Raw genomic sequence first — 1,131,866 nt, forward strand, 5'->3', positions numbered from 1 at the left:
GGTGTGTGGCCGAGAGTCCTGGTGTCCCAGATTGCCTATGGGAATCCCAGCGTGTCCCAGAGTGTGTTAGGGATTCCTAGAGTGTGTGAGAGAATCCCAGAGAGTCCCAAAGTGTGTGAGAGAATCCCAGAATGTGTGAGGGAATCACAGAGTGTGAGAGAGAACCCAGTGTATCCCAGAACGGAATCCCACATTGAGTGAGGGAGAGTCCCAGAGTGAGTTAGAGAGTCCCAGAAACTCGTGGTGTGTAAGGGAATCCCCGAATGTAAGAGAGATTCCCTGAGTGTGCGAGAGTGTGCAAGAGAATCCCAGTGAGTGTAAGAGAATCACAGTGTGCCAGAGTGTGTGGGAGAGTGTCCCAGAGTGAGTGTGAGAGAGCCCCAGTCTCCCAGATTGCATAAAGGAATCCCAGAGACTCCCAGAGTGTGTGATAGGTAATCCCAGAGTGTGTGAGAGAATCCCAGCATGTCCCAGAGTGTGTTCGGGATTTCTAGAGTATGTGAGAGAATCCAAGAAAGTCTCAAAGCGTGTGATTGAATCCCAGAGTGTGTGAGGGAATCCCAGAGTGTATAACAGAATCCCACAGTGAGTCCCAGAGTGAGTGACAGAGTCCGAGAGTCCCATGGTGTGTGAGGGTATCCCCGAATGTAAGCGAGATTACCTGAGTGTGCCAGAGTGTGCAAGAGAATTCCAACGTGTGTAAGAGAATCACAGTGTACCAGTGTGTGTGTGTGTGAGTCCCAGTGTGTGTGTGTGTGTGTGTGTGTGTGTATGAGAGTCCCAGAGTGTGTGTGAGAGTCCCAGTGTCCCAGAGTGTGTGTGTGAGTCCCAGTATCCCAGAGTGTATGTAAGAGTTCCAGTGTCCCAGAGTGTGTGTGAGAGTCCCACAGTCTGTGTGAGAATCAGTGTCCGAGTCTGTATGAGAATCAGTGTCCCAGAGTCTGTGTGAGAATCAGTGTCCCTGTGTGTGTGTGTGAGAGAGAGAGAGAGAGAGAGAGTCCCAGTGTGTGTGTGTATGTGTGTGTGTGTGTGTGTGAGAGAGAGAGAGCCCCAGAGTGTGTGTGAGAATCAGTGTCCCAGCGTGTGTGAGAATGAGAGTCCCAGCGTGTGTGTGTGAGAGAGTCCCAGAGTGTGTGCCAGTGAGGGGATACCAGAGTGTGTGTGAGAGAGGGAATCCCAGAGTGTATGTGAGAGAGAGAATCCCAGAGTGTGTGAGACAGTGGGAATCCCAGAGTGTGTGTGAGAGTGGGAATCCCAGAGTGTGTGTGAGAGATAGGGAATCCCAGAGAGTGTGTGAGAATGAGAGTCCCAGAGTGTGTGCGTGAGAGTCCCAGAATGTGTGAGAGAATCAGTGTCCCAGAGTGTGTGTGTGTGTGTGTGTGTGTGTGTCCCTGTATGTGTGTGAGTCCCAGTGTGTGTGTGTGAGTCCCAGTGTGTGTGTGTGTCCCAGAGTGTGTGAGAATCAGTGTCCCAGTGTGTGTGTGTGTGTGTGTCCCAGCGTGTGTCAGTGAGGGGATACCAGTGTGTGTGTGAGAGAGGGAATCCCAGAGAGTTCCAGAGTGTGTGTGAGAGAGGGTATCCCAGAGAGTGTGTGAGAATCACAGTGTCCCAGAATGTGTGTGTGTGTGAGTCCGTGTGTGTGTGTGAGTCCCAGAGTGTGAGAATCAGTGTCCCAGAGTGTGTGTGTGTGTGTGAGAATTAGAGTGTGTGTGTGTGAGTCCCAGTGTGTGTGAGTTCCAGAGTGTGTGAGAATCAGAGTCCCAGAGTGTGTGTGTGTGAGTCCTAGTGTGTGTGTGTGTGTGTATGTATGTGAGAGAGTCCCAGTGTGTGTGTGTGTGAGAGAGTCCAAGAGTGTGTGAGAATCAGTGTCCCAGAGTGAGTCCCAGAGTGTGTGTGTGTGTGTGTGTGTGTGAGTCCCAGTGTGTGTGTGTGTGAGTCCCACAGTGTGTATGTGTGTGTGTGTGTATGTGAGAGAGTCCCAGAGTGTGTGAGAATCACAGTGTCCGAGTGTGTGTGAGTCCCAGAGTGTGTGTGTGTGTTTCTGAGAGAGAGAGAGAATCTCAGTGTCCCAGAGTCTGTGAATAATCCTGTGCCCTGAGGTTGGACAATGCTGGATATGAATAATCCTGTGCCCTGAGGCTGGTCAATACTGGGTGTGAATAATCCTGTGGCCTGAGGCTGGTCAATACTGTGTGTGAATAATCCTGTGGCCGGAGGATGGTCAATACTGTGTGTGAATAATCCTGTGGCCTGAGAATGGTCAATCCTGGGTGTGAATAATCCTGTGGCTTGAGGATGGTCAATACTGTACGTGAATAATCCTGTGCCCTGAGGTTGGGCAATGCTGGGTGTGAATAATCCTGTGCCCTGAGGCTGGTCAATACTGGGTGTGAATAATTCTGTGGCCTGAGGATGGTCAATACTGTGTGTGAAAAATCCCGTGGCTTGAAGATTGTCAATACTTTGTGGGAATAATCCTTTTGCCTGAGGATGGTCAATACTGTATGGAAATAATTCTGCCACCTGTAAATGGTCAAGACAATGTGTCCATTAATCCTGTAGCCTTATGCTGGTCAATACTGTGTGTGAATAATCCTGTGGCCTGAGGATGGTCAATACTGTGTGTGAATAATCCTGTGGCCCGAGAATCGTCAATACTCTGTGGGAATAATCCTGTGAGTTGTAAATGGTCAAAGCAGTGTGTTTATTAATCCTGTGGCCGTATGTTCGTCAATACTGTGTGTGAATAATCCTGTGGGTTGAGACTGTTGAATATTGTGTGTGAATACTCCTGTGACCTGAGGACGGACAATACTGTGTGTGAATAATTCTGTGGCCTGAGGATATTCAATACTGTGTGGGAATAATCCTATGTCCTGAGGATGGTCAATATTGTATGTAAATAATATTGTGGCCTGAAATTGGCCAATACTGTGTGGGAATAGTCCTGTGGGCTGTGAATGGTCAATACTGTGTGTGACTAATCCTTGGCCTGAGTATGATCAATACTATATGTGAACAATCCTGTGGGCTGTGAATGGTCAATGGTGTGTCAGTGAGTCCCAGAGAGTGTGTGTGTGTGAGAGTCCTAGAGTGTGTGTGTGCGTGTGAGAGTCCCTGTGCGTGTGTGTGTGTGTGTGTGTGCGTCCCAGCGCGTGTGTGTGTATGAAAGTCCAGCGTGTGTGTGTGTGTTTGAGAGTCCCAGCGTGTGTGTGTTTGTGTATGAAAGTCCAGCGTGTGTGTGTGTGTGAGTCCCAGCGTGTGTGTCAGTGAGGGGATACCAGAGTGTGTGTGAGAGAGGGTATCGCAGAGAGTGTGTGAGAATCACAGTGTCCCAGAATGTGTGTGTGTGAGTTCCAGAGTGTGAGAATCAGTGTCCCAGAGTGTGTGTATGTGTGAGTCCCAGTGTTTGAGAATATTAGAGTGTGTGTGTGAGTCCCAGGGTGTGTGTGAGTCCCAGTGTGTGTGTGTGTGTGTGTGAGTTCCAGTGTGTGTGAGAATCAGAGTCCCAGAGTGTGTGTGAGTCCGAGTGTGTTTGTGTGTGTGAGCCCCAGTGTGTGTGTGTGTGAGAGAGAGTCCCAGAGTGTGTGTGAGTGTGAGTCCCAGCGTGTGTGTCAGTGAGGGGATACCAGAGTGTGTGTGAGAGAGGGTATCCCAGAGAGTGTGTGAGAATCACAGTGTCCCAGAATGTGTGTGTGTGAGTTCCAGAGTGTGAGAATCAGTGTCCCAGAGTGTGTGTGTGAGAGAGTCCCAGAGTGTGTGTGAGTCCGAGTGTGTTTGTGTGTGTGAGTCCCAGTGTATGTGTGTGTGTGTGTGAGAGAGAGTCCCAGAGTGTGTGTATGTGAGAGAGTCCCAGTGTGTGTGTGTGTGTGTGTGAGTCCGAGTGTGTTTGTGTGTGTGTGTGTGTGTGAGAGAGTCCCAGAGTGTGTGTGTGAGAGAGTCCCAGAGTGTGTGTGTGCGAGTCCCAGAGTGTGTGTATGTGAGAGAGTCCCAGTGTGTGTGTGTCCCAGAGTGTGTGTGAGTCCGAGTGTGTTTGTGTGTGTGAGTCCCAGTGTGTGTGTGTGTGTGTGTGTGAGTCCCAGAGTGTGTGTGTGTGTGTGTGTGTGAGAGAGAGTGTCCCAGTGTGTGTGTGTGTGTGTCCTAGAGTGTGTGTGTGTGTGAGAAAGAGAGTGCCAGAGTGTGTGTGTGTGTGTGAGAAAGAGAGTGCCAGAGTGTGTGTGTGTGTGTGAGTCCCAGAGTGTGTGTGTGTGTGTGAGAGAGAGAGTGTGTGTGAGTGTCCCAGAGTGTGTCTGTGTGTGTGTGTGTGTGTGTCCTAGAGTGTGTGTGTGTGCGTGAGAGAGAGAGTCCCAGAGTGTGTGTGTGTGTGTGTCCCAGAGTGTGTGTGTGTGTGACAGTCCCAGTGTGTGTGTGTGTGTGTGTGTGAGAGAGAGAGAGAGAGAGAGAGAGTGCCTGTGTGTGTGTGTGTGTGACAGTCCCAGTGTGTGTGTGTGTGTGAGAGAGAGAGTCCCTGTGTGTGTGTGTGTGTGTGTGTGTGTCTGTGTGTGTGTGTGTGTGTGTGTCCCAGAGTGTGTGTGTGTGACAGTCCCAGTGTGTGTGTGAGAGAGAGAGAGAGAGAGAGTGCCAGAGTGTGTGTGTGTGTGACAGTCCCAGTGTGTGTGAGTGTGTGTGTGAGAGAGAAAGAGAGTCCCAGAGTGTGTGTGTGTGTCCCAGAGTGTGTTTGAGAATCACAGTGTCCCAGAGTGTGTGTGAGAGAGTCCCAGAGTGGTAAATACTGTGTGTGAAAAACCTGTGTCCTGAGGATATTCAATACTGTACGTGAATAATCCTGTGCCCTGAGGTTGGGCAATGCTGGGTGTGAATAATCTGTGTGCCCTGAGGATGGTCAATACTGTGTGTGAAAAATCCCGTGGCTTGAAGATTGTCAATACTTTGTGGGAATAATCCTTTTGCCTGAGGATGGTCAATACTGTATGGAAATAATTCTGCCACCTGTAAATGGTCAAGCCAATGTGTCCATTAATCCTGTAGCCTTATGCTGGTCAATACTGTGTGTGAATAATCCTGTGGGTCTGAGGCTAGGCCGTACTGTGAGTGAATAATCCTGTGGGCTCAGAATGTTGTATATTTTGTGTGAATACTCGCATGGTCTGAGGATGGTCAATACTATGTGGGAATAATCCTGTGGCCCGAGGATGGTCAATACTGTGTGTGAATAATCCTGTGGCCTGAGAATCGTCAATACTCTGTGGGAATAATCCTGTGAGTTGTAAATGGTCAAAGCTGTGTGTTTATTAATCCTGTGGCCGTATGTTCGTCAATACTGTGTGTGAATAATCCTGTGGGTTGAGACTGTTGAATATTGTGTGTGAATACTCCTGTGACCTGAGGACGGACAATACTGTGTGTGAATAATTCTGTGGCCTGAGGATATTCAATACTGTGTGGGAATAATCCTATGTCCGGAGGATGGTCAATATTGTATGTAAATAATATTGTGGCCTGACATTGGCCAATACTATATGTGAATAATCCTGTGGGCTGTGAATGGTCAATGGTGTGTCAGTGAGTCCCAGAGTGTGTGTGTGTGTGTGTGTGTGTGTGTGTGTGTGTGTGTGTGTGTGTGTCCTAGAGTGTGTGTGTGTGTGTGTGTCCTAGAGTGTGTGTGTGTGCGTGTGTGTGTGAGAGAGTCCAAAGCGTGTGTGTGTGTGTGTGTGTGTGAGAGAGTCCAAAGCGTGTGTGTGTGTGTGTGTGTGTGTGTGTTTGAGAGTCCCAGCGTGTGTGTCAGTGAGGGGATACCAGTGTGTGTGTGAGAGAGGGTATCCCCGAGAGTGTGTGAGAATCACGGTGTCGCAGAATGTGTGTGTGTGAGTCCCAGAGTGTGAGAATCAGTGTCCCAGAGTGTGTGTATGTGTGAGTCCCAGAGTTTGTGAGAATTAGAGTGAGAGTCCCAGAGTGTGTGTATGTGTGAGAGTCCCAGTGTGTGTGTGTGTGAGTCCCAGAGTGTGTGTGTGTGTGTTTGTCTGTGAGTCCCAGAGTGTGTGCGTGTGTGTGAGTCCCAGAGTGTGTGTGTGTGTGTGAGAGACCTAGAGTGTGTGTGTGTGTGTATGAGTCCTAGAGTGTGTGTGTGTGTGTGTGTGTCCCAGAGTGTGTGTGTGTATGAGTCCCAGAGTGTGTGTGTGTGTGAGTCCTAGAGTGTGTGTGTGTGTGAGAGAGAGAGTCCCAGAGTGTGTGTGTGTGAGAGAGAGTCCCAGAGTGTGTCTGTGTGTGTGTGAGTCCCAGTGTGTGTGTGTGTGTGTGTCCTAGTGTGTGTGTGTGTGTGACCCAGTGTGTGTGTGTGTGTGTGTGTGTGTGAGAGAGAGAGAGAGAGTCCCAGAGTGTGTGTGTGTGTGTGTGAGAGAGAGAGTCCCAGAGTGTGTGTGTGTGTGAGAGAGAGAGTCCCAGAGTGTGTGTGTGAGAGAGAGAGAGTCCCAGAGTGTGTGTGTAATCCTATCGTTTGAGAATGTTCAATACCATGTGGGAATAATCCTGTGCCCTGTTAATTAGTAAAGAGAATGTGTTCATTAATCCTGTGGTCTGAGGTTGGTCACTAACGTGTGTGAATGATCTAATGGCCTTAGGATGGTCAATAATGTGTGTGAATAATCCTCTGGCCTGTGAATGGTCAATACTGTGTGTGAATAATCCTGTGAGCTGTAAATGATCAAAGCAGTGTGTTTATTAATCCTGTGGCCGTATGTTCGTCAATACTATGTGTGAATAATCCTGTGGCCTGAGGATTGTCAATACTGTGTGTGAAAAATGCTGTAGACTGTGAATGGTCAATACTGAGTGAGTAATCCTGTAGACGGAGGATTGTCAATACTGCGTGTGAATTAACCTGTGGCCTGAGATTTGTGAATACAGTGTGTGAATAATCTTGTGCACTGTGAATGCTCAATACTGTGTGAATAATCCTCTGGACTGAGGGCAGTCAATACTGTGTGCGAATAATCCTATGGCCCGTGAATTGTAAATACTGTGTGTGAATAACCCTTGGCCCAAGGATAATCAATACTGTGTGCGAATAGCCCTTTGCCTAAGGATGGGCAATACTGTGTGTGAATAATGATGTGGCCCGTGAATTGTAAATACTGTATTTGAATAACCCTTGGCCCAAGGATAATCAATACTGTGTGCGAATAGCCCTTTGCCTAAGGATGGGCAATACTGTGTGTGAATAATGATGTGGCCTGTGGATGGTCAATGCTGTGTGGCAATAATCCTGTGGGCTGTGGATGGTCAATACTGTGCGTGAATAACCCTTGTCCTGAGGATGGTCAATACTGTGTGTGAACAATCGTGTTGCCTGAGGATATTTAATACCATTTATGAATAATCCTGTGACTTGAAAATGGTCAATACAGTGTGAGAATAATCCTGTTGCCTAAGGATGATCAATACTGTGTAGGAATAATCCTTTGTCTTGAGGATTGTCACTACGTTGTGTGGATAATCCATGGCCTGAGGATGGTCAATACTGTGTGTAAATTATCCTGTGACTTCAGGATGGTCAATACTATGTGGGAATAATCCTGTGACCTGCAAATGTTGAAGACAGACTATTCACTAATCCTGTGGTCATGTGCTAGTCAATGCTGTGTGTGAATAAACCTGTGTCCTGAGGATGGTCAATACTGTGTGTGAATAATCCTGTGACGTGTAAATGATCAAGACAGTGGATTCATTAATCCTATGGCCGTATGCTGGTCAATACTGTGTGTGAATAATCCTGTGGACTGTGAATGGTTAATAGTGTGTCAGAGTAATCCTGAACTTGACGATGTTCAATACTGTGTGTGAATAATCCTGTGCCTTGTGGATTGTCAGTACTGTGTGGGAATATTCTTGTGCCCTGTGGATTGTCAGTACTGTGTGGGAATATTCCTGTGCCCTGTTAATTGGTAAAGAGAATGTGTTCATTAATCCTGTGGCCTCAGTTTGGTCAATACAGCGTGTGAATGATCTTATGTCCTTAGGATTGTCAATACTGTGTGTGAATAACCCTTGACCTGAGGATGATCAATACTGTGTGTGAGTAATCCTGCTGACAGAGGATGGTCAATACTGTGCGTGAATAATAATGTGGCCTGAGGGCAGTCAATACTGTGTGTGAATAATGCTCTGGGCTGTGAATCATCAGTACTGTGTGTGTATAACCATTTGCCTAAGGATGGTCAATATTGTGAGTGAATAATAGTGTGGGCTGTGGATGGTCAATGCTGTGTGATAGTAATCCTGTGGCCTGTGGGTGGTCAATACTGGGTGTTAATAATCTGTGGCCTGTGGATGGTCAATGCTGTGTGATAGCAATCCTGTGGCCTGTGGATGGTCAATGCTGTGTGATAGTAATCCTGTGGCCTGTGGATGGTCAATGCTGTGTGATAATAATCCTTTGTGATGTGGATGGTCAATACTGTGAATCAACAATCTGTGGCCTGTGCATGTTCAATACTGTTTGTTAATAAACTGTGGCCTGTGGATAGTCAATACTGGGTGTTAATAAACTGTGGCCTGTGCATGTTCAGTACTGTTTGTACTGAATGGTCAAGGCAATGTGTTTATTAATCCTGTGGCCGTATGTTCGTCAATACTGTGTGTGAATAATCCTGTGGGCTGAGAATGGTCAATACTGTGTGTGAATACTCCTGTGGCCTCTGTACTGTCAATACAGTGTGTAATTAATCCTGTGGCCTGAGGCTGGACAATAATGTGTGTGAATAATTTTGCTACCCGAGGATGGTCAATACTGAGTGTGAATAATCCTGTGGCCTGGAAATGGTCAATACTGTGTGGGAATAATCCTGTGGCCTGAGGGCAGTCAATAACGTCTGTGAATAATCCTATGGCCCGTGATTCGTAAATACTATGTGTGAATAACCCTGGCCTAAGGATAGTCAATTCTATGTGTGAATAATCCTTTTGGACTGTGAGTGGTCAATACACTGTGTGAATAATCCTGTGGCCTAAGAATGGTCAATACTGTGTTTGAATATTCCTGTGGCCCGTGAATTGTCAATACTGTGTGTCAATAGCCCTTTGCAATACTGTGTGAGAATAATGTGGGCCTGTGGATGGCCAATGCTGTGTGATAATAATCCTGTGGGCTGTGGATGGTCAATATTATGTGTTAATAATCTGTGTCCTGTGCAATGTCAATATTGTTTGCAAATAATACTGTGGCCAGCGGATGGTCAATACTGTGTGTGAATAATCCTGTGGCCTGAGAATGGTCAATACAGTGTGAGAATAATCCTGTTGCCTGTGGATGGTCAATACTGTATGTGAATAATCCTGTGGCCTGAGGATGGTCAATACTGTGTAGGAAAAATCCAGTGGCTTGAGGATTGTCAATACTGTATGTGAATAATCCATGGCCTGAGGATGGTGAATACTTTGTGTAAAGATTCCTGTTCCTTGAGGATGTTCAATACTGTGTGGGAATAATCATGTGACCTGTAAATGATCACGACAGTGTGTTCATTAATCCTGTGGCCGTCGGCTGGTCAATACTGTGTGTGAATAATCATGTCGCTTGAGGATTGTCAATTCTATGTTGGAACAATCCTGTGACCTGCAAAAGTTGAAGACCGAGTGTTCATTAATCCCGTGGCCGTGTGTTAATCAATGCTGTGTGTGAATAATCCTGTGCCCTGTGAATGGTCGATACTGTGTGTGAATATTGCTGTGGCCTGAGACTTGTCAATACTGCACGGAAATAATCCTGTGACGTGTAAATGGTCAAGGCAGTGCGTTCATTAATACTGTGGCTGTATGGTGGTCAATACTGTGTGTGAGTAATCCTGTGGACTGAGAATGGTCAATACTGTGTGTGAATAATCCTGTGGACTGAGAATGGTCAATACTGTGTGGGAATAACCGTTGGGCCGAAGGATAGTCAATACTGTGTGTGTTAAATATCCTGCTACCCGAGGATGTTCAATACAGCGAGTGAATAATCCTGTGGCCTGAGAATGGTCCATACATTGTGTGAAAAATTATGTTGCCTGAGGACAGCCATACTGTGTGTGAATAATCCTGTGGCCTGAGAATGGTCAATGCTGTGTGAGAATAATCCTGTGGTCTGAGAATGGTCAATACTGAGTGTGAATAATCCTGTGGCTTGAGGATGGTCAATACTGGGTGCGAATATTTCTGTGACCTGTAAATGGTCAAGACAGTGTGTTCATTAATCCTGTGGCCGTATGCTGGTCAATACTATGTGTGAATACTCCTGTGCCCTGAGGATGTTCAATACTATGTGTGAATACTCCTGTGGTCTCAGGATGTTCAATACTGTATGTGAACAATCCTGTGGCTTGAAGATAGTCAATATTGTGTGAAAGTAATTCTGTGACCATGTAAATGGTTAAGACACTGTGTTCATTAATCCTGTGGCCGTGTTCCAATCAATACTGTGTGTGAATAATGCTGTGGGCTGGGAATATTGAATATTGTGTGTGAATACTAGTGTGTCCTGAGGATGGTCAGTACTGTGTATGAAAAATCAAGTGGCCTGGGAATGTTCAATACTGTGTGCGAATAATCCTGTGGCCTGAGGGTTGTGAATACATTGTCTGAGTAATCCTGTGGAGAAAGTGAGGACTGCAGATTCTGGCGATCAGAGCTGAAAATGTATTGCTGGAAAAGCGCAGCAGGTCAGGCAGCATCCAGGGAACAGGAGAATCGACGTTTCGGGCATAAGCCCTTCTTCAGGAATGAGGAAAGTTTGTCCAGCAGGCTAAGATAAAAGGTAGGGAGGAGGGACTTGGAGGAGGGGCGTCGGAAATTTGATAGGTGGAAAGAGGTCAAGGTGAGGGTGATAGGTCAGACTGGGGTGGGGGCGGAGAGGTCTGGAAGAAGATTGCAGGTTAGGAAGGCAGTGCTAAATTCGATGGATTTGACTGAGACAAGGTCGGGGGAGGGGAAATGAGGAAACTAGTGAAATCCGAGTTCATCCCTTGTGGTTGGAGGGTTCCTAGGCGAAAGATGAGGCGCTCTTCCTCCAACCGTCGTGTTGTTGTGGTCTGGTGATGGAGGAGTCCAAAGACCTGCATATCCTTGGTGGAGTGGGAGGGGGAGTTGAAGTGTTGAGCCACAGGGTGGTTGGGTTGGTTGGTCCGGGTGTCCCAGAGGTGTTCTCTGAAACGCTCTGCAAGTAATCCTGTGGCCTGTGAATGTTCAATACTGTGTGTGAGTAATCCTGCGGCCTGTATACTGTCAATACTGTGCGTAAATCGTCCTGTGGTCTGAGGATGATCAATACAATGTGTGAATAATCCTGTGTCCTGAGGATTGTCAATATCGTGTGTGAAAAATCTATGTCCTGTGGATTGTCAATACTGTGTGGAAATAATCCTGAGACCTGTAAATGGTCAATACAGTGTGTTCATTAATCCTGTGGCCGTAGGCTGGTCAATATTGTGTGTGAATAATGATGTGGTCGGAGAATTGTCAATACTATGTGGGAAAAATCCTGTGACCTGCAAATGTTGAAGACCGAGTAATCATTAATCCTGTAAATGACCAAGACAGTGTGTTCATTAATTCTGTGGCCGTGTGGTGGTCAATAATCCTGTGAACTGAGAATGTTCAATACAGTGTGTGAATAATCTAGTGGCCTGAGGATTGCCAATACTTTGTGTGAATAATCCTGTTGACTGAGGACGGTCCATACTATGTGTAAATAATCCTGTGACTTTAGAATGGTCAATAATGTATGGGAATAATCCTGTGACCTGAGGATGGTCAATACTGTGTGGGAATATTTCTGTGACCTGTAAATGATCAAGACAGTGTGTTCATTAATCCTGTGGCTGTAGGCTGGTCAATACATGTGTGAATAATGATGTGGCCTGAGGATTGTCAATACTATGTTGGAAAAATCCTGTGACCTGCAAATATTGAAGACAGAGTGTTCATTAATCCTGTGGCCATGTGCTAGTCAATGCTGTGTGTGAATAATCCTGTGCCCTGTGAATGGTCAATACTGCGTCTGAATATTGCTGTGGCCTGAGAATCGTTAATACTGCGTGAAAGTAAACCTGTGATGTGTAAATGATCAAGACAGTGTGTTCATTAATACTGTAGCCATATGTTAGTCAATACTGTGTGGGAATAACCGTTGGGCCGAAGGATAGTCAATACTGTGTGTGTTAAATATCCTGCTACCTGAGGATGTTCAATACAGTGAGTGAATAATCCTGTGGCCTGAGGATTGTCAATACTTTGTGTGAATAATCCTGTCGCCTGAGGATGGTCCATGCTAAGTGTGAATAATCCTGTTGGCCTGAGAATGGTCAATGCTGGGTGGGAATAATCCTGTTGCCTGAGAATGGTCAATACTGTGTGCGAATAATCCTATGGCCTGAGGATTGTCATTACTGTGTGTGAATAGTCCTGCAGTTTGAGGACGGTCAATATTGTGTGTGAATAATCCTGTGGCCTGAGAATGGTCACTACTGTGTGGGAATAATCCTGTGGCCTGAGAATGGTCACTACTGTGTGGGAATAATCCTGTGGCCTGAGAATGGTCACTACTGTGTGGGAATAATCTTATGGCCTGAGGTTGGTCAATACAGTGTGTGAACTATCCTGTGCACTGAATACTGTGAGTGAATAACTCTTGGACTAAGGATGGTCATTACTGTGTGTGAACAATCCTGTGGCCTGAGGGTAGTGAGTACTATCTGTGCATAATCCTGCTGCCTGAGGGTGGTCAAAACTGTGTGTGAATAAATCTGTGACCTGTAAATGATCAAGACATGTCTTCATTTATCCTGTGGCCTAAGGGGGGGGGGTCAGAGCTGCGTGTGAATAATCCTGTGGCCTGAGGATGGTCATTACTTTGTATGAATCGTTCTGTTGCGTGAGGATGGTCAATACAGTGTGCGAATAATCCTTTGGACAGTGAATGGTCAGTTCCATGTGTGATTAATCTTGTTGCCTGAGTTTGTTCAATATTGTGTGTGAATAATGCTGTGGGCTGTGAATGGTCAATACTGTGTGTGAATAATCATGTGGCCTGAGTTGATCAATACTGTGTGCACTGCTCCTGTTGCCTGAGGATGGTCAATACTTTGTGAGAATAATCCTTTGGACAGTGAATGGTCAATACCATGTGTGAACAATCCTGTGGCCTGAGGATGGTCAATACACTATGTGAATAAACATGTGGCCTGATGATTGTCAATACTATGTGAAAATAATCCTGTGGCTTGCGGATGGCCAATATCGTTTGTGAATGATCCTGTGGATCTTCAATACTGTGTGTGAATAACCCTTGGCCTGAGGGTAGTCAATTCTGTGTGTGAACAATCCTGTGGCCTGAGAATGGTCAGGACAGTTTGTTCATTAATCGTGGGGCCGTAGGCTGGTCAGTACAGTGTGTGAATAATCATGTGGCCTGAGAATGTTTAGTATCGTTTGTGCATAATCCTGTGGCCTGAGGTTGGTCAGTACTCTGTGTGAATAATCCTGTTGCTTGACGATTGTCAATACAGTGTGTGAATAATTCCTCGGTCTGAGGATGGTCAATACTATGTGTGAATAACCCTTGACCTGTGGATGGTCAGTACTGTGCTTGAATAATTCTGTGGCCTGAGGATGGTCAATACCTTGTGTGAATAATCATGTGACCTGTAAACTGATAAGAGGGTTCAAAAATTCTGTGGCCGTAGGCTGGTCAATACAGTGTGTGAGTAATCCTGAGGTCTGACGATGTAGAGTACTGTATGTGAATAATCCTGTGGCCTGAGGATGGAGAATACTGTGTGTGTATACTCCTGCAGCCTGAGGATGGAGAATACTTGTGTGAATAATCCTGTGGACTATGGATTGTCAATACTGTGTTTAAATAATCCTGGGAACTATGAATGCTCAATACTGTTTATGAACACTCCTGTGGCCTGAGGTTTGTCAATACTTTCAGTGAATAATCTTGTGGCTGGAGGCTGGTCAATAATGTGTGAAAATAATCCTGTGGCCTGATGATGGTCAATACCATGTGAAAATAATCCTGTGGCTTGAGGATGGTCAATAGCGTGTGTGAATAATGCTGTGACCTAAGAGTAGTAAATACTGTTTTTGAATAACCCCTGGCCTGAGGCTGGTCAATACTGTGTGTGAGTACTCCTGTTGCCTGAGGATGGTCAATATTGTGTGAGAATAATCCTGTGGCTTGAGGATAGTCAATACTGTGTGTGAATAAAACTTTGGACAGTGAATGGTCAATACCATGTGTGAATAATCCACTGGCCTATGAATCGTTAATATTGTGTGTGAATAATCGTGTGGCCTCTGAACTGTCTGTGCTGTGTGTGAGTAATGCTGTGGACTGTGAATGGTCAATACTGTGTGTGAATAATCCTGAGGCCTGAGGGTGGTAAATACTGTGTGTAAATAATCCTGGAACTATGAATGCTGAATTCTGTGTGGGAATAATCTTGTGGCCTGAGGGTGGTCATTGCTGTATGTGAGTAATCCAGACCTGAGGATCGTCAATAATGTGTGTGAATAATCCTGCGGCCTGAGAGTGGTTAATACAGTGTGAGAATAATTCTATTGCGTGAGGATGGTCAATAAAGTGTGTGATTAATCCTGTGGCCTGATGATAGTCAATACTGTGTGAAAATGATCCGGTGGCCTGAGGATAGTCAATACCGTATATGAATAATCATGTGTCCTGATAATGGTCAATACCGTGTGAATAATCTCTGGCCTGAAGATGGTCAATACTGTGTGTGAATAATCCTGTGGCCGACGATTCGTCAATATTGTGTGTGAATAATCCTGTGGCCTGTGAAGCATCAATACGGTGTGTGAATAATCCTCTGGCCCGTGGTTCTACAATATTATGTGTGAACAATCCTGTGGCATGAGGATGGTCATGACAGTGTGTTCATTAGTCCTGGGGCCGTAGGCTGGCCAATACTGTGTGTGAATAACCCTTGGCCAGAGGGTGGTCAATACTTTGTGAATAATCCTGTGCCCAGTAAACTGACAAGGCAGTGGGTTCAAAAATCCCGTGGAGGTAGGCTGGTCAGTACAGTGTGTGAATAATCCTGTGGCCCAAGGATGGAGAATACTTGTGTGAATAATTCTGTGGACTGTGGATTGTCAATATTGTGGTTAAATAATCCTGAATGCTCAATACTGTTTATGAATATTCCTGTGCCCTGAGGTTGGTCAATACTGTGAGTGAATAATCTTGTGGCGGGAGGCTGGTCAATAATGTGTGTAAATGATCCTGTGGCCTGCGGAATGTCAATACCGTGTGTGAATACTCCTGTGGAATTACGGTGGTCTATACTGTGTGTGAATAATTCTTTGTGTGAGGATGGTCAATATTGCGTGTGAATAATCCTGTTGCCTGAGGATGGTCAATACCATGTGTGATTACTCCTGTGACCTGATGATTGTCAATACCATGTGTGAATAATCCTGTGGCTTGCGGATGGTCAATACTGTGTGTGAATAATTGTGTTGCGTCAGGATTGTCAATACTGTGTGTGAACAACCCTGTGACATGAAAATGGTTAATACTCTGTGTGAATAATCCACTGGCCTGTGAATCGTCAATACTGTGTGTGAATAAACCATTGCTTGAGGGTTATCAATACCATGTGTGAACAATCCTGTGGCCTGAGGATGGTCAGGACAGTGTGTTCATTAATCCTGTGGCTTGAGAATGGTCAATACAGTGCGTGAATAATCCTTTGGACAGTGAATGGTTGGTTCCATGTATGAAGATTCCTGTGGCCTGTAAACTGTCAAGGCAGTTGGTTCAAAAATCCAGTGGCCGTAGGCTGGTCAATACTGTGTGAGAATAATCCTGTGGCTTGCGGATGGTCAATACTGTGTGTGAATAATCCTTTGGATAGTGAATGGTCATTACCATGTGCGAATAATCCTCTGGCCTGTGAATCGTCAATACTGTGTGTGAGCAATCCTATGGCCTGAGAATGGCCAAAACTATGTGTGATTAATCCTGTTGACTGGGGTTGTTCAATGCTGTGTGTGAATAATTCTGTGGTCTGTGAACGGTCTATGCTGTGTGTGAATAATGCTGTGGACTGTGAATGGTGAATACTGTGTGTGAATAATCCTGTGGCTTGAGGGTGGTCAATATTATTTGTGAACAATCCTGTGGCCTGAGGATGGCCAAAACTGTGTGGGAATTATCCCGTGGCCTGAGATTGGTCAGTTCTGTGTGGAAATAATCCTTTGGCCTGAGGAAGGTCAATAAAGTGTGGGACAAATCTGGTGGCCTGAGGATGGTCAATTTGGTGTGTGAATAATCCTGGGAACTATGAATGTTCAACACTGTGTGCGAGTAATCTTGTGGCCTGAGGATGGTCAATGCTGTGTGTGAATAATCCCGTGGGCTGATGATGGTCAATAATTTATGTGAATAATTCTGTTGCGTGAGGATGGTCAGTACAGTATGTGATTAATCCTGTGGCCTAATGATGGTCAGTACCTTCTGAAAATAATTCTGTGGCCTGAGGATCGTCAATACTGTGTGTGAAAAATCCTGTGGCTTGAGGTAAGTCAATACTGTATATGAATAATCCCGTGTCCTGATAATGGTCAATATCGTGTATGAATAATCCTGGTACCTGAGGGTGGTCAATAATGTGTGTCGCCACTCCTGTGGCCTGTAAATCGTCAATACTGTGTGTGAATAACCCTTGGCCTGAGGGTGGTCAATACTGTGTGTGAATAACCCTTGGCCTGAGGGTGGTCAATACTGTGTGTGAATAATACTCTGACCTGTGAAGTGTCAATACTGTGTGTGAATAACCCTTGGCCTGAGGATGGTCAATACTTTGTGTGAATAATCCTGTGACCAGGAAACTGACAAGGCAGAAGGTTCAAAAATCCTGTGGAAGTCGGCTGGTCAATACAGTGTGTGAATAATCCTGAGGCCTGAGGATGTAGAATACAGTGTGTGTATACTCCTGCGGCCCGAGGATGGAGAATACTTGTGTGAATAATTCTGTGGACTGTGGATTGTCAATACTGTGTTTAAATAATCCTGGGAACTATGAATGCTTAATACTGTTTATGAATACTCCTGTAGCCTGAGGTTTGTCAATACTTTCAGTGAATAATCTTGTGGCTGGAGGCTGGTCAATAATGTGTGAAAATAATCCTGTGGCCTGAGGATGGTCAATATCGTGTGTGAATAATCCTGTGGCAGTAGGGTGGTCAATGCTGTGTGTAAATAATTCTTTGCGTGAGGATGGTCAATATTGCGTTGTGAATAATCCTGTTGCCTGAGGATGGTCATTACTGCGTGTGAATAATCCTGTGGCCTGAGGATGGTCATTACTGCGTGTGAATAATCCCGTGGCTTGAGGATGGTCAATACAGTGTGTGAATAATCCTTTGGACAGTGAATGGTCAGTTCCATGTGTGATTAATTCTGTTGCCTGAGCTTGTTCAATACTGTGTGCGAATAATGCTGTGGGATGTGAATGGTCAAAGCTGTGTGTGAGTAATCCTGCGGCCTGAGGATGGTCAATATTGTGCGTGAATAATCTTGTTGCCTGAGTTGATGAATATTCTGTGAACTGCTCCTGTTGCCTGAGGATGGTCAATACTGTGTGAGAATAATCTTTTACACAGTGAATGGTCAATATCATGTGTGATTAATCCTGCGGCCTGAGGATGGTCAATACCATGTGAAAATAACCCTGTGGCTTGAGGATGATCAATACCATGTGTGAATAATTGTGTTGCGTCAGGATGGTCAGTACTGTGTGAGAATAATCCTGTTGCCTGAGGATGGTCAATAAAGTGTGTCATTATACCTGTGGCCTGTGAATCTTCAATACTGTGTGTGAATAACCCTTGGCCTGAGGGTGAACAATTCTGTGTGTGAACAATCCTGTGGACTGAGGATAGTCAGGACAGTGTATTCCTTAATCCTGGGACCACAGCCTCGTCAATACCGTGTGTGAATAATCATGTGGCCTGAGAATGTTTGTTTAATACTGTTTGTGAATATTCCTGTGTCCTGAGGTTGTTCAATACAGTGTGTGAATAATCCTGTCGCTGGACGATTGTCAATACAGTGTGTGAATAATCCTTTGGACAGTGAATTCTGAGTTCCATATGTGAATAATCCTGTGGTTTGAGGATTATCAATACTGTGTATGAATAACCCTTGGCCTGAGGACGGTCAATACTGTGCGTGAATAATCCTGTGGCCTGAGGATGGTAATTACCTTGTGTGTTAATCCTGTGACCTATAAACTGTCAAGGCAGTTGGTTCAAAATTCAAGTGGCCATAAACTGGTCAATACTGTGTGAGAATAATCCTGTGGCTTGAGGATGGTCAATACTGTGTGTGAATAAACCTGTGGCCTGAGAGTAGTCAATAAAGTGTGGGAATAATCCAGTGGCCTAAGGATAGTCAATACTGTGTGTGAATAAGGCTGTGGCCTATGAATGGTCAATACTGGGTGTTAATAATCTGTGGCCTGTGGATGGTCAATACTGTGTGTGAATAAGGCTGTGGCCTGTGAATGGTCAATGCTGTTGTGAATAATCTTGTGGCCGGAGGCTGGTTAATACCGTGAATAATCCTGTGCCCTGAGAATATTCAATATTGTGTGTGAATAAACCTGTGGCCTGTGACAGTCAATGCTATGTGTGAATTATCCTTGGGCAGTGAATAATCCTCTGGCCTGTGAATCGTCAATACTGTGTGTGAATAACCCTTGGCCTGAGGATGGTCAATACTGTGTGTGAGCAATCCTGTGGCCTGAGAATGGTCAGAACTATGTGCGATTAATCCTGTTGACTGGGGCTGTTCAATGCTCTGTGTCAATAATCCTGTGGTCTGTTAACAGTCTATGCTGTGTGTGAATAATGCTGTGGACTGTGAATGGTGAATACTGTGTGTGAATAATCCTGTGGCGCGAAGGTGGTCAATATTATTTGTGAACAATCCTGTGGCCTGAGGATGGCCAAAACTGTGTGGGAATTATTCTGTGGCCTGAGGATGGTCAGTTGTGTGGGAATAATCCTTTGGCCTGAGGAAAGTCAATACTGTGTGTGAATAATCCTGTGCATGGTGAATGCTGAATATTGTGTGTGAATAACCCTTGGATGGTCATTACTGTGTGTGAACAATCCTGTATCCTGAGGGTAGTGAGTACAGTCTGTGAATAAACCTGCAGCCTGAGGGTGATCAATACACTGTGTGAACAATTCTGTGGCCTGAGGGTAGTGAGTACTGTCTGTGAGTAATCCTGCAGCCTGAGGGTGATCAATACACTGTGTGAACAATCCTGTGACCTGAGGGTAGTGAGTACTGTCTGTGAATAACCCTGCAGCCTGAGGGTGATCAATACACTGTGTGAACAATCCTGTGGCCTGAGAATGGTCAAAACTGTGTATGAATGAAACTGAGACCTGTAAATGGTCAAGACAGTGTGTTCATTTATCCTGTGGCCTAATGGTGGTCAATACTGTGTTTGAGTAATCCTGTGACCTGAGAATGTTTATTTTTTTTGAGTATCCCTGTGTACTGAGGATGGTCAATACTGTACGTAAATAATCCTGGGAATAATAATCTTGTGACCTGAGAATGGTCAATGGTGTGTGTGAATAATCCTGTGGCCTGATGATGGTCAATAATTTATGTGAATAATTATGTTGCGTGAGGTTGGTCAGTATATTGGGTGAGTAATCCTGTGGCCTGATGATGGTCAATACCTTGTGAAAATAATCCTGTGGCCTGAGGATGGTCAAAACTGTGTGTGAAAAATCCTGTGGCTTGAGATAAGTCAATACCGTATATGAATAATCCTGTGTCCTGATAATGATCAATACCATGTGTGAATAATCCTGGTACCTGAGGGTGGTCAATAATGTGTGTCACTAATCCTGTGGCCTGTGATTTGTCAATACTGTGTTTGAATAATCCTGTGGCCTGTCTGTGGTCAATACTGTTGTGAATAATCTTGTGGCTGGAGGCTGGTTAATAAAGTGTGTGAATAATCTTGTGGTCTGATGATGATCAATACCGTGAATAATCCTGTGCCCTGAGGATATTCAATATTGTCTGTGAATAAACCTGTGGCCTGTGATGGTCAATGCTGTGTGTGAATTATCCTTGGACAGTGAATGGTCAATATCATGTGTGAATAATCCTCTGGCCTGTGAATCGTCAATACTGTGTGTGAATAACCTTTGGCTGAGGATGGTCAATACTGTGTGTGAACAATCCTGTGGCCTGAGGATGGTCAATACTGTGTGTGAATAATCCTGTGGCCTGTGAACCGTCAATACTGTTTGTTAGTAATAGTGTGGCCTGTGGATGGACTATACAAAGTGTTGAATAATCCTGTGCACTGTAAATGCTCAATACCGTGTGTGAACAATCCTGTGGCCTGAGGATGGTCAATACTGTGTGCGAATAACTCTGTGACCTGTGAACAGTCAATACTGTTTGTTAACAATTGTATGGCCAGTGGATGGAGTATACAAAGTGTTGAATAATCCTGTGCACTGTAAATGCTCAATACTGTGTGTGAATAATCCTGTGGCCTGAGGATAGTGAGTACCGTCTGTGAATAATCCTGTGACCTGTAACTGGTCAAAACAGTGTGTTCATTAATCGTGTGGCCAGAGGTTGGTTAATACTGTGTGTGACTAATCCTCTGGCGTGTGAATCATTAATACTGTGTGTGAATAACCCTTGGCCTGAGGATGATCAAAATTGTGTGAGAGTAATTCTGTAGCCTAAGGGTGATCGCTACGATGTGTGATTAATCCTGTTGTTTGAGGTTCAATCCTGCGTGAGAATAATCCTGTTACCTGTGAATGGTAAATGCTTGTGTGAATAATCCTGTGGGCTGTGAATGGTCAATACTATGTGTGAATGAACCTTTGCATAAGGATGGTCAATACTGAGTGTGAATAATTCTGTGCACTGTGACCGCTCAATACTCTGTGTGAATAAACCTGTGGCCTGAGGATAGTCAATTCTGTGCGGGAACAAGGCTGTGGCCATTGAATGGTCACTACTGTGTGTTAATAATCTGTAGCCTGTGCAGAGTCAATACTGTTTATTAATAATACTGCGTCCTGAGGATGGTCAATACTGTGTGTGAATAATCCTGTGGCCTGAGGATGATCAATGCAATGTGTGATTCATCCTGTTGCCTGCGATTGTTCAATTCTATGTGAGAATAATGCTGTGGACTGTGAATCGTCAATACTGTGCGTGAATAACCCTTTGCCTGAGGATGGTCAGTGCAAATAATGCTGTGCACTGTGACTGCTCAATACTGTGTGTGAATAATCCTGTGGGGTGTGAATGCTCAATACAGTGAGTGAATAATCCTGCAGTCTTTGGGTGGTCAGTACTGTGTGTGAGTAATCCTGTGGACTGAGGATGGTCAATACAGTATGGGAATAATCCTGAGGCCTGAGGATGTAGAATACTGTCAGAAGAATCTTCCAGACTGATGATGGTCAGTACTGTGTGTGAATTATCCTGTAGCCCGTGAATTGTCAATACTGTGTGTGAATACACCTTTGCCTAAGGATGGTCAATACTGTGTGTTAATAATCCTGTGGCCTGTGGATGGTCATTTCTGTTTGTTAATAATACTGTGGCCTGAGGATTGTCAATACTGTGTGTGTATAATCCTGTGCACTGTGACTGCTCAATACTGTGTGTGAATAAACCTGTGGCCTGAGAGTCGTCAATACATTGTGTGGGTAATCCTGTGGCCTGTAAATGTTGAAGACAGTGTGTTCAAAAATCCTGTGGCCATAGGCTGGTCAATACAGTGTGTGAGAAATCCTGTGACCTGAGAATGGTCAATACTGTGTGTGAATAATCCTGTTGCTTGAGGATGTTCAGTACTGTGTGTGAATACTCCTGTGGCCTGAGGATGGTCAATATAGTGTGTGAATAATCCTGTTGCCTGAGGTTGTTCAATACTGCGTGTTAATAATCCTGAGACCTGTGAATGGGCAATACTGTGTGTGAATAATCCTGTAGCCTGAGAATGGTCAATACTGTGTGTTGATAAACTTGTGGCCTGTGAATCCTTAATACTGTGTGTGAGTAATAATGTGGCCTGTGGATGGTCAATGCTGTGTGTTAATAATCTGTGGTCTCTGCATGGTCATTTCTGTTTGTTAATTATACTGTGGCCTGTGCATGGTCAATAGAGTATGAATAATCCTGTGCGCTGTGAATGCTCAAAACTTTGTGAATAATCATGTGGCCTGAGGATGGTCAATACTATCTGTGAATAATCCTGTGGCCTGAGGATGGTCAATACAATGAATTATCCTCTGGCCTGTAATTCGTAAATGCTTTATGTGAATGCTCCTGTGGGCTGAGAATGGTCAATACTGTGTGTGAATAATCCTATGGCCTGAGGATGGTCAATAGTGTGTACGAAAAATCCTGTGGCCACTGACGTGGTGGTTTTGGATGAGCAGCTGGTTGATCCTCTCCCACCAATGTCCCCCTCTATCCCTGCAAACCCCTCCAGCTGCATCAATCCGTACTGGCTTTGTAACACCGTTCAGGATCTGGCCGCGCTCCAACACCTTCACCTCTCCCTGTTCCTGTTGTGTCATTAAACCCTGACAATGATTCCCCTTCCCACTGCCCTCCTCTTGCCAGCAGACCCTTTGCAATCCCTTTAAAACTTATTCTTAAAGCACACTCTCACTTCTGGATTTTAAGCACGTTTTGCTGATCTTGTCAGCCTCATAATCTAATATGATCCATTTTGTCCTGAGTGAGGGACAGGAGTGAGTTTCTTGTTAAGGTTTTATCTGTTTCGATGGAATGTACTTTTTTTGAGTGATTTACACTGTTCCTTCAAATGTTTTCCACTGTTCATTTACAGATACATGTTCCAGCCTGTTTAGCCTGTTTACCTTGGTCGCTTCTCCTGTCAAATTTACACAATTGACTATTTTTGTTTTTCATTGAAATTTGTCCTTTCTGTGATTCACTCTAAAACTTTATATTTCTTTAAACTGCACTTTATCACAATTTCCCGGAGGATCTCTCCAGGTGACATTACTCATTCACTAAGTTTCATCACACAACCATCGATCTGACATAGTTCTGTCCCTAGCTAGTTGCACAATGTGTTATTCAAAGAAACACTGAAAAAAATCTGTACTCCCCTTCCACTATCACTGTTGTCAGTGTGATTGTCCCAGATTATGCGAATATTGAAGTTTCCCAAAATTATCACAATATCTTTGTTAAAAAATTCCAATTAATTCCTGTTTAATGCAGTGATGTGCAATGAAATGCTGTTCGGTGGCTAAAACTACATTTTCTGTCTTTGGCAAGTAGTAGCCAGAATTTACATTCCGACTCTAATTCATGATCTGCGGCCAAATGCTTTCTCTGTAATGCCTTTGTTATCCATTATAGTTCACATTGCGCATTTTGCCTGAGTTTCCGCAAGGTAGTGAGCTATTGAATACTTATGTTCACCTTTTGTTCGCCCTGTAACCACGTCTCCCTGGTGTATAAATCTCTTTTATCTCTGTGTCACAAATCCATCTACCTTATTGCAGAGACTTTGTCCATGCGCAAAAAAGACACACATTACTCTTTCCCACAATGTCCTGTCACATACCTATTCGCTGATGTACAGGTTAAGTTAAACTCTGTCCCTTACGGTTCCTTTCTGTATGTCTTCAGCCAAATTACCATGCTGTTCCGATGCGTCACCTTTCTTTGGATTTGGGATGTTCCTTCACCTGAAGCCTGTCCCTGCATCCCCTATGTCAGTTTAAAGCCCTGTCCACAAACCTACCGACATGATTGGTCAGGACACTGATCCCAGCATGGTTCCAGTGGGTCCATCCTAATGGATCACTTTTTAAAATTCAGGTGTGGGATGTTGGTATCTCTGGCTGACCAGCCCTTCTTGTCCAGCCCGAGCTGCCATTGAGCTGAGTAACTTGCTCAGCCATTTCAGAGGGTAATTGAGAGGCAAACACTTTGCAGTGGTTATGTAGTGCAGACCATGTTAGGATGGGCAGATGTCCATCTCTGAAGGACAAGTGTTTGGGCTTTTTGTACATCAGCAATGGTCTCATATTTATGTATAGATTGTTAATTACTATTTTTAAAATTATTGATTTCAAATTCCACCATTTCCGATGGTGGGATTCAAACATTTCTCCCCTGTACATTAGCTGAGGTTTTGGATACGTGCTGTAGTAATACCACTCGGCCATCACTTCACCTGCTCAATGGTTGCCCATCCCTGAACACTGACACCAGTGCATCATGAAGCTAAACCCGTTCTTCCGACACAATTGTTTGATCTTGATAACTTGCTGCACTCTGGTGATATCACTCAGTCTTTCTTCATGTGGTATCCCTCACTGTGTGAGTCTAATTGCTGCCTCTGTCAGTGTCTCTCGCTCAGGATCTCCAGATCCTGAGCCAACAGAATTCTCCACTTCAGAGAGAAACAGCAGCACAGGCCAGGGAGGGAAACTGAGATTTTCCAGATCTCTGTGGGACACAGTGCCATTTTCCATGTGTAACCCTCACAGAATCAGTCTAATTTCCCATTCTGTATATCTCTTTGTCTCCTACACGTACTCAGGAAGATCCTGAGTCAATAGACTTCCCAACTGCCGGGTGTCTCGTCAATCATCACATTGAAGATGGTTTGTGAGCCAGAGAGACAAAGGGTAGGGAGATCTGGAGCCTTCAATAAATCTTGCAGTGAGGTAAGATCACTCACAGTGCACAGAGCAGAGAGCAATGAGAGGGCTCCAAACATCGGCTAACAAGACTGGACACAGATACCGTGCTGAAGTGGGGAGCACAATACAGACATACCCCAGGCTCAATTCCTGCCCATAATGTAAGGTCTGTTGTACTAAGACTAACCACACTGCTACACTGAATCTATGTCATATCTTGGTGACCAATGTCTTCAATAATTTTTTAAACCCTATAACAGTTGCTATCTTTGTAACCTCCTCCGTTCCTTATAGTGACTTCACTAATTTGAAACGTACTGGATTCCAGCCTACCATCCTTATCGCTGTAACTTGCTTCAGTGTCTACAACATGCCTTATCTCAGTAGTCTCCTCCTCTTTAACTGGATACAGAGTCATGTAGCACGGAAACAGAACCTTCACTCCAACTCATCAATGCTGACCATGATTCGTATACTAAACGTGTCGCATTTGCCTGTGTTTGGCCATTATCTCTTCAAACCTTCTCCTCTCCATGTATCTCTCCAAATGTCTTTTCCATGTTGTAATTGTACACGTTTCTCCCATGTGGCCCTGGCGGCCCGTTCCGTCTATGCACCATCCTCTGTGGATAATGTTGCCGATCAGCTCCCTCTTTAAATCCTTGCTCTCTCACCTCCTGTTTATACCCTCTAGCTTTGGACTCACCTACCCTTGGCTTTTCACCTTACTGAGGCCCCGCATGGTTTTATAAACCTTTATAAGGTCAATCCGTAGCCTCCCCTGCCTAAGGCAAATATTTAGGACAATGTTACAAATGTCTCCAATTCATATCAAAGCTCTGGACAATGAAAGAAAGTGCGTCAAATACTGCTTTCCCCACCCTGTCCAACTGCAATGCCACTTCCAAGGAACAACGTAACTGCACCCCTTGGTCTCTCGCTGTTCGACAACACTGTCCAGAGCCAAACCATGAACTGTGTTAGTCCTCCCTGGTTTGTCTCAACAAAATCCAACACCATACGTCAACTGCATCTTTCATTCCTTGGTCCACTGATCCCGTTGTTGAAGAGCCCCTTTGATAACCATATTCACTGCACACGACGCTATTAATTTGATCATCTGCAAACTTACTAACAATGACTCCTATATTCTCAACCAAATCGTTTATGTAGATGATACATATCAGTGGGCCCAGCCCCGACCCTTATAGCACACCGCTGGTCACAGGCCTCCAGTCTGAATAACAATCCTCTCCCACCACCCTCTGTCTCCAACTGTCAAGCCAATTTTGTATCCGGTTGGCTAGCTCTCCCTGATCCCATGTGATCTAACCTTCTGAACCAGTATATCATGCTAAACCCTGTCAAAGGTCCTGCTGACTTTAGTGTAGACAATGTATGGTCACCACTTCAACAAAAGCAATCAAGTTAGTGAGACCTGACTTTGTACGCACAAAGTTAGTGAGACCTGACTTTGTGCTGACTAGCTTTCATCAATCCTTGCCTTTGCAAATGCATATAACTCCTGCCTGGCAGAATCACTTCCACAACCTACCCATCACTGACATCTGGCTAATTGGTCTTTAGTTCCCTAACATTCCAACATAGCGTTTCTCAAAAAATGGACCAAAACTATATTCTTGTTATAGTTGTACAGCATGGAAACAGACCCTACAGTTGGTAGAAAACATAATCTCAAACTAAACCCATCCCAGCTGCCTGTTGCTGGCCTATATTCCTCCAAACATTTCCTAATCACGTACTTTTCAAAATGTCTGAAAAACGTTGTCATTGTACCCACATCCACCCCTTCCTCAAGAACTTCATTCCACACTCAAACCGCCCTCTGTGTAACAATTTGACCCTCATGTCATTCTTTTGAAGATCTCTCTCCTCTAACCTTAAAAATGTGGCCCCTTCTCTTGAGACTCCCCCATCCTGGGGAAAATGCAGCTACCGTTAACTGTATCTATATCTCTCATTATCTTATAAACTTCTATAAGGTCACCTCTCAATCTCCAGGCTCCTGTGAAAAACGACTCAGTATATCCTGCCATTTTTCAGATCTCAAGCCTTCCATACCCAGCAACATCCTGGTATATCTCTTCTGAATTCCTTCCAGCAGAATAATATCCTCCCTATAACTGGGTGACCAGAACTGGACAGAGTGTTGCAGAAGAGGCCTCACTAATATCGGTACAATCTCAACATGACGTCCCAAATCCTACACTCAATGGACTGAGCAATAGTCAATCATGCCAAGCACTGCCTTATCCATCCTGTGATGCAAACTTCAAGAATTATGTACCCAGCGGTCGCTCTGCTCTGAAACACTAACCGAGGCCCTAACATTAATTGTATAAGCTCTACCCTTGTTTGTTTTACCAAATTTATTAGGTTGCATTTATTCAAATTGAATTCCTTCTACAGTTTTTCAGCACATTCACTCATCAAGATCCCTTTGTAATCTTAAAATCCTCCTTCACTGTTAACTATTCCACCCTCCAAACTTCCAGCCCATCTCACGTGGCTGTCAATGGTACAAATACCTTTGCTCGGGGCTCCACATTTTCTTCCCTAGCATCGCCTGTCTTACAATTAATCAGGTCCTGGGGCTTTCCATACCTTTGTGTTATAAAGCTTCCAGCACCATCTCTTCTACAACATTGACTCTTTTCAAGTCATAGAGATGTACAGCATGGAAACAGACCCTTCGGTCCCACTGGTCCATGCTGACCAGAAGATCTAAACAAATCCATCTCATTTACCAGCATTTGGCCTATGTACCACGAAACCATTATAATTCATATTCCCATCCAGATACCTTTTAAATGTTGTGATAGTATCAGTATCTGTTACTTTCTCTCTCAGTTCGTTTCATACACGCATCACCTTATGCAAGAAAAAACTGTTCCTTCGGTCCCTTTTAAATCTTTCCCCTCTAAACCTAAACTTATGCCCTCTAGGTTTGGACTATCCAATCCTTGGGAAAAGGCCTTGAATGTTTACCATATCCATACCCCTCATGTTTATATAAACGTCTGTCAGGTCACCCCTCAGTCTCGGATGCTCCAGGGAAAATAACCCCAGCTTATTCAGCAACAGCCCTAGCAACATCTTGTCAATCTTTTCTGAGCACTTTCCAGTTTCACAACGTCATTCCTAGAGCAGGGAGGCTGGAATTGCAGAGAACTCCAATTGTGGTCTAACGTATTACTCTTGTTCCCTGAGTTCCCCAGTCTTTGTCCACAGTAAGTTCTGGAGTGAAAAAGTTGTTTAGGGTCTTTGCAAATATCCTAAAGTTCCATACATAAATTGCCTCATTGATCTTTCAGGGCCCTTATTTTGTCTCGAGTTACTCTTTTACTCAATATATTTATACAATCACTTTTGTATTCTCCTTATCCTTCTCTGAGGAGAAAGTGAGGTCTGCAGATGCTGGAGATCAGAGCTGGAAATGTATTGCTGGAAACTCGGATTTCACCAGTTTCCTCATTTCCCCTCCCCCGACCCTGTCTCAGTCAAATCCATCAAATTCAGCACCGCCTTCCTAACCTGAGATCTTCTTCCCGACCTCTCCGCCCCCGCCCCAGTCTGACCTATCACCCTCACCTTGACCTCTTTCCACCTATCACATTTCCGACGCCCCTCCCCCAAGTCCCTCCTCCCTACCTTTTATCTTAGCCTGCTGGACAAACTTTCCTCATTCCTGAAGAAGGGCTTATGCCCGAAACGTCGATTCTCCTGTTCCCTGGATGCTGCCTGACCTGCTGCGCTTTTCCAGCAACACATTTCCAGCCCTTATCCTTCTCTGCCTAGGCTATTTCATGTACCCTTTCTGCATTCCTGATTTCCACCCACAATGTATTCCTATAGCTCCTGTGATCCTCGTGGATTCCCTTGATCCAGCTGGCTATACATGACATGTGCCTCCTTTTCCTTGACCCTTGACCAGACCCTCAATAGACAGCCAGTGTTTCCTAATGCTGTCAGCATTGAGCTGCACACAAACAGGAACATGCTGGTGGTGATCACACAATTTATCTCACTTTTAAAATATTCTCACTTGCCAGACTTCCCTTTCCCTGCAAATAAACTCCCCAGTCACATTTTGAAAGTTCCTGGTTAAGACTATCAAGATTGATCTGGCCCCATTTTATAATTTGAACTTGTGGACCAGGCCTGTCCTTTTCCATAGCTATTTTCAAACTAATAGAACTGTGGTCACTTTGGCGAAATGCTTTTCCACTAACGCCTCAGTCCCTTTCCCTATCTTATTTCCCAAGGGGAGGTCAGGTTTTGCCGTTCCTCTTTTCAGGCCATTTACATAATTACTGGGAGTTTCTGGAACACAATTACAAAATTCCTCCTTTGCACACACTGAACACTGGCAGTCCCAGCCGAGGTTTGGAAAGTTCAAAAACCCCTACACATAACAGCCCTATTATTATGATTGGTATTTGAGATCTCCCGACATATTTAGAACAAAAAACATAGAACAGTACAGCACAGAACAGGCCCTTCAGCCCCCAATGTTGTGCCGACCATTGATCCACATGTATGCAACCTCAAATTTCTGTGACCATATGCATGTCCAGCAGTCTCTTAAATATTCCCAATGACCTCGCTTCCACAACTGCTGCTGGCAACGCATTCCATGCTCTCACAACTCTGTGTAAAGAACCCGCCTCTGACATCCCCTCTATACTTTCCTCCAAATGGCTGAAAACTATGACCCCTCGTGTTAGTCCTTTCTGTCCTGCGAAATAGTCTCTGGCTATCCACTCTATCTATGCCTCTCATTATCTTGTATACCTCAATTAGGTCCCCTCTCCGCCTCCTTTTCTCCAATGAAAAAAGTCCGAGCTCAGTCAACCTCTGTTCATAAGATAATCCCTCCAGTCCAGGCAGCATCCTGGTAAACCTCCTCTGAACCCTCTCCAAAGCATCCATATCATTCCTATAATAGGGCGACCAGAACTGGAACGCAGTATTCCAAGTGCGGTCTAAACAAAGTTTTATAGAGCTGCAACAAGATTTCATGACTCTTAAACTCAATCCCCCTGTTAATGAAAGTCAAAACACCACATGCTTTCTTAACAACCCTGTCCACTTGGGTGGCCATTTTAAGGGATCTATATACCTGCACACCAACATCCCTCTGTTCCTCCACACTGCCAAGAATCCTATCCTTAATCCTGTACTCAGCTTTCAAATTCGACCTTCCAAAATGCGTCACCTCGCTTTTATCCAGTTTGAACTTCATCTGCCACCTCTCAGCCCATCTCTGCATCCTGTCAATGTCCCACTGCAGCCCTCTATACTGTCAACGACACCTCCAACCTTTGTGTCGTCTGAAAACTTGCTGACCCATCCTTCAATCCCCTCATACAAGTCATTAATAAAAATTACAAACAATGGAGACCCAAGGACAGAGCCCCGTGGAACACCACTTACCCACTGACTTCGAGGCAGAATATTTTCCTTCTACTACCACTCGCTGTCTTCTGTTGGCCAGCCAATTCTGCATCCAGACAGGTAAGTTCCCATGAATCCCATTCCTTCTGACATTCTGAACGAGCCTACCATGGGGAACTTTATCAAATGCCTTGCTGAAGTCCATATACACCACATCCACAGCTCGACCCTCATCAAATTTTCTAGTCACATCCTCAACTCGATAAGATCTGTGAGGCATGACCTGCCCCTCATAAAACCGTGTTGACTGCATTTAATCAAGCCATGCTCTTCCAGATGGTCATAAATCCTATCCCTCAGAATCCTTTCTAACACCTTGCAGACGACAGACGTGAGACTTAATGGTCTGTAATTGCCGGGGATTTCCCTATTTCTTTTCTTGAAGAGAGGAATTACATTTGCCTCGCTCCATCCTCAGGTACGACTCCAGTGGAGAGCGAGGATGCAAAGATCTTTGCAAGCTGCGAAGCAATCACATTTCTCGTTTCCCAAAGCAGACGAGGACAAATCTGGTCCGGGCCTGGCGACTTGACAATCTTAATGTTTGACAAAATTTTCAGCACATCAGCTTCCTCTATCTCTATCCATTTCATCATGCACACCTGCTCTGCAAAGGTTTCATTCACTACAAAGTTCGTTTCTTTCGTAAAGACAGAAGCAAAAAACTCATTTAGGGCTTCCCCTACCTCCTCAGACCCCACAAACAAATTCCCTATGCTATCCCTGATCGGCCCTAATCTTTCTTTGACCATTCTCTTATTCCTCACATAAGTGTAAATGCCTTTGTGTTCTCTCGAATCCCATTTTTCCAAGCCTTTCTCGTGCTCCCTCCTGGCTCTCCTCAGACCATTTTTGAGCTCCTCAGTTTCTCATTTTTGCTCCTCAGTCTGCCACTGATTATTAGGCGTCAGCAGTACGGTTGTGTCAAAGTGATGGCCCATTCTTATTTCTCTGTTCGACTAACATAGCTTCACTGGGTGATCCCACAGGAATATCCTCAGCAATGGTTTCATATTTGTTTATGGATTGTTAATTGCTATTTTTAAAATTATTGATTTTAAATTCCACCATATCTTATGATGGGATTTAAACCTGCCTCCCCTGAACATTAGCTGAGGTTTTGGACAAATTCCCTAACAATAATGTTACTAGGCCATCACTTCACCTGCTCACTGGTTGCTCATCCCTGAGCACTGATACATGAAGCTAATCCCATTCTTCCAACATGATTGTGTGATCCTGAAGTCTTCCAGCACTCTGGTGATATCACTCAGTCTCTCTCCATGTGGTATCCCTCACTGTGTGGGTCTAATTGCTGCCTCTGTCAGTGTCTCTCACTCTTGCAGCTACTCCAGATTCTGAGCTAACAGAATTCTCCACTCCAGAGAGACGCAACAGCACAGGCCAGGGATGGAGTTTGGGATTTTCCAGATCTCTGTGGGGCTCATTTCCATTCTCTTTGTGTAACCCTCACTGCATCAGTCTAATTTCCCATTCTGTCTATCTTGTATACCCTTGAGTTTCGAAGACTGACAGGGGATCTGATTGATACGTATAAGATTATGAAAGGATTGGACACTCTGGCAGTAGGAAACATATTTCCACTGATGGGTGAGTGCCGAACCAGAGGACACAGCTTAAAAATACGGAGCAGACCATTTAGGACAGAGCTCAGGAGAAACTTCTTCACCCAGAGAGTGGTAGCTGTGTGGAATGCTCTGCCCCAGAGGGCAGTGGAGGCCCACTCTCTGGATTCATTTAAAAAAGAGTTGGATAGAGCTCTCAAAGATAGTGGATTCAAGGGTTATGGAGATAAGGCAGGAACAGGATACTGATTAGGAATGATCAGCCTTGATTATATTGAATGGCTGTGCAGGCTCGAAGGGCTGAATGGCCTACTCCTGCACCTATTGTCTATTGTCTATTCTCTCTGTCTCCTGTAGATACTCAGGATGTTGCTGACTCAATAGACTTCCCAACTGCTGTGTGTCTCATACATCACCTCATTGAAGATGTTTGGGCAGCCAGAGAGACAAAGGGCAGGGAGATCTGGAGCCTTCAACAAATCCTGCAGTGAGGTAAGATCACTCACAGTGCACAGAGCAGGGAGCAAACATTGGCTAAAAATAATGATACAGATACAGTGCTGAATGGGGAGCACAGTATAGACACATGTCATGCTCAATCACCACGTCTACTTTAACTTATGTTGCACTGAGACAGCATCAGGAGATCATAGTTATCTATCCAGGCCTGTGCTGTCTTAGTGAGCATAAGTACAACAGAGGGGAGTGTAGGCCTCCGACGAGAGGTTGTGAATGCTGCCTGGGATCTTTCTGTTCTGTGTTCTCTCTCCAACACTGTACTAAGACTCACTACTCTGCAACACTGTACCTATGGCATGGCTTGTACACCAGTGTCTTCAGTCATTTTTAACTCCTACAATAGTCCCCGTCCCTGTAACCTCCTCCCTTCCCGATAGTCCCTCCACATATTTGAAACGTACTGCATTCCAGACTACCATCCGCATCGCTGTAACTTGCTTCAGTGTCTACAACATGCCTTATTTTGGTACACTAATCCTCTTTAGCTGGATACAGAGTGATACAGCACGGAAACAGAACCTGTGATCCAACTCCTCAATGCTGCCCATGTTACCTAAACTGAACGAGTCTCATTTCCCTGCATTTGGCCCTTATCTATTCAAACCTTCTCCTCTCCATGTACCTGCCCAAATGTCTTTTCCATGCTGTAATTGTTCTTGTTTCTCCCAAGTGCCTGAGGCAGTCTGTTCCGTCTATGCACCATCCTCTGTGGATAATGTTCCCCCTCAGCTCCCTCTTTAAATCCTTGCTCTCTCACCTCCTGTTTATACCCTTTAGTTTTGGACTCACCTACCCTTGGTTATTCACCATTCTTAGGGTCACCCCGTGGCCTCCTCTGCCCAAGGGAAATATTGAGGACAATGTTACAAATATATCCAACGTATGTAACAAAGTGCTGGCCAATGTCGGCAAATGTGCCAAATGTCGCTTTCCCCACTCTGTCCACCTGGTATGCCACTTCCGAGGAACAATGTAACTTGCACTCCCTGGTCTCACTCTGTCTCTCTGTTCAACAACCCTGCCCAGAGCCTTCCATTAACTGTGTTAGTCCTCCGTGGTTTGTCTTAACAAACTCCAACAGCTGAATTAAACTCCATCTTTCATTCCTTGGTCCACTGGCCTAGTTAGTCACGATCCCCTTTGATAACCGTATCTACTGCCCACTACACCATTGATTTGATCATCAACAAACTTTCGCACAATCACTCCTATATTTTCAACCAAATCGTTTATGTAGATGATGCACATCAATGGACCCAGCCCTAATCCATTCTTCAATAATGGAATAAAACCATATTCTTGTCATAGAGCCACGCAGCATGGAAACTGACCCTTCAGTTGATATTCACCATAATCTAAAACTAAACTCTTCTCAACTGCCCGTTGCTGGCCCATATCACTCTAACCCTTCCCTCTTCACCTGTTTATCCAAATATCTTTTAAATGTTTTAATTGTACCCACATCAACCCCTTTCTCAGGAAGTTCATTCCACACTCAAACCACCTCGGTGTATCAAATTGCCCATATCTTTTTTTTGAACATCTCTCTCCTCTAACCTTTAACATGTGACCCCTCCTCTTGAGACTCCCCCATCCTGAGAAAAAGGCAACTACCATTAAATTGATCTATATACCTCATTTTTTTCATAAACTTTTATAGCATCATGTCTCCAGGCTCCAGTGAAAAAAGAGAGCCTATCCAACCATTTTTCAGAACTCAAGCCTTCCATACCCAGCAATATCCTGGTAAATCTCTTCTGAATGCCCTGCAGCTTAATAATATCCTCCCTGTTAACTGGGCGACCAGGAATGGACAGAGTATTGCAGAACAGGCCTCACCAATGTCTGCGCAATCTCAACATGACGTCCCAAATCCTCCACTCAATGGACTGAGCAATAGTCAAGCATGCAAAGCACTGTCTTATCCATCCTGTGATGCAAGCTTGAAGAATTATGTTCAGCTTGAAGCTGAACCCGGAGGTCCCTCTGCTCTAAAACACTAACCGAATCCTTAACATTAATTGTATAAGCTCTACCCTTGTTTGTTTTACAAAATGCATTATTTCGTATTTATTCAGATTGAATTCCATCTCTAGTTTTTCAGCCCATTCACTCACTTCATCCAGATCCCTTTGTAATCTCAGAAAATATCCTTCACTATCCATGATGCCACCCTCCGGCCTGCCAGCCCATCACACATGGCTGTTAGTAGTACACATACCTTTGCAAGGGGCTCCACAATTTCTTCCCTAGCATCCCACAGTGTCCTGTGATACACTTAATCAAGTTCTGGAACTTGCCATAGCTTTGTGTTTTAAAATCTCCAGCACCACCTCTTTTATAACATGCACTCTTTTCAAGTCATAGAGATATACAACATAGAAACAGACCCTTCGGTCCCCAACTCGTCCAGGCTGATCAGAAGATCTAAATAAATCCATACCCTTTTCCAACATTTGGCCCTTATCCATCTACACCCTTACTATTCAGATGCCCATCCAGATACCTTTTAAATGTTGTAATTATATCAGTCTCCATTACTTTCTCTCTCAGCTCATTCCATACACACATCACCATGTGTGTGAATAAGCTGTCCCTTCAGTCCCTCTGTAAACCTCTAACCTTAAACCTATGCCCTCTAGTTTTGGACTCCCCAACTTCTGGGAAAAGGCCTTGAATGCTTACCCTATCCATGCCACTCATGTTCATATAAACCTGAGTAAGGTCATCTCTCCGTCTCCAATTCTCCAGTGACAGTAACCCCAGCTTATTCAGCAACAACCCGGGAAATATCTTGTTAATCTTTTCTGAGCCCTTTCAAGTTTCACAATATCCTTCCTGTAGCAGAGAGACTGGATTTGCAGAGAACTCCAATTGTGGTCTAATGTGTTACTCTTGTTCCCTGAGTTCCCCAGTCTTTCTCCACAGTAAGTTCTGGAGTGAAAAAATAGTTTACGATCTTAGCAAACATCCTGCAGTTCCACACATCGATGGCCTCCTTGATCTTTAATGGACACTATTTTGTCCTGAGTTACGTATGCACTCTTAATATACTGATACAATCACTTTTGGATTCCCCTTTCCTTCTCTGCTGAGGCTATTTCATTTACCTTTCTCCATTCCTGTTTTCTATTCAAAGTGTATTCCTACAGCCACTGTATATCCTCAGGGATTCCCTTGATCCAGCTGGCTATACCTGACATGTGGTCCCTTTTCCTTGACCAAACGCTCAATAGACAGCCAGTGTTTCCGAATGCTGTCAGCATTGACCTGCACACAATTAGAAAAATGCTGGCGCTGATCGATTAGTTTATCTCACTTTTAAAATATTCTCACTTGCCAAACTTCCCTTTCCCTGTAAGTAATTCTCTTCCCCAATCCCATTTTGAAAGTTCCTGGTTAATACGATCAAGATTAGTCTGGCCCCATTTTATAACTTCAACCTGTGGACCAGGCCTGTCCTTTTCCAAAGCTATTTTCAAACTACTACAACTGTGGTCACTTTGGCAAAATGCTTTCCCACTCACATCTCAGTCCCTTTCCCTACCTTGTTTCCCAAGTAGAGGTCAGGTTTTGCCCCTTTCTCTTTTCAGGTCATTTACATATTGATTGGGAGTTTTCTGGAACACAATTACCAAATTCCACCCTTGCAAACGCTGAACACTGGCACTCCCAGTCTAAGATGGAAAGTTCAAAAACCCCAACCATAACAGCCCTATTATTATGGTTGATATGTAAGATGTCCCGACATATTTGTTCCTCAGTCTGTCACAGATTATTCGGGGTCAGCAGTCCGATCGTATCAAAGTGATGACCCATTCGTATTTCTCAGTTCCACGAACATAGCTTCAGTGGGTGATCCCACAGGAATATCCTGTCTAAATACTGCTGTGATGATTCATGCAATCAAAACCAACCACCACACATCTTCTCTTGCCTCCACTTCGATGCTTCCTGTAGCATCTCCACCTTGTAACAATGAGCTGCCAGTCCTGTCCCTCCATCAGCTTTGTTTCTGTAATAACTACAATATCCGAGTCCCATGTTCCAATCCATGCCTTGAGTTCATCTTCCTTAGCTGTCAGGCCCCTTGCATTGAAATAAATGCAGTTTAATCATCAGTTTTCCCCCATTCCCTGCTATGTTCTTGCCTGCCTTGTCTGCTCAAATTGCTGTTTTTAACTCGTGTACCAGCCTCAATCTTCTTTCTGGCCTTACGTTTATTTAAGATCGAACACCCTGCCAGACTAGGTTATATCCTCTCAAGCAGCTCTAGCAATTCACCCCACCAGGATGTGGGTCCCTCTCCCGCTCCCAGTTGAGGTGTCTTTCCCACCCTGTCTCCCTGTGCTGACACCTTCAGGGATCTATGGACTTGTCCACCGAGGTCCCTGTATTCCTCAGTATCCGCAAGGACCTACCGTTCATTATGTCTGTCCTTCGCTTATCGTACCTTCCACAGAGTGTTACCTCACTTCAATCAGAACTAAACTCTGCTTAGGTTATCATCCGATCGACATCGGACTGCAGACGAAGACCATCTTCCTCACTGTGAATAACACCCTCACCTTTCATGTCATCTGCAAACCGACAAATGATATCTTCTGCTTTCACATCTGAGTTATTAATGTTCAATGGTTCCTGCACAGACCTCTATGGTACACCTGCTGGCGAAAGTATACTGTCCACCAATTTTGCATACAATTTGTCAACTTGCCTTGGAACCCAGTCCTTTTGGACCAGCCTTCAATGTTCGATCTTGTTTGAGGACTTAGTCAAGTCCCTGTAAACCACATCATTTTCACATCCTTCATCAATATACTTAAGCAACTTTAAAAAAAAACTGAACTGAATTCCTCAGACAGTATCTTCCTCTGCCAAATCCGTGATGACTAAACCGAGTTGATTCTTACCTTTGCAAATGTTGATTCATCCTCACAGTTGTGACCAATAATTTCCCTCCCCCTGCTGTCGGACTATCTGCTCTGTAATTACTTGGCCTATCCCTGCTGCCCTTCTTGAACAAAGGAACCACATTCGCGATCCTCCAGTCATTCAGCACTTCACCTGTGCCCAGCAAAGTATTATATTTATCCACCAGGGCCCCAACAACCTCTGGGTAATTAGCATGGGGTCAAAGAACGCTGGTTCAGGCAGTGACACTCACATCCCATGAATGAATAAATAAAAATACATATGTCCCTCCCTACCTCTGCAAACCCCTCCAGCTGCAGCAATTTGTACTGGCTTGGTAACACCGTCCAGGCCCTGACCACTCTCTGTAACTCTCTCACTACCTCCAGCACCTTCACCTCTCCCTGTTCGTATCGTGTCAATACACCTTGACAACGATTCCCCTTCCCATTGCCCTCCTCCTGCTAGCAGACCCATTGCAAACCCTTTTAAACTTACTCTAAAACTCTCTCTCACTTCAGGATTTTTAGTTCTTTGTGCTGATCGTCTCAGCCTCATAATCGAATATGATCCATTTTGTCCTGAGTGTGGGACCGGTGGGGATTTCTTGCTGAGGTTTGGTCTGTTTCAGTGGAATGTCCATTTTTTGAGTGTTTTATACTGTTCCTTCAAATGTTCTCCACTGATCATTGTCAGACACATATTTTCAGTCTGTTTAGCCTATTTACTTTGGTCAGTCCTCCTCTCAAGTTCATGTAATTGGCTATTTTTGTTTCTTTTTGGAGCTTGTCCTTTCTGTGTTTCACTTTAAAACTTTATATTTCTTTAAACTGCACTTTATCATAATTTCCCAGAGGATCTCTCCAGGTGACATTACTCATTCACTAAGTTTTATCACACACCAGTCTCTCTGAGACAGTTACGTCCCTCACCAGTTGCACAATGTGTTATTCTAAGAAACACTGAAAGCATTCTCTGAACTCCTCTTCCAATATCACTGTTGTCTGTGTGATTGTCCCAGACTTTGCGAATATTGACGTTTCACTAAATGTTCACCATGCCTGTATTAAAAATTCCAATGAATTCCTATTTATTGCAGTGACGAGCCATGAAATGCTGTTCGGTGGTCGAAAACTGTTCTGCTGCTTGTGTCCTTGGCAAGTCGTAGCCAGAATTTACATTCAGATTGACTCTACTTCATGATCTGATGCCAAATGCTTTCTCTGTAATGCCTTTCTTACCCATTATTGTTAGTTTTACCCATTTTGCCAGAATTTCTGCAAGGTTGTAAACCATTGAATATTTATGTTCCACCTTTTGTTCGCCCTGTAACCACATCTCTCTGGTGTCTAAACCCCTTTTGTCTCTGTGTCACAAATCCATCTACCTTGTTGCACAGACTTTGTCCATTAATAAAAAACATAATTTACTCGTTCCCACAATTTCCTGTCACAAATAGATTTGCTGATCTACAGTTTTAGTTAAACTTTGTCCCATCCTGTTCCTTTCTGTTGTCTTCGGTCACATCCCCCGTGCTGCGCTGATGCTTCACGTTTTCTCTTTGGATTTGGAAAGCTCCTTCCACCTGAAGCCTGTCCCTGCATCCTCTCTGTCAGTTTAAAGCCCTGTCCATAAATCTACCAACGTGATTGGCCAATTCATTGGTCCCAGCATAGTTCCAGTGGAACAATCTGAATGGACTTATTAAAAAAATCAGGTATGGGATGTGGGTGTCTCTGGCTGACTAGCCTTTATTGCCCATCTCTTGCTGCCCTTGAGCTAAGCAGCTGGCTCGCCCATTTCACAGGGTAATTGAGAGGTAGACACTTTGCTGTGGGTATGTCGTGCAGACCACGTGAGAGTGAACTGTTGTCTTTCTCTGAAGGTCAAGTGTTTGGATTTTTATCAATACTTATTTATGAATTGTTAATTCCAATATTTAAAACATATATTCATTTAAAATTCCACATGATTAGAAGTTAGAAAGAAGAAGAGGGGTGGCCACTTTATTGGGACTGTATTGTCGACTGTTGTAGACCCAACAGATACCAGAGGAGCAGATGTGTAGAGAGATTGCAGATAACTATAGCAATAATAGAGGAGTGCAGGCTGGAGATTTTAATATTCCCTGCATTGACTGGGCCACCTCGAGTATAAAAGACCTGGAAGGAGAGCAATTTTTCAAATGTGTCCAAGGAAGATTCCTAACTCAATATGCAGAGGACCCTATTCTACTCAGGCAGGTGCAACACTGGACCTTCCCTCAGAAAACGAGGTCGGGCAAGTGACTGAACTGTCATTCAGAGAGCACTTTGTGTCCAGAGCCCACAACTGTCTTCGTTTTAACACAGTTATGGAAAAAGATCAGCAGGTCCACAGATTGAACAGGAAAACTGGAACAGGGCCACGTTTTGGGTCATTCTGCAGGATCTGGCCAGCGTCAATGCCGTGAGTTTAAAATTGCACAACGCCCAGTTATAATCCAACTCGCTTTGGAAGTGCTGGTGATCACTGTAACAGATGAAAGGCTTAAATTAAATTTGTTTGATATTATATTCCATGTCACTGCCATCCTGTTGCTAAAAATTCTGTACCTTAGGATTGTGCTCCACAACCACCTGATGAAGAAGCAGTGTTCTGAAAGCTTGTGCTTTCAAATAACCCGGTTGGACTGGAACCGAGTGTCGGGTTATTTTGAACTTTATCCACCCTCAATCCGACACCGGCATCTCCACATTATGATTCCAATCGAGGGTGAGTCTGTTTGAAGGAAAAGGAACAACTGGCAAATGGGAGGCATTGCAAAGTGTGATCTCAAGAATCCAGGACCCGTATGCCCCACTGGGGTAAAGGGAAAAGCTGGCAGGGTTAGGGATCCTTGGCTGGTCAGGTATAATAAGGCTCTGGTCTTGAAATGAAGACTGCATGCGCTGGGTTTAAGCTTTCCATATTTACATGAACTCTTCTATTCTTAAAGACACGATCAATCTGTGGAGACCCTATGATATTCTCAGTCGCTGTAACACTCCCAATTTGCAGAAGTCATTCCAATACCTGTGAATCTTCCAGTCCAGTTCCTACAAGACCCACTATCTGTGTGATATCTTCCCATTGCCAACACCCACCCTGTCAATGTAAGCTTCTCCAGTGTCTCCATCCATCTACTCATTTCCATAATTTTCTCCAGCTCTTACTTGTGTAAACATCACCCTCCCCTACAACCCTTCCCACTCTGACCAATCTGGAGGAAGTTACTAATGCTCCCTAATCTGTGAAACTGTCTCCAACCAAAATTGCTGTCTTTATCACTTGGAGAATCTGTCTGATTCCACACCCTCTTTATCTAAATAACCTGCAGAACCTAAGCCTTCCTGTAAATATAAACATCTTCAGTAACGACTACCCTCCATATGTCTATTTGTTTTTCCAATCTGTACAACCCACTTTATCTCTGTACTCAGCTCCATTCACCTGAAACATTCCTGTCTGTGTAAAACACCCCATCCTACCAACATCCTTATCCCTGTAAACTGCTCCATTCCTCCCAACCTTCCATCTCATGAACACCTGTAGGACCGACAGCTCTCCACATTTCTGTAACCTCCGTGTGAAAGCACCTCCAGTCCCCACACCCCTCCCAGTCTGGTCATCTGCTCCAGATCAGACCATTGCTGTCTCTGTTACCTCATACAACCTTAGTACCGCCTCCTATTTGTGTCACTTCATTCAGATCGTATCCTCTCCTGCTTCCTGAAACCTCTTGCTGCCATCCTAGCCCTTGCTATTTAGAACATGGAATAGCAGATTCCAGTACAAGCCCTTCCGCCCTCAATATTGAGCTGACCTTTTATACTACTCTGAAGATGAAACGAACCTACATACCTTACATTTTACTATCATTGATGTGCCTATCCAAGAATTGCTGAGATGTCTGTAATGTGTCTGAATCTGCTACCATGGCTGGTAGTCCATTCCACGCACCCACCACACTCTGTGTAAATAACGTACCAGTCCCGTCCATGCCGACAGGATATCCCAACCCAATCTAGTCCTACCTGCCAGCACCTGGCCCATATCCCTCTGATATCTAAGCTACAACTTCTGCCAATTACCTTAAACTTCTGTCCCCTTGTGATAGCCATTTCGCTATGGGAAGTAGTCTCTGGTTATCCACTCTATGCCTCTCATTCCCTTGTACACCTCTATCAAGTCACCATCCTTCCTCCTTCGCTCTGATCAGAAAAGCCCTAGCTTCCACAATTACCTTCTATGGGCATGCCCTCCAGTCCAGCTAGCATCCTGCCAAATCTCCTCTGCATTGTCTTTAAAGCTTCCACGTCCTCCCTATAATGAAGCGAACAGAACAGTTCACAATATTCGAAGTGTGGTCTAACTGGGGTTCAGTAGAGCTGGAGCAAAATCTCACATCTCTTAAACTCAATCCCCCTGCTAATGAAAGCCAACACACCATCTGCCTTCTTAACAGCCTGTCAACTTGGGTGGTAACCTGAGGGACAAAGGATCCCTTTGTTCCTGCACGCTGCTAAGATTCCTGCCTTTAACCACGTAAAGGTTTTCTGCAGAATCCTCCAATCTAAAACTATCCCTATCTTTGTCAGTTCTCCAGTCCCTCCAACACTCATAAACTGTGAAACCTCCTCAAGTCTATATATTCCTAATGTCTGCAAGACCCTCCTGTCCTGATGTCCCTCCATATCTCTGTAACCCCCACCATCCTCCAGTGCCCTTCTGGGGAACATTGCAGAGGAAGGAGGAGTTGGAGAGTCTGGGCCATGTTACGAGTTATGAAGGGCTGCATACCCTGGAGGATGGTACAAATGTCGGAAGGGACGTGGGACTTGCAGAAGGTTAGAAGTTCCGGGATTCATTGAACCTGCAGGATGGGACAGGGGATGGGTTGTGGAACCTGGAGGATATTATGATTTGAACCACAGGTAATTTTTGATTGGACCATTCAGCCGATCTTACAGTCACAGAGATGTACAGCATGGGAACAAACCCTTCATTCCAACCCAGCCATGCCGACAGGATATTCCAACCCAATCTAGTCCCACCTGCCAGTACCTGGCCTATCTCCCTCCAAACCCTTTCTATTCATATATCCATCCAAATGCTTCTTAAATGTTACAATTGTACTATCTGTAAGATTGGCTGAAAGATCCAACAAACATTACCTGTGGTTCAAATCATAACATCCTCCAGGTTCCACAACCCATTCATGGTCCCATCCTGCAGATCAGATACCCCAACCCAATGTAGTCCCACCTGCTAGCACCCGGCCCATCTCCCTCTAAACCGTTCCTATTCATATAGCCATCCAGATGCCTTTTAACTGTTGCAGTTGTACGAGCCTCCACCATTTCCTCTGGCAGCTCCTTCCATTTATGTACTATCCTCTGTGTGAAATAGTTGCCCCTTTGTATCTGTTATATCTTTCAACTCTCACCCTAAACCTCGCCCTATAATTTTGGTCTCGCACACCCCAGACAAAAGACTTTGTCTATTTACCCTATCCATGCCCCTCTTGATTTTATAAACCTCTATGAGGTCACCCTCAGCCTCCGACTCTCCAGGAAAAACAACCATCACCTGTTCAAAGTCTCCCTGTAGTTCATCCCTGGCAACGTTGTTGTAAATCTTTTCTGGACCCTTTCAAATTTCACAAAATCCTTCCAATCGGAAGTAGAATAAAGTTGCATGCATGATTCCAAAAGTGGCCTCACCACTGTCCTGTCCAGCCGCAAAATGACCTCCCAACTCCTGTACTCAATACTCTGACCAATAAAGGAATGCACACCAAGCGCCTTCTTCGCTATCCTAACTACCTGTAACTCTACTGTCAAGGAACTCTGTATTTCATTTGAAAAATTGCATAGACAGGTCGAGTGGCCCGAGGTCTTCTGGGTAATGCTAGTTCAGTCAAAGCCGGTAGGCAGAGCCACTGAAAATTTGCAGCGCTGTCTGATGAATGGTCGAGAGATCATGCACATGTCAAACAGGCTATTTTAAGTGCTTATGGGTTGCTTATGAAACGGAAGTCACTACAATTCCCTTTACTGTACCATCGCTATCTGTCAAAGCTCCTTCAGGTCTATATCCTCCGAATTGTTGAAACTTGCTATCACCATTGCAACTCCAATTATTTCCTAACATTGTTGAGTCTCTAACAGCTTCACTCTCAGGTTAATTTCCTCCACTGCATACAACACTCCTAGCCTGTGTAATCTCTTTAATTCCTTCAGTTCCTAAAGACTTATGTATAGGTGTGACTGCTTCGTTGCCATTGTATCCTCATTTATATCTGCAAAAGGCTCTGCTCACTGCAGCACATCCTATGCTCATAAATGAATCTGGTCTCTCACAAGCCTCTCTACGACTCTCTCCTCCAGTCTCTACAAGCTTCCCTATCCCTGTCGTATCTTGCAGCATGCACACCACTCACTCTCTCTGACATAACTTCCAGTGCATAAATTTATCTCTCCTTCTAACTGTATCCAGTCTACAACTTCATCCTTGTCTGTGCAACATCCTCCAGTCCATATACTCCTCTCTATTGCTGCAGCATTCTTCAGTTTATATCATCTTCCATGTGCTTGCAACATTCTCCAGTCCATACTAGCCACCCTTTCCCTGTAATATTCTCCAGTCCATACCATTCTCCCTATCACTGTGATATTATCCAGATCCCACAACTGTTGTAAAATGAACGACATCCTGGAATCCTGTGAATGTTTCTACGCCCTGATCAACATAGTCCACGTAATGATCCACAACCCTACACACATCCCTATCTCTGGAATCTAATCAAAGACACTTTATCTCTCTAACTTCCTCCAAACAATAAAATGTTTTCTCCTGCGAACATTCTGTAGCAACTGTAACTATGTTTAACCCTGCAACATTGTCACGCCCCCAAACATCTCTCCCACTCTGTGACCTCTATCCATCCCTCAAAGGCCCTCTCTCAGTGACACGCGCCATGCATTTGCAACAAGGCAGATGGAATGATAGCATTAACTGAAGGGAACAGATATGATCGAACTGTTATTGTGGAGGTGTGTCTGCAGAATGACCATGGCTGGGATGTGATTATTGAGGGATTGTAGGGATTTAGGCAGGATCAGCAAACAACCAAACAAGGCCCCGTTTTGTTGTGAACAAAGGATGCAGTCAGTGCATTAGTGAGACAGCCAATTTAATCTGGGAATCAAAATATAGAGACATTTTGAATGGACAGCTTCCAAATAGCAAGGGGGATCTGGACGATCAAATCACAATCCATGCTCGTTGGTAAATTGGATACAATATTTTCTTGGTGATAGTAGACAGAGGCATGTGCAGTGGTCACTTTCTGATTGGACGTCTGTGGCCAATGATGTTTCACAAGGATCAGTGGTACGATGTCTGTGTGTAATTTATATCTGTGATTCAGATGAAAATGTCAGCAGTTTGATTAGTATTTTGCAGATGACATTTGGAAAGGCATGTAATGGTCAGGGATAGTTAAGGGAATTGTGGATAGTGAGGAAAAGTATTAAAGGTTGCAGCAGTGTGTAGATCAGCTGGAACACTGTGCAGAGAAATCGCAAATCGAATTTCATCGGGACAAGTGCGAAGTGATGCATCTATGAAGTCAAATGGAAGAGAGAATTACACTCAATGACTAATTGGAAACATTGATAAACAGATGACCTTGGATGCAAATCCGTAGCTCCCTCAAAATAACAACACAGTGGGATGTGGTGGTAAAGGAGGAGTATGGTAAGCTTACCTTGATTGTTCGCAGTAATGAGTACAGACGTTTCCATGTCATGTTGTGACTGAATGAAACTTCATTCGGCCATGTTTGGAATGTTGTTTGTCGTTCTCATTGCCACACTACAGGAAGGATGTGGAGGCTTTGGAGAGGTTGCAACAGAGGGTTGGCAGAATGTTACCTGGATGAGAATGTGTTTACTGTAAGGAGGTTGGGCGCAGTTGGATTGTCTTGCAAGAATATCGGAGACTGAGGGGTGGCCTGGTATAGGCGTATAGCATTAGGAGGTGTGAATACTTGGAATCCTTCTTTCAATGTCGAAATATCAAATACTCGGGCGCCTCGGTTTAAGGTGAGCGTGCAAAGTTTTAACTGAGATGAATGAGGCCAGTTGTCTTTACCGAGAGGGTGGAAGCTGCTCAGGAGGTGGGAGAGGTGGCAATGAGAGCAAAGTTTTGAAGTGGCATTTAGACAGAAACATGAACAGGCAGAGAATAGAGGGATATCGCCCATGTGCAGGCAGATGGGATTAGTTTAGATAGGCATCACAGCCATGTTGGGCCGAAGGGCCTATTACTCTGCTTTTCTGTTCTATTTTCTAACTTAACGACATCTAACCTGTCAAAGTCCCTCCGAATCCTGGATGTTTCATTCAATTTCTCTCCCATTCTCCAAAATCCCAATGGGTTCTATGTCAATCTGTTCATTATAACCTAGGTGTGGTCTGACTTGTACCTTGCATCGTTTTAGCAAGACCTTCCCATTTTTAGACTCCGTTCCCTTTGTAATAAAGGCCAGCATTTGATTTGCCTTCTCAATTACCTGCTGATCCTGTACGCTACTTGTTTCAGATTGATAAACAAGAACTCCCTCAACCCTTTGTGCAGTCAGTCTGAAACCAAACAGTGTTAGCCTGACAGGAAGTCTGGAAGGTGCTGCAATGTATTATAAATGTTATGATAATAAATGGTAACTGGATGCTTAGAAACAATGGGAGATGCATGATTTTATAAAAAAGGGATATTTTTAAATCTGTTGGATTCTATATTTTGGTGTGACCATAAATGGCAGAATACATAAGGGTGGGGGAGTCTAGTTGTGGTAGAGGGATATTTGAAATTTCGGAAGCATTTTGACAAGTTTCAACAAGGGCTAAAAATTAGCTTGGGAGAGAATAGGGCCCCTGAAAGGTCAATGAGGCTGTCTGTGTAGAATCACTGCTGATGGGTGAGATACTGACCAAATATTTTGCGTTCGGATTTACTATGGAGAAAGACATGGAAGCTCGGGAACATGGGAAAATACATAGTGATGTCTTGGAAATAATGGACATTGGAGAACAGGAGGTGCTGAATGTCTTAAAATGCAAAAAGCTAGATAAAACCTTGGGACATAATCAGATGTATCCCAGCGCCTTGTGAGAAACGAGGGAGGAAATTACAGGGCCCCTCCCCGAGATATTTGTATCATCGACAGCTACTATGGACCAGTGAGACTGATGCAGGGGTGGTAAGTTGTTGGAAGAGATTCTGAGAGAAACGATCATCGTGCTTTTGGAAAGGTAAGGACAGCTTAATGATTGTCAGCATGCCTTTGTGCATGGGAAATCATGCCTCAAACCTGAGTGTGGAGGTAGACAAGCGAGAGGTCAAAGCAGAGCAGTACACGATGTCCACATGAACTTTAGCAAGACCTTTGGCACGGTTCTGCATGGCAGACTGGTTAGTATGTTTCGATCACACATAACCAGGTAGCACTCACCAACTGGATACAAAACAGGATTGATGGTATTCATAGAGGGTTGCTGCTCAAACTGCAGGCCTGTGACCAACGGTGTGCCATGGGGTTCGGTGCTGGGTCACTGTTGTGCATCATTTATACAAACAGTTTGGATGATAATACAGGAGTCATGGTTAGCAAGTGTGTGAGTGAAAATGAAATGGGTGATAAAGTGGACAGTGAAGAGGATTATCGAAGAGTACAATGGGATCAACAGTACTGCTGGACCAGTGAGGTTAGGAATAGCAGGTGGAGAAATGCAAGATGTTGTATTGTTGTAAAGCAGACCAGGCTGGACTTGTACAATTAATGTTAGGGCCCTGGGTCGTGTTGTCAATCAGTTCAGTGACCCAGGGACGCAGGTACACAGTTCTATGAAAGTAACGTCACAGGTAGACAGGTTGGTGAAGCAGGCGTTTGGGATGGTTCCCCTTCATTGGGCAGATCATTGAGAGTAGGAGTTGAGATGTCATGGTGTATCTGTAGAGGACATTAGTGAGGCCACCGTATAAACATTGTTGATTATCTGGTAAAAATCAACTTGTTCACGTATGTCCTTTAGGGAGGGACATCTGACATTCTTACCTGGTCTGGCTCACATGTGACTCCAGACCCACAGCAATATGGCTGACTCTGAGCTGCCTCTGAGCAATTAACAGGAGGACAATGTATGAATCAATGAAAAATACATATGTCCAAGCCTACCTCTGCAAACAGCTCTAGCTGCAACAATTCTGGTCTTGTAACATTCATCAGGCCTTTGCCCCTCTCTGTAACACTCTCACCACCTCCAGCACCTTCACCTCTCCCTGTTCCGATCATCTGATTAAATGCTGACAATGTTTCCTCTTCCTACTGTACTCCTGCTAGGAGAATCCCTAGCGATCTCTTTAACAAATGTGTCCACGTTTCTAAACATTGGCTTCTTCAGAATTGATCGTTTTTTTTCATAGAACATAGAACAGTACAGCACAGAACAGGCCCTTCAGCCCACGTTGTTGTGTCGACCACTGATCATCATGTGTACACCCTTAAATATCTGTGACCATATGCATGTCCAGGGGTCTCTTAAATGTCCCCATTGACTCCACATCTCTTAATCAAATCTGTTAAGTCCTGGGCCAAGACCATCCGAAATGGGGAAGGAGCATTGGGAAGGTGTTGAGCTCCTCGAGACTTGCTGTCGGGAAAATGGGAATCCAGGGGAAAACAGCACAAGGAGCGTGTGACCACACCAATGCCCCACCCACCCATTTCCATGTCCACCTTCTGCCCCAAGTGTAACAGAGTCTGTGGAAGGCCACACTGGTCTGTACAGCCAACTCCAGACTCCTCCCCCACCCCCCAACTGAGAGTGGGAGAGAGTTAGCCTTGTCTGTGACCCACAGCCAAAGAAATGATAACATACCAAGGTTGTATCCCCTCACAATTATCTGAGTGCCTTTGTTGCAAATTCAAACAATTCCCTGCTAATGCAGTGTCTAATAATGTGATATCACTCAGTATCTCTCCATGTGGCATCCCTCGCTGTGTCAGTCTATTTGCTGCCTCTGTCACCATTTCTCCCTCTTACAGATGGTCTGAGATCCTGAGTCAACAGAATTCTCCAATCCAGAGAGATGCAGCAGCACAGAAAAGGGATGGAGACTGGGATTTACGAGATCTCTGCTGGACTCAGTGCCACTCTGCATGTGTTATCCTCACTACGTCAGTCTAATTTCCCATTCTGTCTATTTCTGTCCCATGCAGGTAATCAGGATGTTCCAAACTCCTGTCTCATCCATCGCCTCATTGAAGTTGGTTAGTCAGCCAGAGAGAGATGGAGAGGGAGGTCTGGAGCCTTCAGTAAATCCTGCAGCCGGTAAGATCACTCACAGTAAACAGCACAGGGTGGAGGTAGTAGACTTCTATATTCAGACACGGAAGACAGGACATGGATACAGAGCTGGGCAAGGAACAGCAACATTATAGACTTCATTTCCACCATCTTGTGAGGGTCCTGCTTTCACCTCTGCTGTACTTGTCCTCAATGCAACAGCAAGGAGGATCGCAGGCATCAATCCTGGTCCATGCTGTGTTAGTGATCTCTGTAATATTCTCCAGTCCCAATAATCCTTCCTCTGTTTGGAATCTCCACACAATTCTCTCTATCTCTGTCTCTGTCAGGTTCTCCAATCCCTAACACCCTAATTCCTAAACTTCTGCAGTAGATACTAAATTCCTTCATGCCTGTAAACCCTGACAGTCCTGTCTATCCCTGCAATCTCCTCCCACCAATACCACCCTCCATGTCATTGTATTTGTCTTTACCTCTCCATCTGTCCCTACCTAAGTCATCTTTTCCAGTTCCTACAACACTTCCTGAGCTGCGAAAAATTGTAATCTGCTTATCCTTCTCCAATTCTTTGATCTTTATCTTGTTAAATTTCACCCTCATTCCCGACACCATACCCCTCGCGACCAGAGGAACCTCTTTCAGTTTGTGCAACCCTCCCCATTTGTGTAACTATCTCCAACCCAGTAACCTGGCATTCTCCATTGCCTTCCTATCTATGTAGCCTCCAGAGCCTAGAAACCGCCTTATATATGTAAACATCTTCAGTCACGACAACCTTCCATATCTCTGTTAGTATACACAATACTCTCCTAGATGAAACAGCTCCCTGTCTGTGCCTCTCAGCCTGCCTACCTCTTCCTTTCTCCATCCCTATTGCCTATCTCCAGAATCTAATCTAGCTCCCTTTATCTCTGTAAATTCCTCCAATTCCCAAACTCCTTTGTCCCGCTGACATTCTTGACCAGATGTAACTCTGTTTAACTCTAACATCCTCGAGTCCCTATAAGCCTCCCTATCTCTGTAATCTCTACGCATCTGTTCAACCTCCCCACTACTGAGGAATGACTCCCTGTATTTGCCAGAAGGCAGATGGAATGACAGTGAAGAGATATGATGGAACTATCTGTTAGCTGCTGAATGACCATCGCTGGGAGGTGAATGCTGAAGGTTTGTTGGGATAGATCCATAGAGTCAGAGAGATGTGCAGCATGGAAACCGACCCTTCGATCCAACCCATCCATGCTGAGCAGATATCCCAACCCAATCTTGTTCCAATCGGCAGACTAGGCAAAAAGCCAACAAGTTGTGAAGGAAGGATGAGGTTAATGCATTAATGAGACAGTCATGTGGATCTGAATATGAAAAGTGGAGCTGAGAATAAGCAAGCAGCAGCAACCGTTAGCAGGAATTCATTTGTAGGCACCAACCAGTGATGGGAATGTCAATATGGTTACAGTCAGGACACTGAATGTACTTATGGCAAGGGCAGTACAGTAACTGTGTGTGACAGTGGTCTCCATGCCGACTGATACAGCAATGAGTATCAGTGCTGTAATGGATAGAATCCTGGATTGTATGTGAGATGGTTTTCTATAACATCATATCATATTTGTGAATCAAATGCTGTGTACTAATAAATATCCAATAATCCCATTATAAAGGAGTTTTGTGAGCAGAGATCCATAATATTATGCAGGACATATTGAGTTTGTGCTCAGACTATGAGATGTAGGAGGGGAATGAGGCCATTTGGCCCATTGAGAATGCTCTGTCCTTCAATCAGATCATGACTGCACTGATACTGTTCAACTCTACTTTCCTGCCTTTTCCACAAAACCCTTGTTTCCCTGATTCATTAAAATCTGCAGTAGTTTACAGAACAGTTGGAGAGATGGACAGAAATAGCAAATTGAGTTTAATCTGGACAAGTGTGAGCTGATGTCAAATTCAAGAAGAAAGTTAGCATACTGAGGGATATTGATATACAGAAGGATCTTGGTGCAAGTCAGTAACTGCCAGAAAATGGCAACAGAAGTGTTTCAGATGGGAAGGAAAGCAAATGGAGCACTGGCCTTCATCGGTCACAACGTTGGGTAAAGTGGTTTGCATCTGATGCTGTAATTGTATCAAATGTTTGTTTGGTCACATTTGGAGTACTGTGTGCAGTTCTCATCTCCACAAAACAGGAAGGATGTGGCGTCTTTGGACAGGGTACAAAAGTGGTTTATCAGCACGTTACCTGTGTTATGTTTTTAAGGGTGTCTTGAGTGTTAAGAGGAAATTAAACAAAGTTGGATTGCTTTGTGAGAGTATCAGAGGCTGACAGGCGACCAGGTACAGGGATATAACATTAGGACAGGGATAGATAATGTGGATAGTCAGAATCTCTTTTCCAATGTGTCAGTTTCAAATACTAGAGCGCAGAGATTTAAGGTGAGAGAGAGAAAGTTTAAATGAGATTTGTGAGGCAAGTTTTTTTTAACAGAGAGTGGAAGTTGCCAAGCAAGGTCATAGAAACAGAAATGTGAGTAAAGTTTTGAAGTGGCATTTAGACATGAACGGGCAGAGAATAGAGGGTTATGGACCCATGTGCAGGCAGATGGTATAAGTTAGAATAGCATCATGGACAGCATAGACGTGGTGGGCCGAAGAGCCTGTTGCTGTGCTCTACTGTTCTATTTTCTAACTTCCCAGCATCTGCCCGATCAGAGCCCCTCAGAATCTTGGATGGTTCATTCCATTTCTCTCTCATTATCTAAACTTCAATGGGTTCAACCTCAACCTACTCCACCTCTTCTCATTAGAAACTCTCTCCATTCCCAGGATCAGCCGAGTGACCCTTCTCTGGACTGCCTCCATTGCGACAATATCTTTCCTTTGGGCACTCACACTGTTCATAATAGTCGAGGTGTTGTCTGACTTGTACCTTGCATAGTCTTAGCTTGACCTGCCTATGTTTAGACTCCATTCCCTCTGTAATAAATGTCAGCATTTCATTTGCCTTCTCTATTACCTGCTGAACCTGTGGGCTACCTTTTTCAGATTGATAAAAAAGAACTCCCTCAGCCCTTTCTGCTGTCAGTCTGAAACCAAATAGTGTTAGTCTGATAGTCAGCATATTGACATTGTTAGAAAGGATATGTCAATATGCAATAACTGGCCACTTGGAAACACATTTGATAAAAGAGAATTTGTTTTTGAGCCTGTTGGGTTTAATTTGTTGGTGTGAATATAAATGGCAGGTTTGAAAGGGTGTAGAAGGGGTGGAGTGGTAGAGGGGATTTGGTGTATTTGAAATATCAGAAGCCTTTACGCAAGTTTCAATAAGAGCTAAAGAGTAACTTGGTAGGGAATAGGGCCCCTTAAAGATCAGTAAGGTCGCCTATGTGTGGAACCCGAGGAGATGGGTGAGATATTAGACAAAATAGTCCTGTCAGTATTTACTGTGGCGAAAGACATGGATGCTCGGGAACTTGGGGAAATAAATAGTGATGTTGTGGAAAGAATCCTCACCAGAGAAGAGAAAGTGCTGGAATCTTAAAACAAATAAAGGTAGATCAATCCTCAGTAGCTCATTAGGTTTATCCTAGAATATTGTGGGAAGCTAGGGAAGAGGTTGCAGTGTCCCTTACAGAGATATTTATATTATCAACAGACGCAGTGAGGTGTCGGAAGACTGGAGGGAACATTATGCTGTTCCATCACATAAGGTCTGCAGGGAAAAGCCAGGAAATTACAGCCCAGTGAGCCGAGTGGTGGGGAAGTTGTTGGAGGAGATTCTGAGAGAAAGGAGCTATGTGTATTTGGAAAGGCAAGGGCTGATTAGAGATAGTCAGCATGGCTTTGTGAGTGGAAAACCGTGTTTCACAAACTGAATTGACTCTTCAAGCAGGTGGCCAAGAGATCGATGAAGGTAGAGCAGTCAACATTGTCCACATGGACAGCGAAGCATTTAACAAGGTTGAAAGGGATGTAGAACATCGAGTCGAGAGGAGGAAGGAAGCTTCTTTAAGGTTGAGGAAACAAGGATCAGATAGGTTTCCAGAGGAAATAGCACGATGGCCCAGTGGTTAACACTGCTACCTCATAGCACCACGCACTCTATTTCGATTCCAGCCTCAGGTGACTGTCTGTGTGGAGTTTGCACGTTCTCCCGGTGTCAGCATGGGTTTCCTCCGGGTGCTCCGGTTTCCTCCCACAGTCCAAAGATGTGCAGGTCAGGTGACTCAGCCATGCTAAATTACCCACAGTGTTCACGGATGTGTAGGTTTGGTGCATAAGTCGGGGCAAATGGAGAGAATTAGGTTGGGGGAATGGTTGTGGTTGGGGTACAGTTTGGAGGGTTGATATGGAGTTGTTGGGCCAAATGGCCTGTTTCCACACTGTAGGGATTCTCTGAAGGTACCAGGAACGAACTGAAGAATGGACTTAGGACAGCGAGAAGGGGGTATGAAAAAGCTTTGTTGGGAAGGATTAAGGAAAACCGTAAGGCATTCTCCACTTATGTGAGGAACAACAGGATGGACAGAGTGGGGGTAGGAGAAAGTGAGGTCTGCAGACGCTGGAGATCAAAGCTGAAACTTTATTGCTGGAACAGCACAGCAGGTCAGGCAGCATCTAGGGAACAGAAGATTCGACGTTTCGGGCACATGCCCTTCTTCAGGAAGTGGGGGTAGGGCCGATCAGGGATAGTGGAGGGAACTTGTGCCTGGAGTCACAGAAGGTAGAGGATTTCCTTTATGCATACTGTGCTTCAGTATTCACTACTGATAGGGACCTTGTCATTTGTGAGGATAGCGTGAAACAGGCTGATATATGTGAACAGGTGGATGTTAAGAATGAGAACCTGCTGAGTATTGTGTAAAACATAAGGATAGATAAATCTATTGGACTAGACGGGATGTGCCCAAAGTTACTACGCGAAGTGAGCGGAGAGATTGCCGAGCACTTGGCAATGACCTTTGCGCCCTCACTGTCCACTGGAGTTGTACCAGATGGTTGGAGGGCGGCAAATGTTATTCCCTTGTTCAGGAAAGGGAATACCGATAACGCTGGGAATTTCAGACCTGTCAGTCCTATGTCTGTGGTGTGCAGATTATTGGAGAGGACTCCGAGACAGGCTTTATAATTCCTTGGAAAACCATAGTTTGATAAGAGATAGTCAGCATGGCTTTGTAAGGGGCAGGTCATGCCTTACAAATCTTATTGAGTCCTTTGACGATGTGACAAAACACCTTTATGGTTCATTCAGAAAGTACGGAGATATTGGATACAGGGAAACCTGTCTGGATACAGAATTCTTGGCCCAAAGAAGATCGAGGGTGATGATGAATGGAAAGCATTCATCCTGGAGCTCAGTGACCAGTGGTTTTCTGCAGGGAGAGGTTACAGGACCTCTGCTCTTGGTGGTTTTATAAATGACTTGGATGTGAGTGGAAGAGTGGGTTAGTAAGTTTGGCAATGCCACGAAGGTTGGTGGAATGGCTGGTGTAGGTTGCAACGGAGAAATGACAGGATGCAGAGCTGGGCTGAGAAGTGGCAGATGCAGTTTAATCTGCAAAAGTGTGAAGTCATTCATTTTGGAAGACTGAATTTGAATGCAGAATGCAGGGTTAAAGGTAGTATCCTTGGCAGTGTGGAGGAAAAGAGGGATCTTGGGTTCCAAGTCCAGAGATCCCTCAAAGTTGTCACACAAGCTAATAGGCTTGTTAAGAAAGAATATATTGTGCTGGATTTCATTAGCTGGGGGATTGAGTTTTAAAGCCGTGAAGTTATGCTGCAGCTCTATAGAACCCTTGGAATATTGTGTTTAGTTCTGGTCCCCTCATTACAGGATGGATGTGAAAGCTATAGAGAGGGTAAAGAGGAGATTTACCAGGATGCTGCCTGGACTGTAGAGCATGTCTTATGAAGAAAGTTTGAGGGAGCTAAGGCTTTTCTCATTGGAGTGAAGAAGGGTGCGGGGTGACTTGGTAGAGGTGAACACGATGATGAGAGGCAAAGAGAGAGTGAATAGTGAGAGACATTTTTTACTCTGACATAAATAGCTACTCCAAGGGAGTATAATTTTCAGGTGATTTGCGGAAGATTAAGGGGAGATTTCAGAGGTAGGTTCGTTACATATAAAGTGGTGGGTGAGTGGAATGCCCTGCCAGTGGTGGCAGTAAAATTAGATGCATTCAGGTCATTTAATATACTTCTGGATAGGCACATGGATGGTAGTAAAATGAAAGGTACGTAGGTTAGTTTGATCAGACAGTCAGATAAACGGTTGGCATGGCATCATGGCCGAAGGGTCTTGTGCTGCACTGTTCTGTGTTCTGTGTCTGGTAAACTGGGTAATAAGCTCAGATCAATGTAAAAGGATATGGCATTCAGGAGGACCGAGGGAACTGGATGCAAAATTGGGCTTGATGGTAGGAGACAGAGGGTGATGAGAGACATTTTGTTTTTCTGACTGGAGGCATGTGACCAGCGGTGTCGTGGGCCCACTGTTGTTTGTCATTTGGATAAATGGTTTGTATGGGAATATTGGTTTTGTGGTAAGTAAGTTTTTTGGGTGGCACTGAAATTGGTGGTAAAGTGGACAGTGAAGAATGTTATCTGTGGTTCAAAGGATGAACAGTCCTGCTGGGATAGTGGGCTGAAGAATAGCAGATGGAGTTTAATTAGATAAAGGTGAAGTGTTCCATTTTGGTGAAACAAACCAGGGTGGGACCTGTTCAGTTAATGTTCGGACCCTGGGTAGTGTTGTCAGTCAGAGACCCGGGGATGCAGGTACACAGTTCTTTGAAAGTGTTATCCCAGGTAGACAGGCTGGTGAAGTAGGCGTTTGGGATGGTCACCTTCATTGGGCAGAGCATTGAAAGTAGGAGAAGGATGTCATGCTGAATCTGTACAAGACATTGCCAAGGCCACCATGAAACCATTGTTGATCTGCAGGATGAACTCATCTAGTTCACTTACCTCCTTTAGGGAAGGACATCTGACACTCTAACCTGGTCTGGCCTACACGTGACTCCAGACCCACAACAATTAGTCTGACTCTGACCTACCCTCTGGGTAATTAGCAGTGGGGGCAAATATTGATAGTCCAATCAGTAGCATCCTGATCCCATGAATGAATAAATAAAAATACATATATCCCTCCCTACCTCTGCAAACCCCTCCAGCTGCAGCAATCCATACTGGCTTTGTAACACCGTTCAGACCCTGACCACTCTCTGTAACACTCTCACTACCTCCAGCAGCTTCAATTCTCCCTGTTCCTATCGTTTCAATATGCCCTGACAATGTTTCCCCTTCCCAATGCCCTCCCCATGCTAGCAGACCCGTTGCAATCCCTTTTACACTTACGACGAAAACACTTTCTCACTTCAGAATTTTAAGTACTTTGTGGTGATCTTCTCAGCCCCATAATCTAGTATGATCCCTTTTGTCCTGAGTGAGGGACCAGTGGGGATTTCTTGTTGAAGTTATGTCTGTTTCAATGGAATGTCCTTTATTTGAATGATTTACACTGTTCCTTCAAATATTTTCCACTGTCCATATACAGTCACATATTTCAGTCTGTTTAGCCTGTTTACCTTGGTCAGTTCTCCTTTCAAACTCATGTCAATGGCTATTTTTGTTTCTAGTTGTAGCTTGTCCTTTCTGTGATTCACTTTAAAACTTTATATTTCTTTAAACTGCACTTTATCACAATTTCCCAGAGGATCTCTCCAGGTGACATTACTCATTCACTAAGTTTCATCACACAACAGTCGCTCTGAGATAGTTACATCTCTAGCCAGTTGCACAATGTGTTATTCAAAGAAACACTGAAAAAAAATCTCTGAACTCCTCTTCCAATATCACTCTTGTCAGTGTGAATGTCCCAGATTTTGGGAATATTGAAGTTTCCCAAAATTATCACAATGCTTTTATTAAAAATTCTAATTGATTCTTGTTTATTGCAGTGATGAGCAATGAAATGCTGTTCAGTGGCTAAAACTGTTCTGCTGCTTGTGTCCTTGGCAAGTAGTAGCCAGAATTTGCATTCAGACTGATTCTACTTCATGATCTGATGCCAAATGCTTTCTCTGTAATGCCTTTGTTATCCATTATTGTTAGCTTTACCCATTTTGCCTGAATTTCCACAAGGTTGTGAACCATTGAATATTCATGTTCCACCTTTTGTTCACCCTGGAACCATGTCTCACTGCTGTCTCAATCTCTTTTTTTCTCTGTGTCACAAATCCATCTACCCTAGTGCAGAGACTTTGTCCATTCCAAACAACACGTAACGTACTCTTTCCCACAATTTCCTGTCACAAACCGATTCACTGATGTACAGTTTTAACTAAACTTTTTCCCATCCTGTTCCTTTCTGCTTGTCTTCAGGTACATTCCCATGCTGTTCCGATGCTTCCCGTTTCTATTTGGATTTGGAAAGGTCCTTTCACCTGAATCCTGTCTCTGCATCCTCTCGGTCAGTTTACAGCCCCGTCCATAAACCTACTGACATGATTGGCCAGGACACTGGTCCCATCATGGTTCCAGTGGGGCCCAGTGAACGGGATTGTTTTTATTAACTCGTGGGATGTTGGTATCTCTGTCTGACCAGCTTTTCTTGCCCACCCCTAGCTGTCCATTAACTGAGTAACTTGCTCGGCCATTTCAGAGGGTCATTGAGAGACAAACACTTTTCTGTGGGGATGTTGTGCAGACCATGTGAGGATAGGTAGGTGTCCTTCTCGAAATGACAAGTGTTTGTATTTTCTGTACATCAGCAATTGTCTCATATTTATTTATGGATTATTAATTATTATCTTTAAAAGTATTGTTTTCAAATTCTCCCATCTCTGACGGTGGGATTCAAACTTGTCTCCCCTGAACATTAGCTGAGGTTTTGGATACATGCTCTAGCAATAATGCCACTAGGCCATCACTTCGCCTGCTCACAGATTGGTCATTCCTGACCAGTTATACCATCATGAAGCAGAACCCCTTCTTCCCACACAATTGATTGATTCTGAAGCCTTCTGACAGGATTGTTTGAGCCTGATACCTTCCAGCACTCTGGTGATATCACACAGTATCGCTCTCCATGTGGTATCCCTCACTGTGTGGGTCTAATTGCTGCCTCTGTCAATGCCCCTCGCTCTTATAGTTACTCCAGATCCTGAGCCAACAGAATTTTCCACTCCAGAGAGACGCGGCAGCACAGGTCAGGGACGGAGTCTGGGACTTTCTAGAACCATTCGGCATGTGTAACTCTCACTACATCAGTATAAATTCCCATTCTGTCTATTTGTCTGTCTCCTGTAGGTGCTCAGGAAGGTCCTGACTCAAAAGACTTCACAGCTGCTGGGTGTCTCGTCCATCACCACATTGAAGATGGTTGGTCCGACAGAGAGAGACCATGGGCAGGGAGATCTGGATCCTTCAATAAATCCTGCCGCGAGGTAAGATCACTCACAGTGCAGAGAGCAATGAGAGGGCTCCATATATCGGCTAACAAGACATGACATAGATACAGTGCTGGAGGGGGAGCAGAGTACAGACACACCTCAGGCTCAACCACCACCCCTGCTGTAAGTTTTGTTGTACTGAGACAGTATCGGGAGTGTCACAGTTATCAATTCATTCCTGTGATGTCTTAGTGAGCATCAGTGCAACAGAGGGGAAGCAGGCTTCCCAAGAGAGGGTGAGAATGCTGCCTGGGATTTCTGTACCGTATTTCCCTCTCCAACATTGTATCTATGGCATGTCTCATGGACCGGTGTCTTCAATAATTTTTAACTCCTATAACAGTTCCTGTCCCTGTAACCTTCTCCCTTCCCTATAGTCCCTCCGCATGTTTGAAATGTACTGCATTCCAGCCTACCATCCCTATCTCTGTAACTTGCTTCAGTGTCTACAACATGCCTTATCTCGGTAGTCTCCTCCTCCAATGGCAGGGTCATGCAGCACGGAAACAGAACCTTTGCTTTGATCCAACTAGTCGATGCTGAACACGGTTCCTGAACGAGTCACGTTTCCCTATAATTGGCCCGTATCCCTTCAAACCTTCTCCTCTCCATGTATCCACCCAAATGTCTTTTCCATGTTGTCATTGTGCTTCTCTCCATCACTTCCCCTGGCAGCTCATTCAATGCTCTCTGTGAAAAATGTTCTCCTCTGATCCCTTTTAAGTCTTCCCTCTCCGACCTCATATTTATGCCCTCTAGATATGGACTCCCCTACCCTGGGGTAGAGACCTTCACTATTCGCCTTACCTGTACCCCTCATGGTTTATAAACCTTTATAAGGTCACCCCTCAGCCCAATGGAAATACAAAGGACAATGATATAAATATTTCCGCTCGTGTCCCTGCCACTACTTTGCTACAATGTTCTGGGATACAGTTGTTCAGGACCTAGGGCTTTTTCTACGTTTGTGTTCTAAGACATCCAGCACCACCACTCCTGTAATGGGGACTCTTTACCAGACATCACTGTTTCTTTCCCTTTGTTTCCTAGTCTTTGTCCACAGTACATTCTGACATGAAATATTCATTTAGGGTCTCACGCATCTCCTGTGGTTCCATACCTGAGGGGCCTTATTGTCTCCTTAGTTGCTTTTTTGTACTTGTACGCTGTAGAATTTCCTTGCATTCTCCTTATCCTTATCTGCCAAAGCTATCTCATTCCCACTGTTGTGCTTTCCAGCTTATCCATCCTATCCTTGTAAGTCAAACCCTCCAGTATCAGTAACATCTTCATCAGTCTTTGCTCTGTGTACAGTTTCAGAAAATGCTTCCGAAATCGGGAAAATCAGGATTCTACACAGTACTCCAACTGGGGACCCAGCAATGTCTTGTACAGCCGTATCATGATGTACCAGCTCAATGCACTGACCCATGAGGGCAAGTGTACCTAATCCGCTTTCCCCACCCTGTCCACCTGTGACACCACTTACAAGGAACAATGTCACTGCACCCCTTGGTCTCTCTGTCTGTTCGACAGCATTGAACAGGGCCCTACCATTAACAGTGTTAGTCGTCCCTGTTTTGCCTTAACAAAATCCATTAATTAAAATCCATTTTTCATTTTTTGACCCACTTGTCCAGTTGATCAAGAGCCTCTTCGATAACTGTCTTCACTCCCCACTTTAAAACTTATTTTGCTTACTAACAATGATTCCTATATTCTCGTTTATGTAAATAATGCACATGTGGCTCCAGCACCAATCCTGATGGCACACCGCTGGTCAGAGCCTCCAGTCCACACAACAACCCTCTCCCACTACCCTCTGTCTCCTACTGTCAAGCCCATTTTGTGTCCGTTTGTCTCGCTCTCCCTGATCCCGTGTGATCTAACCTTACTAACAAGTGCACCAGGCTATACCCTGCCTAAGGCCTTGCTGAAGTCAGGATAGACAGTGTCTACTGCTCTGTCTTCATCTATCTTGTTAATCACCTCTTCAACAAACTCAGGCAAGTCTGCGAGACACTACTTTGTATGCACAAAGCTGTGCTGACTATCCTTAATCAATACTTGCCTTTCCAAATGCATGTAACTCCTGTCCTGCAGAATCACTTCCAATGACATTCGCACCACTGACATCAAGCTAACTAGTGTTTAGGTCCTGGCTTTCCCTCGCAGCCTTTCTTAAATACTGGCACAATATTAGTGACCCTCCAGACTCCCAGCTCATTACTAACCAGTGCACCAGGCTAAACCCTGTCAAAGGCCTTGCTGAAGTCAGAATGGACAATGTCTACTGCTCTGACTTCATCTATCTTCTTAATCACCTCTTCGACAAACTCAGTCAAGTGTGCGAGACACGACTTTGCACACACAAAGCTGTTCTGACTATCCCTAATCAATCCTTTCCAAATGCATGTAACTCCTGCCCTACCAAATCGCTTTCAACAACATTTGCACCACTGACATCAAGCTAAATAGTGTTTAGGGCCCTGGTTTTCCATCACAGCCTTTCTTAAATACTGGCATATCATTAGTCACCCTCCAGACTCCCAGCTCATTACCTGTAGCTGTCTTTGATAGAAATATCTCTCTAAGGGACCCTGCAATTTCTTCCCTAACCCCCTCCTCCCCAATGTCATGGGATACACCTGATTAGTTCCGAGTGAGTTGTCTACATTCTATGCGTTTTAAAACCTTCAGCACATCCTGTTCGCCAATGTGGACTCTTGTGAAGACATCACTGTTTCTTTCCCTGACTTCCCCAGAGTTTCTCCACAGTACGTTCTGACGTGACATTTATGTTCAAACTGATAGAAGTGTGGTAATTTTGCCAAAGTGCTCCCCTACAGACACTTCAGTCCCTTTCCCTACTTTTGTTTCCCAAGAGGAGGTCAGGTTTTATCCCTTTCTGCAGTCACGCCATTTCCATATTGACTGAGACAGTTTTCTTGAACATACTGAACAAATTCCTCCCATCCAAGCTGTACACATTATGGCAGTCTCAGTCTAGTTATGGAAAATTAAAATCCCTGACCATTACAACCCTATTATTCTTGGATATCTGAGATCACCTGATACATTTGCTGCTCTATTTTCCGTTGACTATTGGGTGCCTGAAATACAGTCATATCAAAGTGATGACTCATTCTTATTTCTCAGTTCCACTAAGAGAATTTCACTGGATGATCCCCAGTCATATGCTCTCTAAGTGCTGCAGTGATTTTTTTCACTAATCAAGAACTCCACTCTCCCTCCACTTTTGTTTCCTGTTCTGTCCTTCCTCGAGCATCTGTCCCTGGAACATTGAGCTGCCGGTCCTGTCCCTCCCTCAGCTGTTGTTCTGTAATACCTGTGATATTTCAGTCCCATGTTCCCATCCATGCCATGCGCTCATTTGTCTTATCTGTCAGGCCTTTTACATCAAAGTAAGTGCAGTTTTATTGATCGGTTTTCCCTAATTGCCTGCTCTGCTCTTGCCTGCCTTATTGATTGAAATAGAGGAGAAGGTGAGGTCTGCAGATGCTGGAGATCAGAGCTGGAAATGTGTTGCTGGAAAAGCGCAGCAGGTCAGGCAGCATCCAGGGAACAGGAGAATCGACTTCTGGCATAAGCCCTTCTTCAGAATTCCTGAAGAAGGGCTTATGCCCGAAACGTCGATTCTCCTGTTCCCTGGATGCTGCCTGACCTGCTGCGCTTTTACAGCAACACATTTCCAGTTATTGATTGAAATGACTCTTTGAAATTCAGTCCCAACCTCAACCTTCAGACTGTAGCCTGACACCATCCCCCTCACTGTGGACAACACCCTCACCCTTCATGTCATTTGTAAACCTTCTGCTATCACATCCAACTCATTAACATACATAATAAACAGCGATGGTTCCTGCACAGATCCCTGTGGTACACCCGCTGGACAAAGGCTTTCAATCACAAAACCAACCCTCCACCAATTGTGGAACCAATTTACCAACGTGACTTAGATCCCATGGGATCTTCCCTTTTGGACCAGCCTTCCATGTGGGACCTTGTCAAAGGCCTTAATGAACTCCAAGGAACCCACATCATCTGCACTGCCCTCATCAACATTTTTAATCGTAATTTCAAAGAAAACTCCGCTGAATTCATCAGACAGGATCTTCCTTTGCCAAATCCGTGCTGACTATCCCTAACTGCTTCCTGCTTTTCCAGTTATTGGTTCAAACTGTCCCTCAGAATTGTTCCCAATAATTTCCCTCCCCCTGCTATTAGACTGTCTGCTCTGTAATTACCTGGCCTATCCTTTGGATCCAGTGACCACAACTGTCTTCGTTTTAACATTGTTATGGAAAAAGATCAAACAGATTGACAGATTAAGGTGTGAAATTGGAGCAGGACCAGATTTGGGGCCATTAGTTAGGATCGAGCAGAGATAGATTGGGTGAATTAAAAATCACACAACACCAGGTTATAGTACAACAGGTTTATTTTGAAGCACTAGCTTTCGAAGCGAAGGTGATCATCCCAAAAGATGAAAGGCTGAAACTAAATTTGTTTGATATTACATTCCATGACACTGCAATCCTGTTGCTATAAATTCTGAGCCTTATGATTGTGCTGCACAACTACCTGATGAAATAGCGCTCCGAAACCTAGTGCCTCCAGATAAACCTGCTGGACTGTAAGCTGGTGTTGTGTGATTTTAACTTTGTACACCTCAGTCCTCCACATTATAACTACCATCGATTGGGTGAATCTGTTTGAAGGAAAATGAATGACTGGCAAACGGGAAGCTTTTAAAAGTGTGATCTCAAGGATCCAGGGCCAGTATGTCCCTGTTAGAGTGAAGGGAAAATCTGGCAGGTTCAGGGATCCCTGGCTGATGAGGGATATTGTGGCTCTGTTCAGGAAAAAGAAAACAGCGTACATAGAGTTTAAGCTATTCGTATCTTCTTCCAGTCCTAAAGACATGATCAATCTGTGGAGACCCTGCAATCCTCTCAGGTCCCTGCTGTACTCCTGATCTGTAGATCTCACTGCAATGCCTGTGACTATCTGATCCAGTTCAGAAAAGACTCACTATCTGTGTAACATCCTCCGTTACCTATCATCCATCCTGAAAATGTGTTGCTGGAAAAGCGCAGCAGGTCAGGCAGCAGGGCTTATGCCCGAAACGTCGATTCTCCTGTTCCCTGGATGCTGCCGGACCTGCTGCGCTTTTCCAGCAACACATTTTCAGCTCTGATCTCCAGCATCTGCAGACCTCACTTTCTCCTCAAAGATATCATCCATCCTGTCAATGTCAGGTCTTCCAGTCTGTCCATCATCCACCCATCTCCATAACCTTCTCCATCTCTTACACCCCTATCTGTGTAAATGTCACCTTCCCTTACAAACTTTCCCACTTTGACCAAACTGCAGGATATTACTAATGCTCCCTTATCTGTGAAACTGTCTCCAACCAAAATGGATGTCCTTATCTCCTGGTAAAATTATCAGACACCACACCCTCTATACCTAAATAACCTGCAGAACCTAAGGCTTTCAATAACAGTAAACATCTTCAGTCACGACTGCCCTCCACATAGCTGTTTGTTCTTCTAATCTATAAAACCATCTAGATTTCTGTAATCTGCTCCATTCACCTAAAACACTCCCGTCTGTGCAAACCACCCCATCCTACCAACATTCTTAACCTGTAACTGCTGCATCCCTCCCCAGCTCCCCATCTCCATGAACTGCTGTAGACCCTACAGCTCTCCACATTTCTGTAACACCCTGTGGCTCTCTGGTCCTCCGTCCCTGTGAAACCACCTCCAGTCTCCACACCCCTCCCAGTCTGGGTCGTCTGCTCCAGGTCAGACCATTGCTGTCTCTGTTACCTCCTGACAATCCTAGCAACCCTTCCTATTTGTGTCTTTTCATTCAGATCCCATCTCTCCAGCTTTCTGAAACCTCTTTGTGCCATTGTGAGCCTCCTTATTTAGAATATAGAGCGGTACAGCACAGTGCAGGCCCTTCGGCCCTCGATGTTGCACTGACCTTTTATCCTACTCTCAGATTAAACTAAACTACAAACCCTACATTTTACTATCATCCATGTGCCTTTCTAAGTGTTGTTTAAATGTCCCTAATGTATTGGACTCCACTACAAATGTTGGCGGTGCATTCCATGCATCTGCCACTCTATGCATAAAAAGAAATCCCTTTCACATTTCCCGTAAAACTTTCTCCAATCACCTTCCATTTATGTCCCCTCGTTATAGCCATTTGAGCAATGGGAAAAGTATCTGATTATCCTCTCTATCGAGGTCTCAAATCATCTCGTTCACTTCTATCAAGTCACTGCTCATCCTTTTTCATTCCAATGAGAAAAGCTCTAATTCTCTCAACCTTTCTTCATTAGACCTCCACTCCTGATAAATCTCCTCTGCACCCTCTCCAAAGCTTCCACATCTTTCTGATAATGAGACAACCAGAACTGAACACAATATACCAAATGTTCTCTAACCAGATAGAGCTGCAACATATCTTCGTGCAACTTAAACTCAATCCCCCTGCTAATGAAAGCCAACACACCAAACACCTTCTGAACAAGACAATCACCTTGAGTGATAACATTGAGGGATCTATGGACGTGGACATCAAGATTCTTCTGTTCCTCCACACTGTCAAGAATCCTGCCTTTCACCCTGTAAAGCTTGTCTGTGGAATCCTGCAATCTTAAACCCTCCCTAACTTGGTAACTTCCTCTGATCCCTACAACTCTCGTAAACAGTGAAACCACTTCAAGTCCCGACAATCCTCCTTCGCTCTGAAACCTCCTTTATTAGCATCAACCCTCTGAAGTCCTGAAGCCTGTTTTTCTTTACCACAGCAGTATTCCTAATATCAACACTCTCCCATCCTGATATCATTTCCTGTCTCTGTAACCCCCATCACCTTCCAGTCCCCTCTCGGCAACATTGCAGACGAAGGAAGGGTTGTAGAGTCCGGGTTATGTTACGGAGGTAGGAAAGGCTGCAGAACCTGGAGGGTGGTACAAATCTAGGAAGGGACGTGAATCCTGCAGGAGGCTAGAGGGAGCGGGATTCATTGAACCTGCAGGATGGGACCGAGAATGGGCTGTGGAATCTGAAGGATATTGCAATTTGAATGACTAACTCTTTTTGTTCGGAATATTGGGCTGATCTCGCTGTCCAATTCATGCAGACATTTACCGTAATGGCTGTGCACTGTTTCAGATTCCCAGGCTGGGAGATGTGAGCTCAGATGTGAATCTATTTGCCCATTCTGTCTGTGTACCTGACACTGACCTGGTGCTGCTCAGGTAGAAAGCACTCTCCGTGTATATGGTGACTTCCAGATCTACGTGACTGACCAGAGCTCACCACATCAATGCTTTTGTTTGGAATGTTCTTTATTTTTTTCATTATTTTCAAGTGGTAATTCCGCGAGATGCAGTAATTGGGGAGTTTCCATTTTGAGAGAATGAAACCTTTACCATTGGAAATTGGGAAGCCTTCTAAAATGAGATAACGGCAGTCCAGAGACAGTATACAGTATTCCTGTTAGGGTGAAAGGAAAGGCTGGTAAGGTGTAGGGAATGCTGGATGATTAGAAAACAGGTACAGACAGGAGATCCCCCGACATATTTGTTCCTCAGTCTGCCACAGATTATTCAGGGTCAGTACACTCGTATCAAAGTGATGTCCCATTCTTATTTCACAGTTCCATTAACACAGTGGCCAATCCCATAGGAATGTCCTCTCTAAGTATTGCTGTGATGTTTCTTGCAATCAAAACCCACCAGCACGCGTCCTTCCTCTGTTGCCAACCCTTCTATGCTTCCTGTGGTCTCTCTACCTGGAAACAATGAGTTGTTGGTTCTGTCCCTCCCTCAGCAATGTTTCTGTAATGATTAGATTAGATTAGATTAGTTTACTTACAGCGTGGAAACAGGCCCTTTGGTCCAAAAAGTCTACACTGACCCTCCGAATATAACCCACCCAGACCCATTCCCCTACATTTACATCTTCACCTAACACTACGGGAAACTTAGCATGGCCAATTCACCTAACCAGTACATTTTTGTGACTGTGGGAGGAAACCAAAGTACCCGGAGGAAACCCACGCACAAACGGGGAGAATGTGCAAACTCCATCCCAGACAGTAGCACAGATGATAACTATCATCTCCCAGTCCCATATTCCCATACATCCCCTGTGTTCATCTTCCTTAGCTGTCAGGCCCCTCGCATTGAAATATATGCAGTTTAATCATCAGTTTTTCCCTATTCCCTGCTATGTTCTTGCCTGCCTTGTGTGTTGAAATTGCTCTCTTTAACTTGTGTACCAGCCTCAATCTTCTATCTGTCTTTATGACCGTTTAAGGTGCAACAGCCTGCCAGACTAGTTTATACACTCTCAAGCCGCTCCAGTAATTTGCCTCACCAGAATGTTGGTCCCCATCACACCCCCAGGTCAGGTCCATTCCCCACCCTGTCTCCCTTCAGGGATCTATGGACTTGTCCACCAAGGTCCCTGTGTTCCTCAGTACTCCACAAGGGCCTACCATTCACTATGTCTGTCCGTCGCTTCTCATTCCTCCCACAGGGTATTATCTCACTTCGATCACTACTAAACCCTGCTAAAATTATCATCTGAAAGACTTCGGACTGTAGACTGAGATCATCCACCTCACTGTGGGCAAATCTTCACCTTTCAAGTCATTTGCAAGCCTACTAATGGTTCATTCTGCTTTCACATCCGAGTTGTTAATGCACATAATAACCAGCAATGGTTCCTGCACAGATCCCAGTGGTACACCCACTGGTGAAGGAATTTCAAACACGAAGCAGTCTGTCCATCAATTGTGGATCCAATTTACCAACTTGCCTTGGAACTCAATGGCTCTTTACTTTTGGATCAGTCTTCCGTGTGTGAACTTGTCAAAGGCCTTATTCAATTCCATGTAATATTTGCATTGCCCTCATCAATACTTTTAGACACCATTCCAAAAAGCTCCACTGAATTTCTCAGACAGTATCTTCCTGTCCCAAATCCGTGAGGATTGAGCCGAGATGATCCTTACCTTTGTAAGTGTTGATTCATCCTCAGAATTGTTTCCAATAATTTCCCTCCGCCTGTTATCAGACTATCTGCTCTGTAATTACCTGGCCTATCCCTGCTGCCCTTCTTAAACAAAGGAACTACATTAGTGAGCCTCCAGTCATTCGGCACTTCACATATGGCCAGAAAACTATTAAATTATATCCACCAGGGCCCCAGCAACCTCCTCCCTTACCTCCCATAACAGCCTGGGATACATTTTATTGGGCACTGGGGATTTCTCCAGCTTTATGCCTATGAAAACATTTAATACCTCCTCCGTATTGATCTTAACATGTTCTCGAAACTCACCATCCCAATTAAAATCCCTGGCTCCTGTGTGAATACAGATGAGAATTATTCATTGAAGACCTCACCTACTTCCTATGGCTTCATGCACAGATTGTCTCTTTGGTTTCTAACAGGCCTCACTGTTTCCTCAGTAATCCTCTTATTCTTAGCATACTGATAAAATACCTTGTGACTTTTCCTTAATAGTATCTGACAAGGATATTTTATGGTCATTGTGTGTCCCTCATTTCTAAGGATATCCTTGCAGTCCCTATACTTTTGAATGGCTTCACCTGGTTTTATTGCACTGTGTTTTCTTTATCAAACTCACGATGTCACTTGATCAGTATTCCCTGGATTTGCTGCCTTTACTATTCCCTCGTCAGGAACACACTGGCCCTGAATTCTCACTGTATCACTTTAATATACTCCCACTTTCCAAATATGGACAAACTGCAGATAGTCTTCCCAGTATATGTTTGTCAGATCCTCTCTAATGATAGGGATACTGATTGGAGACTCAATTGTGAGGGGGGACAGACAGGAGACTGTGTGGCTGCAGAAGAGACCCCAGGATGGTGTGCTGCCTCCTGGGAACCAGGGTCAAGGATGTCTCTGAGCGGTTACTGAACATTCTGAAGGGGAGGGTGAATAGCCAGAGGTCATTGTGCACATCGGTCCACATGACAGAGGTAGACGATGGGATGGGGTCCTGTGAAATGAGTATCAGGAGTTAAGTAAGAAGATAAAAAGCAGGACCTCAAGGGAAGTGATCTCCAGATTGCTCCCAGTGCCACCTGCCCTAGTGAGGATAGAAATAGAAAGATAGGCCAGATACATGTGTGGCTGAGGAGCTGGGGAGGGGAGTGGGGGTAAAGTTTGGATCATTGAGATCTCTTTTGAGGTAGAGGTGACCTATACAAGATGACGGGTTTGACTTGAACCAGAGGGACGCCAGTATCCCAGCGGGGAGATTTGTTAGTGTTATTCGGGGAGGGTTTAAAAAGGTTTGGCAGGGACTCTCAATAAGGGAGTGTCATGAAAAATGCATCAGCCATCGAGAACAAGTTTGCTATTCTGGATATCCAGGGGCACAGACAAGGGAGGGAAAAGACTTTTGGTTTAAAATGCATTTATTTCAATGCACGAGGCCTGACTGTAAGGAAGACTAGCTCAGAGCATGGATTTGCTCTGGGGACTGGGATATTATAACCATAACAGAAACATGGCTGAGAGAAGGGCAGGACTGGCAGCTCAGTGTTCCAGGATACAGAAGCTACAGGTGTTTCAGAAGGACAAGTAAGTGAGGAAGGGGAGCTGCCCTTTTGATGAGGGAGGTCAGAACAACAGCGCATCGAGAGGATACTCTTTAAGAGTCATCAAATGAGGCCATATGTTGAGACGTTAGAAACAAAAACGGAATGGGCACTCTGTTGTGACAGTGTTCAAGATTCCCAAATAGCCAGCGGATGTGAGAGGAGCAGATGTGTAGAGAGATTGCAGGTCCCTAATGAAATAATAATGTAGTATTGGTTGGAGATTTTAACTTCCCCTGGATGGACTGGGCCACCCCACAGAGTAAAAGGCCCGTACGGAGTTCAATTTGTCAAATGTGTCCAAGAGATTTTCTTAAATCAAGATGTAACTTGAACAAGGCCGAACTCTACTCAGGTGGGTGTAACACTGGACCTCCCCTCAGACAACGTGGTCAGGCAAGTGACTGAATAGTCAGTCAGAGAGCACTTTCGATCCAGTGACCACAACTGTCTTAGTTTTAACTTCGTTATGGAAAAAGATCAAACAGGTCCACAGAATAAGGTGTGAAACTGGAGCAGGGCCAATTTTGGGGCTATTTGGCAGAATCGAGCAGAGGTTGATCGGGTGAATTAAAAAATCACACAACACCAGGTTATAGTCCAACAGGTTTATTTCGAAGCGCCAGCTTTCGCAGCGCAGGTGATCATCCTAAAAGTGGAAAGGCAGAAACTAAATGTGTTTGATATTACATTCCATGACACTGCAATCCTGTTGCTATAAATTCTGTGCCTTATGATTGTGCTCCACAATCACCTGATGAAGCCGTGCTCTGAAACCTAGTGCCTCTAAATAAACCTGCTGGACTGGAAGCTGGTGTTGTGTGATTTTAAACATTGTCCACCCCAGTCCAACACCGGCTCCTTCACATTATGATTACCATCGATTGGGTGAGTCTGTTTGAAGGAAAAGGAATGACGGACAAATTGGAGACTTTTAAAAGTGTGATCTCAAGAATCCAGGGCCAGTGTGTTCGAGTGAAGGGAAAATCTGGCAGATTCAGAGATCCCTGGCTGCTGAGGGATATTGAGGCCCTGTTCAGGAAAAAGAAAGCAGCATACATTGACTTTAAGCTATTCGTATCTTTTTCCAGTCCGAAAGATACAATCAATCTATGGAGACCGTACAATCCTCTCAGGTCCGTGCAGTACCCCTGATCTGTAGAACTCACTCCAATGCCTGTGACTATCTGATCCACTTCCGAAAAGCCTCACTTTATGTGTAGCATCCTCCCGTTGCAATCACCCATCCTGTCAATGCAAGCTCCTCCAGTCTCTCCATCCAACTACTCATCTTCATAACCTTGTCCAGCACTTACACCACTATCTGTGTAAACGTTACCCTCCCTGACAACCCTTCCCACTTTGGCCAAACTGGAGGAGGTTACTATTGCTCCTTTATCTGTGAAACTGTCTCCAACCAAAATTACTGACCTTACCTGCTGGTAAAAATGTCCACCTCCACAACTTCTATACCTAAATAACCTGCAGAACCTTAGCCTTTCTATAAGTATAAACATCTTCAGTCGCGACTGCTCTCCACATAGCTGTGTGTTCTTCTAATCTATAAAAAGTCTTGATTTCCATAATCTGCTCCAATCTCCAAAAACACTGCTGTCTGTGTGAAACACCCCATCCTACCAACATCCTTGTGCCTGTAAACTGCTGCATCCCTCCCAACCTCCCCATCTCCATGAACACCTGCAGGTCCTATAGATCTTCACGTTTCTGTGACACCTTGTGGCACTGTGGTCCTCCCTCCCTGTGAAACCACCTCCAGTCCCCGCACCCCTCCCAGTCTGGGTCATCTGCTCCAGATCAGACCATTGCTGTCTGTGTTACCTCCGACAATCCGAACACACCTTCCTATTTGTGTCTCTTCATTCAGTTCCCATCCTCTCCAGCTTTCTGAAACCTCTTTGCGCCATTGTAATCCTCCCAATTTAGATCGGAGAACAATCAATGTGCCAATCTTTTATCCTACAGACCCTACATTTTACTATCAGCCATGTGCTTGGCTAAGAGTTCATTAAATGTCCCTAATGTATTGGACTCTACTACCACTGTTGGCAGAGCATTGTACACACTTGCTACACTATGTGTAAAGAATCCACCCCTGACATCTCCTATAAATCTTCCTCTGATCACCTTCAATTTATGTCCCCTCGTTATTTCCATTTTTGCAACGGGAAAAGTATGTGGTTATCCTCTCTATCTAAGCCTCAAATCATCTCGTTCACCTCCAATAAGTCATCTCTTGTCCCTTTTCATTCCAAAAAGTAAAGCCCTAACTCCCTCAACCTTTCTCCGTAAGATCTCCCCTCCAGTCTAGGCAGCATCCTGATAAATCTCCTCTACCCCTCTCTATAATTTTTCATCTTTCTGATGATGAGGCAACCAGAACTGAACACAATATACCAAGTGTTGTCTAACCAGGTCTTGATAGAGTTGCAGCATAACCTCAAGGCTCTTAAACTCAATCCCCCTGCTAATGAAAGCCAACACACCATATGTCTTCTGAATAAGGCTAACCAATTGAGTAGCAGCTTTGAGGGATCAATTGACGTGGACCCCAAGATTCTTCTGTTCCTCCACACTGTCAAGAATACCGCCTTTCTCCCTGTAAAATTTTCCACGGAATTCTTCAATCTTAAACCCTCCCTATTTTGGTAACTTCCTCCAAACCCTCCAACACTCGTAAACTGACCTGGTGCTGCTCTGGTAAAAAGTATTCTCTGTGCATCTGATAACCTTCAGATCGATGTTACTGACCAGAGGTCACCTCATCGAACCCTTTCTTTGGAAAGTTCTTTGTTATGTCATTATTTTCAAACGGACATTTCGCGAGATGCAGGAATTGGGGAGTTTCCATTTTGAGGTTTAAGTTTTGAAAAAGAAGTAAACGTATCTCAGGAGAGAGTGTGAGTCCTTACGAGAGTATAAAGGCAGTCGGAGTATAGTAAAGCGGGAGATCAGGAGGGCGAAAGGGGGACATGAGATAGCTTTGGCAAATAGGGTTAAGGAGAATCCAAAGGGTTTTTATAAAAATATAAAGGACAAAATGGGATCTAGGGAGAGAATAGGGCACCTTGACGATCAGCAAGGCAGCCTGCACCTGGAGCTGCAGGAGGTGGGGAGATATTAAACAAGTATCTTACATCAGTGTTTACTGTGGGGAGGACATGGAAGATACAGAATGTAGGGAAATAGATGGTGTCAACTTGCAAAATGTCCATATTACAGAGGAGGAGATCCTGGACATTTTGAAATGCATAAAGGTGGATAAATCCCCAGGACCTTATCAGGTCATAGTCACAGAGATGTACAATATGAAAAATAAACCCTTTGGATCAACCCGACCATGCTGACTAGATGTTCCAATCCAACCTAGTCCCACCTGCCAGCACCGGGCTCATATCCCTCCAATCCCTTCCTGTTCATATACACATACAAATGCCTTTTAAATGTTGCAATTGTACCAGCCTCCACCACTTCCTCTGGCAACTCATTCCATACACGTTCCAACCTCTGCATGAAAAAGTTGCCCCTTAGGTCTCCTTTATATGTTTCCCCTCTCACCCTAAATCTATGCCTTCTAGTTCTGAACTCCTCGACACTAAGGAAAAGACTTTGTATATTTATCCTATCCATGCATCTCATAATTTTGTAAACCTCTATAAGGTCACCCCTCAGCCTTCGACGCTCCAGGTAAAATAGCCCCAGCCTGTTCAGCCCCTCCCTATGGCTCAAATCCTCCAACCCTGGTAACATCCTTGTAAATCTTTTCTGAACCCTTTCAAATTTTACAACATCTTTCCGATAGGAAGGAGATCAGAATTGCATGCAATATTCCAACAGTGGCCTAACCAATGTCTTGTATAGCCGCAACGTGACCTCCCAACTCTGATACTCCATACTCTGACCAATAAAGGAAAGTATACCAAACACCTCCTTCACTATCCTATCTACCTGCGACTCCACTTTTAAGAAGCTATGAACCTGCACTCCAAGGTCTTTTTGTTCAGAAACACTTCCTTGGACCTTACCAGTCCCTGAGCAGGTGTACCCTAGAACTCTGTGCGAAGCTAGGGAAGTGATTGCTGGGCCCCTTCCTGAAATATTTGTATCATCGATAGACACAGGTGAGGTACCAGGAGACTGGAGGTTGGCTAACGTCATGCCACTATTTAAACAAAATGCTAAGGAAAAGCCAGGAAACTACAGACTGTTTCGCCTGACGTCACTGGTGGGCACGTTGATGGAAGGAATCAGGGGGTACACGATTTGCATGTGTTTAGAAAGTCAGTATCTAATTAAGGATAATCAGCATTGCTTTGTGCGTGGGAAATCATGTCTCAAGAAATTGACTGTGGTTTTTGAAGAATTAACCAAAAGGATTAATGAGGGCAGAGCGGTCAATGTGAGCGATATGGAACGAAATAAGGTGTTTGACAAGTTTCCACCATGGTTAGCAAGGTTAAATCTCATGGAATGCAGGGAAAATCAGCCAATTGGATACAGAACTGGCTCAAAGGTAGAGGACAGAGGGTGGTGGTGGAGGTTTGTTTTTCAGACTGGAGACCTGTGACCAGTGGAGTGCCATACGGATCGGTGCTGGATCCACTATTGTTGTTATTTATATAAAGATTTAGATGTGAACATAGGAACATATTTAGGATGTGAACATATTTAGTAAGTTTGCAGATGACACCAAAATTGAAGGTGTTGTGATAGCGAAGAGTGTTACCTCAGATTACAGCGGGATCTAGATCAGATGTGCCAATGTGCTAAGGAGTGGCAGATGGAGTTTAATTTAGATAAATGTGAGGTGCTGCATTTTGGGAAAGCAAATCTCAGCAGGATTTACACACTTAATGGTATGCTCCTAGGGAGTGTTGCTAAACAAAGTAACGTTGGAATGCAGGTTCATAGCTCTTTGAAAGTGGAGTCGCAGGTAGATAGGATAATGAAGAAGGTTTTTGGTATGCTTGCGTTTGCTGATCAGAGCATTGAGTAGAGGAGTTGGGAGGTCATGTTCTGGCTGTACAGGACATTGGATAAGTCACTTTTGGAATATTGTGTGCAATACTTGTCTCCTTCCTATGGAAAGGATGTTGTGTAAATTTAAAGGTTTCAGAAAAGATTTACAAGGATGTTGCCAGGATTGGAAGATTTGACCTACAGGGAGAGGTTAAATGGGCTGGGGTATTTGAGGCTGATGGGTAACCATACAGAGATTTATAAAATCATGAGGCATGGATAGGTTTAACAGACAAGATCTTTGAGGTAGTGGAGTGCAGAACCAGACAGCCTAGCTTCAGGGTGAGAGGGGAAAGATATAAAAGGAACCTAAGGGACAACGTTTTCAGACAGAGAATGATGCGTGTCTGGAATGAACTGCCAGATGAAGTGGTGGAGACTGGTACAATAACTGCATTTAAAAGGCATCTGGATGGGTATACGAACAGGAAGGGTTGAGATGGATTTAGGGGCAAGTGCTGGCAAATAAGACGAGATTATGGTAGGATATGTGGGTGGCGTGAACGAGTTGGACACTGAAGGCCCTGATTCTGTGCTGTACATCTCTATTTTCTGTAAATGTTTTCCACTGTCCATTTCCAGCCATACACATCACTGTTTCCCCTGTTTACCTTGGCCAGTTCTCCTCTCAAACACATGCAAATGGCTTTGGTTGTGATTGTAGGGTGTGCTTTATGGTCACTTTAAAAATCCATCATCTCTTTGAATTCCACTACATTACAATTTCCCAGAGGATAACTTAGTGTGACATTACTCCTTCACTCAGTGTCATCACCCAACGGTCGATCTGAGACAGTCACGTCTCTGGCCATTTGCACAATGTGTTATTCAAAGAAACACTGACAAAAACATTCGGAGAGGAGTTCGGAGAATATCATTTTTGACAAAGATTGAAGTCTCCCAAAATTTGCATTACACAGGAATTCATTGGAAAGTGTAACAGGGTTGAGCAATTAAATATTGTTAGGCAGCCTAAAAACTGTTCTCCTGCTTGTGTTTTTGACACGTGTTACCGAGAATCTACATCAGGCTGATTCAGGTGCATCATCTGATGCCAAATGCTTTCTCTGTAATATCTTTGTTCCCCATTACTGTCAGGGTTACCCATCCTGTACTCCCTGAGACCCTCAAGGATGGGTACAATTGAATATTTATATTCAACCTTTTGTTTCTCCTGTAACCGCATCTTTCTGGTGACCGAATATTATTTATCTGTGTCACAAGTCTATTACCTTATTGCAGGTACTTTGTCCATTCCAAAGAAAGAACATTGTAATTTACCTTTTCCCAGAATGTCCTGTCACAGCCTAATTCACTGATATACAGTTATAGTTAAACTCTGTCGCATCCTGTACCTTTCTGGTTGTCTTCAGCCACATTCCCATGCTGTTCCAATGCTTCACCTTTTCTATTTGGACTTGGCTCCTTTCATCTGAACCCTGTCCAAGCATCCTCTCTGTCAGTTTACAGCCCGGTCCATAAACCTACCGACATGATTGGCCAGGACACTGCTCCCAGCAGCGTTGTTTTTAATTCAATCTTGGGATGTTGCTGTCTCTTTCTAGCCAGCATTTCATGCCCACCCCCGAGCTGCCCTTGAGCTGAGTTGCTTGCCAGGTCATTTCAGGGGGCAGTTGAGAGTCAACCTCCTTGCTCTGCGTCTGGAGTCACATGTAGGCTAGACCTGCTGTCGATAACCGAGTTCCTTCCTTAAACGATATTAAGCAGTTAGATGGGTGTAGCTGACATCGGCATTAAATTATGGATGAGCAGTCGAGTGAGAATAATATGAGGTCATCATCTGTCCCACTCATAGTTCACCCGTCACTGAGTACTGATCCCCGTGCACCATGAATCGAAACCCTTTCACCATGACCATTGTTTGATCTTGACACCTTCCTGCACTCTGGTGATATCGCTCATTACCTCTCCATGTGGTATCCCTCACTGTGTGGTTCTCATTGCTGCCTCTGTTAGCTCCTCTCACTCTTGCAGCTGATCTGAGATCCTGAGCCAAAATAATTCTCTGATCAGCAATAGCACAGACCAGGGACAGAGACTAGGATTTTCGTGATCTCTGCTGGACTCAGTGCTACTCTACATGAGTCATCCTCACTGTATCAGTCTAATTTTCCATTCTGTCTATTTCTCTCTCATGCAGGCAATCAGGATGTTGCTAGCTCCTGTCACATCTATCACCTCAATGAAGATGCTTGGTCAGCCAGAGAGAGATGGAAAGGGAGGTCTGGAGCCTTCAGTAAATCCTGCAGCCGGTAAGATCACTCGCAGTAAACAGCACATGGAGGAGTTTGTGGCCTTCTGTATTCAGACCCGGAAGACAGGACATAAATACAGAGCTGGGCAAGGAACAGCAACATTCTAGGCTTCATTCCCACCATCTTGTGAGGATCCTGCTTTCACCTTTGCTGTACTGGTCCTCCCTGAGACAGCACAGGAGGTCCCGGGCATCAATCCTGGCCCATGCTGTATTAGCGATCTCTGTAATATCCTCCAGTCCCGATAATCCTTCCTCTGTTTGGAAGCTTCTCTACTCCACACCATGCTCTCTGTTTCTGTCAGTTTCTCCAATCCCTGACACCCTAATCCTTAAACGTCTCCAGTAGATACTAAATTCCTTCATCCCTGTAAACCCCACAGTCCTGTCTGTCCCTGTAAACCACTCCTAACAAAACCACTCTCTATGTCAATGTATTTGCCTTTCACCTCCCTCTCCATCTGTCCCTATCTTGGTAAACGTCTCCAGCTCCTACAACCCTTCCTTTTCTGTGAAAAAAATCGTAACTTCCTTATCGTTCTCCAAGCCTTCAATCTTAATCTATTTAAACTTCACCCTGTCCCCACCAACCCGCCTGACCACAGGAACCTCTTCCAATTTGTGCAACCCTCCCCATCTGTGTAATTGTCTCCAACCCAGAAATGTACTATTTGAATTTTCAGAAGACTTTATGTAAGTTTCAGTAAGGGCTAAAGAATAACTTGGAAGAGAATAGGGCCCCTTCAATATCAATAAGGTCGCCTATGTGTGGAACCAAAGGAGATGAGTGAGATTTGAAACCAAAAAAATCTTGTCTGAATTTACCGTGTAGAAAGACATGGAAGATCGGGAGCTTGGGGAAATAAATAGCGATGTCTTGGAAAAAAAATTCAACCGAGAAGAGAAAGTGCTCGAATCTTAAAACAAATGAAGATAGATCAATCCTCAGTAGCTCATTAGGCTTATTCTAGAATATTGTAGGAAGCTAGGGAAGAGGTTGCATTATCCCTAACAGAGAGATTTATATTATCAACAGACACAGTGAGGTACCGGAAGACTAAGGGTGGCTAATGGTGTTCCATCACTTAAAGGCTGCAGGGAAAAGCCAGGAAATTACAGCGCAGTGAGCCCAGTCATGGGTAAGTTGTTGGAGGAGATTCTGAGAGAAAGGAGCTATGCATGTTTGGAAAGGCAAAGGCTGATTAGAGATTGTCAGCTTGGCTTTGTGAGTGGGAAACCGTGTTTCACAAGCCGGATTGACTCTTTGATGAGGTGGCCAAGAGATAGATGAAGGCAGAGCAGTCAACCTTGTCCACATGGACTTCAGCAAAGCATTTGACAAAGTTCCAACGTAGAACATCTAGACAAGAGGAAGACGGAAGCTTACATAAGATTGAGGACGCAAGGATTGTTAGACTTCTGTCGGGTTATATGGGGGCGGTAAGATTACTCAGTAGTTAGCACGGCTTCCTGATAGCACCAGGGACCCGATTTCAATTTCAGTCTCGGGCGACTGTCTGTGTGGAGTTTACACATTCTCCACGTGTCTGCGTGGGGTTCCTCCAGGTGCTCCAGTTTCCACCAACGGCCCAAATCAGCCATACTAAATTACCCATAGTGTTCAGGGATGTGTAGGATTGACGCATTAGCTAGGGTAAATGGAGAGTAATAGGATGAGGGAATGGTTTTGGGTGGGATGCTCATCAGAGGGTCGGTATGGAGTTGTTGGGCCAAATGGCCTGTTTCCACACTCTGGGGACTCTGAAGATAGCCAGGAAGGAACTGAAGAATGGGCTTATGACTGTCTGAAGGGGGCATGAAAAAGCTTTGTTGGGACGGATTTAGGAAAACTGAAAGGCATTTTCCACTTATGTGAGGAACAAGAGGTTGGTCATAGTGAGGGTAGGGCCGGTCAGGGATAGTGGAGGGAACTTGTGTCTTGAGTTACAGGAGGTAGGGGGGGGGTGCTTCATGAATACTATGCTTCAGTATTCACTACTGAGAGGAGGCCTTGTCATTTGTGAGGACAGCGTGAAAAGGACTGATATATGTGAACAGGTTGATGTTAAGAAGAAGGATGTGCTGAGTATTTTGTAAACATTAGGATAGGTAAGTCTGTTGGACCAGATGGGATGTACCCAAAGTTACTGCACAATTTGAGGGAAGGGATTGCTGCGCCTTTGGCGATGACCTTTGCACCCTAACTGTCCACCGGAGTCGTACCAGATGATTGGAGGGTGGCAAATGTTACTCCCTTGTTCAAGAAAGGGAATGGGGATAATCCTGGTAATTATGGACCTCATGTTCTTATGTCTGTGGTGTGCAGATTGTTGGAGAGGACTATGAGAGACAGGATTTGTGACTCCCTGGAAAACCATAGTTTGATAAGAGATAGTGAGCATGGCTTTGGTAGGGTCAGATCATGCCTCATAAATCTTATGGAATCCTTTGAGAATGTGATAAAACACATTCAGAGGCATGGGATACAGACAACCTGTCTGTCTGGGAACAGAATTCCTGGCTCATAGAAGACAGAGGGGGATGATGGATGGGAAGCATTTAGCCTGGTGCTTGGTAACCAGTGGTGTTCTGTCGGGATCGGTTCAAGGACCTCTGCTCTTTGTGATTTTTTTTTAAAATGACTTGGATGTGGGTGTGGAAGAGTGGGTTAGTAATTTTGCCAATACATGGAGGTTGGTGGAGTGGTGGATAGTGTGGAGGTCTGTCGTAGGTTGCAGCAGGATATTGTCAGGATGCGGAGCTGGGCTGAGAAGTAGCAGATGGAGTTCAATCTGGAAAAGTGTGAAATTATTCATTGAGGAAGGTCAAACTTGAATGGGTTAAATGCAGAATATTTGGTAGTGTTGTGGAACAGACGGACCTTGGGTTCCACGTCTATCGATCCCTCAAAGTTGCCACCCAAGCTTATAGGGTTGTTAAGAAGGAATATGTTGTGTTGGCTTTCATTAGCTGGGGGATTGAGTTTAAAGCTGTGAGGTTATGCTGCAGATCGATAGAGCCCTGGTTAGACCTCACTTGGAATATTTTGTTCAGTTCTGGTCCCCTCGTTACAGGAAGACAGTGGAAGCTTTAGGGAGGTTAAATTGGAGATTTACCAGGATGCTGCCTGCGCTGGAAGGCATGTCTTATGAAGAAAGTTTGAGGGAGGTGAGGCTTTTCTCATTGGAGTGAAGAACGGTGAGGGGCGACTTAGTATAGGTGAACAACATGATGTGAGACACAGAGAGAGTGAATAGTGAGACACTTCTTTATACCATAGCATAAATGGCTATTATGAGCAGGCATAATTTTAAGGTGATTGGTGGATGGTTAAGGAGAGATAGGTTCTTTACACAAAGGCTGTTAGGTGGGTGGAATGCAGCAGTGGAAGGAGAGTCAGATACATTCAGGACATTTAATACACTCTTGGATAGACACATGGATGGCAGTAAAATGAAGAGTATGTAGGTTAGTTTGATCTTACCGCCGGATCATGGCTTAGGTGTCTTGTGCTGTACTGTTCTGTGTTCTACGTCCCGTATGGGAAACTGAGCAATAAGCTCAGGTCAATGTAAAAGGATATGGCATTCAGGAGGAGCTAGTCAACTGGATACAAAATTGTTTTGATGGTAGGAGGCAGAAGGTGGTGGCAGACATGTTGTTTTTCTGACTGGAGGCATGGGACCAGCGGTGCAGTGGCTCCAGAATTGTCATTTGGACAAATGGTTTGGATGGGAATATTGGTTTCCTGGTAAGTAAGTTTTTTGGGTGGTACTGAAATTGGTGGTAAAGTGGACAGTGAAGAAGGTTATCTGTAATACAACAGGATGAACAGTACTGCTGGGACAGTGGGCTGAAGAATAGTGGATGGAGTTTAATTAGATAAAGGTGAGGTGTTCCATTTTGGTGAAACAAACCAGGATGGGACCTGTACAGTTAATGTTCGGGCCCTGGGTAGTGTTGTCAGTCAGAGACCCAGGGATACAGGTACACAGTTCTTTGAAAGTGGTATCACAGGTAAACAGGCTGGTGAAGCAGGCGTTTGGGATGGATGCCTTGACTGGGCAGAGCATTGAGAGTAGGAATTGGGATGTCTTGTTGTGGCTGTACAAGACATCGGTGAGGCCACTATAAAAGCTGTGTAGATCAGTCTGAAGCACTCATCTTGTTCACTTACCTCCTTGAGGGAAGGACATCTGACATTCTAACCTGGTTTGGCTGACATGTGCATCCAGTCCATAGCAATATGGCTGCCTCTTAACTGCCCTCTGGACAATTAGCTGTGGGGCAAAGAATGCTGGTCCAATCAGTGACACCCTCATCCCATGAATATATAAATAAAAATGCATATGCCCCTCACTACCTCTGCAAACACCTCTAGCTGCAGCAATCCGTACTGGCTTTGTAACACCATTCAGGCCCTGACCACTCTATGTAACACTCTCACCACCTTCAGCACCTTCCTTTCTCCCTGTTCCTTTCATGTCAATAGCTCCTGACAATGATTCCCCTTCCCACTGCTCTCCTCTTGCGAGCAGACCCTTTGCAATACCTTTAACACTTGCTGGTTAAACACTCTCTGATTTCAGGATTTTAAGTACTTTGTGATGATCTTCTCAGCCTCATAATCTAGTATGATCCATTTTGTCCTCAGTGAGTGAATGGTGGGAATTCCTTTCTGAGGATTTTCTGTTTCAATAGGATGTCCTTTGTTGAGTGTTTTATACTGTTCCTTCAAATGTTTTCCACTGTTCATGTACAGGCAAATATTTCAGTCTGTTTAGCCTGTTTACCTTGGTCAATTCTCCTCTCAAACTCATGTAATTGGCTGTTTTTGTTTCTGGTTGTATCTTGTCCTATTTGTGATTCACTTTAAAACTTTATATTTCTTTAAACTGCACTTTATCACAATTTCCCAGAGGATCTCCCCAGGTGACATTACTCATTCACTAAGTTTCATGACACAACGGTCGCTCTGAGATAGTTACGTCCCTAGCCAGTTGCACAATGTGTTATTCTAAGAAATACTTAAAAAAAATTCTACAATCTCCTCTTCGAATATCACTCTTGTCAGTGTGATTGTCAAGATTATATGAATTTTGAAGTTGCACTAAATTATCGCAATGTCTTTATTAAAAATTCCAATGAGTTCCTGTTTAATGCAGTGATGAGCAATGGAATGCTGTTCGGTGGCTAAAACTGTTCTGCTGCTTGTGGCCTTGGCAAGTAGTAGCCAGAATTATATTCAGACTGACTCTACTTCATGATCTGAGACCAAATGCTTTCTCTGTAATACTTTGGTTATCCATTATTATTAGCATTACCCATTTTGATTGAGTTTCCGCAAGCTTGGGAACCATTGAATATTTATGTTATAACTTTTGTTCGCCCTATAACCACGTCTCCCTGGTGTCTAAATCTCTGTGTCACAAATCAGTCTATCTTATCGCAGGCAATTTGTCCATTCCAATAAAAAGCATCATTTACTCTTTCCCAAAATCTCCTCTCACAAATTGATTCACTGATGTAAAGATTTAGTTCAACTTTGTCCCATCCTTTCACATGAACCCTGTCCCTGCATCCTCTCTGTCAGTTTAAAGCCCTTCCCATGAACCTACCGATATGACTGGCCAGGACACTGGTCCCTGCAGTGTTCCAGTGGGACCATCCGAACGGATTATTTTTTGAATCAGGTATGGGATGTGGGTGCCTTTGGCTGACCAGACTTTGTTGCCGAGACCTAGCTGCCCTTGAGCTGAGTAACTTGCTCAGCCATTTCAGAGGGTAATTGAGAGGCAAACACTTTGCTGTGGGTACATCGTGCAGACCACGTGAGGACGGGCAGATGTCCTTCTTGAAAGGAAAAGTATTTGGATCTATAGTACATCCGTAATGGTATTTATGGATTTTCAATTACTATTTTTAAAATAATTTATTTCAAATTCCACCATTTCAGCTGATGGGGTTCAAAACGGCCTCCCCTGAACATTAGCTGAGGTTTTGGATACATGCTCGAGCAATAATACCACTAGGACATCACTTCGTCTGCTCACAAGGTGCTCATCCCTGAGCACTGATACCAGTGTATCATGAAACTAAACCTGTTTTTCCTTCATGATTGTTTGATCCTGTTACCTTCCTGGTAACTCTGGTGATATCACTCAGTATCTCTCCATGTGGTATCCCTCACTGTGAGGGTCTAATTGCTGCCTCTGTTAACGTCTCTCACTCTTGCAGCTAATCCAGATCCTGAGACAGCAGAATTCTCAGGACAAAGGGCAGGGAGATATGGAGCCTTCAATAAATCCTGCAGTGAGGTAAGATCACTCACAGTGCACAGAGCAGAGAGCAATGAGAGGGCTCCAAACATCGGCTAACAAGAGATGACATAGATGCAGTGCTGGAGGGGGAGCACAGTACAGACACACCCTTGGCAATCACCACCCCTACTGTCAGTTTTGTTGTACTGAGACAGTATCGGGAGTGTCACAGTTATCAATGCAGGCTTGTGATGACTTAGAGAACATCAGTATAACAGAGAGGAAAGCAGGCTTCTCATGTGCGTGTGGGAATGCTGCCTGGGATCTTTCTGTTCTGTGTTCCCCCTCCAACACTGCTCAGAAACTATGTCTCGTGGACCAGTGTCTTCAATAATTTGTAACTCCTATTACAGTTCCTGTCCCTGTAACCTCCTCCCTTCCCGATAGTCCCTTCACATAAATGAAACTGCATTCCATACTGCATTCCAGACTACCATCCCTGTCGCTGTAACTTGCTTCAGTGCTGACAACATGCCTGATCTCAGTAGTCTCCTCCTCCAATAACTGGAGAAAGAGCCATGCTGACCACAGTTCCTGAACAAGTCGCATTTGCCTGCGTTTTGTCCCTATCCCGTCAAATCTTCTCCTCTCCATGTACCTGACCAAATGCCTTTTCCATGATGTAATTCTACTTTTCTCTACCACTTGAGTGGCAGCTAATTCAATATGTGCACCATTCTCTGTGTGGAAATGTGCTCCTCTGGTCGCTTTTAAGTATTTCCTCTCCCACCTCATATTTATTCCCTCTAGTTGTGGATTCCCGTACCCTGGGGTAGAGACCTTCACGATTTACCCTACGTATATCGCTCATGTTTTTATAAACCTTTATAACGTCACCCCTCAGCCACCTCTGCCCAAGGGAAATACGAAGGATATTGATACAAATATCTCAGCCACAGTCCCCCCTGCAACTTTGCCACAATGTTCTGGGATACACTTGTTCAGGACGTAGGGCTTTCTCTTCCTTTGTGTGCTAAGACCTCCAGCACCAACTCTTCTGTAATGGGGACTCTTTTCAAGACATCACTGTTTCTTTCCTTTTGTTTCCTAGTCTTTGTCCACAGTACGTTCCAACATGAAATATTCATTTTGGGTTGCGCCCATTTCCTGTGGTTCCATGCATGGATGGCCTTATTGATCTTTGAGGGGCTCTATTGTCTCTCTAGTAGTCTCTTTGTACTTGTGTGCTGTAGAATCTTTTTGGATTCTCCTTAACCTTATCTGCCAACTCTATCTCATTCCCCCCGTGCTGCTTTCCAGCTTATCCAGCCTCTCTGTTTCTGTCAAACCCTCCAGTATCAGTAACATCTTCGTCAATCTTTGCTCCATTTGCAGTTTCCTGAGGCAGGATGATCAGAATTATACACAGTTCACCAACTGGAGACCCAGCAATGTCTTGGACAGCCGTATCATGCTGTATCAACCCATTTCCTCAATGCTCTGACCCATGAGGGCTAGTGTGCCGAATCTGCTTTTCCCGCCCTGTCCACCTGTGATGCCACATCCAAGGAACAATGTAAGTGCACCCCTTGGTCTTTCTCTGCTAGACAACACTGTCCAGAGCCCAACCATTAACTGTGTTAGCCTCCCTGGTTTATCTTAACAGCATCTAACACCTGAATTCAACTCCCAACTTTCATTTCTTGACCCACTGGCTTAAGATTAAGATCACCTTTGATAACTGTATTCGCTGCCAATTATAACATGTATTTTACTATCCACAAATTTACAAACAATAATTCATATGTTCTCGTTTATGTCAATAATGCACATGTGTGGATCCTGCACCGATCCTTATGGCACACTGCTGGTCAGAAGCCCCAATCTGCACAACAACCCTCTACCACTACCCTCTGTTTCTTACTGTCAAGCCCGTTTTGTGTCCGTTTGTGTCCGCCTCCAACAACATTCGCACCACTGACATCAAGCTAATTGGTGTTTAGACCCCTGGCTTTCCCTCACAGCCTTTCCTAAATACTGGCACAACATTAGCCACCCTCCAGACTTCCACCTCACCACCCGTGGCTGTCAGTGATAGAAATATCATTGTAAGTTTCTTCCCTAACTTACCCCAATGTCCTAGGATATACTTGATTAGTTCCCAGGGAGTTGTCTAATTTTAATGTGTTTGAAAACCTTCAGCACCTCCTGTTCTCCAATGTGGGCTCTTTTGAAAATACCATTGTTTATTTCCCTGCTTCCCCAGCATTTTTTTTCCACAGTAAGTTGTGACGTGAATTTCTTCTTTCAGATCTCACCCATTTCCTGTGGGTTCACACTCGGATGGCTTCATTGATCTTTAAGGGGTCACATTCTGTCCAGAGTTAATCTTCTGTTGTTAATATACTTGCAGAATATCTCTGGATTTTCCTGAACCTTCTCTGCCAAAGCTCTGTCAGTTCCCCTTTAGGCCCTCATGGTGTCCCTCTTAAGGATATTACCACACCCACAATGTTCTTCAAGGGATTGACTTAATCCAGCTGGCTATATAGGACATGTGTCCCCTTTTGTCTTGACCAGAACCTCAATATCCCCAGTCATCCAGTGTATCCCACATGTGTCAGCATTGTCCTTCACACTAACAGGAATATGCTGGCCCAGAAATCTTAATTTATCTCTCTTTTGAAAGAATCCCACTTGCCCGACATCCCTTTGATTTCAAATAGCCTCCATGAGTCAACTTTTGGACAGTCTTGCCGAATACCTTCTGGACTGGGGCAAGGCCAGTGTTGATCTTTAACTTGTGGACCAGGCCTGTCCTTTTCCATCGCTATTTTCAAACGAATAGAATTGTGGCGACTTTGCTAAAGTGCTGCCCCACAGACACTTCAGCCCCTTTCTCGACCTTGTTTCCGAAGGGAGGTGTTGTTTCATTCCGTTCTCCAGTCGGACCACTTACATACTGACTGAGACAGTTTTCTTGAACACACTGAACAAATCCCTTCCATCCAAACTGCGAACATTATGGAAGTCTCAGTCTAGGTTTGGAAAGTTAAATCCCCGACCATTACAACCCTATCATTCTTACAGATATCTGAGATCTCCGACGTATTTGCTGCTCAATTTCCCGCTGACTACTGCAGGCCTGCAGTACCGTCATATCAAACTGATCATCCAGCTATATTTCTAAATTCTGCTATTACAGCTTCACTGGGCGATCCCCAGGAATATCCTCTCTAAGTGCTGAGTGATGTTTTCACTGATTAAAAACACCGATCCCCCTCCTCTCTTGCCTCTCCTTCTATCCTTCCTGTAGCATCTGTCCCGGGAACATTGAGCTGCCTGTCCTGCCCCTCCCTCAGCTGTGTTTCTGTAATTCCTGTGATATCCCTGTCCCATGCTCCCATCTGTGCCATGTGTTCATCTGTATAACCTGTTAGGCCCTTTACTTTAAAGTAGATGCAGCTTAATTGATGTGTTTTCCCTCATTTCCTACTGTGCTCTTGCCGGGCTTGTTGATTGAAATGATTCTCTTGAAATTCTGTCCCAGCCTCAAACTTCAGACTGTAGCCTGAGACCACCCCCCTCACTGTGGACAACACCCTCACCTTTCATGTCATCGACAAACCTACTAATGATTCCTTCTGCTTTCACATCCGAGTAATTAATGTCCATAAGGAACAGCAATGGTTCCTGCACAGATCCCTGTGATACACCCGCTGGGCAAAGGCTTTCAATCACAAAACCAACCCACACAACAATTTTGGATCCAATTTGCCAACTTGCCTTGGATCCCATGGGCTCTTCCCATTTGGATGAGGCTTCCACGTGGAACCTTGTCAAGGGCCTTAATGAATTCCATGGAACCCACATCATCTGCACTGCCCTCATCAATATCTTCAATCGTAATTTCAAAGAAATTTCAGCTGATTTCATCAAACATTATCTTCCTCTTCCAAATCCGTGCTGAGTATCACTAATCGATCCCTGCCTTTCCAGTTATTGATTCAACCTGTCCCTTAGCATTGTTCGCAATTACCCTCTCACTGCTGTCAGACTACCTGCTCTGAATTTCCTGGCCTATCCCTGCTACCCTTCTTGAATAAAGGAACCACATTAGTGATCCTCCAGTCATTCAGCACTTCACCCGTGGCCAGCAAAGTATTAAATATATCCACCAGGGCCCTAGCAATCTCCGCCATTTCCTCCCATAAGAGTCTGTGATACATTTCATTGGGTACTGGGGATTTCTCCACCTTTATGCCTGTGAAAATATTTAATACCTCCTCCTTATTGATCTTAACATATTCTGGAATCTCACCATCCTGACTGAAATCCCTGGCTGCAATGTTTTTGTCCTGTGTGAATAGAGATGGGTAGTATTCATTGAATACCTCACCTGCGTCCTCTGGCTCCATGCACAGATTATCCCTTTGTTTTCTCACAGGCCTCCCTCTCTCGCTGGGAATCCTCTTACTCTCACGATTCTGATAAAATACCTGTGGCTTTTCCACAATCGTATCTGCCAAATATATTTCATGACTATTGTTTGTCCCTCATTTTCCACAATCCCCTTGCACTCTCTATACTTGTGAAGGGTTTCACCTGATTTTATTGCACTGTATTTTCTTTATCAAACTCACGATGTCACTTGATCAGTATTCGCTGGAGTTGCTGCCTTTACTATTCACTCTTCAAGGAACACACTGGCCCTGCGTTCTCACTGCATCACTTTAAAATACTCCACTTTCCTAACATGGACCCAACTGCAGGGAATTCCTCCCAGTCTCTGTTTGCCAGATCCTCTCTAATGATCGCAATACTGACAGGAGACTCAGTTGTGAGGGGGACAGACAAGAGACTGTGTGGCTGCAGAGGAGACCCCAGGATGATGTGCTGCCTCCCGGATGCCAGGGTCAAGGATGTCTCTGAGCGGTTACTGAACATTCTGAAGGGGGAGGGTGAACAGCCAGAGGTCATATTGCACATCGGTCCATTTGACAGAAGTAGGCAAAGGGATGGGGTCCTGTGAAATGAGTACAGGGAGTTAGGGGAGAAGTTAAAAAGGGAGGATATTGATATTAATGATCTCCAGATTTCTCACAGTGCCACGTGCCAGTGAGGATAGAAATAGAAAGATAAGCCGGATGGATATGTGGCTGAGAAGCTGGTGAAGCGGGCAGGGTTTTCAGTTCTTGGGCCATTGAGATCTCTTCTGGGGGAGAGGTGACCTGTACAAAGGGGATGGTTTGTACTTGAAGCAGAGGGGCACTAATATCCCAGGGAGGAAATTTTCTCGAGTTACCCAGGAGGATCTAAACTAGTTTGGCAGGGAGTTGTGACTCTGAGTAAGAGAGGGACCATCGAAAAGTCAGAGGAAAGTACATCAGCCATCAAGATCAAGGATAGCCAGGGGCATAGTCGAGGGAGGGTAAAGAGTGCTAGTTTAAAGGGCATTTGTTTCAACATACTAGACCTGATTAGTAAGGCAGATGAGCTCAGAGCATGGATTAGCTCTGGGAACTGGGATATTATAGCTGTAACAGAAACATGGCTGAGAGAGGGCAGGACTGGCAGCTCACTGTTCCAGGATACAGAAGCTACAGGCGTGACAGAATGACAAGTAAGTGAGGAGGGAGCTGCCCCTTTGATTAGGAAGGACATAACAACAGTGCTTAGAGACCATCAAATGAGGCCATATATTTAAAAGTTAGAAACAAAAAGGGGATGGTCTGTCTGCAGGGATGGTGTTCTAGACCCTCAAATGGCCAGTGGGTACTAGAGGAGAAAATGTGTCGTGAGTTTGCAGGTATCTATAAAAATAATAGAATAACATTGGATGGAGATTTTAACTTCCCCTGGATTGACTGGGTCACCCAGAGTGTAAAAGGTCTGTACTGGGTGGAATTTGTATAATGTGTCCTAAAAAGTTTCTGAAACCAAGACGTAGACGGCTCTACGCTACTCAGGCGGATGCAACACTGGATCTCTCCTCAGAAAACGAGGTCAGACAAGTGACTGAAGTATCAGTCGGAGAGCACATTGCGTCCAGTGACCACAACTGTCTTTGTTTTAACAGAGTTATGGAAAAAGATCAGACGGGTTGACAGATTTAGGTATTAAACTGGAACTGGGCCAATATTGGAGCCATTCAGCAGGATCAAGCAGGGTTTGATTGGGTGAAGGTAAAAATCACACAACACCAGGCTATAGTCCAGATGGTTTACAGAGGAACCTCGATTATCTGAACGAGATGGGCGGGCACTATTTCGTTCGGATAATTTAGTGTTCAGTTAATCGATTCAATGCCTTTCCTCTGGGGCTCGTAGTTTTCAGTCCAGTCTGCTCTCTGTTCAAGTTACTAGGCAGCAGCAAGCCATGAGCAAGCCCCCACACCTTGCCAAACCCCAAAAACACATCCCGCTCGCCTACAAACCCATCCAACACCACCCCCACCCGCCCCTCAATGTCACCCCCCACCTGTCCCAAACCCACGAAAAGCGGCCCCTGCCGCCAAAACCGTTGGACACCAATCTCCACTCGCCGCCTGCCCCACTTCCTAAACACGGTCGACATCAACCTCAGCCAGTCCCCAAACCCGTCCAACACCGCCCTCCGCCTACCACACCCACTGTCCAATCCATGTCCACGGCCGTGTCCCCGGCCCCCTTCCCCCATCATCCCCTCCCCCTTCTGGGCAGCTGGAGTGGACACCAACAGTAAGATATCTACTGCCTTTGCGGGGGTAAGTCTCGAAATAGCGCACATGCACATGCACACACACGTTCAGACAGCCACACACAACCTTTTACTGCAACATCTCAAAAAGTTTCACCTTTGCCCTATACAGGACAATGTTCGAGAGAATATCTGGAGAAGGGAGGGTTTAGGATTTATCCCTATATTTAACTCTCGGCTAAGTGTGGGGAGGGGGAGAGGGTGAGAGGTCAGCCATTTGGAGATGGTCCCTGGGCTCGATGTCCAGGACTGTTCTCAGCAGCAATTCAGTCACCCGAGATCGGTTTTAATCAGTGTAAACAAAAACAAAACACAATCAGGGTTGAATCGGCTCTTTGATGTAATGTTTCTATTGGGACCTCAAGATCTCCTTTGAGTAATCTGATATTGGGTTAATTGATATTTGGATAATCGAGGTCCCTTTTTATTTGAAAGCGCTAGATTTAGAAGCTCTGGTGGTCCTTGTAAAAAGATAAAAGACTTAATCTAAGCTTGTTTAATATTTCATTCCATGACACTGCATTCCTGTTTCTATAAATTTGGTGCCTTAGGATTGTGCTCCACATCCACCAGTTGAAGAAGCAGTGCTTCGAAAGCTAGTGCTTGCAAATAAACCTGCTGGACTATAACCCGTGTTGTGTGATTATTAATTTTGCCCACCCCGGTTCAACACTGGCACGTCCAAATCATGACTAAAATCGATTGGGTCGGTCTGTTGGAATGAAAAGGAATGACTGGCAAATGGGAGGCTTTTAAAAGTGTGATCTCAAGGATCCAGTATGTCCCTGTTAGGGTGAAGGGAAAAGCTAGCAGGTTTAGGAATCCCTGGCCCATGAGAGGTGTCGTCACACTGTTCAGGAAAATGAGGAAGGCACACATTGTCTTTAATGTTTCCGTATCTATGTAACCTCTGACAGTCCTAAAGACATGATCAATCTGGGGAGACCCAAAAGGCCTCTCAGGTCCCTGCAGCACTCCCAACCTGTAGATCCCACCCCAAATCATATGGCTTTCAGTTCCTCTCAGACTCACTATCTGTATAACATCCTCCCATCACTAGTACCCCACTATTAATGTAATCTCCTCCAGTCTCTCCATCCACTACTCATCTCCATAACCTTCTCCAGCACTTACACCTCTATCTGTGTAAACGCCACCCTCCCCTACAACCCTTCACACTTTGACCATTCTGGAGGAGGTTACTAATGCTCCCTTATCTGTGAAACTGTATCCAACCAAAATGACTGCCCTTCTGGAAAATCTGTCAGACTCCACACCCTCTGTATCTAACTAACCTGCAGAACCTAAACTTTCCTGTATCTATAAACATCATCCATGACTACCCTCCATATCTCTGTTTGGTCCTCCAGTCTATACAACCCACTTTCTCTCTAAACTTCTCCATTCACCTAAAACACTCCTGTCTGTGTAAACCACTCCATCCTACCAACATCCATATCTGTGTAAACTGTTCCATCCCTCCCAACCTCCACAGCTCCATGAACTCCTGCAGGCCCAACAGCCCTCCACATTTCTGTAACACCCTCGTGGTTCTATGGTCCTCCCTTCCTGTGAAACCACCCCAGTCCCCACAGCCCTCCCAGCCTGGGTCGTCTGTTCCAGATCAGACCATTGGTCTTTCTGTAACCTGTGGCACTCCGAACAAACCTTCCTAATTGTATCTATTCACTCAGATCCCATCCTCTCCAGCCTCCCGAAACACTTTCCTGCCATTGTGACCCTCCCTATTTAGGACACAACAGTACAGCACAGTACAGGCCCTTCGGCCCTTGATAATGTGCCAATCTTTTATCCTATTCTAAGGTCAAACTAAGGTCAGACCATTCAAAGAAGAAAAGAACAAAGAAAATTCCTACACAGGAACAGGCCCTTCGACCCTCCACGCCTGTGCTGATCCAGATCCTCTATCTAAACCTGCTGCCTATTTTCTAAGGATCTGTATCCTTTTGCTTCCTGCCCATTCATGCATCTGCCTAGATACATCTTAAATGACGTCATCGTTCCTGCCTCTACCACCTCTGCTGGCAACGCGTTCCAGGCCCCCATCACCCGCTGCATAAAGACCGTTCCACGTATGTCTGTCCTAAACCTTTCCCCTCTCACTTTGAGATTGTGACCCCCAATAAGTGCATTCCACACTCTGAGGAAAAAAGCTTCTTGCTATCCACCATGTCTACACATCTCATGAGTTTGTAGACATCAATCGGGTTCCCAGTCAACCTTTGTGTTTCCAATAAAATATATTCAACCTCTCTTTATAGCTAGCCCCTTCCATACCAGACAACCTCTGCACCCTCCCCACAGCATCCACATCCTTTTGCTAATGTGGTGATCAGTATTGTATGTAACATTCCAAATGTGGCCGAACCAAAATCCAATACAACTGTAACATGACCTGCCAACTTTTTCACTCTATAGCCCGTCCAATGAAGGAAATCATGCTGTATGCCGCCTTAACCACTTTACTGACCTGCGTTGTCACCTTCAAGGAACAATGGACCTGAATACCCAGGTCTCTCTGTACATCAATTTTCCCCAGGACTTTTCCATTTCTGTATAGTTCACTTTTGAATTGGATCTTGCGAAATGCATCCCCTTGCATTTGCCTGGGTTGAACTCCCCATCTGCCATTTCTCTGCCCATCTCTCCGATCGATCTATATACACTGCTGTGTTCTCTGACTGTCCCCATCACTACCTGCTACCCCACTAATCTTAGTGTTATCTGCAAACTTGCTAATCAGGCAACTGATACCTTCCTCCAAATCATTTATGTATATCACAAACAGCAGTGGACCCAGCACAGAACCCCGTGGAACACCACAGGGCACAGGTCTCCATTTTGAGAAATTCATTTTACTGTAATCGATGTGCATTTCCAAAGTTAATTAAATGTCCCGAATGTAACTCTCTCTGCCACCAACGCTGGCAGTGCATTCCACATACCCACCACCCTCTGTGTAACACCCTCTGATATCTCCCATAAACCTTCCTCCAAGTACCTTAAAATTATGCCCCATCTTTATAGCCATTTTCACAATGGGAAAATTCTCGGGCCATCCACTCTGTGTATGCCTCTCATCATCTCGTACGTCTCTTATCATCTCGTACACCTCGATCAAGACAGCTCTCATCCTTTTTCATTCCAATGAGAAAAACCCTGGCTTCCCCAACATTTTTTCATTAGGCCTGCCCTCCAATCCAGAAAACATCCTTACAAATCTCTGCACCCTCTTCAAAGCTTCCACATCTTTCCTGTAATGAGGCGACCGGAACATAACACAATATTCCAAGTGTGGACTAACTAGGGCTGTATGGAGCTGCAGCATAACCTCACAGGTCTTAAACTCAATCCCTTGGCTAATGAAAACTAACACATCACACGCCTTCGTACCATCCCTATCAACTTGGCTGGCATCTTTGAAGGATCTATGGACGTGGACCCCAAGGTTCTTCTGTTTCTCCACACTACGAAGAATCCTGCCTTTAACCCAGTAGAGGTTTTCTGCAGAATCATTCAATCTTAAACCCTCCCTATTTTGGTATCTTCCTCCAGTCCCCACAAAACTCATAGACGGTGAAACGTCTTCCCGCCCCTACAATCCTCCTAAGCTCCGTAACCTCCTTTATTGACATGAACCCTCAAAACTACCAAAGCCAATTTTAGCCACTTTAATATTACTAATAACTGCAAAATCCTCCAATCCTGATATTCCTCCCTAACTCTGTAAGCCCCACCATCATCTAGTACCCTTCTGTGGAACATTGCAGAGGAAGAAAGAGTTGTAGAGTCCGGGTCATGTTATGGAGGTAGGAAGGGCTACAGAACCTGGAGGATGGTACAAATGTGGGAAGGGACGGAGATCCTTGCAGGAGGTTAGAGGGAGCGGGATTCATATAACATGCAGGATGGGACCGTGACTGCATTGTGGAACCTGAAGGATATTTTAGTCTGAATGATTCATTTGTTTTTTTTATTAGACTATTGGGCCGATCTTGATGACCTAATTTTGCTGATGTTTACCAGAATTGGCTGTGCACAGCTTCAGATTCCCAGGCTGGGAAATGTGAGTTCAGATGTGAATATATTTGCCTGACACTGACCTGGTGCTGCTCTAGTAGAAAGTACTCTCCGTGTATCTGGTAACCTCCAGATCGACAGGACTGACCAGAGCTTACCTCATCAAAGCCTTCGTTTAGAATGTTCTATTTTATTATTTTTATTTTCAAGTGTCAGTTTCGTGAGATGCAGGAATTGGGGTGATTCAATTTTAAGAGATTGAAACCTTTATCATTGGAGATTGGGAGGCCTTGAAAAATGAGAACGGCTTTCCAGAGACAGTATATAGTATTCCTGTTAGTGTGGAAGGAAATGCTGGTGGGTGTAGGGTATGCTGGATGACGTGAGAATGAAGATTTTGGTTAAGAAAAAGAAGGAAACATTTGTCAGGTATAGACACGAGAAATCAAGTGAATTCTCAGAATATAAAGGCAGGAGGAGTATACTTAAGAGGGAAATCAGTAGGGTAAAAAGGGGACGTGAGATAGCTTTGACAAATGGTGCTCAGGAGAATCCAAAGGGTTTTTATAAATACATAAACAACAAGAGGGTAACCAGGGAGAAAATAGGGCCCCTCAAAGATCAGCAAGGCAGTCTTTGTGTGCAGCCGGAGGAGATGGTGGCGATACTATATAAGTATTTTGCATCAGTGTTTACTGTTGCGAAGGAAATGGAGGATATAGAATGTGGGGAAGGAGATGGTGACGTCTTGAAAAGCGTCCATATCGAAAAGGAGGAGCTGCTGGATGTCTTGAAATGCATAAAAGCGCATAAATCCCCAGGCTCTGATCAGGTGTACCTTGGAATCTGTGGGAAGCTCAGGAAGTTACTGATGGGCCCTTTGCTGAAAAATTTGTATCAATGATTATCACAGGTGAGGTGCTTGAAGACTGGAGGTTGGCGAACGTGGTGTCACCATTTAAGAAAGGTGGTAAGGGAAAGCTAGGGAACTACAGACTAGTGAGCCTGACATCAGTAGTGGGTAAATTGTTGAAGGGAATCCTACGAGATAGGATTTACATGTATTTAGAAAGGCAAGGAATGACTAGGGATAGTCAGCATGGCTTTGTGTGTGGGAAATCATGTCTCAAGCAATTGATTGCTCCTTTTGAAGAAGTAACAAAAAGGATTGATGAGGGCCAATCATTAGATGTGATTTCTATAGACTTCAGTGAGGTGCTTGAAATAGTTCCTCATGGGAGATTGTTTAGCAAGGTTAGATCTCATGGAATACAGGGAGAACTGGCTGTTTGGATACAGAATTGGCTCGAAGGTAGAAAACAGAGGGTGGTGGCGGAGGGCTGCGTTTGTGGGCGGCATGGTGGCACAGTGGTTAGCACTGTTGCCTCACAGCACCAGAGACCCGGGTTCAATTCCCGCCTCAGGCGATTGACTGTGTGAAGTTTGCACGTTCTCCCTGTGCCTGCGTGGGTTTCCCCCTGGTGCTCCGGTTTCCTCCCACAGTCCAAAGATGTGCAAGTCAGGTGAGTTGGCCATGCTAAATTGCCCATAGTGTTAGGTTAGGGGTATGAGTGGGTTTCGCTTCGGCGGGTCGGTGTGGACTTGTTGGGCCGAAGGGCCTGTTTCCACACTGTAATGTAATGTAATCTAATCTAATCACACTGGAGGACGATGGTGTGCCACAAAGATCGGTGCTTGTATCACTATGTTTTGTCATTATATTAATGATTTTGACATGAACATAGGAGGTACAGTTAACAAGTTTGCAGATGACGCCAAAATTTGAGATATAGTGGGTAGGGAAGAAGGTTACCTCAGATTACAACGGGATCTGGGCTGAGGAGTCACAGATGGAGTTTAATTTCGATAAATGTGAGGTGCTGCATTTTGGGAAAGCACATCTGAGCAGAACTTGTACACTTAATGTGAAGGTCCTCGGGAATGTTGCTGAACAAAGAGACCTTGGAGTTCATAACTCCTTGAAAGTAGAGTCGCAGGTAAGCGGATAGTGAAGACGGTGTTTGGTATGCTTTCCTCTATTGGCCATAGCGTTGATTATAGGAGATTGGGGATCATATTACAGCTGAACAGCACACTGGTGAGGACACTTTTGGAATATTGCGTGCATTTTTGGTCTTTTTCCTATTGGAAGGACGTTGTGAAACTTGAAAGTGTTTAGAAAGGTTTTACAAGGATGTTACCAGGGTTGGAGGATTTGAGCTATCGGGAGAGGCTGAAATGACTGGGATTGTTTTCCCTGGAGCGTCAGAGGCTAAGGGGTGACATTCTTGAGGTTTATAAAATCATGAGGGGCATGGATAGGATAAACAGACAAGGTCTTTTCCCTGGGGTGGTGGAGACCAGAGCTGGAGGGCATAGGTTTAGGGTGAGAGATGAAAGATTTAAAAGGGACCTAAGGGACAACGTTTTCACGCAGAGTGTGGTTATGTATGGAATGTACTGCCAGAGGAAGTGATGGAGGCTGGTACAATTGCAGCATTCAAAAGGCATCTGGATTGTATATGAATAAAAAAAGGTTTAGTGGGATATGGGCCAAGATGGGACGAGATTGCGATAGGATATCTGGGTGGCGTGGACAAATTGGACCGAATGGTCCATTTATGTGCTGTACGTCTCTAGGACTCTCTGGGTCTAAATGTTTTTCACTGTTCATTTACAGACTGACATTTCAGTCTGTTTCCCCTGTTTAACTTGGTCAGTTCTCTCTCAAAATCATGTAATTGGCTTTGTTACTGATGCTCGGGTATGCTTTATGGTCACTTTAAAGTGTCATCATCTCTTTGAATTCCGGTATAATTTCTTGGAGGATCTCGGTGTGATATTACTCATTCACTCAGCTTCATCACCCAACGGTCGATCTGAGATAGTTGCATCCCTAGCTATTTGCACAATGTGTTAATCAAAGAAACACTGACAAAAACACTCAAGGAGGATCTCGGATAATATCACTCTTGCCAATGTGTCTGTCCCAGATTATACAAAGATTGAAGTCTCCAAAAATTATATGGCCACCTTTGCTACAAATTCTAATGAATTCCTGTTTAATGCAGGGATGAGCAATGAAATACTGCAAGGCAGCATAAAAACTGTTCTCCTTCTTGTGTTTTTGACACACAGCACCCAGAAATTGCATTCAGGCTGATTCAGCTGCATAATCTGAGGCCAAATGTTTTCTCTGTAATCCCTTCGTTATCCATTAGTGTCAGGGTTCCCATTTTGTTTTTTCATTCTGCCTGAGATCCTGTAAGGTTGTTTACTGTTGAATATTTATGTTCCACCTTTTGTTCAACCTGTAACCACGTCTGTCTGGTGACTAAGTCTCATTTTTCTCTGTGTCACAAGTCTATTACCTTATTGTAGATACTTTGCCCATTCCAAAAAAAATGATAATTTCCTCTTTCCCACAATGTCCTGTCACAAACTGATTCATTGATGTACAGTTTTCGTTAAACTCTGTCCCTTCCTGTTCCTTTCTGCTTGTCTTCAGCCACATTCCCATGCTGTTCCGAGGCTTCACATTTTCCCTTTGGATTTGGAAAGCTCCTTTCACCTGTATCCTGTCTCTGCACCCTCCATGTCAGTTTAAAGCCCTAACCATAAACCTACCGACATGACTGGCCAGGACACTGGTCCCAGCAGTGTTAGTTTTAATTCACTCGTGAGATATTGCTGTCTCTGGCTGGCCAGCATCGCATGCCCACCCTGACCAGCCTTAGAGCTGAGTGGCTTGCCAGACCATTACAGTGGGCATTTGAGAGTCAATCCCATTGCTCTGGGTCTGGATTCATATGTAGTCTAGACTGGCAGCCTATAACAGATTTCCTTACTTAAAGGGTATTAAGTAGTCAGATGGGTATCCCTGCTACCGGCATTAAATTCTGGATGAACAGTCTAGTGAGAGTAACACGAGGCCATTGCCTGGCCCACTGATAGCTCGCTCAACCCTGAGTACTGATCCCAGTGCACCTTCTTCCTGACCGTGATTTGATCCTGATAACTTCCTGCACTCTGGTGACATCACACAGTCTCTCTCCATGTGATATGTGTCACTGTGAGGGTTTAATTGATGCCGGTGACTCCACCTTTTGCAGCTACTCCAGATCCTGAACCAACAGAATTCTCCACTTCAGGGAGATGCAGCAGCACAGACCAGGGATGGAGACTGGGATTTTCCAGGTCCCTGTGGGACTCAGTATCATTCTCCATGTGTAACCACACTGCATCAGTCTGATTTCCCATTCTGTTCATTTCTCTGTCTCCTGTAGGTACTCAGGATGCTCCTGACTCAGCAGAATTCCCAATTCCTGTTTCGTCCATCACCACACTGAAGACAGTTGGTCAGCCAGAGAGATGGAGAGTGAGATCTGGAGCCTTCAGTAAATCCTGCAGTGAGGTAAGATCACTCACAGTGAACAGAGCAGAGTGTATTTAATACATCGAACTTTGGTCCAGAAGACATGACACAGATACAGTGTTGAAGCACGAACACAGAGCATGATGGTCCCAGGCTCAATCCCCACCCTCTTGTTTACTTTCATCTCTGCTGTACTGAGCCTTCCTATGTCAGTATAGGAAGTTGACAGTTATCAATCCAGGCCTGTGCTGTCTTAGTGAGGATCAGTACAACAGAGGGGAAAGCAGGTCTCCCTCAAGGAGATGGTATTGAACCCTGGGATCTTTCTGTTCTATATTCACACTTTGTCTTTTGTCGTGTGATAGAGTCATACAGGAAGGAAACATGCCTTTCGGTCCAACTCATTTGTGCCAGTGTCTGGAATACTTGTAATTCCCAGAAAATTTCCTGCTTCTGTAACCACCCCCTCCCTCCCCATATTCCCGCGGTATATTTGAAACCTACTCCGATGCTGACGACTCTCCCTATGTGTAAATTGCTCCAGTGTCGATAACATGCCCAATCTCAATAATCTCATCCTGCACTCAGTACAATAATCCCTATTTCTGCAGTCTTGCACAAAACTTACGTGCCCCCGTTTCTGTGCACTCCTCCAGCCTGGACCAAAATACCCTCCTGTGTACCTTCCTCAAGCCCCAAGAGAACATAATATCACTGTAACCTTCTGCAGGCCCTATAACACTCCTGCCTACTGGCCTATAGCACCACATGACCTCAGTAACCTGCTCCCAACCTTACTGAGTACCTTATCTGCATAAACACCTCCAGACACTTTTCAAGCCACAACAACACTGCACATCTCTGTTTGCTCCTCCAGTCCGTATAGTCCTCCCAGCACCTCAAACATTGTCTCTGTGTAACTCTGCAATTTGGGGCAGCACGGTGGCTCAGTGGTGAGCAATGCTGCCTCACAGCGCCAGGGACCCAGGTTCGATTCCAGCGTTGAGTGGCTGTCTGTGTGGAGTTTGCACATTGTCCCCGTGTCTGTGTGGCTTTCCTCTGACACTCCAAAGATGTGCAGGTCAGGTGAATTGGCTATTCTAAGTTGCCCATAGTGTTAGGTGCATTGTCAGAGAGAAGTAGGTCTGGGTGGGTTACTCTTTGGTGGGTCGGTGTGGACTTGTTGGGCCGAAGTACCTGTTCCCATGCTGTAGGGTTTCTAATCTAAACTCTCCCTCTGAGTTCCATATTATTGTCCCTAAATATATCTCTCTATCCATAAACAGCCCCAAACCCTTCAAACCTCCAAGTCTGTGTGAACCCCCACAGCTCCAACATCCCTCCTTCACTGTGTCACCCTTTTCAGTCCTGAAACACTCTGAAAATGTGGACTTCCTATAATCCTCCCTATCTGCGTAATCCTTTCAGGTCCCTGCAACACCTCTGATCTGTGGAACCAACTCCAATGCTTGTGACTCTCCCGATCAGTTTCTACAAGACTGGCTATCTGTGTAACATCCTCCTGTCGCTATCACCCGCCCTGTCAATGTAAGCTCCTCCAGTCTCCCCATCAATCTAATCATCTCCATAATCTTCTCCAGCTCTTACACCCCTATCTGTGTAAACGTTACACTCCCCTACTACCATCCCTAAAGCAGCAAACTCCTCCAGTGTCTGCAATACTCCTTATCTGTGTTAGTGTCTCCAGGCTCTATTGCTGTTCCTGTCTCTGTAAGCTCTGACAGATTGTCCAGCTTTCCGGTCCATATAATTTCCAGAACCTCAGAATCCGACATCAACAAATGAATTCATTAACTACAGCCTTCCATATCTCTGTTCGTCCCTCAATTCCATCAAACTTCATAGTCTCTGTAAATAGCACCATTCCATGAAATATTCCCTGTCTGCGTAAGCTACCCCAATCCTATACGGAGAAGCCTCACTGTCCTTTTGATCACCTGTGGTCCCTTCAGATCTCCCTGTATCTTCTTGACTCCAATGAATACAGGTCATCTCATGTTATAACTCCTCTAACTCATATGTTACTCCTCATCTCTGTGATATTCTTCAGTTACTGCAATTCTAATTCTTTATCTCCAGAGCTTCCAATCCTCCTGATAGATGTAAGGTTATTGATCTCCTACAGCATGTTTGACACCTCTAGCAACCTCCAACTCCTCAATGCATCCTGTTGCTGTAACCTTCTCAAATGCTACAGCTCACTGTCTTTGTAATATCTTCAGTATCTGCAACCCTGTTGATTTTTGTCACCTCCTCCAGAACAGCACTCCACATCTCTGTGTAACTGATGAGAATGCTGTAAACCTGCCTTCACAGTCCTCAGTATCTCTCTGAACTCCTGCAGCCCTACAACCCTCAGTATCTCTGGTTCCTCCAATCCCTATAATTCTCCCTGGCTGTGTGAACTGATCCAGCCCCTTCCACCCTCCCTATCTGACTCACTCCTGCAGCTCCAACTACTGTCCATTTCAGTGTAATTCCCGGCACCAACAATCCTCCCGGTCTCTATAAACTCCTGCAGCTCCAACTACCACCCCAATCTGTGTAATCTCCAGTCCGTCCAAACCTCCCTTTCTGTAGCTCCAAATACCACCCAATCTGTCTAATCTTCAGTGCCTCCAACCGTCCCTTTCTCTAAAATATTCTATAGTTCCAACTACCACCAATATCTGTGTAATCTTCAGTCCCGACAACCCTCCCAGTCTCTGTATCTCCTGAATCTCCAACGACCACCCCTATCTGAGTAATCTCTAGTCCCTATATTCCTCCTGATCTCTGTAACTCCTTCAGGACTGATAACCCTGTAACTCTCCTTGACATCTTTCAGCCCGACAACCGATCAGAAATCTAATCACCAACAGTGATCTCAAACCACCCAAACTCTGTAACATTCTCCAGTCTCTACAACCCAGCTTTTCTCTGTTAGTTTCTCTGGTAACTGTATTCCCTTTTATCTCCAGTTACAGATCCTTGCTCAGGGAAACAATGTCTCAGTACTGAATCTGTAAGAACACACGAATCTTCGTTGTATCAATAAATTTGCCTCATTTTCTAAAATTTAATGACTGCAAGTTCAACCTTCTCCACCTCTTCTTATCAATATCCCTCCATTTTGAAGATCAGCCTGGTGAACCTTCTCTGGGCTGCCTCCAATGCAAGGACATTTTCCCTCCAGATAGAGGACCAACCTGTTCACAGTATTCTCAGTGCGAGCTGACAGGAGTCCTCTATAGTTGTTACAAGCCTTCCCTATTTTTATTCTCCATTCCCTTTGGAATCAATGCCAGCATTCCATTTGCCTTCTCTTTGTCCTGCTTGCCCTGTATACCACCTTTCTGAGATTTATACACAAGGATTCCCAAGTTACTCTGTGATGTAGCTTTCTGCAGTTGATCTGAAACCAAGAAGTGACATCAATAATCAGGAAGGTGCTGGAATGTATGGTAAACAATATGCCAGAAATGCGAACTGCACAGTTAGAAACCTATGGAAAAAGCGCAGTCCATACGACCATCATTTATAGGAGTAGAATTAGGCCATTCGGTCCATCGGGTCTATTTCACTATTCGATTATGGTTGAATTGTTTCTCAACCTCGTTCTCTCACTCACTCCCTGTAACCCTTGATCTCCTTACTCATCAAAAACCTAGCTATCTCTGAATCACTTAGTACCCACAGCCCCATGAGGTAGTGAGTTCCACAGATCCATCACCCTCTGGCTGAATAAATTCCTCCACATCTCTATTCAAAAGGGTCGTCCCTTCACTCTGAAGCTGTGCCCTTGGCCCCTAGTCTCTCCTGCTCATGGAAACATCTTGTCCACGTCCACACCATCCAGGCCCCTCAGTATTCTGTAAGTTTGAATGAGATTCTGTCGCTGCCTATGAAACTTCAACAAGTGCAGACCCAGAGACTTCACCTGCTCCGCATATGACACAAATTCCATCCCTGGGATTGTTTTTGGAAACCCATTTCTCGTACCCATTCACTTCATTTGTCCAGACTCTTAATGTATAACGCGTGGAGTGTAGTCCCAACACTGGCCCCTGCGGAACTCCCCTCATCACCAGTTCCCATCGTGAAAAAGACCCCTTTCTTCACACTCTCTGGCTTGTGCCAATCAAACAAATCCTCTACCCATGCTAAGCATGTTGTTCTGATATGGAAATTTCATTTCACACACACTGCTGGATTTATTTTTCAGTCTGGCTATAAACAGCAGAGTTTCACCATTACCTTCCCATCTGTAATTTCCTGGAGAAGGTGGTGGTGAGCTGCCTTTCTGACCCATTGCAGTCCTTTGGGTGTAGGGACAGACACAGTGCTGGGAGGATGGTGCGTGTCTTGGAGGGCACCTTGGAAATGCTGGTGTTCCCATGTACCTGGAGCTCCTGTCCTTCCAGGGTATAGTGGTTCCAGGTTTATGAAGGGCTGTTGAAAGACCCTGCCTGAGTGACCTCTATTCGAAAGGGTCTGAAGAAGGGCTTATGCCCGAAACGTCGATTCTCCTGTTCCCTGGATGCTGCCTGACCTGCTGCCCTTTTCCAGCAACACATTTTCAGCTCTGACCTCAGTGCTAATTGTAGATCTTTTATTCCTTCATTCATTAATGAACACGAGCTTTGTTGGCTGACCCAGCATTTATTGTTGAGTTTGAGTTGTCCCTGAGAAGGTGGTGGTGAGCTGCCTTCCTGAGCCACTGCTGTTGTTATCTGTGTACCCTCCAGCAGGCACTACAACACTCCTCATGTCTGTAACTGCAGACAGATAATGCAGCTCTCCCTTTCATATCTGACATCCTCCCCGCCATATAAATCTGACAGTTCCTCACAATATCTCACCTCCTCCATTCCCATCTGTGCTAGAGATCACTAAAATTTCTTTATCCTTGTTTAAACTTCTGATCACCAAAAATCTCTCCCTTTTTAAAATTGTAACTCCTTCAGTTTCTGTTACTCTCCATCTAACTGTAATCAATGACAGCACAGGTTCCCTTCCTAAATGTCTATAATTATAATGGTTGTATGTGTTAAATTGGCGCTTTTCTTCCTCCTTATCCATCTCAGGACTTCCAGCCCCTACAATTCCACTATTTGGAATGCCCCCATTCTCTGCATCTCCTCATGTTCTGAGGGTCCTTGAAAACCACCAGTGCCCCAAAGGTTTATGTTCCCCCCAGTTACTGCAAGTCTTCTCACTCTGTCACATGCAAGTCTGTCACATCCAAGTCTCCATCCAAGTCTCCAGGACCAGACAACATTTGCTGGATGTCAATTTCCTTTTATTGAAGTCTACACATCACCGTAACCAGTTCAGAAAAAGCTCCGTCATGAACAAGCCACCATCTCTCTATTTCCTTTGCCTTTTTCAGTGTCTGAAACTCTCACAGTATCTTCCAGTAAGCTTCTTTAGTTGCTGCAGGTCTGCCTAGCTCCCCAGATAACTTGTTCCATCCCATATAGCTCGCTCAATCACTGTAAAACCCTCTGCTCTGTCTAATCCTCCTCTTTCCCACTGTCTTCCAGGCACAACAGCGATCCAGAAAGAGAGCAGAGCAGAATGCGATGTTATAAATCTCAGCTGAGGCTTGAGGCCTACCATTACCTGGGAGTCACAAAGGGAGAGAACCTGAGAGAGATCAGCACAGAGTGGGTGAATATAAATCAGCAGCGAGGATCGAGGCCGGCTGGGACTTGGAGAAGCAGCAGAGCAGGAGGCTCGAAATTAGCACCGAGTCACAGAGGAAGTGACCATGTGAGGGAGCAACTTGGAGCAGGAGCATGAGGCTAACATACCTGGGGGTTACAGAGGCAGCAACGTGGGAGGATATAAATCAGCACTGAGGATCAAGGCCTTATCGTGCCTAGGAGTCACAGAGACGGTGACCTTATGAGGGAGTGGAATGGAGGTGGAGCTGGGTATTACACGTACCTGGGAGTCACTGAGACGGTGACCCTGTGAGGGAGCAGAGTGGAGTAGAAGCTGGGGTACTACATGCACCTGGGAGTTACAGAGATGGTGACCCTGTGAGGGAGCAGAGTGGAGTGGGAGCTGGAGGATTACACGTCCCTGGGTGTTACAGAGACGGTGACCCTGTGAGGGAGCAGAGTGGAGTGGGAGCTGGAGGATTACACGCACCTGGGAGTTACAGAGATGGTGACCCTGTGAGGGAGCAGAGTGGAGTGGGAGCTGGAGGATTACACGCACCTGGGAGTTACAGAGACGGTGACCCTGTGAGGGAGCAGAGTGGAGTGGGAGCTGGAGGATTACACGTACCTGGGAGTCACGGAGATGGTGACCCTGTGAGGGAGCAGAGTGGAGTCAGGGCTGGAGGATTACACGCACCTGGGAGTTACAGAGATGGTGACCCTGTGAGGGAGCAGAGTGGAGTGGGAGCTGGAGAATTACACGCACCTGGGAGTTACAGAGACGGTGACCCTGTGAGGGAGCAGAGTGGAGTGGGAGCTGGAGGATTACACGCACCTGGGAGTCACAGAGACGGTGACCCTGTGAGGGAGCAGAGTGGAGTGGGAGCTGGAGGATTACACGCACCTGGGAGTTACAGAGACGGTGACCCTGTGAGGGAGCAGAGTGGAGTGGGAGCTGGAGGATTACACGTACCTGGGAGTCACGGAGATGGTGACCCTGTGAGGGAGCAGAGTGGAGTCAGGGCTGGAGGATTACACGCACCTGGGAGTTACAGAGATGGTGACCCTGTGAGGGAGCAGAGTGGAGTGGGAGCTGGAGAATTACACGCACCTGGGAGTTACAGAGACGGTGACCCTGTGAGGGAGCAGAGTGGAGTGGGAGCTGGAGGATTACACGCACCTGGGAGTCACAGAGACGGTGACCCTGTGAGGGAGCAGAGTGGAGTGGGAGCTGGAGGATTACACGCACCTGGGAGTTACAGAGATGGTGACACTGTGAGGGGGCAGAGTGGAGTGGGAGCTGGAGGATTATACGCACCTGGGAGTTACAGAGATGGTGACCTTGTGAGGGAGCAGAGTGGAGTGGGAGCTGGAGGATTACACGCACCTGGGAGTCACAGAGATGGTGACCCTGTGAGGGAGCAGAGTGGAGTGGGAGCTGGAGGATTACACGTACCTGGGAGTCACAGAGATGGTGACCCTGTGAGGGAGCAGAGTGAAGTGGGAGCTGGAGGATTACACATACCTGGGAGTCACAGAGATGGTGACCCTGTGAGGGAGCAGAGTGAGTGGGAGCTGGAGGATTACACGTCCCTGGGAGTCACAGTGATACCTTTCTGCTGCTGGGACGTACCTGCACTGAGTTTGAAAGAAATGCAAGAGCCATCACAGAAAAGGCTGTAAAGTCACTGGCTGATAAATACATTGTTATTAGTGACTGTCAGTTAATTGTTGTAAGTCAGCAAATTTATTTTTTCAACTTCTGAAATAAGGGTTGAACACAAAAAAACGAGGGACAAGTGAAATTGTGAGCCAATATAATAAATTACCCTCAGTAAGCCACAGTTGAATAAGGGACTTAACCATATTGCTATTTCCCGAATGTTAACTTCATTCCAAGTAATTAATTAAGTTACCCCAGACATGTTGTATTTTAAGACATGGTAAGACATACTTGTCAGATGGAAAATGTGTTCTGTTACATTGGGAAGTCATAGCCCCGTGTTCGTGTCCTAGATGGACACTGGGTCATGGAGCTCACACAGTGACGACAGACCCTATGGGAGATCTGTGATGCTGAGAGTTAGGTGGATAACACACACGCAGAGCAGATCACCCTGCAGACATGACGGCCTGGAAGAAGGAAGGGTCTGGGGAACTAAGCAATCGGAGAGAAACAGTCAGGGAATACAAGAATATCCTGGTGTCTCCCTCCCAATTCAGATTCCCAGTTTGGAAGCTGATGAAGGTATTGGCTGCTCAGAGGAGTGAAGTCAGAGCCATGTCTGTGGCCCCACAAGCAGCCTGACTGTACAGGAGTGGAGGGAGAAGGAAGGAGAAGCAATAGGCACAGGGGAGTCAGGAAAGTGAAGAAGGTGTCAGTGTTTCTGTAATTCCAGGATAGTGGGGTTAAGAATGTCACGGTGGCTGCAGGACATTCGTCTGGGGGACAATGAGCAGTCAAAGGTCATGTCCCTGTTGGTAGGAATGACCTGGGTAGGAAGGGTGAAGTGGTCGGGGAGTTAGAATTTAGGGAGCTAGGTGGATGGTTAGCAAGCCAGTCCGCAAATGTAGCAATCCCTGGAATACTCCCATTGCCGTGTCCAAGTGAGAACAGGACTTGGAGTTTTAGGTAGATGAGAGTGTGACTGGAACGATCGTGCTGCAGGAAGGGCTTCAGATTCCTGAGACTGGTTCTGGAGAAGGCAGCAACTGTACAAGCTGTATGGGCTAACATGACAGAGCTGGGACTGAATTCCTTACGGGGTGTGTGGGAGGGATTGAAAATAACTGGGTGTGTGCTTAGGATCCAAAAAGGAATAGTAGAGGAGACTACCAGGGTTATAAAAATAATGGGAGATGCAGTTAGTTCTAATTTACAACAACAATTTTATCAGTGGAAGATGGAGTAAGAACGAAAGCCTGAATCTGAGGTACTCTGCATGGACGTGAATACTCGGAATGTGCAGAGTTCCAGATGCAGATTGTGGAAATCTGATGGACGGATCACCGAGAGCTGGCTCAAGGAATGGCAGGACTGGGTGTTAAATATTGCTGGGTATAAAGGATTCTGAAATGCTGAAGGGAAGGGAAAGGATGAAGGTAGAAGTATTGGTTTTGATTAGCGTTAGTTAAGGAGTCCAAGAGAAAGAGGATCCGTCCAAGAACAGAATGAATTTGGCTGGAGCTACAGAACAACAAGTGTACAATTACACTGTGAGGTACAGTCTGTCAGGCAGGCACCATTGGAAAGGATGGAGGGAATAAATAGGCAGGTTCATTTGAGAGCGATGACAATACTACAGATCGGTTATACTGCGAAACTTAATGTTTCCAGATATAGACAGGGATACTGGTGGTGAAAGGTCACGAGGGACAAGTGTTCCTAGGTTACATGGAGGAGGGCTGACTGCAGGAGTATGTTTCCAGCCCAAGAGGGCATGTACTGTTGGACCTGGTCCTTCGGAAAGAGGTGGGGCAAGTGGATCCAGTGTCAGTAGGGGAACGTTTTGGGGCGCAGCGATCATTTTATTGTAAAGATCAGGATGATGGTAGAGAATGATGTGCAATAATTGAGAGTGAGAAACATTAGTTGACTGAGAGCAGCCTTCAATGGGGCAAGAATGAAGCTGGGAACCTTTCAACAAGGCCAGTGAAATTGCAGCTTTCAATAGAGTGAACTGGGATTGAGCTGGGATTATGGAGATGTTGCTGCAGTGTGACCATGACTGAGATCTGAATAAACAAACGTTTTCCCCATTTTTACAGGTAGGTTAAATAGGCCAACACAGTGAAGTATCATTGTGGATAAAGAATGGGATCATTATTATCGTGATTCTAATCAATTTACACACTGCTCCTCCCTGTCCTCACCGCTCATCCTTGCGTATTGATTATGTCAAACATTGGTAACCTTTGAAAAATTCAGAAAATAGCACAGTACAGAGGAGATCACTCTGTCCACTGTCTGTGATGGTAAAGATGTGGCGTTTTTTAAAGCCCTAGTTCTGTTTCCCCGGACAGTGTAGGACTTCAAGTGCAGATCCAGGCACGTTATTAAAATAGTTTGAGAGTTTCTGCCTCTACTCCGCTTCCATGTGTGACACCCAGATCCCGACCATACTCTGGGTGAAATAACAACTTTCCTCACCACTTCTCAAATATTTCAACAAATTACATTAAATATTCGCCGCTCGTAACTGAGCTCTTCAACAGGAACAAGGTGTTCTCTCCCTTTCTAACCAGGCTCCTGACAATATGTGCAGCCCAATCAAATCTCCTGTCAGCATCCACCATTTCGATTTTTCCTCATAACTGCACTTCCACTGTCACAGGATAACGAATCTCCTCTGTACCCTCTCCAGTCCAATTCCATCCTTCCATGTGATGGGGTGACCAGAACTGTACACAGTGCCCAAGCTGTGACTGAACTCATTGTTTATACAGTTCCTGCATAAGCTTGCTGCTTTGAAGTTCCGTATTTTGTCTGATAGAGGAAATAATGTCATTTGCTATATTAACAAGATTATTAATGTTTCCAGCTTCCTTCTGACCACACTGACTATATTGTCATTTATTGTACATATCTCTCTATTGTTGATGTCCCCAAATGCCTTGCCTTGCACTTCTCTGGGTTGTTTGTTCCATTCACCTGGATCCTATAGTTTCTGTTTTTAAACTGTCTGCCACGGAATCTCTCGTCACATCCAAGTAAGTGGGCGGCACGGCGGCACAGTGGTTAGCACTGCTGCCTCGCAGCGCCAGAGACCCGGGTTCAATTCCCGACTCAGGCGACTGACTGTGTGGAGTTTGCACGTTCTCCCCGTGTCTGCGTGGGTTTCCTCCGGGGGCTCCGGTTTCCTCCCACAGTCCAAAGATGTGCAAGTCAGGTGAATTGGCCATGCTAAATTGCCCGTAGTATTAGGTAAAAGGGGTAAATGTAGGGGTTTGGGTGGGTTACGCTTCGGCGGGTCGGTGTGGACTTGTTGGGCCGAAGGGCCTGTTTCCACACTGTAAGTAATCTAATCTAATCTAAGTCACATGCAGTTACAGGTTACTGCCTCAGACCGACACAGTTAGATTAATTACACACGATCTTCCTTGAACAAATCCAGACTGACCATCCTGGAGTCCCAGGGACTTCTTCAGTGACCGTTTATCCACTGTCTCAGAATTCCGACCGCGACCTATTCAGTCATTCCCTTGCTCCACATTCAACAAAGCTGCGGTGTTAGCCATTCTCCAGTCCTCCGGCACCATCTCTGCATCCAGTGAGGATTGGATAATGTGGGTAACTATAAGGCAGGGGATTTTCCCCGGTTCCTTTTAACAGTCTAAAACATTGTGTTACCCCTATTTTAAGGATTTGAATCTCCTGTAAAATTCTCCGCTCCAAGTTCGTTGCTCCCAATATTTCACACTGCATCCCTATTTTAGTTCAGACAGACAGAGGCCTAAGCCATCTAATGATTTGGTCAAGTCTCATTTTAGACGGGTCATGGAGGGTTTCTCTCCACAAGGTGAAGTGCATTTTCTCATGATACCATCCCCAATCTGTCTAATTAACTACCTTCCCTGCCCACATGGTCTTCCTCTCATCTGACACTAAGCAGATGGTTTTTTTTTCCCTTTGTCATAACAACTGCCCACTGCCTGGATATCCCAGAATGCACCAGCCTTCCTGTCACGGGGCCATCTTTAAAAAGTCATTATACTCTTGGATTGTCAATCCGAAACTGGCCTGGACATGGCAGAGCGGGTAAAACTGGGGTTTCACTTTGAGACCAAGCCGCTGAGGTTCTGGTGGATGGCACGGTGCAAGAGAGGGACATTATCTTCCTCCAGGACTGGCAAGGGAGGCCATGACACTACACCCTGCCAGCTTGGTTGGAGGTTGATCCCTGTGTCAGTGAGGTGCCAGCCTTCTTAGTGAATGCAAAGCAGTGTCGGAAGGAGGTCAGTGACCATCTCCACGTCACCATGGTAAGTGCCACCATCTGCACTTTGTGACCTCGCCCTCACTGTCTCTCTGTTCCTGCACCCACCTCCCACAAAGGCTCATGTTCTCCCACTGTCACTGAATGCAGCACCTTCTCTCGGTCTGTACCAACTGTTACAAGCAATTCCACTTCCCTGGAAGGAACCACCCCACACGAGAGCAGAAAGAGCCAAGAGGAATAGGGGTTTCCCCAACATTAAGCTCCTCACCCCATCGCAGGGGAAGGATCCTGATCCTAACAACCATGAAAGGCTGACTGACCGTGTCCAAGCTCCCGGACTGAGATCTGAGACACCTCTTGTCTCACTGCACTGGGCACCGTGACTGACTGTGGACAATGATATCAAGCTTCCTGGGTTTGTGTCTGTGCTTAACACCAAATAAATGCAGCAGGCGGGTGAGCCTGGTAGCTCTGGCTAAGGGGAAACACTGCTGAGGGCAGTGTAAGGCAAGGCAATAATTCTGTGAGTATTCAAGTCAGTTCAAAGTGAGTGTGTACAAACACCGAGTGAGCAGCCCAGAGGGACAGGCCATGAACTGGGTGGGTGTCCCTGAGCACAGTGTCCTTGCAGCAGCATTGAGTGTGTACAAACACGGAGTGAGCAGGCCCAGAGTGACAGTCCATGAGCTGGGTGTGTGTCCCTGAGCACAGTGTCCTTGCAGCAGCATTGAGTGTGTACAAACACCGAGTGAGCAGCCCAGACCGACAGTCCATGAACTGGGTGGGTGTCCCTGAGCACAGTGTCCTTGCAGCAGCATTGAGTGTGTACAAACACGGAGTGAGCAGGCCCAGAGTGACAGTCCATGAGCTGGGTGTGTGTCCCTGAGCACAGTGTCCTTGCAGCAGCATTGAGTGTGTACAAACACCGAGTGAGCAGCCCAGACCGACAGTCCATGAACTGGGTGGGTGTCCCTGAGCACAGTGTCCTTGCAGCAGCATTGAGTGTGTACAAACACGGAGTGAGCAGGCCCAGAGAGACAGTCCATGAGCTGGGTGTGTGTCCCTGAGCAGTGTCCTTGCAGGAGTATTGCAAGGAGACTTGTCAGTGCACCCTGAGCTGCAGCATTGAAGTACAGAAGCATACTGTCAGTGTGTTGGAAATGTGCTGGGATGGCATGGTGAGGCTGGCATGTGTCAGATGCCTGCATTGGTGGGTGTGGAGTACATGCAACTTCTGTCTGTGCAGTGTCCACCGAGATGTTGGTGTCCAAGATAGAAGGCCGTCGGAGCGAGGGGCGAGATGAAGTCACCAGTTACCAGCTCGGACTTTCACGTACAATTCTCCATATTGATTTTCCCTGCTGTGGGTGGGAGGGTATGAAGCTGTAAGTTGTTGAGAGATCCATTGAATGTGGCTGTTGATCATCAGTCATCATTCAGTCAACATCTTGCCATTCCCGCACAAATCTTGTTTTAAAGAACAGTCCAGCACAGGAACAGGCCCTTCATCCCAGCAAACTCGCACTGACACATAATGCCATTCTAAAGTTAAAATAAAAGTTTTTGCTCTGATACCTTCTATGTCATTCTATTCTCTACTTAGTAATACTTGTGCCAACATGCCTCTTAAACCTTGCTATATTGGTTTCTTCCCCTCCATCAGTGCATTCCAGGCACTTTCACATTCTGTCTGGAACAGCGAAATAAAACCTTACCGATCACATTTCCTGAACTTTCTCCCTTTTACCTAAAACCGAACTGTCCTTCTATCTATGCCTCTGATAATTTTGGAAATATCTATCAGGTAGCCCCATAGCCAATGATGCCCAGCTGCACACAAACCATGTTTGTTCAATATCTCCTTCTGACTAATACCCTCCAGACCAGACAAGATCCTGGTAAAACTTTTCCATACCATCTCCAACACTTCCATATTGTTCTGCTGATGGGGCAACCGTACTGTACACAATATTCTAAATGTACCTCGAACTAAGTTTCCCTACAACTGCAATGTGACCTGCTAATGTTCATACTGCATGCTGCGGTGTATGTCTGCAAGTTTGCCGTCAGTCTTCTTGATCACCCTATCCACCCGTGTTGCCACTTTCAGGGAACTGTGGAGCTATACACCTAGATCACTTCGGATGTTGATGCGGCCAGTAATTTTTCCATCCACTTTATACTTCTCTCCTGCATTAAACCTTCTAAAATCCATCACGTCGCAACTACCCAAATAAAATTACATCCGTGTTTTCTCTGTCCAAGTCTGCAGCTGACCTAAATCCTGCTGTATTCTCTGGCAATCATCCTCATAATTTGCAACTCCACCAATCTATTTATATATCTCCAGTCACAAAAACACTGTTCCATCACTACTCTGTCTTCTATGACCAAGCAGTTCTCTGTCCATCTTACTAACTGACCGCTGATCCCATTTCACTTCATCTTCTGTATGAGCCTGCCATAAGGAACCATATCAAAGGCCTTGCTAAGGTCCAAACGGCCAACATCGAGCCCCATGCCCTCATCAATCAATTTTGTCATTTCCTCAAAATAATCCATCACGTTTGTGAGACAGGATATTCCCCACACAACTGTGTTGCCTGTTGCTCGTAAGTCCATACTAGAGTACTGTTGGAGTTGCACTCATTCAGACAAGTGACTATGCCATCATATTCCTGACTTGAAACTTGGAGTTTAGATTAGATTCCCGACATTGTAGAAACAGGTCCATCAGCCCAACCAATCCACACCAATCATCAGAAGAGCAACCCAACCAGATCCATTCGTCTGCCCTACATTTACCTGCACATCTTTAGACGGTGGGAGAAAACCGGAGCACCTGGAGCAAACGCACGCAGACGATGGGGGAATGTGAAAACTCCACACAGACACCCAAGGCCGGAGTTGAACCGAGGACTTTGGTGCTGTGAGGCAGCAGTACTAAGCACTGAGCTCTTGATGGTTACTGAAGAGTGGGAGGTATGTTGGGCCGTGATGGTTACTGTACAGTGGGAGATGTGTCGGGCTGTGATGGTTACGGTGCAGTGGGAGGTGTGTGGAGCCATGACAGTGACTGTACAGTGGGAGGTATGCTGGGCCATGTGACAGTGACTGTACAGTGGGAGGTATGTCGAGCTGTGATGGTTACTCCAAGTTGGAGGTATGTCGGACAGTGATGGTTACTCTACAGTTGGAGATATGTCGGGCAGTGATGGTTAGTGTACAGTGGGAGGCATGTCAGACCATAATTGTTACTGTACAGTGGGAGGTATGTCGGGCCGTGATGGTTACTGTACAGTGGGAGGTATGTCGAGCCATGACAGTGACTCTACAGTGGGAGGTATGTCGAGCTGTGATGGTTACTCGACAGTGGGAGGTATGTCGGGCAGTGATGGTTAGTGTACAGTTGGAGATATGTCGGGCAGTGATGGTTAGTGTACAGTGGGAGGTATGTCAGGCCATAATTGTTACTGTACAGTGGGAGGTATGTCGGGTCGTGATGGTTACTGTACAGTGGGAGGTATGTCGCGCTATGACAGTGACTGTACAGTGGGAGGTATGCTGGGCCGTGTGACAGTGACTGTACAATGGGAGGTATGTCGAGCTGTGATGGTTACTCGACAGTGGGGGGTATGTCGGGCAGTGATGGTTAGTGTACAGTGGGAGGTATGTCAGGCCATAATGGTTACTGTACAGTGGGAAGTATGTCGAGCCGTGACAGTGACTGTACAGTGGGAGGTATGTTGGGCCGTGATGGTTACTGTACAGTGGGAGGTATGTTGGACCGTGATGGTTACTGTACAGTGGGAGGTATGTCGGGCCGTGATGGATACTGTACAGTGGGAGGTATGTCGGGATGTGATGGTTACTGTACAGTGGGAGGCATGTCGAGCCATGATGGTTACTGTACAGTGGGAGGTACGTTGGGTCGTGAGGGTTACATTACAGTGGGAGGTATGTCGGGCCGGTTTGGTTACTGTACAGTGGTAGGTATATCAGGCCGTGATGGTTACTGTACAGTGGGTGGTATGTCGAGCCATGACAGTGACTGTACAGTGGGAGGTATGTTGGGCCGTGATGGTGAATGTACAGTGGGAGGTATGTCGAGCTGTAACAGTTACTGTACAGTGGGAGGTATGTCGGGCCATGACTGTGACTGTCCAGTGTGTGGTATGATGGGCCGTGATGGTTACTGTACAGTGGGGGTATGTCGGGCCGTGATGGTTACTGTACAGTGGGAGGTATGTCGGGCCATGACTGTGACTGTCCAGTGTGAGGTATGTTGGGCCGTGTGACAGTGACTGTACAATAGGAGCTATGTCGAGCTGTGATGGTTACTCTACAGTGGGAGGTATGTCGGGCCGTGATGGTTGCTGTACAGTGGGAGGTATGTCAGCCGTGATGGTTACTATACAGTAGGATGTATGTTGGGCCATGATGGTTACTTTGAGGAGAAAGTGAGGTCTGCAGATGCTGGAGATCAGAGCTGAAAATGTGTTGCTGGAAAAGCGCAGCATGTCAGGCAGCATCCAGGGAACAGGAGAATCGAAGTTTCGGGCATAAACCCTTCTTCATGATGGTTACTGTACAGTGGGAGATATGTCGAGCTGTGACTGTTACTGTACAGTGGAAGGTGTGCTGGGCCGTGATGGTTCATCTACAGTGGGAGGTATGTCGGGCCATTATGGTTACTGTGCAGTGGAAGGCATGTCGGGCTGTGATGTTTACTGTACAGTGGGAGGTATGTTGGGTCGTGATGGTTACTGTACAGTGGGAGTTATGTCAGGCCGTGATGGTTGCTGTACATTAGGATGTATGTTGGACCATGATGGTTACTTTGAGGAGAAAGTGAGGTCTGCAGATGCTGGAGATCAGAGCTGAAAATGTGTTGCTGGAAAAGCGCAGCATGTCAGGCAGCATCTAGGGAACAGGAGAATCGACGTTTCGGGCATAAAGGTAAAAACAATGATTGCAGATGCTGGAAACCAGATTCTGGATCAGTGGTGCTGGAAGAGCACAGCAATTCAGGCAGCATCCGAGGACAGGCAAAATCGACGTTTCGGGCAAAAGCCCTTCATCAGGAATAAAGGCAGAGAGCCTGAAGCATGGAGAAATAAGCTCGAGGAGGGTGGGGGTGGGGAGAGAGTGGCATAGAGTACAATAGGTCAGTGGGGAAGGAGATGAAGGTGATAGGTCATGGAGGAGAGGGCGGAGTGGATAGGTGGAAAAGGAGCTGGGCAGGACGGACAAGTCCGGACAAGTCAGGGGATCGAGTTGCTGAAGGTTAGAAACTAGGATGAGGTGGGGGAAGGGGAAATTAGGAAACTGTTGAAATCCACATTGATGCCCTGGGGTTGAAGTGTTCCGAGGCGGAAGATGAGGCGTTCTTCCTCCAGGCATCTGGTGGTATATATCCCTGGTGGTGGGGTCTGTTTGGAGGTGGCGGAAAGTTTTACCTGCACATCCACTAATATCATCTATTGTATCTGTTGCTCCCGATGCGGTCTCCTCTACATTGGGGAGACTGGGCGCCTCCTAGCAGAGCGCTTTAGGGAACATCTCCGAGACACCCGCACCAATCAACCAAATCGCCCCGTGGCTCAACATTTCAACTCCCCCTCCCACTCTGCCGAGGATATGGAGGTGCTGGGCCTCCTCCACCGCCGCTCCCTAACCACCGCTTTCCTCCAGCGGTGGTGGTAGAGTCAGACACAATAGAGATATTTAAGAAGATTCCTGGATAGGCACACAGAAGTTAGTGCATTGAAGGTTATGGAGGTTAGTCTGATCTTAGAGTAGGATAAAAGGCTGCCAAAACATTGAGAGCTGAAGTTCCTGCACTGTGCTGTACCGTTCTATGTTCCAAGTTTCACTCAGCTTGTGGATTCTCATCAGTTGGTGAATGTGTTGAGGGAGTGAGGTGTGTGAGGTCAGGAACTGGGGAGGGGCGTTAGACCAAGAGGTCCAGTTTTGATGTGCATTGTTACATTCACCTGAGTGTCAGCACAATATGTGTGGTTACCACGACCAGACAAAATCCACCAAGTTGAGTTATTAAAACGATTTTTGGCTTCCCGTTTGTTCCTGCTTTCTTCAGATGCATTCTGCTGGGTGACCTATGATTTAGTATCTGGGTATCCACAGGGATGTATAATTTTATTTTGATACTGTTGAATGTGAAGGTACATTTATTGGATATAGTTTCAGAGGGATCACTGTGAGACACAAGATGCTGCAATAGACTGTCAATTGTGAAGGTTTTCACCCAGTGTCTGGTCCAGGGTGCAGATGTATGAAGTCTGGGGGACATACCAGATGTCATCAACATAAGTAACGTGTGCGATGTGATTCTGACACTCCATGTCCATACATCTGCTCCCTGGGCCAGGCTCTGACTGAGGTTGAATTTAAGAGGCATGGTTCCTGGTCAGTCATTGGTATCTAATTTAGACAGCATTTATACCTACACTGAGTGCAGTGATAGCCTCTTGGATAGTTTCCTCCTGCTCAAGGTGGATTCCAAATGATTCTCTGTGAGGGAATGTTTGAATGACTGCCCTGACCCAAGTTGGAAACTCTCTTCACAGATTCAGGGCCAGGCTAGTGTCTCGCTGAGTGCTACATGCAGCTGTGAGGTCCAGTAACACTGTGCACGAATTCACCCTTTTGGAATCCACATTTCATGTCGGTCATGATGCAAAGTGATGGGTTTACTGACCTGCACAATAATCAGGAGTTTGCCATGTTTGTGAATTGTGCAATAATAAGATATGAAATACAATTATTCAACTGAACAATATCTGCATCATCTCTGAAAACAATAAAATTGATTCTATGTTGATGGAATTAAAATATAAACACCGAATGACCTTTTATTATCCAAAAGTAAAGAATGCACATTTTGTTTTGTATCGAAAAAGAACATGTTGCCTGACTATGCTGGTGATCACAATTACACATTGAATCTCAGTATTCAAATGCCTATATTGTCACGCTATCATTTGCAAAATAGTTGACATCTGACAGATTGAATATTCAGAGTGAGCATTTGATTGAACAATCAAATAGAATTATAACATTTAAATATAATCAATCGATTTAATTTCTCACCTGAAATGTGTCAGCTTCAGTTATTTGCCAACAATTCTATTAGTTTTAAAACAATGATGGAAAAGGATAAACGTTGAAGTTCTAAATTGGAGGAAGGTCAATTTTGACGGTATTAGGCAAAATCTTTCAAAAGCTGTTGGCGGCAAATGATCGCAGGTAAGCAGACGGCTAGAAAATGGGAAGCCTTCAGAAATTAGATAGCCGGAGTCCAGAGACAGTATATTCTTGTTAGGGTAAAAGGAAAGGCTGGTAGGTATAGAGAGTGCTGAATGACTAAAGACATATGAGGGGCTGGTTAACAATAAGAATGATATGACAGGATAGATCGAGTGAATCCTTAGAAGAGTATAAAGGCAGGAGGAGTATTCTAAATAGGGAAATCGGAAAGGCAAAAAAGGGACATGAGATAGCTTTGGCAAATAGAGTTAAGAAGAATCCAAAGGATTTTACAAATACATTGAGAACACAAGGGTAAACTGGGAGAGAAAAGAGCCATCAAAGATCAGCAAGGTGGCCTTTGTGTGGAGCCGCAGGAGATGGGAGAGATACTAAACGAGCATTTTGTATCAGTGTATACTCAGGAAAAGGAGATGGGAGATGTAGATATACGGATAAATAGATGGTGATATCATGAAAAATGTCCACATTACAGAGGAAGAAGTGCTGGATGTCTTGAAAAACATGAAGATGCAAAAATCCCCAGGACCTGATCGATCAGTTGAAACTTGAAAGGGTTCAGAAAAAGATTTACGTGCACGTTGCCAAGGTTGGAGGGTTTGAGCTATAGCTGGAGGTTGAACAGGCTGGGGCTGTTTTCCCTGGAACGCTGGAGATTGAGGGATGACCTTATACAGGTTTAAATAATCATGAGAGACATGGATAGGGTAAATAGACAAGGTCTTTTCCCTGGGGTGGGGAGTCCAGAACTAGAGGGCATAGGTTTCGGATAGGAAGGGAAAAATGTAAAAGAGATGTAAGGGGCATTTTTTTCACTCAGAGGGTTGTACGTGCGTGGAGTGAACTGCCAGAGGAAGTGGTGGTGGTTAGTCCAATTGCAACATTCAGATGGCGTCTGGATGGGTATATGAATAGAAAGTGTTGAGATGGATATGGGCTGAGTGCTAGCAGGTGCGACTAGATTGGGTTGGGATGTCTGATCGACATGGACAAGTTGGACCGAAGGGTCTGTTTCCATGCTGTACATCGCTTTGACCCTGTGACTGTAATTTAGAAATGACAATAATTTGACATGCACTATCAAATAAATAAATCGTTTACATTATTAAATTGTAGCATACAATAAGTTGAAAACTTGCTATTTTTAGAATGAATGATAAAGAACAAAGAACATTTCAACATAGGAACAGATCCTTCGGCCATCCTAACCTGTGCTGATCCAGATCCTCCTATTTTCTAAACCTGCCACCTATTTTCTAAGGGTCTGTATCCCTCTGTTCCCTGCTCATTCATGTTTCTGTCTAAGTACATCTTAGATAACGCTATCGTTCCTGCCCCTACCACCTCCGCTGGCCACAAGTTCCAGGCTGCATCTGCCCTATGTGTAAAGAACATCCCACATATATCTGCCCTAAACCTTTTCCTCTTACTTTGAACTCATGACCCCGAGTAATTGAGTTCCACAATCTGGGGAAAAAGCTTCTCGCTATTCACCCTGTGTATATCTGTCTTGATTTTGTAGACCTCAACCTTCGACTTTGTAATGAAAATAGTCCTAATCTACTCAATCCTTCTTCATAACTAGCACCGTCCAACCCAGGCAGCATCCTGGTGAACCTACTCTGTACCCTATTCAAAGCATCCACATCCTTTTGTTAATGTGTTGACTCGAACTTTATGCAGTATTCCAAATGTGGCCAAACCAAAGTCCTATGCAACTGTAACATGACCTGCCAGCGCTTGTATTCAACACCTGATCCAATGAAGGAAAGCATGGCATATGCTGCTTTGACCCTTTCCTGACCTGTGTTGACACCTTCAGGAAACAATGGACCCAAACACTCAGATCTCGCTGTAAGTCAATTTTCCCCAGGACTTTTCTGTTTACTATGCTGTTAACTCTTGAACTGGTTCTTTCAAAATGCATCACCTCGCATTTGCACAGATTGAACTCCATCTGCCACTTCTGTGCCCATCTCTGAAATCTATCTATGTTCTGCTGTATTAGCTGACAGTCCCCTTCACTATCTGCTACTCCAACAATCTTAGTGTCATCTGCAAACTTGCTCATCGGGCAACTGATACCTTCTTCCAAATCATTGATATATATATCATAAACAACAGTGGTCCCAGCACAGATCGCTGTTTCTGGCATAGGTCTCCATTTTGAGAAATCCCCTTCCACTATTACTCTCTGTCTCCTGTTGCCCAGCCAGTTCTCTATCCATCTAGATAGAACACCCTGGACCCCATGTGACTTCACCTTGTCCATCAGCCGACCATGGGGAACCTAATAAAACTCCTTCCTCAAGTCCCTCAGTATCTTCTCCAGCAGCTTCCCTCCCACTGATGTCAGGTTCACCGGTCTCCAATTACCTGGATTATCCCCGCTATCCTTCTTAAACTAGGGGACAATATTAGCAATTCTTCAGTCCTCCGGGACCTCACCCATGTTCAATCATCTTGCAAAGATATATCGCAAAGCCCCAGTTATTTACACACTCACATCCCTCAGTAACCTGTGGTTGATCCCATCCGGACTTGGGGTTTGTCTACCTTAATACCTTTTAGAGTATTCAAAACTTCCTCTCTCTTTATGTCGACTTGAACCAGAGTACTCAGAGATCTATCCCTAACCTCAACATCTGTCAAGTCCCTTTCCTTGGTGAATACAGATGCAAAGTATTCGCTAAGAATCTCATCCATTTTCTCTGACTCCATGCATAACTTTCTTCCTTTGTCCTTCTGTGGGCTAAACATTTCTCTAGTTACCCTCGCTGCTTATATATGAAAATAATTCTTTGGGATTTTCCTCAACCCTGTTTGCTATCAATATCTCATGACTACTTTTAGCCCTCTTAAATCGTCGATATTTACTGTGAAATGTAACTAGTGAAAAGAAAATAAACATTTGTTCGTGCGAGTGGGAACTCAGACCTTTGCAAAGTGTTTTGTGCCAAAAAAATTTGAAATCCGTCTCAGTTCAAATAAAAAGCAAGAGAAGAAACCGCTTGAAAAGAGTAATTTTCAGCCACTGTCCCCCCAAAGTACTTCTGAGGTAGAAAAGAGTGAAGCTTTGTAACCAGGGCACAACAGTAACTATGGGTGGTTTGAACATGCAAATTGGCTCAATTAATCAACTTGACAGTGATATCCTTGAATAAACATCCATAGAGTGTATGAGAGATTATTTCTGAGAGCAGAATGTCATGGAAACAACCAGAGAATGGGGCGGCACGATAGTTCGGTGGTTAGCACAACACCAGGCCTCCAGGTTCGATTCCAGCCTCGGGGGACTGTCTGCGTGGGTTTCCTCCCACAGTCCAAAGATGTGCAGGTCAGGTGAATTGGCTATGCTAAATTGCTCATAGAGTTAGGTACATTACTCAGAGGGAAATGGGACTCGGTGGGTTACTCTTCGGAGGGTCGGTGTGGACTTGTTGGGCCGAAGGGCCTGTTTCCATACTGTAGGGCATCTCATCAAATTTAGATTTAATATTATGTAAAAAGGAAGGATTGGTGGATGAGATTTGCCTTGGAATAACCACAACATGCTGGAGTTTCACATTCAGATTGAAAGAGTGAAGACTGAGTCATACATGAGAGTTTTAGTGTTAGGTAATGATAATTATACTGGCCTAAGGAAGCATTTGGCTGTGGTGGTCTGGGGGGAGAAAAGAACAGTCAAAGGCAGGACAGCTGAAGAAATTTGGCAAACAATTAGGGAGATACTAAATACCGAAGAGGAATTTCATTTCGGAGAAAAATCATCCATATCTTGATAAGGAAATCAAGGATAACATGAAGGCAAATCCCAGTACATATCGTACTGCACATGTTAGTCACACTGTGGAGAATTGGGCAAGTCAGTGGCCTCGTGGTGTTATCACTGAATTCTGATGCGATAAACCCAGATAATGTTCGAGTGACCTGGGTTCAAGTTCTAAAGATTTTCTCTTGACTCTCAGGCTATGTCCTTGAGTCCTTTCTCTCCTAGCCGTGGAAGCATCTTCCCAACATCTACGCTGACAAGTCAACCAGTATTCTGTATGCTTCAATCAGATCCACCTTCATCCTTATAAACTCCAGCGAGTATAGACCCAGAGATCTCATATGTTAAGCTTTTCATTCCATTCTTATGAAGCCCCTCTGAACATGCTCTGGGCGGTACATCCTTACTGAGCTATGAGGCCGAAAATGGTACACAATACACCAAATGTGTTCTTACCAGAGTCTTATAGAGCCTCAGAAATCCATCGCTGCTGTAATATTGAAGTCTTCTCAAAATAAATGCCATCACTGTATTTGCCTTTCTGACCAGATTGACCACCTGAAATAATAATCTTACAATGGACAATAATAAATTTACCATGGAGTTACAAAAACGAACAATGATTAAAGCATGCTGTGAAGTAGAACCAAGCCTTGACCAAAGGCTCTGTGCTCATCCACATTCTGCAGAATCCAGACAGGCTGCAGCTACCCACAGATGGTTGCAAAGAAACCTGAAGCAACAGACCATGTAATACAAACCTGAAGTTGGACCTGAACGGGATAATGGAATGTTGCCCTAGGGCCATCAATGTGACAACACCTGGTTGAGTCTGATTGATCAATTTAATGTACCTGATCATTTCATTGGCAGATCCTCCACACCCTCCCAAAAGGAGTGAAGACTTGGAAGGATAAGAATCATCGTAAAACCCCTCAGAGAGTGGTAACTCGAGAATAACCACTGAAAGAGAAGACACCTCCAAGACTATCAGAAGAACAAGAAGACTTCACCACGTGGAATGTGTTCGACTTCTCATGGGTGGTATGTGATCATCCAAAGTTAAGTTAAACCATAAGATAACTTGTAGTGTTTTACATTACGTTATAATACGTTTTATTGTTCTAATATTAATTGTGTTCAATAAACGAATATTATTGTTTGTAAGAGTTGACTCAGTTCTTTTGATGAATATAAGATTTCAAGCACATTGTGGGGCAGATACACCACCTTCCTAACTACTGACTCAACTTGCTCGATTACCTTGAGACAATCCTGGACTGGAACTCGCAACACTCTTTGTACTTCAGACTTCTGAATTTTCTCCGCAGGTATAAAATAGTCCATGCCTCTCTTCTTCCTACTAAAGTGCATCACCACGCACTTTCTCAGGTTGTTCTCCATCTGCCACTTCTTTGCCCACTCTCCTCCCCTGTTTAAACCTTTCTGCAGCCTCCCTGCCTCCTCAATGACACCTGTTCCACTACTTACCTTTGCATCATCTAAAAGTCTCACCGGGGTGCCCTCAGTTCCGTCATCTAGATTGTTAATGTACAAAGTAAAAAGTTTTGGTTCCCTTGCTGAACACTAGTTGACATCGGCTGCTATCCAGAGAAGAATCCTTTTATTCTCACTCTCTACTTTCTGCCAGATAGTCAAGTTTCTGTACACACTAGTACCTTGTATCTGACACCATGGGCTCTTATCTTACTCAGCACCCTCCTGTGAGGTACCTTGTCAACGTCCTTCTTGAAGTGCAGATAGATAACATCCATTAGCTCTCCTTGTCTAACTTGCTTGTTACATCCTCAAACAATTCTAACAGATTCATTACCTCGATCTCCCCTTGACGAAACCATACTGACCTCGCCATACTTTACCATGTACTGGCAACTATTCAGAAATTCCATCCTTCACAATGGATTCCAGGAACTTACCCACGACCGGGGTTAGGCTGATCAGTTTGTAATTTTCTGTCTTTTGCCTTATTCCCTTTTTAAGCTGGGTGTCAGTGAGATCCAAGATGGCGGCGACCCAGTAGGTATGAGTCTGTACAGCTCTGCCCAAGACTCAGTCAAAGTGGGATACCCACCCTCACCTCACCTGTTAAATTGTTTAAAATAGTTTTTGCCCAGCAGCCTTGGCCATTCTACATCAAACTTTAGAATTTGACGCTTTTTAAAATGACCAAAGGCAAAGGCTCTCGCAGTTCCCAACAGGCAGGGACCCCTCTCCCACCCCCACCCCAACCTGGCAGCAAGGCAGACGTCTGCGGCCGCCCTTGGGGACTCACCTGCAGGGGCGAGCCTGATCTCGGCACTTGTTACACTCCGAGAGAAGATTGATGCTTCCATTGAAGAGACCCAGTCCAGGTGGGAGTCAATCTCGGTCATGCTGCAGAAACATGACGGAGAGATCGAGAAACTCGGGCAGCGTGTCGGAGATGCAGAGCAATGGACCACGGCCTCCGAGACCACTGCTGAGTTATCCATGGATCAGGCCTGGGCTCTGGGATATCGAGTCCCGACCTTAGAGGAACATATTGACAACCTCAAAAATCGAGGTCATCCGGAAAATATTCGGTTGCTGGGCCTTCCCGAACGGGAGGAGGAAGCCCAGCGTTTTGCTTTCCTGAAGCAATGGCTCCCATAGGTGCTGAAACTGGAGTCGGAGCTGGGCCAGGTGCGGGTTGAACGGGAACAACGGGTTGCTGTGCGTCAACCCGGGTTGGATCAGCGACCCCGCCCAGTCCTAGTTCAACTTCAACATTACAGGGAAAAACATATGCTGCTCGAGTCCTCCAGAGTGTTGGGAAATGATCCCCATGTCATGATATACAAGTGCTCCAGAATAATGTGGTCCGAAAGACGAAGGCATTTGATAAGGCGAAGATGGTGTGTGGGGGGGTAGTGTTTAGCTCCCACCATTTTCACGTCTGTCTTATAAGATATTGGAATTTATTTACTCTACTTTGTAATGCCTGAGCCGAGGGCATGGTTCTGGCTGGGAGATGTTATGGCGGGATTATTGGAAGTTGGTAGTGCCCCTTGTGAACAAGGGAGAAAGTCTCCTTTTAAGTATGTTTTATGCAATTTGTTTTTCGGAATAGTTTGATTTCGTTGTTTTAAAGAGTGTTTTATGTGTAAATCATTTTTGGTTTTTATTCAATGTCTTTTGGGTGGGGTTCTCCCTCCTGGGGGTTCTCGGTCTTGCTTGGACGATCATGGCTAGTCATTCGTTTAGATGGTGCACCTGGAATGTCAAGGAGAGCCACTCAGCAATCAAAAGGAAAACGATATTATCAAGTCTTAAAAAGGAAAGGGTGGATGCAGCCTTTCTACAGGAGACACATTTACTTGATAAGGAGAATTCGAGGTTGAATTAGGGTGGATTTGGCCAGGTGTTCTTTTCATCTTTCAGCTCAAAAAGTAGAGGAGTAGCCATTCTTATCCAGACGAATCTTCCCTTCCAAATGCTCAGCCAATAAAAGATGAGTCTGTATGGTATACAATAATTAAAACCCTAACATATGGAGAGGAATATGGGATTTTGAATCTCTATTGCCCCCCAGCGCACACCTTAAAGTTTGTGTTGGAAGCGTTCTCCAAGTTGATGGCTCTCGGGGTGCACCACATAATTATAGGGAGAGATTGTAACTGTATCATCAACCCATGGCTGGACAGAATACCTACGATCTCTGCGGGCATATCTATGAGACCGAGGCAGTTGGCGGATCTGAGTAGGGAGTTGGGGCTGGTAGATATGTGGATGTGTTCACACTGAGGGTAAAGACTTTACTTTTTATTCTAATCGACACAAATGCCATACCTGAATCGATATGTATCTGTCCCCTCGACACTTTTGACCTCAATATTGTTTTTTAAAGTAGGTAATATAACTATTTCCAACCATGCCGCAGTATATATGGAGGTTAAGATTAGTAATGATGAGCTAGCTTCCCGGCATTGGCGAATGGACCCTTTCCTATTGAAGGGTCGTAAGTTCATAAAATATTTCTGGCAGGAATTTAAAACCTTTTGGGATATCAACTCCAACACGGCAAGTAAGCCTTCGGTGATGTGGGAAACTGGTAAGGCCTATGTATGAGGCTTGGTTATTTCATATTCTGTGACCCGGAAAAGACAAAAAGGGAGAACAAAGGGTCTGCTCGAAGCTCGCCTGAAGACGGCTGAGGCAGCGTATGTGGATAGACCCTCCATTACTAAACTACAGTGGATCACAGCCCTTAGAGCAACTTTGAATCCCACACTTACTCAAAAAGCCAAGAGGGAGCTATTACTTGTTAAACAGAGATTATTTGATTATGGCAACAAGCCTGGCAGGTATCTAGCATACCTTGCCAGAAAGAAAAAGGCTCCCCAAGCCATTACGTCTTCAGAAAGAGTGCTGGTACCCTGACTTGTGATCGTAAAAAGATCAATGCAACCTTTAGAATGTTCTATTTCGAATTGTATAGGTCACAGGGCTGTGAGGATAGAACAAGGACGATAGAGTCTTTATTCTTTTAAAAATCTTGCCCTCCCGGGCCTAACCTGGTAGCAGGTGTTGTTCTTGAATGCCCCCCTAGCAACCTAGGAAATACAGGAGGCAGTGAGGCAGCTCCAGAGTGGCACAGCGCCTGCACCAGATGAATTCCAGGCTGATTTCTATAAAGAATTGATTGGGGAATTAGTCGGGCCACTTATATATATGTATAATTATTCACATAGTCAGGGCTGCCTCTCTCCTTCTCTGAGAGAAGCAAATATTTGTCTCATTCTTATCAAGGAAAAGGCCCCAGATGACTGCTCTTCATTTCTACCTATATCCTTGCTGAATGTGGATTTTAAATTCTCTCAAAAGTGTTGTCATTAAGACTGGAGAGGGTTTTGCCATTCATTATTAAAGAAGGCCAAATGGGGTTTATAAAGGGTCGCAGATCATCTAATAACATTAGAAGAGTCTTAAATATGGTACTAGCCTGCCAGCAGGAAGCGATACCGGGATTAGTTGTCTCCCTGGAGGCAGGGAAGGCATTCGATCGGGTAGAATGGCTATATCTCGTTTATATGCTGGGCTGGTTTGGTGTTGGAGAGGTCTTTACTAAATGGGTTACAGTATTATATAATGATCCCAAAGCAGCGGTGATCACCAACAGTTTAAGTTCAGATAGCTTTCGCGTTGGCAGAGATTTTCGTCAGGAATGCCCTCTCTCACCATTATTATTTACGCTAGTGATTGAGCCGTTGGCAGAATCTGTACGAGCTGACCTTAATATAATGGCTCCGGAGGTTGGCTCGGGTAAGCACAAAATTACTCTCTATGCAGTTGATGTCCTCCTTTTCTTAAGTTCTCCATTGACATCTGTGCCCCGCTTAATTCAAGTGGTTAAATTATTTGGCATGTTCTCAGGTTAAAGTGAGGTCTGCAGATGCTGGAGATCAGAGCTGAAAATGTGTTGCTGGAAAAGCGCAGCAGGTCAGGCAGCATCCAGGGAACAGGAAAATCGACGTTTCGGGCATAAGCCCTTCTTCAGAATTCCATTTTGTTTTCGGTGGTCACTGGGAGTTTTTCTTTACTTTTTACTACTCAGGCATTTGGTCAGCTATATAAAGTCAAATATACACATTTATTGGCGAAATCATGATAGGACCTTCAACGCTGGGAATATCTCCTGATATCCTGGCTCGGTAGAATAACTTTGTTCAACATGCATATCCTACCTCTCCTTTAATATGCTATGAGAATGCTCCCCTGGATGCTGCTGAGACAGGTGCTGCGTACGCTTTATGGTTGGCTCGGCTCCTTTATTTGGATTCATAGACGGCCCCTTATTAAATTAGAAAAGCTACAGTTTCCACAAGTAAGCGGTGGGCTGGATTTTCTAGAATTCAGGAGGTACCAATTATTATCTCTATTATCCTACGTAGCTGATTGGGTCTCTTTTGACCCACTATCAATCTGGTTAGATATTGAGGCCTCCCAAGCAAAATATCCCCTCTTCAATCTACTATTTACGGACAAGGTGAGAGTTATTACGTAACATTGTAAAAATCCTATTGTATTAAATACAATCAAAGCCTGGACGATAATGCGACAGGATGAGGGTAACCTACAAAAACCCTCCCCCTATACCCCTATAGTGGGAATATTGGGATTCCAGCCAGGACTGAATGATACTGTATTCAGAACCTGGGAGTTCAGAGGTATCTCCTGTTTGGGAGACCTGTTCGATGGGGATGTCATGATGTCCTTCAAACAGCTGCGTCAGAACTTTCGGCTGCATAGCAAAGATCTTTTTCGATATGTTCAAATGGGAGACTTGATACAAAAAAAGACCATGTTGATAAATGACCCTTATAAATCGGATAGGGGAACGAGAGTGATTCGGCCGATGGGTCCGCCCGTGGTCAGTAGTCTCTACCATAAACTATTTAATAAGGTATCAAAGGACATGGAACGGTTGTATAAAACCTAGAGTCAAGAATTGGGGATGGAAATCTGCTTAGAGATGCGGGAGGACGTCCTGGAAAACGTCAGGAAGTTGTATATCTGTAACAGAACTCAGGCTATCCAATTGAAGATACTTCATTGGGCTCACATGGTACCTGAGTGACTTGGAAAGTTCAAGGCAGGAGCATCGCCAATGTATCCTACATGCAACATAGAAGTTAGTACTCTCACCCATTGTCTGAGGACATGCCGTAAGATCCGCGTGTATTGGGACAGAGTAGCGAATGCCTTGGCAAAGATTTTGTGTACTGAGATTGGGTGGGACCCAGTGCCTCTACTTTTGGCCTCTCCAAATTTCCCTTCTTTGGATGTATACGGGAGGAAATTATTCATTATCTTTTTCTTTTGTCCGGGCAAAAACATTTTAGTGAATTGGATATCCGAAGGTGCCCCAGGGCTTTCAAATTGGCACAGGATAGTCATGAATATATCCCACTTGACATCCTTACAAATATGGTGAACCAAAAGACGGAATTATTTTATAGAACATGGCAGATCTTTATGAACTACATTGACACAGATATATCAGCCAAATTGTTCAGTGCTTTTGCTTCGCCGTGGGGATGGTTCTGGCTGGTTTGGGGGCTCCTGTGGGGAGGACTCCTGAATCAATACGGGTTCTGTTATGACTTAATATAATTTTTAAAACATATGCATCTAGTTATTTATTCATTTATTTATTTTATTTTCTCCTTTTGTTTAGTTTTTGTAATGTGGGATATCCTATTTTATGGTTTGCTAGTTTAGAGAATAGATTAGTAGTTTGTTTTTAAATTCTATATTGGGGTTGTTATTATATTGTAAAGCAGAATACACTAGTTTGTACTATTTTTTGTAATTTTGTAAAAAAAAATCAAAAATCTTCTTTTTATTAAAAACAAACAGGGTATCACGTTCGTAATTTTTTCGTCTTCTGGGAACCTCCCTGATTCCAAAGATTTCTGGAATATCACCATTAATGTCTCCATCCAGTTTATTTATACATTTAGTTTTTCGAGCAACTTCTCCTAATCAGTTCTGCCTCCCCACTCTCTTTAATTTTTCGGATATCATTCATGTCTTCCGTGGTGAAATCAGACGTGAAATAATTTTTCAGTTTCTCATCTATTATTTGTTCCACACTACTATCACTCCAGCGTCATTTTCCAGTGTCCCAATATCCACTTCTTCTTCCTGTTTTTGCCCTTAATATATCTAAAGAGGCTCTTGCAGTCATCCTTTCTATCACTGGATAGCTTAACTTCATATTTAATCTTCCCCCTCCTTATTTCTTATTTTGTTGCCCTCTGTTCCTCTTTGTAAGCTTCCCAATCCTCTGGTTTCCCATTGCCATTTGCCATGTTAACTGCTTTCTCTTTTGTTTTTACCCTAGCCATGCATTCCCTGTACAATACATATATTACCTCGGGATGAATCTCTGCTGTGACTCCTAAATTGCTCCGAGAGACTCCGTCCATTACTCTTCCACTGTGTGTCCTGCTCGGCTCCTCTCCCAGTCAGTTCTACCCAGCTCCTCCCTCATGTCTTTGTAGGTGCCTTTATTCAGCTGTAATATTAACTCCGATTCTACTTTCTCCCTCTCAAATTGAAGTTTAGGTTGAATCATATTACGATCACTACCTCCGAAGGGTTTCTTCACCTTAAGCTTCCTTCTCACGTCTGACTCACTGCACAACACTAAATCCAGTGTTGCCATTCCCTTGTTGCCTGCACCATAAACTGCTCCAAAAAGCCATCTTGTAGACATTCCACAAATCCCTTTCCTAGCAAACCACTACCAGTCTGACTTTCCCAACCCACCTGCATATTGAAATCCCCCCACTCACTGTAACTTTGCCTTTCCTACATATATTTTCTATCTCCTGGTCTATCATGCGCTCCAGCTCCTGACTATGATTCAAAGGCCTCTACATTACTCCAACTATGGTTTTACACATTTGTGGTTCCTCAATTCTACCCACACACATTCCACACCATCTGACCCTACATTGAGTAATGGGAACTGAGTGATAGGACTGCAGCACACTTTAGCTTTGTTCTAAATTTTTACTTTAGACATGGAGTAAAAATATTTCATTTCAAATTACTTTGAAATGTCGCCACAGTGTGTTTCTTTGGCCAAATGTTCTGTCTGTATTAGGGAAGAATACAAATTGTTGAAACTGTTGGAGAAAAAAGATATGAAGAGGATATGAGTCCATGAAGAGATATAGGTTGGGCCAAGTGATCAAGCAAATATTGGTGTATGGAACATAGTAGAAAAAATGTGTCTGTGCTCAAAGATATTGGCGGGTTGAATGGAAACGTAATGTATTATTTCAGTGGAGAGATTGGCTTTAGGCACAGAGGAACCAGGCACCTGGGTTACAAAATAAAAACGTTACGTGCACATCAAACTTTTAGGGAGTTAAGATAAATGTTGAAACTTTCTGAAACAGAATACATTTAAAAGTAGCGGCGATTTTCTACAGATCTACAAGGTAGTGGTGTAAGCACATCAACAGAGCGATGGCCACAATGATATGAAATGCAATCCATAGAAGATTCACACAGCTGACTCCTGGGAGGAGCGCATATTTCAGGAGGAAATCTTGAATTGACTGGCCTTGGATCTGCTGAGCTTTAGGCGAATGACATGTGATCTTGTTTAATCCCAGAATATTCCAAGTAGTCTTTTAAGTTGAATACTGAAACAATGTTTCAGCTTGTCTGAGAGATTACCATGAGTGGATGGATTATAAAACTGAAAAATGTCTCTGTTAAGAAGTTGGTGATTTGGAGTAATCATCTCATTGTGTTGTGTCTTTGTGGAATTCTCTTCCCAGATAGCGTTGGAGAATAAGACATTGAATATTCCTAAAGCAGAGGCAGGCAGACTATTGACTAAGAATGACGCACTAACGTTGTGAGGGCAAAGGAGGACTGTGTGATTGAGGTCACAATCAGATCATCCACGACCTTATCGCATAACTGAGCTGTTTTGATTCCTTAATCCTGATGCTAGTTTCTACATTTCTGTTGTTTTTAGATACTGAAAAAATTACGACACGTTTCTCATGAACATGAAGACTTTCCCTTTCAGATTATTGGGCACAGCTTTCAATATGTGTCTTTTAAACGGCACTCTAAACCACTCAGGAAAGGTTCATGATGTAGAGAGGTCAGGAGCATAGGGCAAAGGGAAAGCCTCGCTTGAAACTGCTTTCGAAATCAGATTGGGTCGAATGGATAACTTTAATACAACAGATTCCTTTCACTTGTTCTTGTGAGGTGGGTTTCATTACGAAGGCCAGCAGTCTGTTGCCTGTGTTTAATTTCTATTTAGAATATGGTGATTGACGCCAGGGGTTCTTGTGGTGCAGGAACACTAACAGGTATGTTACAAAGAGAGAAACGGGGTTCTTAACAATTTGATAGTGAAGGGAGAATGATATATCTTCAAATCCTGTGTTTCCTTGGAGATTGTATTCCTCACTGTTTGATGCTCACAAGCTACGGAAATAGTGAGATTTCATTCTCTGTTTCCAACTATTACAGTGACAGTCATACAGCATACAAACCGACCCTTCAGCCCAATGCAACTACATCAGCCAGAAAACACCAAACTACATTATTTCCATTTTCCTGAAGATCTGTAGCCTACTATTCCCTGGCATCTTGTGTTTAAATGTTGCGTTACCGTGTATATGTGACCTGAGCTTTTATTCTTTCAATTTATGCACGAAATGGTTTCACGGAAATAGATCACACAACTTCAACGACAGCGACACACTCATTGGATCAATAAGATTTCCTCATTGTTTAATAAGTATTAGAAAATCGAATTGTCTTTTTAGTTCATTTGGGATTTTAATGGTGCAGTTGGTGTTGGTCCATTCAAGTGGCTGTTGAGAGGGAGTGCCAGCTGTAAACCTTATGTACTGGTTTAACTGGGAGTAAATATTACTGCTGATGGATGGAGTGTTACACAAACCGCTCGCAGGAAAACGAACTCTTTGTCAATGCGAATATATGATAAGGAATTTATTATTCTTCAGAGAAATAACAACCTTACACGAGAAGTCTGCATAATAATGAAGCAAAGTCTGTTTCTATGTTATTGGTGTCCTTAAAATAATGGTGTCAAACAGCCGAAATAATGCTGATGCTATCGTTGGACGATTCTTGTACTGAGCATGTGGATTAACATGGATGTTTTCAGAGATGGCTGGGCAGTCCTAGGTTGAGTAAATACTGATCCTCCATGGGATGATTCTGGTTTGTAATCTCACCATTTACTGAGCACAGTTCGATGGGACAAACCAACAAGTCTCATTGGTTGCTGCTTCAGGATATATCAGAGCTTTCATGGCTGCCACCACATGAAATCTTGTCTTCAAGAAAAGGCCCATCGAGTCTGCACCATCCAATGCCCATACAAGTGCTTTATAAAGTTTGTGAGGTTTCCTTTCTTATCCGCCTTCTCAGGCAATGCATTCTAGACACAAACCATCGCCTGGGTTCAAAACAGATTCCACAAATCCTCTCTTCATGCCTTGTCTTTCATTTTAAACGTGATCCTCCTTATTTTTGACCCTTTGACTAAAGGGAACAGCTGCTGTCTGTTCACTCTGCTCATGCCTCTCATGCTCCTATTCACCTCTGTTAGGTTCAGTTTCCTCCCACAGTGCACACAGGTTCAGTAGATAGACCATACTAAATTACCTATCATGTGCAGTTAGGTGTGTTAGCTGTGCGAGACGCAGGGACAGGGTTAGAAGTCGTGTAAGCCATGGGAAATGCAAGAATGGGGTATGAGGTGGGTCTGGGTGCAATGCTCTGCAAAGGGTCAGTGTGGACTTGATGGGCTAATGTCCGATATAATAAGAAAAATAAAGGTTAAATCAAACAAAGAAAGATGCTGGGGTTCTAAACCAAAAGGAAACAGAGTGCTGAGGAAATGGAATAGGTTTGACAGTCTCTGTTGAGAGAAAAACAGAGTTAGCTTTTTGAGTCCACTCACCATGCATCAGTCATTAAATCAGCTGGGAAATAGTGTAATATGTGTTGGTGGATTGAGTTGGATATATGGAGAAATAGAGACAGAAAAAAAAAAACAAAGGAACTGTGGATAATCAGCTAGTATGGAAATAAATTGAGAGATCGTTTTCACTTGTTTTTCACCTTTTCCCATGCCCATGTATATATATATATCCAAGTCCCTGTTTCAAGGGAGGTCTGTCCCCTCTATCTGTCCATGCTGGGTGTGGTCATCTTCTTTTCTTTTTAATGGGACATGGGTGTTGTTGGCTGGGCCAGCATTTATTTCTCTTTCCGAGTTCATTTCAGAAAGTGCTGGAGAACTGCATCTCTGAACCACTGCACTTCTACGTGCTGTAGACTGGCCGTGCTCAGGTCTGTCTGATTTCACTTCTTTGAGACCTTGTAGTGTATAACTGAATATCAGACTTGGCCATTGCAAAGAGCATTTGAGAGTCTACCACTGCTGACGTCTGAAATCACATGTATGCCAGACCAGTGAACATAGAAAATTCCCTTCCCTGAAGGGCACTAGTGTGCCAGATGTTCTTAGTTCTGACAACCATCAAAATTTTATTAGATAGTTAATTCTAAATACTTTATTGAATTCAAATTTTACCATCTGCTGTGGCGGGATTGAAGTCCAGGTTTGCGTCATCACCTGGGAAAGGTATACAATTGGGAAATATTTGTGGAGATATCAGAATTTATAGTCTAGAGAAAATGCTGTTCGACCATCACCTTCCCTTGCATCTTCACCATCAATAGCGGTGTTGCTGTTATCGTAACTGAGGTACTGAAAATTGCGCAGTTAATTTGTCAACTATTTCCATGGAGAGCAGAACTATTCATATTTCAGGGATTGCACTGAAATGCAACAGTTTATCAGCCAGGGATAGAAACAGAGGAGAGGTAGGCATCTTCAACACTGAGTTCGTGTGCCATATATGTACGTATTGACTTGCTCCAGGCATTGGAACGTCAGTGTAGGTTCTCTGGATGGTTTCCTTGGATTTGTGTTGTCAGCTTCTGCATTCATTCAGGGAGACTAGAGGGCCTGGTGTACCTACTCTGTGCAAGGTATTGGGATATATTTTACAGTGTATCTGCGTCTGCGGAGACTGGGTAGGGAGGAGCAGGGCACTGCACTATTTTTTCTATGATTTCCACAACTATTTCCCAATGGTATACCTTTCCCAGGTGCAAAGAGCAAAGCCAGTTTATTTGAACAATGAGGAGGTCACAGAGCTGTGCATTCTCACACCAGGGAGAGGGCTGCACTCAAACTGCCCATCAACCATTTTGATTTTGGAACTTTACAGGCAGGAATGGGGACATATCCATTATGTCTGAGTCCCATCCTCTCACGTATTCACGAGGTGACAGAGGCCATTTCTGTTCGGTGAGGTGAATACATTTGTTCTGTCCAAACAGAAGAAGCAAGAGAAAGTCTGTTTGGAAATACTAGAGAACAGGGTGACTGCGAAAGCGAGGAACTTCAGGAAGTTTAGAATTAGTAAAGCTGAAGTCCTGGAAAAACTCATTGTGTTGAAGGTTGGTAAGCTGCTGGAACAGAGGAGTGATGAATTTAGAGGGCTACAACGATAGGGTTGGAGAACTGAGCTTGCTGGATAACTCTTTTCGGAGCTGGTGCAGACAGAATGGGTCAATAGCGTCCTTCTCTCCTGACTTTTCCTTAATTATATGAGGGTGGTTAAAGCTCTTTATATTCTGTAAAGGATCCTGCAGACTGGAAAGCGGCTATTACGACCATACATATATACAACAGGACGGAGGTTGAAAACAGAAAACCAACTGGGGGATAAGCTGACGTCATGAGTGAGGAAACTATGAACAATTTTTGCAATTAATCATAAATAGATCATTGGAGAACAGTGATATGATTGAGCAGCGCTAACCTAAATTCAGGACAGGAAAACTATCTTTAAAAAACATACTGGAGTTTGTGGAGGGTATTGCTTGTGACATCGACGAGTGAGAACTAGGGTGAACAGTGTATTTGAATTTTCAGAAGAAGGTTGACACGGTTGCACACAGGTGAGTGAAAAAAGTTACAGTCCTTGGGTAAGTGAGAGATATCCTACATGAATTGAGAATTGGATGATGGAGAGAACACAGAGACTAGGGGCGCTTGGAACACCGCTATTTGTAACACGAAGAAGTGATTTGAATGTGAACAACACATACAGTCCTTTACATGTTGTATTTATTAGAAGGTGAGAGGTTGGGAAGTGCTTTTTGCAATAAAGGACTTGTATGCCCTTGGTCATAAGTCATGAACAGAATTCATGCAGGGCATCCATTAACAGTACAGGAAATAAAATGCCAGCCTTCATTACAAAATGAATCATTTGTAGGAGCTGGGGAGTGTTGTTGAGGCAGCATTTGGGCTATTGTCGACAGACACTCTCTCCATTATAAACCCTTGTCATAGAGGCAGTGCAAAGCTATTTTATCACAATAATCTCTGGGATGATGGTAACATGAAGAGGGCGTGAAATAATGGATGCTTAATTTGTTGCATGGTGACAGAATAAGTGTTCACTGCATTGAAACCTGAACATCATAGACGAACACACATTCTTTCCATTGAAAGACATTGGTGACATGAGAAATTGCATTTTCCCCATGATACATGCTTCTTGGTAGTTTATGTAGCTCTGTGGAGCTCCCATGTTTGTTGAGAGAGAGCTTCAGGCTTTGACTGCACTCTCACCACCTCAATGTGCAGTTGGTGTATGACCCTGCAATGATCGTCACATTGTTCACAAATCTGTCAGCAGCTACAATGCCTTACTTCTGAAAGAGTTAGCCATTCGCAGTAGCTTCTGCCATCCATAGAGAACACAAGTCTACTTCTCAGAGTTGGAAGATGCTTCTTTGAGACTTCACATGAAACATTTGTCTTCCCTCTTCACTGTCAGCCTCTCACGTTGATGTATCAATTGTGTACCATTAGCAATGGAGCCAGGAGGAACAAGATGGAGCAGTCTATCCGTGCAGTCTCTGCTTCATTAGTTGGCATGTTCGGGCGTTGATAACATCCTCCTGTTTCTGTACAAGGGGCTTGAGGGCCTCAATGGCCGCCTCCTGGTGTCAGGGGAGAAGCTCAAGGGCCTGATTGGGCAATACCTGGTTCCTGTTTAACAGTTCAATGTGTTTGGCTGGGCTCCTTCGTTTCCTGTGTAATAGGCAGGAGGCATTGAATGGGCTATCCCTATTCTTATCCAATAGTGTTGATGGGCTGAATGAGCTCCTCACATTCCTGTGAAGTGAGCTTGAGGTGCTGAATGAACTCTTCTCTTTACTGTGGTAATGCACAGTGCCCAGCAGGACTGTTGCATGAATGTTAACGACATTTTAATAGCACAAGCCTGAATGCTGCCCCGGTCTTGCTGCACATGGACACAGACTGCTACAGGAGCTGAGGGAGGACACGTTATACTGAACATTGTGTGATCTTCATTGACCTTCCCCACTTCTGAGCTTATGATGGGGGAAAGACATTGAGGAGCAACTGAGGATGCTTGTTCTGTGGATCTCCCGCAGAAATGTTCCAGGACTGAGGTGGTGGATGTCCAAGAACACAGCCATCTTCTTTGTGTTGAATCACTCCAACCATAGAATATAGAACAGTACAGCACAGAACAGGCCCTTCAGTCCACGATGCTGTGCCAACCATTGATCCTCGTGTAAGGTAAACCTAATGTACGAACCCTCAAATTCCTATGACCATATGCATGTCCAGCAGTCTCTTAAATATCCACAATGACCTCGCTTCCACAGCTGCTGCTGGCAACACACTCCATGCTCTCACAAGTCTCTGCGTAAACAACCCACCTATGACATCCCCTCTATACTTTCCGCGAAACAGCTTAGAACTATGACCTCGCATGTTAACAATTTCTGCCCTGGGAAAAAGTCTCCGGCTATCAACTCTATCTATGCCTCTCATTAACTTGTACACCTCAATTAGGTCGCCTCTCTTCCTTCTTTTTTCAATAAAAATATCCAAGCTCAGTCAACCTCACTTCGTAAGATAAGCCCTCCATTCCAGGCAGCATCCTGGTAAACCTCCTCTGAACCCTCTCCAAAGCATCCACATCTTTCCTATAATAGGGCGACCAGAGCTGGACACAGTATTCCACGTTCGGTCTAACCAAAATTTTCTAGAGCTGCAACAAGATATCACGGCTCTTAAACTCAATCCCCCTGTTAATGAAAGCCAAAACACCATATGCTTTCTTAACAACCCTGTCCACTTGGGTGGCAATTTTAAGGGATCCATGTACCTGCACACCAAGATCCCTCTGTTCCTCCACACTGCCAAGATTCCTATCCTTAATCCTGTACTCAGCTTTCAAGGTTGACCTTCCAAAATGCATCACTTCGCATTTATCCAGGTTGAACTCCATCTGCCACCTCTCAGCCCATCTCTGCATCCTGTCAATGTCACGCTGCAGCCTACAACAGTCCTCGATACTGTCAACGACACATCCAACCTTTGTGTCGTCTGCAAATTTACTAACCCATCCTTCAATCTCCTTATTAAGTCATTAATAAAAATTACAAAGCATAGAGGCCCAAGAACAGAGCCCTGTGGAACATCACTCACCACTGACCTCCAGGCAGAATACTTTCCTTCCATTACCACTCGCTGTCTTCTGTCGACCAGCCAATTCTGTATCCAGACAGCTAAATTTCCCTGTATCCCATTCCTCCTGACGTTCTGAACGAGCGTACCATGGGGAACCTTATCAAATGCCTTGTGAAGTCCATATACAGTTGAAACTTTATTGCTGGAACAGCACAGCAGGTCAGGCAGCATCCAGGGAACAGGAGATTCGACGTTTCGGGCACAGGCCCTTCTTCAGGAATTCCTGAAGAAGGGCCTGTGCCCGAAACGTCGAATCTCCTGTTCCCTGGATGCTGCCTGACCTGCTGTGCTGTTCCAGCAATAAAGTTTCAACTTTGATCTCCAGCATCTGCAGACCTCACTTTCTCCTCGAAGAAGTCCATATGCACCACATCCACCACTCGACCCTCATTAACGTGTCTAGTAACATCTTCAAAGAACAAAGTAAAATTTGTGAGGCATGACCTGCCCCTCACAAAGTCGTGCTGACTGCATTTAATGAAGCCACGCTCTTCCAGATGATCATGAATCCTATTTCTCAGAATCCTTTCTTACACCTTGCAGACGACGGACGTGAGACTGACTGGCCTATAATTGTCGGGGATTTCCCTATTTCCTTTCTTGAAGAGAGGAATTACATTTGCCTCCCTCCAGTCCTCAGGTACAACTCCAGTGGAGAGCAAGGATGCAAAGATCTTCGCAAGCGGCAAAGCAATCACATTTCGCACTTCCCAAAGAAGCCGAGGACATATCTCGTCTGGCTCTAGCGACTTGTCACTCTTAATAATTGTCAGAATTTTCAGCACATCAGCTTACCTACTCCTCAATGGTTTAATTCACTACAAGGTGCTTTTCTTTAGTAACGACAGAAGCAAAAAAACGCATTAAGGCCTTACCCTACCTCCTCAGACTCTATACACAAGTTCCCTATCCTATCCCTGATCGGTCATACTCTTTCATTGATCATTCTCTTATTCCTCACATACGTGTAAAATGCCTTTGGATTCTCCCTAGTACTTCCTGCAAATCCCCTCCTGGCTCTCCTCAGACCGTTTTTGAGCTCCTTCCTCGCCTGCCTGTAATCCCCTAGAGCTGAGCAAGACCCTTGCTTCCTCCACCTTACATAAGCTGCCTTCTTTCTTTTGATGAAAAGCTCCTCCGCTCTCGTCATCCAAGGTTCCTTTATCTTACCACTTCTTGCCTGTCTCAGAGGAACACATTTATGCATCTCTTGCAACAACTGTTCCCTAAACAATCTCCACATGCCTATAGTGCCCTTTCCATGGAACAATTGCTCCCAGTTCGTGCTTCCCAACTCACGTCTGATAGCATCATAGTTTCCTTTATCCCAATTAAGTATCCTCCCATTGTGCCTGCTTCTCTCCTTCTCCATGGCTATGTAGAATGTGAGGCAGTTGTGGTTACTATCACCAAAATGCTCTCCCACCGCAAGATCTGACACCTGCCCCGGCTCATTGCCGAGCACCAAATCCAAAATGGTCTCTCCCCTCGTTGGCCTGTCGACGTACTGAGTTAGGAAACCCTCCTGAACACACCTTACAAAAACAGTTCCTTCCAAACCATCTGCTCGAAGGAGGTTCCAATCAATATTGGGAAAGTTAAAGTCACCCATTACAACAACCCTATTACATTCACACTTTTCCTGAATCTGCCAACCTCTGCTTTCTTCAATCTCCCTGTTGCTATTGGGGCGGCCTGTAGTAAACCACTGAGGTGACTGTTGCCTTACTGTCCCTAATTTCCACCCATACTGACTCAGTAGGCAGATCTTCCATGACAATGAAGACCTCGGTAGCTGTGATAACTTCTCTGATTAGCTGTGCTACAACCCCTCCTCTTTTCCCCCCCTCCCTATATTATTTTTAATGTTCTAAATCCTGGAACATCCAGCAAATATTCCTGCCCCTGAGAAACCCACGTCGCTGTTATGGCTACAACATCATAGCACCAGGTACTGATCTATGCTCTAAGCTAATCAATTTTATTCCTGATACTCCTTGCATTAAAGCAAACACACTTCAACCAATCCCTTGGTTCTTTCCCAGTTAATTCCTTCCCACTAGCTAACGCTACCTCTTGCTATTGTCTCAACTCCATCAATTCTCACCTCCGGTATATAGCTTAGGTTCCCACACCCCTGCAATACAATTTAAACCCTCCTGAACCACTCGAGCAAACCTTCCACCCAGGACATTGGTCCCCTTCCAGTTCAGGTGCAACCTGTCCTTCATGTACAAATCCCACCTTCCCAGAAGGCATCCCCATTATCTACATATCTGAAGTCCTCCCTCCTTTACCAGCTGCGCAGCCATGTGTTAAGCTGTGCCCACTCCCCTGTTCCTCGCCTCGCTATCTCGTGGCACCAGTAGTAAACCTGAGAACACTACTCTGTTCTTACTGCTCTGCAGATTCCACCCTGACTCCCTGAAATCACTTTTTATATCCTCAATCCTTTTCCTGGCTGTATCATTGGTGCCAATATGCAACACGATGTCTGGTTGTTTGCCCTCCCCTTTCAGAATCTTATTCATCTGATCGGAGACGTCCCAGACCCTGGCACGAGGGAGGCAACATACCTTCTGGGAATCCTGATCCTGTCAATTTTCTTAGCAATCAAGTGTCCTACCACTAGCACTTTTCTCTTCTGCCCCCTTCCCTTCTGGGCCACAGGGGCTTGCTAATATATATGGTCACTTACTTTCCTTCCCGGCTACCCCTCTAGTCCGCGTCACTTACGCCGCTGCTCCCACTCCCACTGTGGAAGAAAAACACCGCTGGCCACTACCGGTAAGTAATTTTAAACATCTCCCGCTCCTTAGCTGTAGCCTTCCTGATTCGCCTTACCTTCGCTGTTGCTCCCACTCAAAAAAAATGTGGGGAAATTCCTCATAATCTCCATTATGTTCCATTTACTTCAGGTTCCTTGATACCATCATCAGTCAAATACTGCCTTGTTATCTGGGTCAGTCAATCTTACCTGGTGTTCATATATTTTATTGATGTCAAAAGGTCTCAGTGTATGTGTGCGGTGTGTCTCCTTCTCACAGAGGGGAGTGACCATCGGGACTTCTCTATTTCAGAGAGATTGCGGAGATCGGACATTGAGATGGTTGGAAGTTAGGGATGGATGGATGTTTGACACGGCAGGCCCTGCAGGAGGTGGGGCCTACAGCAGATCAGCCATGATCGTATTGAATCGAAAGGCAGACTGTCGGAGCTGAATAACCTACTCCTGCTTCTTATGTTCTTGCATTCTGTTTTTGGAAGTTTCATCGTGGTTATTTTCCTGGATGTTTTGTGAAGGAATGCTGTAATCAAACAGACCAAAGGATTTTGTGAGCAATATCTGGGTACAGTATGGGGGCTGTAATCACTGTGAATCTGGGTCAACAACATGACTAATAAATAGAGACAGGGGAACATCTGAAAAGAGAGAGGCGGGGACTGTTTCACAGTAACACCCACAGTAACACCTCATTACCGAGGTGAGAGAGTCATTCTTGAAGAAGGGTTCATACCCGAAACGTCGATTCTCCTGCTCCTTGGATGCTGCCTGACCTGCTGAGCTTTCCCAGCAACACATTTTCAGCTCTGATCTCCAGCATTTGCAGTCCTCACTTTCTCCTCGAAGATTTTAACCTACTGCGAATCCTCTTGCAAGGATGCCTTCCTTGAAGAAGCTCTCTTCCTCTCTTTACAATAATTTCAGTGAGTCACTCTCTCACTGCACACCCCAGGTCATTCCTGAAGAAGGGCTCATGCCCGAAATGTCGATTTTCCTGCTCCTTGGATGCTGCCTGACCTGCTGCACTTTTCCAGCAACACATTTTCAACACCCACTCTTTTCCCAAGAATGTTTTCCAATCCACACCAAATCATATTTGACTGTACTCAGGAGCTGATTGGTCTCCTCGGTTTCTGTGCATCAGGTAGTATGAGTAAGTGATCTCCAACTGCTCATGGGTAGCCGATTGAGGGGCTCAATGGAATGGGGCAAAGTCGGACTGAGGAACAGGAGTCGGTCCCTGCCCCACCAGGCACGAAGCTTGTGGGTGATCAGAGTGTGGTCTCAGCCCCACGTTCCTATCTGCAGTTCATTATCCTTAAGTCACTTTCCCGTCAAGTATTTAACTAACACACCTTTGAATAAATGCAAACACACAGGTACCACTAACCTGTGGGGAGGAGAAATTCCCACTCAAATGGCCTTTTGAGAATTTCTCCTGATCCCTGTTCCTACCGAGGTTAGAGAGTCATTGCTTCTTTTTCTATTCCCTCTCCTCCAGACGTCACGACAAATTGTCAGTGTAACTAAGTGTGTAATTTGATAAATGTTATCCATCTCAGGTTCAGTGTTAGGACAGTCAGGCAGGTTTCTTAAATTTGGTAAAATAACTAACCTAAAGCCAAAGCAAAGTTAGTCAAAATACGATGGATTCATAAATGACATAGAGTTTGAACATTGACAATATGTACATCAACATTTATTTTTCTATAAATTTGAGACACAGAAATATGCACACAAAGACACACGCATACACACACACACACACACACACACACACACACACACACACACACACACACACACACACACACACACACACACACACACACACACACACACACACACACACACACACACACACACACACACACACACACACACATCTGAAGGCAAACATTAATCCGAAAAAGCTTTGTCCAAATAACAGTTAATTTCATCACAATAGCTAAATTGAGAGAGTTTCAATTGTTATTCTGCCTGTGAAGTTATTCTGCCTCACAGAAGCTGCTAGCACTGGGGTTTCTTCCTGGAACAGTTGGATTTGGCTGAATTCCCTTTGCTGCAGGCAGTGGAGAGATTCCAATGAATCCTTAGCTGAACCCTCAAAGAGTTCTAAAGTTGGCTGATTGGTTTTCAGCTTGCATATGTTGCTGTAGAGAAGTACAAGTAGAGACGGAGCAATGGCCGTTGCTTCTACGACGGGTTGCATTTGCCCCCTCTCTGATCTGAAACATGCAATGTTGTGACCCAAACACCAACCTGGACTAGGTAAGGTATGGTTGAACATTCTTCTGATTGAATGACTCCATCCCTGTTACCTGCTACATTTAGGAATGATTTGTAGTTTATAATTTGGAGGTGTATTTATATATGTATACATAATTTTTGTACAATTATGTACAAAATCGTCATAGTACCTGTGTTAAAATGAGTATGTTGTTTTCTAAAATTAAATCCTTAGTTTTATTCTCTCATCCCTCAGTTCCACCCCAATACACTCTCCTTAGGGTCTTATATAGTTCGATATGATCAGCTCTCATTCTCAGGCCTGAAGTACTCTGACCTTGTAGAGGCCATGAGGGGCATGGATGTGGGATCAGCCAAGGTTCTTTTCCAAGGCTGGAGGAGTCCAAACCAGGGGGCAAAGATTTAAAGTGAGAGGGGAAAATTAAAAAGATACCTGCGTGTTAACTTTTTCAAACAGAGTGTAGTGTGTGTATGGAGCGAGCTGGCAGCAAACGTGATGGCGGCTGGTACAATTACAACATTTAAGGGCAATAGATGGATATATAAACAAGAAAATTTTAGAGTGTTATGGGTTAATGTTGGCAAATAAGTTTACATCAGATTAGAATATCTGGTCGGTGCAAATAAGCTGGACTGAAGGGTCTGTTTCCGTGCTGTATGACACTATGATTCTCTCAGGCCTTCATTCTAGCAAGGAGTAAAGTGAAGCATCTGTGAAAAGCTTCTAAAACAATTGCATATTTTTTCTTTCAATTTCAGGGTTCATTACTACATACAATACATTCGATATAGTCTCAGCATTGTCATGTACAGATACAGTAAAATATCCCGATTATACCCGATAGCCTTTGTATGAAACAGCATCATTCGATACACTTCCCTAATCACTTGCGGAATCTGCTGACTAGGTTTATACGGCTCATGTACAGAGACACGCACATCCCTCCGTACCAATGCGTTCTGCAATGTTCTCTCCATTTGAGTAGGTTACTGTTATTTTATCTGTTCTGAGCACTGACTTCCCTTAGCCCTTATTATACTGTTTTCTGCAAAAGCTTTGCTCACTAATTTCCCCTGTCGGTATCCCATTGCAGAGTCTCCATATGCTGTTAAATGACTATCTTGGTAAATGAAGTAATTGAGCTCCAAACCAATTAATCACCTCATCCAAGTCATTGGTATAGATTCTAAATTGTTGATAATGTCACACTGATTCCTGAGGCATTCCACCAAGTTACAACTTTACAACCTGAATATAAATATTTATCCTGAATGTTTATTCCCTGATAGTTTACCAGGTTTCCCCTGTTCCTGGGCAACAAGCTAGAAAGGCAGGATGGCCTCATCCTAAACTGTGTAACGTACGTAGCCGGCTGAATGACTTCAATCTATTCCTGTGTAAATCCTTAGAGGGTAGAATGGTCTCCGCCTGTCTCATTATAACGATGTTGACTGGCTGAATGGGATCTTTCTTTACCTCTGTAACAGTATTGAGTGGTTGAGAGAACAACATATCGGTTAGTGGCAGCAGCTGACCATTCAGCCCCTTCAGCCTGCTGCACCACTCGGAATGTGCATTGTTGATGTGATTGTTACTAAACATCTCTTTCCTGTCTGTTCCCAATAAACTTGGATTCTCTAGTTCATCAAAGTTCCATGGAACTCAAACTTGAGTGTTTTCAGTAACCCAGTCTTCACTGCTCCCTAGGGATGAGAACATCACAGATCGTACAACCCTAAAGAGAAAGGAGCATTCGTGTCTCAGTCTGAAATGGAACTGTCCTTATTCTCAAAATGTGTTCCACCTCAAACCAATCACCACTCTTTTGATATATAAGGAGTCGACAATTAGAAACAGATATCGACCACTCAGCCCCTCAAAGCTATCCACATTCCCATTAACTCTCCTAAACTAAATACTTATCAAATTCAATCTCCACTGACCTCGCGGAAAGACAATTCCAAGAAAGATCATATGAGCAATGAACACTGGAGCAGAATGAGGTCATTCAACCCATCTTTTCTGCCATGACATTTGATCACGGCTAAAATATTTCTGAACCCCATTCCCCTGTCTTCTCTGACGAGCCAATGATAACTTATTAATTAAAAAATGTATATGTCTCTGTATTCAAGATTGTGTGTGCCTGTATTGGGTTATGTTTGTGTGTTTGTGTGTAAATGTCCATATATATGTGCGTATCTCTGTGGGTCTGTGTTATGTGTGGTAGTATCAGTATCTCAGTTTGTGTGTACCTCTGTCTGCATCTCTGTGCAAAGTTGTTTTTGAAGTAAATAGATTGAACTTGGAATCAAAGTCTTCTTCCTCCTCTCTCTCCGTCTGTCCCTGTTGTTCAGAGAGTTCATAAAATCGCTACAGTGTGGAAACAGGCCCTTCGACCCAACAGTCCACACTGACCCTTCGAAGAGTAACCCACCCCCACACCCGTTCAAATGCTCTCCTACGCTTACCCATGACTAATGCCCCTAACCTGTACATCACTCGGCACTATGGACAATTTAGCAAGTCCAATTCACCTAACATCCATATTTTGGACTGTGGGTGGAAACCAGAGCATCCAGAGGGAACCCACGCAGACACGGTGAGAATGTGAAACTCTACACAGACAGTGGCCTGAGGGTGGACACGAGCCCGGGTGCCTGGTGCTGTGAGGCAGCAGTGCTCGCCTCTGAGTTTTGTGATTAGATTCTGACAATACCTCCCTCTGTTGGACTACCCAAACCACTGCATCGGTGCCACAGTTTTTAACTCTGAGAAGATAATAAATCCTTTGCTGTGAATCTGTCAAATTGCATGGCCGTTTGATTTTTCAAATAATATCTTTGGAAGCACAGAGCAGTTTTGTCTGATACTAAACAATGTTGTTCCTGTGTCATTCCCAACATTACTGGACCTTTTTTGGGACTTTTCAATACTTTATCACATAATTTTTAAGCATTGCAAGTCACAGAATGAGAAATCAATTCATCTAATCTCCTGACAAAATGGTTCACTCGGAGGAGAGCATTTCTATACTGATAGAGCTAAGTATAGTTGCAACCTTCCACCTACCAGCATTGTGTGTGAGTGTATGTGGGGGTGTGGGGGTGTGGAGGGGGTTGGGGAAAGTTGTACGTGTTGATGGTGTTGCCAGCTTGGATGGTGCTGTGAGCTGCTGCCCTCTCTCCCTCCCAGACTGAATCCTCAAAGGTTTTCATCCTCTGCCACTGTCACTGCAGTAGGGTGAGGAGGCGAGCTGATGGAGAGATTGTCATTTTAAACACCACAGAGACTGTCAGACCTGCACCCACGTATAGATAGCCACAGAGTCAAATACAGACACACAGGTAAGTGGGTGGGGTGGGGGAAATGGATATCGGGCACTTCACCACCCAGCTTCACTCTTTGTGTCCTATTCCAAGCTGTCTGTCCTGGAATAGGAGACGGTGAAGGATGGAGTGAGAGTGGGATTGGGTGACCCTGCTGTTAGTGCTGATGTGGGTGGGGGGGGGGGGGGTGTGGGGGGAGCTGGTGGCGTGTCCAGAGGAAGTCAGTCAACAGTGTTGTATCCATCCAATGCTATTAGTGAGGGAGAGATAGTAGAGAGTAAAGAAAAAGAGAGAGAGGGAGAGAGAGATGGTGTTGCATGCTGGGTGGAGAGCCCAGACCATGCTCGCTGTGTCTAGTGGTGTGGCCCCCGCTGGGAAGAGAATGGTCCCCCTCTGTACTTGCCCAGCCCATCCACCAGAACCTCCGTGTCTCTGTCGACAAACCATGGTATAATTCCCCTTTATCTGCCATGGTCAGGATAAATTCTGCAGGGCAGTGCCAACCTGAGAAAGCTCAACCATGTACCCATTGGCCTTTTAAAGATGGCACCAGTGCCAAAGATCACGGAATACCAAGGGGCATGCGGGTGATGGTGATTACCTCCAACTTTGATGGGTGGGAGAATCGGGCTGGTATTGAATGAGAGGGACACCATGGGGTGGGGTGGGTGGTTAATGAGATGGCGCCAATAAGATAGCACCAAAAATCTAGCTCAGCCTCGTGCAGACAATCCCTCTGTCACGCTCAATGAAAATGGCATTGAGTCAAATTATTGTTCGATTCAAACCAATGAGCCGAAGACTCTGCTGACCCCAATCCCAGTTACAACGCTGCAGCTGTTCGACCAATGCTTTGCAGCACAGAGAAGGAGCTAAACGTCACCTTACCCTTGGGAAGTAAGGCAGTGGGGAGGGGATGGTTTTGGTATCAGTGTGGGAGCACTTTATGGCAAGTCATCATAATTCTATTAGTTTTAAAATGGAGATGGAAAAGGATCAACCAGGTCTAAAACTTAAAGTTCTAAATTGTTGAAAACCAATTTTGATGATAATAACTAAGAATACGATTGGGACAGATATTCTCAGAAAAGGGGGTCAATTGGGAAGTGGGAAGCGTTCAAAAATGAGATGTCAGGAGTACAGAGACATTATGTCCCTGTTAGGGTGAAGGGTAAGGCTGGTACGTGCCAGGAATGCTGGAGGATTGGAGAAGTTGAGGTTCTGGTCACGGGTAAAAGGGAAGCATATGTCAGGTATAGACAGCAGGAATTGAGGGTTGTTTTCTTAATTCATTCACGGGATGAGGGCATCACTGGCTAGGCATGCATCTATTACCCATCCCTAATTGCCCAGAGGGCAGTTGGAAGTCAACCATATTGCTATGTCTCTGGAGTCACGTGTAGGCCAGACCAGTAAACAACGGCAGTTTGTTTCCTTAAAGCATGTCAGTGAACCGGATCGATTTTTCCATCAATCGGAATGGTCATAATTAGCCTCTTAATTCCTGATTTAAAGTGAATCACGAAAAGAGTCGGAAGGCAACAAGAGTATACTTGCGGGCAATTTGGAGCTTAAAAAGGGGACATGTGATAGCTTTGGCAAATAGAGTTAAGAAGACTCCAAAGGAATTCTACAAATACGTCAAGGACAAAAGAGTAACTGTGGAGAGAATAGGACATCCTTAAAGATCAGCAAAACTGCCCATGTGCAGAACCAAAGGAAATGGAGGAGGTACTGAACAAATATTTTGAATCAGTATTCACTGTGCAGGAGGATATGGAAGCTCGAGAAATTGGGAAAAAAGTAGTGACATCTTGGAAAGTGTCTGTATTACAGAGGAGCTGCTGGAGGTCTTAAAACATGCAAAGGCAGGAAAATATCCAGGCTTTTATTAGATGTACGCTAGAACTCTGTGGGAAGGTAGGGAAGTGATTGCTGGGCACATTGCTATCATTAATAGCAACAAGTAAAGTGTCGGAAGACTGGAGGTTGGCTACATGGTGCCATTACTTAAAGGATTGAAGAAGGGTAATAAGGAAAAGTTAGTGAGTCTGACGTCAGTAGTGGGTAAGTTGTTGGAGGGGATTATAAGTCATTGGATTTTCACGCATCTTGAAAGGTAATGACTGATTAGGGATAGTCAACATGCCTTTGTGCAAGCAATATTGTGTCTCACTGACTTGACTGAGATTTCTTTGAAGAAGCAACTAAAAAAGATTGAGATAGAGTGGTGTACATTGTCGATATGGACTTCAGTAAGGCGTTGAATAACATTGTGCATGGTCATCTTTTTATCAGGGTTGGTTCATGTGAAAGCCATGTGGATACAAAACTGGCTCAAAGGTAGGAGACAGAGGGTGAAGGTAGAGGGTTGCGATATCCTGGCAAAGGTTTGCAATGCTCCCCATGCTGTGCAGATAATCCAGTTTTTCAAGTAATCCACTAGCACGGCCGACACAGCTCTCCATATTAGCCGTTACCTTACCCAAGTTTACGGTGTCTGTGCTGGTTCTGTGAAGCAGATTCAGAATTTGAGGCAATGAGCATTCTAGCGGATATGGCAATGTCTTTATTCAATGTTTGCTTTCTTGGGATTGGACCGACCATTGTGTCACTTATCCCGTTATTGTATTGCCCCCATCTCCTTATCCATATTATCAGCAAGTTATCAGTTAATAAATTATTTGTTTTTTTTTTTCTGTATCTTTCCCTGGCCGTAGTTTTTGACTTCTTCCTGTATCGATTGCTGGCATTGTGAAGCTCAGAACCATTGAAATGGTGTGCGTCAGGCTGTTGTTCACTTCCCATTGTTTCCCATGTCGTGTTACATGGACAGCAGTGTTCCAGTAAGCTCTGAGTAACGCGTTTGAAACTTGGTATGCGCCTGCCCATGGAACGCCTCTGTTTGTCTCTCTCAGTTGATCGTGCGTCTGTAACATGAGGGAAATCCTCGAGTACAATTGTTAAGGAATAGACATCTGGCTTGTAGCTGAGGGGCTTGTGACTTACTCCTGTTATTGAAAAGTTAGTGGCGGGGCTGAGGATGGTTTGCTGGAGGTTGTGCTGTGAGGTGCGTCAGACATCCAGGGAGACCTGAGGATTTGCTGACCCAAATCTGGATGGAGCATGGGGACTGTAGTTACTGCATCTGCGTCTGCAACGTGAACACCAAATGGAGCAGAGACTGCATAGAGGTGACACTCTGAAAACACGGAGTGAGTGTGTGTGGGGAAAGGGATTTGCTGTATCTGTATGTGTTTTCTTCTGGACAAGCACATACTCTCACTCTCCCCATTACATACACTGATGCACACTCTCCCTATCCGTTCCACACACACATTCTCACTCTCCGTCTCTCAAATGCACATATGCACACTCCACTCCGTCACAAGCACGCATGCACACACAGCCTCTCCCTCTAAGTCCTGTACTCACACACACATACACACCCTCTCACTCTCTCTCACATACACACAGTCTCTCTCTCTCTCTCCACCCCTCTCTCTCCCCTTCACACAGACACGCCCCTCTCTCCTACTTAGGCACACACATGTATGCACATATAAAACTGCGGGTTGAACTTGCATTTGACCATTTGTATTTGCAAATGCATTTTATTTTTTTTTCCAAATACATTCAAGTTGTAGACAGTCAGTCAATGTGATATTTTATAAACTCCTACTTTGAAAATAAAACCAGTCTGACTCCAGGTGAAGACACAGACAGCGTCCAAACAAGGCTTCACGCTTAGAATACATTGTCTGACCGTAAGTGTTACTTCATTTACCTGAAGTTATCTCCAGGCAGTGACTTGAAATAAATTCTGCGATTTGCATAATAATCAATCAAACTTGCACCTCCATTCTAACTAATTAAGTATTTAAGAGCCATCTTAGGTATGTCCAATTCATGTGCATAAAACGTCTGTGTTTAAGGTCATCCTCTCTCTTACACCCATGAAGGAACAGCGCAATAAAACATTGTGTTTATAAATAAACCCATTGGACTCTATTCTGGTGTCGTTTGATTTTTGATCTTGTCCCACTCATTCCAAAACCAGCGGCTCCATATCATGGTTTTTACTGGTTAGCTAATCCTCTCCTCTAGCAAGTAAATTGTTCCTAACACCATGTGGTCTTGCCTTGCATATTAATCTTTTGCGACGCACGTTATGCATTGATGTCTGGAAGTCCAGATATAATACATCTATAGGATCCCCATTATCCACCTTGCTTGTTACGTTTTATTTAAAGAAAGTTAGTCAAATCATTCAAACATGATTTATCCTTAATGAAACTATGTTGACTGTGCTGGATTGTAGCTTGACTTTGGAAATCTCCTGTTATTTATACCTTCATAATGGATTCTAATAATGTGTTTTCAATCCCAAAAGTTTCCTCACTACTTTTCATTCCCCAGTGAAGCTGGTTATTCGAAGTCCTTCCCTTTCTCTAACCTCTGTTTCCTTTCACAATTCCTGTGTAACGGGCACAAGGCTGTGAAAGATCTGCTCCAATTGCTGCGTAAGAGGCATAAGTGTCTGATTGGGCTCATTCTGTTCCTGCTTTACACTTCCTGGTATTCTTACATTGTGTCCTGCTCCTGTTCCTGACCAAGTCGCTGAAGATCTCAATGTCCACTTCCTGTTGCTCAATGACAGGTTTGGGGACTTATAGAATCTCCCTGCTCAAATGTCACTTTTCAAGGGCTGAACTATACAGACCAGTTGTGTTGCCCACACTGGGTAGGTCAGAGGTTAGCACTGCTGCCTCACTGCACCAGAGATCCTAGTACAATTTCAGTATTCAGTTTCCTCCCACAGTCCCAAGATATGCAGATAAGGTGGATTGGCCAAGCTAAATTACCCATAACGTTTGGGGATGTGGAGGCCAGTTGCATTAGTCATGGAAAATGCCAGGTTACAAGTTTGGGTGGGGTGGGTGGTGGGATTAGATGGGATGGTCTTCGGAGGATCAGTGTGGAGTTGATGAGCCAAATGGCCTGCTTCCACACTGCAGCGATTCTATGATTAACACCTTCGTTGCAGAAATCAGCTGAGGGAACAATCTTTGAGTTCATTTCCACTTCCTTTCCCCGGTGAGGAGATTAAATCTGTGTGCACTACTCCAGATGTGATCTCACTAAGACCCTGTACAGCAGCAGGAACACTTTACCACCCTGCTGTAAAGTTCCCACCCAGGTTAGAGCAGTCTCAGCTGTCTGGGGAATACACAGCTTTGCTAAAAGATCATTGTCCTTCTCTACTCCACCAGCATAACGGGAGATCTGGAGACAATATCAGAATGACGCTTGAGAAGAACGGGGAAGATGTGGTGAGATAATAACCATGTTGAGCTATGCCTCGCCAAACATCTTGTCTGAATCTACTATTAACCTCGCCAGACCCCACGTCACTCAGGTTCCACAGAATCTGGTAAGGTGGATCTTCGAAACAGCAAGGAGAAGCAAACCTTTATGAGAGTTATGTATCAAAGTGAAAGCTGCAATACAAAGGCTGGGTATGCTATAAAACAGGAAAATAGACATACAGGTTTGTGAGTAATAATGGACAGCTTCAAGTTACATCTCACCAGTGTTTACCCAAGTGAATGTTAATGCTGAGAAAACGGATATCATGAGCATGTCTGAGATGGGTTGCTTTAGTAGTCAATTGAGCACCGAGCTGTTGATCAGGCAATTTTGGAGTTGGTGTGTGATCAGAAGAGCAAATCGAAGACTTTGCTGTAGAGGAGCTTTGGGGAATAGTGATCTTAATATATTGAATTTTACATGACGGCTGAATACAAGCAGTTTTTTTTTATATTACGGGCACATACCTGAGTCGTGCAAGTCACTAAGATACGAGAATAAACTTGGTTTTAGTGAATTTGAAATGTACATGAACGTGACTTAATGAAAGACAGGAAATGTCTGCTTTTTAGAGAAACATTGTAAGGTCTACAGTGTACATATATACCTCCAAGGCATAAATCGCAAAAGTGAAAGGTGACTCAATGATGGTGAACAAAATAAGTTAAGAATTGCATTAGATCGATGAAAGTGCGTTAGAGAAGGGTCATCTATTGTGGATTCATTGAAATTTTGGCTGCAACAAAAGGGGGCTGATAAACTGATAAGTAAATTATAAAGAGAGCAGCAATACAAACTAACCAGAAACAAAAAGACTGACGAAAAACCTCTGAATATTTGAAAGGAAAATAAAAGCAAGGTCAAATGTGAAAGAGTGAATGTGTGGGCAGGATAATTTATTGTGGAGAACAGAAAAATGATCGGGAAACTAACCAGTTACTTTATACCTGTCTTCACGGAGGAAGGTCCAAAAAATCTCCTGGGAATACCAAGTGACCATGGGACTTGTGTAACTAAAGACTAACATTATTCATATCAGTGACAAGGTACAGTTTGAAAACTGGCCTTGAGTATTGATATTGATAAGTCTGACACACCAAATGTACTTCATACCAGAATTTCAGAGAAAGCAGAAATGGACATAATAATTGCATTGGGAATCACTGTATCTTTACATATTCAATTTGGAAGGTTATAAATGCATTTTAAGGATTTACAAAGTGAAGAAGAGGGAGACCAATAAACGTATTGCTCACAGTGGGGAAACTGTCGGAATTTATTATAAAGAATGTGATATTGGACACTTGGAATGTTATAGCAAACGTCGAGAGAATGATGCTAGATTTCTGAAAGGGAAGGCAACATTTACAAAACGTTTGCTTGAAATGTCCCTTGTCGATCTAAACAATGGAGAACACGTAGATGTGGTATAGTTGGATATCAGGAGGATTTTGAAAGAATTCATACGGTAAGTTAGCACTACAACAATAAAGCAAATTGTATTGGGAGGAACATACACAAACTGGGGAAGGTAAAACTTCAGTTTGCTTTGTTTGAAGGTAATCAGAATATAGGCGATGAAAGGCTCTGTGCTCTCTCTCCATGGATGATGTCTGAGTCACTGTGATCTCCAGCAGGTGTTGGTTTCAGTACAGATCCCAGCATCTGTAACACACTCTCACCATCCCCCCAACCGCCCCCCCCCCCCCTCCGTCCCCCTCCACATTCACATCTACATTATTTCTAAATACCACAAATAATAAGGGACACAGCACTGGTCCCTGTGATACGCAGGGGAGACTGGTCACCAATCACACAAACAGCTTTCTACCAGCACTCTCTGTCTCTTGCCAGAGCACAGAGATTATCCAGGTGGGTGACAGTGAGGAGAAAGGTTTTATGTTACAGGAAGATACAGATGGAATGATCAGATGGGCAGAGCAATGGCAGATAGAATAACTATGAGGTGATGCACTTTGGAAGAATTAACGAGATAGGGGAGGACTCAATGAATGGCAGCACACTAGGAAGCTCAGAGTGTGCTTCTCCACACATCCCTGAATGTCACTAGATTGAGTAATAGGTTAGTTCAGAAGTCACACGCGACTGTCGGCATAGCCTTTAATCATTCAGACATAGATTATAACAGTTACACAAAACTTTGATTCGGCCACAGATGGAATACTGTGAACCGTTCTGGGAACCTCATTACAGGAAGGATGTGATTGCAGTGGAGGGGGTGCAGATGAGATTCACCAGGATGTTCCCTGTGATGGAGCATATCAGCTATGGAGAGAGGCTGGATAAGATTGGGTTGTTTACACTGGAACAGAGAAGGCTGAGGGGTACTTGATTCAGAAGGGTAAGATTACGAGGTGCATGGACAGGGTGGCTATTCAGCAGCTGCTCCTTTTAGTCAAAGGGACAAGAACAAGAGAGCACACTTTTAAAGTGAAGGGGTTGAGGTTTAGACAAGATATGAAGATTTTTTTTCACCCAGAGGGTATTGGAGTCAGGATTAAACTTCCGGAGAAGATAGTTGTGATGGGTAATCACACAACCAGAAAACGTGCTTGAAATATCATAACATTTATGGTTACAGATCTCATGTAAGAAAGTGGGACAAATGTAGATCATACTGCTTTTCTGACCGTACAGAGTATATGCTTCTGTGATTGTTTGATTATGGACGGTGAAAGCAGTTAAGAAGATAAGTGGTGCGTTGACCATCATTTCAGGGGGATTTGAGTACAGGAGTAAGGGCGTCTTACTGCAGCTGTACAGGGCCTTGGTGAGACCCCATCTCAAATATTGTGCAGAATTTTGTGCAGGTTTCGTGTCGTTACCTAATAAATGACAAATCTGACATTGAGGGAGAGCAGTGAAGGATGACCAGACAGATCCCTGGGATGACAGGCTTGTCGTGGGATCAGAGTTTGGGGTGACTGGATCTGTATTCCATGAGCTGTAGGAAAATGAGTGAAATATATAAAACTCTGATGGGGGAGACAGTATGGAAGCAGGGATGATGATTCCCCAGTCTGTGGTGTCTAAAACAAGTGTCCACAGTATGAGGTACAGGCAGGCCACTCTGTCTTGAGATGAGAATAAATGTCTGCTCTCAGAGACTGGTGAATCTGGGGAATTCGCTCCCAGATCAGGCTGTGGAAGACAGGGCACTGAATATAAATAATGATTGTTAGACATGAAGGGGATGGGAAAGGAGCAGGAATGTGGTGTGGAGATAGAGGATCAGGGATCATTACAGGTTGTTCTCTGATAACGTGGCTGCTGTGTTCCTGTGGAACACTACTATAGAAAGCGGTGCAATATAAATAATAAGGGCTATGGGAAAAAGAGAGTAAGGGGCGAAGATCCAATAATGTCAGGAAAAATCAAAACATAAAAATTAGTCAGCCTAACACAAACAACAGCACAGTCTATGTAAATCTTTAAACCATATATTTTAATGTAATTATACTGTAAACGTAACACTTGCACACAACGGTTACTGACGACAGCACTCTACCTTTCACCAAATTCTTCACCAGAATGCACGCGAACGGACTGACCACATGACGCTACTGCGGGATTCCAGTTACAATAGATTCCCGACAGGAAGGAAAGATGCCCATCAACAAAACAAGTCGATACCACCCAAACCCATTCCTCAACCTGTATTTACCCCTGACTAACAAACCTATCACAATGACCAATTCACCTGACCAGCACATCTTTGGACTGTGGGAGGAAACTGGAGCATCTGGAGGAAACCCATGGAGACACAGGGAGAATGTGCAAACTCCACGCATAAATTAACCCAATATGGAAATTGCAACCGGGTCCATGGTGCTAACCACTGAGCCACTCTGTCGTCCCAAGATTTCTCCCCAAGATTCTTTCCCTGGTTTGAAAGAAGTTCCTTCTAGATGTCGACTACAATTCCCAGTTCTGGATTTAGATTTGCTCGCTGAGCTGGAAGGTTCATACATCCATAATCTCTACCTGAGCTACAAATCTTCTCAAACCTCGCTAACATTTCCCAGTCCAGGCTCAGTTGCAAAATGTGCAGAGCGGATTACATTCCTGGTTTAGCTGAACACATTGAGGGTGCATTTTGCAGGCAGAGGCCCCTGAGGTTGGGTTTTGCTGTTCAGCTGGTGGCGGGGATTGAATGATGTCACAGTGAATGGGAGCTCCCTTTATAAAGAACGGTGTACAATTCATGAATCGTGTTGCAGCCAAATCGTGGTTAATAAGCACACATTATTGGAGAACTGCTTGTATATTGAATGGAGGAGCAAAATTAATGGGCCGAGGGGACGACACTAGTTTTTATTTTATGTGTCCCGATGTTTAAACATACTAAGGGAGATGAATCTTGTGTGGGGAAAACTGCATTGAGGAGATTTTCTCTATGAACTAAAATGGAGAAGGCTCAATGTGATTAAAGACCTCCGCCTTTCCCGATGTTTCTGTGCAGTCTGTGGGAAAGCTCTGTAAATGTTGTCACAAGCCCTCAGATGTTAGGAAGGATATCTCTGCATGGTGAAAGGACTATGTTTCCAATTCCCTTTTCCAATGCCGAGACTGGTGCTGGGTGCTCTGTCCGGGTTTATCCTTAAAGACCTCGGAGCAGTTTGATACAATTGAGTGTCTTGCTTAGCTGTTTCCGAGAGCATTGAAGAGGTTTTCCATGGCTGTTCTGTCTGCAGTCACTTTTATTCCAGACCATTAAAACAGGGGAGATTCACTTCTTGAAAGTACATTGGGGAAGCAAATTGGTGTTTACAATCGACATTGGCTTCAACGTCACTGTTACTGATGCCAGATTTTACATCTTGATATTTCATTAATTATTATTAACTTCCACCAGCTGCCAGAGCATTAGCCTGGTCTGGATTAGTAATCCAGTGCCATTTCCACAACAGCACCATCTCCACCTATCGGAAAGCACACTGAGTAGGTTATTTCTGTGCTGCTTGCCAGCTCTGTCAAAAAGAACTCCCACCAATGTGACTATCGTGATGAGGTTGAGGGCATAGCAAATGGTCAGACTGTAGTCATTCCCCTGATATGGGACTGAGTATGCGGCTGTGCAGGATATTGGTTAGGCCACTGTTGGAATATGGTGTGCAATTCTGGTCTCCTTCCTATTGGAAAGATGTTGTGAAACTTGAAAGGGTTCAGAAAAGATTTACAAGCAGGTTGCCACTGTTAGAGGACTTGAGCTACAGGGAGAGGCTGAATAGGCTGGGGCTGTTTTCCCTGGAGTGTTAGAGGCTGAGGGGTGTCCTTATAGAGGTTTACAAAATTATGAGGGGCATGGATAGGATAAATGGACAAAGTCCGTTCCCTGGGGTCGGGAAGTCCGGAACTAGAGGGCATAGGTTCATGGTGAGAGAGTAAAAACAAGGACGCAGATGCTGGAAACCAGAGTCGAGATTAGAGTGGTGCTGAAAAAACACATCAGTTCAGGCAGCATCCGAGGAGCAGTAAAATCGACGTTTCGAACTCAGCACCGCCTTCCTAACCTGCAATCTTCTTCCTGACCTCTCCGCCCCCACCCCACTCTGACCTATCACCCTCACCTTAATCTCCTTCCACCTATCGCATTCCAACGTCCCTCCCCCAAGTCCCTCCTCCCTACCTTTTATCTTAGCCTGCTGGACACACTTTCCTCATTCCTGAAGAAGGGCTTTTGCCCGAAACGTCGATTCTCCTGTTCCCTGGAGGCTGCCTGACCTGCTGCGCTGTTCCCGGAACACATTTTCATTTTAGTCCCTTGCATAGGTGGGGAGGGGGAGGGGGGTAGGAAACAGAGAAAAGAGGGTGTGAGAACAGATGAACAGGTTTTTAGCAGTGGTGAACGAGAAGATGATGTAAAATGACTTTAAATTAAGATGTGACTGGGGAAAAGGGATTCCCTCTATTGAGTGAAAGAGAATGAAGAAACAACCACACAAGGTCATAGGGAGGCCAGAAGGGAGAATGTTGAACATGTGGTATTATCCAGATCTGGCCAGAGATATATTTTCACTGTGGAGATCATCACCACCACCAGAAAAAGGAACGCAGGTGCTTGACGTTTTATTGGCACTAGTAAGATTTTCATGCTGCCTTTGTATTGTAACATATAGACAAACAAATAACAGAACGACGTTTGTGCTGAGTGTTGTTTACCAGTCGCTTTTAATATTGTTTTAAATATGCAGTGCTTATTTTAAAATGCTTGTTCTAGAAGTTAGTATCAGATGGGGTTTAGGAGGTTAAGGGGTGACATTGTAGAAATTTATAAAATCATGGGAGGCATGGGTAAGATGAAAAGCCAAGAACTTTTCCACAGGACAGGAAAATGTAATCATAGAGTGCATAGATTTAAGAGGGAAGATTTAAAAGGGAGGAAGAGCGAACTTCTTTTACACAGAGAGTGATGTTTATGAAATGAGCTGCCAGAGGAAGACTGGCAGATGCAAGTATAGCTCCAATACTTAAAAGATATTTGGACAAACATATGAATGGAAACCTTTTTGAGGCATTTGAGCCAAATGCAAGCAGATGGGACTAGCTTATATTGGAAAACCTGGCCGGCATGGACAAGTTGGACCAAATATTGTGTTTGTGCGTGATATAGAAAGCAAACAAAAGGAAAACGATGTGATGAAAACAAATTGGCAACAAATATCAAAACAAGCAGCACGGACTATATAAGAATAGTTCAAGAGGTGTGTGTGATCTTTGGTAGAAAGAAAGTCAGGAAAGTTTATTGAGGACATTTGGAGGGTGTGACTGGGGAACTGGCTGCAGGGAACAGACAGATCATTTCCACCAGTATTTTATATCGTTCCTCACAGGTGAAGGTGCTGTAAATATTTCAATGATGTAAACGACATGGTAATAGAAGGTACGTTCTTGAACTGTCTCTAACAAAAGGAGCAAGTTATTTCTCAAACAGATAAGACCAAGGGTAAACAGATCATAAGCAATTCATAGCTGGTTTTGTAAGAAATGGTCACAGACAGGCTGGTGGCTCTGTGTGAAATATTCCATAACTCACTGGATTAAAGGAGTGTTCCAGTGAAACTGGCGACCATCCAATGTGGCGCCTGGCTGCAAGAAAGGAGCGAGACTGAAAGCAGGAACCATTAAGCCTCAACGTTATTGCTGGGAATCTGTGAGAGTCTGTTATGAAGGAAGGAACTTGAGGGCATTTAGAAAAGCTTCACACAGAGTCAGCATGGTCTTGTTAAAGGCGAAGTATATTTTGTCTGTAAAATCACGCAAAGCTTTTCTGGAGTTCCATGAGAATGCATCAAGAGGCCTTGATGAATGGGGGACTGATAGACATGAGGCTTTCCAGAGATTTTCCACAAAATAAAGGATCTTACACAAGACAGAAGCTTGACGAATAGTATGAGGAATAATGCATTAGCATTGGATGACAATTGGTAAACACTTAGAAATCGGAGAGTCAGGATTCATCGATCTTTATGAAAAAATGTATCGACTGGAGTACCAGAAATATCAGACTGATGGCAAGAGCTGCTTGCAATCTATACTGATAGCCTTACGGCGGGAGCTGAGTGCAACATACATCCGAGTTTGTGGATGACACTGAGAACAAAAAGGCAGGCTGTCATTTAATCGAAAGGACGCCCAAAAAAGGAGCAGTACAAAGGATTGGAATGTTCATCTGTATGAAACATAACGTCAGCATGCTGATGTAGAAACGTTGGTTTATTAGACTGGTTCCTGGAATGAAAGTGTTGATTTATTGAATACATCAAAAATGCTGAGGCCATTATTCATTGTGGTTTAAATGAATGAGGGTGGCATGACTGAAATTGTCAAAATACAGCGGGGGCTTGACAAAGTAAATGTTGAGAATGTGGTTCCACACCTGGGCAGAGTGTCTCACTCCGGGGCATAGATACAGAATAAGGAATATCGATTTCAAATTGAGATGCAAAGAATTGTCTTCTTTCAGAAGGTAATGAATGGCTGGAATTCGCTAACCCAGAGAGTTGTGGAGGCTGCGTCACTGATAATATTTACAGACGGTGTGGACTGGTTTCTGACATATCAGCGAGTTGACGGATACAAGGGGTTAGCAGGAAAGTGGAGTTGAGCCCTGGAGTAGATCAGCCATGCTCTTATTGAATGACAGTGTAAGTTTGAGGCGCCGAATAGCCAGTCTCAGTTACTGTTTCTTACGTTCTTATTTATGCTTTTGGTAAATAACTGGTTATTTTCCTGGAAGTCATGATGTAAAATGTTAAATCAGGGAGAGTAGAGGATTTGTCAGAGTTGACCTTATGTGGGATATAGGGGCTGTATTCACAGCGAAGCTGGGTCTCTAAGACGACCTACACCTGGAGCAGAAGTTACAGAGAGAGGAAGCCTGGAAAGAGGGATTTGGTGGGGGTCACTTCCTGACCCAGCCTAGATTTTCCAAGTGCATTTTAACCATCGGACTGGCCTCGATCTGCTCCTGTACTGCAGGACCAAAGGGATGGATGGAACAGTGGGGCGGCACGGTGGCGCAGTGGTTAGCACTGCTGCCTCACAGCACCGGAGACCTGGGTTCACTTCCCGACTCGGGCAACTGACTGTGTGGAGTTTGTACATTCTCCCCGTGTCTGCGTGGGTTTCCTCCGGGTGCTCCGGTTTCCTCCCACAGTCCAAAGATGTGCACGTCAGGTGAATTGGCCATGCTAAATTGCCTGTAGTGTTAGGTAAAGGGGTAAATGTAGGGGAATGGGTGGGTTACGCTTCGGCGGGTCGGTGTGGACTTGTTGGGCCGAAGGGCCTGTTTCCACACTGTAAAGTAATCTAATCTAATCTAAAAAAAAATAGCGCTGACGGACACGAGGGGGGCATTCAAACCTTTGACACTATTCCACCAGTCAATAAGGTCATGGTTCATCTCATTGTATTCCCAGCTGCACTTTTCTCTCATTGCAACATTATCCCTAATTCACCTGACTATGAAAATACAGTCAAAGTCAGCCTCGATTTAATGTAAAGATTCATCCATCCCAAACTTCTGCGAAAGAGAATTCCCACTTGAATGAATTCACACTTTGTGAGTTTCTCTTCACTCCGGTTCTGACTGAGGTTGGAGGGTGTCACTGTTTCCTTCTCTCGTTCCACTCCTCCACTCCTCGCAACATATTTTAAATGAAACCAGATATGGCCGATGATAAAGATCTAAGACTGGATCAGGATCAGTTATCAGAATAAGTCAGTTAGATTTCTTTAATCAGCTGCAAGTAATTAATAGAACCAACTGAGGAGTATGATGGATATGTGGCTAGCACTGCTGCCTCACATCACCAAGGAGCTGGGTTCAATTCCAACCTCAGGTGACCCTCTATGTGGAGTTTGAACATTCTCCATGTATCTGTGTGGGATCTCCCCCCCCCCCCCCCCCCCCCCATGCTCCAGGTTCCTCCCAGAGTCTAAAGATGTGCAGCCTAGAGTGGATTGACCATGCTAGTTTGCCCATTGTTGAAAGAGCGCCCCTTCATGGTCACCTCTGTCAGTGTGAGGAATTAAACCTGCGCTGCTGGCCTCCCTCTGCATCACAAACCAGCCGTCCAGCCAACTGAGTAGGAGATTGTGTAACTGTTACAGACAGAAACAGTCACAGAAAAAGGGCAAAAGGAACGTTCATAACAAGGAAAGTGGTACTATTCAGATAACGGTCAATAAAACGGCTGAGGATAAAAAGTTAACTGCTCAAATTGTATTTCATAACCGTCCTGAAGAAGGGCTTATGCCCGAAACTTGGATTCTCCCGCTCCTCGGATGCTGCCTGGCTTGCTGTGTTTTTCCAGCATCACATTTTTCAACGCTGGTCTCCAGCATCTGCAGTCCTCACTTTTTCCAAGTGTTTAGAAGCTATGTTTAGCTGAATACAATAAAGTGAGACAAAGTGCAATAGTCAGAAAACTAATTATGATTGGATATAGAATATGTGCATATGTAGAGAGAGAGAGAGAGAGAGAGAGAGAGAGAGAGAGAGTGAGATGTAGAGAGATGAAAAAGCGTCGTGTTAGTTCCCCTTCTCTGCCATGCGCGGGTCAACTGTGCAGTGTCGCTCCGAACTGAGAAAGTTCAACAGTGTGATCGTTGACCATTGCAAAATGGCACCAATGCCAGTGATCACGGAATATCCAGGGGCATCAGACCAATGGTGAGTACCTCCAGCCATGATGGGTTGAAGAATCGGGCTGGCATTGAATGAGATGAACACTATGAGTTTGTTTGGTTAGTTCGTGAGGTGAGCTCGATAAGATAGAATCCAGGAAACTAGATCAGCCTCGTACAGACAATCCATTTGTCACACTCAATGAAAATAGCGCTGAGATTATTTATTGCTTGATTCAGACCAATGTATTGAAGACTTTGCTGACCCCACACCCAGTTTCATGGTTGCAGAACAAATGGTCATCCAAAACACTCCATCATCTGTACTTACACCAATTTCCCCTTCACCTATCATTCCTGGGAATACTGGTTCATGCTGCAGAATGCAGTCGAACTGTCTTCATTTCAGCATTCTCAAACCTGTGACCTTACATGAAATTCTCTCTCAATCTCCCTTTCACTTCTTTCCAAAAATCCTTTTGATTGTTGGTAATTAAACTGACTTCCCCGCCATCTCTCTCTGGCAGGGACTGGGAAATACCGTCTAGAGAATGAGGACTCTGAATTAGAGTGATAATGCAACTAGACGGCCACTTCAGAGGCATGGGCTGTGACTCCAAGGTAGTGTTTAAAATCCTACCACAGCCGATGTCAGAGATTAAATTCGAATGACAAAAATTGGAATGAAACCTAATTTCACTTTTGGAAACCAGAAACCATCAGGATTTATTCTTATCATTTCACTGATATTCTTTGGTAAAGGAACTTGACATTATTGCCCAGTCTGTACTCAGTGTGACTTCAGACCAACAACAGAATTGTTGTCTCCATTTTTTCTTGACAAACGGCCGCGTGATCAAGGACAATTATTGATGGACAACAAATGCTGCCCTTGCCCGTGATGCTGGCATCCCGTGAAACAACAACATTCAAGTTGAAATAAACCAAGGAATGGTGGGTGCGAGAGATCGAAAATAAAATTCTCCAGCATCTGCAAGTGTTGGAGAATCTCAGCATGTATAGCAGCCTCGGTCAGGAGCAACATAGATAACAGTTTGAGTCCAGTAACCCTGTTTCACTACTGAATGCAAACTGAGAAATAATATTATTTATCCTGGAAACAGGGATGGTTGGGTTGGAGAGAGAGGTGGGGGGCATTTTTAAATAAAATGGATGGAGAAATGGCCAAAAAGAGAGGAAAAGAAATGAAAAGTGATCAGATGGATTGCTGTTGATAAACTAAAAGGAAAACAAAATGGCAAGTTATTTTCACATTTCCCCATTTCCCATATTCTTGAATATCACGTCCGTTTAGATATGTCCCTGTTTATAGCGAGTTAGGTTCCCTCTGTCTCTCTTCTCTGAGTGTCATGATCAAATCCATTGGCAATATTGGTGCTGCCCTTACAGTTGCTGAGATACAGAAAAACGTAATGTTACATTGTCAACTACGTCTTTGAGGAGAGAAACTGTTACTGTGGGACTGTGCAGAGATGCAACGGCTTTCTCAGCCAGGTAGAGAAACTCAGAAGTGGAAATAGTTTTCAACACTGAACCCGTGCACCATGTGTGTGGGGAATTGATTTGTTCCTGTCATTGGAAAATCAGTCGAGTTTCTGTGGATACTTATCTCGGGTTTGTATTGATAGCTGGTGGGTCTGGTGACCGACTCCATTAACTGCATTTACAGAGTGTCTGAGTCCATGGTAAACAAATGGAGATGAGACTCCACAGAAGGGAAGCTCTATAAATAGGGAGGAGTACAGTGCACTATCCTCCCTGGGATTCCCGGGGACATTTGTCTAAGCTGGACCAGGTGTCAGGTATGAAACCAGTTTATTTCAAAATTGAGGTGGTCACTGTGCAGCCTCAAACCAGTGACAGGACTATGCTGATGCTCACCATGAATTAAACTGGATTAATTCTGGAACTTTCCAGGCAGGAGTGAGTAACATATCCATCATCACCGGAGTGCAGTCCTCCGATATATTCACTGTCTGACAGAACCCATCTGTCTGCTGAGAGCAATATATTGTGTCCATCTCCCTGAGGAAGGTACAGAAAGAAACTTCCTGATAGACAAGGGAACAGAGTGACCGGTGAAAATGGGGAACAGCAGGAAATTAGAATTAATGAAAGGTACGTCTTTCAAAATCTCATTGAATTTAAGGTTGGTATATTGCTGCATCTGATGAGCTACATCCCAGAGTATTGAGGAGTGGCAGTAGAGCTAGTGAAAGAATTACTGATTATTCATCAAAGCTGGTTAGATTCTGGAAAGGATGCTCCAGACTGGAAAGCAGCGATTGCAAACCTAAATATTTAAAACAGGACGGAGAGAGCAAACAGCAAACTAAACAATGGTTAGCTTGATGTAAGCTGTGAGAAAAACATTGGAACCTTTTGTGAGGAATGTGACAACTAGACACATGGAAAATAATGACATGATTCGGTAGAGTCAATCTAGATTCAGGAAGGGGAAATGATCTGGATCTTTGATAAATCTGCTGGATTTTGTGGAGGTTGTCCGTTGTAACATTGACAATTGAGAACCAGTGGGAATGAAGTATTTGAATTTTCAGCAGACGTTTGTCATGGTTGAATACAGGTGAGTAGAGAATGTTAGAGTCCATGGGTAGGTAGGGGTGGAATACACCGAATGTATTAAAAGTGGGATAATCGAGAGAATAAAGAGAATAATATAATTATCTGGAGTGAAGGCTTTGGGGTATCAGAAGAATCAGTGTTTGGGCAATAGCTCTTCGCAAGATATAAAATATTTCGGATATGAACAACAAATATCATCATTCCCGTTTATGTTCATTAAATAGTGAGAGGTTGGGAAGTGCTGTTGTTGAAACAGACCTGGAAGTGCTTGGTCAGAAGTCACAAACAGAATATTTACGCAGCAGGAAGTAAATGATATGTGGCTCTTCATGCAAAATGATTAAAGTACCAGACTAAATTTATCTTTCCCAATGATAGTGTTTTGTAGAGACTGTTAGGTGCATTGTGTACAGGTTGAATCAACTTTATAAAGAATGATCTCGTCAGCGATTCAGTCGAAAGGGGTTTCACTAGACTAAACCCTGGCATGGTGTTACCATGAGGAGAATGTGAAGAAACTTGTGCTTTATAAAGTGTGTTAAGGTGTTTGTGAGTTTATATTAAAAAAAAATGCTGAAGCACATTGAGTGTTGAAGATACAAAATTGGCTCATTATATCAATTAAAGAAATGCCCAGGCAAATTCACATTTCCTATGTATTGGTGTGCAAATATATCCAATGTACGTATATTGGCTGGTGCCTGTTCTAGTCGAGGAGAGGTCTGCACGGTAACAGCATATAGATTGTGGTTTTTGAGGGTGGTGGTGGTGGGAGGTCCAGCCAGTTACTGTATTGCAAACTGAAAACGCAGCAGAATCATCTAGCCTGACATAAGAAAACATGCTTCATTCTCCCTCACTAGTAACTTCACGAGAGCAATGGGTGATGGGAGATATGATCAATAGCCAGCGGTGCCAGCATTCAATCCAGTCCAGTAGTTTTTGTGAACTGAAGGAACATTACTGAAAGGGGTTCAATGGAGCTGTTTGTTCAGTGACTGTGAGTGATGCCAGTCTCCATGGATCCTAGTTGTGTCACTGGATGTTTTCCGTCTCCTATTAGTAAGGGGCCTCTTGCAATGGTTTATGCCATTGTCGCAGCAAATGCATCAATCCCAACGCTGAAAGGGATCAGCAACTGCAGAGACAGAAAAAGGAGATTTAAACGTCTGAGAATAGTTTGGAATGATCCATTAATGGATCAGAATCTGAGAACATTAGACTGGAATGCTACAACAATGGACAGGAGTTTATCCTTGGGTCTTTTCTATTTTTCCTGGTCTAGGTCAACATTACCATATCAGATATGGGGTGCACTGATGATTATCCAGGCGGGTTACTATCCTGTCCTCGCTATTGTTGGTGTTCCTGGTAAGTTTCTTCATCTCTATCCATTTATTAATCTCTTCAACCATAGCGAACGTCTTTGCTATTTCTGTTATCTATATTTGACAAAGATGGAAAATATTGTCTTCAGTTTCAAATGCAAATTCTATTAATTACTCATAAATTTAAAAACCGCCCATACCCCCGCCCTCACAAACATCTGAGAACGAGACTGTTCACAATACGGAAGTACATTGCTTCCCTGAATTCATTTATGTCTCGGTATTCTGTCCATCACGAAACCAACCCACGACCAGCTCGATTATATGCCCACTCACCATCTTGGCTTCAATGGTGACGCTGAATTATCCATTATATATGCTTTGACAAAATTTAGACGTTATGGTTCCACCTCTCTTCTAAGCACTCTTTCAGTTGTCAATATTTCGATCACAACTTTGATCTTGTCTGTAAAATAACTTAATGACAGGAATACTCTCTAGGAGCAGTAATGTCGGAAGGAATGTAATTCTGATACACAGGTTATTACACAGAAAGACACTGTTCCACATCCTACCAGAGACGATGTCAGAAAGTAATTAAACAAGACAGGAATTGGGAAAAAAAGCAAGTTTTACTAATAACATCCAAAGCATCTCCAGCATTTTGTCTGTACGTTTGTCTATTTCACTGATGTCCTTTGGTAAATAGATCTTGCGTTATTATCTGGTCTGGCTTAAAATTGATGTGAGACCCACAGCAAAGTGCTTGGTTCTGTACTACCTGAAAGAATGACCTCGCAGTAAATGACATTTAGTTAGGTCAACAAATGCTGCCCCTGTCAGCGATGCAGACATTCCAAGTAATAACAAAAGGAAAGGTTATATAAAGCGAAGACTGATGCAACAGATCAGAAACAATAAAGAACAAGAAAGTGCCAGACAAACTGAGCAGATTTGGCAGCGCCCTCGGGTCGAGAGAAAAATAGAATTGGCAATTCGATTCTAATTGCCATACATCAGAACTGAACACAGTTGGGAAATAGCGTGATTGATGTTGGTGACACCCAACATCTGTTATGAAGGGGAGAAGGACGGAGTTGAATAGATGGAGAAAGGGAGAGATAGAGAGAACGAAGCAAACCAAGGGATTATTGATGATCAGCTGGAATGGAAATTAAAAATGAAATTAAACCTTGCTTATGTTTCTCCTGTTCCCATATTACTGATAGTTATGACCATGTAAGGTATATGTCAAAGTTCCTGTTTAAAGTTATTTATGTCTATTTTTCTCTCTTCCGTGAGTGGGACGAGAGATAGAGAGAACGAAGCAAACCAAGGGATTATTGATGATCAGCTGGAATGGAAATTAAAAGTGAAATTAAACCTTGCTTATGTTTCTCCTGTTCCCATATTACTGATAGTTATGACCATGTAAGGTATATGTCAAAGTTCCTGTTTAAAGTTATTTATGTCTATTTTTCTCTCTTCCGTGGGTGGGACCATCTTCCTTTATTCATTAATGGGATGCTGGGACAGTATTTAATTCCCTTTCCTCATTGTCCTTGATAAGGTTTTGGTGAGCTGCCTTCCTGACCCACTGCAGTCTGTGGGCTGTAAGTAGTCAGTGTTGAGGTCCATGCGATTTCACTTCTTTGAGGCTTTGAAGTGACTGATATAACTGAGTGGCTGGCTTGGCTATTTCAAACTGCAACTGAGAGTTAACCACATTGCTTTGGGTCTGGAGTTACATGTAAGCCCGACCAGCTGAAGATGGTAGATTTCCTTTCCTGAAGCGCATACGGGTGCCAGGTAGGACAATCAACAATAGTTTCATTGCTTCATTTGATTCTTAATTCCTGATATTTTATTGAATTCAATTTCTAAGATTTGCCATTGTGGGATTCGGATCCGGTGTCTGGGTCATTACCTGATTCCCTGGATTAATATTCGGAGATAATTCAGCTAGATCATCGCCTCCTCGGTATCTCCAATCAACTCCAATGGCAACAGTGATGTTGTGGTTGGTGTGACCTTGCTTCATAAGGCAAATAAATGATTGGCAATAAATGCCATCCTTCTCATTTTGTATTTATGAGAAGGAGAGATGATGGGAAGTGCTCTTGGTGAAAAGGAGCTGGATGTCCTTGATCATGAGGCACTAACAGAATTCATACAGAGCAGTCGGGTACTGGCAAGTGGGACTAGATTGGGTTAGGATATCTGGTCGGCATGGATGGGTTGGACCGAAGGATCTGTTTCCATGCTGTGCATCTCTATGACTCTATGACTCAGCAAGTAATCAGCACAATAAATGAGTAGGAGCGTTCATTACAAAATGATTAAAGTATAAGAGTGAAGACACCATCCTGCAGTTGTGGAGTGTACTTGAGACAGTATTTTCTTTCATTTATAATCAATGATCTCCTAGCTACAGAGAGACGTTGTATTGGAGTTTCACCAGACGAATCCCTGCAGTGATGATACCATGAGGAGAGTGTGAAGGAAATGAGTGTTTAATCTGTAAACACACAAAAATAATAAAACGTGATTGCATTAACACTGGAGTGTTATGAATCAACACTCATTATTTCCAAAACAAAACACGAATAGCATTAGATATAACATGTTTTCCATGATATGTGTCTTCACATTTGGACAAATATATAGATAGGAATGATTTAGAAGGATATGGACCAAGCGCGGGATAATGGGGTTAGCATGGACGGACATTTTGATCAGCATGAACCAGTTTGTGCTAATGGGCCTGTCTCAGTCCTGTCGGATTCTATGACTCTATGATAGTTTACAGATCTCTATGGAGCCCCCATGTTGGTTGAGAGGGAGCTCCAGGTTCTAAATGAAGTCTCGCTGTCTGGATGTACAATTGGTGTGTGACCCTGCATTGAACGTCATGTTGTTTACAAATCTGTCATCAGCCACACTCTGATAGTTTTAGCCATTCCCACCAGCTTCTGACCTCCATACAGAACACTAGCCTGTCTTCTGTGTCACAAACCAATCCTTCTTTTTTGCTAAAACCTGTTCATTGGCTCAAGTAGACTCTGCCCTTTATGTTCTTCAGAGGGACAATAAAACGGGGATCAGACACGAAAGAGATTTTCAGAGGCCTTTTATTTATATTTAAACAGATGAACCTACAGGCCAAAGTCGTCATGCTTTAGAAGTGACCTGGATAATGAACGGGGAATGGATCAGCTCTTTTAGCTGACCTAGCTGAGTTGAGCTGAGCTGAGCAGTTTTCAGTTGAGTCTTGAACTGGAAAGTTCAACTGGGAGCTGTGTGGAAACGCTCTCTCTCTTCTGCCCTTCAGCTTCAACCTGGAAACATGCTTTCCATTATAACGTTTTATCAAGGAAGTTTGATTATTGGAACTATTGTGTGCAATTGGAATAGCATATTTAAGTCTAGCTGGATAGGTTGAATTCTGAAGGGGTTCTTTCGTCTGTTCTTTGTGTTTTATTGTGCAAGTTTGTGAACAACGTTTTTGTCTGATTTAAAATCTAGTCGTCACCCTAGCTAAATTACTCCAGGTAATTTTCATTGGATAATTACCAAAACAAACTGCAAAGTTATGCACTGGGCTGCTTGCTTAAGAATGTTTTGAGTGGTCTAGCCTCGTCTATAACAGACTGCGGGCATGTTGCTGAATTTTCAACAGCGAGTGGGAGGTGCTAGTGTCGTTACTTTGGTATTAATTTGATTGGGTTGACAAAGCTTAAAATAGTAATAGCTATATCAGTCGCCAAACGTTTCCTGGGTGTGCATGCAGTGACTTTGGAAATTTTACGAATAGTGAAGAAGACCAAGTTGCAAGAATTAACAGAGAAGCTGGAATTGGTACTGACTGCTTCTGTGAGGAAAGGAGAGATAATTACAGCAGTAGCTCATCAATTAAATTTGCTGGAGAAACCATCAGAATTAGAGATGGCAAGAATTCAGTTGCAAATGAAGCAACTTGAGTTAACGTCGATAGGTAAGGAAAGGGCGGCCAAAATGAAACATTTGACTTTCGATAAAATGCAGAAGGGGGGTGGGGGGTGGGGGGGGAGGTGGGAAGAGCGCAGCAGAACAGAGAGTAAAAAGAAAGAATGACAACAGGGGAGAGAGAAAGAGAGAGCTTTTGAATAGCAAAAACTGAAAAAGGAAAATCAGTATAAAAGGCTGGAGATAACGGCTGAGGGTGCGCTTAGTTTGGAAGGTAGTGAGGATGATCAAGCCCCTGGTAGTCAGAAGCCTAATGAGAATTTGTTTGAGTATGTTTAAGCATTGCCTTAGTTTGATGAGAAGAATTTGATGCCCTTTTCATCTAATTTGAAAAGTTGGCTAAACAAATGCAGTGGCCAGAGGCAATGCAGGTTTTGTTGATCCAAACGAAACTTGATGGTAGGACTGGTGAGGTATTCATATCCCTGTCAGAGGAGGTATCTGTGGAGTATGAGGAGGTTTAAAAAAAAACATTTTATCTGCTTAGGCAACCTTTCAGGAATCTCATGAGGGATCCTGATCAAACCTACACTGAGTTTGTAAGGATCACACAGACTAATTTCGATAGTTGGATAAGAGCTTTGAAATTCAAGTAAAGCTATAATGCCCTTAGAGATTTTAGTACTTGGAGGAATTCAAAAATTCACTGCCTGAAGTCATGCAAACTCAGGTGGAAGAGCAGAGAGTGTAAACAGCAAGGTTAGCTACTGAAATGGCTAATGATTATGAACTGGTCTATAAACTTGGTTTGGCTTCCAGAACCAGTTCTGGTCTCTGAGGGACAGAAATTGGAGCAAAGAGATATCCTCACGTGCAAAGGGAAAGGTCGATCACAGCGTAGATCATAAGGATAATTTGCCACAGTAATAAAGAAAACTCTGAGGGGGACAAAGAAGTTAAAATACTATGGTGTTTTAATTGTAATAAACTGGGCCACACAAAATCACAGTGTTGGTGGGCTGGGAGAAAACCAGATATAGGATAACTAGACAAGCCTGGAAGTTTTGTTAGACTCACAACAAAAAGCGTAAGGGAAGGTAGGCGACTGCCTCAGAGTGTACAAGATGATAAGTGGACGTGCCAAATCTGCATAAAAAAACTTGCATGAAAGGGTAAAGTTTATTCACATAGGCCAGGAGTAATTGGGAAGGAGGTTCCAATATTAATTGACACAGGATCTGATCTTTTCAGTCTGTAATGCTGAGGGTTGAGGCTTTATGGACTCTTGAGAGACTATTGCCTGAAAATGTGCTGGTAACAGGAATTCATAGTGAGGAAGAAAGTGCTTAGTAATGTAAAGTGAGGCTAGAGAGTCCAGAGAAGAGTGGAGAATGTGTGGTAGGAGTACTGGACCCCTAACTCTCAGTTCCAGGAATAAAATTTGTCCTTGCAAATAAAAAATATAGCTGATTCACTGGTCGGCGTGCTGCCTACTCTAGTTGACAAACCAGTGGAGATACAGGCAACTGAAGACCTGGAGAATGTTTATCCAGGAATTTCCCCTGATTGCGTGACCAGAAGATCATAGATGCATAGGTTTAAGCAGGATAAAGCACAGCTAAGGAAGCTGACGTAGAGTTATCCGAAAGTTTCTTTTTGATCGGATAAGTGGAACAGAGAAGGAACAAGTTGGAAAACATGAACGTATTTTTAGCTCTGCTAAGCTGATTGAATTACAGCAGAAAAATGAGGAGTTACACAAATTATATCAAAAAATACTTATCAAGAAAGAGAATGAATGTATTCCTGTGTGTTACTCCTTAACAAATGATGTCGTAATGCGGATATGGAGATCAGCACACACTGAAACAGATCAGACGTGGACAGAAATTCATCAAATTGTTTTGCCTGTTTGGGTATAGAAAGGAGGCGCTGCGAGTGCCACATGAGCTACCACCTGGAGATCATTTCGGGGTGAGGACATTACAGGCTGAAATACAAAGATTTTTTCACTGGCCTGGACTACACAAAGATGTAGTTGAATATTGCCAGACATCTCAAACATGTCACACAGGCAGTAATAAAACCTGCAACTTTAATACCTATTCCAGCATTTGAGGAACCTTTCATAAGAGTGCTGATAGATTGTGTAGGTCGCCTATCTGAAACAAAAAAGTCGGAATAAGTATTTATTAACAATAATGGATGTGTCGACTGGAATTCCCGAGGCAGACCCATTATGCAGCATCTCAGCTAAAAGAGTTGTAGAAAAAAAATACTTATTTTTTAACTAGGTACGGACTACTAATAGAGATCCAGACAGATCAAATCTCACATCCGAACTATTCAAGCAGGTGATGGATAACTTTGGAATAAAGCAATTCAAATCTACTACGTAGTATCCGGAATCACAGTGAACGTGAGCGAGATGGCATCAAACAGTGACGACCATGTTGAGGGTTTATGGTCAGGATAATCCAGTTGCGATAAGGAAATTCGTTTTGAACTATTTGTTATCAGAGACGCACTGAATGAATCGACCAAATTCAGTCTATTTGAATTAATTTGTGGGCATGAAGTAAAAGGAACATTACCATTCGTTAAGGAGATATTAATAAGTCAGAATTCAGAGACCACCCATTTGGACGATGTTTCAAATTTTAGGGAACGATTAAATAGAGCTGGAGAGTTGGGTAGACTGCATCTAAAAGGATCACAGCATACAACGAAACAGGAAGTGTATCAGAAATCACAAATTCGCAATTTTGCAATTGGGAATAAGGTATTGGTGTTACTTCCAGTAACAGCTGAGCTTTTAGAAGCAATTTTTAGTGTACCTTTTCAAATTGGAAAGAAATTGAATGAGGTGAACTACTTGGTACGGACTCCAGACAGAATGAAATCTCATAGAATGTGCCATGTGAATATGCTCAACAAGTATTTTGATAGGGAGAGAAAGCAAGAGGAGAAGGTGTTAATGATGACATCACAGAGTGAAGAACCAAGTTCAGAGGATTCTGAATGGGACATTCCTCAAATCACATTGAACAATAAGAAAGTTGTCAAAAATTGGGATAAATTACTGAGTTACCTTCCACAAGAAAAACAGAGTGACCTGAAAGAGTTATTGTGATATCGTGGAGAGGTATGCGGAAATAGACTGGGAAATACGAACATAATTGTGCATGATGAAGACACAGGAGATGTTGTTCCGATTAAGCAACATCCTTAAAGGCATTACCCTCTCAAGTTGGCACAGATTCAGAAGGAGGTAGAGCACACGCTCCAACGTGGCATAATCGAAGTGAGTTACTGTGAATGGAGCTCAAGGATAGCCATGGTGCCAAAGCCAGATGTTACCTAGCAGACATGTGTGGACTATCACAAAGTCAACTTCATTGCAAAGACTGATGCATATCCAATTCCATGTTTGAAGATCTGTGTCGGAAAGGTGGGAGAAGCTTATTACATTTCTAAGTTGGACTTGCTCAGAGGCTACTGGCAAGGACCTCTGTCTGAGAGAGCAAAGGCAATTTCCGCTTTCATAACTCCAATTGGACTATATCCGTTCAAAGTTGTCGCATTTGGTATGTAAAATGATCTAGTCACATTTCAGAGACTGATAATAAGGTCATTGCCGGAATACCCAACGATATGGTGTACATTGATGACCTGGTGGTTTTTAGTCACTCACGAAAGGAACATTTACAGCATTTAGCGGACTTGTTTGATTGACTTCAGAAGGCAGGCTTGTTGGTAAACCTAGCTAAAAGTGAATTTGAGAAAGCCTAAGTTACATTTCTGGGTCACGTTATTGGACATGGACCAATGGCCCCATGAGATACAAAAACAAAAGTAGTTTGGGAATGTCCCACACCGTCGACAAAAAGAAATATGCAATACTACGATTCCTGAGATTGACTGGATTTTACTGAAAGTTTGTGCTAAACTTTATGCAGTGACAAGGGCAAGAACTCTCAGTGGACAGAGGACTGTCAAGAGACATTTTACAGCCTAAAAACTGTGTTCACACTGCCCCAGTATTAGCTACACCAGATTATACGAAGCCTTTCATGGTGGCTATCAATGCCATTGATGTGGGTGTCGATCCGGTGTTCCTGCAGGAGGATTATGAGGGAAGAGAAAGACCCATCGGGTATTTTTCTGGGAAGTCGAACGTTCATCAACAGAAATGTTCAATGGTGGAGAAAAGGACTTTACTCTTTGGTGTTGGAATTACAACATAACTGTGTTTATATTACCAGCAATGCATCTGAGACAATCGCATACACTGATCACAACACATTGACATTTGTGGAAAAAAAATAAAGACAAAAATGCCAGACTGTTTAGATGGAGCATGTTGTTGCAGCCATTCAATCTGACCATGGTGCATATGGCAGGTCGCGAAAATGTGAAAGCTGATGAGTTATTCAGACTCGAATGAAATACTGAGGTGTTCGGTGGTGGGTGTACTGCGACCTGAATTTGCATGGGTTTGTACATATTTGAATATTTACAATTAGTATAGTGTATATGTCAGTTTTGAAACCACTAACTGGGTTTGGAAGGGTTAAAAATGCAGCCAACTTTTAGCATTGATGGTTCTTTTTTAAGGGGGGGGGGGAGAGACATGTCACAAAGCAAGTCCCTTTTTTGTCTAAAAGCTGTTCCTTGGCTCAAGAAGACTCTGTCCTATGTTTTTTTTCAGAGGTACAATAAAACGGGGCCAAGCTCCAATCAGTCTGGTTTGGTGCAGAGATGAAAAGTATTTTCAGAGGTCTTTTGTTTATATGGAAACAGATGAGACTTCATGCCAAAGTGGTCATGATTTATAAGTGACCAGTATAATGAACGGAGAGTGGTGAGCTATTTTAGCTGAACTAGCTGAGCTGAGCAGTTTTCAGTTTAGTTTTGAACCGGGAAGTTCAACTGGGAGCTGTGTGGAAACTCTCTCTCTTTTCTGACCTTCAACTTAAACCTGGAAATTTGTGCTCCATTTATACTTGTTTTTATTGGGAGTTTGCTTATTGGGACAGTTGTGTATATTCGGAATAGCATAATTAAGTCTAGCTGAATAGGTTGAATTCTGGCGTGATTCTTTATTCTGTTCTTTGTGTTGCATTGTGTAATTTTATGTATAAAGATTTTGTATGGTTTAAAATCTAGTAGTCAACCTAGCTAAATTGCTCCGGGTAATTTTCATTGTACACTTACTGAAACAAATTTCAAAAATATGCGCTGGGCTGCCTGCTTAAAAGTGTTTTGAGTAGTCGAGCCTAGTTCATAGCATCTCGGAGATGGAAGATTCCTCCTTGGGACTTGGCACAAACCAATCACTTTCCCTCCTCATGATCAGCAAACCACGTTAACATAGCACGTGTGTACCATTAGCAATGGAGCCAGGAGGAACAACATGGAGCAGTCTCTCTGTGCAGTCTATGCCTCATTGGTTTTTCGTGTTGCACCAACAATTACATCCTCCTATTTCAGTGTAACAGTTTGGCGGGGCTGAATGGTCTCTTCTATTCATGTGGCAGTGTCTCGCGGAACTGAATTTCTTCCTCCTGGCCCGAGGGCAGAGGTTCAAGGACATTAGTGGGCAACCCGTTGTTCCTGCCTACCAGCGTGTTGTGCTGACGAGACTCTATCTTCCTGAGACTCTATCTTCCTGAGTTATAGGACACAAACAGAAGACTGAAGAACATAGCAAGCCAGGCAGCATCATGAGCTGGGAAAGTCAACATTTCAGGTATAACCGTTCTTCAGAACTGGGGTGGGGGGGTAAGGGGAGCTGCAGATAAAGAGGGAAGGGAGTGGTTGGGGTGGGTAGATCAGGGAGATGGTGAGTTACGGCTATGTGGACACAATGGTGGGTGCAACATGGTTGGGAAATGGGAGGGATGAATTCGGTTGGGAGCTGAAGGGTAGGGTCGTTAGGTGGAATGGAAAATCTCCCAGTCACTTCCTATTTCAATTATCTTTCCCAATCCCTTTCCGACATGGCCATCCTTGGCCTCCTTCATTGCCACAATGAACCAAACCATAATCTGGAGGAACAAGATCTCCTCTGTCACCTGTGCAGCCTACACCCCGGGGACTCAACATTGAATTCCCCAATTTCAATTAACCTCCCTTCCAATCCCCCGACTCCCTTCCCAAGCCGTCCCCTCCCTTCCATTCCTCTGAGCAATCTTTTGTCCAGCGACTAACTAGACTCAGCCCTCCCATCAACAACTCGCTGATACCCTTTATCTGTGTTCACTTATCCCCACCTCGGCACTCTGCCTTCTCCTCCCTCACCCGCTATTTTATCTGTATACCCCCTTACTCCCATCCAAAGTCCTGACAAAGGGTTATATCCAAGGCGTTCATTTCTCAAAGTCTTGATGCTGCCTTGCTCATTCTGTTCTTCCAGCTTCCTGCGTGTGTATTTTGGATTCCAGCACCTGCTTCTTTTTAAATTGTCTTCTAGTGTAACAGGTAGGAGTGAGTGAACGCATTGCCCCTCTTGTTATCCAGTAGATCTGATGGGTTGAATGGCTTTTTATATTACTGTGAAACCAACTAGAGTTGTTGAAGGTGTTCCTCTTTTTTTTTAACCGTGGAAATGTTTAGTGTCCAGCAGTGCTTTTGATTAATGTTACCTATGCATTAACAGCACAGGCTTGAATGTTGTCCAGATTTGATACTTTAGTATCTTAGGAGGTGACGCATTGTTCTGAACATTGTAAAATCTTCAAAGAACATCTCCACCTCTGATGGTATGACAGAGGGAAAGACATTGATGAAGCAGCTGAAGGTGTTTGTGTCTCTGTGTCACAACGCTACACCAAACAGCCTCATCACAAATAGGAAAAAAAACTCTCTTCAGAATCAGACGTCCATGTATCCGTTTTTGCTTAAAATTTGTGAGGAAAGTGACCACATTGTTCAAATAAGCCCTGTTCTATCATTTTGCTCTTTACCATTTTAACTGATTTTCCAATGTCATTAGAGGTGATATCAGAGTAACCTCCCTTGCATCAAAGTAATATTTGACTGATGTAGCATCATCAATCCTCAGCAAACTGTGGTTAACGGGAATCGGAGGAAATTCTGTGCTGGTAATTTCTTCAATGAACAATGACACCTTCCCCTGAGCTATTGGGAATGACAAATAAGCTCTGCCTTTGCCAGTGCCTTCCAAAATCATGGATCGATTTGTCTTATTAATAACATTATTTGTTTCACAGTTTGGTCTAAAGTCTCAGAAAACTAACACCTTGCTGGTTGAGTGTCACCCCAATGAAATCAGAGATTTACAATAAGATAATGATTCTGATTATTTTCAATCAGTTACTTTCTGAGGACTGATTGTGCGATGACAGTGCCACTGAGATCAACATTTTTTCTATCCAACAGCATCTCATCACATTGGCTCAAAGCTGCGCTGTTCCACAATTCTACTTCATTCTCCAGCTCATTTGCCATGCTCGCCAGATATACGACGCCCACAAGATGCAATAACTTAGAGATGCCTATGAGCCTCTGGAACCTGCCACCCCACCCATGCCCTGCGCTCTGAGTCCATCCCCTCCCTCAAGCCCACTTCCTGTCGTGTATTCACCATCTCTTCTAACCTTCCACGCTCTAATACTGAATGTTCTGTACTCAGCAAAGGTCTCAGCTTTATCCCTCTATGCCCCCACTTTAATGAATTTCAGGAACGACATAATGTTTAACTTCTCTTCCACCGTCCTCTGCTCGGTGTCCATTTCTTTGGGCAAAAGTCCACTCCCCATCCCACAACCCTCAAACCCCCTCCCCCTCCCCCCCCCAGCTCCAACACTCTCCCTCCACCTAGACCCATTCCTCTGGTGTTTACTTTGACTCAATCTGTTCTTTGAGAACTTCCAATGTGACACTGGTTGTTTTAATTTCTCTGAATTCCCCTCAACATATCCAACCTATCACTCTCTGAACAGACTGTATGCTGTATGCTTCGATGCACCCCAGACTGTGTTATTCAGCCTGTGCCGATAAGGGTGGTGCTACTGTAGTTTGGTGGACTTACCTCTCCATTTCAGGGGCTGAGTGCCAGCTCTCAGATACCTCCACATATCACCTGCTGGCCCATAACCCTGCCATGGCACATCAGGCCATTTTAATAACTAAATCTGACAACATTTCACCTGGAGATTCCTACGCACTCGCCCCCACCTAACAGTCCCGAAGCTGATGGTCCTCTCATAGCAGAGCTCGCTTTTATGTCCTCCTGTAAATTCACAAACAGAATTGCATGGGCATACCCATTGTTTCTGCCTGCTTCTGCCATACAAAGGGGGTGCATGGATGCACACGTGGACCCAAGTCATAACTGTTCCTTCATGGGGTACGTAGACCATTCCTTGTTACAGTTCTTTCCATTCCCCATCCACAACTGTTTATCCGATACATAGATAATATCATAGCTCCTCCTCCTCTCTCTTGACCGGAATTGGAAGAGTTCATTGTTTCCAATTTACACTCCTCCCTCACTTTCACCTGGTCTATCTCTGACACCTCCCTTTCTTTCCTCGACATTTCTGCTTCTATTTCTGGGGATAAGCAGGTCACTGATATCCAGTATTAAGCCACCGACTCCCACAGCTACCTGGAGTATACATCCTCACACCCTGTTTCGTGCAAAGACTCCATTCCATTCCCCCAGTTCCTCCCACTCAAATGTATTGCTTCTGATGATTTCAACTTCAAAAGTGTGGCCTCTGAAATGTCCACCTTCTCCCTCAACCGAGAATTCCCAGTACTTTTGTCGACAGGGCTCTCAACCAGTTCTGAACCACCTCCTGCACTTCTACCCTCACCCTCTCTCCTCCTTCCTGCAACAGCGATCTCGTTCTCCCTGTTCTTACCTACCATCCCACCAGCATTCACATGCAGAAGATCATCAGTGTGCATTCCCCCACCTCCAATGAGATGCCACCACCAGAAACATATTTGCCTCCTCTACCGTTTCCGCCTTCTGAAGTGACCATTTCCTCCAGGACACCCATGTCCGCTCGTTATTCACTGCCCACACCTCCCCCCACCGCCCCCACCCCCAATCACGGGTCCACTTCACTTTCCCCTGCCGGAGGTGTTACACTTTCCCATTTACCTCCTCTCTCCTCACTAACCAAGGGCCCAAACACACCTCCCAGGTGAAGCAGCATCCTATCAACATTTCTCACAATCCAATCTACTACATTCGCTGCTCACATTGTGGTCTGCTCTACTTTGGGGAAACTAAAGGTTGACTGAATGAACACTTCACAGTACATCCAAGCTGTACCTATGCAAAAGACCCTGAGTTTCCAGTTGCCTGCCAGTTTAATATCCCATCCTGTTCCCTGCCCAATATCTCTGTGGCAGGCTTGCTGCAGTGTTCCAGGACATTTCAACGCAAGCTGGAAGAACAACACCTCATTTTCCGTGGGCGGACCTTGCAGCCATTCTGACTCAAAATAGTATTCAATAATTTTAGGGACTGAACTCCTCAATGCCCCCTTCCCATACCACCAGACCTAGTACTCACTTAGCCTTCCACTACTCAACCCCTAGCTATTGACAGTCTCCCTTAACAGCTATTCAGCGTCTTTTGTACATAAATCAACACTTTCAGGGCTACCATCCGTTCTGAGGAAGGGCCACTAAACTAAAAACTTTATTTCTGATTTTTCTGCACAGAGGCACTCAGACTCGAAACGTCAGCTCTTTTCTATCCTCACAGATGCTGCCAGACCTGCTGAGATTTTCCAGCATTTTTTTTCCTTTGGTTACAAATTACACGAGATTCAACTGAGATAGCACATTTGCTTGTATCGTTCAGATCAGTCAATTTGTCACAGTTCAGAAAGAAAAGATCGATAGAGGGATACTCAGCAGGTCTGGCACTCTCTGAGCAGAGATACACAGAATTACCCTTTGATTCCAATATGACTTTTTCAGAACAGTGTCACATCATATTCGATATGTTAACTTTGTTTCTCTCTGCAGATACTTCCTCATCTGTTGTGATTCTCCACCATGTTTTTTATTTGTGTTTCATGTTTCAGTATCACTATATTTCATGTTTCTTGATAGGGTTACATGCTGAATTTGGTTATATATGGACAATGTAGTCCTTTCCTGTTCCTATTATAGTTGGTGTGTCTGGGACACCGTGTTACGGCCGAAATCTGTTTCTTCTTTAAGATTCAAAGTAAAAAATGATATTTTTCTGAATATCCTGTAAATCTCAGGAACTCCCGTTTGTTTGAAAAAACATTTCAGAGGCAGCTGAAATTTCATGAGATAACAGGAATAAATTATTGATGGTGGAGCACTCTGTGCCCTTCGTTGAACTAGCTTGTCTACCCACTCTCTCCTAATATAGGTCTTGATTATATATCACAGAATTATTTACAGGAAACGTGGGGGAAACTCAGCCCATTGTCTCGTCCAGCTTAAAACGACTATATCTCTACTGTTAGTCTCCTGTATTGTCCCCATAGCCCTCCACACTTTGTTTTTATTGTCTGCTTTTAATTTTAAGTATCCTGCCGGATATGAACAATATGATCAATCTCAAACAAAAAAAAAACAGAACTTAGAGGGCAAGCTCTGCAGGTCTGGCAGTATCTGTGAAGAGAAATAAAAGTTAATGTTTCAGGTCCAGTCACCCTACTCAATCTGTATTCTCAATGATTAAATGGTGTGCATATAAAACATAGTTCACTCTATCACATTTAAAATGATCCTGTTCAGTTCACATTGTCATTCAGCATTGCATCTCTCAAATGTTGCCTGTTTCCTTGATGTGCATTAGATTTAATTCTGTCTGACACAAAGTGTGATGATGACTGGGGAATAACATTGTACTCCCCATGCAGTCTCCATAGCCACTATCCCCATTATGTCTTATCTCCCAGCCAATGCAATGTTCGTTCGAACCTGACTCATTAATTAATAAGATTAAATGAATATGTTCATTGTAATTATCACTTTTGGTTTTGGGCTGAGGCCAAAATGCGTAAAAAATACGGTTTACAGCAAATAAAACTGCATTTAGAAGTTTGTCAATTTGTATAAATAAATTACTAAAGCATATTCCCTCTGGAAGTTCCAAAGTTGTCTTATTAGAGCAGTGAGAAGAACATTCAGAGAAGTCCACACTTCCTGTATATCTTCAGGACAACTGTGCCCAGTGACAATGTGTTGGCTGGCGTTTGTTCCCGTGGAGGATAGATCAGCACAGTAACAACATCCTGGTTGTGTTTCTTTTGCGGGGTGGGGGGATTTGTGGAGAAATGGTGACAGCACAGTAAACGGACAACAGAGCAGAATCATCTAGCCTACGAAAAGATAACATCCATCATTCTCCCTCAGAACTGACTTCACTAGAGCAATTTGTGATGGGAGATTTGACAAATAGTCAGCAATGTCAACATGTAGTCCAGTCCAGTAATATTGTGAACTGAATGTGCTGGATTGAAAGCTGGGAATGTTTGCTTAGTGACTATGATTAATGTCAGTCTCCACGCAACGTAACTGTGTCACTGGAGGGTTTCCCTCTTCTATTGGTGAAGGGCTTCATTCAGTGCACTATCCCACTGTAGTAGTAAATGCATCAATTCCAGACAGTAACAGAGATCAACAGCTACCTAGATAGAGAGAGGACAGATCTGAATCTGAGAAGAACGGACTGGAACATTACAACAATGGAGAGGAGGTTTTTCTTGTGTCTTTTCAAGTTTTCCCCATGTTGGGAATTTCTTCCATATCGGATATCAGCAGTGCTGATGATTATTCTGGGCGGGATGGAGGGTGTGCTACTAACCTCATCTCGCTATTGTTGGTGTTCTCTACTTGTGTTCATTCATTAATCCATAAACAAGTTTGAACGTCGTTGCAATTTCTGTTATGTATATTTGTCAGAGAAAGAAACTATTGTCTACAGTTTCCATTGCAGTCTCCATTCAGTATCCATGGATTGCAGGCGACACCCTCACAAACATCTGAGAACAAAACTGCGCAAAACCACGAGATCCCTTTTTGTCCTGAACTGATTTACGTCTTCTGTTCTCTCTGTCACCAAACCTGTCCACTACCAGCTCCTGATGTCCCCAATCTTCATTTCTGTGTCAGTGCTGTTGCTGAACAATCCATTGCCTACACGTTGGTAAAATTCAGACTCAATTACCGGCCTGGTTTGCAAAATAGGTTTTCTGAACTTTGAGCGAAAATTGCACCGGCAGGAAAGCATTCATAACGTAGCCAGCAGGATTCGAACCTACGTGGGGAAACCCCAATGGATTTCTAATCCATCGCCTTAACCACTCGGCCATGACTACCGACAGCCTAACCGGCGTGAGCAGTGACCAAATCAGCCGTGATCTCATTGAAAGCTCTCGTTGACTTGATGAGCTAAATGCTTCCATCTCCTTTCATACCTTTGCTGTCATTTGTAAGGTGCGAGACACCAATGTAAAAGAAGAAAAGCACAAAGGTAGGAAAAGATATTTGCAGGCAAACTGAGTCAAAATTATTTATTGAAAGGAAAATCACACTTGGCAATTTGCTAGATCTCTTTGCGAACATGACCAGCAGAGGTAAGCAAGGGAGCTATTGATCTGAGTATTCTCGGACCTGAAGCAAACAAAGGTTAGTGACATATTCATTTCATTTTCTGGCGAACGAAATGTTCTTTCCTGATGGTTACAATGAAAGAGATGGTTCCCAATAAAAGACAAAGATTAAGTCGCATCTCGATATATTTCAATGTGACACGATTCATTTTCAGTCCCTAATTACCCCAGAGATGGAGGGGGTGAGTTACTTTTCTTCACTCTTCAACTCCTCAGCACGGAGGTACAGACATGAAGCCGCAAGAGATGGAGTTCTTGAATTGGGAACCAGCGACACTGAAGGAACTAGGCAAACGTGAGGACTGCAGACGCTGGAAACCAGATTTTAGATCAGAGTGATGCTGGAAAAGCACAGCAGGTCAGGCAGCATTCGAAGAGCAGGCAAGTCGACCTTTCTATTGCCAGTCCTGCTGCGTTCCGCAAACAATTTTCGTTTTTGGCTCAGATTTCCAGAAACTGCAGCGATTTGTTTTATGTTAACCTTCATAATGTTTTGGACAAAACCAATGACCTGCCAGCATCGGAAAATCGGCAGAAGTACTGGTACCGATATGTTTGCTGAACAATACAACCATTCCATGAGCGGGAATACGATCCGGGCCACGGTGCTGAGAGTACCGGATCCTCACAAGTAAATAACAAGACAAGGCGATAGATACTATAGTATTTGGTGTAAATAAAACACCCTTTCTGAACATTTCCGTTGCAGATTATTTTCAACTTGTCTTCGAAGATTTACAAAGTGGGAAAAGGCCATTCCGTCCGTGTGCATTGCGGCGAATCAGAGAGCCATCTATTCTAGTCGCAGTATCCAACTTTGGCTCAAAGTCTCGTGTGTTCTAATGTTTCCAGGGCAAATGTCAATGAGGTTATCCTATGTTCTTAAATGGCACAATAACGGGGCAGATGTATGACACTTCCACAACGAATTGTAAGTCTTTTGAGGAACTCATGCTCATTTTCACCCACAGAGGGAGACACACAGTAAGATACCCCCAAACTGGCGGAGGTGTCCGTTGTGGAGAGCTGGAATTTGAAATGGACAATAGGAAGTTTTAAATGCGGAAGCACAGAGGCGACGTCCCGCCAGGACTACAAAGGGGAGCGTCAACGTAGACCACGGTTAACCCTGAACCTATCTGCCAACAACTCTCATGTCTCCCCCTGGCTCTTCTCAGCTCTCTTTTTAGGTCTTTCCTGATATCGTTGGAACACTCGAGCGCTCTAACTGTGTTTTCACATTTTGTCCTAACATAAGAGTTCTTGTTCTTCTTGACAAGGGATTCCACTTCCTTAGTAAACCACGGCTCACGCGTTCTATATCTTCCTTCCTGCCTGACAGGTACATACTTATCTAGGACACACAGGAGCTTTTCCTTGAATAAGCTCCACATTTTAAGGTGCTCACCCCCTGCAGTTTCCTACCACATTCTACGCTTCCTAAATCTTAACTCATTGCATCGTAATTTCCCTTCCACCAGCTGAACCTTTTGCTCAGTGGAGTACACTTATCCCTTTCAATCACGAAAGTAATCCTGAGAGAATTGTGATCGCTGTCTCCAAAGTGCTCACCTACTTCCGAATCTAAAACCTAGCCAGGCTCGTTACCCAGTACTAAAAGGAAAGTGGCTTCGTCCCTTGAAGGCATGTCTACATACTGTGTCAGGAAGCCGTCCTGCACACACTGGGAAAAAACTGACCCATCTATAGTACTCGTACTGTAGTGATCCCAGTCAATATTTGGATTTTGTCTTGAGTGTTCCAGAGTTCTTCATTGTCCCAGAGTCCAGATGAAGTTTGCATTCCTCACGTACGTGAGCGAGAATTCTTTCAATGTCTCAGATCAGTTCCTGTCCCGAGAACATCAGAGGCAATGTCCCGTCCTCTACTCGGTCCGACAGTTCACACTTCTTCATCCTCCTCTGATTCCATTTCCCAAAGAGTTTCTCAAGATTTCCAAAGCTGGAGCCTAAATTATATGGTTTGCTTCTTAAACATTTTTCCAACTGCCAACTGACAATATTTTCACAGTATCTCTTCACAATCCTCTGGTCTGCACCATGTCCAGGATGAGAAGTCCCGTTTGGTGGAGAGATTCCCGAGGCTGGTGAGTTGCACTTTGGAACAAAGATGGTTAAGTGGCAATTTCCTGCGGTTGTTTATAATGATAGGAGAGGGAGCGGTGGGGAATGAGCACTTTGACGATCAGGAGGAAGTGTTGCCACTGAACCGAGTCAGAGAACAGAGGACAGGGATTAAAGGAATCTAATGAAAAGCAGCACTTCTGCTTAGGACGTTCAATAACAGCTGCAGAAACCCGATGTGTCGAGCAGTGTATCTGGAAAGAGAAACAGAGATAATGTTTTAAATATGGAACATTTCTGATGAAGAACTCGAGTTTCCCAAGTCTAATCAAATTACCGGCCTGGTTTGTAAAATAGGTTTTCTGAACTAAAATTGTTCCAGCAGGAAAGCATTCATAACGTAGTCAGCAGGATTCGAATTTACGTGGGGAAGCCCCAATGGATTTTTAATGTATCGCCTTAACCACTCGGCCATGACTACATACAACGCAGACAGATTGAGCATTGACCAAATCAGCCGTGATCTCATAGAAAGCTCTCGCTGACTTGATGAGCTAAATGCTTCCATCTCCTTTCATACCTTTGCTGTCATTTGTAAGGTGCGAGACACCAATGTAAAAGAAGAAAAGCACAAAGGTAGGAAAAGATATTTGCAGCCAAACTGAGTCAAAATTATTTATTGAAAGGAAAGTAACACTTGGCAATTTGCTAGATCTCTTTGAAAACATGACCAGCAGAGGTAAGCAAGGGAGCTATTGATCTGAGTATTCTTGGACCTGAAGCAAACAAAGGTTAGTGACATATTCATTTCATTTTCTGGCGAACGAAATGTTCTTTCCTGATGGTTACAATGAAAGAGATGGTTCCCAATTAAAGACAAACATTAAGTCGCATCTCGATATATTTCAATGTGACACGAATCATTCTCAGTCCCTAATTACCCCAGAGATGGAGGGGGTGAGTTATTTTTCTTCACGCTTCAACTCCTCAGCACGGAGGTACAGACATGAAACCGCTAGAGATGGAGTTCTTGCATTGGGAACCAGCGACACTGAAGGAACGATGTAAAAGTGAGGACGACAGATGCTGGAAACCTGATTTTAGATCAGAGTGATGCTAGAAAAGCACAGCAGGTCAGGCAGCATCCGAGGAGCAGGAAAGTCGACGTTTCTGTTCTCAGTCTTGCTGCGTTCCGCAAACAATTTTCGTTTTTGGCTCAGATTTCCAGAAACTGCAGCTATTTGTTTTATGTTAACCTTCATAATGTTTTGGACAAAACCAATGACCTGCCAGCATCGTAAAATCGGCAGAAGTACTGGTACACCGATATGTTTGCTGAACAATACAACCATTCCATGAGCGGGAATACGATCCGGGCCACGGTGCTGAGAGTACCGAATCCTCACAAGTAAATCCTCACAAGAACATTTTCGTTGCAGATTATTTTCAACTTGTCTTCGAAGATTTACAAAGTGGGAAAAGGCCATTCCGCCCTTTCTGCTTTGCTGCTAATCAGAGAGCCATCTATTCTAGTCGCAGTTTCCAACTTTGGCCCAAAGTTTGGTCATGGTGTCATGCAGAAACTTAGCGAGTTCACCCAGACATTTTTGTGCGTGCAGAATGATTTGCCACATTTAAGGCAAATTCAATGTCATCCGAATGGGTATATAGACAGGAATAAGAAGCACATTTTGGCAAATATGGTTCAATTAATTTCGGTTATCTGTTCAGCATGGACAGATTCGATAGGAGGGTCTTTTTCCGTGCTCGGCAACTTTAATGTGCTCCCGCAGCTGACACCAGTTTTAATGGACCATTTGCAAATAAATGCACTCTGTTTGTTACGCAGCCAGCGCGTTTGCCTATATTTCTGAAGGGTGGATGGGACGAGTTGACCCAGCGATGAGGGTCTTTCCGGACTTTTGCTGCCAATGACCATTCATTTGGCACCTTCCCAACTGTGCCGTCATGGAGTTTGGCTGAAGAATAATATCGCACGGATAATGTTACCCCCCTCACCTCTCCAACGAATCCAGAAACTGACAGCTCTTCATGTGGAACAGAAGCAAAACAGAGAGGGTGGACCATTGTCAGACACACCGAAGCATGCATGCTGCCTTTGTTGCAGTGCAGGCCGATTATGTCATGAACTACTCAGAGAAACGGCAGCGAGGCAATTCAGGACATACTGGAGATTTAGTGCATTGCCATGTCACAGGAAGTGCTCAACAAACATAAAACAAAACGGAACAGCAATAACCCATGAAAAGTGAAGTTTACCAATTGCACTCGTGATGAAATTAGGTCAACAATGCGCTGATGACTCCATCTGATCGAGAGGACCAATCACCAGCCCCGTTCACCAGGACAGTAATGAAGGAAATGCGAGAAATGCAAAAAACATTTCTCATCGCGATTGCCAACCTTTTCGCCACTGCAACAACAAAAACGGCGAGCAGATACAATGCAGAATCTGGTTTCGTATCAGCAATGAAATAGTAATATCCATTCACTTTCTGTGAAAACGGTGAACAAAGGAAATTGTCTGAAATATGAATACCCAGCGCAGGCTGCTTGGTTCCCCGATTATACTGCTGCACAGACTTTCATATTTGAAGGTAGCTTTCAAAGAGAGTGTTTGTGGCTGTCCATATGACAATGGAAATTGTTGCCCTCGCTCTCACTGTCATTATTGATCGTGTTGGGTTTGGCATCCTCACCTTGCACGCGGGAGTTCAGTGTACAATTCTCTGCTGTGAAAAATCGGAGTGCTTTGGAGCAGAAAGATGCGAAGCTCGTGTGCTTCATGGAGATGTTGTTGGAATGTTTTGCGGTGCTGGGAAGTGGGATCCTCACAGTTCTGGGTAACATCCTCAGGGTTGCAGAGCCTGTTGTGAAGCATACTGTCCTGTGGCGGTTGGAATTGATTTAGTTTCAGTGCCGCTGGGTCCAGTGGTTGGTGTTGCAGATTGGATTCTGATCAATGTGTTTATTGATGGAATCCATGGATGGGTGCCCTGCTTCTAGAAAATCTCTGGCTGCCTTCTGATTGCCATGTTCTATTACTGTTGTGCGACTCTCGAGGATGCTTTCTGTCTGTACGTATAGCTACTCGGGACAGCTGGCTGTGCCAATTAGTGACGGCCACACAAATTCTTTGCCTAGAATATGTATCCCACAACTGCATTCCCAGATGTCTGGCACACTAAATTGTCAACTAGGATATGCCATAAAGCAATTGAAACACCTTGCTTCCCTTTAATAAAATAAATTTCTGGAAACTGATAGCCAGACTCCTCTGAACACACGGATTTAGGACAGCACATAAACCAACAGCCTCGCTGAGGGAAAGCTCACCAGAAAACGATATCCAATGCCCATCTTGTGCAGGACAAATGTGGTTGTCAAGATTCCACGCAGGGACTGCACGAAACACGATATCGGAGAAACAGTCGGACAACGAGCGAGCTGCAATCATGAACTTCAGATAGCCCGTATACGCCACGGGCAGATGTTCTTGTAGTTGTATGTAGGGCATTGAGTGTTTCTGATTCAGGGGCTTGTACCGTCTGTAGCACTGGTTAATTCCTTGTGTTGTAACTACTGTTAGAACATATGTAAAACTCGATTGCTCATTGAGATGTACATCCAAAATATTAGGCGAGAGAAGGAATTTGGTGGTTTTTCTGGTGCTGTTCCTGTCATACCCTATGGAACTGGACTTATTGTGTGCTTCCTGACGGTTCGGTGCATGCTTCCGTGATCGTATTTTGGGCAGAAACCTGCGTTTTAGCTTCAATAGCGTGCGTTTGCAAACCTGGTAAAAACCTCCCTGTATTTTGTTATCTCTTATTGTGTGCAATTGCAACATGGAAAATTTTTAATTTACATTGGAAGGTGACAAACGGAGGCGTGTGAAATGCCAAGGTATTCGTGACATTTATTAATTGGTTGCATATTACTTTGATTCAGGAGATAAGGATGTAAAACGTGTTTGTGTAGAAATGAGGACCAGTGAGGAAAGAAGTCATCCGCAGGTGTAGTTTACAAGTGCACTCGCAGTAACCACTACGTACAAGAAACAAATACTACATGTGAGTGATAAAAGATGGCAATAGTTACGGGTGATCTTAGTTTCCAATCTCCCACTCACGGTTCAATGGTAAAAAAAAGTTTGGATGACAATAATCAATAAATCATATCTGTCCCAGAGAACAACGCGAGCCATATTTTGGTCATCGATGAGTTTACAGCTGACTTAGTCTCTGTCTTTTCTTGGAAAGCATCTCCTTTGTTGTGACCATCAGGAAAGATATTACTTTTGACATAAAGAAAATGAAGATTATGTCAATAATCTTTGTTTGTTTCATGCCCAAGTACAGTCAGACGACCTTGATCAACTCTGCTCGTCATGCTAGCAAAGAAATCTGGAAACATGCCAAGTGTGATTTTTCGCTCAATAAATAATTTTGATTCAGTTTGATTGAAACCACCTCTCCCTAAACTTGTGCTTTTCTTCTTTTAAAATGGTGTCTGGTATCTTCCAAATGACGGCAAAGATACGAGAGCAGATGGAAGCAATTTAGCCTATCAAGTCTGCGACAACATTCAATGAGATCATGGCTGATTTGGTTAATTCTCAACCCTCGTTTTTATCCTCATCTCCGTGATGCTCCATGTCTGTCTATCACAGCCTTGAATACACCTCGCCTTCACAGCCCTCTGTTCTTGGGAAACCCACAGATTTGCTACCCTCTGAAAGAGTGAATATCCTCCTTATTATTTTCTTAAATGTTTGATCCCTTCAGCTGTGAGAACGCACTCTCGTCCCAATTTCTCGGGGGTGTACATCAGAGCAGAATAAGCTCCTGAAGGTAGCTATGCACTCTCCAGTGCAGTTCCGTGTATTTGAAACATTTTCATATTTTGACCTCTGATTAAAAATAGTAGACCGAATTTGCACATCAGATTTGCCAGTGGTGAATCTTTTCAAGAAGACTTCAATGAGCGTAATTCTACTGGCAGTGAATAGGGCTAGACAAATTAGATTACTGACAGTGGGGAAACAGGGCCTTCAGGCCAACAAGTCCACACCGCCCCGCCAAAGCACAACCCACCCATACCCCTACATTTACCCCTTACTTAACACTACGAGCAATTTAGCGTGGCCAATTCGCCTGACCTGACCTGCACATCTTTGGACTTTGGGAGGAAACCAGAGCACCCGGAGGAAACACACGCAGACACGGGGGAAGCGTGCAAACTCCACACAGTCAGTCGCCTGAGGCGGCAATTGAACGCGGGTTTCTGGCGCTGTCAGCCAGCAGTGTTAACCACTGTGCCACCGTGCCGACCTAATGCTAGGACATTTTTCTTTCGCGATCCAGTGCTGTGTTTATTCAACTCTCTGCGCATGAAAATGGATCCTACCCATCCACTTTATCTCTCATCAATATGTGTGCAATTCAAATTGCTGCGGCCATGACTACACGCGCGCAATGCTGTGTTAGTATGTCTTATGTAATGGAAAGTTCCAAACTGAAACACCAGGATTTGGCTTTTCTTGGCACCCAGCATCATCCTCCTTTCGAAAGCAAGATAGTCTGACAGCGAATACTGGGGTACCAGGAAAAGCCAAATCCTGGTGTTTCAGGTTGGAACTTTCCGTTACATAAGACATACTAAGACAGCATTGCACGCGTGTAGTCATGGCCGCGTGATACAGGTGATGGATTAGAAATACATTGGGGCTTCCCTCCGCAGGTTCGAATTCTGCTGGCTTCGTTTTCAGTGATGTCATGCAGGACGAGTTTTCACTCACTGTTCAGAAATGTCGTCTCAACAAACAAGACCAGTCAGTTGATTAGACTTAGCAAACTCAAGTTATTAATCAAAAATGCAGCACACTTAAAACTTTATCTCCGTTTCTCTTTGCACAGTTACTGCCAGACCCATTGAGATTTTGCAGTATTCTTTGAATGTACTTTGCAGAAGTGCTGCTTTTGAATAGATTCCTTTTACCGCAGTCCTCCGTTCACTAACTCTGGTCAGTGGCAACACTTCCCCCCGCTCGTCGAAGAGCCAATCCCCACCACTAATTTTCCCATCATTACAAATAGCCGCAGGAAATTGCTGACAAACCATATTTGCTCCAAAGCGAAACTCACCAACATCGGGAATCCCTCCACAAAACGGGACTTCTCATCCCTGGACATGGTGAAATACAGACGATTGTCAACAGAATTTGGGAAAATATTGTCACTTGTCAGGTGAAAAAATGTTAAGAAGGTAAAGCACGTCACCCAGTCTCCAGCATTGTGAATCTTCAGAAACTCTTTGGGAAAAGAACTCAGAGGAGAATGAAGTAGGGTGAATTGTCAGACTGATCGGAAACAGTCAGGACAACTTCGCGTTCTTTAAGTGGACGGGACATTGATTCTGATGTTCTCAGGACAAGAACTGATTGGAGATATTGAAGTAATTCTCGGTCCTGTACATGAGGAATACAAACCTTATATGGACACTGGGACAATGAAAATACTCGATACCACACAAGATACTGAGAGGTTCGAAGAGAGATGTTCCCGATTGGAGTAGAGATGGTTCCCAGTGACATGGGTGTGTCTGTCGTGGATGGGATCAGACTGTTCCCATGTCGCCATTATGAATGTCCTAGTCCTTATTTCGGAAAATTAAAACTGATAGAGGACAGTTGTTGTTGTGGGAATGGCATCCTGAAGTTGGAGGTCAATCACAGACTGCTTTCGAGGATCATCCAAGGTGTTAGGTTGGAAGTATCAGCTCATTCGACTGTTAACTGAAATGTTACTGGTTCAATAGCCCTAGGGCGACAGCGATTGATGTTCATAATGCATCTGTTTTCTGTGCAGCACCGTTTCGTGTTTCTAATGGGGTCAGGCAAATGTTTGCCAAACAAAAACCTTTGGTATGACGAACGATTAAAAAAGTTTCTGCATTGCTTTAATGGTTAATGTAAAGAACTGTGGATTCTGGGAATCTGAAGCAAAGACAGAAACTGCTTCCGAATCTAACCAGTTTGGCAGTGCCTGTGGGAGATTACCGAGTTCTGATGAAGTTTTGAAATATTTGTCTCTGATTCTTTCTGAATAGACACTGTAAGATCTGCTGAGATGCTCCTGGTATTTCTGTTCGTGGTTTTAACTGAATGCCTATTCCATTTATAAGGATGATACAACCAAACACATCACAAACCAAAATTAAGAAATAACACATCAGCATCTCACTCCACCGCAAGCCCAAGGATAAACACACGATGCTGCATTCTCCAGCTTCCACCCTAAATATATTAAAGAAGCCATACCGTAAGGACAAGCGCTTCACCTGCACAGGGATCGCTCAGATGAGGAATAATGCGACAGACACCTAAAGATTTTAAAGGATATCCTCATGATGATAGGGTACATGTTGAACTGATTGATCGCCAATTCCGGTGTGCCACAGTGAAAATCTGCTGTGAACTCGTCAGTAGACAGGCAGAGGATGCAACTATTTTCATCGTCAGTACTTTCCTGGAGTTCAGCACGTTCTTCACAGGATTCAGCATGTCACCGATGATGATGAGCATCTCACTAAGAACATCTGCATGGCTTCAATTCTCACCTTCAAACACCCAGCAAAATTATAACATACGACCGTTTGCAGTAAACTACTCAGCCTTCACATAGCATTAACCACAACACCACAGCACCATGCCTTCGCAACCTTTGCAAGACATGGACACTACCATCACCCGTTGGTACACCACTCACCACGTACACGACCAATACTCATGTGACTCAGGCAATGTTGTTTGTCACATATGCAGCAGGCAATGTTACCAGAAGATACCACAAGACACTCAGTAATGGTATATTGGCGAGACCATGCAGATGGTGTGCCAATGGATGAATAGTAACGGCATAACAATTGCCAGACAGGATTATTCACACCCAGTCGGGGAAGAGTTCAGCAATCAAGGACATTTGGTTTTCAATCTTCGACTAAATGTCGGCCAAGGTGGCTTTCGAGGTACACAACAACGCAAAATCGCCAAACAGAATTGAATCACCAACTGCCTTCATTGTGGTGATGGCATCAACCATGATATTCGGTTAATGTCACACCACATGTGACCCACCACACTGTTCTGCATCTGTGAAATCTTCCTCAATTGTTCTGTTTTCACACCAACACCGTGACAAGTTGTTATTGTCTCTCTACCTTAATCACTTTGTTCAATATTGGCTAACTGATAATTTGGGTCAGTCTCGCGGCATGCCACTCTAGCCAAAGCAAAATCAGAAGAACTGGGAATGCTGTAAACCAGGATCAAGGGCAAGGGTTACTGGGCGGGGTGGTGGAACGGGACTGGGGCATGGTGGCGAAGGGGGCGGGTGTTTCGCTGCTCTGGGGAGATCTGTGGAGGAACATGAGAGTTAATGTCTCGGAGCAGGTGCCCCTTCCTCTGGTGTTTTTTTTGTGGAGCGGTTTTCCAGTTGCTTCTGTTTCTGTCCCATGTCATTCCAGTGCCTTGATTTGTCTCCAGTACGACTTTATTTTAACGGTTTGTAATTATCTCTCTGCCTCACTTTGTTGGATCATAGGTCAACCATTCTGTTGGCACTCAGTTATTGACACATTACTCACACGGTCTGACACTCTTGTTCACTTGCAGAGACTAAGTCTTTCACAGTCCGCTCCCACAATTTGCCTGATATTTTGATCTGTCTGCCCTTGATCTCTCTTCCCTTAAATTCAGTGTTATGTGTTATTCCCTCCCACTTCACCTAACGAAAGGGTTCTGGTCCGAAATCTTGTTATTTCAAATAAACATGTGCATCGGCACGGTGGCACAGTGGTTAGCACTGCTGCCTCACAGCGCCAGAGATCCGGGTTCAATTCCCGACTCAGGCGACTGACTGTGTGGAGTTTGCACATTCTCCCCGTGTCTGCGTGGGTTTCCTCCGGGTGCTCCGGTTTCCTCCCACAGTCCAAAGATGTGCAGGTCAGGTGAATTGGCCCTGCCAAATTGCCCGTAGTGTTAGGTAAGGGGTAAATGTAGGGGTATGGGTGGGTTGCGCTTCGGCGGGGCGGTGTGGACTTGTTGGGCCGAAGGGCCTGTTTCCACACTGTAACTAATCTAATCTAATCTAATAACTTGGTGTGATTTCTGAATTGGTCCATCGCAGTCCAAAACCGCAACCTCCACAGCAGAAACACCACCACACGCACTTTCCCCTCCACACTATGTTCAAGCTCATTTACTCCTGTTGCCGCATGTAATTCTGAACTTGTTGTTGTTCGTGATGAAATCTTAAGGTTCAAGCGGTTCTTTTGCAATGTATGTACTTTGGGATGTGGTTCGATTTAAAAGAAAAACATATTTCAACGGACGATATATGCTTCAAAGCTTTGCCTGAGTTGTTTAAATGTCATTTATCTTGAACCCAGTGAGCTGACGGAAGAATAAACATGCTTTGCACTTCTACCACACGGTGCCAGGGACCCAGTTCAATTCCAGCCTGTGTCGATTGTCTGTATGGTGCTTGTACTCCTCCCATGTGTGCGTGAGATTTCCTCCCACAGTATGAAAGCTGTGTAGTTTCGGTGGATTGCCAAATGGAAAATTACCCATTTGTCTAGGTATGTGGACTTCAGGTTATTTCGCTGTGAGAAACTGGAAGGGGATCGATTAGGAAGTGGTTTTTGTTGGGATAATCTTCACTGCTTTGGTGTGGGCTTGATAGACCGAACGGCCTACTTCCACACAATTGGGATTTTACGAAATTTATTGCGATCGTGCGATTTTCCAGACAGTCCGAAAGATAAATAATGTTTCCAGGTGTCGTTTTGAATGTCTGCAAACGATATTCCAATTCTCACACAGGAGCTACACTCGAAGTCTGCACTTATGCAATTTAAAGTTGTGCATTCAGTGTTCACGCTTCGGAAATCACAGCTTTTTACCATTAAGATCAAATCTTGTGTTTTTTAATCTATTTCATAAACAGTCGAATTAGTCACATTTATCTACATTTAATGCATGTACTTCAAACTGATGGGAATGGTAACTTTTCAGATTCAGGTTCATTTTGATCGGTGATAGGTAGATGACGACCAATCTTCCCATCATCCCAAGTGGATTTGCAAGGCATCGATAACCAACGCTGAGCCGTACTGCTTCCTGGGAGAGAGTGAAGCGCGGTGATGGCCTGTTCGGTGACTTCATACATTTATTTGTCTCCAGTTAGTTTCTACGGAGTAGGACTGACAATGAGGGGAAGTTCGAAGGCAAGATCTGATTCTGGGAGGGGAATTCTCTTGAAGAGGTTTTGACAGTATCTGAGAGACTTTCCAAACTTCAAACAGGCAAAGTCATTGAGTAAAATCTCGGGGGATGCCTTCTAACAGGAGAATGGTGTAACCGAAATATATATAACATAGCCTAAATGAAGATAAATAACGCAGTCTTAGCAGGACGAATGGTAAGAAGAACATATTTGATTCAGGACTTCCTGCTGCAGCCTTTTAGTAGCGCAGTTTAACCAGCTGCTCATAAATGATGATAAAACATCTATCCTCTAACTGATCACCTTCAGACACGTGCTGGAGTATGTCTAGTCTACTTATGTCTACCTTTTGCTGCAAAATGGCTATGGAGACGTATATGTCTTTGATATCAGGCTTATTCGGAAGAATGGCTCCACTAAGGTTTGAAGTTAGCTTTCGTGATTCGTTGGTTAGCACTGCTGCCTTACAGCATGAAGGACCTGGATTCGATTCCAGCCTCAGGCGACCGTTTAGAGTTCGCATATTCTCCCTTTATCTGCATGGGTTTCTTTGGGTTGCTCCAATTTCCTACTACAGTCCAAAGATATGCAGGTTAGATAAATTCGATATGCTAAATTGTACCTCGTTCTCCAGAGTATGTTGGTCAGGAGCAGTACAAAGTAATAGGGAAGGGAAATTGCTGTGGATGGAATACTCCTTAGAGATTCCGTGAGAACCTCTTGGGCCTAATGACCTATTTCTACACTGTCGGGATGGTATGATTCTATTTCATAACGTCGGTACTTTAACAGCGTAAGGCATGGTACAACTCAGCACCTTGCTAGTAAAATGGTGAATGGTGGATTCACGCTGATGATCTGTGTCAAAGTTAACTGGCAAGTGTTCATTTCAATTCGAATTGACGACTATGCAAATTTAATTGAAACAGAATCATGGCTGGAAAATACCTCCAGTGAAAATGCATCACCAAATTCAACATTTCTATTCATGGCAAGTTGATGACTCAGCCTATCTCAAATGTCTGATTACATGAATCTGCGGCAGGAACACAGGGATACATATTTCCAAACTGCTCCTCTTAACTTTGTAGCTTAAGCGTTACATTTTTATGAAGGTTTTCTCAACTCCCAGTAAGTGTTGAACTTCTAACAATTGAGTTTGACAAAGTTTATTTGAACAGTTCATTAAACTATTTGGATGTTTTGAAGTGGGGGAGGAGGGCAACCCTCTGATCCACTGGGACAGTGAAGGACTGACTGAAGGAATATCTATCCAATTGTGATGGTTAGTAGCTTGGAAGGGAACATACAGATAATGATTTTCCCATTCGTTTACTTCCTTTGTCTTTAGGACGATAGTAGTACTAGAGCTGGAGTGTGCTGTCAAATGGAAATTGTTGATGAATCAAAAAGCTGCGACAGTGGTGAATCGTTTGAAATTATACATATATTGCCAATCTAACTGGCTCAATTGCCATGGAATGGAACGTTCTGAAGAAACTCAGCCGGCCTGGTGGCAACTGTGAAAAGTGTCAGAGAAGTAATGTTTCTTGTCCTACATGTCATCTCTTCAGTACTGTTCTGAAGAAGATTCATTTTGGCCTCAAAAAGATAACTGTATTTCTCTCCAAGTATGCTGTTAGAGTTGCTGAACTTCTCCAGCACTTTCTGCTTTCATTTCAGTTATTAAATGTCCGCAGCATTATCCTTTTGTACGAATGTTTCATAATGGCGCTGTCCAACATCTTGAGGTATGTTGTCGATATATTTGTTCAGGCAATCGGGGAGTATTCCATCGCACACTTAACGTGAGCCTTCTCGGTATTAGAGAAGCGATTGGAGTCAGAAAGCCCATGACTGATGGCAGTTTTCTTGCCATCTGGCCTGCTCTTGTAGCCACATTATTTATGTAGGGAGGACAGTTCATTTTGGGGTTAATAGTAACTCCCAGATTGTTGATCGTTGAAGACTAGGTAATGGCAACACCATTGAATTTCCAGAGGTGTTGATTAGATTATCTTAATCAGGATGTGTGAAATTCATATCACTTGTCTGCCCAGGCCTTCACATTGCCAGAATTCTGCTGCATTGTGAAATGAAATGCTTCAGGAGTTGAGGAAGTAAGAATGCGGCTGAACTCTGGACATTTATTAACGAACAGAACCTTGAATAATTCCTGAAGTGAGGTCCTGGAGTTTAGATAACTGACCTGCAACAACCAATCCAGTTTCTGTGCGTCTGGAGTCACATGTATCTTGTAGCAAATAATAATGGCAGCTTTACTTCCCTAAGGGGTAGAGGCGACTCGGAAGGGATTTTCCATGGTAAGTTGTAATGGGTTAAAGGCATTAGACATAGAATTTCAACTTAGAATTCATGGCATCTATCGTTGCAGGGTTTGAATTAGGTCACTGATATTAATTCTGGAATATCTTCACGTGAGCTGATTATCATTTACTGATGAGCAATGCTTCTCCAAAACTGGGATTAAGCTTGCTATTAAGCTTCTTCATTTCTCAGAAATTTGAATAAAAAACAAAAAAAATGTGAGCAATTCTACAGTCTCAGTCTCCATAAGCTGCTTATACACAGTACCATGAAACACTTTTGGTGATGCATCAACTCAGATTTTCAAACAAGGAGCTTGTCAGTTGCCTGAAGGGAGAGAAAACGTCGCACAGAAAACTGCATCAAACAATTCAAACATGTGGAGAAGGTGATCCTCACTATCCTGGTCTTCATTGGCGTTCCATATAAGGCATTATGACAATTTCACTTGTTTTAGTCTGCTGCTGATCTGCTGTTTGGTTTTAACTTTTGAACAATAAAGTCTCTAATTCACTGACAGGTTTCCTTATTTAGACACAGGAAGTGCGATATCCAGTGATATTCTCCAGTGATAGAGACTCCCGATGTCACTGCAAATGCAGAACTCCCTAATCTCTGTGTTCTGTCATTCGTTCCGGGTTCATACCGTTTGTAGGTATGATAAGAAATCAGGCAAGTCAGTTGCAAAGAATTGTAAACGGAAGTGAAACCTTGACTCTTGCTATCCCACAGATGATGTAAGACATGCTGAGCCATTTCTGTTTCTGATATACAAATGAAGCCTGTTTTTGCGATAACTTTGAATGTTAAGTGGTGATTTGAGAGAAGTAATGCAAGACACTAAAATGAAGCGATAAACTGTTTCATTTCGCTGTGGATTCTGCAATGAGTCTGAAAATGAGGTTCAGAGGATTCAGGACAGATGTTAGTGAGCACTTCTACACACAATATTTGGGAGAGGTTTGGAACTCACTTCCACAAACGACAGTAGATGCAGGGTTTTTATTTTGGTTGCTAGAATCAATCCTGTGATTGTTTACATCTATCTCTAAGGACAATAGCAGCAGAAACAAGAGAAAACTGTGACCGCAAATCACCTATCAGGGATCTCGCCTTTCTGAGTTGGAAGTATCTGGCTATTCCTAAATCCTGGAACTCCCTCGCTAACAGCATTTTGGCTGTACCTCTATGTTAAGTTCGCTCAAGGTTCTGTACAGCAGCTCATCAACTCAATCACTGGAGTAATTAGGGATGAGCAGTGAATCCAAAGCCATTGAGTGACGTCGATACGCCACTAATGAGTTTCGAACATCTGCAGGTTCTACGTGGACGCCCGCAAGCGATCGGGAGAAGGGAGTAGTGGAGCAGGGCGTTTGAGTAAAGTGAAAGGCAATGATGACTGGAGGGCGTGAGGCTGTAAGTGAGAGAGGAAGTGGTGATGCAAGGCTCACTGTTGGCATTAATGTGTCAGCCTATACTGGCCACTGTTTACACTGACTTACACAACACTGCTGATCAATTCACGACAATGATACTGTTCTCTTGGCGTTGTATTCTCTCTGTGCATATTAACGTGGTTAATGGGCCCCGAGAGGATGAACGTATCTTCTTTATCCTGTCGGCTTAAACAGATGAATTTATCAGTTTGAAATGAACGCAATACGAGATTGGCTCTTTCTGTGCATTTCAACTGGAGAATGACCAGGTGTGAACGTTTCTTTTCTGTATCTGCGGAGGTTAGTTTAAATTCTTATGAAGCAACTTTCATAAAGTAACAAATGTCCAAGTTACTGTGATTGAACAGCTAATTAAATACACATATGGATATGAACAGCATTGTCTGCGCTGACACCATTGATGAATTAGTTAAAGCGCCTGGTAAGAACGAGACTAGTATGGTGTCAAATCCTGGCGTTGCATGTCCTGTACATTGAAGGATCGTTGCTTAAACTTCTTTAAAATGTTGTATTGTTGATCCACCATACCGAAAGAGCATGCTTCTTGTGTTTGAGCCCAACGCATTTGTATTTCGTGTTACCACGTCCTGCCGCCTGCTGTGGCCCCATCAGTCAATACTAGATCCTGCGAATTCAACGGAATGATTCTGTACTATGTTCCACAAGGACGTTTCAGTTAACTGTCGAATGCGCTGAAACTTCCAACCTAACAAATTCGACGATCCTCTAAAGCAGTCCGTGACTGAATTCCAAATTCAATGTGCCATTCACTGAACGACTACTGTCCTCTATCAGTTTTACTTTTCCAAATGAAAGACTGAACCATTCATTATGGAGACATTTTAACAGTCTGATACCCCCAAGACAGACACATCCATGGCACTGGGAACCAGCTCACCTCCATCAGGGATAATCTCCTTTTTTGCCTCTCAGTGCCTTGTGTGTTCTAGAGATTTTCATTGTCGCTGAGTCCAGATGAAGTTTGTATTCCCCATGTACAGGACTGAGAATTTTTTCAATGTCTCAGACCAGTTCCTGTCCCGGCAACATCAGAGTCAATATTCTGGCCTCTACTCTGTCCGACAACTCACCCTTCTGCATTCTCCTCTGATCCCACTTCCCAAAGAGTTTCTCAAGATTCCCAAATCTGGTGTCTGGATTGGTTTGCCTCCTTAACATTTTTCCAACTGCCAATTGACAATATTTTCACAGTAAAGCTTCGGAAACCACTGGTCTGCACCATGTCCAGTGATGAGAAGTCCCGTTTGGTGGAGAGATTCCCGAGGCTGGTGAGTTTCACTTTGGAACAAAGATGGTTAAGTGGCAATTTCCTGCGGTTGTTTGTAATGATTGGAGAGGGAGTGGTGGCGAATCAGCACTTTGACGAGCAGGAGGTAGTGTTGCCACTGACCCGAGTCCGTGAACAGAGGACAGGGATTAAAGGAATCGAATGAAAAGCAGCACTTCTGCTCGAGGACGTTCAATAAAAACTGCAGAAACCCGATGTGTCGAGCAGTGTATCTGGAAAGAGAAACAGAGATAATGTTTTAAATATGGAACATTTCTGATGAAGAACTCGAGTTCCAATGTCTAATTAAATAACCGGCCTGGTTTGCACAAATAGGTTTTTTGAACTTTGAGCGAAAATTCGCCCAACAGCAAGTCATTCATAGCGGAGTCAGCTGGATTCGGACCTCCGCGGGGAAACCCCAGTGGATTTTTAACCTATCACCTTAACCACTCGACCATGAGTACTGACTAAAAAGCAGAGTTGAGCATTAACCAAATCAGCCGTGATCTCATTGAAAGCTGTCGCTGACTTGATGGGCTAAGTGCTTCCATCTCCTCTCCTAACTCTGCTGTCAATTGTAAGGTGCGAGACACCAAAGTAAAAGAAGAAAAGCACAAAGTTAGAAAAAGATATTTGCAGCCAAACTGAGTCAGAATTGTTGATTGAAAGGAAAATCAAACATGGTAATTTGCTAGATCTCTTTGCGAACATGACCAGCAGAGGTAAGCAAGGGAGCTATTGATCTGAGTGTTCTTGGACCTGAAGCACAAGAGAAATACATCTCTAGGGTACTATTTTGGACGTATTTCTCAATGAGCTATCATGTTTTACATATGTTCCATCGGGAGTTACCTCACACAAGGAAGTAACCAGTGCTGCAGACGGTCATATAATCCGAGTTCCAAGTCCCGGAGTCAGAGACACTTAGTGCCCTGTGTGTACCTGCAAGGAACAGCTGTGCATGGGGTTTACAGGGTAACAGAACTGTATGAATACAGCTCGATGGTCGTCTGTCTGCTTCTCCTCTATAGTTTTCTGTGCAATCTTGTCAAATATGTTTGTCCGGCACAAGATGGGCATTGGTAACTTGTCTCTGAGAGAGGCTGTTGGTTTATGCGTTGTCATAATTCCGAGTGTAAGGAGGAATCTGGTTGTCAGTTCCCAGAAACTTACTTTAATAAATGGAAGCGTGCTTTTTAACTTGCCGCGTGGCATATCCTCGTTGCGAAGTTCGTGCACTGCGAATCACGTTGCGGGACAATCCAATTTTGGCAAAGAATGTATGTGGCAGTCACGAGTTGCCACGACCAGCTATCGCTAGTAGCAATACAGACAAATGGCAAGAACTACAAATTCGATTAGAGCAGCACAAGTTTAATGTGACAGGGCAAACAGAAGGCAGCCAGGAAATTTCTGGGTGTCGGGCAATCACCCAAGGTACCTTTTCATATGAAAGTCTGTGCATCAGTAGAATCTGGGACCCAAGTAGTCTATGTTGGTTATTCATATTCCAGACAACTTGTGTTGTTCCCCGTTTACTCTGAAAGTGAATAGACATAGTTATTTCACCGTTATTTCGAAATAAGATTCTGCATTGAAGCTGTTCGCCGTTTTTTGATGCTGTGGCGAAAAGGTGGGCAATCGCGACGTGAAACGTTGCTATACCTTCATTTTCTTCATTACTGTCCTGGTGAGGGAGAAATGTGATTGGCTCTCTCGATCAGATGGGGGCAACGGCGCATTGATGGTCTAATTTAATCACGGATATAATTTGAAATGTTCACTTTTAATGGTTCGTTGTTGTTCTTTTTTTATATGATCATGGTACTGCCTTTTCAGTTTTAATTCTGTTCCACGTTAAGGGCTGTCAGCTTTTGGATTCGCTGGAGAGCAAAGTGGGTAATGCGATATTGGAGGTATTTTTCTTCAACCAAAATCTTTGATGGCGAACTTGGGAAAGTGTCAAGAAGAATGGTAATTGGAAGCAAATATCCGGAAAACCTTTATCTCTGGATCGGTTGGGCCCATCCACCCTCCAAACAAAATGGCCAAACTGGCTGACTGAGTAACAAACATCACGCGTTTTTTTGCAAATGGTGTATTCAAACCGTTGCCGGTGGCTGGAGCATCTCAAAGTTGTCGAGCATGGAAACAACTCCCGCGATCCAACTTGCCTTAGCTGAATAGATAACCGAAATTAATCCATACATATCTGCCAATATTTGTGCCTTATCTCTCCGAGGTGTTCCTGTCTATACACCCATTCAGATGCCTTTGAAATGTTGTGTGTGCACCAGACTCTGCCACTAAATGTGGCAATTCATTCCACACCAACAAAAGTTCTGTGTGAAAAACATTTGTCCCTCACATCCCTTTTAAATGTTTCCTCTCTCGCATTAAACGTTTGCTATGTAGATTTGAACTCTCGTGTCTTGTGAAAAAGTGCTCCCTGACTATTTCCTTTGTCTGTCTTTCTCGTAATTTTATAAGCTTCTGTGAGGCCATATCGAAGCAATGAAGCTCCTGGGAATCTGACGAAGCTTATTCATTTTCGTTCTCATGTCCAAGCAGTGCAAACCTTGCAAATCCTTGTAAAGGTTTTCTAAACTTACACTTGCAAGAAGTGTGTCCAGCTGCAGCACTTGTTTGACCGCGTGGTCACTCTGGAACGGCGGGTGGACTCACTGTGGAGCATCAGCAATTCTGGAGAATTAAATGTTGCCTCCCAGGTGCTCCAGCGAGGGATGTCGCCCATCGGCTGAAGAGCATTCGAAAAGTGGATCGTGAACAGCCAGTTATCTTGGTGCATACAGGCACAAACGAAAAAAAAAGTCGAGATGAGGACCTGCAGGGATAATTCAGGGAGCTAGGAGAGAAATTAAAGAGGAGGACCTCAAAGGTAGTAATCTCGGGATTACTGCCGGTGCCATGTGACTGCAAGCGTAGAAATGAATTAAAAAAAAGGCACGATGAACACGTAACTTGAGGATTTGTGCTGCAGGGCGGGTTTCAGATTTGTTGGATTTTGCGACCAGTTCTGGGGAATGTGGGACTATAAGAAATTTGATGGTCTGCAGCTGAACCAGACGGGAACGAATATCCTTTCGGGAGGTTTTGCAACTGCTGTTGGGGAGGTTTTATACTAATGTGGCAGGGGGCTGGGAACCACAAGATTAAACAAGTCGGCAGTGAGGTGGAAACTGGAAACGCTCAGAATCTGGAAGATAGCATTAAAAATGCGAAGAGTAGGCAGAGAACAGATGAATGCAAAAGAACTGGTGGCCTGAAATGCATCTACTTTAATGCATGGAGTATAGATAGATGAACTTAGGGCATAGGTTGGTGCCTGGGAATATGACGTTATTGCGATCACAGAGATTTAGTTGAAGGAAGGGCATGGTTGGCAACCAAATGTTCTAGGATATAGATGCTTCAGATGGGACAGGGAGGGAAGAAAAAGGGGAAGGAGTTGCATTGCTGGTCAGGGATGATAGCAAGGCTGTGCGAAAGGAGGACACCATGTCTGGCTTGGGTCGTGAGACACTATGGATGGAGAAGTGAAATAAGAAGGGTGCGGTTAGATTTATGGGGCTGTATTACAGTGAGCGTGAGGTGTAATAAAAAACAGTTAAACAGACAATGGAAAGACGTAGAGACAATAATTTTGTGTTGATTGGAGATTTCCGTTTTCCCAACATTGACCGGGATACTCTTAGCGTCAGAGGTCTGGATGGGATACCATTTGTAAGAAGCCTCCAGGTGAGTTTTCTGGAGTGGTATATCAATAGTCCGACGAGGGAATAGGCCATATTGGAACTAATATTGGGGAATAAGCCAGGGCTGGCGATAGCAGTTGCCGTGGGTGATTTCTTTGGGAAGTGTCCAATATTCTGTAAGTGTTAGAAAACTCATTGACAAAGATAAGAGTGGTCATGAGGAAAGAGTACTAAACTGGGCCAAATCTAATTATATCAAAATTATGCAGGAGGTCGGAAATGTGGATTGGACACAGCTTTTGTAGGAAAGTCCACAGTTCATATGTGGCAGGCTTTCAAAGATAGGTTAAATATAGTGCAGGATAGGCATGTCCCGTTGAAGCCAAAGGATTTGGAAGGCAATATTCGTGAACTGTTGATGACAGGACAATTGTACGACTCGCCAAGAGGAACAGGGAAGCATACATAACGCCTCGGCAGCCAATAACATAATGGTCCCTGGAGGAACATGGGAAGAGTAGGACAATTCTTAAACGAGGAATGAAGGGGGTTAAAAGGGGTCATGAAACAACTTCACGCTAGCACAATTAAGGAGAATCCTAAAGCCTATTATTCATATATAAGAAGCAAACGGGTAATCAGAGAAAGGATTGGTCCACTGAAGGAAAATGAAGGAAGGCTGTATGTCGAAACTGAGAAAGTGGGTATGATTCTGAATGATTATTTTGCGTCAGTGTTCACTGAGGAGAGGAACATGATAAATGTTGAGTTTAGAGTAAAACATTTGATTAGTCTGGATCATGTTGACATAAGTAGGGAAGCTGTATTGGGCAGGCTAGGGGTAATTACTGTGGACAAATCCCCAGGAACGGATGGGATCTATCCCTGGTTCCTGAGTGAGGTGAAAGAGGAAATAGCTGGGGCCCTGACAGATATCTTCGTGGCATCCTTCATCACAGGTGAGGTTCTGGCCGACTGGAACGTTGCTCATATTGTCCCCTGCACAAGAAGGATAGTAGGGATATTCCGGATAACTACAGAACAATGGGCCTAACATCAGTGTTGGGAAAGTTGCTGGAGAAGGTACTGAGGGATATGATCTATTCATATTTACAAAACAATGTGCATATCAGTGAGAGGCACAGAGTTTTTCGTGGTAGTGCCCAAGTTGATAGATGAAGGAAAGGCTGTTGATGTCATATACATGCACTACAGTATGGAGTTAGGTAAGGTTCCCCATGGTAACCAAATACAGAACGTAAAGTAATATGGTGTGCAGGGTGTTCTAGACAGGTGGATAAAGAATTAGTTGAGCAATAGGAGACAGAGAATGGCAGTTGAATGGAGTTTCTGGAAATGGAGAAAGATGACCAGTAGTGCTCCACAGGGGTCAGTGTTGTGGCCACTGTTGTTTGTGATATACATAAATGATCTGGAAGAGAGCACTGTTGGAATGATCAGAAAGTTTGCAGATGACACGAAGATTTCTGGACTAGTACAAAGTATAAGTGACTGTTAAAGAATACAGGAGGATAGAGATATACTGGAAAGTTGGGCAGGAAAGTGGCAGCTGGAGTTCAAAACAAACAACTATGAGGTGACGCATTTCAGTCAGTCTAATTCTAGCTGGGGTTATACAATGAACGGAAGAGCTTGGGGAAAAAAGTTGATGGATAGAGAAATCTGTGAGTGCAGGTCCATTATACACTGAAGGTTGCTGCACAGGTGTATAGAGTGGTCAAGCAGGCATATAGTATGCTTGGCTTTATTGGATGGGGTATTGAATAAAATGGCTGGCAAGTCATGTTAAAATTGAACAATACATTGGTCTGGCCACACTTAGAATCCTGTGTAAATTTCTGGTCGCCACATTACCAAAAGGATGTGGACGCTTTGGAGAGGGCGCGTAAAAGGTTTAAGTGGATGCTGCCTCGTATGGAAGGTGCAATCTAGGAACAGAGGTTGAGTAGGTTAGGTTTGTTTTCATTAGAAAAAAGGAGTTTTAGGGGGACCTTTTTGAGGTTTACAAAATCATGAAGGGTACAGACAGGGTAGATAGAGAAAAGTTTTATTTCCCAGGTGAAGGATTAAATACCGAGAGGTCACGCATTCAAGGTGAGAGGTGAAAAGTTTAAGAGGGATACACGCGGCAACTACTTGACGCAGCGGGTGGTGGGTGTCTGGAACGCGTTCCCAGCAGAGACGGGAGCGGTAATCACGGTGGATACATTTAAGATGCGTCTGGACAGATGCATGAGTAGGTGGGGAGCAGAGGAATACAGATGCTTAGGAATTGGGTGACAGATTTAAACAGTAGATTTGGATCGGCTCAGGCTTGAATGGATGAAGGGCCTGTTCCTTGTCTGTACATTTTCTTTGGTCTTTCTTCTTAAATTACGCCAATTTCATTACAGAATTTGCGAGGTCTAAGTGCCTGAAGTGAATCGATGCTGAAACACTAGTCAAAATAAATCTGAGCGATGGCTTCTGTGTGGCAGCGTGGTCGAGCGGTCTAATATGCTGTATTTTAAACTTCAGTTTCGATCGAATCGTGGCTTCAAATACCAGCATCGTAAGTGAGCTACTATGTGGAGATATATGTGAGCACAGTGCGCATGGGTGTACGCCTTTTAATTTGAGTGTTTGCAGCTCCTCAGTATGCTTACCCTCTCGGTGATAAAATCAGCGACCGTCTCTGAAAACAACACAACTTCCTGCTGTCCGACAAATGCTGATATCCCGTCGATAGCGTGCTTTTGGATATCTGCGTTACCAGTTTCTGTATCTCAAATGGTCAGCGCAGTTGGCTGAAATGTTGGTGGTTCGAGCCCACCCAGCGAATAAGCCTCAAATATTTCAGCACAAGCATTTACCCCGACCACATATTGACATTGTAACTGGGAAAACTCATCCATGATTCACCCCAAGTCCGCAGGGAGTGAGACGTTTACACGCAGCAGAATACGACATCACTTTCTCCAAGCTCCCGATGCCAACAGAAAGCGCTCACTGCAGCTTCAATCAGCGACTTTCTGCCAAGCCATGGGAAACAACTCGTGGAAACTCCTTCCTTAGTAACAGCTCTTTCCGTGTGAAAGGAGCAAAACTTTCACTTTAAATTGAAAAGGGCTTCAGGACATTGGAATGTCACTCCAGTCCTTGAAACATGTTACAAACAAAACTCCTGACTTGAAAATAAGAAGTGGTAAAGGTTTTAGGTCGAAAGAACAAAGAAAGATTTGATTCAGACGACTCTGTCTCGTCGGCCGACGGGAAATGCCCAACACTGTAAAAATGATTGGGTTTCCTTAGGTAATTTCCCGACTGATTTACTGTCTGCCAGAGTGATTGGAAATCACATCAGCGACACAGAGGTGAGGGTAAAAATATGAAGATATTAGGGCTGAACCTTAAATCCCGCGACAAGTGCTGAATATATTGTAATGCTTTGAAGGAATAACTGAAGTGAAAGGTGTGAATGATATTTTTGTGATTTTGAGGAATGAACTGGATCCTAACAAATTGCTGATGAATTATGCTCGCAATGTCATAGCAAACTAATCCACAGTGCACCATGCTTGGTTAGCTCAGTCGGTGCAGTGTGAGATGCTTAATCTGAGGGTGGTGGGTGCAAGTCTCATAATGGACGCTTTCACTGCTTAATACAATTCCGGCTCTCCGTTCCACGTGCAGTATTGCAACCCATCGCAGGGGAATGTTCTTGCTGCTTTCATTGACCGCCTGCTTTTGATCACACGTCGGTTTCTGAGTGAACACTGTTTCCATTTTACTGGAGGCGCCAGAGACAACTTATCAGTGCAGCCGAAAATACAACGAATGATGTCCGTTTCAAAACGTGAGGTTCAAAACCAACCGTGCACAACCCAAAGTGTTCAAAGGCACGGAAAGCGAATGGCCACTTGCCACTGACAGAGACGGATCAATGTCACATGGGCCCTGAACCAATTTTCAGTGATTCAGATTGTTCTGATGGAAACCGAAGGGAACTCTCCCTCAACGTTTTGCAATTGTTCTTCTTGTGTTTAACATAATGAACAGTATATTGTCAGTAACGAGGGTGGAGGTGCGGCAGGATCGTGAGGTTTCAGTGTGGGACATAAACACAGGAAGTCAAAATATCCCCAGAGCACGGGAGAGCTGTTTGGTCCAGGATCACTGCCATCTTCTCTTACTAAACCAACAAATGAAATTAATGGAAAATCTCAGCAGGTCTGGTAGCATCTTAGAAATATAAATCGATTTAAGACTTCGGGACTAGTGACACTTCTTTTCCATGTCCATCTCCACCTGCTTTTGCACACTATTCCTTTTTATTGAATGTCTCCTGACTTCCAACTTTATATTCAGCTTCTCTTTTATTACTTCCTCTCCAACCATTTTCCCAGTCTCCGATTTTGTATCAGAACTGTTCCATATTTCACATTGCGATAGGGCTTCGAACTGAACAAACAACTCTTTTCTATTTCCTTAGATAGCAGATGGCCAGAGACTGGAAGGCAGTGTTGTTCCGAAAATTCATCCATGATTCACCCCGAGTCCACAGGGAACAAGACGTTTACATGCAGCAGAATATGACACGATGTTCTCCAATCCTCCGATGCCAACTAAAAACGGCCACTGCAGCTTCAATCAGGGCTTCCTGCCAAACCCTGGGACACAGCTCGTGGAAACTCCTTTCTCATTAACTGCTCTTCCCGTGGGAAAGGAAAAAAGCTTCCATTTTAAATTGGATACGGCTTCAGGAGATTGGAAGTTTGTTCCTGTTCTTGGAACGTGATATAAACAAAACTCCTGTCTTGAAAATAAGAAGTGGTAAACGTTTTAGGCAGGAAGAACAAAGAAAATGTTGATTGTGAGGACTCTGTCTCGTCAGCAGATGGGAAATTCCCAATACTGTTAACAGAAATGATTGGGTTTCCTAAGGTAATTTTCCGATTGATTTACTGTCTGCCAGAGTGACTGGAAATCACTTCATATGAAAATATTCGGGTTGAATCTTAAATGCCGGAACAAGTTTTAAATGGATTGTAATGTTTTGAAGAAATAACAAAAGTGAAAGATGTGAATTATGTTATTTGTGATTGGGAGGAATGAGCTGGACCTTTGCAAATTGCTGTGCCAGGTGAATTATACTCAGAATGAAATAGTAAACTAATTCATCGTGTGCGAAGCCTGGATATCTCAGTTCGGTGCAATGCGAGTTGTTTAATCAGAGAGCCGTGCGTCCAAATCCCTTAATAGGCGTTTTCACTGTTTAATAGAGTTCCAACTCTTCGTTCCACATGCAGAATTGCAAGCTAACGCTGGTGGAGCATTCTTGTTGCTTTTGTTGACACATCTGTGCTCCTGCTTTGATCACATGTCGATTTCTGAGTGAAAACTGTCTGCACTTTACTGGACGCGCCAGAGACAAGTTTATCAGTGCAGCTGAAAATACTATGAATGATGTCCATTTCAAAACGTGAGATTCCACTACATCCGTGCACCAACCAAAGTGTTCAAAGACACAGAACGCGAATGACCATTTGTTAGTGGTCTGACAGAGACGGCTTAATGTCTCATGTGTCCTGAACAAAAATTAACTGATTCAGAATGTGCTGATAGAACGGAGCGGAGCTCTCCCTGAATGTTTTGCAGTTGTTCTTGTTGTGTGCTCATGAAAGTTTATGTAATGAACAGTTTAGTGCCAGTAACGAGGATGGGGGTGGGGAAGGATTCTGAGGTTTCAGTGTGGGACAGACGTGATCTGATTTAACGGGTAAGTCAAATATTCCCAGAACATGGGAAAGCTGATTAGTCCAGGATCACTCCCATCTTCTGTATCAGAATCAACAAATGACATTGCTGGAAAATCTCAGCAGGTCCGGTCGCATCTTGAAAATGAAAACCGAATGAGATTTCGGGACTGGTGACACTTCTTTTTCCATCTTCATGTCCCTCTGCCTTTCTACAAACTTCTTTTTTATTGAATATGTCCTGACTTCAAACTTTATATTCAGCTTCACCTTTATTGCTTCCTCTCCAAACATTTTCCCAATCTCTAAAACTGTATCATGCTTGTTCTATCTCTCACTTTGCCCAGGACTTCCAACTGAACAAATAACCCTGTTTCTATTTCCTTAGATACCAGATGGCCAAGAGATTGGAAGACAAAAGAGCGGTTAGCGCTTTCAGAATATCTAGTCTGCTCCACCATTCGATCTTGGTTAATATCGTTCTTAACCCCATTCTCCAGTCCTTTCCCTGAACACTTACTCCCCAGTCTTAGGATCCAGTCTTTTTTTCCCAGAGTGGGTCCTAATCCGTCCCAAAACCCTCCAGATGTGTTGGCAGCTGTTACACCGTGTCTACGTGTCATCAATCTCAGTTTCAGTGATTCTCGGCAAACACGAACTGTTCTGAGCAGCTCGATCGGGTCTCTGGCCCCACTGTGATCCTGCGGGGGAGCAGTAATCATCTTCATCTCCTATGGAAAGGATCGCTTCAAACAAAAATGGACAGAAAGAAAGATAGGCTTGTGTGTCAAGATATGTGTAGGTAAACGCTTTCTGACCTGGTCAGTAAACCTTACTCTGTATATCCCCGCACATTCTAGCTGTTGTGGTGAATGAGAATACAAGTCCAATTTATTGCCATCTACGCTTTTATTCGATACGTATTGTTCCTTGTTCTGAATATGCAGGGATGTTTCCAGCACTGATGGTCAATATTTCTAAGAGTGCATGCCGCGGGCCCTGATCTTTTCTGGAGAGTAGCAGTGTCAGTTTGTCCGAAAGCGGCCCAGTACTAAGCTGATAAGAAACATTTTTGTTCCCTCTTTACGGACGACAATCTTTCATATCATGATCGATGGGGTTTTATTGCATTCTTATCAGCAAACCTTGTTTTGAATTTACTCGCCTAATACTACTGTAGCGGTGAAAAGAATATAATTCCGAATACCTGCTGCGTGAAAGTCATTTTCAAATTTCTATTTGCAGTGGTCCTTCATATGTGGCGATGTCTATATCACTGCTGGCCATCCTGTTTAAGAGTGCCGTTACATATGTTCCTCTGTCTTGGCGCTGCAGGGAAAATTGTCTGCACATTTTCAATCAATATTTCCTGGATATTTCAACATGGTTTTCTTTATTTTTTCAATCATGTCCTCTTTAAGGACACAGTTACTGGGCACTGATCCTTTTTGTAACAACAGTACCGCATTTGCTTTACATGCGAAGGTGGCCTGGATCACTAACAAGGAGAACATTCATTTCCTTCTGTCACAGTGAACAATGGATTCATGATGTTAGTCTCTGTCAAATGCATCCGGACATGTGCTCTGAAAGCTTCATTTGAACGCTGTCTGGCGTTTCTCAACGTGTTTCAACCAAAACCAGAAATCCTCAACCATAGTTTGGAGCAGTTCACATATTCGAGTTTCGAAGCAGCAGGCACGGATACAAATCATTCAGTCAACAACAGGAATGAAAAGATTTACAGGCACAGATGAACTATCGACTCTTGTTCTCATACTGTTACTAATATTACCGTTTGGCCTGAAGTCTAAGCCATGTTGTAACTGAAAATGAGGAAATCACAGACAGGCTGCCGAATGACACAGTATGTATTTGGTTTTCTTGTTCTCACAGAGTTCCAGGAAAGTATGACAGCGAGGGAGAGGAATGCAAGTCAAGTGCAGCTCTGGTGAAACACCTTCTGTCTGATTCAGTCATCAACAGGAAACGTGAATGCGACTAAAGCGGGAAACCTTTTCACAACTCGAACAAAGAGCAATCACGAACAGTGACCACCTCTTTGACATCTCAGATCGCCTTTGACATTCCTTGAATATGTATAGAAACTAATTTTTGGACACCTCAAAGTGAGAACTGTTTGATTTACCGACAATAAGTGAGTCACATGTCCTTGTTTCTCACATAGATTTCCAACTCAGCTTGCAGCCAGGTGGCAGTAGCTCATGGCTCTGCTGGATAATGCACGATTATGAAGAAAGAAAAGGAAAGTTGGAATTCTTATTGGCTCTGGGTTTAGAATAATTTGCTACGTGTTCTGCCATTCTCGGACTCCAGTGCTAAACCCGTTTTTCAGTTCATCCGAGCAGCAGGAGAGTCGGCGTTTCCGGCAGGAGCAGAATTCATCATCTCCAGTGATCACTTTATCTGAGGAGAGAAAATGAACAAAGTTTCACACAGCGACTAATCGGACTTGCATTCCGTTTCAGCATGGTAGCAGGTATGGGCTAGCAAATTCAAAGCCAGATTTGCTGATGAGAACAACAAGCACGACTGCTCAGATAGAGCAATTCCTTCCCACCGCTTATTCTTCAGAACTGCTGCAGTTGCTGTGAGTATGCTGCAGGGTATCATCAGGTACATGCTCTTGGGTTTCCGGTTTTGGCCTGTGTGCTCGCGTGGCTGAGCAACCTGAGACGCTGATTTCAGATTCCACTTCTTAAGAAGGCTTGTGTTTGCATCCATATTCGGCCACATGTGTTCATGGATTAAGCTGACAACGTTTTGCAGGGATGAGTTTCGTTAAAGTTGAACAGAGAAAAAAATCAGTCATTTCTTCTAATCCGGCTGTGATGTGGCAGAGCAGAAAACAACCAATATGGCAGTGCCCATGTTATCTCCTTCTGCTGCAGTTGTCACGTTCCCCTCCAGTTCGAAAGGCCACCAGCAAAATACACGACTCAAAAGCAGGCGACGCCAAGCGCTCATATTCCAGACAATTTGCATTTTTCACCGTTTCTCTGAAAGTGAATGGAGATATTTATTTCCCTGTTGATGTGAAATTAGGTTCTACATTGAATCTGCTCGCAGTTTTCTGTTGATGATGCGAAAAGGAGGGAAATTGCGATATGAAACTTGGTTACGTTTCCCTAATTTCCTTAATTTCTGTCCTGATGAGAGAGGCTGGTGATTGGTCCTCTCGATCCGGTGGAGACATCAGCCCAATTGTTAATCTCATCTAATCGAAACTGTAATTGGTAATCTTCACTTTTCATGGTTCATTGTTAGTCAGTTAGTGGGCGGCACAGTGGCACAGTGGTTAGCACTATTGCCTCACAGCGCCAGAGACTGGGGTTAATTTCCGGCCTCAAGCGACTGACTGTGTGGAGTTTGCACGTTCTCACCGAGTCTGCGTGGGTTTCCTCCGAGTGCTCTGGTTTCCTCCCACAGTCCAAAGATATGCAGGTCAGGTGAATTGGCCGTGCTAAATTGCCCTTAGTGTTAGGTAAGGGTAAATGTAGGGTTATGGGTGGGTTGCGCTTCGGCGGGTCGGTGTGGACTTGTTGGGCCGAAGGGCCTGTTTCCACACTGTAATGTAATCTAATGTAATGTAATCTAATGTTTCATGTTACTTTCCTGGAGCACTTTGTTGGAAGTACTGGTGAACTCAGGCGCCAGTACGTTGAAAGCACCATTTGGAATTGCCTCTCTGCCATTTGTGTGTGCAGCTCATGACCCAGACGACTGGCTCTGTCTCACAAACAGCATTCATGAGTCCGTGTGTCTGAAAATAGGTTCTCTTTGTCAGTTCTGCTTCTGTTTATGAGTTGTCAGTTTTTGGTTTCGCTGGAGAGCTGCGTGGGCAACATGATTTGTGAGGTATTTTCCGCAGCCAAAATCTCCCACTGAGAAGTTGGGAATATGTCAAGAAGAATGGTCATTGGCCAGCCTGTGGAAGTTATCTCAAATGGAAGAGTCTCGGTTTGCATGAGAGAGTTTGTGGGATCGATTCCTGCATTCTCCATCCCTTTTTAGAGCAGCACCGTGAATAAATGCTTAGCACTGCTGCCTCACAGCACCAGTGTTCCACGTTTGATTCCTGTGCGTAGTTTGCACATTCTCCCTGCGTGTGCGTGGGTTTCTTCCCACACTCCAAAGATGTGCAGGGCAGATGAATTTGCCATCTAATTTGCCCATAATGATCGGTGCATTAGTTCGAGGGAAATGGGTCTGGGTGGGTTACTCTTTGGACTAGTTGTGCGGAAGGGCCTGTTTCCATACTGTAGGGAATCTAACCTAACCATCTTCCAGAAAACTAGCCCAACACACTGACGAAGTGATGAGTGATATTCAAACTGGTGATCGCCACTGCAGCATCTCAGAGGGGCTGAGCCCGTAAACAACTGTTGTATTTGCCAAATTTTCACGTTTATTCTTTTACAACATTCCTGTCTGTATTCAGATCCATATGCCTTTGAAATGTTGAGAGTGTACTAGATCCACCACTAAATCTGACAATTCATTCCAAACATGCTAAACGTTTTGTGTGAAAAAAACAATGTCCTTCAGATCCCTTTTAAATTTTACCACTCTCCCCTTAAACCTGTGTTCTCTTGTTTTGAACTTGCCTGCCTTGGGAAGAAATATTCATTGACCATTTACTCTACCGTATCTCTCATATTTATATAAATATCTGTAAGCCCACCCCTAAGCCCTCAATCTCCAGGGAAAATTTTCATATCCTATTCAGCTTGACGCTACAGTCCAAAAAAATGTCAACCTTGCAACATCCTCATAAACATTATTGAACTTACGCCAAGTTCGCCATTGAATGGGCGTGTGGGTAAGTGCCTGTAGTGAGGCGATGCTGAAACACTAATCATGAAAAACGTGGTTACGGGGTTTGTGTGGCAGCGTGGCAGAGGTGTTAAAGTAGCTGTCTTTAAACTGTAACCTCAATCCAATCATTGATTTGAATTCCCACCACGACCAGCACCACAGGTGAAGTCGGGAACACTGTTTTTCATGAAAGACCTATTAACATTGAGATGTCAGGATTTGATCTCATATTCGGCTGTTTTTTGACAGCAACTTTAACTAACTAACTGCCGAACCTCAACGATTCAATATGATGCATACATTTACTTGACTATTCGAAAACAGGAACTCGGACTCATTTTTCTGCGTTTCACAGTGTAAATTTAAAACAACCTCTGGTTATGCAGAAGAGTTCAAAGCTGGATATTCTCCACTGAAAATGCACAGGAAGAGGCAATCTCTTTTTGCTTTTGTTGTAAACTAATAACTTATCCTTTTTAAACTGACAGGCTAACGAGGATCCGTCCATCCTCTTGGGCACATTTAACTGCGTTCATATCCGCAAAGGGGAACTCACACTAAGATGAATGGGCTCATTGCGGTGATTTGTTAAGGAGTGGTGTGTGCTTCAGAGTGAATAGTGGTCAGTAAATACTGACACTGACATTGAACGTTGCAACGCCAGCTCCTCACTCACTGGCTCTCTCATGCCTCCCAGTCATCGTTGCCTTTTACATTTTCCCCTCGTCCGTTCCACTTCTCAATTTATTCTCGACCGTTTGCAAGTGTTCCCTTAGAAACTGCAGCTTTAGGAAACGTATTACTGGGATAATGTAATTACTCAATGTGATGGGATGCACCGTCAATCACTAATTACCTCAGAGATTGACATTTTGACTTACTCCGCAGAACCCTGGATGTCCTCAGTAGCGGGGTACAGGTATGATGCCATAAGGCAAGGATTTAGACCTAGTGACATTGAAGGAACAGCGAGATATTTTCAACTGGGAAACGCTAGATCCTTGGAGGGGTCATTGCGGTGATAGCATTCACTTGTATTTGCTGCCATTGTCCTTTTAGACAAATGCTGATCGATGACTGAATTGTTCTGGCAGGATCCGTGTGTGTGTTCTGTGTGCAACCAGGATTAAGTTTTCATTCGGATAATTCACAAGATGAGAATTAAATCTTCACTACCTGAATGTGAAATGAAGCCTGTTCTGGGCAATGTAAACTCTGACCCATATGCAGGGATGTCCATTGATACTGCAGTCGCATTTGGGACCTGACCTGTACAAATTCTTGTGCCTGCTCTTCACGTCATAATCGTCTTCGTCAGCAGTATTTCTCTCTCCATGTTTCCACGTCGGTTCATATTATCTCCCTTGGTTTCAATGTGAAGAAGGCAATGCTGTGATAATCTGATGTTGTTCAGCAGATATACAGCAGCAAGTTAAGTAAAGACTGATGCTAACACGAGCTTGTTTTGAGCTGCGCTGATGTGTTGGCAACAAGAAAGGCATCGTTCAACTCGCCTCATTCTGGATGACGGTCTCGAAATGACTGGTGGTTTCTCGCTGAATTAGTTCAGGCTCTGGAATGTTAAAAACTTCAAATATGCAAGTACAGTGAAAGGAAACGGTTCACAGAGTGGGGAATTCCAAGTGAAACAGTGACGGTGATTATGTTGCTGATTTTTCACCTTGTGAAGGCTGTTTCCCTGAAGTGGATGTTTACATTACCTATAGACAAACTGTCACAGCCAAATCTAGTCTTTGGGTCAGTGATGGAATTGGTAACACGCCTGACGTCGAGTGAGGGGATTGTCGGTTCGCATTTAAAATCATGAGGATGCAGCGTGCTAGTCCATTCCTGTTGTCTGTCAGGAACAGAAGGGTGTGGTTTTTTGAATTTACAGTTTCTTTCGTCCACTTCAAATTCTACCTCAGATCAACGTCTCTCATTGTCTGTAGAACTGGCTTTAGTTTAACCAAAAACTGCCTTTGGCGGTTGAACTTGCATGTTGGAGCGGACAGCTGAAGTGAAGCACAAGGAGGTGGTCAAATCCTGAGAACTCTGCGACTCTCGAGGAATGTGTCTGTGTGTCTCTTTCTGTAGGAGACACGACGTGGGTAATAACACAGTGTGACTATATCAAACTTCAATCCTATTGTTGTGTCATCTAAGATCAAAGCAAGAACCTCGCTGCCATTTGCACTGGAAACGTCAGAACACATAAGTTTATGGGCCAAAGCTGGAAACTGGGAAAAGAATAGATGAATGTCGTTAAACCAGACTGCATCATGGTCCAAATGGGACTTTCTATTCTGCAAAACTTGAAGACGAGTAGAAACCTTTCTGCAGTGAAACTGATCAGAAATGAAAGGGAAAACCCATTTCATTGAGAATAAGTGCAAGAGTGTCAGTCTTCATTCCGTGTAATCTCGTAGTTGGGATTTGGAACTCTAACCGCCATAGTGTTGGTTCTATTCTCGGAGAGGGAATGAATGTTTTATTGTGCAAATATATCGTGGTACCAGTATTTCTTACCACTCGTCCGAACCTGATAATGCTTGGTTTTGTGCAACATTATCAAAAATCAAAAAGATGCAGGTTTTGGAAATCTGAACTAAAAACGAGAATTGATAGAGAAACCCGCTACACCTGGCAACATCTGTGGAGAGAAGCAGATTTTTTTTAGTTGAACAGGAAACAAGTTAGTTATAGATTTCTAGATTATACTGTTGGGAAAATGATAATCTTACCTGTCGAATTAGGATATTTATCAAAATCACTCTTGAGCTTACAGACGTCGAATTTACAATCTTAAAAGGACTTAATCAGCTGTCATGCTACTTTCATTTTCCTGAGCTGGTGGAAGGCTATGTTTTAATGGCTGCATTTCCTTTTGCTTTCTGTTATTTAGCAGTCACGCCGAATGGACAATTGTTTCTTTCAGTGTCTGCCTCAATGTGTGTCTTTGTTTTTTCTATGGCACAGGAGGATACAGAAGTCTCTGTATCCTCCTGGGCCTTTTTCACATTCTCCGACTCTCTGGCTGTCCATATCCCTCATTTCCCATTTCTGCTCTTGAAAAGCCTGACATTCAGAGACAGTTTGAGATTCGAACTGCTGAAGAGGCTTTCTGACGCCTGGCTGGAGTCGATCGAAGTAGTCTCACATTCTCTGGATAATGCGTCTGTCACTTCGACCTGAGGCAAGAAAACATTTCTTCCTCAAAATCTAAAGACCCTTTCGATGTTAAAGTTGAATTCCTTATCCAACAGAAAAAGAAAGTAATTACACGATAGCTGAAGAAGAACAAGGATGCATTTACTGTTGGTGTACAACAAATGAATGGTGACAGCAGAGACTGAGGGTGATCATGTCGTGGTGTCAGTGCCATTACCACTACATTCCCCGGGAATGCTGCAGTGTCTCCTGCCTCACCACTTAATTTCCACAAAACTGGGAATGAAGGAATGAGAATAAGAGGATGAGAAGCAGAAGTGCTTGTGGAACTGCGGGAAGAATCTCCAGGTTAAAATAGTAGTTAAAAAGAGCAACATACACTACTGGATTTAAACCAGGAAAATGAAGCCGGAACTCGAAATCAGAATATATAGCAATTCAAACAGAACACTGAGTTTCTCGATCAGCAACACAATACTTGTGAGAAATAACGAGCTTTCAATACAATGAACAGGCACCAGTGTGATGGGAGGTGCTTTCACCAGCTAAGCCACGGAGCCAAGTTAAAAGCCAGATTTGTCGTCCATATGTGCAATGCCTGAACCACTTGATCACAGGAATTTGAAAACGTGTTTTCGGTATTAGCGTTGCTCAGTATGAATGGCAATCAAACTCTGCTTGTGCAAAAACAAACATTTCAATGCTGAGCATGCCCCACTGAAAAGGCACAGGAAAAGACAGTATTCTCTGGCATTGGCATCCAACTAGATGTTTTCATCTGTTTAAACTGACAGAATAAAGAGGATGTGCTCATCTCCTCTCGAGTCCTATTAACCACGTTAATACACACGCAGGGATTTTCAAACCAAGATGAACAGGCTCATTGCTGTGAATTGACAGCAGTGGTGTATGAGTCATTGCGAACAGTGAGAAATAAATGCTGAACCAATAGCACTGACACTGAGCCTTGCACCATCAGCTCCACACTCACACCTTGTGTCATGTCTCATCGGCATCAGTGCATTTGACTTTAATTATTCTACCCTGCACCTCTCCTCAAATTATTCCCGACCGCTTGCAGTGTCGAATTAGTACATGGAATTATTAGAAATGCATTTCTGGGACACAATTTTCTTTCAATGAGGTAAGATTCACTGCCCATCCCTAATTACCCCAAAGATGTAGGGGACGAGTTACTTTTGTCAACTCCTCAAAGACGCCACTCCTGACGCCACTCTGTCAATGTAACTCACTGAGGAGAGAGCAAACTGACGCCACTCAGTCAGTGTTACTCACCCAGAGAAGGGCAGACTGATCGCACACTCCCAGTGTAACTCAGCAGACTGATCCCACACTGTCAATATAAGTCATTCACTGAAGAGCAGTCTGACCCCACTCTATAAATGTAATTCCCTCAGGGAAGAGCAGATTGATCCCATTCTGTCTATGGCACTCACCCAATGAATGAACACTAACCCCACTCTACCAATGAAACTCGCCAGGGAAGAGCAGACGGAACCCAGACTGTCAACATAAATTATCGAGGGAAGAGAACACTGACCCCGCTCTTTCTATTTCACTCAGACAGGGAAGAGCAGACTGTCACCACTCTGTGAAAGAAATTCGCCCAGGGAAGGGCAGACTGACCCTACTGTATCTGCGTGACTGACACAGGTAAGAGCAACTAACCCAAGTCTGTCAACGTATCTCCCTCAGGGAAGAAGACCCTGACACCTCTCTGTCCATGTAGCTCACCCAAGAAACAGCAGACTTACCCCACTCTGTCTATTTAAGTTCACAAAAATCCTCTGAAGTACATCCTATCCAGACACTCCTATTACAGAGACATCACTGTCTCTGTAACTGTGTGCGTTCAATGGCGATTCCAAATAACCTGCAAATGTTTAGAATGTGGCAGCAAACCAGAGCAACCACACAAAAATTGGGCGAATGTGCAAACTTCCACCAGGCTGTCACCTAAGCCTGGAATGGAAACCAAACCCGACAGCAGTCCTGATTATAAAATGGCAGAACAGAAACCTCGCAAAAAGAATTGCGTCCCTGTGTGTTGCAACGATTCTGAGTATTAATTAAGCCCCCCTCACTGTAGTAAATTTCCATTTTCATCACTGCCAACCTTCTTCAAAGCAAAGCACGCACTTGCTTTTTTCAGACTTCCGATATCCCGCTTTCATCCCGCTTTTTTCCTAATCATATTTCTGACTTTACAAACTACGTCATAACAGGTTGACAACTGCAGAATGAGCTTTGTTCCGTTCTCCACTGATGTTGATGGTAGTAATCCGGCATATTCGAGTAGGACTTGATGCACTTGCGGGTGGTGTATTCGCGGCATTTTGGCTTCTTTTTTTCATTTTCGGTCTACTATTTCGAGTTCATTGCGCAGACTTCTGAAGAAGACTTTTTGGAGTCGAAATGATAACTGTGTTTTCTCTCGAAAGACAGACGTAGCTTTATTTCTGTTCTCTTATAAATTGATCTTCTTCTAATCTTTGCAAGTGAAATAGGGTGCATTACTATTGCTCGGTTTTAGTTTCAAAATCAAGAGAAACATGAAGGAAGAAATATCAAAAAAAAACAAAGTTCTGAGTTGTTAACATAATTTTTGCAGCAATGGTGGACATGAAGGTCATATTAAGATAACGGTTCAAGAACATTTAGTCTGTGGAAGAGGTCTGTGACTTTAGTTCCAAATATATGTTTCCGTTCTTCCAGGACATCTTTTTGACTCCCAGAAAACATTGATTGTTTTCTGTATTCTCTTTGTTTCGCCACATCTGTCTTCTGGTCGACCAGGGACAACTTGAATTTGCATCTGCATTGAATAAGATTTCGCTCTTTCTTTCGAGAAGCAAACCTGTGCATTATGTACCACTTCTCACGCTGATGGCTAAGAAGTTCAAAATGAATTACGATAGTGAGCAAGAATGAATTGATCCACTTGCGAACAGATGTCACCACGCCCTATTCCTACATCGGGCCTGAACGGTCCATTGGCAGAGTCTGCAGACAGGAAATGTCTAAGTGACTAGTCCTTTGTTCAGTTTGATTTGATACCAATGATAGTGCTGTTTTGGTGCAGAAATGTGTCAACATCTCTGACATTAGAGTCAAAATTTAAGTCACATCTACTCGATAGAGTGTCTTCTCATATCGGAACATGCTGACATGAAAACACCCTGCTCTGATAGCAAAGGTTTTTTCATTAAACAGGGAGAATGTTTAACCAGCAATTCAGACAGCCAGAATGAATAATTGGCATTTAGTTCTTCAAGCTGAGCTCTCCACAACAACTGGTCCAACGAAGGCCGTGGATAAGAGCCCCATCGATTATTTTGGTCAATTTTTGCCTCAACAACAACCTATTGTTCTGAACAATGCTGCACCACAAGCAGAGGGCTAAGTCTGATTTTCATCGTTAATTTTCAATTTCTTATGAATGTGGACAGCAGAAGACCGTTAACATTCCATTTCTAATATTTCCAGAAAATTCTACTCCGCTGATATCGCCTTGCCTTATCACACCTCAAGCCAGGAACCTGAATCAGTCTAGTTCCTTTCCACACATGGAGTTGCTTTTTTCTAATTCATTGACTGCTGATATAATAGATTATTGGCCTTGAGAGTCAGCTGTAAATTAGGTTCAACTTTCTCAGTTTGACTTTCAACTGATCCTAAAAAAAATCATTACCTGCAGGTAAGTGCATTGCATTGCTTCTTGTTTTGCTTAATTCCACACCGCCACCCTCGCCCCCCGAACATCCAAATTTCACGATAGTTCGACAAACGTGTTGAAACTGATTCGTGTTGGAAGTTCGTGGCTTTTTGTGTCTCGACTTATTCAATTAGATGACTGAATCAGTCTGGAAATTACTTCGGATTGTTCACAGTTGAAAATTTACTTTCGATTGAATGCAAAGCTCAAGCTCCACGAAATCCAGCAAATGAATTCATGACTTTTAAAGGATTCTACGCTGTGAACAGGATTCGAACCTGCGTAGGAAGACCCCATTGGATTTCAAACCCAACGCCTTAACCTCTCGGCCATCACAGCGACGGCAAAATTGTCAACTTTCGTAGTAAAACAACTGAATTCATGAAATACGTAATTTGTTGGAAGAACAAATTGTCAAGACCCAAAGATTTCGCCAATCCTTTGCAGAGACTCAGACGATCGATTTTGACTCAATTGCTCATCATCTGGTGCCAAATTAGATATGCTGTTGTGTTTTAATATTCAACGACATATGGTATTAGAAATATTGATGCTAAGTCCATAAACACTGGCTACATTCGTAAAAAAAATATCGGAATTAGAAAGAATGCAGAGCCAATTTACAGGAATGGATCCAGCAACTAATCCGTAAGTTCTGACATCAGGTAATGAACTTGTGAGCACAAGAGAGGAAGATTAACCGAAGATTTGGAACTTGAAAACGTCTTGACGGAATTATTTGCAAAGGTTTTGCGGTTTTTCTAGATTCAACAAGTCCTTGAACAATACAACACGGAAAGTGGCCCTTCTTTCCAACTTGACCATGGTGGACAGTTATCCTAAATTAATAGGTCCCATTTGCCAACATTTGGCCCACATCCCTCTAAACATTGTTACTTATATATCCATCCAGATGCCATTAAATGTTACAGTTGTACCAGTCTCCAACAATTTCTCTGGCAGCTCATTCTGGACGCGTCTGAAAACGTTGCCCCTGACGTCCCTTTTAAATCCTTACCCTCTAATTTTAAACCGATGTTTTCTAAATTTTGACTTCCACACCAGCCGGAAAACACTACCCCTGCACACTTACTACATCCCTATCCGCCTTCACGAGTCAACCTATCCATGTCCCTCATGATTTAATAAATAGCAACGATTTGACTTTATCATACTTGTCAGGAGGGAAATGTGTGGAGATTATTTGTCGAAGGTTTGAAGTAGAAAGGCTAATGTGCAGATGTTTAGAAATGCATCTTGGAGAAGATTTTAATAAGTCATTGAAGTCGAGTAGCAGTTGTAGAAGTCTGTTGTGAAAGCTGCAGTAGGATTTCAGGGCACGAGAACGAAGCATTATATCCAATGTATGGTGGCTCAGTTAGACCGCACTTGGACTACAGTATGTGGAATTATAATCCTCAATTTAGGAAAGATGCTAATGCCATATGAGCAATACCACGAATGGTGATTAGCCTTGATATCATGGATGAACGTTAGTCCTCTGAATTGAAACTGGGCAAATCCGGCCTTTCTTTAACTGTTTCAAAACAAGAGAGGTAATCTCATTGAGAGTTGCAAAATATTTGAAGAGATAAACAGGGTGGTGCAATTAAATTTTGTTCCCTCATTGGTGAATCTATAAGCAGGAGAGGACAATTTTAAAATGAAGCACTGTGATTTATGACCAGGATGAGAACTATTGATTTTTGTCTTAGCCTTGAGAAGTCTCGCTATTCAGCACCACAGTGAGCCTTGGATATTTGGTCTTTGAATGCATCACTATCAGCCTGACCTGTCGACACTTACTGCATCACTATAGACCTGACCCCTCACACCTCCCGCCTTAACATCAGCGTGAACCCCTCAAACTTACTGCATCACTATCCATCTGGCGCCCTCACATTTATTGCGCCACTTTCATTTCGAGACCCTCATTTTGACTGCGTCACTATCAGCCTGACTGCCAAACACTTACTTTGTCACTATCAGTCACGCCCTTACACTTCCTATGTTACTATCACCCTGACTCCTTACACTTACTGTGTCACTATCAGCCTAAGTCTATCACATTTATTGTGTCAGTATCAGACTGACGCCTCACACTTACCTTGTCACGAAAACACTGCCCCGTCACATTGAATGTGTCACTATCAGCCTGACCCTCTCACACTTACTGCTTCACTATTGCAATGCCCCTCTCTCACTTACGACGTCATTTTCACCCTGACACCCCAGACTTGCTGCGGCACTATCACAGTGGTATCTCACACCCACGGTGTCACAATCATCCTGAACCGCTTACACCTATTGCGTCACTATCACTTTGACCCCAACACACTAACTGCATCAATATCAGCTTGACCATCTCACACATACTGCGCCACGAGCAGGCTGACTCCCTCACATATACTGCGTCACTATCAGACTTACCACTCATGTTTACTACGTCACTATCACCCTGACTCCTCACTCTTACTGCGTCAAGATCATTGTGCCCCCATACACTTACAGCATAACTATCGTCCTGACAACGTCGCAGTTACTGCGTCCAGTTCAGCCTGATCCCCTCAAACGTAATGCGTCAGTATCAGCTTCAACACTCACATTTACTGCGTCACTTCTAACACTAGCCCTGCACACTTACTGCATCCCTATCCGCCTTAGCCCCTCGCATTTACTTCATCACTATCAGCCTGAGACACTCACACTTACAACTTTACTACAACCTGTCCCTGTGAGTGCATCTACATCACTGTCACCCTGACCTCTTGCCCACACTGCGTCACTATAAGCCTGGCCCCTCAAATGTTCTGTGTCACTATCGCACTGACATCTCACACTCACTGCGTCACTATCACCCTGACCCCTCACAATTACTGCATCACTACAACCTGACCCCCTGAAAGCATCTGCGTCACTGTCACCCTGTCCCCATTACACTTGCCATGTCACCATCACAATGACACATTCACACAGTCTGCTTCACTGTCATCATGACACCTCACACTCACTGCATAACTACCATCCTCCCCCTCATACTGACATGTCACTATCATCCAGAGCCGCTCACACTTATTGCGTTCCTAGCCCTCTGCTCCCAACAGACTTACTGCGTCACTATTAGCCTGACACTCGCACACTTCCCGCATCACTATCAGCCTGACCCCTCACAATTTCACCGTGTCTATCAGTCTGACTCCTCACATTTCTGCATCACCATCACCCTGTCACTTAACACTTACTGGCCAGTATTAGCCTGACGCCCTCAACTTACTGCATCAATATCAGCCTAAACACTCACACTTACTCCGTCACCATCACGCTGACCCCCTCACACTCAATGTGTCACTATCACCCTGTCCCCTCTCACTTCCTGCATTAGGATCACTCTGACTCACGGACACTTACTGCATCACTATCAGCCTGACCCCTCACACATACTGTGACACTATCAGCCTGACCCCACCACACTTGCTGCGTCTCTATCAGCCTGACCCCCTCACACCTACTGCTTCGCTGTCAGACTGACCCCTCACACTTGCCGCATCCCTAACAGCCTGACATCTCACACTTACTGCGTCACTATTCCCCTAACACCTCACTTTTATTGGCCACTATTAGCCTGACGCTCTCAACTAACTGTGTCACTACCAGCCTGAACGCACACACTTACTCCCTCACTATCACCCTGACTGTCTCACACTCACTGCGTCAGTCTCTGCCTGACCCCATCAAACTTACTGCGTCACTATCACCCTGTCCCCGTCCACGTTATGCGTCAGGATCAGCCTGACACAATAACACTTACTGCATCACTATCAGCCTGATCGCCTTCCAATTACTGCGTCACTATCAGCCTGACCACTCACTCTTACTGCGTCACTGTCACACTGAACCCTCACACGAAGTGTTTCACGAACACCTTGAACACCTCACACTTACTGCATCACTATCACTCTGACCCCCCCTCACTGCGTAACTATCGGCCTGATCCACTCACACAGTCTACGTCACTACCACGCTGACTACCACTACCTCACCCTCATTGTGTCACTATCATCCTCACTCCATGACACTTATTGAGTCACTGTCAGCCTGATCCCCTGTAATGGAAAATTATCATTTGTTGTGAAATCTGTGAAACCATGGTTGAAACAAAGAAGTATGGACCTAACTTTGCAAAAAGGCAGAAAAAATGTAAAGTTCAACCTAATTTACAGCTGACTCTCAAGGCCAATAATCTATTATATCAGCAGTCAATGAATTAGAAAAAGCAATTCCACGTGTGGAATGGAACTCGACTGATCCAGGTTCCTGGCTTGAGGTGTGATAAGGCAAGGCAATATATAGTATAAAGGGAATATGTGAAAACCGTCAGGCGTCCATTTTATGAGGCGTCTTGCAAATGTGTCGGGTCCACTCCCCAAATTTCAAAAATAAACTTTTTCTTTGCTCTTGGTAGCATTTGCGTCGAGTCGATTGAAATTCCACGGCAGTAAACTCGGGGGCTCGCCTGGGACCCTGCGACTGGGTAAGATGTTGAATATTCCCGGGAGGTGTACGCGCCACTGCCTTGAAGGTCTTTCACTTCATCTCGAGCGCTGAATTGGCCCCTTTGCGTGAGAGGACTGGGAATAGGTGGATCGCCCCAGAGTCGCGTTCCGAATCGAATAGGGTCGGGGTAAGAGTTGTGGCTAAAGTAATCCGACATAGAGACTCGTTCGAAGAGAATAAATGAACCAGGAAGAGGGACCAGTGAACTCTCGTGTGGTATTCGAGTAAAGCTCAAGGGAAATGATTGCCGTCTCTCGAGAGTTTCAGAGACAGCAAGATTAACGGTGGTTTGAGACTTGGAGCCACCATGGGCAGCGTTGGAGTCACCAAAGCTGTACCGGTTACATGGGTTCTTGGTTTGTGAAAACCGAGGCAATGAGGCGATCGCGCCCAATGAGAGGGGACCTCCGGAGGTAAAAGCAAGTTCTATTGGCAAAGAGAAGATTATGGTATCTTGTGTGTGTGTGTGTGTGTGTGAGAGAGAGAGAGAGAGAGAGAGAGACAGATATACAGACAGAGAGACAGACAGAGAGAGATGAACACTTTTCCAATATCCATGAAAATCGGCTCCAGCAAGAGCGAACAAAAAGAGGGTCGACAGACAACTCGGAATGGTCAAGAAAAAATACAATATATGCTAAATAATTATGGCCCAGTTTCTGTAAAGCTGTTAAAAATGTAAATCAAGGAATGTGTTTTTCTGGAGGAAGGAAGTTTTAGTAACATGCAGTTGCAAATGTTGAGGTCACCGTTGGAGGAGAGAGAGAGAAGGAGAAACGGAAGCGTAAAATAGAACCTGTGAATTGGAGTGCTTATAGCATGTTGAAGGCTGAGCCTGATTTCAGGGAAAGAAAATCTCGAATAAAATATAGATCAAGTACAGGTACAAACACCAGCGCACATGCACACACACACGGAAAACAACCTAATGAAGCTGTACAGTGTCTTAAGACTGGATCAGATCCTGACCTTAATGAGTGCCCTCGAAGAGCTACAGCCCCCCTACGAGATCCATTTCGCGAAGATTCCAAGTCAATGGTCGCCGCCTCAGGTTCTGCTGAATCACCAATAGCATATCGTACCCACAATCAATTGAAAAGAATCCCTAAAGAAGTCGAGACAATGTCCCAGTACCTTAAGCACCTCACGAAAGTCGATAACGTTTATTGTGGACTGATACCACCCAAGGACATAACGACGGCAGAGATCACACTGAATGAGGCACATCTGAGGAGCAGCTTCATCAATGGAATGAAGTACAAAACAACAAAATAGGTAACAATATACATGTATTACCTGGGACACGGGAAAGCCGAATTAGATAGAACAATACGTGATAAATGATGAAACATTGCTGGCTCAAGAGAACCATAACCGGAAATTAAAGATGGAACAGCAATCACATAAATCTCAGCTTATTATGATGCAAATGGTCGTTTAGCCGTTGGAGGGAGGAACTGCGGGAAAAAAGAGAGGCACAGGTGGAGTTTGCAAAAGAGGAAGGGATCACGGAAGTGCGCTTGCAGAGATAGATCTGGCTGGTGCTTTGTTTGCGGAGCAATGGACCACTGGTCGAGACAGTGCCCGCACAGACAGTCTCAATCGGTCCTGGAGGCTGGACAGCATGGTGACTGACAGGGGACGACTGAGGTTGAGGTGGGCAGGCCACAAGGTACAAGTGAACCTCTTTCCTTTATACTTGGCAACGAAGAATCCCTTATGGTAATCACTTCTACTAATCTAACGGGCACTGAGATGTGTCCCACCTCTATATTGAACATTGAGATTGCGAAGTGTGGATAATCTGTTCAATATAACAATGATGCGTATATGTCGATGCCTACCTCTATGTTATATTTGGAAGGTCCACCAGTTACCTTTTTGGTAGACACATGGCCAGCACATTCACTCCTCAAATCAAGACAGTTCAGAGAGTTGACGCCAATAAAGATGAGTGGAATGTTCCTGAACTCAATGGAGGCATCAGGCGTCGTGATATGAGAGAGTTTTACCGCACCCATATTGTGTGAAATCAGTAATGTGTATACATTCTAATTCTCAATTTTGTTAGCGGAATTCTGTCCTTTACATTTGATGGCTCGGGATCACATAGTGAGACTGGGGTTGTATTTGCTCAGTACTCCGACGGGTTTGCAGGTAATTCAAAGGGAAGATTCACAAGTGTAAACTGCAAAATACAACCCACGACCCCTGGTGTATGTCTATGAGTGGCGATTAAGCCAGAGAGCAATGAGTTCATTGAGCAATTCACTCGCCCTGGAAGTAGGTAACCATGTTAATCCTATAAATACCGTTTTTTTGCGGGAACATGCTGCACTGCACAGCACACAAACACAACGATGGCCCTGAGGAACCATAAGAGAAGTATTGGTTCAGGAGATTGGTTAAACCAGGTCAGTTGTTATTGTGCGAATTTTATTGAAGTGATGGCAGATGTGCAGTCAGTGTGAAGTACCTGTGACGGCAAGTAAACTATATTTTTGATGTGGAAGGCTACGTTCCTCGCGTGTCACTGGCAGGATTTGGGGCCATGGGTACTAAAGGCATAAAGAACGAAACGTTGGGTGTTCTGGGACGATGTGGGTATGGAAGTAATTAATTTGTCCAACTCAGGAAATAGAACAGTCGAGATAACCCCCGCGAGCCCTGAAGAGCCTAAAAGGCTGGCCTGGCGTTTCCCTAAGATGAACTTCTCAGACCCAAGATTAATAACGGTCCTAACTGAATTATGCGTAAAAGGAAAACATGATTCGGGGCTTTTACGAGGTTGTGAACCAATACGAGTAACCACGAAGTCGGAGTATCGTCCTTGCAAGGCACAATACCAGTTAAAACCCAAGGCCATGAACGCAGTTACTCCAGTTTTTCAATCCTTCCCAAAGGCTAGAGAGATAATCCCCTTTGTAAACTCACCGGTGAGAACTCCCATTTTTCTGATCAAAAAGGCAAAAATTCCAAGTGAACCAGAGGAATGCAGGTTTGTTCAAGACCTACAGCCAGTCAATAACAGTGTTGTCCCGCGCGCATCAAATGTTCCCAAACCCTATACTGTATTAGTTCAATTGAGACCGGATAGTAAATGGTTCCCTGCTGTGGATTTAGCAAATACATTCTTTAGTGTAACAGTGCATCCAGATAGTCAATTCTGGTTCGCTTTTACATTCAAAGGGAAATCTTATGAGTTCACACGACTTTGTCAATGTTACTGTGAGTCACTCACCAGATATAATGAGGCTCCATGCAGGAGTCTGGAAACTCTTGTTTTAACCACTGGGTCTGCGCTTCTGCAATCTGTAGACGATTGCTTAATAGTAGCACCGACAGAGGAACAATGTGAGAAGGATTCCTTTGCATTGCACGAGCGAAGGGCACAAAGCCAGTCTCGCAAAGCTTCGATTTATGCAATAACAGGTGAAGTTCTTCAGTCACTTAATATCTGAACAAGGGAAGGCCATTGGTCAAGACAGAGTGCAAGTAATTCAGCAAATTCCAAGGCCTCACATGAAGAAACAATTGCTATCCTTTTTGGGCATACGCTCCTACTGAAGAACGTTTACCCCACATTACACAAATCTTGAGGCGCCCTGAACTGACATGGCCCATGGAAAAGGGTAGCATAACCAAGGTCCGTTGCAATGGATCTCAGTGGCCGAGTTGAATTGAAAAAGACGTTTCAAAGTATACCTATACTGGGGATTCCGAATCCAAACAAGCCTTCTGTCAAACGGTAGATGAGAAACATGGCTGCATGACATCTGTGTTGTTGCAGGATTATGGGGGAAAATTCAGGCTGGCAGCTTATTTTTCGGCTAAGCGAGACCTCGTAGCAGCAGGATTGCGTAAATGCCTGCGAGCTGTGGTTGCAGCTGAAAAGGCTGTTGCAGTGTCCAGGGATATAATCGGCTATGGTGACTTAACCAAACTGATCGCACATGCAGTATCCTTACTGCTTTCCGAGCAAAAGACAGCACATACGTCGGCAGTGCGTTGACTCAGATACAATACTGTGTTATTGGAGAAGTCTAACATTGCAATAAAATGATGTAACGTCCTGAATGCTGCTAATCCTCTCACTAGAGAAGGAGACAGAGACCCACATGATTGTATCGTTGTAATTAATGAAATGTGCTGCCGAGACAAGACTTGCAGAATTCACCACTTCAGAATCTAAATATGGCGTTTTTTTTTGTGGATGGGTCAGCATTCAGGAGCAAGGAGATAGGCCAGAATTTTATTGGGCATGCTGTAGTCACTACCCATGAGGTATTCAAAGCGGGATCACTCGCTTCTCAACTGTCAGCGCAAGCAGCGGAGCTGATTGCCTTGACTGAGGCATGTAAATTGGCTTAGGGAAACACAGCGAATATTTAACCAATAGCAGATACGCATTCGGAGTTGTACATGATGTTGGAACCCTGTGGAAATACATGGACTTCTTGGCCTTCACCGGAAAGCCCATCACACACCCGTGATCAGATTTCTGACTCTTGGAAGCGGTCGTATTGCCTAAATCAATCGCTGTGTGTAAATATGATGCCCACACGCAAAAATAACGATTCCGTTTCTCAAGGAAATGCAAGGGCAGACTCAGCGGCAAGGACGGCAGCCCAGCAGCCGGTAAATGATCAGTTGACATGGGAATGACAAAAATCCTTACCCAAATAGCAGACGTACGGGAGTCACAGTCGATGTCCAGGCTTGAAGACACGTTTGAGTGGGAAAAAGCAGAGTGCAGTTTGAGGTAAGGGGTATGGTGTGGCCCCAATGTTAAACCTTTTCTACCACGATCATTATTTCCATTCTATGCCAAACTGACACACGGTAAGGAACATGTGTCAAAAGAGGGGAGATATGACAGCATTTCAGCACAGTGGAACATTGAGGGATTTACTCATTACTTCCATAAATATTGTGAACGATGTGTTATCTGTGCCACAATAATGTTGGGAGGGGAATACAGATGAGTCATGTAGCACTTCCGAAACCCCAAAAACAATTTGAACATTTACAACTGGATTTTACCAAACTAACACCTTGCGAAGGAAAAAGGTATTGTCTGGTAATAGTTGATATGTTTTCCAAATGGGTGCAAGCGTTCACCACGGAAAAACAGAATGCCAGTGCCGTTACCAAAGCTTTCCTAACTGAAATAATTCCGAGATGGAGCATCCCTGAGAGGCTTAGTAGTCCCAAGGTTTGTGAAGGTTTATAGCTCCAGTTGAGGTTTAGGGTGTAGGTTTGCTCGCTGAGCTGTAAGTTTGTTATCCACACGTTTCATTACCTGGCTAGGTAACATCATCAGTGGCGACCTCCAAGAGAAGTGAAGATGTTGTCTCCTGCTTTCTATTTATATGTTTGTCCTGGATGGGGTTCCTGGGGTTCGTGGTGATGTCATTTCCTATTCGTTTCTGAGGGGTTGACAGATGGTAAATCGATTTATGTGCTTGTTTATGGCGTTGTGTTTGGACTGTGAGGCCTCTCGGAATTCTCTGGTGTGTCTGCATATACAGCAAACCGACAAACACTGACCAAATACTTAACTACACCAGCAACCAAACCAACACGCAAAAAGGAAGCTGTATCAGAACACTATTCCAACGAACCACCACACATTTCAGCACAGACAAATTTCGAAAAACAGAGGAGAACCACCTATACAACGTATTCAAGAAGAATGGATACCTCAAAAATACAGTCCACAGATTCCTCAGGAACAAACCACGACAAGTAGACCTAACACAGCCAGAAACCCTATCGACCTTTCCATACATCAATGAAGTCTCAGAAGTGGCAGCCAGACTACTAAGACCCCTCGGAATCCCACCAACAGTCTCAAACAAAACTAACAAATTTAAAAGACCCAGTACAACCCATGGACAAAATCAAAGTCATATACAAAATTCCATGCAAGGACTGCTACAAACACTACATAGGACAAACAGGAAGAAAGTTAGCCACCAGGATACAGAACACCAGCTAGCCACAAAAAGACACGACCCTCTCTCCCTCGTAGCCCTTTACACGGATGAAAGAAAAACACAATTTCGTCTGGGACAACACATCTATCCTGGGACAAGCTAAGCAAAGACATGCCAGAGAATTCTTTGAGACCTAGCACTCCAACCACAACGCCATAAAAAAGACATATATCTAGATAGTAGCGATCAACCCCTCAGAAAACGAATAGGAAATGGCATCACCACAAAACCCAGGAACCCCATCCTGGTCAAACATATAACTAGAAAGCAGGAGATAACAGCTTCTCTTCACTTGGAGTTCGTCACTGATGATGTTACCTACAACAAAGAACATAGAAAAATACAGCGCAGTACAGGCCCTTTGGCCCTCGATGTTGCGCTGATCCAAGCCCACCTAAACTACACTAGCCCCCTAACCTCCATATGCCAGGTAATGAAACGTCTGGATGTCAAACCTACAGCTCAGCGAGCAAACCTACACTCTAGGCTTAGTAGTGACAGTGGGACACCATTTTTCCATAATGCCCAACAGCAGATTAGTGAGTATTTGGGAATAAACATGAGATAACACTGTGCCTACCACCAAACGAGCGGTAGGGCAGCGGAAAGAGAAAATTCTACCTTAAAAAATAAATTGACAAAATGATGTGAGGAACTAGGAATGGCATGGACAAAGGCACTTCCAGTTGTGCTAATGTGTATGAGATCTAGGAGGAGAGGGAGAGCTCATCTTAGCCCGTTTGAGATTTTGTTTGGTAGGCCCCAAACACAGGAATTGTCCCGAGATGTAAGGGAAGCCAAATAACAGGCCACTGTGAGGATGAGATGTTGTGTTACTGCATGAAACTCTTCTGTCCCAAATACAGAATCAAGTGAAGACAGCACTACCCCAATCAGCAGAAGGGAAGATGTGCTATCGATAACCTGGAGCCTGAATAGTGGCGAAAGATTTCAGGAGGGAAAACAGGAAGGCGAAGAGGTGGCTGGGAACGTTGCAAGTACGCCTTACAGCACAGACAGCTGTTAAGATCGCCGGAACAGCCACATGGATACACACCAGTCATTACAAACTTTCAGCTGGGACTGAGGAGACATCGCACAACACCAAAACCAATTTAGAGCAAGTATTTATTAGAAGACTTAAGCAAATGTGGGGCTGCCCCAGTTCAAACTGTTGGCAAGCGCCCTGGTAGGACTATTCATAAGGGCAGGGACGTCTGGGCTGCAGCAGCTGACGGTAATCTTAACTGATAGGACGAAGTGGATCTTTGCATGCGACCCATAGCCGTTCAGTAACAACGACGACTATAAATTCGATAATTAAGATTTATGCAGGGATCCATGGCGCGCCGGTGACTGGCACTTAGTAGTAGCCACCACGGCAAAAGGGGCACCTGACATGGGAAATACATATTCTATGATCATAGTAAGACTCAGAAGAGCAATGAGGGAGTCTCGAGGTGTGGAATAGATAGATCCTTCTCCGACATCAGTAGACAGGTGAATATAGTGCAGCAGTCGCCCCACCCCCGCCCTCCGAGATGCAGTGCAGAATGTATTACAGATCATAGGAGCAATGGGGCATGGCAACCAATCGAACAAGATCATGGACCTAACCCCAAGCCGGGAAAAGGTCATTAATGACACACCCGAACCCGAAGGGAGACGGCCGTGGCGAGAGAGCGAATTTAACGCAGGAGGGGAATTTGCCTGCTGGAGATAAATGGCATAAATGCGACGCCAGTAGGTTGGGAGCTGCGAGGAGGCATTGCTAGCTGTGAAGGGAACAGAGCATTTGCTTTGGTCATAAGACAAAACGAGAGATTAGACGTTGGCTACACTTGTTGGATGTTTGCACACAGCTCAAAGGTAGACTGCCCAGCAAATTACTGAGAGCCTGGCAAGAAATGCCAGCTGTCTGCTTCCACGGGAGGCGACTAGCCTGACCCTGATAGTGGGGGGCAATTTGGGCAAATCTCGTATCACTACCCGAACTCCAGGATAACTACAGCCCCACGCCTGACACGCTACCGACCACAGCATTCCAGACAGTGGATTGCAGGGGAGAAACGTATATTTGCACCAATCGGAGGAGACTCATTTTGGGTATCTCCCAGTGTACCTTGATGCTGTATTTGAACAATGACTCTTGTACAGCAACATATGCAAATGATACGACCATAAACATTGCTTTTTCCTTTATCAATGGTCAGTCCATGAGCGGCACGGTGGCACAGTGGTTAGTATTGCTGCCTCACAGCGCCAGAGACCCCGGTTTAATTCCCGCCTCAGGCGACTGACAGTGTGCAGTTTGCACATTCTCCCTGTGTCTGCGTGAGTTTCCTCCCACAGTCACCAAGATGTGCAGGTCTGGTGAATGGGCCATGCTAAGTTGCCCGTAGTGTTAGGTATTAGGTAAATATATGGGTGGGTTGCGCTTCGGCTGGTGTGTGTGGACTTGTTGGGCCGAAAAGCCTGTTTCCACACTGTAAGTAATTTAATCTAATCAGGATGGCAGGTATAAACTGGCCAGGTGGCGAGAAAGGGTACCACCACTCTCCCGGGGAGAAAGGGGTGTTGCTACAACGCGATACAGTCCACCAACACAACAGTATTCTTGCTAAAAGGCAGCAATTGCCGAACTCGTAGGGGCATCCCTCTGCATTGGAATGGGTACACACTCGCAGAACATCCTCCCATATGGTGTATTCGCAAATGAGACGGTCGAAGGCCTAGCACTCATTAACACTGAGTTAATGGTGGTTAGGAAGCAGTGACACAAAATCGATTAGTACGAGCCATCCTGCCGGCCGAGAGAGGGGGCGTCTGCAAAACGTTAGGCACCTCATGCTGTATTAATGTTTCTGATGAGTCCCAAAATATTACTGGTTTAATAAATGATATGAAGGCAGCTATATGACCGCCTCCACGAGCAGATGACTCCTGCTCCCGATGGCTCACATCCCTTATGGAGGATGGGGGTATTGGACGCATATCGTTCTACTCGTTGTAGGACTGGTCTTACTCATACTGCTTTGAATAAGAACCTAGTTGTGTACCTGCCGACACCACTTGCTTATGAATGCAGTAGGATACGAAATGTTAAACTATCATGGCCCTAAAGAAGGAAGATCCGATTGCTTGTCCACACCCTACAGCGATGTTGACGAATGTGACGTGTGAAGATGGGCTGGTGTATCGGGCAAACCAGGGAAGTGGAAAAACCACCACAAAGCTTTGTTAGAGTGTCTGAGGAAATGCCTGGTGTTCATAAATTATTTTTGATGTATGACGATCTGGCTTTTTTTCTGGTTGCTGTCCTTTTTGAAAAATGACAAAAAATTGGAAAATGTAATGGAAAATTAACAAAATTAACATTTACTGTGGAATCTGTCAGAGAATGATTTGCAAAATTTAATACTTCGCTGAAATATGCAAATACTTTGCTGAATTCTGCATCGAGGAGTCAGCTTGTCTTTGTGGAACTTTGCAAACATTTCACCTGGCCTTGCGAGCAGCCGAGTTCATAAAAAAAGCTTTGGAAATCATAAAGACAATTATGTCCAAGGCATGGGAGTGAGAAAATATGAGCTCGAATGTTTCACAACACTTGTCACTGAGCATGTGATAAGAATAGTATAAAAAGAATATGTGAATTTTGTTCACAGCTCTTACATAAGGCACTTTTGCCAAGTATTTTGGCCGCCCTGCATGCAGAGGTTGAAAAATAAAGCCTTTCCTTTGCTCTTGCTAGCAGTTGATTAGAGTCGATTAAATTTCCATGACAGGTGTCAGGGTGTCAGGCAGTGGGAGAATTGTTGGGTATCAGTAAATGGGAGAATTGTTGCACAGTGGCATTACATTGGAAAATTAGTACAAATTGCCTGTTCATTAAAGAATTTGAGCAGAGCACCACTAATTGGAAGAATAGGGGCAGGGAATCATTGAGAAGGAACAATTTTGCAAGCAGCAGTAGAGTCGAGATTCGAGTCCGCCCAACAAGAAATGAAAAAAAAAAACGTTGGTGCAGGAAAGCCATACGAGGAGGAAGTGTATCAGGAAACAATTGTGCGAAGAAAACGGAGCACCCGGAGGAAACTCACGCAGACACGGGACGAATGTGCAAGCTTCACACAGTCAGTCACTTGAGGCGGGCACTGAACCCGGGTCTCTGGCGCTGATGAGGCAGCAGTGCTAACCACTATGCCACCGTGCTACCCAATGACTGATAGCTTTGTGACAAATGTCTACATGTGGTCAATAGCTGGATTCAAAGCATTCAATGTGTTGGTGCAAAAACCCGTCATTGTTGACATTTCTAAGAGAGGTATATAATGCTCAGGCATTGGCTGGAAGTCAAGGTGTAAGAAAATTTGGGTCATCCTGGAACTGATTGATTCTCGCTGCTGTTTGACTTAGTTTGATTAATTTTGTGTTTGTCCCGATTTACCTGGCTGTAGGTTAATTTAGAACATACAATTTATGTCCAAGGGTCACTTCACATCACTGGAGAGTGAAAATATAGTTCACATACCGTGATAACAATGAATTGATAATTAAATTTTGTGTTTTAGCAGATAAAATGATTTATGTTTTCCAGTAGTTGTTAGATATTGATTAGATATTTATTGAAATAGATACACTGAGAATTGTAATCCTGTTGCAGGATTGTTGAATTGTTAAAAGGTACATACGTGGAGTGTTTTTGGAATGATTTGGTGGTGCCAGTGTTGGATTGAGCTGTACAAAGTTAAAAAAAAATCAAGCACCACCAGGTTATGAACCAACATGTTTATTTTGAAGAACTAGCTTTCAGAGCGCTGCTCCTACATCAGTTCGTTGAAGGAGCAGCACTCCGAAAGCTAGCGCTTCCAAATAAACCTGTTGGACTATAACCTGGTTTTGTGTGATTTTTTAACTTTGTTTTTAGGAAGGAATTGTTTTTTCATTCAAATATACAGGATGTTCAAGAATTCTATCTAGCATTCCATGGTTTTCTTTTAGAGATCACACATTTATAGATTAGATTAGATTAGATTAGATTATTTACAGTGTGGTAACAGGCTCTTTGGCCCAACAAGTCCACACTGACCCTACGAAGAGCAACCCACCCATACTCATTTCCTTACATTTACCCCTTCACCTAAAACTACTGGCAATTTAGTATGGTCAATTCACCTAACCTGTACATTTTTCGGATTGCGGGAGGAAACCGGAGCACCCGGAAGAAACCCACACAGACACGGGGGAGAATGTGCAAATTTCACACAGACATTCGCCTGAGGTGGAAATTGAACCAGGGCCCCTGGCGCTGTGAGACAGCAGTGCCACCATTCCGCCCACAATTCATATAATTTTCACTGTAATCAGTATTTCAAATTTGCATCAGATTTAAGATGAAAATGAGGACCAATTAACGAGTACTTCCATGAATGGAAAACACAGTAAATTGAATTTACAGAAGCAAATTCAAGTTTGATCCGAATAAGCAAATAAATACTTTGAATGGAAATGATCCGAAAATGTTTACATCTACATTTGAACTAAGTCAAATGATTCTTTTTTTGAAATAATTAGACTGAAAACCTGTTTGAAAACATGAACAATCAGGACTATCAACAAGTCTTGCTGTTAGTGCTCTTGGCCAATCGTAATAAAAATAAATACTACTTTGAGTAACAAGTATCATGTGTAATTGCTGGGCTGAAAAGTAAGAGGATAGCTCTTGTATTTATTGGCAAGAATTATAATCAAATGTTTACTGTGGTTACTGCACTCAGTAACAATAAGATCAAGATCAATGGTTGTTAGAATCATTGGCCACTCGTAATGGAAGAATAAACACTGCTGTGAGCAATACGTATCTTGGATAATTACTGAACAGAAATTTCAGATGACACTCATTGTATTGACTGGAGGGAATGATAATCAGATGCTTACTGTGGTGATTGATCTTAGGGACAATAAGACAGTTACTCAGATTATTCCACTGAACAGTAATTAAATAATCATGAGACAATTGCCTGGCTTTATGAATAGTGCTTGTGTGAGCATTGATTTCAATAACATTGTGATAGTATACAAGTCTGCAGGTTAGGGGAGTTGGCCATGCTAAATTTCCCATAGTGTTCATGAATGTTAAGGTTAGGTGTATTAGTCAGGGGAAATGTCGAGTAATAGAGCAAGGGAATGTGTCTGAGTGGGTTACACTTCGGAGGGTCGGTGTGGACTTGTTGAGCGAAGTAGCCTGTTTCAACACTGTAGGGATTCTATGACTCTATGATTCTTTGGTTTAGGAATAGATTGATAAGCGAGTGCTAAAGATACTATTCAAAGTCAACAAAATATTTATGTTTAGTAGAATTGCTTAGCAAAATGCATTGAAGCCATTATACACAAAGTGAGATAAGTGGAAGTAGCAAGGTATTTTGATTAAATAAAATGAATGTCATTATTTAGATATTTTAAATTTGAAAAACTACAGTGTCCTCAAATCTAAAATTTAGAGACAATGTAATGTGATACATACATTTATTAATGACCTGAAGATAATAAATTGCAGATTCTGTGATTATTGGAATGAATAACAGACAGAGCAAATCCAAAATTGGATTGAAAAGCAATTCAAACTCTGCTTAGATATTTTCTAATCACCATTCTAAGCTGCTTTGGCGCATCTCTGTTGAAGATGGGAACTCAATCCACACTTCCTGGTCTCGTGGGAGACACTCTACTGGAGCTCCAAAGGTTTTTTTTCATCCCACCAAGGAAGGGTGGGATTATAATTAATTGTGATTACTCAAATGAAAACTAACCAGTGTTCACTCTGATAATTGGGCTGGGAATTAACTCGTCTGTTTCTATGCAACTGACTGAGAATGAAATGGTAATTCACAATAATGATGGTACTAAGTATATAGGCTCTTATGTAAAAATTAATATCGTGACAATTGAAGGAAAAATAAACAGACATATCATGCGCTTATTTTAAATTCATGAAAAATACAACTGCTGAATATGTTTAAAGCAATTTTTCTGATAATGAAAAGATAATTACAATGCTTAGCAGCAGATGTAATCACCAAAAAAAAAAAAAAAATTCACTGTGACTATTCAGCTGCAGGCAGCTCCCCTTCCTTACACAAATGTACAACTTCCAACAATTCAAAATGTACTCTGATTGATAAAGGGAAGAACAAACACATGTAAGTTTTTTCTCGTGTTAACAAAAGAAGTCACAAATTTGATTTTTTTTAGCTTTAAAATATTTAACCCTTGCTGAGATCAGAAATACAATAAACCTTCACGTGGAAGAAAAATATAATCAAATCAAATCAAAATGTACATCGATATTCACAATAATTGGGAGATTGAACACTGCAACATCTTTCCATCAGCTGATGTACTGAGCCATAATTCCACTTTTATATCCCTTACTGGATTGATCAGTTATTAGATATTAGCAATAACTGTTTGAACATACAATGTGCCGAAATAAACAGTAATTAATGGTGAAATGTCATTAGATATCTCTTCCTCGATGAGGCTTTGGTTACTTTGATTGTTGAAATGAGTGGCATTCAGATATTTCCAATGAACATTGGATGGAAAATCAATCTTTTTGGTATAGCCGTGAAAAAAAAAATATTGGAGTATTGGCAATAAGAAATATAGGATTAAATTATGATGTGCATCTCACTTTACCAAATATTTTCAAGTTTTCTAAAAGGTTTCTAGTCCAAACATCAGTTCAAAAGGGGTAATTTTGGTTCAGCAGATCAGTAACTGCAAACATTTTCAACACATCTCCATCAAATCTGATAATTCAGAAAAAGATACCAAAGCATTATCTGTCTAAATGTCAAACTATATCTTTAGATTAGAGTCAAGTTCATTCTCTAGTTATTTTATTCCTATTTTTGACACCAGTGACTAAATATTGATTAGATTAAATGTCATATGTGTTAGACATGTGTTTTCTCTCAAAGATCTGTGCAACACAGGAATGGGCCCTTTGGCCCATAACGTTGAGCTGAACATGATGCAAAATAAACTCACCCCTTCTGTCTACTCTTGGTCCATATCCTTCCAACTTATCTAAATTAACATTTAAAAACTCCTAATGTATCTGCCTCTACCACCAACCCTGGAAGTTCATTCCAGACACCTACCACTCCCTTTGTAAAAAACAAATTGCGCCTCACATGCCCCTTGATCTGTCTCCCCTAACCTTAAACGCATGTCACATATTTTTGACGTTTCAACTCTGGGATAAACATTCTGACTGTCAACCCTATTTATGTATCTCCTGATTGTATAGACTTACATCAATTCTTCCTCCATCTTCCGCCACTCCACAAAAAAGCAACCTGAGTTTTTGCACGTCTCCAAATCCAGGCAGCATCCTGGTAAACGCCCTCCGTACCCTCTCCAAAGCCTCCTTACCCGTCCTATAATGTGGCGAACAGAAGTGAATACAATACTTTAAGTATGCCTTAACCAAAGTCTTATAAAGTTGCAACATGCCATCCTGACTCTTGTAACCAGTTCCCTGACCAATAAAGGCAAGTATGCCATTTGCCTTCCTAACCACCGTATGTACTTGCATGGTCACTTTCAGGGAGCCATGGTCTTGAACGCCAAGATCCCTTCGAACAACAAAGCTGTTCAGGATCCTGCCATTACCTACTTCTCCTTAATATTTGAGCTCCCAAAGTGAAATACCTCACAGTTGTATGTATTAAACTTTGCCTTTAATTTATCTGCCCATATCTGCAATTTATCTTTTTTCTTGCTGCAGTCTTTGACAACCCTCTACATTATCCACAACTGCACTGAACTTTGTATCGTCTGCCAATTTATTAACTCACCAAATTAGATTTTAATCCATGTCACTTACATATATTTGTCCCGCATCAGAAGGGTTCCAGTGCAGATCCCTGTGGGAAAAAGACAGAAAATGAGGAAAATGCATAATTCTTGAATAAATGAGGTTTCTTTCAATGACAAAACTATTCTGATGAATAATCTCTGAAGGTGTGATTTTTGTTTTGAAATTAACCCAATATTTTAATTCTCAGTTTACTGATCTTAATGGATATCCAGTACAAACTGCTTTGAAAATATTGAATCATTTTAAGTGTTGAGTTCTAACATTAATTATTCTTTAATTGTAATTTCACTTATCACATCATTATGAGAGTTGAATCTATTATTTCTTAGTGTCAGTATCATGATGAAATATTTACACTCGTTTCAGGTCAACACACCTGCAATCCAGCAAAGTTTTCTCACCCAACACTCATAGTAACTATCTCATTCTCTTTCATTTGAATTCTCGTGTTAATTAAAGGATTATTAATCAGTCTTATCAATTAAGAGATGGCTAACTAGTTTTCACATCAATATTTCAGTTCTTTCAAACATGTTGCACAATTACATTGCAATAAGAGTTTTCTCATCATTCTTAAATTTGTTATCAGCTATTTTTGTTTCCAGTATCCACAGTTTTTTGCGTTCTTGTATTGATTGTATTTCATTTCAATGCTAACAATTCTATATTTCTGATTATTACGATAAGAGCTAAGTATTTTCATGGTAAACATTATATACATTTCACGTGTTTCTTGTGTACACAAACCAGAATTAACAAATGTCTGCTCTATTCTTTTACAATAAATCTTGAATTCTTAGAAATCATAATTTTGTGAAAATGAGGGAAATTATCTTTCGCTTAATAGTCACATTGAATGACTAATGCTTTATTTCCAAGTCATGTGCATTAAAAAATCAGTTTAATTTTGAGTACATAAATAATTGCTTCAAACATATTTAATTACTTGATTATCACGAGATTTATATTTATTTAAGATCATTGTCGCTTCATTCCAAGATTTTTAGAAATTAATAATTCCTTTTATCGGTCCATTACACACTGGAATTGTCTAATACAATCCTAGTCTGATTATCACAATAAATATTTGAGCAGTTTTCCCTGTGAGTAACCACAGTAAGTATGTGATTATAGTCCTGCCCTTCTTGCATAGGAACATTATGTAGGGCTCTGGTAATGTCTGTACTGAAAGACCAGGAGGTATGGATTCAATTACAACCTTCAACAGAGATGTGTCAAAGAACCTCAGATTTGATTAGAAAACATCTAAGTGTCTACTGAATTGTTTTTCAATCCAACATTTTCTCAACTTGTATCTGTTGTTCATTGTAATGTTCACAATATCTTGAAGTTATCTGCTTCCGGTCACTGACTAAACTATGAATGTTATTATGCTGCTTCCAAATACCTCTCAACTTTTAATAACTGTGCAGTCATAAAGATTCTACAGTGTAAATTATATTTAAGGTAAGGGGGAAAGATTTAAAAGGGATCTGAGGGGCAACTTTTTTCACAAAGTGTGTTTGCCTCATATGGAATGACCTGTGAGAGGAAAGGTGGTGGCTGGTACAATTATAACATCTAAAAGACTTTTGGACAGTTACATGGATAGAAAACGTCCAGAGGGATATGGAACAAACACAGGAAAATGGGGTTAGTTTAGTTGAGGGAATATGGACGGGCTGCCTGAATGGCCTGTTTCCGTGCTGTATCAAGCTAGCATTGTACAATTCAAACTTGACTGTGATTGGTAAAGGAGAGAACAAATGGGTGTTGATTCTATTTTGTGTCCATAAAAAAGTGACATGAATTTTAAATAATTTTGTCACAAGAAATAGTCCACTCTTATTGTGATAAGAAATACAATGAATGTGAGCATTGAAGTGAAATATAATTAAATCAATTCAACTGTGTTGATATGGTTAAAATAAATATTGATATTCACAATGATTGTGAGTTTGTACGCTGCCATATCTTCACATTACTTCATGTACTGAGACATTATTACACATTTATACCCCCTACTGAACTGAACAATAATTAGATGTTAGCAACACTTAGATTTTGAAAATCTATCAGTGCACTTTGAAGAAGGAGAAATTTATGTAATTTTATCCTGATCGATGATCAAACATTTGTGTCTGAATCAGGAAGAAAGTAAGGAGATAACCAAAGTGAATATCAGAGTGACCACGAGATACAGTCCATGGAATTTGATAGAAAAAGGAATTTGCATAATTTCATGGTTTTTGAACGTTAATAATTAATTACCTCCGCAGGTACCGAAGCAGTCCAAGTCCAAATACAACAAGATCTGGACAATATCCAGGAATGGGATGACAAGGGACAAGTAACATACATCCCATGCAAATGCAGGCAATGACCATCGCGTATAATAAATAATCTAACCACCATCCCTTGACATTCGATGGTGTTGCAATCACTGAACACCCACTATCAACATCCTAGGAATAATCATTGATCAGAAACTGAATTGGTCTCACCACATAAGCACAGTGGCTACAAGAGTAATTCAACTGCTGTCTCCTGAAAGCCTGTCCAACAGCTACCAGACACAAGTCAGGAGTGTGATGGAATACTCCCCACTTGCCTGGATGAGTGCAGCCCTAACAACCCTCAAGAAACTTGATTCCATCTGGAACAAAGCAGCCCGCTTGATTGGCACAGCATCCACAGGTATCCATCCCCCACCATCACTGATGCTCCGTAGCAGCAATATATACTATCTACAAGATGCACTGCAGGAATTCACTAACCAGCACCTTTCAAATCCATGGCCACTCCCATCTAGAAGGACAAAGGCAGCAGCTAGATGGAAAGACAACTATCTTCACGTTCGCCTATAAGGTACTAATCACCCTGAATTGGAAATATATAGCTGTTCCTTCACTGTCGCTGGGTCAAAATCCTGGAAATCCCCACCCTAAAGGTATATACCCACAGCAGGTAGATTGCAGCGGCTCAAGAAGACAGCTCACCACCAATTTCTCAAGGGCAACTAGGGATCGGCAATAAATGCTGTGCCCAGCCAGTGACACCCACATCACATCAAATAAATATTTTTAAAATGTCTACAAGATCAAAACAGCTTCACACTGTCTTGCTGCAATCTCTGCCCCTTCTTGAAAAAAGATAAAAGAATCTGACCTTGCTCAACTTTCTCATCAAAACCGAGTGCAGTATTCACCCCAGCCCTCTCTTATATGAACCAGCAGCATTTCCACCACCAACAGTAGATCCTCTTAAAATATATTGTCAGTAACTTTTAATTAACTGGTTACTAAAATTACAATGCAATCTCTACAAACAGATCAAATACCTTTTATGCAACAACACATTTTCTAACAACTTTTCTCGATCTCTGTCATTCTTTTTAGTTAGATGAGGTAGGGAGGGATGGAAACACGACAGTGATGTAAGATATATGTAATACAGTGAGACAGGAAAGCTAGTATGGCTCATGTTGACTCTTAGACCCCACACAGTGAAGCAACACATTCACTGCATAATAAACATAACACAACATTTCAACCCCACTCACACCCGGCATGACAGAAATAAAATGTGAATCAGTTGGACAGGATAGGTTTGTTACAGCTAGAGTTTGGAAGAATGAGGGGTGACATGACTGACGTATCTAACATCCTGAATGGTTGGATAAGGCGGATGTGGAAAGGATGTTTCCACTTGTGGGTCATTCCTGAACTAGAGGGAACTGCTTTAAAATTGGGTTCACCCTTTCAGGACAGCGATGATGATATTTGTTTCCTATCAGAGGGTTGTGCAAGTTTGGAACTCTCTGCCCCAGAAGGTGGGCTCACTGAGTATTTTTAAGACACAAGTTGATAGATCCTTGTTAAGGGACGTTGGGGGAAGATGGAACACAAATCACTAACAGATCAGGCCTGGTCTAATTGAATGGTTGGGCAGGCTCGAGGGGCCGAATGGTCACCTTCTGCTTCTCTCTCACATGATCCAAGGAATGAGATCTTTGTTTAAAATTAATTTACTGGGATGTAGGTGCCACTGGCTGTGGGCAGCATTTATTACCCAGAGGGCAGATAAGAGTCAACCACATTGCTGTGGATCAGGAGTCACATGTAGGCCAGACCAGGTAAGGATGGCAGCTTCCTTCCGTAAAGGACATCGGTGATCCAGATGGGTTTTTCCTGACATTCGAGAATAATTTCATCAATAGACTCATAATTGTAGATGCTTATTAAATTCAAGTTCCATGTCTGCCGTGGTGGGATTCGAATCAGGGACCCCAGAATATTCGCTGTGTCTCTGCATTAACAGTTCAGCAATGATAGCATGAGGCTGTTACCGAGCTACAAAGGGTGGAAACCAAAACCTTGATCAAATAGTTAGAATTAAGGAGTGTTGAAGGGAATGGGGGTAAAGAATTACCAAGTTTAGATTCAAGGCAACTGAAACTAAAGCCACCAACAGGGAGAGAGATTAAAACAAGAAACTCACATGCAGCTGGAATTGGATAAGTGCAGATACCTCAGGGAGGTGAGGAACTACGCAGGGAGGACAGGGTGAAGTCACGGGTAGATTTAAAAGCAGTGAACCAAATTTTGAAAATATCTATCTGAACATAATGTAGATCAGGTTAAAACTGAGGTAGGTGTCTGACACAACTTGCTGCAAGGACACAGACAGCAGAATCTGAGGTGATCATGAGGTAATGGAGGTAGAATGTGGGACACGAGCTGGGACTGTATTGGAATAGTCATGGTGAGAGGGAACAAATGCTGGATGGAGGGATTCAGCAGCTGGTGGACTGACGCTCAGGTGAGCCATCGGAAACGGAGCAAGTGACCACCATCTAATAGGGCAGAGAAACTGATCCTTCAGCCTGACACTGACTGACCACGTGGCTGTCAGTGACTCCAACACAAGTGAATGGAAACATTGCTCAGAGCCTGTTTCTGTAACATACAACACAACCAGGAAATGGAAAGTGAATAATGAGCTGAAAACAAAGCCACTGCTCTGTTAGAGTGAAAATCATTCAATGTTCAGTTACTGAACATTATTGATTCACAGAATATTCTAACCTGCAGAATCACAGTAAAAGGGGAAAGTAAACAATATTCTTGGCAAAGACATAATGAAACAACTGCTTGTATAAAAACAGCACAGAACAAAGGGGCTGAATCCTCCACAAACTGACAAACACAGGTACCATCAGATTTATAGATAGAGATTGGAATTCGTTAGAAAAACCCTTCCCTGCTAATGGTGTGTGGTAGAAACCATTCTCAGTGTGATCTGTCACTGAAAATAGTCTCTGTTTCCTTTCAGAAAAGGAGGTGTGTCGCTCACTTACAGACTGACTTACAGACAAAGGAAACCTGATCAGGGACTCGCAGGTTAATTAAGCTATTAGTGACAGTCCATTGCACACAACAAGAGCTTAGACCATAACAGATTCCAGTGAAACCAACAATGCAATGAAAAAGGTGAATTAGTTTTTATAATCATACAACCTCTCTCAATCAAATAATCGCGGTCAACTTCCAAACATTTTAAAACTATTAATATCAATGTATACATATTTATTTCCTCCGTTCCTCGGCTAATTTCCCTAATTTCCTCCAAAAATATATCTAATTATTCTCTTCAAAGTATATTTTAAATGGTCAATTCATAATCGCAATTCATTTCCAATTATTCTTAGAGCAAAACAACTTGCAAACTAAAATAGTGTTCATGTCAATAATGACACTGGAAACTTTGTTATGTAGTTCAACCATATTTCCAAATATTGTTTTGGTTCATTATTGCAGTGAAGCTAAAATTAAAGTCTATTTATTTTCTCTGATATCCTTCCATTACTTTATTCCCTAATAACAATGCCCATGGTGTAATGGGTGACAAGCATTAAAATAAAATCGAATTTTCAATGCAAGAACTGGTACAAATGATCACATATTATTCAGTTCATTCACTGTCGTTGATGTTAAGAGTTATTTTCACTGTATGATCATGTTAAATTCACTTAAATAATCACAGTACAATTCTCACTTCTGTAGATATGTAAAGTGATTGTCAAGTTATAAATATTTCAAGTAAAACCAAATTCACATTTTGTTCTGTTTTCTTCCAGGAATGATGGAATGTGTTACATTATTATGAGAAACAGGAACAAGTGAAAGTGGTGACTCTCAGACGTGACGCCTTAAAGCTAAAGGGCCAGGTAGTAGTTACAGTGGGGGATGTACCTAGTGCCCTGCTCTCCTTAAAAGGCAGTGAGAATGGTGACACTGGCAGGAACGGGTTAGATGACAAAGCGCCCACGTATGGACAGAGGGACGGCAATGGGTGGGATGAGCCACCACCCTGTCAGGCCCAGAAGGCCGTGTCCATGGCACCTCTGGGCATCAAAGCTCAACTTGGACAGACAGGAGGGAGCAACAAAGGGAACTGACAGAAACGAAACCTGAACCGTTTACCTGACTGAACAACAGGTATTGGTGAATGAACACCCAGCCTGATAGAGAAATGGTATTAATGGGCCTTATTGAGACAATATGGATGAATTACTTGAGGTACACAGTCTCACCAAAGATGGTGTCAGCCAAGATCTCTCAGGCCAAGATGTCCTGAAGTGTACAGCAGAACCTGTCCCTGCAATGAGAGGGTGGAGGTGTGAGCCGGTAACCCCCAGTGCACAGCCGATCAGTGGCTCCAGGCATTTACAGATATTACAGGGACACACTGGGGAGGGGACAGGCTGAATGGGCTAAAATAACTTTGGTGCCTCAGGGAACCAAGGCTAATATCAAGAATCATACAGAGAGGAAGCCTGAGGTGTGGAAGGACCACGGGGGATTACCAAACCCCAACCTGTGATGATGAAATAGGTTTGATGTATTTAAAAGATGACATGGGACCCTATTTAACTGTAATTATAAACATGGGACTCCCAGTGGGAGATAATTCTAACCACATTCTGAATTGGGCCATGAGAGCTGAGGCAAACGCAGAAACACAGAGGAATAGCTACAGTACAGGGAGGGTAATCAGACCCACAATGTTACAAGAGAAGCAGGAAAGGGCACATAGCCAAGGAACGTAGGCAGAGAGAGGGAGATAGATGTTCACATTGTGTGTGGCTTGTGTTCACGTAGGCACATGCATATCCCATGAATATTCATTGATGCTCTGTTTGGGAACCAGCAGAACATAATATTACCTCAGGAGCATTTATATCAGTTACCAATATGAATTTGCCCCTCACCCCTCAATCACTAAAATAAAAGCCGTTGGAGAGGGAATCGAGGAAGCGAGATGAAATAAACCTTTCCCGACGCAGATCACGGATATGGCAAAATATATTCAGACATGGGAGTGTGAAACTGAGGAAGGGACCATTCTGGGAGTTGCCAGTTTAGAACAGTTAGGAGCAACTTTTGATGTAGAGACCTGAACTGTAATATGGGAACAACTTGACCAGGCCCGGAACAGGAAGAAAAGGAGAGGGGACATCTCCACAGTAGTTACCTTGCAGGGAGACTGGAACAGTCAGGGAATCTGGGGAGTTATAGCTAGGACCCAAACAGCAGTGTGGGTAACTCAAACAGGAATGTGGGTTATTATCTATGGATCCTGTAAAGATCGAGGGCCCTCTCACCCTCCACACAAACAGGATCCCATTAAAGCTGGGCTGAGGAGGCAATAATTGTAACAGTAACAGATTGAGAGAAGCAGAAAATAGTCAGACCGACAGTATCCCAGACTAATTCACTGAATCCAGATGGCTCATCCCACCTCACTATTGATTATACCTCCCTCAGTAAATCCGCCATTAAAGAGTATCCTACAGTTGCGAACCACACCACTGTATTTAATGGATTGAAATCGCAACAGGATATAGTCTCAGCCCTTGATATTGTGAATGCGTTCTGGTACATAATGGCAGAATAAGCTGATGTTTACTGTCGAAGGAAAACAGTACACCTGGATCTAGTTACCTCAGGGATCCCATAATATTCCATTATATCCCACCGATGTATGGCTGATGGAGTTAGTCTATTTAATCTTACCAACATCTCATTACCTCAGTTGGTGAGAAAGAACATATCCAAATATTAAACATAGTATTGTGTCAGTTCAGGCAGGCCGGGCTTAAAATTAACCCACAGAGAGTGCAACTGGGAAGGTAGGTAGAGACGTACCTGGGACATCATATTAGGGAGATCAAATCAGGAAGGCAGAGGGGATAATCCCAGTGGAACGAAAGACCATGATTTAAAAACTATTCACCTGCACATCGCGAAGGGGTAAGGCAAACCTTAGATTGTTTAATTATTGGAGGAATTTTGTGGAGAATTATCCAGAAATGGCAGAACCATCACAAGCCCTGACAGAAACACTGACATTAGCCAGGGGTCAGGGAGTCAGCATATACACAGACAGTCAGCATGCCTTTGGTATTGTTCATGACCATGTGTTGGTCGGGCTCGGTGAGGTACATCACCTTGTCTGGGGGCCACATAGAGCATGAAGAACCGGTAAGAGAGTTAGTGGAAGCAGCTAACTTTCCCAGTGAAGCGGCAATAATGAAGATTAGAACTCACAGGAAAGTAGAATCCTCACACCAGCGGGGCAGTGAGTATGTGGCTAAGGCGGGCGAAATACTGACTGAAAGAGTGCAGACATTTGAGGAGATGGCAGTGGCAGTAGCTGCAGAAGTGAGAGAGGAAGGTTTAAAGATATTCCCAGAAACAGTCCCACAACAGAAAGAGGAATGGGAAAAGGGTGGGGCAGTAATAGGACACGACAGAGTCTGGACTATCCAGCAGTGCCATCAGACTGTAAAAGACAAACATTATTAAAAACATATCATGGGTCAGCCCATATTGGGCAGGATACAATGCAATCTCAGATGCTCCACTACAGGGAGAGGCCTGGAACAGGGAGAGATATAGCAGCTTTTTGTTGAAGGGGTGTAGTCTTGTACACACTATATGAGCCAGGGAAAACAATCAGGATAAAATGGAGGCAGCAGCAGGGACGCAGGGGCCCATGGGAACAATTGCAGATGGATTTTACGCCCACCCTCAACACAATCCCAGGGAAGGAGATCCTGCAGGGTCTTAATAAACAGGTTTACTCAGTGGGTGGAAGCATTTCCCTACAGATTCTGACCAAGGGACACATGTTACAGGGAACATAGTTAAACAGCTCTGTGGCCTGTTTGGTACTGAACAGAAATCCCATCACCCATACCACGGCCAGAGCTCAGGTACAGCAGAAGGAATGAAGCAGACACTGAAAGCTAGTCTGACTAAGCCCTTGACAGAGGCAGGCAGGGATGGGTTAGAGTACTCCGTAATGAAACTGACGTCAACCCCAGCAAAGGGAATGGGGCAGTCCCCCTTTGAATTAGTGACCGGACGGACTATGCAGATACCACAGGGTGTGGTATTGGGAGTGCCCGAGATGTGCAATGGCAAGGATAGGGTTAAACAATTCTTGAAAGTACTGGCAAAGCAACTACATGAGCTGAGAGGGAAAGTTGCAGAGGGACAGAGAATCAGAGACTGGGAAAGGGAGCACAGAAATATCCGAGCTGACATTCCAAACCCAGGAGATCGGGTCGGGGGAAAATATTACCGGAACGCATGAAGGGAACCCAGCTGTACTTGGCTGGGGGAGCCACAGAGTTCTCGAGAGGGAACTATCCCATCATGCCTCAGTAAGGAGCGCTGAATAAAGGTCACGTGTGCTGCTAAACTCAGGCTCCTCTTTGATACTTCTCCCAGCAACAGTTGTGCAGAGACATGTTGCCGGCTGGAGGTCTGTGGCCAGTGCTGTTCCACAAGGGTCAGAGCTGGGACATCTGTTGTTTGCAACATATATTAGTGTAAACAACTTAATTAGCAAGTTTGTAGATGGTACAATTGATGAAGCTGTGAACAGTGAAGAATGTTGTCAAAGGACACAGCAAGAAAGATCAGTTCGAAGGTTATACGGAGAAATTATGGATAGATCTGATTTGGACAAATGTGTGGTGATGCATTTTGGGAGGCACATTGCATGAGGAATGTATGCACAAAACGGAAGGGCCCTGAGCAGCATTGGTTACAGAGGGATCTTCAGGTGCAAGTTCACATCTCCCTGAAACTGGTGAAGGAGGTGGATGGCAGGCTTGCCCTCTTCTGTCAGGGGACTGAATATAAAACTGTCATTAGGCCAACTTTGTGGTATTGTGAGCCGTTTTGATCACCGCATAAGGAGGATGTGGAGGCTTTGGAGAGGTTGAAAACAGGTTTACCAGGATGTTGTCTGAATTGGGAACGGTTGGAAAGACTTGGATTGCTGTCACTAGAAAGTCAGTGGCTGCGGGGTGACCCAAGAGGCACAGACAGAGTGAATAATCTGAATCTTTTGCCAAGGTGGAAACGACAAATTCTCGAGGCCATAGATTTAAGGGAAGAGGGGGCACGTTTAAAGGAAATGAAAACCAAAACAACTGCAGATGCTGTAAACCAGAAACAAAAACATTTTCGGGAAAAGTTCAGCAGGTCTAGCAGCACCTGTGAAGAGAAATCAGCGATAACGTATCTGAGGAAGGGTGACCAGATCCTAATTATTAACTGATTTTTCTTCACAGATGCTGCATGACCTGCTGAACATTTCCAACAACATCTGAACAAGTTTAAAGGAAGTTGTGTCAGGCAAGTTTCTTATGCAGAAGGTGGTCAGTGACTAGAATGTATTTGCCTGAGAGATGGTAAAAGCAGAAACAATCACAATGTTTAAGAGGCATTTGGGCTGACACATAAGCGGGCATGGGTTGGCAGGGATATGGATCATATACAGGCAGATGGAATTAGTTTGGAATGGCATCATGGTCCACACAGACATGGTGGGCCGATTATTCCGGTACTGTACTGTTTTGTTTTCCAGGGGGGGAGAATGTGTGGAGGGAGAGATAATATTTTGAGTAGAATATGTCTCTTCTTTAGAACACACAGTAAGTTGACAATTTTGAGAGAAGCAATGTAGAAAGGGAATATATGTTTGAATGGCACAGACACAGGGAGTAGGACAGCAGGAATGGGGGACAATGTGTACAAATCATTAAAGGAGAGAGAACATAAAGTGTTTTGAGTAAACGTAATGGATACTGGGCTTCATTAATAGAGCGAATGATAACAAACTCATGGAAAAGATGCTGACCATTGACAAAGCTCTAGTTAGGTCTCAGTCAATCATTGCATCCAATTCTGGTCACCAGATTCCTGGTCAGGGTGAGAAAGTTAAAATACCACAGAGGGACCTGTTCCATACTTTGCTTTCTTTCAGGATGCATTGGCGACTCAAAGGTTAAACATTCTCCTGCCAAAGGTCTTACTGCTGTATTGTCAGAGTACAAGGCCTGTACAAGACTGAGAGCCCTGGGCACAACCCTATTAAACTGCCTCCCGCTCCCATTGTCTTACCTCCCCTCCATATTAGCATATGTAAGTGAATCCCCCATTTACTGAAGGAAGAACCCTTCTGCCTTAATCTCTTCCCATCAACACATAATCATGAACAATACGATAATCAGTTTCTGTAATCCATCACACGTTATCACAGGACATCGCCATTCATCAAGATTTGTAAGGTCATAATTACCTACTTTAAACTATATAATGACAATCGCCCATGTGGCTGATATGCCTTTGCCTAATTCCTATTAAATATACTGTCTCTGTGGGTAAGGCAGAGATTCGTGAAGAAGAGTCTCTGCAAGTAGACACTCGGCTACTTTAGAGACACTTTGAAACTATCGCCAGCTGTCCGATAATAAAGCTACTGCTGTTGTGCAGAAAACTTGTCTCGTCTGGATTTGTGGAACAGAATAGGCATCAACAAGGAAGGATATGAGTGATCTTCAGAGTGTGGAGTACAGACTTACTGGAGTAGTTCACTGATGAAGAAAATGCAATCACTGAATTGATTTGAAGAAATTGCGATTTTCTTTGAAGTAAACAAGTTGAATATATTCTTGATAAGGCTGTATAAGATTATAACACCTAGATATAGCAGACAAAAATATCTGTATTCGATAGGTGATGGCACAACAATTAAGATCAGATGTAAAGTTTTGAGAAAGTGAGAGATGAGCAAGTGTTTCTGCTGACTGTATTGGCTGGAAATATGCAGAACATGCTGCCTATTACGGTGGTGCAAGCAGAGAAGATGAATGATTGATAAAAACAATTATATCAGGTCTGAGGGAAATAAAATCTCAGAGTTTGGGGGACGGATGGGGAATGAGCATGTTCGATTCTGCTACAGAGTGCCAGCTTGGATTTGATGGGCCTCTCTGTGCTATAATGCATTTTATTTGGACCTACGTAACTTGATCTGGTCACCGATTAAATTGTCATTGAGGTAAATCTGCTCAGTGTTCCTACTCAGACCAATACAAGCTGTCCCTCCACAGCAGGAGATAATGTTTACTGCTTTATACTGGGTTCTGCGAGGGGGGAGGGGGAGCGGTGGGTGGGGTGGTGCTAACGGTGTGTATAACAGTCTGCCAGCATTTATCTGAAATGAAAACACTAGTGCAGCCACACTAGGGACAGACTCTGGAAATGTGGGGAATGCCAGAAGGAAATTCTTTACCCATTCCCACCTGGAAACGAGCTAATCCAGACAGTCTGGGGAGAAGCTGTTCACCTGCTCTGTGTGTGTGTGTTGGACGAGGGAGATCCAGTAGATGTAGTGTACCTGGACTTCCAGAAAGCTTTTGATAAAGTCCCACACAGGAGGTTAGTGGGTAAAATTAGGGCGCATGGTATTGGGGGCAAAGTACTAGATTGGATTGAAAATTGGTTGGCTAATAGGAAACAAAGGGTAGTGATAAACGGCTCTATTTCGGAATGGCAGGCAGTGACCAGTGGGGTACCGCAGGGATCCGTGCTGGGACCGCAGCTTTTTACAATATATGTTAATGATACAGAAGATGGTATCAGCAATAACATTAGCACATTTACTGATGATACAAAGCTGGGTGGCAGGGTGAAATGTGATGAGGATGTTAGGAGATTACAGGGTGACCCGGACAAGATAAGTGAGTGGGCAGGTGCATGGCAGATCCAGTTTACTGTGAATAAATGTATGGCTATCCACTTTGGTGGCAAGAACAGGAAGGCAGACTACTACCTTAATGGAATCAATTTATGTAAAGGGGCAGTACAGAGAGATCTGGGTGTTCTTGTACACCAGTCAATGAAGGCAAGCATGCAGGTACAGCAGGTAGTGAAGAAGGCTAATAGCATGCTGGCCTTCATAACAAGAGGAATTGAGTATAGAAGCAAAGAGGTGCTTCTGCAGCTGTACAGGGCCCTGGTGAGACCACACCTGGAGTACTGTGTGCAGTTCTGGTCTCCAAATTTGAGAAAAGACATTCTGGCGATTGAGGGAGTGCAGCGTAGGTTCACGAGGTCAATTCCTGGAATGGCGGGATTACCTTACACAGAAAGCGACTGGTCTTGTATACCCTTCAGTTTCGAAGACTGAGAGGCGATCTGATTGAGACGTATAAGATTATGAAAGGATTGGACACTCTGGTAGTAGGAAACATATTTCCACTGATGGGTGAGTGCCGAACCAGAGGACACAGCTTAAAAATACGGGGTAGACCATTTAGGACAGAGGTCAGGAGAAACTTCTTCACCCAGAGAGTGGTGGCTGTGTGGAATGCTCTGCCACAGAGGGCAGTGGAGGCCCACTCTCTGGATTCATTTAAGAAAGAGTTGGATAGAGCTCTCAAAGATAGTGGAATCAAGGGTTATGGAGATAAGGCAGGAACAGGATACTGATTAGGAATGATCAGCCATTATTATATTGAATGGCGGTGCAGGCTCGAAGGGCTGAATGGCCTACTCCTGCACCTATTGTCTATTGTCTATTGTATGTGTGTATCAGATGGACAGGTCAGTCAGTGTCTGAGTGCTTTCCCAAATCCCTGATCCCAAATCTGCCTCCCCCTCAATCTCAGGTGCCTCACCACTCACTGGGTCATGGAGAAACTCTGCCGTTACAATGAGAACTGCCTTTGCTGTCAGCTCTCGTCATTCTTCTGCCTAATCCCCACTTCTCTTCATTAAGTCCCAGCTGCCTCTAGTCCACTCACATGGACATGTTGAAGAGCATGACAGGAGAAAGGATTGAAACCGAGAGTTCAATAGCCAGAATGAAAGATGAAGAAGGAAATAAACCAGGTTTGTGGATCTCCGGGGATGCAGAATCCAGGCTGAGCCCTTTGTGGGCATTCCCGCAGTAATACGAGACAGCATTCCATGATGAGAGCTAAACCCGGGAGGCAGGAGAGGGAGCCACTGAACATGAGCAGGTTTAGCTCAAACACAGGAGCTTTGTTCAGTTAGTAACAGTGTGTTAGACATGGATGTTAAGCGAACAGTGAGGGGGAATGTTACCACAAGCTGCAGATGGACAACTTTCATTGGAACAGGAGGAGGCCATTCAGCCCCTCAACCCTGCTCTGCCATTCAGGATTATCATGGCTGATTTGTGGCCTAACTTGCAATTTTCAAAACCCTCCAAACTCATTAATAAACTGCTCTGCAACAGACAAGATCAATATTGAAAAACTAACCATCTGCAAATGCTGGGAAATCAGGAACAAAAACAGAAATTGCTGGAAAAAGTCAGCAGATCTGGCAACATCTGTGGAGAGTGAACCTTTGGGTCCAGTGACTGGTCAGGTGACCAGCTGCAGCTGACCATTCAGCCTTTTCTGTAACACTCTCTGAACAGGTTCTGGTGCGAGGGGAATGAGATTGTCAATAACAACTGAGAAAATAGGAGGACGTGCTCAATCAGACTAAAACCCATTTTGGTCTTGCACTTTTAATTCAACTGCAAAAATTATTCATTATTATTTCTGAAATATGATAATAGACCAGAAAACAACTCTTCATGTCATTGGGTCTGGGAAACTGTTTATCCTGACCTGGTCCAACCGACGTGTGAATCCAGACCCTGAATAATGTGGTTGACTCTGAACCATCTCCTGGGCAGTTAGAATGGATGACAAATGCTGCCCCAGTAAGTGATGCCGTGATCCCATGAACAAACAAAACAAATCCAATCGCTGTGGTTACTTGTGAACTCGCTGGTGTTTCATCAAGCTGGATATCTGAGTGAACTGCTTCCCACACTCAGAGCAAGTGAATGGCCTCTCCCCAGTGTGTATTCACTGGAGTACAGTGAGGCTGGATGGTGTACTGAACCCAGTCCCAAAGTGAGAGCTCCTGAATGGTCTCGTACTGGTCTCCTGTGACCGGGAGAGATATTCACCATCCCAGAGGACACTGGGTAAAGGTACCTCCAAGAGGGGTCTCGTGAGAGTAGATCAGGACAAACTGTTCACATTCAGGAAATAATCAATAATGAGGAGGCACCGATGTAAAGGGATTGATAAAAGAAGTACATGTGACATGAGACAAAATGTTTTCATGCAGAGAAAGTTTATGGTCAGGAATGCACTGCCAAAGAGTGTGGTGGAGCCAGGTACAATGAAGAGGATAGAATTGAACAGTCATTGGAAGGGGATGAATGGGAATGTTTATGGGGTAAAGGTAAAGAATGGCATTTGGTGAGGTGATCCTTTGGAGAGCTGATGAGCCAATCAGCCTCTTTTTGTCCTTCTGTGAACATTTCATTCTGAGCCCTCTAAGGAAATATCAGAGCAGGGATTGTGAAGAGGTCAGATTGATTGATAGTCTCTGTGAACAAAAGTGAGACACCTATACAGAAAGACTTTGGGATGGATTGAATCAAATGTTATAAATTTGCATGGCCCCCAACAGTACAGCCACTACAAATGGGAGTGATCAAGAGAGTGGAAAAAGAGCAGCAAATCCATCTTAAACATTGATGCAGCTAAAGGGGATGCTGGGTAAAGATACCACAGTTAGTGCTGACTTCATTCCAGACACACCACCTTCCTGTATCTGTCCTATCGAGCTCTTGAAGAATTTTGTTCATTTCAAGTGTTTCATTTTAGATACTCCAGAGAAGACAGTTTCATGCTCTTCAATCTCTCCTGCCAGGTCAACACTGTTGTCAGAATTCAAATCACTGGTGTGTGTAACTGGCTGCTTCATGTACTGGAACTGGCAATTGAGACTGTAAGGTTACTGTATAAAATATCTTCAATTGTATTGCCAGATTGCCAGAAGCATGAGGGGCTTTAAGAAAAAAACACAACTTACGGGCATTGAGTGTCAGAGCACTTCCTGTTGTGGGGGCATCCTGTTTAGATACAAACTATTGATAATTGTTAGAATTGACTTACATTAGCTCTATAGAAGTGGTCAGAACATTATAACGGTCATTGGAGAAGCTAACAAATTTCCCATGGGTTAAAACTTGTAAATGATAGAATAGGTATGGGTTCTTTTGGTAAATTGCGCAAAGTCATTCAAAATGGTCCTAATTTACTTTCAGAAACAAGTGAGAGAAAGGCACATTACTGTGTTCATTGCATTAGTCCAAAATTAGAAGTTCAGGAGAACTGACGGGAGAGCTGGTGTTGGGAGCTGTGATAATGATAGGGAAAACCTTGTTTTACACAGAGAGAGAGCTCCCAGATGGGAAACTCAGCTTTAACATCATATCAACTGCAGAGTCGTCCAATTGCATAGGTCCAGATCCTTATCGGTAATATGGAAGGAGAACGCAGCATTCTCAGCCCAGACAAATCATTCCCATGTTTTGCATATGGTCGAATATTTAACCGGTCATTTGATCTGGGAAGACACCATTATGACGGGACCAGGGCGAGGGTACGCAAAAGTGGGGATTGTGGGAAGGAATTTACCTACCTCTCCCAGTGGACAGTCACTGACACAGTCACACTGCGGAGAGGCCGCTCACCTGCCTCACATATGGGAAAGGGTTTACTCGATCTTACAATCTGCTGAGACACCAGAGATGGCACAGTGAATTTAGATCCTGCACCTGCTCCATGTGTGTGAAAGGATTCATTCAAATCTCCCATCTGCAGAGACATCAGTGCATTCCCATCGGGGAGAGGCCATTCACCTGCTCAGTGTGTGGGAAAGGATTTACGCAGTGACCTGCTTGAACACCAGCGAGCTCACTCTGGGGAAAGGTCATTCACTTGCTCTCAGTGTGGGGGGAGAATCACTCAAATGCAACACCTGCTGAGACCCCTGTGAGCCCACACAGGGGAGAGATCGTTCAGATGGTCAGTGTATGAGGGGGGATTCAGTGATTCATCCCACCCCCGAGACCCCAGCGAGCCCACACAGGGGGAGAGGCCATTCATATGGTCAGTGTGTGAGAGAGGATTCAGTTATTCATCCTGTCACCTGAGACCCAAGCGGGTTCACACTGGGTAGGAGCTGTTTACCACTCTGTGTGACAAAGGTTTTGTTGAGTCTTCAACACGACTGAGAGCCCAGTGAGTGGTCACAGGGAAGTGGTCACCCACCTGCTCCGTGTGGGGTAGAGTTCACACATCACTGCAGGACTCTGATTCTGGAATTACTGTCCATCAGAATCAACACAGGACCTTGTATATGGCGACACTGTTGGAGTTTTGATGTTGTGGTTGTTCATCACATTAACTGGGCTGGAGTTGACTGAATTTATTTGCCATTTTCTGAACCTCAGGCTGTCTCTCTGTGCAGTTCGTCTCCACAAACAGCAATGTGACAATAAGCAATGATAATCTGTTTTGATTTAAATTATGATCACAGCACTGCTGCTTCACAGCACCACGTACAAGGTTGGAGTCCAGCCTTGGTCAATGTCGCGTTGCCACATTCTCCCCATGATAGTGTGGGTCCCCTCCAGGTGCTTCCTCCCACAGTCCAAAGATATGCAGGTTAGGTGGACCAGTCGTGCTAAATTGTCCACAGTGTCCAGGAATGTGCAGACGAGGTGGATCAGCCATGGGAAATGCACTGTTGCAGGGAAGGAGTGCTCTGGCTGGGATGTCCTTCGGATGGTCGGTGGGATTTGATGGGCCAATGCTCTGCTTCCACACTGTCGGGATTCTATTCTATGATTGAGGATAAAGGCTACACAGCAGGGTGTCCTTGGTGAAGGAGCATGTGCTGTGTATCAATGCTCTCGATGCCTTGAGATAGAGGTGGGCACCGCAGGGGATACAATGCTTTATCTCCACCGCTGCCCCCTCCATACAACTCTACTTTGATTTAGTCCCTTCTCACTTTGTCACTTATAATGGTTTGCTTGGCCCGTAATGGGCTTTGTTTGGAAATATTCAATTGGTTACACAAATGATTGGTTACTGCTGGTGATGATATGTCTAGATTAGAGTGGTGCTGGAAAAGAACAGCAAGTTAGGCAGAATCCAAGGAGTAGGAAAAGCAACGTTTTGGTAAAAGCCCTTTTCCTGCACCACTCTAATCTAGGCTCTGGCTTCCAGCATCTGCGGCCCTCACTTTTGCGCTGCTGGTGATTATGTTAACCAAAAGCAAAATGGCGTAATGATGATTTTGATGGTGGGAAAGTCACTGTGATAACATTTCTGGGTCGGAGAAATGGGGAAAAAGAACGCTGCACAGCTCACAGAACGAGAACTGAAAAGCAGTTAAATCAAACCAAAGGTTCAGACAGGGAGGGAATATTTTCCCGGAGTTTGAGTAGCTGGAAATTGATGGGGTCCGGGAATAGACAGGATTTTGTTTTACAGAGGTTGAAAGTTTTAAAACTGTTATATTCAGATAGTTTAATTTATTTTCTTTAATTTTACTTGCTGTGCAAAAAAAACTTTTACAACATTTTAAAATCAAAATTTACAAACCTTGTGTTAAAGTTAAATGTTAAATAAAATCCATCAAACCATCCCTCACTGAAAAAGATGTGGAAGTGCAATCCCCTGGAGAATCCCTGCCTACTCCTTCCTACCCGGGCTCCATGGCTATATACATACCTGGAAGATAGCAGCAGGAGGAGACCATTCAGCCTTTCAATCCTGCTCCACCATTCAATGGGAAACAGCTGACCATCCAGCTCAGTCTCCTGTTCCTGCTGTGTTCCAATCCCCTTTCATGACTTTACCTCGAAGACCTATATCGAAGTCCTCCTTTGGCTTCACTGCCTTTTGTTCCAGTGACGTTGCTGTGTTACTGTGTGGGTGTAGGCAGGAGTAATGTGATGGTGCTGCCTCCTGGAGTATGTACTCAGCCTCCCTCATCATCCTGCAGTAACATCAACTGGGTTTTAGCAACTAGAGATAGAAACCGTTTCCAGGATATGGGCATCACTGGCTCAGCCAGTATTTATTCCCCATCTCTAGTTACCCTTGAGAAGATGGTAGTGAGCTGCTGTCTTGAACCATTCACAGTCCATTTGGCGCAGATATACCGACAATGCTGGGAGGGAGAGTGTTGCAGGATTTTGGCCGAGTGATTCTCTATCTTTGGTTCTTCAAATGCTGGTTAACTTAATCATGATCTGCACATGATTTTGACATTTCAGTCAGCAACTCTTCACCATCTAGCACCCTGTTTAAAGGAATATGTACAGGTTAGAAATTCAGAACAGACAATTCTAGTTTCTCTGGAATGTGTTTTTCCCCTTTCTTCCCTCAAAGCTGTAACCCTCCAGCCCACTTACTCTCTCCCACCATTCTGACTCTGCTACCCCCTAATGTACACCCTCCACATTCTCATAGCATTACTGATAAAAAGATCCATGCCACCAATTCCCGTCCCTGGTTAGACTCTGCACCCTTTCTTGGTTCACTTCCTTTCCCTTCAGTTGCTGCAAGTCAATAATGTAACAGCAGAATGGAACAATAGGAAACAGAAAGGGAGGTGGCAGATCCTCGACAGAAGAGGAACCTTCAGTCTGGGAGAATGGGTTACATCCTTCTTTGTTTCTCACAGTTGATTCCCACCATTACAATGAATTGGGGATGGAGAGTGGTCCTACATGGGTGTAGTGACACTTTGACCCCCCAACTGATCAATACTATGAGCAGATGCATTCCTCCTCCAGCCAATCACAGTGTGAAATACTTTCCGCAAAGTATACTTACCCAAAGTACATGCTCCAAAACCCACCCATTTTCTGTACATGTTCAGTGCCAGGGTTCCCCACACACGTGTGGTCCCTGCCTCAGGGCTTGTGGGAGTTGTAGTCCCCATGAAGCCACTGGAGCCCTGTCTCTGGGAAGTGATTGAAAAGTGTAGGCTGGAGGGTTGTGTGTAGGATCCCCATTCAGACACACAGAACATATGGTCTGTCATTGGGTTTTACTGAGAAATCTGCTTCCACAACCTGATTTTCTGATGTAAGGAATATAGATTCAGCCAACTGGGGCGTGGGGTGGTTAATAGGAGGAGCAGACTTTAAGCAGAGGTGGCTCAATTGTTAGCATTGCTGACTCACAGCGTCAGGGACCTGGATTTGATTCCAGCCTTAGGCGACTGTGTGGAGTTTACACGTTCTCCCCGTGTCTGTGCAAGTTTCCTCTGCGTGCTCCAGTTTCATTTCTCAGTCCAAAGATGTGCAGGTTAAGTGGATTGGCTATGCTAAATTCCCACAGTGTCCATGCCTGTGCAGGGTAAGCCATTAACCATGGGAAATACAGGGAATGGGTGAGTCTGAATGGGATGTTCATTATAGGGATGGTGTGGACTCCATGGACGAATACCCCATTTCTGCACGGTAGGGATTCTATTCTATTCTCATGAAGAAGAATGTACTGATCTCAATGTGCTGTGAATCTGGGGAATTCCTTATTCAAAGTGCAGTGGATGCCAGGACAATGAGCAAATTTACTGAAGAGATACAGATGTTAAATTTGCAATGAGATGAAGGGTGAGAGAGAGGAGGTGGGAAAATCCAGCTGAGACCGAGGTGATCTCAATCATCACGGTATTAAATGGTGGAGCTGGTTCAAAGGGCTGCATTGCCTCTCCTGGGCCCAGGGCTTATCTTCTTACAGTAATAACTGGAAAGCTGAATCCAAAACTCACCACCTTCACCAAAGGAGATTTTCGGAAAAAGCAGGATAGTCAGGTGGATCAGGTGTAGATAGTGAGGAAGCATGTGGGAGATAATGATTTTGCAATTTTAAACTGAGGTAAGTTAAAAATCACAACAACAGGTTATAGTCCAGCAGGTTTAATTGGATCATGATGAAGGAGCGACGCTCCGAAATCTAGTGTGCTTCCAATTAAACCTGAAGGACAAGAACCTGGCGTTGTGATTTTTAAAATTTTGTACACCCCAGTCCAACACCGGCATCTCCAAATCATGTGAACGGAGGGGAGACAGTGATGTATGGTTTTAGACTGTGTAGTACATTCACACCGTCCAGAATACTCTGTTGTGAATATCTATCCTGTACTTTATTACAAAGCCAAGGTGTCTGACAATGAAAACCAAAACACCCAGGTAACATCGCCTCACCTCATAATCTGATAAAAAGTCTTGTGTTGAGTATGATTGAATTTAGAATACAGTTGGAAAGCAGGAAGATTACATCCAATCCCAAGATCCTGTGCTTAAACAAAGGAGACTACAACAGGATGAGGCAGGAGTTGGCTAATGTAGACTGGTAGCAAAGACTTTAGGGTGGGACAGTTGACAGACAGTGGAGGAATATCAAAGACTTTTTCAAACTGCTCAGCAAAAGTATATATCAGTGAAAAGGAAGGACTGTAGGAAAAGGAGTAATCTGCCATGGGTGGCTAAGGAAATAAGGGAGTATATCATATTGAAATAGAAAGCATACAAATTGGCAAAGACCAAGGAGAAACTAGGAGATTAGAAAAACTTTAAAGATCAACAGAAAGCTAGATGGGATTGAGTAGCTATCCAAGGGCCAGAATAGCAGTTTACACTGCTAGAGGGGAACCTATTATGTGGGAAACATATGGCCTCTGTAATTGTTTAGGCACTTAACTGTTACCATAGAGATAATCCTGATCAAGTTCAAACTCACAGCACACTTCAAAAGCTTATAGTCCAACAGGTTTATTTGATGGTACAACTTGGTGATGTGTGGTTTTTAAACTTTGCCCACCCGGCTCCAACACCAGTTCTTCAACATCATAGAACATAGAACATAGAAGAATACAGCGCAGTACAGGCCCTTCGGCCCTCGATGTTGCGCCGATCCAAGCCCACCTAACCTACACTAGCCCACTATCCTCCATATGCCTATCCAATGCCCGCTTAAATGCCCATAATGAGGGAGAGTCCACCACTGCTACTGGCAGGGCATTCCATGAACTCACGACTCGCTGAGTAAAGAACCTACCCCTAACATCTGTCCGAAACCTACCTCCCCTTAATTTAAAGTTATGCCCCCTTGTAATAGCTGACTCCATATGAGGAAAAAGATTCTCACTGTCGACCCTATCTAAACCCCTAATCATCTTATACACCTCTATCAAGTCACCCCTAAACCTTCTTTTCTCCAATGAAAACAACCCCAAGTGCCTCAGCCTTTCCTCATACGATCAGAATCCTGACAGACAGCCTCACTGAAACTGAAGTGCCTGTCAGATACCTGACTGAGCCACTGGGCCCTGGGGGAGGGGCATGTGATTTAACCACAAAGTGCTGAGCTGAACTCTACTTTTTAACTGCCGTTGCCATGGAGATAATACTGAGAGACAGCCTCCATTCGAACCCACAAACCACAAAGGTATAAGAATGGGAGCGGCACATCGGACAGGCGGGGAGTTACCTGATGCTGCCTGGGGGTGTTTTGCATGTACACTATCCAGGTAACTGCCATGTCTCATCAATAAAGACTCAAAGAAGACCTCTCAGAGTTCTGTACCTAGTTATTCCTATCCAGCAGGGTTCAGGAATATGAGTACACAGCAGTCAGTCTTCACAGTGGAGGATACGAAGAACATGCCAGTAATTGATAAGGAGACTGAGGAAGGTGAGGACCAAGAAACAACCATCATCACGAAAGCGTTAGAGCTGGGCAAGCTAATGGAGCGAAAGGTAGACAAGTCTCCTTACTCAGATGAAATCCATCCCAGGGTGCTACCAGAGATAGCAGGAGAAATAGTAAATATACTTGGAGTCAGAGCATCCTATAGCAGAGGCTGGCCCTTTGGCCCAAACTGGCCTATGCCGATCAGAATGTCCATCCGCACTAACCCCGTTTCCCTGCACTTGGCCCATCTGCTTCTGACCCTTCGCTATCCATGTATTTGTCCAAATGTCTTTTACATTTTGTTAATGTATCCACCTCAACCACTTCCACTGGCAGCTCAGTCAATATACATACCACCCTCTGTGTAAAACTGTTGCCCCTCAGGTTCCCTTTCATTCTTTCTCCTATAACCTTAAACTGATGCCCTCCAGTCCTTGATTCCCTGGGGAAAAGACTGAGTGCATTCACCTTACCCAGGCCTGCATGGTCTTATAGACTCCTAGAAAAAATCACCCCCCCCCCCCGCCTCTGTTTCCTCTGCTCTAAATAAAACAAATCCTCGCTTGTCCAACCTCTTCCTGTAACTCAGACACTTGAGCCCTGGCAAAAATCCTTGTAAATTTCTGCTGCACTTTTTACAGTTTAATAACTGAATCCTACATTACATTCATCACATTTCCAGTATTTCCCCACGGCGCTGGAACCGACGTGACAACGCCAATGGATTACAAGCCATGATCGATAATTAACTCCTTCACAACAATCCCGTTTTCATCGTTTGTTCCATGGTGCAGGTATCCTGGTCTCTTTCTGGTTGCATGGTTAATTAAAACCTTGTCCTCATACAAAACAAATCTGCAACTTAATTGTTCCTGGGACATGTGTCATGTTTTTTAGACTTTTGTAAACAAATGAAATCTCTCTCCATAGTCACCACGCTAACATGGACTTGGCTGCGTCTCGGTATTTTTTTCCAGTCACAGTGATATTTGAAATATTCGCCCACGGACAGAATACACACCTTTCCTTCCACATGAAAAGGCCAATGATATCCAGATCGGCACGGATCAAGTAACCATCAAAACTGAACATGAAGTTCAATTTGAATTTCTCATCCGCAAATCCGCCATTTCAGTACCGTACAGAGAAAACAATATACTACCGTTAATACCGGATGGATCTTTATAAGACAATGATAGTATTAAATTGTAGTTTCCTTGTTGCCCCAAAGCTTTAAATCTCAGTCTCGCAATTTCTCTCTCTTGTTAACTGAAGACCAAACCAATCTCCTCACTCCTTTTCTCCACACCCAGTTCTCACACTCTCTCTCTCCTCTCCTTGAATTCAGCTTCCTAGCTCCTGCCTGCAGACTAAGAACAAAAAAAAAGGGTGGCACGATGGCACTGCTGCCCCACAGCACTAGGGACCCAGGTTCGATTCCAGCTTTGGGTGACTGTCTGTGTGGAGTTTGCACATTCTCTCCGTGTCTGCGTGGGTTTCCTCCCGGTGCTCCGGTTTCCTTCCACAATCCAAAGACGCGCAGGTCAGGTGAATCGGCCATGGGAAATGGGTCTGGGTGGGTTACTCTTCCGACGGTCGGTGTGGGCCGAAGGGCCTGTTTCCACACTGTAGGAAATCTAATCTAATCAAGTCTATTACTCTGACTCAGAGACTCCTGGGTGTTGGTGAATCCTTCTCCCACCTCCCAGGGTTTCCTTCCTGGTCAGACTAAAATTGATTTTTTTCCCCAATCTGGAATCTCTTATTTATTTTCCCCACACCGACCCTCTGATAAGAACCATCCTGCACACACTGGCTAAATCATATCTGGTTGAACTAAAATGAACCAAATTAGAACTTTAATTGCAGGCCCATCCTTGTTCCTTTCCATAACATTCCTGAATCTTCACACGAGTTCTGATAACTTTCTTCAAAATGCTCCCCCCACTGATACGCCGACCACTTGTCATGATACCAGGGCTGGGACCATTCCCCTGGGTCCTGTTCTCAGAGGGAGGAAGGGAGGGAGCAGCCAATGACAGATTAATCCCACACATCCACAGCCTCCCTCCCTGACACTGACCCGTACTGCACATACGCCAACAATTGGCCAGCACTGCGCCCGTGCACTGGTTGCCCCTCCTACAGGAGCCTGGGTGACTGACAGCAGCTGCTGCCCAATAGGGTGGAAGAGGCGGGGATGGAGGACTGGGCCAATGGGATTGTGAACAATGAATGAATGTTGAGGACACTCGGGGATGGACAGGTCAGTGAGGGACAGGAGTAGTGCAGCAGCAGGAGGGGATCCTGGACAAACTGAGCAATGTGAGAGTCTGACAGGAGGGAAACTACAGGAAGGTTCTGTTTGGAGGCTCAGGCAGGGACAGTTGGGAGCTTGGGCATGTTTTCCAATCAGCCTCTTCAAAGATGCTGTTACTCAACTTTGAACCCAAATCTCGTGGTTCAGAGGTAAGGACACTACCACCATTTCCTGGTGGGATAGTGGAATGACGGGAAGATTTTCTCAGTCTCACTCACATGGAAAGTCCATGAGCTCCTCCCACTTACTGTCTACGGTGGGGATAGAGGAGACAGAGCAGACGGAAGGGACTGCCTTTCAAAAGGAACTAACCGGCATTGGTGTTATTAACAAAATTCAATACACAGTCACTGACACAAAGCTGGTGTACATGAACTTTATCCAGAATATTAACAGCTATAATTGGATGACGCAGACCCCAATGTACAGTTAAGTCGTGGATATTAATAACTGCTTTGTGTGTGAGAAATCACCTCTCATGAACATGAGTCAGTTTTTCGAAAGAAGTAACAAAGATGATTGATGAGGACAAAGCGGTGGAAATGATCTACATGGACTTCAGTAAGGTGTTCAACAAGGTTCCCCATGGTTGACTGGTTAGCAAGGTTAGATCTCATGGAAGATAGAGAGAACTAGCCATTTGGATACAAAACTGGCTCAAAGGTAGAAGACAGAGGGTGGTGGTGGAAGGTTGCTTTTCAGATTGGAGAACTGTGACCAGTGGGGTGTCACAAAGGATTGGTGCTGGATCCACTAATTTTCATAATTTATATAAATGATTTGGATGTGAATATAGGAAGTAATGTTAGTAAGATGACACCAAAATTGGAGGTGTAGTGGACAGTGAAGAGGATTATCTCAGATTACAACAGGATCTTGATCTGATGGATGAACGTGCTGAGGACTGGCAGATGGAGTTTAATTTAGATAAATGTGAGGTGCTGCATTTTGGAAAAGCAAATATTAGCAGGATGTTTACACTTAATGGTAATGTCCTCGGGAGTGCTCCTGAACAAAGAGACCTTGGAATGCAGGTTCATGGCTCCTTGAAAGCAATCGCAGGTAGATAGGATAGTGAAGAAGGTGTTTAGTATGTTTCCTTTATTGGTCAGAACATTGAGGAGAGGAGTTAGGAGGTCATATTGCAGCTGTACAGGACATTGGTTAGGTCACTCTTGGAATATTGCGTTCAATTCTTGTCTCCTTCCTATCAAAACAATATTGCGAAACTTGAAAGGGTTCAGAAAAAATTACAAGCATGTTGCCAGGGTTGGAGGATTTGAGCTACAGGGAGAGGCTGAATACACTGTTTTCCCTGGAGCATAAGAGTCTGATGGGTAACCTTATAGAGGTTTATAAAATCAGTAGGGGCATGGATAGGGTAAATACACAAGGTCTTTTCCCTGTGGTGGGGAGGAGGCACGATGGGTGTGGGAGACGTAGGCGGGGGGGAGAAACCAAGAGGCTAGGGAGACAGTTATTTTATACTTCTGCAACACAACCCTGTTCCTGTTTTCTCCCTGTCCCATTCAATCCGTCTGAAGGGCTCAGAACAAGTGCACAGTCCCTGGAAAGTAGAGCTTCAGGTTGGTCAAGTGCTGAAGGTTGCATTTGGGGCGCTGACCTTTATTGGTCGGTGCACTTATCAATAAATGGACCTGGGTTCAATTCCACTGTCCTGGATTCATGTCTGTGGCCACAGACACGCCTGTCTCTGACCCTGACTATAGCTCTGCCATTCTCCTTCCTCCAGTTCTATGCAGCGGACCTATCTGTGGCGTCATGAACCTGCCTGTTGCTGATTTCCCCTGAGAGGCCACCCCACCTGTTCCCCCGTTGTAGAATCCCAGGCGATACACAATATCTGTTTGAGAAGGGGAACGATCACTGGGGAGTCCTGCATTTCCTTCCTAAGCCTTCTACTTGATCTGATGGTCACACATTCCCTTTCTGCCTGTGTGGAACCCTCACCTGCAGTGTGACAAACTCACTAACCGTGCTGTCCATAACATTCTCAGTATTGCTCCACAGTGAGTCCACTCTCAGCTCCAGGTCTGAAAAACAGTTTCTCAGTAGCTACAGATGGGCACACTGCCTGCACACATTGCCGTCATGGACACTGGAAGCGTCCCTTATGTCCCACATTGTGCAAGAGGAGCACACCACGGGTCTGAGGTCTCCTGTAACAACATCTCACCTCATTCATCTAGTTACTCCCATTAAGAGAATTTAAATGAGTGAGCAACCTTCCTTCACTTCAAACATGCCCATTATAATTTTAAAAATCTTTACTTAAGCTGATATGTCGTACTTTTAAAAACTTAATTACTCTGCAGGTATCACTGACAAGTTGGCTATTCCCACTGGGACTGTGAATTTCTGAACGGCCTGAACTAAAACTGAGTTTCAGCTTCACCTTCTCCCTGTATCACATCAGTCTGTTTACACACATCTCCAGAACACTCTCATTGAGCCAAGCAGCCCTCATAGTGCAGCCCTGTCATTTTCATTGTCTGCTCATACCGACATTGCCCTCAGCCTCCTGTACTGTTCCAATGCATCTCAATGGGAGCTCAGGGACAGCAGCTCACCTTTGTAAGCCCAGAGTCAACATGGACCTCAGCAGTTTCTGAATGAACAGACAGTTGTCAGAAGCTGGAACATTCCACCTGAAAAGGTACTACAATTTGAGTCCAAAAGGATTTTCAATGGGAAGTTTGCAGGTAATTGAAAATATGAAGTTTACAGCTTAACATAATGAAGTGGGTGATTGGGTCTAAATCTGAGAGTACTTACAAAGAGACAAGGTGTAATTTGGATAAATCTGTGCTCCCTCTCAGGCCAATATCTCCTTCCTCTGCTGCAGGGCCCAGAACAGAGCACACACCCAAAGGGTGATACAACCACGAATTTGTACATCTTTCTGCTTAACAAAAATATTGGAGTTATCTTCCCACAAACAAAACAGACAAACCTTTCTCCTTCCACAGTTAAATGCCTATGATATTCAGATCCTGATGACTCCATTGACTGTAAAAACTTGCTTTTGAGATCACAGCCTCAATTATTCTGATTTAATATCCTATGAAATGAATTCACAAAACAAAACGCACAGTCAGTACAGGAAGAATATAAAGACATACCAAGAAAAAAGTATGTGCATGATGTGTAAATGCCTCTCTTCAAGTTACACGCCGCTCCCCCCCCCCCCCCCCCCCATCCTAGGAAGGGGACATGCACATGCGCCTCACTGTACCTTACCTCCAATAAAAATGGCGGCCATATCTCAGGACCTTTCACCGCCTGAGAGCCGCAGCCATTTTCCCATCTGCTGCAAACGCGAGATTAAGAGTTTCTAATTCAGACTTACGAACCGCACAGAGTGTAATTAAAACTTCCCAAATTGACTCATTATCTCCCTCTTACCAAGGCCACTCTTCCCTTCCCTGTTTGCGTCTCCCACATTCAACAATGGCCGAGTCACGTGGCACTGCATCGGCTGAGTTACTGGTGACGTGTCATCCCATTGGCCACGCCCCTTATTCACTCCCATTGTTTGGATGACCAGCTGGTTCCACTTCATCCACCAGTCCTGCCACCTTTTCCTATTGGTCCGAAGCTGCCATCAATCAGCTGGAGCCCATTGTGAGGTCAGTGGTGGGATCCTCCTCCTGTCTGAATATGACCCAGAAGGTATATGGATGGTGTCAATCAGGAACAACAAGCAGAAGGTGCTGGGAAAGCTCAGCAGGTCTGGCAGCACCTGGGAACAGAAATCTGTCCAGTGGCCCTTCCTCAGAACCGATGGGAGCTGGAAAAATTAGAATCCTGACAGTGTGGCCCAAAAGTTCCACAGCGTCCCTTCGAAGGGTATCCCACACAGACCCATTCCTCTACCCTATTAATGTATATCTTTCCTGACTAATGCACCTAACCTACACATTCCTGAACATTATGGGAAATTTAGCTTGGCCAATTCAACTAACCTGCAGATCTTTGGCCTGCAAGAGATAGGTGTTAAAGAGTAAATAATAGGCAGGGACAGAACCCAAAGAGAGACTGGAACATTTGGAAAGACAAAGGACTGGATTACGACCTGGCTGGGGGGGGGGGGGGGATGCATAGCTGTTAATGGAGGGGACAAGAACCTGTGTCTGGCAGCATCTCAGCGGGGGTGGCGGAAATGGCGACTGTTGATCTGCGTTCTGCTGCAAAAACAGACCCCGAGCTTCCAGCTGCCTGCCACTTTAATACACGAGCCTATTCCCTGGCCAACATCTCTGTCTCATGCTTACTGCAGTGTTCCAGTGAGGCCAGAACATACCAAATGGCCCCGTATTTCAAGGACTGCAATTACCCCTCCCATGTGATCAATATCATCCACTATATCTCCTCCACTTCCTGCACCTCTGCCTTTGAAACCCACACCTCCAACTGCAGCAAGGACAGAACACCCCCCCCCCCCCCCGCCCAAGTCCTTACCTTCCACCCAGGTGCAACACATCATCCTCTCCCATTTCCACCACCTACAATCAGACCGCACCACCAGATTCTTAAGGAGTTTGACAGAATAAATACTGATGTGTCTGAGGGTAAATACTGAGCGGGGTGTCTGAAACCAGATTCTGAGCCAGTCACAGAATCAAGGGTTCTGTTTCGGATTCATCAAGTTTTAGGCAACACAGACACGGGGAAGGGGTTTCAGTAGCAATGGAGCTGGGGTGAGGAGGAGACAAGCAACGTTTAAGAGATTGGAATTCCTGGTGTTTGGGAATGTGTAGATGTCTGATCAGAAGGTCACCTTGTGTCAGATATAACTGCAATACTGTGAAGAGTGTAGTTATGCTGCATAGTTCCCAGTGAGAGAGAGAGGCCCAGCAGTAAGGGAAAGGAATTTGTCAGGCAACGGGTTTAACCACTGCGATGTTTGATTGGAGGAAACTGCACCTAACTGAGTAGTGGGAATGTGGTAAGCAGTTTGATAACTGAGTAACAGTGGAGTAATGGAGAGGGTTGATGCGGAGGGAGAGCTGGGCATCGTCAGTGTACATGTGAAACCCAACATGGTGCTTATGCACAATGTCATCTCATGGCAGTCTGTATGTGAGAGACAGAAGGGAACAAGGACACCAAATGCAAGGAATTCAGAAAGGAAAGGGAGAGTGGAGATGGAACAGGATTTTGGGAGAGAAGGACATAACCAGAAAAGACAGAACAAGGAACAATATCTGTGAATCGGTGAGGGGGACTGATGAGGAGGAGGAGGAAAGAAAGTTGGAAAGTCTATAGTTTAGTGAAATTAGGGTAAAGGGTCAAGATGAGCTCTGATAAGGCTTGACAAGAGACTTGAAGAAGATGTAAGTTTAGGACAAAAACCAGGAACACTACGTGAGGCAGTTTGACTCAGTGGGCTTGTGGGAGGGAGACAAGCAGCCGATCGGATTATCTCAGTCTTAGTGACAGAGAAACTCCATGTGCTTCAAACTCTTGTTGTTGGAGAGAAGGATGGAGGAGACAGAATGATGGACAGTTTTTCACAAAGAAACAAAACCTGGGTAAGTGACATTTAAAGTGAGTGAACAAACCTAATGTATTTAAATTTTATCCAAAATATTAAAACAAACGACTGAAGTCCTGGTTCGAATCCCATCTTGGCAGTTGGTGGAATCTGAATACAAGAAAAAATAACTCGAATTAGGAATCTCCTGATCTCCATGGAATCATTGTCAATGGCGGAAAACATCCTTCCAACCTGATAGTGGCCCAGCCAGCTACTCACTGTATTAATCATTGCAAAGTCTCAACAAAGGAATGAAACTGGGTGGACCACTCGGCATCTAAGAAGGCACCATTTAATACAACCACAGAATCAGCCCTCTCGATGGTGCAACGTCCTCCAGACTAACATCTGGATTTTGGTGCCAACATGTGCAGAGCTGTCTCACAGACCAATCAAGGAACAGCCTGACATACTCATACACATGAAATCAACCCTTACAGACAATGACCAGACACCACCATCACCATCCCAAGATATTGAGATTGTGATGATGGAAAAGCGCAACAGGTCAGGCAGCATCCGAGGAGAAGGAGAATCGATGTTTCGAGCCTAAGCCCTTCATCAGCCTGACCTGCTGTGCTTTTCCAGCACCAGACGCTTGACTCTGATCTCCAGCATCTGCAGTCTTCACTTTCTCCTGAAATCTCTGGGTATGTCCTGCCCCACCAGCAGGACAGACCAGGCAGAGGTCGTGGCACAGACAGGGAGGATTTGCCCTTGGAGTAATCAGCATTGACTCCGGATACCAGGAAATCTCATAGCTCCTGCTGATTACCACGTACTGTCCTCCCTTGGCTGATGGATCAGTTCTCCTTCATGTTCAACAACATTTGAAGGAAGCACTGAGGAAGTAAAATTGTGTCAAACGTACTCTGGGTACAGGATTTCAATGTCCACAATCGAGACTAACTCTGCAACAGAATTACTGACTGAGCTGGCCAGGTCCTGAAGGACACAGCTGCTCAACTGAGTCTGCAGCGGGTGGTGAGGGAACCAAGAGTGTAAAACATACTTGATCTCATTGTTATGAATTGACCAGCTTCAGATACATCTGTCTATGACAGTATCGGTAAGAGCGACCATCACACATTCCTTTTGGAGACACAAGTCTTGGCTTAAAGTTGAGAAAAACCTCCATTGTGTTGAGTGACACTATCACAGTTCTAAATGGGGCAGACTTTGAAGAGATGTAGGATCTCAAATTGGGTATCTCTGGGGCACTATGGGACATCAAAAGCAGCAGAACTGTACTCCAGCACAATCTGAAATCTCATGGGTTTGTAAGTCCGGCTCTCACCCGTCACAATGGACAGTAAAGGAGGGCCTGCCAAGAGCAGCACCAGGCATACGTAAAAATGAAGTGCCAACCTGGTGAAGCTATCAAACAGGACCATCTGCATTTCAAACAGCATCAGCAGCAAGCAACAGAGCTAAACGATCCCACAACCAATGCATCAGATCGGAGCTCTGCAGTTCTGCCACACCCAGTTGTGAACGGTGATGGACAATTAAACAACTCACTGGAGGAAGCATCACAGATATCCCCACCCTTACTGATGGAGGGGCCTCACACATCCATGCACCAGACAAGATGATAGCATTTGCAGCAATCCGCAGCAAGAAGTGCAAAGTGGGATGATCCATCTTAGCCTTCTCCAGCGGTTTCTAACATCACAGATGAGTTTTAAGCCAGTTCGGTTGAGTTTGAATAACATCAAGAAATGGTTAAGTAGTGCAAAGGCTACGAGACCTGCCAACATTCTGGCAATAATACTGATGGCTTGTGCTCCAGAACTTGCCACCCACCAAGTCACGTACCGCTCCAGCACTGGCATCTACCGACAATGTGAAACATTGCCCAGGCATGTTCAACACAAAAACTCAGGGCACCCAACACAGCCAATTTCCCTCTATCAGTCCACACTCGATCAGCAGTAAAGTGATGGAAGATGTCATCAACAGGGCTACCAAGCAGCAGCTGCTCAGCAACAGCCAGCTGAGCGACACTCATTTTTGGCTCCACCAGGGCCACTTAGCTCCCGATGGTGTTACCGCCCTGATTCACAACCTGACAACCAGCTGAATCACAGAGGCGAGGTGAGGGTGACAGCCCAGTCCCACTACAAGACCACTATTTCTAGGTGATTTCACCCTTGTCTCAGCTTATACACTTTCATCCATCTTGTGTTATCTCCAGACTTCATTATCCACACATACTCCTGGCCAGCTTCCCACATTCAACCTCCCTGTAATCTCAACAAAAACTAAATCTCTGCTGCCCAAGTACTCCCTCGTACCAAAACTTGTTGATTCATCAAAAGGCTCTATTCATAATCAACAACGTAGAGCCACAGCGATGTACAGCATGGAAACAGACCCTTCAATCCAACCCGTCCATGCCGACAAGATATCCAAACTCAATCTAGCCTCACCTGCCAGCATCCAGCCCACATCCCTCAATTTAAAATTCTCACCCTTGATTTAATTCCTGGTTGTGATCATCCCTAGCTCGCTGCATCACACACCCTTTGAGACCTCGACAACCCATTCTGTGCGAGACTCCCGATGATCTGTTAATTCATTACTTCACCTGTGTGGCTGCTTTTACAGTTTCCAAAGCAATAATGTCTGAAATTCGCACCCAAACCCTCTCAGGTCTCCTTTCCCCCCTTAAGACATTCCTCAAAACCTGCTTATTTGGCAATGCTTTTGGAAACCTGACCAAATATCACCATCTCTGGCCTTATGTCTAAAATTCTCAATAATATTTTTGTGGAATTATAAGCATGACAATAAAAATACAAACTATTGTTGATTTGGACATTATCTTCAGATCTTTACTGTTGCTGAATGAATACTCTGTAATGTCTCTTATCCAACCACATTGTGGGATCACTTTCACCACACAAACTGCAGCTGTACAAGAAAGTCAAACATCACCCTCTCCACAGGCAACAGGGATTTGGCATTAATTACTGGTTTCTGTGGAAGGAGAAACACAGTTGATGTTTCAAGGAGTGCAAAATGGATTACAGGGAATTAAAATGGTGCAGAATGAGATAGTCAGAAATGGAAGGAAGATACACTTGCTTATTGGAAAAAGGAATTCTTGACTGTTAATGATTTTCAGAAAATATTGATAAGCAGCATATGGTCAGGGGCTTGGCGGCAGTGAAAAATTAACTTACAAAAATGTCTGTAAAAATAATAGTAAAATTCCAAACAGACCAAAAATACACCCATTGTTCGAGATTGAGGAAGCTAGATATTGACAACGTGGTCATGAGGGAGCCCAGAGATGAAGCAGAGCAGTATAAGTTGTTATGCTCCCACAGTCATAGAGATGTATAGCACCAACACAGACCCTTCGGTCTAACTCATCCTTGCCAAACAGGTATCCGAACCTAGTCTATTCCCATTTGCCAGCACTTGGCCCATATCCCTGTAAACGCTTCCTAATCATATCATGTGTCTATTTAGATGCCTTTAACATGTTTTAATTGTACTAGCCTCCACCACCTCCTCTGGCAGCTCATTCCACCCACTGCATAAAAGAGTTGTCTTTTAGGCCCCTTTGAAATTTTATCCGTTCAACCTAAAGCAATGCCCTCTACATCTGGAAACCACCATTCCAGGGAAAACACCTTGTTCATTTACTCTACTTATGCCCCTCATGATTGTATAAACCTCCATAACACCACCGCTCAGCCTATGGCACTCCAGGGAAAACAGACCCAGCCTTTTACGCCTCACACTGTAGCTCAAATCCTCCAACCCTAACAACATCCTTGTAAGTCTTTTTTGAAACCTTTCAAGTTTCACAGCACCCTTCTGATATAGGCAGGCCAGAACTGTAACCAATATTCCAAAAGTGGCCTAACGAATGTCCTGTACAGCAACATGACCTCGCACATCCTATGCTCAATGCTCGAACCAATAAAGGAAAATTACTGAACACCTTCTTCATCATCCCATCTACCTGCAACTTGACTTGCTCGGACTGTGAACCTGCACTCCAAGGTCTCTTTGTTCTGCAAACGTGTCCAGGGCCTTGCCATTCAGTGTATAAGTCCTGCCCTGATTTGCTTTTCCAAACTGCAGCCCCTCACATTTATCTAAATTAAACCCCATCTGATCAATATCTCATTGTAATCTGAGGTAACCTTCTTCATTATCCACAATACCTCCAATTTTGTATGACCTGCAAACTCATCTACGATACCAAATCATTTAAATGAATGACGAAACAAATCCAGAAATAAACCATTTCTCTGAGTTTGAATGTGCTCTGTGTAAATCCTGCCCACTGACTCTGTACCAGAGAAAGGTTGCACCTGCGCCTGGCTGCACCTTGCCCCCTACAAAGCTGGCGGCTCCGCACGTGTCCAGTTAATTCTTGCCCTGAATAAAGATGGCGGCGCGCACTCATGCCTGCAGCCATACTGAGGCAATTCCCCGTTTACTGAAAACACGAGACTTGGCCGTTCAAATTTGAGTTTTCCGATGTGCACATTTTGTTTGTAAAACCTCTCCGCTCATACAGAATCTCTCTCACCTTCTGCGGTTCCACACAGACCTGATGATTTTTGCGGGTACCTATTCTCTGTCTGGTTATTCGTTTGTCCTCAGTGTATTTGTACAATCACTTTGGATTCTCCTTTAACCTATTTAATAAAGCTATCTCATGTCCCCTTTTTGCCCTCATAGTTTACCTCGAGTATACTCCTAATGCCCCTATACTCCTCTAGGGATTCACACAAAAACAGCTCTCTGTACCTGCCATATTCCTCCTTTATTTTCTTGGCCAGGCCCTGAATTTCTTTCGATAGGCAGCATTCTGTACACCTACCAGCCTTGGCCTTAACAGGAACATACTGTCTGTGTACTCTTGTTGTCGCAGGCCTATGGAAGCAATGGAAGATGAGGACAGAGAAGCAATCATTCCCTGTAAAAAGGTAATGTTGGGAAAGATAACAGATTAAAGGTAGATGGGTCTCCTGGCCCTGATGGATTGCATCCCAGGGACTAAAGGAGATGGCGGGGGGGGGTGGTTGGCGGGGGGGGGGGGGGGGGGGGGTGAATAACAAATACACTCATGATAATTCACTAAAATGTGTTGGATTCTGGGATGGTTTTGACAGACTGGAAGCTGCAAATGTGGTGCCACTATTTTTCAAAAAGGAGCCGTTATCTTAGCTTCTGTAGTGGAGAAAATGTTTGAACCTCTCAAGGAAGTAGTGGTGAGATATCTGGGTAGAAATTGTCTCATTTAGCAAACACAGCATGGATTCATGAAAGGCAGGTCACGTTTAAGGATTTACTGGAATTATTTGAGAATACGACGAGCGCGTTGGACAAGGTGGACTCGGTGGATGTGGTGTACCTGGATTTGCAGAAGGTATTCGACAAGGTGCCACACAAAAGGCTGCTGAATAAGGTAAAGATGCACAGCATTATGGGTAATGAATTATCATTGATACAGGATCGGTTAGCCAACAAAAAATAATGAATGTGGATAAATAGGTGTTTGGCTTACTGTTGGCTCTACAACTGTTTGCAATTTACACAAATGTTTTGGAGTTGAGGAACAAATGAACTGTGTCAGAATTCACATTTGATACAAAGATGAGGTAGAGCAATGTCTGCAGAGGACACTGTCAATATGCACAGGGATACAGATAGGTTAAGTGAGTGGGTAAGTGTCTGGCAGATGGAGTTCAATGTTGGGAAATGTGAGGTCATCCATTTTGTTTGGACTAACAGCAAACTGGATGATGAAATAGTGAAATGGTGAATGCTGCTGTGTGGAGGGAGCTGGGTGTCCTTGTGCATGAATCACAGGAAGTTGGTTTGCAGCTCCAGCAGGTAATTATGGCAGTGAAGGGAATATTGTCCTTCATTGCTAGAGGGATGGTTATGCTGCAGCTGTTCAGGGTGCTGGTGAGGCCACACCTGGAGTACTGTGTACAGGTTTGTTCCCCGTACATTAGCAAGGATGTACTGGCACTTGAGGGAGTACAGAGGAGGTTCACTAGTTTGAGTTGGGAGTTGAGAGGGTTGGTGTATGTGGAGAGATTGAGAAAACTGATTCTACACATTGTAATTTAGAAGAATGTGAGGTTGGAGAGGAAAAAATAAAATTATAAAGGGAGTAGTTAAGATGGAAGCAGGGAGGCTATTTCCACTGGGTGCGGGTCAAACTAGAGCATAAGCTCAAAATAAGGGGGAGCAGATTTAGGACTGAGTTCAGGAGGAGCTGCTTCAGCTAAAGGGTTGTGAATCTCTGGAATTCCCTGCCGAGTGCAGCATTTGACGTTATCAACTTGAATGCCTTTAAGGCAAATGTAGATTTGTGAACAGGAAAATAATTAAGGGTAATGGTGAGAGGCAGGAATGTAGAGCTGAGGCCATGAAAAGCTCAGCCTTGATCTTATTGAATGGCAGAGCAGGCTTGAGGGGCCAGATGAAAGTTCTTGCCTTGTGCCATCAAAATTGGCCTTTGTCCAATTCAGAACCTTAACGTTTAGATCTGGTATATTATTTTCTGTAACTATTTTAAAACTAGTACAAATATCAGAGAATTCCAAACAGTGTGGAAGCAGGTCATTCAGCCCATCATATTAATACTGACCCTTAGAGCCTACTAACCTCCCCTGTAACATTGCATTTCCCAGGGCCATCCAACCTACACATCCCTGAACATTATGGGCAATTCAGCCTGAATAATCCAACCAACCTGCACATCCCTCAACACTGGGGCAATTCAGCCTGGATAATCCAACTTACCCGACACATCTTTGGACTGTGGGAGGAAACCAGAGGACTCCGATGAGATCCATGTAGAAAACCCCAATAAGGTGATCATCCCTTTCTTATTTCCCAGTTCCACCTGAATATCCTCCCTAAGCAAAAACATAATGCTACCCCGAATCAAAAATGCCACTCCCCCTCCTCTCTTGTCCCCTTTCTATTCTTCCTATAGCATCTATACCCTGGAACATTAAGCTGCCAGGCCTATCCATCCTTGAGTGATGCCTCTGTAATTGCTATAATATCCCAGTGCCATGTTCAAAACCATACGCTGAGCTCTTCTGCCTTCCCTGTCAGGCCTCTTCTATTGAAGTAAATGCAGTGTAACTGCTCAGTCCGACCTCATTCTGTGCCTTGCCCTTGCCTGCCTTGACTATTTGACTTCTGGACTGTACCAGCCTTAGACATACCTCTTTTCTCACTAGCTTCTTGGGTTTACACCCACTCCCTCACTAGTTTATTGCCTCCCGAGTATCACTAGCAAGTCTCTCTGCCTACATATTAGACACCTTCCAATTCAGGTACAATCCATCCTTCTTATGAAGGTCAACTCTACTCCAGAGGAGATCACAATGATCCAAAAAATGTGAATCATTTTTCCCTGCAACAGCTCCTTAGCCACTCATTGAGCACCTCCTCCACTGTAATATGGACATTTTCCAATATGTCACCATTTATTTCCCCACATTCTATATCTCCTATGTACTTCTTCATAGTAAACATGATGCAAAATACTTGTCTCCGTATCTCGCCCATCGCCTGCAGCTCCACACAATAGCTGCCTTGCTGATCTTTGAGGGTCACCTCTCAGTCTTTGACTCTCCAGGGAAATTACACCTGGCCTATTCAGCCTCACCCTGTCGCCCACATCGTCCAACTCTAGCAAAGTCTTTGTAAATCTTATCTGAACCCTTTCAAGATTTACAACATCCTTTCCAGAACAGGGAATTTCGAACTTAAAACAGAATTCCTGAAATGGCTTCATCAATGTACTGTCCAGCCACAATTTTACCTCCTAGCTTCTGTACTCAATGCATTGGCCAATAAATATAAGCATACCAAACACCACCTTCACTCGTCTGCCTACCTTCGACTCTACTTTCAAGGAACAATGAACCTGCACTCCATGACCTCTATGTTCAACAACATTCCCAAGGACTTTACCATTAAGTGTATAAGTTCTGCCCTGACTTGCCTTTCCAAAATCCAACAGCTTACATTTGTCTAAATTGAACCCAGTCTGCCATTCCTTGCCCCAATGGCCCATCTGATCAAGATCCTGTTGCATTCTGAACTAACCTTCTTCATTGTCCACGACACCTCTAATTTTGGTGTCTTCTGTAAACCTACTGACCATATCTCATATATTCACATCCAAGTCAATTATTTAAGGACCCAATATCCATTCCTGCAGCACACTGCTGCTCATAGGCCTCCAGTCCACATAGCAACCCTCTTTCACCACCCTCTGCTTCCTACCTTCAAACCAGTTTTGTATCCAAATGGCAAGTTCTCCCCACATTTCATGTTATCTAACCTTGCTAACCAGTCTGCTTTGTGGAACATCGTTCAGTGTCACTATAGACAACGTCCACAGTCTACCTTCAAAAAAACTCATTCAAGTTAGAGAGAGAGAATTTCCCCCACACAAAGCCATGTTGACTATCCCTAATCATTCCTCATCTTTCCAAATACACGTAAATCCTGTCCCTCAGATTCCCTTCCAACATCTTGCCTGCCACCGACTTCAGGCTCACTGTTCTCTTGTTCCCTGGCCTCTCCCTACCACCTTTTTAAATAATAGCACATGTCTTCCAGCACCTCACCTGTCACCAATTAAAATATAAATATCTCGGAGGAGAACTGCCATCATTTTCTTAGCTTTCCACAAATGTCTGGGATACACCTTAACAGGTCCCAGGGATTTATCCACCTTGCTACAATTTAAGACATCCAGTACTACCTCCTCCGTAATATGGTCAGGAGCCGGACTGTAGTGGACAATTCATTTACAGAAAGGTCTGTGAACGTAATCATAAAATACTAAACATGGCAAAAATACACTCAGAGACTGAGGAAGCTAGGTAATGAACAAGTGGACATCAAGGAGCTCACAGGCGAATCAGAGCAGTGTTCACTTTTATGATCCCACAGTCAGAGATGTCTAGCACCGACATTTCAATCCAACACGTCTATGCCAACAGGATATTTTAACCTAATCTTTTCCCATTTGCCAGCACTTGGCCCACATCCTTCTGAACCCTTCCTATTTAAATGCCTTTGAAACGTTACAATTTTTGTTGCCCTTTCGGATCCTGTTGAATTTTCCCCACACACCCTAAACCTATATCCTCTAGTTCTGGGCTCCACCACCCCAGGGTAAACACCTTGTCTACTTACGCGATCCATGCCCCTCACGATTATATAAACCTCTTCAGCATCACACCTCAGCCTATGACACTGCAGGGAAAATGGCTCCAGCCTATTATGCCTCTCCCTGCAAACTCAAATCCTCCAATCAATTCGCAAAACCTTCAAGTTTCAGTACCTCCTTCTGATAGGAGGGAGACCAGAATTGCACACAATATTCCAAAAGTCGCCTAACCAATGTCCTGTCCAGCTCCTTTACTCAACGCTCTGACCAATAAAGGGAAGCATACCAAATGCCTTCTTCACTATCCTATCCACTTGTGACTCTACTTTCAAGGAACTGTGAACCTGCATTCCAAGGTCTCTTTGTTCAGTAAGACTCTCCAAGACCTTACAATTCAGTGTGTGAGTCTTGCTCTGATTTGCTTTTCTAAAATGCAGCACCTCACATTTATCTAAATTAAACCCTATCTGCCAATCCCCAGCCCATTGGCCCTTCTGATCAATATCCCATTGTATTCTGAGACAACCTTTATCACTGTCCACAATACCTCCAATTTTGGTGTCACCTGCAAACTTACTAACTGTACAGCCTCTATTCATATCCAAATCATTTAAACGAATGACAAAACAAATCCAGAGAAAAAAAATCAATTTCTCTGGGTTTGAATGTGCTCTGTGTAAATCCTGCCCTATGACTCTTTACCAGAGAAGGCTGCACAGACACCCCTCTTAACTTTGCCCCCTACAAAGCTGGCGGCCGCACGTGTCCAGTGAATCGTTGCCACGAATAAAGATGGTGGTGCTTACTCGAGTCAATCACTGGATGAGGCATTTTCCTGTTTACTGCAAAAAACGAGACTAAGTTTCAAATTTGTATTTTCCGATGTGCACCAAATGTTTGCAAAATCTCTCAGCCCATACCGACACCATTTCCCTCCCGCTTCCTGCTGTTTATTCCTTTCCTGACCGACAACTCTCCGCCCGCACATTCGCGCTGTACACGAGGATGATCACGTGGTTAGCCAAGTCCCTCCCCTCGCTCACTGATTGGTCGGAGGGACAACTCACCCCAGGTCCTCCAGCTCCGCCCCTGACATCAATCATCCGGGGACCATTGTTGGCTGGAGCATACGCAATGCTTCGTGGCTTTTGTTGCTGTTCATAAGTTACAAGACTGAGGGACAAAGTTAAAAACACACAACCACCTGATGACGAAGCTGCAAAGTGAGTGCTTCCAAATAAACCTGTTGGACTATAACCTGGTGTTCTGTGAATTTTAATTTTGCCCATCCTAATCCAACACCAGCACCTCCAAGTCACGAGGGAGGGAGGAATGCATAACAGAAGAACGAGGAACAGGAGAAGGCCATCCTGCCCTATGACCTTGCTCTGCCATTCAATAAGCTCATGGCTGATCTTCTCGTGGACGCAGAACCATTTACCCATGTTCTCATCGTATTCCTTAATTAATTATTTCTTTTTTAAAAAAAAGCTACCTTTGCTTTAAAAACATTTACTGAACTAGCATTAACTACTTCCCTGAGCAATGAATTCCTTTGAGGTTAAGAAGTTCCTTCTCAATTCAGTCTTAAATTTGCTGCCTCTAATCTTGAGGTGATGCCCTCTTGTCCTAGATTCACCTGCCAGTGGAAACATCCTCTCTACTTCTATTTTATCCATTTCATTCATTATTTTATATATTTACATTCTTCTGAATTCCAATGAATAGAATCCCAATCTACTCAGTCTCTGTTAAGCCAAACCCCTCAACTCTGGAATCAACCTATTTAACCTCCTCCTCTGCACCTCCTCTAGTGCCAGTACATCTTTTCTCAACTAAGGAGATAAAAACTACATGGAGTACTCCAGGTGTGGCCTCACCAGCACCCAATACAGCTGAAACAAAACCTCTGCTTTTAAGCACAATCCCTTCAGCAATGAAGGACAAAATTTCATTTGCCTTCTAAATTGATTGTTATATCTGGTGACCAACGTTCATGCAGAAGGATATTCAAGTAATAATCTCTTTTTAAATGTTACTCCATCCAAACAGTATGACATTACATTTGTGAACATTATATTCCACATGACTGACCATTGCCCACTCAATGTATCTATGTTCCTCTGCAAAGTTTCGCAGTCCACGTTGTTGTGGATGAGTGCCATGCCTCTAGGAATTCCCTGGCTGTACTCTGTTTGGCTTGTCCTATAATAGTAGTGTTGTACCAGTCGAATTCATGTTGCTTGTCATCTGCGTGTGTGACTACTAAGGATAGCTGGTCTTGTCGTTTCGTGGCTAGTTGGTGTTCATGGATGCGGATCGTTAGCTGTCTTCCTGTTTGTCCTATGTAGTGTTTTGTGCAGTCCTGGAATGGGACTTTGTACACGATATTGGTTTTGCTCATGCTGGGTATCGGGTCTTTCGTTCTGGTGAGTTGTTGTCTGAGAGCGGCTGTTGGTTTGTGTACTGTTATGTGTCCTAATGGTCGCAGTAGTCTGGCTGTCAGTTCGGAAATGCTCTTGATGTATGGTAGTGTGGCTAGTCCTTTGGGTTGTGGCATGTCCTTGTTCCGTTGGAGGATAGAAAAGGTTAGGTAGGGCAAAATCTTGGATAGCTTGGTCCCTTGTAGATCCATTTCATACTGTTCAAGTAAAATATCACAGATACACTTAATGAACTCCTCAAAGCTACCCTGACTGAGCTGGCTTGACCAATCTACGTGTACATGAAAATCACCCATGATAATAGCCGTACCATTTTTATAGGCATTAGTTATTTTTTTGTTTATTTCCCATCCCAATGTGATGTTATTATTTGCTGGCCGATACACTGCGCCTATCAGTGACTTTCTTGTTAGAATTTTGAATGCATCATTCCTGTTTCTCCCAAAGTACGGCAAAAACAACAACAACTTGCATTGTATGGAATCTTTCACAATGGCAAATCTCCTAAGGTGCTTCATGGATGATCAAAACATTGATTAAGGAGAATGATTTTAAAAAAAAATCTTAAAGGAGGATAGAAAATCTTAAAGGAGGCTATTTGACAGACTTCTGGCCTTGACAGCTCCAATTGTGGAGTGACGCAGGCGGGGTAGGTTGGAAAAGGAACATGCAAAGGGGAAACGGAGGAGTGCAGGCAGTGTATAAGGTCTTAAGGAAAGAGGAGGTTCCAGACTGAGTCTGTCTGCCATAGAGAGTATGGCTGCCTCATGGAGTTTGAAGCACTGCAATGGGTCCATGCAAGTCATGTTAGTCAAGGATAGTATAACGGTGGCTGAGAGTACTTTTGATGAGGACTCTATTACTGAGGTAGTGTGTGCTGAGGTTAGAAACAGGAGAGGAGAAGTCACACTGCTTGGAGTTTTTTATAGGCCTCCACAGATTTCCAGGGAAATGGAAGAGAGGATTAGCACAATTATTCTGGGTAAGAGCAAAAGTACCAGGGTGGCCATTATGGTGGACTTTAGCTTCCCCAACATTGACTGGGAATGCTATAACTCTAGTACGTTGGATGGATCAGTTTTTGTCCAGTGTGTACAGGAGGGTTTCCTGACACAGTATGTCGAAGGCCAACAAGAGGGGAGACCACATTGGATCTGGTGCTTGGTAATGAACCAGACCAGGTGTTTGATTTAGTTTTAGGTGAGCACTTTGGAGAGAATGACCATAATTCAGATACTTTTAGTTTCGCAATGGAAAGGGACAGGTACATGCCACAGGGCAGGAGTTATCAATGGGGCAAGGACAATTATAATGCGATTAGGCAGGAATTATGATGCATAGAATAGGGTAGCAAAATGCAGGGGATGCAGACAATGAAAATGTGGAGCTGGGCTAAGGAAGAGATATTGCATGTCCTTGATAGGTATGTCCCTGTCAGGCAGGGAGGAAGTGATAAGGTAAGGGAACCGTGGTTTACTACAGAAATTGCATCACTTGTTAAGAAGAAGAAGGAGGCTTATGTGTTGATGAGGCAAGCTGGTTCAGATGAGGAGATGGAGAATTACAGATCAGATAGGAAGGATTTAAAGAGAGAGTTAAGAAGAGCAAAGAGCAGTCTTTAGCAAATAGAATAAAGGAGAACCCTAAAGTTTTCTACAGGTATGTGAGGAATAAAATGATGATTAGGGTAGGAATAGGTACAATCAAAAATAGAAGTAGGAAGTTGAGTGTGTACCCTGTGGAGATTGGAGAGGTGCTAATGAACATTTCTCATCGGTTTTCACTCAGGGAAAGAAGAATATTGTAGAGGAGAAGAATGTGGTATGAGATATTAGACTAGAAAGGATCGAGATTAGTTAGAAACAGGTGTTATCAATTCTAGAAAGAGTGAAAGTAGATAGATCCCCTGGGTCGGATGGGATTTATCCGAGGATTCTCTGGGAAGCTAGGGAGGAGATAGCAGAGCCTTTGAATTTCATATTTGAGTCGTCATTTTCTACAGGTTTGGGACCAGAGGACTGGAGAATTCCAAATGTTGTGCCTTTGTTCAAGAAGGGCAGTAGAGATGACCTAGGTAATTAGACACCAGTGAGCCTGACTTCTGTTGTAGGAAAGGTTTTGGAAAGGATTATAAGAGATCAGATTTATAATCATCTTGCACACAACAATTTGATTTCAGATAATCAACATGGTTTCGTCAAGGGCAGGTCATGTCTCGCAAATCTCATTGAATTTTTTTGAGAACGTGACCACGCATGTAGATGAGGGTAGGGCAATTGACGTGGTATACATGGACTTCAGTTAAGCCTTTGATAAGGTTCCACATGGTAGGCTGTTGGAGAAAATGCAGAGGCATGGAAATGAGGGTGATTTAGCAGTTTGGATTAGAAACTGGCTTTCCAAAGGAAGGCAGCGAGTGGTGGTTGATAGAAAATATTCAACTGGAGTCCAGTTACTAGTGGTGTGCCATAAAAATCTGTTTTGGGACCACTTCTGTTTGTCATTTTTAGAAATAGCTTAGACCCAGGCATAGGTGGATGGATTAGTAAATTTGTTGATGACACTAAAATCGGTGGAGGAGTGGACAGTATGGAAGTGTGTTACAGGTTGATGGGGGACTTGGATAAACTGCAGAATTGGGCTGAGAGGTGGCAAATGGAGTTCAATGCAGCTAAATGTGAGGTGATGCACTTGAGAAGAATAACAGGAAGTCAGAGTACTGGGTCAATTGAAAGATTGTTGGTAGTGTGGATGTGCAGAGGGATATCGGAGTCCATGTACATAGATCCCTGAAAGTTTCCACGCAGGTGGACAGTACTGTCAAGACGGCATACGGTGTGTTAGGTTTCATTCATAGAGTAATTGAGTTCTAGAGCCGCAATATCATTCTGCAAATATACAAAACGCTGGTGCGGCCATACTTGGAATATTGTGCGCAGTTCTGGTGCCCATATTTCGGGAAGGACGGGAGGAATTGGAAAAGGTGCAGAAGAGATTAACCAGGATATTGCCTAGTCTGGAGGGAAGGTCTTATGAGGAAAGGCTGAGAGACTTGAACCTGTTCTCCTTGGCAAGAAAAAGGCTAAGAGGGGATTTGATAGAGACATACAAGATGATCAGAGGCTGAGATAGGGTAGACAATGGAAGTCTTTTTCTAGGATGATGATGTCAGTATGCACGAGGGGCATGACTACAAATGAGGAGTGATAGATTTAAGACAGATGTCAGAGGCAGGTTCTTTACTCAGAGAGTGGTAAGGTTGTGGAATGTACTACTTGCTAATGTAGACAACTCAGCCACATCAGGAAGATTTAAACAATCCTTAGATAAGGACAAGGGTGATTTTGGGATAGTGTAGGGGGACGAGCTGAGAACAGTTCACAAGGACTGAAGGGCCTGTTCTCAGCTGTATTGTTCTATGACTATTGTGCTACAAGAGATTTCCGTTGTCTTAAACAGAGTGACGGATCTTGTATGTTGGCTTACGAAATGTCACTGATCTCTACCAAAAATGCACGAGGTCGAGTCAGGGCAATAATAAGTTGCTGCAACAGGAGGGGAACAGGTAACTCCATACAAAACACTGCTTCTTCTCACCTATTTTCAACTCCAAAACCGAGGGAGTTCCAGAAAAGCACCTCTGTATCCCACCACAACACTTTGCCCCACAATCGTGGTATCTGGCTGTGCATGAGGTGGAGTGGAATAGTCTGGGACCCACTGGGGCCCTGAAACACTTGGTAAAGACTAAAATCATCTGAGCATTGAAAACCCCACCACATTGTATGCATTTTCTATTGTTTTCACTCTGTTCCTGACTTCCCTTGTTTTTCCGTCTGAACCTGTTCAAAGTTGTTATTAGACACACCTGCACTCGCTGTGAATTGAACCAAGCCTCCCGGTCAAAGATTCGGGATATTTTCACCGCATCACAAGGCATCGACTCTAACTTCCCTTGTCCCTTAATGTTTTTGGTGTTTAGCTGCTGAGTCACGCCCGAATCAACTTTGCAAATGGGAGGAAAAAGGCGGAACTGGAGGACCAAGCAGCGGCTTGGTGCTCCAACCAGAGTGAGTGAGGAGCGGGCCCAAAGCATTCTCGGGAGTGAGCGCTTCAGGATTGGTCAGAAAGCAAACTGTTTTGCAGGATTGATCGTTGTCACTACGTAGTCACTACGCAGGAATATCCTCTCTCATAAATCAATGTGAGATTTTAAGAAATAATTGTGATGTAAATCTGATAACGTACATATTTCCAATCGATTTGCACAAATTGAGTAAGAAACTTCTTTTCAAACTCAGAACGACTGGTAATTTACTTACCTGGCCGGTATGGTTGAGTTGGACCGAACAATCTACTCGCATACTAGACAGCTCTATGTCTCTAAGTCGACAGAACAGTTGTTAATGACAAATATTTCACCCATGATTCTGTGCAGTTATGAATAGTCTGTATAAACTCACCGGAAACTTCAGACGCACGCGCAGTTTGGTTTCTATGGAGAGCATGCGCAGTGTCACATTGATCACGACAGAGAGAGCGACATGGAGCTGCTTTCTCCAGCAGGGGCTGCGATCGGCTTCAGAGAGCGGCGCTCAGAGCCAGGGTGTGGGAGCCCTCGCTGGGAGAAAGGAGCGGAGAGGATTCACAAATCCCGGATAGAGGTAAAAAAAAACGAAAAAGACCCTCTAGGAGGTGGCGGTCTCTGATCAGGGAAGCGGCCCAGGGTCACGGCCGCTATTTGTTTGAGGGAAGAGGGAGCGCTCAGGGCCGCCATCTTGAAAAAGTCAAGGTGCAGGAGGGCGGGGTTATCGGGGTCTGTAGAACAATCAGAGGAAAGGGAAGACCCATTGTTTCTGATTAATTCGACGAACACAGCGTCACTGAGCGGTCCCACAGGAATATCCTCTCTCAGTCCTGCTGTGATGTTTCACCCAGTCAGAACCAGCAGCTCTCCTCCTCTCTCAGCTCCCCTTCTGTCCTTCCTGCAGCATCTGTCCCCTGGAACATTGAGCTGCCTGTCCTGTCCCTCCCTCAGCTGTTGTTTCTGTAATACCTGTGATATCCCAGCCCCATCTTAGATTACTTCACTAAGACAGGAATGCACCCGATGGGTTTTTCTTAACATCAGCAATTGTTTAATATTCACTTACAGGTTTTTAATTACATCGTTTTTGAAGCATTTACTTCACATTCAATCATTTGCAATGTTGGGATTTGGATCTGTGTCCAGAGAACACTTGCTGAGTTTCTGGATAAATTGTCACACAATAATGCCACTAGGCCATCACTTCGCCTGCTCACAGTTTGTATATCCCAGTGCAACATGAATCAAAACTCTTTCTTCCTGCACAATTGTTTGACCCAGCAGTTTGGTGATGTGACTCAGTACCTCACCATGGGGTATCCCTCAATGTGTGGGTCTAATTGCTGCCTCTGTCACCGTCTCTCACTTTTGAAACTACTCCAGATCATGAGTCAACAGAATTCTCCATTCCAGAGAGATGAGGCAACACAGGTCAGGAATGGAGACTGGGATTTTCCAGATCTCTGTGGGCTCAGTGCCATTCTATATGTGTAACCCTCAAAGCATTAGTCTAATTTCCCATTCTGCCTATTTCTGCGTCTTCTACAGGTAATCATGGAGTTCCTGTATCAATAGACTTGCAAACTGCTGGTTGGGACGTTGGTTGGTCAGCCAGAAAGACAAAGTCAGGGAGGTCGGGAGTCTTCAATAAATCCTGCTGCCAGGTAAGATCATTCCAGTGCATAGAGCAGAAAGTAATAAGGGGGATCCAAACATCAGCTCACAAGACATGACATAGAGAAAGTACTGGAGGGGGAGCACAGTGGAAATACAACCCAGGCTCAATCACCACGCCTGCTGCAAGTTTTGTTGTAATGAGACAGAATCAGGAGTTCCCAGTTATCAGTCCAGGCCTGTGCTTTCTTAGGGAGCATCAGAACAACTGAGGGGAAAGCAGGCCTCCCACGAGAGGGTGGTAATGCTGCCTGGGATCTTTCTGTTCCCTATTCCCTCTCCAACATTGTATCTATGGCTTGTATTGAGGACCAGTGTCTTCAATCATTCTAACTCCTATAACAGTTCCTATCTCTGTCATCTCCTCCCCTCTCACCAATTATTTCACATATTTGAAACCTCCAGTCCAGATGAGCATCCGTATCGCTGTAACTTGCTTCAGTCTGTACAACATGCCTTGTCTCGATAGTCTCCTCCTCCAATAACTGGAGACATCGGGTCTGTTTCTGTGCGGCATTTGTCTTCGGCCGAGGTATCCTAAATGGAATGAGTCGCGTTTGCCTTTGTTTGGCTTATATCCCTTCAAACCTTCTCCTCTCCACGTATCTGCCCGAGTGTCTTTTCCATGTTGTAATTGTACTTGTTTTTACCATTTCCTCTGGCGGCCCGTTCCATCTATGCACCATCCTCTGCGGATAATGTTGCCCGTCAGCTCCCTCTTTAAATCCTTGCTCTCTCACCTCACGTTTATGCTTCTAGCTTTGGACTCACCTACCCTTGGCAATTCACCTTACTTAAACCCTACATGGTTTCATAAACCTTTATAAGGTCACCCCGTGGCCTCCTCTGCCCAGGAGAAATATTGACGACAGTGTTACCAATTTCTCCAACTCATGCACTGAATGCTCTGACCAATGAAGACAAGTGTGCCATTGCAGCTTTCAACACCCTGTCACCCTGTGATGCCAGTCCAAGGAACAATGTAACTGCACCCCTTGGTCTGTCCCTTTTCTACAACACTGTCCATGGCCCAACCATTACCCGTGTTAGTCCTCCCTGGTTTGTCTGAACTATATCCAACACCTGAATTAAACTCCATCTTTCATTCCTTGGCCCAGTTGATTAACATCCCCTTCGATAACTATATTCCCTGCCCACTCTTCCACTAATCTTGGTATCGATAAACATATTAACAGGGACTCCTATATTTTCACTCAAATTGTTTATGTAAGTGTTGCACAACAGTGGTCCCAGCACCAATCCTTACAGCACACTGCTGGTCAGAGGCCTCCAGTCTGAACAACAACCCTCTCCCACCACCCTCTGTCTCCCACTGTCATTCCATTTTGTATCCAGTTGGCTAGCTCTCCCTGATCCCTTGTGATCTCCCCTTACTAACCAGTGTATCATGTTACACCCTGAAGAAGGGTTTGCAGAAGCCAGAAACAACGTCTGTTGCTCTGCCTTCGTCTATCTTTTTGGTCACATCTTGAGCAAACTCCAGTCAAGTTTGTGGGACATGTTTTCCCACGAACAAAGCCATTCTAGCTGTCCGTAATCAGGCCTTATCTTTCCAAATGCATGTAAGGCCTACCTCTCAGAATGACCTGCAACAACTGACCCACCCTTATGTCTCGCTCATCCGTCTGTAGTTCCCTGGCTTTCTCTTGCAGCCTTTCTTAATTGATGACACAACATTATAATCAGAGTCAGAGTCAGACCACACTGTTTGGTTAACGCTAACCATACTCTAAAACAGAACTCATCCCACCTGCCTGTTCCTGGATCATGTCCCTTCAAACCTTTCCTATTCCTGTACTAATCCAAATGTCTTTTGAACATTGTAATTGTCCCCATGTTCACCCCTTCCTTGGGAAGTTCATTTCACACACAACCCACCCTCTGTGTAACAATGTGCCCCTCATGTCTTTTATTTTATATGTCTCTCCTCTAACTTAAAAATGTGGTGCCTTGTTAGGAAATTCGCCTGTCCATGGGAAAAGACAGCTCTCATTAACTCTATCTATCCCCCTCATGATTTTATAAACTTCTGTGAGGTCATCTGTCAATATTCAGGTTTCAGTGAAAAATACCAACTGATTCAGCCTTTCTTTATACTGAAGCCTTTCGTACCCAGCCACATCCCAGTAAATCTCCTCCCAACCCTTTCCAGCTTAATAGTATCCTTCCTATAACTGGGCGACCAGAACTGGACACCGTATTCCAGAAGAGGACTCACCAATGGCCTGGATAATCTCAATGAGACTTCCCAACTCCTATATCCAAAGGACTGAGCAATGAAAGCAAGTGAGGCAAGCACCTTTTTTTAAACTATCCTGTCTCTCCATGTTGCAAACTTCAAAGAACTTTGTAGCTGAACCCTGAGTTCCCTCTGTTCTACAACACTACCGAAGGTCTTGCCATTAATTGTATACGTCCTGCCCGTGTTTGTTGTACCAAATGCATTACCTCGCAACTATTCAGATTGAACTCCATCGACAGTTTTTCAGCCATTCACACATTTCATCAGGATCCCTTTGTAATCTCAGACAACCTTCTTCACCGTCCACAATGCCACCCGCCAGTCTATCAGCCTATCACACGTAGGTCTCTGTGGTACACGTATTTCTGCGAGGGGCCCTACAATTTCTTCACCAGTTTCCCACAATGTCCTGAGATCCATTTGATCAGGTCCTGGGGATTTATCTACCTTTGTGTTTTAAAACCTCCAGCACCTCCTTTTCTATAATGTGGACTCCTTTCAAGACAGTGAGTCACAGAGATGTACAACACGGAAACAGGCCCTTCAAACGCCTCTTGCATGGCGTTTCTAGTCACTTTTGCTACAATTTTGCCAATATCCCTCTGAACCCTTCCTATTCAAACACCCATCCACATGCCTTTTAAATGTATTTCTATCAGTCTCCACTATTTGCTCTGGCAGCTTATTCCATCCACTCTGCGGGAGCCAGTTTTCCTTTAGACCCCTTTGAAAAGTTTCCCTCGCCTGGGGAAATGACCTTGGCTATTGACCCTGTCGATGACCATCATGATTGCAAACACCTTGTATCGGTTAACTCCTCAGCTTCCCATGTTCAAGTGAAAACAGCCCCAGCCTATTGAGGCTTTCCCCTGAAGCGCAAACCCTCCAACCCTGGCAACATCTTTGGTCATTTCTTCTGAATCCTTTCATGTTCCACGACATCCTTCTGATGGCATTGAGACCAGAATTGCACACAGTATTCCAATAGCAGTCAGGCCAAACACTGTTTAGTTCCCTGAGCGCCCCAGTCTTTATACACAGTAAGTTCCAAAGTGAAATATTTGTTTTGGATCTTGTAGTTTCACACATCGTTGACTTCATTGATCATTAAGGATACCGGTTTTGTCCCGAGCTCTTCTTTTGCTCTTCATACACTTGTAGAGTCTCTTTGGATTCTCGTTAACTTTCTCTGCCAAAGCCATCTCGTGTCCCCTTTTTGCATTCCTGATTTCCATCCTAAGTTTATTTCTACAGCCCCGATGCTCCTGAAGGGATTCCCTTGAGTCAGCCAGTTATATCTGACATGTGACCCCTTTTCTCTTGACCAGAGCCTCGCAACTCAGCCAGTGTTTCCTAATTCAGTCAGCATTGAGCTGCACACTAACAGGAACATGCTGGCGCTGAACGCTCCTTTTATCTCGGTTTTAAAATATTCCTACTTGCCAGATTTCCCTTTATCTGCAAATAGCCTCCCCAGACCTACTTTAAAAATTCATGTCTAATACTATCTTGCTCCATTGAATAACTTTAACTTGTGGACCATGCCTGTCCTTTTCCATCGCTATTTTCAAACTAATACAATTGTAGTAACTTTCCAAAGTGCTCCCCCACTAACACCTCAGTCCCGTTCCCGACCTTGTTTCCCAAGGGGAGGTCAGGTTTAGCCCCATTCTCCAGTTGGGCCATTTACATAATGACTAGGACTTTTCGGAACACACTTAACAAATTCCTTCCATCCAAATGCTTATCTTAGTAGCAATCCCAGTCCAGGTTTGGAACGGTTCAGATCCCCTATCATTACAACCCTATTACTCTAAGAGACATCTGAGATCTCCTGACATATTTGCTCCTTCATCTCCCATTGCCTATTGCTGTAGTACGACCGTAGAAAACTAATGACCAATTTTTATTTCTCAGTTCCACTAATATCGCTTAACTGGGCGATCCTGCATGAATACTCCCTCTCGGTACTGCTGGGATGTTTCCCCCAATCAAAACCACCAGCTCTCCTCCTGTTTTTCCTCCTGTTCTATCCTTCCTGTAGCATCTGTCTCCGGAACATTGAGCTGCTGGTCCTGTTTCTCCCTCAGCTGTGTTTCTGTAATACCTATGGTATCCCAATCCCATGTTCCCATCCACGCTCTGGGTTCATCTGCTTTATCTGTCTGGCCCTTTGCATTGAAATAACTGCAGTTTAATCCACCAGTTTTCCCTAATTGTCTGCTATGTTCTTGCCTGCCTTGTCTCCTTCTATTGCTTTCTTGAACATCTGTACCCCAGCCTCAACTTTCTTTCTGGCCTTACGACTTTTTGAGGTCACACAGCCCTGCCAGACGGGTTTAAATCCTCTCGAGCAGCTCCAGCAACGTTCCCCACCAGGATGTGCGTCCCCCTCCTGCTCCCAGTTCAGGTGTATTCCCCACCCTGTCTACCTGTGCTGACACCTTCAGACATCCAGGGACTTGCCCACCAAGGTCCCTGTGTTCCTCAGTACTCCAGGAGGACCTACCATTCATGATGTATATCATTCGTTTATTAGACTTGCTACAGTGCATTACCTCACAGTGATCAGAAGTAAACTCCATCTGGCATTGCTCTGCTCAGTTTATCATCTGATCAATATCAGACTGTAGCCTGAGTCCATCCCTCTCACTGTGGACAACACCCTCACCTTTCATGTTATCCGCAAACCTGCTAATGTTAACTTCTGCTTTCACATCCGAGTGATTAATGTCCATAATGAACAGCAATGGTTCCTGCACAGATCCCTGTGGTACACCCGCTGGACAATGGCTTTCAATCACAAAACCAACCCTCCAACAATTGTGGAGCCAATTTACCAACTTCCCTTGGATCCCATGGGATCTTCCCTTTTGGACCAGCCTTCCGTGTGGGACCTTGTCAAAGACCTTAATGAACTCCATATAAACCACATCACCTTCACGGCCCTCATCAATATCAGAGGACAGTCGTCTCGCAAATCCATACAGACAATCCCGAATGAAATTGCGGGGGTATCCGTTTTTGGTGAATACCTTGTATAGGTGTTGTTGTTCCTCTTTTTGCAGTAGTTCTGGTGTACTACAGTGTGTTGTGGCCCTTTTGAATAGTGTCTTGATGCAACTTCTTTTGTGTGTTGGGTGGTTGCTTTTGTAGTTCAGGACATGGTCTGTGTGTGTGAATTTCCTGTATACCTTTGTGGTGAATTCTCTATTCGGTGTTCTCTGTACCATCACGTCTAGGAGTGGGAGTTGGTTGTCCTTTTCTTCCTCTAGTGAATCTGATTCCTGTGAGTGTGGCGTTGATGATCCGGTGTGTGTTCTCTATTTCTGTGTTTTTAATGATTACAAAGATGTCATCCACATATCTGACCCAGAGTTCGGGTTGAATTTGCTGTAAGACTGTTTGTTCTAACCTTTGCATTACCGCTTCTGCTATGAGTCCAGAAATAGGTGAGCCCATGGGTGTGCCGTTGATTTGTTCATATATTTGGTTGTTGAATGTGAAGTGTGTTGTGAGGCACAGGTCCAGTAGTTTGAGTATGCCGTCTTTATTGATAGGTTCCCCGTCTTGTTGTCTGTTCTGTATGTCCAGCAGTTGGCTATTGTTTCTCTGGCTAGGGTTTTGTCGATAGAGGTGAACAGTGCCGTTACATCGAATGAGACCATAGTTTCTTTCTTGTCTATGTGGAGATTTCTGATGATGTCCAAGAATTCCTGTGTTGACTGTGCCGAGTGTCTGGATCCGCTGATCAGGTGTTTCAGTTTCTGCTGTAGTTCTTTAGCCAGTTTGTGTGATGGTGTCCCGGATAGTGATACTATGGGTCTGAGTGGGATGTCTGGTTTGTGCACTTTAGGTAGTCCATAGAATCTGGGGGTGTTGTTGCTTTCAGGTTTCATTCTCTGTCGGTCAAACCTGGTTATCTGTCCGTTTTTTTTGCAGGTTTCTCAGTGTGTTGTTTATCCTATTAGTGAGCTGCGGGGTGGGGTCAAACTCCACGCAATTTCATCAACAGATGCCTCAGGGAAAGACAACGGAATGAGGACATGCCGCAACCTAAAGGACTAGCCACACTACCATACATCAAGAACATTTCGGAACTGACAGCCAGACTACTGCGACCACGAGGACTCATAACAGCACACAAACCAACAGCCACTCTCAGACAACAACTCACCAGGACGAAGGACCCGATACCCAGCATGAGCAAAACCAATGTAGTCTACAAAATCCCATGCAAAGACTGCACAAAACACGACCTAGGACACACAGGAAGACAGCTAATGATCCGCATCCATGAACACCAACTAGCCACGAAACGACACGACCAACTATCCTTAGTAGCCACACACGCAGATGACAAGCAACGTGAGTTCGACTGGGACAACACTACTATTATAGGACAAGCCAAACAGAGAACAGCCAGGGAATTCCTAGAGGCATGGCACTCATCCACAGATTCAATCAATAAGCACATCGACCTGGACCCAATATACCGACCACTGCAGCGGACAGCTGGGACTGACAACCGGAAGCTGCAGATACAAATCACTATAAATGCCGGAGGAAACATCACAGAAGCGCTTCACAGGAGGCTCCCAAGCACTGAGGATGTCACCTAGACAGGGGACAAAACGTCTGCAACACAAATTCCCAACTCAGCGAACAGAACCAGAAAAACGAGCACCCGAGCTACAAATCTTCTCCTAAACCTTGAAGCCCTTTAGACTGTACAAAGCTCCGTCATGAACAAGCCACCATCTGTCTATTTCCTTTGCCTTCTTCAGTGTCTGCAACTCTCGCTGTATCATCCAGTAACGTTCTTTAGTTACTGCAGGTCTGCCTAGCTCCCCAGATAACCTGTTACATCCCCTACAGCTCCCCCAATCACTGTAACAGCCTCTGCTCTGTCTAATCCTCCTCTTTCCCACTGTCCTCAGGCACAGCGGCGATCCTGTAAGAGAGCATTGCGGAATGGGATGTTATAAATCGCAGCTGAGGCTTGATGCCGACCATTACCTGGGAGTCACAAGGGGAGAGACCCTGAGAGAGAGCAGCACAGAACGGGAGCATATACATCAGCAGCGAGGGTCAAGGCCGACTGGGACCTGGATTTGGATAAAAAGCAGAGCAGGAGGCTCGTAATCCGCACAGAGTCACAGAGGGAGTGACCGTGTGAGAGAGCAACTTGGAGCAGGAGCTTGAGGCTGACTCACACCTGGGAGAATATAAATCAGCACTGAAGATCTAGGCCTAGTTGTACCTGGGAGTCACAGACGGTGACCCTGTGAGGGAGCAGACTGGAGTGAGAGCTGGACGATTACACGTCCGAGAGACACATCACTTTGTGTGCACGTGTCCCTCCATTGTTCTGTTTGTGTGTGTGTGTGTGTATGCGTGTGTGTCCCCTTCCCTAGCTGTGTGTGTGTAAGTCTCCTCACTGTGTGTGTTTGTACATCCCTCGCTGTGTGTGTGTGTAACTTTCCTCACGGTGTGTGAGCATGTCCCTCCCTCACTGTGTGTGTGTGCGTGTCCCTCCCTCGCTGTGTGTGGGCGTGTCCCACCCTCACTTTGCGTGTGTGTCCCTCTTGCTGTGAGTGTGTATGCCCCTCTTGCAGTGTGCGAGGGTGTCCTCCCCCCGCTCTGTATGTGTGTGTATGCGTATCACTCACTCACTGTCTCTGTTTGTCCCTCCCACGCTGCGTGTGTGTGTGTCCCTCCCTCGCTGTGTGTGTGTGTGTCCTTCCCTCGCTGTGTGTGTGTGTGTCCCTCCCTCGCTGTGTGTGTGTGTGCCCCTCCCTCGCTGTGTGTGTGTCCTTCCCTCGCTGTGTGTGTGTGTGTCCCTCACTCGCTGTGTGTGTGTGTGTGTGTGTCCTTCCCTCGCTGTGTGTGTGTGTCCTTCCCTCGCTGTGTGTGTGTGTCCCCCTCTCGCTGTGTGTGTATGTGTCCCTCCCTCGCTGTGTGTGTGTGTGTCCTTCCCTCGCTGTGTGTGTGTGTCCTTCCCTCGCTGTGTGTGTGTCCCTCCCTCGCTGTGTGTGTGTGTGTCCCTCCCTCGCTGTGAGTATGTGTGTCCCTCCCACGCTGTGTGTGTGTGTGTGTGTGTGTCCTTCCCTCGCTGTGTGTGTGTGTCCCTCCCTCGCTGTGTGTGTGTGTCCTTCCCTTGCTGTGTGTGTGTGTCCTTTCCTTGCTGTGTGTGTGTCCTTCCCTCGCTGTGTGTGTGTGTGTGTGTCCCTCCCTCGCTGAGTGTGTGTGTGTCCTTCCCTCGCTGTGTGTGTTTGTGTGTCCCTCCCTCGCTGTGTGTGTGTGTCCCTCCCTCGCTGTGTGTGTGTGTGTGTCCCTCCCTCGCTGTGTGTGTGTGTGTCCCTCCCTCGCTGTGTGTGTGTGTGTCCCACCCTCGCTGTGTGTGTGTGTGTCCCTCCCTCGCTGTGTGTGTGTGCGTGTCCCTCCCTCGCTGTGTGTGTGTGTGTTCCACCCTCGCTGTGTGTGTGTGTGTCCTTCCCTCACTGTGTGTGTGTGTGTCCCTCCCTCGCTGTGTGTGTGCGTGTCCCTCTCTCGCTGTGTGTGTGTGCGTGTCCCTCCCTCACTGTGTGTGTGTGTGTCCCACCCTCGCTGTGTGTGTGTGTGTCCCTCCCTCGCTGTGTGTGTGTGTCCCACCCTCGCTGTGTGTGTGTGCGTGTCCCTCCCTCGCTGTGTGTGTGTGTTTGTCCATCCCTCGCTGTGTGTGTTTGTGTGGCCCTCCCTCGCTGTGTGTGTGTGTGTCCCTCCCTCGCTGTGTGTGTGTGTGTCCCTCCCTCGCTGTGTGTGTGTGTTCCCTCCCTCGCTGTGTGTTTGTATCCTTCCCTCACTGTGTGTGTTTGGGTGTCGCTCCCTCGCTGTGTGTGTGTGTGTCCCTCCCTCGCTGTGTGTGTGTGTGTCCCTCCCTCGCTGTGTGTGTGTGTGTCCCTCCCTCGCTGTGTGTGTGTGTCCCTCCCTCGCTGTGTGTGTGGGTGTGTCCTTCCCTCGCTGTGTGTGTGGGTGTCCTTCCCTCGCTGTGTGTGTGTGTGTGTGTGTCCCTACCTCGCTGTGTGTGTGTTTCCATCCCTCGCTGTGTGCGTGTCCCTCCCTCGCTGTGTGTGTGTGTCCCTCCCTCGCTGTGTGTGTGTGTCCCTCCCGCGCTGTGTGTGTGTGTCCCTCCCTCGCTGTGTGTACGTGTGTGTCCTTTCCTCGCTGTGTGTGTGTGCGTGTGTCCTTCACTCGCTGTGAGTGTGTGTGTCCTTCCCTCGCAGTGTGTGTGTGTGTGTCCCTCCCTCGCTGTGTGTGTGTGTCACTCCCTCGCTGTGTGTGAGTGTGTCCCTCCCTCGCTGTGGGTGTGTGTGTCCCTACCTCGCTGTGTGTGTGTGTCCCTCCCTCGCTGTGTGTGTGTGTGTCCCTCCCTCGCTGTGTGTGTGTGTGTGTCCCTCCCTCGCTGTGTGTGTAGGTGTGCCCTTCCCTCGCTGTATGTGTGGGTGTCCTTCCCTCGCTGTGTGTGTGTGTGTGTCCCTCCCTCGCTGTGTGTGTGTGTGTCCCTACCTCGCTGTGTGTGTGTGTCCCTCCCTCGCTGTGTGTGTGTGTGTCCCTCCCTCGCTGTGTGTGTGTGTGTGTCCCTCCCTCGCTGTGTGTGTAGGTGTGCCCTTCCCTCGCTGTATGTGTGGGTGTCCTTCCCTCGCTGTGTGTGTGTGTGTGTCCCTCCCTCGCTGTGTGTGTGTTTCCATCCCTCGCTGTGTGCGTGTCCCTCCCTCGCTGTGTGTGTGTGTGTGCCTCCCTCGCTGTGTGTGTGTGTCCCTCCCTCGCTGTGTGTGCGTGTGTGTGTCCCTCCCTCGCTGTGTGTACGTGTGTGTCCTTCCCTCGCTGTGTGTGTGTGTGTCCCTCCCTCGCTGTGTGTGTGTGTGTGTGTGTCTCTCCCTCGCTGTGTGTGTGTGTGTGTCCCTCCCTCGTTGTGTGTGTGTGTGTCCCTCCCTCGCTGTGTGTGTGTGTGTGTGTGTGTCCGTCCTTCGTTGTGTGTGTGTGTGTGTCCCTCCCTCGTTGTGTGTGTGTGTGTCCCTCCCTCGCTGTGTGTGTGTGTGTGTGTGTGTGTGTCCTTCCCTCGCTGTGTGTGTGTGTGTGTCCCTCCCTCGCTGTGAGTGTGTGTCCCTCCCTCGCTGTGTGTGTGTGTGTGTCCCTCCCTCGTTGTGTGTGTGTGTCCCTCCCTCGTTGTGTGTGTGTGTGTGTCCCTCCCTCGCTGTGTGTGTGTGTGAGTCCTACCCTCGCTGTGTGTGTGTGTGTGTCCCTCCCTCGCTGTGAGTGTGTGTGTGTCCCTCCCTCGCTGTGTGTTTGTGTGTGTCCCTCCCTCGCTGTGTGTGTGCGTGTCCCTCCCTCGCTGTGTGTGTGTGTGTCCTTCCCTCGCTGTGTGTGTGTCCTTCCCCCGCTGTGTGTGTGTGTGTGTCCTTCCCTCGCTGTGTATGTCTGTGTCCCACCCTCGCTGTGTGTGTGTGTGTGTGTCCCTCCCTCGCTGTGTGTGTGTGTTTGTCCTTCCCTCGCTGTGTGTGTGTCCCTCCCTCGCTGTGTGTGCGTGGGTGTTCTTCCCTCGCTGTGTGTGCGTGGGTGTTCTTCCCTCGCTGTGTGTCCGTGTATCCCTCCCTCGCGCTGTGTGTGTGTGTTTCCGTCCCTCGCTGTGTGTGTGCGTGTCCCTCCCTCGCTGTGTGTGTGTGTGTCCTTCCCTCGCTGTCTGTGTGTCCTTCCCCCGCTGTGTGTGTGTGTGTCCTTCCCTCGCTGTGTATGTGTGTGTCCCACCCTCGCTGTGTGTGTGTGTGTGTGTGTCCCTCCCTCGCTGTGTGTGTGTGTTTGTCCCTCTCTCGCTGTGTGTGTGTCCCTCCCTCGCTGTGTGTGCGTGGATGTTCTTCCCTCGCTGTGTGTGCGTGTATCCCTCCCTCGCGCTGTGTGTGTGTGTTTCCCTCCCTCGCTGTGTGTGTGCGTGTCCCTCCCTCGCTGTGTGTGTGTGTGTCCTTCCCTCGCTGTGTGTGTGTCCTTCCCCCGCTGTGTGTGTGTGTGTCCTTCCCACGCTGCGTGTGTGTGTGTCCCTCCCTCGCTGTGTGTGTGTGTGTTTGTCCCTCCCTCGCTGTGTGTGTGTGTGTCCCTCCCACGCTGTGTGTGTGTGTGTTTGTCCCTCCCTCGCTGTGTGTGTGTGTGTCCCTCCCTCGCTGTGTGTGTGTGTGTCCCACCCTCGCTGTGTGTGTGTGTGTCCCTCCCTCGCTGTGTGTGTGTGCGTGTCCCTCCCTCGCTGTGTGTGTGTGTGTTCCACCCTCGCTGTGTGTGTGTGTGTCCTTCCCTCGCTGTGTGTGTGTGTGTCCCTCCCTCGCTGTGTGTGTGCGTGTCCCTCTCTCGCTGTGTGTGTGTGCGTGTCCCTCCCTCACTGTGTGTGTGTGTGTCCCACCCTCGCTGTGTGTGTGTGTGTCCCTCCCTCGCTGTGTGTGTGTGTCCCTCCCTCGCTGTGTGTGTGTGCGTGTCCCTCCCTCGCTGTGTGTGTGTGTGTCCCTCCCTCGCTGTGTGTGTTTGAGTGGCCCTCCCTCGCTGTGTGTGTGTGTGTCCCTCCCTCGCTGTGTGTGTGTGTGTCCCTCCCTCGCTGTGTGTGTGTGTTCCCTCCGTCGCTGTGTGTTTGTATCCTTCCCTCGCTGTGTGTGTTTGGGTGTCGCTCCCTCGCTGTTGTGTGTGTGTCCCTCCCTCGCTGTGTGTGTGTGTGTCCCTCCCTCGCTGTGTGTGTGTGTGTCCCTCCCTCGCTGTGTGTGTGCGTCCCTCCCTCGCTGTGTGTGTGGGTGTGTCCTTCCCTCGCTGTGTGTGTGGGTGTCCTTCCCTCGCTGTGTGTGTGTGTGTGTCCCTCCCTCGCTGCGTGTGTGTGTGTCCCTCCCTCGCTGTGTGTGTGTGTCCCTCCCTCGCTGTGTGTGTGTGTGTCCCTCCCTCGCTGTGTGTGTGTGTCCCTCCCGCGCTGTGTGTGTGTGTCCCTCCCTCGCTGTCTGTACGTGTGTGTCCTTTCCTCGCTGTGTGTGTGTGCGTGTGTCCTTCACTCGCTGTGAGTGTGTGTGTCCTTCCCTCGCAGTGTGTGTGTGTGTGTCCCTCCCTCGCTGTGTGTGTGTGTCACTCCCTCGCTGTGTGTGAGTGTGTCCCTCCCTCGCTGTGGGTGTGTGTGTCCTTCCCTCGCTGTGTGTGTGTGTGTCCTTCCCTCGCTGTGTGTGTGTGTGTGTGTGTGTGTGTGTGTGTCCCTCCCTCGCTGTGTGTGTGTGTGTCCCTACCTCGCTGTGTGTGTGTGTCCCTCCCTCGCTGTGTGTGTGTGTGTCCCTCCCTCGCTGTGTGTGTGTGTGTGTCCCTCCCTCGCTGTGTGTGTAGGTGTGCCCTTCCCTCGCTGTATGTGTGGGTGTCCTTCCCTCGCTGTGTGTGTGTGTGTGTGTCCCTCCCTCGCTGTGTGTGTGTTTCCATCCCTCGCTGTGTGCGTGTCCCTCCCTCGCTGTGTGTGTGTGTGTCCCTCCCTCGCTGTGTGTGTGTGTCCCTCCCTCGCTGTGTGTGTGTGTGTGTCCCTCCCTCGCTGTGTGTACGTGTGTGTCCTTCCCTCGCTGTGTGTGTTTGCGTGTGTCCTTCACTCGCTGTGAGTGTGTGTGTCCTTCCCTCGCAGTGTGTGTGTGCGTGTCCCTCCCTCGCTGTGTGTGTGTGTGTCCCTCCCTCGCTGTGTGTGTGTGTGTCCCTCCCTCGCTGTGGGTGTGTGTGTCCTTCCCTCGCTGTGTGTGTGTGTGTCCTTCCCTCGCTGTGTGTGTGTGTGTCCCTCCCTCGCTGTGTGTGCGTGGGTGTCCTTCCCTCGCTGTGTGTGCGTGTGTGTCCCTCCCACGCTGTGTGTGTGTGTGTCCCTCCATCGCTGTGTGTGTGTGTGTGTCCCTCCCTCGCTGTGTGTGTGCGTGGGTGTCCTTCCCTCGCTGTGTGTGTGTGTGTCCTACCCTATCTGTGTGTGTGTGTCCTTCCCTCGCTGTGTGTGTGTGTGTCCCTCCCTCGCTGTGTGTGTGTGTGTGTGTCCTTCCCTCGCTGTGTGTGTGTGTGTGTGTCCCTCCCTCGCTGTGTGTGCGTGGGTGTCCCTCCCTCGCTGTGTGTGCGTGGGTGTCCTTCCCTCGCTGTGTGTGTGTGTGCGTGTGTCCTTCCCTCGCTGTGTGTGCGGGTGTGTCCTTCCCTCGATGTGTGTGTGTGTGTGTGTGTCCCTCCCTCGCTGTGTGTACATGGGTGTCCTTCCCTCGCTGTGTGTGTGTGTGTGACCTTCCCTCGCTGTGTGTGTGTGGGTGTCCTTCCCTCGCTGTGTGTGTGTGTAAGTCCTTCCCTCGCTGTGTGTGTGGGTGTGTCCTTCCCTTGCTGTGTGTGTGGGTGTCCTTCCCTCGTGTGTGTGCATGGGTGTCCTTCCCTCGCTGTGTGTGTGTGTGTCCATCCCTCGCTGTGTGTGTGTGGGTGTCCTTCGCTCGCTGTATGTGTGCGTGTCCCTCCCTCGCTGTGTGTGTGTGTGTGTGTCCTTCCCTCGCTGTGTGTGTGTGGGTGTCGTTCCCTCGCTGTGTGTGTGCGTGTCCCTCCCTCGCTGTGTGTGTGTGTGTGTGTCCTTCCCTCGCTGTGTGTGTGTGTGTCCTTCCCGAGCTGTGTGTGTGTGTGTGTGTGTCCCTCCCTCGCTGTGTGTGTGTGTCCTTCCCTCGCTGTGTGTGTGTGTGTCCCTCCCTCGCTGTGTGTGTGTGTGTGTCCCTCCCTCGCTGTGTGTGTGCGTGTCCCTCCCTCGCTGTGTGTGTGTGTGTCCTTCCCTCGCTGTGTGTGTGCGTGTCCCTCCCTCGCTGTGTGTGTGTGTGTGTCCTTCCCTCGCTGTGTGTGTGTGTGTCCTTCCCTCGCTGTGTGTGTGTGTGTGTGTGTGTCCCTCCCTCGCTGTGTGTGTGTGTGTGTCCCTCCCTCGCTGTGTGTGTGTGTGTGTCCCTCCCTCGCTGTGTGTGTGCGTGTCCCTCCCTCGCTGTGTGTGTGTGTGTCCTTCCCTCGCTGTGTGTGTGTCCTTCCCTCGCTGTGTATGTGTGTGTCCCACCCTCGCTGTGTGTGTGTGTGTGTGTCCCTCCCTCGCTGTGTGTGTGTGGGTGTTCTTCCCTCGCTGCGTGTGCGTGGGTGTTCTTCCCTCGCTGTGTGTGCGTGGGTGTTCTTCCCTCGCTGTGTGTGTGTGTGTCCCTCCCTCGCGCTGTGTGTGTGTGTCTCCCTCCCTCGCTGTGTGTGTGCGTGTCCCTCCCTCGCTGTGAGAGCGTGTCCTTCCCTCGCTGTGTGTGTGTGTGTCCCTCCATCGTTGTGTGTGTGTGTCCCTCCCTCGCTGTGTGTGTGTGTGTGTGTGTCCGTCCCTCGTTGTGTGTGTGTGTGTGTCCCTCCCTCGTTGTGTGTGTGTGTGTCCCTCCCTCGCTGTGTGTGTGTGTGTGTGTGTGTGTGTGTCCTTCCCTCGCTGTGTGTGTGTGTGTGTCCCTCCCTCGCTGTGAGTGTGTGTCCCTCCCTCGCTGTGTGTGTGTGTGTCCCTCCCTCGTTGTGTGTGTGTGTGTCCCTCCCTCGTTGTGTGTGTGTGTGTGTCCCTCCCTCGCTGTGTGTGTGTGTGAGTCCTTCCCTCGCTGTGTGTGTGTGTGTCCCTCCCTCGCTGTGAGTGTGTGTGTGTCCCTCCCTCGCTGTGTGTTTGTGTGTGTCCCTCCCTCGCTGTGTGTGTGTGTGAGTCCTTCCCTCGCTGTGTGTGTGTGTGTCCCTCCCTCGCTGTGAGTGTGTGTGTGTCCCTCCCTCACTGTGTGTGTGTGTGTCCTTCCCTCGCTGTGTGTGTGTCCTTCCCCCGCTGTGTGTGTGTGTGTGTCCTTCCCTCGCTGTGTATGTGTGTGTCCCACCCTCGCTGTGTGTGTGTGTGTGTGTCCCTCCCTCGCTGTGTGTGTGTGTTTGTCCTTCCCTCGCTGTGTGTGTGTCCCTCCCTCGCTGTGTGTGCGTGGGTGTTCTTCCCTCGCTGTGTGTGCGTGGGTGTTCTTCCCTCGCTGTGTGTGCGTGTATCCCTCCCTCGCGCTGTGTGTGTGTGTTTCCGTCCCTCGCTGTGTGTGTGCGTGTCCCTCCCTCGCTGTGTGTGTGTGTGTCCTTCCCTCGCTGTGTGTGTGTCCTTCCCCCGCTGTGTGTGTGTGTGTCCTTCCCTCGCTGTGTATGTGTGTGTCCCACCCTCGCTGTGTGTGTGTGTGTGTGTGCCTCCCTCGCTGTGTGTGTGTGTTTGTCCCTCCCTCGCTGTGTGTGTGTCCCTCCCTCGCTGTGTGTGCGTGGGTGTTCTTCCCTCGCTGTGTGTGCGTGTATCCCTCCCTCGCGCTGTGTGTGTGTGTTTCCCTCCCTCGCTGTGTGTGTGCGTGTCTCTCCCTCGCTGTGAGTGCGTGTCCTTCCCTCGCTGTGTGTGTGTGTGTGTGTCCATCCCTCGCTGTGTGTGTGTGTGTGTCCCTCCCTCGTTGTGTGTGTGTGTCCCTCCCTCGCTGTGTGTGTGTGTGTGTCCGTCCCTCGTTGTGTGTGTGTGTGTCCCTCCCTCGTTGTGTGTGTGTGTGTCCCTCCCTCGCTGTGTGTGTGTGTGTGTGTGTGTGTGTCCTTCCCTCGCTGTGTGTGTGTGTGTCTCTCCCTCGCTGTGTGTGTGTGTGTGTCCCTCCCTCGTTGTGTGTGTGTGTCCCTCCCTCGCTGTGTGTGTGTGTGTGTGTCCGTCCCTCGTTGTGTGTGTGTGTGTGTCCCTCCCTCGTTGTGTGTGTGTGTCCCTCCCTCGCTGTGTGTGTGTGTGTCCGTCCCTCGTTGTGTGTGTGTGTCCCTCCCGCGTTGTGAGTGTGTGTGTCCCTCCCTCGCTGTGTGTGTGTGTGTGTGTGTGTCCTTCCCTCGCTGTTTGTGTGTGTGTCTCATTCCTCGCTGTGTGTGTGTGTGTCCCTCCCTCGTTGTGTGTGTGTGTCCCTTTTTCGCTGTGTGTGTGTGTGTGTGTCCGTCCCTCGTTGTGTGTGTGTGTGTTCCTTCCTCGTTGTGTGTGTGTGTGTCCCTCCCTCGCTGTGTGTGTGTGTGTGTGTGTGTGTGTCCTTCCCTCGCTGTGTGTGTGTGTGTGTCCCTCCCTCGCTGTGAGTGTGTGTCCCTCCCTCGCTGTGTGTGTGTGTGTGTCCCTCCCTCGCGCTGTGTGTGTGTGTTTCCCTCCCTCGCTGTGTGTGTGTGTGTGTCCCTCCCTCGCTGTGAGTGTGTGTCCCTCCCTCGCTGTGTGTGTGTGTGTGTCCCTCCCTCGCGCTGTGTGTGTGTGTTTCCCTCCCTCGCTGTGTGTGTGCGTGTCCCTCCCTTGCTGTGAGTGCGTGTCCTTCCCTCGCTGTGTGTGTGCGTGTCCCTCCCTTGCTGTGAGTGCGTGTCCTTCCCTCGCTGTGTGTGTGTGTGTCCATCCCTCGCTGTGTGTGTGTGTGTGTCCCTCCCTCGCTGTTTGTGTGTGTGTGTCTCTCCCTCGCTGTGTGTGTGTGTGTGTCCCTCCCTCGTTGTGTGTGTGTCCCTCCCTCGCTGTGTGTGTGTGTGTGTGTGTCCGTCCCTCGTTGTGTGTGTGTGTGTGTCCCTCCCTCGTTGTGTGTGTGTGTGTCCCTCCCTCGCTGTGTGTGTGTGTGTGTGTGTGTGTGTGTGTGTCCTTCCCTCGCTGTGTGTGTGTGTGTCCCTCCCTCGCTGTGAGTGTGTGTGTGTCCCTCCCTCGCTGTGTGTTTGTGTGTGTCCCTCCCTCGCTGTGTGTGTGCGTGTCCCTCCCTCGCTGTGTGTGTGTGTGTCCTTCCCTCGCTGTGTGTGTGTCCTTCCCCCGCTGTGTGTGTGTGTGTCCTTCCCTCGCTGTGTATGTGTGTGTCCCACCCTCGCTGTGTGTGTGTGTGTGTGTGTGTGTCCCTCCCTCGCTGTGTGTGTGTGTTTGTCCCTCCCTCGCTGTGTGTGTGTTCCTCCCTCGCTGTGTGTGCGTGGGTGTATTTCCCTCGCTGTGTGTGCGTGGGTGTTCTTCCCTCGCTGTGTGTGCGTGTATCCCTCCCTCGCGCGGTGTGTGTGTGTTTCCCTCCCTCGCTGTGTGTGTGCGTGTCCCTCCCTCGCTGTGAGTGCGTGTCCTTCCCTCGCTGTGTGTGTGTGTGTCCATCCCTCGCTGTGTGTGTGTGTGTGTCCCTCCCTCGCTGTTTGTGTGTGTGTGTCTCTCCCTCGCTGTGTGTGTGTGTGTGTCCCTCCCTCGTTGTGTGTGTGTGTCCCTCCCTCGCTGTGTGTGTGTGTCCGTCCCTCGTTGTGTGTGTGTGTGTGTCCCTCCCTCGTTGTGTGTGTGTGTGTCCCTCCCTCGCTGTGTGTGTGTGTGTGTGTGTGTGTGTCCTTTCCTCGCTGTGTGTGTGTGTCCCTCCCTCGCTGTGAGTGTGTGTCCCTCCCTCGCTGTGTGTGTGTGTGTGTCCCTCCCTCGTTGTGTGTGTGTGTCCCTCCCTCGTTGTGTGTGTGTGTGTGTCCCTCCCTCGCTGTGTGTGTGTGTGTGTCCTTCCCTCGCTGTGTGTGTGTGTGTCCCTCCCTCGCTGTGTGTTTGTGTGTGTCCCTCCCTCGCTGTGTGCATGTGTGTACCTCCCTCGCTGTGTGTGTGTGTGTCCCTCACTCGCTGTGAGTATGTGTGTCCCTCCCACGCTGTGTGTGTGTGTGTGTCCCTCCCTCGCTGTGTGTGTGTGTCCCTCCCTCGCTGTGTGTGTGTGTCCTTGCCTTGCTGTGTGTGTGTGTCCTTCCCTTGCTGTGTGTGTGTCCTTCCCTCGCTGTGTGTGTGTGTGTGTGTGTGTCCCTCCCTCGTTGTGTGTGTGTGTCCCTCCCTCGCTGTGTGTGTGTGTGTGTCCGTCCCTCGTTGTGTGTGTGTGTGTGTCCCTCCCTCGTTGTGTGTGTGTGTGTCCCTCCCTCGCTGTGTGTGTGTGTGTCCTTCCCTCGCTGTGTGTGTGTGTGTGTCCCTCCCTCGCTGTGAGTGTGTGTCCCTCCCTCGCTGTGTGTGTGTGTGTGTCCCTCCCTCGTTGTGTGTGTGTGTCCCTCCCTCGTTGTGTGTGTGTGTGTGTCCCTCCCTCGCTGTGTGTGTGTGTGTGTCCTTCCCTCGCTGTGCGTGTGTGTGTCCCTCCCTCGCTGTGAGTGTGTGTGTGTCCCTCCCTCGCTGTGTGTTTGTGTGTGTCCCTCCCTCGCTGTGTGTGTCCCTCCCTCGCTGTGAGTATGTGTGTCCTTCCCTCGCTGTGTGTGTGTGTGTGTCCTTCCCTCGCTGTGTGTGTGTGTCCCTCCCTCGCTGTGTGTGTGTGTGTGTCCCTCCCTCGCTGTGTGTGTGTGTGTCCTTCCCTCGCTGTGTGCATGTGTGTCCCTCCCTCGCTGTGTGTGTGTGTGTCCCTCACTCGCTGTGAGTATGTGTGTCCCTCCCACGCTGTGTGTGTGTGTGTGTCCCTCCCTCGCTGTGTGTGTGTGTCCCTCCCTCGCTGTGTGTGTGTGTCCTTGCCTTGCTGTGTGTGTGTGTCCTTCCCTTGCTGTGTGTGTGTCCTTCCCTCGCTGTGTGTGTGTGTGTGTGTCCCTCCCTCGCTGAGTGTGTGTGTGTCCTTCCCTCGCTGTGTGTGTTTGTGTGTCACTCCCTCGCTGTGTGTGTGTGTCCCTCCCTCGCTGTGTGTGTGTGTGTGTCCCTCCCTCTCCGTGTGTGTGTGTGTCCCTCCCTCGCTGTGTGTGTGTGTGTCCCTCCCTCGCTGTGTGTGTGTGTGTCCCACCCTCGCTGTGTGTGTGTGTGTCCCTCCCTCGCTGTGTGTGTGTGTGTGTCCCTCCCTCGCTGTGTGTGTGTGTGTCCCTCCCTCGCTGTGTGTGTGTGTGTCCCACCCTCGCTGTGTGTGTGTGTCCCTCCCTCGCTGTGTGTGTGTGCGTGTCCCTCCCTCGCTGTGTGTGTGTGTGTTCCACCCTCGCTGTGTGTGTGTCCTTCCCTCGCTGTGTGTGTGTGTCCCTCCCTCGCTGTGTGTGTGCGTGTCCCTCTCTCGCTGTGTGTGTGTGCGTGTCCCTCCCTCACTGTGTGTGTGTTTGTCCCTCCCTCGCTGTGTGTGTGTGTGTGTCCCTCCCTCGCTGTGTGTGTGTGCGTGTCCCTCCCTCGCTGTGTGTGTGTGTATGTGTCCCTCCCTCACTGTGTGTGTTTGTGTGTCCCTCCCTCGCTGTGCGTGTGTGTGTCCCTCCCTCGCTGTGTGTGTGTGTGTGTCCCTCCCTCGCTGTGTGTGTGTGTGTGTGTCCTTCCCTCGCTGTGTGTGTGTGTCCTTGCCTTGCTGTGTGTGTGTGTCCTTCCCTTGCTGTGTGTGTGTCCTTCCCTCGCTGTGTGTGTGTGTGTGTGTGTCCCTCCCTCGCTGAGTGTGTGTGTGTCCTTCCCTCGCTGTGTGTGTTTGTGTGTCACTCCCTCGCTGTGTGTGTGTGTCCCTCCCTCGCTGTGTGTGTGTGTGTGTCCCTCCCTCTCCGTGTGTGTGTGTGTCCCTCCCTCGCTGTGTGTGTGTGTGTCCCTCCCTCGCTGTGTGTGTGTGTGTCCCTCCCTCGCTGTGTGTGTGTCCCTCCCTCGCTGTGTGTGTGTGTGTCCCACCCACGCTGTGTGTGTGTGTCCCTCCCTCGCTGTGTGTGTGGGTGTGTCCCGCCCTCGCTGTGTGTGTGGGTGTCCTTCCCTCGCTGTGTGTGTGTGTGTGTCCCTCCCTCGCTGTGTGTGTGTTTCCATCCCTCGCTGTGTGCGTGTCCCTCCCTCGCTGTGTGTGTGTGTCCCTCCCTCGCTGTGTGTGTGTGTCCTTCCTTCGCAGTGTGTGTGAGTGTGTCCCTCCCTCGCTGTGTGTGTGTCCCTCCCTCGCTGTGTGTGTGCGTGTCCCTCCCTCGCTGTGTGTGTGTGTGTCCTTCCCTCGCTGTGTGTGTGTCCTTCCCCCGCTGTGTGTGTGTGTGTCCTTCCCTCGCTGTGTATGTGTGTGTCCCACCCTCGCTGTGTGTGTGTGTGTGTGTGTGTGTCCCTCCCTCGCTGTGTGTGTGTGTTTGTCCCTCCCTCGCTGTGTGTGTGTTCCTCCCTCGCTGTGTGTGCGTGGGTGTATTTCCCTCGCTGTGTGTGCGTGGGTGTTCTTCCCTCGCTGTGTGTGCGTGTATCCCTCCCTCGCGCGGTGTGTGTGTGTTTCCCTCCCTCGCTGTGTGTGTGCGTGTCCCTCCCTCGCTGTGAGTGCGTGTCCTTCCCTCGCTGTGTGTGTGTGTGTCCATCCCTCGCTGTGTGTGTGTGTGTGTCCCTCCCTCGCTGTTTGTGTGTGTGTGTCTCTCCCTCGCTGTGTGTGTGTGTGTGTCCCTCCCTCGTTGTGTGTGTGTGTCCCTCCCTCGCTGTGTGTGTGTGTCCGTCCCTCGTTGTGTGTGTGTGTGTGTCCCTCCCTCGTTGTGTGTGTGTGTGTCCCTCCCTCGCTGTGTGTGTGTGTGTGTGTGTGTGTGTCCTTTCCTCGCTGTGTGTGTGTGTGTGTCCCTCCCTCGCTGTGAGTGTGTGTCCCTCCCTCGCTGTGTGTGTGTGTGTGTCCCTCCCTCGTTGTGTGTGTGTGTCCCTCCCTCGTTGTGTGTGTGTGTGTGTCCCTCCCTCGCTGTGTGTGTGTGTGTGTCCTTCCCTCGCTGTGTGTGTGTGTGTCCCTCCCTCGCTGTGTGTTTGTGTGTGTCCCTCCCTCGCTGTGTGCATGTGTGTACCTCCCTCGCTGTGTGTGTGTGTGTCCCTCACTCGCTGTGAGTATGTGTGTCCCTCCCACGCTGTGTGTGTGTGTGTGTCCCTCCCTCGCTGTGTGTGTGTGTCCCTCCCTCGCTGTGTGTGTGTGTCCTTGCCTTGCTGTGTGTGTGTGTCCTTCCCTTGCTGTGTGTGTGTCCTTCCCTCGCTGTGTGTGTGTGTGTGTGTGTGTCCCTCCCTCGTTGTGTGAGTGTGTCCCTCCCTCGCTGTGTGTGTGTGTGTGTCCGTCCCTCGTTGTGTGTGTGTGTGTGTCCCTCCCTCGTTGTGTGTGTGTGTGTCCCTCCCTCGCTGTGTGTGTGTGTGTGTGTGTCCTTCCCTCGCTGTGTGTGTGTGTGTGTCCCTCCCTCGCTGTGAGTGTGTGTCCCTCCCTCGCTGTGTGTGTGTGTGTGTCCCTCCCTCGTTGTGTGTGTGTGTCCCTCCCTCGTTGTGTGTGTGTGTGTGTCCCTCCCTCGCTGTGTGTGTGTGTGTGTCCTTCCCTCGCTGTGCGTGTGTGTGTCCCTCCCTCGCTGTGAGTGTGTGTGTGTCCCTCCCTCGCTGTGTGTTTGTGTGTGTCCCTCCCTCGCTGTGTGTGTCCCTCCCTCGCTGTGAGTATGTGTGTCCTTCCCTCGCTGTGTGTGTGTGTGTGTCCTTCCCTCGCTGTGTGTGTGTGTCCCTCCCTCGCTGTGTGTGTGTGTGTGTCCCTCCCTCGCTGTGTGTGTGTGTGTCCTTCCCTCGCTGTGTGCATGTGTGTCCCTCCCTCGCTGTGTGTGTGTGTGTCCCTCACTCGCTGTGAGTATGTGTGTCCCTCCCACGCTGTGTGTGTGTGTGTGTCCCTCCCTCGCTGTGTGTGTGTGTCCCTCCCTCGCTGTGTGTGTGTGTCCTTGCCTTGCTGTGTGTGTGTGTCCTTCCCTTGCTGTGTGTGTGTCCTTCCCTCGCTGTGTGTGTGTGTGTGTGTCCCTCCCTCGCTGAGTGTGTGTGTGTCCTTCCCTCGCTGTGTGTGTTTGTGTGTCACTCCCTCGCTGTGTGTGTGTGTCCCTCCCTCGCTGTGTGTGTGTGTGTGTCCCTCCCTCTCCGTGTGTGTGTGTGTCCCTCCCTCGCTGTGTGTGTGTGTGTCCCTCCCTCGCTGTGTGTGTGTGTGTCCCACCCTCGCTGTGTGTGTGTGTGTCCCTCCCTCGCTGTGTGTGTGTGTGTGTCCCTCCCTCGCTGTGTGTGTGTGTGTCCCTCCCTCGCTGTGTGTGTGTGTGTCCCACCCTCGCTGTGTGTGTGTGTCCCTCCCTCGCTGTGTGTGTGTGCGTGTCCCTCCCTCGCTGTGTGTGTGTGTGTTCCACCCTCGCTGTGTGTGTGTCCTTCCCTTGCTGTGTGTGTGTGTCCCTCCCTCGCTGTGTGTGTGCGTGTCCCTCTCTCGCTGTGTGTGTGTGCGTGTCCCTCCCTCACTGTGTGTGTGTTTGTCCCTCCCTCGCTGTGTGTGTGTGTGTGTCCCTCCCTCGCTGTGTGTGTGTGCGTGTCCCTCCCTCGCTGTGTGTGTGTGTATGTGTCCCTCCCTCACTGTGTGTGTTTGTGTGTCCCTCCCTCGCTGTGCGTGTGTGTGTCCCTCCCTCGCTGTGTGTGTGTGTGTGTCCCTCCCTCGCTGTGTGTGTGTGTGTGTGTCCTTCCCTCGCTGTGTGTGTGTGTCCTTGCCTTGCTGTGTGTGTGTATCCTTCCCTTGCTGTGTGTGTGTCCTTCCCTCGCTGTGTGTGTGTGTGTGTGTCCCTCCCTCGCTGAGTGTGTGTGTGTCCTTCCCTCGCTGTGTGTGTTTGTGTGTCACTCCCTCGCTGTGTGTGTGTGTCCCTCCCTCGCTGTGTGTGTGTGTGTGTCCCTCCCTCTCCGTGTGTGTGTGTGTCCCTCCCTCGCTGTGTGTGTGTGTGTCCCTCCCTCGCTGTGTGTGTGTGTGTCCCTCCCTCTCTGTGTGTGTGTCCCTCCCTCGCTGTGTGTGTGTGTGTCCCACCCACGCTGTGTGTGTGTGTCCCTCCCTCGCTGTGTGTGTGGGTGTGTCCCGCCCTCGCTGTGTGTGTGGGTGTCCTTCCCTCGCTGTGTGTGTGTGTGTGTCCCTCCCTCGCTGTGTGTGTGTTTCCATCCCTCGCTGTGTGCGTGTCCCTCCCTCGCTGTGTGTGTGTGTCCCTCCCTCGCTGTGTGTGTGTGTCCTTCCTTCGCAGTGTGTGTGAGTGTGTCCCTCCCTCGCTGTGTGTGTGTTCCTCCCTCGCTGTGTGTGCGTGGGTGTATTTCCCTCGCTGTGTGTGCGTGGGTGTTCTTCCCTCGCTGTGTGTGCGTGTATCCCTCCCTCGCGCGGTGTGTGTGTGTTTCCCTCCCTCGCTGTGTGTGTGCGTGTCCCTCCCTCGCTGTGAGTGCGTGTCCTTCCCTCGCTGTGTGTGTGTGTGTCCATCCCTCGCTGTGTGTGTGTGTGTGTCCCTCCCTCGCTGTTTGTGTGTGTGTGTCTCTCCCTCGCTGTGTGTGTGTGTGTGTCCCTCCCTCGTTGTGTGTGTGTGTCCCTCCCTCGCTGTGTGTGTGTGTGTGTGTCCGTCCCTCGTTGTGTGTGTGTGTGTGTCCCTCCCTCGTTGTGTGTGTGTGTGTCCCTCCCTCGCTGTGTGTGTGTGTGTGTGTGTGTCCTTCCCTCGCTGTGTGTGTGTGTGTGTCCCTCCCTCGCTGTGAGTGTGTGTCCCTCCCTCGGTGTGTGTGTGTGTGTGTCCCTCCCTCGTTGTGTGTGTGTGTCCCTCCCTCGTTGTGTGTGTGTGTGTGTCCCTCCCTCGCTGTGTGTGTGTGTGTGTCCTTCCCTCGCTGTGTGTGTGTGTGTCCCTCCCTCGCTGTGTGTTTGTGTGTGTCCCTCCCTCGCTGTGTGTATGTGTGTCCCTCCCTCGCTGTGTGTGTGTGTGTCCCTCACTCGCTGTGAGTATGTGTGTCCCTCCCACGCTGTGTGTGTGTGTGTGTCCCTCCCTCGCTGTGTGTGTGTGTCCCTCCCTCGCTGTGTGTGTGTGTCCTTGCCTTGCTGTGTGTGTGTGTCCTTCCCTTGCTGTGTGTGTGTCCTTCCCTCGCTGTGTGTGTGTGTGTGTGTGTGTCCCTCCCTCGTTGTGTGTGTGTGTCCCTCCCTCGCTGTGTGTGTGTGTGTGTCCTTCCCTCGCTGTGTGTGTGTGTGTCCCTCCCTCGCTGTGTGTTTGTGTGTGTCCCTCCCTCGCTGTGTGTATGTGTGTCCCTCCCTCGCTGTGTGTGTGTGTGTCCCTCACTCGCTGTGAGTATGTGTGTCCCTCCCACGCTGTGTGTGTGTGTGTGTCCCTCCCTCGCTGTGTGTGTGTGTCCCTCCCTCGCTGTGTGTGTGTGTCCTTGCCTTGCTGTGTGTGTGTGTCCTTCCCTTGCTGTGTGTGTGTCCTTCCCTCGCTGTGTGTGTGTGTGTGTGTGTGTCCCTCCCTCGTTGTGTGTGTGTGTCCCTCCCTCGCTGTGTGTGTGTGTGTGTCCGTCCCTCGTTGTGTGTGTGTGTGTGTCCCTCCCTCGTTGTGTGTGTGTGTGTCCCTCCCTCGCTGTGTGTGTGTGTGTGTGTGTGTGTCCTTCCCTCGCTGTGTGTGTGTGTGTGTCCCTCCCTCGCTGTGAGTGTGTGTCCCTCCCTCGCTGTGTGTGTGTGTGTGTCCCTCCCTCGTTGTGTGTGTGTGTCCCTCCCTCGTTGTGTGTGTGTGTGTGTCCCTCCCTCGCTGTGTGTGTGTGTGTGTCCTTCCCTCGCTGTGCGTGTGTGTGTCCCTCCCTCGCTGTGAGTGTGTGTGTGTCCCTCCCTCGCTGTGTGTTTGTGTGTGTCCCTCCCTCGCTGTGTGTGTCCCTCCCTCGCTGTGCGTGTGTGTGTGTGTCCTTCCCTCGCTGTGTGTGTGTGTGTGTCCTTCCCTCGCTGTGTGTGTGTGTCCCTCCCTCGCTGTGTGTGTGTGTGTGTGTCCCTCCCTCGCTGTGTGTGTGTGTGTCCTTCCCTCGCTGTGTGCATGTGTGTCCCTCCCTCGCTGTGTGTGTGTGTGTCCCTCACTCGCTGTGAGTATGTGTGTCCCTCCCACGCTGTGTGTGTGTGTGTCCCTCCCTCGCTGTGTGTGTGTGTCCCTCCCTCGCTGTGTGTGTGTGTCCTTGCCTTGCTGTGTGTGTGTGTCCTTCCCTTGCTGTGTGTGTGTCCTTCCCTCGCTGTGTGTGTGTGTGTGTGTCCCTCCCTCGCTGAGTGTGTGTGTGTCCTTCCCTCGCTGTGTGTGTTTGTGTGTCACTCCCTCGCTGTGTGTGTGTGTCCCTCCCTCGCTGTGTGTGTGTGTGTGTCCCTCCCTCTCCGTGTGTGTGTGTGTCCCTCCCTCGCTGTGTGTGTGTGTGTCCCTCCCTCGCTGTGTGTGTGTGTGTCCCACCCTCGCTGTGTGTGTGTGTGTCCCTCCCTCGCTGTGTGTGTGTGTGTGTCCCTCCCTCGCTGTGTGTGTGTGTGTCCCACCCTCGCTGTGTGTGTGTGTGTCCCTCCCTCGCTGTGTGTGTGTGCGTGTCCCTCCCTCGCTGTGTGTGTGTGTGTTCCACCCTCGCTGTGTGTGTGTCCTTCCCTCGCTGTGTGTGTGTGTCCCTCCCTCGCTGTGTGTGTGCGTGTCCCTCTCTCGCTGTGTGTGTGTGCGTGTCCCTCCCTCACTGTGTGTGTGTTTGTCCCTCCCTCGCTGTGTGTGTGTGTGTGTGTCCCTCCCTCACTGTGTGTGTTTGTGTGTCCCTCCCTCGCTGTGCGTGTGTGTGTCCCTCCCTCGCTGTGTGTGTGTGTGTGTCCCTCCCTCGCTGTGTGTGTGTGCGTGTGTCCTTCCCTCGCTGTGTGTGTTTGGGTGTCGCTCCCTCGCTGTGTGTGTGTGTGTCCCTCCCTCGCTGTGTGTGTGTGTGTCCCTCCCTCGCTGTGTGTGTGTGTGTCCCACCCACGCTGTGTGTGTGTGTCCCTCCCTCGCTGTGTGTGTGGGTGTGTCCCGCCCTCGCTGTGTGTGTGGGTGTCCTTCCCTCGCTGTGTGTGTGTGTGTGTCCCTCCCTCGCTGTGTGTGTGTTTCCATCCCTCGCTGTGTGCGTGTCCCTCCCTCGCTGTGTGTGTGTGTCCATCCCTCGCTGTGTGTGTGTGTCCTTCCTTCGCAGTGTGTGTGAGTGTGTCCCTCTCTCGCTGTGTGTGTGTGTCCCTCCCTCGCTGTGTGTGTGTGTGTGTGTCCCTCCCTCGCTGTGGGTGTGTGTGTCCTTCCCTCGCTGTGTGTGTGTGTGTGTCCTTCCCTCGCTGTGTGTGTGTGTGTGTGTGTGTGTCCCTCCCGCGCTGTGTGTGAGTGGGTGTCCGTCCCTCGCTGTGTGTGTGTGTGTCCCTCCCTCGCTGTGAGTGTGTGTGTCCCTCCCTCGCTGTGTGTGTGTGTGTCCCTCCCTCGTTGTGAGTGTGTGTGTGTGTCCTTCGCTGTGTGTGTGTGTGTGTGTGTGTGTGTGTCCCTCCCACGCTGTTTGTGTGTGTGTCCCTCCCTCGCTGTGTGTGTGTGTGTGTGTCCCTCCCTCGCTGTGTGTGTGTGTGTGTCCCTCCCTCGCTGTGTGTGTGTGTCCCTCCCTCGCTGTGTGTGTGTGTGTCCCTCCCTCGCTGTGGGTGTGTGTGTCCTTCCCTCGCTGTGTGTGTATGTGTCTTCCCTCGCTGTGTGTGTGTGTGTGTCCCTCCCTCGCTGTGTGTGAGTGGGTGTCCTTCCCTCGCTGTGTGTGTGTGTGTGTCCCTCCCTCGCTGTGTGTGTGTGTGTCCCTCCCTCGTTGTGAGTGTGTGTGTGTCCCTCCCACGCTGTGTGTGTGTGTGTCCCTCCCTCGCTGTGTGTGTGTGTGTCCCTCCCTCGCTGTGGGTGTGTGTGTCCTTCCCTCGCTGTGTGTGTATGTGTCTTCCCTCGCTGTGTGTGTGTGTGTGTCCCTCCCTCGCTGTGTGTGAGTGGGTGTCCCTCCCACGCTGTGTGTGTGTGTGTACCTCCCTCGCTGTGTGTGTGTGTGTGTACCTCCCTCGCTGTGTGTGTGCGTGTGTGTCCCTCCCACGCTGTGTGTGTGTGTGTCCCTCCCTCGCTGTGTGTGTGTGTGTCCCTCCCTCGCTGTGTGTGTGCGTGGGTGTCATTCCCTTGCTGTGTGTGTGTGTGTCCCTCCCTCGCTGTGTGTGTGTGTCTGTCCCTCCCTCGCTGTGTGTGTGCGTGGGTGATCTTCCGTCGCTGTGTGTGTGTTTGTCCTACCCTCGCTGTGTGTGTGTGTCCTTCCCTCGCTGTGTGTGTGTGTGTCCCTCACTCGCTGTGAGTATGTGTGTCCCTCCCACGCTGTGTGTGTGTGTGTGTCCCTCCCTCGCTGTGTGTGTGTGTCCCTCCCTCGCTGTGTGTGTGTGTCCTTGCCTTGCTGTGTGTCCTTCCCTTGCTGTGTGTGTGTCCTTCCCTCGCTGTGTGTGTGTGTGTGTGTCCCTCCCTCGCTGAGTGTGTGTGTGTGTCCTTCCCTCGCTGTGTGTGTTTGTGTGTCACTCCCTCGCTGTGTGTGTGTGTCCCTCCCTCGCTGTGTGTGTGTGTGTGTCCCTCCCTCTCCGTGTGTGTGTGTGTCCCTCCCTCGCTGTGTGTGTGTGTGTCCCTCCCTCGCTGTGTGTGTGTGTGTGTCCCACCCTCGCTGTGTGTGTGTGTGTCCCTCCCTCGCTGTGTGTGTGTGTCCCTCCCTCGCTGTGTGTGTGTGTGTCCCTCCCTCGCTGTGTGTATGTGTCCCACCCTCGCTGTGTGTGTGTGTCCCTCCCTCGCTGTGTGTGTGTGCGTGTCCCTCCCTCGCTGTGTGTGTGTGTGTTCCACCCTCGCTGTGTGTGTGTCCTTCCCTCGCTGTGTGTGTGTGTGTGTGTCCCTCCCTCGCTGTGTGTGTGTTTCCATCCCTCGCTGTGTGCGTGTCCCTCCCTCGCTGTGTGTGTGTGTCCCTCCCTCGCTGTGTGTGTGTGTCCTTCCTTCGCAGTGTGTGTGAGTGTGTCCCTCCCTCGCTGTGTGTGTGTGTCCCTCCCTCGCTGTGTGTGTGTGTGTGTCCCTCCCTCGCTGTGGGTGTGTGTGTCCTTCCCTCGCTGTGTGTGTGTGTGTGTCCTTCCCTCGCTGTGTGTGTGTGTGTGTGTGTGTGTCCCTCCCTCGCTGTGTGTGAGTGGGTGTCCGTCCCTCGCTGTGTGTGTGTGTGTCCCTCCCTCGCTGTGAGTGTGTGTGTCCCTCCCTCGCTGTGTGTGTGTGTGTCCCTCCCTCGTTGTGAGTGTGTGTGTGTGTCCTTCGCTGTGTGTGTGTGTGTGTGTGTGTGTGTGTGTCCCTCCCACGCTGTTTGTGTGTGTGTCCCTCCCTCGCTGTGTGTGTGTGTGTGTGTCCCTCCCTCGCTGTGTGTGTGTGTGTGTGTCCCTCCCTCGCTGTGTGTGTGTGTCCCTCCCTCGCTGTGTGTGTGTGTGTCCCTCCCTCGCTGTGGGTGTGTGAGTCCTTCCCTCGCTGTGTGTGTGTGTATCTTCCCTCGCTGTGTGTGTGTGTGTGTCCCTCCCTCGCTGTGTGTGAGTGGGTGTCCTTCCCTCGCTGTGTGTGTGTGTGTGTCCCTCCCTCGCTGTGTGTGTGTGTGTGTCCCTCCCTCGTTGTGAGTGTGTGTGTGTCCCCCTCGCTGTGTGTGTGTGTGTGTGTGTGTCCCTCCCACGCTGTGTATGTGTGTGTACCTCCCTCGCTGTGTGTGTGTGTGTCCCTCCCTCGCTGTGTGTGTGCGTGTGTGTCCCTCCCACGCTGTGTGTGTGTGTGTCCCTCCCTCGCTCTGTGCGTGTGTGTCCCTCCCTCGCTGTGTGTGTGCGTGGGTGTCATTCCCTTGCTGTGTGTGTGTGTGTCCCTCCCTCGCTGTGTGTGTGTGTGTGTGTCCCTCCATCGCTGTGTGTGTGCGTGGGTGATCTTCCGTCGCTGTGTGTGTGTTTGTCCTACCCTCGCTGTGTGTGTGTGTCCTTCCCTCGCTGTGTGTGTGTGTGTCCCTCACTCGCTGTGAGTATGTGTGTCCCTCCCACGCTGTGTGTGTGTGTGTGTCCCTCCCTCGCTGTGTGTGTGTGTCCCTCCCTCGCTGTGTGTGTGTGTCCTTGCCTTGCTGTGTGTCCTTCCCTTGCTGTGTGTGTGTCCTTCCCTCGCTGTGTGTGTGTGTGTGTGTCCCTCCCTCGCTGAGTGTGTGTGTGTCCTTCCCTCGCTGTGTGTGTTTGTGTGTCACTCCCTCGCTGTGTGTGTGTGTCCCTCCCTCGCTGTGTGTGTGTGTGTCCCTCCCTCTCCGTGTGTGTGTGTGTCCCTCCCTCGCTGTGTGTGTGTGTGTGTCCCTCCCTCGCTGTGTGTGTGTGTGTGTCCCACCCTCGCTGTGTGTGTGTGTGTCCCTCCCTCGCTGTGTGTGTGTGTCCCTCCCTCGCTGTGTGTGTGTGTGTCCCTCCCTCGCTGTGTGTGTGTGTGTCCCACCCTCGCTGTGTGTGTGTGTCCCTCCCTCGCTGTGTGTGTGTGCATGTCCCTCCCTCGCTGTGTGTGTGTGTGTTCCACCCTCGCTGTGTGTGTGTCCTTCCCTCGCTGTGTGTGTGTGTCCCTCCCTCGCTGTGTGTGTGCGTGTCCCTCTCTCGCTGTGTGTGTGTGCGTGTCCCTCCCTCACTGTGTGTGTGTTTGTCCCTCCCTCGCTGTGTGTGTGTGTGTGTGTCCCTCCCTCGCTGTGTGTGTGTGCGTGTCCCTCCCTCGCTGTGTGTGTGTGTATGTGGCCCTCCCTCGCTGTGTGTGTTTGTGTGTCCCTCCCTCGCTGTGCGTGTGTGTGTCCCTCCCTCGCTGTGTGTGTGTGTGTGTGTCCTTCCCTCGCTGTGTGTGTTTGGGTGTCGCTCCCTCGCTGTGTGTGTGTGTGTCCCTCCCTCGCTGTGTGTGTGTGTGTCCCTCCCACGCTGTGTGTGTGTGTGTCCCACCCACGCTGTGTGTGTGTGTCCCTCCCTCGCTGTGAGTGTGTCCCTCCCTCGCTGTGTGTGTGTGTCCCTCCCTCGCTGTGTGTGTGTGTGTCCCACCCACGCTGTGTGTGTGTGTCCCTCCCTCGCTGTGTGTGTGTGTCCCGCCCTCGCTGTGTGTGTGGGTGTCCTTCCCTCGCTGTGTGTGTGTGTGTCCCTCCCTCGCTGTGTGTGTGTTTCCATCCCTCGCTGTGTGCGTGTCCCTCCCTCGCTGTGTGTGTGTGTCCCTCCCTCGCTGTGTGTGTGTGTCCTTCCTTCGCAGTGTGTGTGAGTGTGTCCCTCCCTCGCTGTGTGTGTGTGTCCCTCCCTCGCTGTGTGTGTGTGTGTGTGTCCCTCCCTCGCTGTGGGTGTGTGTGTCCTTCCCTCGCTGTGTGTGTGTGTGTCCTTCCCTCGCTGTGTGTGTGTGTGTGTGTGTGTCCCTCCCTCGCTGTGTGTGAGTGGGTGTCCGTCCCTCGCTGTGTGTGTGTGTGTCCCTCCCTCGCTGTGAGTGTGTGTGTCCCTCCCTCGCTGTGTGTGTGTGTGTCCCTCCCTCGTTGTGAGTGTGTGTGTGTGTCCTTCGCTGTGTGTGTGTGTGTGTGTGTGTCCCTCCCTCGTTGTGTGTGAGTGGGTGTCCGTCCCTCGCTGTGTGTGTGCGTGTGTGTCCCTCCCACGCTGTGTGTGTGTGTGTCCCTCCCTCGCTGTGTGTGTGTGTGTGTCCCTCCCTCGCTGTGTGTGTGCGTGGGTGTCATTCCCTTGCTGTGTGTGTGTGTGTCCCTCCCTCGCTGTGTGTGTGTGTGTGTCCCTCCCTCGCTGTGTGTGTGCGTGGGTGATCTTCCGTCGCTGTGTGTGTGTTTGTCCTACCCTCGCTGTGTGTGTGTGTCCTTCCCTCGCTGTGTGTGTGTGTGTCCCTCCCTCGCTGTGTGTGCGTGGGTGTCCCTCCCTCGCTGTGTGTGCGTGGGTGTCCTTCCCTCGCTGTGTGTGTGTGTGTGTCCTTCCCTCGCTGTGTGTGCGGGTGTGTCCTTCCCTCGCTGTGTGTGTGTGTGTGTGTGTGTGTCCCTCCCTCGCTGTGTGTGCATGGGTGTCCTTCCCTCGCTGTGTGTGTGTGTGTGTCCTTCCCTCGCTGTGTGTGTGTGGGTGTCCTTCCCTCGCTGTGTGTGTGTGTAAGTCCTTCCCTCGCTGTGTGTGTGGGTGTGTCCTTCCCTCGCTGTGTGTGTGGGTGTCCTTCCCTCGTGTGTGTGCATGGGTGTCCTTCCCTCGCTGTGTGTATGTGTGTGTGTGTGTCCTTCCCTCGCTGTGTGTGTGTGTGTGTCCTTTCCTCGCTGTGTGTGTGTGCGTGTCCCTCCCTCGCTGTGTGTGTGTGTGTGTGTCCTTCCCTCGCTGTGTGTGTGTGTGTGTCCTTCCCTCGCTGTGTGTGTGTGTGTGTGTCCCTCCCTCGCTGTGTGTATGTGTGTCCTTCCCTCGCTGTGTGTGTGTGTGTCCTTCCCTCGCTGTGTGTGTGTGTGTCCCTCCCTCGCTGTGTGTGTGTGTGTCCTTCCCTCGCTGTGTGTGTGTGTGTCCCTCCCTCGCAGTGTGTGTGTGTGTGTCCCTCCCTCACTGTGTGTGTGCGTGGGTGATCTTCCGTCGCTGTGTGTGTGTTTGTCCTACCCTCGCTGTGTGTGTGTGTCCTTCCCTCGCTGTGTGTGTGTGTGTCCCTCACTCGCTGTGAGTATGTGTGTCCCTCCCACGATGTGTGTGTGTGTGTGTCCCTCCCTCGCTGTGTGTGTGTGTCCCTCCCTCGCTGTGTGTGTGTGTCCTTGCCTTGCTGTGTGTGTGTGTCCTTCCCTCGCTGTGTGTGTGTCCTTCCCTCGCTGTGTGTGTGTGTGTGTGTGTCCCTCCCTCGCTGAGTGTGTGTGTGTCCTTCCCTCGCTGTGTGTGTTTGTGTGTCACTCCCTCGCTGTGTGTGTGTGTCCCTCCCTCGCTGTGTGTGTGTGTGTGTCCCTCCCTCTCCGTGTGTGTGTGTGTCCCTCCCTCGCTGTGTGTGTGTGTGTCCCTCCCTCGCTGTGTGTGTGTGTGTCCCACCCTCGCTGTGTGTGTGTGTGTCCATCCCTCGCTGTGTGTGTGTGTGTGTCCCTCCCTCGCTGTGTGTGTGTGTGTCCCTCCCTCGCTGTGTGTGTGTGTGTCCCACCCTCGCTGTGTGTGTGTGTCCCTCCCTCGCTGTGTGTGTGTGCGTGTCCCTCCCTCGCTGTGTGTGTGTGTGTTCCACCCTCGCTGTGTGTGTGTCCTTCCCTCGCTGTGTGTGTGTGTCCCTCCCTCGCTGTGTGTGTGCGTGTTCCTCTCTCGCTGTGTGTGTGTGCGTGTCCCTCCCTCACTGTGTGTGTGTTTGTCCCTCCCTCGCTGTGTGTGTGTGTGTCCCTCCCTCGCTGTGTGTGTGTGCGTGTCCCTCCCTCGCTGTGTGTGTGTGTATGTGTCCCTCCCTCGCTGTGTGTGTTTGTGTGTCCCTCCCTCGCTGTGCGTGTGTGTGTCCCTCTCTCGCTGTGTGTGTGTGTGTGTCCCTCCCACGGTGTGTGTGTGTGTGTGTCCTTCCCTCGCTGTGTGTGTTTGGGTGTCGCTCCCTCGCTGTGTGTGTGTGTGTGTCCCTCCCTCGCTGTGTGTGTGTGTGTCCCTCCCTCGCTGTATGTGTGTGTGTCCCACCCACGCTGTGTGTGTGTGTCCCTCCCTCGCTGTGTGTGTGTGTGTGTGTCCCTCCCTCGCTGTGTGTGTGTTTCCATCCCTCGCTGTGTGCGTGTCCCTCCCTCGCTATGTGTGTGTGTCCCTCCCTCGCTGTGTGTGTGTGTCCTTCCTTCGCAGTGTGTGTGAGTGTGTCCCTCCCTCGCTGTGTGTGTGTGTCCCTCCCTCGCTGTGTGTGTGTGTGTGTCCCTCCCTCGCTGTGGGTGTGTGTGTCCTTCCCTCGCTGTGTGTGTGTGTGTCCTTCCCTCGCTGTGTGTGTGTGTGTGTGTGTGTGTGTCCCTCCCTCGCTGTGTGTGAGTGGGTGTCCATCCCTCGCTGTGTGTGTGTGTGTCCCTCCCTCGCTGTGAGTGTGTGTGTCCCTCCCTCGCTGTGTGTGTGTGTGTGTCCCTCCCTCGTTGTGAGTGTGTGTGTGTGTCCTTCGCTGTGTGTGTGTGTGTGTGTGTCCCTCCCACGCTGTGTGTGTGTGTGTCCCTCCCTCGCTGTGTGTGTGTGTGTGTCCCTCCCTCGCTGTGTGTGTGCGTGGGTGTCATTCCCTTGCTGTGTGTGTGTGTGTCCCTCCCTCGCTGTGTGTGTGTGTGTGTCCCTCCCTCGCTGTGTGTGTGTGTCCCTCCCTCGCTGTGTGTGTGTGTGTCCCTCCCTCGCTGTGTGTGCATGGGTGTCCTTCCCTCGCTGTGTGTGTGTGTGTCCTTCCCTCGCTGTGTGTGTGTGTGTGTGTGTCCCTCCCTCGCTGTGTGTGAGTGGGTGTCCTTCCCTCGCTGTGTATGTGTGTGTCCCTCCCTCGCTGTGAGTGTGTGTGTCCCTCCCTCGCTGTGTGTGTGTGTGTCCCTCCCTCGTTGTGAGTGTGTGTGTGTCCCCCTCGCTGTGTGTGTGTGTTTGTGTCCCTCCCACGCTGTGTGTGTGTGTGTACCTCCCTCGCTGTGTGTGTGTGTGTGTGTCCCTCCCTCGCTGTGTGTGTGCGTGTGTGTCCCTCCCACGCTGTGTGTGTGTGTGTCCCTCCCTCGCTGTGTGTGTGTGTGTGTGTCCCTCCCTCGCTGTGTGTGTGCGTGGGTGTCATTCCCTTGCTGTGTGTGTGTGTGTCCCTCCCTCGCTGTGTGTGTGTGTGTGTGTCCCTCCCTCGCTGTGTGTGTGCGTGGGTGATCTTCCGTCGCTGTGTGTGTGTTTGTCCTACCCTCGCTGTGTGTGTGTGTCCTTCCCTCGCTGTGTGTGTGTGTGTCCCTCCCTCGCTGTGTGTGCGTGGGTGTCCCTCCCTCGCTGTGTGTGCGTGGGTGTCCTTCCCTCGCTGTGTGTGTGTGTGTGTCCTTCCCTCGCTGTGTGTGCGGGTGTGTCCTTCCCTCGCTGTGTGTGTGGGTGTCCTTCCCTCGTGTGTGTGCATGGGTGTCCTTCCCTCGCTGTGTGTATGTGTGTGTGTGTGTCCTTCCCTCGCTGTGTGTGTGTGGGTGACCTTTCCTCGCTGTGTGTGTGTGCGTGTCACTCCCTCGCTGTGTGTGAGTGGGTGTCCGTCCCTCGCTGTGTGTGTGTGTGTCCCTCCCTCGCTGTGAGTGTGTGTGTCCCTCCCTCGCTGTGTGTGTGTGTGTCCCTCCTTCGTTGTGAGTGTGTGTGTGTGTCCTTCGCTGTGTGTGTGTGTGTGTGTGTCCCTCCCACGCTGTGTGTGTGTGTGTCCCTCCCTCGCTGTGTGTGCGTGGGTGTCCCTCCCTCGCTGTGTGTGCGTGGGTGTCCTTCCCTCGCTGTGTGTGTGTGTGTGTCCTTCCCTCGCTGTGTGTGTGGGTGTGTCCTTCCCTCGCTGTGTGTGTGGGTGTCCTTCCCTCGTGTGTGTGCATGGGTCTCCTTCCCTCGCTGTGTGTATGTGTGTGTGTGTGTCCTTCCCTCGCTGTGTGTGTGTGGGTGACCTTTCCTCGCTGTGTGTGTGTGCGTGTCCCTCCCTCGCTGTGTGTGTGTGTGTGTCCTTCCCTCGCTGTGTGTGTGTGTGTCCTTCCCTCGCTGTGAGTGTGTGTGTGTGTCCCTCCCTCGCTGTGTGTGTGTGTGTCCTTCCCTCGCTGTGTGTGTGTGTGTCCTTCCCTCGCTGTGTGTGTGTGTGTCCCTCCCTCGCTGTGTGTGTGTGTGTGTGTCCCTCCCTCGCTGTGTGTGTGCGTGTCCCTCCCTCGCTGTGTGTGTGTGTGTCCTTCCCTCGCTGTGTGTGTGTCCTTTCCCCGCTGTGTGTGTGTGTGTCCTTCCCTCGCTGTGTATGTGTTTGTCCCACCCTCGCTGCGTGTGTGTGTGTGTGTCCCTCCCTCGCTGTGTGTGTGTTTGTTTGTCCCTCCCTCGCTGTGTGTGTGTCCCTCCCTCGCTGTGTGTGCGTGGGTGTTCTTCCCTCGCTGTGTGTGCGTGGGTGTTCTTCCCTCGCTGTGTGTGCGTGAATCCCTCCCTCGCGCTGTGTGTGTGCGTGTCCCTCTTTCGCTGTGAGTGCGTGTCCTTCCCTCGCTGTGTGTGTGTGTGTCCCTCCCTCGCTGTGTGTGTGTGTGTGTCCCTCCCTCGCTGTTTGTGTGTGTGTGTCTCTCCCTCGCTGTGTGTGTGTGTGTGTCCCTCCCTCGTTGTGTGTGTGTGTCCCTCCCTCGCTGTGTTTGTGTGTGTGTGTCCGTCCCTCGTTGTGTGTGCGTGTGTGTCCCTCCGTCGTTGTGTGTGTGTGTGTCCCTCCCTCGCTGTGTGTGTGTGTGTCCTTCCCTCGCTGTGTGTGTGTGTGTCCCTCCCTCGCTGTGTGTGTGTGTCCCCCTCACTCGCTGTGTGTGTGTGTGTGTCCCTCCCTCGCTGTGTGTGTGCGTGGGCGTCATTCCCTTGCTGTGTGTGTGTGTGTCCCTCCCTCTGTGTGTGTGTGTGTGTGTCCCTCCCTCGCTGTGTGTGTGTGTCCCTCCCGCGCTGTGTGTGTGTGTGTCCCTCCCTCGCTGTGGGTGTGTGTGTCCTTCCCTCGCTGTGTGTGTGTGTGTCCTTCCCTCGCTGTGTGTGTGTGTGTGTGTGTGTCCCTCCCTCGCTGTGTGTGAGTGGGTGTCCTTCCCTCGCTGTGTGTGTGTGTGTCCCTCCCTCGCTGCGTGTGTGTGTGTGTCCCTCCCTCGCTGTGTGTGTGTAAGTCCTTCCCTCGCTGTGTGTGTGGGTGTGTCCCTCCCTCGCTGTGTGTGTGGGTGTCCTTCCCTCGTGTGTGTGCATGGGTGTCCTTCCCTCGCTGTGTGTATGTGTGTGTCCTTCCCTCGCTGTGTGTGTGGGTGTGTCCTTCCCTCGCTGTGTGTGTGGGTATCCTTCCCTCGTGTGTGAGCATGGGTGTCCTTCCCTCGCTGTGTGTATGTGTGTGTGTGTGTCCTTCCCTCGCTGTGTGTGTGTGGGTGACCTTTCCTCGCTGTGTGTGTGTGCGTGTCCCTCCCTCGCTGTGTGTGTGTGTGTGTCCTTCCCTCGCTGTGTGTGTGTGTGTCCTTCCCTCGCTGTGTGTGTGTGTGTCCTTCCCTCGCTGTGTGTGTGTGTGTCCCTCCCTCGCTGTGTGTGTGTGTGTGTCCCTCCCTCGCTGTGTGTGTGCGTGTCCCTCCCTCGCTGTGTGTGTGTGTGTCCTTCCCTCGCTGTGTGTGTGTCCTTCCCCCGCTGTGTGTGTGTGTGTCCTTCCCTCGCTGTGTATGTGTGTGTCCCACCCTCGCTGTGTGTGTGTGTGTGTCCCTCCCTCGCTGTGTGTGTGTTTGTTTGTCCCTCCCTCGCTGTGTGTGTGTGTGTGTCCCTCCCTCGCTGTGTGTGTGTGTGTCCTTCCCTCGCTGTGAGTGTGTGTGTGTCCCTCCCTCGCTGTGTGTGTGTGTGTCCTTCCCTCGCTGTGTGTGTGTGTGTCCTTCCCTCGCTGTGTGTGTGTGTGTCCCTCCCTCGCTGTGTGTGTGTGTGTGTCCCTCCCTCGCTGTGTGTGTGCGTGTCCCTCCCTCGCTGTGTGTGTGTGTGTCCTTCCCTCGCTGTGTGTGTGTGTGTCCCTCCCTCGCTGTGTGTGTGTGGGTCCCTCACTCGCTGTGTGTGTGTGTGTGTCCCTCCCTCGCTGTGTGTGTGCGTGGGCGTCAATCCCTTGCTGTGTGTGTGTGTGTCCCTCCCTCTGTGTGTGTGTGTGTGTGTCCCTCCCTCGCTGTGTGTGTGTGTCCCTCCCGCGCTGTGTGTGTGTGTGTCCCTCCCTCGCTGTGGGTGTGTGTGTCCTTCCCTCGCTGTGTGTGTGTGTGTCCTTCCCTCGCTGTGTGTGTGTGTGTGTGTGTGTCCCTCCCTCGCTGTGTGTGAGTGGGTGTCCTTCCCTCGCTGTGTGTGTGTGTGTCCCTCCCTCGCTGCGTGTGTGTGTGTGTCCCTCCCTCGCTGTGTGTGTGTGTCCCTCCCTCGCTGTGTGTGTGGGTGTGTCCCTCCCTCGCTGTGTGTGTGTGTGTCCCTCCCTCGCTGTGTGTGCGTGGGTGTCCCTCCCTCGCTGTGTGTGCGTGGGTGTCCTTCCCTCGCTGTGTGTGTGTGTGTGTCCTTCCCTCGCTGTGTGTGTGGGTGTGTCCTTCCCTCGCTGTGTGTGTGGGTGTCCTTCCCTCGTGTGTGTGCATGGGTCTCCTTCCCTCGCTGTGTGTATGTGTGTGTGTGTGTGTCCTTCCCTCGCTGTGTGTGTGTGGGTGACCTTTCCTCGCTGTGTGTGTGTGCGTGTCCCTCCCTCGCTGTGTGTGTGTGTGTGTCCTTCCCTCGCTGTGTGTGTGTGTGTCCTTCCCTCGCTGTGAGTGTGTGTGTGTGTCCCTCCCTCGCTGTGTGTGTGTGTGTCCTTCCCTCGCTGTGTGTGTGTCCTTCCCCCGCTGTGTGTGTGTGTGTGTCCTTCCCTCGCTGTGTATGTGTGTGTCCCACCCTCGCTGTGTGTGTGTGTGTGTCCCTCCCTCGCTGTGTGTGTGTTTGTTTGTCCCTCCCTCGCTGTGTGTGTGTGTGTGTCCCTCCCTCGCTGTGTGTGTGTGTGTCCTTCCCTCGCTGTGAGTGTGTGTGTGTCCCTCCCTCGCTGTGTGTGTGTGTGTCCTTCCCTCGCTGTGTGTGTGTGTGTCCTTCCCTCGCTGTGTGTGTGTGTGTCCCTCCCTCGCTGTGTGTGTGTGTGTGTCCCTCCCTCGCTGTGTGTGTGCGTGTCCCTCCCTCGCTGTGTGTGTGTGTGTCCTTCCCTCGCTGTGTGTGTGTGTGTCCCTCCCTCGCTGTGTGTGTGTGTGTCCCTCCCTCGCTGTGTGTGTGTGTCCCTCCCTCGCTGTGTGTGTGGGTGTGTCCCTCCCTCGCTGTGTGTGTGTGTGTCCCTCCCTCGCTGTGTGTGCGTGGGTGTCCCTCCCTCGCTGTGTGTGCGTGGGTGTCCTTCCCTCGCTGTGTGTGTGTGTGTGTCCTTCCCTCGCTGTGTGTGTGGGTGTGTCCTTCCCTCGCTGTGTGTGTGGGTGTCCTTCCCTCGTGTGTGTGCATGGGTCTCCTTCCCTCGCTGTGTGTATGTGTGTGTGTGTGTGTGTCCTTCCCTCGCTGTGTGTGTGTGGGTGACCTTTCCTCGCTGTGTGTGTGTGCGTGTCCCTCCCTCGCTGTGTGTGTGTGTGTGTCCTTCCCTCGCTGTGTGTGTGTGTGTCCTTCCCTCGCTGTGAGTGTGTGTGTGTGTCCCTCCCTCGCTGTGTGTGTGTGTGTCCTTCCCTCGCTTTGTGTGTGTGTGTCCTTCCCTCGCTGTGTGTGTGTGTGTCCCTCCCTCGCTGTGTGTGTGTGTGTGTCCCTCCCTCGCTGTGTGTGTGCGTGTCCCTCCCTCGCTGTGTGTGTGTGTGTCCTTCCCTCGCTGTGTGTGTGTCCTTTCCCCGCTGTGTGTGTGTGTGTCCTTCCCTCGCTGTGTATGTGTTTGTCCCACCCTCGCTGTGTGTGTGTGTGTGTGTCCCTCCCTCGCTGTGTGTGTGTTTGTTTGTCCCTCCCTCGCTGTGTGTGTGTCCCTCCCTCGCTGTGTGTGCGTGGGTGTTCTTCCCTCGCTGTGTGTGCGTGGGTGTTCTTCCCTCGCTGTGTGTGCGTGAATCCCTCCCTCGCGCTGTGTGTGTGCGTGTCCCTCTTTCGCTGTGAGTGCGTGTCCTTCCCTCGCTGTGTGTGTGTGTGTCCCTCCCTCGCTGTGTGTGTGTGTGTGTCCCTCCCTCGCTGTTTGTGTGTGTGTGTCTCTCCCTCGCTGTGTGTGTGTGTGTGTCCCTCCCTCGTTGTGTGTGTGTGTCCCTCCCTCGCTGTGTTTGTGTGTGTGTGTCCGTCCCTCGTTGTGTGTGCGTGTGTGTCCCTCCGTCGTTGTGTGTGTGTGTGTCCCTCCCTCGCTGTGTGTGTGTGTGTCCTTCCCTCGCTGTGTGTGTGTGTGTCCCTCCCTCGCTGTGTGTGTGTGTCCCCCTCACTCGCTGTGTGTGTGTGTGTGTCCCTCCCTCGCTGTGTGTGTGCGTGGGCGTCATTCCCTTACTGTGTGTGTGTGTGTCCCTCCCTCTGTGTGTGTGTGTGTGTGTCCCTCCCTCGCTGTGTGTGTGTGTCCCTCCCGCGCTGTGTGTGTGTGTGTCCCTCCCTCGCTGTGGGTGTGTGTGTCCTTCCCTCGCTGTGTGTGTGTGTGTCCTTCCCTCGCTGTGTGTGTGTGTGTGTGTGTCCCTCCCTCGCTGTGTGTGAGTGGGTGTCCTTCCCTCGCTGTGTGTGTGTGTGTCCCTCCCTCGCTGCGTGTGTGTGTGTGTCCCTCCCTCGCTGTGTGTGTGTGTCCCTCCCTCGCTGTGTGTGTGGGTGTGTCCCTCCCTCGCTGTGTGTGTGGGTGTCCTTCCCTCGTGTGTGTGCATGGGTGTCCTTCCCTCGCTGTGTGTATGTGTGTGTCCTTCCCTCGCTGTGTGTGTGGGTGTGTCCTTCCCTCGCTGTGTGTGTGGGTATCCTTCCCTCGTGTGTGAGCATGGGTGTCCTTCCCTCGCTGTGTGTATGTGTGTGTGTGTGTCCTTCCCTCGCTGTGTGTGTGTGGGTGACCTTTCCTCGCTGTGTGTGTGTGCGTGTCCCTCCCTCGCTGTGTGTGTGTGTGTGTCCTTCCCTCGCTGTGTGTGTGTGTGTCCTTCCCTCGCTGTGAGTGTGTGTGTGTGTCCCTCCCTCGCTGTGTGTGTGTGTCCTTCCCTCGCTGTGTGTGTGTGTGTCCTTCCCTCGCTGTGTGTGTGTGTGTCCCTCCCTCGCTGTGTGTGTGTGTGTGTCCCTCCCTCGCTGTGTGTGTGCGTGTCCCTCCCTCGCTGTGTGTGTGTGTGTCCTTCCCTCGCTGTGTGTGTGTCCTTCCCCCGCTGTGTGTGTGTGTGTCCTTCCCTCGCTGTGTATGTGTGTGTCCCACCCTCGCTGTGTGTGTGTGTGTGTCCCTCCCTCGCTGTGTGTGTGTTTGTTTGTCCCTCCCTCGCTGTGTGTGTGTGTGTGTCCCTCCCTCGCTGTGTGTGTGTGTGTCCTTCCCTCGCTGTGAGTGTGTGTGTGTCCCTCCCTCGCTGTGTGTGTGTGTGTCCTTCCCTCGCTGTGTGTGTGTGTGTCCTTCCCTCGCTGTGTGTGTGTGTGTCCCTCCCTCGCTGTGTGTGTGTGTGTGTCCCTCCCTCGCTGTGTGTGTGCGTGTCCCTCCCTCGCTGTGTGTGTGTGTGTCCTTCCCTCGCTGTGTGTGTGTGTGTCCCTCCCTCGCTGTGTGTGTGTGTGTCCCTCACTCGCTGTGTGTGTGTGTGTGTCCCTCCCTCGCTGTGTGTGTGCGTGGGCGTCATTCCCTTGCTGTGTGTGTGTGTGTCCCTCCCTCTGTGTGTGTGTGTGTGTGTCCCTCCCTCGCTGTGTGTGTGTGTCCCTCCCGCGCTGTGTGTGTGTGTGTCCCTCCTTCGCTGTGGGTGTGTGTGTCCTTCCCTCGCTGTGTGTGTGTGTGTCCTTCCCTCGCTGTGTGTGTGTGTGTGTGTGTGTCCCTCCCTCGCTGTGTGTGAGTGGGTGTCCTTCCCTCGCTGTGTGTGTGTGTGTCCCTCCCTCGCTGCGTGTGTGTGTGTGTCCCTCCCTCGCTGTGTGTGTGTGTCCCTCCCTCGCTGTGTGTGTGGGTGTGTCCCTCCCTCGCTGTGTGTGTGGGTGTCCTTCCCTCGTGTGTGTGCATGGGTGTCCTTCCCTCGCTGTGTGTATGTGTGTGTCCTTCCCTCGCTGTGTGTGTGGGTGTGTCCTTCCCTCGCTGTGTTTGTGGGTGTCCTTCCCTCGTGTGTGTGCATGGGTGTCCTTCCCTCGCTGTGTGTATGTGTGTGTGTGTGTCCTTCCCTCGCTGTGTGTGTGTGGGTGACCTTTCCTCGCTGTGTGTGTGTGCGTGTCCCTCCCTCGCTGTGTGTGTGTGTGTGTCCTTCCCTCGCTGTGTGTGTGTGTGTCCTTCCCTCGCTGTGAGTGTGTGTGTGTGTCCCTCCCTCGCTGTGTGTGTGTGTGTCCTTCCCTCGCTGTGTGTGTGTGTGTCCTTCCCTCGCTGTGTGTGTGTGTGTCCCTCCCTCGCTGTGTGTGTGTGTGTGTCCCTCCCTCGCTGTGTGTGTGCGTGTCCCTCCCTCGCTGTGTGTGTGTGTGTCCTTCCCTCGCTGTGTGTGTGTCCTTCCCCCGCTGTGTGTGTGTGTGTCCTTCCCTCGCTGTGTATGTGTGTGTCCCACCCTCGCTGTGTGTGTGTGTGTGTGTCCCTCCCTCGCGGTGTGTGTGTTTGTTTGTCCCTCCCTCGCTGTGTGTGTGTCCCTCCCTCGCTGTGTGTGCGTGGGTGTTCTTCCCTCGCTGTGTGTGCGTGGGTGTTCTTCCCTCGCTGTGTGTGCGTGAATCCCTCCCTCGCGCTGTGTGTGTGCGTGTCCCTCCCTCGCTGTGAGTGCGTGTCCTTCCCTCGCTGTGTGTGTGTGTGTGTCCCTCCCTCGCTGTTTGTGTGTGTGTGTCTCTCCCTCGCTGTGTGTGTGTGTGTGTCCCTCCCTCGTTGTGTGTGTGTGTCCCTCCCTCGCTGTGTGTGTGTGTGTGTGTCCGTCCCTCGTTGTGTGTGCGTGTGTGTCCCTCCGTCGTTGTGTGTGTGTGTGTCCCTCCCTCGCTGTGAGTGTGTGTGTCCTTCCCTCGCTGTGTGTGTGCGTGGGTGTCATTCTCTTGCTGTGTGTGTGTGTGTCCCTCCCTCTGTGTGTGTGTGTGTGTGTGTCCCTCCCTCGCTGTGTGTGTGTGTCCCTCCCGCGCTGTGTGTGTGTGTGTCCCTCCCTCGCTGTGGGTGTGTGTGTCCTTCCCTCGCTGTGTGTGTGTGTGTCCTTCCCTCGCTGTGTGTGTGTGTGTGTGTGTGTCCCTCCCTCGCTGTGTGTGAGTGGGTGTCCTTCCCTCGCTGTGTGTGAGTGTGTCCCTCCCTCGCTGCGTGTGTGTGTGTGTCCCTCCCTCGCTGTGTGTGTGTGTCCCTCCCTCGCTGTGTGTGTGGGTGTGTCCCTCCCTCGCTGTGTGTGTGTGTCCTTCCCTTGCTGTGTGTGTGTGTCCTTCCCTTGCTGTGTGTGTGTCCCTCCCTCGCTGTGTGTGTGTGTGTGTGTGTCCCTCCCTCGCTGAGTGTGTGTGTGTCCTTCCCTCGCTGTGTGTGTTTGTGTGTCACTCCCTCGCTGTGTGTGTGTGTCCCTCCCTCGCTGTGTGTGCATGGGTGTCCCTCCCTCGCTGCGTGTATGTGTGTCCCTCCCTCGCTGTGTGTGTGTCTCCCTCCCTCGCTGTGTGTGTGGGTGTGTCCCTCCCTCGCTGTGTGTGTGGGTGTCCTTCCCTCGCTGTGTGTGTGTGTGTGTGTCCCTCCCTCGCTGTGTGTGTGTTTCCATCCCTCGCTGTGTGCGTGTCCCTCCCTCGCTGTGTGTGTGTGTCCCTCCCTCGCTGTGTGTGTGTCTCCCTCCTTCGCTGTGTGTGTGTGTGTGTGTCCCTCCCTCGCTGTGTGCACGTGTGTGTCCTTCCCTCGCTGTGTGTGTGTGCGTGTGTCCTTCACTCGCTGTGAGTGTGTGTGTCCTTCCCTCGCAGTGTGTGTGTGTGTGTCCCTCCCTCGCTGTGTGTGTGTGTCCCTCCCTCGCTGTGTGTGTGTGTGTCCCTCCCTCGCTGTGGGTGTGTGTGTCCTTCCCTCGCTGTGTGTGTGTGTGTCCTTCCCTCGCTGTGTGTGTGTGTGTGTGTGTGTGTGTGTGTCCCTCCCTCGCTGTGTGTGTGTGTGGCCCTCTCTCGCTGTGTGTGTGTGTGTGTCCCTCCCTCGCTGTGTGTGTGTGTCCCTCCCTCGCTGTGTGTGTGGGTGTGTCCTTCCCTCGCTGTATGTGTTGGTGTCCTTCCCTCACTGTGTGTGTGTGTGTCGCTCCCTCGCTGTGTGTGTGTGTGTCGCTCCCTCGCTGTGTGTGTGTGTCCCTCCCTCGCTGTGTGTGTGTGTGTGTGTGTCCCTCCCTCGCTGTGTGTACGTGCGTGTCCTTCCCTCGCTGTGTGTGTGTGCGTGTGTCCTTCACTCGCTGTGAGTGTGTGTGTCCTTCCCTCGCTGTGTGTGTGTGTGTGTCCATCCCTCGCTGTGTGCGTGTCCCTCCCTCGCTGTGTGTGTGTGTGTCCCTCCCTCGCTGTGTGTGTGTGTCCCTCCCTCGCTGTGTGTGTGTGTGTGTCCCTCCCTCGCTGTGTGTACGTGTGTGTCCTTCCCTCGCTGTGTGTGTGTGCGTGTGTCCTTCACTCGCTGTGAGTGTGTGTGTCCTTCCCTCGCAGTGTGTGAGTGTGTGTCCCTCCGTCGCTGTGTGTGTGTGTCCCTCCCTCGCTGTGTGTGCGTATGTGTCCCTACCTCGCTGTGGGTGTGTGTGTCCTTCTCTCGCTGTGTGTGTGTGTGTCCTTCCCTCGCTGTGTGTGTGTGTGTGTGTGTGTGTCCCTCCCTCGCTGTGTGTGCGTGGGTATCCTTTCCTCGCTGTGTGTGTGTGTGTCCCTCCCTCGCTGTGAGTGTGTGTGTCCCTCCCAGGCTGTGTGTGTGTGTGTCCCTCCCTCGCTGTGTGTGTGTGTGTGTCCCTCCCTCGCTCTGTGTGTGCGTGGGTGTCCTTCCCTTGCTGTGTGTGTGTGTGTCCCTCCCTCGCTGTGTGTGTGTGTCCCTCCCTCGCTGTGTGTGTGTGTGTGTGTGTGTCCTACCCTCGCTGTGTGTGTGTGTGTGTGTCCCTCCCTCGCTGTGAGTGCGTGGGTGTCCCTCCCTCGCTGTGTGTGCGTGGGTGTCCTTCCCTCGCTGTGTGTGTGTGTGTCCCTCCCTCGCTGTGTGTGTGTGTGTGTGTGTGTCCTTCCCTCGCTGTGTGTGTGTGTGTGTCCTTCCCTCGCTGTGTGTGTGTGTGTCCCTCCCTCGCTGTGTGTGTGTGTGTGTGTCCTTCCCTCGCTGTGTGTGTGTGTGTGTGTCCCTCCCTCGCTGTGTGTGCGTGGGTGTCCCTCCCTCGCTGTGTGTGCGTTTGTGTCCTTCCCTCGCTGTGTGTGTGTGTGTCCTTCCCTCGCTGTGTGTGCGGGTATGTCCTTCCCTCGCTGTGTGTGTGTGTGTGTGTCCCTCCCTCGCTGTGTGTGCATGGGTGTCCCTCCCTCGCTGTGTGTGCGCTTGTGTCCTTCCCTCGCTGTGTGTGTGTGTGTGTGTCCTTCCCTCGCTGTGTGTGTGTGTAAGTCCTTCCCTCGCTGTGTGTGTGGGTGTGTCCATCCCTCGCTGTGTGTGTGTGTGGCCCTCTCTCGCTGTGTGTGTGTGTGTGTCCCTCCCTCGCTGTGTGTGTGTGTCCCTCCCTCGCTGTGTGTGTGGGTGTGTCCTTCCCTCGCTGTATGTGTTGGTGTCCTTCCCTCGCTGTGTGTGTGTGTGTGTGTCCCTCCCTCGCTGTGTGTGTGTGTGTCGCTCCCTCGCTGTGTGTGTGTGTCCCTCCCTCGCTGTGTGTGTGTGTGTGTGTGTCCCTCCCTCGCTGTGTGTACGTGCGTGTCCTTCCCTCGCTGTGTGTGTGTGCGTGTGTCCTTCACTCGCTGTGAGTGTGTGTGTCCTTCCCTCGCTGTGTGTGTGTGTGTGTCCATCCCTCGCTGTGTGCGTGTCCCTCCCTCGCTGTGTGTGTGTGTGTCCCTCCCTCGCTGTGTGTGTGTGTCCCTCCCTCGCTGTGTGTGTGTCCCTCCCTCGCTGTGTGCACGTGTGTGTCCTTCCCTCGCTGTGTGTGTGTGTGCGTGTGTCCTTCACTCGCTGTGAGTGTGTGTGTCCTTCCCTCGCAGTGTGTGAGTGTGTGTCCCTCCGTCGCTGTGTGTGTGTGTCCCTCCCTCGCTGTGTGTGCGTATGTGTCCCTACCTCGCTGTGGGTGTGTGTGTGTCCTTCTCTCGCTGTGTGTGTGTGTGTCCTTCCCTCGCTGTGTGTGTGTGTGTGTGTGTGTCCCTCCCTCGCTGTGAGTGTGTGTGTCCCTCCCTCGCTGTGTGTGTGTGTGTGTCCCTCCCTCGTTGTGAGTGTGTGTGTGTGACCCCCTCGCTGTGTGTGTGTGTCCTTCCCTCGCTGTGTGTGCGTGTGTGTCCCTCCCAGGCTGTGTGTGTGTGTGTCCCTCCCTCGCTGTGTGTGTGTGTGTGTGTCCCTCCCTCGCTCTGTGTGAGCGTGGGTGTCCTTCCCTTGCTGTGTGTGTGTGTGTCCCTCCCTCGCAGTGTGTGTGTGTCCCTCCCTCGCTGTGTGTGTGTGTGTGTGTGTGTGTCCTACCCTCGCTGTGTGTGTGTGTGTGTCCCTCCCTCGCTGTGTACGCGTGGATTTCCCTCCCTCGCTGTGTGTGCGTGGGTGTCCTTCCCTCGCTGTGTGTGTGTGTGTCCCTCCCTCGCTGTGTGTGTGTGTGTGTGTCCCTCCCTCGCTGTGTGTGCATGGGTGTCCCTCCCTCGCTGTGTGTGCGCTTGTGTCCTTCCCTCGCTGTGTGTGTGTGTGTCCTTCCCTCGCTGTGTGTGTGTGTAAGTCCTTCCCTCGCTGTGTGTGTGGGTGTGTCCATCCCTCGCTGTGTGTGTGTGTGGCCCTCTCTCGCTGTGTGTGTGTGTGTGTCCCTCCCTCGCTGTGTGTGTGTGTCCCTCCCTCGCTGTGTGTGTGGGTGTGTCCTTCCCTCGCTGTATGTGTTGGTGTCCTTCCCTCGCTGTGTGTGTGTGTGTGTGTCCCTCCCTCGCTGTGTGTGTGTGTCGCTCCCTCGCTGTGTGTGTGTGTCCCTCCCTCGCTGTGTGTGTGTGTGTGTGTGTCCCTCCCTCGCTGTGTGTACGTGCGTGTCCTTCCCTCGCTGTGTGTGTGTGCGTGTGTCCTTCACTCGCTGTGAGTGTGTGTGTCCTTCCCTCGCTGTGTGTGTGTGTGTGTCCATCCCTCGCTGTGTGCGTGTCCCTCCCTCGCTGTGTGTGTGTGTGTCCCTCCCTCGCTGTGTGTGTGTGTCCCTCCCTCGCTGTGTGTGTGTCCCTCCCTCGCTGTGTGCACGTGTGTGTCCTTCCCTCGCTGTGTGTGTGTGCGTGTGTCCTTCACTCGCTGTGAGTGTGTGTGTCCTTCCCTCGCAGTGTGTGAGTGTGTGTCCCTCCGTCGCTGTGTGTGTGTGTCCCTCCCTCGCTGTGTGTGCGTATGTGTCCCTACCTCGCTGTGGGTGTGTGTGTCCTTCTCTCGCTGTGTGTGTGTGTGTCCTTCCCTCGCTGTGTGTGTGTGTGTGTGTGTCCCTCCCTCGCTGTGAGTGTGTGTGTCCCTCCCTCGCTGTGTGTGTGTGTGTGTCCCTCCCTCGTTGTGAGTGTGTGTGTGTGACCCCCTCGCTGTGTGTGTGTGTCCTTCCCTCGCTGTGTGTGCGTGTGTGTCCCTCCCAGGCTGTGTGTGTGTGTGTCCCTCCCTCGCTGTGTGTGTGTGTGTGTGTCCCTCCCTCGCTCTGTGTGAGCGTGGGTGTCCTTCCCTTGCTGTGTGTGTGTGTGTCCCTCCCTCGCTGTGTGTGTGTGTCCCTCCCTCGCTGTGTGTGCGTGTGTGTGTGTGTGTCCTACCCTCGCTGTGTGTGTGTGTGTGTCCCTCCCTCGCTGTGTATGCGTGGGTGTCCCTCCCTCGCTGTGTGTGCGTGGGTGTCCTTCCCTCGCTGCGTGTGTGTGTGTCCCTCCCTCGCTGTGTGTGTGTGTGTGTGTGTGTCCTTCCCTCGCTGTGTGTGTGTGTGTGTGTGTGTGTGTGTCCCTCCCTCGCTGTGTGTGCGTGGGTGTCCCTCCCTCGCTGTGTGTGCGTGGGTGTCCTTCCCTCGCTGTGTGTGTGTGTGTGTGTCCTTCCCTCGCTGTGTGTGCGGGTATGTCCTTCCCTCGCTGTATGTGTGTGTGTGTGTCCCTCCCTCGCTGTGTGTGCATGGGTGTCTCTCCCTCGCTGTGTGTGTGTGTGTGTCCTTCCCTCGCTGTGTGTGTGTGGGTGTCCTTCCCTCGCTGTGTGTGTGTGTAAGTCCTTCCCTCGCTGTGTGTGTGGGTGTGTCCATCCCTCGCTGTGTGTGTGGGTGTCCTTCCCTCGTGTGTGTGCATGAGTGTCCTTCCCTCGCTGTGTGTGTTTGTGTCCTTCCCTCGCTGTGTGTGCGTGGGTGTCCTTCCCTCGCTGTGTGTGTGCGTGTCCCTCCCTCGCTATGTGTGTGTGTGTGTGTCCTTCCCTCGCAGTGTGTGTGTGTGTGTCCTCCCCCGCTGTGTGTGTGTGTGCGTGTGTCCCTCCCTCGCTGTGTGTGTGTGTGTCCTTCCCTCGCTGTGTGTGTGTGTGTCCCTCCCTCGCTGTGTGTGTGTGTGTGTGTCCCTCCCTCGCTGTGTGTGCGTGGGTGTCCCTCCCTCGCTGTGTGTGCGTGGGTGTCCTTCCCTCGCTGTGTGTGTGTGTGTGTCCTTCCCTCGCTGTGTGTGCGGGTATGTCCTTCCCTCGCTGTATGTGTGTGTGTGTGTCCCTCCCTCGCTGTGTGTGCATGGGTGTCTCTCCCTCGCTGTGTGTGTGTGTGTGTCCTTCCCTCGCTGTGTGTGTGTGGGTGTCCTTCCCTCGCTGTGTGTGTGTGTAAGTCCTTCCCTCGCTGTGTGTGTGGGTGTGTCCATCCCTCGCTGTGTGTGTGGGTGTCCTTCCCTCGTGTGTGTGCATGAGTGTCCTTCCCTCGCTGTGTGTGTTTGTGTCCTTCCCTCGCTGTGTGTGTGTGGGTGTCCTTCCCTCGCTGTGTGTGTGCGTGTCCCTCCCTCGCTATGTGTGTGTGTGTGTGTCCTTCCCTCGCAGTGTGTGTGTGTGTGTCCTCCCCCGCTGTGTGTGTGTGTGCGTGTGTCCCTCCCTCGCTGTGTGTGTGTGTGTCCTTCCCTCGCTGTGTGTGTGTGTGTCCCTCCCTCGCTGTGTGTGTGTGTGTGTGTCCCTCCCTCGCTGTGTGTGCGTGGGTGTCCCTCCCTCGCTGTGTGTGCGTGGGTGTCCTTCCCTCGCTGTGTGTGTGTGTGTCCCTCCCTCGCTGTGTGTGCGTGTGTGTGTGTCCTTCCCTCGCTGTGTGTGTGTGTGTGTGTCCCTCCCTCGCTGTGTGTGCGTGGGTGTCCCTCCCTCGCTGTGTGTGCGTGGGTGTCCTTCCCTCGCTGTGTGTGTGTGTGTGTCCTTCCCTCGCTGTGTGTGTGTGGGTGTCCTTCCCTCGCTGTGTGTGTGTGTGTCCCTCCCTCGCTGTGTGTGTGTGTCTGTGTCCCTCCCTCGCTCTGTGTGTGCGTGGGTGTCCTTCCCTTGCTGTGTGTGTGTGTGTCCTTCCCTCGCTGTGTGTGTGTGTCCCTCCCTCGCTGTTTGTGTGTGTGTGTGTGAGTCCTACCCTCGCTGTGTGTGTGTGTGTGTCCCTCCCTCGCTGTGTATGCGTGGGTGTCCCTCCCTCGCTGTGTGTGTGTGGGTGTCCTTCCCTCGCTGTGTGTGTGTGTGTCCCTCCCTCGCTGTGTGTGTGTGTGTGTGTGTGTCCTTCCCTCGCTGTGTGTGTGTGGGTGTCCTTCCCTCGCTGTGTGTGTGTGTAAGTCCTTCCCTCGCTGTGTGTGTGGGTGTGTCCATCCCTCGCTGTGTGTGTGGGTGTCCTTCCCTCGTGTGTGTGCATGAGTGTCCTTCCCTCGCTGTGTGTGTTTGTGTCCTTCCCTCGCTGTGTGTGTGTGGGTGTCCTTCCCTCGCTGTGTGTGTGCGTGTCCCTCCCTCGCTATGTGTGTGTGTGTGTGTCCTTCCCTCGCAGTGTGTGTGTGTGTCCTTCCCTCGCTGTGTGTGTGTGTGCGTGTGTCCCTCCCTCGCTGTGTGTGTGTGTGTCCTTCCCTCGCTGTGTGTGTGTGTGTCCCTCCCTCGCTGTGTGTGTGTGTGTGTGTCCCTCCCTCGCTGTGTGTGCGTGGGTGTCCCTCCCTCGCTCTGTGTGCGTGGGTGTCCTTCCCTCGCTGTGTGTGTGTGTGTCCCTCCCTCGCTGTGTGTGTGTGTGTGTGTGTGTGTCCTTCCCTCGCTGTGTGTGTGTGTGTGTGTGTCCCTCCCTCGCTGTGTGTGCGTGGGTGTCCCTCCCTCGCTGTGTGTGCGTGGGTGTCCTTCCCTCGCTGTGTGTGTGTGTGTGTGTCCTTCCCTCGCTGTGTGTGTGTGGGTGTCCTTCCCTCGCTGTGTGTGTGTGTAAGTCCTTCCCTCGCTGTGTGTGTGGGTGTGTCCTTCCCTCTGTGTGTGTGGGTGTCCTTCCCTCGTGTGTGTGCATGGGTGTCCTTCCCTCGCTGTGTGTGTTTGTGTCCTTCCCTCGCTGTGTGTGTGTGGGTGTCCTTCCCTCGCTGTGTGTGTGCGTGTCCCTCCCTCGCTGTGTGTGTGTGTGTGTGTCCTTCCCTCGCTGTGTGTGTGTGTGTCCTTCCCTCGCTGTGTGTGTGTGTGTCCCTCCCTCGCTGTGTGTGTGTGTGTGTCCCTCCCTCGCTGTGTCTGTGCGTGTCCCTCCCTCGCTGTGTGTGTGTGTGTCCTTCCCTCGCTGTGTGTGTGTCCATCCCCCGCTGTGTATGTGTGTGTCCCACCCTCGCTGTGTGTGTGTGTGTGTGTGTCCCTCCCTCGCTGTGTGTGTGAGTTTGTCCCTCCCTCGCTGTGTGTGTGTCCCTCCCTCGCTGTGTGTGCGTGGGTGTTCTTCCCTCGCTGTGTGTGCGTGGGTGTTCTTCCCTCGCTGTGTGTGCGTGTATCCCTCCCTCGCGCTGTGTGTGTGTGTTTCCCTCCCTCGCTGTGTGTGTGCGTGTCCCTCCCTCGCTGTGAGTGCGTGTCCTTCCCTCGCTGTGTGTGTGTGTGTCCCTCCCTCGCTGTGTGTGTGTGTGTGTGTGTCTCCCTCGCTGTTTGTGTGTGTGTGTGTCTCTCCCTCGCTGTGTGTGTGTGTGTGTGTGTCCCTCCCTCGTTGAGTGTGTGTGTCCCTCCCTCGCTGTGTGTGTGTGTGTCCGTCCCTCGTTGTGTGTGTGTGTGTGTCCCTCCCTCGTTGTGTGTGTGTGTGTCCCTCCCTCGCTGTGTGTGTGTGTCCTTCCCTCGCTGTGTGTGTGTGTGTCCCTCCCTCGCTGTGAGTGTGTGTGTCCCTCCCTCGCTGTGTATGTGTGTGTGTCCCTCCCTCGTTGTGTGTGTGTGTCCCTCCCTCGTTGTGTGTGTGTGTGTCTCCCTCCCTCGCTGTGTGTGTGTGTGTGTGTCCGTCCCTCGTTGTGTGTGTGTGTGTGTCCCTCCCTCGTTGTGTGTGTGTGTGTCCCTCCCTCGCTGTGTGTGTGTGTGTCCCACCCTCGCTGTGTGTGTGTGTGTCCCTCCCTCGCTGTGAGTGTGTGTGTGTCCCTCCCTCGCTGTGTGTGTGTGTGTGTCCCTCCCTCGTTGTGTGTGTGTGTCCCTCCCTCGTTGTGTGTGTGTGTGTCCCTCCCTCGCTGTGTGTGTGTGTGTCCTTCCCTCGCTGTGTGTGTGTGTGTCCCTCCCTCGCTGTGAGTGTGTGTGTGTCCCTCCCTCGCTGTGTGTGTGTCCCTAACTCGCTGTGTGTGTGTGTCCTTCCCTCGCTGTGTGTGTGTGTGTCCCTCCCTCGCTGTGTGTGTGTGTGTCCTTCCCTTCGCTGTGTGTGTGTCCCTTCCTCGCTGTGTGTGTGTGTGTGTCCTTCCCTCGCTGTGTGTGTTTATGTGTCGCTCCCTCGCTGTGTGTGTGTGTGTGTCCCTCTCTCGCTATATGTGTGTGTGTGTGTCCCTCCCTCGGTCTGTGTGTGTGTGTCCCTCCTTCGCTGTGTTAGCGTGTGTGTCCCTCCCTCGCTGTGTGCGTGTGTCCTTCCCTCGCTGCGTGTGTGTGTGTCCCTCCCTCGCTGTGTGTGTGTGTGTCCTTCCCTCGCTGTGTGTGTGTGTGTCCCTCCCTCGCTCTGTGTGTGTCCGTCCTTCCCTCGCTGTGTGTGTGCCCTTCCCTCGCTGTGTGTGTGTGTGTCCCCCCCTCGCTGTGTGTGTGTGGCCTTCCCTCGCTGTGTGTGTGTTTCCTTCCCTCGCGGTGTGTGTGTGTGTGTATCCCTCCCTCGCTGTGTGTGTGTGTGTGTCCCTCCCTCGCTGTGTGTGTGTGTGTCCATCCCTCGCTGTGTGTGTGTGTGTGTCCTTCCCTCGCTGTGTGTGTGTGTGTCCCTCCCTCGCTGTGTGTGTCCTTCCCTTGCTGTGTGAGTGTGTCCTTCCCTTGCTGTGTGTGTGTCCTTCCCTCGCTGTGTGTGTGTGTGTGTGTCCCTCCCTCGCTGATTGTGTGTGTGTCCTTCCCTCGCTGTGTGTGTGTCCCTCCCTCGCTGTGTGTGTGTGTCCTTCCCTCGCTGTGTGTGTGTGTGTCCTTCCCTCGCTGTGTGTGTGTGTGTGTCCCTCCCTCGCTGTGTGTGTGTGTGTCCTTCCCTCGCTGTGTGTGTGTGTGTCCCTCCCTCGCTGTGAGTGTGTGTGTGTCCCTCCCTCGCTGTGTGTGTGTGTGTGTCCTTCCCTCGCTGTGTGTGTGTCCTTCCCTCGCTGTGTGTGTGTGTGTCCTTCCCTCGCTGTGTGTGTGTGTGTCCCTCCCTCGCTGTGTGTGTGTGTGTGTCCCTCCCTCGCTGTGTGTGTGTGTGTGTGTGTGTGTCCTTCCCTCGCAGTGTGTGTGTGTGTCCCTCCCTCGCTGTGTGTGTGTGTGTCCCACCCTCGCTGTGTGTGTGTGTGTCCCTCCCTCGCTGTGAGTGTGTGTGTGTCCCTCCCTCGCTGTGTGTGTGTGTGTGTCCCTCCCTCGTTGTGTGTGTGTGTCCCTCCCTCGTTGTGTGTGTGTGTGTCCCTCCCTCGCTGTGTGTGTGTGTGTCCTTCCCTCGCTGTGTGTGTGTGTGTCCCTCCCTCGCTGTGAGTGTGTGTGTGTCCCTCCCTCGCTGTGTGTGTGTCCCTAACTCGCTGTGTGTGTGTGTCCTTCCCTCGCTGTGTGTGTGTGTGTCCCTCCCTCGCTGTGTGTGTGTGTGTCCTTCCCTTCGCTGTGTGTGTGTCCCTTCCTCGCTGTGTGTGTGTGTGTGTCCTTCCCTCGCTGTGTGTGTTTATGTGTCGCTCCCTCGCTGTGTGTGTGTGTGTGTCCCTCTCTCGCTATATGTGTGTGTGTGTGTCCCTCCCTCGGTCTGTGTGTGTGTGTCCCTCCTTCGCTGTGTTAGCGTGTGTGTCCCTCCCTCGCTGTGTGCGTGTGTCCTTCCCTCGCTGCGTGTGTGTGTGTCCCTCCCTCGCTGTGTGTGTGTGTGTCCTTCCCTCGCTGTGTGTGTGTGTGTCCCTCCCTCGCTCTGTGTGTGTCCGTCCTTCCCTCGCTGTGTGTGTGCCCTTCCCTCGCTGTGTGTGTGTGTGTCCCCCCCTCGCTGTGTGTGTGTGGCCTTCCCTCGCTGTGTGTGTGTTTCCTTCCCTCGCGGTGTGTGTGTGTGTGTGTATCCCTCCCTCGCTGTGTGTGTGTGTGTGTCCCTCCCTCGCTGTGTGTGTGTGTGTCCATCCCTCGCTGTGTGTGTGTGTGTGTCCTTCCCTCGCTGTGTGTGTGTGTGTCCCTCCCTCGCTGTGTGTGTCCTTCCCTTGCTGTGTGAGTGTGTCCTTCCCTTGCTGTGTGTGTGTCCTTCCCTCGCTGTGTGTGTGTGTGTGTGTCCCTCCCTCGCTGATTGTGTGTGTGTCCTTCCCTCGCTGTGTGTGTGTCCCTCCCTCGCTGTGTGTGTGTGTCGTTCCCTCGCTGTGTGTGTGTGTGTCCTTCCCTCGCTGTGTGTGTGTGTGTGTCCCTCCCTCGCTGTGTGTGTGTGTCCTTCCCTCGCTGTGTGTGTGTGTGTCCCTCCCTCGCTGTGAGTGTGTGTGTGTCCCTCCCTCGCTGTGTGTGTGTGTGTGTCCTTCCCTCGCTGTGTGTGTGTCCTTCCCTCGCTGTGTGTGTGTGTGTGTCCTTCCCTCGCTGTGTGTGTGTGTGTCCCTCCCTCGCTGTGTGTGTGTGTGTGTCCCTCCCTCGCTGTGTGTGTGTGTGTGTGTGTGTGTGTGTCCTTCCCTCGCAGTGTGTGTGTGTGTCCCTCCCTCGCTGTGAGTGTGTGTGTCTCCCTCCCTCGCTGTGTGTGTGTGTGTGTCCCTCTCTCGTAGTGTGTGTGTGTGTGTCCCTCCTTCGTTGTGTGTGTGTGTGTGTGTCCCTCCCTCGCTGTGTGTGTGTGTGTCCTTCCCTCGCTGTGAGTGTGTGTGTCCCTACCTCGCTGTGAGTGTGTGTGTGTCCCTCCCTCGCTGTGAGTGTGTCCCTCCCTCGCTGTGTGTGTGTGTCCTTCCCTCGCTGTGTGTGTGTGTGTGTGTCCCTACCTCGCTGCGTGTGTGTGTCCCTCCCTCGCTGTGTGTGTGTCCCTCCCTCGCTGCATGTGTGTGTCCCTCCCTCGCTGTGTGTGTGTGTGTCCTTCCCTCGCTGTGTGTGTTTGTGTGTCGCTCCCTCGCTGTGTGTGTGTGTGTGTCCCTCCCTCGCTGTGTGCGCGTGTGTGTCCCTCCCTCGCTGTGTGTGTGTGTCCCTCCCTCGCTGTGTGTGTGTGTGTGTCCCTCCCTCGCTGTGTGTGTGTGTCCTTCCCACGCTGCGTGTGTGTGTGTCCCTCCCTCGCTGTGTGTGTGTGTCCCTCCCTCGCTGTGTGTGTGTCTTTCCCTCGCTGTGTGTGTGTGTTGTCCCTCCCTCGCTGTGTGTGTGTGTCCCTACCTCGCTGTGTGTGTGTGTGTCCCTCCCTCGCTGTGTGTGTGTGTGTGTGTCGCTCCCTCGTTGCGTGTGTGTGTGTCCCTCCCTCGCTGTGTGTGTGTGTGTCCCTCCCTCGCTGTGTGTGTGTGTGTGTGTCCTTCCCTCGCTGTGTGTGTGTGTGTCCCTCCCTCGCTGTGAGTGTGTGTGTCTCCCTCCCTCGCTGTGTGTGTGTGTGTGTGTCCCTCTCTCGTTGTGTGTGTGTGTGTGTCCCTCCCTCGCTGTGAGTGTGTGTGTGTCCCTCCCTCGCTGTGTGTGTTTGTGTTTATCCCTCCCTCGCTGTGTGTGTGTCCCTCCCTCGCTGTGTGTGTGTCCCTCCCTCGCTGTGTGTGTGTGTGTGTCCTTCCCTCGCTGTGTGTGTTTGTGTGTCCCTCCCTCGCTGTGTGTGTGTGTGTGTGTCCCTCCCTCGCTGTGTGCGCGTGTGTGTCCCTCCCTCGCTGTGTGTGTGTGTCCCTCCCTCGCTGTGTGTGCGTGTGTGTCCCTCCCTCGCTGTGTGTGTGTGTCCTTCCCACGCTGCGTGTGTGTGTGTCCCTCCCTCGCTGTGTGTGTGTGTCTGTCCCTCCCTCGCTGTGTGTGTGTGTGTCCCTCCCTCGCTGTGTATGTGTGTGTCCCTCCCTCGCTGTGTGTGTGTGTGTCCTTCCCTCGCTGTGTGTGTGTGTGTGTCCCTCCCTCGCTGTGTGTGTGTGTGTCCCTCCCTCGCTGTGTGTGTGTGTGTGTGTTCTTCCCTCGCTGTGTGTGTGTGAGTCCTTCGCTCGCTGTGTGTGTGTGTGTGTCCCTCCCTCGCTGTGTGTGTGTGTCTCCCACCCTCGCTGTGAGTGTGTGTGTCCCTCCCACGCTGTGTGTGTGTGTGTGTGTCCCTCCCTCGCTGTGTGTGTGTGTCCCTCCCTCGCTGTGTGTGTGTGTCCTTCCCTTGCTGTGTGTGTGTGTCCTTCCCTTGCTGTGTGTGTGTCCTTCCCTCGCTGTGTGTGTGTGTGTGTGTGTCCCTCCCTCGCTGTGTGTGTGTGTGTGTCCTTCCCTCGCTGTGTGTGTGTGTCCCTCCCTCGCTGTGTGTGTGTGTCCTTCCCTTGCTGTGTGTGTGTGTCCTTCCCTTGCTGTGTGTGTGTCCTTCCCTCGCTGTGTGTGTGTGTGTGTCCCTCCCTCGCTGAGTGTGTGTGTGTACATCCCTCGCTGTGTGTGTTTGTGTGTCCCTCCCTCGCTGTGTGTTTGTGTATGTCCCTCTCTCGCTGTGTGTGTGTGTGTCCCTCCCTCGCTGTGTGTGTGAGTGTGTCCCTCCCTCGATGTGTGTGTGTGTCCCTCCCTCGCTGTGTGTGTGTCCCACCCTCGCTGTGTGTGTGTGTGTCCCTCCCTCGCTGTGTGCGTGTGTGTGTCCCTCCCTCGCTGTGTGTGTGTGTGTCCCAACCTCGCTGTGTGTGTGTGTGTCCCTCCCTCGCTGTGTGTGTGTGTGTCCGTCCCTCGCTGTGTGTGTGTGTGTGTCCCTCCCTCGCTGTGTGTGTGTGTGTCCCTCCCTCGCTGTGTGTGTGCGTGTGTCCCTCCCTCGCTGTGTGTGTGTGTGTAAGTCCCTCCCTCGCTGTGAGTGTGTGTGTGTGCCTCCCTCGCTGTGTGTGTGTGTGTGTGTGTGTGTGTGTCCCTCCCTGGCTGTGTGTGTGTGTGTGTCCCTCCCTCGGTGCGTGTGTGTGTGTCCCTCCCTCGCTGTGTGTGTGTGTGTCCCTCCCTCGTTGTGTGTGTGTGTGTGTCAATCCCTCGCTGTGTGTGTGTGTGTCCTTCCCTCGCTGTGTGTGTGTGTGTCCCTCCCTCGCTGTGAGTGTGTGTGTCTCCCTCCCTCGCTGTGCGTGTGTGTCCCTCTCTCGTTGTGTGTGTGTGTGTGTGTCCCTCCCTCGTTGTGTGTGTGTGTGTGTCCCTCCCTCGCTGTGTGTGTGTGTGTGTCCCTCCCTCGCTGTGTGTGTTTGTGTGTATCCCTCCCTCGCTGTGTGTGTGTCCCTCCCTCGCAGTGTGTGTGTGTCCTTCCCTCGCTGTGTGTGTGTCCCTCCCTCGCTGTGTGTGTGTGTGTGTCCCTCCCTCGCTGTGTGTGTGTCCCTGCCTCGCTGTGTGTGTGTGTCCCTCCCTCGCTGTGTGTGTGTGTGTCCTTCCCTTGCTGTGTGTGTGTGTGTGTCCCTCCCTCGCTGTGTGTGTGTGTGTCACTCCCTCGCTGTGTGCGCGTGTGTGTCCCTACCTCGCTGTGTGTGTGTCCCTCCCTCGCTGTGTGTGCGTGTGTGTCCCTCCCTCGCTGTGTGTGTGTGTCCTTCCCACGCTGCGTGTGTGTGTGTCCCTCCCTCGCTGTGTGTGTGTGTTTGTCCCTCCCTCGCTGTGTGTGTGTGTGTCCCTCCCTCGCTGTGTGTGTGTGTTTGTCCCTCCCTCGCTCTGTGTGTGTGTGTCCCTCCCTCGCTGTGTGTGCGTCTTCCCCTCGCTGTGTGTGTGTGTGTCCCTCCCTCGCTGTGTGTGTGTGTGTCCTTCCCTCGCTGTGTGTGTGTGTGTCCTTCCCTCGCTGTGTGTGTGTGTGTGTCCCTCACTCGTTGTGTGTGTGTGTCCTTCCCTCGCTGTGTGTGTTTGGGTGTCGCTCCCTCGCTGTGTGTGTGTGTGTCCCTCCCTCGCTGTGTGTGTGTGTGTCCCTCCCTCGCTGTGTGTGTGTGTGTCCCTCCCTCGCTGCCTGTATGTGTGTCCCTCCCTCGCTGTGTGTGTGTGTCCCTCCCTCGCTGTGTGTGTGGGTGTGTCCCTCCCTCGCTGTGTGTGTGGGTGTCCTTCCCTCGCTGTGTGTGTGTGTGTGTGTGTCCCTCCCTCGCTGTGTGTGTGTTTCCATCCCTCGCTGTGTGCATGTCCCTCCCTCGCTGTGTGTGTGTGTCCCTCCCTCGCTGTGTGTGTGTGTCCCTCTCTCGCTGTGTGTGTGTGTGTGTCCCTCCCTCGCTGTGTGTACGTGTGTGTCCTTCCCTCGCTGTGTGTGTGTGCGTGTGTCCTTCACTCGCTGTGAGTGTGTGTGTCCTTCCCTCGCAGTGTGTGTGTGTGTGTCCCTCCCTCGCTGTGTGTGTGTGTCCCTCCCTCGCTGTGTGTGTGTGTGTCCCTCCCTCGCTGTGGGTGTGTGTGTCCTTCCCTCGCTGTGTGTGTGTGTGTCCTTCCCTCGCTGTGTGTGTGTGTGTGTGTGTCCCTCCCTCGCTGTGTGTGTGTGTGGCCCTCTCTCGCTGTGTGTGTGTGTGTGTCCCTCACTCGCTGTGTGTGTGTGTCCCTCCCTCGCTGTGTGTGTGGGTGTGTCCTTCCCTCGCTGTATGTGTTGGTGTCCTTCCTTCGCTGTGTGTGTGTGTGTCCCTCCCTCGCTGTGTGTGTGTGTCCCTCCCTCGCTGTGTGTGTGTGTGTGTCCCTCCCTCGCTGTGTGTACGTGCGTGTCCTTCCCTCGCTGTGTGTGTGTGCGTGTGTCCTTCACTCGCTGTGAGTGTGTGTGTCCTTCCCTCGCTGTGTGTGTGTGTGTGTCCATCCCTCGCTGTGTGCGTGTCCCTCCCTCGCTGTGTGTGTGTGTGTCCCTCCCTCGCTGTGTGTGTGTGTCCCTCCCTCGCTGTGTGTGTGTGTGTGTGTCCCTCCCTCGCTGTGTGTACGTGTGTGTCCTTCCCTCGCTGTGTGTGTGTGCGTGTGTCCTTCACTCGCTGTGAGTGTGTGTGTCCTTCCCTCGCAGTGTGTGAGTGTGTGTCCCTCCGTCGCTGTGTGTGTGTGTCCCTCCCTCGCTGTGTGTGTGTATGTGTCCCTCCCTCGCTGTGGGTGTGTGTGTCCTTCCCTCGCTGTGTGTGTGTGTGTCCTTCCCTCGCTGTGTGTGTGTGTGTGTGTGTGTCCCTCCCTCGCTGTGTGTGCGTGGGTGTCCTTCCCTCGCTGTGTGTGTGTGTGTCCCTCCCTCGCTGTGAGTGTGTGTGTCCCTCCCGCGCTGTGTGTGTGTGTGTGTCCCTCCCTCGTTGTGAGTGTGTGTGTGTGTCCCCCTCGCTGTGTGTGTGTGTCCTTCCCTCGCTGTGTGTGCGTGTGTGTCCCTCCCAGGCTGTGTGTGTGTGTGTCCCTCCCTCGCTGTGTGTGTGTGTGTGTCCCTCCCTCGCTCTGTGTGTGCGTGGGTGTCCTTCCCTTGCTGTGTGTGTGTGTGCCCCTCCCTCGCTGTGTGTGTGTGTCCCTCCCTCGCTGTGTGTGTGTGTGTGTGTGTCCCTCCCTCGCTGTGTGTGCGTGGGTGTCCTTCCCTCGCTGTGTGTGTGTGTGTCCCTCCCTCGCTGTGTGTGTGTGTGTGTGTGTGTGTGTCCTTCCCTCGCAGTGTGTGTGTGTGTGTGTCCCTCCCTCGCTGTGTGTGCGTGGGTGTCCCTCCCTCGCTGTGTGCGTGGGTGTCCTTCCCTCGCTGTGTGTGTGTGTGTGTCCTTCCCTCGCTGTGTGTGCGGGTGTGTCCTTCCCTCGCTGTGTGTGTGTGTGTGTCCTTCCCTCGTGTGTGTGCATGAGTGTCCTTCCCTCGCTGTGTGTGTTTGTGTCCTTCCCTCGCTGTGTGTGCATGGGTGTCTCTCCCTCGCTGTGTGTGTGTGTGTGTCCTTCCCTCGCTGTGTGTGTGTGGGTGTCCTTCCCTCGCTGTGTGTGTGTGTAAGTCCTTCCCTCGCTGTGTGTGTGGGTGTGTCCATCCCTCGCTGTGTGTGTGGGTGTCCTTCCCTCGTGTGTGTGCATGAGTGTCCTTCCCTCGCTGTGTGTGTTTGTGTCCTTCCCTCGCTGTGTGTGTGTGGGTGATCTTCCCTCGCTGTGTGTGTGCGTGTCCCTCCCTCGCTGTGTGTGTATGTGTGTGTCCTTCCCTCGCTGTGTGTGTGTGTGTCCTTCCCTCGCTGTGTGTGTGTGTGTGTGTGTGTCCCTCCCTCGCTGTGTGTGTGTGTGTGTCCTTCCCTCGCTGTGTGTGTGTGTGTCCTTCCCTCGCTGTGTGTGTGTGTGTCCCTCCCTCGCTGTGTGTGTGTGTGTGTGTCCCTCCCTCGCTGTGTGTGAGTGGGTGTCCCTCCCTCGCTGTGTGTGCGTGGGTGTCCTTCCCTCGCTGTGTGTGTGTGTGTCCCTCCCTCGCTGTGTGTGTGTGTGTGTGTGTGTGTCCTTCCCTCGCTATGTGTGTGTGTGTGTGTGTCCCTCCCTCGCTGTGTGTGCGTGGGTGTCCCTCCCTCGCTGTGTGTGCGTGGGTGTCCTTCCCTCGCTGTGTGTGTGTGTGTGTGTCCTTCCCTCGCTGTGTGTGTGTGGGTGTCCTTCCCTCGCTGTGTGTGTGTGTAAGTCCTTCCCTCTCTGTGTGTGTGGGTGTGTCCTTCCCTCTGTGTGTGTGGGTGTCCTTCCCTCGTGTGTGTGCATGGGTGTCCTTCCCTCGCTGTGTGTGTTTGTGTCCTTCCCTCGCTGTGTGTGTGTGGGTGTCCTTCCCTCGCTGTGTGTGTGCGTGTCCCTCCCTCGCTGTGTGTGTGTGTGTGTCCTTCCCTCGCTGTGTGTGTGTGTGTCCTTCCCTCGCTGTGTGTGTGTGTGTGTGTCCTTCCCTCGCTGTGTGTGTGTGTGTCCCTCCCTCGCTGTGTGTGTGTGTGTGTGTCCCTCCCTCGCTGTGTGTGTGCGTGTCCCTCCCTCGCTGTGTGTGTTTGTGTCCTTCCCTCGCTGTGTGTGTGTCCATCCCCCGCTGTGTGTGTGTGTGTCCTTCCCTCGCTGTGTATGTGTGTGTCCCACCCACGCTGTGTGTGTGTGTGTGTGTCCCTCCCTCGCTGTGTGTGTGAGTTTGTCCCTCCCTCGCTGTGTGTGTGTCCCTCCCTCGCTGTGTGTGCGTGGGTTTTCTTCCCTCGCTGTGTGTGCGTGTAACCCTCCCTCGCGCTGTGTGTGTGTGTTTCCCTCCCTCGCTGTGTGTGTGCGTGTCCCTCCCTCGCTGTGAGTGCGTGTCCTTCCCTCGCTGTGTGTGTGTGTGTGTCCCTCCCTCGCTGTGTGTGTGTGTGTGTGTCTCCCTCGCTGTTTGTGTGTGTGTGTCTCTCCCTCGCTGTGTGTGTGTGTGTGTCCCTCCCTCGTTGTGTGTGTGTGTCCCTCCCTCGCTGTGTGTGTGTGTGTCCGTCCCTCGTTGTGTGTGTGTGTGTGTCCCTCCCTCGTTGTGTGTGTGTGTGTCCCTCCCTCGCTGTGTGTGTTTGTCCTTCCCTCGCTGTGTGTGTGTGTGTCCCTCCCTCGCTGTGAGTGTGTGTGTGTCCCTCCCTCGCTGTGTGTGTGTGTGTGTCCCTCCATCGTTGTGTGTGTGTGTCCCTCCCTCGTTGTGTGTGTGTGTGTGTCCCTCCCTCGCTGTGTGTGTGTGTGTGTGTCCGTCCCTCGTTGTGTGTGTGTGTGTGTCCCTCCCTCGTTGTGTGTGTGTGTGTCCCTCCCTCGCTGTGTGTGTGTGTGTCCTTCCCTCGCTGTGTGTGTGTGTGTCCCTCCCTCGCTGTGAGTGTGTGTGTGTCCCTCCCTCGCTGTGTGTGTGTGTATCCCTCCCTCGTTGTGTGTGTGTGGCCCTCCCTCGTTGTGTGTGTGTGTGTCCCTCCCTCGCTGTGTGTGTGTGTGTCCTTCCCTCGCTGTGTGAGTGTGTGTCCCTCCCTCGCTGTGAGTGTGTGTGTGTCCCTCCCTCGCTGTGTGTGTGTCCCTAACTCGCTGTGTGTGTGTGTCCTTCCCTCGCTGTGTGTGTGTGTGTCCCTCCCTCGCTGTGTGTGTGTGTGCCCTTCCCTTCGCTGTGTGTGTGTCCCTTCCTCGCTGTGTGTGTGTGTGTGTCCTTCCCTCGCTGTGTGTGTTTGTGTGTCGCTCCCTCGCTGTTTGTGTGTGTGTGTGTCCCTCTCTCGCTATATGTGTGTGTGTGTCCCTCCCTCGGTCTGTGTGTGTGTGTCCCTCCTTCGCTGTGTTAGCGTGTGTGTCCCTCCCTCGCTGTGTGTGTGTGTCCTTCCCTCGCTGCGTGTGTGTTTGTCCCTCCCTCGCTGCGTGTGTGTGTGTCCTTCCCTCGCTGTGTGTGTGCCCTTCCCTCGCTGTGTGTGTGTGTCCTTCCCTCGCTGCGTGTGTGTGTGTCCCTCCCTCGCTCTGTGTGTGTCTGTCCTTCCCTCGCTGTGTGTGTGCCCTTCCCTCGCTGTGTATGTGTGTGTCCCTCCCACGCTGTGTGTGTGTGGCCTTCCCTCGCTGTGTGTGTGTTTCCTTCCCTCGCTGTGTGTGTGTGTGTGTGTCCCTCCCTCGCTGTGTGTGTGTGTGTCCCTCCCTCGCTGTGTGTGTGTGTGTCCTTCCCTCGCTGTGTGTGTGTGTGTGTCCTTCCCTCGCTGTGTGTGTGTGTGTCCCTCCCTCGCTGTGTGTGTCCTTCCCTTGCTGTGTGAGTGTGTCCTTCCCTTGCTGTGTGTGTGTCCTTCCCTCGCTGTGTGTGTGTGTGTGTGTGTCCCTCCCTCGCTGATTGTGTGTGTGTCCTTCCCTCGCAGTGTGTGTGTCCCTCCCTCGCTGTGTGTGTGTGTCCTTCCCTCGCTGTGTGTGTGTGTGTCCTTCCCTCGCTGTGTGTGTGTGTGTGTGTGTCCCTCCCTCGCTGTGTGTGTGTGTGTCCTTCCCTCGCTGTGTGTGTGTGTGTCCTTCCCTCGCTGTGAGTGTGTGTGTGTCCCTCCCTCGCTGTGTGTGTGTGTGTGTCCTTCCCTCGCTGTGTGTGTGTCCCTCCCTCGCTGTGTGTGTGTGTGTCCCTCCCTCGCTGTGTGTGTGTGTGTGTCCATCCCTCGCTGTGTGTGTGTGTGTGTGTGTCCTTCCCTCGCAGAGTGTGTGTGTGTCCCTCCCTCGCTTGTGTGTGTGTGTGGCCCTCTCTCGCTGTGTGTGTGTGTGTGTCCCTCCCTCGCTGTGTGTGTGGGTGTGTCCTTCCCTCGCTGTATGTGTTGGTGTCCTTCCCTCGCTGTGTGTGTGTGTGTGTCCCTCCCTCGCTGTGTGTGTGCGTGTCCCTCCCTCGCTGTGTGTGTCTGTGTCCCTCCCTCGCTGTGTGTGCGTGTGTGCTTCCATCCCTCGCTGTGTGTGTGTGTGTCCGTCCCTCGCTGTGTGTGTGTGTGTGTCCCTCCCTCGCTGTGTGTGTGTGTGTCCCTCCCTCGCTGTGTGTGTGCGTGTGTCCCTCCCTCGCTGTGTGTGTGTGTGTGTAAGTCCCTCCCTCGCTGTGAGTGTGTGTGTGTGCCTCCCTCGCTGTGTGTGTGTGTGTGTGTGTGTGTGTGTCCCTCCCTGGCTGTGTGTGTGTGTCCCTCCCTCGGTGCGTGTGTGTGTGTCCCTCCCTCGCTGTGTGTGTGTGTGTCCCTCCCTCGTTGTGTGTGTGTGTGTGTCAATCCCTCGCTGTGTGTGTGTGTGTCCTTCCCTCGCTGTGTGTGTGTGTGTCCCTCCCTCGCTGTGAGTGTGTGTGTCTCCCTCCCTCGCTGTGCGTGTGTGTCCCTCTCTCGTTGTGTGTGTGTGTGTGTGTCCCTCCCTCGTTGTGTGTGTGTGTGTGTCCCTCCCTCGCTGTGTGTGTGTGTGTGTCCCTCCCTCGCTGTGTGTGTTTGTGTGTATCCCTCCCTCGCTGTGTGTGTGTCCCTCCCTCGCAGTGTGTGTGTGTCCTTCCCTCGCTGTGTGTGTGTCCCTCCCTCGCTGTGTGTGTGTGTGTCCCTCCCTCGCTGTGTGTGTGTCCCTGCCTCGCTGTGTGTGTGTGTCCCTCCCTCGCTGTGTGTGTGTGTGTCCTTCCCTTGCTGTGTGTGTGTGTGTGTCCCTCCCTCGCTGTGTGTGTGTGTGTCACTCCCTCGCTGTGTGCGCGTGTGTGTCCCTACCTCGCTGTGTGTGTGTCCCTCCCTCGCTGTGTGTGCGTGTGTGTCCCTCCCTCGCTGTGTGTGTGTGTCCTTCCCACGCTGCGTGTGTGTGTGTCCCTCCCTCGCTGTGTGTGTGTGTTTGTCCCTCCCTCGCTGTGTGTGTGTGTGTCCCTCCCTCGCTGTGTGTGTGTGTTTGTCCCTCCCTCGCTCTGTGTGTGTGTGTCCCTCCCTCGCTGTGTGTGCGTCTTCCCCTCGCTGTGTGTGTGTGTGTCCCTCCCTCGCTGTGTGTGTGTGTGTCCTTCCCTCGCTGTGTGTGTGTGTGTCCTTCCCTCGCTGTGTGTGTGTGTGTGTCCCTCACTCGCTGTGTGTGTGTGTCCTTCCCTCGCTGTGTGTGTTTGGGTGTCGCTCCCTCGCTGTGTGTGTGTGTGTCCCTCCCTCGCTGTGTGTGTGTGTGTCCCTCCCTCGCTGTGTGTGTGTGTGTCCCTCCCTCGCTGCCTGTATGTGTGTCCCTCCCTCGCTGTGTGTGTGTGTCCCTCCCTCGCTGTGTGTGTGGGTGTGTCCCTCCCTCGCTGTGTGTGTGGGTGTCCTTCCCTCGCTGTGTGTGTGTGTGTGTGTGTCCCTCCCTCGCTGTGTGTGTGTTTCCATCCCTCGCTGTGTGCATGTCCCTCCCTCGCTGTGTGTGTGTGTCCCTCCCTCGCTGTGTGTGTGTGTCCCTCCTTCGCTGAGTGTGTGTGTGTGTGTCCCTCCCTCGCTGTGTGTACGTGTGTGTCCTTCCCTCGCTGTGTGTGTGTGCGTGTGTCCTTCACTCGCTGTGAGTGTGTGTGTCCTTCCCTCGCAGTGTGTGTGTGTGTGTCCCTCCCTCGCTGTGTGTGTGTGTCCCTCCCTCGCTGTGTGTGTGTGTGTCCCTCCCTCGCTGTGGGTGTGTGTGTCCTTCCCTCGCTGTGTGTGTGTGTGTCCTTCCCTCGCTGTGTGTGTGTGTGTGTGTGTGTGTGTGTGTGTCCCTCCCTCGCTGTGTGTGTGTGTGGCCCTCTCTCGCTGTGTGTGTGTGTGTGTCCCTCACTCGCTGTGTGTGTGTGTCCCTCCCTCGCTGTGTGTGTGGGTGTGTCCTTCCCTCGCTGTATGTGTTGGTGTCCTTCCTTCGCTGTGTGTGTGTGTCCCTCCCTCGCTGTGTGTGTGTGTCCCTCCCTCGCTGTGTGTGTGTGTGTGTCCCTCCCTCGCTGTGTGTACGTGCGTGTCCTTCCCTCGCTGTGTGTGTGTGCGTGTGTCCTTCACTCGCTGTGAGTGTGTGTGTCCTTCCCTCGCTGTGTGTGTGTGTGTGTCCATCCCTCGCTGTGTGCGTGTCCCTCCCTCGCTGTGTGTGTGTGTGTCCCTCCCTCGCTGTGTGTGTGTGTCCCTCCCTCGCTGTGTGTGTGTGTGTGTGTCCCTCCCTCGCTGTGTGTACGTGTGTGTCCTTCCCTCGCTGTGTGTGTGTGCGTGTGTCCTTCACTCGCTGTGAGTGTGTGTGTCCTTCCCTCGCAGTGTGTGAGTGTGTGTCCCTCCGTCGCTGTGTGTGTGTGTCCCTCCCTCGCTGTGTGTGTGTATGTGTCCCTCCCTCGCTGTGGGTGTGTGTGTCCTTCCCTCGCTGTGTGTGTGTGTGTCCTTCCCTCGCTGTGTGTGTGTGTGTGTGTGTGTCCCTCCCTCGCTGTGTGTGCGTGGGTGTCCTTCCCTCGCTGTGTGTGTGTGTGTCCCTCCCTCGCTGTGAGTGTGTGTGTCCCTCCCGCGCTGTGTGTGTGTGTGTGTCCCTCCCTCGTTGTGAGTGTGTGTGTGTGTCCCCCTCGCTGTGTGTGTGTGTCCTTCCCTCGCTGTGTGTGCGTGTGTGTCCCTCCCAGGCTGTGTGTGTGTGTGTCCCTCCCTCGCTGTGTGTGTGTGTGTGTCCCTCCCTCGCTCTGTGTGTGCGTGGGTGTCCTTCCCTTGCTGTGTGTGTGTGTGCCCCTCCCTCGCTGTGTGTGTGTGTCCCTCCCTCGCTGTGTGTGTGTGTGTGTGTGTCCCACCCTCGCTGTGTGTGCGTGGGTGTCCTTCCCTCGCTGTGTGTGTGTGTGTCCCTCCCTCGCTGTGTGTGTGTGTGTGTGTGTGTGTCCTTCCCTCGCAGTGTGTGTGTGTGTGTGTCCCTCCCTCGCTGTGTGTGCGTGGGTGTCCCTCCCTCGCTGTGTGCGTGGGTGTCCTTCCCTCGCTGTGTGTGTGTGTGTGTCCTTCCCTCGCTGTGTGTGCGGGTGTGTCCTTCCCTCGCTGTGTGTGTTTGTGTCCTTCCCTCGCTGTGTGTGCATGGGTGTCTCTCCCTCGCTGTGTGTGTGTGTGTGTCCTTCCCTCGCTGTGTGTGTGTGGGTGTCCTTCCCTCGCTGTGTGTGTGTGTAAGTCCTTCCCTCGCTGTGTGCGTGGGTTTTCTTCCCTCGCTGTGTGTGCGTGTAACCCTCCCTCGCGCTGTGTGTGTGTGTTTCCCTCCCTCGCTGTGTGTGTGCGTGTCCCTCCCTCGCTGTGAGTGCGTGTCCTTCCCTCGCTGTGTGTGTGTGTGTGTCCCTCCCTCGCTGTGTGTGTGTGTGTGTGTCTCACTCGCTGTTTGTGTGTGTGTGTCTCTCCCTCGCTGTGTGTGTGTGTGTGTCCCTCCCTCGTTGTGTGTGTGTGTCCCTCCCTCGCTGTGTGTGTGTGTGTCCGTCCCTCGTTGTGTGTGTGTGTGTGTCCCTCCCTCGTTGTGTGTGTGTGTGTCCCTCCCTCGCTGTGTGTGTTTGTCCTTCCCTCGCTGTGTGTGTGTGTGTCCCTCCCTCGCTGTGAGTGTGTGTGTGTCCCTCCCTCGCTGTGTGTGTGTGTGTGTCCCTCCATCGTTGTGTGTGTGTGTCCCTCCCTCGTTGTGTGTGTGTGTGTGTCCCTCCCTCGCTGTGTGTGTGTGTGTGTGTCCGTCCCTCGTTGTGTGTGTGTGTGTGTCCCTCCCTCGTTGTGTGTGTGTGTGTCCCTCCCTCGCTGTGTGTGTGTGTGTCCTTCCCTCGCTGTGTGTGTGTGTGTCCCTCCCTCGCTGTGAGTGTGTGTGTGTCCCTCCCTCGCTGTGTGTGTGTGTATCCCTCCCTCGTTGTGTGTGTGTGGCCCTCCCTCGTTGTGTGTGTGTGTCCCTCCCTCGCTGTGTGTTTGTGTGTCCTTCCCTCGCTGTGTGAGTGTGTGTCCCTCCCTCGCTGTGAGTGTGTGTGTGTCCCTCCCTCGCTGTGTGTGTGTCCCTAACTCGCTGTGTGTGTGTGTCCTTCCCTCGCTGTGTGTGTGTGTGTCCCTCCCTCGCTGTGTGTGTGTGTGCCCTTCCCTTCGCTGTGTGTGTGTCCCTTCCTCGCTGTGTGTGTGTGTGTGTCCTTCCCTCGCTGTGTGTGTTTGTGTGTCGCTCCCTCGCTGTTTGTGTGTGTGTGTGTCCCTCTCTCGCTATATGTGTGTGTGTGTCCCTCCCTCGGTCTGTGTGTGTGTGTCCCTCCTTCGCTGTGTTAGCGTGTGTGTCCCTCCCTCGCTGTGTGTGTGTGTCCTTCCCTCGCTGCGTGTGTGTTTGTCCCTCCCTCGCTGCGTGTGTGTGTGTCCTTCCCTCGCTGTGTGTGTGCCCTTCCCTCGCTGTGTGTGTGTGTCCTTCCCTCGCTGCGTGTGTGTGTGTCCCTCCCTCGCTCTGTGTGTGTCTGTCCTTCCCTCGCTGTGTGTGTGCCCTTCCCTCGCTGTGTATGTGTGTGTCCCTCCCACGCTGTGTGTGTGTAGCCTTCCCTCGCTGTGTGTGTGTTTCCTTCCCTCGCTGTGTGTGTGTGTGTGTCCCTCCCTCGCTGTGTGTGTGTGTGTCCCTCCCTCGCTGTGTGTGTGTGTGTCCTTCCCTCGCTGTGTGTGTGTGTGTGTCCTTCCCTCGCTGTGTGTGTGTGTGTCCCTCCCTCGCTGTGTGTGTCCTTCCCTTGCTGTGTGAGTGTGTCCTTCCCTTGCTGTGTGTGTGTCCTTCCCTCGCTGTGTGTGTGTGTGTGTGTGTCCCTCCCTCGCTGATTGTGTGTGTGTCCTTCCCTCGCTGTGTGTGTGTCCCTCCCTCGCTGTGTGTGTGTGTCCTTCCCTCGCTGTGTGTGTGTGTGTCCTTCCCTCGCTGTGTGTGTGTGTGTGTGTGTCCCTCCCTAGCTGTGTGTGTGTGTGTCCTTCCCTCGCTGTGTGTGTGCGTGTCCTTCCCTCGCTGTGAGTGTGTGTGTGTCCCTCCCTCGCTGTGTGTGTGTGTGTGTCCTTCCCTCGCTGTGTGTGTGTCCCTCCCTCGCTGTGTGTGTGTGTGTCCCTCCCTCGCTGTGTGTGTGTGTGTGTCCATCCCTCGCTGTGTGTGTGTGTGTGTGTGTCCTTCCCTCGCAGAGTGTGTGTGTGTCCCTCCCTCGCTTGTGTGTGTGTGTGGCCCTCTCTCGCTGTGTGTGTGTGTGTGTCCCTCACTCGCTGTGTGTGTGTGTCCCTCCCTCGCTGTGTGTGTGGGTGTGTCCTTCCCTCGCTGTATGTGTTGGTGTCCTTCCCTCGCTGTGTGTGTGTGTGTGTCCCTCCCTCGCTGTGTGTGTGCGTGTCCCTCCCTCGCTGTGTGTGTGTGTCCCTCCCTCGCTGTGTGTGTGTGTGTGTCCCTCCCTCGCTGTGTGTACGTGCGTGTCCTTCCCTCGCTGTGTGTGTGTGCGTGTGTCCTTCACTCGCTGTGAGTGTGTGTGTCCTTCCCTCGCTGTGTGTGTGTGTGTGTCCATCCCTCGCTGTGTGCGTGTCCCTCCCTCGCTGTGTGTGTGTGTGTCCCTCCCTCGCTGTGTGTGTGTGTCCCTCCCTCGCTGTGTGTGTGTGTGTGTGTCCCTCCCTCGCTGTGTGTACGTGTGTGTCCTTCCCTCGCTGTGTGTGTGTGCGTGTGTCCTTCACTCGCTGTGAGTGTGTGTGTCCTTCCCTCGCAGTGTGTGAGTGTGTGTCCCTCCGTCGCTGTGTGTGTGTGTCCCTCCCTCGCTGTGTGTGTGTATGTGTCCCTCCCTCGCTGTGGGTGTGTGTGTCCTTCCCTCGCTGTGTGTGTGTGTGTCATTCCCTCGCTGTGTGTGTGTGTGTGTGTCCCTCCCTCGCTGTGTGTGCGTGGGTGTCCTTCCCTCGCTGTGTGTGTGTGTGTCCCTCCCTCGCTGTGAGTGTGTGTCCCTCCCGCGCTGTGTGTGTGTGTGTGTCCCTCCCTCGTTGTGAGTGTGTGTGTGTGTCCCCCTCGCTGTGTGTGTGTGTCATTCCCTCGCTGTGTGTGCGTGTGTGTCCCTCCCAGGCTGTGTGTGTGTGTGTCCCTCCCTCGCTGTGTGTGTGTGTGTGTGTGTGTCCTTCCCTCGCTGTGTGTGTGTGTGTGTGTCCCTCCCTCGCTGTGTGTGCGTGGGTGTCCCTCCCTCGCTGTGTGTGCGTGGGAGTCCTTCCCTCGCTGTGTGTGTGTGTGTGTCCTTCCCTCGCTGTGTGTGCGGGTATGTCCTTCCCTCGCTGTGTGTGTGTGTGTGTGTCCCTCCCTCGCTGTGTGTGCATGGGTGTCTCTCCCTCGCTGTGTGTGTGTGTGTGTCCTTCCCTCGCTGTGTGTGTGTGGGTGTCCTTCCCTCGCTGTGTGTGTGTGTAAGTCCTTCCCTCGCTGTGTGTGTGGGTGTGTCCATCCGTCGCTGTGTGTGTGGGTGTCCTTCCCTCGTGTGTGTGCATGAGTGTCCTTCCCTCGCTGTGTGTGTTTGTGTCCTTCCCTCGCTGTTTCTGTGTGGGTGATCTTCCCTCGCTGTGTGTGTGCGTGTCCCTCCCTCGCTGTGTGTGTGTGTGTGTGTCCTTCCCTCGCTGTGTGTGTGTGTGACCTTCCCTCGCTGTGTGTGTGTGTGTGTGTGTGTCCCTCCCTCGCTGTGTGTGTGTGTGTGTCCCAACCTCGCTGTGTGTGTGTGTGTCCTTCCCTCGCTGTGTGTGTGTGTGTCCCTCCCTCGCTGTGTGTGTGTGTGTGTGTCCCTCCCTCGCTGTGTGTGAGTGGGTGACCTTCCCTCGCTGTGTGTGTGTGTGTCCCTCCCTCGCTGTGTGTGTGTGTGTGTGTGTGTCCTTCCCTCGCTGTGTGTGTGTGTGTGTGTGTCCCTCCCTCGCTGTGTGTGCGTGGGTGTCCCTCCCTCGCTGTGTGTGCGTGGGTGTCCTTCCCTCGCTGTGTGTGTGTGTGTGTGTGTCCTTCCCTCGCTGTGTGTGTGTGGGTGTCCTTCCCTCGCTGTGTGTGTGTGTAAGTCCTTCCCTCGCTGTGTGTGTGGGTGTGTCCTTCCCTCGCTGTGTGTGTGTGGGTGACCTTTCCTCGTGTGTGTGCATGGGTGTCCTTCCCTCGCTGTGTGTGTTTGTGTCCTTCCCTCGTGTGTGTGCATGGGTGTCCCTCCCTCGCTGTGTGTGTGTGTGTCCTTCCCTCGCTGTGTGTGTGTGTGTCCTTCCCTCGCTGTGTGTGTGTGTGTCCCTCCCTCTCTGTGTGTGTGTGTGTGTGTCCCTCCCTCGCTGTGTGTGTGCGTGTCCCTCCCTCGCTGTGTGTGTGTGTGTCCTTCCCTCGCTGTGTGTGTGTCCATCCCCCGCTGTGTGTGTGTGTGTCCTTCCCTCGCTGTGTATGTGTGTGTCCCACCCTCGCTGTGTGTGTGTGTGTGTGTCCCTCCCTCGCTGTGTGTGTGAGTTTGTCCCTCCCTCGCTGTGTGTGTGTCCCTCCCTCGCTGTGTGTGCGTGGGTGTTCTTCCCTCGCTGTGTGTGCGTGGGTGTTCTTCCCTCGCTGTGTGTGCGTGTATCCCTCCCTCGCGCTGTGTGTGTGTGTTTCCCTCCCTCGCTGTGTGTGTGCGTGTCCCTCCCTCGCTGTGAGTGCGTGTCCTTCCCTCGCTGTGTGTGTGTGTGTGTCCCTCCCTCGCTGTGTGTGTGTGTGTGTGTCTCCCTCGCTGTTTGTGTGTGTGTGTCTCTCCCTCGCTGTGTGTGTGTGTGTGTCCCTCCCTCGTTGTGTGTGTGTGTCCCTCCCTCGCTGTGTGTGTGTGTGTCCGTCCCTCGTTGTGTGTGTGTGTGTGTCCCTCCCTCGTTGTGTGTGTGTGTGTCCCTCCCTCGCTGTGTGTGTGTGTCCTTCCCTCGCTGTGTGTGTGTGTGTCCCTCCCTCGCTGTGAGTGTGTGTGTGTCCCTCCCTCGCTGTGTGTGTGTGTGTGTGTGTGTCCCTCCATCGTTGTGTGTGTGTGTCCCTCCCTCGCTGTGTGTGTGTGTGTGTGTCCGTCCCTCGTTGTGTGTGTGTGTGTGTCCCTCCCTTTTTGTGTGTGTGTGTGTCCCTCCCTCGCTGTGTGTGTGTGTGTCCCTCCCTCGCTGTGAGTGTGTGTGTGTCCCTCCCTCGCTGTGTGTGTGTGTATCCCTCCCTCGTTGTGTGTGTGTGTCCCTCCCTCGTTGTGTGTGTGTGTGTCCCTCCCTCGCTGTGTGTGTGTGTGTGTCATTCCCTCGCTGTGTGTGTGTGTGTCCTTCCCTCGCTGTGTGTGTGTGTGTCCCTCCCTCGCTGTGTGTGTGTGTGCCCTTCCCTTCGCTGTGTGTGTGTCCCTTCCTCGCTGTGTGTGTGTGTGTGTCCTTCCCTCTCTGTGTGTGTTTGTGTGTCGCTCCCTCGCTGTGTGTGTGTGTGTGTGTCCCTCCCTCGCTGTGTGTGTGTGTCCTTCCCTCGCTGCGTGTGTGTTTGTCCCTCCCTCGCTGCGTGTGTGTGTGTCCTTCCCTCGCTGTGTGTGTGCCCTTCCCTCGCTGTGTGTGTGTGTCCTTCCCTCGCTGCGTGTGTGTGTGTCCCTCCCTCGCTCTGTGTGTGTCTGTCCTTCCCTCGCTGTGTGTGTGCCCTTCCCTCGCTGTGTGTGTGTGTGTCCCTCCCTCGCTGTGTGTGTGTGGCCTTCCCTCGCTGTGTGTGTGTTTCCTTCCCTCGCTGTGTGTGTGTGTGTGTCCCTCCCGCGCTGTGTGTGTGTGTGTGTCCCTCCCTCGCTGTGTGTGTGTGTGTCCTTCCCTCGCTGTGTGAGTGTGTCCTTCCCTTGCTGTGTGTGTGTCCTTCCCTCGCTGTGTGTGTGTGTGTGTGTGTCCCTCCCTCGCTGATTGTGTGTGTGTCCTTCCCTCGCTGTGTGTGTGTCCCTCCCTCGCTGTGTGTGTGTGTCCTTCCCTCGCTGCGTGTGTATGTGGCCTTCCCTCGCTGTGTGTGTGTGTGTGTGTGTCCCTCCCTCGCTGTGTGTGTGTGTGTCCTTCCCTCGCTGTGTGTGTGTGTCCTTCCCTCGCGGTGAGTGTGTGTGTGTCCCTCCCTCGCTGTGTGTGTGTGTGTGTCCTTCCCTCGCTGTGTGTGTGTCCCTCCCTCGCTGTGTGTGTGTGTGTCCCTCCCTCGCTGTGTGTGTGTGTGTGTCTATCCCTCGCTGTGTGTGTGTGTGTGTGTCCTTCCCTCGCAGTGTGTGTGTGTGTCCCTCCCTCGCTGTGAGTGTGTGTGTCTCCCTCCCTCGCTGTGTGTGTGTGTGTATCCCTCTCTCGTAGTGTGTGTGTGTGTGTCCCTCCTTCGTTGTGTGTGTGTGTGTGTGTGTGTCCCTCCCTCGCTGTGTGTGTGTGTGTCCTTCCCTCGCTGTGAGTGTGTGTGTCCCTCCCTCGCTGTGAGTGTGTGTGTGTCCCTCCCTCGCTGTGTGTGTGTCCCTCCCTCGCTGTGTGTGTGTGTCCTTCCCTCGCTGTGTGTGTGTGTGTGTGTCCCTCCCTCGCTGTGTGTGTGTGTCCCTCCCTCGCTGTGTGTGTGTCCCTCCCTCGCTGTATGTGTGTGTCCCTCCCTCGCTGTGTGTGTGTGTGTCCTTCCCTCGCTGTGTGTGTTTGTGTGTCGCTCCCTCGCTGTGTGTGTGTGTGTGTCCCTCCCTCGCTGTGTGCGCGTGTGTGTCCCTCCCTCGCTGTGTGTGTGTGTCCCTCCCTCGCTGTGTGTGCGTGTGTGTCCCTCCCTCGCTGTGTGTGTGTGTCCTTCCCACGCTGCGTGTGTGTGTGTCCCTCCCTCGCTGTGTGTGTGTGTGTCCCTCCCTCGCTGTGTGTGTGTCTTTCCCTCGCTGTGTGTGTGTGTGTCCCTCCCTCGCTGTGTGTGTGTGTGTCCCCACCTCGCTGTGTGTGTGTGTGTCCCTCCCTCGCTGTGTGTGTGTGTGTGTGTCGATCCCTCGTTGCGTGTGTGTGTGTCCCCCCTCGCTGTGTGTGTGTGTGTGTGTGTCCCTCCCTCGCTGTGTGTGTGTGTGTGTGTGTGTCCTTCCCTCGCTGTGTGTGTGTGTGTCCCTCCCTCGCTGTGAGTGTGTGTGTCTCCCTCCCTCGCTGTGTGTGTGTGTCCCTCTCTCGTTGTGTGTGTGTGTGTGTGTCCCTCCCTCGTTGTGCGTGTGTGTGTGTCCCTCCCTCGCTGTGTGTGTGTGTGTCCCTCCCTCGCTGTGAGTGTGTGTGTGTCCCTCCCTCGCTGTGTGTGTTTGTGTGTATCCCTCCCTCGCTGTGTGTGTGTCCCTCCCTCGCTGTGTGTGTGTCCCTCCCACGCTGTGTGTGTGTGTGTCCTTCCCTCGCTGTGTGTGTTTGTGTGTCCCTCCCTCGCTGTGTGTGTGTGTGTGTGTCCCTCCCTCGCTGTGTGCGCGTGTGTGTCCCTCCCTCGCTGTGTGTGTGTGTCCCTCCCTCGCTGTGTGTGCGTGTGTGTCCCTCCCTCGCTGTGTGTGTGTGTCCTTCCCACGCTGCGTGTGTGCGTGTCCCTCCCACGCTGTGTGTGTGTGTCTGTCCCTCCCTCGCTGTGTGTCTGTGTGTCCCTCCCTCGCTGTGTATGTGTGTGTCCCTCCCTCGCTGTGTGTGTGTGTGTCCTTCCCTCGCTGTGTGTGTGTGTCCCTCCCTCGCTGTTTGTGTGTGTGTGTGTGTGTATCCCTCCCTCGCTGTGTGTGTGTGTGTGTCCTTCCCTCCCTGTGTGTGTGTGAGTCCTTCCCTCGCTGTGTGTGTGTGTGTCCCTTCGTCGCTGTGTGTGTGTGTCTCCCACCCTCGCTGTGAGTGTGTGTGTCCCTCCCACGCTGTGTGTGTGTGTGTGTGTCCCTCCCTCGCTGTGTGTGTGTGTCCCTCCCTCGCTGTGTGTGTGTGTCGTTCCCTTGCTGTGTGTGTGTGTTCTTCCCTTGCTGTGTGTGTGTCTTTCCCTCGCTGTGTGTGTGTGTGTCCCTCCCTCGCTGTGTGTGTGTGTGTCCCCACCTCGCTGTGTGTGTGTGTGTCCCTCCCTCGCTGTGTGTGTGTGTGTCCCTCCCTCGCTGTGTGTGTGTGTGTGTCCATCCCTCGCTGTGTGTGTGTGTGTGTGTCCTTCCCTCGCAGTGTGTGTGTGTGTCCCTCCCTCGCTGTGAGTGTGTGTGTCTCCCTCCCTCGCTGTGTGTGTGTGTGTATCCCTCTCTCGTAGTGTGTGTGTGTGTGTCCCTCCTTCGTTGTGTGTGTGTGTGTGTGTGTGTGTCCCTCCCTCGCTGTGTGTGTGTGTGTCCTTCCCTCGCTGTGAGTGTGTGTGTCCCTCCCTCGCTGTGAGTGTGTGTGTGTCCCTCCCTCGCTGTGTGTGTGTCCCTCCCTCGCTGTGTGTGTGTGTCCTTCCCTCGCTGTGTGTGTGTGTGTGTGTCCCTCCCTCGCTGTGTGTGTGTGTCCCTCCCTCGCTGTGTGTGTGTCCCTCCCTCGCTGTATGTGTGTGTCCCTCCCTCGCTGTGTGTGTGTGTGTCCTTCCCTCGCTGTGTGTGTTTGTGTGTCGCTCCCTCGCTGTGTGTGTGTGTGTGTCCCTCCCTCGCTGTGTGCGCGTGTGTGTCCCTCCCTCGCTGTGTGTGTGTGTCCCTCCCTCGCTGTGTGTGCGTGTGTGTCCCTCCCTCGCTGTGTGTGTGTGTCCTTCCCACGCTGCGTGTGTGTGTGTCTTTCCCTCGCTGTGTGTGTGTGTGTCCCTCCCTCGCTGTGTGTGTGTGTGTCCCCACCTCGCTGTGTGTGTGTGTGTCCCTCCCTCGCTGTGTGTGTGTGTGTGTGTCGATCCCTCGTTGCGTGTGTGTGTGTCCCCCCTCGCTGTGTGTGTGTGTGTGTGTGTCCCTCCCTCGCTGTGTGTGTGTGTGTGTGTGTGTCCTTCCCTCGCTGTGTGTGTGTGTGTCCCTCCCTCGCTGTGAGTGTGTGTGTCTCCCTCCCTCGCTGTGTGTGTGTGTCCCTCTCTCGTTGTGTGTGTGTGTGTGTGTCCCTCCCTCGTTGTGCGTGTGTGTGTGTCCCTCCCTCGCTGTGTGTGTGTGTGTCCCTCCCTCGCTGTGAGTGTGTGTGTGTCCCTCCCTCGCTGTGTGTGTTTGTGTGTATCCCTCCCTCGCTGTGTGTGTGTCCCTCCCTCGCTGTGTGTGTGTCCCTCCCACGCTGTGTGTGTGTGTGTCCTTCCCTCGCTGTGTGTGTTTGTGTGTCCCTCCCTCGCTGTGTGTGTGTGTGTGTGTCCCTCCCTCGCTGTGTGCGCGTGTGTGTCCCTCCCTCGCTGTGTGTGTGTGTCCCTCCCTCGCTGTGTGTGCGTGTGTGTCCCTCCCTCGCTGTGTGTGTGTGTCCTTCCCACGCTGCGTGTGTGCGTGTCCCTCCCACGCTGTGTGTGTGTGTCTGTCCCTCCCTCGCTGTGTGTCTGTGTGTCCCTCCCTCGCTGTGTATGTGTGTGTCCCTCCCTCGCTGTGTGTGTGTGTGTCCTTCCCTCGCTGTGTGTGTGTGTCCCTCCCTCGCTGTTTGTGTGTGTGTGTGTGTGTATCCCTCCCTCGCTGTGTGTGTGTGTGTGTCCTTCCCTCCCTGTGTGTGTGTGAGTCCTTCCCTCGCTGTGTGTGTGTGTGTCCCTTCGTCGCTGTGTGTGTGTGTCTCCCACCCTCGCTGTGAGTGTGTGTGTCCCTCCCACGCTGTGTGTGTGTGTGTGTGTCCCTCCCTCGCTGTGTGTGTGTGTCCCTCCCTCGCTGTGTGTGTGTGTCGTTCCCTTGCTGTGTGTGTGTGTTCTTCCCTTGCTGTGTGTGTGTCCTTCCCTCGCTGTGTGTGTGTGTGTGTGTCCCTCCCTCGCTGAGTGTGTGTGTGTCCTTCCCTCGCTGTGTGTGTGTGTCCCTCCCTCGCTGTGTGTGTGTGTCCTTCCCTTGCTGTGTGTGTGTGTCCTTCCCTTGCTGTGTGTGTGTCCTTCCCTCGCTGTGTGTGTGTGTGTGTCCCTCCCTCGCTGAGTGTGTGTGTGTCCCTCCCTCGCTGTGTGTGTGTGTGTGTGTCCCTCCCTCGCTGTGTGTTTGTGTATGTCCCTCTCTCGCTGTGTGTGTGTGTGTCCCTCCCTCGCTGTGTGTGTGCGTGTGTCCCTCCCTCGCTGTGTGTGTGTGTCTCTCCCTCGCTGTGTGTGTGTCCCACCCTCGCTGTGTGTGTGTGTGTCTCTCCCTCGCTGTGTGTGTGTGCATGTCCCTCCCTCGCTGTGTGTGTGTGTGTCCCAACCTCGCTGTGTGTGTGTGTGTCCCTCCCTCGCTGTGTGTGTGTGTGTCCGTCCCTCGCTGTGTGTGTGTGTGTGTCCCTCCCTCGCTGTGTGTGTGTGTGTCCCTCCCTCGCTGTGTGTGTGCGTGTGTCCCTCCCTCGCTGTGTGTGTGTGTGTGTAAGTCCCTCCCTCGCTGTGTGTGTCCCTCCCTCGCTGTGAGTGTGTGTGTGTGTGCCTCCCTCGCTGTGTGTGTGTGTGTCTCTCCCTCGCTGTGTGTGTGTGCATGTCCCTCCCTCGCTGTGTGTGTGTGTGTCCCAACCTCGCTGTGTGTGTGTGTGTCCTTCCCTCGTGTGTGTGCATGAGTGTCCTTCCCTCGCTGTGTGTGTTTGTGTCCTTCCCTCGCTGTTTCTGTGTGGGTGATCTTCCCTCGCTGTGTGTGTGCGTGTCCCTCCCTCGCTGTGTGTGTGTGTGTGTGTCCTTCCCTCGCTGTGTGTGTGTGTGACCTTCCCTCGCTGTGTGTGTGTGTGTGTGTGTGTCCCTCCCTCGCTGTGTGTGTGTGTGTGTCCCAACCTCGCTGTGTGTGTGTGTGTCCTTCCCTCGCTGTGTGTGTGTGTGTCCCTCCCTCGCTGTGTGTGTGTGTGTGTGTCCCTCCCTCGCTGTGTGTGAGTGGGTGACCTTCCCTCGCTGTGTGTGTGTGTGTCCCTCCCTCGCTGTGTGTGTGTGTGTGTGTGTGTCCTTCCCTCGCTGTGTGTGTGTGTGTGTGTGTCCCTCCCTCGCTGTGTGTGCGTGGGTGTCCCTCCCTCGCTGTGTGTGCGTGGGTGTCCTTCCCTCGCTGTGTGTGTGTGTGTGTGTGTGTCCTTCCCTCGCTGTGTGTGTGTGGGTGTCCTTCCCTCGCTGTGTGTGTGTGTAAGTCCTTCCCTCGCTGTGCGTGTGGGTGTGTCCTTCCCTCTGTGTGTGTGGGTGTCCTTCCCTCGTGTGTGTGCATGGGTGTCCTTCCCTCGCTGTGTGTGTTTGTGTCCTTCCCTCGCTGTGTGTGTGTGGGTGTCCTTCCCTCGCTGTGTGTGTGCGTGTCCCTCCCTCGCTGTGTGTGTGTGTGTCCTTCCCTCGCTGTGTGTGTGTGTGTCCTTCCCTCGCTGTGTGTGTGTGTGTCCCTCCCTCGCTGTGTGTGTGTGTGTGTGTCCCTCCCTCGCTGTGTGTGTGCGTGTCCCTCCCTCGCTGTGTGTGTGTGTGTCCTTCCCTCGCTGTGTGTGTGTCCATCCCCCGCTGTGTGTGTGTGTGTCCTTCCCTCGCTGTGTATGTGTGTGTCCCACCCTCGCTGTGTGTGTGTGTGTGTGTCCCTCCCTCGCTGTGTGTGTGAGTTTGTCCCTCCCTCGCTGTGTGTGTGTCCCTCCCTCGCTGTGTGTGCGTGGGTGTTCTTCCCTCGCTGTGTGTGCGTGGGTGTTCTTCCCTCGCTGTGTGTGCATGTATCCCTCCCTCGCGCTGTGTGTGTGTGTTTCCCTCCCTCGCTGTGTGTGTGCGTGTCCCTCCCTCGCTGTGAGTGCGTGTCCTTCCCTCGCTGTGTGTGTGTGTGTGTCCCTCCCTCGCTGTGTGTGTGTGTGTGTGTCTCCCTCGCTGTTTGTGTGTGTGTGTCTCTCCCTCGCTGTGTGTGTGTGTGTGTCCCTCCCTCGTTGTGTGTGTGTGTCCCTCCCTCGCTGTGTGTGTGTGTGTCCGTCCCTCGTTGTGTGTGTGTGTGTGTCCCTCCCTCGTTGTGTGTGTGTGTGTCCCTCCCTCGCTGTGTGTGTGTGTCCTTCCCTCGCTGTGTGTGTGTGTGTCCCTCCCTCGCTGTGAGTGTGTGTGTGTCCCTCCCTCGCTGTGTGTGTGTGTGTGTGTGTGTCCCTCCCTCGCTGTGTGTGTGTGTGTCCCTCCCTCGCTGTGTGTGTGTCTTTCCCTCGCTGTGTGTGTGTGTGTCCCTCCCTCGCTGTGTGTGTGTGTGTCCCCACCTCGCTGTGTGTGTGTGTGTCCCTCCCTCGCTGTGTGTGTGTGTGTGTGTCGATCCCTCGTTGCGTGTGTGTGTGTCCCCCCTCGCTGTGTGTGTGTGTGTGTGTGTCCCTCCCTCGCTGTGTGTGTGTGTGTGTGTTTGTCCTTCCCTCGCTGTGTGTGTGTGTGTCCCTCCCTCGCTGTGAGTGTGTGTGTCTCCCTCCCTCGCTGTGTGTGTGTGTCCCTCTCTCGTTGTGTGTGTGTGTGTGTCCCTCCCTCGTTGTGCGTGTGTGTGTGTCCCTCCCTCGCTGTGTGTGTGTGTGTCCCTCCCTCGCTGTGAGTGTGTGTGTGTCCCTCCCTCGCTGTGTGTGTTTGTGTGTATCCCTCCCTCGCTGTGTGTGTGTCCCTCCCTCGCTGTGTGTGTGTCCCTCCCACGCTGTGTGTGTGTGTGTCCTTCCCTCGCTGTGTGTGTTTGTGTGTCCCTCCCTCGCTGTGTGTGTGTGTGTGTGTCCCTCCCTCGCTGTGTGCGCGTGTGTGTCCCTCCCTCGCTGTGTGTGTGTGTCCCTCCCTCGCTGTGTGTGCGTGTGTGTCCCTCCCTCGCTGTGTGTGTGTGTCCTTCCCACGCTGCGTGTGTGCGTGTCCCTCCCACGCTGTGTGTGTGTGTCTGTCCCTCCCTCGCTGTGTGTCTGTGTGTCCCTCCCTCGCTGTGTATGTGTGTGTCCCTCCCTCGCTGTGTGTGTGTGTGTCCTTCCCTCGCTGTGTGTGTGTGTCCCTCCCTCGCTGTTTGTGTGTGTGTGTGTGTGTATCCCTCCCTCGCTGTGTGTGTGTGTGTGTCCTTCCCTCCCTGTGTGTGTGTGAGTCCTTCCCTCGCTGTGTGTGTGTGTGTCCCTTCGTCGCTGTGTGTGTGTGTCTCCCACCCTCGCTGTGAGTGTGTGTGTCCCTCCCACGCTGTGTGTGTGTGTGTGTGTCCCTCCCTCGCTGTGTGTGTGTGTCCCTCCCTCGCTGTGTGTGTGTGTCGTTCCCTTGCTGTGTGTGTGTGTTCTTCCCTTGCTGTGTGTGTGTCCTTCCCTCGCTGTGTGTGTGTGTGTGTGTCCCTCCCTCGCTGAGTGTGTGTGTGTCCTTCCCTCGCTGTGTGTGTGTGTCCCTCCCTCGCTGTGTGTGTGTGTCCTTCCCTTGCTGTGTGTGTGTGTCCTTCCCTTGCTGTGTGTGTGTCCTTCCCTCGCTGTGTGTGTGTGTGTGTCCCTCCCTCGCTGAGTGTGTGTGTGTCCCTCCCTCGCTGTGTGTGTGTGTGTCCCTCCCTCGCTGTGTGTTTGTGTATGTCCCTCTCTCGCTGTGTGTGTGTGTGTCCCTCCCTCGCTGTGTGTGTGAGTGTGTCCCTCCCTCGCTGTGTGTGTGTGTCTCTCCCTCGCTGTGTGTGTGTCCCACCCTCGCTGTGTGTGTGTGTGTCTCTCCCTCGCTGTGTGTGTGTGCATGTCCCTCCCTCGCTGTGTGTGTGTGTGTCCCTCCCTCGCTGTGTGTGTGTGTGTCCCTCCCTCGCTGTGTGTGTGCGTGTGTCCCTCCCTCGCTGTGTGTGTGTGTGTGTGTAAGTCCCTCCCTCGCTGTGTGTGTCCCTCCCTCGCTGTGAGTGTGTGTGTGTGTGCCTCCCTCGCTGTGTGTGTGTGTGTCCCTCCCTCGCTGTGTGTGTGTGTGTGTGTGTGTGTGTGTCCCTCCCTCGCTGTGTGTGTGTGTGTGTCCCTCCCTCGGTGCGTGTGTGTGTGTCCCTCCCTCGTTGTGTTTGTGTGTGTGTTCCTCCCTCGCTGTGTGTGTGTGTGTCCTTCCCTCGCTGTGTGTGTGTGTGTCCCTCCCTCGCTGTGAGTGTGTGTGTCTCCCTCCCTCGCTGTGCGTGTGTGTCCCTCTCTCGTTGTGTGTGTGTGTGTGTCCCTCCCTCGTTGTGTGTGTGTGTGTGTCCCTCCCTCGCTGTGTGTGTGTGGGTCCTTCCCTCGCTGTTTGTGTGTGTGTCCCTCCTTCGCTGTGAGTGTGTGTGTGTCCCTCCATCGCTGTGTGTGTTTGTGTGTATCCCTCCCTCGCTGTGTGTGTGTCCCTCCCTCGCAGTGTGTGTGTGTCCTTCCCTCGCTGTGTGTGTGTGTGTGTCCCACCCTCGCTGTGTGTGTGTGTGTCCCTCCCTCGCTGTGTGTTTGTCCCTGCCTCGCTGTGTGTGTTTGTCCCTCCCTCGCTGTGTGTGTGTGTGTCCTTCCCTCGCTGTGTGTGTGTGTGTGTGTCCCTACCTCGCTGTGTGTGTGTGTGTGTCCCTCCCTCGCTGTGTGCGCGTGTGTGTCCCTCCCTCGCTGTGTGTGTGTGTCCCTCCCTCGCTGTGTGTGCGTGTGTGTCCCTCCCTCGCTGTGTGTGTGTGTTCTTCCCACGCTGCGTGTGTGTGTGTCCCTCCCTCGCTGTGTGTGTGTGTGTTTGTCGCTCCCTCGCTGTGTGTGTGTGTGTCCCTCCCTCGCTGTGTGTGTGTCTTTCCCTCGCTGTGTGTGTGTGTGTCCCTCCCTCGCTGTGTGTGTGTGTGTCCTTCCCTCGATGTGTGTGTGTGTGTCCCTACCTCGCTGTGTGTGTGTGTGTCCCTCCCTCGCTGTGTGTGTGTGTTTGTGTGTCCCTCCCTCGCTGTTTGTGTGTATGTCCTTCCCTCGCTGTGTGTGTGTGCGTCCTTCCCTCGCTGTGTGTGTGTGTGTCCCTCCCTCGCTGTGTGTGTTTGTGTGTATCCCTCCCTCGCTGTGTGTGTGTCCCTCCCTCGCAGTGTGTGTGTGTCCTTCCCTCGCTGTGTGTGTGTGTGTCCCTACCTCGCTGTCTGTGTGTGTGTGTCCCTCCCTCGCTGTGTGTGTGTCCCTGCCTCGCTTTGTGTGTGTGTCCCTCCCTCGCTGTGTGTCTGTGTGTCCTTCCCTCGCTGTGTGTGTGTGTGTGTCCCTCCCTCGCTGTGTGTGTGTGTGTCCCTCCCTCGCTGTGTGCGCGTGTGTGTCCCTCCCTCGCTGTGTGTGTGTCCCTCCCTCGCTGTGTGTGCGTGTGTGTCCCTCCCTCACTTTGTGTGTGAGTCCTTCCCACGCTGCGTGTGTGTGTGTCCCTCCCTCGCTGTGTGTGTGTGTGTTTGTCCCTCCCTCGCTGTGTGTGTGTGTGTCCCTCCCTCGCTGTGTGTGTGTCTTTCCCTCGCTGTGTGTGTGTGTGTCCCTCCCTCGCTGTGTGTGTGTGTGTCCTTCCCTCGATGTGTTTCTGTGTGTCCTTCCCTCGCTGTGTGTGTGTGTGTCACTCTCTCGCTGTGTGTGTGTGTTTGTGTGTCCCTCCCTCGCTCTTTGTGTGTGTGTCCTTCCCTCGCTGTGTGTGTGTGCGTCCTTCCCTCGCTGTGTGTGTGTGTGTCCCTCCCTCGCTGTGTGTGTGTGTCTCCCACCCTCGCTGTGAGTGTGTGTGTCCCTCCCACGCTGTGTGTGTGTGTGTGTGTGTCCCTCCCTCGCTGTGCGTGTGTGTCCCTCTCTCGTTGTGTGTGTGTGTGTGTGTCCCTCCCTCGTTGTGTGTGTGTGTGTGTCCCTCCCTCGCTGTGTGTGTGTGGGTCCTTCCCTCGCTGTTTGTGTGTGTGTCCCTCCTTCGCTGTGAGTGTGTGTGTGTCCCTCCATCGCTGTGTGTGTTTGTGTGTATCCCTCCCTCGCTGTGTGTGTGTCCCTCCCTCGCAGTGTGTGTGTGTCCTTCCCTCGCTGTGTGTGTGTGTGTGTCCCTCCCTCGCTGTGTGTGTGTGTGTGTGTCCCTCCCTCGCTGTGTGTGTGTCCCTGCCTCGCTGTGTGTGTTTGTCCCTCCCTCGCTGTGTGTGTGTGTCTCCCACCCTCGCTGTGAGTGTGTGTGTCCCTCCCACGCTGTGTGTGTGTGTGTGTGTGTCCCTCCCTCGCTGTGCGTGTGTGTCCCTCTCTCGTTGTGTGTGTGTGTGTGTCCCTCCCTCGTTGTGTGTGTGTGTGTGTCCCTCCCTCGCTGTGTGTGTGTGGGTCCTTCCCTCGCTGTTTGTGTGTGTGTCCCTCCTTCGCTGTGAGTGTGTGTGTGTCCCTCCATCGCTGTGTGTGTTTGTGTGTATCCCTCCCTCGCTGTGTGTGTGTCCCTCCCTCGCAGTGTGTGTGTGTCCTTCCCTCGCTGTGTGTGTGTGTGTGTCCCTCCCTCGCTGTGTGTGTGTGTGTGTGTGTCCCTCCCTCGCTGTGTGTGTGTCCCTGCCTCGCTGTGTGTGTTTGTCCCTCCCTCGCTGTGTGTGTGTGTGTCCTTCCCTCGCTGTGTGTGTGTGTGTGTCCCTACCTCGCTGTGTGTGTGTGTGTGTCCCTCCCTCGCTGTGTGCGCGTGTGTGTCCCTCCCTCGCTGTGTGTGTGTGTCCCTCCCTCACTGTGTGTGCGTGTGTGTCCCTCCCTCGCTGTGTGTGTGTGTCCTTCCCACGCTGCGTGTGTGTGTGTCCCTCCCTCGCTGTGTGTGTGTGTTTGTCCCTCCCTCGCTGTGTGTGTGTGTGTCCCTCCCTCGCTGTGTGTGTGTCTTTTCCTCGCTGTGTGTGTGTGTGTCCCTCCCTCGCTGTGTGTGTGTGTGTCCTTCCCTCGATGTGTGTGTGTGTGTCCCTACCTCGCTGTGTGTGTGTGTGTCCCTCCCTCGCTGTGTGTGTGTGTTTGTGTGTCCCTCCCTCGCTGTTTGTGTGTGTGTCCTTCCCTCGCTGTGTGTGTGTGCGTCCTTCCCTCGCTGTGTGTGTGTGTGTCCCTCCCTCGCTGTGTGTGTTTGTGTGTATCCCTCCCTCGCTGTGTGTGTGTCCCTCCCTCGCAGTGTGTGTGTGTCCTTCCCTCGCTGTGTGTGTGTGTGTCCCTCCCTCGCTGTGTGTGTGTGTGTGTCCCTCCCTCGCTGTGTGTGTGTCCCTGCCTCGCTGTGTGTGTGTGTCCCTCCCTCGCTGTGTGTGTGTGTGTCCTTCCCTCGCTGTGTGTGTGTGTGTGTCCCTCCCTCGCTGTGTGTGTGTGTGTCCCTCCCTCGCTGTGTGCGCGTGTGTGTCCCTCCCTCGCTGTGTGTGTGTCCCTCCCTCGCTGTGTGTGCGTGTGTGTCCCTCCCTCACTTTGTGTGTGTGTCCTTCCCACGCTGCGTGTGTGTGTGTCCCTCCCTCGCTGTGTGTGTGTGTTTGTCCCTCCCTCGCTGTGTGTGTGTGTGTCCCTCCCTCGCTGTGTGTGTGTCTTTCCATCGCTGTGTGTGTGTGTGTCCCTCCCTCGCTGTGTGTGTGTGTGTCCTTCCCTCGATGTGTTTCTGTGTGTCCCTCCCTCGCTGTGTGTGTGTGTGTCACTCTCTCGCTGTGTGTGTGTGTTTGTGTGTCCCTCCCTCGCTCTTTGTGTGTGTGTCCTTCCCTCGCTGTGTGTGTGTGCGTCCTTCCCTCGCTGTGTGTGTGTGTGTCCCTCCCTCGCTGTGTGTGTGTGTCTCCCACCCTCGCTGTGAGTGTGTGTCCCTCCCACGCTGTGTGTGTGTGTGTGTGTGTCCCTCCCTCGCTGTGTGTGTGTGTCCCTCCCTCGCTGTGTGTGTGTGTCCTTCCCTTGCTGTGTGTGTGTGTCCTTCCCTTGCTGTGTGTGTGTCCTTCCCTCGCTGTGTGTGTGTCCCTCCCTCGCTGAGTGTGTGTGTGTCCTTCCCTCGCTGTGTGTGTGTGTCCCTCCCTCGCTGTGTGTGTGTGTCCTTCCCTTGCTGTGTGTGTGTGTCCTTCCCTTGCTGTGTGTGTGTCCTTCCCTCACTGTGTGTGTGTGTGTGTGTCCCTCCCACGCTGAGTGTGTGTGTGTCCTTCCCTCGCTGTGTGTGTTTGTGTGTCCCTCCCTCGCTGTGTGTGTGTGTGTCCCTCTCTCGCTGTGTGTGTGTGTGTGTGTGTGTGTGTGTGTCCCTCCCTCGCTGTGTGTGTTTGTGTGTCCCTCCCTCGCTGTGTGTGTGTGTGTCCCTCTCTCGCTGTGTGTGTGTGTGTGTGTGTGTGTGTCCCTCCCTCGCTGTGTGTGTGTGTGTGTCCCTCCCTCGCTGTGTGTGTGTGTCCTTCCCTCGCTGTGTGTGTGTGTCCCTCCCTCGCTGTGTGTGTGTGTCCCTCCCTCGCTGTGTGTGTGTCCCTCCCTCGCTGTATGTGTGTGTCGCTCCCTCGCTGTGTGTGTGTGTGTGTCCTTCCCTCGCTGTGTGTGTTTGTGTGTCGCTCCCTCGCTGTGTGTGTGTGTGTGTCCCTCCCTCGCTGTGTGCGCGTGTGTGTCCCTCCCTCTCTGTGTGTGTGTGTCCCTCCCTCGCTGTGTGTGCGTGTGTGTCCCTCCCTCGCTGTGTGTGTGTGTCCTTCCCACGCTGCGTGTGTGTGTGTCCCTCCCTCGCTGTGTGTGTGTGTCCCTCCCTCGCTGTGTGTGTGCCTTTCCCTCGCTGTGTGTGTGTGTGTCCCTCCCTCGCTGTGTGTGTGTGTGTGTGCCTACCTCGCTGTGTGTGTGTGTGTGTCCCTCCCTCGCTGTGTGTGTGTGTGTGTGTCGCTCCCACGTTGTGTGTGTGTGTGTCCCCCCCTCGCTGTGTGTGCGTGTGTGTGTCCCTCCCTCGCTGTGTGTGTGTGTGTGTGTGTCCTTCCCTCGCTGTGAGTGTGTGTGTCTCCCTCCCTCGTCCTGAGTGTGTGTGTCTCCCTCCCTCGCTGTGTGTGTGTGTGTGTCCCTCTCTCGTTGTGTGTGTGTGTGTGTCCCTCCCTCGTTGTGTGTGTGTGTGTCCCTCCCTCGCTGTGTGTGTGTGTGTCCCTCCCTCGCTGTGAGTGTGTGTGGGTCCCTCCCTCGCTGTGTGTGTGTGTGTCCCTCCGTCGCTGTGTGTGTGTGTGTCTCCCACCCTCGCTGTGAGTGTGTGTGTCCCTCCCACGCTGTGTGTGTGTGTGTGTCCCTCCCTCGCTGTGTGTGTGTGCCCCTCCCTCGCTGTGTGTGTGTGTCCTTCCCTTGCTGTGTGTGTGTGTCCTTCCCTTGCTGTGTGTGTGTCCTTCCGTCGCTGTGTGTGTGTGTGTGTCCCTCCCTCGCTGAGTGTGTGTGTGTCCATCCCTCGCTGTGTGTGTTTGTGTGTCCCTCCCTCGCTGTGTGTTTGTGTATGTCCCTCTCTCGCTGTGTGTGTGTGTGTGTGTGTCCCTCCCTCGCTGTGTGTGTGTGTGTGTGTGTCCCTCCCTCGGTGCGTGTGTGTGTGTCCCTCCCTCGCTGTGTGTGTGTGTGTCCCTCCCTCGTTGTGTGTGTGTGTGTCCCTCCCTCGCTGTGTGTGTGTGTGTCCTTCCCTCGCTGTGTGTGTGTGTGTCCCTCCCTCGCTGTGAGTGTGTGTGTCTCCCTCCCTCGCTGTGCGTGTGTGTCCCTCTCTTGTTGTGTGTGTGTGTGTGTGTCCCTCCCTCGTTGTGTGTGTGTGTGTGTCCCTCCCTCGCTGTGTGTGTGTGTGTCCTTCCCTCGCTGTTTGTGTGTGTGTCCCTCCTTCGCTGTGAGTGTGTGTGTGTCCCTCCCTCGCTGTGTGTGTTTGTGTGTATCCCTCCCTCGCTGTGTGTGTGTCCCTCCCTCGCAGTGTGTGTGTGTCCTTCCCTCGCTGTGTGTGTGTGTCCCTCCCTCGCTGTGTGTGTGTGTGTGTCCCTCCCTCGCTGTGTGTGTGTCCCTGCCTCGCTGTGTGTGTGTGTCCCTCCCTCGCTGTGTGTGTGTGTGTCCTTCCCTCGCTGTGTGTGTGTGTGTGTCCCTCCCTCGCTGTGTGTGTGTGTGTGTCGCTCCCTCGCTGTGTGTGTGTGTCCATCCCTCGCTGTGTGTGTTTGTGTGTCGCTCCCTTGCTGTGTGTGTCTGTGTCCCTCCCTCGCTGTGTGCGCGTGTGTGTCCCTCCCTCGCTATGTGTATGTGTGTGTGTCCCTCCCTCGCTGTGTGTGCGTGTGTGTCCCTCCCTCGCTGTGTGTGTGTGTTTGTCCCTCCCTAGCTGTGTGTGTGTGTGTGTCCCTCCCTCGCTGTGTGTGTGTCTTTCCCTCGCTGTGTGTGTGTGTGTCCCTCCCTCGCTGTGTGTGTGTGTGTCCTTCCCTCGCTGTGTGTGTGTGTGTCCGTCCCTCGCTGTGTGTGTGTGTGTGTGTCCCTCCCTCGCTGTGTGTGTGTGTGTGTCCTTCCCTCGCTGTGTGTGTGTGTCCCTCCCTCGCTGTGTGTGTGTCTCCCACCCTCGCTGTGAGTGTGTGTGTCCCTCCAACGCTGTGTGTGTGTGTGTGTCCCTCCCTCGCTGTGTGTGTGTGTCCCTCCCTCGCTGTGTGTGTGTCCTTCCCTTGCTGTGTGTGTGTGTCCTTCCCTTGCGGTGTGTGTGCCCTTCCCTCGCTCTGTGTGTGTGTGTGTGTCCCTCCCTCGCTTAGTGTATGTGTGTCCTTCCCTCGCTGTGTGTGTGTGTCCCTCCCTCGCTGTGTGTGTGTGTCCTTCCTTTGCTGTGTGTGTGTGTCCTTCCCTTGCTGTGTGTGTGTCCTTCCCTCGCTGTGTGTGTGTGTGTGTGTCCCTCCCTCGCTGTGTGTGTGTCCCTCCCTCGCTGTGTGTGTGTGTCCCTCCCTCGCTGTGTGTGTGTGTGTCCTTCCTCGCTGTGTGTGTTTGTGTGTCCCTCCCTCGCTGTGTGTGTGTGTCCCTCCCTCGCTGTGTGTGTGTGTGTCCCACTCTCGCTGTGTGTGTGTGTGTCCCTCCCTCGCTGTGTGTGTCTGTGTCCCTCCCTCGCTGTGTGTGTGTCCCAACCTCGCTGTGTGTGTGTGTGTCCCTCCCTCGCTGTGTGTGTGTGTCCCTCCCTCGCTGTGTGTGTGTGTCCCTCCCTCGCTGTGTGTGTGTGTGTGTCCCACCCTCGCTGTGTGTGTGTGTGTCCCTCCCCCGCTGTGTGTGTGTGCGTGTCCCTCCCTCGCTGTGTGTGTGTGTGTCCCTCCCTCGCTGTGTGTGTGTGTGTGTGTGTGTCCCTCCCACGCTGTGTGTGTGTGTGTGTCCCTCCCTCGCTGTGTGTGTGTGTGTCCCTCCCTCGCTGTGTGTGTGTGTGTCCCAGCCTCGCTGTGTGTGTGTGTGTCCCTCCCTCGCTGTGTGTGTGTGTACGTGTCCCTCCCTCGCTGTGTGTGTGTGTCCCAAACTCGCTGTGTGTGTGTGTGTCCCTCCCTCGCTGTGTGTGTGTGTGTGTGTGTGTCCCTCCCTCGCTATGTGTGTGTGTGTGTGTCCCTCCTCGCTCTGTGTGTGTGTGTGTCCCTCCCTCGCTGTGTGTGTGTGTGTGTCCCTCCATCGCTGTGTGTGTGTGTGTCCTTCCCTCGCTGTGTGTGTTTGTGTGTCGCTCCCACGCTGTGTGTGTGTGCGTGTCCCTCCCTCGCTGTGTGTGTGTGTGTCCCTCCTTGGCTGTGTGTGTGTGTGTCCCTCCCTCGCTGTGTGTGTGTGTGTCCCTCCCTCGCTGTGTGTGTGTGTCCCTCCCTCGCTGTGTGTGTGGTTGTGTCCTTCCCTCGCTGTGTGTGTGGGTATCCTTCCCTCGCTGTGTGTGTGTGTGTGTGTGTGTGTGCGTCCCTCCCTCGCTGTGTGTGTGTGTCCCTCCCTCGCTGTGTGTGTGTGTGTCCCTCCCTCGCTGTGTGTGTGAGTCCCTCCCTCGCTGTGAGTGTGTCTGTGTCCCTCCCTCGCTGTGTGTGTCTGTGTCGCTCCCTCGCTGTGTGTGTGTGTGTGCTTCCATCCCTCGCTGTGTGTGTGTGTGTCCCTCCCTCGCTGTGTGTGTGTGTGTGTCCCTCCCTCGCTGTGTGTCTGTGTGTCCCTCCCTCGCTGTGTGTGTGTGTGTCCCTCCCTCGCTGTGTGTGTGTGTGTCCCTCCCTCGATGTGTGTGTGTGTGTGTCCCTCCCTCGTTGCGTGTGTGTGTCCCTCCCTCGCTGTGTGTGTGTGTGTGTGTTTCCCTCCCTCGTTGTGTGTGTGTGTGTCCCTCCCTCGTTGTGTGTGGATGTGTGTCCCTCCCTCGCTGTGTGTGTGTGTGTCCTTCCCTCGCTGTGAGTGTGTGTGTGTGTGTGTCCCTCCCTCGCTGTGTGTGTGTCCCTCCCTCGCTGTGCGTGTGTCCCTCCCTCGCTGTGTGTGTGTGTGTCCTTCCCTCGCTGTGTGTGTGTCCTTCCCTCGCTGTGTGTGTGTGTGTGTGTGTGTCCCTCCCTCGCTGTGTGTGTGTCCCTCCCTCGCTGTGCGTGTGTCCCTCCCTCGCTGTGTGTGTGTGTGTCCTTCCCTCGCTGTGTGTGTTTGTGTGTCCCTCCCTCGCTGTGTGTGTGTGTCCGTCCCTCGCTGTGTGTGTGTGTGTGTCCCTACATCGCTGTGTGTGTGTGTGTCCTTCCCTCGCTGTGTGTGTTTGTGTGTCGCTCCCACGCTGTGTGTGTGTGCGTGTCCCTCCCTCGCTGTGCGTGTGTGTGTCCCTCCTTGGCTGTGTGTGTGTGTGTCCCTCCCTCGCTGTGTGTGTGTGTGTCCCTCCCTCGCTGTGTGTGTGTGTCCCTCCCTCGCTGTGTGTGTGGTTGTGTCCTTCCCTCGCTGTGTGTGTGGGTATCCTTCCCTCGCTGTGTGTGTGTGTGTGTGTGTGTGCGTCCCTCCCTCGCTGTGTGTGTGTGAGTCCCTCCCTCGCTGTGTGTGTGTGTGTGTCCCTCCCTCGCTGTGTGTGTGAGTCCCTCCCTCGCTGTGAGTGTGTCTGTGTCCCTCCCTCGCTGTGTGTGTCTGTGTTCCTCCCTCGCTGTGTGTGTGTGTGCTTCCATCCCTCGCTGTGTGTGTGTGTGTCCCTCCCTCGCTGTGTGTGTGTGTGTCCCTCCCTCGCTGTGTGTGTGTGTGTCCCTCCCTCGCTGTGTGTGTGTGTGTGTGTGTCCCTCCCTCGATGTGTGTGTGTGTGTGTCCCTCCCTCGTTGCGTGTGTGTGTCCCTCCCTCGCTGTGTGTGTGTGTGTGTGTCCCTCCCTCGTTGTGTGTGTGTGTGTGTCCCTCCCTCGTTGTGTGTGGATGTGTGTCCCTCCCTCGCTGTGAGTGTGTGTGTGTGTCCCCTCGCTGTGAGTGTGTTTGTCTCCCTCCAGCGCTGTGTGTGTGTGTCCCTCCCTCGTTGTCTGTGTGTGTGTGTCCCTCCCTCGTTGTGTGTGTGTGTGTGTCCCTCCTTCGCTGTGTGTGTGTGTGTCCTTCCCTCGCTGTGTGTGTGTGTGTGTCCCTCCCTCGCTGTGAGTGTGTGTGTGTCCCTCCCTCGCTGTGTGTGTTTGTGTGTATCCCTCCCTCGCTGTGTGTGTGTGAGTCCCTCCCTCGCTGTGTGTGTGTGTGTCCCTCCCTCGCTGTGTGTGTGAGTCCCTCCCTCGCTGTGAGTGTGTCTGTGTCCCTCCCTCGCTGTGTGTGTCTGTGTCCCTCCCTCGCTGTGTGTGTGTGTGCTTCCATCCCTCGCTGTGTGTGTGTGTGTCCCTCCCTCGCTGTGTGTGTGTGTGTGTCCCTCCCTCGCTGTGTGTGTGTGTGTCCCTCCCTCGCTGTGTGTGTGTGTGTCCCTCCCTCGCTGTGTGTGTGTGTGTGTGTGTCCCTCCCTCGATATGTGTGTGTGTGTGTGTCCCTCCCTCGTTGCGTGTGTGTGTCCCTCCCTCGCTGTGTGTGTGAGTGTGTGTCCCTCCCTCGTTGTGTGTGTGTGTGTGTCCCTCCCTCGTTGTGTGTGGATGTGTGTCCCTCCCTCGCTGTGAGTGTGTGTGTGTGTCCCCTCGCTGTGAGTGTGTTTGTCTCCCTCCCTCGCTGTGTGTGTGTGTCCCTCCCTCGTTGTGTGTGTGTGTGTGTCCCTCCCTCGTTGTGTGTGTGTGTGTGTCCCTCCCTCACTGTGTGTGTGTGTGTCCTTCCCTCGCTGTGTGTGTGTGTCCCTCCCTCGCTGTGAGTGTGTGTGTGTCCCTCCCTCGCTGTGTGTGTGAGTCCCTCCCTCGCTGTGTGTGTGTGTGTCCCTCCCTCGCTGTGTGTGTGAGTCCCTCCCTCGCTGTGAGTGTGTCTGTGTCCCTCCCTCGCTGTGTGTGTCTGTGTCCCTCCCTCGCTGTGTGTGTGTGTGCTTCCATCCCTCGCTGTGTGTGTGTGTGTCCCTCCCTCGCTGTGTGTGTGTGTGTGTCCCTCCCTCGCTGTGTGTGTGTGTCCCTCCCTCGCTGTGTGTGTGTGTGTCCCTCCCTCGCTGTGTGTGTGTGTGTGTGTGTCCCTCCCTCGATGTGTGTGTGTGTGTGTCCCTCCCTCGTTGCGTGTGTGTGTCCCTCCCTCGCTGTGTGTGTGTGTGTGTGTCCCTCCCTCGTTGTGTGTGTGTGTGTGTCCCTCCCTCGTTGTGTGTGGATTGTGTCCCTCCCTCGCTGTGAGTGTGTTTGTCTCCCTCCCTCGCTGTGTGTGTGTGTTTCTCCCTCGTTGTGTGTGTGTGTGTGTCCCTCCCTCGTTGTGTGTGTGTGTGTGTCCCTCCCTCGCTGTGTGTGTGTGTGTCCTTCCCTCGCTGTGTGTGTGTGTGTGTCCCTCCCTCGCTGTGAGTGTGTGTGTGTCCCTCCCTCGCTGTGTGTGTTTGTGTGTATCCCTCCCTCGCTGTGTGTGTGTCCCTCCCTCGCTGTGTGTGTGTGTCCTTCCCTCGCTGTGTGTGTGTGTGTCCCTCCCTCGCTGTGTGTGTGTCCCTCCCTCGCTGTGTGTGTGTCCCTCCCTCTGTGTGTGTGTTCCTCCCTCGCTGTGAGTGTGTGTCCCTCCCTCGCTGTGTGTGTGTGTCCATCCCTCGCTGTGTGTGTTTGTGTGTCGCTCCCTTGCTGTGTGTGTCTGTGTCCCTCCCTCGCTGTGTGCGCGTGTGTGTCCCTCCCTCGCTATGTGTATGTGTGTGTGTCCCTCCCTCGCTGTGTGTGCGTGTGTGTCCCTCCCTCGCTGTGTGTGTGTGTTTGTCCCTCCCTAGCTGTGTGTGTGTGTGTCCCTCCCTCGCTGTGTGTGTGTCTTTCCCTCGCTGTGTGTGTGTGTCCCTCCCTCGCTGTGTGTGTGTGTCCTTCCCTCGCTGTGTGTGTGTGTGTCCGTCCCTCGCTGTGTGTGTGTGTGTGTGTCCCTCCCTCGCTGTGTGTGTGTGTGTGTCCTTCCCTCGCTGTGTGTGTGTGTCCCTCCCTCGCTGTGTGTGTGTCTCCCACCCTCGCTGTGAGTGTGTGTGTCCCTCCAACGCTGTGTGTGTGTGTGTGTCCCTCCCTCGCTGTGTGTGTGTGTCCCTCCCTCGCTGTGTGTGTGTCCTTCCCTTGCTGTGTGTGTGTGTCCTTCCCTTGCTGTGTGTGTGTGTCCCTCCCTCGCTGTGTGTGTGTGTCCTTCCTTTGCTGTGTGTGTGTGTCATTCCCTTGCTGTGTGTGTGTCCTTCCCTCGCTGTGTGTGTGTGTGTGTGTCCCTCCCTCGCTGTGTGTGTGTCCCTCCCTCGCTGTGTGTGTGTGTGTGTCCTTCCCTCGCTGTGTGTGTTTGTGTGTCCTCCCTCGCTGTGTGTGTGTGTCCCTCCCTCGCTGTGTGTGTGTGTGTGTCCCACCCTCGCTGTGTGTGTGTGTGTCCCTCCCTCGCTGTGTGTGTGTGCGTGACCCTCCCTCGCTGTGTGTGTGTCCCAACCTCGCTGTGTGTGTGTGTGTCCCTCCCTCGCTGTGTGTGTGTGTCCCTCCCTCGCTGTGTGTGTGTGTCCCTCCCTCGCTGTGTGTGTGTGTGTCCCACCCTCGCTGTGTGTGTGTGTGTCCCACCCCCGGTGTGTGTGTGTGCGTGTCCCTCCCTCGCTGTGTGTGTGTGTGTCCCAACCTCGCTATGTGTGTGTGTGTCCCTCCCTCGCTGTGTGTGTGTGTGTGTCCCTCCCTCGCTGTGTGTGTGTGTCCCTCCCTCGCTGTGTGTGTGTGTGTCCCTCCCTCGTTGTGTGTGTGTATGTGTGTCCCTTCCTCGCTGTGTGTGTGTGTGGGTCCTTCCCTCGCTGTTTGTGTGTGTGTGTGTCCCCTCGCTGTGAGTGTGTTTGTCTCCCTCCCTCGCTGTGTGTGTGTGTCCCTCCCTCGTTGTGTGTGTGTGTGTGTCCCTCCCTCGTTGTGTGTGTGTGTGTGTCCCTCCCTCGCTGTGTGTGTGTGTGTCCTTCCCTCGCTGTGTGTGTGTGTCCCTCCCTCGCTGTGAGTGTGTGTGTGTCCCTCCCTCGCTGTGTGTGTTTGTGTGTATCCCTCCCTCGCTGTGTGTGTGTCCCTCCCTCGCTATGTGTGTGTGTCCTTCCCTCGCTGTGTGTGTGTGTGTCCCTCCCTCGCTGTGTGTGTGTCCCTCCCTCGCTGTGTGTGTGTCCCTCCCTCGCTGTGAGTGTGTGTCCCTCCCTCGCTGTGTGTGTGTGTCCATCCCTCTCTGTGTGTGTTTGTGTGTCGCTCCCTTGCTGTGTGTGTCTGTGTCCCTCCCTCGCTGTGTGCGCGTGTGTGTCCCTCCCTCGCTATGTGTATGTGTGTGTGTCCCTCCCTCGCTGTGTTTGCGTGTGTGTCCCTCCCTCGCTGTGTGTGTGTGTTTGTCCCTCCCTAGCTGTGTGTGTGTGTGTCCCTCCCTCGCTGTGTGTGTGTCTTTCCCTCGCTGTGTGTGTGTGTGTCCCTCCCTCGCTGTGTGTGTGTGTCCTTCCCTCGCTGTGTGTGTGTGTGTCCGTCCCTCGCTGTGTGTGTGTGTGTCCCTCCCTCGCTGTGTGTGTGTGTGTGTCCTTCCCTCGCTGTGTGTGTGTTTCCCTCCCTCGCTGTGTGTGTGTCTCCCACCCTCGCTGTGAGTGTGTGTGTCCCTCCAACGCTGTGTGTGTGTGTGTGTCCCTCCCTCGCTGTGTGTGTGTGTCCCTCCCTCGCTGTGTGTGTGTCCTTCCCTTGCGGTGTGTGTGTGTCCTTCCCTTGCTGTGTGTGTGCCCTTCCCTCGCTCTGTGTGTGTGTGTGTGTCCCTCCCTCGCTTAGTGTATGTGTGTCCTTCCCTCGCTGTGTGTGTGTGTCCCTCCCTCGCTGTGTGTGTGTGTCCTTCCTTTGCTGTGTGTGTGTGTCCTTCCCTTGCTGTGTGTGTGTCCTTCCCTCGCTGTGTGTGTGTGTGTGTGTCCCTCCCTCGCTGTGTGTGTGTCCCTCCCTCGCTGTGTGTGTGTCCCTCCCTCGCTGTGTGTGTGTGTGTCCTTCCCTCGCTGTGTGTGTTTGTGTGTCCTCCCTCGCTGTGTGTGTGTGTCCTTCCTTTGCTGTGTGTGTGTGTCCTTCCCTTGCTGTGTGTGTGTCCTTCCCTCGCTGTGTGTGTGTGTGTGTGTCCCTCCCTCGCTGTGTGTGTGTCCCTCCCTCGCTGTGTGTGTGTCCCTCCCTCGCTGTGTGTGTGTGTGTCCCACCCTCGCTGTGTGTGTGTCCCTCCCTCGCTGTGTGTGTGTGCGTGACCCTCCCTCGCTGTGTGTGTGTCCCAACCTCGCTGTGTGTGTGTGTCCCTCCCTCGCTGTGTGTGTGTGTCCCTCCCTCGCTGTGTGTGTGTGTCCCTCACTCGCTGTGTGTGTGTGTGTCCCACCCTCGCTGTGTGTGTGTGTGTCCCACCCCCGGTGTGTGTGTGTGCGTGTCCCTCCCTCGCTGTGTGTGTGTGTGTCCCAACCTCGCTATGTGTGTGTGTGTCCCTCCCTCGCTGTGTGTGTGTGTGTGTCCCTCCCTCGCTGTGTGTGTGTGTCCCTCCCTCGCTGTGTGTGTGTGTGTCCGTCCCTCGTTGTGTGTGTGTATGTGTGTCCCACCCTCGCTGTGTGTGTGTGGGGGTCCTTCCCTCGCTGTTTGTGTGTGTGTCCCTCCCTCGCTGTGAGTGTGTGTGTCTCCCTCCCTCGCTGCGTGTGTGTGTGTGTGTCCCTCTCTCGTTGTGTGTGTGTGTGTTTCCCTCCCTCGTTGTGTTTGTGTGTGTGTCCCTCCCTCGCTGTGTGTGTGTGTGTCCTTCCCTCGCTGTTTGTGTGTGTGTCCCTCCCTCGCTGTGAGTGTGTGTGTGTCCCTCCCTCGCTGTGTGTGTTTGTGTGTTTCCCTCCCTCGCTGTGTGTGTGTCCCTCCCTCGCTGTGTGTGTGTGTGTGTGTCCCTCCCTCGATGTGTGTGTGTGTGTGTCCCTCCCTCGTTGCGTGTGTGTGTCCCTCCCTCGCTGTGTGTGTGTGTGTGTGTCCCTCCCTCGTTGTGTGTGTGTGTGTGTCCCTCCCTCGTTGTGTGTGGATGTGTGTCCCTCCCTCGCTGTGAGTGTGTGTGTGTGTCCCCTCGCTGTGAGTGTGTTTGTCTCCCTCCCTCGCTGTGTGTGTGTGTCCCTCCCTCGTTGTGTGTGTGTGTGTGTCTCTCCCTCGTTGTGTGTGTGTGTGTGTCCCTCCCTCGCTGTGTTTGTGTGTGTCCTTCCCTCGCTGTGTGTGTGTGTGTGTCCCTCCCTCGCTGTGAGTGTGTGTGTGTCCCTCCCTCGCTGTGAGTGTGTGTGTGTCCCTCCCTCGCTGTGTGTGTGTGTGTCCCTCCCTCGCTGTGTGTGTGAGTCCCTCCCTCGCTGTGAGTGTGTCTGTGTCCCTCCCTCGCTTTGTGTGTCTGTGTCCCTCCCTCGCTGTGTGTGTGTGTGCTTCCATCCCTCGCTGTGTGTGTGTGTGTCCCTCCCTCGCTGTGTGTGTGTGTGTGTCCCTCCCTCGCTGTGTGTGTGTGTGTCCCTCCCTCGCTGTGTGTGTGTGTGTGTGTGTCCCTCCCTCGATGTGTGTGTGTGTGTGTCCCTCCCTCGTTGCGTGTGTGTGTCCCTCCCTCGCTGTGTGTGTGTGTGTGTGTCCCTCCCTCGTTGTGTGTGTGTGTGTGTCCCTCCCTCGTTGTGTGTGGATGTGTGTCCCTCCCTCGCTGTGAGTGTGCGTGTGTGTCCCCTCGCTGTGAGTGTGTTTGTCTCCCTCCCTCGCTGTGTGTGTGTGTCCCTCCCTCGTTGTGTGTGTGTGTGTGTCCCTCCCTCGTTGTGTGTGTGTGTGTGTCCCTCCCTCGCTGTGTGTGTGTGTGTCCTTCCCTCGCTGTGTGTGTGTGTGTGTCCCTCCCTCGCTGTGAGTGTGTGTGTGTCCCTCCCTCGCTGTGTGTGTTTGTGTGTATCCCTCCCTCGCTGTGTGTGTGTCCCTCCCTCGCTGTGTGTGTGTGTCCTTCCCTCGCTGTGTGTGTGTGTGTCCCTCCCTCGCTGTGTGTGTGTCCCTCCCTCGCTGTGTGTGTGTCCCTCCCTCGCTGTGAGTGTGTGTCCCTCCCTCGCTGTGTGTGTGTGTCCATCCCTCGCTGTGTGTGTTTGTGTGTCGCTCCCTTGCTGTGTGTGTCTGTGTCCCTCCCTCGCTGTGTGCGCGTGTGTGTCCCTCCCTCGCTATGTGTATGTGTGTGTGTCCCTCCCTCGCTGTGTGTGCGTGTGTGTCCCTCCCTCGCTGTGTGTGTGTGTTTGTCCCTCCCTAGCTGTGTGTGTGTGTGTCCCTCCCTCGCTGTGTGTGTGTCTTTCCCTCGCTGTGTGTGTGTGTGTCCCTCCCTCGCTGTGTGTGTGTGTCCTTCCCTCGCTGTGTGTGTGTGTGTCCGTCCCTCGCTGTGTGTGCGTGTGTGTGTCCCTCCCTCGCTGTGTGTGTGTGTGTGTCCTTCCCTCGCTGTGTGTGTGTGTCCCTCCCTCGCTGTGTGTGTGTCTCCCACCCTCGCTGTGAGTGTGTGTGTCCCTCCAACGCTGTGTGTGTGTGTGTGTCCCTCCCTCGCTGTGTGTGTGTGTCCCTCCCTCGCTGTGTGTGTGTCCTTCCCTTGCTGTGTGTGTGTGTCCTTCCCTTGCTGTGTGTGTGCCCTTCCCTCGCTCTGTGTGTGTGTGTGTGTCCCTCCCTCGCTTAGTGTATGTGTGTCCTTCCCTCGCTGTGTGTGTGTGTCCCTCCCTCGCTGTGTGTGTGTGTCCTTCCTTTGCTGTGTGTGTGTGTCCCTCCCTCGCTGTGTGTGTGTCCCTCCCTCGCTGTGTGTGTGTGTGTCCTTCCCTCGCTGTGTGTGTTTGTGTGTCCTCCCTCGCTGTGTGTGTGTGTCCCTCCCTCGCTGTGTGTGTGTGTGTCCCTCCCTCGCTGTGTGTGTGTGCGTGACCCTCCCTCGCTGTGTGTGTGTCCCAACCTCGCTGTGTGTGTGTGTGTCCCTCCCTCGCTGTGTGTGTGTGTCCCTCCCTCGCTGTGTGTGTGTGTCCCTCCCTCGCTGTGTGTGTGTGTGTCCCACCCTCGCTGTGTGTGTGTGTGTCCCACCCCCGGTGTGTGTGTGTGCATGTCCCTCCCTCGCTGTGTGTGTGTGTGTCCCAACCTCGCTATGTGTGTGTGTGTCCCTCCCTCGCTGTGTGTGTGTGTGTGTCCCTCCCTCGCTGTGTGTGTGTGTCCCTCCCTCGCTGTGTGTGTGTGTGTCCCTCCCTCGTTGTGTGTGTGTATGTGTGTCCCTCCCTCGCTGTGTGTGTGTGTGGGTTCTTCCCTCGCTGTTTGTGTGTGTGTGTGTCCCCTCGCTGTGAGTGTGTTTGTCTCCCTCCCTCGCTGTGTGTGTGTGTCCCTCCCTCGTTGTGTGTGTGTGTCCCTCCCTCGTTGTGTGTGTGTGTGTGTCCCTCCCTCGCTGTGTGTGTGTGTGTCCTTCCCTCGCTGTGTGTGTGTGTGTGTCCCTCCCTCGCTGTGAGTGTGTGTGTGTCCCTCCCTCGCTGTGTGTGTTTGTGTGTATCCCTCCCTCGCTGTGTGTGCGTCCCTCCCTCGCTGTGTGTGTGTGTCCTTCCCTCGCTGTGTGTGTGTGTGTCCCTCCCTCGCTGTGTGTGTGTCCCTCCCTCGCTGTGTGTGTGTCCCTCCCTCGCTGTGAGTGTGTGTCCCTCCCTCGCTGTGTGTGTGTGTCCATCCCTCTCTGTGTGTGTTTGTGTGTCGCTCCCTTGCTGTGTGTGTCTGTGTCCCTCCCTCGCTGTGTGCGCGTGTGTGTCCCTCCCTCGCTATGTGTATGTGTGTGTGTCCCTCCCTCGCTGTGTGTGCGTGTGTGTCCCTCCCTCGCTGTGTGTGTGTGTTTGTCCCTCCCTAGCTGTGTGTGTGTGTGTCCCTCCCTCGCTGTGTGTGTGTCTTTCCCTCGCTGTGTGTGTGTGTGTCCCTCCCTCGCTGTGTGTGTGTGTCCTTCCCTCGCTGTGTGTGTGTGTGTCCGTCCCTCGCTGTGTGTGTGTGTGTGTGTCCCTCCCTCGCTGTGTGTGTGTGTGTGTCCTTCCCTCGCTGTGTGTGTGTGTCCCTCCCTCGCTGTGTGTGTGTCTCCCACCCTCGCTGTGAGTGTGTGTGTCCCTCCAACGCTGTGTGTGTGTGTGTGTCCCTCCCTCGCTGTGTGTGTGGGTCCCTCCCTCGCTGTGTGTGTGTCCTTCCCTTGCTGTGTGTGTGTATCCTTCCCTTGCTGTGTGTGTGCCCTTCCCTCGCTCTGTGTGTGTGTGTGTGTCCCTCCCTCGCTTAGTGTATGTGTGTCCTTCCCTCGCTGTGTGTGTGTGTCCCTCCCTCGCTGTGTGTGTGTGTCCTTCCTTTGCTGTGTGTGTGTGTCCTTCCCTTGCTGTGTGTGTGTCCTTCCCTCGCTGTGTGTGTGTGTGTGTGTCCCTCCCTCGCTGTGTGTGTGTCCCTCCCTCGCTGTGTGTGTGTCCCTCCCTCGCTGTGTGTGTGTGTGTCCTTCCCTCGCTGTGTGTGTTTGTGTGTCCTCCCTCGCTGTGTGTGTGTGTCCCTCCCTCGCTGTGTGTGTGTGTGTCCCACCCTCGCTGTGTGTGTGTGTGTCCCTCCCTCGCTGTGTGTGTGTGCGTGACCCTCCCTCGCTGTGTGTGTGTCCCAACCTCGCTGTGTGTGTGTGTGTCCCTCCCTCGCTGTGTGTGTGTGTCCCTCCCTCGCTGTGTGTGTGTGTCCCTCCCTCGCTGTGTGTGTGTGTGTCCCTCCCTCGCTGTGTGTGTGTGTGTCCCACCCCCGGTGTGTGTGTGTGCGTGTCCCTCCCTCGCTGTGTGTGTGTGTGTCCCAACCTCGCTATGTGTGTGTGTGTCCCTCCCTCGCTGTGTGTGTGTGTGTGTCCCTCCCTCGCTGTGTGTGTGTGTCCCTCCCTCGCTGTGTGTGTGTGTGTCCCTCCCTCGTTGTGTGTGTGTATGTGTGTCCCTCCCTCGCTGTGTGTGTGTGTGGGTCCTTCCCTCGCTGTTTGTGTGTGTGTCCCTCCCTCGCTGTGAGTGTGTGTGTCTCCCTCCCTCGCTGTGTGTGTGTGTGTGTGTCCCTCTCTCGTTGTGTGTGTGTGTGTGTCCCTCCCTCGTTGTGTGTGTGTGTGTGTCCCTCCCTCGCTGTGTGTGTGTGTGTCCTTCCCTCGCTGTTTGTGTGTGTGTCCCTCCCTCGCTGTGAGTGTGTGTGTGTCCCTCCCTCGCTGTGGGTGTTTGTGTGTATCCCTCCCTCGCTGTGTGTGTGTCCCTCCCTCGCTGTGTGTGTGTCTCCCACCCTCGCTGTGAGTGTGTGTGTCCCTCCAACGCTGTGTGTGTGTGTGTGTCCCTCCCTCGCTGTGTGTGTGTGTCCCTCCCTCGCTGTGTGTGTGTCCTTCCCTTGCTGTGTGTGTGTGTCCTTCCCTTGCTGTGTGTGTGCCATTCCCTCGCTCTGTGTGTGTGTGTGTGTCCCTCCCTCGCTTAGTGTATGTGTGTCCTTCCCTCGGTGTGTGTGTGTGTCCCTCCCTCGCTGTGTGTGTGTGTCCTTCCTTTGCTGTGTGTGTGTGTCCCTCCCTCGCTGTGTGTGTGTCCCTCCCTCGCTGTGTGTGTGTGTGTCCTTCCCTCGCTTAGTGTATGTGTGTCCTTCCCTCGCTGTGTGTGTGTGTCCCTCCCTCGCTGTGTGTGTGTGTCCTTCCTTTGCTGTGTGTGTGTGTCCCTCCCTCGCTGTGTGTGTGTCCCTCCCTCGCTGTGTGTGTGTGTGTCCTTCCCTCGCTGTGTGTGTTTGTGTGTCCTCCCTCGCTGTGTGTGTGTGTCCCTCCCTCGCTGTGTGTGTGTGTGTCCCACCCTCGCTGTGTGTGTGTGTGTGTCCCTCCCTCGCTGTGTGTGTGTGCGTGACCCTCCCTCGCTGTGTGTGTGTCCCAACCTCGCTGTGTGTGTGTGTGTCCCTCCCTCGCTGTGTGTGTGTCCCTCCCTCGCTGTGTGTGTGTGTCCCTCCCTCGCTGTGTGTGTGTGTGTGTCCCTCCCTCGCTGTGTGTGTGTGTGTCCTTCCCTCGCTGTGTGTGTGTGTGTGTCCCTCCCTCGCTGTGAGTGTGTGTGTGTCCCTCCCTCGCTGTGTGTGTTTGTGTGTATCCCTCCCTCGCTGTGTGTGTGTCCCTCTCTCGCTGTGTGTGTGTGTCCTTCCCTCGCTGTGTGTGTGTGTGTCCCTCCCTCGCTGTGTGTGTGTCCCTCCCTCGCTGTGTGTGTGTCCCTCCCTCGCTGTGAGTGTGTGTCCCTCCCTGGCTGTGTGTGTGTGTCCATCCCTCTCTGTGTGTGTTTGTGTGTCGCTCCCTTGCTGTGTGTGTCTGTGTCCCTCCCTCGCTGTGTGCGCGTGTGTGTCCCTCCCTCGCTATGTGTATGTGTGTGTGTCCCTCCCTCGCTGTGTGTGCGTGTGTGTCCCTCCCTCGCTGTGTGTGTGTGTTTGTCCCTCCCTAGCTGTGTGTGTGTGTGTCCCTCCCTCGCTGTGTGTGTGTCTTTCCCTCGCTGTGTGTGTGTGTGTCCCTCCCTCGCTGTGTGTGTGTGTCCTTCCCTCGCTGTGTGTGTGTGTGTCCGTCCCTCGCTGTGTGTGTGTGTGTGTGTCCCTCCCTCGCTGTGTGTGTGTGTGTGTCCTTCCCTCGCTGTGTGTGTGTGTCCCTCCCTCGCTGTGTGTGTGTCTCCCACCCTCGCTGTGAGTGTGTGTGTCCCTCCAACGCTGTGTGTGTGTGTGTGTCCCTCCCTCGCTGTGTGTGTGGGTCCCTCCCTCGCTGTGTGTGTGTCCTTCCCTTGCTGTGTGTGTGTATCCTTCCCTTGCTGTGTGTGTGCCCTTCCCTCGCTCTGTGTGTGTGTGTGTGTCCCTCCCTCGCTTAGTGTATGTGTGTCCTTCCCTCGCTGTGTGTGTGTGTCCCTCCCTCGCTGTGTGTGTGTGTCCTTCCTTTGCTGTGTGTGTGTGTCCTTCCCTTGCTGTGTGTGTGTCCTTCCCTCGCTGTGTGTGTGTGTGTGTGTCCCTCCCTCGCTGTGTGTGTGTCCCTCCCTCGCTGTGTGTGTGTCCCTCCCTCGCTGTGTGTGTGTGTGTCCTTCCCTCGCTGTGTGTGTTTGTGTGTCCTCCCTCGCTGTGTGTGTGTGTCCCTCCCTCGCTGTGTGTGTGTGTGTCCCACCCTCGCTGTGTGTGTGTGTGTCCCTCCCTCGCTGTGTGTGTGTGCGTGACCCTCCCTCGCTGTGTGTGTGTCCCAACCTCGCTGTGTGTGTGTGTGTCCCTCCCTCGCTGTGTGTGTGTGTGTGTCCCTCCCTCGCTGTGTGTGTGTGTCCCTCCCTCGCTGTGTGTGTGTGTGTCCCTCCCTCGTTGTGTGTGTGTATGTGTTTCCCTCCCTCGCTGTGTGTGTGTGTGGGTCCTTCCCTCGCTGTTTGTGTGTGTGTCCCTCCCTCGCTGTGAGTGTGTGTGTCCCTCCCTCGTTGTGTGTGTGTATGTGTGTCCCTCCCTCGCTGTGTGTGTGTGTGGGTCCTTCCCTCGCTGTTTGTGTGTGTGTCCCTCCCTCGCTGTGTGTGTGTGTGTCCCACCCTCGCTGTGTGTGTGTGTGTCCCACCCCCGGTGTGTGTGTGTGCGTGTCCCTCCCTCGCTGTGTGTGTGTGTGTCCCAACCTCGCTATGTGTGTGTGTGTCCCTCCCTCGCTGTGTGTGTGTGTGTGTCCCTCCCTCGCTGTGTGTGTGTGTCCCTCCCTCGCTGTGTGTGTGTGTGTCCCTCCCTCGTTGTGTGTGTGTATGTGTGTCCCTCCCTCGCTGTGTGTGTGTGTGGGTCCTTCCCTCGCTGTTTGTGTGTGTGTCCCTCCCTCGCTGTGAGTGTGTGTGTCTCCCTCCCTCGCTGTGTGTGTGTGTGTGTGTCCCTCTCCCGTTGTGTGTGTGTGTGTGTCCCTCCCTCGTTGTGTGTGTGTGTGTGTCCCTCCCTCGCTGTGTGTGTGTGTGTCCTTCCCTCGCTGTTTGTGTGTGTGTCCCTCCCTCGCTGTGAGTGTGTGTGTGTCCCTCCCTCGCTGTGTGTGTTTGTGTGTATCCCTCCCTCGCTGTGTGTGTGTCCCTCCCTCGCTGTGTGTGTGTGTGTGTGTGTCCCTCCCTCGATGTGTGTGTGTGTGTGTCCCTCCCTCGTTGCGTGTGTGTGTCCCTCCCTCGCTGTGTGTGTGTGTGTGTGTCCCTCCCTCGTTGTGTGTGTGTGTGTGTCCCTCCCTCGTTGTGTGTGGATGTGTGTCCCTCCCTCGCTGTGAGTGTGTGTGTGTGTCCCCTCGCTGTGAGTGTGTTTGTCTCCCTCCCTCGCTGTGTGTGTGTGTCCCTCCCTCGTTGTGTGTGTGTGTGTGTCCCTCCCTCGTTGTGTGTGTGTGTGTGTCCCTCCCTCGCTGTGTGTGTGTGTGTCCTTCCCTCGCTGTGTGTGTGTGTGTGTCCCTCCCTCGCTGTGAGTGTGTGTGTCCCTCCCTCGCTGTGTGTGTGAGTCCCTCCCTCGCTGTGAGTGTGTCTGTGTCCCTCTCTCGCTGTGTGTGTCTGTGTCCCTCCCTCGCTGTGTGTGTGTGTGCTTCCATCCCTCGCTGTGTGTGTGTGTGTCCCTCCCTCGCTGTGTGTGTGTGTCCCTCCCTCGCTGTGTGTGTGTGTGTCCCTCCCTCGCTGTGTGTGTGTGTGTGTGTGTCCCTCCCTCGATGTGTGTGTGTGTGTGTCCCTCCCTCGTTGCGTGTGTGTGTCCCTCCCTCGCTGTGTGTGTGTGTGTGTGTCCCTCCCTCGTTGTGTGTGTGTGTGTGTCCCTCCCTCGTTGTGTGTGGATGTGTGTCCCTCCCTCGCTGTGAGTGTGTGTGTGTGTCCCCTCGCTGTGAGTGTGTTTGTCTCCCTCCCTCGCTGTGTGTGTGTGTCCCTCCCTCGTTGTGTGTGTGTGTGTGTCCCTCCCTCGCTGTGTGTGTGTGTGTCCTTCCCTCGCTGTGTGTGTGTGTGTGTCCCTCCCTCGCTGTGAGTGTGTGTGTGTCCCTCCCTCGCTGTGTGTGTTTGTGTGTATCCCTCCCTCGCTGTGTGTGTGTCCCTCCCTCGCTGTGTGTGTGTGTCCTTCCCTCGCTGTGTGTGTGTGTGTGTCCCTCCCTCGCTGTGTGTGTGTCCCTCCCTCGCTGTGTGTGTGTCCCTCCCTCGCTGTGAGTGTGTGTCCCTCCCTCGCTGTGTGTGTGTGTCCATCCCTCGCTGTGTGTGTTTGTGTGTCGCTCCCTTGCTGTGTGTGTGTGTGTCCCTCCCTCGCTGTGTGCGCGTGTGTGTCCCTCCCTCGCTATGTGTATGTGTGTGTGTCCCTCCCTCGCTGTGTGTGCGTGTGTGTCCCTCCCTCGCTGTGTGTGTGTGTTTGTCCCTCCCTAGCTGTGTGTGTGTGTGTCCCTCCCTCGCTGTGTGTGTGTCTTTCCCTCGCTGTGTGTGTGTGTGTCCCTCCCTCGCTGTGTGTGTGTGTGTCCTTCCCTCGCTGTGTGTGTGTGTGTCCGTCCCTCGCTGTGTGTGTGTGTGTGTGTGTCCCTCCCTCGCTGTGTGTGTGTGTGTGTCCTTCCCTCGCTCTGTGTGTGTGTCCCTCCCTCGCTGTGTGTGTGTCTCCCACCCTCGCTGTGAGTGTGTGTGTCCCTCCAACGCTGTGTGTGTGTGTGTGTCCCTCCCTCGCTGTGTGTGTGTGTCCCTCCCTCGCTGTGTGTGTGTCCTTCCCTTGCTGTGTGTGTGTGTCCTTCCCTTGCTGTGTGTGTGCCCTTCCCTCGCTCTGTGTGTGTGTGTGTGTCCCTCCCTCGCTTAGTGTATGTGTGTCCTTCCCTCGCTGTGTGTGTGTGTCCCTCCCTCGCTGTGTGTGTGTGTCCTTCCTTTGCTGTGTGTGTGTGTCCCTCCCTCGCTGTGTGTGTGTCCCTCCCTCGCTGTGTGTGTGTGTGTCCTTCCCTCGCTGTGTGTGTTTGTGTGTCCTCCCTCGCTGTGTGTGTGTGTCCCTCCCTCGCTGTGTGTGTGTGTGTCCCACCCTCGCTGTGTGTGTGTGTGTCCCTCCCTCGCTGTGTGTGTGTGCGTGACCCTCCCTCGCTGTGTGTGTGTCCCAACCTCGCTGTGTGTGTGTGTGTCCCTCCCTCGCTGTGTGTGTGTGTCCCTCCCTCGCTGTGTGTGTGTGTCCCTCCCTCGCTGTGTGTGTGTGTGTCCCACCCTCGCTGTGTGTGTGTGTGTCCCACCCCCGGTGTGTGTGTGTGCGTGTCCCTCCCTCGCTGTGTGTGTGTGTGTCCCAACCTCGCTATGTGTGTGTGTGTCCCTCCCTCGCTGTGTGTGTGTGTGTGTCCCTCCCTCGCTGTGTGTGTGTGTCCCTCTCTCGCTGTGTGTGTGTGTGTCCCTCCCTCGTTGTGTGTGTGTATGTGTGTCCCTCCCTCGCTGTGTGTGTGTGTGGGTTCTTCCCTCGCTGTTTGTGTGTGTGTGTGTCCCCTCGCTGTGAGTGTGTTTGTCTCCCTCCCTCGCTGTGTGTGTGTGTCCCTCCCTCGTTGTGTGTGTGTGTGTGTCCCTCCCTCGTTGTGTGTGTGTGTGTGTCCCTCCCTCGCTGTGTGTGTGCGTGTCCTTCCCTCGCTGTGTGTGTGTGTGTGTCCCTCCCTCGCTGTGAGTGTGTGTGTGTCCCTCCCTCGCTGTGTGTGTTTGTGTGTATCCCTCCCTCGCTGTGTGTGTGTCCCTCCCTCGCTGTGTGTGTGTGTCCTTCCCTCGCTGTGTGTGTGTGTGTCCCTCCCTCGCTGTGTGTGTGTCCCTCCCTCGCTGTGTGTGTGTCCCTCCCTCGCTGTGAGTGTGTGTCCCTCCCTCGCTGTGTGTGTGTGTCCATCCCTCTCTGTGTGTGTTTGTGTGTCGCTCCCTTGCTGTGTGTGTCTGTGTCCCTCCCTCGCTGTGTGCGCGTGTGTGTCCCTCCCTCGCTATGTGTATGTGTGTGTGTCCCTCCCTCGCTGTGTGTGCGTGTGTGTCCCTCCCTCGCTGTGTGTGTGTGTTTGTCCCTCCCTAGCTGTGTGTGTGTGTGTCCCTCCCTCGCTGTGTGTGTGTCTTTCCCTCGCTGTGTGTGTGTGTGTCCCTCCCTCGCTGTGTGTGTGTGTCCTTCCCTCGCTGTGTGTGTGTGTGTCCGTCCCTCGCTGTGTGTGTGTGTGTGTGTCCCTCCCTCGCTGTGTGTGTGTGTGTCCTTCCCTCGCTGTGAGTGTGTGTCCCTCCCTCGCTGTGTGTGTGTCTCCCACCCTCGCTGTGAGTGTGTGTGTCCCTCCAACGCTGTGTGTGTGTGTGTGTCCCTCCCTCGCTGTGTGTGTGTGTCCCTCCCTCGCTGTGTGTGTGTCCTTCCCTTGCTGAGTGTGTGTGTCCTTCCCTTGCTGTGTGTGTGCCCTTCCCTCGCTCTGTGTGTGTGTGTGTGTCCCTCCCTCGCTTAGTGTATGTGTGTTCTTCCCTCGCTGTGTGTGTGTGTCCCTCCCTCGCTGTGTGTGTGTGTCCTTCCTTTGCTGTGTGTGTGTGTCCTTCCCTTGCTGTGTGTGTGTCCTTCCCTCGCTGTGTGTGTGTGTGTGTGTCCCTCCCTCGCTGTGTGTGTGTCCCTCCCTCGCTGTGTGTGTGTCCCTCCCTCGCTGTGTGTGTGTGTGTCCTTCCCTCGCTGTGTGTGTTTGTGTGTCCTCCCTCGCTGTGTGTGTGTGTCCCTCCCTCGCTGTGTGTGTGTGTGTCCCACCCTCGCTGTGTGTGTGTGTGTGTCCCTCCCTCGCTGTGTGTGTGTGCGTGACCCTCCCTCGCTGTGTGTGTGTCCCAACCTCGCTGTGTGTGTGTGTGTCCCTCCCTCGCTGTGTGTGTGTGTCCCTCCCTCGCTGTGTGTGTGTGTCCCTCCCTCGCTGTGTGTGTGTGTGTCCCACCCTCGCTGTGTGTGTGTGTGTCCCACCCCCGGTGTGTGTGTGTGCGTGTCCCTCCCTCGCTGTGTGTGTGTGTGTCCCAACCTCGCTATGTGTGTGTGTGTCCCTCCCTCGCTGTGTGTGTGTGTCCCTCCCTCGCTGTGTGTGTGTGTCCCTCCCTCGCTGTGTGTGTGTGTGTCCCTCCCTCGTTGTGTGTGTGTATGTGTGTCCCTCCCTCGCTGTGTGTGTGTGTGGGTCCTTCCCTCGCTGTTTGTGTGTGTGTCCCTCCCTCGCTGTGAGTGTGTGTGTCTCCCTCCCTCGCTGTGTGTGTGTGTGTGTGTCCCTCTCTCGTTGTGTGTGTGTGTGTGTCCCTCCCTCGTTGTGTGTGTGTGTGTGTCCCTCCCTCGCTGTGTGTGTGTGTGTCCTTCCCTCGCTGTTTGTGTGTGTGTCCGTCCCTCGCTGTGAGTGTGTGTGTGTCCCTCCCTCGCTGTGTGTGTTTGTGTGTATCCCTCCCTCGCTGTGTGTGTGTCCCTCCCTCGCTGTGTGTGTGTGTCCTTCCCTCGCTGTGTGTGTGTGTGTCCCTCCCTCGCTGTGTGTGTGTGTGTGTCCCTCCCTCGCTGTGTGTGTGTCCCTGCCTCGCTGTGTGTGTGTCCCTCCCTCGCTGTGTGTGTGTGTGTCCTTCCCTCGCTGTGTGTTTGTGTGTCGCTCCCTCGCTGTGTGTGTGTGTGTGTCCCTCCCTCGCTGTGTGCGCGTGTGTGTCCCTCCCTCGCTGTGTGTGTGTCCCTCCCTCGCTGTGTGTGCGTGTGTGTCCCTCCCTCGCTGTGTGTGTGTGTCCTTCCCACGCTGCGTGTGTCCCTCCCTCGCTGTGTGTGTGTGTCCCTCCCTCGCTGTGTGTGTGTCCTTCCCTTGCTGTGTGTGTGTGTCCTTCCCTTGCAGTGTGTGTGTCCTTCCCTCGCTGTGTGTGTGTGTGTCCTTCCCTCGCTGTCTGTTTGTGTGTCCCTCCCTCGCTGTTTGTGTGTGTGTCCTTCCCTCGCTGTGTGTGTGTGCGTCCTTCCCTCGCTGTGTGTGTGTGTCTCCCACCCTCGCTGTGAGTGTGTGTGTCCCTCCCACGCTGTGTGTGTGTGTGTGTGTCCCTCCCTCGCTGTGTGTGTGTGTCCCTCCCTCGCTGTGTATGTGTGTCGTTCCCTTGCTGTGTGTGTGTGTCCTTCCCTTGCTGTGTGTGTGTCCTTCCCTCGCTGTGTGTGTGTGTGTCCTTCCCTCGCTGTGTGTGTGTGTCCCTCCCTCGCTGTGTGTGTGTGTCCTTCCCTTGCTGTGTCTGTGTGTCCTTCCCTTGCTGTGTGTGTGTCCTTCCCTCGCTGTGTGTGTGTGTGCGTGTGTCCCACCCTCGCTGAGTGTGTGTGTGTCCTTCCCTCGCTGTGTGTGTTTGTGTGTCCCTCCCTCGCTGTGTGTGTGTATGTGTCCCTCCCTCGCTGTGTGTGTGTGTCCCTCCCTCGCTGTGTGTGTGTCCTTCCCTTGCTGTGTGTGTGTGTCCTTCCCTTGCAGTGTGTGTCCTTCCCTCGCTGTGTGTGTGTGTGTCCTTCCCTCGCTGTGTGTTTGTGTGTCACTCCCTCGCTGTTTGTGTGTGTGTCCTTCCCTCGCTGTGTGTGTGTGCGTCCTTCCCTCGCTGTGTGTGTGTGTCTCCCACCCTCGCTGTGAGTGTGTGTGTCCCTCCCACGCTGTGTGTGTGTGTGTGTGTCCCTCCCTCGCTGTGTGTGTGTGTCCCTCCCTCGCTGTGTGTGTGTGTCCTTCCCTTGCTGTGTGTGTGTCCTTCCCTTGCTGTGTGTGTGTCCTTCCCTCGCTGTGTGTGTGTGTGTCCTTCCCTCGCTGTGTGTGTGTGTCCCTCCCTCGCTGTGTGTGTGTGTCCTTCCCTTGCTGTGTGTGTGTGTCCTTCCCTTGCTGTGTGTGTGTCCTTCCCTCGCTGTGTGTGTGTGTGCGTGTGTCCCACCCTCGCTGAGTGTGTGTGTGTCCTTCCCTCGCTGTGTGTGTTTGTATGTCCCTCCCTCGCTGTGTGTGTGTATGTGTCCCTCCCTCGCTGTGTGTGTGTGTGTGTGTCCCTCCCTCGCTGTGTGTGTGTGTGTCCCTCCCTCGCTGTTTGTGTGTGTGTCCCTCCATCGCTGTGTGTGTGTGTGTCCATCCCTCGCTGTGTGTGTTTGTGTGTCGCTCCCTCGCTGTGGGTGTGTGCGTGTCCCTCCCTCGCTGTGTGTGTGTGTGTGTGTGTGTCCCCCTCCCTCGCTGAGTGTGTGTGTGTCCGTCCCTCGCTGTGTGTGTGTGTCCCTCGCTCGCTGTGTGTGTGTGTCCTTCCCTTGCTGTGTGTGTGTGTCCTTCCCTTGCTGTGTGTGTGTCCTTCCCTCGCTGTGTGTGTGTGTGTGTCCCCCTCCCACGCTGAGTGTGTGTGTGTCCTTCCCTCGCTGTGTGTGTTTGTGTGTCCCTCCCTCGCTGTGTGTGTGTGTGTCCCTCTCTCGCTGTGTGTGTGTGTGTGTGTGTGTGCGTGTCCCTCCCTCGCTGTGTGTGTGTGTGTGTCCCGCCCTCGCTGTGTGTGTGTGTGTCCCTCCCTCGCTGTGTGTGTGTGTGTCCCAGCCTCGCTGTGTGTGTGTGTGTCCCTCCCTCGCTGTGTGTGTGTGCGTGTCCCTCCCTCGCACTGTGTGTGTGTGTCCCAAACTCGCTGTGTGTGTGTGTGTCCCTCCCTCGCTGTGTGTGTGTGTGTGTCCCTCCCTCGCTGTGTGTGTGCGTGTGTGTCCCTCCCTCGCTGTGTGTGTGTGTCTGTCCCTCCATCGCTGTGTGTGTGTGTGTGTCCTTCCCTCGCTGTGTGTGTTTGTGTGTCGCTCCCACGCTGTGTGTGTGTGCGTGTCCCTCCCTCGCTGTGTGTGTGTGTGTCCCTCCTTGGCTGTGTGTGTGTGTGTCCCTCCCTCGCTGTGTGTGTGTGTGTCCCTCCCTCGCTGTGTGTGTGTGTCTCTCCCTCGCTGTGTGTGTGGGTGTGTCCTTCCCTCGCTGTGTGTGTGGGTATCCTTCCCTCGCTGTGTGTGTGTGTGTGTGTGTGTGTCCCTCCCTCGCTGTGAGTGTGTGTGTGTCCCTCCCTCGCTGTGTGTGTTTGTGTGTATCCCTCCCTCGCTGTGTGTGTGTCCCTCCCTCGCTGTGTGTGTGTGTCCTTCCCTCGCTGTGTGTGTGTGTGTCCCTCCCTCGCTGTGAGTGTGTGTCCCTCCCTCGCTGTGTGTGTGTGTCCATCCCTCGCTGTGTGTGTTTGTGTGTCGCTCCCTCGCTGTGTGTGTCTGTGTCCCTCCCTCGCTCTGTGCGCGTGTGTGTCCCTCCCTCGCTATGTGTATATGTGTGTGTCCCTCCCTCGCTGTGTGTGCGTGTGTGTCCCTCCCTCGCTGTGTGTGTGTGTTTGTCCCTCCCTAGCTGTGTGTGTGTGTGTCCCTCCCTCGCTGTGTGTGTGTCCTTCCCTCGCTGTGTGTGTTTGTGTGTCCCTCCCTCGCTGTGTGTGTGTATGTGTCCCTCCCTCGCTGTGTGTGTGTGTCCCTCCCTCGCTGTGTGTGTGTCCTTCCCTTGCTGTGTGTGTGTGTCCTTCCCTTGCAGTGTGTGTGTCCTTCCCTCGCTGTGTGTGTGTGTGTCCTTCCCTCGCTGTGTGTTTGTGTGTCCCTCCCTCGCTGTTTGTGTGTGTGTCCTTCCCTCGCTGTGTGTGTGTGCGTCCTTCCCTCGCTGTGTGTGTGTGTCTCCCACCCTCGCTGTGAGTGTGTGTGTCCCTCCCACGCTGTGTGTGTGTGTGTGTGTGTGTCCCTCCCTCGCTGTGTGTGTGTGTCCCTCCCTCGCTGTGTGTGTGTGTCCTTCCCTTGCTGTGTGTGTGTCCTTCCCTTGCTGTGTGTGTGTCCTTCCCTCGCTGTGTGTGTGTGTGTCCTTCCCTCGCTGTGTGTGTGTGTCCCTCCCTCGCTGTGTGTGTGTGTCCTTCCCTTGCTGTGTGTGTGTGTCCTTCCCTTGCTGTGTGTGTGTCCTTCCCTCGCTGTGTGTGTGTGTGCGCGTGTGTCCCACCCTCGCTGAGTGTGTGTCTGTCCTTCCCTCGCTGTGTGTGTTTGTATGTCCCTCCCTCGCTGTGTGTGTGTATGTGTCCCTCCCTCGCTGTGTGTGTGTGTGTGTGTCCCTCCCTCGCTGTGTGTGTGTGTGTCCCTCCCTCGCTGTGTGTGTGTGTGTGTCCCTCCATCGCTGTGTGTGTGTGTGTCCATCCCTCGCTGTGTGTGTTTGTGTGTCGCTCCCTCGCTGTGGGTGTGTGCGTGTCCCTCCCTCGCTGTGTGTGTGTGTGTGTGTGTGTGTGTCCCTCCCTCGCTGAGTGTGTGTGTGTCCTTCCCTCGCTGTGTGTGTGTGTCCCTCGCTCGCTGTGTGTGTGTGTCCTTCCCTTGCTGTGTGTGTGTGTCCTACCCTTGCTGTGTGTGTGTCCTTCCCTCGCTGTGTGTGTGTGTGTGTGTCCCTCCCACGCTGAGTGTGTGTGTGTCCTTCCCTCGCTGTGTGTGTTTGTGTGTCCCTCCCTCGCTGTGTGTGTGTGTGTCCCTCTCTCGCTGTGTGTGTGTGTGTGTGTGTGTGCGTGTCCCTCCCTCGCTGTGTGTGTGTGTGTGTCCCTCCCTCGCTGTGTGTGTGTGTGTCCCTCCCTCGCTGTGTGTGTGTGTGTCCCAGCCTCGCTGTGTGTGTGTGTGTCCCTCCCTCGCTGTGTGTGTGTGCGTGTCCCTCCCTCGCACTGTGTGTGTTTCCCAAACTCGCTGTGTGTGTGTGTGTCCCTCCCTCGCTGTGTGTGTGTGTGTGTCCCTCCCTCGCTGTGTGTGTGCGTGTGTGTCCCTCCCTCGCTGTGTGTGTGTGTGTCCCTCCCTCGCTGTGTGTGTGTGTCTGTCCCTCCATCGCTGTGTGTGTGTGTGTCCTTCCCTCGCTGTGTGTGTTTGTGTGTCGCTCCCACGCTGTGTGTGTGTGCGTGTCCCTCCCTCGCTGTGTGTGTGTGTGTCCCTCCTTGGCTGTGTGTGTGTGTGTGTCCCTCCCTCGCTGTGTGTGTGTGTGTCCCTCCCTCGCTGTGTGTGTGTGTCCCTCCCTCGCTATGTGTGTGGGTGTGTCCTTCCCTCGCTGTGTGTGTGGGTATCCTTCCCTCGCTGTGTGTGTGTGTGTGTGTGTGTGTCCCTCCCTCGCTGTGAGTGTGTGTGTGTCCCTCCCTCGCTGTGTGTGTTTGTGTGTATCCCTCCCTCGCTGTGTGTGTCCCTCCCTCGCTGTGTGTGTGTCCTTCCCTCGCTGTGTGTGTGTGTGTCCCTCCCTCGCTGTGAGTGTGTGTCCCTCTCTCGCTGTGTGTGTGTGTCCATCCCTCGCTGTGTGTGTTTGTGTGTCGCTCCCTCGCTGTGTGTGTCTGTGTCCCTCCCTCGCTCTGTGCGCGTGTGTGTCCCTCCCTCGCTATGTGTATATGTGTGTGTGTCTCTCCCTCGCTGTGTGTGCGTGTGTGTCCCTCCCTCGCTGTGTGTGTGTGTTTGTCCCTCCCTAGCTGTGTGTGTGTGTGTCCCTCCCTCGCTGTGTGTGTGTCTTTCCCTCGCTGTGTGTGTGTGTGTCCCTCCCTCGCTGTGTGTGTGTGTGTCCTTCCCTCGCTGTGTGTGTGTGTGTCCCTCCCTCGCTCTGTGTGTGTGTGTGTGTCCCTCCCTCGCTGTGTGTGTGTGTGTGTGTCCTTCCCTCGCTGTGTGTGTGTGTGTCCCTCCCTCGCTGTGTGTGTGTCTCCCACCCTCGCTGTGAGTGTGTGTGTCCCTCCAACGCTGTGTGTGTGTGTGTGTCCCTCCCTCGCTGTGTGTGTGTGTCCCTCCCTCGCTGTGTGTGTGTCCTTCCCTTGCTGTGTGTGTGTGTCCTTCCCTTGCTGTGTGTGTGTCCTTCCCTCGCTCTGTGTGTGTGTGTGTGTCCCTCCCTCGCTGAGTGTATGTGTGTCCTTCCCTCGCTGTGTGTGTGTGTCCCTCCCTCGCTGTGTGTGTGTGTCCTTCCTTTGCTGTGTGTGTGTGTCCTTCCCTTGCTGTGTGTGTGTCCTTTCCTCGCTGTGTGTGTGTGTGTGTGTCCCTCCCTCGCTGAGTGTGTGTGTGTCCTTCCCTCGCTGTGTGTGTTTGTGTGTCCCTCCCTCGCTGTGTGTGTGTGTGTGTCCCTCTCTCGCTGTGTGTGTGTGTGTGTGTCCCTCCCTCGCTGTGTGTGTGTGTCCCTCCCTCGCTGTGTGTGTGTGTGTCCCACCCTCGCTGTGTGTGTGTGTGTGTCCCTCCCTCGCTGTGTGTGTGTGCGTGACCCTCCCTCGCTGTGTGTGTGTCCCAACCTGCTGTGTGTGTGTGTGTCCCTCCCTCGCTGTGTGTGTGTGTCCCTCCCTCGCTGTGTGTGTGTGTCCCTCCCTCGCTGTGTGTGTGTGTGTCCCACCCTCGCTGTGTGTGTGTGTGTCCCTCCCCCGCTGTGTGTGTGTGCGTGTCCCTCCCTCGCTGTGTGTGTGTGTGTCCCAACCTCGCTGTGTGTGTGTCTGTGTCCCTCCCTCGCTGTGTGTGTGTGTGTGTCCCTCCCTCGCTGTGTGTGTGTGTCCCTCCCTCGCTGTGTGTGTGTGTGCCCCTCCCTCGTTGTGTGTGTGTATGTGTGTCCCTCCCTCGCTGTGTGTGTGTGTGGGTCCTTCCCTCGCTGTGTGTGTGTGTGTCCCTCCCTCGCTGTGAGTGTGTGTGTCTCCCTCCCTCGCTGTGTGTGTGTGTGTGTCCCTCTCTCGTTGTGTGTGTGTGTGTGTCCCTCCCTCGTTGTGTGTGTGTGTGTGTCCCTCCCTCGCTGTGTGTGTGTGTGTCCTTCCCTCGCTGTTTGTGTGTGTACGTGTCCCTCCCTCGCTGTGAGTGTGTGTGTCCCTCCCTCGCTGTGTGTGTTTGTGTGTATCCCTCCCTCGCTGTGTGTGTGTCCCTCCCTCGCTGTGTGTGTGTGTCCTTCCCTCGCTGTGTGTGTGTGTGTCCCTCCCTCGCTGTGTGTGTGTGTGTGTCCCTCCCTCGCTGTGTGTGTGTCCCTGCCTCGCTGTGTGTGTGTGTCCCTCCCTCGCTGTCTGTGTGTGTGTCCTTCCCTCGCTGTGTGTTTGTGTGTCGCTCCCTCGCTGTGTGTGTGTGTGTGTCCCTCCCTCGCTGTGTGCGCGTGTGTGTCCCTCCCTCGCTGTGTGTGTGTCCCTCCCTCGCTGTGTGTGCGTGTGTGTCCCTCCCTCGCTGTGTGTGTGTGTCCCTCCCTCGCTGTGTGTGTGTGTTTGTCCCTCCCTCGCTGTGTGTGTGTGTGTCCCTCCCTCGCTGTGTGTGTGTCTTTCCCTCGCTGTGTGTGTGTGTGTCTTTCCCTCGCTGTGTGTGTGTGTGTCCTTCCCTCGCTGTGTGTTTGTGTGTCCCTCCCTCGCTGTTTGTGTGTGTGTCCTTCCCTCGCTGTGTGTGTGTGCGTCCTTCCCTCGCTGTGTGTGCGTGTGTCCCTCCCTCGCTGTGTGTGTGTGTGTCTCCCACCCTCGCTGTGAGTGTGTGTGTCCCTCCCACGCTGTGTGTGTGTGTGTGTATGTCCCTCCCTCGCTGTGTGTGTGTGTCCTTCCCTTGCTGTGTGTGTGTGTCCTTCCCTTGCTGTGTGTGTGTCCTTCCCTCGCTGTGTGTGTGTGTGTCCTTCCCTCGCTGTGTGGGTGCTTCCCTCCCTCGCTGTGTGTGTGTGTCCTTCCCTTGCTGTGTGTGTGTGTCCTTCCCTTGCTGTGTGTGTGTCCTTCCCTTGCTGTGTGTGTGTGTGTGTGTGTGTGTCCCTCCCTCGCTGAGTGTGTGTGTCCTTCCCTCGCTGTGTGTGTTTGTGTGTCCCTCCCTCGCTGTGTGTGTGTATGTGTTCCTCTCTCGCTGGGTGTGTGTGTGTGTGTCCCTCCCTCGCTGTGTGTGTGTGTGTGTCCCTCCCTCGCTGTGTGTGTGTGTGTCCCTCCCTCGCTGTGTGTGTGTGTGTCCCTCCCTCGCTGTGTGTGTGTGCGTGTCCCTCCCTCGCTGAGTGTGTGCGTGTCCTTCCCTCGCTGTGTGTGTGTGTGTGTCCCTCCCTCGCTGTTTGTGTGTGTGTCCCTCCCTCGCTGTGTGTGTGTGTGTGTTTGTCCCTCCCTCGCTGTGTGTGTGTGTGTCCCTCCCTCGCTGTGTGTGTGTGTGTCCCTCCATCGCTGTGTGTGTGTGTGTCCATCCCTCGCTGTGTGTGTTTGTGTGTCGCTCCCTCGCTGTGGGTGTGTGCGTGTCCCTCCCTCGCTGTGTGTGTGTGTGTGTCCCTCCCTGGCTGTGTGTGTGTGTGTCCCTCCCTCGCTGTGTGTGTGTGTGTCCCTCCCTCGCTGTGTGTGTGTGTGTCCCTCCCTCGCTGTGTGTGTGTCCCTCCCTCGCTATGTGTGTGTGTGTCCTTCCCTCGCTGTGCGTGTTTGTGTGTCGCTCCCTCGCTGTGTGTGTGTGTGTGTGTCCCTCCGTCGCTGTGTGCGCGTGTGTGTCCCTCCCTCGCTGTGTGTGTGTGTGTCCCTCCCTCGCTGTGTGTGCGTGTGTGTCCCTCCCTCGCTGTGTGTGTGTGTCCTTCCCACACTGCGTGTGTGTGTGTCCCTCCCTAGCTGTGTGTGTGCGTTTGTCCCTCCCTCGCTGTGTGTGTGTGTGTCCCTCCCTCGCTGTGTGTGTGTCTTTCCCTCTTTGTGTGTGTGTGTGTCCCTCTCTCGCTGTGTGTGTGTGTGTCCTTCCCTCGCTGTGTGTGTGTGTGTCCCTCCCTCGCTGTGTGTGTGTGTGTGTGTGTGTCCCTCCCTCGCTGTGTGTGTGTGTGTCCTTGCCTCGCTGTGTGTGTGTGTGTGTGTCCTTCCCTCGCTGTGTGTGTGTGTGTCCCTCCCTCGCTGTGTGTGTGTGTCTCCCACCCTCGCTGTGAGTGTGTGTGTCCCTCCCACGCTGTGTGTGTGTGTGTGTGTGTCCCTCCCTCGCTGTGTGTGTGTGTCTCTCCCTCGCTGTGAGTGTGTGTCCTTCCCTTGCTGTGTGTGTGTGTCCTTCCCTTGCTGTGTGTGTGTCCCTCCCTCGCTGAGTGTATGTGTGGCCTTCCCTCGCTGTGTGTGTTTGTGTGTCCCTCCCTCGCTGTGTGTGTGTGTGTCCCTCTCGCTGTGTGTGTGTGTGTGTGTGTGTCCCTCCTTCGCTGTGTGTGTGTGTCCCTCCATCGCTGAGTGTATGTGTGTCCTTCCCTCGCTGTGTGTGTGTGTGTGTCCCTCCCTCGCTGTGTGTGTGTCTTTCCCTCGCTGTGTGTGTGTGTGTCTTTCCCTCGCTGTGTGTGTGTGTGTGTCCTTCCCTCGCTGTGTGTTTGTGTGTCCCTCCCTCGCTGTTTGTGTGTGTGTCCTTCCCTCGCTGTGTGTGTGTGCGTCCTTGCCTCGCTGTGTGTGCGTGTGTCCCTCCCTCGCTGTGTGTGTGTGTGTCTCCCACCCTCGCTGTGAGTGTGTGTGTCCCTCCCACGCTGTGTGTGTGTGTCCCTCCCTCGCTGTGTGTGTGTGTCCTTCCCTTGCTGTGTGTGTGTGTCCTTCCCTTGCTGTGTGTGTGTGTCTCTCCCTCGCTGTGAGTGTGTGTCCTTCCCTTGCTGTGTGTGTGTGTCCTTCCCTTGCTGTGTGTGTGTCCTTCCCTCGCTGTGTGTGTGTGTGTGTCCCTCCCTCGCTGTGTGTGTGTGTGTCCCTCTCGCTGTGTGTGTGTGTGTGTGTGTGTCCCTCCTTCGCTGTGTGTGTGTGTCCCTCCATCGCTGAGTGTATGTGTGTCCTTCCCTCGCTGTGTGTGTGTGTGTGTCCCTCCCTCGCTATGTGTGTGTCTTTCCCTCGCTGTGTGTGTGTGTCTTTCCCTCGCTGTGTGTGTGTGTGTCCTTCCCTCGCTGTGTGTTTGTGTGTCCCTCCCTCGCTGTTTGTGTGTGTGTCCTTCCCTCGCTGTGTGTGTGTGCGTCCTTGCCTCGCTGTGTGTGCGTGCGTCCCTCCCTCGCTGTGTGTGTGTGTGTCTCCCACCCTCGCTGTGAGTGTGTGTGTCCCTCCCACGCTGTGTGTGTGTGTGTGTGTCCCACCCTCGCTGTGTGTGTGTGTCCTTCCCTTGCTGTGTGTGTGTGTCCTTCCCTTGCTGTGTGTGTGTCCTTCCCTCGCTGTGTGTGTGTGTGTCCTTCCCTCGCTGTGTGGGTGTGTCCCTCCATCGCTGTGTGTGTGTGTCCTTCCCTTGCTGTGTGTGTGTGTCCTTCCCTGGCTGTGTGTGTGTCCGTCCCTTGCTGTGTGTGTGTGTGTGTGTGTGTGTGTGTGTCCCTCCCTCGCTGAGTGTGTGTGTCCTTCCCTCGCTGTGTGTGTTTGTGTGTCCCTCCCTCGCTGTGTGTGTGTATGTGTTCCTCTCTCGCTGGGTGTGTGTGTGTGTGTCCCTCCCTCGCTGTGTGTGTGTGTGTGTCCCTCCCTCGCTGTGTGTGTGTGTGTCCCACCCTCGCTGTGTGTGTGTGTATCCCTCCCTCGCTGTGTGTGTGTGCGTGTCCCTCCCTCGCTGAGTGTGTGCGTGTCCTTCCCTCGCTGTGTGTGTGTGTGTGTCCCTCCCTCGCTGTGTGTGTGTGTGTCCCTCCCTCGCTGTGTGTGTGTGTGTGTGTCCCTCCCTCGCTGTGTGTGTGTGTGTCCCTCCCTCGCTGTGTGTGTGTGTGTCCCTCCATCGCTGTGTGTGTGTGTGTGTCCATCCCTCGCTGTGTGTGTTTGTGTGTCGCTCCCTCGCTGTGGGTGTGTGCGTGTCCCTCCCTCGCTGTGTGTGTGTGTGTGTCCCTCCCTGGCTGTGTGTGTGTGTGTCCCTCCCTCGCTGTGTGTGTGTGTGTCCCTCCCTCGCTGTGTGTGTGTGTGTCCCTCCCTCGCTGTGTGTGTGTCCCTCCCTCGCTATGTTTGTGTGTGTCCTTCCCTCGCTGTGCGTGTTTGTGTGTCGCTCCCTCGCTGTGTGTGTGTGTGTGTGTCCCTCCGTCGCTGTGTGCGCGTGTGTGTCCCTCCCTCGCTGTGTGTGTGTGTGTCCCTCCCTCGCTGTGTGTGCGTGTGTGTCCCTCCCTCGCTGTGTGTGTGTGTCCTTCCCACACTGCGTGTGTGTGTGTCCCTCCCTAGCTGTGTGTGTGCGTTTGTCCCTCCCTCGCTGTGTGTGTGTGTGTCCCTCCCTCGCTGTGTGTGTGTCTTTCCCTCTTTGTGTGTGTGTGTGTCCCTCTCTCGCTGTGTGTGTGTGTGTCCTTCCCTCGCTGTGTGTGTGTGTGTCCCTCCCTCGCTGTGTGTGTGTGTGTGTGTGTCCCTCCCTCGCTGTGTGTGTGTGTGTCCTTGCCTCGCTGTGTGTGTGTGTGTGTGTCCTTCCCTCGCTGTGTGTGTGTGTGTCCCTCCCTCGCTGTGTGTGTGTGTCTCCCACCCTCGCTGTGAGTGTGTGTGTCCCTCTCGCTGTGTGTGTGTGTGTGTGTGTGTCCCTCCTTCGCTGTGTGTGTGTGTCCCTCCATCGCTGAGTGTATGTGTCCTTCCCTCGCTGTGTGTGTGTGTGTGTCCCTCCCTCGCTGTGTGTGTGTCTTTCCCTCGCTGTGTGTGTGTGTGTCTTTCCCTCGCTGTGTGTGTGTGTGTGTCCTTCCCTCGCTGTGTGTTTGTGTGTCCCTCCCTCGCTGTTTGTGTGTGTGTCCTTCCCTCGCTGTGTGTGTGTGCGTCCTTGCCTCGCTGTGTGTGCGTGTGTCCCTCCCTCGCTGTGTGTGTGTGTGTCTCCCACCCTCGCTGTGAGTGTGTGTGTCCCTCCCACGCTGTGTGTGTGTGTCCCTCCCTCGCTGTGTGTGTGTGTCCTTCCCTTGCTGTGTGTGTGTGTCCTTCCCTTGCTGTGTGTGTGTGTCTCTCCCTCGCTGTGAGTGTGTGTCCTTCCCTTGCTGTGTGTGTGTGTCCTTCCCTTGCTGTGTGTGTGTCCTTCCCTCGCTGTGTGTGTGTGTGTGTCCCTCCCTCGCTGTGTGTGTGTGTGTCCCTCTCGCTGTGTGTGTGTGTGTGTGTGTGTCCCTCCTTCGCTGTGTGTGTGTGTCCCTCCATCGCTGAGTGTATGTGTGTCCTTCCCTCGCTGTGTGTGTGTGTGTGTCCCTCCCTCGCTATGTGTGTGTCTTTCCCTCGCTGTGTGTGTGTGTCTTTCCCTCGCTGTGTGTGTGTGTGTCCTTCCCTCGCTGTGTGTTTGTGTGTCCCTCCCTCGCTGTTTGTGTGTGTGTCCTTCCCTCGCTGTGTGTGTGTGCGTCCTTGCCTCGCTGTGTGTGCGTGCGTCCCTCCCTCGCTGTGTGTGTGTGTGTCTCCCACCCTCGCTGTGAGTGTGTGTGTCCCTCCCACGCTGTGTGTGTGTGTGTGTGTCCCTCCCTCGCTGTGTGTGTGTGTCCTTCCCTTGCTGTGTGTGTGTGTCCTTCCCTTGCTGTGTGTGTGTCCTTCCCTCGCTGTGTGTGTGTGTGTCCTTCCCTCGCTGTGTGGGTGTGTCCCTCCATCGCTGTGTGTGTGTGTCCTTCCCTTGCTGTGTGTGTGTGTCCTTCCCTTGCTGTGTGTGTGTCCGTCCCTTGCTGTGTGTGTGTGTGTGTGTGTGTGTGTGTCCCTCCCTCGCTGAGTGTGTGTGTCCTTCCCTCGCTGTGTGTGTTTGTGTGTCCCTCCCTCGCTGTGTGTGTGTATGTGTTCCTCTCTCGCTGGGTGTGTGTGTGTGTGTCCCTCCCTCGCTGTGTGTGTGTGTGTGTCCCTCCCTCGCTGTGTGTGTGTGTGTCCCACCCTCGCTGTGTGTGTGTGTGTCCCTCCCTCGCTGTGTGTGTGTGCGTGTCCCTCCCTCGCTGAGTGTGTGCGTGTCCTTCCCTCGCTGTGTGTGTGCGTGTGTCCCTCCCTCGCTGTGTGTGTGTGTGTCCCTCCCTCGCTGTGTGTGTGTGTGTGTGTCCCTCCCTCGCTGTGTGTGTGTGTGTCCCTCCCTCGCTGTGTGTGTGTGTGTCCCTCCATCGCTGTGTGTGTGTGTGTGTCCATCCCTCGCTGTGTGTGTTTGTGTGTCGCTCCCTCGCTGTGGGTGTGTGCGTGTCCCTCCCTCGCTGTGTGTGTGTGTGTGTCCCTCCCTGGCTGTGTGTGTGTGTGTCCCTCCCTCGCTGTGTGTGTGTGTGTCCCTCCCTCGCTGTGTGTGTGTGTGTCCCTCCCTCGCTGTGTGTGTGTCCCTCCCTCGCTATGTTTGTGTGTGTCCTTCCCTCGCTGTGCGTGTTTGTGTGTCGCTCCCTCGCTGTGTGTGTGTGTGTGTGTCCCTCCGTCGCTGTGTGCGCGTGTGTGTCCCTCCCTCGCTGTGTGTGTGTGTGTCCCTCCCTCGCTGTGTGTGCGTGTGTGTCCCTCCCTCGCTGTGTGTGTGTGTCCTTCCCACACTGCGTGTGTGTGTGTCCCTCCCTAGCTGTGTGTGTGCGTTTGTCCCTCCCTCGCTGTGTGTGTGTGTGTCCCTCCCTCGCTGTGTGTGTATCTTTCCCTCTTTGTGTGTGTGTGTGTGTCCCTCTCTCGCTGTGTGTGTGTGTGTCCTTCCCTCGCTGTGTGTGTGTGTGTCCCTCCCTCGCTGTGTGTGTGTGTGTGTGTCCCTCCCTCGCTGTGTGTGTGTGTGTCCTTGCCTCGCTGTGTGTGTGTGTGTGTGTCCTTCCCTCGCTGTGTGTGTGTGTGTCCCTCCCTCGCTGTGTGTGTGTGTCTCCCACCCTCGCTGTGAGTGTGTGTGTCCCTCCCACGCTGTGTGTGTGTGTGTGTGTGTGTGTCCCTCACTCGCTGTGTGTGTGTGTCTCTCCCTCGCTGTGAGTGTGTGTCCTTCCCTTGCTGTGTGTGTGTGTCCTTCCCTTGCTGCGTGTGTGTCCTTCCCTCGCTGTGTGTGTGTGTGTGTCCCTCCCTCGCTGAGTGTATGTGTGGCCTTCCCTCGCTGTGTGTGTTTGTGTGTCCCTCCCTCGCTGTGTGTGTGTGTGTCCCTCTCGCTGTGTGTGTGTGTGTGTGTGTGTGTGTGTCCCTCCTTCGCTGTGTGTGTGTGTCCCTCCATCGCTGGGTGTATGTGTGTCCTTCCCTCGCTGTGTGTGTTTGTGTGTCCCTCCCTCGCTGTGTGTGTGTGTGTGTGTCCCTCTCGCTGTGTGTGTGTGTGTGTGTGTGTCCCTCCCTCGCTGTGTGTGTGTGTCCTTCCCTCGCTGTGTGTTTGTGTGTCCCACCCTCGCTGCGTGTGTGTGTGTTTGTCCCTCCCTCGCTGTGTGTGTGTGTGTGTCCCTCCCTCGCTGTGTGTGTGTGTGTGTCCCACCCTCGCTGTGTGTGTGTGTGTCCCTCCCTCGCTGTGTGTGTGTGTCCCTCCCTCGCTGTGTGTGTGTGTGTGTCCTTCCCTCGCTGTGTGTGTTTGTGTGTCGCTCCCTCGCTGTGTGTGTGTGTGTGTCCCTCCCTCGCTGTGTGTGTGTGTGTGTGTGTGTGTCCCTCCCTCGCTGTGTGTGTGTGTGTCCCTCCCTCGCTGTGTGTGTGTGTGTCCCTCCCTCGCTGTGCGTGTGTGTCCGTCCCTCGCTGTGTGTGTGTGTGTGTCCTTCCCTCGCTGTGTGTGTGGGTGTCCTTCCCTCGATGTGTGTGTGTGTGTGTGTGTGTCCCTCCCTCGCTGTGTGTGTGTGTGTCCCTCCCTCGCTGTGTGTGTGTGTCCCTCCCTCGCTGTGAGCGTGTGTGTGTCCCTCCCTCGCTGTGTGTGTCTGTGTCCCTCCCTCGCTGTGTGTGTGTGTGTGTCCATCCCTCGCTGTGTGTGTGTGTGTGTCCATCCCTCGCTGTGTGAGTGTGTGTGTGTGTCCTTCCCTCGCTGTGTGCGTGTCCCTCCCTCGCTGTGTGTATGTGTGTCCCTCCCTCGCTGTGTGTGTGTGTCCCTCCCTCGCTGTGTGTGTGTCCCTCCCTCGCTGTGTGTGCGTGTGTCCTTCCCTCGATGTGTGTGTGCGTGTGTCCTTCACTCGCTGTGAGTGTGTGTGTCCTTCCCTCGCTGTGTGTGTGTGTGTCCCTCCCTCGCTGTGTGTGTGTGTGTCCCTCCCTCGCTGTGTGTGTGTGTGTCCCTCCCTCGCTGTGTGTGTGTGTGTCCTTCCCTCGCTGTGTGTGTGTGTGTGTCCTTCCCTCGCTGTGTGTGTGTGTTTGTGTGTCCCTCCCTCGCTGTGTGTGTGTGTGTCCCTCCCTCGCTGTGTGTGTGTGTGTGTGTCCCTCCCTCGCTGTGAGTGTGTGTGTGTGTCCCTCCCTCGCTGTGTGTGTGTGTGTGTCCCTCCCTCGCTGTGAGTGTGTGTGTGTGCCTCTCTCGCTGTGTGTGTGTGTGTCCCTCCCTCGCTGTGTGTGCGTGTGTTTCCCTCCCTCGCTGTGTGTGTGTGTGTGTCCCTCCCTCGCTGTGTGTGTGTGTGTCCCTCCCTCGCGGTGTGTGTGTGTCCCTCCCTCGCTGTGTGTGTGTGCGTGTCCCTCCCTCGCTGTGTGTGTGTGTGTCCCTCCCTCGCTGTGTGTGTGTGTGTCCCTCCCTCGCTGTGCGTGTGTGTCCGTCCCTCGCTGTGTGTGTGTGTGTGTCCTTCCCTCGCTGTGTGTGTGGGTGTCCTTCCCACGATGTGTGTGTGTGTGTGTGTGTGTGTCCCTCCCTCGCTGTGTGTGTGTGAGTCCCTCCCTCGCTGTGTGTGTGTGTGTCCCTCCCTCGCTGTGTGTGTGTGTCCCTCCCTCGCTGTGAGCGTGTGTGTGTCCCTCCCTCGCTGTGTGTGTCTGTGTCCCTCCCTCGCTGTGTGTGTGTGTGTGTCCATCCCTCGCTGTGTGTGTGTGTGTGTCCATCCCTCGCTGTGTGAGTGTGTGTGTGTCCTTCCCTCGCTGTGTGCGTGTCCCTCCCTCGCTGTGTGTATGTGTGTCCCTCCCTCGCTGTGTGTGTGTGTCCCTCCCTCGCTGTGTGTGTGTGTCCCTCCCTCGCTGTGTGTGCGTGTGTCCTTCCCTCGCTGTATATGTGTGTGTCCTACACTCGCTGTGTGTGTGTGTGTCCCCCCCTCGCTGTGTGTGTGTGTGTCCCTCCCTCGCTGTGTGTGTGTGTGTCCCTCCTTCGCTGTGTGTGTGTGTCCCTCCCTCGCTGTGTGTGTGGGTGTATCCTTCCCTCGCTGTATGTGTGGGTGTCCTTCCCTCGCTGTGTGTGCGAGTGTGTCCTTCCCTCGCTGTGTGTGTGTGTGTGTGTCCCTCCCTCGCTGTGTGTGCGTGGATGTCCCTCCCTCGCTGTGTGTGCGTGGGTGTCCTTCCCTCGCTGTGTGTGTGTGTGTGTCCTTCCCACGCTGTGTGTGCGGGTGTGTCCTTCCCTCGCTGTGTGTGTGTGTGTGTGTCCCTCCCTCGCTGTGTGTGCGTGGGTGTCCTTCCCTCGCTGTGTGTGTGTGTAAGTTCTTCCCTCGCTGTGTGTGTGGGCGTGTCCTTCCCTCGCTGTGTGTGTGGGTGTCCTTCCCTCGTGTGTGTGCATGTGTGTCCTTCCCTCGCTGTGTGTGTGTGTGTGTGTCCTTCCCTCGCTGTGTGTGTGTGGGTGTCCTTCCCTCGCTGTGTGTGTGCGTGTCCCTCCCTCGCTGTGTGTGTGTGTGTGTCCTTCCCTCGCTGTGTGTGTGTGTCCTTCCCTCGCTGTGTGTGTGTGTGTGTCTGTCCCTCCCTCGCTGTGTGTGTGTCCTTCCCTCGCTGTGTGTGTGTGTGTCCTTCTCTCGCTGTGTGTGTGTGTCCCTCCCTCGCTGTGTGTGTGTGTGTGTCCCTCCCTCGCTGTGTGTGTGCGTGTCCCTCCCTCGCTGTGTGTGTGTGTGTCCTTCCCTCGCTGTGTGTGTGACCTTCCCCCGCTGTGTGTGTGTGTGTGTCCTTCCCTCGCTGTGTATGTGTGCGTCCCACCCTCGCTGTGTGTGTGTGTGTGTGTGTCCCTCCATCGATGTGTGTGTGTGTTTGTCCCTCCCTCGCTGTGTGTGTGTCCCTCCCTCGCTGTGTGTGCGTGGGTGTTCTTCCCTCGCTGTGTGTGCGTGGGTGTTCTTCCCTCGCTGTGTGTGCTTGTATCCCTCCCTCGCGCTGTGTGTGTGTGTTTCCCTCCCTCGCTGTGTGTGTGTGTGCCACTCCCTCGCTGTGAGTGCGTGTCCTTCCCTCGCTGTGTGTGTGTGTGTCCCTCCCTCGCTGTGTGTCCTTCCCTCGCTGTGTGTGTGTGTGTGTGCGTGTCCTTCCCTCGCTGTGTGTGTGTGGATGTCCTTCCCTCGCTGTGTGTGTGCGTGTCCCTCCCTCGCTGTGAGTGTGTGTGTCCCTCCCTCGCTGTGTGTGTGTGTGTGTGTGTCCCTCCCACGTTGTGTGTGTGTGTTTGTGTCCCTCCCTCGCTGTGTGTGTGTGTGTCCTTCCCTCGCTGTGTGTGTGTGTGTCCCTCCCTCGCTGTGAGTGTGTGTGTGTCCCTCCCTCGCTGTGTGTGTTTGTGTGTGTCCCTCCCTCGCTGTGTGTGTGTCCCTCCCTCGCTGTGTGTGTGTGTGTCCTTCCCTCGCTGTGTGTGTGTCCTTCCCTCGCTGTGTGTGTGTGTCCCTCCCTCGCTGTGTTTGTGTGTGTCCTTCCCTCGCTGTGTGTGATGTGTGTCCTTCCCTCGCTGTGTGTGTGTGTGTCCCTCCCTCGCTGTGTGTGTGTGTGTCCCTCCCTCGCTGTGAGTATGTGTGTCCCTCCCACGCTGTGTGTGTGCGTGTGTGCCCCCTCCCTCGCTGTGTATGTGTGTGTCCCTCCCTCGCTGTGTGTGTGTGTCCTTCCCTTGCTGTGTGTGTGTGTCCTTCCCTTAGTGTGTGTGTGTCCTTCCCTCGCTGTGTGTGTGTGTGTCCTTCCCTCGCAGTGTGTGTGTGTGTGTGTGTGTCCCTCCCTCGCTGTGTTTGTGTATGTCCCTCCCTCGCTGTGTGTGTGTGTGTCCCTCCCTCGCTGTGAGTATGTGTGTCCCTCCCACGCTGTGTGTGTGCGTGTGTGCCCCCTCCCTCGCTGTGTATGTGTGTGTCCCTCCCTCGCTGTGTGTGTGTGTCCTTCCCTTGCTGTGTGTGTGTGTCCTTCCCTTAGTGTGTGTGTGTCCTTCCCTCGCTGTGTGTGTGTGTGTCCTTCCCTCGCAGTGTGTGTGTGTGTGTGTGTGTCCCTCCCTCGCTGTGTGTGTGTGTCCTTCCCTCGCTGTGTGTGTGTGTGTGTCCTTTCCTCGCTGTGTGTGTGTGTGTGTCCCTCCCTCGCTGTGTGTGTGTGTGTGTCCCTCCCTCGCTGTGTGTGTGCGTGTCCCTCCCTCGCTGTGTATGTGTGTGTCCTTCCCTTGCTGTGTGCGTGTCCTTCCTCCGCTGTGTGTGTGTGTGTCCTTCCCTCGCTGTGTATGTGTGTGTCCCACCCTCGCTGTGTGTGTGTGTGTTTGTCCCTCCCTCGCTGTGTGTGTGTTTGTTTGTCCCTCCCTCGCTGTGTGTGTGTCCCTCCATCGCTGTGTGTGCGTGGGTGTTCTTCCCTCGCTGTGTGTGCGTGGGTGTTCTTCCCTCGCTGTGTGTGCGTGTATCCCTCCCTCGCGCTGTGTGTGTGTGTTTCCCTCCCTCGCTGTGTGTGTGCGTGCCCCTCCCTCGCTGTTTGTGTGTGTCCCTCCCTCGCTGTGTGTGTGTGTGTGTCCCTCCCTCGCTGTTTGTGTGTCTCCCTCCCTCGCTGTGTGTGTGTGTGTGTCCCTCCCTCGCTGTTTGTGTGTGTGTGTCTCTCCCTCGCTGTGTGTGTGTGTGTGTCCCTCTCTCGTTGTGTGTGTGTGTCCCTCCCTCGCTGTGTGTCTGTGTGTGTGTCCGTCCCTCGTTGTGTGTGTGTGTGTCCCTCCCTCGTTGTGTGTGTGTGTATCCCTCCCTCGCTGTGTGTGTGTGTGTGTCCTTCCCTCGCTGTTTGTGTGTGTGTCCCTCCCTCGCTGTGAGTGTGTGTGTGTCCCTCCCTCGTTGTGTGTGTGTGTCCCTCCCGCGTTGTGTGTGTGTGTGTGTCCCTCCCTCGCTGTGTGTGTGTGTGTCCTTCCCTCGCTGTGTGTGTGTGTCCCTCCCTCGCTGTGTGTGTGTGTGTCCCTCCCTCGCTGTGTGTGTGTGTGGGTGTCCTTCTCTCGCTGTGTGTGTGTGTGTGTTCCTCCCTCGCTGTGTGTGCGCGTGGGTGTCCTTCCCTCGCTGTGTGTGTGTGTCCTTCCCTCGCTGTGTGTGTGTGTGTGTGTCCCTCCCTAGCTGTGTGTGTGTGTCCTTCCCTCGCTGCGTGTGTTTGTGTGTCGCTCCCTCGCTGTGTGTGTGTGTGTGTCCCTCCCTCGCTGTGTGTGTGTGTGTCCCTCCCTCGCTGTGTGTGTGTGTGGGTGTCCTTCTCTCGCTGTGTGTGTGTGTGTGTCCCTCCCTCGCTGTGTGTGTGCGTGGGTGTCCTTCCCTCGCTGTGTGTGTGTGTGTGTGACCCTCCCTCGCTGTGTGTGCGTGGGTGTCCTTCCCTCGCTGTGTGTGTGTGTGTGTGTGTGTGTCCTTCCCTCGCTGTGTGTGTGTGTGTGTCCCTCCCTCGCTGTGTGTGTGTGTCCTTTCCTCGCTGTGTGTGTTTGTGTGTCGCTCCCTCGCTGTGTGTGTGTGTGTGTGTCCTTTCCTCGCTGTGTGTGTGTGTGTCCCTCCCTGGCTGTGTGTGTGTGTGTCCCTCCCTCGCTGTGTGTGTGTGTGTCCCTCCCTCGCTGTGTGTGTGTGTGTGTCCCTCCCTCGCTGTGTGTGTGGGTGTGTCCTTCCCTCGCTGTGTGTGTGGGTGTCCCTCCCTCGCTGTGTGTGTGTGTGTGTGTGTCCCTCCCTCGCTGTGTGTGTGTGTGTCCCTCCCTCGCTGTGTGTGTGTGTGTGTGTCCCTCCCTCGCTGTGTGTGTGTGTGTCCTTCCCTCGCTGTGTGTGTGTGTGTGTGTGTCCTTCCCTCGCTGTGTGTGTGTGTGTCCCTCCCTCGCTGTGTGTGTGTGTCTCCCACCCTCGCTGTGAGTGTGTGTGTCCCTCCCACGCTGTGTGTGTGTGTGTGTCCCTCCCTCGCTGTGTGTGTGTGTGTGTGTGTCCCTCCCTCGCTGTGTGAGTGTCCTTTCCTTGCTGTGTGTGTGTGTCCTTCCCTTGCTGTGTGTGTGTCCTTCCCTCGCTGTGTGTGTGTGTCCCTCCCTCGCTGAGTGTGTGTGTGTCCTTCCCTCGCTGTGTGTGTGTGTCCCTCCCTCGCTGTGTGTGTGTGTCCTTCCTTTGCTGTGTGTGTGTGTCATTCCCTTGCTGTGTGTGTGTCCTTCCCTCGCTGTGTGTGTGTGTGTCCCTCCCTCGCTGAGTGTGTGTTTGTCCTTCCCTCGCTGTGTGTGTTTGTGTGTCCCTCCATCGCTGTGAGTGTGTGTGTGTCCCTCTCTCGCTGTGTGTGTGTGTGTGTGTCCCTCCCTCGCTGTGTGTGTGTGTCCCTCCCTCGCTGTGTGTGTGTGTGTCCCACCCTCGCTGTGTGTGTGTCCCCCTCCCTCGCTGTGTGTGTGTGTGTGTGTCCCTCCCTCGCTGTGTGTGTGTGTGTGTCCCACCCTCGCTGTGTGTGTGTGTGTCCCTCCCTCGCTGTGTGTGTGTCCTTCCCTCGCTGTGTGTGTTTGTGTGTCGCTCCCTCGCTGTGTGTGTGTGTGTGTCCCTCCCTCGCTGTGTGTGTGTGTGTGTCCCTCCCTGGCTGTGTGTGTGTATGTCCCTCCCTCGCTGTGTGTGTGTGTGTCCCTCCCTCGCTGTGTGTGTGTGTGTCCCTCCCTCGCTGTGTGTGTGTGTCCCTCCCTCGCTGTGTGTGTGGGTGTGTCCTTCCCTCGCTGTGTGTGTGTGTGTGTCCCTCCCTCGCTGTGTGTGTGCGTGGGTGTCCTTCCCTCGCTGTGTGTGTGTGTGTCCTTCCCTCGCTGTGTGTGTGTGTGTGTGTGTGTGTGTGTGTCCCTCCCTCGCTGTGTGTGTGTGTGTCCCTCCCTCGCTGTGTGTGTGTGTGGGTGTCCTTCCCTCGCTGTGTGTGTGTGTGTGTGTCCCTCCCTCGCTGTGTGTGCGTGGGTGTCCCACCCTCGCTGTGTGTGTGTGTGTCCTTCCCTCGCTGTGTGTGTTTGTGTGTCGCTCCCTCGCTGTGTGTGTGTGTGTGTCCCTCCCTCGCTGTGTGCGCGTGTGTGTCCCTCTCTCGCTTTGTGTGCGTGTGTGTGTGTCCCTCCCTCGCTGTGTGTGCGTGTGTGTCCCTCCCTCGCTGTGTGTGTGTCCTTCCCCCGCAGCGTGTGTGTGTCCCTCCCTAGCTGTGTGTGTGTGTTTGTCCCTCCCTCGCTGTGTGTGTGTGTGTCCATCCCTCGCTGTGTGTGTGTCTTTCCCTCGCTGTGTGTGTGTGTGTCCCTCCCTCGCTGTGTGTGTGTGTGTCCTTCCCTCGCTGTGTGTGTGTGTGTCCCTCCCTCGCTGTGTGTGTGTGTGGGTGTCCTTCCCTCGCTGTGTGTGTGTGTGTGTCCCTCCCTCGCTGTGTGTGTGTGGGTGTCCCTCCCTCGCTGTGTGTGTGTGTGTCCTTCCCTCGCTGTGTGTGTTTGTGTGTCGCTCCCTCGCTGTGTGTGTGTGTGTCCCTCCCTCGCTGTGAGTGTGTGTGAGTCCCTCTATCGCTGTGTGTGTGTGTGTGTGTCCCTCCCTCGCTGTGTGTGTGTGTCCCTCCCTCGCTGTGTGTGTGTGTGTCCCACCCTCGCTGTGTGTGTGTCCCCCTCCCTCGCTGTGTGTGTGTGCGTGTCCCTCCCTCGCTGTGTGTGTGTGTTTCCCAACCTCGCTGTGTGTGTGTGTGTCCCTCCCTCGCTGTGTGTGTGTGTGTGTCCCTCCCTCGCTGTGTGTGTGTGTGTGTGTCCCTCCCTCGCTGTGTGTGTGTGTCCCGCCCTCGCTGTGTGTGTGTCCTTCCCTCGCTGTGTGTGTTTGTGTGTCGCTCCCTCGCTGTGTGTGTGTGTGTGTCCCTCCCTCGCTGTGTGTGTGTGTGTCCCTCCCTGGCTGTGTGTGTGTGTGGGTGTCCTTCCCTCGCTGTGTGTGTGTGTGTGTCCCTCCCTCGCTGTGTGTGCGTGGGTGTCCCTCCCTCGCTGTGTGTATGTGTCCTTCCCTCGCTGTGTGTGTTTGTGTGTCGCTCCCTCGCTGTGTGTGTGTGTGTCCCTCCCTCGCTGTGTGCGCGTGTGTGTCCCTCTCTCGCTTTGTGTGCGTGTGTCCTTCCCTCGCTGTGTGTGTTTGTGTATCGCTCCCTCGCTGTGTGTGTGTGTGTCCCTCTCTCGCTTTGTGTGCGTGTGTGTGTGTCCCTCCCTCGCTGTGTGTGCGTGTGTGTCCCTCCCTCGCTGTGTGTGTGTCCTTCCCCCGCAGCGTGTGTGTGTCCCTCCCTAGCTGTGTGTGTGTGTTTGTCCCTCCCTCGCTGTGTGTGTGTGTGTCCATCCCTCGCTGTGTGTGTGTCTTTCCCTCGCTGTGTGTGTGTGTGTCCCTCCCTCGCTGTGTGTGTGTGTGTCCTTCCCTCGCTGTGTGTGTGTGTGTCCCTCCCTCGCTGTGTGTGTGTGTGTGTGTCCCTCCCTCGCTGTGTGTGTCTGTGTCCTTCCCTCGCTGTGTGTGTGTGTGTGTCCCTCCTCGCTGTGTGTGTGTGTCTCCCACCCTCGCTGTGAGTGTGTGTGTCCCTCCCACGCTGTGTGTGTGTGTGTGTGTCCCTCCCTCGCTGTGTGTGTGTGTCCCTCCCTCGCTGTGTGTGTGTGTCATTCCCTTGCTGTGTGTGTGTGTCCTTCCCTTGCAGTGGGTGTGTCCTTCCCTCGCTGTGTGTGTGTGTGTGTGTGTCCCTCCCTCGCTGAGTGTGTGTGTGTCCTTCCCTCGCTGTGTGTGTGTGTCCCTCCCTCGCTGTGTGAGTGTGTCCTTCCTTTGCTCTGCGTGTGTGTCCTTCCCTTGCTGTGTGTGTGTCCCTCCCTCGCTGTGTGTGTGTGTGTGTCCCTCCCTCGCTGTGTGTGTGTGTGTGTGTCCCTCCCTCGCTGTGTGTGTGTGTGTCCCTCCCTCGCTGTGTGTGTGTCCTTCCCTCGCTGTGTGTGTTCGTGTGTCCCTCCCTCGCTGTGAGTGTGTGTGTGTCCCTCCCTCGCTGTGTGTGTGTGTCCCTCCCTCGCTGTGTGTGTGTGTGTCCCACCCTCGCTGTGTGTGTGTCCCCCTCCCTCGCTGTGTGTGTGTGCGTGTCCCTCCCTCGCTGTGTGTGTGTGTTTCCCAACCTCGCTGTGTGTGTGTGTGTCCCTCCCTCGCTGTGTGTGTGTGTGTGTCCCTCCCTCGCTGTGTGTGTGTGTGTGTGTCCCTCCCTCGCTGTGTGTGTGTGTCCCGCCCTCGCTGTGTGTGTGTCCTTCCCTCGCTGTGTGTGTTTGTGTGTCGCTCCCTCGCTGTGTGTGTGTGTGTGTCCCTCCCTCGCTGTGTGTGTGTGTGTCCCTCCCTGGCTGTGTGTGTGTGTGGGTGTCCTTCCCTCGCTGTGTGTGTGTGTGTGTCCCTCCCTCGCTGTGTGTGCGTGGGTGTCCCTCCCTCGCTGTGTGTATGTGTCCTTCCCTCGCTGTGTGTGTTTGTGTGTCGCTCCCTCGCTGTGTGTGTGTGTGTCCCTCCCTCGCTGTGTGCGCGTGTGTGTCCCTCTCTCGCTTTGTGTGCGTGTGTGTGTGTCCCTCCCTCGCTGTGTGTGCGTGTGTGTCCCTCCCTCGCTGTGTGTGTGTCCTTCCCCCGCAGCGTGTGTGTGTCCCTCCCTCGCTGTGTGTGTGTGTGTCCCTCCCTCGCTGTGTGTGTGTGTGTCCCTCCCTCGCTGTGTGCGCGTGTGTGTCCCTCTCTCGCTTTGTGTGCGTGTGTGTGTGTCCCTCCCTCGCTGTGTGTGCGTGTGTGTCCCGCCCTCGCTGTGTGTGTGTCCTTCCCCCGCAGCGTGTGTGTGTCCCTCCCTCGCTGTGTGCGCGTGTGTGTCCCTCTCTCGCTTTGTGTGCGTGTGTGTGTGTCCCTCCCTCGCTGTGTGTGCGTGTGTGTCCCTCCCTCGCTGTGTGTGTGTCCTTCCCCCGCAGCGTGTGTGTGTCCCTCCCTCGCTGTGTGTGTGTGTCCCTCCCTCGCTGTGTGTGTGTGTTTGTCCCTCCCTCGCTGTGTGTGTGTGTGTCCGTCCCTCGCTGTGTGTGTGTCTTTCCCTCGCTGTGTGTGTGTGTGTCCCTCCCTCGCTGTGTGTGTGTGTGTCCTTCCCTCGCTGTGTGTGTGTGTGTCCCTCCCTCGCTGTGTGTGTGTGTGTGTGTCCCTCCCTCGCTGTGTGTGTCTGTGTCCTTCCCTCGCTGTGTGTGTGTGTGTGTCCCTCCTCGCTGTGTGTGTGTGTCTCCCACCCTCGCTGTGAGTGTGTGTGTCCCTCCCACGCTGTGTGTGTGTGTGTGTGTCCCTCCCTCGCTGTGTGTGTGTGTCCCTCCCTCGCTGTGTGTGTGTGTGTCATTCCCTTGCTGTGTGTGTGTGTCCTTCCCTTGCAGTGGGTGTGTCCTTCCCTCGCTGTGTGTGTGTGTGTGTGTGTCCCTCCCTCGCTGAGTGTGTGTGTGTCCTTCCCTCGCTGTGTGTGTGTGTCCCTCCCTCGCTGTGTGTGTGTGTCCTTCCTTTGCTCTGCGTGTGTGTCCTTCCCTTGCTGTGTGTGTGTCCCTCCCTCGCTGTGTGTGTGTGTGTGTCCCTCCCTCGCTGTGTGTGTGTGTGTGTCCCTCCCTCGCTGTGTGTGTGTGTGTCCCTCCCTCGCTGTGTGTGTGTCCTTCCCTCGCTGTGTGTGTTCGTGTGTCCCTCCCTCGCTGTGAGTGTGTGTGAGTCCCTCTCTCGCTGTGTGTGTGTGTGTGTGTCCCTCCCTCGCTGTGTGTGTGTGTCTCTCCCTCGCTGTGTGTGTGTGTGTCCCACCCTCGCTGTGTGTGTGTCCCCCTCCCTCGCTGTGTGTGTGTGCGTGTCCCTCCCTCGCTGTGTGTGTGTGTTTCCCAACCTCGCTGTGTGTGTGTGTGTCCCTCCCTCGCTGTGTGTGTGTGTGTGTCCCTCCCTCGCTGTGTGTGTGTGTGTGTCCCTCCCTCGCTGTGTGTGTGTGTCCCGCCCTCGCTGTGTGTGTGTCCTTCCCTCGCTGTGTGTGTTTGTGTGTCGCTCCCTCGCTGTGTGTGTGTGTGTGACCCTCCCTCGCTGTGTGTGTGTGTGTCCCTCCCTGGCTGTGTGTGTGTGTGGGTGTCCTTCCCTCGCTGTGTGTGTGTGTGTGTCCCTCCCTCGCTGTGTGTGCGTGGGTGTCCCTCCCTCGCTGTGTGTATGTGTCCTTCCCTCGCTGTGTGTGTTTGTGTGTCGCTCCCTCGCTGTGTGTGTGTGTGTCCCTCCCTCGCTGTGTGCGCGTGTGTGTCCCTCTCTCGCTTTGTGTGCGTGTGTGTGTGTCCCTCCCTCGCTGTGTGTGCGTGTGTGTCCCTCCCTCGCTGTGTGTGTGTCCTTCCCCCGCAGCGTGTGTGTGTCCCTCCCTAGCTGTGTGTCTGTGTTTGTCCCTCCCTCGCTGTGTGTGTGTGTGTCCATCCCTCGCTGTGTGTGTGTCTTTCCCTCGCTGTGTGTGTGTGTGTCCCTCCCTCGCTGTGTGTGTGTGTGTCCTTCCCTCGCTGTGTGTGTGTGTGTCCCCCCCTCGCTGTGTGTGTGTGTGTGTGTCCCTCCCTCGCTGTGTGTGTCTGTGTCCTTCCCTCGCTGTGTGTGTGTGTGTGTCCTTCCCTCGCTGTGTGTGTGTGTGTCACTCCTCGCTGTGTGTGTGTGTCTCCCACCCTCGCTGTGAGTGTGTGTGTCCCTCCCACGCTGTGTGTGTGTGTGTGTCCCTCCCTCGCTGTGTGTGTGTGTCCCACCCTCGCTGTGTGTGTGTGTCATTCCCTTGCTGTGTGTGTGTGTCCTTCCCTTGCAGTGGGTGTGTCCTTCCCTCGCTGTGTGTGTGTGTGTGTGTGTCCCTCCCTCGCTGAGTGTGTGTGTGTCCTTCCCTCGCTGTGTGTGTGTGTCCCTCCCTCGCTGTGTGTGTGTGTCCTTCCTTTGCTCTGCGTGTGTGTCCTTCCCTTGCTGTGTGTGTGTCCCTCCCTCGCTGTGTGTGTGTGTGTGTCCCTCCCTCGCTGTGTGTGTGTGTGTCCCTCCCTCGCTGTGTGTGTGTGTGTCCCTCCCTCGCTGTGTGTGTGTCCTTCCCTCGCTGTGTGTGTTCGTGTGTCCCTCCCTCGCTGTGAGTGTGTGTGAGTCCCTCTCTCGCTGTGTGTGTGTGTGTGTCCCTCCCTCGTTGTGTGTGTGTGTCCCTCCCTCGCTGTGTGTGTGTGTGTGTCCCACCCTCGCTGTGTGTGTGTCCCCCTCCCTCGCTGTGTGTGTGTGCGTGTCCCTCCCTCGCTGTGTGTGTGTGTTTCCCAACCTCGCTGTGTGTGTGTGTCCCTCCCTCGCTGTGTGTGTGTGTGTGTCCCTCCCTCGCTGTGTGTGTGTGTGTGTCCCTCCCTCGCTGTGTGTGTGTGTCCCTCCCTCGCTGTGTGTGTGTCCTTCCCTCGCTGTGTGTGTTTGTGTGTCGCTCCCTCGCTGTGTGTGTGTGTGTGTCCCTCCCTCGCTGTGTGTGTGTGTGTCCCTCCCTGGCTGTGTGTGTGTATGTCCCTCCCTCGCTGTGTGTGTGTGTGTCCCTCCCTCGCTGTGTGTGTGTGTGTCCCTCCCTCGCTGTGTGTGTGTGTCCCTCCCTCGCTGTGTGTGTGTGTGTGTGTCCTTCCCTCGCTGTGTGTGTGTGTGTCCCTCCCTCGCTGTGTGTGTGCGTGGGTGTCCTTCCCTCGCTGTGTGTGTGTGTGTCCTTCCCTCGCTGTGTGTGTGTGTGTGTGTGTGTGTGTGTCCCTCCCTCGCTGTGTGTGTGTGTGTCCCTCCCTCGCTGTGTGTGTGTGTGGGTGTCCTTCCCTCGCTGTGTGTGTGTGTGTGTGTCCCTCCCTCGCTGTGTGTGCGTGGGTGTCCCTCCCTCGCTGTGTGTGTGTGTGTCCTTCCCTCGCTGTGTGTGTTTGTGTGTCGCTCCCTCGCTGTGTGTGTGTGTGTGTCCCTCCCTCGCTGTGTGTGTGTGTGTGTCCTTCCCTCGCTGTGTGTGTGTGTGTCCCTCCCTCGCTGTGTGTGTGTGTGTGTCCCTCCCTCGCTGTGTGTGTGTGTGTCCTTCCCTCGCAGTGTGTGTGTGTGTGTCCTTCCCTCGCTGTGTGTGTGTGTGTCCCTCCCTCGCTGTGTGTGTGTGTGTCTCCCACCCTCGCTGTGAGTGTGTGTGTCCCTCCTACGCTGTGTGTGTGTGTGTGTCCCTCCCTCGCTGTGTGTGTGTGTCCCTCCCTCGCTGTGTGTGTGTGTCATTCCCTTGCTGTGTGCGTGTGTCCTTCCCTTGCAGTGTGTGTGTCCTTCCCTCGCTGTGTGTGTGCGAGGGTGTCCCTCCCTCGCTGAGTGTGTGTGTGTCCTTCCCTCGCTGTGTGTGTGTCCCTCCCTCGCTGTGTGTGTCCTTCCTTTGCTCTGCGTGTGTGTCCTTCCCTTGCTGTGTGTGTGTGTCCTTCCCTTGCTGTGTGTGTGTCCTTCCCTCGCTGTGTGTGTGTGTGTGTGTCCATCCCTCGCTGAGTGTGTGTGTGTCCTTCCCTCGCTGTGTGTGTTTGTGTGTCCCTCCCTCGCTGTGTGTGTGTGTGTGTGTCCCTCTCTCGCTGTGTGTGTGTGTGTGTCCCTCCCTCGCTGTGTGTGTGTGTCCCTCCCTCGCTGTGTGTGTGTGTGTGTGTCCCACCCTCGCTGTGTGTGTGTGTCCCCCTCCCTCGCTGTGTGTGTGTGCGTGTCCCTCCCTCGCTGTGTGTGTGTGTGTCCCAACCTCGCTGTGTGTGTGTGTGTCCCTCCCTCGCTGTGTGTGTGTGTGTCCCTCCCTCGCTGTGTGTGTGTGTGTGTGTCCCTCCCTCGCTGTGTGTGTGTGTGTCCCTCCCTCGCTGTGTGTGTGTGTGTCCCTCCCTCGCTGTGTGTGTGTGTGTCCTTCCCTCGCTGTGTGTGTTTGTGTGTTGCTCCCTCGCTGTGTGTGTGTGTGTGTGTCCCTCCCTCGCTGTGTGTGTGTGTGTCCCTCCCTGGCTCTGTGTGTGTATGTCCCTCCCTCGCTGTGTGTGTGTGTGTCACTCCCTCGCTGTGTGTGTGTGTCCCTCCCTCGCTGTGTGTGTGTGTCCCTCCCTCGCTGTGTGTGTGGGTGTGTCCTTCCCTCGCTGTGTGTGTGGGTGTACTTCCCTCGCTGTGTGTGTGTGTGTGTGTGTGTGTGGGTGTGTGTGTCCCTCCCTCGCTGTGTGTGTGTGAGTCCCTCCATCGCTGTGTGTGTGTGTGTCTCTCCCTCGCTGTGTGTGTGTGTCCCTCCCTCGCTGTGTGTGTGTGCGTGTGTCCTTCACTCGCTGTGAGCGTGTGTGTCCTTCCCTCGCTGTGTGTGCGTGTGTCCTTCCCTCGCTGTGTGTGTGCGTGTGTCCTTCACTCGCTGTGAGTGTGTGTGTCCTTCCCTCGCTGTGTGTGTGTGTGTCCCTCCCTCGCTGTGTGTGTGTGTGTCCCTCCCTCACTGTGTGTGTGTGTGTCCCTCCCTCGCTGTGTGTATGTGTGTCCTTCCCTCGCTGTGTGTGTGCGTGTGTGTGTCCCTCCCTCGCTGTGAGTGTGTGTGTGTCCCTCCCTCGCTGTGAGTGTGTGTGTGTGTGCCTCCCTCGCTGTGTGTGTGTGTGTGTGTGTGTGTGTCCCTCCCTCGCTGTGTGTGCGTGTGTTTCCTTCCCACGCTGTGTGTGTGTGTGTGTCCCTCCATCGCTGTGTGTGTGTGTCCCTCCCCCGCTGTGTGTGTGTGTGTCCCTCCCTCGCTGTGTGTGTGTGTGTCCCTCCCTCGCTGTGTGTGTGTGTGTGTCCCTCCCTCGCTGTGTGTGTGTGTGTGTGTCCCTCCCTCGCTGTGTGTGTGTGTGTCCCTCCCTCGCTGTGTGTGTGTGTGTGTCCCTCCCTCGCTGTGTGTGTGTGTGTCCTTCCCTCGCTGTGTGTGTTGGTGTGTTGCTCCCTCGCTGTGTGTGTGTGTGTGTCCCTCCATCGCTGTGTGTGTGTGTGTCCCTCCCTGGCTGTGTGCGTGTATGTCCCTCCCTCGCTGTGTGTGTGTGTGTCCCTCCCTCGCTGTGTGTGTGTGTGTCCCTCCCTCGCTGTGTGTGTGTGTCCCTCCCTCGCTGTGTGTGTGGGTGTGTCCTTCCCTCGCTGTGTGTGTGGGTGTACTTCCCTCGCTGTGTGTGTGTGTGTGTGTGTGTGTCCCTCCCTCGCCGTGTGTGTGTGAGTCCCTCCATCGCTGTGTGTGTGTGTGTCTCTCCCTCGCTGTGTGTGTGTGTATCTCCCTCGCTGTGAGCGTGTGTGTGTCCCTCCCTCGCTGTGTGTGTCTGTGTCCCTCCCTCGCTGTGTGTGTGTGTGTCTGTCCATCCCTCGCTGTGTGTGTGTGTGTCCATCCCTCGCTGTGTTTGTGTGTGTGTGTGTCCTTCCCTCGCTGTGTGCGTGTCCCTCCCTCGCTGTGTGTAAGTGTGTCCCTCCCTCGCTGTGTGTGTGTGTCCCTCCCTCGCTGTGTGTGTTTCCCTCCCTCGCTGTGTGTGCGTGTGTCCTTCCCTCGCTGTGTGTGTGCGTGTGTCCTTCACTCGCTGTGAGTGTGTGTGTCCTTCCCTCGCTGTGTGTGTGTGTGTCCCTCCCTCGCTGTGTGTGTGTGTGTCCCTCCCTCACTGTGTGTGTGTGTGTCCCTCCCTCGCTGTGTGTGTGTGTGTGTCCTTCCCTCGCTGTGTGTGTGTGTGTGTCCTTCCCTCGCTGTGTGTGTGTGTGTGTGTGTCCCTCTCTCGCTGTCTGTGTGTGTGTGTGTGTCCCTCCCTCGCTGTGAGTGTGTGTGTGTCCCTCCCTCGCTGTGAGTGTGTGTGTGTGTCCCTCCCTCGCTGTGTGTGTGTGTGTGTCCCTCCCTCGTTGTGAGTGTGTGTGTGTGCCTCCCTCGCTGTGTGTGTGTGTGTGTGTCCCTCCCTCGCTGTGTGTGCGTGTGTTTCCCTCCCACGCTGTGTGTGTGTGTGTGTCCCTCCATCGCTGTGTCTGTGTGTGTCCCTCTCCCACTGTGTGTGTGTGTGTCCCTCCCTCGCTGTGTGTGTGTGTCCCTCCCTCGCTGTGTGTGTGCGTGGGTGTCCTTCCCTCGCTGTGTGTGTGTGTCCTTCCCTCGCTGTGTGTGTGTGTGGGTGTCCTTCCCTCGCTGTGTGTGTGTGTGTGTTTCCCTCGCTGTGTGTGTGTGTGTCCCTACCTCGCTGTGTGTGTGTGGGTGTCCTTCTCTCGCTGTGTGTGTGTGTGTGTCCCTCCCTCGCTGTGTGTGCGTGGGTGTCCTTCCCTCGCTGTGTGTGTGTGTCCTTCCCTCGCTGTGTGTGTGTGTCCTTCCCTCGCTGTGTGTGTTTGTATGTCGCTCCCTCGCTGTGTGTGTGTGTGTCCCTCCCTCGCTGTGTGTGTGTGTGTCCCTCCCTCGCTGTGTGTGTGTGTCCTTCCCTCGCTGTGTGTGTTTGTGTGTCGCTCCCTCGCTGTGCGTGTGTGTGTGTCCCTCGCTCGCTGTGTGTGTGTGTGTCCCTCCCTCGCTGTGTGTGTGTGTGTCCCTCCCTCGCTGTGTGTGTGTGTGTCCGTCCCTCGCTGTGTGTGTGTGTGTCCCTCCCTCGCTGTGTGTGTGGGTGTGTCATTCCCTCGCTGTGTGTGTGGGTGTCCTTCCCTCGCTGTGTGTGTGTGTGTGTGTCCCTCCCTCGCTGTGTGTGTGTGTGTCCCTCCCTCGCTGTGTGTGTGTGTGTGTCCCTCCCTCGCTGTGTGTGTGTGTGTGTCCTTCCCTCGTTGTGAGTGTGTGTGTGTGTCCTTCCCTCGCTGTGTGTGTGTGTGTCCCTCCCTCGCTGTGTGTGTGTGTCTCCCATCCTCGCTGTGAGTGTGTGTGTCCCTCCCACGCTGTGTGTGTGTCCCTCCCTCGCTGTGTGTGTGTGTCCCTCCCTCGCTGTGTGAGTGTCCTTTCCTTGCTGTGTGTGTGTGTCCTTCCCTTGCTGTGTGTGTGTCCTTCCCTCGCTGTGTGTGTGTGTCCCTCCCTCGCTGAGTGTGTGTGTGTCCTTCCCTCGCTGTGTGTGAGTGTCCCTCCCTCGCTGTGTGTGTGTGTCCTTCCTTTGCTGTGTGTGTGTGTCCTTCCCTTGCTGTGTGTGTGTCCTTCCCTCGCTGTGTGTGTGTGTGTCCCTCCCTCGCTGTGTGTGTTTGTGTGTCCCTCCCTCGCTGTGTGTGTGTGTGTGTCCCTCTCTCGCTGTGTGTGTGTGTGTGTCCCTCCCTCGCTGTGAGTGTGTGTGAGTCCCTCTCTCGCTGTGTGTGTGTGTGTGTGTCCCTCCCTCGTTGTGTGTGTGTGTCCCTCCCTCGCTGTGTGTGTGTGTGTCCCACCCTCGCTGTGTGTGTGTCCCCCTCCCTCGCTGTGTGTGTGTGTGTGTCCTTCCCTCGCTGTGTGTGTGTGTCCCTCCCTCGCTGTGTGTGTGTGTCCTTCCTTTGCTCTGCGTGTGTGTCCTTCCCTTGCTGTGTGTGTGTCCCTCCCTCGCTGTGTGTGTGTGTGTGTCCCTCCCTCGCTGTGTGTGTGTGTGTGTCCCTCCCTCGCTGTGTGTGTGTGTGTCCCTCCCTCGCTGTGTGTGTGTCCTTCCCTCGCTGTGTGTGTTCGTGTGTCCCTCCCTCGCTGTGAGTGTGTGTGAGTCCCTCTCTCGCTGTGTGTGTGTGTGTGTGTCCCTCCCTCGCTGTGTGTGTGTGTCCCTCCCTCGCTGTGTGTGTGTGTGTCCCACCCTCGCTGTGTGTGTGTCCCCCTCCCTCGCTGTGTGTGTGTGCGTGTCCCTCCCTCGCTGTGTGTGTGTGTTTCCCAACCTCGCTGTGTGTGTGTGTGTCCCTCCCTCGCTGTGTGTGTGTGTGTGTCCCTCCCTCGCTGTGTGTGTGTGTGTGTCCCTCCCTCGCTGTGTGTGTGTGTCCCGCCCTCGCTGTGTGTGTGTCCTTCCCTCGCTGTGTGTATGTGTCCTTCCCTCGCTGTGTGTGTTTGTGTGTCGCTCCCTCGCTGTGTGTGTGTGTGTCCCTCCCTCGCTGTGTGCGCGTGTGTGTCCCTCTCTCGCTTTGTGTGCGTGTGTGTGTGTCCCTCCCTCGCTGTGTGTGCGTGTGTGTCCCTCCCTCGCTGTGTGTGTGTCCTTCCCCCGCAGCGTGTGTGTGTCCCTCCCTAGCTGTGTGTCTGTGTTTGTGTGTCCCTCCCTCGCTGTGTGTGTGTGTGTCCATCCCTCGCTGTGTGTGTGTCTTTCCCTCGCTGTGTGTGTGTGTGTCCCTCCCTCGCTGTGTGTGTGTGTGTCCTTCCCTCGCTGTGTGTGTGTGTGTCCCTCCCTCGCTGTGTGTGTGTGTGTGTGTCCCTCCCTCGCTGTGTGTGTCTGTGTCCTTCCCTCGCTGTGTGTGTGTGTGTGTCCTTCCCTCGCTGTGTGTGTGTGTGTCACTCCTCGCTGTGTGTGTGTGTCTCCCACCCTCGCTGTGAGTGTGTGTGTCCCTCCCACGCTGTGTGTGTGTGTGTGTCCCTCCCTCGCTGTGTGTGTGTGTCCCTCCCTCGCTGTGTGTGTGTGTCATTCCCTTGCTGTGTGTGTGTGTCCTTCCCTTGCAGTGGGTGTGTCCTTCCCTCGCTGTGTGTGTGTGTGTGTGTGTCCCTCCCTCGCTGAGTGTGTGTGTGTCCTTCCCTCGCTGTGTGTGTGTGTCCCTCCCTCGCTGTGTGTGTGTGTCCTTCCTTTGCTCTGCGTGTGTGTCCTTCCCTTGCTGTGTGTGTGTCCCTCCCTCGCTGTGTGTGTGTGTGTGTCCCTCCCTCGCTGTGTGTGTGTGTGTGTCCCTCCCTCGCTGTGTGTGTGTGTGTCCCTCCCTCGCTGTGTGTGTGTCCTTCCCTCGCTGTGTGTGTTCGTGTGTCCCTCCCTCGCTGTGAGTGTGTGTGAGTCCCTCTCTCGCTGTGTGTGTGTGTGTGTGTCCCTCCCTCGTTGTGTGTGTGTGTCCCTCCCTCGCTGTGTGTGTGTGTGTCCCACCCTCGCTGTGTGTGTGTCCCCCTCCCTCGCTGTGTGTGTGTGCGTGTCCCTCCCTCGCTGTGTGTGTGTGTTTCCCAACCTCGCTGTGTGTGTGTGTGTCCCTCCCTCGCTGTGTGTGTGTGTGTGTCCCTCCCTCGCTGTGTGTGTGTGTGTGTCCCTCCCTCGCTGTGTGTGTGTGTCCCACCCTCGCTGTGTGTGTGTCCTTCCCTCGCTGTGTGTGTTTGTGTGTCGCTCCCTCGCTGTGTGTGTGTGTGTGTCCCTCCCTCGCTGTGTGTGTGTGTGTCCCTCCCTGGCTGTGTGTGTGTATGTCCCTCCCTCGCTGTGTGTGTGTGTGTCCCTCCCTCGCTGTGTGTGTGTGTGTCCCTCCCTCGCTGTGTGTGTGTGTCCCTCCCTCGCTGTGTGTGTGTGTGTGTGTCCTTCCCTCGCTGTGTGTGTGTGTGTCCCTCCATCTCTGTGTGTGTGCGTGGGTGTCCTTCCCTCGCTGTGTGTGTGTGTGTCCTTCCCTCGCTGTGTGTGTGTGTGTGTGTGTGTGTGTGTCCCTCCCTCGCTGTGTGTGTGTGTGTCCCTCCCTCGCTGTGTGTGTGTGGGTGTCCTTCCCTCGCTGTGTGTGTGTGTGTGTGTCCCTCCCTCGCTGTGTGTGCGTGGGTGTCCCTCCCTCGCTGTGTGTGTGTGTGTCCTTCCCTCGCTGTGTGTGTTTGTGTGTCGCTCCCTCGCTGTGTGTGTGTGTGTGTCCCTCCCTCGCTGTGTGTGTGTGTGTGTCCTTCCCTCGCTGTGTGTGTGTGTGTCCCTCCCTCGCTGTGTGTGTGTGTGTGTGTCCCTCCCTCGCTGTGTGTGTGTGTGTCCTTCCCTCGCAGTGTGTGTGTGTGTGTCCTTCCCTCGCTGTGTGTGTGTGTGTCCCTCCCTCGCTGTGTGTGTGTGTCTCCCACCCTCGCTGTGAGTGTGTGTGTCCCTCCTACGCTGTGTGTGTGTGTGTGTCCCTCCCTCGCTGTGTGTGTGTGTCCCTCCCTCGCTGTGTGTGTGTGTCATTCCCTTGCTGTGTGCGTGTGTCCTTCCCTTGCAGTGTGTGTGTCCTTCCCTCGCTGTGTGTGTGTGTGTGTGTCCCTCCCTCGCTGAGTGTGTGTGTGTCCTTCCCTCGCTGTGTGTGTGTGTCCCTCCCTCGCTGTGTGTGTCCTTCCTTTGCTCTGCGTGTGTGTCCTTCCCTTGCTGTGTGTGTGTGTCCTTCCCTTGCTGTGTGTGTGTCCTTCCCTCGCTGTGTGTGTGTGTGTGTGTCCCTCCCTCGCTGAGTGTGTGTGTGTCCTTCCCTCGCTGTGTGTGTTTGTGTGTCCCTCCCTCGCTGTGTGTGTGTGTGTGTGTCCCTCTCTCGCTGTGTGTGTGTGTGTGTCCCTCCCTCGCTGTGTGTGTGTGTCCCTCCCTCGCTGTGTGTGTGTGTGTGTGTCCCACCCTCGCTGTGTGTGTGTGTCCCCCTCCCTCGCTGTGTGTGTGTGCGTGTCCCTCCCTCGCTGTGTGTGTGTGTGTCCCAACCTCGCTGTGTGTGTGTGTGTCCCTCCCTCGCTGTGTGTGTGTGTGTCCCTCCCTCGCTGTGTGTGTGTGTGTGTGTCCCTCCCTCGCTGTGTGTGTGTGTGTCCCTCCCTCGCTGTGTGTGTGTGTGTCCCTCCCTCGCTGTGGGTGTGTGTGTCCTTCCCTCGCTGTGTGTGTTTGTGTGTTGCTCCCTCGCTGTGTGTGTGTGTGTGTGTCCCTCCCTCGCTGTGTGTGTGTGTGTCCCTCCCTGGCTCTGTGTGTGTATGTCCCTCCCTCGCTGTGTGTGTGTGTGTCACTCCCTCGCTGTGTGTGTGTGTCCCTCCCTCGCTGTGTGTGTGTGTCCCTCCCTCGCTGTGTGTGTGGGTGTGTCCATCCCTCGCTGTGTGTGTGGGTGTACTTCCCTCGCTGTGTGTGTGTGTGTGTGTGTGTGGGTGTGTGTGTCCCTCCCTCGCTGTGTGTGTGTGAGTCCCTCCATCGCTGTGTGTGTGTGTGTCTCTCCCTCGCTGTGTGTGTGTGTCCCTCCCTCGCTGTGTGTGTGTGCGTGTGTCCTTCACTCGCTGTGAGCGTGTGTGTCCTTCCCTCGCTGTGTGTGCGTGTGTCCTTCCCTCGCTGTGTGTGTGCGTGTGTCCTTCACTCGCTGTGAGTGTGTGTGTCCTTCCCTCGCTGTGTGTGTGTGTGTCCCTCCCTCGCTGTGTGTGTGTGTGTCCCTCCCTCACTGTGTGTGTGTGTGTCCCTCCCTCGCTGTGTGTGTGTGTGTCCTTCCCTCGCTGTGTGTGTGCGTGTGTGTGTCCCTCCCTCGCTGTGAGTGTGTGTGTGTCCCTCCCTCGCTGTGAGTGTGTGTGTGTGTGCCTCCCTCGCTGTGTGTGTGTGTGTGTGTGTGTGTGTCCCTCCCTCGCTGTGTGTGCGTGTGTTTCCTTCCCACGCTGTGTGTGTGTGTGTGTCCCTCCATCGCTGTGTGTGTGTGTCCCTCCCCCGCTGTGTGTGTGTGTGTCCCTCCCTCGCTGTGTGTGTGTGTGTCCCTCCCTCGCTGTGTGTGTGTGTGTGTCCCTCCCTCGCTGTGTGTGTGTGTGTGTGTCCCTCCCTCGCTGTGTGTGTGTGTGTCCCTCCCTCGCTGTGTGTGTGTGTGTGTCCCTCCCTCGCTGTGTGTGTGTGTGTCCTTCCCTCGCTGTGTGTGTTGGTGTGTTGCTCCCTCGCTGTGTGTGTGTCCCTCCATCGCTGTGTGTGTGTGTGTCCCTCCCTGGCTGTGTGCGTGTATGTCCCTCCCTCGCTGTGTGTGTGTGTGTCCCTCCCGCGCTGTGTGTGTGTGTGTCCCTCCCTCGCTGTGTGTGTGTGTCCCTCCCTCGCTGTGTGTGTGGGTGTGTCCTTCCCTCGCTGTGTGTGTGGGTGTACTTCCCTCGCTGTGTGTGTGTGTGTGTGTGTCCCTCCCTCGCCGTGTGTGTGTGAGTCCCTCCATCGCTGTGTGTGTGTGTGTCTCTCCCTCGCTGTGTGTGTGTGTATCTCCCTCGCTGTGAGCGTGTGTGTGTCCCTCCCTCGCTGTGTGTGTCTGTGTCCCTCCCTCGCTGTGTGTGTGTGTGTGTGTCCATCCCTCGCTGTGTGTGTGTGGGTCCATCCCTCGGTGTTTGTGTGTGTGTGTCCTTCCCTCGCTGTGTGCGTGTCCCTCCCTCGCTGTGTGTAAGTGTGTCCCTCCCTCGCTGTGTGTGTGTGTCCCTCCCTCGCTGTGTGTGTGTCCCTCCCTCGCTGTGTGTGCGTGTGTCCTTCCCTCGCTGTGTGTGTGCGTGTGTCCTTCACTCGCTGTGAGTGTGTGTGTCCTTCCCTCGCTGTGTGTGTGTGTGTCCCTCCCTCGCTGTGTGTGTGTGTGTCCCTCCCTCACTGTGTGTGTGTGTGTCCCTCCCTCGCTGTGTGTGTGTGTGTGTCCTTCCCTCGCTGTGTGTGTGTGTGTGTCCTTCCCTCGCTGTGTGTGTGTGTGTGTGTCCCTCTCTCGCTGTGTGTGTGTGTGTGTGTGTCCCTCCCTCGCTGTGAGTGTGTGTGTGTCCCTCCCTCGCTGTGAGTGTGTGTGTGTGTCCCTCCCTCGCTGTGTGTGTGTGTGTGTCCCTCCCTCGTTGTGAGTGTGTGTGTGTGCCTCCCTCGCTGTGTGTGTGTGTGTGTGTCCCTCCCTCGCTGTGTGTGCGTGTGTTTCCCTCGCACGCTGTGTGTGTGTGTGTGTCCCTCCATCGCTGTGTCTGTGTGTGTCCCTCTCCCACTGTGTGTGTGTGTGTCCCTCCCTCGCTGTGTGTGTGTGTCCCTCCCTCGCTGTGTGTGTGCGTGGGTGTCCTTCCCTCGCTGTGTGTGTGTGTCCTTCCCTCGCTGTGTGTGTGTGTGGGTGTCCTTCCCTCGCTGTGTGTGTGTGTGTGTTTCCCTCGCTGTGTGTGTGTGTGTCCCTACCTCGCTGTGTGTGTGTGGGTGTCCTTCTCTCGCTGTGTGTGTGTGTGTGTCCCTCCCTCGCTGTGTGTGCGTGGGTGTCCTTCCCTCGCTGTGTGTGTGTGTCCTTCCCTCGCTGTGTGTGTGTGTCCTTCCCTCGCTGTGTGTGTTTGTATGTCGCTCCCTCGCTGTGTGTGTGTGTGTCCCTCCCTCGCTGTGTGTGTGTGTGTCCCTCCCTCGCTGTGTGTGTGTGTCCTTCCCTCGCTGTGTGTGTTTGTGTGTCGCTCCCTCGCTGTGCGTGTGTGTGTGTCCCTCGCTCGCTGTGTGTGTGTGTGTGTCCCTCCCTCGCTGTGTGTGTGTGTGTCCCTCCCTCGCTGTGTGTGTGTGTGTCCGTCCCTCGCTGTGTGTGTGTGTGTCCCTCCCTCGCTGTGTGTGTGGGTGTGTCATTCCCTCGCTGTGTGTGTGGGTGTCCTTCCCTCGCTGAGTGTGTGTGTGTGTGTCCCTCCCTCGCTGTGTGTGTGTGTGTCCCTCCCTCGCTGTGTGTGTGTGTGTGTCCCTCCCTCGCTGTGTGTGTGTGTGTGTCCTTCCCTCGTTGTGAGTGTGTGTGTGTGTCCTTCCCTCGCTGTGTGTGTGTGTGTCCCTCCCTCGCTGTGTGTGTGTGTCTCCCATCCTCGCTGTGAGTGTGTGTGTCCCTCCCACGCTGTGTGTGTGTCCCTCCCTCGCTGTGTGTGTGTGTCCCTCCCTCGCTGTGTGAGTGTCCTTTCCTTGCTGTGTGTGTGTGTCCTTCCCTTGCTGTGTGTGTGTCCTTCCCTCGCTGTGTGTGTGTGTCCCTCCCTCGCTGAGTGCGTGTGTGTCCTTCCCTCGCTGTGTGTGTGTGTCCCTCCCTCGCTGTGTGTGTGTGTCCTTCCTTTGCTGTGTGTGTGTGTCCTTCCCTTGCTGTGTGTGTGTCCTTCCCTCGCTGTGTGTGTGTGTGTCCCTCCCTCGCTGTGTGTGTTTGTGTGTCCCTCCCTCGCTGTGTGTGTGTGTGTGTCCCTCTCTCGCTGTGTGTGTGTGTGTGTCCCTCCCTCGCTGTGAGTGTGTGTCCCTCCCTCGCTGTGTGTGTGTGTGTCCCACCCTCGCTGTGTGTGTGTGTCCCTCCCTCGCTGTGTGTGTGTGCGTGTCCCTCCCTCGCTGTGTAAGTGTGTTTCCCAACCTCGCTGTGTATGTGTGTGTCCCTCCCTCGCTGTGTGTGTGTGTGTGTCCCTCCCTCGCTGTGTGTGTGTGTGTGTCCCTCCCTCGCTGTGTGTGTGTGTGTCCCTCCCTCGCTGTGTGTGTGTGTGTCCTTCCCTCGCTGTGTGTGTTTGTGTGTCGCTCCCTCGCTGTGTGTGTGTGTGTCCCTCCCTCGCTGTGTGTGTGTGTATCCATCCCTGGCTGTGTGTGTGTATGTCCCTCCCTCGCTGTGTGTGTGTGTGTCCCTCCCTCGCTGTGTGTGTGTGTGTCCCTCCCTCGCTGTGTGTGTTTGTCCCTCCCTCGCTGTGTGTGTGGGTGTGTCCTTCCCTCGTTGTGTGTGTGTGTCCCTCCCTCGCTGTGTGTGTGTGAGTCCCTCCTTCGCTGTGTGTGTGTGTCCCAAACTCGCTGAGTGTGTGTGTGTCCTTCCCTCGCTGTGTGTGTGTGTCCCTCCCTCGCTGTGTGTGTGTGTCCTTCCTTTGCTGTGTGTGTGTGTCCTTCCCTTGCTGTGTGTGTGTCCTTCCCTCGCTGTGTGTGTGTGTGTGTCCCTCCCTCGCTGTGTGTGTGTGTCCCTCTCTCGCTGTGTGTGTGTGTGTGTCCCTCCCTCGCTGTGTGTGTGTGTGTGTCCCTCTCTCGCTGTGTGTGTGTGTGTGTCCCTCCCTCGCTGTGTGTGTGTGTCCCTCCCTCGCTGTGTGTGTGTGTGTCCCACCCTCGCTGTGTGTGTGTGTCTCTCCCTCGCTGTGTGTGTGTGCGTGTCCCTCCCTCGCTGTGTGTGTGTGTTTCCCAAACTCGCTGTGTGTGTGTGTCCCTCCCTCGCTGTGTGTGTGTGTGTGTGTCCCTCCCTCGCTGTGTGTGTGTGTGTGTCCCTCCCTCGCTGTGTGTGTGTGTGTCCCTCCCTCGCTGTGTGTGTGTGTGTCCTTCCCTCGCTGTGTGTGTTTGTGTGTCGCTCCCTCGCTGTGTGTGTGTGTGTGTCCCTCCCTCGCTGTGTGTGTGTGTGTCCCTCCCTGGCTGTGTGTGTGTATGTCCCTCCCTCGCTGTGTGTGTGTGTGTCCCTCCCTCGCTGTGTGTGTGTGTGTCCCTCCCTCGCTGTGTGTGTGTGTCCACCCCTCGCTGTGTGTGTGGGTGTGTCCTTCCCTCGCTGTGTGTGTGGGTGTCCTTCCCTCGCTGTGTGTGTGTGTCCCTCCCTCGCTGTGTGTGTGTGAGTCCCTCCCTCGCTGTGTGTGTGTGTGTCCCTCCCTCGCTGTGTGTGTGTCCCTCCCTCGCTGTGAGCGTGTGTGTGTCCCTCCCTCGCTGTGTGTGTCTGTGTCCCTCCCTCGCTGTGTGTGTGTGTGTGTGTCCATCCCTCGCTGTGTGTGTGTGTGTCCATCCCTCGCTGTGTGTGTGTGTGTGTGTGTCCTTCCCTCGCTGTGTGCGTGTCCCTCCCTCGCTGTGTGTTTGTGTGTCCCTCCCTCGCTGTGTGTGTGTGTCCCTCCCTCGCTGTGTGTGTGTCCCTCCCTCGCTGTGTGTGCGTGTGTCCTTCCCTCGCTGTGTGTGTGCGTGTGTCCTTCACTCGCTGTGAGTGTGTGTGTCCTACCCTCGCTGTGTGTGTGTGTGTCCCTCCCTCGCTGTGTGTGTGTGTGTGCGTCCTTCCCTCGCTGTGTGCGTGTCCCTCCCTCGCTGTGTGTATGTGTGTCCCTCTTTCGCTGTGTGTGTGTGTCCCTCCCTCGCTGTGTGTGTGTCCCTCCCTCACTGTGTGTGCGTGTGTCCTTCCCTCGCTGTGTGTGCGTGTGTCCTTCACTCGCTGTGAGTGTGTGTGTCCTTCCCTCGCTGTGTGTGTGTGTGTCCCTCCCTCGCTGTATGTGTCTGTGTCCCTCCCTCGCTGTGTGTGTGTGTGTGTGTCCCTCCCTCGCTGTGTGTGTGTGTGTGTGTGTGTCCTTCCCTCGCTGTGTGTGTGTGTGTGTGTCCCTCCATCGCTGTGTGTGTGTGTGTTTGTGTGTGTGTCCCTCCCTCGCTGTGAGTGTGTGTGTCCTTCCCTCGCTGTGTGTGTGTGTGTGTGTGTCCCTCCCTCGCTGTGAGTGTGTGTGTGTCCCTCCCTCGCTGTGTGTGTCCGTGTGTCCCTCCCTCCTTGTGAGTGTGTGTGTGTGCCTCCCTCGCTGTGTGTGTGTGTGTGTGTCTCTCCCTCGCTGTGTGTGCGTATGTTTCCCTCCCACGCTGCGTGTGTGTGTGTGTCCCTCCCTCGCTGTGTGTGTGTGTGTCCCTCCCCCGCTGCGTGTGTGTGTGTGTCCTTCCCTCGCTGTGTGTGTGTGTGTGTGTCCCTCTCTCGCTGTGTGTGTGTGTGTGTGTGTCCCTCCCTCGCTGTGAGTGTGTGTGTGTCCCTCCCTCGCTGTGTGTGTGTGTGTGTGTCTCTCCCTCGCTGTGTGTGCGTGTGTTTCCCTCCCACGCTGCGTGTGTGTGTGTGTCCCTCCCTCGCTGTGTGTGCGTGTGTTTCCCTCCCACGCTGCGTGTGTGTGTGTGTCCTTCCCTCGCTGTGTGTGTGTGTGTGTGTCCCTCTCTCGCTGTGTGTGTGTGTGTGTGTCCCTCCCTCGCTGTGAGTGTGTGTGTGTCCCTCCCTCGCTGTGAGTGTGTGTGTGTGTCCCTCCCTCGCTGTGTGTGTGTGTCCCTCCCTCGCTGTGAGTGTGTGTGTGTGTCCCTCCCTCGCTGTGTGTGTGTGTGTGTGTCCCTCCCTCGCTGTGTGTGCGTGTGTTTCCCTCCCACGCTGTGTGTGTGTGTGTGTCCCTCCATCGCTGTGTCTGTGTGTGTCCCTCTCCCACTGTGTGTGTGTGTGTCCCTCCCTCGCTGTGTGTGTGTGTCCCTCCCTCGCTGTGTGTGTGCGTGGGTGTCCTTCCCTCGCTGTGTGTGTGTGTCCTTCCCTCGCTGTGTGTGTGTGTGTGTTTCCCTCGCTGTGTGTGTGTGTGTCCCTACCTCGCTGTGTGTGTGTGGGTGTCCTTCTCTCGCTGTGTGTGTGTGTGTGTCCCTCCCTCGCTGTGTGTGCGTGGGTGTCCTTCCCTCGCTGTGTGTGTGTGTCCTTCCCTCGCTGTGTGTGTGTGTCCTTCCCTCGCTGTGTGTGTTTGTATGTCGCTCCCTCGCTGTGTGTGTGTGTGTCCCTCCCTCGCTGTGTGTGTGTGTGTCCCTCCCTCGCTGTGTGTGTGTGTCCTTCCCTCGCTGTGTGTGTTTGTGTGTCGCTCCCTCGCTGTGCGTGTGTGTGTGTCCCTCGCTCGCTGTGTGTGTGTGTGTCCCTCCCTCGCTGTGTGTGTGTGTGTCCCTCCCTCGCTGTGTGTGTGTGTGTCCGTCCCTCGCTGTGTGTGTGTGTGTCCCTCCCTCGCTGTGTGTGTGGGTGTGTCATTCCCTCGCTGTGTGTGTGGGTGTCCAGCCTTGGTGAGTGTGTGTGTGTGTGTCCCTCCCTCGCTGTGTGTGTGTGTGTCCCTCCCTCGCTGTGTGTGTGTGTGTGTCCCTCCCTCGCTGTGTGTGTGTGTGTGTCCTTCCCTCGTTGCGAGTGTGTGTGTGTGTCCTTCCCTCGCTGTGTGTGTGTGTGTCCCTCCCTCGCTGTGTGTGTGTGTCTCCCATCCTCGCTGTGAGTGTGTGTGTCCCTCCCACGCTGTGTGTGTGTCCCTCCCTCGCTGTGTGTGTGTGTCCCTCCCTCGCTGTGTATGTGTGTCCTTTCCTTGCTGTGTGTGTGTGTCCTTCCCTTGCTGTGTGTGTGTCCTTCCCTCGCTGTGTGTGTGTGTCCCTCCCTCGCTGAGTGTGTGTGTGTCCTTCCCTCGCTGTGTGTGTGTGTCCCTCCCTCGCTGTGTGTGTGTGTCCTTCCTTTGCTGTGTGTGTGTGGCCTTCCCTTGCTGTGTGTGTGTCCTTCCCTCGCTGTGTGTGTGTGTGTCCCTCCCTCGCTGTGTGTGTTTGTGTGTCCCTCCCTCGCTGTGTGTGTGTGTGTGTCCCTCTCTCGCTGTGTGTGTGTGTGTGTCCCTCCCTCGCTGTGTGTGTGTGTCCCTCCCTCGCTGTGTGTGTGTGTGTCCCACCCTCGCTGTGTGTGTGTGTCCCTCCCTCGCTGTGTGTGTGTGCGTGTCCCTCCCTCGCTGTGTAAGTGTGTTTCCCAACCTCGCTGTGTATGTGTGTGTCCCTCCCTCGCTGTGTGTGTGTGTGTGTCCCTCCCTCGCTGTGTGTGTGTGTGTGTCCCTCCCTCGCTGTGTGTGTGTGTGTCCCTCCCTCGCTGTGTGTGTGTGTGTCCTTCCCTCGCTGTGTGTGTTTGTGTGTCGCTCCCTCGCTGTGTGTGTGTGTGTGTCCCTCCCTCGCTGTGTGTGTGTGTATCCCTCCCTGGCTGTGTGTGTGTATGTCCCTCCCTCGCTGTGTGTGTGTGTGTCCCTCCCTCGCTGTGTGTGTGTGTGTCCCTCCCTCGCTGTGTGTGTTTGTCCCTCCCTCGCTGTGTGTGTGGGTGTGTCCTTCCCTCGTTGTGTGTGTGGATGTCCTTCCCTCGCTGTGTGTGTGTGTCCCTCCCTCGCTGTGTGTGTGTGAGTCCCTCCCTCGCTGTGTGTGTGTGTGTCCCTCCCTCGCTGTGTGTGTGTGTGTCCTTCCCTCGCTGTGTGTGTTTGTGTGTCGCTCCCTCGCTGTGTGTGTGTGTGTGTCCCTCCCTCGCTGTGTGTGTGTGTATCCCTCCCTGGCTGTGTGTGTGTATGTCCCTCCCTCGCTGTGTGTGTGTGAGTCCCTCCTTCGCTGTGTGTGTGTGTCCCTCCCTCGCTGTGTGTGTGTGTGTCCCTCCCTCGCTGTGTGTGTTTGTCCCTCCCTCGCTGTGTGTGTGGGTGTGTCCTTCCCTCGTTGTGTGTGTGGATGTCCTTCCCTCGCTGTGTGTGTATGTCCCTCCCTCGCTGTGTGTGTGTGTGTCCCTCCCTCGCTGTGTGTGTGTGTGTCCCTCCCTCGCTGTGTGTGTGTGTCCACCCCTCGCTGTGTGTGTGGGTGTGTCCTTCCCTCGCTGTGTGTGTGGGTGTCCTTCCCTCGCTGTGTGTGTGTGTCCCTCCCTCGCTGTGTGTGTGTGAGTCCCTCCCTCGCTGTGTGTGTGTGTGTCCCTCCCTCGCTGTGTGTGTGTCCCTCCCTCGCTGTGAGCGTGTGTGTGTCCCTCCCTCGCTGTGTGTGTCTGTGTCCCTCCCTCGCTGTGTGTGTGTGTGTGTGTCCTTCCCTCGCTGTGTGTGTGTGTGTCCATCCCTCGCTGTGTGTGTGTGTGTGTGTGTCCTTCCCTCGCTGTGTGCGTGTCCCTCCCTCGCTGTGTGTTTGTGTGTCCCTCCCTCGCTGTGTGTGTGTGTCCCTCCCTCGCTGTGTGTGTGTCCCTCCCTCGCTGTGTGTGCGTGTGTCCTTCCCTCGCTGTGTGTGTGCGTGTGTCCTTCACTCGCTGTGAGTGTGTGTGTCCTTCCCTCGCTGTGTGTGTGTGTGTCCCTCCCTCGCTGTGTGTGTGTGTGTGTGTCCTTCCCTCGCTGTGTGCGTGTCCCTCCCTCGCTGTGTGTATGTGTGTCCCTCTTTCGCTGTGTGTGTGTGTCCCTCCCTCGCTGTGTGTGTGTCCCTCCCTCACTGTGTGTGCGTGTGTCCTTCCCTCGCTGTGTGTGCGTGTGTCCTTCACTCGCTGTGAGTGTGTGTGTCCTTCCCTCGCTGTGTGTGTGTGTGTCCCTCCCTCGCTGTATGTGTCTGTGTCCCTCCCTCGCTGTGTGAGTGTGTGTCCCTCCCTCGCTGTGTGCGTGTGTGTGTGTCCTTCCCTCGCTGTGTGTGTGTGTGTGTGTCCCTCCATCGCTGTGTGTGTGTGTGTTTGTGTGTGTGTCCCTCCCTCGCTGTGAGTGTGTGTGTCCTTCCCTCGCTGTGTGTGTGTGTGTGTGTGTCCCTCCCTCGCTGTGAGTGTGTGTGTGTCCCTCCCTCGCTGTGTGTGTCCGTGTGTCCCTCCCTCCTTGTGAGTGTGTGTGTGTGCCTCCCTCGCTGTGTGTGTGTGTGTGTGTCTCTCCCTCGCTGTGTGTGCGTGTGTTTCCCTCCCACGCTGCGTGTGTGTGTGTGTCCCTCCCTCGCTGTGTGTGTGTGTGTCCCTCCCCCGCTGTGTGTGTGTGTGTCCCTTCCCGGCTGTGTGTGTGTGTGTGTCCCTCCCTCGCTGTGTGTGTGTGTGTGTGTGTGTCCCTCCCTCGCTGTGTGTGTGTGTGTCCCTCCCTCGCTGTGTGTGTGTGTGTGTCCCTCCCTCGCTGTGTGTGTGTGTGTCCTTCCCTCGCTGTGTGTGTTTGTGTGTTGCTCCCTCGCTGTGTGTGTGTGTGTGTCCCTCCCTCGCTGTGTGTGTGTCTGTCCCTCCCTGGCTGTGTGTGTGTATGTCCCTCCCTCGCTGTGTGTGTGTGTGTCCCTCCCTCGCTGTGTGTGTGTGTGTCCCTCCCTCGCTGTGTGTGTGGGTGTGTCCTTCCCTCGCTGTGTGTGTGGGTGTCCTTCCCTCGCTGTGTGTGTGTGTGTGTGTGTGTGTGTTCCTCCCTCGCTGTGTGTGTGTGAGTCCCTCCATCGCTGTGTGTGTGTGTGTCTCTCCCTCGCTGTGTGTGGGTGTCCCTCCATCGTTGTGAGCGTGTGTGTGTCCCTCCCTCGCTGTGTGTGTCTGTGTCCCTCCCTCGCTGTGTGTGTGAGTGTGTGTCCCTCCCTCGCTGTGTGTGTGTGTGTGTGTGTGTGTCCCTCCCTCGCTGTGAGTGTGTGTGTGTCCCCTTCCCTCGCTGTGTGCGTGTCCCTCCCTCGCTGTGTGTAAGTGTGTCCCTCCCCCGCTGTGTGTGTGTGTCCCTCCCTCGCTGTGTGTGTGTCCCTCCCTCGCTGTGTGTGCGTGTGTCCTTCCCTCGCTGTGTGTGTGCGTGTGTCCTTCACTCGCTGTGAGTGTGTGTGTCCTTCCCTCGCTGTGTGTGTGTGTGTCCCTCCCTCGCTGTGTGTGTGTGTGTCCCTCCCTCACTGTGTGTGTGTGTGTCCCTCCCTCGCTGTGTGTGTGTGTCCTTCCCTCGCTGTGTGTGTGTGTGTGTGTCCTTCCCTCGCTGTGTGTGTGTGTGTGTGTCCCTCCCTCGCTGTGTGTGTGTGTGTGTGTGTGTGTGTGTCCCTCCCTCGCTGTGAGTGTGTGTGTGTCCCTCCCTCGCTGTGAGCGTGTGTGTGTGTCCCTCCCTCGCTGTGTGTGTGTGTGTCCCTCCCTCGTTGTGAGTGTGTGTGTGTGCCTCCCTCGCTGTGTGTGTGTGTGTGTGTCCCTCCCTCGCTGTATGTGCGTGTGTTTCCCTCCCACGCTGTGTGTGTGTGTGTGTGTCCCTCCATCGCTGTGTGTGTGTGTGTCCCTCCCCCGCTGTGTGTGTGTGTGTCCCTCCCTCGCTGTGTGTGTGTGTCCCTCCCTCACTGTGTGTGTGCGAGGGTGTCCTTCCCTCGCTGTGTGTGTGTGTGTCCTTCCCTCGCTGTGTGTGTGTGTGGGTGTCCTTCCCTCGCTGTGTGTGTGTGTGTGTTTCCCTCGCTGTGTGTGTGTGTGTCCCTACCTCGCTGTGTGTGTGTGTGGGTGTCCTTCTCTCGCTGTGTGTGTGTGTGTGTCCCTCCCTCGCTGTGTGTGCGTGGGTGTCCTTCCCTCGCTGTGTGTGTGTGTCCTTCCCTCGCTGTGTGTGTGTGTGTGTGTCCCTCCCTGTCTGTGTGTGTGTGTCCTTCCCTCGCTGTGTGTGTTTGTTTGTCGCTCCCTCGCTGTGTGTGTGTGTGTGTCCGTGTCCATCACTCGCTGTGTGTGTGTGTGTCCCTCCCTCGCTGTGTGTGTGTGTCCTTCCCTCGCTGTGTGTGTTTGTGTGTCGCTCCCTCGCTGTGCGTGTGTGTGTGTCCCTCCCTCGCTGTGTGTGTGTGTGTCCCTCCCTCGCTGTGTGTGTGTGTGTGTCCCTCCCTCGCTGTGTGTGTGTGTGGGTGTCCTTCTCTCGCTGTGTGTGTGTGTGTGTCCCTCCCTCGCTGTGTGTGTGCGTGGGTGTCCTTCCCTCGCTGTGTGTGTGTGTGTGACCCTCCCTCGCTGTGTGTGTGTGGGTGTCCTTCCCTCGCTGTGTGTGTGTGTGTGTGTCCTTCCCTCGCTGTGTGTGTGTGTGTGTGTCCCTCCCTCGCTGTGTGTGTGTGTCCTTCCCTCGCTGTGTGTGTTTGTGTGTCCCTCCCTCGCTGTGTGTGTGTGTGTGTCCCTCCCTCGCTGTGTGTGTGTGTGTCCCTCCCTGGCTGTGTGTGTGTGTGTCCCTCCCTCGCTGTGTGTGTGTGTGTCCCTCCCTCGCTGTGTGTGTGTGTGTCCGTCCCTCGCTGTGTGTGTGTGTGTCCCTCCATCGCTGTGTGTGTGGGTGTGTCGTTCCCTCGCTGTGTGTGTGGGTGTCCTTCCCTCGCTGTGTGTGTGTGTCTCCCACCCTCGCTGTGAGTGTGTGTGTCCCTCCCACGCAGTGTGTGTGTCCCTCCCTCGCTGTGTGTGTGTATCCCTCCCTCGCTGTGTGAGTGTCCTTTCCTTGCTGTGTGTGTGTGTCCTTCCCTTGCTGTGTGTGTGTCCTTCCCTCGCTGTGTGTGTGTGTCCCTCCCTCGCTGAGTGTGTGTGTGTCCTTCCCTCGCTGTGTGTGTGTGTCCCTCCCTCGCTGTGTGTGTGTGTCCTTCCTTTGCTGTGTGTGTTTGTGTGTCCCTCCCTCGCTGTGTGTGTGTGTGTGTGTCCCTCCCTCGCTGTGTGTGTGTGTGTGTGTGTCCCTCCCTCGCTGTGTGTGTGTGTCCCTCCCTCGCTGTGTGTGTGTGTGTCCTTCCCTCGCTGTGTGTGTTTGTGTGTTGCTCCCTCGCTGTGTGTGTGTGTGTGTCCCTCCCTCGCTGTGTGTGTGTGTGTCCCTCCCTGGCTGTGTGTGTGTATGTCCCTCCCTCGCTGTGTGTGTGTGTGTCCCTCCCTCGCTGTGTGTGTGTGTGTCCCTCCCTCGCTGTGTGTGTGGGTGTGTCCTTCCCTCGCTGTGTGTGTGGGTGTCCTTCCCTCGCTGTGTGTGTGTGTGTGTGTGTGTTCCTCCCTCGCTGTGTGTGTGTGAGTCCCTCCATCGCTGTGTGTGTGTGTGTCTCTCCCTCGCTGTGTGTGTGTGTCCCTCCCTCGCTGTGAGCGTGTGTGTGTCCCTCCCTCGCTGTGTGTGTCTGTGTCCCTCCCTCGCTGTGTGTGTGAGTGTGTGTCCCTCCCTCGCTGTGTGTGTGTGTGTGTGTGTCCCTCCCTCGCTGTGAGTGTGTGTGTGTGTCCCCTTCCCTCGCTGTGTGCGTGTCCCTCCCTCGCTGTGTGTAAGTGTGTCCCTCCCTCGCTGTGTGTGTGTGTCCCTCCCTCGCTGTGTGTGTGTCCCTCCCTCGCTGTGTGTGCGTGTGTCCTTCCCTCGCTGTGTGTGTGCGTGTGTCCTTCACTCGCTGTGAGTGTGTGTGTCCTTCCCTCGCTGTGTGTGTGTGTGTCCCTCCCTCGCTGTGTGTGTGTGTGTCCCTCCCTCACTGTGTGTGTGTGTGTCGGTCCCTCGCTGTGTGTGTGTGTGTGTCCTTCCCTCGCTGTGTGTGTGTGTGTGTGTGTGTCCTTCCCTCGCTGTGTGTGTGTGTGTGTGTCCCTCCCTCGCTGTGTGTGTGTGTGTGTGTGTGTGTGTCCCTCCCTCGCTGTGAGTGTGTGTGTGTCCCTCCCTCGCTGAGAGTGTGTGTGTGTGTCCCTCCCTCGCTGTGTGTGTGTGTGTGTCCCTCCCTCGTTGTGAGTGTGTGTGTGTCCCTCCCTCGCTGTATGTGCGTGTGTATCCCTCCCACGCTGTGTGTGTGTGTGTGTGTCCCTCCATCGCTGTGTGTGTGTGCGTCCCTCCCCCGCTGTGTGTGTGTGTGTCCCTCCCTCGCTGTGTGTGTGTGTCCCTCCCTCGCTGTGTGTGTGCGAGGGTGTCCTTCCCTCGCTGTGTGTGTGTGTGTCCTTCCCTCGCTGTGTGTGTGTGTGGGTGTCCTTCCCTCGCTGTGTGTGTGTGTGTGTTTCCCTCGCTGTGTGTGTGTGTGTGTCCCTACCTCGCTGTGCGTGTGTGTGGGTGTCCTTCTCTCGCTGTGTGTGTGTGTGTGTCCCTCCCTCGCTGTGTGTGCGTGGGTGTCCTTCCCTCGCTGTGTGTGTGTGTCCTTCCCTCGCTGTGTGTGTGTGTGTGTGTTCCTCCCTCGCTGTGTGTGTGTGTCCTTCCCTCGCTGTGTGTGTTTGTGTGTCGCTCCCTCGCTGTGTGTGTGTGTGTCCCTCCCTCGCTGTGTGTGTGTGTGTCCCTCCCTCGCTGTGTGTGTGTGTCCTTCCCTCGCTGTGTGTGTTTGTGTGTCGCTCCCTCGCTGTGCGTGTGTGTGTGTCCCTCCCTCGCTGTGTGTGTGTGTGTCCCTCCCTCGCTGTGTGTGTTTGTGTCCCTCCCTCGCTGTGTGTGTGTGTGGTGTCCTTCTCTCGCTGTGTGTGTGTGTGTGTCCCTCCCTCGCTGTGTGTGTGCGTGGGTGTCCTTCCCTCGCTGTGTGTGTGTGTGTGTGACCCTCCCTCGCTGTGTGTGCGTGGGTGTCCTTCCCTCGCTGTGTGTGTGTGTGTGTGTCCTTCCCTCGCTGTGTGTGTGTGTGTGTGTCCCTCCCTCGCTGTGTGTGTATGTCCTTCCCTCGCTGTGTGTGTTTGTGTGTCGCTCCCTCGCTGTGTGTGTGTGTGTGTCCCTCCCTCGCTGTGTGTGTGTGTGTCCCTCCCTCGCTGTGTGTGTGTGTGTGTCCGTCCCTCGCTGTGTGTGTGTGTGTCCCTCCATCGCTGTGTGTGTGGGTGTGTCATTCCCTCGCTGTGTGTGTGGGTGTCCTTCCCTCGCTGTGTGTGTGTGTGTGTGTGTCCCTCCCTCGCTGTGTGTGTGTGTGTCTCTCCCTCGCTGTGTGTGTGTGTGTGTCCTTCCCTCGTTGTGAGTGTGTGTGTGTCCCTCCCTCGCTGTGTGTGTGTGTCTCCCACCCTCGCTGTGAGTGTGTGTGTCCCTCCCACGCTGTGTGTGTGTCCCTCCCTCGCTGTGTGTGTGTGTCCCTCCCTCGCTGTGTGAGTGTCCTTTCCTTGCTGTGTGTGTGTGTCCTTCCCTTGCTGTGTGTGTGTCCTTCCCTCGCTGTGTGTGTCCGTCCCTCCCTCGCTGAGTGTGTGTGTGTCCCTCCCTCGCTGTGTGTGTGTGTCCCTCCCTCGCTGTGTGTATGTGTCCTTCCTTTGCTGTGTGCGTGTGTCCTTCCCTCGCTGTGTGTGTGCGTGTGTCCTTCACTCGCTGTGAGTGTGTGTGTCCTTCCCTCGCTGTGTGTGTGTGTGTCCCTCCCTCGCTGTGTGTGTGTGTGTCCCTTCCTCACTGTGTGTGTGTCCCTCCCTCGCTGTGTGTGTGTGTCCTTCCCTCGCTGTGTGTGTGTGTGTGTGTGTCCTTCCCTCGCTGTGTGTGTGTGTGTGTGTCCCTCCCTCGCTGTGTGTGTGTGTGTGTGTGTGTGTGTCCCTCCCTCGCTGTGAGTGTGTGTGTGTCCCTCCCTCGCTGTGAGTGTGTGTGTGTGTCCCTCCCTCGCTGTGTGTGTGTGTGTCCCTCCCTCGTTGTGAGTGTGTGTGTGTGCCTCCCTCGCTGTGTGTGTGTGTGTGTGTCCCTCCCTCGCTGTATGTGCGTGTGTTTCCCTCCCACGCTGTGTGTGTGTGTGTGTCCCTCCATCGCTGTGTGTGTGTGTGTCCCTCCCCCGCTGTGTGTGTGTGTGTCCCTCCCTCGCTGTGTGTGTGTGTCCCTCCCTTACTGTGTGTGTGCGAGGGTGTCCTTCCCTCGCTGTGTGTGTGTGTGTCCTTCCCTCGCTGTGTGTGTGTGTGGGTGTCCTTCCCTCGCTGTGTGTGTGTGTGTGTTTCCCTCGCTGTGTGTGTGTGTGTCCCTACCTCGCTGTGTGTGTGTGTGGGTGTCCTTCTCTCGCTGTGTGTGTGTGTGTGTCCCTCCCTCGCTGTGTGTGCGTGGGTGTCCTTCCCTCGCTGTGTGTGTGTGTCCTTCCCTCGCTGTGTGTGTGTGTGTGTGTGTCCCTCCCTCGCTGTGTGTGTGTGTCCTTCCCTCGCTGTGTGTGTTTGTTTGTCGCTCCCTCGCTGTGTGTGTGTGTGTGTCCGTGTCCATCACTCGCTGTGTGTGTGTGTGTCCCTCCCTCGCTGTGTGTGTGTGTCCTTCCCTCGCTGTGTGTGTTTGTGTGTCGCTCCCTCGCTGTGCGTGTGTGTGTGTCCCTCCCTCGCTGTATGTGTGTGTGTCCCTCCCTCGCTGTGTGTGTGTGTGTGTCCCTCCCTCGCTGTGTGTGTGTGTGGGTGTCCTTCTCTCGCTGTGTGTGTGTGTGTGTCCCTCCCTCGCTGTGTGTGTGCGTGGGTGTCCTTCCCTCGCTGTGTGTGTGTGTGTGACCCTCCCTCGCTGTGTGTGTGTGGGTGTCCTTCCCTCGCTGTGTGTGTGTGTGTGTGTCCTTCCCTCGCTGTGTGTGTGTGTGTGTGTCCCTCCCTCGCTGTGTGTGTGTGTCCTTCCCTCGCTGTGTGTGTTTGTGTGTCCCTCCCTCGCTGTGTGTGTGTGTGTGTCCCTCCCTCGCTGTGTGTGTGTGTGTCCCTGCCTGGCTGTGTGTGTGTGTGTCCCTCCCTCGCTGTGTGTGTGTGTGTCCCTCCCTCGCTGTGTGTGTGTGTGTCCGTCTCTCGCTGTGTGTGTGTGTGTCCCTCCATCGCTGTGTGTGTGGGTGTGTCGTTCCCTCGCTGTGTGTGTGGGTGTCCTTCCCTCGCTGTGTGTGTGTGTGTGTGTCCTTCCCTCGCTGTGTGTGTGTGTCCCTCCCTCGCTGTGTGTGTGTGTCTCCCACCCTCGCTGTGAGTGTGTGTGTCCCTCCCACGCTGTGTGTGTGTCCCTCCCTCGCTGTGTGTGTGTGTCCCTCCCTCGCTGTGTGAGTGTCCTTTCCTTGCTGTGTGTGTGTGTCCTTCCCTTGCTGTGTGTGTGTCCTTCCCTCGCTGTGTGTGTGTGTCCCTCCCTCGCTGAGTGTGTGTGTGTCCTTCCCTCGCTGTGTGTGTGTGTCCCTCCCTCGCTGTGTGTGTGTGTCCTTCCTTTGCTGTGTGTGTGTGTCCTTCCCTTGCTGTGTGTGTGTCCTTCCCTCGCTGTGTGTGTATGTGTGTGTCCCTCCCTCGCTGAGTGTATGTGTGTCCTTCCCTCGCTGTGTGTGTTTGTGTGTCCCTCCCTCGCTGTGTGTGTGTGTGTGTGTCCCTCTCTCGCTGTGTGTGTGTGTGTGTCCCTCCCTCGCTGTGTGTGTGTGTCCCTCCCTCGCTGTGTGTGTGTGTGTCCCTCCCTCGCTGTGTGTGTGTGTGTGTGTCCCTCCCTCGCTGTGTGTGTGTGTGTGTGTGTCCCTCCCGCGCTGTGTGTGTGTGTGTCCCTCCCTCGCTGTGTGTGTGTGTGTCCTTCCCTCGCTGTGTGTGTTTGTGTGTTGCTCCCTCGCTGTGTGTGTGTGTGTGTCCCTCCCTCGCTGTGTGTGTGTGTCCCTCCCTGGCTGTGTGTGTGTATGTCCCTCCCTCGCTGTGTGTGTGTGTGTCCCTCCCTCGCTGTGTGTGTGTGTGTCCCTCCCTCGCTGTGTGTGTGGGTGTGTCCTTCCCTCGCTGTGTGTGTGGGTGTCCTTCCCTCGCTGTGTGTGTGTGTGTGTGTGTGTTCCTCCCTCGCTGTGTGTGTGTGAGTCCCTCCATCGCTGTGTGTGTGTGTGTCTCTCCCTCGCTGTGTGTGTGTGTCCCTCCCTCGCTGTGAGCGTGTGTGTGTCCCTCCCTCGCTGTGTGTGTCTGTGTCCCTCCCTCGCTGTGTGTGTGAGTGTGTGTCCCTCCCTCGCTGTGTGTGTGTGTGTGTGTGTCCCTCCCTCGCTGTGAGTGTGTGTGTGTGTCCCCTTCCCTCGCTGTGTGCGTGTCCCTCCCTCGCTGTGTGTAAGTGTGTCCCTCCCTCGCTGTGTGTGTGTGTCCCTCCCTCGCTGTGTGTGTGTCCCTCCCTCGCTGTGTGTGCGTGTGTCCTTCCCTCGCTGTGTGTGTGCGTGTGTCCTTCACTCGCTGTGAGTGTGTGTGTCCTTCCCTCGCTGTGTGTGTGTGTGTCCCTCCCTCGCTGTGTGTGTGTGTGTCCCTCCCTCACTGTGTGTGTGTGTGTCGGTCCCTCGCTGTGTGTGTGTGTGTGTCCTTCCCTCGCTGTGTGTGTGTGTGTGTGTGTCCTTCCCTCGCTGTGTGTGTGTGTGTGTGTCCCTCCCTCGCTGTGTGTGTGTGTGTGTGTGTGTCCCTCCCTCGCTGTGAGTGTGTGTGTGTCCCTCCCTCGCTGAGAGTGTGTGTGTGTGTCCCTCCCTCGCTGTGTGTGTGTGTGTGTCCCTCCCTCGTTGTGAGTGTGTGTGTGTCCCTCCCTCGCTGTATGTGCGTGTGTTTCCCTCCCACGCTGTGTGTGTGTGTGTGTGTGTCCCTCCATCGCTGTGTGTGTGTGCGTCCCTCCCCCGCTGTGTGTGTGTGTGTCCCTCCCTCGCTGTGTGTGTGTGTCCCTCCCTCGCTGTGTGTGTGCGAGGGTGTCCTTCCCTCGCTGTGTGTGTGTGTGTCCTTCCCTCGCTGTGTGTGTGTGTGGGTGTCCTTCCCTCGCTGTGTGTGTGTGTGTGTTTCCCTCGCTGTGTGTGTGTGTGTGTGTCCCTACCTCGCTGTGCGTGTGTGTGGGTGTCCTTCTCTCGCTGTGTGTGTGTGTGTGTCCCTCCCTCGCTGTGTGTGCGTGGGTGTCCTTTCCTCGCTGTGTGTGTGTGTCCTTCCCTCGCTGTGTGTGTGTGTGTGTGTTCCTCCCTCGCTGTGTGTGTGTGTCCTTCCCTCGCTGTGTGTGTTTGTGTGTCGCTCCCTCGCTGTGTGTGTGTGTGTCCCTCCCTCGCTGTGTGTGTGTGTGTCCCTCCCTCGCTGTGTGTGTGTGTCCTTCCCTCGCTGTGTGTGTTTGTGTGTCGCTCCCTCGCTGTGCGTGTGTGTGTGTCCCTCCCTCGCTGTGTGTGTGTGTGTCCCTCCCTCGCTGTGTGTGTGTGTTTCCCTCCCTCGCTGTGTGTGTGTGTGGTGTCCTTCTCTCGCTGTGTGTGTGTGTGTGTCCCTCCCTCGCTGTGTGTGTGCGTGGGTGTCCTTCCCTCTCTGTGTGTGTGTGTGTGTGACCCTCCCTCGCTGTGTGTGCGTGGGTGTCCTTCCCTCGCTGTGTGTGTGTGTGTGTGTCCTTCCCTCGCTGTGTGTGTGTGTGTGTGTCCCTCCCTCGCTGTGTGTGTGTGTCCTTCCCTCGCTGTGTGTGTTTGTGTGTCGCTCCCTCGCTGTGTGTGTGTGTGTGTCCCTCCCTCGCTGTGTGTGTGTGTGTCCCTCCCTGGCTGTGTGTGTGTGTGTCCCTCCCTCGCTGTGTGTGTGTGTGTCCCTCCCTCGCTGTGTGTGTGTGTGTCCGTCCCTCGCTGTGTGTGTGTGTGTCCCTCCATCGCTGTGTGTGTGGGTGTGTCATTCCCTCGCTGTGTGTGTGGGTGTCCTTCCCTCGCTGTGTGTGTGTGTGTGTGTGTCCCTCCCTCGCTGTGTGTGTGTGTGTCTCTCCCTCGCTGTGTGTGTGTGTGTGTCCCTCCCTCGCTGTGTGTGTGTGTGTGTCCTTCCCTCGTTGTGAGTGTGTGTGTGTCCCTCCCTCGCTGTGTGTGTGTGTCTCCCACCCTCGCTGTGAGTGTGTGTGTCCCTCCCACGCTGTGTGTGTGTCCCTCCCTCGCTGTGTGTGTGTGTCCCTCCCTCGCTGTGTGAGTGTCCTTTCCTTGCTGTGTGTGTGTGTCCTTCCCTTGCTGTGTGTGTGTCCTTCCCTCGCTGTGTGTGTCCGTCCCTCCCTCGCTGAGTGTGTGTGTGTCCTTCCCTCGCTGTGTGTGTGTGTCCCTCCCTCGCTGTATGTATGTGTCCTTCCTTTGCTGTGTGTGTGTGTCCTTCCCTTGTTGTGTGTGTGTCCTTCCCTCGCTGTGTGTGTGTGTGTGTCCCTCCCTCGCTGAGTGTATGTGTGTCCTTCCCTCGCTGTGTGTGTTTGTGTGTCCCTCCCTCGCTGTGTGTGTGTGTGTGTCCCTCTCTCGCTGTGTGTGTGTGTGTGTCCCTCCCTCGCTGTGTGTGTGTCCCTCCCTCGCTGTGTGTGTGTGTGTGTCCCACCCTCGCTGTGTGTGTGTCCCCCTCCCTCGCTGTGTGTGTGTGCGTATCCCTCCCTCGCTTTGTGTGTGTGTTTCCCAACCTCGCTGTGTGTGTGTGTGTGTGTCCCTCCCTCGCTGTGTGTGTGTGTGTGTCCCTCCCTCGCTGTGTGTGTGTGTGTCCCTCCCTCGCTGTGTGTGTGTGTGTCCTTCCCTCGCTGTGTGTGTTTGTGTGTCGCTCCCTCGCTGTGTGTGTGTGTGTGTCCCTCCCTCGCTGTGTGTGTGTGTGTCCCTCCCTGGCTGTGTGTGTGTATGTCCCTCCCTCGCTGTGTGTGTGTGTGTCCCTCCCTCGCTGTGTGTGTGTGTGTGTCCCTCCCTCGCTGTGTGTGTGTGTCCCTCCCTCGCTGTGTGTGTGGGTGTGTCCTTCCCTCGCTGTGTGTGTGGGTGTCCTTCCCTCGCTGTGTGTGTGTGTCCCTCCCTCGCTGTGTGTGTGTGTGTCCCTCCCTCGCTGTGTGTGTGTGTCCCTCCCTCGCTGTGAGCGTGTGTGTGTCCCTCCCTCGCTGTGTGTGTCTGTGTCCCTCCCTCGCTGTGTGTGTGTGTGTGTGTCCTTCCCTCGCTGTGTGTGTGTGTCCATCCCTCGCTGTGTGTGTGTGTGTGTGTGTCCTTCCCTCGCTGTGTGCGTGTCCCTCCCTCGCTGTGTGTTTGTGTGTCCCTCCCTCGCTGTGTGTGTGTGTCCCTCCCTCGCTGTGTGTGTGTCCCTCCCTCGCTGTGTGTGCGTGTGTCCTTCCCTCGCTGTGTGTGTGTGCGTTTGTCCTTCACTCGCTGTGAGTGTGTGTGTCCTTCCCTCGCTGTGTGTGTGTGTGTCCCTCCCTCGCTGTGAGTGTGTGTGTGTGTCCTTCCCTCGCTGTGTGCGTGTCCCTCCCTCGCTGTGTGTATGTGTGTCCCTCACTCGCTGTGTGTGTGTGTCCCTCCCTCGCTGTGTGTGTGTCCCTCCCTCGCTGTGTGTGCGTGTGTCCTTCCCTCGCTGTGTGTGTGCGTGTGTCCTTCACTCGCTGTGAGTGTGTGTGTCCTTCCCTCGCTGTGTGTGTGTGTGTCCCTCCCTCGCTGTGTGTGTGTGTGTCCCTCCCTCGCTGTGTGAGTGTGTGTCCCTCCCTCGCTGTGTGTGTGTGTGTGTCCTTCCCTCGCTGTGTGTGTGTGTCCCTCCCTCGCTGTGTGTGTGTGTGTGTGTTCCTCCCTCGCTGTGTGTGTGTGTGTGTGTCCCTCCCTCGCTGTGAGTGTGTGTGTGTGTGTCCCTCCCTCGCTGTGTGTGTGTGTGTGACCCTCCCTCGTTGTGAGTGTGTGTGTGTGCCTCCCTCGCTGTGTGTGTGTGTGTGTGTCCCTCCCTCGCTGTGTGTGCGTGTGTTTCCCTCCCACGCTGTGTGTGTGTGTGTGTCCCGCCCTCGCTGTGTGTGTGTGTCCCTCCCTCGCTGTGTGTGTGTGACCCTCCCTCGCTGTGTGTGTGTATGTGTCCCTCCCTCGCTGTGTGTGTGCGTGGGTGTCCTTCCCTCGCTGTGTGAGTGTGTGTCCTTCCCTCGCTGTGTGTGTGTGTGTGTGTCCCTCCCTCGCTGTGTGTGTGTGTGTGTGTGTGTGTCCCTCCCTCGCTGTGAGTGTGTGTGTGTCTCTCCCTCGCTGTGAGTGTGTGTGTGTGTCCCTCCCTCGCTGTGTGTGTGTGTGTCCCTCCCTCGTTGTGAGTGTGTGTGTGTGCCTCCCTCGCTGTGTGTGTGTGTGTGTATCCCTCCCTCGCTGTATGTGCGTGTGTTTCCCTCCCACGCTGTGTGTGTGTGTGTGTCCCTCCATCGCTGTGTGTGTGTGTGTCCCTCCCCCGCTGTGTGTGTGTGTGTCCCTCCCTCGCTGTGTGTGTGTGTCCCTCCCTCACTGTGTGTGTGCGAGGGTGTCCTTCCCTCGCTGTGTGTGTGTGTGTCCTTCCCTCGCTGTGTGTGTGTGTGGGTGTCCTTCCCTCGCTGTGTGTGTGTGTGTGTTTCCCTCGCTGTGTGTGTGTGTGTCCCTACCTCGCTGTGTGTGTGTGTGGGTGTCCTTCTCTCGCTGTGTGTGTGTGTGTGTCCCTCCCTCGCTGTGTGTGCGTGGGTGTCCTTCCCTCGCTGTGTGTGTGTGTCCTTCCCTCGCTGTGTGTGTGTGTGTGTGTGTCCCTCCCTCGCTGTGTGTGTGTGTCCTTCCCTCGCTGTGTGTGTTTGTGTGTCGCTCCCTCGCTGTGTGTGTGTGTGTGTCCGTGTCCATCACTCGCTGTGTGTGTGTGTGTCCCTCCCTCGCTGTGTGTGTATGTCCTTCCCTCGCTGTGTGTGTTTGTGTGTCGCTCCCTCGCTGTGCGTGTGTGTGTGTCCCTCCCTCGCTGTGTGTGTGTGTGTCCCTCCCTCGCTGTGTGTGTGTGTGTGTCCCTCCCTCGCTGTGTGTGTGTGTGGGTGTCCTTCTCTCGCTGTGTGTGTGTGTGTGTCCCTCCCTCGCTGTGTGTGTGCGTGGGTGTCCTTCCCTCGCTGTGTGTGTGTGTGTGACCCTCCCTCGCTGTGTGTGTGTGGGTGTCCTTCCCTCGCTGTGTGTGTGTGTGTGTGTCCTTCCCTCGCTGTGTGTGTGTGTGTGTGTCCCTCCCTCGCTGTGTGTGTGTGTCCTTCCCTCGCTGTGTGTGTTTGTGTGTCCCTCCCTCGCTGTGTGTGTGTGTGTGTCCCTCCCTCGCTGTGTGTGTGTGTGTCCCTCCCTGGCTGTGTGTGTGTGTGTCCCTCCCTCGCTGTGTGTGTGTGTGTCCCTCCCTCGCTGTGTGTGTGTGTGTCCGTCCCTCGCTGTGTGTGTGTGTGTCCCTCCATCGCTGTGTGTGTGGGTGTGTCGTTCTCTCGCTGTGTGTGTGGGTGTCCTTCCCTCGCTGTGTGTGTGTGTGTGTGTCCTTCCCTCGCTGTGTGTGTGTGTCCCTCCCTCGCTGTGTGTGTGTGTCTCCCACCCTCGCTGTGAGTGTGTGTGTCCCTCCCACGCTGTGTGTGTGTCCCTCCCTCGCTGTGTGTGTGTGTCCCTCCCTCGCTGTGTGAGTGTCCTTTCCTTGCTGTGTGTGTGTGTCCTTCCCTTGCTGTGTGTGTGTCCTTCCCTCGCTGTGTGTGTGTGTCCCTCCCTCGCTGAGTGTGTGTGTGTCCTTCCCTCGCTGTGTGTGTGTGTCCCTCCCTCGCTGTGTGTGTGTGTCCTTCCTTTGCTGTGTGTGTGTGTCCTTCCCTTGCTGTGTGTGTGTCCTTCCCTCGCTGAGTGTATGTGTGTCCTTCCCTCGCTGTGTGTGTTTGTGTGTCCCTCCCTCGCTGTGTGTGTGTGTGTGTGTCCCTCTCTCGCTGTGTGTGTGTGTGTGTCCCTCCCTCGCTGTGTGTGTGTGTCCCTCCCTCGCTGTGTGTGTGTGTGTCCCTCCCTCGCTGTGTGTGTGTGTGTGTGTCCCTCCCTCGCTGTGTGTGTGTGTGTGTGTGTCCCTCCCTCGCTGTGTGTGTGTGTGTCCCTCCCTCGCTGTGTGTGTGTGTGTCCTTCCCTCGCTGTGTGTGTTTGTGTGTTGCTCCCTCGCTGTGTGTGTGTGTGTGTCCCTCCCTCGCTGTGTGTGTGTGTGTCCCTCCCTGGCTGTGTGTGTGTATGTCCCTCCCTCGCTGTGTGTGTGTGTGTCCCTCCCTCGCTGTGTGTGTGTGTGTCCCTCCCTCGCTGTGTGTGTGGGTGTGTCCTTCCCTCGCTGTGTGTGTGGGTGTCCTTCCCTCGCTGTGTGTGTGTGTGTGTGTGTTCCTCCCTCGCTGTGTGTGTGTGAGTCCCTCCATCGCTGTGTGTGTGTGTGTCTCTCCCTCGCTGTGTGTGTGTGTCCCTCCCTCGCTGTGAGCGTGTGTGTGTCCCTCCCTCGCTGTGTGTGTCTGTGTCCCTCCCTCGCTGTGTGTGTGAGTGTGTGTCCCTCCCTCGCTGTGTGTGTGTGTGTGTGTGTCCCTCCCTCGCTGTGAGTGTGTGTGTGTGTCCCCTTCCCTCGCTGTGTGCGTGTCCCTCCCTCGCTGTGTGTAAGTGTGTCCCTCCCTCGCTGTGTGTGTGTGTCCCTCCCTCGCTGTGTGTGTGTCCCTCCCTCGCTGTGTGTGCGTGTGTCCTTCCCTCGCTGTGTGTGTGCGTGTGTCCTTCACTCGCTGTGAGTGTGTGTGTCCTTCCCTCGCTGTGTGTGTGTGTGTCCCTCCCTCGCTGTGTGTGTGTGTGTCCCTCCCTCACTGTGTGTGTGTGTGTCGGTCCCTCGCTGTGTGTGTGTGTGTGTCCTTCCCTCGCTGTGTGTGTGTGTGTGTGTGTCCTTCCCTCGCTGTGTGTGTGTGTGTGTGTCCCTCCCTCGCTGTGTGTGTGTGTGTGTGTGTGTGTGTCCCTCCCTCGCTGTGAGTGTGTGTGTGTCCCTCCCTCGCTGAGAGTGTGTGTGTGTGTCCCTCCCTCGCTGTGTGTGTGTGTGTGTCCCTCCCTCGTTGTGAGTGTGTGTGTGTCCCTCCCTCGCTGTATGTGCGTGTGTTTCCCTCCCACGCTGTGTGTGTGTGTGTGTGTCCCTCCATCGCTGTGTGTGTGTGCGTCCCTCCCCCGCTGTGTGTGTGTGTGTCCCTCCCTCGCTGTGTGTGTGTGTCCCTCCCTCGCTGTGTGTGTGCGAGGGTGTCCTTCCCTCGCTGTGTGTGTGTGTGTCCTTCCCTCGCTGTGTGTGTGTGTGGGTGTCCTTCCCTCGCTGTGTGTGTGTGTGTGTGTTTCCCTCGCTGTGTGTGTGTGTGTGTCCCTACCTCGCTGTGCGTGTGTGTGGGTGTCCTTCTCTCGCTGTGTGTGTGTGTGTGTCCCTCCCTCGCTGTGTGTGCGTGGGTGTCCTTCCCTCGCTGTGTGTGTGTGTCCTTCCCTCGCTGTGTGTGTGTGTGTGTGTTCCTCCCTCGCTGTGTGTGTGTGTCCTTCCCTCGCTGTGTGTGTTTGTGTGTCGCTCCCTCGCTGTGTGTGTGTGTGTCCCTCCCTCGCTGTGTGTGTGTGTGTCCCTCCCTCGCTGTGTGTGTGTGTCCTTCCCTCGCTGTGTGTGTTTGTGTGTCGCTCCCTCGCTGTGCGTGTGTGTGTGTCCCTCCCTCGCTGTGTGTGTGTGTGTCCCTCCCTCGCTGTGTGTGTGTGTGTCCCTCCCTCGCTGTGTGTGTGTGTGGTGTCCTTCTCTCGCTGTGTGTGTGTGTGTGTCCCTCCCTCGCTGTGTGTGTGCGTGGGTGTCCTTCCCTCGCTGTGTGTGTGTGTGTGTGACACTCCCTCGCTGTGTGTGCGTGGGTGTCCTTCCCTCGCTGTGTGTGTGTGTGTGTGTCCTTCCCTCGCTGTGTGTGTGTGTGTGTGTCCCTCCCTCGCTGTGTGTGTGTGTCCTTCCATCGCTGTGTGTGTTTGTGTGTCGCTCCCTCGCTGTGTGTGTGTGTGTGTCCCTCCCTCGCTGTGTGTGTGTGTGTCCCTCCCTGGCTGTGTGTGTGTGTGTCCCTCCCTCGCTGTGTGTGTGTGTGTCCCTCCCTCGCTGTGTGTGTGTGTGTCCGTCCCTCGCTGTGTGTGTGTGTGTCCCTCCATCGCTGTGTGTGTGGGTGTGTCATTCCCTCGCTGTGTGTGTGTGTGTCGCTCCCTCGCTGTGTGTGTGTGTGTGTCCCTCCCTCGCTGTGTGTGTGTGTGTCTCTCCCTCGCTGTGTGTGTGTGTGTGTCCCTCCCTCGCTGTGTGTGTGTGTGTCCTTCCCTCGTTGTGAGTGTGTGTGTGTCCCTCCCTCGCTGTGTGTGTGTGTCTCCCACCCTCGCTGTGAGTGTGTGTGTCCCTCCCACGCTGTGTGTGTGTCCCTCCCTCGCTGTGTGTGTGTGTCCCTCCCTCGCTGTGTGAGTGTCCTTTCCTTGCTGTGTGTGTGTGTCCTTCCCTTGCTGTGTGTGTGTCCTTCCCTCGCTGTGTGTGTGTGTCCCTCCCTCGCTGAGTGTGTGTGTGTCCTTCCCTCGCTGTGTGTGTGTGTCCCTCCCTCGCTGTGTGTATGTGTCCTTCCCTCGCTGTGTGTGTGTGTCCTTCCCTTGCTGTGTGTGTGTCCTTCCCTCGCTGTGTGTGTGTGTGTGTCCCTCCCTCGCTGAGTGTATGTGTGTCCTTCCCTCGCTGTGTGTGTTTGTGTGTCCCTCCCTCGCTGTGTGTGTGTGTGTGTCCCTCTCTCGCTGTGTGTGTGTGTGTCCCTCCCTCGCTGTGTGTGTGTGTCCCTCCCTCGCTGTGTGTGTGTGTGTCCCACCCTCGCTGTGTGTGTGTCCCCCTCCCTCGCTGTGTGTGTGTGCGTATCCCTCCCTCGCTTTGTGTGTGTGTTTCCCAACCTCGCTGTGTGTGTGTGTGTGTGTCCCTCCCTCGCTGTGTGTGTGTGTGTGTCCCTCCCTCGCTGTGTGTGTGTGTGTCCCTCCCTCGCTGTGTGTGTGTGTGTCCTTCCCTCGCTGTGTGTGTTTGTGTGTCGCTCCCTCGCTGTGTGTGTGTGTGTGTCCCTCCCTCGCTGTGTGTGTGTGTGTCCCTCCCTGGCTGTGTGTGTGTATGTCCCTCCCTCGCTGTGTGTGTGTGTGTCCCTCCCTCGCTGTGTGTGTGTGTGTGTCCCTCCCTCGCTGTGTGTGTGTGTCCCTCCCTCGCTGTGTGTGTGGGTGTGTCCTTCCCTCGCTGTGTGTGTGGGTGTCCTTCCCTCGCTGTGTGTGTGTGTCCCTCCCTCGCTGTGTGTGTGTGTGTCCCTCCCTCGCTGTGTGTGTGTGTCCCCCCTCGCTGTGAGCGTGTGTGTGTCCCTCCCTCGCTGTGTGTGTCTGTGTCCCTCCCTCGCTGTGTGTGTGTGTGTGTGTCCTTCCCTCGCTGTGTGTGTGTGTCCATCCCTCGCTGTGTGTGTGTGTGTGTGTGTCCTTCCCTCGCTGTGTGCGTGTCCCTCCCTCGCTGTGTGTTTGTGTGTCCCTCCCTCGCTGTGTGTGTGTGTCCCTCCCTCGCTGTGTGTGTGTCCCTCCCTCGCTGTGTGTGCGTGTGTCCTTCCCTCGCTGTGTGTGTGTGCGTTTGTCCTTCACTCGCTGTGAGTGTGTGTGTCCTTCCCTCGCTGTGTGTGTGTGTGTCCCTCCCTCGCTGTGTGTGTGTGTGTGTGTCCTTCCCTCGCTGTGTGCGTGTCCCTCCCTCGCTGTGTGTATGTGTGTCCCTCACTCGCTGTGTGTGTGTGTCCCTCCCTCGCTGTGTGTGTGTCCCTCCCTCGCTGTGTGTGCGTGTGTCCTTCCCTCGCTGTGTGTGTGCGTGTGTCCTTCACTCGCTGTGAGTGTGTGTGTCCTTCCCTCGCTGTGTGTGTGTGTGTCCCTCCCTCGCTGTGTGTGTGTGTGTCCCTCCCTCGCTGTGTGAGTGTGTGTCCCTCCCTCGCTGTGTGTGTGTGTGTGTCCTTCCCTCGCTGTGTGTGTGTGTCCCTCCCTCGCTGTGTGTGTGTGTGTGTGTTCCTCCCTCGCTGTGTGTGTGTGTGTGTCCCTCCCTCGCTGTGAGTGTGTGTGTGTGTGTCCCTCCCTCGCTGTGTGTGTGTGTGTGACCCTCCCTCGTTGTGAGTGTGTGTGTGTGCCTCCCTCGCTGTGTGTGTGTGTGTGTGTCCCTCCCTCGCTGTGTGTGCGTGTGTTTCCCTCCCACGCTGTGTGTGTGTATGTCCCGCCCTCGCTGTGTGTGTGTGTGTGTGTCCCTCCCTCGCTGTGTGTGTGTGACCCTCCCTCGCTGTGTGTGTGTGTGTGTCCCTCCCTCGCTGTGTGTGTGCGTGGGTGTCCTTCCCTCGCTGTGTGAGTGTGTGTCCTTCCCTCGCTGTGTGTGTGTGTGTGTGTCCCTCCCTCGCTGTGTGTGTGTGTGTGTGTGTGTGTGTGTCCCTCCCTCGCTGTGAGTGTGTGTGTGTCCCTCCCTCGCTGTGAGTGTGTGTGTGTGTCCCTCCCTCGCTGTGTGTGTGTGTGTCCCTCCCTCGTTGTGAGTGTGTGTGTGTGCCTCCCTCGCTGTGTGTGTGTGTGTGTGTCCCTCCCTCGCTGTATGTGCGTGTGTTTCCCTCCCACGCTGTGTGTGTGTGTGTGTCCCTCCATCGCTGTGTGTGTGTGTGTCCCTCCCCCGCTGTGTGTGTGTGTGTCCCTCCCTCGCTGTGTGTGTGTGTCCCTCCCTCACTGTGTGTGTGCGAGGGTGTCCTTCCCTCGCTGTGTGTGTGTGTGTCCTTCCCTCGCTGTGTGTGTGTGTGGGTGTCCTTCCCTCGCTGTGTGTGTGTGTGTGTTTCCCTCGCTGTGTGTGTGTGTGTCCCTACCTCGCTGTGTGTGTGTGTGGGTGTCCTTCACTCGCTGTGTGTGTGTGTGTGTCCCTCCCTCGCTGTGTGTGCGTGGGTGTCCTTCCCTCGCTGTGTGTGTGTGTCCTTCCCTCGCTGTGTGTGTGTGTGTGTGTCCCTCCCTCGCTGTGTGTGTGTGTCCTTCCCTCGCTGTGTGTGTTTGTTTGTCGCTCCCTCGCTGTGTGTGTGTGTGTGTCCGTGTCCATCACTCGCTGTGTGTGTGTGTGTCCCTCCCTCGCTGTGTGTGTGTGTCCTTCCCTCGCTGTGTGTGTTTGTGTGTCGCTCCCTCGCTGTGCGTGTGTGTGTGTCCCTCCCTCGCTGTGTGTGTGTGTGTCCCTCCCTCGCTGTGTGTGTGTGTGTGTCCCTCCCTCGCTGTGTGTGTGTGTGGGTGTCCTTCTCTCGCTGTGTGTGTGTGTGTGTCCCTCCCTCGCTGTGTGTGTGCGTGGGTGTCCTTCCCTCGCTGTGTGTGTGTGTGTGACCCTCCCTCGCTGTGTGTGTGTGGGTGTCCTTCCCTCGCTGTGTGTGTGTGTGTGTGAGTCCTTCCCTCGCTGTGTGTGTGTGTGTGTGTCCCTCCCTCGCTGTGTGTGTGTGTCCTTCCCTCGCTGTGTGTGTTTGTGTGTCCCTCCCTCGCTGTGTGTGTGTGTGTGTCCCTCCCTCGCTGTGTGTGTGTGTGTCCCTCCCTGGCTGTGTGTGTGTGTGTCCCTCCCTCGCTGTGTGTGTGTGTGTCCCTCCCTCGCTGTGTGTGTGTGTGTCCGTCCCTCGCTGTGTGTGTGTGTGTCCCTCCATCGCTGTGTGTGTGGGTGTGTCGTTCCCTCGCTGTGTGTGTGGGTGTCCTTCCCTCGCTGTGTGTGTGTGTGTGTGTCCTTCCCTCGCTGTGTGTGTGTGTCCCTCCCTCGCTGTGTGTGTGTGTCTCCCACCCTCGCTGTGAGTGTGTGTGTCCCTCCCACGCTGTGTGTGTGTCCCTCCCTCGCTGTGTGTGTGTGTCCCTCCCTCGCTGTGTGAGTGTCCTTTCCTTGCTGTGTGTGTGTGTCCTTCCCTTGCTGTGTGTGTGTCCTTCCCTCGCTGTGTGTGTGTGTCCCTCCCTCGCTGAGTGTGTGTGTGTCCTTCCCTCGCTGTGTGTGTGTGTCCCTCCCTCGCTGTGTGTGTGTGTCCTTCCTTTGCTGTGTGTGTGTGTCCTTCCCTTGCTGTGTGTGTGTCCTTCCCTCGCTGTGTGTGTATGTGTGTGTCCCTCCCTCGCTGAGTGTATGTGTGTCCTTCCCTCGCTGTGTGTGTTTGTGTGTCCCTCCCTCGCTGTGTGTGTGTGTGTGTGTCCCTCTCTCGCTGTGTGTGTGTGTGTGTCCCTCCCTCGCTGTGTGTGTGTGTCCCTCCCTCGCTGTGTGTGTGTGTGTCCCTCCCTCGCTGTGTGTGTGTGTCCCTCCCTCGCTGTGTGTGTGTGTGTGTGTGTCCCTCCCTCGCTGTGTGTGTGTGTGTCCCTCCCTCGCTGTGTGTGTGTGTGTCCTTCCCTCGCTGTGTGTGTTTGTGTGTTGCTCCCTCGCTGTGTGTGTGTGTGTGTCCCTCCCTCGCTGTGTGTGTGTGTGTCCCTCCCTGGCTGTGTGTGTGTATGTCCCTCCCTCGCTGTGTGTGTGTGTGTCCCTCCCTCGCTGTGTGTGTGTGTGTCCCTCCCTCGCTGTGTGTGTGGGTGTGTCCTTCCCTCGCTGTGTGTGTGGGTGTCCTTCCCTCGCTGTGTGTGTGTGTGTGTGTGTGTTCCTCCCTCGCTGTGTGTGTGTGAGTCCCTCCATCGCTGTGTGTGTGTGTGTCTCTCCCTCGCTGTGTGTGTGTGTCCCTCCCTCGCTGTGAGCGTGTGTGTGTCCCTCCCTCGCTGTGTGTGTCTGTGTCCCTCCCTCGCTGTGTGTGTGAGTGTGTGTCCCTCCCTCGCTGTGTGTGTGTGTGTGTGTGTCCCTCCCTCGCTGTGAGTGTGTGTGTGTGTCCCCTTCCCTCGCTGTGTGCGTGTCCCTCCCTCGCTGTGTGTAAGTGTGTCCCTCCCTCGCTGTGTGTGTGTGTCCCTCCCTCGCTGTGTGTGTGTCCCTCCCTCGCTGTGTGTGCGTGTGTCCTTCCCTCGCTGTGTGTGTGCGTGTGTCCTTCACTCGCTGTGAGTGTGTGTGTCCTTCCCTCGCTGTGTGTGTGTGTGTCCCTCCCTCGCTGTGTGTGTGTGTGTCCCTCCCTCACTGTGTGTGTGTGTGTCGGTCCCTCGCTGTGTGTGTGTGTGTGTCCTTCCCTCGCTGTGTGTGTGTGTGTGTGTGTCCTTCCCTCGCTGTGTGTGTGTGTGTGTGTCCCTCCCTCGCTGTGTGTGTGTGTGTGTGTGTGTGTGTCCCTCCCTCGCTGTGAGTGTGTGTGTGTCCCTCCCTCGCTGAGAGTGTGTGTGTGTGTCCCTCCCTCGCTGTGTGTGTGTGTGTGTCCCTCCCTCGTTGTGAGTGTGTGTGTGTCCCTCCCTCGCTGTGTGTGTGTGTCCCTCCCTCGCTGTGTGTGTGCGAGGGTGTCCTTCCCTCGCTGTGTGTGTGTGTGTCCTTCCCTCGCTGTGTGTGTGTGTGGGTGTCCTTCCCTCGCTGTGTGTGTGTGTGTGTGTTTCCCTCGCTGTGTGTGTGTGTGTGTCCCTACCTCGCTGTGCGTGTGTGTGGGTGTCCTTCTCTCGCTGTGTGTGTGTGTGTGTCCCTCCCTCGCTGTGTGTGCGTGGGTGTCCTTCCCTCGCTGTGTGTGTGTGTCCTTCCCTCGCTGTGTGTGTGTGTGTGTGTTCCTCCCTCGCTGTGTGTGTGTGTCCTTCCCTCGCTGTGTGTGTTTGTGTGTCGCTCCCTCGCTGTGTGTGTGTGTGTCCCTCCCTCGCTGTGTGTGTGTGTGTCCCTCCCTCGCTGTGTGTGTGTGTCCTTCCCTCGCTGTGTGTGTTTGTGTGTCGCTCCCTCGCTGTGCGTGTGTGTGTGTCCCTCCCTCGCTGTGTGTGTGTGTGTCCCTCCCTCGCTGTGTGTGTGTGTGTCCCTCCCTCGCTGTGTGTGTGTGTGTGGTGTCCTTCTCTCGCTGTGTGTGTGTGTGTGTCCCTCCCTCGCTGTGTGTGTGCGTGGGTGTCCTTCCCTCGCTGTGTGTGTGTGTGTGTGACCCTCCCTCGCTGTGTGTGCGTGGGTGTCCTTCCCTCGCTGTGTGTGTGTGTGTGTGTGTGTGTCCTTCCCTCGCTGTGTGTGTGTGTGTGTGTCCCTCCCTCGCTGTGTGTGTGTGTCCTTCCCTCGCTGTGTGTGTTTGTGTGTCGCTCCCTCGCTGTGTGTGTGTGTGTGTCCCTCCCTCGCTGTGTGTGTGTGTGTCCCTCCCTGGCTGTGTGTGTGTGTGTCCCTCCCTCGCTGTGTGTGTGTGTGTCCCTCCCTCGCTGTGTGTGTGTGTGTCCGTCCCTCGCTGTGTGTGTGTGTGTCCCTCCATCGCTGTGTGTGTGGGTGTGTCATTCCCTCGCTGTGTGTGTGGGTGTCCTTCCCTCGCTGTGTGTGTGTGTGTGTGTGTCCCTCCCTCGCTGTGTGTGTGTGTGTGTCTCTCCCTCGCTGTGTGTGTGTGTGTGTCCCTCCCTCGCTGTGTGTGTGTGTGTGTCCTTCCCTCGTTGTGAGTGTGTGTGTGTCCCTCCCTCGCTGTGTGTGTGTGTCTCCCACCCTCGCTGTGAGTGTGTGTGTCCCTCCCACGCTGTGTGTGTGTCCCTCCCTCGCTGTGTGTGTGTGTCCCTCCCTCGCTGTGTGAGTGTCCTTTCCTTGCTGTGTGTGTGTGTCCTTCCCTTGCTGTGTGTGTGTCCTTCCCTCGCTGTGTGTGTGTGTCCCTCCCTCGCTGAGTGTGTGTGTGTCCTTCCCTCGCTGTGTGTGTGTGTCCCTCCCTCGCTGTGTGTATGTGTCCTTCCTTTGCTGTGTGTGTGTGTCCTTCCCTTGCTGTGTGTGTGTCCTTCCCTCGCTGTGTGTGTGTGTGTGTCCCTCCCTCGCTGAGTGTATGTGTGTCCTTCCCTCGCTGTGTGTGTTTGTGTGTCCCTCCCTCGCTGTGTGTGTGTGTGTGTCCCTCTCTCGCTGTGTGTGTGTGTGTGTCCCACCCTCGCTGTGTGTGTGTGTCCCTCCCTCGCTGTGTGTGTGTGTGTCCCACCCTCGCTGTGTGTGTGTCCCCCTCCCTCGCTGTGTGTGTGTGCGTATCCCTCCCTCGCTTTGTGTGTGTGTTTCCCAACCTCGCTGTGTGTGTGTGTGTCCCTCCCTCGCTGTGTGTGTGTGTGTGTCCCTCCCTCGCTGTGTGTGTGTGTGTCCCTCCCTCGCTGTGTGTGTGTGTGTCCTTTCCTCGCTGTGTGTGTTTGTGTGTCGCTCCCTCGCTGTGTGTGTGTGTGTGTCCCTCCCTCGCTGTGTGTGTGTGTGTCCCTCCCTGGCTGTGTGTGTGTATGTCCCTCCCTCGCTGTGTGTGTGTGTGTCCCTCCCTCGCTGTGTGTGTGTGTGTGTCCCTCCCTCGCTGTGTGTGTGTGTCCCTCCCTCGCTGTGTGTGTGGGTGTGTCCTTCCCTCGCTGTGTGTGTGGGTGTCCTTCCCTCGCTGTGTGTGTGTGTCCCTCCCTCGCTGTGTGTGTGTGTGTCCCTCCCTCGCTGTGTGTGTGTGTCCCTCCCTCGCTGTGAGCGTGTGTGTGTCCCTCCCTCGCTGTGTGTGTCTGTGTCCCTCCCTCGCTGTGTGTGTGTGTGTGTGTGTCCTTCCCTCGCTGTGTGTGTGTGTCCATCCCTCGCTGTGTGTGTGTGTGTGTGTGTCCTTCCCTCGCTGTGTGCGTGTCCCTCCCTCGCTGTGTGTTTGTGTGTCCCTCCCTCGCTGTGTGTGTGTGTCCCTCCCTCGCTGTGTGTGTGTCCCTCCCTCGCTGTGTGTGCGTGTGTCCTTCCCTCGCTGTGTGTGTGCGTTTGTCCTTCACTCGCTGTGAGTGTGTGTGTCCTTCCCTCGCTGTGTGTGTGTGTCCCTCCCTCGCTGTGTGTGTGTGTGTGTGTCCTTCCCTCGCTGTGTGCGTGTCCCTCCCTCGCTGTGTGTATGTGTGTCCCTCACTCGCTGTGTGTGTGTGTCCCTCCCTCGCTGTGTGTGTGTCCCTCCCTCGCTGTGTGTGCGTGTGTCCTTCCCTCGCTGTGTGTGTGCGTGTGTCCTTCACTCGCTGTGAGTGTGTGTGTCCTTCCCTCGCTGTGTGTGTGTGTGTGTCCCTCCCTCGCTGTGTGTGTGTGTGTGTGTCCCTCCCTCGCTGTGTGTGCGTGTGTTTCCCTCCCACGCTGTGTGTGTGTGTGTGTCCCGCCCTCGCTGTGTGTGTGTGTGTGTCCCTCCCTCGCTGTGTGTGTGTGACCCTCCCTCGCTGTGTGTGTGTGTGTGTCCCTCCCTCGCTGTGTGTGTGCGTGGGTGTCCTTCCCTCGCTGTGTGAGTGTGTGTCCTTCCCTCGCTGTGTGTATGTGTGTCCCACCCTCGCTTTGTGTGTGTCCCCCTCCCTCGCTGTGTGTGTGTGCGTGTCCCTCCCTCGCTGTGTGTGTGTGTTTCCCAACCTCGCTGTGTGTGTGTTTGTCCCTCCCTCGCTGTGTGTGTGTGTGTGTCCCTCCCTCGCTGTGTGTGTGTGTCCCTCCCTCGCTGTGTGTGTGTGTGTCCCTCCCTCGCTGTGTGTGTGTGTCCCTCCCTCGCTGTGTGTGTGGGTGTGTCCTTCCCTCGCTGTGTGTGTGGGTGTCCTTCCCTCGCTGTGTGTGTGTGTCCCTCCCTGGCTGTGTGTGTGTGAGTCCCTCCCTCGCTGTGTGTGTGTGTGTGTCCCTCCCTCGCTGTGTGTGTGTGTCCCTCCCTCGCTGTGTGTGTGGGTGTGTCCTTCCCTCGCTGTGTGTGTGGGTGTCCTTCCCTCGCTGTGTGTGTGTGTCCCTCCCTGGCTGTGTGTGTGTGAGTCCCTCCCTCGCTGTGAGCGTGTGTGTGTCCCTCCCTCGCTGTGTGTGTCTGTGTCCCTCCCTCGCTGTGTGTGTGTGTGTGTGTCCATCCCTCGCTGTGTGTGTGTGTGTCCATCCCTCGCTGTGTGTGTGTGTGTGTGTGTCCTTCCCTCGCTGTGTGCGTGTCCCTCCCTCGCTGTGTGTTTGTGTGTCCCTCCCTCGCTGTGTGTGTGTGTCCCTCCCTCGCTGTGTGTGTGTCCCTCCCTCGCTGTGTGTGCGTGTGTCCTTCCCTCGCTGTGTGTGTGCGTTTGTCCTTCACTCGCTGTGAGTGTGTGTGTCCTTCCCTCGCTGTGTGTGTGTGTGTCCCTCCCTCGCTGTGTGTGTGTGTGTGTGTCCTTCCCTCGCTGTGTGCGTGTCCCTCCCTCGCTGTGTGTATGTGTGTCCCTCACTCGCTGTGTGTGTGTGTCCCTCCCTCGCTGTGTGTGTGTCCCTCCCTCGCTGTGTGTGCGTGTGTCCTTCCCTCGCTGTGTGTGTGCGTGTGTCCTTCACTCGCTGTGAGTGTGTGTGTCCTTCCCTCGCTGTGTGTGTGTGTGTGTCCCTCCCTCGCTGTGTGTGTGTGTGTCCCTCCCTCGGTGTGTGAGTGTGTGTCCCTCCCTCGCTGTGTGTGTGTGTGTGTGTCCTTCCCTCGCTGTGTGTGTGTGTGTGTCCCTCCCTCGCTGTGTGTTTGTGTGTGTGTCCCTCCCTCGCTGTGTGTGTGTGTGTCCCTCCCTCGCTGTGAGTGTGTGTGTGTGTGTCCCTCCCTCGCTGTGTGTGTGTGTGTGACCCTCCCTCGTTGTGAGTGTGTGTGTGTGCCTCCCTCGCTGTGTGTGTGTGTATGTGTCCCTCCCTCGCTGTGTGTGCGTGTGTTTCCCTCCCACGCTGTGTGTGTGTGTGTGTCCCGCCCTCGCTGTGTGTGTGTGTGTGTGTCCCTCCCTCGCTGTGTGTGTGTGACCCTCCCTCGCTGTGTGTGTGTGTGTGTCCCTCCCTCGCTGTGTGTGTGCGTGGGTGTCCTTCCCTCGCTGTGTGTGTGTGTGTCCTTCCCTCGCTGTGTGTGTGTGTGGGTGTCTTTCCCTCGCTGTGTGTGTGTCCTTCCCTCGCTGTGTGCGTGTCCCTCCCTCGCTGTGTGTATGTGTGTCCCTCCCCCGCTCTGTGTGTGTGTCCCTCCCTTGCTGTGTGTGTGTCCGTCCCTCGCTGTGTGTGCGTGTGTCCTTCCCTCGCTGTGGGTGTGCGTGTGTCCTTCACTCGCTGTGAGTGTGTGTGTCCTTCCCTCGCTGTGTGTGTGTGTCCCTCCCTCGCTGTGTGTGTGTGTGTGTGTGTCCCTCCCTCGCTGTGTGTGTGTGTTTGTCCTCCCTCGCTGTGAGTGTGTGTGTCCTTCCCTCGCTGTGTGTGTGTGTCCCTCCCTCGCTGTGTGTGTGTGTGTGTGTTCCTCCCTCGCTGTGTGTGTGTGTGTGTCCCTCCCTCGCTGTGAGTGTGTGTGTGTGTGTCGCTCCCTCGCTGTGTGTGTGTGTGTGTCCCTCCCTCGCTGTGTGTGTGTGTGTCCCTCCCTGGCTGTGTGTGTGTATGTCCCTCCCTCGCTGTGTGTGTGTGTGTCCCTCCCTCGCTGTGTGTGTGTGTGTGTCCCTCCCTCGCTGTGTGTGTGTGTCCCTCCCTCGCTGTGTGTGTGGGTGTGTCCTTCCCTCGCTGTGTGTGTGGGTGTCCTTCCCTCGCTGTGTGTGTGTGTCCCTCCCTCGCTGTGTGTGTGTGTGTCCCTCCCTCGCTGTGTGTGTGTGTCCCTCCCTCGCTGTGAGCGTGTGTGTGTCCCTCCCTCGCTGTGTGTGTCTGTGTCCCTCCCTCGCTGTGTGTGTGTGTGTGTGTGTCCTTCCCTCGCTGTGTGTGTGTGTCCATCCCTCGCTGTGTGTGTGTGTGTGTGTGTCCTTCCCTCGCTGTGTGCGTGTCCCTCCCTCGCTGTGTGTTTGTGTGTCCCTCCCTCGCTGTGTGTGTGTGTCCCTCCCTCGCTGTGTGTGTGTCCCTCCCTCGCTGTGTGTGCGTGTGTCCTTCCCTCGCTGTGTGTGTGCGTTTGTCCTTCACTCGCTGTGAGTGTGTGTGTCCTTCCCTCGCTGTGTGTGTGTGTCCCTCCCTCGCTGTGTGTGTGTGTGTTTGTCCTTCCCTCGCTGTGTGCGTGTCCCTCCCTCGCTGTGTGTATGTGTGTCCCTCACTCGCTGTGTGTGTGTGTCCCTCCCTCGCTGTGTGTGTGTCCCTCCCTCGCTGTGTGTGCGTGTGTCCTTCCCTCGCTGTGTGTGTGCGTGTGTCCTTCACTCGCTGTGAGTGTGTGTGTCCTTCCCTCGCTGTGTGTGTGTGTGTGTCCCTCCCTCGCTGTGTGTGTGTGTGTGTGTCCCTCCCTCGCTGTGTGTGCGTGTGTTTCCCTCCCACGCTGTGTGTGTGTGTGTGTCCCGCCCTCGCTGTGTGTGTGTGTGTGTGTCCCTCCCTCGCTGTGTGTGTGTGACCCTCCCTCGCTGTGTGTGTGTGTGTGTCCCTCCCTCGCTGTGTGTGTGCGTGGGTGTCCTTCCCTCGCTGTGTGAGTGTGTGTCCTTCCCTCGCTGTGTGTATGTGTGTCCCACCCTCGCTTTGTGTGTGTCCCCCTCCCTCGCTGTGTGTGTGTGCGTGTCCCTCCCTCGCTGTGTGTGTGTGTTTCCCAACCTCGCTGTGTGTGTGTTTGTCCCTCCCTCGCTGTGTGTGTGTGTGTGTCCCTCCCTCGCTGTGTGTGTGTGTCCCTCCCTCGCTGTGTGTGTGTGTGTCCCTCCCTCGCTGTGTGTGTGTGTCCCTCCCTCGCTGTGTGTGTGGGTGTGTCCTTCCCTCGCTGTGTGTGTGGGTGTCCTTCCCTCGCTGTGTGTGTGTGTCCCTCCCTGGCTGTGTGTGTGTGAGTCCCTCCCTCGCTGTGTGTGTGTGTGTGTCCCTCCCTCGCTGTGTGTGTGTGTCCCTCCCTCGCTGTGTGTGTGGGTGTGTCCTTCCCTCGCTGTGTGTGTGGGTGTCCTTCCCTCGCTGTGTGTGTGTGTCCCTCCCTGGCTGTGTGTGTGTGAGTCCCTCCCTCGCTGTGAGCGTGTGTGTGTCCCTCCCTCGCTGTGTGTGTCTGTGTCCCTCCCTCGCTGTGTGTGTGTGTGTGTGTCCATCCCTCGCTGTGTGTGTGTGTGTCCATCCCTCGCTGTGTGTGTGTGTGTGTGTGTCCTTCCCTCGCTGTGTGCGTGTCCCTCCCTCGCTGTGTGTTTGTGTGTCCCTCCCTCGCTGTGTGTGTGTGTCCCTCCCTCGCTGTGTGTGTGTCCCTCCCTCGCTGTGTGTGCGTGTGTCCTTCCCTCGCTGTGTGTGTGCGTTTGTCCTTCACTCGCTGTGAGTGTGTGTGTCCTTCCCTCGCTGTGTGTGTGTGTGTGTCCCTCCCTCGCTGTGTGTGTGTGTGTGTGTGTCCTTCCCTCGCTGTGTGCGTGTCCCTCCCTCGCTGTGTGTATGTGTGTCCCTCACTCGCTGTGTGTGTGTGTCCCTCCCTCGCTGTGTGTGTGTCCCTCCCTCGCTGTGTGTGCGTGTGTCCTTCCCTCGCTGTGTGTGTGCGTGTGTCCTTCACTCGCTGTGAGTGTGTGTGTCCTTCCCTCGCTGTGTGTGTGTGTGTGTCCCTCCCTCGCTGTGTGTGTGTGTGTCCCTCCCTCGGTGTGTGAGTGTGTGTCCCTCCCTCGCTGTGTGTGTGTGTGTGTGTCCTTCCCTCGCTGTGTGTGTGTGTGTGTCCCTCCCTCGCTGTGTGTTTGTGTGTGTGTCCCTCCCTCGCTGTGTGTGTGTGTGTCCCTCCCTCGCTGTGAGTGTGTGTGTGTGTGTCCCTCCCTCGCTGTGTGTGTGTGTGTGACCCTCCCTCGTTGTGAGTGTGTGTGTGTGCCTCCCTCGCTGTGTGTGTGTGTATGTGTCCCTCCCTCGCTGTGTGTGCGTGTGTTTCCCTCCCACGCTGTGTGTGTGTGTGTGTCCCGCCCTCGCTGTGTGTGTGTGTGTGTGTCCCTCCCTCGCTGTGTGTGTGTGACCCTCCCTCGCTGTGTGTGTGTGTGTGTCCCTCCCTCGCTGTGTGTGTGTGTGGGTGTCTTTCGCTCGCTGTGTGTGTGTCCTTCCCTCGCTGTGTGCGTGTCCCTCCCTCGCTGTGTGTATGTGTGTCCCTCCCCCGCTCTGTGTGTGTGTCCCTCCCTTGCTGTGTGTGTGTCCGTCCCTCGCTGTGTGTGCGTGTGTCCTTCCCTCGCTGTGGGTGTGCGTGTGTCCTTCACTCGCTGTGAGTGTGTGTGTCCTTCCCTCGCTGTGTGTGTGTGTCCCTCCCTCGCTGTGTGTGTGTGTGTGTGTGTCCCTCCCTCGCTGTGTGTGTGTGTTTGTCCTCCCTCGCTGTGAGTGTGTGTGTCCTTCCCTCGCTGTGTGTGTGTGTGTCCTTCCCTCGCTGTGTGTGTGTGTATCCTTCCCTCGCTGTGTGTGTGTGTGTGTGTCCCTCCCTCGCTGTGTGAGTGTGTGTGTGTGTGTCCCTCCCTCGCTCTGTGTGTGTGTGCGTGTGTCCCTCCCTCGCTGTGAGTGTGTGTGTGTGTCCCTCCCTCGCTATGTGTGTGTGTGTGTCCCTCCCTCGTTGTGAGTTTCTGTGTGTCCCTCCCTCGCTATGTGTGTGTTTGTGTCCCTCCCTCGCTGTGTGTGCGTGTGTGTCCCTCCCACGCTGTGTGTGTGTGTGTCCCTCCCTCGCTGTGTGTGTGTGTGTCCCTCCATCGCTGTGTGTGTGTGTCCCTCCCTCGCTGTGTGTGTGTGTGTGTCCCTCCCTCGCTGTGTGTGTGCGTGGGTGTCCTTCCCTCGCTGTGTGTGTGTATCCTTCCCTCGCTGTGTGTATGTGTGTGTGTGTCCCTCCCTCGCTGTGTGTGTGTGTGTCCCTCCCTCGCTGTGTGTGTGTGTGGGTGTCCTTTCCTCGCTGCGTGTGTGTGTGTGTCCCACCCTCGCTGTGTGTGTGCGTGGGTGTCCTTCCCTCGCTGTGTGTGTGTGTGTGTCCCTCCCTCGCTGTGTGTGCGTGGGTGACCATCCCTCGCTTTGTGTGTGTGTGTTTCCCTCCCTCACTGTGTGTGTGTGGGTATGTCCTTCCCTCGCTGTGTGTGTGTGTGTGTGTGTGTGTCCCTCCCTCGCTGTGTGTGCACGGGTGTCCTTCCCTCGCTGTGTGTGTGTGTGTCCTTCCCTCGCTGTGTGTGTGTGTGTGTCCCTCACTCGCTGTCTGTGTGTGTGTGTCCCTCTCTCGTTGTGTGTGTGTCCCTCCCTCGCTGTGTGTGTGTGTGTGTGTCTCCCTCGCTGTGTGCGCGTGTGTGTGTGTCCCTCCCTCGTTGTGTGTGTGTGTGCCCCTTCCTCGCTGTGTGTGTGTGTGTCCTTCCCTCCTTGTGTGTGTGTGTCCCTCCCTCGCTGTGTGTGTGTGTTCCTCCCTCGCTGTGAGTGTGTGTGTGTCCCTCCCTCGCTGTGTGTGTGTGTGTGTCCCTCCCTCGTTGTGTGTGTGTGTGTGTCCCTCCCTCGTTGTGTTGTGTCTGTGTGTCGCCCCCTCGCTGTGTGTGTGTGTGTGTCCTTCCCTCGCTGTGTGTGTGTGTGTGTCCCTACCTCGCTGTGTGTGTGTGTGTGTCCCTCCCTCGTTGTGTGTGTGTGTGTGTCCCTCCCTCGCTGTGTGTGTGTGTCCTTCCCTCGCTGTGTGTGTGTGTGTTTCCTTCCCTCGCTGTGTGTGTGTGGGTGTGTCCTTCCCTCGCTGTGTGTGTGTGTGTCCTTCCCTCGCTGTGTGTGCATGGGTGTCCTTCCCTCGCTGTATGTGTGTGTGTCCCTCCCTCGCTGTGTGTGGGTGTCCTTCCCTCGCTGTGTGCGTGTGTGTCCTTCCCTCGCTGTGTGTGTGTGTGTCCCTCCCTCGCTGTGTGTGCATGGGTGTCCTTCCCTCGCTGTATGTGTGTGTGTCCCTCCCTCGCTGTGTGTGTGTGTCCTTCCCTCGCTGTGTGTGTTTGTGTGTCCCGCCCTCGCTGTGTGTGTGTGTGTGTCCCTCCCTCGCTGTGTGTGTGTGACCCTCCCTCGTTGTGAGTGTGTGTGTGTGCCTCCCTCGCTCTGTGTGTGTGTGTGTCCCTCCCTCGCTGTATGTGCGTGTGTTTCCCTCCCACGCTGTGTGTGTGTGTGTGTCCCGCCCTCGCTGTGTGTGTGTGGGTGTGTCCTTCCCTCGCTGTGTGTGTGTGTGTCCATTCCTCGCTGTGTGTGGGTGTCCTTCCCTCGCTGTGTGTGTGTGTGTCCTTCCCTCGCTGTGTGTGTGTGTGTGTCCCTCCCTCGCTGTGTGTGCATGGGTGTCCTTCCCTCGCTGTATGTGTGTGTGTCCCTCCCTCGCTGTGTGTGTGTGTCCTTCCCTCGCTGTGTGTGCTTGTGTGTCCCGCCTCGCTGTGTGTGTGTGTGTGTCCCTCCCTCGCTCTGTGTGTGTGACCCTCCCTCGTTGTGAGTGTGTGTGTGTGCCTCTCTCGCTGTGTGTGTGTGTGTATATCCCTCCCTCGCTGTGTGTGCGTGTGTTTCCCTCCCACGCTGTGTGTGTGTGTGTGTCCCGCCCTCGCTGTGTGTGTGTGTGTCCCTCCCTCGCTGTGTGTGTGTGACCCTCCCTCGCTGTGTGTGTGTGTGTGTGTTTCCCTCCCTCGCTGTGTGTGTGCGTGGGTGTCCTTCCCTCGCTGTGTGTGTGTGTGTCCTTCCCTCGCTGTGTGTGTGTGTGGGTGTCTTTCCCTCGCTGAGTGTGTGTGTGTGTGTGTGTGTGTCCCTCCCTCGCTGTGTGTGTGTGTGTCCCTCCCTCGCTGTGTGTGTGTGTGGGTGTCCTTCTCTCGCTGTGTGTGTCTGTGTGTCCCTCCTTCGCTGTGTGTGTGCGTGGGTGTCCTTCCCTCGCTGTGTGTGTGTGTGTGTCCCTCCCTCGCTGTGTGTGCGTGGGTGTCCTTCCCTCGCTGTGTGTCTGTGTCCTTCCCTCGCTGTGTGTGTGTGTGTGTGTCCCTCCCTCGCTGTGTGTGTGTGTCCTTCGCTCGCTGTGTGTGTTTTTGTGTCGCTCCCTCGCTGTGTGTGTGTGTGTGTCCCTCCCTCGCTGTGTGTGTGTGTGTCCCTCCCTCGCTGTGTGTGTGTGTGGGTGTCCTTCTCTCGCTGTGTGTGTGTGTGTGTCCCTCCCTCGCTGTGTGTGTGCGTGGGTGTCCTTCACTCGCTGTGTGTGTGTGTGTGACCCTCCCTCGCTGTGTGTGCGTGGGTGTCCTTCCCTCGCTGTGTGTGTGTGTGTCCTTCCCTCGCTGTGTGTGTGTGTGTCCCTCCCTCGCTGTGTGTGTGTGTCCTTCCCTCGCTGTGTGTGTTTGTGTGTCGCTCCCTCGCTGCGTGTGTGCGTGTGTCCCTCCCTCGCTGTGTGTGTGTGTGTCCCTCCCTGGCTGTGTGTGTGTGTGTCCCTCCCTCGCTGTGTGTGTGTGTGTCCCTCCCTCGCTGTGTGTGTGTGTGTGTGTCCCTCCCTCGCTGTGTGTGTGTGTGTGTCCCTCCCTCGCTGTGTGTGTGGGTGTGTCCTTCCCTCGCTGTGTGTGTGGGTGTCCTTCCCTCGCTGTGTGTGTGTGTGTGTGTGTCTCCCTCCCTCGCTGTGTGTGCGTGAGTCCCGCCCTCGCTCTGTGTGTGTGTGTCCCTCCCTCGCTGTGTGTGTGTGTCCCTCCCTCGCTGTGAGCGTGTGTGTGTCCCTCCCTCGCTGTGTGTGTCTGTGTCCCTCCCTCGCTGTGTGTGTGTGTGTGTGTCCATCCCTCGCTGTGTGTGTGTGTGTGTCCATCCCTCGCTGTGTGTGTGTGTGTGTGTCCTTCCCTCGCTGTGTGCGTGTCCCTCCCTCGCTGTGTGTATGTGTGTCCCTCCCCCGCTGTGTGTGTGTGTCCCTCCCTTGCTGTGTGTGTGTCCGTCCCTCGCTGTGTGTGCGTGTGTCCTTCCCTCGCTGTGTGTGTGCGTGTGTCCTTCACTCGCTGTGTGTGTGTGTCCCTCCCTCGCTGTGTGTGTGTGTGTGTGTGTCCCTCCCTCGCTGTGTGTGTGTGTTTGTCCTCCCTCGCTGTGAGTGTGTGTGTCCTTCCCTCGCTGTGTGTGTGTGTGTCCTTCCCTCGCTGTGTGTCTGTGTCCTTCCCTCGCTGTGTGTGTGTGTGTGTGTCCCTCCCTCGCTGTGTGTGTGTGTCCTTCGCTCGCTGTGTGTGTTTTTGTGTCGCTCCCTCGCTGTGTGTGTGTGTGTGTCCCTCCCTCGCTGTGTGTGTGTGTGTCCCTCCCTCGCTGTGTGTGTGTGTGGGTGTCCTTCTCTCGCTGTGTGTGTGTGTGTGTCCCTCCCTCGCTGTGTGTGTGCGTGGGTGTCCTTCACTCGCTGTGTGTGTGTGTGTGACCCTCCCTCGCTGTGTGTGCGTGGGTGTCCTTCCCTCGCTGTGTGTGTGTGTGTCCTTCCCTCGCTGTGTGTGTGTGTGTCCCTCCCTCGCTGTGTGTGTGTGTCCTTCCCTCGCTGTGTGTGTTTGTGTGTCGCTCCCTCGCTGTGTGTGTGCGTGTGTCCCTCCCTCGCTGTGTGTGTGTGTGTCCCTCCCTGGCTGTGTGTGTGTGTGTCCCTCCCTCGCTGTGTGTGTGTGTGTCCCTCCCTCGCTGTGTGTGTGTGTGTGTGTCCCTCCCTCGCTGTGTGTGTGTGTGTGTCCCTCCCTCGCTGTGTGTGTGGGTGTGTCCTTCCCTCGCTGTGTGTGTGGGTGTCCTTCCCTCGCTGTGTGTGTGTGTGTGTTTGTCTCCCTCCCTCGCTGTGTGTGCGTGAGTCCCGCCCTCGCTCTGTGTGTGTGTGTCCCTCCCTCGCTGTGTGTGTGTGTCCCTCCCTCGCTGTGAGCGTGTGTGTGTCCCTCCCTCGCTGTGTGTGTCTGTGTCCCTCCCTCGCTGTGTGTGTGTGTGTGTGTCCATCCCTCGCTGTGTGTGTGTGTGTGTCCATCCCTCGCTGTGTGTGTGTGTGTGTGTCCTTCCCTCGCTGTGTGCGTGTCCCTCCCTCGCTGTGTGTATGTGTGTCCCTCCCCCGCTGTGTGTGTGTGTCCCTCCCTTGCTGTGTGTGTGTCCGTCCCTCGCTGTGTGTGCGTGTGTCCTTCCCTCGCTGTGTGTGTGCGTGTGTCCTTCACTCGCTGTGAGTGTGTGTGTCCTTCCCTCGCTGTGTGTGTGTGTCCCTCCCTCGCTGTGTGTGTGTGTGTGTGTGTCCCTCCCTCGCTGTGTGTGTGTGTTTGTCCTCCCTCGCTGTGAGTGTGTGTGTCCTTCCCTCGCTGTGTGTGTGTGTGTCCTTCCCTCGCTGTGTGTGTGTGTGTATCCTTCCCTCGCTGTGTGTGTGTGTGTGTCCCTCTCTCGTTGTGTGTGTGTCCCTCCCTCGCTGTGTGTGTGTGTGTGTCTCTCCCTCGCTGTGTGCGCGTGTGTGTGTGTCCCTCCCTCGTTGTGTGTGTGTGTGCCCCTTCCTCGCTGTGTTTGTGTGTGTCCTTCCCTCCTTGTGTGTGTGTGTCCCTCCCTCGCTGTGTGTGTGTGTCCCTCCCTCGCTGTGAGTGTGTGTGTGTCCCTCCCTCGCTGTGTGTGTGTGTGTGTCCCTCCCTCGTTGTGTGTGTGTGTGTGTCCCTCCCTCGTTGTGTTGTGTCTGTGTGTCGCCCCCTCGCTGTGTGTGTGTGTGTGTCCTTCCCTCGCTGTGTGTGTGTGTGTGTCCCTACCTCGCTGTGTGTGTGTGTGTGTCCCTCCCTCGTTGTGTGTGTGTGTGTGTGCCTCCCTCGCTGTGTGTGTGTGTCCTTCCCTCGCTGTGTGTGTGTGTGTTTCCTTCCCTCGCTGTGTGTGTGTGGGTGTGTCCTTCCCTCGCTGTGTGTGTGTGTGTCCCTCCCTCGCTGTGTGTGCATGGGTGTCCTTCCCTCGCTGTATGTGTGTGTGTCCCTCCCTCGCTGTGTGTGGGTGTCCTTCCCTCGCTGTGTGTGTGTGTGTCCTTCCCTCGCTGTGTGTGTGTGTGTCCCTCCCTCGCTGTGTGTGCATGGGTGTCCTTCCCTCGCTGTATGTGTGTGTGTCCCTCCCTCGCTGTGTGTGTGTGTCCTTCCCTCGCTGTGTGTGTTTGTGTGTCCCGCCCTCGCTGTGTGTGTGTGTGTGTCCCTCCCTCGCTGTGTGTGTGTGTGTGTGTGTCCCTCCCTCGCTGTATGTGCGTGTGTTTCCCTCCCACGCTGTGTGTGTGTGTGTGTGTCCCGCCCTCGCTGTGTGTGTGTGGGTGTGTCCTTCCTTCGCTGTGTGTGTGTGTGTCCCTCCCTCGCTGTGTGTGAGTGTCCTTCCCTCGCTGTGTGTGTGTGTGTCCTTCCCTCGCTGTGTGTGTGTGTGTCCCTCCCTCGCTGTGTGTGCATGGGTGTCCTTCCCTCGCTGTATGTGTGTGTGTCCCTCCCTCGCTGTGTGTGTGTGTCCTTCCCTCGCTGTGTGTGCTTGTGTGTCCCGCCCTCGCTGTGTGTGTGTGTGTGTCCCTCCCTCGCTGTGTGTGTGTGACCCTCCCTCGTTGTGAGTGTGTGTGTGTGCCTCCCTCGCTGTGTGTGTGTGTGTATATCCCTCCCTCGCTGTATGTGCGTGTGTTTCCCTCCCACGCTGTGTGTGTGTGTGTGTCCCGCCCTCGCTGTGTGTGTGTGTGTCCCTCCCTCGCTGTGTTTGTGTGACCATCCCTCGCTGTGTGTGTGTGTGTGTGTCCCTCCCTCGCTGTGTGTGTGCGTGGGTGTTCTTCCCTCGCTGTGTGTGTGTGTGTCCTTCCCTCGCTGTGTGTGTGTGTGGGTGTCTTTCCCTCGCTGAGTGTGTGTGTGTATGTGTGTGTGTCCCTCCCTCGCTGTGTGTGTGTGTGTCCATCCCTCGCTGTGTGTGTGTGTGGGTGTCCTTCTCTCGCTGTGTGTGTGTGTGTGTCCCTCCTTCGCTGTGTGTGTGCGTGGGTGTCCTTCCCTCGCTGTGTGTGTGTGTGTGTCCCTCCCTCGCTGTGTGTGCGTGGGTGTCCTTCCCTCGCTGTGTGTCTGTGTCCTTCCCTCGCTGTGTGTGTGTGTGTGACCCTCCCTCGCTGTGTGTGTGTGTCCTTCGCTCGCTGTGTGTGTTTGTGTGTCGCTCCCTCGCTGTGTGTGTGTGTGTGTCCCTCCCTCGCTGTGTGTGTGTGTGTCCCTCCCTCGCTGTGTGTGTGTGTGGGTGTCCTCTCGCTGTGTGTGTGTGTGTGTCCCTCCCTCGCTGTGTGTGTGCGTGGGTGTCCTTCACTCGCTGTGTGTGTGTGTGTGACCCTCCCTCGCTGTGTGTGCGTGGGTGTCCTTCCCTCGCTGTGTGTGTGTGTGTCCTTCCCTCGCTGTGTGTGTGTGTGTCCCTCCCTCGCTGTGTGTGTGTGTCCTTCCCTCGCTGTGTGTGTTTGTGTGTCGCTCCCTCGCTGTGTGTGTGCGTGTGTCCCTCCCTCGCTGTGTGTGTGTGTGTCCCTCCCTGGCTGTGTGTGTGTGTGTCACTCCCTCGCTGTGTGTGTGTGTGTCCCTCCCTCGCTGTGTGTGTGCGTGTGTGTCCCTCCCTCGCTGTGTGTGTGTGTGTGTCCCTCCCTCGCTGTGTGTGTGGGTGTGTCCTTCCCTCGCTGTGTGTGTGGGTGTCCTTCCCTCGCTGTGTGTGTGTGTGTGTGTGTCTCCCTCCCTCACTGTGTGTGCGTGAGTCCCGCCCTCGCTGTGTGTGTGTGTGTCCCTCCCTCGCTGTGTGTGTGTGTCCCTCCCTCGCTGTGAGCGTGTGTGTGTCCCTCCCTCGCTGTGTGTGTCTGTGTCCCTCCCTCGCTGTGTGTGTGTGTGTGTGTGTCCATCCCTCGCTGTGTGTGTGTGTGTGTCCATCCCTCGCTGTGTGTGTGTGTGTGTGTGTGTGTCCTTCCCTCGCTGTGTGCGTGTCCGTCCCTCGCTGTGTGTGCGTGTGTGTCCCTCCCCCGCTGTGTGTGTGTGTCCCTCCCTTGCTGTGTGTGTGTCCGTCCATCGCTGTGTGTGCGTGTGTCCTTCCCTCGCTGTGTGTGTGCGTGTGTCCTTCACTCGCTGTGAGTGTGTGTGTCCTTCCCTCGCTGTGTGTGTGTGTCCCTCCCTCGCTGTGTGTGTGTGTGTGTGTCCCTCCCTCGCTGTGTGTGTGTGTTTGTCCTCCCTCGCTGTGAGTGTGTGTGTCCTTCCCTCGCTGTGTGTGTGTGTGTCCTTCCCTCGCTGTGTGTGTGTGTGTATCCTTCCCTCGCTGTGTGTGTGTGTGTGTGTCCCTCCCTCGCTGTGTGAGTGTGTGTGTGTGTGTGTCACTCCCTCGCTGTGTGTGTGTGTGTGTGTGTGTGTCCCTCCCTCGCTGTGAGTGTGTGTGTGTGTCCCTCCCTCGCTATGTGTGTGTGTGTGTCCCTCCCTCGTTGTGAGTGTGTGTGTGTCCCTCCCTCGCTATTTGTGTGTTTGTGTCCCTCCCTCGCTGTGTGTGCGTGTGTGTCCCTCCCACGCTGTGTGTGTGTGTGTCCCTCCCTCGCTGTGTGTGTGTGTGTCCCTCTCTCGCTGTGTGTGTGTGTCCCTCCCTCGCTGTGTGTGTGTGTGTGTCCCTCCCTCGCTGTGTGTGTGCGTGGGTGTCCTTCCCTCGCTGTATGTGTGTGTGTCCCTCCCTCGCTGTGTGTGTGTGTCCTTCCCTCGCTGTGTGTGTTTGTGTGTCCCGCCCTCGCTGTGTGTGTGTGTGTGTCCCTCCCTCGCTGTGTGTGTGTGACCCTCCCTCGTTGTGAGTGTGTGTGTGTGCCTCCCTCGCTGTGTGTGTGTGTGTGTGTCCCTCCCTCGCTGTATGTGCGTGTGTTTCCCTCCCACGCTGTGTGTGTGTGTGTGTCCCGCCCTCGCTGTGTGTGTGTGTGTCCCTCCCTCGCTGTGTGTGTGTGACCCTCCCTCGCTGTGTGTGTGTGTGTGTGTCCCTCCCTCGCTGTGTGTGTGCGTGGGTGTCCTTCCCTCGCTGTGTGTGTGTGTGGGTGTCTTTCCCTCGCTGAGTGTGTGTGTGTGTGTGTCCCTCCCTCGCTGTGTGTGTGTGTGTCCCTCCCTCGCTGTGTGTGTGTGTGGGTGTCCTTCTCTCGCTGTGTGTGTGTGTGTGTCCCTCCTTCGCTGTGTGTGTGCGTGGGTGTCCTTCCCTCGCTGTGTGTGTGTGTGTGTCCCTCCCTCGCTGTGTGTGCGTGGGTGTACTTCCCTCGCTGTGTGTCTGTGTCCTTCCCTCGCTGTGTGTGTGTGTGTGTGTGTCCCTCCCTCGCTGTGTGTGTGTGTCCTTCGCTCGCTGTGTGTGTTTGTGTGTCGCTCCCTCGCTGTGTGTGTGTGTGTGTCCCTCCCTCGCTGTGTGTGTGTGTGTCCCTCCCTCGCTGTGTGTGTGTGTGGGTGTCCTTCTCTCGCTGTGTGTGTGTGTGTGTCCCTCCCTCGCTGTGTGTGTGCGTGGGTGTCCTTCACTCGCTGTGTGTGTGTGTGTGACCCTCCCTCGCTGTGTGTGCGTGGGTGTCCTTCCCTCGCTGTGTGTGTGTGTGTCCTTCCCTCGCTGTGTGTGTGTGTGTCCCTCCCTCGCTGTGTGTGTGTGTCCTTCCCTCGCTGTGTGTGTTTGTGTGTCGCTCCCTCGCTGTGTGTGTGTGTGTCCCTCCCTGGCTGTGTGTGTGTGTGTCCCTCCCTCGCTGTGTGTGTGTGTGTCCCTCCCTCGCTGTGTGTGTGTGTGTGTGTCCCTCCCTCGCTGTGTGTGTGTGTGTGTCCCTCCCTCGTTGTGAGTGTGTGTGTGTCCCTCCCTCGCTATTTGTGTGTTTGTGTCCCTCCCTCGCTGTGTGTGCGTGTGTGTCCCTCCCACGCTGTGTGTGTGTGTGTCCCTCCCTCGCTGTGTGTGTGTGTGTCCCTCTCTCGCTGTGTGTGTGTGTCCCTCCCTCGCTGTGTGTGTGTGTGTGTGTCCCTCCCTCGCTGTGTGTGTGCGTGGGTGTCCTTCCCTCGCTGTATGTGTGTGTGTCCCTCCCTCGCTGTGTGTGTGTGTCCTTCCCTCGCTGTGTGTGTTTGTGTGTCCCGCCCTCGCTGTGTGTGTGTGTGTGTCCCTCCCTCGCTGTGTGTGTGTGACCCTCCCTCGTTGTGAGTGTGTGTGTGTGCCTCCCTCGCTGTGTGTGTGTGTGTGTGTCCCTCCCTCGCTGTATGTGCGTGTGTTTCCCTCCCACGCTGTGTGTGTGTGTGTGTCCCGCCCACGCTGTGTGTGTGTGTGTCCCTCCCTCGCTGTGTGTGTGTGACCCTCCCTCGCTGTGTGTGTGTGTGTGTGTCCCTCCCTCGCTGTGTGTGTGCGTGGGTGTCCTTCCCTCGCTGTGTGTGTGTGTGGGTGTCTTTCCCTCGCTGAGTGTGTGTGTGTGTGTGTCCCTCCCTCGCTGTGTGTGTGTGTGTCCCTCCCTCGCTGTGTGTGTGTGTGGGTGTCCTTCTCTCGCTGTGTGTGTGTGTGTGTCCCTCCTTCGCTGTGTGTGTGCGTGGGTGTCCTTCCCTCGCTGTGTGTGTGTGTGTGTCCCTCCCTCGCTGTGTGTGCGTGGGTGTCCTTCCCTCGCTGTGTGTCTGTGTCCTTCCCTCGCTGTGTGTGTGTGTGTGTGTGTCCCTCCCTCGCTGTGTGTGTGTGTCCTTCGCTCGCTGTGTGTGTTTGTGTGTCGCTCCCTCGCTGTGTGTGTGTGTGTGTCCCTCCCTCGCTGTGTGTGTGTGTGTCCCTCCCTCGCTGTGTGTGTGTGTGGGTGTCCTTCTCTCGCTGTGTGTGTGTGTGTGTCCCTCCCTCGCTGTGTGTGCGTGGGTGTCCTTCCCTCGCTGTGTGTGTGTGTGTCCTTCCCTCGCTGTGTGTGTGTGTGTCCCTCCCTCGCTGTGTGTGTGTGTCCTTCCCTCGCTGTGTGTGTTTGTGTGTCGCTCCCTCGCTGTGTGTGTGCGTGTGTCCCTCCCTCGCTGTGTGTGTGTGTGTCCCTCCCTGGCTGTGTGTGTGTGTGTCCCTCCCTCGCTGTGTGTGTGTGTGTCCCTCCCTCGCTGTGTGTGTGTGTGTGTGTCCCTCCCTCGCTGTGTGTGTGTGTGTGTCCCTCCCTCGCTGTGTGTGTGGGTGTGTCCTTCCCTCGCTGTGTGTGTGGGTGTCCTTCCCTCGCTGTGTGTGTGTGTGTATGTGTGTGTCCCTCCCTCGCTGTGTGTGCGTGAGTCCCGCCCTCGCTGTGTGTGTGTGTGTCCCTCCCTCGCTGTGTGTGTGTGTCCCTCCCTCGCTGTGAGCGTGTGTGTGTCCCTCCCTCGCTGTGTGTGTCTGTGTCCCTCCCTCGCTGTGTGTGTGTCCATCCCTCGCTGTGTGTGTGTGTGTCCATCCCTCGCTGTGTGTGTGTGTGTGTGTCCTTCCCTCGCTGTGTGCGTGTCCCTCCCTCGCTGTGTGTATGTGTGTCCCTCCCCCGCTGTGTGTGTGTGTCCGTCCCTTGCTGTGTGTGTGTCCGTCCCTCGCTGTGTGTGCGTGTGTCCTTCCCTCGCTGTGTGTGTGCGTGTGTCCTTCACTCGCTGTGAGTGTGTGTGTCCTTCCCTCGCTGTGTGTGTGTGTCCCTCCCTCGCTGTGTGTGTGTGTGTGTGTGTGTGTCCCTCCCTCGCTGTGTGTGTGTGTTTGTCCTCCCTCGCTGTGAGTGTGTGTGTCCTTCCCTCGCTGTGTGTGTGTGTGTCCTTCCCTCGCTGTGTGTGTGTGTGTATCCTTCCCTCGCTGTGTGTGTGTGTGTGTGTCCCTCCCTCGCTGTGTGAGTGTGTGTGTGTGTGTGTCCCTCCCTCGCTGTGTGTGTGTGTGTGTGTGTGCCCCTCCCTCGCTGTGAGTGTGTGTGTGTGTCCCTCCCTCGCTATGTGTGTGTGTGTCCCTCCCTCGTTGTGAGTGTGTGTGTGTCCCTCCCTCGCTATGTGTGTTTTTGTGTCCCTCCCTCGCTGTGTGTGCGTGTGTGTCCCTCCCACGCTGTGTGTGTGTGTGTCCCTCCCTCGCTGTGTGTGTGTGTGTCCCTCCCTCGCTGTGTGTGTGTGTCCCTCCCTCGCTGTGTGTGTGCGTGGGTGTCCTTCCCTCGCTGTGTGTGTGTGTCCTTCCCTCGCTGTGTGTATGTGTGTGTGTGTCCCTCCCTCGCTGTGTGTGTGTGTCCCTCCCTCGCTGTGTGTGTGTGTGGGTGTCCTTCCCTCGCTGCGTGTGTGTGTGTGTCCCTCCCTCGCTGTGTGTGTCTGTGTCCCTCCCTCGCTGTGTGTGTGTGTGTGTGTCCATCCCTCGCTGTGTGTGTGTGTGTGTCCATCCCTCGCTGTGTGTGTGTGTGTGTGTCCTTCCCTCGCTGTGTGCGTGACCCTCCCTCGCTGTGTGTATGTGTGTCCCTCCCCCGCTGTGTGTGTGTGTCCCTCCCTTGCTGTGTGTGTGTCCGTCCCTCGCTGTGTGTGCGTGTGTCCTTCCCTCGCTGTGTGTGTGCGTGTGTCCTTCACTCGCTGTGAGTGTGTGTCCTTCCCTCGCTGTGTGTGTGTGTCCCTCCCTCGCTGTGTGTGTGTGTGTGTGTGTCCCTCCCTCGCTGTGTGTGTGTGTTTGTCCTCCCTCGCTGTGAGTGTGTGTGTCCTTCCCTCGCTGTGTGTGTGTGTGTCCTTCCCTCGCTGTGTGTGTGTGTGTATCCTTCCCTCGCTGTGTGTGTGTGTGTGTCCCTCTCTCGTTGTGTGTGTGTCCCTCCCTCGCTGTGTGTGTGTGTGTGTCTCTCCCTCGCTGTGTGCGCGTGTGTGTGTGTCCCTCCCTCGTTGTGTGTGTGTGTGCCCCTTCCTCGCTGTGTTTGTGTGTGTCCTTCCCTCCTTGTGTGTGTGTGTCCCTCCCTCGCTGTGTGTGTGTGTCCCTCCCTCGCTGTGAGTGTGTGTGTGTCCCTCCCTCGCTGTGTGTGTGTGTGTGTCCCTCCCTCGTTATGTGTGTGTGTGTGTCCCTCCCTCGTTGTGTTGTGTCTGTGTGTCGCCCCCTCGCTGTGTGTGTGTGTGTGTCCTTCCCTCGCTGTGTGTGTGTGTGTGTCCCTACCTCGCTGTGTGTGTGTGTGTGTCCCTCCCTCGTTGTGTGTGTGTGTGTGTGCCTCCCTCGCTGTGTGTGTGTGTCCTTCCCTCGCTGTGTGTGTGTGTGTTTCCTTCCCTCGCTGTGTGTGTGTGGGTGTGTCCTTCCCTCGCTGTGTGTGTGTGTGTCCCTCCCTCGCTGTGTGTGCATGGGTGTCCTTCCCTCGCTGTATGTGTGTGTGTCCCTCCCTCGCTGTGTGTGGGTGTCCTTCCCTCGCTGTGTGTGTGTGTGTCCTTCCCTCGCTGTGTGTGTGTGTGTCCCTCCCTCGCTGTGTGTGCATGGGTGTCCTTCCCTCGCTGTATGAGTGTGTGTCCCTCCCTCGCTGTGTGTGTGTGTCCTTCCCTCGCTGTGTGTGTTTGTGTGTCCCGCCCTCGCTGTGTGTGTGTGTGTGTCCCTCCCTCGCTGTGTGTGTGTGTGTGTGTGTCCCTCCCTCGCTGTATGTGCGTGTGTTTCCCTCCCACGCTGTGTGTGTGTGTGTGTGTCCCGCCCTCGCTGTGTGTGTGTGGGTGTGTCCTTCCTTCGCTGTGTGTGTGTGTGTCCCTCCCTCGCTGTGTGTGAGTGTCCTTCCCTCGCTGTGTGTGTGTGTGTCCTTCCCTCGCTGTGTGTGTGTGTGTCCCTCCCTCGCTGTGTGTGCATGGGTGTCCTTCCCTCGCTGTATGTGTGTGTGTCCCTCCCTCGCTGTGTGTGTGTGTCCTTCCCTCGCTGTGTGTGCTTGTGTGTCCCGCCCTCGCTGTGTGTGTGTGTGTGTCCCTCCCTCGCTGTGTGTGTGTGACCCTCCCTCGTTGTGAGTGTGTGTGTGTGCCTCCCTCGCTGTGTGTGTGTGTGTATATCCCTCCCTCGCTGTATGTGCGTGTGTTTCCCTCCCACGCTGTGTGTGTGTGTGTGTCCCGCCCTCGCTGTGTGTGTGTGTGTCCCTCCCTCGCTGTGTGTGTGTGACCCTCCCTCGCTGTGTGTGTGTGTGTGTGTCCCTCCCTCGCTGTGTGTGTGCGTGGGTGTTCTTCCCTCGCTGTGTGTGTGTGTGTCCTTCCCTCGCTGTGTGTGTGTGTGGGTGTCTTTCCCTCGCTGAGTGTGTGTGTGTGTGTGTGTGTGTCCCTCCCTCGCTGTGTGTGTGTGTGTCCATCCCTCGCTGTGTGTGTGTGTGGGTGTCCTTCTCTCGCTGTGTGTGTGTGTGTGTCCCTCCTTCGCTGTGTGTGTGCGTGGGTGTCCTTCCCTCGCTGTGTGTGTGTGTGTGTCCCTCCCTCGCTGTGTGTGCGTGGGTGTCCTTCCCTCGCTGTGTGTCTGTGTCCTTCCCTCGCTGTGTGTGTGTGTGTGACCCTCCCTCGCTGTGTGTGTGTGTCCTTCGCTCGCTGTGTGTGTTTGTGTGTCGCTCCCTCGCTGTGTGTGTGTGTGTGTCCCTCCCTCGCTGTGTGTGTGTGTGTCCCTCCCTCGCTGTGTGTGTGTGTGGGTGTCCTCTCGCTGTGTGTGTGTGTGTGTCCCTCCCTCGCTGTGTGTGTGCGTGGGTGTCCTTCACTCGCTGTGTGTGTGTGTGTGACCCTCCCTCGCTGTGTGTGCGTGGGTGTCCTTCCCTCGCTGTGTGTGTGTGTGTCCTTCCCTCGCTGTGTGTGTGTGTGTCCCTCCCTCGCTGTGTGTGTGTGTCCTTCCCTCGCTGTGTGTGTTTGTGTGTCGCTCCCTCGCTGTGTGTGTGCGTGTGTCCCTCCCTCGCTGTGTGTGTGTGTGTCCCTCCCTGGCTGTGTGTGTGTGTGTCACTCCCTCGCTGTGTGTGTGTGTGTCCCTCCCTCGCTGTGTGTGTGCGTGTGTGTCCCTCCCTCGCTGTGTGTGTGTGTGTGTCCCTCCCTCGCTGTGTGTGTGGGTGTGTCCTTCCCTCGCTGTGTGTGTGGGTGTCCTTCCCTCGCTGTGTGTGTGTGTGTGTGTGTCTCCCTCCCTCACTGTGTGTGCGTGAGTCCCGCCCTCGCTGTGTGTGTGTGTGTCCCTCCCTCGCTGTGTGTGTGTGTCCCTCCCTCGCTGTGAGCGTTTGTGTGTCCCTCCCTCGCTGTGTGTGTCTGTGTCCCTCCCTCGCTGTGTGTGTGTGTGTGTGTGTCCATCCCTCGCTGTGTGTGTGTGTGTGTCCATCCCTCGCTGTGTGTGTGTGTGTGTGTGTGTGTCCTTCCCTCGCTGTGTGCGTGTCCGTCCCTCGCTGTGTGTGCGTGTGTGTCCCTCCCCCGCTGTGTGTGTGTGTCCCTCCCTTGCTGTGTGTGTGTCCGTCCATCGCTGTGTGTGCGTGTGTCCTTCCCTCGCTGTGTGTGTGCGTGTGTCCTTCACTCGCTGTGAGTGTGTGTGTCCTTCCCTCGCTGTGTGTGTGTGTCCCTCCCTCGCTGTGTGTGTGTGTGTGTGTGTCCCTCCCTCGCTGTGTGTGTGTGTTTGTCCTCCCTCGCTGTGAGTGTGTGTGTCCTTCCCTCGCTGTGTGTGTGTGTGTCCTTCCCTCGCTGTGTGTGTGTGTGTATCCTTCCCTCGCTGTGTGTGTGTGTGTGTGTCCCTCCCTCGCTGTGTGAGTGTGTGTGTGTGTGTGTCACTCCCTCGCTGTGTGTGTGTGTGTGTGTGTGTCCCTCCCTCGCTGTGAGTGTGTGTGTGTGTCCCTCCCTCGCTATGTGTGTGTGTGTGTCCCTCCCTCGTTGTGAGTGTGTGTGTGTCCCTCCCTCGCTATTTGTGTGTTTGTGTCCCTCCCTCGCTGTGTGTGCGTGTGTGTCCCTCCCACGCTGTGTGTGTGTGTGTCCCTCCCTCGCTGTGTGTGTGTGTGTCCCTCTCTCGCTGTGTGTGTGTGTCCCTCCCTCGCTGTGTGTGTGTGTGTGTCCCTCCCTCGCTGTGTGTGTGCGTGGGTGTCCTTCCCTCGCTGTATGTGTGTGTGTCCCTCCCTCGCTGTGTGTGTGTGTCCTTCCCTCGCTGTGTGTGTTTGTGTGTCCCGCCCTCGCTGTGTGTGTGTGTGTGTCCCTCCCTCGCTGTGTGTGTGTGACCCTCCCTCGTTGTGAGTGTGTGTGTGTGCCTCCCTCGCTGTGTGTGTGTGTGTGTGTCCCTCCCTCGCTGTATGTGCGTGTGTTTCCCTCCCACGCTGTGTGTGTGTGTGTGTCCCGCCCTCGCTGTGTGTGTGTGTGTCCCTCCCTCGCTGTGTGTGTGTGACCCTCCCTCGCTGTGTGTGTGTGTGTGTGTCCCTCCCTCGCTGTGTGTGTGCGTGGGTGTCCTTCCCTCGCTGTGTGTGTGTGTGGGTGTCTTTCCCTCGCTGAGTGTGTGTGTGTGTGTGTCCCTCCCTCGCTGTGTGTGTGTGTGTCCCTCCCTCGCTGTGTGTGTGTGTGGGTGTCCTTCTCTCGCTGTGTGTGTGTGTGTGTCCCTCCTTCGCTGTGTGTGTGCGTGGGTGTCCTTCCCTCGCTGTGTGTGTGTGTGTGTCCCTCCTTCGCTGTGTGTGTGTGTGTGTGTCCCTCCCTCGCTGTGTGTGCGTGGGTGTACTTCCCTCGCTGTGTGTCTGTGTCCTTCCCTCGCTGTGTGTGTGTGTGTGTGTGTCCCTCCCTCGCTGTGTGTGTGTGTCCTTCGCTCGCTGTGTGTGTTTGTGTGTCGCTCCCTCGCTGTGTGTGTGTGTGTGTCCCTCCCTCGCTGTGTGTGTGTGTGTCCCTCCCTCGCTGTGTGTGTGTGTGGGTGTCCTTCTCTCGCTGTGTGTGTGTGTGTGTCCCTCCCTCGCTGTGTGTGTGCGTGGGTGTCCTTCACTCGCTGTGTGTGTGTGTGTGACCCTCCCTCGCTGTGTGTGCGTGGGTGTCCTTCCCTCGCTGTGTGTGTGTGTGTCCTTCCCTCGCTGTGTGTGTGTGTGTCCCTCCCTCGCTGTGTGTGTGTGTCCTTCCCTCGCTGTGTGTGTTTGTGTGTCGCTCCCTCGCTGTGTGTGTGTGTGTCCCTCCCTGGCTGTGTGTGTGTGTGTCCCTCCCTCGCTGTGTGTGTGTGTGTCCCTCCCTCGCTGTGTGTGTGTGTGTGTGTCCCTCCCTCGCTGTGTGTGTGTGTGTGTCCCTCCCTCGTTGTGAGTGTGTGTGTGTCCCTCCCTCGCTATTTGTGTGTTTGTGTCCCTCCCTCGCTGTGTGTGCGTGTGTGTCCCTCCCACGCTGTGTGTGTGTGTGTCCCTCCCTCGCTGTGTGTGTGTGTGTCCCTCTCTCGCTGTGTGTGTGTGTCCCTCCCTCGCTGTGTGTGTGTGTGTGTGTCCCTCCCTCGCTGTGTGTGTGCGTGGGTGTCCTTCCCTCGCTGTATGTGTGTGTGTCCCTCCCTCGCTGTGTGTGTGTGTCCTTCCCTCGCTGTGTGTGTGTGTGTCCCTCCCTCGCTGTGTGTGTGTGTGTGTCCCTCCCTCGTTGTGAGTGTGTGTGTGTCCCTCCCTCGCTATTTGTGTGTTTGTGTCCCTCCCTCGCTGTGTGTGCGTGTGTGTCCCTCCCACGCTGTGTGTGTGTGTGTCCCTCCCTCGCTGTGTGTGTGTGTGTCCCTCTCTCGCTGTGTGTGTGTGTCCCTCCCTCGCTGTGTGTGTGTGTGTGTGTCCCTCCCTCGCTGTGTGTGTGCGTGGGTGTCCTTCCCTCGCTGTATGTGTGTGTGTCCCTCCCTCGCTGTGTGTGTGTGTCCTTCCCTCGCTGTGTGTGTTTGTGTGTCCCGCCCTCGCTGTGTGTGTGTGTGTGTCCCTCCCTCGCTGTGTGTGTGTGACCCTCCCTCGTTGTGAGTGTGTGTGTGTGCCTCCCTCGCTGTGTGTGTGTGTGTGTGTCCCTCCCTCGCTGTATGTGCGTGTGTTTCCCTCCCACGCTGTGTGTGTGTGTGTGTCCCGCCCTCGCTGTGTGTGTGTGTGTCCCTCCCTCGCTGTGTGTGTGTGACCCTCCCTCGCTGTGTGTGTGTGTGTGTGTCCCTCCCTCGCTGTGTGTGTGCGTGGGTGTCCTTCCCTCGCTGTGTGTGTGTGTGGGTGTCTTTCCCTCGCTGAGTGTGTGTGTGTATGTGTCCCTCCCTCGCTGTGTGTGTGTGTGTCCCTCCCTCGCTGTGTGTGTGTGTGGGTGTCCTTCTCTCGCTGTGTGTGTGTGTGTGTCCCTCCTTCGCTGTGTGTGTGCGTGGGTGTCCTTCCCTCGCTGTGTGTGTGTGTGTGTGTCCCTCCCTCGCTGTGTGTGCGTGGGAGTCCTTCCCTCGCTGTGTGTCTGTGTCCTTCCCTCGCTGTGTGTGTGTCCCTCCCTCGCTGTGTGTGTGTGTCCTTCGCTCGCTGTGTGTGTTTGTGTGTCCCTCCCTCGCTGTGTGTGTGTGTGTCCCTCCCTCGCTGTGTGTGTGTGTGGGTGTCCTTCTCTCGCTGTGTGTGTGTGTGTGTCCCTCCCTCGCTGTGTGTGCGTGGGTGTCCTTCCCTCGCTGTGTGTGTGTGTGTCCTTCCCTCGCTGTGTGTGTGTGTGTCCCTCCCTCGCTGTGTGTGTGTGTCCTTCCCTCGCTGTGTGTGTTTGTTAGTCGCTCCCTCGCTGTGTGTGTGCGTGTGTCCCTCCCTCGCTGTGTGTGTGTGTGTCCCTCCCTGGCTGTGTGTGTGTGTGTCCCTCCCTCGCTGTGTGTGTGTGTGTCCCTCCCTCGCTGTGTGTGTGTGTGTGTGTCCCTCCCTCGCTGTGTGTGTGTGTGTGTCCCTCCCTCGCTGTGTGTGTGGGTGTGTCCTTCCCTCGCTGTGTGTGTGGGTGTCCTTCCCTCGCTGTGTGTGTGTGTGTGTGTGTGTGTCCCTCCCTCGCTGTGTGTGCGTGAGTCCCGCCCTCGCTGTGTGTGTGTGTGTCCCTCCCTCGCTGTGTGTGTGTGTCCCTCCCTCGCTGTGAGCGTGTGTGTGTCCCTCCCTCGCTGTGTGTGTCTGTGTCCCTCCCTCGCTGTGTGTGTGTCCATCCCTCGCTGTGTGTGTGTGTGTCCATCCCTCGCTGTGTGTGTGTGTGTGTGTCCTTCCCTCGCTGTGTGCGTGTCCCTCCCTCGCTGTGTGTATGTGTGTCCCTCCCCCGCTGTGTGTGTGTGTCCGTCCCTTGCTGTGTGTGTGTCCGTCCCTCGCTGTGTGTGCGTGTGTCCTTCCCTCGCTGTGTGTGTGCGTGTGTCCTTCACTCGCTGTGAGTGTGTGTGTCCTTCCCTCGCTGTGTGTGTGTGTCCCTCCCTCGCTGTGTGTGTGTGTGTGTGTGTCCCTCCCTCGCTGTGTGTGTGTGTTTGTCCTCCCTCGCTGTGAGTGTGTGTGTCCTTCCCTCGCTGTGTGTGTGTGTGTCCTTCCCTCGCTGTGTGTGTGTGTGTATCCTTCCCTCGCTGTGTGTGTGTGTGTGTGTCCCTCCCTCGCTGTGTGAGTGTGTGTGTGTGTGTGTCCCTCCCTCGCTGTGTGTGTGTGTGTGTGTGCCCCTCCCTCGCTGTGAGTGTGTGTGTGTGTCCCTCCCTCGCTATGTGTGTGTGTGTCCCTCCCTCGTTGTGAGTGTGTGTGTGTCCCTCCCTCGCTATGTGTGTTTTTGTGTCCCTCCCTCGCTGTGTGTGCGTGTGTGTCCCTCCCACGCTGTGTGTGTGTGTGTCCCTCCCTCGCTGTGTGTGTGTGTGTCCCTCCCTCGCTGTGTGTGTGTGTCCCTCCCTCGCTGTGTGTGTGTGTGTGTCCCTCCCTCGCTGTGTGTGTGCGTGGGTGTCCTTCCCTCGCTGTGTGTGTGTGTCCTTCCCTCGCTGTGTGTATGTGTGTGTGTGTCCCTCCCTCGCTGTGTGTGTGTGTCCCTCCCTCGCTGTGTGTGTGTGTGGGTGTCCTTCCCTCGCTGCGTGTGTGTGTGTGTCCCTCCCTCGCTGTGTGTGTGTGTGGGTGTCCTTCCCTCGCTGCGTGTGTGTGTGTGTCCCTCCCTCGCTGTGTGTGCGTGGGTATCCTTCCCTCGCTGTGTGTGTGGGTATGTCCTTCCCTCGCTGTGTGTGTGTGTGTGTGTGTGTCCCTCCCTCGCTGTGTGTGCATGGGTGTCCTTCCCTCGCTGTGTGTGTGTCCTTCCCTCGCTGTGTGTGTGTGTGTGTCCCTCACTCGCTGTCTGTGTGTGTCCTTCCCTCGCTGTATGTGTGTGTGTTGTGTCCCTCCCTCGCTGTGTGTGTGTGTGTCCCTCCGTCGCTGTGTGTGTGTGTGTGGGTGTCCTTCACTCGCTGCGTGTGTGTGTGTGTCTCTCCCTCGCTGTGTGTGTGCGTGGGTGTCCTTCCCTCGCTGTGTGTGTGTGTGTGTGTCCCTCCCTCGCTGTGTGTGCGTGGGTGTCCTTCCCTCGCTTTGTGTGTGTGTGTTTCCTTCCCTCACTGTGTGTGTGTGGGTATGTCCTTCCCTTGCTGTGTGTGTGTGTGTGTGTGTGTGTGTCCCTCCCTCGCTGTGTGTGCATGGGTATCCTTCCCTCGCTGTGTGTGTGTGTGTGTCATTCCCTCGCTGTGTGTGTGTGTGTGTCCCTCCCTCGCTTTCTGTGTGTGTGTGTCCCTCTCTCGTTGTGTGTGTGTCCCTCCCTCGCTGTGTGTGTGTGTGTGTGTCTCCCTCGCTGTGTGCGCGTGTGTGTGTGTCCCTCCCTCGTTGTGTGTGTGTGTGTGCCCCTTCCTCGCTGTGTGTGTGTGTATCCTTCCCTCGCTGTGTGTGTGTGTCCCTCCCTCGCTGTGTGTGTGTGTGTCCCTCCCTCGCTGTGTGTGTGTGTGTCCCTCCCTCGCTGTGAGTGTGTGTGTGTCCCTCCCTCGCTGTGTGTGTGTGTGTCCCTCCCTCGTTGTGTGTGTGTGTGTGTCCCTCCCTCGTTGTGTTGTGTGTGTGTGTCGCCCCCTCGCTGTGTGTGTGTGTGTCCTTCCCTCGCTGTGTGTGTGTGTGTGTCCCTCCCTCGCTGTGTGTGTGTGTGTGTCCCTCCCTCGTTGTGTGTGTGTGTGCGTCCCTCCCTCGCTGTGTGTGTGTGTCCTTCCCTCGCTGTGTGTATGTGTGTGTCCCTCCCTCGCTGTGAGTGTGTTTGTCTCCCTCCCTCGCTGTGTGTGTGTGTGTCCCTCCCTCGTTGTGTGTGTGCGTGTGTCCCTCCCTCGTTGTGTGTGTGTGTGTGTCCCTCCCTCGCTGTGTGTGTGTGTCCTTCCCTCGCTGTGTGTGTGTGTGTGTCCCTCCCTCGCTGTGAGTGTGTGTGTGTCCCTCCCTCGCTGTGTGAGTTTGTGTGTATCCCTCCCTCGCTGTGTGTGTGTCCCTCCCTCGCTGTGTTTGTGTGTCCTTCCCTCGCTGTGTGTGTGTGTGTGTGTCCTTCCCTCGCTGTGTGTGTGTGTGTGTCCTACCCTCGCTGTGTGTGTGTGTGTGTGTGTGTCCCTCCCTCGCTGTGTGTGTGTGTGTGTGTCCCTCCCTCGCTGTGTGTGCGTGTGTGTCCCTCCCACGCTGTGTGTGTGTGTCCCTCCCTCGCTGTGTGTGTGTGAGTCCCTCCCTCGCTGTGTGTGTGTGTCCCTCCCTCGCTGTGTGTGTGTGTGTGTCCCTCCCTCGCTGTGTGTGTGCGTGGGTGTCCTTCCCTCGCTGTGTGTGTGTGTGTGTGTGTCCTTCCCTCGCTGTGTGTGTGTGTGTGTGTGTGTGTGTGTGTCCCTCCCTCGCTGTGTGTGTGTGTGTCCCTCCCTCGCTGTGTGTGTGTGTGGGTGTCCTTCCCTCGCTGTGTGTATGTGTGTCCCTCCCTCGGTGTGTGTGTGTGTCCTTCCCTCGCTGTGTGTGTTTGTGTGTCCATCCCTCGCTGTGTGTGTGCGTGTGTCCCTCCCTCGCTGTGTGTGTGTGTGTCCCTCCCTGGCTGTGTGTGTGTGTGTGTCCCTCCCTCGCTGTGTGTGTGTGTGTGTGTGTCCCTCCCTCGCTGTGTGTGTGTGTGTCCCTCCCTCGCTGTGTGTGTGTGTGTGTCCCTCCCTCGCTGTGTGTGTGGGTGTGTCCTTCCCTCGCTGTGTGTGTGGGTGTCCTTCCCTCGCTGTGTGTGTGTGTGTGTGTGTGTGTGTCCCTCCCTCGCTGTGTGTGCTTGAGTCCCGCCCTCGCTGTGTGTGTGTCCCTCCCTCGCTGTGTGTGTGTGTCCCTCCCTCTGCTGTGAGCGTGTGTGTGTCCCTCCCTCGATGTGTGTGTCTGTGTCCCTCCCTCGCTGTGTGTGTGTGTGTGCCCATTCCTCGCTGTGTGTGTGTGTGTGTCCATCCCTCGCTGTGTGTGTGTGTGTGTGTGTGTGTGTCCTTCCCTCGCTGTGTGCGTGTCCCTCCCTCGCTGTGTGTATGTGTGTCCCTCCCCCACTGTGTGTGTGTGTCCCTCCCTCGCTGTGTGTGTGTCCGTCCCTCGCTGTGTGTGCGTGTGTCCTTCCCTCACTGTGTGTGTGCGTGTGTCCTTCACTCGCTGTGAGTGTGTGTGTCCTTCCCTCGCTGTGTGTGTGTGTCCCTCCCTCGCTGTGTGTGTGTGTGTGTGTCCCTCCCTCACTGTGTGTGTGCGTGTGTCCCTCCCTCGCTGTGTGTGTCTGTGTCCCTCCCTCGCTGTGTGTGTGTGTGTGTGGCCATCCCTCGCTGTGTGTGTGTGTGTGTCCATCTTTCGCTGTGTGTGTGTGTGTGTGTCCTTCCCTCGCTGTGTGCGTGTCCCTCCCTCGCTCTGTGTGTGTGTGTCCCTCCCCCGCTGTGTGTGTGTGTCCCTCCCTCGCTGTGTGTGTGTCCGTCCCTCGCTGTGTGTGCGTGTGTCCTTCCCTCACTGTGTGTGTGCGTGTGTCCTTCCATCGCTGTGTGTGTGTGTGTCCTTCCCTCGCTGTGTGTTTGTGTGTGTGTCCCTCCCTCGCTGTGTGAGTGTGTGTGTCCCTCCCTCGCTCTGTGTGTGTGTGTGTGTGTGTGTCCCTCCTTCGCTGTGAGTGTGTGTGTGTGTCCCTCCCTCGCTATGTGTGTGTGTGTGTCCCTCCCTCGTTGTGAGTGTTATTGTGTCCCTCCCTCGCTATGTGTGTGTGTGTGTCCCTCCCTCGCTGTGTGTGCGTGTGTGTCCCTCCCACGCGGTGTGTGTGTGTGTCCCTCCCTCGCTGTGTGTGTGTGTGTGTTCCTCCCTCGCTGTGTGTGTGTGTCCCTCCCTCGCTGTGTGTGTGTGTGTGTCCCACCCTCGCTGTGTGTGTGCGTGGGTGTCCTTCCCTCGCTGTGTGTGTGTGTCCTTCCCTCGCTGTGTGTGTGTGTGTTTGTGTCCCTCCCTCGCTGTGTGTGTGTGTGTGTCCCTCCCTCGCTGTGTGTGTGTGTGGGTGTCCTTCCCTCGCTGCGTGTGTGTGTGTGTCCCTCCCTCGCTGTGTGTGTGCGTGGGTGTCCTTCCCTCGCTGTGTGTGTGTGTGTGTCCCTCCCTCGCTGTGTGTGCGTGGGTGTCCTTCCCTCGCTTTGTGTGTGTGTGTTTCCTTCCCTCACTGTGTGTTTGTGGGTATGTCCTTCCCTCGCTGTGTGTGTGTGTGTGTGTGTGTGTGTGTCCCTCCCACGCTGTGTGTGCATGGGTGTCCTTCCCTCGCTGTGTGTGTGTGTGTCATTCCCTCGCTGTGTGTGTGTGTGTGTCCCTCCCTCGCTGTCTGTGTGTGTGTGTCCCTCTCTCGTTGTGTGTGTGTGTGTGTCTCTCCCTCGCTGTGTGCGCGTGTGTGTGTGTCCCTCCCTCGTTGTGTGTGTGTGTGTGTGCCCCTTCCTCGCTGTGTGTGTGTGTGTCCTTCCCTCGCTGTGTGTGTGTCCCTCCCTCGCTGTGTGTGCGTGTGTCCCTCCCTCGCTGTGTGTGTGTGTGTGTCTCTCCCTCGCTGTGTGCGCGTGTGTGTGTGTCCCTCCCTCGTTGTGTGTGTGTGTGTGTGTGCCCCTCCCTCGCTGTGTGTGCATGGGTGTCCTTCCCTCGCTGTGTGTGTGTCCTTCCCTCGCTGTGTGTGTGTGTGTGTCCCTCACTCGCTGTCTGTGTGTGTCCTTCCCTCGCTGTATGTGTGTGTGTTTGTGTCCCTCCCTCGCTGTGTGTGTGTGTGTCCCTCCGTCGCTGTGTGTGTGTGTGTGGGTGTCCTTCACTCGCTGCGTGTGTGTGTGTGTCTCTCCCTCGCTGTGTGTGTGCGTGGGTGTCCTTCCCTCGCTGTGTGTGTGTGTGTGTCCCTCCCTCGCTGTGTGAGCGTGGGTGTCCTTCCCTCGCTTTGTGTGTGTGTGTTTCCTTCCCTCACTGTGTGTGTGTGGGTATGTCCTTCCCTTGCTGTGTGTGTGTGTGTGTGTGTGTGTGTGTGTCCCTCCCTCGCTGTGTGTGCATGGGTGTCCTTCCCTCGCTGTGTGTGTGTGTGTGTCATTCCCTCGCTGTGTGTGTGTGTGTGTCCCTCCCTCGCTTTCTGTGTGTGTGTGTCCCTCTCTCGTTGTGTGTGTGTCCCTCCCTCGCTGTGTGTGTGTGTGTGTGTCTCCCTCGCTGTGTGCGCGTGTGTGTGTGTCCCTCCCTCGTTGTGTGTGTGTGTGTGCCCCTTCCTCGCTGTGTGTGTGTGTATCCTTCCCTCGCTGTGTGTGTGTGTCCCTCCCTCGCTGTGTGTGTGTGTGTCCCTCCCTCGCTGTGTGTGTGTGTGTCCCTCCCTCGCTGTGAGTGTGTGTGTGTCCCTCCCTCGCTGTGTGTGTGTGTGTGTCCCTCCCTCGTTGTGTGTGTGTGTGTGTCCCTCCCTCGTTGTGTTGTGTGTGTGTGTCGCCCCCTCGCTGTGTGTGTGTGTGTCCTTCCCTCGCTGTGTGTGTGTGTGTGTCCCTCCCTCGCTGTGTGTGTGTGTGTGTCCCCCCCTCGTTGTGTGTGTGTGTGCGTCCCTCCCTCGCTGTGTGTGTGTGTCCTTCCCTCGCTGTGTGTGTGTGTGTGTCCCTCCCTCGCTGTGAGTGTGTTTGTCTCCCTCCCTCGCTGTGTGTGTGTGTGTCCCTCCCTCGTTGTGTGTGTGCGTGTGTCCCTCCCTCGTTGTGTGTGTGTGTGTGTCCCTCCCTCGCTGTGTGTGTGTGTCCTTCCCTCGCTGTGTGTGTGTGTGTGTCCCTCCCTCGCTGTGAGTGTGTGTGTGTCCCTCCCTCGCTGTGTGAGTTTGTGTGTATCCCTCCCTCGCTGTGTGTGTGTCCCTCCCTCGCTGTGTTTGTGTGTCCTTCCCTCGCTGTGTGTGTGTGTGTCCTTCCCTCGCTGTGTGTGTGTGTGTGTCCTACCCTCGCTGTGTGTGTGTGTGTGTGTGTGTCCCTCCCTCGCTGTGTGTGTGTGTGTGTGTCCCTCCCTCGCTGTGTGTGCGTGTGTGTCCCTCCCACGCTGTGTGTGTGTGTCCCTCCCTCGCTGTGTGTGTGTGAGTCCCTCCCTCGCTGTGTGTGTGTGTCCCTCCCTCGCTGTGTGTGTGTGTGTGTCCCTCCCTCGCTGTGTGTGTGCGTGGGTGTCCTTCCCTCGCTGTGTGTGTGTGTGTGTGTGTGTGTCCTTCCCTCGCTGTGTGTGTGTGTGTGTGTGTGTCCCTCCCTCGCTGTGTGTGTGTGTGTCCCTCCCTCGCTGTGTGTGTGTGTGGGTGTCCTTCCCTCGCTGTGTGTGTTTGTGTGTCCATCCCTCGCTGTGTGTGTGCGTGTGTCCCTCCCTCGCTGTGTGTGTGTGTGTCCCTCCCTGGCTGTGTGTGTGTGTGTCCCTCCCTCGCTGTGTGTGTGTGTGTGTCCCTCCCTCGCTGTGTGTGTGTGTGTCCCTCCCTCGCTGTGTGTGTGTGTGTGTCCCTCCCTCGCTGTGTGTGTGGGTGTGTCCTTCCCTCGCTGTGTGTGTGGGTGTCCTTCCCTCGCTGTGTGTGTGTGTGTGTGTGTGTGTGTGTGTCCCTTCCTCGCTGTGTGTGCGTGAGTCCCGCCCTCGCTGTGTGTGTGTCCCTCCCTCGCTGTGTGTGTGTGTCCCTCCCTCTGCTGTGAGCGTGTGTGTGTCCCTCCCTCGATGTGTGTGTCTGTGTCCCTCCCTCGCTGTGTGTGTGTGTGTGTCCATCCCTCGCTGTGTGTGTGTGTGTGTCCATCCCTCGCTGTGTGTGTGTGTGTGTGTGTGTGTGTCCTTCCCTCGCTGTGTGCGTGTCCCTCCCTCGCTGTGTGTATGTGTGTCCCTCCCCCGCTGTGTGTGTGTGTCCCTCCCTCGCTGTGTGTGTGTCCGTCCCTCGCTGTGTGTGCGTGTGTCCTTCCCTCACTGTGTGTGTGCGTGTGTCCTTCACTCGCTGTGAGTGTGTGTGTCCTTCCCTCGCTGTGTGTGTGTGTCCCTCCCTCGCTGTGTGTGTGTGTGTCCCTCCCTCACTGTGTGTGTGCGTGTGTCCCTCCCTCGCTGTGTGTGTCTGTGTCCCTCCCTCGCTGTGTGTGTGTGTGTGTGTCCATCCCTCGCTGTGTGTGTGTGTGTGTCCATCTTTCGCTGTGTGTGTGTGTGTGTGTCCTTCCCTCGCTGTGTGCGTGTCCCTCCCTCGCTCTGTGTGTGTGTGTCCCTCCCCCGCTGTGTGTGTGTGTCCCTCCCTCGCTGTGTGTGTGTCCGTCCCTCGCTGTGTGTGCGTGTGTCCTTCCCTCACTGTGTGTGTGCGTGTGTCCTTCCATCGCTGTGTGTGTGTGTGTCCTTCCCTCGCTGTGTGTTTGTGTGTGTGCCCCTCCCTCGCTGTGTGAGTGTGTGTGTCCCTCCCTCGCTGTGTGTGTGTGTGTGTGTGTGTCCCTCCTTCGCTGTGAGTGTGTGTGTGTGTCCCTCCCTCGCTATGTGTGTGTGTGTGTCCCTCCCTCGTTGTGAGTGTTATTGTGTCCCTCCCTCGCTATGTGTGTGTGTGTGTCCCTCCCTCGCTGTGTGTGCGTGTGTGTCCCTCCCACGCGGTGTGTGTGTGTGTCCCTCCCTCGCTGTGTGTGTGTGTGTGTTCCTCCCTCGCTGTGTGTGTGTGTCCCTCCCTCGCTGTGTGTGTGTGTGTGTCCCACCCTCGCTGTGTGTGTGCGTGGGTGTCCTTCCCTCGCTGTGTGTGTGTGTCCTTCCCTCGCTGTGTGTGTGTGTGTTTGTGTCCCTCCCTCGCTGTGTGTGTGTGTGTGTCCCTCCCTCGCTGTGTGTGTGTGTGGGTGTCCTTCCCTCGCTGCGTGTGTGTGTGTGTCCCTCCCTCGCTGTGTGTGTGCGTGGGTGTCCTTCCCTCGCTGTGTGTGTGTGTGTGTCCCTCCCTCGCTGTGTGTGCGTGGGTGTCCTTCCCTCGCTTTGTGTGTGTGTGTTTCCTTCCCTCACTGTGTGTTTGTGGGTATGTCCTTCCCTCGCTGTGTGTGTGTGTGTGTGTGTGTGTGTCCCTCCCTCGCTGTGTGTGCATGGGTGTCCTTCCCTCGCTGTGTGTGTGTGTGTCATTCCCTCGCTGTGTGTGTGTGTGTGTCCCTCCCTCGCTGTCTGTGTGTGTGTGTCCCTCTCTCGTTGTGTGTGTGTGTGTGTCTCTCCCTCGCTGTGTGCGCGTGTGTGTGTGTCCCTCCCTCGTTGTGTGTGTGTGTGTGTGCCCCTTCCTCTCTGTGTGTGTGTGTCCTTCCCTCGCTGTGTGTGTGTGTCCCTCCCTCGCTGTGTGTGCGTGTGTCCCTCCCTCGCTGTGTGTGTGTGTGTGTCTCTCCCTCGCTGTGTGCGCGTGTGTGTGTGTCCCTCCCTCGTTGTGTGTGTGTGTGTGTGCCCCTTCCTCGCTGTGTGTGTGTGTGTCCTTCCCTCGCTGTGTGTGTGTGTCCCTCCCTCGCTGTGTGTGCGTGTGTCCCTCCCTCGCTGTGTGTGTGTGTGTCCCTCCCTCGCTGTGAGTGTGTGTGTGTCCCTCCCTCGCTGTGTGTGTGTGTGTGTCCCTCCCTCGTTGTGTGTGTGTGTGTGTCCCTCCCTCGTTGTGTTGTGTGTGTGTGTCGCCCCCTCGCTGTGTGTGTGTGTGTCCTTCCCTCGCTGTGTGTGTGTGTGTGTCCCTCCCTCGCTGTGTGTGTGTGTGTGTCCCTCCCTCGTTGTGTGTGTGTGTGTGTCCCTCCCTCGCTGTGTGTGTGTGTCCTTCCCTCGCTGTGTGTGTGTGTGTGTCCCTCCCTCGCTGTGAGTGTGTTTGTCTCCCTCCCTCGCTGTGTGTGTGTGTCCCTCCCTCGTTGTGTGTGTGCGTGTGTCCCTCCCTCGTTGTGTGTGTGTGTGTGTCCCTCCCTCGCTGTGTGTGTGTGTCCTTCCCTCGCTGTGTGTGTGTGTGTGTGTCCCTCCCTCGCTGTGAGTGCGTGTGTGTCCCTCCCTCGCTGTGTGAGTTTTTGTGTATCCCTCCCTCGCTGTGTGTGTGTCCCTCCCTCGCTGTGTTTGTGTGTCCTTCCCACGCTGTGTGTGTGTGTGTGTGTCCTTCCCTCGCTGTGTGTGTGTGTGTGTCCTACCCTCGCTGTGTGTGTGTGTGTGTGTCCCTCCCTCGCTGTGTGTGTGTGTGTGTGTGCCTCCCTCGCTGTGTGTGCGTGTGTGTCCCTCCCACGCTGTGTGTGTGTGTCCCTCCCTCGCTGTGTGTGTGTGTGTCCCTCCCTCGCTGTGTGTGTGTGTCCCTCCCTCGCTGTGTGTGTGTGTGTGTCCCTCCCTCGCTGTGTGTGTGCGTGGGTGTCCTTCCCTCGCTGTGTGTGTGTGTGTCCTTCCCTCGCTGTGTGTGTGTGTGTGTGTGTGTGTGTGTGTCCCTCCCTCGCTGTGTGTGTGTGTGTGTCCCTCCCTCGCTGTGTGTGTGTGTCCTTCTCTCGCTGTGTGTGTGTGTGTGTGTCCCTCCCTCGCTGTGAGTGTGTGTGTGTCCCTCCCTCGCTGTGTGTCTTTGTGTGTATCCCTCCCTCGCTGTGTGTGTGTCCCTCCCTCGCTGTGTTTGTGTGTCCTTCCCACGCTGTGTGTGTGTGTGTGTGTGTCCTTCCCTCGCTGTGTGTGTGTGTGTGTCCTACCCTCGCTGTGTGTGTGTGTGTGTCCCTCCCTCGCTGTGTGTGTGTGTGTGTGTCCCTCCCTCGCTGTGTGTGCGTGTGTGTCCCTCCCACGATGTGTGTGTGTGTCCCTCCCTCGCTGTGTGTGTGTGTGTCCCTCCCTCGCTGTGTGTGTGTGTCCCTCCCTCGCTGTGTGTGTGTGTGTGTGTCCCTCCCTCGCTGTGTGTGTGCGTGGGTGTCCTTCCCTCGCTGTGTGTGTGTGTGTGTCCTTCCCTCGCTGTGTGTGTGTGTGTGTGTGTGTGTACCTCCCTCGCTGTGTGTGTGTGTGTCCCTCCCTCGCTGTGTGTGTGTGTGGGTGTCCTTCCCTCGCTGTGTGTGTGTGTGTGTTTCCCTCCCTCGCTGTGTGTGCGTGGGTGTCCATCCCTCGCTTTGTGTGTGTGTGTTTCCTTCCCTCGCTGTGTGTGTGTAGGTGTGTCCTTCCCTCGCTGTGTGTGTGTGTGTGTGAGTGTGTCCCTCCCTCGCTGTGTGTGCATGGGTGTCCATCCCTCGCTGTGTGTGTGTGTGTGTCCCTCCCTCGTTGTGCGTGTGTGTGTGTCCCTCCCTCGTTGTGTTGTGTGTGTGTGTCGCCCCCTCGCTGTGTGTGTGTGTGTCCTTCCCTCGCTGTGTGTGTGTGTGTGTCCCTCCCTCGCTGTGTGTGTGTGTGTCCCTCCCTCGTTGTGTGTGTGTGTGTGTCCCTCCCTCGCTGTGTGTGTGTGTCCTTCCCTCGCTGTGTGTGTGTGTGTGTCCCTCCCTCGCTGTGTTGTGTGTGTGTGTCGCCCCCTCGCTGTGTGTGTGTGTGTCCTTCCCTCGCTGTGTGAGTGTGTGTGTCCCTCCCTCGCTGTGTGTGTGTGTGTGTGTGTGTCCCTCCTTCGCTGTGAGTGTGTGTGTGTGTCCCTCCCTCGCTATGTGTGTGTGTGTGTCCCTCCCTCGTTGTGTGAGTGTGTGTGTCCCTCCCTCGCTGTGTGTGTGTGTGTGTGTGTGTCCCTCCTTCGCTGTGAGTGTGTGTGTGTGTCCCTCCCTCGCTATGTGTGTGTGTGTGTCCCTCCCTCGTTGTGAGTGTTATTGTGTCCCTCCCTCGCTATGTGTGTGTGTGTGTCCCTCCCTCGCTGTGTGTGCGTGTGTGTCCCTCCCACGCTGTGTGTGTGTGTGTCCCCCCCTCGCTGTGTGTGTGTGTGTTCCTCCCTCGCTGTGTGTGTGTGTCCCTCCCTCGCTGTGTGTGTGTGTGTGTCCCTCCCTCGCTGTGTGTGTGCGTGGGTGTCCTTCCCTCGCTGTGTGTGTGTGTCCTTCCCTCGCTGTGTGTGTGTGTGTTTGTGTCCCTCCCTCGCTGTGTGTGTGTGTGTGTCCCTCCCTCGCTGTGTGTGTGTGGGGGTGTCCTTCCCTCGCTGCGTGTGTGTGTGTGTCCCTCCCTCGCTGTGTGTGTGCCTTGGTGTCCTTCCCTCGCTGTGTGTGTGTGTGTGTCCCTCCCTCGCTGTGTGTGCGTGGGTGTCCTTCCCTCGCTTTGTGTGTGTGTGTTTCCTTCCCTCACTGTGTGTGTGTGGGTATGTCCTTCCCTCGCTGTGTGTGTGTGTGTGTGTGTGTGTGTCCCTCCCTCGCTGTGTGTGCATGGGTGTCCTTCCCTCGCTGTGTGTGTGTGTGTCATTCCCTCGCTGTGTGTGTGTGTGTGTGTCCCTCCCTCGCTGTCTGTGTGTGTGTGTCTCTCCCTCGCTGTGTGCGCGTGTGTGTGTGTCCCTCCCTCGTTGTGTGTGTGTGTGTGCCCCTTCCTCGCTGTGTGTGTGTGTGTCCTTCCCTCGCTGTGTGTGTGTGTCCCTCCCTCGCTGTGTGTGCGTGTGTCCCTCCCTCGCTGTGTGTGTGTGTGTCCCTCCCTCGCTGTGAGTGTGTGTGTGTCCCTCCCTCGCTGTGTGTGTGAGTGTGTGTCCCTCCCTCGTTGTGTGTGTGTGTGTGTCCCTCCCTCGTTGTGTTGTGTGTGTGTGTCGCCCCCTCGCTGTGTGTGTGTGTGTCCTTCCCTCGCTGTGTGTGTGTGTGTGTGTCCCTCCCTCGCTGTGTGTGTGTGTGTGTCCCTCCCTCGTTGTGTGTGTGTGTGTGTCCCTCCCTCGCTGTGTGTGTGTGTCCTTCCCTCGCTGTGTGTGTGTGTGTATCCCTCCCTCGCTGTGAGTGTGTTTGTCTCCCTCCCTCGCTGTGTGTGTGTGTCCCTCCCTCGTTGTGTGTGTGCGTGTGTCCCTCCCTCGTTGTGTGTGTGTGTGTGTCCCTCCCTCGCTGTGTGTGTGTGTCCTTCCCTCGCTGTGTGTGTGTGTGTGTGTCCCTCCCTCGCTGTGAGTGTGTGTGTGTCCCTCCCTCGCTGTGTGAGTTTGTGTGTATCCCTCCCTCGCTGTGTGTGTGTCCCTCCCTCGCTGTGTTTGTGTGTCCTTCCCACGCTGTGTGTGTGTGTGTGTCCTTCCCTCGCTGTGTGTGTGTGTGTGTCCTACCCTCGCTGTGTGTGTGTGTGTGTGTCCCTCCCTCGCTGTGTGTGTGTGTGTGTGTGTGCCTCCCTCGCTGTGTGTGCGTGTGTGTCACTCCCACGCTGTGCGTGTGTATCCCTCCCTCGCTGTGTGTGTGTGTGTGTCCCTCCCTCGCTGTGTGTGTGTGTCCCTCCCTCGCTGTGTGTGTGTGTGTCCCTCCCTCGCTGTGTGTGTGCGTGGGTGTCCTTCCCTCGCTGTGTGTGTATGTGTCCTTCCCTCGCTGTGTGTGTGTGTGTGTGTGTGTGTCCCTCCCTCGCTGTGTGTGTGTGTGTGTCCCTCCCTCGCCGTGTGTGTGTGTCCTTCCCTCGCTGTGTGTGTGTGTGTGTCCCTCCCTCGCTGTGAGTGTGTGTGTGTCCCTCCCTCGCTATGTGTCTTTGTGTGTATCCCTCCCTCGCTGTGTGTGTGTCCTTCCCTCGCTGTGTGTGTGTGTGTGTGTGTCCTTCCCTCGCTGTGTGTGTGTGTGTGTCCTACCCTCGCTGTGTGTGTGTGTGTGTCCCTCCCTCGCTGTGTGTGTGTGTGTGTGTCCCTCCCTCGCTGTGTGTGCGTGTTTGTCCCTCCCACGATGTGTGTGTGTGTCCCTCCCTCGCTGTGTGTGTGTGTGTGTCCCTCCCTCGCTGTGTGTGTGTGTCCCTCCCTCGCTGTGTGTGTGTGTGTGTCCCTCCCTCGCTGTGTGTGTGCGTGGGTGTCCTTCCCTCGCTGTGTGTGTGTGTGTGTCCTTCCCTCGCTGTGTGTGTGTGTGTGTGTGTGTCCCTCCCTCGCTGTGTGTGTGTGTGGGTGTCCTTCCCTCGCTGTGTGTGTGTGTGTTTCCCTCCCTCGCTGTGTGTGCATGGGTGTCCTTCCCTCGCTTTGTGTGTGTGTGTTTCCTTCCCTCGCTGTGTGTGTGTGGGTGTGTCCTTCCCTCGCTGTGTGTGTGTGTGTGTGTGTCCCTCCCTCGCTGTGTGTGCATGGGTGTCCCTCCCTCGCTGTGTGTGTGTGTGTGTCCCTCCCTCGTTGTGTGTGTGTGTGTGTGTCCCTCCCTCGTTGTGTTGTGTGTGTGTGTCGCCCCCTCGCTGTGTGTGTGTGTGTCCTTCCCTCGCTTTGTGTGTGTGTGTGTCCCTCCCTCGCTGTGTGTGTGTGTGTCCCTCCCTCGTTGTGTGTGTGTGTGTGTCCCTCCCTCGCTGTGTGTGTGTGTGTCTTTCCCTCGCTGTGTGTGTGTGTGTGTCCCTCCCTCGCTGTGAGTGTGTTTGTCTCCCTCCCTCGCTGTGTGTGTGTGTGTGTCCCTCCCTCGTTGTGTGTGTGTGTGTGTCCCTCCTTCGCTGTGTGTGTGTGTCCTTCCCTCGCTGTGTGTGTGTGTCCTTCCCTCGCTGTGTGTGTCCCTCCCTCGCTGTGAGTGTGTTTGTCTCCCTCCCTCGTTGTGTGTGTGCGTGTGTCCCTCCCTCGTTGTGTGTGTGTGTGTGTCCCTCCTTCGCTGTGTGTGTGTGTCCTTCGCTCGCTGTGTGTGTGTGTGTGTTCCTCCCTCGCTGTGAGTGTGTGTGTGTCCCTCCCTCGCTGTGTTTGTGTGTCCTTCCCTCGCTGTGTGTGTGTGTGTGTCCTACCCTCGCTGTGTGTGTGTGTGTGTGTCCCTCCCTCGCTGTGTGTGTGTGTGTGTGTCCCTCCCTCGCTGTGTGTGCGTGTGTGTCCCTCCCACGATGTGTGTGTGTGTCCCTCCCTCGCTGTGTTTGTGTGTGTCCCTCCCTCGCTGTGTGTGTGTGTCCCTCCCTCGCTGTGTGTGTGTGTGTGTCCCTCCCTCGCTGTGTGTGTGCGTGGGTGTCCCTCCCTCGCTGTGTGTGTGTGTGTGTGTCCTTCCCTCGCTGTGTGTGTGTGTGTGTGTGTGTGTGTGTGTGTCCCTCCCTCGCTGTGTGTGTGTGTGTCCCTCCCTCGCTGTGTGTGTGTGTGGGTGTCCGTCCCTCGCTGTGTGTGTGTGTGTTTCCCTCCCTTGCTGTGTGTGCGTGGGTGTCCTTCTCTTGATTGTGTGTGTGTGTTTCCTTCCCTCGCTGTGTGTGTGTGGGTGTGTCCTTCCCTCGCTGTGTGTGTGTGTGTGTGTGTGTCCCTCCCTCGCTGTGTGTGCATGGGTGTCCTTCCCTCGCTGTGTGTGTGTGTGTCCTTCCCTCGCTGTGTGTGTGTGTGTGTCCCTCCCTCGCTGTCTGTGTGTGTGTGTCCCTCTCTCGTTGTGCGTGTGTCCCTCCCTCGCTGTGTGTGTGTGTGTGTCCCTCCCTCGCTGTGTGCGCGTGTGTGTGTGTCCCTCCCTCGCTGTGTGTGTATGTGTCCCTCCCTCGCTGTGAGTGTGTGTGTGTCCCTCCCTCGCTGTGTGTGTGTGTGTGTGTCCCTCCCTCGTTGTGTTGTGTGGGTGTGTGTGTCCCTCGGTCTGTGTGTGTGTGTCCTTCCCTCGCTGTGTGTGTGTGTGTGTCCCTCCCTCGCTGTGTGTGTGTGTGTGTCCCTCCCTCGTTGTGTGTGTGTGTGTGTCCCTCCCTCGCTGTGTGTGTGTGTGTGTCCTTCCCTCGCTGTGTGTGTGTGTGTGTCCCTCCCTCGCTGTGAGTGTGTTTGTCTCCCTCCCTCGCTGTGTGTGTGTGTGTGTCCCTCCCTCGTTGTGTGTGTGTGTGTGTCCCTCCCTCGCTGTGTGTGTGTGTGTCCTTCCCTCGCCGTGTGTGTGTGTGACTCCCTCCCTCGCTGTGAGTGTGTGTGTGTCCCTCCCTCGCTGTGTGTGCATGGGTGTCCTTCCCTCGCTGTGTGTGTGTGTGTCCTTCCCTCGCTGTGTGTGTGTGTGTGTCCCTCCCTCGCTGTCTGTGTGTGTGTGTCCCTCTCTCGTTGTGCGTGTGTCCCTCCCTCGCTGTGTGTGTGTGTGTGTCCCTCCCTCGCTGTGTGCGCGTGTGTGTGTGTCCCTCCCTCGCTGTGTGTGTATGTGTCCCTCCCTCGCTGTGAGTGTGTGTGTGTCCCTCCCTCGCTGTGTGTGTGTGTGTGTGTGTGTCCCTCCCTCGTTGTGTTGTGTGGGTGTGTGTGTCCCTCGCTCTGTGTGTGTGTGTCCTTCCCTCGCTGTGTGTGTGTGTGTGTCCCTCCCTCGCTGTGTGTGTGTGTGTGTCCCTCCCTCGTTGTGTGTGTGTGTGTCCCTCCCTCGTTGTGTGTGTGTGTGTGTCCCTCCCTCGCTGTGTGTGTGTGTGTGTCCTTCCCTCGCTGTGTGTGTGTGTGTGTCCCTCCCTCGCTGTGAGTGTGTTTGTCTCCCTCCCTCGCTGTGTGAGTGTGTGTGTCCCTCCCTCGTTGTGTGTGTGTGTGTGTCCCTCCCTCGCTGTGTGTGTGTGTGTCCTTCCCTCGCAGTGTGTGTGTGTGACTCCCTCCCTCGCTGTGAGTGTGTGTGTGTCCCTACCTCGCTGTGTGTGTTTGTGTGTAACCCTCCCTCGCTGTGTGTGTGTCCCTCCCTCGCTGTGTGTGTGTGTCCTTCCCTCGCTGTGTGTGTGTGTGTGTCCCTCCCTCGCTGTGTGTGTGTGTGTCCCTCCCTCGCTGTGTGTGTGTGTCCCTCCCTCGCTGTGTGTGTGGGTGTGTCCTTCCCTCGCTGTGCGTGTGGGTGTCCTTCCCTCGCTGTGTGTGTGTGTGTGTGTGTGTGTGTGTCCCTCCCTCGCTGTGTGAATGTGTTTGTCCCTCACTCGCTGTGTGTGTGTGTGTCCCTCCCTCGCTGTGTGTGTGTGTCCCTCCCTCGCTGTGAGCGTGTGTGTGTCCCTCCCTCGCTGTGTATGTCTGTGTCCCTCCCTCGCTGTGTCTGTGTGTGTGTCCATCCCTCGCTGTGTGTGTGTGTGTGTGTCCATCCCTCCTTGTGTGTGTGTGTGTGTGTGTCCTTCCCTCGCTGTGTGCGTGTCCCTCCCTCGCTGTGTGTATGTGTGTCCCTCCCCCGCTGTGTGTGTGTGTCCCTCCCTCGCTGTGTGTGTGTCCGTCCCTCGCTGTGTGTGCGTGTGTCCTTCCCTCGCTGTGTGTGTGCGTGTGTCCTTCACTCGCTGTGAGTGTGTGTGTCCTTCCCTCGCTGTGTGTGTGTGTCCCTCCCTCGCTGTGTGTGTGTGTGTGTGTGTGTGTCCCTCCCTCGCTGTCTGTGTGTGTGTGTGTCCCTCCCTCGCTGTGTGTGTGTGTGTGTGTCCTTCCCTCGCTGTGTGTGTGTCTCCTTCCCTCGCTGTGTGTGTGTGTGTGTGTGTCCCTCCCTCGCTGTGTGTGTTTGTGTGTATCCCTCCCTCGCTGTGTGTGTGTCCCTTCCTCGCTGTGTGTGCGTGTGTCCTTCCCTCGCTGTGTGTGTGCGTGTGTCCTTCACTCGCTGTGAGTGTGTGTGTCCTTCCCTCGCTGTGTGTGTGTGTCCCTCCCTCGCGGTGTGTGTGTGTGTGTGTCCCTCCCTCACTGTGGGTGTGTGTGTCCTTCCCTCGCTGTGTGTGTGTGTGTCCTTCCCTCGCTGTGTGTGTGTGTGTGTCCTTCCCTCGCTGTGTGTGTGTGTGTGTCCCTCCCTCGCTGTGTGTTTGTGTGTGTGTGTCCCTCCCTCGCTGTGTGTGTGTGTGTGTGTCCCTCCCTCGCTGTGAGTGTGTGTGTGTGTCCCTCCCTCGCTGTGTGTGTGTGTGTCCCTCCCTCGTTGTGAGTGTGTGTGTGTCCCTCCCTCGCTGTGTGTGTGTGTGTGTGTGTGTCCCTCCATCGCTGTGTGTGCGTGCGTGTCCCTCCCACGCTGTGTGTGTGTGTGTCCCTCCCTCGCTGTGTGTGTGTGTGTCCCTCCCTCGCTGTGTGTGTGTGTGTGTGTCCCTCCCTCACTGTGTGTGTGTGTGGGTGTCCTTCCCTCGCTGTGTGTGTGTGTGTGTCCTTCCCTCGCTGTGTGTGTGTGTGTGTGTGTGTGTGTGTGTGTGTCCCTCCCTCGCTGTGTGTGTGTGTGTCCCTCCGTCGCTGTGTGTGTGTGTGGGTGTCCTTCCCTCGCTGTGTGTGTATGTGTGTCCCTCCCTCGCTGTGTGTGTGCGTGGGTGTCCTTCCCTCGCTGTGTGTGTGTGTGTGTCCCTCCCTCGCTGTGTGTGCGTGGGTGTCCTTCCCTCGCTTTGTGTGTGTGTGTTTCCTTCCCTCGCAGTGTGTGTGTGGGTGTGTCCTTCCCTCGCTGTGTGTGTGAGTGTGTGTGTCCCTCCCTCGCTGTGTGTGCATGGGTGTCCTTCCCTCGCTGTGTGTGTGTGTGTCCTTCCCTCGCTGTGTGTGTGTGTGTGTCCCTCCCTCGCTGTCCGAGTGTGTGTGTCCCTCTCTCGTTGTGTGTGTGACCCTCCCTCGCTGTGTGTCTGTGTGTGTCCCTCCCTCGCTGTGTGCGCGTGTGTGTGTGTCCCTCCCTCGCTGTGTGTGTGTCCCCCTCCCTCGCTGTGTGTGTGTGTGTATCCCTCCCTCGTTGTTTTGTGTGTATGTGTGTGTCCCTCGCTGTGTGTGTGTGTGTCCTTCCCTCGCTGTGTGTGTGTGTGTGTGCCTCCCTCGCTGTGTGTGTGTGTGTGTGTCCCTCTCTCGCTGTGTGTGTGTGTGTGTCCCTCCCTCGCTGTGTGTGTGTGTCCCTCCCTCGCTGTGTGTGTGTGTGTCCCACCCTCGCTGTGTGTGTGTGTGTCCCTCCCTCGCTGTGTGTGTGTGCGTGTCCCTCCAACGCTGTGTGTGTGTGTGTCCCTCGCTGTGTGTGTGTGTGTCCCTCCCTCGCTGTGTGTGTGTGTGTCCCTCCCTCGCTGTGTGTGTGTGTCCCTCCCTCGCTGTGTGTGTGGGTGTGTCCTTCCCTCGCTGTGTGTGTGTGTCCCTCCCTCGCTGTGTGTGTGTGTGGCCCACCCTCGCTGTGTGTGTGTGTGTCCCTCCCTCGCTGTGTGTGTGTGTGTCCCTCCCTCGCTGTGTGTGTGTGTGTGTCCCTCCCTCGCTGTGTGTGCTTGTGTGTCGCTCCCTCGCTGTGTGTGTGTCCCTCCCTCGCTGTGTGTGTGTGTCCCTCCCTGGCTGTGTGTGTGTGTGTCCCTCCCTCGCTGTGTGTGTGTGTCCCTCCCTCGCTGTGTGTGTGTGTGTCCCTCCCTCGCTGTGTGTGTGTGTCCCTCCCTCGCTGTGTGTGTGGGTGTGTCCTTCCCTCGCTGTGTGTGTGGGTGTCCTTCCCTCGCTGTGTGTGTGTGTGTGTGTGTGTGTGTACCTCCCTCGCTGTGTGTGTGTGAGTCCCTCCCTCGCTGTGTGTGTGTGTGTCCCTCCCTCGCTGTGTGTGTGTGTCCCTCCCTCGCTGTGCGCGTGTGTGTGTCCCTCCCTCGCTTTGTGTGTCTGTGTCCCTCCCTCGCTGTGTGTGTGTGTGTGTGTCCATCCATCGCTGTGTGTGTGTGTGTGTGTGTCCATCCCTCGCTGTGTGTGTGTGTGTGTCCTTCCCTCGCTGTGTGCGTGTCCCTCCCTCGCTGTGTGTATGTGTGTCCCTCCCTCGCTGTGTGTGTGTGTCCCTCCCTCGCTGTGTGTGTGTCCCTCCCTCGCTGTGTGTGCGTGTGTCCTTCCCTCGCTGTGTGTGTGCGTGTGTCCTTCACTCGCTGTGAGTGTGTGTGTCCTTCCCTCGCTGTGTGTGTGTGTGTGTCCCTCCCTCGCTGTGTGTGTGTGTGTCCCTCCCTCGCTGTGTGTGTGTGTGTCCCTCCCTCGCTGTGTGTGTGTGTGTCCTTCCCTCGCTATGTGTGTGTGTGTGTGTGTCCTTCCCTCGCTGTGCGTGTGTGTGTGTGTGTCCCTCACTCGCTGTGTGTGTGTGTGTGTGTGTGTGTCCCTCCCTCGCTGTGTGTGTGTGTGTCCATCCCTCGATGTTAGTGTGTGTGTGTCCCTCCCTCGCTGTGTGTGTGTGTGTGTGTCCCTCCCTCGTTGTGAGTGTGTGTGTGTGTGCCTCCCTCGCTGTGTGTGTGTGTGTGTCCCTCCCTCGCTGTGTGTGCGTGTGTCCCAACCTCGCTGTGTGTGTTTGTGTGTCGCTCCCACGCTGTGTGTGTGTGTGTGTGTCCCTCGCTCTGTGTGTGTGTGTCCTTCCCTCGCTGTGTGTGTGTGTGTGTCCCTCCCTCGCTGTGTGTGTGTGTGTGTCCCTCCCTCGTTGTGTGTGTGTGTGTGTCCCTCCCTCGTTGTGTGTGTGTGTGTGTCCCTCCCTCGCTGTGTGTGTGTGTGTGTGTCCTTCCCTCGCTGTGTGTGTGTGTGTGTCCCTCCCTCGCTGTGAGTGTGTTTGTCTCCCTCCCTCGCTGTGTGTGTGTGTGTGTCCCTTCCTCGTTGTGTGTGTGTGTGTGTCCCTCCCTCGTTGTGTGTGTGTGTGTGTCCCTCCCTCGCTGTGTGTGTGTGTCCTTCCCTCGCCGTGTGTGTGTGTGACTCCCTCCCTCGCTGTGAGTGTGTGTGTGTCCCTCCCTCGCTGTGTGTGTTTGTGTGTAACCCTCCCTCGCTGTGTGTGTGTCCCTCCCTCGCTGTGTGTGTGTGTCCTTCCCTCGCTGTGTGTGTGTGTGTGTCCTTCCCTCGCTGTGTGTGTGTGTGTGTCCCTCCCTCGCTGTGTGTGTGTCCCTCCCTCGCTGTGTGTGTGTGTCCCTCCCTCGCTGTGTGCGTGTGTGTCCCTCCCTCGCTGTGTGTGTGTGTGTCCCTCCCTCGCTGTGTGTGTGTGTCCCTCCCTCGCTGTGTGTGTGGGTGTGTCCTTCCCTCGCTGTGCGTGTGGGTGTCCTTCCCTCGCTGTGTGTGTGTGTGTGTGTGTGTGTGTGTGTGTCCCTCCCTCGCTGTGTGAATGTGTTTGTCCCTCCCTCGCTGTGTGTGTGTGTGTCCCTCCCTCGCTGTGTGTGTGTGTCCCTCCCTCGCTGTGAGCGTGTGTGTGTCCCTCCCTCGCTGTGTGTGTGTGTGTGTCCATCCCTCGCTGTGTGTGTGTGTGTGTCCATCCCTCGCTGTGTGTGTGTGTGTGTGTGTCCTTCCCTCGCTGTGTGCGTGTCCCTCCCTCGCTGTGTGTATGTGTGTCCCTCCCCCGCTGTGTGTGTGTGTCCCTCCCTCGCTGTGTGTGTGTCCGTCCCTCGCTGTGTGTGCGTGTGTCCTTCCCTCGCTGTGTGTGTGCGTGTGTCTTTCACTCGCTGTGAGTGTGTGTGTCCTTCCCTCGCTGTGTGTGTGTGTCCCTCCCTCGCTGTGTGTGTGTGTGTGTGTGTGTGTGTCCCTCCCTCGCTGTGTGTGTGTGTGTGTGTCCCTCCCTCGCTGTGTGTGTGTGTGTGTGTCCTTCCCTCGCTGTGTGTGTGTGTGTGTGTGTCCTTCCCTCGCTGTCTGTGTGTGTGTGTGTGTGTCCCTCCCTCGCTGTGTGTGTGTGTGTGTGTGTGTGTGTCCCTCCCTCGCTGTGTGTGTGTTTGTGGTAGTCCCTCCCTCGCTGTGAGTGTGTGTGTGTGTCCCTCCCTCGCTGTGTGTGTGTGTGTGTGTTCCTCCCTCGTTGTGAGTGTGTGTGTGTCCCTCCCTCGCTGTGTGTGTGTGTGTGTGTCCCTCCCTCGCTGTGTGTGCGTGTGTGTCCCTCCCACGCTGTGTGTGTGTGTGTGTGTGTCCCTCCCTCGCTGTGTGTGTGTGTGTCCCTCCCTCGCTGTGTGTGTGTGTCCTTCCCTCGCTGTGTGTGTGTGTGTGTCCCTCCCTCGCTGTGTGTGTGCGTGGGTGTCCTTCCCTCGCTGTGTGTGTGTGTGTCCTTCCCTCGCTGTGTGTGTGTGTGTGCGTGTGTGTCCCTCCCTCGCTGTGAGTGTGTGTGTCCCTCCCTGGCTGTGTGTGGGTGTGGGTGTCCTTCCCTCGCTGTGTGTGTGCGTGCGTGTCCTTCCCTCGCTTTGTGTGTGTGTGTTTCCTTCCCTCGCTGTGTGTGTGTGGGTGTGTCGTTTACTCGCTGTGTGTGTGTGTGTGTGTGTATGTCCCTCCCTCGCTGTGTGTGCATGGGTGTCCTTCCCTCGCTGTGTGTGTGTATGTCCTTCCCTCGCTGTCTGTGTGTGTGTGTCCCTCCCTCGCTGTGTGTGTGTGTGTGTCCCTCCCTCGCTGTGGGCGCGTGTGTGTCCTTCCCTCGCTGTGTGTGTGTGTGTGTCCCTCCCTCGTTGTTTGTGTGTGTGTGTCCCTCCCTCGCTGTGTGTGTGTGTGTCCTTCCCTCGCTGTGTGTGTGTGTGTGTCCCTCCCTCGCTGTGAGTGTGTTTGTCTCCCTCCCTTGCTGTGTGTGTGTGTGTGTCCCTCCCTCGTTGTGTGTGTGTGTGTGTGTCCCTCCCTCGTTGTGTGTGTGTGTGTCCCTCCCTCGCTGTGTGTGTGTGTGTCCTTCCCTCGCTGTGTGTGTGTGTGACTCCCTCCCTCGCTGTGAGTGTGTGTGTGTCCCTCCCTCGCTGTGTGTGTGTCCCTCCCTCGCTGTGTGTGTGTGTCCTTCCCTCTCTGTGTGTGTGTGTGTGTCCCTCCCTCGCTGTGTGTGTGTGTGTGTGTCCCTCCCTCGCTGTGTGTGTGTCCCTCCCTCGCTGTGTGTGTGTCCCTCCCTCGCTGTGTGTGTGTGTGTCCATCCCTCGCTGTGTGTGTGTGTCCCTCCCTCGCTGTGTGTGTGTGTGTCCCTCCCTCGCTGTGTGTGTGGGTGTGTCCTTCCCTCGCTGTGCGTATGGGTGTCCTTCCCTCGCTGTGTGTGTGTGTGTGTGTGTGTGTGTCCCTCCCTCGCTGTGTGTGTGTGAGTCCCTCCCTCGCTGTGTGTGTGTGTGTCCCTCCCTCGCTGTGAGCGTGTGTGTGTGTCCATCCCTCGCTGTGTGTGTGTGTCCATCCCTCGCTGTGTGTGTGTGTGTCCTTCCCTCGCTGTGTGCGTGTCCCTCCCTCGCTGTGTGTATGTGTGTCCCTCCCCCGCTGTGTGTGTGTCTCCCTCCCTCGCTGTGTGTGTGTCCGTCCCTCGCTGTGTGTGCGTGTGTCCTTCCCTCGCTGTGTGTGTGCGTGTGTCCTTCACTCGCTGTGAGTGTGTGTGTCCTTCCCTCGCTGTGTGTGTGTGTCCCTCCCTCGCGGTGTGTGTGTGTGTGTCCCTCCCTCACTGTGGGTGTGTGGGTCCTTCCCTCGCTGTGTGTGTGTGTGTCCTTCCCTCGCTGTGTGTGTGTGTGTGTGTCCTTCCCTCGCTGTGTGTGTGTGTGTGTGTCCCTCCCTCGCTGTGTGTGTGTGTGTGTGTGTGTCCCTCCCTCGCTGTGTGTGTGTGTGTGTGTCCCTCCCTCGCTGTGAGTGTGTGTGTGTCCCTCCCTCGCTGTGTGTGTGTGTGTGTCCCTCCCTCGCTGTGTGTGCGTGTGTGTCCCTCCCACGCTGTGTGTGTGTGTGTGTGTGTGTCCCTCCCTCGCTGTGTGTGTGTGTGTCCCTCCCTCGCTGTGTGTGTGTGTCCTTCCCTCGCTGTGTGTGTGTGTGTGTCCCTCCCTCGCTGTGTGTGTGCGTGGGTGTCCTTCCCTCGCTGTGTGTGTGTGTGTCCTTCCCTCGCTGTGTGTGTGTGTGTGCGTGTGTGTCCCTCCCTCGCTGTGAGTGTGTGTGTCCCTCCCTGGCTGTGTGTGGGTGTGGGTGTCCTTCCCTCGCTGTGTGTGTGCGTGCGTGTCCTTCCCTCGCTTTGTGTGTGTGTGTTTCCTTCCCTCGCTGTGTGTGTGTGGGTGTGTCGTTTACTCGCTGTGTGTGTGTGTGTGTGTGTATATCCCTCCCTCGCTGTGTGTGCATGGGTGTCCTTCCCTCGCTGTGTGTGTGTATGTCCTTCCCTCGCTGTCTGTGTGTGTGTGTCCCTCCCTCGCTGTGTGTGTGTGTGTGTCCCTCCCTCGCTGTGGGCGCGTGTGTGTCCTTCCCTCGCTGTGTGTGTGTGTGTGTCCCTCCCTCGTTGTTTGTGTGTGTGTGTCCCTCCCTCGCTGTGTGTGTGTGTGTGTCCTTCCCTCGCTGTGTGTGTGTGTGTGTCCCTCCCTCGCTGTGAGTGTGTTTGTCTCCCTCCCTTGCTGTGTGTGTGTGTGTGTCCCTCCCTCGTTGTGTGTGTGTGTGTGTGTCCCTCCCTCGTTGTGTGTGTGTGTGTCCCTCCCTCGCTGTGTGTGTGTGTGTCCCTCCCTCGCTGTGTGTGTGTGTGTCCTTCCCTCGCTGTGTGTGTGTGTGTGTGTCCTTCCCTCGCTGTGTGTGTGTGTGTGTGTCCCTCCCTCGCTGTGTGTGTTTGTGTGTGTGTGTCCCTCCCTCGCTGTGTATGTGTGTGTGTGTCCCTCCCTCGCTGTGAGTGTGTGTGTGTCCCTCCCTCGCTGTGTGTGTGTGTGTGTCCCTCCCTCGCTGTGTGTGCGTGTGTGTCCCTCCCACGCTGTGTGTGTGTGTGTGTGTGTGTCCCTCCCTCGCTGTGTGTGTGTGTGTCCCTCCCTCGCTGTGTGTGTGTGTCCTTCCCTCGCTGTGTGTGTGTGTGTGTCCCTCCCTCGCTGTGTGTGTGCGTGGGTGTCCTTCCCTCGCTGTGTGTGTGTGTGTCCTTCCCTCGCTGTGTGTGTGTGTGTGCGTGTGTGTCCCTCCCTCGCTGTGAGTGTGTGTGTCCCTCCCTGGCTGTGTGTGGGTGTGGGTGTCCTTCCCTCGCTGTGTGTGTGCGTGCGTGTCCTTCCCTCGCTTTGTGTGTGTGTGTTTCCTTCCCTCGCTGTGTGTGTGTGGGTGTGTCGTTTACTCGCTGTGTGTGTGTGTGTGTGTGTATATCCCTCCCTCGCTGTGTGTGCATGGGTGTCCTTCCCTCGCTGTGTGTGTGTATGTCCTTCCCTCGCTGTCTGTGTGTGTGTGTCCCTCCCTCGCTGTGTGTGTGTGTGTGTCCCTCCCTCGCTGTGGGCGCGTGTGTGTCCTTCCCTCGCTGTGTGTGTGTGTGTGTCCCTCCCTCGTTGTTTGTGTGTGTGTGTCCCTCCCTCGCTGTGTGTGTGTGTGTGTCCTTCCCTCGCTGTGTGTGTGTGTGTGTCCCTCCCTCGCTGTGAGTGTGTTTGTCTCCCTCCCTTGCTGTGTGTGTGTGTGTGTCCCTCCCTCGTTGTGTGTGTGTGTGTGTGTCCCTCCCTCGTTGTGTGTGTGTGTGTCCCTCCCTCGCTGTGTGTGTGTGTGTCCCTCCCTCGCTGTGTGTGTGTGTGGGTGTCCCTCCCTCGCTGTGTGTGTGTCCCTCCCTCGCTGTGTGTGTGTCCCTCCCTCGCTGTGTGTGTGTGTGTCCATCCCTCGCTGTGTGTGTGTGTCCCTCCCTCGCTGTGTGTGTGTGTGTCCCTCCCTCACTGTGTGTGTGGGTGTGTCCTTCCCTCGCTGTGCGTATGGGTGTCCTTCCCTCGCTGTGTGTGTGTGTGTGTGTGTGTGTGTCCCTCCCTCGCTGTGTGTGTGTGAGTCCCTCCCTCGCTGTGTGTGTGTGTGTCCCTCCCTCGCTGTGAGCGTGTGTGTGTGTCCATCCCTCGCTGTGTGTGTGTGTCCATCCCTCGCTGTGTGTGTGTGTGTCCTTCCCTCGCTGTGTGCGTGTCCCTCCCTCGCTGTGTGTATGTGTGTCCCTCCCCCGCTGTGTGTGTGTGTCCCTCCCTCGCTGTGTGTGTGTCCGTCCCTCGCTGTGTGTGCGTGTGTCCTTCCCTCGCTGTGTGTGTGCGTGTGTCCTTCACTCGCTGTGAGTGTGTGTGTCCTTCCCTCGCTGTGTGTGTGTGTCCCTCCCTCGCGGTGTGTGTGTGTGTGTCCCTCCCTCACTGTGGGTGTGTGTGTCCTTCCCTCGCTGTGTGTGTGTGTGTCCTTCCCTCGCTGTGTGTGTGTGTGTGTGTCCTTCCCTCGCTGTGTGTGTGTGTGTGTGTCCCTCCCTCGCTGTGTGTGTGTGTGTGTGTGTGTGTCCCTCCCTCGCTGTGTGTGTGTGTGTGTGTGTCCCTCCCTCGCTGTGAGTGTGTGTGTGTGTCCCTCCCTCGCTGTGTGTGTGTGTGTCCCTCCCTCGTTGTGAGTGTGTGTGTGTCCCTCCCTCGCTGTGTGTGTGTGTGTGTCCCTCCATCGCTGTGTGTGAGTGTGTGTCCCTCCCAAGCTGTGTGTGTGTGTGTCCCTTCCTCGCTGTGTGTGTGTGTGTCCCTCCCTCGCTGTGTGTGTGTGTGTGTCCCTCCCTCACTGTGTGTGTGCGTGGGTGTCCTTCCCTCGCTGTGTGTGTGTGTGTGTCCTTCCCTCGCTGTGTGTGTGTGTGTGTGTGTGTGTGTCCCTCCCTCGCTGTGTGTGTGTGTGTCCCTCCGTCGCTGTGTGTGTGTGTGGGTGTCCTTCCCTCGCTGTGTGTGTGTGTGTGTCCCTCCCTCGCTGTGTGTGTGCGTGGGTGTCCTTCCCTCGCTGTGTGTGTCCCTCCCTCGCTGAGTGTGCGTGGGTGTCCTTCCCTCGCTTTGTGTGTGTGTGTTTCCTTCCCTCGCTGTGTGTGTGTGGGTGTGTCCTTCCCTCGCTGTGTGTGTGAGTGTGTGTGTCCCTCCCTCGCTGTGTGTGCATGGGTGTCCTTCCCTCGCTGTGTGTGTGTGTCCCTCCCTCGCTGTGTGTGTGTGTGTCCCACCCTCGCTGTGTGTGTGTGTGTCCCTCCCTCGCTGTGTGTGTGTGTGTCCCTCCCTCGCTGTGTGTGTGTGTGTGTCCCTCCCTCGCTGTGTGTGTGTGTGTCCCTCCCTCGCTGTGTGTGTTTGTGTGTCCCTCCCTCGCTGTGTGTGTGTGCGTGTCCCTCCAACGCTGTGTGTGTGTGTGTGTGTCCCTCTCTCGCTGTGTGTGTGTGTGTGTCCCTCCCTCGCTGTGTGTGTGTGTCCCTCCCTCCCTGTGTGTGTGTGTGTCCCACCCTCGCTGTGTGTGTGTGTGTCCCTCCCTCGCTGTGTGTGTGTGTGTCCCTCCCTCGCTGTGTGTGTGTGTGTGTCCCTCCCTCGCTGTGTGTGTGTGTGTGTCCCTCCCTCGCTGTGTGTGTGTGTGTCCCTCCCTCGCTGTGTGTGTTTGTGTGTCGCTCCATCGCTGTGTGTGTGTCCCTCCCTCGCTGTGTGTGTGTGTCCCTCCCTGGCTGTGTGTGTGTGTGTCCCTCCCTCGCTGTGTGTGTGTGTGTCCCTCCCTCGCTGTGTGTGTGTGTGTCCCTCCCTCGCTGTGTGTGTGTGTCCCTCCCTCGCTGTGTGTGTGGGTGTGTCCTTCCCTCGCTGTGTGTGTGGGTGTCCTTCCCTCGCTGTGTGTGTGTGTGTGTGTCTTCCTCCCTCGCTGTGTGTGTGTGAGTCCCTCCCTCGCTGTGTGTGTGTGTGTGTCCCTCCCTCGCTGTGTGTGTGCGTGGGTGTCCTTCCCTCGCTGTGTGTGTGTGTGTCCTTCCCTCGCTGTGTGTGTGTGTGTGCGTGTGTGTCCCTCCCTCGCTGTGAGTGTGTGTGTCCCTCCCTGGCTGTGTGTGGGTGTGGGTGTCCTTCCCTCGCTGTGTGTGTGCGTGCGTGTCCTTCCCTCGCTTTGTGTGTGTGTGTTTCCTTCCCTCGCTGTGTGTGTGTGGGTGTGTCGTTTACTCGCTGTGTGTGTGTGTGTGTGTGTATATCCCTCCCTCGCTGTGTGTGCATGGGTGTCCTTCCCTCGCTGTGTGTGTGTATGTCCTTCCCTCGCTGTCTGTGTGTGTGTGTCCCTCCCTCGCTGTGTGTGTGTGTGTGTCCCTCCCTCGCTGTGGGCGCGTGTGTGTCCTTCCCTCGCTGTGTGTGTGTCCCTCCCTCGTTGTTTGTGTGTGTGTGTCCCTCCCTCGCTGTGTGTGTGTGTGTGTCCTTCCCTCGCTGTGTGTGTGTGTGTGTCCCTCCCTCGCTGTGAGTGTGTTTGTCTCCCTCCCTTGCTGTGTGTGTGTGTGTGTCCCTCCCTCGTTGTGTGTGTGTGTGTGTGTCCCTCCCTCGTTGTGTGTGTGTGTGTCCCTCCCTCGCTGTGTGTGTGTGTGTCCCTCCCTCGCTGTGTGTGTGTGTGGGTGTCCCTCCCTCGCTGTGTGTGTGTCCCTCCCTCGCTGTGTGTGTGTCCCTCCCTCGCTGTGTGTGTGTGTGTCCATCCCTCGCTGTGTGTGTGTGTCCCTCCCTCGCTGTGTGTGTGTGTGTCCCTCCCTCGCTGTGTGTGTGGGTGTGTCCTTCCCTCGCTGTGCGTATGGGTGTCCTTCCCTCGCTGTGTGTGTGTGTGTGTGTGTGTGTGTCCCTCCCTCGCTGTGTGTGTGTGAGTCCCTCCCTCGCTGTGTGTGTGTGTGTCCCTCCCTCGCTGTGAGCGTGTGTGTGTGTCCATCCCTCGCTGTGTGTGTGTGTCCATCCCTCGCTGTGTGTGTGTGTGTCCTTCCCTCGCTGTGTGCGTGTCCCTCCCTCGCTGTGTGTATGTGTGTCCCTCCCCCGCTGTGTGTGTGTGTCCCTCCCTCGCTGTGTGTGTGTCCGTCCCTCGCTGTGTGTGCGTGTGTCCTTCCCTCGCTGTGTGTGTGCGTGTGTCCTTCACTCGCTGTGAGTGTGTGTGTCCTTCCCTCGCTGTGTGTGTGTGTCCCTCCCTCGCGGTGTGTGTGTGTGTGTCCCTCCCTCACTGTGGGTGTGTGTGTCCTTCCCTCGCTGTGTGTGTGTGTGTCCTTCCCTCGCTGTGTGTGTGTGTGTGTGTCCTTCCCTCGCTGTGTGTGTGTGTGTGTGTCCCTCCCTCGCTGTGTGTGTGTGTGTGTGTGTGTGTCCCTCCCTCGCTGTGTGTGTGTGTGTGTGTGTCCCTCCCTCGCTGTGAGTGTGTGTGTGTGTCCCTCCCTCGCTGTGTGTGTGTGTGTCCCTCCCTCGTTGTGAGTGTGTGTGTGTCCCTCCCTCGCTGTGTGTGTGTGTGTGTCCCTCCATCGCTGTGTGTGAGTGTGTGTCCCTCCCAAGCTGTGTGTGTGTGTGTCCCTTCCTCGCTGTGTGTGTGTGTGTCCCTCCCTCGCTGTGTGTGTGTGTGTGTCCCTCCCTCACTGTGTGTGTGCGTGGGTGTCCTTCCCTCGCTGTGTGTGTGTGTGTGTCCTTCCCTCGCTGTGTGTGTGTGTGTGTGTGTGTGTGTCCCTCCCTCGCTGTGTGTGTGTGTGTCCCTCCGTCGCTGTGTGTGTGTGTGGGTGTCCTTCCCTCGCTGTGTGTGTGTGTGTGTCCCTCCCTCGCTGTGTGTGTGCGTGGGTGTCCTTCCCTCGCTGTGTGTGTCCCTCCCTCGCTGAGTGTGCGTGGGTGTCCTTCCCTCGCTTTGTGTGTGTGTGTTTCCTTCCCTCGCTGTGTGTGTGTGGGTGTGTCCTTCCCTCGCTGTGTGTGTGAGTGTGTGTGTCCCTCCCTCGCTGTGTGTGCATGGGTGTCCTTCCCTCGCTGTGTGTGTGTCCCTCCCTCGCTGTGTGTGTGTGTGTCCCACCCTCGCTGTGTGTGTGTGTGTCCCTCCCTCGCTGTGTGTGTGTGTGTCCCTCCCTCGCTGTGTGTGTGTGTGTCCCTCCCTCGCTGTGTGTGTGTGTGTGTCCCTCCCTCGCTGTGTGTGTGTGTGTCCCTCCCTCGCTGTGTGTGTTTGTGTGTCCCTCCCTCGCTGTGTGTGTGTGCGTGTCCCTCCAACGCTGTGTGTGTGTGTGTGTGTCCCTCTCTCGCTGTGTGTGTGTGTGTGTCCCTCCCTCGCTGTGTGTGTGTGTCCCTCCCTCCCTGTGTGTGTGTGTGTCCCACCCTCGCTGTGTGTGTGTGTGTCCCTCCCTCGCTGTGTGTGTGTGTGTCCCTCCCTCGCTGTGTGTGTGTGTGTGTCCCTCCCTCGCTGTGTGTGTGTGTGTGTCCCTCCCTCGCTGTGTGTGTGTGTGTCCCTCCCTCGCTGTGTGTGTTTGTGTGTCGCTCCATCGCTGTGTGTGTGTCCCTCCCTCGCTGTGTGTGTGTGTCCCTCCCTGGCTGTGTGTGTGTGTGTCCCTCCCTCGCTGTGTGTGTGTGTGTCCCTCCCTCGCTGTGTGTGTGTGTGTCCCTCCCTCGCTGTGTGTGTGTGTCCCTCCCTCGCTGTGTGTGTGGGTGTGTCCTTCCCTCGCTGTGTGTGTGGGTGTCCTTCCCTCGCTGTGTGTGTGTGTGTGTGTCTTCCTCCCTCGCTGTGTGTGTGTGAGTCCCTCCCTCGCTGTGTGTGTGTGTCCCCCTCCCTCGCTGTGTGTGTGTGTCCCTCCCTCGCTGTGCGCGTGTGTGTGTCCCTCCCTCGCTTTGTGTGTCTGTGTCCCTCCCTCGCTGTGTGTGTGTGTGTGTGTCCATCCATCGCTGTGTGTGTGTGTGTGTGTGTCCATCCCTCGCTGTGTGTGTGTGTGTGTCCTTCCCTTGCTGTGTGCGTGTCCGTCCCTCGCTGTGTGTATGTGTGTCCCTCCCTCGCTGTGTGTGTGTGTCCCACCCTCGCTGTGTGTGTGTCCCTCCCTCGCTGTGTGTGCGTGTGTCCCTCCCTCGCTGTGTGTGTGCGTGTGTCCTTCCCTCGCCGTGAGTGTGTGTGTCCTTCCCTCGCTGTGTGTGTGTGTGTGTCCCTCCCTCGCTGTGTGTGTGTGTGTCCCTCCCTCGCTGTGTGTGTGTGTGTCCCTCCCTCGCTGTGTGTGTGTGTGTCCTTCCCTCGCTATGTGTGTGTGTGTGTGTCCTTCCCTCGCTGTGCGTGTGTGTGTGTGTGTGTCCCTCACTCGCTGTGTGTGTGTGTGTGTGTGTGTCCCTCCCTCGCTGTGTGTGTGTGTGTGTCCATCCCTCGATGTTAGTGTGTGTGTGTCCCTCCCTCGCTGTGTGTGTGTGTGTGTCCCTCCCTCGTTGTGAGTGTGTGTGTGTGTGCCTCCCTCGTTGTGTGTGTGTGTGTCCCTCCCTCGCTGTGTGTGCGTGTATCCCAACCTCGCTGTGTGTGTTTGTGTGTCGCTCCCACGCTGTGTGTGTGTGTGTGTGTCCCTCCCTCGCTGTGTGTGTGTGTCCCTCCCTCGCTGTGTGTGTGTGTGTGTGTCCCTCCCTCGCTGTGTGTGTGTGTGTCCCTCCCTCGCTGTGTGTGTTTGTGTGTCGCTCCCTCGCTGTGTGTGTGTGTGTGTCCCTCCCTCGCTGTGTGTGTGTGTGTGTTCCCCCCGGCTGTGTGTGTGTGTGTCCCTCCCTCGCTGTGTGTGTGTGTGTGTGTCCCTCCCTCGCTGTCTGTGTGTGTGTCCCTCCCTCGCTGTGTGTGTGTGTCCCTCCCTCGCTGTGTGTGTGGGTGTGTCCTTCCCTCGCTGTGTGTGTGGGTGTCCTTCCCTCGCTGTGTGTGTGCGTGTGTGTGTGTGTACCTCCCTCACTGTGTGTGTGTGAGTCCCTCCCTCGCTGTGTGTGTGTGTGTCCCTCCCTCGCTGTGTGTGTGTGTCCCTCCCTCGCTTTGTGTGTCTGTGTCCCTCCCCCTGCTGTGTGTGTGTGTGTGTGTGTCCATCCATCGCTGTGTGTGTGTGTGCGTGTCCATCCCTCGCTGTGTGTGTGTGTGGGTCCTTCCCTCGCTGTGTGCGTGTCCCTCCCTCGCTGTGTGTATGTGTGTCCCTCCCTCGCTGTGTGTGTGTGTCCCTCCCTCGCTGTGTGTGTGTCCCTCCCTCGCTGAGTGTGCGTGTGTCCTTCCCTCGCTGTGTGTGTGCGTGTGTCGTTCACTCGCTGTGAGTGTGTGTGTCCCTCCCTCGCTGTGTGTGTGTGTGTCCCTCCCTCGCTGTGTGTGTGTGTGTCCCTCCCTCGCTGTGTTTGTGTGTGTCCTTCCCTCGCTGTGTGTGTGTGTGTGTGTCCTTCCCTCGCTGTGTGTGTGTGTGTGTGTGTGTCCCTCCCTCGCTGTGTGTGTGTGTGTGTGTCCCTCCCTCGCTGTGTGTGTGTGTCCCTCCCGCGCTGTGAGTGTGTTTGTGTGTCCCTCCCTCGCTGTGTGTGTGTGTGTGTCCCTCCATCGTTGTGAGTGTGTGTGTGTGCCTCCCTCGCTGTGTGTGTGTGTGTGTCCCTCCCTCGCTGTGTGTGTGTGTTCCTCCCTCGCTGTGTGTGAGTGTGTGTCCCTCCCTCGCTGTGTGTGTGCGTGGGTGACCTTCCCTCGCTGTGTGTGTGTGTGGGTGTCCTTCCCTCGCTGTGTGTGTGTGTGTGTGTGTGTGTGTGTGTGTGTCCCTCCCTCGCTGTGTGTGTGTGTGGGTGTCCTTCTCTGGCTGTGTGTGTGTGTGTGTCCCTCCCTCGCTGTGTGTGTGCGTGGGTGTCCATCCCTCGCTGTGTGTGTTTGTGTGTCCCTCCCTCGCTGTGTGTGCGTGGGTGTCCTTCCCTCGCTGTATGTGTGTGTGTCTTTCCCTCGCTGTGTGTGTGTGTCCCTCCCTCGCTGTGTGTGTGTGTCCTTCCCTCGCTGTGTGTGTTTGTGTGTCGCTCCCTCGCTGTGTGTGTGTGTGTGCCCCTCCCTCGCTGTGTGTGTGTGTGTTCCTCCCTGGCTGTGTGTGTGTGTGTCCCTCCCACGCTGTGTGTGTGTGTGTCCCTCCCTCGCTGTGTGTGTGGGTGTGTCCTTCCCTCGCTGTGTGTGTGGGTGTCCTTCCCTCGCTGTGTGTGTCTGTGTGTGTGTGTGTGTGTGTGTGTCCCTCCCTCGCTGTGTGTGTGTGAGTCCCTCCCTCGCTGTGTGTGTGTGTGTCCCTCCCTCGCTGTGTGTGTGTGTCCCTCCCTCGCCGTGAGCGTGTGTGTCCCTCCCTCGCTGTGTGTGTCTGAGTCCCTCCCTTGCTGTGTGTGTGTGTGTGTGTCCATCCCTCGCTGTGGGTGTGTCCGTGTCCATCACTCGCTGTGTGTGTGTGTGTGTGTGTCCTTCCCTCGCTGTGTGCGTGTCCCTCCCTCGCTGTGTGTATGTGTGTCCCTCCCTCGCTGTGTGTGTGTGTCCCTCCCTCCCTGTGTGTGTGTCCCTCCCTCACTGTGAGTGTGTGTGTCCCTCCCTCGCTGTGTGTGTGTGTGGGTGTCCTTCCCTCGCTGTGTGTGTGAGTGTGTCCCTCCCTCGCTGTGTGTGTGCGTTGGTGTCCTTCCCTCGCTGTGTGTGTGTGTGTGTCCCTCCCTCGCTGTGTGTGCGTGGGTGTCCTTCCCTCGCTTTGTGTGTGTGTGTGTTTCCTTCCCTCGCTGTGTGTGTGGGTGTGCCCTTCCCTCGCTGTGTGTGTGTGTGTGTGTGTCCCTCCCTCGCTGTGTGTGCATGGGTGTCCTTCCCTCGCTGTGTGTGTGTGTGTCCTTCCCTCGATGTGTGTGTGTGTGTGTCCCTCCCTCGCTGTCTGTGTGTGTGTGACCCTCTCTCGTTGTGTGTGTGTCCCTCCCTCGCTGTGTGTATGTGTGTGTGTGTCCCTCGCTCGCTGTGTGCGCGTGTGTGTGTGTCCCTTCCTCGTTGTGTGTGTGTGTGTGTGTGTGTGTGTTCCCCCCTGGCTGTGTGTGTGTGTGTCCCTCCCTCGCTGTGTGTGTGTGTGTCCCTCCCTCGCTGTCTGTGTGTGTGTCCCTCCCTCGCTGTGTGTGTGTGTCCCTCCCTCGCTGTGTGTGAGGGTGTGTCCTTCCCTCGCTGTGTGTGTGGGTGTCCTTCCCTCGCTGTGTGTGTGCGTGTGTGTGTGTGTACCTCCCTCACTGTGTGTGTGTGAGTCCCTCCCTCGCTGTGTGTGTGTGTGTGTCCCTCCCTCGCTGTGTGTGTGTGTCCCCCCATCGCTTTGTGTGTCTGTGTCCCTCCCTCGCTGTGTGTGTGTGTGTGTGTGTCCATCCATCGCTGTGTGTGTGTGTGCGTGTCCATCCCTCGCTGTGTGTGTGTGTGTGTCCTTCCCTCGCTGTGTGCGTGTCCCTCCCTCGCTGTGTGTATGTGTGTCCCTCCCTCGCTGTGTGTGTGTGTCCCTCCCTCGCTGTGTGTGTGTCCCTCCCTCGCTGTGTGTGCGTGTGTCCTTCCCTCGCTGTGTGTGTGCGTGTGTCGTTCACTCGCTGTGAGTGTGTGTGTCCCTCCCTCGCTGTGTGTGTGTGTGTGTCCCTCCCTCGCTGTGTGTGTGTGTGTCCTTCCCTCGCTGTGTGTGTGTGTGTGTGTCCTTCCCTCGCTGTGTGTGTGTGTGTGTGTCCCTCCCTCGCTGGTGTGTGTGTGTGTGTCCCTCTCTCGCTGTGTGTGTGTGTCCCTCCCGCGCTGTGAGTGTGTGTGTGTGTCCCTCCCTCGCTGTGTGTGTGTGTGTGTGTCCCTCCATCGTTGTGAGTGTGTGTGTGTGCCTCCCTCGCTGTGTGTGTGTGTGTGTCCCTCCCTCGCTGTGTGTGCGTGTGTTTCCCTCCCACGCTGTGTGTGTGTGTGTGTCCCTCCCTCGCTGTGTGTGTGTGTGTCCCTCCCTCGCTGTGTGTGAGTGTGTGTCCCTCCCTCGCTGTGTCTGTGCGTGGGTGTCCTTCCCTCGCTGTGTGTGTGTGTGTCCTTCCCTCGCTGTGTGTGTGTGTGGGTGTCCTTCCCTCGCTGTGTGTGTGTGTGTGTGTGTGTGTGTGTCCCTCCCTCGCTGTGTGTGTGTGTGGGTGTCCTTCTCTCGCTATGTGTGTGTGTGTGTGTCCCTCCCTCGCTGTGTGTGTGCGTGGGTGTCCATCCCTCGCTGTGTGTGTTTGTGTGTCCCTCCCTCGCTGTGTGTGCGTGGGTGTCCTTCCCTCGCTGTATGTGTGTGTGTCTTTCCCTCGCTGTGTGTTTGTGTCCCTCCCTCGCTGTGTGTGTGTGTCCTTCCCTCGCTGTGTGTGTTTGTGTGTCGCTCACTCGCTGTGTGTGTGTGTGTGTGCCCCTCCCTCGCTGTGTGTGTGTGTGTTCCTCCCTGGCTGTGTGTGTGTGTGTCCCTCCCGCGCTGTGTGTGTGTGTGTCCCTCCCTCGCTGTGTGTGTGGGTGTGTCCTTCCCTCGCTGTGTGTGTGGGTGTCCTTCCCTCGCTGTGTGTGTCTGTGTGTGTGTGTGTGTGTGTGTGTGTCCCTCCCTCGCTGTGTGTGTGTGAGTCCCTCCCTCGCTGTGTGTGTGTGTGTCCCTCCCTCGCTGTGTGTGTGTGTCCCTCCTTCGCCGTGAGCGTGTGTGTGTCCCTCCCTCGCTGTGTGTGTCTGAGTCCCTCCCTTGCTGTGTGTGTGTGTGTGTGTCCATCCCTCGCTGTGGGTGTGTCCGTGTCCAACACTCGCTGTGTGTGTGTGCGTGTGTCCTTCCCTCGCTGTGTGTGTGCGTGTGTCCTTCACTCGCTGTGAGTGTGTGTGTCCTTCCCTCGCTGTGTGTGTGTGTCCCTCCCTCGCGGTGTGTGTGTGTGTGTCCCTCCCTCACTGTGGGTGTGTGTGTCCTTCCCTCGCTGTGTGTGTGTGTGTCCTTCCCTCGCTGTGTGTGTGTGTGTGTGTCCTTCCCTCGCTGTGTGTGTGTGTGTGTGTCCCTCCCTCGCTGTGTGTGTGTGTGTGTGTGTGTGTCCCTCCCTCGCTGTGTGTGTGTGTGTGTGTGTCCCTCCCTCGCTGTGAGTGTGTGTGTGTGTCCCTCCCTCGCTGTGTGTGTGTGTGTCCCTCCCTCGTTGTGAGTGTGTGTGTGTCCCTCCCTCGCTGTGTGTGTGTGTGTGTCCCTCCATCGCTGTGTGTGAGTGTGTGTCCCTCCCAAGCTGTGTGTGTGTGTGTCCCTTCCTCGCTGTGTGTGTGTGTGTCCCTCCCTCGCTGTGTGTGTGTGTGTGTCCCTCCCTCACTGTGTGTGTGCGTGGGTGTCCTTCCCTCGCTGTGTGTGTGTGTGTGTCCTTCCCTCGCTGTGTGTGTGTGTGTGTGTGTGTGTGTCCCTCCCTCGCTGTGTGTGTGTGTGTCCCTCCGTCGCTGTGTGTGTGTGTGGGTGTCCTTCCCTCGCTGTGTGTGTGTGTGTGTCCCTCCCTCGCTGTGTGTGTGCGTGGGTGTCCTTCCCTCGCTGTGTGTGTCCCTCCCTCGCTGAGTGTGCGTGGGTGTCCTTCCCTCGCTTTGTGTGTGTGTGTTTCCTTCCCTCGCTGTGTGTGTGTGGGTGTGTCCTTCCCTCGCTGTGTGTGTGAGTGTGTGTGTCCCTCCCTCGCTGTGTGTGCATGGGTGTCCTTCCCTCGCTGTGTGTGTGTCCCTCCCTCGCTGTGTGTGTGTGTGTCCCACCCTCGCTGTGTGTGTGTGTGTCCCTCCCTCGCTGTGTGTGTGTGTGTCCCTCCCTCGCTGTGTGTGTGTGTGTCCCTCCCTCGCTGTGTGTGTGTGTGTGTCCCTCCCTCGCTGTGTGTGTGTGTGTCCCTCCCTCGCTGTGTGTGTTTGTGTGTCCCTCCCTCGCTGTGTGTGTGTGCGTGTCCCTCCAACGCTGTGTGTGTGTGTGTGTGTCCCTCTCTCGCTGTGTGTGTGTGTGTGTCCCTCCCTCGCTGTGTGTGTGTGTCCCTCCCTCCCTGTGTGTGTGTGTGTCCCACCCTCGCTGTGTGTGTGTGTGTCCCTCCCTCGCTGTGTGTGTGTGTGTCCCTCCCTCGCTGTGTGTGTGTGTGTGTCCCTCCCTCGCTGTGTGTGTGTGTGTGTCCCTCCCTCGCTGTGTGTGTGTGTGTCCCTCCCTCGCTGTGTGTGTTTGTGTGTCGCTCCATCGCTGTGTGTGTGTCCCTCCCTCGCTGTGTGTGTGTGTCCCTCCCTGGCTGTGTGTGTGTGTGTCCCTCCCTCGCTGTGTGTGTGTGTGTCCCTCCCTCGCTGTGTGTGTGTGTGTCCCTCCCTCGCTGTGTGTGTGTGTCCCTCCCTCGCTGTGTGTGTGGGTGTGTCCTTCCCTCGCTGTGTGTGTGGGTGTCCTTCCCTCGCTGTGTGTGTGTGTGTGTGTCTTCCTCCCTCGCTGTGTGTGTGTGAGTCCCTCCCTCGCTGTGTGTGTGTGTCCCCCTCCCTCGCTGTGTGTGTGTGTCCCTCCCTCGCTGTGCGCGTGTGTGTGTCCCTCCCTCGCTTTGTGTGTCTGTGTCCCTCCCTCGCTGTGTGTGTGTGTGTGTGTCCATCCATCGCTGTGTGTGTGTGTGTGTGTGTCCATCCCTCGCTGTGTGTGTGTGTGTGTCCTTCCCTTGCTGTGTGCGTGTCCGTCCCTCGCTGTGTGTATGTGTGTCCCTCCCTCGCTGTGTGTGTGTGTCCCACCCTCGCTGTGTGTGTGTCCCTCCCTCGCTGTGTGTGCGTGTGTCCCTCCCTCGCTGTGTGTGTGCGTGTGTCCTTCCCTCGCCGTGAGTGTGTGTGTCCTTCCCTCGCTGTGTGTGTGTGTGTGTCCCTCCCTCGCTGTGTGTGTGTGTGTCCCTCCCTCGCTGTGTGTGTGTGTGTCCCTCCCTCGCTGTGTGTGTGTGTGTCCTTCCCTCGCTATGTGTGTGTGTGTGTGTCCTTCCCTCGCTGTGCGTGTGTGTGTGTGTGTGTCCCTCACTCGCTGTGTGTGTGTGTGTGTGTGTGTCCCTCCCTCGCTGTGTGTGTGTGTGTGTCCATCCCTCGATGTTAGTGTGTGTGTGTCCCTCCCTCGCTGTGTGTGTGTGTGTGTCCCTCCCTCGTTGTGAGTGTGTGTGTGTGTGCCTCCCTCGTTGTGTGTGTGTGTGTCCCTCCCTCGCTGTGTGTGCGTGTATCCCAACCTCGCTGTGTGTGTTTGTGTGTCGCTCCCACGCTGTGTGTGTGTGTGTGTGTCCCTCCCTCGCTGTGTGTGTGTGTCCCTCCCTCGCTGTGTGTGTGTGTGTGTGTCCCTCCCTCGCTGTGTGTGTGTGTGTCCCTCCCTCGCTGTGTGTGTTTGTGTGTCGCTCCCTCGCTGTGTGTGTGTGTGTGTCCCTCCCTCGCTGTGTGTGTGTGTGTGTTCCCCCCGGCTGTGTGTGTGTGTGTCCCTCCCTCGCTGTGTGTGTGTGTGTGTGTCCCTCCCTCGCTGTCTGTGTGTGTGTCCCTCCCTCGCTGTGTGTGTGTGTCCCTCCCTCGCTGTGTGTGTGGGTGTGTCCTTCCCTCGCTGTGTGTGTGGGTGTCCTTCCCTCGCTGTGTGTGTGCGTGTGTGTGTGTGTACCTCCCTCACTGTGTGTGTGTGAGTCCCTCCCTCGCTGTGTGTGTGTGTGTCCCTCCCTCGCTGTGTGTGTGTGTCCCTCCCTCGCTTTGTGTGTCTGTGTCCCTCCCCCTGCTGTGTGTGTGTGTGTGTGTGTCCATCCATCGCTGTGTGTGTGTGTGCGTGTCCATCCCTCGCTGTGTGTGTGTGTGGGTCCTTCCCTCGCTGTGTGCGTGTCCCTCCCTCGCTGTGTGTATGTGTGTCCCTCCCTCGCTGTGTGTGTGTGTCCCTCCCTCGCTGTGTGTGTGTCCCTCCCTCGCTGAGTGTGCGTGTGTCCTTCCCTCGCTGTGTGTGTGCGTGTGTCGTTCACTCGCTGTGAGTGTGTGTGTCCCTCCCTCGCTGTGTGTGTGTGTGTCCCTCCCTCGCTGTGTGTGTGTGTGTCCCTCCCTCGCTGTGTTTGTGTGTGTCCTTCCCTCGCTGTGTGTGTGTGTGTGTGTCCTTCCCTCGCTGTGTGTGTGTGTGTGTGTGTGTCCCTCCCTCGCTGTGTGTGTGTGTGTGTGTCCCTCCCTCGCTGTGTGTGTGTGTCCCTCCCGCGCTGTGAGTGTGTTTGTGTGTCCCTCCCTCGCTGTGTGTGTGTGTGTGTCCCTCCATCGTTGTGAGTGTGTGTGTGTGCCTCCCTCGCTGTGTGTGTGTGTGTGTCCCTCCCTCGCTGTGTGTGTGTGTTCCTCCCTCGCTGTGTGTGAGTGTGTGTCCCTCCCTCGCTGTGTGTGTGCGTGGGTGACCTTCCCTCGCTGTGTGTGTGTGTGGGTGTCCTTCCCTCGCTGTGTGTGTGTGTGTGTGTGTGTGTGTGTGTGTGTCCCTCCCTCGCTGTGTGTGTGTGTGGGTGTCCTTCTCTGGCTGTGTGTGTGTGTGTGTCCCTCCCTCGCTGTGTGTGTGCGTGGGTGTCCATCCCTCGCTGTGTGTGTTTGTGTGTCCCTCCCTCGCTGTGTGTGCGTGGGTGTCCTTCCCTCGCTGTATGTGTGTGTGTCTTTCCCTCGCTGTGTGTGTGTGTCCCTCCCTCGCTGTGTGTGTGTGTCCTTCCCTCGCTGTGTGTGTTTGTGTGTCGCTCCCTCGCTGTGTGTGTGTGTGTGCCCCTCCCTCGCTGTGTGTGTGTGTGTTCCTCCCTGGCTGTGTGTGTGTGTGTCCCTCCCACGCTGTGTGTGTGTGTGTCCCTCCCTCGCTGTGTGTGTGGGTGTGTCCTTCCCTCGCTGTGTGTGTGGGTGTCCTTCCCTCGCTGTGTGTGTCTGTGTGTGTGTGTGTGTGTGTGTGTCCCTCCCTCGCTGTGTGTGTGTGAGTCCCTCCCTCGCTGTGTGTGTGTGTGTCCCTCCCTCGCTGTGTGTGTGTGTCCCTCCCTCGCCGTGAGCGTGTGTGTCCCTCCCTCGCTGTGTGTGTCTGAGTCCCTCCCTTGCTGTGTGTGTGTGTGTGTGTCCATCCCTCGCTGTGGGTGTGTCCGTGTCCATCACTCGCTGTGTGTGTGTGTGTGTGTGTCCTTCCCTCGCTGTGTGCGTGTCCCTCCCTCGCTGTGTGTATGTGTGTCCCTCCCTCGCTGTGTGTGTGTGTCCCTCCCTCCCTGTGTGTGTGTCCCTCCCTCACTGTGAGTGTGTGTGTCCCTCCCTCGCTGTGTGTGTGTGTGGGTGTCCTTCCCTCGCTGTGTGTGTGAGTGTGTCCCTCCCTCGCTGTGTGTGTGCGTTGGTGTCCTTCCCTCGCTGTGTGTGTGTGTGTGTCCCTCCCTCGCTGTGTGTGCGTGGGTGTCCTTCCCTCGCTTTGTGTGTGTGTGTGTTTCCTTCCCTCGCTGTGTGTGTGGGTGTGCCCTTCCCTCGCTGTGTGTGTGTGTGTGTGTGTCCCTCCCTCGCTGTGTGTGCATGGGTGTCCTTCCCTCGCTGTGTGTGTGTGTGTCCTTCCCTCGATGTGTGTGTGTGTGTGTCCCTCCCTCGCTGTCTGTGTGTGTGTGACCCTCTCTCGTTGTGTGTGTGTCCCTCCCTCGCTGTGTGTATGTGTGTGTGTGTCCCTCGCTCGCTGTGTGCGCGTGTGTGTGTGTCCCTTCCTCGTTGTGTGTGTGTGTGTGTGTGTGTGTGTTCCCCCCTGGCTGTGTGTGTGTGTGTCCCTCCCTCGCTGTGTGTGTGTGTGTCCCTCCCTCGCTGTCTGTGTGTGTGTCCCTCCCTCGCTGTGTGTGTGTGTCCCTCCCTCGCTGTGTGTGAGGGTGTGTCCTTCCCTCGCTGTGTGTGTGGGTGTCCTTCCCTCGCTGTGTGTGTGCGTGTGTGTGTGTGTACCTCCCTCACTGTGTGTGTGTGAGTCCCTCCCTCGCTGTGTGTGTGTGTGTGTCCCTCCCTCGCTGTGTGTGTGTGTCCCCCCATCGCTTTGTGTGTCTGTGTCCCTCCCTCGCTGTGTGTGTGTGTGTGTGTGTCCATCCATCGCTGTGTGTGTGTGTGCGTGTCCATCCCTCGCTGTGTGTGTGTGTGTGTCCTTCCCTCGCTGTGTGCGTGTCCCTCCCTCGCTGTGTGTATGTGTGTCCCTCCCTCGCTGTGTGTGTGTGTCCCTCCCTCGCTGTGTGTGTGTCCCTCCCTCGCTGTGTGTGCGTGTGTCCTTCCCTCGCTGTGTGTGTGCGTGTGTCGTTCACTCGCTGTGAGTGTGTGTGTCCCTCCCTCGCTGTGTGTGTGTGTGTGTCCCTCCCTCGCTGTGTGTGTGTGTGTCCTTCCCTCGCTGTGTGTGTGTGTGTGTGTCCTTCCCTCGCTGTGTGTGTGTGTGTGTGTCCCTCCCTCGCTGGTGTGTGTGTGTGTGTCCCTCTCTCGCTGTGTGTGTGTGTCCCTCCCGCGCTGTGAGTGTGTGTGTGTGTCCCTCCCTCGCTGTGTGTGTGTGTGTGTGTCCCTCCATCGTTGTGAGTGTGTGTGTGTGCCTCCCTCGCTGTGTGTGTGTGTGTGTCCCTCCCTCGCTGTGTGTGCGTGTGTTTCCCTCCCACGCTGTGTGTGTGTGTGTGTCCCTCCCTCGCTGTGTGTGTGTGTGTCCCTCCCTCGCTGTGTGTGAGTGTGTGTCCCTCCCTCGCTGTGTCTGTGCGTGGGTGTCCTTCCCTCGCTGTGTGTGTGTGTGTCCTTCCCTCGCTGTGTGTGTGTGTGGGTGTCCTTCCCTCGCTGTGTGTGTGTGTGTGTGTGTGTGTGTGTCCCTCCCTCGCTGTGTGTGTGTGTGGGTGTCCTTCTCTCGCTATGTGTGTGTGTGTGTGTCCCTCCCTCGCTGTGTGTGTGCGTGGGTGTCCATCCCTCGCTGTGTGTGTTTGTGTGTCCCTCCCTCGCTGTGTGTGCGTGGGTGTCCTTCCCTCGCTGTATGTGTGTGTGTCTTTCCCTCGCTGTGTGTTTGTGTCCCTCCCTCGCTGTGTGTGTGTGTCCTTCCCTCGCTGTGTGTGTTTGTGTGTCGCTCACTCGCTGTGTGTGTGTGTGTGTGCCCCTCCCTCGCTGTGTGTGTGTGTGTTCCTCCCTGGCTGTGTGTGTGTGTGTCCCTCCCGCGCTGTGTGTGTGTGTGTCCCTCCCTCGCTGTGTGTGTGGGTGTGTCCTTCCCTCGCTGTGTGTGTGGGTGTCCTTCCCTCGCTGTGTGTGTCTGTGTGTGTGTGTGTGTGTGTGTGTGTCCCTCCCTCGCTGTGTGTGTGTGAGTCCCTCCCTCGCTGTGTGTGTGTGTGTCCCTCCCTCGCTGTGTGTGTGTGTCCCTCCTTCGCCGTGAGCGTGTGTGTGTCCCTCCCTCGCTGTGTGTGTCTGAGTCCCTCCCTTGCTGTGTGTGTGTGTGTGTGTCCATCCCTCGCTGTGGGTGTGTCCGTGTCCAACACTCGCTGTGTGTGTGTGTGTGTGTCCTTCCCTCGCTGTGTGCGTGTCCCTCCCTCGCTGTGTGTATGTGTGTCCCTCCCTCGCTGTGTGTGTGTGTCCCTCCCTCCCTGTGTGTGTGTCCCTCCCTCACTGTGAGTGTGTGTGTCCCTCCCGCGCTGTGTGTGTGTGTGGGTGTCCTTCCCTCGCTGTGTGTGTGAGTGTGTCCCTCCCTCGCTGTGTGTGTGCGTGGGTGTCCTTCCCTCGCTGTGTGTGTGTGTGTGTCCCTCCCTCGCTGTGTGTGCGTGGGTGTCCTTCCCTCGCTTTGTGTGTGTGTGTGTCCCTCCCTCGCTGTGTGTGCATGGGTGTCCTTCCCTCGCTGTGTGTGTGTGTGTGCCCTTCCCTCGATGTGTGTGTGTGTGTGTCCCTCCCTCGCTGTCTGTGTGTGTGTGTCCCTCTCTCGTTGTGTGTGTGTCCCTCCCTCGCTGTGTGTGTGTGTGTGTGTGTCCCTCGCTCGCTGTGTGCGCGTGTGTGTGTGTCCCTTCCTCGTTGTGTGTGTGTGTGTGTTCCCCCCTGGCTGTGTGTGTGTGTGTCCCTCCCTCGCTGTGTGTGTGTGTGTCCCTCCCTCGCTGTCTGTGTGTGTGTCCCTCCCTCGCTGTGTGTGTGTGTCCCTCCCTCGCTGTGTGTGTGGGTGTGTCCTTCCCTCGCTGTGTGTGTGGGTGTCCTTCCCTCGCTGTGTGTGTGCGTGTGTGTGTGTGTACCTCCCTCACTGTGTGTGTGTGAGTCCCTCCCTCGCTGTGTGTGTGTGTGTGTCCCTCCCTCGCTGTGTGTGTGTGTCCCTCCCTCGCTGTGTGTGTGTGTGTGTGTCCATCCATCGCTGTGTGTGTGTGTGCGTGTCCATCCCTCGCTGTGTGTGTGTGTGTGTCCTTCCCTCGCTGTGTGCGTGTCCCTCCCTCGCTGTGTGTATGTGTGTCCCTCCCTCGCTGTGTGTGTGTGTCCCTCCCTCGCTGTGTGTGTGTCCCTCCCTCGCTGTGTGTGCGTGTGTCCTTCCCTCGCTGTGTGTGTGCGTGTGTCGTTCACTCGCTGTGAGTGTGTGTGTCCCTCCCTCGCTGTGTGTGTGTGTGTGTCCCTCCCTCGCTGTGTGTGTGTGTGTCCCTCCCTCGCTGTGTGTGTGTGTGTCCTTCCCTCGCTGTGTGTGTGTGTGTGTGTCCTTCCCTCGCTGTGTGTGTGTGTGTGTGTCCCTCCCTCGCTGTGTGTGTGTGTGTGTGTCCCTCCCTCGCTGTGTGTGTGTGTCCCTCCCGCGCTGTGAGTGTGTGTGTGTGTCCCTCCCTCGCTGTGTGTGTGTGTGTGTCCCTCCATCGTTGTGAGTGTGTGTGTGTGCCTCCCTCGCTGTGTGTGTGTGTGTGTCCCTCCCTCGCTGTGTGTGCGTGTGTTTCCCTCCCACGCTGTGTGTGTGTGTGTGTGTCCCTCCCTCGCTGTGTGTGTGTGTGTCCCTCCCTCGCTGTGTGTGAGTGTGTGTCCCTCCCTCGCTGTGTGTGTGCGTGGGTGTCCTTCCCTCGCTGTGTGTGTGTCCTTCCCTCGCTGTGTGTGTGTGTGGGTGTCCTTCCCTCGCTGTGTGTGTGTGTGTGTGTGTGTGTGTGTGTCCCTCCCTCGCTGTGTGTGTGTGTGGGTGTCCTTCTCTCGCTGTGTGTCTGTGTGTGTCCCTCCCTCGCTGTGTGTGTGCGTGGGTGTCCATCCCTCGCTGTGTGTGTTTGTGTGTCCCTCCCTCGCTGTGTGTGCGTGGGTGTCCTTCCCTCGCTGTATGTGTGTGTGTCTTTCCCTCGCTGTGTGTGTGTGTCCCTCCCTCGCTGTGTGTGTGTGTCCTTCCCTCGCTGTGTGTGTTTGTGTGTCGCTCCCTCGCTGTGTGTGTGTGTGTGCCCCTCCCTCGCTGTGTGTGTGTGTGTTCCTCCCTGGCTGTGTGTGTGTGTGTCCCTCCCACGCTGTGTGTGTGTGTGTCCCTCCCTCGCTGTGTGTGTGGTTGTGTCCTTCCCTCGCTGTGTGTGTGGGTGTCCTTCCCTCGCTGTGTGTGTCTGTGTGTGTGTGTGTGTGTGTCCCTCCCTCGCTGTGTGTGTGTGAGTCCCTCCCTCGCTGTGTGTGTGTGTGTCCCTCCCTCGCTGTGTGTGTGTGTCCCTCCCTCGCCGTGAGCGTGTGTGTGTCCCTCCCTCGCTGTGTGTGTGTGTGTGTGTCCATCCCTCGCTGTGGGTGTGTCCGTGTCCATCACTCGCTGTGTGTGTGTGTGTGTGTCCTTCCCTCGCTGTGTGCGTGTCCCTCCCTCGCTGTGTGTATGTGTGTCCCTCCCTCGCTGTGTGTGTGTGTCCCTCCCTCCCTGTGTGTGTGTCCCTCCCTCACTGTGAGTGTGTGTGTCCCTCCCTCGCTGTGTGTGTGTGTGGGTGTCCTTCCCTCGCTGTGTGTGTGAGTGTGTCCCTCCCTCGCTGTGTGTGTGCGTGGGTGTCCTTCCCTCGCTGTGTGTGTGTGTGTGTCCCTCCCTCGCTGTGTGTGCGTGGGTGTCCTTCCCTCGCTTTGTGTGTGTGTGTTTCCTTCCCTCGCTGTGTGTGTGTGGGTGTGTCCTTCCCTCGCTGTGTGTGTGTGTGTGTGTCCCTCCCTCGCTGTGTGTGCATGGGTGTCCTTTCCTCGCTGTGTGTGTGTGTGTCCTTCCCTCGATGTGTGTGTGTGTGTGTCCCTCCCTCGCTGTCTGTGTGTGTGTGTCCCTCTCTCGTTGTGTGTGTGTCCCTCCCTCGCTGTGTGTGTGTGTGTGTGTGTCCCTCGCTCGCTGTGTGCGCGTGTGTGTGTGTCCCTTCCTCGTTGTGTGTGTGTGTGTGTGTGTGTCCCTTCCTCGCTGTGTGTGTGTGTGTCCTTCCCTCGCTGTGTGTGTGTGTGTGTCCCTCCCACGCTGTGAGTGTGTGTGTGTCCCTCCCTCGCTGTGTGTGTGTGTTTGTCCCTCCCTCGTTGTGTGTGTATCCCTCCCTCGTTGTATTGTGTGTCCCCCCCCCCCGCTGTGTGTGTGTGTGTGTCCTTCCCTCGCTGTGTGTGTGTGTGTGTGTCCCTCCCTCGCTCTGAGTGTGTGTGTCCTTCCCTTGCTGTGTGTGTGTGTGTGTCCCTCCCTCGCTGTGTGTGTGTGTCCCTACCTTGCTGTGTGTGTGTCCCTCCCTCGCTGTGTGTGTCCGTCCCTCCCTCGTTGTGTGTGCGTGTGTGTCCCTCCCTCGCTTTGTGTGTGTGTGTGTGTGTCCCTCCCTCGCTGTGTGTGTGTGTGTGTGTGTGTCCCTCGCTCACTGTGTGTGTGTGTGTCCTTCCCTCGCTGTGTGTGCGTGTGTGTCCCTCCCTCGCTGTGTGTGTGTGTGTGTCCCTCCCTCGCTGTGAGTGTGTGTGGCCCTCCCTCCCTGTGTGTGTGTGTGTCCCTCCCTCGCTGTGTGTGCGTGTTTGTCCCTCCCTCGCTGTGTGTGTGTGTGTCCCTCCCTCGCTGTGTGTGTGTGTACCCCTCCCTCGCTGTGTGTGTGTTTGTGTCCCTCTTTCGCTGTGTGTGTGTGTGTGTCCCTCCCTCGCTGTGTGTGTGTGTGTCCCTCCCTCGCTGCGTGTGCGTGTGTGTCCCTCCCTCGCTGTGTGTGCGTGTGTGTCCCTCCCTCGCTGTGTGTGTGTGTGTGTCCCTCCCTCGCTGTGTGTGTGTGTGTCCCTCCCTCGCTGTGTGTGTGTGTGTGTCCCTCCCACGCTGTGTGTGTGTGTCCCTCCCTCGCTGTGTGTGTGTGTGTCCCTCCCTCGCTGTGTGTGTGTGTCCCCCTCCCTCGCTGTGTGTGTGCGTGTGTCCCACCCTCGCTGTGTGTGTGTGTGTGTGTCCCTCCCTCGCTGTGTGTGTGTGTATCCCTCCCCTGCTGTGTGTGTGTGTGTCCCTCCCTCGCTGTGTGTGTGCGTGGGTGTCCTTCCCTCGCTGTGTGTGTGTATGAGTCCCTCCCTCGCTGTGTGTGCATGGGTGTCCTTACCTCGCTGTGTGTGTGTGTGTCCTTCCCTCGCTGTGTGTGTGTGTGTGTGTGTCCCTCCCTCGCTGTCTGTGTGTGTGTGTCCCTCTCTCGTTGTGTGTGTGTCCCTCCCTCGCTGTGTGTGTGTGTGTGTGTCCCTCCCTCGCTGTGTGCGCGTGTGTGTGTCCCTCCCACGCTGTGTGTGTGTGTGTCCCTCCCTCGCTGTGAGTGTGTGTGTCCCTCCCTCGCTGTGTGTGTGTGTGTGTCCCTCCCTCGTTGTGTTGTGTGTGTGTGTCCCTCTCTGTGTGTGTGTGTGTCCTTCCCTCGCTGTGTGTGTGTGTGTGTGTGTCCCTCCCTCGCTGTGTGTGTGTGTGTGTCCCTCTCTCGCTGTGTGTGTGTGTGTGTCCTTCCCTCGCTGTGTGTGTGTGTCCCTCCCTCGCTGTGTGTGTGTGTGTCCCACCCTCGCTGTGTGTGTGTGTCCCTCCCTCGCTGTGTGTGTGTGTCCCTCCAACGCTGTGTGTGTGTGTGTCCCAACATCGCTGTGTGTGTGTGTGTCCCTCCCACGCTGTGTGTGTGTGTGTGTCCCTCCCTCGCTGTGTGTGTGTGTGTGTGTCCCTCCCTCGCTTTGTGTGTGTGTTTCGCTCCCTCGCTGTGTGTGTGTGTGTGTGTCCCTCCCTCGCTGTGTGTGTGTGTGTCCCTCCCTGGCTGTGTGTGTGTGTGTCCTTCCCTCGCTGTGTGTGTGTGTTCCTCCCTCGCTGTGTGTGTGTGTGTCCCTCCCTCGCTGTGTGTGTGTGTCCCTCCCTCGCTGTGTGTGTGGGTGTGTCCTTCCCTCGCTTTGTGTGGGGGTGTCCTTCCCTCGCTGTGTGTGTGTGTGTGTGTGTGTGTGTGTGTGTGTACCTCCCTCGCCGTGTGTGTGTGAGTCCCTTCCTCGCTGTGTGTGTGTCACTCCCTCGCTGTGTGTGTGTGTCCCTCCCTCGCTGTGCGCGTGTGTGTGTCCCTCCCTCGCTTTGTGTGTCTGTGTCCCTCCCTCGCTGTGTGTGTGTGTGTGTGTGTCCATCCATCGCTGTGTGTGTGTGTGTGTGTCCATCCCTCGCTGTGTGTGTGTGTGTGTCCTTCCCTCGCTGTGTGCGTGTCCCTCCCTCGCTGTGTGTATGTGTGTCCCTCCCTCGCTGTGTGTGTGTCCCTCCCTCGCTGTGTGTGTGTCCCTCCCTCGCTGTGTGTGCGTGTGTCCTTCCCTCGCTGTGTGTGTGCGTGTGTCCTTCACTCGCTGTGAGTGTGTGTGTCCTTCCCTCGCTGTGTGTGTGTGTGTCCCTCCCTCGCTGTGTGTGTGTGTGTCCCTCCCTCGCTGTGTGTGTGTGTGTCATTCCCTCGCTGTGTGTGTGTGTGTGTGTCCTTCCCTCGCTGTGTGTCTGTGTGTGTGTCCCTCACTCGCTGTGTGTGTGTGTGTGTGTGTGTGTCCCTCCCTCGCTGTGTGTGTGTGTGTCCCTCCCTCGCTGTTAGTGTGTGTGTGTGTCCCTCCCTCGCTGTGTGTGTGTGTGTGTCCCTCCCTCGTTGTGAGTGTGTGTGTGTCCCTCCCTCGCTGTGTGTGTGTGTGTGTGTCCATCCATCGCTGTGTGTGTGTGTGTGTGTGTCCATCCCTCGCTGTGTGTGTGTGTGTGTGTCCTTCCCTCGCTGTGTGCGTGTCCCTCCCTCGCTGTGTGTATGTGTGTCCCTCCCTCGCTGTGTGTGTGTGTCCCTCCCTCGCTGTGTGTGTGTCCCTCCCTCGCTGTGTGTGCGTGTGTCCTTCCCTCGCTGTGTGTGTGCGTGTGTCCTTCACTCGCTGTGAGTGTGTGTGTCCTTCCCTCGCTGTGTGTGTGTGTGTCCCTCCCTCGCTGTGTGTGTGTGTGTCCCTCCCTCGCTTTGTGTGTGTGTGTCATTCCCTCGCTGTGTGTGTGTGTGTGTCCTTCCCTCGCTGTGTGTCTGTGTGTGTGTCCCTCACTCGCTATGTGTGTGTGTGTGTGTGTGTCCCTCCCTCGCTGTGTGTGTGTGTGTCCCTCCCTCGCTGTTAGTGTGTGTGTGTGTCCCTCCCTCGCTGTGTGTGTGTGTGTGTCCCTCCCTCGTTGTGAGTGTGTGTGTGTCCCTCCCTCGCTGTGTGTGTGTGTGTCCATCCATCGCTGTGTGTGTGTGTGTGTGTGTCCATCCCTCGCTGTGTGTGTGTGTGTGTGTCCTTCCCTCGCTGTGTGCGTGTCCCTCCCTCGCTGTGTGTATGTGTGTCCCTCCCTCGCTGTGTGTGTGTGTCCCTCCCTCGCTGTGTGTGTGTCCCTCCCTCGCTGTGTGTGCGTGTGTCCTTCCCTCGCTGTGTGTGTGCGTGTGTCCTTCACTCGCTGTGAGTGTGTGTGTCCTTCCCTCGCTGTGTGTGTGTGTGTCCCTCCCTCGCTGTGTGTGTGTGTGTCCCTCCCTCGCTGTGTGTGTGTGTGTCATTCCCTCGCTGTGTGTGTGTGTGTGTGTCCTTCCCTCGCTGTGTGTCTGTGTGTGTGTCCCTCACTCGCTATGTGTGTGTGTGTGTGTGTGTCCCTCCCTCGCTGTGTGTGTGTGTGTCCCTCCCTCGCTGTTAGTGTGTGTGTGTGTCCCTCCCTCGCTGTGTGTGTGTGTGTGTCCCTCCCTCGTTGTGAGTGTGTGTGTGTGCCTCCCTCGCTGTGTGTGTGTGTGTGTGTCCCTCCCTCGCTGTGTGTGCGTGTGCCCAACCTCGCTGTGTGTGTGTGTGTCCCTCCCTCGCTGTGTGTGTGTGTGTGTCCCTCCCTCGCTGTGTGTGTGTGTGTCCCTCCCTCGCAGTGTGTGTTTCTGTGTCGCTCCCTCGCTGTGTGTGTGCGTGTGTCCCTCCCTCGCTGTGTGTGTGTGTGTCCCTCCCTGGCTGTGTGTGTGTGTGTCCCTCCCTCGCTGTGTGTGTGTCCCTCCCTCGCTGTGTGTGTGTGTGTCCCTCCCTCGCTCTGTGTGTGTGTCCCTCCCTCGCTGTGTGTGTGGGTGTGTCCTTCCCTCGCTGTGTGTGTGGGTGTCCTTCCCTCGCTGTGTGTGTGTGTGTGTGTATGTACCTCCCTCGCTGTGTGTGTGTGAGTCCCTCCCTCGCTTTGTGTGTGTGTGTCCCTCCCTCGCTGTGTGTGTGTGTCCCTCCCTCGCTGTGAGCGTGTGTGTGTCCCTCCCTCGCTTTGTGTGTCTGTGTCCCTCCCTCGCTGTGTGTGTGTGTGTGTCCATCCATCGCTGTGTGTGTGTGTGTGTCCATCCATCGCTGTGTGTGTGTGTGTGTGTCCATCCCTCGCTGTGTGTGTGTGTGTGAGTCCTTCCATCGCTGTGTGCGTGTTCCTCCCTCGCTGTGTGTATGTGTGTCCCTCCCTCGCTGTGTGTGTGTGTCCCTCCCTCGCTGTGTGTGTGTCCCTCCCTCGCTGTGTGTGCGTGTGTCCTTCCCTCGCTGTGTGTGTGCGTGTGTCCTTCACTCGCTGTGAGTGTGTCCTTCCCTAGCTGTGTGTGTGTGTGTCCCTCCCTCGCTGTGTGTGTCCCTCCCTCGCTGTGTGTGTGTGTGTCCCTCCCTCGCTGTGTGTGTGTGTGTCCCTCCCTCGCTGTGTGTGTCTGTGTGTGTGTGTCCCTCCCTCGCTGTGTGTGTGTGTGTCCCTCCCTCGCTGTGAGTGTGTGTGTGTGTGCCTCCCTCGCTGTGTGTGTGTGTGTGTCCCTCCCTCGCTGTGTGTGCGTGTGTTTCGTCCCACGCTGTGTGTGTGTGTGTGTCCCTCCCTCGCTGTGTGTGTGTGTGTGTGTCCCTCCCTCGCTGTGTGTGTGCGTGGGTGTCCTTCCCTCGCTGTGTGTGTGTGTGTCCTTCCCTCGCTGTGTGTGTGTGTGGGTGTCCCTCCCTCGCTGTGTGTGTGTGTGTCCTTCCCTCGCTGTGTGTGTTTGTGTGTCGCTCCCTCGCTGTGTGTGTGTGTGTGCCCCTCCCTCGCTGTGTGTGTGTGTGTTCCTCCCTGGCTGTGTGTGTGTGTGTCCCTACCACGCTGTGTGTGTGTGTGTCCCTCCCTCGCTGTGTGTGTGGGTGTGTCCTTCCCTCGCTGTGTGTGTGGGTGTCCTTCCCTCGCTGTGTGTATCTGTGTGTGTGTGTGTGTGTGTCCCTCCCTCGCTGTGTGTGTGTGAGTCCCTCCCTCGCTGTGTGTGTGTGTGTCCCTCCCTCGCTGTGTGTGTGTGTCCCTCCCTCGCTGTGAGCGTGTGTGTGTCCCTCCCTCGCTGTGTGTGTCTGAGTCCCTCCCTCGCTGTGTGTGTGTGTGTGTGTCCATCCCTCGCTGTGTGTGTGTCCGTGTCCATCACTCGCTGTGTGTGTGTGTGTGTGTGTCCTTCCCTCGCTGTGTGCGTGTCCCTCCCTCGCTGTGTGTATGTGTGTCCCTCCGTCGCTGTGTGTGTGTGTCCCTCCCTCGCTGTGTGTGTGTCCCTTCCTCGCTGTGTGTGCGTGTGTCCTTCCCTCGCTGTGTGTGTGCGTGTGTCCTTCACTCGCTGTGAGTGTGTGTGTCCTTCCCTCGCTGTGTGTGTGTGTGTCCCTCCCTCGCTGTGTGTGTGTGTGTGTGTGTCCCTCCCTCGCTGTGTGTGTGGGTGTGTCCTTCCCTCGCTGTGTGTGTTTGTGTGTCGCTCCCTCGCTGTGTGTGTGTGAGTCCCTCCCTCCCTGTGTGTGTGTGTGTCCCTCCCTCGCTGTGAGCGTGTGTGTGTCCCTCCCTCGCTGTGTGTGTCTGAGTCCCTCCCTCGCTGTGTGTGTGTGTGTGTCCATCCCTCGCTGTGTGTGTGTCCGTGTCCATCAGTCGCTGTGTGTGTGTGTGTGTGTCCTTCCCTCGCTGTGTGCGTGTCCCTCCCTCGCTGTGTGTGTGTGTCCCTCCCTCGCTGTGTGTGTGTCCCTCCCTCGCTGTGTGTGCGTGTGTCCTTCCCTCGCTGTGTGTGTGCGTGTGTCCTTCACTCGTTGTGAGTGTGTGTGTCCTTCCCTCGCTGTGTGTGTGTGTGTCCCTCCCTCGCTGTGTGTGTGTGTGTGTGTGTCCCTCCCTCGCTGTGTGTGTGTGTCCCTCCCTCGCTGTGGGTGTGTGTGTCCTTCCTTCGCTGTGTGTGTGTGTGTCCTTCCCTCGCTGTGTGTGTGTGTGTGTGTCCTTCCCTCGCTGTGTGTGTGTGTGTGTCCCTCCCTCGCTTTGTGTGTGTGTGTGTCCCTCCCTCGCTGTGTGTGTGTGTGTGTGTGTGTGTCCCTCCCTCGCTGTGAGTGTGTGTGGCCCTCCCTCCCTGTGTGTGTGTGTGTCCCTCCCTCGCTGTGTGTGCGTGTTTGTCCTTCCCTCGCTGTGTGTGTGTGCGTACCCCTCCCTCGCTGTGTGTGTGTGTTTGTGTCCCTCTTTCGCTGTGTGTGTGTGTCCCTCCCTCGCTGTGTGTGTGTGTGTCCCTCCCTCGCTGTGTGTGTGTGTGTCCCTCCCTCGCTGAGTGTGCGTGTGTGTCCCTCCCTCGCTGTGTGTGCGTGTGTGTCCCTCCCTCGCTGTGTGTGTGTGTGTGTCCCTCCCTCCCTGTGTGTGTGTGTGTGTCCCTCCCTCGCTGTGTGTGTGTGTGTCCCTCCCACGCTGTGTGTGTGTGTCCCTCATTCGCTGTGTGTGTGTGTGTCCCTCCCTCGCTGTGTGTGTGTGTGTCCTTCCCTCGCTGTGTGTGTGCGTGGGTGTCCTTCCCTCGCTGTGTGTGTGTGTGTCCTTCCCTCGCTGTGTGTGTGTGTGTCCCTCCCTCCCTGTGTGTGTGTGTGTGTCCCTCCCTCGCTGTGTGTGTGTGTGTGTCCCTCCCTCGCTGTGTGTGTGTGTGTCCTTCCCTCGCTGTGTGTGTGTGTCCCTCCCTGGCTGTGTGTGTGTGTGTCCCTCCCTCGCTGTGTGTGTGCGTGGGTGTCCTTCCCTCGCTGTGTGTGTGTGTGTCCTTCCCTCGCTGTGTGTGTGTGTGTGTGTGTGTATGTGTGTGTCCCTCCCTCGCTGTGTGTGTGTGTGTCCCTCCCTCGGTGTGTGTGTGTGTGTGTCCCTCCCTCGCTGTGTGTGTGCGTGGGTGTCCTTCCCTCGCTGTGTCTGTGTGTGTGTGTGTGTGTCCCTCCCTCGCTGTGTGTGTGTGTGTGTGTGTGTGTGTATGTGTGTGTCCCTCCCTCGCTGTGTGTGTGTGTGTCCCTCCCTCGCTGTGTGTGTGTGTGTGTGTGTCCCTCCCTCGCTGTGTGTGTGCGTGGGTGTCCTTCCCTCGCTGTGTGTGTGTGTGTGTGTCCCTCCCTCGCTGTGTGTGTGCGTGGGTGTCCTTCCCTCGCTTTGTGTGTGTGTGTTTCCTTCCCTCGCTGTGTGTGTGTGTGTCCCTACCACGCTGTGTGTGTGTGTGTCCCTCCCTCGCTGTGTGTGTGGGTGTGTCCTTCCCTCGCTGTGTGTTTGGGTGTCCTTCCCTCGCTGTGTGTATCTGTGTGTGTGTGTGTGTGTGTGTGTGTCCCTCCCTCGCTGTGTGTGTGTGAGTCCCTCCCTCGCTGTGTGTGTGTGTGTCCCTCCCTCGCTGTGTGTGTGTGTCCCTCCCTCGCTGTGAGCGTGTGTGTGTCCCTCCCTCGCTGTGTGTGTCTGAGTCCCTCCCTCGCTGTGTGTGTGTGTGTGTGTCCATCCCTCGCTGTGTGTGTGTCCGTGTCCATCACTCGCTGTGTGTGTGTGTGTGTGTCCTTCCCTCGCTGTGTGCGTGTCCCTCCCTCGCTGTGTGTATGTGTGTCCCTCCGTCGCTGTGTGTGTGTGTCCCTCCCTCGCTGTGTGTGTGTCCCTTCCTCGCTGTGTGTGCGTGTGTCCTTCCCTCGCTGTGTGTGTGCGTGTGTCCTTCACTCGCTGTGAGTGTGTGTGTCCTTCCCTCGCTGTGTGTGTGTGTGTCCCTCCCTCGCTGTGTGTGTGTGTGTGTGTGTCCCTCCCTCACTGTGTGTGTGGGTGTGTCCTTCCCTCGCTGTGTGTGTGGGTGTCCTTCCCTCGCTGTGTGTGTCTGTGTGTGTGTGTGTGTGTCCCTCCCTCGCTGTGTGTGTGTGAGTCCCTCCCTCCCTGTGTGTGTGTGTGTCCCTCCCTCGCTGTGTGTGTGTGTCCCTCCCTCGCTGTGAGCGTGTGTGTGTCCCTCCCTCGCTGTGTGTGTCTGAGTCCCTCCCTCGCTGTGTGTGTGTGTGTGTGTCCATCCCTCGCTGTGTGTGTGTCCGTGTCCATCAGTCGCTGTGTGTGTGTGTGTGTGTCCTTCCCTCGCTGTGTGCGTGTCCCTCCCTCGCTGTGTGTGTGTGTGTCCCTCCCTCGCTGTGTGTGTGTCCCTCCCTCGCTGTGTGTGCGTGTGTCCTTCCCTCGCTGTGTGTGTGCGTGTGTCCTTCACTCGTTGTGAGTGTGTGTGTCCTTCCCTCGCTGTGTGTGTGTGTGTCCCTCCCTCGCTGTGTGTGTGTGTGTGTGTGTCCCTCCCTCGCTGTGTGTGTGTGTCCCTCCCTCGCTGTGGGTGTGTGTGTCCTTCCTTCGCTGTGTGTGTGTGTGTCCTTCCCTCGCTGTGTGTGTGTGTGTGTGTCCTTCCCTCGCTGTGTGTGTGTGTGTGTCCCTCCCTCGCTTTGTGTGTGTGTGTGTCCCTCCCTCGCTGTGTGTGTGTGTGTGTGTGTGTGTCCCTCCCTCGCTGTGAGTGTGTGTGGCCCTCCCTCCCTGTGTGTGTGTGTGTCCCTCCCTCGCTGTGTGTGCGTGTTTGTCCTTCCCTCGCTGTGTGTGTGTGCGTACCCCTCCCTCGCTGTGTGTGTGTGTTTGTGTCCCTCTTTCGCTGTGTGTGTGTGTCCCTCCCTCGCTGTGTGTGTGTGTGTCCCTCCCTCGCTGTGTGTGTGTGTGTCCCTCCCTCGCTGAGTGTGCGTGTGTGCCCCTCCCTCGGTGTGTGTGTGTGTGTGTCCCTCCCTCGCTGTGTGTGTGCGTGGGTGTCCTTCCCTCGCTGTGTCTGTGTGTGTGTGTGTGTGTCCCTCCCTCGCTGTGTGTGTGTGTGTGTGTGTGTGTGTATGTGTGTGTCCCTCCCTCGCTGTGTGTGTGTGTGTCCCTCCCTCGCTGTGTGTGTGTGTGTGTGTGTCCCTCCCTCGCTGTGTGTGTGCGTGGGTGTCCTTCCCTCGCTGTGTGTGTGTGTGTGTGTCCCTCCCTCGCTGTGTGTGTGCGTGGGTGTCCTTCCCTCGCTTTGTGTGTGTGTGTTTCCTTCCCTCGCTGTGTGTGTGTGTGTCCCTACCACGCTGTGTGTGTGTGTGTCCCTCCCTCGCTGTGTGTGTGGGTGTGTCCTTCCCTCGCTGTGTGTTTGGGTGTCCTTCCCTCGCTGTGTGTATCTGTGTGTGTGTGTGTGTGTGTGTGTGTCCCTCCCTCGCTGTGTGTGTGTGAGTCCCTCCCTCGCTGTGTGTGTGTGTGTCCCTCCCTCGCTGTGTGTGTGTGTCCCTCCCTCGCTGTGAGCGTGTGTGTGTCCCTCCCTCGCTGTGTGTGTCTGAGTCCCTCCCTCGCTGTGTGTGTGTGTGTGTGTCCATCCCTCGCTGTGTGTGTGTCCGTGTCCATCACTCGCTGTGTGTGTGTGTGTGTGTCCTTCCCTCGCTGTGTGCGTGTCCCTCCCTCGCTGTGTGTATGTGTGTCCCTCCGTCGCTGTGTGTGTGTGTCCCTCCCTCGCTGTGTGTGTGTCCCTTCCTCGCTGTGTGTGCGTGTGTCCTTCCCTCGCTGTGTGTGTGCGTGTGTCCTTCACTCGCTGTGAGTGTGTGTGTCCTTCCCTCGCTGTGTGTGTGTGTGTCCCTCCCTCGCTGTGTGTGTGTGTGTGTGTGTCCCTCCCTCACTGTGTGTGTGGGTGTGTCCTTCCCTCGCTGTGTGTGTGGGTGTCCTTCCCTCGCTGTGTGTGTCTGTGTGTGTGTGTGTGTGTCCCTCCCTCGCTGTGTGTGTGTGAGTCCCTCCCTCCCTGTGTGTGTGTGTGTCCCTCCCTCGCTGTGTGTGTGTGTCCCTCCCTCGCTGTGAGCGTGTGTGTGTCCCTCCCTCGCTGTGTGTGTCTGAGTCCCTCCCTCGCTGTGTGTGTGTGTGTGTGTCCATCCCTCGCTGTGTGTGTGTCCGTGTCCATCAGTCGCTGTGTGTGTGTGTGTGTGTCCTTCCCTCGCTGTGTGCGTGTCCCTCCCTCGCTGTGTGTGTGTGTGTCCCTCCCTCGCTGTGTGTGTGTCCCTCCCTCGCTGTGTGTGCGTGTGTCCTTCCCTCGCTGTGTGTGTGCGTGTGTCCTTCACTCGTTGTGAGTGTGTGTGTCCTTCCCTCGCTGTGTGTGTGTGTGTCCCTCCCTCGCTGTGTGTGTGTGTGTGTGTGTCCCTCCCTCGCTGTGTGTGTGTGTCCCTCCCTCGCTGTGGGTGTGTGTGTCCTTCCTTCGCTGTGTGTGTGTGTGTCCTTCCCTCGCTGTGTGTGTGTGTGTGTGTCCTTCCCTCGCTGTGTGTGTGTGTGTGTCCCTCCCTCGCTTTGTGTGTGTGTGTGTCCCTCCCTCGCTGTGTGTGTGTGTGTGTGTGTGTGTCCCTCCCTCGCTGTGAGTGTGTGTGGCCCTCCCTCCCTGTGTGTGTGTGTGTCCCTCCCTCGCTGTGTGTGCGTGTTTGTCCTTCCCTCGCTGTGTGTGTGTGCGTACCCCTCCCTCGCTGTGTGTGTGTGTTTGTGTCCCTCTTTCGCTGTGTGTGTGTGTCCCTCCCTCGCTGTGTGTGTGTGTGTCCCTCCCTCGCTGTGTGTGTGTGTGTCCCTCCCTCGCTGAGTGTGCGTGTGTGTCCCTCCCTCGCTGTGTGTGCGTGTGTGTCCCTCCCTCGCTGTGTGTGTGTGTGTGTCCCTCCCTCCCTGTGTGTGTGTGTGTGTCCCTCCCTCGCTGTGTGTGTGTGTGTCCCTCCCACGCTGTGTGTGTGTGTCCCTCATTCGCTGTGTGTGTGTGTGTCCCTCCCTCGCTGTGTGTGTGGGTGTCCTTCCCTCGCTGTGTGTGTGCGTGGGTGTCCTTCCCTCGCTGTGTGTGTGTGTGTCCTTCCCTCGCTGTGTGTGTGTGTGTCCCTCCCTCCCTGTGTGTGTGTGTGTGTCCCTCCCTCGCTGTGTGTGTGTGTGTGTCCCTCCCTCGCTGTGTGTGTGTGTGTCCTTCCCTCGCTGTGTGTGTGTGTCCCTCCCTGGCTGTGTGTGTGTGTGTCCCTCCCTCGCTGTGTGTGTGCGTGGGTGTCCTTCCCTCGCTGTGTGTGTGTGTGTCCTTCCCTCGCTGTGTGTGTGTGTGTGTGTGTGTATGTGTGTGTCCCTCCCTCGCTGTGTGTGTGTGTGTCCCTCCCTCGGTGTGTGTGTGTGTGTGTCCCTCCCTCGCTGTGTGTGTGCGTGGGTGTCCTTCCCTCGCTGTGTCTGTGTGTGTGTGTGTGTCCCTCCCTCGCTGTGTGTGTGTGTGTGTGTGTGTGTATGTGTGTGTCCCTCCCTCGCTGTGTGTGTGTGTGTCCCTCCCTCGCTGTGTGTGTGTGTGTGTGTCCCTCCCTCGCTGTGTGTGTGTGTGGGTGTCCTTCCCTCGCTGTGTGTGTGTGTGTGTGTGTCCCTCCCTCGCTGTGTGTGCGTGGGTGTCCTTCCCTCGCTTTGTGTGTGTGTGTTTCCTTCCCTCGCTGTGTGTGTGTGTGTCCCTACCACGCTGTGTGTGTGTGTGTCCCTCCCTCGCTGTGTGTGTGGGTGTGTCCTTCCCTCGCTGTGTGTGTGGGTGTCCTTCCCTCGCTGTGTGTATCTGTGTGTGTGTGTGTGTGTGTGTGTGTCCCTCCCTCGCTGTGTGTGTGTGAGTCCCTCCCTCGCTGTGTGTGTGTGTGTCCCTCCCTCGCTGTGTGTGTGTGTCCCTCCCTCGCTGTGAGCGTGTGTATATCCCTCCCTCGCTGTGTGTGTCTGAGTCCCTCCCTCGCTGTGTGTGTGTGTGTGTGTCCATCCCTCGCTGTGTGTGTGTCCGTGTCCATCACTCGCTGTGTGTGTGTGTGTGTGTGTCCTTCCCTCGCTGTGTGCGTGTCCCTCCCTCGCTGTGTGTATGTGTGTCCCTCCGTCGCTGTGTGTGTGTGTCCCTCCCTCGCTGTGTGTGTGTCCCTTCCTCGCTGTGTGTGCGTGTGTCCTTCCCTCGCTGTGTGTGTGCGTGTGTCCTTCACTCGCTGTGAGTGTGTGTGTCCTTCCCTCGCTGTGTGTGTGTGTGTCCCTCCCTCGCTGTGTGTGTGTGTGTGTGTGTCCCTCCCTCACTGTGTGTGTGGGTGTGTCCTTCCCTCGCTGTGTGTGTGGGTGTCCTTCCCTCGCTGTGTGTGTCTGTGTGTGTGTGTGTGTGTCCCTCCCTCGCTGTGTGTGTGTGAGTCCCTCCCTCCCTGTGTGTGTGTGTGTCCCTCCCTCGCTGTGTGTGTGTGTCCCTCCCTCGCTGTGAGCGTGTGTGTGTCCCTCCCTCGCTGTGTGTGTCTGAGTCCCTCCCTCGCTGTGTGTGTGTGTGTGTGTCCATCCCTCGCTGTGTGTGTGTCCGTGTCCATCAGTCGCTGTGTGTGTGTGTGTGTGTGTCCTTCCCTCGCTGTGTGCGTGTCCCTCCCTCGCTGTGTGTGTGTGTGTCCCTCCCTCGCTGTGTGTGTGTCCCTCCCTCGCTGTGTGTGCGTGTGTCCTTCCCTCGCTGTGTGTGTGCGTGTGTCCTTCACTCGTTGTGAGTGTGTGTGTCCTTCCCTCGCTGTGTGTGTGTGTGTCCCTCCCTCGCTGTGTGTGTGTGTGTGTGTCCCTCCCTCGCTGTGTGTGTGTGTCCCTCCCTCGCTGTGGGTGTGTGTGTCCTTCCTTCGCTGTGTGTGTCTGTGTGTGTGTGTGTGTGTCCCTCCCTCGCTGTGTGTGTGTGAGTCCCTCCCTCCCTGTGTGTGTGTGTGTCCCTCCCTCGCTGTGTGTGTGTGTCCCTCCCTCGCTGTGAGCGTGTGTGTGTCCCTCCCTCGCTGTGTGTGTCTGAGTCCCTCCCTCGCTGTGTGTGTGTGTGTGTGTCCATCCCTCGCTGTGTGTGTGTCCGTGTCCATCAGTCGCTGTGTGTGTGTGTGTGTGTCCTTCCCTCGCTGTGTGCGTGTCCCTCCCTCGCTGTGTGTGTGTGTGTCCCTCCCTCGCTGTGTGTGTGTCCCTCCCTCGCTGTGTGTGCGTGTGTCCTTCCCTCGCTGTGTGTGTGCGTGTGTCCTTCACTCGTTGTGAGTGTGTGTGTCCTTCCCTCGCTGTGTGTGTGTGTGTCCCTCCCTCGCTGTGTGTGTGTGTGTGTGTCCCTCCCTCGCTGTGTGTGTGTGTCCCTCCCTTGCTGTGTGTGTGGGTGTCCTTCCCTCGCTGTGTGTATCTGTGTGTGTGTGTGTGTGTGTGTGTGTCCCTCCCTCGCTGTGTGTGTGTGAGTCCCTCCCTCGCTGTGTGTGTGTGTGTCCCTCCCTCGCTGTGTGTGTGTGTCCCTCCCTCGCTGTGAGCGTGTGTGTGTCCCTCCCTCGCTGTGTGTGTCTGAGTCCCTCCCTCGCTGTGTGTGTGTGTGTGTGTCCATCCCTCGCTGTGTGTGTGTCCGTGTCCATCACTCGCTGTGTGTGTGTGTGTGTGTCCTTCCCTCGCTGTGTGCGTGTCCCTCCCTCGCTGTGTGTATGTGTGTCCCTCCGTCGCTGTGTGTGTGTGTCCCTCCCTCGCTGTGTGTGTGTCCCTTCCTCGCTGTGTGTGCGTGTGTCCTTCCCTCGCTGTGTGTGTGCGTGTGTCCTTCACTCGCTGTGAGTGTGTGTGTCCTTCCCTCGCTGTGTGTGTGTGTGTCCCTCCCTCGCTGTGTGTGTGTGTGTGTGTGTCCCTCCCTCACTGTGTGTGTGGGTGTGTCCTTCCCTCGCTGTGTGTGTGGGTGTCCTTCCCTCGCTGTGTGTGTCTGTGTGTGTGTGTGTGTGTCCCTCCCTCGCTGTGTGTGTGTGAGTCCCTCCCTCCCTGTGTGTGTGTGTGTCCCTCCCTCGCTGTGTGTGTGTGTCCCTCCCTCGCTGTGAGCGTGTGTGTGTCCCTCCCTCGCTGTGTGTGTCTGAGTCCCTCACTCGCTGTGTGTGTGTGTGTGTGTCCATCCCTCGCTGTGTGTGTGTCCGTGTCCATCAGTCGCTGTGTGTGTGTGTGTGTGTGTCCTTCCCTCGCTGTGTGCGTGTCCCTCCCTCGCTGTGTGTGTGTGTGTCCCTCCCTCGCTGTGTGTGTGTCCCTCCCTCGCTGTGTGTGCGAGTGTCCTTCCCTCGCTGTGTGTGTGCGTGTGTCCTTCACTCGTTGTGAGTGTGTGTGTCCTTCCCTCGCTGTGTGTGTGTGTGTCCCTCCCTCGCTGTGTGTGTGTGTGTGTGTGTCCCTCCCTCGCTGTGTGTGTGTGTCCCTCCCTCGCTGTGGGTGTGTGTGTCCTTCCTTCGCTGTGTGTGTGTGTGTCCTTCCCTCGCTGTGTGTGTGTGTGTGTCCTTCCCTCGCTGTGTGTGTGTGTGTGTCCCTCCCTCGCTTTGTGTGTGTGTGTGTCCCTCCCTCGCTGTGTGTGTGTGTGTGTGTGTGTGTCCCTCCCTCGCTGTGAGTGTGTGTGGCCCTCCCTCCCTGTGTGTGTGTGTGTCCCTCCCTCGCTGTGTGTGCGTGTTTGTCCTTCCCTCGCTGTGTGTGTGTGCGTACCCCTCCCTCGCTGTGTGTGTGTGTTTGTGTCCCTCTTTCGCTGTGTGTGTGTGTCCCTCCCTCGCTGTGTGTGTGTGTGTCCCTCCCTCGCTGTGTGTGTGTGTGTCCCTCCCTCGCTGAGTGTGCGTGTGTGTCCCTCCCTCGCTGTGTGTGCGTGTGTGTCCCTCCCTCGCTGTGTGTGTGTGTGTGTCCCTCCCTCCCTGTGTGTGTGTGTGTGTCCCTCCCTCGCTCTGTGTGTGTGTGTGTCCCTCCCACGCTGTGTGTGTGTGTCCCTCATTCGCTGTGTGTGTGTGTGTCCCTCCCTCGCTGTGTGTGTGGGTGTCCTTCCCTCGCTGTGTGTGTGCGTGGGTGTCCTTCCCTCGCTGTGTGTGTGTGTGTCCTTCCCTCGCTGTGTGTGTGTGTGTCCCTCCCTCCCTGTGTGTGTGTGTGTGTCCCTCCCTCGCTGTGTGTGTGTGTGTGTCCCTCCCTCGCTGTGTGTGTGTGTGTCCTTCCCTCGCTGTGTGTGTGTGTCCCTCCCTGGCTGTGTGTGTGTGTGTCCCTCCCTCGCTGTGTGTGTGCGTGGGTGTCCTTCCCTCGCTGTGTGTGTGTGTGTCCTTCCCTCGCTGTGTGTGTGTGTGTGTGTGTGTATGTGTGTGTCCCTCCCTCGCTGTGTGTGTTGTGTCCCTCCCTCGGTGTGTGTGTGTGTGTGTCCCTCCCTCGCTGTGTGTGTGCGTGGGTGTCCTTCCCTCGCTGTGTCTGTGTGTGTGTGTGTGTCCCTCCCTCGCTGTGTGTGTGTGTGTGTGTGTATGTGTGTGTCCCTCCCTCGCTGTGTGTGTGTGTGTCCCTCCCTCGCTGTGTGTGTGTGTGTGTGTCCCTCCCTCGCTGTGTGTGTGTGTGGGTGTCCTTCCCTCGCTGTGTGTGTGTGTGTGTGTGTCCCTCCCTCGCTGTGTGTGCGTGGGTGTCCTTCCCTCGCTTTGTGTGTGTGTGTTTCCTTCCCTCGCTGTGTGTGTGTGTGTCCCTACCACGCTGTGTGTGTGTGTGTCCCTCCCTCGCTGTGTGTGGGTGTGTCCTTCCCTCGCTGTGTGTGTGGGTGTCCTTCCCTCGCTGTGTGTATCTGTGTGTGTGTGTGTGTGTGTGTGTGTGTCCCTCCCTCGCTGTGTGTGTGTGAGTCCCTCCCTCGCTGTGTGTGTGTGTGTCCCTCCCTCGCTGTGTGTGTGTGTCCCTCCCTCGCTGTGAGCGTGTGTGTATCCCTCCCTCGCTGTGTGTGTCTGAGTCCCTCCCTCGCTGTGTGTGTGTGTGTGTGTCCATCCCTCGCTGTGTGTGTGTCCGTGTCCATCACTCGCTGTGTGTGTGTGTGTGTGTGTCCTTCCCTCGCTGTGTGCGTGTCCCTCCCTCGCTGTGTGTATGTGTGTCCCTCCGTCGCTGTGTGTGTGTGTCCCTCCCTCGCTGTGTGTGTGTCCCTTCCTCGCTGTGTGTGCGTGTGTCCTTCCCTCGCTGTGTGTGTGCGTGTGTCCTTCACTCGCTGTGAGTGTGTGTGTCCTTCCCTCGCTGTGTGTGTGTGTGTCCCTCCCTCGCTGTGTGTGTGTGTGTGTGTGTCCCTCCCTCACTGTGTGTGTGGGTGTGTCCTTCCCTCGCTGTGTGTGTGGGTGTCCTTCCCTCGCTGTGTGTGTCTGTGTGTGTGTGTGTGTGTCCCTCCCTCGCTGTGTGTGTGTGAGTCCCTCCCTCCCTGTGTGTGTGTGTGTCCCTCCCTCGCTGTGTGTGTGTGTCCCTCCCTCGCTGTGAGCGTGTGTGTGTCCCTCCCTCGCTGTGTGTGTCTGAGTCCCTCCCTCGCTGTGTGTGTGTGTGTGTGTCCATCCCTCGCTGTGTGTGTGTCCGTGTCCATCAGTCGCTGTGTGTGTGTGTGTGTGTCCTTCCCTCGCTGTGTGCGTGTCCCTCCCTCGCTGTGTGTGTGTGTGTCCCTCCCTCGCTGTGTGTGTGTCCCTCCCTCGCTGTGTGTGCGTGTGTCCTTCCCTCGCTGTGTGTGTGCGTGTGTCCTTCACTCGTTGTGAGTGTGTGTGTCCTTCCCTCGCTGTGTGTGTGTGTGTCCCTCCCTCGCTGTGTGTGTGTGTGTGTGTCCCTCCCTCGCTGTGTGTGTGTGTCCCTCCCTCGCTGTGGGTGTGTGTGTCCTTCCTTCGCTGTGTGTGTGTGTGTCCTTCCCTCGCTGTGTGTGTCTGTGTGTGTGTGTGTGTGTCCCTCCCTCGCTGTGTGTGTGTGTGTGTCCCTCCCTCGCTTTGTGTGTGTGTGTGTCCCTCCCTCGCTGTGTGTGTGTGTGTGTGTGTGTGTGTCCCTCCCTCGCTGTGAGTGTGTGTGGCCCTCCCTCCCTGTGTGTGTGTGTGTCCCTCCCTCGCTGTGTGTGCGTGTTTGTCCTTCCCTCGCTGTGTGTGTGTGCGTACTCCTCCCACGCTGTGTGTGTGTTTGTGTCCCTCTTTCGCTGTGTGTGTGTGTCCCTCCCTCGCTGTGTGTGTGTGTGTCCCTCCCTCGCTGTGTGTGTGTGTGTCCCTCCCTCGCTGAGTGTGCGTGTGTGTCCCTCCCTCGCTGTGTGCGCGTGTGTGTCCCTCCCTCGCTGTGTGTGTGTGTGTGTCCCTCCCTCCCTGTGTGTGTGTGTGTGTCCCTCCCTCGCTGTGTGTGTGTGTGTCCCTCCCACGCTGTGTGTGTGTGTCCCTCATTCGCTGTGTCTGTGTGTGTCCCTCCCTCGCTGTGTGTGTGGGTGTCCTTCCCTCGCTGTGTGTGTGCGTGGGTGTCCTTCCCTCGCTGTGTGTGTGTGTGTCCTTCCCTCGCTGTGTGTGTGTGTGTCCCTCCCTCCCTGTGTGTGTGTGTGTGTCCCTCCCTCGCTGTGTGTGTGTGTGTGTCCCTCCCTCGCTGTGTGTGTGTGTGTCCTTCCCTCGCTGTGTGTGTGTGTCCCTCCCTGGCTGTGTGTGTGTGTGTGTCCCTCCCTCGCTGTGTGTGTGCGTGGGTGTCCTTCCCTCGCTGTGTGTGTGTGTGTCCTTCCCTCGCTGTGTGTGTGTGTGTGTGTGTGTATGTGTGTGTCCCTCCCTCGCTGTGTGTGTGTGTGTCCCTCCCTCGGTGTGTGTGTGTGTGTGTCCCTCCCTCGCTGTGTGTATGCGTGGGTGTCCTTCCCTCGCTGTGTCTGTGTGTGTGTGTGTGTGTCCCTCCCTCGCTGTGTGTGTGTGTGTGTGTGTGTGTGTATGTGTGTGTCCCTCCCTCGCTGTGTGTGTGTGTGTCCCTCCCTCGCTGTGTGTGTGTGTGTGTGTCCCTCCCTCGCTGTGTGTGTGCGTGGGTGTCCTTCCCTCGCTGTGTGTGTGTGTGTGTGTCCCTCCCTCGCTGTGTGTGCGTGGGTGTCCTTCCCTCGCTTTGTGTGTGTGTGTTTCCTTCCCTCGCTGTGTGTGTGTGTGTGTCCCTCCCTCACTGTGTGTGCATGGGTGTCCTTCCCTCGCTGTGTGTGTGTGTGTGTCCTTCCCTCGCTGTGTGTGTGTGTGTGTACCTCCCTCGCTGTCTGTGTGTGTGTGTCCCTCTCTCGGTGTGCGTGTGTCCCTTCCTCGCTGTGTGTGTGTGTGTGTGTCCCTCGCTCGCTGTGTGCGCGTGTCCCTCCCTCGTTGTGTGTGTGTGTGTGTGTGTCCCTTCCTCGCTGTGTGTGTGTGTGTCCCTCCCTCGCTGTGAGTGTGTGTGTGTCCCTCCCTCGCTGTGTGTGTGTGTGTTTGTCCCTCCCTCGTTGTGTGTGTGTGTGTGTCCCTCCCTCGCTGTGGGTGTGTGTGTCCTTCCTTCGCTGTGTGTGTGTGTGTCCTTCCCTCGCTGTGTGTGTGTGTGTGTCCTTCCCTCGCTGTGTGTGTGTGTGTGTCCCTCCCTCGCTTTGTGTGTGTGTGTGTCCCTCCCTCGCTGTGTGTGTGTGTGTGTGTGTGTGTCCCTCCCTCGCTGTGAGTGTGTGTGGCCCTCCCTCCCTGTGTGTGTGTGTGTCCCTCCCTCGCTGTGTGTGCGTGTTTGTCCTTCCCTCGCTGTGTGTGTGTGCGTACCCCTCCCTCGCTGTGTGTGTGTGTTTGTGTCCCTCTTTCGCTGTGTGTGTGTGTCCCTCCCTCGCTGTGTGTGTGTGTGTCCCTCCCTCGCTGTGTGTGTGTGTGTCCCTCCCTCGCTGAGTGTGCGTGTGTGTCCCTCCCTCGCTGTGTGTGCGTGTGTGTCCCTCCCTCGCTGTGTGTGTGTGTGTGTCCCTCCCTCCCTGTGTGTGTGTGTGTGTCCCTCCCTCGCTCTGTGTGTGTGTGTGTCCCTCCCACGCTGTGTGTGTGTGTCCCTCATTCGCTGTGTGTGTGTGTGTCCCTCCCTCGCTGTGTGTGTGGGTGTCCTTCCCTCGCTGTGTGTGTGCGTGGGTGTCCTTCCCTCGCTGTGTGTGTGTGTGTCCTTCCCTCGCTGTGTGTGTGTGTGTCCCTCCCTCCCTGTGTGTGTGTGTGTGTCCCTCCCTCGCTGTGTGTGTGTGTGTGTCCCTCCCTCGCTGTGTGTGTGTGTGTCCTTCCCTCGCTGTGTGTGTGTGTCCCTCCCTGGCTGTGTGTGTGTGTGTCCCTCCCTCGCTGTGTGTGTGCGTGGGTGTCCTTCCCTCGCTGTGTGTGTGTGTGTCCTTCCCTCGCTGTGTGTGTGTGTGTGTGTGTGTATGTGTGTGTCCCTCCCTCGCTGTGTGTGTTGTGTCCCTCCCTCGGTGTGTGTGTGTGTGTGTCCCTCCCTCGCTGTGTGTGTGCGTGGGTGTCCTTCCCTCGCTGTGTCTGTGTGTGTGTGTGTGTCCCTCCCTCGCTGTGTGTGTGTGTGTGTGTGTATGTGTGTGTCCCTCCCTCGCTGTGTGTGTGTGTGTCCCTCCCTCGCTGTGTGTGTGTGTGTGTGTCCCTCCCTCGCTGTGTGTGTGTGTGGGTGTCCTTCCCTCGCTGTGTGTGTGTGTGTGTGTGTCCCTCCCTCGCTGTGTGTGCGTGGGTGTCCTTCCCTCGCTTTGTGTGTGTGTGTTTCCTTCCCTCGCTGTGTGTGTGTGTGTCCCTACCACGCTGTGTGTGTGTGTGTCCCTCCCTCGCTGTGTGTGGGTGTGTCCTTCCCTCGCTGTGTGTGTGGGTGTCCTTCCCTCGCTGTGTGTATCTGTGTGTGTGTGTGTGTGTGTGTGTGTGTCCCTCCCTCGCTGTGTGTGTGTGAGTCCCTCCCTCGCTGTGTGTGTGTGTGTCCCTCCCTCGCTGTGTGTGTGTGTCCCTCCCTCGCTGTGAGCGTGTGTGTATCCCTCCCTCGCTGTGTGTGTCTGAGTCCCTCCCTCGCTGTGTGTGTGTGTGTGTGTCCATCCCTCGCTGTGTGTGTGTCCGTGTCCATCACTCGCTGTGTGTGTGTGTGTGTGTGTCCTTCCCTCGCTGTGTGCGTGTCCCTCCCTCGCTGTGTGTATGTGTGTCCCTCCGTCGCTGTGTGTGTGTGTCCCTCCCTCGCTGTGTGTGTGTCCCTTCCTCGCTGTGTGTGCGTGTGTCCTTCCCTCGCTGTGTGTGTGCGTGTGTCCTTCACTCGCTGTGAGTGTGTGTGTCCTTCCCTCGCTGTGTGTGTGTGTGTCCCTCCCTCGCTGTGTGTGTGTGTGTGTGTGTCCCTCCCTCACTGTGTGTGTGGGTGTGTCCTTCCCTCGCTGTGTGTGTGGGTGTCCTTCCCTCGCTGTGTGTGTCTGTGTGTGTGTGTGTGTGTCCCTCCCTCGCTGTGTGTGTGTGAGTCCCTCCCTCCCTGTGTGTGTGTGTGTCCCTCCCTCGCTGTGTGTGTGTGTCCCTCCCTCGCTGTGAGCGTGTGTGTGTCCCTCCCTCGCTGTGTGTGTCTGAGTCCCTCCCTCGCTGTGTGTGTGTGTGTGTGTCCATCCCTCGCTGTGTGTGTGTCCGTGTCCATCAGTCGCTGTGTGTGTGTGTGTGTGTCCTTCCCTCGCTGTGTGCGTGTCCCTCCCTCGCTGTGTGTGTGTGTGTCCCTCCCTCGCTGTGTGTGTGTCCCTCCCTCGCTGTGTGTGCGTGTGTCCTTCCCTCGCTGTGTGTGTGCGTGTGTCCTTCACTCGTTGTGAGTGTGTGTGTCCTTCCCTCGCTGTGTGTGTGTGTGTCCCTCCCTCGCTGTGTGTGTGTGTGTGTGTCCCTCCCTCGCTGTGTGTGTGTGTCCCTCCCTCGCTGTGGGTGTGTGTGTCCTTCCTTCGCTGTGTGTGTGTGTGTCCTTCCCTCGCTGTGTGTGTCTGTGTGTGTGTGTGTGTGTCCCTCCCTCGCTGTGTGTGTGTGTGTGTCCCTCCCTCGCTTTGTGTGTGTGTGTGTCCCTCCCTCGCTGTGTGTGTGTGTGTGTGTGTGTGTCCCTCCCTCGCTGTGAGTGTGTGTGGCCCTCCCTCCCTGTGTGTGTGTGTGTCCCTCCCTCGCTGTGTGTGCGTGTTTGTCCTTCCCTCGCTGTGTGTGTGTGCGTACTCCTCCCACGCTGTGTGTGTGTTTGTGTCCCTCTTTCGCTGTGTGTGTGTGTCCCTCCCTCGCTGTGTGTGTGTGTGTCCCTCCCTCGCTGTGTGTGTGTGTGTCCCTCCCTCGCTGAGTGTGCGTGTGTGTCCCTCCCTCGCTGTGTGCGCGTGTGTGTCCCTCCCTCGCTGTGTGTGTGTGTGTGTCCCTCCCTCCCTGTGTGTGTGTGTGTGTCCCTCCCTCGCTGTGTGTGTGTGTGTCCCTCCCACGCTGTGTGTGTGTGTCCCTCATTCGCTGTGTCTGTGTGTGTCCCTCCCTCGCTGTGTGTGTGGGTGTCCTTCCCTCGCTGTGTGTGTGCGTGGGTGTCCTTCCCTCGCTGTGTGTGTGTGTGTCCTTCCCTCGCTGTGTGTGTGTGTGTCCCTCCCTCCCTGTGTGTGTGTGTGTGTCCCTCCCTCGCTGTGTGTGTGTGTGTGTCCCTCCCTCGCTGTGTGTGTGTGTGTCCTTCCCTCGCTGTGTGTGTGTGTCCCTCCCTGGCTGTGTGTGTGTGTGTGTCCCTCCCTCGCTGTGTGTGTGCGTGGGTGTCCTTCCCTCGCTGTGTGTGTGTGTGTCCTTCCCTCGCTGTGTGTGTGTGTGTGTGTGTGTATGTGTGTGTCCCTCCCTCGCTGTGTGTGTGTGTGTCCCTCCCTCGGTGTGTGTGTGTGTGTGTCCCTCCCTCGCTGTGTGTATGCGTGGGTGTCCTTCCCTCGCTGTGTCTGTGTGTGTGTGTGTGTGTCCCTCCCTCGCTGTGTGTGTGTGTGTGTGTGTGTGTGTATGTGTGTGTCCCTCCCTCGCTGTGTGTGTGTGTGTCCCTCCCTCGCTGTGTGTGTGTGTGTGTGTCCCTCCCTCGCTGTGTGTGTGCGTGGGTGTCCTTCCCTCGCTGTGTGTGTGTGTGTGTGTCCCTCCCTCGCTGTGTGTGCGTGGGTGTCCTTCCCTCGCTTTGTGTGTGTGTGTTTCCTTCCCTCGCTGTGTGTGTGTGTGTGTCCCTCCCTCACTGTGTGTGCATGGGTGTCCTTCCCTCGCTGTGTGTGTGTGTGTGTCCTTCCCTCGCTGTGTGTGTGTGTGTGTACCTCCCTCGCTGTCTGTGTGTGTGTGTCCCTCTCTCGGTGTGCGTGTGTCCCTTCCTCGCTGTGTGTGTGTGTGTGTGTCCCTCGCTCGCTGTGTGCGCGTGTCCCTCCCTCGTTGTGTGTGTGTGTGTGTGTGTCCCTTCCTCGCTGTGTGTGTGTGTGTCCCTCCCTCGCTGTGAGTGTGTGTGTGTCCCTCCCTCGCTGTGTGTGTGTGTGTTTGTCCCTCCCTCGTTGTGTGTGTGTGTGTGTCCCTCCCTCGTTGTGTTGTGTGTGTGTGTGTCCCCCTCGCTGTGTGTGTGTGCGTCCTTCCCTCGCTGTGTGTGTGTGTGTGTGTCCCTCCCTCGCTGTGAGTGTGTGTGTGTCCCTTCCTCGCTGTGTGTGTTTGTGTGTGTCCCTCCCTCGCTGTGTGTGTGTCCCTCCCTCGCTGTGTGTGTGTGTCCCTCCCTCGCTGTGTGTGTGTGTCCCTACCTTGCTGTGTGTGTGTCCCTCCCTCGCAGTGTGTGTGTGGGTGTCCCTCCCTCACTGTGTGTGTGTGTGTCCTTCCCTCGCTGTGAGTGTGTGTGGCCCTCCCTCCCTGTGTGTGTGTGGGTGTCCCTCCCTCGTTGTGTGTGTGTGGGTGTCCCTCCCTCACTGTGTGTGTGTGTGTCCTTCCCTCGCTGTGTGTGCGTGTGTCCCTCCCTCGCTTTGTGTGTGTGTGTGTCCCTCCCTCGCTGTGTGTGTGTGTGTGTGTGTGTCCCTCCCTCCCTGTGTGTGTGTGTGTCCCTCCCTCGCTGTGTGTGCGTGTTTGTCCTTCCCTCGCTGTGTGTGTGTGTGTACCCCTCCCTCGCTGTGTGTTTGTTTGTGTCCCTCTTTCGCTGTGTGTGTGTGTGTGTCCCTCCCTCGCTGTGTGTGTGTGTGTCCCTCCCTCGCTGTGTGTGTGTGTGTCCCTCCCTCGCTGTGTGTGCGTGTGTGTCCCTCCCTCGCTGTGTGTGCGTGTGTGTCCCTCCCTCGCTGTGTGTGTGTGTGTGTCCCTCCCTCCCTGTGTGTGTGTGTGTGTCCCTCCCTCGCTGTGTGTGTGTGTGTCCCTCCCACGCTGTGTGTGTGTGTCCCTCATTCGCTGTGTGTGTGTGTGTCCCTCCCTCGCTGTGTGTGTGTGTCCCCCTCCCTCGCTGTGTGTGTGTGTGTGTCCCACCCTCGCTGTGTGTGTGTGTGTGTCCCTCCCTCGCTGTGTGTGTGTGTATCCCTCCCCTGCTGTGTGTGTGTGTGTCCCTCCCCCGCAGTGTGTGTGTGTGTGTCCCTCCCTCGCTGTGTGTGTGTGTGTCCCTCCCTCGCTGTGTGTGTGTGTCCCTCCCTCGCTGTGTGTGTGTGTCCCTACCTCGCTGTTTGTGTGTGTCCCTCCCTCGCTGTGTGTGTGTGTCCCCCTCCCTCGCTATGTGTGTCCCTCCCTCGCTGTGTGAGTGTGTGTCCCTCCCTTGCTGTGTGTGTCCCTCCCTTGCTGTGTGGGTGTGTGTGTGTGTATGTCCTTCCCTCGCTGTGTGTGTGTGTGTCCCTCCCTCATGTGTGTGTGTGTGTGTGTGTGTGTCCCTCCCTCGCTCTGTGTGTGTGTCCCTCCCTCGCTGTGTGCGTGGGTGTCCTCCTCGCTGTGTGTGTGTGTGTGTGTCCCTTCCTCGCTGTGTGTGTGTGTGTCCCTCCCTCGCTGTGAGTGTGTGTGTGTCCCTCCCTCGCTGTGTGTGTGTGTGTTTGTCCCTCCCTCGTTGTGTGTGTGTGTGTGTCCCTCCCTCGTTGTGTTGTGTGTGTGTGTGTCCCCCTCGCTGTGTGTGTGTGTGTCCTTTCCTCGCTGTGTGTGTGTGTGTGTGTCCCTCGCTCGCTGTGTGCGCGTGTCCCTCCCTCGTTGTGTGTGTGTGTGTGTGTCCCTTCCTCGCTGTGTGTGTGTGTGTCCCTCCCTCGCTGTGAGTGTGTGTGTGTCCCTCCCTCGCTGTGTGTGTGTGTGTTTGTCCCTCCCTCGTTGTGTGTGTGTGTGTGTCCCTCCCTCGTTGTGTTGTGTGTGTGTGTGTCCCCCTCGCTGTGTGTGTGTGTGTCCTTCCCTCGCTGTGTGTGTGTGTGTGTCCCTCCCTCGCTGTGAGTGTGTGTGTGTCCCTTCCTCGCTGTGTGTGTTTGTGTGTGTCCCTCCCTCGCTGTGTGTGTGTCCCTCCCTCGCTGTGTGTGTGTGTCCCTCCCTCGCTGTGTGTGTGTGTCCCTACCTTGCTGTGTGTGTGTCCCTCCCTCGCAGTGTGTGTGGGTGTCCCTCCCTCGTTGTGTGTGTGTGGGTGTCCCTCCCTCACTGTGTGTGTGTGTGTCCTTCCCTCGCTGTGTGTGCGTGTGTCCCTCCCTCGCTTTGTGTGTGTGTGTGTCCCTCCCTCGCTGTGTGTGTGTGTGTGTGTGTGTGTGTCCCTCCCTCGCTGTGAGTGTGTGTGGCCCTACCTCCCTGTGTGTGTGTGTGTCCCTCCCTCGCTGTGTGTGCGTGTTTGTCCTTCCCTCGCTGTGTGTGTGTGTGTGTACCCCTCCCTCGCTGTGTGTGCGTTTGTGTCCCTCTTTCGCTGTGTGTGTGTGTGTGTGTCCCTCCCTCGCTGTGTGTGTGTGTGTCCCTCCCTCGCTGTGTGTGTGTGTGTCCCTCCCTCGCTGTGTGTGCGTGTGTGTCCCTCCCTCGCTGTGTGTGCGTGTGTGTCCCTCCCTCGCTGTGTGTGTGTGTGTGTCCCTCCCTCCCTGTGTGTGTGTGTGTGTGTCCCTCCCTCGCTGTGTGTGTGTGTGTCCCTCCCACGCTGTGTGTGTGTGTCCCTCATTCGCTGTGTGTGTGTGTGTCCCTCCCTCGCTGTGTGTGTGTGTCCCCCTCCCTCGCTGTGTGTGTGTGTGTGTGTCCCACCCTCGCTGTGTGTGTGTGTGTGTCCCTCCCTCGCTGTGTGTGTGTGTATCCCTCCCCTGCTGTGTGTGTGTGTGTCCCTCCCCCGCTGTGTGTGTGTGTGTGTCCCTCCCTCGCTGTGTGTGTGTGTGTCCCTCCCTCGCTGTGTGTGTGTCCCTCCCTCGCTCTGTGTGTGTGTCCCTACCTCGCTGTTTGTGTGTGTCCCTCCCTCGCTGTGTGTGTGTGTCCCCCTCCCTCGCTATGTGTGTCCCTCCCTCGCTGTGTGAGTGTGTGTCCCTCCCTTGCTGTGTATGTCCCTCCCTTGCTGTGTGGGTGTGTGTGTGTGTATGTCCTTCCCTCGCTGTGTGTGTGTGTCCCTCCCTCATGTGTGTGTGTGTGTGTGTGTCCCTCCCTCGCTCTGTGTGTGTGTCCCTCCCTCGCTGTGTGTGTGTGTGTCCTCCTCGCTGTGTGTGTGTGTCCCCCTCCCTCGCTCGTGTGTGTGTGGGTGTGTCCCTCTTTGGCTGTGTTTGTGTGTCCCCCTCCCTCGCTGTGTGTGTGTGTGTGTGTCCCTACCTCGCTGTGTGTGTGTGTGTGTGTGTGTGTGTCCCTCTTTGGCTGTGTTTGTGTGTCCCCCTCCCTTGCTGTGTGTGTGTGTGTCCCTACCTCGCTGTGTGTGTGTGTGTCCTCCTCGCTGTGTGTGTGTGTCCCCCTCCCTCGCTGTGTGGGTGTGTGTGTCCCTCCCACGCTGTGTGTGTGTGTCCCCCTCCCTCGCTGTGTGTGTGTCTGTCCCTCGCTGTGTGTGTGTGTGTGTGTCCTCCTCGCTGTTTGTGTGTGCGCCCCCCCTCGCTGTGTGTGTGTGTGCGTGTGTGTCCCTCGCTGTGTGTGAGCGTGTCCCTCCCTCGCTGTGTGTGTGTGTCCCCCTCCCTCGCTGTGTGTGTGTGTGTGTCCCTCCCTCGCTGTGTGCGCGTGGGTGTTCTTCCCTCGCTGTGTATGTGTGTCCCCCTCCCTCGCGCTGTGTGTGTGTGTGTGTTTCCCTCCCTCGCTGTGTGTGTGCTTGTCCCTCCCTCGCTGTGTGTGAGCGTGTCCCTCCTTCGCTGTGTGTGAGCGTGTCCCTCCCTCGCAGTGTGTGTGTGACCCCTCCCTCGCTGTGTGTGTGTGTGTGTCCATCCCTCGCTGTGTGTGTGTGTGTGTGTGTGTTGCCCCCTCGCCGTGTGTGTGTGTGTCCCTCCATCGCTGTGTGTGTGTGTGTGTGTGTGTGTGTCCCTCGCTGTGTGTGAGCGTGTCCCTCCCTCGCTGTGTGTGTGCCTCCCACGCTGTGTGTGTGTGTCCCCCTCCCTCGCTGTGTGTGTGTGTGTGTGTCCTTCCCTCGCTGTGTGTGCGTCCTTCCCTCGCTGTGTGTGTGTGTCCTTCCCTCGCTGGGTGTGTGTGTGTCCCTTCCTCGCTGTGTGTGTGTGTGTGTGTGGCCCTCGCTCGCTGTTTGCGCGTGTGTGTGTGTCCCTCGTTGTGTGTGTGTGTGTGTGTGTGTGTGTCCCTTCCTCGCTGTGTGTGTGTGTGTCCTTCCCTCGCTGTGTGTGTGTGTGTGTCCCTCCCTCGCTGTGAGTGTGTGTGTGTCCCTCCCTCGCTGTGTGTGTGTGTTTGTCCCTCCCTCGTTGTGTGTATGTGTGTGTGTCCCTCCCTCGTTGTGTTGTGTGTGTGTGTCCCCCCCTCGCTGTGTGTGTGTGTGTCCTTCCCTCGCTGTGTGTGTGTGTGTGTCCCTCCCTCGCAGTGAGTGTGTGGGTGTCCCTCCCTCACTGTGTGTGTGTGTGTCCTTCCCTCGCTGTGAGTGTGTGTGGCCCTCCCTGCCTGTGTGTGTGCGTGGGTGTCCTTCCCTCGCTGTGTGTGTGTGTGTGTGTGTCCCTCCCTCGCTGTGTGTGTGTGTGTCCCTCCCTCGCTGTGTGTGTGTGTGTGTGTCCCTCCCTCGCTGTGTGTGTGTGTGTGTCCCTCCCTCGTTGTGAGTGTGTGTGTGTGCCTCCCTCGCTGTGTGTGTGTGTGTGTCCCTCCCTCGCTGTGTGTGCGTGTGTTTCGTCCCACCCTGTGTGTGTGTGTCCCTCCCTCGCTGTGTGTGTGTGTTCCTCCCTCGCTGTGTGTGTGCGTGGGTGTCCTTCCCTCGCTGTGTGTGTGTGTGTGTCCTTCCCTCGCTGTGTGTGTGTGTGGGTGTCCCTCCCTCGCTGTGTGTGTGTGTGTCCTTCCCTCGCTGTGTGTGTTTGTGTGTCGCTCCCTCGCTGTGTGTGTGTGTGTGCCCCTCCCTCGCTGTGTGTGTGTGTGTTCCTCCCTGGCTCTGTGTGTGTGTGTCCCTACCACGCTGTGTGTGTGTGTGTCCCTCCCTCGCTGTGTCTGTGGGTGTGTCCTTCCCTCGCTGTGTGTGTGGGTGTCCTTCCCTCGCTGTGTGTATCTGTGTGTGTGTGTGTGTGTGTGTGTGTGTCCCTCCCTCGCTGTGTGTGTGTGAGTCCCTCCCTCGCTGTGTGTGTGTGTGTCCCTCCCTCGCTGTGTGTGTGTGTCCCTCCCTCGCTGTGAGCGTGTGTGTGTCCCTCCCTCGCTGTGTGTGTGTGAGTTCCTCCCTCGCTGTGTGTGTGTGTGTCCCTCCCTCGCTGTGTGTGTGTGTCCCTCCCTCGCTGTGAGCGTGTGTGTGTCCCTCCCTCGCTGTGTGTGTCTGAGTCCCTCCCTCGCTGTGTGTGTGTGTGTGTGTCCATCCCTCGCTGTGTGTGTGTCCGTGTCCATCACTCGCTGTTTGTGTGTGTGTGTGTGTCCTTCCCTCGCTGTGTGCGTGTCCCTCCCTCGCTGTGTGTATGTGTGTCCCTCCCTCGCTGTGTGTGTGTGTCCCTCCCTCGCTGTGTGTGTGTCCCTTCCTCGCTGTGTGTGCGTGTGTCCTTCCCTCGCTGTGTGTGTGCGTGTGTCCTTCACTCGCTGTGAGTGTGTGTGTCCTTCCCTCGCTGTGTGTGTGTGTGTCCCTCCCTCGCTGTGTGTGTGTGTGTGTGTGTCCCTCCCTCGCTGTGTGTGTGGGTGTGTCCTTCCCTCGCTGTGTGTGTGGGTGTCCTTCCCTCGCTGTGTGTGTCTGTGTGTGTGTGTGTGTGTCCCTCCCTCGCTGTGTGTGTGTGAGTCCCTCCCTCGCTGTGTGTGTGTGTGTCCCTCCCTCTCTGTGTGTGTGTTTCCCTCCCTCGCTGTGAGCGTGTGTGTGTCCCTCCCTCGCTGTGTGTGTCTGAGTCCCTCCCTCGCTGTGTGTGTGTGTGTGTGTTCATCCCTCGCTGTGTGTGTTTCCGTGTCCATCACTCGCTGTGTGTGTGTGTGTGTGTCCTTCCCTCGCTGTGTGCGTGTCCCTCCCTCGCTGTGTGTGTGTGTGTCCCTCACTCGCTGTGTGTGTGTCCCTCCCTCGCTATGTGTGCGTGTGTCCTTCCCTCGCTGTGTGTGTGCGTGTGTCCTTCACTCGCTGTGAGTGTGTGTGTCCTTCCCTCGCTGTGTGTGTGTGTGTCCCTCCCTCGCTGTGTGTGTGTGTGTGTGTGCCCCTCCCTCGCTGTGTGTGTGTGTGTCCCTCCCTCGCTGTGGGTGTGTGTGTCCTTCCCTCGCTGTGTGTGTGTGTGTCCTTCCCTCGCTGTGTGTGTGTGTGTGTGTCCCTCCCTCGCTGTGTGTGTGTGTGTGTGTCCCTCCCTCGCTGTGTGTGTGTGTGTGTGTGTCCCTCCCTCGCTGTGTGTGTGTGTGTCCCTCCCTCGCTGTGGGTGTGTGTGTCCTTCCCTCGCTGTGTGTGTGTGTGTCCTTCCCTCGCTGTGTGTGTGTGTGTGTCCTTCCCTCGCTGTGTGTGTGTGTGTGTGTCCTTCCCTCGCTGTGTGTGTGTGTGTGTGTCCTTCCCTCGCTGTGTGTGTGTGTGTGTCCTTCCCTCGCTGTGTGTGTGTGTGTGTCCTTCCCTCGCTGTGAGTGTGTGTGTGTGTCCCTCCCTCGCTGTGTGTGTGTGTGTCCCTCCCTCGTTGTGAGTGTGTGTGTGTCCCTCCCTCCCTGTGTGTGTGTGTGTGTGTCCCACCCTCGCTGTGTGTGCGTGTGTGTCCCTCCCACGCTGTGTGTGTGTGTGTGTCCCTCCCTCGCTGTGTGTGTGTGTGTCCCTCCCTCGCTGTGTGTGTGTGTCCCTCCCTGGCTGTGTGTGTGTGTGTGTCCCTCCCTCGCTGTGTGTGTGCGTGGGTGTCCCTCCCTCGCTGTGTGTGTGTTTGTGTCCCTCTTTCGCTGTGTGTGTGTGTGTGTCCCTCCCACGCTGTGTGTGTGTGTATGTCCCTCCCTCGCTGTGTGTGTGTGTGTCCCTCCCTCGCTGTGTGTGTGTCCCTCCCTGGCTGTGTGTGTGTGTGTGTCCCTCCCTCGCTGTGTGTGTGCGTGGGTGTCCTTCCCTCGCTGTGTGTGTGTGTGTCCTTCCCTCGCTGTGTGTGTGTGTGTGTGTGTGTGTGTGTATGTGTGTGTCCCTCCCTCGCTGTGTGTGTGTGTGTCCCTCCCTCGCTGTGTGTGTGTGTGGGTGTCCTTCCCTCGCTGTGTGTGTGCGTGGGTGTCCTTCCCTCGCTGTGTGTGTGTGTGTCCCTCCCTCGTTGTGAGTGTGTGTGTGTCCCTCCCTCCCTGTGTGTGTGTGAGTGTCCCTCCCTCGCTGTGTGTGTGTGTGTGTGTCCCTCCCTCGCTGTGTGTGTGTGTGTCCTTCCCTCGCTGTGTGTGTGTGTGTGTGTGTGTGTGTGTGTATGTGTGTGTCCCTCCCTCGCTGTGTGTGTGCGTGGGTGTCCTTCCCTCGCTGTGTGTGTGTGTGTCCCTCCCTCGGTGTGTGTGTGTGTGTCCCTCCCTCGCTGTGTGTGTGTGTCCCTCCCTCGCTGTGTGTGTGCGTGGGTGTCCTTCCCTCGCTGTGTGTGTGTGTGTGTCCCTCCCTCGCTGTGTGTGTGTGTGTCCCTCCCTCGCTGTGTGTGTGTGTGTGTGTCCCTCCCTCGCTGTGTGTGTGCGTGGGTGTCCTTCCCTCGCTGTGTGTGTGTGTGTGTGTCCCTCCCTCGCTGTGTGTGCGTGGGTGTCCTTCCCTCGCTTTGTGTGTGTGTGTTTCCTTCCCTCGCTGTGTGTGTGTGTGTGTCCCTCCCTCACTGTGTGTGCATGGGTGTCCTTCCCTCGCTGTGTGTGTGTGTGTCCTTCCCTCGCTGTGTGTGTGTGTGTGTCCCTCCCTCGCTGTCTGTGTGTGTGTGTCCCTCTCTCGGGGTGTGTGTGTCCCTTCCTCGCTGTGTGTGTGTGTGTGTGTGTGTCCCTCGCTCGCTGTGTGCGCGTGTCCCTCCCTCGTTGTGTGTGTGTGTGTGTGTCCCTTCCTCGCTGTGTGTGTGTGTGCCCTTCCCTCGCTGTGGGTGTGTGTGTGTCCCTCCCTCGCTGTGAGTGTGTGTGTGTCCCTCCCTCGCTGTGTGTGTGTGTGTTTGTCCATCCCTCGTTGTGTGTGTGTGTGTGTCCCTCCCTCGTTGTGTTGTGTGTGTGTGTGTCCCCCTCGCTGTGTGTGTGTGTGTCCTTCCCTCGCTGTGTGTGTGTGTGTGTCCCTCCCTCGCTGTGAGTGTGTGTGTGTCCCTTCCTCGCTGTGTGTGTTTGTGTGTGTCCCTCCCTCGCTGTGTGTGTGTCCCTCCCTCGCTGTGTGTGTGTGTCCCTCCCTCGCTGTGTGTGTGTGTCCCTACCTTGCTGTGTGTGTGTCCCTCCCTCGCAGTGTGTGTGTGGGTGTCCCTCCCTCACTGTGTGTGTGTGTGTCCTTCCCTCGCTGTGAGTGTGTGTGGCCCTCCCTCCCTGTGTGTGTGTGGGTGTCCCTCCCTCGTTGTGTGTGTGTGGGTGTCCCTCCCCCACTGTGTGTGTGTGTGTGTGTCCTTCCCTCGCAGTGTTTGCGTGTGTCCCTCTCTCGCTTTGTGTGTGTGTGTGTCCCTCCCTCGCTGTGTGTGTGTGTGTGTGTGTGTGTGTGTGTCCCTCCCTCGCTGTGAGTGTGTGTGGCCCTCCCTCCATGTGTGTGTGTGTGTCCCTCCCTCGCTGTGTGTGCGTGTTTGTCCTTCCCTCGCTGTGTGTGTGTGTGTACCCCTCCCTCGCTGTGTGTGTGTTTGTGTCCCTCTTTCGCTGTGTGTGTGTGTGTGTCCCTCCCTCGCTGTGTGTGTGTGTCCCTCCCTCGCTGTGTGTGTGTGTCCCTACCTCGCTGCTTGTGTGTGTCCCTCCCTCGCTGTGTGTGTGTGTCCCCCTCCCTCGCTATGTGTGTCCCTCCCTCGCTGTGTGAGTGTGTGTCCCTCCCTTGCTGTGTGTGTCCCTCCCTTGCTGTGTGGGTGTGTGTGTGTGTATGTCCTTCCCTCGCTGTGTGTGTGTGTGTCCCTCCCTCATGTGTGTGTGTGTGTGTGTGTGTGTGTCCCTCCCTCGCTCTGTGTGTGGGTCCCTCCCTCGCTGTGTGTGTGTGTGTCCTCATCGCTGTGTGTGTGTGTCCCCCTCCCTCGCTCGTGTGTGTGTGTGTGTGTGTGTCCCTCTTTGGCTGTGTTTGTGTGTCCCCCTCCCTCGCTGTGTGTGTGTGTGTGTGTGTCCTTCCCTCGCTGTGTGTGTGTCCTTCCCTCGCTGTGTGTGTGTGTCCTTCCCTCGCTGGGTGTGTGTGTGTCCCTTCCTCGCTGTGTGTGTGTGTGTGTGTCCCTCGCTCGCTGTGTGCGCGTGTGTGTGTGTCCCTCCCTCGTTGTGTTGTTGTGTGTGTGTCCCTTCCTCGCTGTGTGTGTGTGTGTCCTTCCCTCGCTGTGTGTGTGTGTGTCCTTCCCTCGCTGTGTGTGTGTGTGTCCCTCCCTCGCTGTGAGTGTGTGTGTGTCCCTCCCTCGCTGTGTGTGTGTGTTTGTCCCTCCCTCGTTGTGTGTGTGTGTGTGTGTCCCTCCCTCGTTGTGTTGTTGTGTGTGTGTCCCTTCCTCGCTGTGTGTGTGTGTGTCCTTCCCTCGCTGTGTATGTGTGTGTCCCTCCCTCGCTGTGAGTGTGTGTGTGTCCCTCCCTCGCTGTGTGTGTGTGTTTGTCCCTCCCTCGTTGTGTGTGTGTGTGTGTGTCCCTCCCTCGTTGTGTTGTGTGTGTGTGTGTCCCCCTCGCTGTGTGTGTGTGTGTCCTTCCATCGCTGTGTGTGTGTGTGTGTCCCTCCCTCGCTGTGAGTGTGTGTGTGTCCCTTCCTCGCTGCGTGTGTTTGTGTGTGTCCCTCCCTCGCTGTGTGTGTGTCCCTCCCTCGCTGTGTGTGTGTGTCCCTCCCTCGCTGTGTGTGTGTGTCCCTCCCTCGCTGTGTGTGTGTCCCTCCCTCGCTGTGTGTGTGTGTGTCCTTCCCTCGCTGTGTGTGTGTGTGTGTCCCTCCCTCGCTGTCTGTGTGTGTGTGTCCCTCTCTCGGTGTGTGTGTGTCCCTTCCTCGCTGTGTGTGTGTGTGTGTGTGTCCCTCGCTCGCTGTGTGCGCGTGTCCCTCCCTCGTTGTGTGTGTGTGTGTGTGTGTCCCTTCCTCGCTGTGTGTGTGTGTGTCCTTCCCTCGCTGTGTGTGTGTGTGTGTCCCTCCCTCGCTGTGAGTGTGTGTGTGTCCCTCCCTCGCTGTGTGTGTGTGTGTTTGTCCCTCCCTCGTTGTGTGTGTGTGTGTGTCCCTCCCTCGTTGTGTTGTGTGTGTGTGTGTCCCCCTCGCTGTGTGTGTGTGTGTCCTTCCCTGGCTGTGTGTGTGTGTGTGTCCCTCCCTCGCTGTGAGTGTGTGTGTGTCCCTTCCTCGCTGTGTGTGTTTGTGTGTGTCCCTCCCTCGCTGGGTGTGTGTCCCTCCCTCGCTGTGTGTGTGTGTCCCTCCCTCGCTGTGTGTGTGTGTCCCTACCTTGCTGTGTGTGTGTCCCTCCCTCGCAGCGTGTGTGTGGGTGTCCCTCCCTCACTGTGTGTGTGTGTGTCCTTCCCTCGCTGTGAGTGTGTGTGGCCCTCCCTCCCTGTGTGTGTGTGGGTGTCCCTCCCTCGTTGTGTGTGTGTGGGTGTCCCTCCCTCACTGTGTGTGTGTGTGTCCTTCCCTCGCTGTGTGTGCGTGTGTCCCTCCCTCGCTTTGTGTGTGTGTGTGTCCCTCCCTCTCTGTGTGTGTGTGTGTGTGTGTGTGTGTCCCTCCCTCGCTGTGAGTGTGTGTGGCCCTCCCTCCCTGTGTGTGTGTGTGTCCCTCCCTCGCTGTGTGTGCGTGTTTGTCCTTCCCTCGCTGTGTGTGTGTGTGTACCCCTCCCTCGCTGTGTGTGTGTTTGTGTCCCTCTTTCGCTGTGTGTGTGTGTGTGTGTGTCCCTCCCTCGCTGTGTGTGTGTGTGTCCCTCCCTCGCTGTGTGTGTGTGTGTCCCTCCCTTGCTGTGTGTGTGTGTGTCCTTCCCTCGCTGTGTGTGTGTGTGTGTCCCTCCCTCGCTGTCTGTGTGTGTGTGTCCCTCTCTCGGTGTGTGTGTGTCCCTTCCTCGCTGTGTGTGTGTGTGTGTGTGTCCCTCGCTCGCTGTGTGCGCGTGTCCCTCCCTCGTTGTGTGTGTGTGTGTGTGTCCCTTCCTCGCTGTGTGTGTGTGTGTCCTTCCCTCGCTGTGTGTGTGTGTGTGTCCCTCCCTCGCTGTGAGTGTGTGTGTGTCCCTCCCTCGCTGTGTGTGTGTGTGTTTGTCCCTCCCTCGTTGTGTGTGTGTGTGTGTGTCCCTCCCTCGTTGTGTTGTGTGTGTGTGTCCCCCCCTCGCTGTGTGTGTGTGTGTCCTTCCCTCGCTGTGTGTGTGTGTGTGTCCCTCCCTCGCTGTGAGTGTGTGTGTGTCCCTTCCTCGCTGTGTGTGTTTGTGTGTGTCCCTCCCTCGCTGGGTGTGTGTCCCTCCCTCGCTGTGTGTGTGTGTCCCTCCCTCGCTGTGTGTGTGTGTCCCTACCTTGCTGTGTGTGTGTCCCTCCCTCGCAGTGTGTGTGTGGGTGTTCCTCCCTCACTGTGTGTGTGTGTGTCCTTCCCTCGCTGTGAGTGTGTGTGGCCCTCCCTCCCTGTGTGTGTGTGGGTGTCCCTCCCTCGTTGTGTGTTTGTGGGTGTCCCTCCCTCACTGTGTGTGTGTGTGTCCTTCCCTCGCTGTGTGTGCGTGTGTCCCTCCCTCGCTTTGTGTGTGTGTGTGTCGCTCCCTCGCTGTGTGTGTGTGTGTGTGTGTGTGTGTCCCTCCCTCGCTGTGAGTGTGTGTGGCCCTCCCTCCCTGTGTGTGTGTGTGTCCCTCCCTCGCTGTGTGTGCGTGTTTGTCCTTCCCTCGCTGTGTGTGTGTGTGTACCCCTCCCTCGCTGTGTGTGTGTTTGTGTCCCTCTTTCGCTGTGTGTGTGTGTGTGTCCCTCCCTCGCTGTGTGTGTGTGTGTCCCTCCCTCGCTGTGTGTGTGTGTGTCCCTCCCTCGCTGTGTGTGCGTGTGTGTCCCTCCCTCGCTGTGTGTGCGTGTGTGTCCCTCCCTCGCTGTGTGTGTGTGAGTGTCCCTCCCTCCCTGTGTGTGTGTGTGTGTCCCTCCCTCGCTGTGTGTGTGTGTGTGTGTCCCTCCCACGCTGTGTGTGTGTGTCCCTCATTCGCTGTGTGTGTGTGTGTCCCTCCCTCGCTGTGTGTGTGTCCCCCTCCCTCGCTGTGTGTGTGTGTGTGTGTCCCACCCTCGCTGTGTGTGTGTGTGTCCCTCCCTCGCTGTGTGTGTGTGTATCCCTCCCCTGCTGTGTGTGTGTGTGTCCCTCCCCCGCTGTGTGTGTGTGTCCCTCCCTCGCTGTGTGTGTGTGTCCCGACCTCGCTGTTTGTGTGTGTCCCTCCCTCGCTGTGTGTGTGTGTCCCCCTCCCTCGCTATGTGTGTCCCTCCCTCGCTGTGTGAGTGTGTGTCCCTCCCTTGCTGTGTGTGTCCCTCCCTTGCTGTGTGGGTGTGTGTGTGTGTATGCCCTTCCCTCGCTGTGTGTGTGTGTGTCCCTCCCTCATGTGTGTGTGTGTGTGTGTGTGTGTGTCCCTCCCTCGCTCTGTGTGTGTGTCCCTCCCTCGCTGTGTGTGTGTGTGTCCTCCTCGCTGTGTGTGTGTGTCCCCCTCCCTCGCTCGTGTGTGTGTGTGTGTGTGTCCCTCTTTGGCTGTGTTTGTGTGGCCCCCTCCCTCGCTGTGTGTGTGTGTGTCCCTACCTCGCTGTGTGTGTCCCTCTTTGGCTGTGTTTGTGTGTCCCCCTCCCTCGCTGTGTGTGTGTGTGTCCCTACCTCGCTGTGTGTGTGTGTGTCCTCCTCGCTGTGTGTGTGTGTCCCCCTCCCTCGCTGTGTGTGTGTGTGTGTCCCTCCCACGCTGTGTGTGTGTGTGTCCCTCCCTCGCTGTGTGTGTGTGTCTGTCCCTCGCTGTGTGTGTGTGTGTGTCCTCCTCGCTGTTTGTGTGTGCGCCCCCCCTCGCTGTGTGTGTGTGTGCGTGTGTGTCCCTCGCTGTGTGTGAGCGTGTCCCTCCCTCGCTGTGTGTGTGTGTCCCCCTCCCTCGCTGTGTGTGTGTGTGTGTCCCTCCCTCGCTGTGTGCGCGTGGGTGTTCTTCCCTCGCTGTGTATGTGTGTCCCCCTCCCTCGCGCTGTGTGTGTGCTTGTCCCTCCCTCGCTGTGTGTGAGCGTGTCCCTCCTTCGCTGTGTGTGAGCGTGTCCCTCCCTCGCAGTGTGTGTGTGACCCCTCCCTCGCTGTGTGTGTGTGTGTGTCCATCCCTCGCTGTGTGTGTGTGTGTGTGTTCCCCCCTCGCCGTGTGTGTGTGTGTCCCTCCCTCGCTGTGTGTGTGTGTGTGTGTCCCTCGCTGTGTGTGAGCGTGTCCCTCCCTCGCTGTGTGTGTGCCTCCCACGCTGTGTGTGTGTGTCCCCCTCCCTCGCTGTGTGTGTGTGTGTGTGTCCTTCCCTCGCTGTGTGTGTGTCCTTCCCTCGCTGTGTGTGTGTGTCCTTCCCTCGCTGGGTGTGTGTGTGTCCCTTCCTCGCTGTGTGTGTGTGTGTGTGTGTGGCCCTCGCTCGCTGTGTGCGCGTGTGTGTGTGTCCCTCGTTGTGTGTGTGTGTGTGTGTCCCTTCCTCGCTGTGTGTGTGTGTGTCCTTCCCTCGCTGTGTGTGTGTGTGTGTCCCTCCCTCGCTGTGAGTGTGTGTGTGTCCCTCCCTCGCTGTGTGTGTGTGTTTGTCCCTCCCTCGTTGTGTGTGTGTGTGTGTGTCCCTCCCTCGTTGTGTTGTGTGTGTGTGTGTCCCCCTCGCTGTGTGTGTGTGTGTCCTTCCCTCGCTGTGTGTGTGTGTGTCCCTCCCTCGCTGTGAGTGTGTGTGTGTCGCTCCCTCGCTGTGTGTGTGTGTGTGTCCCTCCCTCACTGTGTGTGTGTCCCTCCCTCGCTGTGTCTGTGTGTACTTCCCTTGCTGTGTGTGTGTGTGTCCCTCCCTCACTGTGTGTGTGTGTGTCCTTCCCTCGCTGTGTGTGCGTGTTGCCCTCCCTCCCTGTGTGTGTGTGGGTGTCCCTCCCTCGCTGTGAGTGTGTGTGGCCCTCCCTCCCTGTGTGTGTGTGTGTCCCTCCCTCGCTGTGTGTGCGTGTTTGTCCTTCCCTCGCTGTGTGTGTGTGCGTACCCCTCCCTCGCTGTGTGTGTGTTTGTGTCCCTCTTTCGCTGTGTGTGTGTGTCCCTCCCTCGCTGTGTGTGTGTGTGTCCCTCCCTCGCTGTGTGTGTGTGTGTCCCTCCCTCGCTGTGTCTGTTTGTGTGTCCCTCCCTCGCTGTGTGTGCGTGTGTGTCCCTCCCTCGCTGTGTGTGTGTGTGTGTCCCTCCCTCCCTGTGTGTGTGTGTGTGTCCCTCCCTCGCTGTGTGTGTGTGTGTCCCTCCCACGCTGTGTGTGTGTGTCGCTCATTCGCTGTGTGTGTGTGTGTCCCTCCCTCGCTGTGTGTGTGTGTCCCCCTCCCTCGCTGTGTGTGTGTGTGTGTCCCACCCTCGCTGTGTGTGTGTGTGTGTCCCTCCCTCGCTGTGTGTGTGTGTATCCCTCCCCTGCTGTGTGTGTGTGTGTCCCTCCCCCGCTGTGTGTGTGTGTGTCCCTCCCTCGCTGTGTGTGTGTGTCCCTCCCTCGCTGTGTGTGTGTGTCCCTACCTCGCTGTTTGTGTGTGTCCCTCCCTCGCTGTGTGTGTGTGTCCCCCTCCCTCGCTATGTGTGCCCCTCCCTCGCTGTGTGAGTGTGTGTCCCTCCCTTGCTGTGTGTGTCCCTCCCTTGCTGTGTGGGTGTGTGTGTGTTTATGTCCTTCCCTCGCTGTGTGTGTGTGTGTGTCCCTCCCTCATGTGTGTGTGTGTATGTGTGTGTCCCTCCCTCGCTCTGTGTGTGTCCCCCTCCCTCGCTCGTGTGTGTGTGTGTGTGTCCCTCTTTGGCTGTGTTTGTGTGTCCCCCTCCCTCGCTGTGTGTGTGTGTGTCCCTACCTCGCTGTGTGTGTGTGTGTGTGTCCCCCTCTTTGGCTGTGTTTGTGTGTCCCCCTCGCTCGCTGTGTGTGTGTGTGTGTCCCTACCTCGCTGTGTGTGTGTGTGTCCTCCTCGCTGTGTGTGTGTGTCCCCCTCCCTCGCTGTGTGTGTGTGTGTGTCCCTCCCACGCTGTGTGTGTGTGTGTCCCTCCCTCGCTGTGTGTGTGTGTCTGTCCCTCGCTGTGTGTGTGTGTCCTCCTCGCTGTTTGTGTGTGCGCCCCCCCTCGCTGTGTGTGTGTGTGCGTGTGTGTCCCTCGCTGTGTGTGAGCGTGTCCCTCCCTCGCTGTGTGTGTGTGTCCCCCTCCCTCGCTGTGTGTGTGTGTGTGTCCCTCCCTCGCTGTGTGCGCGTGGGTGTTCTTCCCTCGCTGTGTATGTGTGTCCCCCTCCCTCGCGCTGTGTGTGTGTGTGTTTCCCTCCCTCGCTGTGTGTGTGCTTGTCCCTCCCTCGCTGTGTGTGAGCGTGTCCCTCCTTCGCTGTGTGTGAGCGTGTCCCTCCCTCGCAGTGTGTGTGTGACCCCTCCCTCGCTGTGTGTGTGTGTGTGTCCATCCCTCGCTGTGTGTGTGTGTGTGTGTTCCCCCCTCGCTGTGTGTGTGTGTGTGTGTGTGTGTGTGTGTCCCTCGCTGTGTGTGAGCGTGTCCCTCCCTCGCTGTGTGTGTGCCTCCCTCGCTGTGTGTGTGTGTGTGTGTCCCTCCCTCGCTGTGTGTGTGTGTGTGTGTGTGTCCCTCGCTGTGTGTGAGCGTGTCCCTCCCTCGCTGTGTGTGTGCCTCCCTCGCTGTGTGTGTGTGTCCCCCTCCCTCGCTGTGTGTGTGTGTGTGTCCTTCCCTCGCTGTGTGTGTGTCCTTCCCTCGCTGTGTGTGTGTGTCCTTCCCTCGCTGGGTGTGTGTGTCCCTTCCTCGCTGTGTGTGTGTGTGTGTCCCTCGCTCGCTGTGTGCGCGTGTGTGTGTGTCCCTCCCTCGTTGTGTGTGTGTGTGTGTGTGTCCCTTCCTCGCTGTGTGTGTGTGTGTCCTTCCCTCGCTGTGTGTGTGTGTGTCCCTCCCTCGCTGTGAGTGTGTGTGTGTCCCTCCCTCGCTGTGTGTGTGTGTGTTTGTCCCTCGTTGTGTGTGTGTGTGTGTGTCCCTCCCTCGTTGTGTTGTGTGTGTGTGTCCCCCCCTCGCTGTGTGTGTGAGTGTCCTTCCCTCGCTGTGTGTGTGTGTGTGTCCCTCCCTCGCTGTGAGTGTGTGTGTGTCCCTTCCTCGCTGTGTGTGTTTGTGTGTGTCCCTCCCTCGCTGTGTGTGTGTCCCTCCCTCGCTGTGTGTGTGTGTCCCTCTTTCTGTGTGTGTGTGTGTCGCTACCTTGCTGTGAGTGTGTCCCTCCCTCGCAGTGTGTGTGTGTCCCTCCCTCGTTGTGTGTGTGTGGGTGTCCCTCCCTCACTGTGTGTGTGTGTGTCCTTCCCTCGCTGTGCGTGCGTGTGTGTCCCTCCCTCGCTTTGTGTGTGTGTGTGTCCCTCCCTCGCTGTGTGTGTGTGTGTGTGTGTCCCTCCCTCGCTGTGAGTGTGTGTGGCCCTCCCTCCCTGTGTGTGTGTGTCCCTCCCTCGCTGTGTGTGCGTGTTTGTCCCTCCCTCGCTGTGTGTGTGTGTGTGTCCTTCCCTCGCTGTGTGTGTGTGTGTACCCCTCCCTCGCTGTGTGTGTGTTTGTGTCCCTCTTTCGCTGTGTGTGTGTGTGTGTCCCTCCCTCGCTGTGTGTGTGTGTGTCCCTCCCTCGATGTGTGTGTGTGTGTCCCTCCCTCGCTGTGTGTGTGTGTGTCCCTCCCACGCTGTGTGTGTGTGTGTGTCCCTCCCTCGCTGTGTCAGTGTGTGTCCCTCCCTCGCTGTGTGTGTGTGTCCCCCTCCCTCGCTGTGTGTGTGTGTCCCACCCTCGCTGTGTGTGTGTGTGTGTCCCTCCCTCGCTGTGTGTGTGTGTGTATCCCTCCCCTGCTGTGTGTGTGTGTGTCCCTCCACCGCTATGTGTGTGTGTGTCCCTCCCTCGCTGTGTGTGTGTGTGTCCCTCCCTCGCTGTGTGTGTGCGTCCCTCCCTCGCTGTGTGTGTGTGTCCCTACCTCGCTGTTTGTGTGTGTCCCTCCCTCGCTGTGTGTGTGTGTCCCCCTCCCTCGCTGTGTGTGTCCCTCCCTCGCTGTGTGTGTGTGTCCCTCCCTTGCTGTGTGTGTCCCTCCCTTGCTGTGTGGTTGTGTCCTTCGCTCGCTGTGTGTGTGTGTGTCCCTCCCTCATGTGTGTGTGTGTGTGTGTGTCCCTCCCTCGCTCTGTGTGTGTGTCCCTCCCTCGCTGCGTGTGTGTGTCCTTCCCTCGCTGTGTGTGTGTGTGTGTGTGTGTGTGTCCCTCCCTCGTGCGTGTGTGTGTGTGTGTGTCCCTCCCTCGCTGTGAGTGTGTGTGTGTCCCTTCCTCGCTGTGTGTGTTTGTGTCCCTCCCTCATGTGTGTGTGTGTGTGTGTGTCCCTCCCTCGCTGGGTGTGTGTCCCTCCCTCGCTGTGTGTGTGTGTCCCTCCCTCGCTGTGTGTGTGTGTCCCTACCTTGCTGTGTGTGTGTCCCTCCCTCGCAGTGTGTGTGTGGGTGTTCCTCCCTCACTGTGTGTGTGTGTGTCCTCCCCTCGCTGTGAGTGTGTGTGGCCCTCCCACCCTGTGTGTGTGTGGGTGTCCCTCCCTCGTTGTGTGTGTGTGGGTGTCCCTCCCTCACTGTGTGTGTGTGTGTCCTTCCCTCGCTGTGTGTGCGTGTGTCCCTCCCTCGCTTTGTGTGTGTGTGTGTCCCTCCCTCGCTGTGTGTGTGTGTGTGTGTGTGTGTCCCTCCCTCGCTGTGAGTGTGTGTGGCCCTCCCTCCCTGTGTGTGTGTGTGTCCCTCCCTCGCTGTGTGTGCGTGTTTGTCCTTCCCTCGCTGTGTGTGTGTGTGTACCCCTCCCTCGCTGTGTGTGTGTTTGTGTCCCTCTTTCGCTGTGTGTGTGTGTGTGTCCCTCCCTCGCTGTGTGTGTGTGTGTCCCTCCCTCGCTGTGTGTGTGTGTGTCCCTCCCTCGCTGTGTGTGCGTGTGTGTCCCTCCCTCGCTGTGTGTGCGTGTGTGTCCCTCCCTCGCTGTGTGTGTGTGTGTGTCCCTCCCTCCCTGTGTGTGTGTGTGTGTCCCTCCCTCGCTGTGTGTGTGTGTGTGTGTCCCTCCCACGCTGTGTGTGTGTGTCCCTCATTCGCTGTGTGTGTGTGTGTCCCTCCCTCGCTGTGTGTGTGTGTGTCCCTCCCTCGCTGTGTGTGTGTGTGTGTGTCCCACCCTCGCTGTGTGTGTGTGTGTCCCTCCCTCGCTGTGTGTGTGTGTATCCCTCCCCTGCTGTGTGTGTGTGTGTCCCTCCCCCGCTGTGTGTGTGTGTGTCCCTCCCTCGCTGTGTGTGCGTGTGTCCCTCCCTCGCTGTGTGTGTGTGTCCCTCCCTCGCTGTGTGTGTGTGTCCCGACCTCGCTGTTTGTGTGTGTCCCTCCCTCGCTGTGTGTGTGTGTCCCCCTCCCTCGCTATGTGTGTCCCTCCCTCGCTGTGTGAGTGTGTGTCCCTCCCTTGCTGTGTGTGTCCCTCCCTTGCTGTGTGGGTGTGTGTGTGTGTATGTCCTTCCCTCGCTGTGTTTGTGTGTGTCCCTCCCTCATGTGTGTGTGTGTGTGTGTGTGTGTGTCCCTCCCTCGCTCTGTGTGTGTGTCCCTCCCTCGCTGTGTGTGTGTGTGTCCTCCTCGCTGTGTGTGTGTGTCCCCCTCCCTCGCTCGTGTGTGTGTGTGTGTGTGTCCCTCTTTGGCTGTGTTTGTGTGTCCCCCTCCCTCGCTGTGTGTGTGTGTGTCCCTACCTCGCTGTGTGTGTGTGTGTGTGTGTCCCTCTTTGGCTGTGTTTGTGTGTCCCCCTCCCTCGCTGTGTGTGTGTGTGTCCCTACCTCGCTGTGTGTGTGTGTGTCCTCCTCGCTGTGTGTGTGTGTCCCCCTCCCTCGCTGTGTGTGTGTGTGTGTCCCTCCCACGCTGTGTGTGCGTGTGTCCCTCCCTCGCTGTGTGTGTGTGTGTGTCCCTCGCTGTGTGTGTGTGTGTGTCCTCCTCGCTGTTTGTGTGTGCGCCCCCCCTCGCTGTGTGTGTGTGTGCGTGTGTGTCCCTCGCTGTGTGTGAGCGTGTCCCTCCCTCGCTGTGTGTGTGTGTCCCCCTCCCTCGCTGTGTGTGTGTGTGTGTGTCCCTCCCTCGCTGTGTGCGCGTGGGTGTTCTTCCCTCGCTGTGTATGTGTGTCCCCCTCCCTCGCGCTGTGTGTGTGTGTGTTTCCCTCCCTCGCTGTGTGTGTGCTTGTCCCTCCCTCGCTGTGTGTGAGCGTGTCCCTCCTTCGCTGTGTGTGAGCGTGTCCCTCCCTCGCAGTGTGTGTGTGACCCCTCCCTCGCTGTGTGTGTGTGTGTGTCCATCCCTCGCTGTGTGTGTGTGTGTGTGTTCCCCCCTCGCCGTGTGTGTGTGTGTCCCTCCCTCGCTGTGTGTGTGTGTGTGTCCCTCGCTGTGTGTGAGCGTGTCCCTCCCTCGCTGTGTGTGTGCCTCCCACGCTGTGTGTGTGTGTCCCCCTCCCTCGCTGTGTGTGTGTGTGTGTGTCCTTCCCTCGCTGTGTGTGTGTCCTTCCCTCGCTGTGTGTGTGTGTCCTTCCCTCGCTGGGTGTGTGTGTGTCCCTTCCTCGCTGTGTGTGTGTGTGTGTGTGTGGCCCTCGCTCGCTGTGTGCGCGTGTGTGTGTGTCCCTCGTTGTGTGTGTGTGTGTGTGTCCCTTCCTCGCTGTGTGTGTGTGTGTCCTTCCCTCGCTGTGTGTGTGTGTGTGTCCCTCCCTCGCTGTGAGTGTGTGTGTGTCCCTCCCTCGCTGTGTGTGTGTGCTTGTCCCTCCCTCGTTGTGTGTGTGTGTGTGTGTCCCTCCCTCGTTGTGTTGTGTGTGTGTGTGCCCCCCTCGCTGTGTGTGTGTGTGTCCTTCCCTCGCTGTGTGTGTGTGTGTGTCCCTCCCTCGCTGTGAGTGTGTGGGTGTCCCTCCCTCACTGTGTGTGTGTGTGTCCTTCCCTCGCTGTGAGTGTGTGTTGCCCTCCCTCCCTGTGTGTGTGTGGGTGTCCCTCCCTCGTTGTGTGTGTGTGGGTGTCCCTCCCTCACTGCGTGTGTGTGTGTCCTTCCCTCGCTGTGTGTGCGTGTGTCCCTCCCTCGCTTTGTGTGTGTGTGTGTGTGTGTGTGTCCCTCCCTCGCTGTGAGTGTGTGTGGCCCTCCCTCCCTGTGTGTGTGTGTGTCCCTCCCTCGCTGTGTGTGCGTGTTTGTCCTTCCCTCGCTGTGTGTGTGTGCGTACCCCTCCCTCGCTGTGTGTGTGTTTGTGTCCCTCTTTCGCTGTGTGTGTGTGTCCCTCCCTCGCTGTGTGTGTGTGTGTCCCTCCCTCGCTGTGTGTGTGTGTGTCCCTCCCTCGCTGTGTGTGCGTGTGTGTCCCTCCCTCGCTGTGTGTGCGTGTGTGTCCCTCCCTCGCTGTGTGTGTGTGTGTGTCCCTCCCTCCCTGTGTGTGTGTGTGTGTTCCTCCCTCGCTGTGTGTGTGTGTGTCCCTCCCACGCTGTGTGTGTGTGTCGCTCATTCGCTGTGTGTGTGTGTGACCCTCCCTCGCTGTGTGTGTGTGTCCCCCTCCCTCGCTGTGTGTGTGTGTGTGTCCCACCCTCGCTGTGTGTGTGTGTGTGTCCCTCCCTCGCTGTGTGTGTGTGTATCCCTCCCCTGCTGTGTGTGTGTGTGTCCCTCCCCCGCTGTGTGTGTGTGTGTCCCTCCCTCGCTGTGTGTGTGTGTCCCTCCCTCGCTGTGTGTGTGTGTCCCTACCTCGCTGTTTGTGTGTGTCCCTCCCTCGCTGTGTGTGTGTGTCCCCCTCCCTCGCTATGTGTGTCCCTCCCTCGCTGTGTGAGTGTGTGTCCCTCCCTTGCTGTGTGTGTCCCTCCCTTGCTGTGTGGGTGTGTGTGTGTGTATGTCCTTCCCTCGCTGTGTGTGTGTGTGTCCCTCCCTCATGTGTGTGTGTGTGTGTGTGTGTCCCTCCCTCGCTCTGTGTGTGTCCCCCTCCCTCGCTCGTGTGTGTGTGTGTGTGTCCCTCTTTGGCTGTGTTTGTGTGTCCCCCTCCCTCGCTGTGTGTGTGTGTGTCCCTACCTCGCTGTGTGTGTGTGTCCCTCTTTGGCTGTGTTTGTGTGTCCCCCTCGCTCGCTGTGTGTGTGTGTGTCCCTACCTCGCTGTGTGTGTGTGTGTCCTCCTCGCTGTGTGTGTGTGTCCCCCTCCCTCGCTGTGTGTGTGTGTGTGTCCCTCCCACGCTGTGTGTGTGTGTGTCCCTCCCTCGCTGTGTGTGTGTGTCTGTCCCTCGCTGTGTGTGTGTGTCCTCCTCGCTGTTTGTGTGTGCGCCCCCCCTCGCTGTGTGTGTGTGTGCGTGTGTGTCCCTCGCTGTGTGTGAGCGTGTCCCTCCCTCGCTGTGTGTGTGTGTCCCCCTCCCTCGCTGTGTGTGTGTGTGTGTGTCCCTCCCTCGCTGTGTGCGCGTGGGTGTTCTTCCCTCGCTGTGTATGTGTGTCCCCCTCCCTCGCGCTCTGTGTGTGTGTGTTTCCCTCCCTCGCTGTGTGTGTGCTTGTCCCTCCCTCGCTGTGTGTGAGCGTGTCCCTCCTTCGCTGTGTGTGAGCGTGTCCCTCCCTCGCAGTGTGTGTGTGACCCCTCCCTCGCTGTGTGTGTGTGTGTGTCCATCCCTCGCTGTGTGTGTGTGTGTGTGTTCCCCCCTCGCTGTGTGTGTGTGTGTGTGTGTGTGTGTCCCTCGCTGTGTGTGAGCGTGTCCCTCCCTCGCTGTGTGTGTGCCTCCCTCGCTGTGTGTGTGTGTGTGTGTCCCTCCCTCGCTGTGTGTGTGTGTGTGTGTGTGTCCCTCGCTGTGTGTGAGCGTGTCCCTCCCTCGCTGTGTGTGTGCCTCCCTCGCTGTGTGTGTGTGTCCCCCTCCCTCGCTGTGTGTGTGTGTGTGTCCTTCCCTCGCTGTGTGTGTGTCCTTCCCTCGCTGTGTGTGTGTGTCCTTCCCTCGCTGGGTGTGTGTGTCCCTTCCTCGCTGTGTGTGTGTGTGTGTCCCTCGCTCGCTGTGTGCGCGTGTGTGTGTGTCCCTCCCTCGTTGTGTGTGTGTGTGTGTGTGTCCCTTCCTCGCTGTGTGTGTGTGTGTCCTTCCCTCGCTGTGTGTGTGTGTGTCCCTCCCTCGCTGTGAGTGTGTGTGTGTCCCTCCCTCGCTGTGTGTGTGTGTGTTTGTCCCTCCCTCGTTGTGTGTGTGTGTGTGTGTCCCTCCCTCGTTGTGTTGTGTGTGTGTGTCCCCCCCTCGCTGTGTGTGTGAGTGTCCTTCCCTCGCTGTGTGTGTGTGTGTGTCCCTCCCTCGCTGTGAGTGTGTGTGTGTCCCTTCCTCGCTGTGTGTGTTTGTGTGTGTCCCTCCCTCGCTGTGTGTGTGTGTCCCTCCCTCGCTGTGTGTGCGTGTTTGTCCCTCCCTCGCTGTGTGTGTGTGTGTGTCCTTCCCTCGCTGTGTGTGTGTGTACCCCTCCCTCGCTGTGTGTGTGTGTCCCTCTTTCTGTGTGTGTGTGTGTCGCTACCTTGCTGTGAGTGTGTCCCTCCCTCGCAGTGTGTGTGTGTCCCTCCCTCGTTGTGTGTGTGTGGGTGTCCCTCCCTCACTGTGTGTGTGTGTGTCCTTCCCTCGCTGTGCGTGCGTGTGTGTCCCTCCCTCGCTTTGTGTGTGTGTGTGTCCCTCCCTCGCTGTATGTGTGTGTGTGTGTGTGTCCCTCCCTCGCTGTGAGTGTGTGTGGCCCTCCCTCCCTGTGTGTGTGTGTCCCTCCCTCGCTGTGTGTGCGTGTTTGTCCCTCCCTCGCTGTGTGTGTGTGTGTGTCCTTCCCTCGCTGTGTGTGTGTGTGTACCCCTCCCTCGCTGTGTGTGTGTTTGTGTCCCTCTTTCGCTGTGTGTGTGTGTGTGTCCCTCCCTCGCTGTGTGTGTGTGTGTCCCTCCCTCGCTGTGTGTGTGTGTGTCCCTCCCTCGCTGTGTGTGTGTGTGTGTCCCTCCCACGCTGTGTGTGTGTGTGTGTCCCTCCCTCGCTGTGTCAGTGTGTGTCCCTCCCTCGCTGTGTGTGTGTGTGTCCCCCTCCCTCGCTGTGTGTGTGTGTGTCCCACCCTCGCTGTGTGTGTGTGTGTGTCCCTCCCTCGCTGTGTGTGTGTGTATCCCTCCCCTGCTGTGTGTGTGTGTGTCCCTCCACCGCTATGTGTGTGTGTGTCCCTCCCTCGCTGTGTGTGTGTGTGTCCCTCCCTCGCTGTGTGTGTGTGTCCCTCCCTCGCTGTGTGTGTGTGTCCCTACCTCGCTGTTTGTGTGTGTCCCTCCCTCGCTGTGTGTGTGTGTCCCCCTCCCTCGCTGTGTGTGTCCCTCCCTCGCTGTGTGTGTGTGTCCCTCCCTTGCTGTGTGTGTCCCTCCCTTGCTGTGTGGTTGTGTCCTTCGCTCGCTGTGTGTGTGTGTGTCCCTCCCTCATGTGTGTGTGTGTGTGTGTGTCCCTCCCTCGCTCTGTGTGTGTGTCCCTCCCTCGCTGTGTGTGTGTGTCCAGCCCTCGCTGTGTGTGTGTGTGTGTTCCCCCCTCGCCGTGTGTGTGTGTGTCCCTCCCTCGCTGTGTGTGTGTGTGTGTGTGTCCCTCGCTGTGTGTGTGTGTGTCCCTCCCTCGCTGTGTGTGTGCCTCCCTCGCTGTGTGTGTGTGTCCCCCTCCCTCGCTGTGTGTGTGTGTGTGTGTCCTTCCCTCGCTGTGTGTGTGTCCTTCCCTCGCTGTGTGTGTGTGTCCTTCCCTCGCTGTGTCTGTGTGTGTCCCTCCCTCGCTGTGTGTGTTTGTGTGTGTGTCCCTCCCTCGCTGTGTGTGTTTGTGTGTTCCGAACACGCTGTGTGTGTGTGTGTGTGTCCCTCCCTCGCTGTGTGTGTGTGTGTCCCTCCCTCGCTGTGTCAGTGTGTGTCCCTCCCTCGCTGTGTGTGTGTGCGTGTGTGTCCCTCCCTCGCTGTGTGTGTGTGTGTGTCCCTCCCTCGTTGTGTGTGTGTGTGTGTGTCCCTCCCTCGCTGTTTGTGTGTGTCCCTCCCTCGCTGTGTGTGTGTGTGTGTCCCTCCCTCGCTGTGTGTGTGTGTATGTGTGTCCCTCCCTCGCTGTGTGTGACCCTCCCTCGCTGTGTGAGTGTGTGTCCCTTCCTTGCTGTGTGTGTCCCTCCCTTGCTGTGTGGGTGTGTCCCTCCCTCGCTGTGTGTGTGTGTCCTTCCCTCGCTGTGTGTGTGTGTGTGTGTGTCCCTCCCTCGTGCGTGTGTGTGTGTGTGTGTCCCTCCCTCGCTGTGTTTGTGTGTCCCCCTCCCTCGCTGTGTGTGTGTGTGTGTCCCTACCTCGCTGTGTGTGTGTGTGTCCCCCTCGCTGTGTGTGTGTGTCCCCCTCCCTCGCTGTGTGTGTGTGTCCCCCTCCCACGCTGTGTGTGTGTGTCCCCCTCCCTCGCTGTGTGCGCGTGGGTGTTCTTCCCTCGCTGTGTATGTGTGTCCCCCTCCGTTGCGCTGTGTGTGTGTGTGTTTCCCTCCCTCGCTGTGTGTGTGCTTGTCCCTCCCTCGCTGTGTGTGAGCGTGTACCTCCTTCGCTGTGTGTGAGCGTGTCCCTCCCTCGCAGTGTGTGTGTGACCCCTCCCTCGCTGTGTGTGTGTGTGTGTCCATCCCTCGCTGTGTGTGTGTGTGTGTGTGTTCCGCCCTCGCTGTGTGTGTGTGTGTCCCTCCCTCGCTGTCTGTGTGTGTGTGTGTCCCTCGCTGTGTGTGAGCGTGTCCCTCCCTCGCTGTGTGTGTGCGTGCCCCACTCGCTGTGTGTGTGTGTGTCCTTCCCTCGCTGTGTGTGTGTCCTTCCCTCGCTGTGTGTGTGTGTCCTTCCCTCGCTGTGTCTGTGTGTGTCCCTCCCTCGCTGTGTGTGTTTGTGTGTGTGTCCCTCACTCGCTGTGTGTGTGTGTGTGTCCCGAACACGCTGTGTGTGTGTGTGTGTGTGTCCCTCCCTCGCTGTGTGTGTGTGTGTCCCTCCCTCGCTGTGTCAGTGTGTGTCCCTCCCTCGCTGTGTGTGTCCCTCCCTCGCTGTGTGTGTGTGTGTGTCCCTCCCTCGCTGTGTGTGTGTGTCCCTCCCTCGCTGTTTGTGTGTGTCCCTCCCTCGCTGTGTGTGTGTGTGTGTCCCTCCCTCGCTGTGTGTGTGTGTGTGTGTGTGTCCCTCCCTCGCTGTGTGTGTCCCTCCCTCGCTGTGTGAGTGTGTGTCCCTCCCTTGCTGTGTGTGTCCCTCCCTTGCTGTGTGGGTGTGTCCCTCCCTCGCTGTGTGTGTGTGTCCTTCCCTCGCTGTGTGTGTGTGTGTGTGTGTCCCTCCCTCGTGCGTGTGTGTGTGTGTGTGTGTCCCTCCCTCGCTGTGTTTGTGTGTCCCCCTCCCTCGCTGTGTGTGTGTGTGTGTCCCTACCTCGCTGTGTGTGTGTGTGTCCCCCTCGCTGTGTGTGTGTGTCCCCCTCCCTCGATGTGTGTGTGTGTCCCCCTCCCACGCTGTGTGTGTGTGTCCCCCTCCCTCGCTGTGTGCGCGTGGGTGTTCTTCCCTCGCTGTGTATGTGTGTCCCCCTCCCTCGCGCTGTGTGTGTGTGTGTTTCCCTCCCTCGCTGTGTGTGTGCTGGTCCCTCCCTCGCTGTGTGTGAGCGTGTCCCTCCTTCGCTGTGTGTGAGCGTGTCCCTCCCTCGCAGTGTGTGTGTGACCCCTCCCTCGCTGTGTGTGTGTTTATCCATCCCTCGCTGTGTGTGTGTGTGTGTGTTCCCCCCTCGCTGTGTGTGTGTGTGTCCCTCCCTCGCTGTCTGTGTGTGTGTGTGTCCCTCGCTGTGTGTGAGCGTGTCCCTCCCTCGCTGTGTGTGTGCGTGCCCCACTCGCTGTGTGTGTGTGTGTCCTTCCCTCGCTGTGTGTGTGTGTGTCCCTCCCTCGCTGTGTGTGTGTGTGTGTGTGTCCCTCCCTCGTGTGTGTGTTTGTGTGTCCCTCCCTCGCTGTGTGTGTGTGTGTCCCTCCCTCGCTGTGTGTGTGTGTGTGTCCTTCGCTCGCTGTGTGTGTGTCCTTCCCTCGCTGTGTGTGTGTGCACTTCCCTCGCTGTGTGTGTGTGTGTCACTCCCTCGCTGTGTGTGTGTGTGTGTCCCTCCCTCGCTGTGTGTGTGTGTGTGTGTCCCTCCCTCGCTGTGTGTGTCCCTCCCACGCTGTGTGTGTGTGTCCCTCCCTCGCTGTGTGTGTGTGTGTGTCCCTCCCTCGCTGTGTGTGTGTATGTCCCTCCCTCGTTGCGTGTGTGTGTGTCCCTCCCTCGCAGTGTGTGTGTGTGTGTGTGTCCTACCCTCGCTGTGTGTGTGTGTGTCCCTCCCTCGCTGTGAGTGTGTGTGTCTCCCTCCCTCGCAGTGTGTGTGTGTGTGTGTGTCCCTCTCTCGTTGTGTGTGTGTGTGTGTCCCTCCCTCGTTGTGTGTGTGTGTGTCCCTCCCTCGCTGTGTGTGTGTGTGTCCTTCCCTCGCTGTGTGTGTGTGTGTCCCTCCCTCGCTGTGAGTGTGTGTGTGTCGCTCCCTCGCTGTGTGTGTGTGTGTGTCCCTCCTTCGCTGTGTGCGCGTGTGTGTCACTCCCTCGCTGTGTGTGTGCCACTCCCTCGCTGTGTGTGTGTGTCCTTCCCTCGCTGTGTGTGTGTGTGTGTCCCTCCCTCGCTGTGTGTGTGTGTGTCCCTCCCTCGCTGTGTGTGTGACCCTCCCTCGCTGTGTGTGTGTGTGTCCTTCCCTCGCTGTGTGTGTTTGTGTATCGCTCCCTCGCTGTGTGTGTGTGTGCCCCTCCCTCGATGTGTGCGCGTGTGTGTCCCTCCCTTGCTGTGTGTGTGTGTGTGTCCCTCCCTCGCTGTGTGTGCGTGTGTGTCCCTCCTTCGCTGTGTGTGTGTGTGTGTGTGTGTCCCTCCCTCGCTGTGTGTGTGTGTGTCCTTCCCTCGCTGTGTGTGTGTGTGTCCCTCCCTCGCTGTGTGTGTGTGTTTGTCCCTCCCTCGCTCTGTGTTTGTGTGTGTCCCTCCCGCGCTGTGTGTGTCTTTCCCTCGCTGTGGGTGTGTGTGTCCCTCCCTCGCTGTGTGTGCGTGTGTCCTTCCCTCGCTGTGTGTGTGTGTGTGTCCCTCCTTCGCTGTGTGTGTGTGTGTGTGTGTCCCTCCCTCGCTGTGTGTGTGTGTGTCCTTCCCTCGCTGTGTGTGTGTGTGTCCTTCCCTCGCTGTGTGTGTGTGTGTCCCTCCCTCGCTGTGTGTGTGTGTGTCTCCCACCCTCGCTGTGAGTGTGTGTGTCCCTCCCACGCTGTGTGTGTGTGTGTGTGTCCCTCCCTTGCTGTGTGTGTGTGTCCCTCCCTCGCTGTGTGTATGTGTCATTCCCTTGCTGTGTGTGTGTCCTTCCCTTGCTGTGTGTGTGTCCTTCCCTCGCTGTGTGTGTGTGTGTGTGTGTGTCCCTCCCTCGCTGAGTGTGTGTATGTCCTTCCCTCGCTGTGTGTGTGTGTGTCCCTCCCTCGCTGTGTGTGTGTGTCCTTCCCTTGCTGTGTGTGTGTGTCCTTCCCTTGCTGTGTGTGTTTCCTTCCCTCGCTGTGTGTGTGTGTGTGTCCCTCCCTCGCTGAGTGTGTGTGTGTCCCTCCCTCGCTGTGTGTGTGTGTCCCCCTCCCTCGCTGTGTGTGTGTGTGTGTGTCCCACACTCGCTGTGTGTGTGTGTGTGTCCCTCCCTCGCTGTGTGTGTGTATCCCTCCCCTGCTGTGTGTGTGTGTGTCCCTCCCCCGCTGTGTGTGTGTGTGTCCCTCCCTCGCTGTGTGTGTGTGTGTCCCTCCCTCGCTGTGTGTGTGTGTCCCTCCCTCGCTGTGTGTGTGTGTCCCTACCTCGCTGTTTGTGTGTGTCCCTCCCTCGCTGTGTGTGTGTGTCCCCCTCCCTCGCTATGTGTGTCCCTCCCTCGCTGTGTGAGTGTGTGTCCCTCCCTTGCTGTGTGTGTCCCTCCCTTGCTGTGTGGGTGTGTGTGTGTGTATGTCCTTCCCTCGCTGTGTGTGTGTGTGTCCCTCCCTCATGTGTGTGTGTGTGTGTGTGTGTCCCTCCCTCGCTCTGTGTGTGTGTCACTCCCTCGCTGTGTGTGTGTGTGTCCTCCTCGCTGTGTGTGTGTGTCCCCCTCCCTCGCTCGTCTGTGTGTGTGTGTGTCCCTCTTTGGCTGTGTTTGCGTGTCCCCCTCCCTCGCTGTGTGTGTGTGTGTCCCTACCTCGCTGTGTGTGTGTGTGTGTGTGTCCCTCTTTGGCTGTGTTTGTGTGTCACCCTCCCTCGCTGTGTGTGTGTGTGTGTCCCTACCTCGCTGTGTGTGTGTGTGTCCTCCTCGCTGTGTGTGTGTGTCCCCCTCCCTCGCTGTGTGTGTGTCCCTCCCACGCTGTGTGTGTGTGTCCGCCTCCCTCGCTGTGTGTGTGTGTCCCTCCCTCGCTGTGTGTGTGCGTGTGTCCTCCTCGCTGTTTGTGTGTGCGCCCCCCCTCGCTGTGTGTGTGTGTGCGTGTGTGTCCCTCGCTGTGTGTGAGCGTGTCCCTCCCTCGCTGTGTGTGTGTGTCCCCCTCCCTCGCGCTGTGTGTGTGTGTTTCCCTCCCTCGCTGTGTGTGTGCTTGTCCCTCCCTCGCTGTGTGTGAGCGTGTCCCTCCTTCGCTGTGTGTGAGCGTGTCCCTCCCTCGCAGTGTGTGTGTGACCCCTCCCTCGCTGTGTGTGTGTGTGTGTCCATCCCTCGCTGTGTGTGTGTGTGTGTGTTCCCCCCTCGCCGTGTGTGTGTGTGTCCCTCCCTCGCTGTGTGTGTGTGTGTGTGTGTGTGTCCTTCGCTGTGTGTGAGCGTGTCCCTCCCTCGCTGTGTGTGTGCCTCCCACGCTGTGTGTGTGTGTCCCCCTCCCTCGCTGTGTGTGTGTGTGTGTGTCCTTCCCTCGCTGTGTGTGTGTCCGTCCCTTGCTGTGTGTGTGTGTCCTTCCCTCGCTGGGTGTGTGTGTGTCCCTTCCTCGCTGTGTGTGTGTGTGTGTGTGGCCCTCGCTCGCTGTGTGCGCGTGTGTGTGTGTCCCTCGTTGTGTGTGTGTGTGTGTGATCCTTCCTCGCTGTGTGTGTGTGTCCTTCCCTCGCTGTGTGTGTGTGTGTGTGTCCCTCCCTCGCTGTGAGTGTGTGTGTGTCCCTCCCTCGCTGTGTGTGTGTGTTTGTCCCTCCCTCGTTGTGTGTGTGTGTGTGTGTGTGTCCCTCCCTCGTTGTGTTGTGTGTGTGTGTCCCCCCCTCGCTGTGTGTGTGTGTCCTTCACTCGCTGTGTGTGTGTGTGTGTCCCTCCCTCGCTGAGAGTGTGTGGGTGTCCCTCCCTCACTGTGTGTGTGTGTGTCCTTCCCTCGCTGTGAGTGTGTGTGGCCCTCCCTCCCTGTGTGTGTGTGGGTGTCCCTCCCTCGTTGTGTGTGTGTGTGTGTCCCTCCCTCACTGTGTGTGTGTGTGTCCTTCCCTCGCTGTGTGTGCGTGTGTCCCTCCCTCGCTTTGTGTGTGTGTGTGTCCCTCCCTCGCTGTGTGTGTGTGTGTGTGTGTGTGTCCCTCCCTCGCTGTGAGTGTGTGTGGCCCTCCCTCCCTGTGTGTGTGTGTGTCCCTCCCTCGCTGTGTGTGCGTGTTTGTCCTTCCCTCGCTGTGTGTGTGTGCGTACCCCTCCCTCGCTGTGTGTGTGTTTGTGTCCCTCTTTCGCTGTGTGTGTGTGTCCCTCCCTCGCTGTGTGTGTGTGTGTCCCTCCCTCGCTGTGTGTGTGTGTGTCCCTCCCTCGCTGTGTGTGCGTGTGTGTCCCTCCCTCGCTGTGTGTGCGTGTGTGTCCCTCCCTCGCTGTGTGTGTGTGTGTGTCCCTCCCTCCCTGTGTGTGTGTGTGTGTCCCTCCCTCGCTGTGTGTGTGTGTGTCCCTCCCACGCTGTGTGTGTGTGTCCCTCATTCGCTGTGTGTGTGTGTGTCCCTCCCTCGCTGTGTGTGTGTGTCCCCCTCCCTCGCTGTGTGTGTGTGTGTGTCCCACCCTCGCTGTGTGTGTGTGTGTGTCCCTCCCTCGCTGTGTGTGTGTGTATCCCTCCCCTGCTGTGTGTGTGTGTGTCCCTCCCCCGCTGTGTGTGTGTGTGTCCCTCCCTCGCTGTGTGTGTGTGTCCCTCCCTCGCTGTGTGTGTGTGTCCCTACCTCGCTGTTTGTGTGTGTCCCTCCCTCGCTGTGTGAGTGTGTGTCCCTCCCTCGCTATGTGTGTCCCTCCCTCGCTGTGTGAGTGTGTGTCCCTCCCTTGCTGTGTGTGTCCCTCCCTTGCTGTGTGGGTGTGTGTGTGTGTATGTCCTTCCCTCGCTGTGTGTGTGTGTGTCCCTCCCTCATGTGTGTGTGTGTGTGTGTGTGTGTCCCTCCCTCGCTCTGTGTGTGTCCCCCTCCCTCGCTCGTGTGTGTGTGTGTGTGTCCCTCTTTGGCTGTGTTTGTGTGTCCCCCTCCCTCGCTGTGTGTGTGTGTGTCCCTACCTCGCTGTGTGTGTGTGTGTGTGTGTCCCCCTCTTTGGCTGTGTTTGTGTGTCCCCCTCGCTCGCTGTGTGTGTGTGTGTCCCTACCTCGCTGTGTGTGTGTGTGTCCTCCTCGCTGTGTGTGTGTGTCCCCCTCCCTCGCTGTGTGTGTGTGTGTGTCCCTCCCACGCTGTGTGTGTGTATCCCCCTCCCTCGCTGTGTGTGTGTGTCTGTCCCTCGCTGTGTGTGTGTGTGTGTCCTCCTCGCTGTTTGTGTGTGCGCCCCCCCTCGCTGTGTGTGTGTGTGCGTGTGTGTCCCTCGCTGTGTGTGAGCGTGTCCCTCCCTCGCTGTGTGTGTGTGTCCACCTCCCTCGCTGTGTGTGTGTGTGTGTGTCCCTCCCTCGCTGTGTGCGCGTGGGTGTTCTTCCCTCGCTGTGTATGTGTGTCCCCCTCCCTCGCGCTGTGTGTGTGTGTGTTTCCCTCCCTCGCTGTGTGTGTGCTTGTCCCTCCCTCGCTGTGTGTGAGCGTGTCCCTCCTTCGCTGCGTGTGAGCGTGTCCCTCCCTCGCAGTGTGTGTGTCCCTCCCTCGCTGTGTGTGTGTGTCCCTCCCTCGCTGTGTGTGTGTGTCCCTACCTTGCTGTGTGTGTGTCCCTCCCTCGCAGTGTGTGTGTGTCCCTCCCTCGTTGTGTGTGTGGGTGTCCCTCCCTCACTGTGTGTGTGTGTGTCCTTCCCTCGCTGTGTGTGCGTGTGTGTCCCTCCCTCGCTTTGTGTGTGTGTGTGTCCCTCCCTCGCTGTGTGTGTGTGTGTGTGTGTGTCCCTCCCTCGCTGTGAGTGTGTGTGGCCCTCCCTCCCTGTGTGTGTGTGTCCCTCCCTCGCTGTGTGTGCGTGTTTGTCCCTCCCTCGCTGTGTGTGTGTGTGTGTCCTTCCCTCGCTGTGTGTGTGTGTACCCCTCCCTCGCTGTGTGTGTGTTTGTGTCCCTCTTTCGCTGTGTGTGTGTGTGTGTCCCTCCCTCGCTGTGTGTGTGTGTGTCCCTCCCTCGCTGTGTGTGTGTGTGTCCCTCCCTCGCTGTGTGTGCGTGTGTGTCCCTCCCTCGCTGTGTGTGCGTGTGTGTCCCTCCCTCGCTGTGTGTGTGTGTGTGTCCCTCCCTCGCTGTGTGTGTGTGTGTCCCTCCCTCGCTGTGTGTGTGTGTGTCCCTCCCACGCTGTGTGTGTGTGTGTGTGAGTCCCTCCCTCGCTGTGTCAGTGTGTGTCCCTCCCTCGCTGTGTGTGTGTGTCCCCCTCCCTCGCTGTGTGTGTGTGTGTCCCACCCTCGCTGTGTGTGTGTGTGTGTGTCCCTCCCTCGCTGTGTGTGTGTGTATCCCTCCCCTGCTGTGTGTGTGTGTGTCCCTCCACCGCTGTGTGTGTGTGTGTCCCTCCCTCGCTGTGTGTGTGTGTGTCCCTCCACCGCTGTGTGTGTGTGTGTCCCTCCCTCGCTGTTTGTGTGTGCGCCCCCCCTCGCTGTGTGTGTGTGTGCGTGTGTGTCCCTCGCTGTGTGTGAGCGTGTCCCTCCCTCGCTGTGTGTGTGTGTCCACCTCCCTCGCTGTGTGTGTGTGTGTGTGTCCCTCCCTCGCTGTGTGCGCGTGGGTGTTCTTCCCTCGCTGTGTATGTGTGTCCCCCTCCCTCGCGCTGTGTGTGTGTGTGTTTCCCTCCCTCGCTGTGTGTGTGCTTGTCCCTCCCTCGCAGTGTGTGAGCGTGTCCCTCCTTCGCTGTGTGTGAGCGTGTCCCTCCCTCGCAGTGTGTGTGTGACCCCTCCCTCGCTGTGTGTGTGTGTGTGTCCATCCCTCGCTGTGTGTGTGTGTGTGTGTTCCCCCCTCGCTGTGTGTGTGTGTGTGTCCCTCGATGTGTGTGAGCGTGTCCCTCCCTCGCTGTGTGTGTGCCTCCCTCGCTGTGTGTGTGTGTGTGTGTCCCTCCCTCGCTGTGTGTGTGTGTGTGTGTGTGTCCCTCGCTGTGTGTGAGCGTGTCCCTCCCTCGCTGTGTGTGTCCCTCCCTCGCTGTGTGTGCGTGTTTGTCCCTCCCTCGCTGTGTGTGTGTGTGTGTCCTTCCCTCGCTGTGTGTGTGTGTACCCCTCCCTCGCTGTGTGTGTGTTTGTGTCCCTCTTTCGCTGTGTGTGTGTGTGTGTCCCTCCCTCGCTGTGTCTGTGTGTGTCCCTCCCTTGCTGTGTGTGTGTGTGTCCCTCCCTCGCTGTGTGTGCGTGTGTGTCCTTCCCTCGCTGTGTGTGCGTGTGTGTCCCTCCCTCGCTGTGTGTGTGTGTGTGTGTCCCTCCCTCGCTGTGTGTGTGTGTGTCCCTCCCTCGCTGTGTGTGTGTGTGTCCCTCCCACGCTGTGTGTGTGTGTGTGAGTCCCTCCCTCGCTGTGTCAGTGTGTGTCCCTCCCTCGCTGTGTGTGTGTGTCCCCCTCCCTCGCTGTGTGTGTGTGTGTGTCCCACCCTCGCTGTGTGTGTGTGTGTGTCCCTCCCTCGCTGTGTGTGTGTGTTTCCCTCCCCTGCTGTGTGTGTGTGTGTCCCTCCACCGCTGTGTGTGTGTGTGTCCCTCCCTCGCTGTGTGTGTGTGTGTCCCTCCCTCGCTGTGTGTGTGTGTCCCTCCCTCGCTGTGTGTGTGTGTCCCTACCTCGCTGTTTGTGTGTGTCCCTCCCTCGCTGTGTGTGTGTGTCCCCCTCCCTCGCTGTGTGTGTCCCTCCCTCGCTGTGTGTGTGTGTCCCTCCCTTGCTGTGTGTGTCCCTCCCTTGCTGTGTGGGTGTGTCTGTGTGTATGTCCTTCACTCGCTGTGTGTGTGTGTGTCCCTCCCTCATGTGTGTGTGTGTGTGTGAGTCCCTCCCTCGCTCTGTGTGTGTGTCCCTCCCTCGCTGTGTGTGTGTGTCCTTCCCTCGCTGTGTGTGTGTGTGTGTCTCCCCCTCGCTGTTTGTGTGTGTGCCCCCCCCTCGCTGTGTGTGTGTGTGCGTGTGTGTCCCTCGCTGTGTGTGAGCGTGTCCCTCCCTCGCTGTGTGTGTGTGTCCCCCTCCCTCGCTGTGTGTGTGTGTGTGTCCCTCCCTCGCTGTGTGCGCGTGGGTGTTCTTCCCTCGCTGTGTATGTGTGTCCCCCTCCCTCGCGCTGTGTGTGTGTGTGTTTCCCTCCCTCGCTGTGTGTGTGCTTGTCCCTCCCTCGCTGGGTGTGAGCGTGTCCCTCCTTCGCTGTGTGTGAGCGTGTCCCTCCCTCGCAGTGTGTGTGTGACCCCTCCCTCGCTGTGTGTGTGTGTGTGTCCATCCCTCGCTGTGTGTGTGTGTGTGTGTTCCCCCCTCGCTGTGTGTGTGTGTGTGTGTGTGTGTGTCCCTCGCTGTGTGTGAGCGTGTCCCTCCCTCGCTGTGTGTGTGCCTCCCTCGCTGTGTGTGTGTGTGTGTGTCCCTCCCTCGCTGTGTGTGTGTGTGTGTGTGTGTGTGTCCATCCCTCGCTGTGTGTGTGTGTGTGTGTGTTCCCCCCTCGCCGTGTGTGTGTGTGTCCCTCCCTCGCTGTGTGTGTGTGTGTGTGTGTCCCTCGCTGTGTGTGAGCGTGTCCCTCCCTCGCTGTGTGTGTTTGTGTGTGTGTCCCTCCCTCGCTGTGTGTGTGTGTGTGTCCCGAACACGCTGTGTGTGTGTGTGTCCCTCCCTCGCTGTGTGTGTGTGTGTGTGTCCCTCCCTCGCTGTGTCAGTGTGTGTCCCTCCCTCGCTGTGTGTGTGTGTGTGTGTGTGTCCCTCCCTCGCTGTGTGTGTGTGTGTGTCCCTCCCTCGCTGTGTGTGTGTGTGTGTGTGTCCCTCCCTCGCTGTGTGTGTGTGTCCCTCCCTCGCTGTTTGTGTGTGTCCCTCCCTCGCTGTGTGTGTGTGTGTGTCCCTCCCTCGCTGTGTGTGTGTGTGTGTGTGTCCCTCCCTCGCTGTGTGTGTCCCTCCCTCGCTGTGTGAGTGTGTATCCCTCCCTTGCTGTGTGTGTCCCTCCCTTGCTGTGTGGGTGTGTCCCTCCCTCGCTGTGTGTGTGTGTCCTTCCCTCGCTGTGTGTGTGTGTGTGTGTGTCCCTCCCTCGTGCGTGTGTGTGTGTGTGTGTCCCTCCCTCGCTGTGTTTGTGTGTCCCCCTCCCTCGCTGTGTGTGTGTGTGTGTCCCTACCTCGCTGTGTGTGTGTGTGTCCCCCTCGCTGTGTGTGTGTGTCCCCCTCCCTCGCTGTGTGTGTGTGTCCCCCTCCCACGCTGTGTGTGTGTGTCCCCCTCCCTCGCTGTGTGCGCGTGGGTGTTCTTCCCTCGCTGTGTATGTGTGTCCCCCTCCCTCGCGCTGTGTGTGTGTGTGTGTTTCCCTCCCTCGCTGTGTGTGTGCTTGTCCCTCCCTCGCTGTGTGTGAGCGTGTCCCTCCTTCGCTGTGTGTGAGCGTGTCCCTCCCTCGCAGTGTGTGTGTGACCCCTCCCTCGCTGTGTGTGTGTGTGTGTCCATCCCTCGCTGTGTGTGTGTGTGTGTGTTCCCCCCTCGCTGTGTGTGTGTGTGTCCCTCCCTCGCTGTCTGTGTGTGTGTGTGTCCCTCGCTGTGTGTGAGCGTGTCCCTCCCTCGCTGTGTGTGTGCGTGCCCGACTCGCTGTGTGTGTGTGTGTCCTTCCCTCGCTGTGTGTGTGTGTGTCCCTCCCTCGCTGTGTGTGTGTGTGTCCCTCCCTCGTGTGTGTGTTTGTGTGTCCCTTCATCGCTGTGTGTGTGTGTGTCCCTCCCTCGTTGTGTGTGTGTGTGTGTCCTTCGCTCGCTGTGTGTGTGTACTTCCCTCGCTGTGTGTGTGTGTACTTCCCTCGCTGTGTGTGTGTGTGTGTGTGTCACTCCCTCGCTGTGTGTGTGTGTGTGTCCCTCCCTCGCTGTGTGTGTGTGTGTCCCTCCCTCGCTGTGTGTGTCCCTCCCACGCTGTGTGTGTGTGTCCCTCCCTCGCTGTGTGTGTGTGTGTGTCCCTCCCTCGCTGTGTGTGTGTATGTCCCTCCCTCGTTGCGTGTGTGTGTGTCCCTCCCTCGCAGTGTGTGTGTGTGTGTGTGTCCCTCCCTCGTTGTGTGTGTGTGTGTCCCTCCCTCGCTGTGTGTGTGTGTGTGTGTGTGTCCTTCCCTCGCTGTGTGTGTGTGTGTCCCTCCCTCGCTGTGAGTGTGTGTGTCTCCCTCACTCGCTGTGTGTGTGTGTGTGTGTCCATCTCTCGTTGTGTGTGTGTGTGTGTCCCTCCCTCGTTGTGTGTGTGTGTGTGTCCCTCCCTCGCTGTGTGTGTGTGTGTCCTTCCCTCGCTGTGTGTGTGTGTGTCCCTCCCTCGCTATGAGTGTGTGTGTGTCGCTCCCTCGCTGTGTGTGTGTGTGTGTCCCTCCTTCGCTGTGTGCGCGTGCGTGTCACTCCCTCGCTGTGTGTGTGCCCCTCCCTCGCTGTGTGTGTGTGTCCTTCCCTCGCTGTGTGTGTGTGTGTGTCCCTCCCTCGCTGTGTGTGTGTGTGTCCCTCCCTCGCTGTGTGTGTGACCCTCCCTCGCTGTGTGTGTGTGTGTCCTTCCCTCGCTGTGTGTGTTTGTGTATCGCTCCCTCGCTGTGTGTGTGTGTGTGTCCCTCCCTCGATGTGTGTGTGTGTGTCCCTCCCTCGCTGTGTGTGCGTGTGTGTCCCTCCCTCGCTGTGTGTGTGTGTCCTTCCCACGCTGCGTGTGTGTGTGTCCCTCCCTCGCTGTGTGTGTGTGTGTCCTTCCCTCGCTGTGTGTGTGTGTGTCCTTCCCTCGCTGTGTGTGTGTGTGTCCCTCCCTCGCAGTGTGTGTGTGTGTGTGTGTCCCTCCCTCGTTGTGTGTGTGTGTGTCCCTCCCTCGCTGTGTGTGTGTGTGTGTGTGTGTCCTTCCCTCGCTGTGTGTGTTTGTGTATCGCTCCCTCGCTGTGTGTGTGTGTGTGTCCCTACCTCGATGTGTGTGTGTGTGTCCCTCCCTCGCTGTGTGTGCGTGTGTGTCCCTCCCTCGCTGTGTGTGTGTGTCCCTCCCTCGCTGTGTGTGTGTGTGTGTGTGTCCCTCCCTCGCTGTGTGTGTGTGTGTCCTTCCCTCGCTGTGTGTGTGTGTGTCCTTCCCTCGCTGTGTGTGTGTGTGTCCCTCCCTCGCTGTGTGTGTGTGTGTGTCTCCCACCCTCGCTGTGAGTGTGTGTGTCCCTCCCACGCTGTGTGTGTGTGTGTGTGTGTGTCCCTCCCTTGCTGTGTGTGTGTGTCCCTCCCTCGCTGTGTGTGTGTGTCATTCCCTTGCTGTGTGTGTGTCCTTCCCTTGCTGTGTGTGTGTCCTTCCCTCGCTGTGTGTGTGTGTGTGTGTCCCTCCCTCGCTGAGTGTGTGTATGTCCTTCCCTCGCTGTGTGTGTGTGTGTCCCTCCCTCGCTGTGTGTGTGTGTCCTTCCCTTGCTGTGTGTGTGTGTCCTTCCCTTGCTGTGTGTGTGTCCTTCCCTCGCTGTGTGTGTGTGTGTGTGTCCCTCCCTCGCTGAGTGTGTGTGTGTCCTTCCCTCGCTGTGTGTTTTTGTGTGTCCCTCCCTCGCTGTGTGTGTGTGTGTGTCCCTCTCTCGCTGTGTGTGTGTGTGTGTGTCCCTCCCTCGCTGTGTGTGTGTGTGTGTCCCTCCCTCGCTGTGTGTGTGTGTGTGTCCCTCCCTCGCTGTCTGTGTGTGTGTCCCACCCTCGCTGTGTGTGTGTGTCCCTCCCTCGCTGTGTGTGTGTGCGTGTCCCTCCCTCGCTGTGTGTGTGTGTGTCCCGACCTCGCTGTGTGTGTGTGTGTCCCTCCCTCGCTGTTTGTGTGTGTGTGTCCCTCCCTCGCTGTGTGTGTGTGTGTGTTACTCCCTCGCTGTGTGTGTGTGTGTCCGTCCCTCGCTGTGTGTGTGTGTGTGTCCCTCCCTGGCTGTGTGTGTGTGTGTCCTTCCCTCGCTGTGTGTGTTTGTGTGTCGCTCCCTCGCTGTGTGTGTGTGTGTGTCCCTCCCTCGCTGTGTGTGTGTGTGTCCCTCCCTCGCTGTGTGTGTGTGTGTGTGACCCTCCCTCGCTGTGTGTGTGGGTGTGTCCTTCCCTCGCTGTGTGTGTGGGTATCCTTCCCTCGCTGTCTGTGTGTGTGTGTGTGTGTGTGTCCCTCCCTCGCTGTGTGTGTGTGAGTCCCTCCCTCGCTGTGTGTGTGTGTGTGTCCCTCCCTCGCTGTGTGTGTGTTTTTCCATCTCTCGCTGTGAGCGTGTGTGTGTCCCTCCCTCGCTGTGTGTGTCTGTGTCCTTCACGCGCTGTGTGTGTGTGTGTGTGTGTCCATCCCTCGCTGTGTGTGTGTGCGTGTCCCTCCCTCGCTGTGTGTGTGTGTGTCCCGACCTCGCTGTGTGTGTATGTGTGTCCCTCCCTCGCTGTTTGTGTGTGTGTGTCCCTCCCTCGCTGTGTGTGTGTGTGTGTCCCTCCCTCGCTGTGTGTGTGTGTGTCCGTCCCTCGCTGTGTGTGTGTGTGTGTCCCTCCCTGGCTGTGTGTGTGTGTGTCCTTCCCTCGCTGTGTGTGTTTGTGTGTCGCTCCCTCGCTGTGTGTGTGTGTGTCCCTCCCTCGCTGTGTGTGTGTGTCCCTCCATCGCTGTGTGTGTGTGTGTGTGTCCCTCCCTCGCTGTGTGTGTGGGTGTGTCCTTCCCTCGCTGTGTGTGTGGGTATCCTTCCCTCGCTGTCTGTGTGTGTGTGTGTGTGTGTGTGTGTCCCTCCCTCGCTGTGTGTGTGTGAGTCCCTCCCTCGCTGTGTGTGTGTGTGTCCCTCCCTCGCTGTGTGTGTCTGTGTCCTTCACTCGCTGTGTGTGTGTGTGTGTGTGTCCATCCCTCGCTGTGTGTGTGTGTGTGTCCCTCCCCCGCTGTGTGTGTGTTTGTGTGTCCCTCCCGCTCTGTGTGTGTGTCCCTCCCTCGCTGTGTGTCTCTTTCCCTCGCTGTGTGTGTGTGTGTCCCTCCCTCGCTATGTGTGTGTGTGTGTCCTTCCCTCACTGTGTGTGTGTGTGTCCCTCCCTCGCTGTGTGTGTGTGTGTGTGTGTGTCCCTCCCTCGCTGTGTGTGTGTGTGTCCTTCCCTCGCTGTGTGTGTGTGTGTCCTTCCCTCGCTGTGTGTGTGTGTGTCCCTCCCTCGCTGTGTGTGTGTGTCTCCCACCCTCGCTGTGAGTGTGTGTCCCTCCCACGCTGTGTGTGTGTGTCCCTCCCTCGCTGTGTGTGTGTGTCCCTCCCTCGCTGTGTGTGTGTGCCCTTCCCTTGCTGTGTGTGTGTGTCCTTCCCTTGCTGTGTGTGTGTCCTTCTCTCGCTGTGTGTGTGTGTGTGTGTGTCCCTCCCTCGCTGAGTGTTTGTGTGTCCTTCCCTCGCTGTGTGTGTGTGTCCCACCCTCACTGTGTGTGTGTGTCCTACCCTTGCTGTGTGTGTGTGTCCTTCCCTTGCTGTGTGTGTGTCCTCCCCTCGCTGTGTGTGTGTGTGTGTGTGTGTCCCTCCCTCGCTGAGAGTGTGTGGGTCCTTCCCTCGCTGTGTGTGTGTGTGTGTGTCCCTCTCTCGCTGTGTGTGTGTCCCTCCCTCGCTGTGTGTGTGTGTGTGTGTCCCTCCCTCTGTGTGTGTGTGTGTGTCCCACCCTCGCTGTGTGTGTGTGTCCCTCCCTCGCTGTGTGTGTGTGCGTGTCCCTACCTCGCTGTGTGTGTGTGTGTCCCGACCTCGCTGTGTGTGTGTGTGTCCCTCCCTCGCTCTTTGTGTGTGTGTGTCCCTCCCTCGCTGTGTGTGTGTGTCCCTCCCGCGCTGTGTGTGTGTGTGTCCGTCCCTCGCTGTGTGTGTGTGTGTGTGTCCCTCCCACGCTGTGTATGTGTGTGTCCTTCCCTCGCTGTGTGTGTTTGTGTGTCGCTCCCTCGCTGTGTGTGTGTGTGTGTGTCCCTCCCTCGGTGTGTGTGTGTGTGTGTGTGTCCCTCCCTCGCTGTGTGTGTGGGTGTGTCCTTCCCTCGCTGTGAGTGTGGGTATCCTTCCCTCGCTGTGTGTGTGTGTGTGTGTGTGTCCCTCCCTCGCTGTGTGTGTGTGAGTCCCTCCATCGCTGTGTGTGTGTGTGTCCCTCCCTCGATGTGTGTGTGTGTCCCTCCCTCGCTGTGAGCGTGTGTGTGTCCCTCCCTCGCTGTGTGTGTCTTTGTCCTTCACTCGCTTTGTGTGTGTGTGTGTGTTCATCCCTCGCTGTGTTTGTGTGTCCCTCCCTCGCTGTGTGTGTGTTTGTGTGTCCCTCCCTCGCTGTGTGTGTGTCCCTCCCTCGCTGTGTGTCTCTTTCCCTCGCTGTGTGTGTGTGTGTCCCTCCCTCGCTATGTGTGTGTGTATCCTTCCCTCGCTGTGTGTGTGTGTGTCCCTCCCTCGGTGTGTGTGTGTGTGTGTCACTCCCTCGCTGTGTGTGTGTGTGTCCTTCCCTCGCTGTGTGTGTGTGTTTCCTTCCCTCGCTGTGTGTGTGTGTGTCCCTCCCTCGCTGTGTGTGTGTGTGTACCTCCCACCCTCGCTGTGAGTGTGTGTGTACCTCCCACGCTGTGTGTGTGTGTGTGTGTGTCCCTCCCTCGCTGTGTGTGTGTGTCCCTCCCTCGCTGTGTGTGTGTGTCCTTCCCTTGCTGTGTGTGTGTCCTTCCCTCGCTGTGTGTGTGTGTGTGTGTGTGTGTCCCTCCCTCGCTGAGTGTGTGTGTGTCCTTCCCTCGCTGTGTGTGTGTGTCCCTCCCTCGCTGTGTGTGTGTGTGTGTCCTTCCCTCGCTGTGTGTGTGTGTGTGTGTGTCCCTCCCGCGCTGTGTGTGTGTGTGTCCGTCCCTCGCTGTGTGTGTGTGTGTGTCCCTCCCTCGCTGTGTGTGTGTGTGTCCTTCCCTCGCTGTGTGTGTTTGTGTGTCCCTCCCTCGCTGTGTGTGTGTGTGTCCCTCCCTCGCTGTGTGTGTCCCTCCCACGCTGTGTGTGTGTGTCCCTCCCTCGCTGTGTGTGTGTGTGTCCCTCCCTCGCTGTATGTGTGTGTCCCCCTCCCTCGCTGTGTGTGTGTGTGTGTCCCACCCTCGCTGTGTGTGTGTGTGTGTCCCTCCTTCGCTGTGTGTGTGTGTATCCCTCCCCTGCTGTGTGTGTGTGTGTCCCTCCCCCGCTGTGTGTGTGTGTGTCCCTCCCTCGCTGTGTGTGTGTGTGTCCCTCCCTCGCTGTGTGTGTGTGTCCCTCCCTCGCTGTGTGTGTGTGTCCCTACCTAGCTGTTTGTGTGTGTCCCTCCCTCGCTGCGTGTGTGTGTCCCCCTCCCTCGCTGTGTGTGTCCCTCCCTCGCTGTGTGAGTGTGTGTCCCTCCCTTGCTGTGTGTGTCCCTCCCTTGCTGTGTGGGTGTGTCTGTGTGTATGTCCTTCCCTCGCTGTGTGTGTGTGTGTCCCTCCCTCATGTGTGTGTGTGTCCCTCCCTCGCTCTGTGTGTGTGTCCCTCCCTCGCTGTGTGTGTGTGTCCTTCCCTCGCTGTGTGCGTGTGTGTGTGTGTCCTCCTCGCTGTGTGTTTGTGTCCCCCTCCCTCGCTGTGTGTGTGTGTGTGTCCCTCCCACGCTGTGTGTGTGTGTCCCCCTCCCTCGCTGTGTGTGTGTGTCTGTCCCTCGCTGTGTGTGTGTGTGTGTCCCCCTCGCTGTTTGTGTGTGTGCCCCCCTCGCTGTGTGTGTGTGCGTGTGTGTCCCTCGCTGTGTGTGAGCGTGTCCCTCCCTCGCTGTGTGTGTGTGTCCCCCTCCCTCGCTGTGTGTGTGTGTGTGTCCCTCCCTCGCTGTGCGCGCGTGGGTGTTCTTCCCTCGCTGTGTATGTGTGTCCCCCTCCCTCGTGCTGTGTGTGTGTGTGTTTCCCTCCCTCGCTGTGTGTGTGCTTGTCCCTCCCTCGCTGTGTGTGAGCGTGTCCCTCCTTCGCTGTGTGTGAGCGTGTCCCTCCCTCGCAGTGTGTGTGTGACCCCTCCCTCGCTGTGTGTGTGTGTGTGTGTCCATCCCTCGCTGTGTGTGTGTGTGTGTGTTCCCCCCTCGCCGTGTGTGTGTGTGTCCCTCCCTCGGTGTGTGTGTGTGTGTGTGTGTGTGTGTGTCCCTCGCTGTGTGTGAGCGTGTCCCTCCCTCGCTGTGTGTGTGCCTCCCTCGCTGTGTGTATGTGTGTCCCCCTCCCTCGCTGTGTGTGTGTGTGTGTGTCCTTCCCTCGCTGTGTGTGTGTCCTTCCCTCGCTGTGTGTGTGTGTCCTTCCCTCGCTGTGTCTGTGTGTGTCCATCCGTCGCTGTGTGTGTTTGTGTGTGTGTCCCTCCCTCGCTGTGTGTGTGTGTGTGTCCCTAACTCGCTGTGTGTGTGTGTGTGTCCCTCCCTCGCTGTGTGTGTGTGTGTGTCCCTCCCTCGCTGTGTCAGTGTGTGTCCCTCCCTCGCTGTGTGTGTGTGTGTGTCCCTCCCTCGCTGTGTGTGTGTGTGTCCCTCCATCGCTGTGTGTGTGTGTGTGTCCCTCCCTCGCTGTGTGTGTGTGTCCCTCCCTCGCTGGTTGTGTGTATCCCTCCCTCGCTGTGTGTGTGTGTGTCCCCCTCCCTCGCTGTGTGTGTGTGTGTGTGTCCCTCCCTCGCTGTGTGTGTCCCTCCCTCGCTGTGTGAGTGTGTGTCCCTCCCTTGCTGTGTGTGTCCCTCCCTTGCTGTGTGGGTGTGTGTGTGTGTGTGTCCTTCCCTCGCTGTGTGTGTGTGTGTCCCTCCCTCATGTGTGTGTGTGTGTGTATGTGTGTGTCCCTCCCTCGCTCTGTGTGTGTGTCCCTCCCTCGCTGTGTGTGTGTGTCCTTCCCTCGCTGTGTGTGTGTGTGTGTGTGTCCCTCCCTCGTGCGTGTGTGTGTGTGTGTGTCCCTCCCTCGCTGTGTTTGTGTGTCCCCCTCCCTCGCTGTGTGTGTGTGTCCCGACCTCGCTGTGTGTGTGTGTGGCCCCCTCGCTGTGTGTGTGTGTGTCCCTCCCTCGCTGTGTGTGTGTGTCCCCCTCCCACGCTGTGTGTGTGTGTCCCCCTCCCTCGCTGTGTGTGTGTGTCTGTCCCTCGCTGTGTGTGTGTGTGTCCCCCTCTCTGTTTGTGTGTGTTCCCCCCCCCCGCTGTGTGTGTGTGCGTGTGTGTCCCTCGCTGTGTGTGAGCGTGTCCCTCCCTCGCTGTGTGTGTGTGTCCCCCTCCCTCGCTGTGTGTGTGTGTGTGTGTCCCTCCCTCGCTGTGTGCGCGTGGGTGTTCTTCCCTCGCTGTGTATGTGTGTCCCCCTCTCTCGCGCTGTGTGTGTGTGTGTCCCTCCCTCGCTGTGTGTGTGTGTCCCCCTCCCTCGCTGTGTGTGTGTGTGTCCCACCCTCGCTGTGTGTGTGTGTGTGTCCCTCCTTCGCTGTGTGTGTGTATATCCCTCCCCTGCTGTGTGTGTGTGTGTCCCTCCCCCGCTGTGTGTGTGTGTGTCCCTCCCTCGCTGTGTGTGTGTGTGTCCCTCCCTCGCTGTGTGTGTGTGTCCCTCCCTCGCTGTGTGTGTGTGTCCCTACCTCGCTGTTTGTATGTGTCCCTCCCTCGCTGTGTGTGTGTGTCCCCCTCCCTCGCTGTGTGTGTCCCTCCCTCGCTGTGTGAGTGTGTGTCCCTCCCTTGCTGTGTGTGTCCCTCCCTTGCTGTGTGGGTGTGTCTGTGTGTATGTCCTTCCCTCGCTGTGTGTGTGTGTGTGTCCCTCCCTCATGTGTGTGTGTGTCCCTCCCTCGCTCTGTGTGTGTGTCCCTCCCTCGCTGTGTGTGTGTGTCCTTCCCTCGCTGTGTGTGTGTGTGTGTGTGTGTCCCTCCCTCGTGCGTGTGTGTGTGTGTCCTCCTCGCTCTGTGTGTGTGTGCCCCCCTCCCTCGCTGTGTGTGTGTGTGTGTCCCTCCCACGCTGTGTGTGTGTGTCCCCCTCCCTCGCTGTGTGTGTGTGTCTGTCCCTCGCTGTGTGTGTGTGTGTGTGTCCCCCTCGCTGTTTGTGTGTGTGCTCCCCCTCGCTGTGTGTGTGTGCGTGTGTGTCCCTCGCTGTGTGTGAGCGTGTCCCTCCCTCGCTGTGTGTGTGTGTCCCCCTCCCTCGCTGTGTGTGTGTGTGTGTGTCCCTCCCTCGCTGTGTGCGCGTGGCTGTTCTTCCCTCGCTGTGTATGTGTGTCCCCCTCCCTCGCGCTGTGTGTGTGTGTGTGTGTTTCCCTCCCTCGCTGTGTGTGTGCTTGTCCCTCCCTCGCTGTGTGTGAGCGTGTCCCTCCTTCGCTGTGTGTGAGCGTGTCCCTCCCTCGCAGTGTGTGTGTGACCCCTCCCTCGCTGTGTGTGTGTGTGTGTCCCTCCCTCGCTCTGTGTGTGTGTGTGTGTTCCCCCCTCGCTGTGTGTGTGTGTGTCCCTCCCTCGCTGTGTGTGTGTGTGTCCCTCGCTGTGTGTGAGCGTGTCCCTCCCTCGCTGTGTGTGTGCGTGCCCCACTCGCTGTGTGTGTGTGTGTCCTTCCCTCGCTGTGTGTGTGTGTGTCCCTCCCTCGCTGTGTGTGTGTGTGTGTGTCCTCCCTCGCTGTGTGTGTTTGTGTGTCCCTCCCTCGCTGTGTGTGTGTGTGTCCCTCCCTCGCTGTGTGTGTGTGTGTGTGTGCCCTTCCCTCGCTGTGTGTGTGTCCTTCCCTCGCTGTGTGTGTGTGTACTTCCCTCGCTGTGTGTGTGCGTGTCCCTCCCTCGCTGTGTGTGTGCGTGTGTCCCTCCCTCGCTGTGTGTGTGTGTGTGTGTCCCTCCCTCGCTGTGTGTGTGTGTGTGTGTCCCTCCCACGCTGTGTGTGTGTGTGTCCCTCCCTCGCTGTGTGTGTGTGTGTCCCTCCCTCGCTGTGTGTGTGTGTGTCCCTCCCTCTTTGCGTGTGTGTGTGTCCCTCCCTCGCTGTGTGTGTGTCCCTCCCTCGTTGTGTGTGTGTGTGTCCCTCCCTCGCTGTGTGTGTGTGTGTGTGTGTGTCCTTCCCTCGCTGTGTGTGTGTGTGTCCCTCCCTCGCTGTGAGTGTGTGTGTCTCCCTCCCTCGCTGTGTGTGTGTGTCCTTCCCTCGCTGTGTGTGTGTGTGTGTGTCCCTCCCTCGCTGTGTGTGTGTGTGTGTGTCCCTCTCTCGTTGTGTGTGTGTGTGTGTCCCTCCCTCGCTGTGTGTGTGTGTCCTTCCCTCGCTGTGTGTGTGTGTGTGTGTCCCTCCCTCGCTGTGTGTGTGTGTGTGTCCCTCCCTCGCTGTGTGTGTTACCCTCCCTCGCTGTGTGTGTGTGTCCCTCCCTCGCTGTGTGTGTGTGTCCTTCCCTCGCTGTGTGTGTTTGTGTTTCGCTCCCTCGCTGTGTGTGTGTGTGTCCCCCCCTCGATGTGTGCGCGTGTGTGTCCCTCCCTTGCTGTGTGTGTGTGTCCCTCCCTCGCTGTGTGTGCGTGTGTGTCCCTCCCTCGCTGTGTGTGTGTGTCCTTCCCACGCTGCGTGTGTGTGTGTCCCTCCCTCGCTGTGTGTGTGTGTTTGTCCCTCCCTCGCTGTGTGTGTGCGTGTCCCTCCCTCGCTGTGTGTGTATGTCCCTCGCTGTGTGTATGTGTGTCCCTCCCTCGCTGTGTGTGCGTGTGTCCTTCCCTCGCTGTGTGTGTGTGTGTCCCTCCCTCGCTGTGTGTGTGTGTGTGTGTGTGTCCCTCCCTCGCTGTGTGTGTGTGTGTCCTTCCCTCGCTGTGTGTGTGTGTGTCCCTCCCTCGCTGTGTGTGTGTGTCTCCCACCCTCGCTGTGAGTGTGTGTGTCCCTCCCAAGCTGTGTGTGTGTGTGTGTGTGTCACTCCCTTGCTGTGTGTGTGTGTCCCTCCCTCGCTGTGTGTGTGTGTCCTTCCCTTGCTGTGTGTGTGTCCTTCCCTCGCTGTGTGTGTGTGTGTGTCCCTCCCTCGCTGAGTGTGTGTATGTCCTTCCCTCGCTGTGTGTGTGTGTGTCCCTCCCTCGCTGTGTGTGTGTGTCCTTCCCTTGCTGTGTGTGTGTGTCCTTCCCTTGCTGTGTGTGTGTCCTTCCCTCGCTGTGTGTGTGTGTGTGTGTGTGTCCCTCCCTCGCTGAGTGTGTGTGTGTCCTTCCCTCGCTGTGTGTGTGTGTGTGTCCCTCCCTCGCTGTGTGTGTGTGTGTGTGTCCCTCTCTCGCTGTGTGTGTGTGTGTGTGTGTGTCCCTCCCTCGCTGTGTGTGTGTGTGTCTCTCCCTCGCTGTGTGTGTGTGTGTCCCTCCCTCGCTGTGTGTGTGTGTGTCCCACCCTCGCTGTGTGTGTGTGTCCCTCCCTCGCTGTGTGTGTGTGCATGTCCCTACCTCGCTGTGTGTGTGTGTGTCCCGACCACGCTGTGTGTGTGTGTGTCCCTCCCTCGCTGTTTGTGTGTGTGTGTCCCTCCCTCGCTGTGTGTGTGTGTGTGTCCCTCCCTCGCTGTGTGTGTGTCCGTCCCTCGCTGTGTGTGTGTGTGTCCCTCCCTGGCTGTGTGTGTGTGTGTCCTTCCCTCGCTGTGTGTGTTTGTGTGTCGCTCACTCGCTGTGTGTGTGTGTGTGTGTCCCTCCCTCGCTGTGTGTGTGGGTTTGTCCTTCCCTCGCTGTGTGTGTGGGTATCCTTCCCTCGCTGTGTGTGTGTGTGTGTGTGTGTCCCTCCCTCGCTGTGTGTGTGTGAGTCCCTCCCTCGCTGTGTGTGTGTGTGTCCCTCCCTCGCTGTGTGTGTGTGTCCCTTCCTCGCTGTGAGCGTGTGTGTGTCCCTCCCTCGCTGTGTGTGTCTGTGTCCTTCACTCGCTGTGTGTGTGTGTGTGTGTGTCCATCCCTCGCTGTGTGTGTGTGTGTGTCCCTCCCTCGCTGTGTGTGTGTTTGTGTGTCCCTCCCGCTCTGTGTGTGTGTCCCTCCCTCGCTGTGTGTCTCTTTCCCTCGCTGAGTGTGTGTGTGTCCCTCCCTCGCTGTGTGTGTGTGTGTGTGTCCCTCCCTCGCTGTGTGTGTGTGTGTCCTTCCCTCGCTGTGTGTGTGTGTGTGTCCTTCCCTCGCTGTGTGTGTGTGTGTCCCTCCCTCGCTGTGTGTGTGTGTCTCCCACCCTCGCTGTGAGTGTGTGTGTCCCACCCACGCTGTGTGTGTGTGTGTGTGTCCCTCCCTCGCTGTGTGTGTGTGTCCCTCACTCGCTGTGTGTGTGTGTCCTTCCCTTGCTGTGTTTGTGTGTCCTTCCCTTGCTGTGTGTGTGTCCTTCCCTCGCTGTGTGTGTGTGTGTCCCTCCCTCGCTGAGTGTGTGTGGGTCCTTCCCTCGCTGTGTGTGTGTGTCCTTCCCTTGCTGTGTGTGTGTGTCCTTCCATTGCTGTGTGTGTGTCCTTCCCTCGCTGTGTGTGTGTATGTGTGCGTCCCTCCCTCGCTGAGTGTGTGTGTGTCCTTCCCTCGCTGTTTGTGTGTGTGTGTGTCCCTCTCTCGCTGTGTTGTGTGTCCCTCCCTCGCTGTGTGTGTGTGTGTGTCCCTCCCTCGCTGTGTGTGTGTGTGTCCCACCCTCGCTGTGTGTGTGTGTCCCTCCCTCGCTGTGTGTGTGTGCTTGTCCCTCCCTCGCTGTGTGTGTGTGTGTCCCGACCTCGCTGTGTGTGTGTGTGTCGCTCCCTCCCTGTTTGTGTGTGTGTCCCTCCCTCGCTGTGTGTGTGTGTGTGTCCCTCCCGCGCTGTGTGCGTGTGTGTCCGTCCCTCGCTGTGTGTGTGTGTGTGTCCCTCCCTCGCTGTGTGTGTGTGTGTCTTTCCCTCGCTGTGTGTGTGTTTGTGTGTCGCTCCCTCGCTGTGTGTGTGTGTGTGTCGCTCCCTCGCTGTGTGTGTGTGTGTGTCCCTCCCTCGCTGTGTGTGTGTGTCCCTCCCTCGGTGTGTGTGTGTGTGTGTGTGTCCCTCCCTCGCTGTGTGTGTGGGTGTGTCCTTCCCTCGCTGTGTGTGTGGGTATCCTTCCCTCGCTGTGTGTGTGTGTGTGTGTGTGAGTCCCTCCCTCGCTGTGTGTGTGTGAGTCCCTCCATCGCTGTGTGTGTGTGTCCCTCCCTCGCTGTGTGTGTGTGTGTCTTTCCCTCGCTGTGTGTGTGTTTGTGTGTCGCTCCCTCGCTGTGTGTGTGTGTGTGTCCCTCCCTCGCTGTGTGTGTGTGTCCCTCCCTCGCTGTGTGTGTGTGTGTGTGTGTGTCCCTCCCTCGCTGTGTGTGTGGGTGTGTCCTTCCCTCGCTGTGTGTGTGGGTATCCTTCCCTCGCTGTGTGTGTGTGTGTGAGTCCCTCCCTCGCTGTGTGTGTGTGAGTCCCTCCATCGCTGTGTGTGTGTGTCCCTCCCTCGCTGTGTGTGTGTGTCCCTCCCTCGCTGTGAGCGTGTGTGTGTCCCTCCCTCGCTGTGTGTGTCTGTGTCCTTCACTCGCTGTGTTTGTGTGTGTGTGTGTGTGTGTGTCCAGCCCTCGCTGTGTTTGTGTGTCCCTCCCTCGCTGTGTGTGTGTTTGTGTGTCCCTCCCTCGCTGTGTGTGTGTCCCTCCCTCGCTGTGTGTCTCTTTCCCTCGCTGTGTGTGTGTCCCTCCCTCGCTCTGTGTGTGTGTGTCCTTCCCTCGCTGTGTGTGTGTGTGTCCCTCCCTCGCTGTGTGTGTGTGTGTGTCCCTCCCTCGCTGTGTGTGTGTGTGTCCTTCCCTCGCTGTGTGTGTGTGTGTCCCTCCCTCGCTGTGTGTGTGTGTCTCCCACCCTCGCTGTGAGTGTGTGTGTACCTCCCACGCTGTGTGTGTGTGTGTGTGTCCCTCCCTCGCTGTGTGTGTGTGTCCCTCCCTCGCTGTGTGTGTGTGTCCTTCCCTTGCTGTGTGTGTGTGTCCTTCCCTTGCTGTGTGTGTGTCCTTCCCTCGCTGTGTGTGTGTGTGTGTGTGTGTGTGTGTGTCCCTCCCTCGCTGAGTGTGTGTGTCTCCTTCCCTCGCTGTGTGTGTGTGTCCCTCCCTCGCTGTGTGTGTGTGTGTGTCCCTCCCTCGCTGTGTGTGTGTGTGTGTCCCTCCCGCGCTGTGTGTGTGTGTGTCCGTCCCTCGCTGTGTGTGTGTGTGTGTGTCCTTCCCTCGCTGTGTGTGATTGTGTCCTTCCCTCGCTGTGTGTGTTTGTGTGTCGCTCCCTCGCTGTGTGTGTGTGTGTGTCCCTCCCTCGCTGTGTGTGTGTGTGTCCCTCCCTCGGTTGTGTGTCTGTGTGTGTCCCTCCCTCGCTGTGTGTGTGGGTGTGTCCTTCCCTCGCTGTGTGTGTGGGTATCCTTCCCTCGCTGTGTGTGTGTGTGTGTGTGTGTGTGTGTGTGTCCCTCCCTCGCTGTGTGTGTGTGAGTCCCTCCATCGCTGTGTGTGTGTGTGTCCCTCCCTCGCTGTGTGTGTGTGTGTCCCTCCCTCGCTGTGTGTGTGTGTGTCCCACCCTCGCTGTGTGTGTGTGTCCCTCCCTCGCTGTGTGTGTGTGTGCATGTCCCTACCTCGCTGTGTGTGTGTGTGTCCCGACCTCGCTGTGTGTGTGTGTGTCCCTCCCTCGCTGTTTGTGTGTGTGTGTCCCTCCCTCGCTGTGTGTGTGTGTGTGTGTCCCTCCCTCGCTGTGTGTGTGTCCGTCCCTCGCTGTGTGTGTGTGTGTGTCCCTCCCTGGCTGTGTGTGTGTGTGTCCTTCCCTCGCTGTGTGTGTTTGTGTGTCGCTCCCTCGCTGTGTGCGTGTGTGTGTCCCTCCCTCGCTGTGTGTGTGTGTGTCCCTCCCTCGCTGTGTGTGTGTGTGTCCCACCCTCGCTGTGTGTGTGTGTCCCTCCCTCGCTGTGTGTGTGTGCGTGTCCCTCCCTCGCTGTGTGTGTGTGTGTCCCGACCTCGCTGTGTGTGTGTGTGTCCCTCCCTCGCTGTTTGTGTGTGTGTCCCTCCCTCGCTGTGTGTGTGTCCCTCCCTCGCTGTGTGTGTGTGTGTGTGTCCCTCCTTCGCTGTGTGTCTGTGTGTCCCACCCTCGCTGTGTGTGTGTGTCCCTCCCTCGCTGTGTGTGTGTGCGTGTCCCTCCCTCGCTGTGTGTGTGTGTGTGTCCCGACCTCGCTGTGTGTGTGTGTGTCCCTCCCTCGCTGTTTGTGTGTGTGTCCCTCCCTCGCTGTGTGTGTGTGTGTGTGTCCCTCCCGCGCTGTGTGTGTGTGTGTCCGTCCCTCGCTGTGTGTGTGTGTGTGTCCCTCCCTCGCTGTGTGTGTGTGTGTCTTTCCCTCGCTGTGTGTGTTTGTGTGTCGCTCCCTCGCTGTGTGTGTGTGTGTGTCCCTCCCTCGCTGTGTGTGTGTGTGTCCCTCCCTCGGTGTGTGTGTGTGTGTGTGTGTCCCTCCCTCGCTGTGTGTGGGTGTGTCCTTCCCTCGCTGTGTGCGTGGGTATCCTTCCCTCGCTGTGTGTGTGTGTGTGTGTGTGAGTCCCTCCCTCGCTGTGTGTGTGTGAGTCCCTCCATCGCTGTGTGTGTGTGTCCCTCCCTCGCTGTGTGTGTGTGTCCCTCCCTCGCTGTGAGCGTGTGTGTGTCCCTCCCTCGCTGTGTGTGTCTGTGTCCTTCACTCGCTGTGTTTGTGTGTGTGTGTGTGTGTGTGTGTCCATCCCTCGCTGTGTTTGTGTGTCCCTCCCTCGCTGTGTGTGTGTTTGTGTGTCCCTCCCTTGCTGTGTGTGTGTCCCTCCCTCGCTGTGTGTCTCTTTCCCTCGCTGTGTGTGTGTCCCTCCCTCGCTATGTGTGTGTGTGTCCTTCCCTCGCTGTGTGTGTGTGTGTCCCTCCCTCGCTGTGTGTGTGTGTGTGTCCCTCCCTCGCTGTGTGTGTGTGTGTCCTTCCCTCGCTGTGTGTGTGTGTGTCCCTCCCTCGCTGTGTGTGTGTGTCTCCCACCCTCGCTGTGAGTGTGTGTGTACCTCCCACGCTGTGTGTCTGTGTGTGTGTCCCTCCCTCGCCGTGTGTGTGTGTCCCTCCCTCGCTGTGTGTGTGTGTCCTTCCCTTGCTGTGTGTGTGTGTCCTTCCCTTGCTGTGTGTGTGTCCTTCCCTCGCTGTGTGTGTGTGTGTGTGTGTGTGTGTGTGACCCTCCCTCGCTGAGTGTGTGTGTCTCCTTCCCTCGCTGTGTGTGTGTGTCCCTCCCTCGCTGTGTGTGTGTGTGTGTCCCTCCCTCGCTGTGTGTGTGTGTGTGTCCCTCCCGCGCTGTGTGTGTGTGTGTCCGTCCCTCGCTGTGTGTGTGTGTGTGTGTCCCTCCCTCGCTGTGTGTGTGTGTGTGTCCTTCCCTCGCTGTGTGTGTTTGTGTGTCGCTCCCTCGCTGTGTGTGTGTGTGTGTCCCTCCCTCGCTGTGTGTGTGTGTGTCGCTCCCTCGGTGTGTGTGTCTGTGTGTGTCCCTCCCTCGCTGTGTGTGTGGGTGTGTCCTTCCCTCGCTGTGTGTGTGGGTATCCTTCCCTCGCTGTGTGTGTGTGTGTGTGTGTGTGTCCCTCCCTCGCTGTGTGTGTGTGAGTCCCTCCATCGCTGTGTGTATGTGTGTCCCTCCCTCGCTGTGTGTGTGTGTCCCTCCCTCGCTGTGAGCGTGTGTGTGTCCCTCCCTCGCTGTGTGTGTCTGTGTCCTTCACTCGCTGTGTGTGTGTGTGTGTGTGTGTCCATCCCTCGCTGTGTGTGTGTGTGTGTCCCTCCCACGCTGTGTGTGTGTTTGTGTGTCCCTCCCGCTCTGTGTGTGTGTCCCTCCCTCGCTGTGTGTCTCTTTCCCTCGCTGTGTGTGTGTGTGTCCCTCCCTCGCTGTGTGTGTGTGTGTGTGTCCCTCCCTCGCTGTGTGTGTGTTTGTGTGTCCCTCCCGCTCTGTGTGTGTGTCCCTCCCTCGCTGTGTGTCTCTTTCCCTCGCTGTGTGTGTGTGTGTCCCTCCCTCGCTGTGTGTGTGTGTGTGTGTCCCTCCCTCGCTGTGTGTGTGTGTGTCCTTCCCTCGCTGTGTGTGTGTGTGTGTCCTTCCCTCGCTGTGTGTGTGTGTGTCCCTCCCTCGCTGTGTGTGTGTGTCTCCCACCCTCGCTGTGAGTGTGTGTGTCCCTCCCACGCTGTGTGTGTGTGTGTGTCCCTCCCTCGCTGTGTGTGTGTGTCCCTCACTCGCTGTGTGTGTGTGTCCTTCCCTTGCTGTGTTTGTGTGTCCTTCCCTTGCTGTGTGTGTGTCCTTCCCTCGCTGTGTGTGTGTGTGTGTGTGTCCCTCCCTCGCTGAGTGTGAGTGTGTCCTTCCCTCGCTGTGTGTGTGTGTCCCTCCCTCACTGTGTGTGTGTGTCCTTCCCTTGCTGTGTGTGTGTGTCCTTCCCTTGCTGTGTGTGTGTCCTTCCCTCGCTGTGTGTGTGTGTGTGTGTGTCCCTCCCTCGCTGAGTGTGTGTGTGTCCTTCCCTCGCTGTTTGTGTGTGTGTGTGTCCCTCTCTCGCTGTGTGTGTGTCCCACCCTCGCTGTGTGTGTGTGTGTGTCCCTCCCTCGCTGTGTGTGTGTGTGTCCCACCCTCGCTGTGTGTGTGTGTCCCTCCCTCGCTGTGTGTGTGTGCGTGTCCCTCCCTCGCTGTGTGTGTGTGTGTCCCGACCTCGCTGTGTGTGTGTGTGTCCCTCCCTCGCTGTTTGTGTGTGTGTCCCTCCCTCGCTGTGTGTGTGTGTGTGTGTCCCTCCCGCGCTGTGTGTGTGTGTGTCCGTCCCTCGCTGTGTGTGTGTGTGTGTCCCTCCCTCGCTGTGTGTGTGGGTATCCTTCTCTCGCTGTGTGTGTGTGTGTGTGGGTGTGTCCCTCTCTCGCTGTGTGTGTGTCCCTCCCTCGCTGTGAGTGTGTGTGTGTCCCTCCCTCGCTGTGTGTGTGTGTGTCCCACCCTCGCTGTGTGTGTGTGTCCCTCCCTCGCTGTGTGTGTGTGCGTGTCCCTCCCTCGCTGTGTGTGTGTGTGTCCCGACCTCGCTGTGTGTGTGTGTCCCTCCCTCGCTGTGTGTGTGTGTCCCTCCCTCGCTGTGAGCGTGTGTGTGTCCCTCCCTCGCTGTGTGTGTCTGTGTCCTTCACTCGCTGTGTGTGTGTGTGTGTGTGTCCATCCCTCGCTGTGTGTGTGTGTGTCCCTCCCTCGCTGTGTGTGTGTTTGTGTGTCCTTCCCGCTCTGTGTGTGTGTCCCTCCCTCGCTGTGTGTCTCTTTCCCTCGCTGTGTGTGTGTGTGTCCCTCCCTCGCTGTGTGTGTGTGTGTGTGTCCCTCCCTCGCTGTGTGTGTGTGTGTCCTTCCCTCGCTGTGTGTGTGAGTGTGTCCTTCCCTCGCTGTGTGTGTGTGTGTCCCTCCCTCGCTGTGTGTGTGTGTCTCCCACCCTCGCTGTGAGTGTGTGTGTCCCTCCCACGCTGTGTGTGTGTGTCCCTCCCTCGCTGTGTGTGTGTGTCCCTCACTCGCTGTGTGTGTCCTTCCCTTGCTGTGTTTGTGTGTCCTTCCCTTGCTGTGTGTGTGTCCTTCCCTCGCTGTGTGTGTGTGTGTGTGTGTCCCTCCCTCGCTGAGTGTGTGTGTGTCCTTCCCTCGCTGTGTGTGTGTGTCCCTCCCTCACTGTGTGTGTGTGTCCTTCCCTTGCTGTGTGTGTGTGTCCTTACCTTGCTGTGTGTGTGTCCTTCCCTCGCTGTGTGTGTGTGTGTGTGTGTGTCCCTCCCTCGCTGAGTGTGTGTGTGTCCTTCCCTCGCTGTTTGTGTGTGTGTGTGTGTCCCTCTCTCGCTGTGTGTGAGTCCCTCCCTCGCTGTGTGTGTGTGTGTGTCCCTCCCTCGCTGTGTGTGTGTGTGTCCCACCCTCGCTGTGTGTGTGTGTCCCTCCCTCGCTGTGTGTGTGTGCGTGTCCCTCCCTCGCTGTGTGTGTGTGTGTGTCGCGACCTCGCTGTGTGTGTGTGTGTCCCTCCCTCGCTGTTTGTGTGTGTTTCCCTCCCTCGCTGTGTGTGTGTGTGTCCCTCCCGCGCTGTGTGTGTGTGTGTCCGTCCCTCGCTGTGTGTGTGTGTGTGTCCCTCCCTCGCTGTGTGTGTGTGTGTCTTTCCCTCGCTGTGTGTGTTTGTGTGTCGCTCCCTCGCTGTGTGTGTGTGTGTGTGTCCCTCCCTCGCTGTGTGTGTGTGTGTCCCTCCCTCGGTGTGTGTGTGTGTGTGTGTGTCCCTCCCTCGCTCTGTGTGTGGGTGTGTCCTTCCCTCGCTGTGTGTGGGGGTATCCTTCCCTCGCTGTGTGTGTGTGTGTTTGTGAGTCCCTCCCTCGCTGTGTGTGTGTGTGAGTCCCTCCATCGCTGTGTGTGTGTGTCCCTCCCTCGCTGTGTGTGTGTGTCCCTCCCTCGCTGTGAGCGTGTGTGTGTCCCTCCCTCGCTGTGTGTGTCTGTGTCCTTCACTCGCTGTGTTTGTGTGTGTGTGTGTGTGTGTGTGTCCATCCCTCGCTGTGTTTGTGTGTCCCTCCCTCGCTGTGTGTGTGTTTGTGTGTCCCTCCCTCGCTGTGTGTGTGTCCCTCCCTCGCTGTGTGTCTCTTTCCCTCGCTGTGTGTGTGTCCCTCCCTCGCTATGTGTGTGTGTGTCCTTCCCTCGCTGTGTGTGTGTGTCCCTCCCTCGCTGTGTGTGTGTGTGTGTCCCTCCCTCGCTGTGTGTGTGTGTGTCCTTCCCTCGCTGTGTGTGTGTGTGTCCCTCCCTCGCTGTGTGTGTGTGTCTCCCACCATCGCTGTGAGTGTGTGTGTACCTCCCACGCTGTGTGTGTGTGTGTGTGTCCCTCCCTCGCTGTGTGTGTGTCCCTCCCTCGCTGTGTGTGTGTGTCCTTCCCTTGCTGTGTGTGTGTGTTTCCTTCCCTTGCTGTGTGTGTGTCCTTCCCTCGCTGTGTGTGTGTGTGTGTGTGTGTGTGTCCCTCCCTCGCTGAGTGTGTGTGTCTCCTTCCCTCGCTGTGTGTGTGTGTCCCTCCCTCGCTGTGTGTGTGTGTGTGTCCCGCCCTCGCTGTGTGTGTGTGTGTGTCCCTCCCGCGCTGTGTGTGTGTGTGTCCGTCCCTCGCTGTGTGTGTGTGTGTGTGTCCCTCCCTCGCTGTGTGTGTGTGTGTCCTTCCCTCGCTGTGTGTGTTTGTGTGTCGCTCCCTCGCTGTGTGTGTGTGTGTGTGTCCCTCCCTCGCTGTGTGTGTGTGTGTCCCTCCCTCGGTGTGTGTGTCTGTGCGTGTCCCTCCCTCGCTGTGTGTGTGGGTGTGTCCTTCCCTCGCTGTGTGTGCGGGTATCCTTCCCTCGCTGTGTGTGTGTGTGTGTGTCCCTCCCTCGCTGTGTGTGTGTGAGTCCCTCCATCGCTGTGTCTATGTGTGTCCCTCCCTCGCTGTGTGTGTGTGTCCCTCCCTCGCTGTGAGCGTGTGTGTGTCCCTCCCTCGCTGTGTGTGTCTGTGTCCTTCACTCGCTGTGTGTGTGTGTGTGTGTGTCCATCCCTCGCTGTGTTTGTGTGTCCCTCCCTCGCTGTGTGTGTATGTGTGTGTGTCCTTCCCTCGCTGTGTGTGTGTCCTTCCCTCGCTGAGTGTGTGTGTACTTCCCTCGCTGTGTGTGTGTGTGTCCCTCCCTCGCTGTGTGTGTGTGTGTGTTCCTCCCTCGCTGTGTGTGTGTGTGTGTGTCCCTCCCTCGCTCTGTGTGTGTGTGTGTGTGTGTGTCCCTCCCACGCTGTGTGTGTGTGTGTCCCTCCCTCGCTGTGTGTGTGTGTGTCCCTCCCTCGCTGTGTGTGTGTGTGTCCCTCCCTCGTTGCGTGTGTGTGTGTCCCTCCCTCGCTGTGTGTGTGTGTGTGTGTGTGTGTCCCTCCCTCGTTGTGTGTGTGTGTGTCCCTCCCTCGCTGTGTGAGTGTGTGTGTGTCCTTCCCTCGCTGTGTGTGTGTGTGTCCCTCCCTCGCTGTGAGTGTGTGTGTCTCCCTCCCTCGCTGTGTGAGTGTGTGTGTGTCCCTCTCTCGTTGTGTGTGTGTGTGTGTCCCTCCCTCGTTGTGTGTGTGTGTGTGTGTCGCTCCCTCGCTGTGTGTGTGTGTGTCCTTCCCTCGCTGTGTGTGTGTGTGTGTGTCCCTCCTTCGCTGTGTGCGCGTGTGTGTCACTCCCTCGCTGTGTGTGTGTCCCTCCCTCGCTGTGTGTGTGTGTCCTTCCCTCGCTGTGTGTGTGTGTGTGTCCCTCCCTCGCTGTGTGTGTGTGTGTGACCCTCCCTCGCTGTGTGTGTGTGTCCCTCCCTCGCTGTGTGTGTGTGTGTCCTTCCCTCGCTGTGTGTGTTTGTGTGTCGCTCCCTCGCTGTGTGTGTGTGTGTGTCCCTCCCTCGATGTGTGCGCGTGTGTGTCCCTCCCTTGCTGTGTGTGTGTCCCTCCCTCGCTGTGTGTGCGTGTGTGTCCCTCCCTCGCTGTGTGTGTGTGTCCTTCCCACGCCGCGTTTGTGTGTGTCCCTCCCTCGCTGTGTGTGTGTGTTTGTCCCTCCCTCGCTGTGTGTGTGTGTGTCCCTCCCTCGCTGTGTGTGTCTTTCCCTCGCTGGGTGTGTGTGTGTCCCTCCCTCGCTGTGTGTGCGTGTGTCCTTCCCTCGCTGTGTGTGTGTGTGCGTCCCTCCCTCGCTGTGTGTGTGTGTGTGTGTGTCCCTCCCTCGCTGTGTGTGTGTGTCCTTCCCTCGCTGTGTGTGTGTCCTTCCCTCGCTGTGTGTGTGTGTGTCCCTCCCTCGCTGTGTGTGTGTGTCTCCCACCCTCGCTGTGAGTGTGTGTGTCCCTCCCACGCTGTGTGTGTGTGTGTGTGTCCCTCCCTTGCTGTGTGTGTGTGTCCCTCCCTCGCTGTCTGTGTGTGTCCTTCCCTTGCTGTGTGTGTGTCCTTCCCTTGCTGTGTGTGTGTCCTTCCCTCGCTGTGTGTGTGTGTGTGTGTCCCTCCCTCGCTGAGTGTGTGTATGTCCTTCCCCTGCTGTGTGTGTGTGTGTGTCCCTCCCTCGCTGTGTGTGTGTGTCCTTCCCTTGCTGTGTGTGTGTGTCCTTCCCTTGCTGTGTGTGTGTCCTTCCCTCGCTCTGTGTGTGTGTGTGTGTGTGTCCCTCCCTCGCTGAGTGTGTGTGTGTCCTTCCCTCGCTGTGTGTGTTTGTGTGTCCCTCCCTCGCTGTGTGTGTGTGTGTGTCCCTCTCTCGCTGTGTGTGTGTGTGTGTGTCCCTCCCTCGCTGTGTGTGTGTGTCCCTCCCTCGCTGTGTGTGTGTGTCCTTCCCTTGCTGTGTGTGTGTGTCCTTCCCTTGATGTGTGTGTGTCCTTCCCTCGCTGTGTGTGTGTGTGTGTGTCCCTCCCTCGCTGTGTGTGTGTGTCCCTCCCTCACTGTGTGTGTGTGTCCTTCCCTTGCTGTGTGTGTGTGTCCTTCGCTTGCTGTGTGTGTGTCCTTCCCTCGCTGAGTGTGTGTGTGTCCTTCCCTCGCTGTTTGTGTGTGTGTGTGTCCCTCCCTCGCTGTGTGTGTGTGTGTGTCCCTCCCTCGCTGTGTGTGTGTGTGTCCCACCCTCGCTGTGTGTGTGTGTCCCTCCCTCTCTGTGGGTGTGTGCGTGTCCCTCCCTCGCTGTGTGTGTGTGTGTGTCCCGACCTCGCTGTGTGTGTGTGTGTCCCTCCCTCGCTGTTTGTGTGTGTGTGTCCCTCCCTCGCTGTGTGTGTGTGTGTGTGTCCCTCCCGCACTGTGTGTGTGTGTCCGTCCCTCGCTGTGTGTGTGTGTGTGTCCCTCCCTCGCTGTGTGTGTGTGTGTCCTTCCCTCGCTGTGTGTGTTTGTGTGTCGCTCCCTCGCTGTGTGTGTGTGTGTGTCCCTCCCTCGCTGTGTGTGTGTGTGTCCCTCCCTCGGTGTGTGTGTGTGTGTGTGTGTCCCTCCCTCGCTGTGTGTGTGGGTGTGTCCTTCCCTCGCTGTGTGTGTGGGTATCCTTCCCTCGCTGTGTGTGTGTGTGTGTGTGTGTGTGTCCCTCCCTCGCTGTGTGTGTGTGAGTCCCTCCATCGCTGTGTGTGTGTGTGTGTGTGTGTCCCTCCCTCGCTGTGTGTGTGTCCCTCCCTCGCTGTGTGTCTCTTTCCCTCGCTGTGTGTGTGTGTCCCTCCCTCGCTATGTGTGTGTGTGTCCTTCCCTCGCTGTGTGTGTGTGTGTCCCTCCCTCGCTGTGTGTGTGTGTGTGTCCCTCCCTCGCTGTGTGTGTGTGTGTCCTTCCCTCGCTGTGTGTGTGTGTGTTTCCTTCCCTCGCTGTGTGTGTGTGTGTCCCTCCATCGCTGTGTGTGTGTGTCTCCCACCCTCGCTGTGAGTGTGTGTGTACCTCCCACGCTGTGTGTGTGTGTGTGTGTGTGTCCCTCCCTCGCTGTGTGTGTGTGTCCCTCCCTCGCTGTGTGTGTGTGTCCTTCCCTTGCTGTGTGTGTGTGTCCTTCCCTTGCTGTGTGTGTGTCCTTCCCTCGCTGTGTGTGTGTGTGTGTGTGTGTCCCTCCCTCGCTGAGTGTGTGTGTGTCCTTCCCTCGCTGTGTGTGTGTGTCCCTCCCTCGCTGTGTGTGTGTGTGTGTCCCTCCCTCGCTGTGTGTGTGTGTGTGTCCCTCCCCCGCTGTGTGTGTGTGTCCGTCCCTCGCTGTGTGTGTGTGTGTGTGTGTGTGTCCCTCCCTCGCTGTGTGTGTGTGTGTCCCTCCCTCGGTGTGTGTGTCTGTGTGTGACCCTCCCTCGCTGTGTGTGTGGGTGTGTCCTTCCCTCGCTGTGTGTGTGGGTATCCTTCCCTCGCTGTGTGTGTGTGTGTGTGTGTGTGTCCCTCCCTCGCTGTGTGTGTGTGAGTCCCTCCATCGCTGTGTGTGTCCCTCCCTCGCTGTGTGTGTGTGTCCCTCCCTCGCTGTGAGCGTGTGTGTGTCCCTCCCTCGCTGTGTGTGTCTGTGTCCTTCACTCGCTGTGTGTGTGGGTGTGTGTCCATCCCTCGCTGTGTTTGTGTGTCCCTCCCTCGCTGTGTGTGTGTTTGTGTGTCCCTCCCTCGCTGTGTGTGTGTCCCTCCCTCGCTGTGTGTCTCTTTCCCTCGCTGTGTGTGTGTGTGTCCCTCCCTCGCTATGTGTGTGTGTGTCCTTCCCTCGCTGTGTGTGTGTGTGTGTCCCTCCCTCGCTGTGTGTGTGTGTGTGTCCCTCCCTCGCTGTGTGTGTGTGTGTGTCCTTCCCTCGCTGTGTGTGTGTGTGTTTCCTTCCCTCGCTGTGTGTGTGTGTGTGTCCCTCCCTCGCTGTGTGTGTGTGTCTCCCACCCTCGCTGTGAGTGTGTGTGTACCTCCCACGCTGTGTGCGTGTGTGCGTGTGTTCCGCCCTCGCTGTGTGTGTGTGACCCTCCCTCGCTGTGTGTGTATGTCCTTCCCTTGCTGTGTGTGTGTGTCCTTCCCTTGCTGTGCGTGTGTCCTTCCCTCGCTGTGTGTGTGTGTGTGTGTCCCTCCCTCGCTGAGTGTGCGTGTGTCCTTCCCTCGCTGTGTGTGTGTGTCCCTCCCTCGCTGTGTGTGTGTTTGTGTGTCCCTCCCTCGCTGTGTGTGTGTCCCTCCCTCGCTGTGTGTCTCTTTCCCTCGCTGTGTGTGTGTGTGTCCCTCCCTCGCTATGTGTGTGTGTGTCCTTCCCTCGCTGTGTGTGTGTGTGTCCCTCCCTCGCTGTGTGTGTGTGTGTGTCCCTCCCTCGCTGTGTGTGTCTGTGTCCTTCACCCGCTGTGTGTGTGTGTGTGTGTCCCCCTCCCTCGCTGTGTTTGTGTGTCCCTCCCTCGCTGTGTGTGTGTGTGTCCGTCCCTCGCTGTGTGTGTATGTGTGTGTGTCCTTCCCTCGCTGTGTGTGTGTCCTTCCCTCGCTGTGTGTGTGTGTACTTCCCTCGCTGTGTGTGTGTGTGTCCCTCCCTCGCTGTGTGTGTGTGTGTGTTCCTCCCTCGCTGTGTGTGTGTGTGTGTCCCTCCCTCGCTGTGTGTGTGTGTGTGTGTCCCTCCCACGCTGTGTGTGTGTGTGTCCCTCCCTCGCTGTGTGTGTGTGTGTCCCTCCCTCGCTGTGTGTGTGTGTGTCCCTCCCTCGTTGCGTGTGTGTGTGTCCCTCCCTCGCTGTGTGTGTGTGTGTGTGTGTGTGTGTCCCTCCCTCGTTGTGTGTGTGTGTGTCACTCCCTCGCTGTGTGAGTGTGTGTGTGTGTGTGTCCTTCCCTCGCTGTGTGTGTGTGTGTCCCTCCCTCGGTGTGAGTGTGTGTGTCTCCCTCCCTCGCTGTGTGAGTGTGTGTGTGTCCCTCTCTCGTTGTGTGTGTGTGTGTGTCCCTCCCTCGTTGTGTGTGTGTGTGTGTGTCGCTCCCTCGCTGTGTGTGTGTGTGTCCTTCCCTCGCTGTGAGTGTGTGTGTGTCGCTCCCTCGCTGTGTGTGTGTGTGTGTCCCTCCTTCGCTGTGTGCGCGTGTGTGTCACTCCCTCGCTGTGTGTGTGTCCCTCCCTCGCTGTGTGTGTGTGTTCTTCCCTCGCTATGTGTGTGTGTGTGTCCCTCCCTCGCTGTGTGTGTGTGTGTGACCCTCCCTCGCTGTGTGTGTGTGTCCCTCCCTCGCTGTGTGTGTGTGTGTCCTTCCCTCGCTGTGTGTGTTTGTGTGTCGCTCCCTCGCTGTGTGTGTGTGTGTCCCTCCCTCGATGTGTGCGCGTGTGTGTCCCTCCCTTGCTGTGTGTGTGTCCCTCCCTCGCTGTGTGTGTGTGTGTCCCTCCCTCGCTGTGTGTGTGTGTGTGTGTGTGTGTGTCCCTCCCTCGTTGTGTGTGTGTGTGTCCCTCCCTCGCTGTGTGAGTGTGTGTGTGTCCTTCCCTCGCTGTGTGTGTGTGTGTGTGTCCCTCCCTCGCTGAGTGTGCGTGTGTCCTTCCCTCGCTGTGTGTGTGTGTCCCTCCCTCGCTGTGTGTGTGTTTGTGTGTCCCTCCCTCGCTCTGTGTGTGTCCCTCCCTCGCTGTGGGTCTCTTTCCCTCGCTGTGTGTGTGTGTGTCCCTCCCTCGCTATGTGTGTGTGTGTCCTTCCCTCGCTGTGTGTGTGTGTGTCCCTCCCTCGCTGTGTGTGTGTGTGTGTCCCTCCCTCGCTGTGTGTGTCTGTGTCCTTCACCCGCTGTGTGTGTGTGTGTGTGTGTCCATCCCTCGCTGTGTTTGTGTGTCCCTCCCTCGCTGTGTGTGTGTGTGTCCGTCCCTCGCTGTGTGTGTATGTGTGTGTGTCCTTCCCTCGCTGTGTGTGTGTCCTTCCCTCGCTGTGTGTGTGTGTACTTCCCTCGCTGTGTGTGTGTGTGTCCCTCCCTCGCTGTGTGTGTGTGTGTGTGTTCCTCCCTCGCTGTGTGTGTGTGTGTGTCCCTCCCTCGCTGTGTGTGTGTGTGTGTGTCCCTCCCACGCTGTGTGTGTGTGTGTCCCTCCCTCGCTGTGTGTGTGTGTGTCCCTCCCTCGCTGTGTGTGTGTGTGTCCCTCCCTCGTTGCGTGTGTGTGTGTCCCTCCCTCGCTGTGTGTGTGTGTGTGTGTGTGTCCCTCCCTCGTTGTGTGTGTGTGTGTCCCTCCCTCGCTGTGTGAGTGTGTGTGTGTCCTTCCCTCGCTGTGTGTGTGTGTGTCCCTCCCTCGCTGTGAGTGTGTGTGTCTCCCTCCCTCGCTGTGTGAGTGTGTGTGTGTCCCTCTCTCGTTGTGTGTGTGTGTGTGTCCCTCCCTCGTTGTGTGTGTGTGTGTGTGTCGCTCCCTCGCTGTGTGTGTGTGTGTCCTTCCCTCGCTGTGAGTGTGTGTGTGTCGCTCCCTCGCTGTGTGTGTGTGTGTGTCCCTCCTTCGCTGTGTGCGCGTGTGTGTCACTCCCTCGCTGTGTGTGTGTCCCTCCCTCGCTGTGTGTGTGTGTTCTTCCCTCGCTATGTGTGTGTGTGTGTCCCTCCCTCGCTGTGTGTGTGTGTGTGACCCTCCCTCGCTGTGTGTGTGTGTCCCTCCCTCGCTGTGTGTGTGTGTGTCCTTCCCTCGCTGTGTGTGTTTGTGTGTCGCTCCCTCGCTGTGTGTGTGTGTGTCCCTCCCTCGATGTGTGCGCGTGTGTGTCCCTCCCTTGCTGTGTGTGTGTCCCTCCCTCGCTGTGTGTGCGTGTGTGTCCCTCCCTCGCTGTGTGTGTGTGTCCTTCCCACGCCGCGCGTGTGTGTGTCCCTCCCTCGCTGTGTGTGTGTGTTTGTCCCTCCCTCGCTGTGTGTGTGTGTTTGTCCCTCCCTCGCTGTGTGTGTGTTTGTCCCTCCCTCGCTGGGTGTGTGTGTGTCCCTCCCTCGCTGTGTGTGCGTGTGTCCTTCCCTCGCTGTGTGTGTGTGTGTCCCTCCCTCGCTGTGTTTGTGTGTCCCTCCCTCGCTGTGTGTGTGTCCCTCCCTCGCTGTGTGTCTCTTTCCCTCGCTGTGTGTGTGTGTGTCCCTCCCTCGCTATGTGTGTGTGTGTCCTTCCCTCGCTGTGTGTGTGTGTGTCCCTCCCTCGCTGTGTGTGTGTGTGTGTCCCTCCCTCGCTGTGTGTGTCTGTGTCCTTCACCCGCTGTGTGTGTGTGTGTGTGTCCCCCTCCCTCGCTGTGTTTGTGTGTCCCTCCCTCGCTGTGTGTGTGTGTGTCCGTCCCTCGCTGTGTGTGTATGTGTGTGTGTCCTTCCCTCGCTGTGTGTGTGTCCTTCCCTCGCTGTGTGTGTGTGTACTTCCCTCGCTGTGTGTGTGTGTGTCCCTCCCTCGCTGTGTGTGTGTGTGTGTTCCTCCCTCGCTGTGTGTGTGTGTGTGTCCCTCCCTCGCTGTGTGTGTGTGTGTGTGTCCCTCCCACGCTGTGTGTGTGTGTGTCCCTCCCTCGCTGTGTGTGTGTGTGTCCCTCCCTCGCTGTGTGTGTGTGTGTCCCTCCCTCGTTGCGTGTGTGTGTGTCCCTCCCTCGCTGTGTGTGTGTGTGTGTGTGTGTGTGTCCCTCCCTCGTTGTGTGTGTGTGTGTCACTCCCTCGCTGTGTGAGTGTGTGTGTGTCCTTCCCTCGCTGTGTGTGTGTGTGTCCCTCCCTCGGTGTGAGTGTGTGTGTCTCCCTCCCTCGCTGTGTGAGTGTGTGTGTGTCCCTCTCTCGTTGTGTGTGTGTGTGTGTCCCTCCCTCGTTGTGTGTGTGTGTGTGTGTCGCTCCCTCGCTGTGTGTGTGTGTGTCCTTCCCTCGCTGTGAGTGTGTGTGTGTCGCTCCCTCGCTGTGTGTGTGTGTGTGTCCCTCCTTCGCTGTGTGCGCGTGTGTGTCACTCCCTCGCTGTGTGTGTGTCCCTCCCTCGCTGTGTGTGTGTGTTCTTCCCTCGCTATGTGTGTGTGTGTGTCCCTCCCTCGCTGTGTGTGTGTGTGTGACCCTCCCTCGCTGTGTGTGTGTGTCCCTCCCTCGCTGTGTGTGTGTGTGTCCTTCCCTCGCTGTGTGTGTTTGTGTGTCGCTCCCTCGCTGTGTGTGTGTGTGTCCCTCCCTCGATGTGTGCGCGTGTGTGTCCCTCCCTTGCTGTGTGTGTGTCCCTCCCTCGCTGTGTGTGTGTGTGTCCCTCCCTCGCTGTGTGTGTGTGTGTGTGTGTGTGTGTCCCTCCCTCGTTGTGTGTGTGTGTGTCCCTCCCTCGCTGTGTGAGTGTGTGTGTGTCCTTCCCTCGCTGTGTGTGTGTGTGTGTGTCCCTCCCTCGCTGAGTGTGCGTGTGTCCTTCCCTCGCTGTGTGTGTGTGTCCCTCCCTCGCTGTGTGTGTGTTTGTGTGTCCCTCCCTCGCTCTGTGTGTGTCCCTCCCTCGCTGTGGGTCTCTTTCCCTCGCTGTGTGTGTGTGTGTCCCTCCCTCGCTATGTGTGTGTGTGTCCTTCCCTCGCTGTGTGTGTGTGTGTCCCTCCCTCGCTGTGTGTGTGTGTGTGTCCCTCCCTCGCTGTGTGTGTCTGTGTCCTTCACCCGCTGTGTGTGTGTGTGTGTGTGTCCATCCCTCGCTGTGTTTGTGTGTCCCTCCCTCGCTGTGTGTGTGTGTGTCCGTCCCTCGCTGTGTGTGTATGTGTGTGTGTCCTTCCCTCGCTGTGTGTGTGTCCTTCCCTCGCTGTGTGTGTGTGTACTTCCCTCGCTGTGTGTGTGTGTGTCCCTCCCTCGCTGTGTGTGTGTGTGTGTGTTCCTCCCTCGCTGTGTGTGTGTGTGTGTCCCTCCCTCGCTGTGTGTGTGTGTGTGTGTCCCTCCCACGCTGTGTGTGTGTGTGTCCCTCCCTCGCTGTGTGTGTGTGTGTCCCTCCCTCGCTGTGTGTGTGTGTGTCCCTCCCTCGTTGCGTGTGTGTGTGTCCCTCCCTCGCTGTGTGTGTGTGTGTGTGTGTGTGTGTCCCTCCCTCGTTGTGTGTGTGTGTGTCCCTCCCTCGCTGTGTGAGTGTGTGTGTGTCCTTCCCTCGCTGTGTGTGTGTGTGTCCCTCCCTCGCTGTGAGTGTGTGTGTCTCCCTCCCTCGCTGTGTGAGTGTGTGTGTGTCCCTCTCTCGTTGTGTGTGTGTGTGTGTCCCTCCCTCGTTGTGTGTGTGTGTGTGTGTCGCTCCCTCGCTGTGTGTGTGTGTGTCCTTCCCTCGCTGTGAGTGTGTGTGTGTCGCTCCCTCGCTGTGTGTGTGTGTGTGTCCCTCCTTCGCTGTGTGCGCGTGTGTGTCACTCCCTCGCTGTGTGTGTGTCCCTCCCTCGCTGTGTGTGTGTGTTCTTCCCTCGCTATGTGTGTGTGTGTGTCCCTCCCTCGCTGTGTGTGTGTGTGTGACCCTCCCTCGCTGTGTGTGTGTGTCCCTCCCTCGCTGTGTGTGTGTGTGTCCTTCCCTCGCTGTGTGTGTTTGGGTGTCGCTCCCTCGCTGTGTGTGTGTGTGTCCCTCCCTCGATGTGTGCGCGTGTGTGTCCCTCCCTTGCTGTGTGTGTGTCCCTCCCTCGCTGTGTGTGCGTGTGTGTCCCTCCCTCGCTGTGTGTGTGTGTCCTTCCCACGCCGCGCGTGTGTGTGTCCCTCCCTCGCTGTGTGTGTGTGTTTGTCCCTCCCTCGCTGTGTGTGTGTGTTTGTCCCTCCCTCGCTGTGTGTGTGTTTGTCCCTCCCTCGCTGGGTGTGTGTGTGTCCCTCCCTCGCTGTGTGTGCGTGTGTCCTTCCCTCGCTGTGTGTGTGTGTGTCCCTCCCTCGCTGTGTGTGTGTGTCCTTCCCTCGCTGTGTGTGTGTCCTTCCCTCGCTGTGTGTGTGTGTGTCCCTCCCTCGCTGTGTGTGTGTGTCTCCCACCCTCGCTGTGAGTGTGTGTGTCCCTCCCACGCTGTGTGTGTGTGTGTGTGTCCCTCCCTTGCTGTGTGTGTGTGTCCCTCCCTCGCTGTCTGTGTGTGTCCTTCCCTTGCTGTGTGTGTGTCCTTCCCTTGCTGTGTGTGTGTCCTTCCCTCGCTGTGTGTGTGTGTGTGTGTCCCTCCCTCGCTGAGTGTGTGTATGTCCTTCCCTCGCTGTGTGTGTGTGTGTCCCTCCCTCGCTGTGTGTGTGTGTCCTTCCCTTGCTGTGTGTGTGTGTCCTTCCCTTGCTGTGTGTGTGTCCTTCCCTCGCTGTGTGTGTGTGTGTGTGTGTGTCCCTCCCTCGCTGAGTGTGTGTGTGTCCTTCCCTCGCTGTGTGTGTTTGTGTGTCCCTCCATCGCTGTGTGTGTGTGTGTGTCCCTCTCTCGCTTTGTGTGTGTGTGTGTGTCCCTCCCTCGCTGTGTGTGTGTGTCCCTCCCTCGCTGTGTGTGTGTGTCCTTCCCTTGCTGTGTGTGTGTGTCCTTCCCTTGATGTGTGTGTGTCCTTCTCTCGCTGTGTGTGTGTGTGTGTGTCCCTCCCTCGCTGAGTGTGTGTGTGTCCTTCCCTCGCTGTGTGTGTGTGTCCCTCCCTCGCTGTGAGTGTGTGTGTCTCCCTCCCTCGCTGTGTGAGTGTGTGTGTGTCCCTCTCTCGTTGTGTGTGTGTGTGTGTCCCTCCCTCGTTGTGTGTGTGTGTGTGTGTCGCTCCCTCGCTGTGTGTCTGTGTGTCCTTCCCTCGCTGTGAGTGTGTGTGTGTCGCTCCCTCGCTGTGTGTGTGTGTGTGTCCCTCCTTCGCTGTGTGCGCGTGTGTGTCACTCCCTCGCTGTGTGTGTGTCCCTCCCTCGCTGTGTGTGTGTGTTCTTCCCTCGCTATGTGTGTGTGTGTGTCCCTCCCTCGCTGTGTGTGTGTGTGTCCCTCCCTCGCTGTGTGTGTCTTTCCCTCGCTGGGTGTGTGTGTGTCCCTCCCTGGCTGTGTGTGCGTGTGTCCTTCCCTCGCTGTGTGTGTGTGTGTCCTTCCCTCGCTGTGTGTGTCTTTCCCTCGCTGGGTGTGTGTGTGTCCCTCCCTCGCTGAGTGTGTGTGTGTCCTTCCCTCGCTGTGTGTGTTTGTGTGTCCCTCCCTCGCTGTGTGTGTGTGTGTGTCCCTCTCTCGCTGTGTGTGTGTGTGTGTGTCCCTCCCTCGCTGTGTGTGTGTGTCCCTCCCTCGCTGTGTGTGTGTGTCCTTCCCTTGCTGTGTGTGTGTGTCCTTCCCTTGATGTGTGTGTGTCCTTCCCTCGCTGTGTGTGTGTGTGTGTGTCCCTCCCTCGCTGAGTGTGTGTGTGTCCTTCCCTCGCTGTGTGTGTGTGTCCCTCCCTCACTGTGTGTGTGTGTCCTTCCCTTGCTGTGTGTGTGTGTCCTTCCCTTGCTGTGTGTGTGTCCTTCCCTCGCTGAGTGTGTGTGTGTCCTTCCCTCGCTGTTTGTGTGTGTGTGTCCCTCCCTCGCTGTGTGTGTGTGTGTGTCCCTCCCTCGCTGTGTGTGTGTGTGTCCCACCCTCGCTGTGTGTGTGTGTCCCTCCCTCTCTGTGGGTGTGTGCGTGTCCCTCCCTCGCTGTGTGTGTGTGTGTGTCCCGACCTCGCTGTGTGTGTGTGTGTCCCTCCCTCGCTGTTTGTGTGTGTGTGTCCCTCCCTCGCTGTGTGTGTGTGTGTGTGTCCCTCCCGCACTGTGTGTGTGTGTGTCCGTCCCTCGCTGTGTGTGTGTGTGTGTCCCTCCCTCGCTGTGTGTGTGTGTGTCCTTCCCTCGCTGTGTGTGTTTGTGTGTCGCTCCCTCGCTGTGTGTGTGTGTGTGTCCCTCCCTCGCTGTGTGTGTGTGTGTCCCTCCCTCGGTGTGTGTGTGTGTGTGTGTGTCCCTCCCTCGCTGTGTGTGTGGGTGTGTCCTTCCCTCGCTGTGTGTGTGGGTATCCTTCCCTCGCTGTGTGTGTGTGTGTGTGTGTGTGTGTGTGTCCCTCCCTCGCTGTGTGTGTGTGAGTCCCTCCATCGCTGTGTGTGTGTGTGTGTGTGTCCCTCCCTCGCTGTGTGTGTGTCCCTCCCTCGCTATGTGTGTGTGTGTCCTTCCCTCGCTGTGTGTGTGTGTGTCCCTCCCTCGCTGTGTGTGTGTGTGTGTCCCTCCCTCGCTGTGTGTGTGTGTGTCCTTCCCTCGCTGTGTGTGTGTGTGTTTCCTTCCCTCGCTGTGTGTGTGTGTGTCCCTCCCTCGCTGTGTGTGTGTGTCTCCCACCCTCGCTGTGAGTGTGTGTGTACATCCCACGCTGTGTGTGTGTGTGTGTGTGTCCCTCCCTCGCTGTGTGTGTGTGTCCCTCCCTCGCTGTGTGTGTGTGTCCTTCCCTTGCTGTGTGTGTGTGTCCTTCACATGCTGTGTGTGTGTCCTTCCCTCGCTGTGTGTGTGTGTGTGTGTGTGTGTCCCTCCCTCGCTGAGTGTGTGTGTGTCCTTCCCTCGCTGTGTGTGTGTGTGTCCCTCCCTCGCTGTGTGTGTGTGTGTGTCCCTCCCTCGCTGTGTGTGTGTGTGTGTCCCTCCCGCGCTGTGTGTGTGTGTCCGTCCCTCGCTGTGTGTGTGTGTGTGTGTCCCTCCCTCGCTGTGTGTGTGTGTGTCCTTCCCTCGCTGTGTGTGTGTGTGTGTCCCTCCCTCGCTGTGTGTGTGTGTGTCCCTCCCTCGGTGTGTGTGTCTGTGTGTGACCCTCCCTCGCTGTGTGTGTGGGTGTGTCCTTCCCTCGCTGTGTGTGTGGGTATCCTTCCCTCGCTGTGTGTGTGTGTGTGTGTGTGTGTCCCTCCCTCGCTGTGTGTGTGAGTCCCTCCATCGCTGTGTGTGTCCCTCCCTCGCTGTGTGTGTGTGTCCCTCCCTCGCTGTGAGCGTGTGTGTGTCCCTCCCTCGCTGTGTGTGTCTGTGTCCTTCACTCGCTGTGTGTGTGTGTGTGTGTCCATCCCTCGCTGTGTTTGTGTGTCCCTCCCTCGCTGTGTGTGTGTTTGTGTGTCCCTCCCTCGCTGTGTGTGTGTCCCTCCCTCGCTGTGTGTCTCTTTCCCTCGCTGTGTGTGTGTGTGTCCCTCCCTCGCTATGTGTGTGTGTGTCCTTCCCTCGCTGTGTGTGTGTGTGTCCCTCCCTCGCTGTGTGTGTGTGTGTGTCCCTCCCTCGCTGTGTGTGTGTGTGTCCTTCCCTCGCTGTGTGTGTGTGTGTTTCCTTCCCTCGCTGTGTGTGTGTGTGTCCCTCCCTCGCTGTGTGTGTGTGTCTCCCACCCTCGCTGTGAGTGTGTGTGTACCTCCCACGCTGTGTGCGTGTGTGCGTGTGTTCCGCCCTCGCTGTGTGTGCATGTCCTTCCCTTGCTGTGTGTGTGTGTCCTTCCCTTGCTGTGTGTGTGTCCTTCCCTCGCTGTGTGTGTGTGTGTGTGTCCCTCCCTCGCTGAGTGTGCGTGTGTCCTTCCCTCCCTGTGTGTGTGTGTCCCTCCCTCGCTGTGTGTGTGTGTCCTTCCCTTGCTGTGTGTGTGTGTGTCCTTCCCTTGCTGTGTGTGTGTCCTTCCCTCGCTGTGTGTGTGTGTGTGTGTCCCTCCCTCGCTGAGTGTGTGTGTGTCCTTCCCTCGCTGTGTGTGTTTGTGTGTCCCTCCCTCGCTGTGTGTGTGTGTGTGTGTCCCTCTCTCGCTGTGTGTGTGTCCCTCCCTCGCTGTGTGTGTGTGTGTGTCCCTCCATCGCTGTGTGTGTGTGTGTCCTTCCCTCGCTGTGTGTGTGTGTGTCCCACCCTCGCTGTGTGTGTGTGTCCCTCCCTCGCTGTGTGTGTGTGTGTGTGTCCCTCGCTGTGTGTGAGCGTGCCCCACTCGCTGTGTGTGTGTCCTTCCCTCGCTGTGTGTGTGTGTGTCCCTCCCTCGCTGAGTGTGTGTGTGTGTGTCCCTCCCTCGCTGTGTGTGTGTGTCCCCCTCCCTCGCTGTGTGTGTGTGTGTGTGTCCTTCCCTCGCTGTGTGTGTATCCTTCCCTCGCTGTGTGTGTGTGTCCTTCCCTCGCTGTGTGTGTGTGTGTCCCTCCCTCGCTGTGTGTGTGTGTGTGTGTGTCCCTCCCTCGCCGTGTGTGTGTGTGTGTCCCTAACTCGCTGTGTGTGTGTGTGTGTGTCCCTCCCTCGCTGTGTGTGTGTGTCCCTCCCTCGCTGTGTCAGTGTGTGTCCCTCCCTCGCTGTGTGTGTGTGTGTGTGTCCCTCCCTCGCTGTGTGTGTGTGTGTGTCCCTCCCTCGCTGTGTGTGTGTGTCCCTCCCTCGCTGTTTGTGTGTGTCCCTCCCTCGCTGTGTGTGTTTGTGTCCCCCTCCCTCGCTGTGTGTGTGTGTGTGTGTCCCTCCCTCGCTGTGTGTGTCCCTCCCTCGCTGTGTGAGTGTGTGTCCCTCCCTTGCTGTGTGTGTCCCTCACTTGCTGTGTGGGTGTGTGTGTGTGTGTGTGTCCTTCCCTCGCTGTGTGTGTGTGTGTCCCTCCCTCATGTGTGTGTGTGTGTGCGTGTCCTTCCCTCGCTCTGTGTGTGTGTCCCTCCCTCGCTGTGTGTGTGTGTCCTTCCCTCGCTGTGTGTGTGTGTGTGTGTCCCTCCCTCGTGCTTGTGTGTGTGTGTGTGTCCCTCCCTCGCTGTGTTTGTGTGTCCCCCTCCCTCGCTGTGTGTGTGTGTGTACCTAATTCGCTGTGTGTGTGTGTGTCCCCCTCGCTGTGTGTGTGTGTGTCCCTCGCTCGCTGTGTGTGTGTGTCCCCCTCCCACGCTGTGTGTGTGTGTTCCCCTCCCTCGCTGTGTGTGTGTGTCTGTCCCTCGCTGTGTGTGTGTGTGTGTCCCCCTCGCTGTTTGTGTGTGTGGCCCCCCTCGCTGTGTGTGTGTGCGTGTGTGTCCCTCGCTGTGTGTGAGCGTGTCCCTCCCTCGCTGTGTGTGTGTGTCCCCCTCCCTCGCTGTGTGTGTGTGTGTCCCCCTCCCTCGCTGTGTGTGTGTGTGTGTCCCTCCCTCGCTGTGTGCGCGTGGGTGTTCTTCCCTCGCTGTGTATGTGTGTCCCCCTCCCACGCGCTGTGTGTGTGTGTATTTCCCTCCCTCGCTGTGTGTGTGCTTGTCCCTCCCTCGCTGTGTGTGAGCGTGTCCCTCCTTCGCTGTGTGTGAGCGTGTCCCACCCTCGCTGTGCGTGTGTGTGTGTCCATCCCTCGCTGTGTGTGTGTGTGTGTGTTCCCCCCTCGCTGTGTGTGTGTGTGTCCCTCCCGTGCAATGTGTGTGTGTGTGTCCCTCGCTGTGTGTGTGCGTGCCCCACTCGCTGTGTGTGTGTGTGTCCTTCCCTTGCTGTGTGTGTGTGTGTGTGTCCCTCCCTCGCTGTGTGTGTGTGTGTGTGTCCCTCCCTCGCTGTGTGTGTGTGTGTGTCCCTCCCTCGCTGTGTGTGTGTGTGTCCCTCCCTCGCTGTGTGTGTGTGTGTGTGTGTGTGTCCTTCCCTCGCTGTGTGTGTGTGTGTGTTTGTGTCCTTCCCTCGCTGTGTGTGTGTGTCCCTCCCTCGCTGTGTGTGTGTGTCCCTCCCTCGCTGTGTGTGTGTGTGTGTGTCCCTCCCTCGCTGTGTGTGTGTGTGTGTCCCTCCCTCGCTGTGTGTGTGTGTGTGTGTGTGTGTCCTTCCCTCGCTGTGTGTGTGTGTCCCTCCCTCGCTGTGTGTGTGTGTCCCTCCCTCGCTGTGTGTGTGTGTGTCCCTCCCTCGCTGTGTGTGTGTGTGTCCCTCCCTCGCTGTGTGTGTGTGTGTGTCCCTCCCTCGCTGTGTGTGTGTGTGTGTCCCTCCCTCGTTGCGTGTGTGTGTGCCCCTCCCTCGCTGTGTGTGTCCCTCCCTCGTTGTGTGTGTGTGTGTCCCTCCCTCTCTGTGTGTGTGTGTGTGTGTCCTTCCCTCGCTGTGTGTGTGTGTCTCTCTCCCTCGCTGTGAGTGTGTGTGTCTCCCTCCATCGCTGTGTGTGTGTGTGTGTCCCTCACTCGTTGTGTGTGTGTGTGTGTCCCTCCCTCGTTGTGTGTGTGTGTGTCCCTCCCTCGCTGTGTGTGTGTGTGTCCTTCCCTCGCTGTGTGTGTGTGTGTCCCTCCCTCGCTGTGAGTGTGTGTGTGTCGCTCCCTCGCTGTGTGTGTGTGTGTGTGTCCCTCCTTCGCTGTGTGCGCGTGTGTGTCACTCCCTCGCTGTGTGTGTGTCCCTCCCTCGCTGTGTGTGTGTGTCCTTCCCTCGCTGTGTGTGTGTGTGTGTCCCTCCCTCTCTGTGTGTGTGTGTGTGTCCCTCCCTCGCTGTGTGTGTGTCCCTCCCTCGCTGTGTGTGTGTGTCCCTCCCTCGCTGTGTGTGTGTGTGTCCTTCCCTCGCTGTGTGTGTTTGTGTGTCGCTCCCTCGCTGTGTGTGTGTGTGTCCCTCCCTCGATGTGTTCGCGTGTGTGACCCTCCCTTGCTGTGTGTGTGTGTCCCTCCCTCGCTGTGTGTGCGTGTGTGTCCCTCCCTCGCTGTGTGTGTGTGTCCTTCCCACGCTGCGTATGTGTGTGTCCCTCCCTCGCTGTGTGTGTGTGTTTGTCCCTCCCTCGCTGCGTGTGTGTGTGTCCCTCCCTCGCTGTGTGTGTCTTTCCCTCGCTGTGTGTGTGTGTGTCCCTCCCTCGCTGTGTGTGCGTGTGTCCTTCCCTCGCTGTGTGTGTGTGTGTGTGTCCCTCCCTCGCTGTGTGTGTCCCTCCCTCGCTGTGTGTGTGTGTGTCCTTCCCTCGCTGTGTGTGTGTGTGTCCTTCCCTCGCTGTGTGTGTGTGTGTCCCTCCCTCGCTGTGTGTGTGTGTCTCCCACCCTCGCTGTGAGTGTGTGTGTCCCTCCCACGCTGTGTGTGTGTGTGTGTGTCCCTCCCTTGCTGTGTGTGTGTGTGTCCTTCCCTCGCTGTGTGTGTGTGTGTCCCTCCCTCGCTGTGAGTGTGTGTGTGTCGCTCCCTCGCTGTGTGTGTGTGAGTCCCTCCTTCGCTGTGTGCGCGTGTGTGTCACTCCCTCGCTGTGTGTGTGTCCCTCCCTCGCTGTGTGTGTGTGTCCTTCCCTCGCTGTGTGTGTGTGTGTGTGTCCCTCCCTCTCTGTGTGTGTGTGTGTGTCCCTCCCTCGCTGTGTGTGTGTCCCTCCCTCGCTGTGTGTGTGTGTCCCTCCCTCGCTGTGTGTGTGTGTGTCCTTCCCTCGCTGTGTGTGTTTGTGTGTCGCTCCCTCGCTGTGTGTGTGTGTGTCCCTCCCTCGATGTGTTCGCGTGTGTGACCCTCCCTTGCTGTGTGTGTGTGTCCCTCCCTCGCTGTGTGTGCGTGTGTGTCCCTCCCTCGCTGTGTGTGTGTGTCCTTCCCACGCTGCGTATGTGTGTGTCCCTCCCTCGCTGTGTGTGTGTGTTTGTCCCTCCCTCGCTGCGTGTGTGTGTGTCCCTCCCTCGCTGTGTGTGTCTTTCCCTCGCTGTGTGTGTGTGTGTCCCTCCCTCGCTGTGTGTGCGTGTGTGACCCTCCCTTGCTGTGTGTGTGTGTGTGTGTCCCTCCCTCGCTGTGTGTGTCCCTCCCTCGCTGTGTGTGTGTGTGTCCTTCCCTCGCTGTGTGTGTGTGTGTCCTTCCCTCGCTGTGTGTGTGTGTGTCCCTCCCTCGCTGTGTGTGTGTGTCTCCCACCCTCGCTGTGAGTGTGTGTGTCCCTCCCACGCTGTGTGTGTGTGTGTGTGTCCCTCCCTTGCTGTGTGTATGTCCCTCCCTCGCTGTGTGTGTGTGTCCTTCCCTTGCTGTGTGTGTGTCCTTCCCTTGCTGTGTGTGTGTCCTTCCCTCGCTGTGTGTGTGTGTGTGTGTCCCTCCCTCGCTGAGTGTGTGTATGTCCTTCCCTCGCTGTGTGTGTGTGTGTCCCTCCCTCGCTGTGTGTGTGTGTCCTTCCCTTGCTGTGTGTGTGTGTCCTTCCCTTGCTGTGCGTATGTGTCCTTCCCTCGCTGTGTGTGTGTGTCCCTCCCTCGCTGAGTGTGTGTGTGTCCTTCCCTCGCTCTGTGTGTTTGTGTGTCCCTCCCTCGCTGTGTGTGTGTGTGTGTCCCTCTCTCGCTGTGTGTGTTTGTGTGTGTGGGTGTCCCTCCCTCGCTGTGTGTGTGTGTGTGTCCCTCCCTCGCTGTGTGTGTGTGTGCCCCTTCCTCGCTGTGTGTGTGTGTGTGTCCCACCCTCGCTGTGTGTGTGTGTGTGTGTCCCTCCCTCGCTGTGTGTGTGTGAGTCCCTCCCTCGCTGTGTGTGTGTGTGTCCCTCCCTCGCTGTGTGTGTGTGTCCCTCCCTCGCTGTGAGCGTGTGTGTGTCCCTCCCTCGCTGTGTGTGTCTGTGTCCTTCACTCGCTGTGTGTGTGTGTGTGTGTGTCCCTCCCTCGCTGTGTGTGTGTTTGTGTGTCCCTCCCGCTCTGTGTGTGTGTCCCTCCCTCGCTGTGTGTCTCTTTCCCTCGCTGTGTGTGTGTGTGTCCCTCCCTCGCTATGTGTGTGTGTGTCCTTCCCTCGCTGTGTGTGTGTGTGTCCCTCCCTCGCTGTGTGTGTGTGTGTGTGTGTGTGTCCCTCCCTCGCTGTGTGTGTGTGTGTCCTTCCCTCGCTGTGTGTGTGTGTGTGTGTCCTTCCCTCGCTGTGTGTGTGTGTGTGTCCCTCCCTCGCTGTGTGTGTGTGTCTCCCACCCTCGCTGTGAGTGTGTGTGTCCCTCCCACGCTGTGTGTGTGTGTGTGTGTGTGTCCCTCCCTCGCTGTGTGTGTGTGTCCCACCCTCGCTGTGTGTGTGTGTCCTTCCCTTGCTGTGTGTGTGTGTCCTTCCCTTGCTGTGTGTGTGTCCTTCCCTCGCTGTGTGTGTGTGTGTGTGTCCCTTCCTCGCTGAGTGTGTGTGTCCTTCCCTCGCTGTGTGTGTGTGTCCCTCCCTCACTGTGTGTGTGTGTCCTTCCCTTGCTGTGTGTGTGTGTCCTTCCCTTGCTGTGTGTGTATCCTTCCCTCGCTGTGTGTGTGTGTGTCCCTCCCTCGCTGAGAGTGTGTGTGTCCTTCCCTCGCTGTGTGTGTGTGTGTGTCCCTCCCCCGCTGTGTGTGTGTGCGTGTCCCTCCCTCGCTGTGTGTGTGTGTGTGTCCCGACCTCGCTGTGTGTGTGTGTGTGTCCCTCCCTCGCTGTTTGTGTGTGTGTGTCCCTCCCTCGCTGTGTGTGTGTGTGTGTGTCCCTCCCTCGCTGTGTGTGTGTGTGTCCGTCCCTCGCTGTGTGTGTGTGTGTGTCCCTCCCTCGCTGTGTGTGTGTGTGTCCTTCCCTCGCTGTGTGTGTTTGTGTGTCGCTCCCTCGCTGTGTGTGTGTGTGTGTGTGTCCCTCCCTCGCTTTGTGTGTGTGTGTCCCTCCCTCGCTGTGTGTGTGTGTGTGTGTGTCCCTCCCTCGCTGTGTTTGTGGGTGTGTCCTTCCCTCGCTGTGTGTGGGTATCCTTCCCTCGCTGTGTGTGTGTGTGTGTCCCTCCCTCGCTGTGTGTGTGTGAGTCCCTCCCTCGCTGTGTGTGTGTGTGTCCCTCCCTCGCTGTGTGTGTGTGTCCTTCCCTCGCTGTGTGTGTGTGTGTGTCCCTCCCTCGCTGTGAGTCTGTTTGTCTCCCTCCCTCGTTGTGTGTGTGTGTGTCCCTCCCTCGCTGTGTGTGTGTGTGTGTGTCCTTCCCTCGCTGTGTGTGTGTGTGTCTCTCCCTCGCTGTGAGTGTGTGTGTCTCCCTCCATCGCTGTGTGTGTGTGTGTGTCCCTCACTCGTTGTGTGTGTGTGTGTGTCCCTCCCTCGTTGTGTGTGTGTGTGTGTCCCTCCCTCGCTGTGTGTGTGTGTGTCCTTCCCTCGCTGTGTGTGTGTGTGTCCCTCCCTCGCTGTGAGTGTGTGTGTGTCGCTCCCTCGCTGTGTGTGTGTGTGTGTGTCCCTCCTTCGCTGTGTGCGCGTGTGTGTCACTCCCTCGCTGTGTGTGTGTCCCTCCCTCGCTGTGTGTGTGTGTCCTTCCCTCGCTGTGTGTGTGTGTGTGTCCCTCCCTCTCTGTGTGTGTGTGTGTGTCCCTCCCTCGCTGTGTGTGTGTCCCTCCCTCGCTGTGTGTGTGTGTCCCTCCCTCGCTGTGTGTGTGTGTGTCCTTCCCTCGCTGTGTGTGTTTGTGTGTCGCTCCCTCGCTGTGTGTGTGTGTGTCCCTCCCTCGATGTGTTCGCGTGTGTAACCCTCCCTTGCTGTGTGTGTGTGTCCCTCCCTCGCTGTGTGTGCGTGTGTGTCCCTCCCTCGCTGTGTGTGTGTGTCCTTCCCACGCTGCGTATGTGTGTGTCCCTCCCTCGCTGTGTGTGTGTGTGTCCTTCCCTCGCTGTGTCTGTGTGTGTGTCCTTCCCTCGCTGTGTGTGTGTGTGTCCCTCCCTCGCTGTGTGTGTGTGTCTCCCACCCTCGCTGTGAGTGTGTGTGTCCCTCCCACGCTGTGTGTGTGTGTGTGTGTGTGTCCCTCCCTCGCTGTGTGTGTGTGTCCCACCCTCGCTGTGTGTGTGTGTCCTTCCCTTGCTGTGTGTGTGTGTCCTTCCCTCGCTGTGTGTGTGTGTGTGTGTCCCTTCCTCGCTGAGTGTGTGTGTCCTTCCCTCGCTGTGTGTGTGTGTCCCTCCCTCACTGTGTGTGTGTGTCCTTCCCTTGCTGTGTGTGTGTGTCCTTCCCTTGCTGTGTGTGTGTCCTTCCCTCGCTGTGTGTGTGTGTGTCCCTCCCTCGCTGTGTGTGTGTGTCTCCCACCCTCGCTGTGAGTGTGTGTGTCCCTCCCACGCTGTGTGTGTGTGTGTGTGTGTGTCCCTCCCTCGCTGTGTGTGTGTGTCCCACCCTCGCTGTGTGTGTGTGTCCTTCCCTTGCTGTGTGTGTGTGTCCTTCCCTCGCTGTGTGTGTGTGTGTGTGTCCCTTCCTCGCTGAGTGTGTGTGTCCTTCCCTCGCTGTGTGTGTGTGTCCCTCCCTCACTGTGTGTGTGTGTCCTTCCCTTGCTGTGTGTGTGTGTCCTTCCCTTGCTGTGTGTGTGTCCTTCCCTCGCTGTGTGTGTGTGTGTCCCTCCCTCGCTGAGAGTGTGTGTGTCCTTCCCTCGCTGTGTGTGTGTGTGTGTCCCTCCCCCGCTGTGTGTGTGTGCGTGTCCCTCCCTCGCTGTGTGTGTGTGTGTGTCCCGACCTCGCTGTGTGTGTGTGTGTGTCCCTCCATCGCTGTTTGTGTGTGTGTGTGTCCCTCCCTCGCTGTGTGTGTGTGTGTGTGTCCCTCCCTCGCTGTGTGTGTGTGTGTCCGTCCCTCGCTGTGTGTGTGTGTGTGTCCCTCCCTCGCTGTGTGTGTGTGTGTCCTTCCCTCGCTGTGTGTGTTTGTGTGTCGCTCCCTCGCTGTGTGTGTGTGTGTGTGTGTCCCTCCCTCGCTTTGTGTGTTTGTGTCCCTCCCTCGCTGTGTGTGTGTGTGTGTGTGTCCCTCCCTCGCTGTGTTTGTGGGTGTGTCCTTCCCTCGCTGTGTGTGGGTATCCTTCCCTCGCTGTGTGTGTGTGTGTGTCCCTCCCTCGCTGTGTGTGTGTGAGTCCCTCCCTCGCTGTGTGTGTGTGTGTCCCTCCCTCGCTGTGTGTGTGTGTCCTTCCCTCGCTGTGTGTGTGTGTGTGTCCCTCCCTCGCTGTGAGTCTGTTTGTCTCCCTCCCTCGTTGTGTGTGTGTGTGTCCCTCCCTCGCTGTGTGTGTGTGTGTGTGTCCTTCCCTCGCTGTGTGTGTGTGTGTCTCTCCCTCGCTGTGAGTGTGTGTGTCTCCCTCCATCGCTGTGTGTGTGTGTGTGTCCCTCACTCGTTGTGTGTGTGTGTGTGTCCCTCCCTCGTTGTGTGTGTGTGTGTGTCCCTCCCTCGCTGTGTGTGTGTGTGTCCTTCCCTCGCTGTGTGTGTGTGTGTCCCTCCCTCGCTGTGAGTGTGTGTGTGTCGCTCCCTCGCTGTGTGTGTGTGTGTGTGTCCCTCCTTCGCTGTGTGCGCGTGTGTGTCACTCCCTCGCTGTGTGTGTGTCCCTCCCTCGCTGTGTGTGTGTCCTTCCCTCGCTGTGTGTGTGTGTGTGTCCCTCCCTCTCTGTGTGTGTGTGTGTGTCCCTCCCTCGCTGTGTGTGTGTCCCTCCCTCGCTGTGTGTGTGTGTCCCTCCCTCGCTGTGTGTGTGTGTGTCCTTCCCTCGCTGTGTGTGTTTGTGTGTCGCTCCCTCGCTGTGTGTGTGTGTGTGTCCCTCCCTCGATGTGTTCGCGTGTGTAACCCTCCCTTGCTGTGTGTGTGTGTCCCTCCCTCGCTGTGTGTGCGTGTGTGTCCCTCCCTCGCTGTGTGTGTGTGTCCTTCCCACGCTGCGTATGTGTGTGTCCCTCCCTCGCTGTGTGTGTGTGTTTGTCCCTCCCTCGCTGCGTGTGTGTGTGTCACTCCCTCGCTGTGTGTGTCTTTCCCTCGCTGTGTGTGTGTGTGTCCCTCCCTCGCTGTGTGTGCGTGTGTCCTTCCCTCGCTGTGTGTGTGTGTGTGTGTCCCTCCCTCGCTGTGTGTGTCCCTCCCTCGCTGTGTGTGTGTGTGTCCTTCCCTCGCTGTGTGTGTGTGTGTCCTTCCCTCGCTGTGTGTGTGTGTGTCCCTCCCTCGCTGTGTGTGTGTGTCTCCCACCCTCGCTGTGAGTGTGTGTGTCCCTCCCACGCTGTGTGTGTGTGTGTGTGTCCCTCCCTTGCTGTGTGTGTGTGTGTCCTTCCCTCGCTGTGTGTGTGTGTCCCTCCCTCGCTGTGTGTGTGTGTGTCCTTCCCTCGCTGTGTGTGTTTGTGTGTCGCTCCCTCGCTGTGTGTGTGTGTGTCCCTCCCTCGATGTGTTCGCGTGTGTAACCCTCCCTTGCTGTGTGTGTGTGTCCCTCCCTCGCTGTGTGTGCGTGTGTGTCCCTCCCTCGCTGTGTGTGTGTGTCCTTCCCACGCTGCGTATGTGTGTGTCCCTCCCTCGCTGTGTGTGTGTGTTTGTCCCTCCCTCGCTGCGTGTGTGTGTGTCACTCCCTCGCTGTGTGTGTCTTTCCCTCGCTGTGTGTGTGTGTGTCCCTCCCTCGCTGTGTGTGCGTGTGTCCTTCCCTCGCTGTGTGTGTGTGTGTGTGTCCCTCCCTCGCTGTGTGTGTCCCTCCCTCGCTGTGTGTGTGTGTGTCCTTCCCTCGCTGTGTGTGTGTGTGTCCTTCCCTCGCTGTGTGTGTGTGTGTCCCTCCCTCGCTGTGTGTGTGTGTCTCCCACCCTCGCTGTGAGTGTGTGTGTCCCTCCCACGCTGTGTGTGTGTGTGTGTGTCCCTCCCTTGCTGTGTGTGTGTGTGTCCTTCCCTCGCTGTGTGTGTGTGTCCCTCCCTCGCTGTGTGTGTGTGTGTCCCTCCCTCGCTGTGTGTGTGTCCCTCCCTCGCTGTGTGTGTGTGTCCCTCCCTCGCTGTGTGTGTGTGTGTCCTTCCCTCGCTGTGTGTGTTTGTGTGTCGCTCCCTCGCTGTGTGTGTGTGTGTCCCTCCCTCGATGTGTTCGCGTGTGTAACCCTCCCTTGCTGTGTGTGTGTGTCCCTCCCTCGCTGTGTGTGCGTGTGTGTCCCTCCCTCGCTGTGTGTGTGTGTCCTTCCCACGCTGCGTATGTGTGTGTCCCTCCCTCGCTGTGTGTGTGTGTGTCCTTCCCTCGCTGTGTGTGTGTGTGTGTCCTTCCCTCGCTGTGTGTGTGTGTGTCCCTCCCTCGCTGTGTGTGTGTGTCTCCCACCCTCGCTGTGAGTGTGTGTGTCCCTCCCACGCTGTGTGTGTGTGTGTGTGTGTGTCCCTCCCTCGCTGTGTGTGTGTGTCCCACCCTCGCTGTGTGTGTGTGTCCTTCCCTTGCTGTGTGTGTGTGTCCTTCCCTCGCTGTGTGTGTGTGTGTGTGTCCCTTCCTCGCTGAGTGTGTGTGTCCTTCCCTCGCTGTGTGTGTGTGTCCCTCCCTCACTGTGTGTGTGTGTCCTTCCCTTGCTGTGTGTGTGTGTCCTTCCCTTGCTGTGTGTGTGTCCTTCCCTCGCTGTGTGTGTGTGTGTCCCTCCCTCGCTGTGTGTGTGTGTCTCCCACCCTCGCTGTGAGTGTGTGTGTCCCTCCCACGCTGTGTGTGTGTGTGTGTGTGTGTCCCTCCCTCGCTGTGTGTGTGTGTCCCACCCTCGCTGTGTGTGTGTGTCCTTCCCTTGCTGTGTGTGTGTGTCCCTCCCTCGCTGTGTGTGTGTGTGTGTGTCCCTTCCTCGCTGAGTGTGTGTGTCCTTCCCTCGCTGTGTGTGTGTGTCCCTCCCTCACTGTGTGTGTGTGTCCTTCCCTTGCTGTGTGTGTGTGTCCTTCCCTTGCTGTGTGTGTGTCCTTCCCTCGCTGTGTGTGTGTGTGTCCCTCCCTCGCTGAGAGTGTGTGTGTCCTTCCCTCGCTGTGTGTGTGTGTGTGTCCCTCCCCCGCTGTGTGTGTGTGCGTGTCCCTCCCTCGCTGTGTGTGTGTGTGTGTCCCGACCTCGCTGTGTGTGTGTGTGTGTCCCTCCCTCGCTGTTTGTGTGTGTGTGTGTCCCTCCCTCGCTGTGTGTGTGTGTGTGTGTCCCTCCCTCGCTGTGTGTGTGTGTGTCCGTCCCTCGCTGTGTGTGTGTGTGTGTCCCTCCCTCGCTGTGTGTGTGTGTGTCCTTCCCTCGCTGTGTGTGTTTGTGTGTCGCTCCCTCGCTGTGTGTGTGTGTGTGTGTGTCCCTCCCTCGCTTTGTGTGTTTGTGTCCCTCCCTCGCTGTGTGTGTGTGTGTGTGTGTCCCTCCCTCGCTGTGTTTGTGGGTGTGTCCTTCCCTCGCTGTGTGTGGGTATCCTTCCCTCGCTGTGTGTGTGTGTGTGTCCCTCCCTCGCTGTGTGTGTGTGAGTCCCTCCCTCGCTGTGTGTGTGTGTCTCCCACCCTCGCTGTGAGTGTGTGTGTCCCTCCCACGCTGTGTGTGTGTGTGTGTGTGTGTCCTTCCCTCGCTGTGTGTGTGTGTGTGTCCCTCCCCCGCTGTGTGTGTGTGCGTGTCCCTCCCTCGCTGTGTGTGTGTGTGTGTCCCGACCTCGCTGTGTGTGTGTGTGTGTCCCTCCCTCGCTGTTTGTGTGTGTGTGTGTCCCTCCCTCGCTGTGTGTGTGTGTGTGTGTCCCTCCCTCGCTGTGTGTGTGTGTGTCCGTCCCTCGCTGTGTGTGTGTGTGTGTCCCTCCCTCGCTGTGTGTGTGTGTGTCCTTCCCTCGCTGTGTGTGTTTGTGTGTCGCTCCCTCGCTGTGTGTGTGTGTGTGTGTGTCCCTCCCTCGCTTTGTGTGTTTGTGTCCCTCCCTCGCTGTGTGTGTGTGTGTGTGTGTCCCTCCCTCGCTGTGTTTGTGGGTGTGTCCTTCCCTCGCTGTGTGTGGGTATCCTTCCCTCGCTGTGTGTGTGTGTGTGTCCCTCCCTCGCTGTGTGTGTGTGAGTCCCTCCCTCGCTGTGTGTGTGTGTGTCCCTCCCTCGCTGTGTGTGTGTGTCCTTCCCTCGCTGTGTGTGTGTGTGTGTCCCTCCCTCGCTGTGAGTCTGTTTGTCTCCCTCCCTCGTTGTGTGTGTGTGTGTCCCTCCCTCGCTGTGTGTGTGTGTGTGTGTCCTTCCCTCGCTGTGTGTGTGTGTGTCTCTCCCTCGCTGTGAGTGTGTGTGTCTCCCTCCATCGCTGTGTGTGTGTGTGTGTCCCTCACTCGTTGTGTGTGTGTGTGTGTCCCTCCCTCGTTGTGTGTGTGTGTGTGTCCCTCCCTCGCTGTGTGTGTGTGTGTCCTTCCCTCGCTGTGTGTGTGTGTGTCCCTCCCTCGCTGTGAGTGTGTGTGTGTCGCTCCCTCGCTGTGTGTGTGTGTGTGTGTCCCTCCTTCGCTGTGTGCGCGTGTGTGTCACTCCCTCGCTGTGTGCGTGTCCCTCCCTCGCTGTGTGTGTGTCCTTCCCTCGCTGTGTGTGTGTGTGTGTCCCTCCCTCTCTGTGTGTGTGTGTGTGTCCCTCCCTCGCTGTGTGTGTGTCCCTCCCTCGCTGTGTGTGTGTGTCCCTCCCTCGCTGTGTGTGTGTGTGTCCTTCCCTCGCTGTGTGTGTTTGTGTGTCGCTCCCTCGCTGTGTGTGTGTGTGTCCCTCCCTCGATGTGTTCGCGTGTGTAACCCTCCCTTGCTGTGTGTGTGTGTCCCTCCCTCGCTGTGTGTGCGTGTGTGTCCCTCCCTCGCTGTGTGTGTGTGTCCTTCCCACGCTGCGTATGTGTGTGTCCCTCCCTCGCTGTGTGTGTGTGTTTGTCCCTCCCTCGCTGCGTGTGTGTGTGTCACTCCCTCGCTGTGTGTGTCTTTCCCTCGCTGTGTGTGTGTGTGTCCCTCCCTCGCTGTGTGTGCGTGTGTCCTTCCCTCGCTGTGTGTGTGTGTGTGTGTCCCTCCCTCGCTGTGTGTGTCCCTCCCTCGCTGTGTGTGTGTGTGTCCTTCCCTCGCTGTGTGTGTGTGTGTCCTTCCCTCGCTGTGTGTGTGTGTGTCCCTCCCTCGCTGTGTGTGTGTGTCTCCCACCCTCGCTGTGAGTGTGTGTGTCCCTCCCACGCTGTGTGTGTGTGTGTGTGTCCCTCCCTTGCTGTGTGTGTGTGTGTCCTTCCCTCGCTGTGTGTGTGTGTCCCTCCCTCGCTGTGTGTGTGTGTGTCCTTCCCTCGCTGTGTGTGTTTGTGTGTCGCTCCCTCGCTGTGTGTGTGTGTGTCCCTCCCTCGATGTGTTCGCGTGTGTAACCCTCCCTTGCTGTCTGTGTGTGTCCCTCCCTCGCTGTGTGTGTGTGTTTGTCCCTCCCTCGCTGCGTGTGTGTGTGTCACTCCCTCGCTGTGTGTGTCTTTCCCTCGCTGTGTGTGTGTGTGTCCCTCCCTCGCTGTGTGTGCGTGTGTCCTTCCCTCGCTGTGTGTGTGTGTGTGTGTCCCTCCCTCGCTGTGTGTGTCCCTCCCTCGCTGTGTGTGTGTGTGTCCTTCCCTCGCTGTGTGTGTGTGTGTCCTTCCCTCGCTGTGTGTGTGTGTGTCCCTCCCTCGCTGTGTGTGTGTGTCTCCCACCCTCGCTGTGAGTGTGTGTGTCCCTCCCACGCTGTGTGTGTGTGTGTGTGTCCCTCCCTTGCTGTGTGTGTGTGTGTCCTTCCCTCGCTGTGTGTGTGTGTCCCTCCCTCGCTGTGTGTGTGTGTGTCCTTCCCTCGCTGTGTGTGTTTGTGTGTCGCTCCCTCGCTGTGTGTGTGTGTGTCCCTCCCTCGATGTGTTCGCGTGTGTAACCCTCCCTTGCTGTGTGTGTGTGTCCCTCCCTCGCTGTGTGTGCGTGTGTGTCCCTCCCTCGCTGTGTGTGTGTGTCCTTCCCACGCTGCGTATGTGTGTGTCCCTCCCTCGCTGTGTGTGTGTGTTTGTCCCTCCCTCGCTGCGTGTGTGTGTGTCACTCCCTCGCTGTGTGTGTCTTTCCCTCGCTGTGTGTGTGTGTGTCCCTCCCTCGCTGTGTGTGCGTGTGTCCTTCCCTCGCTGTGTGTGTGTGTGTGTGTCCCTCCCTCGCTGTGTGTGTCCCTCCCTCGCTGTGTGTGTGTGTGTCCTTCCCTCGCTGTGTGTGTGTGTGTCCTTCCCTCGCTGTGTGTGTGTGTGTCCCTCCCTCGCTGTGTGTGTGTGTCTCCCACCCTCGCTGTGAGTGTGTGTGTCCCTCCCACGCTGTGTGTGTGTGTGTGTGTCCCTCCCTTGCTGTGTGTGTGTGTGTCCTTCCCTCGCTGTGTGTGTGTGTCCCTCCCTCGCTGTGTGTGTGTGTGTCCCTCCCTCGCTGTGTGTGTGTCCCTCCCTCGCTGTGTGTGTGTGTCCCTCCCTCGCTGTGTGTGTGTGTGTCCTTCCCTCGCTGTGTGTGTTTGTGTGTCGCTCCCTCGCTGTGTGTGTGTGTGTCCCTCCCTCGATGTGTTCGCGTGTGTAACCCTCCCTTGCTGTGTGTGTGTGTCCCTCCCTCGCTGTGTGTGCGTGTGTGTCCCTCCCTCGCTGTGTGTGTGTGTCCTTCCCACGCTGCGTATGTGTGTGTCCCTCCCTCGCTGTGTGTGTGTGTGTCCTTCCCTCGCTGTGTGTGTGTGTGTGTCCTTCCCTCGCTGTGTGTGTGTGTGTCCCTCCCTCGCTGTGTGTGTGTGTCTCCCACCCTCGCTGTGAGTGTGTGTGTCCCTCCCACGCTGTGTGTGTGTGTGTGTGTGTGTCCCTCCCTCGCTGTGTGTGTGTGTCCCACCCTCGCTGTGTGTGTGTGTCCTTCCCTTGCTGTGTGTGTGTGTCCTTCCCTCGCTGTGTGTGTGTGTGTGTGTCCCTTCCTCGCTGAGTGTGTGTGTCCTTCCCTCGCTGTGTGTGTGTGTCCCTCCCTCACTGTGTGTGTGTGTCCTTCCCTTGCTGTGTGTGTGTGTCCTTCCCTTGCTGTGTGTGTGTCCTTCCCTCGCTGTGTGTGTGTGTGTCCCTCCCTCGCTGTGTGTGTGTGTCTCCCACCCTCGCTGTGAGTGTGTGTGTCCCTCCCACGCTGTGTGTGTGTGTGTGTGTGTGTCCCTCCCTCGCTGTGTGTGTGTGTCCCACCCTCGCTGTGTGTGTGTGTCCTTCCCTTGCTGTGTGTGTGTGTCCTTCCCTCGCTGTGTGTGTGTGTGTGTGTCCCTTCCTCGCTGAGTGTGTGTGTCCTTCCCTCGCTGTGTGTGTGTGTCCCTCCCTCACTGTGTGTGTGTGTCCTTCCCTTGCTGTGTGTGTGTGTCCTTCCCTTGCTGTGTGTGTGTCCTTCCCTCGCTGTGTGTGTGTGTGTCCCTCCCTCGCTGAGAGTGTGTGTGTCCTTCCCTCGCTGTGTGTGTGTGTGTGTCCCTCCCCCGCTGTGTGTGTGTGCGTGTCCCTCCCTCGCTGTGTGTGTGTGTGTGTCCCGACCTCGCTGTGTGTGTGTGTGTGTGTCCCTCCCTTGCTGTGTGTGTGTGTGTCCTTCCCTCGCTGTGTGTGTGTGTCCCTCCCTCGCTGTGTGTGTGTGTGTCCCTCCCTCGCTGTGTGTGTGTCCCTCCCTCGCTGTGTGTGTGTGTCCCTCCCTCGCTGTGTGTGTGTGTGTCCTTCCCTCGCTGTGTGTGTTTGTGTGTCGCTCCCTCGCTGTGTGTGTGTGTGTCCCTCCCTCGATGTGTTCGCGTGTGTAACCCTCCCTTGCTGTGTGTGTGTGTCCCTCCCTCGCTGTGTGTGCGTGTGTGTCCCTCCCTCGCTGTGTGTGTGTGTCCTTCCCACGCTGCGTATGTGTGTGTCCCTCCCTCGCTGTGTGTGTGTGTGTCCTTCCCTCGCTGTGTGTGTGTGTGTGTCCTTCCCTCGCTGTGTGTGGGTATCCTTCCCTCGCTGTGTGTGTGTGTGTGTCCCTCCCTCGCTGTGTGTGTGTGAGTCCCTCCCTCGCTGTGTGTGTGTGTCCTTCCCTCGCTGTGTGTGTGTGTGTGTCCCTCCCTCGCTGTGAGTCTGTTTGTCTCCCTCCCTCGTTGTGTGTGTGTGTGTCCCTCCCTCGCTGTGTGTGTGTGTGTGTGTCCTTCCCTCGCTGTGTGTGTGTGTGTCTCTCCCTCGCTGTGAGTGTGTGTGTCTCCCTCCATCGCTGTGTGTGTGTGTGTGTCCCTCACTCGTTGTGTGTGTGTGTGTGTCCCTCCCTCGTTGTGTGTGTGTGTGTGTCCCTCCCTCGCTGTGTGTGTGTGTGTCCTTCCCTCGCTGTGTGTGTGTGTGTCCCTCCCTCGCTGTGAGTGTGTGTGTGTCGCTCCCTCGCTGTGTGTGTGTGTGTGTGTCCCTCCTTCGCTGTGTGCGCGTGTGTGTCACTCCCTCGCTGTGTGTGTGTCCCTCCCTCGCTGTGTGTGTGTCCTTCCCTCGCTGTGTGTGTGTGTGTGTCCCTCCCTCTCTGTGTGTGTGTGTGTGTCCCTCCCTCGCTGTGTGTGTGTCCCTCCCTCGCTGTGTGTGTGTGTCCCTCCCTCGCTGTGTGTGTGTGTGTCCTTCCCTCGCTGTGTGTGTTTGTGTGTCGCTCCCTCGCTGTGTGTGTGTGTGTCCCTCCCTCGATGTGTTCGCGTGTGTAACCCTCCCTTGCTGTGTGTGTGTGTCCCTCCCTCGCTGTGTGTGCGTGTGTGTCCCTCCCTCGCTGTGTGTGTGTGTCCTTCCCACGCTGCGTATGTGTGTGTCCCTCCCTCGCTGTGTGTGTGTGTTTGTCCCTCCCTCGCTGCGTGTGTGTGTGTCACTCCCTCGCTGTGTGTGTCTTTCCCTCGCTGTGTGTGTGTGTGTCCCTCCCTCGCTGTGTGTGCGTGTGTCCTTCCCTCGCTGTGTGTGTGTGTGTGTGTCCCTCCCTCGCTGTGTGTGTCTCTCCCTCGCTGTGTGTGTGTGTGTCCTTCCCTCGCTGTGTGTGTGTGTGTCCTTCCCTCGCTGTGTGTGTGTGTGTCCCTCCCTCGCTGTGTGTGTGTGTCTCCCACCCTCGCTGTGAGTGTGTGTGTCCCTCCCACGCTGTGTGTGTGTGTGTGTGTCCCTCCCTTGCTGTGTGTGTGTGTGTCCTTCCCTCGCTGTGTGTGTGTGTGTCCTTCCCTCGCTGTGTGTGTTTGTGTGTCGCTCCCTCGCTGTGTGTGTGTGTGTCCCTCCCTCGATGTGTTCGCGTGTGTAACCCTCCCTTGCTGTGTGTGTGTGTCCCTCCCTCGCTGTGTGTGCGTGTGTGTCCCTCCCTCGCTGTGTGTGTGTGTCCTTCCCACGCTGCGTATGTGTGTGTCCCTCCCTCGCTGTGTGTGTGTGTTTGTCCCTCCCTCGCTGCGTGTGTGTGTGTCACTCCCTCGCTGTGTGTGTCTTTCCCTCGCTGTGTGTGTGTGTGTCACTCCCTCGCTGTGTGTGCGTGTGTCCTTCCCTCGCTGTGTGTGTGTGTGTGTGTCCCTCCCTCGCTGTGTGTGTCCCTCCCTCGCTGTGTGTGTGTGTGTCCTTCCCTCGCTGTGTGTGTGTGTGTCCTTCCCTCGCTGTGTGTGTGTGTGTCCCTCCCTCGCTGTGTGTGTGTGTCTCCCACCCTCGCTGTGAGTGTGTGTGTCCCTCCCACGCTGTGTGTGTGTGTGTGTGTCCCTCCCTTGCTGTGTGTGTGTGTGTCCTTCCCTCGCTGTGTGTGTGTGTCCCTCCCTCGCTGTGTGTGTGTGTGTCCCTCCCTCGCTGTGTGTGTGTCCCTCCCTCGCTGTGTGTGTGTGTCCCTCCCTCGCTGTGTGTGTGTGTGTCCTTCCCTCGCTGTGTGTGTTTGTGTGTCGCTCCCTCGCTGTGTGTGTGTGTGTCCCTCCCTCGATGTGTTCGCGTGTGTAACCCTCCCTTGCTGTGTGTGTGTGTCCCTCCCTCGCTGTGTGTGCGTGTGTGTCCCTCCCTCGCTGTGTGTGTGTGTCCTTCCCACGCTGCGTATGTGTGTGTCCCTCCCTCGCTGTGTGTGTGTGTGTCCTTCCCTCGCTGTGTGTGTGTGTGTGTCCCTCCCTCGCTGTGAGTCTGTTTGTCTCCCTCCCTCGTTGTGTGTGTGTGTGTCCCTCCCTCGCTGTGTGTGTGTGTGTGTGTCCTTCCCTCGCTGTGTGTGTGTGTGTCTCTCCCTCGCTGTGAGTGTGTGTGTCTCCCTCCATCGCTGTGTGTGTGTGTGTGTCCCTCACTCGTTGTGTGTGTGTGTGTGTCCCTCCCTCGTTGTGTGTGTGTGTGTGTCCCTCCCTCGCTGTGTGTGTGTGTGTCCTTCCCTCGCTGTGTGTGTGTGTGTCCCTCCCTCGCTGTGAGTGTGTGTGTGTCGCTCCCTCGCTGTGTGTGTGTGTGTGTGTCCCTCCTTCGCTGTGTGCGCGTGTGTGTCACTCCCTCGCTGTGTGTGTGTCCCTCCCTCGCTGTGTGTGTGTCCTTCCCTCGCTGTGTGTGTGTGTGTCCCTCCCTCTCTGTGTGTGTGTGTGTGTCCCTCCCTCGCTGTGTGTGTGTCCCTCCCTCGCTGTGTGTGTGTGTCCCTCCCTCGCTGTGTGTGTGTGTGTCCTTCCCTCGCTGTGTGTGTTTGTGTGTCGCTCCCTCGCTGTGTGTGTGTGTGTCCCTCCCTCGATGTGTTCGCGTGTGTAACCCTCCCTTGCTGTGTGTGTGTGTCCCTCCCTCGCTGTGTGTGCGTGTGTGTCCCTCCCTCGCTGTGTGTGTGTGTCCTTCCCACGCTGCGTATGTGTGTGTCCCTCCCTCGCTGTGTGTGTGTGTTTGTCCCTCCCTCGCTGCGTGTGTGTGTGTCACTCCCTCGCTGTGTGTGTCTTTCCCTCGCTGTGTGTGTGTGTGTCCTTCCCTCGCTGTGTGTGTGTGTGTCCCTCCCTCGCTGTGTGTGTGTGTGTGTGTCCCTCCCTCGCTGTGTGTGTGTGTGTCCTTCCCTCGCTGTGTGTGTGTGTGTGTCCTTCCCTCGCTGTGTGTGTGTGTGTCCCTCCCTCGCTGTGTGTGTGTGTCTCCCACCCTCGCTGTGAGTGTGTGTGTCCCTCCCACGCTGTGTGTGTGTGTGTGTGTGTGTCCCTCCCTCGCTGTGTGTGTGTGTCCCACCCTCGCTGTGTGTGTGTGTCCTTCCCTTGCTGTGTGTGTGTGTCCTTCCCTTGCTGTGTGTGTGTCCTTCCCTCGCTGTGTGTGTGTGTGTCCCTCCCTCGCTGAGAGTGTGTGTGTCCTTCCCTCGCTGTGTGTGTTTGTGTGTCCCTCCCTCGCTGTGTGTGTGTGTGTGTGTCCCTCTCTCGCTGTGTGTGTGTCCCTCCCTCGCTGTGTTTGTGTGTGTGTCCCTCCCTCGCTGTGTGTGTGTGTGTCCCACCCTCGCTGTGTGTGTGTGTCCCTCCCTCGCTGTGTGTGTGTGTGCGTGTCCCTCCCTCGCTGTGTGTGTGTGTGTCCCGACCTCGCTGTGTGTGTGTGTGTCCCTCCCTCGCTGTTTGTGTGTGTGTCCCTCCTTCGCTGTGTGTGTGTGTGTCCGTCCCTCGCTGTGTGTGTGTGTGTGTCCGTCCCTCGCTGTGTGTGTGTGTGTATCCCTCCCTCGCTATGTGTGTGTGTGTCCTTCCCTCGCTGTGTGTGTTTGTGTGTCGCTCCCTCGCTGTGTGTGTGTGTGTGTCCCTCCCTCGCTGTGCGTGTGTGTGTCCCTCCCTCGCTGTGTGTGTTTGTGTGTCCCTCCCTCGCTGTGTGTGTGGGTGTGTCCTTCCCTCGCTGTGTGTGTGGGTATCCTTCCCTCGCTGTGTGTGTGTGTGTGTGTCCGTCTCTCGCTGTGTGTGTGTGAGTCCCTCCCTCGCTGTGTGTGTGTGTGTCCCTCCCTCGCTGTGTGTGTGTGTCCCTCCCTCGCTGTGAGCGTGTGTGTGTCCCTCCCTCGCTGTGTGTGTCTGTGTCCTTCACTCGCTGTGTGTGTGTGTCCATCCCTCGCTGTGTGTGTGTGTGTGTCCCTCCCTCGCTGTGTGTGTGTTTGTGTGTCCCTCACTCGCTGTGTGTGTGTCCCTCCCTCGCTGTCTGTCTCTTTCCCTCGCTGTGTGTGTGTGTGACCCTCCCTCGCTAAGTGTGTGTGTGTCCTTCCCTCGCTGTGTGTGTGTATGTCCCTCCCTCGCTGTGTGTGTGTGTGTGTGTCCCTCCCTCGCTGTGTGTGTGTGTGTCCTTCCCTCGCTGTGTGTGTGTGTCCTTACCTTGCTGTGTGTGTGTCCTTCCCTCGCTGTGTGTGTGTGTGTGTGTGTCCCTCCCTCGCTGAGTGTGTGTGTGACCCTCCCTCGCTGTGTGTGTGTGTGTGTCCCTCCCTCGCTGTGTGTGTGTGTGTGTGTGTGTGTGTCCCTCCCTCGCTGAGTGTGTGTGTGTCCTTCCCTCGCTGTGTGTGTGTGTCCTTACCTTGCTGTGTGTGTGTCCTTCCCTCGCTGTGTGTGTGTGTGTGTGTGTCCCTCCGTCGCTGAGTGTGTGTGTGACCCTCCCTCGCTGTGTGTGTGTGTGTGTCCCTCCCTCGCTGTGTGTGTGTGTGTGTGTGTCCCTCCCTCGCTCTGTGTGTGTGTGTCCCTCCCTCGCTGTGTGTGTGTGTGTGTGTGTCCCTCCCTCGCTGTGTTTGTGGGTGTGTCCTTCCCTCGCTGTGTGTGGGTATCCTTCCCTCGCTGTGTGTGTGTGTGTGTCCTTCCCTCGCTGTGTGTGTGTGAGTCCCTCCCTCGCTGTGTGTGTGTGTGTCCCTCCCTCGCTGTGTGTGTGTGTCCCTCCCTCGCTGTGAGCGTGTGTGTGTCCCTCCCTCGCTGTGTGTGTCTGTGTCCTTCACTCGCTGTGTGTGTGTGTGTGTGTGTCCCTCCCTCGCTGTGTGTGTGTTTGTGTGTCCCTCCCGCTCTGTGTGTGTGTCCCTCCCTCGCTGTGTGTCTCTTTCCCTCGCTGTGTGTGTGTGTGTCCCTCCCTCGCTATGTGTGTGTGTGTCCTTCCCTCGCTGTGGGTGTGTGTGTCCCTCCCTCGCTGTGTGTGTGTGTGTGTGTGTGTGTCCCTCCCTCGCTGTGTGTGTGTGTGTCCTTCCCTCGCTGTGTGTGTGTGTGTGTCCTTCCCTCGCTGTGTGTGTGTGTGTCCCTCCCTCGCTGTGTGTGTGTGTCTCCCACCCTCGCTGTGAGTGTGTGTGTCCCTCCCACGCTGTGTGTGTGTGTGTGTGTGTGTGTCCCTCCCTCGCTGTGTGTGTGTGTCCCACCCTCGCTGTGTGTGTGTGTCCTTCCCTTGCTGTGTGTGTGTGTCCTTCCCTTGCTGTGTGTGTGTCCTTCCCTCGCTGTGTGTGTGTGTGTGTGTCCCTCCCTCGCTGAGTGTGTGTGTCCTTCCCTCGCTGTGTGTGTGTGTCCCTCCCTCACTGTGTGTGTGTGTCCTTCCCTTGCTGTGTGTGTGTGTCCTTCCCTTGCAGTGTGTGTGTCCTTCCCTCGCTGTGTGTGTGTGTGTCCCTCCCTCGCTGAGAGTGTGTGTGTCCTTCCCTCGCTGTGTGTGTGTGTGTGTCCCTCCCCCGCTGTGTGTGTGTGCGTGTCCCTCCCTCGCTGTGTGTGTGTGTGTCCCGACCTCGCTGTGTGTGTGTCCCTCCCTCGCTGTTTGTGTGTGTGTGTCCCTCCCTCGCTGTGTGTGTGTGTGTGTGTGTCCCTCCCTCGCTGTGTGTGTGTGTGTCCGTCCCTCGCTGTGTGTGTGTGTGTGTCCCTCCCTCGCTGTGTGTGTGTGTGTCCTTCCCTCGCTGTGTGTGTTTGTGTGTCGCTCCCTCGCTGTGTGTGTGTGTGTGTGTGTCCCTCCCTCGCTCTGTGTGTGTGTGTCCCTCCCTCGCTGTGTGTGTGTGTGTGTGTGTCCCTCCCTCGCTGTGTTTGTGGGTGTGTCCTTCCCTCGCTGTGTGTGTGTATCCTTCCCTCGCTGTGTGTGTGTGTGTGTGTCCCTCCCTCGCTGTGTGTGTGTGAGTCCCTCCCTCGCTGTGTGTGTGTGTGTCCCTCCCTCGCTGTGTGTGTGTGTCCCTCCCTCGCTGTGAGCGTGTGTGTGTCCCTCCCTCGCTGTGTGTGTCTGTGTCCTTCACTCGCTGTGTGTGTGTGTGTGTGTGTCCCTCCCTCGCTGTGTGTGTGTTTGTGTGTCCCTCCCGCTCTGTGTGTGTGTCCCTCCCTCGCTGTGTGTCTCTTTCCCTCGCTGTGTGTGTGTGTGTCCCTCCCTCGCTATGTGTGTGTGTGTCCTTCCCTCGCTGTGTGTGTGTGTGTCCCTCCCTCGCTGTGTGTGTGTGTGTGTGTGTGTGTCCCTCCCTCGCTGTGTGTGTGTGTGTCCTTCCCTCGCTGTGTGTGTGTGTGTGTCCTTCCCTCGCTGTGTGTGTGTGTGTCCCTCCCTCGCTGTGTGTGTGTGTCTCCCACCCTCGCTGTGAGTGTGTGTGTCCCTCCCACGCAGTGTGTGTGTGTGTGTGTGTGTGTCCCTCCCTCGCTGTGTATGTGTGTCCTTCCCTTGCTGTGTGTGTGTGTCCTTCCCTTGCTGTGTGTGTGTCCTTCCCTCGCTGTGTGTGTGTGTGTGTGTCCCTCCCTCGCTGAGTGTGTGTGTCCTTCCCTCGCTGTGTGTGTGTGTCCCTCCCTCACTGTGTGTGTGTGTCCTTCCCTTGCTGTGTGTGTGTGTCCTTCCCTTGCTGTGTGTGTGTCCTTCCCTCGCTCTGTGTGTGTGTGTCCCTCCCTCGCTGAGAGTGTGTGTGTCCTTCCCTCGCTGTGTGTGTTTGTGTGTCCCTCCCTCGCTGTGTGTGTGTGTGTGTGTCCCTCTCTCGTTGTGTGTGTGTCCCTCCCTCGCTGTGTTTGCGTGTGTGTCCCTCCCTCGCTGTGAGTGTGTGTGTCCCACCCTCGCTGTGTGTGTGTGTCCCTCCCTCGCTGTGTGTGTGTGTGCGTGTCCCTCCCTCGCTGTGTGTGTGTGTGTCCCGACCTCGCTGTGTGTGTGTGTGTCCGTCCCTCGCTGTGTGTGTGTGTGTGTCCGTCCCTCGCTGTGTGTGTGTGTGTGTGTGTGTCCCTCCCTCGCTATGTGTGTGTGTGTCCTTCCCTCGCTGTGTGTGTTTGTGTGTCGCTCCCTCGCTGTGTGTGTGTGTGTGTCCCTCCCTCGCTGTGCGTGTGTGTGTCCCTCCCTCGCTGTGTGTGTTTGTGTGTCCCTCCCTCGCTGTGTGTGTGGGTGTGTCCTTCCCTCGCTGTGTGTGTGGGTATCCTTCCCTCGCTGTGTGTGTGTGTGTGTCCCTCCCTCGCTGTGTGTGTGTGAGTCCCTCCCTCGCTGTGTGTGTGTGTGTCCCTCCCTCGCTGTGTGTGTGTGTCCCTCCCTCGCTGTGAGCGTGTGTGTGTCCCTCCCTCGCTGTGTGTGTCTGTGTCCTTCACTCGCTGTGTGTGTGTGTCCATCCCTCGCTGTGTGTGTGTGTGTGTCCCTCCCTCGCTGTGTGTGTGTTTGTGTGTCCCTCACTCGCTGTGTGTGTGTCCCTCCCTCGCTGTCTGTCTCTTTCCCTCGCTGTGTGTGTGTGTGACCCTCCCTCGCTAAGTGTGTGTGTGTCCTTCCCTCGCTGTGTGTGTGTATGTCCCTCCCTCGCTGTGTGTGTGTGTGTGTCCCTCCCTCGCTGTGTGTGTGTGTGTCCTTCCCTCGCTGTGTGTGTGTGTGTTTCCTTCCCTCGCTGTGTGTGTGTGTGTCCCTCCCTCGCTGTGTGTGTGTGTCTCCCACCCTCGCTGTGAGTGTGTGTGTCCCTCCCACGCTGTGTGTGTGTGTGTGTGTGTGTCCCTCCCTCGCTGTGTGTGTGTGTCCCTCCCTCGCTGTGTGTCTGTGTCCTTCCCTTGCTGTGTGTGTGTGTCCTTCCCTTGCTGTGTGTGTGTCCTTCCCTCGCTGTGTGTGTGTGTGTGTGTGTGTGTCCCTCCCTCGCTGAGTGTGTGTGTGTCCTTCCCTCGCTGTGTGTGTGTGTCCTTACCTTGCTGTGTGTGTGTCCTTCCCTCGCTGTGTGTGTGTGTGTGTGTGTCCCTCCCTCGCTGAGTGTGTGTGTGACCCTCCCTCGCTGTGTGTGTGTGTGTGTCCCTCCCTCGCTGTGTGTGTGTGTGTGTGTCCCTCCCTCGCTGTGTGTGTGTGTGTCCCACCCTCGCTGTGTGTGTGTGTGTGTCCCTCCCTCGCTGTGTGTTTGTGTGTCGCTCCCTCGCTGTGTGTGTGTGTGTGTCCTTCCCTCGCTGTGTGTGTGTGTCCCTCCCTCGCTGTGTGTGTCTGTCCTTCCCTTGCTGTGTGTGTGTGTCCTTCCCTTGCTGTGTGTGTGTCCTTCCCTCGCTGTGTGTGTGTGTGTGTGTGTCCCTCCCTCGCTGACTGTGTGTGTGTCCTTCCCTCGCTGTGTGTGTTTGTGTGCCCTCCCTCGCTGTGTGTGTGTGTGTGTCCCTCTCTCGCTGTGTGTGTGTCCCTCCCTCGCTGTGTGTGTGTGTGTCCCTCCCTCGCTGTGTGTGTGTGTGTCCCTCCCTCGCTGTGTGTGTGTGTGTCCCACCCTCGCTGTGTGTGTGTGTCCCTCCCTCGCTGTGTGTGTGTGCGTGTCCCTCCCTCGCTGTGTGTGTGTGTCCCGACCTCGCTGTGTGTGTGTGTGTCCCCCCCTCGCTGTGTGTGTGTGTGTGTGTCCCTCCCTCGCTGTGTGTGTGTGTGTGTCCCTCCCTCGCTGTGTGTGTGTGTGTCCCTCCCTCGCTGTGTGTGTGTGTGTGTCCCTCCCTCGCTGTGTGTGTGTGTGTCCTGCCCTCGCTGTGTGTGTTTGTGTGTCGCTCCCTCGCTGTGTGTGTGTGTGTGTCCCCCCCTCGCTGTGTGTGTGTGTGTGTCCCTCCCTGGCTGTGTGTGTGTGTGTCCCTCCTTCGCTGTGTGTGTGTGTGTCCCTCCCTCGCTGTGTGTGTGTGTCCCTCCCTCGCTGTGTGTGTGGGTGTGTCCTTCCCTCGCTGAGTGTGTTGGTATACTTCCCTCGCTGTGTTTGTGTGTGTGTGTATGTCCCTCCCTCGCTGTGTGTGTGTGAGTCCCTCCCTCGCTGTGTGTGTCTGTGTCCCTCCCTCGCTGTGTGTGTGTGTCCCTCCCTCGCTGTGAGCGTGTGTGTGTCCCTCCCTCGCTGTGTGTGTCTGTGTCCCTCCCTCGCTGTGTGTCCATCCCTCGCTGTGTGTGTGTGTGTGTGTCCCTCCCTCGCTGTGTGTGTGTGTGTGTGTCCCTCCCTCGCTGTGTGTGTGTGTCCCTCCCTCGCTGTGTGTGTGTGTGTGTGTCCCTCCCTCGCTGTGTGTGTGAGTCCCTCCCTCGCTGTGTGTGTGTGTGTCCCTCCCTCGCTGTGTGCGTGTGTGTGTGTCCCTCCCTCGCTGTGTGTGTGTGTCCCTCCCTCGTTGCGTGTGTGTGTGTCCCTCCCTCGCTGTGTGTGTGTGTGTGTCCCTCCCACGTTGTGTGTGTGTGTGTGTCCCTCCCTCGTTGTGTGTGTGTGTTTGTCCCTCCCTCTGTGTGTGTGTGTGCGTGTCCTTCCCTCGCTGTGTGTGTGTCCCTCCCTCGCTGTGAGTGTGTGTGTCTCCCTCCCTCGTTGTGTGTGTGTGTGTCCCTCCCTCGTTGTGTGTGTGTGTCCCTCCCTCGCTGTGTGTGTTTGTGTCCTTCCCTCGCTGTGTGTGTGTGTGTGTCCCTCCCTCGCTGTGAGTGTGTGTGTTTCCCTCCCTCGCTGTGTGTGTTTGTGTGTATCCCTCCCTCGCTGTGTGTGTGTCCCTCCCTCGCTGTGTGTGTGTGTCCTTCTCTCGCTGTGTGTGTATGTGTCCCTCCCTCGCTGTGTGTGTGTGTGTGTCCCTCCCTCGCTGTGTGTGTGTCCCTCCCGCGCTGTGTGTGTGTGTCCCTCCCTCGCTGTGTGTGTGGGTCCTTCCCTCGCTGTGTGTGTGTGTGTGTGTGTCCCTCCCTCGCTGTGTGTGCGTGTGTGTCCCTCCCTCGCTGTGTGTGTGTGTTCCTCCCTCGCTGCGTGTGTTTGTGTGTGTCCATCCCTCGCTGTGTGTGTGTGTGTGTCCTTCCCTCGCTGTGTGTGTTTGTGTGTCGCTCCCTCGCTGTGTGTGTGTGTAACTCCCTCGCTGTGTGTGTGTGTGTCCCTCCCTCGCTGTGTGTGTGTCTTTCCCTCACCTTGTGTGTGTGTGTCCCTCCCTCGCTGTGTGTGTGTGTGTCCTTCCCTCGCTGTGTGTATGTGTGTGTCCCTCCCTCGCTGTGTGTGTGTGTGTGTGTGGGTGTCCCTCCCTCGCTGTGTGTGTGTGTGTCCTTCCCTCGCTCTGTGTGTGTGTGTGTCCTTCCCTCGCTGTGTGTGTGTGTACCTCCCTCGCTGTGTGTGTGTGTCTCCCACCCACGCTGTGAGTGTGTGTGTGTCCCTCCCACGCTGTGTGTGTGTGTGTGTGTCCCTCCCTCGCTGTGTGTGTGTGTCCCTCCCTCGCTGTGTGTGTGTGTCCTTACCTTGCTGTGTGTGTGTGTCCTTCCCTTGCTGTGTGTGTGTCCTTCCCTCGCTGTGTGTGTGTGTGTGTGTCCCTCCCTCGCTGAGTGTGTGTGTCCTTTCTTTGGTGTGTGTGTGTCCTTCCCTCGCTGTGTGTGTGTGTGTGTGTGTCCTTCCCTTGGTGTGTGTGTCCTTCCCTCGCTGTGTGTGTGTGTGTGTGTCCCTCCCTCTCTGAGTGTGTGTGTGTCCTTCCCTCGCTGTGTGTGTTTGTGTGTCCCTCCTTCGCTGTGTGTGTGTGTGTGTCCCTCTCTCGCTGTGTGTGTGTGTGTCCCTCCCTCGCTGTGTGTGTGTGTGTCCCTCCCTCGCTGTGTGTGTGTGTGTCCCACCCTCGCTGTGTGTGTGTGTGTCCCTCCCTCGCTGTGTGTGTGTGCGTGTCCCTCCCTCGCTGTGTGTGTGTGTGTCCCAACCTCGCTGTGTGTGTGTGTGTCCCTCCCTCGCTGTGTGTGTGTCTGTCCCTCCCTCGCTGTGTGTGTGTGTGTGTCCTTCCCTCGCTGTGTGTTTGTGTGTGTGTCCCTCCCTCGCTGTGTGTGCGTGTGTGTCCCTCCCTCGCTGTGTGTGTGTGTGTCCTTCCCTCGCTGTGTGTGTTTGTGTGGCGCTCCCTCGCTGTGTGTGTGTGTGTCCCCCTCCCTCGCTGTGTGTGTGTGTGTCCCTCCCTGGCTGTGTGTGTGTGTGTGTCCCTCCCTCGATGTGTGTGTGTGTCCCTCCCTCGCTGTGAACGTGTGTGTGTCCCTCCCTCGCTGTGTGTGTCTGTGTCCCTCCCTCGCTGCGTGTGTTTGTGTGTGTCCATCCCTCGCTGTGTGTGTGTGTGTGTCCTTCCCTCGCTGTGTGTGTTTGTGTGTCGCTCCCTCGCTGTGTGTGTGTGTGTGTGTAACTCCCTCGCTGTGTGTGTGTGTGTCCCTCCCTGGCTGTGTGTGTGTGTGTCCCTCCCTCGATGTGTGTGTGTGTCCCTCCCTCGCTGTGAACGTGTGTGTGTCCCTCCCTCGCTGTGTGTGTCTGTGTCCCTCCCGCGCTGCGTGTGTTTGTGTGTGTCCATCCCTCGCTGTGTGTGTGTGTGTGTCCTTCCCTCGCTGTGTGTGTTTGTGTGTCGCTCCCTCGCTGTGTGTGTGTGTGTGTGTAACTCCCTCGCTGTGTGTGTGTGTGTCCCTCCCTGGCTGTGTGTGTGTGTGTCCCTCCCTCGCTGTGTGTGTGTGTCCCTCCCTCGCTGTGAGCGTGTGTGTGTCCCTCCCTCGCTGTGTGTGTCTGTGTCCCTCCCTCGCTGTGTGTGTGTGTGTGTACATCCCTCGCTGTGTGTGTGTGTGTGTGTGTCCATCTCTCGCTGTGTGTGTGTGTGTATGTCCTTCCCTCGCTGTGTGCTTGTCCCTCCCTCGCTGTGTGTGTGTGTGTCCCTCCCTCGCTGTGTGTGTGTGTCCCTCCCTCGCTGTGTGTGTGTCCCTCACTCGCTGTGTGTGCGTGTGTCCTTCCCTCGCTGTGTGTGTGCGTGTGTCCTTAACTCGCTGTGAGTGTGTGTGTCCTTCCCTCGCTGTGTGTGTGTGTGTGTGTCCCTCCCTCGCCGTGTGTGTGTGTGTCCCTCCCTCGCTGTGTGTGTGTGTGTCCCTCCCTCGCTGTGGGTGTGTGTGTCCTTCCCTCGCTGTGTGTGTGTGTGTCCTTCGCTCGCTGTGTGTGTGTGTGTCCTTCCCTCGCTGTGTGTGTGTGTGTGTGTCCCTCCCTCGCTGTGTGTGTGTCCCTCCCTCGCTGTGTGTGTGTGTGTGTGTGTCCCTCCCTCGCTGTGAGTGTGTGTGTGTGTCCCTCCCTCGCTGTGTGTGTGTGTGTGTCCCTCCCTCGTTGTGAGTGTGTGTGTGTCCCTCCCTCGCTGTGTGTGTGTGTGTCCCTCCCTCGCTGTGTGTGCGTGTGTGTCCCTCCCACGCTGTGAGTGTGTGTGTGTCCCTCCCTCGCTGTGTGTGTGTGTGTCCCTCCCTCGCTGTGTGTGCGTGTGTGTCCCTCCCACGCTGTGTGTGTGTGTGTGTCCCTCCCTCGCTGTGTGTGTGTGTGTGTCCCTCCCTCGCTGTGTGTGTGTCCCTCCCACGCTGTGTGTGTGTGTGTGTCCCTCCCTCGCTGTGTGTGTGTGTGTGTCCCTCCCTCGCTGTGTGTGTGTGTCCCTCCCTCGCTGTGTGTGTGTGTGTTTGTGTGTCGCTCCCTCGCTGTGTGTGTGTGTGTCCCCCTCCCTCGCTGTGTGTGTCCCTCCCTGGCTGTGTGTGTGTGTGTGTCCCTCCCTCGATGTGTGTGTGTGTCCCTCCCTCGCTGTGAACGTGTGTGTGTCCCTCCCTCGCTGTGTGTGTCTGTGTCCCTCCCTCGCTGCGTGTGTTTGTGTCTGTCCATCCCTCGCTGTGTGTGTGTGTGTGTCCTTCCCTCGCTGTGTGTGTTTGTGTGTCGCTCCCTCGCTGTGTGTGTGTGTGTGTGTGTAACTCCCTCGCTGTGTGTGTGTGTGTCCCTCCCTGGCTGTGTGTGTGTGTGTCCCTCCCTCGATGTGTGTGTGTGTCCCTCCCTCGCTGTGAACGTGTGTGTGTCCCTCCCTCGCTGTGTGTGTCTGTGTCCCTCCCTCGCTGCGTGTGTTTGTGTGTGTCCATCCCTCGCTGTGTGTGTGTGTGTGTCCTTCCCTCGCTGTGTGTGTTTGTGTGTCGCTCCCTCGCTGTGTGTGTGTGTGTGTGTGTAACTCCCTCGCTGTGTGTGTGTGTGTGTCCCTCCCTGGCTGTGTGTGTGTGTGTCCCTCCCTCGCTGTGTGTGTGTGTCCCTCCCTCGCTGTGAGCGTGTGTGTGTCCCTCCCTCGCTGTGTGTGTCTGTGTCCCTCCCTCGCTGTGTGTGTGTGTGTGTACATACCTCGCTGTTTGTGTGTGTGTGTCCATCTCTCGCTGTGTGTGTGTGTGTGTGTCCTTCCCTCGCTGTGTGCTTGTCCCTCCCTCGCTGTGTGTGTGTGTGTCCCTCCCTCGCTGTGTGTGTGTGTCCCTCCCTCGCTGTGTGTGTGTCCCTCCCTCGCTGTGTGTGCGTGTGTCCTTCCCTCGCTGTGTGTGTGCGTGTGCCCTTAACTCGCTGTGAGTGTGTGTGTCCTTCCCTCGCTGTGTGTGTGTGTGTGTGTCCCTCCCTCGCCGTGTGTGTGAGTGTCCCTCCCTCGCTGTGTGTGTGTGTGTCCCTCCCTCGCTGTGGGTGTGTGTGTCCTTCCCTCGCTGTGTGTGTGTGTGTCCTTCGCTCGCTGTGTGTGTGTGTGCCCTTCCCTCGCTGTGTGTGTGTGTGTGTGTGTCCCTCCCTCGCTGTGTGTGTGTCCTTCCCTCGCTGTGTGTGTGTGTGTGTGTCCCTCCCTCGCTGTGAGTGTGTGTGTGTGTCCCTCCCTCGCTGTGTGTGTGTGTGTGTCCCTCCCTCGTTGTGAGTGTGTGTGTGTCCCTCCCTCGCTGTGTGTGTGTGTGTCCCTCCCTCGCTGTGTGTGCGTGTGTGTCCCTCCCACGCTGTGTGTGTGTGTGTGTCCCTCCCTCGCTGTGTGTGTGTGTGTGTCCCTCCCTCGCTGTGTGTGTGTGTCCCTCCCTCGCTGTGTGTGTGTGTGTGTGTGTGTCCCTCCCTCGCTGTGTGTGTGCGTTGGTGTCCTTCCCTCGCTGTGTGTGTGTGTGTCCTTCCCTCGCTGTGTGTGTGTGTGGGTGTCCTTCCCCCGCTGTGTGTGTGTGTGTGTGTGTGTGTGTGTCCATCCCTCGCTGTGTGTGTGTGTGTCCCTCCCTCGCTGTGTGTGTGTGTGGGTGTCCTTCCCTCGCTGTGTGTGTGTGTGTGTCCCTCCCTCGCTGTGTATGTGCGTGGGTGTCCTTCCCTCGCTGTGTGTGTGTGTGTGTCCCTCCCACGCTGTGTGTGCGTGGGTGTCCTTCCCTCGCTTTGTGTGTGTGTGTTTCCTTTCCTCGCTGTGTGTGTGTGTGTGTCCTTCCCTCGCTGTGTGTGTGTGTGTGTGTGTGTCCCTCCCTCGCTGTGTGTGCATGGGTGTCCTTCCCTCGCTGTGTGTGTGTGTGTCCTTCCCTCGCTGTGTGTATGTGTGTGTCCCTCCCTCGCTGTCTGTGTGTGTGTGTCCCTCTCTCGTTGTGTGCGTGTGTCCCTCCCTCGCTGTGTGTGTGTGTGTGTGTGTGTCCCTCCCTCGTTTTGTATGTGTGTGTGTCCCTCCCTCGTTGTGTGTGTGTGTGTGTCCCTTCCTCGCTGTGTGTGTGTGTCCTTCCCTCGCTGTGTGTGTGTGTGTCCCTCCCTCGCTGTGTGTGTGTGTGTCCCTCCCTCGTTGTGTGTGTGTGTGTGTGTCCCTCTCTCGTTGTGTGTGTGTGTGTGTCCCTCCCTCGCTGTGTGTGTGTGTGTCCCTCCCTCGCTGTGTGTGTGTGTGTCCCACCCTCGCTGTGTGTGTGTGTGTCCCTCCCTCGCTGTGAGTGTGTGCGTGTCCCTCCCTCGCTGTGTGTGTGTGTGTCCCAACCTCGCTGTGTGTGTGTGTGTCCCTCCCTCGCTGTGTGTGTGTGTGTGTGTCCCTCCCTCGCTGTGTGTGTGTGTGTGTCCTTCCCTCGCTGTGTGTTTGTGTGTGTGTCCCTCCCTCGCTGTGTGTGCGTGTGTGTCCCTCCCTCGCTGTGTGTGTATGTGTCCTTCCCTCGCTGTGTGTGTTTGTGTGTCGCTCCCTCGCTGTGTGTGTGTGTGTCCCCCTCCCTCGCTGTGTGTGTGTGTGTGTGTCCTTCCCTGGCTGTGTGTGTGTGTGTGTCCCTCCCTCGATGTGTGTGTGTGTCCCTCCCTCGCTGTGAACGTGTGTCCCTCCCTCGCTGTGTGTGTCTGTGTCCCTCCCTCGCTGCGTGTGTTTGTGTGTGTCCATCCCTCGCTGTGTGTGTGTGTGTGTGTCCTTCCCTCGCTGTGTGTGTTTGTGTGTCGCTCCCTCGCTGTGTGTGTGTGTGTGTGTAACTCCCTCGCTGTGTGTGTGTGTGTCCCTAGCTGGCTGTGTGTGTGTGTGTCCCTCCCTCGCTGTGTGTGTGTGTCCCTCCCTCGCTGTGAGCGTGTGTGTGTCCCTCCCTCGCTGTGTGTGTCTGTGTCCCTCCCTCGCTGTGTGTGTGTGTGTGTGTACATCCCTCGCTGTGTGTGTGTGTGTGTGTGTGTCCATCTCTCGCTGTGTGTGTGTGTGTCCTTCCCTCGCTGTGTGCTTGTCCCTCCCTCGCTGTGTGTGTGTGTGTCCCTCCCTCGCTGTGTGTGTGTGTCCCTCCCTCGCTGTGTGTGTGTCCCTCCCTCGCTGTGTGTGCGTGTGTCCTTCCCTCGCTGTGTGTGTGCGTGTGTCCTTAACTCGCTGTGAGTGTGTGTGTCCTTCCCTCGCTGTGTGTGTGTGTGTCCCTCCCTCGCCGTGTGTGTGTGTGTCCCTCCCTCGCTGTGTGTGTGTGTGTCCCTCCCTCGCTGTGGGTGTGTGTGTCCTTCCCTCGCTGTGTGTGTGTGTGTCCTTCCCTCGCTGTGTGTGTGTGTGTCCTTCCCTCGCTGTGTGTGTGTGTGTGTGTCCCTCCCTCGCTGTGTGTGTGTCCCTCCCTCGCAGTGTGTGTGTGTGTGTGTGTGTCCCTCCCTCGCTGTGAGTGTGTGTGTGTGTGTCCCTCCCTCGCTGTGTGTGTGTGTGTGTCCCTCCCTCGTTGTGAGTGTGTGTGTGTCCCTCCCTCGCTGTGTGTGTGTGTGTCCCTCCCTCGCTGTGTGTGCGTGTGTGTCCCTCCCACGCTGTGTGTGTGTGTGTGTGTGTGTCCCTCCCTCGCTGTGTGTGTGTGTGAATCCCTCCCTCGCTGTGTGTGTGTGTCCCTCCCTCGCTGTGTGTGCGTGTGTGTGTGTGTCCCTCCCTCGCTGTGTGTGTGCGTGGGTGTCCTTCCCTCGCTGTGTGTGTGTGTGTCCTTCCCTCGCTGTGTGTGTGTGTGGGTGTCCTTCCCCCGCTGTGTGTGTGTGTGTGTGTGTCCATCCCTCGCTGTGTGTGTGTGTGTCCCTCCCTCGCTGTGTGGGTGTGTGGGTGTCCTTCCCTCGCTGTGTGTGTGTGTGTGTCCCTCCCTCGCTGTGTATGTGCGTGGGTGTCCTTCCCTCGCTGTGTGTGTGTGTGTGTCCCTCCCACGCTGTGTGTGCGTGGGTGTCCTTCCCTCGCTCTGTGTGTGTGTGTTTCCTTCCCTCGCTGTGTGTGTGGGTGTGTCCTTCCCTCGCTGTGTGTGTGTGTGTGTGTCCCTCCCTCGCTGTGTGTGCATGGGTGTCCTTCCCTCGCTGTGTGTGTGTGTGTCCTTCCCTCGCTGTGTGTGTGTGTGTGTCCCTCCCTCGCTGTCTGTGTGTGTGTGTCCCTCTCTCGTTGTGTGCGTGTGTCCCTCCCTCGCTGTGTGTGTGTGTGTGTGTGTCCCTCCCTCGTTTTGTATGTGTGTGTGTCCCTCCCTCGTTGTGTGTGTGTGTGTGTCCCTTCCTCGCTGTGTGTGTGTGTCCTTCCCTCGCTGTGTGTGTGTGTGTCCCTCCCTCGCTGTGTGTGTGTGTGTCCCTCCCTCGTTGTGTGTGTGTGTGTCCCTCTCTCGTTGTGTGTGTGTGTGTCCCTCCCTCGCTGTGTGTGTGTGTGTTTGTCCCTCCCTCGCTGTGTGTGTGTGTGTGTGTCCCTCCCTCGCTGTGAGTGTGTGTGTGCCCCTTCCTCGCTGTGTGTGTTTGTGTGTGTCCCTCCCTCGCTGTGTGTGTGTCCCTCCCTCGCTGTGTGTGTGTGTCCTTCCCTTGCTGTGTGTGTGTGTGTCCCTCCCTCGCTGTGTGTGTGTGTCCCTCGTTGCTGTGTGTGTGTCTCTCCCTCGCTGTGTGTGTGTGTCCCTCCCTCGCTGTGTGTGTGTGGGTGTCCCTCCCTCACTGTGTGTGTGTGTCCTTCCCTCGCTGTGTGTGCGTGTCCTTCCCTCGCTGTGTGTGCGTGTGTGTCCCTCCCTCGCTTTGTGTGTATGTGTGCTCCACCCTCGCTGTGTGTGTGTGTGTGTGTGTCCCTCCCTCGCTGAGTGTGTGTGTATCCTTCCCTCGCTGTGTGTGTGTGTGTCCCTCCCTCGCTGTGTGTGTGTCCTTCCCTCGCTGTGTGTCTTTGTGTGTCCCTCCCTCGCTTTGTGTGTGTGTGTGCCCCTCCCTTGCTGTGTGTGTGTGTGTGTGTGTCCCTCCCTCGCTGAGTGTGTGTGTGTCCTTCCCTCGCTGTGTGTGTGTGTGTCCCTCTCTCGCTGTGTGTGTGTGTCCCTCCCTCACTGTGTGTGCGTGGATGTCCCTCCCTCGCTGTGTGTGTGTGTGTCCCTCCCTCGCTGTGTGTGTGTGTGTCCCTTCCTCGCTGTGTGTGTGTGTCCTTCCCTCGCTGTGTGTGTGTGTGTCCCTCCCTCGTTGTGTGTGTGTGTGTGTCCCTTCCTCGCTGTGTGTGTGTGTCCTTCCCTCGCTGTGTGTGTGTGTGTCCCTCGCTCGCTGTGTGTGTGTGTCCCTCCCTCGTTGTGTGTGTGTGTGTCCCTCTCTCGTTGTGTGTGTGTGTGTCCCTCCCTCGCTGTGTGTGTGTGTGTCCTTCCCTCGCTGTGTGTGTGTGTGTGTGTCCCTCCCTCGCTGTGAGTGTGTGTGTGCCCCTCCCTCGTTGTGTGTGTGTGTGTGTCCCTTCCTCGCTGTGTGTGTGTGTCCTTCCCTCGCTGTGTGTGTGTGTGTCCCTCCCTCGCTGTGTGTGTGTGTGTCCCTCCCTCGTTGTGTGTGTGTGTGTCCCTCTCTCGTTGTGTGTGTGTGTGTCCCTCCCTCGCTGGGTGTGTGTGTGTCCTTCCCTGGCTGTGTGTGTGTGTGTGTGTGTCCCTCCCTCGCTGTGAGTGTGTGTGTGCCCCTTCCTCGCTTTGTGTGTTTGTGTGTGTCCCTCCCTCGCTGTGTGTGTGTCCCTCCCTCGCTGTGTGTGTGTGTCCTTCCCTTGCTGTGTGTGTGTGTGTCCCTCCCTCGCTGTGTGTGTGTGTCCCTCGTTGCTGTGTGTGTGTCTCTCCCTCGCTGTGTGTGTGTGTCCCTCCCTCGCTGTGTGTGTGTGGGTGTCCCTCCCTCACTGTGTGTGTGTGTCCTTCACTCGCTGTGTGTGCGTGTCCTTCCCTCGCTGTGTGTGCGTGTGTGTCCCTCCCTCGCTTTGTGTGTGTGTGTGCCCCACCCTCGCTGTGTGTGTGTGTGTGTGTGTGTGTGTGTCCCTCCCTCGCTGAGTGTGTGTGTGTCCTTCCCTCGCTGTGTGTGTGTGTCCCTCCCTCGCTCTGTGTGCGTGTGTGTCCCTCCCTCGCTGTGTGTGTGTGTGTCCCTCCCTCGCTGTGTGTGTGTGTGTACCCCTCCCTCGCTGTGTGTGTGTGTGTCCCTCCCTCGTTGTGTGTGTGTGTGTGTCCCTTCCTCGCTGTGTGTGTGTGTCCTTCCCTCGCTGTGTGTGTGTGTGTCCCTCCCTCGCTGTGTGTGTGTGTGTCCCTCCCTCGTTATGTGTGTGTGTGTCCCTCTCTCGTTGTGTGTGTGTGTGTCCCTCCCTCGCTGTGTGTGTGTGTGTCCTTCCCTCGCTGTGTGTGTGTGTGTGTGTCCCTCCCTCGCTGTGAGTGTGTGTGTGCCCCTCCCTCGTTGTGTGTGTGTGTGTGTCCCTTCCTCGCTGTGTGTGTGTGTCCTTCCCTCGCTGTGTGTGTGTGTGTCCCTCCCTCGCTGTGTGTGTGTGTGTGTCCCTCCCTCGTTGTGTGTGTGTGTGTCCCTCTCTCGTTGTGTGTGTGTGTGTCCCTCCCTCGCTGTGTGTGTGTGTCTCCTTCCCTCGCTGTGTGTGTGTGTGTGTCCCTCCCTCGCTGTGAGTGTGTGTGTGCCCCTTCCTCGCTGTGTGTGTTTGTGTGTGTCCCTCCCTCGCTGTGTGTGTGTCCCTCCCTCGCTGTGTGTGTGTGTCCTTCCCTTGCTGTGTGTGTGTGTGTCCCTCCCTCGCTGTGTGTGTGTGTCCCTCGTTGCTGTGTGTGTGTCTCTCCCTCGCTGTGTGTGTGTGTCCCTCCCTCGCTGTGTGTGTGTGGGTGTCCCTCCCTCACTGTGTGTGTGTGTCCTTCCCTCGCTGTGTGTGCGTGTCCTTCCCTCGCTGTGTGTGCGTGTGTGTCCCTCCCTCGCTTTGTGTGTGTGTGTGCCCCACCCTCGCTGTGTGTGTGTGTGTGCGTCCCTCCCTCGCTGAGTGTGTGTGTGTCTTTCCCTCGCTGTGTGTGTGTGGGTCCCTCCCTCGCTGTGTGTGTGTCCTTCCCTCGCTGTGTGTCTTTGTGTGTCCCTCCCTCGCTTTGTGTGTGTGTGTGCCCCTCCCTTGCTGTGTGTGTGTGTGTGTGTGTCCTTCCCTCGCTGTGTGTGTGTGTGTCCCTCTCTCGCTGTGTGTGTGTGTGTCCCTCCCTCGCTGTGTGTGCGTGTGTGTCCCTCCCTCGCTGTGTGTGTGTCTGTCCCTCCCTCGCTGTGTGTGTGTGTGTGTACCCCTCCCTCGCTGTGTGTGTGTTTGTGTCCCTCTTTCGCTGTGTGTGTGTGTGTGTCCCTCCCTCGCTGTGTGTGTGTGTGTGTGTGTGTGTCCCTCCCTCGCTGTGTGTGTGTGTGTGTCCCTCCCTCGCTGTGTGTGCGTGTGTGTCCCTCCCTCGTTGTGTGTGTGTGTGTGTCCCTTCCTCGCTGTGTGTGTGTGTCCTTCCCTCGCTGTGTGTGTGTGTGTCCCTCCCTCGATGTGTGTGTGTGTGTCCCTCCCTCGTTGTATGTGTGTGTCCCTCTCTCGTTGTGTGTGTATGTGTCCCTCGCTCGCTGTGTGTGTGTGTGTCCTTCCCTCGCTGTGTGTGTGTGTGTGTGTCCCTCCCTCGCTGTGAGTGTGTGTGTGCCCCTTCCTCGCTGTGTGTGTTTGTGTGTGTCCCTCCCTCGCTGTGTGTGTGTCCCTCCCTCGCTGTGTGTGTGTGTCCTTCCCTTGCTGTGTGTGTGTGTGTCCCTCCCTCGCTGTGTGTGTGTGTCCCTCGTTGCTGTGTGTGTGTCCCTCCCTCGCTGTGTGTGTGTGGGTGTCCCTCCCTCACTGTGTGTGTGTGTCCCTCCCTCGCTGTGTGTGCGTGTCCTTCCCTCGCTGTGTGTGCGTGTGTGTCCCTCCCTCGCTTTGTGTGTGTGTGTGCCCCACCCTCGCTGTGTGTGTGTGTGTGTCCCTCCCTCGCTGAGTGTGTGTGTGTCCTTCCCTCGCTGAGTGTGTGTGTGTCCCTCCCTCGCTGTGTGTGTGTCCTTCCCTCGCTGTGTGTGCGTGTGTGTCCCTCCCTCGCTTTGTGTGTGTGTGTGCCCCTCCCTTGCTGTGTGTGTGTGTGTGTGTGTGTCCCTCCCTCGCTGAGTGTGTGTGTGTCCTTCCCTCGCTGTGTGTGTGTGTGTCCCTCTCTCGCTGTGTGTGTGTGTCCCTCCCTCGCTGTGTGTGCGTGTGTGTCCCTCCCTCGCTGTGTGTGTGTGTGTCCCTCCCTCGCTGTGTCTGTGTGTGTACCCCTCCCTCGCTGTGTGTGTGTTTGTGTCCCTCTTTCGCTGTGTGTGTGTGTGTGTCCCTCCCTCGCTGTGTGTGTGTGTGTGTCCCTCCCTCGCTGTGTGTGCGTGTGTGTCCCTCCCTCGCTGTGTGTGCGTGTGTGTCCCTCCCTCGCTCTGTGTGTGTGTGTCCCTCCCTCGCTGTGTGTGTGTGTGTCCCTCCCTCGCTGTGTGTGTGTGTGTGTCCCTCCCTCGCTGTGTGTGTGTGTCCCTCCCTCGCTGTGTGTGTGTGTCCCCCTCCCTCGCTGTGTGTGTGTGTGTGTGTCCCACCCTCGCTGTGTGTGAGTGTGTGTCCCTCCCTCGCTGTGTGTGTGTGTGTCCCTCCCCTGCTGTGTGTGTGTGTGTGTCCCTCCCCCGCTGTGTGTGTGTGTGTCCCTCCCTCGCTGTGTGTGTGTGTCCCTCCCTCGCTGTGTGTGATTGTCCCTCCCTCGCTGTGTGTGTGTGTCCCCCTCCCTCGCTGTGTGTGTGTGTCCCTCCCTCGCTGTGTGTGTGTGTCACCCTCCCTCGCTGTGTGTGTGTGTGTGTCCCTCCCTCGCTGTGTGTGTCCCTCCCTCGCTGTGTGAGTGTGTGTCCCTCCCTTGCTGTGTGTGTCCCTCCCTTGCTGTGTGAGTGTGTGTGTGTGTGTGTGTCCTTCCCTCGCTGTGTGTGTGTGTCCTTCCCTCGCTGTGTGTGTGTGTGTGTGTGTCCCTCCCTCGGGCGTGTGTGTGTGTGCCTGTCCCTCCATCGCTGTGTTTGTGTGTCCCCCTCCCTCGCTGTGTGTGCGTGTCCCTCCCTCGCTGTGTGTGTGTGTGTGTCCCTCCCTAGTTGTGAGTGTGTGTGTGTCCCTCCCTCGCTGTGTGTGTGTGCGTGTCCCTCCCTCGCTGTGTGTGCGTGTGTGTCCCTCCCACGCTGTGTGTGTTTGTGTGTCCCTCCCTCGCTGTGTCTGTGTGTGTCCCTCCCTCGCTGAGTGTGTGTGTCCCTCCCTCGCTGTGTGTGTGTGTGTGTGTGACCCTCCCTCGCTGTGTGTGTGCGTGGGTGTCCTTCCCTCGCTGTGTGTGTGTGTGTCCTTCCCTCGCTGTGTGTGTGTGTGGGTGTCCTTCCCTCGCTGTGTGTGTGCGTGTGTGTGTGTGTGTGTGTGTGTCCCTCCCTCGCTGTGTGTTTGTGTGTGTGTCCCTCCCCCGCTGTGTGTGTGCGTGGTTGTCCTTCCCTCGCTGTGTGTGTGTGTGTGTGTTCCTCCCTCGCTGTGTGTGCGTGTGTGTCCCTCCCTCGCTGTGTGTGTGCGTGGGTGTCCTTCCCTCGCTGTGTGTGTGTGTGTGTGTGTCCCTCCCTCGCCATGTGTGCGTGGGTGTGTCCTTCCCTCGCTGTGTGTGTGTGGGTGTATCCCTCCCTCGCTTTGTGTGCATGGGTGTACTTCCCTCGCTGTGTGTGTGTGCCCTTCCCTCGCTGTGTGTGTGTGCCCTTCCCTCGCTGTGTGTGTGTGTGTGTGTGTCCCTCCCTCGCTGTCTGTGTGTGTGTGTCCCTCTCTCGTTGTGTGTGTGTGTCCCTCCCTCGCTGTGTGTGTCCCTCCCTTGTTGTGTGTGTGTGTGTGTCCCTCCCTCGTTGTGTGTGTGTGTGTGTGTCCCTTCCTCGCTGTGTGTGTGTGTGTCCTTCCCTCGCTGTGTGTGTGTGTGTCCCTCCCTCGTTGTGTGTGTGTGTGTCCCTCGCTCGTTGTGTGTGTGTGTGTCCCTCGCTCGTTGTGTGTGTGTGCGTGTCCCTCCCTCGCTGTGTGTGTGTGTGTCCTTCCCTCGCTGTGTGTGTGTGTGTCCCTCCCTCGCTGTTAGTGTGTGTGTGTCCCTCCCTCGCTGTGTGTGTGTGTGTCCCTCCCTCGTTGTGTGTGTGTGTGTCCCTCGCTCGTTGTGTGTGTGTGCGTGTCCCTCCCTCGCTGTGTGTGTGTGTGTCCTTCCCTCGCTGTGTGTGTGTGTGTCCCTCCCTCGCTGTGAGTGTGTGTGTGTCCCTTCCTCGCTGTGTGTGTTTGTGTGTGTCACTCCCTCGCTGTGTGTGTGTCCCTCCCTCGCTGTGTCTGTGTGTACTTCCCTTGCTGTGTGTGTGTGTGTCCCTCCCTCGCTGTGTGTGTGTGGGTGTCCCTCCCTCACTGTGTGTGTGTGTGTCCTTCCCTCGCTGTGTGTGCGTGTCTGTCCCTCCCTCGATTTGTGTGTGTGTGTGTGTCCCTCCCTCGCTGTGTGTGTGTGTCCCTCCCTCGCTGTGTGTGTGTGTGTCCCTCCCTCGCTGTGTGTGTGTGTCCCTCCCTCGCTGTGTGTGCGTGCATGTCCCTCCCTCGCTGTGTGTGTGTGTGTCCCTCCCTCGCTGTGTGTGTGTGTGTGTACCCCTCCCTCGCTGTGAGTGTGTTTGTGTCCCTCTTTCGCTGTGTGTGTGTGTGTGTGTCCCTCCCTCGCTGTGTGTGTGTGTGTCCCTCCCTCGCTGTGTGTGCGTGTGTGTCCCTCCCTCACTGTGTGTGTGTGTGTGTCTCTCCCTCGCTGTGTGTGTGTGTGTCCCTCCCTCGCTGTGTGTGTGTGTGTGTCCCTCCCACGCTGTGTGTGTGTGTGTCCTTCCCTCGCTGTGTGTGTGTGTCCCCCTCCCTCGCTGTGTGTGTGTGTGTCCCACCCTCGCTGTGTGTGTGTGTGTATCCCTCCCTCGCTGTGTGTGTGTGTCACCCTCCCCTGCTGTGTGTGTGTGTCCCTCCCTCGCTGTGTGTGTGTGTCCGTCCCTCGCTGTGTGTGTGTGTCCCCCTCCCTCGCTGTTTGTGTGTGTCCCTCCCTCGCTGTGTGTGTGTCCCTCTCCCTCGCTGTGTGTGTGTGTGTGTGTGTGTCGCTCCCTCGCTGTGTTAGTGTGTGTCCCTCCCTTGCTGTGTGTGTCCTTCCCTCGCTGTGTGTGTGTGTGTCCCTCCCTCATGTGTGTGTGTGTGTGTGTGTGTCCCTCCCTCGCTCTGTGTGTGTGTCCCTCCCTCGCTGTGTGTGTGTGTCCTTCCCTCGCTGTGTGTGTGTGTGTGTGTGTGTGTCCCTCCCTCGCTGCGTGTGTGTGTGTGTGTCCCTCCCTCGCTGATTTTGTGTGTCCCCCTCCCTCGCTGTGTGTGTGTGTCCCCCTACCTCGCTGTGTGCGTGTGTCCCCCTCGCTGTGTGTGTGTGTCCCCCTCCCTCGTTGTGTGTGTGTGTCCCCCTCCCACGCTGTGTGTGTGTGTCCCCCTCCCTCGCTGTGTGTGTGTGTCTGTCCCTCGCTGTGCGTGTGTGTGTCCCCCTCGCTGTGTGTGAGCGTGTCCCTTCCTCGCTGTGTGTGTGTGTCCCCCTCCCTCGCTGTGTGTGTGTGTGTGTCCCTCCCTCGCTGAGTGTGTGTCCCTCCCTCGCTCTGTGTGTGTCCTTCCCTCGCTGTGTGTGTGTCCCTCCCTCGCTGTGTGTGTGTCCTTCCCTCGCTGTGTGTCTTTGTGTGTCCCTCCCTCGCTTTGTGTGTGTGTGTGCCCCTCCCTTGCTGTGTGTGTGTGTGTGTCTGTCCCTCGCTGTGCGTGTGTGTGTCCCCCTCGCTGTGTGTGAGCGTGTCCCTCCCTCGCTGTGTGTGTGTGTCCCCCTCCCTCGCTGTGTGTGTGTGTGTGTCCCTCCCTCGCTGAGTGTGTGTGTGTCCTTCCCTCGCTGTGTGTGTGTCACTCCCTCGCTGTGTGTGTGTCCCTCCCTCGCTGTGTCTGTGTGTACTTCCCTTGCTGTGTGTGTGTGTGTCCCTCCCTCACTGTGTGTGTGTGTGTCCTTCCCTCGCTGTGTGTGCGTGTCTGTCCCTCCCTCGCTTTGTGTGTGTGTGTGTGTCCCTCCCTCGCTGTGTGTGTGTGTGTCCCTCCCTCGCTGTGTGTGTGTGTGTCCCTCCCTCGCTGTGTGTGTGTGTCCCTCCCTCGCTGTGTGTGCGTGTATGTCCCTCCCTCGCTGTGTGTGTGTGTGTCCCTCCCTCGCTGTGTGTGTGTGTGTACCCCTCCCTCGCTGTGAATGTGTTTGTGTCCCTCTTTCGCTGTGTGTGTGTGTGTGTGTCCCTCCCTCGCTGTGTGTGTGTGTGTCCCTCCCTCGCTGTGTGTGCGTGTGTGTCCCTCCCGCGCTGTGTGTGCGTGTGTGTCCCTCCCTCACTGTGTGTGTGTGTGTGTCTCTCCCTCGCTGTGTGTGTGTGTGTCCCTCCCTCGCTGTGTGTGTGTGTGTCCCTCCCTCGCTGTGTGTGTGTGTCCGTCCCTCGCTGTGTGTGTGTGTCCCCCTCCCTCGCTGTTTGTGTGTGTCCCTCCCTCGCTGTGTGTGTGTGTCCCTCTCCCTCGCTGTGTGTGTGTGTGTGTGTCGCTCCCTCGCTGTGTTAGTTTGTGTCCCTCCCTTGCTGTGTGTGTCCTTCCCTCGCTGTGTGTGTGTGTGTCCCTCCCTCATGTGTGTGTGTGTGTGTGTGTGTCCCTCCCTCGCTCTGTGTGTGTGTCCCTCCCTCGCTGTGTGTGTGTGTCCTTCCCTCGCTGTGTGTGTGTGTGTGTGTGTGTGTCCCTCCCTCGCTGCGTGTGTGTGTGTGTCCCTCCCTCGCTGTTTTTGTGTGTCCCCCTCCCTCGCTGTGTGTGTGTGTCCCCCTACCTCGCTGTGTGCGTGTGTCCCCCTCGCTGTGTGTGTGTGTCCCCCTCCCTCGTTGTGTGTGTGTGTCCCCCTCCCACGCTGTGTGTGTGTGTCCCCCTCCCTCGCTGTGTGTGTGTGTCTGTCCCTCGCTGTGCGTGTGTGTGTCCCCCTCGCTGTGTTTGAGCGTGTCCCTCCCTCGCTGTGTGTGTGTGTCCCCCTCCCTCGCTGTGTGTGTGTGTGTGTGTCCCTCCCTCGCTGTGTGCGCGTGGGTGTTCTTCCCTCGCTTTGTGTGTGTGCCCCCCTCCCTCGCTGAATGTGTGTGCGTGTCCCTCCCTCGCGCTGTGTGTGTGTGTGTTTCCCTCCCTCGCTGTGTGTGTGCTTGTCCCTCCCTCGCTGTGTGTGAGCGTGTCCCTCCTTCGCTGTGTGTGAGCGTGTCCCTCCCTCACTGTGTGTGTGTGTCCCCCTCCCTCGCTGTGTGTGTGTGTGTGTGTGTGTCCCTCCCTCGCTGTGTGTGTGTGTGTGTTCCCCCCTCGCTGTGTGTGTGTGTGTCCCTCCCCTGCTGTGTGTGTGTGTGTGTGTGTGTCCCTCGCTGTGTGTGAGCGTGTCCCTCCCTCGCTGTGTGTGTGCGTGCCCCACTCGCTGTGTGTGTGCGTGGGCTTCCCTCGCTGTGTGTGCATGTGTCTCCCCCTCGTTGGGTGTGCGAATGTCCCTCTCGTGCTCTGTGTTTGTTTTTGTTTTTGTGTGTTTCCCTCCCTCACTGTGTGTGCATGCCCCTTCCTAGCTCTGTGTTCGTGTCCCTCTCTCGCTGTGTGTGTCTGGAATTTTGTGCTTGCGCATGCACGTTTCCCTCCCTCGCTGTGTGTGTGTGTGTGTGTCCCTCCCTCGCTGTGTGTGTGTGTGTGTCCCTCCCTCGCTGTGTTTGTGTGTGTGTGTCCCTCCCTCGTGTGTGTGTGTCCCTCCCCCGCTGTGTGTGTGTGTCCCTCCCTCGCTGTGTGTGTGTGTGTGTCCCTCCCTCGCTGTGTGTGTGTCCCCCTCCCTCGCTGTGTGTGTGTGTCCCTCCCTCGCTGTGTGTGTGTGTGTCCCTCCCTCGCTGTGTGTGTGTGTGTCCCTCCCTCGCTGTGTGTGTGTGTGTGTCCCTCCCTTGCTGTGTCTGTGTGTGGCCCCTCTCCCTGTGTGTGCGTGCTTCCTGTCAATTTCTGTGCACATGCCCTGCCCCTCACCGTGTGTGTGCTTCTCCCTCCTTCCCTGTGTGTGTCCCTCGCTTGCTGTGTGTGTCCCTCGCTTGCTGTGTGCGTGTCCCTCGCTGTGCGCGCATCCCTCCCTCGCTGTGTGCGCGCATCCCTCCCTCGCTGTGCGTGCGTCCCTCCCTCGCTGTGTGCGCGCGTCCCTCCCTCGCTGTGTGCGCACGTCCCTCCCTCGCTGTGTGCGCACGTCCCTCCCTCGCTGTGTGCGCGCGTCCCTCCCTCGCTGTGTGCGTGCGTCCCTCCCTCGCTGTGTGCGCGCGCACCTTCCTCGCTGTGTGCGCGCCCCTCCCTCGCTATGTGCGCGCGCCCCTGCCTCGCTGTGTGCGCGCGTCCCTCCCTCGCTGTGTGCGCGCGTCCCTCCCTCGCTGACTGCGCGCGCCCCTCCCTCGCTGTGAGTGCCTGTCTTTCACTCCTGCAGTGTGTGCGTGTCCCCCTCACTGTGTGTGAGCATGTCCCTCCCTCGCTGTGTGTGTGCGTGGCCCTCCCTTGCTGTGTGTGCATGTGTCTCCCCCTCTTTGGGTGTGCGAATGTCCCTCTCTTGCTCTGTGTGTGTGTTTGTGTGTGTCCCTCCCTCGCTGTGTGCGCGCGTCCCTCCCTCCTTGTGAGTGCATGTCTTTCACTCTTGCAGTGTGTGTGTGTGTGTGTGTTTGTGTGTGTCCCTCCCTCACTGTGTGTGCATGTCCCTTCCTAGCTTTGTGTTTGTGTCCCTCTTTCGCTGTGTGTGTGTGTGTGTGTCCCTCCCTCGCTGTGTGTGTGTGTGTCCCTCCCTCGCTGTGTGTGCGTGTGTGTCCCTCCCGCGCTGTGTGTGCGTGTGTGTCCCTCCCTCGCTGTGTGTGTGTGTGTGTCTCTCCCTCGCTGTGTGTGTGTGTGTCCCTCCCTCGCTGTGTGTGTGTGTGTGTCCCTCCCACGCTGTGTGTGTGTGTGTCCTTCCCTCGCTGTGTGTGTGTGTCCCCCTCCCTCGCTGTGTGTGTGTGTGTGTGTCCCACCCTCGCTGTGTGTGTGTGTGTATCCCTCCCTCGCTGTGTGTGTGTGTCACCCTCCCCTGCTGTGTGTGTGTGTGTGTCCCTCCCCCGCTGTGTGAGTGTGTGTCCCTCCCTCGCTGTGTGTGTGTGTCCGTCCCTCGCTGTGTGTGTGTGTGTCCCTCCCTCGCTGTTTGTGTGTGTCCCTCCCTCGCTGTGTGTGTGTCCCTCTCCCTCGCTGTGTGTGTGTGTGTGTGTGTCCCTCCCTCGCTGTGTGTGTCGCTCCCTCGCTGTGTTAGTGTGTGTCCCTCCCTTGCTGTGGGTGTCCTTCCCTCGCTGTGTGTGTGTGTGTCCCTCCCTCATGTGTGTGTGTGTGTGTGTGTGTCCCTCCCTCGCTCTGTGTGTGTGTCCCTCCCTCGCTGTGTGTGTGTCCTTCCCTCGCTGTGTGTGTGTGTGTGTGTGTGTGTGTGTCCCTCCCTCGCTGCGTGTGTGTGTGTGTGTCCCTCCCTCGCTGTGTGTGTGTGTGTCCCTCCCTCGCTGTGTGTGTGTGTGTCCCTACCTCGCTGTGTGCGTGTGTCCCCCTCGCTGTGTGTGTGTGTCCCCCTCCCTCGTTGTGTGTGTGTGTCCCCCTCCCACGCTGTGTGTGTGTGTCCCCCTCCCTCGCTGTGTGTGTGTGTCTGTCCCTCGCTGTGTGTGTGTGTGTCCCCCTCGCTGTGTGTGAGCGTGTCCCTCCCTCGCTGTGTGTGTGTCCCCCTCCCTCGCTGTGTGTGTGTGTGTGTCCCTCCCTCGCTGTGTGCGCGTGGGTGTTCTTCCCTCGCTTTGTGTGTGTGCCCCCCTCCCTCGCTGTATGTGTGTGCGTGTCCCTCCCTCGCGCTGTGTGTGTGTGTGTTTCCCTCCCTCGCTGTGTGTGTGCTTGTCCCTCCCTCGCTGTGTGTGAGCGTGTCCCTCCTTCGCTGTGTGTGAGCGTGTCCTTCCCTCACTGTGTGTGTGTGTCCCCCTCCCTCGCTGTGTGTGTGTGTGTGTGTCCCTCCCTCGCTGTGTGTGTGTGTGTCCCTCCCTCATGTGTGTGTGTGTGTGTGTGTGTCCCTCCCTCGCTCTGTGTGTGTGTCCCTCCCTCGCTGTGTGTGTGTGTCCTTCCCTCGCTGTGTGTGTGTGTGTGTGTGTCCCTCCCTCGCTGCGTGTGTGTGTGTGTGTCCCTCCCTCGCTGTGTGTGTGTGTGTCCCTCCCTCGCTGTGTGTGTGTGTGTCCCTACCTCGCTGTGTGCGTGTGTCCCCCTCGCTGTGTGTGTGTGTCCCCCTCCCTCGTTGTGTGTGTGTGTCCCCCTCCCACGCTGTGTGTGTGTGTCCCCCTCCCTCGCTGTGTGTGTGTGTCTGTCCCTCGCTGTGTGTGTGTGTGTCCCCCTCGCTGTGTGTGAGCGTGTCCCTCCCTCGCTGTGTGTGTGTCCCCCTCCCTCGCTGTGTGTGTGTGTGTGTCCCTCCCTCGCTGTGTGCGCGTGGGTGTTCTTCCCTCGCTTTGTGTGTGTGCCCCCCTCCCTCGCTGTATGTGTGTGCGTGTCCCTCCCTCGCGCTGTGTGTGTGTGTGTGTTTCCCTCCCTCGCTGTGTGTGTGCTTGTCCCTCCCTCGCTGTGTGTGAGCGTGTCCCTCCTTCGCTGTGTGTGAGCGTGTCCTTCCCTCACTGTGTGTGTGTGTCCCCCTCCCTCGCTGTGTGTGTGTGTGTGTGTCCCTCCCTCGCTGTGTGTGTGTGTTCCGTCCTCGCTGTGTGTGTGTGTGTCCCTCCCCTGCTGTGTGTGTGTGTGTGTGTCCCTCGCTGTGTGTGAGCGTGTCCCTCCCTCGCTGTGTGTGTGTGTGCCCCACTCGCTGTGTGTGTGCGTGGGCTTCCCTCGCTGTGTGTGCATGTGTCTCCCCCTCGTTGGGTGTGCGAATGTCCCTCTCGTGCTCTGTGTTTGTTTTTGTGTTTGTGTGTTTCCCTCCCTCACTGTGTGTGCATGCCCCTTCCTAGCTCTGTGTTCGTGTCCCTCTCTCGCTGTGTGTGTCTGTAATTTTGTGCTTGCGCATGCACGTTTCCCTCGCTCGCTGTGTGTGTGTGTGTGTGTCCCTCCCTCGCTGTGTGTGTGTGTGTCCCTCCCTCGCTGTGTTTGTGTGTGTGTGTCCCTCCCGCGTGTGTGTGTGTCCCTCCCCCGCTGTGTGTGTGTGTCCCTCCCTCGCTGTGTGTGTGTGTGTGTGTCCCTCCCTCGCTGTGTGTGTGTGTCCCCCTCCCTCGCTGTGTGTGTGTGTCCCTCCCTCGCTGTGTGTGTGTGTGTCCCTCCCTCGCTGTGTGTGTGTGTCCCTCCCTCGCTGTGTGTGTGTGTGTCCCTCCCTTGCTGTGTCTGTGTGTGTCCCCTCTCCCTGTGTGTGCGTGCTTCCTGTCAATTTCTGTGCACATGCCCTGCCCCTCACCGTGTGTGTGCTTCTCCCTCCTTCCCTGTGTGTGTCCCTCGCTTGCTGTGTGTGTCCCTCGCTTGCTGTGTGCGTGTCCCTCGCTGTGCGCGCGTCCCTCCCTCGCTGTGTGCGCGCGTCCCTCCCTCGCTGTGCGCGCGCATCCCTCCCTCGCTGTGTGCGCGCATCCCTCCCTCGCTGTGCGCGCGTCCCTCCCTCGCTGTGTGCGCGCGTCCCTCCCTCGCTGTGTGCGTGCGTCCCTCCCTCGCTGTGTGCGCGCGCACCTTCCTCGCTGTGTGCGCGCCCCTCCCTCGCTATGTGCGCGCACCCCTGCCTCGCTGTGTGCGCGCGTCCCTCCCTCGCTGTGTGCGCGCGTCCCTCCCTCGCTGACTGCGCGCGCCCCTCCCTCGCTGTGAGTGCCTGTCTTTCACTCCTGCAGTGTGTGCGTGTCCCCCTCACTGTGTGTGAGCATGTCCCTCCCTCGCTGTGTGTGTGCGTGGCCCTCCCTTGCTGTGTGTGCATGTGTCTCCCCCTCTTTGGGTGTGCGAATGTCCCTCTCTTGCTCTGTGTGTGTGTTTGTGTGTGTCCCTCCCTCGCTGTGTGCGCGCGCCCCTCCCTCCTTGTGAGTGCATGTCTTTCACTCTTGCAGTGTGTGTGTGTGTGTGTTTGTGTGTGTCCCTCCCTCACTGTGTGTGGATGTCCCTTCCTAGCTTTGTGTTTGTGTCCATCTCTCGCTGTGTGTGTCTGTAATTTTGTGCTTGCGCATGCACGTATCCCTCACTCGCTGTGTGTGCGTGTCCCCTCTTGCTGTGAGTATGTGTGTCTCTGTTGCAGTGTATGTGTATCCCTCTTGCAGTGTATGTGAGTGTCTTTCCCTCGCTGTGTGTGTGTGTGTCCCTCCCTTGCTGTGTATGAGCATGTCCCTCCCTCGCGCTGTGTGTGTGTGCGCGTGTCCCTCCCTTGCTGTGTGTGTCTCTCGCTCGCTGCGTCCCTTTCTCACTGTGTGTGCGTGTTCTTCCCTCTGCGTGTGTGTGTGTGTGTGTGCCTGTGTGTGTCCCTCCCTCACTGTGTGTGTGCATGTGTATCTGTGCGTGTCCCTCCCTTGCTCCGTGTTTGTGTGTCTGTATCTGTGTGTCCCTCCTTCGCTGTATGTATGTGTGTGTGTGTGTGTGTGTGTGTCTCTCCCTCTCCGTGTGTCTGCGGGTAACCCCCTCACTGTATGTGTTTGCATGTTGCTCCCTCGCTGTGTGTATCCCACGCTTGCTCTGTGTTTGTTTGTGTATATATCTGTGTGTGTCCATCCTTTGCTTTGTGTGTGTGTGTGTGTGTGTGCGCGTGCGTGTCCCTCCCTCGCTTTGCATGTGTGTCTGTCCCTTGTGTTTGTGTGTGCATCTGTGCATGTCTCTCTTGCTCTGTGTTTCTGTGTGTGTATGTATGTGTGCGTGACCCTCCCTCACTTTGTGTGTCCGTCCCTTGTGTGTGTGAGTGCGTGACCAGCTTGCTGTGTGCGCGTGTCCCACCCTTGCTGTGTCTGTGCGTGTCCCCTCTCGCTGTGTGTGCGTGTCCCCTCTCAATTTCTGTGCACATGTCCTCCCCCTCGACATGTGTGTGCGTGTCCCTCCCTTGCAGTGTATGTGCGTGTCTCTCCCTCATTGTGTGTCTGCGTGTATTCCCCTCACCGTAAGTGTGTGTGTTTGTCTCTTCCTCACTGTGTGTGCACATCTCTCTTGCTCTGTGTTTGTGTGTGTGTGCTTGCGTGTCCCTCCTTCGCTTTGTGTGTGTGTCCCTCCCTCGCTATGTCTGCGTGTATCCCCCTCACTGTGTGTCTCTCCTTTGCTTTGCATGTGTCCCTCCCTCGCCGTGTGTCTGCGTGTATCCCCCTCACTGTGAGTATGTGTGTGTGTGTGTATTTGTGCGTGTCCCTGCCTCGCTTTGCGTGTGTGTGATCTCTCTCAATTTCTGTGCACATGCCCTTCCTCTCTCTGTGTGTGTCCATGCTCGCTCCCTCGCTGCATGTCTGTCCCTCGCTCTCCGTGTATGTGCACGTACATGTCCTTCCCTCGCTGTGTCTGTGTGTGTATCCCTTCGCTGCGTGTGCGTCCCTCCCTTCGCTGCGTGTTGGCCCTCCCTTCGCTGCGTATGTGTCCCTCCCTTCGCTGCGTGTGTGTCCCTCCCTTCGCTGCGTGTGTGTCCCTCCCTTCGCTGCGTGTGTGTCCCTCCCTTCACTGCGTGTGTGTCCCTCCCTTCGCTGCGTGTGTGTCCCTCCCTCGCTGCGTGTGTGTCCCTCCCTCGCTGCGTGTGTGTGTGCCTCTTTCGCTGCGTGTGTGTCTCCCTCGCTGCGTGTGTGTGTGTCTCCCTCGCTGCGTGTGTGTGTGTCTCCCTCACTGCGTGTGTGTGTGTCCCTCCCTCGCTGCGTGTGTGTGTGTCCCTCCCTCGCTGCGTGTGTATGCGTCGCCCCTTGGTGTGTGTGTGTGTGTGTGTGTGTGTGTGTGTCCCTCCCTCGCTGTGTGTGTGTTTTTCCCTCTTGGTGTGCGTGTGTGTGCTTGGCCCTTCCTCGTTGTGTGAGCATGTGTCTCCCCCATCGCTGTGTGTGTGCGTGTCCCTTTCTTGCTCTCTGTGTGTGTTTTTGTGTCTCCCTCCCTCGCTGTGCATGCATGTCCCTCCCTGGCTGTGTGTGTGCGTGTCCCCCTCTCGTTGTGTGTGTATGTGTTTGTGTGCTTCCTCATGCGCGTGTCGCTCCCCCGCTCTGTGTACATGTCCCTCGCTCACTCTGTGTGTGTGTGTGTCCCTCCCTCCCTCGCTGTGTGTGCGTGTCCCTCTCTCACTGTGTGTGTCTCTTTGTGTGCTTCCTCATGCACGTGTCACTCCCTCGCTGTCTGTGTATGTGTGTCCCTCCCTCGCTCTGTGTGTGTGTGTGTGTGTGTGTGTGCGCGCGCGTGCGCGCGCGTGTCCCTCTTGCTGTGCCTGTGTGTGCGTGGCCTTTCCTCGCTGTGTGGGCATGTGTCGCCTTCTCGCTGTATGTACATGTGCGTGCATGTGCGTGTGTGTAGTCCCACCCTCGCTGTCTGTGTGTGTGCGTGTCCCTCCCTCACTATGTATGTGTGATTTTCCCCCCATGCTGTGTGTGTGTGTGTGTAAGTCCCTCTTGCTGCGTTTGTGTGTGCCTGGCCCTTCCTCGCTGTGTGTGCATGTGTGTCCTCCTCGCTGTGTGTGCGCATGTCCCTCTCTTGCTCTGTGTGTGTGTGTGTGTGTGTGTGTGCATGTCTCCCCCGGCTGTGTGTGTGCGTGTCCCTCCCTCACTGTGTATGTGTGATTTTACCCCTTGCTCTGTGTGTGTGTGTGTGTGTGTGTGTCCCTCTTGCTGTGTTTGTGTGTGCCTGGCCCTTCCTCGCCGTGTGTGCATGTGTGTCCTCCTCGCTGTGTGTGTGCACATGTCCCTCTCTCACTGTGTGTGTCTGTGTTTGTGTGCTTCCTCATGTGTGTGTCACTCCCTTACTATGTGTGCGTGTCCCTCCCTCGCTGTCGGTGTGTGTGTGTCCCTCCCTCGCTCTGTGTGTGTGCATGTGTGTCCCTCCCTAACTGTTTGTGTCAGTTTCCTTCCATGTGTGTGTTACTCTTGCTGTGTGTGTGTGTGGCCCTCCCTCGCTGTGTGTGCATGTGTCTCCCCCTCGTTGTTTGTGCGCGTGTCCCTCTCTTGCTGTGTGTGTGTGTGTGTTTGCGTGTGTCCATGTCCCTCCCTGGCTATGTGTGTGCGTGTCCCTCTCTCGCTGTGTGCCCGCGTCCCTCCCTCGCTGTGTGCGCGCGTCCCTCCCTCGCTGTGTGCGCGCGTCCCTCCCTCGCTGTGCGCGCGTCCCTCCCTCGCTGTGCACGCGTCTGTATGCGTGTCACTCCCACACTGTGTGTGTGTGTCACTCCCTTGCTGTGTGTCTGTGTGTATGTCCCTCCCTCACTTCGTGTGTGCGTTTCCCTCCTTCGCTGTGTGTGTGTGTGTGTGTGTGTGTCCCTTCTTCGCTGTGTAAGTCCCTCCCTCGATTTGCGTGTGTGTCCCTCCCTCGCTGTGTGTCTGTGGGTATCCCCCTCACTGTGTGTGTGTGCATGTCCTTCCCTCGCTGTGTGTCTGCATGTATCCCCCTCACTGTGTGTGTGTGCATGTCCTTCCCTCGCTGTATGTCTGCGTGTATCCCTCTCACTGTGTGTGTGTGTGTGTGTTTGTGCGTGCATGTCCTTCCCTCGCTCTGTGTCTGCGTGTATCCCCCTCACTGTGTGTGTGCGCGCATGTCCCTCCCTCGCTGTGTGTCTGCGGGTATCCCCCTCACTGTGTGTGTGCATGTCCTTCCCTCGCTGTGTGTCTGCGTGTATCCCCCTCACTGTGTGTGTGTGTGCATGTCCTTCCCTCGCTGTGTGTCTGCGGGTATCCCCCTCACTGTGTGTGTGTGTGTGTGCATGTCCTTCCCTCGCTGTGTGTCTGCGGGTATCCCCCTGACTGTGTGTGTGTGCATGTCCTTCCCTCGCTGTGTGTCTGCGGGTATCTCCTGCACTGTGTGTGTTTGCGTGTCGCTGCCTTGCTGTGTGTGTGTGTGTGTGTGTCCAAACTTTGCACCATCAGTGGATTAGCCATCATAAATTGACTGTAGTATTCAGGAATGTGTGGTTTAAGTAAGTACACCACGAAAAATGCAGGGTTTAATGTATAGGTAGAGGGGTGGGTCTGGGTCAGATGCTCTTCAAAGGTTTGGAACGGACTGGTTGGGCCGAATGGCTTGGTTCCACACTATGGCGATTCTGTTCAGGTTATTGCCCAGCCCTGTCAACCATCCCCGTCTCTTACACCTTGCCTTATCCCCAATATTCTCCTTAAGACTGTAATCTCCTCCAGACTCTAAAACACTCCTTGGCGATGTAAGTTTCTCCAGTCCATACAAAGATTGATATGTCCGTCACCTCTTCCTGCGTTTAGAACCCTCCCTATAACTATTACCATTTGGTACAGCACTCCCAATCATTGTTCCCTCTTGAAACTCCCATAAACATTTGTATCTCTGAAAACTCATCTGGACTGTCTCAACTTCCCTATGACAGTTACGTGCTGAGACCTGCTCTATATCAGTGAAGTAATTAAGTCTTGGCAACACTCACTGTTATAACCTCCCTCCAGCCTTACAGCACTGAGGATCTGTAGAAGCTCTTCTCAACCCGACAGCCATCTCTGTGTCTGTAATCTCCTCCACTCCCCATAATACATTCTCTCTGAGCTCCCCTGGAGTCCACTAAACACACCCTAACACTGTCTGTATCAGTGTAACCTTCTCCAAAAACACAACCTTCTCTATCTGTGTAAATCCCAACACCAGTCCCTATCCCTCTCAGCTCCGTCTAACAATACAACCCTCCATGTCTGTGTATTCACCTTCAGTTCCTACTCACCTCCCTATCTGTGTAACCTTCTCCATGCATTTTTGCTTTAGTCTCTTCAACTGTCCCTGCCAGTGTAATCTCTTCCAGACCCCAAAACTCCCCTCTCTTTACCTTCCTCAGGCCACATACCCCTCACTATCTGTAAGCTACTCCTATCCGAGAAACCCACCTCTGCAAACTGCTCCAACTCTTCAACTCTCCATAAGCTCCTGCAGCTCTCAGAGACCTCCCTATCTACTAAACCTCTGCTCGTCCCTAAAACACCAACAGTCTGTGGAGACCCTACAACCATCCCGATCAGTGTAATCCTGTCAGGTCCCTGCAGTACTCCTGATCTGTCGAACTCACTGAAATGCCTGTGCCTCTCCCAATCCAGTCCCTACAAAACCCACTATCTATTTAACAGCCACCTGTCACTATCACTCCCTTGTCAATGTAAGCTCCTCCTGTGTCTCCACCATCTACCCATCTCCATAACCTTGTCCAGCTCTTACACCACTATCTGTTTAAACGTCCCTCTCCCGTAGAACGTCCTCCTGTTTGTGCTATGCTCCCTTACCTGTGAAACTGTCTCTGACCAAAATTGTTATCCCAGTCTTTGAAACGAAATCCAGATTCCACAACCTCAATAACCCCTAGAACCTAAGCTTTCCCTACATCCATTAACATCTCCAGTCACGACTACCCTGCATTTTACTGTTTGTTCTTCCATTCGATCCAAACTTCTTTATCTCTGTAATCTGCTCAGCTCCCTAAAACACTCCCTGTCGGTGATCCAGCCCTGTCCTACAAACATCCTTATCTCTGTAGGCTTCTCCATCCCTCCCAACATTCCCAACTCCATGAACTCCTGCAGACCCTATAGTTCTCCACATTTCTGTAACCTCCTGTGGGTCTATTGTCCTTCTTCTCTGTGTAACCTCGTTCAAACCCCATACTCTCCTGCTTCCTGAATCCTCTTCCTGCATTGCAACCAAAACCACATGTTTATGTAATATCCACTAGTGCTTACACCCTCCCCAATTCAGTAACCATTTGCAGTCCGAACAAAACACCTGAACTGTGAAACCTCTCATTTCCCTACAATTGTCCCTCCCTCCCTTCTCAAATGTCTTCATCACCATGAAACCTCACAATTACCGAAGCCTCCTTTTGGCATTGCAAACCTCCTAATGTCTGCAAAATCCTCCTGTCCTGATATCCTTCCCTATCTCTATAACCCCCACCACCCTCCAGTGCCCTTCTGGGGAACATGGCAGAGGAGGGAAGATTTGTAGAGTCTGGACCATATTACGGGGATAGAATTCTGGGAATTACAGATCTGGTGGAATGTCTGTGGTGTGCAGATTACTGGCGAGGACTTAAAGACAGGATTTATGACTACTTGGAAAACCATAGTTAAATTAGAGACAGTCTGCACGGGTTTGGTAGGGGTCAGGTCATGCCTCACAAACCTTATTGAATTCTTTGAGGATATGGCTGAATACGTTGATGGCTCATTCAAAAAAGATGGATGATTTTGGATACAGGGAAATCTCTCGTCTGGATACAGGATTGGATGGCCCAGAGAAGACAGAGGGTGGCAGCAGATGGACAGTATTGAGCCTGCAGCTCAGTGGCCTGTGGTTATCTGTAACAGTCGGCTCTGGGACTCTGCTCTTTGTGATTTTTTTGTTAAATGATGTGCATGTAGATGTTGGAGAGTGGGTTTGTAAGTTTGCCAATCACATGAAGGTTGGTGGAGTGGTGGGTAATGTGGAGGGCTGTTGTAGGTTGCAATGGGACATTGACAGAACGCAGAGCTGGGCTGGAAGTGGCAGATGGAGTCCAATCTGGAAAAGTGTGAAGTGATTCATTCTGGAAGGTCGAATTTGAATACAGAATACAGGGTGAAAGGCAGAATACTTGGCAGTGTGGAGGAACAGAGATCATGGGGTCCGTGTCCATAGATCCCTCAAAATCGCCATGCACGTTGGTAGGTTTGTTAAAAAGACATATGTTGTGTTGGCTTTCCTTAGAAGGGGGATTGATTTTAAGAGCCGCGAGGTTTTACTGCATCTTTATAGCGTCCTGGTGAGACCACACTTGGAATATTGTGTTCAGTTCTCATCCCATCTTTACAGGAAGGATGTGCAAGTTTTAGAGAGTGGACACAGGGGATTTACCAGGATGCTGCCTGGAATGGAGGGCATTTCTTATGAAGAAAGGTTGAGGGAGCAAAGGCTTTTCTCATTGGAGTGAAGAAGGGGACGGGGCGACTTGGTAGAGGTGAACAAGATGATAAGAGGCACAGAGTGAGTGAATAGTGAGAGACTTTTCCTCCTATGGCATAAATGGCTATTACAAGGGGGTGTAATTTTAAGGTGATTGGAGGATGGATCAGAGGATAGAGAATGGTAGGTAGTTGGAATGCACTGCCAATGGTGGTAGTAAAATTAGACACATCCGGGACATTTAATAGACTCTTGGACAGACACATGGATAATAGTAAAATGAAGGGAATGTAGGTTAGTTTGATCTTACAGTTGGAATAAAGGTTTGCATGAAATCATGTCCGAAGGGTTTTGGGCGGAACTGTTCTGTGTGGTAAACTGGATAATAAGCTCAGATCATTGCAAAAAGAATATGATATTCAGGAGGAGCTCGTGAACTGGATACAAAAGTTGCTTGATGGTAGTAGCTAGAGGGTGGTGGAAGACATGTTTTTCTGACTGCAGGCATGTGACCAGCGGTGTAGTGGGCCCACTGTTGTTTGCCATTTGGATAAATGGTTTGGATGGGAATATTGGTTTCCTGGCAAGTAAGTTTTTTGGGTGACACTGGCATTGGTGGTAAAGTGGTTAATGGAGAAAATTATATATGATACAACAGGATGAACAGTACTGCTGGGATAGTGGGCTGAAGAATAGCAGATGGAGTTTAGTTAGATAAATGTGAAGTGTTTCATTTTGGTGAAACAAACCAGGGTGGGACTTGTACAGTTAATGTTCGGGCGCTGGGTAGTGTTGTCAATCAGAGACCCAGTGACCCAGGTACACAGTTCTTTGAATGTGGTGTCACAGGTAGACAGGCTGGTGAAGCAGGCATTTGGGATGGTTACCTTCATTGGGGAGAGCATTAAGGGTTAGAGTTGGGATGTCATGCTTTATCTGTAAAAGACATTGGTGGGGCCACCATTAAAACATTGTTGAGCAGTAGGAAGAACTCATCTAGTTCACTTACCTCCTTTAGGAGGGACATCAAATATTCTAACCTGGTCTGGCTAACATATGACTCCAGACTCACAGCAATATGGCTGACTCCGAGCTACCCTCTGAGTGATTACCAGTGTGGTCAAAAAATGTTAGTTCAGGCAGTAACACCCACATCCCATGAATAAATAAATAAAACTACATATGTTCTTCCCTACCTCTGCAACCCCTCCAGCTGCAGCAATCCGTACAGGCTTTGTAACACCATTCAGACCCTGACCACTCTCTGTAACACTCTCACCACCTCCAGCACCTTCACCTCTCCCTGTTCCTAACGTGTCAATAAACCCTGACAATGATTCCCCTTCCCACTGCCGTCCTCCTACGAGCAGACCCATTCCAATACATTAACATTTACTCCTAAAGCACACTTTTCAGGATTTTAAGTACTTTTTGGTGATCTTCTCAGCCTTATAATCTAGCCTTTTGTCCTGAGTGAGGGATAAGTGGGAATTTCTTGCTGAGGTGTTTACTGTTTCAATGGAGTGTCCTTTTGTTGAGTGTTTTACACTGTTCCTTCAAATGGTTCCCACTTTTCATTCACAGACAAATGTTTCAGTCTGTTCAGCCTGTTTACCTTGGTCAGTTCTCCTCTCAAACCCATGTAATTTGCATTTTTGTTTCTAGTTGTAGCTTGTCCTTTCTGTGATTCACTTTAAAACGTTATATTTCTTTAAACTGCACTTTATCACAATTTCCCAGAGGATCTCTCCAGGTGACATTACTCATTCACTAAGTTTCATCACACAACGGTCGCTCTGCGATAGTTATGTCCCGAGCCAGTTGCACAATGTGTTTTTCAAAGAAACACTGAAAACAAAATTCTCCGAACTCCTCTTCCAATATCAATGTTGACCGTGTGATTGTCCCAGATTATACAAATATTGAAGTTTTCCAAAATTGTCACCATGTGTTTGTCAAAAAATTCCAATGAGTTCCTGTTTAATGCAGTGATGAGCAATGAAACTGTTCAGTGGCTAAAACTGTTCTGTTGCTTGTGTCCTTGGCAAGTAGTAGCCAGAATTTACATTCAGACTGACTCTACTTCATGATCTGATGCCAAATGCTTTCTCTGTAATGCCTTTGTTACCCATTATTGTTAGCGTTGCCCATTTTGCCTGAGTTTCTGCAAGGTTGTGAACCATTGAATATTTATGTTCAACTTTTGTTCACCCTCGAACCACATCTCGCTGGTGTCTAAATTTCTTCTATCTCTGTGTCAGAAATCCATCTGTCTTATTGATGAGACTTCGTCCATTCAAAAAACACATAATTTACTCTTTCCCACAATTTCCTGTCATAAACCTATTCACTGGTGTACAGTTTTAGTTAATCGCTGTCCCATTCTGTTCCTTCCTGCTTGTCTATGGGCACTTCCCCATGCTGTTCCGATGCTCCACCATTTCTCTTTGGATTTGGAAAGCTCCTTTCACCTGGACCCTGTCCCTGCATCCTCTCTGTCAGTTTAAAGCCCTGTCCTTAAACCAACTGACATGATTGGCCAGGACACTGGTTTCAGCACAGTTCCAGTGGGACTATCCTAATGGATTATTTTTTTATAAATCAGGTAGGGGATGTGGGTGTCTCTGGCTGACCAGCCTTTCTTGCCCATCCCTAGCTGCCCATGAGCTGAGTAGTTTGCTCGGCCATTTCAGAGGGCAATTGAAATGCAAACACTTTGCTGTGGGTATGTCGTGAAGACCACGTGAGGATGATCAGATCTCGTTGTCGAAAGGACAAGTGGGCGGCACGGTGGCTCAGTGATTAGCACTCCTGCCTCACAGCACCAGGGTTCCAGGTTCGATTTCAGCCACGGGCGACTGTGTGGCGTTTTCACATTCTCCCCGTGTCTGCGTGAATTGCTTCCGGATGCTCTGGTTTCCTCCCACAGTCCAAAGACGCGCAGATCATGCGAATTGGCCATGCTAAATTGCTCATAAATTTAGTTGTGTTAGGTCGAGGGAGATGGGTCTGAGTGGGTTACTCTTCGGAGTGTTGGCATGGACTGGTTGGACCGAAAGGCCTTTTTCCCCACTGTATGGAATCTAATCTAAGGGATTGGGATTTTTGTACATCAGCAATGGTTTCATATTTGTTTATGGATTGTTAATTGCTATTTTTAAAATTATTGGTTTTAAATTCCACCATATCTTATGATGGGATTCAAACCTGCCTCCCCTGAACATTAGCTGAGGTTTTGGATAAATGCCCTAACAATAATGTTACTCGGCCATCACTTCACCTGCTCACTGTTGCTTATCCCTGACCACTGATACATGAAGCTAAACCCATTCTTCTAACATGATTGTGTGATCCTGAAGTCTTCCAGAACTCTGGTGATATCACTCAGTCTCCCTCTGTGTGATATCCCTCACTGTGTGGGTCTAATTGCTGCCTCCCGCTCTTGCAGTTACTCCAGTTCCTGAGCCAACAGAATTCTCCACTCTAGAGAGACACAACAGCACAGGCCAGGGATGGAGTTTGGGATTTTCCAGATCTCTGTGGGGCTCATTTCCATTCTCCTTGTGTAACTCTCGCTGCATCAATCTAATTTCCCATTCTGTCTATTTCTCTGTCTCCTCTAGGTACTCAGGAAGTTCTTGATCTAATAGATTTCCCAACTGCCGGATGTCTCATCCATCACCCCATTGAAGATGGTTGGTCAGCCAGAGAGACAAAGGGAAGGGGGTTCTTGAGCCTTCAATAAATCCTGCAGTGAGGTAAGATCACTCACAGTGCAGAGAGCAATGAGTGGGCTCCAAGCATCGGCTAACAAGACATGATATAGATACAGTGCTGGAGGGGAGCACAGTATAGGCACACCCCAGACTGGATCACCACATCTACTTTAACCTATGTTGCACTGAGACAGCATCGAGAGTTCAGAGTTATCAATCTAGGCCTGCGCTGTCTTCGTGAGCATCAGGACAACAGAGGTTAAAGCAGGCCTCCGACGAGAGGTTGGGAATGCTGCCTGGGATCTTTCTGTTCTGTGTTCTCTCTCCAACACTGTACTAATACTCACTACTCTGTAACACTGTCCCTATGGCATGGCTTGTGCACCAGTGTCTTCAATAATTTTTAACTCCTATAACAGTAGTTGTCCCTGTAACCTACTCCATTCCCGATTAGTCCCTCCACATATTTGAGATGTACTGCACTCCAGCTTACCATCCCTATCGCTGTAAATTGCTTCAGTGTCTACAACATGCTTTATTTCGGTACTGTAATCCTCTTTAACTGGATACAGAGTGATACAGCACGGAAACAGAACCTGTGGTCCAATTCCTCAATGCTGCCCATGTTACCTAAACTGAACGAGTCTCATTTCCCTGCATTTGGCCCTTAGCTCTTCAAACCTTCTCCTCTCAATTTACCTGCCCAAATGTCTTTTCCGTGTTGTAATTGTTCTTGTTTCTCCTATGTGCCTGAGGCAGTCTGTTCCATCTATGCACCATCCTGTGGAGATAATGTTCCCCCTCAGCTCCCTCTTTAAATCCTTGCTCTCTCACCTCCCGTTTATACCCTCTAGTTTTGGACTCACTTACCCTTGGATATTCACCATTCTTAGGCCCCGCATGGTTTTGTAAAACGTTATTAGGTCACCCCGTGGCCTCCTCTGCCCAAGGGAAATATTTAGGACAATGTCACAAATATTTCTAATGTATGTAACAAAGTGCTGGCCAATGTTGGCAAATGTGCCAAATGCCGCTTTCCCCACCCTGTCCACCTGGTATGCCACTTCCAAGGAACAATGTAACTGCACCTCTTGCTCTCTCTCTCTGTCTCTCTCTCTCTGTCTCTCTCTGTTGGACAATACTGCCCAGAGCCCTTCCATTAACTGTATTAGTCCTCCATGTTTTGTCTTAACAAAATCCAACACCTGAATTAAACTCCATCTTTCATTCCTTGGTCCACTGGCCCAGTTGGTCAAGATCCCCTTTGATAACCGTATTTACTGCCCACGACACCATTCATTTGATCATCAACAAACGTTCGCACAATCACTCCTATATTTTGAACCAAATCGTTTCTGTAGATGATGCACATCAGTGGATCCAGCCCTGATCCTTTCTTCAATAATGGAGTAAACCATATTCTTGTCATAGAGCCATGCAGCATGGAAACTGACCCTTCAGTTGATACCCACTATAATCTAAAACTAAACTCTTCCCAGCTGCCTGTTGCTGGCCCACATCACTCCAACCCTTCCCTATTCACCGGTTATCCAAATATCTTTTAAATGTTGTAATTGTACCCACATCAACCCCTTTCTCAGGAAGTTCATTCCACACTCAAACCACCCTCTGTGTAATAAATTGCCCCATATCTTTTTTTGAACATCTCTCTCCTCTAACCTTAAAAATGTGACCCCGCCTCTTGAGACTCCCCCATCCTGGGGAAAAGGCAACTACCATGAAATCGACCTATATATCTCATTTTTTTTCATAAACCTTTATAGCAGCATGTCTCAACCTCCAGGCTCCAGTGAAAAAAGACTCAGCCTATCCAGCCATTTTTCAGAACTCAAGCTTTCCATACCTAGCAATATCCTGGTAAATCTCTTCTGAATGCCCTGCAGCTTAATAATATCCTCCCTGTTAACTGGGCGACCAGAAATGGGCAGAGTATTGCAGAACAGGCCTCACAAATGTCTCTTTCCTCATTCCCGAAGAAGGGCTTATGCCCGAAACGTCGATTCTCCTGTTCCCTGGATGCTGCCTGACCTGCTGCGCTGTTCCAGCAACACATTTTCAGCTCTGATCTACAGCATCTGCAGACCTCACTTTCTCCTCACAAATGTCTGTGCAATCTCAACATGACGTCCCAAATCCTATACTCAATGGACTGAGCAATAGTCAGGCATGCAAAGCACTGTCTTATCCATCCTGTGATTGCAAGCTTCAAGAATTATGTAGCTGAACCTAGAGGTCCCTCTGCTCTAAAACACTAACCGAAGCCTTAACATTAATTGTATAAGCTCTACCTTTGTTTGTTTTACAAAATGCATTACCTCGTATTTATTCAGATTGAATTCCATCCCTCGTTTTTCATCCCATTCACTCACTTCATCAAGGTCCCATTGTAATCTCAGAAAACCTCCTTCACTGTCCATGATGCCACCCTCCAGCCTGCCAGCCCATCACACATGGCTGTCAGTCGTACACATACCTTTGCTAGGGGCTCCACAATTTCTTCCCTAACATCCCACAGTATCCTGTGATACACTTAATCAGGTTCTGGGACTTGCCATAGCTTTGTGTTTTAAAACCTCCAGCACCACCTCTTCTATAATATGCACTCTTTTCAAGTCATAGAGATATACAGCATAGAAACAGACTCTTCGGTCTCCAACACGTCCAGGCTTACCAGAAGATCTAAATAAATCCATTTCCTTTTCCAGCATTTGGCCCATATACGTCTACACCCTTACTATTCAGATGCCCATCCAGATACCTTTTAAATGTTGTAATTGTATCAGTCTCCATTACTTTCTCTTTCAGCTCATTCCATACACACATCACCATGTGTGTGAAGAAGCTGTCCCTTCAGTCCCTCTGTAAACAATTCACCTCTAACCTTAAACTTATGCCGTCTAGTTTTGGACTCCCCAACTGCTGGGAAAAGGTCTTGAATGCTTACCCTATCCATACCCCTCATGTTTATATAAACCTCTGTAAGGTCATCCCTCCATCTCCGATTCTCCAGTGACAGTAACCCCAGCTTATTCAGCAACAACCCGGGCAATATCTTGTTAATCTTTTCTGAGCCCTTTCAAGTTTCACAACATCCTTCCTGTAGCAGAGAGACTGGAATTGCAGAGTACTCCAATTGTGGTCTAACGTATTACTCTTGTTCCCTGAGTTCCCCAGTCTTTCTCCACAGTAAGTTCTGGAATGAAAAAAATGTTTAGGATCTTAGTAAATATCCTGCAGTTCCACTCATCGATGGCCTCATTGATCTTTAATTGACACTATTTTGTCCCGAGTTACTTAATATACTGATACAATCACTTTTGGATTCCCCTTTCCTTCTCTGTTGATGCTATTTCATGTAGCCTTTCTCCATTCCTGTTTTCTACTCAGTGTATTCTTACAGCCCCTGTATATCCTCAGGGATTCCCTTGGTCCAGCTGGCTATAACTGACATGTGTCGCTTTTCCTTGACCAGCCCCTCAGTAGACAGCCAGTGTTTCCGAATGCTGTCAGCATTGAGCTGCACACAGACAGGAACATGCTGGCGCTGATCGATCAGTTTATCTCACATTTAAAATATTCTCACTTGCCAAACTTCCCTTTCCCTGTAAATAATTCCCTTCCCGAGTCCCATTTTGAAAGTTCCTGTCTAATACGATCAAGATTGGTCAGGCCCCATTTTATAACTTGCACTTGTGGACCATGCCTGTCCTTTTCCAAAGCTGTTTTCAAACTACTAGAACTGTGGTCCCTTGGGCAAAATGCTTTCCCACTCACATCTCAGTCCCTTTCCCTACCTTGATTCCCAATTGGAGGAGAAAGTGAGGTCTGCAGATGCTGGAGATCAGAGCTGAAAATGTGTTGCTGGTAAAGCTGGTCAGGCAGCATCCAAGGAACAGGAGAATCGACGTTTCGGGCATAAGCCCTTCATCAGGAATCCTGACGGAGGGCTTATGCCCGAAACGTCGATTCTCCTGTTCCCAATTGGAAGTCAGGTTTTGCCCCTTTCACTTTTCAGGCTATTTACATATTGATTGGGAGTTTTCTGGAACACAATTACCAAATTTCTCCCTTGCAAACGCTGAACACTGGCAGTGCCAGTCTAGGTTTGGAAAGTTTAAAAACCTTACCAGCCCTATTATTATGGTTGATAGTTAAGATGTCCCGACATATTTGTTCCTCAGTCTGCCACAGATTATTCAGGGTCAGCAGTCCGATCGTATCAAAGAGATGACCCGTTCTTATTTCTCAGTTCCACTAACATAGCTTCACTGGGCGATACCACAGGAATATCCTCTCTAAGTACTGCTGCAATGATTCATGCAATCAAAACCCACCACCACACGTCCTCTCTTGCCCCCCCTTCCTGTAGCATCTCTACCTTGAAACAATGAACTGCCAGTCCTGCCCCTCCTTCAGCTGTGTTTCTGTAATAACTATAATATCCCAGTCCCATGCCTTGAGTTCATTTTCCTGGCTTAAAATGTGTTGCTGGAAAAGCACAGCAGGTTAGGCAGCATCCAAGGAACAGGAGAATCGGCGTTTCGGGCATAAGCCCTTCTTCAGGAAAGAAGTAGGGCTTAGGCCTGAAGAAGGGCTTATGACCGAAACGTCGATTCTCCTGTTCCTTGGATGCTGCCTGACCTGCTGTGCTTTTCCAGCAACACATTTATAGCTCTGATCTCCAGCATCTGCAGTCCTCACTTTCTCCTCCTTCGCTGTCTGGCCCCTTGCATTGAAATAAATGCAGTTTAATCATCAGTTTTCCCCCATTCCCTGCTATGTTCTTGCATGCCTTGTCTGCTGAAATTGCGGTCTTTAACTTGTGTACCAGCCTCAATCTTCTTTCTGAAATTACGTCTATTTAAGATCCAATACCCTGCCAGGCGAGGTTATATCCTCTCAAGCATCTCTAGCAATTCACCCCACCAGGATATGGGTCCCTCTCCCGCTCCCAGTTGAGGTGCCTTTCCCACCCGTCTCCCTGTGCTGACACCTTCAGGGATATATGGACTTGTCCACCAAGGTCCCTGTACTCTGCAAGTACCTACCGTTCATTATGTCTGTCCTTCGCTTATCGTACCTCCCCCAGAGTATTACCTCACTTCGATCAGAACTAAACTCTGCTTAGATTATCATCCGATCGACATTGCAGACGGAGACCATCCTCCTCACTGTGAACAACACCCTCACCTTTCATGTCATCTGCAAACCGACTAACGATACCTTCTGCTTTCACATCCGAGTGATTAATGTTCAATGGTTCCTGCACAGATCCCTGTGGTACACCCGCTGAAGAAAGTATTCTATCCACCAATTTTGCATCCAATTTACCAACTTGCCTTGGAACCCAGTCCTTTTGGACCAGCCTTCCATTTTGCATCTTGTCAGAGGACTTATTCAAGTTCATGTAAACCACATCATCTGCACTGCCTTCATAAATATACTCAAGAATCATTTAAAATTAAAACTGAACTGAATTCCTCAGACAGCGTCTTCCTCTGCCAAATCCGTGATGACTAAGCCGAGTTGATCCTTACCTTTGCAAGTGTTGATTCATCCTCACAATTGTTCCCAATAATTTCCCTCCTCTGCTGTCAGACTACCTGCTCTGTAATTACCTGGCCTACCCCTGCTGCCCTTCTTGAACAAAGGAACCACATTAGCGATCCTCCAGTCATTCAGCACTTCACCTGTGTCCAGCAAAGTATTAAATATATCCACCAGGGCCCCAACAATCTCTGGATAATTAGCATGGGATCAAAGAATGCTGGTTCATGCAGTGACACCCACATCCCATGAATGAATAAATAAAAATACGTATGTCTCTCCTTACCTCTGACACACCTCACAGCTGCAGCAATTCATACTGGCTTTGTAACACCGTTCAGGCCCTGACCACTCTTTGTAACTCTGTCATCTTTCCCTGTTCCTATCATGTCAATAAACCCTGACAACGATTCCCCTTCCCACTGCCCTCCTCCTGCTAGCAGACCTATTGCAATCCCTTTAGAACTTACTCCTAAAACACTCTCTCACTTCAGGATTTTAAGTACTTTGTGGTGATCTTCTCAGCCTCATAATCTAATATGATCCATTTTGTCCTGAGTGAGGGATTAGTGGGGATTTCTTGCTGAGGTTTTGTCTGTTTCCGTGGAATGTCCTTTTGTTGAGTGTTTTACACTGTTCCTTCAAATGTTTTCCACTGTTCATTTCCAGACACATATTTCAGTCTGTTTAGCCTGTTTATCTTAGTCAGTTCTCCTCTCAAACCCATGTAATTGGCTATTTTTGTTTCTAGTTGTCCTTTCTGTGATTCACTTTAAAACTTTATATTTCTTTAAACTGCACTTTATTACAATTTCCCAGAGGATCTCTCCAGGTGACATTACTTAGTCACTAAGTTTTATCACGCAACAGTCTCTCTGAGACAGTTACCACCCTCGCCAGTTGCACAATGTGTTATCCTAAGGAACACTGAAAAACATTCTCTGAACTCCTCTTCCAATATCACTGTTGTCAGTGTGATTGTCCCAGACTTTGCCAATATTGTCGTTTCACTAAATGTTCACCATGCCTGTATTAAAAATTCCAATGAATTCCTATTTATTGCAGTGACGAGCAATGAAATGCTGTTCGGTGGTCTAAAACTGCTCTGCTGCTTGTGTCTTTGGCAAGCAGTAGCCAGAATTTACATTCAGACTGACTCTATTTCATGATCTGAGACCAAATGCTTTCTCTGTAATGCCTTTCTTACCCATTATTGTTAGCGTCGTCCATTTTGCCTGAGTTTGCACAAGGTTGTGAACCAATGAATATTTATGTCCCACCTTTTGTTCGCCCTGTAACCACATCTCTCTGGTGTCTAAATCCCTTTTATCTCTGTGTCACAAATCCATCTACCCCATTGCAGAGACTTTGTCCATTAATAAAAAACATAATTTACTCGTTCCCATAATTTCCTGTCACAAATGGATTTGCTGATCTACAGTTTTAGTTAAACTTTGTCCCATCTGTTCCTTTCTGTTGTGTTCAGTTACATTCCCCGTGCTGCTCTGATGCTTCACATTTTCTCTCTGGATTTGGACAGCTCCTTTCACCTGAAGCCTGTCCCTGCATCCTCCCTGTCAGTTTAAAACCCTGTCCATAAATCTACCAACGTGATTGGCCAGGACATTGTTCCACTGGAACTGTGCTGGGACCAATCTGAATGTTTTTTTATTAAAAATCAGGTATGGGATGTGGGTGTCTCTGGCTGACTAGCCTTTATTGCCCATCCCTTGCTGCCCTTGAGCTAAGCAGCTGGCTCGCCCATTTAACAGGGTAATTGAGAGGTAAACACTTTGCTGTGGGTATGTCGTGCAGACCACATGAGAGTGAACTGTTGTCTTTCTCTGAAGGCCAAGTGTTTGGATTTTTATCAATACTTATTTATGGATTGTTAATTCCAATTTTTAAAACATATATTCATTTAAAATTCCACATGGTTAGAAGTTAGAAAGAAGAAGAGGGGTGGTCACTTTGTTGGGACTGTATTGTAGACTGTTGTAGACCCAACAGATACCAGAGGAGCAGATGTGTAGAGAGATTGCAGATAACTATAGGAATAATAGAGGAGTGCAGGCTGGAGATTTTAATATTCCCTGTATTGACTGGGCCACCTCGAGTATAAAAGACCTGGAAGGAGAGCAATTTTTCAACTGTGTCCAAGGAAGATTCCTAACTCAATATGCAGAGGGCCCTACTCTACTCAGGCAGGTGCAACACTGGACCTCCCCTCAGAAAACGAGGTTGGGCAAGTGACTGAAGTGTCATTCAGAAAGCACTTTGGGTCCAGTGCCCACAACTGTATTCGTTTTAAAATAGTTATGGAAAAAGATCAGCAGGTCCACAGATTGAAGAGGAAAACTGGAACAGGGCCAGGTTTGGGGCCATTCTGAAGGATCTGGCCAGCGATAATGCCGTGAATTTAAAATTGCACAACGCCCAGTTATAATCCAACTCGCTTTGGAAGCGCTGGTGATCACTGTAACAGATGAAAGGCTTAAATTAAATTTGTTTGATATTATATTCCATGACACTGCCATCCTGTTGCTATAAATTCTGTACCTTAGGATTGTGCTCCACAACCACCTGATGAAAAAGCAGTGCTCTGACAGCTAGTGCTTTCAAATAAACCGGTTGGGCTGGAACCGAGTGTCGGGTGATTTTTAACTTTGTCCACCCCCAGTCCGACACCGGCACCTCCATATTATGATTCTAATCGATCGGGTGAGTCTGTTTGAAGGAAAAGGAACAACTGGCAAATGGGAGGCTTTTCAAAGTGTGATCTCAAGAATCCAGGGCCAGTATGCCCCATTGGGGTAAAGGGAAAAGCTGGCAGGTTTAGGGATCCTTGGCTGATGAGGGAGAATAAGGCTCTGGTCTTAAAATGAAGACTGCATGCATTGGGTTGAAGTTTTCCATATCTACATGAACTCTTCTATTCTTAAAGACACGATCAATCTGTGGAGACCCTACGATCTTCTCAGTCCCTGTAACAATCCCAATCTGCAGAAGTCATTCCAATACCTGTGACTCTTCCAGTCCAGCTCCTACAAGACCCACCATCTATGTGATATGTTTTCATTCTCAGCACCCACCCTGTCAATGTAAACTCCTCCAGTGTCTCCATCCATCTACTCATTTCCATAATCTTCTCTAGCTCTTACATGTGTAAACATCACCCTCCCCTACAATCCTTCCCACTTTGACCAAACTGGAGGAGGTTACTAATGCTCCCTCATCTGTGAAACTGTCTCCAACCAAAATTGCTGTCTTTATCACTTGGAAAATCTGTATGATTCCACACCCTCCATGTCTAAATAACCTGCAGAACCTACGCCTTCCTGTATCTATAAACATCTTCAGTCACGACTACCCTCCATACGTCTGTTTGTTTTTCCAATCTGTACAACCCACTTTATCTCTGTACTCAGCTCCATTCACCTGAAACATTCCTGTCTGTGTAAAACACCCATCCTACCAACATCCTCATCCCTGTAAACTGATCCATTCCTCCCAACCTCCCCAGCTCCATGAAACCCCTGTAGGCCCTACAGCTCTCCACATTTCTGTAACCTGCTGTGGCTCTGTGCTCCTCCCTCCCTGTGAAACCACCTCCAGTCTCCACAACCCTCTGTCTCTGTTACCTCATACAACCTCAGCAACGCCTCCTCTTTGTGTCTCTTCATTCAGACCCCATCCTCTACAGCTTCACGAAACCGCTTCCTGCCATCATAACCCTCGCTAATTAGAACATAGAATAGGACAGCCCAGTACAAGCCCTTCAGCGCGCGATATTGTGCTGACCTTTTATCCTACTCTTAAGACGAAACAAACCTACATACCCTACATTTTGCTATAATCGCTGTGCCTATGCAAGAGTTGCTTAGATGTCCGTAATATGTCTGAATCTACTACCACGGCTGGCAATCAATTCCACGCACCCACCACACTCTGTGTAAATAACTTACCTCTGATATCTGAGCTAAATCTTCCGCCAATTACCTTAAAAAAAATGTCCCCTTGTGATAGCCATTTTGCCATGGGAAGTTGTCTCTGGTTATCCACGCAATTGATGCCTCTCTTTCCTGAAGATTCCTGAAGAAGGGCTCATGCCCGAAACGTCGATTCTCCTGCTCCTTGGATGCTGCCTGACGTGCTGCGCTTTTCCAGCAACACATTTTCAGCCTCACTTTACCTTGTACACCTCTATCATGTCACCATTCTTCTTTCTTCACTCCGATCAGAAAAGCCCGAGCTTCCACAACCTACCTTCAATGGGCATGCCACAACATGACCTCCCAACATCTGTACTCAATACTCAGACCAAAAAAAGAAAGCATACCAAACACCTTCTTCACTATCCTACCTACCTGCGACTCTGCTTTCAAGGAGCTATGAACCTGCACTCCAATTTCCCTATATTCAGCAACACTTCGTCAGACCTTACCATTAAGTGTATAAGTCCAGCAAAGATTTGCTTTTGCGAAATGCAGAACCCTGCATTTATCCGAATTAATCTCCATCTGCCACTTCTCAGCCCATTGGTCCATCTGATCAAGATCCCAGGCAGCATCTTGTTAAGTATCCTCTGCACTGTCTTTAAAGCTTCCACATCCTTCCTATAATGAGGAGAACAGAACTGTTCACAGTATTCCAAGTGTGGTGTAACTGGGGCTCTATAGAGCTGCAGCAAAACCCTGGAACTCTTAAACTCAATCCCCCGCTAATGAAAGCCAACACACCGTATGCCTTTTTAACATCCTCTCAACTTGGGGAGTAACTGCAGGGACACAGGAACCCTCTGTTCGTGCACACTGCTAAGTATCCTGCCTTTAACCATGTAAAGTTCTTTTTCTGCAGAATCCTCCAATCTGAAACCATCCCTATCTTTGTAACTTCCTCCAGTCCCTACAACACTCATAAACTGTGAAACCTCCTCAAGTCCCTATATTCCTAATGCCTGCAAAATTCTCCAGTCCCGATATCCCTCCCGAACTCTGTAAATGACACCGGCCTCTCGTACTCTTCTGGGGAACATTGAAGAAGAAGGAAGAGTTGTCGTGTCCGGGCCATGTTACAGAGTCAGGAAGGGCTGCAGAACCTGGAGAATGGTACAAACATGGGAATGGACGTGGGCCCTGTAGGAGTGTAGAGGGAGCGGGATTCATAGAGCCTGCGAGATGGAACCAAGAATAGATTGTGGAACCTGAAGGAAGTTATGATTTGACCACAGATCATTTTTGATTGGACCATTCAGCCCCTCTTAGAATCACAGAGACCCTTTGGTCCAACCCGTCCATGCCGAACAGATATACCAATCCAATCTAGTCCCACCTACCAGCATCTCTGGTCAACATTCTTGCAAACCCTTCCTATTCATATACCCATTCAGATGTCTTTATATCAGCCTCCACCACTTCCTCTGGCAGCTCATTCCATACACGTAGCACCCTCTGCGGGGGTAAAAAAGCTCTTTAAGTCTCTTTTATATCTTTCCCCTCGAACCATAAACCGATGCCCCCCAGTTCTGGACTTCCACACCCAAGGGTAAAGACTTTGTCTCTTTACCCTCTTCATGCCCCTCATGATTTTATAAACCTCTATAAGGTCACCCCTCAGCCTTCGAGGCTCCGGGAAAAACAGCCACAGCGTATTCAATCTCTCAAACCCTCCAATCCTGGCAAAATCCTTGTAAATATTTTCTGAACGCTTTCAAGTTTCACAACATCTTTCCGATAGGAAGGAGACCAGAATTGGGCACAATATTCCAAAAGTGACCTAACCAATGTCCTGTACAGCCCCCACAACATGACCTCCCAACACCTGTACTCAATACTCAGACCAATAAAAGAAAGCATACCAAAAACCTTCTTCACTATCCTACCTACCTGCGACTCTGCTTTCAAGGAGCTATGAACCTGCACTCCAATTTCCCTATGTTCAGCAACACTTCGTCAGACTTTACCACTAAGTGTATAAGTCCAGCAAAGATTTGCTTTTGTAAAATGCAGCACCTCGCATTTATCTGAATTAATCTCCATCTGCCACTTCTCAGCCCATTGGCCCATCTGATCAAGATACCATTGTAATCGGAAGTAACCTCTTTCGCTGACCATTACACCACCAATTTTGTTGTCAACTGAACACTTACAAACAATACCTCTTATGCTCACATCCAAATTATTTACGTAAATAATGCAAAGTATTGGACCCAGCATCAATCCTTCTGTCACTCCATTGGTCGCAGGCCTCCAGTTTGAAAACCAACCCTCCCCCACCACACTCTGTCTTCTACCTTTGAGCCAGTTCTGTACCAATTGGCTAGTTCTCCCTGTATTCCGTGAGATCTAACCTTGCTAACCAGTCTCCCATCGAGAATCTTGTTGAACACCTTACTGAAGTCCACATAGATCACATCCACCGCTCTGCCCTCATCAATCCTCTATGTTCCTTCTTTAAAAATCTCAATCAAGTTTGTGAGACATGATTTCCAACTCACAAAGCAATGTTGACTATCCCTAATCAGTCCTTGCCTTTCCAAATACATGTACATCCTGTCCCTTACGATTCCCTCCAACAACTTGCCCACCGATGTCAGGCTCAACAGCCTATAGTTTCCTGGCTTTTCTTTACTGCCTTCCTTCAATAGTAGCAACACGATAGCCAACCTCCAGTCTTCTGGTTCTTATGTCCTGTTTCTATAGATCTTTACCGGAATGGGTGAACACAGCTTCAAATTGCCAGGCTGGGAGATGTGAATTCCGTTGTGAATCTATTTGCCTGTTCTGTCTGTGTGCCTGACACTGACCTGGTGGTGCTCTGGTAGAAAGCGCTCTCCGTAACATCCAGATCTATGTTACTGACCAGAGCTCACCTCATCAAAACCTTCATTTGGAATGTTCTTTATTTTAATACTTTTAAATGGCAGTTTTGTGAGATGCAGGAATTGAGGAGTTGTCATTTTTGTAAGAATGAAACTTTTGTCATTGACCCTGACCCATGCAATGGGGATTTGTGGATTCTGTTGTTCTCTGCAGACTGTCACTCAGAGGATTGTATCACCAGGGAATCTGAATGCAGATGGTCTTTGCCTGGTAGAATGTGAATTTACCAGTTTATGTCGGCTAGGACACAGTGTTGCTGGAGAATGTATAACTGTGTAAATACTTCACCGACTGGTTCAGGGATGACTGTATTGTGCTCTGAGCATCAGGAACTGGGAAACCTCATGCTGTTTGCATGTGGAGCTTGGCACCAGACTGGGTGAGAGCAGCTCCCTGAGTAAATGACAGGTACGGAGCTTGGGATCCTCCTGCTGTGTTTGACCTTGTGCCATATCGTTATCTCCCTCTCATGAGAGAGCGTGTCATGTTCTCCAGTCCTGACAGTGTCCTCTCCCTGTAAACCCTTCTTGCTGTTGAACATCTCCCTTCTCTCTCACTCCCTCCAGCCCTTCCAACCTGACCTTCGTCTCATATCTCCTGCAGTCCCAACCGACCTTGCTCTTTGTTATCGCATTGCTTTCCTTTCAGCTGTGTGGGAACAAACCTGAAGTAGGTTTGGGCCATTGGAAGAAAAAGACAACTCCCTCTTCTCCACCTTTGTCAAACAGAGTCTCCTTGTCTGAGCATCCTTTCAGCATCCACCCTGTCCATTCCCCTGAGGATCTGTACATTTTAATGAAGACAGATGTCCTCCTGATGACCCTCAGTGTCACAACACTGAAGTGACCTGTTTATGTTTTATAATTTTTGGGACCACTTCGTTTTTCTCTGTCCCTCCATTATTCTGAAGCCTCCCCCAGTCTGGACAGTGCTCCAAACCACTAATTACTGAGAATGCTCCAACCCCCTATCTCTGTAAACTCCTTACATACCTACAATTCTCCTTTTCTGTGAGAACACCTCCAGCTTCTGCAGTCTATCCAAATTATTGCATCTCCTCCAGCCCTCACCATCTCCGTATGCTCCAGTCACTACATTTCTGCATGCATCTGTAAACCCCTCCAGCCACTCCAAATCTACCTATCTTTCCAAAGTCCAACAGTTCCAAAAACCATCCCTCTACATGGAACTTCCACCAGGGACCACTGGCCACCATATCTCTGTAATCCCCTGCGTGTCTCTCTATCTCTGTTTCCAGCTTCACTCCCGAGAACTCTACTTCCATGTACAACATCATCAAGTCCCTACAAACCTCCCGATCTGTGGAACCTCCAAAAGACCTTACAATTCTATCTCAGTCTCTAACTGCCTGGAGTGATTTGAAACTTTGGCAATTAAAGTCAGAGAATCATAGAGATGTACATCATGGAAACACACCCTTTGGTCCAACTTGTCCATGACAATCCAGTCGCACCAATCAGCACCCAGCCCATCTCCCTCTAAACCCTTCCTATTCATGTACCCATCCATATGCCTTTTAAGTTTTGCACTTGTACTAGACTCAACCACTTCCTCTGGCAGCTCATTCCAAACACGTACCACCCCCTGTGTGAAAAAGTTGCCCCTTAGGTCTCTTTTATATATTTCCCCTCTCAGCCTAAACCTATGCCCTCTAGTTCTGGACACTTGACCCCAGGGAAAAGACTTTGCTTATTTATCCTATACATGCCACTCATGATTTTATAAATCTCTGTAAGGTCGCCCCTCATAATTTTATAAACCTCTATAAGGTCACCCTCAACCTCTGATGCTCCAGGGAAAACAGCCCTAGCCCATTCAGCCTCTCCCTGCAGCTCAAATACTTCAACCCTGGCAACATTCTTGTAAATCTTTTATGAACCCTTTCAAGTTCCATAATATCCTTCTGATAGGAAGGAGACCAGACTTGCACACGGTATTCCAAAAGTGGCCTAACAATGTCATGTGCAGCCGCAACATGACCTCCCAACTCCTGTGCTCAATACTCTGCCCAATAAAGGAATGCATACCAAGTGCCTTCTTTGCTATCTTATCTACCTGTGACTGTACATTCAAGGACCTCTGTAATTCATTTGAAAAATTGGATAGACAGATGGAGTGGCCTGAGGTCTTGTGGGTAAAGGTGGTTCAGTTTAAGCTGTTCGGCAGAGCCAATGAGGTATTTGCAGTGCTGTCTCATGAGTGGCCAGGAGATTATGCACATGTCAAAAAGGCTATTGTAAGTGCTTATGGATTAGTACCAGAAGTTATGGATTAGTACCATTAGTGCTTATGGATTAGTACCATTAGTATCGACAGCGGTTCAGAAACATAAAGAAAGAAGCAGGACAGACTTATGTGGAGTTCTATACAATTAAACAGAGTAATCTTTCTGCAACATCTCCAGTCTCCATGAGTCTCTCTGTCACGGTGAGCTGCTCCAACCCCCATAACATTTCCTGCCTGTGTACACCATCAAGTTGATACAAACCTTCTGATTTCTGTCGTGTCCTGCAGACCCATTTTTGTGAATTCTGCCGACCACTAATACTCTCCCTGTCTATGTAAATGCCCCCAGCCACTGCAATCCCCATTACTTTGCAGCCCCCACCAGACCCGAAACCATCGCTATCTGTGAAAGCTCCTTCAGGTCTGTGTCCTCCACCGTGCTGAAATCCGCTCTCAGCATTGCAACCCCCATTATTTCCTAACGTTGTTGAGTCTCTAAAACCATCCCTATCAGTTTAATCTCCTCCACTGCATACAACACTCCCAGTCTGTGTAATCTCTTCAACTCCTCCAGTTCCTATATACCTATGTATAGGTGTGACTGCTTTGTGGCCATTGTATACTCGTTTATATCTGCAAAACGATCCACTCACTGTAGCACAATCTATGCTCATAAGTGAATCTGGTCTCTCACAAGCCTCTCTACGACTCTCTCCTCTCATCTCTACAAGCTTCCTTATCACTGTCGATCTTGCAGCATGCACACCACTCTCTGACATACCTTTCAGTGCACAAAATCATCTCTCCTTCGAACTTTATCCAATCTGCAACTTCCTCCCTATCCGTACAACATTCTCCAGTCGATATCATCTTCCATGTGATTGCAACATTCTCCAGTCCATACCACCCTCCCTTTCCCTGTAATATTCTCCAGTCCATACCAGCCTCCCTATCACTGTGATATTCTCCGGATCCCACAACTATTGTTAAATGTACGACGTCCTGGAATCGTGTGAATGTTTCTACACCCTGATCAACATAGACCATGTAATGATCCACAACCCGACACACATCCCAATCTCTGGAATCTAATCAAATACGCTTTATCTCTCTAACTTCCTCCAAACAATAAAAACCTTTCTCCTGTGAACATTCTGTCGCAACTGTAACTATGTTTAACCCTGCAACATTGTCGCACCCCCAAACATTTATCCCACTCTGTGACCTCTATCCATCCCTCAAAGGCCCTCTCTCGGTGACACGCGCCATGCATTTGCAACAAGGCAGATGGAATGACAGCATTAACTGAAGGGAACAGATATGATTGAACTGTTATTGTGGAGGGGTGGCTGCAGAATGATCATGACAGCAATGTGATTATTGAGGGATTGTAGGGATTTAGGCAGGGTCAGCAAAAAACCAAACAAGGCCCCGTTTTTTGGGAAGAAAGGATGCAGTCAGTGCATTAGTGAGACAGTCGATTTAATCTGGGAATCAAAATATAGAGTCATTTTGAATGGACAGCTTCCAAATAGCAAGAGGGATCTGCACGATCAAATCACAATCCATGCCCGTTGGTAAGTTGGATACAATATTTTCTTGGTGATAGTAGGCAGAGGCATGTGCAGTGGTCAATTCTGATTGGACGTCTGTGGCCAATGCTGTTTCACAAGGATCACTGCTGCGGTGTCTGTGTGTAATTTATATCTGAGATTCAGATGAAAAGGTCAGCAGTTTGCTTAGTATTTTGCAGACGACATTTGGAAAGCCATGTAATGATTAGGGATAGTTAGGGGAATTGTGGACAGTGAGGAAGAGTGTTAAAGTTTGCAGCAGTGTGCAGATCAGCTGGAACGCTGGGCAGAGAAATCGCAAATCGAAGTTCATCGGGACAGGTGTGAAGTGATGCATTTCTGAAGTCAAATAGAAGAGAGAAGTGCACTAATTGACTATATGGACACATTGATAAACAGATGACCTTGGATCCAAATCCGTAGCTCCCTCAAAATAACAACACAATAGGATGTGGTGGTAAAGGAGGAGTATGGTAGGTTTCCCTTCATTGGTCACAGTATTGAGTACAGGCGTTTGCATGTCACGTTGTGACTGAATGAAACTTCATTCGGCCATGTTTGGAAGGTTGCATGTCATTCTCATCGCCACACTACAGGAAGGAGGTTGCAACAGAGGGTTGGCAGAATGTTGCCTGGTCGAGAATGTGTTTACTGTAAGGAGGTTGGACACAGTTGGATTGTTTTGCGAGAATATCGGAGACTGAGGGGTGACCGGGTACAGGTATATAGCATTAGGAGATGGAAATGTGTTGCTGGAAAAGCGCAGCAGGTCAGGCAGCATCTAGGGAACAGGAGAATCGACGTTTCGGACATTAGCCCTTCTTCAGCAACACATTTCCAGCAACACATTTCCATCTCTGATCTCCAGCATCTGCAGACCTCACTTTCTCCTCTATAGCATTAGGAGAGGCGTGAATAGTGTGGAAAGTTGGAATCCTTCTTCCAATGTAGAAATATCAAATACTAGTGCACCTCGGTTTAGGGTGAGTGTGAGAAGTTTTAAGTGAGATGAAAGAGGCCAGTTTTCTTTACCGAGAGGGTGGAAGCTGCTTAGGAGGAGGGAGAGGTGGCAACGAGAGCAAAGTTTTGAAGTGGCATTTAGACAGAAAGATGAACAGGCAGAGAAAGACGGATATAAACCATGTGCAGGCAGATGGGATTAGTTTAGAAGAGCATCATGGTCAGCACAGCCATGGTGGGCTGAAGGGCCTATTACTGTGCTGTACTGTTCTAGTTTCTAACTTAACGACATCTAGCCTGTCAAAGCCCCTCCGAATCATGGATGTTTCATTCAATTTCTCTCCCATTCTTCAAATCCCCAATGGGTTCAAGGTCAATCTACTCCACCTCTTCTCATTGGAATATCCCGCCATCTCCAGGATCAGCCGAGTGAAGCTTCCCTGGTCTGCCTCCAATAAAAGAATGTCTTTACTTAGGGCATGCATACTGTTCATTATAATCTAGGTGTGGTCTGACTTGTACCTGGCATCGTTTTAGCAAGACCTCCTTATTTTTAAACTCCATTCCCTCTGTAATAAATGCCAGCATTTGCTTTGCCTTCTCTATTACCTGCTGACCCTGCGAGCTACCTTTTTTCAGATTGATAAACAAGAACTCCCTCAACCCTTTCTGTTGTCAGTCTGAAACCAAATAGTGTTAGCCTGACAGTAAGTTGGGAACGTGCTGGAATGTTTTATAAAGGATATGACAATAAATGATAACTGGATGCTTAGAAACAATGGGAGACGCATGATTTTATAAAAGAGGAATATTTTTCAATCTGTTGGATTCTATATTTCGGTGTGACCTTAAATGGCAGAATAGATAAGGGTGGGGGAGGCTAGTTGCGGTAGAGGGATATTTGACACTTCAGAAGCATTTTGACAAGTTTCAACAAGGGCTAAAAATTAGCTTGGAAGAGAATAGGGCCCCTGAAAGGTCAATGAGGCTGTCTGTGTGGAATCACTGCTAATGGGGGAGATACTGAACAAATATTTTGTGTTCGGATTTACTACGGAGAAAGACATGGAAGCTCTGGAACCTGGGAAAATACATAGGGATTGAAAAGAGAGCACATTGGAGAACAGGAGATGCTGGATATCTTAAAATGCAAGAAGTTAGATAAAACCTTGGGACATGATCAGGTGTATCCCAGCGCGTTGTGAGAAGCGAGGGAGAAAATTGCAGGGCCCCTCCCAGAGATATTTGCATCATCAACAGCCACTACAGACCAGTGAGACTGATGCAGGGGTGGTAAGTTGTTGGCGGAGATTCTGATAGAAACGATCATCATGCCTTTGGAAAGGTAAGGACAGATTAACAATCGTCAGCATGCCTTTGTGCATGGTAAATCATGCCTCAAATGTGAGTGTGGAGATAGACAAGTGAGAGGTCAAAGCAGAGCAGGGCATGATGTCCACATGAACTTTATCAAGGCCTTTGACAAGGTTCTGCATGGCAGACTGGTTAGTAAGTTGAGATCACACATAACCAGGGAGCGCTCACTAACTAGATACAAAACAGATTGACGGTAGGAGACGGAGCGTGTTCATAGAGGGTTGCTGCTCAAACTGCAGGCCTGTGACCAACGGTGTGCCATGGGGTTCGGTGCCGGGTCACTGTTGTGCATCCTTTATATAAACAGTTTGGATGATAATACAGGAGTCATGGTTAGCAAGTTTGTGTGTGAGATTGAAATTGGTGATAATGTGGACAGTGAAGAGGGTTATCGAAGAGTACAATGGAATCAACACTACTGCTGGACCAGTGAGGTTAGGAATAGCAGATGGAGAAATGCAAGATGTTGTATTGTAGTATAGCAGACCAGGCTAGACTTGTACAATTAATGTTTGGGCCCTGGGTACTGTTGTCAATCAATGACCCAGGGACGCAGGTACACAGTTTTTTGAAAGTAGCGTCACAGCTAGACAGGCTGGTGAAGCAGGCGTTTGAGATGGTTACCCTTCATTGGGCAGAGCATTGAGAGTAGGAGTTCGGATGTCATGGTGTATCGGTACAGGATATTAGTGAGGCCACCGTATAAGCATTGTTGATTATCTTGTAAAAACCAACTTGTTCACGTATGTCCATTAGAGAGGCACATCTGGCATTCTTACCTGGTCTGGCTTATATGTGACTCCAGACCCACAGCAATATGGCTGACTCTGAGCTGCCTCTGGGCAATTAGCACTGGGGAAATGTATGCTGGTCCATCCGCTGACATCCTCAGGCCATGAATGAATCAATTAAAATACAGATGCCCATCCCGACCTCAGCAAACAGCTCTAGTTGCAGCAATTCGTACTGGCTTTGTAACATTGTTCAGGCCTTTGCCCTCACCACCTCCAGCGCCTTCAATTCTCCCTGTTCTGATCATCTGATTAAACGCTGACGTTTCCTCTTCCTACTGCACTCCTCCTGCTGGGAGACTACCTCGCGATTTCTTTAACAAATGTGTCCACATTTCTAAATGTTGGCTTCTTCAGAATTGATAGTTTTTTTTCATCTTTTAATCAAATCCGTTCAGTCCTGGGCCAAGACTGTCTGAAGTGGGGAAGGAACATTGGGAAGGTGTTGAGCACCTCGACTTGCTGTGGGGAAAAATAGGAATCCAGGAGAAAAGAGCAAAGGAGCGTGCTGCCACACCATCGCCCCACCCACCCGCTTCCCATGGCCACCTTCTGCCCCAAGTTTAACAGAATCTGTGAAAGGTAACATCGGTCTGTACAGCTAACTCAGGACCCGCACCGCCCAAGAGTGGGAGAGAGTCAGCCTCGTCTGTGACCCACCGCCAAAGAGATGATGAGATAGGAAGGTTGAATCCCCTCACAATTATCCCAGTGCCTTTCTTACAAATTCAAACAATTCCCTGTTAATGCAGTGTCTAATAATGTGTTATTACTCAGTATCTCTCCATGTGGTATCCCTCGCTGTGTCAGTCTATTTGCTGCCTCTGTCAGCATTTCTCCCTCTTACAGATGATCTGAGATCCTGAGTCAACATAATTCTCCATTCCAGAGAGATGCAGCAGCTCAGGCAAGGGATAGAGACTGGGATTTCCGAGATCTCTGCTGGACTCAGTGCCACTCTGCATGTGTTATCCTCACTACATCAGTCTAATTTCCCATTCTGGCTATTTCTGTCTCGTGCAGGTAATCAGGATGTTCCTAACTCCTGTCTCATCCATCGCCTCATTGAAGCTGGTTCGTTAGCCAGAGAGAGATGGAGAGGGAGATCTGGAGCCTTCAGTAAATCCTACAGCCGGTAAGATCGCTCACAGTAAACAGTACAGGGTGGAAGTAGTAGACTTCTATATTCAGACACGGAAGACAGGACATGGATACAGAGCTTGGCAAGGAACAGCAACATTCTAGGCTTCATTTCCACCATCTTGTGAGGGTCCTGCTTTCACCTTTGCTGTACTGGTCCTCAATGCAACAGCAAGGAGGATCGCAGGCATCAATCCTGGCCCATGCTGTGTTAGTGATCTCTGTAATATTCTCCAGTCCCAATAATGCGTCCTCTGTTTGGAATCTCCACACCATTCTCTCTATCTCTGTCTCTGTCAGGTTCTCCAATCCCTAACACCCTAATTCCTAAACTTCTGCAGTAGATACTAAATTCCTTCATGCCTGTAAACCCTGACAGTCCTGTCTATCCCTGTAAGCATCTCCCACCAATACCACCCTCCATGTCACTGTATTTGACTTTAACCTCTCCATCGGTCCCTACCTAGGCAATCTTCTCCAGTTCCTACAACACTTCCTTAGCTGTGAAAAAATTGTAATCTGCTTATCCTTCTCCAATTCTTTGATCTTTATCTTGTTAAATTTCACCCTCATTCCCGACACCATACCCCTCGCGACCACAGGAACCTCTTTCAGTTTGTGCAACGCCCCCATTTGTGTAACTGTCTCCAACCCAGTAACCTGGCATTCTCCATTGCCTTCCGATCTATGTAGCCTCCAGAGCCTAGAAACCGCCTTATATCTGTAAACATCTTCAATCACGACAACCTTCCATATCTCTGTTAGTATACACAATACTCTCCTAGATGAAACAGCTCCCTGTCTGTCCCTCTCAGCCTGCCTACCTCTTCTTTTCTCCATCCCTATTCCCTATCTCCAGAATCTAATCTAGCTCCCTCTATCTCTGTAAATTCCTCCAATCCCCAAACCCCTTTGTCCCGCTGACATTCTTGACCAGATGTAACTGTTTAACTCTAACATTCTCGAGTCCCTATAAGCCTCCCTATCTCTGTAACCTCTACGCATCTGTTCAACCTCCCCACTACTGAGGAATGACTCCCGGTATTCGCCATAAGGCAGATGGAATGACAGTGAATAGATATGATGGAACTATCTGTTAGCTGCTGAATGACCATCGCTGGGAGGTGAATGCTGAAGGTTTGTTGGGATAGAGCCATAGAGTCAGAGAGATGTGCAGCATGGAAACCGACCCTTCGAGCCAACCCATCCATGCTGAGCAGATATCCCAACCCAATCTAGTTCCAATTGGCAGACTAGGCAAAAACCCAACAAGTTGTGAAGGAAGGATGAGGTTAATGCATTAATGAGACAGTCATATGAATCTGAATATGAAAAGTGGAGCTGAGAATAAACAAGCAGCAGCAACCATTAGCAGGAGTTCTTTTGTAGGCACCAACCAGTGATGGGAATGTCAATATGGTTACAGTCAGGACACTGAATGTACTTATGACAAGGGCAGTACAGTAACTGTGTGTGACAGTGGTCTCCATGCCGACTGATACAGCAATGAGTATCAGTGCTGTAATGGATAGAATCCTGGATTGTATGTGAGATGGTTTTCTATAACATCATATCATATTTGTAGATCAAAAGCTGTGTACTAATAAATATCCAATAATCCCATTATATAGGAGTTTTGTGAGCAGAGATCCATAATATTATGCAGGACATATTGAGTTTGTGCTCAGACTATGACATGTAGGAAGGGAATGAGGCCATTTGGCCAATTGGGTATGCTCTGTCCTTCAATCAGATCATGACTGATCTGATACTGTTCAACTCTACTTTCCTGCCTTTTCCACAAAACCCTTGTTTCCCTGATTCAGTAAAATCTGCAGGAGTTTACAGAACAGTTGGAGTGTAGACAGAAATAGCAAACTGAGTTTAATCTGGACAAGTGTGAGCTGATGTCAAATTCAAGAAGAAAGTTAGCATACTGAGGGATATTGATATGCAGAAGGATCTTGGTGCAAGTCAGTAACTCCCAGAAAATGGCAACAGAAGTGTTTCAGATGGGAAGGAAAGCAAATGGAGCACTGGCCTTCATCGGTCACAACGTTGGGTAAAGTCGTTTGCATTTGATGCTGTAATTGCATCAAATGCTTGTTTGGTCACATTTGGAGTACTGTGCGCAGTTCTCATCTCCACAAAACAGGAAGGATGTGGAGTCTTTGGACATGATACAAAAGTGGTTTATCAGCACGTTACCTGTGTTACGTTTTTAAGAGTGTCTTAGGTGTTAAGAGGAAATTAAACAAAGTTGGATTGCTTTGTGAGAGTATCAGAGGCTGACAGGCGATCAGGTACAGGGATATAACATTAGGACAGGGATAGATAATGTGGATAGTCAGAATCTCTTTTCCAATGTGTAACTTTCAAATACTAGAGCGCAGAGATTTAAGGTGAGAAAGAGAAAGTTTAAATGATATTTGTGAGGCAAGTTATTTTTTTTAACAGAGAGTGGAAGTTGCCAAGCAAGGTCATAGAAACAGAAATGTGAGTAAAGTTTTGAAGTGGCATTTAGACATGAACGGGCAGAGAATAGAGGGTTATGGACCCATGTGCAGGCAGATGGTATGATTTAGAATAGCATCATGGACAGCATAGACGTGGTGGGCTGAAGGACCTGTTGCTGTGCTCTACTGTTCTATTTTCTAACTTCCCAGCATCTGCCCGATCAGAGACCCTCAGAATCTTGGATGATTCATTCCATTTCTCTCTCATTATCTAAACTTCAATGGGTTCAACCTCAACCTACTCCACCTCTTCTCGTTAGAAAATCCCTCCATTCCCAGGATCAGCCGAGTGACCCTTCTCTGGACTGCCTCCAATGCGACAACATCTTTCCTTCGGGCACTCACACTGTTCATAATATTCGAGGTGTGGTCTGACTTGTACCTTGCATAGTTTTAGCGAGACCTGCCTATCTTTAGACTCCATTCCCTCTGTAATAAATGCCAGCATTTCATTTGCCTTCTTTATTACCTGCTGAACCTGTGGGCTACCCTTTTTAGATTGATAAACAAGAACTCCCACAGCCCTTTCTGCTGTCAGTCTGAAACCAAATAGTGTTAGCCTGATAGTAAGTCGGGAGAATATTGACATTGTTAGAAAGGATATGTCAATATGCATTAACTGGCCACTTGGAAACACATTTGATAAAAGAGAATTTGTTTTTGAGCCTGTTGGGTGTAGAAGGGGTGGAGTGGTATAGGGGTATGGTGTATTTGAATTATCAGAAGCCTTTACGCAAGTTTCAATAAGGGCTAAAGAGTAACTTGGGAGAGAATAGGGCCCCTTAAAGATCAGTAAGGTCGCCTATGTGTGGAACCCGAGGAGATGGGTGAGATATTAGACAAAATAATCTTGTCAGTATTTACTGTGGCGAAAGACATGGAAGCTCGGGAACTTGGGGAAATAAATGGTGATGTCTTGGAAAGAATCCTCACCAGAGAAGAGAAAGTGCTGGAATATTAAAACAAGTAAAGGTAGATCAATCCTCAGTAGCTCATTAGGTTTATCCTAGAATATTGTGGGAAGCTAGGGAAGAGGTTGCAGTGTCCCTTACAGAGATATTTATATTATCAACAGATGCAGTGAGGTGCCGGAAGATTGGAGGGAACATTATGCTGTTCCATCACATAAGGGCTCCAGGGAAAAGCCAGGAAATTACAGCCCAGTGAGCCCAGTGGTGGGGAAGTTGTTGGAGGAGATTCTGAGAGAAAGGAGCTATGTGTATTTGGAAAGGCAAGGGCTGATTAGAGATAGTCAGCATGGCTTTGTGAGTGGGAAACCGTGTTTCACAAACCGGATTGACTCTTCAAGCAGGTGGCCAAGAGATCGATGAAGGCAGAGCAGTCAACATTGTCCACATGGACAGCGAATCATTTAACAAGGTTGAAAGGGATGTAGAACATCTAGTCAAGAGGAAGAAGGAAGCTTATTTAAGTTTGAGGAAGCAAGGGTCAGATAGGTTTCTAGAGGGTAACATGGAATAGCACGATGGCCCAGTGGTTAACGTTGCTACCTCATAGCACCACGCACTCCATTTTGATTCCAGCCTCAGGTGACTGTCTGTGTGGAGTTTGCACGTTCTGCCCGTGTCAGCATGTGTTTCCTCCAGGTGCTCCGGTTTCCCCCACAGCCCAAGGATGTCCAGGTCAGGTGACTCAGCCATGCTAAATTACCCATAGTGTTCACGGGTGTGTAGGTTTGGTGCATAAGTCGGGGCAAATGGAGAGAATTAGGTTGGGGGATGGTTCTGGTTGGGGTACAGTTTGGAGGGTTGATATGGAGTTGTTGGGCCAAATGGCCTGTTTCCACACTGTAGGGACTCTCTGAAGGTACCAGGAACGAACTGAAGAATGGACTTAGGACAGCTAGAAGGGGGTATGAAAAAGCTTTGTTGGGAAGGATTAAGGAAAACCGTAAGGCATTCTCTACTTATGTGAGGAACAAGAGGATGGACAGAGTGGGGGTAGGGCCGGTCAGGGATAGTGGAGGGAACATGTGCCTGGAGTCACAGGAGGTAGGGGATTTCCTTTATGCATACTGTGCTTCACTATTCACTACTGATAGGGACCTTGTCATTTGTGAGGATAGCGTGAAACAGGCTGATATATGTGAACAAGTTGATGTTAAGAAAGAGGATGTGCTGAGTATTGTGTAAAACATAAGGATAGAAAAGTCTATTGGACCAGACGGGATGTGCCCAAAGTTACTACACGAAGTGAGGGAAGAGATTGCTGTGCACTTGGCAATGACCTTTGCACCCTCACTGTCCACTGGAGTTGTACCAGATGGTTGGAGGGCGGCAAATGTTATTCCCTTGTTCTGGAAAGGGAATACCGATAACACTGGGAATTTCAGACCTGTCAATCTTATATTTGTGGTGTGCAGATTATTGGAGAGGACTCCGAGACAGGATTTATAATTCCTTGGAAAACCATAGTTTGATTAGAGATAGTCAGCATGGCTTTGTAAGGGGCAGGTCATGCCTTACAAATCTTATTGAGTCCTTTGGCGATGTGACACATTCAGAAAGTACAGAGACATGGGAGACAGGGAAACCTGTCTGTCTGGATACAGAATTCCTGGCCCATAGAAGATCGAGGATGATGATGAATGGAAAGCATTCATCCTGGAGCTCAGTGACCAGTGGTTTTCTGCAGGGAGAGGTTACAGGACCTCTGCTCTTGGTGGTTTTATAAATGACTTGGATGTGAGTGGAAGAGTGGGTTAGTAAGTTTGGCAATGACACGAAGGTTGGTGGAATGGCTGATGTAGGTTGCAACGGGGAAATGACAGGATGCAGAGCTGGGCTGAGAAGTGGCAGATGGAGTTGAATCTGCAAAAGTGTGAAGTCATTCATTTTGGAAGACTGAATTTGAATGCAGAATGCAGGGTTAAAGGTAGGATCCTTGGCAGTGTGGAGGAACAGAGGGATCTTGGGTTCCAAGTCCAGAGATCCCTCAAAGTTGCCACACAAGCTGATAGGCTTGTTAAGAAGGAATATATTGTGTGGGATTTCATTAGTTTGGGGATTGAGTTTTAAAGCCATGAGGTTTTGCTGCAGCCCTAAAGAGCTCTGGTTAGACCCCACATGGAATATTGTGTTCAGTTCAGGTTCCTTCATTACAGGATGGATGTGGAAGCTTTAGAGAGGGTAAAGAGGAGACTTACAAGGATGCTTCCTGTACTGGAGGGCATGTCTTATGAAGAAAGCTTGAGCAAGCTAAGGCTTTTCTCATTGGAGTGAAGGAGGGTGAGTGGTGACCTGGTAGAGGTGAACAAGATGATGAGAGGCACAGAGAGAGTGAATAGTGAGAGACATTTTTTACCCTGACGTAAATAGCTATTACAAGGGGGTATAATTTCCAGGTGATTCACGGATGGTGAAGGGGAGATATCAGAGGTAGGTTCGTTACATATAGAATGGTGGGTGAGTGGAATGCACTGCCAGTGGTGGCAGTAAAATTAGATGCATTCGGGACATTTAATATACTTCTGGATAGGCACATGGATGATAATAAAATGAAGGGTACGTAAGTTAGGTTGATCATACAGTCGGATAAAAGGTTGGCATGGCATCATGGCCGAAGGGTCTTGTGCTGTACTGTTCTGTGTCTGTATGGTAAACAGGGTAATAAGCTCATATCAATGGAAAAGGATATGGAATTCAGGAGGAGCTAGTGAACTGGATACAAAATTGGCTTGATGGTAGGAGACAGAGGGTGGTGGGAGACATATTGTTTTTCTGACTGGTGGCATGTGACCAGCGGTGTAGTGGGCCCACTGTTGTTTGTCATTTGGATAAATGGGTTGGACGGGAATATTGGTTTCCTGGTAAGTAAGTTTTTTGGGTGTCACTGAAATTGGTGGTAACGTGGACAGTGAAGAAGGTTATCTGTGATACAACAGGATGAACAGTACTGCTGGGATAGTGGGCTGAAGAATAGAAGATGGAGTTTAATTAGATAAATGTGAAGTGTTCCATTTTGGTGAAACAAACCACGGTGGGACTTGTACAGTTAATGTTCGGGCCCTGGGTAGTGTTGTCAGTCAGAGACCAAGGATGCAGGGACACATTTCTTTGAAAGTGGTGTCACAGGTAGACAGGCTGGTGAAGCAGGCGTTTGGGATGGTTACCTTCATTGGTCAGAGCATTGAGGGTAGGAGAAGGATGTCATGGTGTATCTGTACAAGACATTGGTGAGACCACCATGAAACCATTGTTGATCAGTAGGAAGAACTCATCTAGTTCCCTTACCTCCTTTAGGGAAGGACATCAGACATTCTAACCTGGTCTGACCGACACGTGACTCCAGACCCACAACAATTTGGCTGACTCTGAGCTACCATCTGGGCAAGTAGCAGTGGGGGGCGGAAGATTGATGGTCCAATCAGTGGCAGTCTCATTCCATGAATGAATAAATAAAAATACATATGTCCCTCCCTACCTCTGAAAACCCCTCCAGCTGCAGAAATCCGTACTGGCTTTGTAACATCGTTCAGGCCATGACCACTCTCTGTAACACTCTCACTGCCTCCAGCACCTTCAATTCTCCCTGTTCCTATCGTTTCAATATGCCCTGCCAATATTACCCCTTCCCAATGCCCTCCCCCTGGTAGCAGACCCGTTGCAATCCCTTTTAAACTTACTCCTAAAACACTCTCTAACGTCAGGATTTTAAGTACTTTTTGGTGATCTTCTCAGCCTCATAATCTAGTATGATCCCTTTTGTCCTGAGTAAGGGACCTGTGGGGATTTCTTGTTGAAGTTATGTCTGTTTCAATGGAATGTCCTTTATTTGAATGATTTACACGGTTCCTTCAAATGTTTTCCACTGTTCATTTACAGACACACGTTTCGCCGGTTTATTTTGGTCAGTTCTCCTCTCAAACACATGTAATTGGCTATTTTTGTTTCTCGTTGTCGCTTGTCCTTTCTGTGATTCACTTTAAACCTTTATATTTCTTTAAACTGCACTTTCTCACAATTTCCCAGAGGATCTCTCCAGGTGACATTACTCATTCACGAAATTTCATCACACAACAATCGCTCTGAGATAGTTACATCCCTAGCCAGTTGCACAATGTGTTATTCAAAGAAACTCTGAAAAAAAATTCTCTGAACTCCTCTTCCAATATCGCTCTTGTCAGTGTGAATGTCCCAGATTTTGGGAATATTGAAGTTTCCCAAAATTATCACAATGCTTTTATTAAAAATTCCAGTTGATTCCTATTCTTCACAGTGATGAGCAACGAAATGCTGTTCGGTTGCTGAAAATGTTCTGCTGCTTGTGTCCTTGGCAAGTAGTAGCCAGAATTTACATTCAGACTGATTCAACTTCATGATCTGATGCCAAATGCTTTCCCTGTCATGCCTTTGGTATCCATTATTGTTAGTGTTGCCCATTTCTCCGGAATTTCCACAAGGTTGTGAACCATTGAATATTAATGTTCCACCTTTTGTTCACCCTGGAACCATGTCTCACTGTTGTCTAAATCTCTTTTATCTCTGTGTCACAAATCCAACTACCCGATTGCAGAGACTTTGTCCATTCCAAACAAAACATAACTTACTCTTTCCCACAATTTCCTGTCACAAACCGATTCACTGATGTACAGTTTTAACTGAACCTTTTCCCATCCTGTTCCTTTCTGCTTGTCTTCAGGCACATCCCCACGCTGTTCCGATGCTTCCCTTTTCTATTTGGATTTGGAAAGCTCCTTTCACCTGAACCCTGTCCCTGCATAATCTCTGTCAGTTTACAGCCTGTCCATAAACCTACCGACAGGATTGGCCAGGACATTGGTCCTAGAACGGTTCCAGTGGGACTATCCTAATGGATTATTAAATCAGGTATGGGATGTGGGTGTCTCTGTCTGACCTGCCTTTGTTTCCCAGCCCTAGCTGCCCTTGAATTGAGTAACTTGCTCGGCCATTTCAGAGGGTCATTGAGAGACAAACATTTTGCTGTGGGTATTTTGTGCAGACCACGTGACGATAGGCAGATGTCCTTCTCGAAATGACAAGTGTTTGTATTTTTTTGTACATCAGCAATTGTCTCATAGCTATTTATGGATTATTAATTATTATCTTCAAAAGTATTGTTTTCAAATTCCCCCATTTCTGATGGTGGTATTCAAACCTGCCTCCCCCGAACATTAGCTGAGGTTTTGGATACATGCTCTAGCAATAATACCACTAGGCCATCACTTCGCCTGCTCACTGGTTGCTCATTCCTGACCAGTTATACCATCATGAAAGCAGAACCCCTTCTTCCCACACAATTGATTGATTCGGAAGCCTTCTGACAGGATTGTTTGAGCCTGATACCTTCCAGCACTCTGGTGATATCACTCAGTATCTCTCTCCATGTGGTATTCCTCACTGTGTGGATTTAATTGCTGCCTCTGTCAATGCCCCTCGCTCTTATAGTTACTCCAGATCCTCAGTCAACAGAATTCTCCACTCCAGAGAGACGCAGCAGCACAGGCCAGGGACGGAGTCTGGGATTTTCCAGATCTCTGTTTTACTTAGGACCATTCTCTATGTGTAACTCTCACTACATCAGTATAAATTCCCATTCTGTCTATTTGTCTGTCTCCTGTAGGTACTCAGGAAGGTCCCGTCTCAATAGATTTCACAGCTGCGGGGTGTATCGTCCATCACCACATTGAAGATGGTTGGTCCGACAGAGACCAAGGGCAGGGAGATCTGGATCCTTCAATAAATCCTGCAGTGAGGTAAATCACTCACAGTGCACAGAACAGAGAGCAATGAGAGGGCTCCATATATCGGCTAACAAGGCATGACATAGATACAGTGCTGGAGGGGGAGCAGAATACAGACAAACCTCAGGCTCAACCAACCCGCCTGCTGTAAGTTTTGTTGTACTGAGACAGTATCGGGAGTGTCACAGTTATCAATCCAGGCCTGTGCTGTCTTAGTGAGCATCAGTGCAACAGAGGGGAAGCAGGCTTCCCAAGAGAGGGTGAGAATGCTGCCTGGGATTTCTCTACCGTATTTCCCTCTCCAACATTGTATCTATGGCATGTCTCATGGACTGGTGTCTTCAATAATTTTTAACTCCTATAACAGTTCCTGTCCCTGTAACCTTCTCCCTTCCCTATAGTCCCTCCACATGTTTGAAATGTACTGCATTCCAGCCTACCATCCCTATCTCTGTAACTTGCTTCAGTGTCTACAACATGCCTTATCTCGGTAGTCTCCTCCTCCAATGACAGAGTCATGCAGCACGGAAACAGAACCTTTGCTTTGATCCAACTAGTCGATGCTGAACACGGTTCCTGAACGAGTCAGGTTTCCCTATAATTGGCCCGTATCCCTTCAAACCTTCTCCTCTCCATGTATCCACCCAAATGTCTTTTCCATGTTGTCATTGTGCTTCTCTCCATCACTTCCCCTGGCAGCTCATTCAATGCTCTCTGTGAAAAATGTTCTCCTCTGATCCCTTTTAAGTCTTCCCTCTCCCACCTCATATTTCTGCCCTCTAGTTATGGACTCCCCTACCCTGGGGTAGAGACCTTCACTATTCACCTTACCTGTACCCCTCATGGGTGTAAACCTTTATAAGGTCACCCCTCAGCCACCTACGCCCAATGGAAATACGAAGGACAATGATATAAATATTTCTGCTCATGTCCCTGCCACTGCTTTGCGACAATGTTCTGGGATACAGTTGTTCAGGACCTACGGCTTTTTCTACGTTTGTGTTCTAAGACATCCACCACCATCTCTTCTGTCATGGGGACTCTTTACCAGACATCACTGTTTCTTTCCCTTTGTTTTCTAGTCTTTGTTCACAGTACGTTCTGACATGAAATATTCATTTAGGGTCTCGCGCATCTCCTGTGGTTCCACCCCTGAGGGGCCTTATTGTCTCTCTAGTTGCATTTTTGTACTTGTATGCTAAAGAATTTCCTTGCATTCTCCTTATCCTTATCTGCCAAAGCTATCTCATTCCCACTGTTGTGCTTTCCAGCTTATCCATCCTATCCTTGTAAGTCAAACCCTCCAGTATCAGTCACATCTTCGTCAGTCTTTGCTCTGTGTACAGTTTCAGAAAATGCTTCCTAAATCGGGAAAATCAGGATTCTACCCAGTACTCCAACTGGGGACCCAGCAATGTCTTGTACAGCCGTACCATGATGTACCAGCTCAATGCTCTGACCCATGAGGGCAAGTGTACCTAATCCGCTTTCCCCACCCTGTCCACCTGTGACACCACTGACAAGGAACAATGTCACTGCACCCCTTGGTCTCTCTGTCTGTTCGACAGCATTGAACAGGGCCCTACCATTAACAGTGTTAGTCGTCCCTGTTTTGTCTTAACAAAATCCATTAATTAAAATCCATCTTTCATTCCTTGACCCACTTGTCCAGTTGATCAAGAGCCTCTTTGGTAACTGTCTTCACTCCCCACTGTAACACTTATTTTGCTTACTAACGATGATTCCTATATTCTCGTTTATGTAAATAATGCACATGTGGCCCCAGCACCAACCCTTATGGCACACCGCTGGTCAGAGCCTCCAGTCCACACAACAACCCTCTCCCACTACCCTCTGTCTCCTACTGTCAAGCCCATTTTGTGTCCGTTTGTCTCGCTCTCCCTGATTCCATGTGATCTAACCTTACTAACCAGTGCACCTGGCTAAACCCTGTCAAAGGCCTTGCTGAAGTCAGGATGGGCAATGTCTACTGCTCTGTCTTCATCTATCTTCTTAATTACCTCTTCAACAAACTCAGTCAAGTTTGCGAGACACTACTTTGTACACACAAAGCTGTGCTGACTATCCCTAATCAATCCTTTCCAAATGCATGTCACTCCTGCCCTACCGAATCTCTTTCAACAACATTCGCACCACTGACATCAAGCTAAATAGTGTTTAGGTCCCTGGCTTTCCCTCACAGCCTTTCTTAAATACTGGCACATCATTAGTCACCCTCCAGACTCCCAGCTCATTACCTGTAGCTGTCTTTGATAGAAATATCTCTCTAAGGGACCCCGCAATTTCTTCCCTAACCCCCCTCCTACCCAATGTCATGGGATACACCTGATTAGTTCCGAGTGAGTTGTCTACATTTTATGCGTTTTAAAACCTTCAGCACCTCCTGTTCGCCAATGTGGACTCTTGTGAAGACATCACTGCTTCTTTCCCTGACTTCCCCAGAGTTTCTCCACAGTACGTTCTGACGTGACATTTATGTTCAAACTGATAGAAGTGTGGTAATTTTGCCAAAGTGCTCCCCTACAGACACTTCAGTCCCTTTCCCTACTTTTGTTTCCCAAGAGGACGTTAGGTTTTATCCCTTTCTGCAGTCAGGCCATTTCCATATTGACTGAGACAGTTTTCTTGAACATACTGAACAAATTCCTCCCATCCAAGCTGTATACATTATGGCAGTCCCAGTCTAGTTATGGAAAATTAAAATCCCCGACCATTACAACCCTATTATTCTTGGATATCTGAGATCTCCTGATATATTTGCTGCTCTATTTCCTGTTGACTATTGGGGGCCAGTAATACAGTCATATCAAAGTGATGACTCATTCTTATTTCTCAGTTCCACTAAGAGAATTTCACTGGGCGATCCCCAGTCATACGCTCTCTAAGTGCTGCAGTGATTTTTTTCACTAATCAAGAACTCCACTCTCCCTCCACTTTTGTTTCCTGTTCTGTCCTTCCTCTAGCATCTGTCCCTGGATCATTGAGCTGCCGGTCCTGTCCCTCCCTCAGCTGTTGTTCTGTAATACCTGTGATATTTCAGTCCCATGTTCCCATCTATACCATGCGCTCATTTGTCTTATCTGTCAGGCCTTTTACATCAAAGTAAGTGCAGTTTAATTGATCGGTTTTCCCTCATTGCCTGTTGTGCTCTTGCCTGCCTTATCGATTGAAATGACTCTTTGAAATTCAGTCCCAACCTCAAACTTCAGACTCTAGCCTGAGACCATCCCCCTCACTGTGGACAACAACGTCACCTTTCATGTCATCTGTAAACCTTCTGATATCACATCCAACTCATTAATGTACATAATAAACAGCGATGGTTCCTGCACAGCTTCCTGTGGTACACCCGCTGGACAAAGGCTTTCAATCACAAAACCAACCCTCCACCAATTGTGGAGCCAATTTGCCAACGTACCTTAGATCCCATGGGATCTTCCCTTTTGGACCAGCCTTCCAGACCTTGTCAAAGGCCTTAATGAACTCCAAAGAACCCACCTCATCTGCACTGCCCTCATCAACATTTTTAATCGTAATTTCAAAGAATACTCCGCTGAATTCATCAGACAGGATCTTCCTTTGCCAAATCCGTGCTGACTATCCCTAATTGCTTCCTGCCTTTCCAGTTATTGATTCAAACTGTCCCTCAGAATTGTTCCCAATAATTTCCCTCCCCCTGCTGTCAGACTGTCTTATCTGTAATTAGTTGGCCTATCCTTTGGGTGCAGTGACCACAACTGTCTTCGTTTTAACATTGTTATGGAAAAAGATCAGACAGATTGACAGATTAAGGTGTGAAATTGGAGCAGGGCTAGATTTGGGGCCATTAGGCAGGATCGAGCAGAGGTAGATTGGGTGAATTAAAAATCACACAACACCGGGTTATAGTACAACAGGTTTATTTTGAAACACTAGCTTTCGAAGCGAAGGTGATCATCCTAAAAGATGAAAGGCTGAAACTAAATGTGTTTGATATTACATTCCATGACACTGCAATCCTGTTGCTATAAATTCTGAGCCTTATGATTGTGCTTCACAACCACCTAGATGAAGTAGCGCTCCGAAACCTAGTGCCTCCAGATAAACCTGCTGGACTGGAAGCTGGTGTGGTGTGATTTTTAACTTTGTACACCGCAGTCCCACACCGGCTCCTCCAAATTATAACTACCATCGATTGGGTGAGTCTGATTGAAGGAAAAGGAATGACGGACAAATAGGAGGCTTTTAAAAGTGTGATCTCAAGAATCCAGAGCCAGTATGTCCCTTTTAGAAAGAAGGGAAAATCTAGCAGGTTCAGGGATCCCTGCCTGATGAGGGATATTGAGACTCTGTTCAGGAAAAAAGAAAACAGCGTACATAGAGTTTAATCTATTCGTATCTTCTTCCAGTCCGAAAGACATGATCAATCTGTGAAGACTGTACAATCCTCTCAGGTCCCTGCAGCACTCCTTATCTGTAGAACTCACTGCAATGCCTGTGACTATCTGATCCAGTTCCGAAAAGACTCACTATCTGTGTAACATCCTCCCTTGCCTATCATCCATCCTGTCAATGTCAGGTCTTCCAGTCTGTCCATCATCCATCCATCTCCATCACCTTCTCCATCTCTTACACCCCTATCTGTGTAAATGTCACCTTCCCTTACAAACTTTCCCACTTTGACCAAACCACAGGAAGTTACTAATGCTCCCTTTTCTGTGAGACTGTCTCCAATCAAAATGGATGTCCTTATCTCCTGGTAAAATTGTCAGACACCACACCCTCTATACCTAAATAACCTGCAGAACCTAAGCCTTTCAATAACTATAAACATCTTCAGTCACGACTAGCCTCCACATAGCTGTTTGTTCTTCTAATCTGTAAAACCATCTAGATTTCTGTAATCTGCTCCATTCACCTAAAACACTCCCATCTGTGCAAATCACCCCATCCTACCAACATTCTTATGCCTGTAACTGCTGCATCCCTCCCCAGCTCCCCATCTCCATGAACTCCTGTAGACCCTACAGCTCTCTACATTTCTGTAACACCCTGTGGCTCTATGGTCCTCCCTCCCTGTGAAACCACCTCCAGTCCCCACACCCCTCCCAGTCTGGATCGTCTGCTCTAGGTCATACCATTGCTGTCTCTGTTACCTCCTGACAATACGAGCAACCCTTCCTGTTTGTGTCTCTCCATTCAGATCCCATCTATCCAGCTTTCTGAAGCCACTTTGTGCCATTGTGAGCCTCCTTATTTAGAATATAGAGCAATACAGCACAGTGGAGGCCTTCGGCCCTCGACGTTGCAATGACTTTTTATCCTACTCTCAGATTAAACTAAACTACAGACCCTACATTTTACTAGGCAATCAACTTGAGTGATAACATTGAGGGATCTATGGACATGGACATCAAGATTCTTCTGTTCCTCCACACTGTCAAGAATCCTGCCTTTCACCCTGTAAAGGTTCTTTACCACAGCAGTATTCCTAATATCTACAACACCTTCCCATCCTGATATCATTCCCTGTCTCTGTAACCCCCATCACTTTCCAGTCCCCTCTCGGCAACATTGCAGTGGAAGGAAGGGTTGTAGAGTCCGGGTCATATTACGGAGGTAGGAAAGGCTGCAGAACCTTGAGGGTGGTACAAATCTAGAAAGGGACTTTTATCGGGTTATATGGGGGTGGTAAGATCACTCAGTAGTTAGCATGATTGGAAGTTTGGCAAATGTTACTCCCTTGTTCAAGAAAGGGAATGGGGATAATCCTGGTAATTATGGACCTCATGTTCTTATGTCTGTGGTGTGCAGATTATTGGAGAGGACTGTGAGAGACAGGATTTATGACTCCCTGGAAAACCATAGTTTGATAAGAGATAGTGAGCATGGCTTTGGGAGGGTCAGATCATGCCTCAGAAATCTTATTGAATCCTTTGAGAATGTGATAAAACACATTTATGGCTCATTCAGAAAGTACAGAGGCTTGGGATACAGACAACCTGTCTGTCTGGGTACAGAATTCCTGGCTCATAGGAGACAGAGGGGGATTATGGATGGGAAGCATTTAGCCTGGTGCTCGGTAACCAGTGGTGTTCTGTAGGGATCGGTTCAAGGACCCCTGCTCTTTGTGATTTTTTTTAATGACTTGGATGTGGGTGTGGAAGAGTGGGTTAGTAATTTTGCCAATGACATGGAGGTTGGTGGAGTGGTGGATAGTGTGGAGGTCTGTCGTAGGTTGCAACATGATATTGTCAGGATGCGGAGCTGGGCTGAGAAGTAGTAGATGGAGTTCAATCTGGAAAAGTGTGAAATTATTCATTGAGGAAGGTAAAACTTGAATGGGTTAAATGCAGAATATTTGGTAGTGTTGTGGAACAGAGGGACCTTGGCTTCCACGTCTATCGATCCCTCAAAGTTGCCACCCAAGCTTATAGGGTTGTTAAGAAGGAATATGTTGTGTTGGCTTTCATTAGCTGGGGGATTGAGTTTAAAACTGTGAGGTTATGCTGCAGATCGATAGAGCCCTGGTTAGACCCCACTTGGAATATTTTGTTTAGTTCTGGTCCCCTCGTTACAGGAAGACAGTGGAAGCTTTAGGGAGGTTAAATTGGAGATTTACCAGGATGCTGTCTGCGCTGGAGGGCATGTCTTATGAAGAAAGTCTGAGGGAGGTAAGGCTTTTCTCATTGGAGTGAAGAAGGGTGAGGGGCGACTTGGTAGAGGTGAACATGATGTGAGACACAGAGAGAGTGAATAGTGAGACACTTCTTTATACCATAGCATAAATGGCTATTATGAGCAGGCATAATTTTAAGGTGATTGGTGGATGGTTAAGGAGAGATAGGTTCTTTACACAAAGGCTGTTAGGTGAGTGGAAGGAGAGTCACATACATTCAGGACATTTTATACACTCTTGGATAAACACATAGATGACAGTAAAATGTAGGGTATGTCGGTTAGTTTGATCTTACCGTAGGATAAAAGTTGGCATGGCCTCATGGCTTAGGGGTCTTGTGCTGTAGTGTTCTGTGTTCTACGTCGCATTATGGTAAACTGAGCAATAGGTTCAGGTCAATGTAAAAGGATATGGCATTCAGGAGGAGCTAGTCAACTGGATACAAAATTGTTTTGATGGTAGGAGGCAGAAGGTGGTGGTAGACGTATTGTTTTTTCTGACTGGAGGCATGTGACCAGCGGTGCACTGGCTCCAGAATTGTTGTCATTTTGGATAAATGGTTTGGATGGAAGTATTGGTTTCCTGGTAAGTTTCTTCGGTGGTATTGAAATTGGTGGTAAAGTGGACAGTGAAGAAGGTTATCTGTAATACAACAGGATGAACAGTCCTGCTGGGGTAGTGGGCTGGAGAATAGCAGATGGAGTTTAATTAGATATCTGTGAGGTGTTCCATTTTGGTGAAACAAACCAGGGTGGGACTTGTACAGTTAATGTTCGGGCCCTGGGTAGTGTTGTCAGTCAGAGACCCAGGGATGCAGGTACACAGTTCTTTGAAAGTGGTGTCACAGGTAGACAGGCTGGTGAAGCAGGCATTTGGGATAGATACCTTGACTGGGCAGAGCATTGAGAGTAGAAGTTGGGATGTCATGTTGTGGCTGTACAGGACATCGGTGATGCCACTATAAAAGCTGTGTAGATCAGTCTGAAGAACTCACCTCGTTCACTTACCTCCTTGAGGGATGGACATCTGACATTCTAACCTCGTCTGGCTGACATGTGCATCCAGTCCATAGCGATATGGCTACCTCTTAACTGCCCTCTGGACAACTAGCTGTGGGGCAAAGAATGTTGGTCCAATCAGTGACACCCTCATCCCATGAATATATAAATAAAAATGCATATGCCCCTCACCACCTCTGCAAACACCTCCAGCTGCAGCAATCCGTACTGGCTTTGTAACACCATTCAGGCCCTGACCACACTCTGTAACACTCTCACCGCCTTCAGCACCTTCCTTTCTCCCTGTTCCTATCGTGTCAATAGCTCCTGACAATGATTCCCCTTCCCACTGCTCTCCTCCTGCTAGCAGACCATTTGCAATCCCTTTAACACTTACTGGTTAAACTCTGTCTGATTTCAGGATTTTAAGTTCTTTGTGGTGATCTTCTAAGCCTCATAATCTAAGTGAGGGACTGGTGGGAATTTCTTGATGAGGATTTTCTGTTTCAATAGGATGTCCTTTTGTTGAGTGTTTTACATTGTTCCCTGAAATGTTTTCCACTGTTCATGTACAGGCAAATATTTCAGTCTGTTTAGCCTGTTTACCTTGGTCAATTCTCCTCTCGAACTCATGTACTTGTCTGTTTTTGTTTCTAGTTGTATCTTGTCCTATTTGTGATTCAATTTAAAACTTTATATTTCTTTAAACTGCACTTTATCACAATTTCCCAGAGGATCTCCCCAGGTAACATTACTCATTCACTAAGTTTCATGACACAACGAATGCTCTGAGATAGTTACATCCCTAGCCAGTTGCACAATGTGTTATTCAAAGATACACTGAAAAAAATTCTACAATCTCCTCTTCGAATATTACTCTTGTCAGTGTGATTGTCAAGATTATATGAATATTGAAGTTGCACTAAATTATCACAATGCCTTTATTAAAAATTCCAATGAGTTCCTGTTTAATGCAGTGATGAGAAATGGAATGCTCTTTGGATGGTAACACTGTTCTGCTGCTTGTGACCTTGGCAAGTATCAGCCAGAATTACATTCAGACTGACTCTATTTCATGTTCTGAGACCAAATGCTTTCTCGGTAATACCTTTGTCACCATTATTGTTAGGGTTACCCATTTTGACTGAGTTTCCGCAAGCTTGGGAACCATTGAATATTTATGTTCCTCCTTTTTTTCGCCCTGGAACCATGTCTCACTGCTGTCTAAATCACTGTGTCACAAATCAGTCTTCCTTATTGCAGACAGTTTGTCCATTCCAATAAAAACATCATTTATTCTTTCCCAAAATCTCCTCTCACAAATTGATTCACTGATGTACAGATTTAGTTAAGCTTTGTCCCATCTTTTCACCTGAACCCTGTCCCTGCATCCTCTCTGTCAGTTTAAAGCCCGACCCATAAACCTACCGACATGATTGGCCAGGACACTACTCCCAGCAGTGTTCCAGTGGGACCATCTGAATGGATTATTTTTGAATCAGGTATGGAAGGTGGGTGCTTTTGGCTGACCAGACTTTGTTGCCTAGACTTAGCTGCCCTTGAGCTGAGTAACTTGCTCAGCCATTTCAGAGGGTAATTGAGAGGCAAACACTTTGCTGTGGGTACGTCGTGCAGGCCACGTGAAGATAGGCAGATGTCCTTCTTGAAAGGAGAAGTATTTGGATCTATTGTACATCAGTAATGGTATTTATGGATTGTCAATTACTACTTTTAAAATAATTTATTTCAAGTTCCACCACTTCAGCTGGTGGGGTTCAAACCTGCCTCCCATTAACATTAGCTGAGGTTTTGGATACATGCTCTAGCAATAATACCACCAGGCCATCACTTCGCCTGCTCACAAGGTGCTCATCACTGAGCATTGATACCAGTGTATCATGAAACTAAACCTGTTTTTCCTTCACGATTGTTTGATCCTGTTACCTTCCAGCACTCTGGTGATATCACTCAGTATCTCTCCATGTTGTATCCCTCACTGTGCGGGTCTAATTGCTGCCTCTGTTAACGTCTCTCACTCTTGCAGCTAATCCAGATCCTGAGACAGCAGAATTCTCTACGCTAGACAGATGAGGCCGCACAGGCCAGGGATGGACACTGGGATTTCCCAGATCTCTGTGATAGTGAGGACTTTCTGCATATAAAACCTTCACTGCATCAGTCTAGTTTCCCATTCTGCCTATTTCTCTGTCTTCTGTAGGTAATCAGGAATGTCCTGACTCAATAGACTTCCCAACTGTTGGGTGCCTCGTCCATCACCACATTGAAGATGGTTTGTCAGCCAGAGAGACAAAGGGCAGGGAGATCTTGAGCCTTCAATAAATCCTGCAGTGAGGTAAGATCACTCACAGTGCAAAGAGCAGAGAGCAATGAGAGGGCTCCAAACATCGGAAAACAAGACATGACATGGATACAGTGCTGGAGGGAGAGCACAGTACAAACACACCCTTCGCAATCCCCACCCCTACTGTAAGTTTTGTTGTACTGAGACAGCATCGGGAGTGTCACAGTTATCAATCCAGGCTGGTGATGTCTTAGAGAACATCAGTATAACAGAGGGAAAGCAGGCTTCCCATGTGCGTGTGGGAATGCTGCCTGGGATCTTTCTGTTCTGTGTTCCCCCTCCAACACTGTACATATTCCATGTCTCATGGGCCAGTGTCTTCAATAATTTGTAACTCATATAACAGTTCCTGTCCCTGTAACCTCCTCCCTTCCCGATAGTCCCTCCACATCAATGAAACATACTGCATTCCAGACTACCATTCCTGTCGCTGTAACTTGCTTCAGTGCCTACAACATACCTTATCTCAGTAGTCTCCTCCTCCAATAACTGGAGAAAGAGCCATGCTGACCAAAGCTCCTGAATGAGTCGCATTTGCCCACGTTTGGTCCCTATCCCGTCAAACCTTCTCCTCTCCATGTACCTGCCCAAATGTCATTTCCATGATGTAATTGTACTTTTCTCTACCACTTCAGTGGCAGCTCATGCAATATGTGCACCATTCTCTGTGTGGAAATGTTCTCCTCTGGTCGCTTTTAAGTATTTCCGCTCTCACCTCATATTTATGCCCTCTAGTTGTGGATTCCCCTACCCTGGGGTAGAGACCATCACTATTCACCCTGCGTATACCCCTCATGTCTTTATAAATCTTTATAAGATCACCCCTCAGCCACCAATGGAAATATGAAAGATAATGATAAAAATATCTCTGCCACGGTCCCCACTGCGACTTTGCCACAATGTTCTGGGGTACGCTTGTTCAGGACCTAGGACTTTCTATACCTTTGTATTCTAAGACCTCCAGCACCACCTCTTCTGTAATGGGGACTCTTTTTCAAGACATCACTATTTATTTCCTTTTGTTTTCTAGTCTTTGTCCACAGTACGTTCTGACATGAAATATTGATTTCGGGTCGCGCCCTTTCCTGTGGTTCCAGACATGGATGGCCTTATTGATCTTTGAGGGGCCCTATTGTCTCTCTAGTAGTCTTTTTGTACTTGTGTGCTGTAGAATCTCTTTGGATTCTCCTTAACCTTATCTGCCAACTCCATCTCATTCCCCCGTGTTGCTTTCTGTTTTTGTAAATCCCTCCAGTATCAGTAACATATTCGTCAATCTTTGTTCCATTTGCAGTTTCCTGAAGTAGGATGATCAGAATTCTACACAGTACACCAACTAGAGACCCAGCAATGTCTTGTACAGCTGTATCAATCCATTTACTCAATGCTCTGACCCATGAGGGCTAGTGTGCCGAATCTGCTTTCCCCGCCCTGTCCACCTGTGATGCCACTTCCAAGGAACAATGTAAGTGCACTCCTTGGTCTTTCTCTGCTAGACAACACTGTCCAGAGCCCAACAATTAACTGTGTTAGCCTCCCTGGTTTATCTTAACAACGCCCAACACCTGAATTCAACTCCCATCTTTCATTTTTGGACCCACTGGCTCAGTTGATTAAGATCACCTTTGATAACTGTATTCGCTGCCAATTATAACATGTATTTTACTATCCACAAATTTACAAACAATAATTCATTTATTCTCGTTTATGTCAATAATGCACGTGTGTGGATCCTGCACCGATCCTTATGGCACACTGCTGGTCAGAAGCCCCAGTCTGCACAACAACCCTCTACCACTACCCTCTGTTTCTTACTGTCAAGCCCATTTTGTGTCCGTTTGTGTCCGCCTCCAACAACATTCGCACCACTGACATCAAGCTAATTGGTGTTTAGACCCCTGGCTTTCCCTCACAGCCTATCCTAAATACTGGCACAACATTAGCCACCGTCCAGACTTCCACCTCACCACCCGTGGCTGTCAGTGATAGAAATATCATTGTAAGTTTCTTCCCTAACTTACCCCAATGTCCTAGGATATACTTGATTAGTTCCCAGGGAGTTGTCTAATTTTAATGTGTTTGAAAACCTTCAGCACCTCCTGTTCTCCAATGTGGACTCGTTTGAAAATATCATTGTTTTGATCTTTAACTTGTGGACCAGGCCTGTCCTTTTCCATCGCTATTTTCAAACTAATAGAATTGTGGTGACTTTGCTAAAGTGCTGCCCCACAGACACTTCAGCCCCTTTCTCGACCTTGTTTCCGAAGGGAGAGTTGTTTCATCCCGTTCTCCAATCGGACCAGTTACATACTGATTGAGACAGTTTTCTTGAACACACTGAACAAATTCCTCCCATCCAAGCTGTGAACATTATGGCAGTTCCAGTCTAGGTTTAGGAAGTTAAAATCCACAACCGTTACAACCCTATCATTCTTACAGATATCTGAGATCTCCGACGTATTTGCTGCTCAATTTCCCGCTGACTACTGCGGGCCTGTAGTATCGTCATATCAAACTGATCATTCAGCTATATTTCTAAGTTCTGTTAATACAGCTTCACTGGGCGATCCACAGGAATATCCTCTCTCAGTGCTGCAGTGATGTTTTCACTGATCAAAAACACCAATCCCCCTCCTCTCTTGTCTCCCCTTCTATCCTTCCTGTAGCATCTGTCCCGGGAGCATTGAGCTGCCTGTCCTGCCCCTCCCTCAGCTGTGTTTCTGTAATTCCTGTGATATCCCTGTCCCATGTTCCCATCCATGCCGTGCGTTCATCTGTATAATCTGTTAGGCCTTTTACATTAAAGTAAATGCAGCTTAATTGATCAGTTTTCCCTCATTGCCTGCTGTGCTCTTGCCGGGCTTGTTGATTGAAATGATTCTCTTGAAATTCTGTCCCAGCCTCAACCTTCAGACTGTAGCCTGAGACTCCCCCCTCACTGTGGACAACACCCTGACCTTTCATGTCATCTGCAAACCTGCTAATGATACCTTCTGCTTTCACTTCAGAGTTGATGCCCATAATGAACAGCAATGGTTCCTGCACAGATCCCTGTGATACACCCGCTGGGCAAAGGCTTTCAATCACAAAACCAACCCACACAACAATTTTGGATCCAATTTGCCAACTTGCCTTGGATCCCAGTGGCTCTTCGTTTTTGGACCAGCCTTCCAGGTGGGACCTTGTCAAAGGCCTTAATGAATTCCATGGAACCCACATCATCTGCAATGCCCTCATCAATACCGAAAATGTGTTGCTGGAAAAGCGCAGCAGGTCAGGCAGCGTCCAGGGAACAGGAGAATCGACGTTTCGGGCATAAGCCTGAAGAAGGGCTTATGCCCAAAACGTCGATTCTCCTGTTCCCTGGATGCTGCCTGGCCTGCTGCGCTTTTCCAGCAACATATTTTCAGCTCTGATCTCCAGCATCTGCAGACCTCACTTTCTCCTCATCAATACCGTCAATCGTAATTTCATAGAAATCTCAGCTGATTTCATCAGACATTATCTTCCTCTTCCAAATCCATGCTATCACTAATCGATCCCTGTCTTTCCAGTTATTGATTCAACCTGTCCCTTAGAATTGTTCCCAATTACCCTCTCACTGCTGTCAGACTACCTCCTCTGTAATTTCCTGGCCTATTTCTGTCACCCTTCTTGAATAAAGGAACCACATTAGCGATCCTCCAGTCATTCAGCACTTCCCCCGTGGCCAGCAAAGTTTTAAATATATCCACCAGGGCCCTAGCAATCTCCTCCATTACCTCCCATAGCAGCCTAGGATACATTTAATTGTGAACTGCGGATTTCTCCACCTTTATGCCTGTGAAAGTATTTAATACCTCCTCCTTATTGATCTTAACATATTCTGGAACCTCACCATCCCGACTGAAATCCCTGGCTACTGTCCTGTGTGAATACAGATGGTAAGTATTCATTGAAGACCTCACCTGCTTCCTCTGGCTCCATGCACAGATTGTCCTTTGGTTTCTCACAGGCCTCGCTGTTTCACTGGGAAGCCTCTTACTCTCACGATGCTGATAAAATACCTGTGGCTTTTCCGCACTCGTATCAGCCAAATATATTTCATGACTATTGTTTGTCCCTCATTTTCCACAATTCCCTTGCACTCTCTATACTTGTGAAGGGCGTCACCTGATTTTATTGCACTGTGTTTTCTTTATCAAACTCACGATGTCACTTGTTCAGTATTCGCTGGACTTGCTGCCTTTACTATTCACTCTTCAAGGAGCACACTGGCCCTGCGTTCTCACTGCATCACTTTAAAATACTCCACGTTCCTAACATGGACCCAACTGCAGGGAGTTCCTCCCTGTTTCTGTTTGCCAGATCCTCTGTAATGATCGCAATACTTATAGGAGACTCAGTTGTGAGGGGGACAGACAGGAGACTGTGTGGCTGCAGAAGAGACCCCAGGATGATGTGCTGCCTCCCGAGTACCAGGGTCAAGGATGTCTCTGAGCCGTTACTCAACATTCTGAAGGGGAGGGTGAACAGCCAGAGGTCATTGTGCACATCGGTCCATATGACAGAGGTAGACAAAGGGATGGGGTCCTGTGAAATGATTACAAGGAGTTAGGTGAGAAGTTAAAAAAGGAGGATATTGACGTTAATGATCGCCAGATTACTCCCAGTGCCACGTGCCAGTGAGTATAGAAATAGAAAGATAGGCCAGATGGATGTGTGGCTGAGGAGCTGGTGTATTGGTCAGGGTTTTCAGTTCTTGGGCCATTGAGATCTCTTCTGGGGTAGAGGGGACCTGTACAAAGGGGATGGCTTGCACTTGAAGCAGAGGGGCACTAGTATCTCAGGGAGGAAATTTTCTCGAGTTACCCAGGGAGTTGTGACTCTGAGTAAGAGAGGGACCATCGAAAAGTCAGAGGAAAGTACATCAGCCATCAAAAGCAAGGAAATCTAAGGGGCATAGTCGAGGGAGGGAAAAGACTTCTGGTTTAAAGGGCATTTATTTCAACATCCGAGACCTGACTGTTAAGGCAGACGAGCTCAGAGCATGGATTAGCTCTGGGAACTGAGATATTATAGCTGTAACAGAAACATGGCTGAGAGAAGGGCAGGACTGGCAGCTCAGTGTTCCAGGAAACAGAAGCTACAGGCGTGACAGAAAGACAAGTAAGTGAGGGGGAGAGCTGCCCCTTTGATTAAGAAGGACATAACAACAGTGCTTGAGACAATACTGTTAAGCAGTCATCAAATGAGGCCATATATTTAAAAGTTAGAAACAAAAAGGTAATGGTCTGTCTGCTTCGATGGTGTTCTCGACCCTCAAATGGCCAGCGGATACTAGAGGAGAAAGTGTGTCTGAGTTTGCAGGTATTTGGAGGTTAGATTATATTCCCTACAGTGTGGAAACATGCCGTTTATCCCAACCAGTCCACACCAACCTTCCGAAGAGTAACCTACCCAGACATATTTTCCTCTGACTAAATCACCGAACTCTATGGGCAATTTAGTATGGCCAATCCACTGTTGGACTGTGGGGGGAAATCGGAGCACCCAGAGGAAACGCATACAGACACGGGGGGAATGTGCAAACTCCACACAGACTGTCACTTGAGGCCGCCGCTGTGAGGCAGCAGTGCTAACCACTGAGCCACAGTGCCGCTGTTGACGGTTACTGTAAAGTGGGAGGTATTTGGACCGTGATGGTTACTGTACAATGGGAAGTATAGAACATAGAAGAATATATCGCAGTACAGGCCGTTTGGCCTTTGATGTTGCGCCAATCCAAGCCCACCTAACCTACACTAGCCCACTATCCTCCTTATGCCTATCCAATGCCCACTTAAATGCCCATAAAGAGGGAGAGTCCACCACTGGTACGAGCAGGGCATTCCATGAACTCACGACTCGCTGTGTAAAGAATCTCCCTAACATCTGTCCTATACCTATATGTCGGGCCGTGATGGTTACTGTACAGTGGGAGGTATGTCTGACCGTGATGGTTACTATACAGTGGGGGGTATGTCGGGGTGTGATGGTTAATGTACAGTGGGAGATATGTCGGGCCGTGATGGTTACTGTACAGTGGGAGGTCTGTTGGGCCGTGATGGTTACTGTACAGTGGGAGGTATGTCGGGCCGTGATGGTTACTGTACAGTGGGAGGTATGTCGGGCTGTGATGGTTACTGCACAGTGATAGGTCTGTTGGGCCGTAATGGTTACTGTACAGTGGGAGGTATGTGGGGCTGTGATGGTTACTGTACAGTGGGAGGTATGTCGGGCGGTGATGGTTACTGTACAGTGGGAGGTATGTCGGGCCGTGATGGTTACTGTACAGTGGGAGGTATGTCGGGCGGTGATGGTTACTGTACAGTGGGAGGTATGTCGGGCCGTGATGGTTACTGTACAGTGGGAGGTATGTCGGGCCGTGATGGTTACTGTACAGTGGGAGGTATGTCGGGCCGTGATGGTTACTATACAGTGGGAGGTATGTCGGGCTGTGATGGTTACTGTACAGTGGTAGGTCTGTTGGGCCATAATGGTTACTGTACAGTGGGAGGTATGTCGGGCTGTGATGGTTAGTGTACAGTGGGAGGTCTGTTGGGCCGTAATGGTTACTGTACAGTGGGAGGTATGTCGGGCTGTGATGGTTACTGTACAGTGGGATGTCTCTAGGGCCGTGATGGTTACTGTATAGTGGGAGGTATGTCAGGCCATGATGGTTACTCTACAGTGGGAGGTATGTCGGGGTGTGATGGTTACTGTACAGTGGGAGGTATGTCGGGCTGTGGTGGTTACTGTACAGTGGGAGGTATGTCGGGCTGTGATGGTTACTGTACAGTGGGAGGTCTGTTGGGCCGTGATGGTTACTGTACAGTGGGAGGTATGTCGGGCCGTGATGGTTACTATACCGTGGGAGGTGTGTCGGGCCGTGATGGTTACTGTACAGTGGGAGGTTTGTCGGTCCACGAAGTTGCAGACTGTATGAGTTGTACAGAATTTGATGCTGCTGCCGCCGCCGATGTGCCATTGTACCTCATGGATGCATCGTCATTAGTTGTTTAACCTGTTTAAAGTCTGTAACATTCAGCATATATCATTGTATGGAGGGTCTGCAGAGCGTGAAGATAGCCCTTGCTCCTATAAGGACTGTGTAGTGACCATTATTACAGATATATGAAATGGAGAGATGTATCTGCAGCAGGCAGAAAGGTGACAATGTAGTCGATTATAGGTTTCCCTTTTATTGATTCCCACAAAACCTGCTGCAGAGCAGTCTAGCAGCCACAGGATCCAGCATCAATGCTGAGCACTATGATTAGAATAGATTCCCTACAGTGTGGGACAGACCCTTCGGCCCGACCAGTCCGCACTAACCCTCCAGAGAGCAACCCACCTGGCCAATTCACCTGAGCTGCACATATTTGGACTGTGGGAGGAAACCCACGCAGACATGGGGAGAAAGTGTAAACTCCACACAGGCAGTTGCCCAAGGCTGGAATCGAACCTGGATCCCTGGTGCTGTAAGGCAGCAGTGCTAACCATTGAGCCACCATGCTGCCCCATATGCCAAAGAGCTGCCCTCGTCTGCCTGGCTGTGTCCTTTCAGTGAGACAGAACCTACCAGAGAGGATGGTGATGTTGCCTGGGACATAGTCCTGTTCACATAATCTTGCTAACCAGGCAATATTGATTGTTGCTTGATTAGTCTGAGAGAAATATGCAGCAGGTCAATTTTACATTTTGTATAGTGAAGAGTTAATATCACTTTATTTCTTACATATTTTAAAATAAATCACACAACAATATTTTCAGTTGAAAATAATTGAAGTGAACAATAATTGAAATACCAGAGCGCACACCTAACTATTACACAATTCAGTGACTGTAGTAAACAGCCGATTCATGTTCAGATGAGTGAACACACCATCTTGCAGACAGCAAAGCCTTTGGAAATGATTTTGAGGAAAAGCCTGAATTCAGGCACAGTGTTACCGGCCCTCACCATGACCTCCAAAACACTGGCCATCTCCAAAATCTGTCCAGAGAGCTTCCAAACTGGAGCTGGGCAGTTACTCACACAATCCATCACAATAGACTGGTTAGCGACATACCTGAACAACAGGGAGATGTGTGTGGGGCAGACTGGTCAATGGACTCGCACATGGCGCTGGTCCAGACGCAGTTCAACATTTATAACAATGACCTGTAAACAGCCATGTCTTGCAAGTATATTTATTCTGGTGTGTCCCTAAACTCTGTAATTCTGCACCTTTGACCTGATCCTGAATGACGGTGTTATAAAGGTGATGGTCTCCCGCAGCACATGGCAGCTTACAGTGAATCCATCATAAACCATATCCAGTGTATGTTAGCTCCACAATGTCAGTATCCAAACAGAATTGTGCAACTCCATTGATGGCCAGCGTCATCCCAGCCCAACGTCGTTGTGTGTGACTTGAGCTGGAAATCTCTGTGTCAATGTTTACAGCATTGTTCTAACCATTAACAGCAAAGTCTTTTTACTGAAGTTCTGACATCCTTTCATAATACCAACTTTTAGATTGTCCAATATGCATAAAATCCACCCATTTATTCTGTTCACTTTTATAACAACAATATGATGACAACAGTGTCCAACTCACAGTAAGGAACATTGAAAAGATGAATATCATTCCCACACCCAAGACCACATTATTATTATTAAGTGCAATAACTTTGAAAATATGTATTTTTTTCCTTTGTATTAATGTTGTGAATAGTCAACTCTCCTGCTCCTCAGATGGTGGGGGTCCCATGTATCGGCGACCCTTGTCCTTCTTGATGGTCGGGCTTCAGATGTACGTTGTAAGGAGCCTTGATAGATTTCTGCAGAGCACTGTGTAGATGGCAGGTGTTGCTACTACTGAGTATCAGTGAATGAATGGTGAAGTTGCACTCACCCAAGGAAATGGTGGGGGTGATATTTCATCACACCCATATTCAATATGTGTCTTATCGATGGGGTACAGGCTTTCGGAGATCATGAAGTGAGTTATTTCTGCAGGATTCCTAGCCCCTGGCATATTCTTGTGGCCAATTAATTTTCATAAGTCAAAGTGTGGCACTGGTAAAGCATAAACAGGTCAGGCTTCATCTGAGTTACAGGAGAGTCGATGTTTTAGCATAAGCCCTTCACAGGAATGAGTAATGGAATCATATGGTCAGTCCAGTTCAGGTTAACTGTAATCCCCAGGATATTGCTAGGTGGGTGTTCAGTGATGGTGGTGGCATTGAACGTTAGAGCATACGGTTCAATTTTCTGTTGTTAGAGGAAATCGTTGTTTGGCATATGTGTAATGGAAATGGTACTTGTCACTTTTAAGCACACACCTGCGTATTTCCAGGACCTTGTTGCATTTAGACAAGGACTGCTTCAGTATCTGAGTAAATCATGAATGGCATTGAACATTGGCAAACATTAATGGCAAACATCCACACTTGTAAATTTACACTGTCGGGATGGTCATTTATAATTGGGCCTATGGCAGAGATCACTCTTATAGCTCACTGATACTGTCCCTCTCTCTGATTTAGGAAGTTTGCTTCTAGTTCCACCTGCTCCAGAGGTGTTTAACAACATATCTGAATGGAATAATATTACAATATCTACCACAAGGAGCTAAGTGAGGACTCGGTTAGCTCAATCAGTTGGACGGCTAGATATTAATGCCAACAATGTGGGTTCAATTCCTGCACTGACTGGGGTGACTAAAGGACTGTCCTACTCAAACTCCCCCTTTCTTGAGGCATGATGACTGTCCAGTTAAACTACCACCAGTCGTCTCTGTCTAACGAGAGAGCAGCCCTATTATCCTGTCGGAGTATGGTGCCTTACCTTTCCATTTCTAATTTACAGGCTTACCCAGAAACCCCGCACCTGGGGAACTGATGCAGAGCTGTCCTGGAGCTGAGATGGCTACTCTCCACCAACCCCAACCACCGTCATTTGTGTCAGGTATAACTTCAGCCAGTGCAGACGAGATTTATTTGCTGTAGTTTTGCCGTTAATCCTGGTACAGCACTTGGTCAAATGCATTTATGATAATGTTAAAAATGCAGACACTGTCACCTCACCTGTAGAATTCAGCTATGTGTTTTCTTGTTGTACACCATTAAACCAAGGCTCCAATGTGCCGAAGGGATGAGTGCCCCTGGCAGAGACTAAACTGAGTTTCATTGAGCAGGTTGGTGCTGAAGAAGTGCTACGTGATCCCACTGTAGATCCCAATGACTTTGCAACACATTATTAGTGATATGGATTAGAGCAATGGAACAGTAATTGATTTTCTGATGTTTTGTCTGTGTTGTACAGGACCCGCCCTGATAGTTTCCCACATTGTCAGGTACGTCCCAGTGCAAAGTCCCTGCAGGAACAGCTTGAATGGAATGTTCTCAGGGCCCACAGCTTTTGCATTATCCCATCTCTCCTGCCACTTGGAGATACCAAACAAAAATGAATTGAATTAGCTGATAACTGCCAACTGGAGGAGACTAAAATAGATCATCCCATCGACTCTTCTGTCTGAACATTGTTGTGAATGTTTCAGCCTTATCTTTTCTATTGTTGTGCTGGCCTCTTCCATCACTGAGGAAGGTGATATTTGTGGATCCTCCTCTTCCAGTGAGTTGTTTGATTGACCACACACTTCATCCTGATTGTATGTGGCAGGATTGCAGTGATTAGATCTGATTTGTTGGTTAGATCTGTCTGTCATTGGCTGTTTATGCTATTTGGTGATTCAGTGGTCTTGATATGTAACGTCACCTCATTGTGAGGTGTAGCTGGTGCTGCTCTTGGCAGGCCCTCCTGTATTCTCCATTGAACAAGGGTTTATTCTCTGGCTTGATGGGCAGGGTAAAGTGGACCATATGCCAGGTAGTGACATTGAATTTTGTTCTGGAATACAATTCTGCTGCTGTTGGTCATGATTCGAATCACCTCACAAAGGCCAGTGCAGCGTTCTAGACCTATTCGAAATCTGTCCCGTTTAGCATGGTGTTAGTATCTCTCACATGTGCGTGCATGTATGTGTGACCGTTCCCAAAATGGTCATCATCAATGTGTCTGCAGCAGTAGGTTGGTGAAGATGAGGTCGAGTTTGTTTCTCCCTCTCAGTCATTCCCCGCCCCTGCCAGACTCAGTCTCACAGCTATGTCCTTTTGGACACGACCATCTCGATCAGAAGTGCTGCTGCTGAATCCCCTCTTGGTGGAGTTTGAAATGGCCCACCCAATATACATTCTCCAGCTCTGTCACCCTCTCAGTCCGTCCTCTGCGTGTTGTTCAATGTGGAGGGACACTGATCCATCAGCTGAGGGAGGGGAGTCAGAAGGAAGTTTCCACGTCAGTGTTTTATCTGACTCCGTGAGGCTGAGGGAGGGGAGTCAGCAGGAGGTTTCCATGTCAGTATTTGATCAGACCCCGTGAGGCTGAGGGAGGGGAGTCAGCAGGAGGTTTCCGTGTCAGTGTTTGATCTGACCCCATGAGGCTGAGTGAGGGGAGTCATTCGGAGCTTTCTGTGTCAGTGTTTGATCTGACACCGTGCGGCTGAGGGAGGGGAGTCAGCAGGAGCTTTCTGTGTCAGTGTTTGATCTGACACTGTGAGGGTGAGGGAGGTGAATCAGCAGGAGGTTTCCGTGTCAGGCTTTGATATAAACCCATGAGGTTTTATCATGTCACATTGTTGCTTGAGCACTCTGGAGGATATCTCTCTCAATTCTGGCATAAGCTCCAGTGCATTAGGAAGGAGGAGTTTGCACGGTCTACAGTGCCTTTTATTTTTATTACAGTCAGCAGAAGGGCCTCTCCTGTGTGTATGACACTGACTCCTTGGCTCTCGTGATTGGACATTCCAAGGTCTCACTGCTTCAAATGCTCTCTGTCCCTTGTCTGCCCATTCATCAACCAATCTATCACTGTAAATATCTGCAGAACTTTCCTCCTCCCTATCTCCTTAAACTCCTCCAAACTCTATACCCTTCCCTCTCTCTGTAACGTCTTCCAACCCCTACACCCCTCACTATCTCATTAAGCACCTCCAAACCCGACATGACTTCCTATCTCTCTAACCTCCTCCATCATCTATATATCACCCTTTATCCATGACTTACTTCAGCCCCTACAAACCCTACATATTTGTCTAAGCTGCTCTCCCATATACCCTGTCGCTGTAACCTTGTCCAGCCACTCCCCGCTCCCGACCTTTGCAAACCTCATCCAACCACTAGACTGTCATGATCTTCGTAAACCCCTCCGGCATTTCCATACCGCCCCATAATTCTGGCATTCTCTAGTAACTCTACCTTTTCCTATGCATATAACCTCCAAAAACACGTTTCGTTTAGTGAGGGAAAGGGATAGGTACATGCCACAGGGCAAGAATTATCAATGGGGGAAGGGCAATTGTAACGCGATTAAGCAGAACTTATGATGCATAGAACAGGGTAGCAAAATGTAGGGGATGGGGATAATCGAAATGTGAAGCTGGTTTAAAGAACAGACATCGCGTGTCCTTAAATAGCATGCCCCTATCAGGCAGGGAGGAAGTGATAATGTAAGGGAACCGTGGTTTCCTGCAGAAATTACATCTATTGTTAAGAAGAAGAAGGAGGCTTATGTGACGATGAGACGATGAAGAGTTACAGATTAGCTAGGAAGGATTTAAAGAGAGAGTTAAGAAGTTCAAAGAGAGGACATGAGTTATTTTTAGCTGGTCGAATAAAGGAGAATCCTAACGCTTTGTATAGGTACGTTAGGAAGACAAGGATAACTAGGGTAGGATTGGAGCCAGTCAAAGACAGAAGTGGGAAGTTGAGTGTGGATTCTGTGGAGATCGGACAGTTGTTAAACGAACATCTCTCAGTGGTTTTCATTCAGGGAAAGTAGAATATTATAGAGAAGAATGAAATGCGAGATATTTGACGAGAGAGGATCGAGGTTGGTAAGGAAGATGTGTTATCAATTCGAGAAGGAGTGGAAGTTAAAACGTCCCCTGTGTCGGATGGGATTTAATCGCGCTTCCTCTGGGGCACTGGAAAGAGTTGTTGGAGCCTTTGGCTTTGATATTTGAGTCTTCATTGTCTACACGTTTAGTACCAGAGGACTGGAGGATTGAAAATGATTGCCCATATTCAAGAAGGGCACTACAGATGACCCAGGCAATTACAGACCAGTCAACCTAATGTGTGTGTAGGAAATATTTTGGACAGGATTATAAGAGATAGGATTTATAATCATCTAGCAAACAACAATTTGATTGCAAATAGTCAACATGGTCATGTCTCTCAAACCACATTGAGGTTTTTGAGAAGATGACCAAGCATGTGTAAGAGAGAAAGGCAGTTGACGTGGTGTACATAGACCTCAGTAAAACATTTGATAAAGTTCCACATAGTAGATTGTTGGACAAAATTCAGAGGCGTGGGATTGAGGGTGATTTAGCAGTTTGGATTAGAAACTGGCTTTCTGTAAAAGGCAGCGAATGGTGGTCAGCATGGAGTCCGTTAACTATGGTGAGCCACAAGGATCTATTTTGGGACCACTACTGTTTGTCATTTTTATAAATGACTTAGATTCAGGCATAGGTTAGTAATACTACAGATGACACTAAAATCGGAGGAGTAGTGGACAGTGTGGAAATATTTTGCAGGTTGAAGGGGCACTTGGACAAACTGCAGAATTGGGCTGACAGGTGGCAAATGGAGTTTCAATGCAGCTAACTATGAGGTGATTCATTTTGGGAAGAATACCAGGAAGGTACAATATTTGGTCAATGGAAAGACTCTTGGTAATCTGGATGTGCAGATGGGTCTTGGTTTCCATGTACATAGATCCCTGAAAGTTGCTACCTAGGTTGATAGTACTGTTAAGAAGTCATACGGTGTGTTAGGTTGTATTGGTAGAGGTATTGAGTTCTAGAGCCGTAATGTCATGCTGCAACTATGCAAAATGCTAGTGCGGCCACACTTGGAATATTGTGTGCAGTTCTGGTCGCTCCATTACAGGAATTTTATGGAAGCATTAGAAAAGGTGCAGTGGAGATTTACCAGGATGTTGCCTGGCCTGGAGCAAGAGTCTTATAAGGAAAGGCTGAGAAACTTGGGTCTGTTCCCATTGGAGAGAAGAAGGCTAAGAGGGGATTTGATAGAGGCATATAATGTGATCAGAAGATTAGATAGGGTAGACAGTTAAAGCCTTTTTCCTCAGATGATGACATCAGCTTGTACGAAGGGGCATAGCTACAAATTGAGGGGTGACAGTTTTAAAACTGATGTCAGAGACAGGTTCTTTACTCAGAGAGTGGTAAGAGTGTGGAACTCCTTGCCTGTCAATGTTCTTACCTCAGCCACGTTAGGGGGATTTATACAATCCTTGGATAAGCACATGGATGATGATGGAACAGTGTCGGCGGATTGGCTTAGATTAGTTCACAGGTCAGTGCAACATCGAGGGCAAAAGGGCATGTTCTGCGCTGTATTGTTTTATTTCTATAAACCTTACATCTTCCCCACTTCAGTAACCACACGCAGTCACTACAGCCCTCTTTATCTCTGCACCTCCTTCACCCACTTCATTCTTCTCTATCTACGTAAATTCCTCCAGCCGCTCTACCCCTCCTCACCTCTGTGAACTTCATTCATCATCGATGGTCTTCCTAACCTCTGTCTCCTCCTCCAGTCTCTCCACACCTCTCTATATCGCTGACATCCTCCAACATCTAAACCTATTCTTATCTGCATAACCTATACCAAAACATACATCTTCCAGCCCTCCAACCCTACTGATCTCTGTAATCTCCTGCAGTATCTTCAGTCCTTCCTATCACTGTGGCTTCCTTCATCACGTGTATCCTTCCATATCTCTCGACCCACTCTAACAATTACATACTACCCTCTCGCTATAAACTTCACAAGCTCCTCCATTCCTCCCTGCCTTTGGAAATGCTTACAGCCCCTACAGCCTTCTCTAATTTTGTAAAGTCTTCCAGCACATACACCTGTCCGTATCTCGGTAATCGCTCTGTTCTATTGCAGCTTCCGCACATCTGTAACACCCTCCTGAACCTATACCTCCATATCACTGTAACATTATCTAACCCGAAGCTCCTCCATATCTCTGTGAACTTTTCACAATATTCATTAACATGCATCTACAATCTTTGAGATGGCGAATCATACATATTCTGAGACCCATGGAGGGATATAATTTCAAATCATCTTAGTCCCAGCTACGTTGCCCCTTATCCTGAGATCCTGTCATCATGTTTTGGATTCCCAGACCCACAGAAATAATTTCTCAGCATCGGCCCTATAAAGCTCTTTCCACTCAGAAGCTTTTGCTCCTCAAACAAATCACTTCTCCATTTGCTGAGACTCAAAAATATTGATTAAATCTATTCCAAACACAGCAAGAGAAACTCAGATGCAAAACAGTGAAACATTTGTGCATTATTCATTGATAGGTATCAGACATTGCTGGGTGGGCCATCATTTATTGCCCATACACTTTTGTTCTGGACAAGGTGGTAGTGTGCTGCCCATGCAGCAGGGCCACCCACAATAATGTTAGGGAATGAAAGGCAGGATATTCATCAAGTGACACCCGCGAGACTGAGACATATTTCCCAGTAAAGATGGTCATTGACTTTATGTGCAACTTGCAGGGTTAGTGTTTCCGTCGATCTGTTGCCCTTACTACTTCAGATGATCAAGGCTTGAAAGGTGCTGTCGAATGGACTTTGATAAATGTCTGCAATGTACCTTGTATCTGGAACAAATTGCCCCCTTTGAGGGTTGATAGCGGAAATAGTGAATGTTGTGGATGTTGTGGCAATCGAGCTGGACTACACATGTACCCTTTCTTATACAGGGGCAGAATAGCTGTTCTAGATATGGTCTGAGCTACTTTTTGGCAATACAACTTCAATTTGTTATGATCAGTGACTCCATGTAATTTAATTGAACAATTATCTGCTGAAATGAGTTTGTAATTGGCTGCATGGTCGCCGTGCCATTGCCACATGGAACATAATACGATCAGGACAGGATGTGGTTGTTGAGCGCTTTGCGCCTGTTCCATAATTTATGGAGATTATAACTGATTTGTTACATAACTCCTTTTATCTGCTTTTGGCCCAAATCGGTCATGACCCTTCATTCGCAAGAGAGTTTCTATCTCAGATATTCAGGTGCAAACAAAGAACGAAATAATACCAACCAAAACAGGGAACAAGATAGATGCTGAATGGATAATCTTAAAAGTGTCAACTCAGTGTTTACTACAGAAGGCTGTAGAGGCACAATTTGAATGATGGATAATGTCCTTCACTCATTGCCTTTACTTCTGTTGCGAATAGTTTCTTCAACAGAGACAGTTCTTCAGCTTTTCAAAGTAAGAACGAGATTGTGTTTGGCATACGTCAAGGAGGTTGCATAGTAAAAGTGGGAAATTCGGTGGAGGTAATAGTGCTCATTTGAAGGGGCAGTGAGAACAGTATGGGACTCTTTCACTCGAACAAAACTATAATTATGAATGTACTCGGATGGATTAAGTATTCATGAAAAGACAGGAAACAGAGTGAAGAATTTTCAGTTAATTTTTGTGTGGGAATGTGTGCTGTGAGGAAGATGTAAATATTTATGAAAATTGAACGGCCTCCACGTGGGCAAGGTCATTGCAAATGACATATGATGCAGAAACGTGAAGTTATCCACTTTATTGGAGAAATTAATAGACATTATATTTCATAAATTTTAAAATGTTCAAAAGTACAGATATAAATAAAATCCAAAGTGTCCTTGCCTATAGGCTGCTAATGTCTAACTTACAGGTGCAGCAGGCTATTTGGAAAGACAGTGGAATGAGAACCTTTATTTTCAGAGGATGTAAGCATAAGGGGAGAGAGGTCTTGCTTCAGTTGAATTGGAACTTGGTCAGACTGCACCCGGAGGACTCTGTGCAGTTTTGGTTATTTCTCTCCGTAATTATTTTATTGCCATAGAGAGAGGAAAAGGAAGGTTCAATAGGCTTCTACCAAGGACAATGCTATCAAAGGTGTCCATGAGAAACTTGGCCTATGTTCCCTGATGTTTCAAGGAATGAATATTATTTTCCTTGGAAGTTACAGAATACTGATTACATTCCTGCTTCTAAATAGTTTCTGGCTATTTGTGTCCCATTTATAAATTCAGTTGCATTCCGAACTGTGTCTCACTCTAATGGGAGACAAGTTGTTGTTCTCCCAAACACAGGAATAGTAGCAGACTGGATAGCATAAGGCATAGGGACAATAATATTTCCAGCAGCTCTCCGAGTATTTTCTGCCTTTTAGTTCAATCATGTTTGTTCTGATAGTACTCAACTCCACTTTCCTGCACTTTCCCCGTCACCTATGATTCATTGACTAAATAAAAATATATCTCTCAGCCTTGAAGATATTTTCAAAATCTTCTGTAATTGTTGCCCTCACTGATGTGAGACTTGGTCGTCTTTAGTTCCATTGTTTATTTCTATCGCAGTTTGTTGAAACGAAATTAGATGCCGACCTCTCTATCGCATCTCCACTCTGTTCAAAAGCACAATAAATAGATAAAGCTCAGAGCCTGTTATTTTCCCCCTTTCATTTCATATTAATTTAAGATACAGCTCACAGATCTGGGAATTTGTCCAGCTTTTACTCTGCCAAAACTTCCAGTTCTTCCTTCCGGTCGCTATCAACCTGTTAAAGGGTCACACAGTCACTCTCCCTGAATCCAGGAACTCCTTTGCTCAAGTGAAGATGGATATGAAATACCTGTTTCACGTATTTTCTGTCTGTGTGCACAGGCTGCCTCCTTGATCACTCCTATTCCCCGTTCTTTCCCTTGTTATCCTCTTCCCCCGATATGTGGATGGAATATCTTGGCTTTCTTACTAATCTTACCCGCTAATGTTTTATCACACCTCCTTTATTCTCTTCTACTGACTTCCTTAACTTCAGCACTGCACTTTCTACATTCTTAGAGGGATTCCATTGATCTTCTCACTTTATAGCTGCTTTAAGCTACTCTTTACTTTGTTATTCAGCCCTGAATATTTGTATACGTCGGAGTGTGTCTGGGCTTGTTTTCGTAAAGTTGATCGTAGATTGTAAAATATTGGGCCCATACTCTCACCAATTCCATTTTGAGCATGGACACTCCTCCCTAATCCACGCTATTCGACGACAGCTTTACCCAGAAGTAAATGTCCCCAGACTACTTTGGCCAGATCTTATTTTCTAATAAACTCTGTCTCTCCAATCCAAAAACGTGATATTTAGAAAACTTTATTTGCCTTTTCCTTAAGGAACTTAAAATATATGATATTATGGTCATTTGTCCTGAGCTTCTCTCCCAATCCTGCCTCGAACATATGACTGGCTTCATTCTCCACATTAAGGTCCAGCAGTGCACTATCCCTTGTCGTGTCTTCTACATGTTGATATGAGAAGCTCTCAGCAATAAATTTCAACATATTTGTCCCCTCTTAAAAGCACATGACTACCCCAATAATGTTGGATATTGAAAAGCATAAATAGAATTACCCTCTTATTGTTTTATACACGACAGTGATTGGTTACACAATAGCTCCTGTACTTTCTTCTAACTGGGCGTCTTAATATGACCCTACCAATGTATCTGTCATCCTTGTATTCCAGTCTCTATCCACGAAGCCTCAATTTGAAGGCCCTTCAACAACATCATCCCTCTTTACTGCAGTAATTGACTCCTTAATAAATAAAACCAAATCATGTCCAGTATAGTTCCTGGACTACAGAATATTAAGTTGTCAATCCTGATCTGCTTCAACCATATCACTGATGGCAAAAATTTCACTCCATCCAAAGCACATCTGCCTATCTCTGTACGCTCCTACAGATCCTACGCACCTCCCAATTTCTGTATCCTAGTCAAGACCCTACACATTTCCCAATTTCTGTATCATCCTCCAGCCCCCTACAACTCTCCCTATCTCTGGAATCTCGTCCAGCCCCAACAACGTTCCCTATCTCTGTTATCTCCTCCAGTCACTACACACCTCCCTTTCTCTCTAACATTTCTAACCCTCCACCCCAACTAATCTCCAGCACCTTCACCTCTTCCTGTAAATGAGGATTCCTGCAGCATATACTTTGCTCCACAGGACTGGAACCCACTCTCGAAATTACATCCCTCCCTATCAGTATAAACACCTCAAGCTCCTCCAGTCCTCCCTATTGTTGTAAACTCTTCCAGTACCTACAGCCTTCTCTAACATCCAGTCCATAAACCCATCACTATCCAGGCAATATTTGTGTCCTGTTACAGCTTCCCTATATCAGTAACATTCTCCTGCACCTTTACCACCCTATTTCACTAACCTCCTCTAACCCTGAGCTCCTCCATATCTCTGTGAACTTACATTGTTTTCATTCACAGTGCATCCACAATTCTTAAGATGGTGAATACAAAACCCCTAATACCCTTTGATTGAAATGATTTCACATCCTCTCAGACCCAAATAAATTGCCTGTTATCCCGACACTCTTATATCGTGTTTTGGACTCCCTGACCCACAGAAATAATTTTTCAACATCTGCCCAATCAAGCCCTTGCAATTCAAAATCTTTTATATTTCAATCAAATCAGGAATCCATTTCCTGAAACTCAAGAATATAGACGAAATTTATTCCGAAAGTGAAACCCACATTGCAAGCTGTGAAACATTAGTGTATTATTCAGTGACAGGTATCAGCCATTGCAGGCTGTGCCATCACGTATTACACACAGACTGTTGTTCTGGACAAGGGGGCAGTGCGCTGCCTACTTGAGCATTTGCAGTCAGTTTGGTGCACGGGCACCCACAATAATGTGAGGGAAAGAAAGCCAGGGTTTTCATTAAGTGAAACCCATGGAATGGAGATGTATTTCCGTGTCAGGGCCGTCATTGACTTTATGTGTAACTTGCAGGGGGTGGTGTTTCCATGGATTTGTTGCCCTTGATATTGCAAATGGTCATGGATTGGAGGTGCTGTCAAATGAACTGCGGTAAATATCTACGATGTATCTTGTTGGATACACTGCTTCCATTGAAAGTTGATGGTGGAGGCAGTAAATGTTGTGGATTTGGTGGCAAACAAGGTGGACAGCAAATGCACCCTTCCTTATACAAGGACTGCATAACATATCCAGGTATGTTCCTAGATTTCTTTAGCAATACAAATTCATTATGTTACATTCAGCGACTTCATATAATTTAATTAAACATTTATCTGTTGAAATGAATTTGTAATTGGCTGCATGCTCACCATGCCATTGCAACATGGAACACACGACCATAGGAAAAGCATGAGGTTGTTGAACCCTTTGCGCCTGTTCCACAATTTAAGGACATTTGTTACATAACTCCGTTTACCTGCCTTTGGCCCAAATCTGTCGCAACCTTTCCTTTGCAAAAAGGTTTATTTCTCAGGTATTAAGGTGTAAACAAAGAATTAAACAATACCAATCAAAACAGGGAACAAGACGGATGCCGGGTAGATAAACTGAAACGTGTCAACTCAATCTTGACTATAGAAGGCTGCAGAGGGTCAATTTGAATGCCGAGGGGATGTGCTTCATTCATTGCCTTTTCTTCGGTTGAGAATATTTACTCAGAGGAGATTGTTCTCCAACAAAGACAGTTAGATTGTTTTTCACAGAATGGAATAAAATAAGTAGATTGTGTTCAGGATGAGTCAGGGAGGATACAGAGGAAAGGCAGGATATTGGGTGGAGGTAATGATGTGTATTTGAAGAGCCTGTGAATGCACACTGGGCCTCCTGCACTCTAACAATTCTAGCATTACGAATCCACTCGATGGATTAATTATTATTGAAAAGACAGTAAACAGAGTGTAGGACTTAGACGTAATTCTTTTGTGGGAATGTGTGCAGTGAAGAAGATGTAAAGATTTATGAAGATTGAACCGGCGTCCACATGGGCAGGATCCGTGCAAATATCATCATGTGGAAACAGAAAGTTATCTAATTTTTTGGATAAATTGATGTGCAGTATAATTCTTAAATCTTAAAACGTTGGAAAGTACAGTTTTAAATAAAATGTAAGTGTCCTTGTCTATAAGCTGCCGACGTCTAACATACAGGTGCAGCAAACTACTTGGAATGTCAGTGGAATGGGAACCTTTATTGTCCGAGGATTTCAGCACAGGAGAAGTGATGTCTTGCTTCAGCTGAGTAGGACCTTGGCCAGATTGTACGTGAAGGACTATTTGCAATGTTGATTCCTTATCTCAGGAAATATATTACTGCCACAGAGAGATGGCAAGCAAGGTTCAATTGACTTCTTCCAAGGAACATTCTATCAAAGAGGGCCATGACAAACTAGATCTGTGTTCCCTAGTGTTTCAAAGAATGAGACTACACTTCATTGAAACTTATAAAATACTAATTGGATTCCTGCTTCAAACATATTTCTGGCTATCGGTGTAGCATTTATAAATTCCTAGAATTAGTCAGTTGCATTCTGAACTGTGACTCAGAGAGGTTGTTGTTCCTGCGAACACAGGGATAGTAGCAGACCGAATAGCATAAGGCATAGCAACAACAGTAGGTCCAGCAGCTCACCGAGTATGCTCTGCCTTTCTGTTCAATGATGTTTCTTCTGATAATCCCCAACTCCATTTTCCTCGTAACCTTTGATTCATTGATTGATTAAAAATATGTCTCTCACCTTTGAAGATACTTAATGATCCAGGCTCAATAGCTTTCAGAACCTGCTACAATTGTTTCCCTCTCAATGATATGAGACTTGGTGGTTTTAAATCTCTCGTTTGTTTCTAGCACACCTTGTTGAACCTACATTTGATTGCATCTTGCTCCATCGCAAAACCTCTGTGGTAAAAGCACAGTAAGAAAAGAGGATCAGAACCTGTATTTTTTCCTTCTGTTCCCATATCAGTTAGGATACAGCTCATCCAGATCGGTGGACGTGTCCACTCTTTTTATTCTGCGACTCTCCCCGATTCCAATAAGTCACTCTCTAAACTGAAGACTGATATGAAGGAGATATTTAACATATTCTCTGGATCCATGCACAGGCTGCCTCCTTTATCCCTAATATCCCCATTCTTTCCCAAGTTATCCTCTTCCCCTGGTATAGCGATAGAACACCCGCTGATGTTTTATCACACCCCATTTTTGCTTTTCTGCTATTTCCTTAAGTTCAGTGTTGCACTTTCTACTTTCTTATAGGGATTCCATTGTTCTGCTCACTTTATAGCTGCTTTAAACATCCCTTTACTTTATTATTCTGCTCTCAATATCTGCAGATGTTCAAGGTCCTGTTGTCTCATTTTCCTTCATTGGATCTTACAGTGTAAAATATTGGGCCGATACTCTCATCAAATCCACGTTGAGCATGAACACCGCTCCCCACTCCACGCTGTTCGACTACAGTTTTACTCAGAATTAGAATTCCACCATTTAAAAGGCATGTGGATGCATATATGATTACAAAGGGTTTGGAGGGATATGGGCCAGGTGCTTGCTAATGGGACTAGATTATGTTGGGTCCAGAGATAAACCATCCCTTGTTGCATCTTCCACATGCTCATACAAGAAGCTATCAGCAATAAATTTCAACATATTTGTTCCCTCTTAAAAGCACGTGACTGCCCCAATAAATGTTGCATATTGAAAAGCTTAAGTAGAATTACCCTCTTATTGTTTTTATACACGACAGCGATTGGTTACACATTGGCTCATGTATTTTCTTCTAACTGGCGATCTTTGATATGACCCTAGCAATTATCTGTCATCTTTTTATTCTAATCGCTATCCTCGAAGCCTCAGTTTAGATTAGATTAGATTACATTACAGTGTAGAAACAGGCCCTTCGGCCCAACAAGTCCACACCGACCCGCCGAAGCGAAACCCACCCATACCCCTACATTTACCCCTTACCTAACACTACGGGCAATTTAACATGACCAATTCACCTGACCCTGCACATCTTTTGTGATGTGGGAGGAAACCGGAGCACCCGGAGGAAACCCACGCAGACACGGGGAGAACGTGCAAACTCCACACAGTCAGTCGCCTGAGGCGGGAATTGAACCCGGGTCTCAGGCGCTGTGAGGCAGCAGTGCTAACCACTGTGCCACCGTGCCGCCCACTTGAAGGCCCGTCCAAGATATTGTCCCTATTTACAGCATTAATTGATTCCTTAATTAATAAAACAACAGCATCTCCTGTCTATAGTTCCTATGCTACAGAATATAGAGTTGCCAATCCTGACCTCCTTCATCCACATCTCTACTGGCAGAACATGTCACAATTTCACGTGTCTATCTATTCCCTGACCACATCTGTCTGACATGTAATAATCCTCGCACCAAGGCAAAGGGCATCCAACCTGGAATATAACACCAGGAACAGTCTGTACCTCATCTGTACTTCATCATTTCTTGTTTTTAAATTGATGCATCAAATGCCACTTTCCTGAACTGAGCGATCACCTCCGCATACCATGAGTTTCTCGTGATTAATTTCCCACTCAGTTTGCAGGGGGACAGCCCTCAGTAATGGGCAGCGTTTACTAAGTCTCTCCGCAAGTGCATGTGCTCCCAACGATGCTGCTGGAGTGTGCAGGGTACCTGCTTGTGCTGACCCTTTGTGAACAATAATCACTCTCCTTCTGGTAGTTCAAACCTGCCTCTCATCATGTGGAGTTTCACACAGAAAATGTTGGTGTCTTCCTATATTTTCCATTCCATGATCCTCAGGATATTGGGAATCGCACTTGCTCAGGAAGACAGCACCATAGGTAGTCCTGAAATGGAAAGCAGTCAGTAAGTCAGTTGAACAGGCCATTATGGAGTGGACAAGCTCAGATGAAGCATAGACTGTTTCACCTAGGTTGTGGATTCTCATCAATTGGTAAATGTGGGAGGGAGAGAGGTGTGTGGGTATCAACCTCTCTGGAAACGGAGCTGGGAGAAAAGAGAAACAAACAGTGACTATTCACAGCTGCCCTCGGAGAAACCTTAATCTCAGAACTACTACAGCTGGGGATTAGCACTTAATACATAAAACATACTTTGTTTTACTTGAGTAAATCTACAATAGTGATTAAGGTGAGGGTTTCTTTGTAATATGTCTCACAGTCTCTTGATTAAATTTTAAAATATAAAACGTAGATATTAAGTTATTCTGGAGTAGTGTTTTGTAGACCAGTAAGACTGTGCCTTTTCCTGGGTCTGTAAAATGTTAAGGTGCAGAGATGGCCATTCGTAGAGTGTTGTGCCCTTCCTGTCAGATGTGTGCGATGTGTTTCAATGATCCTGATGATTATGTCGGCAGGAAGTCGGGTTGCAAATCCCATTGGATCGCATGGATCGGTTGGAGCGGGGCAGTTAAAGCTAGTTCGGAATTGACAGGGGATCAGTGAGCATAACAGGTGGCAGTCTCAGGATGTTATGATACAGTAGATGCAGTCAGGTGGATGGGTTACCTCCACGAAAAGTAGGAGTGGTCGGCAGGTAATGCAACAGGCTCCCGTAGCTGTCTCCATCTCAAACAAGTATACTGGTGTGGAAAATGTAGGGGGTAATAGACTCTCAAGTGATTGTCGCACTGACAGCCAAGTTCCTGGGACTGAGACTGGCGCCAATGTAATGAGAGGTATATCAGGTTCCAGATGATCAATGATGATAGGGGATTCTCTGGTATAGGGCACAGACTGCCGTTTGTGCAGCTGGCAGTGAGACATCAGAATGGGGTGGTGCCTCCCTTGTGCCAGTGTCAAGGATGTCTCCGAGAGGGAGCAGAATCTTCTCAAAGAGGAGAATAACAAGTGGGATGTCGTTTACGTTTGTACCAATGACATAGGAAGAGAAAGGATGAGGTCCTGATGAGAATATGGCAAATTAGCCTGGAGGTTTAATAAGTAGGTTCTCAAGGATAGTAATAATTGGATTAGTCCTGGTTCCAGATGCTAGTGACAGTAGGAATAGCAGGATGGAGGAGATGAAGGAGTGGCTATGGACCTGGTGGAGGGGAGAAGAATTAATGTTTTTGAATCGTTGGAATCTCCTGTGGGATAGAATCGACCTGCCGAAGAAGGATGGATTGTACCTGCATTGGAAGGGAAGATTTGCGAGTGCTGCTTAGTAGGAACTGAATCAGTGAGGGAATGGGAGTAAACGCAAATAAATAGTGAGAAAACAGGTAAGTCTGAGCTTAGCCTGTTAACGTAGGCAAGAGCAAGTCTCAGAATGAGGTCGGACCGAGCAGGGAAGGCAGATGAGCTCAGTGTATGGTTTTGAACATGGGATTTGGATATTATAACAATTACAGAGTCATTATTAAGGGATGATAGGACCAGCAACTTAATGTTCCTGGGTTTAGATGCTATAGCAAGAAGAGAAAGTGGGCAACATCAGAGGGTGTGACATTTTTGATGAGGGATAACATTATAGCTGGGCTTCAGGAGGACGTTCCTGGTCCCATATCCAGGCAAGTTATTTGGGTGGCACTGAGAAATAAGAAAGGGATGGTCACCTCCGCCCAATAGTCAGTGGAGAATTGAGAAGTAAATTTACTGTTATCTGTTAGAGTGAAATGGTTGTAATGATAAGAGGTTTTAACTTTACCAACATAGCCTCTGAGTGCTGTAGTGTTAAGGGCTTGGATGGAATGGTATTTGTTCAGCGTGTACCAGATCATTTTGTGATTTAGTTTCCAGGATGTACCTACTAGGGAAGGAACAAAACTTGACCTTTTTTCCCTTTATTCATTCCCACAGGATGAGGGTGTCACTGGCTTGTCCCAGAGGGCAGTGAACAGTCAACCACATTGATGTGGGTCTGGAGTCACATGTAGCCCAGACTATGTAAGGATGGCAGATTCCTTATCTAAAGGTCATTATTGAACCAGATGGTGTTTTCCAACCAACAATTGACAATGGATTCATTGTCGTCATTAAATTCTTAATTCCAGATTTTTGTTAAATTCAAATTCCCCTATCTGCTGTGATGGGATTAAAACCCAGATCCCGCAATGGTTATCTGGGTCTCTGGATTAACTGTCTAGTGATAATATCACTAAACCATTACCACCTCTTCTCTTAGGAAATGAGGCAGGGTGAGTGACTGAGGTATCAGTGGGACAACACAACAGCACCAAAGATCCCACAGTATTTTGGCTCAGTGGTTGGCACTGCTGCCTCAACACCAGGCACCTGGGTTTGATCCCAGCCTCAGGTGACTGTCTGTATAGAGTTTGCACATTCTCCCCAGGTATTTCCTCCAGGTGCTCCGGTTTCTTCCCACAGTCCAAAGATGTGAAGAATTGGTGCTTTAGCCATGGTAAATTGTCCATAGGGTACAGGCGCAGTACATGAGGTTTAGATGTGCAGGAAAATCTCTGCCTGATTTGAAGAGATCCTTTGGGGCATTGAACAGAGGTGATAGATGAGGTGTGGGCACAGGTTTTACATCTCCTGTGGTAGCAAGGGAGGGCGCTGAGTGTGGAGGGTGGGTTTAAGTGATGGTGTGGACCTAACAAGGGAGTCGAAGAGGGAATGGTCGATGCGGAATGCAGATAGGGGTGGGGAGGGAAATATATCCCTGGTGCTGGGGTCTGACTGTAGGTAGCGGAATGGCAGTGGTTAATGCACTGTACCTGGAGGTTAATGTCGTGGAAGGTCAATACTGGGGATTTATATGCTTATTTTGGTTGAAGGGGTGGGGTTCAAGGGAGGATGTGCAGGATGTGGAGGACATGCATTGGAGGGCATTGTTGATCACGTGGGAAGGAACATGTGATCACAGAAAGCGGAAGTCTTTTTGGAATATTCTGGAGGAATTGAGTACAGGACTATACTCGAGAATAATTAAGAGTTAAAAAAGGGAACATGAAATAACTCCATGAAATGGTTTAAGGAGAATCCAAAGATTATGCAAATGCATCACAGATAAAAGAATTACCACGCGGGAATAGGACCCCTTAAAATCAACAAGGCGGTCTTTGGAACCACATAAGCTGGGAGAGATATTATGCACGTGTTTCATGTATTTTTTTTTACTGGAGAATGAAATAAATAGTGATAACTTGATAAGTGTCCATATTACAGGGAAGGTGGTACTGGATGTCTTAAATCGCATCAAGGTGGATAAATGAGTGGGACCTGATCAGATGTATTTCAGAACTTTGTGGAAAGCTAGTGAGGTGGTTGCTGGACTCCTCCTGAGATGTTTGTATCATCGATAGTCACAGGTGAAGTACTGGAAGACAGCTGCAATGATTTTAAAAGGTGGTAAGGAAAGACCGGGGAACAAAAGAACAGTGAGCCTTTTCATAGAATTTCCTAGAGAACCGTTTCCTAGAGTTATAGGATTTACATGTGTTTGGAAAGGTAAGGCATGATTAGGAATAGTCAACTTGGCTTTGTGCATGGGAAATTGTGTCTCACTAACTTGATTGAATCTTTTGAAGAAGTGACAAAGAAGGTTGAAGGGAGTCTGTGGACGTTAACATGGAACACAGGGAAAATCTAGCTATTTGGATACAAATTGGCTTGAAGACAGGACACAGAGTGCGGTGATCGGGGGTTGCTTTGTGAACTGGAAGCCTGTTAACAGCAGTGTGCCGCAAGAATCGATGCTGGTCTTTTTATATAAATGATTTGGATGTGAATATGAGGTATGGTGAGTAGGTTTACAGAAGACACCAAAATAGGTGGTATAGTGGGCAGTGAGGAAGTTTTCTTCAGTGTAGAACGGAATCTTGATCAGATGGGCTCATGGGCTAAGGAATGGCAGACAGTATAATTTACATAAATGTGAAGTGCTGCATTTTGGAAAGGCAAATTAGGGCAGGACTTATAACTTAATGGGAAGGTCCTGGAGAGCGTTGCTGAACAACGAAACCTTAGAGTGCAGGTTCACAGTTCCCTGGAAGTGGAGTCACGGGTAGGCAGGGTAGTGAAGGTACGCTTTCCACTATTGAACAATGCATGAATACAGAAGTTGTGATGTCATATTGTGGCTGTATAGGACGTTGATTAAAGCTCTTCTGGAATTCTGCTTTCCGTTCCAATCTCCCTCTTCGAGGATTGATATTGTGAAACTTGAAACATTCAGAAAAGTTTTGCAAGGACTTTGCCAGGGTTGAATGGTTTGAGCTATTGGGAAAGCTTAAATAGGCTGGGACTATTTTCCCTGGAGTGTTACAGACAGAGAGGTAATCTTGTCAAGATTTATAAAATCGTGATGGCCATGAATTAAGTGAACAGTCATTGTCATTTTCTCATGTTCGGTGGGTCCAATTACAACATTTAAAGGCATCTGATTGGGTACATGAAGAAGAAGGACTTTGAGGGATATTGGCCAGCTCCTGGCAAATGGGAATCCAGGATGCAAGAGTTCGACCGTAGAGTTTGTTTCTGTGTATTACATCTCTATGACACTAATAAATTAAAACTACGATAGGTTTCCCTTTTATGGAGATGCAGCACAATTTCAAATAATTCACCTTGGAGCTGAGAAAGTTAAGCAGTAATTTCGACCAGGAGCAGCTAGTTTTCAGGGATATTTAACTTACAGTGAGACCGAGAGAAATTATAAACTTTGTCTCAATTTTTAGTAACTACTTTCATTGGCAAATAATACAGGGTGAAAATGTGAAGATTGTTTTACTCAGTAAGTTCTGAGCATCTGGAACAGTCGGAATGGCAGGTGGATGCTGATTCACCAGTTATTCTCAAACAGATTTGTAACAACTTTTTAAAGGAAGATTTTGAGAGCTGTGGACAAATGAGAGGGGTTTGGGACAGATTTGCAACATCTCCAGAGGGAGAGAGTACAGCCCACAATCGGCTGAATAGACCCAGCTCCTGTGCTCTGTTTTACTGCCCCATTCACTGTAAATGATGAAACTCATCCCAGGGCAGAGAGAGGGAGGATCCCACCACTCACCTCACAATGGGGCCTGGCTGATTGATGGCAGCTACATACCAAGAGGAGTGTGGTGCAGCAGCCAATGGGAGAGAAAATCGGGGTGGAGCCAGCAGGATGACACGTGATCATGAGCTGTTGACTCCAGATTCGCACCAATAGGAGGAGACTTGATTTGGTTCTGCAGCCAATGAGACCTAAAAAGGGACGTGGACAAGGGGGGGGGGGGGGGAGAAAGGTGTGCTCATTGAGTGTGAAGGGAGTAGGAAAGACAGCAGAGATTGGGAGAGAACTTGAGTTAGTGTGGACTGGGAGGGTTTATAAACACAGTTTAGGCTGCTAGACCTGAATTAGAAGCTCCCAGTGAAGTAAAATCAATATAACTGCGGATGATGTAAATCAGAAACAAAAACCAGAAGGTGTTGGACACGTTCAGCAGGTCTGGCAGCATCTGTGAAGAGTTTTCAGACTTAAGATTTCGAACCCAGTGACCCTTCCTCAGTGCTGATAGTCGTAAAATGCTAGTTTATATGCTGAAGGAACGGTGGGGTGAGGATGTAAGGAGTAAAGGATAGGTAGGGATAGAGAGAGAAGAAGAGTTGGATAAAAGCGTGGAGAACAATGTTGTTTGGAGGGTGAATTGCTGTTAATGGAGACTTGATGGCTAACCATAGGTAATGTGTAATGGCAGGCTATGTGATAACAAGGCCTGGTGTGTGGGACAGAGCGCTAGGACATGAGGGATTTCAGGCTCTAAAATTGTTGAACTTGGTATTGAGTCGGGAATGCTGCACCGTTTCCAAATGGAAAACGAAATGTTGTTCTACCAACTGATGCTGATCTTTGCTGGAACACTGCAGAAAGCGTGAGGCAGATGTTGGCCTGCGAACAGGGTGGGGTGTTAAAGTAGCAAGTAACTGGAAGCTCGGGATCTCTGTTTACATGCAGAATATAGATCATCAGCCGTGATTTCTGCCAACTCCGAGATGCCACCATCAGACATATTCTGCTCCCCTCGCTTGTCTACCTTCTGCAGGGACTGTCCCTTTTCGGTCGCCCTGGTCCACTCCTCCTACCCTCTCAATAACACACTCCCCCACCCCAGCACCTTTCCCCTCCACATCCCAGCACCACCTCTCTCAAATCCTACTACCACACACCAGCATCTTGTTCCTCAACATCGCCTCCCCAATCCAGCACATTCCCTCTCAACATCCCCCTCCCTTACACAGCACTCTTCGTCTCAACATCACCCTCCCCACCACAGCAAATTCCCTCTCCACATCCCCCTCCCTTCGCAAGCACCTTCCCTCTCAACATTCCCCTCTCCCACCAAGTATCCTCCCTCTCAACAAATCCCTCACACAACCCAGCACCTTCCCCCTCAACATACCCCACCCCCTCCCCAACAACCTCCCTCTCAACATCCCTCCCCCTTCCTGCCCCTTCTCTCTCAAAATTCCCTTCCCATCGCAGCATTTTCCCTCTCCACACCCCCTCCCCAAACCCGCACCTTCCCTCTCAACATCTCACTACCCCCACCCAATCACCTTCCCTCTCAACATCACCCTCTCTACCCCCGCGCCTTCCCTCTCAAAATCACCATTCCCAACCCAGCACCTTCTTTCGAAATCCAACGCCCCCACCTCTGCACCTTCCCTCTCAGCATCACCCCCCAACCATAGCACCTTCCCTTTCAGCATCACCCGCCCCACCCAAACACCTTCTCTCTCAAGATTCGCCTTCCCACCCCAGTGCCTTCCCTCTCAAGAACCCAATCCCCACCCCAGCACCTTCCCTCTCAACATCCCCCTGCCAATCCAGCACCATTCTTCTCAACATCACCCTCCCTACCCCAGAATCTTTCCCTCAACATCAACCATCCCATCCAGCACCTTCTCTCAACATCTCCCTCCCCTTCCCAGCACCTTCTCTCTCTCAACATCCCCCTCCCCATCCCAAGACCTCTCTCAACAACCCACTCCCCACCACCGCACCTTCCTTCCCAACAATCCACTCCCTACCTCAGCACCCTCCCTATCAACAACCTCTCCCCACCCATGCACCTTCCCTGTCAACCTTCCATTCCCCGCCCCAGCACCTCATCTCTTAACATTCCCCTCCCCACTCCAACACCATTCCCTCAAAATATCCCTCCCCCACACAAGCATCTTCCCTCTCAACATCCCCCTCCCCACCCCAGCACCTTCCCTCGCAAATTTCCCCTCCCCATCCCAGCAGCTACCCTCTCAACATCTCCCTCCCCCACCCCAGCAACTTCCCAGACAACATCTCCCTCCCCTACTCGCACCTTCCCTCTCAACATCCTCCTGCCCACCCCAGCACCTTTCCCTTATCAACATGCCCCCCCCACCCACAGCACCTTCCCTCTCGACATCACCCGCTCCACCTGAACACCTCTCTCAACATACACCTCCACACCCCAGCGCCTTCCCTCTCAACAACCCACTCACCATCCCAGCACCTTCCCAATCAACATTTCCTCCAACACACCAGCACCTTCCTTCTCAAAATTCCCCTCCCCACCCCAGCACCATTCCTCTCAACATCCCCTCCCCCACCCCAGCATCTTCCCTCTCAACATCCCCCTCTCCACCCCAGCATCTTCACACTCAACATTTCCCTCCCCCACCCCTGCACATTATCTCTCAACATTCCCATCCCCACACCAGCACCTCCTCTTTCAACATTCCACTCCCCACCTCAGAACCTTCCCACTTAACATCCATCTTCCCACCCCAGCACCTTCCCTATCAAAAGCCCCCTCCCCATCCCTGAACCTTCCCTCTCAACATTCCCTCCCCACCTCAGCACTTTCTCTCTGAACACACCTCTCCTCACCCCAGCACCTTCACTCTCAACAACCCCTCCCCACCCAGCATCTTCCCAATCAACATCTCCCTACGCCACCCGTGTCCCTTCCCTCTCAACATCCCGTCACCACCCCAGCACCACCTCTCTCAAAATTCCCCTCCCACACCAGCACTTTCCCTCTCAACATCACCCCTCCCCACACCAGCACCGCCCCACTCAACATCCCCCCACCCCACCACACCACCTTCCCTCTCAACGTCTCCCTCCCTCACCCCAGCACCTTCCCTCTCAATGTCTCCCTCCCTCACCCCATCACCTTCCCTCTCATGTTTCCCTCCCTCACCCCAGCACCTTCCCGCTCAACATCCCCATCCCCACCTCAGCACCTTCCCTATCAACATCCCCCGTCCCCACCAAGCACCTTCCCTCTCAACATCCCCCTAACCACAGCAGCACCTTCCCTCTCAACAGCTCCCTCCCCCACACCAGCATCTTCCCTCTCAAGAACCCCACCCCCCAGCACCTTCCCTCTCAACATTCTCCTCCTCAACCCAGCACCTTCTTTCTCAACATCCCTCTCCCCACCCCTGCACCTTTTCCCTCAACACCTCCCTCCCCACCCCAAAAACTTATCTGTCAACATCCCCCTCCACACACTAGCACCTTCTCTTTTTACATTCCCCTGCCCCACCCAGTCACCTTCCCCCATCAACAACCCCCTTCCCACCCCAGCATCTTCCCTCTCAACATCCCCCTCCGCACCCCATCACCGTCCCTCTCAACACCCCCCTCCCCACTCCAGCACCTTCTCTCCCAAAATCCCCGTCCCCCACACCAGCACCGTCTCTCCAAACATCCCCCTCTCCCACCTCAGCACCTCGATCTAACATGTCCCTCCCCACCTCAGCACCCCTCAATATCGCCAGCCCCCACCCCAGCACCTTCCCTCTCAACATCCCCTTTCCTGCACCGCGCCTTCCCTCTCAAATCCCCCCTCCCCACTCCACCACCTTCACTCTCAACATCTTGCTCTCCACTCCAGCACCTTACCATTAAAGTCCCCCTCTCCACCCCAGCACCTTCCCCCCCCACATAACTCTTCACCACCCCAGCATCTTCCTTATCAACTACGCCCTTCCCCACCTCATAACCTTCTCTCTCACCTTCCCCCTTCCCACCCCAACCACTTCCCTCATCATCACTCGGGGTTGGATAGGACTAGCAGTTTCATGTTCCAGGGTATAGATGCTATAGCTAGGATAGACAGGGAGTAACAGAGCTGGGGAAGTGGCGTTTTTAATTAGAGATAACCTTACAGATGGGCTTCCGGAGGATATTCCTGGGAATACATCCAGGCAAGTTACTTGCGTTGAACGAGAAATAATAAAGGGGTGATCACCCTACTGGGATTGTATTATAGACCACGAGTCAGTAGGGAATTGAGATGCCACTTTCTCAGTTATCTGTAAGAATAATATAGATGCAATGATAAAGAGTTTTAACTTTACCAACATAGCCTTGGATTGCTGTTGTGTTTACGGGTTGAATGGAAAGGTATTTTTTCAGTGTGTATGAGAAAACGTTTGATTAAGTTTGTCGGATGTTCCTTCTAGAGAAGGAACAAATGTTGGCCTGTTTTCTTTATTTATTCACAGGATGAGGGTGTCACTGGCTAGGCCAGCATTTATTGCTGCGTTTAACCAGAGGACAATTAAGATCAATCACTTTGCTATAGGTCTGGAGTCACATGTAGGCCAGACCAGGTAAGGATGGCAGATTACTTCCCTAAAGGACATGAGTGAACCAAATGGGTTTTTCCAAAAAATGACAATGGATTCATTGTGGTCACTTCATTCTTAATTCCAGTTTTATTGTTGAATTCAAGTTCCCCCGTCTGCCTTTGGTGGGATTCAAACCCAGGTCCCCAGAATGTTATCTGGGTCTCTGGATTAACTGTCTACAAATAATATCACTAGGCAATCTCCACCTCTTCTGTTGGGAAATGAGGCAGGGTGAGTGACTTCGGTGTCAGTGGGGCAGCACATAAGCACCAAAAATCCCACCGTATTGTGACCCAGTGGTTAGCACTGCTGCCTCAGCACCAGCGACCTGGATGTCATCTCAGCCTCAGGTGACTGTCTGTGTGGAGTTTACACATTCTCTCCGTGTCTGTGAGGGATTTCCCGGGTGTCCTAGTTAGCTCCCACAGTCCAAAGATGTGTAGGTTAGTTGGATTAACTATGTTAAATTTACCATATTATCGACGTGCAGTAGATGAGGAGTTGGGATGTGCAGGAAAATTTCTGCCTGATCTGAAAAAGATCCTTTTGGCATCTCAAAGTGTGGTCAGAGGGAGTTGTAGCCGCACGTTTTACATCTCCCGTGGCAGCCAGGGAGGGTCAATGGTGTGGAGGGTATGTTGGTGGGAGGGTGTGGACCTAAAAAGGGAGTCGCAGAGGGAATGGTCTCTGCGGAATGCAGATAGGGCTGAGGAGGGAAATATGTCTCTGGTGGTGGGGTCTGACATTAGGTAGCAGAAATAACAGACGTTAATGCACTGTCTCTGGAGATTAGTGGAGTGGAGGATGAAGACTGTGGTGTTATATTCTTATTGTGGTTCAAGGGAGGGGATAAAGGCGGAGGTGCGGGAAGTGGAGGGTGTGCGATGCAGGGCATTGTTGATAAGATAGGAGGGAAATTGCGATCCATGTAGTAGGAGGCCTTTTTGGGATGGCCTGGAGTTGAATTGTTCCTCCTGGGAGCAGATATGGCAGAGGGGAGTAAAGGATCACATTTTTAAAGTGGTACACTCGAGGGAAATCGGGAGAGCAAAAAGGGACGTGAAAGAGCTTCAGGAAATTGTTTACGTAGAATCCATAGAGATCAAACAAATATATCACAGACAAAATATTAACTAGACCAGCGACTAGGACTCCTGTCTATATCACCACGTGGTAGGGAAAGATGGACGAGTATTTCACGGCAATTTTTAAATGGGGATGGGTATGGAAGCGTGAGAGATTGGAGAAATAAACAGTGATAACTTAAAAAGTGTCCATGTTACAGAGGATGTGATACTAAATGTCTTAGGTCGCATCAAAGTGAATAAAGCCCTGGTACCTGATCAGGTGTATCCAAGAAATTTCTGGAAAGCAATGGAAGTGGTTGTTGGGCTCCTCTCTAAGATATTTGTATCATTGATAGCGACAAGTGAGGTGCAATTATTTTTAAAAAGGTGGTAAGGAGAGGCCATGGAACAAGAGAAAAGTGAGCCTGAAGTCAGTGGCAGACAAGTTGTTGGAAGGGATTTTGAGGGACGGGATATACATATATTTGGAAAGACAAGGAATGATTAGGGAGAGTCAACGTGGCTTTGTGCGTGCACCATCGTGTCTCACTAACTTGTTTGAGTTTTCCTGAAGTGACAAAGAAGATTGATGAAGGCAGACTGTGGATGTTTTCTATATAGATATTGAACAAGGTTCCACAAAGCAGACTGATTAGCAAGGTTAGATAACATGGAATCTCAGGAGAAATAGCCATTTGGCACAAAATTGGCTTGCAGGTATGAGACAGAGGGGGATGATGGACGTTTGCTCTGTGGACTGGTGGTCTGTGAGCAGCAGTGTACTGCAAGGATAGATTTTGAGTCCTTATGTAAATGACTTGGATGTGTATATATGACGTATGGTCAGTAGGTTTACAGGAGACACCAACATTGGAGATGTAGTGGACAGTGAAGAACGTCAGTTCAGATTACAACAGGATCTTAATCAGATGGGCCAACGGAGCGAGGAATGGCTGCTGTAGATAACTGTGAACTGTTGGATTTTGGAAAGGCAAATCAGGCCAGATCATGCCAAGTGATTTACTCTCAGTGCGTAGGCAAAGGTCTGGCAATGGGAGTACACTTGTGTTATCCATCTTTGGAGGATTAAGTGTAAAAAGGGCTATTTTTAAATGGTGAAAACGTTGCATCATTCTGTTGTGCAGAGGGAGCTCAGTATTATTGTGCAGAGATCACAAAACGTTGATTTGCAGATAATTAAGAAGGCAAAATGAATATTATCCTTCATTGCTTAAGGGATGCACTTCATAAACATGAGGTTATGTTGTAGCTTGATATTGTGCTGGTGAGGCCACACCTGGTGTCGTTCTACAGATATGGGCCTAATTACTTGAGAAATAACATGCTGGCAACGTCTTGGGTGCAGCAGAGTTTCACTATGTTGATTTTAGATTTGAGAGCATTGAATAATGAGGAGAGATTAAGTAGACTGGGACTATACTCATTGGAATTTAGAAGAATGAGTGGGGGGCTTATGAAAACATAGAATTATGAAGGGAATAGATAAGATAGAAGCAGGGAGGTTGTTTCCATTGTTGGATCAAACTAGAACTAAGGGGAATAGCCTCAAAATGAGGGGGAGCAGATTTAGGACTGAATTGAGAAGAACATCTCCACCTGAAACTTGGAATTCCCTGCTGAGTGAAGTCGTTGAGTCTACTTCGCTGAATATTTTAAAGGCAAAAGTAGATTTTGGAACAGTAAATGTATTATGGGTAATGGTGAGAGGGCGAGTAAGTGGCGCTGAGTCTATGAAAAGATCCACACTGATCTTATTAAATGGTGGGGTCAGATAGCGTACTCCTGCTCCTCGTCCTTGTGTTCTTATGGATTAATTTTAATAATTCATCTTGTTTTTATTTAAAGTGCTATTTGAGTTGAGTTTGGGGAGCAATTCCCAGTGTGTGGCTGAGTGTATTTTACCAAACTCCCCACATTAATTGGTGTTCTAGCCCACACAGTTAGAGATAAGTTGGATTTCCCTCCACATTTACAGCACACCATTCCCACACCACCTCCCAGGTTGCCAGACATCTAGTAAGTAAATAGCATCCCGGGAACAAGTGCCATCTTTGAAAGCCCACAGTGCACTGGAACAAGCACAGTCCGTATGGAGCTATCCTGCACACCTCCTGATATTGAGCCTATACGTAGCTGGCAGGGGGACATTACTGCCCTCCTCAAACCCATATTGTGGGCAGGGACATGGAGCTCCTCCTGGGTGAGGAGAGTCACAGGCAGGACTTCCACTTCCCTCAGGACCAGGAGTGGTGGCCATGACACCAGATCATGCCTGCCTGCTCTAAGGTTGCCCCCTCCAGGTTAGAGCAGACTTAGCCAACGGGCCGAATGGACCGCATTGACGGGAGATCAATGTCTTTCTCCACTCCATCAGCGCGAGGGGAGACCCAGGAAGAATCTCATCATTCCCATTGAGAATGACAAACAAGAGGCAGCGAGATTGTATTAACTTCAAGAAAGGCCTCAGGGAACATCTCACTGAATGTACCATTTATCACACCACAGCCCATGGTGCTCAGAATGCTCCGGAACAGTTTGGGTGGAGATTAGAAACAGCAAGGTGAAACAAATCAAAGGCAAAACTTTGGGAAAATTTTACACACGATATAAACAGGGAATTAGTTATGCAAGAAATTTCTGGCAGAACTCAGCGAGTCTCGTAGCATCCGTAAGAAGAAAGCAGAGTTAGCACGTAAAATCTGGGGACTCGTCATCAGAACAGTTTTTGTTTCAGGTCTCCTGCATCCGCAGCTCTTTGTTTTATTTTAGCTTGGCAAGTATTGTGCATACGGCAGTATTAATGGATGAATTGATCTGGGAAAGAGGGGAAGAGGTGAGGGCTGAAGTGCAGGAGATGTGTCAGTTAAAGCGGAACGCCCTGACCATCAGAGTTTGGGAGGGGGTGAATCCTCGGCTGAGGGTAAAGTAGGGCATATTGGAGGTCGCCACTGGAATTCAGCAACACATGAACAGATGTGAATGTTCCAGAGAAAGTGAGAGGATGCAGTAGCTCTGAGCAGATCACTGAGAGGGCATGGCAGGTCAGTGGTCAGCACTGCTGGCTCACAGCGCCAAAGACTCGGGTTCAATCCCACCCTTTGGTGACAGTGTGCGATTTGTAGATTGTCCCTGTGTCAGCGTGGGTTTCCTCCTGGAGCTTGGCTTTCCTCCCACTGCCCAATAATGCGCAGTTTCTGTGCAGTGGCCTTGCTAAATTGCTCTGCAGTATCCAGGGATGTGTAGGTTAAGTGAATTAACTGTGGGAAATGTAGAGTAACTGGGGTAATGTATGGGTGTGTCTGGTGGTATACTATTTGGAGGGTCAGTTTGGACATGATGGACTGAAGAGCCTGTTTCCACATTGTATGACTTCAATAATTTCTATTAACATATGTGTTTGTCAACCCTTCCCAGGTTCCTACCTATAAGTGCTGTCTTGATTTGACTTACTGAATGCAGCACCTTCTGTTTGTCTAAAATAAACTCCGTCTGCCACTCCTCAGCCCTTTCGCCCATCTGATCAGGATCCCGTTGTACTCTGACTTAACCATCTTCAGTGACCACTACACCTCTCAGAGTGGAACATTCCCATGTGGAGAAATGTCTCTGCCCCCTCTACAATGAGGGCATGATTGGCCTTTATCAGTATTTTGGTGTTTGTCTTCAAACTCACTTACCATTCCTACTAAACTCACCTACAAATCATTTCTGTGAATGGCAAAGTCCATTGGATCCTTGTGCACACTGCGGGGCACAGGCCTCCAGACCAAAAAACAACCTTTCACCACCATCTCTGTCTCCTACCTTAGAGCCAATTGCCCTCAGCTCTCCCTGGATTCTGTGATGTAACTTTGCTAACCAGTTTGTCGAATGCCTTACTGAAGTCCATGTAGCCAACCTCCACTGCTGTATCTTCATCAATCTTCGTTATCACATCTTCAAAAGACTTGTTCATGTTAATGAGGCACGATTTCCCATGCATAAAGCCATGTCGAATATCTCTAATCAGTCCTTGCTCTTCCACCGACAATGATCAGGTCGCAGGGATTTATCTACCTTTTACACATTTTAAGAATTACAGCCCTTCCACTTCTGTAATATGGACACGTTTCAAGATGTCACTGTTTATTCCCCAAGTTCTCTAACTTCCATATTCTTCTTTAGGGTAAATACTGAATTATTCATTTATTAACTCACCCACCTCCTATGGTTCCACAAATAGGTGGCCTTGCTGACCTTTAAACAGACCTGCTCTCTCCCGAGTTACTCATTTGACCTTCACGTACTTGCAGAATCTCTTTGCAGAATCTATTTGCTGAAGATATCACATGTCCCCATGTTGCCCTTTTGATTTCCATCTTGTGTATAATCTTTCTGTTCTTGTACTCCTCGAAGGATTTACTCGATCCCTGCTGTCTACACCTATCGTATGCTTCCTTCTCTTCCTTGACCATCGCCTCAATTTCGCTAGCCATCTAGCATTCTCGACACCTACCAGTTTTACCCTGCTCATGAATAGGAACATACTGTCGCTAGACTCTCTAATTTCATTTGTCAATGCCTCCCACTTTCCTGCCATGAGCTGTGGAATCCTATCTCACTCTAACAGGTCCGAGAGGCTCAATGGTTTCTTCCTATCTCTCTAACAGACACAGTGGGGACAGAATTGCTTCTTCCCATTCTTGAGCAGCAGTCTCGATGCTCTGAATGATGTCTCATATTCATGGAAAAGAAAACGAAGGTGCACATTAAACCAGTTGCAGCACTACACAAAGTCAATGGGCAATAAATATTGTATCCGAGATTAAGTTCTCTGGGAACCTGCCCACCCATCATCTTATGCAGCTGGTTTGTTATTTTATTCCTGTATCCTTTTATAAACAGGGTGGAACATATATAACCCTGCAGTGTTCTGGCAATACTTACACATACAAGGAGGAAAGAGTAAAAAGACTCGAAGATTCATGGTCTATCCCTCAGAAACTCTCATCGGTTCCGCCAGACTGAGTAAATATTCCCTTTTATTGTGATAGGAAAAGTGGTGTAAGGAAGCGGTTAACTGAGCCTGTTTGTTCAGTGACTGTGATTAATGTCAGTCTCCACGGATTGTAATTATCCCAGTGGAGGGTTTCCAGCTTGTATTGATAAATGGGCTCCGTTCAATGTGTTATCCCATAGTATGAGTGGAAGCATCATCGACAGCACTAACAGGGATCAGCAGCTCCAGAATGGGGGAAGAAAGATCAGGATCTGGGAGCATTAGACAAAATGTTCCAACAATGGATCAGAATCTGAGAACAATGGATTGGCAAGTTCAAATAATGGACAGGAGTTTATCCTGGCATATTTGGTATCTTTCTACATATTACGATCAATTATCATTACCAGATAAGATCAAACGGGTACTTCTCATTATTGATTTTTTTTATTATCCAATCCTGGCTATCATTGGTGCCCCTGGTAAGTCTCGTTCAATCATTAAATATATAAATCGGGTTTGAATGTAACACTGTTCTTTTCAAGACTCTACTATGCTTATTGCTGCTATTATTCCTGCTGAGACTCTCAATGCAGATATTCTAACTGCATCAGGGAGCTTGTTTCTTCACTCACTCCCTCTTTGCTTCTCGCGGTGTCCCTCATAGACTTCTGTGTTGACTTACTTATTTTCAGCTGTGAACCTTGATTCATGATACTACTAACGTTTTTACATAAGTTTTTAGAGCAGGGAGGTCGCCATCTTCTGTTCTGGTTATAAACTCAATTTCCTTTCTCCGGCTCCATCTCATCCCTGGCCAATAACGAAGTGTGAAGTAGACGAGTGTCAACTATAATGTTTCTTTTGGCCATGACCTGATCTCTGACACCAGACCCTGACCATTCCTATTTTCAACTACTAACACCTTCAGAATGTACTTCATTGGTTCATCCCATCTGCTCTTAGAAGGTTGAGCAATGAAATACAGTCTTAATGAAGCCAATGTTCTGATGCTGACCCTCCCAGCTTTCAACCTTCAGAAGCAAATCGGAGTAAATACTCCATGGCTTGGATATGAACTCACACCAAAATCCCGTACAACCTGTCATTCCTGTGCACTCTGATCTATATTGTTATCGGGTCCTGCAATGCAGTTACTTTAATATTCTCAAGCATTTTCACATATCTGTTCATGAACGTTCCTCCGTCTCTCACTACCCATGATTCCAATGTCTACCAGTTGTTCATATTGAAACTGAGTTTTTCCATGTGTATTCTCTCTCAGACAATGATTTTCACGTCTACCTCAACCCCAGACCCCAACACGCATGCGTACATAACACCCCTTGCCTTGAGCTGCAGCATGGAGATGCAGGGACATTAATTTGTGGGTGTCCCACTTACTGTCACTTGCAGTATGGGCTGAAAATCTTCCCATGCTCGGCAGACATCCAGTGCAAGTGGAGCAGCAATATACTAACAAAGGTTTGCAATACTTCCCATGCTCGGCAGATAGTCCAGCCTACTGAGCAATACATTGGCATAGTCTGCACAGTTCTGCACGCTGGGTTGTTCCCTTGCCCCAGGTTATCGTGTCTGGGTTGTTTCTGGAGATTCTGGTCTGGAGATTCAACATTAGATATCACAGACGTTTTCGACTCATCCAGCAATGATTTATTCATGTTCTCATTCTTGTGATTGAAAGCACCAAGGACTAACTCCTCCAGTTAGATACATTGCTCTGTCTTGTCTTTCCTCTCCATGTTTCCAAATCATGTTCACAGTTAATGAATTGCCTGTTTCTATCTTGCATGTGAATCTCCCTGGCCTTGGTTTTTGCCTGGCGAATATATCGAGTGCTGGCATTGTGAATCACAGAAACGATTAAATGGTGTGTGTCAGGCTATTGTTTACTTCCTGGTGTGTCCCATGTGGTGTTTCATGTTGGACCAGAGGGTTTCAGCAACTTTGAGACACGTCTTTGAAACTTGGTCTGCGCCTGTCCACTGAACGCCTGTGTTTGTCCCTCTCAGCTAAAGGTGCGGTCATTAATACGAGGAAGCCCCTCGAATATCATTGTGAAGGGCCAGCTCTAGAACTTGTAGCTGAGGGGCTTCTGACTGACTCCTGTTATTGAAAAGTTAGTGGAAGTGCCGGGGATGGTTTGCTGGAGATTGTGCTGTGAGCTGCCTCAGACATTCAGGGAGACCTGAGGGGTTTGTAGCCCAACTCTGGGCGGAGCAAGGGGACTGCAGTTGCAGCATCTGTGTCTGTAATATGAACAATGAATGGAGTAGATACTGCAGGGAGGGGAAGCACGGATTGGTGTGTCTGGGGAAAGGGATCAGTCATATGGGCCGCACGGTGGCACAGTGGTTAGCACTGTTGCCTCACAGCGCCTGAGACCCGGGTTCAATTCCCGCCTTATGCGACTGACTGTGTGGAGTTTGCACGTTCTCCCTGTGTCTGCGTGCGTTTTCTCCGTGTACTCCGGTTTCCTCCCACAGTCCAAAGATGTGCAGGTAAAGTGAATTGGCCATGCTAAATTGCCCATGTGGTAAATGTCGGGGTATGGGTGCGTTGCGCTTCGACGGGTTGGTGTGGACTTGTTGGGACGAAGGGCCTGTTTCCATACTGTAAGTCATCTAATCTAATCTAATAAACATTGAACTTAGAACCGTGGCATTTTACGCACCTTTAAATAGCAGGCGCTTCCTGTGTCTTAGCCTACACAGCACACACTCTCACTCTCACTCTCTCTCCCCTTTACACACACTGATGCACACTCTCCCTATCTGCTCCACACACACACTCAAACTCCCCTCTCTCACATGCGCACTCTGCATGTCACACGCACGCATATACACACCCTCTCTCTCCCTCCCACACTCACGCGTACACTCTCCCTCACATACACACTGACTATTTCTCTCTCCCCTTGACACAGACACCCGCCATCTTCCACATGCACACACATATGCAAATCTGTGGACTGAATTTGTACATGCACATTGTGTTTGCAGATACATTCTATTTTGTTCAACAAACGTGCAATTTGTAGACAGTCAGTCAATATGCATTTTATAATTTACTACTTTGGAAATAAACTCAGTCTGACTCCAGGTGAAAACACAGACAGACTCCAAACAATGCCTCACTCCTAAAATACATTTCTGACCACAGGGCTCACCTCCTTTACATTGATGATACCTGAAGGTCTCTCTTGAAAGAAATTCTGCGATTTGCATATTAATCAATCAAAACCTACACCTCCATTCTAACTGATTAAAAATTTAGGATCCATCTTGCATGTGTTCAATTCATGTGCATGAGCTGTACAACCTTTTGATCTTTTCCTTCTAAATGCTGTCTAAAATCTTCCTCTCACACTAACACCTTATGAAGGTGCAGCGCTCCGGTGGCTTGTGTTTTACAATAAATCTTTGGACTGTAACAGGGTGTCGTGTGATCTTTGACCTTGTCCAACCCAGTCCAGAAAGACAGGCAATGTCTGTGACTTATAGAAACATGTACGGTGTACAATATGCATATGTCCCTCCCAGGTGTAAAAAGCAAAAGGGAATGGTGACTCAAACAAGGGGGCAATCTTGTGTGAAGCTGGAGAACATTGGTAGATTGTGACATGAGAGCTTCTCATCCGTTTTACTTGGAAGAAGGAGGAGGCAAGTAATTGTTTCAAGAAGACTGGACTGGGAAGCTCTTGAGCTGGTTGATATAAGACGCGAGCAGGGATTGATGGTTTTGGAAGGTATAAAATTCGAGAGGTCCCGAGGTCTGGATGAGTTGTAACACAGGCTGAAGTGGGAGACAAGGGATGAGAGGCTCTGATTCAAATGTTTCAGTAGATTCTGGTCAAAGGAGAAGGGCTAGAGGACTGGGGGGAGGGTGGGTGGGAATACTTTACAGGAAGGCTGGTGGAGCTAGACAAAGCAACTCTAGATCAGTGAGTATCAGATCAGGTCACGGAAACTATTTTTTAAAATACGGAAGAAGAAAATTGATCTTAATTTAGAAAGAGCTGAAAATTTGTTGCTGGAAATGCGCAGCAGGTCAGGCAGCATCCAAGGATCAGGAGAATTGACGTTTCGGGCATAAGTCCTTCTTAGAAAGGCAATGTTTGATCAGGGATAGTCAGTATGCAGTCATCAGAGGGAAGTCATTCTGAAGAGGTTTTATTGATTTATTTCGAAGAGGACATTTATATGGTTTCGCAGCCAGGCCTTTGACAAAGTCCACAGGAGAACTGATAAAGAAAGTACAATCTCATGATTTCAAGAGTAACTTGGTAAGTGACATTCATATTGTCTTCGTGGCAGGAGACAGAGGGTGGTGGGAGAAGGCTGTTTGTGTGTCCGTAGACCAGTGTTCCCTGGTGTACTACTGGGATCAGTGCTGTGTCCCTTATTACTTGTGGTATTTATAAATGATATAGACATGAATATGGATGGGGTGGTGGGGAGAGTGAAAAGTAAATGTGTGTTTGACATACGATTGGCTGCGTGGTTGGCAGTGAAGAGGAAGTATTTATGTTAGAGGAAGGTGTGGATGGAATGGTCAGATGGGCAGATCAATGGCAGATGGAATGTAATCCTGATAAATATGAGGTGATGCACTTTGGAAGAAGGAACCAGGCAGGGGAATACTGAATGAATGGCAGCACACTAGGAAGCTCAGAGGGTGCTTCTCCACACATCCCTGAATGGGACTGGACAGGATAATAGGTTATTGAAGAAATCAGAGGCGACTGTCGGCATAGACATTATTCATCGAGACACAGATTGTAAAAGTTATACAGGACTTTGATTAGGCTAATATGGAATACTGTGTGCAGTTTTGGGAGCCACATTACAGGAAGGATGAGATTGCACTGTGGGTGGTGCAGAGGAGATTCACCAGGATCTTCCCTGGGATGGAGAATATCAGCTATGGAGAGAGGCTGAATAAACTCGGCTTGTTTAGTTTTCTGCAGATAAGGCTGAGGGGAATATGATTCAGTAGGATAAGATTACGTGGGGAATGGACAGGGTGGATCGACATCAACTATTCCTTTTAGCAGAGGGTCGATAACAGGGGAGCACACTTTTAAAGTGAAGAGTTTGAGGTCCGGGGAGGATTCAAAGATTGTTTTACACCCAGAGTGTGTTGGGGTCAGGAATAAACTTCTTGAGAGGGGAATTCTGATGGGTAACCTCACAACCATTAAAATGTAATTGAGCCAGATCTTGAAGTATCATAACAGTTACGCTACGAATTTCATGTAAAAAAGTAGGACGAATGTAGTTGGTGCTCCTCTTCTGACAGTGCGGAGTCTATGCTTCTGTGATTGTTTGGTTGAGATCACAGAAAGCAGTTAGCAAGATAAATGGTGTGTTAACCTTCATTTCAAGGGGATGAGTAAAGGAGAAAGCATGTCTTACTGCAGCTGTACAGGGCGTTAGTGAGACCCCATCTCGAACATTGTGCAGTATTGTATGTAATTTTGGTATCCTTATCTAATAAACGACAAACCTGACATTGAGGGAGAGCAACGAAGAACGACCAGATGATCTCTGGAATGACAGGCTTGCTGTGGAACCAGAGTTTGGGGTGACTGGGCCTGTGTTTCATGAGGTTTAGGAAAATGAGTCGAGATCTGAGCGAAGTATATAAAATTCCGATAGGGCGAGACAGTATGGAAGCAGGGATGTCTAAATCAAGGGGCCATAGTATTAGATACAGACAGGCCACTGCGCATTAAGATGAGAATAAATCCCTGTACTCAAAGACTGGCGAACCTCAAGAATTCTTGACAACACAAGACTGTGGAAGACATGGCACTGAATATAAATAAGGATTTCAAGATACTAAAGGAATGGGAACAGCGCAGGAATATGATGTGGAATTGCAGGATCAGCGATTATTCTAAATAGTTCTCTGTTAACAGGGAGGCTGTGTTCTTGTGGAACACCGTCTTTTAGAAAATGGTGCAATATAAATAATGGGGCCTGTGGGAAAAAGAGGGCAAGGGCGAACCCCAATGATATCAGTAAAAGTCAATAAAAAATAGCTTGTCACATATGATAGCACAGTCCATTTAAATCTTGAACTCTTATATTTTAATGACATAGTGTTGTAAATGTAGCACTTTAACACAACAGTCATTGACTACAGCACTCTCTAACTTTCACCAAGCTCTTCACAAGAAAGCACGTGACACGACTGACCACGTGATGCTGACACGGCATTCCAGTTCTCCCCAAGATTCTCCCCTGGTTTGAAATAAAGTTCCTTCTAAGTATAGACTACAATTCCCAGTTTGAGGCTCTGTTTCAAGGCTTGCAGAGTGGATTACATTCCTATTTTAGCTGAACACACTGAGGGTGCATTTTGCAGACAGAGGATCCTGAGGCTGGGATTTTCTGATCAGCGGGTGCCCAGCCAGGAATCACATCACAGTGAACAGGAGCTCTCTATATAAAGAAAGGGGCGCCATTCACAAATTGTGTTGCAGCCAAATCATGTTTAATAAACACGCATTATTGGAGAACTATCTGTATATTGAATGGAGGAGCAAAATTGATGGACCAAAGCGATACTGCAGTTCCTATTTTATATGTTCGGATGTTTGAACATACCAAGGAGTATGAACACACTGTGGGGAAAACTGCATTGGGGAGATTTTCTCCATGAGCTAGAATGGGGAATGCTCGATGTGTTGTGTGACCTCCTCCATTCCTGCTGTTTCTGTGCACAGTCTGTGGGAAAGCTCTGTAAATGTTGTCACAAGCTCTCAGATGTTAGGAAGGAGGCCTCTGCAGGATCAACAGGACTGTGTTTCCATTCCCTTTTCCAATCCAGAGTCTGGTGCCGGCTGTTCTGTCCGGGTTATCTTTTAATATCTCGGAGCGGTTTGATACAATTGAGTGTCTTTCTCGACAGTTTCAGAGACTATTGAAGAGTTTATCACATGTCTGTGTGTCTGGAGTCAGTTTTCGGCCATACCAGGAAAGCACACATGACTCACTTCCTGGAAGTACATTGGGGAAGGAATTTGGTGTTTACAATCGATACTGGCTTCAAGGTCACTGTTACTCACACCAGATGTTAGATCTCGATATTTTATTAATTGTTTTTAACTTCCACTAGTTGACAGAGCATTAGCCTGGTCTGCGTTAATAATCCAGTGACATTTCCATTGGCCTGATTATTTCGGTGCAACTTGACAGCTCTGTCAAAAAGAATTTCCACCAATGTGGTTATCGTGATGGTACTGAGGGGGTGCTAATTGGTCAGATTGTAATTATTCTCATCTTAGGGGACTGGGCATAGCTGAGTAATTTTCCACATTGCTAGCGAGATGTCAGAGTTGGAGCTGGAATGCAACTGCTTCCCCAGGGACACTGCTTGTTGTGCAGCACAAGTCATCAGTCCCATTGCAGGAATGGTGTCAGGGCCGATTGCCTTTGTCGTATCTACTGTGTTCAGTTGTTTCTTCATGTCACGTGCAGCGAATAGCATTGGTTGAAGACTGGCATCTGTGATTCTGTGGGCGTCATTGCGAGTGTGAGGTGGATCACCCACTCAACATGTCTGGCTGAGGATAGTGCAGATACTGCATCCTTGTCTTTTGCACTGATGTACAGGGCAGTTCTGTTCTGTGCTATGGGGATATTTATGAAGTTGTGTCCTCCAGTGAGTTTTTTAATAGTCCATCAACACTTATGTCTGGATGATGCAGGACGGCAGAGCTTAGATCCGATCTGCTTGTATCGGGATCATTGCACCCTCTACATTAGATGTTAGTTCTGCTGTTTAGAATGTAACCAGTCAAGTACGGTAGTTTCAATGGGTTGTCATCAGGTTTAGGTACACATGGTTCTGACTCTGGCATGTTCACCCACACTCGTCACTGAACCATAGATCGGCTTGATGGTTATGGCAGACTGAGGGATTATCCCAGTGAAAAAGTTACAGATTATGTTTGAATACAATTCTGCTGCTGCTGCTGCTGAGATGGAGAGCACCGCATGAATGCCCAATTTGAGCTGTAATATCTGTAATTCAATTCTACTGACTGTCCTCCAGTTCACATCAATTCTCATTCATTCATCAGCCTTGTACTCAGTGACCTAACCTGTTTTCTGATTTGGTAAGGCTTCCATTTTCATATTATCATTCTTTAGGGTCTCTCCCTAGTGTCACACCTCCAATTTGTTACATTACCCAAGCACTTTAACATATTCATTGAATCTTTTCCATTCCCATAATACCATCATCTGTGTTTGATGTGAGTGTGTATCCCTCTGGTTTTGTCCCTGACCATGATGAAGAGTGCTGTCGTGTCAGTGATGCCAGCCTTATATAGTTTCAGAGCCAATGGATTTGGGCACGTGGTGTGATCGTTTAATTCCGGGTATATGGTGCACCATGTGGGACAGGGCTTTTAAGAATATTTGACACACCTCTGTGGAACTTGATCAAAAGCAGAAATTGCTGAAGAAGCTTAGCAGGTGTGGCAGCATTTTCTGGAGTGAAAGTAGAGTTGATTTTTCATGAACAGTGACCCTTCTACAAAGCTCCCGCAGTTTCTCCAGCAATATTTGTATCTTTGTTTCCAGTGTCCATAGTTATTTGTTTAATTGAAAATTTGTACTGTGCCTATTCAATTCGGGAGAAAGTCAACAGGTGGGACCGCATCGATAGAGCCAGAGAAACGGAGTTAGCGTTTCAAGTTCAGTGTAACACTTCTTCAGAACTGAAAAGAATTTTAAAATTGGCTTTTTAATACTTGACAGAGGTGGGGTGTGTGTGACGGGTGAAAAGAGGATGTGGTAGAAGATAAATAGGCATTTAAAAGTGGTGAACGAGAGGATGATGTGAAACGGCTTTAAATTAAGATGTGATGGATCAAAGCTGTTTTCTCTATTAAGTGCTAGATAAGGAAGACACAACCAGCAAGGTCATGGGAAGACCAGGAGGGAGAATGCATGAAAAATGGAAAACAGCCATAATGGGGTCAGGCTGTGAAGTTATGAAATTATGTATTAACTCCTACAGGCTGTAACGTACAAAAGTGTAAAGTGGGGTGTGAGTCAAGCTTGGGTTGTGCTTCATTTGAAAATTGCAGTAGCCCAGGACTGAAATGTTAGTATGAGATCAAGGAAGGTTCTTGAAATGGGAAACAACTAGAGAGTTGGAGTTATTCCAACAGACAGAGTGCAAGTGTTCCTCAGTGCAGTCTCTGATCGGTTCCCCTTAGTGTAAAGAAGACTGCATTGTGAGCAGCAATGACGGGAGACCGATTTGAAAGAGTACAAGTGAAATGCTGCTTCACCTGAGAGGTGTGATTGGGGCCTTGGACAGTGAGGAGAGAAGAGCTGAATTGGCAAGTTTTTCAGCTTTTCATTTGCATGGGAAGGTGCCATGGGGGAGTGTGGAAATATTCGGGGTGATGGAGGGTTCCCGTGTGAAATGCTGACAGTGGAGGGGAGGGGAAGATGGGGAAGGGGAGGGGAGGGGAAGATGTTTGATGGTGCTGTCCTGTTGGAGGTGGTGAAACTGGCGGAAATTGATTACGTGAATGTGGATTCTATTGCAGTGGGAAGTGTGGACACAGGGAGGTCCATCACTGCTCTGGGAAGAAGGGGCTGGGAGAAGCACGGGAGATGGGACAGTGACAGCTGAAGGCCCGGTCCACTAGAGTTAGGGGATTTCTGATTTGAGGGAAAAGGCGGTCACGTCAGCAGCAGATCAGTGGAATGAGGTATCATCAACCAGAAACAACAGAGATGGAGAAACTGGGAGAATGGAGTCAGCCTCCTCTGATCATGTGTTCATCCACATGCAGAAGTTCCTTCTGAGTGATTGTAACGAACCAGACATTTAAATTGAAGATTTCTGTCTCACATCTGGTCTGAAATGGGATTTGGAAGTTGACCGAGAGGAAGGTCAGTGAGTGTTCAAAAAGAAGGACTCGATAAGAAGATGAACTAAAAGCTGTGAAGGATACTATTCAATCGCAAATTGATGAGCATTAGTGTAGGGCCTGATTTCGGAAGTTTATTTCAGGGACAATAAACAGATGCTCGGCATGAATTTCAGCTGTGCTTCCAGAATTACCCCCAGAAACGCCGGCCTTTGCTGCTCAACCCTCTTCCCTTCTCATCACTCCTTCCTGATTCCAGGTCCCCCTCTCCAATTAGAGAACACATTCTCTCACATTATAGGAAAAGGGGAGAAAATACATGATGTAGTAAATTGGCAAGAAATATAAAAGCAAGGAATCCGAGCTTTTCTGTATATATGAAACAAAATGTCCAAGATGAGTGTGTGACCTTTGGGAGAAAGAAAGTGTGGAATGTATATTGAGGACATTTGGAGGGTGTGGATTGGGAACTGGATACGGGGAACAGGCAGGTAATTTACACCAGTATTTTACATCATTCCTCACAAGGGTAGGTGCTGCAAATAAAAGCAATGATATAAACAAAATGATACTAGGAGGGAGGTTATTGAACTGTCTCTAACAAAGGGAAGAAGGTTTTTAACAGACAGATAAGGCTAAGGGTAGCCAGGTCAACAGTAATTCATAGCTGATTTTAAAGGCAGCGCTTACAGAGTGACTGGTGACACCGTGCGAAATATTCCACAACTGTCTGGATTACAGGGGTGTTCCAGTGAAACTGGAGACCCTACAATGTGACGCCTGTCTTCAAGAAAGGAACGAGACAGAAAGCTGGAACCACTTAGCCTAACCATTATTGCTGGGAATCTGCGAGTCTATTCGTACAGAAGGAATTACAGGGCATTTAGAAAAGCTTCATACAGAGTCAGCATTGTTCTGTGAAAGGGAAACTATATTTTGTCTGTAAAATTATGCAAAGTTTTTCTGGAGATCCCTGACAATGTAACAATCGGACGCGATGAAATGGGGACTTGTAGACATGAGGGTTTCCAGAGATTTTCCACGAGGTATCACAAAATGAAGGTTCGTACACAAGACAGAATCTCATAGTATATTGGATACTATATTAGCATAGGATGAAGGTTGGTTAACACATAGAAGTCAGAGAGTCAGGATTAATCGATCTTTATGTCAAAGATGTGTCCACTAGATTGCCACAATTATCAGTCCAACGGCTTCAGTTATTGACAATCTATTCTGATAGCCTGATGGAGAGAGCTGAGTGCAATATACATCCGAGTTTGGGAATGACACTGAGAACCAAAAGACAGGCTGTTATTTAATGAAGAGGACACCCAAACTAAAGGGATTGGAGTGTTCCTGTGTATGAACCATAAAGTCAGCATGCTTCTTCAGCAAGTAACTAGTTTAGTTCATTGGGCAGGTTCCTGGGATGAAAGGGTTCAATTATTGAGTACATCAAAAATGGTGAGGCGTTTATTCATTGTGGTTGAAATGAATGAGGGTGATATTACTGAAACGTACAAGATACATAGGGAGCTTAACAAGGTAGATGTTGAGAATGTGGTTCCACACCTGGGCAGAGTCTCGAACTCGGGGGCATAGATACAGAATAAGGGATGTTTATTTCAAACTGGGATGTAATTAACTGCCTTCTCTCAGAAGGTAGTGAATATCCAGAATTTGCTAACGCAGAGAGTTGTGGAGGCTGGCACACTGAATGTATTTACAGACGGAATGGATTGGGTTTTGACATATCAGCGAGTAGAGGGATACAAGGGATTAGCAGGAAAGTGGATTTGAGCCGTGGAGTAGATCAGCCATGCTCTTATTGAATGACAGGAGGCTCGAGGGCCCGAATGGCCTACTCCTGTTCCCATTTCTTACGTTCTTACACTATGCTTTTGGAAAATAACTGGTTATTTTCCTGGAAGTCGTGTTGTGCAATGTTGCATTCAAGGAGAGCAGAGGATTTGTTTGAGTTAACTCTGGGTGAGGTAAGGGTGAGGTATTTGCAGCGACTCTGGGTCTGTAACATGACGCATATCTGGGGCAGAAGTTACAGGGAGGGGAAGCCTGGAAAGAGGAATTGGGGGATGGGGACTTACTTCCTGCCCAGTCTGGATTTTCCAAGTATATTTCCAAAACTACACCTAACCATCGGAGTGGCCTCGATCTGCTCCTGTGTAGCAGGTTCGAGGGTTGAATGGAACTTCAGAAGACAGTGCTAAGGGACAAGAGGGGGCCATTCGGTCTTTTGACACTACTCCACCAACAAATAAGGTCGTGGATCATCTCATTGTGGTCCCAGGTGCACTTTTCTCTCCATGCACCATTATCCCTGATTCACCTGTCGACGGAAAATCAAACAAAGCCAGCCTCGATGCAATATAAAGATCTGGCCATCCCAAACATCTGGGGAATAGAATTTACACTTGAATGAAATCCCACTTTGTGAATTTCACTTCACTCCGGTTATGGAGGGTATCACATTTCCTTTTCTAGTCCCAATCCTGCACTGCTCACAACTAATTTTAAATGTAATCACGTTGGTGATATGGCTAATGATAAAGGTCTCAGAATAGGTCAGGTTCAGTGATAGAACAAGTCAGGCAGCTTCCTTTAGTCAGCCACAAGTAACTAATAGAAATAATGGAGAAGCATGGTGGATCTGTGGTTAGCACTGCTACCGCACATCCCAAACGAGCTGAGTTTAATTCCAACCTTGGGCGTCCTTCTATGTGGAGTTTGAACATTCTTCCCGTGTCTGTGTGAGTTTCATCCCAGTGGTCCAGTTTCCTCCAGCATCTAAAGATGTGCAGCTTGGAGTGGATTGGCCATGACAGATTGTTTGGGATGCTGATTGATGGGTCGGTGTGGATTCGATGGGCAGAATGTCCTGCTTCCACACTGTCGAGGTTCTATAACAATGGCAACAAGTTTGGACCACAAAAATACCCAGTGGATATCTACCTGATCCGCTCTGCTGAAGGTTTTGTACGTTTGAATAAGATCATCTCTCTTTCTATGAGTAACCTGTTAAAGTATCCATAATATAAGGCTTTCATCCCTGGAATATATGAAGCGAAACATCTCTGAATTGCTTCCAGTGTAATTATATCCATGCTCATGTAAGTCGACAAAAAGTAACCTCTCACTCCAGGTGATTTTTATTTTTGTTTTCTCAGAGTGCTGTGCGTCTTTGGAACTGTCTTCCCCGCAGACCATGAAAGGCAGAGATATGGAATATTTTTGTGGCGCAGACAGCAAGGTTCACAAGGAACAATGTAGTCAAGGATTGTCGGGAAATGGGCAGGAATAGAACATAGAACCTAGAAAAGTACAGTGCAAAACAGGCCCTTTGGCCCACGATGTTGTGCCGAGATTTCATCCTAATGTCAAATGTAGTAATTTAACCTATGTACCCCTCAACTCAACTCACTGCTATCCATGTGCATGTTCCGTAGTCGCTTAAATGTCCCCAATGACTCTGCTTCCACCACCACAACTGGTAACGCATTCCATACATTCATAACTCTCTGCGTAAAGAATCTGCCTCCGACGTTTCCTTTATACGGTTCTGTTCGCCAAGCTGGGAATTCGTGTTGCAGACGTTTCGCCCCCTGTCTAGGTGACATCCTTATTGCTTGGGGGCCTCCTGTGAAGCGCTTCTGTGACGATTCCTCTGCCATTTATAGTGATTTGTCTCTGCCGCTTCCAGCTGTCAGTTCCAGCTGTCCGCTGCAGTGGCCAGTAGATTGGGTCCAGGTCGATATGTTTGTTGATAACCGAGCACCCGAGCTACAAATCTTCTCACAAACTTTGTTTCCTTTATACCTTCCTCCTAATATCTTCAAACTATGACTTCTCGTACCAGTCAATCCTGCCCCGGGGAAACGTTTCTGGTAATTGACTCTATCTATTCCTCTCATTATGTTGTACACCTCTATCAGGTCTCCTCTCTTCCTCCTTCTCTCCAGAGAGACAAGTCCGAGCTTATTCAAACTTTCTTCATAAGGCAAACCCCCCAATCCAGGCAACATCCTGGTGAACCTTCGTTGCACCCTCTTCAAAGCCTCTGCATCTTTCCTTTAGTAGGGCGTCCAGAACTGGACACAACATTCCAAGCGTGGTCTCACCAGGGACTTGTAGAGATGCAACAAAACCTCGCGGCTCTTAAACTCGATCCCCCGTTAATAAAAGACAAAACACCATATGCTTTCTTAGCAACCCTATCCACTTGGGTGGCAACTTTGAGGGATCTATGTATTTTCACACCCAAATCCCTCTGTTCCTCCACAATGCCAAAAAGTCAGTCTTTAATCCTATATTCAGCATTCCAGTTCGACCTTCCAAATGCATCACGTCGCATTTATCCAGGTTGAACTCCATCTGCCATTTCTCAGCCCAGGTCTGCATCCTGTTTATGTCGCGCTGCAGCCTGCAGCAGCCATATATACTATCAATGACACCTCCAACCTTTGTGTCATCTTCAAATTTACTAATCCACCCCTCAACCTCCTGATCCAAGTCATTTATAAAAACTACAAGGAGCAGAGGTCCAAGAACAGAGCCCTGCATGACCCCACTTAACACTGACCTCCAGGCAAAATACTTCTCATCCACAACCACACTCTGCCTTCTGTCAGCCAGCCAATTCTGAATCCAAATAGCCACATCTCGCTGTATCCCATACTTTCTGGCTTTATGAATGAGTCGACCATGGGGAACCCTATCAAATGCCTTACTGAAGTCCATATACACCACACTTATTGTTCGACCTGTCTTAACACCTCTGCAAGAACCCAATAAGATTTGTGAGGCATGACCTGCTACTCACAAAGCCATGCTAACTGCCTTTAATCACACTATGCTTTGCCAAATAGTCATAAATCCTATCCCTCAGAATTAGTTCCACAACTTTGCTCACCATAGTCAAAAGACTGACTGATCTGTAATTGCCAGGGATTTCCGTATTTTGCTTCTTGAAAAGAGGAACAACATTTGCCTCCTTCCAAACGTCCGTTACGACTCCTGTGGAGAGTGAGGAGTCAAATATCCTCGCCAGCGACTTAACAACCTCATTCCTCGCTTCCTGGAGAAGGCTAGAATAAATCTGCTCTGGCCCTGGAGACGTTTAATCTTAATGTTTTCCAACATTTCTGGCACACCAACTACATCAAACTTGATCTGGTACAGACTGTATCACAGCTCCTCGAAGTTTTCATTTACAACAAGTTCCTTTTCCTTGGTGAAAACCGAAGCAAAAAAACTCATTTAGGGCTTCCCCCATCTGCTCAGACTCCAGGCAAAAGTTCCTTACGCTATCCCTGATCGGCCCTAACGTCTCCGTTATCATTCTCTTACTCCTCACGTATGAGGAAAACGCCTTTGGGTTCTCCCTAATCCTTCTTGCCAAGCCTTTTTCGTGCCCTCTCCTGGCTTTCCTCAGTCCAATTCTGAGCTCCTTTCTAGCAAGCCTGTAATCCTCTAAAGCTGTGCTAGACACTTGCTGCCTTCTTCCTTTTCATGAAAAGTTCCTCTGTTCTCATCATCCAAGGTTCCTTAATCTTACCTCTTCTTATCTGTCTCAGAAGCACAAATGTGTACATCACTCGGAACAACTGCACCTTAAACAGTCTCCACATATCTGCTGCTCTTTCTCTGGAACAATTGCTCCCAGTCTGTATTTCCCAACTCCTGTATGACAGCGTAATAATTTCCTTTTCTCAATTAAATATCTTCCTTCGGTAACTGATCCTTTCAGTCTTCAAGGCTATGCTAAATGTGAGGCGGTTGTGATCACTCTCACCAAAGTGTTCTCCAACCACGAGATCTGACACCTGTCCTGGCTCGTTGCAGACCACCAAATCCAAAGTGGCCTCTCCCCTCGTCGGTCTGTCCACATACTGAGTAAGGAAATCCTCCTGAACACACCTGAAATAAATGGATCCATTCAAACCATCTACACTTAGAAGGTCCCAGTCGATTTTGGGAAAGTTGAAATCACCCAAAACAATAACCCTGCTACTTTTGCATTTTTCCAGAATCTGCTCACCTATGAAATTTTCGATCTCTCTGCTGCTATTAGGTGGTCTGTAAAAATCCCTCAATGCGGTGGCTGTTCCCTTGCTGTTCCTAACTTCCACCCATACTGACTCAGTAGACAAACCTTCCTCAACAACCTTCGTTTCTGTAGCTGTGATGCACTCTCTGATTAGCAATGTTACACGCCTCCTCTTTTTCCAACCTCCTTGTTCTTTCTAAATGTTCTAAACCCTGGAACATCAAGCAACTATCCCTGCCCCAGTGAAACCCACGTCTCTGTTATGGCCACGACATCGCAGCCTCAAGTACTGTTCCATGCTCTAAGTTCGTCACCCTTATTTCGGACAATCCTTGCATTAAAGCAGACACACTTTAATCGATCCCTTTGTTTCATTGCGTGAGAAACCATCCTGATAGATTCAATATATCCTGTCCCTGTCTCGTCTAAAACTGACCCCTTCTCAGACATATGGCTCTGATTCCCAATCCACTCCCTGCCAAACTAGATTAAATCCTCCCGAATCACACGAGCAAATCTCCCACCCAGGCCATTTGTGCCCCTCCAGTTCGGGTGCAACCCGTCCTTCATGTTCAGGATTCAACACCCCTGGAAGGTATCCCAATGGTCAAGGTACCTGAAGCCCTTCCTCCTGCACCAGTCTCACAGCCACATGTTAAGCTGCATTCGCTGACTGTTCTTCATCTCACTATCTCGTGGCACCATTAGCAAACCTAAGACCACTACTCAATTTGTCCTCTTCTTCAGTTTCCAACCTTACTCTCTGCAGTCACTTTTCAAATCATCAATCCCTTTCCTCACCCACTTAAAAACATCCCAGAATTCCGTCGCTCCTCCCTCTCACCTCTTGGCAAATGGTACAGTGTGGGGGAATGTGCAGCATGGGGAAAGGCTGACAGTGGTACAAAGTGACACTGCTCCAGAACATTCGGCAAAATGAAATGATAATCCAGAAAACACTTTACAAAGATAGAATAAAGTTTCAAAGGACCATGCAGCTGCTCTGTCATTGGAGGGAGACCACTCGTGGTGGTTTATCCTGACAGTCACCATACCTCGGGTGATGGGGTGAGGTTGAGAGAGCGTCCCCTTCATGGTAACCTCTGACAGTGTGGGGAACTGAACATGCGCTGTTGCCCTCCCTATGCATCACAATCCAGCCGTACAGCCAACTGAGTGGGAGATGGTGTAACTGTTACAGACAGAAACAGGCACACGCAAAGGAAAGAAACTTTCATAACAAGGAAAAAAGGTAAAATTCAGATAACGGTCAAGATAATGGCTGAGGATAAAAGCGTTCGCTGCTATACATTGTATTTTATAATGGGACAAGTGTTTAGAAGCTGGCTTTGGCTGAATCCAATAAGGTAAAACAAGTGAAATAACCAGAATGATTAATTGTAATTTGATATCAACCACCATAACTAAGTGTATATTTTTATTGGTCTGTGTAAAACGTGCTTACCATTACATAGAAATATAAAGCTGATGGAATATATTGCTCACAGATTCTGTTCCCATAGGAAATGCCCTCGAACAGGCGCTTGAAGAAGACCAGAATAAAAGTGCCCGAGTGTCATCTGGATCAGCCACGATCGTATTAAATGCTGGAGCATGTTTGAAGGGCTGAATGTTCTCATGATGGATTTTAGCTGAATATGATTCAAAAAACGTACATCTCTACTCCTTCCCATTATTTATAACTTACTGGGGCACTGACATTTTCCTGAAAATGGGAATTATTTGGAACATTTTCTGGAACATTTTATAATCAGCATTCTCCACAACATTCTATCACCATGTGTGGGTGTTGAAAGGGAGTTAGAGAGAGATGGGGAAGGTTTGGTATGCCGCAGTTAGAGTGCGGAGCATGAGCCTTGTTTGGGGGTAGGCGCTATAACAGATATACAGTGACGGTGAGGGAGCAGAGAGAATACAGTGACACTTATTCTGACAGAGCAGGAAAGGTTATTGATGCTTATCCTATATTGCTGGACATTTTGTCAAATCACAGATACCGCACTGAGCTGTGTGATGAGCTCAGACCATGCTCGGTGGGTCTGGTGGTCTGGCCTACTCTGGGAAGAGAATGGTCCCCCTCTGTACTAGCTCATCCACCAGGACCTCCATACCTCGGTTGATAAACCGTGATGGAATTGCCCCTTATCTGCCATGCTCAGGGTAAAATGTGCTGGGCAGCTGCACACTGAGAAAGCTCAACCATGTGCCCATTGGCCTTTTGAAGATGACACAAGTGCCAGGGATCACGGAATATCAAGGATTATCAGGGCCTTGGTAAGTACTTCCAGCCACGATAGGTGGGAGAATCGCACTGGTATTGAATGAGGGAAACCATGGGGTGGGGTAGTTAGTTAATGAGGTGAGTCCGATAAGATAGCACCAGGAAACTAGCTCGGCTTTATACAGACAATCCCTCTGTCACAGTCAATGAAAATGGCACCGAGACAAATCATTGTTAGTTTCAGCCCAGTGAGTGGAAGACTCTGTTGACCTCACTCGCAGTTACAAAGCTGCTGAAGAAATGCTCAGATAATATTTTCTAGCATTTGAAAAGACACCAGCATCTCCTTTATCCATCATTCCTGGGAATACTGGCTCATGTTCCGGGATGCTGTCGATATATGGGCGGCACGGTGGCACAGTGGTTAGCACTGCTGCCTCACAGCGCCAGAGACCCGGGTTCAATTCCCGCCTCAGGCGACTGACTGTGTGGAGCTTGCACGTTCTCCCTGTGTCTGCATGGGTTTCCTCCGGGTGCTCCGGTTTCCTCCCACAGTCCAAAAATGTGCAGGTCAGGTGAATTGGCCATGCTAAATTGCCCGTAGTGTTAGGTGAAGGGGTAAATGTAGGGGTATGGGTGTGGACTTGTTGGGCCGAAGGGCCTGTTTCCACACTGTAAGTAATCTAATCTAATCTAATCTAATATATCTTCATTTCCGCATTCTGAAACCTGTGATCTTACATGATTTTTTTTTTCTCCATTTCCCTTTCTCTTTTGTCCCAAAATCCTTTTGCTTGTTTCTACTGAAACTGATTTCCCTGCCATCTCTCTCTGGCAGGGATAATGGAATAGGGAATATGGACTATGGAATAAGGACTCTAGCAGAGTGATAATGTAACTGGATGGGTAATTCAGAGGCACAGGTTATGACTCCAAAGGCACTGTTTAAAATCCTATCACAGCCGATAACAGAGATTAAACTCGAATGACACAATTTGGAATGAATCCTAATTTCAGTCAGGGACAACGGAAACTATCAGGATTTATTTTTTTATTTTTCACTGATAGCCTTTGGTAAAGAAACTGAACATTATTGCCCAGTCTGGACTAAGTGTGTCTTCAGACTCACAACAGTGTGTTTGGCTCCATATTGTCTTGTCAAAGTACCTCACAGACAAAGGCAATTAGTGATTGGCAACAAATGCTGCCCTTGCCATTGATGCTGACATCCCGTGAAACAACAGCATTAAAGGTGAAATAAACCAAGGAACTGTGGATGCTGGAGATCTGAAACAAAATTCCCAGCGTCTGAAACTGTTGGAGAATCTCAAAAGGTATGGCAGCCTCTGTGAGGAGAAACACAGATAACGTTTCCAGTTCAGTGACCCTGCTTCACAACGGAAAGCATCTGGAAAATAATATTATTTATAACAAAGAGCAAAGAACAAAGAAAATGTGCTGCCCAGGAAAAGGCCCTTCGGCCCTCCAAGTCTGAGCCGATTCAAATGTACTGTCTAAATCCGTCGGTCAATTCCGAAACATCTGCATCCCTCTGCTCCCCACCTACTCATTCATCTGTCCCAACGCATCTTAAATGAATCTACCGTGCTTGCCTCTACCACCTCTGCTAGCAACGCGTTCCAAACGCCCACCACCCTCTGTGTGAAGTACTTGCCACGTGTGCCCCCTTAAACCTTCCACCTCTCATCTTAAAAGCGTGACCTCTCGTTATTGAATCCTTCACCCTGGGAAAAAACTTATCTCTATCCAGCCTGCCTATACCCTTCATGATTTTATGAACCTCAATCTCCTTTTTTCCAATGAAAATAATCCTAACTCACTCAACCTCTCTTCATAGCTAACACCTTCCAGACCAGGCAACATCCTCGTAATCCTTCTCTGCACCCTCTCCAAAGCCTCCACATCCTTTTAGTAATGTGGCGACCAGAACTGTACACAATATTCTAAATGCGGCCGAACCAATGTCTTGTACAATTTTATCATGACTTACCAGCTCTTATATTCAATGCCACATCGAATGAAGGCAACCATACTATATTCGTTCTTGACCACTCTATCCACCTGTGCAACAACCTTCAGGGTACAATGGACCTGCACTCCCAGATCTCTCTGCCTAGCAAGTTTCCCCAAGGCTCTTCTGTTCATTCTATGATTCGCTCTAGAATTACTCTTGCTTAAATGCATCACCTCACATTTGTCTGGACTGAACTCCATCTGCCACTTTTCCGCCCAACTCTCCAGTCTATCTATGTCCTTCTGTATTCTTTGCCAGTCCCTTTTGCTTTCTGCTACTCCACAAATCTTCGTGTCATCTCCAAACTTGCTGATCATACCAACAGTGCCCTCTTCCAAATCATTTATAGATATCACAAACAACAGTGCTCCCCCACACTGACCCAATCCTGGTATAAGGGATGATTGAGTTGGAGGGAATTTTGGGGGCAAGGTTTGAAATGAATGGATGGAGGAATGGCCAGAAAGAGAGAAAAAAAAATAAAAAGCGAGGAAAGGCATTGCTGATGATGAACTGAAGGAAAGTAAAATGGCAAATTATTCTTACATTTCCCTTTTCCCATATTCATGAATATCACGTCGATTTATGTATATCCCAGTTTAAAGTGAGTTATGTTCCTACTGACTCTCTTCTCTGAGTGTGATGATCAACTCCATCAGCAATACTGGTGCTGCCCTGATAGTTGCTGAGATACAGAGAAACGCACGTTCTGTTGTCAACTGCTTCTTTGGAAAGAGGAACTGTTACTGTGGGAATGTGCAGAGATACAACAGCTTTTTAGCCAGGAAAAGAATCTGAGGAGGTGAAGATATTTTCAACATTGAATGGGTGCACCATGGGTGTGGGGAATTGCCTTGGTCCTGTCCTTTGAAAGTCAGTGGAGTTTCTGTGGATGCTTTTCTCAGGTATGTGTTGTCAGCTGCTGGGTTCCTTCAGGGAGACCCGAGGGTCTGGTGGCCCCACTCTGGACATTGCATTTACCGAGTGTCTGGGTCCACGGTAAACAAATGGAGCTGAGACTACACAGAAGAGAAGATTTGTCAACAGGGAGGATCAAGGCACTATACTATCCTCCCTGGGATTTCCAGGAACATTTTTCTATGTTGGACTCATTCCAAGTGTAAAGTGTGAAACCAGTTTGTTTAAAATACGATATGCTCACTGCCCTGTGTCCCCTCCTTCAGTATAATCTGCAGTCTCACACCAGGATCAGGACTGTTCTGACGCTCACCATGAAGGGAATTGGATTGATTCTGGAACTTTCAAGGCAGGAGTGTGTGACCTATCCATCATCCCTGGAGTGCAATCCTCCGATGAATCACTAGCTGACAGAAGCCATTTGCCCGCTGAGAGGAATACATTGGTTCTGTCTCCACAGAAGAAGGTACATAAACAAACTTGGAAACAGAGTGGCTACTGTAAAACGTGAACGACAGAAAATTAGAATTAATAAAAAAGTATTTCTTTGAAAATCTGATTGAACTGAAGTTTGTCAGGTGATGCATCTGATGACCTACTTGCAAGAGTATTGAGGATGTGCAACAGAGATAGTAAAAGTATTATTGATTATTCTTCAAAGCTGCTTGGATTCTGGAAAGGATCCTACAGACTGGTAAGAAGCTATAGTGAAATTAATATTTAAAACAGGACGGAGAGGGCAAACAGAAAACTGGATAGTGGATTGCTTAATGTCAGTTGTGAGGGAAAAAAATAATTGTAACCTTTCATAAGGAACGTGACCACTTAACACTTAGAGAATAATGATTTGATTTGGTAGAGCCCCTTCAGGAAAGGGAAATGATCTTTGATAAACTTGTTGGGGTTTGTGGAGATTGTCCGCTGTGACATCAACAATTGAGAACCCGTGGGAGTGGAGTATTTAAACTTTCAGCAGACGTTTGACATGAATGAGTTAGGGTGATTGGGGATGGTTAGTGTCCATGGGTAGGTAGGGATGGAATAAATACCATGGATTAAAAAGTGGCATGGAGAAGAGTAGTGTTTTTTTTTCTCTGGACTGAAGGATTGCTGGGGATCAGATAGATCACTGTTTGGACAGTAGCTGCTCACAAGGTATAAAATAATTCAGATTGGAACAACAAATATAATCATTCGCATTTATATTTATTAAATGGTGAGAGATTGGGAAATGCTATTATTGAAAAAGACCTGGATGTCCCTGGTCATAAGTCACAAACAGAATTCTTATGGGGCTGAATGTAAATGATATGTGGTTTTTCATGCAAAATGATTGAAAAACCAGAGTTAGTATATCTTTCCCAATGGTAGTGTTTTGTTGACAGAGTATTTGGTGAATTGTGTACGGATTTGGTCTGCTTTATACATAATGATCTCTTTGTCACCGAGACAGTGCAAAAGTGTTTCACCAGACTAAACCCTGGCATGATGGTACCATGAGGTGAGAGTGCAGTAACTATGTGTTTAATCCGTAGCTCTGTGAGAGAATGAGAAATTGAAACTTGAAGGTTATGGACAGACACTCATTATGTCTCAAATAGCTGAATAGGGTGAAAGTTCCATACTTTTTATTGGATGTTTGATTACCGATAGTTTACGTGCCTCTACAGAGCTGCCATGTCGATTGACAGAGAAGTACAGACACTGAATGAACTCTGAACACTTTAATGCACAGTTACTGTGTGACACTGCGTTGAATGTCACTTTGTACACAATGCTGTCAGCAGCCAAAATACCTTCATTCTGAAACAGTTAGCCATTTTGCACCAGCTTCTGACCTCCATGGACACCGAGGGTAGACTTTCTTGGAGATGGAAGACAAATTGGAGAATGGCTAAAAAAGTTGCCTTCAGTCTGACTGCCAGAAAGCCATGACAAAGTAACTCTTATGTACTATGCATAATTAAGCCATGTGGATCGATTTGGAGAAATCCATCTGTTCAGGCCCTGCTCCATTTGTTTGTGATATGACAGCATCTCTGACATCTTCCTGTTCCCCTGTTAGTGACTTGAGAAGCCGAATGACCTCTTCCTGTTCCTTTTTAATGACTCCGGGTGTGACATGGTCTCTTTCTGATCCCGTGTAAGTGACATCTGGGAGTGAGCAGACTCCACTTCCTGTGTAATTGGCAGGAGGGACTGAATGGGCTATCGTACGTCTTGTCCAATAGTTTTATGGGCTGAATTACTTCCCCATATTTCTGTGAACCCAAAATGAGGTGCGGAATGAGCTCCTGCTTTTACTGAGGAAATGTACAGTGCTGATATATGAATGTTATCCAGACTTTAACAGCATGATATTGAAATTTGTCCGGGTCTTGTTGCACATGGACACAGACTGCTTCAAGAGCTGAAGGGGACAGCTTGTTCTGAACGTTTTGTACACTTTAGTGAATATCCCTACTTCTGCTCAGTTTGGACTCAATGAACTGAATGACCTCCTTCCACACTGTATGGGTTCTATGACGATATATTGGATGATACATTGGGCTGAGGGAGCTACTCTGTGGATCTCCTGCAGTGATCTCCCACAGCTCTACATGCTGGGAGGGTAACTGCTCCTGGTTTACAGATCAATGCACTGGGGTGGTGTACACAGCTGGGAGGGTAACTGTTCTTGGTTTACCGATCAATGCACTGGGGTTGTGTACACAGTCCTACATGCTTTGAGTGTAAGTGCTCCTGGTTTCTCATTGAATGCATTGAGGTGTATATACAGTTCCACATGCTAGGAGGGTAACTGCTCCAGGTTTGCAGATCACTTAACCGCTATGAACTCCACAGCTTTCCATACTAAACAGATACCTTGTCAACGATTATAGAGCAAAACACTGAGTGGGCTGCATTTCACCCCATGCTGGACAGAACATTTCGTCCAGGTTTCTGAATCAATGAACTGGTGTGGTATGTACTACTCCCCGTGTTGGACTGATAGCTAGTGTATTAGTGACAGCTGCACAGTATTCCATCCTGGACAGATTGCTGGGTTGCATGGAGCCTGGTCTGCACAATGCTCCATCCTGGACAGTTAGCTGAATTGCACTGAGCCTGGTCTGCACGGTGCTCCGTGCTGAACAGATATCTCAATTTGACTTATACGTGTCTGGGTTGGTTCTCTGAGGTGATTGCCTATCCGATATAATTCCTGAATGAGCTGTTACTCCTCCACCTCGGTGCATTCAGCTTTCAAACCCCGTATTTCTGCAACATGTTGTCCATTACATAATTATCCAATTAAAACATCATTTCTGTCCTTTTTGCTATGGAGACTCCCCTCACAATACATGACGAAGGTAGCCTTGACCTGAACATATTCTTATTTTAAAGGTAATTGTGGTTCAGAAGTAATTCGCTTGGTCAAAATATTCGACATTAATCAAAACACAATTTATTCAAACACTGCAGACAAAATACATAAAAAACAAGGGGAAAAAAGCAAATTACTGCGGATGCTGGAATCTGAAACCAAAAGAGAAAATGCTGGAAAATCTCTGTAGGTCTGGCAGCATCTGTAAGGAGAGAAAACAGCTGACGTTTCAAGTCTAACTGACCCTTTGTCAAAGCTGCCTTTGACAAATCAGGGGGAACTTTAATAATGTAATTTGTTGGAAAACTTAACAGATTAATAGGTCATTTAATTACTAACCAGTAACTACTCTAATATGGTAACATCCGAGAAACACACACTTGTCAATAAACAAATTCAGGAAACAGATTGTCTCACATGCAGTTCTTCAAACCAGGAAGAAAGTACTTCAAAAGACAATTCTAAGAGAAATCTCAAAGAGAGAGTGCAGCAGCCGGGTGAGATTTCCTGCCTTCCAACCCTGCTGAGACCCCAGCAATAACTGGCAAAAGGTAAAACGAACAATCCTGGTTCTGGGAGATCTTGTCCATCACTCCACAGGACCAGACCGTGGCTGCAAGGGCCACAAGGAATGGACTGTATCTACACCGTCTATGGCACTGTAGGAGTTTATCAAAATGCCTAACTCCACCTAAGCCGTAAAATGCTGGTAAGATAAATGTCAAAGTTAAACATAAATAAATAAAGCCAAAGTATGCAGCAGGCCTCGTGATCAGACACAGATGGCCTCGGGAACCCAGCAATTCCTACCCTGCCAAAACACAGGAGAATTATTGAGTTAGTGAAGAGAAATCATCGTCTCTCTCCCTATCTTCTAACTTTATAATTGGAGATGTACAATTCACCCAATTGTCAGCGATGTCAACATCCCATCCAGACCAGGTAGTATTGTGATAGGTCAGGGTTGTTGTGAAATGGGTTAACCGGAGCTGTTTGTACGGTGACTGTGATTAATGTCAGTCTCCATAGATCCTAACTGTGTCACTGGAGGGTTTCCTCTTCTATTAAAAAGGGGCTTCCTTCAACCTGTTATCCCATAGTGTCAGCGGCAGCATCATCCTCAAGACGATTGGAATCAGCAGCGACAGAGAGATGGAGAGGAAGAGAATCTTAGAATAATTTACTGGAATGTTTCAACAATGGATCAGAATTTGAGAACATTAGACTGGAATGTTCCAACAATAGATCAGATTGTGAATGCATTAGACTGGAATGTTCCAACAATGGATCAGAGACTGAATGCATTAGACTGGAATGTTCCAACAATGGATCAGAATTTGAGAACATTAGACTGGAATGTTCCAACAATAGATCAGAGACTGAATGCATTAGACTGGAATGTTCCAACAAGGGACAGGAGTTTATCCGATGGTTTTTACTATCTTCCATGGGATTGGGCATGGTTAGACCTGCGGATAGAAGCCGTTGAGATAATTATTCAAGCTGGTTACTATTCCATCCTCGCTATTATTGGTGTTCCTGATAAGGCTATCTCTGTCGATTCTATAAACGATGTTTAAGGTTAATGCTTATCCGTTTTTATATTTAACAAATGCATTATTTGTTATGTTCAGTTTCAGTCACACACTCCACTTCATTTCCATCAATTTCAGACTCCTCACTCATAAACCACGAAGAAGGAACAACATTGTTCTGACCATTGAATCTTGCATTTACGCTCAACTGTTTCTCTATATTCTCTCTGCCATCAAACCTGCCTACAACCAGCTCTGTAATATCCCCAGTCTCCGCCTCTACCTCAGTGCAGTTGTTGATTTAGCTGTCATCTGCCCCTTTGGTAACTTCAGATTTTACCGTTCCAGTTCTCTTCTGACGTCTCTTCCAATTGCGAATATTTTGAACACACACTTGCTCTTGCTTCTCCAGCTATTTCATAAGAGGGACATCATATCCGAGTAAAAATGTCACAGACGGGACCTTACGGCATTGTTTCAAATTTTAACACAACCGATGACAGAACTTAAATTCGAATGACAAAAATTGGAATGAAACATCATTTTACTAATGGAAACCATAAACCATCAGGAGTTCTTTCATTATTTCACTGATAGCCTTTGGTAAAGAAACTAAGTGTGGCTTCAGATCCACGACCACATGATTGGCTCCATATTGTCTTGACAAATGACCTCAGAGTCAAGGGCATTTAGTGATGGACAACGAATTCTGCCCTTGCCAGTGATGCTGACATCCCGGTAAACAGCAACATTAAAGGTGAAATAAACCCAGGAACTGTGGATGATAGAGATCTGAAATAATCTTCTCCAACATCTGAAGATGTTGGAGAATCTCAGTAAGTTTGGCAGCCTCCGTCAGAAGGAAAAGAGATAAAGTTTGAAGTCTAGTGACCCTACATCAACACTGAAAACAGCCGAGAAATAATATTATTTATATCAGGGATAGCTGCATGAGTGAGGGGGAGATTAGTTGAATGGATAGAGAAATGTCCAGCAAGAGAGAGAAAAGAAATAGAGAGAGAAAGACAGGGAAATAAATGAAAAGCAAACAAAGGAACTGCTGAGGATGAAGCAGAATGAAAATAAAAACGGACCTTCTTCTAACATAACCCCTTTCCCCATATTCCTGAACATCACTTCAATCTAGATATTATCGTTTAAAGTGAGTTATATTCCCTCTATCACTCTTCTCTGAGTGTGGTGATCAACTCCAGAGGCAACACTGGTGCTGCCCTTATAGTTGCTGAGGTACAGAGAAACATAATTTTATATTGTCAACTGCTTCTTTAGAGAGAGGAACTGTTACTGTGGGATTTTGCAGAGATGCAACGGCTTTTTCAGCCAGGAAGAGAAACATTTTCAACATGAAATGGATGCACCGTGTGTGTGGGAATTTGACTTGCGCCTGTCATTAGACAGGAAAGGCAGGTTCTGAGGATGCTTTTCTCGGGTGTGTATTATCAGCTGCAGCATGTATTCAGAGAGACCAAGGGTTTGGTGACCCCACTCTGGACACTGCATTTATAGAGTGTTTGTGTCCATGGGAAACAAATGGAGCCGAGACTATATAGAATGAAATCTCTGTACATGGCGAGGGGCTGGGCATTGTATTATCCTCCCTGGGATTTCCAGGAATATTTTTCTAAGCTGAACCAACTCCAAACATACAATGTGAACCTTTCAAAAATGAGGTGGTCACTGAGCTGTGTTCCCTCCATCAGTATAACCTGTAGCCTCACACGAGGGGCAGAAATGTGCTGACACTCATCATGAAGTGAACTGGATCAGTTCTGGAACTTTCCAGGCAGGAATTGTTAACATATTCATCATCTCCGAAGTGCAGTCCTCCGAAATATTCACTGGCTGTCAGAAGCCATCTGCCAGCTGAGAGGAATACATTGAGTTTATGTCCCTGAGGAACGTACTCCCAGATATACTAGCAAACAGCGGGACTGGCGAAAATGAGGAACTGCACGAAACTAGAATTAATGAAGAGTATGTTCTTGAAAATCTAATCAAATTGAAGATTGTTCAGGTGCTGCTTCTGCTGAGCTACATCCCAGAATATCGAGGAGGTGGCAATAGAGCTAATGAAAGAATTACTTGCATATTTCAGCAACTTGTCCCATGAGTAATTGTCTGGTTATAATGTGAATAACTGTCCTGTCTATTGCCCTGATCTTTGATATTGCTCACCCTGGAGCATCGGGATTCACCGCGATAAACCTCAGTAAGGTCACTCCTCAGGCTCAACGTTCAAGGGATCATAGCCCCAGCTTTCCATGTAGCTCAACATCACCCACTACCTTAACATCAGCAACATACTTGTAAATCTTTATTGCACCCTTTCAAGTTTAACAACATCTTTTCTGTAGCAGTGAGAATAGAATTCAAGGCAGTATTACAGAAGTGGCTGAACCTAGTGAGTAGGCGAAAGTGAGTACTGCAGGTGCTGGAGATTAGAGTCGAGAGTGTTGTCTGGAAAAGCACAGTGGGTTAGGTAGCATCCGATGAGAAGGAAAGGCAATGTTTCGGGCAAACGCCCGATTCCTGCTGAAGGTTTTTTGCTCAAAACATTGATTTTCCTGCTCATCGGATGCTGTCTGATCTAGCCTGCTTTTACAGTACCACACTCTGATCCCAGTGTATATCCCAGATGGCCTTCTTCTTCAAAAAACGCAATTTCCCCTCCCACATGGTCGACGATGCCCTGCAGCGTATCTTATCCACTTCCCACACTTCTGCCTTCGAATCCCACCACTCCTAATGCAACAGGAAAATAACATCCCTGATCCTCACCTTCCACCCCACCAAACCTCCAGATGCAATAAATGTTTCTCCCTCATTTGCGCTCCCTACAAACAGACCCCACCACCAGAGATGCATTTCCCTCCCCACCCCTATCTGCATTCAGTAAAGACCGTTCCCTCCATGACTACCTCATCAGGTCAACATCCCCCACCAAAGCATTCTCCCTTCTCAGCTCCTTCCCCTGCCACCACAGGAATTGTAAAACCTGCGTCCTCACCTCACACCCTCACCTCCGCCCGATGCCCCAAAGGATCCTTCTATATCCATCAGAGTTTTAATTGCACTTCCAGGCTCACCACCTACTGTATCCGTTGCTCCTGATGTTGTCTCCTCCCCATTGGGAGCCAGGGCGCTGACATTCGGCACACTTCAGAGAACATCTCCAGGACATCGGCACCAACCAACCCCACTGCCCCATGGCCAAATATTTCAGCACACACCCCCACTCCGCCAAGTTCCTGGGTCTCCTCCACCACCACCCTCTAACCACCTGATGCCTGGAGGGAGAAAGCGTCATCTTCCACCTTGGGAACCTTGCAACCACACGGGATGAATGTGGATTTCACTAGTTTCCTCATTGTCCTTTCCCACACGTTAGCCTTCCAACTCAGTATAGCCTCCATGACCTGTCCTACCTGCCCATCTTCCTTCCCGCCTTTCTGCTCCACCATCCTCTCCGACATATCACCTCCACCCCCAACTTCATCTACCTATCACATTCTCAGCTACCTTCCCCCATTCCTATCCCCTTCCCATTTATCTCTCAGCCCCTTTGGGCTACAAGCCTCACCCTGATGAAGGGCTGACACATGAAATGTGGATTCATTTGCTTTTCGGATGCTGCCTGAAGGACTGTGCTTTTCCAGCACCACATTCTCGACTCTGACCTCCAGCATCTGTAATCCTCATTTTCTCCCTTGAGTTAGTGTATCCAGAAATTTCTCCAGCAGACATTGTATGCAGCTGATCTGTTATTTTATCTCTGTCTCCTTTTATAAACAGACTGGGGCATATACAGCCTTGAACAGCTCTGGACATTCTCCCAGATACAAGGAAATGGTAAAAAGAAAGATTGAAAGATTTATAGTCAGTCCAGCAGTAACCCTCATCCATTCCATCCAGACTGAGTAAATATTCCCTTTTATTATGATATGAAATGTGAGGTAAGGAAGGGGTTAACTGAATCCTTTCATTCAGTCACTATGGTTAATGTCAGTCTCCATGATTGTAATTATTCCAGTGGTGGCTTTTCATCTTTTACTGATAAATGGGCTCCGTCAATGTGTTATTCCACAATATGAACGGGAGCATCACCGACAGCGCTAACACGGATCATGGCTCCAGAGAGCGGGGCAAGAGAGATCAGGATCTGAGAACTTTGGACTGGAATTTTCCAGCAATGGATCAGAATCTGAGAACATTAGACTGGAATGTTCCAACAATGGACAGGGGTTTATCAAATTCTGTTTGGTATCTTTCTACATATTACGAATGGTTGTCGTTATCATGGCGGATCCATTATGCTCTTCGCATTATTCAATATATTTATTATTCTCTCCTGTCTATCGTTGGTGTCCCTGGTAAGTCCCACTGTCCTGATATTTTTCCTATAAACCAGTTATGACTGCATTTCTGTTCTTCCATATAGTCTACACTTCTTGCCAGCAATAGTGTTCCTGGTGATATATTGAATCCAGTTCAATTCCTATCTCCTTCCTTGCTTCTGACAGTGTTACCCATGAGACTCTATGTTGAGCTACTCAGTTTCAAATGTGAATCATTATCTATCTGCCTTGTTATTTAAATATTGGGAGCTTGGAGGTCATTGTCCTCTATTGTGTTTACAAACTCCATTTCCTTCCTGAGATTCCATCCCATCCCTGCTCATTATATTTTATTATCATTCATTTGTGAGACTTGCGTGTTGCTGACTTGCATTGATAGCCCATCTCTATTTGCCCTTGAGAAGGTGAGAGTGAGCTGCCTTCTTGAATCACTGCAGTCCACTTGCTGTTGGTTGACCCACAATGCCAGTAGGAAGGGAATTCCAGGATGTTGAGCCAACGACTCTGAAGATACAGCAGTATATTTCCAAATCAGAGTGCTGATTGGCTTGAATGGGGGGTGGGAGTTGATACATGCAGGTGTTCTTTGAAACAGACGAATCACAAGTTTGGTGATCCCTTTGGCCATGAGCTGGTTCCTGACACCATGCCCTGACCATTATTAACTTTAACTACTCACTGCGCCAGAATGTACTTCACTGGCTTAACCCATCTGCTGTTTGAACCTTGCGCTTTGAAATACAGACTTAAAGGTGACAACAAACTCCCGTTGACACTCTCGTGTTGAAACCTGCAGAAACAAATTTGATTCGAACTCAGACCAAAATCCCATCCGACTGACATTCTTGTGCACGCTGATCTGTATCGCTATTGTGTCTGGAAATGCCTTTATTTTAATATTCTTAAGCATTTTAACTCATCTGTCCATGAAACTTCCCTCAATCTCTCTGTGCCAATTATCCAAATCCCGGCCAGTTGTTCATATTTAACCTGGTTTCCTTCAAGTGCATTTTCTCTTAGGCAGTGATTTTCACATTCAACCTCCCCAAATGCACGCTTACACACACAGACACACACACACACACACACACATACACACACACACCTTATACTGGTCCAATGGAGATAGAAACCTTCCCCTGATGTGAGTATCTGATATGTGTATCGTTCCCATATCATAGTAAAGGTTAGCAATACTCCTTATGCTGGGCAGATAATCCAGTTTACTGAGTAATGCAATAGCATAGTCTGCACAACTCTCCATGTTAGTCTGTCATCTTGTCCCAGCTTATGCTGCTTGAATTGTTCTGTGAAGTCGATTCAGAATTCGATGAAACAAAGTATTTCAGCTGAACTGAAAATACTTTTATTTCATGTTGCATTCTTGTAAGTTTGCTTTCTAAGGGTTCAGTCCTACAGTTAGTCCCATTACCCAGTCTTTTTATGTATATTTCCACATTTTCTCAGTTAATTAACTGCCTGTTTCTGTCGTTAATATGAATCTCTCTGTCCCTCTGTATCTTTCCCTGGCCTTGGTTTTTGGCTCCCGAGTGTATCGAGCGCTGGCATGGTGATGCTCAGAAACAGCGAAATGGTGTGTGTCAGGCTGCTGTCCACTTCCCCGTGTGTACCATATGGTGCTCCATGGACGGGGGAGTGTGGTGTGTGTTGGGCTGTTGTTCACTTCCCGGGGGGATCCATGTGGTGTTCCATGTTCGGGAGTGGATTGGTGTGTTGGGCTATTGTTCCCTTCATGGTGTGTCCTATGTGGTGCTCCATGTTTGATGTGGGGCGGTAGGGGGCGTGGCGTGTGTCGGGCTGTTGTTCACTTCCTGTTGTGTGTCATGTGGTGCTCCATGTTGGATAGGGGTTTCAGCAGCTTTGACTCACATCTTTTAAACTTGATCTGTGCCTGGCCACTGAACGTCTGACTTCTGTGTTTGTCCCTTTGATCTGATCGTGTGGTCAGTAACACGAGGAATCCCCTTGAGTATTATTGTAAAGGAATAGGTACCTAACATCTCTGACAGTGCTGTCACTTTAAAAAAAGTTATTTGCTCATTTTCTTTCAAGAGAGATCTTAAAGGCCGAACTGCTTACTGCAAACGGCTGAAGTAAATAACTTAGGAGGCTTTTAGTTTTTTTATAAATAGTGATAACAATGGCCAGGTCACACAGACCAGGCTTTCAAGTTTTTCTGAGCTTTAACAATCACCAGGTGCTTGGGGTGGGAGAAGGTTTGAATGCTTCAGTAAATGATCCCTAGCAGCTTTTCTCTCTGAGATCTGTCCTGATGCTGTTTACTCCTGGATTGGAGAACTGCATGCATAACTGACTGGCCTTGGGTGTGTCTTTTTGCCAAGGGACGAGATTATGGGATGATAGTACATTGGAACAGTTCATTAGTGCAAGGTACTATGTCTATTATTCTGTTAAGATTTCCAGTAGTTCAGTTATTCTACTTATCTCTTCTTTTTGCATGTATTTTTATCAGAGTGTTTAAATAAATTGTATATTGCTTTAAGTTGAGTGGTTTGAACGGCTGCATTGCATCTGGAATACCCATTTCGCATCTACCTTTACTATAAGACAAAGTTGGCGTCCAGGCTGCTATCTTAAGGCAGTCTGGTCTGGTCCACAGCAAAGTGGGGACTCTTGTCTGTTTCGAAATCGATAATTTCAAATTGGGTTTAGGTTCAGAATCCCCACAGTGTGGAATCAGGCCATTTGTCCCAACACCAATCCAGCGAAGAGTAATCCACCAAGACCCATTCCCCTACCCTATTGTTCCATACTTACCCCTGACTAATGCACCTAACCTACACATCCCTGAACAGTATCGACAATTTAACATCGCCAATTCACCTAACCTGCGCAGCTTTAGGCTTTGGGAGGAAAACTGAGCAAAAGAGGAAACCCACGTGGGGAGGGGAGAATGTGCACAGGGAGATTGTTGGGCTCAAAGGCGGCGTTTGGTAGTTAGAAGTGTCTTTTGGTTTGGTTGAACAGTGTTTTGTATAGTAATGGTTCTTTCTGTCTCTAAGAGTTCTCTGGGTGTGGAAAAAGTGAATTTAGAGATGTTACAAAAGGTGAGCAAGGCAACATTTTTAGAATTGTCAGACAAGCTGTAGTTGTGTTTGTCTGTGAGAAAAGGAGATGATTACAGCTATAGCTTGGCATTTGAATTTTGGTGGAACACCATCAGAATCTTTGGAAGTGGCTGGAATTCAATTGCAGATGAGGCAGCTTGAACACAAAAAGGAATTAAAACAATGTGAACTTTGATTTTAAGTAGAATTAAATGAAAAGGAGAGGAATAAGAAATACATAAAAGGAAAGAAGAAAAGCAGGAAGAGAGAGAGTTTCATTTTCAAAAGTTAGAAATTAAGAAAGTCGACTTAGCAGGATGGAGATGAAGTTAGATGGTATGCTGAATGAGGACGATCGTGAGGCTGAGCAACTCTATAGCAGCCAAAGGTCTGATGGGGATCTATTTAAATACATCCAGGCATTGTCTACATTTGATGGGAAGGATGCAGAAGCCTTTTTAATTTCATTTGAGGAAGTGGCTAAACGGATGCAGTAGACAATGACCAAGTGGATCTAGTTGATCCAAACAAAGTTGGTAGGTATAAGGAGTGAAGTATTTGTATCCCTATCGGAAGTGATATCTGGCCAGTATGAGGAGGTGAAGAAAGCCATCTGACATGTATATGAGCTTGTGCCTGAAGACGACAGACAGTGCTTCAGAAATCTAAAAATGCATGCCTAGTTAAATGTACATTGAGTTTGAAAGAATCAAACAAAATAATTTTGAAAGCTGGGTAAGGGTATTAAAAACAAAGCAACCTATGACACTCTTAGAGAGATTCTTACTTTGGTGGATTTCAAACATTCACTTCCTGCAGTCATGAGAACTCGTGTGGAAGAGCAGAGTTAAAATGGCATGATTAGAAGCTGAATGGCTAATGATTAGCAGTTGGTCCATAAAGCAAAGTTTGGCTTCTATGAGGGATGGAGAAAAATGCGCGAGATCTTAAAATTTGTACATGTGAGAGTAAAGTTTACTGCCCTAGGCCAGGAGTAGTAGGTAAAGAGGTTTCAGCATTGAGAGGTACAGAACCATGTAAATCTTATAAGCTGAGACATGAGGAGACATGTCATTGAGAAGGACTATTGGAAAGTTGAGGTTTGCCCCATTATGTAATGTGTGGTTGGAGTGTCCGGTGAAACCATTACCAGAAATATTTCACAATTGGGCCGTGAGCTTGGTGTTGACGTTACAACATTTCAGCATTTAACTTGTAAATAACGTGCCCGAGACAAATATATATATGATCATAACTTCTAAATGTTTTTGGAAAAGTTTATGGAGAAAACTTCTGGAATATTCAGAAAGAGGTTATTATTGTTGCCATTCAATTTGGAATTTATACAGGTGACAGGACGAGAAACTATACTTTCTGTCAAGTTGTCGAGACGTGGATGAAGAAAGACAGAGGCGTTCTGTGGCCGAAATAAACTGACTGAATAGAATGGAGCTGTGAATGTTTGCATTCTTAGTGTCAAAACAATATATACGTAGTGTAGTTTACTGAAACCGTAAGAATAAGGAGTTTAAAATGAAGTCATCTTTCCATATTGATTGTTCTTTTCTTTTCAAAGGTGAAGTTTTGACGATACTATCACTTTAAAAAGGTTATTTTCTCCTGGATTGTTTGGAAGAGAGGTCTTAAAGGCAGAGGTGCCGAACTGCCCACTGATAAACGGCTGAAGTAAATAACTGAGGAGGCCTGTAGGTTTTATTAAAACGGTGGGAACAATGGAAGGGCGGCGGCCTGCTCTCACAGACCAGGTTTTCTCACTTTGTTTTTAGCTGCAGTATGCAGAAGCTGTTCGGGGTCCCAGAATTTTGGAAGCTTCCATATATGATCCATAGCTCCTAATCTCTCCGAGATCTCTTCTAATATTGTATCTTTGTGGATTGGGAAACTGCATATTTGAGTTTATCTTTGTGGCAAGCGGTATATACCAAGAAGGTACGGCATCTATTGTTTGTGTTAGTGTTCCAACATATAAATTTCCCGAATTGTTCTTTGATTGTATTTTAACTAAAGCGTTTGAATAGATTATGTTTTGCTTCACACTTCATGTCTACAATTAAAATCAGGAAAAGTTTGGGCAACCTTCTTAAAATATTTTACAGGGGTCTCATCTGATGCATAACTCTCGGAGCTCAGGGGCTTCTGACTCTCTCCTGGTATTGAAAAGTTAGTGGAGGCGCTGGGGATGCTTTGCTGGAGGTTGTGCTGTGAGCTGCCTCAGACATTCAGGGAGACCTGAGAATTTGGTGACCCAACTCTGGATGGAGCTTGGGAATTATAGTTACAGTATCTGGGTGTGTAACTTGAACACCAAATGGAGCAGAGACTGCAGAGACGGGAAGCTCTGAAACCATGGAGTGAGTGTGTGTGGGGAAAGGGATCTGCTCTATCCACCCCGGGTTTTCCAGACCAGTTTCCCAAGCTGAAATTAACCCAGGAGCAGAGTGTGAGGAGATCCTGATAGAACAAGGAGCTGGTCACACAGCAGTGCCACCTCCTAAAACATGACCTGCAGCTTGACACCAGTAGGAGGACGGTGCTGGCAGTGTCTGTTAGGGTCATTGTTTCAGTCCACTTCTATGATCCAGAACTTTCCAGGCAGGACTGGGTGACATATCCATCATGTCCCGGGATGCCGACATCAATGTCACCATTTAGAGACGGAGGATATATACGGTGGATTAGGTGAATACAATGTTTTCTCCCTCAGCAGAGAACTGCCGAGTGTATCCTTGTTTTCCCAGTAAAGCGGGATTCCCAATGATGTACATGGCTCTGCGGGTTCCCATGTGATTGAGGAGATGGAAGGAAACTGAAGGACATCTCACTCCATTAATGTTACACTCCGCCCATGCACAATACACAATGTTGGTGAATACCCACTGTCCTGGCAGCAGCCAAAGCCTCTTCATTTAGAAACAGTCAGACCATCCCTTCATCATCGGTCTCCATGTAGAAAGAAATAAATGTATCTTAAAGGCCGTCCCCCTGCTACATGTTTCAAGAGACTGTCCCCACTGCCAACCAACAACATCAAAATATCCGGTATGCTTTAAGAGCAAACGGGCACCTGGGAATGTCACGGAGCAGACCATCAGAGAGATGGAGCAAACCCTCCCATGTCTGAACTGGTCTGAGTGAACTCACCAATATACAGTATTACTAAGCCCGGTAATCTCTCTCCATTTCAGTAACACACTCCCTTCCATTCTTCCTGTAGGTGTAATGACAGGTCATATCATATTATATTCCACCTGCCTCTCTTGATAATTTAATGTCTTATTTATCACTGAGTCATCACCAAATGTAGTTACAGTACATCTGTTCCATACTCCTGATCATTGATATAGATTATAAATAGTTGAGGACCAAGCACTGGTCATTGTGTGATTCCACTGGTGACGTTCTGTTAAACTGATTCAGACTGATTTATCAGGAGTGGCTGCTTCCTGTTTGATAGCCAGCCCTCCCCCTTTCCTGTGTAACACATTCGAAGGGCTAAATAAGAACAAGGAACATCAGTCAGTAATTCAGCCGCTCCAGCCTGCTCCACCACTGAATACAATCATGGCTGATCTCATCGCGGCCTCTGTCCCATTTTCCTGCTGATCTCCATCCTGAAACTCTGGTCTGTTGTTGTAGATTGTTGCACATGAAAAATTATCCACTCCACATCTACACTGTCATTACTTTTAGCATTTTACAGACCTCAATGAAATCTCCTTTCATTATTATAAATTTGAGACTATAGACCTAAACTACTCAATCTCTCTTCATAAGACAAACCCCTCATCTCTGGAATCAATCTAATGAACCTCTTCTGAATTAACTCCAAAGCAAATGCATCCTTCCACAAGTCAAGGCACCCAAACTGTACTTCAGTTGCAGCCTTACTAATGTCTTGCATAACTACAGCAACACTCCCTACCTTTCTCCTCTATCCTTTTAAAAAGAAAAACTGAATCTACGCTTGCATTTCCCATTACTTGCTGTAGCTGCATGCAGGTTTTCTGTGATGTGCACGCGAACATATCGATCCCTCTGTACCTGAGCACTTTGAAGTTTCTCTCCATTTGGATAATAATTTGCCTTTCTATTTCGCCGGCCAAATTGAATAATCTCATAGTTATCCTTTTAATTTTCATTGCCAGGGTTAGCCCATTCACCCAACCTATCCATATTCATTTTTAAAACCTCTAACATCTTCATTCTGAAGTAATTTCCCACCGATGTTCGTGTCATCTGAAAAATTGGTTATAGTATTTTCTATCCTGTCAACCGAGTAATAATATTGATGAAAAAAAGATAAGGCATGAGTAATGAAATTTGTGGCAGCCCACAAGATACAATTGTCAGAAGAAAATGACACATTTTTTCCATCTGACTGCATTTTGTTGGTTCACCAATCCTCCATCGAAGCTAATAAATTACTCTTAAACCCATATTGTCTGATCTTAGCCCTTACTATTTGGAGAAGCAACATATCGAATCCCTTCTGGAAGACCAGATATATTCCATCTCCAGGGATCCCACAAACCACCTTGTTTGTGTCATCTTTAAAACCTCAAGCGAACAATTCAAACAAGATTTGAAACCATGTCGACTCTGACGGATTGTGGTTTAACTTTGCAAATGTCCAGAACAATGGACTCTAACAATTTGCCTTAAAGTACAATAGTGTATTGTTATGTTTTACTCCCTAATGTATACCATTATTACAAGTTCTTCCCTTTCGAAAACCTTTATGTTTTCTTTGAATTTCTGTTTAATGGGCACACGTTTTTAAGAGATCTGCTCCAATTGCCGTGTAAGAGGCATGTGTGGCTGAATGGACTCAGCAACCTGCTGGTGTAGACAATAGACAATAGGTGCAGGAGTAGGTCACTCTGTCCTTCGAGCCTGCACCACCATTCAAAAAGATTATGGCTTGTCATCCTCAATCAGTATCCTTATCTCCATAACCCTTGATTCCACTATCCTTGAGAGCTCTCTCCAACTCTTTTTTTTAAATGAATCCAGAGACTGGTCCTCCATTTCCCTCTGGGGCAGAGCATTCCACACAGCCGCCACTCTCTGGGTGAAGAAGTGTCTCCTCATCTCTGTCCTGAATGTCTACCGCGTATTTTTAAGATGTGTCCTCTGGTTCGGCACTCACCCATCAGAGGAAACATGTTTCCTGCCTCCAGAGTGTCCAATCCTTTAATAATCATATATGATCCAATCAGACCCCCTCACAGTCTTCTAAACTCAAGGGTATACGAGCCCAGTTGCTCTAGTCTTTCAGTGTAAGGTAATCCCGCCATTCCAGGAAATGACCTCGTGAATCTACGCTGCACTCCCTCAATAGCCAGAATGTCTTTCCTCAAATCTGGAGACCAGAACTGCACACAGTACTCCAGGTGTGGTCTCACCAGGGCACTGTACAGCTGCAGAGCACCTCTTTGCTTCTATACTCAATCCTCTTGTCATGAAGGCCAGCATGCTATTAGCCTTCTTCACTACCTGCTGTAACTGCATGCGTACCTTCATTGACTGATGTACAAGAACAGCCAGATCTCACTGTACTGCGCCTTTACCTAAATTGATTCCATTGAGGTAGTAATCTGCCTTCCTGGTCTTGCCGTCAAAATGGATAAACATGCATATATCCACATTAATCTGCATCTGCCATGCATCTGACCACTGACCTAACTTGTCCAGGTTACCCTGTAATCTCCTAACATCCTCATCACAGTTTACCCTGCCACCCAGCTCAGTATCTTCAGCAAATTTGTTAATGTTATTGCTAATACCATCTTCTATATCATTTACATATATTGTAAAAAGCTGCAGTCCCAGTACTGATCCCTGCGGTACCCCACAGGTCACTGCCTGCCATTCTGAAATGGAACCATTTATCACCCCTCTTTGTTTCCTATCAGCCCAACAACTTTCAGTTCAAGTTAGTACTTTGCCCCCAATGCCATGCGCCCTAATTTTGCTCACTAACCTCCTATGTGGGACTTTTTATCAAAGGCGTTCTGAAAGTCCAGGTAGACTACGTCCACTGGATCTCCCTTGTCCATCTTCAGAGTTACATCCTAAAAAAAAATCCAGAAGATTAGTCAAGCATGATTTCCCTTCATAAATCAATGCTGACTCTGAGCTATCCTGTTGCTACTATCCAGATGTGTTGTAATTTCATCCTTTATAATAGACTCCAGCTTCTTTCCCACCACTGAGGTCAGACTAACTAGTCTATAATTTCCTGCTTTCTCTCTCCCATCTTTCCTATAAAGTGGTACAACATTAGCCACCCTCCAATCCGCAGGAACTGATCCCGAATCTATCGAACTCTGGAAAATAATCACCAACGCATCCACGATTTCTCGAGCCACCTCCTTCAGTACTCTGGGATGTAGACCATCAAGCCTCGGGGACTTATCAACCTTCAGACCGAACAGTCTCTCCAACACCAATTCCTGGCAAATATAAATTACCTTAAGTTCAGGTCCTTCAGCCACTGTTACCTCAGGGATTGTTTGTGTCTTCCCCAGTGAACACAGATCTGAAGTACCAATTCAATTCTTCTGCCGTTTCTTTGTTCCCCGTAATATATTCCCCTGCTTCTGTCTTCAAGGGCCCAATTTTAGTCTTAAACATTTTTTTGTCTTTCACATACCGAAAAAATCTGTTACTATCCTCCTTTATATTATTGGCCAATTTGCCTTAGTACCTCATTTTCTTCTCTGCGTTTTTCCTTCTTCGTAATCCTCTGTTGTTCTTTAAAAGCTTCCCAGTCCTCCGTTTTCCCACTTATCTTTGCTATGTTATACTTTTTCTCTTTTGACTTTATATGTTTCTTAACGTCCCTCGTCAGCCACGGCCACCCATGAATCCTCTTAGGATCTTTCTTCCGTTTTGGAATGAACTGATCCTGCAACTTTTGCATTATACACAGAAATATCCGCCATTGTTCCTCCACTGTCATCACTGCTAAGGTATTGCACCATTGAACTTTGGCCAGCTCCTCCCTCATAGCTTCATAGTTCCCGTTATTCAACAGAAATATTGTCACTTCCGATTGTACCCTCTCCCTCTCAAATTGCAGATTGACCCTTATTGCATTATGGTCACTACTTCCCAATGGCACCTTCACTTCGAGGTCCCTGACCAATTCTGGTTCGTTGCACAATACCAGATCCATAATTGCCTACTCCCTGGTCGTTTCCAGCACCAGCAGTTCTAAGAATCCATCTCTGAGGCACTCCACAAAGTCTCTTTCTTGAGGTCCAATACCATCCTGATTCTCCCAGTCTACATGCATGTTGAAGTCCCCCTTAACAACTGTAGTAACATCTTTGCGACAGACCAATTTCAGCTCCTGATTTAACTTACACCCGACATCCGACTACTGTTTGGGGGCCTGTAGATAACTCCCAAGAGGGTCTTTTTACCCTTAGTATTTCCCAGCTCTTTCCACACTGACTCTACATTCCTTGATTCTCGGTCCCCCGCGCAAGGAACTTAATATCATCCCTTACCAACACGGTCACCCCATCTGCCCATCAGTTTGTCCTATCGATATCACGTGTAGCCTTGAATATTCATTTCCCAGGCTCTGTACACTTGAAGCCACGTCCAGTTATCCCCACAATATCGTATCTGCCAATTTCCAAAAGAGCCTCAAGCTCATCCATCTTATTTCTAATGCTTCGTCATTCATGTACAGTATTTTTAATTTGTTACTGCCCTCACCCTTCCCATCAACTCCTATTTCACTCAACCTTACAACATGATCCCTTTCTGAGTTTTCTGCCTCATTGATACAGTTGTCTTTCTTGACTTCCCTTGTTCTAACTTTCCCTCCAATTCCTTCTTAAACATCCAGCGTGTCCCCTCCAACCCACCCCCCCCACCCCCGCCCCCGCTATTTAGTTTAAACGTAGCTGTGTTGCAGTAGCAAACCTGCCTGCCAGAATGCAGGTCCCTAACCTATTCAGGAGCAAACTGTCTCTCTTGTAGAATTTATGCTTACCACAAAGCATACCCCAGTGATCCAACAGTTTAAATCCTTGCTTCCTGCACCAGTTCCCAGCCACACATTCAAGTCCATTATCTCCCTGTTTCTGGCCTCACCAGCCTGAGGAACTGGAAGCAAACCGCATATAACCACCTTGGACGTCCTGCTTTTCAGCCTTCCTCCTGGTTCTCCGAAGACCTGCTCTAGTATGTTCCTCCTCTTCTTCCAGACATTATTTGTGAGAACATGTACCACCACCTCTGGCTCTTCACCTTCGTCCTTGAGGATTTCCTGCACTCTGTCTGTGATGTCTTTAACCATGGCACCAGGAAGGCAACACACCATCCTTAAGTCCCGCCTGCTGCCACAAAAACCCCGGTCAGTTTATCTCCCTATGGAGTCCCCTATTACCACGGCTCTGTGCGAGGTCCGACTCTTCGGCTGCCTCCACGCCAACGTTTGATTGACAGACTTTGCCACCTCGCGGACTGACAGTGTCATCTGTCTCTACTGTTTCCAAAAGCTTCAACTTTTTCGTGACAGGTACTTCCTCCGGGTCTCTTGCACCTGTCTCCTCTCTGCCTTCCTCGTCGTCTGCTCTCTTCTGGTACGATTGGTGTAATAACCTTGCTGAAGGTCTTGTCCAGAAAGACCTCGTTCTCTCGGATGAGCCTAAGGTTCTCGAGTTCTTTCATCAGTGCTGCAATATGCTCTGTCAATAGCTGAACGTGCGCACACTTTCCACACTTATATGAGCCAGACACACCAAAGTCGTTGACCTCCCACATCAAGCACGCAGCACCCTGAACCAGCTTGGCAGTCATGTCTTCACCATCTTCAACTGTGGAGTAATCACTTCACTCAACCTCCTTGTCAAAGACTCCTGAGATAAAGCCTTACTCTTCAATCCACAGGAACATCCTTGGACCCTATTTTTGGGGCAGGTCTGTGGACTTCTAATTTAGGTTAGAGGAGGAGAAGGGAGCGAGGCCCTAATTTGTAGGACCTGGGGTCGAGAACACACCCACTCAAATAGCAATCACTTACCTTTCCGACCGGCTTTGCGCTCTGCCTTCACTTCTGCCCAGCTTCCGCCGCTCTCCGATCATACAAATTCAATGGGCTGACGTCTTTCTGGTGTTCCCATGTTGTCGCCTCCAAGGTCAGAATGACCTTCTCCTGTTGATGTGTTAGAGGGTTGGGACATTATGGAATTGATGATGAATTGCTTTCGCCCGAAACGTCGATTTTCATGCTCCTCGGATGCTGCCTGACCTGCTGTACTTTTCAAGCACCACTCTGCTCAAAACGCAGAGAATAGACAGCATTGTTGAAAGATGATTGTCCTTCTCTAGTCCATCAGCATAATGAGAGATCTGGAGAAAATCTCACAATAAAGCTTGAGAAGAGCATAAGTTATGTGGTGAGATCATTTCTACCATTAATCTCCCCAGAACCCACTTCACTGAGATTTCACTGAATCATATAAGGTGGAGCTCAGAAACAGGAAGGAGGAGCAAACATTGATGGGAGTTATATATCAAAGTGAAAGTTGCAATACATACGTTGGGCATGTTATAAAACAGGAAATGGGATATATGTTTCTGTGTGCTGCATTAATAATAGACTGTTTAAATTATATCTAAGCTGTGCTAACCCAACGGAATGCTAATGCTGGGAAAAATGGGTTTCATGAGCACGTGTGAGATGGCTTGCATTAACATTATTTCGAGCACCGAGCTCGACATCAGGTTATTTAGGAATTGGTGTTGGATGATCAGAAGAGCTAGTTGAAAACTTTGCTGTAAACGACCGTTTGGGTGCAGTGACCACAACTTTTTTTTTATTTGAGAGTCGATTCCCCACAGTATGGAAACAGGCCCTTCGAGCCAGCAAGTCCACATCAACCCTCCAAAGAGTAATCCACCCAGACCAGTTTCCCTCCGATTAATGCAGCTACCGCTATGGGCACTTTAATAAAGCCAATTCACCTGACCTGCACATCTTTGGACATTGGGAGGAAACTGGAGCACCCGGAGGAAACCCAAGCAGACACAGGGAGAATGTGCAAACTCCACACAGACAATCGCCCGTGGCTAGAATCAAACAGTGGTCCCTGTTGTTGTGAGGGCGGCAGTGCTAGACAATGAGCCACGGTGCTGCCTCTATTAGTTTTCTTTTATGCTGTTCGTGTACACGACAGTTTTTTGTTTTATTTGAAGTAACGGTTATGAATCTGAGTCAGGCAAGCCATGAAGGTGTGAGGAGAAAGTGGGGACTGCAGTTGTTGGAGATCAGAGTTAAGAATGTCGTGCTAGAAAAGCACAGCCGGTCAGCCACCATATTAGTAGCATGAGGATTGACGTTTTGGGAAGAAGCCTTTCATCAGGAATGAGGCTTGTGGTCCAAGGCGAGTGAAAGATAATTGGGTGGGGTGTGTATGTGGGGGCGGGGGGACGTAGCCGGGAATGTAACAGGTACATGTAGGAGGGGTTGAAAGTGATAGGTAATAAAGGGAGACAGAACGCTTCATCTACGGCATCCATTCGAACCGATGTGGTCTCCTCAACATCGGCGAGACAGGACATCAACTTGTAGATCATTTCAGAGACACACTCTGGTACAGTCACACAAACAAACTTCACCACCTTGTGCCTGAACACTTTAACTCCCCCTACCACTCCACCAAGGACATGCAGGACCTGGGCTTCCTCAATCGCTAAGCCCTAACCACCCAACGCATGGAGGAAGTACGCCTCATCGTCCGCCATGGGACCCTCCAACCATAGGGGATCAATGTGGATTTCGCCAGTTTCCCCATTTCCTCTCCTCCCACCTTATCGCAGTCCAAACTTCCAACTTAGCACCACCCTCTTGAATGTTCCTGTACGTCTATCTTCCTTTCCAACTATGCACTCAACCCTTCTTTCCGACCTTTCACTTTCAGAATCCCGTGTTCCCCCCCCCCCACCCCCCCACCAAAAACTTCCCATTTACCTATTAGATCAAAGGAAGCAGCTTCGAAAAATGCCGAGTATTGTAGTACGCCAGTCGATTCAGAGTAATGTAGGATCCAGCAAAGGAGGACAAAGAAACAGGGGAAAAAATCAAAAAGAGAAAAAGTATGCCAACAAAAAATCAACATAAATACTGCTAAAAAGCTTCTATCAATGTTTGAAACAACAATAAAAACAAGATCAAATGTGAAACAGTGAGTGTGCGGACAGGATAATTTATTGTAGAGAACAGAGACGTTACAGGGAAAATAAACAGTTTCTTTGTGCCTGTCTTCATGGAAGAATATCCAGAAATTCTACCAGCAATACCAAGTGACCATGGGACTTGTGTGAATAAAGTCTAAGATCATTCATATCTGTGATGAAGTAACATTTGAGTGTTGATAAATCTAACAGACCAGGTTTACTTCATACAAACATTTCAGTGGAAGCAGCAATAGTCATGTTAGTTGAATTACGGATTTTCATATTATTTTCCAACACATTCCCGAAAGGCAGGCAGTCAATCGGGATAAGAGACGGTTATAAATATTATCCGCCAGTTTAAGTAAGGATGAAGATGGAGAGTGGTAAACTACAGACCAGTAACTTGTCATCCGCAATCGTGTATCTGTTGGACTCGATTACAAAGAACATGCGACTAGATGTATAGAAGGTAATGGAAAAACTGGGGAGTATGATAATGCATCGATGAAACGAAAACCATAAGTGGAAAACATTTCTTTGGAATGGTTTGAAGATGATTCTTTTAGACATTAACAATGAGGAACCAATGGATTACGTATTGTTGGATATTCAGGAGCATGTTTTAAGAACTCACACACTAATTAGATTACTTACAGCGCCCAACAAGTCCATACCGACCCGCCACCCACCCAGACCCATTCCCCTACACCGAACACTACGGGTAATTTAGCATATCCAATTCACCTAACCTGCACATCTTTGGACTGTGGGAGGAAACCGGAGCACCCGGAGGAAACCCACGCAGACACGGGGAGAATGTGCAAATTCCACACAGTCGCCTGAAGCGGGAATTGAACCCGGGTCTCTGGCGCTGTGAGGCAGCAGTGCTAATCACTGTGCCATCGTGCCACCCACTCTGCCACCGTGCTGCCTACTGTGCCACCGTGCTAATATCATAAGAAAAGTTAAAGCAAAATGTATAGTGCAGATGGGACAGTAAAAATTAGGTTTACATTCATGTGAATGTAATTGGAATATATAAGATGTCGTGGACCCGTTGCATAGCGTGTTGCTGAGACAAAACTGAGAGTATTGTGTACTGTTATGCAGTCTCCATCTAAGAAAGAATATACTGAGTACAGAGGAACTGCAAAAGGCATTCTCCAGATTAATTCCTAAGATGGCAAGATTGTCTGATTGGGAAACTCAGCCTGTGATCTCGAATTTCAAATAATGAGAGGTGATCGCAGTGAATCTTAGAAACTTACAAACATCGAGGGGACTGAATAACAAAGGGAATATGGGGAAGTGAACGCAGGCACGATTAGGGATAATCCCATGATATTCTGCACGGAAAACAAGTAGAACAGAATAATCAGTGAACAGTAAGTGTCTATCAGAGACCAAGGGGGCAATCTGTGTGTGAAGCTGGAGAACATTGAGAAATTGTGACATGAGAGCTTCACATCCTGTTTTACTGGGGAGAGGGAGGAGGCAGGGACAGAATTCGAGAAGATGGATGGGGAAGCTCTTGAACAGATTGATGTGAAATGCGAGCAGACATTTGAGGCTTTGGCTGTTAGAAAATTGGACTGATTGCCAGGTCTGAATGAGTTGTATCACAGGCTGTTGTGGTAGAGAAGGGAGGAAAGACCCTGACTGAAAACGTTAATTAGAATCTGACCATAGGGGAGGTGCCAGGGGACTGGAGAAGAGCTAATACGATTACACTTCACAATACGGATGGGAGAGATAGACTGGGAACTATAGACAAGCAAGTATTAGATCACTGTTAAGAAAACTACTGGAGAAATTAGGGAAGGAGAAAATTGAACTCCTATCAGAATGGCAAGGTTTGATCAGGGATAATCATCATGACTTTATCAGAGGGAAGTCACACCTACCGAATGTGAATTAGTTTGAGGAGGTTGCTGAATTAGTTTTGTAACAAGGGCTTTGACAAAGCTCCACGTGGGAAAATGAAAACTAAAGTAAAATGTCAAGGAATCAAGGATAACTGGACAAGTTACAACGAAAATTGTCTCAATGGCAAGAGACAGAGAGTGGTGGGAGAAGGCTGTTTGTGTGACTGGAGACTAGTGTATTTGGTTTACCACAGGGATCAGTGCTGTATCCCTTATTGTTTGTGGTATTCATAAGTGGTGCAGCTGTGAATGGAGGGGGGGGGGCGTGTGAAGGGGGTGGTGGTTGTAATAAGTAAGTTTGTGTTTGACTGGTTGGTTGGTTGTGAGGAGGTAGGTCTTATGTTACAGAAAGATACACATAGATTGGTCAGATGGGCAGATCAATGGCAGATGGAACGTAAACCTAATAAATATGATGTGATACACTTTGGAAGAAGGAACCAGGCGGGGAGGACTCAATGAATGACAGCACACGAGGAAGCTCAGAGGGTGCTTTTCCACACAATCCTGAATTTGACTGGACAGAGTAATACGTTAGTTAAGAAGCGGACCTTAGGTGTAGCAATTATTAATTGGGGCGTAGATTATAACAGCTATACACGACTTTGGTGAGGCCAATATGGAGTGCTGTGTGTAATTCTGGGAGCCACATTACACCAAGGACGTGATAGTACTGGAGGGTGTGCTGAGGAGATTCACCAGGATGTTCCCTGGGATGGAACATATCAGTTATGGAGAGAGGCTGGGTAAGCTTGGGTTGTTTAGTTTGGATTAGAGGAGGCTGAGGGGGATGTGAATCAGAAGCATAGGGTGATGATGGGAATGGAGAGGGTGGATAGACAGCAGCTTTTCATTTTAGACAGAGGGTCAAGAATAAGGGAGAACTCTTTTAAAGTGAAGGGTTTGAGGTTTAGTGAGGATTAAAAGATAGTTTTCTTTCACCCGGAGGGTGTTGGGGTCAGGAATCTAATTCCTGAGAGGAGAGTTATCACGGATATCCTCACAGCCATTAAAACGTGCTTGGACGAGCAATTGGAAGTGTCATAACAGTCCAGGCTATGGGCCTGTTGTAGGAAAGTGGGACTACTGTAGATCGTGTTGTATTTACGACAGTATCGGATATATACTCCTGTGACTGCATGGCTGTGCAAGGTCAGTCATTTAGCAGCCAAAGGCAGGAATTGATAGGTTTCTGAAGAGTGTATTCACAAGCGTTATAAGAGTGAACTGTAATAGCTAGTTAAATCATGTTAATGTGAGAAGTATGAGAATACAATTGCACCTTCCTTACAATCTGAAACCAGGGAACAGGAATGGGGAACAGGAAAATGTCAGAACTATGAAGCCATTACCTCAGTTCTGCCTTCACAGAACTTTCTATCAATACTAGGAAAACGAAGTCTGGTGTAGTCCATGGAACATAGAACATAGAACGTAGTAAGTACATGGTTTTGGAGAAAATATTGGGAGTGAAAGTAATGGTCATAGACAACACTAATATGGATTTATGAAAAGGGAGTTGTGTTTGAGAAGCAGACTGGGAGACAATTGAAATAGAAGCAATGGATGTAAAACATTTGCATTTACAGAAACAAATTAGTAAAGCTCCAAGCCCAGTTTACAATATTAAATCTTTGTGGATTGGGGCGAATATATGGCCATGTTTCTAGAATGGGACAGCTGGCAGGAAACAGTGAATAGAAATAAACAGACTCGGCAAGCAACAGCCTGACATGGTCTGAAAGATATGATTCTGTGACTATGACCATGTCCCAGAAAACCTAGATATCTCCTGTCTCACCAGCAGAACAGACACAGCAGAAGTGGCGGCACAGTGGGATACAGTTGAAAGGGAATGGCACTGGGAGTCCTCAATAGTGACTCTGTATCCCATGAAGTCTCAGGGCGTTAGTTTACACATGGGAAAGGAAACCTCCTGCTGATTTCCATGTACCAGCCTCTCTCAACTATGGCATTGAGGGTGAGTTGGAGGTTTGGATTAGGAATTGGCTGGATGGAAGAAGACAGAGGGTAGTAGTTGATGGTAAAGGTTCATCTTGGAGTGCCGTTACTAGCGGTGTTCCGCAAGGATCTGTTTTGGGTCCATTGCTGTTTGTCATTTTTATAAATGACCTGGAGGAGGGGCTAGAAGGTTGGGTGAGCAAGTTTACGGATGATACGAAAATCGGAGGAGTTGTTGACAGTGAGGAAGGATGTGGCAGGTTACAGTGGGAAATAGATAAGCTGCAGAACTGGGCAGAAAGATGGCAAATGGAGTTCAATGTAGCTAAGTGTGAGGTGATTCACTTTGGTAAAAGTAACAAAAAGATGGGGTACTGGGCTAATGGTCGGATACTTGATAGTGTGGATGAGCAGAGGGATCTTGGTGTCCATGTACACAGATCTTTGGAAGTTGCCACCCAGGTTAATAGTGCGGTGAAGAAGGCATATGGCGTACTGGCTTTTATTGGTAGAGGAATTGAGTTCCGGAGTCCTGAGATCATGTTGCAGTTGTATAAGACTCTGGTGCGGCCGCATCTGGAATATTGTGTGCAGTTTTGGTCGCCATACTATAGGAAGGATGTGGAGGCACTGGACCGAGTGCAGAGGAAGTTTACCAGGATGTTTCCTGGTATGGTAGGAAGATCGTATGAGGAAAGTCTTAGGCACTTGGGGTTGTTTTCATTGGAGAAAAGAAGGTTTATGGATGACTTGATAGAGGTGTACAAGATGATTAGGGGTTTAGATGGAGTTGACCGCAAGAACCTTTTTCCTCGTATGGAGTCAGCTATTACGAGGGGGAAGAGCTTTAAATTAAGGGGTGGTAGGTATAGGACCGATGTTAGGGGTAGGTTCGTTATTCAGCGGGTCGTGAGTTCATGGAATGCCCTGCCAGTAGCAGTGGTGGACTCTCCCTCTTTATGGGCATTTAAGCGGGCATTGGATAGGCATATGGAGGATTGTGGGCTAGTGTAGGTTCGGTGGGCTTGGATCGGCGCAACGTCGAGGGCCAAAGGGCCTGTACTGCGCTGTATTCTTCTATGTTCTATGTTCTATGTTCAACTGATGCGTCAGTACTCATCCATGCTGACCAACTCTTGGAGGGAGCACTGAGGTTGGCAAAGGCACAAAATTTACTTTGGGTTGGGGATTTCAATGTCCACAAAAAGAGTGGCTAGGCAGCAGCATTATTGATTGAGCTGGTTGGGTCCTAAAGGATATAACTGCTAGACTGTGTCTGTGGCAGGTGGTTAAGGAACCAACAAGACGGAAAAGACGTATTTGACCACAGCCTTACTAATCTGCCAATTGCAGAAGTATCTGTCCATGACAGTATCCGGTAAGAGTGACCACCGCATAGTCATTGTGGAGATAAAGTCACACCTTCACATTGAGAATAACCTCCACAATTTTGGAGGGCACTATCACCGTACTCAATAGAACAGACTTCGAACAGATCTAGCATCTCAAATCTGGGTGTCCACAATGTGTTGTGGGTCATCAATAGCAGCAGAACTGTACTCCAGCACGACCTCATGGCCTGGCATATCCCCCTCGCAACAATTGCCATCAAGAAAGAGGATCAACATTGTTTCAATGGAGTGTGCAGGAGGGCAGGAGCAGCACCAGACAAACCTGCCAATGAGGTGTCAGCCTGGTGAAGCCATCAAACAGAACTGTTTGTGCACCAAACAGCATAAGCGGTAAGTGATAGACAGAGCTAAGTGATCCCACAAGCAAAGGAGCAGATCGAAGCTCTGCAGTCCTTCCACTTCTAGTTGAGAATAGTTATGCAAAATTAAACAAGTTATTAGAGGAGGAGATTCCACAAGTATCCCCATCCTTAATGATGGAAGAGCCCAGCACTTCAGTGCAAAAGATAAAGTTCATGCATTCGCAATAATCTTCAGACAGAAGAGCTGAGTGGATAATCCACCTCAGCCTCCTCCAGTCAACCTCAGCAGTCATCAGCAAATTGTATTCAATCCACAAGATATCCAGATTCAAATGGAGACACTGGATGCACCAGAGGGTACATACCCTGACAACATTCCGGCTATAGTACTGAAAGGTTGTGCTCCAGAACTTGTCACTGCCCTCGCCAATACCATTATGACAACGACCTTTCCCCGATTACGTGGAAAATTACCCAAGTATCTTCTATACATAAAAAGGAGAACAAATCCAATCCGGCCAATTAACACCTCATCAGTCTACTCTCGATTAGCAGTAAAGTGATGGAAGGTGTCAGTGCTTTCAAGCAGCACATGCTCAGCAATAACCTGGTCAATGACGCCCAGTTTGGGCTCCACCAGGGCCACTCATCTCCTGATCTCATTACCTTGGTTCAAACGTGGACAAAAGAGCTGAATTCCAGAGTTGGGGTGAGAGTTACAGCCCTTTAAAACAAGCTTGTCTTCGACCAAGTGTGGCATCAAGGGACCTAAGCAAAACTGGGATCAATGGGTAGCTCCCCGCTGATTAGAATCATACCTGACACGTAGGAAGATGGTCATGGTTGATAAAGGTCTGTCAACTTAGTTCCAGGACAAGTCTGTAGGAGTCACTCGGGCAGAGGCCTAGGCCCAAACATCTTCAGGGCTGCTTGATCAATGACCTTCCCTCTATTCTAAGGTCTGAAGTGGGGATGTTCGCCAATGATTGCACAATGTTCAGCAACATTTGTGGCTCCTCAGATACTGAAGTAGTCCATGTCCAAATGCGACAAGATCTGGACAGTATCCAGGCTGAAAAGTGGCAAGTAATATTCAGGCCATACAAATGCCAGACCCTGACCATCACCGCTAACATACAATCTAACCACTGCCCTCTTTCAATGGTGTTACCATCACTGAATCCACAGTGGACTGCAGCGGTTCAATAAGGCAGCTCGCCACAACTTTCTCTAGGGCACCTAGGGACAGGAAATAAATGCTGGCCCAGCCAGTCACACCCAGATTCAAGAAATAAATATGTTTTTGTAAAAGACAAATAACAAAGGAAGGTTGCTTAGTTATCATAGGTATCAGTGATCAGGCCCCAGCTGTTCACAATACCCATTAAACATTAGGTTGCAGGAAACAAATACAATTTATCCCAACCTGCGACAGAACGAAAGGATGTTGGATTGTGAGTGGGTGAGGAGGTTGTAAAAAAGCTTCAAGATGACGAAGACAAGTGGAGTGAATGGGCAAATACGTGGCAGATGGAGAGCAAGGTGGGTAGACATGACAGTGTGTCCTTTGGTGGGAACAAGAGATTCACAGCCTATCGTTTGAAAAGGGATTGTTTGAAACATGTTGATCTACAAAGGGGCGCTTGCTCCTTTTTGTTGGTTCCTTCTGCGCAGCCCTCCGAGGTACTTGCAGCACAGTGAGGTCTGAACCCAGAAGTCAATACTGGGAATGGAATTGGACGCTGACCAGTGTATATAGATCCACCAAGCTGTAATATTGCAAAGGATCTGGATGTCCCTGTACACCAGTCACTGAAAGCGATATTGCAGGAACAGAAAGCAGTTAGGAAGATCAATGAAGTGCTGACCTTCATTGCAGGGGGATTTGAACCCAGGATCAAGGGTATCTTACTGCAACTGTACAGGACCTTGGTGAGACCCCATCTCAAACATTGCGCAGTATTGTGTGCAGTTTTGGTCTCCGTACCTAATAAAGTTCAAACCTTACATTAAGGGAGAGCAGCGAAGGATGACCAGATTGATCTCTGCGATGACAGTCTTTCTGAGGGAGTAGTGTTTGGAGCGACTGGGACTGTATTCCATGTGGTTTAGGAAAACGGGGGGAGATCACAGTGAGATATATAACTCTCTGACAGGGCGAGACAGATTGGAAGCAGGGATGGTAATTCCCCAGGCTGTGGTGTATAAAACAAGGGGCCACAGTATGAGGTACAGACAAGCCACTCTGCATTGAGATGAGAATAAATGTCTGCACTCAGAGACTGGTGAACCTGGAGAATGCGCTTGAACCTGGAAACCAAGACACTGAATATAAATTAGGATTTCGATACAGTAAAGGGATGGTGGGAAAGCAGGAGTACGGTGTGGAATTAAAGGGCCAACCATCATTATATTGAATTGGGTAGCAAACTTGACGGAGCAAAGGTACCACTGTACTTCCTATATTATAGCTTCCCAAAGTTAATCATATTAACGGATATATTCATTGTTTGGGATAAGTGCATTGTGGAAATGTTTGAAAATGAACAACAATGAGGAAGGCTCAATGTGTCTTTTCCAGATGTTTCTGTGCATTCTGTGGGAAAGCTCAGTAAGTGTTGTCACAAACTCTCAGATGTAAGAAAGGAGGTATGTGCAGGGTCAACAGGACTGTGTTTCCTGTTCCCTTTTCCGATACCGGCTGGGTCTGGGATTTCTGTCCAGGCTTATCCTTTAAGACCTCGAAGCAGTTTGATACAATAGAGTGTCTTGCTTGACCGATTCAGAGACCATTGAAGAGTTTATCACATGTCTGTGTGTGGAGTCACGTTGAGCCAGGCCAGGAAAGCACAGGAGACTCACTTCCTAAAAGTACGATGGGGAAGGAAATTGGTGTTTACAATCGACATTGGCTTCAAGGTCACTCTTACTGACGCCAGATTTTTTATCTTAATATTTTATCAATTATTTTTAACTTCAACTAGCTGCCAGAGCTTTAGCCTGGTCTGGATCAGTAATCCAGTGATATTTCCACAACAGCACCATCTCCACATGGAGACCTATCGCAAACCACACTGAGCAGGATATTTCTGTGCTGCTTGACAGCTCTGTCAAAAATAACTCCCACCAACGTGACTATCGTGATTGGACTAAGGGGATGGTAATTGGTCAGATTGTAATTATTCTCCTCTTAGGGGACAGGACATAGCTGAGTAATTCTCCACATTGCCAGGGAGATGTCAGAGTTGGAGATGGAATGAAACAGCTTCCCCAGGGACACGGCTTATTGTGCAAAATAAGTCTTCGATCCTATTGCAGGAATGGCGTCAGGGTCCATTGCATTTATCGATCTACTGTGTTCAGCTGTTTCTTCATGTCACGGGCAGAAAATCGAATTGGTTGAAGACTGGCATCTGTGATTCTGTGGGCATCATGACGAGAATGAGGTGGATCATCAACTCAACACTTCTGGCTGAGAATGGTGCAGATACTTGTCTTTTGCACTGGTATCCAGGACAGTTCCGTTATGCAGTACGGGGATATTTATGGAATCCTCTCCGACAGCCATTTGTTTAATCGTCCATCACTATTTATGACTAAATGTGGCAGGACTGCGGAGCTTCGAACAGATCTGTTGGTCAAGTGAGGTAGCTTTAATGTGTTAGCATCAGGTTTAGGTTCACACGGTTCTGACCCTGACATGTTCACCCTCAGTCGTTACTGAAACATGTGTCATATTGATGGTCATGGCAGACTGAGGAGATTATCCCAGGGCAAACATGTTACAGGTTGTGGTTAATGCTGTTCTGCTTCTCCTGCTGCTGTAGTCTACAACATTACATGAATACGCAGTTTTGAGCTGCAATATCTGCAGTGCAATTCTGCTGTCTGTCCCTTAGTTCACATCGGGACCCATTCACCCATCAGCCCTGTATTCAGTGACCTACTTTGGTTTCTGATGTGGAAATACTTCCATTTTCATACTCTCATTCTGCTGATGGTCTATCCCTGGGCCATGCTTCCAATCTGACACATTCTGCAAAACCAATTAACTAATTTTAATACAATTGTTTAATTAATCTGTATCCTTTATTTTCACTTGACGAAAAACCATCTTCTGTGTTTAACATGAAAGTCTTTCCCTCTGTTTCTCTCCCTGCACATGATTCAGAGCTCTGTAGTGTCAGTGATGCCAGCCTTATGTAGTTTCAGAGCCAATGAATTCTCTGGATTCCCAATCATCTTCACCACATTGTTTGTTTCCTCTTTTGGTTTGATGCCTTATCACTCATTGCTGCCTTATCCTTCCATGAGCATGTTTCATCTCCTTTGGATGAATTTATGATATCCTCCGAATTATCCCCAGACCCTCCTCCCATTGCTGCTCCATGGTCTTTACTACTCGGCTCAACTCAATTAACTCTGGCCAACTCCTCCCGCATGTCATTGTAGTGACATTGCTCAATTATAATCACATTACATCAAGAAGACAGCAATAGATATAAACCGAAAGAAGGAGTTTTGAGAGATGGGACATAAAGAATAATTGGCAGATTTCTTAACTAGATACAAAGAGAGAACGAGAGAGAGGATATAGATGAAGAAATCTGAAAAATGAGAAAATTTGATTATTGAAAGATTTAGATATACATCTCTCAATGTTTTGGCAATGCCTGTGCTGTGTTCCTTTGTATAGTGCATGTACAACAGGGCAATGTGTTCAAATGCTGGGTCTGATGGCAGATTTTTTATCTCCAATGATATGGCAGACACTAACTTTGGAAAGAACCCAGCAGGCCAATATAGACAATGGACAATAGACAATAGACAATAGGTGCAGGAGTAGGCCATTCAGCCCTTCGAGCCCGCACTGCCATTCAATATAATCATGGCTGATCATTCCTAATCAGTATCCTGTTCCTGTCTTATCTCCATAACCCTTGATTCCACTATCTTTGAGAGCTCTACCCAACTCTTTCTTAAATGAATCCAGAGAGTGGGCCTCCACTGCCCCCTGTGGCAGAGCATTCCACACAGCCACCACTCTCTGAGTGAAAACTTTTCTCCTGAGCTCTGTCCTAAATGGTCTACTCCGTATTTTTAAGCTGTGTCCTCTGGTTCGGCACTCATCCATCAGTGGAAATATGTTTCCTACTGCCAGAGTGTCCAATCCTTTCATAATCTTATACGTCTCAATCAAACCCCTCTCAATCTTCGAAACTCAAGGGTATACAAGCCCAGTCGCTTCAGTCTTTCAGTGTAAGGTAATCCTGCCATTCGAGGAATTGACCTCGTGAACCTACGCTGCACTCCCTCAATAGCCAGAATCTCTTTTCTCAAATTTGGAGACCAGAATAGCACACAGTACTCAAGGTGTGGTCTCACCAGGGCCTTGTACAGTTGCAGAAGCACCTCTTTGCTTCTATACTCAATTCCTCTTGTTATGAAGGCCAGCATGCTGTTAGACTTCTTCACTACCTGCTGTACCTGCATGCTTACCTTCATTGACTGGTGTACAAGAACACCCAGATCTCAATGTACTGCCCCTTTACATAAATTGATTCCATTGAGGTCGTAGTCTGCCTTCCTGTTCTTGCTACCAAAGTGGGTAACCATACATTTATCCACATTAAACTGCATCTGCCATGCATCTGCCCACTCACCTAACTTGTCCATGTCACCCTGTAATCTCTTAACATCCTCATCACTTTTCACCCTGCCACCCAGCTTTGTATCATCAGCAAATTTGCTAATGTTATTGCTGATACCATCTTCTATATCATTAACATATATTGTAAAAAAGCTGTGGTCCCAGCACGGATCCCTGTGGTACCCCACTGGTCACTGCCTGCCATTCCGAAATGGAGCCGTTTATCACTACCCTTTGTTTCCTATTAGCCAACCAATTTTCAATCCAATCTAGTACTTTGCCCCCAATACCATGTACCCTAATTTTACTCACTAACCTCCTGTGTGGGAATATATTGAATTCCCTGTAGAAAAGGGATTAACTGAAATAAGTTGGGTTACCAGAAGCATGAATTTATAACACACATCCTGATAAGAATGAGAGATTAGAGTAGAGAATTCCAGAAAAGGAGGGAACATTGAGAGAAGGGGAAAATATCACTTTAGATGAGGATCAAACAATGTTTTAATGTTTTATAAATTGTATACATCATGTACATCATTTTTCGTTAACTGTGTCTCTGTTGTTCATTTAGAAAGTGTTGTGCACATATGAAAAATGGTACTTATCTGCACACACACATTGATTAAACAGTGTACATAAAATCATTTTTCCGCCATTGAAATTGTCCTGTTGTCGTGTTACCAGGATACATGAACACCAACTGGCCACCAAAAGACACAACCCACTATCACTATGTTCCATACATACAGACAAAGAAAGGCACCACTTTGATTGGGAGAGTACACACACACACACACACACACACACACACACACACACACACACACACACACACACACACACACACACACACACACACACACACACAAAGAAACGCAAGGGCATTATTAGAGGAATGGCATTCTAACCAGAAGTCCATCAATAAACACATTAATTTAGATCCTATCTACCTTCTCTTGTAGAACAAAAGAACCGGAAATGACCCACACACCTTAAGAAACCAAGACCTATAAATAGAGAGGCGGGACATACCACCAGCGCATGAGGGGAGACTCTCATTGATGATGTTTCCTCGTGATGGTGTTGAAACATCTGAAAACAAACCTTTAAGCATAACGAGCTAACTTGCATACATATAAACTTATTTTACTTTTATCAGTGGAATTTGGGTGTTCTCATGTTTTAACAGATTATGAGGTGTGGTGAGCTTTTCTGGTTGTGTGGTTTTAATTAACAGAGGGGTTCGATATTGATGTCATAACAGTTTGGGGCCTTGCCGTATGGGATTTGGACAGAATTAAACAGAAATGGGATCCAAAAGGTCCCAGCAGATTCCAACACGTGGCAATTAGTGACCTCGATCTTCAAATAAAACCGTGGGAAAATTCATTTAATTATGTTTACCTGTGGTTGGTTAAATTACAAGTGAAAGAAATGGCTTTTAACATGACTAAAGAGGTTCCCAAATTTGCCAAGGAAGTTTAGAAAGACAGAAGTACATTTTTTTTAGAATTAGTAAATAGGTTGGAATTGGGTTTATCCAGCGACAAAAGGAAAACTGAAGTTGTAATGAAGTTGGTCAAGAACTTTGATGTATCAGAGAAACAGACAAATGCAGTAGAGTTAGAAAAAAACTTAAATTGCAAATATGGCAACTGGAGTTAGAAAATAAATAAAGAGATGGAAACAGAGAGAGAAGAAAGAGAAAGAGAGGATAAAGAAAGAGAGAGAGAATTTGAAATTCAGAAGTTGGGAATTAAACAAGAAAGTTAAATTAACAGGATGGAGGTGAAGGAAGAACTTAGGGATGTATACAACTATGTTAATACCTTGCCATATTTCGGTGAAAAAATATATCAAAACCTATTTTATTTTGTATGAAAAAATTGCTCGGTAGATAACATATCCAGTGAACTTGTGGGTAATGTTAGTTCAGACTAAGCTGCTGTGCACAGTTCGTGAAGTATGTGCAGCGCTGTCAGATGACAGCTCAAGAGATTAAGCAAATGTCAATCTAACTACTTTGAGTGATTATGCATTGGTACTAGAAGAATATAGACAGATGGTCAGAAAGATAGAGAGAGAACCAGGTCAGACTTATGTTGAGTTTGAAAGAATTAAACACAATCATTTTGATAGATGGGTGCGGGCCATAAAATGGACAATACCTGTGAGGCTCTAAGGGAGATTATTCTGCTGGAGGAGTTTAAAGACTCACTTCCAGAGATGGTAACAATTCATGTGAATGAACTAGAAAGTTCAAGAAGTGAGAAGCGCGGCAGAAATGGCAGGTAAATATGCATTGGTGCATGAGATGAAATTTAGCTTCTGGGAGGATTTTCATCCTGTGAGGGATTAGAAATTGGGAGAAGGGGAGATCCTATACTGCAAGACATAGAGTAAAGCACATTTGCAATAATTTACCACAGGTGAAAAATAAGCTCAAGCGGGTTAAAAAGTGGTGAAAGGCCTCAGGTGTTCTCACTATAACGGAGTGGAACACATAGAATTACAGAGCCAATGGTTTAAGAAGGACACTGGGAAAAGGTGTTTTCACTGCAGTAAGCTGGGACACACAGTGCTGGGCATTGAAGGAAGACACTTTGGGAAAATATGCAGTAAAAGAGGTTAAGCCAGTGGCATTAGTGAACCTGGAAAAGAAGACCCCAAGTCTCCAAGGAACTGCAGGAGAGTGCACAGCCTTGGCACAGAGTCAGTGTCTGGTCTCTATAAAGAATTCGCCTCTGTGGATAATGTTTACTCAGAAGGTGTGTGTGTGTGTGTGGGGGGGGGGGGGTACAGGGGAGAACAATAAATTATAATTTTGTGAGATACGGGATCTTCTCAGTCTCTAATTGTTGAGAAGTGAGGTGCCAGAAGAGCACAATAGATCAGGCAGCATCCTAAGAGCAGGTCAGTCGAAATATCAAGTATAAATCCATCATCATGAATGTGGAGGGGGGAAAAGGGGGCTGAAAGATAATTAGGATGGTAGGAGCTGGTATGGTGGGAGGGCTACTGGGAGGGCGACAGGAAGATGTAGTTGGGAGTGAGAGTTATATGTTGGAGGGGAGGGTGGAGTGGATAGGTGGGAAGGAAGATGGACAGTTAGGACAGTGCAAGGGGCAGTGCTAAGTTGAATGGTTAGATCTGGGGTGAGGTTTGGGAGGGGCGATTTGGAAATTGGTGAAGTTGATGTTGATGCTGTATAGTTTGAGGGGTCCACCTGTCCTACCACCTATCTACTTCACCCTCCTCTCCGACCTATGACCATCACATCCCACCTGCATCTAATTGTTGCCTTCCAAGCTCCCGTCCACCCAGCTCCACCCTCACCCTCCTATTCATTTCTCAGCCCGCTTCTCCCTCCCATACCCCCCACTTTCCTGATGAAGGACTTGTGCCTGAAACGCCAACTCTCCTGCCTCCTGGATGCTGCCTGATCTGCTCTGCTTTTCCAGCCACACAGTTTTCAACTCTGATCTCCAGCATCTACAGTCCTCACTTCCTCTCGGCCTCTGATAGTAAGAGATGGAAGTATTTTCACTCTTTCTGACATATTATTCAAGAGCGTGATAATTTGTGGAATAGAGACTGAAATTAAGCAATCCCTTGTGTAACATCAGGTTGGAGTGCCAAATCGAGATTGGGGAAGTAACAGTGAGAGTAAGCGACAGAGTGTCAGTTCCAGGAATACAGTTTGTTCTTGCAGTCGGGTTCCAAGACGGGAGAGGCACACCTTGTGGTGGAGAAGGCAAAAGAAGATGAGGGAACTGGGGAGGTAAAAGAAAAAATACCCAGGAATTTTTCCAGACAATGTAGTAATAAGATCCCACTGTCATGATTTACAGCAGGAAGGAAAAACGAAAGAAAGAGACAAAGGAGTTGATGTTCAGTTACCTGACATCCTGTTTGATGTAACGGTGCAGGAAAAACATGAACAGGCACAGGGTCTGGCAGGGGTGTTTAGTCCAAAAACGCTAATGGACGTAGGACAGACAGACAGACACACACACACACACTCACAGAAAAAAGATTTTAAATATATTGTCGGACGTTATTCACTTAAATATAGAATCAACCACAAGGGAAGAAAACAGATTTCTCCAGCTTCCTCATTTCCCCTCCCCCCACCTTTTCTCAATCCCAACCCTCAGACTCAGCACCGCCTTCTTGACCTGCAATCTTCTTCCGAACCGTCCGCCTCCACCCCCTCTCTGGCCTATCACCCTCACCTTAATCTCCTTCCACTTATCGCATTTCCAACGCCCCTCCCTCAAGTCCCTCCTCCCTACCTTTTATCTTAGCCTGCTGTATACACTTTCCTCATTCCTGAAGAAGGGCTCATGCCCGAAATGTCGATTCTCCTGCTCTTTGGATGCTGCCTGACCTGCTGCGCTTTTCCAGCAACACATTTTTAATGCTCTGATCTCCAGCATCTGCAGTCCACACTTTCTCCTCGTTCATTGTAAGATGTTTAGAGTACATAATTAGATTAGATTAGATTACATTACAGTGTGGAAATAGGCCCTTCGGCCCAACAAGTCCACACCGAACCGCCGAAGTGCAACCCACCCATACCCCAACCCCTACATTTACATTTACCCCTTACCTAACACTACGGGCAATTTAGCATGGCCAATTCTCCTGACCTGCACATCTTTGGACTGTGGGAGGAAACCGGAGCACCACGCAGACACGGGGAGAATGTGCAAACTCCTCAGTCGGGAATTGAACCCGGGTCTCTGGCGCTGTGAGGCAGCAGTGCTAACTGCTGTGCCACCGTGATGCCCATAAGTAAAACCATCTTCCTGCTTTTGTAAGCCTTGCTGAGAGAGCACTTGGGGTACTCTCTACAGATTTGATCTCCTTTGTAAGGAATGATCTCCTTACCACAGACACGGGTGATGGTAACATCAGGATAGAGTGAAGAAGCTGAGTGTTTAATCTGTAGAGCTGTGAGAGATGAAGAAATGGTGATTCTGAAACACGAGGTGTGGCTGCGATCACTAAATTCCAAAAGGGACATTGATAGGGTCAGAAATTCCATACTTTACCCAGGATTGGTTGGTTTGATTTATTGTCACGTGCACCTCAGTACAGGGAAAGACTTTGTTTATGAGCAGTGGAGGCAGATCATAGTAAGCATGGCCAGGCAGATCAAAGGATGGAAATAGACTTGGACAGAGTAAGGCATACAGGTTACACTGCACAAGACAAGCACTCCACAAGATCAACATGAGCAAGATCAGCATTATTTGATCTTAGAGAGTCCATTCATCAGTCTAACGTGACTTTCCTAATAGTTTATTTGCCTAAATTAACTCTCCCCACGTTATTGTGCAGTCAGTGTGTGAACCCGTACTGAACTTCACGTTACTTACAATCCCCAACGGCAGCCACAATACCTTCCATCTGAAACGGGTAGCCATTCCCACCAGCTTCCGCCCTACATAGTGAACACAAGGCTGTCACCTCGGAGATGCAACATGCCTTCTTGAGACTTCACACAAGACATATGGCTTCCCTCCTCACCGCAAGTAAACCACGTTAAAGTCCCACGTGTATATCATGAGCAACGGAGTCACGAGGTACAACGTGGAGCAGTCTGTCTGTGCAGCCTCTGCTCCACTTGTTCATCATGTTAGAGCATCAATTAGGAGACAGTGAGGACTGCCCATGCTGGAGATTGGAGTAGAGAGTGGATTGCTGGAAAAACACAGCAGGTCAGGCAGCATCCGAGAAGCAGGACAATCCACGTTTTGGGCATCAGCCATTTATCAGGAATCAGCATAAATTACCTAATTCTGTCCCTTTGTAAATGCATTGAGGGGGAATGGCCTCCTCCTATTCCTGTGTCAGATAGTCCAGGGGCTGAATGGCCTCCTCCTGTTCCTATGTAAGAGACTCCGGGGCTGAATGGCCTCCTCCTGTTTCTGTGTAAGTGACTCAAGTGCTGAATGGCTTACTCCTGTTCCTGTGTAAGTGACTCAAGGGGCTGAATGGTTTCCAGCTATTCCTGTGGAAGAGACTTAAGGGACTGAATGGCTTCTTCCTCGTCCGATTGGACAGGGCCAAGGGCTGAATTAGTCTTGAGGGGCTGAATGTTTCTGTGCACCAGTTTACAGCAGTAAGTAGCCTCCAACTGTTCCTGTCTAGCAGGTTTGAGGGGCTGAATGGAACACAGATATATGGTACTGAGTAACAGGAGTGGGTCATTAGACACTTTGACCCTTCTCCCCCAGGCAATAAGATTGTGGCTGATCAGGTTTTGGCTCATCACCACTTTCCTATCTGTGTCCCCTTATCTGTGACTCACTTTCCTGTCAAATATTTAACTAACGCAGATTTCAATCAATGTGATCATAGAGGCACGATAAACTTCCAGTGAAGAGAATTCCCACTTGAAAGGTCCTTTCAGAATTTTTCATCATCACTCTTATAGAATCAGAAAGTCGTGCAGAACGGAAACAGATCCATTAGTCCAACCTGATATCAAATCTGATCCAGTCCCATTTTCCAGCATTTGGCCAATATCCCTCCTCTTTCAGATACTTCTAAAACGTGCGATTGTAACCGCATTCAGCACTTTCTGTACACACACCAATCTCTGTGTGAAACATTTATCTTCAGGTCCCTTCTAAATCATTCGCCCTCTCCGCTTCAACCTATGCCCTCTTGTTCTGGACTCCCCTATCCTGAGGAGCAGAATGTGGCTGTTCAGAATATCCATGCCCTGATGGTTTTATAAACCTCTACAATGTCACACCACAGCCTCTGACACTCCAGGGGGGAAGCACCACAACCTAATCAACCTCTCCCTAATGCTCAAACCTACAGTCCTGGAACAACTGTGTCCATGTTTTCTGCAGACAACCGAGTTTAGATTAGATTACATTACAGCGTGGAAACAGGCCCTTCGGCCCAACAAGTCCACACCGACCTGTCGAAGCGCAACCCACCCATGCCCCTACATTTACACCTTACCTAACACTACGGGCAATTTAGCATGGCCCAATTCACCTGACCTGCACATCTTTGGACTGTGGGAGGAAACCGGAGCACCCAGAGGAAACCCACGCAGACACAGGGAGAACGTGCAAACTCCACACAATCAGTCGCCTAAGGCGGGAATTGAACCCGGGTCTCAGGCGCTGTGAGGCAGCAGTGCTAACCACTGTGCCACAGTATTCCTAAAGTGGCCTCATCAACATCCTGTACAGATACAACATGCCACCACAACTCCTATACTCAATGCTCTGACTGATTAAGGCAAATGTGCCAAATGTGTACTGTCCCACACTATCTACCTGCGACTCCACTTTCAAGGAACTATGCACTTGCAGTCCTAGGCCCCTTTGTTCCGCAACACTCCCCAGGACCTTACCACCAAGTTTATAATTTCTGCACTATTTGACTTCCGAAAATGCAAAACCTTGTATTTATCTAAATTAAACTTCAACTGTCACTCCTTGCCCATTTGTCCCATCTAATTGTGATCTCGTTGTACTCTGAAATAATCTACTACACCACCTTCCTGATGTAATCTGTAAACTTACTAACTGTGGCCCCAATATTCACATCTAAATACTTTACATATATGATGAAATGCAGTGAACTCAGTACTGATTCTTGCGGCACACTGCTGCTCACAAGCCTCCAGTCTGAAAAATATCCCTCTTCCTTCAAGCCAATTGTGACTAGCTTCTTCTGTAACCCATGTGACCGAACCGTACTAATCTGTCTACCAATCGGGCAGACTACATTTTCTCCCTCTCTGAGCTGAATCACACAGTATTGTCATCCTCTCCCAAACTGGATCATGTGAGGTCTCCTTGTACATTGTCCAAACTATGTCTCCATCACATTCCCTGTTCCATGTAGGTGCAACATTGCTGTTGTCATGCACAGAGCCATACCCTTAGCAGAAAATGGTCTCGGTCGATTTGAAATATGTTTACATGGCCCTGCGTCATTAAAAAATAAAATGTTTAATTTATTCAGAACACCTGTGTTAAAATGAATGCATTTTTAAAGAAATATAGAAATTGCTGGAAAAGCTCGGCAGGTCTGTCAGCATCCAGATGCCTTTTACATGCTGTAGTTCTACCAGCCTCCACCACTTCCTCTGGTAGCTCATTCCATACACACACCACTCTCTTTGTGAAAAGGTTCCTCTTAGGCCTCTTCAAAACCTTTCTCCTCTCACTTTTAACCAATGCCCTCTAGTTTTGGACGCCCCTAACCTGGGGAAAAAACCTAACTACTCACCCTATCTATGACCATTCTGATTTTATAAACCTTTACTGCTGCGAAATGTGACTGCAATCAACACGAATAGCTGTACTTTCAGTCATCCTGGGCCTAAATCCTGAAATTCAACACTGACACCTCTTCCTTCTCCATCAAGTCACAATTCTAAATCCATTTTGATCAGTTTGTTCAGATCTATCATGAGACACTTCTGTGGGCTTTAGACCTAGACCTTTGTGCCTGGAGGTAGGGACACTCGCAACACTCTGCAATACCCATAAAGCTGTAACAGTATCCTCCTGTGTGTTTGTTCATCAGCCTGTTCTGACATGCTGTGACATACCTCTGCAACAGGCAGGAATTGAATCCAGGCCTTTTAGTCCAGAGCTAAGAAAACTACCACACAAGGTCAGGAATTGGAATCAAATCCAGAGCTCTGGCTCAGAGACAGGGACACTACTCAACGACACAACCATACCCAGGTTTTGGGACATATTTTAGTGCCCACTTTCAGCTCGGTGTCGATTTATTATAGGGGGAGGGGGAGGTGGCAGTAATACCACACACTGGGCTGACGGGTGGCAGGTGGAGTTTAGTTTGGATTAATGCGAGGTATTAGATTTGATAAATCAAACAACAGCAGGACCTATGCAATTAAAAGTAGAGTTTTGGCAGTGTTGGAGAACAGAGACCTCGGCCGTCAGGGATAATTCTTTAAAATTTGCATTTCATAAAGATAGTGCAGTTAAGAAGGTGTTTAACACATTTGTCTGCAATCGTCAGACTTTTGAGTGTCGGAATTGGGACGTCATATTATGGTTGTACAGGATACTGGTGGGACTTCTTCTGGAATACTGTGTCCAGTCTGGTCACCCTGCCCGCTCATTCCATAGGCACACCATCCTCTGTGTAAAACGGCTGCCCCTTAGGTCACTTTTAAATGTTTCCCCTCTCACCTTAAGCCTATGTCCTCTAGTTTTGGACTCCCCGTACCCTTAGAAAATACCTTGACTATTCACCCAGATAGTACTGACCTTGATATTATTAAACTGGAGAGGGTTTAGAAGAGATTAACCTGGATGTTGCTGGGAAAGGAAGGATTGAGCTATAAGGAGAGGCTGGGTATGCTGGGGCTTTTTTCACTGGAGAATATGAGATTAAGGGGTAACTTTACAGAAGTTTATAAAATAATGAAGGGCACAGATAAGATGAAGGGCTGATGTCTTTTCCCTAGAATTGCGGATTCAAAACTGAGGGATATTTTAACTGTGAGGAAAAAGATTTACAACAGTCATGAGAGGTAAATATTTTAATCTGGCTTGTGTGTGGAATGAACTTCCAGAGGAAGTGGTGAAAGCAGGGACACTTACAACGTTTAAAGGACATTTAGATCAGTACATGGATAAGACATCAGTTTGGATGGTGCTGTGAGCAGCTGCCCTCTCCCTCCCCATCTCTGAATGAATGGTTTTCACCCTTTGCCAATGCCTGTGCAGTGGCGTGGGGAGGCCAGCAGAGGGTGGTATTGCATCACTTTAATCACCACAGAGACTGCCAGACCTGCCCCACACAGAGACACACAGATACAAACACGAGAATGGTGAGGACACTGCGTGAAGCTCATCTGGTAACTTAAATGAAACATAAAGAAATGATCAATTCGCCTCGTAAACTGCTAAATTATGAGGGACAAATCTACAAAATGACACTGTTTAAATAAAAACATCAATTTATTTTTTGACTCTGAAAGTGAACATTTTGCATTAACTATTCACAACTCTGGGACCCTCTTTCTCGCTGCTTATTGCCCGACTCCAGCGCTATAGCAATGTACTGTTTCTGGGTCTGCCATCCTCTCATACCACAGGTGCTTGTAAGCTGTCAGTTCAGAACAGCATTCACCCTCTCTTAAAGGTACAGTACACACTTTCAACTTCATTACATTATACCCTGATGAATATGGATAAGTGGAACCTATCCAGATTTCTCTTGCTCTGTGGTTTGTCAATATTTCATCTACGCCGTCTCGTAAGTGTCAGGATTTTCGTTGCTCTATTGACGGCATGTCATTATTCGACTTAGTCCGTGGGAATACAGCAGTATTTCATTTGCTTACACTCGTGTATGTGGGGCAGGATTTCAGTTGTTACATGGGGACTGTGATGCTATGACAATCTCAATGTTTGTAGATGGCACCGAACCTGGAAGAATTGTAAAGTCTATGGAGGACAGTGTGGAACTCTAACAGGACAATCACACGTTGGTGTAGTGTTCAGGTGTATGGCAGATGGGGATCAATGCAGAGCAGTGCGAGGTGATGCGCTTTGGTCGGAAAGATTATGAAAGAGTTTAAAACAGACTGTGCCATTATAAAGGGGCTGCAGCAACAGAGGGCGCTGGGTGTATATGAGCACAGATTGTTGAAGCTGTCAGGACAAGTGAGGAGAGCAGTTACTATCACAGATTAGTTTCAGTATCTGAGCTGTTTACAGGGGGAGGTGTAGGAGGGAGTCTCCATGTTCCCTTCCTGGGAGGTGGTGGTGACGATGTGTTGTGAGCCCACCCTCCTGCCCACCGAGACCGTGGAGATTCCATTTGTACCAGCTCGACACAAAAGGGAGATGGCATCAGGGCCATGGCTTCTAATTTGTGCCGGGGAGAAACGGAACCTCCAGTGGGTTTAAAGTGAGAATTGTCCTTCACTGAACATTGATCCTTACTCGGTCGGTGGGACGTGGATGTTTCAGTATCTCCACACGAGGCATCCTGATCCTCCCCAATTCGTACCAGGGTCCCCCCCCCCCGCCACATGGCGGGGAGAGGGGGGTGTGGGAACGGATATCAGGCACTATACCACATGGTTTGGCCCTTTCTGTCCTATTCCAGGCAGTTTCTCCTGGAATGGGAGAAGGGGAGGGAGTGAGTGAGGGTGGGAGTGGGTGGTCCTGCTGTTAGTATTAGTGTAGGTGGGGAGGGAGTCATGGTGAGGGGTCCGGAGGGAGTCAGTCCCCAGTGTTGTATCCATGCTGTGTTACTAGTGTGGGGGTGAAGTGGAGGGAGTGGGGGAGAGAGAGGGGGAGAAAGAGAGAGACAGAGACAGAGACACAGAGAAAGAGAGAGAAGATGCTGTATACGGCAGTGAGAGTGGTGGACCATGAGCCTTGTTCGGGGGTCGGTGGTATATCAGATATACAGTGAGAGTGAGGGAGCAGAAGGAATACAGTGACCTTTATCCTGACAGAGAAGGGAAAGTTATTGATGCTTGTCCTATATTGCTGGACATTTCTTCAGACCGCAGATACTGCACTGAGCTGGGGGTGAGCTCAGACCAAGCTCGGGGGGTCTGGTGGTGTGACCCCCTCTGGGAAGAGAATGGTCCCCCTCTGTACTAGCTCATCCACGAGGACGTCCATGCCCCTGTCGACAAACTGTGGTGTAATTGCCCATTATCTGCCATGCTCTAGGTAAACTGTGCAGGGCAGCTCCAGACGGAGAAAGCTCAAACATGTGCCCATTGGTCTCTTAAAGATGGCACTCAAAGTTTCCCCACGCTGGGAAGGGATCTAACACAGTGTTACTGAGCAATGCACTGGGGTGGTGTACACAGTCCTACATGCTGGGAGGATAACTGCTCCTGGTTTACAGATCAATGCACTGGGTTGGTGTCCCCGGAACGTTTTCTCCCCAACATTCTATAACTGACATTCCCCGGAACGTTCTGTCCCTGACATTCTATAACTGACATTCCCCGGAACGTTCTATCCCTGACATTGTTTGTGAACGGCCGGACGTCAGTGAATTGAACAAACGATAAGATCCCGAGGGAAGAGATCCCGTTCCAGGGAGAAGGAGACACTGTTCCGAAGGCCGCTCAGGCAGTTAAAGTGGTGAATACGTTTTCCCTGCGTTTACATTTTTTCACGACACAGGATCGGCCACAATTTAGACCAAAATACAGAAATTCCCAAACTCCGTTTGTCTTCCAGAAACTGGGAGAGAATCCTTCAGGACAGCAACGTTTCCACCCTCCGTATTAGCAACTGGGAAGTAGTGACTTGTGTCTGCTCTCGAGTGATTGAGTGTGTGGGAATGTTCTAGAAACCATCTCTCCTTATGGATGTGTCTCTGTGTGTTTGGGGAGGGAGGGTTTCTTGTGGTTTATGACCCATTTTTGTCAGCAATTCTGACCTTCCCATTTGTAATTCCAGCTCCAATTATTTTAATAAATCCCTGAATACACGGAACACATTTGAAAATCTCACTGGGTCCCCGATCAAACGGGTCCCTTTGCCTCCAGGCTGATGGATAATGGGTTTGTTTTCCTTCCTCACAGCTAACGTAGTGACCATCTACGTCCTGCTTTATAAAGATTGTGGATTGTCTCCATGTGTCACACGTTACCTGGGGGCCATGGCAGCGGCGGATCTCCTGGTCATTATCCTCGACCTGATCCTGAGACACATTCCCATTGTTTATCGGAGACAGTTTTTTTTCCTATACTCCGTCCCCGTGTGTAATATCCACGCTGTCCTGGTTTATGCAGCCGCTGACTGCTCTGTCTGGTTCACTGTCACTTTCACCTTTGATCGGTTTGTGGCCATTTGTTGCCAGAAGCTGAAAAGTAAATATTGCAGTGAGAAAACGGCGGCTGTGGTTCTGGGAGCAGTGACTGTGCTGAGCTGTTTAAAGAACATTTCCTGGTATTTTATGCTCACGGCTCGGTATTGGCTGCGGAACCGCCCCTGGTTTTGTGATGTATCAGGCGCTAATCGAACCTCCAAGGTCTGGGGCACATTCGAGTTCCTCCACCACATTCTAACCCCGTGTGTCCCATTTCTCCTGATTCTGCTGCTCAATGTTCTCACCATCAGACACATTTTAGTGACCAGCAGAGCCCGCAGGAGACTCCGCGCTCACACCAATGGGGACTCTCAGTCTGACACTGAAATGAGAAACCGAAAAAAATCCATCGTTTTACTGTTTGTGATCTCAGCCAATTTCATCCTGTTATGGTCAACGGTCATGCTGTTTTCTATATGGACCCGGATGTGGTATATTGGGTATCGGTCTGTGTATCTCGATTGGTTTGTGATGAAATTGGGCTTCATGCTGCAGCTCCTCAGTTGCTGCACAAACACCGCGATTTATGCCGTGACCCAGACGAAGTTCAGGCAGCAGCTGAAGAATCTGCTGAAATATCCTTTCACCCAAATCCATCTATCAATCAAATTCCTGCATAAATCAATCCTTCCGGGATTTTCTCATTTCTTTTCAGTGTTTCAGTGATGGAGCAGCCTGTCGCATTAGTAACAGACTGGGTGTAGCGCTGGTTTGTCCATCCTTATCGCACAGGGGTGGGTTACAGGGACTCATTTCAATGTTTCTCACAACTCAGGGGCCAGTGACAAAAGGCACCATCCTACTGACTGTATCCATCACTTCCACTTATAATCAATAAAAATGTTGATTAAAGCGTGCCGAGCAGCAGAGTGACCGATGTTGTTGTGTGTCTTTCTGTTCGAGAAGCTGAGCTGGAGAGGCAACCTCAGCCACAAGTCCTGGTCCTCAAGGAAGGGGAGGGCACCGCGCCCTGAGATCAGGAGCTGGGATTAACTCCATCTGTCCCTCCCCACTCCAACCTGGCCTCCCCATTTCCTCTCCCTTACTCTTTCCCCTCATTTCTCTCCTTCTCTCTCACCACCACAGGGAGAAAGGAAAGAACCAGGGAGACAGAGTGTATCAGACAGAGAGGGAGGGATGGAGGCGGGACAGAGATTCAGTCAAAGAGAAACGGAGGGAGGTAGGGAGAGAGCGAGACACATAGAAGGATGGAGTTCGAGAGAGAGAGAGATCGAGAGAGAGATCGAGAGAGAGAGATCGATTGAGAGAGAGATCGAGAGAGAGATCGATCTAGAGAGATCCAAGAGAGAGATATCGAGAGAGAGACAAGAGGAGGTGAGGGGCAAGGGGGAGCGAGACGGAGGGAGGGAGCGAGACAGATGGTGAGCGAGAGGGAGAGGGCGAGCGAGAGAGGGAGAGAGCGAAAGTCTGAGAGGGGGTCAGGAGAGAGAAAGAAGGCGATTGAAATAGGGGAGGAGAGAGATAGAGGGAAGAGAGAGAGAGAGATTGAGGGGGTGAGATAGAGAGACACAGGGTGAGAGATCGGTGCAAGAGAGAGAGGGTCAAAGAGTGAAATGAGACAGAGAGGGTCGAAAAAGGGAGAGAAGGAGGGCGTCGATAGTGAGAGAGGGAGAGAGAGAGAGAGAGAGAGAGAGAGAGAGACAGAGAGTGGAGACAGGGAAAGGGTCGAGAATGGGAGGGGGTGGCGACAGAGAGTTGCAAGGGGGCGAGAGAGAGGGAGAAAGAGAGAGAGAGAGAGATGAAGGTCAAGAGAGAAAGGGAGCAAGGGAGAAGGAGCTGCTGAAACAGAGAAGTTTCTCAAGAGAAAGGGAGGTGAGAGAGAGAGGAGTGTGAGAGATAGATGGGGCAAGAAAGAGAAGGGGTGAGAGAAAGGAGGCAAGAGAGAGAAGCGAGAGACAGAGCGTGAGGGCAAGATAGAGCGTGAGAGCAAGAGAGAGAAGGAGGGTAAAGGAGGTGGAGAGAGCGGAGGTGAGAGAGAAGAAGAGCGAGAGAGAGACAGAAAGGGCAAGAGAAAGAGAGAGAGGGATCGAGAGCGAGCGAGGGGCGAGAGGGGAGAGAGGGGCAAGAGGGAATAGAGGGGAGCTGTGGCGAGAGAGAGAGGGGATCGAGAGAGAGGGAGCGAGAGAGAGGGGTGAGAAAGACATGAGGGCGAGAGAAAGAGGATGAGAGAGAGGGGACGAGAGAGAGAGGGGAAGTGCGAGAGAGAATCAGGCTGGGGCAGGGTGTGGATGGCGATGAGGGTCATGCTATGGCGTTGTTGGACTGTGGTGAGGGTCAGGCTGCGGGGGGCAGTTTGTGTGCAGCGGTGAGGGTCAGGATGGGGGTGGTATTCATCGGGGTGAGGAACAGGCTGGGGGAGGTGTGTTGATGTTGTCGACGGTCAGGCTGGGTGCAGTTTGTGGACGGTAGTGAGGGTCAGGCTGGGGTCAGTGTTGAACGGTGGTGATGGACAGGCTGTGGACGGTATGAGGATGGCAGTGAGGTTCAGGCTTCAGGTGGGGTGTGGGCGGTTATGAGGGTCATGCTGGGGGCAGTGTGTGGATGGCAGTGAGGGTCAGGCTGGGGGCGGTGTGTGGATGGCAGTGAGGGTCATGCTGGTGCGGTGCGTGGACGGTGGTGTGGGTCAGGCTGGGCGCAGTGTTTGGAAGGTGGTGAGGGTCAGGATGGGGGTAGTGTTGAACAGCGGTGTGGGCCAGGCTGGGGACGCTTTGTGGGTGATGGTGAGGGTCAGGCTGGAGGTGGTGTGGGAATGTGGTGAGGGTCAGGCTGGGGCAGTGTGTGAACTGCAGTGAGGATCAGGCTGGGGGCAGTGTGTGGGGGCAGTGAGGGTCAGGCTGGCGGCAGTGTTGGATGACGGTGAGTGTCAGGCTGGGTCGGTGTTGGATGGCGTTGAGGGTCCGGCTGGTGCCATTGTACGGATGGCAGTGAGGGTCAGGCTGGGGGCGCTGTGTGGATTGCAGTGAAGGTCAGGCTGGGAGCAATGTTGAACGGCGGTGAGGGTCAGGTTGGGGGCGGTGTGTGGACAGCAGTGAGGTTCAGGTTGGGGGCGGTGTGTGGACGGCGGAGAGTGTCAGAAGGGGGGGAGTGTGTATGGACTGCGGTGAGAGTCAGGCTGTGGGTGGTTTGTGGACGGCAGTGAGGTTGAGGCTGGGGGCAGTGTGTGGACGGCAGTGTGGGTCAGGCTGGGGGTGTTATGTGGACAGAGTTGAGATCAGGCTGTGGGCATTGTTGAACTGCAGTGAGGTGCAGGCTTGGTGCGGTGTATGGACTGCTGTCAGGGTCAGGCTGGTGGCATTGTTCGACGACGGTGAGGGTCAGGCTGGTTGGCATTGAGTGGATGGCGGGGAGGGTCAGACAGCTGGGAGGTTTTTGACGGCTGTGAGGGTCAGGCTGGGGGCATTGAGTGGACGGCGGTGAGAGTCCGCTGGGGACGGTGTGTGCACGGTGGTGAGTAACAGGCTGGGGCCCGTGTGTGCATGGCGGTGAGGGACAGGTTGGGGGTAGAGTGTTGATGCCCTTGAGGGTCAGGGTGGGGGCGGTGTGTGAATGCCGGTGAGGGCAAGGCTGCGGCAGGTGTTTGGACGGTGCTTAGGGTCAGGCTGGCAGCGGTGTTTGTACAGCAGTGAGGGTCACGATCAGAGCAGTGTTTGGGGGACGGTGAGGATCAAGCTGGAGGCAGTGTGTGGAAGGCAGTGAGGGTCAGGATGGGTGCGGTGTGTGCACGGTAGTGAGCGTCAGGATGGGGGAGGTGTGTGGACGGCAGTGAGGGTCAGGCTTGGGGCAGTGTGTGGAAGACGGTGAGGGTAAGACTGGGGCGGTGTGTGGATGGCGGTGAGAGTCAGGATGGGTGCGGTGTGTGAATGGCGGTGAGGGTCAGGCTCTGGGCGGTGCGTGGACTGCGGTGAGGATCAGACTGGCGGCGGTGTGTGAATGGTGGTGGGTGTCAGAGAGGGGGTGGCGTGTGGACAGCAGTGAGGGTCAGGCTGGGGGCAGCGTGTGGACGGTGGTGAGGGTAAGGATGGGGCAGTGTGTGGACGGCAGTGAGGGTCAGGCTGGGAGCAGTATGTGGATAGTGGTGAGCGTCAGCCTGGTGGCGGTGTGTGGATGGCAGTGAAGGTCAGGCTGGCAGCGGTGTGTGGATGGCAATGAAAGTCAGGCTCGGGTCAGTGTTGGATGGTGGTGGGTCTCAGGGTGGGGTACGTGGTCTGGACGGCAGTGAGGGTCAGGCTGAGGTGATGACGGTCAGGCTGGGGACGACGTTGGATGACAGTGAGGGTCAGGCTGTGGGTGATGTTGGACGATGGTGAGAGTCAGGCTGGGGGTGGTGTGTGGCGGGTTTTGAACGACGGCATGGGTCAGGCTGGGGGCATTGAGTGAATGGCAGTGAGAGTCAGGCAGGGGACTGTGTTGGTTCGGCGATAGCGTCATGCTGGGGACGGTGTGTGGACGGCGATGAGGGTCAGGCTTCGGGTGGTGTGCAGATTGTGTTGAGGGTCAGGTTGGGTTCGGTGTGTGGATGGCCGTGAGGATCAGGCTCGGGGCGGCTTTTCGGCGGCGGTGATGGTCAGTTTGAGGGCCGTGTGTGGATGCCCATGAGGGTCAGGCTGGGGGCGGTGTGTGAATGCCGGTGCGGGTCAGCATGAGGCCGGTGTGTGCACGGGCAGTGAGGATCAGGATGGGGGCAGTGTGTGGACAGCAGTGAGGGTCAGGCTGGGGGCAGTGACTGGATGGCAGTGAGGGTCAGGCTGGGGACGGTGTGTGGATGGCGGTGAGGGTCAGGCTATGCGCGGTGTGTGGATGGCAGTGGGTGTCAGGATGGGGGTAGTGTGTGAATGCCGGTGCGGGTCAGCATGAGGCCGGTGTGTGGACGGGCAGTGAGGGTCAGGATGGGGGCGGTGTGTGGACAGCAGTGAGGGTCAGGCTGGGGGCAGTGAGTGGATGGCAGTGAGGTTCAGGCTGGGGACGGTATGTAGATGTCCGTGAGGGTCTGGTTGGGGGCGCTGTGTGGATGATGGTGAGGGTCAGGCTATGCGCGGTGTGTGGATGGCAGTGGGGGTCAGGATGGGGGCATTGTGTGTACGGCAGTTGAGGGTCAGGCTGGAGGCGGTATGTAGATGTCCGTGAGGGTCTGGTTGGGGGCGGTGTTTGGACTGCGGTGAGGTTCAGGCTGCGGGTGGTGTGTGGACGTAGGTGAGGGTCAGGTGGCGGGCGGTGTGTGGAGGGCGGTGAGGGTCAGACTGGGGCAGAGTGTGTATAGCGGTGTGGGTGAGGCTGTGGGCGGTATGTGAACGGCAGTGAAGGTCAGGCTAGTGGCTGCGTGTGGACAGCAGTGAGGGTCAGGTTGGGGGTGGATTGTGGATGGCAGTGAGGGTCAGGCTGGGGGCGGTTTATGGACGGCAGTGAGGGTCAAATTGGAGGCGGTGTTAATCGGCGATAAAGGTCAGTTTGGGGGCCGTTTTGAACAACGGTGGAAGGTCAGGCTGGGAGCACTGAGTGGACGGCGGTGAGGGTCCGGCTGGGGGCAGTGTTCAGACAGCAGTGAGGGTGAGAAAGCAGGATTGTGTGTGGACTATGCTGAGGGTCAGGCTGGGGGCACTGTGTGCACGGGGGTGAGGGTCAGGCTGGGGACGGAGTGTGGACGGCAGTGAGGGTCAGGCTGGCGGCGGTGAGGGGACAGCGGTAAGGGTCATTCTGGGGTCTATGTGTGGACGATGCTGAAGGTCAGGCTGTGGGCGGTATGTGGACGGTGGCGAGGTTGAGGCTGTAGCCATTGACTGGACGGTGGTGAGGGTCAGGCTGGGGGCGCGGTGAGTGGACGGTGGTGGGGGTCAGGCTGGATGCAGTGTATGGGGTGCCATGAGAGTCCGGCTAAGTGTGCTTTTTGGACTACGGTGGGGGTCAGACTGAGGACGGTTTTGGACTGTGGTGGGGGACAGGCTGGGCGCAGTGTGTGGAACGCGGCGAGGATCAGGATGGGGGTGATGTGTGTCCAGCAGTTAGGGTCAAAGCAGAAAAATGTGTTGCTGGAAAAGCGCAGCAGGTCAGGCAGCCTCCAAGGAGCAGGATAATCAACGTTTCTGGCATAAGCCCTTCTTCAGGATTGATTCCTGAAGAAGGGCTTATGCCCGAAAAGTCGATTCTCCTACTCCTTGGATGCTGCCTGACCTGCTGTGTTTTTCCAGCAACACATTTTTCAGCTCTGATCTCCGGCATCTGCAGTCCTCACTTTCTCCCGGCGGTGGCATTAAGGCTGATGGCGGCTTTGGACGGTGGTGAGGGTCAGGCTGGGGGTGGTGTGTGAAATGTGGTGAGGGTCAGGCTGGGAGCAGTGTACGACGGTAGTGAGAGTCAGTCTGGGGGTGGTGTGTGGACGTCAGTGAGGGTCAGGCTGGGGGAGTGTCTGGAAGGCGCTGAGGGTCAGGATGGCAGCGGTGTGTGGATGGCGGTGTTGGTCACGCTCGGGGCAGTGTTGGATGGTGGTGGGTGTCAGAGTGCGGGCGGCGTGTGGACAGCGATGAGGGTCAGGCTGGGGGTGGTGTGGGGACGGCAGTGAGTGTCAGGCTGGGGGCGGTGTGCAGCTGGCGGTGAGGGTCAGGCTGGGGGCGGTATGTGGACGGCAGTGAGGGTCAGGCTGAGGGCAGTGAATGGTCGGCAGTGAGGATCATGCTGGGGTCAGTGGGTGGACGGCGGTGAGGGTCAGCCTAGTGGCGGTGTGTGGTCGGCGGTGAGGGTCAGGCTGGCGGTGATGTGTGGACGGTGGTGAGGATCAGGCTCGGAGCAGTGTTGGATAGTGGTGGGTGTCAGGGTGGAGTGCAGTGTGTGGATGGCAGTGAGGGTCAGGTTGAGAGCGGTGACGGTCAGGCTGGGGGTGGTGTTGGACGACAGTGAGGATCAGGCTGTGGGCGATGTTGGACGGTGATGAGGGTCAGGCTGGGTGCGGGTGTTCAACGGCAGCAAGGTTCATGCTGGGAGTGGTGTGTGGACGGCAGTGAGGGTCAGGCTGGGGCGGCGTGTGGACAGCGGTGAGGTTCAGGCTAGGAGCGGTGTGTGGGCACTGGTGAGGGTTAGGCTGGGGGCGATGTTGAATATCGGTGAGTGTCTGGCTGGGGACGGTATGTGGACGGCAGTGAGGGTCATGCTGGGGGCGCTGTGTGGATGGCAGTGAGGGTCAGGCGGGGAGCAATGTTGAAAGGCGGTGAGGGTCAGGTTGGGGTTGTTGTTTGGACAGCAGTGAGGGTCAGACGGGGGTGGTGTGTCGTCAGCAGTGAGTATCAGGTTGGGGGTGTTGTGTGGACGGCAGAGTGTCAGGCGGGGTGCGTGTATGGACTGTGGTGAGAGTCAGGCTATGGGTGGCGTGTGGACGGCAGTGAGGGTGAGGCTGGGGGCGATGTGTGGACTGCAGTAATAGTCATGCTGGGGGCATTGTGTGGACAGCGTTGAGGTCAGGCTGTGGACGTTGTTGAATGGCGGTGAGGGGCAGGCCGGGGGCGGTGTGTGGACGGCAGTAAGGGTCAGGCTGGGGACGTTGTATGGATGACAGTGAGCGTCAGGCTGTGGGCGATGTTGGACGGTGGTGAGTGTCAGGCTGCGCGCATAGTGTAGACTGTGGTGAGGGTCAGGCTGGAATCAGTGTACGATGGTGGTGAGGGACAGTCTGGGGGCGGTGTGTGGCGGCGGTGTGGTTCAGACTAGTGCGGTGTTTGGCGATCAGGGTGAGGCTGGGGGTATTGTGTGGACGGTGGGGAGGGTCAGGCTGGGGGAGGTTTTCGACGGCTGTGAGGGTGAGGCTGGGGCATTAAGTGGACGGTGATGAGAGTCATGCTGGGGACGGTGTGTGTATGGCGGTGAGCATCAGACTGGGGGCAGTGTGTGATGGCGATTTGGGTCAGTCTGGGGGCAGTGTGTGGACGGCGATGAGGGTCAGGTTGGTGTTTGAGTGTGGACGCCCATGAGGGTCACGTTGGGGGCGGTGTGTGAATGCCGGTGAGGGTCAGGCTGGCGCCGGTGTGTGGATGGCACTTAAAGTCAGGTTGGGAGCGGTGTGTGGATGGCGGTGAGCGGCAGGCTAGGGGTGGTGTGTGGACGGAAGTAAAGGTCAGACTGGGAGCAGTGTGTGGACGGTGGTGAAGGTCTGGCTGGGGGCGGTGTGTGGATGGCGGTTAGGGTCAGGCTGGGGGCAGTGTCTGGACAGCGGTGAGGTTCTGGCTGGGGTCGGTGATTGGACGGTGGTGAGGGTCAGGCTGGCGGCGGTGGGTGGACGGCGGTGATGGTCCGGCTCGGGGCAGTGTTGGATGGTGGTAGGTGTCAGGGTGGGGTGCGGTGTGTGGATGGCATTGTGGGTCAGGCTGGGGGTGGAGAGAGTCAGGCTGGGATCGTCGTTGGACGACAGTGAGGGTTAGGTTGTGGGCGATGTTGGACAGTGTTGAGGGTCAAGCTTGGTGCGGGTGTTGAACAGCGGTGAGGGTCAGGCTGTGGGCTATGAGTGGACGGCGGGGATGGCCAGGTTGGGGGCGGTTTTCGACGGCGGTTAGGGTCAGGCTGGGGGCATTGTGTGGACAGAGGTGAGAGTCAGGCTGGGGACGGTGTGTGGACGGCAGTGAGGGTCAGGCTGGGAGTGGTGTGTGGATGGCAGTGACGATCAGGCTGTGGGCGATGTTGGCCTGTGGTGAGGGTCAGGCTGGGAGCAGTGTACGACGGTGGTGAAGGACAGTGTGGGGGTGGTGTGTGGGCGGCGGTGTGTTTCAGACTGGGGGCATTGTGTGGATGTTGGTGAGGCTCAGGCTGGGGGAGGTTTTCGACAGCTGTGAGGATCAGGCTGGGGGCATGAAGTGGACGGTGGTGAGAGTCAGCTGGGGACGGTGTGTGCACGGTAGTGAGCAACAAGCTGGGGCAGTGTGTGACGGCTATGTGGGTCAGGCTGTGGGCGGTGTGTGACTGCCGGTGAGGGTCAGGTTGGGGCCGGTGTGTGGACGGCACTTAGGGTCAGGCTGAGAGCGGTGTTTGCATAGTGGTGAGGGTCAGGATCGGAGAAGTGTTTGGGGGGCTGTGAGGGTCAAGCTTGGGACGGTGTGTGGACAGCTGTGAGGGTCAGGCTGGGTCTGGTGTGTGGACGCCAGTGAGGGTCAGGATGGGGTCAGTGTGTGGACGGCAGTGAGGTTCAGGCTGGGGGCCGTGTGTGGGCGGCGGTGAGTGTCAGGCTGGGGTCGGTGTGATGACATCGGTGAGGGTCTGGCTGGCGGCAGTGTGTGGATGGTGGTAAGGGTCAGGGTGGGGGCAGTGTGTGGATGGCCTTGAGTGTCAGAATCGGGGCGGTGTATGGATGGTGTTGAGGTTCACACTGGGCCAGTGTCGGACGGTGGTAAGGGTCAGGATGGGTGAGGTGTGTGGACGTCTGTGAGGGTCAGTCTGGGGGCCGTGTGTGGGCGGCGGTGAGTGTCAGGCTGCGGTCGGTGTGATGACGTCGGTGAGGGTCTGGCTGGCGGCAGTGTGTGGATGGTGGTGAGGGTCAGGAGGGCAGCAGTGTGTGAACGGCAGTGAGGGCCTGGCTTGGGCAGTGTTGGGTGGTGCTGGGTGTCAGGGTGGGGGCGGTGTGTGGACGGCAGTGAGGATCAGTCTGGGGTCGGTGTGTGGGCGGCGGTGAGGGTCAGGATGAGAGCGGAGTGTGGGGGTCCGTGATTGTCAGGATTGGGGCGGTGTGTGGATGGCAGTGAGGGTCACGATGGGGTCTGTGTGTGGATGGCATTGAGGGTTAGGATGGTGGAGCTGTGTGTACGGCAGTGAGGGTCAGGCTGGGGGTTTGTGTAGATGGTGGTGAGGTTCAGGCAGCGGGCGGTGTTTGGAGGGTGGTGAGGGTCAGACTGGGGCTGTGTGTGCATTGCAGTGTGGGTCAGCCTGTGGCCGGTATTTGGACGGTGGTGAAGGTTAGGCTGGTGGCAGTGTTTGTATGGCAGAGAGGCTCAGGCCAGCGGCTGTGTTTGGACAATGCTGAGGGTCACGCTGGGGGCGGTGTGTGGACAGCGGTGGCATTGAGTGGACAGTGGTGATGGTCCGGCTGGGTGACGGTGTGTGGACGGTGGTGAGGGTCAGGCTGGGGCGGTGTGTGTGGTGCCATGAGAGTCCAGCTGAGTGTGGTGTTTAGATGGCGGTGGGGGTCAGGCTGAGCATGATTCTGGAGTGTGTTGGGGGTCAGGCTTGGGCCAGTGAGTGGAAGGCAGCGAGGGTCAGGCTGTGTACGGTGTCTGGATGGTGGAAATGGTCAGGCGGCGCGCGGTGTGTGGAGGGCAGTGAGGGTTAAACTGGGGCAGAGTGTGTATAGCGGTGTGGCTGAGGCTGTGGGCGGTATGTGGACGTCAGTGAATGTCAGGCTAGTGGCTGCATGTGGACAGCAGTGAGGGTGAGGCTGGGGGTGGATTGTGGATGGCAGTGAGGGTCAGGCTGGGGGCGGTTTATATACGGCAGTGAGGGTCAAATTGGAGGCAGTGTTAATCGGCCATAACGGTCAGTTTCGCGGCGGTATTGAACGGCGGTGGGGGAATCAGGCTGGGGGCATTGAGTGGACGGCAGTGAGGGTCAGGCTGGGGGCGGTGTACAGATGGCGGTGAGGGCCAGAATGCAGGGTTGCGTGTGGACTATGTTGAGGGTCCGTCTGGGGGCGGTGTGTGGACGGTGTTGAGGGTCAGGTTGGGGGCGGAGTGTGGATGCCGATGAAGGTCATGTGGGGGCCGGTGTGTGGACGGCACTTAAGGTCAGGCTGGGAGCGGTGTGTGGATGGCGTTGAGGGTCAGGATGGGGCCTGTGTATGGACGGCATTGTCAGGATCAGGCTGGGGGCATGAAGTGGACGGTGGTGAGAGTCAGCTGGGGACGGTGTGTGCACGCTGGTGAGCATCAGGCTGGGGGCAGTGTGTGACGGCGATGTGTGTCAGGCTGTGGGCAATGTGTGACTGCCGGTGAGGGTCAGGTTGGGGCCGGTGTGTGTACTGTGGTGAGGGTCAGGTTCGGAGAAGTGTTTGGAGGGCTGTGAGGGTCAAGATTTGGACGGTGTGTGGACAGCTGTGAGGGTCAGGCTGGGTCTGTTGTGTGGATGGCAGTGAGGGTCAGGATGGGGTCAGTGTGTGGATGGCATGAGGGTCAGGCTGGGGGCGGTTTATGGACGGCAGTGAGGGTCAAATTGGAGGCAGTGTTACTCGGCCATAAAGGTCAGTTTGGGGGCGGTTTTGAACGGCGGTGTGTAGATGGCGCTGAGGTTCAGGATTGGGCCGGTTTGTGGACGCTGGTGAGTGGAAGGTTGTGGACGCTGTGTTGATGGCGGTGTGTGTCAGGGTAGGGGCAGTGTGTGGATGGCCTTGAGTGTCAGGCTGGGAGCGGTGTGTGTACGGCGGTGAGGCTCAGGCTCGGAGAAGTGTTTGGGAGGCTGTGAGGGTCAAGCTTGGGGCAGTGTGTGGACGGCAGTGAGGGTCAGGATGGCGGCGGTGTGTGGACGGCAGTGAGTTTCAACTGGGGGCAGTGTGTGAACGGCAGAGAGGGTCAGGCTGGGGGCGGTGTACAGATGGCGGTGAAGGTCAGGATGGGTGCGGTGTGTGTATGGCAGTGAAGGTCAGGCTGTGGGCGCTGTGTAGATGGTGGTGAGGGTCAGGATTGGGGCGGTTTGTGGACAGTGGTGAGTGTAAGGCAGTGGACGGTGTCAGGGTCAGGGTGGGGGCAGTGTGCTGATTGCCTTGAGTGTCAGGCTGGGGGTGCTGTGTAGACGGCGGTGAGCGAGAGGATCGGGGCCGTGAGTGGACAGCTGTGAAGGTCATGCTGGGTGCGGTGTGTGGATGGTTTTGAGGGTCACACTGGGGCCAGTGTCAGACGGTGGTGGATGTCAGGCTGGGGTCAGTGTGTGGACGTCGGTGAGGGTCTGGCTGGGGGCGGTGTGTGGACGGCAGTAAGGGTCAGGCTGGCTGCGGTGTGTGGATGGTGGTGAGGGTCAGGAGGGCAGCAGTGTGTGGACGGCAGTGAGGGACCGGCTCAGGGCAGTGTTGGGTGGTGGTGGCTGTCAGGGTGGGGGCGGTGTGGGGGCAGCAGTGCGAATCAGTCTGGGGGCGGTGTGGGGGCGGCATGAGGGTCTGGCTGGGGGCAGTGTGTGGACGATGGTGAGGGTCAGGCTGGGGTCAGTGTGTGGACAGCATTGAGGTTCTAACTGGGGTCGGTGTGTGGACGGCAGTGAGGGTCATGCTGGCGGCGGTGTGTGGAGGGCAGTGAGGGTCCGGCTCGCGGCATTGTTGGATGGTGGTGGGCGTCCAGGTGAGGTGCGGTGTGTGGACGGCAGTGAGGGTCAGGCTGGGGGTGGAGAGGGTCAAGCTGTGGCCAGTGTTGGACGACAGTGAGGGTTAGGCTGTGGGTAATGTTGGACAGTGGTGAGGGTCAGACTGGGGGCGATGTGTGGACGGCGGTGAGGGTCAGGCTGTGGGCTTTAATTTTTCGACGGGCAGGGTCAGGTTGGGGCGGTTTTCGACGGGCAGTTAGGGTCAGGCTGGGGGCATTGAGTGGATGGCGGTGAGGGTCAGTCTGGGGGCGGTGTGTGGACGGTGGTGTGGGTCCGGCTCGGAGCAGTGTTGGATGATGGTGGGTGTCCAGGTGGGGTGCAGTGTGTGGACGGCAATGAGGGTCAGGCTGGGGGTGGAGACGGTCAGGCTGTGGCCGTTGTTGGACGACAGTGAGGGTTAGGCTGTGGGTAATGTTGGACAGTGGTGAAGGTCAGACTGGGGGCGATGTGTGGACGGCGGTGACAGTCAGGTTGGGGGCGGTGTGTGGACTGCCATGAGGATCGGGCTGGGGGCGGTGTGTGGACGGCGGTCAGGGGCAGGTTGGGGGCAGAGTGTGGACGGCGGTGAGGGTCAGGCTGGGAGCGGTGTGTGGACGGCGGTGAGGGTTAGGATGGGGACGGCGTGCAGGCGGCATTGAGGTTCAGGCAGCGGGGTGTTTGGAGGGCAGTGTGTGCATTGCGGTGTGGGTCAGCCTGCAGGAGGTACGTGAACGGTGGTTCAGATTAGGTTGGTGGTGGTGTTTGTACGGCGGTGAGGCTCAGGCTAGCGCTGTGTTTGGACAATGCTGGGGGTCAGGCTGGGTCCGTGTTTGGACAGCGGTGAGGCTCAGGCTGGGGGCATTAAGTGGATGGCAGTGATGATCCGGCTGGGGGACGGTGTGTGGACGGTGGTGAGAGTCAGGCTGTGTGTGGTGTGTGGGTGGCTGTGAGGGTCAGGCTGGGGCGGTGTGTGGGGTGCCATGAGTGTCCAGTTGAGAATGGTGTTTGGATGGCGGTGGGGGTCAGGTTGAGCACGGTTTTGGGAGATGTGTTGGGGGTCAGGCTGGGGCCAGTGCGTGGAAGGCGGCGAGTGTCAGGCTGGGGACAGTGTCTGGGTGGCGGTGTGGGTCAAAGCTAAAAAATGCGTAGCTGGAAAGGTGCAGAAGGTCAGGCAGCATCCAAGGAGCAGGAATCGACGTTACGGGCATAGGTCCCACTTCAGGATTGATTCCTGAAGAAGGGCTTATGCTCGAAACTTCAATTGTCTTGCTCCTTGGATACTGCCTGACCTGCTGCGCTTTTCCAGCAACACATTTTTCAGCTCTGATCTCTAGCATCTGCAGTCCTCACTTTCTCTTGGCAAGAGCGTCAGGCTGGGGGCGGAGTTGGACGGTGGTGAGGGTCAGCTCGTTTGCCGCGCGTGGAAAGCGGTGATGGTCAGGCTGGAGGCAGTGTGTGAGGGGCGTGAGGATCAGGCTTGGGGCGGTTTGTGGACGGCGGTGAGGGTCATGCTGGGGGCAGTGTGTGGACGTCTGTGAGGGTCAGGCAGTGGGCAATGTGTGGGCGGCACAGAGTTTAGGGGTGGGGGCAGTGTGTGGACAGCGGTGAGGGTCAGGCTGGGGCTAGTTTTCGAACTGAACTTAGGGTCTGGTTGGGGTGGTATGTGGACGTCGGTCAGGGTCAGGCTGGGGGCGGTGTGTGGACGACGGTGAGGGTCCGGCTGGGGAAGTGAGTGGACGTCAGTGAGGGACAGGCTGGCGGAAGTGTGTGCAAGGCAGTGAGGGTCAGGATGGCAGCGGTGTGTGGACGGTGGTGATGGTCAGGCTCGGGGAAGTGTTGGATGGTAGTGTGTGTCAAGGTGGAGGCGGTGTGTGGACGGCAGCGAGGGTCTGGCTGGGGGCGGTGTGTGGACGGTCGTGAGGGTCAGGCTGGGGGCGGAGTGTGCACGGCAGTGAGGGTCATGTTGGACGCTGTGTGTTGGTGGCGGTGAGGGTCAGGCTGGGGCCGTTTGTGGACGGCGGTGAGGGTCATACTGGTGTGCTGTGTGGACGGCGTTGAGTGTCAGGCTGGAGTCGGTGTTGGACGACCGTGTGTGTCAGGCTGGGGACGGTGTGTGGATGGCAGTTTGTGTCAGGCTCGGGGCGGTGTGTGGATGGCGGTGAGTGTCACTCTAGGAGCGGTGTGTGGAGGGCAGTGAGGGTCAGGCTGGGGGCGGTGGGTAGGCGGTGGTGAGGGACAGGGTGGGGGCAGAGTGTGGAGGGCGGTGAAGGTCAGCCGGTGGGTGATGTTGGACGGTGATGAGGGTCAGGCTGGGGGCGGTATGTGGGCGACGGTGAGGGTCAGGCTGTGGTCGATGTTGGACAGTGGTGAGGGTCAGGCTGGGGGCGCTGTGTGGGCAGCTGTCAGGGTCAGGGTCGGGGCAGTGTTGGACGACAGTGAGGGGCAGGCTGTGGGCAATGTTGGACGGTGGTAAGGGTCAGGCTGGGGGCGGTGTGTGGGCGGCAGTGAGGGTCAGGATGGGGGCAGTGTGTGGACAGCGGTGAGGGTCAGGCTAGGGGTAGTGTGCGAATGGCGGTGAGGGTCTGGTTGGGGGAGGTGAGTGGACGTCAGTGAGGGTTTGGCTGGGGTCAATGTGTGGACGTCAGTGAGGGTCTGGCTGGGAGTGGTGTGTGGACGGCTGTGAAAGTCAGGCTGGCGGCAGTGTGTGGAAGGCTGTGAGGGCCAGTATGGCAGCGGTGTGTGGACGGCGGTGAGGGTCAGGCTCGGGGTAGTGTTGGATGGTGGCGGATGTCAGTGTGGACGGCGTTGAGGGTCAGGCTCGGGGCAATGTTGGATTGTGGTGAGAGTCAGGCTGCAGATGATGTGTGGATGGCGGTGAGGGTTTGGCTGGGTCGGTGTGTGGACGGCAGTAAGGGCCAGGCTGGGCGGTGAGGGTCAGGGTGGGGGCGGTGTTGGACGACAGTGAGTGTCAGGCTGTGGGCAATGTTGGATGGTGGTAAGGGTCAGGCTGGGTGCGGTGTTGGATGGTGGTGAGGGTCAGGCTAAGGGCGTTGTGTGGGCAGCAGTGAGGGTCGGGGTGGGGGCAGTGTGTGGACAGTGGTGAGGGTCAGGCTAGGGGTAGTGTGTGAATGGTGGTGAGGGTCTGGTTGGGTGCAGTGTGTGGACGTCGGTGAGGGTCAGGCTGGGGGCAGTGTGTGGACGTCGGTGAGGGTCTGGCTGGGGGCGGTGTGTGGATGGCTGTGAAAGTCAGGCTGGCGGCAGTGACTGGACGGCTGTGAGGACCAGTATGGCAGTGGTGTGTGGACGGTGGTGAGGGTCAGGCGCAGGGCAGTGTTGGATGGTGGTGGGTGTCAGGGTGGGAGTGGTGTGTGTACGACGGTGAGGGGCAGTGTTGGATGGTGGTGAGGGTCAGGCTGTGGATGATATGTGGACGGCGGTGAGAGTTGGCTGGGGGTGGTGTGTGGACGGCGGTGAGGGTTTGGCTGGGGGCAGGGTGTGGACGGCGCTGAGGGTCAGGTTGGGGGTGGTGAGGGTCAGGCTGTGGGCGATGTTGGCCGGTGATGAGAGTCAGCCATGTGGCGGTGTGTTTATGGCAGTGAGAGTCAGGCAGGGTGCGGGTGTAGAACGGTGGGGAGAGTGAGGCTGGGAGTGGTGTGTGAACCGTGGTGAGTTTCAGGCTGGGGGCAGTGTGTGGACGGCGGTGAGGGTCAGGCTGGGGTTGGTGTGTGGATGGCGGTGAGGGTCAGACTGTGGGCTTTGAGTGGACGGTGGGGAGGGTCAGGTTGGGGGCGGTTTTCGACGGCAGTAGGGGTCAGACTGGAGGCATTGAGTGGACAGAGGTGAGAGTCAGGCTGGGGACGGTTTTTGGACGGTGGTGAGGGTCAGGTTGGGGGCGGTGTGTGGACTGCCGTGAGGTTCAGGTTGGGGGAGGTGTGTGGACGGCGGTGAGAGTCAGATTGGCGGCGGAGTGTGGATGCCCGTGAGGTTCAGGTTGGGGGCGGTGTGTGAATGATGGTGAGGGTCAGGCTAGGGGCGGTGTGTGGACGGCAGTTAGGATCAGGCTGGGAGCAGTGTGTGGACGACGGTGAGGGTCAGGAGGGGAGCGGAGTGTGGGGGTCCGTGATTGTCAGGCTTGGGGCGGTGTGTTGATGGCAGTGAGGGTCATGCTGGGGCCTGTGCGTGGATGGCAGTGAGGGATAGGCTGGGGGAGATGTGTAGATGGTGGTGAGGGGCAGGATGGGGGCGGTGTGTGGAGAGCGGTGAGGGTCCAGATGGGGGCGACGTGCAGGCGGCGTTGACGTCCAGGCGGCGGGAGGTGTTTGGAGGGCGGTGAGGGTCAGACTGGGGAGTGTGTGCATTGCGGTGTGCGTCAGTCTGCGGCCGGTATGTGGACAGTGGTGAAGCTTAGGCTGGTGGTGGTGTTTGTATGGTGGTGAGGCTCAGGCTAGCGGCTGTGTTTGGACAATGCTGAGGGTCACGCTGGGGCATTGTGTGGACAGCGGTGAGGCTCAGGCTGGGGCATTGACTGGATGGCAGTGATGGTCCGGCTGGGTGACGGTGTGTGGACGGTGGTGAGGGTCAGGCTGGGCACGGTATGTGGGTGGCTCTGAGGGTCAGGCTGGGGGTGGTGTGTGTGGTGCCATGAGAGTCCAGCTGAGTGTGGTGCTTGGATCCCGGTGAGGGTCACGTTGAGCACAGTTTTGGAGTGTGGTGCGGGTCAGGCTGGGGGCAGTGCGTGGAAGGCGGCGAGGGTCAGGCTGGGGACGGTGTCAGCGCGGCGGTGAGGGTCAGAGCTAAAGAATGTGTCATTGGAAAAGTGCAGCAGATCAGGCAGCATCCAAGGAGCACGGGAATCGACGTTACGGTCATAAGCCCTCCTTCAGGATTGATTCTTGGATGCTGCCTGACCTGCTGGGCTTTTCCAGCAACACATTTTGCAGCTCTGATCTCCAGCATTTGCAGTCCTCACTTTCTCCTGGCAGTGAGGGTCATGCTGGAGGCGGAGTTGAACGGCGGTGAGCTTCAGCCTGTTGGCTGCATGTGGAAAGCGGTGAGGGTCAGGCTTGAGGCAGTGTGTGACCGACGTGAGGGTCAGGCTTGGAGCTGTTTGTTGATGGCGGTGAGGAACATGCTGAGGCGGTGTGTGAACGGCAATGAGTGTCAGGCTGGGGTCGATGTAGGACGGCGGTGAGTGTCAGGCTGGGGACGGTGTGTGTCAGGCTGGGGGCGGTGTGTGGACGGCAGTGAGAGTCAAGATGAGGGCGGTATGTGGATGGTAGCGAGTGTCATGCTGGGGCAGTGTGTGGACGTCGGTGAGGGTCAGTCTGTGGACGATGTGTGGGCGGTGGTGAGGGTAAGGCTGTGGGCAGTGTGTGGACAGCGTTCAGGGTCACGTTTGGGGCAGTGTGTGACGACGATGAGGGTCAGGCTGGGGGCGGTGTGTGGACAGTGGTGAGGGTCTGGCTGGGGGAGGTGAGTGGACGGCAGTGAGGGACAGGCTGGCGGCAGTATGTGCATGGTGGTGAGGGTCAGGATGGCAGCGGTGTGTGGACGGTGGTGATGGTCAGACTCGGGGAAGTGTTGGATGGTGGTGGGTGTCAAGGAGGGGGCGGTGTGTGGATGGAAGCGAGGGTCTGGTTGAGAGAACGGCAGTGAGGGTCCGGTTGGGGGCGGTGTGTGGACGGTGGTGAGGACCAGTATGGCAGCGTTGTGTGCATGGCAGTGAGGGTCATGTTGGGCGCTGTGTGTTGGTGCGGTGAGAGTCAGGCTGGGGCGGTTTGTGGACGGCAGTGAGGGTCATGCTGGGGTGCTGTGCGGACGGCGATGAGTGTCAGGCTGGGGTCGGTGTTGGACGACCGTATGAGTCAGGCTGGTGATGGTGTGTGGATGGCGGTGTGTGTCAAGCTCGTGGTGTGGGTCAGGCTGTGGGCAGTGTGTGGACAGCAGTGAGGGTCTTGATGGGGACGGTGTGCAGATGGCGTTCAGGTTCAGGCGGCGGGCGGTGTGTGGAGGGCGATGAGGGTCAGACTGGGGCAGTATGTGCATTGCGATGTGTGTCAGCTTGCGGGCGTTATGTGGACGGTGGTGAAGGTCAGGCTGGTGGCGTTATTTGTACGGCGGTGAGGATCAACCTAGCGGCTGTGTTTGGCCGATGCTTAGGGTCAGGCTGGGGGCCGTGTTTGGACGGTGGCGAGGGTCAGGCTGGGCGTATTCAGTGGACGGTGCTGAGGGTCACGCTGGGCGCGGTGTGTCAGTGGCGGTGAGGGTCAGACTGGGGGCGGTGTGGAGGATACCATGAGAGTCCAGCTGAGTGTGGTGTTTGCATGGCGGTGGGGGTCAGGCTGGGCACAGTTTTGGAATGTGGTGGGGTTCAGGCTGGGGGCAGAGCGTGGAAGGCAGCGAGGGTCAGGCTGCGGGCGGTGTCTGCGCGGCGGTGAGGGTCAGAGCTAAAAGATGTCACTGGAAAAGGGCAGCAGGTCAGGCAGCATCCAAGGAGTAGAAGAATCGACTTTTCTGAAGAAGGGCTTATGCGTAAAATGTCGAATCTCCTACTCCCTGGATGCTGCCTGACTTGCTGCGCTTTTCCAGCAACACATTTTTCAGCTCTGACCTCCAGCATCTGCAGTCCTCACTTTCACCTGGTGGTGAGGGTCAGGCTGGGGGCGGCGTTGGACAGCGATGAGGGTCAGGCTGGGGGCGGTGTATGGAAAGTAGTGACGGTCAGGCTGGAGGCAGTGTGTGAGCGGCGTGAAGGTCAGGCTGGGGCGGTTTGTGGATGGTGGTGAGGGTCATGCTGGGGTCCGCGTTGGATGCGCGTGAGTGTCAGGCTGGGGACGGTGTGTGGATGGCAGTGTGTGTCAGGCTGGAGGCGGGGTGTAGATGGCGGTGAGTGTCAGGCTGGGAGCGGAGTGTGGAGGGCAGTGAGGGTCAGGCTGGTGGTGGTGTGTGGATGGCAGTGAGTGTCAGGATAGGGCGGTGGGTCGCCGGTGGTGAGGGTCAGGATGGGGAAGTGTGCAGATGGTGGCGAGGGTCAGGCTGTGGTCGATGTTGGACGGTGGTGAGAGTCAGGCTGGAGGTGGTGAGTGGACGGTGGTGAGGTTCAGGCAGGGGCGGTATGTGGGCGATGGTGAGGTTCAGGGTGGGGGCTGTGAGAGTCAGGATGGGGGCAATGTTGGACGACAGTGAGGGTCAGCTTGTGGGCGATGTTGGATGGTGGTGAGGGTCAGGCTGAAGGCGAAGTTGGACGGTGGTGAGGGTCAGGCTGGGGGCAGTGTGTGGACTTCAGTGAGGGTCTGGCTGGGAGTGGTGTGTGGACGGCTGTGAAGGTCAGGCTGGCGGCAGTGTGTGGACGGCTATGAGGGCCAGAATCGCAGCTGTGTGTGGACGTTGGTGAAGGTCAGGTTCGGGACAGTGTTGGATAGTGGTGTGTGTCAGGGTGGGGGTGGTGTGTGGACGGCGGTGAGGGTTTTGCTGGGGGGGCGGTGTGTGGATGGCGGTGAGGGTTTGGCTGGGTGCTATGTGTGGACAGCAGTGAGGGTCAGGCTGGGGGTGGTTTGAGGATGGCAGTGAGAGTGAGGCTGGCAGCGGTGTGCAGACGGCGATGAGGGTCGTGCTGGGGGCGGTGAGGGACAGGCTGGGGTGGTGTTGGACAACAGTGAGGGTCAGGCTGTGGGCGGTGTGTTTACAGTGAAAGGAAGGCTGCGTGCGGGTATTGAACAGCGGTGAGAGTGAGGCTGGGAGTGGTGTGTGAATAGTGGTGAGTGTCAGGCTTAGGGCACTGTGTGGATGGCGGTGAGGGCCAGACTGGGGTCGGTGTGTGGATGGCAGCGAGTGTCAGGTTGGGGACGGTGTGTGGACTGCAGCGTGTGCCAGGCTGTGTGCGGTGTGTGGACGGCCGTTAGGGTCAGGATAGGGGCGGCGTGTGACAGCAGTGATGGGCATGCCAACGACGTTGTTGGACGGCGGTGAGGGTCAGTCTGGAGGCGGTGTTTGATGGCAGTGAGGCTCAGTCTCGGGGCGGTGTGTGGACGGCGGGTGAGGGTCAGGCTGGGGCGGTGTGCGGTCGGTGGTGAGCGTCAGGCTGGGGCGGTGTGTAGACGGCGGTGACGATCAGGCTTGGGGCGGTGTGTAGAACAGGCTGGGTACAGTGGGTGGATGGCGATGAGGGTCAGGCTGGGGACGGTGTTGGACAGCGGTGAGGGTCAGGCGGCATTGTTGTTTGGACGCCGGTGGGTGTCAGGCTGGAGGCGGTGTGTGGACGGAGGTGGGGGTCAGGCTGGGGGCGGGAGTTATACGGCAGTGAGTGTCAGGCTGGGGTGGTTTGTGGTCGGTGGCGAGGGTCAAGCTGGGAGTGGTGTGTGGATGGCGGTGAGGGTCAGCCTATGGGCAGTGTTGGACGGTGGTGATGGTGAGGCTGGGGATGGCAGTTATGGTCATGCAGGGGGTGGTGTGTGGAAGGTGGAGAGGTTCAGTCTGGGGGCAGTGTGTGGACAGTGGTGAGGAACGGGCTGAGGGCGTTGAGGGTCAGCCTGGGGGCGGTGTGTAACGGTGGTGAGGGTCAGACTGGGGACGGTATCGATGGCGGTGATGGTCAGGCTGCGGGTGGTGTGTCGAATGCGGTGAAGATCAGGCTGAGGGCAGTGTGTGGAGGTTGGTGAGGGAAGGGCTTGCGTCGGTGTGGGTCAGGCTTGGGGCGTTGTGTAGACAGTGGTGAGAATCAGGCTGGGGGCGGTGTGTGGATTGCAGTGAGGGTCAGGCTTGGGGTGGTGTTGGTCGGTGGTGAGGGTCAGGCTGGGGGTAGTGTATTGACGGCGGTGGGTGTCAGTCTGGGAGTGATGTGTGGATGGCGGTGTGGGTCAGGCTGTGGGCGGTGTTGAACGGCGGTGAGGGTCAGGCTGGGGGGTGGTGTGTGGACGGTAGTGAGGGTCAGGCTGGGGGCAGTGACGGTGAGGCTGGGGGCAGTGAGTGGATGGCGGTGAGGGTCAGGCAGGGGATGGTTTATGGAAGGCGGTGAGGTTCAGGCTGGGGGTGATGTGTGGACAGCGCTCACGGTCAGGCTGGAGGTGGTGTGTGGACTGCAGTGAGGTTCAGGCTGGGTTCGGTTTCTGGACGGTGGTGAGCATCAGGGTGAGGGCGATGTGGATCATGCTGGGGGCTGTGTTGTACGTTGGTGGGTGTCAGGGTGGGGGAGATTTGTGAACGGCAGTGAGGGTCAGGATGAGGGCGGTGTCTGGACGGTGGTGAGTGTCAGGGTGGGGTGAAATTTGGATGGCGGTGAGGGTCAGGATGGGGGCTGTGTGTGGACGATGGCAGAGTCAGGCTGGGGTTGGTGTGGGACTGCAGTGAGTGTCAGGCTGGTCACGGTGTGTGGACGGCAGTGAGGGTGACACTGGAGGTGGCGTGTGGACGGTGGTGTGGGTCAGGCTGGGGGCCACCACCAGCCTAATCCTTACCGCTGTCAACACAACGCCCCCAGCCTGACCACCACCTACATCCACACACCGCCCCCAGACTGAACCTCTCCACCTTCCACACACCACCCCCTGCATGACCATCGCTGCCATCCCCAGCCTCACCATCACCGCCGTCCAACACTGCCCATAGGCTGACCCTCACCGCCATCCACACACCACTCCCAGCTTGACCCTCGCCACCGACCACAAACCACCCCAGCCTGACACTCACTGCCGTATAACTCCCGCCCCCAGCCTGACCCCCACCTCCGTCCACACACCGCCTCCAGCCTGACACCCACCGGCGTCCAAACAACAATGCCGCCTGACCCTCACCGCTGTCCAACACCGTCCCCAGCCTGACCCTCATCGCCATCCACCCACTGCACCCAGCCTGTTCTACACACCGCCCCAAGCCTGATCGTCACCGCCGTCTACACACCGCCCCAGCCTGACGCTCACCACCGACCGCACACCGCCCCAGCCTGACCCTCACCCGCCGTCCACACACCGCCCCGAGACTGAGCCTCACTGCCATCAAACACCGCCTCCAGACTGACCCTCACCGCCGTCCAACAACGTCGCTGGCATGCCCATCACTGCTGTCACACGCCGCCCCTATCCTGACCTAACGGCCGTCCACACACCGCACACAGCCTGGCACACGCTGCAGTCCACACACCGTCCCCAACCTGACACTGGGGTCGGTTTTGGACGTCGTTGGGAGTGGGTTTGGTGTTGGATGGTGTTGGTGAGGAGAGGTGTTGGAAGGGTTTGGGGAGGGGTCGGTGTTGGACGGGTTTGGGGGTTGGGTGCGGTGTTCGACAGGGTTGGGGAGGGTGCGGTGTTGGACGGTACTGGGGAGAGTGTGGTGTTGGACGCGGTTGGGGGAAGGGGCGTTGTTGGACGGGTTTGGGGCTGGGTGCGGTGTTGGACGGTGTTGGGGGTAGGGGGCGGTGTTGGACAGGGTTGGGGAGGGGGCGGTGTTGGACTGGTTTGGAAGAGGGGACGGTGTTGGATGAGTTTGGGGGAGAGCGCCGTGTTGGACGGGTTTGCGGGTGTGGGCGGTGTTAGACAGGTTTGGGGGAGTGGACGGTGTTGAAGGGGGCAGTGTTGGACTTGGTTGGGGAGGGGGCGGTGTTGGAAGAGGTTGGGGGAGGGTGCTGTGTTGGACAGGTTTGGGAGGAGGGGGCAGTGTTGGACTTGGTTGTGGAGGGGGCGGTGTTGGACGTGGTTGGGGAGGGAGCGGTGTTGGACGGGTTTGGGAGGAGGGGGCAGTGTTGATCAGGTTGGAGTGGGTGCAGATTTGGACGGGGTTGGGGAGGGGGCGGTGTTGGATGGTGTTGGGGGTAGGGGCGATGTTGGACATGGTTGGGGGAAGATGCAGTGTTGGACTTGGGTGGGGAGGGGGCGGTGTTGGATGCGTTTGGGCGAGGGAGCGGTTTTGGACGGGGTTGCGGGAGCGCGCGGTGTTGGACAGGTTTGGGGGGTGCGGGGTGTTGGAGGGGGTGGTGTTGGAAGGGGTTGGGGAGGGTGCTGTGTTGGAAGGGTTTGGGAAGAGTGGGCAGTGTTAGACGGTTTGGGTGGGTGCGGGTTTGGACGGGTTTGGGAGAGGGGGCTGTATTGGATGGGGTTGGGGGAGTGGGGCGGTTTTGGACGGTGTTGGGGTAGGGTGCAGTGTTGGACGGGGTTGGGTGAGGTTGCAGTGTTGGACAGGTTTTGGGGTGGGTGCGATGTTGGACGGTGTTGGCGGTAGTGGGTGGTGTTGGATGTGGTGGGGAGAAGGCGGTGTTGGACGGGTTTGGGGTAGGGATGGTGTTGGAGGGGGCGGTGTTGGAAGATGTCGGGAGAAGTTGCTGTGTTGGACGGGTTTGGGAGGAGGGGCAATGTTGGACGGATTTGGGGGAGAGGGTGGTGTTGGCGGGTGGGGGAGGGGCGTGTTGGACAGGTTTGCGGGCGTTGTTGGACAGGGTTGGCGAGGGGGCAGTGTTGAACAGTGTTAGTTAACATAGATGTAGGTGGTGGTCAGGCTGGGGGCGGTGTGTTGACAGCGGTAAGGATTAGGCTGGTGGTGGTGTGTTGACGGCGGTGGGGGTCAGGCTGTGGGCGTTTTGTGGTCGGTGTTTGGGGGCAGGCTGGGAGCAGTGTGTGGATGGTGTTGAGGGTCAGGCTGCGGGCAGTGTGTAAACGGCGGTGGCGGTCAGGATGGGGGCAGAGTGTGCACGATGGTGAGTGTCTGGCGGGGGCAGTATTTGGACGTCAGTGTGGAAAGTGGTGTGGGTCTGGTTGGGGGCGCTGTGTGGGTGGTGATGGGTGTCAGGCTAGAGGCGTGTGTGGATGGTGGTGACGGTCAGGCTGAATTCAGTGTGTAAATGGCAGTGAGAATCAGGCTCAGGGCAGTTTTGGATGTAGGTGAGTGTCAGGCTGGGGGCGGTGGGTGGACGGGAGTGAGGAACTGGCTGGGGAAATGTGTGGACGGCTGTGAGTGTCAGTCTGGAGCGGTATGTGGCCGGCGGTGAGGGTCAGGCTCGTGACGGTGTTGGACGGCTGTGAGGGTCAGACTCGGAACAGTGTCTGGGCGGCGGTGAAGGTCAGGCTGGGGGCGGTGTTGCTCTGTGGTGAGAGTCAGGCTGCGGGTGGTGTGTGGATGGCGGTGAGGATCAGGCTGGTGGTGGTGTTGGACAGCGGTGAGGGTCAGGCGGGTGGTGTGTGGACGGCAGTGGGTGTCAGTCTGGGGGCAGAGTGTGGACGGTAGTGGGGGTCAGGCTGGGGGCGGGTGTTGAACAGCGGTGAGCATCAGGCGAGGTTGGTTTCTGGATGGTGGCGAGGATCAGGCTGGGAGCGGTGTGTGGATAGCGGTGAGGGTCAGGCTGGCGGCGGTGAGAGTCATGCTGGAGGTGGTGTGTGGACAGTGGTGAGGGACAGGCTGAGGGCGGTGAGGGTCAGGGTGGGGGCAGTGTGTGGACGGTGGTGAGGGTCAGACTGGGGACGGTATGGATGGCAGTGAGGGTCAGGCTGGGGGCGGTGTGTGGATGGTGGTGAAGATCAGGCTGGGTGCGGGTGATGAATGGCAGCGATGGTCAGGCTGGGAGCGGTGTGTGGACGATGGTGAGTGACAGGCTGGGGGAAGTGTGTGGAAGGCGGTGAGGATCCAGTTGGGGGCGGTGTGTGGACAGCAACGAGGGTCAGGCTGGGAGCGGTGTGTGACAGTGGTGAGGAACAGGCTAGGTACATTGTTGGACGGCAGTGAGAGTCAGTCTGGGGGTGGTGTTGGACGTCAGTGAGAGGCAGGCTGGGGCCGGTATGTAGACGGCAATGAGTGTCTGGGTGGTGGCGCTGTGTGGATGTTGGTGTTGGACAGCGGTGAGTATCAGGCTGGGGGTGATGTGTGAACAGTGGTGAGGGTCAGGCTGGGGGCGGTGTGTTGACTGTGGTAACGGTCAGGCTTAGGGCGGTGTGTTGACAGCGGTGAGGATCAGGCTGGAGCAGTGTGTGGAGGTTGGTGAGGGACAGGCTTGTGTTGGTGTGTCGACAGCGGTGAGGGTCAGGCTTGTGGCGGTGTGTAGACAGTGGTGAGAATCAGGCTGGGGGCAGTGTGTGGATTGCGATGAGGGTCAGGCTTGGGGTGGTGTTGCTCGGCGGTGAGGGTCAGGCTGGGGGTAGTGTGTGGACGGCGGTAGATGTCAGTCTGAATGGCGGTGCGTGGACGGTGGTTGGGGTCAGCTTGGGGGCGGGTGTTCAACGGCGGTGAGTATCAGGCTTGGGGCGGTTTGTGGACGGTGGCGAGGATCAGGCTGGGAGCGGTGTGTGGACGGTGGTGAGTGTCAGGGTGGGGGCGATATTTGGATGGTGGTGAGGATCAGGATGGGGTGGTGTGTGGATGGCAGTGAGGGTCAGGCTGGGGATGGTGTAGGTCATTCTAGTGGGGGTATGTGGACGACAGTGTGGGTTAGGCTGCGGGCAGTGTGTGGACGATGGTGAGTGTCAGGCTGGGGGGCGGTGTGTGGACCGCGGTGAGAGTCAGGCTGAGGTCGGTGTTGGACTGCAGTGAGTGTCAGGCTGAGGGCGGTGTGTTGACAGCGGTGAGGATCAGGCTGGAGCAGTGTGTGGAGGTTGGTGAGGGACAGGCTTGTGTTGGTGTGTCGACAGCGGTGAGGGTCAGGCTTGTGGCGGTGTGTAGACAGTGGTGAGAATCAGGCTGGGGGCGGTGTGTGGATTGCGATGAGGGTCAGACTTGGTGTGGTGTTGGTTGGCGGTGAGGGTCAGGCTGGGGGTAGTATGTGGACGGCGGTAGATGTCAATTTGAATGGCGGTGCGTGGACGGTGGTTGGGGTCAGCTTGGGGGCGGGTGTTCAACGGCGGTGAGTATCAGGCTTGGGGCGGTTTGTGGACGGTGGCGAGGATCAGGCTGGGAGCGGTGTGTGGACGGTGGTGAGTGTCAGGGTGGGGGCGATATTTGGATGGTGGTGAGGATCAGGATGGGGTGGTGCGTGGATGGCAGTGAGGGTCAGGCTGGGGACGGTGTGGGTCATTCTAGTGGGGGTATGTGGACGGCAGTGTGGGTTAGGCTGTGGGCAGTGTGTGGACGATGGTAAGTGTCAGGCTGGGGGGCGGTGTGTGGACCGCGGTGAGAGTCAGGCTGGGGTCGGTGTTGGACTGCAGTGAGTGTCAGGCTGTGGGGCAGTGTGTGGACGGCAGTGAGGGTGAGGCTGGGGGTGGCGTGTGGACAGTGGTGTGCGTCGGGCTGGGGTTGGTGAGTGGACAGCAATGAGGTTCAAGCTGGAGGAGGTGTGTGGGCGGCCGTGACGAACGGTGTTGGACGGTGTGTGGACGGTGGTGAGCGTCAGGCTTGGGATGGTGTGTGGACGATGGTGGCAGTCAGGCTGGGGTGGTGTGTGGACGATGGTGAGGGTCAGGCTCGGGCGGTGTGTGGACGGCGGTGGGGCCAGGCTGTGGGGGTGTGTGGTCGGTGTTGAGATTCAGACTGTGGGCAGTGTGTGGACGGCAGTGAGGGTCAGGCAGGGGGCGGTGTGTGGACGGCAATGAGGGTTAGGCTGCGGGCGGTGTGTGGACGGCAGTGAGGGTCAGGCTAGGGGTGACGTTGGACAGTGGTGGTGTTCAGGCCTGGGGCAGTGTGTGGGTGGCGCTGAGGGTCAGGCTGGGGGCTGTGTGTGGGCAGCATTGAAGGTGAGGCTGGGGAACGGTGTTGGACAGCGGTAAGGGTCAGGCTGGGGCAGTGTGTGGACAGTGCCCCCTCCTCCCAAACCCATCCAACACAGCACCCTCCCCCAACCTCTTCCAACACCGCCCACTCCCCTCAACCCCGTCAAAAACCGCCCCTCCACCAAACCCGTCGAACAACGACCCGTCCCCACTCACGTCCAACATCGCCACCTTCCCAAACCCGTCCAAAACCACCTCATCACCCAACTATGTCCAACACTGCCCCATTCGCAACCCCTTCCAACACCGCCTCCTCCCCAACCACGTCCAACACCGCCCACTCCCTCAACCCCGTCCAGCACCTCAACCGTCCCCAACCCCGTCCAACACTGCATCCTCCCACAACACTGTCCAGCACTGCCTCCCTGCCCAATCCCGTCCAATACGCCCCCTCCCCCCACCCTCCAACACCGTCCCTCCCCCAAATCCGTCGAACACCGCCCTCTCCCCAACCACATCCAACACCGCCCCATTCGCAACCCCGTCCAACACCGCCTCCTCCCCCAACCCCGTCCAACACTTCATCCCTCCCTAACCCCGTCCAACACTGCACCCTCCCGCAACACGCGAGGCACAGTGGCCCAGTTGTTAGCACTGTTGCCTCACAGCGCCAGAGACCCGGGTCCCGCCTCAGGCGACTAACTGTGTGGAGTTTGCATGTTCTCCCGTGTCTGCGTGGTTTTCCTCCGGGTGCTCCAGTTTCCTCCCCCAGTCCAAAGGTGTGCAGGTCGGGCGAATTGGCCATGCTAAATTGCCCGTAGTGTTAGGTAAGGGGTAAATGTAGGGGTATGGGTGGGTTGCGGGTTGGTGTGGACTTGTTGGGCCGAAGGGCCTGTAATGTAATCTAATCTATGTTAACTAACACTGTTCAACACTGCCCCCTCGCCAACCCTGTCCAACAACGCCCGCAAACCTGTCCAACACGCCCCTCCCCCACCCGCCAACACCACCCTCTCCCCCAAATCCGTCCAACATTGCCCCTCCTCCCAAACCCGTCCAACACAGCAACTTCTCCCGACATCTTCCAACACCGCCCCCTCCAACACCATCCCTACCCCAAACCCGTCCAACACCGCCTTCTCCCCACCACATCCAACACCACCCACTACCGCCAACACCGTCCAACATCGCACCCACCCCAAAACCTGTCCAACACTGCAACCTCACCCAACCCCGTCCAACACTGCACCCTACCCCAACACCGTCCAAAACCGCCCCACTCCCCCAACCCCATCCAATACAGCCCCCTCTCCCAAACCCGTCCAAACCCGCACCCACCCAAACCGTCTAACACTGCCCACTCTTCCCAAACCCTTCCAACACAGCACCCTCCCCAACCCCTTCCAACACCACCCCCTCCAACACCCCGCACCCCCCAAACCTGTCCAACACCGCGCGCTCCCGCAACCCCGTCCAAAACCGCTCCCTCGCCCAAACGCATCCAACACCGCCCCCTCCCCACCCAAGTCCAACACTGCATCTTCCCCCAACCATGTCCAACATCGCCCCTACCCCCAACACCATCCAACACCGCCCCCTCCCCAACCCCGTCCAAATCTGCACCCACTCCAACCTGATCAACACTGCCCCCTCCTCCCAAACCCGTCCAACACCGCTCCCTCCCCAACCACGTCCAACACCGCCCCCTCCACAACCAAGTCCAACACTGCCCCCTCCTCCCAAACCTGTCCAACACAGCACCCTCCCCCAACCTCTTCCAACACCGCCCCCTCCCCAACCAAGTCCAACACTGCCCCCTTCAACACCGTCCACTCCCCCAAACCTGTCTAACACCGCCCACACCCGCAAACCCGTCCAACACGGCGCTCTCCCCCAAACTCATCCAACACCGTCCCCTCTTCCAAACCAGTCCAACACCGCCCCCTCCCCAACCCTGTCCAACACCGCCCCCTACCCCCAACACCGTCCAACACCGCACCCAGCCCCAAACCCGTCCAACAACGCCCCTTCCCCCAACCGCGTCCACACCACACTCTCCCCAGTACCGTCCAACACCGCACCCTCCCCAACCCTGTCGAACACCGCACCCAACCCCCAAACCCGTCCAACACCGACCCCTCCCCAAACCCTTCCAACACCTCTCCTCACCAACACCATCCAACACCAAACCCACTCCCAACGACGTCCAAAACCGACCCCTCCCCAAACCCCATTCAACACCGCCCCATTACCAACCACATCCAACAACGCCCCCTTGCCCAACGACGTCCAACACTGCCCACTCCCCCAAACCCGTCCAACACCCAGGTCTCACCCCAACACCGTCCAACACTGTCCCCTCCCAACACTGTCCATCACCGCACCCCTCCAACTACTTCGTCCAACACCGCCCCCACCCCCAACCCAGTCCAACACTGCCGCCTCCCCAAACCCGTCCAACACCGCACTCTCCCCCAACCCAGTCCAACACCGCCCCTCCCCAAATCCGTCCAACACTGCACTCTCTCACAACCCTTTCCAAAACCGCCCCCTCCACAACACCGTCCAACACCGCCCCTACCCCAACGCCATCCAACACTGACCCCTCCCCAACCACATCCAACATCGCCCCCTCCCAACCGCGTCGAACACCGCCTCCTCCCCAACCACGTCCAACAACGCACCCTCCCCAACTCCTTCCAACACCACCCACTCCCCCAATCCCGTCCAAAACTGCCCCCTCCCCAACCCTGTCCAGCAACACCCCCTACCCACAACACTGTCCAACACTGCACCCACACCCAGCCCTGTCCAACACCGCCCCTTCTCCCAAACCCGTCCAACAGCGCTCCCTCCCAAACCCAGTCCAACACCACCCCTATCCCCAACACCGCACCCTCCTCAACCCTGTCGAACACCGCACTCTACCCCCAAACACGTCCAACACCGCCCTCTCCTCAACACCGCACCCTCCTCAACCCTTTTGAACAGCGCACTCTACCCCCAAACCCGTCCAACACCGATCCCTCTTCCAACGACGTCCAACACTGACCCCTACCCCAACCCCATCCAACACCGCCCCATTGCCAACCACGTCCAACAATGCCCCCTCCCCAACAGTGTCCAACACCGCACCCCTCCCACTACCTTGCCCAACACCGCCCCAACCCCACCCCTTCCAACACTGCTGCCTCCCCAAACCAGTCCAACACTGCACCATCACACAACCCCTTCCAATACCATCCCCTCCCCAATACTGTCCAACACCGCCCCCTCCCAAATCTGTCCAACACCGACTCCTCCCCAACAACGTCCAACAACCCACCGTCCCCAACCCCTTCCAATACCGCCCCCTCCCCCAATCCCGTCCAAACCTGCTCCCTCTCCCAACGACTTCCAACACCGACCCCTCCCCAACCCCCTCCAACACCGCCTCCTACAACTCCGCCCACTCTCCCAAACCTGTCCAACACTACCCGCTCCTGCAACCCTGTCCAACACCGCGTCCTATCCCCCAAACCCATCCAACACCGCCCCTGTCCCAAACCTGTCCAACACCGCCCCCAACCCCTTCAAACACTGCTCCCTCCCCAGCCCAGTCCAACACCCCCTTCCCCAACCCCATCCAACACCGCCTCCTATCCCCAACCAAGTCCAACACTGCCCCCTTCAACACCGTCCACTCCCCCAAACCTGTCTAACACCGCCCACACCCAACCCCGTCCAACACCGTCCCCTCTCCTAAACCAGTCCAACACTGCCCCCTCCCCAACCCAGTTCAATGACCGCCCCCTCCCCCAACCCCGTCCAACATGGCCCCTTAACCCCAATACCCTCCAACACCGCACCCATCCCCAAACCCGTCCAACAACGCCACTTCCCCCAACCGCATCCAACACCGCCCGCTCCCCCAACACCGTCCAACATCGCACCGTCCACAAGCCTGTCAAACACCGCACGCAACCCCCAAACCCGTCCAACACCGACCTCTCCCCAAACCCTTTCAACATCTCCCCCTCCCCCAACAAGGTCCAACACCGACCCCTCTTCCAACGATGTCCAACCCTGACCCCTCTCCAACGCTGTCCAACACCGCCCCCTTGCCAAACCACGTCCAACACCTCCACCTCCCCCAACACCGTCCAACACCATCCCCTCTCCCAACGACGTCCAACATCGAAACCCTCCCCCAACCCCGTCCACCACCGCCCCATTACCAACACTGTCCAACATCGCACCCTCCCCAACCCTTTCGAACACCGCACACAACCCCAAACCCTGTCCAACACAGCATCCTTCCCCAACACCGTCCAACACTTTCCCCTCCCCAACACTGTCCAACACTGCACCCCTCCCACTACCTCGTCCAACACCGCCCGACCCCCAACAGCGTCCAACACCGCCGCCTCCCCAAACCCGTCCAAAACCGCACCCTCCCCAATTCTGTCCAACACCGCCTCCCCCGCCGAACCCCATCCAAAACTGACCCCTCCCAACCCCGTCCAACAACGCACCCTCCCCAAACCCGTCCAACACTGACCCCTCCACAAACCCATCCAACACAGCCCCCTCCCCATCCCCGTCCAAAACTGCCCACCTACAACCCTGTCCAACACCGTGCCTCCCCAAACCCTGTCCAACTCTGCCCCCACCACCAACCCCGTCCAACACCGTCCCACCCCAAACCCCATCCGACACCACCGCCTTAACAACCTCATCCCACACAGCCCCACCCACAACTCTGTCCAACACCGCGCCCTCCTCCAACGCCGTCCAACACCGCCCCCTCCCCAAACCTATTCCAACACCAACCCCTCCCCAACCCATCCAACACCACCTCCATCCCAACCCAGTCCAACACAGCCCCCTCCCCAACTCTGTCCAACACCACCTCCTCCCCAAAACCCATCCAACACTGACCCCTCCCCATCCACGTTCAACAACGCCCCCACTAATCCCGTCCAACACCGCCCCATCCTCCAACCTCGTCCAACACCAACCCTCCCCAAACCCCATCTGACACCACCGCCTCCCCAACACCATCCCACACAGCCGTATCCTCAACTATGTCCAACACCACTCCATCCTCCAACCCTGTCCAACACTGCCCCCTCATACAACTCCATCCAACACCATCCCATTCCCACAACCCTATTCAACACCGACCCCCTTCCCCAACGCCGTCCAACACCGCTGCCTACTCGAACCCTGTCCAACACTGCCTACTCCCCAACCCAGTCCAACACCAGCCCCTCCACCAACCCCGTCCAACACCGTTCCCTCCCCCAACCCCATCCAACACCCCCTCCCCACCCCCGTCAAATTCCGCCCGACCCAAAACCAGCCTAACACCACCCCCTCCCCCAACACCGTCTGACACCACCACCACCCCAACCCAGTCCAACACCGCCTCCTCTCCCAATCCCTTCCAACACAACCGCCTCCCCAACTCCGTCCAACAACGCCATTCCTCCAACCCCTTCCGACAACGCACCCTCCCCAATCCCGTCCAACACTATCGCCTTCGCAAAGCCCGTCCAACACAGCCCCCTCCCCAACCTTGTCCAACCACGCCTCTCCCCCCAACCCCATACAACACCGCCCGCTCCCCCAACCCTGTCCAAATCCACACCCTTTCCCAACACGGCCAGCACCACCCCATCACACAAACCCGTTTTTCACAGCCCTCTCCCCAATCCCAGCCAACACCGCACCCTCTCCCAACCCCGTCCAACACTGCCCCCTCCCACAACCCTGTCCAACACCGCGCCTCCCCAAACCTTGTCCAACTCTGCCCCCTCCCCCAAACTCGACCAACACCGCCCCCTCTCCCCAACCCCGTCCAACAGTGCCCCCCCAACCCTGTCCAACATCGACCCCTCCCCAACCCCGCCAACATCGTCCCCTCCCCATAACCGTCCAAAACCGCCCAACCCTGTCCAACACCGCCCCCTCCCCAACACCCTCCAATGCACCCCATCCCCCAACCCTGTCCGACTCCGCTCCCCCGCCAACTCCAAAACCGCACCCACCCCAACCTCGTCCAACACCGCTCGTTCCCCATCCCCGTCCAACACGGCCCGCTCCCCCAAACCCGTCCAACACCGCCCCTCCCCAAGCCCTGTCCAACTCCGACCTCTCACCACCCCCGTCCAACATCGAACCCACCCCAACCCCGCCCAACACCATCCCCTCCCCACACCTGACCAACACCGTCCCCTCCCCAACCCCGTCCAAAGCCCCCCAACAACGTCCAACGCCGCTCCTCCCCAACCCTGTCCAACACTGCCCCTTCCACAACCCCGTCTAACACCGCTGCCTCCCCCAACCCAGACAACACCAACCCCTCCCCAACCCCGTCCAACACCACCCCTTCCCCAACCCAGTCCAACACTGCTTCCTCCACGAACGCCTTCCAACACAGCCCCCACCCCAACTCCGTCCAACACCGCCTCCTCCCCCGATCCCCATCCAAATCTGACCCCTCCCCAACCCCGTCCAACAACAGCCCTCCCCCAATCCCGTCCAACACAGCCCTCCCCCAACCCCGTCAAAAATGCACCCTCCCCAACTCCGTCCAACACCGCGCCCTCCCCAAACCCAGTTCAACACCAACCCCTCACCAAACCCAGCCAACACCACCCCTTCCCCAACCCAGTCCAACACAGCTCCCTCCCCAACTCCGTCCAACACCGCCTCCTCCCCGAAACCCATCCAATACTGACCCTACCCCAACCCGTTCAACAACGCCCCTCCCCAATCCCGTCCAACACCGCCCCCTCCTCCAACCTCGTCCAACACCAACCCTCCACAAACCCCATCTGACAGCACCGCTTCCCCACACAGCCCCACCAAAAACTATGTCCAACACCGCTCCCTCCCCCAACCACGTTCAACACCAAACCCCTCCCAACCCCGTCCAACACTGCCCCCTCCCCAACCCAGTCCAACACCAGCCCCTCCCCCAACCCTGGCCATAACCGCTCCCTCCCCAACCCCATCCAACATCCCCTCCCCAACACCTTCCAACACAACCTCCTCCCTGAACTCCGTCCAACAACGCCCCTCCCCAAACCTCATCCAACAACGCACCCTCCCCAATCCCGTCCAATACCGTCGCCTCGCCCAACCCTGTCCGACACAGCCCCACACCAATCTTGTCCAACACCACCCCTACCCCCAACCCCGTCCAACACCGCACCCTCTCCCAGCCCCATCCAATACCGCTCCATCCCCCAACCCAGTCCAACAATGCCCCTTTCCCCCAACCCCGCCCGCTCCCCAACCCCGTCCAAAACCACACCCTCTCCCAACCCTGTCCAGCACCACCACATCACACAAACGCGTCCAACACAGCCCCCTCCCCAACCCCGCCCAACACCGCACGCTCTCCCAACCCAGTCCAAAACAGTCCTCTCCCCAACCCCTTCCAACACTGCCCCCTCCCGCAACCCTGTCCAACACCGCGCGTCCCCAATCCCTGTCCAACTCCGCTCCCTCCCCCAACCCCGGCCACCACCGCACCCTCTCCTAACCCCGACTCACACCGCCCCCTCTCCCCAACCCCGCCCAACAGTGCCCCCTCCCCAACCCCGTCCAACATCGATCCCTTCCCAAACCCGCCAACACCGCCCCTCCTCATAATCGTCCAACACCGCCCCCTTCCCAACCCTGTCCAACACCGCCCCCTCCCCAACACTCTCCAACGCACCCCATCCCTCAACCCCATCCAACACCGCACCCTCCACCCAACCCTGTCCAACTCCGCTCCCGCGCCAACCCCGTCCAAAACCAAACCCTCCCCAACCTCGTCCAACACCGCTCGTTCCCCAAACCCGTCCAACACCGCCCCCTCCAACAAACCCGTCCAATACCGCTCCCTCCCCAGCCCCGTCCAACTCCGAACCCTCACCACCTCGTCCAACATCGACCCCTCCCCAACCCCGCCCAACACCGTCCCCTCCCCAAAACTGACCAACACCACCTCCTCCACAACCCTGTCCAACGCCCCCTCAAACTCGTCCAACACCGCTCCTCCACAACCCCGTCCAACACCGCCCCCTCCCCCAACCCATTTCAAAACCAACCCCTCCCTAACCCCGTGCAACACCACCCTTCCCCCTCCCCAACACCGTCCAACACTGCCTCCTCCCGAACGGCTTCCAAAGCAGCCCCCTCCCCAACTTCGTCCAACACCGCCTCCTCCCTGAACCGCATCCAAAACTCACCCTTTCCCATCCCCGTCCAACAACAGCCCTCCCTCAATCCCGTCCAACACAGCCCTCTCCCCAACCCATCCAATAACGCACCCTCCCCAGTCCAGTCCAACACCGCCCCTCCTCCAACCCGGTCCAACACTGACCCTACCCCAAACACCATCCGACAACGCCGCATCCCCAACCCAGTCCCACACAGCCCCACACACAACTACGTCCAACACCGCCCCCTCCTCCAACCCTGTCCAACACTTTCCCCTCCCCAACCCCATCCAACACCGCCCCCTCCCCAAACCCAGCCCAACACCACCTCCTCCCAAACACCGTCTGACACAACCCCCTCTCCCAACCCAGTCCAACACCACCTCCTCTCCCAACTCCTTCCAACACAGCCCCCTCCCCCAAATCCGTCCAACAACGCCCCTACCCCCAACCCCGTCCAACAACGCACCCTCCCCCAGTCCCGACCAACACCGTCGCCTCCCCCAACCCGTCCAACACAGACCCCTCCCCAACCTTGACCAACACCGCCCCTACCCCCAACCCGTCCAACAACGCCCCTTTCCCCAACCCCGTGCAACACCGCCCTCTCCCCCAACCCGGTCCAACACCACACATCTCCCAACCCCGTCCAACACGCCCCATCACACGAACCCGTCCAACATTGCCCCCTCCCCCAACCCGTCCAACACTGCACCCTCTCCAAACCCTGTCCAACACCGCCCCCTCCCCAAACCCATCCAACACAGTCCCCTCCCCAAGCCCGTCCAACACTGCCCTGTCCCACAGCCCTGTCCAACACCACGCCACCCCAAACCCTGTTCAAATTCGCCCCTTCTCCCCACCCCGTACTACACCGCCCCCTCCCCAGCCCGTCCACCACCACCCCCTCTTCAAATCCCGTCCAACAGTGCCCCCACGCCAAGCCCGTCCAACATCGACCCCTCCCCAATCCCGCCAACACCGTCCCCTCCCCAAAACCGTCCAGCACCGCCACCCTCCCCAACCCTGTCCAACATCGCCCCCTCCCCAACAACGTGCAACGCACCCCCTCAGTCAACCATGTCCAACACCGCACCCTCCCCCCAACCCTGTCCAACTCTGCTCCTCTCCCCACAACCCCATCCAACACCGCTCCACGCCCCAACCCCGTCCAAAACCGCACCCTCCCCCAACTCAGTCCAACACCGACCCCTCCCCAAACCCATCCAACACCGCTCCCTCCCTCAGCCCCGTCCAATACTGCCCCCTCCCCCAACACCATCCAACACCGTCCCGTCCCCATACCCCGTACAATACCGCCTCCTTCCCCGAACCCATTCTAAATTGACCCCTCCCCAACACCACACCCAACCTCAACCCCGTCCAATACCGCCCCCTTCCCAACTCCGTCCAACACCGACCTCTCCCCAACCCCGTCCAATTCCCCCTCCATCAACCTCATCCAACACGGCCCCTCCCCCAACCGCCTCCATCACCACCGCCTGACCAATCCCGTCCAGCTCCGCCCCCTCCCCGAACACCGTCCAACACCGCCCCCTCCACCAACACCATCCAACACCATCCCCTCCCCAAACACCGTCCAATACTGCCCAATCCCCAACATCGTCAAACACCGGCCCCTCCCCAACACAGTCCCACACCTCTCCCTCTCCAACAACATCCAAGACGGCACCCTTCCCAACCGCGTCCAACACCGCACAGTCCCCCTCTCTCACCCCCTCTCTCAGCTCCCTCTCTCTCACCCCTATCACTCACCCGCCTCTCTCCCACCGCCCGCTCCCCTCTCTCTCTCACCCCCTCTATCTCTCTCATCCCCTCTCTCTCCCACCCTCTCTCTCTCAGCCCCCTCTTTCTCATCCCCCCTCACCCGCTCTATCTCTCTCACCACCCTCTATCTCTCTCACCGCGCTCTCTTTCTCTTATCCTCTCTCTCTCCTAACCCCCTCTTTCAACCCATCTCTCTCACCGCCCTCTCTCTATTATTCCTATCTCCCTCTCTCACCTCCTCTCTCTCTCTCACCGCCCTCTCTGACTCTTACCCCTCTCTCTCACCCTCTCTCTCTGTCACCCCCTCTCTCACCACCTCTCTCCCCGTAACCTTCACCCCCACTCTCTAACCCCCTCTCTCTCTCAACCCCTTTCTCTCTCACCCCCTCTCTCTCAGCCCCCTCTCTCACATCTCGCCTCTCTCTCCCCACTCTCTCTCTCTTACCCCCTCTCTCTCACCTCCCTCTCACCACCCTCTATCTCTCTTACCCCCATCTATCTCTCTTACCCCTCGCTCTCATTTCCCTCTCTCTGCCCCCTACCTCACACTCCCTCTCTCTCTCACCTCACTCTCTCTCTCGCCCTCACCCTCTCTCTCGCCCCACCCTCTCCCTCTCGCTTCTCTCTCTTTCGCCACCCCCAGCCATATCTCTCCGTGCTCCTTCACTGTCCCTCCACATTCTCACTCTCTCGCCCACTCTCACTCTGTCACTCTCGCCTCACCATCTCGCCCCTCTGTATCTCTCTCTCTCTGGACCCACCCACCCCCCTTGCTCACTCAGTCTCTCGAGTCACTGTCGCCTCATCTCCCCCTCTCTCCTCCCTCTCTCTCTCTCTCATTCTCGCCCCCTGACTCTCTCTACTTGTCTCTCTCTTTCACACACGCGCGCCCCCCACTCCACCTATCTCTTCTCTCTCTATCTTGCTCTCGCCGACTTTCTTCTGTCCCGTTATTCTCTCTCTCTCGTTTATTTTCTCCCTATCACTCTGTCTCTCTGTCTCTCTTTCTGTCTCTCCGTCTGTTGCCCCTGCGCTCTCGATGTCACCATCTCTCACACCCTCCCACTTTCTGTCAAACCCCCTCTCACGTAGCCCTCACTATTTCTTGCCCTTCCTATTTCTTTCGTCTCTCTCACCATCTGTCTCTCTCTCTCTCTCTCGCCCTCGCTCTCTCTTTCTGCCCATCACACTTTCTCTATCGCCCTCGCTCTCTCTCTTGCCTTCACTCTCTATCTCCCCTTCTCTCTCTTCCCCCTCTATCTCCCTCCCTCTCTCTCTCATCCCCTTTCTCTCTCCCTCGCTCCCTCTCTTTCGACCCCTCTCTGCCCCCCTCTATCTCTCTTTGCCTCCCTCTCTCTCTCGAACCCTGTTTCTCTCTCTCTTACTCCTCCTGTCTCTGTTGCTCCCTCTCCCTGTCGTCACACCTCAATCTCGCTTTCTTGCCAATCTCTCTTTCTCGCACTCTTACAACCTCCTCTCTCGCTCCTTCTTTCTCTCACCCACCCTCTCCTTGCCCCTCCTTCTCTCTCGCTTGCCCTCCTCCCTCTCACTCTGTCTCTCTCTCGCTTTACGTCTCTCTCGTCCCGTCTTTCTCTCTCTCTCACCTCATCACTCTCTCATACACTCTAACTCTCTCTTGCCCAATCTCTCTCGCCCTCACACACTCTCTCTCACCCTCTCTTTCTCACTCGCCCTCTCATTCGCTCTCTCACCCTCTCCCTTGCCCCCTCTCTCTTTCATCCCACTCTCTCGCTCTCTCTCCATCTCTCTCTATCTCCCTCTATCTCTCTCTCTCTCTATCTCTCTCTCTCTCTCGCCTCCTCTATCTCTATCTTGCCATCCCGCTCTTTTTTGCCTCGCCCACTATCTCTCACCCCTGTCTCTCTCTCGCCCCCTCACTCTCTCACCACCTCATTCTCTCTCTCTCTATTCCCTCTCTCCACTTCTCCCTCTCGTCTCCTTTTTCTCTCCTTGTTCGTCTCTTTCTCTAAAACTTGCCCCCTTTCTCTATCGCCCTCATCTCTCTCGTCCCCCTCCCTCGCACCTCACTCAGTCTCACTCTCTCTCGTCTCTGTCTCTCATTATCTCCTCCCCTGTCTCTCTCTCCCTCCCTCACCCTATCTCTCCCTTGTTCCCCTCTCTCTCCCTGCTCCTTCATGCTCTCTTCCACCTTCTCTCACTCTCAATCCCCCTCTCTCGGCGCCTCTCTCTCTCCACCTCCCTCCGTTTCTCTCTAACTGAATCTCTCTCCCTGCTGTCCGTCCCTCCGTCTGTCTCTGACACAATCTGTTTCCCTGGTCCTTCCCTCTCCCTCTGACGCAGAGACTGGGGGTTGGGGGGAGGGGTTGGTCGTTAGACTGCGTGTGTGGGAGGGGGAGATGTGGGAGGACGGGAAAATTGGTTAGAGATGGACCTACGTGAGGGAGACAGAGACTGCAGGAGTGTGAGGATGAGGTTGAGGGCAAAGGGAAGAATGGAGGCATGTGAAGAAAATGGGATTGGGTGTGTGTGCGTGCGAGAGGGGGAACGAGGGAGAGTGAAGGTGAGAGGTGGTGAGAGAGAGGGAGAGAATTGAGGAGAAAGATTATGGGAGAGGAACCGGGGAGCCCAGGTTGGAGTGGGGGGTACAGAGCGAGTAAAACCCAGCTCCTGAGCTCAGGGCGCGGTGCCCTCCCCTTCTCAGAGGACCAGGGCTTGGGGCTGAGACTGTCTCTCTCAAGCTTAGCTTCTCCAACACAAAGACACACAACAACATCGGTCACTCTGCTGCTCGGCACGTTTTAATTAACATTTTTATCGTTTACAAATGGAAGAGATAGATACAGTCAGTGGAATGGTGCCTTTTCTCACTGGCCCCTGAGTTGTGAGAAACATTGAAATGAGTCCCTGTAACCCCCCTGTGGGATAAGGATGGACAAACCAGCGCTACCCTCAGACTGTTACCATAGCCGATAGGCTGCTCCATCGCAGAAACAGTGAACTGAAATGAGAAAATCCTGTATGGATTGATTAATGAGGGAATTTGCCTGATGGATGGATTTGGGTGAAGGGATATTTCAGCACATTCTTCAGCTGCTTCCTTAACTTAGTCTGGGTCACGGCATAAATTGCGGTATTTGTGCAGCAACTGAGGAGCTGCAGCATGAAGCCCAATTCCTGCACAAAGAGAGGGAGATACATGGGAGTATCTACAATAAAATCCATTCGGGTCCATATAGAATACAGCATTAACATTGACCATAACAGGATGAAATTGGCCGAGATCACAAACAGTAAAATGATGGATTTTTTTTTGGTTTCACATTTCAGTGTCAGACTGAGCGTCCCCATTGGTGTGAGCGCAGACTCTCCTGCGGGCTCTGCTGGTCACTACAATGTGTCTGACGGTGAGAACATTGAGCAGCAGAATCAGGAGAAATGGGACACACGGGGTTAGAATGTGGTGGAGGGACTCGATTGTGACCCAGACAATGGAGAATAGAACAGCGACTGTTACCTCATAAAACCAGGGGCAGTTCCGCAGCCAATACCGAGCCGTGAGCATAAAATACCAGGAAATGTTCTTTAAACAGCTCAGCACAGTCACTGCTCCCAGAACCACAGCCGCCGTTTTCTCACTGCAATATTTACTTTTCAGCTTCTGGCAACAAATTGCCACAAACCGATCAAAGGTGAAAGTGACGGTGAACCAGACAGAGCAGTCAGTGGCTGCATAAAGCAGGACGGCGTGGATATTACACACGGGGACGGAGTACAGGAAATAAAACTGTTCCCGATAAACAATGGGAATGTGTCTCAGTGTCAGGTCGAGGATAATGACCAGGAGATCCGCCGCTGCCATGGCCCCCAGGTAACGTCTGACACATGGAGACAATCCACATTCTTTATAAAGCAGGACGTAGATGGTCACTACGTTAACTGTGAGGAAAGAAAACAAATACATTATCCATCAACCTGGAGGCAAAGTGACCCGTTTGATCGGTGACCCAGTGAGATTTTCAAATGTGTCCCTGTATTCAGGGATTTATTAAAATAATTGGAGCGGGAATAACAAATGGGGAGGTCGGAATACTGACAAAAATGTGACATAAACCACAATAAACACTCCCTCCCCAAACACACAGAGACTCATCCATAAGGACAGATGGTTTCTAGAACATTCCCACACAGTCCATCACTCGAGAGCAGACACAGGTCACTTCTTCCCAGTTCCTAATACGGAGGATGGAAACGTTGCTGTCCTGAAGGATTCTCTCCCAGTTTTCTGAAGACAGCCAAAGTTTGGGAATTTCTGTATTTTGGTCTAAATTGTGGTCGATCCTGTGTCGTGAAGAAATGTAAACGCAGGGAAAATTTATTCACCGCTTTAACTGCCTGAGGAGCCTTCGGAACAGTGTCTCCTTCTCCCTGGAACGGAATCTCTTCCCTCGGGATCTTATCGTTTGTTCGATTCACTGACATCCGGCCTTTCACAAATAATGTCAGGGACAGAACGCTCCGGGGAATGTCAGTTATAGAATGTCAGGGACAGAACGTTCCGGGGAAAGGCAGTTTTAGAATGTTGGGAACAGAACGTTCCGGAGAACCCCTTGACCTGTCCATCACCTTTCCCCCCTACCCAACCCACCAACATGGTGTACTGTGCCTGGACACACTGTAACATTAATGGGGTGAGAGACTGAGGGTCCAATCACAGGTATGGGAACTAAAGGCATCGCCAGATCAGCTGAAATGGTTAGATATACCACATTCTCAATCCACCTCACCGAACCAGCCCAGACACCATACACCCAGAGGGATATCTGTTCACCGTGGAACACTGTCCAGACTCGGCCAGTGTACTGCTCAGTACAACCCAGCAATCTGTCCAGATTCATCCATTGCACTGGTCAGTACAATCCAGCAATCTGTCCATAAGGAACACCACACAGATCAGATCAGGGCATTGATCGATAAACCCAGACCTTATATCTGTCCAGCACTGAGAACTATGCAGACCACAGCAGGGCATCGATCTGTAAACCTGGACTAGGTATCTGTCCAGCACGGGGAGCTGTGCAGACCACAGCAGGACACTAATATGTGAACCTGAAACAAATATCCATCCAGCATAAGGAGCTCCACAAACCACATCATTGCATTATCTATAAACCTCAACCACAATGTCTTACCAGCATAGCGATCTGTGCAGTGATCACCCGTGAATTAATTTGCAAACCTGGAGCAGTTACCCTGCAAGTGAGTAGGAGTGTGTACACCACGCCAGTGCATTAATCTGTAAACCAGGAACAGTTACCCTCCCAGCATGTAGGACTGTGTACACCACCCCGTGCATTGATCTATAAACCAGGAGCAGTTACCCTCCCAGCATGTAGGGCTGTATAGCCCACCCCAGTGCATTGATCTGTAAACCAGGAGCAGTTACCCCGCGAGCACATCGCCTTACTTCAGGAAAGACAGTCCAGAAAGCTTTCACAGGAGTGATGGTGGACATGAATTGATTTATTTCGAGGGATGAGATTTTCCAGACTGCTCCTGACATTATCGATATTTAGAAGAATGAGACAAGACGTTACTGAACGGTAAAAAAAAGTGATTTGGCGGGATAGATTCAGAGCTATTGCTTCTACTTGTCTGCGAGCCTTGGACAAGAGGATATAATCTCAGAGAAAGGAGTCACATATTTAAGATAGAAATGTTGACGAATTCTTTCTCTCAGGGTGCTGAATCTGTGGAATTATTTTCCGCAGTGTGCTTTCGAGATTGGTTGATCAGTGTATCTAAGGCTGAGGGAAGCAGATTTTTAATTTGTAAGGGAATCAAGGCTAAGGGAATAAGGCAGGAAAGTCGAGCTGACGATTATCACATCAACCCTGATCTTATTGAATGGTGAGAGTAGACTCTATTGGTTGAATTGCCCATTCTTCACCTCCACTTATCTTGTTTTCTTCCTTTACTGGGCTCTCACCAGTCTTTTTAAAAATATTTTCAACGAATTTAACAGGGGAGGACGATTTGCACGGAGGAGTCTTAAAACCAAACATCACTTCTGTATTTTACGCAATTAGAATTGTTTACAGCCTGAATAACATTGAATTTTGAAAATGGAAGGGAAAACCATCATTCACAGCGGGGAGAAACCGTAAACGTGCTGTCCGTGTGGACAAGGCTTCAACAGAACATCTGCCCTTTCACAACCTAAATACAGTCACGGTGGTGAGAGGTCATTCTTCTGTTCCGACTGTAGAAAAGCATTCACTCCATCAACCACCCTGCTGAATCACTAGCAAGTTCACACAGATGACAAATCACTTAATTGTCCAGAAGATGGGAAATGCTTTAAAATCTCTGGGTCACTGATATCCCATCGACATGCACACAGTGATGAGATATTATTCAGGCTCTCTCACTGAGGAAATGTGTTCAAAGAATCATCTTGTTCTCATTGAATGCCAGCAGATCCATATTGGTTGAGGCCATTGACTTGCTCAGAATGTGGGAAAACATTTAATCGGAAATCCACCCTGCTCAAACAACAGCGAATTCACACAAAGGACGGACCTGAAAATTGCCCGGACTGTGCCAAGTGCTGAAAATGCTCTGGAGCTCTGATGTCCCGTCAACATGTTCACACTAATGACAGACTGTTCGGCTTTTATCACTGTGGCAGTGAGTTCGAATGTTCATCTCAAATGCACAGCGACCTCACACTGGGGACCGGCCGTACATTTGCACGCAGTGTGGGAAGGTATTTGCTGCAATATTTAAAATGCTGACGCAACAGCATCTTCATGAGTAATGAAAGCGACTGGATTTTACTGTGAATATGCACATGCTTCATAATGTCCCTCCATCTCGGCCATACGACTGGGTTTCAAATCCAATCTCCTGTTTAGCTCCGTCAAAGAGATGAAATTCTATTTTTAATTGATGATCGAATGATGCACGTTGGGGGACTGCTTCTGCTGAAGTTAGAGCATGGAACATATAACATAGTACATTGAAAACAGAACATAGAATATTGAACAATACAGCACAGTACAGGCCCTTCGGCCCTCGAAGTTGCACCGACATCTGAAAGCCACCTTAAGCCCATCTCCACGACACTGTTCCAATTCCACCATCTACTTATCAAATGACCATTTAAATGCCCTTAAGTTTGAAGAGGGCAAAAGCGAGTACTGCAGATGCTAGAGATTGGAGTCCAGTGTGGTGTGCTTGAAAAGCATAGCAGATTAGGTAGCATTCATCAGGACTGTCCTGCAGGAGACCTTTTACCCGAAACGTCGATTCTACGGCTCCTCGGATGCTACCTGGCCTGCTATGCTTTTCCAGCACCACACTCTAGCCCTAAAATTGAAGAGTTTGGTACTTTTGCACGAAATGTATTCATACCCTTAATACGGTCTGAGTAAAGAAGCTACCTCTGAAATCTGCCCAATATCTGTCTCCCCTCAGTTCAATGCTATGTCCCCTCGAGTTCGCCATCACCACCCGAAGTAATGGACTCCCATTGTCCTCTTTATCTCCTCCTCTGATCATCTTGCCTGTGTCTATTAAGTCACCTCTTAATCGTCCTCTCTCGAACGAATTTTGTCTCAAGCCACTCAGACATTCCCCCGACGTCCTTCACTTGAAATCATACAGCATCCTGGTAAAAAAAAAAAATCTCTGTGTACTGACGACAAAAATAAAACGGAGTGGCTCTGATTGAATGCACAGTATCATTGATCTGTTTATTGACGATTGAGTACAACCTGGTTGTCCTGTTGTTACTGCCTTGCATTACTTTGCTGATGATGGAGAGTTGATCGACATTAGTAGAATAATCGGTGGGGTTGATTTGTCCTGTTTTTGTGGACTTAACATTATCAAGACCAGTTTTAAAGAATGTGTGTCAATCCGAATGTTGTGGTTACACTGGACTCGGTTCGCTGTTGTGAAAACGATAGCAAAGCACTGAATATTATGACCATTCATCTTAGGACTGAACTGCAGGCCAAGCTCAAAGGTCCAAATGACTGCCTGCTCTTCTGATACGTCGATGCTGGAGAGCTTCAGAGGGGACTGATACCGAATGGTACAGATTTATATCATTTCGCATATCTGCCTGAAGGTTCTTGGCAATACTTCAGCGCTATCTGTTGTACGCATTGTGATGGGATCCCCCATCTTCCTTGTGGACAGAAACTGTCTTTGAGATGGGTTGCTCCTTTCCAGTCCATCTTGTTTAAGTGAGAACAGATCAAACTGTCTCACTTAGTGGCCTCCACTGTCAATCGGCTCAGCCCCGCTTCTCCCTCACTCAGTGGTTGGAAGACAAGCCAGCCTGCCCCCCTAAACCTGTTATTCAGTCGCTGCTGTCAATCATCGACCCAGCAGAGAGTGGTGTGAAGCGGTTGCGCTGGAGAATACCGGCGAGGGCGACACAAACAACGGGCTGCCACGAAATGGACTGGGCCGAGGCATATTTACAGCGTGAGGCGAGAAAATACCCGGCATGTGCCGGAAATTTAAAATCAGACGGTTTTGTCTTTGCTCTGAGATGGAGTCAGCTGCAGGTTTTGTTCAGGAAGCAGGCCATGGGTTAGCAGTCGAGGCTGAATCTGTGAATTCCAAGAGAGAGTGATGGGGTCGGAATGCAGATTGGAACAAGGATTGGAAACACTGCCTTAATTCTGACCAACACATATAGGAGTTTATTTACCAGCATGAAGGGAGTCAGAAACCAGGATGGGCTACTAGACTGCTTCCAGATGTAATTGAGAATGCGTGGGGAAATAATGAACAAAAGATACTCCAGCAGGTTAGGAAAACCACCGAGCCATGACAGGCTCCAGCAATGAGACATTTTAGCCATGAGGTTCTGTCGCAGAAGGCTGAAAGAACATTTTTGAAAAAAGTTTTCAAAGTCATGCAAGTTCCCGACAGTAAAGAAAGTGATAGAATGTTTCCAGTCGGAAAAATAATGTTGACAATAACAGTGGAGATATCAAATAAATTAAAAGAGAATTAAGTGTTATGTGAGAAAGAAACTTCACACAGCGAGTAATTAGATCAAGAATTTGTTGTATTGTGTTCATTCAAGGACACTATATAACCTTTAACCAGATACAAAGTACATCATTACCTGGAGAATGCTGGGAAATTGCAGAAAGTCAGAAAGCGTGGACATAGCACTGTGATCATGCAATTATTTGAATGGCCTCCTTCTTTACTTAACAATTCTGTGAATCACAATTTAGAATTGAATCGACACACTGTTAGTAAGGAATATATCACTAATAGCTGACATTTTGTTTGGTCGATCAAGCGTGATCAGATTAATGATTTGTGATGGTGAGTGACTAAAGTTAATTATCAAATACATTGCAGTCTCGAATTGTGACTTTTGTTTCCGAAAAAAATTTCCAAAGCAGAATTTGGATTCTGGTTAAGGTTGATAGGAGAGTGAGGCGTATGGAATTATAACTTTGAAGGGAACCAAAAGGAAACATGTTCAACAGGAGATAAATTTGCCTGGCAAAAATTTCGATTCTGTTTTACAGGGCTGAGTGTTACAATTTTGTTTTCAAGTGAACGTGTAAGAGAAGATGTGCTGATGGGAACTTAGCTCATACATCGCCCTGAGAACTTAGACTGGCCCTCGATTCATCAGGACCTTAATGTTACCTTTGACTGTGTTCATCTGGAAGGTTTTAAACAATAGCATTATAGAATCAGAACTATGTGGAAACAAGCCAGTCGCAACAAATGTCTGAAGAGCATCCCACATAGAGTCACCACTCTACCCTACATTTCCAATCGTTCGCCCAAACATCTCTGGCCACAGTTGGAAAGCCACCTAAACTGCGCACCTTGTACTGTGGGTCGAAACACACACACACACGTGGGAGAATGTGAAAACTCTACACGGGAAGTCACCGAAGGCTGGGGTTCAAATTAGGTCCTTGGCGCTGTGAGGCATCAGTGCTGAACACCATAATATTCTACTGGAAAATTCCAGCATGTGTACACAGATTGAGCGTGCTCGTGAGCAGACTGTGGAAAGAAATTGAGCCAGTTACACAGCCTTAAAGTCAATTGTTTGTAAACGTTGAGGGTTACCCATCAAAACACTTTTGTGATTCTTTGATGCTGGCAACGACAAGTCTGATTTAATAGTTAACTTACTTAAATATCAAGGGATTTTCTGTTCAGTCAAGTTCCTTCTTCTTCCAGCCAGGGTAAGCATCGTGGATCTTTCTGCTGGAGATTTTGAAGTCAACTGATAATGTTTTGCAGGTGATCTTTATTATTAGTATTGTCACTTGCCCTTTCTTGACGGCCTGTTAATGGGAACATTTCCTGCAAGAAATATTGTCCAATTATTGACTGTTCTCGGAATGCATAGTACATAAACATGCAGGCGTCTTATACCAATATTCTTAGAACTACAACAATGATACAGCTAACTGACTGCGTTCCTGCACCTTAATTATGAGACAGCTAATGATCTTGGTTTCAAACAACCCCGATAATGATTCATTTTCCTCAGCTCCACGCAGAACAACACAGGAAAAAATAGTGAAGCAGTAATATTACAGACGTATCCAGTCCAATCATCTACTGTCAGTGAAAAACAACAATCCATTTTCATTTGTGGTCTACTGCAAAACCTTGGGATGTGAGATTCTGAAAAAAAAAACTTGCATAATTAAAGTGGGGTGGCCAGGTCCCGAATCTCGGCTATTCTCTGATTTGGTTGGAATTCAGGTGTGTGTGTGTGTGTGTGTGTGTGTGTGTGTGTTATTTATGGTGATGTTTGAAAGTATTATCATCATTAAATTGGGATAGACTGTTGTGTTTTCGGTTAGGACAGGTTATTCAATATTCTGATTTATGCTCTTTCTATTTCCTTCAGTAATGTTGTAAATAAATCCAGTTTAGCATAGAACTACGTAGTTCGACCATCTGATTCTCTGTCGAATATCCACTATACACGTACTAAAAATCAAAGAGCAAAATTAAACCCCGGGCTACTTTCTTGATTTGTTTTGAGGGTTCTTTCCTGATCTAGCCTGTGCCACAACAGTAAAGACTAAGCTGTGGGAAGCAGCAGACAAGAGATATTTGGAGCTGCCTCCTTCCGTGAAGAAAGAAGAAATAATTACAGCAGTAGCTCAATATTCATATTTGTTGGATACACTCACAGAATCTTTAGAGAAGGCTAACGTTCAATTGGAAATGAAACAGTTGCTGTTCAAGGCAAAAGACAACGAAAGGGAAACGGAACTGAAACCGTTTAAATTACGGTTAAAACCAGAGAGAGAAAAAAAGAAATCTTTTGAACTTCAGAAATTGGCACTTGGGAAAGTCAGCATGAAAGGAGGAAGATGAAGGCTGAAGGTAAGCTTAGTGAGGGTGAGCAAACCTATGGTAGTTAAAGACCTGGAATTGATCTGTTTAAATATATTCAACCATTGCCTTAACTTGATTAGAAGGATGCAGACACGTATTTTACCTCATTTGAATACGTGGATAAACAAATGCAGTAACCAGACATCATGTGGATTTTGTTGATCCAAACCACATCTGCAGGGAGAGCGAATAAGGTATTCACATCATTGTCACAGGGGGTATATGAGGCATATGAGGAGGTGAAATAAGACATCTTAAGTGCACATAAGCTTGTGCCAGAAGCCTACAGACAACGTTTCAGGAATCTAAGGAAGGATCCTGTTTAAAGCAATACTGTTTTTTGAAAATCAAACAAAGTGATTTTGATTGGTGGATAAGAACTTTAAACATAGAGCAAATGTACAACGTTTTTCCAGAGACAATTATTGTGGAGGGGTTCAAAACTTCACCTCATGACGTAGTGAGAACTCATATCGATGAGCAGGAAGTTGTCCCGCCAAGATTCGCAGCTGAAATGGCTGTTTATTACAAGCTTGACCATAAAGCAAAGTTTGGCTTCCAGAATCAATATCGATCTGTGAGGGATAGAAATTCTGTAAAAGAACAATCCTCAAGTGGAAAAGTAAATATAGATCTCGTTGAAAATCATAAGGACAACTTGCCACAGGGTAAAATGGAAACCTTAAGGCTAGCAGAGAAGTCAAAAAAACACTCCGGTGTTTTTATTCCAATTAAGTAGACCACATGAAGTCACGGTGTTGGTGGGTTAGGGGAGGCACTGGGAAGCCACATGTAGGAAAACGGGAAAATCCAATGAATTGTGTTGGAGTGTTAACCGAAAACACAATAGAAGCTAGAAAGTTGCACCCGAATGTATATTCTGGTCAGAGATTGGTTGATGAGGAAGTACCTCATCTTCTTAAAATATACATCTGCAAAGGTAAAGTTTATTCGCTTAGGGCAGGGGCAACAGGTAAAGAGGTTACAAAACTGAGGGACACAGGATACTCTCAGTCTATGATGTGAAAAATGTGGAGATACTTACTCCTGAATTGCCAGGAAAGATACTATCAACGGGAATTCACCGTGAGGCAAAAAGCGGTCAATTATGTAATTTGTGGTTAGAGTGTCCAGTAAAGAGTGCAGATTTCATGATAGCAGTACAGGACAAACTCTCAGCTCCCTGAATACTATTTGTACTTGCTCATGATATAGCTGTTTCACAGATTGCAGTGCTGTCTAACGTGGTTGAAAAGCAAGTGGAAACTCACGGAACTGGGCAATTGCAGGACACACATCCTGGAATCTTGCCTGACGATGAGGTAAGTAAGTCACAAATTCATTAGTAGGATCAGGACAGATCAAAGAGTACAGGTAAGAAAGTTGTTTGATCAGATGGTTGGCACAAATTGCGAGCAATAGATGACAATGCAGACATCTTTAGCTCAAATAAATTAATTGAGTTACAACAGGAAGGTGGAAATTAAAAGCAGTTTTATCAAAAGTCACACACAGAAAATGAATCCAAATGCATCCAGAAATGTTTTTACCATAAAAATGGTGTCTTAGCGAGGAAACGGAGACAGTAACAGGTTTAGGCAGATGAGAACTGGTCAGAAATTCTACAAATCGTATTGTCAGTTGTGTACAGAAAGGATGCGTTGCAAGTGGCGCATGACCTACCACTTGCGGATTATTTAGGAGTGAGGTAAAGACAAGCTAAAATACAGAATCAGTTTTACTGGCCTGGACTGCACAAGGATATAGTTGAATTTTTACAGATGAGAAATACTTGTCAGATATTTGGAAAACTACAGGCGGTAAGAAAACCTTCACATCTAATACTTATTCTTGCATCTGCGAAAACTTTTAAAGGAGGCTTAGACACATATTTCCCCTACCTCAGGTAAAAAGTTGTAAATCAGGATGTGTTAACAATACTGGGTGTATCGACGAGATTTCAAGAGGCCATTCCAAAATTCAATATCACATCTAAAATGATAACTACTCAACTATTTCTCCCAATACAGATATAGTCAGATCAAGGGTCAAACTTCCAATTAAAGTTATTCAACGAAGTTATGGACAAATTAAAATTACAATAATTCAAATATACTGCATACGAAAAGTGGCATCACACATTAAAGATTATGTTGAGAGTGTATCATCAAGACTATCCAGATGGTTGCGATCACAGATGCACCATATGAATTGGCTAAATGCGTCCATTTGAATTGGTTTTTGGGCATGAAGTGAGAAGATCGTAAAAATGTTTCAGGAGAAATGTGTAAGTCAGGATTCAGAGACCAAGTATTTAAACACTCTTTTTCCAAATTTCAGGGAAAGATTAAATAGAGAATTGGAGTTGGCTAGACACTACTTAAAAGTATCGCAGCATACCATGAAACAGGAAGCAGATAAGAAATCACAAATATGATATTTTGCTTTAAGCGATAAGATATAGTTGTTACTTAAGTGACATATAAGAAATATCTAAGTTCACAGCCTTCTGAATTGGACTTTCCTCAAATTAAATTTGTTAATGAGGAAGTTGTCAAAATTGGGATAAATTATTGAGTTATCTTCCAGAGGAAATAGCGGGGAGTCGTAAATAAGTTGGCAAGTCACATTGATTGTCATTTGATCTCTCAGGTTGAAGTGAGAATGACCTTTTCTTAATTTGTCAGCTGTATTATGGTAACTTTATCTTGGAATTCATTTGAAATACTTTATAACAAATGGTAGAAATTAATATCCTTCCATACTAAAGTTTGTACAGAATTTAGACGCGTTCTCAGTGAAAAACAAATATTCAGATTTTTGGTAAATAATGCCGGGCAGCTAGCAATTGCCTGGCAAGGAATAAGAACTTTAGAAGCATTGTAAATGACCTAAGGTACATAATGAAGGCATCCATTAGACATCATGTGATTACAGGAGTACGTACACTTGACTATACAGTTGTCCATCAGTGATCGTGTTTTAGTAGATTATGTTTATAGATTATTTGGATGTGGCTAACACTGACATCAATATTGCATGCAATTATTGTATTGCAAAGAGTATGATTCGTGGCATTTCGCTTTGGAACTCAGACGGAATTGACGTATGTTCCCAACTGCATTTAAGAGGGCAACTACGTCCCACAAGAAACACCGTTTTGGAGTCGTCTCCGGCCATTCTTACGTACATGGTATCAGAACACTTAATAAAGATTGCTTGTTCTGAGCAACACAGCACTGAAGATTCCCATTTCACACTTCACTCTCCAACAGCCTCATTCCAATTTGTAGGGATTTTACGAATGACACAATACATAGGGGCATTTGCCACAGTAAATGAAACCATCTTCTGCATTAGCTGACAACAACTTTTGAATGTTTTACAAAGGTGATTGCAGAATAAAAAGATAAAACGAATATAATATGCTACATAAGAATATAAATAGTGGGGCGTGGCGCGAACTAATGTTTCAACAGAAAATCATTTGAAGGTTGCAAAAATATTAAGTAACTTCAAAGCCAAAATGAAAATGTGTCGATATGAATATGTGCATAGGAGGTTTTGAATCATTGACAAAGGTTTACTGAAGTTGCCACGAGTGAAGGTGTCTTCAATCGCTTCCAAAGAAGTATTTATTCAAAAAAAAAGATCAGGATATTATAAACAATATGAATAATATATGGATCTAACGTAGTTTTTTCTTTCCAAAATTATTACGTTTGATCTGATTTTAACAATAACTTTATTTCCATGCCACTCTTCCCCATATCGCTTCAAACGTTGAGCCACAGAGAGTCATAGAATATAATGCCAGAATACATCAAAGAAACAGAACTTCCACTCTTGCTCCTATGTGCAGACCACGTTTCCCGAACATAATTCATCTCACTTGCCTGCATTCGATTTATATCCGCCTAGAACTTACATATTCATATTACTGTCGAAAAGTTCATCCCATGTCCGAATCACCGTTTGGGTGAAAGCCCCTCAGGTTTATTGTCATTTTATTTCATCTCAAGTGAAATAAAAATACCCTCTCAGTTTGAATACCCCTACATTAGGGATTCATCTTACCTTAGGTCCTCATGATTTTAAAAACCCGTGTAAAGTTACATCTCAACCTCCTGTACTGAAATTGCAAATGTTCCAGTCTATGCAGTTTGCCCATATAACTTAAACCCTCCAATTATGGCAACATCCTTATAATTCTTTTCTGCGCACTCTTCAATTTAATAACATAACTTCTGTAGCAGGGCGTCTGGATTGCACAAAGCACACCAACGGTAGCCTCATCAACGTTTCATGCATTCGCAATATTATGTTCCCACTCCTACACTCAGTGGTCTGAACAAATAAGGCATAATCCATTTTGACCCATCTCAATCACTACTTTGCTGCCACTGCCATTTTCTTTACCTGCCTTCCCGACTCAGTTGTCACCACTTCTGGTTTGTCGTGTGCAGCTCGCCTGTGAACATTTCTCTTAAGATCCAATCCCCACCGCATATTAGGTTAATTCTTCCAAGAGGCACTGTTTTCGCTCCAATTCAGGTGCAACTCTTCTTTTGTTCAGGTCCTACGAAAACAAAAAAAAAAGAGAAACTTTAAGCCCTCACTCATGGATCATCATTCCACATAATTCTTATGAACGAAGTTACTAACCCTTTACTCACTAGCATGCAGTCTCGTAAGAATTCCCGACGATCATGACAACTAAATATTTTGCATTGCAGGTGTGCCGCTTTTCATCCTCCCCCGTTGTGCAGCAGAGCAACTGGTTGCTTTGTGCACGTGGCTCCCAATTCTTCTGTGTGAAGTCATCATTCCCAATGTTAAAAGACTGTATACATTTTAAGACATGAGATGGTCATAGAGGATTTTATTTCCATCTGCCATTGGACACCCATGTCTTACCTCCTTATGTTCTCCTCATCTGTGTATAAACATCTGTCTGAATGTGTTATTCACACCACTCCCAATATCATAGATGCTCTGCGGTAGATTAAACCGTAGCTCCAAATCCAAAATGCAGTTAGCCAAGAACTTTTGCTCACACATATACTGGACGCATTGTCAACACCAACATCCATGAATAGCAACATAACACAGAAGGGGGTTTTCACAGTGCTGGTTTTCGTGTCGTGACTTCACATACTTTTTGTCAGGTCCGTGTATATTTCAAAATAAAAATATTTCAGAACAGGTGTAAGTGAAAAATAGTCACTGATCCAGATTGTCACACTGATAATTTCTCGTAATATTGCAGGACTCTGAAAGAATAGTATAATTTTACCAGACTGAAGGAGATTATTTGACATATCGTTTCTGGGAGGAGAAAGTGAGGACTGCAGATGCTGGAGGTCAGAGCGTAAAAATGTGTTGCAGTAAAAGCGCAGCAGGTTAGGCAGCATCAAAGGAGCAGGAGAATCGACGTTTCGGGCATAAGCCCTTCTTCTGAAGGAGAGCTTATGCGCGAGACGTCGATTCTCCTGCTCCTTTGATGCTGCCTGACCTGCTGCGCTTTTCCAGCAACACATTTCTAAGCATATCGTTACTCTGCCAGGCCCAGGAAGAGTTACCCAGTAAGTCCTATTATCCAGCATGTTCTCTGTAGACTCAATTCCCATCACATCCAAATGTTGTTTCAGCTCAATTTGTAACCTTATGTGGAATGCAGCTTCAACACATTCCAAGCAACATAATACATCTCAAAACAATTCCCTGCACATAAAAGTTGTTTTCTGCCTCTGATTTCACTCGTATCTCGATTACTGATAATCTTGTACTTATGACCCTACTTACTGACATCACAACTAGTGGAAGCAGGATATTATTAATTATTGTGACAAAACTGTGCATAATTTCAAACTCTACAGATCCAAGGAGAATATGTCTAACTTCATTCATATTTTCCTGTGCCTAATATCTGGTGTTATTCTTGTAGATTTATTTTTCACTCTCACCTGACGTTTTTCACTTTACCGTTAATAACACCCCCAGTCCGAGCACAATATGTTATGAATGTGGTCCGGTTATAGCTTTGAAGAGATGTAGCGTCCTCTCCTTGGTTTAATCTCTATGCATTTGTGTATATATCCAAAGATCCGACAAGCATTCGTAATGGACACTCGAACTTAATTGGACTCGTTTAATAATATGTGCACTTGCACCACAAAGTTGTTGTTATACTTCCTTCAAAGTTGCACCATTAATTCAGAACACTTTCTCGATATTTCGTTGAGAGAAATGTATTTTCGTACATTCCTCTGCATGTACATTCTTCTGCCACTTGTCAGTCTACTTGACTAACATGTCAATGTCCATCTGAAGTCGCTTCACGTTATCTTCACATTGCTCTATTCTCCTTTGTTTAGTACAGTATGCAAATCAGGAGATTTTGCTCTCAACACACAACTCTAACTCGTTAATATAAACCACAACGTGGGCCCAGAACTGATCTGTAGATGCACCACTTTCCCCTTGATTCCAATTTGAGAAATGGCAATCTTTTAACCAGTTTGTGTTTCCAGGCTTCTCGTTAACGTCTTATCCTTGCTGCCAACGACCCATCAAATTATTCTAATTTGCTTACCAACAGGCAACGTGACACCTTATCAAATGCTTTCTATGTCCCTCATTGACTGTCAGTGTCAACACACGGAATTATATTCATGAGGACTTGTCAGCAATTCGTTTTTAAGCCAGATTCTGATGGGGATACGGAACCTACTGATTTAAGGGTGCTAAAGACAGAAACAATCATATCAATTATGATTTATTTACGTTTGCAATTGCGATGTGAATTCATATAAGGCTGTGGGACTGGTGCTGAAAAAGTGATTGCTTCTGACAAGAGCAGACGCAATGCGCCATATAACTTTTTCTCTGTGTGGTAGAGCTCCATAATTTGATAACGAAGACGCGCCACCCTTTCATGTGATTGGGCGACCCTTCAAATACTTTCACTCGATCTTTCGCAGAACTGTTTTGCATGGACACACAAAATCACACAAATGTAAACTCAGATATCTGTTTCCACAGAACTGATAATATTCAAAACAGTTCTATAGCATAATCAAAGTTTAAAATGTTTCACGAATAATGGCATAAGCAATCGAGGTTCATTTCAGGAATGAAAAGATTTTCTCTCGACAGGTTAAACAAGCGTCCTTTTTCAGTTCAATTCACTGAATCTTTTCAACTCTACCGAAATAGAGTTCTTTGCGTGACCATTCCAATTGAAGAGAGAATGAACAGAAAATCTCGCGTTGCAAGAACTGAGACATTACACACTTTCAGAATTGTGATCTGCATGTCAATTGAAGTCGAAAGGAATAACTTTTTTTTCCAATTCAGAAATAGAAAACAGCGAAAATCATTTGTATCAGATGTAATAATTGTATCAGTGCTATATTTTCTCAGCGAATGAATCTCTGAATTAGGGGTGGTGCAGTCGTTCAGGCGTTAGCACTGTTGCCTCACAGCACCAGGGACTAAATTGGCTAGTTTCGTCCAGGGAATTACAGAGTAGTGGAAATGAGAATACGTTGGGTGTCTGATTCCACATGTGATGCACTTCGGATGGTCATTCCAAACACGATATGCCGAATGGCCTCTTCCCACACTGTAATGTTGCTATAGATTGAGATGAAAACAAATTAATATTTTGTTGCCACATTTTTGTTCAGGTCTTTGTGGCAAACTTCCATACTTTTATACCTCCTCGTCTCCAATTTTCCTATTTCGCATTGTGATGATGCTGCTCCCTTAACAAGGTTACATTGACCTTGGTTTTTCATTCAGGAGTTCGTAAATACAAAAGACTCCGAAATGTTTGGGGTGGATCTACTTGTGATTGCTGTCAATTTTAAAACACAACACTTGGATAATGAAAGGGGAGTGACCAGTTCTCCCCGATCAGCATTACCCTGGTTTGATTAGTTTTTGGCAGTGTTCAAAACATTTCAAGAAGTTAGCCCAGACCCTTAAATTCCTCTTTGATTTTAGCTCGTAAACAGAGGATGTTCCAGTAGAGAATTAGACGGTCAGAATACTTCGTATTAAATAGGAAACTAAATTTATTAATCAATGAAACACAAAAAACAGAAACCTGACTACAGAATATCTTATTTCTAACCAAACCCGACTGAATATCGTGACATAATAATGCTGTACAAAACTAATTGCAACAGTTCGAATAAACACACCTTGACACGAAAAGTAAAACGGAAACAAGGGCTTACAGGCTTGCAGTTATAAGGAGAGACAGAGTCCAAACTGAGCTGGCCACAACATACTTCCTTCACGCACACTGCTGCTGAACTGAGTCAGAAACTCAGCTGCTCTGTCTGACCACTCCCCTTTGATGATGCAGACTTTTGCTTTTCAAGGTGTTATGCCCCAGGCATTATCTGTTCGCTGTAAAGAAATATGCCCTAAAATCTATCGAAACTCCCAGGTTTTTCGCAGTCTGGTCCGTTTATAAACTTTCTGCAAAATATCAATGACGACATAACCTTTCCAGGATGAGCATCCTCGTCACTCCTCCCTCCTTATTAAATGAACTATCAGTATCTTAAGATGGCTTCATTTATCAAAACCCCGAAAAAAGTGGTTAGTATCCGAAAACACGCATATGCATGACACTGACTATAAAAATGCAAACATGCACAACAATATTCCGTTTCAGTCTCTGGTACTCCTGCCACTGAACGTCTCCATTTCTTATTCGACTCGAGGCAATGCGTTGGGCGTCACATTTTCTCGTTCTGTCACATACACAGTGGAATGTCTCGAACAACTATCTGCATCGAAATAGTCTGACAACGTTGTCCTTAAATTTCTCCAAACGCTTCAATTGGGTACAGTCGGTGTAGATGATTATCTCAGATGCGTTACGGTTGTCATGAACACTGAAAAGTCGTAATGCCAACACTAAGCTCAAAGTCTCATTCTCAAATGTTAATTATTTCTGCTGATGAATATTAACTTCCTGGAGGAAAACCCGAAAAGTCTTTGTATCTTTTGTCGTCTCCCTTTAGGGAGACGACAACACCGAACGCACAGCACTTCCATCGACAGCACTATTACCATAAATGAGATCCAGTCACTTTAACTCAGTTCAATTTAGTCGTTGTGGAGCTTACGTTCAATCTCCTTTGAATCTCTGGCAACTTTAGAAGTTTATGCCTGTAGGCTTGTTGGTCTATCGTACCAGCATCTCCTAAATCTACATTATGCACCATTAGGTCAGTACTTCCCATCTTATGTCCGAATATTTCCCAGGGAATACTAATAACTCTCCCAAGTCATTTTAATTTTCCTCAGGAAGATAGTGCAATAACTTATCCAGGTTTTTTAGCAACTTCTTCTTTGCCCAACTGAATTTGAGGAACGTCTCATTCAGAATCTACTTAACCTGGTTCTTCACTATGTATTGTAAGCATTATACCTTTACTTCTTGCTGTCCTCCCCTGTCAAAATATCTTTTGAGCATATTCACATGATGAACTCTGTGAGATTTAGTTCTGTCTGGAGACGCTATCAAGTAGTTCTCCTCACACAGTTTTCTTGTGATTTAATAAGGTTGAAAAAACCTTGATTTTAAAGGTTCACCTATTACTGGAACTAACACTAAAACTTTACCCCCGAAAGCAAATGTGCGAATTTTCGTCTGCTTCTTGCATTATTGTATGCTTTGATGCTTTTAAATGCATTCGAGCCAACTCACCTGCTCTATTTAGTCGTCCCTCAATATTTGACATGTCGTGGTCTCTGAATTGTGACTTACCAACTTCTCCTCAATCAGAATCCTTAATATATCCAGAACATAACCTGAGCGATAAATCTACTGAAAACCACGGTTCACCTTTAAGAATTTCAACGGTTCTCTCATTTCATGATCAAATACTAATTCAAATGGTCTAAATTTGGTTTATTCATTTGGTGCATCTCTGATCGCAGTAGGCATAAACCGAATTCCCTTATAACAATCATCCGAGAGTCTTGACAGTAAACCCTCAAAATGATCTTTAATGTGTGATGCATCCATTCTAGCTCTCCCTGTGATTCTGAATGGTACTCAGTAGATTTGAATTGCTTTATTCCAAAGCTTTTCATAATTTCCTTTAATAGTTTTGATTTGAAGTTTGATCTTTGATCAGACTGCATCTCTATTGGGAGTCGGTATCTCATTAAGATTTTCATTTATTTTCTGACAATCCTTTTAGCTGTGATTTTGCGTAATGGAACGGATACCAGAGATCTCGTCCATTCACTCATTACTGCTAACATACAATGTATCTCAGATTATGTTTGAGGTCGGGGTCCGACACAAACAATTATTATTCTTGTGAAATATTCTTCAAATACTGGAATAAATATAAAAGATTCAGGTTTTATTACCGCCTGTGCTTTACCAATTGCCTCACTGGTATGACATGTCTGACAAATATCAACGACACTATTGTGCATTTCAGGCCAGTAAAAATGTCCATGTATTTGATACTATGTTCTCCTCAGTTGTAAATGACGTCCACTTGGTAGCTCATGCGCTACTGGCAAAATCTTATTTCTATACCCCACACGCAAGACGAAGTGCCGACTTTCTGTCCATTTGTCAACTGAATATATGGTGGTGTCCATATCCTCATTGAGAGTTTATTTTAAGGTAATATAATTCAAGAATACACTCCGATTTCTTCTCTTTATATATCATTTGATATAATAACTTTACATTTTCATCGTTCTGCTGTAGCTCAATTAATGTAGCTGAGTGAAAGATGTCTGCATGGTGGGTTTTTTTTTTCTGATCGTCTGATCATTGCCTAATGCCTTTTCAGCCGCATTGACTGTACTCTTTGATCACTCCAGTTTTCATTGGTGACGTTGTGACCATGTTATCACATAATCTGAAAAAAAAAAACACGTTGTGTCTCCTGCATTACTTCAGTTGCCTGAGACTCAACTGTCTGTTGGACGACATTCATCAGCACTTGAACTGGTGAATCAGCTATGTCATTACTAAGGACAACGTGTATTCTTGGAGTTGAAATTTGTCCAGTCCTCCTATCACATATTCACCACACTTTTCTGAACACTGTAGCCTCACCTTATATGCTTGTGCATATTTTGTCTCACCGTGAATTCACGTTCCCCCAACCTGTTCTCGCAATAGTCCTTCAGTAGCACATACCTCCTCATCTTTCAGCATTATAGACTGAGAGGTTTCCGTTTCCCTTACTATTGTAACCGCTTTACCTGCTACTCTTGGCCAAAGTGAATAAACTTTACCTTTGCAGGGAAATATTTCCGCAGATGTGATTTTTCCTCTTTAACTCACCTCCGATCAGCTTGCATATTCCAGCTTTTTAGCCTCCATTGGGCTTTCTGCTACACTGCAACTAAACTTCCAGGCTTGTGTTGTTTCCGTTCATCGAGCTTTCCGGTGCTTCTCCTAGCCCATTAACACTGTCATTTTATGTGACCCACTTTATTGCAATGAAAACACTGGAGATTTTTAATTTCAACGACCGCATCAATTGTTGCTTTTATTTTCTTATTCCCGTGTTAAGTTATCTTATGATCTACACTGATAACAACCTTTCTGTTTCGAGTGAGCAATTCTCTTTGCCCCAATTTCTATCCCACGTGGACTGCAGTTGATTGGTGAAGGAAAATCGTGTGTCATGTGCCAACTCATCATCATCAAACTATAGAACTGCTAACTTTGCCGTTTAAAATTCCTGCTGTTCTTCGGTGAACTTATCTTCAGCCTTCATCTCCATTCTTTTAAGCTGACTTTCCTTTGAAGTGCAATTTTCTCCAGTTCAAATTCTCTCACTTTTTCTCTCTCTTCCATCAATCGTAACTAAAATTCTCACTTCTCTGCTGCCCTTTCTTGTTCTCCCGCCTCTATCTCAAGCTGCATCATTCACAATTGGCTTTTAGGGACCTCTCCAAATCCTGATGGTGTTTCCGGCAAATGTAAATGCTGAGCTATTGCTGTAAACATCTAATCTTTCGTCACGGGATGAGGTAGCCTCAACTGTAGCTTGTCTCATAATTCCTGCACCTTGGCTTTACCTACCTTTTGGAAAAGCGCCAAGGTCACTTCTTACACCAACAGAAACCTCTTCGTGACAGAAAGATGCATTGCCAATTCAAGCTCTGTTTACCGAAACATATCAATACCCGAAATAAAAACACTAACGCCTACCACTCGCTTTCTGAGAGACAAAGTAATCCAAAATCCTAAATCCCAATTTGGACCAACAAACAAATCCCGCAAAGAGCCTCCAATCTGTTATGGACAAAGCAAGGCTCATTCAAAACGTTTCAAGAAGGTAGCCCCGACACTTACATTATTTTTGAACTAAACAATTGGAAAATCGATATTCACTGAGAAAATTTGCTGGTCATACATCTTAATTTAAAACAAAAGTTGAATTTATTTATGAGGTGAATGAATGAAACACAACGATCAGGAAACCGAACACAGAATGACTTATTATATCCGAACTCAAGATACCATCCCAAATTAATGATGATGTTCCAAACTAGTTGTAAAAATGCCAAATACAGCTCTTTGTCCGAAAGGTGAAAAATGAAACTAGGGCTAACAGGCTTGCATTTAGAAGGAGAGTCCAACCTGGGCTTTCCAGGCCCCCTTTCTTCATACATACTGCTGCTCAACTGAAGTAAAAGCTCACGTGCTACGACTGACCATTTTCCTTTGATGAGACAAGTTATTTAAAAACAAACTTGAAAGCGTCCTGTTTGAGGCAGTATCAGTTATTGTTAAACAAACATGCCCTAAAATACATCTAAACTGTAGCTGGTTCGGACTCTGGGACGTCTACAACCTCTCTGAAAGAAATGTCATGGACGACATAACCATGCCAGGATGAGCAGTCTCGTCACAGCAGGCTGGGTATTCATTGAACGCATTCAGGCTGGTTCTGTGGCTGCTGGTCCAAGAAACAGCTACATGGAAGATGTTGATCCATGCTGCCATCTCTCTCGTGTAGGACCCTGTGTTTGTCAAGGATTATTTATGGGGATTTTTGCATTTATGAGTGACACATAATTATGTTGATATAACATACTTGTCTTTCAAATCTGTTACGTTGTCCTGTATTCTGCTTTCTTTTGTTTGTGTTTAATTCAATACTTTCGCAATTCAATTCTGATTTCTTTCAAAATAATTTGGTTTGGTCAGCTGACTCCCGCCTGTAATAATCCACGGTAGACCTGCTTAAAACAAATGGCAAAGTAATGATCTGGACGCCTTTCCTGAAATGTTTTGAGGGTGTCTGCCTTAGTCCATAACAGTTGGCGGGGTGGGGAGGGTCTCTTTTTGGCATTTGTCCTCTGCTTCCTAGTTGGGATTAGGGTTGTTTGTATGTTTCTGTTTAGTTTTGAATGCGGAATTCTATTTGTTTAAGTAGTTCGTTCGATATCAATGGCTCTTTCATTGTCCAATAATTTTCTGGGGGTGGAAGAAGTGACTTTGGGCGTTTTGAGAGAAGTGATTAAGGTGAAGCTGCTGGAACTAGCAGACAAGCAGTGGATGGGACCGCCTTCTTTCTTGAAGAAGGGAGAGATAATTACGCCTTTATCTCATCAGGTAAATTAACTGAAAGGCCATCTCAACATTCAAAGATGATTAAAATTGAATGGAAAACGAAGCATACCGGAAATCTCTCCTCTGGGACCACTATCGTTTGTCAGTTTTATAAGGATGAGGATGGGTTAGCCAATTTGTGGAAGATACGAAGTTCGGTAGATTTGTGAATAGTGGCAAAAGATGTTGTCCGTGACAGAGAGACATAGATAAGCTGCAGAGCTGGACTGAGAGGAGGCAAATGGAGGTTAATGAGGTAAATTGTGAGGTGATTCACTTTGGACGAAGTAACCGAAATGCAGAGTCTTGGGCTAATGCAAAAAAAACTCTTGGTACTGCATATGAGCAGAGAAATTTCGGAGTCCAGGTACATAGATCTTCAAATTTGCCACCTGGTTGCCACACAGGTTGATTGGGTTGTTAAGAAGGCATACGGCATGTAAGCTTTTATTGTTAGAAGGATTGAATTTCGGAACCATAAGATCATGGAGCAGCTGTAGAAAATTCTGATGCGGCCACATTTGGGGTATTGCGTACAGTGCTGGTCAACCACATTATAAGAAGGATGTAGAAGCTTTGGAAAGGGTTCTGTTGAGATTTACTAGGATGCAACCTGGTATGGAGGGAATGTCTTACGAGGCAAGGATGAGGGACTTGAGGCTGTTTCCGTTAGAGGGAAGTATGTTGACAGGTGACTTAATTCAGACATGTAAGAAAGTTAGCGGATTAGATAGGTTGGACAGTGAGAGCCTTTTTGCTCGAATGGCGATGGCTAGCTGGAAGGGACAAATCTTTACGTTGACAGGTGATAGATATCGGACAGATGTCAGAGGTAGGTTCTTTACTTAGAATCTCGTAGGGGCATGGAACGCAGTGCCAACAACAGTAGTAGATTCGCTAACTTCAAGGCATTTAAGTGATCTTTGGATAAACATGTGAATTAAAATGGATTGGAGTAGATTAAATGGACTTCAGGTTGGTTCCACACGTCGGCGCAACATTGAGGCTGAAGGGCCTATGATGCGCTCTAATGTTCTATGTTCTATGTTCAACATTCTATTTTCAGTTAGAGGCAACAGGCAGCTAAAGTGCAACAGAAATTAAACACTTTGAATTAAAATTAAAAGCGCAGAACAGAGAAAAATGGAATGAATCGCTTTAGCAGAAGAAAAAGAAAGAAATATCGAGAGAGAAGAGTGACAAAGAGAGATAGAATGAGAGAAAAGAAAGACTTGGACAAAACACATTGTGTTTGGAAATCAGAAATTGGCTCCTGGAAAGTCAGATTGAAAGAATGCAGAAAAAGAAAAGGCTGATCGTAAGCTGAGTGAGGAAGAAAGTGATGATGTATAAACCGACTGTAGACACAGTCCTGGTGCAAAACACCTTAAACATATTCAAGCTTGCATAAATTTGATGAGAGGGTGTGGAATGCTTTTTTTCATTTATTTGAAAAGATGTATACACAAATGCGGTGACCAGACAGCATGTGGGTTCAGTTGATCCAAATTGAAAATAGAGTGAGTGAGGTCCTTGCATCACTACTAGAAAAGGTATCTGGAGAATGTGGGACAGTGAAGAGAGCTTTCTTAACTGCATTTGACCATGTGCAAGAAGCCGAAAGACAATGTTTCAGGAATCTAAAGAGGTATCCTGGTCGCACCTACATTGAGTTTGAAAATATCAATTAAAATAAAAAGAGAAAATGCTGGAAAATCTCAGCAGATCTGCCAGCATATGTAAGGATCAAAATAAGTTTGCTTAGTGGATGAGACTTAAAAATAGAGCAAGACTATGCTGTTCTGAGAGAGACAAATATTTTGGAGGTATTCAAATTTCGCTTCCTGAAGTACTGAGAACTCATGTGAAAAGAGAGAGATTTAGAATGTTAGAATTAGCAGATGAAGTGGCATATGATTACGAGCCAGTACATACATCAAAATTTGGATTCGAAAATCAATTTCAATCCGGGAGCGATAGCAATTTTGGAAAATCTTGCGTGGAAATCTTGCGTGGAAAATCTCGGTGAGATCATAAGAAAAGCTTACCAAAGGATAACAAAGAAAGAAATGTTTCAAACCTCAGTTATTTTCAATGCAAGATAATAGGTCGCATGAAATCAGAGTTTTGGTGGTTTAGGAAGGCACTTGGAAACCAGATGTAGGAAAATAGGATAAGACACTGAATGTTTTGAAGTTGTTATGTAAAGCAGAGTGGAGGCTTCCAAGCTGCACCAGAAGATGTATCCTTTTAAAAGTTTGCCTCAGGAAGAAGTGCTATGTCTTCAAAAACTGCATACCTGCAATGGTAAAGTTTAGACAGAAAGGCGAGGGCAGCACTTCAATAAGATACAACATAAACAGATGCAGGATCCTCTGAAACTGTGATGTTGAAAGATGACCAGATACAACTCTGCAGGGCCATTTCTAGGAAAGGTAAACGTAATGGGAATATATTGTGAAGCAAGAAGCGCTCAGTTATGTAAAGTGAGACTGGAGTGTCCAGTGAAGACTGACGAAGTCATGGTAGGAGTAGTGGACAAACTCCAAAGTCCAGGGATGCAATGTATCCTTTTAAATGATATAGCTGGTTCACAGGTAGGAGTGATGACTACTGTGGTTGAGAAGACAGTGGAAACCCAGGCAACTGAAAATTCGCTGGACGCACATCCTAGGAGTTTTCCTGTCTGTGTGATAATGGGGTCACAAAGTCATCAACTGAGACAGGAGAGACGAAATAGCACAGATAGGAAAACAGGTGAAATAGGCGGAAACCCTGTTTGAACAAATGGTTGATACAAACCAGGAGAAGATAGATGAGAATACCGAAATCTTTAGTTCAGAAGAATTAACTGAGCTACAGCAGAGCAATTAAAAGCAAAAAATGCGCAGAAAAAGAGTCCTGCTGCACCCCTGAATATTATTATAAAAATGATATCTTAATGAGGAAATAGAGACCATCACACCGTCAGGCAGATGAGCAATGGACAAAAGTTCATTAAGTCGTATTGCCAGTGAGATCTGGAAAGGAAGTGTTGCAGATGCTTCAAGGACTACCATTGGAGGATCATTTCGGAGTGATAAAAACGCAATCTAAGAAATGAAAAAAAGATACTGCCCTGCATTGCAAAGAATTGCAGTTGAATTTTGCCAGAGACATCATATGCACCAGGTAATTTGAAAACCACAGACAGTAATAAAACGTGCACCATGCAAATGTGTGTGAACCTTTCCCAAGATTCCGTATGACCTAATCATACAACAACTGGATGGAATCAGTATTTATTATCAGTCACGAATGTGTCCACTAAATTTGCAGAAGCTTTTCCATTATGGAATATCATAACTAAAAGGATTCTGGATGCGTGACTCAAAATGTTCACGAGATACAAACTACTCACAGAGGTACTATCAGATCAAGGGGAAAACTTTCCAACAAATTTCCTGAAGAAGGTTATGGACTGCTTAAGAATAAAACAGTACAAATTGACTATGTACCCTCTAGAATCTGAGGGAGTGCAAGAAAGGTGATACTAGACATTATATAACATGTTGATGACTTCATTTCAACAATAGACCAGATAATTTTGATAAGGGAATTCTGTTTTGTACTTTTTGCGGTCAGAGATGTAGCATATAAATCTACCAAATTAAGTCATAGAATCTTAGACTCACAGAGAAGCACAGCACAGAAACAGACCCTTCGATCCAACTCCTCCATGCTTACCAGATATTCTAAACTAATCTACTCCCATTTGCCATCACTTGGTCCGTATCCCTCCAAACCTATCTTGTTCATACACCCATCCAGATGCATTTTACATACTGTAATTTTACCAGGCTTCATCACTTCCTCTGGCAGCTTATTCCAGACACGCACCACCCCCTCTGTGATAAAGTTGCAACTCAGGTCCCTTTTGTATCTCTCCCATGTTAGAGTAAAGCTGTGCCCTCTATTTCTGTGCTCCCCCACCACAGGGAATAGAATTTGTCCATGTCTCCAAAACGTGTCCCTCATGATTTTATAAACATCTATAAGGTCACCCGTCACCATGTGATAATCCAGGGAAAATAGCCCCAGTCTACCAAGACTCTCCTTACAGCTGTAATCCAAAAACCCTGGCAACGTGCTTCTAAACCTATTCTGAACCCTCCATTTGAATTAGATTTCCGCATGAAGTGAGAGGACCATCAAAATTTATTAATGTGAAATTGGTCATCAGTATTGAGCAAACACATATTTAGACTATGTGTTGCATTTTTGGCAACGACGACATAGAGCGGCATAGTTGGCTGACAGCACTAAAATTTATCACAGCGCACAATGAAACAGGAAAAAGACAAGAAATCGAAAACTCGCAATCTTGCTTTAGAGATAAGGTGTTAGTGTTATGTCCCGTGATAAGTGACCCTTTAAAATCAAGGTTTACTGGCCTTATCAAGTCGAAAGGAAATTGAGTGAGGTGAACTATTTCATATGAACTCCATACAGAAAGAAATCTCAGAATGTGTCATGTAAATATGCTCAAAAGGTATTTTGACAGGGAACGAAAGCAAAAGGAGACTACATTATTTATTACACCACAGAGTGAAGAACCGAGGACAGAGGAGTCTGAATGGGACTTACATCAAATGAACCTGCATAATGAAGAAGTTGTCAAAATTTTGAATATATTATTGTTTTATCTTGCAGTGGAAAATCGAAATGACCTGAAAGAGTTACTATTTTCAGGTTGGGAGACGTTTGGAAATAAACCGGGAAGTCGTAAATTAATTATGTTATCGTTAACATGCTGTTCGACGTAATCTAAAGACTTTTAAGCATAACACACGAATATTGGCACAGTTTCAAAAGGAGATTGAACGCATGCTCCAAGATTACATCATCGAAATTCGTTACACTGACTGGAGCTTACCCATTGTCATGGTGCCAAAGGCAAATGGTACACAAATATGATTTCTCAAGATAAATGCCGTCGCAAAGACTGCTGCACGTCCCATTTGTAGTATGTAAGACTGTGTCCATAAGGTCGGAAAAGCAAGTTATATTACTAAATTGGACTTTCTCAGAGGATACTGGCAGGTAAGTCTGTCTGAAAGTTCAAAAATAATATTGGCTTTTGTAACATCAAATGGACTGTGTTTGAAATCATGCCATTGGTATGGAAAAACACGCACCAACGACATTTCAGAGATTAAGCAATAAGGTCATTTCTGGATTACCCAATTTTGTGTCATGCATATTTCGGCCTGGTCATTTTTAGTTAACACATGGAAGGAACATATTAAACATTTATGGGACTTGTTCGATCAACTTCAGAATGTAGGCTTGGGGAGAAACGTGGCGAAATGTGAATTTGCCAAAGGCAAGTCAATTTCTTGAGCCATGTTATTGTACATGGACAAGTTGTCCCAGTGAATGCAAAAACAAAGGTACCTGGGGAGTTTCCCATAACATGCACAACAAGACAGTTAATACAATTCCTGCGACTGACTGCATTTCATCAAACGTCCGCACCAAATCTTGGCAATATGCTTGCTCCACTCTGTGAATTGATAAAGAAATGGGAGATATTTCATTGGACAGCACACTGTCAAAGTCATTTGGTAGCGTAAAAGCTGTGTTACCTCCTGCCCCAGTATCAGCCACACCTAATTACGCAAAGCCTTTTCACGTGAATATCGATGCAAGTGATATGGGTATCGGTGCTGTACTCTTACACGAAGATGAAGAGAAGATTGAAAGACCTATTGGGTATTTTTCCAGAAAAATGCACATTAATCAGCAGAAATATTCGACAGTTTGATCATGCTGTTGGTATTACATCATTTCAATCTTTATGTTTTCAGTAACGTATCTGTCACAGACATTGGCCATAATTAATTGAAGATTTTGGAACAAAACGCAAGGACAAAAATGCCAGACTGTTTCGATGGATTAAATATTTTATTTAAAATGAAAGTGGTGTATGCAACATGACGAGAGAACCATGGTTTCCGAAGTATTGTCGAGAGTTGAATGAGAAAAAGGTGCTTTTGATGGCAGTAGCGATGCAGACTGAAACAAAATACACTAGTTCATGCTTGCACGATTATTGTCAATGTAACGTGTGTGTGGGTGTTAGTATACTAACAACTTAAGTATAAGGGGTTTTAAAAGGAGTCTATCTTTGGACATTGACGGTTAAGTTTTATAAAGGGCGTGATGATACTCCTCCTTTCACAAAGTTAGATTAAACTATTTTTCCATCAGGGTATAAAGACACGTACTCTGATCAGTTTGGAGTTAATCTACTTGAAATGCTTTCAAATAAAAATAAAGCACTTCTACAATGAAAATGGAGTGTCTAGCTCTGCTTTGTCTGGTTTGATTTAGTTTTGGCAGTCTGGCTATTCACTGATAGCAATCAGGTAGGTTTTGAGGCGCCTGGTTCGAGAAAGAGATATATAGAAGATGATGTTCCATTTTGCCATCTCTCTCTCTCTCCCTCTCCCGCCTCTCTCTCTCTCTCACACACTCCCTTGCTCTCTAGCTCCATGGCTCTCTCCGACAATACCCGATGTTTGATTTTACCTTTTGTGCAAAGGTGTGTTTATAGCAATTGCAGCAAAAAGTGGAAATATAATCACTAAGTTGGTATAATCGGTTAGGATTTCGGATGGGTTAAGTTATTTTGTAATTTCTACCCCGTTGCTTTTGTTTCATTCGATAATCTTGTCAGTACATTATATTTTGTTTAAAATTAAGTTATTTGAACTCCTCTGTCCCTCCTGTAATATCCGCAATTCACCTGCCAAACACAATTACCAAAGTTACGGGCGTTTTTAAGGATTTTGTGGGTACGTGGCCTCATCCATAACAGTATGAAAACACTTGCATTCTGAACATCAGTTATGCCAACGACGTAATTTTGAAAAAGTCTTACTTCTGACTTGAAAAGTTTCATTGCACTCTTGCAATGTTGGCAGAAAAGAGATATGAGGAGGAAGCAAGAGATCCACAAAGGAACATGTATAGCTGAAATGGATGGGGTGGTAGTCCACAAAAGTACGACATCACCTCAAAATGCAAGAAAGTGTTTCATCCTGGCAGGATGATCTAAACGAAAGTACATTTTGAAAGTGTTCTGATATTGCTCAGTTTTCATTTGCACGTCAGCCTGAGTTTCCTTGCACGAGAATTGCAATAGGCATTTCAAAACCGACCAGGTGTCTCTTTTCACTTGCAATCTTACTCTGTACGTTTTCTTTTCTTTGGTCTTCTGTTTCACAAATTTCGTGTGAAATGGTAACTTTCAGAGAGCAGATCTGCAGGCTGTGTAATTATTTGTGCTCTTTGCCAGTCTGGCTTACTATTCTAATTCCTCGATTTTATACACCCAATACATCGCATTAATTTTATGTCATTCTAACGAGTACATTTGAAATTCGATTTGATTTTGGTATCTTCGGGCAAAAGTTAAACTAATTGGTTGAAATCGAATTTGCCGTGTGACATAGTAACACAGTTCCAGCTATTTGTTTCACCAATAAATGTTACAGTTTTATTAGTTTGAACACGTTCTTAAAGGTACAGTACATACCTTCACCTTCATAACACTACGTATAATAAGTCAATTGAAAGGCCAATGAATTGTTATTGTATTGTTAGAGGAGACTTTGTTCCTAAACAATTTGTTTATCCATTAGCTACATGCAAACTGAGCAACCATGTAACTCTCCCTATTTAATAAAATATAAAGTGCATTGGAGGAAATCTAAACGGGACTTTCTGGAATAATATGTAATGCAAGAAGTGTCTGACCAGGTTAATCTAATATCCATTGGTGTTGAAAAAGAACAGGTGCATTGATTGAAGCATTCATGACCTCAACAGGATAGGCAGATTGCTTAGAATTATAAAATGATAAATTAAGACAGTCATGTGGTACGTTATCTTTTCAATACGTTTCCTTTCTCAAGAGCATGTGCCTGTGAAACTGTTCTCATTCACTGACATCAGAAGACTGCTCAATAATCTAAAGTGAACTTCGACGCAAACTTCATCACTAAGCTCAAGACAAAACAAATACGTGGAACTATGGACAAACCGTTATGCTTGAGATATATAGGATGGATATTGTTCATAATCTAAAGTAAGCAAAAGTGGAATTCTTTCGATTGTGTGCAAGTATTAAAACGACCTACGCAAGAAGAGGAGGGAAATTGATTTATTTTAAATCGAGATAGTGGACTGGATGGTAATGTGTTTCATGTTTCGGTAGTGGAGACAGGTAACCCCACTCTTTTTTTGCGACAATTTATTTGAGTAAGCATCGGAAATGTCAAAACAATCAAGTCTATGCACATTATGCCGGCAAGCGTAAATAGAAATAATAACCGTACTTTTGCTGATGCAGACTCAGTGAGACAAAGGGTTATTTTTCTTCTGATGGCTGCATGGTTATGTGCAATCATCACACTGAGAAAGGCAGACATTGCATTCATTATCTCAGAAACACGGAAAATCTGAAGGTAGCTTATGGAAATGGCAGAAACCCTGACTTCAATAAAATATGCTTAATGGTTCATATCTCAAGAATAGCATGCATTTCTTGGGATAAATTTCACAGTTTATATCACAAAATATTGAATAGAATGCTTGTCAAAAATGATATCGAATCGATGGCAATACAATAAACATGTTGAAACTGCACAGTAAATCTCAGCAATGCAGTAGATAAAAAAAGACATGGAGATGACACTCAACTAGTCTCCTTCCTAAGGGAAAGATGATATGAAACTTGAGAGTTCAGAAAAGATTTGCAAGAATGTTGCCTGGGGGAGGATTTGAGTTACAGGGAAAGGTTGAAGGGTCGAAGGGCTATTTTCCCTGGAGTGTCAGAGGCTGAGGTGTGACCTTATAAAGGTTTATAAAGTCATGAGGAGAACGGATAGGATACATAGAAAAAGTCTTATCCTTTGTATAAGGGAGTCCACAACTATTGGACATAAGTTTAGTGTGAGAGGGAAAGGATATTATAAGGGATCTTGGGGCCAAGTTTTTTACGCAGAGAGTGGCACATGGATGGAATGCGCTGCCAAAGGCAGCGGTGGAGGCTAGTGCAATTGCAACATATAAAAGGCATCTGGATGGGTATATGGATAGGAAGAGCTTAGACGGATATAGCTCAGGTATTGGTACGTGGGACTAGATTGGTTTGGAATATCTGGTCGATATGGACGAGTTCGACAGAAGCGTTTGTTTCCGTGCTGTACATCTTTATTACTCTATGACCTGTGTTGACACTTCAGAAAAGGCAAATATTTGAGACCGTACAATGTTTGCTGAATGCAATGACAAGAGGAAACTGATCGAAAAAAGGGAAGGATAAAACAAGGGCTCTCATCGGACTGAAGACACGAATGACGACATGCCCAGAAGGAAAATCTCTGGATAATACAACGCCTCCACAATAGATGTGTCTTTCAAGATTCTTTTCTGGAATAAGTGATCCATGAACTTAAAAAAGACACTTCCAGTGATCACCTGCTTCACAGTGCACTCATCACATTATATTCATGCTACCAAATATCTGGGAAAACTATCCTTTACTTGCAGCACTATATCATTAATAGTGATCCGAACTGAAGTGTCAGGCAGTGTCCCTCGTGAAAGTGAACCATACTTACGTTTACTTTGAAAAAAAAAGACATTGCATACAATATTTCTTATTCTACGAAAATCCGTTTCAAGCATAGCCAATAATGTCTCCTTTGACGAAAAACAATTTCGTTGTATCAACATTTTCATGATCTTGAATCCAAGCAAATACATTTGGAAGCAACGTGAAACACCATAATAAATGGACAGCCTTAATCCATCATAGATCATGGAAGAGTACAACAGATGAATGGGTCCTTCGACCCATTATGTATGAGTCGTCCATAACGTAAGTGTTAACAAATCCTCTGCAAGCCTGCATGTCGTACATATTCCTCAAATCTAGTCTCAACCTGCTGTGATTCTGCCTAAATAACCTATCAGCTTTGCTGACTTATGTGATTCTACCCCATCCTCTGGCATTGCATCACAACCATCTGCCATCCCCTTTGAGAAATGATTTTTTCCTCGTCAGATCTCCTTTAAAATATTCCCGCCTCAAAGGAAAACCATAGGTTTAGGTATTTCCAAACTGCTAGAAACGTTCTGTCTGACCATGCTGCCAGTAGCTTGCGTTTTCATATGCTTCTATGCTTCTTCAGATTCCGATGCTCTAACAAAAGCAATCCAAGTTTGTCCATGCTCTCTGTGTAACCAGTGCACTCCAATTAAGTCTATATTCCATCAACTCCATTTACAGCCTCTCCAAAACCTCCACATTCTGCCAACATTCTAAATGTACGAACTGCCCGCAATTCTTCAAACATGGTGAAGTTAAATTTTACAAACTTGCAACATGACTTGTTAAATACTTCAATCACTCATATGACCGATGATGGCGAGTACTCAGTCTGCTGGTTTTACCATCTTATCTACTTGTGTTATCACTTTCGGGGAGCTGTGACCTTGCATCCCTTCTCGTAGAGTCGGAAACTCATTGATAAATGGAGTTCTACAGAACAGAGAGACGCACTTCGACCCAAATTAGTCCATGCCGCACAAAATGTCCACGAACTCCGACCCCATTTCTCAGCGCTTGGCCCACATCCTTCTAAATATTTCTAATCCTCGTAATTGTTCAAGTGCCATTTAAATTTTGTTGATGTACCCGCCTCAACAATTTCCCTTGGCAGCGCATTCCACTTACAATCAACCCCTTGTGTTATCCAACTTGCTTTCTTACATTGATTATACTCTTGAACGTTAAAATGATGACTTCCAGCCTTTGATTACCCAAACCGAGGAAACGAACTAAGTGTATTCACCCGATCCACGACTCTCATGACCTTATACACATGTATACGATATCCCCCATTCCAGTCCTCATATTGTTTTGCGCTCTAAAGATGTAAGTCCTGATTTTCCATTCTCTCCTTACATTTCAGACAGTTGAATCCTGGCGAAATCCTAGTAAATTTCTTCTGCACTGTTTCCACTTGATTGATATCCTTGATACAACAAGGTGTCCAGAACGGAACACAGTTCAACAAGTGCTGTCTCATCCACGTCTTTACAAATGCAACATCGTTTCCATATATCTATGCTCAATGCCGTGCGTGTTGAAGACCAGTGTGTCAAATCCCTTCTTCACTCGCTTGTCTACCTGCGACCCCACTTCTAAAAATTTGTGACAAAGGAAAAAGTGAAGGCAATTTCATTTAATAGCCTTAGCACCCAATTCGATGGATTTTTGCAAAGTGGGGGAATTAAGGATTTTGGAGATAATGCAAGTAGTAGAAGCTAAGACTACGGACTGATCTGTCATGGTCTTAATGAATGGCGGAACTGGCTCCAGTTCAAAGAAAATGTGAAACTATGAAGCGTGCGCCTGAATACCAAGGTTCATTTATTGCTTTACACTTCGTAAGGCCCTACCATTCTTGTGATTCTTCTACCTTGGTTTGACTTTATAAAATGTAAGACCTAACACTTGTCACTACTAAAATCGATTTCACATTTCTAGGCCTGCTTCTCCAGATTATTAAGGTCCTGGTGCAATTTCTGACAACCTTCTTCACGGTCAACAACACCTACTCCGAGAATATCATTTACAAAATTTCTCTTCATGCCTAGGACATTTTCCTCCAAAACATTGATATAGATAACAAACGGCAATGAGCTTTGCACGGCCTCCTGAGAGACTCCACTGGTCAAAGACCTCCAGTCTGTCAAGCATCCTTCCAATGTTCCCCTCTGATACCAACCATCAACACAATTGTGCATCCAATTTGCTGTCTCCGCCGAGATTTCATGCAATCGAACCTGCTAGAGAATCCTACAATGTGGATCCCTATCCAAAGGCATTACTGAAAACAATATATACTGCAGCTATCAACATAATCTTGTCAAACCTTCTGGTAAACTCCCTATTTATTTTGTCAAGCATAATCTCCTCTACATACGGTCATGCAGACTATTCCCAACCAATCTTGTCTTTCCAAATGCATGTATGTATTATCGCTCAGAACTTTGTCAAGTAAGTTACCTACCATAGATGTTAGGCTTATTAGCCTACGTTACACAGACTTGCCTTTGCAACATTCCTTTAATAAGGACACAACATTCGCTACCTTACCAGTCTTCTGGAACGTCACCCGTGGGTAAAAATGATGCAAATCATCAGTGAGGCCGCCCAAAATTATTTTTGTGCTCTTGCAATGTTTGGATATATCTGATCAGGACCAGGAAGTTTATCTATCTTCCTATTTAAACACATGAAACACCTCCTCTCTTGTGCTAAGGTTTGTACCCAAGAAATGGCAACGAACTTCCCCAGGTTCACGAGTCTACATGTATTTCTTCACGGCAAACACAGAGGGGAAATACTCATTGAGGACCTTATCAAGCTCCTCTGGCTCTACGCATACATGTTCACTTCCATTCTTGATGGGTCCTATACACTCTATAGTTATTCGTTTTCCTCTAATACAGGAAAATATATTTTGTTGGTTTCACGCTAATCTTCTCAGCCAAGGCTAATTCGTGCCCCTTCTTTGCATTCCTGGTTGCTTTCTTCAGTAAATCCCGATTTCCCCTAAATAACTAACGCGATTTCCTTGATCCCAGCAGCCTGCACCTGAGCCATGCCTCCTACTTTTTTCCTGGTCCAAGCCACAATATTGTTGTCATCCAATACTTAATCACAAATGAAAACAAATGTCAATTAACTTTGGAAAATGATAAATTGAATTCAATAAAATCGTGAGTTAAAATTAAAATTAATTATATATCAACCAATTTAACGAAATATTTATAATGGTTGAAAACTTATGAGAATGACGTTTAGTTCATCAATGTGCTTTTGGGAAGGACATTGTCTGATTTGGCGGGCCGGGTATAAATGTGACTGCAGAAACAGAAGCAATGCGATTCAATCGGAAGCGTCAATTGGAAGAGTTCTGAAATCAGTCACTTAGGGAGACAGTGGGCTCATATAATGGTCTCATTAACTATCAGAATGCGCATACCGAGATGATTAGCAACGGCAGCTCCAAATGAATATCGAGAGATAATGTCTACTGTTTTTCAAGTTAGAATTAGTCATTGTCTCAAAATATCATGGGTGACAATGGCTTGAAATCAACACACCAAATCTGGACATTGTGGAGCTCTTTAAGCACTCAGCCATGGTTTGATTTAGGATCCGAGTTGTCAGTCATATCACACAAGCCTTGGGCATCCTCAGTGAAGATGTACAAATGAGATTATTACAAGCTTATGACAATGTGATATATCATTAGTGTATGATTTGGCTAAGAGTATTCGACAGAGAAACGCCTTAAAAGTGAAGTTATTGCTAAAAATTTAAACCTTTATCAAACACCACCATCTTCTTTTCTACCAGCCTTGACAGTTCTGATATGTCCCGATAGTCTGAACTGATCATCTTTTCTGTCAACAATAGATCATCGTTGCGAGGATGGTAGCTCTTTATATGTCACACTACCTTTCAAGACACATCCCATAATGTTTCTGATAATAGGCTAATGGGAAACAATTGGACAAGGAATCACATTCTTTGTTACGTAATTGCCTGGGTTGCCCATTCGAAACAAGAGGCAGGATTGTTCGTAATGTAAGTCATCCTATAGCATCAATTAGATAGCAGAAATCGATTGGACCTTAACGGCTGTAAGATCAATGTGGGCAACTGTTCCTCCATCAGGTTGTTTGCCTGCATTATATGCAATCTATGGATTCGTTTTATACATTAGAAATACTCGGTTAGTTGGCTCGGATATGTTAGTTGCCTGCCATGTCTCTATAGAATATTATCTATGTTACTGAAGATTTTCAATCTTTACAGGGCGATATTACTTGGATGCATAGATTTTTCATCTTTTATTGTTGAACGACTTGCATCATATGACAATCAAGACTTATCAGTAAGTCATTATAGAGTGAAGGATGGTCTTGATTTAGATGTCATGCAATTGTATTGCATGGTTGTGATCATTGCTGCCTCAGAATGTCAAAAGTTAGAATTAGCACAACTGCATAACCCTAGAAAGTGTGTTTCAAGTTAGCTTGGTACTCAACTTGCAAAATAATTGCAACCATCCAAATTAGTTTTTGAAGGCAGATTTAATGTGTACATATTCATGGTAAAACTGCTAGTTGAATGTAGTTCATGAATCTTGGATAAGAAGAATATATCTGTAATATTAACGACAAAAGAAATCGTATCTGATTTGAGAATATCCTTGACGCCAAGAAATATGCTGATTCTATTGGGATGTGAACGATATGTCTCTAGACCCAGAGCAATAAAGTTAATTCCTAAATGTCTGTAATAAGTCAATATGTATACATATGCTTATTAAAACTAAATTTATTAAAGAATTCCGACACGTAGAAAGTGAATAATCATACAAGGATATCGTAATTTGGTCATCGGACAGACATTTGAATATTTGGAAGTTCGAAAGTCAACAGGACGACACAAAAATAACACTCATCCTTACTGACAACACTATACTTGCATCTGCACCACTTGAAATTCATGAGTTTTGGAAGGAAGTATAACAACTTCTGAAGGGAAATTTGGGATCCACAATAGCTTTTACACAGTAAGTTATGCATAGATATTATAGAAGTATAAAAGAAAACAAAACATCAGATCTAAGAATTGAACTGTGAAAGTTTGCACAATAAAATAGAACATTGCCGACAAAACGAAATTCCTGCTTTGTTTTTCATTTAATTAACACGATTAGTCCAGTCCCACCGCTGTGTTGCTTGTACTCCATCAGGGACTGACTCTAATCAGCAAACTCCTCGTTACATTTTCAAAAATACACATTAATTTGCAAGTTCTGAGTTCCCATGGCAATCTCTCTTAAGATATAAATTGAACGTCTTTGCAATGTCCTGACACAAATTTAAATATAACGACCTTGCCTTCAACATAAAGATAAAGAGCTGGACTGAGAAAATGCATGAGCTTGTGGACGGTATCATGAAGATATGTTATACGTTACTTGCTTTCATTGGAGTTCCTGGTGAGTGAATATGGTCAACGATGGCATGCATGTTTTTGTTTTTATTTTCTGGTGTCTCTATTAATTCTGCCACGAAATGTTTTAACTTTTGAATTAGGCGTTACCTGAACGTAGGATGTAAAGCATTTTAAGTATTTTTTAAGTCCGTAGGAATTAGACAATCTAAGGTTTTGTGTTATTGTATTTGGAATAATAGGGAGAACATGACTAAGCAGGGGCTGGATTCAATAATGAGGGACGGCCTTACAGCGGTTTATAAAATCATAAGAACCATGGATAGAGTGACTACCTCCTGTATTTTTCCAGAGTTTGGGACGCTAATACTGAATGGCATAGGTTTTAAATGAGGTGGCAAAATTTGAAAGAGAATTGAGGGGCAAAGGTTTCGCTCACAGTGCATTGCATGTATGAAACGACTTGCCAGAGGAGGTAATTGCGGCCCGTGTAATCAGGACATTTGAATGGATAGATGGATAGAAAGGGCTTAGTGGGATGTTTTGGAAAATATTGGTAAGTGGAACTTAATCACTTTGTGTTTGTGGTGAGTGTTCACGAGGTGGATAAAAGAAGCTCTTTATTTGCTTTCATCTTCTGTGACTTCATATTTCAGCAAAAACTCGAAATATTCTTGAGCTGGACACGCTCTGCGATCAGAGTCCGTAAAATACTGTATTGCACAGCCTCTTTTGCATGCTTGAATGCTTTTCTTGATTGTTCAATTCAGTGGATATTGCTGCCATTATTGTCCAGCATCTATTGACAGCCCGTTCCTCGACATTCATCAATGGCCGTAGCCTTTGTACATTATGCATCCCATTGCTCCTTATGTGTTGGAAAGTCAAGCCCCTGAATACATACACTTCAATCCTTTGATGAATAGACATTGCAGGAGTATTGATAGAGTTCGAAATCAGCATAGTTCTGATGGCTATGATGTAAATAATAAGGAAATGATTTGCTCTCACTGCGGAATTAAATGAGGAAGAATCAACAAATGGATTTCCAATTTCAGATCTCAGTGAATGCGCAGTGCAGGTGCGTCGACTGGTGACGGTGGGCACAAAAGGTAATAGAATATTCAATTGAATGGCCGCAACGGAATCCACAATAACTAACGTCCTGGAGAGCTTTATTCACCAGAAAATGAACTAACAAATTTTATAGCAATATTATGAAGAAGATTGTAGAAATGTAGGGCAGATAACACAATCCTGACTTCCAAGAAACGTTTGCTGTCGTCAGAGCTCAAGTCAGGGGTCTGTCTAAAAACCGTGCAAGTTTCTGAATCGTTGCAGCTTCAAGAAGCTTCAGAAAATTCATCTAAAATGTAAGGAAATTATCAAGTGACTGGCATGTTACTAACGCTTTCAAGGATAGCTTCCTTCAATGGACCAGACCAGTCCCACTCAAAATATTTTACGACGGCAGCCTTAACGTATTTAAAGGAAACCATTAAGTGTCATCTTGCAGATATAATTCAAATGGTCAATCTAAGTGGCTTTCTTCAAACACCAGTTTATTCAGACACTTTAGTTTTAATACAATGTAAGAAAGGAAAACTTATAATAAACTAATTCTGTTGCAAAACTTAACAGAAAAATGGACATAGTAATTATTACTAACTTACTAATCAACTATAGTAACATCCAAAAATATACGACGTTGCAAAATGCAAATTCAGAAACCAGACATTCTCACTGTAATGCCCACAGTACCTGGAGAAATGAAAGATTCGAGCTGTAACCCGGAGAGAGAAATAATAGTTTCTACTTCTTCAAAGCTCCAGCAGCTTAAACGGAATCCAAAATAAAATGTCTTAAATTCCAGGCCTGTGAGAACTGCCCACACCCATCCAGACTGCTTCTACTTTTCCAAATTAATAAAAAGATCTCACAAGCTATGAATATTACCACAGTCAACTCATATCTTTCGTTCAAACTCTGCCATACAACAAACCAGGACAGAATACATATTTAAAACGCCAGGATTGACAGATATACCCATTGCAAATAACCATCAATATCCAAGAAATTGTTTCATATTTGATACCCAGTAATATACGCTATTAGTACAATACAATACATAATCGTAACACTCACACTAAGCTTGCAAATATTCACTATTATAGTCTATTTCATCCTGCATAATCCTAACATTGAACGCTTATGTTTTCGCTCATGAAAGGCGCTTCAATGCGTCTGCAATTATGTTCTGCCGTCCTGCCATGTGTATAATTTTTAAAAATCGTTTGCTACAATAATAATATCCGTTCAGTCAGTATGGATGGTTTATTCTTACATTTTCACAAAAACGTTAACATGTTATGATCAGTATAGACATTCCTTTCAGACACAGTATCGCCAAGATTAATTATGAAATATTTTAATGCCACCACCAGGGTTAAGGATTGTTTTTTTTTAATTGTGGAACATTTCCGTTGATGATCATTCAATTTTCTGGAAAGATACTCGAATTGACTTTCTACCATCTCAGTGTTTTCTTGGAAAGGACAGCACTGACATGCACATATCCCACATTGACAGCTAACTCGAATGGCTGTGTGTGATGAAATGTGGCTAACAAAATGTCAGTGCTTAAAACACCTTTGCATATTTTAAATGTCTTCTGACAGTCTGCCGTCAACTCGAATTTTCTGACCTTCATCAATAATTCAGTCAGTGGAGCAACCACATTGCGAAGGTTAAGTACGAACTTTCAATTAAATAACACTGAAACCCAGTATCTTTTAGTATTCTTCATCGACGGTGTGTGAAACTCTCCAAAAACCTATATTTCACAGATGTGAGGCTATCTGCCCTCATATATACCATGCCATGATCCAGCAATGAGACTTTGGTTTTAGCAACATCAATGTTAGCCATTTTTATCATCAAGCTTTCCTCTCGAAGTCGTTGCAAAATTGGGAGAAATGCTAATAAGTGTTCCTTCCATGTGTGACTAAAAATTACCAGATTGTTGACGACGACACAATTGGCCAATCCAGAAATGACTTTGCTGGTTAGTCTTTAAAATGTAAAACGTTTCATTTCATTCCAACTAGGATGACTTCAAGTTGCTATATCTTATTCTGTGTCATGAAAGACGAAATTGTCCTCGTTCGTTCGATAAACATACCTACTGTTACTCTCTGATTAGACGAGCTGGCGTTTCCCAAAACGTACTTTTTCAAGTACTATATTTACGATACAACAAAGAAATGAGAACTGAGAATAAGGTAACTATATTGTAAAGCTTAACACGGCAGTGGATACAGTAACTGTTACTTAGTAACTGCTCGAAACTAGCAACCTTCCATAAACACATTTTTCTCACATGCAACACCCATTGTAGGAAGAGAAACCCCAGCTTCTGGTTATAACCGAGATAGCTGAAAGAAATCCTCGGCTTCTCGAAAACGCCAGCACATTTCCCCGAATCTAAAAGCTAAACAAAATGAATACTGTTCTGTGGTGAGATCTGTCCACACCCATCTACTGTTCGAACTTGTGCTTGTATTGTTCAAAATTTAAAAGGTAAAAGGTCACAAGCTACTTATGCTACACTTGACAGATCGATAACTCTTGTTCAATCTCTCTTAAAGAATCCAGGTCCAAGTCCACTTCTTAAAACAATAGCACTATTGCACGCTATTCACCAAAGATGCACAGCGCAAATAATTTCCAACATCTCGAAGATACAGCTTCAGAAACTAAACTTGTATGATTCTGCAGGCCCTTCGAGACGTCGGTATGCTCAAACTAGAGTAGGACAGTAGCAAATGCATGGAGAGACTGCCAACTGCAAGCTTCCTTCAAAATCAAACACCATGCTGACTTGGAATGGAATCATCTGGGAATTACCTATCATTGAGGCAACATCCTGAAACGCATTATGAAGAGCACAATGTTTGTGAGAGCAACAAATGGAAAACAACAGTTCTAAACAAAGTCAATGAATCTTTGCATATTCCTTGTGGCATAATGACTTAAAGGCATGAATTAATTTCAATTCTGATATGAGCTTGCAGCTCCTAAACTCATTTGCCAACTGCACAAATTGTGATGTAATATGAGAATTAATGTAACCTACTACAATTGCTTTACTAACGTAGAGTTCCATCGCATAGTTCATCAAGAAGGCGACTAAATTGTTGGCCATTTTGTGAAGAGTGTTGAAGGATATACGCAGGAACATATGACTCGAACAGTGTCAGTTTCTGCTGAGACTTCATCTTCAAAACTGGTGAGCAGTTTTTGCCTGATTATTAAGTGGAATAACTCATTTCACTGGAGGTATTTCACAGTAACTTAATCAGAATGCTGCATGTTTTCAATCTCTTTTTAACCGAATTGTCTTCTGGTGATCATGGACAGCGAGAAACATGGTCGTTGAATTTGAATCGACTCAAGTCAGGCACAGGGCACAGACCTCGGGCGAGTGCACCGTAGACACCGGGCAGACCCAGAGCATGGACGTTGAGTCAGCCGAAAACGTGGCTCTAGAGCACAATAAGCACGGAGAAGAGTGAGCATCGACTTACATTTCCTGAACAGGCATAATACCAGCAGTCAGAGGCTAATAAATTACAGAGGAGACGTTGGCGAGGTAGGCACATTAGCATAATATCCACCTGAGTATCAGCATATTGCATGGGTCTGGCGCTGGTGTTGGCAGTCGGACATAATATGAATATCGATGAGGTAAGCCCTACGAATAGAAACACAACTCTGATACTGGTCGATCCAACATAGTCGCTGAACAGACTGTGTTGAAGGAATATCGCCCAGCAGCAGTAATAGCACCTGAGGGTCGCAACCTCGATGTTGTTTGCTTGTGGTGCAAAATGCAGAAAAAAGTTGTGGTTGGATGGGTGCAGAGGTGTCGTTCAAGTAATGAGGTGGATCAGGACTGATGGTCATTCTTCATCCTATATCTTTCTTTATTGGCTAAATCTTTAGTTACTCAAAATGTTGTTGTGTCATGGCTACGAACCAAAACATTTCACTGTATTTAATTGTGTTCTTACGATGAAGTAGGCATTACAACAATATGAAAATGAAATCAAGGAACGACTGTCAAATGAACAAAAGGTTCAGCAGCTGAGCATTCTAATCACAATGAGTTAAAAAGAATGAGGCCTCATCTGATTGAAACATTCCGATTTTAGTACTAAATCGTGACAAAAAAGAATTCAGATAAATTTCAACACCTTCGTGCATATTTATCCATACAATTCACCGGCCATCACAATATCGAAGTTAACTCTTCAAGAATTTAAAAATATTGATGCAGGTGTTTACCATGGATCACAATGGTGACCAGGAGATACCTTCATGTTTCAATTTTGCATCATTTCAAGACCTACCACGCTGACTGAATTTGCATATGTCAACGCTTTATTCACTTGCTTATATTACTTATTTTTAAAAAAATCATGGCATGTGGACATTACTGAACAGAGCAGCAGTTGTTGACCATCCGTCATTGCCCAGAGGACAGAAAAGGTAAACACTATTGCTTGGGAGCCTTGAGTCACATACGCTGAAGAACAGATATAGTTGGCAGATTTCCATCCCTCCAAGGCATTCGTGAACAATATTTGAATATTTTTCATATTTGAAAATATATGCAATAGATTTGTCTTTTGTGTTAAAACATAAGACGAGAAAATGATTTAAGCATATAGCACAGACGCATCAAACTGTTCGCTGTTTTCGTGGTTGTAAATGAAGGACTAACGCCAATCATGAATTTGCAATTGTGCATGAGCATATGAACTGTTGGTTTATGGACTTATGTCAGCCCATGACTCTTTCACAAAATTTCCTTGTCGAACTCTCAGGAATCCGAATCAATAACATTTATTTTTTAATCATTTATTCCAGTTAATGTAATGGCGATTGCGATCCTAGCACGGGGAAAATGTGGTCTTTCCAGCAGCACCACTCGTTACCTGATTGCTATGGCAACAGCGGACTTTTTGGTCATTGTCACTTATGTCATAGTGTGGCGAATCAGCTCTTATTATTCTCCGGGCGTTTTCCTGGTCTTCGACTTTTCCTGTAGTGTCAATCTTGTTCTGAGCCGTGTTGCAGTAGAAGGTTCTGTCTGGTTCATCGTCACTTTCACCGTTGATCGATTTGTGGCCATTTGCTGCCAGAACCTGAAAACAAAATACTGCACTGGGCGTGCAGCGACCATTGTCTTATTAACAACGTCCATTCTTGTTTGTTTAAAAAATATTCCCCACTATTTTGCAGTTGAACCTGGAGTTATCATCAACAATGTACCAACGTTCTGTGTTGAGAAGCAGAGCTATTATTCAGACATAGGTTGGATCATCTTCGACTGGTTTGTTACAGCCTTAACTCCAATACTTCCATTCGCTTTAATTCTTATTCTCAATGTTCTGACAGTCAGATACGTATTTATCGCCAGTCGAGTACGTAAGCAGCTGAAGGGTCAGAACAAGGAAAGCAATTGCACTGACCCAGAGATGGAGAACAGGAGGATGTCCGCAATTTTACTCTTCACCATATCGGGCAACTTCCTCCTTCTGTGGTTGACGTATCTGATTGAATTTTTTTATTACAACATAACCGGGACAGATCACAGAGATTACAGTGATTCTGATTATATGCTTCAACAAACCGGGTACATCCTGATGAACTTAAGTTGCTGCACCAACACATTTATTTACGTTGTTACACAATCAAAGTTCAGAGATCAACTCCAGAGCATGGTGAAATACCCGGTTAACTCAATTATTCAAATAATTAACAAAGAAAACAACAAGACGGTTTGAGTAACAAGAGTAACAACATCTTGCTAATAGTTTGGAGGACAGTAGAGGTAGATTATTTCGGTTAATTGTTTTGACTTGCTAATCAACAAGGGATATTTTCACTTAATATAAGTTCAATAAATTTTGCTAGACTGCTATTGAAGTTATTGCGGCAGTCATAGGAAAAGACATTGCAAAGGCTGGGTCTGGAATTTGCAAACATTCGAAGAATGGCTGTTAATCTGATTGACTTTCAAAATCGCAGTGTCCTCCAGCACGGAGAAACGTCCTTTAGTTCAATCTGGTCCAAGCCATCGAAAAGTCCATCCATTGTAACTCCATTTCCCATCACTGGGATAATAACCTTCTTAACGTTTTGTATCCGTGTATATGTCCAAATGTGCTTAACGTGCTGCAAATGGACGGGGCTCACCCACTTCCACTGGCAGATCATTCAACATGCATACCACATATATTTAAAGATGTGCGTGGTTGGTTCCCTTTTATTCTTTCCCCTCTAACCTGAAATTGATTAGTCCTTTATTTCGCAACATTGGTAGAAAGACTGAGTATATTCGCCCTATGCCTGCATCTCATGACATTATTATTTCTATAAGATCCTCCTCAGTCTCCTATGCACTGAAGAAAACGGTCCTACTTTTTCCATCCCATCGCTATAACTCAGCCTGTTGAGTCCTGGCAAAATCATTGCAAATTTCTTCTGCACTTTTTCCAGCTTAAGAACATCCTTCATGTAGTAGATTGATAAATAGATGGTTAGATAACTTACAGCGTAGAAACAGGCCCTTCGGCACAGCAAGTCCACTGCGACCCTCAAAAGAGCAACCAACCCAGACTTATTCCTCTACAGTTACCCCTTCACCTAACACTACGGTCAATTTAGCGTGGCCAATTCACCTAACCTGCATATGTTTTAAATGTGGGAGGAAACCGGAGCACTCGGAGGAAATGCACGCAGACATGGGGAGAATATGCGAACTCCACACGCACAGTTGCCTGAGGTAGAAATTGAACCCGGGTCTCTGGCGCTGTGAGGCAGCAGTCCTAACCATTCTGCCGCTGTGCCGCCCAAAACACTCTGCCACCGAACAAAACTGAATGTAATTCTACAAATGCAGCCTCACCAAAGTCCGATGGAACGGCACATAACATATCAAACTCTGTCCACAATCCCCTGATTTTTGAAGGCCAGTTTCCCCCAAAAAAACAATCTACTGCCTTGTTTAGCTGTAACTCCATTTTCAGAGAACCGTGCACCTGAACACTGAGTTTGCTATGTTCCACTACTCTCTTTAATGCCTTCCCAGTCTCCATTAAAATCATTTCTCATTGGATATGACCCATTCTTCCACGTTCATACCTGTCAGTCTATATTGTGTATTTAAAGAAAAAACTAACTGTTTATCAGTTGAAAGGTGCACTCGAACAGGAATCACACCGTTTACTCTGTCACTCTGTCCACAGACTCTGCCAGAACCATGGAATTTCTCCATCGTTCTATGTTGTCGTTCATTAATTCCAGGGCTGGACAGGATAGATGGAAATCGGATAATTTTACGTCTGCAAAATTGGGCAAGTTTTCTGTTGTTCCTGCTCCCCATTCCCTGGCACAACTGCATTAGAAGATCGAAAGATTTGATCAAACAAAATGTTACTTCTTTGAAAGAGAGCTTTGGTCTCCGTTTCGTTCTGTTCGTGACATGGTTTTACAAAGAGTCGCTCCCTGGTATGTCGAAGCAGCTCAATCGTTGGGACCATAGTTCACCATTCATTTACTCAGGTGACACACCTTCTGGTGGCATATTCCTGATCTCACAGAGGAACCGTGCTGCTGTCGCACAAAGCTTCCCAGCAATTGCAAAGCAACAGAGCATTTATTCACATGTTTCCTATTTTGGATCACGCTTTTTCTCCTATCATTAATATCTTGCCTGTTTACGGAGGAGGATCTTTATTCAGCGAGGTTGAAGTTTTTTTTTTTGGTAATTCATGATTCGTTTACTCTGTCGTGTTTCCATATGCAAAAACAGGCAGAAAATTATCTTGAGCTCAGTTCATACATGTCTTTGTGTCTGACTTGCACTGGTTAATTTGATCACCTTTTCTGATCTGTGCTTCAACTCTTTGTTAGTTTGGGTTGTTATTATATTCACAGGTAGAGAGTGAATATCAGAATATGACGTAGCCACAGTGACAATTTTTCACCTCGAACATAAGCATGCTCATATAACGACAGTTTGCAATCCATGTCCCTGTTTTATCGATAACCAATTTTGAGTGTCTTTATCCTGTCCAAGTGCCATAGCTGAACTTGCAGTTCTGGTAGAAACTAAGCATTCAGTCTTAAGCGTCTGCGATGGCACCTTCTAGTGAATTGACGCTGCTCTTGTGGGAGACTGTGGGGATTGCAGATCCTGGACACTCAAAGTCGGGACATTCTGGTGCTTGAGAACGCACAGCAGGTCAGGGAGCACTTGAGGAGTGTGAGAGTCGATGTTTCGGGCATAGCCCTTCTTCTGGATGAGGGAGGGGCAAGGGGCTGAGAAACAAATCGGGGTGGGATGGAGCCAAAGGAAATGTAGTAGGGATAGTGCTTGTTGAACAAAGATAGGAGGTGATTTTACTTGATTGGTGGGGTGCGTGGAGCGGATACATGGGAAGGAAGATGGACATGTAGTTTTGTACATCAGGCCAAGAGTGTGGAGCTGAGTCGGAGAGCTGAATGTTGGACAGAATGGCGGAGGGGAGAGTTGAAGACAGAGAATTCAATGCTGAGGTCGTGTGGTAATTGGCTCTACAGGTAGATGATGAGATCTACCTCCTCCAGTGTGTAGGTGCCCTTGTTTAAGCACTGGAGGAGGCATAAAATTGAGTTGTCATCGGGGGAGTGGGAGAGGTGTTGAAAAGGATGCCCAAAGGAATGTGCCATTGATTGGTCTATGCAGAACACAGATGATCCCTGAACCATCCCGCCAGAATGGCTGCTCTACATATCCGAGTGGATGGTCTGGGAGATGATGATTTGGTGTTGAGAAGTGCGATCGTTGTCGAAGAGAGCGTAGGATGAAGTGCCAGCGAGTTTACCTTTGTCCCCAATGTGTAGAGGTCGGTTTGCCATGCAACGACTGCGCTTCCCTTGTCAGATGGTTGGATTGTGAGTTTGGGTCCAAGCAGAGAGATCAGACGGCAGCGCATTGCGAGTACAGCAGATTGGAGTAGCTGCGAGGGGTGAAGAGATGGAGGTGATTAATATTGCGATGGCAGTTGGAGACGCAGAGATCACGGGAGGGTAACAGGAGAGCATAGCATGTCCACGAACATGAATGCTGCAGATCATCCACGACATCACTTCTGCAGCTGCCAACTGCACACATGCCTCTGAATGCACCACAATCGGGAACGCCACTGACAACGTCAATTCCATCCATACAGGTGCCAGCGACAAGGTGATTTCCCCCTCTGTGTCCATCACCGTGCATCTTTTCCACCCCGTGTACTGCTGCCGACATAACGTCTGCCTGTGCCTTATAATACGCTACGTCCACGCCTGCCAACGGTTATGCAACTGCCCTGACATTACCACCGATCACAAGACCTCTCCCATGCAAATTCCCATTCCACAGTCACCAACGCCACTAGGAAATCCAGTTCAACACTCAGCCCCAGTTTCAAACACTGTCGGATATCTCAAATCGCCCAGACCTTACCCTCACGGAGAACGAATTTTCAGTCGTCAGCAAAGTATGCACCTTCATTTTGCTACTTACTCATTTCAGCAAATGCCATAGATGCAGTAACATTGAACTTTTTTTCTATCGCCTGCACCTCCGTGCCTACATTTTCTATCATAACTCCCACTCACCCTCAACTGAGCCCTTCTCCCGACTTTAGCAAGCTGTGTCCTCCTGTGCACACTGTCCTGACCTCTTACCTTCCGTCACCCTCTTCCTTCCAGCTACCATCCTGCCATCAACCACCTCAATCTCTCCACACTTCTCATCCACTCTCCTCGGTTTTTCACAACACGCAGCTCTCCCATCGCTCCTCTCCAACCCCAACCTCACCGTCATGCCTGCCAACAAGGGAATTGCAGTGGTTGTTTGGTGCACTCTCCTCTCTATCTCTGAGGCCAGGCACTACCTATGCTGACACCTTCTTGTCCCACCACTTTGGCTAAGACACAAACACTCAGCATCAAACTATCATCTCCAAGACTTTCCACAATCTCATCATGACAATTGATCTCCCATCCTCAGCCTTCAGTCTCATATTTCCCCAACACTGCACCACCCAATTCTATCTCTTTCACAAAATCCACAAACCCGACTGGACCAGGTCAATCGAATGTCTCCGCCTGCTCCTGCCAATCTCCACTTATCTCGGCACTCTTCAGTCCCTCTTGGCCAAGATATTGACACATAAATTTGCGACACAACCTACCCATTCCCCATCTCCTTCATGACTTCTGATCCCAGCATCCCATTACCTCAGAACTCAGATGTGTGTTGATACGATAATGTGTTTTTATTTCCTTTTTTATCGTGTGATTGGTTAAAAACATTTCCTATCTTTCATTTCTCGTTTAACTAAGTTAATATTGAGTTAAGCTTATGATTAAAAAGGACAGGAGCTCATAGACACGGTTTTTGCTCCTCTTGCTCAATGTCAGAGCTCAGTGACACAGCTGACATCCCTGAATCCTTCGCGTGCAGGACGTATATCCAGTTGTAGCTCTCGGTAGACAATTAGACTACTCTGGAACTGCGGATGGACTCACTTTGTGTATTAGTGATGCTGAGGATGTCGTGTATAGCACGTCTACCGAATTCATCACACCACAGATTGCGATTGCTGAAGGAGAGAGGCAAGTGAAGGGGTGACCAGAAGGCATAGAAAGAACAGAATGGCAGTGCAGATGTCCCCTTCCATCGTCTCCCTCCAAAATGGTAAACTATTACAGATAATTTTGGGGAGATGGCTTACCAGGGAACACAGCAGTGGTCATTTTCATGGCGCTGTGGCACGCTTTCCTGTACAGAAGGGCGGAGAAGGCGTGGAAGGACGACAGTCCAAGGGGAATCAATGGTAAAGTGTGTAAATAGGCGTATCCGTGGTCGAAAGCGAGATTACACAGTGGTATGTTGCCTCCGAGGTGCACTTGTCAGGATTGACTGAGGTCGACTGCAGGGTATTCTGAAGGGGGATGTTGAACAGACAGTTGTCGAGGTACATGCAGGCACCAAAGATAAAAGGAAAGAAACAGGATGAGGTCCTCCAAGCAGACCTAGAGCGTTTGAAGCCAAGTTTAAAAAGTAGGACTTCAAAGGTATTAATGTCAGGATTTGTACCATTTGTCACGTGCGAGCCATTTCACTGCTCATCACTGCATAAAACAGGAATATTATGGAATTTTTAACAACTACATTTTGATAATTTTGGGAAAGTTCAATCTTCGTATATTCTGCGACAATTAGACGAGCAATATTGGTATTGGAAGTGGAGTTCAGAGAATCTTTTAACAGTGTTTCTTTGAATAACACAATGTGCAACTGGCTACGAACAGAACTGTCTCAGATCGACTTCTGTGCGATGAACCTGAGTGAATGAGTGATGCCACACTGAGAATCCATTGCGAAATTGTGATGAATTGAAAGCTAAGTGAATTACAAAACTTTGAAGTGAATCACATAATGAACAGACTACGACGAGAAGAAAAAAAAGCCAATTAGATGAGATTGAGACCCGAACAAGGTGAAGAGACTGGAATTTGTGTCTGTAAGTAAACACTGGAAAATGCTTACAGGAATAGTGAAAAACATTTAACAAGGTATTCGATTGAACCAGTCAGAACCTCAGCAAGAAATTCCCACCTGTCCATCACTCAGGACGAAATGGTTCATACTAGATTATGCGGCCAAAATGTAATAACAATTCTGAAGCGAGAGAATATTTTCAGGATAAGTATTAAGGGGATTTCGAAGGGTGCTCTTGCTGCAGCATTGCAGCGGGAAGAGGAATCATTGTCAGGGTTTAATGACACGATTGGAGCAGGGAGAGGTGATTGTGCTGGAGATGGTGACAGTGTTACTGAGAGTGATCAGAGCCTGAATTTTGTTACAAAGCCAGTACCCAACTGCTGCAGCTAGAGATGTTTGCAGTCGTCGGGACGGAAACATTACCTTTATTTGTTCATTCATGTAATGTGGGTGTTCATGATTGTATCATCATTCTTTGCCCCACTACTAATCACCCAGAGCACAGCTCACAGTCAGCCGTATTGCTGTGGATCTGGAATCAAATATCAGACAGACAAGGTTTGAATGTCAGATGTCCTTCACTCAACGACATTAATGAACCAGATGAGTTCTTCCGACTGACCTACAATGCTTTTATAGTGTCCTCATCAATGTATTGTCCAACCATAACATGACACCCCAACTCCTATATTTACTGCTCTGACCAATGAAGGCAAGCATAACAAACAACTGCTCACCAGCGTGTCTACCTGTGACGACACTTTGAAATACCTGTACACCTGAATTCCCATGACACTATTTGACAGCACTACCCAGGGCCTGAATATTAACTGCATAAGTCCCGCCCGGTTTGTCTCACGAAAATGCAATATTTCACATTTATATAATTAGACTCCACCTGCTATTCCTCAGCCCATTATCCCCGAAAATAATGTTAATCCATTGTATCATAGACAACCCTCAGCACAGCCCACTTTACCACCAATTTTAGTGACCCCTACAAATCCACTTATCATGAAACCAATATTCGTATACAACTCACTTATCCAAGTTACAAACAGTGGATACACTACACGGCTGGTCACATGCTTCAGGTTATAAAATAAAAATGTCTCCCACCACCTTTTGTCTCCTACCATCATATCAATTTTATATCCAGTTCACTCGCTCCTCCTGGATCTGATATCCTCACACATTGATCTGAAGTTATTACCCAGTCTGCCACACAGAAACTTGTCAAGGGTCTTGTTGAAGCCAATATAGATAACGATAACCGCTCTGTCTTCATCTATATCTTGGCCACCTCCTCAAAGAGTCAATCGGGTTTGAATGGAGGTGCCGCTGTTGGGCTGGGATGGACAACGTTAAAAATCACGTAACATCTGTTTATAGTCCAACTGGATTATTTGTATTTTCAAATAACCCCGCTGCACTATAAACTGTTCTTGTGTAATTATTTTTACAATCAGTTTTATGAGACACAGTTTTCCATTCACAGAGCCATGATGACTATCTCTAATCATCCCTTGCGTTTCCAAATGCACATAGCATTTCTTCAAGAATCTCCTCCAACAATATACCCATCACTGGTCTCACTGGTCTATAATTTCCTGGCTTTGCCCTGGACGTCTTAAGCGATAGAACAGTCTTAGTCGCCCTCTCGTCTTCTGGCACCTCACTGCATCTGTTGATAATACAAATGTCTGTTCAGGACAATGCCATCTCTTCCAACGATTCTCACAATATCCTGGGATACACCTGATAAGATCCAGAGGATCGATTTATCTTTATTTGTTTATATATTACAGCCCCTTCACTTCTCTGTTGTGGACTTTACTCTGAAAGCATCACATTTGTTCCTCAAGATGCCGAGCTTCCATGCCTTTCTCCACAGTCAATACTAAAAGGAGATATATGTTCAACATCTCACTCAGCTCCACTGTTTACATACATAGGTGAACACATTGATCCTTAGTAGGTCCTATTCTCTCCCGATTACTTCTTAGCTTTTAAGGAAACTTGTCCAAAGTCTTCTGAAACGTCAAAGAAACCATATCCCCTACCACCACCCCCTAGCCTACCATTATGCATTCTGCCATTCGTATTCACACCAACAAATAAAATATTCCGCTGTCAAAAACAAATTCTCTTTTCTCAAATCCATTTCTGAATAGTTAGGCGACAAGCAGTAATCAATTTATTCCCGATTATTTTCTGTCTGTTACAAAAATCAATCCATGCCAGTGCAACCCTCCAATCTCAAATCAGCCGACCTTGCTAATCAACCTCATCAGTGTGACCTTGTTGAAAGGCTTCTGGAAATTGCAAGAAACCTTTCTTCTACTCTGATGTTTACAGGCAGATAGAAAAAAAAACAAATCCAGCATTGCGTCTGAAGTGAAATCTCGCTTTCATAACACCATGCTTGTTGTGGAGAGTGGACATAAAGGAGTCAGTCGCTGAGAAGTGGAGCTCCACATGGGGACATGTTGGGACCACACTGTACACATTACACATTAACAGTCTGGAGAAAGGAGATGAGAGGGTACGGGAAACAGGTTTCCAAAAACGATCCCACTGGTGAAATGGTGGTCATGTGAGGAGCAGTGGAAGACGCTGGGTCTGTCCTCGATGAAGTTTAGGAGGAGTTGTCGGGATCTCATTCAAACTTACAGAAAACGGAGGGGTCTGGGTGGGGTGGATGTGGTGCAGATGTTTCAGCTCGTAGGATAGACTAGGGCCCAAGGGCAACAGTGAGTTGTTCATTTGTCCAGATGGTGATGAACCTGTGGAACACTCTGATCCAGGGGCTGTGGTGGCTAAGTAAACAGCGTATTTGACTCAGAAATAAATATGATTTGGAGATGCTGCTGTTTGTCTGGGATGTACAAAGTTAAAAAATCACAAAACAGCATGTTATTTTCCAACAGGTTTATTTGTATGCATGAGTTTTCGGAGCGCTGCTCCTTCGTCAGGTGATTGTAGAGAATAAGATTGTAAAACACAGAATGCGTCTTACAATCTTATTATGCACAATCACCTGATGAAGGAGCAGCACTCCAAAAGCCAGTGCTTTCAAATAAACCTATTGGACTATTACTGGTGTTGTGTGATTTTTTTAACAGGTATTGATAGGACTTTAGGGAGTAGGTGAGAGAATGGGGTTGAGAAACAATTCAGCGATAATGAAATGATGCACTCAACTCGATTGTCTGAATGGTTTACATTATACCTGATCATCGAATTACACAATTCCTGTAATGCAGAAACAGGCAATTTGGCCCACACCGGAACGCTTCGAACCTCCAAAGAGTAATCAACCTAGACCCATTCCCCTATCCCATTACTCTGCATTTACCCCTGACAATGCATTTGACGCCGCATCCCTGACAAGTTAGGACGCATTAGTTTGGCGAAATCATCTACGCCTGCACATCTTTGGACCGTGGGAGGAAACTGGAGCACCCAAAAAAAAGCACGTAAAAGTGTGGAGAAGGTGACGGCATGGTGACTCAGTGGTTAGCACTGCTGCCTCACAGCACCTGTTTCCCTGGTTGTATGACAACCTCGGGCGACTGTCTATGTGGAGTTTGCAAATTCTCCCCATGTCTGCGTGGGTTTCCTCCGGGTGCTCCGGTTTCCTCACACAGTCACAAAGATAGAACATAGAACATAGAACATAGAAGAATACAGCGCAGTACAGGCCCTTTGGCCCTCGATGTTGCGCCGATCCAAGCCCACCTAACCTATACTAACCCACTATCCTCCATATACCTATCCAATGCCCGCTTAAATGCCCATAAAGAGGGAGAGTCCACCACTGCTACTGGCAGGGCATTCCATGAACTTACGACTCGCTGAGTGAAGAACCTATCACTAACTTCAGTCCTATATCTACAACCCTTAATTTAAAGCTATGCCCCCTTGTAATACCCGACTCCATACGCGGAAAAAGGTTCACACTGTCAACCCTATCTAACCCCCTAATCATCTTGTACACCTCAATCAAGTCACCCCTAAACCTTCTTTTCTCTAATGAAAACAGCCCCAAGTGTCTCAGTCTTTCCTCATACGATCTTCCTTCCATACCAGGCAACATCCTGGTAAACCTCCTCTGCACCCGTTCCAGTGCCTCCACATCCTTCCTATAGTATGGCGACCAAAACTGCACACAATATTCCAGATGCGGCCGCACCAGAGTCTTATACAACTGCATCATGACCTCAGGACTCCAGAACTCAATTCCTCTACCAATAAAAGCCAGTACGCCATATGCCTTCCTCACCGCACTATTTACCTGGGTGGCAACTTTCAGAGATCTGTGTACATGGACACCAAGATCCCTCTGCTCATCCACACTACCAAGTATCCGACCATTAGCCCAGTACCCCATCTTTTTGTTATTCTTCCCAAAGTGAATCACCTCACACTTAGCTACATTGAATTCCATTTGCCACCTTTCTGCCCAGCTCTGCAGCTTCTCTATATCCTGTTGTAACCTGCCACATCCTTCCTCACTGTCAAAAACTCCTCCGACTTTCGTATCATCCGCAAACTTGCTCACCCAACCTTCTAACCCCTCTTCCAGGTCATTTATAAAAATGACAAACAGCAATGGTCCCAAAACAGATCCTTGCGGAACACCGCTAGTGACGGCACTCCATGAAGAAACTTTGCCATCAACTACTACCCTCTGTCTTCTTCCATCCAGCCAATTCCTAATCCAAACCTCCAACTCACCCTCAATGCCATATCTCCGTATTTTCTGCAGTAGCCTACCATGGGGAACCTTATCAAACGCCTTACTAAAATCCATATATACCACATCTACCGCTTTCCCCTCATCAACCTCCTTCGTCACCTTTTCAAAGAATTCAATAAGGTTTGTGAGGCACGACCTGCCCTTCACAAAACCATGCTGACTATCCTTGATCACATTATTCCTATCCAGATGTGCATAAATCCTATCCCTTACAATTCTCTTTAAGACTTTGCCCACAACAGAAGTGAGACTCACCGGCCTATAGTTACTAGGGTTATCCCTACTCCCCTTTTTGAACAAGGGAACCACATTTGCTATCCTCCAGTCTTCTGGCAATACTCCTGTAGACAAAGAGGACATAAAAATCAAGGCCAATGGCTCTGCAATCTCCTCCCTTGCTTCCCAGAGAATCCTAGGATAAATGCCATCAGGCCCAGGGGACTTATCTATTTTCACCTTTTCCAGGATTTCCAACACCTCTTCTCTACATACCTCAAAGCCATCCATTCTACTTATTTGTGACTCAGTATTCACATCGACGACAATGCCCTGTTCCTGAGTAAATACTGAAGAAAAGTATTCATTCAGTGTCTCCCCAATCTCTTCCGCCTCCACACGCAACTTCCCACTACTATCCTTGACTGCACCTATTCCTACCCTAGTCATTCTTTTATTCCTAACATACCTATAGAAAGCCTTAGGGTTTTCCCTAATCCTACCGACTAAGGACCTTTCATGTCCCCTCCTTGCTGCTCTTAGCTCTCTCTTCAGGTCTTTCCTGGCTACCCTATAACTCTCAATCGCCCCAATTGAACCTTCACGTCTCATCTTGAGATAGGCCGCCCTCTTCCATTTAACAAGGGATTCCAATTCCTTATTAAACCACGGCTCCCTCGCACGACCCTTTCCTCCCTGCCTGACAGGTACATAATTATCAAGGACACTCAATAGTTGCTCCTTGAACAAGCTCCACATATCATTTACACTCTTGCCTTGGAGTCTACTTTTCCAAGCCACACATCCTAAGTCATGCCTCACCGCATCATAATTTCCCTGACCCCAGCTATAACTCTTGCCCTGTAGTACACACTTATCCCTCTCCATCACGAGAGTAAAAAATCACCGAATTATGGTCACTGTCCCCAAAGTGCTCACCTACCTCTAATTCTAACACCTGGCCTGGTTCGTTACCCAGAACCAAATCCAGTATGGCCTCACCTCTTGTTGGGTGTGGGGGTCATGTGAATAGGCCATGCTAAATTGCCCATAGTGTTAGGTGCATTTATCAGAGGGAAATTAGTCTGCATGGGCTACTCTTCGGAGGGTCGGTGTCGACTTGTTGGGATGAAGGGCCTGTTTCCACACTATAAGGAATCTGATCTAATCTACAAACTCCATATAGACAGTTGCCCTAGGCTGGAATCAAACGCGGGTTCTTGGCGCTGTAAAGCAGCAATGCTAACCATGGGAATAGCCGTACTTCCTTCGTACCACCGTGATTGTCTTGTGGGCTGTGCTTATTCTATTGTTTTCCAAGTGTGCAGTTATCATTTCTGGCGTATCGTTTAAATTTCAGCATTTTACTTATCATTGCTGGCATCTCTATGATTCAGATCAACTGCAGTGTGCTACACCACAGACTAATTTGGGAATCCTTGCATAAATCTCATAAAGATAAGATAAAGGGTCAGCAGGCCTTCAAGGAAGTCAAATCGAATGCTGGCATTGATTTCAAAGGGAGTTTTGAATAAAAATAGGGAAGGCTTGTAACTACAATAGAAAGCCGGAATCAGCTCACACCGAGAACAGGTTTGGTTTTCTATCTCGAGGAAAAATGTTCTTGCATTGGAGGCAATTCAAACCAGAGGTCACTGGACTGATCTTCCAAATGTGGGGATGTTGATGTGAAGATATGGCGAACATTGAAATTGAACTCATTAGAATTTAGAATACAAGGCAAATTTATTGATACAGCAAAGAATCGTTAGTGTTCTTACAGGGTCGGTACTGAGACGTTGCTTCCCTAAGCATGGACCTAAATCCGGATTTAAAGGGAAATGCAGGCACGAGAGAAGGCTACAGGTAAAAGAATGTTTGGAGAGAGTGAAGGATGTTGCAGAATTCGGGTGGTTTGAGATCACTGATGCTGGTTAGTGAGCAAATAGGTTGTCGGATGACATATGCCACATGGACTTAAAGGGTTATGATTCCTAAAGGAAAGAGAAAAAGCGAGGATTATAGCGACTGGGCATTACATAGACAGAGGTGGGAGTTCGAGCTGCAGGCGTTACAGAGACAGGGAGGGTTGCAGGAAAAGGGAGATTGTCAAGATAACGATGACAGTTGGAGCTACAAGAGATACAGATTTAGTCTGGCAGAATATTCCTGGACTGGAGATGGCCTGACAGATGGGGAGTGACATAGCTGCTGGATCAGTTGCAGAGAGAGATGATTGTAAGGTCTGAAAGAGGTTACAGTTGGAAGGAGGGAAACGGAGTCTGGTATAAACCGAAGAGACAATGTGGAATGATGAACTGGACAGGACTATACACACAAGGAGGTCTGCAGGACCAGAAGAAGTTAACAGAGACAGAGAAGTGTTCAATGTCATAAGCAGTGTCAGTGTGTGGGATTAGTTCACAGAGGCAGGTACGACTGTTTGGATCTGATGAGCACACGAAGGTAAGGACGCTGCAGGATATTATGTAACAGACAAAGGGAGAGTTCCAGCAGTTAAAGGAAGTTACAAAAATAGGAAGGGTTATCTGGCTGGTGGAGTAAACAGATTGAGAGTTTGGATGGATTGGAGGAGTTTTGACAGAGCGGAGTCAGTGGACTGAGAAAGTTCGAGTGATAGGAGTTTGTGTAGGTTAGACAGTTGAGAGCATAATAGGGAATAAACAAGACACAGAGACAGGGAGTGCCACAAAACAATAGGAAAGAATGGCAGGTGTCAGCCATTCATCCCCACCAGCCTGCCCCACTATTCAATGTGATCACAACTGACCATGTTATTCGGTGCCCTGTTCCTGCTTTCACCCCATACAGAGACTATCATAACTGGGGAAGGTTACAAAGACAAGAATGGATGGAGTGATTGGGGGAGGTTACAAAGAATGGGAGGTGTGAGTGACTGAAGGAATTTACAGAGCTTGAGAGGATCGGACTGACTGGGGGTGGTCACAGAATTAGGGAGGGATGGAATGAATATTGGAGTTACTGAGAACAGGAGGACTGGAGTGACTGCAGGAGGACACAGAGAGTGGTCGCAGTTGGAGTTGTACAAGTTACCTTGACAGGAAATTTGTAGGAATTGTAGAGAGAGGGGTAGAGGGAGAATAGGGGTGTGAAGGGGGTGGGACAGAGAGAGACAGAGAGAGACAGTGAGTAGTGAAAGAGAGCGCTGACTGTGCCAATGGAAGGTTCATTGGTTTAAAATGGATTTGAGGCCTGGGGTTAAAGGAACCGGGGCCTTGGGATTGTGACACAAACTGGTTACACCACCAGGGTCTGGGAGGAAGGACTCCCGGAGGAGGGAACTAATACCTTAACATGAGAAACGCTCTCCAAAGCCCCATTCTAATGTCAGAGCCATGTGCATAGTCCGGGGGGATAAAGTGTGAGAAATCTGAGAAACAGAGCGAAAGATGTTCGAGATGGAAACAGCGAGAGGAGGGAACACAGAGGAAGAGATTTCAGAGATAGAGGGAGATAGGGGAGGAACAGAGACATCTCGGAGATGGAGAGAGTAAGTGGAGGAACAGAGAGAGGGAGGGAAGAGAGATCAGAGATGGAGACAGCGAGGGGGCAAGAGAGAGAGAGAACAGAGAGAGACCTCAGATGGAGAGAGCACAAGACGGGGAAGCATCTGGTTAAAAGCTCGATGGTGATCTTTATATTTCGATGATGGAGATGCCGGTGTTGGACTGGGACAACACCAGGTTATAGTGTAACAGGATTCTCCGAAAGCTAGTGTTGTGTGATGTTTAATGTTATATATCGATATATATAGACACAGAGGGAGTGGAGGACGGGCTTATGTGTTTTTTGGGGCGGGATAATGTGAGGATCCTGTTGTATTTGGATGGAGAAAGAGATCTTCTTTATAATCTGTCATTCAATCCGGGGGGAGGGGCAGAAAGTCGAGGGTTGGGGTAAATCGGGGGAGGGATGTCGGGGGGGTGTGGGTAGTCGAGGGGGGAATGTCAAGGAGGGAAGTATAGGGGGAAGTCGAGGTGGGGCAAACACGAGGGGGGGAAGTCGAGAGGGAGAAAGAGAGAGAGGGACAGAGAGACAGTGTAGAGAGGGTGAGAGAGAGAGAGGGACAGAAAGAGAGAGGGACAGAGAGACAGAGGGAAAGAGAGAGAGCGAGAGAGAGACACACAGAGAGACAGAGGGAGAGGGACAGCGAGAGAGGGACGGAGAGAGAGAGAGGGACACAGAGAGAGGGACACAGAGAGAGCGAGAGAGGGACAGAGAGAGAGGGACAGAGACAGAGTGAAGGACACAGAGAGAGAGAAAGACAGAGAGAGAGGGCAGAGAGACTGAGGGACAGAGAGAGAGAGAGGGAGGGACAGAGAGAGAGAGCGAGGGAGGGACAAAGAGAGAGAGAGGGACACAGAGAGAGAGAGGCACAGAGAGAGGGTGGGACAGAAAGACTGCGGGACAGAGTGAGAGAGAGCGAGGGAGAGACAGAGAGAGAGGGACAGAGAGGGATAAAGAGGGAGAGAGAGAGGGACAGACAGACAGAGAGAGGGACAGAAAGTCAGAGAGAGAGAGGGACACAGAGAGAGAGAGACAGAGAGACTGAGGGACAGAGAGAGAGTGGACAAAGAGACAGAGAGAGAGGGACAGAGAGAGAGTGACAGAGAGAGTGAGCTAGGGACAGAGACAGAGAGATGGACAGGGAGAGATAGGGACAAAGAGAGAGGGACAGAGAGAGAGAGGGGGACAGGTACGGAGAGAGATCGAGAGAGGGATACACAGAGAGGGAGAGAGAGGGACAGAGAGAGAGTGGGACACAGAGAGAGTGACGGACAGAGAGAGAGTGAGGGACAGAGATAGAGATATGGACACAGAGTGAGAGAGGCACACAGAGAGAGATGGACACAGAGAGAGTGAGGGACACAGAGAGAGGGACAGAGAGAGAGGGACACAGAGAGAGTGAGTGACACAGAGAGAGAGAGGTACACATAGAGAGTGAGGGACACAGAGAGAGTGAGGGACACAGAGAGAGGGTCACAGAGAGAGTGACAGACACAGAGAGAGAAGGAGGGACAGAGAGAGATAGGGACACAGAGAGTGAGGGACACAGAGAGAGAGGGATAGAGAGAGAGGGACAGAGAGACAGAGAGAGGGATAGAGAGAGAAAGAGAGAGGGACAGAGAGACAGAGAGAGAGAGGGGGACAGAGAGAGAGAGACTGAGAGCGAGGGGACACACAGAGAGAGAGGGACACCGAGAGAGTGAGGGACACAGAGAGAGGGACAGGGAGAGTGAGGGACACAGTAAGAGAGAGGGACAGAGAGAGAGAGGGACACAGAGAGAGGGTCAGGGAGAGTGAGGGACACAGTGAGAGAGAGGGACAGAGAGAGAGAGGGACAGAGAGAGAGTGAGGGACACACAGAGAGACGAACACAGAGAGACGAACACAGAGAGTGGGACAGATTGAGAGTGACGGACACAGAGAGTGAGGGAGGGACACAGAGAGATAGGGACACAGAGAGAGTGAGGGACACAGCAAGAGGGGGACAGAGAGAGAGTGACGGGCAGAGAGAGAGAGGGACACAGAGAGATAGGGAAACAGAGAGAGTGAGGGACACACAGAGAGAGAGAGGGATAGAGAGAGTGTGACGAACAGAGAGAGAGAGAGAAGGACACAGAGAGATAGGGACACAGAGAGAGTGACAGAGAGAGAGGGACACAGAGAGAGTGGGTGACACAGAGAGAGAGGGACACATAGAGAGTGAGGGACACAGAGAGAGTGAGGGACACAGAGAGAGGGACACAGAGACAGTGACAGACACAGAGAGAGAGAGAGGGACACAGAGAGATAGGGACACAGAGAGTGTGAGGGACACAGAGAGAGAGGGATAGAGAGAGCGTGACGGATACAGAGAGAGAGAGAGGGAGGGACACAGAGAGATAGGGACACAGAGGGAGTGACGAAAACAGAGAGAGAGAGGGGGGACACAGAGAGATAGGGACACAGAGAGAGAGCGGGACAGAGAGAGAGGGACACAGAGAGAGTGAGTGACAAGAGAGAGGGACACACAGAGAGAGATAGGGACACAGAGACAGTGAGGGACACAGAGAGAGAGGGACAGAGAGAGAGGGGCACAGAGAGAGCGGCACAGAGAGAGGGACAGAGAGACAGAGAGAGGGATAGAGAGACAGAGAGACAGAGGGATAGAGAGAGAAAGAGAGAGGGACAGAGAGAAAGAGAGAATGAGGGACTGTGAGAGAGAGAGAGAGACAGAGAAACAGACAGACAGACAGACAGAGAGAGAGAGACAGGGAGAGTGAGGGACACAGTGAGAGAGAGGGACAGAGAAGAGTGACGGACAGAGAGAGAGTGAGGGACAGAGAGAGATATGGACACAGAGAGAGTGAGGGACACACACAGAGAGAGAGAGGGACACAGAGAGAGAGGGGCACAGAGAGGGACAGAGAGAGAGGGATACCGAGAGAGTGAGGGACAGAGAGAGAGGGACACAGAGAGAGAGTGAGGGAGACAGCGAGAGAGAGGTAGCGACACAGAGGGGGAGAGGGACGCAGAGAGAGTGAGGGACACAGAGAGAAAGGGACAGAGAGAGAGGGACTGAGAGAGAGAGGGGGACACACAGAGAGAGAGGGACACAGAGAGAGTGAGGGACACAGAGAGAGGGACAGGGAGAGTGAGGGACATAGTGAGAGAGAGGGACACAGAGAGGGACAGAGAGAGAGAGGGATACCGAGAGAGTGAGGGACAGAGAGAGAGGGACAGAGAGAGAGAGTGAGGGACACAGCGAGAGAGAGGTAGCGACACAGAGGGAGAGAGGGACGCAGAGAGAGTGAGGGACACAGAGAGAAAGGGACAGAGAGAGAGGGACTGAGAGAGAGGGGGACAGAGAGAGAGAGAGGGACACAGAGAGAGTGAGGGACACAGAGAGAGGGACAGGGAGAGTGAGGGACACAGTGAGAGAGAGGGACAGAGAGAGAGAGGGACACAGAGAGAGGGACAGGGAGAGTGAGGGACATAGTGAGAGAGAGGGACACACAGAGAGACGAACACAGAGAGCGGGACAGAGAGAGAGTGACGGACACAGCGAGAGGAAGGGACACAGAGAGAGAGAGGGACACAGAGAGAGGGGCAGGGAGAGTGAGGGACACAGAGAGAGAGGGACAGTGAGAGAGCGGGACACAGAGAGAGTGACGGACACAGAGAGAGTGAGCGAGGGACACAGAGAGAGAGATGGAGGGACACAGAGAGATAGGGGAAGTCGGGGGGGAAAGTCGAGGGGGGAAGTCGAGGTGGGGGAAGTTCTAGGGTGAAGTCGAGGTGGGGGAAAGTCGAGGGGGAAGTCGAGAGGGGATGTCGACGGGGAAAAGTCGAGGGGGGAGTCGAGGTGTGGGAAAGTCGAGGGGGAAAGTCGAGGGGGAAAGTCGAGGGGGAAAGTCGGGGGGAAAGTCGAGGAGGGGAATTCGAGGAATGAAATTCGAGGGGAGAAATTGGGGGGAAAGTCGAGGGGGACGTCGAGGGGGGGAGTCGAGGGGGAAAGTCGGGGAAAGTCGAGGGGGAAGTCGGGGATGAAGTCGAGGGGGAAAGTCGAGGGAAGAAGTCGAGGAGGGAAAGTTGGGGGAAAGTCGACGGGGAAAAGTCGAAGGTGGAAGTCGAGGGGGGAAAGTCGAGGGGGAACGTCGAGGGGGGAAGTCGAGGGTGGAAGCTCACTCTCTCCCACTCTCTCTACTGCCTCTCTCTCTTTCCCCACATGCTGTCACCTCACTCTCCCTCCCTCTCTCACTCCTTCCCTCTCTCACCCCGTCCCTCTTTCCCTCCCTCCCTCTCTCACCCTATCACTCACTATCCTCTCTCTCCCCAAACTCTCTCTCCCCTTTCTCTCCCCCTTTCTCACTCACTTTCTCTACCCCTCTCTCTAACCCCCTCTCTCCTCTCTCTCACCTCCCTCTCTCCTCCCACTCTCTCCCCTCTCTCTCCCCTTTCTCTCCCACCTCTCTCACCCCCCTCTCTCTCCCCATACTCTCTCTCTCCCCATTTCTTTCCCCCATTCTCACACCCTTCTCACCCCGTCTTCTCCTCCTCTCTCCCAATCTCTCTGCCCCTCTCTCTCACCTCCTATCTAGTACTCCTTCTCTCGCCCCCGTCTCTCGCCCCCTCTCTCTTGCCCGCTCTGTCCTCCGTCTCCCCTCTCTCTTGCCCCACTCTCTCTCCCCTCTCCCTGCCCCATCGCTCACTCCCCCTCTCTACCCCTCTATCTCTCCCCATTTCTCTCACTTCACTAGGTCTCTCCCCTTACTCTGTCACCTCACTCTCCATCCATCTCTCTCACCCTCCTTCTCTCACTCCCTCCCTCTCACTCTTCCCCTCTCTCTCTCCCCATCTCTCTCTTCACTCGGTCTCTCCCCTTACTTTGTCACCTCAATCTCCCACCCTCTCTCTCACCATCTCTCTCTCACTCCCTCTCTCACTCCCTCCCTCTCACTCTTACCCTTTCTCCCCCTACTCACTCCCCTCTCTCTCCCTCCCACTCTCTCCCCTCGCTCGCTCTCACCCCCTTCTCGGCTCTCTACCTGTCTCTCTCTCCCCGCCTCTCTCTCCCCGTCTTTCTCTTCCCGCCTCTCTCCCCTCTCTCCCCTCTCTCCCTGTCTCTCTCCGTCTCTCTCCCAGTCTCTCCACCGTCTCTCTACCCCCTCTGTCTCCCACCCGCTCTCCCCCTCTCTGCCCCTCTCTCTCCACCCCACATTCTCCCCACTCTTTCCCGCACTCTCAAACCCACTCACTCTCCCCCTCACTCTCCCCCTCACTCTTCACCCTCTCTCTTCCCCCTCTTTATCCCTCCACTCTTTGCCCCCCTCTCTACACCCTCTCTCTACTGCCTTTCTCTCTTCACCCTCTCTCCAGATTCTCTCTCTATCTCCCCCCCGCTCCCCATCCCTCTCTCCTCTCCCTTGCCCCCTCTCTCCCTCGCCTTTCTCTCACCTCTCTCTCCCCTCTCCCTTGCTCCTTCTCCCTTGCCTCCTCTCTCTCCCCTCTTTTGCCCACCTTCTCTTCACCCTCTCTCTCTGCCCTCTCTCTCCCTTCACTCTGTCACCTCACTCTCCCTCCCTCTCTCACTCCCTCCCTCTCTCATCCCTGCATCTCTCCCTCGCTTCATCTCTCACATATCACCCACTATCCTCTCTCTCCCCCACTCACTCCCCTCTCTCTCCCCTTCTCCCACCCCACACTCCACCACTCCACTTCTCCCCTACACACCTCTCTCTCTCGTCCCTTCTCTCTCCCTCTCTCTCCCCTCTTTCTCCCCTCTCTCTTCCCCTCACCTATCTTTCTCCCCCTCCCCGTCTCTCTTCCCCCTCTCTATCTCTCTCTACCGCCTCTCTCCCTTCCCCTTCTCTCCACCCCTCCTCTCACCCTTCTCTCCCTCTCTCCCCTCTCTCTCTCCCCTCGTCTCTCCCCACCTCTCTCCCCTCCTCTCTCCCCCTTTCTCTACTGTCTCTCTCTCTCACCCATTCTCTCGACACCGCTCTCTCTACCACTCTCTCCACCCCTCACTCTCTCTCTCCCCTCTCTCTTCACTAACCCTCTCCCCCACTCTGTCGCCTAACTCTCTCCCCTCTCTCCCTCTCTCCCTCCCTTACCCTCTCCCTCCCCACTCTCTCCGCTCACTCTCCCCCCACTCTCTCTCCCCACACTCTCCCCCTCTCTCACCCCCACTCTCTCTTCCCCTCTCTCTCCCCACTCTCTCCCTCCACTCACTGCCCCCTCCCTCTATCCCCTCCCTCTGTCACCCCTCTCCCTCTTCTCTCAACCCCCCTCTCCACCCTCTCTACACCCTCTCTCACCCCCTCTCTCTACACCTCTCTCTACCCCGCTCACCCCCTCTCTCTCTCTTCCCCCCCTCTCTACCCCGCACTATCTCTCTCCCCTCTCTCTCTAACCCCGTTTTTCTACCCTCTCTCTCCCCTCTCTTCCCACCCCTCTCTCTCCCCTCGTAATCTCCCAACACTCCCTCTCCCCTCTCTCCATCTCTCCTCCCTCCATCTCCCCTCTCTCTCCTCTCTCTCTCTTTCGACTCTATCTCTCATCCCCTCTCTATCTCCTCTCTCTCCCTCCACTCTCTCTCTCCCTCCCCTCACTCCATCCCCTCTCTCCTCCGCACTCTCCCCCACTCTCCTCACCCACTCTCCACCCCCACTCTCCCCCCACTCTCCCAAACCAATATTTCCCCCCATCTCTCCCCTCACTCTCTACCCCACACTCTCCCCAACTATCCCCCTCACTCTCTTCGCCTCTCTCTCCCCCTCTCTCTCCCCTCTCTCCTTTACCCCACCTCTCTCTCCCTCTCTCACCCCTCTACCCCTTTTTCCCTCCTCTCCCCATCTTTCCCCATCTCTCCCCCTCTCCCACCCCTCTCTCCCACAACTCTCTCCCCCACTCTCTCCGCCTCAATCTCTCCCCCTCTTTCCCTCTCGCCCTCTCCCCCTCTCTTTCCTCCCTCCCTTGCTCCCCTCTCGACCCCCTCTCGCCCCCTTCTCGCCCCCTTATCGCCCACTCCCCTCTCTCGCCCCCCTCTCATCCCCACTCTCTCACCTCCTCTCTCTCCCCTGTCTCACCCCTGTCTCTACCCCTTCGCTCTCCCCTCTCTCCACACCTCACTCTCCGCTTCTCTCTCCCCTCTCTCTCCACCTCTCTCTCCACCCTTTCTCTACTAATCCTCTCTTCCCCTCTCTTTACCTCCCTCTCTCTCTCCCCTCTCTACCTCTCTTCTGACCCCTCTCTCCCCTCCCACTCTCTCCCTTCTCCAACTCCTCTCTCCATTACCCCTCTCTCCATTTCCCCGCTCTCCATCTCGACCTCTCTTCCCCTCTCTTCCTCCTCTCTCCCCACACTCTCTCTCCCCTCTCTCTCCCCTCTCCAACGCCTATTTCCAACTCCCCTGTTCATCTCCCCTCTCTCCATCTCCCCCTCTCTCCCCCGCTCTCTCCCCTCTCTCGTCCCCTCTTTCACCTCTTCCCTCGACCACTCGCTCTCCCCCTCCCTCTGTGCCCCCTCCCTCGACCCCTCTCTCTACCTCTCTCTCCCCTCTCTCTCCGCCTCACTCAGTCAAGCTCAGTCTCTCCCCCTCTCTCTCCACGACTCTCTCTCTACAACCACTCTATCTCCCCTCTCCTCGTCTCTCTCCCCTTCCCCTCCTTCTTCCTCTCACTCCCACTCTCTCGACCCCCTCTCTCTCTACCCCCTCTCTCTCCACACCGCTGTCTCTATCCCCGCTCTCCTCCTCCCCTTCCCCCTGCCCACACTCCCTCCCTCTCTACCCACTCGCTCTCTTCCCCCTTTCTCACTACCGTCTCTCTCTCCCGCTCTCTACCTCCTCTCTCTCCCCGCCTCTCTCTACCTCTGCTCTATATCCCCCCTCTCTTTCTCTTCACTAACTGTCTCCCCCAACTCTGTCACCAAACTCTCTCCCCCCCTCTCTCTCCCTCTCTCACCCGGTCACTCTTTCAATCCCTCACTCGCCCGCGCACTCTCCCCTCTCTCTCCGCCTTTCTCCCCACTCACTCAAGCTCTCTCTCTCCCCCTGACTCTCCCCTTCCGTCTCCATCTCCCGTCTCCCGCTCTCTCTCTATCTCTCCCCATCTCTCTTACGCTATCTGTCCCCCTCTCTCTACCCCACTCGCGCCCGCCCTCTTCCTCCACCTCTCTCTGTCCCCCCTCTGTCTGTCCCCCTCTCTCTGTCCTCCTCTCTCTGTCCTCCTACTCTCTATCCCTCGCGCTCTCTGTCCCCCTCTCTGTACCCCCCTTCTCTGTCTCCCTCTATCCCCCACTCTGTCCACCTCTCTCTGACACCACTCTCTGACACCACTCTCTGTCCCCCTCCCTGTCCCCCTCTCTCTGTCCCCCTCTCTGTCCCCCTCTGTCCCCCTCTCTGTCCCCCACTCTTTGTCCCCCTCTCTCTGTCCCCCTCTATTTGAACCCCTCACTCTCTGTCCCACTCTCTCTTTCCACCTCTGTTCGCCTCTCTCTGTACCTCTTTCTCTCTGTCCCACTCTCTCTGTCCCCCGCTCTGTTCCCTCTTGCCCTCTCTCCCTCACTCTCTCTGTCCTCTCCCTCTATCCCCTCTCTCGATCTCTCTGACCCCCATCCACCTCTCTCTCTATCCCCCCTCAGCCCCCTCTATCTTTGCACCCCGCTCTCTCTGTACCCCCTCTCTGCCTGACTCCCTCTCTGAACCCCCTCTATCTGTCCCCCACTTTCTGCCCCCTCTGTCCCCTCTCCCGTCCCCCACTCTGTCCCCACACTCTGTACACCCACTCTCTGTCCCCCCACTCTCTGCCCCCCACTCTCTAACCCCTTCTATCTCCCCCTCTCTCTGTCCCCGCTCTTTGTACCCCCTCTCTGCCCCCCTCTTTGTGACCCCCTCTCTCTGTCCTCCCCCTCTCTGTCCGCCCCCTCTGTCCCTCCTCTCTGTACCCCCTCTCTCTGTCCCCCTCTCTCTGTCCTTACCTCTGTACCGCCCTTCCCTCTGTTTACCCCTCTTTCCCCCCTCTCTGACCCCCTCCTGCTGCCCCCACTATGTCCCCCACACTCTGTCCCCCCACTCTCTGACATCTTCTATCTCCCCACGCTCTCTGCCCCCCTCTCTCTGTCCCTTTCTCTCTGTCCCCTCTGTCTGTCCCCCTCTCTTTGTCCCCCCTCTCTCTGCCCCCTCTCTCTGTCCCACTCTCTGTCCCCCTCTCTTTCCCCCCTCTCTCTGTCCCCGTCTCTCGGTCTCCCCTCTCTCTGCCCCCTCTCTCTGTCCCACTCTCTGTCCCCCTCTCCGTTCCCCCTCTCTCTGTCCTCCCTCTACCTGTCCTCCTACTCTCTATCCCTCGCGCACTCTGTCCCCCTCTCTGTCCCCCCAGTCTCTGTACCCCCTCTCTCTGTCCCCCTCTCTCCGTACCCCTCTCTCTGACCCCACTCTCTGCCCCCCAATCTCTGTCCCCATCTCTGTCCCCCTCTCTCTGCTCCACCTCTCTGTCGCCCCTCTCTGTCCACCCTCTCTGTTCCCCCTCTCACTCTCCGACTCTCTGTCCCCCTCTCTGTCCCCCCAGTCTCTGTCCCCCTTCTGTGTCCCACTCTCTCTGTCCCCTCTCTCCGTCCCCCTCTCTCTGACCCCACTCTCTTTCCCCCCTCTCTATCCCCCCTCTCTGTCCATCCCTGTCCTTCCCTCTGCACCGCCCTTCCCTCTGTTCCCCCCTCTGACCCCCCTTTCTGACCCCCTCTCTCTGTCCCCCCACTATGTCCCCCACACTCTGTCCCCCCACTCTCTGACCCCTTCAATCTCCCCCTCTCTCTGTACCCACTCTCTCTCTGACTCCCTCTCTGAACCCCCTCTCTCGGTTCCCCACTCTCTGTCCCCCATCTCTTTCTCTGTACCCCCTCGCTCTCTGACCCCCTCTCTGAACCCCTCTCTCTGCCCCCCACTCTCTGACCCCTTCTATCTCCCCCTCTCTCTGTACCCACTCTCTCTCTCTGACTCCCTCTCTGAACCCCCTCACTCTGTCCACCCACTCTCTGTCCTCCCCTCTGTACCGCCCTTCCCTCTGTTCCCACCTCGGCCCCGCCTTTCTGACCCCCTCTCTCTGTCCCCCCACTATGTCCCCCACACTCTGTTCCCCCACTCTCTGACCCCTTCTATCTCCCCCCTCTGTCCCCCTCTATCTGTCCCCCTCTCTCTGTCTCCCCTCTCTCTTCCCCGTCTCTCTGTCCCCCCTCTCTGTCCCCCCACTCTCTGTCCCCATCTCTCTGTGCCCCCTCTCTCTTTCCCCTCTCTCTGTCTCCCTCTCTTGTTCCCACCTCTCTCTGTGACCTCTCTCTGTCCCACTCTTTGTCCCCCTCTCTGGCCCCCTTTCTCTGTCCCCCTCTCTCTCTCTCCACTCTCTTTGTCCCCGTCTCTCTGTCACCCCTGTCTGTCCCCGTCTCTCTGTCCCCCTCTCTCTCCCCTTCTCTGTGCCCCCCTTCTCTCTGTTCACCCACTCTCTGTCCTCCCTCTCTGTCCACCCTCTCTCTGTCCACACTCTCTGCCCCCCTCTCTCTGTCCCCTCTCTCTGCTCCCCCCTCTCTGTACCAGTCTCTCTGTACCCCTCCTCTCTGTCCATCCCCTCTCTGGCCCCCTCTCTCTGTCCCCGTCTCTCTGTCCCCCTCTCTCGGCCCCCATCGCCCCTCTCTCTGTCCCACATTTCTCTTTACCCCTTCTCCCTCTATCCCCCCTCTCTCTGTCTCCCCTCTCTGTCCCCCTCTCTCTGTCCTGATCCTCTCTGTCCCCACTCTCTTTATCCCCCTCTCTCTGTCCCGATCATCTCTGTGCCGCCCCTCTCTCTGTCCCCGTCTCTCTGTCCCCCCGCTCTGCCCTCCCTCTCTCTGTCCCCCTCTCTCTGACCCACTCTCTCTGTATCCCCTCTCTCTGTCCTCCCTCTCCCTGTGCCCCACTCTCTGTGCCCCTCTCTCTGTCCTACTCTCTCTGTCTCCGTCTCTCTGGTCCCCTTTCTCTGTCCCCCCCTCTCTCTGCCCTTCTCTCTGTGCCCCCACTCTCTGTCCCCCCTCTCTGTCCACCCTCTCTCTGTCGCCCTCTCTCTGTCGCCCTCTCTCTGTCCACCTCTCTGCCCCCTCTCTCTGTCCAGCCATCTCTCTGTTCCCACTATCTCTCTGTCCCCCTCTCTCTCCCCCTTTCTGTGTCCCCCTTCTCTCTGTGCACCCACTCTCTGTCCTCCTTCTCTCTGTGCACCCACTCTCTGCCCCCCCTCTGTCCCCCCTCTCTGTTCCCCTCTCTCTGTCCCACACTCTGTCCCCACACTCGGTACCCCCACTCTCTGTCCCCAACTCTCTGCCCCCCACTTTCTGAGCCCTTCTATCCCCCCCTCTCTCTGTCCACCATCTCTCTGTCCCTTCTCTCTGTCCCCCTCTCTGTGACCCCTTTCTCTGTTCCCCCCTCTTTGTACCAGTCTCTCTGTACCCCTCCTCTCTGTTCATTCCCTCTCTTCCCCCTCTCTCTGTCCCCGTTTCACTGTCCCCCTCTCTCGCTCCCCATCGCCCCTCTCTCTGTCCCACATTTCTCTTTACCCCTATTCCCTCTATCCCCCTCTCTCTCTGTCTCCCCTCTCTGTCCCCCTCTCTCTGTCCCGAACCTCTCTGTCCCCACTCTCTTTGCCCCCCTCTCTCTGTCGCGATCATCTCTGTCCCGCCCCTCTCTTTGTCCCCCTCTCTCTATATCCCTCTCACTGCCCTACCTCTCCCTGTCCCCCTCCCTCTGTCCCCTGCTCTCTGTCCGCTCTCTCTGTCCCCCTCTCTTTGTCCCCCTCTCTCTGTCCCTGCCACTGCACCGCCCTTCCCTCTGTTCCCCCCTCTGCCCCCCCACTCTGACCCCCACTCTCTGTCCCCCCACTATGTTCCCCACGCTCTGTCCCCCCACTCTCTGACCCCTTCTATCTCCCCACGCTCTCTGTCCCCCTCTCTCTGTCCCCTGTTCTCTGTCCCCTCTCTCTATGCACCCTCTCTCTTTCCCCCCTCTCTCGGTCCCCCCTATCTCTCTCCTCCCTCTCTCTGTCCCCCTCTCTCTGATTCCCCCCTCTCTCTGACCCCCACTCTCTCTGTCCCACCTCTCTGTCCCCCCGCACTCTGTGTGCCCCTCTCTCTGTCAACCCTCTCTCTGTTTTCCCCTGTCTGTACCACTCTCTCTGTACCCCTCCTCTCTGTCCACCCCCTCTTTGCCCCCTCTCTCTGCCCCCCCGCCTCCATCGCCCCTCTCTCTGTCCCCCTCTCTCTGTCCCGATCCTCTCTGTCCCCACTCTCTCTCTGTCCCCCTCTCTCTGTCCTCCTCTCTCTCTGCCTTCCCGCTCTCTGTCTCCATCTCTCTGTTCCTCTTTCTCTGTACCCCTCTCTCGGCCCCCATCGCCCCTCTCTCTGTCCCACATTTCTCTTTACCCCTTCTCCCTCTATCCCCCCTCTCTCTGTCTCCCCTCTCTGTCCCCCTCTCTCTGTCCTGATCCTCTCTGTCCCCACTCTCTTTATCCCCCTCTCTCTGTCCCGATCATCTCTGTGCCGCCCCTCTCTCTGTCCCCGTCTCTCTGTCCCCCCGCTCTGCCCTCCCTCTCTCTGTCCCCCTCTCTCTGACCCACTCTCTCTGTATCCCCTCTCTCTGTCCTCCCTCTCCCTGTGCCCCACTCTCTGTGCCCCTCTCTCTGTCCTACTCTCTCTGTCTCCGTCTCTCTGGTCCCCTTTCTCTGTCCCCCCTCTCTCTGCCCTTCTCTCTGTGCCCCCACTCTCTGTCCCCCCTCTCTGTCCACCCTCTCTCTGTCGCCCTCTCTCTGTCGCCCTCTCTCTGTCCACCTCTCTGCCCCCTCTCTCTGTCCAGCCATCTCTCTGTTCCCACTATCTCTCTGTCCCCCTCTCTCTCCCCCTTTCTGTGTCCCCCTTCTCTCTGTGCACCCACTCTCTGTCCTCCTTCTCTCTGTGCACCCACTCTCTGCCCCCCCTCTGCCCCCCCTCTCTGTTCCCCTCTCTCTGTCCCACACTCTGTCCCCACACTCGGTACCCCCACTCTCTGTCCCCAACTCTCTGCCCCCCACTTTCTGAGCCCTTCTATCTCCCCCTCTCTCTGTCCACCATCTCTCTGTCCCTTCTCTCTGTCCCCCTCTCTGTGACCCCTTTCTCTGTTCCCCCCTCTTTGTACCAGTCTCTCTGTACCCCTCCTCTCTGTTCATTCCCTCTCTGCCCCCTCTCTCTGTCCCCGTTTCACTGTCCCCCTCTCTCGCTCCCCATCGCCCCTCTCTCTGTCCCACATTTCTCTTTACCCCTATTCCCTCTATCCCCCTCTCTCTCTGTCTCCCCTCTCTGTCCCCCTCTCTCTGTCCCGAACCTCTCTGTCCCCACTCTCTTTGCCCCCCTCTCTCTGTCGCGATCATCTCTGTCCCGCCCCTCTCTTTGTCCCCCTCTCTCTATATCCCTCTCACTGCCCTACCTCTCCCTGTCCCCCTCCCTCTGTCCCCTGCTCTCTGTCCGCTCTCTCTGTCCCCCTCTCTTTGTCCCCCTCTCTCTGTCCCTGCCACTGCACCGCCCTTCCCTCTGTTCCCCCCTCTGCCCCCCCACTCTGACCCCCACTCTCTGTCCCCCCACTATGTTCCCCACGCTCTGTCCCCCCACTCTCTGACCCCTTCTATCTCCCCACGCTCTCTGTCCCCCTCTCTCTGTCCCCTGTTCTCTGTCCCCTCTCTCTATGCACCCTCTCTCTTTCCCCCCTCTCTCGGTCCCCCCTATCTCTCTCCTCCCTCTCTCTGTCCCCCTCTCTCTGATTCCCCCCTCTCTCTGACCCCCACTCTCTCTGTCCCACCTCTCTGTCCCCCCGCACTCTGTGTGCCCCTCTCTCTGTCAACCCTCTCTCTGTTTTCCCCTGTCTGTACCACTCTCTCTGTACCCCTCCTCTCTGTCCACCCCCTCTTTGCCCCCTCTCTCTGCCCCCCCGCCTCCATCGCCCCTCTCTCTGTCCCCCTCTCTCTGTCCCGATCCTCTCTGTCCCCACTCTCTCTCTGTCCCCCTCTCTCTGTCCTCCTCTCTCTCTGCCTTCCCGCTCTCTGTCTCCATCTCTCTGTTCCTCTTTCTCTGTACCCCTCTCTCGGCCCCCATCGCCCCTCTCTCTGTCCCACATTTCTCTTTACCCCTTCTCCCTCTATCCCCCCTCTCTCTGTCTCCCCTCTCTGTCCCCCTCTCTCTGTCCTGATCCTCTCTGTCCCCACTCTCTTTATCCCCCTCTCTCTGTCCCGATCATCTCTGTGCCGCCCCTCTCTCTGTCCCCGTCTCTCTGTCCCCCCGCTCTGCCCTCCCTCTCTCTGTCCCCCTCTCTCTGACCCACTCTCTCTGTATCCCCTCTCTCTGTCCTCCCTCTCCCTGTGCCCCACTCTCTGTGCCCCTCTCTCTGTCCTACTCTCTCTGTCTCCGTCTCTCTGGTCCCCTTTCTCGGTCCCCCCTATCTCTCTCCTCCCTCTCTCTGTCCCCCTCTCTCTGATTCCCCCCTCTCTCTGACCCCCACTCTCTCTGTCCCACCTCTCTGTCCCCCCGCACTCTGTGTGCCCCTCTCTCTGTCAACCCTCTCTCTGTTTTCCCCTGTCTGTACCACTCTCTCTGTACCCCTCCTCTCTGTCCACCCCCTCTTTGCCCCCTCTCTCTGCCCCCCCGCCTCCATCGCCCCTCTCTCTGTCCCCCTCTCTCTGTCCCGATCCTCTCTGTCCCCACTCTCTCTCTGTCCCCCTCTCTCTGTCCTCCTCTCTCTCTGCCTTCCCGCTCTCTGTCTCCATCTCTCTGTTCCTCTTTCTCTGTCCCCCTCTCTCTGTCCCCCTTTCTGCCCCCTCTCTCTGTCCAGCCACCTCTCTGTCACCCCCTCTCTGTCTGCCTCTCTCTCTGTCCCGATCTCTCTGTCCCCCCACTCTCTGCCCCCTCCTGCTGTCAACCCTTCTCTCTGTCCCCCCGCTCACTCTCTGCCCCTTCTCTCTGTACCCATCTCTCTGCTCCCTCTCTCTGTCCCCACTGTCTCTGCCCCTCTCTCTCTGTCCCCCCTCTCTGTTCCCCCTCTCTCTGTCCCCCTCTCTCTGTCCCTCCCTCTGCACCGCCCTTCCCTCTGTTCCCCCCGTCCCCCCACTCTGACGCCCACTCTCTGTCCCCCCACTATGTTCCCCACACTCTGTCCCCTCACTCTCTGACCCCTTCTATCTCCCCACGCTTTCTTTCCCCTCTCTCTATGCCCCCTCTCTCTGTCCCCCCCTCTGTCTGTCCTCCCTCTCTCTGTCACCCCTATCTCTCTCCTTCCTCTCTCTGTCCCCCCACTCTCTCTGTCCCTCCTCTCTGTGTACCCCTCTCTCTGTGTACCCCTCTCTCTGTCAACCCTCTCTCTGTTTCCCCCTCACTGTACCACTCTCTCTGCACCCCTCCTCTCTGTCAACCCCCTCTTTGCCCCCTCTCTCTGTCCCCCTCTCTGCCTCCATCGCCCCTCTCTCTGTCCCGCATCTCTCTGTACCCGCTCTCTCCCATTCTCTGTCTCCCCTCTCTGTCCCGATCCTCCCTGTCCCCACTCTCTCTCTGTTCCCCTCTCTCTGTCCCCCTCTCTCTGCCCTCCCTCTCTCTGTCCCCCTCTCTCTGACCGCCACTCTCTGTCCCACTTTCTCTGTCTCCGTCTCTCTGTTCCCCTTTCTCTGTACCCCTCTCTCTGCCCCCTTCTCTCTCTGCCCCGCAGTCTCTGTCCCCCTCTCTGTCCCCCCTCTCTCTGACCCCTCTCTCTCCCCGTCCCTCTACCCCCTCTCTCTGTCCCCCTTTCTGCCCCCTCTCTCTGTCCAGCCACCTCTCTGTCACCCCCTCTCTGTCCCCCTCTCTCTCTGTCCCACTCTCTCTGTCCCCCTCTCTGTCCCCCATCTTTCTGTTTACCCCTCTCTCTGTCCACTTTCTCTGTTCCACCTCTCTCTGTCTCCCCTCTCTCTGTCCCCTTCGCTCTGTCCCTCCCTCTAAACCGCCCTTCCCTCTGTTCCCCGCTCTCCCCCCCCCTCTGAACCCCTCTCTCTGTCCCCCCACTATGTACACGACACTCTGTCCCCCCCACTCTCTGACTCCTTCTATTTCCCCACGCTCTATGTCCCCCTCTCTCTGCCCCTGCGCTCTGTCCCTTCTCTCTGTCCCCCTCTCTTTGTACCCCCTCTCTCTGCCCCCTCTCCCTGTCCCTCACTCTGTCACCCCTCTCTGTTCCACTTCTCTCTGTCCCCCTCTCTCTGTCTCCCCTCTCTCTGTCACGCCTCTCTGTACCCCCTCTCTCTGTCCCCGTCTCTCAGTGCGCCCTCTCTCTGTCCCCTCTCTCTGTCCCAGTATCTCTCTCACCCTCACTCTTTCCTCCCTCTCTCTGTCCCACTCTCTCTGTACCCCCCTCTCAGTCCCCCCTCTCTGTCCCCCTCTCTCTGTCCCCTCTCTCTGTCCCCCTGTCTCTGTCCCCTTCTCTGCCCCCTCTCTCTATCCAGCCATCTCTCTCTGTCACCCCCTCTCTGTCCCCCTCTCTCTCTCTGCCCCCCTCTCTCTGTCCTCCCACTCTCTGCCCCCCCCCGCTGTCCACCCTTCTCTCTGTCCGCCCCTCACTCTCTGCCCCCCTCTCTGTCCCCATCTCTCTGCCCCCTCTCTCCGTCCCAACAGTCTCTGCCCGTCTCTTTCTGTCCCCCTCTCTCTATCCCAGTCTCTCTGCCCCCTCTCTCGATATCCCCTCGCTCTCTGTCCACCTCTCTGTCCCCCCTCTCTCTGTCCCCCTCTCTCTTTCCTCCCTCTCTCTGTCCCCCTCTCTCTGCCCCCCTCTCTGTCCACCCTCTCTGTTCACCCTCTCTGTCCCCCTGTCTCTGCCCCCCTCTCTCTGTCCCCCTCTCTCTTTCCTTCCTCTCTCTGTCCACCCTCTCTCTGTCCCCTCGTTCTGTTCCCCCTCTCTTTGCACCCCCCTCTCTGCCGCCCTCTCTCTCCACCCATCTCTCTGTCACCCCCTCTCTCTTTCACCCCTCTCTCTCTGTCCCCTCTGTCTCTGTCACCCCTCTCTCAGCCCCTCCTTCCACCCTTCTCTCTCTGTCCCCTTTGTCTCTGTCACCGCTCTCTCTGTCCCACCGTCCACCCATCTCTCTCTGTCCCCACCTCTGTCTCTCCTCCTCTCTCTCTGTTCCTCTCTCTCTGCCTCACTCTCTCTCTTCCCCCCGTCTCTGTCCCCATCTCTCAGTCCTCACCTCTGTCTGTCCTCCTCTCTCTCCGCTCCCCCTCTGTCTCAGCCCCACTCTCTCTGTCCCCCTCTCTCTTCCCCCCCCTCTGTCCCCCCTCTCTCTCTGTCTCCCTCTCTCTCTGTCCCCCTCTCTCTGCCCCCACTCCCGTCCCCTCTCTGTCCCCCTCTCTCTCTGTTCCCACACTCTCTCTGTCCCCTCTCTGACCCCTCTCTCTTTCCCCATCTCTCTGTCGTCCTTCTATCTCTGTCCCCCTCTCTCTGTCATCCTCCTCTGTCCCCGTCTCTCTGTGCTCCTCTCTCTGTCCCCCCGACTCTCTGCCCCCCTCTCTCTCTGTCCCCTCTCTCTTTGTTCCCACTCTCTCTCTGTACCCCGATCTCTCTCTCTCCACCCTCCGTCCCCCTCTCTCTCTGTCCCCTCTCTCTGCCCCCCTCTCTGTGTGTCCCCCCTCTCGGAAACCCCTCTCTCTGTCCCCCACTCTCTGTCCCCACTCTACTCCGCGCCTCTCTCTGTCCCCCCTTTCTCTGTCCACCTCTCTCTGTCCCCCTCTCTCTGTCCCCCTCTATCTGTCCCCGTCTCTGTCCACCTTCTCGGTCCCCTCTCACTCTCTCTCTCTCCACCTCTTTCTGTCCATACTCTCTCTGTCCCCCTCTCCCGTCCCCTCTCTGTCCCCCCGTCTCTGTCCCCACACTCTCTGTCCCCTCTCTGACCCCTCTCTCTTTCCCCCTCTCTCTGTCGTCCTTCTATCTCTGTCCCCCTCTCTCTGTACCCCCCCACTCTCTGCCCCATCTCTCTCTGTCGCCTCTCTCTCTCTGTTCCCACTCACTCTCTGTACCCTCCTCTCCCTGTCCCCCTCCGTCCTCCTCTCTCTCTGTCCCTCTCTCTGCCCCCCTCACTGTGTGTCCCCCCTCTCTGAATGCCTTCTCTCTGTCCCCCATCTCGGTCCCCCATCACTCTGTCACCCCCTCTCTGCCCCCCTGACCACCTGTTTCTCTCCTGCCTCTCTCTGTACTCCCTCTCTCTCTGTCCCCTCTTTCTGTCCCTCTCTCTGTCGCCCCCTCTCTCTGTCCCCCTCTCTCTCTCTGTGCCCCCCTCTCTGTCCCCAACTCTGTCCACCCTCTCGGTCCACTCTCTGTCTCTCTCTCTCCACCTCTCTCTGTCCCCCCTCTCCCGTCCCCACTCTTTCGCCCTTCTATCTCTGTCCCCCTCTCTCTGTTGTCCCTCTCTCTGTCTGCCTCTCTCTCTGACCCCCTCTCTCTGTCCCCTCCCACTCTCTGTCCCCTCTCTCTCTGTCCCCTCTCTCTCTCTGTCCCCTCTCTCCCTCTGTACCCACCTCTATCTGTCCCCCCTCCGTCCCACTCTCTCTCTGTCCCCTCTCTCTGCCCCCTCTCTCTGTCCCCTCTCTCTGTCCCCACACTCTGTTGCCCCATTCTCTGTCCCCCACTCTCTGCCCACCAATCTCTGACCCCTTCTATCTCCTCCCTGTCTCTGTTCCACTTTCTCTGTCCCCCTCTCTTTGTCACCCACTCGCTCTGTCCTCCCCCTCTCTGTCCTCCCACTCTCTGTCCTCCCTCTCTTTTTCCCAATCTCTCTGTCCCCACTCTCTCTGTCCCCCTCGCTCTGCCCACCCTCTGTCCTCCCTCTCTCTGTCTCCCTCTCTCTGTCCCCCTCTCTCTGTCCTCCCTCTCTCTGTCCCCACACCCTATACCCCCATTCTCTGTCCCGACTCTCTTCCCCCACTCTCTGACCCCTTCTATCTCCTCCCTCTCTCTGTCCCACATTCTCTGTCCCCCTCTCTCTGCCACCTCTCTCAGACCACCCTCTCTCTGTCCCCCTCTCTCTATCCCCCTCTCTCTGTCCCCTCTCTCTGTCCTCCCTCTTTCTGACCCCATCTCTCTTTCACCCTCTCTCTGTCCCCCTCTCTCTGTCCAACTCTCTCTGTCCCCCTCTCTCTGTCCCCGTCTCTCTGTCCTATCTCTCTGTCCCCACACTCTATACTCCCATTCTCTGTCCCCCACTCTCTTACCCCCACTCTCTGACCCCTTCTATTTCCTCCCGCTCTCTGCCCAACTCTCTCTGTCCCCCTCTTTCTGTTCCCCCTCTCTCTGTCCCCTCTCTGTGTCCCTCTCTCTATCTCCCCCCTCTCTGTCTCCCTCTCTATGTCCCCCTCTCTCTGACCCCCATTCTGTCCCCACACTCTGTACCCCCACTCTCTGTCCCCCAATTCTCTGCCACCCATTCTCTAACCCCTTCTATCTCCCGCTCTCTCTGTCCCCCTCTCTCTGTACCCCACTCTGTACCCACACTCTGTACCCCCACTCTCTGTCCCCCATTCTCTACCACCCACTCTCTGACCACTTCTATCTCCCCCTCTCTCTGTCCCGGTTCTTTGTACCCCCTCTCTCCCCCCTCTCTCTGCCCCCCTCTCTGTCCCCGTCTCTCTGTCTCCCCTCTCTCTGACTCCGTCTCTATGTCCCCCTCTCTTGTCCCCCTCTCTCTGTCTCCCTTCTCTCTGTGCCCCCTCTCTCTGTGCCCTTTCTCTGTTCCTCCTCTCTCTGTCTCTCCTCTCTCTGTCCCTTTTTCTCTGTCCCTCCCTCTGCACCACCCTTCCCTCTGTTCCCCCCTCTGCCCCCCCTCTCTGAACCCCTCTCTCTGTCCCCCACTATATCCCCCACACTCTCTGACTCCTTCTATCTCCCCACGCTCTCTGTCCCCCTCTCACTGTCCCCTGCTCTCTGTCCCCTGCTCTCTGTCCCCCTCTCGTTGTCCACACTCTCTCTGCCCCCTCTCCCTGTCCCACTATCTGCCCCCGCTATATTCCACCTCTCTCTGTCCCCCTCTCTCTGTCCCCCCTCTCTGTCTCCCCACTCTCTGTCCCCCTCTCTGCCCCCTCTCTCTGGCCAGCCATCTCTCTGTCACTTCCTCTCTGTTCCCCCTTCTATCTGTGTCCCACTCTCTCTGTCCTCCCACTCTCTGCCACCCCCCACCGCTGTCTACACTTCTCTCTGTCCCCCCTCTCACTCTCTGACCCCCTCTCTCTGTCCCCATCTCTCTGCGCCCTCTCTCCGTCCCCACTGTCTCTGCCCGTCTCTTTCTGTCCCCCTCTCTCTATCCCACTCTCTCTGTCCCGCTCTCTATATCCCCTCCCTCTCTGTCCTCCTCTCTGTCCCCCGTCTCTCTGTCCCCCTCTCTCTTTCCTCTCTCTCTCTGTCCCCCTCTCTCTGCCCACTCTCTCTGCCCCCCCTCTTTTTCCCCTCACTCTCTGCCCACCCTCTCTCTTTCCCCCTCTCTGTCCCCCAACTCATTGTGCCCGCTCTCTCTGTCCCCCTCTCTCTGTCCCCCGCTCTGTTTCCCCTCTCTTTGCACACCCCTCTCTGCCGCCCACTCTCTCCACCCATCTCGCATGTCTACCCTCTCTCTGTCCCCGTCTCTCTGTTCTCCCTTCCGTCCCCCTCTCTCTTTTCTCCCTCTCTCTGTCCTCCTCTCTCTGTCCGCCTCTCTCTGCCCCCCTCTCTGTCCCCCCTCTCTCTGTCCCCCTCTCTCTGTCCACCTTTTCTCTGTCCCCCCTCTCACTCGCTGTCCCGCTCTCTCTGTCCCAATCTCTCTGCCCCCTCTCTGCGTCCCCACTGTCTCTGCCCATCTCTTTCTGTTCCCCTCTCTCTATCCCACTGTCTCTGTCCCCCTCTCTATATCCCCTCCCTCTCTGTCCACCTCTCTGTCCCCCTCTCTCTGCCCCTCTCTGTCCCCCCTCTCTTTCACCCCTCTCTTTGTCCACCTTTCTCTGTCCCCCTCTCTCTCTGTCAGCCTCTCTGCCCCCTCTCTCTGTCCAGATATCTCTCTGTCAGTTCCTCTCTGTCCTCCCACTCTCTGACCCCCCCCCGCAGTCCTCCCTTCTCTCTGTCCCCCCTCCAACTCGCTGTCCCGCTCTCTCTGTCCCCATCTCTCTGTCCACCCTCTCTCTCTCTGTCCCGCTCTCTCTGTCCCAATCTCTCTGCCCCCTCTCTGCGTCCCCACTGTCTCTGCCCATCTCTTTCTGTTCCCCTCTCTCTATCCCACTGTCTCTGTCCCCCTCTCTATATCCCCTCCCTCTCTGTCCACCTCTCTGTCCCCCTCTCTCTGCCCCTCTCTGTCCCCCCTCTCTTTCACCCCTCTCTTTGTCCACCTTTCTCTGTCCCCCTCTCTCTCTGTCAGCCTCTCTGCCCCCTCTCTCTGTCCAGATATCTCTCTGTCAGTTCCTCTCTGTCCTCCTACTCTCTGACCCCCCCCCCCCGCAGTCCTCCCTTCTCTCTGTCCCCCCTCCAACTCGCTGTCCCGCTCTCTCTGTCCCCATCTCTCTGTCCACCCTCTCTCTGTCCCTCCTCTCTGTCCCATCTCTCTGTCTCCCTCTCACTGTCCCCCTCTCTCTGTCCACCCTCTCTCACTCCCCTCTCTCTGTTCCCCCCTCTCTCTGTCGCCCTATCTCTTTCCTTCCTCTCTTTGTCCCCCACTCTCTGTCCCCACGCTCTGTCCCTCAACTCTCTGCCCCCCATCTTTCTGCACCCCCTCTCTGACACCCTCCTCTCTGTCCCCCCTCTTCGGTCCCCCTCTCACTGTCCCCCTCTCTCTGTCCACCCTCTCTCTGTCCCCTATCTCTGTTACACCCCCCTCTCCGACTCCCTCTCTGTCCCCCTCCCACTGCCACCCTCTCTCTATCCCTCTCTCTATCCTTCCTCTCTCTGTCATCCTCTCTCTGTCCCCCCGCTCTGTCCCCCAACACTCTGCTCCCCTTTCGCTGCCCCCCCTCTGTCCCCCAACTCTCTGTCCCCCCTCGCTCCGTCCCCCTCTCTCTATCCCCCCGCTCTGTTCCCCCTCTCTTTGCACCCCCCTCTCTGCAGCCCCGTCTCTCCACTCATATCTCTGACTCCCCTTTCTCTGTCCACGTCTCTCTGTCCCCCCTTCTGTCCCCCTCTCTCCTTCCTCTCTCTCTCTGTCCCCCTTCCTCTGTCCGCCTCTCTCTGTCCCCCTCTCTCTGATCCCCTCTCTCTGTCCCCATCTCTCTGGCCCCCTCTCTCTGTCCCCTTCTCTGCCCCCTCTCTCTGTCCAGCCATCTCTCTGTCACTTCCTCTCTGTTCCCCCTTCTCTCTGTGTCCCGCTCTCTCTCTGTCCTCCCACTCTCTGCCACCTCCCCCCCCCCTCCGCTGTCTACACTTCTCTCTGTCCCCTTCTCACTCGCTGTCCCGCTCTCTCTGTCCCCATCTCTCTGCCCCCTCTCTCCGTCCCCACTGTCTCTGCCCCTCTCTTTCTGTCCCCCTCTCTCTATCCCACTCTCTCTGTCCCCCTCTCTATATCCCCTTCCTCTCTGTCCTCCTCTCTGTTACCCGTCTCTCTGTCCCCCTCTCTCTTTCCTCCCTCTCTCTGTCCCCCTCTCTCTGGCCACTCTCTCTGTCCCCCCTCTCTTTCCCCCCACTCTCTGTCCCCCTCTCTCTGTACCCCTCTCTCTGTCCGTCCTCTCTCTGTCTCCTCTCTCTGTTCCCCGTCTCTCTCTGAACCCCTCTCTCTGCACCCGCACTATGTACCCCACACTCTGTCCCCCCACTCTCTGACTCCTTCTATCTCCCCACGCTCTCTGTCCCCCAACTCTCTGCCCACCCTCTCTCTGTCCCCCGCTCTGATTCCCCTCTCGTTTCACCCCCTCTCTGACGCCCACTCTCTCCACCCATCTCTCATGTCTACCCTCTCTCTGTCCCCGTCTCTCTGTTCGCCCTTCTGCCCCCTCTCTCTTTCCTCCCTCTCTCTGTCTTCCTCTCTCTGTCCGCCTCTCTCTGTCCCCCTCTCGGTCCCCCTCTCTCTGTCCCCCCCTCTCTGTCCACCTTCTCTCTGTGCCCCCTCTCACTCGCTGTCCCGCTCTCTCTGTCCCCATCTCTCTGCCCCCTCTCTGCGTCCCCACTGTCTCTGCCCATTTCTTTCTGTTCCCCTCTCTCTATCCCACTCTCTCTGTCCCTCTCTCTATATCTCCTCCCTCTCTGTCCACCTCTCTGTCCCCCTCTCTCTGCCCCCCCCTGTCCCCCTCTCTTTCCCCCCTCTCTTTGTCCCCCTATCTCTGTCCAGACATCTCTCTGTCACTTCCACTCTGTTCCCCCCACTCTCTCTTTCCCGCTCTCTCTGTCCTCCCACTCAATGACACCCCCACCGCTGTCCACACTTCTCTCTGTCACCCTTCTCTCTGTCCACCCTCTCTCTGTCCCCTCTATCTGTTCCCCCTCTCTGTCCCCCTCTCTCTGTCCCCCTCTCTCTGTCCACCCTCTCTCTGTCCCCTCGCTCTGTTCCCCCTCTCTTTGCACCCCGCTCTCTGCCGCACTCTCTCTCCACCCATCTCTCTGTCACCCCCTCTCTCTGTCACCCCTCTCTCTCTGTCCCCTCTGTCTCTGTCCCGTCTCTCTCTGCCCCTCCGTCCACTCATCTCTCTCTGTCCCCACCTCTGTCTGTCCTCCTCTCTCTCTCTGTTACCCTCTCTCTCTGCCCCACTCTCTCGGTCCCCCCTGTCCCCATCTCTCAGTCCTCACCTCTGTCTGTCCTCCTCTCTCTCTGCTCCCCCTCTGTCTCAGCCCCACTCTCTCTGTCCCCCTCTCTCTGTCCTCCCCTCTCTGTCCCCGCTCCCTCTGTCCCCCTTCTCTCTGTCATCCATCTCTCTGTCCCACTCTCACTGTCCCCCCTTTCAGTGTCCCCCTTTCTCCGTTCCCGTCTCTCTGTCCCCCTCTCTCTGTACCCCTCTCACTGTCCCACCCCTCTCTGTCCACCCCCTCTTTGCCCCCTTCTCTCTGTTCCCCTTTTTCGCCCATTTCTCTGTCTCCTGTCTCTCTGTCCCTCCATTTTCCCCCGCTCTCTGTATCGCATCTCTCTCTGTCCCACTCTCTCTATCCACTCCTCTCTGTCCCCCTCTCTGTCCCCCTCTTTCTCTGTCCCCCACTATCTCTCTGTATCCCCTCTCTCCGTACCCCTCTCTGTGTTCACACTCTCTCTGTCCCCCCTCTCTCTGCCCCAGTCTCTGTCCCCTCTCTCTGTCCAACCCTCTCTCTGTCCCGCAGCTTTCTGCCCCATCTCCGTCCAACCCTCTCTCTGACCCCCACTCTCTGTCCCCTCTCTCTCTTTCCCTCGCCACCTCCTCTCTGTCCCCATCTCTCTCTTCCCGCGCTCTCTCCCCCTCCCTCTGCCCCTCTCTCTCTGCCCCCTCACTCTGTCCCCCCTCTTTCTGTCCCCCACTCTGTCCCCCTCTTTCAGTCCCCCTCTCTCTTTCCCCCTCCTCTGCCCTCTCACTGTCCACCCCTCTCTCTGTCCACCCCTCTCTCTTTCCCCCCCTTTAAGACTCCCAATGTCCAAACCTCTCTGTCTCCATCGCTCTGTACCCCATCACTGTCACCCACCCGTCTCTATCTCTCTCTCCCCCCTCTCGCTCCCCTCCCCTATCCGCTCTCTCTCTGTCTCCCTCTCTCTGTCTCCCCTCTCTCTGCCTCCCTCTCTCTATCCACCTCTCTCTGTCCCCCTCTCTGTCCCCCTTTCTCTGTCCCCCACTCTGTCTCTGTATCCCCTCTCTCTCCGTACCCCTCTCTGTGTTCACATTCTCTCTGTCCCCCTCACTCTGTCCCCCCCTCTCTGCCCCCTATCTCTGTTCACCCCTCTCTTTGTCCCACCTCTCTCTGTCCCCTCTCTCTCTGTACCCCCGTCACCTCCTCTCTGTCCCCATCTGTCTCTCCCCTCTGTCTCGCCCCTCTCCCTCTGCCCCCTCTCTCTCCTCCCCGTCTCTCTGTCCCGTCCTCTGACCGCTCTCTCGTTCCCCTCTCTTTCTGCTCCCACCTCTGTCCCCCTCTTTGTGTCCCCCCTCACTCAGTCCCCCTTCTCTGCCCGCTGTCTCTGTCCCCGCTTTTCTGCCCCCTGTCCAACCCTCTCTCTGTCCCCCTCACTCTATCCCAATCTCTCTGCCCCCCTCTCTCTTTCCTCCCTCTCTCTGTCCCCCTATCACAGCCCCCCTCTCTCTGTCCCTCCTCTCTGTCCCCTCTCTCTGTCTCCCTCTCACTGTTCCCCTCTCTCTGTCCACCCTCTCTCTGTCCCCTCTCTCTGTTCCCCCCTCTCGCTGTCCCCCTCTCTCTTTCCTTCCTCTCTCTGTCCCCCACTCTCTGTCCCCCCGCTATGTCACCCAACTCTCTGCCCCCCCCTCTTTCTGTCCCCCCTCGCTGACCCCCTTCTCTCTGTCCCCCCTCTCTCGGTCCCCCTCTCACTGTCCCCCTCTCTCTGTCCACCCTCTCTCTGTCCCCTATCTCTGTTCCCCCTCTCTCTCCGACTCCCTCTCTGTCCCCCCTCCCACTGGTCCCTCTCTCTATCCCTCTCTCCATCCTTCCTCTCTCTGTCATCCTCTCTCTGTCCCCCCGCTCTGTCCCCCAACTCTCTGCTCCCCTTTCTCTGACCCCCCTCTCTATCCCCTAACTCTCTGTCCCCCCTCGCTCTGTCCCCCTCTCTCTATCCCCTCGCTCTGTTCCCCCTCTCTTTGCACCCCCCTCTCTGCCGCCCTCTCTCTCCACTCATATCTCTGACTCCCCTTTCTCTGTCCCCGTCTCTCTGTCCCCCCTTCTGTCCCCCTCTCTCTTTCCTCCCTCTCTCTGTCCCCCTCTCTCTGTCCGCCTCTCTCTGTCCCCCTCCCTCTGATTCCCTCTCTCTGTCCCCCTCTCTCTTTCCCCCTTCTCTGTCCCCCCTCTCTCTGCCCCCTCTCCCTGTCCCACTATCTGCCCCCGCTATATTCCACCTCTCTCTGTCCCCCTCTCTCTGTCCCCCCTCTCTGTCTCCCCACTCTCTGTCCCCCTCTCTGCCCCCTCTCTCTGGCCAGCCATCTCTCTGTCACTTCCTCTCTGTTCCCCCTTCTATCTGTGTCCCACTCTCTCTGTCCTCCCACTCTCTGCCACCCCCCACCGCTGTCTACACTTCTCTCTGTCCCCCCTCTCACTCGCTGACCCCCTCTCTCTGTCCCCATCTCTCTGCGCCCTCTCTCCGTCCCCACTGTCTCTGCCCGTCTCTTTCTGTCCCCCTCTCTCTATCGCACTCTCTCTGTCCCGCTCTCCATATCCCCTCCCTCTCTGTCCTCCTCTCTGTCCCCCGTCTCTCTGTCCCCCTCTCTCTTTCCTCTCTCTCTCTGTCCCCCTCTCTCTGCCCACTCTCTCTGCCCCCCCTCTTTTACCCCTCACTCTCTGCCCACCCTCTCTCTTTCCCCCTCTCTGTCCCCCAACTCACTGTGCCCGCTCTCTCTGTCCCCCTCTCTCTGTCCCCCGCTCTGTTTCCCCTCTCTTTGCACACCCCTCTCTGCCGCCCACTCTCTCCACCCATCTCGCATGTCTACCCTCTCTCTGTCCCCGTCTCTCTGTTCTCCCTTCCGTCCCCCTCTCTCTTTTCTCCCTCTCTCTGTCCTCCTCTCTCTGTCCGCCTCTCTCTGCCCCCCTCTCTGTCCCCCCTCTCTCTGTCCCCCTCTCTCTGTCCACCTTTTCTCTGTCCACCCTCTCTCTCGCTGTCCCGCTCTCTCTGTCCCAATCTCTCTGCCCCCTCTCTGCGTCCCCACTGTCTCTGCCCATCTCTTTCTGTTCCCCTCTCTCTATCCCACTGTCTCTGTCCCCCTCTCTATATCCCCTCCCTCTCTGTCCACCTCTCTGTCCCCCTCTCTCTGCCCCTCTCTGTCCCCCCTCTCTTTCACCCCTCTCTTTGTCCACCTTTCTCTGTCCCCCTCTCTCTCTGTCAGCCTCTCTGCCCCCTCTCTCTGTCCAGATATCTCTCTGTCAGTTCCTCTCTGTCCTCCCACTCTCTGACCCCCCCCCCCCGCAGTCCTCCCTTCTCTCTGTCCCCCCTCCAACTCGCTGTCCCGCTCTCTCTGTCCCCATCTCTCTGTCCACCCTCTCTCTGTCCCTCCTCTCTGTCCCATCTCTCTGTCTCCCTCTCACTGTCCCCCTCTCTCTGTCCACCCTCTCTCACTCCCCTCTCTCTGTTCCCCCCTCTCTCTGTCGCCCTATCTCTTTCCTTCCTCTCTTTGTCCCCCACTCTCTGTCCCCACGCTCTGTCCCTCAACTCTCTGCCCCCCATCTTTCTGCACCCCCTCTCTGACACCCTCCTCTCTGTCCCCCCTCTTCGGTCCCCCTCTCACTGTCCCCCTCTCTCTGTCCACCCTCTCTCTGTCCCCTATCTCTGTTACACCCCCCTCTCCGACTCCCTCTCTGTCCCCCTCCCACTGCCACCCTCTCTCTATCCCTCTCTCTATCCTTCCTCTCTCTGTCATCCTCTCTCTGTCCCCCCGCTCTGTCCCCCAACACTCTGCTCCCCTTTCGCTGCCCCCCCCCTCTGTCCCCCAACTCTCTGTCCCCCCTCGCTCCGTCCCCCTCTCTCTATCCCCCCGCTCTGTTCCCCCTCTCTTTGCACCCCCCTCTCTGCAGCCCTCTCTCTCCACTCATATCTCTGACTCCCCTTTCTCTGTCCACGTCTCTCTGTCCCCCCTTCTGTCCCCCTCTCTCCTTCCTCTCTCTCTCTGTCCCCCTTCCTCTGTCCGCCTCTCTCTGTCCCCCTCTCTCTGATCCCCTCTCTCTGTCCCCATCTCTCTGGCCCCCTCTCTCTGTCCCCTTCTCTGCCCCCTCTCTCTGTCCAGCCATCTCTCTGTCACTTCCTCTCTGTTCCCCCTTCTCTCTGTGTCCCGCTCTCTCTCTGTCCTCCCACTCTCTGCCACCTCCCCCCCCCTCCGCTGTCTACACTTCTCTCTGTCCCCTTCTCACTCGCTGTCCCGCTCTCTCTGTCCCCATCTCTCTGCCCCCTCTCTCCGTCCCCACTGTCTCTGCCCCTCTCTTTCTGTCCCCCTCTCTCTATCCCACTCTCTCTGTCCCCCTCTCTATATCCCCTTCCTCTCTGTCCTCCTCTCTGTTACCCGTCTCTCTGTCCCCCTCTCTCTTTCCTCCCTCTCTCTGTCCCCCTCTCTCTGGCCACTCTCTCTGTCCCCCCTCTCTTTCCCCCCACTCTCTGTCCCCCTCTCTCTGTACCCCTCTCTCTGTCCGTCCTCTCTCTGTCTCCTCTCTCTGTTCCCCGTCTCTCTCTGAACCCCTCTCTCTGCACCCGCACTATGTACCCCACACTCTGTCCCCCCACTCTCTGACTCCTTCTATCTCCCCACGCTCTCTGTCCCCCAACTCTCTGCCCACCCTCTCTCTGTCCCCCGCTCTGATTCCCCTCTCGTTTCACCCCCTCTCTGACGCCCACTCTCTCCACCCATCTCTCATGTCTACCCTCTCTCTGTCCCCGTCTCTCTGTTCGCCCTTCTGCCCCCTCTCTCTTTCCTCCCTCTCTCTGTCCTCCTCTCTCTGTCCGCCTCTCTCTGTCCCCCTCTCTGTCCCCCTCTCTCTGTCTCCCCCTCTCTGTCCACCTTCTCTCTGTGCCCCCTCTCACTCGCTGTCCCGCTCTCTCTGTCCCCATCTCTCTGCCCCCTCTCTGCGTCCCCACTGTCTCTGCCCATTTCTTTCTGTTCCCCTCTCTCTATCCCACTCTCTCTGTCCCTCTCTCTATATCTCCTCCCTCTCTGTCCACCTCTCTGTCCCCCTCTCTCTGCCCCCCCCGTCCCCCCTCTCTTTCCCCCCTCTCTTTGTCCCCCTATCTCTGTCCAGACATCTCTCTGTCACTTCCACTCTGTTCCCCCCACTCTCTCTTTCCCGCTCTCTCTGTCCTCCCACTCAATGACACCCCCCCCGCTGTCCACCCTTCTCTCTGTCCCCCCTCTCTCTGTCCCCCTCTCTCTGTCCCCCTCTCTCTGTCCACCCTCTCTCTGTCCCCTCGCTCTGTTCCCCCTCTCTTTGCACCCCGCTCTCTGCCGCACTCTCTCTCCACCCATCTCTCTGTCACCCCCTCTCTCTGTCACCCCTCTCTCTCTGTCCCCTCTGTCTCTGTCCCGTCTCTCTCTGCCCCTCCGTCCACTCATCTCTCTCTGTCCCCACCTCTGTCTGTCCTCCTCTCTCTCTCTGTTACCCTCTCTCTCTGCCCCACTCTCTCGGTCCCCCCTGTCCCCATCTCTCAGTCCTCACCTCTGTCTGTCCTCCTCTCTCTCTGCTCCCCCTCTGTCTCAGCCCCACTCTCTCTGTCCCCCTCTCTCTGTCCTCCCCTCTCTGTCCCCGCTCCCTCTGTCCCCCTTCTCTCTGTCATCCATCTCTCTGTCCCACTCTCACTGTCCCCCCTTTCAGTGTCCCCCTTTCTCCGTTCCCGTCTCTCTGTCCCCCTCTCTCTGTACCCCTCTCACTGTCCCACCCCTCTCTGTCCACCCCCTCTTTGCCCCCTTCTCTCTGTTCCCCTTTTTCGCCCATTTCTCTGTCTCCTGTCTCTCTGTCCCTCCATTTTCCCCCGCTCTCTGTACCGCATCTCTCTCTGTCCCACTCTCTCTATCCACTCCTCTCTATCCCCCTCTCTGTCCCCCTCTTTCTCTGTCCCCCACTATCTCTCTGTATCCCCTCTCTCCGTACCCCTCTCTGTGTTCACACTCTCTCTGTCCCCCCTCTCTCTGCCCCAGTCTCTGTCCCCTCTCTCTGTCCAACCCTCTCTCTGTCCCGCAGCTTTCTGCCCCATCTCCGTCCAACCCTCTCTCTGACCCCCACTCTCTGTCCCCTCTCTCTCTTTCCCTCGCCAACTCCTCTCTGTCCCCATCTCTCTCTTCCCGCTCTCTCTCCCCCTCCCTCTGCCCCTCTCTCTCTGCCCCCTCACTCTGTCCCCCCTCTTTCTGTCCCCCACTCTGTCCCCCTCTTTCAGTCCCCCTCTCTCTTTCCCCCTCCTCTGCCCTCTCACTGTCCACCCCTCTCTCTGTCCACCCCTCTCTCTTTCCCCCCCTTTAAGACTCCCAATGTCCAAACCTCTCTGTCTCCATCGCTCTGTACCCCATCACTGTCACCCACCCGTCCCTATCTCTCTCTCCCCCCTCTCGCTCCCCTCCCCTATCCGCTCTCTCTCTGTCTCCCTCTCTCTGTCTCCCCTCTCTCTGCCTCCCTCTCTCTATCCACCTCTCTCTGTCCCCCTCTCTGTCCCCCTTTCTCTGTCCCCCACTCTGTCTCTGTATCCCCTCTCTCTCCGTACCCCTCTCTGTGTTCACATTCTCTCTGTCCCCCTCACTCTGTCCCCCCCTCTCTGCCCCCTATCTCTGTTCACCCCTCTCTTTGTCCCACCTCTCTCTGTCCCCTCTCTCTCTGTACCCCCGTCACCTCCTCTCTGTCCCCATCTGTCTCTCCCCTCTGTCTCGCCCCTCTCCCTCTGCCCCCTCTCTCTCCTCCCCGTCTCTCTGTCCCCTCCTCTGACCGCTCTCTCGTTCCCCTCTCTTTCTGCTCCCACCTCTGTCCCCCTCTTTGTGTCCCCCCTCACTCAGTCCCCCTTCTCTGCCCGCTGTCTCTGTCCCCGCTTTTCTGCCCCCTGTCCAACCCTCTCTCTGTCCCCCTCACTCTATCCCACTCTCTCTGCCCCCCTCTCTCTTTCCTCCCTCTCTCTGTCCCCCTCTCTCTGTCCGCCTCTCTCTGTCCCCCTCCCTCTGATTCCCTCTCTCTGTCCCCCTCTCTCTGTCCCCCATCACAGCCCCCCTCTCTCTGTCCCTCCTCTCTGTCCCCTCTCTCTGTCTCCCTCTCACTGTTCCCCTCTCTCTGTCCACCCTCTCTCTGTCCCCTCTCTCTGTTCCCCCCTCTCGCTGTCCCCCTCTCTCTTTCCTTCCTCTCTCTGTCCCCCACTCTCTGTCCCCCCGCTATGTCACCCAACTCTCTGCCCCCCCCCCTCTTTCTGTCCCCCCTCGCTCTGTCCCCCTTCTCTCTGTCCCCCCTCTCTCGGTCCCCTTCTCACTGTCCCCCTCTCTCTGTCCACCCTCTCTCTGTCCCCTATCTCTGTTCCCCCTCTCTCTCCGACTCCCTCTCTGTCCCCCCTCCCACTGGTCCCTCTCTCTATCCCTCTCTCCATCCTTCCTCTCTCTGTCATCCTCTCTCTGTCCCCCCGCTCTGTCCCCCAACTCTCTGCTCCCCTTTCTCTGACCCCCCTCTCTATCCCCTAACTCTCTGTCCCCCCTCGCTCTGTCCCCCTCTCTCTATCCCCTCGCTCTGTTCCCCCTCTCTTTGCACCCCCCTCTCTGCCGCCCTCTCTCTCCACTCATATCTCTGACTCCCCTTTCTCTGTCCCCGTCTCTCTGTCCCCCCTTCTGTCCCCCTCTCTCTTTCCTCCCTCTCTCTGTCCCCCTCTCTCTGTCCGCCTCTCTCTGTCCCCCTCCCTCTGATTCCCTCTCTCTGTCCCCCTCTCTCTTTCCCCCTTCTCTGTCCCCTCTCTCTCTGTCCCCATCTCTCTGGCGCCCTCTCTCTGTCCCCTTCTCTGCCCCCTCTCTCTCTGGCGCCCTTCTCTGTCCCCCCTCTCACTCGCTGTCCCGCTCTCTCTGTCCCCCTCTCTCTGTCCACCCTCTCTCTGTCCCCCTCTCTCTGCCCCCCCTCTCTCTGCCCCCCTCTCTCTTTTCTTCCTCTCTCTGGCCCCTCCTCTCTGAACTTCCGCTCTCTCCCCCTCTCTGTCCCCCAACTCTCTGTCCCCCCTCTCTCTGTCCCCCTCTCTCTGTCCACCCTCTCTCTGTCCCCTCGCTCTGTTCCCCCTCTCTTTGCACCCCGCTCTCTGCCGCACTCTCTCTCCACCCATCTCTCTGTCACCTCCTCTCTCTGTCACCCCTTTCTCTCTGTACCCTCTGTCTCTGTCCCGTCTCTCTCTCTGCCCCTCCGTCCACTCATCTCTCTCTATCCCCATCTCTGTCTGTCCTCCTCTCTCTCTCTGTTACCCTCTCTCTCTGCCCCACTCTCTCTGTCCCCCCGTCCCCATCTCTCAGTCCTCTCTTTTCTTCCTCTCTCTCTGCTCCCCCTCTGTCACAGCCCCACTCTCTCTGTCCCCCTCTCTCTGCCCTCCCCTCTCTGTACCCGCTCCCTCTGTCCCCCTTCTCTCTGTCATCCCTCTCTCTGTCCCACTCTCACTGTCCCCCCTTTCAGTGTCCCCCTTTCTCCGTTCCCGTCTCTCTGTCCCCCTCTCTCTGTCCCCCCTCTCTCGCTGTCCCCCTCTCTCTCTGACCCCCTCTCTCTGTACCCCTCTCTCTGTCCCCCCCTCTCTCTGGCCACTTTGTCTGTCCCCCCTCCCTGTACCCCCTCTCTGTCCCACCCCTCTCTGTCCACCCCCTCTTTGCCCCCTTCTCTCTGTCCCCCTTTTTCGCCCATTTCTCTGTCTCCTGTCTCTCTGTCCCTCCATTTTCCCCCGCTCTCTGTACCGCATCTCTCTCTGTCCCACTCTCTCTATCCACTCCTCTCTGTCCCCCTCTCTGTCCCCCTCTTTCTCTGTCCCCCACTAACTCTCTGTATCTCCTCTCTCCGTACCCCTCTCTGTGTTCACACTCTCTCTGACCCCCCTCTCTCTGCCCCAGTCTCTGTCCCCTCTCTCTGTCCAACCCTATCTCTGTCCCGCAGCTTTCTGCCCCCATCTCCGTCCAACCCTCTCTCTGACCCCCACTCTCTGTCCCCTCTCTCTCTTTCCCTCGCCACCTCCTCTCTGTCCCCATCTCTCTCTTCCCGCTCTCTCTCCTCCTCCCTCTGCCCCTCTCTCTCTGCTCCCTCACTCTGTCCCCCCTCTTTCTGCCCCCCACTCTGTCCCCCTCTTTCAGTCCCCCTCTCTCTTTCCCCCTCCTCTGCCCTCTCACTGTCCACCCCTCTCTCTGTCCACCCCTCTCTCTTTCCCCCCCTTTAAGACTCCCAATGTCCAAACCTCTCTCTGTCTCCATCGCTCTGTACCCCAACTCTGTCACCCACCCGTCCCTATCTCTCTCTCCCCCCTCTCGCTCCCCTCCCCTATCCCCTCTCTCTCTGTCTCTCTCTCTCTGTCTCCCCTCTCTCTGCCCCCCTCTCTCTATCCACCTCTCTCTCTCCCCCTCTCTGTCCCCCTTTCTCTGTCCCCCACTCTGTCTCTGTATCCCCTCTCTCTCCGTACCCCTCTCTGTAGAACATAGAGGAATAGGGGGCAGTACAGGCCCTTCGGCCCTCGATGTTGCGCCGATCCAAGCCCCCCTAACCTACACTAGCCCACTATCCTCCATATGCCTATCCAATGCCCGCTTAAATGCCCATAATGAGGGAGAGTCCACCACTGCTACTGGCACGGCATTCCATGAACTCATGACTCGCTGAGTAAAGAACCTACCCCTAACATCTGTCCTATACCTACCCCCCCCCCTTAATTTAAAGCTATGCCCCCTTGTAATAGCTGACTCCATACGAGGAAAATGATTCTCACTGTCGAGCCTATCTAAACCCCTAATCATCTTGTACACCTCTATCAAGTCACCCCTAAACCTTCTTTTCTCCAATGAAAACAACCCCAAGTGCCTCAGCCTTTCCTCATAAGATCTTTCTACCATATCAGGCAACATCCTGGTAAACCTCCTCTGCACCCGTTCCAGTGCCTCCACATCCTTCCTATAGTATGGCGACCAAAACTGCACACAATACTCCAGATGTGGCCGCACCAGAGTCTTATACAACTGCAACATGACCTCAGTACTCCGGAACTCAGTTCCTCTACCAATAAAATCCAGTACGCCATATGCCTTCTTCACCGCACTATTTACCTGTGTTCACACTCTCTCTGTCCCCCTCACTCTGTCCACCCCTCTCTGCCCCCTCTCTCTGTCCCACCTCTCTCTGTCCCCTCTCTCTCTGTCCCCCGTAACCTCCTCTCTGTCCCCATCTGTCTCTCCCCTCTGTCTCGCCCCTCTCCCTCTGCCCCCTCGCTCTCTGCCCCGTCTCTCTGTCCACTCATCTGACCGCTCTCTCTTACCCCTCTCTTTCTGCTCCCACCTCTGTCCTCCTCTTTCTGTCCCCCCTCACTCAGTCCCCCTTCTCTGCCCGCTGTCTCTGTCCCCGCTTTTCTGCCCCCTGTCCAACCCTCTCTCTCTCCCCCTCACTCTATCCCACTCTCTCTGCCCCCTCTCTCTTTCCTCCCTCACTCAGTCCCGCTCTCTCTGCCCCCCTCTCTCTATCCCATTCTCTCTGCCCCCCTCTCTCTTTCCTCCCACTCTCTGGCCCCTCTCTCTCTTTCCCTCGCCATCTCCTCTCTGTGGTAAAAACAATGACTGCAGATGCTGGAAACCAGATTCAGGATCAGTGGTGCTGGAAGAGCACAGCAATTCAGGCAGCATCCGAGGACAGGCAAAATCGACGTTTCGGGCATAAGCCCTTAATCAGGAATAAAGCCTCCTCCTCTCTGTCCCCACCTCTCTCTTCCCGCTCTCTCTCCCCCTCCCTCTGCCCCTCTCTCTCTGCCCCCCTCACTCTGTCCCCCCTCTTTCTGCCCCCCACTCTGTCCCCCTCTTTCAGTCCCCCTCTCACTTTCCCCCTCCTCTGTCCTCTCTCTGTCCACCCCTCTCTCTTTCTCCCTATTTCAGACTCCCAATGTCCAAACCTCTCTCTGTCTCCATCCCTCTGTCCCCCATCTCTGTCACCCACCCGTCCCTATCTCTCTCTCCCCCCCTCTCGCTCCCCTCCCAGGCCCTCTCACTCTCTGTCTCCCTCTCTCTGTCCGTCTCTCTCTGCCCCCTTCTCTCTGTCCTCCTCTCTTTGTCTCCCCTCTCTCTGCCCCCCTCTCTCTATCCACCTCTCTCTCTCCCCCTCTATGTCCCCCTTTCTCTGTCCGCCACTCTGTCTCTGTATCCCCTCTCTCTCCGTACCCCTCTCTGTGTTCACACTCTCTCTGTCCCCCTCACTCTGTCCCCCCCCTCTGCCCCCTCTCTCTGTCCACCCCTCTCTCTGTCCCACCTCTCTCTGTCCCCTCTCTCTCTGTCCCCCCGTCAACTTCTCTCTGTCCCCATCTCTCTCCCCTCTGTCTCGCCCCTCTCCCTCTTCCCCCTCTCTCTCTTCCCCGTCTCTCTGTCCCCTCCTCTGACCGCTCTCTCTTTCCTCCCTCTTTCTGCTCCCACCTCTGTTCCCCTCTTTCTGTCCCCCCTCACTCTGTCCCCCTTCTCTGCCCGCTCTCTCTGTCGCCGCTTTTCTGCCCCCTGTCCAACCCTCTCTCTGTCCCCCTCTCTCTGTCCACATCTCTGTCACACCCAAGTCCCCATCCCTCTCTCCCCCTCTCTCACTCCCCTCCCCCTGCCCCCTCTTTCTCTGTCCCCCTCTCTCCGTCCCCCTCTGTCTTCCCCCTCTCTCTGTCCCCTCTCTGTCTCCCTTTCTCTGTCCTACCCCTCTCTGTCTCCCTCTCTCTGTCCTCCCTCTCTCTGTCACCCTCTCTCGGTCCCCCCTCTCTGTTAGCCCCACGTCCCCATCTCTCTCTCCCTCTCTGACTCCCCTCCCTCTGCCCCTCTCTCTCTGTCCCCCTCTCTCCGTCCCCCTCTGTCTTTACCCCTCTCTCTGTCCCCTCTCTCTGTCCCCCTCTCTCTGTCCTCCCCATCTCTGTCTCCCTCTCTCTGTCCTCCCTCTCTCTGTCACCCTCTCTCGGTCCCCCCTCTCTCTGCCTCCCCCTCTCTGCCCCCCCTCTCTCTTTCCTTCCTCTTTCTCTGTTCCCTCTCTCTCTGTTCCCCCCTCTCTCTGTACACCTCTGTCCATCCTCTCTCTGCCCCCTCTCTGACCCCCTCTCTGTCCCCACTATCTCTGTCCCCCTCTCTGTATCCATCACTCTCTTCCCCCCCCTCTCTCCTCCCTCCCTCTGCCCCCTCTCTCTCTGTCCACCTCTCTCTGTCCCCCTCTTTCTGCCCCCCCGTCCCCTCTTTCAGTCCCCCTCTCTCTTTCCCCCTCCTCTGCCCCCTCTCTCTGTCCACCGCTCTCTCTGCCCCTCTTTCTCCCCCCAATGTCCAACCCTCTCTCTGTCCCCATCTCTCTGTCCCCATCTCTGTCACCCACCTGACCCCATCTCTCTCTCCACGTCTCTCTCTCCCCTCCCCTGCCCTCTCTCTCTGTCTCTCTCTCTCTCTCTCTGTCCCTCTCTCTCAGTCCCCCCTCTGTCCCCCTCTCTGTCCCCTCCCTCTGTCCCCCTCTCTCTGTTCCCCCACTCTCTGACCCCTCTCTCATTATGTCCTCCCCTATTTCACTCTCTCCCTCCCTCACCTTATCTCTCGCTTGCCTCCCCTTCTATCTCTCTCTCTGTCTCCCTTCTCCTTCACTCTTTCTCCACCTTCTCTCACTCTCGATGCCCCTACCTCGGTCTCTCTTTCTCCCCACCTCCCTCTGTGTCTCTCTGACTAAATCTCTCTCACTCCTGCCCCTCCCCCTCTCTCTCTGACACACTCTGTCTCCCTGACGTGTCCCTCTCCCTCTGATCCAGAGACTGAGGGTGGGGTGGTTGTGGGCGGTGGTTGGGGTGGCTGCATGTGGTTGGAGGGGTGGTTGTGAGATGTTAGAGAGATGTGGGAGGTGGGAGGTGGGGAAAAATGGGGTAAAAACGGAATTGCGGGACGGGGACAGACGGCAGGAGAGAGAGTGTGCAAGGGAGGGCTGAGAGGAATGAGTGGAGGCAGGAGGAAAACCAGGGTTAGGGGTGTGTGTGAGAGAGAGGGGTGGACGAGGCAGAGTGAAAGGAGAGCTGGTGTGAAACAGAGTGTGTGCAGAGAGAGAGAAATGAGGAGAAAGAGTTGGGGAGAGGAAATGGGGAGGTCAGGTTAGAGTGGGGGGCGGGGAACAGATGAAGTTAAACCCAGCTCCTGAGCTCAGGGCATGGTCCCCTCCCCTTCCCTGAGGACCAGGACTTGGGGGTGAGTCTATCTCTCTCCAGCTCAGCTTTTCCAACACAAAGAGACACAACAACATCGGTCACTCTGCTGCTCGGCACGCTTTAATCAACATTTTTATTGTGTACAAATGGAAGTGATGAATACAGTCGTTGGGATGGTGCCTTTTCTCACTAGCCCTTGAGTTGTGAGAAACATTGAAATGTTTCCCTGTAACCCCGCTGCGAGAAAAGGATGGACAAACCAGCGCTAACCTCAGTTTGTTACCATAGCGACAGGCTGCTCCATCGCTGAAACACTGGACTGAAATGAGAAAATCCCGGATGGATTGATTAATGAGGGAATTTGATGGATGGATAGATTTGGGTGAAGGGATATTTCAGCACATTCTTCAGCTGCTGCCTGAACTTAGTCTGGGTCACGGCATAAATTGCGGTGTTTGTGCAGCAACTGAAGAGCTGCAGCATGAAGCTCAATTCCCGCACAAAGGGATGGAGAGACACAGGGTCATACCCAATCCACCACATCCGGTACCATATAGAATACAGCATTAACGTTGACCATAACAGGATGAAATTAGCCGAGATAACAAACAGTAAAATTATGGATTTTTTTCGGTTTCTCATTTCTGTGTCAGACTGAGCGTCCCCATTGGTGTGAGTGCGGAGTCTCCTGCGGGCTCTGCTGGTCACTAAAATGTGTCTGACGATGAGAACATTGAGCAGCAGAATCAGGAGAAATGGGACACACGGGGTTAGATTGTGGTGGAGGGACTCGATTGTGACCCAGACACTGGAGAATGCAACAGCGACTGTTACATCACAAAACCAGGGGGTGTTCACCAGCCAATACCCAGCCATGAGCATAAAATACCAGGAAATGTTCTTTAAACAGCTCAGCACAGTCACTGCTCCCAGAACCACAGCCTGCTTTTTCTCAATGCAATATTTACTTTTCAGCTTCTGGCAACAAATGGCCACAAACCGTTCAAAGGTGGAAGTGACGGTGAACCAGACAGAGCAGTCAGTGGCTGCATAAAGCAGGATGGCGTGGATATTACACACGGTGACGGAGTCTCTCAGAAAATAAAACTGTTGCCGATAAACAATGGGAATGTGTCTCAGAATCAGGTCGAGGATAATGACCAGGAGATACGACGCTGCCATGGCCCCCAGGTAACGTCTGACACATGGAGACAATCCACAATCTTTATAAAGCAGGACGTAGATGGTCACTACGTTAACTGTGAGGAAGGAAAACAAACCCATTATCCATCAGCCTGGAGGCAAAGGGACCCGTTTGATCGGGGACCCAGTGAGATTTTCAAATGTGTCCCTGTATTCAGGGATTTATGAAAATAATCGGAGCTGGAATAACAAATGGGAAGGTTGGAATTACTGACAGAAATGTGACATAAACCACAAGAAACCCTCCCTCCCCAAACACACAGAGACACATCCATAAGGACAGATGGTTTCTAGAACATTCCCACACACTCGATCACTCGAGAGCAGATACAGGTCACTCCTTCCCAGTTCCTATTACGGAGGGTGGAAACGTTGCTGTCCTGAAGGATTCTCTCCCAGTTTCCTGAAGACAAACGGAGTTTGGGAATTCCTGTATTTTGGTCTAAATTGTGGTCGATCCTGTGTCGTGAAGAAATGTAAACGCAGGGAAAACTTATTCACCCCTTTAACTGCCTGAGGGGCCTTCGGAACAGTGTCTCCTTCTCCCTGGAACAGGATCTCTTCCCTCGGGATCTTATCGTTTGTTCAACTCACTGACGTCCGGCCGTTCACAAACAATGTCAGGGACAGAACGTTCCGGGGAATGTCAGTTATAGAATGTCGGGGAAACAACGTTCCGGGGAACTCCTTGACCTCTCCATCACCTTTCCCCCCTACCCACCCCACCAACATGCTGTTCTGTGCCTGGACACACTGTAACATTAATGGGGTGATAGACGGAGTGTCCAATCACAGGAATGGAAACTAAAGGCATTGCCAGATCAGCTGAAATGTTTAGATATACCACATTGTCAATCCACTTCACAGAACCGCCCAGACACCATCAACCCAGTGGTGATATCTGTTCACTGTCCTGGTTCATCCATTGCACTGCTTAATACAAACCAGCAATCTTTCCAGAGTGAAACACTGCACAGATCAGATCAGGGCATTGATCTATAAACCCAGACCATATATCTGTCCAGCACGGTGAGCTGTGCAGACCACAGCAGTGCATTATCTATAAACCTCAACCAGATAGTCTGACCAGCACAGCGACCTGTGCAGTGATCACCCGTGAATTAATCTGTAAACCAGGAGCAGTTACCCTCCCAGCATGTAGGGCCGTGTACACCACCCCAATGCATTACTTAGTAACACTGTGTTAGATCCCTGCCCAATGTGGGGAAAATTGCCGCCCATGGAAGGATGTGTTCCCAGGTTTCAGAATGCTGAAAGGTAGACAGTTGGATAGCATCGTGTAACATGAGCCAGTCTTCCCAGGAAAGATGTGAAAAAGGAATATTGGTGTGAGGTCAGATGAGCATTTGTTCTGCATCTTTGTAACTGGAATTAGTTTCAACAGAATCTATGACTCATTGGTCAGATTCTAACAATAATTTATCTTTGTTTGATTTTCCTTGAGTGTGACAGAAGGATTATCTGCACGAGGCTGAGCTAGTTTCCTGGTGCTATCGTATCGAACTCACCTCAATTAACTACCCACCCCACCCCATGGTGTCCCTCTCATTCAATACCAGCCCGATTTTCCCACCCATCATGTCTGGAGGTACTCACCATCACCCGGGTGCCCCTGGATATTCTGACCATGGCAAATAAGGAGCAAATGCCCCATGGTTTGTCGACAGGAGCACTGAGGTTCTGGTAGATGGGCTAGTACAGAGGGGTACGATTCTCTTTCCAGAGTGGGCCACACCACTAGAACCACCGAGCATGGTCTGAGCTCACAACCCAGCTCAATGTAGTATCTGCGGTCTGAAGAAATGTCCAGCAATACAGGACAAGCATCAATAACCTTCCCCGCTGTGTCAGGATAAGGGTCACCGTATTCTCTCTGCTCCCTCACACTCACTGGACATCGGCTATAGCACCGACCCCCGAACAAGGCTTATGCTCCACTACTCTCACTTCTGCATGCAGCACCTTCCCCTCCACCCCCATCTCTCTCTCTCTCTCTCTCTCTCTCTCTCTTTACTCCACTTTACCCACCCCTCCCCACACCAATAACACTGCATTGATCCAACACTGTGGACTGAATCCCTCCGGACCCCTCACCATGTCCCCCACCTACACCAGCACTAAAGCAGGGCCACCCACTCCCACCTCAGTCCCACCCTCCCTCACTTCATTTCTCCCATTCCAGGAGAAACAGCCTGAAATAGGACACAAAGGACCAAGCCGGGTGGTGGAGTGCCCGATATCCGTTCCCTCCCCCCTCCCCCCGCCATGTGGGGAGGACCCTGGTAGGAGCCAGAGAGGACCAGGACGCCTCGTGTGGAGATTCTGAAACATCCACGTCCTACCGACCGAGTAAGGAGCAATGTGCAGTGAAGGGCAATTCTCACATGAAACCTACTGGCAACTCCGTTTCCACACGGCACAACTTAGAAGCCGTGGCTCTGATGCCATCTCCCTTTTGTGTCGAGCTGGTACAAATGGAATCCCCACCGTCTCGGTGGGCAGGACGGTGGGATCACAACACATCGTCACCACCACCTCCCAGGAAGGGAGCACAGAGAGTCCCTCCTACACCTCCTCCTGTAAACAGCTCAGATACTGAAACTAATCTGTGATAGTTACTGCTCTCCCCACTTGTCCTGACATCTTCAAGAAACTGTGTTCATATACACCCAGGAAAATCTGTTCATGCACTCCCTTGATAACAGTACAGCCTACTTTATATTATCTTTCAATGTCCTTCCTATCAAAGTGCATCACCTTACATTGCTCTGCATTGATCCCCATCTGCCCGAAATCTATACCAACAATTGATTGTCCTGTTCAGGCTCCACACTGTCCTCCATACATTTCACAATTCGTCCAAGATTGGTGCCATCTACAAACGTTGAGATTGTCGCAGCATCACAGTCCCCATCAAAGAACTGAAATCCTGCTACACTCACTAGTATGAGCTCGTGAAATACTGCTATACTGACAGAGCATATTGCAGCACTGATGAAAGAACTCGAGGACCTTAGGCTCACCCGAGAGAACGAGATCTTTCTGGACAAGACCTTCAGTGAGGTTATTACACCGACCATACCAGAAGAGAGCAGAAGAGAGCAGACGATGATGAAGGCAGAGAGGAGACAGGTGCAAGAGACCCCGGGAGAAGTACCTGTCCGGAACAAGTTGAATCTTTTCGAAACATTTGAGACAGACGAACTGCCAGTTCGCAAGGCGGCCAGGTCAGTCAATCAAAAGTTGGCGTGTAGACAGACCGGAAGAGTCGGACATCGCAAAGAGCCGTGGTAATAGGGGACTCCATAGTGAGAGGAACTGACCGGGGTTTTTGTGGCAGCAGACGGGACTTAAGGATGGTGTGTTGCCTTCCTGGTGCCAGGGTTAAAGACATTACAGACAGAGTGCAGGACATCCTCAAGGACGAAGGTGAAGAGCCAGAGGTGGTGGTACATGTCGGCACAAATGATGTCGGGAAGAAGAGGAAGAACATACTACAGCGGGACTTCGGAGAACTAGGAAAAAGGCTGAATAGCAGGATGTCCAGGGTGGTTATCTCCAGTTTGCTTCCAGTTCATCGGGCTGGTGAAGCCCGAAACAGGGAGATAATGGGCTTGAACGTTTGGCTGTAGAACTGGTGCAGGAAGCAAGGATTTAAATTCTTGGATTACTGGGGTATGTTTTGTGGTAAGCATAAATTATACAAGAGAGACAATTTGCACCTTCACAGGTTAGGGACCAGCATTCTGGCAGGCAGGTTTGCTACTGCAACACAGCAACGTTTAAACTAAGGATGTTTAAGAAAGAAATTGAAGGGAAAGTTAGAACAAGGGAAGTCAAGAAAGACAACTGTATCAATGAGGCAGTATACTCAGATATGGACCATGCTGTAAGTGAAATAGGAGTTGATGTGAAGGGTGACGGCACTAACAAATTAAAAATACTATACATGAATGCACGAAGCATTCGAAATAAGATGGATGAGCTTGAGGCTCTTTTGGAAATTGGCAGATACGATATTGTGGGGATAACTGAGACGTGGCTCCAAGTGGGCAGGCCTGGGAAATGAATATTCAAGGCTACACGTGCTATCGTAAGGACAGACTGATGGGCAGAGGGGGTGGGGTGGCCATGTTGGTAAGGGATGATATTCAGTCCCTTGCGCGGGGGAATCTAGAATCAGGGGATGTAGAGTCAGTGTGGATAGAGCTGAGAAATTCTAAGGGTAAAAAGACCCTCTTGGGAGTTATCGACAGGCCCCCAAATAGTAGTATGGATGTCGGATGTAAGTTGAATCAGGAGCTGAAATTGGCCTATCGCAAAGGTGTTACTACAGTTTCTATGGGGGATTTCAACATGCAGGTAGACTGGGAGAATCAGGATGGTATTGGACCTCAAGAAAGAGACTTTGTGGAGTTCCTCCGAGATGGATTCTTAGAACAGCTGGTGCTGGAGACTACCAGGGTAATTCTGAATCTGGTATTGTGCAACGAACCAGAATTGATCAGGGACCTCGAGGTGAAGGAGCCATTGGGAAGTAGTGACCACAATACAATAAGCTTCAATTTGCAATTTGAGAGGGAGAGGGTACAATCGATACTGATAATATTTCTGTTGAATAAATGGAACTATATAGCTATGAGGGAGGAGCTGGCCAAAGTTAAATGGTGCAATACCTTAGCAGTGATGACAGTGGAGGAACAATGGCAGATATTTCTGTGTATAATGCAGAAGATGCTGGATCAGTTCATTCCAAAAAGGACGAAAGATCCTAGGAGGAGCCATGGGTGGCCGTGGCTGACGAGGGAAGTTAAGAAGAATATAAAGTTAAAAGAGAAAAAGTATAACTTAGCAAATATAAGTGGGGGAACGGAGGACTGGAAAGCTTTTAAAGAACAACAGAGGATTACTAAGAAGGAAATACGCAGAGAAAAAAATGAGGTACGAAGGTAAACAGGCCAAAAATATAAAGAAGGATAGTAAAAGCTTTTTTAGGTATGTGAAAGGGGAAAAAATGGTTAAGACTCAAATTGGGCCCTTGAAGACAGAAGCCGGGGAATATATTACGGGAAACAAAGAAATGGCAGAAGAATTGAATTGATACTTCAGATCTGTGTTCACTGGGGCAGACACAAGCAATCTCTCTGAGGTAAGAGTGGCCGAAGGACCTGCATTTAAGGGAATTTATATTTGCCAGGGATTGGTGTTGGAGAGACTGTTAGGTCTGAAGGTTGATAAGTCTCCGGGGCCTGATGGTCTGCATCCCAGGGTACTGAAGGAGATGGCTCAAGAAATCGTGGGTGCATTGGTAATTACTTTCCAGATTTTGATAGATTCGGGATCGGTTCCTGCAGATTAGATGGTGGGCTGATGTTGTAACACTTTTTAAGAAAGGTGGGAGAGAGAAAGCAGGAAATTAAAGACCAGTTCGTCTAACCTCAGTGGTGGGAAAAGATGCTGGAGTCTATTATAAAGGATGAAATTACGGCACATCTGGTCAGAGTCAGCATGGATTTATGAAGGGCAAATCATGCTTGACTAATCTTCCAGAACTTATTTGAGGATGTAACGCTGAAGATGGACGAGGGAGATCCAGTAGATGTAGTGTATCTGGACTTTCAGAAAGCTTTTGATAAAGTCCCACATAGGAGGTTAGTGAGCAAAATTAGGGCGCATGGTATTGGGGGCAAAGTACTAACTTGAATTGAAAGTTGGTTGGCTGATATGAAACAAACAGTAGTGATAAACGGCTCCATTTCAGAATGGCAGACAGTGACCAGTGGGGTACCGCAGGGATCAGTGCTTTAACGCAGCTTTTTACAATATATGTTAGTGATATAGAAGATGGTATTAGTAATAACATTAACATATTTGCTGATGATAATAAGCTGGGTGGCAGGTGAAATGTGAGGAGGATGTTAGGAGATTACAGGGTGACCTGGACAGGTTAGGTGAGTGGTCAGATGCATGGCAGATGCAGTTTAATGTTGATAAATGTATGGTTATCCACTTTGGTGGCAAGAACAGGAAGGCAGATTACGACCTAAATGGAATCAATTTAGGTAAAGGGGCAGTCCAGAGAGATCTGGGTGTTCTTGTACACCAGTCAATGAAGGTAAGCATGCAGGTACAGCAGGTAGTGAAGAAGGCTAATAGCATGCTGGCCTTCATAACAAGAGGGATTGAGTATAGAAGCAAAGAGGTTCTTCTGCAGCTTTTCAGGGCCCTGGTGACACCATACCTGGAGTACTGAGTGCAGTTCTGGTCTCCAAAGTTGAGGAAAGACATTCTGGCTATTGGGGGAGTGCAGCATAGGTTCACGAGGGCAATTCCTGGAATGGCGGGACGACCTTACGCTGAAAGAATGGACCGATTCGGCTTGTATACCCTTGAGTTTAGAAGACTGAGAGGGGATCTGTTTGAGACATGTAAGATTATTAAAGAATTGGAAACTCTGGAGGCAGGAAACATATTTCCGCTGATTGCTGAGTGCGAAACCAAAGGGCACAGCCTAAAAATACGGGGTAGACCATTTAGGACATGCGATAAGGAGAAACTTCTTCACCCAGAGAGTGGTGGCTGTGTGAAATGCTCTGCCCCAGAGGGCAGTGGAGGCCCAGTCTCTGGACTCATTTAAGAAAGAGTTGGATAGAGCTCTCAAGGATAGTGGAATGAAGGGTTATGGAGATAAGGCAGGAACAGGATACTGATTAAGGATGATCAGCCATGATCATATTGAATAGTGGTGCAGGCCCGAAGGGCAGAATGGCCTACTCCTGCACCTATTGTCTATTGTCTATTGCTAGATTCCCAGGGACAGAGTCGAATAATGACATGCTGTCAATGGAACAACAAAAGTCGTGACACACAACACGGAGTGAATGAAATATTGACAAACCACGTAGTAAGAGAAATCTGGATAGGTTCTACCTATCTTCATTGAAAACAGGGTATTAATATTATGAACTTGAAAGTGTGTACTGTACCGTTAAGAGCGTGAATGCTGTTCTGAACTGAAAGCTGCCAAGCACCTGTGGTATGAAAGGATGGCAGATCCAGAGTGTCAACGACAACTGAAAATATGTCACACCTGGCTGGGAAATAGATACGAAGAGGGCAGACACACGTGAGAGTTGGGTAATACTGGTGTTTTGGGGCCAGAAATTATGGTCTTTCTCCGTCTCTGGTGATCAGTAACAAATATCTATTCGAGACCCTTCATTGTGCAGAGTGTGCCTGTAGGATTTCTTTCCCTAATATTGCAGACTACAGATAATAACGGTTAAAGACGTTCATAGTTAACTTCGATGCACAGCACGTGCACTCAATATCCTACAGTTGAGACAAATATCTTGCATTTGTTTAACAATACAAAGTGTTTTGTGTAGTTCAGTAATGGTAAACTGATTATAATAAATCCACACCGAACTGAAAGCTGACACTTAAAATATGACCCAAAATCTGGGTATGGTAGTGTCGTGGATAATGTCTCTGCCTCTGAACCAGAATTCTCGCTTTGATTCTAAATCCTGAACTCGTATGGTAGTGTTCATAGCAATGGACTAGAAGGTCTGGATTCAAGTCCCGCCTGTTGCAGAGGTATGTCACAGCATGTCATAACAGGCTGATGAGCAAACACACCTCCGCACGCAAAGTTCTCGGTGTAAATCCCACAGACGTGTCTCATAATACGTCTGAACAAACTGATTAAAATGGATTTAGAATTGTGACCTGATGGAGAAGGAAGAGGTGTCAGTATTGAATTTCAGAATTTAGGACCAGGATGACTGAAAACACAGCTATTCGTGTTGATTGGAGTCACATTTCGCAGCAGTAAACGTTTATAAAATCAGAATGGTCATGGATAGGGTGAGTAGTCAGGGTATTTGCCCAGGTTAGGGGCGTCCTAAACCAGAGGGCATTGTTTGAAAGTGAGAGGGGAAAGGTTTTGGTGAGGTCTCAGGGGCACCTTTTCACACAGAGGGTGGTGTACGTCTGGAATGAGCTGCTAGAGGAAGTGGAGCAGCCTGGTACAAGTACAGCATGTAAAAGGCATTTGGATGCTGACAGACCTGCCGAGCTTTTTCCAGCAATTTCTGTATTGCTGGAAACCGTGACCTCTCGTTACTGAATCCTTCACCCTGGGAAAAAATCTTGTTTCTATCCACCCTTTCTATACCCTTCATGATTTTGTAAACCTCAATCAGGTTCCCCCTCAATCTCCTTTTTACCAAATACTCATCCTTTCTTCATAGCTAGCACCTTCCATACCAGGCAGCATCCTCGTAAACCTTTTCACCTCTCCAAAGCGTCCACATCTTTTTGGTAATGCGGCGACCAGAACTGTACACAGTATTCTAAATACGGCCGAACCAATGTCTTGTACAATGTTAACATGACTTGCCACTTCTTCTACTCAGTACCCCGTCCAATGAAGGCAACCATACCATATGTCTTCGTGACCACTCTATCCACCTGTGCAGCAACCTTCACGGCAAAAAGGACCTGCACTCCCAGATCTCTCTGCCCATCAACGTTTCCCAAGGCTCTTCCGATTATTGTATAATTCACTCTCGAATTTGACTTGCCTAAATGGATCACCTCACATTTGTCTGGATTGAAAGCCATCTGCCACTTTTCCGCCCGACTCTCCAGTCTATCTATATCCTCCTGTAATCTCTGACAGTCCCTTGTGCTTTCTGCTACTCCACCAATCTTCGTGTCATTTGCAAACTTGCTGTTCATATCAACAGTGCCGTTTTCCAGATCATTTTTGTATATTACAAACAACAATGGCCCCAATACTGACCTCTGTGGAACACCATAGGTCACTTTTCTCCATTTTGAGAAACTCCCTTCAACTACTACTCTCTGTCTCCTGTTTCTCAACCAGTTCTTTATCCACCTCGTTAGAACACCATGCACACTATATAACTTCAATTTCTCCATTATACCATCATGGGGAACCATCAAACGTCTTACTAAAGTCCATGTATATGACATTAACAGCCCTTCCTTCATCTATTAACTTGGTCACTTCCTCAAACAACTCTATTAATTTGGTAAGGCATGAACACGCCTTCACAAAACCATGTTGCTTGTCACTGGTAAGCTCATTCTTTTCTAAATTTCAATATATCCTATCTCTCAGTACCTTCTACAGCAACTTTCCCACCACTTACGTCAGGCTCACCGTCTGTTGCACCCCTGTATACTTCTTGTACAGTGGGAGAACATAAGCTACCCTCCAGTCCTCCGGCACCTCACCTGTTTTTAAGAATGCAACAAAGAGATATCTGTCACGGCCCCAGATATTTTCTCTCTCGCCTCCCTCAGCAAGCTGAGATAGATCCCATCAGGTTCTGGGGATTTGTCCACATTAATAACCTCTGGCCAACCCAACACATCTTCCTGTGCGTGTGCGTGTGAACGCGCCAGTGTTTTTAGAAAGGGAAATATGGATTCTTTATTTCCAATATCCAAACCGTTTGCCATTCATCTTTCCATCATAGCTTGAGTGACATTGCTCTGGATCATATTTCAGCTGATTAAAGAAACTAGCCTGACTTGTTCCTAAAACTGACTCTGACCCAGTCTGAGACCGATATCGTCGGCCATATCACCGACCTGGTTACATTTAACATTTGTTGTGAGCAGTGGAAGAATTGGACTAGAAAAGGAAAGAGTGACTCAAAAAGCAGAGTAGATAGAGACCGGTGAGCCTAATGTCAGTGGTGGGTGAGTTGTTAGAGGGGATTCTCAGGGACAGGATTTACATACAGTTGAGAAGGCAAGGACTTACCAGAGTTGTCAATGTGGCTTTCTGCATGGGAAATCATGTCTCATTAATTTGATTGAGTTTTATGAAGAGGTGACAAAGAAGACGGATGAAAGCGGTTTTGTATACATTGTTTTCATGGACCTCAGCAAGGTGTTCACATCATTCCGATTGGTAGACAGATTAGGAAGTTTCGGTCACATGGGATACAGGGGAAGCTAGTCACAATTGACTCGTAGGAAGAGAGATATTTTTCAGACTGGAGGCTTGTGAGCAGCAGTGTGCGGCGAGAGCCAATACTGAGTTCACTGCATTTCATCATTTATATCAAGGATTTGGATCTGGATATTGGAAGCATAGTTAGTAAATTTACAGATTACATCAGAAAGGTGATGTAGTAGATTATCTCAGAGTACAACGAGACCACAATTAGATGGGACAAAGGGGCAAGGAGTGACAAATGAAGTGTAATTTAGATGAATACGAGGTTTTGCGTTTTGGGATGGGAAATGAAGGCAGAAATTATACACTTAATGGTAAGATCCTGGGCGTGTTGTGGAACAAAGGGACCTCGGGATGCAGGCACATTGTTCCTTGAAAGTGGAGTCGCAGGTCGACAGTGTGGTGCAGAATACATTTGGCACATTTGCCTTAATCAGTCAGAGCATTGAGTATAGGAGTTGGGTGGAATGTTGCATCTGTATAGGATACTGGTGAGGCCACTTTAAGAATATTGCCTACAACTCGGTTGGCTGCAGAAAAAAATTACACGGATCGTGCAGGACTGAAGGATTTGAGTTTTAGTGAGAGGCTGGTTAGGTTGAGGTGTTTCCCCTGGGGTTCCAGAGGCTGAGGGGTAACATTATAGAGCTTTATAAAATCATCAGGGGCATGGATATTCTGAACAGCCACGTTCTGTTTCCCAGGACAGGGGAGTCCAGAACAAGAGAGCAGACGTTGGAGGGGAGAGGGCGAATGATTTAGAAAGGACCTTAGGGTAAATGTTTCACACAGAGAGTGGTATGTGTACGGAAAGTGCTGTCAGAGGAAGTGGTGAAGGCGGTTACAATCGCACATTTAAAAAGTATCTGAAAGAGGAGGGATATTGGCCAAATGCTGGCAAATGGGACTGGATCAGATTTGCTATCTGATCGGAGTGAACAGATTGGACTAACGGGTCTGTTTCCATTCTGCATGACTCTCTGAGTCTACAAGAGGGATGACGAATAATTCTGAAAGGACCTTTCAAGTCGAAATACTGTTCACCGGAAGTTTATCGTGCCTCTATGTTCACATTGATTGAAAGCTGAGTTAGTTAAATATTTGACAGAGACGTGAGTTATGCATAATGTGACACAGACAGGAAAGTGGGGCTGAGACCACAACCTGATCAGCCACAATCTTAGTGCCTGGTCGAGAAGTCTCAATGTGTCTAATAACCCACTCCTGTCCCTCAATCCCATGTTCCTATGTTCCATTCAGCCCCTCATACCTGCTAGACAGGAACAGTTGGAGGGCACTTACTCCTACAACCTGGTGCACAGAAACAGAGGAGACCTTTCAGCCTCTCAAGACTTTCACACACGGTTTGAGGTGATTTGGGAAAGGTAATTGGAAAACCTAGGCTGGGTATGAAAGAGGCCCCTCATCTTTCTTCACAGAGCTTCCCCTCTCTGCACCTTGTGCTCCTTTCTTTTGGTCATGTTGTAGACACAGATTCAGTGTGAATACAGCCCCCATACCTCACCCAGAGATGGCTCACAAAATCCTGTGGTCTCCCTGACTGCAATATGCAATAACAGAGCATTCATGAAAATAACACCCACTAACTTTCCAATAACAGAATGTGAGAACATCAGAAACAGGGGCAGTCATTCATCCCTCAAGCCTGCCGTGCCCTTCACTAAGATAATGACTGATCTGCTCTTGGTCTCAAATCCTCTTTCATACCCAATTCTTCATAGCCCTCAACTCTCTGGCAGGTCAATTTCCGTCTACCTCCTCTTCAAATACTTTCAGTTATCTAGCTCCTGGAACACTCTTGAGAAGAGAAATCCTGACATTCAATACCACCTGTTTGAAGAAAACACTTGCTTCTCCTATATCATGATCAATTGACATGAACAAAAGAGGTTGGCTCAAGGGTTCAGGTAAAAATGACTGGACCTGATATCAAGGCAGTGGTTAACTTCTGTTGACATCAAGGAGCTTAACAAAACTGGACTTAATGGGAATGAGAGAAAACTCTCCAGTGTTTGGAGTCAAACATGGCACATCTCAGTGCTGGGTCACCTCTGTGCTAGATCCTCAGGGTAATCTCCTCTTCGCAAACAGCTTCAGCTGCTTCATCAGTATCTCTCCGCTCCCAACCATAAGATCAGAATGTGGGGATGGTCACTGAAGGTTCCACAATGTTCAGAGCGTTATGTCCCCCGTCACCTCCTGAACTGGTCTGTGTCCATTTGCAGCAAGACCAGACACCAGTCAGGTTTGTTCTGTTAAAGTGTCTGTAACATTCATGTAACAGCACTGCCTGGCACTGCTCATTGCCACAGTAAAACAAGAGTTCATTCCGCACCTCACGCTGATTTCACAAGAATATGAGGAAGTCATTCAGCCCATTGACACTATTGGAGAAGAAGAAGGACAGCCCATTCAGTGCCTCCAGCCTATTACTCAGGAAGAGAAGTAGTCTAGTGTGATGGACCACACCAGAGCCATTCGAAAATATTTGAAGGCCGTAACCTAAACTCTAATGTTTTCATATTTTAAAGAAAATGTAAACTGCCTGATCCAGATGCAATGTGAAAGGTCAAACTACTTGGTGTGAAACAAAACACCATTTATTTTAACACGGAAGATAAAATTAAACCAAAGAAAGGGGAATTTAGAATAACGTAATTCTATTGGACAAGTTAACAGAATAATAGATCTAGGAACTATTACTGAAGAACAGTTCCAAGAGAGAAAAAACGCATAAAAACATCCCCTGGCAAAAAGGAATATTCAGACACAGATTTTCACAAAGATTTCTCCAATCCAGGAAATAAAAACAGCATCAAGAGAAAATTCAGAAAGAGTAGCAGCCAGGAGACATCCACTGAAGCTTCCAACTCTGTGGAGACCCCCGTAGTTTCTCATGTCACTGAGAAGCCAAAACCCAGAGATCCTAATCTGTGAGAGCTGGCCACACCCATTCAGGCTGCATTAAAATAAACCCAAGGCATCCCGAGCTGTTTACTCAAGTGGTCTGAAGTAGCCAGCTTGGCAACGGTAGTTCAATCTCTGTCTTAAATGAATCCAGAACAAAATAACCGCTTAAAGCTACAGCATCATCACACTTGTCAGCATATCGAGCTGTCAAACAGGAACCAGGGATAACCCAGTCAGACCTTTGGCCCTGTCACATAGGACGAGGAAGAAGCCAGTCAGTCCGTTGAGTCACTGACACAGCAATAGGATGAGGCCATTCAGCCCCTTGAGTCAATTACACAAGAACAAGAGGTAGCCATTCAGCCCCTTGAGCCACTTATACAGGAACTGGAGAAGGCCATTCCCCCTCAATGCACAGGACAGAATGAGATAATTGACGCTGATTCCTGATGAACGGCTTATGCCAGAAATATCAATTCTCCTGCTTCTCGGATACTGCCTGACCTGCTGTGCTTTTCCAGCAATTCATTCTCTACTCTGATATCCAGCATGGGCAGTCCTCACTGTCTCCTAATTGATGCTCTAACATGATGAACAAGTGGAGCAGAGGCTGCACAGACAGACTGCTCCACGTTGTTCCTCGTGGCTCCGTTGCTCATGACACACACGTGGGACTTTAACGTGGTTTTCTAGTGGTGAGGAGGGAAGCCATATGTCTTGTGTGAAGTCTCAAGAAGGCATCTTTCATCTCCGAGAAACCAGCCTGGTGTTCTCTATGTTGGGCGGAAGCTGGTTAGAATGGCTGCCTGTTTCAGATGGAAGGTATTGTGGCTACTGTTAGGGATTGTGTACAACATGCATTCAGTACATTCACACGCCGACTGCACAATAACGTGGGGAGAGTTCATTTCGGCCTAGAAACTCATAGGAAAGTCACGTTAGACTGATAAATGGACTCTCTCAGTTCAAATAATGTTGATCTTGTCTCGTACACGTCCTATTCAGTGTAACCCGTATGCCTTATTCTGTCCAAGCCTATTTCCACCCTATGATCTACCTCCACTGCTCATAAATAAAGTGTTTCCCTGTACTGAGGTACACGTGACAATAAATCAAACCAATCAATCCTGGGTAAAGTATGGAATTTCTCACCCTATCAATGTCTCTTTTGGAAATAAGTGATCGCTGCCACTCCTCGTGTTTCAGCATCACCATTTCTTCATGTCTCACAGCTCAACAGATTAATCACTCAGCTTCTTCACTCTCTCCTCATGTTACCATCATCTGTGTCTGTGGTAAGAAGATCATTCCTTACAAAGTAGATCAACTCTGTACAGAGTGCCCCAAATGCTCTCTCAGCAAGGCTCGACAACAGCAGGAAGATGGCTTTACTTATGTACTCGAATCATCATACAATGAAGGAAAGCATATCATTGACTGCACCCATTACTTACACAGGGTTTGATTCAGAGCAGTCAGCATAGACTTGTGAGTGGGAGATCAAGCTCGCCAAATTTGTTAGAGTTCTTTGATGAAGTGACCAGGAAGGTTGATGAGGACAGAGCGGTAAATGTAATCTCTATGCATTTCAGTAAGACGTTTGATAAGTTTCCACATGGCAGGCTGCTCAGGAAGGTTACATCACGTGGAATGCTGGGGGAGACTGACCAATTGGATACACAGTTGGCTTGATGGTAGGAAGAAGAGGGTTTAGTGGAAGGATGCTTGTCAGACTGGAGGCTGGGTCCATTGCTGTTTGTTATTGATGATTTGGTTGAGAATGTACAAGCTTTAATTAGTAAATTTGCAGATGACACTAAATTAAGTGGGAGACTGGTCAGTGAGGAAGCTTATCAGAAATTGCAGCAGGACCTTAATCAAGTGGGGAAGTGGGCCAAGAAATGGCAAATGGAATTTAATATAGAAGTGTGGGGTCTTGCGTTTTGGAAACTCAAATTAAGGTAGGAGTTCCATGGTGAATGGGAAGGTCTTAAGGGATGCAGTGGGCAGAGAGACCTTGGTGTTCAGGTGCACACGGTTCTCTAAGAATGGAGCCACAGGTAAACAGGGCAGTGAAGAAGGCTTTTGGCACATTGGCCTTCATCAGGCAGGATATTAAGTTTCGACGTTGGGAATTTATGTTGCAGTTACACAGGACTTTGGGAAGGCCACACTTGGAGTATTGTGTTCAGTTTTGTCACCTTGATATAGCGAGGATGCTGTTAAATAAGAAAGAGTGCAGAAGAAATTTAGCAAGACGTTGCCAGGCCCCAATGGTCTGAGTTATAGGGAGAGTTTGGACAGGCTAGGACATTTTTCTTTAGCTTGTAGGAGACTGAGGGAGTCCTTATAGAGCTGTATAAGATCGCGAGGGGTATGGATAGGGTTAATGTTCTCTTTCTCTTTCCAAGATGTAGGGAATCGAGGACTAAATGGGGTCTTTTTAAGGTTAAAGGGGAAGGAATAAAAGGGAACCTGAGGGGCCACTTCTTTACACAGAGGATGGTACGTCATTGAGATGCCAGAAGATGTGGTTGAGGGGGGGTACATTAACAATATTTCAAAAACATTTGGATAAATATGTGGATAGGAATGGACTATAAGCTTATGGGCCAACTGCAGGGAAATGGGGTGAGTGTGGATGGACATTTACAAGGTGCAGTCGAACCCCTCTATTAATTAAAACCAAACACCCAGAAAAGCTTGCCTCAGCTCGTAATCTGTTAAAATATGAGTGACACAGATCTCCTACATTCCACTATTTAAACAAAAAATAACAAGTTGGTTTCTTAACTTTAATAGTGAATACTAAACAACAACTATTCACAAATACAAGCCCCTCTTTTCTTAGCTACTTACTATCTGACTCCAACCCTGCAAAAATATGCTAGTCCAACAATCCAGATATTAAGCATTACAATTTCAAGACCACACAGAATCCATCTTCCTCGCTGTTTTCACTCTTCCAGCTGCTGATTTCCCTGGGTCATGTTTTTTTTAATTGCAAGTAGCTTTTACATGGACATGTATCATTGATAGAAAGTGTTTGACATTGCCAGTTAGCACTCCTGCTCTACGGCAGTTACTCTGCTGTTGGGTGGCAGTGGCTCTCCCTCTCGTTTGAAAATGCTGAATTTATATACTTCCCATGATACAGTAATTCTCATAATTTGATTGCTTTCCAGGTGTCCAAACAATAATAATCAAATTCCGCTGGCTTCTGGTATCCTGAGCGTTATTTAAACTCTTTGGTTGCATTTGAATTGTTGTCAGGTATCCATTTCCCAGCCAATGGTGACACGTGGAACAGGCTGACCTTTAGCTGGCATCTGTGGCTGTACTTTCTATTCAGCAAAACCCGTTCTGTCTTAAAGTGACCAGACATGCTTTCGGCTTCATAACACCTCCCCCCTTCAGTAAAAAAACATGAACCAGCAGAATGAAAAGATGGCTTCATTTATTTTCCTCTAATTGTTAATCCCATTATTATGAATTACAAAAGTATTAATCTCAGCTATACCATGCATACTAATTCTGCACACATATATGACACTGCAATAAGTCAAAACTTATCTGAACTTTTTCCTTTACATCTGCGATAACACATCTGCTATCTCATTTTAGGACCCACAGCATGTACATTTTGTAAGTTTAAAGTCGGTAAGATAAGACTCCAATGAAATACTCTCATATTCTGTTCTTTCAATATTCAAAAAATGCGAGAGGTTTGTCGTTATCCACAGTCATCTCCGACATTTGGTTGTCATATAAACATTAAAATATTGTCAGTCCAGTGCGAAACTTAATCATTCTTTTTCAAGAATGGAGATTTTGTATTTCTTTCTGGTGGATATTGACATGTATCGACAAGTAGCCAATTGGCCATTCAATTCCATCATCATATTTCTGTATCACTACATTTCCGAGCCCTATATCCCTCGTATCAAATACAACTTTCAAAGATTTTCAAAATATTTGGTGCAGCTAAAACTGGTGCGGTGATTAATCCTGCTTTAAAATTCTCAAATGCCTCCTGGCATTGTTCTGTCGACCACAATTCTGTGTTCTTCTTTAATAAATCCATCAGTGGTGCCAATATGCTGCTAAAGTTTGCAACAAACTTCCCGATAGAATCCACTCAGTTCCAAAAATCGATGCACCTCTTTCTTCGAGGATGGTCGTGGAAATTCCTCAAAGCCCTTCGTCTTTGTTTTCCATGGGGTCAACCTTCCATGTCCAATGTAATGTCCCAAGGACGTCACCTCTGCCTTCGCGAATTCTGTTTTCTTTAAGTTTATTACCAAGTTTGCTTCTTGTAATCGTTCAACATGCTCTGCCAACTGTAACATGTGAGCTTTCAATCACTTGCTAAATATCGCTACATCATACAGATAAGCTGCACAATTTGTTCATCTGGCCACAGCTCTGTTCCCGAGTCTTCAATGTGTCTGGAGCATTATTCATTCACATGACATTCTCTAACATTTTTTGTCATATCCAGTACCTTTACCAGATAGTTTAACTGTTAGACTCAACATTTTTAATTTGAAAGGGGCCATAAACCTGGCTTTGAAGGGATTTCCTACCACTGGTGGCAATACTAATACCTCATCCCCAAAGGAAATCGTCAAATTTTCAGAGCTTTTATCAGCCACTTGCATCACTCTATGCTGTGCCCTCTTCAGGTGCTGTTTAGCTAACTCACCTACTCCATCTAATTTCTCCCTCACCTCAGATACATAATCCATGTGTGAGATTTCCGACTTTGGTCCTGTCAATTTATATTTAATTAATTTCAAAGGACCTCTCACTTCATGTACGAATATTAACTCAAAGGAAGTAAAGTGAGTAGATTTTTTTTTGGGCATCTCTATTGGCAAACAACATAATGAGACGCCTTTATTCCAATCATTCGGGTAATTCTGACAGTACGCTGTTAATATTGTCTTCAGTGTCTAATGCCAACTTACCAAGGCTCCCTGGGATTTGGGACGGGATGCACTTGATTCAAACTGCTATCCATGACGTCCTTAAACAGCTGCGCGGTAAAATGAGACCCTTGGTCTGACTGACTCACACTGCATAGCCCACAGTGAGTAAAGAAAGCTACCAACTCCACAACCTTCCTTTTTGCCTTAACACCCCATAATGGAATTATCCCTGGAAATCGGGTAGACACATCCATTATGATCAGCAGATATTGGTTTCTACTTTTATTTCAGAAAGGGGAGCTCCACAATTAATCATAACCCATGTGAACGGTTCTTCGAATACAGGAATTGGCAACAAAGATGCTGCTTTTAATACTGCATGTGACATACCTACCATTTGGCATGTATGACATGTACAACAAAAATTAACCACGTCCTGGTGCATTCCAGCCACTAGAAATGCTTTAGCCTGAGTCTTCTATGCATCAACTCCTTTGGCATTTTCTTTCGGTTTTCCTTCCTGTTGTAACTTACGACAATGGGCTCTTGTTACTACATAGTCTGGAAAAATCCCTAGGTAGTTTTCTTTTAATTGTCCAGTTCCCTGGTCTTACTTTGGCTTCTCCACCACAAGGGGTGCTTCTCCCACCTTGGATCCTGCTAAATTATTCCCAAGAACAAACTGTATTCCTGGAACTGACAATCTATCACTCACTCTCACTGTTACTTCCCCAACCTTGATTTGGCACTCCCACCTAATGTTACAGAAGGGAATGCTTAATTTCTGTCCCCATTCCACAAATTATCACACTGTTGAGTAACATGCCAGAAATAGTGAAAATACTTTCATCTCTTATTATTAGAGGCGGAGGGAAAGTGAGGACTGCAGATGCTGTAGATCAGAGTTGAAAAGTGTGGGGCTGGAAAAGAACAGCAGGCCGGCAGCATCCGAGGGGCAGGAGAGTTGACGTTTCAGGCATATGGCATTCATCAGGAAAGTGGGGGGTAAGGGAGGGGGAAAGCGGATGAAATTAAATAGAAGGGTGGAGGTGGAGCTGGGTGGAAGGGAGCTTGGAAGGCGATCAGTTGGTGATGTCTGATGGTGAAAGGTCGGAGAGACGGGTGAAGTGGATAGGTGGTAGGACAACTGGAACCCTCAAACTATACAGCATCAACGTTGACTTCACCAATTTCCAAATCTCCCCTCCCCCAGCCTCAGCCCATATCCAACCGTTCAACTTCGCACTGCCTTCTTGAACTGTCCTAACTGCCCATCTTCATTCCCACCTGTCCACTCCACCCTCCCCTCCGATATATCACAATCACTCCCACCTATATCTTCTTATTGCCCTCCCAGTGACCCTCCCGCCAGCCCAGCTCCTATCCTTCTAGTTATCTTTCAGCCCCCTTGTTGCCCCCGCCTGACGATGGGTTTATGCCTGATATGTCGATTGTCCTGCTCTTCAGATGCTGGCTGATCTGTTGTGCTTTCCCGGCGACTCACTTCTCAACTATTAGAGACTGAGCAGGTCCCATATCTTGGAAAATTATAACTACTTGTCCTCGCCCCACACCCGTTTTTCCATAGTAAGGTTTATCTACGGAGGCAAATTCGTTATAGAGATCAGACACTCACTCCATACACAGCCCCTGCCTCGGCTGTGCACTCTCCTGCAGCTCGTCGGCTCCACTTGGGGTCTCCTTTACCAGGTTCACTAATGCCACTGGCTTAAACTTCTTTATAACATATTTTCCCAAAGTGTCTTCCTTCAATGCCCAGCACGGTGTGTCCCAGCTTACTGCAGTGAAAACAACTTTACACAGTGCCCTTCTTAAACCATCGGCACTGTAATTTTATGTGTTCCACTACGTTATCGTAAGAACACCTGAGGCCTTTCACTTCCTTTCAACCCTTTGGACTTGTTTTTTTCACCTGTGGTAAACTATTGCCAGTGTGCTTTTCTCTATGTTTTGTAGTGTAGGATCTCCCCCTTTGCCCAATTTTTATCACTCACAGGATGAAAATTCTCTCAGAAGCTAAATTTCATCTCATGCACCAATGCATACTCACCTGCCATTTCTGCCGGGCTTCTCACTTCTTGAACTTTATGTTCATCCACATGAATTCTTACCATCTCTGGAAGTGAGTCTTTAAACTCCTCCAGCAGAATCATCTCCCTTCGAGCCTCACAGGTCTTATCCATTTTTAAGGCCTGCACCCATCTATCAAAATGACTGTGTTTAATTCTTTCAAACTCAATATAAGTCTGACCTGGTTCTGTCTCTATATTTCTGAACCGCTGTCTATATTCTTCTAGTACCAATTCATAAGCACTCAAAATAGCCTGTTTAACATCTGCATAATCTCTTGCTCCCTCATGTGATAGCACTGCACATTCCGCTCAAGCTGTAACCACCAGCTTAGTCTGAACTAGCATTACCCACAGGTTCATTGGACATGTCATCTGCCGATCCAGTTTTGCAAATGAAATAAAAACGGTTTTGGCATTTTTCGCACCGAAATATGGCAATGTATTAACATAGTTGTATACAGCCCTACATTCTCCCATCTTCTTCATCCTGCTAAGTTAACTTTCTTATCTAATTCCAAACTTCTGAATTTCAAATTCTCCCTCTTTTCCTTTTTCCTCTCTTTCTCTTTCTCTATCTTCTCTCTCTCTTTCTGTCTCTCTCTTTATCTTCTAACTCCAGTTGTCATATTTGCAATTTAAGCTTTTTCGAAGTCGACTGCAGTTGCCTGCCTCTCTGATACATCAAAGTGCTTGACCGACTCCATTATGATGACAGCTTTCCTTTTGTCTCTGGTGAAACCCTTTCTAATCTACAAGTTAATTCTATAAGTATGCCCTTCCTTTGTCTTTCTGCACATTCTTGGCAAATTTGGGAATCATCTTTAAACCTCAGAACCTCTTTATTAATATTAAAAGCCATTTCTTTTAAATTAACCAACCACAAGGAAACAAAATTAAATGAATTTTCTCACTTGTTTTATTTGAAGGTCTAGGTCACTAACTGCCAAGTGATGGAATCTGCTGGGACCTTTTGTACCCCAAATCTGTTCAAATCTGTCTAAATCCCATACGTCAAGCTCTCAAACTGTGATGATATCGATGTTGAACTCCCCTGTTAATTAAAACCACACACCCAGAAAAGCTCACCTCACCTCGTAATCTGTTAAAACATGAGTGACAAAGTAGTGGCAAATTCCACTATTTAGAGAAAAATAACAATTAATAAGTATGTTTGTTAACTCGCTGAGCTTGAAGGTTTGTTTTCAGATGTTTCGTCACCATGACTAGGTGATATCATCAGTGAGAGTCTCTGGTGATGCACTGGTGGTATGTCCCGTCCTTCTATTTATAGTCTTGGTTTCTTAAGGTGCGTGATGTCATTTCCAGTTTTTTGTTCAAGGGAAGGTAGGTAGGATCTAAATTGATGTGTTTATTGATGTATTTCTGGCTAGAATGTCATGCTTCGAAGAACTTTCGTGTGTGGCTTTGTCCAAGGAAGTGTTTGTTGTCACAGTCAACGTGGTGTCCTTCTTTGTCTGTATGTATGGAAACTGGTGAGTGTGGGTCATGTGTTTTGGTGGCCAGTTGGTGTTCATATATCAACTGGATGGATGAAAAATGATTTTATATACACTGTTTAATAAGTGTGTGTTCAGATAGGTAACATTGTTCATGTGTGTACAACACATTCTGAATGAACAACGGAGACACAGTTAATGAAAAATGATGCACAAGATGAATAAAATTTTTAAAGGATTAAAACATTATTTGATCGTCATTTGCAGTGATACTTTCCCTTTCTCTCAACGTTCCTCCTTTTTCTGGGATTCCCAACTCTAGTCTCTCATTCTTATCAGGGTGCGTGTTATAAATTCTTGTTTCTGGTTTCCCAACTTATTTCAGTTAATCCCCTTTCTACCAGGAATTAAATATGTTGGCCTGCTGGGTTCTTTCCAAAGCTAGTGTCTGTCATATTATTGGAGAGAAAAGTTATGGCATCAGACCCAGCATTTGAACATATTGCTCTGTTGGATGTGTACTGTACAAAGGGGAACAAAGGACCCGGGTTCAATTCCCGCCTCAGGTGAATGACTGTGTGGAATTTGCACATTCTCCCCGTGTCTGCGTGGGTTTCCTCCGGGTGCTCCGGTTTCCTCCCACAATCCAAAAAAATGTGCAGGTTAGGCGAATTGGCCATGCTAAATTGCCCGTAGTGTTAGGTGAAGGGGTAAATGTAGGGGAATGGGTCTGGGTGGGTTACGCTTCGTCGGGTCGGTGTGGACTTGTTGGGCCGAAGGGCCTGTTTCCACACTGTAAGTAATCTAATCTAATCTAATCTAATCTAATCTAATCTAATCTAATCTTATCTAATCTAATCTAATCTAGCACACATGAATTGCCAAAACATTGAGGGAAGTATATCTCCTTCTTTCGATAACATAGTTTTCTCATTTACCACATCTCCATATCTATATCCTCTCTCTCTCTCGTTCTCCCTTTGCATCTAGTTCAGAAATCCACCAATTGTTCTTTGGGTCCCATATCTCAAAACTCCTTCTTTCAGTTTATATCTAACGCTCTCTTCAAGATGTAATGCGGTTATAATGAAGCAATGTCACAACGAAGACTTGCGGGAGGAGCTGGCCAGAGTTAATTGGAAGGGGAGCTGAGCAGGAAAGACCATGGAGCAGCAATGGGAGGAGTTTGTGGGGATCATTTGGAAGGTAATAACAGAAATTCTACCCCAAGAAAATGAAACATGCTTATGGGAGGACAAGGCAGCCATGAGTAATAAAGCATCAAACCAAAAGAGAAAACGTACAATGTGGTGAAGATGATTGGGAATCCAAAGAATTCATTGGCTCTGAAACTACATAAGGCTGGCATCACTGACACTACAGAGCTCTTAATCATGGTCAGGGAGAGAAACAGAGGAAATACATTCACTTTAAACACAGAAGATGGTATTTCTCAAGGAATAAGATTCAGGTGAATTAACTATTTAAATTAAGATAAGTTAAATGCTTTTGCAGAATGTGTCAGATTGGAAGCAAGACCCGGGGACACAGACCCTCGGCAGAATGAGAGTTTGAAAATGGAAGTATTTCCACATCAGAAACCAGGTTAGGTCACTGAGTGCAGGGCTGATGGGTGAATGGGTCTCAGTGAGAATTGGGGAACAGACAGCAGAATTGCATTGCAGATATTGCAGCTTGAAACTGCGTGTTCATGTAGTGCTGTAGACCACAGCAGCAGGAGAAGCAGACCTGCATTCAACCACAATCTGTAACCTTTTGTCAGGATAACACTTTAGTCTGCATTTATCACGAACACCATCTATGGCTCAGTCACGAGTGTGGGTGAACATGTCAGAGTCATTATCACATGAACCTTAACCTGATGCTAACTCACTAAAGCTACCGGACTTGACCAACAGATCTGAAGGAAGCCCCGCAGTCCTGCCACGTTCAGTCATAAATGGTGATGGACGATTAAACAAATGACTGGAGGAGTGGGCTCCACAAACATCCCCACCCTAATTAATGGAACAGACCTGCACATCAGTGTAAAGGAGAAGGATGTTTTATCTGCACCATCCTCTGCCAGAAGTGTTGAGTCGATGATACACCTCACCCTCATCGTGATGCCCACAAAATCACAGATGCCAGTCTTCAACTAATTCGATTTGCTGCACGTGACATGAAGAAACAGCTGAACACAGTAGATACGACAAAGGCAATGGGCCCTGACATCATTCCTGCAACAGGACTGAAGCCTTGTGCTACACAACAAGCCGTGTCCCTGGGGAAGCTGTTTCATTCCAGCTCCAACTCTAACATCTCCCTGGCAATGTGGAAAATTACTCAGCTATGTCCCGTCCCCTCAGAGGGGAATAATTACAATCTGACCAATTATCACACCCTCAGTCCCATTACGACAGTCAAATTGTTGGGAGTTCTTTTTGACAGAGCTGTCAAGCAGCACAGAAATAACCTGCGCAGTGTGGTTTCCGATTGGTCCCCATGTGGAGATAGTGTTGTGGAAATGTCACTGGATGACTAATCCAGACCAGGCTAATGCCCTGCCAGCGGGTGGAAGTTAAAAACAATTAATAAAATATCGAGATCTAAAATGTGGTGTCAGTAACAGTGACCTTGAAGCCAATATCGATTGTAAACAGAATTTACTTCTCCAATGTATTTTTAAGAAGTGAATCTCCCGTGATTCCCTGCGCTGGCCTAAAAGTGACTCCAAAGACCCTGACATGTGATAAACATTTCAATGGTCTCTGAAACGGCCAATCAAGGCACTCATTTTTTATATACAGGAGATACTTGGGGTAATTTTCCACAGAACCGGGGAAATGTCATTGTTGTAACTGTATTGAAACAGTTTGGCTTGGGGAGTGGCAAGTTATGGAGCACAAGGTTTAGGTACTATTGCCAGAATGTTGTCAGAGTATGGCCCCTTTGAAATATCCAGTATCTGCAACCGTTTCTGGATATCACGTGGAGTGAATCAATTGGTTGATGACTGGTAACTGAATCGCTGCAGACCACTGGAGGAGGCTGAAATGGATCATCCACTCAGCATTCCTGACTGAAGATTGTTGCGAATGAATCAGCCTTATCTTATACACTGAAGTGCTGAGCTATTCCATCATGGTGGAAGGGGTTATTTGTGGAATCTCTTCCTCCAGTGAGTTGTTTAATTGTCCCCAACGTTTCTCGACTCGGTGTCAAAGGACTGCAGAGCTTAGATCTGATCCTTTTCCTGTGGGATCATTTAGCTCTGTCTATCACTTACTGCTTATGCTGTTTGGCGCACAATTAGTCCTGTTTGGTGGCTACACCAGGCTGACACCTCATTGTCAGATATGCCTGGTGCTGCTCCTGCCATCCTGCACACTCCATTGAACCAAGGTTGATCCTCTGGATTGATGATAATTGTTGGGAGAGGGGGATATGCCAGGCCATGAGGTTGTGTGGCTGTACAATTCTGCTGCTATTGATGACCCACAACACTTTATGGACACCCAGACTTGAGCTAATAGATCTGTTCGAATTTTGTCCTATTTAGCACCGTGATAGTACCACCCAAAATGGTGGAGGTTATTCTGAATGTGAAGGTGTGACTTTGTCTCCACAATGACTATGCGGTGGTGAAACTTACCGATACTGTCATGGACAGATACTTCTGCAACTGGCAGGTTATTAAGGCTGTGGTCGAATATGTATTTTCCTCTTGTTGGTTCCTTCACCACCTGCCGCAGAACCAGTCCAGCAGTTATATTCTTTAGGACCCGGCCAGCTCGATCAGTATTGCTGTAGCTGAGATACTCTTGGAGGTGGACATTGAAATCCTCCACCCAGAGTACATCTTGCATCCGTGCTACCCTCAGTGCTTCCTCCAAGTGTTGGTCAGCATGGGGGAGAACTGATTCATCAGTTGAGAGAGGCTGGTACATGGTAACCAGTAGGAGGTTTCCTTTTCCATGTGTACACGAACGCCATGAGACTTCATGGGATATGGAGTCACTGTTGAGGACTCCCAGAGCAATTCCCTTCCAATTGTATCCCACTGTGCCGCCACTTCTGCTGTGTTTGTCCTGCTGGTGAGACAGGAGATATACGTGGAAGGTGATGGGGTGCATGGGATATAGTCATACTCACAGAATCATAATTTACAGACAATGTCAAGCTATTGCTTCACGAGTCTGTTTATTTCAATTCACTGTTTCCTGCCAACTGTCCCATTCTAGAAACATGTCCATATATTAGCCCCAATCCACTAAGATCTAGACCATAAGACAGAGGAGTGGAAGTAAGGCCATTCGGCCCATCGAGTCCACTCTGCCATTTAATCATGGCTGATAGGTATTTCAACTCCACTTACCCGCATTTTCCCCGTAGCCTTTAATTCCTTGTGACATCAAGAATTTATGAATCTCTGCCTTGAAGACATTTAGCGTCCCGGCTTCCACTGCACTCTGTGGTAATGAGTTCCACAGGCCCACCACACTCTGGCTGGAGAAATGTCTCTGCATTTCTGTTCTGAATTGACCCCCTCTAATTCTAAGGCTGTGCCCACGGGTCCTAGTCTCCTCGCCTAACGGAAACAATTTCCTAGCGTCCACCCTTTCCAAGCAATGTATTATCTTGTAAGTTTCTATTAGACCTCCCCTTAACCTTCTAAACTCCAATGAATACAATCCCAGGATCCTCTGCCGTTCCTCGTATGTTAGACCTACCATTCCAGGGATCATCCGTGTGAATCTCCGCTGGACACGCTCCAGTGCCAGTATGTCCTCCCTGAGGTGTGGGGCCCAAAACTGGACAGAGTACTCCAAAGAGGGCCTAACCAGAGCTTTATAAAGTCTCAGCAGCACATCGTTTTTTTAATATTCCAACCCTCTTGAGATAAATGACAACATTGCATTCGCTTCCTTAATCACGGACACAAACTGCATGTTTACTTTTAGAGAATCCACGACTATCACTCCCAGATCCTTTGGTACTTTGGCTTTATGAATTTTCTCACCGTTTAGAAAGTAGTCCATGCTTGTATTCTTTTTTCCAAAGTGCAAGATCTCGCATTTGCTCACATTGAATTTCATCAGCCATTTCCTGGACCACTCTTCCAAACTGTCTAGATCCTTCTGGAGCCCTCCCACTTCCTCAGTACTACCTGCTTGTCCACCTAACTTCGTATCATCAGCAAACTTCGCTGGAATGCCCCCAGTCCCTTCACCCAGATCATTAATATATACCGTGAACAGCTGTGGCCCCAACACTGAACCCTGCGGGACACCGCTTGTCACCGGCTGCCGTTCTGAAAAAGAACCTTTTATCCCAACTCTATGACTTCTGTCAGACAGCCAATCCTCAATCCATACCAGTAGCTCCCCTCGAACACCATGGGCCCTCAACTTGTTCCGCAGCCTCCCGTGTGGCACCTTATCAAAGGCCTTTTGGAAGTCTAGGTAGACCACATCCACTGGGTTTCCCCGGTCTAACCTACTTGTCACCTCTTCAAAGAACTCCAACAGATTTGTCAGGCACGGCCTCCCCTTACTAAATCCATGTTGACTTGTTCTAATCCGACCCTGCTCTTCCAAGAATTTAGAAGCCTCATGCTTAATGATGGATTCTAGAATTTTACCAACAACTGAGGTTAGGCTAACTGGCCTATAATTTTCCAACTTTTGCCTTCATCCTTTCTTGAGCAACGGGGTTACAACAGCGATGTTGCAATCATCCGGGACTTTCCCTGACTCCAGTGACTTTTGAAAGATCTCAACCAACGCTTCCGCTATTTCCTCAGCCACCTCCCTCAGAACTCTAGGATGTAGCCCATTGTGGTCAGGAGATTTATCAATTTTAAGACATTTTAGGTTTTCTAGCACTTTCTCTTTTGTAATGACAACCATACTCAACTCAGCCCCCGACTCCCTTTAATTGTTGGGATATTACTCATGTCTTCCACTGTGAAGACTGACGCAAAATACTTATTAAGTTCTCCTGCTATTTCCTTATCTCCTATCACTAGGCTTCCAGCATCATTTTCAAGTGGTCCAATGTCTACTTTTGCCTGTTGTATGTTTCTTATGTATTGAAAGAAACTTTTACTATCATTTCTAATATTACTGGATCTCCTACCTTCATATTTGATCCTCTCCTTCCTTATTTCACTCTTTGTTATCCTCTGTTTGTTTTTGTAGCCTTCCCAATCTTCTGATTTGCCAGTGCTCTTGGCCACTTTATAGGATCTCTCTTTTGCTTTGATAGATTTCCTGACTTCCTTTGTCAGCCATGGCTCCCTAATCCCTCCCTGAATAATCTTTCTCTTCTTGGGGATCAACTTCTGTACAGTGTCCTCAATTTTACCCACAAACTCCTGCCATTTTTGCTCTACTGTCTTCCCTGCTAGGCTCTGCGTCCAGTCTACTTTCGTCAGTTCCTCTCTCATGCCATCATAAGTACCTTTATTTAACCGTAACACCATTACATCCGATTTTGCCTTCTCTCTTTCAAACTGCAGACTGAACTCTACCATATTATGATTGCTGCTTCCTAAGTGTTCCCTTACTTTAAGATTTTTTATAAAGTCTGGTTCGTTACATAGCACTAGATCCAGACTAGCCTGCTCCCTTGTGGGCTCCATGACATGCTGTTCCAAAAGCCATCCTGTAAGCATTCCATGAATTCCCTTTCTTTGGATCCACTGGCAACATTATTTACCCAGTCCACCTGCACATTGAAGTCTCCCATGATCACCGTGACCTTGCCTTCCTGACATGCCTTCTCTATTTCCCGGTACATTTTGCGCCCCTGGTCATGACCACTGTTAGGAGGTCTGTACAGAACTACCACTATGTTTTTTTTTTTGCCTTTGTGGTCCTCAATTCCACCCACACAGACTCCACATCATCCGACGCTATGTCATTCAGTGCCATAGATTTAATTTTGTTTTTAACTAATAAGGCAACCCCGCCCCCTTCTGCCCACCTCCCTGTCTTTTCGATAAGTTGCAAATCCTTGGATGTTTCACTGCCAGTCCTGACCCCCCTGTAAGCACGTCTCTGTGATGCCTGCCACATCTTAATCATTCACGATTATCTGTCCCATTAGTTCGTCTGCTTTGTTACGAATGCTACTAGCATTCAGGTAAAGTGCCTTAATGCTAACTTTCTTATCATTTGAGATATTGGAAGTCATAAGATGTCCTAGGTTATCCTTCCTATTTGCTGCATTCCCAGCCTGTCTCAAGTTTAAATCTGCCTGCACATATGCTATCCTGCCACTTATCTTTCCATTTAACTCCATACTCCCTGTCACTTTCACTTTCCCTTCCCCCCAACTCAGAAGTTTAAAGTCCTACTGACCACCCTATTTATCCTCTTCGCTAGAACATTGGTACCTGATCGGTTCAGGTGGAGACCGTCCCAACGGTACAGATCCCCGCCCGCTTCCAAAACTGATGCCAATGCCCCATGAAGTGGAATCCCTCTTTTCCACACCAATCCCTTAGCCACGTGTTTACTTCCCAAATTTTCTTATCCCTATGACAACTGGCACGTGGCTCGGGCAGTAATCCGGAGATTATGACTCTTGAGGTCCTGTACTTCAATTTCCTTCCTAGTACTTGATAATCTCCAAATAGGTCCTCCACCCTAGCTTTGCCTCTGTTGTTAGTCCCAACGTGGACCACATCAACTGGATCCTCCCCTTCCCACTCCAATATCCTTTCAAGCCAGTCAGAGATGTCCCAAGCCCGGGCACCGTGTAGGCAACACACCATGAGAGACTCCCGATCCGGTTTGCATAGGATGCTATCTGTCCCCCTAATTATAGCGTCCCCTATAACAACTACTTGTAATCCCCGATAACAACTACTTTTGCTCCCCCCCCCCCCCCCCTTGAATGGCCTTCTGCACATTGGTGCCGTGGTCAGCTGGTCATCCTGTCGAGAGCACTTTTCCTCATCAGTACAGGGAGCAAGAATCTGGACAAGGTCAAGGGCTGAGGCTCCTGCACTCCTGAACTCAGGTTCCCCCTGCCTGCCTCACTTACAGTCACATTCTGATGTCCCTGATCACTAACTGAATGTGAATTCCTTAATCTCCCAGGTGTGACTGCCTCCTGAAACAAAGCGTCCAGGTAACACTCCCCCTCCTGGATGTGCCACAGTGTTTAAAGCTCAGATTCAAGATCATCAACTCTGATCTGGAGTTCTTCCAGCAACCAACACTTGCTGCAGATGTGGTCACTGCCATTCACAATGGGATCAGCCAGCTCCCACATCATACAGCTACAGCACACCACCTGCCCAGCCATCTCTGCTTAGTTAATTACTTTATTACTTTGTACAGGTTTGAGTTAAAATACTTTCTGATACCTCTCTGCTATAGACTTTTTCTAAAAACCAATTAATAAATAAACAAAAAAAGTATTTTTTTAACCAGGCACTGAAAAAGAAATAGAAAATCCTTACCCTTACTCTTGCTCGCCTATTCACCCTCGACTCCCTCGCCCACCCCTCACTCGACCTCCACTCTCTTGCGCTTCCTTCTGTCGCCATCCCCTCTCTCGCCTTGCCGTCTCTCGCCCTGCCGTCTCTCACCATCCACTTCTCTCTCCCTCCACTCTCTCTCCCGTTCCTCTCCATCGCCTCTCTCTCGCCAGCGCCTCTTTCTCGCCCTGCCCCTCTCTCGCCCTCCACTCTCTCGCCCTCCACATTCTTCGCCCTCCCCTCTCACTCCCATCCCCCTCTCTCTCTCGCCCTCCCCTGTTTCTCACGCTCCACTCTCTCCTCCTCCCCTCTCTAGCCTTCCACTCCCTCGCCGTCTGCGCTTTCACCCTCTTCTCTCTCACCCTCCCATCTATCGCACTCCCTATCTCGCCCCTCCACTCTCTCGCCCTCCCCTCTCTCGGCCTACCATCTCCCGGCCTCCCATCTCTCGCCCTCCCCTCTCTCTCGCCCTTTCCTCTCTTGCCCTCCCCTCTCTCGCCCTCCACTCTCTTGTCCTCACCTCTCTCTTGCGCTCGCCCTCTCTCGTGCTCCCCCCTCTCTCTCTCACCCCTCCCCCTCCTCTCTCTCTTACTCTCCCCTCCCTCTCGCCCTCCCCTTTCTAGCACTTTCCCGTCCCTCGCCCACATCCCTCTCTCGCCCTCCCCTCTCTCGTCCTCCTCTCTCTCTGTTCATACCCTCTCTCTCACCCTCCCCTCTTTCACACCCGCAACTCTTTTGCCCACCACTCTCTCACCCTCCACTTCCTAGCCCTTCCCCATCCCTCGCTCACATCTGTCTCGCCCTCCCCTCTCTCTTGCCTTCCCAACTGTCTCGCCCTCCCGCTCTCGCCCTCCCCTCTCTCGCCCTCCCCCTCTTGCTCTCCACCCTCTCGCCCCCCTGTCTCGCTCTGCCATCTCTCTCCCTGCCTTTTCTCGACCTCCTGTCTCTCGCACTACCATCTCTCACCCTCCCATCTCTCACCCACCCATCTCTCGTCCTCCCGTGTCTCGACCTCCCCTCTCTCGCCCTCCGCTCTTTCGCCCTCTACTCTGTCTCGTCCCTCTCTCAGGCCTTCCCCTCTATCACCCTCCCCTCTCTCTCACCCTCTCATCTCTCTCGCCCTCCTCTATCTCTCGCACTCCCCTCTCTCTCGCCCTCCCCTTTCTCTCCCTACCTTTTCTGGTCCTCCTGTCTCTCGTACACCCTCGCTCTCCACTCTCTAGCCCTCCCCTCTCTCGCTCTCCCATCTCTCTCCCTACCTTTTCTGGACCTCCTGTCTCTCGTACTACCATCTCTCGCCCACCCATCTCTCACCCACCCCTTTCTCGCCCTCCCGTCTCTCGATCTCCCCTCTCTCGCCCACCCCTCTTTCGCCCTCCCCTCTCTCTCGCCGTCTCATCTCTCTCGCCCACCCATCTCTCACCCACCCCTCTCTCGCCCTCCCGTCTCTCGATCTCCACTCGCTCGCCCTCCACTCTCTCTCCCTCCCCTCCCCTTCCCCTCCCTCTTGCCCTCCCCCTCACGTACTCTCCTCTCTCTCCCTCCCCTCTCCCTCTCCCTCCCCATCTCCCGGTCCCACCTCTCTCGCCCTCTTCTCTCTCACACTCCCCTCTCTCGAGCTCCCATTTCTCTTGCCCTCCTCTCTCTTGCCCTCCCTCTCTCATGCCCTCCCGTCTCTCGCTCTCCCCTCTCCTCTTTCGCCCACACCTCTCTCTCTCACCCTCGCCCTCTCGCCATTTCATCTCTCGCTCTCCCGTCTCTTTCGCCTTCCCCTCTCTGTCGCATTCCCCTTTCTCTCGCACTCCACTCTCTCGCCCCCCACATTTTCACCCTCCTATCTCTCTCGCCCTCCCCTCTCTCGCCCTCCCCTCTCTCTCACTCTCCCTTCTCTTTCAATATCCCTTCTCTTTTGCACTCCCCTCTCTCTCACTCCCCTTCTCGCTCTCCCCTCTATCGCCCACACCTTCAACACACACTCCACTCTCTCGCCCTCCCCTGTCTCTCGCCCTCCCCTGTCTCTCGCCCTTCCCTCTCTTGCCCTCCCCTGTAAATCTTCCTCCCCACTAACTCTCCCTCCATTCTTTACCATCCTACTCTCTCTCGCCCTCCTCTCTCTCTCATTCTTCTCTCTCCTCCTCCCATCTCTCTCGCTCTCCCCTCTCTCTAGCCGCGCTCTCGCCCTCTTGCCTCTATCTCCTTTCTCCACCTGCCCACACTCTCGTCCTCCCCAGTCTCTAGCCCTCCCCTCTCTGTTACCCTCCCTTTTCTGTCGACCTACACTCTCTGTTCCCCCCCTTCTCTGTTGTCTTGCACTCTCTCTAGCCCTCCACTCTCTCCCTCTCCTCTCTCGCCCACATTTACTCTCCCTCCCCTTCCTCTCGCACTTACCTTTCTCACCCTCAGCTGCCTCGCCCTCCCCCTATCGTCCTCCCCTCTCTCTAGCCCTCCCCTCTCTTGTCCTCTCCGCTCTCACCCTCCCCTGTCTCTCACCCATTCCCTCTCGCCACCCCCCTCTCGCGCCCTCCCTACTCTCTCGCAGTCTCCTCTCTCGCCCACCTCTCTCTCGTCCTCACCTCTCTCTCGCCCTCCCTTATCTCACCCTCACCTCTCTCGCACTACCCCGCTCTCACGCTCTCCTCTCTCTCGGCGTCCCCAACTGTCACCTTCCCATCTCACTCTCCCACCCCTCTCTCTCGCTCCCCTCTGTCACACTCCGCTCTCTCGCCCTCCCCTGTCTCTTGCCCATCCCCTCTCGCCCTCCCCTCTCTCTCGCCCTCCCTCTCTTGCCCTCCCCTCTCTTTCCCTCCCCTCTCTCTACCTCTCCTCTCTCGACCTCACCTCTCTCGCCCTCCCCAGTCTCTCGCCCTCCCATCTATCTCTTGCCCTCTCCTCACTCTCGCCCTCCCCTCTCTCTCACCCTCCCTCTCTAGCCCTCCCCTCTCTTTCCCTCCCCTCTCTCTACCTCTCCTCTCTCGACCTCCCCTCTCTCGCCCTCCCCAGTCTCTCACCCTCCCATCTATCTCTTGCCCTCTCCTGACTCGCGCCCTACCCTCTTTCTCCAACTCCCCTTCTCTAGCCTCCCCTCTCTCGCCCTCCCCTCTCGCTCTCCCTCCCTTCTCTCCCCTCCACTCTTTCTTGCCCTACCCACTCCCGCCATCCCATTTCTCACCCTCCCCTCTCTCGTCCTCCTCTCTTTCACCCCCCTCTCTCTCGCCTTCCCTTCTCTCTCGGCCTCCCAGTCTCTCGCCCTCCCCTGTCTCTCATCCTCCCCTGTCTCTCTTGCCCTACCCTCCTTATTCCCAACCACCCTATCTCGCTCTCCGCTCTCTCTCGCCCCTCCCCTCTCTACGAAACCACTCCCTCGCCTTCTGCTCTCTAGCCCTCTGCTCTCCCTCCCACCTGTCTGTCGCACTTCCCTCTCTCGTCACTGCAGTGTCTCGCCCTTCGCTCTCTCGCCCTTCGCTCTCTCGCCCTCCCCTCCCTCTCGCCCTCCCCTCTCTCTCGCCCTCCCTTCTCTCTTGCCTTCACTAGGTTCTCGCCCTCCCATCTCTCTCTCACCCTCCCCTCTCTCTCTTGCCCTCCCCTCCTTCTCCCCATCAACCCTCTCTCACCCTCCCCTCTCTCTCGCCCTCCCTTCCTTCTCAACCTCCTTTCGTTTATCATTCCCTATCTCGCACTCCCCTCTTTCTCCATCCCCACTCTCTCGACCTCCCCTCTATGTCGCACACTCCTTCCTCATGCCCTGCCCTCTCTCTCGCCCTCCCCACTCTATGGCCCTCCCCTCTCTCTTACCCTCCCTTCTCTGTCGTCTTCCCCCTCTCTCCCTCTATTCTATCGTACTCCCCTCTTTCGCCCTCCCCTTTCACTCTCCCTCCACTACCTCTCGCCCTCCCCCTCTCACCCTCACCTCCCTCGCACTCCCCTCTCGCACCGTCCCCTCTCTCTCTCGCCCTCCCCCTCTGTCACCCTACCCTCTCACTCTCCCACCCCTCTCACTCGCTCCCCTTTCTCGCACTCGAATCCCGCGCCCTCCGCTCTCCCGCCATCCCCCTCTCTCACACTCCGCTCTCTCGACCCTCCACCTCTAGCCCTCCACTTCCTCGTCCTCCGCTCTCTCGCCAACCGCACTCTGTCCTTCCCGTCTGTCGCATTCCCCTCTCTCGCCCCTCCACTCTCTCGCCCTCTGCTCTTTCACCCTATTCTCTCCCGTCCTCCACTCTCTCGCCCTCCCCTCTCTCTTGCCCTCAACCCACAATCGCCCTCTCCTCCCTTGCTCTCCCCTCTCTCTCGTCCTCCCCTCTCTCCTCCACCCCTCTCTCGCCCTCCTGTCTCTCATCCTCCGCTCTCTCGCCCTCCACCTTTTCGCTCTCCAATCTGTCTCATCGCTCTCACAGGCCTTCCTCTCTCTCGCCCTCCCCTCTCACACCCTCCCCTCTCTTGCCCTCCCCTCTCTCTCGCCATCTCCTCTCTCACTCCCTCCTCTCTCTCTCCCACCCTCTGTCTCTCCCATCTTTCACACTCTTTCGCCGATCCCTCGCTCACACACGCCCGTCTCTTGCTTTCGCCTCTCTCACCCTCCCTCCTCTCTTGCCCTCCTCTCTCTTGCCCACCCCTCTCTCTCCCTCCTCTATCTCTCCCTCCCCTCTGTCTCACCTATCTCTCACGCCCTCCCCGCTTTCGCCCACCACTCGGTCTCAACCTTCCCTCTATCGCCACCCCCCTCTTGCCCTCCCCTCTCTTGCCCTCCCCACTCTCGCCCTCCTCACTCTCTTGCACGCCTCTCTCTCTTGCACTCCCCTCTCTCTCGTCCTCCCGTTTCTCGTCCTCCCCTCTATCGTCCTCCCAAGTCTCTCGCCCACCCCATATCTCGCCTTCCATTCACTTCCCTCTCCTCTCTCTTGCCCTCCCCTCTCTCGCCCTCCCCTCTTTTTCACCCTCCTCCTCTCTCGCCATCCCGTCTCTCATGCCCTCCTTCTTTCGACCACCGCTTTAACTCACCCTCCCTTCTCTCGCCCTCCCTTCTCTCTCGCCCTCCCCTCTCTCACCCTCCCCTCTCTCTCCCTTCCTTCTCTCCCCACTCCCCTCTCTGTTGCCCTCCCCTATCACGCCCACCCGTCTCTGGCCCTCCGCTCTCTCGCCCTCCTCTTTCTCTCCCTCCCCTCTCTCTCACCTTCCCTTCTCGCCCTCCCCAGTCTCTCACTCTCCCCTCTCTCTTGCCCTCCCCTCCTTCTCGCCATTCCCCCTCACTCGCCCTCTTCTTTGTTTCGCGCCTCCCGTCTCGAGCCACCCACTCACTCACCTTCCGCCCTTTCGCCCACTGCCCTCTCTCTCCAGTCTGTCGCACTCCCCTCTCTCGCCCCTCCACTCTCGCGCCCTACCCTCTCCCGCCCTCCCCTCTCTCAACCTCCCCTCTCTCTTGCCCTCCCCTCTCTCTTCCCCTCCCCTCTCTCTCGCTCTCCCCTCTCTCTCGCCCGCCATTCTCTTATCCTCCCCTCTCTCGCCCTCCCCTCTTTCTCCATCCCCTCTCTCTTGTCCTCCCAACTCTTTGGCCCTCCCCTCTCTGTTACCCTCCCTTCTCTGTTGTCCTCCCCTCTCTGTCGCACTCTATTCTATCGCACTCCCCTCTCTCGCCCTCCCCTTTCATTCTCCCTCCCCTACCTCTCACCCTCCCCTCTCTCGCCCTCCCCTCTCTCTCCTTCACCTCCCTCACCCTCCCCTATCTCTCACCCTCCCCTCTTTAGCACACCACTCTCTTGCCCTCCTCTGTCTTTCGCCCTCCCCTGTCTCTTGTCCTCCCCTCTCTTTCACCCTTCCCTCTTTCGCCCTCCCCTTTCTCGCCCTCCCCTTTCTCGCCCTCCCCTCTCCCGCTGTCCCCTGTCTCTCGCCCTCCCCTCTCTCGCGCTGTCCTCTCTGTCGCCCTCCCCCTCTCTCTCGATACTCTCTCGCACTCCCCTCTCCCTCTCCCCCCTCCAATCCCCCATCTCTTATTATCCCCTCTGTCTCGCCTTCCCCTTTCTAGCCCTGCACCCTCTCTCGCCCACCCCTCTCTTGCGCTCCTCTCTCTCTCGCCCTCCCCTCTCTTTCACCCTCACCTCACTCTCTCCCTCCCCTATTTCGCCCACCCCTTTCTCTTGCCCTCCCCTCTCCATTCTATCACACTCCCACCTCTCGCCCTCCCGTCTCTCGAGCTCCCCTCTCTTGCCTTCCACTCTCTTGCCCCTCCCCCTCTCGTCCTCCCCTCTCTCTCGCCCTCCCCTCTCTTGTCCTCTCCGCTCTCACCCTCCCCTGTCTCTCACCCATTCCCTCTCGCCACCCCCCTCTCGCGCCCTCCCTACTCTCTCGCAGTCTCCTCTCTCGCCCACCTCTCTCTCGTCCTCACCTCTCTCTCGCCCTCCCTTATCTCACCCTCACCTCTCTCGCACTACCCCGCTCTCACGCTCTCCTCTCTCTCGGCGTCCCCAACTGTCACCCTCCCATCTCACTCTCCCACCCCTCTCTCTCGCTCTCCTCTCTCACACTCCGCTCTCTCGCCCTCCCCTGTCTCTTGCCCATCCCCTCTCGCCCTCCCCTCTCTCTCGCCCTCCCCACTCCCTCGCTCTCACCTCTCTTGCCCTCCACTCTCTCTCGCCCTCCACTCTCTCACCCTCCCTCTCTTGCCCTTCCCTCTCTTTCCCTCCCCTCTCTCTACCTCTCCTCTCTCGACCTCACCTCTCTCGCCCTCCCCAGTCTCTCGCCCTCCCATCTATCTCTTGCCCTCTCCTCACTCTCGCCCTCCCCTCTCTCTCACCCTCCCTCTCTAGCCCTCCCCTCTCTTTCCCTCCCCTCTCTCTACCTCTCCTCTCTCGACCTCCCCTCTCTCGCCCTCCCCAGTCTCTCACCCTCCCATCTATCTCTTGCCCTCTCCTGACTCGCGCCCTACCCTCTTTCTCTCCCTCCCCTTCTCTAGCCTCCGCTCTCTCGCCCTCCCCTCTCGCTCTCCCTCCCTTCTCTCCCCTCCACTCTTTCTTGCCCTACCCACTCCCGCCATCCCATTTCTCACCCTCCCCTCTCTCGTCCTCCTCTCTTTCACCCCCCTCTCTCTCGCCTTCCCTTCTCTCTCGGCCTCCCAGTCTCTCGCCCTCCCCTGTCTCTCATCCTCCCCTGTCTCTCTTGCCCTACCCTCCTTATTCCCACCCACCCTATCTCGCTCTCCGCTCTCTCTCGCCCCTCCCCTCTCTACGAAACCACTCCCTCGCCTTCTGCTCTCTAGCCCTCTGCTCTCCCTCCCACCTGTCTGTCGCACTTCCCTCTCTCGTCACTGCAGTGTCTCGCCCTACCCTCTCCCGCCCTTCGCTCTCTCGCCCTCCCCTCCCTCTCGCCCTCCCCTCTCTCTCGCCCTCCCTTCTCTCTTGCCTTCACTAGGTTCTCGCCCTCCCATCTCTCTCTCACCCTCCCCTCTCTCTCTTGCCCTCCCCTCCTTCTCCCCATCAACCCTCTCTCACCCTCCCCTCTCTCTCGCCATCCCTTCCCTCTCAACCTCCTTTCCTTTATCATTCCCTATCTCGCACTCCCCTCTTTCTCCATCCCCACTCTCTCGACCTCCCCTCTCTGTCGCACATTCCTTCCTCATGCCCTGCCCTCTCTCTCGCCCTCCCCACTCTCTGGCCCTCCCCTCTCTCTTACCCTCCCTTCTCTTTCGTCCTCCCCCTCTCTCCCTCTATTCTATCGTACTCCCCTCTTTCGCCCTCCCCTTTCACTCTCCCTCCACTACCTCTCGCCCTCCCCCTCTCACCCTCACCTCCCTCGCACTCCCCTCTCGCACCGTCCCCTCTCTCTCGCCCTCCCCCTCTGTCACCCTACCCTCTCACTCTCCCACCCCTCTCACTCGCTCCCCTTTCTCGCACTCGAATCCCGCGCCCTCCGCTCTCTCGCCATCCCCCTCTCTCACACTCCGCTCTCTCGACCCTCCACCTCTAGCCCTCCACTTCCTCGTCCTCCGCTCTCTCGCCAACCGCACTCTGTCCTTCCCGTCTGTCGCATTCCCCTCTCTCGCCCCTCCACTCTCTCGCCCTCTGCTCTTTCACCCTATTCTCTCCCGTCCTCCGCTCTCTCGCCCTCCCCTCTCTCTTGCCCTCACCTCACAATCGCCCTCTCCTCCCTTGCTCTCCCCTCTCTCTCGTCCTCCCCTCTCTCGTCCACCCCTCTCTCGCCCTCCTGTCTCTCATCCTCCGCTCTCTCGCCCTCCACCTTTTCCCCCTCCACTCTGTCTCGTCGCTCTCACAGGCCTTCCTCTCTCTCGCCCTCCCCTCTCACACCCTCCCCTCTCTTGCCCTCCCCTCTCTCTCGCCATCTCCTCTCTCACTCCCTCCTCTCTCTCTCCCACCCTCTGTCTCTCCCATCTCTCACACTCTTTCGCCGATCCCTCGCTCACACACGCCCGTCTCTTGCTTTCGCCTCTCTCACCCTCCCTCCTCTCTTGCCCTCCTCTCTCTTTCCCACCCCTCTCTCTCCCTCCTCTATCTCTCCCTCCCCTCTGTCTCACCTATCTCTCACGCCCTCCCCGCTTTCGCCCACCACTCGGTCTCAACCTTCCCTCTATCGCCACCCCCCTCTTGCCCTCCCCTCTCTCGCCCTCCCCACTCTCGCCCTCCTCACTCTCTTGCACGCCTCTCTCTCTTGCACTCCCCTCTCTCGCCCTCCCCTCTCTCTCCTTCACCTCCCTCACCCTCCCCTATCTCTCAACCTCCCCTCTTTAGCACACCACTCTCTTGCCCTCCCCTGTCTTTCGCCGTCCCCTGTCTCTCGTCCTCCCCTCTCTTTCACCCTCCCCTCTTTCGCCCTCCCCTTTCTCGCCCTCCCCTCTCCCGCTGTCCCCTGTCTCTCGCCCTCCCCTCTCTCGCGCTCTCCTCTCTGTCGCCCTCCCCCTCTCTCTCGACACTCTCTCGCACTCCCCTCTCCCTCTCGCCCCTCCACTCCCCCGTCTCTTATTATCCCCTCTGTCTCGCCTTCCCCTTTCTAGCCCTGCACCCTCTCTCGCCCACCCCTCTCTTGCGCTCCCCTCTCTCTCGCCCTCCCCTCTCTTTCACCCTCACCTCACTCTCTCCCTCCCCTATTTCGCCCACCCCTTTCTCTTGCCCTCCCCTCTCCATTCTATCACACTCCCACCTCTCGCCCTCCCGTCTCTCGAGCTCCACTCTCTCGCCCTCCGCTCTTTCGCCATCCACTCTGCCTCGTCCCTCTCTCAGGCCTTCCCCTCTTTCGCCCTCCCGTCTCTCACGCTCTCCCCTCTCTCATCCTCCCATCCCTCGCTGTCCCCTCTCTCTCGCCCTCCCGTCTCTAGCCCACACCTCTCTCACCATCCCCACTCTCGCCCTCCCCTCTCTATCGCACACTCCTCTCTCTCCCTCCTCTCTCTCTCCCACCCTCTGTCTTTCCCATCTCTCACACTCTCCCCTCTTTCATCCACCCCTCGCTCACACACTCGCTTCTCTCGCCTTCGCCTCTCTCGCCCTCCCCGTCGCTCACCCTCACCTCTCTTGCCCTACCCTCTCTCGCCCTCCTCTCTCTCTCCCTTCCCTCTGTCTCTCATATCCCTCTCGCGCTTCCCTATTTCGCCTACCCGTCGCTCTCACCCTCCTTTCTCTCCCCATCTCCTCTCTCGCCCTCCCCTCTCGCCCTCCCCAATCTCACCCTATCCACTCTCACCCTCCCCTCTCTCTTGTACTCCCCTCTCTCTTGCACTTCCCTCTGTCTTGCCCTCCCCTCTCTCGCTGCACTTTTGCACTCCTGTCTCTCGTCCAACTTTCGCTCGCCCTCTCCTCACTCTCTCTCTGCCCTCTCTCTCCCCGCCCCAGCTCTCACCCTCCGCTCTCTCTCGCTGTCCCCTCTCTCTCGCCCACCCTTATTTTTACCTCCCCGTCTATCGCCCCACCCGTCGCACTCACCTCTCTCACCCTCACTTCCCTCGCTCTCCCCTCTCTCACACTCCCTTCTCTCTCTCCCTCTCCCTCTGTCACCCTCCCATCTCACTCTCCCTCACCTCTCTCTCGTTCACCTCTCTCACCCTCGACTCCCTCGCCCTTCCCCTCACTTGACCTCTGTGCTTTTGCCCTTCCCTCTCTCGTCATCCCATCTCTCACCCTGCCGTCCCTCGCCCTGCTGTCTCTCACCATCCCCTCTCTCTCAACCTCCACTCTCTCTCTCCCTCCCCTCTCTCTCCCTCCACTCTCTCTCACCCTCCCCTTTCTCTCATCCTACCCTCTCTCACTCCCCTCTCTCTCCCTCCCCTCTCTCTCTCCTCACCTCTCTCTATCTCGTCTCACTCTCGTCCTCCCCAGTCAGTCGCCTCCCCTCGCTCAACCTCCCCTCCCAACACTCCTCTCTCTCCCTCTCCCACCCTCCGTCTCTCACATTTCTCACGCTCTCCGCTCTTTTGCCCACCCCTCACTCTCACCCTCCCTTCTCTCGCACCCTCCCCCCTCTCTCGCCATCGTCTCTCATGCCCTCCTCTCTTTCGACCACCCCTTTAACTCACCCTCCCCTCTGTCGCCCTCTCCTTTCTTTCGCCCACCACTCTCTCGCCCTCCCCACTCTATTGCCCTCCCCTCTTTCACCCTACTCTTTCTTCGCCCACCACTCTCTCGCCCTCCCCACTCTCTCGCCCTCCCCTCTCTCTCGCCCTCCCCTCTCTCTCGCCCTCCCCGCTCTCTCGCCCTCACGTCTCTCTCGGCCTCCCCTCTCTCGCACTCCCCCTCTCGCCCTCCCCTCTCGCGCCCACCGCTCTTTCGCCCTCCACTTTGTCTCGTTCCTATCTCAGGCCTTTCCCTCTCTCGCCCTCCTCTCCCTCTCTCCCTCCTCTCTGTCTCTCCAATCTCTCACGCCCTCCCCTCTTTCGACCACCCCTCGCTCTCACCTTCCCCTCTCTCGCCCGCACCATTCTAGCACCTCCCCTCACTCACCCTCCGATCTCTCTCTGTCCGCTCTCCCTTCCTCCTCTCTCACCCTGTCGTCTCTTGCCCTACCCTCGCCCTCCGTTCTCTTGCCCCCTCTAGCCCTCCCCTTTTTCTTGCACTCCCCTCTCTCTTGCACTCCCTCTACTCGCACTTCCCTCTCTCGCCCTCCCCTCTCTCGTCCTCCCCTGTCTCTTGCCCTCCCATCCCTCTCTCGCCATTACCTCACCCTCACCCTCTTGCCGCTCCCCTCACTAGTCCTCCCTTCGCTCGGCCTCCCCTCTCTCTCCCTCCATTTTATCCCCTCCCCTCTCTCTTGCCCTCCTCTCTCTCCCCCTGCACTCTTTCGCCCACTACTCTCTCACCCTCCTCTCTCTCGCCCTCCCCTCTCTCACCCTGCCCTCTCTGTCGTCCTCCCCTCTCTCTCGCTATCCCTTTTCTCTCGACCTCCATTCTCTCGCGCTCCCCTCTCTCGCCCTCCCCCTCTCTCCCTCTCCAGTATCTCACCCTCCCCTCTCTCTCCCTCCCTTCTCTCTCTTTCACGCTCTCTCGCACTCCCCTCTCTCTCCCATCTCTCACTCCCCACCCTCTCGCCCACCCCCTCCCTTGCCAACCGCGCTCTCTCATCATCCCCTCTCACTCGTCCGCCCCCTCTCTCGTACTCCACACTCTCTCGTCCTAACCGTTGTCTCGCCTTCCACTCTATCGCCCTCCGCTCTCTTTCCCTCCCCTCTCTTGCCCTCCTGTCTCTTGCACTACCATCGCTCACCCTCCCATCTCATGCGCTCCTGTCTCACGGGCTCCTGTCTCTCCCTCTCCTGTTTCTCGACTTCCGCTCTCTCGCCTTCTGCTCTCTCACCCTCCTCCCTCTCCTCCTTCTTGTCCTCCCCTCTTTCGCCCTCCCATCTCTCTCGCCCTCCCCTCTGTCGCACTCTGATCTCTCTCGTGCTGCCTTCACTCTCTCTCTCCCCTCACTCACCGTCCCCTCCCTCTCGGACTTCACCCTCTCTCCCCCTCCCCTCTCTCTTGCCCTCTGCTCTCTCGCCCTCCCCTCACTCTCCCATCCCCTCTCTATCCCTCCCCTCTGTTGCGCTCCCCTCTCTCACCCTCCTCTCTCTCGCCCAACCCCTCTCTATCCCTCCCCTCTCTCGCCCGTCCTTCTCTCCACGTCCTCTCTCCCTTGCCCTCCTCTCTCTCGCCCTCCCCTCTCTCTTGCTCTGCTCTCCCTCCACCTGCCCTATCCCTTGTCCTCCTCTCTCTTGCCCTCCCGTCTGTCGCCCTCCCCTCACTCGCCCTCTCCTCACTTGCCCTCCCGTCTCTCGTCCTCTCCTCTCTCGCCAAGCTCTCTCCCTCCCTCCCACCTGCCTCTCCCCTCTCTCACGCCCTCCTATCTTTCACCCAGCTCTCTCTCTCACCCTCCACTCAATCGAAATCCCGTCGCCCTGCCCTCTCACACTCGCCCTGCACTCACTCTCGCCTTCCCCTCTCTCTCGCCCTACCCCTCTCGCCCTGCCCTTTCTTTCGCCGTCCCCTCTCTCTCGCCCTCCACTCTCCTGCCCTCCCCAGTCCCTCACCCTCCGCTCTCACTCTCGCCTTTCCCTCTCTCTCTCACTCTGCCCTCTCTCTCACCCTCCCCCTCTCACCTTCCGCTCTCTCGCCCCCTCTGTCGCAATCCCCTCTGTCGCACTCGGCTCTGTCGCACTCCCGTCTCTCGCCGCTCCCCTCTCTCGCCTTCCCCTCTCTCGCCCTCCCGTTTCTCGCTGTCCCCTCTCTCGCCTTCTTCTCTTTCTCTCTCTCCCCTCTGTTTCTCCCCTCTCTCCCCCTCCCTTCTCTCTCTCGCCTCTCTCTCGCTCTTCCCTCTCCCTCGCCCTCCCTTCTCTTGCGCTCCCCTTTCTCGCCCTTCCCAGTCTCTCGCCTTCCCCTCTCTGTCTCGCATTCCCCTCTCTCTCGCACTCACCTCTCTCTCGCCCTACCCTCTCCGTCGCATCCCCTCTCTCACCCGCTGCTCTCTCGCCCTCCCCTCTCTCTCCCTCCCCTCTCTCGCCCTCCCGTTTCTCTCGCCCTCCTCTCTCACCTTCCCCTCTCTCGCAACTCCACTCTCTCGCCCTCCGATCTCGCTCCCTCCGCAAACTCGCCCTCCTATCTCTCCCTCTCGTCTCTCGCCCTACCCTCTCTCATCCTCCCGTCTCTCGACCTCCCCTCTCTCGCTTACGGCTCTCTAACCCTCCACTCTGTCTCTCCCCACCCTCTGGTCCTACCCTCTTTCGAACTCCCCTCTCTCTCGCCCTCCCCTTTCTCTCGCCCTCCCCTCTGTCGCACTCCCAACTCTCTTGCCGTCCCATTTCTTGCCCTACCCTCTCTCGCCCTCCCGTCCCTCGCCCTCCAGTCTGTATCTAGCCCCCCTCTTCTCCTCCCCTCTTTCATCCTCCGTTTCTCTCGCCCTCCGCTCTCTCGCACTCCCATCTCTCTCGATCTCCCCTTTCTCTCTATCTCGCCCCTCCATCGCACTACTCAATCGCTCGCCCACCCCGTCATTCACCAACCCCTCTCTCACACTCCCCTCTCTCTCGCCCTCCCTACTCTCTCGCCCTACCCTCTCTCTAGCCCTCCCCACTCTTGCCCTCCGCTCTTTCACCCTACTGTGTCTCTGCCTTCCATCTTGACCTCCACTCTTTCGCCCACTCCTCTCTATCGCCCTCCCTTCTCTCGCCCTCCCATCTCTCTCTCCATCCCCTGTCGCTCACCCTCCCGACTCTGTCACTCCCCTCTCTCTCTCGACCTCCCTTCTCCCTCGCCCTCCCCTCACTCTTGCCTTCCCCTCTCTCTCACCCTCCCCATCTCTCGCCCTACCCTCTCTCGCGCTCCCGTCTCTCACCCTCCCCCTCTCTCGCCTTCCCCTCTCTCTCGCCCTCGTCCTCTCTCGCCCTCTCCTCTCTCACGCCCTCCCGAATTCGCCCACCACTCTGTCGCCCTCCCCTCTTTTGCCCCCCTCGCTCTCCCCTCTCTGTCGCTCTTCCCATTCTCACGCTATCCCCTCTCTCGACCTCCCTTCTCTCGCTCTCCCCTCTCTCGCCCTCTCCTCTGTCTCGACCTACCCTCTCTCGCCCTCCCCCTCACTCTCCCTCCCCACATACACGCCCTCCCCTCTCCCGCCCCTCTCTCTCTGCCTCTCCTCTCTCTCTCTTACCGCGCTCTCGCACTCCCTTATCTCTCGACCTCCCCTCTCTCGCCTTCCGCGCTCTCGTCCTCCGCGCTCTCGCCCTCCCCTCTGTCGCCCTCCACTCGCTCGCCGTCCCATCTCTTATGCCCTCCCCTGTCTTGCCCACCACTCTCTCTTCCTCCCCTCTTTCTCCTCATCCCCTCCATTGCCATCCCCTCTCACTCTCCCTCCCTACTCTTTCTCGCCCTCCCCTCTATCGCACTCTCATCTCGCTCGCCGTCCCATCTCTGACCCTCCCGTCTCTCGCCCTCCCGTCTCTCACCCTCCCCTCTCGCGCCCTCCACTCTTTCACCCTCCATTCTGTCTCTAGCCAACCTCTTCTCCTCCCCTCTTTCGTTCTCCATCTCTCTCCCTCGCCTCTCGCTCGCACTTCCATCTCTCTTGCTCTCCCCTCTCTCGCCCACACCCTCTCTCACCATCCCCTCTCTCTCACTCTCCCTTCTCTCTCGCCCTACCTTCTCTCACCCTCCTGTCACTAGCCCTCCCTTCTCTCGCCCTCCGATCTTTCACCCTTCTCTCTGTCTCTACACTCGCTCTTCACCTCCCCTCTTTCGGCCTCACCTTTCTGTCTCCCTCCCCTCTCTCGCCCTCCCATTTCTCTCGCCATCCCCTCTTACTCGCCCTCCCGACTCTTGCACTCCCCTCTCTCTCACTCTCCCCTGTCCCTCACCCTCCTCTCTCTCTCGCCTACCCCACTCTCCCGCCCACCCCTCTCTCTCGCCCTTCCCTCTCTCTCGCCCTCCAGTCTTTCGCCCACACCCTCTCTCGCCCTCTCCTCTCTCTCGAACTCCCATATATCGCCCTCCCCGTCTCTCACCCAACCCTCTCTCTCGCCCTACCCTCTCTCTCGCCCTATCCTCTCTCACGCCGTCCCCTCTTTCGCCCACCACTCTCTCGCCCTCGTCCTCCCCGTCTCTTCTTCTCCTCTCTGTCGTCCTCACCTCTCTCTCGCTATCCCCTCTGTCTTGACCTCCCTTCTCTCGCCCTCCCCACTCTTACCCTCCCCCTCACTCTCACTCCCCACTAACTCTCCCTCCCCTCTCTCCCTCGCCACTCTCTCGCACACCCCTCTCTCCTCTCACTCTCTCTATACTCTCTCGCCCTCCCCCACTCTCGCCCTGCACGCTCTCTTGCCCTCCCCTCCCTCTCGCCACACTCTCACACTCCCCTCTCTCGCCCTCGCATCTTTCGACCTGCCCTCTCTCGCCAGCCCCTCTCTCGCCCTCTGATCTCCCTCCTTCCACTCTCTCGAACTCTCCTCTCTCGCCCTCTCGTCTCTCGCCCCACCCTCTCTCTCGCCCTTCCATCTCTAGTGCTCCCGTCTCGGCCTCCCGTCTCTCACCCTCCCGTCTCTCACCCTCCCGTTTCTCGACCTCAGTCTCTCGTCTTCCGCTCTCTCACCCTCCACTCTGTCTCTCCAAACCTCTTACCCTCCCCTATTTTGCGCTCCCATCTCTCTTGCCCTCACTTTTCTCTCGCTCTTCCCTCTCTCGCCCTCCTCTCTCTCTTTCTCCCTCCCCCTCTCGCGCTCTCGCCTTTTGCCCTCCCCTCTCTCTTGCACTGAACACTATCCACCAACCCACTCCCCTTTCTTCCCCCTTCTGCCCAACCGTCTCTCACCCTCCGGTCTATCACCCTCGACTCTGTTTCTCTTCTCCCTCTTGTCCACCGCTCTTTCACCCTCTCCTCTCTCTCGCCCTCCCCTCTCACGCCCTCCCCTCTTTCGCCCACCACTTTCTAGACTTCCGCTCTCTTGCCCTCCCCTCTCTCGCCCTCCCCCTCTCTCACCATCCCCTCTCTCTTGCTATCCCACTCTCTCAACCTCACTTCTCTCGCCCTCCTCCCACTCTTCCTCCATACTATCTCGCCCTCCCCGTCTCTCCCCCTCCTCTCTGTCTCTCGCACTCATCTCTCTCTCCCCTCTCCCCTCCCCTTCCCTCTCTCTCTTGCCCTCTCCTCTCTAGCCCTCCCCTCTCCCTCCCCAGCCACTCGCTCTCGTCCTCCCCTCTCTCTCGCCCTACCCTCTCTCTCATCCTCACCTTTCTCTTGCCATCACTCTCTCACCCTCCGGTCTCTCGCCCTCCGCTATCTCGCCCTCCCCTCTCTCGCCCTCCCGTCTCTCGCCCTACCATCTCTCGCACTTCTATCGCTAGTGCTCCTGCCTCTCGGCCTCCTGTCTCTCGCCCTCACCTCTCTCGATATCCCTCCATGCTGTCTCTCCCTCCCTCTAGCCCCCAACTCTGTCACGCTCCCATCTCTCTCGCCCTCCCTTCTCTCTCGCTCTTCCCTCTCTTGCACCTCCCCTCTGTCGCCCTCTGATCTCTCTCCCACCACTCTCTCGCTCTCTCCTCTCTCGCCCTCTCGTCTCTCGCCCTACCCTCTCTCTCGCCCTTCCGTCTCTAGTGCTCCCGTCTCTCGGCCTCCCGTCTCTCACCCTCCCGTTTCTCGACCTCACCTCTCTCGCCTTCCCCTCTCTCACCCTCCACTTGTCTCTCCCTCCCTCTTGCCCTCACGTCTTTTGCGCTCCCATCTCTCTTGCCTCCCTTCTCTCTTGCTCTTCCCTCTCTCGCCCTCCTCTATCTCTCCCTCCCCCTCTCACGCTCCCGCCAGTTGCCCTCCCCTCTCTCTTGCACTGATCTCTCTCCACCAACCCACTCCCTTTTCCTCCCCTCTTCTGCCCACCCGTCTCTCGCCCTCCGCTCTATCACCCTCGACTCTGTCTCTCCCATCCCTCTTGTCCTCCCTTCTTTCGCCCTCTCCTCTGTCTTGCCCACTCCTCCTGTTGCACTCCCATCTCTCTCGCCCTCCCTTCTCTCTAGCTCTTCCCTCTCTCGCATTCCCTCTGTCGCTCTCGCCCTCCCCCTCTCTACCCCCCTCTCTCTTGCCCTCACCTCTCTCTCGCCTGCCCCTCGCCCTCTCTCCTCTCTATCTCCCTCCGCTCTCTCGCCCTCACATCTCTCTTGCCCTCCCCTCTCTCTTGCACTGATCTCTCTCCACTAACCCACACTCTTGTCCTCCCCTATCTTGTCCTCCTATCACTCGCCCTCCCCTCTCTATCCCTCGTCTCTGTCTCTCCCATCCCTCTTGTCCACCCCTCTTTCGCCCTTCCCTCTCTCTCGCCCTCCCCTCTCTCGCTCTCCCATTTCTCTCTTCTCCCCTCTCTCTCTCACTCCCCTCTCTCACACCCTCCCGTCTTTCGCCCACCACTCTCTCACCCACCCCTCTCTCTCGCTCTGCCCTCTCTCTAGCTATCCACTGTGTCTCAATCTTCCTTCTCTCGCTCTCCCCCCTCTCGCCTTCCCCTCTCTCTTGCCCACCCCTCTCTCGCCCTCCCCTCTCTCCCCTTCCCTCTCTTCACTCGCCGCGCTCTCGCACTCCCCTCTCTCTCCCCTCTCCCCTTCGCCACTCTCTAGCCCTCCCGTCCCCCTCGCCAAACCCTTCTCTCGTCCTTTCTCTCACCCTCCACTCTATCGCCGTCGGCTGTCCCACCCTCCCCTCTCTTGCCCTCATGTCTCTCACACTGCCCTCTCCCGCCCTCCCGTCTCATACGCTCCTGTCTCTCGCTGTTCTGTCTCTCGCCCTCCCGTCACTTGCCCTCCTCTCTCTCGCCCTCCCGTCACTTGCGCTCCTCTCTCTCGCCCTCCCGTCACTTGCCCTCCTCTCTCTCGCCCTCCCGTCACTCGACCTCCGGTCTCTCGCCCTCCCGTCACTCGCCCTCCCGTCTCTCGCCCTCCCGTCACTCGCCCTCCCGTCACTCGCCCTCCTCTCTCTCGCCCTCCTGTCCCTCGACCTCCCCTCTCTCGCCCTCCACTCTCTCGCCCTCTACTCTCTCCCCCTCTGCTCTCTCGCCTTCCCCTCACTCGCCACCTCTCTCACCCTCCCCTCAATCACGCACTCCCCTCTTTCGCCCACCACTCTCTAGCCCTCCCCTCTCTCGCCCTCCACATTCTCTCGCCCTCCCCTCTCTCGCCCTCCCCTCTCATCACCCTCACCTCTGTCTCGTCCTCCCGTCTCTCTCGTCCTCACCTCTCTCTCACTCTCCCCTCACTCGCCCCCTCTCTCTCACACTCCCCTCTATTGCTCTCATGTCTCTCGAGCTCCCCTCTCTCGCCCTCCGCTCTCTCGCCCTCTGCTCTCTCACCCTCCCCTCACTCGCCCCCCTCTCTCACCCTCCCCTCTCTCTCGCCCTCCCCTCTTTCGCCCACCACTCTCTCGCCCTCCCCTCTTTCCCCCACTACTATCTCGCCCTCCCCTCTCTCGCCCTCCCCTCTCTCTTCTTCAACTCTCTCTCGCTCTCCCTTCTCTCTCGCCCTCCCCTCTCTCTCTCTCGCCCGCCCATCTCTCTCGCCCTCCCCTCTCACTCTCCCTCCCCCTCTCTCACCCTCCCCTCCCTCTCGCCCTCCCCTCCCTCTCGCCCTACACACTCTCGCCCTCTCGTCTCACGCCCTCCCCTCTCTCGACCTCCCCTCTCATGCCCTCTTCTCTCTCGCCGTCCCCTCTCTCGCCCTCCTCTCTCTCTCACTCGTCACCCCCCTCTCGCCCTCCCCTCTCTCTCTCCCTGCCCACTCTTGCACTCACCTCTCTCTCATCCTCCCCTCTCTCTCACTCTCCCCTCTCTCACCCTCCCCTCTCTCTCACTCTCCCCTTTCTCACTCTCCCCTCTCTCTCGCCCTCCCTTCTCTATCGCGCTCCCCACCCTTGCACTCCCCTCTCTCGCCCTCCCCTTTCTCTCTCCCCCTCTCTCCCTCCCCTCTCTCTCGCCCTCCCCCTTTCTCGTCCAAACCTCTCTCTCGCCCTCCAATCTCTCACCCAACTTTCTCTCTCCATCCCCTTTCTCTCTCCGCCCGCTCTCTCGCCCTCCCATCTCACGCCCTCCCTATGTCACACTTCCCTCTCTCGTCCTCCCCTCTCGCCCTCCCCACTCTCGCCCTCTCCAATCACACCTTCCCCTCTCTCACCTCCCTTCTCACTCCCTCCGCTCTCGCGCCCTCCCCTCTCTCGCCCTCCCGTCTCGCCCTGCACAATCTCGCCCTTCCCAATCACAGCCTACCCTCTCTCACCTCCCTTCTCACTCCCTCCGCTCTCACGCCCTCCCCTCTCACGCCCTCCCCTCTCTCGCACTCCCCTCTCACGCCTTCCCCTCTCACACCCTCCCCTCTCTCCCACTCCCTTCTCTCGCGCTCCCCTCGCTCGACCTCATTCTCTCTTCCTCCCCTCGGTCTGTCCCCTCTCCTATGCCATCCCCTCGTTCTCCCCTCTCTCACCCTCCCCTCTCTCTCCCCCCCTCTCACCCTCCCCTCTCTCACGCCCTCCCCTCTCTCACGCCCTTCCCACTTTTGCACTCCCCCTCTCTCGCCCTGCCCCCTCTCTCTCCCCTCTCTCACCCTCCCCTCTCTCTCGCTTTCCCCTCTTATGCCCATTACTCTCTTGCTCTCCCCGCTATCGCCCTCCCGTCTATTGCCCTACCCACTCTCTTGCCCTCCCCCTCTCTCGCCCTCCCCTCTCTCGCCCAAATTTCTGTCTCACTCCCCTCTATCGCCCTCCACTTTATCGCCCTACCCATTCTCTTGCCCTCCCCTTTCCCTCGCCCTTCCCCACTCGCCCTTTCCTTTCTCTCTCCGTCCGCTCTCTCACCCTCCCCTGTCTCTCGCCCTCCTTTCTCTCAACCTCCCCTCTCTTGCCCTCCCCTCTCTCTTGCCCTGCCCTCTCTTTCCCTCCCCTCCCTCGCATTCCCGTCACTCGCCCTCCCCTCTCTCGCCCTCCTCCCTCTCACCCTCCCGGCTGTCTCTCCCCTCTCTTACACCATCACCTCTTTCGCCCAACCCTCTCTCTCACCCTTCCCTCAATCACTCCCCCCCGCAGCCTCTCCTATCTCTCGAAATCCCCACTCTTGCACGCATCTCTTCTGCGCCTTCCCCCCTCTCTCTCTCCCTCTCCTCTCTCTCGCCCTCCACTCTTTCGCTGCCCACTCTGGAGCTGCGCCCTCTCTGGCCCTCCCCTCTGCCTCGCTATTCCCTCTCTTTCGACCTCCCTTCTGTCGCTCGCCTCTCTCTCACCCTCCTCTATCTCGCCCGACTTTCTCTCGCCCTCCCCACACTCTTGTCCTCCACTCTCTCTCTTGCTGCTGTCTCGCACTCCTCTCTCTCTCCCCTCCTTCCCTCCCTACTCCCTCGCCCACCACTCTCTCTCTCTTGCCACTACTCTTGCCCTCCGCTCATCCTCGTCTTCCCCTCTCTCAACCTCCCCACTCTCGCCATCCCCTCTCTCGCCCTCCCCTCTCTCGGTCTCCCGTCTCACGCCCCCCACTCTCTCTGCCTCCCATCTCTCGCCCTCCCCTCTCTCGCCCTCCCCTCTCTCGGTCTCCCGTCCCACGCCCCCCCCACTCTCTCGCTCTCCCCTCTCTCGCCCTCCCCTCTCTCGCTCTCCCGTCTCACGCACCCCACTCTCGCGCCCTCCCATCTCTCAACCTCTGCTCTCTTGCCCTCCCCTCTCTCGCCCTCCCCTCTCTCGCCATCCCCTCTCTCGCTCTCCCCCCTCTCGGCCGCCTCTCTCTCTCGCCATCCCTTCTCTCGCCATCCCATCTCTCTCACCCTCCTCTCTCTCTCGTCTTCCCTCTCTTGCCCGACACACTCCCTCTCCCTCCCCACCCTCCCCATTCCTTCTCTCTCATCCTCCCCTCACTCGCTCTCTCCTCTCTCGCCCTTCGTTCTCTCCCCATCCTCTCTCTCGCCCTCCCCTCTCTCGCCCTCCACTCTCTCTCACCCTCCACTCTGTCCCTAGCCTCCCTCTTGTCCTCCCCTCCTTCGCCCTCACGTCTCTCTTGCTTTCCCCTCTCTCGTGCTCACCTCTCTCTCGCCACCTCTCCCATTCCCCTCTCTTGCCCTTCCCTCTCTCACCCATTCCTGTCTCTCCCTCCCCTCTCTCTCGCTCTCACCTTTTTCTCACCCTCCATACTCTCTCTTCCTCGCCTCTCTCTCGCCCTCCCGTCTCTCGCCCTCCCGTCCCTCGCCCTACCCTCTGGCGCCCTCCTCTCTCTCTCCCTCCCCTCTGTCTCTCCCCTCTGCTTTGCTATCCCTTCTTTCGTCCAACCCTCTCTCTAACCCTCGCCTCACTCGCCACATCCCTCTCGCCGTTCCCTCTCTCTCACCATCCCCTCTCTCGCACTGCCCTCTCTCTCGCCCTCCCCATCTCTCGCCCTCCCCACTCTCTCACCCTCCTCTCTCTCGCCCTCCCCTCTTTTACCCAACACTCTCTAGCTCTCCCCTCTCTCGCCTTCCCCTCTCTCTCGAAATCCCTTCTCTCTCGACCTCCCTTCTCTCGCTCTCTGCTCTCTCGCCCTCCAATCACACTGTCCCTCCCCTCTCTCTCCCTCCCTCTCTCTCCCCATTCCTTCAACCTCAACCTCCCTCTCTCAGCCTCCCCTCTCTTGCACCGCCCATCTCTCGTCCTCCCCTCTCTCTCCTTCCGATCTCTCGCCCTCCCCTCTCTCACTCTCCCGTCTCTCGCCCTACACTCTGTCGCCTTCACGTTTCTCACGCTCCCATCTCTCGCGCGCCCATCTCTCGCCCTCACCTCTCTCGCCATCACCTCTCTCGCCCTCATGTCTCTCCAACTTTCCTCTCTCATCCTCTGCTCTCTCACACTCCACTCTGTCTCTAGCCTCCCTCCAGTCCTCCCCCTTCTTCCACACCTCTCTCGCCATCCTCACTCTCGCCCTGCTCTCTCTCCACCTCCCCTCTCCCTTGCCCTCCTATCTCGTGCACCCCTCTCACTCACCCTACCCGTCTCTCCCCTCCCCTCTCTCTTGCCCTCCTCTCACCCACCTCCACTCTCTCGCCCTCCCCTCTTCCTCGACCTTCCATCCCTCCCCTACCATCTCTCTTCCCTCCCCTCTATCGCCCTCCCCTCTCTCTTGCCCTGCTCTCTCTTCCCTCCCCTCTATCGCCCTCCCCTCTCTCTTGCCCTGCTCACTCTCCACCTCCCTTGCACTCCTCTCTCTTTTGCCCACCTATCTCTCGCCCTCCCCTCATTCGCCCTCCAGTCTGTCACACTCCCCTCTCTCGCACACCTCTCTCTCTCCCCCTCCCCTCTGTCTCACCCCTCTCTCTCTCTCCCTCCCCTCTCACGCGCCCCCCCACCACTTACTCACACTCCCCTCTCTCTCGCACTCCTCCCTCTCTCCTGCCTCGGTCTCGCACTCCCCTCTCTCCTCTCTCCCCTCCCTACCCTCTCGCACTACCCTCTCTCTCGCCCTCCCCTCTCTACCCAGCCCCTCTCACTTGCCGACCCCTCTGTCTCTTCCTCCGCTGTTTCTCTTCCTCCACTCTCTCTCGTCCTCACCTTTCTCGCGCCCTCCACGCAATCGCCCTCCGCGCTCTCGCCCTCCCCTCTCTTGCCCTTCTGTCTCTCGCTCTACCCTCTCTCGCCCTCCCGTCTCATGCGCTCCTATCTTACCCGTTCCTGTCTCTCACTCTCCCATCTCTCGCGCTCCCGTCTCTCGCCCTTCCATCTCTCATCCTCCCCTCTCTCCCCCTCCGGTCTCTCGACCACTCCTCTCTCACCTTCCGGTCTCTCAGCCTCCACTCTGTCTCTCCCCTACCCCATGTCCTCCCCTCTTTCACCCTACCCTCTCTCTTGCCCTGCCCTCTGTCGCACTCCAATCTCTCTTGCACACCCTTCACTTTAGCTCTCCCCTCTCTCGCCATCCCCTCTCTCTCGCCCTCCCATTTATCTCCCACGCCCTGTCTCTCCCTCCCTCTCTCACCCTCCCATCTCTCTTGCCCTGCTCTCTCTCCACCTCCCCTCTCCCTTGCCCACCTATCTCGTGCTCCCCTCTCACTCGCCCTTCCCCTCTCCCCACTCCCTTCTCTCTTTCACTCTTATCACCCGCCTCCCTTTTCTCTCCGTCCACTCTCACTCTCCCTCCCCTCTCTCACCTTCCCCTCTCTCTCGCCCTCCCCTATCTCTCCCTCCCCTCTTTCGCCCACCACTCTCTTGCCCTCCAGTCTATCGCCCTCCCCTCTATCACCCTACCCACTCTCTTGCCCTCCCGTCTATCTCGCCATTCCCTCTCTCTCCCAATTTTCTCTCTTTTTCGCCCTCCCCCTCTCTCGCCTTCCCTTCTCTCTTGCCCTCCCATCTCTCGTCCAACTTTCTCTCCCTCCCCTCTCTCGCCCTCCCAATTTTCTTGCCCTGCTCTCTCCACCTCCCCTCTCCCTCGCACTCCTATCTCGTGCCCCCCTCTCACTCGTCCTATCCCTCTCTTCCCTGCCCTCTCCCTTACCCTCCTCTCACCCGCCTACCATCTCTCTCCCTCAACTCTCACTCTCCCTCCCCTCTCTCGCCCTCCTCTCTCCCTCGCCCTTCCATCTCTCACCTACCATCTCTCTTCCCTCCACTCTTTCGCCCTCCCCTCTCTCTTGCCCTGCTCTCTCCACCCCCCTCCCATGTCTTCCTCTCTCTTGCCCACCAATCTCTCGCCCTCCCCTCACTCGCCATCCAGTCCCTCGCACTCCCCTCTCTAGCCCACCTCTCTCTCCCTCGCCTCTGTCTCTTCCCTCACTCTCGCCCTCCACTCTCACGCTCCCTCCCCACTAACTCCCGCTCCCCTCTCTCTCCCTCCCTCCTCTCTCTCCCGCCGCGCTCTCGCATTCCCCTCTCTCCCGTCTACCCCTCCCTACTCTCTTACTCTCCCCTCTCTCTCGCTCTCCACTCCCTTGCCCTCCCCTCTCATGCTCCCTCCCCACTAACTCACCCTCCCCTCTCTCGCTCCCTCCCTCCCCTCTCTCTCCGGCCAACCTCTCGTACTCCCCTCTCCCCCTCCCTCCTCTCTCGCCCTCTCCTCTCCCTCGTCCTCATCTCTCTACCCCGCCCCTCTCACTCGCCAACCCTTCTCTCTCATCCTTCCCTTTTCTCTTCCTTCACACTCTCTCGTCCTTACCTTTCTCTCGCCCTCCACGGTATCGCCCTCCGTGCTCTCGTCCTCCCCTCTCTCGCCCTCCCGTCTCATGCGCTCCTGTCTCTCACTGTCCCGTCTCTCGAGCTCCCCTCTCTCGCCATCCCGTGTCTCACCCTCCCCTCTCTCACCCTCCTGTCTCTCGACTACCCCTCTCTCGCCTTCTGGTCTCTCACCCTCCACTCTGTCTCTCTCCTCCCTCTTGTCCTCCCTTCTTTCGCACTCCCATCTCTCTCACGCACCCTTCACTTTAGCTTCCCCCTCTCTCGCCGTCCCCTCTCTCTCGCCCTTTCCCCTCTCTCCCCCTCCCGTCTCTCGCCTTCCCCTCTCTCTCGGCCTCCCCTTTCTCTCCAACCCTCTCTCTCCCTCCTCTCTCTCGCCCGCTCCTCTCTCCACCTTCTCTTTTCCGTGCCCTCACTTCTCTCGCCCTCCAATCTCTCTTGCCCTACTCCCTCTCCATGTCCCCTCTCCCTTGCACTCATATCTCGTGCTCCCCTCTCACTCGCCCTCCCCCTCTCTCCCCTCCCTTTCCATTGCCCTCCTCTCATCCGCCTCCCCTCTCTCTCCCTCCCCTCTTACTCTCCCTCCCCACTCTCGCCCTCCCCTCTGCCTCGCCCTTCCATCTCTCCACTACTATCTCTCTTCTCACCCCTCTATCGCCCTCCCTTCTCTCTTGCCCTACTCTCTCTCCACCTCCCCACTCCCTTGCCCTCCTCTCTTGCCCACCCATCTCTCGCCCTCCCCTTACTCGCCCTCCAGTCTCTCGCCCTCCCCTTTCTCGCCCTCCGGTCTCTCATGCCCCTGTCTCTCAACCTCCGCTATCTCTCGCCCTCCCCTCTCACTCTCACTCCCACTAACTCTCCCTCCCCTTCTCTTGCCGTCCCCTCTTTCGCCCTCCTCTGACTCTCCCTCCACTCCCTTAAGGCCTTCCTTTTCTCTCACTCTCCTCTCTCTCTCTCGCTACTCTCACGCCCTCCCCTCTCTCGCTCTCCCCCTCTGGCCCGCCCCTCTTTCGCACCTACCCTCCCTCGCCCTCTGATCTCTCTCCCTCCACTCTCTCGCCCTGGACTCTCTCGGCCTCCCGTCTCACGCCCTACCCTCTCTCGCTCTTCAATCTCTTGCGCTCCCGTCTCTCGTCCTCCCATCTCTCGCCCTCACCTCTCTCGCCCTCCTGTCTCTCATCCTGCCCTCTCTCGCCTTCCACTCTCTCACCCTCCACTCTCACTCTCACCTCCATATTGCGCTCCACCTTTCGCCCTCCATTCTCTCTCGCCCACCTCTCTGTCGCCCTCCCCTCTCTCATCCTTACCTCTCTCTTCCCCTCCCCTTCTCCTCCCCTCTCTCTCGCCATCCCCCCTCTCCCCCTCCCCTCTCTCTTCCCCTACCCTTCTCGCCTCCTCTCTCTCGCCCTACGCTCTCTTGCCCTCACGTCTCTCGCCCTTTGCTCTCACACCCTCCACTCTGACTCTCCCCTCCCTCTTGCCCTCCCTCTCTCACCCTCCCATCTCTCTTGCCCTTCCCTCTCTCACGCCCTCCCCTCTTTCGCCGTTTCCTCTTTCGCCCCCCACTCCCTCGCCCTCCCGTCTCTCTTGCCCTCCCCTCTGTCTCGGCCTCCCCCTCTCTCGCCCTCCCCTCTCTCGCGCTCCCCTCTTTCGCTATCCCCTCTCTCTCGACCTCCTTTGTCTCGCACTCCCCTCTTTCGCCCTCAATTCTCTCTCCCTCCCCTCTGACTCTTGCCGCTCTTTTGCACTCCTCTCTCTCTCCCCATTGTCCCTCCCCACTCTCTTGCCCTCCCCCTCTCTCGCCCTCCCCTTTCTAACCCTCCCCTCTCCCTCGGCAACCCCGTTCTCTCCTTCCGCTCCCTTTCGTCCTCCCCTCTCTCGTCCTTACCTTTCTCTAACCCTCCCCTTTCTCGCCCTTCCACCTCTCGCCCTCCTCTCTCTCGCCCTCCCCTCTCTCGCTTTCCTGTCTCTCACGCTCCTGTCTTTCGCTCTCCCATCTCTCGCTCTCCTGTCTCTTGGCCTTCCCTCTCTCGAATTCCCCTCCTTCGCGTTCCTGTCTCTCGACCTCCCTTCTCTCGCCCATCTCTCTCTCTTGCACTCCCCTCTCTCTCTCACCCTGCACTCTCTCTCGCCCTCCACTCTCTCCCCTCCCCACACTCTTGCTCTTCCCTCTCCAGCCCTCACTTCTCTCTCTCTGCTGTCTCTCTCGCCTTCCCCCTCTCTTGCTTTCCTCTCTCCCACTCCACTCTCTCTCACCATCCCCTCTCTTACCTCCCCTCTCTCGACCTCATTCTCTATTCCTCCCCTCTGTCTGTCCCCTCTCCAACGCCGTCCCCTCTTTCGCCCAAACCTCTCTCTTACCCTCTCCTCACTCGCCCCCCCGCGCCCTCCCCTCTCTCTCGCCCTCCCCATCTCTCGCACTTCACTGTCTCAGCTTCCCCTCTCTCTCTTGCCCTCCCATCTTTCGCCCATCACTCTCTCGCCCTATCCTCTATCGCCCTTCCCTCTCTCGTCCTCCCCTTCTCTCTTGCCCTCCTTCTCTCTCGCCGTCCCATCTCTCGTCGCTCTCTCGCACTCCCCTCTCTGTTTCGCCTCTCCCCCTCCCCACTCCCTCGCCCACCCCTCCCTCTCACCCTCCCCTCTCTTGCCCGCCCCTCTCCCTCACTCATTGCTCTCTCCCTCACCTCTCTATCGCCCTACCCTCTCTCAAACTCGCGTTCTCGCCCCCATTTTCTCGCCATCCCTTCTCTTGCTCTCCCATCTCTCGCCCTCCCGTCTCACGCCCTCCCCTCCCTCGCCCTCCCATCGCTCACACTCCAGTCTGACCGTAGCCTCTTTCTTGTCCTCCCCTCTTTCACACTCACCTCTCTCTCGATCTCCGCTCTCTCGTGCTCCCCTCTCTCTCACCCTCCCCTCTCTTTACCACTCCCGTCTGTCTTATCCTCCACGCTCTCTCGCCCCCCTCTCTCCCTCCCCTCTCTCTCCGTCCCCTCTCTTTTGCCATCTCCTCCCTCGCCCTCCCGTCTGTCTCATCCTCCTCCTCTCTCTCACTCTTCCCTCTCTCGCCCTACACTCTCTCTCCATCTCCTAACTCCCATTTCTTCTCTCTCTCGCTGTCCGCTCTCTCGCCCTCCCTTTTCTAGCCCTCCCCTCTGTCGCAACTCCCCTGCTCGCCTTCCCCTCTCTCGCCCTCCCATCTCTCGCACTCCCTCTCTCTTGCCCTCCCCTCTCTCGCCCTCCCCTCTCTCTCTCCATCCCCTCTCTCTCCCTCCCCTCTCTCTCGCTCCCCTCTCTCTTGCCCTCCTCTCTCTCCCACTTCCCTGTCTCTTTCCCTCCCCTCCCCAGCCCTATCGTCTCTCGCCCTCCCCTCTCTCGCCCTTCAATCTCTCTCTCCTTCGCCTCTGTCTCTCCCCTCTCCTACTCCGTCCCCTCTTTCGACCAACCCTCTCTCTCACACTGCCCTCACTCGCCATCCCCCTAGCGCCCTCTCCTCTGTCTCGCCCTCCACTCCCTCGCCCTTCCTTCTGTCTCGCTGTTCCCTCTCTCACCCTTCGCTCTCCCTCGCTATCCCCTCTCTCTCGACCTCCGTCCTCTCCCTCGCCCCTATGTCGCCCTCCCTTCTAACTGTTACTCCCCTTCAACTCTCCCTCCCCTCTCTCTCGCCATCTCCCACTCTCGCCCTCCCCTCTCTCTCTCGCTGCTCTCTCGCACTCCCTTCACTCTCTCGCCCTCCCCTCTCTGGCCCTCCCCTCTACCTCACCCACCCCTCTCTCTCACCTCTCTCTCGCCCTTCCCTCTCTCGCCCTCCGCGCTCTCATCCTCCACTCTGTCCCTAGCGACCCTTTTGTCCTTCTCTCTTTCGCCCTCACCTCTCTCTCGCTCTCCCCTCTCTCGTTCACTCCTCTCTCTCGCCCTCCTCTCTCTCTCCCACTCCCCGCTCCATTGTCGTCCCCTCTCTCGCCCTGGCTCTCTCTCCCCATCCTCTCTCGCGCCCTCACCTCTCTCTCGCCCTTCCCTCTCTCTCGTGCCACTCTCTCGAACTCCCCGTCTTTGTCACCCTCCTCTCTCACTCTCCCTCCTCACTAACTCTCCCTCCCCTGTTCTTCGCCGTCCCCTGTCTCGCCCTCCTCTCTCCCTCCCCATCCTCTCTCGCGCCCTCACCTCTATCTCGCCCTTCCCTCTCTCTCTCTCCGCTCTCTCCCTCCACACTCTCTTGCCCTCCCCCTCTCTCGTCCTCCGCCCTCTCTCATCCTCACCTCTTTCGCCCTCCACTCTCTCACCCTCTGATCTCTCGCCCTCCCCTTCTCACCCTCCGCTCTCTCGCCCACCACACTCTCGCGCTCCCGTCTATCGGACTACTCTCTGTCGCCCTCCCGTCTCTCGAGCTCCCGTCTCTCGCCCTCCCGTCTCCCGCCCTCTCCACTCTCGCCCTCCGCTATCTCACCCTGCACTCTGTCTTTTCCCCTCACTCGCCCTCCCCTCTTTCGCCATCCCCTCACTCACGTCCTCCCATCTCTCTCGTACTCCCTTCTCTCTCTCCCTCCCGCTCTCTCTCCATCACCTCTCTCTCAACCTCCCCTGTCTCGCTCCTCCCCTCTCTCTCCCTTCGCTCTCTCCTTCCGATCTCTCGCCCTCCTGTCTCTCGCGCTCCCGTCTCTCTCCCTCCCATCTCTCGCTCTCCGCGCTCTCACCCTCCTCTCTCTCGACCTCCCCTCTCTCGCACTCCGCTCTCTCACACTCCACTCTGTCTCTAGACTCCCTCTTGTCTTCCCCTCTTTCGTCCTCACCTCTCTCTTGCCCTGCTGTCTCTCTCCACCTCCACTCTCCCTTGCCATCCTCTCTCGTGCTCCCCTCTCATTCGCCCTCCACCCTCTCTCTCCCTTCCCTCTATCTTGCCCTCTTCTCTCCCGCCCTCCACTCTCTCCCTCCCCTCTCACTCTCCCTCCCTCTATCGCCCACCCCCTCTCTTGCCCTGCTCACTCTCCACCTCCCGTCTCCCTAGCCCTCCTCTCTCTTGCCTTCCCATCTCTCGCCCTCCCCTCACTCGCCCTCCCCTCACTCGCTCTCCCGTTTGTCGTCCTCCACTCTCTCGCCCACCTGTCTCTCTCTCCCTCCCCTCTGTCTCTCCCATCTCTCTCCTCCTCCCACCTCACTCTCCCTCCACACAAACTCATCCTCCCTCTTTTTCTCCCTCCCCTCTCTCTCTCGCCATGCTCTCGGAAACATGTCTCTCCCCTTTCCCCCTCCCCACTCTCTCGAACTCCCCTCTCTCTCCCTTCTCCCCCCCTCTCTCGCCCTCCCCTCTCTAGTCCCCCTCCCTTAACAACCCCTCTCTCTAGCCCTGCTCCTCTCTCGTCCTCCGGTCTCTCTCGTCCTCCGCTCTCTCTCGTCCTCACTTTTCTCTCGCCATCCACTCTCTCGCCCTCCCCTCTCTTGCCGTCCCGTCTCTTGCACTACGCTCTCTGGCCCTCCCGTCTCATGCGCTCCTGTCTCACGTGCTCCTGTCTCTCACTCTCCCGTCTCTCACCCTCCCTTCTCTCGCCTTCCACTCTCTCATCCTCCACTCTGTCTCTGCCCGCTCTCTTGTCCTCCCCCTTTCGCCCTCCCCTCTCTCTTGTCCTCCCCTCGGTCGCATTTCATCTCTCTCGCGCTCCCATCACTTTTGTTCTCCCCTCTCTCGCCGTCTCCTCTCTCTCGCCCTTCCCCCCTCTCCCCCTTCCTCTCTCTTGCCCATCCCTCTCTATCCCTCCCCTCTCTCTCCCTCCTCTCTCTCTCCCTCCCCTCTCTTGCCCTCTCCTCTCTCACCTCCCCTCTCTCCATCTCCTCTCTCCCTTGCCCTCCCCTCTCTTGCCCTCCCCTCTGTCTTCACTTGCTCTCTCTCCACCTCCCGTCTCCATTGCCCTCCTCTGTCTTGCACTCCCGACTATCGCCATCCCCTCACTTGGCTTCCCCTCACTCGCCTTCTCATCTCTAGCCTTGCCCTCTCTCACCCACCTCTCTCTCTCTGCACTCTGTCTCTCACCTCTCTCATGCCCTTCTCTCTTTCACCCACCATTCTCCCGCCCTCCCCTCTATCGCCCTTCCCTCTCTCACCTTACCCTCTCTCTCACCCTCCCCTCTCTCTCGCCCTACTCATTCTCTTGCCCACCCTTCGGTCTCTTTAACATCCCTCTCTCGACCTCCCTTCTCTCTCGCTCTCTCCTCTCTCGCCCGCCCCTCTCAGTCAATCCCCACTAACTCGCCCTTCCCTCTCTCTCGCGCTCCCCTCACTCGCTCTCCTTCCTCTCTCCCTCCCTATTTTGTCGCCCTCCCCTCTCTCTCGCTCTCCCCCTCTCTCTTGACACTCTCACGCACTCCCCACTCTCTCTCATCTCCCCCTCCCCTCTCCCTCGCCCTATCCTCTCCCTCGCCCACCACTCTCTCTCCCTCCTCTCTCTCGCCCTCCCCTCACTTGCCCTCCGCTTTCTCGCCCTCCTCTCTCTCGTCCTCCCCTCACTCGCCCTCCCCTCTCTCGCCCTCCCCTCCCTCTCTTTCGCACTTCCCTCTGTCACCATCCCCTCTCTCTTGTACTCCTCCCTCTCGCCCCCACTCTCTCTCGCCCTCCGCTCTCTCATGCCTTCCCCTCTCTTGCCCTCCACTCTCTTGCCTTCCCGTTTCTCGCCCTTTGCTCTCGCACCCTCCTCTCTGTCTCTCCCCTCCCTCTTGCCCACCCTTCTTCCGTCCTCCCCTCTCTCTCGCCCTCCCTCTCTCACCCTCCAATCTCTCTCGCCCCCATCTCTCTCTCCCCATCTCTCTCTCGCCCTCCCCTCTCTAAAGCCCTCCCCTCACTCGCCCTCCACTTTTTCGCCCTCCCATTTTTCGCCCTCTCCTCTGTCGCCCACCCTTCTCTCTTTCCCTCCCCTCTCTCCCCCTCCTCTCTCGCTATCCCCTCTCTCTCGACCTCCATTCTCTCGCACTCCCCTCTCTCGCGCTCCTGTCTCTCGAGCTCCTCTCTTTCGCCCTCCCCCTCTCTCGTCCTCCCCACCGTCGCACTCCCATCTCTCTCGTGCTCCCATCACTCTCGCTCACCCCTCTCTCGGCCTTACCCCTCTCTCCCCCTCCCCTCTCTCTTGCCCTCCCCTGTCTCGACCTCTCCTCTCTCTCGCGCTCCCCTCTCTCTCGCACTCCCCTCTCTCTCGCCCTCCCCTCTCGCCCTCCCCTCGCTCACCCTCTCCTCTCTCTCGCCCTCCCCTCTCTCTCGCTATCCCCTCTCTGGCTTTCCCTTCTCACTCTCCCTCCTGTCTCTCTCCCTCCCCTCTCTCTCTCGCCCTCCCCTCTCTCTCGCCATCCCCTCTCTGGCTTTCCCTTCTCACTCTCCCTCCTGTCTCTCTCCCTCCCCTCTCTCTTGCCCTCCCCTCTCTCACCCTGTCCTATTTCGCCCAACCACCCTCTCCCATCCACTCTCTCGCCCTCCACTCTTTTGCCCTCCCGTCTCTCGCACTATTATCTCTCGCCCTCCCATCTCATGCGCTCCTGTCTCACGCACTCCTATGTCCCGCTGTCCTGTCTCTAGCCATCCCGTCTGTCGCCCTCCCCTGTTGCGCTGTCCTGTCTGTCGACCTCCCCTCTCTCGCCCTCCGTGCTCTCCCTCTCCCTCTCGCCCTCCCTCTCTCACCTTCCCCTCACGCTTGCCCTCTCCTCTTTCACCCTGTCCTCTCTCTCTCCCTCCCCTAACTCTCCCTCCCCTCACTCTAGTCCTCCCGTTTCTTAACCACCCCTCTCTCTCACTCCCCTCTGTCTATCCCTCCCCTAACTCTCCCTCCCCTCTTTCACCCTCTTCTCACTACCCCTCCCTTCTCTCTCGCCCTCCCTCCTATCACACTCCACTCACTCACCCTCTGCTCTGTCGCTCTCCCCTCTCTCGCCCGCCCCTCTCTCACACCTCCCCTCTCTCGCCCTCCGCACTCTCATCCTCCCGTCTCCTGCCCGACACTCTCTCGCTCTCCCGTCTCTTACGCTCCCGTCACTCGTCCTCCCATCTCTCGCCCACACTTCTCTTGCCCTGTCTCTCGACCTCCCCTCTCCCGCCTTCCGCTTTCTCACCCTCCACTTTGTCTCTCCCCTCCCTCTTGCCCTCCCTCTTTCGCCCTCCCCTCTCTCAAGCCCTCCCCTCTGTCGCCCTCCCCTCTTTCGCCCTCCCCTCTCTTTGCCTCCCCTCTGTCGCACTCCCATCTCTCGCCCTCCCTTCTGTCTTCCTTTACCCTCTCTCGCCCTCCTCTCTCTCTGTCGGCCTCACCCTCTGTCCATCCCCTCTCTCTTGCCCGCCCCTCTCTCGCCCTTCCCTCTCTCTCCCTCCCCTCTCTATCTCCTTCCCCTCTCTCGGCCTCTCCTCTTTCGCTCTCCCCTCTCTCTCCCTCTCCCACCCCCTAACTCTCCCTCCCCTCACGCTAGCCCTCCAGTCTCTCAACCACCCCTCTCTCTCTTCCTCCCCTCTCTCTATCCCTCGCCTAACTCTCCCTCTCCTCTCTCTTGCCCTCCCCTCTTTCGCCCTCCTCTCAATCTCCCTCCGTTCTCTCTCGCCCTCCCCTCTCTCTCGCTGCTCTCTCGCCTTCCACTCTCTCACCCTTTGATCTCTCGGTCTCCCCTCTCTCGCCCTCCACTAACTCACGCTTTGCTCTGTCTCTCTCCCCTCTCTCGCACATCCCCTTTCTCGCCGTCTGATATCCCTCCCTCGGCTCTCTCGCCCTCCACTCTCTCATCCTCCCGTCTCCCGCCCGACCCTCTCTCGCTCTGCCGTCTCTTACGCACCCGTCTCTCGCCGACACCTCTCTCACCCCATCTCTCGCCCACACCTCTCTCGCCCCATCTCTCGCCCACACCTCTCTCGCCCACGTCTCTCGTCCATACCTCTCTTGCCCCGCCGCTCGAACTCCCCTCTCCCGCCTTCTGCTCTCTCACCCTCCACTCTGTCTCTCCCCTCCCTCTTGCCTTCCCTCTTTCGCCCTCCCGTCTCTCTCGCCCTCCCCAATCTTACACTCCCCTCTCGCCCTCCTTTCTCTCTCTCTCCTTCCCCTCTGTCTCTCCCCTCTCCTACGCCGCCCCCTCTCTCGCCATTCCCTGTCTCTTGCCAACCCCTCTCTTCCCCGTGTCTCTCCCCTCTCCTACGCCATCACCTCTTTCTCCCTACCCTCTCTCTCAGCCTCCTCTCTCCCGCGCTCCCCTCTCTCTCGCACTCCCCTCTCTCTCTCGCACTCCCCTCTCTCTCTCGCACTCCCTTCTCTCTCGCCCGCCCCTCTCTCTCGCCCTTCCCTCTCTCACCCTCTCCTCTCCCTCGCATTCCCCACTCTCGGCCTCCCCGCCCTCGCCATTCCCTCTCCCTTGCCCTCTCTTCTCTCTCGCCCTCCCGTCTCTCTCGCCGCTTTCTCGCACTCCTTTTTCTCTCTCCCCTCTCTCCTGTCCCCCTCCCCACTCCCTCACCCACCCCTCTTTCTCGCCCTACCCTCTCTTGCCCTATCTTCTCCCTGCCCAGCCCTCTCTCTCCCTCACCTCTCTCTCATCCTCCCCTCTCTCACTCTCCCCTCTGTTGCCCTCTTCTCTCTCGCCCTCTTCTCTCTCGCCCTACACTTTCTCTCGCCATCCCCTTTCTCACCCTCCTATCTCTCTCGCCCTATCATCTCTTTCGCCCTTCCCTCTCTCACCCTACACTTTCTCTCCCTACCCCTCTCTCCCATCCCCTCTCTCTCGCCCTTCCCCCTCTCTCACGCTGTCCTCTCTCGCCTCCCGTCTCTTGCCCTCCCTTCTCCATCGCCCACCACTCTCTCGCCCTCCCCTCTCTCTCGCCCTCCCCTCTCTTCCCCTTTATCTCTCCCCTCTCCTACGCCATCATCTCCTGCACCCAACCCTCTCTCTCACCCTGTCCTCTCCCTCGCCCACCCCTCTCTTGCCCTCCCCTCTCTCGCCCTCCCGTCTCTCTCGCCCTCACTACTCTTGCATTCCCCTCTATCTCACCCTCTCCTCTCTCTCCCTCCCCTCTCTCTCGCCATCCCCTCTCTCTCGCTATCCCCTTACTCACGACCTCCTTTCTCTCCCTGTCACTGTCCCTCCCCTCTAATTCTCTCTCCCCCTCTCTCGCCCTCCACTCTCTCGCACTCCCCTTTCTCTCTCCCCCTCCCTTCTCCCTCGCCCACCCCTCTCCCTCCCTCAACTCTCTCTCTCACCCTCCCCTCTCTCACCCTCCCCTCTCTCGCGCGTTTTTTCGCGCCGTACCCTTTCTCTCGCCATCCCCTTTCTCGCTTTCCCATCTCTCTCGCCCACCTCTCTCGCCCGACGTATCAGATTATGAAAGGATTAGACACTCTGGCAGCAGGAAACATGTTTCACCTGATGGGTGAGTGCCAAACCAGAGGACACAGCTTAAAAATACGAGATAGACCATTTAGGACAGAGATGAGGAGAAACGACTTTACCCAGAGAGTGGTGGCTGGGTGGAATGCTCTGCCCCAGAGGGCAGTGGAGGCCCAGTCTCTGGATTCATTTAAGAAAGAGTTGGATAGAGCTCTCAAAGATAGTGGCATCAAGGGTTATGGAGATAAGGCAGGAACAGGATACTGATTAGGAATGATCAGCCATGATCATGTTGAATAGCGGTGCAGGCTCGAACGGCTGAATGGCCTATTCCTGCACCTATTGTCTATTGTCCATTGTCTATTACCCTCTCTCTCGCTATTCCCTCTCTCGCCCTCCCCTCTCTCTCACCTCTCCTCTCTTGCCCTCCGCCCTCCCTCGCCCACCCCTGTTTCTCCCTCACCTCTCTCTCGCCCTTCCCTCTCACTCCCTCATCTCTCCCTCATCTCTCTCGCCCCACCCTCTCCCGTTCTCCGGTCTGTTACGTTCCTGTCTCTCACCCTACCGTCTTTCGCCCTCCCCTTTCTCCCGCGATCCTCTTTCTGGCCCACCCATCTCTCTCACCCTACCCTCTCTCTCGCTCTTCCCTCTCTCGCCCTCCTCTCTCTCCCTCCCCCTCTCTCGCCCTCCGCGCTCTCCTTTCAACCTCTCGCCCTCCCATATCTCGCCTTACCGTCTCTCGCCCACCCATCTCTCGCCTTACCCTCTCTCACCCTCCCGTCTCTTGCGCTCCCCTCTCTCTCTCGCCCACCCCCTGTCTCACCCTCCCCTCAAACTTGCCCTCCCACTTTGCCCTGCCCTCTCTCTCACCCTCCCCTCTCTCTCACCCTCCCCTCTCTCACACCCTACCCTCTCTCGCTCTCGTGTCTCACAAGCTCCTGTCTCTCGGTCTCCCATCTCTTGACCTCACCTCTCTCGCCCACTGCGCTCCCGCCTTCCACTTTTTCACTCCCCTCGCTCTCGCTCTCCCCGCTTCTGCCCTCCACTTTTTCTCTCCCCTCGCTCTCGCTCTCCCCTCTCCCGCCCTCCTCTCTCTCTCGCCCTCTCCTCTCTTGCCCTCACCTCTCTCGCCATCCCCTCTCGTCCTCTCTCTCGCGATCCTCTTTCTCGCAGCTCCCTCTGTCGCCCCCTCTGTCGCCCCCTCACTCGCCCTCCCCTCTTTCTCGCCTTTCCCTCTCTAGCCCTACCCTCTCTCTCGCCATCCCCTCCCTCACGTCCTCACCTCTCTCTCGCCATCCCTCTCACCGTCCATTCTCCCGCCCTCCCCTCCCTCTCGTCCTCCCCTCGCTCACCCTCCCCAGTCTCTCGCCCTCCGCTCTCTCTCTCCCTCCCCTCTTTCGCCCTACCCTCTCTCTAGCCCTCCCCTGTCTCTCGCCCTCCCCTCTCTTTCCCTACTCTCTCTTGCCCTCCCCTCTCTCTAGCCCTCCCCTCACTCCTGCTCTCCTCATCTCTCGTCCACCCCCTCTCTTTTGCCATCCCCTCTCTCTCGCCATCCCCTCTCACACACCTATCTCTTGCCCTCCCCTCTCTCCGCCCCCCTCTCTCGTCCTCCACGCTCTCTCGCACTCCCCTTTATCTCTGGCTGCCCTCCCTCACCCTCCCCTCTCTCCCTCCCCCTCTCTCCCCCTCACCTCTCTCTCATCCTCCCCTCTCTCTTGACCTCCCCTCTTCGCCCTCCTTGCTCTGTCGTCCTCCCCTCTCTCCTGCCCTCCCCACCCTTTCCTTCCCCACTGTCTCGCCCTCCCTTCTCTCTCGCCCTCCCCTCTCTCGACCTCCCTTCTCTCGCCATCCCCTCTCTCTCACCCTCCTCTCTCTCGCCCTCCCCTCTCTTGCCCTCACCTCTCTCGCCCTCCTCCTCCCCTCTCACGCCCTCTCCACTCTCCTGACATCTCCCCTCTCCCTCTCTCTCCCCTCTCCTGCCCTCCCCCTCTCTCGCCCTCCCCTCTCTCGCTCTCCGCTCCTCTCGCCCTCTCCTCTCTCGCCCCATCTAACTCCCTCTCTCCCCCTCTCCCCTCTCTCTCACCCTCTCTCTGCCCTCTCTCTTCACCCCTCTTCCCCAACCGTCTCTATACCCAGCCTCCCTCCCTCTCACACCACTCTTTCTCCCACCCTCTCTCTATCCCACTCTCTCTCTCTCACCCACCCTCTCTCACCTACCCTCTATTCCACCCTTTCTCTCCCACCTTCTCTCTCCCCCTCTCCCCCTCTCTGCCCCTCTATCCACCTCGCTCCTTCCCTATCTCTTCTCCCCTCTCTCTCCCCCTCTCTTTCTCCACTCTGTCGTCTCCCCTCTCTCTACCCCCTCTCTCTATAAACCCTCTCTCTACCCCTCTTTACCCCCCTCTCTCTATCTCTCTCTCCTCCCCTTTCTCTACCTCAATCTCTCTACCTCTCTCTACCCCCTCTATCTACGACCTCTCTCTACTTCCCTCTCTCTACCCCCTCTCTCTCCCCTGTCTCACCCCCTCCCCTCTCTCACCCCCTCCTCGCTCCCCCTTCTCTCCCCGCCTCTCTCCACCCTCCTCTCTCTTCCCTCCTCTCTCGCTCCCCTCCCATCTCTCTTCCCTCCCCTCTCTCTACCACCCTCTCTTTCTCCTCTCTCTCTCCGTCTCTCTCCCCTCTCTCTCCCTCTCTCGCCCACGCTTTCTCTCCCACGCTCTCTCCCACTCTCTCTCCTCTGTGTCTCTCTTTCCTCTCTCTCTTTCCCCCCTCTCTCTATCTCTGCTCTCTCTTCCCTCTCTCTCCGTGCTCCCTCCCCTCTCTCTCCCCTCTCTCTTCCCCTTTCTTTCTCTCTCCCATTCTCTCTCCCCTCTCTCTGTTCTCTCTCCCTCTCTCTATCTCTGCTCTTTCTTCCCCCCTCTCCCTCTGCGCTCTTCCCCCACTCTCTCTTCCCACCCTCTGTCGCTCTCCTCTTTCAAAACCGTCTCTCTGCCCCCTCTCTCTCGTCCCCTCTCTCTCGCCCCTTTCTCTGACCCCCCTCTCTTGCCCCGCTTTCGCTCGCCCCCTTTCTCTCACTCCTCTTTTTCACGTGCCCCTCTCTCTCGCCGCTCTTACTCTCGCCCCCTTTCTCTCGCCCCCCACTCGCTCGCCCCCGTCTCGCCCGAGCTCTCTCACCCCACTTTCTCTCGCCCACCTTTTCCTCCCACTCTCTCAACCATTCTCTCTCTCCCTCTCTCTCCCCTGTCTCTCCCTTCCACTCTTTCGCCCACCCCACTCTCTCGCCCTCCCACTCTCTCTCCCCTCTCTCTTTTCCCTCTTTCTCTCGATCTCTGCTCTCTCTTTTCCCTCTCTCTCTCTCTACACTCTCTCCCGTCTCTCCCCTCTGTCCTTCCCCTCTCTTTCTCTCTCACACTCTCTCTCTCACCTCTCTCTTTTCCCTCTCTCTCGCTCTATCTCTGCTCTCTCTTCTCTTTCTATTCTCGGCGCTCTCTCCCCTCTCCCTCCTGTCGCTCTCTTTCCCCTCTCTTTCTCTCTCCCACTCTCTCTATCCCCTCTCTCTTTTCCCTCTCTCCCTCCCTCTATCTCTGCTCTGTCTTCACTCTCTCTTTGCACTATTCCCCACTCTCTCCCCTTTCTCTCTCCCCCTCTCCTCTCTCTCTCCCACTCTCTCTCTCCCACTGTCTCTCCTCTCTCTCACTCTTCCCTCTCTCTATATCTCTGCTCTCTCTCGCACTCCTCTCTCGCGCCCCCCTCTCTCTTTCCCCCTTTCTCTCGTCCCCCTTTTGTTCTGCCTGCTCTCTCTCGCCCCCTCTCTCTCGCCCCCACTCTCTCGCCCCCGTCTCTCTAACCCCGTTTCCTCTCGCCCCATTTCTCTCACCCACACTCTCACTCGCCCTCTCTCTCTCGCGCGCGCCCTCTCCTCTCGCCGCCTCTCACTCTCGTCACCCCTCTCTCTCACATCGCCCTCCCTTTTTTCTCACCCCCGTCTCTCTCGCCCCCCTGTCTCACCCTCTCTCCTCTCGCCCGTCTCTCTCTCATCCCCCTCTCTATCGCATTACCCTCCCCTCTCTCTCTCGGCCCCTCTCTCGCCCCCTCTCGCTCGCCTTTCTCTCTCTTCCCATCTCTCTCTCTCGTCCCCACTTTTCACCCCCTCTCTCATTATCTCCTTCCCGTCTCTCTCTCTCCCTCAGCCTATCTCTCCCTTGCTCCTCTCACCCTCTCCCTGTTTCTTCACTCTCTCTCCGCCTTCTCTCACTCTCGATCCCCCTCCCTCTGTGTTTCTCTCTCCCCACATCCCTCCGTTTCTCTTTGACTGAATCTCTCTCCTGCCCTCCCTTTCTATCTGACCAACTCTGTCTCCCTGGTCCTTTCCTCTCCCTCTGACCCAGAGACTGGGGGTTGATGGTGAAGTTGCGTGGGGGGGTGGGGGTGAGATGATGGAGTGATGTAGTAGATGCGAGAAGGGGGAAAATCGGGTAGTGACGGAATTGCGGGAGGGAGAGAGGCGGCTGGAGAGAGAGAATGAGGGGGAGGGGGAGAGCGAAAAGTGGAGGCAGGTGGAAAAACAGGGGTTGGGTGTGTGTGTGTGTGAGAGAGAGAGAGAGAGAGGCGGACGAGGAACAGTGAAAAGGAGATGTGGTGAGAAAGAGAGTGTGTGCAGAATGAAAGAGAGAGGGGGAGAGAATTGACTAGAAAGAGTCGGGGAGGGGAAATGGGGAGGCCGGGTTTGAGTGGGAGGACACAGAGTGAATTAAACACAACTCCTGAGCTCAGGGCGTGCTTCCCTCCCCTTCCCTGAGGACCAGGACATTGGGCTGAGTCTGTCTCTCTCCAGCTCAGCTTCTCCAACACAAAGACACACAACATCGGTCACTCTGCTGCTCTGCACGCTTTAATGAACATTTTTCTTGTTTACAAATGGAAGTGATGGATACTGTCAGTGGGATGGTGCCTTTTCTCACTGGCACCTGAGTTGTGAGAAACATTGAAATGTTTCCCTCTCACCCCCCTGTGGGATAAGGATGGACAAGCTAGCGTTACCCTCAGTCTGTTACCATAGCGACAGACTGCTCCATTGCTGAAACACTGAACTGAAGTGAGAAAATCCCGGATGGTGTGATTAATGAGGGAATTTGATGGATGGATGGATTTGGGTGAAGGGATATTTCAGCACATCCTTCAGCTGCTGCCTGAACTTAGTCTGGGTCACAGCATAAATTGCGGTGTTTGTGCAGCAACTGAGGAGCTGCAGCATGAAGCCCAATTCCAGCACAAAGGGATGGAGATGCACAGACCGATACCCAATATACCACATCCGGGTCCATATCGAAAACAGCATTAACGTTGACCATAACAGGATGAAATTGGCCGAGATCACAAACAGTAAAATGATGGATTTTTTTCGGTTTCTCATTTCTGTATCAGACTGAGCGTCCACATTGGTGTGAGCGCGGAGTCTCCTGCGGGCTCTGCTGGTCACTAAAATGTGTCTGACAGTGAGAACATTGAGCAGCAGAACCAGGAGAAATGGGAAACACGGGGTTAGAATGTGGTGGAGGAACTCGATTGTGACCCAGACACTGGAGAATGCAACAGCGACTGTTACATCACAAAACCAGGGCTGGTTCATCAGCATATACCGAGCCGTGAGCATAAAATACCAGAAAATGTTCTTTAAACAGCTCAGCACAGTCACTGCTCCGAGAACCACAGCTGCCGTTTTCTCACTGCAATATTTACTTTTCAGTTTCTGGCAACAAATAGCCACAAACCGATCAAAGGTGAAAGTGACGGTGAACCAGACAGAGCAGTCAGTGGCTGCGTAAAGCAAGACGGCGTGGATATTACACACGGGGACGGAGACCCTCAGGAAATAAAACTGTTCCGGATAAACAATGGGAATGTGTCTCCGTATCAGGTCGAGGATAATGACCAGGAGATCCGCCGCTGCCATGGCCCCCAGGTAACGTCTGACACATGGAGACAATCCACAATCTTTATAAAGCAGGACGTAGATGGTCACTACGTTAACTGTGAGGAAGGAAAACAAACCCATTATCCATCAGCCTCGAGACAAAGGAACCCATTTGATTGGGGACCCAGTGAGATTTTCAAATGTGACCCTGTATTCAGGGATTTATTAAAATAATTGGAGCCGGAATAACTAATGGGAAGGTCTGAATTTCTGACAAAAATGTGACATAAACCACAAGAAACCCTCCCTCCCCAAACACACAGAGACACATCCAAAAGGACAGAAGGTTTCTAGAATATTCCCACACACTGGATCACTCGAGACCCGACACAGGTCACTCTTTCCCAGTTCCTAATACGGAGGGTGGAAACGTTGCTGTCCTCAAGGATTCACTTCCAGTTTCCTGAAGACAAACAGAGTTTGAGAATTTCTGTATTTTGGTCTAAATTGTGGTTGGTCCTGTGTCGTGGAGAAATGTAAACGCAGGGAAAACGTATTCACCCTTTAACTGCCTGAGGGGCCTTCGGAACAGTGTCTCCTTCTCCCTGGAACGGGATCTCTTCCCTCGGGATCTTATCGTTTGTTCAATTCACTGACGTCCATCCGTTCACAAACAATGTCAGGGACAGAACGTTCCGGGGAATGTCAGTTATAGAATGTTGGGGACAGAACATTCCGGGAATGGCAGTTACAGAATGTTTAGGACAGAACATTCCGGGGAACACCTTGACCTGTCCATCACCTTTCCCCCCCTACCCACCCCACCTTTATGATGTACTGTGCCTGGACACACTGTAACATTAATGGGGCGAGAGACGGAGGTTCCAATCACAGGAATGGGAACTAAAGGCATCGCCATATCAGCTGAAATGGTTAGAGACACCACATTCTCAATCCACCTCCCAGAACCAGCCAAGACACTATAAACCCAGAGGAGACATCTTTTCACCGTGGAACACTGTGCAGACCAGGCCAGTGCACTGCTCAGTACAACCCAGCAATCTGGCCAGATTCATCCATTGCACTGTTCAATACAATTCAGCAATCTGCCCAGAGTGGAACACTGCACAGATCAGATCAGGGCATTGATCTATAAACCCAGACCATATATCTGTGCAGCGCAGTGAGCTGTGCAGACCACAGCAGTGCATTAATATATAAACCCGGACAAGATATCTGTCCAGCACATGGAGCTGTGCAGACGACAGCAGTGCAGGATCGTGTAAACCTGAAATAAATATCCATCCAGCATAAGGAGTTACACAAACCACATCTATAAACCTCAACCAGATAGTCTGACCAGCACAGCGACCTGTGCAGTGAACACCCATGAATGAACCTGTAAACCAGGGGCAGGTACCCTCCCAGCATGTAGGACTTTGTACACCACCCCAGTGCATTGATCTGTAAACTAGGAGCAGTTTCCCACCCAGTATGTAGGACTGTGTACATCTGCCCAGTGCATTGCTCAGTAACACTCTGTTAGATTCCTGCCCAGTGAGGGGCAACCTGATGTCCATGCTGGAAGTGACAGGCGCTGCAGCTCCCATTCATTTCCAGCTCCATCTCTCCATTGTGCCATGACAAGGGGGTGCTGTGGGTGTGAACATCACTGCCAGAGAGAGATGGTGAGAGAATCAGTTTAAATATCACCACATGGGAGGGGTGTGGGGTATAGACAGAGAGGGGGAGACTGAGAGACATTGTCATCGAAGGATGTGTATTCAGGTTTCAGAATGCTGAAATGTAGACACTTCAATTGAATCCTGTAAAATGAGCCAGTGCTCCCAGGAAAGATGGGTAAAAGGGATATTGGTGTGAGGTCAGATGAGCATTTGTTCTGCATCTTTGTAACTGGAATTGGTTTCAACAGAATCTATGACTCATTGGGCAGTAATTTATCTTTGTTTGATTATCCTTGAGTGTGACAGAGGGACTATCTGCACGAGGCTGAGCCAGTTTCCTCGTGTTATCTTATCGGACTCACTTCATTTACTACCCACCCCACCTCATGGTATTCCTCTCATTCAATACCAGTCGGATTCTCCCACTCATTATGGCTGGAGGGAATCACTATCTCCCGGGTACCCCTGGATATTCCGACCATGGCAGATAAGGGGCAATTACATCATGGTTTGTCCACAGGGGCACGGAAGTCCTGATGGATGAGCTAGTACAGAAGGGGCCCATTCTCCTCCCCGGGGGTGGGGGATCAACACCACCAGACCCACCAAGCATGGTCTGAGCTCAGTGCAGTATCTGCTCTCTGAAATAATGTCCAGAAATACAGAACAAACATCAATAACTTTCCACGCTCTGTCAGGATAAGGGTCACCGTATTCTGTCTGCTCCCCCACACTCACTGTATATCTGTTATAGCACCGACCCCCGAACAAAGGATTATGCTCCACCACTCTCACTACATGCAGGACCTTCTCCTCCACCCCCATCTCTCTCTCTCTCTCCCCTCCACTTTACCCCACCTCCCACACTAATAACACTGCATGGGTCCAACAATGTGGGCTGACTCCCTCCGAATCCGTCACCATGACCCCCACCTACACCAGCACTAACAGCAGGGCCATCCACTCCCACCCTCCCTCCAACGCTCCCTTTCTCCCATTCCAGAAGAAACAGCCTGGAATAGGACAGAAAGGGCCAAGCCGGGTGGTGGAGTGCCCGATATCTGTTTCCTCACCGCCTCCCCCCGCCATGTGGGGAGGACCCTGGTTGGAGCCGGAGAGGACAGGGACACCTCGTTGGAGATTCTGAAACATGCACGTCCCACCGACCGAGTAAGGAGCAATGTTCAGTGAAGGGCAATTCTCACTTTAAACCCACTGGCAGCTCCGTTTCCCCCCGGCACAACTTCGAAGCCGCGGCCCTGATGTCATCTCCCTTTTGTGTTGAGCTGGTACAAATGGAATCCCCACAGTCTCGGTGGGCAGGAGGGTGAGCTCACAACACATCATCACCACCACCTCCCAGGAAGGGAGCACGGAGACTCCCCCCTCAAACTCCTCCTGTAAACAGCTGAGATACTGAAACTAATCTGTGATAGGAACTGCGATCCCCACTTGTCCTGATATCTTCAACAATCTGTGCTCATATACACCCAGCACCCTCTGCTCCTGCACTCTATTTATAACGGGACAGCCTGTTTTACATTGTCGTTCACTGTCTTTCCTACCAAAGTGTATCACCTCAAACTGCTCTGTATTGATCCCCAGCTGCCATACACCTGAGCACTACACCAACGTGTCACTGTCCTGTTAAGAGTTCCACACTGTCATTATTGACTTTACAATTCTTCCAGGTTTGGTGCCATCTACAAACACTGAGATTGTCATAGTGTCACAGTCCCCATGAAACAACTGAAATCCTGCCATACTCACTACTGTGAGCAAGTGAAACACTGATATATTCCCACGGACGGAGTCGAATAATGACGTGCTGTCAATGGAGCAACAAACGTCCTGACACTCACCAGACGGAGCGAATGAAATATTGACAAACCACAGAGCAAAAGAAATCCGGATAATCTTCACTTATCGATATTCATCAGGGTATAATGTGATGAAGTTGAAAGTGTGTACTATACCTTTAAGAGAGGGTGAATGCTGTTCTGAACTGAGAGCTTACAAGCACCTGTGGTATGAGAGGATGGCAGACCCAGAAACAGTATATTGCTGTAGAGCTGGAGTCAGGTAATAAGCAGTTAAGAGAAAGAGGGTCTCAGAGTTGTGCAGAGTTAATGTAAAGTGTTCACTTTCAGAGTTCAAAAAATAAATTGATGTTTTTTTAATCAGTGAAATTTGGGAGTTCTATATCTCTCGTATTTTAACAGTTTACGAGGCGAATTGAGTATTTCTTTATGTTTCATTTAAGTCACCAGATGAGCTTCACGCCGTGCCCTAACCATTCCCGTGTGTGTATCTGTGTGTCTCTCTGTGGGGCAGGTCTGGCAGTCTCTGTGGTGCTTAAAGTGATGCAATGCCACCCTCTGCTGGCCTCCACACGCCACTGCACAGGCCTTGGCAGAGGGTAAAATCCAACAGGGATACATTCAGAGAGGGGGAGGGGGAGGGCAGCTGCTCACAGCACCATCCAAACGGATGTCTTATCCATGTATGATCTAAATGTCCTTTAAACGTTATTAATGTTCCAACTTTCACCACTTCCTCTGGAAGTTCATTCCACACATTTGCCAGCTTCTGTCTAAAATAATTACCTCTCATGACTTTTCTAAATCTTTTTCCTTGCACCTTAAAATATCCCTCAGTTTTGAATCCCCAACTCGAGGGAAAAGACATCAGCCCTTCAGCTTCTCTGTACCGCTCATTATTTTATAAACTTCTGTAAAGTTACCTCTTAATCTCATACTCTCCATTGAAAAAAGTCCCAGCTTATCCAGCCTCTTCTTTGGCTCACGCCCTCCATTCCCAGCAACATCCAGGTTAATCTGTTCTCAACCCTCTCCAGCTTAATAATATCAAAGTCAATAATATTAAAGTGAAGAGTCAAGGTATTTTATGAGGGTAGGGGAGACCAAAACTAGAGGGCATAGTTTTAAGGTGAGATGGGGAAATTTTAAAAGTGACTTCAGGGGCAGCTTTTTCACCCAGAGGATGGTGTGCCTATGGAATGAGCTTGCAGGATGACCAGACTGGACACAGTATTCCAGAAGAAGTCTCGCCAATGTCCTGTACAATCTCAACATGACGTCCCAATTCCGATACTCAAAGGTCTGACCAATGAGGACAAGTGTGTTAAACACTTTCTTAACCACACTATCTATACGAGATGCAAATTTTAAAGAATTATAACTGACGGCCGAGGTCTCTGTTCGACAACACTGCCAAAGGCCCTACGTTTAATTGTATAGGCCCTGCTCTTTTTTGATTTTCCAAATCCAATACCTCGCATGAAAGGTCTTGATGATGCCTAAAGTGGGACCATTTCATGAGAGGGTGGTGTGCGTATGGATGAGCTGCCAGACGAAATGGTGGGGGCTGGTACAACTGCAGCATGTAAAAGGCATCTGGGTACTGATAGGTCTGCCGAGATTTTCCAGCAATTTCGGCATTTGTTAAAAAAAATGTATTCATTTTGACACAAGTAGTGTCTTAAACAATTGTTTAATGACGCAGGAATATATAAACATGTCTTCGAATCGATAGAGACCATTTTCTGATGACGATACGGCTCTGTGTATGACAGTAGCAATGATGCATCTACATGGAGCAGGGATTGTGATGGAGACATAGTTTGGACAATGTACAAGGAGACCTCACATGGTCCACTTTGAGAGAGGATGACATTACTGTGTGATTCAACTCAGAGAGGGAGAACATGTAATCTGCCAGTGAAGGAATGGCCTATTGCACTCTCTCTCCTTCATTGTTCCTCATCATAGCAATGTGTGCGAGCTTAAAAATAAACTCTACAGTAATTGTTACCATTCTTACTTTTATAGAATTCCTGAAGTGTTGAAACACGCCCTTCGACTCAACAAGTCCATACCAACCTTCCAAAATGGAACCTTCCCAGGCCAGCTCCCTTACATTTACCCGGACCAATTCACCTAACCTGAACACTACGGACCATTTAGCATGACCAATCCACCTAACCAGCGCAGCTTTGGACTGTGGAACAAACTGGAGCACCCATTAGAAGCTCACACAGACAACGGGAGAGGATGGAAACTCCACACAAATAGTCACCCGCGTCTGCAATTGAAACCAAGTCCCTGGTACTGTGATGCAGCAGTGCTAACTATTGAGTCACTGTGCTACCCTTTGGGTGATCCCTGACCAGAAATCATTTGAATCTCCTCACAGCCTAATACAAAGGTAATTCAGCCAAATCCAAATTTTCCAGGATGAAATCCCATACCTAGCAGCTTGTGTGAGTAGGATATCTTCAGAAGCAGAATCTCACAATTTTTCCGTTTGTCATGAATTACACTAATATCTGGACAAAGTTCTTTAAACTTGAAATTGCAAAGATTTTGTTCACCGATTGTGTGTGTGCGCATGCGCCAGTGTTTTTAGAAAGGGAAATATTGATTAAATTGCTGACAGTGTGGAAACAGGCCCTTCAGCCCAACAAGTCTACACCAACCATCCGAAGAGCAACCCACCCAGAACCATTCCACTACATTTACCCCGTCACCTAACACGACGGTCAATTTAGCATGGCCAACTCACCTAACCTGCACATTTTGGACTGTGGGAGGAAACCCACGGAGAAACGGGGAGAATGTGCAAACGCCACACAGACAGTCGGTCGAGGCTGGAATTGAACCCGGGTCTCTGGCGCTGTAAGGCAGCAGTGCTAACCACGTTGCCACTCATTACATATTATGTATGTGCAATACCCAAACAGTTTGCCATTCATCTTTCCATCATAGGTTGAGTAACATTGCTCTGGATCATAAACGTGTTGTTTCATTTGAATAAAGAAACTAGCCTGACTTGTTCCTAAAACTGACCCTGACCCAGTCTGAGACTGAAATCATCGGCCATATCACCAACCTGGTTACATTTAACATTTGTTGTGAGCAGTGGAGAAGTGCGACTAGAAAAGGAAGCAGAGACCCAAAAAGCCGGGGAACTATAGACTGGTGAGCCTGATGTCAGGGGTGGGTAAGTTGGAGGGGATCATGAAGAACAGGATTTACACATATTTGGGGAGGCAAGGGCTGATTGGGGTAGTCAATGTGGCTTTCTGCATGGGAAATCATGTCTCATTAATTTAATTGAGTTTTATGAAGATGTGACAGAGGAGATGGATGAAGGTAGTTTGGTAAACATTGTCTACATAGACCTCAGCAAGGTGTTCATAACATTCTGATTGGTAGTCAGATTAATAAGGTGCGGTCACATGGGATACCGAGGAAGTTAGTCACAATTGGCTTGAAGGAAGAGAGGTATTTTTCAGCCTGGACGCTTGTGAGCAGCAGTGTGGTGTAGGAATCAGTGCTGAGTTCACTGCATTTCATCATTCATATCAAGGGTTTGGATATGAATAATGGAGGCATAGTTAGTAAGTTTACAGATGACGGTGGTATTGTGGATTATCTCAGAATACAACGAGACCACAATTAGATGGGACAAAGGGGCAACGAGTGAAAGATGAATTTTAATTTAGATAAGTGCGAGGTTTTGCATTTTGGGAAGGCAAATCAGGGCTGAAATTATACACTTAATGTAAGGTCTTGGGGAGTGTTGTGGAACAAAGGGACCTAGGGCTGCAGGTATAGTGTTCCTTGAAAGTGGAGTCGCAGGTAGACAGTGTGGTGCAGAACACATTTGGCACATTTGCCTTAATCAGTCAGAGCATTGAGTATAGGGTTTGTGGTGGCATGTTGTATCTGTACAGGATGTTGGTGAGGACACTTTAAGAATACTGCATACAATTCGGTTGTCTGCAGAAAAGATTGACACGGATGTTCCAGGACTGGAGAATTTGAGCTTTAGGGAAAGGTTGATTAGGTTGAGGTGTTTCCCCCTGGAGTGTCAGAGGCGAGGGGTGACATTATAGAGGTTTATAAAACCATCAGGGGCATGGATATTTTGAACAGCCACGTTCTGTTCTCCAGGATAGGGGAGTCCAGAACAAGAGGGCATAGGTTGAAGGGGAGAGGGTGAATGATTTAGAAGGGACCTGAAGATAAATGTTTCATACAGGGAGTGGTGTGTGAATAGAAGGGGCTGTCAGAGGAAGCGCTGAAGGCGGTTACAATCGCACACTTAAAATGTATCTGAAAGGGGAGGGATATTGGCCAAATGCTGGCAAATGGGACTTTCAGTCATCGAGCTCCGCGAACACTCTTGAGAAGAGAAATCTTGACATTCAATACCACCTGTTTGAAGAAAGCACTCGCTGCTCCTATATCATGGCCTATTGATGTGACCAAAAGAGGTTGACACAAGGGTTCAGGTAAAAATGACTGGCCCCGACATCAAGGCAGTGGTTAACTTCTGTTGACATCAAGGAACTGAACAAAACTGGTCTTAATGGGAATCAGAGTAACCTCTCCAGTGTGTGGTATCAAACATGGCACAAAGGAAGATGTTCATCATCTCCGTCATTGGTCACCTTTTTGGGAGGTCCTCAGGGTAGCTTCCTCTTTACAAACATCTTCAGCTGCTTCATCAATGTCTCCTCATCTTCCCCCTCCCCACCATAAGATCAGAAGTTGGAATGGTCACTGAAGATTCCACAATTTTCAGAATGTTTTGTTCCCGTCAGATCCTGAACTGGTCTGTGTCCATGTGCAGCAAGACCCAGCATCCATTGAGACCTGTGCTGTTAAATTGTCCGTAACATTGATAAAACAGCACTGCCTGACACTGCACATTGCCACAGCAAAACAAGAGTTCATTCAGCACCTAACGCTGGTTTCACAGGAATATGAGGAAATCATTCAGCCCATTGACACTATTGGAGAAGAACAGGGACAGCTTATTCAGTGCCTCCAGCCGAGGACTCAGGGAGAGAGGGAGTCTAGTATGATGGACTACACCAGAGCCCCTCGAAAATATTTGAAGGTGGTAGCCTGGAATCTAATGTTTTCTTATTTTAAAGGAAATGTAAATTGTCTGTTCCAGTTGCAATGTGACTGGTCAAACTACTCGGTGTGAAGCAAAACACCATTTATTTAAACAAGAAAGATAAAATTTAACCAAAGAAAGCGGAATTTAGAATAATGTATTTCTATTGGACAAGTTAACAGAACAATAGACCGTGGAGCGATTACTAATGAAACAGTTCCAATATCGGAAAATCCCATAAACACAGCCTTTGGCAAAAAGGCATATTCAGACACAGAATGTCACAATCATTTCTCCAATCCCGGAATTAAAAACAGCATCAAGAGAAAATTCAGAGAGAGTAGCAGCCAGGAGATAGTCGCTAAAGCTTCCAACTCTGTGGAGACCCCAATAGTTTCTGATGTTACTGAGAATGCAAAACCCAGAGATCCTAATCTGTGAGAGCTGGCCACACCTATTCAGGGTGCATTAAAATAAACCTAAGGTCTTCCTCGCTGCTTACTCAAGTGGTCTTAACTAACCAGCTTGGTAACGATCATTCAATCTCTTTCTTAAAAGAAACCACAACAAAATAACTTCTTAAAGCTGCAGCATCATCACACTTGTGAGCACATCGAACTTTCAAACAGGGACCAGGGGTAACCCAATCAGGCCCTTGGCCCTGTCCAATCGGACGAGGAAGAAGCAAGTCAGTCCCTTGAGTCACTTACTCAGCAACAGTAGGAGGCCATTCCCTGTCAACATACTTACACAGGGACAGAATGAGGTAATTGATGTTGATTCCTGATGAATGGTATATGCCCAAAACGTCGATTCACCTGCTTCCCGGAAGCTGCCTGACCTGATCTGCTTTTCCAGCACCACACTACCGACTCTGATCACCAGCATCGGCAGTCTTCACTGACTACTAATTGATGCTCTAACATGATGAACAAGTGGAGCAGAGGTTGGACAGACAGACTGCTCCACGTTGTTCCTCGTGGCTCCGATGCTCATGACACACACGTGGGACATTAACGTGGTTTTCTAGTGGTGAGGAGGGAAGCCATATGTCTTGTGTGAAGTCTCAAGAAGGCGTCTGCTATCTCAGAGAAGCCAGCCTGGTGTTCTCCATGTAGAGCGGATGTTGGTGGAATTGGCTACCTGTTTCAGATGGAAGGCATAGTGGCTGCTGTTGGGGATTGTGAACAATACGACGTTCAGTCCGGGTTCACACACCGATTGCACAATAACGTGAGTAGAATTAATTAAGGCATATAAAGTATTAAGAAAGCCATACTAGGCTGATGAATGGACTCTCTTGTGTTCAAATAATGCTGATCTTGTTCATGTTGATCTTGTCTAGTGCAGTGCAATCTGTATGTCTTACTCTGCCCAAGTCTATTTCCACCCTATAATCTGACTGGCCATGCTTACTCTGATTTGCTTCCACTGCTCATTAATAAAGACTTTTCCCTGTACTGAGGTACACGTGACAATAAATCAAACCAATCAATCCTGGTGTAGTATGGAAATTCTCACCTTATCAATGTCTCTTTTGGAAATAAGTGATCGCTGCCACTCCTCGTGTTTCAGCATCACCATTTCTTCTTCTCTCACTGCTCTATAGATTAAACCCTCAGCTTATTCACTCTGTCCTCATGTTACCATCACCCATATCTGATAAGGAGATCATTCCTTACAAAGGTGATCAAATATGTACAGAGTGCCACAAATGCTCTCTCAGCAAGGCTCTACAACAGCAGGAAGATGGCTACACTTATGTACTTGAATTATCATACAATGAAGGACAGCATACCATTGACTGCGCCCATTACTTACACAGATTTTGATTCGGAGAAGTCAGTGTAGACTTGTGAGTGGGAGATCATGCTTCCATCATTTGCTAGGGTTCTTTGATGAAGTGACCAGGAAGGTTGACGAGGACAGAATGGCAGACATAGTCTCCATGAATTTCAGGAATAAGTTTGATAAGTTTCCACATGGCAGGCTGCTCTGGAAGGTTACATCGCATGGAATGCTGGGGAAACTGGCCAATTGGATACACAGTTGGCTTGATGGTAGGAAGCAGAGGGTTTAGTGGAAGGATGCTTGCAGAATGGAGGCTGGGTCCATTGCTGTTTGTTATTAATGATTTGGTTGAGTATGTACAAGGCATGATTAGTACGTTTGCAGCTGACACTAAAATAAGTGGTATCTTGATCAGTGAGTAAGTTTATCAGAAATAGCAGCAGGACCTTACTCAGGTGGGGCAGTGGGCCGAGAAATGGTAAATGGAATTTAATAAAGAAGTGTGAGGTCTTGTATTTTGGAAACTCAAATCAAGGTAGGAATTTCATGGTGAATGGGAGGGTCGTAAGGGGTGCAGTAGACAGAAAGACCTTGATGTTCAGGTGCACGGTTGTATAAGGGTGGAGTCAGAGGTAGGCAGGGCGGTGAAGAAGACTTTTGGCACGTTGGCCTTCATCAGGGAGGATATTGAGTATAGAAGTTGGGAATTTATGTTGCAGTTACACAGGACTTTGGTAAGGCCGCACTTGGAGAATTGAGTTCAGTTTTGTCACCCTGTTACAGGGAGTGTGTTATTAAATTAGAAAGAATGCAGTAGAAATTTACAAAGACGTTGCCAGGACCCAATGGTCTGAGTTATAGGGAGAGGTTGAACAAGCTAGGACATTTTATTTAGCGTGTAGGAGACTGAGGGAATCCTTATCGAGCTGCATAAGATCACGAGGGGTATGGACAGGGTTAATGCTCTCATTCTTTTTCCAAGGTGAAGATAATTGAGGATTAGATGGTATCAGTTTAAGGTTAAAGGGGAAGGAAGAAAAGGGAACCTGTGGGGCCATTTCTTTACAGAGATGATGGTACGTCGATGAGCTGTCAGCAGATGTGGTTGAAGGTGATACATTAACAACATTTCAAAAGCATTTGGATAAATATGTGGATAGGAAAGGACTGGAAGGTTATGGGCCAACTGCAGGGAAAAGGGTTTAGCGTGGATGGACATTTACAAATGGAGTCAAACATCTCTGTCAGTTAAAACCAAACCCCCAGAAAAGCTCGCCTCACCTTGTCATCTGTTAAAATATGAGTGACACAAATCTCCTACGTTCCACTATTTAATCAAAAAAACAAGTTAGTTTCTTAACTTTAATAGTGAGTTCTAAACAACAATTTTTCAAAATACAAACCCCTCTTCTAAACTACTTGCTATCTGGCTCCAACTCTATAAAAAATATGCTATTCCAACAACCCACATATTAAACATTACAATCTCAAGACCACACAGTCTCCATCTTCCCCGCCGTGTTCACTCTTCCAGCTGCTGATCTCCCTGGGTCATGTATTTTTTTACAGCAAGTAGGTTTGACCTGAACATGTATCTTTGATAGAGAGTGTTTGAGATGGCCAGTTAGCACTCCTGCTCTACAGCAGTTACCCTGCTGTTGGATGGCAGTACCTCTCCTTCCAGTGTTCAAAATGCTGGGTTGATATACTCCCCATGATACAATAATTCTCATAATTTGGTTGCTTTCCAGGTGTGCAAACAATAATATTCAAATCCCGTTGGCTTCTGGTATCCTAAGCGTTATTTAAACTCTTTGGTTATATTTGAATTGCTGTCAAAACAGCAACCAAAACTCATTTCCCAGGTAATGGTGACATGTGGAACAGCCTGACCTTTAGCTGGCATCTGTGGCTGTACTTTCTATTCAGCAAAATCCGTTCTGTCTTAAAGTGACCAGACATGCTTTTGGCTTCATAACACCTCCCCCCTTCAGATAAAATAAACCATCAGAATGAAAAGATGGCTTCATTTCTTTTCCTCTAATTCTTAATCCCATTATTATGAAATACAAAAGTATTAATCTCAGTTATACCGTTCATATTAATTCTGCACACATATATAACACTGGAATAAGTCAAATCTTATATACATTATTTCCTTTAAATCAGCGATAACACATCTGCTATCACATTTTTAGGACCCACAGCATGTACATTTTGTAAATTCAAAGTTGGTAACATAAGACTCCAATGAAATAATCTCATATTCTGGTCTTTACATATTCCAAAAAATGCGAGAGGACTGTCGTTATTGTCCACAACCGTCTCCGACAGTTTGTTTGTCATATAAACATTAAAATGTTGTCAGGCCATTACCGTACTCAATCATTCATTTTCATAATGGAGATTTTATTTATTTTCTGGTGGATGTTGAGCTTTTTCGACAAGTTGCTAATTTGTGTATCAGTACATCTCCGAGCCCTATATCCCTAGCATCAAACACAATTTTCAAAGGTATTCAAAATATTTGGGGCATCGAAAACTGGTGCAGTGATTAATCCTGCTTTAAAATTCTCAAAATGCCTGCTGGCATTGTTCTGTCCACCTCGATTCTGTGTTCTTCTTTAATAAATCCAGCAGTGGTGCGAATACGCTGCTGAAGTTTGCAAAAAACTTCCGATAGAATCCACTCAGTTCCAAAAACTGAAGCACCTCTTTCTTCGAAGATGGTGGTGGAAATTCCTCAAAGCCCTTCGTATTTGTATTCCATGGGGTCAACCTTCCATTGCCAAAGTCATGATCCAAGAACGTCCCCTCTGCCTTCGTGGATTCTATTTTCTTTAAGTGTATTACCAAGTTTGCTTCTTGTAATCGTTCAACATGCTCTACCAGCTGTAACATATGAGCTTTCAATCACTTGCCAAAGGTCACTACATCATACAGAAAAAATGCGCAATTTGTTCATCTGGCCATAACTCTGTTCCTGAGTCTTAAATGTGGTGGTGCATTATTCATTCACATGACATACTCGATAACGTTTTTGTCATATCCGCTATCTCTACCAGATAGTTTACTGACTCAACATTTTTTAGTTTGAAAGAGGCCACTAAACCTGGCTTTGCAGGGATTTCCTACCACTGGTGGCAATACAAATACGTCATCCTCACAGGAAATCGTCAAATTTTCAGAGTTTTTATCTGCCACCTGCTTCACTCTATGCTGTGCCCTCTTCAGGTGCTGTTTAGCTAACTCACCTCTAATCTCACCTCACCTGTAATCTCATCTCTCCCTCACCTCAGATACATAATCCAAGTGTGAGATCGCCGACTTCGGTCTTGTCGCTTTATATTTAATTATTTTTAAAGTACCTCTCACTTCATGTATGAATATTAACTCAATGGAAGTAAACTGAGTAGATTATTTTGGGACATCTAATGGCAAACAATTTAATGGGACACCTTTATCCAAGACATTTGGCCAATCCTGGCAGTATGCTTTTAACATGGTCTTCAGTGTCTGATGCTAATTTTCCAAGGCTCCCTGGGATTCAGGATGGGACGCACCTGATTTAAAGTGCTGTATGCCTAAGCTATGCATGACTTCCTTAAACAGCTGAGCGGTAAAATGAGACCCTTGGTCTGACTGAATCTCTTTGGGTAGCCCACAGCGAGTAAAGAAAGCTACCAACTCCTCCACCTCCCTTTTTGCCTTAACACTCCATAATGGAATTGCCTCTGGAAATCTGGTTGACACATCAATTATGGCCAGCAAATATTGGTTTCCACTTTTATTTAAAAAGGGGATCTCCACAATTTATCATAACCCACGTGAAAGGTTCTTCGAATGCAGTAATTGTCAACAAAGGTGCTGATTTCATATTTCACTGTGACTTATCTACCACTTGGCATGTATGACATATACAACAAAAATTACCCACGTCTTTGTGTATTCCAGGATTTTAGAAATGCTTCTGTACGTTAGCTGAGTCTTCCGTACTTCTCGGTGACCACCTACGGTTGGTCATGTGCTACCCGTAACACTGTATGCTACCGCTAACACAATCTGGTGCACATCGGCCCATTTCTGTGATTAGCTGTTGTGGTCTCCATTTTACTTTTAGGATTCTATCTTCATATTGATAATGTTCGACAATATATTCTGATTCATTTTCTCAGTGTTTGTGTGTGTGTATGTGTGTATATATATATATATATATATATATATATATATTGTAAGTCCCCCAGGACTAAACATCTCTGCCTGACTCCCTGCCTGTTCAGGACAAGGTGTCAGTTAACTGAACATCAACTCCTTTTTCTTTTTCTTTTGTTTACCTTTACTGCTGTAACTTATGACAGTGGGACCTTGTTACTGCACAGTCTGGAAAAAGTCCTCGGTATTTTTATTTTAACTGACCAGTTTCCTAGTCTTCCATTGGCTTCTCCACCACAAGGGATGCTTCTTCCAACTTAGTCGTTCCCAAGAAATAACTGTATTCCTGGAAATAACACTCTGTTACTCACTGTCACTGCTACTTCCCCAAAATTGATTTGGCATTCCAACCTAATGGTTCACAAGGGAACACTTAATTTCTGTCCCCATTCCTCAAATTATCACGCTCTTGAGTACCATGTCAGGAAGAGTGAAAATACTTCTATCACTTACTATTAGAGGCTGGGAGAATGTGAGGACTTCAGATGCTGGAGATCAGAGTTGGAAAGTGTGGGGCTGGGAAAGCAGGGGGAAATGGGCTAAGAAATAAATAGGAGGATGGAGATGGAGCTCGGTGGGAGATAGCTTGAAAGGCGATAGGTAGATGCAGGTGGGTCTGATGGTGATAGGTCGGAGAGGAGGATGAAGTGGACAGGTGGTAGGACAGCTGGAACCCTCAAAATATACTGCATCAACGTTGACTTCACCAATTTCCAAATCTCCCCTGCCCCAACCTCATTCCCGATCCAACCTTTCAAATCAGCCCCACCCTCTTGAACTATCTTAATTGTCCATCTTCCCACCTATCCATTCCACCCTTCCCTCCGACATATCACTGTCACTCCCACTACAACTTCCAATTGCCTTCCCGGCGACCCTCCCGCCAACCCAGCTCCTACCCTCCTATTTATTTTTCTACCCTCTTGTCCCCCACAACATTCCTGATGATGGGTTTATGCCTGATATGTCGATTGTCCTGCTCTTCGGATGCTGCCTGATCTGCTGTGCTTTTCCTGCGCCTCACTTCTCAATTGTTAGAGACTGAGCAGATCCCGTATCTCGCAAATTGTAACATCTTGCCTTCCCCATCCACCTCCCTTCGTTCTTTCTGAGTAAGCTTTATCCACAGAGGCGAATTCGTTATAGAGATCAGGCACTGCCTCCATACCAAGCCCCTGCCTCGGCTGTGCACTCTTCTGCAGCTCCTCAGCTCCACTTGGGGTCTCCTTTACCAGTTTCACTAATGCCACTGGCTTTCGCCTCTTTTACCTCACCTTTTCCCAAAGTGCCTTCTTCAATGCCCAGCACTGTGTGTACCAGCTTATTTTAGTGAAAACACCTTTTCCCAGTGCCCTTCTTAAACCATCAGCACCGTAATTGTATGTGTTTCACTCACTTATAGTGAGAACACCTGAAACCTTTCACCTCCTTTCAACCCCCTTAGACTTCTTTTTTCACCTGAAGTAAAGTATTGCCAGTGTGCTTTACTCTATGTTTTGCAGTGTAGGATCTCCCCTTCTCCAAATTTCTATCCCTCACAGGATGAAAATCCTCCCTGAAGCTAAATTTCATCTCATGCAACAATGCGCATTTTCCTGCCATTTCTGCTGCGCTTCTCGCTTCTTGAACTTTCTATTCATTCACATGAATCTTACCATCTCTGGAAGTGAGTTCTGAAACACCTTTCGTAGAATAATCTCGCTCCGTGCCTCATCGGGCTTATCCATATTTAAAACCTGCACCTGTCTGTCAAAATGACTATGTTTAATTCTTTGAATCTCAACATAAGTCTGGTCTGGTTCCATCTCTATATTTCTGAACTTCCGCCTATATGCTTCTAATACCAATTCATAAGCACTCAAAACAGCGTGTTTGTCATCTGCATAATCTTTTGATCCCTCATCTGATAGCGCTGCACATGTCTCGCCAGCTGTGCACACCAGCTTAGTCTGAACTAGCATTACCCACAAGTTCACTGGACATACCATCTGCCGAGTCAATTTTTCGAATGAAATAAAACTGTTTTGACATTTTTCACACCGAAATATGGCAATATATTAACATAGTTTCATACATACCTACATTGTCCCTTTATCTTCATCCTGTTAATTTAACTTTCTTATCTAATTTCCAAATTCTGAATTTCAAATTCTCTCTCTTTCTTTTTCCTGTCTTTCTCTTTCTTTTTTTTTCTCTCTCTCTCTTTCTGTCTCTTTCTTCATCTTCGAAGTCCAGTTGCCGCATTTGCAATTTAAGTTTTTTCTCACTCGACTGCAGTTGCCTCTTTCTCTGATACACCATTACAATTTCAGCTTTCCTTTTATCTCTGGTGAAACCCAATTCTAATCTGTTTGTTAATTTTAAAAGTATGCCCTTCCTATATCTTTCTAAACTTACTTGGCAAATTTAGGAATCATCTTCAAACCCCAGAGCCTCTTTAGTAATGTTCAAAGCCATTTCTTTTAATTTAACCAACCACAAGGAAAAAAAATTAAATGAATTTTCTTACCTGTTTTATTTGAAGTTCTGGGTCACTAATTGCCAAGTGATGGAATCTGCTAGGACCATTTGTACCCGAAATCTGTTCAAATCCCATACGACATGCCGTCAAACCGTTATGATGTTGATGTCGAACCCATCTGCTAATTAAAACCACACACCCAGAAAAGCTCACCTCCCCTCGTAATCTGTTAAAACATGAGTGACAGAGAAGTCCCAAATTCAACTATTAAGAGAAAAAAATCAATTTATAAGTATGTAAGTTAGCTCGCTGAGTTTGAAGGTTTGAATTCATGTTTCATCACCATGACTAAGTAACATCATCAGTTAGAGTCTCTGGTGACACACTGGTGGTATGTCACAGCTCTGTATTTATAGGTTTTGGTTTTTTAAGTTGGGTGATTTCATTTCCACTTCTTTATTGCAAGGGAATGTAGATAGGATCTAAATTGATTTGTTTATTAATGTACTTCTGGTTAGAATGCCATGCCTCTCAGAACTTTCGTGCGTGTCTTTGTTTCGCCTGTCCTCGGGTGTGTGTGTATCCTCAGTCAAAGTGGTGCCCTTCTTTGTTTGTATGTATGGAAACTAGTGATAGTGGGGCATGTCTTTTAGTGGTCAGCAGGTGTTCATGTATCGTGGTAGCACGAGATCAGGATAGTTTGAAATGGAGGTAAAATAATTTTATATACACTGTTTAATCAGTGTGTGTTCAGATAAGGAAGATTCTTCATATTCTGAATGAACGGCGGAGACACAGTTCACAAAAAATGGAGCACATGATGCATTACATTTACAAAGCATTATAACATTATTTGATCCTCATCTGAAGTGATATGTTCCCCTTCTCTCAACATTCCCCCTTTTCTGGGATGCCTTACTCTTATCTCTCATTCTTATCAGGATGTCTGCTATAAATCTCGCTTATGGTATCCCAACTTATTTCAGGTAATCCCCTATCTACCAGGAATTCAATATATTGGCCTGCTATGTTCTTTCCAAAGCTAGTGTTTGTCATATTAATGGAGAGAAAACTTCTAGCATCAGTCTCAGCATTTGAACATATTACTCTGTTGTAAATGCACTGTAAAAAGGACCAAAGTACACAGGAATTGCCAAAACATTGAGGGATGTGCATATAATTATTTTAATTACCTAGTTTTCTATTTTTTCTTATCTTCACATCTCCATCCTGTCTCTCATTCTCTCTTTGCATCGAGTTAAGAAATCCACCAATTATTCTTCGTGTCCCATGTCTCAAAACGCCTTCCTTCAGTTTATACCATCCCGAATCCACTTTGTAAAATTTCAATCTGTAACTGACTTGTATTTTTAAGGGAATCAGTACATTAGCAACCCCAATCCTTTGATTAAATTCGAGTCTGTATCACACGACTTGGTATCTGTTGTTCTATATATTAGCCATCCAATCCAATCCCTGTTAAAATTGCCAACAGTGTTCAGAAATGTGTAGGTGAGGTGCATTAGTCAGGGGTAAATGTGGGGAAATGGGTCTGAATGGGTTATTCTTCTGAGGGTCAGTGTGGTCTTGTTGGGCTGAAGGGCTGGTTTCCCCACTGTCGGGATTATATGAATCACCCAGAACCCTCCCGATTATATTCCAACGTGTAACTCGCTTCCATGTATATGTGAGTTGCATGTTTCAAAAACACCCCAAAACCTTCAATTCTATTCCACTTGATGGAGTTTAATTTAGATAAACGTGAGGTCCTGCATTTTAGGAAAGCAAATTTGAGCAGGAGTCATGCACTTTATGATCAGGTCCGAGGGTGAGTTGCTGAACAAAGAGACTTTGAAGTGCAGGTTCGTAGCGCCTTGAAAGTAGAGTGGCAGGTGGATAAGATAATGAAGGCTTTCCTTTATTGATCAGAGTTTTGAGTATAGGCATTAATAAGTCATGTCACGGCTGGACTGGACATTGGTCAGGCCACTGTTGGAATATAGCTTGCAATTCTGGTCTACTTCCTATGGGAAGGATGTTGTGAAACTTGAAAGGGTTCAGAAAAGATTTACAAGGAGGTTGCCAGGGTTAGACGATTTGAGCTACAGAGAGAGGCTGAATAGGCTGGGGTTGTTTTTCCTGGAACATCAGAGGCTGAGTGGTGACCTTATCGTGGTTAATAAAATCATGAGGGGCATCAATAGGATAAATAGACAAAGTCTTTTCCTTGGGGTGGGGGAATCCAGAACTAGAGGGCATAGGTTTAGTGTAAGAGAGGAAAGATATGAAAGAGACCTTAGGGGCAACTTGTTCACTCAGAGGGTGGTACATAAATGGAATGAGCTCTCAGAGGAAGTGGTAGAGGCTGGTACAATTGCAACATTTAAAAAGCAGCTCGATGGGTGTGTGAATGGGAAGGCTTCGAGGGAGATGGGCCAAGTGCATTAAAAAGAGACGAGAGTAGGTTAAGATATCTGGTCGGCATTGACGGGTTGGACCAAGGTGTCCGTTTCCATGCTGTACATCTCTATGACTGTATGACTCCGCGATTTTGTAGCTCACTCCTTGTTCTCTGTTATTCTATATGTAAACCACCGGAAACCCTCGATTAGATTCCAGTCTGTCCCTCACTCCTGGGTATCTGATATGCTGGAAATAAACCCTAAACACCTCGATTACATTCCAGTGTGTACCTCACTCCTGGGTGTCTGGTATGCTGGAAATAAACCACCCGAACTTCTCGATTACATTCCGGTCTTTTCCTCACTCCTGGGTAATGATATGTTGTATCCTAAACCCTAAACCCCTCGATTAGATTCCAGTCGGTCCTTCACTTCTGGGTATCTGATCAACCACCCAGAACCCATTGATTAGATTCCAGTCTGTAACTCTCTCTGGGGTATTTGTTATTCTGTATATAAACCACCCAGAACCGCTCGATTACATCCTAATCTGTAACTCACTCCGGGGTATCTGTTATTCTGTATATAAACCAACCACACCCTGAACCCCTCGATTAGACTCCAGGCTATAACTCACTCCGGGGCATCTGGTATTCTGTAACTCACTCCTCGATATCTGTTAATGGATCCGTTAAGTGGTCTTTGTTGCATATTAGACTGAAGACATGATAAACTAAAGGGTCAAATGTTACATTGGGAGCAGGAATACAGAAAGCTGCTGTGACATTTCTGTTCTGTCACATATCTCCAAGTTTCAGATTGGGCTTGGATTTCTGTCACAATGGGGAAAGTCTCAAAAGCATTTTATTTTCCTGCATGAATGCTTCATCAAAACATGAATTCCCTTGCAAGTTAGGAAATGGAGACAGCTCTTTGAAGGTGTCTGTATCTCTGCGTGTGTGATTCTGTGTGTCTGTGTATGTCTGTTTGTGTGTGATTCTGTGTGTGTGTGTTCAACGTTAAATATTTTCAATCTGTATTGATGTTGCCAGTCTCTTTCTTTTCCTTCTTTAGAAACTCAATGTCATCGCTGTGCAGATATAAAATGGTGGTTGTGGACAAATCTAAGATGTCTGCCTGACTGATTTGTGTCAGGAATACTTTCAGCAAGGGAGAGGGGATAATGTGTCAAAAGCCTATTCATTGATGCTACCAGAAATAGGAAATGGAGACAGCTCTTTGAAGGTGATTAAAAGGCAAATCCCAGAACCTGCTTACAGTGAATACGGAGAGACAATGTGACATTCCAGTTAGGTCCTCCTTACTTTCCAAACTTCTAATGTATGAGAGAAACATAATATACAAAACCTGATAGAGATAAGCCACTGAATTGTATATTTGCAGCATTGGATCAGAATCCTGCCTGACTAGGCCTCATCCCAAATTGAATGGTTCCTCAAATCCCACACTGACCTTTTGTGGGTTCAAATTGTGTGCTGTCTACAAATAAAAGAAAATAATGCATCTGCAATTAAACAAAGCTCTTTCAAGTACTATCTGTGTCTGTTGGTTTCAGTGTCTTCAAGCAAGACTTAAGATAAATGAGACAGTGTGAGATAGGCAGCACTGTAACAGAATGGCAGTGCATTATAAAAGGTATGTTAATATCTTCAGTGTAAGTGGAAAACCGAGGAGGATAGTCTTTAAACCAGGACCGTGGGGAATCAGTAAATTCGTGTAGTTTGTGACTGCACTACGTTTAAGGTGAGACAAGATTTGAAACCACTTGGCCTATAGTACACTTTGTGACTCCCTCCAAATTACAGGTTGTTCCACATAAATAGCTTCACATATCCCTACATTAGATTCCAGAATGCAACTCAATGCGGAGCATCTGCTATTCTGTACCTAAGCAGGACTGAAACCCGGGATTAGATTCCAGCATGTAACTCACTCCGGGGTATCTGATATTCTGTAATACAAAACACCCTGAACACCTCGATTTGATTCCAGGCTGTAACAGATCCCTGTCTATCTGTTATTCTGTGTATAAACCACCCTGAACCCCTTGATTAGATTCCAGGCTGCAACTCACTCCGGGCAATCTGTTATTCTGTATATAACCCACCCTGAACACCTCGATTAGACTCCAGACTGTAACTCACTCTAGGATAGCTGTTATTCTGTATATAAACCACACTGAAACCCTCGATTAGATTTCAGGCTGTAACTCACTCCGGGTTATCTGTTATTCTTTGTCTAAACCACCCTGAAGCTCTCGATTGGATTCCAGGCTGTAACTCACTCCAGGGCATCTGTATTCTATATAAAAACAACCCTGAAACCCTTGATTAGATTCCAGGCTGTAACTCACTCCAGGCTAGCTGTTATTCTGTGTATAAAGCATCCCTGAACCCATTGATTTGATTACACTTTCTGCCATGTTAAGCTTATGTTCCCAACAAAATCTAATCTCAGGAATGGTCAATGTCTCACTGGTCCTCCTATCTGCTGGCACTCCCACCATGCTAACTTTCTGCTATACACAGAATAACAGCTAGCCTGGAGTGAGTTACAGCCTGGAATCTAATTGAGGTGTTCAGGGAGGTTTATATACAGAATGACAAATACCCCAGAGTGAGTAACAGACTGGAATTTAATCGAGCAGTTCAGGATGGCTAATGTACAGAATAACAGGTACCCTAGAGGGAGTTACAGACTGCAATCTAATTGAGAGTTTCAGGGTGGTTTATATACAGAATATCAGATACCCCAGAGTGAGATACAAACTGGAATCTAATCGAGCAGTTCAGGATGGTTAGTGTACAGAATAACAGATACCCTAGAGAGAGTTACAGACTGGAATCTAATCAAGGGGTTCAGGGTGATTTATATACAGAATATCAGATACCCAGGAGTGAGGGAAAGACCGGAATATAATCAAGGAGTTGTGGTGGCAGATCCAGTGAGGTTTTGTCCCTGACCCAGGGCAGGTTTCTGACTGGATATTATTACATTGCAACATGAAGGTACTGAGTGTAACAGTTTGCTACATCCCATAATAACATCTACTTTGCTCTCAGTGTTTTGTGAATTACATTGAAAGCATTGGCAGGTGCAAGAGGATATTCTGGAACATGATTTGCAGTAATAATAGATAAAGCTGAATGTTTCTGTGTAAAATGGTGAGAAATTCTGAAACGGTATTGTTCAGAGGCTATGGCTGATCATGTACAAAAACATCAGAAAGTTAGCATGATGGTAGTGCCAGCAGATAGAAGGACCAGTGATACATTGATCATTACTGAGATTAAATTGTGTGGGAACATGAGCTTATCATGACAGAAAGTGGAATCAAACCACTGGGTTCAGGGATGGTTTATATACAGAATAAGAGATACCACAGAATGAGATACAGCCTGGAATCTAGTCAATACTGGGTACCTGTTGTTTATATATTAACCATCCAATCCAATACCTGTTACAATTGCCCAGAGCGTTCAGGGATGTGTAGGTGAGGTGCATTAGTTACGGGTAAATGTGGGGAGGTGGCTCTGGATGGGTTATTCTTTCTGAGGGTCAGTGTGGTCTTGTTGGGCTGAAGGGCTTGTTTCCCCACTGTCGGGAATATATGAATCACCCAGAACCCTCTCGATTACATTCCAATGTGTAACTCACTTCCATGTTTGTGTGAGTCGCATGTTTCAAAAACACCACAAAACCTTCAATTCTTTTCCACCTGAAGGAGTTTAATTTAGCTAAACGTGAGGTTCTGCATTTCGGGAAAGCAAATTTGAGCAGGACTTATGCACTTTATGGTCAGGTCCGAGGTGAGCTGCTGAACAAAGAGACTTTGAAGTGCAGGCTCGTAGCTCCTTGGAAGTAGAGTGGCAGGTGGATAAGATATGGAAGGCAGTGTACCCTGAACCCCTCGATTTGATTCCAGGCTGTAACTCACTCCGGGGCATCTGTTATTCTGTACGTAAACCACCCTGAACCCCTTGATTAGATTCCAGGCTGTAACTCACTCCGGAGTATCTCTTATTCTATGTATAAACAACACTGAACCCCTCGATTAGATACCAGGCTGTAACTCACTCCGGGCTATCTGTTATTCTGTATATAAACCACCCTGAACCCCGCGATTAGATTCCAGGCTGTATCTTATTCTGTGGTGTCTGTTGTTCTCTATATAAACCACCCTGAACCCCTTGATTGGATTTCAGGTTGTAATCCACTCCGGGCTATCTCTTATTCTGTATATAAACAATCCTGAACACCTCGATTAGATTCCAGGCTGTAACTCACACAAGGCTATCTATTATTCTTTGTGTAAACCATCCCTGAAACTATTGATTTGATTCCACTTCCTGTCATGTTAAGCTCATGTTCCCACACAATCTAATCTCAGTAATGATCAATGTATCACTGCTGGCACTTCCATCATGTTAACTTTCTGATGTTTTTGTACATGATCAGCTGTAACCTCTGAACAATACTGTTTCAGAATTTCTCATCATTTTACACAGAAACATTCAGCTTTTTCTATTCTTACAGTACATCATGTTCCAGAACATTCTCTTGCACCTGCCAATGTTTTCAATGTAATTTACAAAACACTGAAAGCAAAGTAGATGACTTGATTGGTAGAGGAATTGAGTTCCGGAGTCCTGAGGTCATGTTGCAGTTGTACAAGACTCTGGTGCGGCCACATCTGGAGTATTGTGTGCAGTTTTGGTCGCCATACTATAGGAAGGATGTGGAGGCACTGGAACGGGTGCAGAGGAGGTTTACCAGGATGTTGCCTGGTATGGTAGGAAGATCGTATGAGGAAAGGCTGAGGCACTTGGGGTTGTGTTCATTGGAGAAAAGAAGGTTTAGGGGTGACTTGATAGAGGTGTACAAGATGATTAGGGGTTTAGATCGGGTCGACAGTCAGAATCGTTTTCCACGTATGGAGTCAGCTATTACAAGGGGGCATAGCTTTAAATTAAGGGGGTGGGGGGGGGGGGGTAGGTATAGGACAGATGTTAGGGGTAGGTTCTTTACTCAGCGAGTCGTGAGTTCATGGAATGCCCTGCCAGTAGCAGTGGTGGGCTCTCCCTCATTATGGCCATTCAAGCGGGCATTGGATAGGCATATGGAGGATAGTGGACTAGTGTAGGTTAGGTGGGCTTGGATCGGCGCAACATCGAGGGCCGAAGGGCCTGTACTGCGCTGTATTCTTCTATGTTCTATGTTCTATGTAACAAACTGTTACACTCAGTACATTCATGTTGCAATGTAATAATATCCAGTCAGAAACCTGCACTAGGTCAGGGACAAAACCTCCCTGAGTCTGGAAGTGGGGACTGGGCAGAGAATCAGGAGTTTCGTCTGTCACTGAGTTAGTTTGGAAATCTATGCTGCACATCGGTATTTCTCCACATTATATTCAGTTTCTATGTGTGGGTGTGTGAGATGGAGAGAGTTTAAACTGAGTATACCTCTGCGTCTCTGCTTAGGGATTTCTTGTCCTTCATATATTTGACTGCAGCATCATAGTAAGTGAGAGTATCTGCCTATTTCTCTCCCATCTTTCAGAACACATGGAAAGCTCCATATACAACAGTTGAATCCTGTCTGGCTCAGCTCATTCTTGAATTTGTCACTGATGGGTACTTTCTCCTCTGCTTTCCCCCATCTCGTATCTCGTTGCTTTGTCTATATATCACCCAATCCCCTCAATTCGATTGCAGCCTGCACCTCACTCCTGGGTTTCTGTTATTCTACACGTAATTATCCCAAATCCCCTTGGTAAAATTCCAATGTGTGACTGACTTGTATTTTTAAGGGACTCTGTACATTAGAAACCCCAATCCTTTGATTAGATTCCAGTCTTTATATATGCAATCGAGGGTTTCAGGGTGGTTTGTATACAGAATAACAGATCGACCGGGGTTTGTTACATCCAGGAATCTTATTGACGGGTTCAGGGTGGTTCATATTACAGAATAACAGATACTCCGGAGTGAGTTACAGCCTGGCATCTAATCGAGGGATTCAGTCCTGCTTAGGTACAGAATAGCACATGCTCCGCATCGAGTTACATTCTGGATCTAATGTAGTGATATTTGAAGCTTTTTATGTGGAATAAACTGTAAGTGGGAGGGAGTCACAAAGTGGACTATAGGCCAAGTGGTTTCAAATCTTGTCTCACCTTAAACGTAGTGCACTCACAAACTACACGAATTTACTGACTCCTCACGGTCCTAGTTTAAAGACTATCTCCTCTGTTTTCCCCTTTCACTTAAGATATTAATATACCTTTTATAATGCACTGCCATTCTGTTACAGTGCTGCCTATCTCTCACTGTCTCATTTATCTTCAATCCTGTTTGAAGACACTGAAGCCCACAGACACTCATAGTTCTAGAAAGAGCATTGTTTAATTGTAGATGCATTGTTTTCTTTTATTTATAGACAACACACAATTTGAACCCACAGAAGGTCAGTGTGGGATTTAAGAAAACCTTCAGTTTGGGATGAGGCCTAGCCAGACAGGATTCTGATCCAATGCTGCAAATCTACAATTCAGTGGATTGTAGATTTCCTTGGGTTGGGGGAGCACAGAACTAGAGCCAGAGGTTAAGTGTAAGACAGGAAAGATACGAAAGAGACCTAAGGGGCAACTTGTTCACTCAGAGGGTGGTACATAAATGGAATGAGCTGTCAGATGAAGTGGTGGAGGCTGGTGCAACTGCAACATTTAAAATGCAGCTCGATAGGTATGTGAATGGGAAGGTTTGGAGGGATATGGTCCAAGTGCTGGCAAAAGAGAATTGAGTAGTTTAGGATATCTGGTCGGCATGGACGGGTTGGACCAAAGGGTGTGTTTCCATAATGTACATCTCTGTGACTCTATGACTCTGCGATTTTATGACTCACTCCGGGTTATCAGCTATTCTGAATATAAACCTCCCCAAAACCTTCGGTTTGATTCCAATCTGAAACTCATTCCTGGGTATCTGTTATGCTGTATATTAACCACCAGAACCTCTCGATTAGATTCCAGTCTGTCCCTCACTCCTGGGTATCGGATATGCTGTATATAAACCCTTAACCCCTCGATTAGATTCCAGTCTATCCCTCACTCCTGGGTGTCGGATCTGCTGTATATAAACCCTTACGCCCTCGATTAGATTCCAGTCTGTCCCTCTCAACTGGGTATCTGTTATTCTGTATATAAAACATAAACCAATCGATTACATTCCAATCTGTAACTCACTCCTGTGTATCTATTATGCTGTACATAAACCACCCAGAATCTCTCGATTACATTCCGGTCTTTCCCTCACTCCTGGGTATCTGATATGCTGGATATATACTACCCAGAACCCGTTGATTAGATTCGAGTCTGTAACTCTCTCTGGGGTACCTGTTATTCTGTACAGAAACCTCCAAGAACCGCTCGATTAAATTCCAATCTGTAATTCACTCCTTGGTATCTGTTATTCTGTATATAAACCACCCTGAACTGCTCGATTAGATTCCAGGATGTAACTCACTCTGGGGCATCTGTTATTCTGTAACTCAGTCCTGGGTATCTTTTAATGGATCTGTGAAGTGATCCTTGTTGGATATTAGACTGAAGACAAGATAAACTAAAGGGTCAAATGTTACATTGGGAGCAGGAACACAGAAAGCTGCTGGTACATTTCTGTTCTGTTACATATCTCCAAGTTTCAGATTGGGCTTCAATTTCTGTCACAATGGGGAAAGTCTCAAAAGCTGTTTGAGACATGAATTCCCTTGCAAGACAGGAAATGTAGACAACTCCTGGAAGGTGTCTGTATCTCTGTGTGTGTGTGTGATTCTGTGTGTCTGCGTATGTCTGTTCGTGTGTGATTCTGTATGCGTGTTCAATGTTAAATATTTTCAATCTGTATTTATGTTGCCAGTCTCTTTCTTTTCCTTCTTTAGAAACTCAATATCATTGGTGTGCTAATATAAAATGGTGGCAGTGGACAAATCTAAGATGTCTGACTGACTGATTTGTGTCAGGAATACTTTCAGCAAGGGAGAGGCGGTAATGTGTCAAAATCCATTTCCATTCATTGATGCTACCAGAAATAGGAAATGGAGACAGCACTTTGAAGTTGATTAGAATGCAAATCCTGGAACCGATTTGCAGTGAATGCGGAGAGACAATGTGATATTCCAGTGAGGTCTGCCTTACTTTCCAAGCTCCTAATATATGAGAGAAACATAATATACAAAACCTAAAAGAGCTCAACCACTGAATTGTATATTTGCAGCGTTGGATCAGAATCCTTCCTGGCTAGGCATCATCCCAAATTGAAGAGTTTCTCAAATCCCTCACTGACCTTCTGTGGGTTCAAATTGTGTGTTGTCTACAAATAAAAGCAAATAATGCATCTACAATTAATCAATGCTCTTTCTAGATCTATGAGTGTCTGTTGGTTTCAGTGTCTTCAAACAAGATTGAAGATAAATGAACAGTGAGAGATAGACAGCACTGTAACCAGTGCATTATAAAAGATATATTAATATCTTCAGTGAACGGGGAAAGTTTTCAAACTAGGACCGTGGGAGTCAGTAATGTCGTTTAGTTTGTGACTGCATTACGTTTAAGGTGAGACAAGATTTGAAACCACTTGGTCTATTGTCCATTTTGTAACTCCCTCCCACTTACAGGTTGTTCCACATAAAAAGCTTCACATATCCCTACATTAGATTCCAGAATGTAACCCAATATGGAGCATCCGCTATTCTGTACCTCAGCAGGTCTGAAACCCTCGATTAGATTCCAGGCTGTAACTCACTCCGCGGTCTCTGTTATTCGGTAATATGAACCATTCTGAACCACTCGATTAGATTCCAGGCTGTAACACACCCCGGGATATCTCTTATTCTGTATGTAGACCACCCTGAACCCCTCGATTACATTGAAGTCTGTAACTCACTCCGGGTTATCTGTTATTCTTTATATAAACCATCCTGAACCCCTCGTCTGTAACACACTCCGAGCAATTTGTTATTCAACATCCGAACCATCCTGAAACCCTCGTTTAGATTCCAGGCTGTAACTCACTCTGGGGTATCTGTTATTCTGTACATAATCAACCCTGAACGCCTCGATTACATTCCAGGCTGTAACCCAGTCCGGGGTAGCTGTTATTCTGTATATAAACCACTCTGAACCGTTGATTCGATTCCAGGCTGTAACACACCCCGGGATATCTGTTATTCTGCATATAAACCACCCTGAACCCCTCGATTAGATTCCAGTCTGTAACTATCTCTGGGGTATCTGTTATAGTGTATGTAAACAACCCTAAACCACTCGATTAGATTCCAGGCTGTAACTGACTCTGGGCTATCTGATATTCTGTACATAAACCACAATGAACCCCGCGATTAGATTCCTGGCTGCAACTTGCTGTCAGTGTTGAAAGGGAAGGCTGGTAGTTATAGTGAATGCTGGCTGACTAAAGAAATTGAGGGTTTGGTTCAGAAAATTAAGGAAGCATATGTCAGGTATAGACAGGATAGATTGAGTGAATCCTTAGAAGAGTATAAAGTAAGTTGGAGTATACTTTAGAGGGAAATCATGAGGGCAAAACGCGGACATGAGATAGCTTTGGCAAATAGAATTAAGGAGAATCCAAAGTGTTTTTACAAATATATTAAGGACAAAGGGTAACTAGGAAGAGAATACGGCTCCTCAAACATCAGCATGGTGGCCTTTGTGTGAAGCCACAGAAAATGGGGGAGATATTAAATGAATATTTTGCATCAGTATTTACTGTGGAAAAGGATATGGAAGATATAGACTGTAGGGAAATCGATGGTGACGTCTTGCAAAATGTCCAGATATACAGAGGAGGAAGTGCTGGATGTCTTGAAACGGTTAATGGTGGATAAACCCCCAGGACCTGATCAGGTGTACCCGAGAACTCTGTGGGAAGCTAGAGAAGTGATTGCTGGACCTCTTGTTGAGATATTTGTATCATCAATAGTCACAGGTGCGGTGGCAGAAGATTGGAGGTTAACAAACGTGGTGCCACTGTTTAAGAAGGGCCGTAAAGACAAGCCAAGAACAATAGTCCGGTGAGCCTGACCTCGGTGGTGGGCAAGTTGTTGAAGGGAATCCTGAGGAACAGGATGTCGAAGTATTTGGAAAGGCAAGGACTGATTAGGGATAGTCAACATGTGTTTGTGCGTGGGAAATCATGTCTCACAAACTTGAATGAGTTTTTTGAATAAGTAACAAAGAAGATTGATGAGGGCAGAGCGGTAGATGGGATCCATATGGACTTCAGTAAGGCGTTCGACAAGGTTCCCCATGGGAGACTGATTAGCAAGGTTCGATCTCATGGAATACAGGGAGAAGTAGCCATTTGGATACAGATCTGGCTCAAAGGTAGAAGACAGAGGGTGGTGGTGTAGGGTTGTTTTTCAGACTGGAGGCCTGTGACCAGTGGAGTGCCACAGAGATTGGTGCTGGTCTCTCTACCTTTTGTCATTTACATAAATGATTTTGATACGAGCATAAGAGGTACAGTTAGTAAGTTTGCAGATGACACCAAAATTGCAGGTGTAGTGGACAGCGAAGAGGGTTTCCTCAGATTACAATAGGATCTGGACCAGATGGGCCAATGGGCTGAGAAGTGGCAGATGGAGTTTAATTCAGATAAATGCGAGGTTCTGCATTTCGGGAAAGCAAATCTGAGCAGGACTTCTACATTTATTGGTCAGGTCCTCGGGTGTGTTGCTGAACAAAGAGACCTTGGAGTGCAGGTTCATAGTTCTGTAAAGTGGAGTCGCAGGTAGATAGGATAGTGAAGAAGGCGTTTGGTATGCTTTCTTTTATTGGTCAGAGTACTGAGTACAGGAATTGGGAGGTCATGTTGCGGCTGAACAGGACATTTGTTAGGTCACTCTTGGAATATTGCGTGCATTTCTGGTCTCCTTCCTATCGGAAAGATGTTGTGAAACTTGAAAGGGTTCAGAAAAGATTTACAAGGATGTTGCCAGGGTTGGAGGATTTAAGCTACAGGGAGAGACTGAACAGCTTACTTTCTGTCCCCATTTCACAAATTATAACACTGTTGAGTAATATGTCAGAAATAGTGAAAATACTTCCATCCGTTACTATTAGAGGCCGAGAGAAAGTGAGGACTGCAGATGCTGGAGATCTGAGTTGGAAAGTATGAGGACGCAAAAGCACAGCAGGTCAGAGAGGTGGGAGAGTTGACGTTTCAGGCACAAGTCCTTCATCATAAAAGTGGGGGAATGGAGAGGAAAGGGGGCTAAGAAATAAATAGGAGGGTGGGTGTGGAGCTGGGTGGAAGGTAGCTTGGAAGGCGATAGGTCGATGCAGGTGGGGGGTGATGGTGATAGATCGGAGAGGAGGGAGAAGTGGGTAGGTGGTAGGACAGCTGAAACCCTCAAAATATACAGCTTTAACATCGACTTCACCAATTTCCAAATCTCCCGTCCCCAGCCTCATCCCAGATCCAACCTTTGAATTTAGCACCGCCCTCTTCAACTGTCTGAATTGTCCATCTTCCCACCTATGCACTCCACCCTCCCCTCCGACATAGCACTATCAGTCCTACTTACATCTTCCTATCACCCTCCTAGTGACCCTACCCCCAGCCCAGCTCCTACGATCCTATTTATCTTTCAGCCCCCGCCATATTCCTGACGATGGGTTTATGCCTCATATGTCGATTGTCCTGCTCTTCAGATGCTGCCTGATCTGTTATGCTTTTCCACTGCCCCACTTCTCAACTTTTAGAGACTGAGCAGATTCCGTATCTCACAAAATTATAACTTCTTGCCATTCTCCCCCTGTTCTTTCTGAGTAAACTTCATCCACAGAGGCAAATTCTTTGTAGAGATCAGGCACTTACTCCGCAACTAGTCACTGCTTCGGCTGTACACTTTCCTGCAGCTCCTCGGCTTCACTTGGGGTCTCCTTTACCAGTTTCACTCATGCCACTGGCTTAACCGCTTTTACCACATCTGTGTCTGAGCTTACTGCAATGAAACCGCCTTTTTCCCAGAGCCCCTATGACACCATCGGCATTATAATTTTATTTGTTCCACTCCCTTATTGTGAGAAAAAATGAGGCCATTCAACACCTTTCAAAACCTTTGGGCTTCTGTTTTCACCTGTGGTAATCTATTGCCAGTGTGACCTACTGTTTGTTCTGTAGTGTAGGATCTCCCTTTCTCCCAATTTCTATCCCTTACAGGATGAAAATACTCCCAAAAGCTAAATTTCATCTCATGCACCAATGCGTATTTACCTCCCATTTCTGCCGCACATCTCACTTCTTGAACTTTCTGTTCATTCACATGAATTCCTAGGATCTCTGGAAGTGAGTCTTTAAACTCCACCAGTAGAAGAATCTCCCTTCGAGCCTCACATGTCTTATCCATTTTAAGGCACACCCATCTATCAAAATGACTGTGTTTAATTCTTTCAAAAGCCACATATGTCTGACCTGGTTCCCTCTCTATATTTCTGAACCTCTGTCTATATGCTTCTAGTACCAATGCACAACCACTCAAAATAGCCAGTTTAAAATCTGCATAACCTTTTGTTCCCTCATCAGACAGCGCTGCACATACAACAATAGCTGTGTCCACTAGCTTAGTCTGAAGGAGCATTACCCACAAGTTCACTGGACACACCATCAGCCGAATCATTTTTTTCGAATGAAATCAAAACAGATTTTGACATTTTTTCTCACCGAAATATGGCAATGTATTGACATAGCTGAATACATCCCTATGTTCTCCCTTCTTCTCTATCCTGTTAATTTAACTTGCTTGTCTAATTCCCAACTTCTGAATTTCAAATTCTCTCTCTCTTTTTCATCTTTCCCTTTCTCTTTGCTCTCTCTCTGTTTCTGACCCTTTTTCACCTTCTAACTCTAGTTGCCATATTTGCAATTTAAGTTTTTTTCTAGCTCTACTGCACTTGTCTGTTTCTCTGCTTCTCCAAAGCGCTTGACCAACTCCTTTACAATTTCAGCTTTCCTTTTCTCTCTGGTAAACCCCAATTCCAAACTATTTGCTAATTCTAAAGATATTCCTTCTTCTGACTTTTTAAACTTCCTTGGCAAATTTGGGAACCTCTTTAGTAATGTTAAAAACCATTTCCCTCACGTTTAATTGACCAACTACAAGATAACAAAATTAAACAAATTTTCCCACCGGTTTTATTTGAAGATCTAGGTCACTAATTGCCACGTGTTGAAATCTGCTGGGACCTTTTGTACCCCAAATCTGTTCAAATCTTTCCAAATCCCACACTTTAAGGCCCCAAACTGTTACGACATCAATATCGAATCACTCTGTTAATTAAAACCACACACCCAGAAAAGCTCATCTCACCTCGTAATCTGTTAAAACGCGAGTGACAGAGAACGCATAAATTTCATTAATAAACGAAAAATGACAAAATATATGAATGCAAGTTGGCTTGGTCAAGCGCTGGTGGTGTGTCCCGCCGCTCTATTTATAGCTCTGGGTTTCTTAAAGTGAGTTATGTCATTTCTGGGTTTTTTTTTCAAGAGAATATAGATAGGATCTGAATTGATGTGTTTATTGATGGACGTCTGGTTAGAATGCCATTCCTCTAAGAAGGTCCTTGCCTGTCTTAGCATGTGTGTATGTTGCCCCAGTCCATGTGGTGCCCATCTTTCTCTGTATGTAAGGAACACAGTGACTGTGGGTCGTGTCTTTTGGGGGCCAGTTGGTTTTCATGTATCCTGGTAGCACGACAACAGCGCTATTACAATGGTGGATAAATTATTTTATACACATTGTTTAATCAATGTATGTGTGTGCAGATAAGTAACATTTTTCATATGTGCCCAACATTCTAAATGAACAACGGAGACACAGTTAACGAAAATTGATGCATATGACGTATAAAATTTGTAAAACATTAAAACATTATTTGATGCTCATCTGAAGTGATATGCTCCCTTCTCTCAACGTTCCCTCAAATTTCTGGAATTCACTACTCTAATATCGCATTCTTATCAGGATGTGTGTAAGCATTCTTGCTTCCGGTGTCCCAACTTATTTCAGTTAATCCCCTTTCTACCAGGAATTCAATATATTGGCCTGCTGGGTTCTTTCCAAAGCTAGTGTCTGTCATATTATTGGAGATAAATATTCTGGCATCAGATCCAGCATTTGACATATTACTCTGTTGTCCATGGACTGTACAAAGGACCGCAGCACACTGGAATTGCCAAAATATTGAGGAATGTACATCTACTTCTTTCAATAATCTAGTTTTCTCATTTTTCACATTTCCTCATCTATATTCTCTCTCTCTCTTTCTCTCTTTGCAGCTAGTTAAGAAATTTACCAATTATTCTTCGTGTGCCTTCTCTCAAAACTCCTTCTTTTGGTTTATATCTATTGCTCTCTTCTCGGTATAATATGATTATAATTGAACAATACAACTACAAAGACATACGGGAGGAGATTGCCAGAGTTAATTGGAAGGGGAGCCGAGCAGGAAAGACCATGGAGCAGCAAAGGCGGAAGTTTCTGGGGATAATTCGGAGGATATCAGAAATTCATTCCAAAGGAGATGAAACATACTCATGGGAGGACAAGACAGCCATAAGTGATAAGGCATCAAACCAAAAGAGGAAACATACAATATGGTGAAGATGACTGGGAATCCAGAGAATTCATTGGCTCTTAAACTACATAAGGCTGGCATCACAGACACTACAGAGCTCTTAATCATGGCCAGGGATAGAAACAGAAGGAAAGGCAAACATTTTAAACACAGAAGATGGTATTACTCAACGAAAAAAAAATCAGATAAATTAAACAATTGATTAAAATCAGTTAATTGGTTTTGCAGAATGTGTCAGATTGGAAGCATGACCCGGGAGAGACCCTCAGCAGAATGAGAGTATGAAAATGGAAGTATTTCCACATTATAAACCAGAGTAGGTCACTGAGTACAGGGCTGGTGGGTGAATGTGTCTCGATGTGAACTAAGGGACAGGCAGCAGAATTGCACTGTAGATATTGCAGCTCAAAACTGCGTATTCATGTAGTGCTATAGACCACAGCAGCAGGAGAAGCAGAACACCATTCAACCATAACCTGTAACATGTTTGCCCATGGATAATCTTCTCAGTCTGCGATTACCATCAACATGATCTATGTTTCAGTAATGACTGTGGGTGAACATGACTGGGTCACAACCACATGAACCTAAACCTGACGTGAACCCATTAAAGCTACCACACTTGACCAACAGATCTGATCGATGCTCTGCGTCCTGCCACATTCTGTCATTTATGGTGATGGACGATTAAATAAATGACTGGAGGAAAGGGCTCCACAAACATTTCCATCCTAAATAATCGAACAGCTTGCTCATCAGAGTAAAAGACAAGGATGTGGTGCCTGCACCATCCTCAGCCAGAAGTGTTGAGTTGGTGATTCACCTCACCATCGCCAAGATGCCCACAGAATCAGAGATGCCAGTCTTTAATCAATTCGATTCGCTCCACGTGACATGCAGAAACAGCGAGACACAGCAGATACGATAAAGGCAATGGGCCCTAACACCATTTCTGCGATATCACTGAAGACTGTGCTGCACAAAAAGCCGTGTCCCTGAGGAAGCTGTTTCATTCCAGCAGCAACTCTGACATCGGCCGGCAATCTGGAAATTTTCTCAGCCGTGTCCGGTCCCCTAAGAGGAGAATAATTATAATCTGACCAATTACCACCCCCTCAGTCCCACCACGGCCGTCAAATTGGTGGGAGTTCTATTTGACAGAGCTGTTAAACAGCACAGAAATAACCAGCTCAGTGTGGTTTCCGATAGGTCCCCATGTGGAGATGGTGCTGTTGTGGAATTGTCACTGGATTACTAATCCAGACCAGGCTAATACTCTGGCAGCCAGTGGAAGTTAAAAATAATTAATAAAATATTAAGATGCAAAATCTGGTGGCAGTAACAGAGACCCTGAAGCCAATGTCGATTGTGAACACAAATTTGCTTCCCCCAATGTACGTTCAGAAAGTGAATCTCCCGTGCTTTCCTGGTCTGGCCTAACAGTGATTCCAGACACACAGACATGTCATAAATTCTTCAATAGTCTCTGAATCGGCCAAGCAAGGCACTCAATTGTATCAAACTGTTTCAAGGTCTTCAAGGATAAAACTGGACAGAACACCCGGCACCAGCCTCGGTATCGGAAAAGGGAATGGGAGACACAGTCCTGTCGACCCTGCAGAGACATCCTTCCTAACTCTGAGTGGTTGTGACAACGTTCCCACAAACTACACTGAAACACCGGGAAAGGAGTAGGTCATACAACACATTGAGCCCCCCCATTCTAGTTCATGTTCAAACATCTCCTCAATGCACTTACCCCTCACAATGAATATATCATATAATGTGAGTTACCTTGGGAAGCTATAAAATAGGAAGTGCAGTAGTCCCTTTGGTCCATCAATACGATTCTATGTTTTAGCAATGACTGTGGGTGAACATAACTGGGTCAGAACGACGAGAACCTAAACCTGCCGCAAACGCAATTCAATATCACGATGGCTAGCTCATTTATTTCCACACCGTACTCCTGCTCTCCCCTCATCCCTCATTACATGTCTGTAAATGCTTATTTATATTCAGTGTCCTGGCTTCCAGATGTGAGAAAATTCCCCAGGTTTACCAGTCTCTGAGTGCAGACATTTAATCTCATCTCAATGCAGATTGGCCTGCCTTTTCCTACTACTGTGGCGCCATTTTTGAGTCGTCCCAGCCAGGGCAATTATCATCCCTGCTTACAACCTGTCTCGCCAAGTCAGGGTTTTACATATGTCACTAAGATCACCACTCATTTTCCAAAAACCCATGGAATACAGGCCCAGTTGCACCGAACACTGCTCCCACAACAAGCCTGTCATTCCCAGAGATCAATCTGGTCATCCTTCACTGCACTTCCTCAATGTCAGGTTTATCCTTTATTTGGTAAGGAGACCAAAATTGCACACAATACTGCAGTGTTCGATATGGGGTGTCACCAATGCCTTGTACAGCTGCAGTAAGACACCCTTACTCCTGGACTCAAGTTCCCGTGAAATGAAGGTCAACACAGCATTTATCTTCCGAACTGCCTTCTGTTCCTGCAATATTGCTTTCAGTGACTGGTGTACAAAGAGATACAGATCCTTTTCAATGATACAGCTGCCCACTTGATGGGTCTATGTACACTGGGCAGCGTGCCATTGCCATTCCTCGTATTGACGTCTGGGTTCAGAACTCACTCGCTGCAGGGACCTCGGAGGGCTGCGCAGAAGGAAACAACAAAAAGCATACATCCCTTTGTAACTCAACATGTTTCAAACAATCCCTTTTCAAACAATAGGCTGCCAATCTATTGTTCCCACCAAGTGCACACCGTCACCTCAACCCACATTGCTCTCCATCTGCAACGTATTTGCCCACTCACACCACTTGTCTTAGTCAACTTGAATCTTTTTTGCAACCTCCTCATCCACTCACAATCCACCATCCTTTAGTTCGGTCAGCAGGTTGGGATATATTGCATTTGATTCCCACAACCAAATGCTTAATGGGTATTGTGAACAGCTGGAGCCCGAGCACTGATCCTTGTGATACCTCAGCAACCTTCCTCTGTTAAAAAAAAACATTGTTTTTCGATTTATTTATTTCGTGAATCTGGGTTTCACGGGCTGGGCCAGCATTTATTATGTCTCCCTAGTTGCCCTTGAGATGGTGATGGTGAGTTGTTTGTTGTACCGCTGTAGTCCACCCGCTGTGGTTGACCCACAATGCCATTAGGGAGGGAATCCCAGGATTCTGACTCAGTGACAATGAAGGAACGGTGATATACTTCCAAGTCAGGATGGTGAATGGCTTGGAGATGAACTTGAAGATGGTGGTGTTCCCATACATCTGCTGCCCTTGTCCTTCTGGAAAGACGTGGTCGTGAGTTGGGAAGATGGTGTCTGAGGATCTTTGGTGAATCATTTCAGTGCAGCATGTAGGTAGTAAAACACTGCTGCTGCTGAGTGATGATGGTGGAACATTGTGGATGAAACGACACCCAAACTGACTGCTGTGTCCTGGATGGTATCAGGCTTCTTGTGTGTTGTTGGGGCTGCACTCATCCAGGCAAATAGGGAGTACTCTATCACACTTCTGACATTGTAGATGATGGACAGGCTCTTGGAAGTCCGGATGTGAAATACTCGCTGCAGTATTCCTAGCTTCCGACCTGCTTTTGTACTTACTGTATTTATGTGGCGAGTCCAGTGAGTTTCTAAGCAATGATTACCCCCCCAGGACTTTGATACTGGGGTATTCAGACATGGTAACACTATTGAATGCTAAGGAGCAGTAATTAGATTGTATTTTAGTGGTGATAGTCACGGTCTGGCATTTGTGTGGCCTGAATATTACTTGCCACTTGTCAGCCTGGATACTGTCCAGATCTTGTCGCATTTGGACATGGACTGCTTCAGTATCTGAGGAACCACAAATGTTGCTGAACGTTGTGCAATCATTGGCGAACATTCCCACTTCTGACATTGCAATAGATGGAAAGTTATTGATGAAGCAACCCTGAAGATGTTTGGGCGTAGGCCACTGCCCGATGGACTCCTCCAGACTTGTCCTGGAGCTGAGTTGACTGACCTACATCAACCATGACCATCTTCCTACGTGTCAGGTATGATTTTAACCAGCGGGGATTTTGCCCCTGATACCTATTGATTCCAGTTTTGTTAAGGCCCCTTGATAGCACACCTGGTCTAAGACAGACTTGATTTAAAGGGCTGTCACTCTCACCGCACCTCTGGAATTCAGCTCTTTTGTCCATGTTTGAACCAAGGTCATGAGGTGACGAGCTGAGTGGCTCTGGTGGAGCCCAAACTGGGCGACATTAACCAGGTTATTGCTGAGCAGGTGCTGCTTGAAAGCATTGACAACTTCCTTTACTCTACTGCTGATCGAGAGTAGACTGATGGAGTGGTAATTGGCCGGATTGGATTTGATCTGCTTTTTAGATACAGGAGATACTTGGGTAATTTGCCACGTAATCGGTTAAATATTGTTGTTGTAACGGTATTGGAACAGCTTGGCCAGTGCAGTGACAAGTTCTGGAGCACAAGTTTTCAGTACTACTGTCAGAATGTTGTCAGCTTGTGTACCCTTTGGAGTATTCAGTATCTCCAACTGAATCTGGATATCACGTGGAGTGAATCAAATTGGTTGATGACTGGTAACTGAATTGTTGAGGACCACTGAAGGAGGTCGAGATGGATCATCTCCTCAGCATTTCTGACTGAAGATTGTTGCGAATGCATCCGCCTTCTCTTTTACCCTGAAGTGCTGGGCTTTTCCATCATTAAAGATGGGGATATTTGTGGAACCTCTTCCTCCAGTGAATTGTTTAATTGTCCTCAGCGTTATTCGATTAGACGTGGAAGGACTGCAGAGCTTAGATTTGATCCATTGCTTGTGGATCACTTAGCTCTGCCTATCACTTACTGCTTCTGCTGTTTGGCACGCACGTAGTCCGGTTTGCTGGCATCACCAGGCTGACATCTCAATGTCAAGTGTGCTTGGTGCTGCTCCTGCCCTCCTGCAAACTCAATTGAACCAAGGCTGATCCTCTGTCTTGATGGTAATCGTTGCGAGGGAGATATGCCAGGCCATGAGTTTGTGCGGGAGTACAATTCTGCTGCTATTGCTGACCCATAATACCTTATGGAAACCCAGAGCTGAGCTGCTAGATCTGTTCGATGTCTATCTTATTTAGGATTCGGAGATGCCGATGTTGGACTGGGGTGTACAAAGTTAAAAATCACACAACACCAGTTTACCTGACAATCACCTGATGAAGGAGAGTCGCTCCGAAATCTAGTGTGCTTCCAATTAAACCTGTTGGACTATCACCTGGTGTTGTGTGATTTTTAACTTTATCTTATTTAGCACACAGATAGTGCCACTCAAAATGATGAAGGTTATTCTCAATGTGAAGGTGTGACTTTGTCTCCGCAATGAGAATGCAGTAGTAATTCTTACCAATATCGACATGGGCAGATACTTCTGCAATTGGAAAAATAGTAAGGATGTGGTCAAGTATATATTTTCCTCCAGATGGTTCCTTCACCACCTGCCACAGACCCAGTCTAGCTTTTATATCCTTTCGGATCCGACCAGCTCGATCAGTAACGCTGCTGCAGAGCCACACTTGTTGATGGACATTGAAATCCCCTACCCATGGGCTGGGGCTGTTTTCGCTGGAGAATCGGAAGCTGAGGGGTGACATTATATAGGATTTCAAAATTATAAGGGGCATGGATAGGGTAAATAGGAAAAGTCTTTTCCCTGGGGTCAGGGAGTCCAGAAGTGGAGGGCGCAGTTTTAGTGTGAGAAGGGAAAGATAAAAGAGACCTACGGGGCAACTATTTCATACAGAGTGTGGTACGCGTATGGAATGAGCTGCCAGCTGAAGTGGGGGAGGCTGGTACAAGTGCAACATTTAAGAGGCATTTGGATGGGTATATGAATAGGAAGGGGTTGGAGGGTTATGGGCCGAGAGCTGGCAGGTGGGACTAGATTGGTTTGGGATATGTGATCAGCATGGATGGGTTGGACCAAAGGGTCTGTTTCCATTCTGTACATCTCTATGACTTTATTACTTATATTAATCCCTGTTTTTGGTGCACCATACTGTATCTTTGCAGTATCTTTACTCAGCGAGTCGTGAGTTCATGGAATGCCCTGCCAGTAGCAGTGGTGGACTCTCCCTCATTATGGGCATTTAAGCGGGCAATGGATAGGCATATGGAGGATAATGGGCTAGTGTAGGTTAGGTGGGCTTGGATCGGCACAACATCGAGGGCTGAAGGGCCTGTACTGCGCTGTATTCTTCTATATTCTCCGTTCTATGTTCATACTGGTGAGAAAGTCCAAAGGGATATTCTCCATGATGAGCTTACAAAGACCCAACAGGCCCGGAGAGTTTCAGACATCCAACACAACAGAATATTTTTTCCTAGCACAGAAAATAACGATTTTTGTTTCCCCATGTGCATCTGCGTAAGATACTCTAGGCAGGCCCAGGAAAAGAGAAACAGAGTCCATCTCCAATTCACTCTCCCACACCTAACACAATGATCCAATATACACAAAGCCTGCAGCAGGACCACATTAAATGAGTAAAAGTGCCTGTAGTCATTCTGCATTTAGGACATGCTGAAGATAATCCCACACTGAATTTTGAGAGAAAATCTGGTGTCAGATAGACCCTATGAAGAATTTTCAACTGCATGGAATGCATCCTATTACACTCTCCAATAAATGATAAAGGGTACTGACAAAGAGTGTATCCTGAGCAATAAGCACCCGCTTCTCTGTATCGGATCTGTAAGAGTCTGTTAAAATGTGTGTTTTTAAAATCAAATCTCTAATCTGGAAACCAAAACAGAAGAAGTCTCTACTAGGTAGTCCATACTTACGAGTTATTTGATTAAATGATATCATTGTTTCTCCCTCAAGTAACACGTGGTGACTCAATGGTTTGCACTGCTGACCCACCGAACCAGGGTCACGGGTTTGTTTCTAGTGTTAGGTGACTGGGTGTGGAGTTAGTATATTCTCAACTGTGTCTGCGAAGGTTTCCTCCCACACTCACAAAGATGAATTGGCCATTGCTAAATTGCTCATAGTGTTCCAGGATCTGTAAGCTCAGACATTAGTCAGGATAAGTATAGGATGGTCGGGGAATGGGTCTGGGTGGGTGTTTAGAGGGTCGAAGTTGACGTTTTGGGCCCAAGGACCTGTTTCCACACTGTAGGGATTCTACTAATTCTAAATCACCCAAGCAAGGTACCCCCCCCCCCCCCCCCCCCGCCCTCCTCGCTGCCCACAGTTTAAAACTGGAATCCTTTATTCCAGGTCAACCAGGTTGACAACCCGGTATACCAATTATAAGGGTAACAAACATGGTTTTGGCTGTATTACCCTCAATCTAACACATTGTCCTTCAAGTTTTAACAGTACTGATCATCATTAGTTTTTGACAATACTCCATAAATGTTGTCATTTTATCTCAGAACAACAGACTAATAAGGGTTCACTTTGTCTGAGAGGGCTCAATGTCTAGCTGTATTGACGCCGATTCCTCACCAGCCTAGGCACTAACATAGGATGATAAAATAACTTAATTGATTGCTTTTAATCGGGGGGATCTACTCCCACAATCTGTAGGGCAGTTGCAATTTTGTTAGCTTGATAAAGAATCGCTTACGGTGCCAAATAAAAGAGCTAAACCAGCCATTATGTCTCCAAAACATCTGTCTGGGAAACATCAAAGAAAGCATTCGCACGGAGTGTAGGAAATGAGGGAGGACAGTCATTTTAATAACAGCTATCCGACCTAGCCAGGATATTGGAAAGCCTCCTATCTTTGAAGGTCGTGTTTAATTTTGTTAAATAAATGGACACAGTTCACGGTTAAATAAATGATCAAAGACAGATGTAATGAATATATTGAAATAGAGAAACCACCCCAGTGACCATTTAAAAGGAAACCAGGATTTGCCCTCAGTATCAGGTATTTCCCTAAGTCCTCCCATAGGCATGTCCTTCAACTTTGTAACATTAATCTTATCGCCCGGAAAGGCAACAAGCTAATTAATGCATTGCATCACATGAACTACCAAAATTCCGGGAATTGACAAAAAACATAAGACCCTCATCTGCATATAATGTAATCTTACTTCACTTCTATCCCACTTCTGTGGCAGATATGTTGGCATCCCTACGGATGGCCTCTGCCAGTGGCTCAATCCCCAACATAAACAATAATGGTGAAAGATATCAACCTTGTGGGCTGCCTGGAGAAATATTGATATTTCTGGTTTGCACACCATTAGTGAGAACCGCAGCCAGAGGATCGCGGTAAAGGACCCTCACCCACTTGATAAAAACTTTGCGTAGACCAAACAATTCTAATGTACAGAAGAGATCCGGCCACTCAACCCAGTCAAATACCTTCTTTCATCTAAAGAGATCAATAATCCCTGGACAGATTGTTGTTAACACTATTGGATCATATTGAGTAACCATTTAACATTGTAGGAAGATCTGCGGCCCTTTATAAAGAATGTTTCGTCATCTTTGGCAACGGAAGGCAGCAAAGTTTCCAACCTTAATGCACGGGTTTCAGACGGGATTTTGAAACCAACATTTAAAAGTGAGATTGGCGTTAAAGAAGCACAATCCTCCATGGTCTTCCTTTCTTAAGCATCAGAGAGATATGAGCCTCTCTTAAGGATGGAGGGAGGGGTTCCTGACTGAATGAGTGACAGAACATGTTAAACATCAGCCCTGAAAATAGGTTTATAAATTATTTATAAAATTCACTATGAAATCTCTCAGGAACGTGCACCTTTACATTCTGAAGCTGCTTCCCACCCTCCCGTGCTGACAATGGTGCATTGAGGCACAGCATTTATTCAGGGGTTACTCCTGGAAAACCCAGGTTCTTGAAAAATGACTCCACCTTAATCCATCTATCCTCAAAATGTTCAGTCTGAAATAATTCGGTGAAAAATCTCGGACAGGCTGCATTAATCTTTTTGGAATCGGAGGGAATGATTCTAGTACCTTCCCAAATTGAGGTAATGGCTTGAGGGGGCGCTCGTCTTCCTTTCAAGGTAGGCTAAATACTTGGCTGGCTTATCACGATGTTCAAATAGCCTTTGTTCTGCAAAAGTAAGTTCCTTCTTGGCTGTCTGTGTGAGCGTGGAATTCACTGTAGACCGACGCGTTGTGATCCTCTGCAGCTTAGCCACTGAGGGTCTATCACAGTATGCCCTCTCGGCTGACCTCAGCCGTGTTTCAAGCAAGCATTAATGCTCCTCCTTCTGTCTCTTCCTGAGGAATAATTATTCCTTTGACATGAGCGTTAGCAGTTTCCCATAGAATCGATGGGTTACTGGTTGAATCTGAATTAATGGCTAAGAATGATCTGAAATCATTACAGAAACACTCAATGAACTAACTCGCCTTAAGAAAACAGGGATCCATTCGCCAGCGTCTCAAAACTGTTATACTGCTTGGTGGTCAGAAATGGAAATTTTCTCAATTCTGCAGGATGCCACCAAATCTAAGATTTTTGCAGGGCTGTGAAAGCGATAAACCTTCGTCTGGCATTTCTATGGGTTAAAGGAAAAAATAAAATCCCTACTTGTGAGGTAGATCTGCCTCCAGACATCCACCAGCTCTAGTTCTGCACAAGAATCAACTAATTGCTTACATTCTGACGAGGGTATTGAGGGACCTTTGGGCATTGTGTCCACTGTGGGGTCCATAAAACAGTTGAAATCTTCTACTCTAATGTGCCACGAGGTAAGATAACCTAATTTGGAAAAAGCATCTACCACGGTTTTAAGAGGGTGCGCCGGGAGGCAATAACCATTCAAAATACTGTATTCTTTCCAATAATATGATCCTCTTGTGAATGTCTAATATAATCTAGTAATTTCACTGGAAGATTCTTCCAATCCAGTATGGCTTCTCCCTTCTCCTACTATTCAAAAACGAGAAATCAGCCCAATCAAACCTGCCCTGCTGTAATGTCAAATGTTCCTTGTCATCAAGGTGCATCTTCTACAATAGGACAACATCCACCCTCTCCTTTCTAAGACCAGAAAGTGCATTTTTCTTCTTGACTGGACAATGGCTCAACTTATTGTTCCAGGTACACCATTTAAGCACATCATTATCCATCACACACTGTAGAAACATTGAGCTCGAGAGAGGAAGAACTCGAATTACACATCACTGATCGTGAATGACAAAAGACTCATAGAGCTTCAAAACAACACAAACTAAGACTACTAGATCTAAAAAGTTCTCAAAACTTTCCAAAACTAAACACTTAATAAAAAACAAAAAACGAAGCAAAATCCAAAGTGCCAATGACACTCCATAGGGAATTTACCCCATGCCCGCCCAGTGGGGACGGTTACATACCCCAAAACATTATCTTCTGCTCGCTACCAATATGACATCCAGGGCAATTAACAACAAAAATCGGGCTTCAACTGCCCTTTGGTCTGTATTTAGTCATCACAACTACCTTTGTAACCCGCTCCAGCTTGAGCCACACCACAGACACAAGCAAGGAAAGAGAAAAAGAGTAGTCATACTAATGAAGAAGTTAGAAGTGAACACTCTACCCATCCCCGACTTCAACTTAACACTGGTTAATACCAGATAAATCCAAGAAAATTTATTTGAGAGAAGCATGATTATCTAAACATCCACCTTACTTTAAAATGTCTACAAAGGTTTCGCTTTCTCTGGAGAGTCAGAAGAGTGTATGGATCCATTGAAAGGAATACGGAGCACCGCTGGGAACCGTAAGGAATACTGAATCCCGAGTTCCCTTACTCTTCTCTTGATATCATCTAAAGATTTTCTTTCCTGAATCACCGCCGTTGAAAAGTCCTGAAAGAACATAATACTGGAGTCCTCATGAATTAAAGCCATCGGATCTTTCCCCTGGGTTCTGGAAGATTCCATCAGTCTTTGTTTATCCCTATAACTATGTAACTGCACAAAGACAGGGCGAAGACGTTGGTCTGAGTCTGACCTCCGAGCTGTAACCCGATGAACTGTCTCAGTCTTCAACGGTCCCTTTTCAGTTTTGAAGTGAAGGAATCGCCGCTGCCGGTTCTCAATAAACTCACCCGCTGACCACCTTCTGTCCGATCCAGCAAACCGACCATATGAACATTCTTCATCCTACCCCTGTTCTCAAGGTCGTCATCATGTTCAGTTAAGCTATGGACCTGTTTTTCAAAGGCGATGATCCTCTCCCGAGAGGAATCGATCACGGGCTCTGTCGCTGCAGTTCGGCGCTTGACATCGTCTGTTCTGTTTCCAAGAATGTTAAGTTGCTGCTCATGTTTTTGGAGCACGGCTGAGAGCGGCTCTAGCCACTGCCAAACCCTTCTTCAATCATGGCTTCAATCATTTCACATAACTTGGTGAACTCAGTCACCAAGGCCTGGTGAGTAACTGGGTCCATGGAACGAGCAGAGTGGGTTGCAGCTACAGCCTCAGGCATGCTCGATGCTTCTGACGGGTGCACGGTATGTTGGGACTTACTCGATCCTTTCACATGCTTTGTCATTTCCACTTGATAAAACTGGATTAGTAAAGATTCTATCGCTCTTTTAGTGTTGAATTTTACGTAAATGGCGGGGATGGGATGGATTAGAGAACCACTTTGCCCGTGCTGTGATGCAGAGACCAGCAAAGCAGACCTTCCAAAACGCTGCCATCTTGGATTCCCCTTAATGTTTTATCGATATTATCATTTCATTTTGCATCATATTCCTGGATGTACTGGACCCGTGTAATTTGATACCACTGTCTATATTTTCCCCTACGCTGCAAATTGCTCCCTATTCCTCCATAATCCTTGACTCTGTTGTTATTCATGAACCCTCTGTCGTGGTCTCAAAAATATTCAATATTTCTTCCTCCAATGGTATATGGGGAAGAGTGTTCCAAAGATTCACAGCACGTTGAGAAAACAAATATAAACCTTACGATCTGAGTGTGAGTTTATTATTTTTTTTTTGTCTTCTTATCTGAGAAAGGATATAATTACATTGAAAGCAGTTCAAAGATGTTTTATTTCACCTATTCCTGGGTGAAGAACTTATATTATGATGACTTTAACAGGTTACTCTTGGAATGAGAATGAAACATACAAGACCTTGAGGAGACTGGATTTGGTATATACCTGCTGGGTGTTTGTGTAGTCCAAATTTGTTGTCATTGTCATAGAAGCTCTACATTGTGGAGGCAGGATATTCCATCCATTAAGTCCGCACTGATCCATCAAATAGCATCCCACCTGGACGTGCCACCCTACCTTATCCACGTAACGCTGCATTTCCCATAACGAACCCACCTAACCTACGCATCCCTGGGCACTATGGGCAATCCACTTTAAACTGAACATCTTTGGACTGTGGCAGGAAACTGGAGCACTGACAGGAAACCCACACAGGCACGGGGAGAATGTTCAAACTCCACATAGAGGATCGCCCGAGGTTGGAATTGAACCCAGCTCCTTGGTGATATGAGGAAGCACTGCCATCCAGAGATCTACCATACTCCTCCGTTAGTTCTGTTAGTAACTTGTGGCTGACTAAAGAAATCTCCCTGACTTGTTCTTATCACTGAATCTAACCCAGTCTGAGACCTTTATCATCGGCCATATCACCAACCTGGTTACATTTAAAATTTGTTGTGAGCAGTGGAGGAGTGGGACTAGAAAATGAAATAGTGACATCCTCCATCCTCAGTCACAAATGGAGTGAGAAGAAATTCACAAAGTGGGAATTTACTCAAGTGGAAATCCTCTTTCCCAGAAGTTTGGGATTGCTGAATCTTTATATTATATCGAGGCTGGCTTCGTCGGATTTTCCATAGACAGGTGAATCAGGGATAATGATGCATGGAGAGAAAAATGCAGCTTGGACCACAATGAGATGAGCCATGCCATCATTTACTGGTGAAGTAGTTTCAAAGAGCCGAATGGCCCCCTCGTGTCCCTCAGTCCTCTGTTCTGATGTTCCAATCACCCCTTCGGACCTGTGACACAGGGGCATATCGAGGCCACTCCGATAGTTAGGTGTAGTTTTGGAAATGTACTTAGAAAATCCAGACTGGACCAGGAAGTGACCCTCACCTCCAATCCCTGTTTCCAGGCTTCCCCTCTCTGTAACTTCTGCTCCAGATTGTAAGTCATGTCCCAGACCCAGATTCGCTGTGATTACAGCCCCTATACCCCACATAGGGTTAACTCAAACAAATCCACTGCTCATCCGAATGTAGCATTACACAACACAACTTCCAGGAAATTAACCAGTTACATTCCAAAAGCATAACATGTGAAACTAATAAATAGGAACAACAGTAGGCTATTCGGCCCCTGAATCTTGCCCTGTCATTTAATACGAACATGGCTGATCTACTCCAGGGCTCGGCTCCACTTTCTTGCCGACTCCTTGAGGAGAGTGGATTATGTATATACCCGCTGTGTGTTTGCATAATCCAAATGCGTTGTCTCTCCACACCTCTCCGGGCTAGGGAATTCCAGACATTCACTACCTTCTGAGAGAAGGCATCACTTTGCATCTCAGACTGAAATCGATGTTCCATATTCGGTATCTATGTCCACGAGTTCGAGACTCCACCCAGGAATGGTAACAACTTCTCAACAACTACCGTTTCAACACCTCACTGTGTCTTGTATTTCATAGCAGTATCACTCCTCATTCATTTAAACCCCAATGAATAATCGCCTCACCATTTTAGATATTCTCAATAACACAAACCTTTCATCCCAGGAACCCGTCTAATGAACCAACTCAGTTACTTGCTGCACCAGCATGCTGACTTTATGTTTCATGCACAGGAAGACTCCAATCCTTTGTACTGCACCTTTTCTGAAAGTCCTCTCCATTAATAACAACCTGCCTTTTGGTTCTCAGTGTCATCCACATATTCGGATGTATATTGCACTCAGCTCCCTCCATCAGGCTATCATTATAGATTGTAAATAACTGATGCCATCGGACTCATAGCTGTGGTACTCCAGCAGGTACACCTTTATCATGAAGATTCATTAATCCTGACTCTCCGGTTTCTATGTGATAACCAATCATCATTCCATGTTAATACATTATCCATCATTCTATGAACTTCTGTCTTGTGTAAGAACTTTTATTTTGTAATACCTTGTGGAATATCTCGGGAAAGCCTCGTGACTACCAGATCCCCTTTATCAAATCCGCTTGTTACATCTCAGGCGTCTCCAGAAATACTTTGCATAATTTTACAGGGCAAAGTATAATTTCCCTTTCACAAAACCACTTTGACCCTGCGTGAAGCTTTTTTAAATGTCCATGCTGGCCAAGTTTTCCAAATTAAGCTCATCCCACCTTCTTTCATTTGTCCCGTATGCCTCGAAATAAATTCATACGTTTATCCAAATTAGTTTTAAATGTTGGAGCTGTACTGGTATTTACCACTCTTCCTCTGGCAGCTCATTCCATACCCACACCACCCTCTGTTCCTTGTAAATCTTCCCTCTTTCACCTTAAACCTATGCCTTCTATGGCTGAACTCTCCCATACCGTTGGAAAGATCTTGTCTATTCATTCTATCCATATCTCTCATGATTTTAGAAACTTTTACAATGTCACCACCCATCCTCCTACACTCCATCTGATACTAATTTCAAGAACAAACACTTAAAGATCAGCACTGTAAATTTGAAACAATATTAAACATGACAGGAAAACAATACTCAGCCCAAACTTCAAATGGTGATTTGTTTTTCTCCATATTACAATACTTAGGCAGCATGAAATGCTTACTCGTGCCAATAAGAAGTCAAGCACGTGGATTCCTTTGTCTAAATGGGCGATGATCTCGACAGTAAAAACGTATCTATGGCCAGATCTATATAATGCCACCTAGTCAACATTCTCCCTCCTGGCCTCCTATGACCTTGTCTGGTTGTGTCTTCTTTATCTTGCACTCAATAGAGAGAACCCCTTTCCCCCATCCACACCTTAATTTAAACCCATTTTGCATCATCCACTCGTTCCCCAGTGCCAAAAGCCCGTTTATCTTTGCCACACACTCTTTTCCCTGTCACCCATCCCCCACCTCTGACAAGGGATTGTAAAGCCAAGCTTCCAATACTTTTCAGTTCTGAAGAAGTGCCACACGGGGCTTGAAATGCTAACTCCGTTCCTCTGACTCTGCAGATGCTCTCAGACCTGCTGAGTTTCTCCAGAAATGAATAGGCACAGAACAATTTTTTACTAAAACAAATAACTGTGGATACTGGAAATAAAAATACAAAAAATGCTGGAGAAACTGGGAGCTTTGTAAAGGGTCACTGGACCTGAAACTCTGCATTCACTCCAGAAGATGCTGCAACATTTTCAGTAATTTCTTCAGCAATTTCTGTTTTTGGACAATTACCAAAGAAGGATGTCAAAGATGCTCAAACATCCCGTCCAACCTGGAGTGCCGTACACTGGGGACTGAACAGTAACGCACGGTGCACAAGTTCCTTGACTCTGAAACTGCAAAGGACTGACATCACTGACACTACAGAGCTTTTAATCATGGTCAGGGAGAAAAACAGAGGGAAACAAATTCACTTCAAATACAGAAGTTGACGTTGTGGAAAAGAAACGATTTAGATTATTACCTTAGATTGTTTGAGTTAAATTAACAAATTGGAGGTGTGACACCAGGGAGATGCTCTCAGCAGAATTAGAATATGAAATTGGAAGTGTTACCGCATCAGAAACCAGGTGAGGTCACTGAATACAGGGTTGATGCTAAGGTCGGAATCACGCGCACCTAAACCTGTTGACAACTCATTAAAGCTGCCACACGTGACTGGTTGCATTCCAAATAGCAGAATTAACTTCTAATGAACAGGGAGCAATGATCCTAAGACAGATCGGATCTGAGCTCTGTCATCCTGCTAAATCCAAGCAGAAATGTCGATGGACAATTAAACAGTTTACTGGAGGAGAGGACTCCACAAATTGACGATGGGTGCAGGAGAAGGCCATTCTGCCTTTCGAGCCTGAACCACCATTCAATTTGATCATGGCTGATCATCCTTAATCAGTATCCTGTTCCTGCCTTATCTCCATAACCCTTGTTTCCACAATCCTTGAGAGCTCTATCAAACTCTTTCTTAAATATCCTCCTCCTAAATATCGGAACAACTCTGTACATCAGTGAAAAAAGTCAAGAATGTGGTGTCTGCACTATCCTCAGCCAGAAATGTTGAGTGGATGATCCAACTCACACTCATCATGATGCCCACAGAATCACAGATGCCAGTCTTCCAGAAATTTGATTTGCTGTACATGACATGAAGAAACACCTGAACACAGTAGATATGGCAGAAGCAGTGGGCCCTGACACCATTCCTGTAATAGGACGGAACACTTGTGCTGCACAGCAAGCCGTATCACTGGGGAAGCTGTTTCATTCCAGCTCCAACTCTGACATCTCCCTGGCAATGTGGAAAATTACTCAGCTTTCTCCAGTCCCCGAAAACGCGAATAATTACAATCTGACGAATTACCACTCCCTCAGTCTCATCACGATAGTCAAATTGGTGGGAATTCATTTTGACAGAGCTGTCAAGTAGCACTGAAATAATCATGTCAGTGTGGTTTCCGATATTTCCCTATGTGGCGATGGTGCTGTTGTGGAAATATCATTGGATTATTAATCCAGACCAGGATAATGCTCTGGCAGCTGGTGGAAGTTAAAAATAATTAATAAAATATCAAGACCTAAAATCTGATGTATTTAATCGTGATCTTGTGTCCAATGTTGATGTAAACTTCGACCTCCTACACCAATATACTTTCAGGAAGTGAATTTCCTATGCTTTCCTGGTCTGGCCTACAAGTGACTCCAAACGCACAGACATGTGCTAAACCTTTTCAATGGTCTCTGAATCGGCCAAGTAAGACACTCAATTGTCTCACACTGCTCTGAGGCCTTAAAGGATAAAACCGGACAGAACACCTGGCACCATCCTTGTTATCAGAAAAGGGAACGGGAAACACAGTCCTGTCGACCCTGCAGAGACATCCTTCCGAACATCTGAGAGCTTGTGACAACATTTACAGAGCTTTCCCACAGACTGCACAGAAACATTGGGAAAGGAGGAGGTCATTCAATACATTGATCTTTCCCCATGCTAGTTCATGGTCGAATATCTCCTCAACACAGTTTTCCCCATACAATGTTCATATCCCAAAATATGTTTAGACATTGTGAAATATAAAACGAGAACTGATGTAGTGATTTCGGCCCATCAAGTTTGCTCCTCTTTTCAATATACATGAGGTTCTCTGATAACGCTTGTTTATTCAATACGATTTGACTGTTTCCTATAAAGTGAACTATCATCCCTGCATCCAGTCTCTCTCACACTCTCAGAGTTTGTTATATTTCAATGAGATCTCCACTCATTTTCCTAATCCACATGAAATACAGGCCCAGACTCTGCTCCCAAACAATCCTGTCATCCAAGGGATCAGTCTGGTCATCCTTCACTGCTCTCCCTCAATGTCAGGTTTGTCCTTTACTAGGCAAGGAATCCAAAACTGCACACAATACTGCACAATGTCCGAGATGGGTTCCCACTAAGGCCATGTACAGCTGCAGTAAATGACCCTTACTTCTGTATTCAAATCCCCCTGAAATGAAGGTTAATACACCATTTATTGGCCTACCTGCTTTCTGCTCCTGCAGTGTTGCATTCAGTGACTGGTGTACAGGGAGATCCAGATTATTTTCAATGTTACAGGTCCCCCCTTGCTGTGTCGACATACACTGATCAGTGTGCCACTGCCATTTCCAGTATTGTCTTCTGGCTTCAGAACTCACTGCCCTACATCGACTCAGAGGGGTGTGCAGAAATAAATCAAAAATGCAGCTTAAGTTCATTTAGACAGCAACAATTTTCAACCACTCCCTTTTCAAATGATAGGCTGCCATTCTATTGTTCCCATCAAAGTGCACAACATCTCATCTCTCCCATTGCTCTCCATCTACCAGGTATTTGCCCAGTCTCTCCATTTGTCTCAATCACTTTTGAGCCTTTTTTGCATCCTTCTCATCCACTCACAAGCTGACATTGTTTAGTACTGTCACCAGACTTGGGAAGAATGCTTTTGAGCCCCTCAACCAAAGATATGATGTGTATTGGGAATAGCTGAATGCCAAATCTCGATCCTTGTTATATCCTCCAAGCCTTCCATTCAAAACAAAACATGGTTTTACTCTTACTCACTGTTTCTTGCCAGCTCTCCCATTCTAAAACCATGACTAAATATTAGCCCAGTCCCACAGGATTCGAATTTGCACAAAAGGCTTGGGGCTTTATCAGAAATCTTTCTGAGATTCCAATCGTATTGCATTGATAACTTCTCCATAATTTTGCTAAAATCCACTTTCCCAAACATGATACCCATTTCATAAATCTCTATTCACTTTGTCTATGTCCATTAATTTCAGTCCAATATTTTTCTCTATAACTGTTTAGTTGCTAATTTAGTTGCTATTCCCTTTTTCCCTCCAGACTAATGTTCCGTAGTATTTCTAGGAAGTATTCTTTTTTGTTTTTTTTTTCGGTGAAGGCATAACTGAAGTATATGCTCCATTGATCTGCTATTTCCCTGTCCTCAATTATCTGGTATCAGACTGTAAGAAATCTACACCTTTTTCTCTTAATTTTGCCATTGACATATTTTCAGAAGATATTGCAAGTTTTGTCTTATATACTTTGAGACGATATACTTCAGAAACACAATGATTCCTATCTTATGCTACTCAATGATTGACCTCTCACATCCACTCAATAAAAAAATCACAGTTTCTGTACCATCAGAAATATAGCACGGTGTACATTGGGCCCATTTTCTGACATAAGGCCCGTAGCTGTGAATCTTATGGCATTTCAAGTGCACAATCACGTATTTTCTAATGGTTTGAGGTTACCATGACAACCCCCCCTCTCAAGAAGTGCATTCCACATCCCAACACAGTCCTGGGTGAAAAACACTCCTCAAATTCTCAGTAAACCTCAAACCATTCACCTTAAAGGCGTGGCCCTTTGACTAAAGGGAACAGCTGCTGTCTATCCACCATGTCCATGTCACTCAGAATCTTATCCTTCTGATTCACGGCCCGCTCAGCCTTCTCTGCTCCAAAGTAAACAGCTCGAGCTTACCCAGCCTCTCTCCATAGCTGATATACTCCATCCCAGGGAACAGCCAGGTGAATCTTCTCTGCACCCCTCCAATACAATCACATCCGTCCTGTAATGTGGCTTCCATAACTACACACAATATGCCATCTTGTCGAACCAAAGTTCCGCATAGCTCTTATAATCTATGCTTCGGTGTATAAAGGCTGAGTTTACGGTCCCCTATGCTTTCCCAAATTGTGCAATAACCTGTCCAGACACATTCAGGGATGTGTGGATAAGCACCCTCTGAGCTTCCTCGTGTGCTGTCATTCATTAAGTCCTCCCCTGTCTGGTTCTTTCTTGCAAACTTCATCAACTCATATTTATTGGGTTACATTCCATCTGCCAATGATCCATCCATCTTACCATTTCCTCTGTATCTTCATGAAACATAAGACCTTCCTCCTCACTGCCAACCACCCAGCCAATCTTTGTATCAAACACAAACTTACTTATGACCCTGAGGTAACAGTGGCTGAAGGACTTGAACTAACGGGAATTTATATTTGCCATGAATTGGTATTGGAGAGACTGTTAGGTCTGAAGGTTGACAAGTCCCCAGGGCCTGATGGTCCACATCCCAGGGTACTGAAGGAGGTGGCTCGAGAAATCGTGAATGCATTGGTGATTATTTTCGGGATCAATTGCTGCAGATTGGAGGTTGGTTAATGTTGTACCACTTTTTAAGAAAGGTGGGAGAGAGAAAGCAGGCAATTATAGAACAGTTAGTCTGACCGCAGTGGTGGGAAAGATGCTGGAGTCTATTATAAGGGATTAAATTACGCCCCATCTGGATAGCAGTAACAGGATAGGTCAGAGTCATCATGGATTTATGAAGGGGAAATAATGCTTGACTAATCTTCTGGAATTTTTTGAGGATGTAACTCTGAAGATGGATGAGGGAGATGCACTAGATGCAGTGTACCTGGACTTTCAGAAAGCTTTTGATAAAGTCCCACATAGGAGGATAGTAAGCAAAATTAGGGCGCATAGTATTGGGGGCAAAGTACTGACTTGGATTGAAAGTTGGTTGGCTGACAGGAAACTAAGAGTAGTGATAAACGGCTCCATTTCGGAATGGCAGGCAGTGACCAGTGGGGTAACGCAGGGATCAGTGCTGGGAGCGCAACCTATTACAATATATATAAATGATATAGAAGATAGTATTAGTAATAACATTAGCAAATTTGCTGATAATACTAAGCTGAGTGGCAGGGTGAAATGTGAGGAGGATGATAGGAGATTACAGGGTGATCTGAACAGGTTATGTGAGTGGTCAGATGCATGGCAGATGCAGTTTAATGTGGATACATGTATGATTATCCACTTTGGTGGCAAGAACTGGAAGGCAGATTACTACCTAAATGGAATCAATTTAGCTAAAGGGGCAGTACAAAGAGATCTGGGTGTTCTTGTACACCAGTCAATGAAGGTAAGCATGCAGGTACAGCAGGTAGTGAAGAAGGCTAATAGCATGCTGGCCTTCATAATAAGAGGGATTGAGGAAAGAAGCAAAGAGGTTCTTTTGCAGCTGTACAGGGCCCTGGTGAGACCACACCTGGAGTATTGTGTGCAGTTCCGGTCTCCAAATTTGAGAAAAGGCATTCTGGCTATTGAGGGAGTGCAGCGTAGGTTCACGAGGGAAATTCCTGGAATGGCGGGACTCCCTTACACTGAAAGACGGGAGCGACTGGGTTTGTATACCCTTGAGTTTAGAAGACTGAGAGGGGATCTGATTGAGACATATAAGATTTTTAAAGGATTGGACACTCTGGAGGCAGGAAACATGTTTCCGCTGATGGGTGAGTGCCGAACCAGAGGACACAGCTTAAAGATACGGGGTAGACCATTTAGGACAGAGATGAGGAGAACCTTCTTCACCCAGAGAGTGGTGGTTGTGTGGAATGCTCTGCACCAGTGGGCAGTGGAGGTCCAGTCTCTGGTTTCATTTAAGAAAGAGTTGGATAGAGCTCTCAAGGATAGTGGAATCAAGGGTTATGGAGATAAGGCAGGAACAGGATACTGATTAAGGATGATCAGCCATGATCATATTGGATGGTGGTGCAGGCTCGAAAGGCAGAATGGCCTACTCCTGCACCTATTGTCTATTATCTATTGTCTATGACACACCCCACACCTCGTCCATATTCACAGCTGCATCATTTATGATAAGGTTTAAAATCACAAAGCATCGGCTTGTAGTCAAACAGATTTATTTGGAGGCACGAGCTTTCGAAGCGCTGCGTTTTCATCAGGTGGTTGTGCGCTTTGATGAAACGCTTCGAATGCTAGTGACGCCAAATAAACCTTTTGGACTATAACCTGGTGTTCTGCAATTTTTAGCTTTGTCCTCCCCAGTCCAACACCAACACTTCCGTATCATAAATACTAAGAGACACATCACTGATCCCTGTGGCACACCATTGGACACTAGCCTGCAATGACACAAACAGCCTTTTATCACCACACTCTGTCTCCTACCACTAAAGTCGATTTGGATGCAGCTTGGCAAGTCACTAATGAGTCCTTCCTGTTCCTGGTTGTGCTGTTCCGCTGGAGACACTTGCAGAATATCTGGAGGCTCTCCCTAATTTTGCCTGGTAGTAGGTTTCCATGCCCCGTGTTCATCAGACACCTCCAAGTGAAGAATTTCCTCCTTATTGTAGCATTATCTGGCCTGTCCCAGATCCTGCCATTATTTGCCTTGAATGTGGAATAGACAGCGAGGGAAGCGAGGGAAGCGTTCCGTTAATTTCCAACTTGTCAGATGTTTTGTGAATTTTCTAAATTTCACTGTGACCCACATCTCATTTTTTAATCTCTAGAGAACACAGGCCAAATTTCCTCATCAGGAATCTCACCATCTGAAGGATTAATCCGGAGAATATCCATTGCACTGCCTACTGTCACCAAAACTGTACTCAATACTCCAGGTACAGTCCCACCAACACGCTGTGAAACTGCTTCAACATGTCTTTACATCAATGGTCTGACTCTCTTAAATGAAGGCGAACCAAACTTTAACATTCCACTTACATGTATTCCTCCAAATACCCTGCACATTCATTGCATTTACGAACTCACTGAGTTCTTATAGAAATCCTTCCGAAAATCTAATATATACCACTCCTACTGGATCCACATTAACTATGCTGAGAGAAACAACTTCAAACAATCAAGTATGATTTCTCTATCAGAAATGCATGCTGATTATCTCCATTGTTGCTGTTAATTTTTAAATATCAAAAATGTCATCTTGTGTAATAGATTCTAACAGTTTTCCTACAGATGTCAATTTAATTGGTCTGCAGTTCTCCACACTATGTCTGCAGTTTTCCCTGTGTAGGTGTTTGGATCCCTTCTATTCATCGATCATGCTTGGATCACGTTTATCGACAATAGTTTCCAGTCTCTGCAGAATGTACAGGAAAATAAAACAAAGTCATCGACAGTGCTATCAATACTACTATTGGTGATTTATTTCTGACATTCTAATAGGAAGTACATCTGTTTCGTCAGACTTAGCAATGTTCAATCCAGCTACATGTTCAAGTACTACCTCGTTACTGATATGAATTGACTTTATGTCTTTAGCTGCAGAAGTCCGATATGATCACTTGATATTACCGGGTGATTTTTTGGATCTTCCTCCATGAAGACAGATGCAAAGTAATTGGTTATTTTCTTGACCATTTCCCTATTCTCCACAATGGTCTCTCCTCTCCCGATTACAAATTTCCACATTTGATCTTGCTTTTATTTTGTTTCCTTTGAAATATAGATGGTAGATTTATGCAGTCTTCGTGTTTCTGTTTGTTAGCATGCATGTTCGCTTTTTGATTTCCTAATCAGCTTCATGGCCCTCCTTTTCTTGGTCGTTAATTTCTGAGCATTCTCATGTTTCCACAATATCTGGAATTATTTTGAAGTCACTTCCTATGATTAATAATTTTTCTAATTTGTTATGTTAACCATCATTGAGTCACTTTCTCACTCGTTGGTGTTTGTACCTGAAATAAATAGACATATTTTTCAGAATTTGCAGTATTTCTAAAACCGCCTGGTCCTGACCAGATACATTCAGGAACACTGCAGGAGGATAGGAGGATAGAAGAGAAATTGTGGGAGCCCTGCTTGGCTCTTTTTCATCATCACTGGCCAACATGCTGAGCCCATATTCAAGAAAGGCTACAATGATAAACCTGGGAACTAAAGACCAGCAAACCTAAAATCTAGTGGGTAGGTTACCTGAGAAGATTCAGAGAGATTGGGTATACCTGCATTTGGAAAGACAGGGTGTGATTCGGAGTAAGATTAGAATGGTTCTGGAAAAGCAAAGCAGGTCATACAGCATCCAAGGAGCAGGAAAATCGAAGTTTCGGGCAAAAGCCCTTCATCAAAGTCAGCACGGGAGTTTGTGAAAGAGAGATCCTGACTCACAATTTTGTTGGAGTCCTTTGATAAAGTGACCAGCAACAGTCTAGATGGATTCCAGTAAAACCTTCAGTAAGGTTCCCCATTGTATGCTGCTCTGGAAGTTTAGGTTGCATGGAAATGAGGGGGAGCTGGCAATTTAAGTACAAAATTGTCTTGATGGCCGGAAGCAGAGTGTAACATAGAATATAGGACATAGAAAAATACAACGCAGTACAGGCCCTTTGGCCCTCGATGTTGCGCCGATCCAAGCCCACCTAAGCCACACACGCCCAATATAAGTCTATCCAATGCCCGTTTAAATGCCGATAACGAGGGACAGTCCACCACTGCTACTGGCAGGGCATTCCATGAACTGAAAAAAATGCTGGTCAGACTGGAGGCATATGACTAGTGGAATGCCTTAGGGATTGGTGCTCGGACCACTACATATTGCATTTATCTATGATTTAGATGAGAATGTACAGGCATGATTTGTAAGTTTGAAGACTACATAAAATATGCAGCATCATGGCGAGTGGGGAAGTGATTCGGAAATTTCAGAAATTACAGCAGTATTTTGATCAGCTGGGGAAATGGGCTGAGAAATAGTTAATGGTTTTTAATATAATTTCTTGCATTTTAGAAAGTCAAATCAAGTTTGGAGTTTCATGGTGAATGGTTGGGTCCTAAGGAGTGTAGTGGAACAGAGGGACCTTGGAATTCAGGTGCATGTTTCTCTGAAAGTTGATTCAGAGGTAGACAGGGCAGTGAAGAAAGCTTTCAGCACACTGGCCTTAATCAGTGTATTTCACTGAGTATCGAAATTAGGGAGTTACGTTGCAGTTATACCGGATGCTGGTGAGGCCATACTGGTAGCATAATGTTCAGTTTTGTTCAGTTTGCTATAGAAAGGATGTTATTAAACTGGAAAGAATGCAGAAGAAATTTACAAGGCTGTTGCCAAGATCGCAATGACCTGAGTTATAGGGAGAGTTTCGACAAGCTAGGACTTTTTAACTTTTGTGTGTATGAGACTGAGGGAGGATCATATTGAAGTCGATAAGATCATGACAGGCAAGGATAGGGTGAATACACCCAGTCTTTTTTTCCCAGGGTTCGGCAATCACAGACGAGAGAGCATCAGTCTAAGGTCAGAGGGGAAAGAATAAAAGAGAACCTGAGGAACAACGTTTTAACACAGGGGCTGGTATGCATATGGAATGAGATGACAGGGGAAGTGGTTGAGGCGGATACATTACCAACATTTAAAAGGCATTTGGACAAATACATGGATAGGAAAAGATTAGAAGGATACGGGACAATGGCAAGGAAATGGGGTTAGCTCGTTGGACATTTTGTTCGGAATGGAGGGCCTGTCACCGTGCTATCGGACTCTATGACACTAACTTGCTTGTCTCCCACTGAATGTTATATTGTACTTTCCAAATTCACTGAAGCTATCTTGACACTCGAGCCTCTAGTCTTCCATGATGTTTGACCAGAACTTTCAAGCATTCTATATTGTATGCAGACACCGTGTAAAATGTTCCTTCGTAATATAATTGTTCGTTAAAAGCTGCTTCAGACCAAGGTTAATAATTCTTCCTTCTGACCACACGGCATCAAATCCGAAATAACCTGCTCTCTAGTTTGCTTCACAACATTCTCTTCAACCTACCTCATCTCCATTTACAGAACTTATTTTTGACAGCTTGAGCAGTCACTTAGTTAATGCAGTTTAGATGCAACTTAGAGTCATAGAGTCATAGACATTTAAGCATGGAAACAGACCCGTCGGTCAAACCCGTCCATGCCAACCAGATAGCCCAAGCCAATCTCGTCCCACCTGACAGCACCCGACCCATATCCCTCCAAACCCTTCCTATTCATATACCCATCCAAATTCGTCTTAAATGTTTCAATTGTACCAGCCTCAACCACATTCTCTGGCAGCTCATTCCATACACTTACACTGCGTGAAAAAGTTGCCCCTTCGGTCTCTTCTATATCTTTCCCCTCTCACCCTAAACCTATGTCCTCTAGTTCTGGACTCCCCGACACCAGTGAAAAGACTTTGCCTATTTATGCTATCAGTGTTCCTCATAATCTTGTAAACCTCTATAAGTTAACCTCTCAGCCTCCTACGCTCTAGGGAAAACAGCCCCAGCATGTTCAGCCTCTCCCTGTAGCTCAGATCCTCCAACTCTGGCAACATCCTTGCAAATCTTTTCTGAACCCTTTCAAGTTTCACAACACTGAGACCAAACAATAAGACTACAGTATCCACAATACTTGCCTATATAATTTCCAGCATATGACGCTCAGATTTTCTGCTAGCGTTTTGGTTTTGATATATAACACACCAATATTTTCTTCTCCTTGCTATCTGTAAGCTCTACCCTAAACTGATTATGTGGAAGCTGAGGGACACGTCTGTGTCGTTTGTAGTGATAGACCTGGACAAGACATTCGAGGAGGCTCACCTCGACGCTGAGATGATCAGAAGAAATGTCCCGCAATACAGGACAAGCAACAATATCCTCCTCGCTCTGTCAGGATAAGTATTACCATATACTCTCTGCTCCCTCACACTCACTGAATATCTGTTATAGCACGTACCCCTGAACAAGTTTCACGCTCTATCTCCCAAAAAGGTTCAGGCACTACCACTCTCACTATTGAATTTAGTAACTTTCTTTCTCAATTTCTCTGTCACCTACGCAATACCCCTCAAACTAATAATACTATATCGATTCAAAACTGTCGACTGACTCATTCCAGACACCTCACAATTCCTCCCACCTACAGCAACATAAACTGCAGGGTCACCCACTCCCATTCTCCCTCAATCTCTTTCTCCCATTCCAGGAGAAACAGCCTGGAATAGGACAGAAAGGTCCAAGTCGGGTAGTAGAGTGCCCGATATCCGTTCCCTCACACCCCCTCCCCCTGCCATGTGGGGAGGACCCTGGTACGAGCCAGAGAGACAGGGACGCCTCACTTTAAACCCACTGGCAGTTCCAACAACAGTCCATTCACTTCCAAAAAAAAACTGCACAGAGAGGCAGACACAGAAATACACAGAGGTTTTGCTGGACATCCCAATATACGAACACACACAATACTTCCAAGGAGATAGGCATAGACACACATAGAAACACACAGAGACATATACAGTTACATACAAATAGACACAAACACAGATAGAAACACAGACTGAAACACAGACAGACTGATGTAGACACGCAAACAGGCAGATAACAAGCAATGGACACACACACATACACACACACACATATATATATATACACACATACGCACACATACAGGCACACACCCACGCACACACATAGAGACACACAGAAGCACATTAAGGCACAGATCGATATATTTTTCATTTGTAAGGGGATCAATGATTCTTGGGAGAATGCAGAAGAATGAGGTCGAGGTACATATATAAGAAATTATTGAACGGAATGTTAGACTCAATAGGCTGAATGGTCTCAATCTGCTTATTTCCTTAAGGCTCCTGCGGTATTCTGCTATCAGGCATTCTCCTCCTGATACATCAGCAGAGGCTGGATGTGATACATATTAGATTGGAAAGGGTCAGTGGGAATGTCGGACAGGTTTGGTGTCCGGAATGGTTAATCTTTATTCCTAATTCTGCTGTACTTTTGTCTGAAAAGAGGTGGTGATTTGTTGTTCAGTTTAGACAGTTGAAAAATAACAGCCCCACAATGAAATAAGGACGTCCCTTTCACTTTAGTGTTGTGCTACCTCAGGGAGCAGTGAATCATTCGTTATTAAAGAATTTTCAAGGCTCAGCTCGAATGATCTTGCTGGACAGAAGAGTCAGTGTTTATAGGGAACAGACAGGAAATGGATGGTCAGACACAATCGAATCAGCAATGAGCATTCTGTATGGTGCAGCCAAATAGACAACTTCTGTCCCTACCCCATGTGTTGTTCCCTCAATCCACCCCCCGAGGCTGTTACAGTGATATACTGCTGCCCCTACCCCATGTGTTGTTCCCTTATTCCAGCCCTTGATGCTGTTACAGGGTTGGGGACCACCCCATATCAGACAGGATCGTTACAAAGAGACTGCCCCTCTAATGAATTCACAGGAATATAGAATGAATAAATTCAGCTCGTTTAGTACAATACACAGCCCAGGAGGAGGCCTTTCAAACTGCCTGAATGGCTACCAGGAACAAGGAATCTGTCGCAAACAGGAAATAGAGAACAGACACAGATGTTTATTTTCAGCTGCAAAGCTGTAACTGATGGAATACCTCAGAGATCACTAATGACCAATAATCTGTATCAAAGATCTGGAGGAAGGGGAGGGAATGGCTAGGAGCATAGTTAGCTTGTACTCCAAGATGGTCATTCAATGTATCGTCAAATGGAGTTAGTGAGTCTGCCATGTGATATAGACAGGGAAGGTTAGTGAGCAAATCTTCAGCAGAAATAACATAAGGTAAGTTGTCTATGTTGCCATGAAGGATGAAGGATGGTAATCAATTTAAATGTAGAGAGATTGCAGAATCTGTGATACAAGCGGTTTCCATTTTCTTGGTACATGAATCATATGAAGTCAGTCTGCAGATGCAGCAAGTGATTTGGGAGGTAAAAGAAATGTTTTTGGCAAAAGGTATCAGGTTCAATCACAGGAATGTTTAACTGCATCTGTACAGGGCATTGCTGAGACCATACCTGATGCACTGTGTGTAGTTTTGATCTCCTGAAATAAAATGAAAGGATATAATTCATTTCAAAGAGGTTTCCCTTTACTCATTTCTGAATGCCGGCCTTTTGTTATGGGGGATAATCAGTTTCGATCTTAGCTGAGAAATAGTATTGAACCATCCACGACTTTCTGAAAAGTGTATCAGCTGTATGCATAATATCTCTTGAAAAAATTTTAAGAAAAATATGTATTGATATTAACACACATACTATGACGACACCTACCAATATTTACAACTTACACACACACACACATTTAAATTAAAAAGTGGGAATATTTTTTTTGCAATTGAAAGGAATGACGCACTTGCATGTAATCTATAATCAAGTTTTCCAAATAATGTTCCAGTAGTGCACACATGGTCCAGTTTGGTGTTTAGTTGACATTATTGTATGTTCCAACACAGAGAGGGAGAAAAATGTTCCCTGTCTGAGAAGCAGCAGCCAATTGATCCCTCTCTCTTACTTTGTTCCGCCCGATAGCAAAGTGTGAGACCAGAAAATCCCTGAGTTATCTTTACCACTTGTGAAGGATTCCCCGTGAGGATTCAGTGGAATCTCTCCACTGACTGAAACAAAGGGGAATTCAGCCAAATGCAACTGTTCTCGAAAGAAATCCCACTACCAATAAATTTTGGGAGCAGAATATCTTCAAAGGCAGAATAACATTAGGGGCACTCTATCATCTTACATTTATTCAAAGTTGAATTTGGTGACAGTTGACAGACAAGCCAATTTAGGAAAATGGTATACAGGCAGAAAAGTGCTGCTGATACCACAATCACATCACCCATGATCTTTGTGCGTGGTGGAACGATGACAAAGTGTCTAATGGCCCACTCCTGCTGCTCAGCCCTATGTTCCATTCAATCCCTCACCGTTCCTGCATTGAGCAGATAGAGGCCATTTCCTACAAATACCTGATCCACAGTAACACAGGATATCATTCATTCCCTCCAGACTATAACGTATGGTTTGGTGTGGGTTGGAAAGTGTTATTGGGAAATAGAGGTTCAGTTCGAAAGACGCCTCTAGTCTCTTTACACACTGTCTCCTCTCTGCAACTTGTGCTTTATTTGTTGGTCATGTTATAGGCCCAGATTCCCTGTGAATACAGCCCCCATACCTCACCCAGAGATTACTCACAAAATACTTTACTCTCTCAAATTGTAACATTCAATAACAGAACGTTCAGGAAAATTACAACCATTAACTTTTAATTACAGAATATGAGGACATGAGGAACAGGATCGGTAATTCGGACGATCAAGCCATTGTATACAATCATGCCTGAACCTTTGTTGACATTAACTCCTCCTTAATGCCCAATTCTTCATACCCATTGAGCTCTCTGACGTCTAACATCCATCTATATCCTCCTTAAATACTTTCAGTGATGTAGCTCCAATAACTCTGTAGCCTCGATAATTCCTGACAGTGATTACCCCCTGTGAGAGGCAAACACTTCCTCCACATACACCGTCACCTATTGATATGAACAAGAGGTGAACACAGGGGCTCAGGAAAGAGTAAATGGCTTTGATATCAAGGCAGTATTTGACTGTCAATAGCATCGGGGCCACCTAATTACTTGAGCTGAATGAGAATTAGGTCTAACCTCCCAATTGTCTGGGTCTTTCAGAGCACAAAGAAAGATGCTTGTGGTCAGTGGCCAATAGTCCTCTCAGTTCCGGGACATCTCTGCCGGAGATCCTCAGGTTAACGTCCTCAGCATAAACATCTTCAGCTGCTCCATCAATGTCTTTCCCCATCATAAGATCTGAAGTGGGGATGATGACTTAATATCAGACAATGTTCAGAACATTTTGTCCCCCATCAGCTCCTGAACCATTCTGTGTCCATGTGCAGCAAGACCCGGACAGCATTCCGGTTTGTCCTTTTCAAGTGTCGGTAACATTCATGTAACAGCACGGCCCAGACACTGCACATTTCTACAGTTAACGGAGGAGCTCACTCACCATCTCAAATTGGTTATACACGGATATGTGGAAGCCATTCAGCAAACTACTGAACAAGAAGAGGGACAACCCATTCAATCCTCCTGCCTGTTCCACAGAAAGAGAAGGGGACTGTAAGTTCATCGAGCTGTTAAACAGGAACAGGAAGAGCCCAATCAGACCCTTAAACCTGTTCCATGAGACCAGGAGGAAGCTATTCAGCCCCACGAGACAGTTGTACTGGAACAGGAGGGTGTCATTGATAGTCCAACATGACAAACCCCAATGAAACCGAGACTGAACTGATAGAGTGCTCTATTGTGTTAATCTTGGTTCCACTATTTGTAGAACGTGTGCTACCGTAACACGATTTGCTGGCAGTGAGGAGGGAAGACAAATGTTTTGTGTCAAGTCTCAAGGAGGCATCTTCCATCTCCGAGAATACACACCCATGATCTCCATGGGGGTCAGATGTTGCTGGGAAGAGTTAACTCTTTTATAATGAAAGTCTTGTGGCTGCTGTCGTGATTATGGTTAACATGACGTTCATTGCAGGATCACACACCAATTGAACTGTAATAATGTGTGGAGAGTTTATTCAAAACCCTGAACCTCTCTCTCTCTCTCTCTCTCTCTCTCTCTCTCTCTCTCTCTCTCTCTCTCTCTCTCTCTCTCTCTCTCTCTCTCTCTCTCTCTCTGTCTCAATCAAAATAGTGAGTGCATGCGGTTGGGTGGAACGTTCGCAGAGCTCTTAAACTATCGAGAATCATGTAACACGAGTGAGAAAAAAGCCATGGAATTCATCTCCGTATCAGTGACTGTTTAGAACATCATGAGTGAATGTCCATCCCCTTAAGGTTCAATGCAATCACCTCCTATTCTCTCACTGAGCTTCACTCACTGCTCATGGTGCCATCATCTCAGGGATTAGTCGAGTGAAACTTGGGAGAAAATCTATCCACAGTACCCCAAATACTGCCTCAACAACACTCTCAGGCATTGTCAGAAAACATCTTTTCTCTCACTTAGACATCGCCATTTCTTTCCTGTGCCACAAAAAGCCATTCAATGGGAGAATTTCAATGAGATTGAATACACCTAATATAGGGGATGATCACGTACCTGAATGGAAATGAGATGTAGCAATACAGAAAACAGGCAGAGAAAGGAAGCTATCTTTACCTTGTTCTTCTCTCACAGGATGTATGAAGCCCTGCTCAGGGCAGCATGTTGTGCAGATCTTGAACTGAGTGGCTAGTTCAGCTGTTCCACAGGACTGTAAAGAGTGAAACGCATAGCTATGTTTTTGTAGTGTTACAACACAGGATAAATCTTCCTGCTTAATTAAAACCAGTTACAGAAAAAAAGATTTATCTCATGCAATAATCTGTGATAATTCTAGAGTCCAAATCCATTTAAAGTAAAAATTAACAACTTTATTTCTTAAAGTATAACAGAGTAATAAACTAACAACTATTTACAACTTCTTCCTCTGACCTGTCTTTTACCTTCCCCCTCCACAATACTAGTCCGATAAGACTCCGAATTAAGATATATGAAACCAAATTCGTATCTCAAAACCAGGAAGCTTTCGGTTTTCTCCATATTCCTGTCTTCTTTTCTTCTTGGGGACTCTGCTTCACCAGTTACTAATCAATAAAGGTATCTATAGGAGACCTATTTTTCAGGCAGTCTTTCAATGCTGGTAGTTTGACAGTTCTCCTCTCAACTGTTCAATTTTCCATTGTCTTGTACTGCCAAACTATTGAATTGTATCATTGGCTGTTAAGATTATCAATATAATAAATTGAAACTTGGTTGGAGCTGGGTATTTTGGGGTATAATTTAAAATGTTTTGCTGAATATGTTTTGAAACAATGAGCTAATCGGGTTGTTTGACCAAATGTTACATGATATCTATTTTTTCAGGACTCTTGCTGCTGTCAGGTAGTTATTGTTGGTTTTTAATTCTCTCAAATGTACAGTACACCCACGTGTTCATCACAGAAGTCACACGGAAACCTGACGAGGGAACCATGACACATTGACTTCCCTAAATGACTTGTGGCAAGCGGATTGGTTTTTATAACAAATGATAATTGTTGCTTTTAAACTCCCAAATTTCCTTCATGAGATATCAACAGACATTCATTCTGTGGCTCTAGATTATGGGTCAATGTCTTGACCACCATAAACTATGTGCAGAGAACAAGTTAAACATTCTTAATAGCAATTATTCAGTGACAGACATGTGGTTACAAGGAATGTAAACTGTTGCATCTAGATTGAACAAAGGCACAAATGGTTTATTCAGATATTGCACTGAGACTGTGGACGAGACTGGGTATAATGATGGTGGTATTGGACAGGATTGTGGAGTCGGGAGGACATGGAGATGCAAATCTGTGAAGGACAAAATGGATTATGGAGTTTGAGAAGAGTCTGGTTCCTTCTCGCATATCAGTGAGTAATTTATAAATCGTAGTTTGATAGTTATAATATATAAAGAAATGAATTTTTGTTTGGAACTGAAGATATTGACTTCCACTTTCCAAAATGTAGTTATCATGAGCAGAAATTCAGTTCTACCCAGTTTAGTAGGCAAATATAATAACTTACCAGGAACACCGACTATCGCGAGGATGGGATAGTAACCACTTGAATAATCCAAAGGATAACGTGGTTTTGATATGCTAATGATATCCAAGGCTGAGAAAACCAGTAAAGACCCAAGGATAAACTCAAGTCCATTGTTGGAACATTCCAGTCTAATGTTCTCAGATTCTGATCCATTGTTGGAACATTCCAGTCTCATGTTCTCAGATTCTGATCCATTGTTGGAACATTCCAATCTAATGTTCTCAGATTCTGATCCATTGTTGGAACATTCCAATCATTGGTCCTCAGATTATGAACAATCATTGCAACGTTCCTGTCTAATGTTCTCAGAGTCTGATCTTTCCTCCCCCTCTCTCTCGAGCTGCTGATCCCTGTTCGTGATGTCAGTGATGTTACTACTCACACGATGGGATAACCCATTGAATAGAGCCCATTTATCTTTCAACGATGAAAACTCTGTACTGTGATAATTAGGATTCATGGAGATGGACATTAATCACAGTCACTATACAAATATCTCAGTTTAAGCCATGTGAGCTCAATATTGATTTTATTAAAATTCAAAAGAACGTTTAAAATTTACTCATTTAGCTTGGGATATGTGGGGGTGGCTGAGCGACGGAATATTGGAGATGTTAGATTGATTGTGTGTAATCATTTAATCTGCCTTGGATATGGGAGTAATGTCAAAGGATTGTCAGAAGATAAACACGTTTCTCCGTTTATAAATGGAAACGTACATTCTTTAACTTCTGATCAGTGATTATAATGTCAGTAAAATATGGAGAGAACTTTTCTCGTCCATAATCTGACAGGCAAATGTGTCTACGACAACATGAGTTATAACAGACAAATGACATGGATATGTTAACAGAGAATATGATGTGTTACACAATTCAGCTGGTTAGTCGAGGATTAGAGAGGGCAGGTGAGGGTCAAGCTGTTAATGTTGTCGATGTCAATCAACTGTGATTAAGGGTCATGCACTGGTTTTCAATTTCAGTGTGATTATGATATTGGGGACATAGCTGCTGAGACTGGAGGGGTCGGGGGGGGGGGGGGGGAGACATGATATTTCCCAGTCATCAGTATTGGGATGTTACTCTTTATAAGTCATAAGAAGATCAAATTCCAGGATACATCTCCAATGAGGAATGAGGAGAGCCAATATTAACCATATGACCAGAATACATTGGAGCAGAAATTTGGCCTTTCAGCACATTGAGCCTGCTCCGCCATTCAATGATGGCTATTAAGCTTCTCAATCCCATTCTTCCGCTTTCTATCCGTATTCCTTTATCTCCTTTACAATCAAGAAACTGTCTATCTTACTCTTAAATATACTCAATTACCTGGCCTCGACAGCCTTCTGTTGCAGTGCATTCCCTAGATTCACCACTCTCTGGCTGAAGAGGTTCGTCTTTATCTGTGATAGAAAAGGTCTTCTCTTTACTCTGTCCCCTCAGATTCTAGTCTCCCCTCCATTGGAAATATCTTCCCAAAATCCAACCCGTCCAGGTCATTCAATATTATTTAAGTTTAAATTATACCTTCTAACATCCTTCTGAACTCCATCAAATATAGATCCAGAGCCCTCAGATGTTCTTCATGTGTTAATTTTTTCATTCCTGGGGCCACTTTCCTGAATCTCATCGGAAAATGCTCCAGGGCCAGTACATCCTTCCTGAGATATGGGACCAAAGCCTGTGCACAATTATCCAAATGTAACCTGACAACAATCTTATAGAGACTCAGAAGTACATCCGTGCATTTATATTCAAGCTCTCTTGAAATAAATGGAATGCTTTCCTCTGCCTTCCCAACTGCTGACCACCTCAAGGTTTACGTTTCAAGATCCTTGGACTAGAAACTGCTCCCCCTCCCAGTATTCTGAACTTGCTCGCTATTTAGAAAATAGTCCATGCCTTTATTTTTCCTGGCAAACTGCACGACCTCACACTTGCCCACGTTATATTCCACCTGCCACTTCTTTGCTCACTCCCCTAACCTGTGCAAATCCTTCAGCAGGAGAAAGTGAGGTCCGCAGATGCTGGAGATCAGAGTCAAAAGGTGTGGTGCTAGGAAAGCACAGCCAGTCAGGCGAACGCTGAGGAACAGGATATTTGACGTTTCAGTCATAAAGTCTTTATCAGGAATGAAGTAGGTGGGCGCAAGGGGCTTGAGATATGAATAGGAGGGGCTGGTAGGAAGGTAGATTGGAAGGCGATGGCTAAATGAAGGTGAGTGGTGAGAGTGGAAGGTGGAGTGAATAGATGGGAAGGAAGATAGACCACAGGCGGTGCACAGTTGGCGGGTTAGATCTGGGATAAGGTGGAGGGAGGGGAGATGAAACTGGTGACATTGCGCTGGATACCGTGTGGTTGAAGGGTCCCAAGGTGGAAGACGATGCGCTCTTCCTCCAGACGTCTACTGACTAGAATGTGGCAGTGGAGGAGGCCAAGAACTTGCATGTCCTTGGAGGAGTTGTAGGGAGAGTCGAAGTATTCAGCCACAGGAAAGTGGGGTTGTTGGTTGTGTGACGGAGAGTGTTCTCTGAACCGTTCTGCAAGTTGACGTCCTGTCTCCCCAGTGTAGAGGAGATTGGGAGCAATGGACAGAGTAGATGAGGTGTTTGGATGAACAGGATATTCTCTGCCTGATGTGGAAATATCATTTGGGGTCTTGGCTGGAGGTGAGGAGGAAGTTGTTGGCACGGGTTTCATACCTCTTGCAATGGCAAGTGAAGGTGCCGGGAGTGGAAGTTGGCTTGTTGTGGTATGGGAGGGGGACGCGTGAACCTAATGAGGAAATGGTCTCTGCATAATGCTGATAGGGGTGGGGAGTGAAGCATATCTCTGGTGGTGTGGTTTGACTGTTGGTGGCAGAAATGGCAGAGGATGATGCGTTGTATCCTGAGGTTGGTGGTCTGGAATGCGAGCATCAGAGGGGTGCTAGAGGGTGCTACTGCACCCTCCTTCAGCCGAACCATGTCTTCGATGCTACCTATCCCTCTATTCCATCTTTGCACTGTTTGAAAACCTAGCCGGACTGCCCTCAGTTCCTTCATGTAGACCATTAATGCACAAAGCGAATTTTGTGGTCCCAACACTGAGTCTTGAGGAATACCACTTGCCACTGAATACCATCCTGAGGAGGCACTTTTATCCCCACTGTCTGCTTTCTGTCAGACAGCCATGCAACTATCCAAGATAGCACCTTGCCTGTAACACCAGGGGCCCTAATCTTCCTTAATAGCCTCCTGCATGGCACCTTATCAAAGGAATTTAGAGGAGCTGGTGGATAACATCTACTGGTTCTCCTTGGTCAAATCTGCTCGTTACTCCATCAAAGTATTCCAGCAGTTTTGTCAGGCATGAGCTCCCATTGATGAAACAATGCTGACTTTGCACTATTTTACTAAATACTTCCAAGTATTCAGAAATCCCATACTTCACGATAGATTCCAGGATGTTACTCACAACCAAGGTTAGGCTAATCAGTTTGTAATTTTCCATCTTCTGCCTAACTCCCCTATTAAATGGTGTGTCACGTTAGCAATTTTCCAGCCTTTCCTGATTTTAGTCATTCCTGAAAGATTACCACTTTCACAACCTCTTCAGCTATCTCCCTTACAATGCTGGGGTGTAGTCCATATGGTTCAGGTGATTTCTCCAAATTCAGGCCATTCAGTTTTCTACCATGCTCTTCTTGCTGATGACCGCCATACTCTGCTCTTCCCTCTCACACTCTTCAATTTTTGGAAAATTAGTCGTGTCTTCCACCATGAACATTGAGGCAAAGTTGCTCATTCATTTCTTTGTTTTCCACCACTGTCTCTCCAGCATCATTTTCCAGTGGTCCATATTAACTATTGCCTGTCTTTTGCACTTTATATGTCTAAAGAACCTCTTGCAGTCTCCTTTCTATTACTGTTTAGCTTACCTCCATATGTAATCTTCTCTGTCTTTTTTTGCCACTATTAGTCTTTGTAAGTTTCCCAAATCTCTAGTTTTCCACTGCCCCTCGCCACATTATACGCTTGCTCTTTTGCTTGAATGCAATCCCTGAATTCCCTCGTCATCCTGGCTGTCACATCCTCCCTGTACCATGCCTCTATTCCTCAGCAAGAATCTCTGCTGTGTCTCCTGAATTAATCTTGGAATCTGCTGCCATTGCTGTTCCCCCGTCATTCATGCTTGACCCCTCTCCCAATCAATTCTACCCAGCTTCTCCCTTATGCCTCTGTAGCTGCCTTTATTCAGCTGAAATACTGTTATCTCTGATTCTATCTTCTCTCTCTCAAATTGCAGAATAAATTCAACCATGTTCTGATCATTGCTTCCTAAGTTTACCTTCAACCTAAGCTCCCTTACGAATCCTGCGTCATTAAATCCAGTATCATCTGTGCCCGAGTGGGCTCCACCAGAAGTTGCTGCAAAAAGCCATCTTATAAACTTTCCTAAAATTCCCTTTCTTGAAAACCACTAGCAATCCAATGTTCCCAGTTCCTCTACATACTGAAATCACCCATGATTACTGTATTTTGCCTTTCCTACACATCTTTTTTATCTCCTGGTTTATCTGGTGCCCCAGCTCCTGACTACGCTTTGGAGCCCTGTACAAGACTTCAACTGTGGTATTCTTACCTTTGTGGTTCCTCAATTCTACCCACGCAGATTCTACACCAGCTGACCTTACTTCCTTTCTTACTATTGATTTAATTTAATTTCTTACTAATAATGCAAATCCACCCCCTCTGCCCACCTGCCTATGTTTTCGATCGGATAAATATCCATAAATATTCAGATCTCCTTGCAGCCACATCTCCGTGATGTCCATCGCTTCATACCTGCCGATTTAATTCTGCACCACAAGCTCATTTACCTTATTCCTTATACAGCATGCATTCAGTTATAACCCCTTTGGTCCTGCATTAACCGTCCCTCTTCTCATTGTCATTCATTTGTGCAGTGCCCTTGAAGTTTGAGATTTTAAACATTTCCAGATGCTCTATCCTATTTGTGTCTGTGCTGGAGATTTTAATAACCTCTCCTGAGTTCTATACTCTTACCTCCTCTTTTAATTTGGCTTTTCTAATTAAACCCTATAACTGCACCCCCCTCCCGCACACACACACACTCCGAATCAGTTTAAAGCTCAGTTTGCAGCCCTGGTTAGGATTCACTCGGATTCTGGTCCCAACACTGTTCAGATGATGACTGTCCCATCTGAGCAGGCTCTTTCTTCCTCAGTAATAAAATGTGTTTATTCAACACAACATACAAAGATGAAAAAGCTTTCCCGTACATTCCAAAATATGAAAACTACAAAAAGACAATATTGTTAAAATACACTTACTATGTGGAGCTATATAACTTGTAATGTGAATTACAGAACCATGGAAGTGGTGTGCAAACTTTATCAATCATTATTTGACCCACAGCTGAGATCCTGATTTCCCCTCTGCCAGTGATTCCCTTCACTGAGATTCCACCCTGCCTCTCACGCAGTGTCTAGACGGGCTACAAGTTCCTGTTGGCTCAGAATATTTAAATTAATCTACCTTCTCCCTGGAACCAATCCATTGGTCCATTGGATTGTGTTTAGCTGTCAGCTGGGATGTTATTGGCGATAAATGATCTGGGATCACAGCCAGTATCAGCATGGTGTTCAGAGGGTATGGCACCAGACAAAGGGCGTACAGTCTGTGAGAGTTTCCAAGAAAAGTTTCTGTCTATTTCTCCTCATGCTTTCTCCTAATCTAACTTCACATTTGTCTGAAACCCCTTGCTCTCACTCACTCTATCGCTCCTTTTTTTCACTTTGTTTATCTTACTTCACTGTCTTTCTCTCTGTTTATTTCTCTCCCTCTCAGTCTAGCTCCGATCATTCCCTCTATTTTCAAGTTGTCAAGTTGGAGAGCTCATGGACGCATGGTGGGCCGAACGGCCTGCTTCTGTGTTGTATTAATTCTGAAGTTCTCTGACGCATAGTAACAGGTTTTGGTGCCTGGAGAGACAAGCTGGTCCAGTGAAGGACACAGTGGACAATTAACCATTATCTCTTCATATTTTCTGACATGCAGCGACATCAAAATATCTTCTCAAACAAACAAATTCCTCATATTAAAATCAGCACACTTCAGACTGGCAGGCCACTGTGTTCAGTACCCTTTGTTTTTGTGTTGTTCTTAGCTGTATTGGGTTTAGTCTCCAACTCCCCCTCAGTCACTGTACCTGTGGACCTACTGCTGTGGCTCCATACACCCCTCCCCCACCGCCGCCACACACTAGTTTAAACCCTCGTAAAGGACAATAGCAAACCTGCCTGCCAGGAGATTGCTGCCAGTTAAACTCCATCCCGTCCATCTTGTTTATATCCTACCAACCCGAATGCCAATGATCCACGTATCGGAGATTGTTATCAGTTCATGTGCATCCCGTCCTTCTTGTGTGTATCCTACTGACCCGTGAATCCCAATAATCCACATATCGTAAATTGCTGCCAGTTCAGGTTCATACCGTCCTATTTGTGTATATCCTACTGACTCGGGATCCCAATGATCCACATATCGGAAGTACTGCCTTCCCGACCAGCACTTTGATCGTGTATTTAACTGTGCGACCTTACGATTCCTCACCTCACCCGCACGTGACATATTCTAATGTCTCCAAATTTCAAATATCCTTTCAGCACAACTCCAGCAAGGCCTTTTATTTAAACTGGATAGACTTGATAATAAAAACTTAAGTGTGACGTCAGGAAAGTGAGACCCCTGAATCAGTCCAATGACCACCGGATCTGATATTTATCCCCGCCACCAAACCTGTTTGACGAGGCATACATATGGACCATTTGCAGGTGGGCCAGGATAAACGAAGATTAGAAAATGTCACAGCAGATGGATGTAATTCAGCTTGTTTACTCAGCTTTGTTATTAAATTGTATTCTAGTTATACTGTTCCTTTCAATGGCAGGGTCTTTATCCAGAATCCCCAGCGGGTCAGAAAGTTCCCAGTGTTGCCGTGTGCACAGTCCTGCGAAGGGAGTATCCATTGCCAGGCAATGGGGTGTGGGGGGTCCCAGGGGTGGCACAAGGAAAGGCTGCATGTAGTGCTGATGGACTGAATGAACTGAGAGAGATGGAATGGGCATCCAGGGACACTGCACTCAGGCAAGTGGTCGGGCAAGATTCCTAAATACCCAGAGGAACCCGCGAACCACGGCATAAAAACCTGTCACATTTGCTGCATTTCTCCATCGAACAAAAGCAAAAATACTGGAGATGGTAGAAATCTGAAGCAAACACAGAGACCTACTGTGGAGAGAGAAAAGAGTTCATGTTCCCAATGTCGACACGGGAAGAATGTACAAAGTCCATACAGGCAGGGTCCAGAGATTGGAAATGAACCCAAGTCCCTCGCACTGTGAGGCAGCATTGCTGTGTCACATACTGCCCAATGATGGATAATTGGGGATCGTATAGTTAAAAGCATAGATACTGTTCTCCGTGATCGGGATTGAGAGTCCTGAAGGTTGTGTTGCCTAACTGGTACTCGGGTTTGGGATATGTCATCTGGACGGCAGAACTTGGAGCAGGAGGGGAATGATCCAGTGGTCAGGGTCCGTGTAGGTACCAACGGCTGGACAAACAAATGACAATGAGAAGATCGACGGGTAATGCAGGACTGAACTATTATATCAGAATACATGCAAATGAGGAATAAGGCAAATGAGCTTGTGCCTCATCCATACATTAGCAGGTACGACAGAGTGGGCATTACAGTGACATCGCTGCAAGAGGATCAGGATTGGGAGCTGAATATTCAAGGATATTCATCCTGTCGAAAAGAGAGACAGGTGGACAGAGAGATAGAATTATCTCAGTATCAAGAATGGAATTGAATCAATAATCATTAATAAGAAATGAAATAAGGTCAGATGGTGTAGAATCTGTGTCGGTAGAATTGAGGAATCAAAAAGGTGAAAAAAATGCTGTTGGAGTTATATACAGGGAGCTGGGGTGTAAGATACACCAGGAGCTAGAAAGATCTGTAGGAAAGGCAAAGTCACAGTAATCACGTGGGATTTTTTTATACAGCTGGACTGGGAATTCAGATTGATAGTGGTTGGCAAGAAAAAGAATTTGTGGAATGTCTACGAGATGGCTTTTTGGAGCAGTTTGTGCAGGCAAACTGGATGAGGGGAGCTTAAGGTGACAGTGGTCATAATATGATTGAATTTACTCTGCAATTTCAGATGAGAAGTTAGAATCAGAAGTAACGGTATTACAGCTGAATAAAGGCAATTACACAGACATGAGTGAGGAGGTGGGTAGAATTGACTGGGAGACGGGCCCAGCAGGAAAGCAATGGCAGGAGATTTTTGAATTAATTGAGGATACAACAGAGACTTATCCTGAGAAAAAAGGGGCTTGTATAGGGAGGATGGGACAACGATAGCTGACTAGGGAAGTCAGGTATAGCATAAAAGCAAAAGAGAAATGATATAATGTGGCAAAGTGCAATGGGAAACCTGAGGATTGGAATGCTTACAAAGACAAAACAGAGGGCAAACAAAATAAAATAAGGAGGGAGATTATCAAATATGGGGGCAAGCTAGCCAGTAATATAAAGGTAGACTGTAACAGTTTCTTTCGATATATAAAGTACAAAAGAGAGGCAAAAGTGAACATTGGACTGCTGGAAAGTGACATTGGAGAGATAGCAGTGGAGAACGTGAAAATGTCCAAGGAACTGTATAATTACTTTGCATCAGCTTTCATGGTGGAAGTCACGAGTAATACCTTAAACATTCAAGAGATTGAGGGGCCAGAGCTGAGTATGATGGCCCCCACCGTGGAGAACATGCTAGAAAAAAATGTAATGGCCCGAAGGTGTTTAAATAACCTTGACAAGATGGACTACATCCCAGTATTATAAGGGAGATAGCTGAAGAGGGAGAGGAGGCAATCGTGGTGATCTTTCAGGAATCACTAGAGTAAGGAACGATCCCAGATCACTGAAAACACACTAACGTGACACCCCTTTTTAACAAAGGAATAAAGAAAAAGAGAAAAAAAAACCCCACCATGAATAGTTTAACCTCTGTCAAGGGTAAGATCCTGGAATCCATTGTGAATGATGAGATTTCTGAATACTTGAAAGTGTTTGGTAAAATTGGGCAAAGTCGGCACGATTTTATCAAGGGAAGTTAATGCCTGACAAATCTATTGGAATTCTTTGAAGAGGAAATGAGCAGGCTTGACCAAGCACAACCAATGGTTGTTGTCCACCTGGAATTCAAGAAGGCCTTTGACAAAGTGTCACACAGGAGATTACTGAATATGATAAGGGTCCGTGGAGTTAGAGGCAAGGTAGTGGCATGGATAGAAACTTCACTGTCAGGCAGAATGCAGAGAGTGAGGATAAAAGAGTACGGTGACAAGTGGTGATGTAGAATGCTCAGTGTTGGAATCATAACTTTTTACTTGTTACATTAACAATCTAGATGAGGGAACTGAGGGCACTCTGGCTAGGTTTGCAGATGATACAAAGATAGGCAGATGGACAGATCGTACTGAGGAAGCAGAGAGGCTGAACAAGGATTTGGACAGGTAAATAGATCGTCAGATGCATTCCAACGTTGGAAAGTGTGAGGTCATGCACTTTGGCACGAAGAATAGAGGCATGGTCTATTTTCTAAATGGCGAGAAAATTCAGAAATCTGAATGCAAAGGGACTTGGGAGTTCTTGTGCAGGGATTTCTCGAGGTCAGCTTGCAGGTTGAGGCAGTAGTTATGAGGGCAATTGCAATTATGATTGGGAACATTTACTACGAGAAGAATTGAATATAAGAACTGACTGTATACCGCTCTGGTCAGACCACATTTGGAGTATTGTGCTCATTTTTGTGCTCCATAACTCAGGAAGGATGTACTGGTCCTGGAGCGTATTCAGAAGATTTTCACGAGAATGGTCATAGGAATGAAAAGCTTATTGCATGAGGAATGTTTGAGTAATCAAGTTTGTGTCTATAATTGATAAAGTTTGAAAGGATGAGAGGGAATGTAATTGAAATAGACAGAATACTGAATGACCTGGAGAGAGTGGATGTTGGTAAGATGCTTCCATTGGACAAGGATCCGAGGGCTCAGCCTTAGATGAAAGGGAACACCTTTTGGAACGGTGATAAGGAGAAAGTTATTTATCCATAGAATGGTTAATCTTTGAAATTTGTTGCCACAGCAGGCTGTGGGGGCAGGTCATTGAGCATATTTGAGCCGGAGATGGATAGTTTTTGATTATCCAGGGGATGAAGGGTTATGGGGAGAAGGTCGGAGAATGGGTTTAAGAAATCTATCAGTGATGATTGATTGACAGAGCAGACCTGATGGGCTAACTGTCCTAATTTAAGCTCCAATGTCTTATAGTCTTCTGGTCTCAACCTGAAGGAAGTACCTTGCATATCTGAGAAGATAGATTCATATTCTTCATGAAGGTCAGAAGCTGGCGGGAATAGTTTACTGTTTTAGAATGAAGGTAGTGTGGCTGCTGTCGGGTTGGTGGATAATATGACATTCAGTGCAGGATCACACACCAACTGCCCTGTATTAAAGTGGGGAGAGTTTATTCAATACCTGGACCTCTCCGTCTCTCTCATGGGGAGTCGGGGTTTGGGTGAGTGGGCGTAACTTCCGCCCAGGCACTTAAACTATGCTGAATCATGCATTCTGAGTGAAATAGCAGTCATGGAATTTATCACCTTCTCATTGTCTGTTTCGAATATAAGGAGTGATTGTCCATCCCTTTCAGTGTTCAATGCAATCACCTCTTATTCTCTCACAGCGCTACAGATCAACCTTCACTCACTCCTCATGGTGCCATCATCCCAGGGATTAATCTGGTGGAACTCATCATCACTCTCTCCGTGCTAAGGAGATCACGCCATATAAAGTAAATAAAATCTGCCCACAATACCCCAAATACTGCCTCAACAACACTCTCAGGTTTGATCACAATAATTCATTTCCCTCACTTAGCTGGCTCCATTTTTTCTTGTGACACAGGAAACCATTCATTTACAATGCACTGTCACTGATGTAGAATTTAAAAACATCCTTACATCTGAAGGTCAGCATCAATGAATCCAGCACCAGAGGTGCCCATGGAGATGGACATCACACTTCGGAGAGACTCAGTCACAAAAAATAATCTAAAACCGTAAATGGCTACCTACCTGAATGGAAATGAGCCGTTGGAATATGGGATGCAGGCAGAGGAAGGTCAGCTACCTTTCCTTTTGTCCTGCTGTCATGGGATGTGTGCAGCCATGGTCAGGCCAGCATGTTATGCCGATCTTGAACTGAGTGGCTGGTTCAGCTGTTCCAAAGGACAATATATAGTAAAACAAATTGCCGTGGGTTTGCAGTTAAATAGAGACTTGACCACAGAAGGATGACCCACTACATTCTCTAATGGGCATAAGGCAAGCCGATATCAACAGATTATTATTCTGTGGTTCTAGAATACGAGCCAATGACGTGACCCACCATACACTGTCTGCCCATCTTTCAGATTTTGTGCAGGGACCAAGTTAAACATCTCAACTGCAATTATTTTGCCATGGACACGTGGTTAGAAGGGAGTTGAAACAGATGTATCTGGAATTAAAAAAGGCACACACGATGGTTTATTCAGGAATTGTACTGAGGCTGAGGAGGAGACTGTAACGTCTTAATGGTACTGGACTGGGTTGGTATGTGGGGAGGATATGGAGATGTACACTTTGCAGGAGAAAATGAATCAAAGAAGTTGAGAACAGTGTGTCTTATCCTCGCGTATTGGTGAGTAATTTGTAAATAATAGTTTGCTAGTTATAATTTCTAAGGAATGGAATCTTTGATTGGAGCTGAAAACGTTGGCTTGCACCTTTCCAAAATCTGCATATCATCATCATCGATTCAATTCAGATTTCACTAAACAGACAGAGTGACTTACCAGGAACACCAGCTATAGCAAGGATAGGATAGTAACCAGCTTGAATAACCATCAGTACATCTTCAATCCGCGATGCTAATGATATTCAAGGCTGGGAAAGCCAGTAAAGACCATAGGATAAACTCCTATCCATTGTTGGAAAATTCCAGTCTAATGTTCCCAGATTTCCATATCTCCTGCCCTTCTCTCTGAAGCTGCTAATCCCTCTTACTGCTGTTGGACATGCCTCCACTCACACGATGGGATAAAACACTGAAAGTATTCCCTTATTGATAGAAAAGAGAAACTCTCTTGTGACGCATATGATTCATGGAGACTGAAATAATTACAATCGCTGAACAAATAGCTCCAGTTAACCCCTCTGAATGCAATGCTACTTTATTAAAATTCAAAATAATGTTGAACTTTTATGCATTCTGGGTGTGATATGCGAGTATGACTGAAGAAAGGAATGTTGAAGATGGCAGATTGATTGTGTGTAATCATTCAGTCATCCTTGGATATGAAAGTAATGCCAGAAGTTTAAGGTAACATAAACATGCTTCTCTGTTCATAAATACAGAAATAATTCCAGTAACTACTGATCAGTCATTGCAAAATCAGTAAAACGTTGAGAAAATATTTATCATCCATGATTTGATCGCAAAATGTTCCAAAAAAGGGTTACAACTTACAAATGACATGGATACGTTAACAGATAATTGCACGTGACAAGCACAGTTCAGATTGCTATTCCAGGATCAGAGAGGTCAGCTGTGGATCATGCTGTTGATGTTATCGATGTTAAGGAACTGTCATGAAGTGTCATTTAATGGATTTCAATTACATTGTGATTATGATATTGGGGAAAAGACAGAAGACGGAGAGGACTGGGGACATAGCTGATTAGACAGGGTGGAGGAACAATGATGTTTCCCATTTACCAGAATTGGAATGTTACTCTTTATAACTCATATGAAGACCAGATTCAAGAATACATCTACAATGAGGAATTAGCAGAGATAATATTAATGAAATGCATTTATGCAATATAAAATACAGGAAGAAAATGATTTTCTGCACCCACCAATATATGCAAAGTACAAAGAGATAAAGTTGTTAAAATACACTCCTGATATTGAGCTATATAAATTGAAATGTGAATTACATAAGTAGGAAAGTGGTGTGCGAACTTTATCAATCATTATTTGACCCACAGCTAAAATCGTGATTTCATCTCTGTCAGTGAATCCCCTCACTGAGATTCTTTGGCCTAGTCTCTCATACAGTATTGGTGAGGGGTGTGTGTAGGGACGGGTGTCGTGGAGGCGGGGTGGTGGTTATCATTTCCTGCTGCTCTTGGCACAGTTTCTTTAAAAACTCTGCTTTATCCATGGAATGTATTGGCCTAATGGGTTCTGTTTAGCTGTCAGTAACCCAGCTCTGTGATATTGTTGGAAATAAATAATCTGGGATTACAGCCAATATCAGCACAGTGCTCATAGTGTATGTCGCCCAGACAAAGGGCTTGCCGTCCAGAGGAATTTCTAAGTAAAGCTTCTAACTTCTGTCTGTCCATATTTATCTACAGTAATGCAGTCTTCTGATCTATCTAACTTCACCCTCATCTAACACCTCTTCCTCTCGCACTCAGTCAGTCGCTCCCCTTTCTATCCTCTCTCAGTTTATCTCCCTTCACTTGCTTTCTCTCTCTTTATTTCTCTCTCATACAATCTCTCTTCACACACTCTCTTTATCTCCAATTGTGCAGTTGGAGAGATTGTGACTCTACGATGGGCTGAATGGCCTCCGTCCATGCAATAATAATTGAGCTTCTCTGACCCACAATAAAAACTTCTTGGACAGACATGCCGGTCCGGTGACAGGTACAGTGCACAATCACCCATTATCTTTTCCTGCTCTTCTCTGGTGTACAGCTGCCTTGAAATGTCTGTTCAAGCAAAACAGACTGAATGAAATTCGAGCAGTCGAAAAGGCGTTCATAACTGTGTATTTCAATCAGAATGTAATGAAGGATGAGATTGCAGAATAACATAAGCAATGAAAGAAAAACAGGGCAACACAAGAAATGGCAGCTGAGTACAACATGTGGTTCCAAATAGGTCTCATGATATTACCAATAGATTATCAATCCAGAAAAATCAGCTCCTGTTCTGTGGATCCAGGTTGAATCCTACCACTGCAGACGGTGGAAATTCAATTCAATAATGTTAAAATATCCTTGCAATTAAGGATCGACTGATGGGAATGAAATCATTGCCGATTGTCAGAAAAAATCCATCTGTTTCACCAATATCCTGCAATGAAGGAATCTTCCGTCCTCACCTGGTCTGGCTGACATGCAACTCCAGACCCAAAGCAATGTCATTGACTCTCAATCGCCCCCTGAAACTGTATAATGAGTCATTCAGTTGTACTAATCGCTACAAAGTTTCAAATAAATGAAACCGAATGGACCACCTGGCATCGAAATGGGCACCGGAAAAGTCATCATTAGAAACATCACTGTAGAACCTGCAAAGTATTCCTTACTAACATCTGAGGCCTAGTGCCAACATTGGAACTACTGCCTTCCAGACTTGTTAAGCAACAGCCTGACATAGTCACACTCAGAAATACTTCCAAACAGAAATACTTGCGTGCCAGATAGCATAAACAGAAAGGGACAGACAGAGCTTAGCGATTAGAGAAACAATGCATCAGAATTAAGCTCTGCAGTCCTGCTAATCCGATCGTGAATGGTGGCGGACGATTAAACAACTCACCGGAGTAGGAGTCTCCACAAATATCCCCAACCTCAATGATGGAAGAGCCCAGCACATCAGTGCAAAATATAAGGCTAAAGCTTTCGGTGCAATCTTCAATCAGAAGTTTTGAGTGGATGATCCCCATCATTACAGATAGCAGTCTTCAGCAAATTCGATTAACTGATATCAAGAAACGATTGAAGGCACTGGATACTGCAAAGGCTCTGGGCCCTGACAACATGCCGGCAATAGTCCTGAAGACTTGTACTCCAGAACATCCCACTCCTCTAGCCAAGCTGTTCCAGTATGTTTACAAACCGACAATGGGGAAAAAAACTGCTCGTGTATTTTCTGTACACAAAACGCAGGACAAATTCAGCCCATCCAAATACCGCCTAATCAGTCTACTGTCCACCATTAGCAAAATGATGGAAGATGTCATCAACAGTGCTATCAAGCAGCATCTGCTCAAAACTAACCTGCTCAGTGACGCCCAGTTTGGGTTTTGCCAGGGTCACTCAGCTCCTGAACTCGTCACAGCCTTGGTTCAAACATAGAAAAATGAACTGAATTCCAGCCCTTGACATCAAGGCTGCATTCTGACAAATGTGACATCAAGAACCCAAAGCAAAAACGGTAACGCGGGCCAACACTCCATTATTGGAGTCATACCTGACAGATAGGAAGATAGTCATTGTTGTTGGAGGTCAGTCATTTCAGCTCCATAACAGGCTCTGCAGTAGTCCCTTCGGATAATGTCCTCGGTCCAAACATCTTCAGCTGCTTCAACAATGACCTTCCTTCCATCATAAGGTCAGAAGAGGGGATATTTGACAATGCCTGCACAATGTTCAGCACCATTCGCAAATGCTCAGATACGGAAGCAGTCCATACCCAAAGCAACAATATCTGGGCAATATCCAAGCTTGGGCTGGCAAGTGGCAAGTAACATTTGCGCCACATACATTCAGACAATGACCGTCATCATTAAGAAACAATATAACCACTTTGTATTCAGCAGAATTATCATCACTAAACTCCCCCACTATCAATATCGTGGGGTGGGGGGGTTCATTAACCATAAATTCAACTGGTCTCGCCATATGAATATAACAGCAGATCACAGGCTAGGAATACTGCACGAGAAACTCACCTCCTGACTACCCAAAGCCTGTCCGTCATCTACAAGGCACAAGTCAGGAATGAAATGGAATATCCTCACTTGCCTGAATGAGTGCAGCCCCAACAACCCTAAAGAAGCTTGACACAATCCAGGACAAAACAGCCCATTTGATTTGCACCACAACCACAAGCATTCACTCCCTTCACCATTGTCACTCAGGAGCAGCAGTGTGCACTATCTACAAGACAAAATGAAGAAATTCCCCAAAGATCCTCAGACAGCTCCTTCCAATCTCACGAACACTTCCATCTGGAATGACAAGTGCAGTAGACTTTTGGGAACACCACCACCTTCAAATTCCCCTCCAAACGAGTCAACATCCTGATTTGGAAATGTGTTGCCGTTCCTTCACTGTTGCTGCGTGAAAACCCTGGAATTATCTCTTTAATCACTAGTGGGTCACCGCACAGCAGGTAGATTGCAGCAGTTCGGGAAGGCAGCTTAGCACCACCTTCTCAAGGGGAACTTCGGACGGGCAAGAAATGCTGTGCACATCCAGCGATGTCCACATCCAAAAAACGTTTTTAAAAATAGTTCCAAGTTGATAATCTCGATGGGACAGGTTATCTGATTTGAACACGAACAGTAAAGCAGTGTTTCTAACATTGAACATTTTAGACATTTCTGTTATTAAAGGGTGTTCTGTATTCGATGGAATGTTGTTGCTGAGTGCTTTGATAAATTGCACCTGTTTTGCTTAAATCAACAATACTGGCATAACAGGATCAATCCTTCGAAATTACCAGACAGAAAATTACAATCAACGAAGAGAGAATGTACTCCTGCCAGATGAGGCTCACTGATAGCAGCTCATATTCGAAATATTAACGGATTACTGGCTGACACTGAATCTTCCAACCGTCCATATCACAGAGGTTACCATTGACCAGAACGTGAAGTAAAATCAACATACAAATACAAGGATTACAAGAGCAGGACAGAGACATAGAAGACTATACTAAATAATAGACGCTATGACCTAAACGGCATGAGATATAGCAATAGATTTAGGCCATTCATCCCATTCCTTCACTCTGATACTGTGCCATTCTGTCATTGTCGCTATGAAAAGTGGAAATATCTTCTACACACTGACGGTATCAATCTTTGCAGTAATCCATTAGTTTCAATCAGACCCCCCACGCCCCCTACAATTCTTCTAAATTACATCGAGTACACACACTGCCACTCATATGACAGGCCGTCATCGCCAGGATGGATCACCTCGAACACCAGCAAATCTTTCTCCAGAGATAGTGTCCAAAACAGCTCACAATTGGCCAAATGCCGGCTGTCCATAGCCCATTACATTCTCAGCAGTATGTCACCCGTCTTGCATTCTTGCTCCCTTGAAATGAATGCGAACATTGCTTTTGCTTTCCAAACAGTCAACTAAACATGCACGAGGTAAAAACAATGATTGCAGATGCTGCCTAAACTGCTGTGCTCTTCCAGCACCACTAATCCAGAAACTGAACATGCACGTTAACCATAAGAGAGGACGAGTGAGTGCTTCAAAATCCTTTTGTGCTTCAGATTTAATTGATCCTATTAGAACATAGTGTCTCCTCTATTCCTCCTGCCAAAGTGCATATTCTCACACGTTCCCATATTGTGTTCCATCAGCCACGTGTTTTCCCACAGTCCTAAACTGTTCAAGTTTCTGCAGCTTCCCCACTTCCTCAATATCATCTGCAAACTTAGCAAAACTGCCCTCAAGTCCTTTGTTCAGTTTGTTCATATATAATACACTTCCTGGCTTCCTAAGGACCATCCACCATCTACAAGGCACAACAGTCAAGGTACTTGACTCCATCCAAGTTGAAGCAGTGGCTTGGCTTGAATTACACCTGTAAAGTCTTCACTCCCTGCACCACTGACTCTTAGTAGAAGCACACCCTACCCTCTTTTGTTGTGAGTTTAATCCATTATGGCGCACAATCCCAGTCTACTGATGTCACTCCGTCTCAACACTAACTGAGTGGTGCTCACACCAACCATGTCATTGTGTATTGATGACGATGGAGGGAGGTCGGCAAGGGGATGTCTATGATGAATAACTGTGTGACTGCCAGGCTGAAACCTGACCCGACAGCCTCGGATGTACCTGTGCCCGCTGTCATCGCTGCAGGCATGATCAGTCTTCCTGCAGGTCAAATCAAGGAAAGCGACGGGCTTGGATAATGTTTCCGGCTGAGCACTCAGATCCTGTGAGCGCCAACTGGCAGAGGTATTCACATACAATTTCAGCCTTTCCCTCCCACAAGCTGAAGTCCCAACCTGCTTCAAGAAAACCAACATCAACCTTGTAAGTGAGAAAGCTCACGCTTTAATGATTACCGCCCAATGGTTCTAACCTCAATAAACATGGAGTGATTTGAAAGGCTGGTTCTGGCCCACATCACCTCCAATCTCCCAGCCCAACTTGATCCCCTATAATATGCCGACGGATGTTATGGGTCCACAACAGATGTCGTATCCCGAGCCCTGCACTCATCCCGAGGACATCTGGACATCAAAGACACCTACACCAGACTCCCGTTCATTGACGACAGCTCCACCTTAAACATCATTATCCCCTCCCGACTGACCTCAAAATTCCAAAACCTGAGTCGCGGCTCCAAACTCTGCAACTGGCTCACCGGTTTCTGACCCACTGACCACAATTAGTGAAGATAGTTATCTGCACCTCCGCCACAATAACACTCAATACTGGAGCTCCTGGAGGAAGTGTCCTCTGCCCCCTATTATACTCCCTGTACACACACGGCTGTGTCCCTCAGCTCGCTACTGTACGCCCTGTACCCACACAGCTGTGTCCTCAGCCCCCTACTGTACTCCCTGTACACCGACGGTTGTGCACTCAGCCCTCTACTCCACACCCTGCACATACCTGGCTGTGTCCCTCAGCACCCTACTGTACTCCCTGTATACCAACAGCTGTGCCCCAGCCCCTACTGCATTCCCTGTACACACACGGCTGTGTCCTCACCCCCGACTGTACACCCTGTACACCAAGAGATGTTCCCTCAGCCCCCAACTGTACTCCCTGTACACACACAGCTGTGTCCTCAGCCCGCTACTGTTCTCCCTGTACACACACGGCTGTGTTCTCAGCCCACTACTGTACTCCCTCTACACCACGGCTGTGTCCTCATCCCTCTACTGTACTCCCTGTACACAATTGGTTGTGTCCTCAGCCCCCCACTGTACTCCCTGTACATCCACGGCTGTGCCATAAACCCCCTACTCTCCTCACTGTACATACACGGCTGTGCCCTCAGCCCACTACTGTACTCCCTCTACACCACGGCTGTGTCCTCAGCCCCCCACTGTACTCCCTGTACACACACGGCTGTGTCCTCAGCTCACTTCTGTACTCCCTGTACACACACGACTGCATCCCTCAGCCCCCTACTGAAATCCCTGTACACCCACGGCTGTGTCCTCAACTCCCGATAGTACTCCCTGTACACGCACAGCTGTGCCCTCAGCCCCTACTGTACTCCCTGTACACATACGGCTGTGTCCGCAGTCCCCTACTGTACTCCCTGTACACATGCGGCTGTGTCCTCAGCCCCCTACTGTACTCCCTGTACACACACGGTTGTGTCTTCAGCCCCCGATTGTACTCCTGTACACACACGGCTGTGTCATCAGCCCCCTACTGTACTCCCTGTACACATACGGCTTTGTCATCAGCCCCCTACTGTACTCCGCTACACATGTGGCTGTGTTTCCAAATTCCAAACAATGCTGACTGTAAGTTTGCTGATGACATCACCAAAGCAGGAGGGGTATCAAACCACGATGAATCTGACCACAGAAAGGAGATAGTGGGTTTGGTGGCATGGTGGAATGATAATAACCTCCCCATCAAATTCGACAAAAGTAAAGAACTGATCATTGACTTTAGAACAAAAGGAGAGGAACACCCCCGAGCTTCATCAACGGTTGAGAGACTGCAGAGCGTCAGGTCCCTCGGAGTGATGATAACTGGCAACCTACCCTGGACTTCTCACATAGGTGTGACAGTCAAGATGGTTCAAAAACGCCTCTCCTTCCTCACTTGGCTCAGGATATTTAGCATGTACTACTTCTACAGATGCACTATTGTGAACGTACCGTCCGGGTGTGTAATGGCCTGGTATGGAAACACTATGCCCAGGATCATCAGAAACTACAGAAGATTGTGTTCACAGCCCAGACTATGACGGACTCCAATCTCCTAACCATTGAGTATATTTACACGGCTCGTTGCCGCAGAAAGGCTGCCAACATCTATCCCAGGTTACTGAAGGAAGGGAGAGAGGAAATAGCTGGAGCCTTAACAGATATCTTTGTAACATTCTTGAATACAACTGAGGTCCTGGAGGACGGGAAAGTTTCTAATCCCCTTGTTTAAGAAGGGTAGCATGAATAATCCAGTGAATTATAGACCAGTGAACCTGATGTCTGGGGTAGGGAAGCTGAGAGAGAAGATACTGAGGGATAGGATCTATTCTTATTTGGATGAAAATGGTCTAATCAGTGATAGGCAACATGGTTTAGGACATGAAGGTCATGTCTTACCAACTTAATAGAATTATTTGAGGAAGTGACAAAGTTAATTCATGAGGGAGGGGCTGTAGAGGTCATGTACACGAACTTCAGGAAGACGTTTGATAAGATTCCCCAAGGTCGTGTTATGGAGAAAGTGAAGTCACGCGGTGCCCATGGCATGCTAGCTACATGGATAAAGAACTTACTTGGCAACAGGGGACAGAGCGTAGTAGGGGAAGGGGTTTTCTCAAAGTGGAGAACTGTGACCAGTTGTGCTCCATTTAAGATTTTTCCGGAAAGATACATGAATGGGCAGGGAGCATAGGGACACAGACCGTGAGCAAATACGAGACAGGTTGAGATAGAGGATATGGATCGGCACAGGCTTGGACCGCCGAATGACCTGTTCCTGTACTGGAATGTTCTTTGTTCTAACAATACCAAAGATGCATGACATGCTTGTAAAGATCTCCCACAACCTCTTCCATCAGTCTAAAAGATACAGACCCTTGAACACACAGAGTAGCAAATTCAGGAACAGGTTCTTCCCAGCTGTTATTAGACTGATGAATGGACTCTCTAACCTCAGATAATGCTGATTTTGTTCATACTGATCTCGCCTAGCGCACGCCCTGTGCAGCGTAACATATATGCCTCTCAGATATGTTTTACAGCCATCGTTCAGTACATCCATTCTTACCATGATCTTCCTGGACATCTTGGCACAGGACAAAATAAATCCTCACCTCCCTACCCCCAGCTCCCTCCCGTGCTCACGCCCAGGCCTATCCGATCCTCACCCCAAGCTCCTCCCATTCCCCCAGCTCCCCTTGACCCTACCCCCAGCTCCCTGTGACCTTTGTCTCTCACTGTTTCTCTCACACTGTCTATTTCCCTGTGTTTACCTTTTCCCTGTGTTCTGCTTCCTTCCCTGAACCTATTATCTTCCCTTCTCCCAGCACATGTGACTGTTTTTTTCCTTGTATTGTTTCCTTTCTCTCTTTGTCTGACTGTCCATCTGTTTCCCTCGCTGTGTTCTCTCTCCTTCCCTTTTTTTCTCTCTCTTTCTCTCTCGTTGTGATGGTGATGGCTTCTCTATTCGTTTGAAGCAGGTGATCGCCCATTGGTTCGATGTTGGCAATACAATACACTCAACAAGGTTTTGGTATAGAGGACATAATTAACATTATCAGTTAAATTTCAGTTGTTGTCAAAACAGCAACCAGAACGTGGTTATCCATTTAACAGCCAATTGTTACATCTGACTGTTTTGAAAACGCCCGTCTCCCAGTGCTCTGTACACTGGCAATTCAAAGCATTCAATTCGGGTGCATAATGACCTGACATGGTAACTGCTCTGCGTAGGACCATAAGAAACTACAGACGGTTGTATGCACAGTCCAGACCGTCATGGAAGACAACCTTCCGTCCATTTGTACTTGTCATTGTCGCAGAAAGGCTGGCAACATCAAAGATCTCTCCCAAACCAGTAATGATCTCCTACAACCTCTTCCAACAGGGAGGCGACACAGAGGCTTGAAATCATGGACCAGGATGCTCAGAAACACTTCCTTCCCTACCATTATTAGACTGACAAATTGACATCTCTCACTTTTCAAATAATATTAATCTTGCTCATGTCGATCTTACTTTGCACACCTCCTGTGAAGCTGTAACCTCGTATGCCTCACTCTGTCCAAGGACCCTGTGATCTCTGTTTTCTTGTTTTGGGTAATGTGCTGCACTACAATTAATAACAAACCTTTCCATTGTACATTTGACTAAAATAAGTGAAACCAAATCAGATCAAACACGTGGACTGCAGTGGCTCAAGGTCTTCTCAAGGGCAACTGGAAAAATGAACTAATGCTGCCCCAGTCAGAGATACCCATATCTAATTAATGAATATAAGAAGATGACATCACTTAGTGAGGACAGATAGAAGGAATCAAATCGCGTTAAACATGATCTTAGATATATACAGGTTTTCCTCACTATTTGTAAGTAGAATGTTCCTACAAAACCGTTCGCAAGCTGATACGGTGTAAAGTGCAGTAGCACTAATTTATATGGGGAAAAAATCGTCTTTCTTCGTAAAAGTGAAAATCCTGTTCGGATTTCTTTTGGTTAGCGAAACAATATTCTAATGGAAGTCATTCGGAAAGGGAAATGGCGAAAAGCGATCTTTTGAAAAGCGGGGGATACCTGTATTTACATGGGCATAATATTCAGGAAAATGGGAATGGAGAAAAATAAATGAGGTGAATCTCACATTTGATTTCCAGCCCAGCTGATCATCATTCTCTTTGTTTACTCTTTTTCTTCTATATCTCTCTTTCTCTATTGATTCCTCCTGCCCTTCAAAGCAGACTTCCCTGTCAACGGTATTAATCACACTCCTTTCCAGCTGCTTTCTGTTCAGGAAAGTTCCCCAGCACTTTCTGTTCGTTTCTTTGCATTTCTTTCTATAATTTCAGATTTTCAGCTACTTCTTTTATTTGATTTCACCTTCAATTTTGTTAATTCGTGGGATTTTGGCATCTCTGCCAAGGGCAACATTTGGTTACCATCACTAATTACCCTGATCATGAGGCCGTTCCACAAGCCAATATAAAGTTAAGCACATTGTCATGGGTTCAAGTCACAATTAACCCAGGCCTGGTAATACCATTAGATGTCTTTACCGAAGGTGATCAGAGAAAGAAGAAGGTTTTCAGACAAAATGTTGCTTTTATGTTTGTTTTTCGTGAGATTCACTTTTATTCCAATTTTTATCATTTTTATTTAAGTTCTGTCATCAGCTGTGGTGGACTTCAAACAAATCAGTCGAAACAATATCTTGTGTTTAATAAGCTTTGCTTCTGAATTACATCCAGCGACATTCCTACATTCATACATCGTCCTAATCATGGAGTAAAGTCCGAGACAAGAGCAATTTTGTGATTAAAATATTTGTAATTGGAAAAGTGGTCAGAAGAGAGCTTGAAACATTAAATCTGAATTTTACCAACGTGCAGCCAATGGTTTGTTCAGCAACAATACTGACACAGAGATGAAGATTGGGGATATTAGGAGATGGGAGTGGTCAGGTTAGTTGACAGAGAGAACACGAGACATAAATCAGTTCAGGGCAAAAAGGGATCTCGAGGTTGTGCACAGTTTTGTTCGCAGATGTTTGTGAGGGAGTGGTCTGCAATTCATGGGTAAAGAATGGAGACTGCAATTGAAACTGAAGGCAATAGTTTATTTCTCTGACAAATATAGATAACAGGAATTGCAACGAAGTTCAAACTTGTTTATGGGATTAATGAATGGACAGAGGTAGAGAACACCAACAATAGCGATAATAGGTGAATAGCACACCCTCCACCGCGCCCAGAATAATCATCAGCACTGCTGATATCCGATATGGTAGAAATCCCCAAGAGGGGGAAATCTTGAAAAGACTCAAGGAAAACCTCCTCTCCATTGTTGTAATGTTCCAGTCCGCTATTCGCAGATTCAGATCTATGCAGCTGTTGATCTCTGATACTGCTAGAGCTGATGCATCTGTTACTACAGTGGGATAGCGCATTGAATGAAGCCTCTTACTAATAGGAGAGGGAAACCCTCCAGTGACACAGTTGCATTGCATAGAGACTGATATCAGTCACAGTCAGAGCAAACAGTCCCAGCTTTCAATACAGCACATTCAGTTCACAATATATCTGGACTGGACTACATGTTGACATTTCTGGTTATTGGTGACATCTCCCATCACCAATTTCTCTCGTGAAGTCAGTTATGAGGGAGAATAAGAATATTTTCCTTTCGTAGGCTACATGATTCTGCTCTGTTATCTGTTTACTATGCTGTAACCATCTCTCCCAACATCCCTCCAATCCCCCCAAACGAATCACAGTCAGGATGTTGTTTCTGTGCTGATCTCTCCTCCACGGGAACAAACGCCACCGAACAGACCGTCATTGGGCACAGTTGCCCAGAACATAGACAGGAAGTGTGGACTTCTCCGAATGTTCCTCTCACTGCTCTAATGAGACAACTTTGGAACTTCCATAGCGAATATGCTTCCGTAATTTATTTATGTAAATTGACAGACTTCTCAATGCAGTTTTATTTGCTGTAAACCATATTTTGTACGCATTTTAGCCTCAGTCCAAAACTAAAAGTGATAATTACAATGAACGTATTCATTAAGATTTATTAATTAATGAGTCAGGTTCGAATTAACATGATATTGGCTGGGAGATAGGACGGAATGGGGGCAGTGGCTGTGGAGACTGGATGGGGAATACAATGATATTCCCCAGTCATCATCCCTCTTTCTGACAGACAGAATTAAATCTCATGCATAACAAGGAAGCAGCCAACATTTGGGAGATGCAATGCTGAATGACAATGTGAACTAAAGGATGACATTAAATGTGATAAAGTGAATTAAATTTTATATACACATCATTTAATCATTGGGAATACAGATTGAGTAGGGTCACCGGACCTGAAACATTAACTTTGATTTCTCTTCACAGATCCTGCCAGACCTGCTGAGCTTGCCCTCTAAGTTCTGTTTTTCTTTTTGTTTGAGATTGATCATATTGTTCACATCTGGCAGGATACTTACAATTAAAAGCAGACACTAAGAACAAAATGTGAAGGGCAGTTGGGACAATACAGGAGACTAACAGTAGTGATATAGTCATTCCAAGCTGGAAGAGACAATTGGCTGAGTTTCCCTCACTTTTGCTGTAAATAATTCTATGATATGTAATCAAAACCTTTGGAGAAGGGGTAGACAAGCTAGGTCAACGAAGGTCACAGAGTGCTCCACCATCAGTAATCTATTCCTATTATGTCATGAAATTTCAGCTGCCTCTAAAATGTCTTTTCAAACAAACTGGAGTTTCTGAGATTTACAGGATAATCAGAAAACATATTCTTTTTTCCTTTGAATCTTAAGGAAGAAGCTGATTTCGGCCGTAACACAGGTGTCACAGACACACCACCTATAATAGGAACAGGAAAGGATTACATTGTCCATATATAACCAAATTCAGTATGTAGCCCTGTCAAGAAACATGAAATATAGTGATGCGGAAACATGAAACACAAACAGAAAATGATGGTAGAAACGCAACAGATGAGGAAGTATCTGCAGAGAGAAACAGAGTTAACATATCGAATATGATGTGAAACTGTTCTGAAAAAGTCATATTGAAATCAAAGGTTAATTCTGTACATCTCTGCTCAGAGGATGCCAGACCTGCTGAGTTTCCCTCTATCAATTTCTTTTTCTTTCTGAACTGTGACAAATTGACTGATCTGAACGATATAAGCAAAGCTGCTGTCTCAGTTGAATCTGGAGTAACATTTTATGGACATTAAATGAGAAATTACAAAGTTCCTATGTTTGACGGAGCTCTAAATATCCATGACGTATTGCATTGTGATTCAAAAACATTGTGAGAAATTGTTGAAACAAAAAAAAACAAGTTGCTGCAAAAGGTTTGCATCATCTGTGCAGAGAAATCAGAATAAACGTTTCTAGTTCAGTGCCCCTTCATCAGAGCGGCTGCTAGCCCTGAAAATGTTGCTTAGTATAGAGCAGAAGCTGAATGGCTGTTCATGGACACTGTTAGTAGCTAACAATTGGGGGTGAGTAATGGAAGGCCACGTGAGAACTAGGCCTGGTGTATGGGTAGGGGGCAGTGAGGAGTTCAGTCCCTAAAATTATTGAACATTATTTCGAGTCTGAAGGGCTGCAGGGTCCACCCGCGGAAAATAAGGTGCTGGTCTTCCAACTTGCGTTGAAATGTCCTGGAACACTGCAGCAAGCCTGACGTAGAGATATTGGCCAGGGAACAGGATGGGCATTAAACTGGCAGGCAACTAGAAACTCAGGGTCTTTTGCATAGGTACAGCTTGGATATTCTGTGAAGTGGTCACCCAGTCTACCTTTAATTTCCCCAATGTAGAGCAGACCACAATGTGAGCAGCGACTGTAGTAGACTGGATTGTGGGAAATATTGGTAAGATGCTGCTTCACCTGGAAGGTATGTTTGGGCCCTTGAATAGCGAGGAGGGAGGATACAAATGGGTAAGTGTTACGCCTCCGGCAGGGGAAAGTGAAGTGTACCCGTGGTGGGGGCTGGGGAAGGAGGGGGGAAGTGTGGGCAGTGAATAATGAGCGGACCAGGGTGTCGAGGAGGAAATGATCACTTCAGAAGGTGGAAAACGGAGAGGAGGCAAATATGTGTCTGGCGGTGGCATCTCGCTGGAGGTGGGGGAATGCAAACTGATGATCTTCTGCATGTGAATGCTGGTGTGATGGTAGGTAAGGACAAGGAGAACTCTAACGCTGTTGCAGGAGGGAGGAGAGAGGTTGAGGGTAGATGTGCAGGAGGTGGGTCAGTACTGGTTGAGGGCCTTGTCGAGAACAGTGCTGGGGAATTCGCGGTTAAGGAAGAAGATGGACATTTCAGAGGCCACATTTTTGAAGTTGACATCATCAGAAGCAATGCGGTGGAGACGGAGGGACTGGAGGAATGGAATGGAGCCTTTGCAGGAAACAATGTGTGAGGATGTATACTCCAGGTAGGTGTGGGAGTGGGTGGGTTAATACAGGATATCAGTGACAGGTCAAACCCCAGAAATAGAAGGAGAGATGTCGAGGAAAGGAAGGGAGGAGTCAGAGGTAGACCAGGTGAAAGTGAAGGAGGGGTGCAAATTGGAAACGATGAACTTTTCCAATTCGGGACAAGAGAGAGGAGCAGCAGCGATAATATCATGAACGTATCGGAGAAAGAGTTGTGGATGGGGGCTGGAATAGTACTGGAACAAGGAATAGTCTACATACCACATGAACGAATAGGTATAACATGGGCCCACGTATGTATCCATGCACCCCCTCTGTATGGCAGGAGCTGGCTGAAGCAATGGGTCTGCATGGACAGTACTGTTTGTGGATTTCCAGGAGGAGATAAAAGAGAACTCTGCTATCAGAGGGCCATCAGCTTCGAGACTGTTAGTTGGGGTGAGTGGGGGGGGAGGGGGGGGAGGGGCGAGTGGGTGGGAATCTTCAGATGAAATGTGGTCTGATTTAGTTAATAAAATAGCCTGATTTGCCATGGTAGGGTTATGGACCAGCAGGTGACATGTGGAGGTATCTGAAAGTTGGCACTCAGCCCCTGAAATGTAGAGGTGAGTCCACCAGACTACAGCAGCACCACCTTTATCGGCACAGGCTGAGTAACATAGTCAGGGTTGGATCGAAGCATACAGCGTACAGTCTGTTCAGATGGTGATATGTTGAATAGGGTGAGGGGATACAGAGAATTTAATACAACCAAACTCACATGGAGCGTTCTCAATGAACAGATTGAGTTCAAGTAAACGCCAGAGAAATGGATCCAGGTGGAGGGAGAGTGTTGGAGCTGGGCGAACAGGCTATGGGATGGGGAGTGCACTCTTGTCCAAAGAAATGGACACCGATGAGAAGACGGTGGAAGAGAAGTTCAACATTGTGGCATTCCTGAAATTCATTAAAGTGGGGCACAGAGGGATAAATCTGAGCCCTTAAATGAGTACAGAACATTCAGCATTAGATTGTGGAAGGTGAGGAGGGATGGTGAATACACAACAGGAGGTGGGCTTGGGGGAGGGGATGGACTCAGATTGCAGGGCATGGGTAGGGTGGCAGGTTCCAGAGGCTCTTAGGCATCTCTAAGTTATTCCACCTTGTGGGCCTCGTATATCTGGCGAGAATGGCGAATGAGCTGGAAAATGAAGTAGAATTGAGGAATGGTGCAGCCTTGAGCCAATGTGATGTGATGATGTTGTGCAGAGAAAATGTTGATCTCTGTGGCACTGACAGCGCATGATCAGTCCTCAGAAAGTAACTGATTGAAAATAATCAGAAATGTTATCTTATTGTAATGCTCTGATTTCATTGGGGTGACACTCAACCCCCAATGTCTTACTTTTCTGAGACTTTAGACCAAACTGTGAAAACAAATGACGTTATTAATAAGACAAATCCATCCATGGTTTTGGAAGGCACGAGCAACAGCAGAGTTTATTTGTCATTCCCAATAGCTCTAGGGAAGGCGTCATTGTTCATTGAGGAAATTACCAGCACAGAATTTCCTCTGATTTCCATTAACCACAGCTGCTGAGGGTGAATGATGCAAGGGAAGTTACTCTGATATCACCTCAAATGAAATTGTAAAATCAGTTAAAATGCAAAAGAGCAAATGATAGAACACGGGTTGTTCGAACAATGTGGTCCCTGTCCTCACAACGTTTCAGGAAAATTTGATGCATGGACTTCTGATTCTGAGGAGAGTTTTATCCTATTTGTGATGAGTCTGTTTGGTTGCGCACTGTGACACAGTGACGGAAAAAAGTTTCACTCTGTACGGGGAACACAACTACCCTGTTCCCGGTGCATTGGACAGTGACAGACACACACTATTGTCTGTTCCTATTGGACATTGTCATCCAAACCTCATCATTAACTGATGACCAATAACAGCACAGATGCCAGCAGTTTCCAAACACCCCAGTTGGAAAGCAAAAAGGGGAAAGAATAGCCAATGAAAGTGTGAGTAACTAGGGAACTGGTGTTACTTCCATTGGGAGTGGGAGAAGAAAGATGTGAAGAGATATCATCAGTGGAAGAGTATGTAGGAGCAGAAGGGATAATGCAAGGGAAGTAGGAGTGTAAAAAAGAGTAGGAAGGCGGAGGAAGAATGGCTAATGAAATTTTAGTGACTGGGAAAAACTTGCTTTTGCAGAAGTGAGATTGGGTGAAAAATATCACTGTTCATGAAAGTTGGGATCTGGTTCCATTGAAAATTAAGATTTGATGTATTATTTTTCTATCACTTGATTCTTGATCAGATTGCACATTCACTCTGTATTTCTGTATCTCGATCAAATGCAGATGACTTTTTTTTTCTCCCCTGGTATGGTGTCTGAACATTTTTGATTTTTTTAACAGTATGTATTTGCCTCCAATTCAACGTAGACATGAGAATATGATTTGATCTCCTGCAGTTTGTCCATAACATAGAATTTAATTGAGTAATTATCCTCATCACATGAACTGATTCTAGTAATGAGTCTTTGTCCATCCCGCAGATGAAAAAATTCTTCAGTTCTGACTATTGTTACGAAGAACAGTGCCACACAAAAGGCTAATGTTCCAATGCAAGGTGCCAAACCCTAGTTCATCCTAAATTAGGTACATGCTTTATGAATAAGACATGCTGAGGGGCAGAGTGTAAAAGGTGAATTCAACTCTATGTTGAAAATGCTATTTGCAGCTCCCTCATAATAGGTCTTAACTACATCACTTTGCAAATTCCCCAAAATAAGAATAGCAAGAGACTGAAATTTTTAATTCCTCTTCTGTGAATAACATCTGGAGAATAGGACGGAAATCAAGGTTTGTTTGTAATATTCATAAATGATAATGGTGAGAATGTGGAAATTGGACGACAGTAGAATGATAACTAATGTTGGGGATGACACAAAGATTAGATGGGTGGTTCACAGGGAGGAGGAAAGGGTTCGCCTCAGGACGATATAAACAGATGATTTCTATATCCAGATTAATGGCCGATGAAGTTTAACACTGATAAATGTGAGATGATGCACATCTGAATTAACAAGACAAGTGAGTACTCAAACTGTGAAGTGTGAGGGCTAAATTTGCTCCTTTTTTCATTGCAGCAGGGAAGGTTGAGGAGGAAACCTGGCGATGGTCCATGGCAACACGACGCCTGGTGGAAGAGCGCCTCACCTTCCACCTAGGAATCCTCCAACCACAAGGAATGAATGCAGATTTCTCCAGCTTCCTCATTTCCCCTCCCCCACCTTATCTCAGTCCCAACCCACGGACTCAAAACCGCCTTCTTGACCTGCAATCTTCTTCCTGATCTCTCCGCCCTCACCCCCTCTCCGGCCTAACACCCTCACCTTAACCTCCTTCCACCTATCGCATTCCCAACGCCCCTCCCCCAGGTTCCTCCTCCCTACCTCTTACCTTAGCCTGCTTGGCCCACTATCCTCATTCCTGAAGAAAGGTTTATGCCTGAAACGTCGATTCCCCTGCTGCTTGGATGATGCCTGACCTGCTACGCTTTTCCAGCAACACATTTTTTCAGCACAGGCGCACAAAAGCATGAGGGGAATGGAGAGGAATAACAGACAGCAGCTTTTCCCTTACTCGAAGGTTCAAAAACAAAGTGACATATACTTAAATTGAAAGGCAGGGAATTGAGAAAGGATTTGTGAGTCTGTTTTGAACTGAGAGGGTGGCACAGACATAGAATATAAAATTCCTACAGTGTGGAAATAGGGTCTTTGGCCCAACGAATCCACGCTGACTCTCCAAAGAATAATCCACCCAAACACACTCCTCCTATATTTACCCCTGAGTAATGCAAATAACCTACACATCCCTGAGCAGTATCGGCAATTTAGCATCGCCAATTCACCTAACCGGCACATATTTGGATTGTGGCAGAAAACCGGAGTACCTCGAGGAAACCATGCAAACACAGGAAGAATGTGCAAAATCCCTTCAGGCAGTCACCTGAGTCTGGAATCAAACCTGGATCCCCAGAGCTCTAAGGCAGGATTGCTAACCACATATCCGCCGTTCTGCCCCTGGTGACATGTATCTGGAATGCATTGCCTAGGCGGGTGATTAAGCAGGTAATCTCACAAACTTTCTAAAAAGCCTTTGGATATGCACTTGGTCGTGCAGGTTCGCATTTTCATTCAATGAATCTATGTGGTGGCAGCCATGAACACTCTGATATATTCTGAACCAATAGCTAATGGCAGTTGCTGGTTTGTTCCATTGACTGTACTCAGTAAGTGAGCCTCCAGTGAAGTGCTGGTGTTATCTTCCACTTTCTATTTAAGTGATTCGGTTTCCTTGAGTTAGTAATGTAATTTCCTGTGTCGATGATATCATTTCCGGTTATTTTTCTTAGAGACTGATAAATGGGATCAAATTCATGTGTTTGTTGATATAGTTCCGCTTGGAAAGCCATGTTTCTACGTATTCTTGTGCTTGTCTCTGTTTGGCATGTCTTAGGATGGATATGCAGACCTAGTCAAAGTGGCGTACTTCGTCAACAGGACGGAAGAAATTAAAGTTGGGGTGATGTGGCTCGTTGATGTTTGTATAGCCTGGTGACTATTTTTCTGCTTGATTTTCCGTTGTAGTGTTTGTTACAGTCCTTGCAAGGCTTATTGGTCCTGAGCAGAACAGACAAAGATGTGAATTTGTTGCGGACCTCGAAAGTATGAAAAAAGTTGTTTAGTAAAAAAAAATACTCTATTAGTTGGCATTACAGAATCAAGGAATTCTAATTTCAAAGTTGTCAGCAAAAGAGCTAGGAGTGAAATAAGGAAAAACGTCTTTATTTAGAGAGTTATTACGAATTGGAATTGAATGGCTGGGAAAGTTGTGGATGAAGATTCAAAAGAGAACTGGATATATTTTTAGAAATTATGTATTTAACGGGCAACAGAGAGAGGGCTGGCAAATGGGAGGCGCTTGGGAGACATTTTTTGGAGCTGATGCATACATAATGGGCAATGGCCTCCACCTGTACTTTAAAGTTTTGTACTCTATCAAGTGTTAGCTGTGAATAAAAGTCAGTATACAATTATTTCACAGTGTAAATGTTCGCAAATATCTGATTATTTGGTGCAGCATAATCATTTAAGATGCAAGTATTGCAAGGTCAGCTTCATTAAGAAGTCTAATTATTACTCAGAACATAAATATTTTACATGTTGTAAATTACTGAAACAAATATATCATTGCTTTGGCACAAAACACTTTGGAAAACTCTGACTTTTCACTGAGACGATATTATGTTCGTTGTTTTTGTTTTCACTCTCCACATTTCATATTAAACACCATTCATTCTAAAAATTGAAAGTTTTCAAATTATTGTTCACTAAAATTTGATAACAAATAATTTATTTAGGTTAATATTCACAGTATATGTTGAATTATCGCCATTTTTAAATTGCTGGCAAATAGCTGAGGATCGTACATTTCAGTGAGAAATTAAACTGATGATTATGTATAAATGAATAAGAAAGCTAATTCTGTTTCAAATCGTTTTCTCACTCTGAACATGTAATCATTCAGAAGCCAACTACTTTTAAAATATTGGAGTGGCAATACATTGCTTTGAATCTTGACATTGAATATCTAATTGTGATCACTACAAGAGTTATGTTCTTTCTTCGATAAAATAAAATATACGTGTTTTATTTCTGAGTTAGAAAATCTTGACAGGAGTTTATATTTTAGGTTCATAAATATAGAATCAATATAATTGATTTAAGAGATTATAGTTCAGTTGAATGATTATCGTTCACATCTTATTTTTGCCCAATTCATGAAATACAGCAAACATCCGATTATTGTTCGGGCCAGTAAACTCAATATCTTGCAATGAGCTACGCTGAAAATTGCTTCCAATAGATCTGAAATCATTTACAGTGTTATTGGACCTCACAGCTGCCTGTGATACAGAGGGACTCAGTGGCCTGTTCCAAAATCTGTGCATAGAGCTTCTAACCAGGTCCTGAGCAGTCCGTCAATCATGACTTCAAAACAAATAATTTTGAATCCACCTTGGGCAGGGGAAGAACCCGTCAACAGACTATCACTGGTCTCAGTGTAGGTACAAATGTTGTCCAGGTTAAATATTAATGGCTGACCAGCAACCACGTTTTAAAATTCATCTTCAGTCAGCGCCTGGCCCAGAGAGCAGACGTGTTGACATTGGAGAGCCAGAATCACACTGTACAAGTTACCTATGGTGATGAAATCTAACCTGCCTCCCAGACTCCATACATCTGCACCCCGGACCAGACATGGGTGATGACGTTAACATGTTGACAATCTATTGTAATGCCTTGTGTCTCACAAAGAAACCGCTAAAGCCATATCCAATAAATGTCACCTTCACAAAATTTCCAGTGTCAAAATAAAATTGTACATCTCTGTGAATGGTCAGAGATTACTATATGGATCACACAGTAGAATGTATGTGAAGTAACCAGCAGCAAACAGCAATCCACAAATCACATTAATAACTGAACTTGGCGGATTCTGTCTGCTCTAAGTAACACACTATTATATTGGCTTTCAGGTTACTGTAACAATGGACACCATAACTGGAGGTTTTGGCCTGACACCCCTCCAAAGCTTCCTGTTCTCACACACATCACTCCCTCACACATTCAACAATTGATGAAGATCCACAAACCGGGTGAAACTGGAAACATAGAACAGTGCAGCACAGTGCAGGCCCTTCGGGCCTTGACGTTCTGTCGACCTTTTATCCTACACTAAGATCAGACTAACTTACATACCTCTCATTATACTATCATTCATGTGCCTACCCTATTAAATATCCCTAATATAGCTGAATTTATTACAACTGCTGGCTGTTCATTGCACACATACACACCACTCTCTGTGTAATGAACCTACCTTTGACATCTCCCCTAAACCTTCCTCCAATTACGTTAAAATCATACCACTCGAGATAGTCATTTCCACCCTGGGAGAAAGTCTCTGGCTATCCACTCTATCTATGCCTCTCATCATCTTGTACATTGCTGTCAAGTCACGTTCCATTCTTCTTCGTTCCAACGAGGAAACCACTTTAGCTCCCTCAAATTTTCTTTGTAAGACATGCCCTCCAGTCAAGGCAGCATCTTGATAAATCTCCTCAGCACCCTCACCAAAGCTTCCACATCTTTCCTATAATGAGACAACCAGAACGGATCACAATATTCTATGTGTGGTCTCACCAGGGCTCCATAGAGTAGCAGCATAACCTCGCAGTATTTAACTTTAATCCCTTGGCTAATGAACACATCAAACGCCTTCTTAGCAACCTTATATACCTGGTAGCAACTTTATGGGAGCTATGCCTTGATATGATCCCCCTGTTCCTCCACAATGTAAGAATCCTGCCTTTAACCCTGTATTCTGCATTCAAATTCGACCTTCCAAAATGCATCGTATCCCACTTTTCCATATTGAACACTATCGGCCACTTAGCAGCTGAGTCCTGCATCCTGTCAATGTCCTGTTGCAAACTACAACACCCCTCTACACTATTCACAGTTCTACAAACCTGTGTTACATCATCAAACTTACGAATCTCGCCTTCCACTTCGTAATCCAAGTCATTTAACAAAATCACAAACAGCAGAGGTCCCAGAACCGATCATTACGGAACACCACTGCTCACCTGCTTCTGCACTGAATACTTCCCATTTACCACCACCCTCTGTCTTCTATGGGCTAGCCAATTCTGTATCCAGACAGATAGATCTCCCTGTATACAATGCCTCCTTACTTTCTGAGTGAAACTACCACGGGGAAATTTATCAAACACCTTGTTAAAATCCAAGCACTCGGCATTCACTGCTCTACCTTCTTCAGTGTGCTTAATCCCATCCTCAAAGAATCCAATATGAGTTGTGAGGTATGACCTGCCCCTCACAAAGCCATTCTGACTATTTCGAATCAAACTATAATTTTTCAGAATCCTCTCCAACACTTTGACCAATACTGATGTCAGACTGACTGGTCTGTCATTCTCAGGACAATCCCTGTTTCCTTGCCTGACCAAGGGAGTAACATTTGCCACCCTCCAATCATCCGACGCTACTCCAATGGAGAGTGAAGACGCAAAGACCATCGCCAAAGGCACAGAAATCTCTTGCCTCTCTTCCTGTAGTAACGTAGTGTGTTTCCCTTCTGGCGAAGTGATTTATCTATCCTTATGTTCAATCGGTCTGTATTTCACCTCAACTTGTTTACTCCCTATCCAACCAACTGGTTGACTGCTTTCCATTTCAGGTCTCTGTACAGCGCTGACTTCCTGAGCAAGTATGGTTCCTAATATCCTGTGTATTATGGAATGGAAAACATGGGAAGGGTAGATGCCCAAAGCTTTGACTCTGCTGCTCCTCAGATACTGCCTAAATGCCTGTGCTTTTCTCGCTACACAATGTTCGACTCTGATCACCAGGATCTGCAGTATTCACTTTCTCCATTACTGAGGGCTGTCCCCTCTGCACAATGAGCAGGGAACTAATCAGTCAAAACTCTTTCACTTCTGGAAAGTTGCATTTAATGAACACATTTACAAAAAACGAAATTAAAATTCAACAATCATTCATTCAATCCCAGTGTTACAGGTTTGATTCATGAATTGGACAGGTTGATAACGAACAATGAATGACTGAAGAACTCCGAGATACAGAGTATTCCAGGTGATATATTCCAGGTTGGATGTGCTTTACCTTAATGCTGGTAATATTATCAGGCAGACAGATATGATAAGGGAATGAGGTGACATGTAGAAGTGTGACATTTTTGCCATCACACAG

At 50.7% G+C, this 1,131,866-nt stretch overlaps 2 non-coding genes across 2 annotated transcripts; both read right to left on the bottom strand.

Moving 5' to 3' along the window:
• Positions 1 to 180,444: 180,444 nt before the first annotated feature.
• Positions 180,445 to 180,526, bottom strand: trnas-aga (transfer RNA serine (anticodon AGA)). Its single transcript has one exon. It is a non-coding gene; the product is annotated as a tRNA-Ser (tRNA).
• Positions 180,527 to 219,765: 39,239 nt separating this feature from the next.
• On the bottom strand, positions 219,766 to 219,847 carry trnas-uga (transfer RNA serine (anticodon UGA)). The gene has a single exon. It is a non-coding gene; the product is annotated as a tRNA-Ser (tRNA).
• Positions 219,848 to 1,131,866: the final 912,019 nt, after the last annotated feature.

Source organism: Chiloscyllium plagiosum, unplaced genomic scaffold, assembly GCF_037043375.1.
Source record: "Chiloscyllium plagiosum isolate Xiang-an unplaced genomic scaffold, Cpla_swu_hap1 HiC_scaffold_14, whole genome shotgun sequence".
Classification (NCBI taxonomy): domain Eukaryota; kingdom Metazoa; phylum Chordata; class Chondrichthyes; order Orectolobiformes; family Hemiscylliidae; genus Chiloscyllium; species Chiloscyllium plagiosum.